A 964,669-nucleotide genomic window follows, 5' to 3' on the forward strand; every position below is an offset into this window, starting at 1 on the left:
TTGTTATCTTTTTTTTTTTGTGTTGGTGTTTTTTTCCCCCCCACCCGGTAGTGGCGTTTTTAGGCTTATTGGCAGCATCCTCTGGTGGGTATGGTTTTTTTTTTTTTTCAAGAATTTTTTTTCTTGCCATTTATTATGGTGTTTACTCCCTTTTTGTGTGTAAATTACCGTATACCCTAGCAAAGTTGCAGCAAGCTGTACTCCATTTTATTTATTTATTTTTTGTGGCTTTTCAAAATAGAGCTTTTATTTATTCAATTATTTATTTTTAACACCCCAATGCATTTGCATATTTTTTTGTAGTGGTCATAGATATATCATCTGCGACTTGTAAGTCGACAACCTATGTGCAACGGTCCACGTTTCTGCACAAAGTCCCACCAAGTGTCTGACCACATGGTAAAAAGTGTTTACACCACACAATATTACCAGTCATTATATCGGATTCTTCTGTGTACTTGGTTAAAGGCCGAGTAACTTTTTGATAGATTTGTCCCAGCCATGTCTAATGCACAGCACGGAAAACCAGAGGAAAAAGAAAGGGGGGGGGGGGAGATTTATCAAAACCTGTCCAGGGGAAAAGCTGCTGAGTTGCCCATAGCAACCAATCAGATCGTTTCTTTCATTTTTGAAAAAGGCCTCTGAAAAATGAAAGAAGCAATCTGATTGGTTGCTATGGGCAACTTTTACTCTGGACAGATTTTGATAAATCTCCCTCATAATGTACATGACACTCACCATGATAAATTCCACGCATAGACTTAAACAACAAAGTTTGCATGTATGTTAGCAGGTTATCTGGCATTTTTCCTCCAAAATCTTTAAAGGGGTATTCCAGCTTTATACATCTTTTCCCCTATCCAAAGGCTGAGATAAGATGTGTGATCGCGGGGCCGCTGTGCCTCTGAGACGTGCCGTCATGCCCCCTCCCATAGACCTGAATAGAGGGGGCATGGTGTGGCATCATGTCCCGGTCTCGGAGGCAGCGCCCTGCACAGAATGCCAGGGGCTGCTCAGAGAGGGGATAAGATGTATAAAGCCGGAATCCCCCTTTCATATAAATCTTTGGCTAATATGATTTAGAAAATTTACATGACTAGTAATGAGAGAAACGCAGGGAATAAAATGTCTATACTTATACACACAATTTATGAAAAAAAAAAAAAACATAAAAATCGTTCATGGAGGAGTTAAATGAGGGGAAATGTTCTTCTTTTTTTTTTTTCTCCCCAAGGGCAAAAAAGAAAACAAAAATGCCAAACAAAAGTTGCCTGTTTGTAGACTAAGATCCTGGGCGAAGAAAACCTTCAATGGTTTAAAATTAAATAAAGTGCCACCTTATGGATCTTACTAATGGAGGGTCCTGAGAGGGGAGAGCCATCTAAGGCTTTGTACACCCATCCGACTGTCCGCACAGAAAACTTCCATGCGGACGTTCAGCAGAGTGCGGGCGGCTGCATAATGTGCACGAGGAAAGCGCCGTCTCATAGACAGCAATGCATACCGTGCGGAATCCGCAGAAAGAACGGACGTGTTCATTCTTTCTGCTGAGGCCAGAATCAGAATTTCCGCCGCTGAAAATTCACAAAATTCAATGGGACTTTGCTGCTACGGAATCTACGTGCAGAATTCCGATTTGTGAACATATCCTCGGGCTATGTTCACTCGGCAGGATTTCCCAATTCAGCAGATATTCCGTTAAACAAAGCTCGCTGAAGGAATTACAGTGAAATTTGTGTTCCCAGAAAACCGAATTCAGTCGAAATTCAAGCCCCATTCATTTCAATGGGATTCCGATGTGGAATTTTGCAAAATCTGAGACTGGTCTAAAGCAGAATTTCCATGGTGGAATGCCCGCCGCGGAAATTCTGCTGTCTGAATGGGACTGCGGAATTCCATTGGAATCAATAAAATTAGTAAATTCTTCTGCCCAATTCCGCAGTGTGAATGTACCCTAATATCGCACATGGAAAAGAGTTGTCTGAAACTATGGTATAGACCAGAGGGGTGGGAACTGCTGCTTCAAGGGGATATTGCTTTAAAGCATCAACTTGAATATAGCATATTGTTAACCCTTGAGTTTATCTTAAATGAAATGCCACATTGGAATCTGTGAAAAAACTCTCTGGGCATGCTGGGGGTTGTAGTTTAGCAACAACTGGAGGCACCCTGGTTGGGAAACACTGCCATAAGACTTACATTGTAAGTTTGTCTGTTATGTTGCACAGAGCCAGAAGATCAAGACTTTTGACCTGTCCCTTCAACGTGTCTTTAAACGTATTTTAAAGTGGCATTGCCCATTTAAAAATTAATGGCCTCCCTTCAGCAACAACAATGCAAGGTAGCGCAGTGTTGGCCTATTCATGTGAGTCAATGTTATGGCGCCCTAATAATAATATCAATATGATATATAATTGAATAAAAAATAAAAGGAACATATACATATATATTAGGTCAATATTAACTTTTTGTTTAACTTAAATAGACACTGTCAGATACAAAAACTTTTGATATGTTGTAAAGCATTTATAACCAATAGGTTTCGCAATTGCTTTCATTAGAAAATGTTCAGTATTTCACACTGAAAAATCCAGTCAAACAACTGCCCCACCTCCCTGCTTGGACACATACTAGTCCTGCTGTGTCCATGCGTCATCACCTCTGTCATGGACACACTTCCTTGATTGACAGCTGTGAGCGCAGGGCTCAGAGCTGGAGGAAAAATCCTCCCACTGTCAGCTTGTGTCCTGCTACTGTCAGTGAGGACAAGCTGGGAGTTGTAGTTTTGCTAATGCTAGGGGAGATGTGAGCAGACAGCATACTGAGGGAGGGGGCGGAGACCTGCACAGTGAGGCCACGCCCCCTCCCTTTGAGAGGAATTCAGACTAGTGAGCTAAATTAAAAGGTGTAATAAAGGTGCTAGACACACAAAAATTAGATGTACATGGTCAGGATTAGGTACTAAGTGATATTAAAAAAAATAATTTTTTTGTTGGATCTGATGGGTACGCTTTAAAATCTAAATTTTCTACAATTTCGGTTGTTCTGAGCTTTGAATTAATTTCAGAAGCTGCAGGGTATAAAATGTCCTTGTCTGTTGTGAAGCAGCTGTAAATTATAAGGCCCAACACTAGATGGCAGACTGAACTCTTTTAGGGGGTCCTCTAACTAGTCAGCACAAATGCACCATAAATGGGCAAATAAGGCAATACAAAATAATTATTTTTATGAATATATATATATATAATTTTTTCTAGTTCAAGCTTTCGGATGGGGCCATATGACATGTTTTGCTGCATGTTTTTTGCCCATACTGTACTTAGGACTTTGCTTCCTTCCCTTGTCAAATTTAAAGTGAGTGACTTGGGATCCTCCACTCCCCCATATAGATCACCCATAATCTATTATTTTGCGAATGAAATCTGTTTCCTTATGTAACAATATATTCACCGAGAAAGGTGCAGGACACTTGAAGATCCGTGTTGCTTTTTTTTTTTTTTTTTTTTAGCATTAGCGTTTCCAACTTTAACACTTGTCTATTCAATAACATAGGGTAGCATTTATCATTGCAGATGTAGGTGAAGCATTTTTGTACACCTTTTTTTGTTTGCTGGTAACGTGTAGGGGCACCAAAGGAGAACATCGGGATGTAACAACTTATCCCCTATCCTAAGGATAGGGATAAGTGTCTGATCGGAGGGGTGCCAGAGATCAGACCCCCCGTGATCTGACACTTATCTTAAGGATAGGGGATACATTTTTACACCCTTGGCGGACCGGCTCTCTGCATGAAAGGAGCACATAACTGCAGCCTACTTGCTCCCTCCATGCAGCTCTATGGCAGAGCTGGAGATTCCCGAGTGCAGCGCTCTGACTCTCCCATAGAGCTGCATGGCGGGGGGGGGGTGTCTGCCGCAGCGTTGTGCAGTGGTCTACGCGCCTCATTCATGCAGAGAGCCGGGGCGTGTGCGGGAGATCACTGATCTGATACTTATCCCCTATCCTTAAGATAGGGGATAAGTTGTGACATCCCGGAATTCTCCTTTAAATGGTCGCAGGGCATTTTGATAAATTTTGTGCTGGTACACATTTTCTGGAATTTCACTCTACACATACACCAAAAAGTTAAAGGGTAGCTCCCACCATCATGATTTTTTTTTTTCTGTCCCTGCCTATTGCCCTTCTATCCCTAACACCCTCCCTGCCTTTATTTATTTTTTTTACTATTTTTAAAATGGCATTTAGTCTGCCTGGTAGTGTGCTCACTACCAGGCAGACTTCCCCAGCAGGCACCACGTCACTGATGCCTGCTGGGGGGGGACTTCCGCCCTTAGTTCTCCCAACAGGGTGCCTCCAGCTGTTTCACCACTACAACTCCCAGCATGCCCTGACATCTATTGGCTGTCAGGGCATGCTGGGAGTTGTAGTGGTAAAACAACTGGAGGCACCCAGGACAGGAGTTTCATGGGGGAAGGAGTGAGCCAGGAGCCGATGCGGGAGGGACGGGTGCGGGGGAGACTCTTCCTGCCGCTCGGTAAGTAAACCCAAACAACCCCCACCCCCCCCCCCCCCCCCGTACCTTGCAGCAGCACCCCCCATCCCGCTCGTACCTTGCAGCAGCGCCCCGCACCTTGCAGCAGCTCCCCCCATCCCCCCCGTACCTTGGAGCAGCACTTCCCGCACCTTGCTGTAGCAGCCAACCCCCCGCGCCGCCCGCACCTTGCAGCAGGGCCGTCGGCGAGTGCGGGAAGCCGATGCGGAGCCCTGGCTGTTACTGCGCCTGCCCAAAATTTCGACTGATGCCCTGCCGGAATCAGTCGGAATTTTGCAGTGACGTCACTCCGCACTGCATTCGGCCACTAGGAGGGCGCCCCCTAGTGGCCGAATTTCAAATTGCTTTTAAAATGTTGTAAAAGCATTTTTTTAAATAAAAGTATATTAGAGATATGTTGTAGTACTTGAGTACTACAACATATCAAAAATTATTTTTCATGACAGTGCCCATTTAAGCTAATTCCAGGCTGGTGTATTTTTAGTGATTTTTGCAGAAAAAAAATTTCTGACTTTTTAAAAAGTTGCAGTTGATAAATTCATTGCCACTGCAAAAGACTAACCTTAAAGGGGTACTCTACTGCTCAGCATTTTGAACAAACTTTTCTGAGCACTGGAGCCGGCGCCGGAAGCTCGTGAAGTCATAGCCCTGCTCCCTCAATGCAAGTCTATGGGAGGGGGCGTGACAGCCTTTTGCTTGGGGATGGTCCAAAGGTTCTCAATATGATTGAGGTCAGGGGAGGATGGAGGACACACCATGACTTTCTCTCCTTTTATCCCCATAGCAGCCATTGATGCAGAGCTTTTCTTTGCAGCATGAGATGGAGCATTGTCTGCATGGAGATTATTTTATTATGGAAAGCATAGTTCTTCCTTCTGTACCAGGTGAAAGTGGTCAGTCAGAAACTCCACATACTTTGCAGAGGTTATCTTCACACCTTTGGGGACCCTAAAGGGGCCGACCAGCTCTCTTCCCATGATTCCAGCACAAAACATGACTCCACCACGCCTTGCTGACGTTGCAGCCTTGTTGGAACAGGGTGACCATCCACTACTCCATTTATCTGGACCATCCAGTGTAACACGGCACTCATCAGTGAACAGGACTGTTTGAAAATTAGTCTTCATGTATTTTTCTGCCCATCGCCGCCGTTTCTGTTTGTGAGCATTAGTTAATGGTCGAATAGAAGGTTTATGCACAGTTTCAAGACTCTGAAGGACTGTACACCTTGATGTCCCTGGTACTCCAGAGGCACCAGCAGCAGTTTGCATGACTGGTGAGTGCTGGGTACCATCTTTTCACACTTTTGGAATAACCTGGTACCTTAGACTCCACTCCCAAGTGTGGCCCAAAGCCAGTCCAGTTTGGAAGCACAGCGGGTCCACGCTACTTGCGTGCTACATCTGCCTTGTTCTTAATTTCTGTTATTCTTTTTATAATATATGAATAAATTGACATCTGGGTATTACTATTCGATTTGTCAGAGGGGTGTGTCCCTATACAGTGTGGCACTTATTGGACTGGTAACACCTAGTTGTATATTTATTACAAAATTTCTAGGAGAAATGGCACAACATAGAGGAAAAGACATTCCAGAATTATCTTATTGGGAAGACAAATAATCACTAAAACAGAGAAATCAATTAACACCATATTAATATTTCTTTAAGAAAATCCTTTTATAACACATTAATCCCTACAGGACCCATGACGTAACGGTAGGTCCCGACACCCTGGGTCTTAAGGACCAGGGACGTACATTTACGTCATGGGCAGTTTTAGTCCCGGCCGGGCGGGGATCGGAGCTGGATGCCTGCTGAAATCATTCAGCAGGCATCCCGTGCAAATGCCCAGGGGGGTCATCAGACCCCCCCATGTCGGCGATCGCGGCAAATCGCAAGTGAATTCACAGGTCTAAGACACCCACAATCCCCCTGAAGCGATAGGAGTGAGGTGGCAGGGTTGACACCCCTCCTATCCCTGCTATTGGTGGTCTAGACGCGACCACCAATAGCAGATCGGGGGCGGGGGGGTTTACTTTCGTTTTCCCCGTCCTGCCCTCCCACAATAGGCGGGGCAGGACGGGGAAACGACGGGGACCGGCGCCAAAGATCCACTTACCGATCCGGGCGGGCGTTGGAGGCTGCAGGCGACGGAGATCGGCGGGCGGCGATGACGTGCGGCTGTATCCGACGGAAGCCGGTGAGTTGCCTAGCAACATCTGGAGGGTACAGTTTGAGACCATTATACAGTGGTCTCTAACTGTAGCCCTCCAGATGTTGCAAAACTACAACTCCCAGCATGCCCAGACAGCTGTTTGGGCATGCTGGAATATGTAGTTTTGCAACAGCTGGAGGGCTACAGTTTGAGACCACTATATAGTGGTCCCTAAACTGTAGCCCTTCAGATCTTGCAAAACTACAACTCCTAGCATGCTCAAACAACTGTTTGCTGTCAGGGCATGCTGGTAATTGTAGTTTTGCAACAGCTGGAGGTCCACAGTTTGGAGATCACTTTGCAGTGTTCTCTAAAACTGTAGCCCTCCAGATGTTGCAAAACTGCAAATCCCAGCATGTCCAAACAGCAATCAGCTGTCTCGGCATGCTGGGAGTTGTAGTTGCGTACCTCCAGCTATTGCATAACTACATCTCCCTTCGGCGATCAGTACATGCTGGGAGTTGTAGTTTTGCAACAGCTGGAGGCACACTGGTTAGAAAATACTGAGTTAGGTAACGGAACCTAACTGAAGGTTTTCCAACCAGTGTGCCTCCAGCTGTTGCAAAAGTACAACTCCCAGCATGCACGGTCTGTCAGTACATGCTGGGAGTTGTAGTTTTGAAACAGCTGGAGGTTTGCCCACCCATGTGAACGTACAGGGTACATTCACACGGGCAGGCTTACAGTAAGTTTCCTGCTTCAAGTTTGGGCTGCGGCAAATTTTTCGCCGCAGCTCAAACTTCTAGCGAGAAACTCACCGTGACCCGCCAGTGCGAATGTACCCTAAAAACACTACACTACACTAACACATAATAAAGGGTAAAACACTACATATACACCCCCTTACACTGTCCCCCCAATAAAAATGAAAAATGTATTGTATGGCAGTGTTTCCAAAACGGAGCCTCCAGCTGTTGCAAAACAACAACTCCCAGCATTTCCGGACAGCCACTGACTGTCCAGGCATGGTGGGAATTTAGCAACAACTGGAGGCACCCTGTTTGGGAATCATTGGCGTAGAATACCCCTATGTCCACCCCTGTGCAATCCCTAATTTAGTCCTCAAATGCGCATGGTGCTCTCTCACTTCGGAGCCCTGTCGTATTTCAAGGAAACAGTTTAGGGCCACATATGGGGTATCTCCGTACTCGGGAGAAATTGCACTACAAATTTTGGGGGGCTTTTTCTCCTTTTACCCCTTATGAAAAGGAAAAGTTGGGGCTACACCAGCTTGTTGCCCTTTACTTTTTATTTTCACAAGCGTTAAAAGGAAAAAAAGACCCCCAAAATTTGTAACGCAATTTCTCCTGAGTACGGAAATACCCCATATGTAGGCGTAAAATGCTCTGCGGGCGCACCATGTACATTTGAGGTCTAAATTGGTGATTTGCACAGGGGTGGCTGATTTTACAGCGGTTCTGACATAAACCCCCCCCAAAAAAATACCCACATGTGACCCCATTTTGGAAACTACACCCCTCACGGAATGTAATAAGGGGTACAGTGAGCATTTACGCCCCACAGGTGTCTGACAGATTTTTGGAACAGTGGTCCGTGAAAATGAAAAATTTTATTTTTCATTTGCACAGCCCACTGTTCCAAAGATCTGTCAAACGCCAGTGAGGTGTAAATACTCACTACACCCCTTATTAAATTCTGTGAGGGGTGTAGTTTCCATAATAGTGTCACATGTGGGGGGTTCCACTGTTCTGGCACCACGGGGGGCTTTGTAAACGCACATGGCCCCTGACTTCCATTCCAAAATTTTTTTTCCCAAAAGCTCAATGGCACTCCTTCTCTTCTGAGCATTGTAGTGCGCCAGCAGAGCACTTGACGTCCACACATGGGGTATTTCCATACTCAGAAGAGATGGGGTTACAAATTTTGGGGGTCTTTTCTGCTATTAACCCTTGCAAAAATGTGAAATTAGTTTTTTTTTTACATATGCAAAAGTCGTGAAACCCCTGTGGGGTATTAAGGCTCGCTTTATTCCTTGTTACGTTCCTCAAGGGGTCTAGTTTCCAAAATGGTATGGCATGTGTTTTTTTTTTTGCTGTTCTGGCACCATAGGGGCTTCCTAAATGCGACATGCCCCCCGAGCAAAATTTGCTCTCAAAAAGCCAAATATGACTCCTTCTCTTCTGAGCATTGTAGTTCACCCGTAGTGCACTTCAGGTCAACTTATGGGGTACCTCCATACTCAGAAGAGATGGGGTTACAAATTTTGGGGGGTCTTTTCTGCTATTAACCCTTGCAAAAATGTGAAATTTGGGGGGAAACACACATTTTAGTGAACATTTTTTTTTTTTTTTTACATATGCAAAAGTCGTGAAACATCTGTGGGGTATTAAGGCTCACTTTATTCCTTGTTACGTTCCTCAAGGGGTCTAGTTTCCAAAATGGTATGGCATGTGTTTTTTTTTTTGCTGTTCTGGCACCGTAGGGGCTTCCTAAATGCAACCTGCCCCCCAAAAATCATTTCAGAAAAACGTACTCTCCAAAATCCCCTTGTCACTCCTTCGCTTCTGAGCCCTCTACTGCGCCCGCCGAACACTTTACATAGACATATGAGGTATGTGTTTACTCGAGAGAAATTGGGCTACAAATATAAGTATACATTTTCTCCTTTTACCCCGTGTAAAAATTAAAAAATTGGGTCTACAAGAACATGCGAGTGTAAAAAATGGAGATTGGGAATTTTCTCCTTCACTTTGCTGCTATTCCTGTGAAACACCTAAAGGGTTAAAACGCTGACTGAATGTCATTTTGAATACTTTGGGGGGGTGCAGTTTTTATAATGGGGTCATTTGTGGGGTATTTCTAATATGAAGACCCTTCAAATCCACTTCAAACCTGAACTGGTCCCTGAAAAATAGTGAGTTTGAAAATTTTGTGAAAAATTGGAAAATTGCTGCTGAACTTTGAAGCCCTCTGGTGTCTTCCAAAAGTAAAAACACGTCAATTTTATGATGCAAACATAAAGTAGACATATTGTATATGTGAACCAAAATTTTTTTTATTTGGAATATCCATTTTCCTTACAAGCAGAGAGCTTCAAAGTTAGAAAAATGCTAATTTTTCAAATTTTTCATCAAATTTGGGGATTTTTCACCAAGAAAGGATGCAAGTTACCATAAAATTTTACCACTATGTTAAAGTAGAATATGTCACTAAAAAACTATCTCGGAATCAGAATGATAACTAAAAGCATTCCAGAGTTATTAATGTTTAAAGTGACAGTGGTCAGATGTGCAAAAAACGCTCTGGTACTGAGGTGTAAAATGGCCTGGTCCTTAAGGGGTTAAGGATCAGCGACTATTTTAAAGGCGAAAACCGTTATGAAGGTGACGAACATCCTCTCGGTGCGAAATATCGCCCTCTTTGTGGATATCACATTTAGGCTGGGGAGGCGAGGATCTCATTCTGTTCAGCTTCCCTGCCATTATAATCCAGCAGCCCGCAGAGAGACACAATGGACAGCAGCGAGCGACGTTTAATTCCGGTGCTGGATGGCGCTAACTCGTGTTTTGAATCACCCTTTGCACAGTCCGCTGTGGGTTAGGGATTGGTTGCTAAGCTATGGCGAAGTCGCCTGCAGCGAGCAGCTTGGAGAAGGTGTAGGTTAAAATCTCCAGCATGGAATAAAAATACCCAGCACAATAGGCAGGAACAGTGGAAGTGCAGAAAGACTGTGTGATTGCGGCGTAATTGGCTTTATTGTCATCCATTGAGAAGGGTGTGCGGATTGTTTAATTGAATTTGATTGCAGGGGAAACTAAGGGGAAAGAAAGAAACAGCTGGAGGCCAGGTTTATACTACCCTGTCCTAAAAGGAAATGTTCACATGCAAAGTAAACATTCTTCTATACACTTGTCGTCCCCCCCCCCCTCTTCCATATTCTGAATTATGAATCATGTTGCATTGTATTTTCTTCTGAATACAAAATCATAACCTCCTTTCTAAGACTTCCATTCACTGCCATCCGAAATGAAGAGATGTCAGAAGCGGCTTAAGGCTTGGAAGAAAGCAGCCTTTGAAATAGGGTTCGGCTTCTTCAGTTCAGTGCAAATCTATACTTCATCCAATTTTGAGATGTGAGGCTGTCAATCATGGTGGGCTGCCGAGCTGAGACTGACAGCTTCGCAGGGCTATAGTACTCAATAGCTTTTGTATCTGTGACTGTATTTAGTTATACAAACCTATAGGCAGCATGTGCGGGTTCTTGACAATCCACAGAATATGGGATACAGTGGGGCAAAAAAGTATTTAGTCAGCCACATATTGTGCAAGTTCTCCCACTTAAAAAGACATAATGAGAAAAAAAAGAATTTATTTGCAAATTATGGTGGAAAATAAGTGTTTGGTCAATAACAAAAGTTCATTGTCATATACCTGTTAGGAACCGACCGGGGGACAGGAGAGTGAGCCCTAAACTGACCCTAAAACCGCTCTCCCTGCCTACTTGCCCACTCACCCTAAACGGTGAGTCGACAACTGGGCACTGGTCCCTCCCTGAACTAAAGTGCTGGGGCCTAATAAATTCACACACTAATAAATAGTCGGTCACCAACCAGAAAACTAACAGGAAAATACAACTCTATAGTATATAAGCTCAGAGCACACAGATCACTGAGCACCACACTGAGGACACAATAGATCAGTGGACACGAACAGAGGACACAATAGATCAGTGAACATGAACACGGGGCTCAGTGGCCGTGAACAGAGGACTCTATAGATCTGTGGTCATGAACAGAGGTCACTATAAATAAGTGGTCATGAACAGAGGACTCTATAGATCTGTGGTCATGAACAGAGGTCACTATAAATAAGTGGTCATGAACAGGGGGCTCAGTGGCCGTGAACAGAGGACTCTATAGATCTGTGGTCATGAACAGAGGTCATGTATCAAGAGATCAGAATACAAGAACTAATAACAAATAGAGTTCAAAACACCAGACAGGAAAACGGAAAGGTCAACAGACTTCAGGAACAGACAGGAATATAGAATAATCCCCAAGAACGTCCAATAGACTCCAAGTCCATGGACCAGAAACAGGAATCTATAGCTAAACAGGAATCTTGCAATCCACGAGATAACCTCCAGCAGAAACAGGAATGTCTTGATACTAGAACGCAATCTCCCAGAGTCCAACTTAGAGCACGAAGATATCTTGTACTAATTCTCAATTCCCCGTATTCCCCATGGACAGGTAACAGGGATATCTAGATACACAGGATATTAATATAGAACACAGTTCACGCTGAACAAGACAGAAATAGGATGAGTCTAAGCAGACTCCACAGAATATAAATATAGGACACTGAACACAAACTGGACACCCCACTCCACTATAGGAATAGCCATTAATAATAAATCCAAATAGACTACTGACCAGCGGTACACACACCGCAGTGTGGTCTGGATGCTGGCCCAGTAGGAAAACAGAAATATAAAACACAGAACTTCACATAAAACGGATACAAGAGAATACACAGTGGGAACGGATACATAACAGAAAGAATATACTAAAACCGACTAAACAAACACAGCTTAAAATCTACTAAGAGCATGCCAAAACATGGCTAAAACCTGAAAGTACAAAATGCATACTAAAACGGATATAGTAGATATAAAAGCTCAAACATAGAGTTTCACCCAGCCTCCATTAGCCGCATGGCAGTAGCAAGTCAGAACATAATGAGTATAATCACTAGCACAGAGGCTATGCTGGGCTGACTATAAATAGACATACCCAAAAGACTATTGGCTAACAGAAGCCTGGGCTGAAAAGGCCAGAAACATTTAACCGTTCCGTGGCCAGGAAACATAAAACTGTTCACACACAAGCAATGTAATAGCTGTGTGTGAACACATACCAATACAGACATGACAATACCCTTTGTTGGCAATGACAGAGGTCAAACGTTTTCTGTAAGTCTTCACAAGGTTTTCACACACTGTTGCTGGTATTTTGGCCCATTCCTCCATGCAGATCTCCTCTAGAGTAGTGATGTTTTGGGGCTGTCGCTGGGCAACACTGACTTTCAACTCCCTCCAAAGGTTTTTATGGGGTTGAGATCTGGAGACTGGCTAGGCCACTCCAGGAACTTGAAATCCTTCTTATGAAGCCACTCCTTTGTTGACCCGGGTGGTGTGTTTGGGATCATTGTCATGCTAAAAGACCCAGCCATGTTTCATCTTCAATGCCCTTGCTGATGGAAGGAGGTTTTCACTCAAAATCTCACGATACATGGCCCCACTCATTCTCATCTTCTATGGCATTTTGCACTCCCATTCTCACTTTTGAATTTCCGCTTGCAGAATTCCACTATCAGATCAATAGTAAGTCTGTTTGTGCTGTCTATAGGCACTCTGCAGCCCGTACAGCTTTAGGTCTGTATGAACACTACTGTATTTTTCCGCTATTTGCTTAAAATTGTGTTTTTAGGCCACGTTTGAAACTATGGATGTTGTTGTTGAGTCTGAGGGATTGAGGGATAGTATTCCAGAGAACCGGTGCAGCACGAGTGAAGTCTTGGAGACGGGAGTGAGAAGTTAGGATTATAGAAGATGTTAGTGTGAGATCATTAGCAGATCATATTGATAGGGCCCGTCAGTTGTCTGGAATTTTTACAGAAGTTGAGCATAGAGAAAAAATATGACTCCCATCCTTTAAACCGGTTAAGCAATGAAGCCCCCTTTAGCGGAGCACTTCGGCACATGTTATCCAGATAAACATTTAGATACCGGGTAAGAAACTCCTTAGCGAAATGACAACCTTAGACTTCAGAAGCTGGTACCGGGATGATGTAGCTGGACTATAACGTACTAAATTCTAAATAATAGGTCAATGATTTATTGAGTTTGGGTTATTTTATATGATCGTGAAAGGGGTTGTCTAGAGCAGTGCTCCCCAACCCTTTTATCGCCGCGGACGGTAAACGTTTGATAATTTTTCCGTGGCCCGCTTATAGACAGCAGCCCCCCCCCTTATATAGACAGCAGCTCCCCCCTTCCTTATATAGACAGCAGCTCCCCCCTTCCTTATATAGACAGCAGCCCCCCCTTCCTTATATAGACAGCAGCCCCCCTTATATAGACAGCAGCCCCCCCACTTATATAGACAGCAGCCCCCCCACTTATATAGACAGCAGCCCCCCCCACTTATATAGACAGCAGCTCCCCCCACACTTATATAGACAGCAGCCCCCCACTTATATAGACAGCAGCCCCCCACTTATATAGACAGCAGCCCCCCCCACTTATATAGACAGCAGCCCCCCCCACTTATATAGACAGCAGCCCCCCCCCACTTATATAGACAGCAGCCCCCCCACTTATATAGACAGCAGCCCCCCCCCCACTTATATAGACAGCAGCCCCCCCCACTTATATAGACAGCAGCCCCCCCCCACTTATATAGACAGCAGCCCCCCCCCCCACTTATATAGACAGCAGCCCCCCCCCCCACTTATATAGACAGCAGCCCCCCCCCCCCACTTATATAGACAGCAGCCCCCCCCACTTATATAGACAGCAGCCCCCCCACTTATATAGACAGCAGCCCCCCCCCACTTATATAGACAGCAGCCCCCCCCACTTATATAGACAGCAGCCCCCCCACTTATATAGACAGCAGCCCCCCCCCCACTTATATAGACAGCAGCCCCCCCCACTTATATAGACAGCAGGCCCCCCTTACAGACAGCACTCACTCTGCTGCTAGATCAGTGGTCTCCAAACTGTGGACATCCAGCTGTTGCAAAACTACAACTCCCAGCATGCTGGGAGTTGTAGTTTTGCAGCATCTGGAGGTCCACAATTTATAGACAGCAGCCCCCCCCCCCCTCAACTCCTCTTGTAGACAGCTCACCACCTGCGGTTGTCCTCGGGTGCTGCCGCTCCACTGCCCCGTTCTCCTGTCCTCATCATGGCGTCCTATGGAGGAGCATGTGACATACACGTCACTCTGCTTCCTCCGCAGCGTTACGCTGGGCGCAGGGGAGGAGGAGTGACGTGTGTGTCACATGCTCCTCCATAGGACGCAATGATGCGATCGGGAGAACAGGACAGCAGCACCCGCCCCCTGATTGGCCAGGAGGAGGATCAGTGTAACAATAGCGGATTTTCATTCGCTATTGTCACACAATGGGTGGGCTTGGGAGGGCGCAATGCTCTGCGCCTCGGCCGCCACAATGAAATTATTTAAAGTTCCTCGGGCAGCCCGGTACCGGTCCGCGGCCCGGGGGTTGGGGAACACTGGTCTAGAGGATAAGTGTCTGATCGTGGGGGTCCCAGCACCCCTGGATCTCCAGAAGAGGGCCCTGGCTCTCAGGACGTCCTGGAGCTGCAGACACCACATCATCCATTCATTTCTATGGCAGCGCCATATAGAGCCACTGTAAGGATGGGGAAGGATGGTTTTACTCATGGCCTCATTCTGAATAACGCCACATAAACGTATTCTTTTGCTGTAATTTTGTTAAGTGATATCATAACATTTCACATATAAAGTTTCATTCAATTCCACCAAATCCTTGTTTGTGCATTGTATTTTCTCTTCGGTGAGTGTAGATTGGCAAATATTAGAGCCCTTGGTTATTCTTTTAACTTTCCTAACATGGATGATCTCTTGGTAATGTAATATATACTGTAACTTTTTTGGAGACGGTATGACACCAGTTGTCTGTTTCCAATACAAATACACGTCTGGCACCAATGCCCTAGATGCCAGGATATGCCTTCTGGGTAGAATTTCGGATATGAGTCTGAACAGCTATGAATCCCTTTCCCAGACCAAAGTAGACATTGCCAGGAAATTGATATCCCCATCTGCCCCGTCTGTCGGTTACTGACTGATGTTGTCCGTAAAAATACTGCAAAATATGTCAAAGACCGAATTCTAGCGAATCTCTCTCCACGCTCTGTATGTGGCTCCACCTGTCCAGGGAATTTAACATGTAGATCAGGGGAATCAGAAAAAAAGGTGTTTTGTTTTTTTCTTTTTTGCATTCTGCTAATATTCATAAAGATCATATTTGGTGATAACTTATAATAATTAAAACTTATTATAATAATAATAATAATAATAATAAAACTTTGCAAATTACTGAGCAATTTTTCTGATAAACAGATGAAAATTGACAAGCTCCGTTAAAAAAAAAATGGGGCCTATCAATCTCTATTGATTATTGGAATTGATGAGTACAATTGTGAACAGAGCCTTATTACTAAGTCATAACTTTTAAAGGGATTATCCAGGAAAAAACTTTTTTTTATATATATATATCAACTGGCTCCAGAAAGTTAAACAGATTTGTAAATTACTTCTATTAAAAAATCTTAATCCTTTCAGTACTTATGAGCTTCTGAAGTTAAGGTTGTTCTTTTCTGTCTAAGTGATCTCTGATGACACGTGTCTCGGGAAACGCCCAGTTTAGAAGCAAATTCCCATAGCAAAACTCTTCTAAACTGGGCGGTTCCCGAGACACGTGTCATCAGAGAGGACTTAGACAGAAAAGAACAACCTTAACTTCAGAAGCTCATAAGTACTGAAAGGATTAAGATTTTTTAATAGAAGTAATTTACAAATCTGTTTAACTTTCTGGAGCCAGTTGATATATAAAAAAAAAGTTTTTTTCTGGAATACCCCCTTAAGTATTTAAAAAATTAACATGTCACACAGACGCACTACAAGTTAAGATCGGTTGGGGTCCCCTCCAATCGTTAGTTATAGCAGTGTGAAGTGCACAGAAGAGTGCTTCACTCCCCAGCTAAGCACTCAATGCAGGAGATTAGTTCTAGAGATGAGCGAACTTATAGTAAATTTGATTTGTCACGAACTTCTCGGCTCGGCAGTTGATGACTTTTCCTGCATAAATTAGTTCAGCTTTCAGGTGCTCCGGTGGGCTGGAGACTCTCCTAGGAATGTATCCACCTTTTCCAGCCCACCGGAGCACCTGAAAGCTAAACTCATTTATGCAGGCTAAAGACATCAACTGCCGAGCCGAGAAGTTTGTGACGAATTGAATTTACTGTAAGTACGCTCATCTCTAATTAGTTCTATAGACTTTAACAGAGTCTGTCTCCTGTAATCAGTCAGATTGTGCACCAAGCTAGGGAGTGAAGCACCCAGCCCTGCACTTTACCCGGCTGTAACTAACACTCATGGGGGGGGGTCTTAGCTCTGAGACCCTGACTGATCTTAACTTTTGACATGTCTGTGTGATCGCTTCATGTCGCAGGTCTCATTACGCCCTCATTGACATTATATTAGATGCAATGTTACAGTTCGTTCTTCATGTCACTCGACCAAAATTATGTAGCCCTTTTCTTCTTTACCATGCACTTGCAGTGAGAATATTTTAATTATTTCTTGTAATATGCATGTTATGTTTTCTTGCGATTCTGCATGGAGGTTACCGTATTTTTCGCCGTATAAGACGCACTTTTTCTTCCCCAAAACTGGAGGGAAAAAGTCGGTGCGTCTTATACGGCGAATACACCCCTATCGCGGCGGTCCCTGCGGCCATCAATGGCCGGGACCCGCGGCTAATACAGGATATTACTGATCGCGGTGATGCCCTGTATTAACCCTTCAGACGCGGCGATCAAAGCTGACCGCCGCGTCTGAAGGGAAAGTGACACTAACCCGGCTGTTCAGTCGGGCTGTTCGGGACCGCCGCGATTTCACCGTGGCGGTCCCGAACAGCCCGACTGAATAGCCGGGTTAGTGCTTACAGGACACCGGGGGGGACCTTACCTGCCTCCTCGGTGTCTTCTCCGTTCAGGGATCCCCTGTATGGCCGGCGCTCTCCTTCCTCGTCATCACGTCGTCGCGTACGTGTGTCGGCGTGCGTAACGACGTGATGGCGGCGACGGAGAGCGAGGATACCCGGCCGGCAGCAGAGACGTTCCGGAGCGACGGGGACACAGCGACAGCGATGGAGCGACATCCAGGGCAGCGGTGACGGGTCCGGAGCGGCGGGGACACGTGAGTATTACCTCCTATGCAGTGGTCTTCAATCTGCGGACCTCCAGATGTTGCAAAACTACAACTCCCAGCATGCCCGGACAGCCAACGGCTGTCTGGGCATGCTGGGAGTTGTAGTTTTGCAACATCTGGAGGTACGCAGGTTGAAGACCACGATTGGGTTCAAAATCTTTATTTTTTTAGATTTTGCCCCTAAAAATTGGGTGCGTCTTTTACGCCGATGCGTCCTATAGGACAAAAAATACGGTACTTCCGCATATGCGCTTGATGGTACATGCACTGCCCATTTGTGACTAAAATATGAAAACATGAATACCTTATGTTGCCAAAAAATATTGTAAGGCATAAAACAATATAAAAGTCAAACAAAGTCACACAAACACAGCCCTGGGCAGAGAAAATGGATTAATTGCTTTTTTATATTCGTTGTCCGTTTTTAGTGTGTGAAGCGCACCGCCATATGCTTTTCCCGGCAATATGTATCGATTGGAGGAGGTCTTAGCACTGAGACCCCGACCATTCTTAATTTTTGACATGTCTGTGCCGTTGCTTCATGTTGCAGGTCAACACGACCATACTGACAATGATTAGATGCGATGTCACCGTGTGATCAAAATCCCCATGTCGCCCTAGCATAACCTCAATGTAAGCTGCAACCTGCTCGCAACTTCAATGCAGAACGGCTATTTTTTTTATACTGCCAAATCGCGACTGTAACAAATTTGTGCAACAGCAAATTGCAGACGAATATTTTGATTGCACGACTCCAACAGCCGCCCGGGCGGAGCAGGTGACAGACTTTTGGCAGTAAAACCAGGTTTTACCGCCAAACAGTCTGTCGCCTGCTCCACCCCGATGGCTGCTGGAGTCTTGTGTGGTGGCGGGGTGTGTGTGGTGCAAGGCAGATGTTGTTATCCTAGGGGCAGATGGCATCAACTTCTTGTATTTGTGACGCCAGGGCGTGGTTTAGCCTATAACCACCCGAAGGTATAACGCTGGATCCTGGGCTAGGCACGGGGGACAATAAAGACTCTGACGTCAAGTTACAGACAACGGGAACTTTACTGAGGGTAGACAGTTGGTAAAGTCTATACAGTTCAGCCAGGGCCCAAGGAGGTGACTAGTGATGCAGAGACCTTTAAGGGCTTGCTGGGACTTGTAGTAGGACTGGATAATTGAATGCAGACCACGCTGACTTGACAGATGAGATGGACTGACTTGACTTGACTCATAAAGCTGTGACTTTATCTTACTTGACTTGATGGTGGCTGCAGGACTGGACTTTGTGGCCTCCAACACTCTGGACAGACACTGATGAGGGCAGATGTTATTACCCTAGGGGCAGATGGCATTAACCCCTTGTGTTCGTGACACCAGGGCGTGGTTTAACCTCTTCACCACCAGAAGGTATACCGCTGGATCCTGGGTTGGGCACGGGGTAAATAATGACCCCGATGCCAAGTTCCGGAACAACAGCAGATTTACTTAGGTAGACAGGTGTTATAGTCTTGACAGCTCAGTTAGTGCCAAGAAGGTGACCAGTGACTTCAGAGACTTCAGGGCTCGCTGGGACTTATAGTGGATTTGGACAATTTGCTGCAGGCCCACGCTGACTGTATACAGACTGATCTTGACCTACTTGACTAGACTGACTTCACCCCGTATGTAGCTCACCAGGTTGTGACGTTCACCTGTGGGGCACTGGATTAGTGGAAGCGTGGCTGTGTGGTAGGCTTTAGGCCTCCTCAGGACATCAGACACTCTCTCACGACTTGACCTCACTGTTCCTCAGCAGCAACTACACAAGAGACTGAATTAGCTCCTCCCAGGGTTTATATGGGGGAGACTCTAGAGGGGTCCCATAGGTCACCCTATTAGTCACATGATCACTGGTACCTTTCTTGGTTACAACACTTAGTTACAGTATTTAAAGGCACATAACAATATAATGACATTATAATAGACAACACAATGTGACAGGACAGCCAGGGTACAGGGGTGCAACTCCTGTACTGGGCCACCACATTTGTTTTCCCATCCATGAGCGTTTTTTTATAAAGTAAGAATAAAGGCCATGTTTTATAGCCCATTTTTTCTACTTTCACTGTCTTTGATTACACAACATCAGTAGATTCTGTTTAACCCCTTAAGGACAATGGACGTACTCCCGGCCCCCGGCCCCTAGCCGGAGGGAAGCCGGTGCCCGATGCCTGCTGAAATCGTTCAGCAGGCATCGCGGCATATCACCCAGGGGGGGGTCACAAATCAGTTCAGCGATCTGCGGCGATTCCGGGTCAATCGGGTCTCCGGTGACCCGGAATTACTGGCTGATCGGGGCCGTCAGAGACAGCCCCGCACAGCCATAGCCAGCAGGGGTGAGGTGGCACTGGTGCCACCTCACGATCGCACTGATTCGTCGGCCGGTTTACCGGCCGACCAATCAGGGCACCTGCTGCGGGTGTCACTCCCGCAACCTGCTCCGTCCTTCTTTCGGAGGACGTGAGCGGGTGCGGGAAGAAGACCCCGGGAGCTGGGGACCCAGATCCCTGGTGTCAATGTTGGGATCGGGGCCCCAGGAGCAGCGGCGGCGGCGAGAGACTGACTTGTGTCCCGGAGCAGCAGCAGGAGGTGAGTGACAGCCTCCTGCTGTTGCTTAGTAACAGCTCCCAGCATGCAAAAAGGACATGCTGGGAGCTGTAGTTATGCAACAGCAGGAGGCAGACCACCACAACTCCCAGCATTCCCTTATGGGCATGCTGGGACTTATAGTTTTGCAACAGCTGGAGGCACATTTTTTCTATGGAAAAGTGTTCCTTCAGCTGTTGTATAGCTACAACTCCCAGCTTGCACAATCAGCTAAAGTGCATGCTGGGAGTTGTAGTAGTGCATCTGCTGGTTGCTTAACTACAACTCCCAGCATGCCCATTGGCTGTCGGTGACTGCTGAGAGTTGTAGTTTTGCAACAGCTGAAGGCACACTGAGTTAAGTAGCAAACCAGTGTGTCTCCAGCTGTTGCATAACTACAATCCCCAGCATCCCCAGCCAAAGTAGTATGCCTCCAGCTGTTGCATAACTACAAGACCCAGCATGCCCTTCCGCTGTCCGTACATGCTGGGGGTTGTAGCTTTTACAACAGCCGAAGGCACACTGGTTGCAAAACCAAACTCGGTGTTTCACAACCAGTGTGCCTCCAGCTGTTGCAAAACTACAACTCCCAGCATGCACTGATAGACCGTACATGCTGGGAGTTGTAGTTTTGCAACAGCTGGATGTTTCCCCCCCCCAATGTGAATGTATAGGGTACACTCACATGGGCGGAGGTTTACAGTAAGTATCCGGCTGCAAGTTTGAGCTGCGGCAAATTTTCTGCCGCAGCTCAAACTGCCAGCGAGAAACTACTGTGAACCCCCGCCCGTGTGACTGTACCCTAAAAATACTACACTAACAAAAAATAAAATAAAAAGTAAAAAACACTACATATACACATACCCCTACACAGCCCCCCTCCCCTACCCAATAAAAATGAAAAACGTCTGGTACGCCACTATTTCCAAAACGGAGCCTCCAGCTGTTGCAAAACTACAACTCCCAGCATGCACTGATAGACCGTACATGCTGGGGGTTGTAGTTTTGCAACAGCTGGATGTTTCTCCCCCCCATTGTGAATGTACAGGGTACACTCACATGGGCGGAGGTTTACAGTAAGTATCCGGCTGCAAGCTTGAGCTGCGGCAAATTTTCTGCCGCAGCTCAAACTGCCAGCGAGAAACTACTGTGAACCCCAGCCCGTGCGACTGTACCCTAAAAACACTACACTAACACAAAATAAAAAACACTACATATACACATACCCCTACACAGCCCCCCTCCCCAATAAAAATGAAAAACGTCTGGTACGCCACTGTTTCCAAAACGGAGCCTCCAGCTGTTGCAAAATAACTACTCCCAGTATTGCCAGACAGCCACTGACTGTCCAGGCATGCTGGGAGTTTTACAACAGCTGGAGGCACCCTGTTTGGGAATCACTGGCGTAGAATACCCCTATGTCCACCCCTATGCAAGTCCCTAATTTAGGCCTCAAATGCGCATGGCGCTCTCACTTTGGAGCCCTGTCGTATTTCAAGGCAACATTTTAGGGTCACATATGGGGTATCACCGTACTTGGGAGAAATTGTGTAAAAAATTTTGGGGGGAATTTTCTGCTATTACCGTTTTTAAAAATGTAAAATTTTTGAGAAACCAAGCATTTTAGGTAAAATTTTTTTTTTTTTTTACATATGCAAAAGTCCTGAAACCCCTGTGGGGTATTAAGGTTCACATTACCCCTTGTTACGTTCCCCGAGGGGTCTAGTTTCCAAAATGGTATGCCATGTGTTTTTATTTTTTGCTGTTCTGGCACCATAGGGGCTTCCTAAATGCGGCATGCCCCCAGAGCAAAATTTGCTTTCAAAAAGCCAAATGTGACTCCTTCTCTTCTGAGACCTGTAGTGCGCCAGCAGAGCAATTTTCACCCCCATATGGGGTGTTTTCTGAATCGGGAGAAATTGGGCTTCAAATTTTGGGGGGTATTTTCTGCTATTACCCTTTTTAAAAATGTAAAATTTTTGGGAAACCAAGCATTTTAGATAAAAAATTTTTTTTTACATATGCAAAAGTCGTGAATCACCTGTGGGGTATTAACGTTCACTTTACCCCTTGTTACGTTCCCTGAGGGGTCTAGTTTCCAAAATGGTATGCCATGTGTTTTTTTTTTGCTGTCCTGGCATCATAGGGGCTTCCTAAAATGCCCCCCAAAAACCATTTGTCGCTCCTTCCCTTCTGAGCCCTCTACTGCGCCCGCCGAACACTTTACATAGACATATGAGGTATGTGCTTACTCGAGAGAAATTGGGTTTCAAATACAAGTAAAAAATTTATCTTTTTTTACCCCTTGCAAAAATGAAAAAATTGGGTCTACAAGAACATGCGAGTGTAAAAAATTAAGATTTTGAATTTTCTCCTTCACTTTGCTGCTATTCCTGTGAAACACCTAAAGGGTTAATACACTTACTGATTGTCATTTTGAATACTTTGGGGGGTGTAGTTTTTATAATTGGGTCTTTTATGGGGTATTTCTAATATGAAGACCCTTCAAATCCACTTCAAACCTGAACTGGTCCCTGAAAAATAGCGAGTTTGAAAATTTTGTGAAAAATTTCAAAATTGCTGCTGAACTTTGAAGCTCTCTGGTGTCTTCCAAAAGTAAAAACTCATAAATTTTATGATGCAAACATAAAGTGGACATATTGTATATGTGAACCCAAAAAAAAATATATTTTGAATATCCATTTTCCTTACAATCAGAGAGCTTCAAAGTTAGAAAAATGCAAAATTTTCATTTTTTTTCATCAAATTTGGGGATTTTTCCACCAAGAAAGGATGCAAGTTACCATAAAATTTTACCACTAAGTTAAAGTAGAATATGTCACAAAAAACAATCTCGGAATCAGAATGATAACTAAAAGCATTCCAGAGTTATTAATGTTTAAAGTGACAGTGGTCAGATGTGCAAAAAACGCTCCGGTCCTTAAGGTGTAAAATGGCCTGGTCCTTAATGGGTTAAAGGGGTACTCCACTGGAAAACATTTTCTTTCAAATGAACTGGTGCCAGAAAGTTAAACAGATTTGTAAATTACTTCTATTAAAATCTTAATCCTTCTAGTACTTATCAGCTGCTGTATAATACAGAGAAAGTTCTTTTCTTTTTTAATTTATTTTCTGTCTGTCAACAGTGCTCTCTGCTGACACCTCTGTCGAGCAGGATAGGTTTGCTATGGGGATTTGCTCCTACTCTGGACAGTTCCTAAAATGGGCAGAGGTTTCAGCAGAGAGAACTTTGGTAAGACAGAAAGGAAATTAAAAAAGAAAAGTACTTCCTGTGGAGAATACAGCAGCTGATAAGTACTGGAAGATTAAGAATTTTAAATAGAAGTAATTCACAAATCTGTTTAACTTTCTTGCACCAGTTGATTTAACACATTTTTTTTGCCCGCAGAGTACCCCTTTAATGGGTTACTCCGCCGAAAAACATCTTATCCTCTATCCAAAGGATAGGAGATAAGATGTCTGATCGCGGGGGTCCCGCCTCTGGTGACCCCCGCGATCTCTAGTGTGGCACCCCAGTCATCTGTGCACGGAACGAACTCCGCTCCATGCCGGAGGACTGGCGACTACAGCCCCACGCCTCCTTCATTCATGTCTATGGGAGGAGGCGTGATGGCTACGTACTAGACATAGACATGAATGGAGGAAGCTCCAAGCTGCCGGCCTGAAGATCGCAGGGGGGTCCCTTATCCTTTGGATAGGGGATAAGATGTTTTTCGGCGGAGTACCCCTTTAAGCAGAATCTGTACCTGAATCTCATCTGAATCCTAAACATGTGAACAGGGCTTTATTCTGTAACAAAAAGTGACGTACATCTGCTGCTCGTAATAATTTAGGATTTAGATTAAGTTATAGGAAATCGTCCTTATATCATGATTGCTATTCTCATTCCCCTCTGTGTTCACCTGCATCATATTCCCCAGAGGAAGCCGCCGCGGACAGGTATATTGCATTTCATAACGTCCCTGGGTTAATCCGAGGGCAGGTGAACAATTGCCCTGTATCTATTGTTGAAGAGTAATTTCATCAAACGGCCTCTGTCTTGCCGCCCGGCCGGCTCAGTGGCTTACCTCTGATCACATTTCAGCTTTGAGGCATCGACCTCTGTTCAGCTCATAGTCCTGTATGTAACAGGTCACCTTACCTAAGACCGCCGGCTCAGCCAGATTACCTGCGGCTCATGAAAAACAACCTAATTGTCTGTGTCAGATAGAATAGCCGGCCGGATACCCTTTTATATTAGAAGCCAACGGTGTGATTTAGATGGTGCAAACATTTATACCTAATTTCATTTTATAACAACAAATATAATAGAAATAAACATGACAGAAAGTTTAATATAATTAACCTCTTATTCAATGCGCCAATTTCTGTTTCTTGTGACCCCCCCCCCCCCCAAAAAAAAAAGTCTGAGATTTACCAATATGGGGGAGATTTATCAAAACCTGTCCAGAGGAAAAGTTGCCAAGTTGCCCATAGCAACCAATCAGATCACTTCTTTCATTTTGCAGAGGTTGTTTTAAATATGAAAGGAACAATCTGATTGGTTGTTATGGGCAACTTTTCCTTTGCACGGGTTTAGTAAATCATCCCCCCCCCCCCCCCCATGTGTCTGTGGGCAGCCACTTCACAGCCTTTTTTGTTTTTTCTATGTTTTTGGCTTAAAAGGGGTATTCCAGGAAAGACCTTCATATATATATATATATATATATATATATATATATATATATATATATGTATATGTATATATATATATATATATATATATATATATATCTCAACTAGCTCCAGCAAGTTAAACAGATTTGTAAATTACTTCTATTAAAAAATCTTAATCCTTCCAATAATTATCAGCTTCTGAAGTTGAGTTTCTTTTCTGTCTGGCAATAGTGCTCTCTGCTGACATCTCTGCTTGTCTCGGGAACTGCACAGAGTAAAAGAGGTTTGCTATGGGGATTTGCTTCTACTCTGGACAGTTCCTGAGACAGGTGTCATCAGAGAGCACTTAGACAGAAAAGAACAACTCAACTTCAGCAGCTCATAAGTACTGAAAGGATTAAGATTTTTTAATAGAAGTAATTTACAAATCTGTTTAACTTTCTGGAGCCAATTGATGTATATAAAAATGTTTTTTCCTGGATAACCCCTTTAACCCCTTAACGACGCAGGACGTATATTTACGTCCTGCGCCGGCTCCTGCGATATGAAGCGGGATCGCGCCGCGATCCCGCATCATATCGCGTCGGTCCCGGTGCTCATCAACGGCCGGGACCCGCGGCTAATACCACACATCGTCGATCGCGGCGATGTGTGGCATTAACCCTTTAGAAGCGGCGGTCAAAGCTGACCGCCGCTTCTAAAGTGAAAGTGAAAGTGACCCGGCTGCTCAGTCAGGCTATTCGGGACCGCCGTGGTGAAATCGCGGTGTCCCGAACAGCTGACCGGACACCGGGAGGGCCCTTACCTGCCTCCTCGGTGTCCGATCGGCGAATGACTGCTCCGTGCCTGAGATCCAGGCAGGAACAGTCAAGCGCCGATAACACTGATCACAGGCGTGTTAATACATGCCAGTGATCAGCATGAGAGATCAGTGTATGCAGTGTTATAGGTCCCTATGGGACCTATAACACTGCAAAAAAAAAGTAAAAAAAAAAGTGTTAATAAAGGTCATTTAACCCCTTCCCTAATAAAAGTTTGAATCCCCCCCCTTTTCCCAGAAAAAAATAAAACAGTGTAAAAAAAAATAAAAATAAACATATGTGGTATCGCCGCGTGCGTAAATGTCCGAACTATAAAAATATATCATTAATTAAACTGCACGGTCAATGGCGTACGCGCAAAAAAATTCCAAAGTCCCAAAAAGCGTATTTTGGTCACTTTTTATACCATTAAAAAATGAATAAAAAGTGATCAAAAAGTCCGATCAAAACAAAAATCATACCGATAAAAACTTCAGATCACGGCGCAAAAAATTAGTCCTCATACCGCCCCGTACGTGGAAAAATAAAAAAGTTATAGGGGTCAGAAGATGACATTTTTAAACGTATACATTTTCCTGCATGTAGTTATGATTTTTTCCAGAAGTGCGACAAAATCAAACCTATATAAGTAGGGTATCATTTTAACCCTATGGACCTACAGAATAATGATAAGGTGTAATTTTTACCAAAATATGCACTGCGTAGAAACGGAAGCCCCCAAAAGTTACAAAATGGCGTTTTTTCTTCGATTTTGTCGCACAATGATTTTTTTGCCATTTCGACATGCATTTTTGGGTAAAATGACTAATGTCACTGCAAAGTAGAATTGGCGACGCAAAAAATAAGCCATAATATGGATTTTTAGGTGGAAAATTGAAAGGGTTATGATTTTTAAAAGGTAAGGAGGAAAAAACGAAAGTGCAAAAACGGAAAAACCCTGAGTCCTTAAGGGGTTAAGAGTGCCAAATTTATCAAAACGGCGCACAGACTTTGATTAATTTTGCACAAATGAAAAATCATGTCAGAACTTGTTGTAGGATGTCACTTTTCCAAGGCAAGACAAAAGTAGTATAAATCAGGATTTCAAAAAAAAACTTTTGCACAGTATTTTTGCGGCTTTTTAAAAAAAATGTTTTTAATTTTTAAAGACGCAGTTAATAAATCTTGTCCACTGCAATGTCAAGAATGAAGTGCTGAATTTTACAGTCACTTTTGCCAAAGTTGTCTATTTTGTAAGGGCGCGTTCAGACGGAGTAATTTAAGAGGAAGTTACTTGAGTAATTCCTCTTGAATTCTCCGCTTCATATTAATGCCCATCTCCTCTGCCCATTGACTTTAATGTTATTTCCGCTGTCCTGTTCACACTGCGGAAATTCTGCTAGAAAAATTCCGACGCTGAATTCCTTTCCACTTGAAGAAAGAACATTTTCATTCTTCAAGCAGAATCCGCAAGCAGAAATCAATTGAAGTCAATGGTAAAAAAAAATTCCGCCCGACATTGTTTTTGCACGCAATTCGTGGGCAATTTGCGCGCAATTTGCGCGGAATTCACGCGCAATTTGCACGGAAATGGCTGAAAAAAACCCTTCACTTCTTTCTCCCCCATGTCTGCGCAAATTTCCCGCCAATTTTGCACAAAAATAAAATCCTTTTCCGCCTGTAAATTTTTCGGCATGAATTACTCTTCATTTACTCCGTGTGAACACACCCTAAGGGGGAGATTTATCAAAACCTGTGCAGAGGAAAAGTTGACCAGTTGCCCATAGTAACCAATCAGATCGCTTCTTTCATTTTTAGGAAGGCCTGTGAAAAATGAAAGAAGAAATCTGATTGGTTGCTATGGGCAACTGGTCAACTTTTCCTCTGGACAGGTTTTGATAAATCTCCCCCAGAATGTTTGACCAAATACTCACTGCACAAAAATAAATGTGTGGTGAGGGTGTGATGCAGGGTAGATGGAATTACCCTAGGGGCAGATGGCATTAACTACTTGTGGTAGGCCGCTGGATCCTGGGCTAGGCACGGGGGCAAATAATGACTCCAACGCCAAGTTACGGAACAACGGCAGCTTTACTGAGTCAGACAGGTGTAACAGTCTATACAGCTTGGCTAGGTCCATGGAGGTGAACAGTGACTTCAGAGACCACAGGGCTTGCTGGGACTTATGGTGGACTTGGGCAATTTGATGCAGGCCACGCTGACTTGGTATAATTGACTTGGACTGACAGACTATGACTGACTTCACCCCTTTCTGTAGATTACCAGGCTTTGACTTGACCTTAGGGGCAATGGACTTGAGAACCTGTGGCTGCGTAGTAGACTTTGGCCTCCTCTGGACTCCAGACACACACCTAGGACTTGACCTCACTGCAACTCAGCATAGCAGGAACTAGAGCAGAGCTCCAAGAGCATAAGAGACTGAACTAGCTCCACCCAGGGCTTATATGGGGGAGACTAGGAGGGGTCCCATAGGTCACCCTGTAGGTCACATGGTCACTGGTACTTTCTCTGGCCACAATCACATGACAACAGTTCTTAAAGGTATAACACATTTTATGTACAATACACTATATAACAGGCATAGAAGTAAATAAACAAGGCACAGGTGCAGGGGGGGGGCAGGGGTCACTGGATGGAGTCTGCCGGACAGGGAAGTTAGGGTACAGGGGTGCCACTTCTGTACTGGGCCACCACAAACTCCCCCTCTTAACAACAGCCGTCCACGGTGCCCAGTCCTGGAGGGCGGATGACAGAAAGTGGCCACTGGTGCCTGGAGAAATAAAACAGTTCCTGGGGCATTTACGAATGTCCTTTCTTAGGGCTGATACACAAATAACTGGGAAAGAGTCCATGTAGCATTGATGATAATGTCCTTACATGCTCCATTTTTTGATAAGGGTATTTGAAAACTGGGATTATGACACATGGAATTTTTTAAGTCTTGCAACTGCATACTTGAACACATATTTAATCCGGATCGGGCTGCCGGAGGCTTTCTACCCGAATGCCTTAGCTGCTGGGGCCCTTCAGCTATAGCTACTTCTCCCCAGAACATTACATAAACAGATAAACATTTTCTGACAATTTTACCTACATACATAGTAGCTCTGTCACTGTACATGTTTATCCAGGCTTCCAGGAGAACTCTCTGGCCAGTAGAACACCCTGTACAGAAAAATGGTTAGACATAAGACATTACTGACTATTATGGACTGGATAATATACATTGGTTAGCTACAGTCCTGACTAGACATGACATTTGAATAGTTTAGATACACACAATGCTATGTACAACACTGACTTATCTATACATGAACTGACATTAGTATTATTTATGCTATACTGACTATTATAAATATCACTCTCTGTACCTGGCTGGTAACTGTCATGGCAGTGAGGTAGTGAATAAGTTTTTCCTGACCTAGTCAGAATACCTCCTATACAAATTGCCATGGTTAGCAAAGACATTATACACTTCAGACATTTTTGTATAAACACGCTATATACACTTTATTACAAGGTGCCTTAACCCCTTAAGGACGCAGGGTTTTTCCATTTTTGCATTTTCATTTTTTCCTCATCACCTTCTAAAAATCATAACGCTTAAAATTTTGCACATAAAATTCCATATGATGGCTTATTTTTTGCGCCACCAATTCTACTTTGCAGTTACATTAGTAATTTCACAAAAAAATCCACGGTGAAACGGCAAAAAAATTCATTGTGCGACAAAATTAAAGAAAAAATTTCATTTTGTAACTTTTGGGGGCTTCCGTTTCTACGTAGTACATTTTTCGGTAAAAATAACACATTATCTTTATTCTGTAGGTCTATACAAATAAAATGTTCCCCTACTTATATAGGTTGGATATTGTCGTACTTCAGAAAAAAATCATAACTACATGCAGGAAAATTAATACGTAAAAAATTCTCATCTTCTGACCCCTATAACTTTTTTATTTTTCTGCGTATGGGCCGGAATGTGGACTAATTTTTTGCACCGTGTTCTGAAGTTTTTATCGGTACCATTTTTGTATTGATTGGACTTTTTGATCGCTTTTTATTCATTTTTTCATGATATAAAAAGTGACCAAAAATACGCTATGTTGAACTTTGAAATTTTTTTGCACGTACGTCATTGACCGTGCGGTTTAATTAACAATGTATTTTTATCGTTCGGACATTTCCGCATGCGGCGATACCACATATGTTTATTTTTATTTACATTGTTTTTTTTTTTTTTTATGGGAAAAGGGGGGTGATTCAAACTTTTATTAGGGAAGGGGTTAAATTACCTTTGTTAACTTTTTTTTCACTTTTTTTTTGCAGTGTTATAGCTCCCATAGGGACCTATAACACTGCACACACTGATCTTTTACCCTGATCCCTGCAAAGCCATAGCTTTGCAAGGATCAGCGAGATAGGGGCTCGATTGCTCAAGCCTGTAGCTCAGGCTTGGAGCAATCAAATGCCGATCGGACGTGACGGAGCAAGGTAAGGAGACCTCCGCCTGCGTCCCAGCTGATCGGGACATCGCAATTTTATCACCATAGTCCCGATCAGCCCGACTGAGCTTCCAGGAAGTGTTTACTTTAATTTTTAGATGCGGCGATCAACTTTGATCGCCGCGTCCAAAGGGTTAATAGCACGCAGCACAAACGATCGGTGCCGCACACTATTAGCCCAGGGTCCCGGCTATCTTTAGCAGCTGGAACCGACCTGGTGTGACCCCGTTTTAAACACCAGGAACAGGCGTAGGGTGCACAGATACGCCCTTCGTCCTGAAGGAGTTAAACAATACAACAATGACAATATTTGCATTCACTTATGCCAAAAGAATAAACAGTATATATTACTCTGAAAATATATATTTCTATAGTACCACAGTTCTCAGTAAAGGATCACGGCTATAAGACTAAAGTTCTTGGTGAGTCCACCAGGCATTTTTCTTCATTGCAAGAACCTGAAAACAACAATAATGCTTCACATAACAAAGTTAATCTCACAACTTAATAGCAAAGTTATCACGCATAGACTCTTTAGCCTGGGAATTTCCCGTCCCAGCCTCGCCTATCAGATTGCTTCCTAGGCTGGGACATATAACGGGGAACACGGGACCGTGCCCCCTCCAAATGACTAACTCATGTGTTCCAATTTGCCCTGGACAGGGTAGACTCAGTGATGGTGGGACTAATGGTAACCACCATTTGAAATGCAGAAGCTTGTGCCACTGGGGGGACAGATGTTGGTACCTGTTGGGCCAGCCAAACCTCCTCCTCAGCAGGAGTAGGCCGAGGCACTTCTGTTGGTGCCCGATGGTTAGGCCAAACCTCCTCAGTGACAGGAATAGGCCTGGGCACATCTGTAGTGAATACTGCTGCTCCTCAACTTGGGGTGTACTTGGGAGCGGTGACAGCCATCTTAGGTAGCTTCGACAGGTACTCAGGTACATCACGGACTACTTGCGGCTCATCGCCAAATAGCCACTGGGGCAGCGGTAGTGACAAGGGGCGTGCTGCAGACTTCTGGACCTGGGGGTTTGCTCTGGGCTGGGGGTAGAAGGAAGGGTAGAGAAAGCAACCTCAGCCGGGGTATTCACTTCTGACTCCTCCGTAGGGATCTCCGCCCAGGATCCCCGGGTCTGTTGATGAGGGGACAGCCTCACCGGCAACGCTCTAGAAGATGCTGGCATACATTCCGCCGGGGTTGCTGGCCAGTTTCCATAGTCCTCGGGCAGTGGGACTTTAAGATGGAAATTCTTTGTAAATGATCCGCCAGTTTTTGAAACATGTGCGCTGTGGCGGTGGAGACTCTCCGGGCCTTCTACTTTAAGATGGAAATTCTTTGTAAATGATCCGCCAGTTTTTGAAACATGTGCGCTGTGGCGGTGGCAACTCTCCGGGCCTTCTGCGCCATCTTGGGACTCTCAGACATCGTGCTTGCCTGCTCCGCCATGTTGCTCACCTCACAGACTTCCAGCAAACTGAAGAGGTCCAGCGGCGCTGTTTCTTTTATACAGGACTTCGGGAAAATGGCCGCAGGCCGGAAGTGCATCAGCGGTGCAGCGCTGACTTCTGCTCCCCCAGCAACAAGGGACGGATCTTTACAGTTCCACTTTGGATTTGATACAGCAACATGGTTTCCATACCCAGAGGTGGGACGCTGACCAGAGTGGGACATTTTCGCGTGCTTCTCTGGTACATCTTTAACCCTTTCAGGTACAGGCAGTGTTCTGTTACGTAGCATAACTTCGGACCTGATTTTGCACATGGTCGGCACAGTTCTTGGACAGTTCACAATGGCAGATGACAGACTTTTCTTCACCTCCCCCTCTATTTCACAAGCACCTCAGAATAAACACTTTTCACTGTCAAAGTCCCGTACACTTTCTGGCGCAATTTCTCTTCGCAGTTTTGGCAATACTTTACACAGTTCAGACTGGGGGGGGTACTTTTTGCATAAGGCGCACACCCGTATCCTGTTCATGACGCCAAAAGTTGTGGTTAGGGTGTGATGCAGGGCAGATGGAATTACCCTGGGGCAGATGCCATTAACTCCTTGTGTTTGTGATGCCAGGGCGTAGTTTAACCGCTTCACCACCCGAAGGTAGGCCGATGGATCCTGGGCTAGGCACGGGGGCAAATAAGGACTCGGAGACCCATATCAAGGGAGATTATCAGTGGTCTTGTATGTGTTACATTTTCTAATAATTGCTCCCACAGTTGATTTCTTCACACTATGCTGCTTTCCTATTGCAGATTCAGTCTTCCCAGCCTGGTGCAGGTCTACAATTTTGTTTCTGGTGTCCTTCGACAGCTCTTTGGTCTTGGCCATAGTGGAGTTTGGAGTGTGACTGTTTGAGGTTGTGGACAGGTGTCTTTTATACTGATAACAAGTTCAAACAGGAGCCATTAATACAGGTAACGAGTGGAGGAAAGAGGAGACTCTTATAGAAGAAGTTACAGGTCTGTGAGAGCCAGAAATCTTGCTTGTTTGTAGGTGACCAAATACTTATTTTCCACCATAATTTGCAAGTGCAAATGATTTTATGGATTTTTCTCATTATGTCTCTCATAGTTGAGGTATACCTATGATGAAAATTACAGGCCTCTCTCTTTAAGTGGTGGGAGAACTTGCACAATTGGTGGCTGACTAAATACTTTTTTGCCCCACTGTATACTGTAGTCCTGCAGTGCCCCATTGCTCAGTTAAATCTTTCCTCTTCAAAGCATTTCAAACAGCAATCCCATTCATAAGATGGTTGAGCAGATTACATACATGTGACACAGCGTCCTCCAGAGGAATACAATGGCCCTGATTTAGTATGAGTGTTGTGTAGTTTTCTTTGTGGGTTATAATTCCCTACAAGTATTTTTCCTCAGTATTTACTAAGGTTTTTCTACTATTTGCACTTGTCCCTACATTATGCTTTTGTTAAAACACTTCTGAGCTGTAGGGTTTTCCAAAGCTCAAATCCACCACTTTTTTCTGTGGAAACCTTAGAAAATATGTTGGAGAGTTGGTCAGTTTTTTTGTTTTGTTTTTTTGGTGCAAATTCTGGCGCAGACAATTTGTGGCGCAATGAGCCAAATACTGGCACACAACCCGGCAAAACCGGTTTGGTTTACAATAGTAAATCAGGGCCACTGTGTAGCGAAAACTATCACAAGCACAGTGGATGACGCCGAGTGCGATGCATGGTCACATGTTCCCCCATGTGCAGCCATCTTATGCAAGAGAATCGCCATCTTAACTGGATTAATGTTGTTGCCCTGGCCTCCACTGTGATTCACTTCCTAGTTTTGGTGCCTGACACACAAACCTGCAGCTCAGCTAATAACTGTCCTGCCTCGATTATGTGGTGTCTCGGTACCGTATTACATACTGTACCTTGGTAGGGGTCCCCAAAGTCAGAGTTCCTAGGAACCATGGGGTCCTCAGGTCTAGTCCTCCCCTAGTCACCCCTTAAATAATTAATATATTACTCAGGTAAATGTAAATAAATGTATATAGAAAGTGTACTTACCTTGCGCTTGCGTCGCAGGACCTGTGGGTCACATGATGAGGGTCTGGTCTCTATGGTAGTTCAAAAGGACCTTTGGAGGTTCATAGGCCATGTGATACCCACAATGCTTTGTGAGGCTGATTGACAGAGTGATTCCGAGTGGGGCCAGCGCCGACTGAATCTGTCGGTGCTAGGACCGCGCGGACACTGCAGTCTCCAATAGACTGCAATGTGTTCCATGAGTATTTCTGCCTGAAGAATGAGCAAGGCCATTCTTCAGGTGGAAATTTTCAAGCAGATTTTCCGTTCACAAATTCCGAAGTGTGAATTTGTGAACGGAAACCCATTCACTACACTATACATTTTAGTTAGCGGAATTTCTGCTTGCAATTTCAAAGGGGAATTGCAGGCGGAAATTCCGTAGTGTGAACCTAGCCTAAGTGTTCAATTTCCCTGCAGCGCCACCACAGTGGAAATGAAGCATTGCACGGGGTTTGTTGAAATCAACAAGTTGTTTCTCTAATACAGGACATGTCCACCTGAGTTAGTGATGCTCTGTTGGTTAAGAAATGAGGATCCTGAAAGGAGGACCTCCCTCAATTAAAGAGAATCTTTCAGCTGCAGTTTCCAGACTGCTAAGGCTGCATTCACACCACGTTTTTGCAATACAGTTCCCATATCAGGGTTTTTGATGAAAAACGGATTCCTCAAAACCTGACTAAACTGAATCAAAATGTGTGTACAAATTTCAACCCGTATACAGTTAAAAACCGTATACGGTTTGAAAAATGATGTCCGGTTGCATCCGTTTTATAAGAAAAAAACATATATGTTTTTAACTTTTCACTCCATTTTGAATAAAGCTTCACTTGTTTCAAAAACGTATGGTGAAAACCGGAGGGAACCGTATGCTCATAGGGTTCTGTACGGTTCCCAATGACTCCCATGTTTAAAAAAAACGTATACAGTTTAATACAGTTTTTCACCCGGACCAAAAACCGTGGTAGGCTGGGTTCACACTACGTTTTTCAACTAAGGTTCCCGCATACGTTTTCTATCAAAAACCGTATGGGGGAAAAAACGGATGGAACAGTATGGGGAAAAAGTAAACCGTATGGGTTTTTAAACAGTATACTGTTTTTAAAAGTGCATACTGTTCCGTCCGTTTTTGTAGAAAAAAAACCCATACGTTTTTGAAAATTTTGTCCATTTTTAATGGGAGGGGTCTTGGGTGGGGACTTTAGGATTCAAATGCGCATGTGCAAAGTAAAAACGTATACGTTTTTCCCGTATGGAACCGTATACATGTGCGTTTCCCATTGACGTCCATGTTAAAAAAAAACGTATGCGGTTGCAGTACGGTTTTTAAACCGGAGACAAAATCGTGGTCAACCACGGTTTTGACTCCGGTTTAAAAACCGTACTGCAACTGCATACGTTTTTTTTAACATGGACGTCAATGGGAAACGCACATGTATACGGTTCCATACGGGAAAAACGTATACGTTTTTACTTTGCACATGCGCATTTGAATCCTAAAGTCCCCACCCAAGACCCCTCCCATTAAAAATGGACAAAATTTTCAAAAACGTATGGGTTTTTTTTTCTACAAAAACGGACGGAACAGTATGCACTTTTAAAAACAGTATACTGTTTAAAAACCCATACGGTTTACTTTTTCCCATACTGTTCCATCCGTTTTTTCCCCCATACGGTTTTTGATAGAAAACGTATGCGGGAACCTTAGTTGAAAAACGTAGTGTGAACCCAGCCGTAGACTACAGTTTTGGGTACAGGGAAAAAACTGACAAAACCATACCGGATGCAAAACGGACACAACCTGATGCATCTTTTGGCATACGGTTTTCAATGGAGAGTCAATGCATATGGTTTTCACATTGAAAACGTATATGGGAACTGTATTGCAAAAACGTGGTTTAAATGCAGCCTTACATTGTTAGATAGCTGTTAGGACAAGGAGACACATGGTGCCTTTCATATATCTGTCTGTGCTTCCATAACGTAGAAACATGCTTTTATTCTCTGATACAAAATGTCAAAGAAATGTCTTCAAGCCCATGAAGTGCTAAGAGCTGAAAAATCTCCTTGATCCTTCTCCAATCCCTGTCTCTGCTTGATTGACAGTCAGCTAGAAGCCGAGCCCTGTTTATGAGTCTCTGGGGACTTGTTTTGTGAGCACATATCAGTAGGGATAAGAGATTTCTGATTGTTGCCCAAAAGAACTTTCAGAGACAATGGGGGAGATTTATCAAAATTTGTCCAATGGAAACATTGCTGAGTTGCCCGTAGCAACCCATCACATTTCCCCCATTAACATTCTCTTGCAGCCCTGTCCACAAGCATCAAAGGGACATTTTGTTCATGCCATTAAAGAAAATATTCCTCCATATAAAGAATAAGCATGTTATTTCTTGGCGCCGCATACACGTTCACCGGCACATGCACTGCACATTTGTGGCTGAAATTGGAAAACATGAACACCTTACCTTGCCAATAAATAATGTAAAGCAAACATTGTTAGCATAAAACAATATAAAAGTCAAACAAACACAGCACTGTAATGGGCAGAGAAAATGGAATAATTGCTTCTTTTTATTCGCTGTCAGTTTTCATTGTGTGAACACAACAGTACAACAATCCTTCAGCTGAAACACAAGATACGATTGTTACAACCTTCACCGATCGCTGCGGGGTCCGCATGTTGTTTTCCAATGCTGGCAATAATGTTAAAATACTTAATCTATATATTTTTTTATGTCATTATTTCTAAAAGGTGAATAACACAGAAAGGAATGAAAAGGTGCATTGAATAGTTTTCTTTTAATTATTGGCCTTGTACATGTTATAGTCACATCCACACTAAGCGTGACATTAACCCCCACCCCCTCCCCCCCCAAACGTGAGATTGTCAGACACTGTATAATTTGGAAAATGGTACAGTAAGTTTGCCACAGGGAACTCAAAATTTGCAAAAATGTATGGGTTAATCTCAGGAGCAGGTCCTTCCAAACAACAAGTCAGATTCCTCCTAATCTGTGCTGGGTTTAATCTTTAATTTATACTTTGTGGCCCAAGGGTCCAAAATCAGTGGGGAACCAAATCTTAGCATCCTGAATCTATAGCCCTGTGCTGGACTGTTTTCTTAATCCCACTCCCACTGAATTTCTGACCATTACCGCCTGCCAGTGGTGTACCAAGGGGGGGGCGCCCCGTGTGCCACTCACAAGGGGGGTGCCATCACAAAGTTACCCCCATCCACTGCTGCACCGCGACTGTGACGCTTTTCCACCTGGCGCCTGCATCTGTGGAGTCAGAGCAGCAGGGGAAGGAGTGTTGCGGCGGCGCGCAACGTGACGTCACGATGTTGCCGCCGCCTTCACGGATCTTTTAAAGGAGCGGAAGGATCACCAGCGGTTGGACGGAGGCATCATCAAAATGTAAGTAAATCATTCTATGTGAAGGTAGGGGTGTAATTAAGGGGGGGAGGGAGGGGGGTGTAATTAAGGGGGGGTGCGGTTGGGGAGGTGCTAAACAAAGGGTACGCCCCGGGTGCCAGATGCTCTAGGTACGCCCCTGCCGCCTGCTCATGCAAGTTGTGTGTTCCCACCCGCTTCCACAGGAAATGTTTCTAATCCCGCCTGTTCCCACAAACATTTTGTCACAGCTTTTAAAGATAGCTCCCCCGCGCCATTTCATTACCCTTGTGCCATTTCTTCAGCCCACCTGTGGCATTACATCACCTTTGTGCCATTTTATTACCCTCTTGTGCCGTTTCATCAGCCCACCATGCCATTTCATCCCCCCCGTGTGTCATTTCATTAGCACCCTGTGGCATTTCAGAGGTTTGCGGGACTGCGCAGGATTTGCTGTATGTTCTGCAACCGTCCGCGCCCACCCACTCAAGACTAAAAACCTCCCACTCCTGCAAGTTTTATATTTTTCCTATGTGTCGATGTCACTGTGTCATCCTCATCTCTTCATCTCTTACCAGACACAGCGCCATACAGGGGTGCAGCCACCATCAAATATACAGCACTGTGCCTGGTAAGCGATGAGGTGGCCAGAGCACTCACCTAAGGGAGCTGATTGGTGGGGGTGCCAAGAGCTGGGTCCCATCTATTCGATACCAATTACCTGTCCTTAGCACATTAAATGGGTGCTGTCATAAAAAAAACAGCTATGGATATGTAGTAAAGCCATATCAAATGTTTTGATCGCTTGGGGTTTAACTGTTCAGACTCCGACCGATGACAAGAATGAGAAGAAGTGTGCGTTTACTGCGTTCTGCCCACTTTGATCAGTCTGGGTCTGAACACTCAGACCTTGACTGATCAAAACTTTTGATATAACATAATAAAAGTTTTATGTTTTTTTTTATAACAGTGCCGCTTAAAACACTGGACAAGTCAGCATGAGAATGTCAAGGCCAAGGCAAAAATAAAGTAAAAAAAGTCATGAAAAAGGTTTAAACTATGTGTAATGTAAAGCAGACTGTGCCGTCATTTACAAACAATGTTGTACGGTCTAGTACCGAGATGTGAAAGCTCTTGATGTGACTTTTTACCAGCTGCATTTCATCGCCTGACAAAAGCGCACAAAAGAGTTTGGTACAAAAAAAAATATTTCATAGACAAAAAAAGCTTGATTGTGCAAAAGGATGAAAAATGTATTATTTCATGGAGCAGAATCACAATGGCTGATAATTTAGGCCTGGGATTATTAGGTTCTCATTATGTAAAGAACGACTTAAAATGCATGAGCTGGTTTGTTCACAAAGGCGGGAAAAAAAAGTCACTTTAGTAGGTAGAATTGTGTCATAGTGGAGCAGATCTGGAATTTATTTATTCATTAGCCATTTATAAGTTCAGGGTCTTGTATGGGGAATGAAGATTTAATCAAACTCTCAATGACTATTTTAGGATTACTTGTATGACCGAAAAATAGTCTGATTCTCGTGATGTGTAAAAATATAGTGGAAGCTGAAGCGGCATAATCAGTCACAAAAAAGTGACGCGCCTGTGACTGAGGGATGTGATTGCTGGGGAGAAAAGTAGGATAGTGCACTCCACATCAAAAAAGATATATGGGAGCTACTCAATGGGAATTTCAAGAAACTTTTCTCTTTATTAGCAGTTAGCAAACATCACAGATACTGGGTTACGACCCAGATGACATTACACACAAAGGTGAGGTTACAGCGTATAGCGCCTGTATTGGTCCAAGGCGCGAAACGGCTGTATCCTAATCTCTGTGTGTAATGGCATCTGGGTCGTAACCCAGTATCTGTGATGTTTGCTAACCGTTAATGTGGTATCCCGGTACAGGACATGGTCCTGTACCATCCCTAAGTCCCCTCAGGAAGAGTCCCTGCAGTCCATAGGGCTCTCCTGCAGGGCTCACCCCTTGCTCACCTTCTGTTAATGCATTGTAAATGTGTTGTGTACATATTGTTCATTATACATAAAGTTGTACAAATGTATAGAGGTTAGTCATGTGAACCACTGTCATGTGACACTACCCAGAGTGCCATGGGCACAGGAACCACAGGCTTTGCAACCAATGGGCTTTAGTCCAGCCTCCCTAGTATATAAGGGGCTGTAGTCTCTAAATTCACTCTCTTCTCTCCTGGCTACAAAGCAAGCACAATCTCTGCACATGCTAAATTCATCTCATCTAGGCCAAAGCCTAAAGAACCTGCAGCCACTTCAAAACGTGAGTTATCAAGCTCTATCTACAATTCTAGTGACTACTACTCAACTCAAGAACAATATTAGTAGCACAGTGGCCTGCATAGATATTCTCAATACTACAAGTCCCAGCAAGCCTGTGAGGTATCCTGCATCCCGGTTGCCTCTAGAGAAATTGCATATTTGTAAAGACTGTTTACTAAGAATTCCTAGTAAAAGTTCCAGTAATTTTCACAATTCCTGCTGGGGACATTCCTTTATTGCCTGCCATTTCTGGGTTGTTTGTGGGCAGGGCTTATACCGAAACAACCATATCCTGGCGTCACAACTAATCAGGGGTTAATAACACCTTACCCCACATGGTTAATACCACCAGACCCTGCTATGCCATTGCAACACCCGGCACCACATTAATAAAAAGAAATGTTTTTGGAATTCCAGGTGAGTGCCTCCCAAATATCTATTTTGATGGACTTTGTATATACTGCTGTACCCTACGGGATTTAAGCACCACATTGATAGAAACCCCTCTCGTACCTGTGTCCATACAGTCTAGTGAGCAATGTGTGGATACTAAAATTTGTTGGTAACTGTGCTGACTGCTGTGTCTACCTTGCGTTTATAGTGCACACTACATTTGTTTGCTTAGACAATGTTGTCAATGCTGACACAAGTGCTGATAAATTACATGAGAGGTGTTGTACCGGCCAAATTTCATGAAAGTCATATTGGTGGGGTTGGATCAACACATCCTTTCACTAGAGAGGGTAACTCTAGGCTGGCTACACCTCCTTCCTCTCAGTAGAGAGGCAGGATCAGAGAAAACTGCTCCAAACATGAACATGTGATTTATCAAAACCTGTCCAGAGGAAAAGTTGCTGAGTTGCCCATAGTAACCAATCAGATCGCTTCTTTCATTTTACACAGACCATTTCATAAATGAAAGAAGCGATCTGATTGGTTGCTATGGGCAACTCAGCAAATTTTGCTCTGGACAGGTTTTGATAAATCTCCTCCATAGAGGTAGGCAATGCATGAGACATGTATAATATTATAAGAACTGAATGTAAGGCCCCCCGCTAGGTGATCAGTATAAAGGTGTTGAGTACGTTGTGGTTCATTTATTTACAGTCACACTTTTCTCTTCTTACATCACCATTCACACTCACTCTTGTTCCCAAAGCTGTTGACACTTTCACAGCCCGAAATCTTGATAATTTATGTAGCTTCACTGTAGCCAAATTATCCACCGGGGATCTTGTATGTTACATTGGGTTTTGCATAAAAAAAACTCTAATATCGCTGCATATGTTATAAATAAAATTTGAGAATTGATTTTATCGAGGTAGAACCACTGCTTTATACATTTTTAAATTTTTACTCCACCCTAGGGGATAAGATGTCTGATCGCGGGGGTCCTGCCGCTGGGAACCCCCACAATCTCTCCTGCAGCACCCCATGTCATCTGCTGCATGGAGCGAACTTCGCTCTGTGCCTGATGATGGGCAATACAGGGGCCGGAGTATTGTAACATCTCGGCCCCGCCTCCTGGCGACATCACACCCCGCCCCCTCAATACATGTATATGGGAGTGGGCGTGATGGCCTCTACCTCCCATAGACTTGCATTGAGCGGCAGGGCCGTGACGCCATGACACTGTATCGCCCATCATTAGGCACGGAGCGAAGTTCGCCCCGTGCAGCAGATGACATGGGTTGCTGCAGGAGAGATTGCGGGGTTCCCAGCAGTGGGACCCCCGCGATCAGACATCTTTTCCCCTATCCTTTGGATAGGGGATAAGAATTCTAGGGACAGAGTACCCCATTAAGCAGAAATTATGATATCCCTACTTGTCAAGTGTCTGTTGACAATAAACCATTCACACAGTATCCCCCTATTGAAACCCCAGTGATCACCTGGAAACTGTGGGGAAACCTGACAGTAACTGTTCAATTTCTCTGCAGTGCCACCACTGGTAAAATTAAGCATTACATACATATGTCCTAAATGACATATCTAAAATGTAAATTATTATAATTTTTTTTATAGAATTTCTCATACACCGGATTATTGAGGGAAGATGGGCTTACAAAACCAATCTTTAAATGACCTATTAGGGAATTACGAGTTAGGCTATGTTCACATCTGCCTTGGTGCTATGATCATGGGGCTTCATCACAGAAATGGTTGAAATAGCGAGACCTGAGTGGACAAAAAATGCTGCAAGCAGTAATTATTGACCAGTCAGCTCCTGCTAACTAAATGGACACCAGTTGGAAACCAGATAGACACTAGAGATGAGCGAACTTACAGTAAATTCGATTCGTCACGAACTTCTCGGCTCGGCAGTTGATGACTTTTCTTGCATAAATTAGTTCAGCTTTCAGGTGCTCCCGTTGGCTGGAAAAGGTGGATACAGTCCTAGGAGACTCTTTCCTAGGACTGTATCCACCTTTTCCAGCCCACCGGAGCACCTGAAGGCTGAACTAATTTACGCAGGATAAGTCATCAACTGCCGAGCCGAGAAGTTTGTGATGAATCGAATTTACTGTAAGTTCGCTCATCTCTAATAGACACCATTAGAGTTAATGGGATTTGCCATGTCTGTTGTGCAATGGATTGTCTGGCTTAGTTTTCTGGCCACAAACTGAATCTGTGACGGAGGTCCTGAACAGAAATGTAAATGAGGTGTTAATAGAGGGGGGTCCCATGTTAAAGGGGTACTCCGGTGAAAAACAATTTTCTTTATTAAAGGGGTACTCCATCCCTAATATATCTTATCCCCTATACTTTGAATAGGGGATAAGATATATGATCGTGGGGGTCCCGCCGCACCCACCTTTGTGAGCTCTTTCCAGCGCTGGAGGCTCCGAGTGTGAAGCGTGATGACCACAGGGCTGGAGTATCATGCTGTCACGACTCCGCCCCCCTGTGACGTCACGCCCCGGCTTCGCACTCAGAGCCCCCAGCGCTGCGGAGAGCTCACAAAGGTGGGTGCGGAGTGACAGATTGCGGGGGTCCCCAGCGGCGGGACCCCCGTGATCATACATCTTATCCCCTATCCTTTGGATAGGGGATAAGATGTATTAGGGCCGAAGTGCCCCTTTAAATCAACTGTTGCCAGAACGTTAAACAGATTTGCAAATTACTTTTATTTAAAAATCTTAATCCTTCCAGTACTTATCAGCTGCTGTATGCTCCAGAGGAAGTTCTTTTCTTTTCAAATTTCTGCCTGACCACAGTGCTCTCTGCTGACACCTCTGTCTGTCCCAGGAACTGTCCAGAGCAGGATAGGTTTGCTATGGAGATTTTCTCCTGCTCTTGACAGTTCCTGACATGGACAGAGGTGTCAGCAGAGAGCACTGTGGTCAGACAGAAAATACATTTAAAAAGAAAAGTACTTCCTGTGAAGCATACAGCAGCTGATAAGTACTGGAAGGATTAAGATTTTTAACTAGAAGTAACTTACAAATCTGCAACAAAGAAAAACAGGCGTCCTGCACTCACCGTCCGGATACTGAAATATCGGCACCCCTCTCGGGCTGCTCAATCCGGCAGGGAAGACATGGATGGCATGGGGCGCTCGGAGGCGACTGCCGGCAGTTTCACGCATACAGGTGCGCTTCTTCCGGTGAGTGCAGGACGCCTGTTTTTCTTTGTTGCATTCTTGTATTTACTGGCTTTCCCATTGTCCTAGCACCTCCGCCAGCTGAGTTGATCTGGGTAGTTGTTACGCCGAGCGCTCCGGGTCCCCGCTCCTCCCCGGAGCGCTCGCAACATCCTCGCATTTGCAGCGCCCAGGTCAGACCTGCTGACCGGGTGCGCTGCAATATCTCTCTCAGCCGGGATGCGATTTGCGATGCGGGAGGCGCCCGCTCGCGATGCGCATCCCGGCTCCCGTACCTGACTCGTTCCCCGTCTGTCTTGTCCCGGTGCGCGCGGCCCCGCTCCTTAGGGCGCGCGCGCGCCGGGTCTCTGCAATTTAAAGGGCCACTGCGCCACTGATTAGCGCAGCAGGCTTAATTAGTGTGTTCACCTGTGCACTCCCTTGCCGGATCTTGTTGCCATTGTGCCAGTGAAAGCATTTCCTTGTGTGTTCCTAGCCTGTGTTCCAGACCTCCTGCCGTTGCCCCTGACTACGATCCTTGCTGCCTGCCCTGACCTTCTGCTACGTCCGACCTTGCTCTTGTCTACTCCCTTGTACCGCGCCTATCTTCAGCAGTCAGAGAGGTTGAGCCGTTGCTGGTGGATACGACCTGGTTGCTACCGCCGCTGCAAGACCATCCCGCTTTGCGGCGGGCTCTGGTGAATACCAGTAGCAACTTAGAACCGGTCCACCAACACGGTCCACGCCAATCCCTCTCTGGCACAGAGGATCCACCTCCAGCCAGCCGAATCGTGACAGTAGTTGCCCGAGTGTCCGTACTGTCCATCTCATGAAACTGTATATACAGGTACCGGTGCCACTATTCTTTTACCTTTTTTTGTGAACTTACAAATCTGTTTAACTTTCTGGCACCAGTTGATTTAAAAAGAGTACCTGTCATCAACAAAAACTTTTAATATGTTGTTCATAATCATTAATGAAGAGATATTGTAATATATCTTCATTAAAAAAATATTAATATTTATACCATTTTTTTCATTTTATACTTTTGGCCACTAGGGGTCTCTCTTCTATGCCTGGTCTGCAGGCAGCTTCCTATGCTTTTCATAGTAAGTGTACAGCTTTTAGGACTAATGCTGAAGGGCTCTGGTCCTTCCACAGGAAGTTCAGTACTCTCAGCTCAGGACTCGCTCCCAGCCTATGAGCTACACGCCTGCACATGCCTCTCATATAACAGCCAGTCAACTCCCCCTGCTCTGTGTTCTCCCTGCCTCTCACCACACATTATCTTATACATTGTATTATCTCACTGCACTCCCTGCTCAGTGCCCCCCTCCCCTGACATTCATCTTAATTACTGCCTCTGTAATTGCTCCCACCGCCCCTGGTTCTCAGCATTGACTTTTTAGTGCAGAGAGACACAGGAGAGAGAGAGAGAAGCTGCCGTCCCTCCCCTGTACTTAGTCTGTATGCACACTGCAGAGCAGTGTTTCCCAACCAGGGTGCCTCCAGCTGTTGCAAAACTACAACTCCCAGCATGCGTGGACAGCTGTTGGCTGTCTGGGCATGCTGGGAGTTGTAGTTTTGCAACAGCTGGAGGTACCCTGGTTGGGAAACACTGCTGCAGAGGGATGCAGCATACAGGAAGACTGGCAGAAGCAGAGTCCCGGCCAGGCTTCATGTGACATCATGCCTGCTGGGACCTGCCTCCTTCCACCCCTCAGAAAGACTGTTCCTGAGCTAATGAAGAGGGATAAAAAAAGGTATTTCCACAGCGTTTTAAACCTCAATAAACACAGGGATAGGCATAGTTAGAGTAAGGGACAGATGGGGAGGGGGATCAGGGAAAGTTTATATGATGACAGGTACTCTTTAGGTTCGTCAAATTAGAGTGAAGGGCAGATGTAAATTGTGTCTTTTTCTCTCTATCTGGAGAACCTGTTCATTGCATGGATAACCCATTAAAGTGAGAGAAAATCCATTTTTTCTTAAGAGTCTCTGAATATTAATAGTTTCATGCTGGTGGGATACCCAGCGATCAGCTGCAATCTGTACAGTAACCTGGCAGCAAGTGTTCTATTTCCCTGCAGTGCCACCACAGGAGAAATGGAGTATTACACAGTTTTCATTAAACGCCCCCTCCCATAGACTTTCATTCTGGGGGACTCCCACGATCCCATATCTTATCCCCTACCCTTTGGATGGGGGATAAGATGTCTAGGGACGGAGTTCCCCTTTAAGATCATGGTTCCTCCCAGAGGTCGGCTACCCATGATTAGATACATCCTCTATCCTGTCGACAGGGAATACATTTTTAAATGCTGGAGTATCCTTTAATTTCAATGACAACTGTATAATACTACATTTTACCTGTAGTGACAGGACATTTCCTATTGGCTACATAGGATTAGTGTTTGTATCTCCATGACACGACTATCCCGGGTATTTATAAAAAGAAAAGAGCACAGGGGGCACGTGCCCTCCTTTGCTGCATGGCGGAAAGCACTTATTGGGCCACGTGTGATAATTTAATTTAATTGAGAAATATAAAGGATGCTGCAGTAAATGAATGAAATTCTGCTTACAGTGCGTTTTATTAATCACATTACAGGTAGCATGTATTGTGTACTGTGTATATATATATATATATATATATATATATATATATATATATATATATATATATATATATATATATTTATACAAGATTAAAACAAATATGACACATCAATGTCTTTTGCGCAACCTTGTGGAATGTCATCTCTAATCACATGTAGTCAGCTCTGCACCGCGTCCTCGTGTGAGAAAATCTGCCCTTGTCTATGAGATCAATAGTCCAGGCACACAGTCAGGTTTTCCATTATTGTTGAATTTTCATTGTTTAACCTCTTTCTTCAACATGACATACAACAAAACCTATTACAGGGCTTATAATAAGAAAATGCTAGGTTCTGCACCCAAAAAGTACCAAAAGAAAAAAAAAACACTTGTGCAGAACATGAACACATAATCAAATTTCATCATTAATAATATAAGTCAATGCACAGTTCCGCCCTGGGCATAATCCCCCTGATGAAGCAGAATTGAAACGTGTGTTGGGGCATGTGGTTTCCTCCCAGGCGCCAGATTTGTGTCTATATGGTTGGTATTAAACATTTTTAATTTTTGATTGTGGTTAGGTAGTGGTTGCATATGTATATTTCATATTTTATGTAGCATAATCTATTGCATACACTGTTTCTTAAGGTAAGGTTGAAAAAACACATGAGCTAGCAAATCTGCTGCACATCAGACCCCAACAGCACCCAAATGGACCTCATTGGCTTTAATCTGTCAGTCATTTGTCTGTCAATCTGTCATTTGACCGGACAAAAAAAAAAAAAAATCATATTTTTGTCCCATAATTCTCATAATGTCTCATAATTTTTATTATTATTTTTTTTTTCATTTATTTATTTTAATTTTTCATTTTTTAATTTTCCAATGTTACAATAAGCCAAAACAAGATACAAGACACACTTCTTTTATCAAATACCATGCAACCCCCCCCCCCCTCTCCTCCACCCTACAACTCCCCCCCCCTCCCCCCACCCCACAGCCTGGCACCACCAAATCTGTATAGTTATATGATTCCATCTTATATATTGAGCAATACAACCCCCTCATATATACAGTACTACTCATCACTCCCAATATGTATTACAGTATTACTCATATTTACTCATATCTCCCAATATTCCCAGCTCTGTCTAACTTTTTCCTCTCTCTCTCTCCTTCCCCCTACATCCAATCTCTTCATACATTTTAACTTTATTCACTAATGCTGTCCACTCTTGTATAGATGGAGGAGCCCTGGCTATCCATTTCCTTACTATGACAATTCTGGCAAGCCCTTATAACTTCAATGTCATTGCTTTCTTATCCACTTTAATCCCAATATTGCACTTCTACTATTGTACTACAGTTTAACTCAACACGATTCCTTAATTTTCACATAGACTTTCTCCCAAAAATCCTGTACTTTTGGCCAACCCCAGTACATGTGCATTAAATCAACTGGTGCCAGAAAGTTAAACAGATTTGTAAATGACTTCTATTAAAAAATCTTAATCCTTCCAGTACTTTTTAGGGGCTGTATACTAAAGAGAAATCCAAAAAGAAATGCATTTCCTGTGATGTACTGACCACAGTGCTCTCTGCTGACCTCTGCTGTCAATTTTAGGAACTGTCCAGAGAAGAAGAAAATCCCCATAGCAAACATATGCTTCTCTGGACAGTTCCTAAAATTGACAGCAGAGGTCAGCAGAGAGCACCGTGGTCAGTACATCACAGGAAATGCATTTCTTTTTGGATTTCTCTTTAGTATACAGCCCCTAAAAAGTACTGGAAGGATTAAGATTTTTTAATAGAAGTCATTTACAAATCTGTTTAACTTTCTGGCACCAGTTTATTTAAAAAAAAAAAAAAAAGTTTTCCATGGGAGAACCCCCTTTAAATCTGCATCATCTCTTTTACATTTTTCACATACTGTGTCCTGTCTATATCCAATTTTTTTCTAAAATTTTGGGGAGTAGTGCAGACGATGTAACACTTTAAAAAAGGAAATACGATGATTTTGATTCACTGACAAGCACTTGATGTTAAAGAAAATTTTCTTCCAGTTTTCTTCACTAATTTTCCCAAGATCTCTCTTCCATTTATTCTTACTTTTAATTATTTGTGATTTCCCCCCTTACTTATAATTATCATTTTATATACTATTCCAAGTAAATTCTTCTTCCCCCAATTCCGGGCCTCCATCACATAATCCAACTCAGGGTGTGACACCACATTCCATCTCTCATTTTCTTTATCCCGTAAATAAGCATCCCTTATTTGCAAATATCCAAATATATTTCTTTCCCCCAACCCAAATTCTTGCTTTATTTGTGACCATTCCTTCAATTTTCCCTCTTCAAAAAGATGGTGCACCAAATTGTCCCATATTTTAGATGGCCCCCCCCCCCCACCGGAGCCTCCAGTGCAGATCCTAGCCTTAGGAAGGACCTAATATCCATTTTAAATTGACTGGTAATAATGCATTAGAATACCATTGTTTATGTATTCATCCATATTTTCAAGATCCATGCTTGCTGTCAGCGAATGGGAACATCCAAAGCTGAAAACCTGTACAGACCTAAAATTCCATTCTGATGTTTTCTGCAATTGCATCCACCCTAGATAATCCTCTACTAGATTATCAACGCCACCAATCTGTATTCTGATCACATAGTATTTCTAAGATTGGATACAAGTGCTGCCGACTCTCAGCGTTCGATCTGTCTCCATTCACTTACAGCAAGAATTTAAACGGAAAAGTAAATTGCAGAATTTTCTTTAATATATAGTGATTAAATACCAAAAAATCTCTCAGTCTGTGTATACACAAGGGGGATGTGATGCAAGCCACATGACACACTAAGACACAGTCAAATACTACTCTTCCTCCCTTCACCGTTTCCAGAGAAAATATAAAAGTGCGGAAACTTTTTGAAGGCAATATGCTACAGCACTGGCAAGGATAGCCAAACATGATATCTGTCAGTCCCATAGCAGTGAATGGAGACAAGGTCATTGCAAAGGGCTCCATTAGGGTCAGGGTCCTTCAGTCAGACCCCAGGGATCTTACAGTTGCCAGTGTTTCCTAACCAGGATGCCTCCAGCTGATGCAAAACTACAACTCCCAACATGCCCGGACAGCCAAGGGCTGTCCGGGCATGCTGGGAGTTGTAGTTTTGCAACAGCTGGAGGCACCCTGGTTGGGAAACACTGACCTATGCTTTGGATTGGTGAAAGATGCTATTAGGACTAGTTCGCACTATGAAAGCTTCTACGCAGATTATGCCTGCAGCAGCCTCCTATTGATTTCATTTGGATTCTGCTGCTTGGTTCAAATGTCGAAAGTATCACAACGGAACTTCTGACAAGGAATTGGATTCCAGCGGAAGACTGAACATGTTTAATTTTCAGTCAGAATCTGACAGTAGCTGCGCTCATGCCCCCTCTCCCCTGGCTTCCCTGCCCACACCTGTCCTGTCTGCACTCCTTCTCTGCTGGCCGGAGCAGCGGAAACATTCGCAGAGCCTGCAGGGGACACCACCCAGGCTGGGGATGGAAGGGCCAGAGGTAGAGACACCAGTGATCTGTGGGAGGTCAGTGCTGCCAGGCTGTTCTATGTACTGCGGGAGCCTATGGTCTCAGCACCCTCTTACGGCTGTTACGGCCACTTGTCAGTTTTCTGAAAAACTTTCACTGCAGTTGTGGTGTCGGGTGAGGGTAATGTGCAATCAACCTTTTTGTGACGCCAGGGCATGGTTAACTATACACCACCCGAGGTTGAGCCCGCTTCTCCTGGGCCAGGCACAGGGCAATAAGTACTCCGACGCAAGGTTACGGGGAAACTGAATTTACTGAGGAAGGAAAGATGGTACAATCCGTTACAGCTCAGATTGGCATAAAAAGAGAGGTGCAGGGTGAACCTTGGAAGTTTATCGGCTTGCTGGGATTTATAGTTGATTGTGCTGTACATGACTGACTTGTTGAATTGCAACCAACACTTAGTGACTTGTATGACTGACTTGACTGACTTGAATCCGCAGGACTTTAGTGCTTACCGCTAGGCTTCACATTCACCTGGGTACTAGGGTTATTCTTTAGTAGATGCGTGGTTTGAGGCCTTCCTCAGAATCACTTCTAACTTCTCCAAACTGTACCTCAGCTAAATCTGCACTAGTCTGCAGAACTGAACTCTGAACTACTACCACACTATATAAGGGGCAGGATTGGAGCATTCTCATTGGGCAGATAAGTCACATGGTTCCCCTCTTGCACACTTGTGGTGACCCAGTACAGAATCCCATGTTCTGTACTCCTGCTCATCCTGTGTGGCAGATGCTGCTTTAATGTCCGTCTTGGGCCCACTCTCCTTAGAACTCTCCTAAATGCACTAAACAATGTAATGTTACATAAGGGTTAATGTATTGTATTTTCTATGCACTTGTGAAGGACCTTATTGTTAAGGGGAGGATGCAGTGGTGAACATGTGACTTATCTGCCCAATGGGAAGGCTCTAAATTGTCCCCTTATATCCTGTAGCCAGAGTTCAGAATTGAGATTGTTCTGAGGTACAGTTTAGTGAGGAGTGAAGTCTGTGAGGTGGATCTGAAAGGAGGCCTGAGGCCTAGTCCAGCCACCACGCACCTACTACCAGCTTACCCTACTTCAGTCAAGTTAGTCAAGTCCAAGTCTCTAAAGTATAGCGTGGACTGCATACCAGTCAAGTCAATTATATACAGCGCAATCAACTATAAGTCCCAGCAAGTCAATAAGCGTCCCTAAGTTCACCCTGCAGCTTCTTCACACTAATCTGAGCTGTAACAGATTGTACCATCTTTACAACCTCAGTAATGCAAGCCAGTTAACCGTAACCTTGTGTTGGAGTGATTATTTGCCCCCCTGCCTGGCACAGGTGAAGCAGGCCTACCTCGGGTGGTGTATAGGTCAACAATGCCCTGGCGTCACGATAAGGTTAATTACCCATTACCCTGTCAGACACCACACACTCCCCTAACAACAAGGTCTGTAAGAACAGGGATTAAAGCAACAGGTGTAAAATACATGTCAATACAATAACCATAGCATAACTGTAGTAGATATAGAGTCCTGAGTAGTGTGGGTCCAAGACAGACACCGAAGGCAACATCTACCACACAGGATGGGCAAGATGCTATATTCTGTACTGGGTCACCACACAGTTTTTGAGCCAAAGCCAGAAGCGTATTCAAAAGGAATGGGAAATATAAGGCAAGGACGTATACTTCTCCTTTCTCATGGATCCACTTCTGGCTTTGACTCCAAGAAAAACTGCTAAGTGGAAACATAGCCTAAGCCCAGACGGTACTGATACTGGAGGCTGTTCTAGTGCAGTACATAGAACAGTCCGGAAATACTGGAGGAACTTATTGTTCTGGAAATAAGCACTGATTCTGCCTAATTTCTGTGCCAATACCATGGAATAGATAGGTAGGGATTCAAGAGGACTTCTTCTCGTTGAATTCCATAATGTGAACATACTCTTAGTGAGCCAAACCCTTTTAAGTTTTGCTGGCTGCAGAATATGTAAGTCAAGAGGTAATGGTTAGCCATCTTAAGGCTACTAGTTTATAGTATTTATTGCCCCATTACTAACCACTAGTATATAATTGTGATGTTACAAACCTGTGGGAACTGAGTTTGTCATTCATCGTGTTGGTAAGAGGGAAAATGCCTGGAGCGTAAATGGAAATACAACTAGATATAGCTGATAAATCCAGACACCCAGCTCATTATTAGGCACCACAAGGGGTGAAAAAGGCAGAAAGAACAGATGGGGGGACATAGCACCTGCTCTTATAGCCTAGAGGGCACACAATAAGCAGTGCAATGGTCTGCAGGTGAAATATTCAGCATAGATTAATACAATGCATATGTCAGGAAGCCTAGGGAGATAAATGTAGAACACCTGCTAGTTCAGATGCTATAGCTGGTAAAGAGAATGAAGCCTACAATAGCCTGAGGTTTGGATTGCACATCGGCAGTGTTTTTGTATCTAAGTGTATTGGCTGGAGAGTTTTTTGTATAGAATAGAAAGTGACAGCATGGGAGACAGTATTGGAAGGAATGGGAAATCTCAGAAAAATGTCCCACTGAGTAGGGTTGTGAGAGCTGTCCACCACTTCTGGGGGGAGAGTATGTTGCCTCATGTAGACACCATATGGGAGCACACAAAGTGCCTATGGGCCCATAATACAGATCCCATAAGAACAAGGTTTTGCTGTACATGGTCTGTGTCATAGGCAAAATCGAGATACAGTGACCCCTCGACCTACGATGGCCCCGACATACGATCATTTCAACATGCGATGTTGAAGGCAGAATCAACATACGATGCTTTTGTATGTCGGGGCCATCGCATAAACGGCTAACCGGCAGCGCAGACTGCTTCAGCTGCCACCGGATAGCCGTTTACGGTGCCCCGTGTGGTCCGGTGATGATCACTTACCTGTCCTCGGGGCTCCGGCACGTCCTCTTCGGGATCCTCTGCATCATCGGTGCTCTCCATCGTAGTCATCACGTCACTGCGCACGCCGTCCCATCATCCAATAGGAGCGGTGTGCGTAACAACGTGATGGCGGTGACGGAGCACGCGGATGACGGGGAAGCAGAGGCCTTATTGGAGCGTCGGGGACACCTCGGGGATGCGGCGACAGCGTTGGACGGTGACATCCAGGGCAGCGGTTGACGAGCGCTGATGGTCCGGAGCGGCGGGGACAGGGGAGTACAACTTCCTCTAACAGTGGTCTTCAACCTGCCGACCTCCAGATGTTGCAAAACTACAACACCCAGCATGCCCGGACAGCCGTTGGCTGTCCGGGCATGCTGGGTGTTGTAATTTTGCAACATCTGGGGGTCCGCAGGTTGTAGACCACTGTCCTATACTTTAAATTGCACGGATCCCTCAACATGCGATGGTTTCAACAAACGATGGACCGTTTGGAACGGATTACCATCGTATGTTGAGGGACCACTGTATTCGGCTTTAACACAAATCATTTTATTGTCTTAGTGGTTTCACGTAGAGCTGATATGTTCCGGCCACAGCCACATTTGTGCTTTCTTCAATTTCAGACTACACTTTTGCAGTAAAGATCTCTATGTCAGACAGCTCTTTGTTCTTCTGGAACTCAGGGAGGGCACAACATGGATTCATGACTGGCCTTAGGGGTGTTTCTTATTTTAAACAGGTGGACTGCACCATAACAGCAAGGTGGGATGCACAGAAAAGCAAGATGGACTCTCATCCAGCAAAAGTCATCAGAAGAAAATCTACAAGAGTCCAGAATCCATTACGCGTCTCTTTTATTGCAACATAACGTACAGAGATAGCTGCAATGTTTTGACCCTTAGGTGATCTTCACACTGCGGATTCTCCGGCCAAAGATATTCCCGGGTCGGAGATTCTGTCTAAGCAGCTGCTGCTGAAATCCTTTGGCGTTAGGACCGTGCAGTTCTGCAACATAATCATTGACGGCAATGCAGTCGGCGAGTAATTCCGCCAAAAGAATTAACATGTTCATTCTTTCGGGGTGTGAAATTCCGCAGTGTGAATGGGTCAGCTGAAGACCCGTTCACACCAATGGTAGAAGTGCAGTGGAAACTCTGATTGGAATTCTGTATGGAGATTCCGTAGTGTGAACATACCTTTACAGAATGTGTGAGTTTTTGTCAAGCTTGACTGTATGGGACGAAGCATTACAGCTAACGCTGTACGCTATATTGGAATGAAAGTCACATGTTGGAATGGATGCTGGGCTCCTATGGATTTTCTTATGGCCTTAGAGGTATGTGACATGTATGTTTGTAAAGGGTACATCCCTCGTCATAGGGTGCATGCACACTACGTTTCTTAAGATACGGGACCGTATACGGCTGGGGAGAGGGGGGCGTAGAGTCGGGGGCGGCGCAACCGCACACTGCCGTATGCGGTCCCGTATCTAATGTATTTCAATGAGCGACCGGAGTGAAACGCTGCCTCCGGTTGGCTCCGTTTTGCCCTGTATACGGTTTCCCGACCGGACCTACGAACGTAGTCAACAGCGTTTTTAGGTCCGGTCGGGAAACCGTATACGGGGCAAAACGGAGCCAACCGGAGGCAGTGTTTCACTCCGGTTGCTCATTGAAATACATTAGATACAGGACCGCACACGGCAGTGTGTGGTTGCCCCTCCCCCGACTCTCCGCCCCCCTCTCCCCAGCCGTATACGGTCCCGTATCTTAAGAAACGTAGTGTGCATGCACCCATAAAGAGGCTTCCGCTTGCCCTTACGGTATTTTTACTTGTAGGTTGCTCTTTATGTCATATATCTAGTGTCTAAACCAATGGAGCCAGCTAGCTTTACTGCTGCTTCTTTAATTCGTTTATTGATTTGGCAGTACCACTACCAGTATGGTAGCTAGCAGAGTAATTTTTACATAAGGGGTGCATGAAGAGAAGTACTGCACAGCGCACCTTCCAATCTGAGTTGTCTAATGCCACATTACTAGTGGTCCGTGTGAAATTATTGATGCGCTACATCCTCCTCAGAAGAGTCAACCTCAGACTCTCCATCTTCATGATCGTCCACCTCCATCTGAGCTGACAGTAACGCGACTTCTTTTTAGGTGCGTTCAAGGAACCCTTAAGATCTTTAATGGATCCGGTGACAAAGTCCTTCACCCAGACATACATATCACTGATATTGGGTTCACCCAATGACGGGAGAGGAGGAGGCGGACGACAGGCTCCACAAGTAGTAAAATCACTGTCATCAGGAAGGGGAACATTACACTTCCTACAGGAGAGATGTCTTGATTTCTCCAAAGATTTGCAAGGATGAGCCCCACTGGACTCTCTAGAAGACATCTGGAGAAAGTTAAGAAAAAAATATAAATTAACCAGAATAAGGAGGAGGAGGGTGGGGGGGGGGGGGGAGAGGGAGGAACACATGGTAAGACCGCAGGAAAAAGATGGAGAGCAAGAGAAACTAAAAAAGGAAAGAAAAACAGCCAGACAGAAAAAAAGAGTGTCTGGCCACCTAGGTCCTGCTCACAGGACAGGAAAAACTTGAGGGTTTTTTGCCAAGAGTGGGGTTTTATGCCCTTGGGGGCGTGTCTTTCTTTTTTTTTTTTCACTAAAGATTCTTGGGTCCTGCAGGTCACAGGGGCAGAGATTCACCCCATCATTGTGCTGCTGACTAGATGATAGGGAACAATAGTCACTCTATGTGACAAAAACATCTTAGAGGGCTCTGCAATAAGCCTTAAAGGGGTACTCTGCCCCTAGACATCTTATCCCTTATCCAAAGGATGGGGATAAGATGTCTGATTGCAGGGGTCCTGCTGCTGGGGACCCTCGCGATCTCCGTGCTTAACCTGGTGTTCATTTAGAGCGTCGGGTTCAGCTGCGGAGGGTCGTGATGCCACGGCCGCACCCCGCTCTTGTTGTCACGGCCACACACCCTCAATGCAGGTCTATGGTTTGGATAGTGGATAAGATGTCTAGGGGCAAAGTACCCCTTTAAAGCAGCACTGTTTCTTGCACTTAGTCTAGATGCATACTGCGCATGAATCCAGAATACAGCTAATACATTGTGTGCACTAAAAAGTGACCATGACCTACTTTGCACTAAACTGGCAATCACATCACTAATGTTAATATCGACCAATTTATAGTTAGTCAGAAAATTGAAAACACCATGTGGCGCCACCCGATTATGAGACAATTCGTGCAAAAACCCCTTTAGTTAATATCTTGGGATATAGGGAAAAACAAAGAACATGTTCCTTTTAGGGTTTCTGAGCTGCTTTGTCGGTCTCTGTGAAAAATCAGGAAAAACCTAAAGAAACACTTGATGAATCTGTCAGGAAAAACACACTAAGGGTAGGGTCACACCTAGCATATGTGCAGCGTATTTCCCTCTGTGCAAAATATGCTGCGCAGCAGGAAATACACTGTACATTCTCCTATTAGCAGACACACAGGACTACCCAGTGGCAGTCCTGTGTGTGCAGTGAGGTTTGAAGGCAGGGTAAGCTCATAACGTAGGCCCACTGGCCCTGCTTCCAAACCTCACTGCACGCACAGGACTGCCACCCAGTGTCCCTGTGTGTCTGCTCATAAGAGAATACGCAATGTTTTTCCCGCTGCACAGTGCGAAATAAGCCGCTTATACTTGACGTTTGATCCTATCCTATTGATGCAAAAAAAAACTACAAAAAAGGTTAATGTTTAGAATAATAAATCTGGGCCATTGTTGGTAACACTGTGTCCATTATGACTGAAATTCAAGGTTACCACACAGAGCGAACTTTGTAAAAATAAATAAATACAAAAATCAATGAAAAATAGCATTAGAATATATATATATTTTTTTTGGTGCTTATCCAGCCTAAAAAAACTGAATAAGGCCCTTTCACACTACCGATATGTTCCTGCATTCTGACACCCATTATTCAGCAAAAACAGTTCATGAAAAAATGGATGAAATAACTGAATACAACAGATGATAACGGATGACCAATTTTGACAGACATTCTGTCAAAATAACGGACATCTGCCATCCGTTATCACCCGTTGTAGTCTGTTATTTTATGTCAGTTTTTTTATTTCCATGTGACTTCCTGGTTGTGATGCTGTACTGACAATAACAGATGTCATTTGTGAACATCCGTCACCCATAGATTTCAATGTTAAACTTTTAACGTCCATTATTCCACCTTTATTTTTGGCGGGACAAAAATAACGGACGTTAGTCATAACTGTAGAAAATACAAGAAAATGGGGGCTCAATCCAAATATCTATTGTGGGTGCTGATCAGTGTATAATACAACGTACAAAGCAAAAAGAAAGAAAAAACCCTGAATAAATATCAGCACGCCAACACGAAAATATTAAATAAATATGACAATTTTATTAATTACATATACACCAAGTATTTAATTGTACAAAAATGGGAAAAACAGAGATAAATCATTTAAAATAATGGGCTGAAGATGTAAGCCCAAGCACTCACCTAGGGAGGGGCCATGAACCCCCTCTCCTAGAAACAGGCACCCGTCCTACTGAGTTAATAAGTTTATCTGTTTTTCCCATTTTTGTACAATTAAATACTTTGTGTATATGTAATTAATAAAATTGTGGTATTTATTTAATATTTGCGTGTTGGTGTGCTGATATTTATTCAGTGTTTTTTCTTTATTTTTGCTTTGTTAGTCATAAGAGGACATAACTGATGCTAAAGGATGGTCAAAAAATCCCACTGACATGAACAGGATTTCTTGACAGCCGTTCAGGAACATAACGGTAGTGTGAAAGGGGCCATATAAAAAATATAAAACATACCCATACAGATCTGGCAACAGAAGAATAAAAGAACATGGTAATGCCAACACAAAAACAATATATACAATAACAACTGTTACGCCGAGCGCTCCGGGTCCCTGCTCCTCCCCGGAGCGCTCGCGGCCTTCACCTCCGTGCAGCGCCCCTGTCAGACCCGCTGACCGGAAGCACTGCACTACTGTCTCCGGCGGGGATGCGACCCACGTAGCGGGACGCGCCCGCTCGCGGCTCGCATCCCAGTCTCCTCACCTGCCCCGTCCTCCGTCCGCTCAGTCCTGGCGCGCGTGGCCCTGCTCCCTAGGGCGCGCCGGCTCTCTGAGATTTAAAGGGCCAGTGCGCCATTGATTGGTGCCTGGCGCAATCAGTACCTGCACCTGTGTCCAGGCTTATTTAAACCCACTTCCCCTTCCTGTCCTGGCCGGATCTTGTTGCCTTGTGCCAGTGAAAGCGTTTTTGTGTATGTTCCTAGCCTGTGTTCCAGACCTTCTGCTGTTGCCCCTGACTACGACCCTTGCTGCCTGCCCTGACCTTCTGCTACGTCCGACCTTGCTCTTGCCTTGCCCTTCTGTACCACGCCAGTCTCAGCAGTCAGAGAGGTTGAGTCGCTACCGGTGGACACGACCTGGTTGCTACCGCCGCAGCAAGACCATCCCGCTTTGCGGCGGGCTCTGGTGAATACCAGTAGCAACTTAGGACCGGTCCACTGGTACGGTCCACGCCAATCCCTCGCTGATACAGAGGATCCACCACCAGTATCCTCACAGTATACCCATCCGGATCCTGACAACAACAATATATATAACCATACAAAGCTTGCTGATAAACGTACTACAAACAATAAAGATCACAAACACAGTATATAAGGGAGACACATACATAGATGGATAGCGTCCCTTGAGAAAGTCGGGTGACGAAACGTACGTTGGGACGGTGGCGACAGGTATCCATTATGGGTAAGTGAGGATCATCATCCACCTTGGGCATGTTATTCATATGCATCAATTTACATGTGATAGAGTAGGTAGCTCTTATACACATATATTGGGGCCTTTAGACCCCTGTTTACTTTTTGTTGCATAACATATAGAGCCATTGATATCATTCCCTTGACCTTACTATATATAGATCCATTGTGATTATAATTGCTATACCTGTTCCACCTACGTTTATTGGTTGTATCTGATCACGTCTAATTTTGTATTGCTTTATGTTTATTGGTTGTATCTGATCACATCTCATTTTCTATTGCTTTGTATACACAGATCTGGTATTCTATCTTTATTGCATTTTGTCACAAGTGGTGACGTTTTTTTTTTACTTTTTGGATATATTAATAAAATTTGTATATTATTTAGTAGCAATTGCTCTCAGTTTCAGTCCTTTTTTGTATAAATACAAACAATAATAGTATAAATAACTTAATTTAATTAGATAATAATTAATGTATCTATACAAGTGCAATAATGGGGTAAATGATAATTAATGTATATACAACAAGTGCAATAATGTGTTAGATAATAATTATTGTATACAGGGGTCCCTCAAGTTACAATATTAATTGGTTCCAGGACGACCATTGTATGTTGAAACCATTGTATGTTGAGACCAGAACTCTATGGAAACCTGGTAATTGGTTCTGAAGCCACCAAATGTCATCCAAAAATAAGAAAAAAAGTGAGAATTAAAGAAAAAATAAGTAGATAACTAATATAGATAAAGCAAGTCCTTACATATAAAAGTAAGAAAGATCTGCTGGGAGCTGTAATCACTGTCTATGTGAGTGTTTTCCAAGCAGAGAGCCTCCAGCTGTTGCAAAACTACAACTCCCAGCATGCCCGGACAGCCTTTGGCTGTCCGGGCATGCTAGGAGTTTTAGTTTTGCAACAGCTGGGGGCACCCTGCTTGGGAAACACTGGTCTATGTGTAGGACAGGAGCTTCTTCAGGGTCCTGTACAGAACACAATGTCCTAAAAAAGTAACATGGAGTCGCCCTCACCTGATGTCCAAAGGAGCAGCTAACCCTGGTACAGGTAAAGTGTACAGAACATGTAATACCTCCCTGTACTGTAGGGGGCGCTACCAGACACCAGTCAGTGCATACGCTTGAGGAATACAGGGTGTTTTACCAGTAAATTGCTCATTCTGACATGTTTCACAGATCCGGACTGTCTGTACATTGTATGTTGAGTTTGGTTTCAACTTACAATGGTCCAGAAAAGACCATTGTATGTTGAAACTATTGTATGTTGAGGCCATTGTAAATTGAGGGATCACTGTATATACAACAAGGGCATATGGTAGGAGCAATGCTATGATTTTCTTTTCAGTAATTTTTGAAAAATTTTTATGATTATATGAATTTACTTTTATGTATAGAACGGCCAATATTGATGTTCCCCCACCATGTGGTTTTCTTTTAATGTGTCCCATTTCTATGCTTTTTTTTATTTTTTTTTGGGGGGGGGGGAATATATATACATGAATTAATTATCTACTGAAATTAAGTTAATTGCACTATTGTTGTTTATCAGCAAGATTTGTAGGTTTATATGCATATTTAATCCAGCTTTATACTGTATTAGAGTCAATTGTAAGACGTTGGGGAATTCTTCACTTATTATGCGTGTAAGGCTGGGTTCACACTACGTTTTCTCCCATACGGGAGCGCATACGGCAGGGGGGAGATAAAAGCTCGCGCTCCCGTATGCCTGTCTATGTGCTCCCATATGTAATTCATTTCAATGAGCCGGCCGGAGTGAAACGTTCGGTCCGGTCGGCTCATTTTTGCGCCGTATGCGCTTTTAGAACCGGACCTAAAACTGTGGTCAACCACGGTTTGAGGTCCGGTCGTAAAAGCGCATATGGCGCAAAAATGAGCCGAGCGGACCGAACGTTTCACTCTTGCCGGCTCATTGAAATGAATGACACACGGGAGCGCATACGAAGGCATACGGGAGCGCGAGGTTTTAGCTCCCCCCCTGCCGTATGCGCTCCCGTATGGGAGAAAACGTAGTGTGAACCCAGCCTAACTTTAATTGTTGATTGCAATATGTTGTATGTTGCATTTTTAGGATAGGCATGAAGATAAAAAAATTTTTTTTTTGCAACAGGATTTTTTTGGGCTGATTTTTCTACTCATGGCATGGAATCAGATTAATGTTTCCATAGATTCTTTTTCAAAGGAACAATGAGGGACATTTATCAATGTTTGCTTATGTATTTTTTTTTTTAGTAATTTTTTCCTTACTTTTTTTTTTTGCTTATGTGTGACTTATTTATCAACTGGTTCCCGCCTGTTGATAATTTTCTTTCACGTAAGCAATTTTTCCTTTTTTACTTTGGTAGTAGCTTTTTCTGCTCCATGTTTGAGCTGGAGTAAATTTAGTAATTTACCCTGTTGCGACTTTTTTTTGCGCAGTTGCGACTGTCGCAGTTAATAAATACCTGACTACCCGTAGTCCATTTTAAAATTATTACTACGTAGTTAATTTTTGGAAAACTTGCTTTTCTCGCTTTCCAGTCAAAATGTCGCACGAAAAATCGCGTAGTCGCAGTTGCGACAATTTTGCGACAATTATAGTAAAGAAAACCCGTTGATAAATGTCCATAAATATGATTGTTGTTTTGTGCTATGCTGGTCAGCATGTTTGCGGTACTACGAGATTGTCAGCTGGTAGGGTTGACCTAAGGTTTAGTCCTTCATTGCTCATTGTAGTAAATTGATTTTGAATACATTGTTCTATTGTTCATGAACAGCTAACTCAGTTTTTCTCATATGACGTCCGTGATCCATGTTTCTTCAATACACCAGTAATAATTGGCAGCCACGGAGGCTCAGTTGAGCCCTCCGGATGCCGGGACAGCGGATCTCCTGGCCGCGATCGACTCATGTTGGCTATAAGCGGTGGTCTCCAGCTACTGGAATCCGCTGGGGGTCACCAGGTATGGTGCAGGCTGTAGTCAAGAACCCGCTCCATACACCCTTAGTGGCTCCATGGGGAATTAGAACCATCATGGGTCACCAAGGGGTTAAAGGGGTACTCCGCCCCTAGACATCTTACAGTGGGGATCAAAAGTTTGGGCACCCCAGGTAAAAATTTGTATTAATGTGCATAAAGAAGCCAAGGAATGATGGAAATATCCAAAATGCATCAAATTACAGATTAGACATTCTTATAATATGTCAACAAAAGTTAGATTTTATTTTCATCATTTATACTTTCAAAATAACAGAAAACAAAAAGATGCCATCTGCAAAATTTTGGGCACTCTGCAGAATTTATAGCATGCACTGCCCCCTTTGCAAAGCTGAGACCTGCCAGTGTCATGGATTGTTCTCAATCATCATCTGGGAAGACCAGTTTATGTCAATCTCAAAGGTTTTAAATGCCCAGACTCATCTGACCTTGCCCCAACAATCAGCACCATGGGTTCTTCTAAGCAGTTGTCTAGAAATCTGAAACTGAAAATAGTTGAAGCTCACAAAGCTGGAGAAGGCTATAAGAAGATAGCAAAACGTTTTCTGATGTCAATATCCTCTGTTCGGAATGTAATTAAGAAATAGCAGTCATCAGGAACAGTGGAAGTTAAAGCAAGATCTGGAAGACCAAGAAAAATATCAGTCAGAACAGCTCGCAGGATTGTGAGAAAAACAATTCAAAACCCAAGTTTGACTGCACAATCCCTCCAGAAAGATCTGGCAGACACTGGATTTGTGGTACACTATTCCACTATAAAGAGATACTTGTACAAATATGTCTTCATGGAAGAGTCATCAGAAGAAAACCTCTTCTACGTCCTCACCACAAAAATCAGCGTTTGAACTTTGCAAATGAACATATAGACAAGCCTGATGCATTTTGGAAACACGATGAGGTTAAAATTTAACTTTTTGGCCGGAATGAGCAAAGGTACGTTTGGAGTAGAAGGGGAACAGAATTTAATGAAAAGAACCTCTGTCCAATCGTTAAGCAATGGATGTGGATCAATCTATCTTTGGGGTTGTATTGCAGCCAGTGGCACAGGGAACATCTCACGAGTAGAAGGAAAAATGGATTCAATAACATTTCTGCAAATTTTGGATGCTAACTTGATGCCATCTGTGAAAAAGCTGAAGTTAAAGAGAGGATGGCTTCTACAAATGGATAATGATCCTAAACACACCTCGAAATCCACGGGGGATTACATCAAGAGGTGTAAACTGAAGGTTTTGCCATGGCCTTCACAATCTCCTGACCTCAGCATAATTGAAAATCTAACGTTTGTTGACATATTATAAGAATGTCTAATCTGTAATTTGATGCCTTTTGGAGATTTTTCCATCTTTCCTTCTTTATGCACATTAATACAAATTTTTACCTGGGGTGCCCAAACTTTTGATCCCCACTGCATCCCCTATCCAAAGGATAAGGGATATGATGTCTGATCAGAGCTAATTTCTTCCAAAAACTGTACCACACCTGCCCTCAGGTTGTGTGTGGTATTGCAGCTTAGTTCAATTGACCTGAATGGAGCCAAGTTGTAATACCTGTAAACCAAAAAAGGAAGAGAGCTAGCCACTATATAAAGATGCACACCACATTTGTACTATAGTAAAAGTAAGTTGTAATACCTCACAAACCCAAAGGACAGGTTTGGAGCTGTTTATGGAAGAAATTAGCTCTGTTATTCTATTCCTGAACAACCCATTTAAAGTCAATGAGGGGCATTTACTAAGGGGTTTAGTAATTTTTTTTCTGACTATTTTTGGCGCAAAATTGTCGCAATTGCGCCTACCCTATTTTCTGTGCGACTTTCTCTAGCAAGAGCTAGAAAGTCAATTTTTTTTCCCCGCTTTATTTACGATAGTTTTCAGTTTTGACTTGCAGTGGTCAGGAATTTATTAACTGAGACAGTCGCAGTTGCGCAATAAACTTTCGCAACAGCCGTAAAAAATGACTAAATTTACTCCAGCTCCAACATGGAGCAGGAAAAGCTACTGCCGCCCGGGCTCCGACATACTTTCTCCCCGCTACCCTCACTGCGCTACAGGGACACTGCAGTGATTTACATCCCCCCTCTCACCTGCCAGCGCCACACAACTCCCATCTGTCTGCTGTTGCAAGACTACAAGTCCCAGCATGCCCTTACAGTGAGGACACGCTGGGAGTTGTAGTCTTGTAGCAGCGGGAGCTGAGCGGCGCGGGCGGGAGACAAGGGGGGGGGGGAGTATCGGGGAGGCCTTATGAGGAGACCGGGCGGGAGACAAGGGGGGGTAGCAGGGAGACTGTATGAGGAGCCCGGGCGGGAGACAAGGGGGGGTAGCGGGGAGACCGTATGAGGAGCCCGGGCGGCTGCACTGGTAATCTCAGCCCGGGCTCCTGCCCTGAGAGCCAAAGGCTTTGGCTGTCAGGGCATGCTGGGTGTTGTAGTTTTGCAACAGCTGGAGGGCCACAGTTTGCAGACCACTGGTGTGTGGTCTGTAAACTGTAGTCCTCCAGCTGTTGCAAAACTAAACAGCTGAAGGGGACCGGCGAAGACGATCACTTACCCTTCCGAGGCTCCAGCGACGATCTCTGACGGAGATCGTCGCGCGGCACTGTCGCGCGGCAGTGTCGTGCAGTGCTGGATCCTACGGAAGCCGGTAAGTTGCCCAAGCTTCCCAACCAGGGTGCCTCCAGATGTTGCAAGACTACAACTCCCAGCATGCCTGGACACCCTTTGGCTGTCCAGGCATGCTGGGAGTTGTAGTTTTGCAACAGCTGGAGGCACCCTTGTTAGGAAACACTGGCCTAAAACAGTGTTTCCGAACCAGGGTGCCTCCAGATGTTGCAAGACTACAACTCCCAGCATGCCTGGACAGCCATTGGCTGTCCAGGCATGCTGGGAGTTATAGTTTTGCAACAGCTGGAGGGCCACAGTTTGCAGACCACTGGTTTGTGGTCTGTAAACTGTAGTCCTCCAGCTGTTGCAAATCTAAACAGCTGAAGGGGACCGGCGAAGACGTTCACTTACCCTTCCGAGGCTCCAGCAACGATCGCTGACGGAGATCGTCGCGCGGCACTGTCGCGCGGCAGTGTCGTGCAGCGCTGGATCCTACGGAAGCCGGTAAGTTGCCCAAGCTTCCCAACCAGGGTGCCTCCAGATGTTGCAAGACTACAACTCCCAGCATGCCTAGACAGCCTTTGGCTGTCCAGGCATGCTGGGAGTTGTAGTTTTGCAACATCTGGAGGCACCTTGGTTGGGAAACACTGTTTTAGGCCAGTGTTTCCCAACCAGGGTGCCTCCAGATGTTGCAAGACTACAACTCCCAGCATGCCTGGACAGCCAAAGGCTGTCTAGGCATGCTGGGAGTTGTAGTTTTGCAACATCTGGAGGCACCCTGGTTGGGAAACACTGTTTTAGGCCAGTGTTTCCCAACCAGGTTGCCTCCAGATGTTGCAAGACTACAACTCCCAGCATGCCTAGACAGCCTTTGACTGTCCAGGCATGCTGGGACTTGTAGTTTTGCAACATCTGGAGGCACCTTGGTTGGGAAACACTGTTTTAGGCCAGTGTTTCCCAACCAGGGTGCCTCCAGATGTTGCAAGACTACAACTCCCAGCATGCCTGGAAAGCCAAAGGCTGTCTAGGCATGCTGGGAGTTGTAGTTTTGCAACATCTGGAGGCACCCTGGTTGGGAAACACTGCTTAAGGCCAGTGTTTCTCAACCAGGGTGCCTCCAGATGTTGCAAAACTACAAGTCCCAGGTTGGGAAACACTGTGCCCGGCCTCCGCCCCACCTTACTGTAAGGGCATGCTGGGAGTTGAAGTCCTGCAGCTGGGGGCAGGGGACAAGCTTGTCACTTGCCCACACATCTCCTGCACCACACAACTACAACTCCCAGCATGTCCTTACTGTAAGGGCATGCTGGCAGTTGTAGTCATGCGGGGCGGGAGATGTGTGAGCAGGTGATAATAAATGTACTAACCCATTTTTTTTGTTTTCTTCTTATTTCAGATCAGTGTATCCTGTGGACTCCTTCGGATTCGGTGGACTACTTCGATGACCAGCGTTTTTCTTTGTTTGATTTTAATAAAATGGTTAACGAGGGCTTGTGGGGGAGTGTTTTTTGTAATAAAATTTTTTTAAAACCTGCTGTGTTTTTTTCTTACTTTACTAGACAGGCTTAGTAGTGGAAGCTGTCTTATAGACAGAGTCCATTACTAACCTGGGCTTAGCGTTAGCCACAAAAACAGCTAGCGCTAACCCCCTATTATTACCCCGGTACCCAACGCCACAGGGGTGTCGGTAAGAGCCGGTACCAACAGGCCTGGAGCGTCAAAAATGGCGCTCCTGGGCCTAGGCGGTAACAGGCTGGCGTTATTTAGGCTGGGGAGGGCCAGTAACAATGGTCCTCGCCCACCCTGGGAACGTCAGGCTGTTACTGTTTGGTTCGTATTTGGCTGAGAATGAAAATAGGGGGGACCCTATGCGTTTTTTTTTAAATAAATAATTAAATATATTTAAAAAACGCATAGGGTCCCCCCTATTTTTATTCTCAGCCAAATACCAACCAAACAGTAACAGCCTGACGTTACCAGGGTGGGCGAGGACCATTGTTACTGGCCCTCCCCAACCTAAATAACGCCAGCCTGTTACCGCCTAGGCCCAGGAGCGCCATTTTTGACGTACCGGCACCCCTGTGGTGTTGGGTACCGTGGTAATAATTGGGGGTTAGCGCTAGCTGTTTTGTGGCTAACGCTAAGCCCGGCTTAGTAATGGACTCCGTCTATAAGACAGCTTCCACTACTAAGCCTGTCTAGTAAAGTAAAATAAAAAAAAACACAACAGGTTTAAAAAAAAATTTATTACAAAAAAACACTCCCCCACAAGCCCTCGTTAACCATTTTATTAACATCAAGCAAAGAAAAACGCTGGTCGTCGAAGGAGTCCACCGAATCCGAAGGAGTCCACAGGATACACAGATCTGTAGAAGAAGTAACCAAAAAAAAAAAAGTTTAAGTATATTTAGGGAGAAAAAAACTGTGTTAAAAAAATGTAATAAACACACACACACACACACACACTAAACGCCGTTTACCACTTCTGAGCCATGACTACAATTTACAGTGATCCCTCAACTTACAATGGCCTCAACATACAATAGTTTCAACATACAATGGTCTTTTCTGGACCATCGTAAGTTGAAACCAGACTCAACATACAATGCTACAGACAGTCCAGATCTGTGAAACGTGTCAATGGCTAGAAGAACCAACCATTGGGGATTTGCTCCTACTCTGGATAGTTCCTGACATGGACAGAGGTGTCAGCAGAGAGCACTGTGGTTAGACAGAAAAAAAATTCAAAAAGAAAAAAACTTCCTCTGGAGCATACAGCAGCTAATAAGTACTGGAAGGATTAAGATTTTTAAATTGAAGTAATTTACAAATCTGTTTAACTTTCTGGCACCAGTTGATAAAAAAAAAAAATGTTTTCCAGTGGAGTACCCCTTTAATGGTTTGTTGGGTTTCTGTCAAGGTGTCCAGCATTTTACAGGTCAAACTATGTTACATTATTGATGATGTGTGTTATTTCCGCTCCTAACAGAACCTTTGACATGGATGTGAAAAGGACCTTAGGATATGTTCACGAAATCTGCAGCATTTCTGCACCAACAACATAAACAAAATAATGGGGCAGATTCAGCAAAACTTAAAACTGTCTGTTACCCATAGCAACCATTTTTCCAGAATAGTGACTGACAACTTTGTTGTGATTGGTTGCCATGGGCAACAAAGATAGTTTTTCAGTTATGATATGAACGCTGAGGGATGGCCGGTTGCTATGGGCAACAAAGACAGCTTTGAAGTTAGACAGGTTTTTATTATTTTCCCCATACATACTTAAAACGCAAAGGCTAGATTTTTTCAGACATTTTTTTGCCCCGAAAAAAAAATGCTACAAAAAAAACAAAAAAAAAAGAAAACGTACCTGTCTTTTCCAAGATGCAGTTTTTGTAGAATTGTTTAAAAAAAAAAAAAAGAGTGGATTTTAGTCTTGGTGTTTTCTTTGGCATTTTATGCTTTTCATCAAAGGTATTCATCGTGGTTTTTTTTAGCTAGTAAAAAAAAACGCTACAAAAAAAAAACTAATAATACATTTTAGTATAGGTGTCTTTTCCTCTGGCGTTTTATGTGTCATGTGATTTTTTTCATCATGTGACTTAAAGGGGTATTCCAGGCCAAAACTTTTTTTTATATATCAACTGGCTCTGGAAAGTTAAACAGATTTGTTAATTACTTCTATTAAAAAAATCTTAACTTCAGAAGCTAATAACTATTGGAAGGATTGAGTTGTTGTTTTCTGTCTAACTGCTCTCTGATGACTCACGTCCCGGGAGCTGTGCAGTTCCTATGGGGATATTCTCCCATCATGCACAGCTCCCGGGACGTGACATCATCATTGAGCAGTTAGACAGAAAACTTCAGAAGCTAATAACTATTGGAAGGATTAAGATTTTTTAATAGAAGTAATTTACAAATCTGTTTAACTTTCCGGAGCCAGTTGATATATATAAAAAAAGCTTTTGCCTGGAATACCCCTTTAAGGATTTCTATTGAAGAACCGGGAGGGAAATGAAAAACATCCCACCAATCAATATACACATGACATCCCCCCCACCCCCCCCCCCCCACACCTATAGAGGTCTAAGGGTGGAAAAATACCACGTTTAAAAAATAAATAAATAAACAAACAAAAAAAAAAACGCTACACCCAGAACATGCTGGGATTTAGGAAAAAGTCTAAAAAAAAGCCAATGAAGAGTGACAATATTGCCAAAGAAAAAACGCTGCGTGGTTCTAGCGTTTCGTACTTCTCTATTTACTCCCAGCTAACATCTATTTGCAGCGTTTTTGGCCCCAAAAAAAGGGTGCCACACAGTGAACATTTTTGGGGTGTTTTTTTTTTTTTTTTTATAAAGCCAAGTGTAAACTAGAGGTACAGTAGGTTATCTGTATACATTTTCATTTACGTTTTTACATGTCTTTGAATGCTGCGTATTATATATATCAGTGTTTCCCAACCAGTGTGCCTCCAGCTGTTGCAAAACTACAACTCCCAGCATACTCATGGTTCTGGTGTTTCGTACTTCCCTATTTACTCCCAGCTAACATCTATTTGCAGCATTTTTAGACCAAAAAAGACGCTATACAGTGAATATTTTTTAGATGTTTTATCTTTTTTAAATTTTTATTTACCCCTTAAGGACCAGGCCATTTTACACCTTAAGGACCAGAGCGTTTTTTGCACATCTGACCACTGTCACTATAAACATTAATAACTCTGGAATGCTTTTAGTTATCAATCTGATTCCGAGATTGTTTTTTCGTGACATATTCTACTTTAACTTAGTGGTAAAATTTTGTGGTAACTTGCATCCTTTCTTGGTGAAAAATCCCCAAATTTGATGAAAAAAATGAAAATTTTGCATTTTTCTAACTTTGAAGCTCTCTGCTTGTAAGGAAAATGGATATTCAAAATAAATTTTTTTTTTGGCTCACATATACAATATGTCTACTTTATGTTTGCATCATAAAATTTACGTGTTTTTACTTTTGGAAGACACCGGAGGGCTTCAAAGTTCACCAGCAATTTTGAAATTTTTCACAAAATTTTCAAGCTCGCTATTTTTCATGGACCAGTTCAGGTTTGAAGTGGATTTGAAGGGTCTTCATATTGGAAATACCCCATAAATGACCCCATTATAAAAACTGCACCCCCCAAAGTATTCAAAATGACATTCAGTAAGTGGATTAACCCTTTAGGTGTTTCACAGGAATAGCAGCAAAGTGAAGGAGAAAATTCAAAATCTTCATTTTTTACACTCGCATGTTCTTGTAGACCCAATTTTTGAATTTTTTGCAAGGGGTAAAAAGGAGAAAATTTTTACTTGTATTTGAAACCCAATTTCTCTCGAGTAAGCACATACCTCATATGTCTATGTTAATTGTTCGGCGGGCGCAGTAGAGGGCTCAGAAGGGAAGGAGCGACAAATGGTTTTTGGGGGGCATGTCACCTTTAGGAAGCCCCTATGGTGCCAGGACAGCAAAAAAAAAAACATATAGCATACCATTTTGGAAACTAGACCCCTCGGGGAACGTAACAAGAGGTAAAGTGAACCCTAATACCCTACAGGTGATTCACGACTTTTGCATATGTAAAAAAAAATGTTTTTTACCTAAAATGCTTGGTTTCCCAAAAATTTTACATTTTTAAAAAGGATAATAGCAGAAAATACCCCCTAAAATTTGAAGCCCAATTTCTCCCGATTCAGAAAACACCCCTTATGTGGGTGAAAAGTGCTCTGCTGGCGCACTACAGGTCTCAGAAGAGAAGGAGTCACATTTGGCTTTTTGAAAGCAAATTTTGCTCTGGGGGCATGCCGCATATAGGAAGCCCCTTTGGTGCCAGAACAGCAAAAAAAAAACAAAACACATGGCATACCATTTTGGAAACTAGACCCCTCGGGGAACATAACAAGGGGTAATGTGAACCTTAATACCCCACAGGTGATTCACGACTTTTGCATGTGTAAAAAAAAAAAATTTTTTTTACCTAAAATGCTTGGTTTCCCAAAAATTTTACATTTTTTAAAAGGGTAATAGAAGAAAATACCCCCCAAAATTTGTAACACAATTTCTCCCGAGTATGACGATACCCCATATGTGACCCTAAACTGTTGCCTCCAAAGTGAGAGCGCCATGCGCATTTGAGGCCTAAATTAGGGACTTGCATAGGGGTGGACATAGAGGTATTCTACGTCAGTGATTCCCAAACAGGGTGCCTCCAGCTGTTGTATAACTCCCAGCATGCCTGGACAGTCAGTGGCTGTCTGGTAATACTGGGAGTAGTTGTTTTGCAACAGCTGGAGGCTCCGTGGCGTACCAGACGTTTTTCATTTTTATTGGGGAGGGGAGCTGTGTAGGGGTATGTGTATATGTAGTGTTTTTTACTTTTTATTTTATTGTGTGTTAGTGTAGTGTAGTGTTTTTAGGGTACAGTCGCATGGGCGGGGGGTTCACAGTAGTTTCTCGCTGGCAGTTTGAGCTGCGGCAGAAAATCTGCCGCAGCTCAAACTTGCAGCCGGATACTTACTGTAAACCTCCGCCCATGTGAGTGTACTCTGTACGTTCACATTGGGGGGGAGAAACATCCAGCTGTTGCAAAACTACAACTCCCAGCATGTACGGTCTATCAGTGCATGCTGGGAGTTGTAGTTTTGCAACAGCTGGAGGCACACTGGTTGTGAAACACCGAGTTTGGTAACAAACTCAGTGTTTTGCAACCAGTGTGCCTTCAGCTGTTGCAAAAGCTACAACCCCCAGCATGTACGGACAGTGGAAGGGCATGCTGGGTCTTGTAGTTATGCAACAGCTGGAGGCATACTACTTTGGCTGGGGATGCTGGGGATGGTAGTTATGCAACAGCTGGAGACACACTGGTTTGCTACTTAACTCAGTGTGCCTTCAGCTGTTGCAAAACTACAACTCTCTGCAGTCACCGACAGCCAACAGGCATGCTGGGAGTTGTAGTTATGCAACCAGCAGATGCACCACTACAACTCCCAGCATGCACTTTAGCTGATTGTACAAGCTGGGAGTTGTAGTTATACAACAGCTGAAGGTACACTTTTCCATAGAAAAATGTGCCTCCAGCTGTTGGAAAACTATAAGTCCCAGCATGCCCATAAGGGAATGCTGGGAGTTGTGGTGGTCTGCCTCCTGCTGTTGCATAACTACAGCTCCCAGCATGCCCTTTTTGCATGCTGGGAGCTGTTGCTAAGCAACAGCAGGAGGCTGTCACTCACCTCCTGCTGCTGCTCCATGCCGGATCAGGTCAGTCCCTCGCCGTCGCTGCTCGGGATCCCCAGCAACCGGGGTGCACGTTCCGCACCCGCTCACGTCCTCCGGAAGAGGGGCAGAGCGGGTTGCGGGAGTGACACCCGCAGCAGGTGCCCTGATTGGTCGGCCGGTAAACCAGTGCCACCTCACCCCTGCTGGCTATGGCTGTTCGGGGCCGGTCAGCAGTCATCGGGCACCGGCTCCCCTCCGGCTAGCGGCGGGGGGCGGGAATGGACAGGACGTACTCCTACGTCCTCGGTCCTTAAGGACTCGGAAACGGGGGCGTAGGAGTACGTCCATTGTCCTTAAGGGGTTAAAGCCAAGTGTTCACCTAGAGGTATTGTGGTGGCCCAGTACGGGAGTGGTTACCCCATACACTTAGCCTCCCTACAGTGTCCCCTGGGCCCCCCTGCATCTGTCCCCTCATGTAAATATGTTTCTAATGTATTATACCATGTAATGTGTTCAGAAAGTATTGACACTTTAAAGGGGTACTCCGGCCCTAAGACATCTTATCCCCTATCCAAAGGATAGGGGATAAGATGTCTGACCGAAGGGGTCCCGCCGCTGGGGACCCCCGCAATCTTGCATTTGGCACCCACCTCTTTGAGCTGCACGCTGCGCTGCCAGCTCACAAACTGCCGAGGGCCGACCACGGGGCCGGAGTATTATAACGTCACGACTCCGCCCCCCGTGTGACGTCACGCCCCGCCCCTGCTATGCAAGTCTATGGGAGGGGGCCGAAACTTCTGAGTTGCACTTTTAACAATAAATTGCCTTTTTGTTTTAAATAAACTCTGGCAAATTTTATTGTAGGGAAGGGGCCGCAACCATGCCCAATTTTTACCCCTTTTTCTTTTGCTTTTACAGTCTCAGTATCGTCAGTCCTGCATCATTTTGACCATATGTACTACAAGTCCCAGCAAGCCCTTAAAGGGTGGAAAACTTTTTTTTTTTATTAATTGGTGGCAGAAAGTTAAACAGATTTGTAAATTACTTCTATTAAAAAATCTTAATCTTTCCAGTACTTATTAGCTGCTGAATACTACAGAGGAAATTCTTTTCTTTTTTGAACACAGAGCTCTCTGCTGACATCATGACCACAGTGCTCTCTGCTGACATCTCTGTCCATTTTAGGAACTGTCCAGAGCAGCATATGTCAGCTATGGGGATTTTCTCCTACTCTACGACAGTTCTTAAAAATGGACAGAGGTGTCAGCAGAGAGCCCTGTGGTTGTGATGTCAGCAGAGAGCTCTGGGTTCCAAAAAGAAAAGCATTTCCTCTGTAGTATTCAGCAGCTAATAAGTACTGGAAGGATTAAGATTTTGTAGTAGAAGTAATTGACAAATCTGTTTAACCACGCACTGGCATCACGAATACAAGGGGTTAATGCCATCTGCCCCTAGGGTAACAACATCTTCCCTCATCACACCCCGTTACCACAGTATAATAGGGTCTCTGTATACATTTAGATTTATGTTTTTACGTCTTCGAATGCTTCTTACTATATATCTTTGTGTGTCTCCAGCTGTTGCAAAACTACAACTCCCAGCATGCCCGGACAGCCAACGGCTGTCCGGGCATGCTGGGAGTTGTAGTTTTGCAACAGCTGGAGGCACACTGTTTGGGAAACATTGAAATATAAATACACACATATCTATCTATCTATATACAGGGCTCAAGTCCTGCAAAAACGCGTGGTAACTGAGTTCCTTCACTTTTTCCACACCAGGAACACTGTTCCCATTAGCAGGAGTCCTGCAGAAACAGCCTTAGGCTAGGTTCAGACTACGGAATCTCCGGGCAGAAAATTTCCCGCCCGGGGATTCCGAGTTCCGCCTGCGCCGACTTGAATTAGTCGGCGCTAGGACCGCGCCGACACTGCAGTCTCCTATAGACTGCTATGTGTTCCGCTCGGATTTCCGCCTGAAGAAAGAGCACCGCCTTTCTTCAGGCGGAAATTTTCTAGCGGATTTTCAAAGCGGATTTTCCGCTTCACAAATTCACGAAGTGTCAATTTGTCAACGGAAAACCATTCACCACACTAGACATTTTAGCAAGCGGAATTTCTGACGGAAATTTTACGTCTGAATTTCTGTCGGAAATTCCGTAGTCTGAACCTAGCCTTAATGTGGAAGAGTTCCCATATTTTTTTTTTCTCCAGGACTGGACCCCGTGTATATATATATATATATATATATATATATATATATATACACATACATTTTATATTACACTATTTATTTCGTCTTTTATAACAGTTTATTATTAAAGTAACTAACATGCGGCTGTAGTCACAGACAGCTGCTGCTGACAGGACTACAACCCCCACGAGAGACAGGAGGACTACACCCCCCAGCAGTGACAGCACAGCAGCCGTCACATCCTCACAGTCCCCGGGCACACAGCAACCAGCGGCGCGTGGTTCATTCCTTGTGCCTCTCCAGCTCACTCCCCCCCCCTATAACGTGAGAAGTTGGTACGCTCCGTGCTGGAAGAATCATGGCGATAGATGGTAAGTAGGCCAATAACCGTCCGCTGATCGGCTCATTACCAAGTGATTAGGGGGGTTCCGAGCCCCTGCGGTCACCACAGCGGGGGGGGGGTAACCCCGTGCCCTATAGGCTGTGTGTTCCCCTGTGTGCCCCGGTCGCCGCTGATGCTGTATACAGTGTGCAGGGTACCTGTGCTCAGTGTGTGTTTACTGGGCATCCCCCTGTGCCCACTGCCTGGGTGATGTGACTGCTGCCAGGGACATGGCTGCCAATGGCTCCTATAGGTAGTATGGGCATTACACATGTCACTTGGACTACTAGGCTGTTGTTTGGGGGCACAATGTGATTTTTTTTTGCATTTTTTTATTATTTATTTCATTATTTTAATTGGTTCCCTTTTTTTAATTGGCGCAAATTTACTCTTGGTCACCGGCGGCCCTTGGCTGCAAAAAGTTGCCGGGTCTTTGTGGTCGCTGGTGTCATTTTAGGGGGGGTTATTGGGACATTTTTTTTTTTTTTTGAGTCGCCTTCATTTTTTGGATGTCATTAGAATTGGGAATTTACCACCTTGAGGGGTCGGCTTGCGAAATATTTGGCAAAAGCAGATATTGTGGTGCCCCCTCCCACACACCATAGATGTAAGGCAATTGTCAACCGATCCCATTAGTTTAGTGCAATCTGCGGCGAATCTAATGGGGTCAACATGGTTGTCTCTGCAAAGGCTAAGGCAGTGTCTCCCAACTGAAGTGCCTCCTGCTGTTGCAAAACTACAACTCCCAGCATGCCTGGACAGCCTTCGGCTGTCCAGGCATGCTGGGAGTTGTAGTTTTGCAACAGCAGGAGGCACTCCAGTTGGGAAATAGTAATATATAACAAATATGTACATATTTTATACAGCATTCACTAAGGCTGCATTCACACCACGTTTTTGCAATACAGTTCCCGTATCAGGTTTCCGATAAAAAACGGATTCCTCAAAACCGGACTAAACTGTATCAAAAAGTGTGTACAAATTCCAACCCGTATACGGTTTGAAAAATGATGTCCGGTTGCATCGGTTTTATAAGAAAAAAAACAGATATATTTTTAACTTTTCACTCCATTTTGAATAAAGTTTCACTTGTTTGACTGAAATTCCAAGAAAAAAAAAAAGTAAAAAAAACGTATGGTGCAAACCGGATGGAATCGTACGCACATACGGTTATGTACGGTGCCCATTGACTCCCATGTTAAAAAAAAAAAAAAAAAAAAAAACGTATACGGTTTAATACGGTTTTTCACCCGGACCAAAAAACGTGGTAGACTACGGTTTTTGGTACGGGTAAAAAAAAAAAACGGACAAAACCGTATTAGGCTGGGTTCACACCATGTTTTTCAAATACGGTAACCGTATACGGTTTTCCACAAAAAAATGTATTCGACCGTATCCGAAACCGTATGCATAGAGAATGCATTGTAAACCGTATTCCAAATGTTGTGTACGGTTGCATCCGTTTTGCCTCGGATACGGTTTTGCCGATTTTTCAACCGTAGGCAAAAACGCTGTCGACCACGTTTTTGGCTCCGGTTGGAAAACCGTATGCGGTTCTTTTAACATTGTTTTCTATGAGAACCGTACACAGAATTTCAGAATACGGTTGCACACGGTTTTTCTAATCCGTTTTTGGAGTTGACACATGCGCAGATTGGAATTTCAATAGAACAATAATAACTTTATTAAATTGCTTGAAAACTAATTCCAACAAAATAGCAAAACCGTTGGCAAAAACCGATGCAAACGGATAGAACCGTACGGGGAAAAAACGTATACGTTTTCATTTGGAGTCATACGGTTGCATACGGTTTTTGCCATACGTTTTTTAGCCGAAAACCGTATTTGAAAAACGTGGTGTGAACCCAGCCTAAGGCTGCATTCACACCAGGTTTTTGCAATAAAGTTCCCGTATCAGGTTTTTGATGAAAAACGGATTCCTCAAAACCTGACTAAACTGTATCAAAACGTGTGTATAAATTTCAACTAGTACACAGTTGAAAACCATATATGGTTTGAAAAATGATGTCCGGTTGCATCCGTTTTTTAAGAAAAAAACGTATAAGTTTTTAACTTTTCACTGCATTTTGAATAAAGTTTCACTTATTGGATTGAAATTCCAAGAAAAAAACTGTGCAAGGTAAAAAAACGTATGGTGAAAACCGGATGGAATCGTACGCACATCCAGTTCTCTACGGTTCCCATTGACTCCCATGTTAAAAAAAAAACGTATACGGTTTAATACCGTTTTTCACCCGGACCAAAAAACGCGGTAGTCTACGGTTTTGGGTACGGGTAAAAAAAAACAGACAAAACCGTATAAGACGCAAAACGGACTAAACCCGATCATGCGTTTGACATATGGTTTACAATGTTGAGTCAATGCAAACGGTTTTCTATACGGTTCCATACGGCTTTGAACCGTATACGGGATATGTATAGCAAAAACGGGGTGTGAATGCACCCTAACGTTGCAGATCCTCTAAGGTTTTGTTCACACGTAGCAGATGTGTTGCAGTTTTTTAATTCCCTTTAGAAGTCATAGGGGTACTCCACTGGAAAACATTATTATTATTTTTTTTAAAGGGGTACTCCACCAAAGGATAGGGGATAAGATGTCTGATCACGGGGTCCCGCTGCTGGGGACCCCCTCAATATAGCATGCGGCACCCACCTGTTTCTGCTCCGGAAGCGCTGGAGGGTCTGGGTCTCGACCACGGGAATGGAAGTTTGTGACATCACGCCCCGTCCCCTCAATGTAAGTCTATGGGAGGGGGCGTGTCTAGGGGTGGAGCACCCCTTTAAATCAACTGGTACCAAAAAGTTAAACAGATTTGTAAATTACTTCTATTAAAAAATCTTAATCCTTCCAGTACTTATCAGCTGCTGTTATGATCCACAGGAAGTTCTTTTCTTTTTGAATTTCCTTTCCAGTCTGACCACAGTGTTCTCTGCTGACACCTCTGTCCATTTTAGGAACTGTCCAGAGTAGGAGCAAATCCCCATAGCAAACCTCTCCTGCTCTGGACAGTTTCTAAAATGGACAGAGGTGTCGGCAGAGAGCACTGTGGTCAGACAGAAAGGAAATTCAAAAAGAAAAGAACTTCCTCTGGAGCATACAGCAGCTGATCAGTACTGGAAGGATTACGATTTTTAAATAGAAGTCATTTACAAATCTGTTTAACTTTCTGACACCAGTTGATAAAAAAAAATATCTTTTCCAGCGGAGTACCCCTTTAATAACTTGCTGATCGGTACGGGTCCAACCATTGGGACCTGCACTGATCCCGAGATGTTCTCTGCATGCAGGTGCGGCCTTCGCTCCATTCATTCTCTATGGGACTTCCTTGCTGATAGGAGAAAACTTTTGATCTTGACATAACCTTTTGCGGTTTTCAAGATTAGAAGCATTTGGTCGCTTTTTTTTTTTCCGTCCCAAAAACAGCGCCACCCTTGTCCTAAGGTTGTCTGTGGTATTGCAGCTCAGCCCCATTCATGTCAATGTAGCTGAGCTGCAATACTGAACACAAGTATGAGAGTATGGCACCCATTTTTTCTTCCTAGCTCTGGAAACCCCTTTTGGCTGGTCCTATGGTATACAGAAAGGTGATGTAAGGATACGGTATATGTAGGTGTCATTGGTATGGAGCGTGCGGGGTGACGGAAACAGGACTTTTCCTATTATCCATCTTAGGGTGCATGTGAAAACCGTATGGAACCGTATTGGAAACCGTATGCCAAAAGATGCATCAGGTTGTGTCCGTTTTGCATCCTCTACGGTTTTGTCAGTTTTTTTTTTCCCGTACCCAAAACCGTAGCCTACCACGGTTTTTGGTCCGGTTGAAAAACTGTATTAAACCGTATATGTTTTTTTTTTTTTTTAACATGGGAGTCAATGGGAACCCTAGAGAACTGTATGTGCGTACGGTTCCATCCGGTTTTCACCATACGTTTTTTTACCTTGCACAGTTTTTTTCTTGGAATTTCAATCAAACAAGTGAAACTTTATTCAAAATGGAGTGAAAAGTTAAAAACGTACACGTTTTTTTCTTAAAAAACGGATGCAACCGGACATCATTTTTCAAACCATATATGGTTTATAACTGTGTACGAGTTGAAATTTGTACACACGTTTTGATACAGTTTAGTCCGGTTTTGAGGAATCAGTTTTTCATCAAAAACCTGATACGGGAACTGTATTGCAAAAACGTGGTGTGAATGCAGCCTTACACTGGAGCCACTATGGCAAGGGTGTCCAACCTGCAACCCTCCAGCTGTTGCAAAACTACAACTCCCAGAATGCCCGGACAGCCGTTGTCTGTCCGGGCATGCTGGGAGTTGTAGTTTTGCAACAGCTGGAGGGCCGCAGGTTGGACACCACAGCACTATGCTCATCACTGTTTGCTGCCGCTGATCCTAGAAGTAAGAAATGTATCATTGCATGTAATATCCGATTTGCAATGTGTAGTTGCATTGTGATTCCTATTGGGGGCGTTGTGTGCAGCATCTGTTCCTCTGACTGGCCTGGGTGACATCCATATGCCCTACAAAATATGAAAACTACAACTCCCACCAGGCTGAAGCATGCTGGGAGCTGTAGTTGCCGATGCTGCAAAGTCCTGCAACGCTGTATGTCAGTGTTTCCCAACCAGGTTGCTTCCAGCTGTTGCAAATCTAAAACTCCTAGCATGCTTGGAAGGCCAAAAGTCTGTCCGGACATTCTGGGAGTTGTAGTTGTGCAACAACTTGGGGCACCCTAGTTGGGAAACACTGCATTATGTGTTATACATATCTGTGGTGCTGAATGGACAGCTCCTAAGCTTCATATACACAGGAATCTACATGAGGCCCAAAGATACATCCACTTCATTATCAGTTATTCTGTATATAATGTTTATTTGTATAATATCAATATATATATATATATATATATATATATATATATATATATATATATATGTTATATCAATGTAAGTATGTCTGAATGGCTGGTGATAACTATAGTAAAGTTAAATCAACCCTAGTCTCATGCAAGTCTATGGAACTTCTGGTACATCTCCTGATCATGTTACTCTCGGACTGCAGAGATTGCCCAAGACTTTTAACCCCTTAAGGGCCCAGCCCATTTTGACCTTAAAGGGGTATTCCAGGAATGTTTTTTTATTTGACTATGCTACAGAGGCTGTAAAGTTAGTGTAGTTCATAACATATTGTCTGTACCTGTGTGTGACAGTTTTCTCACAATTCTTCTGTGATTTTCACCCCAATATTTAGTTTTACCAGCATACAAAATGACTGTTGTCTCAGATTTTTCCCAGGTTGCAATGCGGCCAAGACCGGACTCACTGGTCAGCTGATGACAGGGAGCCTGTCTGCTTCAATGGGTGGAGCGGTCGCTTGGTGGGAGAGAGATCAATCTGCAACTAATGCAACAGCTGTAGGCACCCTGATTGAAAACCACAGGTCTTTTGAATGGATGCAGCTCATTTATGTTTCAATGGGTGGGGTGGCTGATGTGTGGGAGGGAGGAAAATGGAATTATGGGATTTGTAGTCAAAAAAAGAAAAATCAAACAGGAAATACCAGTTCACAAAAAGCTAGCCACAGTGTTATGGTAATCTCACAACATAGCCATTTAGCCCCAAGACAAGGGCAGATCCTTCCTAAGTATGTCCATTACTGTCTGCCAGGTACGTACTAAAATCACCTTATGGTGGAGAACCTCTTTAAAGGGGTACTCCGCCCCTGGCATCTTATCCCCTATCCAAAGGATAGGGGATAAGATGTTAGATCGCCACGGTCCCGCTGCTGGGGACCCCGGGGATCGCTGCTGCGGCACCCCGCCATCATTACTGCACAGAGCGAGTTTGCTCTGTGCGTAATGACGGCGATACAGGGGCCGGAGCAGCGTGACATCATGACTCCACCCCTCATGACATCAAGGCCCGTCCCCTTAATGCAAGTCTATGGCTGGGGGCGTGACGACCGCCACGCCCCCTTCCCATAGACTTTTATTGACGGGGGCGGGCCGAGACGTCATGAGGGGCAGAGCCGTGACGTAACGATGCTCCGGCCCCTGTATTGCCCGTCATTACGTGCAGAGCGATCTCGCTCTGCGCAGTAATGATAGTGGGGTGCTGCAGCAGCGATCCCCGGGGTCCCCAGCAGTGGGACCCCTTTAAGGACCAGGCCAATTTAATTTTTGCATTTTCGTTTTTTCCTTTGCCCCTTCTATAATTCATAACTCTTTTATATTTTCATCCCCAGACCCATATGAGTGCTTGATTTTTGTTTGACCAATTGTACTTTGTAATGAAACCTCTCATTTTACCATAAAATGTACGGTGAACCCAAAAAATATTTTTTTTTGTAAGGAATGTAAGACTCACGGCAGTGGACTGTAGCACTCAGGGTAGAAGTGGATCCGCTGGACCAGTGTGGTAGATAACGTGGGCCATGCCAGGGAGCGGAGTCTAAGGTGCCGCTGGTTTTCACCAGAGCCCGCCGCAAAGCAGGATGGTCTTGCTGCTGCGGGCGACAACCAGGTCGCTGCCCCTGGCATGACTCATCCACACAGGCGGCTAAAGAGTTTCAAGGCAAAGGAGGGATCCAGCTAGTCGTGGTCAGAATAGCGGAAGGTCAGGGCTAGCGGCACAGGTGCGTGGAAAGGAATGTGGCAGGAGATCAAAGGCAGGTGGCACAGGAGCAAGGAGCAACCCTAGGAGGCGGGGGCACACGCGCCAGCGCTGATGGAGTACGGTCAGGACAGCAGAGGGCAGAGGTGAGTGACGAGCTGGGATTCGCATGCGGGCGCGTCCCGCGATGCGAATCCCGGACCTGCCGGCTGGGGAGGAAAATGCTCACGGCCGGCGTGTCTGGCCGGAGTGCAGGAGGTTACAAAGAAATTTTAATCCCAATTTTGTAAAAACCACAATTTTGTACATTTTGGAGGGTTTTATTTTCACACAGTACACATTAATTTAAAAATTACATATTTTCTTTATTCTGTGGGTCAATACGATAAAAATGATATCCATGGTTACATACTTTTCTGTTATTGTGCTGCTTTTAAAAAATATTACACTTTTTGTACAAAATCAGCATGTTTAAAATCGCCCTATTTTGACCAACTATAACTTTTTTCATTTTTTTGCATATGGGGCGGTATGATGGCTCATTGTTTGCGCTGTGATCTGTATTTTTTATTGATACCACATTTGCATATATGAAACTTTTAAATCACTTTTTATAAAAAAAAATTTAAATAAATTGTGACAAAAAGAGAAGCAATTTTGGACATTTTATTTTTATTTTTTACGTTCACGCCATGAATCGTACGGGATCATTAACATTATATTTTGATAGTTCGGATATTTGAGTGAGGGGACTTTTATTTTTTAAAATATTTTTTAACTTTTATTTTTTAACACTTTTTATGTTACCATAGGGGACTATCTATAGCAATCATTTGATTGCTAATACTGTTCAGTGCTATGCATAGAGCATAGTAATGATCAGTGTTATCAGCGATCTTCCGCTCTGGTCTGCTCGATCTCAGACCAGAAGATCTGGGAGACGGAAGGAGGCAGGTGAAGGGAACCGATCATCCATTTAAACATGCACATTGCCGCAGATGCCGTGATCTGTGTTGATCACGGCATCTGAGGGGTTGATGGTGCACATCAGCGCGATCGATGATGTCCGCCATTACTGGTGGGTCCCCGGCTGCTGATAGCAGCTGGGACCTGCAATGCATGATGCGAGCACCGATCTGATGCTTGCGGTCATGTGCAAGACATAAATGTACCACGGACGTAAATGTACGTCCTGGTGCGGAGGTACTTCGCGCACCAGGTCGTACATTTATGTCTGTGGCCGTTAAGGGGTTAAACATCCTGTCGCCAGTAGATATGAGGATGGGATATGAGGTGGAGATATAAGGATGAGATATGAGGTTGGGATATGAGGTTGGGATATAAGGACAGTATATTCGGTCACGATATGAGGACAGGATATGAGGATGGGATATGAGGTTGGGAAATGAGAACAGGGTATGAGGTCCAGATATGAGGATGAGATATGAGGAGGGTATGTGAGGTCGGAATATGAAGACGAGATATGAGGACTGGTTGTAAGTTTGAAATATGAGGTCGGGATATGAGGACAGGATATAAGGTTGAGATATAAGGATGAGATATGAGGATGGGATATAAGGTCAGAATATAAGGTCAAGTTATAAGGATGAGATATAAAGATGAGATATGAGGAGGGGATATGAGGACAGGATAGGAGGTCAGAGTATAACTTCGAGATATAAGGATGAGATATGAGGATGGGATATGAGAATTGAATATTAGGACAGGATATGAGGTTGGGATATAAGGACAGGATATAAGGTCAGAATATAAGGTGGAGATATAAGGATGAGATATGAGGATTGAATATTAGGACAGGATATAAGGTCAGAATATAAGGTGGAGATATAAGGATTGAATATTAGGACAGGATATGAGGTCAGAATATAAGGTGGAGATATGAGGATGAGATATGAGGATGGGATATGAGGATTGAATATTAGGACAGGATATAAGGTCAGAATATAAGGTGGAGATATGAGGATGAGATATGAGGACAAGAGCGTCATTGTTGCTTTTCCTCTCTCACAAGGTTCAAGTAGGAAGACCGGGCTAAACAGGGTTCTCTGCCAGTAGGCAATAAATATCTGACCACACTAACTCATACAATTTCTTAAGGTTTCATCATACATGTTCATCTAGGGCAATGTTCCCCAACCTTTGGCTCTTTAGCTGTTGCAGAACTAGAACAACAGCAACAACATCTTTGGAGGCATAGGTTAGGGAGCAGTGCTCTAAGGCATTCTGCTTGCTATGAGCATTCACATGGCTCTCTATGGATCTGCTCATGCATATCAGACTGGTTTACAGAAAGCAAATAAACACACAATGTCTCTGGGGAACTATGGGAAGGTAAAGTAATGTGATACTGTATGTTCTCATTGTACACGTGGCCTGTAAGTGCTGATCTGAGGTACAGCAGGGGGATGGGTTGTCTGCTTACATCTCCTCTATATGGCCAGGTATATAGGATAATGTGTGTTCAGGTATCACAAGTCACTAAGGACTAAAGATTAAAGGGGTATTCCAGGCAAAAACTTTTTTTTATATATATCAACTGGCTCCAGAAAGTTAAACAGATTTGTAAATTACTTCTATTAAAAAATCTTAATCCTTCCAATAGTTATTAGCTTCTGAAGTTGAGTTGTTGTTTTCTGTCTAACTGCTCTCTGATGACTCACGTCCCGGGAGCTGTCCAGCTCCTATGGGGATATTTTCCCATCAGGCAAGGGATATTCTCCCATCATGCACAGCTCCCGGGACGTGACATCATCATTGAGCAGTTAGACAGAAAACTTCAGAAGCTAATAACTATTGGAAGGATTAAGATTTTTTAATAGAAGTAATTTACAAATCTGTTTAACTTTCCGGAGCCAGTTGATATATAAAAAAAAAGTTTTTGCCTGGAATACCCCTTTAAGGGTTTATTCACATGCACAGTATCCTGTGCACAGTAAATGGGCACTGCCACTTTAGAAAAAGTATTTTTGACATGTCCTATAGAACAGTTTTAATCCCTATGGCAGTGGTTCTCAACCTTTTCCACAACTGTACCCCCAAAGGGTGAAAGTATGTCCGCGGGTACCCCTCATGAACTTGATTTGGTGGGATCTTCAGCAATCCACGGTGGGAAAATCTGGCAGTAAATTTGAAACCAGTCAACTATCGGCAAGAGCAAAGATCCGACCAGAGGACCTTCCCCTATTCTCTAATAGGGTATATGGAATTGGATTTTCTAAAGTGGACAACCCCCTTAAGAGTTTAGATAGGTGGCAGTGTTAACACCACCTAGAATTCTGGTCTCCAAACTGTGGACCTCCAGCTGTTGCAAAACTACAACTCCCAACATTCTGGGAGTTGTAGTTTTGCAACATCTGGAGGTCCACAGGTTGGGGACCACTAACCTAGAACCTGTTCACTGTCCTAACATTTCTACTTTTGTACTATTGTCTTTTTCCTTAAATTAACAATACTAGGGCTTTATTTCTTACCATACATTGTGTCGTTCCTCTGTTATTTCTACTGGAAATAAATTCATAAATTGACAACTGGGTGTGACCATTCGCCCTGTAAATAGGGGTTGCCTGTAGGGAGATTTATCAAAACCTGTCCAGAGGAAAAGTTGCTGAGTTGCCCCTAGCAACCAATTAGATCGCTTCTTTCATTTTGCAGAGGCCTTGTTAAAAGTGAAAGAAGCGATCTGATTGGTTGCTATGGGCAACTCAGCAACTTTTCCTCTGGACAGGTTTTGATAAATCTTCCCATTATGACACTTAAATTGCATAAAGTTTTCATTGCCAGCTCTTTTGTTCCCACATTATGGTTATCTATTCAGCTGTCAGCCTTGTGGCAGCCTGAGTTGGCTGATACCATAGAATAATAGCATGTGCACCGCTCTTAAAGCGTACCTGTCGTTTCATGTGACTATTCAGGATAAGCTGCCCTGTGTGTATACATGAGGAGCAGCCCTATTTCTTGCCAATATATAACTTGGATTTAGTATTTTTCAGCAGATTTCTGCTCTGCAGGCTTAATTTATAATTTGCAGTTCTCCCAGAGCGGAGCTCCCTTCTCCCTCCTCTATAAACTTGTATGGCTTGTCTTGCAGACACAGGACAAAGCTGAGCTGATTTTCAGAGTGGAATACACTCTCACAGAAGAGGAGGCAGAGGGAAGAAGCTTGATAACAGGAGAAGCATTTTTGTCTAATAAGATATATTACAAAGTTTCTTATATTCACTTGTACTATTGATCTATGCAGCGTTTGTTGTAATGACAGTGAATACATTTGTGGAAAGTTGGGAATCTTTGGGGTCTTACATGAATCATTTTTGGGCAAATGCCTGTCGATATAGGAAGATCTGTAAACAGAGGGAGAAAAAAAGGGGGAGAGAGAGGACAGCGCCTCGTGTATTACCCTAGGCACCAAAGTCCAAACAGGACTGATTAAATGTAGTCTCTATAAAGTGGTCGCTCACCAGATAATTAAAGAAACAGGCATATCACCCTCTTGGGGGTACTCAGATGAAGATGGTGGCAAACTGCAAAGTCCAACTGGGAGAGGATAAAAACTTCTCCCATAAATACAGATAGGGACACAGAAAAGAGGATGGAACCTTATGGAGGCGCTGCTTACGACCAATGTATACAACACAATCGTGTCTGGAGAAAAGTGCCAAAAGGGACTATTTTTTTTATTAGCTTCCAATTATACATTGTATACTGTTGTATACTTTGGTCATGAGTAGAGATGAGCGAACTTACAGTAAATTCAATTCGTCACGAACTTCTCGGCTCGGCAGTTGATGACTTATCCTGCGTAAATTAGTTCAGCCTCCAGGTGCTCCGGTGGGCTGGAAAAGGTGGATACATTCCTAGGACTGTATCCACCTTTTCCAGCCCACCGGAGCATCGGAAAGCTGAACTAATTTATGCAGGAAAAGTCATCAACTGCCGAGCCGAGAAGTTCGTGACGAATCGAATTTACTGTAAATTCGCTCATCTCTAGTCATGAGCAGCGCCTCCATAAGGTTCTGTCCTCTTTTCTGTGTTCCTATCGATATAGGAAGATGTTTTGTACCATGTAAGTATTAGGTAATTCAAGCCCCAGAAAGGACGCATACAGGGAAGAAGAATAGCCTGTCTTGATGTTCACAGTCAGGTTCATAGATCTTCCCAGTTCAAGTTACATTTATTTAGTCTGTATAGTACAGGATATCTTTATGCTGACAGAGCAGCTTTATGTTATTGCTGCAGTATTCTGTACACAGCTATAGGAAATCATTGCGCTAATAGGAGAATGATGGAACTTCTCGAAACAACGACTTCAACGCGTCTTCTTGGTTATTGTGGTCCAGTAGGGTCAAGGTTGGGTGCACGTGTGATATGCTTATGTCTCATTATTCAGTATATTGTAAATATGTCCCATCAGTAATACATCAAATCTATTGATGGCTGGAATTGTGGAGAATTAGCTTATATGAAGTGCAGTACTGTTGTTTTATGAATGATTGGGCCATTATTACATTATAGCAGTGATAGATATTAAAAAGTACCTTTCACCAAATAAACTGTTCTAAACTACCTCGGACTATGTTCTCTAACTACTCCTAACGCCCCTCCAGCCCTTTAAAAAATGTTCAGAGCTTTAAAAAGCTGTGTATCTTACCATTCTTCTTGCTCACATGTGCAATTTCCCAGCAGGAGAAAGTGGGCATTTCCCAGCAGGCATGACATCACTGAAGCCTGCTGGGGGACCACTTCCGCCCTCACATGGTTGCAGTGCTGTGATGAATAGAAGACCTCATGCTCTGTGCATGTTTCAGTCTGTGTTGCTATCAGAGAGGCTCTCCTTCAGCTGTCAGTCTGTGCAGCTTTCTGTGAGAATCTGTGGAGCTTTTATTTGGTGACAGGTACTCTTTAATTAGTATGAGCCAGAAATACACAATGACAAGTTGCATGACCTAGGATCGCAGTGTAACACTAATGGAATTCAATATGATCGCATTGCGGTGTGGATTTCTGGTTGTTGTTGTGGTAACTCTTGGATCACTACAAGACCACGTCCACTCTTATTAAGTAGGATGCAGGCAGGCCCCAATACTATCTTTGACCACGCAACACAAATCAAGCCAGAATTAGCATGTAGCACCAGCTGTATATATATATATATATATATATATATATATATATATATATATATATATATATATATATATATATATATATATATATATATAGGGCTTCATTGGGGCCACTTTCATAGCATCTCCCTAGACTATTGGAGGAAATATAACCCTTGAAAAGCAATATCCTGGGTGATGACAAATCGTTCCCCTCCCTTTTTTGTGAGTCTCTTGGCCACAAGACAAAGCTATAAAGACTTGATTCCATGAACACACCACTACAATGAGCATCCACCAAAATACCATTCTGGCTGTCACTATAAAGTGTACCCATTATGGAAATTAAAGGGGTACTCCACTTGCCAGCGTTCGGAACTAAATGGTTCCGAACGCTGTTTTCGTGCTGCGGCGGTCGGCCATGCCCCTCGTGATGTCGTGGCCACGCCCCCTCAATGTAAGTCTATGGGAGTCTCCTATAGACTTTCATTGAGGGAGCGTGGCTGCAACGTCATGAAGGGGTCATGGCCGACCCCCGCAGCCCGAAAACAGTGTTTGTAACCATTTAGTTCCGAACGCTGGCCAGTGGAGTACCCCTTTAAGCATCTAGCTGATTGGTGGGGTGGGTTCATGTGGTAATGTTCCATAATGAGGAGAATCTAGAGAACATAAGGGTCTACCATAACAAGTATTTAACTGCAATATCCGCACACGGCATTTTTATATAACTTGATATACAGCTCTGTTCACACCTGTGTTGTGATTTAACGCTGTGATGGATCTGTTGCACAACAGGAACTGATGACACCATTCAGACGCCAATTGTGGAGTCTGTTGGGTTCCATCTTGGTGAATGTTGTCTTGACAGAAAAAATGTGCTGAATGTATCGCTGGTTTTTCTGTTAAAGGGGTACTCCGGTGGAAAACAAATTTTTTTTAATCAATCGGTACCAGAAAGTTTTGTACCAGTACAGATTTGTGAATTAATTCTATTTAAAAATCTTAATCCTTCCAGAACTTATCAGCTGCTGTGTGCTCCACAGGAAGTTCTTTTCTTTTTGAATTAATTTTCTGTCTGACCACAGTGCTCTCTGCTGATACCTCTGTCCATGTCAGGAACTGTCCAGAGCAGGAGCAAATCCCCATAGCAAACCTATCCTTCTATTGACAGAGAGCACTGTGGTCAGAGTAGAAATTCAAAAAGAAAAGAACTTCCTCTGGAGCATACAGCAGCTTATAAGTACTGGAAGGATTAAGATTTTTAAATAGAAGTAATTTACAAATATGTTTAACTTTCTGGCACCAGTTGGTTTAAAAAAAAAAATACAAAAATACAAAAATTAATATATATATATATATATATATATATATATATATATATATATATATATATATATATAGTTTTCCACCGGAGCACCCCTTTAAATGTAACGGGATTTGGGATGGGGGCTTTTGGCAGAGCCTCTAAGGCAAATGGGAACATAGGCTAAGAGACAAAAGCAAATATTAATACATGGAACAACAACTTAAAGGGGTTGTCTCACCATTAAAACTTGTCATCTATCCATATGATAGGGGATAAGTGTATAAGCTCGAGAACAGGGACCCGAGTCCTTCGGATAGGGGATAAGTCTTAAAGTTTAGCTGTCATATGACATAAAAAAATAATGCTTCTGTATGTTACTCACTTGGTCATTGAGATTCGTAACACTTTTTTTTAAGTATCTAGCTTCTGTATTAGGCTGACAAAGCCCTCTGTTCTGCTGCTCACTCATTCTGACATCCACTACTCAGGAAGGGGCGTGTCCTAGGAAAGCACTAAGCTCACCCTCATTCACCGTGCATTCACTCCCTGAGTCTGCTGTGCTGGGTCTCTTCATCCAGTCACTGCAGGCTGCTCTGTTACCCCCTTCTCTCAGTTTTTATACTGCAGTCTGATAGGACCGGAGTGAGCACAGGAGTGCTAGTCCTGTCTTCACTTCCTGGACAATGTCCCAGCCTGTGCTTCAGCATGGACAAAGTTGATGCTGCAGTCAGACAGGATTATGTTTTGGATAGTACGGGGACCCCTATTGGTCTTTTTTATAAGCCATGATTTCTATAAAAAGGAGATAACATTTGTTATGACATATATTAGAAATTATAAAAAGTTTTTGATTCTGACAGTGCCCATTTAATTGTGGGACAACCCCCTTTAAATAATATGTTAGTATCATTAAATAGCTTAGGGTGGTCTGATCATACAACGTTTTTACGCTTTTACCTTGATACGCTCTCCTGTTCCTGAGATATCTGGGGCTATATTTTTTCTGACAATTTAGGAAATTGCCAGATGGGTGTGAACTTAATTTTACTAACTGGGGTATTGGACAGGATTATACAGTCAGGGGGTGTGTATGTCTAATAGACATCCCTAAATGTTAAAGGGGTACTCCGGTGGGAAACTATTTTTTATTTTTTTTTACAATCAACTGGTGCCAGAAAGTTAAACAGATTTGTAAATTACTTCTATATAAAAATCTTAATCCTTCCAGTACTTATCAGCTGTTGTATGCTCCAGAGGAAGTTGTGTAGTTCTTTCCAGTCTGACCACAGTGCTCTCTGCTGACATCTCTGTCTGTGTCAGGAACTGTCCAGAGCAGGATAGGTTTTCTATGGGGATTTGCTTGCACTCTGGACAGTTCCTGACACAGACAGAGGTGTCAGCGGAGAGCACTGTGGTCAGACTGGAAAGAACTACACAACTTCCTCTGGAGCATACAGCAGCTGATAATTACTGGAAGGATTAAGATTTTTAAATAGAAGTAATTTACAAATCTGTTTAACTTTCTGGCACCAGTTGATTGTAAAAAAAATATATAGTTTTCCACCAGAGTACCCCTTTAAACACTGACACCCCCTGACTGTATAATCCCATCCCCTGAAAGTCACTCCCATTATTAAAATTAAGTTCACGCCCATCTGACTGATTTCCTGAATTCTCATACAAATTATAAACCCTCATATCTCTGGAACAGAAGGGCGAATCGAGAAGCTGTTTAAAGGGGTACTCCGCTGCTCAGCATTTGGAACAAACAGTTTTGAACGCTGGAGTCGGCACCGAGAGCTCGTGATGTCATAGCCCCGCCCCCCTCATGACGTCACAACCCGCCCCCTCAATGCCAGTCTATGGGAGGGGGCGTACGCCCCCTCCCATAGACTTGCATTGAGGGGACGGGGTGTGACATCATGAGGGTGCGGGACTATGACATCACAAGTTCCCGCTGCCCATTCCAATGTTCGGAACAGTTTGTTCCAAACGCTGAGCAGCGGAGTACCCCTTTAACGGTTTTTGATCAGGGCATCCTAAACTATTTAACAATAGTATAATCTCATTTTTTAGTGGGTTTGCCTCTTGTCCTTTTTAAAGGGGTACTCCGGTGGAAAACTTTTTTTTTTTTTTTTTTTTTTATAAATGAACTGGTGCCAGAAAGCTAAACAGATTTGTAAAGTGAATTAAACCTCTGCTGCTCTGCACAGTTCCTGACAAGGACAGAGGTGTCAGCAGAGAGCACTGTGGACAAGACAAAAAAGAAATTCAAAAAGTAAAGAATTTCCTCTTTAGCATACAGCCGCTAAAAAGTACTGGAAGGATTAAGATTTTTTAATAGAAGTCATTTACAAATCTGTTTTAACTTTCTGGCACCAGTTCATTAAAAAAAAAAAAAAAAAATGTTTTCCACCGGAGTACCCCTTTAAGTGATAAGAAGAAAGGTTAGGTTAGGAAGGAAACCCATCCCAGCCGCTATATAACAACATCACTTATACAATAGGTTTATGTTTTCCCCGCACTGTATGTGATGTTGATTCCTCTATAATTACTCCTGCCATGTAAAACAATCATTAGGAAGCATTTGCATAATTGCTAGAGAGGTTTGAAATAAAACTTTTATTTCCCACAATAAAGCGTCTGCGATATGAGCGTTATTATTGGATCCGAAGCGTGTTTCCTAATTCCTTTCTTATGGGTTGAGATTACCCCTAGGAAAGTCACTTTAAAGTGTAATCTCAGTAGGCTAAATGTAATTCCTAATTTAACAACGTTTTAAAAGTTCAAGTCTCCATAAGAAGGTGAGCAGTCACATGAATACTTTACTGTTTTTATACCGATTTTGAGGTATTTCATGCTGTTTTGTCTATTCGTTTTTGGAGCTTACTGGTTGCCCTTGGAAACAGACAACTTGCTCTCTGCTGTCAGTCATGTGATCCAACAGTTTAAAGGGGTACTCCGGTGGAAAACTTTTTTTTTTAAACCAACTGGTGCCAGAAAGTTAAACAGATTTGTAAATTACTTCTATTAAAAAAAAATCTTAATCCTTCCAGTACTTATTAGCTGCTGAATACTACAGAGGAAATTATTTTCTTTTTGGAACACAGAGCTCTCTGCTGACATCACGAGCACAGTGCTCTCTGCTGACTTCTCTGTCCATTTCTGCTGACATCTCTGTTCATTTTAAGAACTGTCCAGAGTAGGAGAAAATCCCCATAGCAAACATATGCTGCTCTGGACAGTTCCTGAAATGGACAGAGACGTCAGCAGAGAGCACTGTGCTCGTGATGTCACCAGAGAGCTCTGTGTTCCAAAAAGAAAAGAATTTCCTCTGTAGTATTCAGCAGCTAATAAGTACTGGAAGGATTAAGAGTTTTTTTAATAGAAGTAATTTACAAATCTGTTTAACTTTCTGGCACCAGTTGATTTAAAACAAAAAGTTTTCCACCGGAGTACCCCTTTAAAACCTGCCACTAAGCCAAAAAATGCCCCAAATATTAAAAAAATAAATAAACTGCCGTGTGTATGGTGGTTGCATTTCCCATCTGACTCCAAGCTAATGTATGGTCCAAAAGAAAAGTGATAAAAAAACAGCATGTGGCGAGTATGGAGCTGTGAAGCCATTTTGTTTATCGTACTTTTTTCAGCATTTTTTTTTTAAGCCTAAAATACTTTGTGAGCCTTACAATGCTCTGTTTTTTGGTAGCAGGAATATAGCAGAATTCTTTTTCATGAATTTAGTAAAATTATGTTGTGGAAAATGTTTTCAACATTAAATACAAGTTAAAAGTAAAAAAAAAAAATGGGCCTGATGTGTTTATTGGTATTCCCCTTCAAGGGCTATATATATATATATATATATATATATATATATATATATATATATATATACATATAGTAGTGAATCCAGCATCTGTGGATATCTTTAATTAAAAACAAACTTCCATTTGTTACATTAAAGCAATACATTAAAACACCATGCTGGAGCTTAAATTGTCACTCTTAGGATCAAAAACTTTTTATATGTTGTTTATCTTGGTATAACATTAACCTTTCTTATATACTTCATAATTTTTTTTTACATAAATCATGGCTTATAAAAAAGACCACTAGGGGTCCTTATACTATCCAGAACATAATCCTGTTTGGCTGTAGTATCATATTTGTCCAAGCTAAAGGACAGGCAGGGACAGAGTCCAGGAAGTGAGGGCGGGACTAGCACTCATCTGTGCTCACTCCTGTCCTATCAGACTGCAGCATGCAAACAGCCTACAGTGATTGGATGAAAAGACCCAGCACAGCAGACTCAGGGAGGAAGTGAATGCATAGTGATTGAGGGCAGGCTCAGTGCTTGCTTTGGACATGTCCCTTCCTGAGCAGGGGATGTCAGAATGAGTGAGCAGCAGAACTGAGGGATTTGCGAGCCAAATACAGAAGCTAGACGCATAAAAAAGAATGGTAAAGCATCTGCATGACCTATAGAGTAACATATAGAAGCATTATTTTGACATGACAGGTACGCCACCTTTTAAAGCGGTTTCAAAGGGTATTAGGGGTCCTTTATAATAGGGAATGCTCACCTACCCAATCATCTTGCTGCTACCGTTCTGGCAGGGGTCTGGCTCCCTGCTGCTCCCGGCCTCTTGGTGACTTCTTGACATGCAAGAAAATATTCACTCAGAGCATTACTTGTGTGGTGACACATCACCATGAAGAGGTGAGTAATAGAACAGCAGCAGCGGGGGGGGATTGGGCATGTGAGTATCCATTATTATATATATATATATATTTTTTTTTTAAAGCGTACAGCACTGTGCACGATAGTCATTTTTTATTTTTTTTTATAATTTTTTTTTTTTATTGGCGCCTGAACAGGGAGCTGTTCTTCTCCCTATATAAAGTGACGCCCCCCCGACCTCTGATGGCCCCGACATACGATCATTTCATCATGCAATGGCCTCTCAGAGGACATCGCATGTTGAAGGCAGCATCAACATACGATGCTTTTATATGTCGGGGCCATCGCATAAACGGCTATCCGGCAGCGCAGACTACTTCAGCTGCCCCCGGATAGCCGTTTACGGTGCCCCGTGTGCTCCGCTGACGATCACTTACCTGTCCTCGGGGCTCCGGCGCGTCCTCTTCTGGATCCCCTGCATCGTCAGCGCTCTCCATCGTCGTCATCACGTTGCCGCGCACACCGTCCCGTCATCCAATAGGAGCGGCGTGCGTAGCGACGTGATGGCGGAGACGGAGAGTGAGGATCTCAGGGAAGCAGAGGCCTTGCTGGAGCGTCGGGGACACCTCGGGGACAGCGATGGAAGGCGACATCCAGGGCAGCGGTGACGGTCCGGAGCGGCGGGGACAGGTGAGTACAACTTCCTCTAACAGTGGTCTTCAACCTGCGGCCCTCCAGATGTTGCAAAACTACAACTCCCAGCATGCCCGGACAGCCAACGGCTGTCCGGGCATGCTGAGAGTTGTAGTTTTGTAACATCTGGAGGTTGGCAGGTTGAAGACCACTGTCCTATACTTTACATTGCACGGATCCCTCAACATGCGATGGTTTCAACAAACGATGGTCCATCTGGAACGGATTACCATCGTATGTTGAGGGACCACTGTATAACTATGTGACAGAAGACAAAGCTTCCCACTCTGTCCCCAGCGGGAGGTCCAATGTAATATGATTCTATAGGGTTGGAGACAGGTGCTGTTAAGACTCAATGGGAAACTTTGTCTCCTATCATATAGTCATATATGGTGCCTTGTTCCAACTTTGTAACCAAATAGTCCAAAGGATCATTGAGGCATTAGATGCTGATTGTGAAATAAATGTCATTTTCAAAGATGATGGTGCACAGTGCTGCACAATAGTCACCATGGATGCTAACCTTTATAAATATATATACACTGCTCAAAAAAATAAAGGGAACACTAAGATAACACATCCTAGATCTGAATGAATGAACGAATTATCAATGGAAATCAAATTTATCAAGCCATGGAGGTCTGGATATGGAGTCACACTCAAAATCTAAGTGGAAAACCCCACTACAGGCTGATCCAACTTTGATGTAATGTCTAGAGATGGGCTGGAAAAGGTGAATACAGTCCTATGAGACTCTCTCCTAGTACTGTAGCCACCTTTTCCAGCACTAATTTATGCAGGCTAAAGTCATCAACCGCTGAGCCGAGAAGTTTATGACGAATAGAATCCCTTTAACTTCGCTCATCTCTAGTAATGTCCTTAAAGCAAGTTAAAATGAGGCTCAGTAGTGTGTGTGGCCTCCACGTGCCCGTATGACCTCCCTACAATGCCTGGGCATGCTCCTGATGAGGTGGCGGATGGTCTCCTGAGGGATGTCCTCCCAGACCTGGACTAAAGCATCCGCCGACTCCTGGACAGTCTGTGGTACAACGTGGCGTTGATGGATGGAGTGAGACATGATGTCCCAGATGGGCTCAATCGGATTCAGGTCTGGGGAACGGCCGGCCAGTCTATAGCATCAATGCCTTCCTCTTGCAGGAACTGCTGACACACTCCAGCCACATGAGGTCTAGCATTGTCTTACATTAGGAGGAACCCAGGGCCAACGGCACCAGCATATGGTCTCACAAGGGGTCTGAGGATCTCATCTTGGTACCTAATGGCAGTCAAGCTACCTCTGGCAATCACATGGAGGACTGTGCAGCCCCCCCCAAAAAAATGCCACCCCACACCATTACTGACCCACGGCCAAACCGGTCATGCTGGAGGATGTTGCAGGCAGCAGAACATTCTCCACGGCGTCTCCAGACTCTGTCACATGTGCTCAGTGTGAACCTGCTTTCATCTGTGAAGACACAGGGCGCCAGTGGCGAATTTACCAATCTTGGTGTTCTCTGGCAAATGCCAAATGTCCTGCAGGGTGTTGGACTGTAGGCCCAACCCCCACCTGTGGACGTCGGGCCCTCATACCACCCTCATGGAGTCTGTTTCTGACCGCTTGAGTGGACACATGCACATTTGTGGCCTGCTGGAGGTCATTTTGTAGGGCTCTGGCAGTGCTCCTCCTTGCACAAAGGCGGAGGTAGCGGTCCTGCTTCTGAGTTGCCCTCCTACGGCCTCCTCCACATCTCCTGATGTACTGGCCTGTCTCCTGGTAGCGCCTCCCTGCTCTGGACACTACACTGATAGACACAGCAAACCTTCTTGCCACAGCTCGCATTGATGTGCCATCCTGGATGAGCTGCACTACCTGAGCCACTTGTGTGGGTTGTAGACTCCATCTCATGATACCACTAGAGTGAAAGCACCACCAGCATTCAAAGTGACCAAAACATCAACCAGGAAGTATAGGAACTGATAAGTGGTCTGTGGTAACCACCTGCAGAACCACTTTTATTGGAGGTGTCTTGCTAATTGCCTATAATTCCACCTGTTGTCTGTTCCATTTGCACAACAGCATGTGAAATTGATTGTCAATCAGTGTTGCTTCCTGAGTGGACAGTGTGATTTCACAGAAGTGTCATTGACTTGGAGTTACATTGTGTTGTTTAAGTGCTTCCTTTATTTTTTCGAGCAGTCTATATATATTATTTTTTCCGCCTGGACAACTCCATTAAATGTAGTCTGTAGTAACCTCCTAAGTTGCCCTTAGAAGTGACCAAAGTCAAAAGCGTTGTCTCATTCACCATGCAGTTCCCGCTAGACTGGGGGGGCCTTTGTTTGGTTTCATAGTAACCCATCAACACGTTGTGCCCACCTTAAATCTATGTCCACTATTGGTCTCTGATCGGTGTCCTGCTGGTGCCCAAGGCTGTTAGCAACAACAAGAGGATGGGACAGTACATAGCACAGCAATGTTCAAGTGGTGCAAATGAATAAGTCCCCTGGATGTCGGGCATAAAAACATGACTTTTTTCTTTTCTGAATAAAGCAGATGATAAAGGAAACATGGCGGAAGGGTTAACTATAAAAAATGGCAAATCATCACAGGAAAACAGGAAAGCAAAAGCATAATAGGAAATGCAGCAGAGATTAAATTATCCAAGAAGCCCTATTATAAGTAGACGGGGGAGGACATCCTCGTATGGGAACATTTGTTTTGTGTGTTGTATCCAGGGAAACTGGCGATTCAGTCAGACTTGTTCTTCGTTTGCGCCGGCTCGCTGTAAAGTCCTCTGCTTCAAAGGGAAGTCTCCTCACACCTGGGTCACGAGCTCCGTCAGAAGCCTCTGTTGCAGATTCCTTTATATCTGACAGGAACAATATAACTTGGCACATTTTCCTACCATATCAGGCTTTGGGCTGCGCTTTTCAGTCTGGAAAAAAGAAAGATAAAGTAGGAAAATATTCCAACCCGAGTCACTAGTTGACTCCATTTGGCTTATTTAATTGAATGTGGTCCGGCAACGCAATGCGTGAACACAGCCTCAGGGGAGCTGTATAACTACTATATATTCTGATCCCATAGAGATAGCAGCAGCAGTATAAAGATATAGCAGGAGGGAGGTGTATAACTAGTATAACTAGCATATATCCTGATCCCATAGAAATAGCAGCAGTATACAGATAGAGCCTCAGGGGAGCTGTATAACTACTATATATTCTGATCCCATAGAGATAGCAGCAGCAGTATAAAGATATAGCTGGAGGGAGGTGTATAACTAGTATAACTAGCATATATCCTGATCCCATAGAGATAGCAGCAGTATACAGATAGAGCTGGAGGGGAGGTATATATCTACTATATATACTAATTCCATAGAGAGAAAGTAGCAGCAGTATACAGATAGAGCCTCAGGGGAGCTGTATAACTGCTATATATTCTGATCCCATAGAGATAGCAGCAGCAGTATACAGATATAACTGGAGGGAGGTGTATAACTAGTATAACTAGCATATATCCTGATCCCATAGAGATAGCAGCAGTATACAGATAGAGCTGGAGGGGAGGTATATATTTATTATATATACTAATTCCATAGAGAAAAAGTAGCAGCAGTATACAGATAGAGCCTCAGGGGAGCTGTATAACTACTATATATTCTGATCCCATAGAGATAGCAGCAGCAGCAGCAGCAGTATAAAGATATAGCTGGAGGGAGGTGTATAACTAGTATAACTAGCATATATCCTGATCCCATAGAGATAGCAGCAGTATACAGATAGAGCCTCAGGGGAGCTGTATAACTACTATATATTCTGATCCCATAGAGATGGCAGCAGCAGCAGTATAAAGATATAGCTGGAGGGAGGTGTATAACTAGTATAACTAACATATATCCTGATCCCATAGAGATAGCAGCAGTATACAGATAGAGCTGGAGGGGAGGTATATATCTACTATATATACTGATTCCATAGAGAGAAAGTAGCAGCAGTATACAGATAGAGCCTCAGGGGAGCTGTATAACTACTATATATTCTGATCCCATAGAGATAGCAGCAGCAGCAGTATAAAGATATAGCTGAAGGGAGGTGTATAACTAGTATAACTAGCATATATCCTGATCCCATAGAGATAGCAGCAGTATACAGATAGAGCTGGAGGGGAGGTATATATCTACTATATATACTGATTCCATAGAGAGAAAGTAGCAGCAGTATACAGATAGAGTTGAAGGGAATGTGTATATCTACTATATATCCTGATCCTGTAGAGATAGAAGAAGCAGTATACATATAGAGCTAGAGGGGAGGTATATATACAGTGCTCCCTCAACTTACAATGGCCTCAACATACAATATCTTTTCTGGACCATTGTAAGTTTGAAACCAGACTCAACATACAATGTACAGATAGTTTAGATCTGTATAACCTGTCAATGGCTGGAAGATCTGACCAATCAGAATGGACATTCACTGGTAAAACCCCTGTATTACTGAAGCGTATGCACTGACTGGTGTCTGGTAGCGCCCCCTACAGTACAAGGAGGTATTACATGTTCTGTACACATTACCTGTGCCAGGGTTAGCTGCTCCTTTGGACACCAGATGAGGGCGGCACCATTACTTTTTTAAGACAGTGTGTGTACTCTACAGGACCCTGAAGAAGCTCCTGTCCTCTACATAGACCAATGTTTCCCAACTAGGGTGCCTCCAGCTGTTGCAAAACTACAACTCCCAGCATGCCCGGACAGCCGAAGGCTGTCCGGGCATGCTGGGAGTTGTAGTTTTGCAACAGCTTGGGGCACCCTAGTCGGGAAACACTGACAGACAGTGATTACAGCTCCCAGCAGATCTTTATTACTTTTACATGTAAGGATTTGCTTTATCTCTATTAGTTATCTACTTATTTTTCTTTAATCCTCACCTTTTCCTATTTTTGGATGACATTTTGGTGCCTTTAGAACCAATTACCAGGATTCCATAGAGTTCTGGTCTCAACATACAATGGATTCAACATACAATGATCGTCCTGGAACCAATTAATATTGTAACTTGAGGGACCACTGTACTGTCTGAGTATATGCTGGGGGTTTTGCAACAGCTGGAGGTTCACAGTTTGGACACGTAGGATATAGGGTATTATCTGCCATGCTAGTGCCCACTGCAATGAAGCAGATTCCAACTTGTTCTTAGCGCAGTTTTGTAGGCTTGGCGGCCATTGAGTTATCTCAAGCCTGATACATGCCAGACCATAGGAATCCCTCCCCCCCCCCCCCCCCCCCATCAAAAAGAATACGGATCAAAGTAAGAAAATGATTTGTCAGTGTAATACTTGCTTTATGATCTTGCAGAGTGTTTTTTTGCCAAGTCATCTGGGTCAATGAGTCATTGTCGCTCGGTGCCTTCTCTGTCCCCATGGCAGCACAGAGACGTTCGATTCGCAATTGAAAAGTCAGTCACAACAGAGTTCAATTTCTTTGTAGTTTAGAACAAAGAACATTTCTTTTCTGTACATCAACTGATATGACAGCCGGGACTCTTCCTAGTGCTGCCGCCCCCCGCAAAGTAAGTAAGTAAGGTCTCTTGGTAAGAGAGGTGACCAAGAACCCAATGGTCACTCTGGCTGAACTTTATCAAAACCGGTCCAGAGGAAAAGTTGACCAGTTGCCCAAAGCAACCAATCAGATGGCTTCTTTCATTTTTGAAAAGGCCTCTGAAAACTGAAAGAAGCGATCTGATTGGTTCCTATGGGCAACTGGTCAACTTTTCCTCTGGATGGGTTTTGATAAATCTCCCCCAAAGATCCTATGTACAATTGGGAGAAACTTCCAGAAGGTTAACCATCACTCCACAGTAAGGCCATGTTCAGAGGTGGAATGTCTATGCGGAGTTCCGTCGGAAATTCCGCAGTTCCACAATTCCGTTTAGCAACCTTTGTGAAATGGAAATTGTGTGGAGTTTTGGAAATTCCGCCATCTGAACATAGCCTTAGGCTAGGTTCACACTACAGAGTCTCTGGGCAGAATTTCTGCCGGAGATTTAGCCGGCGACACTAGGACCGAACAGACTGCATTGCCTTCCCCATAGACGGCAATGCATTTCTGGGTGGATCTTTTGGGAGATTTGCTCAGAAATGCATTGACATCTATGGGGACGGCAATGCAGTCCGCATGGTCCTAGTGCCGCCGGCTTGATCTCCGGCAGAAATTCCACAGTGTGAACTCAGCCTTAGAGTCTATTCACACGGAAGAATTTCCGAATGGAGAATTCCGCCTCAAATTAAAGGCCATAGACTTCTATGGGATTCCGCACTCCCATTCACATTCACTCCCATTCCGCTTGCAGGATTTCAGAAGTGTTAATGGGAGTGCGGAATCCCATAGAAGGTCTATGGCCTTTAATTTGAGGTAGAATTCTGCAAGCAGAAATTTCACTGTGTGAATAGACCCTAAGGGTTCATTTACACAATGTTTTCTGCATTTCTGGCATGGATTACGCAGGAGAAACTCAATGCCAATGTATCCGTGCCGAGCCCCATTCAACCCAATTACAAGTTACTCTGTTCAGGTCATTTTCTGACAGTATCCGACTTTTGGCCCGGACTAAAAATTGTGGTCTGCTGCCATTTTCAGTCCAGGCCAAAAGTTGGATATGGTCTGAAAATGACCCGGATGGAGTAAATAGTTGACTCAATTAGGGTCATTTGATTCAATTGGGCCAGCACGGATATGCAGGCTGGTGGTTTCCAGCTTCTTCTGTTATGTCCATGCCACAAAGGTGCACCCTAAGCCGCTTCCAGATAGCTTTGAGAGCTGCTTATCTCTCCTTAGACAAAGAATTGGACATTAGGAAATCCATTAGCCTTTTCCTTCTTCACATTGGCATGTGCCTTAGTGGATGAACCCATGAAAATTAAATATTGGTGGGTTTGGCCAACATTCATGTAATGTGCATGGGCACCTTTACTATTGATTTTCATAGCTTACCTAGAGTTAGATCAGGGCCCCAGCACTGATGTTGTTATATTTTTTTTATTATTTTATGTTCAGTGAAGGATATGATGTCCCAACAGAGTGCTGGCTACTTCCATTGAATGTTTGAGCTACTTTTGATATTTCCAGGGCTTATGATGTGTCAGGCGGGGTTTGGCGGTACATTCATCTGGGCACCCCGGTGACATTGCACAAGCCTATGTATTCTAGACACAGATGGCACGGTAATGTTTGTCTCTTGTACACTCATCACATGCCGTCCCCAGAGACAGCCTCCTGTTGGATTCATAGACATTTAATAGGGAGACCAAATAAACACCTCATTACAGCTGCTCTGGGTGTAGACATCAAACCCTCCTCACCGAGGCACAGCGTCTTCCATGGGAGGATCGTCGGAGCAGTGTGCCGTATTACACTTGTCAGCTATGAGACATCACAAGTGTCATTGTGACGGGTACAAGAAGCGGCTGGCACATTTTTTCTGGGAAAGCGTGAGAAAGCAAATGCTCGCCTATGGTCATTGCCGTTGTGATGAAAGTGCTGGTATCTGTATATCAGTGGTGTGCAGCCTGAGGCTGTTCTACTACAACTCTCAGCATCCCTTGACATTCTGCTCAGAGGAATGGCTATCCATTCGATAGAAAGACGGCTCAAGTATGCCAGAAAGGGAGCTGCTCATAAAGAGTGCTCACAGTTTTGGCAGGGGACTCCACATTTGTTGGTTGGCATCACAGTAAGTGGTGGCATAATGCTAGCATGTGCCATGAATTACTGAAGGGTGAGAGTATGACCTCGAGGAGCCTTAGAAGGATCCTTAACCCCTTAAGGACACATGACGTTCTCATACGTCTCCATTTCCGAGTCCTTAAGGACACATGACGTATGAGAACGTCATGTGTTTTACCGGCCCCCCGCAACCATCTGGAGCGGAGCCGTTGCCCGATGCCTGCTGAAATCATTCAGCAGGCATCGGGGCATATCGCCCAGGGGGGTCATGATGACCCCCCATGTCGGCGATCGCTGGACAATTCAATCCAGCGATCTGCGACGGATTCCGGGTCAATCGGGTCTCCAGTGACCCGGTGACCCGGAATTATTGGCTGATCGGGGCCGTCAGAGAAGGCCCCGAACAGCCATAGCCAGCAGGGGTGAGGTGGCACTGGTGCCACCTCACGATCGCCCTGATTCGTCGGCCGGATTACCGGCCGACCAATCAGGGCGCCTGCTGCGGGTGTCACTCCCGCAACCCACTCCGCCCCCTCTTCCGGAGGACGTGAGCGGGTGCGGGACGTGCACCCCGGGTGCTGGGGACCCCGATCCCCGACATCCCTGTTGGGATCGGGGCCCCAGGAGCAGCGGCGGCAACGACGAGGGACTGACCTGTGCGGCTGGATCGTTTGAGGTGAGTGACAGCCTCCTGCTGTTGCTTAGCAACAGCTCCCAGCATGCAAAAAAGGGCATGCTGGGAGCTGTAGTTATGCAACAGCAGGAGACAGACCACCACAACTCCCAGCATTCCCTTATGGGCATGCTGGGACTTGTAGTTTTGCAACAGCTGGAGGCACATTCTTTCTATGGAAAAGTGTACCTTCAATTGTTGTATAACTACAACCCCCAGCTTGCACAATCAGCTAAAGTGCATGCTGGGAGTTGTAGTGGTGCATCTGGTGGTTGCATAACTACAACTCCCAGCATGCCCGTTGGCTGTCTGACTGCTGAGAGTTGTAGTTTTGCAACAGCTGAAGGCACACTGAGTTAAGTAGCAAACCAGTGTGTCTCCAGCTGTTGCATAACTACAATCCCCAGCATCCCCAGCCAAAGTAGTATGCCTCCAGCTGTTGCATAACTACAAGACCCAGCATGCCCTTCCGCTGTCCGTACATGCTGGGAGTTGTAGCTTTTGCAACAGCTGAAGGCACACTGCTTGAAAAACACTGAGTTTGTTACCAAACTCGGTGTTTCACAACCAGTGTGCCTCCAGCTGTTGCAAAACTACAACTCCCAGCATGCACTGATAGACCGTACATGCTGGGAGTTGTAGTTTTGCAACAGCTGGATGTTCCCCCCCCCCCCCCCAATGTGAATGTACAGGGTACACTCACATGGGTGGAGGATTACAGTAAGTATCCGGCTGCAAGTTTGAGGTGCGGCAAATTTTCTGCTGCAGCTCAAACTGCCAGCGAGAAACTACTGTGAACCCCCGCCCGTGCGACTGTACCCTAAAAACACTACACTACACTAACACAAAATAAAAAGTAAAAAACACTACATATACACATATCCCTACACAGCCCCCCTCCCCTCCCCAATAAAAATGAAAAACGTCTGGTACGCCACTGTTTCCAAAACGGAGCCTCCAGCTGTTGCAAAACAACTACTCCCAATATTGCCAGATAGCCGTTGACTGTCTAGGCATGCTGGGAGTTTTACAACAGCTGGAGGCACCCTGTTTGGGAATCACTGGCGTAGAATACCCCTATGTCCACCCCTATGCAAGTCCCTAATTCAGGCCTCAAATCCGCATGGCGCTCTCACTTTGGAGCCCTGTCGTATTTCAAGGCAACAGTTTAGGGTCACATATGGGGTATCGCCGTACTCGGGAGAAATTGTGTTACAAATTTTGGGGGGTATTTTGTGCTATTACCCTTTTTAAAAATGTAAATTTTTTGGGAAAACAAGCATTTTAGGTAAAAAAATATATATATTTTTTTTACATATACAAAAGTCGTGAAACACCTGTAGGATATTAAGGTTCAAATTACCCCTTGTTACGTTCCCCGAGGGGTCTAGTTTCCAAAATGGTATGCCATGTGTTTTTTTTTTTTTGCTGTCCTGGCACCATAGGGGCTTCCTAAATGCGGCATGCCCCCAGAGAAAAATTTGCTTTCAAAAAGCCAAATGTGACTCCTTCTCTTCTGAGACCTGTTGTGCGCCAGCAGAGCACTTTTCACCCCCATATGGGGTGTTTTCTGAATCGGGAGAAATTGGGCTTCAAATTTTGGGGGGTATTTTCTGCTATTACCCTTTTTAAAAATGTAAACATTTTGGGAAAACAAGCATTTTAGGTAAAAAAAAAAACTTTTTTTTTACATATGCAAAAGTTGTGAAACACCTGTAGGGTATTAAGGTTCACGTTACCCCTTGTTACGTTCCCTGAGGGGTCTAGTTTCCAAAATGATATGCCATGTTGTTTTTTTTTGCTGTTCTGGCACTATAGGGGCTTCCTAAATGCGGCATGCCCCCAGAGCAAAATTTGCTTTCAAAAAGCCAAATGTGACTCCTTCTCTTCTGAGACCTGTAGTGCGCCAGCAGAGCACTTTTCACCCCCCACATGGGGTGTTTTCTGTATCGGGAGAAATTGGGCTTCAAATTTTGGGGGGTATTTTCTGCTATTACCCTTTTTAAAAATGTTAAATTTTGGGAAACCAAGCATTTTAGGTAAAAAAAATATATATTTTTTTTTACATATGCAAAAGTCGTAAATCACCTGTGGGGTATTAAAGTTCACTTTACCCCTTGTTACATTCCCTGAGGGGTCTAGTTTCCAAAATGGTATGCCATGTGTTTTTTTTTTTTGCTGTCCCGGCAACATAGGGGCTTCCTAAACGTGACATGCCCCCCAAAAACCATTTGTCGCTCCTTCCCTTCTGAGCCCTCTACTGCGCCCGCTGAACAATTAACATAGACATATGACGTATTTCCTTACTCGAGAGAAATTGGGTTTCAAATACAAGTAAAAATGTTCTCCTTTTTACCCCTTGCAAAAATAAAAAAATTGGGTCTACAAAAACATGCGAGTGTAAAAAATTAAGATTGTGAATTTTCTCCTTCACTTTGCTGCTATTCCTGTGAAACACCTAAAGGGTTAAAACGCTGACTGAATGTCATTTTGAATACTTTGGGGGTGCAGTTTTTATAATGGGGTCTTTAAGGGGTATTTCTAATATGAAGACCCTTCAAATCCACTTCAAACCTGAACTGGTCCCTGAAAAATTGTGAGTTTGAAAATTTTGTGAAAAATTTCAAAATTGCTGCTGAACTTTGAAGCCCTCTGGTATCTTCCAAAAGTAAAAACTCATAAATTTTATGATGCAAACATAAAGTAGACATATTGTATATGTGAACCCAAAAAAATATATTTTGAATATCCATTTTCCTTACAAGCAGAGAGCGTCAAAGTTAGAAAAATGCAAAATTTTCATTTTTTTCATCAAATTTTGGGATTTTTCACCAAGAAAGGATGCAAGTTACCATAAAATTTTACCATTAAGTTAAAGTAGAATATGTCACGAAAAAACAATCTCGGAATCAGAATGATAACTAAAAGCATTCCAGAGTTATTAATGTTTAAAGTGACAGTGGTCAGAATTGCAAAAAAACGCTCCGGTCCTTAAGGTGAAAAATGGCCTGGTCCTTAAGGGGTTAAAGGGGTACTCAGCCCCTAGACATCTTATCCCCTATCCAAAGGATAGGGGATAAGATGTCTGATTGCGGGGGACCCGCAACTGGAGACCCTCGCAATCTCAGCTGCGGCACCCCAAACATCCAGATGCCGGATGACTGGCCATGAGGGGCGGAGGCTCGCCCTGCTCATGACGTCCTGCTCATGACGTCACGGCCACGCTCCATCAATGCAAGTCTATGGGAGGCCCCATCATGCCCGTCCCATAGACTTGCTTTGAGGGGGCGTGGCCGTGACGTCAAGAGCCTCCGGCGCTGTACCCATTGCTCTAAAGGAATGCCGGGTGCAGCAGGGAGAATGCGAGGGTCCTCAGCGGACATTTTATGCCCTATCGTTTGGACAGGGGATAAGATGTCTATGGGTGGAGTACCCCTTTATGTGCCATGGCTTCTTTACAGTATTTGCCTGCATTGCAAGGCTATTAGTGACCCAATGTGGAATTAGCCCGGTGAACTTGTATACGGCTGTGTTGTAGTGGGGTGTAGGGGGGCCCCAAAGGTTGAATGCTTTTACTAACAATATGCCATAATCATATAGCGACAGGGCAACCCTGACCCCTGCCACTGACCCCACCTGCTTGAACTATCCACTCTAAACAGGGTCACTCCAAACTGGCGATGGCCCCTACACTGGAAGAAGTGTGCAGAAATATATGGGAAGTCAGATAAACTGGCTCCAAACCAAATGGGCACCTCATAGACAAAGTTGGAGAGCTAAAGGGAAAATCAGAAAACAAGCCAAAGGGTTAAAACCAGGAGGGCAAAGCAGAACAATATCAGAACTAGAGGACAGAACAAATAAGCGCTTATTCACACTACGGAGTTATTCGGATATTCCATTTGTAGCGGGTGCCAGCAGAGCAAGCCAGCGCTTGGACCACTTGGAAATGTGGCGTCTCCATAGACAGCAATGCATTTCATAGTGGATTCTGACAAAAATTAACATTTACATTTTTTCGTCAGAGTCTGGCGTCCGGTAGGGAAAGCTGAGTATATGTGCAAAATGCACGGGCATGGTTGGCAGACATCTGTCTTAATACACACTGAAGGAAGGTATGGGACATTGGGATTGGCATTGATTGGCCTGGCATCCCAGCCTCGTAATTGGCCCGCTGCCCCTGCGTATCACTGGGATGGTTGGAGCCACGCCGCGCGGCACCCGTTCCCCTAGCAACTTGTGAGTGCCATGTGGCAGAAGGTGAGAGGTCCTGGAGACCAAACAGGCATTCTTTGATGCTTTTGATGATTTTTGCCTTTCTGTGTCATGCTCCGCCCCCTCAGACCCTTTACTAGACACATCACAAGCATTATTTTTCCCAGGAGTGTTCCTTTAAATGTAGCAAGTAACATATAAAGCCAAAGCAGATCTATGATGTATCATCCATAGAGAAAAAGGAAAAAGAAACCTAAATAATGGCCAGCTAAGTGTGTGGGTATGGATTTTCTTTGACATTCACAATGACTAATGACCCATAAAGTTTATGAGGTCATCACACGGTATAGATTTAAGAGCGGTCGATAAACACAGACTTTTCTATTTCTTTGGTTATTATAATTACAGTCGCAGAAGACTTCAGTGCGCTTCTTGTAGAGCGGAGTACTCGGGTGGGGGGTGTGAGTCTCATAGAGATATACCATAGCTGTAGTAATCTATATTATATATGACAGCCCTGCAGCACAGAGTCCTTGCACCCTTAATATCCTGTTATCTTGGAGGAGTTCCGCTATACAATTGTTATGAACTAAAATGATGTACACTGTGTGAGTTATTACTAGGGCTGTGCAATTTGGAGAAAACGTGTGATTGTGATTATGGAGGTAAATATTGCGATCTTGGTATGCAATTGCGATATAGTAAACAAATAGTGTGGTGAAATCCCCCAATTTCATGTCAATCTCCCGCATTACATTTCTCCCACCCTCCCATTTTACATTCCCCCCATTTTATTTATGTCCCCCCATTTCATGTCCACACCCCCATTTTACATCCTCCATGTCACATCTCCCCCCATTCAACCACAAAAAGAACCCCTAGGTGGGTTAGGGATCCCACTAATATATCTCACACAAACCCGGGGCCTAAGCCCAGGGCAAAAATCCCTTTAAGGTGAACCCCACAATGAAATAAAATATAACTTTTATTGTATTATCATATAAAATGATGACAAGTGATTAAAACCACAAATTTCACAGTTCCAGATAAGTAATGAATTCTGGGATCAACCCAGTGGTTTCCTGTCTTATGGGTCTGCAGTACCCAAACAAATGGAATCTGTGAAATTGATTAAAAATCTGAAATTTGCCTCCTCTACTAGTTTCGGCGCATCTGCGCCGTCCTCAGGAGAAATATGCGGCAAACACGTGTTTGCCGCATATTCCTCCAGAGGACGGCGCAGATGCGCCGAAACTAGTAGAGGAGGCAAATTTCAGATTTTAATCAATTTCACAGATTCCATTTGTTTGGGTACTGCAGACCCATAAGACAGGAAACCACTGGGTTGATCCCAGAATTCATTACTTATCTGGAACTGTGAAATTTGTGGTTTTAATCACTTGTCATCATTTTATATGATAATACAATAAAAGTTATATTTTATTTCATTGGGGGGTTCACCTTAAAGGGATTTTTGCCCTGGGCTTAGGCCCCGGGTTTGTGTGAGATATCTCCCCCCATTGTCACATCCCCCCATGTCAGATCTCCCATCAATATCTCATCTCCCCCATATCATATCCACACTCCCATGTCACATCTCCCCCATTAATGTTGTGCTGGGGAAACATAAAAAAAAATCTGATGTTTACCTAGTCCTGGTCCCCCATAGGTCTGCCACGGATCCCGTTTTCCTCCATGCAGTCCGGTGTCTTATGGAACTTACAGGACCTTCCTTCTCAGCCAGTCACTGGCCTGACACACGACACCATTGATTGGCTGAGCAGGAAAGGTTGTGGAACCAGCTGCTGGTCAGGGGCACAGAGAAGACACAGGGACTGTACGGAGGAGAACGGGATCTGCGGCAGACCTACAGGGACCGGGCTAGGCGAATATCAGGTTTTTATGTTTCCCCCCACTCCCCTATTATAACTTAGGACAGTGTTTCCCAACCAGAGTGCCCCCAGCTATTGCAAAACTACAACTCCCAGAATTCTGAGCATTGTAGTTTTTTCGGCAGCAGCCCAGCCCCAGACCTTGTGTGCATGCGTGATATGGTGCTGGGCCGCTACAGTTAATCATACATTTTCCTGGGGGCAATACCTCTATATAGCAATTAGCAAAAAACGCAATTCAATTGCGATAATTTGTGCAGCCCTTATTTGTATACAGTATGTATTTTAAATTTTTCTACTTTTCATTGGTTACAGTTAAAATAACAAGGGATTAGGGAAGCCTTGCAAGAATGTTTGTTGGTCTAGCACATTTAAAAAATAAAACAAACGTTAAAAATAGCCTTGATTAAAAACCTTCTAAAATTTTATATCTGCATCACCTATACAGATTGATTTGTCCCCATAGTTACAGGCTACAAACCCAGAGCAGTCTGTTGCCGCAGTTTTATTCCCTTTTATGTGTCCACTATTTTTTGGTAATATACATTTGATAGATAAGCAAGAAGATGGAAAAAAAAAGTGAAACTGCAGAATCAGGATCAGACTACACAGGATTAGTTTGTAGTCTGTTACCATAGAGACACATAGGTGTGCCTAGGGACTTGGAAATTGGCTACAAAAGAGGGCATATAGGGGGTAATATACTAAGACTGGAGTTTCGCAATCCATGACGGATTTATCACGAGGCTGACCCTGTTTCCAGATTACCATTAGTCCGCAATAAAGATGGCTGCCTGTCTCCAGCACTCTTACTGAATTACTAGTTAACTTTTTTTTTTTTTTAAATAGTGTTGGGGTGCTTTAAAAATTAAAAACAGTGCATACTCACCTACCCCGATCCCATGTAGCTGCTGCTCCGACTGCTCCTGTTCCCAACTTCCTCTGACTTGTTGACCTTACAGGAAATGCCTGTCCAGCTGATCACTGGATAAGGCGGGTCACTTCTGCGGCTTATCAGTTAAAGCATGGAGCAGTGGGGACTGGGACCAGTCAGAACAGCAACTACTGGGGATAAGAGCAAGTGAGCACCCTGAATTTATATAATTGTTTTTTGCCACACTGGAAAACCCTTTCAATCAATTTTATTTTCAGATTTATCAGTATGGAAAAGGCCAAAAAGGGGTCAGCTAAGGATATTTTTTGTTTTCTGTAAATTATAATGATACTTTTTTGTCTACATTTTGCAGGTGGGGAGAGAACATGTGGAGTCCATGAACTAATCTGCATTAGAAAAGGTACAGTAAGTGCTTTTGATATATACTTTGGCATACCTTCTTTTTAATGTGGCGCCACTTTAGGTTGTTTTTCCTCAAATTTATGTATGTAATGTGCATGATCAAATGAATGGACTCTCCGTCGCCAAAATCTCTGGATTCTTTGTATTTTGCCTAAAATTAATTTGTGGTCAATCTTCATTCACCTTTCAGAAAACTGATATCTGTTCCTGTATATGACATTATACTTATGAAAGGCGTCCACACTGTAAAGAAGGCTTTAAACAAGAAGGTGGACTTACCTATGCATACACACAGTTGTCAATCCCAAACAGAGTTCCCAGTTGCCCACCCCTTGTTGGGTAAAAATGCAGTTTCTCTGTAGAGGAGACTCCTCTCCCAACCAGTAACAAAGTTTATTGAAAGAACTTGGGTGACCATTCAGTCGTCATTACAAATCATACAATAAATTACAATCATACATAACATGACAGACAATATACAGCACCGGTTCCCTAAGCTATGCACTTTACCACATGCTGCACTAACATTCTGCTCCATCACTCATTATCGAAGAAACAAGGTCAAACAACAATACATTACAATCTGTGATTGTGGAGGGGTGTGGGGTCTATGAGGGTAGGGAGGGGTGGATCACAGGGCCGAACTACTCAGCAAAGACGTGGGGAGGTGGGACAGTAGAGGGGCGTTAGTCCTCTTCTTCATCGACATCCGGACTGAAGATGGAATAGTCTCTAAGCAAGCTGTGAATCAGGCTGTGGCAGTGCCGGACGGACATGTCCTACCTGTTGTAGATGAGGCGGTTCCTGGCCAGTCATATAGCGTCCTTAAAACAGTTCATAAGGCGCCAGGCCTCCTGGATGGCCTCAACACTGTGAACCCCAGGAGAAAGTCTATAAAGCGCCAAATGGTCTCTCAACCAGTAATAAATGGGATTGGACCAGCCAGGCCTGGGGCCTCCCTCTTCAAGTGCCCCATAGCAGTTGCATAGTCTGCCCGTGTGGTAAGTTTACCCATGTTAACTTAGGCCTGGCCAGTATCACTGACCTGAATGTTTTGGACCTCAGTCCAAACATTGGACTGATAAATTGTATGCAGAACCCCCCAAGAAGCAGTGGCTTTTCTTTCTGAATCTGGCGGTACTGGATCTCATTGAGGAGAATCCTGAAAGTCCTAGTGCTCCAAGGGAAAAAAGTATGCAAATTAGCTATCATCCAGAAGGAAGAAAACTGTCTCACTATTGCCACATATAGGTACCTGCCATGTACAATGTATTCATAAAGCTTTAAGACCCTGTCACATTTTGTTATATTGTGGCCTTGTGCTAAAATTTCCCCCATCAATCTGAACTCAATACCCCATGAGAAATTTTGCTCTGGCTCCTCCCATTTCTCTTGATCTTTGAGATGTTTCTACACCTTGGTTGGAGTCACCTGTGGTAAATCCGGCTGATTAGACAGAATTTGAAAAGACACATCGCCTGTCTATATACTGTCTCACAAATCTCCACACATATCAAAGCTAAAACTAAGCCATGAGGGGTAAGGAACTGCTTTTTAGCACTTAGAGACAGGTTTGTGGGGGGGAACAGATCTGGAGAAGGGTTGTACCCGGAAAACATTCTGCGGTTCTGAGCACATTGGCCTCATGTAATTCGTAATTAGAAGTCTGGAACAACCATGACTTTTTCTAAAGCTGCTGCCTCCCCTCCAAACTAAGTAATCTGAGAAGGGCCTTGCCAATGGTCACTTTGGATCAGCTTCAAGATCCTATGTGCAGATCAGAGAATCTACCAGAAGGTCAACCATCACCACCAATCTGGGCCTCTATGACAGAGTGGCCAAAATGAAGCCTATCCCCAGTAAAAGACATGAAAGCTCGCTGTCGTTTGCAAAAAAAAAAAAAAAAAAAAAAAAGAAACAAGATTTTCTGGTCTGATGAAACCAGGATTGAACTTTTTGGCCTCCATTCTAGGTGTCCTGTGTGGAGGAAACCGGGCACTACCAATTCCATCCCTACAGTGAAGCATGGTGGGGACAGCATTATGCTGTGGGGATGTCTTTCAGTGGTTGGGACAGGGAGATTGGTCAAGGTTGAGATAAAGCTGAATGGAGCAAAGTACAGAGATATTCTCAATAAAACCTGATCCTGAGCACTCTGGACCTCAAACTGAGCCAAAGCTTCAAAATCCAACAAGACAATGACAAGGTTCAAGGTTCTGGTATAGATGAGGCATTGACTTAGAAGATACTATGTATGGGAGGCACTAGAGAGAATTTTCTTCCGTTTGGAGGAGAAATAATTTGCATACTTTTTAGGGATCGACCGATTATCGGTATGCCGGTTTTCTTGGGGCGATAATCATGATTTTGGGCATTATCTTGCCGATAAGCCGATAATGCCCCACCCACCGCACCGCCCCCACCGCACTGCGACATACGCCCCCCCCCCCCCCCGACCCGCCGCACCGCGACCGCCCCCCCGACCCACCGCACCGCGTCGCACCCCCCACCGTAGTGCTGGGCGGTATACAGGTATGAACCGGATACCGTTTTTTTTCTCCAACGGTATGGACTTTTGCCCATACCGCTATACCGGTCGGGCCCATCCCCCACCCTCCGAGTCAATAAAAAAAAATTAAACTTACCCGTAATGGGGGTGGTCCGGGCCATCCATCCTTCCTGTAGTGTCCGGCGGCATTCCGGGTGGAGGGTGAATCGGTCCGGGCTGTCCTTCTCCGGGGGTGCTCTTCTCCACTCCAGGCAGGCACCGGCCTAGTACGCTGCATAGATGCCGTGACGTCAGGTGCGTCGCTGCGCACGGGCATCACTGTGCAGCGGCATCTATGCTGCGTTACAAGGCTGGAGCCTGCCCGGAATGGAGAAGAGGACCCTCGGAGAAGAAAGACAGCCCGGACCGGTGCACCCTCCACCCGGAATGCCGCCGGACACTACAGGAAAGATGGATGGCCCGGACCACACTGACAGGTAGGGGGAGAGAAGCGGGTGGTGACGCCGGCGGCGGCCTATGGCACCGCAAAAGCCACTGCAGTGCATTGATTTAAAGCACCCGCTTTAAATCAATGATCTGCAGCGGTGTCGCGGGGGGATAAATAGCCGATAACTTATACCGGAATATCGGTCTAAGTTATCGGCTATCAGCCCTAACCTCCACCGATTATCGGTATCGGCCCTAAAAAAACAATATCGGTCGATCCCTAATACTTTCTCTACCCATGTCAATTTTGATGCCTTCATTTACTTTAATATTAAATAAGTAGTCTGGTTTAGGAAATGCATCTCATATTCAAAGTATAGGGGAAAAGAGTCTGCTAGTCTGCTTGCAGGGGGTCTGACCCCTGGGTCCCCCAACCCGATCTCCTACCCGTCAGCCGGCGATACACGAGAACATCACTTCGGCTCTCTCATAGAGATGCATGTAGGGCACGTGCCAATCCCCGCTCCATGCACAAGGAGAGCTGGAGCGCAAAATCACTACACTACACTAACACATAATAAAGGGTAAAACACTACATATACGCATACCCCTACACATACCCCCCCCCAAATAAAAACAAATGTCTTGTGCGACTCTGTTTCCAAAACTGAGCCTCCAGCTGTTGCAAAACAACTCCCAGCATTGCCAGCAGGCCATTTATTGTCCAGGCATGCTGGGAGTTTTGCAACAGCTGGAGGCACCATGTTTGGGAAACACTGCCGTAGGGTATTTTTGGTATCAGAGGCAAGTCTAATTCTTGCATCCGGGTCCATCCCTATGCAAACCCCTTATTCAGGCCTCAAATGCGCATGGCGTTCTCTCACTTCGGAGCCCTGTCGTATTTCAAGACAACAGTTTAGGGTCTCACATGGGGTATTTCTGTACTCAGGAGAAATTGTGTTACTAATTTTGGGGGGCTTATTCTCCTTTTACTCTTTATGAAAAGGTAAAGTTGGGGTCTACTCCAGCATGTTTTTACACTAACATGCTGGTGTTGCCCCATACTTTTCATTTTCACAAGAGGTAAAAGGAAAAAAAGACCCCCAAAATTTGTAACACAATTTCTTCTGAGTACGGAAATGCTGCATATGTGGGCGTAAAATGCTCTGCGGGCACACAACAAGGCTCAGGTGTGAGAGCGCCATGTACGTTGGAGGTGATTTGACAGGGGTGGCTGATCGTTACAGCGGTTCTGACATAAACGCAAAAAAAAAAACACCCACATGTGACCTCATTTTGGAAACTACACCCCTCACGGAACGTAACAAGGGGTTGAGTGAGCCTTAACACACCACAGGTGTTTGATGAATTTTTGTTAAAGTTGGACGTAAAAAGGAAATTTTTTTATTTTTTCACTAAAATGCTGGTGTTATCCCAAATTTTTTATTTTCACAAGGGGTAATAGGAAAAAAGCCCCCCAAAATTTGTAACACCATTTTTTCTGAGTATATAAATACCCCATATGTGGACATAAAGTGCTCAGCGGGCAAACTACAATGCTCAGAGAAGGAGCGCCATTGGGATTTTGGAGAGAGAGTGTGTCTGGAATTGAAGGCCATGTGCGTTTACAAAGATCCCATTGGTGTCAGAACAGTGGACCCCCCCCCCCACATGTGACCCCATTTTGGAAACTAAACCCCTCAAGGAATGTAAAAAGGGGTGCAGTGAGCATTTACGCCCCACAGGTGTCTGACAGATTTTTTGAACAGTTGTCCGTAAAAACATAATTTTTCATTTGCACAGCCCACTGTTTCAAAGATCTTTCAAAGGACAGTGAGGGGTGAATGCTCACTGCACCCCTTATTACATTTTGTGAGGGGGTGTAGTTTCCAAAATAGGGTCACATGTGGGGGGGTCCATTGTTCTGGTAGCACAGGGGCTTTGGAAACGCACATGGCCCCCGACCTCCATTCCAAACAAATCTCCAAAAGCCCAATGGCACTCCATAGTATGCCATGTGGGGCTTTATTGCTGTTCTGGCACCATAGGGGCTTCCTAAATGTGACATGCCCTCCAAAAACCATTTCTGCAAAATTTGCTTTCCAAAAGCCAAATGTGACTCCTTCTCTTCTGAGCATTGTAGTGCGCCAGCAGAGCACTTGACATCCACACATGGGGTATTTCCATACTCAGAATAGATGGGGTTACAAATTTTGGGGGGCATTTTCTCTTATTACCCCTTGTAAAAATTAAAAAAAATTGGGGGAAAACCAGTATTTTAGTGAAAAAAATAAATTAATTTACACATCCAACTTTAACAAAAAGTCGTCAAACAGCTGTGGGGTGTTAAGGCTCACTGTACCCCTTGTTACATTCCTTGAGGGGTGTAGTTTCCAAAATAGTATGCCACGTGTTTTTTTTTTTTTTTTTTTCCTGTTCTGGCACCATAGGGGCTTCCTAAATGCGACATGCCCCCCAAAAACCATTTCAGAAAAACTCACTCTCCAAAATTCCATTGTTTCTCCTTCCCATCTGAGCCCTCTACTGCGCTCGCCGAACACTTTACATCCCCATATGAGGTATTTCCTTAATTGAGAGAAATTGGGTTACACATTTTGGTGGGATTACTCTCCTTTTACCCCCTTGTAAAATTTCAAAAACTGGGTCTACAAGAACATGCGAGTGTAATAAATGCAGATTTTGAATTTTCTCCTTCACTTTGTTGCTATTCCTGTGAAACACCTAAAGGGTTAATACACTTACTGAATTTCATTATGAATACTTTGAGGGGTGCAGTTTTTATAATGGGGTCATTTATGGGGTATTTCTAATATGAAGGCCCTTCAAATCCACTTCAAAACTGAACTAGTCCCTGAAAAATTCCAGTTTTGAAAATTTTGTGAAAAATTGGAAAATTGCTGCTGAACTTTGAAGCCCTCTGATGTCTTCCAAAAGTAAAAACATGTCAACTTTATGATGCCAACATAAAGTAGACATATTGTATATGTGAATCAATATATAATTTATTTGGTATGTCTATTCTCCTTACAAGCAGAAAGCTTCAAAGTTAGAAAAATGCAAAATTTTCAAATTTTTCATGACATTTTTTTATTTTTCACCAAGAAAGGATGCAAGTATCAGCGAAAATTTACCACTATGTTAAAGTAGAAAATGTCATGAAAAAACTGTCTTGGAATCAAATTCATAAGTAAAAACATCCCAGAGTTATTAATGCTTAACCCCTTAAGGACGCAGGGTTTTTCCTTTTTGATTTTTTCCTCATCACCTTCTAAAAATCATAACGCTTTAAATTTTGCACCTAAAATTCCATATTATGGCTTATTGTTTGCGCCACCAATTCTACTTTGCAGTGACATTAGTCATTTTACAAAAAAATCCACAGCGAAACGGAAAAAAAATTAATTGTGCATAAAAATGCCATTTTGTAAATTTTGGTGGCTTCTGTTTCTACGCAGTACTTTTTTCAGTAAAAATGACACCTTATCATTATTCTGTAGGTCCATATGGTTAAAATGATACTCTACTTATATAGGTTTGATTTTGTATTACTTCTGAAAAAAATCATAACTATATGCAGGAAAATGTATACGTTTAAAATGGTCATATTCTGATCCATATAACTTTTTATTTTTCTTCGTACGGGTCGGTATGAGGGCTAATTTTTTGCACCTTGATTTGAAGGTTTTATTGGTATCATTTTTGTGTTGATCGGACTTTTTGATCACTTTTTATTCTTTTTTTAATGATATAAAAAGTGACCAAAAATACGCAGTTTTAGACTTTTTTTTGCGAGTATGTTATTGACCATGTGGTTTAATAAACGATATATTTTTATCGATCGTACATTTCCGCACGTGGCGATACCACATATGTTTATTTTTATTTACACATTTTTTTTTAAATGGGGAAAGGGGGGTGATTCTTACTTTTATTAGGGAAGGGGTTAAATAGTCTTTATTAACTTTTTTTTCACACTTTTTTTTGCAGTGCTATAGCCCCCTCTAGTGGCTATATCACTGCACATACCGATCTTATACACAGATCAGCCCCATGCATTAAAATGGAGATGATCAGTGTTATCGGAGGTCGATTGCTCAAGCCTGGATCTCACGCTGATCGGACGCGACGGAGGCAGGTAAGGCACCCTCCGCTCGCGTTCTAGCTGATCGGGACATCACGATTTCACCGTGATGCTCCCGATCAGCTCGACTGAGCTGCCGGGAAGCTTTTACTTTGATTTTAGATGTGGCGGTCAACTTTGAATGCCGCGTCTAAAGGGTTAATAGCACGCTGCACAACGTTCGGTGCCGCACGCTATTAGCCCAGGGTCCTGGCTTTCATTAGCCACCGGGACCGACCCGCTATCACGGGAACCGTATTTAATGCAAGTCTATGAGCCGACCGGAGGGAACCGCAGCCTCCGGTCGGCTTCGTTTTCGGCCGTATGCGGTTTCCCGACCGCAGGCAAAAACGTGGTCGACCACGTTTTTGCCTGCGGTCGGGAAACCGCATCCGGCCGAAAACGAAGCAGACCGGAGGCTGCGGTTCACTCCGGTCGGCTCATAGACTTGCATTAAATACGGTTCCCGAATACGGCTGAGTGCGGGCGCCACAATTAAGCCCCGCCCCCCTCCTCCAAACCGTATACGGGAACCGTATTTAAGAAAACGTGGTGTGAACCCAGCCTAAGATATTTCCTTGCCGGCTGCGCATCGAGCAGATTTATTTAGAAGAAATACAAATACAGGTTACAGCTGTTCTTGCCAAAAGTTTCTCCTTTGTCCTTAATTATGTATCGTATGCCTGAAGATCTCCTATTGCTTGTAAAATTTGTGCTGTTGTCCCCCCTGCCGCTCTGCTTTTCTTTGCTTTATGCTTAATGGACTGGACTGTTCTCGCAGTCATTCAGGGAGTGGTTTGCTTTCTTTGATAAAAGCTGACTAGTACATTCTGCTTTGTGTAGCCAACCGTAGGATTATAAAAGGACCATATGATGCGTAACACTCTGCAACTAAACATAAAAGATTACTGTGCTCCTCCAACCTTGACCGGCCAGCCAAGTCACATTCATTTAACATGGAAAATATTAGAGGTGTTTTACTCATTGAATAAAATTAGAAGCAAATATCGGACTCTCTATATTCATTAGACATTTAAAGGGAATCGGTTATTAGCAAGTGCCCTATTCATAAGTGTTTTAATTTGAAGTTTTTTTTATTTTTTATTGTTTTGTTTCCTAAATGCAAAATGAAGCAACTTTCTTAATAATCTCCATTAAAAATTCACTACCATTTAGCTAATCAGATAATATAAATCTCTTTATGCTTTCTCAGTGTTAGATATAGCAGCAGGGAGGACGAGCTGGTTGTACACAGCAGCTAATAGTGGAGAGTTGGAGAGCATACATGAAGGGAATGTTACACATGCTGTAGATAGAGGGAAAGCACACAAAAGGCAAAATCATATATAGTAAGAAAGCAAAGCACCCACAGCAAACTGTTGAATAATTTTCAAGTATATCCATAACCTTTCATTTCCATATTACAGTTTTGCAATATTGACCACTCACATTAAAGGGGACCAATCAGTAGATTTTAGCATATATAATGCTTGGCAATGCGTTATACAGTATATGCTAAAATCATTATCCTCACCATCCCCGGGGGACGTTTGTCTTAGGGAGCAGAGCGATGACGCGAGCCGTCATTAAAGCCGTCATTTAAGCTGCCACGGCGCAGCTAACGGAGCTGGTAAGTGGAAGTCCTCGCCCAGGGGACTACTTGCCGGGCGGCCCGGGGGGACTTTATAACTTAATATCTTCACCATCCCTGGAGGCACAAACGTCCTCTGGGGATGGTGAGGATAATAATTTTAGCATATATAACGTTTTGGCAAGCGTTATATATGCCTAAATCTACTGATTGGTTCCCTTTAAGCTGACACTCCCTGTCTCTTTTTTTCAGCTTGTGCTGTGTACATTAGGATTGATATCAACAGATGTTATAGGCAGGATTACACTGAACGGTAACACCTCTTACACAGAGAGATTGTAGCATGATAGGTGGATGTGGAAAAACTAAGCTCCACCTCTCTCTCCCTGTACAGTGACTTGTGCCTGCACAGGATATAAAGCAAGCCCATTGCTCCATAAAATTCACTAGATCATGTTATAACTAAAGGTGGCCATACACTTTCAATAGGTCGTTATGCTGACAGCTATGTCTCACAACTTCCCCATTCACGACCAAATGTTTATGTGTTGTTCACGGTGAGTGGTTAGACATTCAGCCACACAGCTCTGGCGGTGGCTTATCTCTCCCAGTTGAAATCCAACATGCCTGACCCTTCTCTCCTTTGATAAAGTTGGTCAGGGAAGAGTCCGGAGACCACCATACACTATGGTCAGTTGACCAAACCCATGGAAGTTGGTGGGTATTGGCTTCCTTTGTGTACCTGCTGGAAAATAAATGTATGGAACTGCTGTTAGTATTCATGTAATGAAAACACAATACAATTTTATTTTAATTAAAACTAAAAAAATGAGGACACATTATGTAGCCCATAAATCACTAAAAGTATGTAGTATCCTGAACACCTGCCCCCCCCCCCCCTTGTGTTCAGGATACTCCATACTTTAGTGATATATGGGCTACATAATGTTATTTAAAAAAAACTTTTATCTTGTTCGCAAACATTTGCTACTTTTTACCACCAAAAAGCCAATGTAAAACCAATGATAAAGTATACCTCATATCCACGTGTTTCTATATTCCTTATGTGAGCAGGGGCTGACTGGACATTGACTTTACTGGGTGAATTGCCAATGGGGGGTCAATAGACTGGCTGCAGCCAGGACTCTTCCACCCCAGGCACTGCCTCACTGAGCTGGGTAAGGGTTATGGTCTGTACCCTTCATACATTGTTGGGGCAGTAAGGGCCTTCATCTGACAGGTCATGGGAGTGGTGGTAGACACACAGTGAATGATTATTTGCCTACACTACACATGCATATATGGGCCAACACTAACAGCCAACAGTCACCAACCTGTACATCAGGACACTTCCTGACTTTATGCTGTCGTAATTTATCAGTGCATGGTCCGAAGATCTAAATCTCAGCATCCCAGCTGTTACTTATGGAGAAAGTAAGAAATCCCACATCACTGCAGGGTATATTCATTATTAAATGAATTGTTCCTGCCATGACACATAACCCTCAAAATATGGCTGCTGTTCCCGAGCACCTAGAACCACCCTATGCATGGCCAGTCTTACTACCACGCAGCCACTGTTGGGTTAATAGTAATGGCTTAGCATCCTTCCCTTCCCCTTGGGATACTTCTAAAGCTGTTTCCAGAGGTGCACTTATTATTGGCATGTCTGGATTTGGACCAGCGTGATCAGTGGGTTAGTGCTTTTAGCGCTTTTATTGAAAGTCCAAATAATACTGCATGTGGCGCGAAGCGTATTTTTTCTCACTGACAAAGCTTGCACGTGCCTATTATACAGATCTGCTGCTGCCTTTAAAAGTGGAGGCAAGAATGGCAAGCTGTTAGCTTATATAACCACAGCTGGCAGACCCTTACTTGCAATTACGATTATTTGCGGCACTGAGACTAATACATGTAAATCTCCATGCATCGCTTAGTGGTATAAGTCACTTCTGTGCCTCTTATGCTATCCATGGAGTTGCGACACTTATTAGAATTGGCTTTTTTCCAAAAATACATAACTTTTCTATCTACTTTTTTTTGTTCTTGGATTACCTGAAAAGCCACTGTAGGCTTTTGATTACATGGTTATTAGCTCCACCAAGATCCCATGGATTTTATCATGATAACAAATCTTTTCTGTTCAGACTCACCCCCCTATATCTAACAATCATCCAGTAATTGTAAGCCTTGAAATTCATTAGCTTAGTCTAATACATGTTGATAGAGAGTAGGAAACTGCTTAGAAAGTGGCCCTGGGACCCCATATCTTCTGGTGCCCCATGCTGCAGCACTGGTTGCACATGTGGTATGGTATTCTTAATTACCTTAAAGGGGTACTTTTCTTTCTTTCTTTCTTTTTTTTTTTATTAACTGATGCCAGAAAGTTAAACAGATTTGTAAATTACTTCTATTAAAAAATCTTAATCCTTCCAGTACTTATTAGCGGCTGTATACTACAGAAGAACTTCTTTTGTTTTTGGATTTCTTTTCTGTCATGAACACAGTGCCCTCTGCTGACCCCTCTGTCAATGTCAGGAACTGTCCAGAGCAGGCGAAAATCCCCATAGCAAACATATGCTTTTCTGAACAGTTCCTAAAATGGACAGAGGTGTCAGCAGAGAGCACTGTGGTCATGACAGAAAAGAAATCCCAAATGAAAAGATTTTCCTCTGTAGTGTAAAGCCGCTAATAAATACTCGAAGGATTAAGCATTTTTAATAGAAGTAATTTACAAATCTGTTTAACTTTCTGGCACCAGTTGATTTAAAAAAAAAAAAGTTTTCAATTGGAGTACCCCTTTAAAGCCTCAGGAAGGTGTAAATTTTGCTGCAGGAAGATTTCCAGATCACAGTTTACAGAATAGTCATGGATTGGTGGTGGTAGCTTGACACTGATGACAATGGACTTAACCATTTTGCGATCCGTGGCTCTCTTGCTCCATTTTGGCTGTTTTTGTATATGCTGGCTTAGTGCACTTGGGGGTCCCAAGCCCCAAGTGTACCCCGACTTCTGGCTGGTTTTCTTATATTAAACACCTTCTTTATGAATATCAAACTCTCTTCTCTGAAATCTCTCTGGCAAGAGGAGAGATTTCGGTTACTGCTTCTCTTTAGCGAGTACTGCGCATGCGCCGCATTCGGAGTACTTGCAGCTTGGTGTGGGGAATGCTTAAGACAGATTCTGTTTAAAGCATATGCAACTATGCATTCCTATGCAGTCTTTTATTGGTTTCTACTGCCTAAGTATAAGGGTCCACAAACAAGCCTGTGTGCATGGAAAGGCCATGCATGTTATAGCGGGTAGAGGTGGGTCCTGGCATCCATATGCCATAATAAGGGTAAGACAATGAGATGAGCCCTTTAATACAACACTTTATGCACCAGTGCTACTTTATTGGGTTAGAGGGTTAACCATTTTCTTATCCCAGCTCTGTGGTAACCTTCGATGTTGGTATTCTCAGGCTCCTATACTATATAGAATCTCCTGTTGACTCACAGAAACAGATTTTTAGCATCAAGAACAGCGAGCATTAGTAAACAAGTCATGCTAAAATTACTCGCGATCACAAGTACGGTACAGCAAGCCATCTGTTGTGGAGAAGTCAGTCTAATAAAGCCACTCAGTGAAGATCTGGGCAAAGTCACTCTGCCAACAAAGTTTGAGATAACACACAAGGAAGGAAAATGTGTCTGAAAAGACAACTTTTTTAGAGCAATTACAGGAGTTTAGAACATTCATATTCCATTATGTTTAAATTGAAAATTTTTTGGTTAGGCTTACTTGAGGACCTCAGTGCCCTGGGGCCTTGATGGTTGGATTATTGAGACCATAACACTATGGAAAACTAGTGATTGCTTCTGAAGCTCCCAAAATGTCAACCAAAAATAGAAAAAAAGTGAGGATTAAAAGTGAATCCAGCCTAAATTAGTAAATTTACTTGTCTTGTAGTCACAACCTGGAGCAATTCTAATTTTTAGTCTTGAGCAGGCAGGGCTGGGGTGGGTGGTCACAGAACATACAGCGGGTCCCGCAAACGTATGAAATGCCACAGGGGGGCTGTTGAAATGACACAATGGCACTCTCTCTGAAAAATTTGGCAGAATGTTTGCAGGAGCGGGCAGGATTAGACACACATGTCGCGGTAGCGGATGGAAGTGGAACGCACACCTTGCAGAAGTGGGCGCTAATGGTCAAAAATCCAGCAGGAGAGGGCAGGATTAAGAAAACAGTCCAGCGCAGTGCTCTACCTGGGAGTTCCAACAGGGAATCCTTTGGGATCAACATATTTTCCAAGGAATCTTCTAGCAGGTAGGGATTGTGCTAAGTGGAGAACCCCTTTAACTTGTGTTGTGGCAGGGCTAGTACAGTCCTGAATTCAATTAAATAGGCTAATAATAAAAAAAATATTGGTCCCACCATTTTGTTATTCTGGTAGAAGGAGGCTGCCTCTGTATTCTCTTTTACTGCACTGAATTATTTTTCTTAAACCTGTTAGGAAGCAGAAGTCATTTTTCAGCACTTTATGGCAGTGATAATTGACAGACGATGACTTGCTTAGACCACAATGAATTGAACGCTCCTTTAGGTAATTACATTAGAAAAGTGAAGGATACTTAGTTTCAGATGACCGTAGCTCCCACTGTCAGGTTACATTTATGGATCAAGTGTTGTGAATACCAGGTGTACTCGGTGTCTTGGTGTTACCAGTCCCTGTCCGTGACTATAAAGCCGGCTCTGTCTCAATATTGTTATATATGTAGGTCATTCCTTGTAGTACAGAATGCCTTTGAATGTAAACACTCGATGCCTTCGAATGTAAACTGTATTCACATTGGCATAAAACAAAACCTGCTTGTCCAGTACTATGTTAACACTTTAACTGGCCCTTACCATACAGGTCACAGATGCAGATGACACTGATGACAACGGTACTCACCTTGTCCCGTTGCATGGCGGATCTCATGTATACGGGTTAATAGATCGGCTTCCAATGGACTTCCAGCATTTAGCTGTTCAAGTTTTGGCAGCCAGAGCAATATGCAGAAATAACTTAAAAGTATGTTTAGATAAGGCCTTATAGGAAAGATGGAGGAGGTAGATTAAAGGGTCCAATGGTACAGAGACACACAAAACATCATGAATTAAACGCCTCACCATCTGCAAGTAGTCTATAATTAAGGGACAGGACCAAAAAATATGAAACACTGAGCCCATACCCACTCCACACCACCATCATTGAGAGGGAATAGACGAATTCAACCTATTAAGCAGCTCGGGGGTATGGTACCAACCCATGAGCATCTTAAATTGGGTTTCATTATATGCAGTACAAATGAAAGCCTTGGACGCATGTTCCCAAATAATTCTCCATTGTGGGAGGGTGATAATGGCATTCAAGTCCTCCTCCCAGCAGCTCATATATCTATGGGAAGAAGCAGCTCCATCCAAGGGAGCGTTAATTAGGGAGTAAATGCCAGATAGAAGGGCTTAAGCTTGTGGGCCTTGGCGGCATAGGAGCTCAAAGCCCGAGGGTAGAGAAACAACTAATGAACCCAGTCTAGAGGGCATAAAATGGTGGAGCTGTTGATAATGGAGCTGCTCAGAGGAGGGAAGGCCATTCAGTGATATCAATTGCTCAAAGGATAAAAGAGACAGAGATCTAGGATCAACCACGTCAGCACAGCAAAAGAGGACCCGAAAGCCCAACTCCCTTACCATGCCCCAGGTGAGACCCGCTGGAAAATTAGGACAGTAAAGAAATGATTGCATCGGGGAGGAAGAAGAGAAGAGCCTAAATTTCCTAGAGCAATAACCCTATTGTCAAGTGGTGAGCTGTCTCCAGCACCTGTGCTGATCTGGGCTTCTTTAAGGCCTGGAGTGGCCCAAGAGGCGGTATGAAAGCCCCCCCCCCCCCCCCCATAAAAATCCAGCCCTGGAAATAGAACAAGCTAAGTCTTGCTAGATATTTAACTCTTTCCTGGATCTCCAAAGTCTCATTCAGCTTTCCCTGAATGAGCTATGTGCCTGGTTGCTACATATGACAGGTACCTTTGGGGAATATATTAATCCCCGAACACCTTTCCTGTCACTATCATACACATGCTATGCATTACTGAGCACATTAGAAACTATAAACAATTAGACTAAATTCAATATCTGCACATGCCGATTTTGAATGAATGCTTATTTTCATCTTAAGAATTCAGCATGAAAAGTCTGAGCGGATTGTTGATTTTCATGTGTATACTGTGCAGATTGTTGATTTTCATGTGTATAGTGTGCAGATTGCAGATTTTCATGTGTATCGTGTGCAGATTACTGATTTTCATGTGTATCGTGTGCAGATTGTTGATTTTCATGTGTATCGTGTGCAGATTGTTGATTTCTATGTATTTCGTGTGCAGATTGCTGATTTTTATGTGTATCGTGTGCAGATTGCTGATTTTTATGTGTATCGTGTGCAGATTGCTGATTTTCATGTGTATTGTGTGCAGATTGCTGATTTTCGTGTGTATCGTGTGCAGATTGTTGATTTCTATGTATTTCGTGTGCAGATTGTTGATTTTCATGTATATCGTGTGCAGATTGCTGATTTTTATGTGTATCGTGTGCAGATTGCTGATTTTCATGTGTATTGTGTGCAGATTGCTGATTTTCGTGTGTATCGTGTGCAGATTGCTGATTTTCATGTGTATCGTGTGCAGATTGTTGATTTTTATGTGTATCGTGTGCAGATTGTTGATTTCCATGTGTATCGTGTGCAGATTGCTGATTTTCATGTATTTCGAGAGCAGATTGCTGATTTTCGTGTGTATCGTGTGCAGATTGCTGATTTTCATGTATTTCGTGTGCAGATTGTTGATTTCCATGTGTATCGTGTGCTGGTTGTTGATTTCCATCATGTGCAAATTAGCTGTTAAAATTACACAGATTGTTTTGCATCTTAGAATTCGCCCATTAAAGGGGTTGTCTGACGATAAAACCTATTTTCAACTGTATAATAAATAAACATACGATGCGTTCAAAATGTCTTCCGGTCCTTTCCCTTTTCTTTTCTTTTTTTTACATTTTGTTATGTTGTGCCCATGAGAACGTGAAAACTGAATTTTTAGAAATTTGTGCTAATTTATTAAAAAGTGAAAACGAAAATTTCACATGGACATAAGTATTCAGAAGCTTTGCTATGGCACTTATAATTAATCTCTGGGGCCTCCCATTTCTATTAATCATCTTCTCTTCACCAAGTACAACTGGTCGTGCAAAAAACAAACCCTCATATGGATCTGTATCATCTTCTCTTCACCAAGTACAACTGGTCACGCAAAAAACAAACCTTCATATGGATTAATAGATGGAAAAATAAAAGTTATGCCTTTTAAAATTCCAGAAGGAAAAAACCAAAGCGCAAAAATGAAAATTGACTATCATAAAGGCCAAAAGGGGCTGTGTCCTTAAGGGGTTAATGAAAACCAGATCCAGACTGCTCTGGACTTCAGAATGGTCTAAAGGTTCACCTTACAACAAGACCTTAACCCTAAGCACACTGTAAATGTCCTTGAGTGGCCCAGTTAGAGCCCAGATTGGAACCCAATGAAAAATCTCTAGAGAGACGTGAAAATGGTTTCCAGCGACGGTCCCCATCCAACCTGACAGAGCTTGAGAAGATCTGCAGAGAAAAATGGCAGAAAATCCCCAAATCCAGGTGTGTAAACCTTGTGGCCTCATCCCCAAGAAGACTGGAGGCTGTAATCACTGCCAAAGGGGCTTCAACTATGTCCTGAGGAAAGGGTATGAATACTTACCGTGTTTCTCAGAAAATAAGACCGGGTCTTATATAAATTTTTGTCACAAAAAACACACTAGGGCTTATTTTCAGGGTAGGGCTTATTCATGGGGGGCTGCAGGAGTGTGGAAGATGGGGGCTTTGGGAGTGTGGAGGATGGGGGCTGTAGCAGTGTGGAGGATGGGGGGCTGTGCGAGTGTGGAGGATGGGGGGCTGTGGGAGTGTGGAGGATGGGGCTGTGGGAGGATGGGGGGCTGTAGCAGTGTCGAGGATGCCGCACCACCCATCTTCCACACTGCTATAGCCCCCCATCCTCCACACTGCTATACAGCCCCCCATCCTTCCACAGCCCCCATCCTGCACACTCCCGCAGCCCCCCCATCCTCCACACTCCTGCAGCCCACCATCCTCCACGCTGCTACATTACTGGCGGCCGTGGTCCGGATCTGGACCGCAGTCCACCAGTTGAGTCCCCCTGGCGCTAGGTCTTATTTTCAGCTTATATTGCAGCCCACCCCGATAATCCAGCTAGGGCTTATTTTCAGGGTAGGATGTATTTTTGGGGAAACAGGGTATGTCACTGTAATATATTACATTTATTTTCAAGAAATCTGCAAAGATTTCTAACAAAGTTTTCACTTTGTCTTTATGGGGTACTGAGTGCAGAAGGATGGGGGGACTTGATTTTTTTTTATTTTAGCACAAGGAGCAACATAGAAAAATGTCAACAAAGTGAAAGGTTCTGAAAACATTCCAAGTGCATTGTATGTTCATTTATTAGACAACTGAAAATAGGGTTGTCTGATGATTCCACACCATAAGTCATTTATATCTTTAAAGGGGTTGTCCTATACATTTATATTTCTTATTAAAGGTGCAGTCACACCACATTTTGGGGGATATGACAGCCAGTGGGAGAATTTAAAAACCGTCCACTGCCGTATCCCTGCCGGACTAACGCTGCACCCCATTCATTTGAATGAGCCGGACAGAGTTTATTTTTTAACTGTATCAGTTTTATTGGCCTAACAGTAATGAGATATAGATATAAATTGCTGTTATTGTTTCATCAAAGAGGAATCTACATATATACACAGTGGTACCATGGGGGCTTTCCTGGTGGCTGCAAAGGCACTATGAGCATATTTGCCAAAATTTTAATTTTCTGGCTGAAGCCACCGTCAGTGACTTTTTTGGCAGAATTTACATTAACCCCCCACCTCTTTTGTGGCTAAATTTCTAGGATTTCCCCACCAAAACCGGGGCTGTTGGCGAGTATGTAATAGAGAGTGGACCTTAAGATTAGTCCTCCAGTTCCTCGTTATGGACATTCTGCCACCATTCTGTCCTACAAGGAAGTTTTGCTATTAACATTTCAATAACATGGCCGTCAACCGAAAGGACAGGGTCCTGCATACCTCATTATCAATCTTGCATCTAAATCTATCTTTAAAGGGGTATTCTGTGATTGTTTTCTCGTTTGACTATGCTACAGGGGATGTAAAGTTAGTTTAGTTGACAATATAGTGTCTGTACCGGTGTTTGATGGCTGGTCAAGCAATTCTTGTATGTATTTTTCCCCGGTGTTCATTTTTTTTAGTAGCATACAAAATGACTGTTGTCTCAGCTTTTTCCAGGTTGCAGTGCGGCCCGAGACACTACATCACTAGTCAGGTGTTCAATGGGAGCCTGTCTGCTTCAGTGAGTGGAGCGACCCCTGGGTGGGAGGGACATCATTCTCCACAGGGCTGTAGGGAATTGTAGTTTCAAGCACAGCACAGCATTGAAGAGAGCTAAGCTGTGCTGCAGTTGGTGGGTTGACTGATGTGTGGGAGGGAAAAAAGTGACCTCACACTTGCAAACAAGGGATCCAGGGACTTGTAGTTGGATGGAGGGAACTCCAACAGGAAATAGCCGTTTCGCTAAAAGAAAGCAGCGTTATGGTAATATCACAACATAGCCATTAAAGGGGTACTCTGCCCCTAGACATCTTATCCCCTATCCAAAGGATAGGGGATAAGATGTCAGATCGCCAGGTTCCCGCCGGGTTCCCGCAGCGTGATGTCATGGCTCCGCCCCTCGTGATGTCACGGCCCGCCCCGTCAATACAAGTCTATGGGAGGGGGCGTGGCGGACGTCACGCCCCCTGCCATAGACTTGCGTTAAGGGGATAGGCCGTGATGTCACGAGGGGCGGAGCCATGACATCACGCTGCTCTGTCCCCTGTATCGCCCGTCATTACGCACAAAGCGAACTCGCTCTGCGCAGTAATGCTAGCGGGGTGCTGCAGCAGCGAACCCCGGGGTCCCCAGCATCCTTTAGGGGATAGGGGATAATATGCCAGGTGCGGAGTACCCCTTTAAGCCCCAAGACAAGCACGGATTCTTCCATTACTGTCTGGCAAGTAAGTACTAAAGTCACCTTATGGTGGATAACCCCTTTAAGAAAGGGACAAGAAAGCACATGCCCTTCCATTCTCATATAGAGCTGAATGGCAACTGGATTAAAGAAAAATAATTTGGGGCCCCTATAGGGGCCCCAAATTATTTTTCTTTAATCCATTTGCCATTCAGGTGCAAATCTACACCCCGTGTTAGTTTATCTCACCTATCCCTAGTTCCCCCAGGCACATTTCCATACATAGGAATGACATTAGCACTATGCGATTTGTTTGCACTTTGTTCTATAGGTCTAGCGTCTTCTTAAGAATCCATATAACCCCCCAGTAATTCAACCAATTCCTGGCCAGGACGGGCATCAGATCATATTATTCAAAAACATTTTTCTAATGCAAATGCTAAGATTAGATTTTGCAAGGATGGATCCTCCTATCGACCGGACAATATACTACAGTATACATTTTTTTTACTAGCTTACTTTACACCCCATATTACAGCTGCAAAGTATACAAAGCCGCGAAGGTAAACTGCTAAAAAAAAACAAAAAAAATACGGCATAAGACAATGAGGAGTCGGCTGCATGTAACGTTCCCCCGGCTTCTCACGTGACTCCCTTATTTGTACATCAGTCAGATAGGATTGCAGCAATGAAATCAATAATTAAAGCTTCAGTGACATATAGGCATCTAGCCATATGGTCACAAAGGAGGCGAAGAACGTTGCCCGGTAGCCACCGCGGTCTTAGAATGCTATTTGGGATCGCAGCTATTGCCTTTGGGATACTTTTAGATCATAGTTCTTGGTATACGAGAAGCTGATGGTCCTGCGTTGTATCATCAGGGCTGTGAAACATGCAGGTAAGCGGCAGCTGCACCTCTCGAATGAAACTTTCCGTATTCAGTTGCTTATACAGGTGGCCTGTCATCCTATCATTCAGCAATCTGTGTGTGTGTGCTGGGTGGGAATTTAACCCTATATGCTAGTGCGGAAAGTGTCGTAGTTTATTTTTAGGTGAAATTTGGTCATTACATATCGGTCGAGATAATGGAAAGACGGCTCGTCCCAGTATTGGTTTACTGTCCTTTATTACAACTCTTATTTTGGTTGGTTCACCCCCTCCCTTGCTTATTTCTGCTTTTGCGCTTATAGGAAAGATTTTCATGACTCATGTTTAGCAGAAGGGATAAAATGGGGCAGGGTCTACTACTCCGTCGGCCCATAGCAGCCGCCTCGACTGCCTCTATGTTACATGTTTAATGACAGTAATTGGGTACTAAATAATAAAGCAGTTGTGCTAGTTTTGAGTTGATCCTGCTGTAGTTACACGGCATAATTGTTAGGGTAAGTTTACACATTGCAGATTTGTTTTTGCAAATTCAGTTTATAAGGGCTGTAAACCATGGTGGATCTGCAGAATATTGGGCATGTACTGTAACTCATGCAGATTTTACTATGGAATTGCTCCAGGTTTTCTGTTATGTGTGAACACAACCTTAGTTATGGAATCGGTCTAGGTCAGACTTGATTATTTTGGTATCTTAAGAAAATATCACGGATATGTCATGAATGGAGGGGGCGGGGCGAGACGTCACAAGGGAGCGTGGCATGGCGTCACATCTCCAGTCCTGGACACAAAGTTGTAGTTTTTTTTCAACCTTATGAACTATAGGGGGCATTTATCATTGTCTTTAGAGCTTTGTTTTGTGTAGATTTGTCTCACAGTTGGCACAGCGCTGCACCTCAGGCTATTTTTTGCTTGACTCTTTGGTTTACACTTTTTTTTTTTTTAAGTGTGTACAGGCCAGATGTTTATGTTAGTCTTATGCAGTGATAATAAATGTATCTACTGCGAAATAAGTAGTAAAAACCACCAAAAGTCACAAAACTAAACCAGCCCAGACTTAGCTTAGCTTTAACGGATAACATAACACATACGGTACAAATTGGTTTCATTTGCAAAAGGATATGGATATATATATATATATATATATATATATATACATATATATATATATATATACTGTATATATATATATATATATATATATACACATTTTTTTTTTCTTCCTACAAGCATTACCAAATGAAATATAACATTGTTAACCCTGCCGAAACAGTAGTCCTCTCTTTAGAAGCCGGTTCTACATGTGCTGCCACATAGTAGAATCGCTCTGCAATTATCACAAATGGTTTTTTAGGACACCTTTTATCTGCCAAGCTATCTATTCAAATATATAATTGCATTTAATGGTAGAGTATGTCATAAAACACAGGTGATAAAATGATAGCATTCAAGAAATCTGCCTTAATGTGCCTTCATTTACACCACCGCATTAAATGTTTTTTCTTAGAACGCACTTAAAGTGTACCTCTCATCAAAAGTTTTTTTTTTTCATATTTTATAGTTTAATATATATATAGATTAAGTTTGTAATTGGATTCTATAAAAAAAACATTTTTTCCTTTCATGATTTTTTTTACTTTTGAAATTTTGGCCACTAGAGGTATCCCTAGGAGTCCCTGTTTCAGTGATTCTGTACTCACGCCGGCCTGGCTGCTGAGTTCGAAATCGCATATTAAGCGACAGACTGGAGCGAGCGCCGTGCGCAAATCCCTGCAGGGCATGGCAGCTCAGTCCTCCGACATTCCTCCTCTCTGTATGGCATGTGTATAGCCAAACAGAGAGGAGGAGACTCAGAGGCTGCCGTCCCTGCCCTGTACTCAGCCTGTATGCGCGCTCCCGAGAGGGAGCGCAGCATACAGGAAGAAGGGCGAAGTCGGCCCTGGCAGGCATCAGATGACGTTGCGGCTGCCGGGCCACGCCCACTTCCTGCCCTCGTACACAGCTCCAAACTGAGCTACCGAAGATAGATGTAAATAGAGATAGAGTCAGGGACAGATGGGGAGGGGGATTAGGGAAAGTTTAGTTGATGATAGGTACTCTTTAAAGCTGTAAAATAGTTCCACTCATTCTCAAAGTCAAGCTGAGGACCTGGACTGAAATATAGACTAGGGGGGAGAATTATCAAAACCTATCCAGAGGAAAAGTTGCCCAGTTGCCTACAGCAACCAATCAGATCGCTTCTTTCATTTTTCAGAGGCCTTTTCAAAAATGAAAGAAGCGATCTGATTGGTTGTAATGGGCAACTCAGCAACTTTTCCTCTGGACAGGTTTTGATAAATCTCCAGATTAATTTATAAATTGTTCAATGAGGTTGCAGTGGGGGCTTTGTGCAGCCTTTCTAGTTATTTCACATCAGACCCACCCAACCGTACCTTTATGGACCTTGCTTTGTGCACTGGGGCAGAGCCCTGCGAGGAACGGGAGCCCCTTTAACATTGCACTATACAGTGGTGCTCCCAACAAACTACTGTGCATGGAAACATTTCGAGGTAGCTATGGGTCCCTGGACAGCTGAATCCCCACGATCAAGTGGTTGGTGCCTGAAAATAATGCCTAAAATTCTACAATTATCCTTGCAAAAAAATAAAAATATGTATATATATTGTACAGCTCCATAACAAAAAACTTAAATTAATCATGGGGTAGTGTTGGCCCAAAATGGCTTGATCCTTATGGCCAGCTTCATTGACAGCCTTATTGTTGTATCCTAATTACAAGTCCCAACCTGACTGTAGATCTGATCTGGCAGCTGTCAGTTTGAATCTTTAGAAACGCTGTAAAACGAACTCAAAGAGGCTTCTGTAATACGCCTGTGTAAAACCCGCCTAAGAGGTTAAAGGGGTACTCCGTTGGAAACATCTTATCCCCTATCCTTCGGATAGGGGATAAGATGTTTCCAGCCGAGTACCCCTTTAAAGGGGTACTCCCCTGGAAAACTTTTTTTTTTTTAAATCAACTAATGTCAGAAAGTTTAACAGATTTGTAAATTACTTCTATTAAAAAATCTTAATCCTTCCAGTACTTTTTAGGGGCTGTATACTACAGAAGAAATGCTTTTGTTTTTGGATTTCTCTTCTGTCACGAGCACAGTGCTCTCTGCTGACCCCTTCTGTCCATTTTAGGAACTGTCCAGAGCAGCATATGTTTGCTATGGGGATTTTCTCCTGCTCTGGACAGTTCCTAAAATGGACAGCAGAGGTCAGCAGAGAACACTGTGGTCGTGACAGAAGAGAAATCCAAAAAGAAAAGCATTTCCTCTCTAGTATAAAGCCCCTAAAAAGTATTGGAAGGATTAAGATTTTTTAATAGGCGTAATTTACAAATCTGTTTAACTTTCTGGCACCAGTTGATTTAAAGGACATCTGCAGCGTTACAAACACTTATCCCCTATCCTCAACATAGGGGATAAGTGTTTGATCGCGGGGGGTCCGAACGCTGGGGCCCCCGGCGATCTCCTGTACGGGGCCGCGGCTCTCCCGTGCAGGGGGCGTGCCAGCCGCAGCATGACGTTGCGGCCGGCACACCTCCATACATCTCTATGGGAGAGGCGGGGAGGCAGCATTCGTGCCTCCCCGCATCCCCCATAGAACTGTATGGGGACGGGGAGGAGACAGGGCGTCACAGTCGACCTCTAGGTCGACGCTACGTCACCATGATCGCTTATGGCGGCGCCCCATTAGGGAGATCGGGGGGGGGGGGGGTCCCAGCGGTCGGACCCCCCACGATCAAACACTTATCCCCTATCCTGTGGATAAGTGTAATGCCGCTGCAGTTGTCCTTTAAAAAAAAAAAATAATAATAATAGTAATTTCCACAGGAGTACCCTTTTAAGAACTCCTACCTCCCTACTGATGTTCTGCACCTGATTATTTGCTTCTGTCTCTTCTTTTAGTGTCTCCAGAAGCTTTGGGATTTCTTTCAGCAGTTGGTGTCTCCATCGTTCTCCTCCTCTTACTTTTTTTCTACATCAATAAGAAGATGTGTGTTGGCAAAACTGGAGGGTTCCACCACGGAGGCTCAGAGTTTGGTGGTAAGAATCAAGGTAAATCCCAGTTGTTAAATTCACAAATTTCTAGGAGGAATAAAAGAGAAAGGGCACAATATAATCGTTCCTTGTTTGTTATGCCTTGCTAATGTATGTTAGGAAGGAGTAGAGGAAAATGGAAAGGAGCATGACTGCAGGATGAGAAGCCAGGGATATATCGCCATTTTAATCCTGTTGGGCTGGAGACAGTAGGCAGTAATATATTGAGATATATATATATATATATATATATATATATATATATATTCTGTTGCTTACTTTTTCCGTCTTTTCCGTCATAACAGGTTCTTCCAGCAGAATTGCCAAACATCTTAGGCTCCTCCCATTCCCAAAACCCTCAACACCTCTATACAAACACTCCATCCATAGTGCCCCAAATGGTGCACCCCCCCTAACTTTAGGCAGACAGTCAGACCACCCTCCCATTAGACAGACCTCTCTTCCACATTAGGCAGATGGACAACCCCAATGCACCCCACAAACATTAGGCAGAACCCCCATCTCTACAGACATTAGGCACATCTACCCCCCACCCTCCCTTCCTCTCCTAAAAATGCTGCTTGCATCAAAAGAAAAGACAAATGTGTGATGACGTCATCACACTGGCTGCATTGTAACATTGGTGTATGCTCATGGCCTTTTGCAGGTCGCAGGCTCGGCCCTGCCGCCCTATAGGTTACTAATGCATGAATGTCCTGAAGATGCACATGTAGTTTAATGATCCCTGGCATATGTCCTAAATCCCAGGTGGGGTGATCCCTGTTGGTTGTGACCCCCCCCCCCCCCCTCCCTTTAGGTCCTTCAGGGAACAGATTGCTTCCTGCTCTACAATAGTTTTAAACTTCATATGTGACCTCAAAGTTAAAAGCCATGCTGTTGCCTGTGGGCCCCATAAGCAGTGGGCACGGTGTAGGTGCACCAGTTGCATCTATTATTAAGATAACCCTGCCCTACCTCTAGGACAGAGGATAACTAGCTGATCAATAGGGGCCTGATCATTGGGCAATGGTCAGAAGCTTCATACAGAATAAATAGAGCACTGGCTATACATGCACGCTGCACTTCACAATTTTCCTGCTTTCATGGATTGGTGGGGGTCCTCCATTGATCTCCTAGCTATTTCTTATTCTGTTCATAGGAGATAACTTTGTGAAATGAGAATACCCCATTAGGGTAGGGTCACACATAGCACATACACAGCATATTTCACACTGCAAGATCTCTGCCAGGCAGCGGGAAATACACTGGGCATTTTGCTATGAGCAGATACAAAGGGCTTCTTTGACGCACCCCTGTGTGTGCCACATTGTTCCAATGTGGCTGTGACATGCTCGGCCCGCCTCCAAACCTTACTGCACACACAGGGCTGCGTCGAAAAAGCCCTTTGTATCTGATCATAGCAAAATGCCCAGTGTATTTCCTGCTGCCCGGCGGATTTCTCTCAGCGTGAAATACGCTGCGCATGTGATATGTGTGACCCTACCCTTAAAGAGTACCCCCTCATGATCTTGTTACATTTTATAATTTAAAATTTCACTGCTCCTGTCACGATAAACCACCCCTGCCTTTATTTTTATTATTTGTTACTTTTCTACCTTGATATTGTTCTGTATTTTCTGCTCAGTCTCAGTCAGATTCACAGACTGGGAAGGGGCGTTCCCCAGCAGGCGTGACATCATCTGAAGCCATACAGGGGAGAACTTCCTTCCTCACTCTGCTACACACAGTCCAGAGCAGTACAGTGTGAGATGAGCTGTGATTGGCTAAGGCTGCACACACCCCCTTCAGCACAACAGACTGCATTTCCTGATTTTGGACTTCTGCCAGGCCAGCAGGAGTCCAAAGTCTGTGCAGAAGATGGGGGAAAATGTGCTCTGGACAAGTAGGGAGACACCTAGTGGCAGCTTTTTTAAACACAAATAAAACATAGAAAACTTTGTTTGTTTTTTAGTACAGTAGAAAGATTTTTTATTTACCATAAGTGCAATAGCAAAAATTAGAGTGCCCATATTTTCTGACATATTTTGTTTTTCCCCCATATAGTGCCACACCTTCTATAGGCTTTTCCTGGTATTGCAGCTATATCTGGAAGGGGAAAAAAAAAAAAACAGACCCATTTTTCCCAGTCTGACTTCTTTCATAGGACTTAATAATGTAGGAAAACGCAGGGTGAAACGAAAAAGAATGTTGTCATATTAAAAACAATAGCACCCAGTGGCCTATACATAGCAGCCGGCATTATTAACAATACCTACAAATCGTCTCAGTATCCATTTCAGAACGTGAATAAAAATACTCCGATTTTTCCATCCATACAATAATGCATAGCTGTGATTGGCACCGTCATTAAGAATGTCACTTAGTTATGCTAAGTCGTAGCGCGGCAATGACAAAAGAACAAGCGCATTTTCCTTCTTGGTAAGTCATTCATCAGAGGACAATGTAACATAATTCTAGAGCATGCTTTTTTCGGTAAAAAGTAGAAGAATATTAAGTGCTAAAATTATAACATGCTCATTGAAACAAAGTTGTTCACTGTAAAACACCCTGGGACTGGAGTCGGCTGATTTTATTTGTTGCTTTGAAAAGCTCATGATTCTATTCCTATGGGAATGGAAAGAAAAAAAATCATAGTGATTTTTGACCCTATGGGGCCCCAGAAGTGACTTTTCTCAATTGTCATTAACCTTCCCTAGGTAAGGCAGCATTCACACTGTATATTCTCCTTAAAAAAACACCATATTTAATGTCATTGGGGGTACACAGTGCCGGATTCCCCCCACCGGTTTGCTAAATTGAAGCCAAAATGAAATGCTTAAATATTTATGGGGTAATGCCCACCACTATTCTTGTGCTATCACACCTTTCATTTGGATTGGGAGATTGTTTTGTTAATCAGTTTTCCAAACAGGGTGTCTCCGGCTGTTGCAAAACTACAACTCCCAGCATGGCCGGACAGCCTTCGGCTGTCCGGGCATGCTGGGAGTTGTAGTTTTTCTAACAGCCGTAAGCGCACTGCATGTGAAACACTGATTTACACAACTATCGCCCAACCGGACAGGAAAAAAAAAAATTTCTATATGTTACTCACTAGGTCATGCAGATTTTTTTTTTTATGTGTCAAGCATAAGTATTTGGCGCACTGATCCCTCTGTTCTGCTGCTCACTCATTCTGACATCCACTGCTCAGGAATTGGCATTTCTGAGACAAGCACTGAGCTCGCCCTCACTCACCATGCATTCACTTCCTCACTGAGTCTGCTGTGCTGCCCTTGGTCTCTTCATCCAGTCACTGCAGGCTACTCTGTAATCCCCTCCTCTCTGTTTTCATGCTGCAGTCTGATAGGACAGGAGTGAGCACAGAGGAGTTCTAGTCCCGCCCTCAATTACTGGACTTTGTCCCAGCCTGTGCTTCAGCTGAGACAAAGATGCTCCTGCAGCCAGAGAGGATTATGTTCTGGATGTTATGGGGACCCCTAGTGGTCTTTTTTTTTTTAATAAGCCATGATTTCTATAAAAAGGAGATACTTTTTTTTATGAAGTATATTAGAAAGGTTACTGTTTTGCCAAAATGTACAACATATGAAAAGTTTTTGATTTTGACAGTGCCCATTTAAAGAGGTTTTTCTTTCAGCCATCTCGGCTGTTTTCCATCCATCTACGGTCACTGCAAACAGATCGGGTGGCTGGGAAGCCATCTTTTAGGCACATGGAAAAACCACTGTAATGGGGCTCTCCACTTTTAACAAACTCTACTGGTTGGATGTTTAACTGTTTCTAAACTTTCATTCAACTCCTGACATGTCATAGAGACAGCTTTGATCCATAGGGGTCCGACTGCTGAGACCCCCACTGATCGCTAAACCGAAGGGCCAGAAGCACTCCCTTAGGGGCTGTGTCCCTTTGCTTATTCTGTAAGCCGAGCATGTGGTGTCTGGATGCAGAGATGGTCTATGAGACTTTCACTCAATCTGTACACTCTGTACTTGACTTTCCAATTAAAGCCAAGCAGCAACAATTCTGCTCCTTAATTCTAGCAATCAGTGGGGGTCTTAGCAACCAGACACCTACCGATCAAAAGTTAGGACATGTCAGAAGTTGTATAGAAGCTTAGATACATTTTAATTTCTTTGAAGCACCCCCACATGTGGAATAAAGTATTACACAGTGCCCATTCTCTTCAATGGATTGTCTTCATAACACAGGACAGGGCAGGACCTCCAGAGCAAGAGATTCCCTTAACTCTGACCAAGAGATGAGGATCCCGAACAAAGAACCCCTCTCCTTTTTAGAAATTTCTAATATGGTATATAAAACGGGTTCTTCCCTTGATGGTGCCCGTACTCTTTAGATAACCCCCTGACTGTCATGTTCTCTGTATGAGGAAAAGGGAATGAACCACTGCGACAGCTGATTTTTCCCATGGGAAAAAAGGATCAAGCCTAATGAAATCCAACATGCCTGGTCCTTCTTTTTGACCCCAATACACATTAGATAGCAAGTCCTGCTGAGATCATTGGGTTTAGCAGACATTTACCTAATGTGTATGGGCATCTTTAAACAGGTAATCCTATGATAGACAAGGGTATCCCTTGTATGCCAATGTTATACAGAGCAGTGGATGGAAAATTCTCTATTACTTAGCATTTTTTCTATATTTAAAGTAGTCATGATAGCTGTTGGCCAAATATTTGTTCAGCTGACAGCTATCACTTCCAATATACCTAATACACATAAACACTCCAACTCCTCTCACGGGCTTATCTGCCAGAGAACAAACGGACCAGGGAGTCAAGATTTAACATTCTCGATTCTTCTCTACCCCGATATTAAAGGGGAAATCCAATACACAACATCGTTTTCCCTTATCCAGGGGATAAGTGTCTGATCGTGGGACCACCCCCTGATCTCCTGCCTGGTGACCCAGGTCTCCCCATGCACTGTGCTCCCCATGTATCTCTATGGGAGAGCCAGAGATATATATGAGCTCTGTATCTCCGGCTCTCCCATAGAGATACATGGAGGGGAAGTGTTGACCAAGGCCGCTCAGAACAACACAAGAGCCGGCTTTCTGACAAACACCGGTTGCCGGGCAAGAGAATTCCCAATCGGACACTTATTCCCCTATTCTTTGGATAAGGGATAACATGTTGTGTACCGGAGTTCCTCTTTTAGTTGAGGGAATAGTTGGTCAGCCACCCTGGAATTAGCAGTTGTGGCTGACTTTTTTCTTGTCAATTAAATTTAGTAGTTGCACTGAGAAAAATATTTTGATTAAATATTTAAAAAAAAATGGTATTTACTTAATTTCACATGTTTTCAAAGTCTTTTAGACACATAAACTGCAACGTGTGAAAATGTAGCTCAAATGTAGACAGTCTAACCTAGTATCACTCTTACCACAGATACCATTATTTACCCTCTTCACCACCATATGAATGATCAATAGACAACTGGCTTACAGCAAAACACTGGGAAGGATAATTTTTGTTGCTAAATTGGAAGGACTTTTTTTCATACATTTCTGGACACAATATATAAATATTAGCCACTGGTCATGGCATTCTTCAGGAGCTTCCAGCATAACATTAGTCTTCCATCCATGTCTTCTATTGTGGACACATTGAGTAGTGCCGTGGATGGTATTGCCAGTGCTGTCGAAGAGGTGAGTTATACCGTGGCAGACTCTGTTACAGAGCAGGTTACTAGTATGATCCATGTACTTCGTACAGACGAGGAGGAAAATCAAATGAAGGGAGCAAATAATAAAGAAGAGAGTCAAATACCTCAAGATAACCCAAATTATTGCTATGAAAGTAATACAGATGTTGTACCTGATGATACAAATGGACATGGATCAAATCAGAATACAGTTACAACTCAACATAGATCATCAGAAAGACTTAAGAGGGAAAAGAATCGAAAAGGCGACAATGTTCATGGTAGTAGTTACAGTAGACATCATGGAGAGGCTGAATTTTTGCCTGCCAATAATGACTTCTCAACCTCCAAGAGAGGAGAATATCAACATCGTTCAAAGGAGATGGCAGAAGATGGATCTCATAGAAAAGGGAATGAAAATGGGGATTACAGTGATGGACATGGACATGGTCAAACCAATGAAGGAGCAGAAAGAAGGACAAAATCCAAAAAGACAGCTCATAAATCCAGTGATCATAGGGAAAGTGACCATGATCTCAGAGAACATACAAAGAGAAATGATGTGACAGTTCAGGGTTCAAAAACATTGAGGTCGCGATCACCTAGAAATAATCACGTATCATCTCCTCGGGGGAAGAGAGACAAGTCAATAGAGGAGAAAGCAAAGCATCGCAAACTTCCCGATATTAAACAACTTCATGGCGACCAGTCGAAGAAACAGAGGAACCAGTGTGAAGAACCCGGAGAGCATTATATCCGGGGGGATGAGAGTCCTTCTAGTAGAGTTAGTGAAAGTAGAGACCGAAGGCCCAAGGAGAAGCAACCTCGCAAGGGTAAGGAAAGAGAAGAAAACTTTTCAGAAGACAAGAAAGTGCGACACAAAGGTAAACTGTTCTCCAGCACGTCTTCACGTGCAACAACTCCTAACTGCTGTCCTGCAACTCTTCTTTCCCAGATTCTATCACCTTCTGACACTCTGACCCTGTCTTAATTTTGGCCAACAAGATAAAGTGGGAACAGCCAATGTCTTGGAGGTTTTGCTGTATATTTTCCGGAGAATATGGTTAATATACTTCATATTTCCTATATATCTCGTAAACTGGTATGGAAATTGCTGAAACCTTCAAACTACTTCTTGGATCTCATTCAATAGGGTGCCTAAAAATTTGCTGAAATTGTGAATGATGCAAAAAAAAAATTTGCAAAAATTTTCATGATACAGTATATACTTTTGTAATGTCATCAGTAATATGGTTTTCCTTTACATACTGAGGCATCATGCTGTTTCTGATTTCTAGTTTTTCCATGCTGTAGAAAATGATATCTTCTTTGACAATTCAGTATATGGTCTAAGATTGTGTACATTTTAGTTTACTCATTTTGTACTAATTTTTTTTAATCAACTGGTGCCAGAAAGTTAAACAGATTTGTAAATTACTTCTATTTCAAAATTGTAATCCTTCCAGGACTTATCAGCTGCCGTATGCTCCACAGGAAGTTGTGTAGTTCTGTCCAGTCTGACCACAGTGCTCTCTGCTGACACCTCTGTCCATGTCAGGAACTGTCCAGAGCAGGAGAGGTTTGCTTTGGGGATTTGCTTTTACTCTGGACAGTTCCTGACATGTACAGAGGCGTCAGCAGAGAGCACTGTGGTCAGACAGAAAAGAACTCCAGAAAGAAATGCAACTTCCTCTGGAGCATAGAGCAGCTAATAAGTACTAGAAGGATTAAGATTTTTAAATAGAAGTAATTTACAAATCTGTTTAACTTTCCGGCACCAGTTGATTTAAAAAAAAAATATAGTTTTCCACCGGAGTACCCCTTTAAGCAAATAAAGCACAAGTCCCCTTAATATATATTTTGGTAAATCTATTAACCAGAACTGGTATAGAGACCGCACCAGTAATGGTGCTACTATAAACCCAAATTTCCAACACTGATTTAGGTGCCAAATAAATGATTTAGACGCTTACCCATATTAACTTTCTAGCACTATATTTATCTGTTTGTTTGTTTTTAGGCCGGGACTTCCATGGTTCATCGTCAGAAAGTGAAGATGAAGGCCTGGCTAAATACCATGAGGCCAAAAGCCGTTTACATGGCTCCCGACCCGCCTCAGACAAGCAACAGAACTACATGTGGGAAACCAGGCAGAAGTACAGCCCACTGTCTGCTGAGTACGATGGGTACAGCAGCGAGGTCTCTGCAGATGAAGGTAGGGAGTCTAATGTTATATAAACAGCTGTCGTCAGCCATATTAGCTCTTGTTGGTTTGCTTCATCTGTCACTGGGTCACCCAGTTTATTTTCCTACCATCATATCTTCAGTCTCACAGAAAAGTACTGTGACAATACCTTATTATCCCTCTCACTTTCTGGAGACAGTTGTGGGGCGTTGCGACTACACAGTGTGTGCCGCCATTTTTGGGGTGCACGCAGCAATTGTCTTGCACAGCTTTTTTTTTGTGCCTGCATTGATAGTACACATGGGGAAATAATAAAGTTCTACAATTTGAGAAACAGAATTCTGGTTTAGTCTCTTTGGAGTGTATAGAGAGGCACCTGTAGACTTACAGACACATTGTTCGGTTTTAATATGAAAGATTTATCTTTAGTATTTTTTTATATTTTATTCTTGTACTATGACATCACTTTTATTCAATATCTTTTTAATATGATGCTGTGTGACATCATCGTAGACCTATCCTAGTACTGTGACATCACTGTGTGTATTATCCCTGTACTGTGACATCACTGTGTGTATTATCCCTGTACTGACATCACTGTGTATATTATCCTAGTACTGTGACATCACTGTGTGTATTATCCCTGTACTGTGACATCACTGTGTGTATTATCCTAGTACTGTGACATCACTGTGTGTATTATCCCTGTACTGTGACATCACTGTGTATTATCCCTGTACTGTGACATCACTGTGTGTATTATCCCTGTTCTGTGACATCATCATAGACCTATCCTAGTACTGTGACATCACTGTGTGTATTATCCCTGTACTGTGACATCACTGTGTGTATTATCCCTGTACTGACATCACTGTGTATATTATCCTAGTACTGTGACATCACTGTGTGTATTATCCCTGTACTGTGACATCACTGTGTGTATTATCCTAGTACTGTGACATCACTGTGTGTATTATCCCTGTACTGTGACATCACTGTGTATTATCCCTGTACTGTGACATCACTGTGTGTATTATCCCTGTTCTGTGACATCATCATAGACCTATCCTAGTACTGTGACATCACTGTGTGTATTATCCCTGTACTGTGACATCACTGTGTGTATTATCCCTGTACTGTGACATCCCTGTGTGCATTATCCCTGTACTGTGACATCACTGTGTGTATTATCCCTGTACTGTGACATCACTGTGTGTATTATCCCTGTACTGTGACATCACTGTGTGTATTATCCCTGTACTGTGACATCACTGTGTATATTATCCCTGTACTGTGACATCACTGTGTGTATTATCCCTGTACTGTGACATCACTGTGTGTATTATCCCTGTACTGTGACATCACTGTGTATTATCCCTGTACTGTGACATCACTGTGTGTTATCCCTGTACTGTGACATCACTGTGTGTATCATCCCTGTACTGTGACATCACTGTGTATAGTATCCCTGTACTGTGACATCACTGTGTGTATTATCTCTGTACTGTGACATCACTGTGTGTATTATCCCTGTACTGTGACATCACTGTGTGTATTATCCTAGTACTGTGACGTCACTGTGTATTATCCCTGTACTGTGACATCACTGTGTATATTATCCCTGTACTATGACATCACTGTGTGTATTATCCCTGTACTGTGACATCACTGTGTGTATTATCCCTGTACTGTTACATCACTGTGTGTATTATCCCTGTACTGTGACATCACTGTGTTTATTATCCCTGTACTATGACATCACTGTGTATATTATTCCTGTACTGTGACATCACTGTGTATAGTATCCCTGTACTGTGACATCACTGTGTGTATTATCCCTGTACTGTGACATCACTGTGTGTATTATCCCTGTACTGTGACATCACTGTGTGTATTATCCTAGTACTGTGACATCACTGTGTATTATCCCTGTACTGTGACATCACTGTGTATATTATCCCTGTACTATGACATCACTGTGTGTATTATCCCTGTACTGTGACATCACTGTGTATTATCTCTGTACTGTTACATCACTGTGTGTATTATCCCTGTACTGTGACATCACTGTGTTGATTATCCCTGTACTGTGACATCACTGTGTGTATTATCCCTGTACTATGACATCACTGTGTATATTATTCCTGTACTGTGACATCACTGTGTGTATTATCTCTGTACTGTGACATCACTGTGTATATTATCTCTGTACTGTGACATCACTGTGTGTATTATCCCTGTACTGTGACATCACTGTGTTTATTATCCCTGTACTGTGACATCACTGTTTATTATCTCTGTACTGTGACATCACTGTGTGTATTATCTCTGTACTGTGACATCACTGTGTATTATCCCTGTACTGTGACATTACTGTTTATTATCCCTGTACTGTGACATCACTGTGTGTATTATCTCTGTACTGTGACATCACTGTTTATTATCCCTGTACTGTGACATCACTGTGTATTATCCCTGTACTGTAACATCACTGTGTATTATCCCTGTACTGTTACATCACTGTGTATATTATCCCTGTACTGTGACATCACTGTGTGCATTATCCCTGTACTGTGACATCACTGTGTGTATTATCTCTGTACTGTGACATCACTGTTTATTATCCCTGTACTGTGACATCTCTGTGTATTATCCCTGTACTGTAACATCACTGTGTATTATCCCTGTACTGTGACGTCACTGTGTGTATTATCCCTGTACTGTGACATCACTGTGTATATTATCCCTGTACTGTAACATCACTGTGTATTATCCCTGTACTGTGACATCACTGTGTATTATCCCTGTACTGTGACATCACTGTGTATTATCCCTGTACTGTGACATCACTGTGTATTATCCCTGTACTGTGACATTACTGTTTATTATCCCTGTACTGTGACATCACTGTGTGTATTATCCCTGTACTGTGACATTACTGTTTATTATCCCTGTACTGTGACATCACTGTGTGTATTATCCCTGTACTGTGACATTACTGTGTATTATCCCTGTACTGTGACATCACTGTGTATATTATTCCAGTGCTGTTACTTCACTTTGCTTATGGAGAGGTTTCCCCATGTATATTATGGCTGAGGTATCACATGACTGTTGAATTGTGGGTATTCTGGTAGATGTGGACGTTCCCTAACAGAGAAGGATACGTGGTTGTAAACAGGTCCTTATGTTGATAGTGAAACCTCCAGAGCCTTGACTTGATGTATACAAACATTAATAATTTATATCTGATATCAAAGGTAAACCAGCAGATTCTCCATCAAACCATAATGTATATGAACAGCAGACTCTGTATATATCCATATGTGACATCCTACGAGAGAACAGAGAGATAATGATGTGAGACTGAATGTAAGAGACTGTCACTCACAGAGGCCACAATATTTTCTTTTTCTGTGGGTTCAACATGCAAATGAGGGCTACATGATATTTCACAATTGCATTGCGATTTTAGCGAATAGCGATATATTGATAAAGCCCACCTGGGAAAATTTGCCTTTTGCTGTCCGGGTATGCTGGGAGTTGTAGTTTTGCAACAGCTGGAGGCACACTGGTTGGTAAACACTATCCTAAGTAATAATAAGGGCACAGGGGAAACATAAAAAAAAACTGATGCTCACCTAACCCCGGTCCCCGTAGGTCTGCTGCAGATTCCCTTCTCCTCTGTGTGAGAAGTGACATGGGGGAGATGTGACATGGGGAGATGGGGAATGGGGGAGATGGGACATGGGGGAGATGGGACATGGGGGATGATGTGACATGGGGGGTGATGTGACATGGGGGAGATGTGACATGGGGGAGATGGGACATCACTGTGTATTATCCCTGTACTATGACATCGCTGTGTATATTATCCCTGTACTGTGACATCACTGTGTGTATTATCCCTGTACTGTGACATCACTGTGTGTATTATCCCTGTACTGTGACATCACTGTGTGTATTATCCCTGTACTGTGACATCACTGTGTATTATCCTTGTACTGTGACATCACTGTGTATATTATCCCTGTACTGTGACATCACTGTGTTTATTATCTCTGTATTGTGACATCACTGTGTATATTATCCCTGTACTGTGACATCACTGTGTGTATTATCCCTGTTCTGTGACATCATCATAGACCTATCCTAGTACTGTGACATCACTGTGTGTATTATCCCTGTACTGTGACATCACTGTGTGTATTATCCCTGTACTGACATCACTGTGTATATTATCCTAGTACTGTGACATCACTGTGTGTATTATCCCTGTACTGTGACATCACTGTGTGTATTATCCCTGTACTGTGACATCACTGTGTATTATCCTTGTACTGTGACATCACTGTGTATATTATCCCTGTACTGTGACATCACTGTGTTTATTATCTCTGTATTGTGACATCACTGTGTATATTATCCCTGTACTGTGACATCACTGTGTGTATTATCCCTGTTCTGTGACATCATCATAGACCTATCCTAGTACTGTGACATCACTGTGTGTATTATCCCTGTACTGTGACATCACTGTGTGTATTATCCCTGTACTGACATCACTGTGTATATTATCCTAGTACTGTGACATCACTGTGTATATTATCCCTGTACTGTGACATCACTGTGTATTATCCCTGTACTGTGACATCACTGTGTATTATCCCTGTACTGTGACATCACTGTGTGTATTATCCCTGTACTGTGACATCACTGTGTGTATTATCCCTGTACTGTGACATCACTGTGTATTATCCTTGTACTGTGACATCACTGTGTGTATTATCCCTGTACTGTGACATCACTGTGTATTATCCTTGTACTGTGACATCACTGTGTGTATTATCCCTGTACTGTGACATCACTGTGTATATTATCCCTGTACTGTGACATCACTGTGTGTATTATCCCTGTACTGTGACATCACTGTGTATTATCCCTGTACTGTGACATCACTGTGTGTATTATCCCTGTTCTGTGACATCATCATAGACCTATCCTAGTACTGTGACATCACTGTGTGTATTATCCCTGTACTGTGACATCACTGTGTGTATTATCCCTGTACTGTGACATCCCTGTGTGCATTATCCCTGTACTGTGACATCACTGTGTGTATTATCCCTGTACTGTGACATCACTGTGTGTATTATCCCTGTACTGTGACATCACTGTGTGTATTATCCCTGTACTGTGACATCACTGTGTATATTATCCCTGTACTGTGACATCACTGTGTGTATTATCCCTGTACTGTGACATCACTGTGTGTATTATCCCTGTACTGTGACATCACTGTGTATATTATCCCTGTAATGTGACATCACTGTGTGTATTATCCTAGTACTGTGACATCACTGTGTGTATTATCCATGTACTGTGACATCACTGTGCATATTATCCCTGTACTGTGACATCACTGTGTATTATCCCTGTACTGTGACATCACTGTGTGTTATCCCTGTACTGTGACATCACTGTGTGTATCATCCCTGTACTGTGACATCACTGTGTATAGTATCCCTGTACTGTGACATCACTGTGTGTATTATCTCTGTACTGTGACATCACTGTGTGTATTATCCCTGTACTGTGACATCACTGTGTGTATTATCCTAGTACTGTGACGTCACTGTGTATTATCCCTGTACTGTGACATCACTGTGTATATTATCCCTGTACTATGACATCACTGTGTGTATTATCCCTGTACTGTGACATCACTGTGTGTATTATCCCTGTACTGTTACATCACTGTGTGTATTATCCCTGTACTGTGACATCACTGTGTATATTATTCCTGTACTGTGACATCACTGTGTATAGTATCCCTGTACTGTGACATCACTGTGTGTATTATCCCTGTACTGTGACATCACTGTGTGTATTATCCTAGTACTGTGACATCACTGTGTATTATCCCTGTACTGTGACATCACTGTGTATATTATCCCTGTACTATGACATCACTGTGTGTATTATCCCTGTACTGTGACATCACTGTGTATTATCTCTGTACTGTTACATCACTGTGTGTATTATCCCTGTACTGTGACATCACTGTGTTGATTATCCCTGTACTGTGACATCACTGTGTGTATTATCCCTGTACTATGACATCACTGTGTATATTATTCCTGTACTGTGACATCACTGTGTGTATTATCTCTGTACTGTGACATCACTGTGTATATTATCTCTGTACTGTGACATCACTGTGTGTATTATCCCTGTACTGTGACATCACTGTGTTTATTATCCCTGTACTGTGACATCACTGTTTATTATCTCTGTACTGTGACATCACTGTGTGTATTATCTCTGTACTGTGACATCACTGTGTATTATCCCTGTACTGTGACATTACTGTTTATTATCCCTGTACTGTGACATCACTGTGTGTATTATCTCTGTACTGTGACATCACTGTTTATTATCCCTGTACTGTGACATCACTGTGTATTATCCCTGTACTGTAACATCACTGTGTATTATCCCTGTACTGTTACATCACTGTGTATATTATCCCTGTACTGTGACATCACTGTGTGCATTATCCCTGTACTGTGACATCACTGTGTGTATTATCTCTGTACTGTGACATCACTGTTTATTATCCCTGTACTGTGACATCTCTGTGTATTATCCCTGTACTGTAACATCACTGTGTATTATCCCTGTACTGTGACGTCACTGTGTGTATTATCCCTGTACTGTGACGTCACTGTGTGTATTATCCCTGTACTGTGACATCACTGTGTGTTATCCCTGTACTGTGACATCACTGTGTGTTATCCCTGTACTGTGACATCACTGTGTATTATCCCTGTACTGTGACATCACTGTGTATTATCCCTGTACTGTGACATTACTGTTTATTATCCCTGTACTGTGACATCACTGTGTGTATTATCCCTGTACTGTGACATTACTGTGTATTATCCCTGTACTGTGACATCACTGTGTATATTATTCCAGTGCTTTTACTTCACTTTGCTTATGGAGAGGTTTCCCCTTGTATATTATGGCTGAGGTATCACATGACTGTTGAATTGTGGGTATTCTGGTAGATGTGGACGTTTCCTAACAGAGAAGGATACGTGGTTGTAAACAGGTCCTTATGTTGATAGTGAAACCTCCAGAGCCTTGACTTGATGTATACAAACATTAATAATTTATATCTGATATCAAAGGTAAACCAGCAGATTCTCCATCAAACCATAATGTATATGAACAGCAGACTCTGTATATATCCATATGTGACATCCTACGAGAGAACAGAGAGATAATGATGTGAGACTGAATGTAAGAGACTGTCACTCACAGAGGCCACAATATTTTCTTTTTCTGTGGGTTCAACATGCAAATGAGGGCTACATGATATTTCACAATTGCATTGCGATTTTAGCGAATAGCGATATATTGATAAAGCCCACCTGGGAAAATTTGCCTTTTGCTGTCCGAGTATGCTGGGAGTTGTAGTTTTGCAACAGCTGGAGGCACACTGGTTGGTAAACACTATCCTAAGTAATAATAAGGGCACAGGGGAAACATTAAAAAAAACTGATGCTCACCTAACCCCGGTCCCCGTAGGTCTGCTGCAGATTCCCTTCTCCTCTGTGTGAGAAGTGACATGGGGGAGATGTGACATGGGGAGATGGGGAATGGGGGAGATGGGACATGGGGGAGATGGGGCATGGGGGAGATGGGACATGGGGGGTGATGTGACATGGGGGGTGATGTGACATGGGGGAGATGTGACATGGGGGAGATGGGACATCACTGTGTATTATCCCTGTACTATGACATCGCTGTGTATATTATCCCTGTACTGTGACATCACTGTGTGTATTATCCCTGTACTGTGACATCACTGTGTGTATTATCCCTGTACTGTGACATCACTGTGTGTATTATCCCTGTACTGTGACATCACTGTGTATTATCCTTGTACTGTGACATCACTGTGTGTATTATCCCTGTACTGTGACATCACTGTGTATTATCCTTGTACTGTGACATCACTGTGTGTATTATCCCTGTACTGTGACATCACTGTGTATATTATCCCTGTACTGTGACATCACTGTGTGTATTATCCCTGTACTGTGACATCACTGTGTATTATCCCTGTACTGTGACATCACTGTATTATCCCTGTACTGTGACATCACTGTGTGTATTATCCCTGTACTGTGACATCACTGTGTATTATCCCTGTACTGTGACATCTGTTACGCCGAGCGCTCCGGGTCCCCGCTCCTCCCCGGAGCGCTCGCTACACTCTCGCTATTGCAGCGCTCCGGTCAGATCCACTGACCCGGTGCGCTGCGATCCTGCCTCCAGCCGGGATGCGATTCGCGATGCGGGTGGCGCCCGCTCGCGATGCGCACCCCGGCTCCCTTACCTGACTCGCTCTCCGTCGGTCCTGTCCCGGCGCGCGCGGCCCCGCTCCCTAGGGCGTGCGCGCGCGCCGGGTCTCTGCGATTTAAAGGGCCACTGCGCCGCTGATTGGCGCAGTGGTTCTAATCAGTGTGTTCACCTGTGCACTCCCTATGTATACCTCACTTCCCCTGCACTCCCTCGCCGGATCTTGTTGCCATTGTGCCAGTGAAAGCGTTTCCTTGTGTGTTCCTAGCCTGTGTTCCAGACCTCCTGCCGTTGCCCCTGACTACGATCCTTGCTGCCTGCCCCGACCTTCTGCTACGTCCAACCTTGCTTCTGTCTACTCCCTTGTACCGCGCCTATCTTCAGCAGTCAGAGAGGTTGAGCCGTTGCTAGTGGATACGACCTGGTCACTACCGCCGCAGCAAGACCATCCCGCTTTGCGGCGGGCTCTGGTGAACACCAGTAGTGACTTAGAACCGGTCCACTAGCACGGTCCACGCCAATCCCTCTCTGGCACAGAGGATCCACCTTCTGCCAGCCGGCATCGTGTATTATCCCTGTACTGTGACATCACTGTGTGTATTATCCCTGTACTGTGACATCACTGTGTGTATTATCCCTGTACTTTGACATCACTGTGTGTATTATCCCTGTACTGTGACATCACTGTGTGTATTATCCCTGTACAGTGACATTACTGTGATATCACTGTGTGTCTTATCCCTGTACTGTGACATCACTGTGTGTATTATCCCTGTACTGTGACATCACTGTGTGTATTATCCCTGTACTGTGACATCACTGTGTGTATTATCCCTGTACTGTGACATCACTGTGTATTATCCTTGTACTGTGACATCACTGTGTTTTATCCCTGTACTGTGACATCACTGTGTGTATTATCCCTGTACTGTGACATCACTGTGTGTATTATCCCTGTACTGTGATATCACTGTGTGTATTATCCCTGTACTGTGACATCACTGTGTGTATTATCCCTGTACTGTGATATCACTGTGTGTATTATCCCTGTACTGTGACATCACTGTGTATTATTACTGTACTGTGACATCACTGTGTATATTATCCCTGTACTGTGACATCACTGTGTATATTATCCCTTTACTGTGACATCACTGTGTATTATCCCTGTACTGTGACATCACTGTGTATATTATCCCTGTACTGTGACATCACTGTGTATATTATCCCTGTACTTTGACGTCACTGTGTATATTATCTCTGTACTGTGACATCACTGTGTATATTATCCCTGTACTGTGACATCACTATGTATTATCCCTGTACTGTGACATCACTGTGTATATTATCCCTGTACTGTGACATCACTGTGTATTATCCCTGTACTGTGACATCACTGTGTATTATCCCTGTACTGTGACATTACTGTTTATTATCCCTGTACTGTGACATCACTGTGTATTATCCCTGTACTGTGACATTACTGTTTATTATCCCTGTACTGTGACATCACTGTGTATTATCCCTGTACTGTGACATCACTGTGTATTATCCCTGTACTGTGACATTACTGTTTATTATCCCTGTACTGTGACATCACTGTGTGTATTATCCCTGTACTGTAACATCACTGTGTATTATCCCTGTACTGTGACATCACTGTGTATTATCCCTGTACTGTGACATCACTGTGTATTATCCCTGTACTGTGACATTACTGTTTATTATCCCTGTACTGTGACATCACTGTGTATTATCCCTGTACTGTGACATTACTGTTTATTATCCCTGTACTGTGACATCACTGTGTGTATTGTCCCTGTACTGTAACATCACTGTGTATTATCCCTGTACTGTGACATCACTGTGTATTATCCCTGTACTGTGACATCTCTGTGTATTATCCCTGTACTGTGACATCACTGTGTATTATCCCTGTACTGTGACATTACTGTTTATTATCCCTGTACTGTGACATCACTGTGTGTATTATCCCTGTACTGTGACATTACTGTTTATTATCCCTGTACTGTGACATCACTTTGTATTATCCCTGTACTGTGACATCACTGTGTATTATCCCTGTACTGTGACATTACTGTTTATTATCCCTGTACTGTGACATCACTGTGTATATTATTCCAGTGCTGTTACTTCACTTTGCTTATGGAGAGCTTTCCCCATGTATATTATGGCTGAGGTATCACATGACTGTTGAATTGTGGGTATTCTGGTAGATGTGGACGTTCCCTAACAGAGAAGGATACGTGGTTGTAAACAGGTCCTTATGTTGATAGTGAAACCTCCAGAGCCTTGACTTGATGTATACAAACATTAATAATTTATATCTGATATCAAAGGTAAACCAGCAGATTCTCCATCAAACCATAATGTATATGAACAGCAGACTCTGTATATATCCATATGTGACATCCTACGAGAGAACAGAGAGATAATGATGTGAGACTGAATGTAAGAGACTGTCACTCACAGAGGCCACAATATTTTCTTTTTCTGTGGGTTCAACATGCAAATGAGGGCTACATGATATTTCACAATTGCATTGCGATTTTAGCGAATAGCGATATATTGATAAAGCCCACCTGGGAAAATTTGCCTTTTGCTGTCCGGGTATGCTGGGAGTTGTAGTTTTGCAACAGCTGGAGGCACACTGGTTGGTAAACACTATCCTAAGTAATAATAAGGGCACAGGGGAAAAATAAAAAAAACCTGATGCTCACCTAACCCCGGTCCCCGTAGGTCTGCTGCAGATTCCCTTCTCCTCTGTGTGAGAAGTGACATGGGGGAGATGTGACATGGGGAGATGGGGAATGGGGGAGATGGGACATGGGGGAGATGGGGCATGGGGGAGATGGGGCATGGGGGGTGATGTGACATGGGGGGTGATGTGACATGGGGGAGATGTGACATGGGGAGATGGGGAATGGGGGAGATGGGACATGGGGGAGATGGGGCATGGGGGAGATGGGGCATGGGGGAGATGGGGAATGGGGGAGATGGGGAATGGGGGAGATGGGACATGGGGGAGATGTGACATGGGGGTTATGTGACATGGGGGGTGATGTGACATGGGGGAGATGGGACATGGGGGGAGATGGGACATGGGGGGTGATGTGACATGGGGGAGATGTGACATGGGGGAGATGTGACATGGGGGAGATGTGACATGGGGGAGATGGGACATGGGGATGATGGGACATGGGGGTGATGGGACATGGGGGTGATGGGACATGGGGGAGATGTAACATGGGGGAGATGTGACATGGGGGAGATGGGAAATGGGGGAGATGTGACATGGGGGAGATGTGACATGGGGGAGATGTGACATGGGGGAGATGGGAAATGGGGGAGATGTGACATGGGGGAGATGTGACATGGGGGAGATGTGACATGGAGGAGATGGGACATGGGGGGAGAAGTGACATGGGGGAGATGTGATGTGGGGGGAGATGTGACATGGGGGAGATGTGACATGGGGGAGATGTAACATGGGGGAGATGTGACATGGGTAAATGGGAAATGGGGGGGGGATGTGACATGGAGGAGATGTGACATGGGGGGGGGGGAGAAGTGACATAGGGTGATGTGACATGGGGGGGAGATGTGACATGGGGGGATGTGGATAGAACGTTGATCCAGGGATTCATTCTGATTGCCATATTGGAGTCGGGAAGAATTTTTTCCTCTCATGGGACTTACGAACTATGTTACTATATTATACACCCCCTAGTCTGTGTACACAATATAAGGGGGTGCATGAGGCCAAACACCTTTTTAAATGAGGCAAAGGAGCGCCATAGAAATAGTGAATTTTTTACTGACATTGCTAAATGTGGATATGATTTTTTTATAATCTCGCTGTCTGTTCGTGTGTGTATGTGTATATATATATATATGTGTGTATATATATATATATATATATGGTATTACAAGATACTGCATATATATATATATATATATATATATATATATATATATATATATATATGGTATTACAAGATACTGCAGAGAGAGAGAGAGAGAGATAGATAGATTGATTTCCGGCGTATAAGACGGCTTTTAAACCCGGTAAAATGTTCTCAAAAGTCGGGGGTCGTCTTATATTATTGTCCGTACTCCTGTCGTCCCGGACGAGATTAATTTCCCCGTCACATTCGGGACATCCCTGTATCCCGAAAGATCTTTTCGGGACACAAGGATGTACCAGTTACGTTTCTGCACGGCGTAGTGGAGCAGCATTGAGGAGGACGCGCGGGTATGGTAAGTTACCAGCGGCACGTCATCTTCGGTGCTCCAACCACCGCTCCTCCGGTCCCGAAACCTACTGATATGGCCTATAAGCCAAAGCAGTAGATCGTGACCCCGGACCGGAGGAGCGGTGGTCGGAGCACTGAGGTGAGGCAGTACACAGACATAAAGCCTCCAGCCATACACTGTGTATGGCTGAAGGCTGTATGTCTGTAGGGGGCCACTGCCTACCTAATGTTGGGGAGCTACAACCTAATGTGGGGGGAACTATACTGCCAACCTAATGTGGGGGAACTACCGTATACTGCCAACCTAATGTGGGGGAACTACAAACTAATGTGGGGGAACTATACTACCAACCTAATGTGGGGAAACTACAACCTAATGTGGGGGAACTATACTGCCAACCTAATGTGGGGGAACTATACTGCCAACCTAATGTGGGGGGAACTGTACTGCTAACCTAATGTGGGGGAACACCGTATACTGCCAAGCTAATGTTTGGGAACATACTGCCAACCTAATGTGGGGGAACTACAACCTAATGTGGGGGAACTATACTGCCAACCTAATGTGGGGAAACTACAACCTAATGTGGGGGAACTATACTGCCACCCTAATGTGGGGGAACTATACTGCCACCCTAATGTGGGGGAACTATACTGCCAACCTAACGTGGGGAACTATACTGACAACCTAATGTGAGGGAACTATGCTGACAGCAGAAGAAGTAAATCACACTTGACAACTAGGTGCGCTTTTCTTAATGCTTAGTAATTAAACTTCTTAGTACAAAAAAGGAGAAATCTCCACTTTTTAGAAGATACAAAGATTACTTCACCCACAGTGCTCACTAATAACGCCCGACAGTCCTGGATCAGCAACCGGTATAATTTCACCCTTCCACGGGCATGACGGAGCTGACCTTCCTTCCTCTCACGAAGGGGTAGACAGGTGAGTGTTTGCCGGACACTTCCGATATTTCGGAGGACAAACCCCCGGTGAAGTTATACCGGTTGCTGATCCAGGACTGTCGGGCGTTATTAGTGAGCACTGTGGGTGAAGTAATCTTTGTATCTTCTAAAAAGTGGAGATTTCTCCTTTTTTGTACTAAGAAGTTTAATTACTAAGCATTAAGAAAAGCGCACCTAGTTGTCAAGTGTGATTTACTTCTTCTGCTGGTTACTATTGGAGATTGAGTGGAGCCTCCGTTCACTCACACAGGTACCCCAGTGCTAGAAATAAGGTTTATCTTCTATCTTGTATATGAACTATGCTGACAACCTAATGTGGGGGAACTATACTGCTAACATAATGTGGGGGAACTGCAACCTAATGTGGGGGAACTATACTGCTAACATAATGTGGGGGAAGTACAACCTAATGTGGGGCAACTATACTGCCAACCTAATGTGGGGGGGAACTATACTGCCAACCTAATGTGGGGGGAACTATACTGTTAACCTAATGTGGGTGAACTATGCTGCCAACCTAATGTGGGGGAATTACAACCTAATGTGGGGGAACTATACTGCCAACCTAATGTGGGGGAACTACAACCTAATGTGGGGGAACTATACTGCCAAGCTAATGTGTGGGGCACTATACTGCCAACCTAATGTGTGGGGCACTATACTGCCAACCTAATGTGGGGGAACTATGCTGCCAACCTAATGTAGGGGGAACTATGCTGCCTACCTAGTGTGGGGGAACTATGGTAAGGTACCGTACATCGCAGTAGAGGGGAAGTCTTATACGGCGAGTATATCCCAAACTCTATATTTTAACTGTTGGGGGTCGTCTTATACTCCCAGTTGTCTTATACGCCGAAAAATACGGTATATATATAATGTTATTTATATATAGTTTTGTATTACTGTAGTATTTTTTATTGTTGCTAGAAATATCCCCACTTTTCTGTATCAGTTTGATGTTAAAATGTTCCATGAAAAACAAAGAAAGAATATGAACGTTTTCATCTATTTTACCACCTTTTTCTATGTGAACATGATGACTGCAGCACTTCCTGAGTGATTCCTCTAGATGGCCATGTAAAACTTCCGTTCACATTGGCCATTATCACGGCAATGATTCTTTTATGCCTTGTCGTTTTGGAAGTAGGGAAATGTGCGTGTACTTACAGTATATGCATCGCCGTGTAATAGTAATGGCATGCTGTATACTTCATCCCATATCAGTTTCTTTTACATTCTAATAAATGTAAAGACTTACTCTTATTCCTTCGCTCTACAGCTGGCACCAGTCATTTTTGCAGGCAAATGTTTCATAGTTGGAAAATATAAAATGTTTCACAGTATGAAGTAATGACTAAAGTCCTGAACTTCTCAGGTTTTATGTGAATGTTATCTTAAAGTCATTGCCCGGGATTAGGAAGGCATGGCTGCTTTGCTTCAGAAATAGTACTACACCTGTGTATTGGTTGTGTCAGGTTTTGCAGCCTATCCTATTGAAATGAATGAGGCTAAACTGTAATACCGCACACATCCTGTAGAGAGATGTGGTGCTGTTTTTGGAAGACAGTAGACATGTCTTTATATATCAGGACTTTAATTTATCAGTTTACTTTATGAGAGAAAATGTAGTTTCTGCCGTAAAATTTTACTTATTTTGTCTTAAATTATTTAAGGGTACTCCACTATTTTCCTGTCTAGAGCATGGAGAATAAGTGTCTGATCTCAAAGGGGTTGTGGTGTGGGATGGATGGTGTTTGACTGCTGGGACCCTCAGCAATCTCTATAACGGGGCCCCATCACTCCCTATGCATGGAACGGCATGTTGGCACGCACTCCATTGGGAGTGTCAGAGATACCAGAGTGCATCGATTGTGTCTCTCTGGCGCTGCCACCTCTCCAGAGAGGGAGCCCTGTTATGGAGATAGCAGGGGGTCCCATTGGGGGTTGGATCCCCTGCGATCAGACACTTATGCCCTATCCACAGGATCCACAAGAGTGTTATGACCCAGACTAGTCAAGAGAAGTTAAATACACAGAATAATGCACTATAAATCCCCATTATGATCACTAATTGTGCATATTAAGAGGGTGCTAGGGTCTCAATCACTAAATAAACAGTATAGCTCCAAAAGGACTATATGATACAAAAAGAGGAGCAATAACTACTGAAAATATCTCTTTATTTGTACCATACACATACAGGAAAATAGAAGAATTTAAAATCAAGTTGGTAAGCAGTGTGGCTATATTAATGCTTAATGCTATAATATTCCAACAATATACATGTAGAACACAAATGATACCAGATTAACCCATGAATCATTGCTAGCAAACAGTCCTATAACAAAATAAGGTGCAGTGAGTATTATGGGACCAAAAAGTCTCAAGATTAAGGTGCCTGACTGTATAGCAATAGTAAAGTACTGGACTGGATTCACTCACCCATTAAGAAGTGCCACTGTTGCCTGCCCCAACACACGTTTCGTCTTACACGACGCACGTTTTGTCTTACACGACTTTTTCAAGGGACGCGTCCCTTGACAAAGTCGTGTAAGACGAAACGTGTGTCGTGTAAGACGAAACGTGCAGAAGGGTCCCATAAAAAGTTTTTTGTTTATAACAGCGCTTATGTTTTGAATTGGGAAATGGCCGTAAGCTGCTTGTAGCCTCCTCTAGTGGGGGTTATCTACCCTGAGAACATTTTGAAATCTGACATTCTTGACCCTTCTTTTCCTCTACATTTGTCATCAGAAGAGAGTCAGGAGACTCCATACTTAGTATACTGCTGCATAAATCCGTCAAAATTGGCAGCTTTGGTTAAAGGGACATTTTGTTCCGAACGCTTGGAGCGGGCGGTGGGGGGTTGTGATGTCACTGCCACTCCCCCTTGTGACATCATGCCATGCCCCCTCAATGTAAGTCTATAGCCTTACATTGAAGGGGTGGGGCCTGTGACATTACGAGGGGGCGTGGCCGTGACGCCACAACCCCGCTGCCGGCACCCAACATTCTAAATGAACGCTGGGTGCTGCACAGAGATCGTGGGGGTCCCAGCTGTGGGACCCCCACGATCAGACATCTTATCCCTTATCCTTTGGATAGGGGATAAGATGTCTAGGGGCGGAGAACACCTTTAACATTAGTCTGATGTGTATGGGGATCCATAGATAGTGGCGTATACTGGTCCATTATATAATGGTAGGTGTTATGTCTTAGGATGCCACACTATCTTCTCTAAAAATGTAAGGATCAGCATGTTGAAATCCAACTGCTTGTTCCTTAGTTTCCCCGAAATCTGCACATGGAAGGCCATACACATTATATGGTTGGCAACTTCTGTTTAAACTGTCTATTTTAGCCAACTTTAAAAGGAACCTGTCACCGCTTTCATGTTGATTGGACAATGAGTCATCTGGTGGGGACATCGGTGACTTCTTCCAGCTCTACCGGCCTTGATTGATATACTTCTTGTTTGGGTATTGGGAGATATCTATGAATCAAGGCTGGTAGGGCAAGCAGAAGCCACTGGAAAATGCTCCCATGATTCATGGTTTAGGCAGCCTGAAAGTAATGACAGGTTCCCTTTCCTGTGTATAGCCAACATAGCATTGGATGAGGATTATGGAATTCATTGCCAATCTAGTGGTCCAATTTGCTTCAGGATGGTAGAAGTTTTCCATAAATGCAAACATTTTTCAGAGGTTCCAAAAGGTTGGGAATCACTGCTATACAAACCACAGTGATGGGAACGTAGTTATGCATAATGGAACCTCTCCTCTCTTGTGTCCTCTGAAGTGTAGAGGCCAACGTGACCTCCTCTTCATTCTAGGACACCTTTAATGAAGGCCTCTGTGCCCCGGATTTAAGTATTACTAGGCCATTTGTAAGTGACAGGCTCCCCATGATGGGTTTGAAATCTTTCTTGAACTGTCAAGCATGTCTAACTTTAAGGGAAAGCCACATCTATTATTGCCACTCTATGGAGTAATGAATACTTCTTATAGATTATTATCATCTTTGTGAATGACTGTCAATCATGCAACAGGGAAATATATTAAAGTCTATTTCACTCCAACTCCTTTTGTAGCGTAGAATACTAGCTGCGTCCTTCAACGTAATGTATTATTTTGTATGTATTATTTTTACATTTTAGCACACTTTTAAGACAGAATTGTTTCGTAGCGCGCTGTCAACGAAAATTACCTATTTTTTTTTAAACTTATACAATATGCTGTAGAGAGAGAGAAAATACTTGTGTTTTTTTTTCCCATTTTTTTTTATTTTTTTTACATTTTTTTTTAGAACCTCCATAAGAGGAATTTTATGCTTTCTGCTTCAGGACTTCAAATTTCAAATTTTGGCACTGTTATTATTTGCGCTAAAGCTATTATTACTGACACGATGGTTAGGAAAAACAATAGGATGATTTATGATTTTAAATGAAGGCTGCTCCTGGCTCTGAAGCCTGTCAATTAACAAGACTCCTCAGCCCATGGAGCGCAGCCATCCTCTGCCGTTTGAAGGAATAAATATGAAGAAGTGAAATGAAAAATTCTGCTCTTGGAAAAGACAATAAAATTAAAGGAGTGTTACACTTCAATAGATTGCCCAATTTTCTGGTGGAGGCAAGACACAGTCAGGCATAAGGAGACCCTCGGCAGCTGTGCTTTGAAGGGATAACAAGGAATTATCAGATGTCTCGGAAGAAGTTGATAAAGTTACATTGATCTAAGAGCTCTAGGTGTATTTGTCAGTAATGTGGATGATATAGGTTAATAAACAGTGACTGAGAACAATGCATTCCTGTGAACAATTAACCCCACAACAGATAGTAAACCCTCTGTATTAAAGTTCACAGACACTTGTCCAGCTCACCAAAACCCCTCCAATGTGCACGGATCGGTGTCCAGCCAACACCCAATAGTAGAACAAAGAAGCAGTAGATCCAGCACTCTTCTTAGCAGCTTTATTGTAACACAGCACTTGGATAAAATCAGCCAATACATCAAACGCGTTTCGAGCGCATGCGCTCTTTTTCGGTGATACAAACCCGCTGTATTGTATCATATGAAAGGGTCAACTGGCGTTGGAGTGTCAAGATGCCTTTTTATTGGCTATTTTTTAAACGCAACCTTTGGATAACCGGGGTGATACAGATTTGCACAGCAAGCTGATCTACTAGATTAGTCAGGTAGAAAGGAAGGAAAAATGACCGTCTCTGGGGATGGTCTGCTTCAGTGGTTAGGACTCTGATGTAGTGGTTTAAAAAAGGTTTTATTGTATAAAACACATGCAACGCGTTTCTGGCCCGAAATGGACCCTTCGTCAGGCAAGGTGCTATTTCAAAGCGGGCACCTCCTTGTGTCAAGACTAAGATTAGGAGATGGTAGTGCTGGGGATTGTAGCAGGTAAGTACTGTTTTTTTTTTTTTTTTTTACCTTTTTAGTCCAGCCAGTAGTCCAGCCAGGCCAACATTAAAACTTTTGAAAAATAGGCAGACAGTTCCTTAAAAAATGCCCCTCAATGAGTTAGAAGTTTAGCAAGAGGTATCCCTAGGTCGTAGCCTTTGACAGCAGCTATGGCTAATTTCAGAATGGTATACAGATGCAAGGACCAAAGTCATAGATTGTTTAATCTAAGGTCAGGGATTGTCTGAATTTAACCAGTACGGTTATATGAATATGGGTCAGGCAGGCACTGATCTGCAAATGTAGTCAATGAACTCTGAGTAACTTCTAAACATAGCAAGTGTATTACCATAGCCGGAATTCAGGAACCATGTTCATCAATCAAGGTGAAGGGGGAATATGTGGAGCATGTTATGCCGTTAGATGAGCAGAATATGATTTGTAGAGAGAGTGAAATGTGCTTGCGTCCTTATAGCAGCCATGATGCACCCAGGTTCAGAGCAGGAGGCCAGAGATGACCGGGAACTGGGCATCAAGACACTGTTGGAGGCCATCAAGCTTCAGTAGGAGGTCAAGACGGTCAAAGCGCATCACAGCCACCAAGTGACTTTTATCCTGTTGTTATTATTCCAGCTGGTGTGGCTCTTTAAAATCCTTGTCTCATGTGTAGTGACATTTGTCCAAAGTTTAGTGAGATAACCAAGCAGCTTATGGTTGGTTAAAACCTCATGCTTGTTGGCAGTTTTAGAGCCATGCTATGGAGTGAGAATTTGGGCAAAAAGATTCACTCATGGTCCAGAAGCCGTCTTCGATCTTTCTGTGTTGCACTGTATACTTAGAAGACAAAGAATACAAAAAAAAATAAAAAAAATAGAATTTGTATGTTTAATTGTGTTTTTATGTCATTGGACTGACTTTTGTATGGCATTAAATCAGGTATCTCCTGCCTGTGAAGTTTGACTCATTGTGACTTGTCTCCCGCTCGCTCAGAGCCTTGAGGTGGACTCGCGTGCCAATCATGTCATCCTATTTTAATGATTTAACAGCTGGAGTCTCTGACACGTTTAGCATCAATGCATTTATTGACACTTAACTGACACCAATGAAGCAAGCTGCCGTCTTGGCTCTACTAAATCTTGTTGCAAGTCTTATCGAAAGAAAATGATAAGTTTTCCTGCTTATCAGAGTTAGGTTGTGAAAAAAGGAGCCAAGAGTGAAAATAACAAACTATTTTGAGCCAAAGATACAAAAAAAAACAAAAAAAAAAACTACTCTGTAGTATTTGATTAAAGGGGTTGTCCAGTCATACTCTCCCAACATACTCTCCCCAGTCATACTCTCCCCAGTCATACTCTCCCAACATACTTTCCCCAGTTATAGTCTTACAGCATACTCTCCCTAGTTATTCTCTTCCAACATACTCTCCCCAGTTATACTCTTACAGCATACTCTCCCTTGTTATTCTCTTCCAACATACGCTCCCTAGTTATAACCTTCTGTCACTGGAATGCTCTCTCCAGTCATACTCTCCCAAAATATTCTCCCCAGTCATACTCTCCCAAAATATTCTCCCCAGTCACACTCTCCCAACATATTCTCCCCAGTCATACTCTCCCAACATATTCTCCCCAGTCATACTCTCCCAACATATTCTCCCCAGACATACTTTCCCCAGTTATAGTCTTACAGCATATTCTCCCCAGTCATACTCTCCCAACATACTCTCCCCAGTTATAGTCTTACAGCATACTCTCCCTAGTTATTCTCTTCCAACATACGCTCCCTAGTTATAACCTTCTTTCACTGGAATGCTCTCTCCAGTCATACTCTCCCAAAATATTTTCCCCAGTCATACTCTCCCAAAATATTCTCCCCAGTCACACTCTCCCAACATATTCTCCCCAGTCATACTCTCCCAACATATTCTCCCCAGTCATACTCTCCCAACATATTCTCCCCAGACATACTCTCCCAACATATTCTCCCCAGACATACTGTCCCTAGTCATACTTTCCCGACATACTCTCCCTAGTCATACTCTCCCGACATACTCTCCCCAATGATACTTTTCCTACATACTCTCCCTAGTTATACTCTTCCAGCATACTCTCCTCAGTCATACTCTTCTGACACTGGAATACTCTCCCCAGTCCTACTCTCCCGACATACTCTCCCCAATGATATTCTCCCGACATACTCTCCCCAATGATACTTTTCATACATACTCTCCCTAGTTATACTCTTACAGCATACTCTCCTCAGTCATACTCTTCTGACACTGGAATACTCTCCCGAGTCCTACTCTCCTGACATACTCTCCCCAATGATACTCTCCCGACATACTCTCCCCAATTATACTTTTCCGGCAAACTCTCCCTAGTTATACTCTTCCAGCATACTCTCCTCAGTAATACTCTTCTGACACTGGAATACTCTCCTCAGTCCTACTCTCCCGACATTGGAATACTAGTAGTTCAGTGAATAGTAGACCTCACTCCACTCAGTTATTCTCGTAGACCTGCCATACGTTGTTGGAGCCATTCAGAATTCCTTTCTTTCAGGAGGGCTCTCATAAGGTTTTTTCAGGACATTACATTTTTTTATTTGTTGGAGTCTTTGTACCTTTTCTCCTTTACATTTTTCAGCACGTCCTGACGCATAATTTTTAAATATTTGTTCATGGTTGGCTTTTTAATTCGATACATTGTTTCCTCTAGAACTCCCAACTGTATCCTAGCCAGGGCTCGACAAATCCCAGGCGCCAGGTTACCATAGCAACTGAGAATTTCATCCTGGGGTCTAGGTGTTTGTCAGCCTAAACACTGGTAGTGGCGATGTATAGCAATTAGATACACCTGGCGGAGGATGCATCCCCTTTTAATCTAGTGCTGAGCCACCTGTGCCAAGCAAAAAGCTAAATTTATATCATTATGTTACTTTTGAGTCAAAATCTATCAAAGGTTTTTTGAAGTTATCACAGAACATACACACAGGGTGACATTTATCAATGGATGTACACCGGTTTTCTGGTGTTTATTAGGCACCAAATTTTGCACAGTTGCCATTGTTGTGCTTTTTTTGTGCATTCTTTTTGGTAAAGCATTTTTCTTACCAGGGTAATGTTTGGGACACCGTGGAGCACTTTATGCAGTGGCCATGAATTTATCATATGCGGCAAATACCATATTTTTCGCCCTATAGGACGCACCGGCATATAAGACACACCCAATTTTAAAGGTGCAAAATCTAGAAAAAAAAGATTCTGAACCTACCAGTGATCTTCAACCTGCGGACCTCCAGATGTTGCAAAACTACAACTCCCAGCATGCACAAACAGCCGTTGGCTGTCCGGGCATGCTGTGAGTTGTAGTTTTGCAACATCTGGAGGTCCGCAGGTTGAAGGCCACTGATATAGGAGGTAATACTCACGTGTCCCCGCCGCTCCGGACCGTCACCGTCGCTGTCGCCGCGTCCCCGTGGTGTCCCCGATGCTCCGGACATCTTCTTCAACAGGATCCACGCTCTCCGTCGCCGTCATCACCTCGCTACGCACGCCGCTCCTATTGGATGACGGGATGGCGTGCGCGACGACGCGATGACGTGATGACGTCCAAGGAGAGTGCCGGCCATGCAGGGTATCCCGGCACGGAGCAGACACCAAGGAGGCAGGTAAGGTCCCTCCCGGTGTCCTGTAAGCTGTTCGGGAAGCCGCGATTTCACTGAGCAGCCGGGTTAGTGCCACTTTCGCTTCAGATGCGGCAGTCAGCTTTGATCGCCACGTCTGAAAAGTTAATACAGGGCATCACCACAATCGGCTGCAGGGACCTCCGCAATAGGTGTGTATTCGCCGTATAAGACGCACAAATTCCCCCCCCCCCAGTTTTGGGGAAGAAAAAGTGCGTCTTATACGGCGAAAAATACGGTAGTTTTTTGTGCAAAGCCTACTTTTTTTGTGAAAGCTTACATCACCTGATAGCACACATACAAATGTGTCAGATGCCAGAGCACAAGCTCTGGCACCTGCTCTGCAGCTTACTGGTTTCTATAATTGTGCGCCATTTTGGTAAATTTTGAGCAGCTGCGCAAAAAATACACCACGCAAACATGGGTAAACTCTCTACTACCACACACCAACATTGATAAATGTCCCCCACAGAGTATATCCATCTGAGTTTAATAGTAGATCTCACTTTGTTCGGGCAACTATTCCCTATTATACTATCCATACCCTGGAATAATAGAGGGTAATTTATCATTGTCTTTAGAATTGTTTTTGTGTGTATATTTGCTGGACAGTTGACACAGCGTAGCATCTCAGGCTCTTTTTTAAGACTTTTTAGTTTACACTTTAAAAAAAAGTTTGTACAGACCAGCTGTTAAAGGAGTACTCCGCTGAAAACATCTTATCCCCTTGACAAAGCACCCCCGCGATCTCTCGGCCAGTAGCGGCGGCGTAAGGATTTGTGATGTTACGCCACACCCCCTCCATTCATGTCTATGGGAGGGGACGTGAGAGCTAGTATATAACCGTCACTCCTCCTCCCATAGACATGAATGGAGGGGGCGTAGCAGCTGGCATCGCCAGTCATCGGGCACAGAGAGGAGTTTGCGCCGTGCACCAAATGACAGGGGTGTCGCAGCAGAGATCGTGGGGGTCCCCTTTGGTTAGGGAATAAGTTATTTTCAGTGGAATACCACTTTAAGGTTATTCTTATGTAGTTGTAATGGGTTTATCAACAAAGCCTTTTTTTTTTTTATCGCAAATTTTTGAGCAAAAACCACCAAAAAGTTGCAAAAATACAACTTGGCTTAGCTTTTTTGTGTGTGTGTAGAGTGAAATTTCAGAAAATAAGTACCTGCCCAAAATGTATGAACTGCCCTGCAGCCATTTTATAAATTTGGTGCACCTACACATTACCAGCACACAAAAAAGGTGTACAAAAATGCTATTTGGTGTGTGCAGAGTTTAAGGCTTCTGACCCCTCATGTGTTATTTAGAAGATAAAAGGACATAGTACTTGTAAATTGTTTTCCAAAAGTAAAAAAACTAAAAGAGACGTGCACTCTCGTTTAGTACGTTCCGAAAGAGAAGCTAAGCGCCAGCCAAAAAAATCCTTACCGGATAGTGTTGCATTGAGGGAGCAACACCTGCACAAGCCCGTAGTCAATACACCACGATAAGCAGCCGTCTGGTCCTACATAGATCCTCCTTGGAATCCCGACAAGGAAATGTATAGGAAAGCACTGGACAGTGCGGAAGTAAAAGAACCAATGCAGGTGCCTCCTCGTAATGAAGATGAAGATAATCCTCGAAGGTAGGTAAGAAGACTTTTATTAAGCAATGCGTTTTGAATCCATACAGAATTCTTTGTCAGGCTAAGCAGACTTACAAGTGTGAGTGCTCTCCATAGTATATTGGACCTGTATACTCCACCATGTTTATTTCTTATGGAAATTCGTCCTGGTCCACTGTGTCCTTTCAGTAACTCATAAATCTTTCTGTAAGTATGATACGTACATCAATCTATTCATTAAAATGGTCTGTGACTGTTATATAGGAGTGAATCCCAGAGGATGAAGAATAGATTATTATGGGGGTTATTTGACAAGAGACAGGAAAACTTGCAAAGAGTTGAATGATCAAGAGAGGAGCTGACAGACACCTGAGAGGTCTTATCCTGTACGTGCAGCTGGATTCAGAGATTAATGATTTCTTCTCTAATTATTTCCAGCCCTAGAGGAAACACGTGTGGGATATATGCACCGATATATACTCCTATACGCATTCTATGTGTACAGAATAGTATGGACCCCAATGCACATTAGTCATTATTGTGGTTTTATCCAGTGTTTTCTGATTTCACCAAATAAAGGTTATTTATTTGGTTATGAAAATTAAAAATTAAAATTTCTGCACCATTCTTTTTTGTAGAAAGGGTGCTATAGTGATAAGCTGATCACAATCTGCTGGGCCCCCAAGGATCAGCTGTATTGTGTACAGGAACTCAGCGGTATGTGTTTTGTTCCCTTGCAGCGACACTGAAGGAGTGATGAAGCATTACACCCTGACTAATGACATTAAAGGGGTACTCCCCTTTATACATCTTATCCGGGGGGTCCAGCAGCTGGGACCCCCTCGATCTCCGTGCTGGCACCCTGGCGTTCCAAACGCAGAAGCTTGGGGCTTCCATGTTCGTGATGTCATGCCATGTCCCCTCCATTCATGTCTATGGGAGGGGTTGTCATGGCTAGACATGAATAGCCCGGAAATAGCGGGGGGCCCCAGCGGCCGGACCCCACTCGATCAGACATCTTCTCCCCAATCCATTGGATAAGGGATAAGCTGTATAGGGGCAGAGTACCCCTTTAATTGAGCATCTGTGCAATGCATAGACATTTCGGGTTCTCTATTCCACTTTCATTCTGGTCAATAGAGGAAGAACCTGAATGGAAAAATTAACAGTGTATTAAAAACTTGGCCATCTAAATGAAAAAATGATTTTAGGATCCAGTGTAAGTCAGTGTCTCACTATTGATGTAGTGTTCCTTCATCTACAAGAGAGCTACCACCCAAAATTGAATTGCAAGGTAGTCTTCTAAGGAGGCGGTGTCTTCTCAAAGAAGAGGGCCAGTATACATACATGTATGGTGGAACTGAAAATCTGGTCTGGATAAGGTCTGGCCTTCTCAAGAGGTTTCAATAAATTTGTATATTTTCCTAGGGAACACATCCTGAAGTCTAACTTGCACCCTTTTGTTGAGCATTCCAATCCATCTTGAAATAGAGATTTTTAATGAAGTCTCTTGGGTTTCTGTTTCATGCTTACAGCCACGATGCAGACCTATATAACTCCATAGTAAGAGTCTACCAAAATCCCAGTGTAGTCTTATGCTTCAGGCATATTCCCTTCCATCTGTCCTCTTTTTTTTAATAACATACATTTGGTAGATTCTAAGAAATGGTGAGGGAGTATGCCTTCAGGATCTTACTACACTAGGTTTGTTTGTAGTCTGTTACCAGGGAAACACATAGCTCACCATAGGAGCTGTAGGCATAAAACTGGAAAGTTTTTTAATTTTTCATTTTATATGCACTTGACCAGTAATAAGAGTCGGTTAGGATGCTGCGCCTGCCCTTTAAAGTATTCTTGTCATTTAACAAAATTCATCACATGTCGCAAAGAGTCTTGGTGTCAAGACCCCCACCGATCGCTAGAATGAGCTGCTGCAGGAGACAGATCCTATAGTAAGTCTATGAAGCTTGTCAGGAAGAGAAGCAATCCAGCGAGTGCTTCTCCCAGCATATATTTTATTCTAGTGATCAGTGAGGGCCCGAACATCCAGATTCCGATCAAAACTCTTGATGCGTCTCTACTTATGCTTTTAACTTTACCTGCCATTATAGAAAAACATCTAATATGCCGTAGAGACATATCAGAAGTTTTGGGGGTGTCAGACCCTGACCGATCAGTAGAAAGAGCAGGTAGAAGTGCACATTAAGCGCATTCTTTCCCGACTCAGTGTCACATGACCAGGACTGACTCATAATGTTAGTCTATGGGACCTTCCGGCTCAAGTAGACACAGAGTGGGGAGAAAAGCATGTGGTAGTATGGGTCTCTTCCCCCCTTGTTTTACTGATCGGTCATGATCTAAAAACTCAGATCCCGACCAATAAAATCTTTTGACATGTTTTTAAAGTTTTTATAATGACTGTGCACTTTAAAGAGAAAAAGTATTAGATCGTGACCAATACAGTTAACTCATAGTCTATGTTTGGCCTTTTAGAGTCAACTTGGTGCCACTGGATGATGGCTAGGACCCCATAATAACAGAGTTTTGGTGGGAGTCCGAGATCTTGGACATTAAAGGGGTACTCCGCTGCTCAGCATATGGAACAAATTGTTCCGAACGCTGGAGTCAGTGCCGGGAGCTCATGACGTCATAGCCCAGCCCCCTCATGACGTCACACCCCGTTCCCCTCAATGCAAGTCTGTCCCCTCAATGCAAGTCTATGGGAGGGGGCGTGACAGCCGTCACGCCCCCTCCCATAGACTTGCATTGCGGGGGCGCGGTGTGAGATCATGAGGGGGCGGGGCTATGACGTCATAAGCTCCTGGCTCCGGCTCCAGCGTTCGGAACAGTTAGTCCCAAACGCTAAGCAGAGGAGTACCCCTTTAAAGAACCTCTCAGTATGATGAACTCCCCAATCTTTGTTACTTTTCATTTCACTGAAATAATGACAATCCTATAAATATCAATTTTGTGCCGAAGATTCTTTTATACAAACAGTGCTCTCTTGTCACCGCTACATTCTCTACAACAAGAAGTCACACCTCAGCTAATTTGAAGGCAGATTTAACTCGGCTTTAGAAGCCCGGGGATAGTAATTTGAATTATGCATGAGTGTCTGGTGCGTAGTTCCATTAGCCTGCTAGATAGTAATGTAAACATGCCCTGAATTTTAAGTATTCCATACAAGTGTCAAGGTATAAAAATAGAGTTTCTATCTGTCGTTGTGCTAAACCGCGCTCGAGATTTACACAGTTACATATTTGTGGTTGTTACTGAGGAAAGATCATTAATGTCTTATTTATAGGCTATCTATGTAAATGTCACCAGATTATCCATGTTTTCTAAATGGTTTAGTTCTCCGCCTGGCAATATAAGACACGTTCGGAGTAGTTCATTATGTCAGTAGTGTCATTTAGCGTAAATGATTGGGTCATTACAGGGGTTGTATCGCTTTGACAACCTCTTTGGCGTGGACAGGTTGCCCTGTGATAAGTTTATTGCAAGGGGTCAGACTGCTGGAACTCCTAGTGATTAGATGTTATCGACCGGAGAACGACTCGCTGAAGGCTTCAACATAGGAAAAAGGGAAATATTTTTTTATTTCTTCAATGCATGTAAATTGCATGTAAAAAAAAACTTTGCAAATAGTCTACAGTACATTAGAAATGTCCTACTGTTTTATGAAATCAAAGAAGTAAGACTGCACTCACCAATGGCTATTTATTGCAGCATACCTGGTACACAAACAGGTGGATAGAGGGAGGCAGGGGACGTACACAGGACAGGCTGTTTCACGCCGGAAACGGCGCTCCTTCAAGCTGGTACACCAGCTTGAAGAAGCACCGGAAACAGCATGAAACAGCCTGTCCTGGTTTACGTCACCCGCCTCCCTCTATCCACCTGTTTGTGTACCCGGTATGCTGCAATAAAGCTCCATTACCATTGGTGAGTGCAGTCTTACTTCTTTGATTTCGTATCTATTGGTCTATACACGGACTTTGCACCACCTATATTGGCACTCATACAGGGTTACACATGCACTCCACCACAGCTCCATACTACTGAAATCATAGCCTTAGTCCTGCTCGTGCCGGGTCATTCCATATCTTTGCTGCATATCCTACTGTTTTATGCCTACAGCTCCAATACAAACTCTTTGTATATCGATCCTGCATTCATATTGTCTTCTAGTTGCCTCCTATGTCTTGCCAAAGTGCCAAGTGTAGATAAAAGTAATGGACAAAGGAAGTATGACTGCAGGGTCTGACTACACAGGTCTTGTATGTAGTCAGTTACTGTAGAAACACATAGAACTGCATAAGAGTTTTATACAAAAGAACTGCCTTTAAACCCCTTCCGGACATATGACCTATAGATTTGTTGTATATCAGAAGGGGAGGTAGAGATATAGGGGGAGATTTATCAGAACCTGTCCAGAGTTTCCCATAGCAACCAATCAAATCACTTCTTTCATTTTTCAGAGGCCTTTTCAAAAATTAAAGAAACAATCTGATTGGTTGCTATGGGCAACTCAGCAACTTTTCCTCTGGACAGGTTTTGATAAATCGCCCCCATAGTGACTGTCAACTTTGTTACCAGCATAGTATGCAATTGGAATAGAACTTCAATGTATTGGCATAGTCTGCCACACACTGGTGTTTTGAGCGGTGATGCATACAGTACAGTATGCATCGCTGCTTGCTCAGCTGCTGGCCTGTTGTGCTTCTTAGAACCACAATGCGATACACATTGGGGTTTATTTACTAAGAGTGGAATGTAGTTCTCTTTGTGGGTTTTGATTTCCGACAGGTGTTTTCCCAAGTTATTTACTAAGGTTCCCCACATTTTGCAGTTTTTCCTACGATTTGCTTTTTTTTTTTTACACAAGCTCTGATCTGTAGGGTTTTCCTCAGCTCAAATCCACCACATTTTCTGTGGAAACCTTAGTAAATATGTTGGGATTTTTCAAAACTGTCGGGGACAGGCCCTTTCCTCGGGACCACGCCCACTTTCTCCCATGGCCATGCACCCTTTTCGGGTTTTTCATGTAAAATGGAGGGTTTTGTTTTTTTGGAATTTGGGCGCAAAACCCGACAAAAAAAAAGATAACATAATGTACCGCAACCACAAGTGCATTGGTAGGCACTCCATATGTATGGAGTGGGCTTAGGGGCTATGCTTCCGCCATACCTGGAGGATGCCAGCAGCTATTTACAGCCAATACCTGCTATCTTTAGCTGGCATTGAAGATGACTGCAATGGTGGTCATTTAACTCGATAAATGCCGTGATCACTGGTGAGTAGTAAAAGAAAACAATAACTGTATAAATTAGGTAAATAATAATTGAAAAAAAAATTGGGGGGTTACATTATATGTTAAAATTTATATAATTAAAAAGTACAACTTGTCCTGCAATATGTCTTTATACAACTTTGGAAAAAATTAAGCTTTTACAGATCTTAGGATGTGAGGAGATAAAGAGCAAAACAAAAAATAATAAGCAAAATAAAAATAAAAATGCATTCGCTATGGTGGAGTTAAGCATTACCTGAGGCTTATTGAAAGCATTGGGCATCTTTCAGCCACTAGTAGGGCTCAGTGGTTAGAACTGTTACCAGTGGTTAGTACTGTTACCAGTGGTTAGTACTGTAGTAGTGCTGGGGTATTTAGTTATTTAGTTCCATTGCAACCGGGGGCAACATATACATGTTTCGTATATGTCCATCACAAAGGTCAATTGGCACCGACACTGCTAAACCATGGTGTGTTAATATGTACACAGCAATATTAGCAACTAGTCCTGATAAAAGGATATGGGTGGTTCTCTACATAAAGTGCTAGTAGATATTGCACATAAAATAGAAAAAGAATAGTGACTCTGGGCCGGATGAAGCGCTGATAGCGTTAAATTGTCACGCTCCACCTGTGTTTTCCCCCCGCCTCACGTCTGTGACCCGCTCCCCTGCACCTGTCTCGTGTTTGTTACATGTATTGCAGTATACTGGAGTAAAGACATCAAGAAGGAATTTTTGGATGAGTGCTCCATCGCTATTCTTTTTCTATTTTATGTGCAAAATCTACATAGAGTTTGTTTTTATTTTCCATTCTCCATATTCTCAAAAAATATATACCGACAAATTAGTAAAGGGTCCAATTTGATTGATGACCATCTCTGACTGGAAGTCTTTTTTCCAGTCTTTTACTGAACTCACTGACAATAACTTTGATTTTTCGGCACCCGAGTGCCCTTGTCTCCATAGCACCTGTTTCCAACATAAGATCCAGCACAGTAGAATCAAATTTTTTAAAACCCTGCCCAGAATGCTGGCATTTAAGCAAAGAAACCTGGACTTACCTCCTGCCACTCTCCTGGAGCTTCCGGTTTTGCTGCCTATTCTCCGCTACAACTCTGTTCCACTTCTTCTGGTTGACGTGTCAGACTGCAGCTCAGGGAATATCATGCCTCCAATGATAGACTGACCGGCTATGTGATGTATTGAGCTTGGCTCAGGGGGAATATTGCTTCGGCCGGCGATTAGCTGCGGAGGAGGATGCGGCGGAGATATGGGAGGAATCAAGGGAGTGGCAGAAAGTAAGTTCAGTTTTTTTTTCCTTTTTCTTTTTTTAAATGTCGGCATTCTAAAATGTCGGGGTTTAAAACAAAAAAAAGTTAAATCACAGAGTACCCCTTTAAGCCCACCCCTCAGTTTTTCCTTAAAATGAAAATGTAACAATAAGCTGACGGACCCCGTTGATTTCTACAAGACAGTTTCAGGAGGAACATGCGGAACATCCTGTTTACTTGTATGATTCATTTGTAGATATATTGGGGAAGATTGATCAAAACCTGTGCAAAGGAGAATCAGATTTCTTCTGTGCAAAGCGATCTGATTGGTTGCTATGGGCATCTCAGCAACTTTTCCTTTGCACAGGTTTTGATAAATCTCCCCCAAACGGTCCCTTAAAGGGGTTATCCAGAAATCAAAAAACACAGCTTTATTCTTTCAAAAACAGCTCCCTGTCTGTCTCCAGGTTGGGTGTGGTATTACAACGTGGCTCCATTCACTTAAATGGAACTGAGCTGCATAACCACACCCAGCCTGGAGACAGACAGGGAGCTGTTTTTGAAAGAAAAAGGCTCTGTTTTTCGATGCCTGGATAACCCCTTTAATTGAACTTAATAAAATAAGTGCACAATACAAAAAGCCAAAAAAAAAAAAAACATAGCACTAAATCCCTATGTCAGTTTTTCCCAGCCTTCGGATGTCCGGGCATGATGGGAGTTGTAGTTTTGCAACTGCTGGAGAGCCACAGGTTGAGATACACTGCTCTATGTGATACACAGATCACTGGGAAATGTTTTTCCCCCCAATCGGATTAATATAAAATAGTACAAATAAAAATTGTATTTGTCTTTGAAAACAAACAATAAAATAAAGTTTGTGGTAACGGAGCAAACTCTTCATTGTCGTCTCGTCGCTGTTTTATTCACCCATCTGGCAGCGGTATTAATTGCAAGGTAAAATACCGCCCGCAATAATTAATCTGACATTTCACCTGAATTACACGGAAGGCGTCTGAGAAATGCTCGTACTTTTTTACTGCCGCATCTTAATCATTTAAGGAGACTACTATAACACCTTAATGTACCAGCAAATCAATGTTATTCGCCCCTTTGTTGTTCCCCATTGTTATGAATACGTTCCGCTCTACATTCGCATCAATTTATGGAGGGAACACAACAGGTTTAAATTAGGAAATGTAACACCGAAGACAATTCTATATTTCCTGTATTAATCTAGATTCCATTTACCGGTGTTTCTGTCAAAACAGATTTTGGATGCTTAGGCCATGTTTACATGGCAGAATTTCCATGCGGAATTCTGCGGAAGAATTCCACTGGAAATTCTGCCGAAATGTACTGCCCATTGATTCCTATGGGATTCCGCAGTCCCATTCCGTCAGCGGCGTTTCCGTAGCAGGCATTCCGCCACGAGAAATTCTGCTTTCCGCATTCGGCAAAAATATAAGACCAGTCTTATATTTAGTGGAATTCCGTGGCAGAATCCCATTGAAGTCAATAGGTCTTGAATTTCGGCAGTATTCTGCAAACACAGAAATTCCGGCGCAATTCTGAAATCCCGCAATTTCGTTCAGCACATGGGGGAATTTCCACAAATGTGTAATCATAGCCATAGGATCACTGTTTACTGTGGATGTCAGAGCATGCTGGGTATTGTAGTGCCAAAAAGCAAGTTATGCATACTTGCTAACCTTTAATGCAAAAAAATTGGGCCTTTTAAGCCCCATCCTGTGGAAGGCAGGAAAACATTTCCAAAACACCCACTATAGTCACCCAGCCTATTTTGCTATGACCCATGTGGGGTTTTGTAAAACTCTTGCCCCTTTTGTTGGATGTTATATAAAAAAAAATATATAATTTTTAAATGTTGTCTTTGGGTTTATTTACATTTTTACGTGACTATCCATATAAAAAGACTTTCACACTGACCACATACACACAATCATCATTTTCACTTTGCTTGTCAGCTTTTCTGTGTAGACTGGAACACAACCAATTTTCTCATTATCATTAGAGGACCCGTGATTAAAGGGGTTATCCAGCAGAAGTGTTTTTTTTTTTTTTTTTCTACCACAAAACAACACTATAGGGTATTTCCACATGCTGGGCTGGGTCTCTTTATCCAATCACTTCACACTGCTCTGTTACCGCCTTCTCTCTGTTTTCATGCTCTAGTCTGACAGGAGACAGGAGTGAGCACAGAGGAGTGCTAGTCCTGCCCTCTCTTCCTGGACTTTGTCCCAGTCTGTGCTTCAGCTGGGACAAAGATGATGCTGCAGCCGGACAGGATTATGCTCTGGATGGTATGGGGAACCAAGTGATCTTTTTTTTATAAGCTATGATTTCCATAAAAAAGATATATATATACATACAGTGACCCCCCCGACCTACGATGGCCCCGACATACGATCATTTCAACAGACGATGGCCTCTCAGAGGCCATTGCATGTTGAAGGCAGCATCAACATACGATGCTTTTGTATGTCGGGGCCATCGCATAAACGGCTATCCGGCAGCGCAGACTGCTTCAGCTGCCCCCGGATAGCCGTTTACGGTGCCCCGTGTGGTCCGCCGACGATCACTTACCTGTCCTCGGGGCTCCAGTGCATCCTCTTCGGGATCCCCTGCATCGTCGGCGCTCTCCATCGCCGTCATCAAACGAGGATGCTGGGGAAGCAGAGGCCTTGCTGGAGCGTCGGGGACACCCCGGGGACGCAGCGACAGCAATGGAAGGCGACATCCCGGGCAGCGGTGACGAGCGGTGACAGTCTGGAGCAGCGGGGACAGGTGAGTACAACCTCCAATACCAGTGGTCTTCAACCTGCAGACCTCCAGATGTTGCAAAACTACAACTCGCAGCATGCCCGGACAGCCGTTGGCTGTCCGGGCATGCTGGGTGTTGTAGTTTTCCAACATCTGGAGGTCCGCAGGTTGTAGACCACTGTCCTATACTTTACATTGCACGGATCCCTCAACATACGATGGTTTCAACAAACGATGGTCCATTTGGAACGGATTACCATCGTATGTGGAGGGACCACTGTATACCTGCGTAGAGGAAAAGTTGCCCAGTTGCCCATAGCAACCAATCAGATGGCTTCTTTCAGTTTTTAAAGAGGCCTGTGAAAAGTGAAACAAGCGATCCGATTGGTTGCTATGGGCAACTGGTAAACTTTTCCTCTGCACACATTTTGATAAATCTCCCCCATAGCGTCCGTTTAACCAGCACAAACGAACATGTTTCAAATCTGAACTAGATTCTTTTTCAGGTAAGTTAGTGCATCTTGTCTTCCATACACTTACCTAACAAAGAATCTGGTTCAGATTTAAAACGCGTTATTTTGTGCTGGTCAACAATATGATTCATCCATACACTGGTAGAAGCCCCTTGTAGATATCCAGTTTTTGGCTTTTTAAACCGTACTTCTACGTTGCAACTCTAATATTTGGGACTTTATTCCGCTCAATAGCAGTTGTGGATTTGTATGTATGACCGGACTTATTAGAGGGTAACAGTTTCCCCCAATAGGGAGTCTTTAGTATTTATTAGCTATAAATCATTATGTAAATTCGAGTAATTCTCTTGTTCTTTGATTACTTGGCCTCAGATCTCTCAGGGATCCCGGGCAGAACATTGTTTCGTTTCAGTTTTTTTTTTTTTTTGTTCTGCCGCTTTAATTGGCTGTTAACGATCGTCGTTAGATAATTAACTCTTATTCAGCTGAATAGCCATTACCGCTTGCTCCAGGCAGGTCTTGCTTACATGGGTATTACCTAATTTCTAACGTGCAGCGTTTCTTATCATCCATGAAGTCATTGATGTTGTCTAAGTGGCTGATTAATTGCAATTATGAGGTGCACTGTATACATTAATGTAATTGGAAATACGCCGGTGTATCGAGTGCTAACACTTTCTGCTTCATTAATTTGGAGAATCTAAAAATAAGAAATTTGGTCAAATCTTTGCTGCAAATTTTAAGTCCGGAGAAATATTATCTCGTATTTAGATGAAACCCTTGCCAGGTGCGGCATCAATCAGAACACTTCAGCGCTGAAATTACGATGGAGAGAACCTTGAGGACTTCACAGGTTTCCTCATTAAGTGCGTACGCTGTTACATGTGTGAATACCGCCTTGTTAGCCCATTAAGTGCATCTGTAGAAATCACAAAATTTTACATATTTATCATTGCCCATACACAGGCTTAACCCCTTAAAGGAGTAATATAGCCTTAAAGGGGTATTCCGCCCCAAAAATCTTATTCCCTATCCAAAGGATAGGGGATAAGATGTCTGATCGCGGGGGTCCCGCCACTGGGGACCCCTGCGATCTCGGCTGTGGCACCCCAGACATCTGGTGAACTTCGCTCCATGATAACTGGAGATGCGGGTCGGAGGCTTGCGACATGACGGCCATGCAATGCAAGTCTATGGGAGGGGGTGTGACTTGCATTGAGGAGGCGTGGCTGTGACGTCACGAGCGGGGCACAGCCATGACGTCAGGAGCCTCCGGCGCTGCACCCGACATTCTAAATGAACATTGGGTGCAGCTGGGAGATCACGGGGTTCAGCGACGGGACCCCTGCGATCAGACATTTTATCCCTGCCTCCAGATTTCACCCTATATAACTGGTGATAACACATTACAGTGGGAATTAAAAGTTTGGACACCCCAGGTAAAAATTTGTATTAATGTGCATAAAGAAGCCAAGGAAAGATGGAAAAATCTCCAAAAGGCATCAAAGTACAGATTAGACATTCTTATAATATGTCAACAAAAGTAAGATTTTGTTTCCATCATTTACACTTTCAAAATAACAGAAAACAAAAAAATTACATCTGCAAAAGTTTGGGCACCCTGCAGAGTTAATATCTTGTACTGCCCCCTTTGGCAAGTATCACAGCTTGTAAATGATTTTTGTAGCCAGCCAAGAGTCTTTCAATTCTTGTTTGAGGTATCTTTGCCCATTGTTCCTTACAAAAGTCTTCCAATTCTTTGAGATTTCCTGGCTGTCTGTCACACACTGCTCTTTTAAGGTCTATCCATAGATTTTCAATTATGTTGAGGTCAGGAGATTGTGAAAGCCATGGCAAAACCTTCAGTTTACGCCTCTTGATGTAATCCCTGTGGTTTTGAGGTGTGTTTAGGATCATTATCCATTTGTAGAAGCCATCCTCTCTTTAACTTCAGCTTTTTCACAGATGGCATGAAGTTACCATTCAAAATTTGCTGAAATTTTATTGGTTCCATTTTCCTTCTACTTGTGAGATGTTCCCTGTGCCACTGGCTGCAATACAACCCCAAAGCATGATTGATCCCCCCCCCCCCCCAATGCTTAACAGTTGGACAGAGGTTCTTTTCATTAAATTCTGTTCCCCTTCTTCTCCAAACGTACCTTTGCTCATTCTGGCCAACAAGTTCAATTTTAACCTCATCGGTCCACAGAACTTGTTTCCAAAATGCATCAGGCTTGTCTATATGTTAATTTGCAAAGTTCAGATGCTGATTTTTGTGGTGAGGACGTAGAAGAGGTTTTCTTCTGATGACTCTTCCATGAAGACCATATTTGTACAAGTATCTCTTTATAGTGGAATAGTGTACCGCAACTCCAAAGTCTGCCAGATCTTTCTGGAGGGATTGTGCAGTCAAACGTGGGTTTTGAATTGTTTTTCTCACAATCCTGCGAGCTGTTCTTTCTGATATTTTTCTTGGTCTTCCAGATCTTGCTTTAACTTCCACTGTTCCTGATGACTGCCATTTATTAATTACATTCCGAACAGAAGATATTGACATCTGAAAACGTTTTGCTATCTTCTTACAGCCTTCTCCAGCTTTGTGAGCGTCAACTATTTTCAGTTTCAGATTTCTAGACAACAGCTTAGAAGAACCCATGATGCTGATTGTTGGGACAAGGTCAGATGAGTCTGGGCATTTAAAACCTTTGAGATTGACATCACCTGGCCTTCCCAGATGATGATTGAGAACAATCCATGACACTGGCAGGTCTCAGCTTTGCAAAGGGGGCAGTGCATGCTATAAATTCTGCAGGGTGCCCAAACTTTTGCAGATACCATTTTTTGTTTTCTGTTATTTTGAAAGTGTAAATGATGGAAATAAAATCTAACTTTTGTTGACATATTATAAGAATGTCTAATCTGTAATTTGATATCTTTAGGAGATTTTTCCATCTTTCCTTGGCTTCTTTATGTACATTAATACAAATTTTTACCTGGGGTGCCCAAACTTTTGATCCCCACTGTATATACGGTAAAATAAGGTCTCTCACCAGGTTTGGATGTCTATAATCAAACGCAAAGGTGGACATCATGACCTGGAGGGAAACCTTATTTTACCCTATATAATGTGTTTTCACCAGTTATATAGGTTAAAATCGGGTGACAAGTTTCTTTAAAAAAATTGATGGCCTTTTCCCAGGACAGACCATTAATATTATCCTGACAGGGGTTTGACTACACCTTTACCGATTAACTATTTGAAGGGCCAGTGGCAATTGTGTAAGTGCTACAGCATCTTCAATGTTTGTTTTGTTGTGGGAAGACTTTTTTTTATGGTATAATGTATTGAAAAAATTACATTTACAGTGATCCCTCAACTTACAATGGCCTCAGGTTACAATATTTTCGGTCTTTTCTGGACCTTTATAACTTGAAACCTCAACATACAATACAATGGACAGTCTAGATCTGTGAAACGTGTCAATGACTGGAACATCTGACCAATCACAATGGGCATTTCAATGGTAAAACACCTGTATTACTGAAGTGCATGCACTGATTGGTGTCTGGTAGCGCCTCCCTATAGTACAGGGTGGTACTACATGTTCTCTACTACTCTTTACCTTTATGTTAGTGCTGGAACTGCTGTGTGATTGACACACAGGTCCTCGCATGCACCCTCCATCTGGTCTACATGCATGCGGCAAAGTCTTTTAGGTAAAGCTTGCTCTCGCTCGATCCCGGTGCCACCCGCCTTGCTCAGATAACTTGCCGTGCCACATAGAAGAGGTAGTGGGCGCATGCACTGAGGACCTGTGTCCTCGGTCTTGGGGCATTGCTAACCCCTGGCCACGTCTATCCAAATGTTGCTGATTCCACATTAAGGGTGCGTTCACACATACAGGATCCTGCGCAGATTCGATGCGCAGGATTTGTAACTGCAGATTAAAAGCTGTGCTCAGTCATTTAGTTTACATTAAAATCTGCAGCAGAAAATCCCGTGCATCAAATCCTGCGCATCAAATCTGCGTACGTGTGAAGTACCCTAAAGCAATTTTTAGGATGATCGAAACTGCTATAAAGCAAAGGTATGGTTGCATTACAATTGTAATCACCTTTCACATACTGGTATTAGGTTACGGGGATAAAATCCCATGACATTTGGGCTTTAATTTCTTTTTTTACAGCTTTCACTATGTAGATTTTTTTTTTTTTTTAATTGTTTAGTTCATAAGACACTTTCTTTTAACCCTTGATCGGTGATATAAACGCTGCCATACTTCTACTTTGCAATTTATTATGCCTGTAAGCCTAACAAAGGGACCTTCATAACCGTCTAACCAGTCGCTTATGACTGCAGCACCAAAGGATTAAAAGGGCTGGTACCTGAGCTATCTCTGATCCTGGACGATGCAGTAGACTATCCAATGGCGCAAGTTCACCTATGGAGCCTCTACCATAAACAAGATTGCACATTTTTGGTGGATTAGTGCTCTCACCAAGTGGTTAAAAGGTTTATTCTGATTTGAGCAATTAGATATTATTTGTGATTTGTGTAATGAAAATGTTTACAGTTTTCTATACTATGGAACCTTCATTGTTTACTTGCAGTATAAATGGCATGTTAAGGTTAATTTGTGGGTTAGAATGATTGCGCTTACATGTCCTGGGTCATGTGATCTATATGCGTTGCAGTAGATTTTTATGGGTCATGTGATCTCTATGTGCCCTAAAACTTTTCTCTAACATGGAGCATGCAGCTGGTAACCTTCTAAGACCATAAAAGGATGGCACGTCTTCTTGTGAGGCCAAAGTTTTCCTGGGTACCCATCTGTGGTCTGAGAAGGCAGAAATTTGGCGGTCTGCTTTATGTTGCTTGCAGATTAGAATGACATTACAGGCAATGTTTGTCTATAGGTCGCGCTCCTACCTAAAGGTCAGCACCCTGTCTATAAGACGCAGTTATTGGTGAGGCTTCACAGCAATGTACAGTGAGAGTACGGTGATTTTTTTTGTAATTATCACCTCATTGAAAGTCATGATGTGTCTGAGAAAAATGATAACAGAAGTGAAGGAGCACTTAACATGTTTATGCGCTGCCTTTTGGCAACGTTCACAAGGTGGCATGATCATCGATGTAACATTATGACATGAGGGCACAGCTGTAACTGGCGCTATTTCAAAACACGTAGCGCTCAATATGTTCATTCAGAGGTGTCTATGTAAAAAGCTAATAACCCGCACTATTAATACATCCTACGGGCTAAAGTGTGACATTGCTATGGAGACTGTTCTGTGGTGCCCATAGGGGTTGTCAGGTCCCTTCTTAATACACCAGTGAATAGGAAATGAATACTGTATCTCCTGGCTGGGTGAAAGCTCCACGGCGTCTAGGAGATTCTAAGATGACATAGTAGCAGTAAAACCGCAGGTGACACATTGGCCCTCATTTACTATTTTTCCCCTTTCCCCCCCCCTTTGTTTCTTTTTTTCATAGTGATTGATCCCCCCCCCCCCCCCTCATATGCATGAATGTGTTTTATACATGTAGCAAAACTTTGGGGATCATGCCCACTTTTCGGAAATGGAAAATTTTACAAGTTTGGTGCCAGATGTTAAAAAGTAGAATGAAATGTTTTTTCACCAAAATTTATACGGAACTCCAATAGGAATTCCAAATTACTATGTCAGGGGCATGGCTGGGGAAAGGGCTGGCAAGAGATATGCCCAAGGTACTGAGTGCCAACAACTATCTGCCATGATCAGACTATTAGGATAATCAATTTGGAAAAAAAAAGGAAACGTTGGATTTCTGCAAAATGTAAATATGTAAATGAGAACAGGTGTTAGACACTGGGTCTTGTCGCAAGAATGCATAAAAACTTTTGGTCTGTGTACCCCTGGGTGAGAGATCGTTAACTGCTGTACATGCCTCTACAATGCACTTGAAGACATTTTGCCCAGTTGACAGATGTCAAGAGGGGGCACATCCTTGGACTGAGAGGAGCAGGGGGTAATTTTGATGAATTTCTCCCCATCTAGGCTAATTTGGCCATGCTGATAAAGGAGTAGTGCAGTGAAACATAACTTATCCCCTATCCAAAGGATAGGGGATAATTTATAGATTGCCCGGTGCCCCCCCTTCTTTTTTGTATACTTTGTATTTGCCACAGCAGCGTGCACCTGTGTATTAGGTAGTTGTGCTGGCTATTTTTCTTTTTTTGTGTTATTGATGCCAATGTGCACCATGACTGCTGGGTCTTCCTCAGCCCCTCTTAGTAATCTTTCCACCCGATCCATGATGTACCGAACTCGAGCGCCAGGAAGACAATGCTCTTCTAGACAGATCGCCCTTTCTGACCCCCTAATAATACCACCCCCCCCCTACCAGCACATGTTTGGTCTGCCCTGCTCTTCTACTCTTACTGGAGAAGACACCTCCCTGGTGGTCATAGGCCATGTCTCACTGCAGCTGTGCTAACTCTGAACTAACATCCCCCTCATCTGCCACTATCCTCCCCCATCCCTGTCCCAGAGACTGCTTGCTCATTGAGCAGAAGACTCCTCTTCAAGTTGCCAATGGATCCCAATCTTGACAATTGCTCCTTTAGATCCATGATCTGGGTTTCCGAATGAGTATTTTGCACACATCTCCCACAGCAGTATACACCTTCAAAATGCTGTTACATTTACACTTAAGAAGTTTCATTCGATTCCTTCTTGGTGCATAATTTTTTTTTCAATCAGTGTATTCTAGAGGTGTCTTCTTATGTTTCAGATGGAGCATTGGACAACAGAACCTGGGTAATACTGCGGCCTCAATAGCTATGCTCCTTAGAAAAAGAAAGGTTGGCTGTAATACAGTATTACATACATGGCAAAGATCATTACAGTAGATTTTAGGATTGTCTGAAGAGTTTGGTTTATAATAGAAACCCCTGACCTTTACATCATACACATAAGGGGCCACCTTTGTCCACTTGGCTATCAGTATTGTAGAATGAATTCTGGTTTCTCAGTCAGATTTTTATCCATGTATGGCATCTTGTGGAGATTTTGAAACATTTCATTTTTCTGCAGTTTATGGAACCCAAACATCCTTGGTTATCACTTATAAATTTTCTCTTCCTGTTGTTTATAAGAGATAATGGTGCCCCATTCACCTGTGTGCTACCTACGCGGAGAGTGCTGTTTATGCTCCATGGGAAGGCATAATGGAGCTCATCCCGGTGACTCACAGCCATTGTGTTTACTTAGTGAAACAATAACCGTGTCAATCACACATCTTGTATGTCTTAGGAAATCACTGAACTAGCCACTTCTGATTCCAAGCATCATTTTTAGCTTATCAAGGATATCTTATAGGAAGTCTGTGTGCATCTATCTATCTATCTATCTATCTATCTAATATCTATCTATCTATCTATCTATCTAGCAACATTCTTTGTCTGTATCTATCTATCTATCTCATATCTATCTACCTATCTATCAACTATCTATATATCGATCTCATATTTATCTATCTTCTTCTATATTTCAGCCTATCTTTCTTTCTATCTACCTATATCTCGTATCTATCGATCTATCTATCTATTTCATTCTATATTTCAATCTGTCTAAATAAATATGTTTGAAGGACTTCTTTGAAGTCACGCCACCACTTTATTTAATAATCTTATTGTCCCATTGGTCAGACCCCACTGACTTGATGCCATAGACATATCATGGTGATGTTCCATTAATGTCATCACATTCAGGCCATTCTTGTAACCTCTTACTGCTCTATTATCTGAACTATGCCTTGTACACACCTATACCCATCTCACCATTGTAAAAGGCTATTGTATAACTAAGTAGACTCATTATTTCCTCAGCTCTGAGCCGTAATTAAATCCTATTATTTCTACCCATTTGTCTGATGTCATTGAATCGCTCAATAATATCCTAAACAGCTGCAGCCCCCAGTGCTGTAGGTGTCAATGCTTTCAGCTAAATATGCACCAGAGAGCTGTCAGTCCACGTCTGTCTGGAGTACCTGTCGATGACTTTCTCTTAATTGCTGTAGAAGTGACATTATCCATTGACAGCCTGTCCAAGTCTTCTCCTTCTCGTATGGTCTTCCCAGCAGACTGCCATACTTTGAGTGACAGACTTCCCGCTAGTTGCTATGGTTATTGAGATTTCTCCTTATCTCCTATTAGGGTGGCATTTATGTACATGCGAGCTCTTCAAATACATATGTGTCTCCTCCTAAAATAAAGAACAGTGACTGTAAGTCCTCCAGTCGTGTTCTTCTTTCAAGTTCGTAAAAATCCCATTGAGTAGTGTCTTGGTTATTTCTGTTTTCTGAGTTGGGTGGTATTCAACATGGTAAAGCATCCCTAGATGTTGTCTTCAAACCTTCTGTTACCACTGAAATGTTTCATGGACAGCTAGTAGTGTCCCTCTTTATAGAGTTATTTGGGTGTTTATTGATATGTAACACAAATACTTCTGTACCCTACAGGGAAGGGGAAGTTCACACGTCCCAACAACTTACGACTTGAATCCCAAATGATGAGACATTTAAGCCATGTCCATTTCGTGAGACCACCTGGTTTATAGTTTTAGGATTTTTTAGGTTTATCAAGCCTAAAATTTTTTAAGTATTACAGAACTAATGGATCTGCTTATTTACAGCTAACAGCATCCAAAGAATGAGGAGGACGCCACCGTTGGACGAGCTACAGCCCCCGCCGTACCAAGACGACTCTGGATCTCCTCACCTATCCTGTACTCCCTCGGAAATTGGGGACAGTAAATGTGAACTGTCTCATTGTAGCAATAGTCCCAGATACTCCTATAATAAGTGCCCCAGTGAGGGGAGTATGGGGCACGAAGTAGAGAGCTTTCAGAACAAAGGTTATGAAGAAGATGTTCCCAGCGACAGCACTGCCGTTCTAAGCCCAGAGGTACGTTCTTCATGGAGGGGATAGAAGCAACTTGCTGCATTACTACATACTGTATACTAACACTTTCCTCCCAGGAAGCTTTTTCAAGATAATCTATTTAATTGCATTTTGTTATTTGCTACTCACAGAAGGTGACCATATGGGAGCGGGAGTATCGTCTTGCTGGCAAACTGACTGATTAGGTTTTATTATCACCCGATGAACGTCTCTGTCACCACTTGAAACCAATATGAGTCCAATGTTCACAATAGCCAGCTGCAGTGCAAAGAATAGAGATCCACACCCCTCCCTTCCCCAGTTGTCACTCCGTCCCAAGGAGCTATATAGGAATATTATTACAGATGTGCTAAGTATAAATATATAATATCACCAGCGCTGGATGTTTACACGATGCCCTATCTGCTGCTTTACTATATGTAAGTCTCCCTGTATATGCGTACAGAGTGTTAAAAACTAATAAAAAATATATATAATAGTGAGCACTGAGAGGGACTTGAGTATGAATGTGTTATGTTACCACTTTAGGCGTTTATATTGGCATACCTGTATAAAGTAGAGCGATTATCCTCAGGTATGGCCATAAAAAGATGCAGGTAGGAACTATTACATGAGAGGTAAAAGAGATAAAATCAGGTATGTATTGAATATATATATATATATATATATACATATATATATATAAATATATATATATATATATATATATATATATATATATATATATACACTTCTTACTCTCCTAAAAGGTTGTAACCCACAATATCCACTTAGATATACCTGATAGGTCTCCGTTCGGGAGCAATGTGCTTTGTAGTTTTTATACAATCTCAGTATTATAGATAATGATGCCAGTGTGTAGTAAGATTTTATAAATAATATTGCCGGCGTCTAGTGTCTGGAGATCCCATAGAACAGGCTGTTACTGTTGGAAATAAAATGCACCAGTTAAGATGTATACGTAAAAAAAAATGGTACTGGTGCTCCCTATTGCACTGGTTTGTTTGTCCGGGTGGTGGTCCAGCTTCTTATGGCCTCCAGCTGTTGGTTCAGTAGGTGCCAGTAAGTTGCTCGTTGTTGGTAGCGGGAGTAGTGACGTCACTACGGTAGCTTGTATGATCCACAAAGCTTTCGACGCGTTGAAGTGGACTATATCCAACTTACTAGTTGGACACAGCTTGGTTGAAACGCTGTGATCTCCAGACACTAGATGCCGGCAATATTATTTATAAAATCCTACTACACACTGGCATCATTATCTAGAGTAATTGAGGAGATTGTATAAAAACTACAAAGCACATTTCTCCCGAACGGAGACCTATCAGGTATATCTAAGTGGATATTGTGGGTTACAACCTTTTAGGAGAGTAAGAAGTATATATATATATATTCAATACATACATGATTTTATCTCTTTTAGCTCTCATGTAACAGTTCCTACCTACATCTTTTTATGGCCATACCTGAGGATAATCGCTATACTTTATACAGGTATGCCAATATTAACGCCTAAAGAGGTAACATAACACATTATTACAGATGTACAGATGGGAACCAGAATTACTTGATCTTTGAAAACGTACATAACCAAACATCACAGGTTCAGACATTGAACTATTATGCAGATCATAGTGAGTGGTGCATGGCTAATATTTTTGCCTTTGAAACTTTTCATTAATTAGAAGGTGGCTAGCAAAAGCGTAAATATCATAGAAATAGACCATGTGGCTGCAGATATCATAAAAGTAGACCATGTGGCTTTAGATATCATAGAGGTAGAACTTGTGGTTGTAAATATCATAGAAGTAGACTGCAATGATCTCACCCCTCACCCCAGCGTTGCATCCTACGTCTCATTTGGCAGACAACATTATGTCTGGTGTCTGCATAAGCGTCCTTTCTAGTTCCAGGGCTGTTTGTCACTCTGTGATGCTCCCAACCAATCAGGAGATGCAGCAGCCCTGGCCAATCATAGGAGGCGGGATACTTAAATCCCCAGTGTCCTTTTATCTTTGCTCGTCCCTCGCCAGCGTTATTGACTCTGACTTACTAGTTTTTCTGGTCTCTTTGCTTGCCCTTCTGTTGACCTTAGCCCATCTGATCCTGCCTGTGTCTTTTTCTCTGCAATACCTATTTGTATTTCTGACTTCTGTTTTTTTAACTGTTAACCCTTTGCCTTTAGTTTTGGTTCCTGATGTACCTGCTTATTATCACTTTTTGCTTGTGTTACCTTCCTGATGGCCAGCACTACTCTGGAATAGGGAACGTCGCCCAGTTGACAGTCCATTGTTTAGGGCGAATTATCAAGTAAGCAGGAACAGAGTGTGTGGGCAATATTAAGGCTGCACTCTTCACTGGCTAAAGTGACATAGACCATGTTGCTGTAAATATCACAAAGGAGGACCATGTTGCTGTAGAAATCTGGCTGTAGATATCAGAGGTAGACCATGTGGCTATAGATATCAGAGGTATACCAAGCAGCTGTAGCCGTCATAGAGGTAGGCCATGTGGCTGTTGGTATCATAGAAGTAGATCATGTGGCTGCAATGGGGCCTATAGATATAGAGGGCCACAATAAGGTTGTCAAATCCCCATTATAATAGACTATGAGAAACTCCATACAGAAATTCTCTGCTTAGCTTAAAACATTAGCAAGCAATGATGTAGGGAATTAACCCCAAAATGTTTTTTGTTTTTGTTTTTTTTGTTATACTCCTCGCCCCTCCTTAATATAGATACCTGACCCTAAAATGAATCTAGATCCGTGACCTGCCCCACAAACCTCTTGAGACCATAGCAAAAAAAAATAAAATCAGACACCAGACCAGGCTCCGAATAGAATTTAGACCCCAGACTACACCCATAACAAATGTAATAATCAAATCATGAAGCCTTTATTGACACAAGAAATACAAGTACAAGAAATCCGAAATAACAATTGGAACTGTGCACGGGCCATAACACAATACAGAGTAATGAGGAGGACACCGAACAACAAGATAGCCCGTCATATGGGTGTAAGGCTTAGAGGATTAATTCAAAACAGGCAATAAATGAAGCAGTGACATTACACAACAGTGTGAGGTAGAAATAAGGCTACCCCTCATCACAAGAAGACCAGCATTAACTAGTAAAGAGACATGCAATGTTGTAAGGGAGGGCAGTAGGAAGATGACATCTAAGGGTTCCATAAAACAGTAAAGCGGTCCACAGAGTCATCCCGGATTGCAGATCATTTCTTATTCAGCAGAATCAGGGTAATCCTGTCAATGCTCTCTGCTGACATCTCTGTCCATTTTAGCGACCATGCATAGCAGATGTATAGCAGATGTATGCTAAGGGCTGCATGGTGGCTCAGTGGTTAGCACTGCTGCTTTGCAGTGCTGGGGACTTGGGTTCAAATCCCACTAAGGACAACAATAAATAAAGCATTATTATTATTATACCAACGTCAGCAGAGAGAACTGTGCTCGTGATGTCATCAGAGAGCATTCCAAAAAGAAAAGAATTTCCTCTGTAGTATTCAGCAGCTAATAAGTACAGGAATGATTATGATTTTTTAATAGAAGTAATTTACAAATATGTTTAACTTTCTGCCACCAGTTGATTTAAAAGAAAAAAGGTTTTCACCGGAGTACCCCTTTAAAATCAACCCACACTTTAGATCAACCCCTAAATAAATTCAGATCAGACCCCAAAATTAATTCATACCTAAGACATAAACTTCTAAATGAATCCATACTGCAAACTAACTAAATTCTTAATGGGGTACTCCACTGCTCAGCGTTTGGAACAAACTGTTCCGAACGCTGGAGTCGCCACCGGGAGCTCGTGATGTCATAGCCCCTCCCCCTCATGATGCCATGCCCCGCCCCCTCAATGCAAGTCTATGGGAGGGGGCGTGACGTCCTGCCATCATGCCCCCTCCCATAGTCTTGTATTGGGGCGGGAGGGGCGTAACGTCATGAGGGGGGGGGGCTGTGACATCACAAGCTCCCGGCGCCGGCTCCATTGTTCGGAACAATTTGTTCCAAACACTGAGCAGCGGAGTACCCCTTTAAAGGGGTTATCCAGCAATTACATTTTTTTTTTTTTTATTCTACCTGAGCTGCCACAAGAGAAATAACAAACTTTAACTTACCTCCCATCGCTCCCCCCAGTATGCTGATATCATTCTTATGCCCTTTTTCCGCATTCTTGGGCCCGACACATCACAATGCACTGGGCTTATCAATGGCCGCAGCAATGTCCTGCCTCGGCTGGTGATGCACTGAGCGTCAGTATGATGAAACGGGCCTAATACGTCACACTGCCGCTCATTGCTGCGACTGCGAAAAGCACCATCATTGTGTCCCATGTCAATATTTCTTACAGGGCTCCCTTATATCGGTGTACCCCCCTCATGGCTAATCGATTTCTGATAAAACCTTGGACTTAAAATATTAGAAGGGACAATATTGTCCGGTAGGGAATTTTTCCATCCCACAGACTCAGAGTGATTTGTACTTCTTTACTTTTATGCAGTTTTATACTCCCCTTGTCCTTATTCCTACTTATGTAAGTGTTCTGAAGTTCATAAACTATAGACCATACACAGATAGTAGAACATGGTAGATCACTGTAAAAAAAAACTAAATTAAATTACAAATATTAATAAATTTTATAGGAAGTGAGATTAATGACGGGGAGCAACCTGTAAGTGTGGCGTCACTTTTTGGCCTTTCTGTGAGAACTCTTACAACTCTTGTCCACTGAAAGCACTTTTTTCCCCCACAAAGTACCCCCAACAATAAGCTGTCCTATTGTTGGCAAGCTTAGCAATCAGAAGTAATCTATGGGGAACCTGGCTGCAAGTGCTCAATCCCCCTGCGGTGCCTCCACAGGGGAAATTAAGTATTACATATAACTCTTTAAAATCAATGGACTTTGGTTTAATGCACAGATATGTTGGGTCCTCCAGAGCGGCACCGTTTGTATATGCTTTCTTTTTTGGTTTATTAATATAGGTGCTGAATAGGGGACCTCCTTTATTAATTCACCACCTCCCTTCCCCTATGGGTTTCTTGTACCCAAAAAAAGCACCTTTAATATCTCACACGAGTTGTTGGACATAACCTTCTAAGAGCATCGGCTTGCTCAATAAAGCATTACTCTGGTACCAAACATTACTACTATTAAACAAAAGGCCCCATGAGATTACAAAGCCGATTAATAATAAAAATGTCAAATGTGAACTAAATTCTTATTGCTGTCTCACTTTCTGGGCTCAACCGGTGGGAAGATCTAAATATGTTTTAATCATGGCTTTTATGCATATTTGTTCCCCTGAGCTCCATTGGGTAAATGTCAGAGGGTGTTTTTCATGCTCAAATCGTGCTCTTCAGTCTGTAAATATTGACCAGATTGGAGGCGAAATTAATCTCTGCTGTTATTAAAATAATGATTAAAATGTGAACTTCCTTCGGAAAACTTACAGCAAAGAACGGCAATCTGGAAGTCGCTATAATGGGGGCGTTTTTGCTGTCACTGTTATGGGATCATGGGGGCCTTAACGGCTATAGAGTAACTCTGCCCATGTTTGCTGCAGTTACACAATGGTAGTTACCACTGATGTGGCTATTGTTATGAGTCTCTGTCTTATATAAGGGCAGTGTGGCTATCCCTGTAATGGAGGCTGTGTGGTATATGATAGTATGGGGGCACTGCGGAGGTAAGACTCATCACTCCTAATTCCCAAAGTCTGGGGACATATAGTGGGGGAACACAGTTACATAGTTGGTACAGTTAAAAATGACACATCACAGAGATTTATCAAAACTTGTGCAGAGGAAAAGTTGATCAGTTGCCCATAGTAACCAATCAGATCATTTCTTTCATTTTTGAAAAGGGCCTCTCAAAAATGAAAGAAGCGATCTGATTGATTGCTATGGGCAACCGGTCATCTTTTCCTCTGCACAGGTTTTCATAAATCTCCCCCATAGTCTGTCCGTTTCAGCTAGTTTCATATGCACGTTTTCACAGACTTTACATACATTTAACACTTTATGTTAAGGTGTCCATTGGTAAGTAAAGTCCAACACAAAAAATTAAAGGGGTACTCAACTGGCCAGCGTTCGGAAGTAAATGTTTCGAACACTGTTTTCACGCTGTGGGGGGTCTGCCACGCCCCTTGTGACATCACGGTCACTCCCCCTCAATGCAAGGCTATGAGAGGGGGCGTGACGACCGTCACGCCCCCTCCCATAGACTTGCATTGAGGGGGCGTGGCCGTGATGTCACAGGGGGCATGGCCGACCCCGCAGCACAAAAGCAGCATTTGGAACATTAAAGGGGTACTCCCATGGAAAACTTTTTTTTTTTTTTTTTTTAAATCAACTAGTGCCAGAAAGTTAAACAGATTTGTAAATCACTTCCATTAAAAAATCTTAATCCTTCCAGTACTTTTTAGGGGCTTTACACTAAAGAGAAATCCAAAAAAGAAATGCATTTCCTCTGATGTCATGACCACAATGCTCTCTGCCGACCTCTGCTGTACATTTTAGGAACTGTCCAGAGCAGCATATGTTTGCTATGGGGATTTTCTCCTGCTCTGGACTGTTCCTGAAATGGGCAGCAGAGGTCAGCAGAGAGCACTGTGGTCATGACATCAGAGGAAATGCATTTCTTTTTTGGATTTAAAAAAGTAATGGAAGGATTAAGATTAAGATTTTTTAATAGAACTGATTTACAAATCTGTTTAACTTTCTGGCACCATTTGATTTAAAAAAAAAAAAAAGTTTTCCATGGGAGTACCCCTTTAACTTCCGTTAGTTCCGTTAGTAAAGTCGTTTTGGACTTTACTAACCAATGAACCAGTTATCAACCATGATATCCATATTATTTTGTAGTATACACTACCTACCTCATTATTATGTACATTTAATGCCACATTGAAGGTGTATCATTTGCAGTTCCTCCTGGTTTCCACTATGTAACAATTCTCAGATCCTATGGAAGGTGCAAAACCTTCAATTTGCAGGAACGCCGTGATTGTTACCCTACAACTTGACGTTCTGTAACAGCACCTGGCGCATTCCTTCACACCCAGTAATTTATTTAATAATTTTTGCCATTGACTCCGCGCACCGCGGCTCTGCCAAGCACCAATCTCTGTCTCCTCTGCAAATTCCCAAGTGATGTAAAAGGTCCTGAGGCTATAACACTAATTCGGGCTTTACTTAATAGTCAATTTTGACAAGTTCTTAGCTCAGGGAAGAAGCTATAATATATTCTATGAATTTCTAGAAGGTTTATTTTCAGGTCTTTTTTTATCTGGTCATTGTTATTGTGTAATTTCTGCAGGTTTATATGGTTCTTTTGTACTATGTTATTTTTCCCCTTCGGAAAAAAAAAATTTGACATTTGCAGACATAGAAATTGTATTTTTTTTTTTAAATTATATGAAACCAAATGAAATAAATACATGCATACTCTTATTTTTTTTCCCTAGGATTTGTCAGCAAGAGGATCATCTTCACAGCTTCCTAAGTCTTTTGATCCGGAGCCAGTAGCTAAATACGGCACATTGGATGTAACTTTTGACTATGATTCACAAGAGCAGAAACTTCTTGTCACAGTGACAGCTGTCACCGACCTGCCCACACACAACAGGACTGGGAATAGCAATTCCTGGCAGGTCCATCTTGTTTTGTTACCTATGAAGAAGCAGAGAACCAAAACCGCCATTCAGAAGGGACCTTGCCCGATGTTCACAGAGTCCTTCAAGTTTAATCATATAGAATCAGAAATGATTGCAAATTACGCTGTGCGCTTCAGACTTTACCTCGTTCGCCGGATGAAAAAAGAAAGGATTGTTGGAGAAAAGGTATTTTACCTGACAAAGTTGAATCTCCAAGGAAAGCTATCAGTCCCGGTAGTGTTAGAGCCTGCGTACAGTCTGTCGGTAAGTGATATACAGAAAAAGAATGAAATAAGTAAAAGCTTGGGGTAAGTTTTTACTAAACAAAAAAAAACAAAATTTGTTGGATTGACAATAATTTTAAGTTTTACAGCAAGACACTGTAACATTTAAACTTAAGAGTCTGGCCTGTTATTTTAATAAGACTATGTATACTAAAAGAAATCTATAGCTGTATTTCAATTCACTTTTATTCACAAGGCATCAAACATATAAGATCATCACATAAAATCACCAGCATTTATTTTGGAAAATATACATGGGAGAAACCAAGAGAACACAACGGAGTCATTTAAAAAAAATGAAGTGTGTGTCAAAAAGGCACCAATTTTTATTATTTCCTTAGAAAAAAGACAGTGCATTGATAAAATACACGTATATGGTGTCTTGATATATGTTGTTTCATGATATATTAGATTGGAGTTCATAGATATACGACCCGTACTTGCAATTGGGGTGTCACTTGACAGCTTTGAGTATTGCATGTAGCACCATTGGTGTACAGTGCATATATACCGTATATATTCGAGTATAAGCCAAACCCAGGAAAACCCAGGAAAAGTTATTGACTCGACTATAAGCCCTGTGCGGCGGCGTCAAGGCAATGTCACTACTCCGGGGCCGAAGCGCAGAGAAGAGGCTCCCCCCTGTGAAAATGGACAGCCCGCAACGACTAACCATCCCCACCGGACGGTCCCTGCAGCATAGAAGGCCTGGACCAGCTCACCCCAACGTCCCGCTGGGGGAGGTGAGTACAAAACAAAGGGGGGGGGGGCTGAATGATGACGAAGGCCGCAGCGGTCTTCAACCTGCGGACCTCCAGAGGTTTCAAAACTACAACACCCAGGCTTGCTGGGAGTTGTAGTTTTGCAACATCTGGAGGTCTGCAGGTTGAAGACCACTGATGAAGGGATTGACAGGCGGAGAGTTCACTCGAGTATAAGCCGAGGGGGGCGTTTTCAGCACAAAAAATCGTGCTGAAAAACTCGGCTTATACTCGAGTATATACGGTATTCCCTCTTTTTTTCCCCAATATTGTGTCTTTTGGTTTGAAAATATACATGAGGTATGGCCAATAAACTGTGGTCCCAAAGGTGATCAGATAAGCAACTACATGAGATAAGGGGTTGCCCGGAACAGACAAATGGGCACAGGAGAAGAAAAAAAAAATGCTGCAAATAGTAAATCCCCAGGAAGAAACACCATAAAGTGCATATTAGATCATGAAACCAGAGGGAAAACACGCTGAAAGAAATCCCATGTATAAGGTCAGACCCATGTATATCTGCCCCAGTGTATGTTTCACTTTAGAGTGCAAACATATAAAATAGCCTTTTTATTTTTTTCAGCCAAGCGTCAAAGGGGCGGAGCTGATTGGCTCTGGCACACCGCCTCGGTCACCCTCGCCTCCTAGCCCCTAATTCACTGATATACAGGGCCCTTTGTATCTGTCAAGAAGGGTCTGGAGGAGTGAGGGTAATTGAGGAGGTGTGCCAGGTTGTGGCACTTGAGCAGCTCTGCTCTGCCTCCTCGACACTTGGTGGTTGCCAAACTTATAAAGTAGAGCTGACTGATTATTTCTAAAGGTGTTCTAAATTTAAAAAAAAAAAAATACCTGTGTATGTAATGTGTATATAAACCACATCATGCAAGATTATTCAGTGTTATGTTTTGGTTTCTGCAATATTCAGAGACAGCACCAATCCAGATAGCACAGATAACCTATAGCATCACCTTTCCTATGACTACGGTTTGGGTTGAGTTTACTTAGCTGGTCTCAGGACTTTAAGGTCCTAAACTGCGGAGTATAGGTGGAATTTTTGGTATGGGCAACGACTGATGAAGGCTTAGGCCAAAACGGACTGAATGAAACACGCCAAAAGTCGTGTTAACTAGGATAAAGCAGAGTCAAACTAGCCAAGGATGGTAATAATGGTCAGATTTTTGACATAAAATAGAATAAAACATATTAAAAAACTATGCATTTTGGTAGTTTAAAGGAGAACTCCAGAATATAAAAATTGTCCCCCATACTGCCGGCAGTAAAAAAATAAAGATGTACATACCTTACTCCGCTCCCCCGGGGCCTCCGGTAACCGTCTCCGGTCTCCGCCACGATCCTCTTCCTGGTTGCCGGTGGTTGGCGAGTCATACTGCACTCAGCCAATCACCGGCCGCAGTGAAGTCCCGACTCGGCCGGCGATAGGCTGAGCGGCAGTGTGAGAACGCTTCAGGACACAAAATTCTTCACTACACCGCACCAGCTGCCGGGGCCAAAAACGTCACACTGCCGCTCAGCCTATAGCCGGCCGAGTCGGGACTTCACTGCGGCCGGTGATTGGCTGAGTGTAGTATGACTCGCCGACCACCGGCAACCAGGAAGAGGATCGCGGCGGAGGCTGGAGCCAGTTACCGGAGACCCCGGGGGAGCGGAGGAAGGTATGTACATCTTTATTTTTTTTTACTGCCGGCAGTATGGGCGACAATTTTTATATTCTGGAGTTCTCCTTTAATCTCCCTTCTGCAATCTAATGAAGGGACATTAGACTCCCAAAATGTGTCATTGCTTTTGTGTTTTTTTATTTTATTTTATATCAGTAAATAAGGGGTTGTCTGGGGGAATTTAATATGTTCCTATTGGGGGGGATTTATCAAAACCTGTCCAGAGGAAAAGTTGCCCAGTTGCCCATAGCAACCAATCAGATTGCTTCTTTCATTTTTAACAAGGCCCCTGCAAAATGAAAGAAGCGATCTGATTGGTTGCTATAGGCAACTGGGCAACTTTTTCTCTGGACAGGTTTTGATAAATCTCCCCCATTGTCCCCAGCCTGCCTAATAAAAATAACATACACTTTTACTCACCTTCTTCTGCTTCCTCGTAGCTCTGGAATTATATTTTTGAAGAATTTTTTTCATTTGTTTTTTCTAATTTTCCATTTTACTATCAAAATAATAAATAAAAATCTTGCAATTTCCATTCTGGCCACTAGGCCTAAAACTAAACGGAGACTTCCTGTTCTGTACTGATCACTTCCCATCAGTTTCCTCCTTACCATCACAGACAGGATTATAAAAGGTGTCACCAGTATGTAGATAACCAAGGTTCACAAAAAAGCTGTTGCTCACAGATCTGTCTCCCCCTCCCTCTATAATGACCTCTGCAAAGGTCACAGATCATACCCAGACAACTTTCCTGTAGGACAACTTGTCTATTGTGTCTATGTCCATGGAGCTTGCTGTAAAGCAAATCATTAATGCTGTTAATAAAACAGCTCAGGCAAGATGGCAGCCCCCATTATAATGTACAAAAAATTGAACAAATTATGGGGGGCGTGGTTTGCCATGCAGGAGTGAGGACGTGCTTCCTAGGAGCTCCGGTCCTGCACCCCTTTTCTGCCTAAGACCTCCGTCTACTCCTATGGGGAACCAAAAAAAGAAGAAGCAGAGACTGGCCCGGTCCCGACCGTCCTCTCCACCAAGGGATTTACGGGGCTATTTCACCCGTTCACAGCCCCAGAGGAGTATGTCCCTACCTCCTCCAGAGCAGCTCTGCAAGATGGCGGCTCCTCCCTCCTCCGCATCAGCTATGGGGCGAAGTCCTGCAGGACCAAGAGTGCTTACCTTAGCGCTGGACCCGGCACCTGTTCCTCCGGTCCCCCTGGATCCTGCTGCTGCCTGGATTCCTCCGCCCTCGGCCTCCTGTGCGCCGAGCACCGCTGCGGCCCTGCTACTACAGGCCGGGGCCTCTCCTTCTATTAGGCCGCAACTGAAGGACCCCGGCGCTGCCTGCACCACGCCTGTCACGTGCGCAGCGCAGGCCCCGGCAACATGCGCTTCCTCAGTGGACGTCTGCAGCGGCGGAGAGACTGCATCACCACCCCCTGGAACCGGACAGGTGAGCCGGGGTTCTCCCCCATCTACAGTTATCAGTGGCTCCCTGTCCGGGAGCCCCACAGCGCCTACTCCTCAGAGTGAGAGCTGCCTTCCCCATCCGGCAGCCTCACCTCTTCATCTGCTGGCTCCCCTCTCCCCGGGGTCACCGTCTGGGCCACAGCAGGCCTCTGGCCCCATCGTAGTGCTGCCACCTGCATCCCCGGTCGGGGGGCTGGTGCTGGGGCCTCCTCATATGCCCACGGACTGGCCTCCACTACCAGGCCCTTGCTCTTCCCCCCTGGTGGCCTTTTATGCAGTGCCCCAGCCGGGCTCTGCCTCTCAGCTGATGGCTGCCCCACCATCTCCCCAGTGGTCATCAGGCTCCTCCTGGGGGCCCCCAGCCCAACGCTCTCCCGCTGCCCTGTTTGGGGACGTCCACCTGCCTCCAAGTGAGGGCCCCCCCCCTAACGAAGACACGTTTATGACCTCTCTTGCCCCTGCGGACCCACCCCTGAGTCTCCGGGGCACGCCACCCATACTTAGAGCCCCTTCACCTACTTCCTTTCCACCCTCTTCCCCTGCTGACGGGACTGACCGACCATTAACCCTGGCAGACCTACGCTCTTTGATTGCCTCTTTACCAACCAGAGAATATTTCTCATCCATGGCTAAACAAATGGTGGCTGAATGTAAGCAAGAATTTGTCCAACTCCGCTCTGAAGTTTCCACTTTATTATCCAAAGTAGAAACTATTGCTTCTGCTCAAGATTCCTCCTCTGCAGAAATTCAATCTCTTCAGGAAACGGTGCAGAAACACAGCGATCAACTTTTTCACTTGCAGCAACACCTGGACGATGTTGAAAACCGCAACAGGTGGAATAACGTTCGCATACGCGGTCTGTCTAAAGCGGTTGGCCTTGATGAATTTCATTCTGCTTTGCTCACGTTCTTTAATGACCTGTTGGACCGTCCTGCTTACACCCATATTGAACTGGACCGAGCCCACCGGGCCCTGAGGCCCCCATCACCAGATGACCGTCGCCCAAGGGGTGTTATCTATCAGGTGCATTTTTATACCATCAAGGAGGACATATTGCGATTGTCCCGTTTCCGTCGTTGGATTTACTATAAGGACGTGGAAATACAACTTTTCCCAGATTTATCCCGCCACACCCTGGCGCAACGTGCTGCTCTTCGTCCCTTGCTGGAGGTTCTTAGAGAGCGGGGCCTGTTGTACCGTTGGGGCTTCCACTTCGCCCTCACGGTCCGGAAAGATGGCAGCGCTTACACTCTGCGCTCCCCAGATGACCTTCCTGACTTTCTTAAAGATCTGGACATTCCATCTCCCTCCTTACCTGACTGGCCCACACTGGCCTCGCAAGCCCCCAAACGCCCTATCCAGAGATCTCCTCAGAAAACCTCCAAGCAGGCCCGACCTGGACTCCCACCACGGGACACCAGACGTCAACGCTTGGTCACTAGATGGGAGACTGTCCCTTCCTCGTCCCGGGCGGGCCCACTCCCCACCACCTGAGAGCCCGATTGTAGTGTATTGATTGTTTGCTCATTGCTCTGAGATGCCCTTGGCCCCCACTCTTATAATGCATATGGGGTTTATTTTATTGATTTTTTCTTTAACTGTTTCATGCTATGATGTTAAACCATTTGTTTTCAATTTTGACAGGGTTGAGCCGTTTCCTGTTCTTTTCCCCATTTTGTCTTCTCTAGTGTCTGCTACCTCTTCTGTTCTACCATATACTAATACAATTTCCCCGTTCTCCATCTGCATCTGATCAACGTCTCTACTCCCTGACGGAGGTCTCTCTTCTCTAATGTCTCTCTCATGTGCATCCTTGGGGGTGCCGGCTCCGGCCTCCTCGCATGCCTGTTTGCTTTCCACGTTTCCCACATAGGCTGAAACTGTCGCGGGCTCTCTCCCCCGGCGTAAGTTACTCTGGTCTTGGACCCTCTCCTTTGTAGATTGTGCTGCAGCTGATCATAATCTGCTGCTACTTTTGTTTTGCCTTTTCTTGATCGCCTCCTGTTTGTCTTCTCCCTCTCCTCTTTCCCCTTCCTCTCTTGTCCTTTCTTCCTCTTTGGTTCTTTGTGAAGACGGAGCTAGTGGTCGTGCGCACCCCTCGTCTGTGAACCCCCATGGCGGATCTCAATTTTGCTTCTTTTGACGCGAAGGGTCTCAACACGCCGGTGAAGCAAACACAGATTCTGCACCACCTTCATAAACGCAAGGTACATATCGCTTGCTTTCAAGAAACTCACTTTAAAACTGGCCATGCCCCTACCGTTAATAATAGACATTTCCCGCTTTGGTTCTGCGCTAACAATCCAGAGACACTCTCTAAGGGGGTTGCTATTGCTCTCCATAGGTCCCTCACACACCAAGTCCTTAATGTGGTTCTAGACCCACTGGCTAGATATATCATTCTGTCCCTTTCTGTGGGGGGAACTCTGCTCACAGTGGTTAATGTGTATGCCCCTAACCAGGGCCAGGCAAACTTTTTAGTGGAATTAATAGATATGCTTCTGCCTGTGGTCTCGGGGACTGTGGTGCTGTGCGGGGACTTGAACTTGACTCTGGATCCCACTCTGGATAATTCCCTGGGACGTTCTAATCTGTCTTATGCGGCCATCAAGCATGTAAAACGCGCTTTTGGTCTCCTGCAATTGCACGATGTCTGGCGTTTACAACATCCCGCTGACAGAGACTACAGCTTTTTCTCTTCCCCGCACAGGACCTACAGTCGAATTGACCATATCCTAGTGCCACATACAGCCTTACCCTGGGCGAGCTCTTCCTCAATAGGAAACATCTTGTGGTCGGATCATGCTGCAGTGTTTTGCTCTCTCTCCGCTAACCCTCTCTGACTCGGTCTACCTGGTCATGGAAATTGAATGAATCTCTACTTTTAGATCCCCTTTGCATGTCTGATCTGACCACAACTGTTTCATCATTCCTGAGCGACCATAGTAATGATACCACGGCTCCCTTTTATCAATGGGAGGCGTTAAAATGCGTTTTGCGCGGGGTCCTCATCAAACATGGTTCTCGGCTGAAGCAGGGTAGAGCCCACGCCCTCCGTAAAGCCCTCCTCCTGGTCTCCTCGCTTGAACTATCTCATAAGCACTTGCTCTCACAAGCAGTTCTGAGGGAATTGCAACTCGCTAGATTAGAGGTCAAGTGCCTCTTGGGGGCGCTGGCTACAGGTAGGCCGCAGCAAGTTCTACGAATTTGGCAACAAAAGTGGCCGCATGCTAGCTAGAGCACTACGTTCCAAAATAGCCCAGGCCCACGTACCAAGCATACGTTCCCCCAACGGTACCATTGTACACTCCACCCCTGACATAGCTTCCTCTTTCCTTGACTTCTTTTCAAACCTCTATAACCTCCCCCAGCCACTCAGCCCTCCTCCTTCTCCGCCCTCACCCTTTCCGTCCTTGCCGCCGGAGGAGTTGGAGTCCCTCGAGGCTCCCTTTACCCCAGAGGAGCTTGCCATGGTAGTCCGGGACCTTCCGGGTGGGAAAAGTCCAGGCCCTGATGGCTTCACGGCTAGGTTTTTTAAATCCCTCCTTGATGCCCCTTCCCCACTCATGCTCCGGGCGTTTAATTCTGTCTCCTCTTCCCATCCTACCCCTCCTTCCTCCCTGCTGGCCCACGTGGTAGTCATCCCCAAGCCCGGGAAAGACCCCCAGTCTTGTGGAAACTATCGTCCCATTTCACTATTAAATGGGGATCTGAACATTTATGCTAAATTGCTGGCGACCCTCCTTAACTCTATTCTCCCTTCCCTGGTCCACCCTGACCAGGTTGGCTTTGTGCCGGGGAGGGAAGCCAGGGACAATATGATCAAAACATTTGATTTGATTCATTACGCTCAGTCCTCCAAATTGCCCTTGATGGTACTCTCCCTTGACGCCGAAAAGGCTTTTGATCGCGTCTCATGGTCCTCCCTGGCACAAACCCTAAGTCATATTGGCCTTGGTCCCGTCTTTATCTCCAAAATCATGGCCCTGTATAGCTCCCCTGCGGCCCGCCTGAAGATCAATGGCTCATTATCTGACTCCTTCCCCATACGCAATGGTACGCGCCAGGGTTGCCCCCTCTCCCTCCTGCTGTATGTTCTGGTGATGGAACATCTCCTTGCTGACATCAGGACTGACCCCAACATACAGGGGATATTGGTCAGAGACCAGGTGTATAAATGCTCGGCTTTTGCCAATGATCTTATAGTCTACCTCTCGAACCCTGTAGTATCATTAGCTAACCTCATGACCCGTATCCGAGAGTTCGGTGCCTGGTCTAATTTCAAGATTAATCTTTCCAAATCCGAGGCCCTCAATGTATCCTTGCCTGGACATACAGTAGACTCTCTCCGCTCTGCCTTTCCCTTTGCCTGGCCCTCCCGAGGTTTCACGTATTTAGGTACTAAGCTATCCTCTGACTCATCCCTCTTGTTTTCTCTTAATTTCTCCCCTCTTCTTGCACAGTTTAGATTGGATCTGACCGCCTGGGACAAACGGGAATTCTACTGGTTTGGAAGAATTAGCATCTTAAAAATGAATCTTTTGCCCAGGCTGTTATATTTTCTACAAACTGTACCTATTCATCTCCCATCCTCCTTCTGGCGTGATATCCAACGCTGCTTCGGACTGTTCATCTGGTCATCGATACGGCCCCGCTTGAATCGCCTCCTTCTTTCCAGGCCTAAATTGTCTGGTGGAGCAGGCCTCCCGGATTGCCGCTTATACTTCTTAGACTGTGTGCATGCTCGGGTCCTTGACTGGTCGCACAACTCCGAATCCAAGGTTTGGGTCTGCCTGGCCCAAGACCTCTGCCCTAAGGCTCTGGCCACCCTTCCCTGGACTTGGTCCCCAGCCCATTTTTCAATCTTTTCTACCTCCTACTCCACACGCCACACCTTAGCGTCTTTACACTCTGTTGGTGGTAACATTAGCCTAATTGACCGTCAGGGCCCTCTCCTACCTATAACTGACCATCCAGATTTTCCACCTGGGGACTCCACTGACGGCTCCTTTCTTGGCGCCACTCGGTCCGCCCCCCTGCGCTTTCAACATGTCCTGCTTGCGCGCCAGCTGAAACCCCTGGAAGTCCTACTGGCGGATCGTCCTTCTTCAGCCAGGGCCCCTTTTGCCTATATGCAATTGCGCCATTTTTATTCCTCCATCCCCGCTCATTTTGCCCTGGCCCGTGACCTACTACCCTTTGAACGCCTATGTCTTGCCTTGTCGTACCCTCGCCACTCCATCTCCATTCTTTACAATCTTTTATTATCCCTCCGAATGCCTTCCCTGCTTAGTTATTGCAACGCTTGGGAGACGGAATTAGGTGTGCAATTCACCCCTGAGGCCTGGGGCAAATGTTTCTTCCTGACTCATAAGGCAGTGGTAGCCACCAAAGTACAAGAAAAGTGTTACAAAATTCTCTCCCGCTGGTACCGTGTGTCGGCGGTACTTCACCACTGGTACCCCTCGGTCCCGAGTGTGTGCTGGCATCGTGGCGCTGCGGAGGGTACGATGACGCACGTCTGGTGGAGTTGCCCCATACATGCTCTATTCTGGCGTTCAGTCCTCCGGGTTGTTCGGGAGGTTACTGGGGTCGTGGTTCCCAGTACCCCTGCTGCTGCCCTGTTCTTTATGTTCCCCATGGCGCAAGCGAAATACAAGAAGTCTTTGGCGAGACACCTCCTTCAGGCAGCGAAGGCAGTCATTCCCCGGAGGTGGCGGTCTACGGACCCCCCTACTTTAGATGATTGGTTGGCGGAGGTTGCTAACTCCCGTCAAATAGAGGAGCTAATGGCGGTACTCCCTGAGGACGCTGTGCGTGTTGAGACCACTTAGCTCCCATGGGTGCAATTCTGCTCTTCTTAGAGGTGTAGGTCCCTCTGATATCCCTCTGATGTAACAGCAGTTTCCTGAAGTGTGCTGACCCTGTGCGCTGTTGTGGACCACACTGGCTCCGGACTCCTCTTTTTCTTGTTGCTGGTTCTCCCCTTCCCATTTCACTTCTACTGTTTCTGCCCCCTTTCCCGGTCTCTCCCCCTTACTCTTCCTTCCTCTTTTGGTGTTTTCCGTCTTGTTTTGTCTGTACCTAGATACCCATGTACGCTGACGTCAATCCATGTGTTCCTACTGGAGCACTTGTTCTTGTTAAATGTTTCTTTGTTAATGTTCTCAATTGCTTTATCTGGAGCTCCCTGGTCTTAGGGACTGGTAGACTGTCTAGTGCTCTCATATGTTTGAATGATACACAGTTCCATAGGACACTTTATCTCTGTTGATTTATTTGTTTTCTGTCGACCTACTTGGTTTATGTATGTCTAGAATGTTGTTGTCCATTGGGCCTACCCTGGCCACTGGACTTTATTCTCAGGATTTGCCTATATTGACGAATATTCATTGTTTGTATTGTTATTTCTTTGCATCTTTAACCCCTTAAGGACGCAGGACGTAAATGTACGTCCTGGTGAGGTGGTACTTAACGCACCAGGACGTACATTTACGTCCTGTGCATAACCGCGGGCATCGGAGCGATGCCCGTGTCATGCACGGCTGATCCCGGCTGCTGATCGCTGATCTCGCGGGCGTCCGCCATTAACCCCTCAGGTGCCGGGATCAATACAGATCCCGGCATCTGCGGCAGTGCACGATTTGAATGAATGATCGGATCGCCCGCAGCGCTGATGCGAGGATCCGATCATTCATAACGCCGCACGGAGGTCCCCTCTCCTTCCTCCGTCCGGCTCCCGGCATCTCCTGCTCTGGTCTGTGATCGAGCAGACCAGAGCAGAAGATCACCGAAAACACTGATCTGTTCTATTTCCTATACATAGAACAGATCAGTATTAGCAATCATGGTATTGCTATGAATAGTCCCCTATGGGGACTATTCAAGTGTAAAAAAAAATGTAAAAAAAAAGTGAAAAATCCCCTCCCCCAATAAAAAAGTAAAACGTCCGTTTTCCCCCCAAAAAGCGTAAAAATTTTTTTTTATAGACATATTTGGTATCGCCGCGTGCGTAAATGTCCGAACTATTAAAATAAAATGTTAATGATCCCGTACGGTGAACGGCGTGAACGAAAAAAAAAAAAAAAAGTCCAAAATTCCTACTTTTTTAATACATTTTATTAAAAAAAAAATTATAAAAAATGTATTAAAAGTTTTTTATATGCAAATGTGGTATCAAAAAAAAGTACAGATCATGGCGCAAAAAATGAGCCCCCATACCGCCGCTTATACGGAAAAATTAAAAAGTTAGAGGTCATCAAAATAAAGGGATTATAAACGTACTGTTACGCCGAGCGCTCCGGGTCCCCGCTCCTCCCCGGAGCGCTCGCAGCGTTCTCTCATTCGCAGTGCCCCGGTCAGACCTGCTGACCGGGTGCGCTGCGATATTACTCCCAGCCGGGATGCGATTCGCGATGCGGGACGCGCCCGCTCGCGATGCGCATCTCGGCTCCCGTACCTGACCCGTTCCCCGTCTGTGTTGTCCCGGCGCGCGCGGCCCCGCTCCTTAGGGCGCGCGCGCCGGGTCTCTGCAATTTAAAGGGCCGCTGCGCCACTGATTGGCGCAGCAGGCCTAATCAGTATTCTCACCTGTGCACTCCCTACTTATACCTCACTTCCCCTGCACTCCCTCGCCGGATCTTGTTGCCATTGTGCCAGTGAAAGCGTTTCCTTGTGTGTTCCTAGCCTGTGTTCCAGACCTCCTGCCGTTGCCCCTGACTACGATCCTTGCTGCCTGCCCTGACCTTCTGCTACGTCCGACCTTGCTCTTGTCTACTCCCTTGTACCGCGCCTATCTTCAGCAGTCAGAGAGGTTGAGCCGTTGCTGGTGGATACGACCTGGTTGCTACCGCCGCTGCAAGACCATCCCGCTTTGCGGCGGGCTCTGGTGAATACCAGTAGCAACTTAGACCCGGTCCACCAACACGGTCCACGCCAATCCTTCTCTGGCACAGAGGATCCACCTCCAGCCAGCCGAATCGTGACAGTAGATCCGGCCATGGATCCCGCTGAAGTCCCACTGCCAGTTGTCGCCGACCTCACCACGGTGGTCGCCCAGCAGTCGCAACAGATAGCGCAACAAGGTCACCAGCTGTCTCAACTGACCGTGATGCTACAGCAGCTATTACCACAGCTCCAGCAACAATCTCCTCCGCCAGCTCCTGCACCTCCTCCGCAGCGAGTGGCCGCTTCCGGCTTACGATTATCCTTGCCGGATAAATTTGATGGGGACTCTAAGTTTTGCCGTGGCTTTCTTTCGCAATGTTCCCTGCACTTGGAGATGATGTCGGACCAGTTTCCAACTGAAAGCTCTAAGGTGGCTTTCGTAGTCAGCCTTCTGTCTGGGAAAGCTCTGTCATGGGCCACACCGCTCTGGGACCGCAATGACCCTGTCACTGCCTCTGTACACTCCTTCTTCACGGAGATCCGAAGTGTCTTTGAGGAACCTGCCCGAGCCTCTTCTGCTGAGACTGCCCTGCTGAACCTGGTCCAGGGTAATTCTTCTGTTGGCGAGTACGCCATCCAATTCCGTACTCTTGCCTCCGAATTATCCTGGAATAATGAGGCCCTCTGCGCGACCTTTAAAAAAGGCCTATCCAGCAACATTAAAGATGTGCTGGCCGCACGAGAAATTCCTGCTAACCTGCATGAACTTATTCATCTTGCCACCTGCATCGACATGCGTTTTTCCGAAAGGCGTCAGGAGCTCCGCCAGGATATGGACTTTGTTCGCACGAGGCGTTTTTTCTCCCCGGCTCCTCTCTCCTCTAGTCCTCTGCAATCCGTTCCTGTGCCTCCCGCCGTGGAGGCTATGCAAGTTGACCGGTCTCGCTTGACACCTCAAGAGAGGACACGACGCCGCATGGAGAACCTATGCCTGTACTGTGCCGCTACCGAACACTTCTTGAAAGATTGTCCTATCCGTCCTCCCCGCCTGGAAAGACGTATGCTGACTCCGCACAAAGATGAGACAGTTCTTGATGTCTACTCTGCTTCTCCACGCCTTACTGTGCCTGTGTGGATATCTTCCTCTACCTTCTCCTTCTCTGCTACGGCCTTCTTGGATTCCGGATCTGCAGGAAATTTTATTTTGGCCTCTCTCATCAACAGGTTCAACATCCCGGTGACCAGTCTCGCCAGACCCCTCTACATCAATTCTGTTAACAATGAAAGATTGGACTGTACCGTGCGTTACCGCACGGAACCTCTCCTAATGTGCATCGGACCTCATCACGAAAAAATTGAATTTTTGGTCCTCTCCAACTGCACTTCTGAAATTCTTCTTGGATTACCGTGGCTTCAACGCCATTCCCCAACCCTTGATTGGTCCACAGGAGAAATCAAGAACTGGGGTACTTCTTGTCACAAGGACTGTCTTAAATCGGTTCCCAGTACTCCTTGCCGTGACCCTGTGGTTCCCCCTGTATCCGGTCTTCCTAAGGCTTATATGGACTATTCTGACGTTTTTTGCAAAAAGCAAGCTGAGACTTTACCTCCTCACAGGCCTTATGACTGTCCTATTGACCTCCTCCCGGGTACTACCCCACCCCGGGGCAGAATCTATCCTCTGTCTGCTCCTGAGACTCTTGCCATGTCGGAGTACATCCAGGAGAATTTAAGAAAGGGGTTTATCCGCAAGTCCTCCTCTCCTGCCGGAGCTGTATTTTTTTTTGTGTCCAAAAAAGATGGCTCCCTACGTCCTTGTATTGATTACCGCGGACTTAATAAAATCACGGTAAAAAAAACGCTACCCCTTACCTCTTATCTCGGAACTCTTTGATCGCTTACAAGGTGCCCACATCTTTACCAAACTGGACTTAAGAGGTGCTTATAATCTCATCCGCATCAGGGAGGGGGACGAATGGAAGACCGCATTTAACACCAGAGATGGACACTTTGAGTATCTGGTCATGCCCTTTGGCCTATGCAACGCCCCTGCCGTCTTCCAAGACTTTGTTAATGAAATTTTTCGTGATCTCCTATATTCCTGTGTTGTGGTTTATCTGGACGATATTCTGATTTTTTCTGCCAACTTAGAAGAACACCGCCAGCATGTCCGCATGGTTCTTCAGAGACTTTGTGACAATCAACTTTATGCCAAAATGGAGAAATGTCTCTTTGAAGGTCAATCTCTTCCTTTCCTAGGATACTTGGTCTCTGGCCAGGGACTACAAATGGACCCAGATAAACTCTCTGCCGTCTTAGATTGGCCACGCCCCTCCGGACTCCGTGCTATCCAACGTTTTTTGGGGTTCGCCAATTATTACAGACAGTTTATTCCACACTTTTCCACTATTGTGGCTCCTATCGTGGCTTTAACCAAGAAAAATGCCAATCCCAAGTCCTGGTCCCCCCAAGCGGAAGACGCATTTAAACATCTCAAGTCTGCCTTTTCTTCCGCTCCCGTGCTCTCCAGACCTGACCCATCTAAACCCTTCCTATTGGAGGTAGATGCCTCCTCAGTGGGAGCTGGAGCTGTCCTTCTACAAAAAAAATTCTTCCGGGCATGCTGTGACTTGTGGTTTTTTTTCTAGGACCTTCTCCCCGGCGGAGAGAAACTATTCCATCGGGGATCGAGAACTACTGGCCATTAAATTGGCGCTTGAGGAATGGAGGCACCTGCTGGAGGGATCAAAATTTCCAGTTATCATATACACTGATCACAAGAATCTCTCCTATCTTCAGTCTGCCCAACGACTGAACCCTCGCCAGGCTAGGTGGTCGTTGTTCTTTGCCCGTTTTAACTTTGAAATCCATTTTCGCCCTGCCGACAAGAACATTAGGGCCGATGCCCTCTCTCGTTCCTCGGATGCCTCGGAAGTAGAGGTCTCTCCGCAACACATCATTCCTCCGGACTGTCTGATCTCCACTTCTCCAGCTTCCATCAGGCAAACTCCTCCAGGGAAGACCTTCGTTTCTCCACGCCAGCGTCTCGGGATTCTCAAATGGGGACACTCCTCCCACCTCGCAGGCCATGTGGGCATCAAAAAATCCTTGCAACTCATCTCTCGATTTTATTGGTGGCCGACTCTGGAGACTGATGTTATTGATTTCGTGCGGGCCTGTACTGTCTGTGCCCGGGATAAGACTCCTCGCCAGAAGCCTGCTGGTCTCCTTCATCCTCTGCCTGTTCCTGAACAGCCTTGGTCACAGATTGGTATGGACTTTATTACGGACTTGCCCTCATCCCGTGGCAACACAGTTGTTTGGGTGGTCGTTGATCGATTTTCCAAGATGGCACATTTTATTCCTCTTCCTGGTCTTCCTTCAGCGCCTCAGTTGGCAAAGCAATTTTTTGTACACATTTTTCGCCTTCACGGTTTGCCCACGCATATCGTCTCAGATAGAGACGTCCAATTCGTGTCTAAATTCTGGAGGGCCCTCTGTAAACAGCTCAAGATCAAATTAAACTTCTCTTCTTCTTATCATCCCCAATCCAATGGGCAAGTAGAAAGAGTTAATCAGGTCCTGGGTGACTATTTACGGCATTTTGTTTCCTCCCGCCAGGATGACTGGGCAGATCTTCTACCATGGGCCGAATTCTCATACAACTTCAGAGTCTCCGAATCTTCTGCTAAATCCCCATTTTTCGTGGTGTACGGCCGTCACCCTCTTCCTCCCCTCCCTACTCCCTTGCCCTCTGGTTTGCCCGCTGTGGATGAAGTGACTCGTGATCTTTCCACCATATGGAAAGAGACCCAAAATTCTCTTTTACAGGCTTCATCCCGGATGAAAAGATTTGCTGATAAAAAAAGAACTCCCCCCATTTTTGCTCCCGGAGACAAGGTATGGCTCTCCGCTAAATATGTCCGCTTTCGTGTCCCCAGTTATAAACTGGGACCACGCTATCTTGGTCCTTTCAAAATCAAGTGCCAGATCAACCCTGTCTCTTACAAACTCCTTCTTCCTCCTTCTCTCCGTATTCCCAATGCCTTCCATGTCTCTCTCCTTAAACCACTCATCCTTAACCGCTTCTCTCCCAAAGTTGTTTCTCCCACTCCAGTTTCCGGATCTTCTGACGTCTTTTCTGTGAAGGAGATTCTAGCATCCAAGACGGTCAGAGGTAAAAGATTCTTCTTGGTCGACTGGGAGAATTGCGGCCCTGAGGAGAGATCCTGGGAACCTGAGGACAACATCCTGGACAAAAGTCTTGTCCTCAGGTTCTCAGGCTCCAAAAAGAGGGGGAGACCCAAGGGGGGGGGGTACTGTTACGCCGAGCGCTCCGGGTCCCCGCTCCTCCCCGGAGCGCTCGCAGCGTTCTCTCATTCGCAGCGCCCCGGTCAGACCTGCTGACCGGGTGCGCTGCAATATTACTCCCAGCCGGGATGCGATTCGCGATGCGGGACGCGCCCGCTCGCGATGCGCATCTCGGCTCCCGTACCTGACCCGTTCCCCGTCTGCGTTGTCCCGGCGCGCTTGGCCCCGCTCCTTAGGGCGCGCCCGCGCCGGGTCTCTGCCATTTAAAGGGCCGCTGCGCCACTGATTGGCGCAGCAGGCCTAATCAGTATTCTCACCTGTGCACTCCCTACTTATACCTCACTTCCCCTGCACTCCCTCGCCGGATCTTGTTGCCATTGTGCCAGTGAAAGCGTTTCCTTGTGTGTTCCTAGCCTGTGTTCCAGACCTCCTGCCGTTGCCCCTGACTACGATCCTTGCTGCCTGCCCTGACCTTCTGCTACGTCCGACCTTGCTCTTGTCTACTCCCTTGTACCGCGCCTATCTTCAGCAGTCAGAGAGGTTGAGCCGTTGCTGGTGGATACGACCTGGTTGCTACCGCCGCTGCAAGACCATCCCGCTTTGCGGCGGGCTCTGGTGAATACCAGTAGCAACTTAGAACCGGTCCACCAACACGGTCCACGCCAATCCCTCTCTGGCACAGAGGAGCCACCTCCAGCCAGCCGAATCGTGACACGTACTAATTTGGTTAAAAAGTTTGTGATTTTTTTTAAGCGCAACAATAATATAAAAGTATGTAATAATGGGTATCATTTTAATCGTATTGACCCTCAGAATAAAGAACACATGTCATTTTTACCATAAATTGTACGGCGTGAAAACGAAACCTTCCAAAATTAGCAAAATAGCGTTTTTCGTTTTAATTTCCCCACAAAAATAGTGTTTTTTGGTTGCGCCATACATTTTATGATATAATGAGTGATGTCATTACAAAGGACAACTGGTCGCGCAAAAAACAAGCCCTCATACTAGTCTGTGGATGAAAATATAAAAGAGTTATGATTTTTAGAAGGCGAGGAGGAAAAAATGAAAACGTAAAAATTAAATTGTCTGAGTCCTTAAGGCCAAAATGGGCTGAGTCCTTAAGGGGTTAATAAACTGCTCTTGAATTTGAAAAAATTTTTTTACAAATATAAATTACAATCCTAAAATAGGGAAGATGCAATAGCAATGAAGAAGTGATCCTTAGACGGCGCTCACCCGTGCGGCAGAGTAGAAATTCAAAGGCCGATGGTAAGTAGGAACATACTTTATTCAGAACATGTGCAGGGACTACGCGTTACGAAGGGATACGCTCCCTTCGTAACGCGTAGTCCCTGCACATGTTCTGAATAAAGTATGTTCCTACTTACCATTGGCCTCTGAATTTCTACTCTGCCACATGGGTGAGCGCCGTCTAAGGATCGCTTCTTCATTGCTATTGCATCTTCCACGTTTGACCGTCCTGCGAGACGGGAGGATCCAGGCAGCACACCGTGGCTACTGACTCAAACCAGTTGGGCTCCCAAAGCAACCATAGATGTTATGCTCTCAGCATAACACTACCAGGTGAGCACACTTCATTGTGATACCTTATTTCTCTGTTGGTGAGGATAACGGCACAGATACGGGCGCATTGTCCTTTTTTGTTTTTCTTACTCTACTACAATCCTAAAATAGAAACAGATTACAAAAAAATGACCTTGTATTCCTTTGTCTCTGAAGTTGAAGAAATTCAACCTGGAAACATTTAATCGGTGTCCTAATATTATATTATAGCTATTTTCTGTTTTCAACTCCTTTTAAAAATATTTGCCTTTATAGCTTTGCTTTTCTTCTTGTGCATGAGCAAGTATGACAGATCTTTTAGATCAGTGGTCTCAAACTGTGGCCCTCCAGATGTTGCAAAACTTCAACTCCCAGCATGCCCCGACAGCCGTCGGCTGTCCGGGCGTGCAGGGAGTTAAAGTTTTGCAACATCTGGAGGGCCATAGTTTGAGACCACTGTTTTAGATGATCATGTTTGATTCCTGAAGTAAGGAGACACTACAGGGAGAGGTACATACAGAGGCAATCTAAGGCTATGTTCACACTTTGGAATTTCCACATAAAGATTCGGAATTCCGGCCAAATGATGCGGACTCGGAATTCTGTATCTTTCTGCATATGGACGCGTTCACACAACAGAAATTCCATTGCAGTATTCTGCATGAATTTTCTGTGCGGAATTCCACCTTAATTTATTGCCCATTAACTTTAATGGGATTCCACACTGTTATTCACACAGCAGAATTTCCGAATTCTGTTTTCCGCGGTCCAGAAAAATATGGGGCTGGCTTTCTGACAAATTTATGCGAAATTCACACTGAATGCATGCAGATTCTGCACAGAATCCGCACAAACTATCACTGTTCAATAAAAAAAAATTAAAAATCTGAGACGCTGAATCATGTGGAATCCATGTAGAAGTTTCTGCACGAATTCCGCACCGATTCCGCATGTATTTAAAAACTGCAGAATTCTGCATCGAACCAATGCGGATGCAGTATTCATGTGTGTGTATATATATATATATGAATGCGGCCTATATGAGGAATTTCTGCAGCATTCATGTGGATTTTTTTTATTTCAGTTAGAATTTTTATATCTTTTTACTGAGGTGCGAAATCATGCAGAATCCATGCGAAAGTTTCTGCACGAATTCCGCACCGATTCTGCATGTATTTAAAAACTGCAGAATTCTGCACCGAAACAATGCGAATGTAGAATTCATGCATATATATATATATATATATATATATATATATGAATGCGGCCTATATGAGGAATTTCTTCAGAATTTAAGTGGAATTCATGCAGAAATTCCACATGAATTCTCCGTGCATGGAAAAAGGTGCTTTCGTTGCTTCAGTTAAATTTTGTGCGGAATCCGCACGAATTCCGCATTTTGCGGAGAAAAATAAAAGTCCCGTTCACTTCAATGGGCTTCCGCATCCGAATTCCGTAGAGATGAGCGAAGTTACAGTGATTCGATTTGTCTCCTAGGACTGTATCCACCTTTTCCAGCCCACTGGAGCACCTGAAAGCTGAACTAATTTATGCAGGCTGAAGTCAGCAACCGCCGAGCCAAGAAGTTTGTGATGAATCGAATCACTGTAACTTCGCTCATCTCTAGAATTCTGCATACATTTAGGACGGAGTCTTTCTGTGGTGAGGGTGTTGATGAAAGGGCAGATGTTATTACCCAAGGGGAAGATAGCATTAAGCCCTTGTGTTTTTGACGCCAGGGCGTGGTTATCCTCTACACCACCTGATGTATGGCCGCTGGTTCCTGGGCCAGGCGCGGGGCAAATAATCACTCTGATGCAAATTTACGGAACAACGGCAGCATTACTGAGGCAGACAGATGGAATAATCTTTACAGCTCAGTTAGGCCCAAGGAGATGACCAGTGACTTAAAGAAAAACTGTCACTAAACTCCCCCCGCACTAACCAGAGGTACTGGCTGGTAGTACGGGAGAGCTGATCAATATGCTGCCTACCATACTCGAATCCGTCCAGCTGTTTATCCGTTATCTTCATTATTCCTGATATGCAAATGATCTTCTAACTGGTACGGGCAGAGTAATATGCCTCCATCTGGCACTGCGATGTCAGCGCCGCTCAGCCACAGTACTGCCCGGCGTATCAATATTCATCCCCTCCCTCCGCCTCTCATTCTCCTCCCCACTCTGTACAGGACTCCACTGCACATGTGCCTGCTTCCTGTGTACACCCGGAAGCTGCCTCAGCGCAGTGGAGTCCTGTACAGAGCGGGGAGGAGAGGGGGCGGAGGGAGGGGTTGAGTCCATGTGGCATTTTGAACAACATCCATACATGCTCAAACTTTTGGGTGTTGTAACTGGGATTAAATGAACAACATACTGTATGAGTTTCCTTGACCTTATAGCTGCTTTGTGGTAAGTGGTTTCGGATCGGGCTGCCTGAGGCTCTCTACCTGATGCCTGTGTTAATGGGGCCCATCGGCTTAAGCTACTTCTCCCCATAACAATTGATTAGCAGTTATTTACCTCCTGACAACACATGACAATATTAGATATGTACACAATAGCTCTGCCACTTTTATATGTGCTACTTACGACCTTCATGTGATCTCTTTGGCTACAAGAGAACCCTGTGCACAGTGGACAGGAAATAATAGACATTAGACATTTGATGACTGATGTGGACTGAATATACACAGACTTTATAGCTACAGTCCTAACTGAATATGACATATCACTCTTTTAGGTACACAAAATATACTATGTACATAACTGACTAATGTATATTTAGACTGACTTTCTGTACATGAAATTACTCAAGAATTAGATACTTTCTAGTGACTAGACAATTATAGTATATTTTTGACTTCTGACTTCTATATACATAAGTACTTTGTTCACGGTATCTAGCGGGCAGTTGACCTTGAGTAGACCTGTGAGACCAGTGCAGCACCACATCCTGTGCAGAATCAGGAACTGATGGGACCTTTGGAAGCTCCGCAGGTACTTTTTCGACAATCACTGGAGCTTGAACTTGATCAGGGATTGGCTGAACAGGGACTGCCGGTGCATGCACTGGAGAGGTTGGAACTACTTCTGGAACCCTGGGAGCTGGAACATACACTGGAGCCAGGGAGATAGAACAGGAGCCGGTGCACTGACTAAAGCTGGAGGGGCCAACCCTGGTCCTGGAGGTAGACAGATAAACGCTGGCTTACTCTGTGAGAACATAGGGAAGTCCATGGATGGATGTATCCCTTCGCCAGGGACATACTCTCTTGCTGGTCTGACACATGGAGGAGGCGGTGACGGGGTCGCTGGAAGATATTCTTTTAGACAGACTTTAATACGGTTTCTGTGGATGACCCATGGCTCATACCCAGGCTTCTGGACTTCATAAACAACTTGCCTGTCCTCGGGAATTTTCTCAACCAGACTTTGTCACCCACCTGTTGTGGCTTGGCTGTGGCATGGCAGTTATAGCCATCCTGCTGCCTTTGCCAGGCTTTGCCCATCTTCTTACTGACGATCTCTTTGGCCTCTTGAATCCACCATTGGTGTTCAGAAACCCACTCATGGGATGCTTGAGGAGCATTGTTAATCGGCGCTTGCAACCCGAAAGTCCGATCTTTAGGTAGCTGCCCATGGAGTCCCATCATCAAGTAGAAAAGGGTATATCCAGTGAAACAGAGCACGGTATTGTTGTAAATCTCCAGCAGTTCAGGTAGTAACCGAGGCCATTCTTCTTGTTGTGACACAGAGGCTGCTCGCAGCATATGGATGAAAACTTGATTGATCCGCTCACAGAGCCCGTTCCCTTGAGGGCGGTAGTTCTGAGTTTCTTGCAGTCGTGGAATTGACAGAGTTCTTGAAAGAGTTGGGCCTCAAAGGCCTTTCCACGGTCAGTTAAGACAGGACATCCAAGGGTTTGCACCTATTTAGAGTAGAACATCTGGGCCATCGTCGTGGCTGTGAGATCCTTGATGGGGGCAACAACAACCCACTTGGAGAAGTGATCCACGATGGTGAGAGCATAAGTATACCTGGACCGGGTAGGAGACAGTTTCACATGGTCTATTGAGACCAATTGGTTGGGTCTGTCACTCTGGATGGAGTGCAGGGGTGATCGTGCGCATCCTTGCACACATTCTTGGTGACGTTACAGACAGAGCATTCACTGCACCATTTCTCAATGTCTCTCCGCATTCCAATCCTTGAGTCTTGTGGACTCAAAAGTGTCCCGACTGGTCATGATATGCATTGAGGACCATCGCCGCCTCTCTTTGGGGAACTAGAATCTGATGAAGTCGATCAACAGAGACCAGATACAAATAATTTCGGTACAACAGTCCTTTGTGCATAAACAGTCGCTTCCTCTGTCGCCACAGACGCTTCAACTCATAATCACAATGGGCCCGGCGTAGTCGGGTTGGTACCTTTTTCGCCAGAAGGTAGTCCAACAGATCCCCCATGACTCGACTTTTATCTTTGAGAGTCTTCCTGGTGTACAGGTCTTCTTTAACCTTTTTGGACCTGAATTCAGGGCAGTAACAACATTCTGGTTCACAAACAGTTGGTAAAATGGGGGCATCTCCACGTCTTCCCACTTGTCTTGGGCAGGTGGCTCTTCGCCGGGGGTCATCCGAGACAGTACATCGGCATTAACATTCAACTTGCCGCTTCTGTACTTGATAGTGAAGCTGTAGTTAGCTAATCTGGAAGCCCGTCGCTGTTCAAGGGCACCCAATTTGGCAGTGTTCAGGTGGGCCAAAGGATTATTATCTGTGTAGGCAGTAAATGGTGTGGCAGCCAAATAATCTTTGAAATTTTCTATCACGGCCCATATCAGGGCGAGAAGATCCAGATTAAATTAACTGTAATTGACATCATTCTTCTCTGTCCCTTGCAGATTTCGACTAGCGTAGGCAATCACTCTCACTTGTTCATCTTGATCTTGGGACAGGACAGCTCCTAGACCTTCAAAACTGTCATCAGTATATAGCTGGAATGGCTGACTGTAGTCTGGATACGCCAAGATGGGTGGCTGTGTAAGCAGACACTTGAGAGCTTGAAATGCTGTCTTTTGCTCTTCGGCCCAATCAATAGGTAGTCCTCCATTGTAATTCTCCTTTGCCGTTCCCCGTAGGAGAGCTGTAAGGGGTTCTGCAATTTGGGCAAAGTGTGGGATAAAGCGGCAGAAGTAGCCAGCACATCCCAGGAAGCTCCTGACATCCTTCACCATGCGTGTTGTAGGCCAGTTCTTGACAGCATCCATCTTTTCAGGATTTGGCAGAACTCCCTCTGCGCTGCCAACGTGGCCGAGGTAGTGGACTTGAGGTTTGAGCAAGTGACACTTTGATGTTTTGATCTTCAGCCCATGTTTGATCAGGACTTGAAAGATGTCTGAGAGATGACTGAGGTGTTCCTGGTAAGACTTGGAGTACATGATGACATTGTCCAGGTGCAATAAGACACTTTGGAAATTCAGGTGCCCCAGGCACCTTTCCATCAGATGCTGGAACGTAGCAGGGGCATTGTACAGTCCAAACGGCATACTTTTGAACTCAAACAACCCCATGGGTGTCACTAAGGCAGTCTTCTCCCGATCCTCGAGGCCATGGGCAATTGCCAGTACCCACTGGTTAAGTCCAGGGTGGAGAAGTAAGCTCAGACCCGAGTAAGTGACTCCTCAATTCTTTGCAGGGGATAAGCGTCCTAGTGTGTGACATTGTATAGTTTCCTGTAGTCGAAACAGATAGTTCCATCTTTCTTCTTGACTAGGACAAGTGGCGCTGCCCAGGGACTCTGACTTTCTTGAATCACGTCCGCCTCCTTCATGTCAGCTAGCATCTTCTTGACAGTCTGATACATGCCAGGCGCGACCAGACTGTGCCTCTCTTTGATAGGCGGGCTGTCGCCTGTGAGGATATGGTGCTGGATCATTGAAGTTTTTCCGAAGTCTGTGGGATGTTTACTGAAAGCTTCAGGATACCTCTTGGCGACATTGAAGACTCCATTGACCTGGTCCCGTGGGGTAGTGGCATCCCCAACCTGGAGCTGTATTGGAGTTATACTGGAGTTATACCATCTAACTTCTAGAAAGTCTCTAGGGCATTCTGTAGGGCTACAGCATATGTTCTTAAGGTCTCACCTAGCTTCTGTCACCTTTCATATAGCCGGAGATGTACCTCTGATGGAAAATGTGACTCAAATACCTGGTACAGTTCTTCCAAAATCTGCTCCACTGTCGCCTTCTCAGATACTGGCCACATGTGGACTCCCTCTAGTGCCAGTCCCTGGAGTTGTCCCGTGAGCAGTTGCACCTGTGGGTTAGGAGGGAAAGAGTCAAAGACAAACAAGCTCTAGATCCTCTCTTTGAAATCCCTCAGGGTGAAGGGATCTCCGTTGTAGGTAGGAAGGACAGGATTCCCCATGAATACCGGGGCTGTCACTGGAACACCAGGGTTGTTGATGTTTGCAGGAGTCAGGACACTAGCTCCTGGACCAGGTGACGGGTGCGCTGCTGGAGATGGAGGGGCACTGATGCCCGGTTAATCTATGGTGCTTGGTTCAGACATATTGTGGCTTTTTGAGTGCTCTGTCGTTTAAGGAAAGATGAGGTGTGTTCCCCTTTAAGAAAGCTGATGAGGTGCTGCAGCGGCTCCGGTTTGGATGTGGGAGTAAAAGCAGACACCCCCCCCCCCCCCTCTCTGTTTTGCAGGTACCCAGTGACAGGAGACTAAACAACCAGACTTGCGGGCAATACCGGGATACTGATAACAGACTCGGGTATCAGAGACTCTATATTGATGATCGGTGATGCTTGCAGAGATTGCAGTGCAGCGCTGACTTTGTGAGCAACAGCCGGAGATGAGCGCAACAGCCGGAACTTCCAAGATGGCTGCGCCCAAGGAACTTCCTGCTTGGGTCCGGTCAGGAAAATCTTCCCCTGTGCAACACAGGGTGGTCCTTTTTGTTCCTCCTCACTGAAGAGGCGTCACTGCTGGAGACTGACATGGGCGGATTTTGCATGGAATTCTGAATGAAAATTCTGCATGAATTTATAACCAATTCACTTAAATGTGATTCTGCTGTCCCACTCACACAGCAGAATTTCTGCTGCAGTGAATTGGCTGTGAATTCATACAGAGTTTAGTGCAGAAATTCTGCTCTGTGAAACCGGCCTAAGACCGCATTAACACGGCGGAATGTCCGCATAAAAAGTCTCCGTGCGGACATTCTATGCAGTAGGACCGCATGGAGTGCAGACACGGAAAAAGGAATTTTCGTACTGGAAACATCTGGTACAGAAATTCCACCGTGTGCACAGAGCAGTAGAGTCCTGTTGAATTCAACGGGACACTGCTGCAGTGGAAATTCCGTGCGGACTTTTTAAGCGGAATTCCACACTGAATTTCTGCCATGTGAATGCGGCCTAAAGAGTTTTTTGTGTTACCAACAAGGTGTCCAGAAACGTCTTCCCCGATGATCGATTCTTAATCTCACATATTTCCAATTAAGAGAATTTTTTGAATCATTTACATATGTTTGTGGAGTTGGTTGCATGGCTTGTTACACTACTTTATGCCATTAACCTTATGGGAAGCAATAAATTAATGGCTGCCTTCATGCCCTGCCACACTTTATTTCACTTCCCTGTCTTATTTAGCACAGCCTCGATCTAAGCAGGTCACAGAAGTAATTTGGAAGCTCAAGACTTCCAACCAAGAAGATGTAATAATGTGTCACTCTTCATCCGTGACATGCCCAGACACTACAGCAGCCAAGTGAGTAGATAACTAAAAGACCACAGTCAGTTCCTGCGTCGATAGACGTTCTTGCAGAAATGCATTATAAGTTATCATGTCAGTCCCATTGCACTTGTCAACACTTCAGGATGTAGTACATAGGCTTCCAAAGAGTAGTGTTAGATGTAGAATTCCCAATCTATACTCTAAATTGAGACTTAGGAATTGATCACAGTTTAATCTCTGCTCCCTTTGTGGTGGAAACTAAAAGAGTAGTGTAAATATTAGATAGCCTCCTTCCTCCAGCCCCATGACAAGTAAGTAACCCCTCTCAATTAACCGGACAGTTAATTCTTCCGCCTGTCTTTCAAAATTAGTTTCATCATTGTTTAGCCGTCTAAGATGAATAAATTGTCCATATAGTACAGCCTTCTTGATGTGAGGGGGGTGATAGCTCTTGTGGTGGAGCAATGCATTGGTTGCTGTCTTCTTTCTAAAAGCAGTGGTAACTAGTCTACCATCCACTATTTCCACCCTCACGTCAAGAAACTCAAGAGACTGATCGCCAAATACTGATGCAAACCTCATATTCATTTTAAGGTCTTTATTTAGGTATTCCTCAAACTGCATGAACTGCAATGGGAACCCTGATCAAATTATGAATATAACATCGATATAACTGAGAAAAGTGACAATCTGGGCAGCGAATGGATTTGCTGCTGAAAAAATATACCTCTTTTCAAATGTTGCAAAAATAAGTTTGCAAACGAACATGCTACCGGGGTCCCCATTGCAGTTCCAGAGTCCTGGCGATACCATTTGTCCTGGAACTTGAATGCATTGTGAGATAAAATGAATTTTATGGCCTCCCCTACAAAGTCAACAACCTCCTTAGACTTACCAATGTCATGGAGAAAGTCTCTCAGCACCCGGACCCCTCATCATGGGGGGATCCGGGTGTAGAGACCCTCCACATCCACGGAAGAGAGGTGATAACCCTCTTGCCAAGAGATGTTATACAGGGCTCTCAGAAACTCGCTTGTGTCCCTAAGGTACATTGGGAGATGTTTTAATAATGGACGGATGAGCCAGTCTACATACTTAGAAAGGCTTTCAGTCACTGAGCCAATCCCCGAGACAATAGGTCTGCCCGGGGGATGGCTCAGTGACTTATGCACCTTGGGAAGATGGTACCAATACAGTTTACGTGGGAACTTAGGTTAGAGCTTGTCTGCTGTTTTTATTGAGATAACTCCCTATTCCACATATTTACATAGAAATTACTGTAAATGCCCTAAACACCAGGGGGTATTACACTTTAACATTGTGGAGCTGACGGTGGGCCTCCTCAATGTATTGCTCCCGTGTCATGCTAAAATGAAGCAGAAATTGTGCAGGATTGGCACTTGTTTATCGTGAAATGTGGTGGGGAAATGCAAAACCCCATGAAGTTCCATTGACTTCATGGGGTTTTACTTGCGGATTCTGCCGGAAGAATTAAATCCAAAATTTCCTCAAAAATTTTTAAGGGAAACTCTGTTACTTAACAACCTATCCCCTATCCACAGGATAGGGTATAAGTGTCTGATCGCGGAGTGTCCGACCGCTGTGGGTCCCCATGCACAGAGCGACCATCGTGCAGTGGTCCTTATGCCTCCTCCATGCATCTCTATGGGAGAGCTGAAGCGATGTACCGGTGTATCTCTGGCTCTCCCATAGAGATGCATGGAGGGGGCGTATAGACCACTACTTTGTGCATTGGTTGTCACAGCTTTTTTCATGGAGCGGTGCCCGTTGCCTGCAGGGGAAGAGTCGGGGTGTTGGGCAGGATATTCTGTGGGTCTATCCTATGGATAGGGGATAAGTTGTCAAGTAACAGAGTTCACCTTTTATCTGAGAACACGGTAAGGGAAATCCCATTAAAATCAATGGGAGTCTCATTTAAGGCAGACTCTATGCGCAATTCTTATGGAATTCCTTGTAGATTATCCTCAGTGCTAATGTTTCTATACTCTGATGACTGATGCTGTTGAACGACAACTATCTTTGACTTTACTTACCAACAGTCCTGATTTGGCCAGGACAATCCTGAGAACCAGGTTACAAAAAAGATTGAGTCTTGGACATTTTAGGGTCATTCCTGGTGATCTCATGGGTGGGAGTTAAATGACCAGATGTATTCTTTTTGGTTGCTGGCAAATTTGTTAGACTGATGTAAAATACAATTCAATGTAATAAATAATCAGTCATGTTACGTATACACTACAATAGTTCTCCAGCAATGGAATCCCTAGCATTAATCAATGATCTTTTAGTTTAGTTAATACATAATAAATAAACCATCCACATAGTCTAAAAGCATTTGTAGAGGGATCAGTGAAAACTCTTAAGTAAAAAAAAATCTCATTACAGCCCTTCAGTAAATAAATCCTGTGTTTCAGAAGCCACTAAGCTTATTCTTTGTCAATAAAAGAAATCACATTTGCATTTCAAAATGATTTCTGGAGTAAAACCTGTGTGTGACTGATTAGCCGAAAGTAAATAACATCGGCGCTCATCATCCTCGAAGGCACTACAGTAGTACATTACAGGCTGCCATTGTGCATGCCGCGCTGTAGAACAGTACTAATGCAATTAAACTACAGCCCGCTATGTAGAAAGGAGATAAGATGCGCTCAAGAAAGCCCAATAATAGCAGCGGGTTAGAAGTCTTCTTAAAAGGTTACTTCTATCTGATGGCTACACTCTGGGATATGCCATCACATATGGTCAGTAAGGATCTGACCCCCACTGATCCTGAAAATGAAAGGACTGCAAATGGGTGTAGTGCTGCATGGCCTTGTAAGTCTCCCTGCATGGGAACGGCATCACTGGGGCAGCCCATAATACTAAGGTTTGGTGGAGGTTCCAGAGTTTAGACCCCTCCGGATCATAAAGTAAAATGCCATCACTTTTTCATATGGTAACACCCGTCTAACTAGATTTGAGGACAAATCAGAGAGTGCATCAAGAAAATCCCCAATCCGGATTGCATACACTGCAAAAATGAAGTACTATGATAGAAGGAGTAAAGTTTCTCCTTGAGAAAAGAAAAAGAAGGTGTATGAAATACGATAAGCAATCCAATGCTCTACTGGTAAACAATATGCAAAGTAGCCCTCCTCCAGAAGGAAGAGAGCTTGCTCTCCGGTGCCATCTAGGTAGCCTCCCTGTGACAGAGGTGCTTTGTGACAGAGGTGCCAGAGGCTAGACCCCTACGGATCATAAAGTGATACGCCATCCCTTTTTCATATGATATTACCCCTCTATCTAGATTCAAAGAAGACAAAGCAGTTAGAGTGCATCAAGAAAATCCCAGATCTGGAGCAACTTTTGGGTGGTTTATATCCGTAAAAAAGTTTTTTTTTGTAAGGTGTCTAGAATAGTCTAGAGAGGCGGGCCCACTATGCTTACAGGGCTCCAACATCTCCACTTTTGTCACACCCACTTTCGCCGTCTACACAGGGCTGCCACAGGCACAGGAGCCCTGTGTGTCAATGCAGAGGAGTTGCATGCGTGACATAAGCAGAGAGAGGCATTGGGGCCCCCAGACCAGACCTAGGCCCTACCTTTATGAATGTCCTGGATGTCTGGATGCTACAAAACACTTTTTTAAAGATATAAATCACCTAAAAGTTATGCCATAGGTATGCCTGGATTACACTTGCACGCTGTGTATACAATATGTGTGACCCTACCCTTACGGTGTACTCACACATACAGTATCCTGCACATATTTGATGCACAAATCCTGTGCATCAAATATGTACAGGATACTGTATGTGTGAGTAAATCGTAAGGGTAGGGTCACACATATTGTATACACAGCGTATTTCACACTGCGCAAAATCCTCTGCACAGTGGGAATAAGCTGTGTATTCTCCTATGGGCAGACACGTAGGGCTACCTGCGGCAGCTGTATGTGTGCAGTGAGGTTTGAAGGCAGGGCAAGCGTGTCACAGTCATTTCTGTGTGCTGGCCAAACCTCACTGTGCACACAGGACTGCCTCCGGGTAGCCCTATGTGTCTGTTCATAGGAGAATACACAGCCTATTTCCTGCTGCACATCAGATTTTGTGCAGCGTTAAATACGCTGTGTGTATGCTACCTATGACCCTACCCTAAAGGGGTTGCAATAATAAAAATACTTGTCAACAACCAGGATAGGTGGTGAGTGTTCGGTGGTGTTGGTGGGTGTCCATGTCCCACTGGATGAATGGAGCAGCAGTCACACATGTGTGCAGAGTGCATGTCCGAACACCACTCCATTCAACTAAAGGACAAAGGAACCACATTCTCATGATCAGTGGGAGTTGCAGTGGTCAGAACCCACCATTGAGACAATCATTACCTATCCTGCAGATTTCAAGCGTGATGGGGAAACCAAGACAAATATTGTAAGAGTCATATCTACATTACTTGTGCTTAGCAATGCCTATATAAAAAAAAGTTATCTTGAAAACTATAGGCCCACAAGGTTAATCTCTACCATAGTTATATTGTTTGAGGATTGTCTAAGAGATGCTATGCTGGAGGATCTCAATGAAAATAAATGTCTGACTCCATATTAACATGGGTTTATGCGGGATCGGTCCTGTCAGACTAATCTGATTGGCTTCTACGAGGAGGTCAGTTATAGATTGGGCCGGGGTGAAGCTGTGGGTGTTGTATATCTGGCATTGGATACATTAAATATTGTAAATATTTAAAAAATGTGGGAGCTCAACGTAAAAAGAGAAAACCTATACCGAGGATACTGCGTTGCACATACCCATGTGCCAAGAAAGAGTACTAATAGTGTAAAAAGGGGAGGCAGTCCTGCTAGGCTAGGTCAGAGTAAAAGATATCAGGTCAAAAATTAGAAGAAAGAGAGAGAGAGAAAAAAGAAAACGTGTCTAAAATAGCATAAAATGATAACATTTATTTGGAAAAATGATGTGTACAGTCTTCCTGAACCTCCACCATTGAAAAAGAGGACGCAGTTCCCCGAAACGCATCTGGTGTTAAGACAACCCTGCTCATCATCTGAGACAATCTTTACCGCATTGCCGGTCCTCACCTACTCTCTCACCTGCTCCCCGTGCCGTCGGGGTAGAGAGGATACCTCCAGCGTTACCATACGCTGCTACGACCGCTAGGCTTCACAGCGCTGCCACACGCTGCTTCCCTGCCATCATCTCCAACCCCCAGCACCGGATCATATCCCTCCTACATTTCTCCCGTGCCGCCGGGACAGAGAGACGTGCATCCGGATCGCAAGCACAGCTGCACTCACCTGACTGTGCACACTGTAGCCGGTAAGAGGCACTAAGTGCCTGAATTGTATAGCGATTACCCTCTTGCATTCAGTCCCCGTGCCGTCAGGGTAGAGAGGGCATCGCCTGTATCTCTGCACCTAAAAACGTTTATAGTGGGCCCCAATCTGGGAGGCTCCAGAGCTACCAAAAATTTGCCTTATTGGATTATCAACTTCTTTGCTATGTACTTTCATGTGGATTAATCCTGGCTCTTATAATATGACTTTACAGTATAACTAAACAGATACTGTTTGCACTGTCCCATTGCCCCACTTTCATTGTCTCATTGTCCAATTAGTGAAGTGCAATACCACTGTGTATATTTTATATTTTTAGCATTTTATACCATTGTAACCATTTTATCTAGTGACCAGTCTGCGACAAGGGCCCTGCCGCAGACCTCACATCATTTTTCCAAATAAATGTTATCATTTTATGCTATTTTAGACATGTTTTCTTTTCTCTCTCTCTCTTTTTCTTCTAATTTTTGACCTTATATCTTTTACTCTGACCTAGCCTAGCAGGACTGCCTCCCCTTTTTACACTATTAGTACATTAAATATTGTGCTGAACAGAAGGTTAACACATAATATGAAGATGCTGGGACTAGAGGAGAATATATGTAAATGGGATAATAAGTGGCTCAGTGATAGGAAGCAGAGGGTGGGGATCAATAAACTTACTCTGGTTGGGTGACAATTACAAGAGGGGACCACAGAGGGCAGTACTGGGTCCACAGCTTTTTAGTATGTTTATTAATGACCTTGTAGAGGGATTACAGAGTAGAACTTCAGTATATGCAGATAACAATAAGTTCTGTAAGGTTTTTACCACAAAGGAGGATAATATAGAGAAAGATATGATGAAGCTGGCCACTGGAGTAGAGAAATATAAATTAAGCTTGATGTGGACAAATATAAGGTTATATAACCAATAAAAATGTTGGGAAAGTCACAAGTATTAGTCTCAATTTAGCAAGGAATGGCATGACATGACATCCAATTCATCTTTCTGTATGGTTTTGGAGCTTGTGGGGAGATTTGAACCCTGGGTCCCTAGTACAAGGCAACAGAGCTTAAACAGACAGGTCCCTTTAAATCAACTTTTTATTAAAGGAAATCTGCAGCGTGATTAACACTTATCCCCTATCCACAGGATAGGGGATAAGTTTGATCGCGGGGGGTCCGACCGCTGGGACCCCCTGTGATCTCCTGTACGGGGCTGCGGCTGTCCCGTGCAGGGGGCGTGCCGGCCGCAGCATGACGTTGCAGCCGGCATGCCTCCTCCATACATCTCTATGGGAGAGGAGGGGAGGCAGCGTTCGTGCCTTCCCGCCTCCCCCATAGAACTGTATGGGGACGGGGAAGAGACGGGGCATCACCGTCGACCTCTAGGTCGACGCTACGTGCCTTAGCACTCACCATGAGCGCTAGTGGCGGTGCCCCGTTATGGAGATCGCGGGGGTCCCAGCGGTCGGACCCCCCGCAATCAAACACTTATCCCCTATCCTGTGGATAGGGGATAAGTGTCATACCGCTGCAGTTGTCCTTTAAGCCCTTTTGTTTTTGAAGATGGATCAAGGAAGACATTAGATATTCTTTTGTCTGTTTGGTGGGTTACAGACCTTATATCTTCTACAACAATGCATTTAACCCTGTTTATTTCTCATATTCTTCATCTCTTATGAATTTTGTATGAACCTTTCACCAGTCCTGCCATCGAGTGTTTATATGCGTATATATTTTATTTATCTGATTATATTTTGTGTTGTATTTAAGTATTCAGGATTCGCAGAACATTTTTTTGCATTGTCGGATTGCCGTCCTACATTCGAATCCATTTTTTTCTATAATTGATTTATGTATGAATAATGCAGTGTCAGATTATGGTGCATACAAAACACCGGCTTTAGCAATCTGATTTGTATTTTAAGCAGCTGTTTGAAACACATAAGAGTCGCCTCTGACTGCAGAATTGGTTGTAATGGTGGCATAATATCTTCTCTCCTAGAGCTGGATGTTTTTCAAGAACAAAAAATCTAGTTATTTCATAAAGATGGGATCGACATAGTGATGATTGTGTCTGCTTTTAATATAAAATCAAATTGTGATGCAAAATATGACACACATTGGCACTTGAAGGACCTAAAAACTGTCATAATTATGATTATGTCCTATGCTGTGGGATTATATGTGTCTCTTTATTTTATGTAAGTAAATAAGCTGCCCCCCGAAGGAGGAAAACTCTTTCTAGTGCCACCTATAGGTATCTACTCTGTTAGAGCCTTGAATCAGAACAAAGAATTATCAGCTAAACCAAAAAGAGACACCCATCTGTAGACTATTTCAGGCTTCATTCCCCTCATCCATACAGAGTAGGGTGCTGGTTGTCTAGAAAGTTGTGTTAGATGCAGTTCAGGGGGGTATTGATTCTCATCCAAGAGGCCCAGATGTTGTATGTAGAATTATAGGCAGTGCTTTATGGGGAAAAGACATGCAAATTAGGCTATATTTACACTGCCTTTGTGCTCTGACCCGTTGGAACACAACTAACACCGCCAGTTCCCGACAGATCCCATTGACATGAATGAGGTCCGTTTGGTGTCAGGTATTTTAGGGAAGTTGACCGGAGAAAAAAGATCAAACATGCCTGTCCTTCCAATAGACTGAGTGATAAAAGGAAACTCTCTAGTGTCACCTATAAGTAGCCACCCTGTAAGTCAATGTCAAACCCATAAATGAGCCATGAAACATGACTAAGGATACAGCTATTTCAGGGGTATCTTTAACATAGTTACACAGTATGGTTGGGAAAAAAAGACACACCTCCATCAAGTTTAACCGAGGAGGGATAGTAATGGATTGAAGATATATTAACTGAAGTGGTATCAATGTTTAAAGGGGAGGTGATGTGGGCAACCAATTAAACCCCACTACCCATCCAGAGCCATGTCAAAGGGCTGTTTGCAAAGTTATAAAATCATGTTTTGGTTCTAAGCTCAAGAGTTGTAGAGGCTGGGCTGCAGCATGCATGCCTCCTTCCTCCCCAACCCTTCGCTGCCTGACTTTCAGCACTGAGCCCTGTGCTTTAATTATGAAGAACAGGAAGGGGTGAGGGAGAGAGGATACATAAATGCTGCTGTTCAGCCTGGCCGCTATATGCTTAGAAGGAAAATTTGATTTTATAACTTTGTAAACAGTCATCAACTAAGAGACAGGTATCATTTGTTTAATTTCTCTATAAAAAGGCTAAGCCTGTGAGGTTTAACCTTATTTTGGACAAAGTTAATAGCCTGATATTCATTCAAAGAATTAAACAAAACAGCTAGTTATCACATTGGATCCCTTTTTCCACAACTCTGATCTGAGTCTTAGTATTCTGTTGGCCTCAAGACTTATGTGCATGGTGGTTATCTGGCAATTGATTATTTTATTAGTGTTGGTGGGACAGAGGCAGAAACAACAAACTGATGCAAGGGGTTGCTGGAGGTCTTGATGTCATCTAGCCAGTTTAGCATTAATGGATCCAGGTCTGTGCCACAGAATACAGCAATAACAAAGTCAGATTCTTGACTTAAAACAGAGAAGTACTGTAGGAAAGTTGCAATAGAAGAGGGCAAAACTAATGAGGTCAAGTCAGCAATCCAGGTGGAGTACAGCGGGTGGTTTACGAATAGGTAGAATTGTCAAATGTGAAGAAGAATAGACAGATCCATTATTAGAAAGACCATAAATGAAAAAGAAAGCCAAGCTCAGATGAGCCAAACAAGATGGTGCAAACAAAAAAAAACGAAAAATTATTTTATAAGTAGTCCACCTACATATACAGAATATGATTAAAGGGGTATTCCCAACATCAAAAGTTATCCCTTCCACACAGGATAGGGGATAACAACCTGATTGTGGTCTGACTGCTGAGACCCCCACCTTTCCTGAGAACAGAAGAAAATTGTCTCCCTGGATGAATGGAGTGGAGAAAGGGTGTGCAACTAGCTATTTGTTCTATTATTTATTCTTTTTGTGGCTTCCAAACATTGCTATCACCTTATCATTCATACTATTATATAAATGTTTGTAGGGGTGCTCAACATAGGAGATATGTAAAATACTTTTTGTCAATAACCTATTAAAGAACAGTATACATCGTAACAAAAGGAAACAATGCATTGCATTCAGAGACATAAAGTACCCCTTAAAATGTTGCGTTGGGCAATCCCTTTTTGTTAGGAGGATCTTCCTATGATATGATAATAATGGAGTTTCCCGCCGTTGTGATCTCCAGGGACTAATAGATTGAAGACCGCAAATGTTAGTGCCACCACAGGTAAAATTAAGCATGGCACCACTGCCATTTAAAGGGGTACTCCTCCCCTAGACATCTTATCCCCTATCCAAAGGATAGGGGATAAGATGTCTGATCGAGGGGGGTCCTGCCGCTGGATAGGGGATAAGATGTGTAGGGGGGTAGTACCCCTTTAAATAGGTATATAAACCTATTAGAGTCGCAGCATACCAGATATATATATATATATTAGTTTGGAGTAGCCGTATTAGTCCAGTGATGCGGATGCAAAATCATAGGATGTTGCAGAATCTTGTGATCAGGGAGGACACCCGTAGACTTGTCTTTACAAAATACTTCTAGTCCAATAAAAAAGGTATTACAAGATTCTGCAACACTCTAACAGAGCTTTCCAATTCCTTCGGATTTTTTCGAATGTTTCACTGGCATTATGCAAAACAACATCATATACCGTATATTCCTCAGTAAAATCTGGAGGCTTGGTGGTGGGAAGCTTTGTGACAGTCACGCTGCTCTCTAATCTGAGTGTAGGCTGTGGGATTTTAGTAGCCACTTCAAATAAAAGCCACGCTCTGAATAATTTATGGAAAATGTTAAGGCAAGATAAGCCATGCACCCTGTGGACAGGTTTTTCTTGTAAGCTCTGCATGTCACCGAGCTTACAATATGATGCTTTGTTCTGGACTGAGAAACACCAACCAGATATCAGTAACAAGATACAGAATGATCAAGTCATGGAGGTAGGTAGGTACAGTAAGTGGGAATTAGCAAAGCAGCTCAACTGCATGGAAGAACATTGGGGGACATTTATCATCGAAGTTCTGTAGGCATTTTATTCTTGCTTTGGTTTTGCTTATGTATGGCACATTTATCATACTATCACAGGGGGTTGATAAATTTGGCTTACATAAGCAAAAACCAATAAATCACTTTGGAATACCATTTTCTTAGCACACATAAGCAAAAAAATGTTTCTGTGTTTATTACATTTTTTAACCACTTTTTTCCCCTAAATGTACTATCCCATTTTTTATTTATTTTTTGTATTTTCATTTCACATCCATCTATCCTGTGGGCTACTTTAGATTTGGTGGACTATGATGACCAGCGTTCTTTTTGTTTAATATTAACAACATTTTTAACGAGGGATTATGGGGGAGTGTTTTTTGGAATAAAAGTTTTTTTAATGTGCTTTTTAAAAAAAAATTATTTACTTTACAGGCTTAGTGGAAGCCGTTCATTACTATGCCAGGGCTTAGCGTTAGCCCCAAAAAGAGCTAGCGCTAACCCCCGATTATTACCCCCGTACCCACCACCACAGGGGTGTCGGGAAGAGCCGGTACCAACAGGACCGGAGTGTCAAAAATGTCGCTCCTGGGCCTAGGCGATAACAGGCTGGTGTTATTTAGGCTGGGAAGGGCCAGTAACAATGGTCCTCGCCCACCCTGGTAACATCAGGCTGTTGCTGTTTGCTTGGTATCTGGCTGAGAATAAAAATACAGGGAATCCTATGCTTTTTTCTTTTATTATTTAATTATTTGAGAAAAAATGCATAGGGTTCCCCATATTTTCATTCTCAGCCCTCCCCAGCCTAAATAATGCCAACCTGTTACCGCCTAGGCTGTTGGTACAGGCTCTTCCCGGCACCCCTGTGGCAGTGGGTACTGGGGGTAATAATCGTGGGTTAGCGCTAGCGGTTTTTGGGGCTAACGCTAAGTCCCGACTTAGTAATGGATTCTGTCTATAAGACAGCTTCCACTACTAAGCCTGTAGAGTAAATAAAAATTTAACACCAACAACAACAAAAGCGTCAGCAACAAGGATGTATGAAACATTACAAAAATGTATTTATTGAAAATCATATAAAAAAAATGCATCATAGCAATTAAAAAGCACAGTGTACACAGCTGGAAGAAAAGGCAGAAACATACAGGCTCAAGGTGAGGGGTATTTAAATAAAGAGAACACTGACAAATGTTGTATAAACAAGGGACTCATATGAAGAGATGCAAACTTATGCAATGAAGTTAAATGGATTGAGTACAAATACAACAGCAGTCAGAAACAATGACAGATGTATATTACCACAACCGAGCCATGTAGTTACCTGCACCTACCCCAACGCACGTTTCACGCCAATGCGCTTCGTCAGGGGACGTAATGGATTCTGTCTATAAGACAGCTTCCACTACTAAGCCTGTAGAGTAAATAAAAATTTAAAAAACTTTTATTCCAAAAAAACACTCCCCTACAATAACCATTTTATTAATATTACACAAAAAAAAAAAAAACACTGGATCCACAAGATACATGGATCTGAAATGAGAAAGGAAAAAAAACAAGGAAAATAGGTTAGTACATTTAAATTAACCCACCCGCACATTTCCCGCCCACACCGTACCGCATCACTACAACTTCCAGCATGCCCTTACAGTAAGGACATAATGGGAGCTGTAGTCATGCAGAAAGGCTGGGGGGAGATGTGCAAGCGGGTGACAAGCTTGTCACCTGCCCCCACTGCATGACTACAACTCCCAGCTTGTCATCCGCCCACCCATCTAACACACTCCCCCCGTGCCGCACAACTACAATTCCTAGCATGTCCTTACATGCTTGGGTTGCTTGGGTGGGAAATGTGCAGGCAGGTGACAAGCTTGTCCCCCTCCTGTACTTCTCCTATCCGCTCGTCCCACCGTGCCTGGGAAAATGAAAGTAAAAAAAAGGTTGCACAAAAAGTCTTACGTGCGACTTTTTGTGCGACTTTTCTAAGCAAAGATATTAATCGCTGCCCTATATGAGCCATGAACATGACCTGAACAAGTTCTACCTCCGTACGGAAACAGTTGACAGTAAGAAAATATCCATCTCCGATGTGCTAATGATTGTTGCCAAGGAACACAACGTCAGGAATTGTGATCTCGGCCGTCCAGGGAAAGCGCATGTATGGAGTCATTATACAACGGCTCTGACTGACACCTCCTCTGTTCTACCTGTCTAACATAATGTCAGGTGATCGACAAACACCACTTGTTTGGAATTTCTATTTTGCTACTACTTCTACTTACGAGTAGAAATTATCCATACTGTATTATTATAGAATGTATTCCAGAAAGTGAAGGTTTATGTTTAGACAAAATATATTGTGATTTATAGGCAGATTTAAAAGGATACTCCAGAGGAATGAAAAAGGTTTTCAAATCAACTGGTGCCAGAAAGTTATACAGATTTGTAAATTATTGCTATGTAAAAATCTTAATCCTTCCAGTACTTATCAGCTGCTGTCTGCTCCAAAGAAGTTGTGTAGTTATTTCCAGTGTGACCACAGTGCTCTCTGCTGACACCTCTGGCCGTGTCAGGAACTGTCCAGGACAGAAGCGAATCTCTATAGCAAACCTCCACTACTTTGGACAGTTCCTGACATGGACAGAGGGGTCAGTAGAGAGCCCTGTGGTCAGACAGAAAAGAACTACACAACTTCCTCTGGAGCTGACAAGTACTGGGAGTATTAGGATTTTTAAGTAAAAGTAATTTACAAATCTGTATAACTTTCTGGCACTTTTATTCCACTGGAGTACCCCTTTATGATAACCCTATATGTAATATCATTTGTGAGTTCCCGGAACTGTCTTGGTGCACAACAAATCTGGGGTTTTCTGAGGCCTACCTAGTGGATCGTCTCTGGCGCTAATCTTAGACTACAGATCGTTGGATATTTCAATGTATTTGCCGTTGGCTGAAGAATATATATCAGAGGGTGGTTGTTAATGGTGTATTCTGAGCAGAGACTGGTTACAAGTGGTGACCACAAGGGTCTGTTCTGGGTCCTATTCTTTTTTTTAAGTGACATTGGAGAAGGTTTGGTTGATAAGGTTTGCCTGTTTGCTGATGACACATACATTTGCAATAGGGTTGATGTTCATACAGTTGTGTCTGTGATATGGAAAATGATTTAGCTTTACTAGATAAATGGTCAGAACAATGAAAACTGCAGATTGATGTTTCCATGTGTAAAAAAAAATGCACTGGGGGAGAAAGAGTCCTCTGCCTGACTATCTGTGTTAGTAAAGACTTCAGAAGAAGAAGATACAGTGTCCACCCGACCTACGATGGCCCCGACATATGATGAAATCGACATACGATGGCCTCTCAGAGGCCATCGCATGTCGATGTCAGCATCGACATACAATGCTTTTTTATGTCGGGGCCATCGCATTAAGTGCTATCCGGCAGCGCCAAATGCTTAAGCTGCTGCCGGATAGCAGCTTAATGTTTCCCGTGTGGTGCGGTAAGTATTACTTACCCCTCCACGATGCTCCGGGGTGCCCTCCAGGTCCAGCGCTGGTCTTCCGGTGTCTTCTCGCCCCTCTCCGATGACGTCAATACGCTGTTGCGTACGCCATCCAATAGGAATGGCGTACGCAGCGGCGTAATGACGTCGCTACGCAGGCCCAGTGAGGCCTTGCAGAAGACAGAAGAGGAACGGAGAAGACAGAAGAGGGCCGGAGAAGACAGCAGAGAACCGGAGAAGACCAGGATAGCCCAGCGGAGGCCCGGGATCACCATCGGGAGCGGCGGGGACACCATCTCGAGCGGCGGGGCCGGTGAGTACAGCTTCCTATACTTTACATTGCACGAATCCCTCAACATACGATGGATTCGACAAACGATGGCTCGTTTGGAACGAATTACCATCGTATGTTGAGGGACCACTGTATAGGGGCAGTGATTCTGTGGGCAGCCAGTTGAATGTTTGGCTGTATAGTTTAGGTATAGTCAGTGGGAAGTGACAAGATTGTGATCCCACTTTAGAGACCACTTATGGAATACTGGGATCAGTTCTCGAGGCCCCAAAAAGATAGGGATAAATTAGAACAGGTCCAAAGACTGGCTAAAAAAACTGGCGGCAGGTTTAAAGGGGTACTCTGCTGCTCATCGTTTGGAACAAACTGTTCTGAATGCTGGAGTCGGGAGCTCATGACTGCATAGCCCCACCCCCGCAGGATGTCACGCCCCGCCCCCTCAATGCAAGTCTATGGGAGGGGGCGTGACGGCCGTCACGCCCCCTCCCATAGACTTGCATTGAGGGGGCGGATGTGACATCATGAAGGGGCGGGGCTATGACTTCACAAGCTCTCGGCATCGGCTCTAAGCGTTCGGAATATTTTGTTCCAAAGCTGAGCAGCGGAGTACCCCTTTAAGGAACAAGCCTTATTAATAAAGACTTGAAGACCATAACTTCTATAACCTGGAGGGAAAAAGGGAGCACCTGGCCATGATGGATACCTTTACATATCATAACAATATGAGGGGAAAGGAAGAATATGCTGAAAACCTTTAAATCTACTATAGGGGCGGGGGAAGCGAGGGGGGGGGCATAATGTAAGTGTTTTAACAAGAAACAAAATGCAAGAACACAATCTGAGGTTAATTGGGGGAGAATAAATTATTTTACTGAACGTAAACATTTTTTGTAAATTAGTAGTGGAAAATTGTCTTTAGTGGGAATCCTTGTCATAGTTCACATTTTGGACTATGGCGCACATTTTTGAATTTGAAATCCACTTTGCCAAAATAAAGAAATGTTATGTCACTCCTTTGATGTAGAATCCATATGGATACCAACGAGTGGGGATAACTAGAGTCCAAAACTTTAGTTTATTCCACAGAAAAATGCTGTAAAAGTGAATATAAACCTTCTTGGGACCAACATATAGCTATCCTAAGATAAAAATAAGGACAGAAGAGGTGGACCAGATAGTCTTTTTCTGGCACAGGAGGGCATAGATCCAGTAAAAAAAAATATCTCTGCTATATTGCTGTAGTCTATGTTTAAGCAAGTGAAGCCCTACAATTATGCAATAATATCTCATGATATAGACAGATTTGATAAAAATCTGTTCATTATGCAATTCATAGATTTGCGCTCCTTACTCGGACTGGTATGATGCACGTGTCTTCTTTTCTGACCAATCTTCTCTTGGACTGCAGAGGTTGGCACAGAAGGACATGCAGTAGCTATGTTCAAGTGGTTGGGTACCGTTAGTTTTGTAGAATATAGGAATACAACAATGTAGGGGAGAGTGCTCCTAATCTCAGCTTGTTACCTGTTTAAAAGACACCTGGGAGCCAGAAATCTTTCTGATTGATCAACTACTTATATCACTGAGAAAATGCAAATCATTTCTTATTTGAATTCGTTTTTCTGGATTTTTTGTTGTTATTGTGCCTCTAGCTGTTCAACTAAACCGACCATTAAAATTATAGATTGATAATTTCTTTGTTGGTGGGTGAATGTATGAAATCAGTCAAATAATTTTTTCCTTCACTGTATAGCTGAGCTGACACTGTTGTTCCGTCTCGGCTACTTCATGGGCACAACATAGAATAGATTGAAGGTGACATCACTGGGTTGGGATATTCTTTTTCTGGGCACCGTTGTTGGGGAATATCTGTGATACTAAGGCCTAATATGTAGGAGACATCATCTCACTAAGGCCTCCATTTTGTCATAATAATAATATAATAATGATATCAGAACTCAATTATGAATTATTAATTATGGTCAACAATAATTATAAAAATATTATGACCGTTATGAATTGCCAAATATATACACACAATGCAGTTGACCTTATCTGGGCCTGACTATTTACCCAGATATGAGTTTTAGGAAGTAGTGGTAGAAGTAACTTTTGGAATATAATAAAATAATAACAAAGTTATTATAAAAATTATATGCAGGTTTATTGGTTATAATTGATTAACCTTAACAAGTATATAAACACACCATGATTTACAAATATATTTAAAGAATATGACACAATGTCAGATATAAATCGATGTTAAATCAATACGTTTAGTTAGTAACATCAAACTTAGTCACAGAAGTTGATTAGTTCAGATATCATATTGGTATTAGGGTACATTCACACGTACAGGGTCTGCTGCATATTTTTGCTGAATATTTGGTGCAGCTGAGTTTGCTAACCATTAACTTCAATAGGTAGCAACATCATCTGCAGAAAATATACAGCGAAAATATGCAGGAGATCCTGTATGTGTGAATGTACCTTTACTCTGAGAAGAAAACCTCCATCAAATCATATGGAATGGGCATCTAAACTCTAAATATACTAAAAGGAAGTTATGATTAATTACTTCGGAAATTATAATATGTGGTGGAGAAGAGAAAGATCCATAGACTACTTGAATGCATAAATATGGATAGGACACGCCCCCTTCATCTGCAGTAGAAGGAGGAGTGACCCGTATCCTAAATTTACAATCTCTACATGGAGATGAAAGAAAGCCAGTTCTACTCATCTACTTTATATAATTCCATCCACAATATAAATGAGGTAACTTAAAGGAGAACTCCAGACCATAAAAATTGTCCCCCATAGTGCCGGCAGTAAAAAAAATAAAGATGTACATACCTTCCTCCGCTCCCCCGGGGCCTCCGGTAACCGGCTCGGTCTCCGCCGCAATCCACTTCTTGGTTGCCGGTGGTCGGATGAATCAGCCAATCACCAGCCGCAGCGCAGTCCGACTCGGCCGGCGATAGGCTGAGCGGTAGTGTGAAAACGCTTCAGGACACAAAATTCTTCACTACATCGGCATCTGCGGCCGGGGCCGAAAACGTCACACTGCCGCTCAGCCTATCGCCGGCCGAGTCGGACTGTGCTGCGGCTGGTGATTGGCTGATTTATCCGACCACCGGCAACCAGGAAGTGGATTGCGGCGGAGACCAGAGACGGTTACCAGAGGCCCCGGGGGAGCGGAGGAAGGTATGTACATCTTTATTTTTTTACTGCCGACACTATGGGGGACAATTTTTATGGTCAGGGGTTCTCCTTTAATCAAATAAGAAACCTGTGTATCTGTAACCTTAATCAAATAAGAAACCTGTGAGAGGATGCATAGTTGCACTTTTGGATAAAGGAAAGATAGCTGCCTGGGGTCCATGCAAACACCTATAGTCATAACTGGTCATCAGAGAAGAAAGGACTTTGGGAAAATATTTTCCTGCTGGCTTTTCATGGCTCTGCCCCTTCAGGTAGCTTCTTTCTAGCTGTGTGTCCTTCTGTGATGCCTCCCCTGTGTCTCCCTACACATGCTTTTAGCTTGTTTCTTATCTTAAAGGAGATCTCCGGCGAAAAATAACTTATCCCCTATCCACAGGATTCATTCATTCCTATGGGAGCGCCGAAAAGACCCGAATACAGATCTTGGGCATCATCAGCTCTCCTATATAAATGAATGCAGCCGACGACACACACTCCTCACTGAGAGGATATGGATAGGGGATAAGTTGAGTTTCGCTGGATCTTTCCTTTAAGCACCCACCCAAACAAATATAATGTCATCCAATGATGAATGGGTGGATGGAGATCAGGGTCTAGTCACATGACATGACAGCTGATCATTAATTCACTATAATTGGTATATAAATATAAAAGTTATGAGGGGAATTCATCAATTGTTGCCTAGTATGTGTATTCTTTTAGAGCAGAAAAGTCCTTGATGTTACCTTCCTGCGCCAAATTCATCAAAAGTTGCACGCCACTTGATGAATTTACCGGCACCTATGCCCATGGTACCCGTTTTGACTGCTTTACAGGGCTGAAGTAAATGAGTGTGGGTTTGTGTCTAAAAGACGGCCGCTGCGACTTTTTTGCGACTGTTTGAGAAAAGTCGCACATAATGAATCAGTGCCCACTGCATAAAACTAGTCTAAAGCACTGCAAATGGTGGTTCACTTTCAAATATGATCAAAAGCAAAAGTCTCACAAAAGTCGCATGGGAGACTTTTTGTGTGACAATTTTTTACCAAAAAAAAAGGTTCTAAATGGCTTGATGAATTCCCCTCCATGTGACTATAATAGGGCTACTAGAATCACCTGTACAATCATTAAGCGTCCTTGTCTTTAATCCAGTATAATAATTATGAATTACCTTTTCAGCCATCTTAACCCCTTAACGACGCAGGACGTATATTTACATCCTGCGCCGGCTCCCGCCATATGAAGCAGGATCACGCCGCGATCCCGCATCATATCGCGTCGGTCCTGGCGCTCATCAACGGCCGGGACCCGCGGCTAATACCACACATCGCCGATCGCGACGATGTGCGGTATTAACCCTTTAGAAGCGGCGGTCAAAGCTGACCGCCGCTTCTAAAGTGAAAGTGACCCGGCTGATCAGTCGGGCTGTTCGGGACCGCCGCGGTGAAATCGCGGCGTCCCGAACAGCTTACAGCACACCGGGAGGGCCCTTACCTGCCTCCTCGGTGTCCGATCGGCGAATGACTGCTCCGTGCCTAAGATCCAGGCAGGAGCAGTCAAGCGCCGATAACACTGATCACAGGCGTGTTAATATACGCCTGTGATCAGGATGAGAGATCAGTGTGTGCAGTGTTATAGGTCCCTATGGGACCTATAACACTGCAAAAAAAAGTTAAAAAAAAGTGTTAATAAAGGTCATTTAACCCCTTCCCTAATAAAAATCATTTGAATTTTAATCACCCCCCTTTTCCCATAAAAAAAATAAAACAGTGTTAAAAAAAAAAAAAAATAAACATATGTGGTATTGCCGCGTGCATAAATGTCCGAACTATAAAAATATATCATTAATTAAACCTCACGGTCAATGGCGTACGCGGAAAAAAATTCCAAAGTAAAAAAAAGCGCATTTTTGGTCACTTTTTATACCATTAAAAAATGAATAAAAAGTGATCAAAAAGTCCGATCAAAACAAAAATCATATCGATAAAAACTTCAGATCACGGCGCAAAAAATGAGTCCTCATACCGCTCTGTACGTGGAAAAATAAAAAAGTTATAGGGGTCAGAAGATGACATTTTTAAACGTATAAATTTTCCTGCATGTAGTTATGATTTTTTCCAGAAGTACGACAAAATCAAACCTATATAAGTAGGGTATCATTTTAACCCTATGGACCTACAGAATAATGATAAGGTGTAATTTTTACCGAAATATGCACTGCGTAGAAACGGAAGCCCCCAAAATTACAAAATGGCGTTTTTTCTTCGATTTTGTCACACAATTATTTTATTTTCCGTTTCACCGTGCATTTTTGGGTAAAATGACTAATGTCACTGCAAAGTAGAATTGGCGATGCAAAAAATAAGCCATAATATGGATTTTTAGGTGGAACATTGAAAGGGTTATGATTTTTAAAAGGTAAGGAGGAAAAAACGAAAGTGCAAAAACTGAAAAATCCTGAGTCCTTAAGGGGTTAAAGGGGTACTCTGCTGCTCAGCGTTTAGAACAAACTGTTCCGAACGCTGTAGCCGGGAGCTTGTGACATCATAGCCCCGCCCCCTCATGACATCACGGCCCGCCCCCCCTCAATGCAAGTCTATGAGAGGGGGCGTGACAGCCGTCACGCCCTCTCCCATAGACTTGCACTGAGGGGGCAAGTCTATGGGACGACCCTCATTGCTAAGACAAAGGGGTTTCCCAATCAAACGTTTCCACAATATAATTCTGACATTTGAGACTTGTCCAACATGGTTCTCTTATTTTAAAGGAAAACTGTCAGCTTTCTCCCCCCGCACTGTTCAGTTTAACCCTTACCGTGCCCGGATCCGCCGCGCCATTCGGCCATAATCTTCTATTTTCAGTATATGCAAATGAGGGGCTAACTGGCACTCTGATGTCAGTGCCGCCTGCCGCAGCGCCACCCAGCTCATCAATATTCCTCACCTCCCTCTTCATTACAGAGCATGGAAAAGAGGGAAAGGCAGAGGGAGGGGAGGAATATTGATCAGCTGAGCAGCGCTGCGACAGGCGGCACTGACGTCCGAGTGCCAATTAGACCTCATTTGCATATTCCGAAAATAGAAGATTACGGCCGAACAGCGCGGCGGATCCGGGCACGTCCCTGGCATTACCAGCCAGTACCGCTGGTTAGTGCGGGGGGAGAAAGCTCACAGTTTTCCTTTAATACCCAAATTATCACAGTCCAGATAGAGCATGTATTGTCTTATATTTGTCTTCTAATCACCTTGGGGGAGATTTATCAAAACCTGTCCAGAGGAAAAGTTTCCCATAGCAACCAATCAGATCGCTTCTTTCATTTTTAAAAAGGCCTTTGAAAAATGAAAGAAGTGATCTGATTGGTTGCTATGGGCAACTCAGCAGCTTTTCCTCTGGACGGGTTTTGATGAATCTCCCTCCTTTTGTTTACGGCAGACATTCCACCCTGTATGGCATTTGTTTTTCTCAGACACACTTTCTATGACATAGTGGAATTACATGAAATAATTTAGATTCAAGATGGAAGCTTTTCACAATATTTAACCTCTCATATCATAACTCTTAATTTTATCGGTACAAATAGCACGGCACCGTTCTATGGAACAATAAGGGACATCATCTGTACCTCTAGGATGAGAACACAGCAGTGGTGTGTGGCCTGGGGCTTATATCTGAAAAATTAGCTTTCACATATGTTTCTAATCTTCCACGATCCATAATGGCTGCCGGCTGTCAATGTGGCTGCCAAAAGGCCTCTCATGGGACACACGGGAAGAAGCCACATCCAGGGGTAGATATTGATATTGGTGTGCCATATATACGTTGTGCCAGTATTACTACCCCCCACTGTCTTGAATATCGGTATCATGTTTTTGATAGTCCTGGCACAGAGTCCTCTCCGTTATCCTTCTCCGTCCCAGTGTGTGTCACGCAGCATTATGTTTGTTCGGCACAAAGACCTACAATATGATTTATTTGTCTTTCCAGGGCTGTGATTCCCAGATGAGTATGTCAGAAGTGTCATGCACAGAGAGCACATCCTCCTGTCAATCTCTGGTCCACGGAGCGGCTCCTGAAATCCTCATCGGCCTGCTTTATAATGCCACCACTGGCAGACTCTCCGCAGAAGTGATAAAAGGAAGCCACTTCAAAAACCTGTCAGCCAACAGACCTCCCAGTGAGTGAAATGCCGCTCTGTGTTCTCCTTCTTAATGAGTTTTACTGCTATGGGGATAACATTCAGCCACTGTACCCTTCATATCTTCATCAAATAAAAGTCACAAGCTTCTCTTCAAAAATATTTCAGTCCTTATTGTATTTTAGGTGCATAGAACGTTTAATTTTTTGATATTATTAAAAAAAAATTATATTAAAATTTCTCAGAGAATGTTTAATTTTCTGACATTATTATATTAATTAATGATTTTTTTTCTATATTTAAAGAGGTATTCCGGCTTTATACATCTTATCCCCTATCCGCAGGATAGGGGATAAGATGTATAAAGCCGAAATACCCCTTTTCCTCCCTTTTTTTTCCTTACATTTTATACCTATTATTATTATTTTTCATGATGAAGATATATAAAATGCCTTGGTCCTATTTCATTTTTATTTTCTTTGGTCTAGTCCTATTAACCCTATGTTGTGACTTCTGTTTCATCTTATCTACATACTTTATCTGTGATCCTGATCTCCTTCGTTGTCTCATAAGTTATTGAGAAATATGTGAAATCTTGTTCCTTGTTTGCATGCTCGTGCCACTAGATTTAAATGCTTTTTTTCCAATAATAAAGTAACTTTTTAACCAAATTACTAAAAAAAAAAGAAAAAAAAATGATGTTCAGCCAATTCGGGAAATTTAGATTGCAAACTTACTAGGATATGTAATGATACTAGTAGTATTAAAGGGGTACTCTGCCCCTAGACTTCTTATTCCCTATCCAAAGGATAGGGGATAAGATGTCTGACCGCGGAGGTCCCACCGCTGGGGACCCCCGCGATCTTGGCTGCGGCACCCCAAACGTCCGATGCATAGAGCAAACTTTTTTCCTTGCCGGATGAGTGGTGATTTGGGCCGGAGGCTCGTGAGGTCACGGCCACGCTCCCCTCAATGCGAGTCTATAGGGGGGGGGGCGTGGCCGTGACGTCACGAGCCACCGGCGCGGCACCCGACGCTCTAAACAAACACCGGATACATCAGGGAGATCGTGAAGGGGTCCCCAGCTGCAGGACCCCCGTGATCAGACATCTTAGTCCCTATACTTTGGATAGAGGATAAGATATCTAGGGACGGAGTACCCCTTTAAGGTCAGTATTTTTAGCCAAACAGAAGAAAACTATATTGGAATGATTTTCACCTTTTAATGTTTAGACCCTATCCTGGTTTTGGCTAAAAATACTGTCCAAAATACTACTTGCAAACCCAGCCTTGGTATGTTCACACATCGGAAAATTTCGCCTGGAAAATAAAATGCACCAGGAAATGTTCTAATGTGTAAACACACCCTTAGGGTAAGTTGACACATTATAAAATGGGTTATATGTGCGTAATTTCATCTGGCGTATTTTATGTTAGCAATTAAAAAAAAATAAATGCATAAAATAAAATACTTCAGTACATTTTATGATGTGGGACTTGGCAGATTGTTAGCCCGGATAATTTCCGGGCGGACATTCTGCAGGCGCTGGCACAATGGAATTTCTGATCGTGATTTTTCCTCCGGATTCTGCTTGGAAATTCTGCCGTGTGAACGAGGCCTTATAGTCACAGCCAAGGCCTTTGGTATGCCCAAATAGATGCCAGACTAGCAAACTATGCACAGACATGTCAAATAATTAAATAAATAATAATTTTATATATATATATATATATATATATATATGCAAAACAAGTACAGAATAAAAAATTACTAAACATCACAAATATTTATATTTTACTTATATTTGCCAGCCACATTGTGGTACCACAAAATAAAGACATATAAAAATGCAAGATTAAGTTACATCTCAATGTTTATAGCACAAAAAAATTTAAGTGGCTAAACCTTACGTTCTCGATCTGTTGCACATGTAACCCAGGGAGTATCTGCACTTGCACTCTCTCTCTGTCTTCATGCTGGGCTTTTAATGTGCCGCACAGTGTATGATCATAGGGTCGGGGGGATTTCGATGTCATTTATAGATTTTCTCAACATATATATTCCTCAAATGACATCAAAGATCTCTCAAGCTGTGATCATACACTGTGCCGCACCTTTAAGATGTACAGCATTAGCACTGTGCAAGTACCCCCCAGAGACATCTTGTGTACCCCATAGGGAACAGGTAACACAGGTTGACAACCTATGGCTTAGACTATACTTTAGGTTGATCAGTAGTAAATTATTTTGAGTATTGAACTTTGGTAGAAATAACTACATAAATGCGTAGATATGTAAATAAATAGAGTTTAACAAAATAAAATAATTTGATGAATAGTAAATCCTTTTCACTATTGAGCTTTTTAAAAAATATATAAACACATACATAAATAAATAAAATCTAAAACTGACATTAACAAAATAAAATAAAAAACTGGTATTGCGCCAGAGTGATCCCAGCCCGTACATAAAACTTTCTCTGTGGGTCCATAAGTCGGTCATTATATAGTTGTAAATACTTAATGTTTAGGTCCTGATAGACATTAGATTAAAGTTGGTCAAACTTGAAAACTGTAGCCCCACAATGAATCATTCTTGATGGCGAAATCTGGCCATAAGTATGTTATAGTAGGTGGGCCATTTATATGGATACACCTTAATAAAATGGGAATGGTTGGTTATATCATCTTCCTGTTTGTGGCTCATTAGTATATGTGAGGGGGGAAACTTTTCAAGATGGGTGGTGACCATGGCGGCCATTTTGAAGTCTATTGTTTTTTCAATAGGAAGAGGGTCATGTTGCACATGCAACCCTCTTCTCCCACTCTTCACACACTGATAGCAACACCGCAGGAGAAATGCTAGCACAGGCTTCCAGTATCCGTAGTTTCAGGCGCTGCACATCTCGTATCTTCACAGCATAGACAATTGCCTTCAGATGACCCCAAAGATAAAAGTCTAAGGGGGTCAGATCGGGAGACCTTGGGGGCCATTCAACTGGCCCACGGCGACCAATCCACTTTCCAGGAAACTGTTCGTCTAGGAATGCTCGGACCTGACACCCATAATGTGGTGGTGCACCATATTGCTGGAAAAACTCAGGGAACGTGCCAGCTTCAGTGCATAAAGAGGGAAACACATCATCATGTAGCAATTTCGCATATCCAGTGGCCTTGAGGTTTTCATTGATGAAGAATGGCCCCACTATCTTTGTACCCCATATACCACACCACACCATCAATTTTTGTTTTCCAACAGTCTTGGAGGGATCTATCCAATGTGGGTTAGTGTCAGACCAATAGCCGTGGTTTTGTTTGTTAACTTCACCATTCACATAAAAGTTTACCTCATGACTGAACAAAATCTTCTGCGTAAACTGAGGGTCCTGTTCCAATTTTTGTTTTTCCCATTCTGCAGCACCTAAAACTACGGATACTGGAAGCCTGTGCTAGCATTATTCCTGCGGTGTATATAGTAGTATATAGCAGTGTATACGGATACTGGAAGCTTGTGCTAGCATTTCTCCTGCGGTGTATATAGTAGTATATAGCAGTGTATAGAGATACTGGAAGCCTGTGCTAGCATTTCTCCTGTGGTGTATATAGTAGTATATAGCAGTGTATACGGATACTGGAAGCCTGTGCTAGCATTTCTCCTGCGGTGTATATAGTAGTATATAGCAGTGTATAGAGATACTGGAAGCCTGTGCTAGCATTTCTCCTGTGGTGTATATAGTAGTATATAGCAGTATATACGGATACTGGAAGCCTGTGCTAGCATTTCTCCTGCAGTGTATATAGTAGTATATAGCAGTATATACGGATACTGGAAGCCTGTGCTAGCATTTCTCCTGCGGTGTTGCTATCAGTGTGTGAAGAATGGGAGAAGAGGGTTGCATTGACAATCCAAAACAATGGGCAGCACATTGAACACATTTTATAAGTGGTCAGAAACTTGTAAATAACTTATGAAAGAATAAAGTTACGTTAAAACCAAACACATCATAGTTTTTCTTGTAAAATTCCCAATAAGTTTGATGTGTCACATGATCCTCTTCCTATTGAGAAAAAAAAGTTGGATTCAAAATGGCCGACTTCAAAATGGCCACCATGGTCACCACCCATCTTGAAAAGTTTCCCCCCTCACATATATTAATGTCCCACAAACAGGAAGTTAATATCACCAACTGTTCCCATTTTATTAAGGTGTATCCAGCATATAAATGGCCCACCCTGTAGTTAGCTGAACATGACAATGTGGTGAGACTAGCTGGCCATCTAATGCATATGATGACCTCCCAACTTTCTGCCAATGCCATATGTTTGGGGAGAGAAGGATTGGGCATGTTGAGTTTCAACTTTCCGATCCTTTTGTTCTCGGTAAGTTAACAGGAGTTTGTTTTGAAAATTTCACTTTTATTGAGCAAAAATGGCCAATAAAGTTTTAAAGCTGGTAACCATCTTTTATTTGTTCTCCTAGCAATGTACTTACTTAGGCATTCATCAACTTTCCTCTAATGTCTATGGACCTCTCTCTGTCTTTATTTGTGTACACCCAAAAAGTTCTTGTAATAATAGTATTGGAAACCTTGTGCTTGTAATGGAAGATGAGATAAACACTTGGTGCCAGTGATAATTCCATTGCTAATGCTAATTCACTATTGTTGGTTGTGTCCCTAAAATGTTCTTCTACTTCTATTCTGTTCCACTTCAAATTACAAAAATGTGTTCCTGTATACTCTTTCAAGGCCGAGGAAGTCATGTCATGGAAATGCATGACCTCTGGTACTGAAATGGTTGCACTTTAACCTTTTACCCTCTCTCACCCAACTATTGTCATTATTTCTTTTTCTGCTCTCCACCCTCTGTTGTCAGATGGACTGTTCTGTTGTCTAAAACACTTGATAGGTGGACAGGTTTATATAATTCGAGGTGAGTCCCGTAGAGGCTAGCTTGGATGTTGTCTTTCTCGTGCGGAGGAGAACTTGCAGTAAAGCTGTCCACCATATTGTTTTGTTTTTACCTTTTCATCTGTGGTTCACCGGATGGGACTGTAAATGAAACTGATCTCTGCGGGTGGATGACTGTTTGCAGAATGGACAGAGCAGAGTCATCTAAAGTGTAACACTGCATTGTACTGCTGGCCAGACACCACTGGTACCTGGGGCTACATACATTTTTGGAACATTGCTTACCTGGCCAGACCTGGCATGATCTGGCCAACAAGTTCCACAGAACAATCAAAAGAATTGTCAACCTTGTAGCCCCCAATAACAAACATTTTTCATATAGTCCCCCTTTACTTTGATAAAACTTAGTCAAGAAAGCACAGTCGGCACTGCTGCCCCATCCACACTATAACAACCTTGCTTTAAAGTGTACCTGTCGTCAACAAAAACTTTTTATATAATGTAGATAATACCATTATATGTATATTTGTAATATACATTGGTTAACAATTGTGTATATTTTTGGGTGAAAAAGTGCTGTCCCTGCAGCTATTGTCTGTGTGTCTCTATGAGGAGTCCAAAAACAGGAAGTGAGGGTAGGACAAGCAGGGATCTGTGCAGGTTTCTGGTAGTCAATCATCCTGATGTATGAGCCAGGAGCATGTTATAGAGCCTCAGTGCACACTGTCCTGCTTTTTCTTATTGCACAGAGCCCTGCTTGTCCACCCCCACTTCCTGTATTTGGACTCCTCATAGAGACACACATACAATAGCTGCAGGGACAAAAATATACACATTTTTTAACCAATTTATATTACAAATATACATGTAATGGTATTATCTACATTATATAAAAAGTTTTTGTTGATGACAGGTACACTTTAACTCTGCTCACTAATGCATCAATCCACAGTTTATCGCATAGAACAGTCCGGTGCTCTGTGACATAGTATAGAGACAGAATCGTACCAACTTGTGTGTAGCTTGAAGAGACTCACGGCACTCGTAGTTCATGCTTAATCCACTTTATTCCCGAAAGAGGTGAAAGTACATGTTGGGAGGGAGAGAAGAGACGGGACGATGTCCGTTTCGCAGGCATCACTGAAAGGGTCTTTGATCCAAGGACTTATTCTGATTTCGATTTTTGGAGTCAAAAAGGGATTTCTTTCCCTAAATTGAGGAATATTGACTTCTGGATTAACCTTGCAGGACAATAGGCTTAACTGGATTGACATACAATGCATTCAGAAAATCTTTAGACCCTTTCACTTTTTCACATTTTGTTATGTTGTGGCCATGCATTCAAATTATAAAAAAAAAAAAAACTCATGGATAAACGTGTCTGTTAAAGAAACACAGCAGAGCTTCTCATGGGAGATATGGATGTACCCATAAAGGGGTATTTCAGGAAAAGATTTATTTTTACATATCAACTGGCTCCAGAAAGTTAAACAGATTTGTAAATTACTTCTATTAAAAAATCTTAATCCTTCCAATAATTATCAGCTGCTGAAGTTGAGCTGTTATTTTCTGTTTGGCTACAGTGCTCTCTGCTGACATCTCTGCTTTTCTCGGGAATCGCACAGAGTAGAAGAGGTTTGCTATAGGGATTTGCTTCTACTCTGGACAGTTCCTGAGATAGGTGTCATCAGAGAGCACTTAGACAGAAAAGAACAACTCAACTTCAGCAGCTCATAAGTACTAAAAGGATTAACATTTTTTAATAGAAGTAATTTACAAATCTGTTTAACTTTCTGAAGTCAGTTGATATTTAAAAAAAAGTTTTTTTCCTGGATAACCCCTTTAACTACTGGTTGGAGGATAGGGGCAATCTCGCTCACCTTTTGTGGTGGTGTGCCAGACACAACCACCCATGACAGCGTGTAGTGTCGGTGCAGCCACCCGGGTCTCAGCAGTCAGGAAACCTCCGCCGAATGAAGAAGCGTCAAATGGATAGGTAAAAAAGAAAATCCACGGGGTCTCGACGCAATCCGTCAGATGAAGTCACAATACGTGATATGTAGAAAAGTAGTCCATTTATTGAAGTGCCAAGCAAACAAACGCGTTTCGAGGCCTCACTAGCCTCTTTATCAATGTTACAATGGCATGTACATGCAGTAAAAACAGTGTGCTTATAAAGCTAAGAGGGCGCTAAGGATCGAATGACTGACATTAGCTCTCCTGCCGGAAACACAGGAGAGTGACGTACTGTGCAAACATTGTTCAAAGCATTGCCACCGGTCATTAGCAAATTTAATATGTAAAACAGCATGCAAAGTAGTATTATATCATGTCTCCATATCCCTTACCTGATCGGCACCTAGCGCCGTGCAAGCGGGAAGCGTTTAGCGGGAAGGTAATTCATTCTGTGACCAGCACAGAGCCAGCCGTCGGCGGGCCTTAATAGCGGAGGTTCAGTGGAGATAGCGCGCACGTGTATAAGAAGGGAGGCAGCAAGTGAAGTGTAACTCAGGGTCCAATTCTTACCATAGGGAGCAGTGTAACTAAGGACGCTATGACTCACGCATGCGCGCGGTAAGAGTAAATGGATTTTCGTAGACATGCACTTGGCTGAAAGTGTGTTCCATATGTTAGTGCATATGATGGAATGGTAACATCACGGCCATGCCCCCTCAATGCAAGTCTATGGGAGGGGGCGTGACGGCCGTCACGCCCCCTCCCATAGACTTGCATTGAGGGGACGTGGCTGTGACGTCACGAGCGGGGCACAGCCGTGACGTCACGAGCCTCCGGTGCTGCACCCAACGCTCTAAAGGAATGCTGGGTGCAGCAGGGAGATCGTGGGATTTCCCAGCAGCAGGACCCCCGCGATCGGAAATCTTATCCCCTATCCTTTCATATCTAGGGGCAGAGTACCCCTTTAAGAGTCTAAGTGTTTCCCTGGTTTTCACCCTGTATCTCGCTTCAGGATCCAGAAACTGGACTTCAGCTGCAGGGGAGACACCAGGTCGCTGCCACAAGAGTGGTCCTGGTGAAGTGGCAGGTGGCCAGGCAGGCCAAAACGCCCCAGTACCAAGCACAAGGAGCAACATAACAAAAAGGGTCTAAAAGCTTTCCGAATGCATTGTATGTCTTTTTTCGGCCTTAAAAATAACAGTATATTGCTATGAAAGCAAGCTATGGAAGGACCCCCTAAAGCTCATTTTTCCACCACCATCTTCAAAGTCACTGATGAGTTGGGCTTTAGTCATAAAGCGAATTCTCTCATATATTATGCCCATTTGTATAAGTATAAGTGTTTTTACCTTGAAATCCCATTCAGTAAATAAAGGATGTTTGAACTACTGTAAAGGTGGTCATACACATGCAATAGCTGTTGGCCAAATGTTTGCTGACAGCTACCTCTCCTGATCCCTCCATAGACTAAGTGTAGGTTCACACAATGTACTCTCCAAGTGGAATTGTTCACATGATACAATTTCCGTGTGGAATTCCGCAAAAGGATTCAGTATGGACATTCCACAGCAGCCTTTTACAATAGGATCAATTTCAGTGGGATTCTGCTGCCCTATGCACACGGCGGAATTTCCGCGGCCGATGTTTCTGCCACAGAAATCCTGATTCGGGAGTCCGCAGAAAGAATAGAATTGTCTACGAGACGGCGCATTTCCAATCAGTCCTAGTGCCAGCATGTTCTGCCGGGGCTCCGCTATCGGTGGAATGTCTCCATGCGGTCATTCCACTATGTTAACATAGCCTTTCTGTTTTGGTTTTTCCAATGGTAAATTTTTTTAGCTTTTTGCGCAGAATAATGGCGGACTTTCCGAGAAGGAAAATTCCCAGCCTGCACAACCATGCGGAATCCCCTTTGAAACCAATACAAAATGCAATGCCCCTAAAATTTTTGCGTAATGTCAATTGTGTAAACGTACCCTTGTGTGATTGATGCTCTATATCTTAATGGAGAGGAAGGATTAGCCACTACCAGACTCCTCTGTGATGGTTTATCTTTCAGATCAAAAAAGGATCCGGCAGATGACATACAACTTGCCCGATCCTTCTCTTAGCCAATATCATCAGTCAGGGGACAGTCAGGGGACAGTCGGGTGACCCCCCCCCCCCCCCATACACATTGAGATGACTTATTTTCTTGTGTTTATGGCAGCCTTTAGTCAAGCTCCAGCCAACAAGCTGCAACACTTTTTTTAATCAGTTATATGCCTGTATCAACTAGGGCAATAAGCCCATGGCCAGTTGATGCCTTCAGTGACTATCTGACAGTAGTATGGTTTTGTTCTGTATTATTCTTGCTTAGAAAACGTTTAAATTACAATATTCTAGATTGATGGAACTCACATTTAGCATCATTATTGTACATTCATGAACAATGGTCCCATCCAGGCATTGGCAATAACCCAGCTTTTATATCCCCCCGATCAGTAACTGTTTTGGATGCGATGCCCATTTTAACTCTATATCATGTTCCCAACACATAATAGCGTACGTCATTTTGTGCAAACAGCTAATAACCCTGAAACCCATATTGTATAGTGACATTTTGCATAATGCGGCTTTGAAGAGGAGCCAGCACAATGGAGTTACTGCCCCCACCCATTTATCTTTAATGGTTTTGTACTGTTTGCCACCAAAATGACTGGTTTTGTCGAATGCTGCATATGAAACCATTATGCTGAAATTTTCCCCGTCTGTCGAATGAATTTTTGTACATTATCCGCACTCGGATCGGAGACAAATGTAACAAAATTGCAGTCTGGATGCATTCAAGTGATGCTTGGCTCCCGATCTTATGCTTTTAACTCAATCAGGACCGAAAAAGGGCCAGCAATGCAGTGCAGTGTACGAGGCAGAAGACTCGTATCATGAAAGGGTTAAAGCCCAGATCTGCGGTGCTAAACCGCATCCATGCAGAGTGTTCCTAGTCAGTTCCCATATTTGGCATCTCATTCTCAGCTCTTCTGATGTCACCATTGCACTTCTGCTCCTTAACCCCCCCCCCCCCCCTCCGCTTCTCCATCAATCGTTCTCATTCCCTCTGTTGATGTCTTTTTATTCTCCAAAAACTCAGTGGTATGCTTCAAGTGTTGTGGCTAGACGAAGCTTGCTTAGTGTTAGCAATGTTATATTATTTGGCTTAGTGCAACGATTAATTTAAGAACGCAAGAGGATTATGCGGTATACCGTATATGCAAATGCAATAGTCTGAATCATTCCGAGCCAAGACTAATATTTGATTTTTTATTTTTTTGTCATTAAATATTTAACGCTTGGATTTTCCCATTGACATTTTTTTTCTTAAATCCTTTTGTAGAACTGAATAAATTGCATTTGATTCAGGTGACTGGTATACTCCATATCCTTCTCCTACACTAATGCATTGACTGATGATGTTGCCCTGGTACCAGCGTGCCCACTGAAATTCTTAACCATCTCGTTCATTTTTGTAGATACCTATGTAAAGTTAACTCTGCTGAACTCCATGGGTCAGGAAATGTCGAAATGTAAGACGTCCATCCGACGAGGTCAGCCGAACCCCTTGTACAAGGAAACCTTCATTTTCCAAGTGGCTCTCTTTCAGCTCTCGGATGTGACTCTCATATTGTCCGTTTATAACAAGCGCAGCATGAAGCGCAAGGAGATGATAGGTTGGATATCCTTAGGTCTGAACAGCTCGGGCGATGAAGAGCTTAATCATTGGACTGAAATGAAAGAGTCAAAAGGACAGCAAGTATGTAGATGGCATACGCTGCTGGAATCGTAATTGCCATTGGTAGGTCTCTCGTGACTCGAGAGAGCTCATCTGCTCTTTGAAAGGACAGGATGTAATTTAGCCACCTGCATAAGATTGCTCCTTGCAGGTAATGGCTTTGACATGCTGTGGAAAGCTCAGTACACACCAGAGATGAGGCTTCATGCCGCAGTGTGTATCCCTGTGCATCTGAGCGGAGATGGGCAAAAGGACGTGAACAACATGAAGCTGGATTTATAGATAATATTCCGATCACTTCTTAGGTGCTTTTTTTTATTTTTTCTTGATTAAACACTTTTGTACAATGTTCTCACAAAATAACCTGGAATTTTTTGGCACCATAATAGAGGAGAGTAGGGTAAGACCCTTTTTTCAGTCAATTTAGGTCTTATTTCTGCAATCAAAACCGGCCCACCAGTTGTTATCGAACTATATCTTTCATGGTGCCCAGGTTCTTCTTGGCTATATACAGTACCATGAGAAATGTAGTCTAGTAGGAACTAACCCTGGTGGTTCAACTTTTGCTGTCCAGCAGGTTTGGGCAGCCATGATGACAAGTTCTCCTTTGAGTTTACATAAGACTGCTCCTGTCCCTCTAGATGGTTGATTGGACTCCATCTATGTTAGCCATGGGTTATGTAAAGTTGTCATTGATAGGGTATTTTAGTTCCACCAACTCAAAAAATTGTCTCCTATGTAAAGTTTAGTGGTTGGGCAGAATCCATTGGGAGACATACATAAAGTCAACTGCTGGGACCAAAGGTCTTTTGATTTCAAAATAGGAAATTGGCCTTAGGAGTACTCCGGGATGTTAAAATTGTGTCCCATACTGCCGCCAGTAAAAAAAATAAATAAAGGGATACATACCTGCCACCGCTCCCCCGGTGCCTTCGGTAACCCGTTTCAGCCCTGCTGCGATCCTCTTCCTGGTTGCCTGTTGGGACACATTTTTAACATCCAGGAGTACTCCTTTAAGTTACCACCAAATTGAACGGTATAATTTGAATAAAAGGTCATTGATGCCTTTGGTGGGACAGCTTACATGTGGAGTATGTCAATAAGTCTGTTGTTGTTCTGCATAAAGCTCACTGCGGTTTGGACTTCTCAGTAGATCTCTAAAGATCTATTTTACTATCTATATTGGCATTGGTGCCATCTTAAGCAGATAGTTAAGGATTTTAACACATATGTCCAGCCATCATGAACCATTACAGATAGGAACACTAGATTAAACTATCTGGATCTGTTGCATCCAGTGTTCCATTTGGTACCTAATAGGCTGAAATGGGGCACAGTAATAGACCTTTGGTCCATCCAGCATAGAGAGTCCCTTTGGCATGATTGGATCAGACCAAAAAACTCTGCCTGCAGAATTTTTTGATTCTGCCAAACCATGCTGGATGGCATCTATGCTAGATCACATAAAATTGTCCTAAAGGCTTATTGATATCCTACATATTGAATGTCTACGATAGATCCCTTAATGGTGGCAAGTTGAGTGAACAAAACAGAATAAATTATGTCTAGAAATACAGTACCAAGTTTTGCCCTTATTCTCATCAGATATGAAATCTTATATTGAATTTTAAAGCACAAATGTTAATATATATATATATATATATATATATATATATATATATATATAGATCCATAGAACCATTTTATGACATTTATTGAAAATACAACTAAAAACCTGAAAGATATTCTTGAGGCAGCTAATGTATATATAATGGGCTTGTCTTGTTTGGACAACCCGTTCTGTTATTGGGCAGGTCAAGGAAATATTCATGGGTGGTTCTTTCTTTTGGGAACTCCCCTGCCCATCTGTTGTCAGCTGAAGGAACTGTACGGAAAATAACCATGACATGATAACTGTAGATAAAATCCATGGATATCTATATAAGGTGGTTTACAATAGAGTATCCATTGCTGAGGGTGGCACCAGATGTGGCTCTTCATTCTAGTAAGCAAAGGAGGATTCTGAGCAGGAGACCACCTGACCATGCCATAGTATGGTTTTGAAAAAGGGTGGTCCGAAGACAACAAAGACAGGTCACCCCACTAAAGGAATATTACAGGCTTTAAAAAAAAACAAAAAAAAAAACATTATACTGCTGGGGTTTATTTTTTATTGAATAGAAAAAATAACATACTTACCTAGCCATGGTCCAACACAGCTCCCGTTTCTCTTCGTCTGGTCTCCTGATCTTATCTCTTCCTGCTTCCAAGACAAGCCCTCGGTGCAGGACCTGTCAGCTCAGCCAATTACTGGCAGCAGTGTTGTCCCTTCACGGCCAGAGATTGGCTAACCAGGCAGGTCCTGCATCGAACACAGTAAAAAGAAATATGACCTGGGGACCAGACAGAGGTTTTTTTTTTTTTCTATTGCCCACCCCACCCCAGAAGCATTTAATGTAATGTCCCATATATAACACTCAGATGGTACATCCAAGTTAAAATGGATACTCTCACTAGGTACATGGAACAATAACTAAATGCCACTGAGAAATTTACCAGCACTGATGGGTTTAATGTGTTCATGTTCAAGATGGAACTTGGAATACAACTCCCCTTGCATGTTTTGTGACTCAGTCTACTATATGTTGTCTATAATGATTTAAAGATTGTAAGTTTGATAAAACAGGTAAAAAAATTTAAGTTAAGGCTTGGTTGGATTTTACTGCAAATTGTTTCGAGCTGGCAGCCATTTTGTATTCCATCACTCTCAAAATGGTAGCCTCCATGATTGAAATGTGTTTGTTACAGTTTTATTGTCATTTTCTTACCATACCCAGATGTAAAGACTTGCACATGATTTTTGTTATTTAAATGTCCGGTGTATTCTAGTGTGGAGATCTAGGAAAGTTCTGTCAAGTTGTTGTTATGTAAAAAAAAAAAAAAGAATGTTTTAAGAATGTGACGAAGCGAAAGTGAATAAAATAGAAACAAGGAAGTTATATATAAAGATGACAGCAAATATATGTTATCGATTTTAGATCCTTGTGTGTTCTGAAACGCGAAGATACATTAAATGGTTAAATGTTTTATCTGGGTAAGATGGTCTCCAGGTACAACAACATATTTTCCCTAAACTTAGGGATAGTTCTAAAGATAATTTGTGTCACCAGAAAATAACCTATTGTTTAACTCTAGTTTTTATGTTAACTAAATTTTTAAAACGATTCATGGTTGATTTTTTTTTTTAATAGTATTTACCTTGTTAAATAATCCTGAAATCTTGCAGTTTCCATTCTGTCCACTAGGAATAAAACTAAGCTGAGACTTCCTGTTCTGTACACATCATTTCCCAGCAGTCTCCTCCTTGTCATCACAGACAGGATTACAGTGAAAGGTGACACCAGTGTATAGATAAGAGAGGTACACACAATAGCTGTTTTTTACAGACCAGCCTTCTCCTCCCTGTAGAAAGACATCTGCAAAGGTCACAAAGCATGCCGAAACACCTTTCCCATTCATGTTAACAGGACAGCTTCAGTCTGTTGTTTCCTATGACCATGGGGCTTGCGGTAAAGCATTTATCTTAAAGGGGTACTCCGCCCCTAGACATCTTATCCTGGAGATAAGACCCCCGCGATCTTTCTTCTGCACCTGGCGTTCATTTAGAACGTCGGAGGCTCGTGACATCATGGCCACGCCCCACTCGTAGCGTCACAGTCACGCCCCCTCAATGCAAGTCTATGGAAGGGAGCTTGACAGCCATCATGCCCCTCCCATAGAATTGCATAGAGGGGGCATGGCCATGAGGTCGTGAGCGGGGAGTGACTGTGACGTCACGAGCCTCCGCCCCCACATCGCCACCGAAGTTCGCTCCGTGCACCAAATGTCTGGGGTGCCACAGCGGAGATCGCGGGGGTCCCCAGCAGCAGGACCCCTGCGATCAGACATCTTATCCCCTATGCTTTGGATAGGGGATAAGATGTCTAGGTACAGAGTATCCCTTTAAAGCTGTTAAGACAGCCCAAGCAAGATGTACAAAATTTTTTAAGAATATTGCTGTATTCATGTAAATTGAAGGCCTTTCCAGCAGTTGTGATTGATCACTACATACTGTATGATTTTTTGCAAATCGAATGTATCCATTTTCACCCTGTGGTTCCCAGCAATGTTAAACCAAACAGCACAATTGCCTTGTTTCTCTTTGGATGTAAGTTGTTCTTGTTCCAAATTTGGAACATTTGTGTCAGGGTTCACATACTTCATGCTTTACAAATTTTTTATTTTGCAGCTTTAGTTTTAATTAAGAACGATGTGTAAAAAAAAAGTAAATTTTTTTCTTGTTTTGGAATTTTTTTGTACACTAGGTTGCACGTGTTTCCCAACCTTTTCTGGATTTGCTGCCTAATTGTTGGATGGACTGAATTTTCTCTTTTAATAAGTTTAGCCAATAAGATGTGTCATGTAAAAAAAACATATTGAACTAATGAAATCTTAATGAGTATAACCATTAAGAAAATGTACCTGCCCTTAGATTCATGATAGAGATAATGATAGCTACAAAACGAGAACATCTACTCATCTAGTTAAAGGGGTACTCTGGCGCTATGACATCTTATCCCCTATCCAAAGGATAGGGGATAAGATGCCTGATCGAGGGGGTCCCTGGCGATCACAGGGACGGAGCATTGTGACGTCATGGCTCCGCCCCCGTGATCGCCAGTAATCAGACTCGGAGCGAACACGCTCCGGGGACTGATTCTAATGGGGTGCCGCGTGCAAGATCACGGGGGTCCCCAGCAGCGGGACCCCCTCGATCAGGCATCTTATCCCCTATGCTTTGGATAGGGAATAAGATGTCTTAGTGCTGGAGTACCCCTTTAAGACTAATTCGATCCTTGAAGTGCCCGCACAAATGAGTGAAGTCAAACAAACCTGATTTCGAACGTATTAATTTTGACTATTCAGGATTGTGGGGGGTTTGCTGACTCTCAGGGACAAAGAAGTCTAGGACATGTTAAATTTCCATGTGCAATCCTTTTGTTCCTAAATGACTTCTCCCCCCCCCCCCCCCCCCCCACCTCCATACACATTAGACTTGTGTCTGTCAAACCCGCCTGATTGTTGCAGGACCTACTGTGGCCTACTGACTCTTCTCTGTCAGATGATATCAGAGTAGAAAAAGATCTTGAATACTGAATGTCAAATGTCCATCCGTTTTGTTCTCAGGACATCCTTCCCCTCTCCATTCAGAACACATGAATACTCAGCCAAACCGAGCGTTTGTCCATATGAATGAATCAGGAGATATAGCTGTCGGCTAAACAAGGATATTGTATGTCTATAGCTAGTTGCAGGATAGTAAAGATCCTATATTCATGTAAATCTTCTTATTCTGAGTTAGTAGTCAAGGGGGCAGTACTACTCAGTCAGTCACTGAATAGGACCACCCACTTGACTACTTAACAAAGAATGATCAGAGATTTTTATGAAAAAATGACAAGTTATCCTGCAACTTTTCCCATTAAAGGAAAACTCCGGGATACAAATCTTATCCTCTATCCTAAGGCTCCGACCGCTGGAACTTCCCGCGATCTCCTGTATGGGGCCCGCCTCTACTCCTGAATGAGGTGTGTCTACCACTGCATGTAGCAGCGGCCTACACTCCCCCTCAGTGCAGCTCTATGGGTGAGCCGGAGATTGACAAGTACAGGGCTCCAGCTTTCCCATAGATGTGCATTGTGGGCAAGTGTCGGTCGCGGCTACAAGCGGTGGTTGACACGCCCCATTCTGGAGGAGAGCCAGGCCTTGTACAGTAGATCACGGGGGGTCCCAGTGGTCGGACCCCCCACTATCTGACACTTATCCCCTATCCTTAGGATAGGGGATAAGTTTTGTATCCCAAAGTTCTCCTTTAATCTATTCTGCTCTATAACATGAAGCCTGCAGATTGGATATCTTTCTAAAGCCAGAGACTTGCCTGGGACTGCAACGATCAGGATATGGATTTGCCGGAAGCCCCATAGACTTGTATGCTGATCTCTGTAGTCTCAGGCTATGAAGTTGCCAGAAGATTTAAACAGCTAACCTGCCACCAGAGTGTGATCGGAGTTATGCTTTAAATTTAGAATGGAGATAACTAGTCGATTGGTGGGGATCTGAGTGCTTGGACCTCTACTGATCCCAAGAATGGAGAAGAAAGTATGAATGAAGGGCACATACCTGGCCAGTCCTTCATGCATTCCCTATAGGGCTTCTGAACATGTTGGGAATCCCCATAGAGAATTAATGTCACACCGGACGTGCATGCACACTGTTCTTTCAGGGGCACGATTTTCCTGCATAATCTGGATCAGCGGGGGTTTCAGCAGTCGCACCCTCCACCCCCATTGATCCACAAGTTATCTCCTATCCTGTAAAATCAGACTTTTCTCATTTTTGTGTGGCATTTAATTTACAAGACGTGTTATATGGCATCGATATTATACAGAACGGCTGAAGCCATTGTGACTGTTACATCTCCTCTTTCTGTGTTCTTGCTGTTTATTGTGCAGCTTATAAAGAATTGCATTACAACAACACGAATCCTTCATGTCAAAACATTACAACTCGAGATAATTAGAAACATTAAAATCATGTAAAACCAGGGAATGTAATATCCAAATTGTATTATGGTTTACAAAGGTGTCACCGCGATGGAGTTGATACCTTATGTAAAAAATAGGCAATAAACCTACAAGATAATAGGAAGACAACGAGAGGACGGATGTGCCTCAGCACAAACATGGATTCCATGGCAGGAAGACATGTTTACAAAGCAGAATTGTGAAATGGAGGGATGCACCCCCATTTGAGGAGTCTGACCTATGGTCAGGGGGTGGGGGGACCACCCAAGATAAGATTCTTATCCTCTATCCTGTGGATAGGGGATGTGTTAAGCTCCCTGGAATACCCCTTTAATATGGCCCACCCTGTCAGTTCATGTCCTAAGACCTGTGGTCAAGCTGTAATTAGGAAAAATTGGAAAGAATTGCAAAAGCATTAAAGGGGTTATCAAGCATTAGAAAAGCAGAGCTGATCTACTACGCCCCACCTGTCTTCAGGTTGTGTGTAGTATTGCAGCTCAGTTCAATTAAAGTGAATGGAGCCAAGTTGTAATACCACACACAACCTAAGGACAGGCGTGGTGCTGTTTTTGTAATAAATTAGCTGTTTTTCCATTGCTTGATAACCCCCTTAAAGCCCACCTGTTGTTTTAAGTGGTTTTCCAGATAAGCTGTCGTATGTGTACATGAGGAGTAACACTTTAACATTTTGGCCATTAAATAACTTTTATATGGCATTGTTCACCAGTTTTTCCCACTGTAGGCTCAATCTCTATCTTTCAGTCCATCCTAAACTACTGGGCAGAGATTTGCCTCTATGATGTCTACCATACATTGCACGCACTCAGAAGAAGAGAGCTTGGTTCTCTACATCTCTCATTCAGTCAGTCACTGAATAGGACCACCCACTTGACTACTTAACAAAGAATGATCAGAGATTTTTATGAAAAAACTACTGGGCAGAGATTTGCCTCTATGATGTCTACCATACATTGCACGCACTCAGAAGAAGAGAGCTTGGTTCTCTACATCTCTACATTCAGTCAGTCACTGAATAGGACCACCCACTTCTCTGTAGCACACCCTCAGGAGCAGCATGGAAGACATTATAAAGCAGTACTGAGCAGTATTTATGTAGTTTTTTGGCAATCTCTGTTTGCTTTTGGCTCTATCCAGTCTCCCTCCTCACCCTCTGTTCTCCATAGACTTGGGCAGCAAGTAAACTGATTCATCAGTGAGCTGTTAGCCTGTCTTGTCTAGACACAACAGAATTCAGCTGTTTTTCAGTATGAATGGAAGTTTAGATGGATGGGGAGAAGAAAGAAGGATTTGTCTCTGATAAGATACATTACAAAGTTTCTTACATTCCCTTGTACAATTGAATTATGCAAAGGTGAGCATTCGCGAATTATTACATTGACTAGGTGGATACATTGACTACTGAGGATAGTGTGGGTCCCCCAACAATAAGGGTTATGCACCCACAAAAACCCTTTAAACTCAATGGGCACTGTATGCATGCAGTGTTGCTTCCAAGTGGTGGCTTTAGACAGACAATATTTAGCCTTAGGGCTCTAGGCCAGTGGTCTCCGAGCTGTGGCCCTCAAGATATTGAGAAAACTACAACTACCAGCTTGCCGGGACAGTCGTTGGTTGTCCTGGCACGCTGGGAGTTGTAGTTTTGCAACGTCTGCAGAGCCGCAGTTTGGAGATAACTCTTCTAGACCAGTGGGGAAAGTGCAAAAGAACATACTCTAACCCTAAGAACCTGCAGGACACTGAACATCAGGGACTTGATGCGGCAACTCGAGGGTTAAAAACTATAAGTGTCTTACATTCATATGTTTACAATTTTTTACAAACTTACAAACCACACTACAATTTTTTTACAATCCCCCGCTGCTTCAGATTGTCTGGCAATTTGTGTCTTTTTTTAGCAATTTCGAGAGCAGCACTTAAGGAAAAGAACTGTTCAGAAGTTATAGGCTGGGAATAATGGTTTTAAGAACAAGGATGCGACACTTAGGCTCCTCACATATGTAACATCTCAGGCTTTCAGAGAGACATCCGCTCGTATAGTAGAATAGTTTCACCTCTTAAACATTATTTTTAGTTTTCGGCTAATATAACCGACATAGAACTTGTGCGATGTTCTAAGATACTCCGCTTTACTTTATGGTTCTTGAGTTCCATTGTTCCATCTTGTTTTGGATCTTCTGCTCCTCATGTAGAACTCCCCCCCCCCCCCCCCAAGAGTATGTCAACATGCATTGATTGGAGTTTTCTAAAAACGTAGGGATGTCCCCGGAGTGATGTCCGGCATTAACCTTTTAGTTGCTGCGATCATAGTTGATCACGCCGTCTAAAAGTTCTGAAATTAACTGCTGGTTAGCTCAGGGATGCTGATGGGGATCACCGTGGTGTCCTAATCAGCTAAGAGGACGGCTACAGGTCCCTTATTGTGCTCTGTGCCGTCTGATCGTCACTTCTATACTGCAGGCAGCCATGGCAGGCAGTAGTAAAGGAGCGCCAATAACACTGATCAATGCTATGCTATGGCATAGCATTGATCAGTGTGCTTAAAAAAAAGTGAAAAATGTGCAAAAACTAAAATAATAATCATTATTTTGAATTAACCCCTTCCCTAATAAGTTTGAATAACCCCCCCTATTTAGAAAAGTTTAAATAAAGTAATATATATATATATATATATATATATATATATATATATACACACAAAGTGCATAGTGAAAGTATTCGCCCCCCTTGAACTTTTTGACCTTTTGCCACATTTCAGGCTTCAAACATAAATATATAAAACTGTAATTTTTTGTGAAGAATCAACAACAAGTGGGACACAATCATGAAGTGGAACGAAATTTTTTGGATATTTCACATTTTTTAACAAATAAAAAACTGAAAAATTGGGCGTGCAAAATTATTCAGCCCCTTTACTTTCAGTGCAGCAAACTCTCTCCAGAAGTTTAGTGAGGAACTCTGAATGATCCAGTGTTGACCTAAATGACTAATGATGATAAATAGAATCCACCTGTGTGTAATCAAGTCTCCGTATAAATGCACCTGCACTGTGATAGTCTCAGAGGTCCGTTTAAAGCGCAGAGAGCATCGTGAAAAACAAGGAACACACCAGGCAGGGCCGAGATATTGTTGTGGAGAAGTTTAAAGCTGGATTTGGATAAAAAAAAGATTTCCCAAGCATTAAACATCCCAAGGAGCACTGTGCAAGCGATAATATTGAAATGGAAGGAGTATCAGACCTCTGCAAATCTACGAAGACCCGACCATCCCTCTAAACTTTCAGCTCATACAAGGAGAAGACTGATCAGAGATGCAGCCAAGAGGCCCATGATCACTCTGGATGAAATGCAGAGATCTACAGCTGAGGTGGGAGACTCTATCCATAGGACAACAATCAGTCATTTACTGCACAAATCTGGCCTTTATGGAAGAGTGGCAAGAAGAAAGCCATTTCTTAAAGATATCCATAAAAAGTGTCATTTAAAGTTTGCCACAAGCCACCAGGGAGACACACCAAACATGTGGAAGAAGGTGCTCTGGTCAGATGAAACCAAAATCAAACTTTTTGGCAACAATTCAAAACTTTATGTTTGGCGTAAAAGCAACACAGCTCATCACCCTGAACACACCATCCCCACTGTCAAACATGGTGGTGGCAGCATCATGGTTTGGGCCTGCTTTTCTTCGGCAGGGACAGGAAAGATGGTTAAAATTGATGGGAAGATGGATGGAGCCAAATACAGGACCATTCTGGAAGAAAACCTGATGGAGTCTGCAAAAGACCTGAGACTGGGACAAGATTTGTCTTCCAACAAGACAATGATCCAAAACATAAAGCAAAATCTACAATGGGATGGTTCACAAATAAACATATCCAGGTGTTAGAATGGTCAAGTCAAAGTCCAGACCTGAATCCTATCGAGAATCTGTGAAAAGAACTGAAAACTTCTGTTCACAAACGCTCTCCATCCAACCTCACTGAGCTCCAGCTGTTTTGCAAGGAGGAATGGGCAAAAATTTCAGTCCCTCGATGTGCAAAACTGATAGAGACCTACCCCAAGCGACTTACAGCTGTAATCACAGCAAAAGGTGGCGCTACAAAGTATCAACTTAAGGGGGCTGAATAATTTTGCACGCCAAATTTTTCTTTTTTTTTTTTTTTTGTTTAAAAAGTTTGAAATATCCAATAAATTTTGTTCCACTTCATGATTGTGTCCCACTTGTTGATTCTTCACAAAAAAATTACAGTTTTATATCTTTATGTTTGAAGCCTGAAATGTGGCAAAAGGTCGAAAAGTTCAAGGGGGCCGAATACTTTCACTATGCACTGTATATATATGTATATAAGAAAACATAACACCTCTTTTTCCCATTTAAAAAAATAAATAAAAATATGGTATTCTGAGTAAAATTAGTGTCATTCTGAGTAAAATTAAAGGGGTAGTGTAGGGAATTAAATTTATCAGACACTTATTCCCTCTCCGCAGGATCGTGGTTGGTCCCAGCGAACTTTTGTATGTGGCACCAGCTACTTACAGGTCCTCAACGCACTCCGGCCCCATTAAAAAAACAATGGGACTCTGCTGTAACAGAATTTCCAATTAGAATTTTTCCTCCGGATTCCTCTCCATGTGAACATAGCCTAAAAGCTCAGTTTTCGCCCATAATTATGGTGTTTTATATCCTGACAAAGCAGTGGCATAAATAGAAGAAAGGTGGCCCCCATAACAAATCTAAAAAATGGGCCTCCTATTATGGTGTCTGACTTTTCCCCATAGAAAAGAAAGATCTGGTGTTTCCATTGGTCAGTCCCTCTCCATTAATTTGCTGACAATGCAGTTCCCTGGAGATAGGCATTCTGCACAGTTTCTTACAAATAGTAAAAGGATTAGGACCAACCAGCAAGGGTCCTCTTCTCTCTAAGGGTCCCATAGAAACCGCATGGTCTGGCACTATGGTATACCCTGGCCACAAGGTAACCTGAGCTATCAATATAAGAAATCTTTCCTCTGGTTAGAATGTGAGGGAGTACGAAACCTATAATTTGACCAATATATGCATTTTGGTCACCACATGGGTAATTTTTTTCAAAAAGTTGTGATACATGAGACTATATAGAGCAACTTTTTGGTTCTCTTCTAGAAGGGTGGCACTTATCTACTCTAAAAGATACAGACTTTCCTCCAAGTCCCAAACTCATGCTAAAGTTTTGAAATAACTATTTTTTTCAGAAATACTATGAAAAATATGTTGTACAAACTATATTATTGATATATAAACCCCCCTGCCATGTTTTAGGGGCACCTATTTCTATAAATGAACCTTCTATACATGAACCTGACTCATTACAGTTCTCTATAATACATTCCAAAGACAAAACCTTGTACACTGCCAACGCTTCCGAAAGAGGAGCGATGGATGTCATTGGGTGGGCGGCGGAGGGGAAGAGTCTTCATTAACATCGGTGGGGTTCACTTTTTATCAAATGAGCGAGATACCGAGTCTAAATATTTAACAAGTGAGAGTATGAGAACTGGTAATAAGTGAGAAGAATTTGTGCAAATATTGTCTACACTGTGTAGGAGTGAATGTACGTTTCATAGTTTTCTACCGCCAGAGTTTTCTCTCTTCTTTTTCTGTGTAAAGCGAGAAAAAGTTTTCTATTGTATCCTTTCTATAGAACCTTGTTCAATTTCCATCCGCAACGTATGCTGCAACCATGCATCCCCTTCAGTTCACCTCGATACTGCACATTGGAATAATGCTATACTTTGGCTTTCTGAATATCGTTACTTGAGCTGTAATATTTGATACAAAGATATTTGGACATGACTGCTTTAATAAACTCGATTTTTAGTTATTAAATCAGACAATGTTGGGTCATTTTTCTGTTCTCGATGTTAAATAGGCACTGTCAGATTCAAAAACGTTTTATATGTTATTACTGAAGAAAATGAAAGACCTTTTGTAATATGGTTGTTTAAATTTTTTTTGAATATCAAATAAAAAAAACAGCTCCTGAAAATTACACCACTAAGGGTCCCCATACCTACTAGGACACTAACCAGTCCTGCAGCAGCATCAGGCTTGTCCATGAGACATGGACAAGAGATGACTCATGGACAAGGCTGCATGAGCAGATGCACCAATCACCTCCCACCACCACAAGGAGGGACATGCCCCCTCCCACCACACACCAATCACCTCCCTCCACCACAATCAGGGAAACGCCCCCTCCAACCAATCACCTTCCACCACCTCAAGGAGTGACACACCCCCTCCGACCACTCACTAATCATCTCCCACCACCACAAGGAGGGACTCACCCCCTTCCCCTAAGAGGAGTTTTAACACTGAGCTAATGAAAAGAGGAATTTTTTTAATAATAAATATAGGTGATGGAGGCATTAAAATTAGATGTACAAGGTCAGAATTAGGTACTGAGTAACCTTTTTTGTGAGATCTCACAGGTACGCTTTAACCTTTCTAATATACTTCATAAAAACCTTGGCTTATAATTAAGCCCCATACCATCCAGAACATAATCCTGTCCAGCTGCAGCATCATCTTTGTCTCAGCTGAAGCACAGGCTGGGACAATTTTTTTAACCAGCCTGCCTCAGATTTGTTTTCCTGTGTTTTTATTTCACTTTAGTGAAAATTTTTTGGCAGTTTTTTTTCTACAGCTTTTAGGGTACCATTGCATGCAGCGTGGTTCCCATAGTCTCTGGGAGAAAAAAAACTATCTAAACAAGGAAAAAAACTGAACACAAGAAAAAATGCAGGAGGACATAAATGAATGAAATAAGTAGAGGTGTGAATGGGTACCCAAAAACAAAACTGAACACAGTCAGTAGATGTTAATAGTGGAGGATAAGATCGGTTTTAAGATTTAGCCCTTGCGGGAAGGATGTATGCAATAGGTAAATCCAATATACCTCTCTTGAACGAAGGATTTTTCCCCGATCCCAAGCCGCACTTGAAAAAACCGCACATAGACAACCACCTATCATGTGAATTGGGACCTTTACGTAAAGGCAGAACACTAGGGGATAACAAGTTCCCCAAACTCGCTGGGTAGAAAAATTACAACCATACTGAAGAAATTTGCCAAGAGATGGATCTTGTTGTAAAACAGGTAGATGTTTAGATATGATTTGTTTAATCTTTGGATATTCTACACTGTAAGTGGTAACAAAAGAGATTTTAGGTGGAAAATCACGGTCAGACTTCCTCACTACCACTTTGTGGTTAAGCAAGTCCGAACGTGACTTAGATTCGACTCTTTTTTTTTTTTTTAGCTCTGTCTAGTGCCCAGGTAGGATAGCCACGATTACTTAATCTGATGCAAATGTTATTACTATCGGCTAGGAACGCTTGTGTGGTAGAACTATTTCGTTTAGCTCTGGTGAATTCACCAACCGGTACTGCTAGAACTGTGTGTTTGGGATGACAAGATTCTGCCCGTAGTATTGTGTTACCAGCAGTTGGTTTTCTATAAGTAGAAGTGTAGATGCTATTGTTATTGATAGTAAGTTGAATATAAAAAAAAGGGGTGTCTTTATGATGCCAAGAATACCTGAAAAGAGATTGTGACAGTTATTATTCAAATAATCCACAAATTGTTTAGAAGGAAGGATTGTCCGGCACCAGGTATGCTCTAAAAGATTGCTTTTATTCATGCCATAGCAAGGAAACGGACATCACAGGACTGTGGTAATCTGACGCGTTTCGCTCTCTCTTGAGCTTAAACGTAGACTAAATTCAACAGACCAACATGCAAATTTAAAATAGAGACTCGATGGTCACATGATAAAATACCTGACATAGGTAGTAATTATAAAAACCCGGCATGGATATCATCTGTTAGTATTACAGAATGGGTTGGATCCTACCATTAGTGCGTTGTTCGCTGTGTGTATATCCTATGAGTGTGAATATACTCCAAACATTAATTGCAAAAATCGACAAGTATGCACAAAATAGGTTGCGGTATGTTGGTATCGTGCATGTGTAGGTCAATAGTAGAATGGGATAATTTATCTCATTGACTAAATGACTCAAAAAACTACATACATGGATATATATGTTAAAATTACATGCATTAGATGGATTACGGCATGTTAATATCACACATGCACGGGTTAATAATGCAAAAGGATAAGCAACCTCTTTATATGTGTAATTCTGTAACCTACGTGCATGTATACATATACTAAAAGATGATATTTATGCCATGAATTACTAGATGTACATAAATAAATTGAAACACTGCACCATTTGCTCTGTTTTGGTTTACATATATATCCATTACGTATTAATACCATAATTTTCAGTAACCGCACTTTAATAGGTATCAAAACACACTAGGCGGAATCACCCTCCCAACACTCGCACCAAGAGAAATTATTGGTCTACCAAAAATATATAAATTGATAAAACATAATAAGGGGCTGCGGCGCTCGGGGCATCTGGGGAGGCATATAACGCTAGACTATATTCTTATGTACAGGTCATGATTAAATCTAAGCGTTTGTTCATTCCCCGCGGGTATCTGGTATCCAAAAGAAATATCCAATATGTCTCTCTATTGAAGAGGCGTTTTCTCGCATCCCCTCCTCTAATACCTATCTTAACCCTTTCTATACCAGACACCCGCAGGGAATCCAACTCCCCCGCGTGCACATCTCGAAAATGGCGTGATAACATAGAAATGCCTACTCCTTCACTCCTGTCGGAGATATGCCTCCTGATTCTTGTTTTAAGGGTATTGGTAGTGCACCCTACATATTGCATGTTACACTTGGTGCATGTGGCCACATAAACTAACATCGTAGTATTGCAGTTAATGTATTCACGTAGTTGGTATGTTTTTTTAGTTACACAAGACATTATTTCTTTAGAGTGGTGCATATATTTGCATGTAATACATCGGTTGTGACCACAACCCCAATTCCCTACAATATCCAACCAATTACCCTGTTTAATTTTGTCCTTTGTCTTGTATTCTCCTTTTTTAGAGTTAAATAGACTTGGTGATAGGGAGGAGCCCAATGAGGGTGCTTTTCTGGAGACCGCCATGATGTCCTCTTTAACCACCTCCCTCAATATTGGGTCTCCCTCTAGAACTGGTGTATACTTATGGATTATATTTTTTATTTGGGCAAATTGCGCACTGTATGTGGTAACAAAAACTGCTCTTTTTTGTTTATTTTTGGTATTTTGTGAACTATTTGCCCTTTTTCTTTTTCCAGTATATTTGATCAATTGCTCTCTATTAATGCCTTCTACTCTTTCCTGAGCCTTATTAAGACAGTCCTCTGTATAGCCCCTTCTGACAAATCTGCTTTTTAGCTCTCCTATCTCTTTTTCTTATATTAATAATAATCATTTAAATCTTAAATTTACAGCTCAGTTTAGCAGCACCTCAGTCAATTTTTTGGACATCTCCCTATCCAGCAGAGAGTCTAAGATTGTTGTCGTCCCCTACAGAAAGGAGACGGCGACAAACTCAGTCCTTATGGCATCCTCCTGCCACCCAAAGCATGTGGTTCAGAATATCCCCTTTGGGGAGATGTGCAGAACCAAGAGGAACTGCTCTGATCCTGTACAATGGGAAAAAGAGATAGGAGAGCTAAAAAGCAGATTTGTCAGAAGGGGCTATACAGAGGACTGTCTTAATAAGGCTCAGGAAAGAGTAGAAGGCATTAATAGAGAGCAATTGATCAAATATACTGGAAAAAGAAAAAGGGCAAATAGTTCACAAAATACCAAAAATAAACAAAAAAGAGCAGTTTTTGTTACCACATACAGTGCGCAATTTGCCCAAATTAAAAATATAATCCATAAGTATACACCAGTTCTAGAGGGAGACCCAATATTGAGGGAGGTGGTTAAAGAGGGCATCATGGCGGTCTCCAGAAAAGCACCCTCATTGGGCTCCTCCCTATCACCAAGTCTATTTAACTCTAAAAAAGGAGAATACAAGACAAAGGACAAAATTAAACAGGGTAATTGGTTGGATATTGTAGGGAATTGGGGTTGTGGTCACAACCGATGTATTACATGCAAATATATGCACCACTCTAAAGAAATAATGTCTTGTGTAACTAAAAAAACATACCAACTACGTGAATACATTAACTGCAATACTACGATGTTAGTTTATGTGGCCACATGCACCAAGTGTAACATGCAATATGTAGGGTGCACTACCAATACCCTTAAAACAAGAATCAGGAGGCATATCTCCGACAGGAGTGAAGGAGTAGGCATTTCTATGTTATCACGCCATTTTCGAGATGTGCACGCGGGGGAGTTGGATTCCCTGCGGGTGTCTGGTATAGAAAGGGTTAAGATAGGTATTAGAGGAGGGGATGCGAGAAAACGCCTCTTCAATAGAGAGACATATTGGATATTTCTTTTGGATACCAGATACCCGCGGGGAATGAACAAACGCTTAGATTTAATCATGACCTGTACATAAGAATATAGTCTAGCGTTATATGCCTCCCCAGATGCCCCGAGCGCCGCAGCCCCTTATTATGTTTTATCAATTTATATATTTTTGGTAGACCAATAATTTCTCTTGGTGCGAGTGTTGGGAGGGTGATTCCGCCTAGTGTGTTTTGATACCTATTAGAGTGCGGTTACTGAAAATTATGGTATTAATACGTAATGGATATATATGTAAACCAAAACAGAGCAAATGGTGCAGTGTTTCAATTTATTTATGTACATCTAGTAATTCATGGCATAAATATCATCTTTTAGTATATGTATACATGCACGTAGGTTACAGAATTACACATATAAAGAGGTTGCTTATCCTTTTGCATTATTTACCCGTGCATGTGTGATATTAACATGCCGTAATCCATCTAATGCATGTAATTTTAACATATATATCCATGTATGTAGTTTTTTGAGTCATTTAGTCAATGAGATAAATTATCCCATTCTACTATTGACCTACACATGCACGATACCAACATACCGCAACCTATTTTGTGCATACTTGTCGATTTTTGCACTTAATGTTTGGAGTATATTCACACTCATAGGATATACACACAGCGAATAACGCACTAATGGTAGGATCCAACCCATTCTGTAATACTAACAGATGATATCCATGCCGGGTTTTTATAATTACTACCTATGTCAGGTATTTTATCATGTGACCGAGTCTCTATTTTAAATTTGCATGTTGGTCTGTTGAATTTAGTCTACGTTTAAGCTCAAGAGAGAGCGAAACGCGTCAGATTACCACAGTCCTGTGATGTCTGTTTCCTTGCTATGGCATGAATAAAAGCAATCTTTTAGAGCATACCTGGTGCCGGACAATCCTTCCTTCTATACGCTGTTGAAGCCGGGGCGGGACCGGCGGGTCCGTGACAGCACAGGTGTGTCGGAGATTCGGCTCCGGAGGTGAGCGGACACCACTGCATTTGGACAAATTGTTTAGCTTCTGATTCAGAAGAATGCCAGATGACAATGACGTCATCTACATAGCGTCCAAACCAGACTATGCTATCAAAAAATGGATTATTGTCACCAAAAACGTATTGCAATTCAAACCAAAATACAAATAAATTTGCAACAGATTGAGATGATTTTGCGCCCATTGAAGCTCCTGTTTTTTGTATGAAAAACTAATTTTGAAAAGAAAAATAATTATGAGATAAAAGGTGTCCAAAATAAATGTATGTAAGTCTGAGCTGTATGTAGAGAATTGTTGTATGATGTCTGAAATGGCCTGCAAGGAGAAAGAGTGGGGTATGGATGAGTATAGGGATTCAATGTCCAGAGTTAACCATGAATAAGAACCATCCCACTTGATTCCATCTAAGATGGAAAGCAAGTGTTTGGTATCTTTAATGTGACTAGGACAGAGAGATACCAGTGGCTGCAACAAAGAATCCAGCCGCTGGCAAATCCATTCATTTAAAGAACCGATTCTCGCCACGATGGAACGCATAGGTGGCGGGAATCGGTTCTTGTGGATTTTGGGAGGTGAATGAAAAGCTGGAATAATGGGATTTTTTTTTTACTAGCAAGTAATCAAATTCTCGTTGAGAAATGACATGAAGAGCCAACCCATCTCTTAGCAAAACCTCCAGATCTCTACAAAAATGAACAGTAGGATCACATGCAATTTTACGGTACGTTTGTGTGTCGCACAGTATATCTCTGTTAAGAGCACAGTATAAATCAGTGTCGATACACACTACTGCACCGCCTTTATCGGTGGCACGTACTGTAAGGCTGACATTATCCCTTAATTCCTTAAGTGCTCTCCTCTCCGATGGCAATAGATTGTCGCGACCTTCATAACAGCTATGCCTTTTTAAATGAACCAATTCCTGCATAACCATATCCTGAAATTTGTCCATAACCGGACTTCTAGAATGAATGGGGTAAAAATCAGGATTGGCAGTTTTGAAGCCTGAGGAAGAGGAAACCTCAGCTGATCGTCCCAAAGCCTCAAACTCCAAACACCTTAGTTGACACAATGTCACCTGTTCTTTAAATGAGCTAGAAAAATTATGAGCTATATGGGTGATATCATCATTGTCAAAATTTTGTGTAACTTCACAATCCCAATGAATATGAACATATCTGCAGTATCCAAACATTTTAAAGGTATCCATTCTGGTGACGTGAGCAATTTCCGTTTTCAGGGCATAGAAACTGTCAATGTACCTGATAGAGGAGGGATCGGGAAAAAATCCTTCGTTCAAGAGAGGTATATTGGATTTACCTATTGCATACATCCTTCCCGCAAGGGCTAAATCTTAAAACCGATCTTATCCTCCACTATCTACTGACTGTGTTCAGTTTTGTTTTTGGGTACCTATTCACACCTCTACTTATTTCATTCATTTATGTCCTCCTGCATTTTTTCTTGTGTTCAGTTTTTTTCTTTGTTTAGATTCATTATATTTTGCAACTTAATCTATTGTAAGTGGATCATGGGATATGGGTCCCTTCAGGAGATTTCTTGGGGGTTAACTGGTGTATATTTTGGTTGGAGGTTTGGAAGTTTTACTCCTCCTCCACCATCAGCAGTCCCTATTACCTACACCTGTCTGGATCCCATATATTTCATCCCACACCACCAGTTCATTGCATTTGATAAAGGTTGCAAGACCAGAAACGTCGTCATGCATGTTTCAGCGTTCCTGTTTTTATGGACTGCCATTTGAGTGCTTTTACTGATGTCTGATCGGGAAATAAAGTGAAGTTCTTTTACCGCTGGCTACTTGCTGTTTTCTTCATTCAATATTGCCTGTTTGCCTTACCTGTGTATCCAGACCTTCCCGCTATGTTATTTGACTCCGCACCTTTGCTGCTTGCCTTGAGCTTCTGCTACATTTGACTATGCCTCTGCCCTATCCATTGGTACCTTGCCTAGCTCAGCTACCTGTGTGGGCGAGCCGTGTCGGGGGTAGCGACCTGGGTGTCGCATGCCGCAGCAAGCCCATCCTGCCTTGCAGCGGGCTCTGGTGAAGACCAGCTGCACCTTAGAGTCCGCTCCCCAAAACGGTCCGAGTTATCAGCCACACAGGTTAGAGGATCCACATACTGCTCCGTAACAACTTCCCCTGGTGCATACAGCAGCTGATAAGTACTGGAAGGATTAAGATTTTTATATATAAGTAATTTACAAATCTGTTTAACTTCTGGCACCAGTAGATTTGACAAAAAGAATGTAAAGAGTACCCCTTTAAAAGGCTCTGAACACTTATGTCTAATGCATTACCAAAGATTTGTAAAATTCTATTTTCCCTTTGTCATTAGGGGGTATTGAAGGCAGAATGATGGGGGCAATTAATTTTTTCTTTTAATAATTGATTTATTTATTTATTTTTCGAAAAGGAGCAACATAACAAAATGTGAAAAAAGTAAAAGGGTCTGAAGACTTTCCAAATACATTGTATATTCTAAAGATAACTAGAACACTAATTTTTTAGAGCATTCCACATTTGGTGAGATAAAGTTCCCTGTACCTTCACAACACGGTATAGAGAAAAGAATGCTACCCTCTGAATCAAAGAAATACATGAAATAGTTAAACCTGCTGTGGTCTGCTGTGCCCATGTACCCAACTCTTCAGATAATTTAGGACCCAGTGGGATATCACAGAGCGACAACTGAGACTGCCCAAGAGGTTTATATTGGTCTCCGACTATAAAATCATCATACATAATACACTAATAGAAATGATGCTCCATTGGTGATCTTACCATCACTACAATAGAAATCTAGAAGAAAGAACCCATTTTTGGGTTGAAACCAAAAGGGAGGAGTGGAGCCAGCACTGGGGTAAAAAAATCTATTTTATTGAAACATAGTTAAAAATCCATACAGGAGGCAGGAAACATGAGCACCAAGACAAAGATTGGTCAATGCAGCGAGGAGACACCTCATAAAGCCGACGCGTTTCAGGTCAATGGACCTTTAGCAATGGCAAACATGTTACATCTTAGAGAACCTATTTATACTAGAAAACAGGATCAGCCCTCCCAAAAGGGGGTGGAGCCTGATAATTGCAAGACAAAAAAATTATTTTTTATTTTTTTCCATTCCGTTTCCTTTATTTTACAACAATAATTATACATTCTTTATAAAAACACATTTCCATTTTCTTTACCTACTATCAATATTACAGAAGGACTCCCCCCCCTACATTTCTCCAATCCATCATCCACATACTCTTTTTACTCATTCCAATAATACCTCTCCTCCTCTCCCCTACCCACCTCCCATCCCTAATTAAACCTCCATATAACCAGAATAAAACAGGAATAAGACAATAGTATTAGCTCCTCCCCCCCCCCCCCAAACTCCAACTTTCAATCCGGACCCTTCCACATCACTCATTTTCCTTCCTTCACTCTCTCCCTCCTATTCTTTACTATGTTATCCTTCATATTTCCATCTTTTCTTTTTTTTTTTTTTTTTTTTACCTTTCTCTTAATATATATTATTATTTGATATTTATACATTTCCTCCCCTTGATCTGTGATCCACTGTTGATACGTTTAAAACGCACCCTGCAGGATCAACTGTTCCGGGGAGAACATTTAACAAGCAATTATACCCCCTCTTTTTTTTTTTCCCTTTCCTCTCTTTCCTTTTTTTTATTTATTTATTTATTTATTTTTATTTTTTTTGTATTTAAGGAAAAATACTCATCTTTTATTCGTTCACTTAAACCGATGGGAGGGCCCTCAATCACTCAATTTTAATTCCATCATGGAGGGACGAGGAACGGGAGAGGAAAGTAAAGAGAGAAGACCACAAAAAAAAAACACTTTATTATCTCCAGTGCATAAAACAAACAAAGCAAAAAGGTGAATAAACAAGAAAAAGAGACACAAAAGAAAGGAATGTATTTACATATGAGACAATTACTGGAAAAGCAAAGGAAAGATATTAATAATGCAGAATTAGGTCTGTTCTATTATTTAAGCCAAAGGATGTACCGTATATGGTTAAATAAATATATCCACATGGTTTCTCTGTTACGTAAGTGTCGAACATTATCACCTCCACTTCTATTAAGGACAATTCTTCCTATCCTTAATGGGATTTGAACCCAAGTCCCCAGTACTGCAAGGCAGCAGTGCTAACCACTGAGCCACAATGCTGCCCTTAGCATACATCTGCTATGCATGGTTGCTAAAATGGACAGAGATGTCAGCAGAGAGCACTGTGTTCGTGATGTCATCAGTGTTCCAAAAATAAAGGAATTTCCTCTGTAGCATTCAGCAGCTAATAAGTACTGGAAGGATTAAGATTTTTTAATAGAAGTAATTTACAAATATGTTTAACTTTCTGCCACCAGTTGATTTAAAAGAAAAAAGGTTTTCACCGGAGTACCCCTTAAAACAGATTTGTAAATTAAAATAGTGGTAAGACGGGAAAGGAGAGGGCACACAAAAAGGTTACTTCACCTTAATGATACAGCACGGTATCGGTGACCTAAGTAATCGTCTCCTGCGGGGTGCATATACTAAGGATGAAGTATCAAATCTAATACACAGAAAAGGGTGCACATGCACTCAGCGCTCAGCGGAGACAGTTCGGTGTAGGAGTCCGGTGTACGGGTAGCTGGATCACAGCATCAGCGCAGGTGTGATGGCGCTCAGAGGCTGCGACGGCAGTTTCACACGTGAATGCGTGCTTCTTCCGGCCTAAGGAGGCCGGAAGAAGCACGCATTCACGTGTGAAACTGTCGGCGTAGCCTCTGAGCGCCATCACACCTGCGCTGATGCTATGATCCAGCTACCCGTACACCGGACTCCTACACCGAACTGTCTCCGCTGAGCGCTGAGTGCATGTGCACCCTTTTTGTGTATTAGTTTTGTAAATTACTTCTATTAAAAAATCTTAATCCTTTCAATAATTATCAGCTGCTAAAGTTGAGTTGTTGTTTTCTGTCTGGCAACAGTGCTCTCTGCTGACATCTCTGCTTGTCTCGGGAACTGCACAGAGTAGAATAGGTTTGCTATGGGGATTTGCTTCTAAACTGGACGGTTCCCGAGACACGTGTCATCAGAGAGCACTTAGACAGAAAAGAACAACTCAACTTCAGCAGCTCATAAGTACTGAAAGGATTAAGATTTTTTAATAGAAGTAATTTACAAATCTGTTTAACTTTCTGGAGCCAGTTGATATATAAAAAAGTTTTTTTCCTGGATAACCCCTTTAAGCTTAGTAACATCACCATTATGTACTGAGAAAAAATATTTAGACACATTAGACATGCTATTATAAATTTTTCCCATTTTTGGGTTCTAAAACCCTAATTTAATAAAAAAAATAAAAAATAAAATAACATAAAACCCACACAAAAACCAGTGTCCCTTATAGCCATAAAAAACGATTTTGTAACCTTCCGGGAGTTTTCCGAACAGTCGGACCAGGGTCAGCTATACTGCAGCACCTCTTTCTGGCTATGTCACACCAGCTCCTTCTCTCAATGAACACCATGAAGAGCCGGCGTGACAGCCAGCGAGAGGCGTTCCATTCACAAAGCTTAGCAGATCCCGGGCAACGCCTCTCTGACTGTTCAGCCAACTCCTGGACAGGTTACAAAATCATATATTTATTTTTATTTTTATAACAAGTCTTTAAATTAATTTTTTCAACGTATTAATTGCAAAATACAACAATAGTGGGCATAAGTGCGACAATGTCCTGTATCTAAAGTATACAAGTATACAAGTGAGGTATAGCAGTTTCTCGATCAGCTCATTAATAGAGAAGACAATAAACAAAAGGGAACATACATAATATATAAAACATTACATTAGCAAAAAATAAATAAAAAAATGAACATAGCACTTACTGTATATACTCGAGTATAAGCCGAGTTTTTCAGCACGATTTTCCTTGCTGAAAACGCCCCCCTCGGCTTATACTCGAGTGAACTCTCTGCCTGTTAATCCCTTCTCAGTGGTCTTCAACCTGCGGACCTCCAGATGTTGCAAAACTACAACACCCAGCATGCCCGGACAGCCGATGGCTGTCCGGGCATGCTGGGTGTTGTAGTTTTGAAACCTCTGGAGGTCCACAGGTTGCAGACCATTGCGGCCTTCTTCACCATTCAGACCCCCCTTTTGTTTTGTACTCCCCTCCCCTCAGGGGGAAGTTAGGGTGAGCTGGTCCGGGCCATCTATGCTGCAAGGACCGTCCGGTGGGGAGGATTAGTCGTTGCGGACTGTCCATTTTAACCGGGGGGGGAGCTCTTCTCCGCGCTTCGGGCCCGGCCCCGGACTAGTGACGTTGCCTTGACGATGACGCACAGGGACGTTGCGCATGAACGTCCATGTGCGTCGTCATCCAGGCAACGTCACTAGTCCGGGGCCGGGCCCGAAGCATGGAGAAGAGGCCCCCCCGGTGAAAATGGACAGCCCGGAACAACTAACCATCCCCACCGGACGGTCCCTCCAGCATAGATGGCCCGGACCAGCTCACCCCACATGTACCCCAAAACACCAGCAGGGATAATCCCTAAGAATATACTGGTCAATAGTACACAATGTTCACCAATCCTTCTACAAGAATAATGCAATGCTGTATAACCAAGATCGCCACATATATTTACCTAATTGAGACATTGGGTATTCCAGGGTGTACCCTGCCGCACCCCTACACGTGTTTGAGATAGTCTCTTCCTCAAGGGTTATCCCTGCTGGTGTTTTGCTGTACATGTTTTTTAAAGGTGGGGTCCTTGTCTCTTTTTGTATTGTTGTACCATTGAGTTATCCAATAAAGTTTAGCATTTTGGATTGTCAGTTTTGTAGGTTGTTGTCGTAAAAAGATATCCTGCCGCCGGACCATCATTGGACCACAGTTCAAGACACCATTTGCTTTACTTGGTGACTCTAGATTGACTGACTACATACCATCCCGTGGCACTAACCTCCACTGATGAAATGGGACGGGCAAAAATTTTTTTTTTGTTTATGCTTTTAATTTGTGTTTTGTCTAATATTTATTGCAGAAGAGCAGAAGAAAATTGAGGGGGGGGGGGGGGAATGATTCCTATCCAGGTAAAGTGAAGATGAAATTTTATACAGATAATGTAAAGTGTAAATGGGCCGTAAGGCCCATTTACACTTTACATTATCTGCATAAAATTTCGTCTGCACTTTACCTGGATAGGAATCATTTTTTACTTATGTAAGGGCAGGGGCGTGCACACATAGACTCAAAAGGGGCTTGAGCACCTGCCCTTTTAATGCACCTGTTCTCTAATGCCCTTACTAATTGGGACCTCCATGTGGGTCCCCATTCAGCTGACATGACTGCCGGAGGTCCCTTACCTCAGGAAATGTGTTGTGTTAAAATAAGTAAGGTTTATACAAACATTTTTTAATTAGAAGAAGTGCCCTCCTATTTCTACCTGCGCCCCTGCCCCAAAATGTCTGTGCATGTCCCTGTGTAAGGGGCACCTTCCCAAGCCTCCCATCCCACCGGTGCCGGCGTATCCCTTTCATTATCCCTACAAGTGAAATGGATTATCAGCTGTGGTTGGTGTTTTCGGCTGTCTCTGTGTGTGTTTATTTGTTCATCCATGACAGACTGCCATATCGTCATTATGCTCCAATGGGCACTGCCCCAAATGGGATGCTTGTCAGCAGCCAGGCTTGTGACAGGAGAAAACGCATTTTGTAGAGCTGGAGTCCAAGACAAGGGTAGGAAAAAAAAATAGTAAGCTATCGTGTGTAGTGAAATGTGCCCAAGCTGCCACTCACTGTATAATAGATTTTATTTTCCTTCTGTTATTGTCTCCATCAGTTGGATCCATTTTCTCCGCCTGGCTATCTGCACCGGGAGCTATGAGGATACAATGCCATCAATCAGACATACAGCGTACACACATGGCGGCAGATGGAGACTTTCCTCATCACTTCTACAAACTCATCTTGTTCATTTGTGACCAATTTCTTCTACTTGGGAATTAAATACACGACCAGTCCCCAGAACAAAAACAAGATGAAAATATGTCGAAATTATTTCCTTGGCAAAATGATCCACAGGAGACTTTGGGATGCCAAAAATCGCAGATATATTTTTAAACTCTGATAACATTCTACGATTCCTTATCGCATTTTCTTAATGTATGTATACTGTCTGACGGCTCATATCATTATTATCCTCCTATGTGCCATTTATGGAGGCAGAGAGTAAAAAATACTCTAGAGCACAAATAGTACTGTGCCGAGATGAGAATAGTACTGTGCAGACAATGCTAAGTAACCTATGTCCAGATAAATAGTGCAGACAGCGCATAAATAGCATCTAACTGTGCCCAGATGAAACAGTACAATCTACAGAAATTCTACAGTGCCCGGATAGTAGATAGTACCATATAGAGCAGTGGTCTCCAAACTGTGGATTTGGATGTTGCACTGCGGTGAGGGTGCTGGAAGGACAGATGCTGTTAACCCTTAGGGCAGATGGTATTAACCCTATGTGTTCGTGATGCCAGGGCGTGGTTATCCTCTACACCAGGGGTCCTCAAACTAAGGCCCACGGGCCACATGCGGCCCGCGGAGCGCATTTACCTGGCCCGCCGGGTGTTTTTACCTCGGGACATCCCTGTGTTCCAAAAGATGCTTTCGGAACACAGGGACGCCTCTGTTAAGGCCCTGCGTTTACTTTAAAAACGTGGGGGCCGCCGGGAGCCAGCGCACGCAGGGACATCACTGACATCCCATGCGTGTGCCTATGGCAACGGAGCGCGGAGGAGTCAGGAAGAAGTAAGGACGCACGCTGGCAGTTGGTAAGTGTTTACCAGCGGCGCATCAGTTTCGGTGTTCTGACCACCGATCCTCCAGTCCTGCTATGGCCGGAGCGGTGGTCGGAACACTGAAGTGGGGCAGTACACAGGCATACAGCCTCCAGCCATACTGTATCGCTGGAGGCTGTATGCCTGTGGGGGAACTATACTGCACCTAATGTGGGGGGACTATACTGCACCTAATGTGGGGGAACATACTGCCAACGTAATGTGGGGGACTATACTGCCAGCCTAATGTGGAGGAACATACTGCCAGCCTAATGTGGGGACTATATTGCACCTAATGTGGGGGAACATACAGCCAACGTAATGTGGGGTACTATATTGCACCTAATGTGGGGGAACATACTGCCAGCCTAATGTGGGGGAACTATACTGCAAACTAAATGTGGGGGGAACTATACTGCCAACCTAATGTGGGGGAACTATACTGCCAACCTAATGTGGGGGAACTACAACCTAATGTGGGGGAACTACAACCTAATGTGGGGGAACTATACTGCCAGCCTAATGTGGGGGGAACTATACTGCCAACCTAATGTGGGGGGAACTATTCTGCCAACCTAATGTGGGGGGAACTATACTGCCAACCTAATGTGGGGGGAACTATACTGCCAACCTAATGTGGGAGAACTACAACCTAATGTGGGGGAACTACAACCTAATGTGGGGGGAACTATACTGCCAACCTAATGTAGGGGGAACTATACTGCCAACCTAATGTGGGGGAACTTATACTGCCAACCTAATGTGGGGGGGGGGGGGGGACTTATACTGCCAGCCTAATGTGGGGGAACTATACTGCAAACCTAATGTGGGGGAACTATACTGCCAACCTAATATGGGGGGACTTATACTGCCAACCTAATGTGGGGGGGGGGGGGGGACTTATACTGCCAGCCTAATGTGGGGGAACTATACTGCCAACCTAATGTGGGGGAACTATACTGCCAACCCTAATGTGGGGGAACTACAAACTAATGTGGGGGATCTATACTGTCAACCTAATGTGGGGGGAACTATGCTGCCAACCTAATGTGGGGGAACTGTGCTGCCTACCTAATGTGGGGGGAGCTGTGCTGCTTACTTAAAGGGGTAAACCACTAATAAGATATATGTGTGCATTGGAATTTGTTCATATTTTTTTTTTAAACTATAGTCCGGCCCTCCAACGGTCTGAGGGCCCGTGAACTGGCCCCCTGTTTAAAAAGTTTGAGGACCCCTGCTCTACACCACCCGAGGTATGGCTGCTGGTTCCTGGGCCAGGCGTGGGGAAAATAATCACTCCGATGCAAGGTAACAGAACAATGGCATTTTACTGAGGCAGACAAGGTGTTAAAGTCTTTACAGCTCAGTTTAGGCCCAAGGAGATGCTCAGTGAACTTTAGGAAGCTTGTTGGCTTGCTGGGACTTGTAGTGGACCTGGACTGACTTGTGCAACCCACGCTGACTTTAGTAATTTGACGGACTTGACTATCTTGACTATACTTGTCCCCTGTATTTAAAACAACAGCAAAAATAGCTATGTATAAAGTCTTTATATCAGCATGTGCATAGTAGCATGAAACCTATTGTGTACTCCTACACAGTATAATTTATCCAAAAGACAGGAATGGAGACACTTAATTATAATATAAAAAATATAATTTTATTGATATACATAAAAAAATCCAATAAAACATAATATTATATCAAGGGAAGCAAAAAAGGTTCCACTGAGTGGAGAATAAATAGGCATCGATCCAGAACCAGACCCACATCAATATGACCAAAACATAATAGGTAAGTATCCACATATATATGTGTGCTATATATATAGCCAAATGGGACCATGCAATCATCCCATAGACAAGTGTAAACAGGCTCACATAGGGGATACATACATACATACCCAAGTACAATGCACAATAGTTATGGAGGTCTGTTGGAGCGACGCCACCCCAACGTACGTTTCGGGATGTCCTTCGTCATGTATTTGTGCTTACCGCCAGGCTTGGATGTGGACCCAGGGGAACACTGAAATGGAAGCCGCCACACAAGACGGGCAGGTATACAGGATGACAACTCCTGTACTGGGCCACCACAGCACCACTAATATAGAGCCATACAGTACGTATTCAGTACCCAGATAAATAGTGCAAACAGTGTACACCATACTGTGCCCATATGAAACAGTTCAATCTACAGAAATTCCTGATAGTAGATAGTACCCTATAGAGCAGTGGTCTTCAAACTCTCGACCTCCAGATGCTGCAAAACTGCAACTCTCAGCATGCTGGGAGTTGTAGTTTTGCAACATTTGGAGACCACTGATATAGTGCCATGTAGTACTATGCGGTGCCCAGATAAATATTGCAGACAATGCTAAGTAATTCTTTGCCCAGATAAATAGAGCAGACAGTGCACAAATATAACCACCTTATAAGTAATGGAAGGATTAAGATTTTTAAATAGAAGTAATTTACAAATCTGCTTAACTTTCTGGCACCAGTTGATTTAAAGAAAAATGTTTTCCAGTGGAGTACCCCTTTAAATCTGTGAGCAGCAATGGCTGCCGGGTCTGACATCGAGCCGAGGAGCAGAGTGAGAGTATAATGGCACATGGGGAATCAGAGGGGGGATGATGTGGCACGGGGGGAGGGGGGGCTGGGGGAATGATGTGGCACAGGGAGGAGCAGAGTGGGGAATGATGTGGCACAGGGGGGGCAGAGTGGGGAATGATGTGGCACAGGGAGGAGCAGAGTGGGGAATGATGTGGCACAGGGGGGGCAGAGTGGGGAATGATGTGGCACAGGGAGGATCAGAGTGGGGAATGATGTGGCACAGGGGGGATCAGAGGGGAGAATGATGTGGCACAGGGGGGGCAGAGTGGAGAATGATGTGGCACAGGGAGGGCAGAGTGGGGAATGATGTGGCACAGGGGGGCAGAGTGGGGAATGATGTGGCACAGGGGGGCAGAGTGGAGAATAATGTGGCACAGGAGGTTGACAAGAGGGGCAATGAAATGACACAGGGGTGATAAAAGGGGGAATAAAATGGGATAGGGGATCAAGGGAGGGATGATGTGGTATAGGGGGTAATGAAGGGGGTGATGAAATGGCACAGACATATAGCGGTCAAATTTGTAATACTGATACTGGATACTGATATCACGTCGTATGTTGTGGGTTGCCAATGGGATATCTGCAATTGACAGCATGACGAGGGATGTGTCACCAAACTTTGCACATCTAAACAGGGTGTCACCAACATGAGAATTTCATAAAAACCTTCAATATCAAATGCAGCCAGAGATAAACCAGGAATTTGAATGTCTGACAACAATAAAAGGTTTACAGTGTGTCCCATTGATGGAAACCAAGGGAACATGGCCTTAGCTGTTTTATTTCTCTGCAGTGCCACCACAGGACAACTGAAGTATTACACCGATGATCTGTGTAATGCACGAAACATTCTGCGGGGCATTTATCATTGTAGGTGTCAGTGAAGCATTTATCATTGTAGGTGTAAGTGAAGCATTTATCATTGTAGGTGTAAGTGAAGCATTTCTCATTGTAGGTGTAAGTGAAGCATTTATCGTTGTAGGTGTAAGTGAAGCATTTTTCTACACCTTTTTTGTGTGCTGGTGATGTGTACGAGCAACAAATTTATGAAATGGTCGCAGGGCATTTGATACATTTTGTGCAGGTCACATTTTCTGAAATTTCACTCTTCACATACATCAAAAAGGTAAGCTGGGCTGGTGTAGTTTAGAGACTTTTCGGTGGTTTTGCGCATTTTTGGCGCAGTTTATAAAACCCATTCATATGATGCGTATTGCGAAAATCTGTGGATTACAACTCAAAATCGGCAGAAATATGTAAACCAAAAGGCGCAAAAAAGGACGGAGAAAAAAGGGTAAACACAATGATAAATGCCGGCCACTGAGTCCTCCAGAGGAGGATCTATTCACAGGTACAGTATCCCGCGCATATTTAATACTGCACATTTGATTTACATTGAAATCTGCTGAATAAAATCTGCAGCTTCAAATATGTGCAGGATACTGTACGTGTGAATACACCCTTAATACTAAACCTAGCGGGAGGGTAATCATCCCGGGTGAGGCGTCATTCAATGAAGACAAATGAACATTTCTTAATTTTAGTCGTCTTTCGGATTTAATTCATAGAATACCTGAATACAGTGTCTATAGACGGCGTGGCAGCAGAATGAAACAATGTCAAATTTAGAAGTTGTTTTGTTTCGTTTTCTATCTTTTTTTTTTCAATCCGAGCCAATTTAAAAAAATAAAATAAGATAAATGCATTCTTACCATCCATCCTTCTCAGATAAAACAGAATATTAAATGAAACCAGTGCGAGTTGTCAGATATCAAAGCATTACATTAATTTCAAGTCAATTATAGCCTTTCAATCTCCTTGCTATGAATTAATCAGATGTCTCCCAACTGAAATATGTTTTTATTTCAAAATTATTTTGCATATAATTAAAACATTTATTTTGCAATTAAAATAAAGAAAAGAAGTCATTACCTTTAAGAAAAGCTGAATTTACTGCCTGACAGGTGAGACGGTACCCGTAGATACTAAGAAAGTGTTTCCCAACCAAGGTGCCTCCAGCTGTTGCAAAACTACAACTCTCAGCATGCTGGGAGTTGCAGTTTTGCAACAGCTGGAGGCACCCTGGTTGGGAAACACTGGTATAAGAGAATTTGAATGATACTAATGGTATGAAAAACACTGGTTTAAGAGTATGGGAAACACTGGTCTAAAGTATGGGAAACACTGGTCTAAAGTATGGGAAACACTGGCCTAAGAGTATGAGAAACACTGATATAAGAGTATGGGAAACACTGGTCTAAAGTATGGGAAACACTGGTCTAAAGTATGGGAAACACTGGTCTAAGAGTATGGGAAACACTGGTCTAAAGTATGGGAAACACTGGTCTAAGAGTATGGGAAACTCTGGTTTAAGAGTATAGGAAACACTGGCCTTAGAATATAAGATACATTGGTCTAAGAGTATGAGAAACATTGTTCTAAGAGTATGGGAAACACTGGTCTAAGAGTATGGGAAACTCCGGTCTAAGAGTATAGGAAACACTGGTCTAAGAGTATGGGAAACACTGGTCTAAGAGTATAGGAAACACTGGTCTTAGAATATAAGATACATTGGTCTAAGATTATAAGAAACATTGGTCTAAGAGTATGGGAAACACTGGTCTAAAGTATGGGAAACACTGGCCTAAGAGTATGAGAAACACTGGTCTAAGAGTATGGGAAACACTGGTCTAAAGTATGGGAAACACTGGTCTAAAGTATGGGAAACACTGGTCTAAGAGTATGGGAAACACTGGTCTAAAGTATGGGAAACACTGGTCTAAGAGTATGGGAAACTCTGGTTTAAGAGTATAGGAAACACTGGCCTTAGAATATAAGATACATTGGTCTAAGAGTATGAGAAACATTGTTCTAAGAGTATGGGAAACTCTGGTCTAAGAGAATAGGAAACACTGGCCTTAGAATATAAGATACATTGGTCTAAGAGTATAAGAAACATTGGTCTAAGAGTATGGGAAACACTGGTCTAAGAGTATGGGAAGCACTGGTCTAAGATTATAAGAAACATTGGTCTAAGAGTATGTGAAACTCTAGTCTAAGAGTATGGGAAACACTGGTCTAAGAGTATAAGAAACATTGGTCTAAGAGTATGTGAAACTCTAGTCTAAGAGTATGGGAAACACTGGTCTAAGAGTATAAGAAACATTGGTCTAAGAGTATGTGAAACTCTAGTCTAAGAGTATGGGAAACACTGGTCTAAGAGTATAAGAAACATTGGTCTAAGAGTATGTGAAACTCTAGTCTAAGAGTATGGGAAACACTGGTCTAAGAGTATAAGAAACATTGGTCTAAGAGTATGTGAAACTCTGGTCTAAGAGTATGGGAAACACTGGTTAAAGAGTATGGGAAACACTGGTCTAAAGTATGGGAAACACTGGTCTAAGAGTATTGGAAAGATTGGTCTAAGTATGGGAAACACTGGTTAAGGAGTGTGGGAAACACTGGTCTAAATATGGGTGGGTTCACACCACGTTTTTGAAATACAGTTCCCGTATACGGTTTGAGCGTCAAAACCGTATGGAACCGTATTGCAAACCGTACTCATTGACTTTGTATTGCAAACCGTATGTTAACCGTATCATGCGGTTGCATACGTTTTGTATCCGTTACGGTTAAAAGCGTTTAATTTCCCGTACTTCAAACCATAGTCTACTACGGTTTGAAGTCCGTTTGAAAAACCGTATTTAAACCGTATCCGTTTTTTATATAATGGTGGCCTATGAGAACCGTATTCAACCGGATACACTTCTGGTTACTTCCGGTTTTCACAATACGGTTTACGAATCTGCACATGCACAGTTGGCTCCGAAAGTTCCACCAGCTTCTAGAATCTTCTATCTGGGAGTGTTATTAGTGTAAAACCGTATGCAACTGTATACAACCGTATATCCGTTTTTTATTATAATACGGTTTTTAACCGGAATCCGGCATATATGGTTGCATACGGTTTAGTACAGTTTTTAGCGATACGTTTCCTTCAAAAAAACGTGACACGGGAACTGGATTGCAAAAACATGGTGTGAACCCACCCTATGGGAAACACTGGTCTAAGAGTACGGGAAACACTGCTGTAAGAGTATGGGAAACCCTGGTCTACGAGTATGAGAAACACTGGTCTAAGAGTACGGGAAACACTGCTGTAAGAGTATGGGAAACCCTGGTCTACGAGTATGAGAAACACTGGTCTAAGAGTACGGGAAACACTGCTGTAAGAGTATGGGAAACCCTGGTCTACGAGTATGAGAAACACTAAGAGACTGTTGTTTCATGCACCACATTTCAAAAGGCGGCAGTCAGGCTTTCGAAAACATAGTGCATTATGGATGACCATTTACATCACTTCTAAGGGGGTATCATTTGGCCCAATTTATGCACCACCTTTTTCTAAAAAGCATCACAAATGGATTACGAAGTTGGTATAAATTACACCAGAACTTAAGCCACTCCCATGTATGTGACTTTGGGGAGAGAAGTGTAAAATCTGCATTTTTTTGGGTCTGGTGTAAAGTTCATGTTCCGCTTTTTGAAAGAAAACCAGACAAAAAAAATATGGTGTCAACAGTTTTAATTTATGTCGCCCAATGACTGTATTACAAAAAAAATATATATATATTGACTAATCTTCAATGTTCCAGCCTCTAACAAACCCATAGGATTCAGTACTCTTATCCTGGCACTTGGTTCTGTCACTTAGCTTTCATCCACACGAGTCCCAGTGGCTTCTACGCACCATATGAGGCATGGCACTGCACCTATGGACAATCCGGCATAGTTGTCCTCTGGCCTGGTTTCACCAGATCAAATATACTCTGTACGCAACACTTTTTGATCTGGCTTCTGCATGCCAGATGGCGACCATGCCGAAATGCCTGTGTGTACCCAGCCTAATATATATATATATATATATATATATATATAGTTAATATTTAAGATTGTAATGTAAATTACAGTCTTGTTAAAAAGTAAGTACACTCCATGTACAGTTTTGGCTTTTAACATATATGTCACTCAGTATCCCTGAGTGGGAAAGGGGGCACATTCTTTAATGGTGGGGCACACTCTATAAGGGGGCCAAACTTTATACTTTATAAGAGGGGGGGCAAACGCTATAAAGGGGGGCACACTCTATAAGGGGGGCAAACTTTATACTTTATAAGAGGGGGACAAACTCTATAAAGGTGAAGGGCACAATTGATAAGGGTGGCATATACTCTTTTAGCACCGCTTAATGGGAAGTTACACATTTCACAATGCCCCCTCCTTCTCCTTCCTCATCTAGGCCTCCAGCAGCACAAAGGGGCTTTTATTAAACCTTCTGCCCTCTGCTTTCTTTGTCCCAGTCTACACAGTAAAGCATGTGAGTGACCTGCAGAAAAACAGAAGAAAAAAAATAACATACCTAGTCTGTTCAAATTCCAATAATTTTAAAACATCCATGTCAGTGTTTCCCAACCAGTGGCCCTTCAGCTGTCGCAAAACTACAATTCCCAGCATGCTCGGACAGCCGAAGGCTGTCCGAGCATGCTGGGAGTTGTAGTTTTGCAACAGCTGGAGGCAACCTGGCTGGAAAACATTGCTCTATAACATAAATATAGCCCTATAGTACCGCAAACTACTTCAATCTTGTCATTTACAGTACATTGTTCGGGTTTTTATTGCGTTATTTATTTATTTTTGTATTATTTTTTTTTATAAATCAAGAACTGAACAATTATTCCACATTTTTTTCTCTGACATTTCCTGCTGTCATTCTGCATATCCAATGTCATATCTTTTTAATTTTAATTTTTTTTTTTAATTTTTTTTTTTCACAGTGCTTTCAATTCCCCCCAAAAATACATTAAGGGTGAAATGCTTTAACAGTCTCTTGTGAATGAAGATGCAGCCAAGCTTTTCTTCAGCAGCTGTCATACAGTTCTTATTTTCCTCCTCTTTTCTAGACATATTGCAATTAACATCCCACTCACTTTTTTTGTCTGAAAAAATCTCTACAGTACTACCGTCATGCAGCCTGCTAAAGAAATAATAGAGGGAATTAATGCGGGGCTTTTAACTCCCGGGAAGTGGATGAGAAGCCTATAGGACTGGCTTTCACCGAGCTGTGTGAAAATTGGCTACGGCAAAGTGCATCGGTGGAGCCCCTCGCTGCGAGGTTGTGAACAGGACATGTTCCCGGCAGGTCCTCAGAGCCGGGGCTACTTATGAAACAGCACTTCAGTCACTCGAGATGTATGAAGTCCCAAGCGGCGCCGTCTGTAAAGCCGTCACCCGCTGATTCCCCTCAATAAGCAGCTGTAAGTTGTGTTTGGCGTTAACCCCTTAAGGACCGGGCGTTTTTCCGTTTTTGCACATTCGTTTTTTTCCTCCTTACCTTTTAAAAATCATAACCCTTTGAATTTTGCACCTTAAAATCCATAGGAGGGCTTATTTTTTTGCGCCACCAATTCTACTTTGTAATGACTTCAGTCTTTTTACACAAAAATCTACGGGGAAACGAAGAAAAAAAAAAACCACTGTGCGACAAAATTGAGAAAAAAATAAAATTTGTAAATTTTGTGTGCTTCCGTTTCTACACAGTACATTTTTTGGTAAAAATGACACCTTATCTTTATTCTGTAGGTCCATACGATTAAAATGATACCCTACTTATATAGGTTTGATTTTGTCGTACTTCTGGAAAAAATCATAACTACATGCACGAAAATTTATACGTTTGAAATTGTCAAACGCTTTTATTTTTCCGTGTACTGGGCGGTATCAGGGCTCATTTTTTGCGCCGTGATCTTAAGTTTTTAGCAGTACCATTTTTGTATTGATCGGACTTTTTGATCACTTTTTATTCGCAAAATACGCTATTTTGGACTTTGGAATTTTTTTTTGCGCATACGCCATTGAACGTGAGGTTTAATTAACCATATATTTTTATAGTTCGGACATTTACGCATGCAGCAATACCACATATGTTTATTTTTATTATGGTTACATATTTTTTTATATGGAATTTGGGAAAAGGGGGGTGATTTAAACTTTTAATAAGGAAGGGGTTAATGTGTGTGTTTTTAAATCTTTTTATTCAACTTTTTTTTTACACTTTTAGTCCCCTTAGGGAACTTTTAGGAGGAATCATTTGATTCCTCATACAGATCAATGTGGTTTCATAGAACCACATTGATCTGTGTGCTCTGCGCTCGATTGATAAAGGCTTTATCATTCACAGAGCAGCAGCCAGCACAGGACATGAGGTAAGCCCTCCGGCTACCTCAGCAGTGGATTGCCCTCATGATTGCGCTTCAGGGGGGGGGGGGGGGCGATCCACCCCACTGGACCACCAGGAATGGTTTAAATGTCCCTTTAGACGCCTCTGTCAACTTTGCCGCATGTTGGCTATTAACGCCGGCCCCCAGCTACAGGAATCAGCTGGGGGCCGGCCAGCATGACGCAGGCTCGAGTCGGGAGCCCACGCCATACAACGGTTGCCATCTCAGGACGAGCCGGCTCGTCCTGAGACGGCAACCAGTTAATGGAGGAGATTTATCAAAAACTGTCCAGAAGAAAAGTTGCTGAGTTGCCCATAGCAACCAATCAGGTCACTTCTTCCATGTTTGAAAAGGCCTCTGAAAAATGAAAGAAGTGATCTGATTGGTCAATTTGGACTACTCAGCAACTTTTCCTCTGGACAGGTTCTGATAAATCTCCCCCAATGCGATTTCTGATATGCAGACGGGGCTGTTTATCGCTGGCGCCATGATGAAGGGAGAAAACATTGTCATCAGTCACTTGTTTACTTGTTTTGTTTCTTTTTTACATTCTGTAGCGCCGCACACAAGGCTGGGGGTGATAAAAAAGCAAACAAATGTATTTAAAGGGGTACTCCAGAGGGGAAAAAAAGCTATAAAATCAGCTGGTGGCAGAAAGGTATACAGATTTGTAAATTTGTCAATTACTTCTATCTATCTATTTACTGCTTCCAGCTGCTGTATGCTCCAGAGGAAGTTGTGTAGTTTTTTCCAGTCTGACCACAGTGCTCTCTGCTGACACCTCTGTCCATGTCAGGAACTGTCCAGAGCAGGAGAGTTTTGCAATGGGGATTTGCGCCTCCTCTGGACAGTTCCTGACATGGACAGAGGTGTCAGCAGAGGCACTGTGGTCAGACTGGAAAGTACTACACAACTTCCCCTGGAGCATACATCAGCTGATAAGTACTGGAAGGATTACGATTTTTATATAGAAGTATTTTACAAATCTGTATAACTTCATGGGACCAGTTGATTTAATAAATTTTTTTTTTTACCTCTAGAGTACCCCTTTAAAGTTCCTGTACCTGTTGCTTTAAAAGAAACTTTTGACATGTTCTGATCTTTCCAGGACTGAGTGTTCGGACCGTGACCCATTGTTAGAACGAGCAGGGAGTAAAATGTGGCTGAGCGAGAAAATTCCACAGATTTACATTGTGAGTTTGTCTTGCTTAGCACTCGCTTCTCCCAGCTGTTTCGAGCTATTAATCGTAGTCTTAAAGGGGTACTCCACTGACCAGCGTTTGGAAGTAAATGTTCCGAACGCTATTTTCGCACTTCAGGGGTAGACCACGCCCACTCGTGACATTACGGCCACTTCCCCCTCAATGCAAGTCTAACTCTAGTATTTGTCTCCCGCCTGTCCGGGAAGGATTGACAACTGTACCACCCAGTTGCAACTCTCCGTATCGATCTTTGTAGAATGGGCAGGAGACCAATTCTGCACTATAACTAGCTAAGGGCCTATTCTCACTACAAATGTATATGTACTTACCTGGCCACATTACAGTGCCAATCTCCTCCACAGGACAACCTCCCCTGTAGTCATGGTGACCAGCTCTGCTAATGGCGGAGCTGGTTAGCCTATGAGGAGGCCTGGACAGTGGGCTGCTCAGACTTGGCGCTGTCATCCTATGTTTCCAGTATGGTGGAACATATAAAGACGCCTTCTGCTGAGCACAGACGCCTATGATTGGCTTTTCTACTAAGCCCCAGATGCCTTTATTGATCCAAAAATATACAGTATACAAAGCCGATAGAACTTCAATCTAAAAACAAAGACCTTGTGTTTCTGCATGAATGCCAAAATAAAAAAGTTTTGGAATGATGACATTTTTTTTCTTGTGGTCCTGAGGGGGTTAGTTAAAGGTGTAGGTCTAGGATTTCATTATATTGATGTTACCGAATAATTAGCATACATTGCCCCTGGCACCTACGGGTAGTTTTCAGTTGTACTCAAGGAGGTACTCTAGGGATTCTCTCACTCACTGAGAAAGTTCTTTTGTTCTTAGAGTTTTCTCTTTATGTCTGTAGGGCTCTTTTAACATTGTGCTATCAAAAAGACAGAACATTAGAAGGACGGAATGTCACCGAGGTCATCATCTGACTCCAGGGCAAATCCACCGGCTTCACAGCTCATTTTAACATATAAAAGTATTACTTTTATGGAGGAGCCAATGAATAAAAGGCTAAAAAGGATCAATCTATCTATCTATCTATCTATCTCATATCTATCACACCAAAAACAAGGCTGTAGTGCCACTAATAGTGATAGGAGTGACTGAAAGTAGGGTGTAAGGTAAAGTTTGTTATGCCAGGGCACTGTTAACATCTACGGTCCGAGGATGTGATAGCTTCTCCTGGTCCAGGCACGTGGGTAATGAATACACCGATGCAAGGTTATGGATAACTATTTTTACTGAAATGACTGAATCCTTGACAATATAGGCTTTGGTGCAGAGGGTAACCTGGGGAGCCTGTCGCCTTGCTGGGAGTTGTAGTTGCCGTAAGTTTCAGATTATTAGCAGCCCACACTGACTTGAAAGACGTAAATTGACTGACTGATGTAAGAAATGATTTTCCCACAGAGCTTTGCTTACCGACAGGCTTTGACATTCAAATATGCATTGGGGTCTTCTTGAGATTGGTGTGGCTGTAGAATTATGAGACTTTCTTTTCTATAGGCTTCTCACGGTACCTGCACCTTTACTCATGAACTCCTAACTCTCATGGAACAGGTCCAGACTCAGACTCAGACTGAACTCACATTCAGACTCACTAGTCACAACTTATACTCAGCTTAGACTGAAAAGCTCCTCCCCCCCTACACTACATAAAGGCCAATGCTGGGGGTCTCCCATTGGGGGGGGGGGGGGGGGGGGGGGGGGTCAAGGTCACCTTATCACTCTGCCACAATCCATTAAAGGGGTATTCCATGAATTTTTTTATTTGACTATGCTACAGGGGCTGTAAAGTTAGTGTAGTTCATAATATAGTGTCTGTACCTGTGTGTGATGGTTTTCTCACAATTCTTCTGTGATTTTAACCCCAATATTTATTTATACCAGCATACACAATGACTGTTGTCTCAGATTTTTCCCAGCTTGCAATGCGGCCGAGACCTGACTCACTAGTCAGCTGATGACAGGGAGCCTGTCTGCTTCAATGGGTGGAGCGATCGCTTGGTGGGAGAGAGATCAATCTGCAACTAATGCAACAGCTGTAAGCACCCTGATTGAAAACCACAGGTCTTTTGAATGGATGCAGCTCATTTATGTTTCAATGGGTGAGGTGGCTGATGTATTGGAGGGAGGAAGATGGAATTGTGGGATTTGTAGCTAAAGAAGGAAATTCAAACAGGAAATACCAGTTCACAGAAAGCTAGCCACAGTGTTATGGTAATCTCACAACATAGCCATTTAGCCCCAAGACAAGTGCAGATCCTTCCTAAGCATGTCCATTACTGTCTGCCAGGTACATACTAAAATCCCCTTATGGTGGAGAACCCCTTTAAAGGTTCAGTGCATCATTAAGGCATAGCATAACAATACATCACATTACAACAGGTCAGGTCAAGAAGCAGTGGGCCCCACACAGAGACAGCAGGGAAGCCCGAGGCAATCTTCAGCCCACAGGAGAGCCTTTGGTGCTGGGACACCACATATCTATCTATTATCTATCTGTCTAGCTGTCTATCTATCTAGAAAGGCAAATACAGATGCAGCACACCACAGACTTGAAATCAAAGTGGATGGTTATTCCATGATGTATCTAAGGGTACATTAACACGAGCTGATCCCCAGTGCATATTATGCTGCGGATCCGCCGCTGAAGGACCCCTGTGTGCTGCCTTTACAGATGCCTGCTCGGAGCAGCAATACGCCGCTATGAGCAGACATACTGCTATGTGTGAGTTGCCGTGCGCATGCGCAGTATACTCGCACATCACGGTAGCTCTTGACCTAGCTCATAGAGCAGGGGGAGCGGCCGCGATGTGTGTGAGTACACTGTGCATGGGACTCGCATATCGCTTCAGTGTGTCTGCTTGTAGCGGCGTATTGGCAGCATGTAGCCGTCCTTAAGCGGCGGATCCGCAGCGTACGTGAATGTACCCAAAGACAACGTTTCACCAGTCTCTCAGCTTTAAGAAATGTTAACATGTGATCACCAGTTGTCATGTGAGTTGTTATGTGAGAGTAACCCAGTGAAGTACTGGTGACCATGTGACCTAAGGGTGACCTATGGGACCCCTCAGAGTCTCCACCATATAAACCCTAGGAGGAGTCTCTTCTTTCTCTTTCTGCTGAGGTGCAGTGCAGTCAAGTCCTAGAGTCTGTCTGGAATTTATAGGAGGCCTTAAGTCAGTCCAGCAGCCACAATTCTACAAGTAAGCTACAACAATAGAATTGTCATCTCAAGTCAAGTCAGTCACTGTCATCTATTGTCAAGTCAGAGTGACCTGCACTAAAATTGTCCAAATCTACTGCAAGTCCCAGCAAGCCCTTAAGGTCTCTGGAGTCACTGGTCACCTCCGTGGGCCTGGCTGAACTGTATAGACTTTACCATCTGTCACTCAGTAAAGCTACCATTGTCCGTAACTTGGCGTCGGAGTCATTATTGTCCCCGTGCCTAGCCCAGGATCCAGCGGTATACCTTCGGGTGGTATTGAGGATAAACCACGCCCTGGCGTCACGAATACAAGGGGTTAATGGCATCTGCCCCTAGGGCAATTCCATCTGCCCTGCATCACACCCTCTACCGTAACTTGTATTCACTTGAGAAAGTCAGTGTGAGACTGGTGAAACGTTGTCTTTGATACATCATGGAATAAACCATCCACTTTGATTTCAAGTCTGTGGCGTGCTGCATCTATTTTCCTTTCTCAATTGTGGAACCGGAGGACCGAGGTTCCGGATATGCAGGCACCCCAACATCACTTTATCTTACTACTGGATGTGCTGTTTCTATTTGGACTGTATCTACCTATCCATCTATCTGTGGTGGCCCAGTACAGGAGTTAAACCCCTGTACCTTTGCTGCCCTGTCAGGCAGCCTTCATACAGTGACCCCTCGGCCCCCTTACACCTGTCCCCTTGTATATTTATCTCTATGCGGGTGTTATACAGTATAATGTACATAAAATGCTTTAAGACCTGTTGTCATGTGATTAACCTGTTGTCAAGTGATTGTAACCCAGTGAGGTATCAGTGACCATGTGACCTATGGGACCCCTTCTATTCTCCCCCATATAAGCCCTGGGTGGAGCCTCTGCTCTCTTGGAGTTTTGCTCTCTTAGTCTTTGCTGAGGAACAGTGAGGTCAAGTCCTAGGTGTGTGTCTGGAGTCCAGAGGAGGCCTAAAGTCAGTCAAGCAGCCACGGATTCTCAAGTCCATTGCCCCACAGGTCAAGTCAAAGCCTTATAAGCTACAGAAGGGGTGTAGTCAGTCATAGTCTGTCATAGTCAAGTCAGTCCAAGTCATCCTGTCTCAAGTCAGCGTGGCCTGCCTCCAAATTGTCCAAGTCCACTATAAGTCCCAGCAAGCCCTAAGGTCTTTGAGGTCACTTGGCCTTGCCAAGCTGTGTAGACTGTTACACCTGTCTGACTCAGTAAGGCTGCCGTTGTTCCGTAACTTGGCGTCGTAGTCATTATTTGCCCCCATGCCTAGCCCAGGATCCAGCGATATTCCTTCGGGTGGTGTAGAGGATAAACCACACCCTGGTGTCACAAACACAAGGGGTTAATGCCATCTGCCCCTAGGGTAATTGTTAGAGGATGAGGTGTTCGTTTTCAATCTGATAGGAGCTATAATATTCCCTAATGTCCCAGCTCTCCTGTAGGTGATGCCCGGTTTAGCGGGAAGTGAGTCTCGCAGAAAATGGTCACTGTTCTGCGAGACTCACTCCCCGCTAAACCGGGCATCACCTACAGGAGAGCTAGGACATTACGGAATATTATAGCTCCCAGCAGATTGAAAACAAACACCTCATACAATGGAGTCCCCAGATGTGGTCATGCGCGGTGTAAATGCTGTTCCAGCAATAATCACCGTGCTAAATCATTCAGCTCTAGAAGCACGGGTGAAATTTCCCACATCAGAACCCTTCTGACTTGTTCTACACAATAGCCCTCACTTACTAATGTCAACCCGACTCTTTTTGTCGGGTTGTGCGACCAAATTTGTGTCGCATAGCCCATGCGACACAAATTTGGTCGCACAACCCAACAAAATATATCATCACTCCGACTGTTTTTTAAACCCGTCAAAATGAGCGTGGTTATCACAAAAAGGGGGCGTGTTCCCGACAAAAAAGAAAAAACACTTGGAGTATGATGAAAAACTCACAGGAAAACCTGTGAATTTTTCTTCACCAAAACCCGACAGCTCTGAGCTGTTGGGAAATGACTCAAAACTGAATAAATCCTGCCCCCATCATGGAACAGGGTCTGTTCCATCTTGGGGGTAGTAGTACAGGGGCAAAAGGGTTGATCGCATTGGGTCTCACTTCTGAGACCCGATCCGATCAAAAGTTATTAAGCAGGGGAGCGGGCGGCATGGTCCGCTCCCCAGCGATGTACGATGTATTTTACTCTCATTTTCAAATTCCCCACCAGGATCCCTGAATGGCCGGTACTGAAGAGCCATTCAGGGATCCCGGCAGGGTTCTCAAATAGAAGAGCTGCGGTGGGGAAAGATATATAGAATCGCTGGGGGTTTTGTATATGTCTGGCTCCCCACAGCTTCTATATATCTTGTACTCCGCCGTGCTCTCATATACCCACCGCAGCGCATGTATATATATATACGTATGCCCCCCGCACAGCGCAATCATATGCCCCCCGCACAGCGCATTTTATATATGCCCCCTCACAGAGCAATCATATGCCCCCAGCAGCGCATCTTATATATGTCCCCCGCACAGCACATATTATATATGCCCCCCGCACAGCGCATATTATATATGTCCCCCGCACAGCGCATGTTATATATGCCCCCCGCACAGCGCATGTTATATATGTCCCCCGCACAGCGCATGTTATATATGCACCCGCACAGCGCATGTTATATATGCACCCCGCACAGTGCATGTTATATATGCCCCCTGCACAGCGCATGTTATACATGCACCCCGCACAGTGCATGTTATATATGTCCCCCGCACAGTGCATGTTATATATGTCCCCCGCACAGCGCATGTTATATATGCACCCCGCACAGTGCATGTTATATATGTCCCCCGCACAGTGCATGTTATATATGGCCCCCGCACAGCACATGTTATATATGTCCCCCGCACAGTGCATGTTATATATGTCCCCCGCACAGTGCATGTTATATATGTCCCCCGCACAGCACATGTTATATATGGCCCCCGCACAGCACATGTTATATATGTCCCCCGCACAGCGCATGTTATATATGTCCCCCGCACAGCGCATGTTATATATGCACCCTGCACAGCGCATGTTATATATGTCCCCCCGCACAGTGCATGTTATATATGTCCCCCGCACAGCGCATGTTATATATGTCCCCCGCACAGCACATGTTATATATGTCCCCCGCACAGCACATGTTATATATGTCCCCCGCATAGCGCATGTTATATATGTCCCCCGCACAGCACATGTTATATATGTCCCCCGCACAGCGCATGTTATATATGTCCCTCGCACAGCACATGTTATATATGTCCCCCGCACAGCACATGTTATATATGTCCCCCGCACAGCACATGTTATATATGTCCCCCGCACAGCGCATGTTATATATGTCCCCCGCACAGCACATGTTATATATGTCCCCCGCACAGCACATGTTATATATGTCCCCCGCACAGCACATGTTATATATGTCCCCCGCACAGCACATGTTATATATGTCCCCCGCACAGCACATGTTATATATGTCCCCCGCACAGCACATGTTATATATGTCCCCCGCACAGCACATGTTATATATGTCCCCCGCACAGCACATGTTATATATGTCCCCCGCACAGCACATGTTATATATGTCCCCCGCACAGCACATGTTATATATGTCCCCCGCACAGTGCATGTTATATATGCCCCCGCACAGCGCATGTTATATATGTCCCCAGCACAGCGCATGTTATATATGTCCCCCGCACAGTGCATGTTATATATGTCCCCCGCACAGCACATGTTATATATGCACCCCGCACAGCGCATGTTATATATGCCCCCGCACAGCACATGTTATATATGCCCCCGCACAGCACATGTTATATATGCTCCCGCACAGCACATGTTATATATGCTCCCGCACAGCACATGTTATATATGCCCCCCGCACAGCGCATGTTATATATGTCCCCCACACAGCGCATGTTATATATGTCCCCCGCACAGCGCATGTTATATATGCACCCTGCACAGCGCATGTTATATATGTCCCCAGCACAGCGCATGTTATATATGTCCCCAGCACAGCGCATGTTATATATGCCCCCGCACAGCGCATGTTATATATGTCCCCCACACAGCGCATGTTATATATGTCCCCCACACAGCGCATGTTATATATGTCCCCCGCACAGCGCTATCATATGTCCCCCGCACAGCGCATGTTATATATGTCCCACACAGCGCATGTTATATATGTCCCCCACACAGCGCATGTTATATATGTCCCCCGCACAGCGCATGTTATATATGTCCCCCGCACAGCACATGTTATATATGTCCCCCACACAGCGCATGTTATATATGTCCCCCGCACAGCGCATGTTATATATGCTCCCGCACAGCACATGTTATATATGCCCCCCGCACAGCGCATGTTATATATGCTCCCGCACAGCACATGTTATATATGTCCCCCACACAGCGCATGTTATATATGTCCCCCGCACAGCGCATGTTATATATGCCCCACACACAGCGCATGTTATATATGTCCCCCACACAGCGCATGTTATATATGTCCCCCGCACAGCGCATGTTATATATGCCCCACACACAGCGCATGTTATATATGTCCCCCACACAGCGCATGCTATATATGTCCCCCGCACAGCGCTATCATATGTCCCCCGCACAGCGCTATCATATGCCCCCAGCCGCGAATGTTATATATGCCCCCTGCACAGCGCAATCATAAGCTCCCAGTAGCGCTATCATTGACAAGCAGTTTACTAGCAGAGCATCTCTCTGGGAAGCCGCTGACCGATGCTCTGCTAATGCTCCACTTGTCAGTGATAGCGCTTCAGAGGCATATGTGTATAGAAGTGAAGTGGGGACCACATATATAGCGTTATCTGGTCCCCACTTTGCTTCTATTCACAATCCTCCTGAGTGTATACACCACAGCTGCCCCATCGCCTCCCCCATCCCCGGTGTTATAATTACCTGTTCCCGGGGTCCGCGATCCTTCTGGCTCCGGCGCTGTTGCTGTGCGCTGTCACTGTGTGCACTGACGGTAACGTCGCGTTGGGGACGTCACTCGTCATTGCGCATCGCAGCGCACAGCAACAGCGCCGAAGCCAGAAGGATCGCGGACCCCGGGAACAGGTAATTATAACACCGGGGATGGGGGAGGCGATGGGGCAGCTGTGGTGTATGCACTCAGGAGGATTGTGAATAGAAGCAAAGTGGGGACCAGATAACGCTATATATGTGGTCCCCACTTCACTTCTATACACATATGCCTCTGAAGCGCTATCACTGACAAGCGGAGCATTAGCAGAGAATCGGTCAGCGGCTTCCCAGAGAGATGCTCTGCTAGTAAACTGCTTGTCAATGATAGCGCTACTGGGAGCTTATGATTGCTCTGTGCGGGGGACATATATAACATGTGCTGTGTGGGGACATATATAACATGCGCTGTGTGGGGACATATATAACATGCGCTGCTGGGGGCATATGATTGCGCTGTGCAGGGGGCATATATAACATGCGCTGTGTGGGGACATATATAACATGCGCTGTGTGGGGACATATATAACATGCGCTGTGCAGGGGACATATATAACATGCGCTGCTGGGGGCATATGATTGCGCTGTGCAGGGGGCATATATAACATGCGCTGTGCGGGGGACATATATAACATGCGCTGCTGGGGGCATATGATTGCGCTGTGTGGGGGGCAAATATACAATTTACTGTGCGACACGACACAATTTTTTCCCCCATGCAACACATTAGTAAATCAGGGAGAAAAATACACAGAGTAAATGAAGAAACACTCAGAGATAAACCCGACACTCTAAGTAAATGAGGGCCAATATGTAATATATCTCCTGGAATGATCCTGTGGTATCCAATATGTAGGCAGAACGGTCAGATGCCTTCGCGAAAGGGTCACAAAACATAGGAACAAGACAGAAAATGGTTTCACACTGCACAGTGCGTCCAGACACCTCACCCAACACCATCAGCAGGATTTGAAATGCATCACTGTCACTCCAATTGAAAGTATACCCAAAGATAACCCTCAGCGGTTTAACACGCTCCGCCGGCGCGAGAACTATTGGATATATAAACTAAGGACTCTGGTTCCGTCCGGCCTAAATGAACTCATTGAGTGCTCATTGTGATCCCTATTTATTTATATATTATTTATGCTTTATTTATACATGTTTTATTAATAATTTTTATGTCAATTGTGCCACCACGGGAGCTCTATGTACTATTGCTCACTTTTTTATAATTCTTATATATTTTTGGATGATTTTATCATTATGAGTGTATTTTTACAGTGATGTCCCTGCCTTTTCTTTTAGTCCACTTTTATGTATGGTATTTACTGTAGATGTGTGATGTAATGCACCCATATAATAGTCCGAGGAGTTTTCATTTTTCCTTTACCTATTTTACTACTTACCATATCTGGTGATTATACACACTTATACCTTGCCTCTTGGTCCATATATCTATTTATATGTTTTGGAACCACGTCCCCGCTTCCGCCCACTAAATACATATGCGTTGGGCCTCATTTTCCATGTCCATAAAGTAGTCCTGGTCCATATAGTGATATGGGTCCTGTATGACCACTCATCCGGAAGCTGCCTCCTGCTCGTTTTTTGACAGGCTTGTGCTTCCGGTCCTGCGTCCCACGTGTACAGAATCGGATGGTTCTTCTATGTGACAAGAGATGTGTTAACATGAATTTCTTTATGATTGTGTGATTAGATGCAGTACTTGTGAATTGGAAATTGATGCATTCTAATACTATGCTGTAATTGTCATTGTACAAGAATTTTACCTATGTGATGTCATCAAGCCAAGCCCAGTTATCTGCACCTTGGCGTTTTTTTTTTTTAATGTATTTATTTGTTTGTATCCCAAACATTGAGTATCCTGATCTGAAGAAGGGAGGGTACCTCCCGAAACGCGTCATCTCATGTTTTTTATTTTTATTGCTAATAAAAGTGGTTGCCCACTGGCCCCTGTTTTGCTTATCACGCACAGGTAGGATTAGCGTAGGTCCCGCGCCATTTTGAGAAACCTTGGCGTTGGTGTGCGGGCTCTGGTGTGTCCTTCATATAAGGATACACTGGCTGTCATTGTATACATCTACCACAGTAGTGCACCCATATTCCTGTATAATAAAAGTGGTTCCACTGTGAACCTTAAAAGTATCTCTCTGTTCATCCTCATTGTTACGCCGAGCGCTCCGGGTCCCTGCTCCTCCCCGGAGCGCTCGCGGCGTCTCTCTCTCTGCAGCGCCCCGGTCAGACCCGCTGACCGGGAGCGCTGCACTGACATTGCCGGCGGGGATGCGAACCGCATCCCAAGCCACTTACCCGTCTTGGTCCCCGGCTGTCATGTTCTGACGCGCGCGGCTCCGCTGTCTCTAGGGCGCGGGCGCGCAATCTCTCTAAGATTTAAAGGGCCAGTGCACCAATGATTGGTGCCTGGCCCAATCAGCCTAATTAGCTTCCCCCTGCTCCCTGTCTATATTACCTCACTTCCCCTGCACTTCCTTGCCGGATCTTGTTGCCTTGTGCCAGTGAAAGCGTTTAGTGTTGTCCAAAGCCTGTGTTCCAGATCTCCTGCTATCCTCATTGACTACGAACCTTGCCGCCTGCCCCGACCTTCTGCTACGTCTGACCTTGCCTCTGCCTAGTCCTTCTGTCCCACGCCTTCTCAGCAGTCAGCGAGGTTGAGCCGTTGCCGGTGGATACGACTTGGTTGCTACCGCCGCAGCAAGACCCTCCCGCTTTGCGGCGGGATCTGGTGAAAACCAGTAGCAACCCTAGAACCGGTCCACCGACACGGTCCACGCCAATCCCTCGCTGACACAGAGGATCCACATCCAGCCTGCCGAATCGTAACACTCATCATTTGGAGGGAGTCGCAGCGCCATCGCTAAAGGGTTTTCTTTACAAGTTTCTCCTACTCTGTATCCGGGCCAGCAGTGCAGCTGGATCCTGCAACCCGAAGAGGCAAGCAGCGGCTACTTTGACTCTCAGGACCCCATTATCACTGGGGTGATACCGGCGCTTTTTTTTTTTTTATCATACTCAAGGTGAGCGGTCATCTATATGGTCCTTGGGCCAATCCTCTGACTTCACTGCTCCTGTTACCTAGGGTAATGCACTAGGTGCCGGTGTCGATCTCATTTTCTTTTACAGATCCTAATATTTATTGAGGCTCGTTAGACCCTTTCTATAGCAGATTTAATAACCTGCCTGTCAGTGTAAAACAGTAAGGAACCGAGTATTGCAATGTATTATCTAACCAATAAAGCACATCACATCATCAAGTCCCAAGGTGGGACTTAAAAATGTACAAAGAAGTCAAATAAAATGTACTGAAAAAAACGTAAGTAAAAAATTTAAAAAAATGCTTTAAAAAATAAAAATACACATAATTGTTATCGCCGTTTCCATAAGAAGCTGTACTAGAAAATGTAATTGTTATCTATCCTACAGGGTAAACGCGACATATAAATGATGTGAGGAATAAAGATATAAAGTGCTCCGGGTGTTTGGGTATAAAATTGGGATTTTATTGTCAGCACTCCAGTACTTTACTTTTCTGCAGCAATGCCAGGTTATATATAATAGATGACTCCATATTACTCTTTTCGCCTCTGCTTAGCTATCAGTGCATTTAGTGGGTGATTTTCCAGGATGTGTTTCCTGCTCATAAAATCACAGTAGGCATCAATACAGGGCACCTACCTGGCAGAAGTAGTCAATCCGCTGATTATTTCAGATTTGGCATGGAGTAAACTGAGAAGCAAAATCTAAGGGGGCCCTGGATTTCACGCTTTAAACCCTGTACAGGGATTTGGACTACCCTGTCACGGACCCCCAGGTTGCTATCCATAGACTAGTCTTCCAATAGCAGTGTCTGATAGATCTGTGCACAGTACCATAGGAGCAGACAGAAAATAAAATTAAGCAGACTTAAAGGGGCACTCCGCTGCCCCGGCGTTCGGAACTTTTTGTTCCAAAAGCTTGGAGTGGGCAGCAGGGGTCGTGACATCATGGCCACGCCTCTTGTGACGTCTCGCCATACCCTCTCAATGCAAGTCTATGGGAGGGGGCGTGGCAGGTGCTGCACACAGACTGCGGGACCCCCGCGATCAGGCATCTTGTCACCTATCCTTTGGATAGGGATAAGATGTCTAGGGGCGGTGTACCCCTTTGAGGTCAGGGTAGGTCGATTCCAGTTGTCACAGGTAACATTCGGAAGGTCTGGGCAGGTGGAGTTTGGTTAGCATGCGTAATAGGTAGGTCTTGGCAGGTGGAGTCTGGTCATCACATCCTATAAGGTCAGGGCAGGTGGAATTCAATCATTATGGGTAACAGGCAGAAGGTTAGGAAAGGCAGCAAGTATAAAGAATGGTTCACGAGGAGACTAACTGGTTCAGAACTTCAAAAACCCATCCAGAAGTACATCTTAGCAGCTCACAAGGCAAGAACCACTTGCCTTCAAATAGGTTATTCACTAGCACATGGGAGGAGGGAGAACATCAACAGTGTGTACTGGCCCTTAAAATAAACTTGAACAGTTCCCTGGACAACTAGAATGACAGCGAAGAGGACAACAGAAATCAGCAGCGATCACTACATGGAACAGCTATGTGGAACCTGGTGGCCGAGGAGGGAGCATGACAGGTGTATTTCTTCTGGAAATAACATTTGGAGTAAATTTGAAGTATTCTAGAGAATAAATTTTACATTTTAAAGTGCCCAGCAGTATAAAAGAACAAACACATACTCACCTATCGCCAATTCACTACCGATGCCACATTGTGGCTTCTTATCCTGATCCTCTGAGCTTCCTGTTCTCTGTCCCGAAAATCAGTGGCTGCAGAGGCCATTTTATACATGTTGGAATAAAGAACCGAAGCCCTGAGCAGTGGAGGAACTGGTGGAATTGGAACAGCATTGGTGGGGGATCGGAGGTAGGTGAGTAAGTCTTCTTTTTTTTGTTATACTTCCGCGCAGGACACTAAAATATATCCCAAAATGATACCTAAAAAATCTCCAAGCGAAAACACTTGAGGTCAGGGGTGTCGTTTTAAGGGGTGCAGAGATAAAGGTCATACCAGGCCCCGTTGTCTGAACATTCCCACTAAAAAGGACACAAGGTTGGTCGTGGGCCCTCTTACTGATTTTGTTGTGGCCTCGGATTTTCAAGTTAAGCCTCTTCTAAAGAAGCATGGTTTATGGAAAGTATTGACCCCCTCCCCCCCGTTGGTTTGGTAATATGTGGAGAAGGGATTTTTAGTGCTCAAATATGGTTTACGGGGATATATCTCCAGCAAAACAATGAGACATAATGATAATGCTAAGCTGCAGTAGACTATACATTGGATGTAAAATCTGTCCTAGGACATTAAGGCTAATGTTTTCAGGCAGCGAATGTAACAGATGCTTAATAGCGAGTTAACACGGCTGTTTGTGACTTTTAATACATAATGCACATCAGCCGCAGAGACTGTAAGCAATCCCCCCCCCCCCTACATAATGAACCCTCCTCTTATCACAGACCATCAAGTGTATGGAAAATGTGACAGTTCCAACATGTATAATTTCCAAGAGTGGGGGATATTACGAGTAGGATGATATTCACTTAGTCGGCTGAACACCTTTGATGATGTCCTCCAAGTTTTCTAGTGCTGTGTTGTAACCACTAGAGATGCACGAAACTCCATTCTTCTCCTTGCATTATAATAAGCGTTTTGCGCAGAATGTTCCATTACCTTGTCAGTCTCCGTGGAGTGCCTCTGCTCACTGACTGTCATTATAATTGAGCCGAAAGGTCTCTGACTTTTTCATAAAGTCTGAATAACACAGTGGGGGGGGGGGGGGGGGGGGGGGTGATGTCAACGTGAAGAGGACATTATAGGACTATGAAATAATGTACGTGGAGATGAAAAGAAGGACATTGGATCTGGGGATTTAGCTGCAGGTCAAGGTAAACTTCACAGAAGGAAATCCAATTGAGTTGATAATGGAAATTAAAATGGAGTGTCCACTTGAGACAGCCTCTCGTCTTCCGTCGGTGAGATGGTTACAGGAACACTAGTGATTAGCTGTCATCTGACGCAGGATGTTATTGCAAGTGTTCAATTGCCCTGCAGCACCTCTGCAGGAAAAATAAAAGTATTACAAGGTGCCAATTAAAATCAATAAGCTGTCTGTGTAATATGAATGTTTGGCTTCAAGGGAACCCGGCTCACGGCACTGATCGACCAGACAGGTAGGTAAACTTAAAAGAGGATTTATTTACCAGAATGCAACGCGTTTCGCTGCGCATGCCTGTCTGGTCGACTAGCGCCATGAGCCGGGTTCCCTTGAAGCCAAACATCCACTACCGTTTATGTTCCGGAGGGCAGCAGACGATCTATCCTATACCTATTCCCATTGTTGTGTATGTGCCTACACAACCACCCAGGGTGAGCAGTTCATTTATACAATTATTCAGCTCTCTGGGTCAAACAATATTGTTCTATGGAACGCTTACTTCCTTGTCTCTGTGTAATATGAAGACAAGTGAGGTCCTCCAGGGAGGGAGGCGCTATTTGTAGCTCCTGAATGGGGGCCTATTGGTGCTTTAATTCATCCAGGAGATGTGAATGGCCAATATTGAACGAGACAATAACATGGACCACAGTACAAGGTATGCCAACATAGTTCCCTTCTCTGGATTCAATTGTTTAATCATTATTTCGATGTGGATACAAATTAAGATATTAGCGGCATTGCAGGGTGCAAGGGAGCCCTGACTGATAGGCACCTTCTCTGTTACACAGGCACCATGGGGATTTCATCATGAACACTGTTGCTGTGTAGGAGCCTGGCCATAAATAGCCAAATATTTCCTGAAATGGCAGCAGCTGGGTGGTGACATGGGAGTGTTGGAGGGTGAGTATTCTTTATTGGGGTCTGCAGAAAGCACAATGTATCGGCCTACATTAAAGAGGTATTCTGGGATTTTTTTTTATTTGACTATGCTACAGGGGCTGTAAAGTTAATGTAGTTTATAAAATAGTGTCTTTACCTGTGTTTGATGGCTGGTCAAATGTCCATTTTTAGCAGAATGCAAAATGAGCATTGTTTCGGGCCTTTCTCAGGTTGCAGTGCGGTCTTAAACAATGCAGTGGAGAATGATGGGGGCCTAGGGGATCCTATCTCACCTATCGAGCTCCTAGGATGTAGCCCTAATCCTAGACGGCATGGACGTCCTTATAAGGGTGGTACCATATTGTCAGGAACCTCCTAGTTCGCCCTATAGGTCCCTGCAATAGTAGTGGCTCTAGAGCTATAGGTCCACTAGGATCTCCCCTAACTGTCTAAACGCCACCTACTGGGATCCTAGGTAACTATGTGATAGCTTGGGGGTGTAGGGTGTAGGTGGTGTAGCTGTGCAGTGATGAAAGGGTGTTGGATTAACCCTTAACTGTCGTGATGCCAGAGTTTGAGTTCTTCCTCTATAGATATATATCCTACCACCACCCGTCCCAGGAACAATTGGGAGGAATAAAGGATTGTCCACAACCGGAGGTTTAGTAAACTGTAGATAACTTTACTGCAGCTTTTATGCAGGTTGATAACGGCAAACAGTCTATACAGAAGAGTAGTCTGTAAGTTTCTCACAGTTGGTTGGGACCTTGTAGTATATAAGCTCTGAGTCTGGAATTACGCTGTTCCGCTGGATTTAGGGGAATTATTTAGGTCCAGCAGTTATGCAGGATTAACGGGATTTAGATTTGGTAGACTCACGTTTAGAAAGCTGCTGAATTGGTAGGCTTCAGGCCTAGTTTTGTCTTGTAGGTTTGCACGGATCTCCTCTCTCTCTGCTAGTCCGGAACCCAAGAGATGCTGCTTGCTTTGCAGCCCAGGAGCAAGAGAGCGAGGATTGGTTAATAGCTCCTTTATAAGGAAAGGGGCAGGCTTAGAGCTTATTGGTTCCCACCAGCTGTCAGTCCTTTCACAAAGCATTATGGTACATCATGTGACCACATCACGTGCCCTGGAAGGTCCTTAAGCTTAACTTAACCTTAGACTTAGTAGTCATGTGACCTGAGGTCCTGGAAGTACTATACATATAATAAAATATATACAATTTATGCACATCAAACATATTAAAATTAAAGAAGGAAGAGGTGACAAGAGGTTATCCCACCAGGAGGATCCTACCGTTACATAGGAACTCTGACTTTGGGGACTTAGCACACAAGGTACGGTACAAGGTACTTTAGTTATCACGGTATTTTTGGTGTGTATTTTTTAGTAGCTAGGGTTAAAAGTTAGGTTTTAAAAGGCACTTCTGTCTATTGGACACTATTTATATTTCTAGTACTGATGCCGAGAGGTTTGTGTATGGCCTTATCGAGATACATACATAACTGGTGTAAATTCTTTCCTTCACATTATAACACTCGCCTGCGCCGAGCTTCCCAATCTGTGATCATTTCTCATCGGGCCTCAGAGACCAAGCAAAAAAAATAATTTGCCAGAAGTGAAGAAGTTATGAAACAAGTAAGAATAGAAAAACAGCCTCGGTAAGCTTATCTGTACAGGGATAATGAATGCCCAGCCATCTCCTCTGACCTTGCGGAAGCCATTCATCATAACGTTCCCACCATGATACTCATAAATGTTTTATTGGGGGGGGAGAATTCATAAACCTAAGATTAATTATTTAGCGATGACCTAATAAGAGAACACTACTGCAACAATAAAAAAAAAAAGTTCTGATTAAAGGGATTTTCCCAATAGCCCAAAATGCTAAAATTATAAACTTGTGTTGTTGTTTCGTCAGTTGTGGGTGTTGAAGTCCCCACCTATCTAGTTACACTCTTGGATGATGAGGTGTCATGTGACCGGGCCCGCCAATCACAACCTACTGCAGTGACACATCAAGCACGATAACGTCACTAATTGCAAAATCTTTAAATTGGTACTCAGAGGAACCAAAACTTATTCTCTATCCACAGGATAGGGGATAAACATCTCATCGTGGGGGGCTCGACCCAGTATCCTGTACAGGGCCCCACTACTTACCCATCCTCGGAGAGCTCCGACCCCAACCTTAGGAGATGAGCGCTAGTGACGGCCCGCTCAGCCAATCAGCTGCTGAGACAGGATCCCACAAAGATCGCCTTTACGGGGCCCCGCTCCCCTAACCGAGACGAGTGCCAATCACCAGTTGAGATGGTTGACTTGTCTCGTCTGGTGATTGGTTGAGCGGGCTGTCCCCTGCGCTCGTCTCAGAGGGTGGGGATCTGGAGCGTGCAGAGGACGGGTAAGTAGTGGGGCCCTGTACAAGAGACCCCAAATTGGACCCCCAGTGGCAGAGGCTTATCCACAGGATAGGGGATACATTTCAGTTCTCCAGTTCCCCTTTAAAGCACAACTCCAGTATTGGCTCGGATAGTTGCGTACATTTTATTGCATACCGTACCTTGGTTAGGGGTCCCCAAAGTCAGAGTTCCTAGTAACTGTGGGGTTCCGCTTCTTTAGTAATCCCCTAGTCACCCCTCATATAGTTAATATATTGCTAAAATAAATGTAAATACTGTGTAGAAAGTGTATACTTACCTTGCATAGCGTCGCAGGGCCTGCAGGTCATGTGACTGTGGTTTAGTCTCTATGGTAGGTAAAAGGACCTTTGGAGGTTCTGGGTCATGTGATACCTACAATACCTTGTAAAGCTGATTGACAGATGGTGTTGACCAATCCTAAAACGGACAGCCCCTGCCCATATAAGGGAGCTGCAGCCAATAGACGCTCTCTTGGGTTGCTGACACTTCATGAGGAAAGACCTCCGCAACTTACAACGACCGCTACTGGGCCAAAGCCTGCCGGCCTTGACCTGAAACGAAACAGTGAGTTCTTACAAACTTCCCCGCTACTTCTAGCAAGGACCCTGGACCTAAACATAACCCTAAATCCAGCGGATCTGCGCATACTAAATCCTACTAATCTAAAGAACTTACAAAAGTCCCAACTATACATCAATCTCAGCTAAGCTGTATATAGACTTTGTTATAAAGTTCCTACTGTTCCTATACTGTTCCTGTATTCGCATGTTGCAGAAAATCTTCAGTAACGTTTACGAAAGTTTTCAGCAAAGCTCTGGTTGTGGACAATACTTTATTCTGCATCTACCTATCGCTCTTGGGAAGGGTGGCGATAGGCCAAGCCATACAGCATTTAACCCTCACCCTGGCGTCACGACTGACAAGAGTTAATTATAACCGTGATATACCTCACAGCAATACCCCAACTGCCATACACCCCCCCCAAGGCACCACACTTGTGTGAGACTATGGCATTCAATCTATGGATTTTGTGCCCATGCAAGTCTAGGTCTTATGCCGCTGACTCCGGCTAGGGTGGTGACGTGAAAATGTAAATATATATCCTGCTACCCAAGCCATAGCTGGAGTTGCGCTTTAACGTTGCACCCACCTATCACCTGTCATTAATAATACTGTACCACCTCTACGACTATGTTTCCCAAGCACTGTGCCTCCAGCTGTCGTTGGCTGTTGGAGCATGCTCGGAGTAGTAGTTTAGCAACAGCTGGGGACACATTGGTTGGGAAACACTGCTCTTGGAGCTGGGTATGACTTTTACTTCTTCACCCCTCTAGGATCACCAGACAGTGGGATGTTATCAGCAGGTAACCCCAATATACAAAGCAGCGTAAACACTGTGTGAACATACCCTAACTTTCTACCCTCCAAAAACCATACTATTAAATTGGATTTTAGATTGTGAGTGAAGACAAGCTCAGTGCAGCTCTAAGGAATATGTTGGTGCTATATAGATGATTAAAAAAACTAAAAAAAAAAAAAATCAATCAATAAATAAATAAAAATTCAACCAGTAGGTGTCAGTGCAGAGCTCTATCTCCATGAATCTCATAGGCTTATAGTTTATTTTTGGCCATAATGTCAGATAAATGCATTCTGTAATTTCAGGTCTATAAGAAAAACATGTAAATGTTAATATTCTTAAGAGAATAAAACATCTAGAAAGAGCATGTGTCACGATGCCGGCTGGCAGGAGGTGGATCCTCTGTGCCAGAGAGGGATAGCGAGGACCGTGCTAGTGGACCGGTTCTAAGACACTACAGGTTTTCACCAGAGCCCGCCGCAAAGCGGGATGGTCTTGCTGCGGCGGTAGTGACCAGGTCGTATCCACTAGCAACGGCTCACCTCTCTGGCTGCTGAAGATACAGAAGATAGGCGAGGTACAAGGGAGTAGGCAGTAGCAAGGTCGGACGTAGCAGAAGGTCGGGGGCAGGCGGCAAGGTTCGTAGTCAAGGGAGATAGCAAAGGTACTGGTACACAGGGTATAAACACACAAAGAACGCTTTCACTGGCACTAAGGCAACAAGATCCGGCAAGGGAGTGCAAGGGAGGAGACTAGATATAAGCAGGGAACAGGTGGGAACCAATTAAGCTAATTGGGCCAGGCACCAATCATTGGTGCACTGGCCCTTTAAGTCTCAGGGAGCTGGCGCGCGCGCGCCCTAGAGAGCGGAGCCGCGCGCGCCAGCACATGACCGCAGGAGACGGGAACGGGTAAGTGACCTGGGATGCGATTCGCGAGCGGGCGCGTCCCGCTGTGCGAATCGCATCCCCAACGGCCATGAGAGAGCAGCGCTCCCGGTCAGCGGGACTGACCGGGGAGCTGCAGGGAAAGAGACGCCGTGAGCGCTCCGGGGAGGAGCGGGGACCCGGAGCGCTAGGCGTAACAGTACCCCCCCCCCTTAGGTCTCCCCTTCTCTTTATCGGGTAACTGCCTCCCCTGGGATGAGGACACCGGGAAAGGATGGAGGGATTCCTCAACGGCAGGCAGAACCGCAGGAGTAGGAATGGGGAGAGAGGGCAGAGGGCGGGACCTGGCACGGGGCAGTGTGACACCAGGACGAGGGCCATGAGGGGACACAGAAGCTTGCCTGATGGAACTGGGAGGGGGGGAGGGGCATTTCCTGTGGCAGGCAGAGTCCTTAATGACCTTAGGAGGACCAGATACAGGAGGAACCACAGAGTTACGGCAAGGGTTACTGGGAACCGGTTTTAGACAGTTCTTGGAACAAGAGGACCCCCAACTCTTGATCTCCCCAGTGGACCAATCCAGGGTTGGGGAATGAAGTTGAAGCCAGGGAAGTCCAAGGAGAATTTCCGAGGTGCAATTGGGGAGGACCAAAAGTTCAATCCTCTCGTGGTGAGATCCGATGCTCATAAGAAGGGGCTCCGTGCGGAAACGTATGGTACAGTCCAACCTGGCTCCGTTGACCGCGGAAATGTGGAGTGGCTTGACAAGACGGGTCACCGGAATACGGAATTTATTCACAAAGGAGTCCCGAATAAAATTCCCAGAAGCTCCAGAGTCCAGGCAGGCCACGGCTGAGAGGGGAGAGCTGGCTGAAGTGGAAATCCGAACAGGTACCGTGAGACGTGGAGAAGCCGACTTGGCATCAAGAGACGCCACACCCACGAGAGCTGAGTGCGAGCGTGCGTTTCCCAGACGTGGAGGACGGATTGGGCAATCCACCAGAAAATGTTCAGTACTGGCACAGTACAAACAAAGATTCTCTTCCTTACGGCGATTCCTCTCTTCCAGGGTCAGGCGAGACCGATCCACTTGCATGGCCTCCTCGGCGGGAGGCCTAGGCGCAGATTGCAGTGGAGACTGTGGGAGAGGTGGCCAGAGATCTAAGTCTTTTTCCTGGCGGAGCTCTTGATGCCTCTCAGAAAAACGCATGTCAATGCGAGTGGCTAGATGAATGAGTTCATGCAGGCTAGCAGGAGTCTCTCGTGCGGCCAGAACATCTTTAATGTTGCTGGATAGGCCTTTTTTAAAGGTCGCGCAGAGAGCCTCATTATTCCAGGAAAGTTCAGAAGCAAGAGTACGGAATTGTATGGCGTACTCGCCAACGGAGGAATTACCCTGGACCAGGTTCAGCAGGGCAGTCTCAGCAGAAGAGGCTCGGGCAGGTTCCTCAAAGACACTTCGAATTTCCGAGAAGAAGGAGTGAACAGAGGCAGTGACGGGGTCATTGCGGTCCCAGAGCGGTGTGGCCCATGACAGGGCTTTTCCAGACAGAAGGCTGACTACGAAAGCCACCTTAGACCTTTCAGTAGGGAACTGGTCCGACATCATCTCCAAGTGCAGAGAACATTGCGAAAGGAAGCCACGGCAAAACTTAGAGTCCCCATTAAATTTGTCCGGCAAAGACAGGCGGAGGCTAGGAGTGGCCACTCGCTGCGGAAGGGGTGCAGGAGCTGGCGGAGGAGATGGTTGCTGGTGAAGTTGCGACCGAAGTTGGTGCACAATGGTGGACATTTCTGACATCTGGTGGGTTAGATGGGCGATCTGTCGGGCTTGCTGGGCAACCACCGTGGTGATATCAGAGGCAACTGGCAGGGGAACCTCAGCGGGATCCATGGCCGGATCTACTGTCACGATGCCGGCTGGCAGGAGGTGGATCCTCTGTGCCAGAGAGGGATAGCGAGGACCGTGCTAGTGGACCGGTTCTAAGACACTACAGGTTTTCACCAGAGCCCGCCGCAAAGCGGGATGGTCTTGCTGCGGCGGTAGTGACCAGGTCGTATCCACTAGCAACGGCTCACCTCTCTGGCTGCTGAAGATACAGAAGATAGGCGAGGTACAAGGGAGTAGGCAGTAGCAAGGTCGGACGTAGCAGAAGGTCGGGGGCAGGCGGCAAGGTTCGTAGTCAAGGGAGATAGCAAAGGTACTGGTACACAGGGTATAAACACACAAAGAACGCTTTCACTGGCACTAAGGCAACAAGATCCGGCAAGGGAGTGCAAGGGAGGAGACTAGATATAAGCAGGGAACAGGTGGGAACCAATTAAGCTAATTGGGCCAGGCACCAATCATTGGTGCACTGGCCCTTTAAGTCTCAGGGAGCTGGCGCGCGCGCGCCCTAGAGAGCGGAGCCGCGCGCGCCAGCACATGACCGCAGGAGACGGGAACGGGTAAGTGACCTGGGATGCGATTCGCGAGCGGGCGCGTCCCGCTGTGCGAATCGCATCCCCAACGGCCATGAGAGAGCAGCGCTCCCGGTCAGCGGGACTGACCGGGGAGCTGCAGGGAAAGAGACGCCGTGAGCGCTCCGGGGAGGAGCGGGGACCCGGAGCGCTAGGCGTAACAGCATGTCTCTCCAAAATACAAAAAAACGCTACTGAAGGGGTTATCCCAAGATCAAAAGTTATCACCTATCCACAAGACAGGACTAGCTGATCGGTGGGAGGTGGTGGGTCTGACTGCTGGGACCTCCACTGATCTCGTGTACAGAGGAGGCAATTGTCCTCTTGGTGAATTGAGCAGCAGTGCATACATTATGTTTGACAACTGTTTTATTCATTCTCTATATGGCTAGCAATGAAGTCTTCTATGGTTCCATATGGAACAGGGCTCAAGTCCTGCAGGAACATGTGGGAACGGAGTTCCTGCACTTTTTCCACAGCAGGAACACTCTTCCCATCAGCGGGAGTCCTGCAGGACCATCCGTTTTGGGTGAGTTCCCACACTTTTTTTTCCTCCAAGACTTGACATCTGTTACGGAATAAATGGAGAAATGGATGCACGTGTGCTCCCATTTCATTTATTCGGACCTCTGTTCTCAGGATCAGTGGGGGGTCCCAGCACCCTTATCTTCTGCTCTGCTCTCTTATTTTCTGCTCTGCTTGGAGATACAAAACTGATGTCATAGAGCAGTAGGAGCTGAGCAGATTGATATAAAGTAAGAGTACAGATGAGTTCCGGGATAACTTTTGTCATGGAAATCTCCGCTCATTCTGAGCTAAGTAGTCATGTGGGCGGTCCTACTCAGTGATTGACAGCTATCTGTGCACGTAGAGAGGGGAGAACAAGTATTTGATACACTGCTGATTTTGCAGGTTTTCCTACTTACAAAGCATGTAGAGGTCTGTAATAGTGTTGAGCGGCATAGGCCATATTCGAATTCGCGAATATTCACGAATATATGGACGAATATTCGTCCTATATTCGCGAATATTCGTGTATGCAAATATTCGCATATGCGAAAATTAGCATATGCAAATATTCGCATATGCGAACATTCGCACACCAGTCTCACACAGTAGTATTAGAGCCTTTTTTACACTATACAAGCTGGAAGCAGAGAGGGATGATCACTGTTATGTGTACTGTGAAAAAAAAATATAATAAAAAAAAAAATTAACGAATATTCGTAATTACGAATATATAGTGCTATATTCGCGAATATTCGCGAATTCGCGAATAAAATTTGTATTGCGAATATTCGCGAGCAACACTAGTCTGTAATATGTATGATAGGTATTTTTCCACTGTGAGAGCCTGAATCTAAAACAAAAATCCAGAAATCACATTGTATGATTTTTTAAAAATGTATTTGCATTTTATTGCATGACAAGTATTTGATCCCCTATCAACCAGATGATCCACTCATTACCTGTATTACTGCACCTGTTTGCCCTCATTACCTGTATAAAAGACACCTGTCCACACAGTCAATCAAACAGACTCCAACCTCTCCACAATGGCCAAGACCAGAGAGCTTTGTAAGGACATCAGGGATAACATCGTAGACCTGCACAAGGCTGAGATGGGCTACAGGACAATAGGCAAGCAGCTTGGTGAGAAGGCAACAACTGTTGGTGCAATTATTAGAAAATTGAAGATGTTTAAGATGACGGTCAGTATCCCTCAGTCTGATGCTCCATGCAAGTGCTCACCTCATGGGGCATCAATGATCATGAGGAAGGTGAGAGATCAGCCCAGAACTACACGGCAGGACCTGGTCAATGACCTGAAGAGAGCTGGGACCACAGTCTCCAAGAAAACCATTAGTAACACACTACCCAACCATGGATAAATGTGTGGAGAAAGAAGGATGAGTACAAACCTAAGAACACCATCCCAACCATGAAGCATAGAGGTGGAAACATCGGGGGGTATTTATCATTTTTACCTGTTGTCAGTTTCTTTAGTAACTTTGACACATTCCATATTCTTCCCTTGGTGTGTGTGTTTTCCATGTCAGAAAATTTTGGTGGTGATTTGCAACAAACATGCGTCAAAAACAGGCAAATTAGTGCCAAAATACAATTGGCATAAACGATAAATTACTGACCACTGCAAAAATCATACACAGGACCTTCAAAAACCTTGCAAGTTTACAAAATGACAGAGGAGAGAATGCGCTAAACTTTGGCGCAAAAAGACACTGCGTCAAAAAAATGCACCAAACATAAGCAAATAAAGACACATAAATCCGTTGATAAATACCCCCCATTATTCTTTAGGGCTGCTTTTCTGCAAAGGGGACAGGACGACTGCACCGTATTGAGGGGAGGATGGATGGGACCATGTATCGTGAGATCTTGGCCAACAACCTCCTTCCCTCAGTAAGATCCTTGAAGATGGTAATGGCTGGGTCTTCCAGCATGACGACCCGAAACACACAGCCACGGCAACTAATGAGTGGTTCCTTAAGAAGCATCTCAAGGTCCTAGAGTGGCCTAGCCATTCTCCAGACCTGAGCCCAATAGAAAAATCTTTCCAAGGGGGCTGAAAGTCTCTATTGCCTAGCAACAGCCCCTAAACCTGAAGCATCTGGAGAAGGTTTGTATGGAGGAATGGGCCAAAATCCCTGCTGCAGTGTATGAAAAACATGGTCAAGAACTACAGGAAACGTTTCATCTCTGTAATTGCAAACAAAGGTTTCTGTACCAAATATTAAGTTATGCTTTTCTGATGTATCAAATACTTACGTCATGTAATAAAATGCAAATTATTATTTTTTTTTTAAATCATACAATGTGATTTTCAGGACTCTTGTTTTAGATTTCGTCTCTCACAGTTGAAGAGTACCTATGATAAAAAAATACAGACCTCTAAATGCTTTGTAAGTAGGAAAACCTGCAAAACCCGCATACTTGTTCTCCCCACTGTATAGGGAGCTGTCAATCACTGAGTAGGACCGCCCACATGACTACTTAGCCCAGAATGAGCAGAGACTTAGATGAATAAATAACATGTTATCCTGGAATGTTCCCCACAAAACTATATATCAATCTGCTCAGCTCCTCCTGATCTATAACATGATGCCTGAAGAGTTCACTGCATTTTTATGTGACAGTTTCCCTTTACAGCAGTGGTCTTAAACTGTGGCGTTGGCTGTCTGGGCATGCTGGGAGTTGAAGTTTTGCAACATCCAGAGGGCCACAGTTTGAGACCACTGCTTTACGGCATGTACACATTTATTACCATTGAAAGCGTGTAAAAGAAACATATAATACATAGTCTTGACTAGAAATTTACTATCTTGTGTATACAGCTCCTATACAGATCTATGTGGCTCCATAGATACAGGGAAGGGATTTATCAAAACCTGTTCAGAGGAAAAGTTGACCAGTTGCCCATAGCAACCAATCAGATTGCTTATTTTTCCAGAGGCCTTTTCAGAAATGAAAGAAGCGATCTGATTGGTTGCTATTTACAACCCTGTGCCGTCTTTTACCACCAACCGAAGAGTCCTCATTCCAGTGTCTGGAAAAAAAAATTGTAACAATTATGGAGGACCGACCATATGATGCTTGGTCATTTCTATGATATTCTCCTTTGTCATACTATATAGTACCTAAATAAAGGCACAAATATATATTGCAATAATAATATACAGTGGTCCCTCAACACACGATGGTAATTCTTTCCAAACGACCCATCGTTTGTCGAATCCATCGTATGTTGAGGGATCCGTGCAATGTAAAGTATAGGAAGCTGTACTCACCTGTCCCCGTCGCTCCGGACCAGGTCCTCACCGCTCCCGATGCTGTCCCAGGGGCTCCCGATGCTGTCCCGATGCTCCGGTGTCTTCTTCGCGATCCTCCGGCTTCTTCCACATCTTCTGCAGGGTCTGGGCCTCGCTTTCTGGTGACGTTATTACGCTGGTGACATTATAACGATGCCGGAAAGCGAGGCCCGGACCCTGGAGAAGATGCGCAAGACACCGGAGGATCGCGAAGTGGACCCGCAGCAGCGGGAATAGGTAAGCGAACCTGCCAGGGATGCTTAAACTGCTATCCGACAGCAGCTTAAGCATTTTGCGCTGTCGGATAGCAGTTAATGCGATGGCCCCGACATATAAAAGCATCGTATGCCGATTTTATCATATGTACTAAGTACTATGTACATAATACTGTACTAAGAATGCACAAGTGACAGCGCTGCACAATATCCACCATTACTAACCTAGAGTGACCAAATATCACCTCCTATAAGAGCTCCGTGCGAAAGTCATCCAATAACAGAGCTATACACTGTAGAAATAATACTGATATATAAGATTGTGGTTTGTGGTGATCACAAGCCTTGGTGTCAGAATATCTAAGGTGTCCGCTGTCACAGAGGTGATTGAAGCCCCTAGGGCACAGCCACCAGATATATATATTAGTATATACAGGGGCGGACTGACCGGCTGGTCCATTTGGCTGTGGTCTGAAGGCCCGGCCGGGTAAAGGGCCCGCTGCAGCTGCTGGGGATCCAGGACACTTGTCCCGGATCTCCAGTCAGACAAGCGATACTTTCCCCGATGTTATTTTCTATGTAAATACCCCTGCACTGCTCCTGCTCTGTGAATCATTAGCAGCAGACAGCAGGGATGAAGAGGACCTGATTGATGGCTCCGCCCCCAGCACAGGAAGAGGACGGGCCGAGAGCTGACAGGCCTCCCAGGAACACAGAGCGGCCGCTTCATGTGAGGGTGAGTGATGTCCCTGTGTGCTGCCTCTTTCCCCTCTGACAGCAGTATAACCTGGGGCTGGGTGATGTGTATAGTAGCAGCCCAGTGGGGTCACTTTCCCTCCTGTCGTGTCCACAGGTCACCAACAGGTCAAATTACCAGAACAATGTTCTGAGCCATTTTTGCCACGGTTTTTCAAAAAATACGCTGCGGATCCGTCCGTGTAAATGAGCCCTAAGGACACAAGGCCTACACTCCCTCAGCTAATGCCAGACATCACCAATCAGGCTGATATCCGAATAGGGGTGGGGCAGAGGTGTGGCCAGGGGCCCATTGGGGGCCCTTGCTTTATTTGGTCCGGGGGCCCTGAGTGTTGTCAGTCCGCCCCTGAGTATATATGTTGTATATTATTATACTGAGTATGCAGAAAAAGTTCCATCTCGTACACAGACTGCACAGTATTTGACTTTACACAGCGCCATGTATTCACATAAATCTGAGCATTGTTTTTAACTAAACTTAAGGCGGCTTCATACAAACCAGGGTAAGTGTTAAAAGAAAGAACTCGCTGTGCCAAAAACAACATCTGCACATCATGAAATCAGAGTAATAGCTGCCTTCATGTAGATTATGACACAACCCACTGCTCAATGTTCTATCTGTCTATCTACTGTATATAATATCTATCTAATATTTATCTATCTATCTATATCATTTTTATTTATCTATATTTGACTTTAAACATAAAACCCGCCCCTGGCAAATGTGGGTGAGTAAGGGTTAAATCACCTATCCTATGTTTGTTGTAGACATATAAGTAACATGTGTGCCAAGTTTCATGTTAATATCTTTAGCCGTTTGGACGTGATGCTGGAACATACACATATACACACATTGAGTTATATATATATATATATATATATATATATATATATATATATATACTAGCTGAGTACCCGGCGTTGCCCGGTTTTTCCTTCCTAATCCTTGTTGTGGAGGAAAATCAACAAAGGAGGAAGCTTTTGACTTAATGTCCCGTCCCCATATATTGTTGTCATATCCCAACCCCATATCCCGTCCTCATACCACGACCTCCTATCCCGACCTCCTATCCCAACCTCCTATCCCGTCCTCCTATCCCATCCTCCTATCCCGACCTCCTGTCCTGTCCTCCTATCTCGACCTCCTATCACGACATCCTATCTCGACCTTCTATCCCGCCCTCCTATCCCGCCCTCCAATCCCGTCCTCTTATCTCGACCTCCTATCCCGACCTCCTATCTTGACCTCCTATCCCGTCCTCCTATCCCATCCTCCTATCCCGTCCTCCTATCCCGACCTCCTATCCCAACCTCCTATCCCAACCTCCTATCTTGACCTCCTATCTTGACCTCCTATCCTGACCTCCTATCCCGTCCTCCTATCCCGTCCTCCTATCCCGTCCTCCTATCCCAACCTCCTATCCCAACCTCCTATCCCAACCTCCTATCCCGACCAGTAATATGTGTACCAGGTATTGAAATATCTCCAGCCGTACAGAAGTAATGTGGGAACATAGATTTCCCATTGATTTGCATGGGACTTTAAACAAAAACCCTGACACTCACAAATGGGGGTAGTTAAGGGTTAAATTAACTATCCTATATTTTAAGTGGACATATAAGTAACATCACTAGAATATGAGTGGGCTCAGCACCATCTATTTAAACAAGGGGTGCTGCTAAACGCATCAAATGTAACACAATATCCAGAAGAAAAAGAAACAAGTAAAACAGCGCACACCCATATTAGATATAAATCAAGAATCCTTTATTTGTACATATATCAAAAAAGACAGACAATGTCATTAAAACCACTTAAAAAAAGGCCAATAATAGCCAACCGCACAAAACGGGGGAAGCCCCCTCAATGAGGGAACCTCACCCAGGGCACCTGCCTAATGCAATACATAAACAGCGTCCCTATGCTATACATGTAAACTGCCACATTGTAATATATTTATCTCAACAACCCATATACAACCTGTATTCTCATGTAGCAAGGTATGATAAGAAAGCATAGGACGATCTATGGAGGAGTGACCAGGCAGGTGCCCCCCTAAAGACCCCCACGCGTTCCGTTGCCCGTCGGCAACTTCCTCAGGGGTTGCCATCGGGCAGTGGAACGTGTGGGGTCTTTAGGGGGGCACCTGCCTGGTCACTCCTCCATAGATCGTCCTATGCTTTCTTATCATACCTTGCTACATGAAAATACAGGTTGTATATGGGTTGTTGAGATAAATGTACTAATAAAGGATTCTCGATTTATATCTAATATGGATGTGCGCTGTTTTACGTGTTTCTTTTTCTTCTGGATATTATGTAACATGTGACCAAGTATTATCCAAATATCTCCAGCCGTTTGGAAGTTATGCAGTAACATATATTTCCCATTTTACTTGTATGGGACTTAAAAAAAAAACCCTGCCCCTGGCAAATGGGGGTGAGTAAGGGTTAAATCACCTATCCTATGTTTGTTGTTGACATATAAGTAACATGTGTGCCAAGTTTCATGTTAATATCTTTAGCCATTTGGACGTGATGCTGGAACATACACACATACACACATACACACACACACATATATACACACATACACACGTTGAGTTTTATATACCGTATTTTTCGTCCTATAGGACGCACCGGCGTATAAGACGCACCCAATTTATAGGTGCAAAATAAGGCACGCAAATTCTCCGTCAAAATCCGTGCGGTACTGCCCAACCGACTCTCATGTGCAGGTCACCCACCGGACTGACCACATCTTTGCTTTCTCTAAGCGCAATGGAGGAGACCATGTACACCTACACTGGGCTCCTATCCCAACCCAACAGGAATTTTTTTTCATATAAGCGTGTTCTATGCTGACTGGCAGGCTGGACAGAACTAGTCCAGGTTAACATCTGACCAATGCACACCACCATGCCTCATCAAACCCTTAAAGTCCTCCACCAACTGGCAAAGCCTCACCACCACACCAGAACTGAACCACCAGGCGCACCCACACCATAGCACACACAACCCAATCCTCCGAACACATGGAATGAACTATGAACGAGAAGAGAGGTGGAGCATGGAAACAGAATGAAAGAGACCATCACACAACCTTCATGAGGACCTAATCCAGCAGGGCCCCCAATGCTCCGTCAGAAGACCCTGACTCCCTCAAAACCTATATCATGTCCACCAGGAGGAATCTCCACCTACTGACCAAACCAGAGATATACGAGTGGCACAGCAACCAAACCACAGGCCTGGACCTCCACAGAGGAAACACAGGACACAGCCACCTTCTCCAGACTTTAGAGCAAACTAGAGCCAACAATGCACACACCTACAACTTGGAAATAAAACTCAGGCAACCAACGAGCTCAGGCCTAACAGATTATGCGTGGCAATAATGCCCAGACCCCCTGCCCTCCGCCTCAGGTGGCCCGCACTAGCAGCCTCTGCGGCAGCCCCCTCAGAGAGAAAGTAATCCTACAATCACAAGGCTCAAGATCCAATTCAACCAAGCAATGCCAAAAAAATACTGAAAATGAAAATGTGTAAGCAGAAACAGATGGCAGAAAATGCAGCAGCCAACTGGACTGGCAAGCCTCTCTGGGACAGCATAACAAAAAACCCAGGAACCCCGACAAACCTGTTCCGTCATAGACCCACGGACACACAAGCAAACAAACCATCACAAAAAAATTATCATCCATGCATAGAACACCTGTCTCAAACTCTGAGGGTGGCAACATCACCCTGCCTGCGAAGCCCCAAAAAAGCCAAAACAAAAATCACGAGAAAAAAATGGTTCCGCTACGGTTAGGGCAAACCCGCAGCGTGGCTGCCACCAGGCGGCACAAAAGAGAAAAAAAAGCCACAGTCCACACCTGCAGAACTGACCCATGCCCAACCTTTGTGGGCTCGATAAACCACCAAAAACTCCGTCCCAACCACCCCACCCCAAAGCGCAGAAATAAAAGAGGATGCCTGCCCTGCATCACACATCCAGAAAAATAAATAAATAATCAATGATGCCCCAGGGACAACAGATAGTCCAGTGTGACCTCTTGCTTATCGGCAACCACCCCATCAAACCGGCCAAGCACCCACCAACTCCAACCACGCAGGCCACACTGTACCTAAAAACAACCGCGTGGCCAGAGCCACCAAAGACTGGACCAAAGACATCAACCGCCCCCACCATGTTGCAGAGGAAGCGCTAGCACAAGCACGCCACCAGATCTGCCCAAAGAAAAATCCCACTGGAAACCTGCCAAAGGAATCAAGACTAAGTGTCAGCCAGCCGGAGTACCCCTTTAAGCAAACCCACATGCGCCTGTGAATGTGCGCGTACACATACACACACACACGCATAGGGGGGAGATCTATCAAAACCCGTGCAGAGAAAAAGTCGCCGAGCCGCCCCCAGCAACCCACCAGCTCGCCTCCCTCATCCCTGAAACGGCCGGTGAAAAATAAAAGAAGCGATCTTATTGGCTGCCATGGGCAACCGGACAACCTCTCACCTGTACAGGCCCCGACAAACCTCCCACATACTGTATATATGTATACACACACTTTAAAAAACATTTTTTAAAACAATTATACTTTTAAAGGCAAGAAACGCAACCTAACGAGCAGTGAGAAAACCATGCAGCATGGCCGCAAACTTATCCACATTGTCAAGGGGAAGATGGAAAAGCACGCCGTACCCGTGTCAACCAACAAAGACAACGTTGTACATGGCTCCCCAGCCTAAATTACAGACAAGAGGGTAACTAATTGCCCCATGGAGAAGTGAAAGTTGGTCTACAGAACAGCAATTGGAGGAAGCAAACTCGATCGTTGCCAATAATGGAATCTCCTGAATCACCATATAAACACAAGTTCTAGCATTTTCAGATACACGTGTCATCCTTATATTAAAGGAAGCAACTGAGCTCACAAGAAAAAGGGCCACCCTACTACGACTCATCCCAATCACGTTCACAATAAAATAAAGATCCAGTAAAAGTATAGGAAAACAAACAACATGGCTATAAATTGCCCTTAAAATCCAAAATCGTACATGTATTTATTTATTATATGTACACAACGAATATTTCCATTTCTGTGAATGCCAAAGAATGTGACACTCCACATAGCAGCACCAATAGACCATTCACTACGTATATCAGAAACACCCCAGACACCACCGCTATAGAAATACTGACATCTTCAAAAAGTGACCCATGTAGATACTGATAGCGGCACGTGATTTATCAGCAATATATATATTTTAATTTAAATTACACATGACCATAATTCCCATGGTCCGATAACACAGTTCTACAAATGACATGTCCCTCTTACCACTTTTTTATTTTTTTTTACACTATCAGCGAATGAGACAATTTATCATTAATAATTATGTTCTCTTATTTTTTAATTTTCTTTAACATCTCCAGTAAATTTACAGTATATAGTCCGTTTGTACAACGCATTACATTCTACATAAAGATACGATAAATAGATGTGGTATGGGGTGAGATGAGGGCAGAAGGAATTACCCTGGGGCAGATGGAATTAACGCCTTGTAATCATGATGCCAGGGCGTGGTTTATCCTCAAAACCCCCCGAAGGTATACCGCTGGATCCTGGGCTAGGCACGGGGGCAATAATGACTCCGACGCCAAGTTATGGACAACGGTAGCTTTATTGAGGGTAGACAGGTGGAAAAGTCTATACAGTTCAGCCAGGGCCCACGGAGGTGACCAGTGACTCAGAGACCTTAAAGGGTAGCTCCCACGATCCTTTTTTTTTTTCTGTCCCTGCTATTGCCCATCTATCCCTAACCTCCTCCCTGCCTTTCATTTTTTTTTTTACTACACTAAAAATGCCTTTTTGTCTGCCTGGTAGTGTGCTCACTTACCAGGCAGACTTCCCCAGCAGGCACCACGTCACTGATGCCTGCTGGAGCCGACACTTCTGCCCTTAGTTTATCTAAACAGGGTGCCTCCAGCTGTTTCACCACTACAACTCCCAGCTTGCCCTGACATCTTTTGGCTGTCAGGGCATGCTGGGAGTTGTAGTGGTGAAACAACTATAGGCCCCCTGTGTTGAAAACGATATATCTTTGTTACGACCGCAACCCGCTACCCCGAACCCCACCGCGCAACCCGCTCTATCAGGGTGCTCCCTGCTCACACTAGGTGCAGCAGGAGGGACAGGAGCCACCTGCGTTGGGTGCAGCAGCGAGTCTGCAGTCAGAACAGCAGGTGTTACAGGGGTCAGAAAGGCAGCAGGCCCAGGGCTAGTCACCACCACAGGGGAGTCAGAGAACAGGAGAGGAGACTCTCCAGGGGCTGGGCAGGCAGTAGCCAGGAGCTGTGAGAGGAAAGCAGGGGCTGCAGGATAGGGGCAAGAGGCTGCAAAGCAGGGACAGAGGGCTGGTAGGGCAGAGGAGAGGGAAGGGTGCTGGGCTCCCCCAATGGGAGGAATCACCCCATACCTGGGACCTAATGGCTGCAGGAACATCGGAGACTACACAGGAGGACAGGAAGCAGCAGGAGCTGCAATCACACGGCTGGGGGCGGAGTAATTCCTCTTGAATTCTCTGCTCCATATTAATGCACATCTCCTCTGCCCATTGACTTTAATGTTATTTCTGCTGTCCTGTTCACACTGCGGAAATTCTGCTAGCAAAATTCCGATGCTGAATTCCTTTCTGCTTGAAGAAAGAACATGCTCATTCTTCAAGCGGAATCCGCAAGCAGAATCCAATAGAAGTCATGGGATAGAGACCCCCTTCACCCCATTATGACCTACTTATTAATATAAATAATACACTGACTCCATAGCTGCATAAAAGGCCACGGCCATTTTATTGAGGAATAAATATGATTAAATTTAATAAATAAATCAATAAATAATAAATATTTAATAAATAAATAACCAATAAATATAAAAGCATAAACCAATATCCACTGAGATAAATATCTCACCATCTCTCCACAAAACATTACCTGTCCACCCAGAACTCAATTGATAAAACATCATAACTAATACCAAATTGTCCACCAACGGTGACTTCCTCAACGACCGTGACATAAAAAGGGGCCCGACATCATTTTCAAGCGGAATTCGAGCAGAATTCAAGCGGAATGAAAAAAAGTAGATTAACCCCTTAAGGACACATGGCGTACCGGTATGTCATGTGTCCGCTCCCGATCTATAACGCGGGGCCGGCCGTTGTTAATAGAGCGCGGCATTGGTCGCGGTGCGGCACGCTATTAACCCTTTAGACGCAGCGTTCAAAGTTGAAAGCTGCGTCTAAAATGAAAGTGAAAGCATGCCGGTTAGCTCAGGGAGCTGTTCGGGATAGCCGCGGCAAAATCGCGGCATCCCGAACAGCTTACAGGATAGCTGGAGGATCCCTACCTGCCTCTTCGCTGTCCGATCGCCGAATGACTGCTCAGTGCCTGAGATCCAGGCATGAGCAGTCAAGCGGCAGAATCATTGATCACTGGTTTCCTATGAGAAACCACTGATCAATGTGAAAGATCAGTGTGTGCAGTGTTATAGGTCCCTATGGGAGCTATAACACTGCAAAAAAAAGTGCAAAAAAAAAGTGAATAAAGATCATTTAACCCCTTCCCTATTAAAAGTATAAAAAAAACCACAGTGTAAATAAAAATAAACATATATGGTATCGCCGCGTGCGGAAATGTCCGAGTTATAAAAATATATCATTAATTAAACCGCACGGTCAATGGCGTATGCGCAAAAAAATTCCAAAGTCCAAAATAGTGCATTTTTGGTCACTTTTATATCATGAAAAAATTAATAAACAGCGATCAATAAGTCCTATCAATACAAAAATTGTACCACTGAAAACTTCAGATCACGGCGCAAAAAATGAGCCCTCATACCGCCCCATACACGGTAAAATAAAAAAGTTATAGGGGTCAGAAGATGACAATTTTAAACGTATTAATTTTCCTGCATGTAGTTATGATTTTTTCCAAGTACGACAAAATCAAACCTATATAAGGTTTGATCAAAAAGTGTGCTGAGAGCCTCCATTTTTTGACCAAGAGTGCTGTTGCAACTTTCTTCTTTGTACATTTTATATAAATATGGTATCATTTTAATCTTATGGACCTACAGAATAAACAACAGGTGTAATTTTTACCGAAAAATGCACTACGTAGAAACGGAAGCCCCAAAAAGTTACAAAACGGCGTTTTTTTTTTTTCAATTTTGTCTCACAATGATTTTTTTTTCCATTTCGCCGTAGATTTTTGGGCAAAATGACTGATGTCATTACAAAGTAGAATTGGTGGCGCAAAAAATAAGCCCTCATATGGATTTTTAGGTGCAAAATTGAAAGAGTTATGATTTTTTTAAAGGTAAGGAGGAAAAAACGAAAATGCAAAAACGGAAAAACCCTAGGTCCTTAAGGGGTTAAATATCCTCCTCCTTCATTCTTCTTCATTTCCGCATGGAAATTCTGCTTGAATTCCGCTTGATGGAGAAGGCAACAATTTCCTGACCAAAATTATTCCTCTTGAATTCCTCAGTGTGAACGCACCCTAAGCTATAAGGAAGAGGAGGGGACAGCTGGGGACTATGGAGCCAGCATCCCAGCTCTTGACACCCGGGATCACAGCTCTTCAGTGAAATCCAAGATCTCCCCACAGGACAGCTGCTGAGATAACACCTGATCACCTGTATGGGCCCCTGGCAGCCCACGGGAAGGGGGCGTGTTAACCACCGCATGAAGCGGCAGCTGAAACGCCCCCTCAATACAACTCTATGGCGGAGCAGTGCATTCGGCAATCTCTGGCTCTGCCATATTGCTGTATTGAGTAGTGTTGAGCGGCATAGGCCATATTCGAATTCGCGAATATTCGCGAATATATGGACGAATATTCGTCATATATTCGCGAATATTCGCATATTCGTTATAATCTAGTTTTATTTTCGCATATGCGAAAATTAACACAAGTGAATATTGGCATATACAAAATTAACACGCACGAAATTCGCATATGCGGAAATTGGTATATGCTAATTTTCGCATATGCGAATTTGCGCACGCCAGTCTCACACAGTAGTATTACAGCCTTCTTTACACCACACAAGCTGGAAGCAGAGAGGGGTGATCACTGTGATGTGTACTGTGAAGAAAAAAACAAAAAAAAACAAAAAAAAAAAACGAATATTCGTAATTACGAATATATAGCGCTATATTCGCGAAATTCGCGAATTCGCGAATATGCGATATTCGTGAATAATATTCGAATTACGAATATTCGCGAGCAACACTAGTATTGAGGGAGTGTGTCAGCCGCCGCTTCGTGCGGCGGTTAACACGCCCCCTTCCCGCGGGCTGCCAGGGCCCCGTATAGGAGATCCCAGGGGGCCCCAGCGGTTGGACTCCCTGCGATCTGAAACGTATCCCCTATCCTTAGGATAGGGGATAAGTTTTTCAGGACTGGACTACTCCTTTAAGGGGAACCCTCACTCCTGGCTTATCAGTCAGGGGGCAGGTTAGTTAAGCACAGCCTGCCCCTTTAATCTCATATCTGGCTATCTATCTGTCTGTCTGTCTATCTATCTGTCTATCTCATATCTATCTATCTATCTACAACAAGCAGGTGGAGCAGCACTTGGAGTAAGTAGAAAATGGGTGCACGCTGCGGTCAGGCTTTGGTCAAAGGCCCCTCTACATATGGCATATGGATACATGGCAGCACTCCAGATTAGTGTTCAAAAAGTAGTGGCTTTGATTGAATCACCAAAAAATGTTACAGGCGACATTTCGGCCAACTCACTTGGCCATCAAGTGAGTTGGCCGAAACGTCGCCTGTAAAATTTTTTGGTGATTCAATAAAAGCCACTACTTTTTGAACACTAATCTGGAGTGCTGGCATGTATCCATATGCCGTATTTGTCTATATATCTCATATCTATCTATCTATCTAATATCTATCTATCTCATATCTATCTATCTAGCAACAGAAGAATGCAGCAGCACACTGCCAGCACAAAGATATAGGTGCAACATGAATATGCAGATAAAACATGGAGAGCTATACAGCTATGGTGTAATAGATGCAAATGTGAAACTATGAAATAGTGAGGCACTTAGCTCGCAAATTTTTCTCCGCCGGTGGTCAAATAGCTTGTCTGTATCTATCTATCTGTATCTATCTATCTATCTCATATCTATCTATCTCATATCTATCTATCTATCTAGAAAGGAAAAATGACTGCAGCACACACGGATGAAGTGGATGAATGTAGCGAGTGTTGGAATAAAGCTACATTTATTCACTTCATCCGTGTGTGCTGCAGTCATTCTTCCTCTGTGTATTTGGATATCTATCTATATCTATCTATCTCATATCTATCTATCTATCTATCTCATATCTATCTTTCTATCTATCTCATATCTATATATCTATCTCATATCTATCTTTCTATCTATCTCATATCTATCTAGCCAATGGAAACGCAGCAGCACTCCCGGAGTAGTGATTAATAGCGGCTTATTAAATCACCAAAAGTGTTACAGCGACGTTTCAGCCACCTCTCGTGGCCTTCATCAAGCTGGCTGAAACGTCGCTGTAACACTTTTGGTGATTTAATAAAGCCGCTATTTATCACTACCCCGGGAGTGCTGCTGCGTTTCCATTTGCCTTATGAAGAGGGGCTTGTGACCAGAGCCTAACCACAGCTTGCACCCACTTACTCTATGTCTGAGTGCTGCTCCACTTGCCAGATATCTATCTATCTATCTATCTATCTATCTATCATCTATCTCATGTATATATTTATCCATCTCATATCTATCTATCTCATATCTATCTGTCTGTCTGTCTATCTATCTCATATCTATCTGTGGTGTCCCAATACAGGACCTTGTCCTGTCCCTTGTGTTAAGTCCCCTCAGCTAGAGTTCCTCCATCTCCACAGGGCTCTCCTGCAGGGCTTGCCCCTTGGTTGCCTCATATAATTGTGTTTATATGTATATTATTTAATGTATAGGTAAAATAAATGTATAGGACCTTCCCAGGTCATGTGATGTACAGTTGTGAATGTACAGAGGTTTAAGGACCTTCCTGGGTCATGTGATGTACCCAGAGTTCACTGGGTTTAGGACCTACAGGTTTGCTGGCCAATGAGCTTAGTCCAGCCCCTTTAATATATAAAGGGCTTATCTCTTAGTTCCTGCTCTTAGTTCCGGACTATCAAGCAAGCACAATCAGCATATCTTCAATCTCAATTCAACTAGGCCAAAGCCTAAGAACCAGCAGCCACTAAAACCGTGAGTTATAAAGCTGAACCTATCAATCCTGTGTGACTACTATTCTACTCAAACCTTATAATTAGTAGCACGGTGGCCTTCACAAAGCTCATTACTACAAATCCCAGCAAAGCCTGTGAGGAACCTGCATCCCGGTTACCTCGAGAGAAACTGTTTAATTGTAAAGACTGTTGCATAAAAGTTCAAGTAAAAGTTTCCAGTTATCTCATAAAATCTGCTGTGGACATTCCGTTACTATCCCTGCCGTTTGTGGGCTGGTTGGCGGCAGGACCTTCAATGTTAAAGGGGTATTCCAGGCCAAAACTTTTTTTGTGGCCTAACCGACAGGCACCGACAGAAGTGCCGCGGCCTACTCCACCCAAGGAGGTGAGGCAGGACCAACCGGCACCAACTGTAGTACCAGTGGCCTCAGCCTCTGCTATTAATGTTGTGGTGAGCGTGAACCCATCTGTGGCACAGTCCTGGCTCACAAATGTCTCTTGGGACACTGCCGTAAATCCCATGAGAGAATCCCAACCTCGTGCTCCTCGCTACATGTCGCAGAGTAGGAAGCACGCTGATAGGCGTGGTTGGGAATCAAGAAAATTCCCTTTCTAAGTCATTTTTTTTTTCCTGGCCATTAACTGTGTGGTAGACCAGTACCCTCTTGTGTTACAGATTTCTTCAGTTTGGTAACCAGTTTAAGATGAAGTGCCTGGCAGGACTATGCCAAGAAGTTCACCTGTTCAGCAATGTAACCACCTTCCTAAGTTTGTGCCCTGCCCCAGGCTGAGAGACTCATTGCCTGAGGAGATCCTAGTAAGTTTGTACCCGCCTCCGTCAAAAGCCGTGTTTTATTGAGGACTCTATAATGTAGGTGGACTGTAGAGCCTTATATGACAGTTTATGTAAATGATCTCATAGTAATATATTTTTGGTGCCCGAAATGTTGCACCCATACAGCAGGTAAATGTTGCCTGAATACATCAAGTGTTGTGCTGCTATGATGTAGCCCTTGTGTTCCCATCAATAAAATGTCTGTTGACATAAAATGTCAAACAAATGTAAGTGGTGTTATTGTGCAGAAGTATCAAATTCCTGTACACAAGTACCTGTTTCTTCCAGGGGTTATAGTGGTTACTTAAAGGTGCTCTCCTAGCTCCTCTGGGAGTAACAATAAATGCCACCCTTCACTAGCGCTTAGCAAGGAAACATACCAATCAGGTATCAAGACTGACTACATTCAAAAAACTCTATGTACACATTGTACAGTCCATAAACTTCATTAGTGTACATTCATAAAGTCCAGTACACATAACTCAGAAAATATATCTCACAAACAAACAAAGAAAATGAGTCTTAGGGACTGTAACATGTTCTAAATCAGTCCGTACCACTGTTATGCACTAATGTCATGCACTAATATGTTCTTTTGTCTTTACGTGTTCAGGATGCTCTTCCTGGCCAGAAGGTATTCCTGTAGCTAACTAAACAATACACGTATTCAGAAAGGTAACAGTACGCTTAATTGTTATCTAGATCCAGAGTTCTAGGGGTAAATGTGTAGTACCGATAGACCCTAGTAGCTAAGGCATTGGGCAGAAAGCCTCAGGCAACCCAATCCGCAACCAATGTTTAACGTGAGAAAATAATATGTGGTATGATATTTAATGTATGTCAAAAAGAAAAAAAATTAAAGTGAGATTAATTGCAGTATGTAGAAGCATCACCGTCATTATACATACTTCACAGTCAGAGATTGTATAGTCAAAAGTCTGTCAGTCAAATGTCAAAGGTATACAGATAAACTTCTCATATTCGGTTCTTCCTGTTTAAAAAGACAGGACTAGAGTGATCCCTAAATCAACTCCCAACAATCTTGTTCATGTATCAGTTTCAGAGCATGTATGGACATTACCTAAATGCGCAGAGACTCTATATCTGTTCTTCATACCAGCCTGAATATGGACATTTGTATTAATGCTCAGGACTGCATCCGGCCCTATGGCCATTCCGTTCATCTACCTTAGGGGACCTACGTCGAGTACGACTTATCTTAAGTAAGGGGGTTTGTGGTGTCCCGGTACAGGACCTTGTCCTTTCCCTCGTGTTAAGTCCCCTCAGCTAGAGTTCCTCCATCTCCACAGGGCTCTCCTGCAGGGCTTGCCCCTTGGTCACCTCGTATAATGGCTGTTTATGTGTATATTATTTAATGTATAGGTAAAATAAATGTATCGGACCTTCCCAGGTCATGTGATGTACAGTTGTGAATGTCCAGAGGTTTAAGGACCTTCCTGGGTCATGTGATGTACCCAGAGTTCACTTGGTTCAGGACCTACAGGTTTGCTGGCCAATGAGCTTAGTCCAGCCCCCTTAATATAGTCTGTAAATTCTTCTTTTTTTTTCTTTTTTTAGTTCCTGCGGTCTTATCTCTTAGTTCCTGCTCTTAGTTCCGGACTATAGAGCAAGCACAATCAGCATATCTTCAATCTCAATTCATCTAGGCCAAAGCCTAAGAACCAGCAGCCACTAAAACCGTGAGTTATAAAGCTCAACCTATCAATCCTGTGTGACTACTATTCTACTCAAATCTTATAATTAGTAGCATGGGGGCCTGCATAAAGCCCATTACTACAAATCCCAGCAAAGCCTGTGAGGAACCTGCATCCCGGTTACCTCGAGAGAAACTGTTTAATTGTAAAGACTGTTGCACAAAAATTCAAGTAAAAGTTTCCAGTTATCTCATAAAATCTGCTGTGGACATTCCTTTATTATCCCTGCCGTTTGTGGGCCGGTTGGCAGGCCCTTCAATATCAAGCAAACCACACCCTGGCGTCATGACAAGTAAGGGTTAATACCACCAGACCCTGTTACACCATTGCCTCACTCAGCTCACCACATATCTATCTATCTATCTATCTATCTATCTATCTATCTAATATCTATTTATCTGTATCCTTCATTTCAATGAGATGCAATACCATACACAACCCACAGACAAGGGTGGCACTGTTTTTTTAAAGCAGCAGCAGCTGCAAACAGCATGAAAAACATTTCTGGGCAATGCAAGAGAAAGTAAATCTGTCATACTCCAGTAAGATAGCGAAAATGTGGTGGAATAACTTGGACTAAATGATCTATGTGATGAATACATTTGGTGTGAGGGCTACAACTGTACAGCTGGAGGCGCAAAATGACAACAGACGGCACATAACATGTAGGGGCTTCAGTCATAACTCTATACATTATTCTGCAGCACTAAACACAGGGAACTAAATATATGGCGCCAGCAATGCTCTGCACAGAACACGCAGAATATCACTGCTGGGTCATCACTGCCAAACATGATGGACATCAGCAACTACAGATGCCCTCTTGGCTGTAGGACAGACTAACAGATGGATGGTCACTGGCAGCCAGCTCCCATATTAAATATATTACACAGGGGGGGGGGGGGGGGTGGTGGATTGCAGGTCTTTACATTTGTCCTTCTATAGTAATTTGTTGTATACTGTATATATAAATTCTCTGCCCCTAGACATCTTATCCCCTATCCAAAGGAAAGGGGATAAGATGACTGATCATGGGGGTTCCGCCACTGGGAACCCCTGCGATCTCCCTTCTGCACCCAGCGTTCGTTTAGAGTATCGGGTGCAGCGCTGGAGGCTCGTGACGTCACTGCCGATGCGGGGCGGAGGCTCATGATGTCACGGCCATGTCCCACTCGTGTGGTCATGGCCATGTCCTCTCAATGCAAGTCTATGGGAGGGGGCGTGATAGCCCCTCCCATACACTTGCATTGAGGGGGCATGGCCATGACCTCACAAGCGGGACATGGCCATGACATCATTAGCCTCCGCCCCGCATCGCCAGTCATCTGGCAAGGAGCGAAGTTCACTCCATACACCGGATGTCTGGAATGCCGCAGCCGAGATCGCGGGGTTCCCCGCGATCAGACATCTTATCCCCTATCCAAAGGATACAATGTCTACGGGCGGAGTACCCCTTTAAGGAAGAGATGAATCTACCGACGAGTGAGATAAAGGCTTGTAGCGTATGCCGATTCTGTACAAGCTGCACTCTATACTTCATGGACTGAGTACAAGGCTTGTGCTTATACACGACAGCTAATGTGAACAGATGCAGCACGTGTGGTAAGCGGAGGATTGAGTATAATGTCTGTTGATATGTAAGGCAGGGGCGGACATATCACTTGTTCAGCCGGTTCTGCTGCACAGGGGCCCAGCGTGTTAGGGGGCCCACCTAGTAGCCCAGGTCACAGCCTGGGCCTCACAGACTGGGCCCCTGCAGGGCCCCCTGCCAGTACTTCATACTCTATGCTGCAGCAACAGGTCCCGGACCTGCCGCTGACAGCAGTAATTTACCTCGGCCGGAAGAGATGGGAACAGATGTGCCACGCGCAGGCACGCACGTCTGTTCCAAGGCCCTGATGTCACGTGTCATGGCCTCTGACCCCGGCAGAAGCGACAGGAGCAGCCAACCCTCCCGCCTCACACGGCCGCATCGCTGAGCAGATAAGGTGAGGAGAGCGACGGTCGGGTGCAGGGCGGTGGGGGGACGGGATTGTAATGATGATGAAGAGGACAGGAGGGGTGTTGAAGAGGTTGGTGGTGTAATGATAAGGAGTATTGGGGGTCTGGGAGAGCGTAGTGTTGATAAGGAGGACCAGAGGGGGGGGGGGGTCAGGGTTGTAGTGATTAGGGGGTTTAATGTTGATGAGAAGGACTGGGGGGTGTCAGCTGTGTAATATTGATGAGGTGCTTAAGGTATATGAGGTGATGAGGAGACTGAGGATGGAGTGCATGGGGTGTATGGGGTGAAGAGGATGGAGTGCATGGGGTGTATGGGGTGATGAGGAGACTGAGGATGGAGTGCATGGGGTGATGAGGAGACTGAGGATGGAGTGCATGGGGTGATGAGGAGACTGAGGATGGAGTGCATGGGGTGTATGTGGTGATTAGGGGACTGAGGATGGAGTGCGTGGGGTGTATGGGGTGATTAGGAGACTGAGGATGGGGTGCATGGGGTGATGAGGAGACTGAGGATGGAGTGCGTGGGGTGTATGGGGTGATGAGGAGACTGAGGATGGGGTGATGGGGTGATGAGGAGACTGAGGATGGAGTGCGTGGGGTGATGAGGAGACTGAGGATGGAGTGCGTGGGGTGTATGGGGTGATGAGGAGACTGAGGATGGAGTGCATGGGGTGATGAGGAGACTGAGGATGGAGTGCGTGGGGTGATGAGGAGACTGAGGATGGAGTGCGTGGGGTGTATGGGGTGATGAGGAGACTGAGGATGGAGTGCATGGGGTGATGAGGAGACTGAGGATGGAGTGCGTGGGGTGATGAGGAGACTGAGGATGGAGTGCGTGGGGTGTATGGGGTGATGAGGAGACTGAGGATGGAGTGCGTGGGGTGTATGGGGTGATGAGGAGACTGAGGATGGAGTGCGTGGGGTGTATGGGGTGATTCAGTGGTGTATAGTGGTTGGCAGTATTATATTAATAGAGTACAGTGGTTGGCAGTATTATATTCAGGGGTACAGTATTTGGCAGTATTATATTCGGGGGTACAGTGGTCGGCAGTATTATATTCAGGGGTACAGTGGTTGGCAGTATTATATTCAGGGGTACAGTGGTTGGCAGTATTATATTCAGGGGTACAGTGGTTGGCAGTATTATATTCAGGGTACAGTGGTTGGCAGTATTATATTAATAGAGTACAGTGGTTGGCAGTATTATATTCAGGGTAACAGTATTTGGCAGTACTATATTCGGGGGTACAGTGGTTGGCAGTATTATATTCAGGGGTACAGAGGTTGGCAGTATTCAGGGGGTACAGTGGTTGGCAGTATTATATTCAGGGGGTACAGTATTTGGCAAGGTTATAATGATTATTGTCATCATACAGAGGATGAGGATCTACTGACAAATTAAGGAACCAATGATGTCCGGGTGTCAGACTCTGCAGAGAAGATGGAAGAAGTCCTGGTGTCTGGACCAGATGAAGAAGAAAAGTAAAGACAACAGAGAAGACGTCACTCAGGTCAGTGATATCATTGTGTATTTTCCTAACTGTCCCATCAGAGCTGTAGTCACTTCAGACATGATGGGAGTTGCAGCTTTCCAACATCTGGGGAGCCACTTGAACCAAGGTGATTGGTGGGGTCCCATGAGTCAGACCCCCACCATAAAAATGGGCTGTTTATTTTAAAATGCCTGGGCCTATTTTTGGTCCCAGTCTGGCCCTGCCTGTAAGTCACTTCTATCACTAAGGATAAGAAGGCAAGGAACATGGGGTTGCCAAGGGGTGTCGTACTAAGTCCAGGGGTGTGAATGTAAAGGGGAGCACTGCCCTCTGCCTCCCAGCTAGATACGGGTCAGGCTGACCCATGGGAGTACTCACTGGGCCACACACTGAGAGGGACAGGGGCCACCCGGAGCCCACCTCAGGAGCCGTTCCATCCACCTGTGGTGGAATTGGCAAGTGGCGACACTACACGCGCGGGGTAAGTGGAGGCCCTCCGGTGGGGTCTAGGTACATGAGGGGGCACAGTGCTGGGAGGGGGGCCCAGGCACACTCTTTGCACAGAGGCCCTCTGCTGTCTGTGTCCGCCCCTGATGTAAGGGATACCCGGCCGGCTGGTCGTCAGTTCATGTATAGGTGGTGAAGAAGGTGCTTGTAGTTCTGCTAAAGATTCCACCTACCATGACTCCATATGAAGCTGTCATCTTTGTCAGAGTCCTGGGAAATAATCCTCAAAAGCCAGGATTTTGGATAACCACTGTAAACTTTGTAATGTCCCAGTGCAGGTACATGGTCCTATACCACTTGTAGGCCCTGTCAGGTTGAGTCCCTCGGTGACCTGGGGGCTCCCCTGTAGGGTCTCCTCCGGTTGTCTCCCTGTTGGTTTAATAAATGTGTGTATGTTCCTTTAATGCATAGGCTGGATCCCTATGTCTAGATAGTCTCAAGGACCTGTGAGTAAGCCTGTCACATGTTATGTTATGTTATGCAGTTACATAAATTGTTGTCACATGTACTCCCAGAGAGCACCAGCTTAACCTATGACCCACAGCTTGACCAATGGGCTTTAGTCCAGCCCCCCACTATATAAGGGGGCGGCCATTACAATTCAGTCTCTTTGAGATAAACTCCCTTAGCTATCATCAAGTCTTTGCTGAGACAGCAAGCACCAGGGGCCTTAGAGACAAGTGATCAGCATCTGGAGTACCACAAAAGCTACAAGTCTCTCCAGTAAGTCTACAAGTCTATGTCTGTTGTCACCCAATCTAGTCAAGTCCTGCACATAGTCAAGTCAAGTCTAATTACAAGTCAAAGTCAAGTTAATTACAAGTATTGGTCCAGCAAGCAGCGGGGTCCTCTGGGTACTGGCCACCTCTCTGGGAATTCTGGCCTTAGCTGTGAAGATAATTACATCTGTCTTCTACTCAGTAAAGCCTCTGTTTACCCCTAACTGGTTGTGGACTCTTTATTCACAACTAGCCCCTGGGATAGCGGAGAATCCGGGCGTATGGTGTTCCGAAACCCAAAAACCACACTGGCGTCACACACACATAGGCGTTAAGCAGTGTTTCCCAACCAGGGTGCCTCCAGGTGTTGCAAAACTACAACTCCCAGCATGCCCGGACAGCCAAAGGCTGTCTCGGCATGCTGGGAGTTATAGTTGCGTACCTCCAGCTGTTGCATAACTACTTCTCCCAGCATGCCCTTCGGCGATCAGTACATGCTGGGAGTTGTAGTTTTTCAACAGTTGGAGGCACACTGGTTGATAAAATACTGAGTTAGGTAACAGAACCTAACTGAAGGTTTTCCAACCAGTGTGCCTCCAGCTGTTGCAAAAGTACAAGTATGGTCTGTCAGTACATGCTGGGAGTTGTAGTTTTGAAACAGCTGGAGGTTTGACTCCCCCCCCCCATGTGAATGTACAGGGTACATTCACACTGGCGGGTTTACAGTAAGTTTTGTGCTTCAAGTATGAGCTGCGGCAAATTTTTCACCGCAGCGCAAACTCCTAGCAGGAGACTCACTGTAAGCCTCCGCCCGTGTGAATGTAGCCTAGAAACACTACACTACACTAACACATAATAAAGGGTAAAGCACTACATATACACCCTCTTACACTGTCCCCCCCCCCCAATAAAATTGAAAAACATATTGTACGGCAGTGTTTCCAAAACGGAGCCTCCAGCTGTTGCAAAACAACAACTCCCAGCATTTCCGGACAGCCACTGACTGTCCAGGCATGCTGGGAGTTTAGCAACAGCTGGAGGCACCCTGTTTGGGAATCACTGGCATAGAATACCTATGTCCACCCCTATGCAATCCCTAATTTAGTCCTCAAATGCGTATGGCGCTCTATCACTTCGGAGCCCTGTCGTATTTCAAGGAAACAGTTTAGGGCCACATATGGGGTATTTCCGTTTTCGGGAGAAATTGCGTTACAAATTTTGGGGGGCTTTTTCTCCTTTTACCCCTTGTGAAAAGGAAAAGTTGGGAGCTACACCAGCCTGTTAGTGTAAAAAAAAAATAATAATAATTACACTAACATAATGGTGTTGCCCCATACTTTTTATTTTCACAAGAGGTAAAAGGAAAAAAGAACTCAAGGAAGGAAAAGGAAACTCAATTTCTCCTGAGTACGGAAATACCCCATATGTGGGCGTAAAATGCTCTGCGGGCGCACAACAAAGCTCAGGAGTGAGAGCGCACTATGTACATTTGAGGCCTAAATTGGTGATTTGCACAGGGGTGGCTGATTTTACAGCGGTTCTGACATAAACACAAAAAAATAAATACCCACATGTGACCCCATTTTGGAAACTACACCCCTCATGGAATTTAACAAGGGGTATAGTTAGCCTTAACACCCCACAGGTGTTTGACGAATTTTCATTAAAGTTGGATGGGAAAATGAAAAAAAAAATTTCACTAAAATGCGGGCGTTACCCTAAATTTTAAATTTTCACAAGGGAAAATAGGAAAAAAGACCCCCATAATTTTTAACCCCATTTCTTCTGAGTAAGAACATACCCCATATGTGGATGTAAAATGCTCTAAGAGAAGGAGTGCCATTGGGCTTTTAAAGAAAAAATCTGTCCAGAATTGAAGGCCACGTGTGTTTACAAAGCCCCCATAGTGCCAGAACAGTGGACCCCCCCCACATGTGACCCCATTTTGGAAACTACACCCCTCATGTAATGTATTAAGGGGTGCAGTGAGCATTTACGCCCCACAGGTGTCTGACAGATTTTTGGAACAGTGGTCCGTGAAAATGAAAAATGTAACGCCTGTGGGGTGTAAGTGCATGCGCTTGAAACGCGTCCATGTTGCTGTGTATCACTGACTAAGTGGTGTGCTGTGAGTGCTATCTGCAAAAGATATTTATACTGTATAACTACGAATAAAATCAATGTTTTATTGGAATTGCTGGATCCACTTCGAATTCTTTCGTAGGGAGGTGAGCTGAAGATATTCCTTTAGTTTCATTGCATAAATGCTCACTGCACCCCTTGTTAAATTCTGTGAGGGGTGTAGTTTCCAAAATGGGGCCACATGTGGGGGGGGGGGGGTCCACTGTTCTGGCACCACGGAGGGGGGGCTTTGTAAACGCACATGGCCCCTGACTTTCATTCCAAACAAGTTCTCTTTCTAAAAGCTCAATGACGCTCCTTCTCTTCTGAGCATTGTAGTCCGCCAGCAGAGCACTTGATGTGAACACATGGGGTATTTTCATACTCAGAAGAATTGGGGTTACAAATTTGGGGGGGGGGGGGGGTAATTTTCTCCTATCAACCCTTGTAAAAATGTAAAATTTGGGGGAAAAACTGCATTTAAGGGAAATGTTTTTTTTAAATTTACGCATCCAAATTTAACAAAAAGTCATGAAATACCTGTGAGGTGTTAAGGCTCACTGTACCCCTTGTTACATTCCTTAAGGGGTGTAGTTTCCAAAATAGTATGCCATGTGTTTTTTTTCTGTTCTGGCACCATAGGGGCTTCCTAAATGAGACATGTCCCCCAAAAACCATTTCAGCAAAAATTGCTTTCCAAAAGCCAAATGTGACTCCTTCTCTTCTGAGCATTGTAGTTCGCCCGCAGAGCATTTTATGTCCTGACATGGGGTATTTCCATACTCAGAATAGATGGGGTTACAAATTTTGGAGGGCATTTTCTCCCATTACCCTTTAACAAAATAGTAAATTTGGGGGGAAAAACTGCACTTTAGTGAAAAATTTTTTTTTTTCATTTACACATCCAACTTTAACGAAAAGTCGTCAAACATGTTACGCCTAGCGCTCCGGGTCCCCGCTCCTCCCCGGAGCGCTCACAGCGTCTCTCTCCCCGCAGCGCCCCGGTCAGTCCCGCTGACCGGGAGCGCTGCACTGTCATGGCCGTCGGGGATGCGATTCGCACAGCGGGACGCGCCCGCTCGCGAATCGCATCCCAGGTCACTTACCCGTCCCGGTCCCCTGCTGTCATGTGCTGGCGCGCGCGGCTCCGCTCTCTAGGGCGCGCGCGCGCCAGCTCTCTGCGACTTAAAGGGCCAGCGCACCAATGATTGGTGCCTGGCCCAATTAGCTTAATTGGCTCCCATCTGCTCCCTGCCTTTATCTGACCTCCTCCCATGCACTCCCTTGCCGGATCTTGTTGCCTTGTGCCAGTGAAAGCGTTTAGTGTGTCCAAAGCCTGTGTACCTGAACTTCTGCTACCCATCCTGACTACGAACCTTGCCGCCTGCCCCCGACCTTCTGCTACGTCTGACCTTGCCTCTGCCTAGTCCTTCTGTCCCACGCCTTCTCAGCAGTCAGCGAGGTAGAGCCGTTGCTAGTGGATACGACCTGGTTGCTACTGCCGCAGCAAGACCATCCCGCTTTGCGGCGGGCTCTGGTGAAAACCAGTAGCCTCTTAGAACCGGTCCACTAGCACGGTCCACGCCAATCCCTCGCTGACACAGAGGATCCACTACCTGGAAGCCGAATCGTGACAGTAGATCCGGCCATGGATCCCGCTGAGGTGCCGCTGCCAAGTCTCGCTGATCTTCCCACGGTGGTCGCTCAGCAATCGCAGCAGATTGCCCAACAAGGACAGCAGCTGTCGCAGTTGACCGCCATGTTACAGCAACTTCTGCCTCTGCTACAGCAGCAACCATCTCCTCCGCCAGCTCCTGCACCTCCTCCGCAGCGAGTGGCCGCTCCTAACCTACGCTTGTCCCTGCCGGACAAATTTGATGGGGACTCTAAACTCTGCCGTGGATTTTTGTCTCAGTGTTCCCTGCATATGGAGATGTTGTCGGACTTGTTTCCTACAGAACGGTCTAAGGTGGCGTTCGTAGTAAGCCTTCTTTCAGGAAAGGCCTTGTCTTGGGCCACACCGCTCTGGGACCGCAATGATCCTGCCACAGCCACAGTCCAGTCCTTCTTCGCTGAAGTCCGAAGTGTCTTTGAGGAACCTGCCCGAGCCTCTTCTGCTGAGACTGCCCTGCTGAACCTGGTCCAGGGTAATTCTTCCGTTGGCGAGTACGCCATACAATTCCGTACTCTTGCTTCTGAACTATCCTGGAATAACGAGGCTCTCTGCGCGACCTTTAAAAAAGGCCTATCCAGTCGCATCAAGGATGTGCTGGCCGCACGAGAGATTCCTGCCAACCTCCAAGAACTCATCCATTTGGCTACCCGCATTGACATGCGTTTTTCTGAGCGACACCAAGAGCTCCGCCAGGAAAAAGACTTAGATCTCTGGGCACCTCTCCCACAGCATCCTTTGCAGTCTATGCCTGGGCCTCCCGCCGAGGAGGCCATGCAAGTGGATCGGTCTCGCCTGACCCAGGAAGAGAGGAATCGCCGTAGAGAAGAAAATCTCTGTCTGTACTGTGCCAGTACCGAGCATTTCTTGGTGGATTGCCCTATCCGTCCTCCACGCCTGGGAAACGCACGCACGCACCCAGCTCACGTGGGTGTGACATCTCTTGGTTCTAAGTCTTCTTCTCCACGTCTCACGGTGCCCGTGCGGATTTCTCCTACAGCCAACTCCTCCCTCTCAGCCGTGGCCTGCTTGGACTCTGGTGCCTCCGGGAATTTTATTTTGGAGTCCTTTGTTAATAAATTCAGCATCCCGGTGACCCGTCTCGTCAAACCGCTCTACATTTCCGCGGTCAACGGAGCCAGATTGGACTGCACCGTGCGTTACCGCACAGAACCCCTCCTGATGTCTATCGGACCCCACCACGAAAGGATTGAGTTCTTCATTCTCCCCAACTGTACCTCTGAGGTCCTCCTCGGTCTGCCATGGCTCCGGCTTCATTCCCCCACCCTTGATTGGACCACCGGGGAGATAAAGAACTGGGACTCTGCCTGCCATAGGAAGTGCCTCTCCCCCCCTCCCAGTCCCGTCAGGCAAACCTCTGTGCCTCCTCATGGCCCCCGTCCTGGTGTCACACTGCCCCGTGCCAGGCTTCGCCCTCTGCCCTCCCTCCCCATTCCCACTCCTGCTGTACTGCCTGCCGTTGAGGAAACCCTCCATTCTTTCCCGGTGTCCTCATCCCAGGGGAGGCAGTTACCGGTCAAAGAAAAGGGGAGACCTAAGGGGGGGGGGTACTGTTACGCCTAGCGCTCCGGGTCCCCGCTCCTCCCCGGAGCGCTCACAGCGTTTCTCTCCCCGCAGCGCCCCGGTCAGTCCCGCTGACCGGGAGCGCTGCACTGTCATGGCCGTCGGGGATGCGATTCGCACAGCGGGACGCGCCCGCTCGCGAATCGCATCCCAGGTCACTTACCCGTCCCGGTCCCCTGCTGTCATGTGCTGGCGCGCGCGGCTCCGCTCTCTAGGGCGCGCGCGCGCCAGCTCTCTGCGACTTAAAGGGCCAGCGCACCAATGATTGGTGCCTGGCCCAATTAGCTTAATTGGCTCCCATCTGCTCCCTGCCTTTATCTGACCTCCTCCCATGCACTCCCTTGCCGGATCTTGTTGCCTTGTGCCAGTGAAAGCGTTTAGTGTGTCCAAAGCCTGTGTACCTGAACTTCTGCTACCCATCCTGACTACGAACCTTGCCGCCTGCCCCCGACCTTCTGCTACGTCTGACCTTGCCTCTGCCTAGTCCTTCTGTCCCACGCCTTCTCAGCAGTCAGCGAGGTAGAGCCGTTGCTAGTGGATACGACCTGGTTGCTACTGCCGCAGCAAGACCATCCCGCTTTGCGGCGGGCTCTGGTGAAAACCAGTAGCCTCTTAGAACCGGTCCACTAGCACGGTCCACGCCAATCCCTCGCTGACACAGAGGATCCACTACCTGGAAGCCGAATCGTGACAAAACACCTGTGGGGTGTTAAGGCTCACTGGACCCCTTGTTAGGTGCCTTGAGGGGTGTAGTTTCGAAAATGGTATGCCATGTGGTTTTTTTCTGCTGTTCTGGCACCATAGGGGCTTCCTAAATGTGACATGCCCCCCAAAAACCATTTCAGAAAAACTCACTCTCCAAGATCTCATTGTAGCTCCTTCCCTTCTGAGCCCTCTACTGCGCCCACCGAACACTTGACATACACATATGAGGTATTTCCTTACTCGAGAGAAATTGGGTTACAAATTTTAAGAGGATTTTTCTCCTTTCACCCCTTGTAAAAATTCAGAAACTGGGTCTACAAGAACATGCGAGTGTAAAAAAATTAAGATTTTGAATTTTTTCCTTCACTTTGCTGCTATTCCTGTGAAACACCTAAAGGGTTAACACACTTACTGAATGTAATCTTGGGGTGCATTTTTTTTTCAGTCATTTGTGGGGTATTTCTAATAAAAAAAAATCCCTTTAAATCCACTTCAAAAGTGAACTGGTCCATGAAAAATTCCGATTTTGAAAATGTTGTGAAAAAATGGAAAATTGCTGCTGAACTTTAAAGCCCTCTGATGCTTCCAAAAGTAAAAACATGTCAACTTTATGAAGCAAACATCAAGTAGACATATTGTATTTGTGAAGTAAAACATAATTTATTTAGAATGTCTATTTTGCTTACAAGCACAGAGCTTCAAAGTTAGAAAAATGCAAAATTAAAAAAAATTTTCATCAAATTTTGGATTTTTTCACCAAGAAATGATGCAAGTATCGACAAAATTTTACCACTAACATAAAGTAGAATATGTCACGAAAAAACTGTCTTGAAATCAGAATGAAAGGTAAAAGCACCAGAGTTATTAATGCTTAAAGTGACAGTGGTCAGAAGTGCAAAAAAAGCTCTGGTCCTACAGTGAAAATTGGCCTGGTCCTTAACCTCTTCAGGACCCATGACGTATGCATACGTCATCACACCCTGGGTCTTAAGGACCCATGACGTATGCATACGTCATGTCTTTTCCTGGTCTCCGCCGCTCACCCGGCGGAGATCGGAAGCGGATCCCTGCTGAAATCCTTCAGCAGGGATCCAGGGCAAACGCCGAGGGGGGCCATGTATGCCCCCCATGTCGGCGATCGCCGCAAATCGCAAGGGAAATCGCCCTTGCGATCTGCGGCGATACCGGGCTGATCGGGTCTCTGGGACCCGACCGCCCGGTAATTTCACATGATCCCGGCTGTCACAGACAGCCAGGACCATGCTGAAGACTAGGAGCGAGGTGGCAAACCTGCCACCTCCTCCTATTCCCTGCGATCTGTCAGTTAGTTAACCGACCAATCGCAGGGGGGGGGGGGGCAGTTACTTCCTCCCATCCTGCCCGGCCCCTTGAAGTCCGGAGAGGACGGGAGGAAGACCAGAGGACGCGGCGGGGGACGGGGGAGTGCTGGGGACCGGCCCCGGTACTTACCTCGTCCCTGAAGACCCGGATCCCGGCGAGGAAGATGGCGGCGGCGGCGACAGGTGAGTAGATCTTCAGCCGCGGTCGGGCCCTTTACAGCAATGCACGTCGCCGTAAAGCGACATGCATTGCTGTATTGGGACCCTATATACTACAACTCCCAGCATGCCCAGACAGCCCTTGGCGTCTGGGCATGCTGGGAGTTGCAGTTTTGCAACATCTGGAGGTCCACAGTTTGGAGACCACTGTGCCCTTCCAGATGTTGCAAAACTACACATTCTCAGCATGCCCTTACTGTCCAGGCATGTTGGGAGTTGTAGTTCTGTAACATCTGGCCCTTCAGATGTTGCAGAACTACAACTCCCAGCATGCCTGGACAGTTTTGGCATACTGGGAGTTGTAATTTTGCAACATCTGGAAGGGCACAGATTGGGAACCACTGTATTAGTGGTCTGCAAACTGTAGTCCTCCAGATGTTGCAAACTACAACTCCAAGCATGCTGGGAGTTGTAGTTCGGCAACATCTGGCTCTAAAGATGTTGCCGAACTACTACTCCCAGCATGCCTGAGAATGTTTGGGAGTTGTGGTTTTGCAACAACAGGAGGCACACTGGTTGGGAAACATTGTCTGTTTCCTAACTCAGTGTTTCCCAACCTGTGTGCCTCCAGCTGCTGCAAAACTATAACTACCAGCATGCACTGATAGACTGTGCATGCTGGGAGTTGTAGTTTTGCAACAGCTGGAGGTCCCCCCCCTTGTGAATGTACAGGGTACATTCACATGGGCAGGGGGCTTACAGTGAGTATCAGGCTGCAAGTTTGCGATGCAGCAAATTTTGCGCGGCAGCTCAAACTCGCTGCGGGAAAATCGCTGTAACCCCCCGCCCATGTGACTGTACCCTAAAAACACTACACTACACTAACACAAAATCAAATAAAAAGTAAAAAACACTACATGTACACATACCCCTACACAGCCCCCCTCCCCTCCCCAATAAAAATGAAAAACATCTGGTACGCCACTGTTTTCAAAATGGAGCCTCCAGCTGTTGCAAAACAACAACTCCCAGTATTGCCGGACAGCCTGTCCATGACTGTCCAGGCATGCTGGGAGTTTTGCAACAGCTGGAGGCACCCTGTTTGGGAATCACTGGCGTAGAATACACCTATGTCCACCCCAATGCAAATCCCTAATTCAGGCCTCAAATGCGCATGGCGCTCTCACTTTGGAGCCCTGTCGTATTTCAAGGCAACAGAATAGGGCCACATATGGGGTATCGCCGTACTCGGGAGAAATTGCCTTACAAATTTTGGGGGGCTTTTTCTCCTTTCACCCCTTATGAAAAGGTGAAATTGGGGTCTACACCAGCATGTTAGTGTAAAAAAATAAATTTTTTACACTAACATGCTGGTGTTGCCCTATACTTTTCATTTTGACAAGAGGTAAAAGGGAAAAAAAGCCCCCCAAAATTTGTAATGCAACTTCTCCCGACTACGGAGATACCCCATATGTGGGCGCAAAGTGCTCTGGGGGCGCACAACAAGGCTCAGAAGGGAGAGTGCACCATGTACATTTGAGGTGATTTGCACAGGGGTGGCTGATTGTTACAGCGGTTTTGACAAACGCAAAAAAAAAAAAAAAACACATGTGACCCCATTTCAGAAACTACACCCCTCACGGAATGTAATGAGGGGTGCAGTGAGAATTTACACCCCACAGGTGTCTGACAGATCTTTGGAACAGTGGGCTGCGCAAATTAAAAATTTTGTACAGCCCACTGTTCCAAAGATCTAACAGACACCAGTGGGGGGTAAATGCTCACTGTACCCCTTGTTTTGTTCCTCAAGGGGTCTAGTTTCCAAAATGGTAAGCCATGTGGGGGTTATTTTGCTGTTCTGGCACCATTGGGGCTTCCTAAATGCCACAAGCCCCCCAAGCAAAATTTGCTCTCAAAAAGCCAAATATGACTCCTTCTCTTCTGAGCATTGTAGTTCGCCCGTAGTGCGCTTCAGGTCAACTTATGGGGTACCTCCATACTCGGAAGAGATGGGGTTACAAATTTTGGGGGGTATTTTCTGCTATTAACCCTTGCAAAAATGTGAAATTTGGGGGGGAAACACACATTTTAGTGACATTTTTTTTTTTTACGTATGCAAAAGTCGTGAAACCCCTGTGGGGTATTAAGGCTCACTTTATTCCTTGTTATGTTTTTTGCTGTCCTGGCACCATAGGGGCTTCCTAAATGTGACATGCCCCCGAGCAAAATTTGCTCTCAAAAAGCCAAATATGACTCCTTCTCTTCTGAGCATTGTAGTTCGCCCATAGTGCACTTCATTGGGGGCTATTTTCTGCTATTAACCCTTGAAAAAATGTGAAATTTGGGGGGAAGCACACATTTTATTGAAATTTTGTAAACATTTTTTTACATATGCAAAAGTCGTGAAACACCTGTGGGGTATTAAGGCTCACTTTATTCCTTGTTACGTTCCTCAAGGGGTCTAGTTTCCAAAATGGTATGCCATGTGTTTTTTTTTCCTGTTCTGGCACCATAGGGGCTTCCTAAATGCAACATGCCCCCCAAAAACCATTTCAGAAAAACGTACGCTCCAAAATCCCCTTGTCGCTCCTTCCCTTCTGAGCCCTCTACTGCGCCCGCCGAACACTTTACATAGACATATGAGGTATGTGCTTAGTCGAGAGAAATTGGGCTACAAATAGAAGTATACATTTTCTCCTTTTTCCCCTTGTAAAAATTCAAAAATTGGGTCTACAAGAACATGCGAGTGTAAAAAATGGAAATTGTGAATTTTCTCCTTCACTTTGCTGCTATTCCTGTGAAACACCTAAAGGGTTAAAATGCTGACTGAATGTCATTTTGAATATTTTGGGGGGTGCAGTTTTTATAATGGGGTCATTTGTGGGGTATTTCTAAGATGAAGACCCTTCAAATCCACTTCAAACCTGAACTGGTCCCTGAAAAATTGTGATTTTGGAAATTTTGTGAAAAATTGGAAAATTGCTGCTGAACTTTGAAGCCCTCTGATGTCTTCCAAAAGTAAAAACTCGTCAATTTTATGATGCAAATATAAAGTAGACATATTGTATATGTGAATAAAATAAAATAATATTTGGAATATCCATTTTCATTACAAGCAGAGAGCTTCAAAGTTAGAAAAATGCAAAATTTTCAAATTTTTCATCAAATTTTGGGATTTTTCACCAAGAAAGGATGCAATTTACCCAAAATTTTTACCACTAAGTTAAAGTAGAATATGTCACGAAAAAACAATCTCGGAATCAGAATGATAACTAAAAGCATTCCAGAGTTATTAATGTTTAAAGTGACAGTGGTCAGATGTGCAAGAAATTATTTTCTTTTTGAATTTCTTCTTCGTCTTATGATGACATTAAAGGCTCATCCATTTCCCATTGACTTAATAAGATAAAATTTATTATATCCGCTTCTCTTCCGTTTTTTTTTTTTTGAAGGGGAAAAAAAATAATGCATGCACCGTCTTTTTTTCTTGTCAAAAAATGTTATAGAAAGCAAACGGGTGCAAGCGGATAACAAAGGATTGTAAAATAATCCCATTAATCCCATGGGATCCATTTACAACCATTTGCAAACCGTCTGCAAAAGGCTTAAACGGATTTCAGAACGGGCATGAAATTACAGAGACAGACGGCCATGTAATGAGCCCGAATTAGCTTGAACTTATTCCAAGTGTAATTACGCTTGCAGCAGCCTCCACTGGAAACGATGCTTAATGGACGTCCCACTTACTGCCATGTAGTTCCAGGCAGAATTCTGCTAAAAGAATTAACATGTTCAATCTTTCAGCATAAGGGTATGTTCACACTATGGAATTTGTAGATTCCATATGTGCAGTGTCCGTCGAAATCCTTCAATGCCAGGACCACGTGGACCGTCCTCCACCATCAGCATTGACAGCAATGCAGTCCGTGCGTAATTCACCTGAAAGAATGAACTTTCAGCGGAAGAACCATTCACAATATTGTTAAGGTTCATACATTCCTGAGTCCAATTCCATGTGAAGAAATTCAGTAGTGTAAACATACTTTAATATGGATCTGCCTGCATAGTTCTGCTACAAAATTCCATGGTGTGCACAGTGCAGCAGAATCCCATTAAGATCAATGGGACTGTGCTGCAAGCAGATTTCCACTCGGAATACTGTGGTGTCCCAGAACCAAAGGTTTTCCTGTGGGCTGCGGATCTCCTTGGACATGCCTGCTGCTCCTGTGATGGGCACACTGTTCTATTGTTTATTGTATTTATGCACTTTGCTGTATTTACTGTATTATCTTATTATCTGTGGACTGTACCCTTAAGAAGAGAGATGCAGAGTAATCAGGTGACTCCGTTACCTAATGGCAACCCCCAAAAGGCCCTGTATATAGTGTAGGGGGGGAGGAGTTGCCCCATTTGAGTGAGTGAGTCTAGTCACTGCTGTGTGCATAGCTCCATGTGAGCTGCAGTGTGGAAAGGAGGTGGAAGAAGTGGGAGGTGATGCCAAGGGAAGCCTAAAGAAAATCTCTCATCAAATCATCCCCACCATTCTGCAGGTGTTCGCCTGTACAGGACTTGGTCAGTTCATACCTTAGTGGTGTCAGAAATTGGACCTTAGCAGAACCCTAGTCAGCGTGGGATATCTCTTAATCTCCAAGACTCAAGGCTATCTAATTCAAGTGGGTGAAAAGCACCATAAGTCCCAGCAAGGCAGCAGGGCTCCCAAGGGTTACACTGCATCCCTTCTACTCTGCTCCATACTGCAAGTGTTGTACCATCTGCTCCTGCCTCAGTAAAAGACAGCTATCCGTGCTTGGCCAAGGAGAAGCAGTCCCAACCTCAGACCGTGTATAGGCTAACGGTGCCCTGGTGTCACGACCTGACATGCATAACTTGCACCCCCGTGTTACCACCACAACTTGTCAGAGTAGAAGTTCCATAGTGTGCATGGGCACTAACTGTTTACATTCAGAGAGACTGGAAACAGTTTGTTACAATGTATCAGTGCAGGTAAAAGCAATGAGCCCGGAGGATAGGACAGTAGGGAAATCTGTATTGCAAATTGTCTAGCAAATTCAGCTCTGCTACATCTCAGGGTCCAATTTTAGCAGGTAACCTTATACCGAATAATTTAAACAACACGAGCAGCGTCTGGGGTGATGAAAAGTGATGGGAATGATAGTGCCACCTCCTCCAGTGCCACTTTTTCCAGTGTATCTTGCAGAAGGCAGCATGGGTCTGGGTAGTGCCTTGTAATGCCACCAGGTGCCAGCAGTCACACCTCCTTTGGTCTGGAGGAGGGAGTATACGAAGCTTAGTGCATGGTTAAGACACGAGGTTGTCATATTTCCTTTCTAACCCTGGGGGCACACTGTGAGATCTAGAGGGAAATGTTAAACAGGATTTACTGGTTTCACACGCTCGCTGCTAGACTATAAGCCATCATTTCATTACCATAACGTCTGCTGCAAGTCACAGTGAACACAGCAGCAGCCAGGGGCTCACAGATGCCAGCAAAGGACTGGGGATTTACACTCTGGTATCCAGTCATCCATCGCTCAGGACGCAGCCAGGGCGCAGCTCCGGTAAGGCAACGGGCACAAGTGGGTGGCAGAAGGTGGGCATTATTGTTCGCAGCAGACTGAGGTGCAACAAAGCACCCTGTGCATCCCAGAAAACTTTACAACAGTCCTGGCGATTGAAATACTATTCTTTACGCCAGGGACAAAGGTACGACAACTCGTCGTGCCACGCTGGCATGGATCGATACGATTGTACGAATCAGGGCATTGTTTCGTATTCCCGGCTTCACAACGTATTGTGAGTGGCTACAAATCTCGCCTGTTCTTCACAATTTTTTGCCCAAAAATTTGGCAACATTGCCTCGTTTAATGTAACGTCCCAAAAAATTGGTGTCTATTTCCTAAATACGGCACCGATTTATTTTTTTCCGGCATTCTTCCATCGTATTATAGAGTGCGACACATGGATACATACGCGTTACTGGAGATTTTACGGGAGATAATTAGCCCCCGAGTCTCTAAACACAGCCGGCTATGGTGACAAAGAGGGAGGGGGGGATGTGTCGGAGGTCTACCGTGCAGGGGGTTAACATGATAATAGTGGTAATTGCTGTTTGGAATACTAATTGTCTGTTATGGAAGGGAGAGCATATGATTGTGTATCCAGGGATCGTGTCTGTGCTTGTGCGGATGATCAGGTCAGAACATAGCCCCGGGCTGGAGGAAGGAGCAGTCTGTTCCCAGCAGTCTGCAGAGCTGCCAGAAAGGTCACTTTAGGTTGGGCAGATGAATATTTTAGTGTTTATGACATACCTGAGGGTTAACTGCTACACGTCTACCTCTCCCAGCTCCAAAGATGGATGGGACTGATGGGGAGGATGCAAGTCAGACCATATGCATCTCCTCTATATGACACTTGGGATATTCAGATGGTTGCACTGGATTCATTTCCTTCGGTGACGGGGTGTTTGCGAAATTAAAACTGGGGTAGGGGCAAAAATACTACTTTTTTTTTAACTTGCTACGGTAAATCCACCAACTAGTACGTTTCCTCCTGTGCGATGGCTTTTGATAAGAGAAATATTCGTGAGGTGGTCGGGGACATACATTGTTCAAAGATAAATAAATCAATTAAATATATAAAGAAATACAAAAAGAAATACATATAAATAACATTAAATACATACATAAATACATAATTATATAAAATACATAAAGAAATACATACAGAAATACATAGAGAAATAAAAATAATTTAAAATAACGACATCAATAAATAAAATACATAAAGAAATACATGACGAAATGCATAAATAAATATAAAATGAATGCATAAATAAATCAAATACATAAAGAAATACACGACGAAATACATAAATATAAATAAATAAATAAATAATCAATGAATTGGCTACAATGTCAAGACACTCTTTTAATTATTTGTAGTTACTTTTAAGTTCTTGAATAATGATTTATTTATTTGTCTATTTATTTTACAATTAGAATTTCATTAGACTTATAATTTTAGATTTAGAATTTCATGTCTTTTTTATTGATTTATTTATTTATTTAGTTATTTTTTACTTTTTTTGTATTTGATAATGCATTTTTACCCATGTACGTTGGAGTGGACACGTCAATTTTCGGAACTGCGGTGATCAGGGGCGTATATTGAGGGTTGATCTCTGAAGAAGGGGGGCTGCACCCGGGTAATGACATTCAATATAACTTATAATGAATTATTCTTTTTGTAGTTCAGGTGATGTTGTTACTGGTGATAGTAACTGAGAATCAGTATAGGCTTACATGGTGGTATCTGAACAGTAGGATGAAACTGTGGACTGTCTGTCACCGTGTTTAACAACCAGTTTGCCTCCAGCTGTTGTAAAACTACAACTCCCAGCAAGCCCGGACAGCCGTTGGCTGTCCTGGCTTGCTGGTAGTTGCAGTTTTGCAACAGCTGGAGGCACACTGTTTGGGAAACATTGGTCTATGTGGTAAGGAAATATGTATGTAACATCAACATCAAGAAGCTACATAGACTGTGAGATCATTATACTGCCCTGTGACATCATCATCCAATCACTGATCTACCACATAGACTGTGTGACATCACTACATTCATCATCACCATCCAATCACTGACAGTGACCTGTGTGACCTCACTATATTCTCTGTGACATGATCACCCATGTGCACACGCTGATTTACTACAGATTGTGTGACATCATTGTCCAGTCACACACACACAATGTGATGTCACTTTTGACAACATAATACAATTACACATTCTAACCTGCTTCATATAGTAAGCTGTCTGATATTGCTAAACTAACATCCAGTCAAACAAACATGCCAGCCGCTCAGACTGTATGGCATCACTGTCCTCTATGACATCATAGTTCAAACCTATTCACTAAACTGCAAGATATACTGTGTGACATCACTGCACTTCTCCGGGATCAAATGAGACCTCTCTGTCATCCAATCACACTCTGTGTGACATCACTGTACACCTGAGTGATGTTATCATCTAATCACTCACAACTGCATACCTCATAGAGGATGTGACATCACTGTACTCCTCTGTGACATCATCATCTATTCTTACACTGTGTGACATCACTGTACTCCTCTGTGACATCATCATCTAATCTTACACTGTATGACATCACTGTACTCCTCTGTGTCATCATCTAATCTTACACTGTGTGACATCACTGTACTCCTCTGTGACATCATCATCTAATCTTACACTGTCTGACATCACTGTATTCCTCTGTGACATCATCATCTAATCTTACACTGTATGACATCACTGTACTCCTCTGTGACATCATCATCTATTCTTACACTGTATGACATCACTGTACTCCTCTGTGACATCATCATCTAATCTTACACTGTATGACATCACTGTACTCCTCTGTGACATCATCATCTATTCTTACACTGTGTGACATCACTGTACTCCTCTGTGACATCATCATCTAATCTTACACTGTATGACATCACTGTACTCCTCTGTGTCATCATCTAATCTTACACTGTGTGACATCACTGTACTCCTCTGTGACTTCATCATCTAATCTTACACTGTATGACATCACTGTACTCCTCTGTGACATCATCATCTAATCTTACACTGTATGACATCACTGTACTCCTCTGTGACATCATCATCTATTCTTACACTGTGTGACATCACTGTACTCCTCTGTGACATCATCAATCTTACACTGTATGGCATCACTGTACTCCTCTGTGTCATCATCTAATCTTACACTGTGTGACATCACTGTACTCCTCTGTGACTTCATCATCTAATCTTACACTGTATGACATCACTGTACTCCTCTGTGACATCATCTAATCTTACACTGTGTGACATCACTGTACTCCTCGGTGACTTCATCTCCAATCTCAAACTGATCATCTGCCTTATAGTCTGTGTAACATAAAAATACTGATCTATGATATCATAATCCACTAACATACATTACTGCTACATAGAACGTGTGACATCACTGTCCTTCCCGGTGACATCATCATCCAATCACACACACACACTACCAGTGTCACATCACTGTCACATCACTGGACACATTCTGTGACATCATCATCCAATCACACATCAAACACACCAAACCAGCATGACATCACTGTACTGCTCGGTGACATAATCAAATCACACACACTATATTGCTACATAGACTGTGACATTGCTGAACTGCTTGGTGACATCATCATTCAATGACACATACTATACTGCTACATAGGCTGTGTGACATCACTGTACAGCTTGGTGACCTCCTCATCCAATCACACTGTAACAGACTTCCTGACATCACTGTGTTACTTGGTGACATCACTGTACTACTCAGAGTCATCATCGTCCAGTGACACACACTATACTGCTAAATAGACTGTGTGACATCACTGTACTGCTTGGTGACCTCATCATCCAATCAGACTGCTACATAGACTTCCTGACATCACTGAACGACTTGATGACATCACTGTACTACTTGAAGGCATCATCATTCAATGACACACACTATACTGCTACATAGATGTTGTGACATCACTGTACTACTTGGTGACCTCATCATCCAATCACACTGCTACATAGACTTCCTGACATCACTGAAAGACTTGATGACATCACTGTACTACTTGGAGGCACCATTATCCAATGACACACACTATACTGCAACATAGATGTTGAAACATCACTGTACTGCTTGGTGACCTCATCATCCAATCACACTGACTGTACTACTTGGTGACATCACTGTACTACATGGTGACATCACTGTACTACTTGGTGACCTCATCATCCAATCACACTAACTGTACTACTTGGTGACATCACTGTACTACTTGGTGACCTCATCATCCAATCACACTGCTACATAGACTTCTTGACATTACTGAACGACTTGATGACATCACTGTACTACTTGGAGGCACCATTATCCAATGACACACACTATACTGCTACATAGACGTTGTGACATCACTGTACTGCTTGGTCACCTCATCATCCAATCAGACTGCTACATAGACTTCCTGACATCAATGAAAGACTTGATGACATCACTGTACTACTTGGAGGCATCATCATCCAATGACACACACTATACTGCTACATAGACGTTGTGACATCACTGTACTGCTTGGTCACCTCATCATCCAATCACACGGTAACATACACTTCCTGACATCACTGTACTACTTGGTGACATCACTGTACTACTTGGTGACCTCATCATCCAATCACACTCCCTATACTGTAACATCATAGTACTTCTCAACACTTGTATGGTCTCACCTGTCTCTTCCAATCTCCCCATACACGTACAGGTTTACGATTCCACCAAGAATCCATGTGTCGTCAGCAGGGATGGGGAACAAAGCCGCTGCCAGACACCTCTGGTGGTGGCTGATCTTCCCAGGAACCAAAAGACTAGGTAGATCCTTTCTCCTCTCTCCCTGGACATCTGCCATTGGTGGAAAGTTGGGAAGACTACCGAATACATTAGATATTGGTCAGTCCAGCCAAAATGTGTATGAATTGCTTTATTCTATGCACCAACCGTTCAAAAAATTACACTTTTTTCTTTAAACTGTTTAAATCCATTTTTTCCCCCATGGTGGCTTTCCAGCTATTGCAAAACTACAACTCCCATCATGCCCAGACAGCCGAAGGCTGTCTGGGCATGATGGGAGTTGTAGTTTTGCAACAGCTGAGGAGCTGCCATTGCAGTTTTTGTTCACACAGAGTTTTTCATGCGTATTCTGTGCCTGTGTAATATCCCTATACTTTTATTTTCCTATAATACATATACAATGACGCAGTGTGAATGCGCCTTTATAGAAAAAAATGGAAAAGCAAATTTCAGGAAAAATATATGTAAGTTACAAAAAAAAAAAAAAGTGTGAAAAATCTGAAAAAAAGTCTGAAAAATACATGTGGATTTTGAAATACTGTAGATTTTAGTAGAAATATAAATTTTTTTATTTTATTTTTCACAGATTCCTTCCTAGATTGTGTGAACACACTCTTAACATTTATTTAATAATAAACAATAATAATAATAATAATCATAAAGCGATGAAAGACTATTTGTGCGGTGTTGTCCCTTATACTGTTTATTTGCTTAGCAGTAGATAACCACAACCCCCAATATGTCCTTACTGTATCTCGGGGACATAATACACGTTAGACCATAAGATAACCTTCACACTTGCAATGAATGGCGGCATTAAGCAGCAGGTTGCATAACCGCGCGCCCATAAAACCAGCTATACCACAAGCGAACGCATTTATGAGCCAAATGTTGTCTATCTGTTTATATGCAAAATAGATCAATTCAATCTCCGGGCTCCTTCTGTGCGCCCTCACAGCGCTGTCCTTGTTCTCTATATGTAACGTGGGAGCCTATAGTACCTTTCGGTGACTAACCAATGAGGCACCACTGGCTTTAGGTGATGGCAGGCTCCCCCGCTCATTGCCTGTAGCTCTTTCCTATGGCTTTAGCTGTCACAGACGTAGAACCATATGTTATACAGAGCTACAGCTACAGGAAAGAACAAGCAGAGGGGATGCACATGTTTTATTTAGGATCCCTGGAGGTGCCGGCGTTTCAGCTGCACGTATCCGTGTACTTATATATATGTATACAATCACTCCACACTCCATCATCCCGTCCAGATGTTCACCCTAATGTGACTTTTTACACGGCAATAGGGGTGGGGGGGTCAATGAATGTATAATACAGATGTGCTGACCTATTGTGATGTATTCATAAGGGGGCATGGGACCTGGGTGCCATGGGGGGGGGGGGGGGGGGTGAATGCTGGGCACCATACAGTGGGGACATGGGCACTGGGTGCAAGGGGGTGGCCAACAATGTGATGACCTATTGTGATGTAATTAAAAGTGGACATGGACCCTGATGGGGGTAGGGGGCATGGGCTCTTGGTGCAATGGGGGTGGGGGGCATGGGCATTGGGTGCCATAGAGTGGGGACATGGGCCCTGGGTGCCATGGGGTAGCCAACAATGTGCTGACCTATTGTGATATATTCAAAAGGGGGCATGGGTCCTGGGTGCCATGGATGTTGGGGGCATGGGCCCTGGGTGTTGGGGGGGATGGGCCATTGAGGGAAATTGGGCCCTGGTTGTCGTAGGGGGGCATTGTCCCTGGGTCCTAGGAGGGGAGGCATGGGCCCTTGGTGCCATTGGAGAGTTGCATGGGCCATGGGTACCAGGGGGTAGCCAACAAACCTTAGCCAACAAGCTTCCATGTTTATAGCTACACCACTGCATTTGTAGGTATCAGTCCCTACAAACAGCTGAGTTTGTAGAAACGGTGGCCCACCAGGGGCGTAACTATAATTCACTGAACCCCGTAGCAAAATGACCACCTGACACCTAATGACAGGAAACTGAAAGAGAGCAGCATAAGTGGCAGTATTTAAAAGTATGAATAAGGCGCCATATACCAGAGAAGCATATACCAGTGTTTCCCAACCAGTTTGCTTCCTGAGCATACTTTTAGACAGATTTTATTTATTTCACTCAATGTTCTTGCATCACAGTGGGCCCCTCCATGCATGGTACGACCTCCACTCCGTGCAGATTACTTTTGACCATGGCACAAAGCGGTGGCCGACACACACCTCCATGTATCTCTATGGAAGAGTACAAGATTTAGCTAGTTCCACCAAAATAGGTGGGTTTGGTTTATTTTTCTTAATGTGTATGGAGGCCTATTCCAGGTAAAAACAATAGATGGCCTATCCATAGGCCATCAATAGCTGATTGGCAGGGTATTGACACCTGGCTATTCGGCACGGCTGCAACACCCGGATCTAAACAGTGTACAGAACAGCTGAACAATGTGGATGCTTTATATTGGCACCCCATCAATTCTGTGGACAGGCCATCTATTGTTTTCCCTGGAAGAGACCAGTATTATAATTGGCACATGGGGCCCTGTTGTTGATCTTGCATCGGGGCCCAGAAGCTACAAGCTACGCCTCTGGCTGGGTTCACGTACATCGGGTGGTGGTCGCTATCTGGCATGCAGAATCCAGATCAAAAATTGCTAAAGGAAATCTGTCATCAGTGTCACCTGTACTAACTTGTCGGTATAGCCAGGCAGTGCAGGTGACATTGATGACGACGATACTTACCTGGTCCCCTTCTGTGCTGTGGTTCCCCGGCAATCCTCTTCGATATCTTCTGCTCCAGGCCCGACTTGGAGCATAGGCGGAGCTTAGTGACGTCACCATTGCTGTTCTCTGCTGGGTCCCGCTGCTAGCAAACAGCAGCCGTGACATCACTAAGCTCTTCCCATGCTCCAAGTTGGGCCCGGAGCAGGAGATACCAAAGAGGATAGCCGGAGAACCACAGCACAGAATGGGACCAGGTAAGTATTGTTGTCCTCAGTGTCACCTGTAGTACCTGCTTGTACCGACAGGTTAGTGCAGGCGACACTGATGACAGATTTCCTTTAGATTATATTTGATCTGGTGAAACCAAACCAGAGGACAACTATGTTGGATGGTCCATAGGTCCAGTGCCATGCCAATGGGGCAACAGATCTAGCTTGTAGCATCCAGTGTTTCCATCTGTTTATGGCATATTGCATGGTGTAGTATAGCATAATAATGCTATATACTGTATACTCCAATGCCCAATGTTCCTCAATGTCTCGGCTTCTTTCTGAATTGCTTGCCATTTGTATGCAGAAGGTCTCCTCTACCCTCATTGTGACCACTTTACCTCCCATCATGGAGGGTCTGTAGTATTACGAGACTCTGTAGTGGTGAAAGGGTTGATTTTTTTTTTTTTACCGGACATACAGTGTTGCTTGGCTTTCATCCCGCTCTATGTGTGTTCATTTCTTACACACATACAGTCCTCAGACTAAACCCCCCACCCTCACCCCCAGCTAATCCCTCTGAGAAGACCGTCTGGCAATAAGGAGACCCATTCTTCTGAGGGCTCCTGCAAAGCTGGCCTCAATTTCTGGATGCTGCTGCCAATACATCTGACTCACTCCCATGGAATCCTACCTTAGGTTTTTAATTCCCCTAGAAGGAGAACTTGTATAAGAAACATAAAACACAAATAAAGCATCCATTCGGATACAGAGCAGTGGCGGAGGCGGCCCACTCAACGTGTATCTTCCATTCCGGTAGTGCTTTATCTGGATGTAACAATGATTGCAACTACTTCTTTGTATAAAAAAAAAAAAAAAAAAAAGCATGGCTGCTTTGTTTCAGAAATAGCGCCACCCTTGCCTATAGGCTGTGCGTGGTATTGCAGCTTAGCTCTGGTTTTTGTGGTACACTATATACTATAAAGCCTTTAGGATTCACTGTTTGCTCTTTATTTATAGGGTAGGGAAATATATGTCCTGATATTTTGCACCAAACAATTGGAAATTATTCAAGTCGTACAGCAGTGTTACCCAACCAGGATGCCACCAGCTGTTGCGAAACTACAACTCCCAGCATGCCCGGACAGCCAAAGGCTGTCCAGGCATGCTGGGAGTTGTAGTTTCCCAACAGCTGGAGGCACCCTGGTTGGAAAACACTGTCGTAGATGGTATTGGTACTCTGTGATCTCAGACCACCACTGATCTACAGAATGAAAGGGCTTTATAAAGAGCTTAAAGAAGTTGTCTCACCATGGAAACCCCTTTTCAGTTTTGAAGCCGGGCCTGGTAATAACGTTGTTTGTTGCGAGGACGGCTTTAGAAGCCCCCCCTGAGATCGGCCTTTATCACTGAGGGGAACTGCAGCCAAACGTACAGCGGCCGCCTCTGAGGAAATGTAGAATTAGATACTGACCCTTTAAATGAATAGCCGACCATTGTACTGCACGGTAATGCCGGATGTGTAAGAGCACTTGGCTGTCCTGTCTCCAATCTGGCCCATAGTGGGGGGTTCCAAGCAGGAAACCCCCCATCTATGGCCTAAGGATTCACGTAGTCTACAAAATTCATTCATATAATCCATATGGATTGTAACGTGCATTCTTCATGAATGGCAGCCATGTAAGATCTGCCGCCCATGAATTTCAATGGGAAATCCACAACACTGTTCACACAACAAGAACAGAACAATGCCAATATGTATGCAAAAACAAAAGAAACAAAAGAAATCTGAGGATCAGCCATGGATTTCTGCTGTGGATTCACTCGCAGATCCACACATTTTTCCAGGTGCCTTTTGGCCTAGAGGAGAAGGTTGGTGATAGACTGCATGCTTGTACATTTTGTGCACCTGGGTGACTGCACTGTCTTATAATCTCTAGTCATGTTTCAAGGCTTTTAAATGATTTAGATGATGTTGTACAGGGTAGCTACAGAAGCAGTTGTCTTCCTTCTGTAGGGGAGCAAATCTGCATATGAAACGTCATAGATACACACAAATTTATGTCTGCAACCTTGGAAGTCATCCCTGATATAGTGCTCAGATCACAAGATCTTGTTGCTGTACTCTCTCAGCCAGTGTTTGGCTCAGAGAGTACAGCAACAAGATCTTTAAACGCATCATAGGACCATTATACAGAGTTCACACAGTCAGAAAATAAAGACATGCCGTATGGGATAGCCTCCTAACTTGTAATCCTACTTCCATGGCCATAAATAAACAAGAAAGCTTTTTCAGCAATATCTCTTCTGAGTCTTTCTAGCGTTTGCATATGAAGGGGAATCAGTTTTCACCTGATACCATGTTAAAAATCCATCATATAACTATCTTTTTCCAGGATAGGCCATCAATGTATGATTTACGGAGGCACTCCGCTGGGACCCTCTATTTGCCACCAGAACAAAGGGGCAGCAAAAGTCTGTACTTGGCACTGAAGCCGGACCATGCCCAGCCCCAAAGACTGGGCAGAGCCACAGTACCAGGCACACACGTTACTTTTGGAAGGGTACTACAATGAAGGGGTCATGGTGTTCCCGGTAGCACTGTCACTCATTGTTCTGGTGATCGATTAGTGATGGTCCCTGAAGTACAATGCTTAAAGAGGTACTGCAGTGTAGGAAAATGTTTCTCCTATCCAAAGGATAGGGGATAAGTGTCTGATCGCGGGGGGTCCGGCACAGAGCGGGAGGCGGCATGCGCCCTCCATTCATCTCTATGGGAGAGCCAGAGATACATGTGTACAGCGCCGTACTGGAGATTGCGGGGGATTCCAGAGGTCGGACACCTCATAATCAGACACTTATCCCCTATATGTGTTGGCCAAGCACAATGAATTTTGCGGGACCAGACAACCATCTAATATATGTGGAGGCCTCCTAACAGCAGATGTTGGTAGAGAAAAGGATTGGACATGTTTGATTTCAACTGCCCAATACTTTTGCTCTTGGGGAGAATAACCACAGTCAGAGATGTATGGCAGCTTTTCACCACTCCCACTCACCACTTTATGGGGGAAGTGGGGGGGGGGGGGGGGGGGATTGGGAAAGATAGGCCAAACAGGCATGCGTGTACCACTATCTTTTGTGTATGGCCAACCTTACTTCATACATTGATGACATATACTAAAGACAAATCCCCAAAGTAATATATTGGAAAGTCCTCTTACCATATTCCCATATGACATCATGTCCTGAGTATATGAACAGAGGTTGTCTCTGCCAGACAAATCCCTTAATAAAACAAACTTAGGCATAATGCCAATGCATGTACAGTAAATATCTCATTGGGCCAAATGAAACCTCAGTTTACAGGTTGGGCTTCCTGCCAATTTCTCAGTATCATAAATAATAATAATATCCCTGCACTCACCAGGTTGAATGCAATAATAATGGAGTTTATTCACATCTGGTCATAGAAATGTTAAAGACAGGACGCGTTTCGGCACAGCAGGCCTTCCTCAGCTGTCTACTAGAAAACTGAGGAAGTCATGCTGTGTCGAAACACGTCCTACTGTACCGTTACCAGATGTGAATAAACTCCACTATCATTGCATCCAACTTGGTGAGTTCTGAGATCTTCTTATTACTTATGCTACTGGTTTTGATGCCGCCACAGGCACCACCACCATCGCAGTCGTGCTGACACTTATTCAATGTCTTGCCTATTTCTCGCCATCGATTATTTCTCATTGACAACGTTCACATTATCACTAGGCAGTTTGCAGAGCAGATCCATAGATGATTCCCTATAAATATCACCCTGGGAGATTACTATCCCACTGCTCTGCTGGTCCATAAATCACCCCACTGTCCCCTAACCCCTGAATGACAGTCTTATATAGGTGAAATGGATCATGGAGCCACACTGAAGCATAGATTCTCTATGCAATAGCTAGCATTTACGGTCGGGCTTATTAAATAACAGTCATGTAATACTATCCCTCTCTGGATTAATCCGGGCTCCTAGTAAGAGTCTTCAGACTGCAGCTTCTGTAGCAGTGATTACACAATGAAGAAAGCCAGAGGACAACAGAGGAAACACATTATTAAAAAAAAAAATAACATATGCTGAGCTGGCGGTGGAAAATGCTACCTGGCATTTAAATATAAGAGCTCCAGAGGTTTCTATCAGAGACTGGAACATTTTTAAAGTGTTAATGTTATGGCTGGCTCTTAATGTATACAGGCCTTTAGGCAACAGGAGTCATCTTGTGCCTTTGGTCTACCTCACCCTCCAATTGGCAGACATCGAACATACCACAGTCTGAACAAGCTCTCTTGGCATTGTCCTTGTACACACCACGGACTGAACAAGCTCACTCGGCCTTGTCCAGATAATATTTCTAATCTATAAAATGTGTGCCCCTTCTTTTATGGAGATTCCTTCTCCACCTCAGACATGGTCCATGCTTACCCAAATTTCCATGTGGACCTTGGAATTCAGCTTGGTTTGCCTGGTGCTACCACCAGCCCTGGGTCCTGCCCAGACCGGTAGAGCTCTTTACTGTGGTGGTTTCTACTGGACAGTCTTTTTCCACAAGATGTTTTAGGGCCTATGGTGTCATAGATGGATGTCCCCCTCCCTAATAAGGCTTCCACTTTGACTGACTTTGCGTGGCCTTGTTTTACATGGTTGACTATGCATTATAAAAAGTGGCCAAATACAGCTTCCTTAGAATTCTATAGGATTCTCCAATGACTTAGAGGGATTATCCACCATAAGGTAACTGAAGTACTTACCTGCCAGACAGGAAAGGACATTCTTAGGAGGGATACATGCTTTTCTTGGGGCTAAATGGCTGTGTTTTGAGTCCCCCATAACGCTGCTGCTTTCTTTTTGTGAAAAGACTATTACCTGTAGGAGTTTCTCCCTCTAACTACAAGTCCCAGGAACCCTTGTTTATAAGTGTGAGGTCACTTTTCTTCCTCCCACACATGTCACCCCACCCGTTGCAGCACAGCTGAACTCCTTTTCATGCTGTGCTGTGCTTGAAACTACAATTTCCTGCAGCCCTGTGGAGAATGATCCTGTAACCCGGTACCCTTGCTGCCCAGTCAGGCAGCCTCCTGCAGTGTCCCCTAGCCCCCCCCCCCCCGCATCTGTTTATTGTTATTGTATATAATCCCTATATTATATATGTAAGAGTGTTATATCTTTAAGACTGTTTACCATATGATTTGTTATGTGATTGTTACCCAGGAGGTGACCTAGGGGTGACCAATGGGACCCCACCAAAGCTTCCCCCATAAAAGCCCTGGGTGGAGCCTCTGCACGCGCTCTTAGTGTTTGCTGAGGTCCAGTCAAGTCATGCCTAAGTGTATGTCCAGAGTCATAGGAGGTCTAAAGTTCAGTCTGCAGCCACAAGCTACAAACCTGCAAGTAAGCCACAGTCACAGTCTTGTCAGCCACAAGTCAGTCAAGTCAAAGTCATCTGTCAAGTCACTGTGGCCTGCACTAAATTATCAACCTCTACTACAAGTCCCAGCAAGCCCTTAAGGTCTCTGAAGTCACTAGTCACCTCTGTGGGCCTGGCTGAACTGTATAGACTTTTCCACCTGTCTAACCTTAGTAAAGCTACCATTGTCCGTAACTTGGTGTCAGAGTCATTATTGCCCCTGTGCCTAGCCCAGGATCCAGTGGTATACCTTTGGGAGGTATTGAGGATAAACCATGCCCTGGCGTCACGAATACAAGGGGTTAATGCCATCTGCCCCTAGGGTAATTCCATCTGCCCTTTGCATCACACCCTCTACCACAACTTTTGGCGTCACGAACAAGAAACGGGTGTGCGCCATATGAGAAAAGTCCTCCCCCAGTCTGAACTGTGTCCAGGTCTCCAATCCCTGAACGACCTAAGTCAGGACTCTCACTTTATGTTGCCTCCTGACCCTATGTAGAAATTGTTGTAGAAGGAGAACTGTTCGAGGCGTTGATAGATACAGGGTCACAAGTGTCTACTATACCTAAAAGTGTTTTCTATTAGCATCTAGCATGCTAGTTTATTGTGTGAACCTGATGATGTTACCTTCTGAGTAGTTGCAAGTAATGGGCAACCAGTCCCCAGACATGGATACTGGGAGCAAACTATTCAGTTGGGAAAGCATGTACTTACCGGGCAGGGAGTGATTGTAACTATTGTGACAGATAAGGGTCTTCCGATTTTATATTGGGGATGACCATTATGAAAAATTGTTTTGCTGAAATATTAGATACCTTCCATGCCCCTCTTCCCCATCTGTCCCCTTCAGGCCAGTGGGCTGCGCAGCACCACTTGAAAGTTCTACAGGCGGAGCAGAAGTTTGCCAACAAGCAAGGTGTATTCTGCAGAGTACGAGTTCAAGACATCAGGTCAGTGACCTTACAACCCAACACGGAGACCATCACCTGGTGTCGCGCAAGTCCCAGAGTCAAGAATAGGGACTATCAAGCCCTGCTGGAACCGTTCAAGCTGTGAGAAGCTTTGTCACTGTCACCAATGGGAGAGTCCCTATGCGGTTAGTAAGCCTGTCTGATTCTGCTAGTCTTGCCCAAATACACTCCTGTAGCCCAGCTGTACCTCCTAGAGTTGAAAGACATTGTGACAGAACGTCTGGTGGCTCGACAGCGTGCAGCTCAAGTGGCCGAAGGATCCGGTGTGAGCCCTCCAGAGCCCTGGTGGGCGCAACTCCAGGTTGTAGAAGACACTACCCCAAAGGACCAAGTCAATGGAATCATCAATGTCGCAAAGTGGTACCATGAGACTTTCAGCAAGACCGCCACAGACTTTGGGCATATGTCAATGATCCAGGCAGACATTATTCAAGAAAGTCAGAGCCCCTGGACGGCGCCACTTGTCCTGGTCAAAAAGAACCATACGCTACTGTGTTGATTACAGGAAACTGAACAATGTCACACATAAAGACACTTATCCTCTGTCAAGGATCAAGGAGTCACTCACAGCTCTCGGCAGCTTACTACTCCACCCTGGACTTTACCAGCGGATATTGGCAATGTCCATGGCCCATGGCCATGGAGGATCGAAAGAAGACACCTTCGTGACACCCATGGGACTATTCGAGTTTAAAAGTATGTTCCAGCATCTAATGTAAAGGTGCCTGGGCCATCTGAATTTTAGAAGTGTCCTATTGTACCTGGATGATGTCATTTTGTATTCCAAGTCCTACCAGGAACACCTCAGTCATCTGTCAGACGTCTTCCAAGTCTTATTCAAGCATGGATTAAAGATTAAACCGTCAAAGTGTCACCTGCTCAAGCCTCAGGTCCATTACTTGGGTCATGTTGTCAGTGCAGAAAGGGTCCAGCCCAATCGTGAAAAGGTGGAAACTGTGAAAAACTGGCCTACCCCATGCACAGTGAAAGATGTCAGGAGCTTCCTGGGATTTACTGGCTACTACCACCGCTTCATTCCCCACTTTGCCCAGATTGCAGAACCCCTCACAGCTCTCTTACGGGGTACAGCGAAGGAGAACTACAATGGAAGACTACTTATTGAATGGACAGAAGAGCAAGAGACAACATTCAGAGTTCTTAAACGTCTGCTGAAATCACCCCCCCCCCCCCCATCTTGGTGTATCCAGACTACAGTCAGCCATTACGGCTGTATACTGATGCCAGTTTCGAAGGTCTGAGAGCTGGCCTGTCCCAAGTCCAAGAGGGGTAAGAGGGAGAAATTGCCTATGCCAGTTGTAACCTGCGAGGAGCAGAGAAGAACGATGCAAATTACAGTTCATTCAAGCTGGAACTTCTCGCCCGGGTATGGGCCGTGACCGAAAAGTTGAAAGACTATTTGGCTGCCACGCCATTCACTTTCTACACAGACAATAACCCATTGGCCCACCTCTACACTGCCAAGTTGGGTGCCATGGAACAGCGTTGGGCTTTAAGACTAGCCAATTCCAGTTTCACCATCAAGTTCAGAAGCGGCAATTCAAATGTCAGTGCCGGTGTACTGTCTTGGATGACCCCTGGCGAAGAACCCCCAGTCGAAGACATGTGGGAAGATGTGGAGATGCCCCCATTCTATCAACGGTTCGTGAACCAGAATGTTGTGACCGCCCTCATGGATGGTGAACCCTGGTCCGAAAAGGTTAAAGAAGATCTATACACCTGGAAGACTCTTCAAGACGAAAGTCAAGTCATGGGGGATCTGTTGGACTACCTTCTGGCGAAAAGGTACCAACCCGTCTGTGCTGCGCCCAGTGTGACTATGAGTTGAAATGTCAATGCGACAGAGGAAGCGACTGTTTGTGCTCAAAGGACTGTTGTACCAAAATTCTTTCGATCCGTTCTCTGGTGATCGACTTCATCAGATTCTGGTTCCCCGTAGAGACACGGAGATTGTCCTCAACGCATACCATGATCAGTCGGGACACTTTGGAGTCCACAAGCTACTGTCAGGCGAAGATTCTATTGAATTGGAATGCGGAGCGACATTGAGAAATGGTGCAGTGAATGTGCAGTCTGTAACGTCACCAAGAATGTGCGCAAGGAAGCAAGAGTACCCCTCCTTTCCATTCAGAGTGAAAGATCTAACCAGGTCACGCTAGACCATTTCAAAATGTCTCCTACCCGGTCCGGGTACACTTATGCTCTCACCATGGTGGATCACTACTCAAAATGGGTTGTCGTTGTATCCGTTAGACCTCACAGACAAGACAGGGGCCCAGATGTTCTACTCCAATTGGGTGCAAGCCCTTGGGTGTCTGAAGGCTGTCCTAATGGACCGTGGAACGGCCTTCGAGACCCAACTCTTCCAAGAGCTGTGTCAATTCCATGCCTGCAAGAAGCTCCGGACTACTGTTTACCACCCCCAGGGGAACGGGCTCTGTAAACGCATCAATCAAGTCTTTATCCACATGTTGAGAGCAGCCTCTGTGTCAAGACAAGAGGAGTGGCCCCGACTGTTGCCCGAACTATTGGAGATCTATAATAACACAGTCCATTGTTCTACGGGGTACACCCCTTTTTTACTTGATGATGGGGCATCATGGGCAGCTGCCTAAAGATTGGACATTTGGGCTTCAGGCCCTGTTCAACAACTCTCCGCAAGCCTCCCTGGAGTTGGTCTCTGGCCACCAGAAAAGAATCCAAGACACCAAAGAAATTGTCAGCAAGAAGATGGGCGAGGCTCAACAGAGACAACAAGAAGCCTATAACCGTCATACCTCTGCCAAACCACTTTAATTAGGCGATAAAGTCTGGCTGCAGAAGTTTCTAAGGACCCACAAGTTAGACTCTATCTGGGAGAAAGAACCGTGCACGGTGACGGCCATACCCTATCCGGAATCTGATGTATATGAAGTGCAAAAGCCTGGGTATGAGCCACACGTTGTTCACCGAAATCGAATCAAGTTATGTCTGAGAGAAGATCTACCAGTGCTCCCAGCACTGCCTCCTCCAGCTGTCAGACCTGTGAGAGAATATGAGGCAAAGGCAAAGGAATCCACCCATCTATGGATTTCCCCATGTTTTCTCCAAATCCGCCTGCGATCTTCTGTGTCTCACCAACCCTGGGGGTGGTTCAACCCACATTAGTCTTCACACCAGTTCCAGTCTTGTCACCGTTGGCTCCAGCCTATATACCAGTCTCCCGAGTGCCAACCCTGTCACCAGTGAATTCTGAGACCAGCCAGTCCTGAACTAACCGACGCAAGAGTTCCAGACTTTCCAGAGGTGGTGTTGTGCAGGTCCCAAAGGTCGACACAAGGACAAATACCAGCTAGGTACAAAGAGTAAGTCACAGTATATTGTATAAAGCCGTACCACATAGTCAGTCTAAGTATAACTAATTTAGTCTAGCCATACGTAATGTCTAGATTAGGACTGTAGCAAAACGTATACTCCCAGTCCACCATCAAATGTATTTATGTCATACCATTTCTTCCTGTCCACGTGTGCAGGGTACTATACTGGCCAGAGGGTTCCCCTGAGGTATAAGTCAGACACGAATAGTGATGGAATACAGCATGGAAAGGTAACTTCATTGTATAGTATAAAATTACCTATCGAGTTCTGGGGAGAAGTGGTGAGTGCCGAGGGGCAGCTAAGGCATTGGGTAAAGAGCCTCAGGCAGCCCAATTCACACAAATATGTTCAAGAGTCGTAACTGTGTTGAAGTTGCAGTTACAAGGGTAATTAATCCCACATGTTTACCATAAAGAGCATGTATTGGCCTTTTTTCGTCAAGTGTCACATGGACTTGTTTTTGTTTTGTTTCCCACAATCAGACCTGTGAAGGACATTACACCAATATGCCCCAGGAACTTTTCTCATGTGGCCACTGTTAGTCGTCCGCCCTCCAGGACTGGGCGCAGAGGACGGCTGTGTTTAAGAGGGGGAGTTTGGGGTGGCTCAGTATGGGAGGTGTTACCCTGTACCCTTCCTGCCCTCTCAGGCAACCTCCTGCAGTGTCCCCTGGGCCCCAACCCCCCTGCATCTGTTTATTGTAATTGTATATAATCCCTATGTTATATATGTAAGAGTGTTATATCTTTAAGACTGCTTACCATGGGATTTGTCATGTGATTGTTACCCAGGAGGTATCAGTGACCAGGTGACCTAGAGGTGACCAATGGGACCCCACCAGAGCATCCCCCATAAAAGCCCTGGGTGGAGCCTCTGCACGCTCTCTTAGTGTTTGCTGAGGTCCAGTCAAGTCATGCCTAAGTGTGTGTCCAGAGTCATAGGAGGCCTCAAGTCCAGTCTGCGGCCACAAGCTACAAACCTGAAAGTAAGCCAGTCACAGTCTTGTTAGTCACAAGTCAGTCAAGTCAAAGTCATCTGTCTAGTCAGCGTGGCCTGCACTAAATTGTCCCGTTCTACTGCAAGTCCCAGCAAGTCCTTAACCCCTTAAGGACCGGAGGTTTTTCCGTTTTTGCATTTTCGTTTTTTGCTCCTTGCCTTTAAAAAATCATAACTCTTTCAAATTTACACCTAAAAATCCATATGATGGCTTATTTTTTGCGCCACCAATTCTACTTTGTAATGACGTCAGTCATTTTGCCCAAAAATCTATGGTGAAGCGGGAAAAAAAATCATTGTGCGACAAAATTGAAAAAAAAAACGCTGTTTTGTAACTTTTGGGGGCTTCCGTTTCTACGTAGTACATTTTTCGGTAAAAATGACACCTGATATGTATTCTGTAGGTCCATACGATTAAAATGATACCCTACTTATATAGGTTTGATTTTGTCGGACTTCTGGAAAAAATCATAACTACATGCAGGAAAATTAATACGTTTAAAATTGTCATCTTCTGACCCCTATAACTTTTTTATTTTTCCGTGTATGGGGCGGTATGAGGGCTCATTTTTTGCGCCGTGATCTGAAGTTTTTAACGGTACCATTTTTGCATTGATAGGACTTATTGATCACTTTTTATTCATTTTTAAATGATATAAAAAGTGACCAAAAATGCACTATTTTGGACTTTGGAATTTTTTTGCGCGCACGCCATTGACCGAGCGGTTTAATTAATGATATATTTTTATAATTCGGACATTTCCGCACGCGGTGATACCACATATGTTTATTTTTATTTTTATTTACACTGTGTTTTTTTTTTTATTGGAAAAGGGGGGTGATTCAAACTTTTAATAGGGGAGGAGTTAAATGATCTTTATTCACTTTTTTTTTGCACTTTTTTTTTGCAGTGTTATAGGTCCCATAGGGACCTATAACACTGCACACACTGATCTTCTATGTTGATCACTGGTTTCTCATAAGAAACCAGTGATCAACGATTCTGCCGGATGACTGCTCATGCCTGGATCTCAGGCACTGAGCAGTCATTCGGCGATCGGACAGCGAGGAGGCAGGTAGGGGCCCTCCCGCTGTCCTGTCAGCTGTTCGGGATGCCGCGATTTCACCGCGGCTATCCCGAACAGCCCACTGAGCTAGCCGGGATGCTTTCGGTTTCACTTTAGACGCGGCGTTCAACTTTGAACGCCGCGTCTAAAGGGTTAATAGCGCGCGGCACAGCGATCAATGCCGCGCGCTATTAGCCACGGGTCCCGGCCGTTGTTAGAGGCCGGGCCCGACCCGCTATGACGCGGGGCCACGCCGTGGCCCCGCGTTATAGATCGGGAGTGGACACATGACGTTCCAGTACGTCATGTGTCCTTAAGGGGTTAAGGTCTCTGAAGTCACTGGTCACCTCCGTGGGCCTGGCTAAACTGCATAGGCTTTTCCACCTGTCTAACATTAATAAAGCTAACGTTGTCCGTAACTTGACGTCAGAGTCATTATTGCCCCCGTGCCTAGCCCAGGATCCAGCGGTATACCTTCGTGTAATATTTGTTCCAGGTTCAAGAACTTCTTGTTACTGACTCAGTGGTCCATTACAATTAGGTAAAGCACAATAAGTAATGCAGGGATGGAAATGATGGTAGGTAGACAAGGTAAAGACTCAGATATACCTATCCAGAGCCCAGGATTTTCAAGCTACATCTCTACTATATATAAGATCTATAAGCAATGTCATCATATAGATATTGAATTTGCTCCATGGCCCAGAAGCCCTAAGCTACACCTCTACTGATAGATCCTATATAGCGTCATCATATGCAATGGTACAGTATATGGTAAATTTAGATATAGTTTTTACTGCAAGACGTAGAAACTTTAAAGGGGCACTCAGCCCCTAGATATCTCCCCCCCCCCCTCCCCGATCTCGTCTGCAGCACCCCAGACATCTGGTGAACTTCGCTCCGTGCTGGATGACTGACGATGCGGGCGGAGGCTTGTGGCGTCACAGCCACGCCACGATCGTGACGCCCCCTCCCATAGACTTGCATTGAGGGGGCATGGCCGTGACATCACGAGCCTCTGGTGCTGCACCCGACGCTCTAAATGAATGCCGGGTGCAGCAGGGAGATCGTGGGGGTCCTCAGCAGCAGGAACCCCGTTATCAGACATCTTATTTCCTATTCTTTAGATAGGGGATAAGATGTCTAGGGGCGGAGTACCCCTTTGAGCTAAACTTCTTCCCATATTGTCATAGATCATTGGTCTCCAAACCGTCGACCTCCGGCTTATGCAAAACTACAACTTCCAGCATGAAAAGAGCCATGTCGACCACCGCAAGAAGCTGTTTTGTGCGGTGGTCAACATGCCCCATTCAGGAGGAGAGCTGGGGCGATGGGAGACTGCAGGAGGTCCCAGTGGTTGAACTCCTCGGGATCTGACACTTATCCCCTATCCTTAGGATAGGGGTTACATTTTTATGTACTGGAGTACTACTTTAAAGTCAATGGTAGGAAAATCTGCTGCAAACTTTCTGCAACAAATTCGCTGCGGAAATTCCGTATGAAATCTGCCTGTGTGAACGGAACCTAAGGGTATAATCACATAGCGGAATCAAAAATATCTAGGCGGACATGCCGCAGACATCGGACACAGGCAGAACATTCTGGTGCTAGGACTGCTTGGAAATGCGCCGTCTTCACAGACTGCATTTCCAAGCAGATCTTGCAAAAAGAATTGACATGAAATTGGAATTTCCGTGGCAGATGCTTCCACCGTGTGCACGGTGCGGCAGAATCCCAATGAAGCGGAATTTACAGGAATCTCCAGGAAATATGCCCGTGTGAACGGACCCTTAGGGGTGGGTTTACTATGAGTTTTCCACCACGAGTTTCCACAGAGGAAAATCTACAGATTACGTTGAAGTCAGTGTAATCCGCGCACGGAAAACCTGCTGCAGCTCAAACCCACAGCGGGGAACTCGCTGCAGATCCTGCACATGTCAAAATACTCTATAGGGGGAGATTAATCAAAACCTGTGTAGAGGAAAAGTTGGCCAGTTGCCCATAGCAACCAATCAGATCGCTTCTTTCATTTCTGAAAAGGCCTCTGAAAAATTAAAGAAGCGATCTGTTCCTGTCAACTTTTCCTCAGCACAGGTCTTGATGAATCTCCACCTTTGGGTAGGGTCACATGGGCAAATCCACAGCGTATTTTGGACCCTACAGTGTGCCCCCAGCTGTGCCAGCTCGTAGCGGCAATCCACCGCTACAAGCAGACACACTGCGATGTGCGAGTCATCGCTCACATGCACGGTGTACTCGCACAAATGGCGGCCACTCCACCTGCTCCCTGAGCTAGGCTGAGAGCAGCCGCGATGTGTGTGAGAATACTGCGCCTGGCACTGCTGGGAGGCACACTGTAGGGTCCATCGTTGGCGGATCCCCAGCGTAAAATACGCTGCGGATCGGTCCGCGTGACCCCACCCTGTAGGTATATTTACACGTGGCAGATTTGATCCAGATTTCCTGCAGTTTGTTGCAGATTTATCAGTGCAAGAGAATCTTGTGTGGCTACTGCAGTATATATATGTAGAGACCACTAAGGACAAGTGCATAGGTGAAGACTTGTGGCGCTGAAGATATGAAGGTGGTGCTCTGGCTTAAAAGTGTGCGGATCCAAATACAAATTCCATAGGAAATAAAAGTCGGTGACTCACCAATCTTCTTCTTCTTCAATCTTTATTAATACTCACATAAGACGTTACAGGAGAGGGATGACGTGAGGGGGGTACAGCAGGCAATGGTAGCCGTTTCGCACAGGTTAGTGCTTCATCTGGCCATAGGCCAGATGAAGCACTAACCTGTGTGAAACGGCTACCGTTGCCTGCTGTCCCCCCTCACATCATCCCTCTCCTGCAACGTCTTATGTGAGTATTAAAGGGGTATTCCAGGAAAAGTTAGACAGATTTGTAAATTACTTCTATAAAAAAATCTTAATCCTTTCAGTACTTATGAGCTTCTGAAGTTAAAGGGGTACTCCGCCCCTAGACATATCCCCTATCCAAAGGATAGGGGATAAGATGTCAGATCGCCGGGGTCCCGCTGCTGGGGACCCCGGGGATCGCTGCTGCAGCACCCCGCTATCATTACTGCGCAGAGTGAGATCGCTCTGCACGTAATGACGGGCAATACAGGGGTCGGAGCATCGTTACGTCATGGCTCCACCCCTCGTGATGTCACGGCCCGCCCCCATCAATACAAGTCTATGGGAAGGGGGCGTGGTGGTCGTCACGCCCCCTGCCATAGACTTGCATTAAGGGGACGGCCGTGATGTCATGAGGGGAGGAGCCGTGACGTAACGATGCTCCGGCCCCTGTATTGCCCGTCATTACGTGCAGAGCGAACTCTCTCTGTGCAGTAATGATGGCGGGGTGCCGCAGCGGCGATCCCCGGGGTCCCCAGCAGCGGGACCGCGCCGATCTAACATCTTATCCCCTATCCTTAGGATAGGGGATAAGATGCCAGGGGCGGAGTACCCCTTTAAGGTTGTTCTTTTCTGTCTAAGTGCTCTCTGATGACACGTGTCTCGGGAAACGCCCAGTTTAGAAGAGGTTTGCTATGGGGATTTGCTTCTAAACTGGGCGGTTCCCGAGACACGTGTCATCAGAGAGGACTTAGACAGAAAAGAACAACCTTAACTTCAGAAGCTCATAAGTACTGAAAGGATTAAGATTTTTTTTATAGAAGTAATTTACAAATCTGTTTAACTTTCTCGAGCCAGTTGATATATATATATATATATATATATATATATATATATATATATATATAAAAAGTTTTTTCCTGGATTACCCCTTTAATAAAGATTGAAGAAGAAGAAGATTGGTGAGTCGCCGACTTTTATTTCCTATGGAATTTGTTGCAGATTTATACTTCTCTCTTGAAGTGAATTGGGGAAAATCAGCAATTTGCAACGTATCCGCCAGGTGTGAACATTCCCTTAAATGCCGCATCGGGGACTGATCGTATTTAAATTCGACAAAAGTTCTACAAATACAGTACAAGAAAGTTCCAAATGTGAGCGAACACCCAGCACAAATCCTCCTCGGCTCTTTAAGACTTTTTCAGTTTTGTGTTACAAATAATTTGTTGTGGAAATGCGCGGCGAGCCAGCGAGATGTAATGAGGCTTGGTGTAAAGGAAGGTGCGGATGAGAGGGGCAGAGCGAAGCGAGGGGGGGGGGGGGGGGCAGCACAATAGGCGAATGTAATGAGAGAGGAAGATACGGAGAGAAGGAGGCTGTGAATCGGATGACTGCCTCCCAAACCCTGCTCCTGTTTAATATTCCGCCCGCTCTCTTCATATTGTGCTTGGCTCCTGTGGGATTGGAACTCACGTCTCGAAACCGAAGCCAATTTTCTGTCTTAATCTCACAATGTTTTGACTGGAGGCAGATCCCAGTTTTTTTAGTCCGAGTGGAAACTACCAAAAAAGCCTCACTTCTGCACTTCGTAACGAGACGGATGGAGAGAACGGATCAGCGGCTGCTGGCGACATGACATACAAGTCACCAAATGGAAAGAGCGAGGACGCCTAACTAAATCCAGTCAGATCTCCGCACCGGGAAGAGAAGAAGGGATTTCTGGGATTTTTCTGTGCGGGAATTTTTTATTATTATTATTATTTTATTTTATCTTTTTTTTTTTTTTGCGCAATTGTATTTGGGAAAGATCCCTATTTATTATTTCAACTGGATTTTGCGAGAGGTTAGTGGTGGGCAATGGGAGCAGAGGGGGATTCCGAATGCATGCTGCTTCGTTCGACTACTACTCTCACCGTTTACTTGCCTCTATTGGATTTTTTTAATTATTATTTAGATAGTGGGGCACTCCCTATAGTGTGGCGATGTACCCAGCGGTGCAAAACCTGGGTGAAAACTTTACAAGTGAGGCAGTCTGTAACCACGTACAGTGTAAGATTGTATAGCGGTGGTCTTCAACTTGTGGTGGTCTCCAGTTGTTGCAAAATAGATATACAACTCCCTGTATAATGAGAGTTGTAGTTTTGCAAAAGCTGGGAGGTTTACGGGTTAAAGCAGTGTTTGGGTGACTCCAGCTGTTGCAAAACTACAATTCTCAGCATGCTCGGACAGCCGAAGGTCTGCCATTTTCTCTCTAGGCATGCTGGGAGTTGAGAGCCACAGGTTCCAAAAAAGTGTTTTTACAACCAGGGTGCCTCCAGCTGTTGCAAAACTACAACTCCCAGCGTGCCCGGACAGCCAACGGCTGTCCGGGCATGCTGGGAGTTGTAGTTTTGCAACAGCTGGAGGCACCCTGGTTAAGAAACACTGGGTTAAAGACCACTGTTGTATAAAATCAGTCAAAAGTATATGATGTTTATCAGTGGTCTTCAATGGCTTTCTGCCATTGGCTGTCTGGGCATGCTGGGAGTTGTAGTTTTACAACAGCTGGAGGCACCCTGGTTAAGAAACACTGGCTAAAAGACCACTGTTGTATATAATCAGTTAAAAGTATATGATGCTTAGCAGTGGTCTTCAATGGCTTTTCTGCCTTTGACTTTCTGGGCATGCTGGGAGTTGTAGTTTTGCAACAGCTGGAGGCACCCTGTTGGGATACATTGGGTTAAAGACCACTGTTGTATAAGATCAGTCATTGTTACGTGATCTGTAACAGTGGTCTTCAATGGCTTTCCTGACGTTGGCTGTCTGGGCATGCTGGGAGTTGTAGTTTTGCAACAGCTGGAGGCACCCTGTTGGGATACATTGGGTTAAAGACCACTGTTGTATAAGATCAGTCATTGTTACGTGATCTGTAACAGTGGTCTTCAATGGCTTTCCTGACGTTGGCTGTCTGGGCATGCTGGGAGTTGTAGTTTTGCAATAGCTGGAGAGCCACAGGTTTAGGCAGTGTTTCCCAACTCAGATGTCTCCAACTGTTGCAAGACTACAACTCCCAGCATGTAGTTTTGCAACAGCTGTAGGTACCCTGGTTGGGATACACTGGGTTAGAGACCACTGTTGTATAAGATCAGTCAAAAGTATATGATGTATAATAGTGGTTTTCAATGACTTTCTACCGTTGGGTGTCAGGGTATGCTGGGAGTTGTAGTTTTGCAACAGCAGGAGTTGCGAGAACCCTGGTTGCGAAACACTGCTTCAACCTGTGGCTCTCCAGCTGTTGGATAACAACAATCCCAGCATGCCTGGGCAGCCCACCACTATAGTATGTGTATAGCTTGTAAACAAAAATGTGTCACAATGCACAAGCAATGCTGGGAGTTGTAGTTTTGACACAGCAAATTTGTGACAGCTGAGAGAACTGTAATTCACAATATATATATATATATATATATATATATATATATATATATATATGGAAGTTATTGTAGTTAAACAGCTATTAATCCTATTTTTGGGTAAGGCCGATGGTCAAGACATACACATATCACAATGCATGAGCAATGCTGGGAGTTGTAGTGTTACAACCAGTGGAGAATCCCACAGTGATCCACCATATATGTATTTACAAGGTACGGATGTATAGAAGCTAGTCATCCTCTTTGGTAAAGTCAGATGTAGCAAGGCTGAAGTATTACAATGCACAAGCCATGCTGGCGGTTGTAGTGTTGCAGTCTATGAAGGTCTTATAAAGTACTGTATAAAAGGTCTTGTAGAGTCCATAGACCAGTGTTTCCCAACCAGTGTGCTTCCAGCTGTTGCAAAACTATAACCCCCAGCATGCCAAAGTTCTGCAATAGTTGGAAGCACGCTAGTTGGTAAATACTGTATTCTCGGTCCATCATCCACTATTTTCTCCCCAGCCATGAGTGCAGATGGGCCGCGATAGCTATTTTGGCAGCTGCCATGCTGCCGCCTTGGTACTGCACACCCACAACTACAGATGTAGCAAGGACGAAGTATCACAATGCACAAGCCATGCTGGGGGTTGTAGTGTTGCAGTCTATGAAGATCTTATAAAGTACTGTATAAAAGGTCTTGTAGAGTCTATAGACCAGTGTTTCCCAACCAGTGTGCTTCCAGCTGTTGCAAAACTACAACTCCCAGCATGCCCGGACAGCCAAAGGCTGTCCGGGCATGCTGGGAGTTGTAGTTCTGCAACAGTTGGAAGCACACTAGTTGGGAAATACTGTATTCTCGGTCCATCATCCGCTATTTTCTCCCCAGCCATGGGTGCAGATGGGCCGCGATAGCTGCCGCCTTGGTACTACACACCCACAACTACAGATGTAGCAATGCTGAGGGTTGTACTTTTACAACAGCTGGAAAATGTGGTGCCACTAATTTACAATATATGTAATTGGAAGGTTCTGTGATATAACAGCTACTCCTCCTCTTTGGTTAGAGTCAAAGGACAAGTGCAGGGAAGAATCATCCCAATGCACAAGCAATGCTGTAGTTTTGGGGTAGCCTGAGACATAGTTTGGATTACTGTTATATAAAAGCTATCCCTCCTTCAGTAGAATTAATCGACAACTACTACAGGTGTTGCAACTTGCAAGGCTATATTACCATAATGCACTAGCCATGCTGGGAGTTGTAGTTTTACGATGGCTGAATAGTAATACATTACAGACCTCAGATCAGCAGTATTTGTAATGCAAAGGCCCTGTTATATGAAAGCTGGCAGAATCAATCCACAAGCACTACAGGTTCTGCAAGGCTATATTATTGCAATGCTGAGAGTTGTAGTTTTCAACCGCTGATAAAATGTTACGAGCTGGAGACCTGTGATCTGCAGTATCTGTAATGCAAAGGTACCGTTGTATTGAAAAGCTATTAAAGGGGTACTCTTCTAAATCAACTGGTGCCAGAAAGTTAAACAGATTTGTAAATTACTTCTATTAAAAAAAATCTTAATCCTTCCATTACTTTTTAGCAGCTGTATGCTACAGAGGTAATTCTTTTCTTTTTAAATTTCTTTTTTTGTCTTGTCCACACTGCTCTCTGCTGACACCTCTGACCGTAACTGTCCAGAGCAGGAGAAAATCCCCATAGCAAATCTATGCTGCTCTGGACAGTTTCTGACACGGACAGAGGTGTCAGCAGAGAGCCAAAAAAAGAAATTCAAAAAGAAAATAATTTTCTCTGTAGCATACAGCTGCTAAAAAGTACTGGACGGATTAAGATTTTTTTTATAGAAGTAATTTACAAATCTGTTTAACTTTCTGGCACCAGTTGACTAAAAAAAAATGTTTTCCACCGGAGTACCCCTTTAAAGGATAGGTACTACAGAAGTAAAAAGGCTAAATCATCCTGAAGTGCATGCAATGAAGCTAGTAAGAGTTAAACAGCAGCTTCGGCTCAGCTACATCTACCGTTTTTGAACATTCAGACCATAGAGGGCACTGGTAATGTTCTTCTCCCTAGGTGGTAGAATTCTTTCTCTTTGGTAGAATCAAAGGAAAGGTACAGATGTAGCAGGACTAAGTTATTATCATGCGCAAGCCATGCTGGGAGTTGTAGTATTGCAATAGCTGAAAAGTGACAGTGTATGAAATTAAAGGGGTCCTCCACTGGAAAACTTTTTTTTTTTTTTTTAATCAACTGGTGCCAGAAAATTTAACAGATTTGTAAATTACTTCTATTAAAAAATCTTAATCCTTCCTGTTGTTACGCTGAGCGCTCCGGGTCCCTGCTCCTCCCCGAAGCGCTCGCGGCGTTTCTCTCCCTGCAGCGCCCCGGTCAGACCCGCTGACCGGGAGCGCTACACTGACATTGCCGGCGGGGATGCGATTCGCATAGCGGGACGCGCCCGCTCGCGAATCGCATCCCAGGTCACTTACCTGTCCCGGTCCCCGGCTGTCATGCTCTGGCGCGCGCGGCTCCGCTCTCTAGGGCGCGCGCGCGCCAGCGCTCTGAGATTTAAAGGGCCAGTGCACCAATGATGGTGCCTGGCCCAATCACCCTAATTAGTTTCCACCTGCTCCCTGGTTATATGAACTCACTTCCCCTGCACTTCCTTGCCGGATCTTGTTGCCTTGTGCCTTGAGAAAGCTACTCTGAGTTACCTCTACTGTGTTCTTGACCATCTGCTATCACCATTGACTACGAACCTAGCCGCCTGCCCCGACCTTCTGCTACGTCTGACCTTGCTCTTGTCTACTCCCTTGTACCGCGCTTATCTCAGCAGTCAGAGAGGTTGAGCCGTTGCCAGTGGATACGACCTGGTTGCTACTGCCGCTGCAAGACCATCCCGCTTTGCGGCGGGCTCTGGTGAATACCAGTAGCAACTTAGAACCGGTCCACTGACACGGTCCACTCCTATCCCTCTCTTGCACAGAGGATCCACCTCCAGCCTGCCGAATCGTGACACCTGTACTTATCAGCAGCTGTAAACTACAGAGGAAGTTCTTTTCATTTTGAATTTCCTTTCTGCCTGACCACAGTGCTCTCTGCTGACACCTCTGTCCATTTTAGGAACTGTCCAGAGTAGGAGCGAATCCCTATAGCAAACCTCTCCTCCTTTGGACAGTTCCTAAAATGGACAGAGGTGTCAGCAGAGAGCACTGTGGTCAGACAGAAAGGAAATTCAAAAAGAAAAGAACTTCCTGTGGATCATAACAGCAGCTGAAAAGTACTGAAAGGATTAAGATTTTTTTAATAGAAGTAATTTACAAATCTGTTTAACTTTTTGGCACCAGTTGATTTAAAAAAAATAATAATAATGTTTTCCAGTGGAGTACCCCTTTAAGGTTATATTATCACAATGCATGCTCTTTGGTAATATTAAGGGAGGGGTACTACAGATGTAGCCAAGCTAAGTTATCATGATGTGCAGGCAATGCAGCTATTAAGAGTTAAATGACACCTTCAGCTCTGCTACATCTACTGTTCTTCACCTTCAGACCATAGAGGGCTCTGGTAATGTTCTTCTCCCCAGCTGGCATGATACCTACATGTTGCTTTCTCTCCACAGATTGCCGGCTATAAGAGATGACTGTGGTTCTGTCCATGAACAGATTCTGCAACCCCATTACCTCAGAAGGTACAGCAGAGATTGCAGAGTATAGAGCCGTCTGGGAGACCGAGCACCAGGGCAAGGCCAGCAGCTCGTCCAAGTCTCTCCATGCCCAGCACCAGGAGCACAGATTATGTGACTCTTCTGCAGGTAGGTGTCCTCTTCAGTAATGGTCCATAGGTTTTCTGCTGGTGATTGGTCTATGACTCCTATAACCTGCTGGGAGTGATGGTTTGAGTGCAGCCACAATGCGACCATGTGCCTCTGTTGTTATCAGCATAGAGATGTCCTTTTACCATATTACTATCTGATCAGTACGAAATCAAAGAAGTAAGACTGCACTCACCAATGGCAACAGAGCTTTATTGCAGCATACCGGGTACATAAACAGGTGAGTGGAGGGAGGCGGGGGACGTATACCAGGACAGGCTGTTTCACGCCGTTTCCGGCGTGAAACAGCCTGTCCTGGTATACATCCCCCACCTCCCTCCACTCACCTGTTTATGTACCCGGTATGCTGCAATAAAGCTCCGTTGCCGTTGGTGAGTGCAGTCTTACTTCCTTGATTTCGTATCCATTGGTCTATACACGGACTTTGCACCACCTATATTGGCACTCATACGGGGTTACACACACTCCACTGCAACTCTATACTACTGAAACTACAGCCTTAGTCCTGCTTGTGCCAGGTCATTCCATATCTTTGCTGCATACTATCTGATCAGTCATTTTCACCAGTAAAAGCAAACGTTTCTTTGACTGGATAGAAAAAATCCCTAAAGGAAAAATTCTGTTAAGAATTATACAGAGGCTTCACCCATGAGACAAGGTGGAGCTCATCGGTCCAGTTGTACAGATGACCAGATTTGATACATCAGCCATAGCATTGAAACCATTTACCAAATATTGTGTCGGTCCCCCGGCTATTACGTGCCGAGGCCTGGACCCCAAAAGACCTCTGAAGGTGTCCGGTGATATTTGTCTCCATGACTTTAGCAGCAGGTCCTGTGATATGTGAGGTGCGGACTCCATGTATCAGGCCTGTTTCTCCAGCACATTCCACAGATGATCGATAGGACTGAGATCTGAGGAATCTGGATCCCGACCTTGATCTTTAGTCATGTTCACCACCTTGATCTTTAGTCATGTTCACCACCCTGAGCTTTAGCCATGTTCACCACCTTGAGCTTTAGTCATGTTCCTCACTCCTGAACAATACTTGCTGTGTGGCCGGGACATTATTCTGCTGAAAGAGGTTACTGCCATTAGGGGATCCCACTTCCATGATAAGGGGGACTTGGTCTTACAATTTTTAGGTAGGTTATGCCTAATATTCCCTTCATCCATCTACACACCTCTTTGGTTGAACTTGATGGTTATGTATCTTTTTTCAATCGTACTATGTTACTATGATACATGTCACAGTTACATCCACATGATGCCAAGACCCAAGGTTTCCAACAGAACATTGTCTAGAGCATTGCACTGCCTCCACCATCTTGCCTTCATCCTACAGCCATCCACAAGATATAAAACATGATTCATCAGACCGGCATCCTACTTCTATTGATCCATGGTCCAATGCTCAATGTAGACACTTTAGGTATTGGTAAGGGGTCAGCATGTGCGCTCTGACTGGTCGGTGGTTACACAGCCTCATACCCATCAAGCAGCAATCCCCTGTGTGATCGTTCTCCATTCTATAATAGCTAGCAGGAACTTTTTCAGCAGTTTGCACCTCTGTGGAATCGGACCAGATGGGCTAGTCTTCACCCACCACACACACATCAATGAGCGTTGTGTCCCTGGTCACTGGTTGTCCTATGGCCCACTTTGGTCAGTACTAACCACTACATACCGGGAACACCCAACAAGACCGGCCATTTTTAAGATGCTCTGACCTAGTCATCTAGACATCACATTCTGTGTCCTGTCTCTGGTCCCCCTTCGTCCTTCTATGGACAACTTTGGTCCGTACAAACCAGTTTATATCAGAAACACCCAACAAGACCTGACATCCTGGAAATCCTCTGACCCAGTCGTCTAGACATCAAAATTCGGCCCTGTCCCCGGTCAATGCTTGTCCTTCTATGGCCCACTTTGGTCAGTACGAACCACTACGTACCGGGAACACCCAACAAGACCTGCCATTTTGAAGATGCTCTGACCGAGTCATCTAGACATCACAATTCGGCCCATGTCTTCGGTCACTGCTTGTCCTTCTATGGACCACTTTGGTCAATACTAACCAGTGCATACCGGGAACACCCAACAAGACCTGACATTCTGAAGATGTTCTGACCCAGTCGTCAAGACATCACAATTCGGCCCTCATCACAGTCGCTCAGGTCCTGCTTCCAAAACATAATTTTCAAGAACCGACTGTTTACTTGCCATCTAACATTTTCCACCCCATGACAGGCGCCATTGTCACCAGATAATCCTTGTCCTTCACTTCACCTGTCAGTGGTTTCAATGCTACGGCTGATCAGCGTATACCCCATTAGCCGCCTGCCATCAATCCTTGGCTAAAGGTCCATCCTATAGAAAAAAAAAACTAGTACAATAAGACATAGATAAACCGCTGTGTTCATCCCATCTCCATAGTTACCCGTCATCCGATAAGTCTAGATCCCAATAGATATAATAATGATGTCTTTCACTCCCTCCCCAGACAGAAATCCCAGAACAAACAATAATACCATGTAGATGACATGAATGGATGTGGAGTATTATGGAACGCTCATATACTGTCATTATCACATTTTCCGTTTTTTTTTTTATTATTTTTTTTTTTACAATAGTACTGCACGTCTGACAATATTATATTATAGACATTTCTAACAATAATAATAGAGAATACTGACATGCTTCGAAACATTTAGATTAGCTGTACAGTAATATATTCATTTCCGTACAAAAGGAAGCCTTTAATTGTATACTAGGCTTGTAGAACATATTTATCCTTATCATCGGTAAAACCGATGATACCGATCCTTTTCATCGGTAATCGGTAATATCAACGCTCCATTGCCATATTAGTTTCATATAAGTGGCTACGGGCCATTCGTTGTGACGCTTATCACAGCAACAAACAAAAGCGTCAGGCAGGTGTAGGTGAGACCTGTCTTATTGGCCTGACAACAACCATATAGACATAGATATTGTGTATGGCAGTGTTTCCTAACCAGTGTGCCTCCAGCTGTTGCAAAACTACAACTCCCAGCATGCCCGGACAACCAAAGGAGTTGTAGTTTTACAACAGCTGGAGGCACTTTAGTTGGGAAACACTGCAATTGACAAGTAGGAGTTGTAGTTTTGCAACAGCTGGAGGCACCCTGGATGGGAAACACTGCTCTATACAGACTTATGTGTCTCCATGGTAACAGACTACAAACACTCCTTGTGTACGCTGATCCTCATGCTCCCTTCTATTTAATCCTTACTTCTAATTAACATACCAAATGTATGTGGAATGGATAATGATTGCAGGATCTGACTACAGGGTTTGTTTGTAGTCTGTTACCATGGAGATACATAAGGATGCAGAAGAGCTGGAGACACATAATGGGGGAGGTTTTAAAAAAGGGAAAATTAAAACCTGTCACCTGTCCTCAGTATGGGTGATAGGTATATGATCAGTGGGGGTACAACTCCTACGACGTCCACATATCAAGAGAAGGGGGTCCCGTGTCACCCAAGTGAATGAGCAGTAGTGTGCATGCTCGGCCTTCGCTCCTTTTTACTCCCTATTGCATTGCCAAAGATAGTTAAATACAGCAATATGTCTCCATGGTAACAGACTACAAACAAACTTCGTATATAATGATCCGGCAGTCAGTCTTACACTCATCTAAATAGTCCTTATTTCTAATTTACATACCAAATGTATGGACAATGGGGGAGATTTATCAAAACTTGTCCAGAGGAAAAGTTGCTGAGTTGCCCATAGCAACCAATCAGATCGCTACTTTCATTTTTAACAAGGCCTCTGCAAAATGAAAGAAGCGATCTGATTGGTTGCTATGGGCAACTCAGCAAATTTTCCCTCAGGACAGGTTTTGATAAATCTCCCCAAATGTCCACAGGGTCAGACTACAGGTTTGTAGTCTGTTACCATGGAGACACATAAGTATTCATAAGAGCATGCATAAAAGAGAAGATTAAAAAGTGTCACTTATCCATAGGAAGGGTGATAAGTTTCTGATCAGTGGGGGTCCAACTGCTGAGACACCCACCAATCACAAGAAAGGAGGATCCATTGGACCTCAAGTGAATGAGCAGCAGTGTGCATCATCAGCCTGTATAGGTGAATACAACAAATGGCCTTCTTCAGAGGTCCTATAGTGAGCGAATGGAGAAGAGGGTAAGGCTACTTTCACACTGCCGTTATGACACGGCAGTGTGACGGCCGTCGGTGAACCCGGGGAGCATAGCGGGAGAAAAAATACTGCAAGCGCCGTCTTTTTCTCCCGCTACAAAATAACGGAGCCCGACGGACCCCATTGACTATAATGGGATCTATCCGGACCGGTTGTTGCCCATTGTGCCCCGTCCAGAAAAAAAAAAGAACTTCACAGCCGTTCTCGATGGGGTGCAGTGGTAGTGTGAAAGTAGCCTAAACATGCATGGTGCCACTCTATTCACACGAGTAGGACCCCCCATTCTTTGGTGAGATGTTATAAATCTTGCAATAGCCCCTTAAAGATATTAAAGGAGTAGTCTGGTGAAATATAACTTATCCCCTATCCAAAGGATAGGGGATAAGTTATAGATCAAGGGGGGGTCCGAGCGCTGCACCCCCCGCGATCTCCTGCACGGACCTCTGGCAGTTTGATGGAAGCGGCTGTCCGACCCCTGCAGAAAGCCGCAGCCGGCACCCCCCCCCCTCCATGTATCTCTAATGGGTACATGGAGGGGGTTTGTCGGTAAGCGCTCCGTGCGGGGTTGGCACGCCCCCGTTCCAGCATTCTCCCGCGGCCCCATTCAGGAGATTGCGGGGGGGTGTTAGCGCTCAGACCGCCCGCGATCTATAACTTATCCTCTATCCTTTGGATAGGGGATAAGTTATATTTTACCAGACTACTCCTTTAAGGTAAAAAGAAGAAATAACAGCTCACAACTCCATGTGAACCTCCCGGGGGCACAGAAGATTAGCAGCCATCTTGCAGTATGGACCAGAGACGAAAAGCAGAGATTTCAGCTCTCCAGGACGGTATATACCTTGAGAAAGGATTTCCCAAAACGTGTTGGTTTACTGTAGTACCCCTGGATCTGTTTCTTGGAGTTCTCCTTTTGGTCCCATTAAGAAATTGTTAGCAAAGTAAAAAAAAAATGTATGCATCAAAGCAAATACAACAATGGTTGCAAAGGTTGGCATAATCTAGTATAGGTGCCAGAATAGACTTTCTATAACAGTAGCCATATTGGAGAATCTACATTTGATGAAACCTGTCATATGATCTCATGACTAGGGGATAGGCTATACCGCTGTGACCCCAGTAAACCCCTTCTCAAAAATACTCATACACCAAGTTGGTAGAAAAAGGCCACAGCAGCCCACTTTATTAAATAACATTTTTAACCATATAAATAACCGTGATAACATTTATAATAATTAGGTAAACATTACCCATAACTTTTTAACAGTGCAAGAAAAACAGTGCAATGAAAACAATCCTACAACCACTATCCCAGCAGGAGAGGGACTTGAAGGCAGACTAATCTTCAGTCTCCTACTTTACCCTTGGCAGCATCTCAACTGACCCCAGGGCACCTCTTTCGGAGACCATTTCCCTTGGGGACCACCCCGCAGGGATTTCCCACCACCGGCTGGGTATCGCCCCAGCTTCACCATACAAATCTCTCCAACTCTTCTCCAGATGTCTCCCAATGCCTCCAAGTCCCCCTCCAGCCCCTGCCGCTGCGACAAAGGTACAAACCCCTCCCCCTCCAAATTAAAAGGGCGGGCAACTTCCTAGCCCTGCTCTGCACTGACTAACTGCTTCCTGCCTACGTGACTTCCTTCCCCTAAGCCACCCCCCTTTAACCCCTAGCTAACCCTTCCTTGCTCTAGCCTCCCCCTGTCATTGGCCCCTCCTCTGCCATGCTGTCCGATCCAGGGCTTCTTCCATACAATTCCCTGTTTGGGATCATTGATCTCAGTGAGAGACCCTCCCTTTTGTAACTATCTTTATTCCTGCCATATATACTGTATATTAAGTTTAAGACTTCAGGGTGCAAATTTTAAGAGAATAAATTAAAAACTTTCTGAAAATTTGCAAAATAAAGATGAAAATGAATGATCAGAGAGTGACATGCACATCCCCGTGGGGTTTGTCCCCCATCCAGACTGAAGATGAGGCTGACGTATTTAGGTGGGGAATGAATAGAGGCATGGACAGTGAATGCCTCACCAGGTGGAACAGGGGTAAGGGGACACCTTTTTTCTAGATAGGTGGCTGTTCTGTCACCTATTAGTCAATGATGGGATAAGTTGTGGAAAATATCTTCTGTCTCCTAGAATCAGGCTATGTTCACATTGAGTTTCTTTTATATTTTGGAGTTATACATCGGGAGTATTCCCCCATCTAAACTTCTACCATGTATCCATTGTATAGCCAACTGGACTTTTCATCTGTTCTATCTAGAGGGTTTCATAGATCATAAGGGGCTTCAGAAAATGTTGATAAAAATTAAGCCCGTTTCCTTGGCTGGTTCATGCAGCCCATCACTATTAGCTTTGTTCATGTACCGCCATCATTTTCACTTTCCCAGTAGAGACAGGGAGCATGACCCTTGTTCACAAGCATTGACTTAATTATCGAAATTGAGATCTATACCATAAATCGAAAATAGGCTTAAAGGGATTATCTAGTAATAGAAAAACAGAGCTAATTTCTTTCAAAAACAGCTCCACGTCTGTCCCCAGGTTGGGTGTGGTATTACAACTTGGCTCCATTCACTTCAATGAAACTGAGCTGCCGAACCATGCCCAACCTGGAGACAGAAGGGGAGCTTTTTTGAAAGAAACTAGCTCTGTTTTTCTATTCCTGGATAAGTCCTTTAACCCTACTCTTCATAGACCATAACAACCCCATGACCAGCCTTTACGGTATTCACTCCATTGATGCTATCTACTTTCTTTTTAACCTTTTCTAGCCCATACATAAAGGGTTTTTCCAGGATAAGAAAAACTTGCCTGCTACCCCCACATCTGTCCACAGGCTATATGTGGTATTACAGCTCAGGTCAATTACTTAGAAGGAGCTGCAGTACCATGGACAGATATGATGGTGTTTCTAGAAGATAGCAGATATGTTTTGTAATCCTGGACAACCCCTTAAAGCGCTGTTTCCCAAGCAGTGTGCCTCCAGCCATTGGAAAGTTATAACTCCCAGTATGCCCGGACAGCCAAAGGCTGTCCGGGCATATTGGGAGTTGTAGTTTTGCTACATCTGGAGACACACTGGATGGGAGACCCTGTCTTTAAGTTTAGTCCTAGGAACTTTTCATAAAGACAAGTCAACTTTGGTTTTCTTGGGACTATTTCTTGGCTTCACTTGGTAGAGATGAAGATGGGTTGTTAGGTCACGAGCTCCCGGCACTGGCTCCAGCGTTTGGAACAGTTTGTTCCAAACGCTGAGCAGCGGAGTACCCCTTTAACAGTGATCTCCCCATGCACATGAATGTTCGGCATGGTTGAATATTTATGTGTTCTAAATGGAGAGAGGAGGGGTAAACTGCTGCCAGACACCTCTGTGGTGGATTTTCTCTCTAAGAACAAAAGAGATCACCTCTTGAAATCCAAAATTCTGCCTGACCCTCAGAAATCCTTAATACACATTAGGCAGGGTTCACAATTGCGTCAGAGCTGCATTCAGGGGCTCCATAACTTTTTGTCTGGTCAAATCCATGAACAGAAGCCTGATGGACTCCATTGAAGTCAACGGGATCTCTTTGGATTCAACTGGTTCCATCTCTGTCCATTTTGTAATGGACCATCCGGCTTTGTTTTCTTGTCCAATGTATAGGTCCCAAATGAAGCCCTGAAGCAAATGTGAACCTAGCCTTAACTCACAAATAGAGAAAAAGAAAATCTGTAACCTTAGATGGTCAGCTTGTCCCATTGAAGTCATCAGGTTTGACTGACTTTTCAACTGTACAGGGACCTCAAGCTTTATTGTCATGTAAATTAACTTTTCCTATGCCGTACAGACATGTCAAAAGTTAAGATTGGTTCGGGTCTCAGAGCTGAGACCCCTTCTGATCGTTAGGTAGAGATTGGTGAAATACATGGCAGTTTGCTCACTCCCTGGCTCGGTGCTTATTGCAGGAGAGGGGCTGTATAGACTATAAATAAGCCTTTCTCCTGAAATCAGTCAGACATCATGTAGCGCTCAGGAGTGAAGTGTGCTTCACCCTGCTATAACTAAGGATAGGAAGGGGCTCTGCGCTGAGACCGTAACCAATCTTAAAAAGTACCTGTCATTTCAAGTGACTTCAGGATAAGCTGCCCTGTGTGTATATGAGGAGCAGCACTATTTCTGGTCATTATATAACCTGCATATGGTACTTTTCAGTAGATTTCTGCACTGCAGGCTTCGTTTATAATTTGCAGTTCTCCCAGAGCTGGTGGATGGGTCTTCCCTCCTCCCTCCATAGACTTGAATTAGTTTGTCTTGCAGACACAGTACAAAGCTGAGCTGATTTTCCGAGAGAAAGTTTTGAGCAGGTAGGGGAGGGAAGAAGCTTGATAACTGGAGAAGAAGCATTTTTGTCTAATAAGATATATTTCAAAGTTTCTTATATTCAGTAGACCTTTTGATTTTTGCAAAGTTGCCTATATAACTTTTGACATGACCGTTCCACATGTAAAAAGTTATTTTAAATTACAGTAACACTTTCTGGAGGCCCCTCGCCCATCATCACCTCTACAAGTGAAGTTAAAAGAAATGTATCTCAATTTATTTTTATTTTTTATTTTAGGTACAATTATGTTATCAATATTTAGTCATTTTATGTGAATGTAGGTAGAAGCGGCACTCCAAAGTAGATGAAAAAAGTGGGTGTTTATTCACACATCTGTGACACAAGCGATGTTTCGGCTCGTCAATAGAGCCTTTTACAAGTACTTCAAAAAGGCTCTATTTACGAGCCGAAACGTCGCTTGTATCACAAATGTGTGAATAAACACCTACTTTTTTCATCTACTTTGGAGTGCCGCTTCTACCTACATCTGGATATTGTTGCATGGGACCTTGGTCTGGTCCTGGAGCTGAGCACCCACACGGATCTGCAATCCTTATGCACACGGTGCTCCTCCATTCCTCTACATATACTAGTTATTTCATGTGTATTTTTTAAAATTTTTGTTTCATTTACACTATATTAATTTCTATTATGCACATAGGAGGAATGCCATTGTAGTGCGTCACTTCACGACACCTACACACATGCTACATAAAGATGGCTCCTATTGTGCGTTCACTAAGACCAATATTTTCTTACAAACCATAGATACCCTTGAAGCATCATGAGGGTAGTACTTGTTAAATAAGCCTCAATGTAGAACCCCTTTAAATGTTATGAATAAAAGAAAGTGTCATGACATGTGTAGAGTATTACAACGGAATGTCAAGGTATGAAGGGTATACAATGAGCAGAACATATGTAAATGTGTGATGATAACATTCCCATTATAACCTGTGCAGCATTAGGAGCGCGGTGATACGGTTTGATTGACACTTCCATTGCGCATTCTCCCCGCACTGTATTACACTTCAAGATGTGAAATATAAGATCAATGTGTTCCATGATATATTCTGTTGTGTGAGGAAACAAAGTTATTGTGTTTGGAGAACCTCAGGCGAACTGCATATCATCTGTCATATCTGATTTATTACCACAGAATCACATTACAGGGGAATCTCAAATCCAAAAACAGCTTCCAAGAGCACTTACTTTAAAAGGAAATATGTAGAAGAGGATTATCATCTGCCGCTCAACAGCTGTAGTCATAAAGTACGTTTTGTTTAGTCTGTTTTACTTATTCTCTTACATCACAGTGATTGCTTCTTTTATGCTTGCTTTACGTTTCCTTCCGCTATTCTTATGAGGCTAATAAATTATGTCATAGTTGTGTATATTGCATTCTATCGTATGAGTGATGACAGATGGATGGCTAGATAAATAGATAAGATAGATGGATAGATATGAGATAGATAGATATGAGATAGATAGATAGATATGAGATAGATAGATAGATATGAAATAGATAGATAGATATGAGATAGATAGATATGAGATAGATAGATAGATATGAAATAGACAGATAGATATGAGATAGATAGATAGATATGAAATAGATAGATATGAGACAGATAGATAGATATGAGATAGATAGATAGATATGAGACAGATAGATAGATATGAGATAGATAGATAGATAGATATGAGATAGATATGATAGATATGATAGATAGATAGATAGATAGATATGAGGTAGATAGATAGTTAGATAGATATGAGATAGATAGATATGAGACAGATAGATAGATATGAGATAGATATGAGATAGATAGATATGAGATAGATAGATATGAGACAGATAGATAGATGAGATAGATAGATAGATATTAGATAGATAGATATGAGATAGATAGATAGATAAATATGATAGATCTGATAGATAGATATGAGATAGATAGATAGATAGATATGAGATAGATAGATAGATAGATGGATATGATATAGATAGATAGATATGAGATAGATAGATATGAGATAGATAGATAGATATGAAATAGATAGATAGATATGAGATAGATAGATAGATATGAAATAGATAGATAGATATGAGACAGATAGATAGATATGAGATAGATAGATATATATGAGACAGATAGATAGATATGAGATAGATAGATAGATATGAGATAGATATGATAGATATGATAGATATGATAGATAGATAGATAGATATGAGGTAGATAGATAGTTAGATAGATATGAGATAGATAGATATGAGACAGATAGATAGATATGAGATAGATATGAGATAGATAGATATGAGATAGATAGATATGAGACAGATAGATAGATGAGATAGATAGATAGATAGATATTAGATAGATAGATATGAGATAGATAGATAAATATGATAGATCTGATAGATAGATATGAGATAGATAGATAGATAGATAGATAGATAGATAGATATGAGATAGATAGATAGATAGATAGATAGATGGATATGATATAGATAGATAGATATGAGATAGATAGATGGATAGATAGATAGATATGAGATAGATAGATGGATAGATAGATAGATATGAGATAGATAGATGGATAGATAGATATGAGAAAGATAGATAGATGGATAGATAGATAGATATGAGATAGATAGATGAATAGATAGATATGAGATAGATAGATGGATAGATAGATATGAGATAGATAGATGGATAGATAGATAGATAGATATGAGATAGATATATAGATAGATAGATATGAGGTAGATAGATTAATAGATATGAGATAGATCTTTCACGTGGCCCTTAAATTCATCATTGTTGGCCGCACATCCCTTGATTACAAAGGACAATGGGGGAGATTTATCAAAACCTGTGCAGAGGAAAAGTTGCCCAGTTGCCCATAGCAACCTGTCAGATTTTTTCTTTCATTTTTAACAAGGCCTCTGCAAAATGAAAGACACAATCTGATTGGTTAGCAAAAACAAAATGAAACAAAAATGTAGCTAGCACCTAGCCCAATACACGGATGCACACTGCTGTAGCAAGTACAAGACATGTAAAAAAAACAAAATGGAGGCTCTTAGCGCACTTTTTGATCAAAACCTGTCCCCCATCCACCACGTGGAGGTGGCCTAATATAGGATGGGACCCTAACATTCACTCACCTCAGGCTGGGCGACAATCTGATTGGTTGCTATGGGCAACTGCGCAACTTTTCCTCTGCACAGGTATTGATAAATCTCCCCAAGTGTGTGGCTGATATTGGTGATTTTATTTAGTGTCGGCCATAGGATAGATGACACACTTGCTTTTCTTACCTCCATACCACAAATGAACAAATAGCACTATACACAGAAATCTACTACTATTTATACCACTAAATAATGCCTAAATCAAACAAAGACCATGACCACTAATGATACCACTTCAGACCATACAAACCCTACAGAAGATTACAGTGCACTTACATCCAGTGACTCACAGGTGACATCTTTTCTGAGGCTGCATTCACACCACGTTTTGGCTATATGGCAGCCAGATCCGGCAGGAGAATATAAAAACCGCCCCTGCCGTATCTCAGCCAGACCCCGCGTCACACCCAATTCACTTTAATGCTAGCTAGCTCATTTTTTGGACCGTATCCGGTTTTGTTGCTGGACTGAAAATTGTGGTCTGCCATGGTTTTTAGTCCGGCAACAAAACTGATTTGTTATTGTGGAGGACCAGCAACCCCGGCCCTATACATGTGAGCACCCTGCTTTATGTATCCCGGACATGCTGCTTCTATTGGAATTTTAGATAGATAGATATGAATAGATAAAAGTGCAATGGCTCCTGAGTTACCGGCGACCACGGGGCCGGCGGTGTGTGATGTCACGCTCCGCCCCTCAATGCAAGCTTATGGGAGGGGGCGTGACAGCTGTCACGCCCCCTCCCATAGGCTTGCATTGAGGGGCGGAGCGTGACGTCACACGGGGGTGGGGCCGTGACGTCACACGCCGCCGGCCCCGTGGTCGCCGGTAATCAGACCCGGAGCGAACATGCTCCGGGGACTGATTTTAACTGGGGTGCTGCGTGCAAGATCAGGGGGGTCCCCAGCGGCGGGACCCCCGCGATCAGGCATCTTATCCTCTATCCTTTGGATAGGGGATAAGATGTCTAAGCGCTGGAGTACCCCTTTAAGCCTTACATGGACAGCTATTCATTAAAATGGCCGTCATGTAATGTTGCATATTCCCTGCAAGAGCCAGAAATGTTTTGCCAACAGGGTTTCCTCTGCCAGTAACAGCTGATTCTTGCTTTTATTTCTAAAGGGGTCGTCTTTATGAGATATGCCCTTCAATAAGAAATTATTATTTTCAGTACTTCCAGTTGAAAATTTATGGAACCCACACTTAGCAGAATGTTCTACTCCGGTGTTTTGCCCCTGACTGCCACTTTTACCTTTTCATCCTTCCATTTTAAAACCCAACAGACACGTCTTTTCAACAAAATACTAAATTATAAAAAACAGTGAAGCAGATTTACTTTATTAAATTATAACAATTACATATCAATAAAAAAGACTCATTATGAATAAGATTTAAGTGGCTCAGGTGGCAATTAGAGATGAGCGAACTTACAGTAAATTCAATTCGTCACGAACTTCTCGGCTCGGCAGTTGATGACTTTTCCTACATAAATTAGTTCAGCTTTCAGGTGCTCCGGTGGGCTGGAAAAGGTGGATACATTCCTAGGAAAGAGTCTCCTAGGACTGTATCCACCTTTTCCAGCCCACCGGAGCACCTGAAAGCTGAACTAATTTATGCAGGAAAAGACATCAACTGCCGAGCCGAGAAGTTCGTGACGAATCGAATTTACTGTAAGTTCGCTCATCTCTAGTGGCGATCACCCATATGTAGAGAGTTAGGGATGGGATACTGATGATGAATATTTGTACTCATTGCATCATGTGATCACTCTTGCATGGCGTATCTTTGGCTATGTTCTTACTATCTTGTCTTCAGTTATGTGTGTTGCTTTTTATTTTTTTTTTACATTTCATTTACTATATACCGTACATTGTTAATGTTTTTGCTCAATCTGTGCATTTAGTATCATATGGATTCCAACATAAAGATGTAAGGATGACACCAGAGGGCAAGAAGACCCTAGTGTATACTTTATACACCTTTTGGACAATTTTAAAAAGATTTGCTGTTCAGTCAATAATTTCTTCCTGTTCTTTGATGTCATTTGTACTAGTTTTTGCTGTAGTCTGACTCTAGATGAGATTAGTGGGGTTATTGGTTAATGATAATGGGGCCTAAGATTGTGTTGGTTAGTTACCGTATATACTCGAGTATAAGCCGACCCGAATATAAGCCGAGGCCCCTAATTTTACCCCAAAAACCTAGGAAAAGTTGTTGACTCGACTATAAGCCTAGGGTGGGAAATACATCATCCCCCTTGTAATCATCTAGACCCCCGTCACATTTCCCCCCCCCCTTCATCATCACCGCCTGTCAATCCCTTCATCAGTGGTCTTCAACCTGCGGACCTCCAGATGTTGCAAAGCTGCAACCCCCAGCATACCCAGACAGCCATCGGCTGTCCAGGCATGCTGGGAGTTGTAGTTTTGAAACCTCTGGCGGTCCGCAGGTTGAAGACCACTGCGGCCTTCGTCATCTCCCCCCCCCCCCCCCCCTTCATCATCACCACCTGTCAATCCCTTCATCAGTGGTCTTCAACCTGTGGACCTCCAGATGTTGCAAAACTACAACTCTCAGCATGCCCGGACAGCCATTGGCTGTCTGGGCATGCTGGGTGTTGTAGTTTGGAAACCTCTGGAGGTCGGCAGGTTGAAGACCACTGATGAAGGGATTGACAGGCGGAGAGTTCACTCGAGTATAAGCCGAGGGGGACGTTTTCAGCATGAAAAATCGTGCTGAAAAACTCGGCTTATACTCGAGTATATACGGTATATTGGGGAAGATTTATCAAAATCTGTATAGAGGAAAAGTTGACCAGTTGTCCATGGCAACCAATCAGATCGGTACTTTCATTTTTAAAGGAAGCAACCAGGAAGCGATTTGATTGGTTGCTATGGGCGACTGAACCACTCTTCTCTATGCTGGTTTTGATAAATCTCCCCCATTGTGTTTCTTAAAGGGGTACTCCCGTGGAAAACTTTTTTTTTTTTTTTTTTAAATCAACTGGTGCCAGAAAGTTAAACAGATTTGTAAATTACTTCTATTAAAAAATCTTAATCTTTCCAGTACTTTTTAGGGTCTGTATACTACAGAGGAAATGGTTTTCTTTTTGGAACACAGAGCTCTCTGCTGACATCTCTGTTCATTTTAGGAACTGTCCAGAGCAGCATATGTTTTCTATGGGGATTTTCTCCTACTCTGGCCAGTTCTTAAAATGGACAGAGATGTCAGCAGAGAGCACTGTGGTCATGATGTCAGCAGAGAGCTCTGTGTTCCAAAAAAAAACAAAAAAACATTTCCTCTGTAGTATACAGACCCTATAAAGTACTGGAAAGATTAAGATTGTTTAATAGAAGTAATTTACAAATCTGTTTAACTTTCTGGCACCAGTTGATTAAAAAAAAAAATAAAAAAAAGTTTTCCATGGGAGTACCCCTTTAAGAAACACAATGGGGGAGATTTATCAAAACCAGCATAGAGAAGAGTGGTTCAGTCGCCTATAGCAACCAATCAAATCACTCGTGTGAACGTACCCTAAAACCAATCCTAAAATCTGCTGAGTTATCTGCTGTCGATTCAGCATGGACCAACACTCTTATTCTTCAATGGGAACAACTAAAATGGCCATTTCTTGATGCACATTCAAAAATCCAAGTCTGAAAAATTTGCATCAAAAAAGTGCACATGGTTGCAGAATTCCCCTTGAAATCAATAAAACACCTATTTCACAGAGATTATGATGCAGAATCTCAGTCATAGACTTGCATTGAGGGGGCGTGGCATGACGTCCCGAGGGGCATAGCCATGATGTCACGAGCCCCGGCGCCCGCACTCAGGCAGTGGAGTACACCTTTAATGGCCTTCCGCCTCTCTGTTCAGACAGAGGAAGTTCGATGCCGAATCGTATTCCACTAGAAGATTGAAAGCGTTCATTCTTCTGGGGGAATTCGCAGGTAAGAGCTCATTAAAGTTAAAGGGGTACTCCGGTGAAAACTTTTTTTCTTTTAAATCAACTGGTGGCAGAAAGTTAAACATATTTGTAAATTACTTCTATTAAAAAATCTTAATCCTTCCAGTACTTATTAGCTGCTGAATGCTACAGAGGAAATTCCTTTCTTTTTGGAACACTGATGACATCACGAGCACAGTGCTCTCTGCTGACATCTCTGTCCATTTCAGAAACCATGCATAGCAGATGTATGCTAAGGGCAGCATGGTGGCTCAGTGGACAGCATTGTTGCAGTGCAGGGGACTTGGGTTCAAATCCCACTAAGGACAACAATAAATAAAGCGTTATTATTATTATAATAACGTCAGCAGAGAGAACTGTGCTCGTGATGTCATCAGAGAGCATTCCAAAAAGAAAAGAATTTCCTCTGTAGTATTCAGCAGCTAATAAGTACAGGAAGGATTAAGATTTTTTTATAGAAGTCATTTACAAACATGTTTAACTTTCTGCCACCAGTTGATTTAAAAGAAAAAAGGTTTTCACCGGAGTACCCCTTTAATATGACTTATCCTGACGAAAACAGAATTGATGCCAAATTGAGGCTGAACCCCTGCACAGCATTTCCTGATCTTCCTCCGGATTTCCTCTTCAAATTCTGCATCAAAATCCACGCCATTTCCACGCCAAGCAGAGGACGGCAAATTTGCTGAATTTCCTTGTCAATTCCCCAGTTTGAACATACTCTTAGAGTACGTTCACACTGGCTAAATGACCTTGCCGAATTCCTTTGTGGATCGACGCCCTATGCGCATGCGCTTCATGGTTAATTGAGCATGTATCGGCGCCAATTTTTGCTAAATTTGGAATCAATGGGGGAGATTTATCAAAACCTGTGCAAAGGAAAAGTTGCCCAGTTGCCCATAGCAACCAATCAGATCGCTTCTTTCATTTTGCAGAGGCCTTGTTAAAAATGAAAGCACTGAGCTGACTGGTTGCTATGGGCAACTGGGCAACTTTTCATCTGAACAGGTTTTAATAAATCTCCCCCAAAATCCCTTTCGCTTATGGGCTTTTACTACCTGATTCAAATCCTTGTCAGAAGTTCTGCCGGGACACTGCAGAGGAAAACCGATTGAAGTCAATAGGAGCGCGATCCGCCTCAAATTTCTGTAGTGTGAACGAGCCCTTATGCTGTGGCTACAAAATCCGCATTCCTGTGGTTCTGTTGAACCAGGCTTAGATCAGCAAACCCTACGGCAGTAGTCTCCAAACTATGGACCTCCAGCTGTTGCAAAACTACAACTCCCAGCATGCCCGGACAGCCAATGGCTGTCCGGGCATGCTGGGAGTTGTGGTTTTGCAACAGCTGGAGCTCCACACTTTGTAGACCACTGCCCTGTGGCAATCTAATATGGTCCAGAAGAATACAATCCACGTTGCTTTGTGAGATATGACTTTGCGATGGTAGGAAGGTCGCCATTTCTCCTGTAGATACTATAAAGCAATGCACCATGGGAAATGAATGCAAATAAATCCTTTATCCCAAAACTCCAAAGCTGTTTTTAAGAATCTAAGAAGCCACCACTGGTGGATACCTGGTGCCAGTCATTGCCCGAGTCCTGGCTCTTCTTTACCCCAGGTGGGTCATCGACTTTGCGTTTGACATCTGCGGCTGGCATGCGCTCAAATAATTGCATCGTTCTTTCTCGTCGCATCTGTCAGACAATAACGTATAGACGGTATTCTATTCACCGAGGGGGCAAAACACTGGCAGGTATGATTGCCAGCATTTGGTTTCTTCACCATGCCCCTCAGGGACTACAATCAGATCTTTTCGTAAATTAGTAAATTAAAAAGAGTGGCATGGAATCAAGAAGTGTAATTGGACCCAGTAGTGTCTATTAGCGCTGATGTCTCTGCGGAATATCATTGTAGTTACACTTTTCACTATCTGTTATCTTCCTTATTTCATACCAGATTGATGAATGGAATACGTGAGGTAAAATGTAGAAAAAAAAAAATAAATTATATATATATATATATATATACACACATATATATATATATATATATATATATATATATATATATATATATAAACTATTTTACATAAAGAACCATATGGTATTAAAAACAGACTTATTTAAAAATAGTTATTTTCTTCTCTCAACCCTTTTCTCTATAATAGTATATGAACAGCAATGTCATCTGTTTGGGAGATCTGTTTTTATCCAGATCAAAGAACTATTGCAGGGAAAATACACTTACTGGCCACTTTATTAGGTACATTTATTTATGTTAGTACTGGCTTGGACCCCCTTTTGCCTTCATTCTTTGTGCCATACTTTCTAAATGGGGCTGGAAACATTTATCAGAGATTTCACTCCATATGGACAAGATGACATCACACAATTGCTCTATATGGTCATGATAACATTATACAGTTCCTCCATATGGACATGATGACCTCACACAGTTCCACCATATGGACATGATGGCATCACACAGTTCCTCTATAGGATATGATGACATCCCACAGTTCCTCCATAGGACATAATGACATCATACAGTTCCTCTATATGGACATGATGACATCACACAGTTCCTCCATATGGACATGATGACATCACACAGTTCCTCCATATGGACATGATGACATCACACAGTTCCTCCATATGGACATGATGACATTACACAGTTCCTCCATATGGACATGATGACATTACACAGTTCCTACATATGGACATGATGACATCACACAGTTCCCCCATACAGACATGATGACATCACACAGTTCCTCTATAGGACATGATGACATCACACAGTTCCTCCATATAGACATGATGACATCACACAGTTCCTCTATATGGACAGGATGACATCACACAGTTCCTCCACATAGACATGATGACATCACACAGTTCCTCCATATGGACATGATGACATCACACAGTTCCTCCATATGGACATGATGACATCACACAGTTCCTCCACAGGACATAATGACATCACACAGTTCCTCCACAGGACATAATGACATCACACAGTTCCTCCATATGTACAGGATGACATCACACAGTTCCTCCATATGGACATGATGACATCACACAGTTGCTGTAGATTTGTCGGATCCATTATGAGAATCTCCGATTCCACCACATCCAAGCGGTGATCTATTGGATGAGATCTGGTGACTGTGGAGGCCATTGGGGCATGTGACATGGGGCATTATCTTGATGGAAGTATCATCAGATGATGGGTCCACTGTGGTCATAAAGGGATGGACGTGGTCAGTAACAATACTCAGGTAGGCTGTGGTGTTTATACCAGGCTCAGCAGGTACTAAGGGGCCTAAAGTGTGCCAAGAAAATGTCCCCGTGCACCTTTACACCAGCGTCAGCCTGAACCTGATACAAGGCAGGATGGATCCATACTTTCATGTTGTTTACACCAAATTCTGACCCTGTCATCTGAACGTCACAGCTGGAATCAAGACACATCAAACCAGAGAACGTTCTTTCATCTTCCATTGTCCAATTTTGGTCACAGTGTGAATTGTAGCCTCAGTGTCCTGTTCTTAGCTGACAAGAGTGGTCCCCAGTGTGGTCTTCTGTTGCTGTAGCCCATCTGCTTCAAGGTTGGACGTGTTGATGTATTCAGAGATGGTATTCTGCAGACCTTGGTTGCAACCAGTGGATATTTGAGTTACTGTTGCCTTTCTGTCATCTTAAACCAGTCTGCCCATTCTCCAGGAGGCATTTTTGTCCACACAACCGCAGCTCACTGGATATTTTCTCTTTTTCGGGCCATTCTCTGTAAACCCTAGAGATGGTTATGAGTGAAATTTCCAGTAGATCAGCAGCATCTAAAATACACAGCCCTTCTAGCACCAACAACTGTGCCACGTCAAAGTCACTTAAATCCTTTATTTTCCATTTTGAAAAGAACGGTTCAATCTTCAGAAAGTTGTCTTGACCACGTCTACATGCCTAAATCCATTGATTGACTGATTAGCTATTTGGGTTAACAATCAACTGAACGAGTGTACCTGATAAAGTGGCCAGTGAGTGTATATAGTATTGGTCTTGATGAGTAAATCCATTTACACCTTCCATATTTTACATATTAAGGATTGGGGGGAAACCTATGGCACATCTAATCCTACTATTTTCAGATGCCGTATTTTTTTACTACAAAAATATCCAGCATTATGTCCAATGTCTTAAAGAAAATCCTGCTGGATAGAAACAATAGACCACAGGTGGTGTCATTGTTCCTATCTGGCAGGACATTGAAAACAATGGCTGCTGTAATATAATACACAACATTTCTGCCGCATTGCATGATTGTATAGAATGGCCACTGGTTGTAATGGAAACAATGGACACTATCTGTTGGTCCTTTGCACCCATCCAATATTTTTCTCCAAAAGCGAAGTAAACTTCCCTCTTCCTCAATGCAAACTTCCTAATGACATTCTAAAAAACATTGTGAAGTCTATAATATTTTTGTATGTCCCAACTACAAAAAAATTCCATAAAGCAGCACCCAGACCCCGTACCCAGACCCCATGTGCGTTGTGCCTGGGAGTAATTGTCAAATCTGAGCAAATCTTTACATGACATCATGGAAGCTGACAGGATAGGGGATAAGTGTTTGATTGTGAGGGATCCGAATGCTGGGACCCCCGCAATCTCCTGCACGGGGTCCCGGCTCTGCCATGGCTCTCCCGTGCAGGAGGCGTGACGGCCGCAGCGTGACATCGCGGCCAACATGCCTCCTCCACGCAGTTCTATGGGAGAGGCAGCGTTTGTGCCTCCCCCGCCTCTCACATAGAACTGTACGGGAAGGGGGTGTACCGTCTACCTGAGAGAGGTCGATGCTACATGCATTAGCCGCTCACATAGAGGGGTAACGCGGGGCCCCGTTTGGGAGATCGCAGGGGGGGGGGGTCAAACACTTATCCCCTATTCTGTGGATAGGGGATGAGTTGTTTTTTGCTGCAGATGTCCTTTAAAAGCAAAATGGCACCATACAGCAAATACTGATTTCCATAGAACACAATGGTAGAATTGTTTTCCCTAATATTTTCTAAATTTCAGTAAAAGTAAATCTGAAGTACAACAATTTGAGTTGCCAATTCTTTATATTCGGCTAACCCCATACCCCCCATGGAGAAATCCAACAGAATATAATTAAAGGGGTTATCCACCATAAGGTGATTTTAGTACATACCTGGCAGACAGTAATGGACATGCTTAGGACCGATCTGCGCTTGTCTTGGGGCTAAATGGCTATGTTGTGAGATTACCAAAACACTGTGGCTAGCTTTTTGTGAACTTGTATTTCCTGTTTGACTTTTCTTTTTTTGACTACAAGTCCCACAATTCCATTTTCCTCTATCCGACACATCAGCCACCCCACCCATTGAAACAAAAGACCTGTGGTTTTCAATCAGGGTGCCTACAGCTGTTGCATTAGTTGCCGCATTGCAAGCTGGGAAAAATCCGAGACAACAGTCACTTTGTAGGCTGTTAAAAATAAATAGTGGGGTGAAAATCACAGAAGAATTGTGAGAAAACCGTCACACACAGGTACAGACACTATATTTTGAACTACAGTAACTTTACAGCCGCTGTAGCATAGTCAAATAAAATAAATTCCTGGAATACCCCTTTAAGTACACTTCCTTTGGGCTTATTTACCATATTTAAAGGGGTTGTCTTGGGACTATATTTAAGTATTTACTAAGATCCCCATATCAGGAGAGAAGACAGGTGTTCTTTAAAGTGAACATGTAGAAATCGGAAACCGGGTCACCTCCAGTTGTGGTATACATGGATCCACACTCGGCCCAGTGTACACCAATAATCTTGCAAAAGAGAAAAAAATCGATCCAACACTTCTAAGATACAGCTTCATTTCATCCAAGTAAAAACGAAGAACAGAATTTCGTCTAGACTACAACATACGCATTTCGAGCTCAACATGCAGCTTTATTTTCTTCAAGTTAAAATGAAGAACAACATTCCAACTAGAAAACAACATTTTGACGCATTTTGAGTGCAATATGCAGCTTCATGTCATTTGAGTAAAAATTAAGAACAGTATTCCGGCTAGACAGTAAACATCTTGAGGCATTTCGAACATATCCACTTGAAACATGTCAAGATGGTGTAGTCTAGTTGGAATGTTGTCCTTCCAGATATGTCATGCCGCTGGCGATCTCGGCTGCGGCACCCCAGACATCCAGAGCGGTTCAGCGAACTGAAACTCATTGGGGGAGATATATCAAACTCTGTCCAGAGGAAAAGTTGACCAGTTGCCCAAGTTGCCCAGTTTTCAAGAATGAAAGAAGCGATCTGATTGGTTGCTATGGGCAACTAGGCAACGTTTCCTCTGGACAGGTTTTGATAAATCTCCCTCATCATGTTGTAATCTATTTCAATGGGAGGGGTTAAATGATATTCATTCACTTTTTTTTTCACTTTTTTTTTGAAGTGTTATAGGTCCCATAGGGAGCTATAACACTGCACACACTGATCTTCATCATTGATCACTGGGATCTCGGCTGCAGCACCCCAGACATCTGGAGCGGTTAAGCGAACTGAAACTCATTGGGGGAGATATATCAAACTCTGTCCAGAGGAAAAGTTGACCAGTTGCCCAAGTTGCCCAAGTTGCCCAAGTTGCCCAGTTTTCAAGAATGAAAGAAGCGATCTGGTTGGTTGCTATGGGCAACTAGGCAATGTTTCCTCTGGACAGGTTTTGATAAATCTCCCTCATCATGTTGTAATCTATTTGAATGCTGTTCTTCATGTTTACTTGGATAAAATAAAGCTGCATATTGGAAGTGCTGAATTGATTGTATATTTTGCAAGCTCTTATAAGTGACCATCTTCTTGCAGGTTATCATGAAGTCCATCAGCTAATGGGAGAGTAATACGGCTGCACTTACACACACACACACACACACACACACACATATATATATATATATATATATATATATATATATATATATATATATATTATACATATATGTATACATACGGCGCCAGCCCTGTCTCCTCTCGTTTCCCTGATACACTACAGACTTCTGTTTTGAGTTTGTCGAAAGGATAACAAATGAAGTGAAGACTCAGATTTCCGAGGCCATCTCTTCTATTACCTCAGCGCTGGTGTGGCCGGAAATGTTTCATTTCTCCGCCGCGGTCCTGCAAGTACTTACTTACGTGGTAAAGAATTTTCCATCTCGTTCTATGGCACCTTATGTGTCATCTTTGGCGCAGTGCCATCTTTCATAAAGTCGTCTGAGTCCAAGTTATTCTTGATATTTGCCAGAAGTCTTTGTGCTTCTTTTCTTTTTTTTTTTTCTTTTTTGGAAATACAATGACTTTTTATAGTCTTTTCTCAAGACTTTGACTGAAGTTTTAATCCTTTGTCTTAGTTAGAGTTCAAGCATTCAGCAAAGTTACAAGTGAAGGAATACGTGCATGCCTGCAATTTCTAAAACATAATGGCGCATATTTTCGCATTTGTTCCATATGTCTAGAAATGTTCAAGGCCACAAAGTGCGGGAATAGGATACGGTGGGGGGGGTTGTCTTTTTTTACACGCAGATGTTTACCGCAAAAAAGGTTTGGTACAATTATTGCATTCAGATTTCTTCCAACTTCATTGTGACTATTCTGCAGGACTACACATTTCCAGAAGGAATAACAGAGGGCCGGCAAAATGCACAGTTCTAGGACAATAACCCCCAGATTCCTTCAGTTTTCTCAATCGAGTCTTTACTGGTCCAAAACTGGACCCAGTTATATACTGTGAAACCTCTTCGATCACCCAAATTCACACAGAAAAATGGTCTTTTATGGGGGTCATCCTCTCAAAGAAAAACACATACAGAATGAAGGTTAAAGTGTTTAAAGAGCCAGAAAACATATACAGCACAGAGACACAAATACACAAATAATGATAAAACAGTCCAAAATCCGGACTGCTACTGTCGCAAATTAGCATAGCCTTCTTCTCGTTCTTCCTACCCATGACTCCCCTATCATTCCTGGTCACCATCATGGCTCAACTTTTATTCCTGGTCACCAGCATGGCTTCTCTCTTATACCTGGTCACAATCATGGCTCATCTCTCATTCCTGGTCACCAGCATGGCTCCCCTCTTATTCCTGGTCACCAGCATGGCTCCCCTCTTATTCCTGGTCACCAGCATGGCTCCCCTCTTATTCCTGGTCACCAGCATGCTCCCCTCTCATTCTTGGTCACCAGCATGGCTCCCTTCTTACTCCTAGTCACCATCATGGCTCCCCTCTTATTTCTGGTCACCAGCATGCTCCCCTCTCATTCTTGGTCACCAGCATGGCTCCCCTCTTACTCCTGGTCACCAGCATGCTCCCCTCTCATTCTTGGTCACCAGCATGGCTCCCCTCTTATTTCTGGTCACCAGCATGCTCCCCTCTCATTCTTGGTCACCAGCATGGCTCCCCTCTTACTCCTGGTCACCAGCATGCTCCCCTCTCATTCTTGGTCACCAGCATGGCTCCCCTCTTATTTCTGGTCACCAGCATGCTCCCCTCTCATTCTTGGTCACCAGCATGCTCCCCTCTCATTCTTGGTCACCAGCATGGCTCCCTTCTCGTTCTTGGTCACCAGCATGGCTCCCCTCTCATTCGCAGTCAACAGCATGACATCATTTCTATTTCTGCCCCAGCATGACTCCTTTCTCATTCCTGTCCATCAGCATGGCTCCTGTGTTTATTCCTAGATCCATTACGGTTTCCCATCTCATTCCTAGTTCTCACCAAGACGTCCTTCTTATTCTTGCATGATTCCATTCTCATGGCTCCTTTCTTCTTTTTGCTCTGCAGTAGCACTCCCCTTTTAATTTTTAATCCTTTGCATGACTCCCCTCTCAGTCTTTGTCTTCAGCATGGCCCACCTCCCTTCTCATTCATAGTCCTCTCCTGTGATTTTTAGTCCCCTGCATCACTTTCCTTTTTATTCATAGACATCAGCATGGCTCCATTCTCATTCCTTGTTTCAGATTTCCTAATTTTCTCATTTCTAGTCCCCAGTCTGACTCACCTCTCCAATTTACAACCTAATTGCTAACCTTGACAACTTCATCACCCTGACAATGTACCAAAATCTGACATGGTTAAAGAGAACCTGTCACCAAACTAAACTTTTAATATATTGTTCCTTATGTAATTATAAGACACTTTGCTATTTACTTGCTGTTAAAATTCTCAACCTTTATATGTTTTTTAATATGATTGAAAAAATTGCCACTAGGTGGCTCTGTTCTGTTCCCTGCCACACGTAAAACAGTTAGTTTGGTCTCCTCCCGGCCTGGCAGGAGACCAAACTCAGGAATTGTGTGCAGGGCATGGCGAGGCACAGCTCTCTCAGGCTTCAGTGACATCACTCCTGCTAGGGAACACCCACTTTCTCCTGCCGGGAGCTCACACAATGTGAGCAAGGGGAAAGGTTTGATACACAGTTTTTGAAAGCTCGGGTGTTTGGAGAAGTTAGGGAATATAATCTGAGTTAGTTTAGAAAATACAGTTTGATGACAGGTACTCTTTAACTCTGATTGGATCGAGGGCCAGTGAGTGTTGTGACATTTCCCTTTAACCCAGTTGTTAAGATATCCAAATATTTCCAGAAAGGGTAACAGAGGAACAGCTCAATGTAGCGTTCTATGGAAAATACGTGAATTTAGTAATAGAGACATATTCGGAGGTCCTCTTAAAAAAAGCATGCCCTAATAGTGCATATGGTCAGGAGTTGTCTTCATTACCTACCCCATTGTAGGGTGACCAGATTTAAAGTACGTGACCAAGTTTCGAGTCTCAGTACAATAATGAAACAAGAGAGGATGTGAGTGCACAGAACCTCCCTTACTACTGTTCCTTATGACACAAAATTGATAAAACTATATAACTGACGGTAAAACCTTTTCCAAGCTTTAAGCTGCTGCGAAGCTAATGGAGATGACAATTAATTCCTCAGATTCAGCTATTTCTCTGACAGATAAATGTGTCTTATAGAATATGAGAGTTTTTATAGTCATTTAACTATTTAATGGTACAGGTACAGTTTTCCTAATTTAAAGGGCTTTCCCATTTCTAGACACCTAAAGGAGTACTGCAGTCATAGAAACATCATCGACCTCACTGACCTCGACAGCTCTAATTGCCAACTACCTCAAAGGAATTGTTTTGCCTTTTTCTGGATAAACACTACATGAGGTTGAACTTGTTGTCTTGTATTTAACATTGAATGATCATCTAGATCCCAACTTGGGGTACAAATACCTACAGTTCTCCTGGAGGTATGCAAAAAAAATCTGTAATGGCGGCCACTGCCACTACCAAGTGGCTGCGACCCATGCTGCCTGATCTTGGCAGAGGGAATCTTTAACATAAATGAGCAGTGGATGCTGGTACTAGCTGAAGGGCAGGAGGGCCGCTAGGAAAAGCATGGGAACTGCGTCAGGTTCCGTGGTTCATTGCTCCTCCATTCCTCCTCAGTGCTCCACCACTCCTTTGGACCTGGGATCTACTGCTCTGGGACATGTGAAAGTGGGGCACTGAAGCACAGAAGTATGGGGGACTACAACTATATAGGGGCAATGTTGAGGTCTACAACTATAGGGGAAACTGTAGGGCTTACAACTATATGGGGGCAGTGTATGGTGCCTTTAACTATATGGGGGTGGTAAGGGGGCTACAACTATATGGGGGTACAACTTTTGAAAATGGGCTGCTAAGCGGTACTCGGGCATAAAAAGGTTGGGAACCGCTGACCTAGATGTTTTATATAAAAGTAACTAAATGTTTTATTATGATGATCGATAATCTGTGTTCCTCTTCTGAAATCTCATCTTTGGTTTCTTCTTTTTTTCCGTGATTTTAGAATGTATCCATCTTCGAAGAGAGGGCCCATGTACTTTACATGTCCTTGGAGAAGTTGAAGTTCATTGATGACCCTGAAGTGTTCCTCAGAAGGTCGGTCCTGATCAACAATCTGATGAAGAGAATTCATGGCGAGATTCTACTGCAGAACAACTGGTGCTTCTCGGCGTGCGCCCTGAGCGGAGCGTCCGCCCAGGAATGGTTTGTGCCCCAGGATTGTCCTTATCGGAAACGCCTTCGTATTGCCAAGGACGACAGTAGCCTTCAGACTTGTTGTTTCTACCAGGAATGTGGCAGCCATTATCTAAACATCCCCTTCGCCGTTAACGCCAACGGAGGGCACCTCGCAGCTTCCTGTTCATCTAGTAGCTCTTTGCCTTTGCCAGGATGCTCTCGTAATATGGATTACAGCACGGCGGATGCTCCTTTATACAGGAACAGCATGCAGGGGCCTTCCTGCGGGGGGATTGTAACCAATACAAGGTCTCAACAAAAGCAAAATTTGCACGAGGAATCAGCCGAAGAGAAGAGGGGTCCACACAGCTTTAGCTGCGAGGCTTCAAATGGGGGTGGCACCCTGGAACGCAAAGGCCGACTTTATGATATTTTGGCAACTGGTTGCAATGACAAGAGTAGCACAAGCGAACCATGGAAAAAATCTCTCAGGAAAAAAGAGGTTTTTCCAGGTAATAAACTTTGCTGCAACAAAGGGAACAAGATGTGAGCTGCACCGCGTTAACGTTCTGATTATTTTCATTCTTTTTTGTTGTTGCCTAAAAGTGGGGTTCTGTTCTGCAGTGGAAATGGGTTTTTTTTTGTAGCTTTTTATGGTGATAATGAAACATTCCCTATGCAAAAAAAGGGATTTCTGGTATGAAACAAACGTCAGTGTTTTCCTTTGTGTAATATAGTTTAAGAAATGTATTAGATCACATTTACAGTTATCATTTTTTTTGGTACTGTCCGTGATTTGGGCTTACGCTATGAAGACGGATTCATAGTGCTATACTGTGCCTCATGTACGTCAGACAAGAATTTTAGACACACTTGCCTAGAATTCAGAACTGGATGCCGTCATATGCACATACCAGATATGTGTGGGGGTACCCGGTTTGACTGTTGGTCTTCTTATTGGAGACCTCCTTTTTGCCATTGGAGGTAAGGCCAAGGGCATGAAACAAGCCTTATCTAGGTGCATCTGAGATCCAACCCTTCTAGAACATTTTTTTCTAAGAGCATTGGAAATGTATTTTTCTCCTCATCTGCATTTATGCTGTAGTGACTTTCATTTCACTCGTAATATTTGTATTACAATAAATATTGAGATTACAACCTAGTCATTTATTTCGTGCCAACATGGGATGGATATGAGAAGACCTACAGGAGCTACACCCTGCTGACCGAAACAGTAGTGATATGGACTCTCACCAAGTATCAGGGTTTCAACTCAAAAGTGTAGGGACCTGACCATTTACAGCAGCCAACAGCTGTCCTGGCATGCTGGTAGTTGAAGGTTTGCAACATCTGCAGGGCCACACTTTGAGACCACTGGTTTACATGGACATCATGATGGCTTAACCCCTTAAGGACTCAGCCCATTTTGGCCTTAAGGACTCAGACAATTTAATTTTTACGTTTTCATTTTTTCCTCCTCGCCTTCTAAAAATCATAACTCTTTTATATTTTCATCCACAGACTAGTATGAGGGCTTGTTTTTTGCGCGACCAGTTTTCCTTTGTAATGACATCACTCATTATATCATAAAATGTATGGCGCAACCAAAAAACACTATTTTTGTGGGGAAATTAAAACGAAAAACGCAATTTTGCTAATTTTGGAAGGTTTTGTTTTCACGCCGTACAATTTATGGTAAAAATGACGTGTATTCTTTATTCTGAGGGTCAATACGATTAAAATGATACCCATTATTATATACTTTTATATTATTGTTGCGCTTAAAAAAAATCACAAACTTTTTAACCAAATTAGTACGTTTATAATCCCTTTATTTTGATGACCTCTAACTTTTTTATTTTTCCGTATAAGTGGCGGTATGGGGGCTCATTTTTTGCGCCATGATCTGTACTTTTTTTTGATACCACATTTGCATATAAAAAACTTTTAATACACTTTTTATAATTTTTTTTTAATAAAATGTATTAAAAAAGTAGGAATTTTGGACTTTTTTTAATTTTTTTTCGTTCACGCCGTTCACCGTACGGGATCATTAACATTTTATTTTAATAGTTCGGACATTTACGCACGCGGCGATACCAAATATGTCTATAAAAAATGTTTTTTACGCTTTTTGGGGGTAAAATAGGAAAAAACGGACGTTTTACTTTTTTATTGGGGGAGGGGATTTTTCACTTTTTTTTTACTTTTACTTTTACATTTTTTTAAATTTTTTTTTACACTTGAATAGTCCCCATAGGGGACTATTCATAGCAATACCATGATTGCTAATACTGATCTGTTCTATGTATAGGACATAGAACAGATCAGTATTATCGGTCATCTTCTGCTCTGGTCTGCTCGATCACAGACCAGAGCAGGAGACGCCGGGAGCCGCACGGAGGAAGGTGAGGGGACCTCCGTGCGGCGTTATGAATGATCGGATCCCCGCAGCAGCGCTGCGGGCGATCCGATCGTTCATTTAAATCGCGAACTCCCGCAGATGCCGGGATCTGTATTGATCCCGGCACCTGAGGGGTTAATGGCGGACGCCCGCGAGATCGCGGGCGTCGGCCATTGCCGGCTGGTCCCTGGCTGCGATCAGCAGCCGGGATCAGCCGCACATGACACGGGCATCGCTCCGATGCCCGCGGTTATGCTTAGGACGTAAATGTACGTCCTGTTGCGTTAAGTACCACCTCACCAGGACGTACATTTACGTCCTGCGTCCTTAAGGGGTTAAAGGGGTTATCCACCATAAGGTGATTTTACCGCGTACCTGGCAGATAGTAATGGACATGCTTAGGAAGGATCTGTGCTTGTCTTTGGGCTAAATGGCTGTGTTGTGAGATTACCATAACACTGAGACTATCTTTCTGTGAACTGGGAATTTCTTGTTGGAGTTTCCTTCTTCAACTACAAATCCCATAGTTCCTTGTTTGTAAGATTGAGGTCACTTTCCTCCCTCCCACACATCAGCCACCCCACCCATTGAAACACAAATAAGCTGTATTCCATTCAAAAGACCAGTGTTTTCTACCCATGGTGCCTCCAGCTGTTGCAAAAATACAAATTAGTTGCAGAATCATCTCCCTCCAACCCAGGGGTCGCTCCACCCATTGAAGCAGACAGGCTCCCTCTGAACACCTGGCTACTGGCAGTCCACAAGGCTAACAAAGAGAATTCTTCAACCAATGGCTCCCTAGCTCTCAACAAAACTATATTGCCCAAAGTTTCATGACAACCACTGGCCACATGGGAGAGCAAACGTTTGGAGATCAATGCTTTATCTTTAAAGGAAAACTGTCAGCTTTCTTCCCCTGTAATAACCAGTGGTACTGGCTGGTAGTGCGGGGGACGCTGATCAGTTTGATGATTACCATGCCCGGATCCGCCACGCCGTTCGGCTGTAATCTTCTATTTTCGGTATATGCTAATGAGGGGCTAACTGGCACCGGCCAGACTAAGTGCCACTCTGACATCAGTGCCGCCTGCTGCAGCACAGCCCAGCTCATCAATATTCCTCCCCTCCCTTTGCCTCTCCCTCTTCTCCCTGCTCTGTAATGAAGAGAAAGGAGAGGAATATTGATGAGCGGGGCGGCGCTGCCGCAGGCGGCAATGACGTCAGCATGCCAGTTAGCTCGGCCGGTACCAGTTAGCACCTCATTAGCATATACCGAAAATAGAAGATTAGGGCCGAACAGCGCGCCGAATCCGGGCAGCATCAAACTGATCAGCGTCCCTCTCAGTGCCAGCCAGTACCGCTGGTTAGTGTGTGTGTGTGTGTGGGGGGGGGGGGGGGGGGGGTTGGTTATTAGAAAGCTGACAGTTTTTCTTTAAAGTTTGCAATCAGTTACCTTTGGGCAGGATTTTCACCGTGTTTCATGGATACTTCAGAGATATGTCAGTAATATGTTAAAAATATATGCTGTTTACTGTGGGGTACTCATGGTGGGCCCATCCGGAATAATAGGCCAAATGTAGTCAACTAGGTTCGTTCTATTTCCTAAACAAATAGTGTTGCTGAAGGACACAAAAGTGTGGTCTGCTGTGCAAAATAAGTTCGGGAAGTGGATCGAATATACTTATAGTCCAATATGTTCGGTTCATTGAACTGAATGACCCCACTTTAGTATACATCTGTATTACTTTTTGATGAGTTGCTAATGTATACTGGTCTTGAAACTCAGCATTAACCCTGCCCTATCCAATTGTTGGTTTATTAAATCTGTCTCAATCTTCATCAGGCTTCAAACATTACGAAATCTGAACTACAGACATACCAAAGAAAAAGACCAAGCCGCTGCGACCTGGTTGGTCCCATACCCTTGTTAAATAGAAACTAACAGCTTGTTCACCTGCACTAAACCGAATATACTGAGTTAAAGTGCGGGTGAAAAGTTTTAAAACCAGTGGTCACTTACTTTAATTGGTGAACTAGATGCAGAGTTATGCCCGATTGCTCATTGATTGCGGTGCTGTGCCCAATGGAAACAGAGAGCCATTTTGCCGAGATCCCCTGCCTCCTCAATATTCACCGCCTTGCCTCATGAAGAATATTCATATGTCTTCACACTTGCGTCACTAGGACGTGAGAGCCTGCAGTGTGGGGGAGTGCTTTGCTCTCTGCGCTGGAATATTCATCATGTGAGTGGGTCGTGCAGTGAACATTGAGGAGGCAGGGGAGCTCAGCGAACTGGCTCCCCGCCTCCATCGCACACAGCACCACAATAACAATAAATGAGAAAACGGGCATAACTCTGCAACTACTCCCCCAATTACGTGACCACTGTTTTTAATACTTTTCACCTGCACTTTAACTCAGTATATTTGGTTTAGTGCAGGTGAACAAGCTGTCAGTTTCTATTTAATAGGAGGTAAGAACCTGTGCAGAACATCTTTACCCAAAGTAACTTGAGTGCTAACAAATACAAGGGCTGGAATATAGCCCAAGGGTCATGGAAAGTGTATGAAGGGAAAACAAACCCTGGGCCGTTCTGTTGTCGGTGCCAAAACCACCCCAAAAAATAGCACTATAATGGGGATCATTTTCATCCATGTCATAGGCACCTTCTCTTCTCTGTACACTGCTGACTAACAATGTTTTTTTTTATTTTGACCAACATAAGTGGTCACTTTATTGCAATATCCGTAATAAAGATGGAATATACTGGCTATATATTCAGTAGATAGTGAGCAAAGTTTTTGAAGACTCAAGGAATTGTTCTGCTACACATTTAGGAATTTTCGTTGCTTGTATAGTGTGAATTGGTGATTTAATTGGTTCAGCAATTGTAGCTGGCCCATGGGGTCCACCCCCCCCCCCCCCCAAATACCTCTTGGTGAAGGTGAATATTTTCATAATGGTCCTTATAGCTTTTAAGATGAAACAGAGTTGCTTGGTAGAACATACAGACTGGTTAGAGATAAAAATCATATTGGCAGACACAATGTTTGTCCTAGTTAAAGCTTCACATTCTTCCACAAATGGCTTTGTATCATGGTTTGTGAAGAAGCGTGGCATGTTTGGAAAGCTTGCACTCACTGCCTATTTAGATAACCAAGATAAGACATCGCTATAACTACTGTAGTAAATGAAGAGCTCCAAGCTGGAAACACACTGATATATGAAGCCTTACTGGCTCACACTGAATATGTCCTTCTGTGTGTTTATTCAGAAATTGAACCTTAAAGGGTTCGAATTTAGTGTACCTGTTGTTAAAAAAAACTTTTGCTGTAATGTAGATAATGTGGATAGGGGATAAGATGTCTAGAGACGGAGTACCCCTTTAATAAACTTAAAGGTCTGAAGCCTGATATAGGAGGAGGACTGTAGATCTCTGTCTCAGGGCAAACCCAAGGTATTCTGTTAAGTTCTATATGATTGATTTTGGTCATATGGCTGGTGACAACAACCAACTGCAGCATTACCGTCAAAGACCCATGGACTGAACCATAACTGAACATAATGGATGACCAATGTCTGTCATTTTAACGGGCATTCTGTCAAAATAACGGACATGTTCCGTCCGTTATCACCCGTTATTTCATCAGTTATAGTCCGTTATTTTTATTTTTTTCTAAGTAAAAATGTATTGAATTTTAATACAATACAAAACAGAAACAAATTCCAAAAGCAAAATAAGGATACAGACTCCGCCAGGTTCCATCAGAAATAAAAAGGTAACATAATAGTCTACAATAACAGGTCTAAGGACCGGTCAAAAGTATATAACAGTCAACGAGGAGGACAGGCGCACTGCTAGGAAAACCCGTGGGCATTAGAAACAGGGGATGGGAGGCAGTGATGCCAGTGAGTAGCAAACTTAGAACCTTGACCCAGGTATGTCACCCATGACAGGCAGAGTACACGCCAAGGGGGGTCTGATAGGAAGGCAGAGGAGAAGAAAAGAGAGGACAGCGGGAGGGGGAGAAAAGGAAGGGAAGGAAGGAGAGGCGACAGAGAAACAAAGAGAGCAAGAAGAACTCACCTGGCAGGGGAGCTGCAACCGGAAAACCGGCCACCCAGCAAGGAGTTATTACATGAAATGGTGAGGACATTGGACGGTATAGACCTATCAGGGCGAGTGTGGGGAAGAGTAACGAGTGTTAAGTAGCTAGACCAAGCGATTTGTTTTCCGGAGAGGCAAGGAATGAGGACCAGGGATCGAGAAATATCTGGTCAATTGGGAGGGAGACTCAGCCATGAGTTCCTCCATTCTATTGAGATGTGTCACTTCCCAGAGCCAGGACGAGATGGTAGGGGGGGGGGGGGGGGGGAGATTTCCAGTGGTGGGGTATCACTATTCTGGCTGCCATGAAGAGGCAGGAGATCAGTTTAGTCGTGGCCCGAGGCAAACGCTTAGGTAGTATGGAAAGGAGCAGGGTCTCAGGAGTTTGTGGCAAGTGGATAGAAGTGATATGGGATATCTACTCACAGGTCTGCCTCCAGAAGGGAAGAGACGTGGGCATGAAAACCACACATGAAGGATCAAGACGTGTGGGTTGAGTGGCTACTGAGTAGAAGTGACGCAGCTGGTAGTATTGAAAAAGATGAAGGGGTGTCGGGGGGTCCTCTGTAAGAGCTCTGATAACGGTCTCAGGGTCGACTGGGTCGTGAGATCGTGAAAGGTCGTACCAGAGGTCCTAGAGAAGTTTAAGAACGAGTCGGAGTCGTAGGCTGGTAAAAAGGCTGGATTGCCAAACAGTGGCATTAGTGGGCCATCAGGGGGGAATGGGGTAAAGCGAGACATATAGGTCAATCTGGCCCTCACTATGGATGTCATGACCGGAGGAAAGTCAGAAGGGATAATGGATACGGAGGAAGAGTAGCGGGGGAGCCACATCAACGATCGTGGGTCAACACCAGACACAGTCATTTCAAGGTGAGACCATTGTTTGTCCCTGCGATGATGGAAGCTGTCTAGGACCCTGACTAGGATAGCAGCCAGGTAGTATGCGAGAAAGATAGTCCGTTATTTTATTTCCATGTTCTGAGAATGCGCAGTACAAATAACTGATCATAACGGACGTTAAAATAACGGGTGCTAACGGATGTTCACAATTGATAGACTTCAATGTAAAAATTCAAACTGCCGTTATTCCACCGTTATTTTTGACGGGACAAAAATGAGTGCTGCAGGATGGTCAAAAAATCCCATTGACATGAATAGGAATTTTTGACGTCCGTATTAGGGACTTTCAGATGGGAGTTCATGACGGGAGATTTCGCAGGGTGACAAGTGTAGTGTGAAAGGGGCCTTAGTTGTACCTTTTCTCAGACCCTTCATGGCATTTTCTCAGTTCTTTCCTTTGTAAGCTAAAAGCTGTCCGTTACCCCATAAATAATACACAGACGGCCCACCACAATCTATCGAATATTATTACAGTAAAGGTTGAACTTGGCAGAAAGAACTGTACTATTTCCCATATACAACTGCGCCAAGGCACGAATTTCGCAGGATGTAAGTCGGCCTAGTGTTGATTTGTGGTTTTTGCTAATACACACAAAAGCCATTGTTTGTGCCTGCCTGGAAACTGCTCTCAAGAAAACCACATATTTGTTTTATATTTTCAACATTTTTTTACAGACCACATGTCCTTAAGTCTTCGCAATGCAACTTCTGAGGCCGACTTTGTAGGCATTCCAGCTTCTTAATGATGGGAGACGTTATCCGTCTCCTGCTTTATCTCCTTACTGCGATGAGAGGATTTAAATAGCGTTTTATGGAACACTATAATGTTATATAATTATATAGTTACTAATGCAACATGTTATAAAATATTACACCTTCTGTTTGTAGAGGAAAATACCTAAAAATACTCAATTCTTCCAGGAAGGGACATTGGGGAGATTTATCAAACGTTAGTTGGAGTTATCAGCCAATAAAATTCCATCTCACAGTTTGTAAAGGAGTACTCCGGGGAAAAACATTTTTTTTTTTTTTCAAATCAACTTGTTCCAGAAAGTTATACAGATTTGTAAATTCCTTCTATTAAAAAAAATATTAATCCTTCCAGTACTTATCAGCTGCTGCATGCTCAACAGCAAGTTGAGTTGTTCTTTTCTGTCTGACCACAGTGCTCTCTGCTTACGCCTCTGTCCATTTCAGGAACTGTCCAGAGTAGGAGCAAATCCCCATAGCAAACCTCTCCTTCTCTGGACAGTTCCTGACACGGACAGAGGTGTCAGCAGAGAGCACTGGGGTCAGACTGGAAAGAACTACACAACTTCCTCTATAGCATAGAGCAGCTGATAAGTACTGGAAGGATCAAGATTTTTTAATAGAAGTAATTTACAAATCTGTTTAACTTTCTGGATCCAGTTGATTTAGAAATTTTTTTTCTACCGGAGTACCCCTTTAAAGACATTTTTTCAAATGGAAAAGGCTATCCGATTGGTTAATCAACTCCTCCACTGTCCTTTCGCTATCAGTTTTGCTATTGCCCATAGATGGAATAAAGTGGCCTACATTTACTTAGGCTGGAATATTTATGCTAGGCAAAGTGCAGGTGGCACCTGAAGGGATTGTGCCAAATGTATTAAGTAGTGCACTCACCCTTATATTTTTGCATTTTTAATTGTCTAAGAAAATGTACCCTTGCTATGAGCGGGTGTAGAGTAGGACCAATTGATCACCAGAACACAGAACTCCAGCCCCCCAGGCTATGGCATTGACAAAACCAGCTGAGCACAGCACTTAGTCACTGCATGCGGCAATAGTCAGGCAGTCAAAAGTGATGGAAACAAAGTTAACACTAATGTGACCAAATGCTTAACTAGACCACAGATTCCATGGCAGCTCCCAATATATAGGGGTTAATGCAACCGTGCACTGCTATCTATCCATCCCATATCTATCTATCTATCTATCTATCTATCTCTATCTCATATCTATCTATGTCATATCTATCCATCTCATATCTATCTATCTATATCTATCTCATATCTATCTATATCTATCTCATATCTATCTATATCTATCTCATATCTATCTATCTCATATCTATCTATATCTATCTCATATCTATCTATCTCATATCTATCTCATATCTATCTATCTCATATCTATCTATCTATCTCATATCTATCTATCTCAATCTCATATCTATCTATGTCATATCTATTTATCTATCTATCTCATATCTATCTATGTCATATCTATCTATCTATCTATATCTATCTCATATCTATCTATCTATCTATCTATATCTATCTAATATCTATATCATATCTATCTATCTATCTTATCTATCTATCTCATATCTATATCATATTTATCTATCTATCTCATATCTATCTATCTATCTCATATCTATCTATCTATCTCATATCTATCTTATTTACCTCAAACCTATTATCATCTACTTCCCTATCGTTCCTGGGAAGGGCGGCATTAGGAAAAGCTTTATAGAGGAGCCCACACCCTGGCGTCACAAATAGCAAGGGTTAACAAGCACCCTTTGATACCCGCACAGCTAAACTCCCCATACCCTACACCCATTAGGCTATCACATAACTTTTTGGCGTCTGACGAACAGGATACGGGTGTGTGCCTCCAGCTGTTGCCACCAAGTAAAGTGTACTCCCCCTGTATAATAGACTGTCCCCATGTGTTACGGAGCACCATATAATTGTGCGGAAGATTGCATATGGTGCCGCATGCAGAGAGCACACACGAAAAGTAAGGGGGGGAGACGAAAATTTTATTGCTGCAGAAATGTGTAAGTGAGATGCAAATGTATGCTGCGATCCTCAGGTCCGGTCAGCATTGCAAGAGTTAACTCGCTGCCGGAAAAGTGCGCGAAGAAGGTCCGTGCTACGCCACGACCCACCCTTGGGCGTGGCTATCAAGTGAGTTGGGGCTGCACCGATGACGTTCTTCCAGCCGGCAGCCATTTTGGTGAAGCTCAGTATAAAGGGAACTCTGCACAGCGACAACTTCAGTCTGCACAAAGGAGAGCCGGAAGGTACAGACATGGCAGAGAGCAGCGTTCCACGTGGCATGCGCACAAATATGGCACCGGTACAACGGAAAGTTGCGGTGGCCGCAGCCCAACTGTTCCACAATCTTGCCGACCGTTTGCAGCGGTTGTCATTGGGTGAAGAGGGGGCCTGCAATCTTCACTGCCCGATGACGACGACGACGACTGGTAGGATACCCCTCCGGGGGACACTGCAGGGACACCTGGAACTCCATCACCGGTGAGATTGACCGCTCACCACAGCACCTGGGGTTCGTGGGCTGAGATCCCGATGGAGGAATCCTCAGTAAGTACACCATCTGAAGCTGCCTTCTCTTCCTCCACCATCCCTGAGCCAGAGATACCCTTATCTGCCCTGCAAAATGCACGACCGTGCTCACCAAAATTGCCCCAATAGGTCTTTGGGGATGAACCTGATTTTATCCAATATATGCATGATGTGCTTCAACCTCTGCCTGGGAAATCTCTACCACCGATTCCTAAGGCACAACAAGAAAGGGCCCGCCTGGAGGCTGAAATAGCCGACCTGATGGAACAATTAAAGGCCCGACACAGAGAACTTTATGCCCCTAAGCATGTACATCTGTCTCTGGAGGAGAGGATCCGCTATCAGGAGAACACCAAGGAGATGGAGGCACTCTTTATCCGCAGATGGGATCATCCCCAAGAAGGGGAGGAGCCCTTGGAATGTCACAGAGCAACAGTGGCCAAGTTCAACAAGGTCAGAGGTTATGGTACCCTCATTGATTGCCACACCGGCTATACCATCCTCGTAAACCGGCGAGCTGTACAGAGGTCATATCTACACAGGAAGTTCCATTCCCTGGAGGTAGGTGAGATAGTGGAATACACCCCCGTCCGGGGCCTGCGAGGAGAGTGGGCAGCTGCAGTCACCAGGCCAGCAGCTCCAACCCAGTTGCCCTTCAAGTATTTTCCTTTGAATGATTGGGAAGCAGACCCCTTCCAGCTGAGGCCGAAGTGGCCTGCTCCTGATGCCTCCACCAATGTACTCAAGGAGGAGGAGCCTCTGCAACAGCAACCAAGTCCTACTGTCTACAGCAAAGCACCCTGGCCTACTCCTGTCCAGGAGGTGTGGCCTCGACCGCGGGTGCCAACAGAAGTACCTGGGCCTACTCCCGACAAGGGGCTTTGGTCTGCCCCCCAGGTACCAACAAATGTGCTGCGGCCCACGCCTGATGAGGAAGTGGGGCAGACTCAACCGGCACCAACTGTTAACCTCAATCCTTCAGTGTCACATTCTACCCTGACCAATGTGGTGTGGGAGAGCCACATTAACTCTTTACCTGCTCGTGATCCTGAGAGGGTAAGAGGCTCTAGGCGAGGAGCAGAACGACATCGCCGCAGCTGCATCTGAACTGTGACACTCATATTTCTTTAAAGTTTCCTTTGTTTTTGTTTTCACAGACTGTTTGCAACAAGTTCAAGAAACGTGCCTAGCAGGACTATGCTAAGACTGTTCAAGTTATATCATAACCATCAAGCTTTTGTGCCTGGTCTTTAGACCAAGAGACTCCTAGAGGTAGGAGATTTGTAAGTGTGTGCCCGGCTAAACTGTGCTAGTTGTGAAAGTTTAGACTCTTAGTGCAGGTGGACTGCTGATCCTTGCACGCACGTTTACTTGTAAATTCCTCAATCATAATGTGACATTCTTCGTGAAAGTTGCACTTATCAGGTGAATGCACCTGAACCCTGTTGGAGTGTTTAATAAATATTCATGCTAGAATAACTAAATGTAAATGATTATTGTACTCATGTACATAAAAATGTATATAATAGGTGTTGTAGTAGTAGCAGCTAGTAGGTGGCTTCCTAGGCTCCTCTGAGGAATAATAATTTTGTCACTCATCACTAACACCTTCTCAAAGGTTCACTAAAGGGAAACTGCCCTTAAGATATCAAGACTGACCTTACATAGTACTAAACTCATAGTACTTCACAAAATAATCACTTAAGTGTATTTACCTCACTTAAATTTAGTACACCAAACAAACAAAAACTTTTCTCACACTAAAGTAAATGCCTTGGGAATTGTAGCTGATGTCATTCTTCCAGTTCCTGCCACAGTCATGTACACTAATTCTCTGTTGTTATACGTGTGCAAGATGTTCTGCCTGGCCAGTAGATACTCTTGTGAGCTTAAAAATAATGCACATAATTAAAGGTAACCTAGATAAGGTTTATCTGTTGTGTTCTAGGGATAGGAGCGTGTAGCCAATAGACCCTAGTAGCTAGCTTTATTGGTAGGAAGCCTCGGGCAAGCCAACATACTTCCAGTGTACTAAGCAGGTAGCCAATATGGCACAAATGTATAATGAGATTTCAATTGTCTAGTGAACCTAAATAAAAATGTATAGGGAGATTTCAATTGTCTAGTGAGCTAGAGAAAGAAAAAAAAATGCTAAGTAGGATGTATCTCATGTGACTAATATCATCCTGTTACCAAATTCATGAACTAACCAACCCTGTTCGTGAGTTTACCCAAACCAATGTATGTACACCAAAAGTAAATGTTAAGTTGGTTTATAGGTTGTACCTGACTTTCACTTCGTCCCTCTGTCTTAGGGGACTGACGTCGAGGCTGACTTATCTTGAGTAAGGGGGTATGTGGTGTCCCAGTACCGTATTGCATCCAGTACCTAGTGCAGAGGTCCCCAAAGTAAGAGTAACTATGTTCAGGTAGGGTTCCTCAGGTGGGACAGCCCCTAGTCGCCTCTCCTTAAGTCTAACTTTAATGTTAATAAATGTTTATATTAATAATTATAGCTATATTTTATAGGAATATCTAGTACTTACCTTGTTCAGCGTCGCAGGACCTTCGGTCATGTGACCATGTGACACAAATCTCTGAAATGGTGATTGACATCCCTTTGGACCAATTAGCGTTAGTCCAGCCCCTGCCCATATAAGGGAGCTGCGTCCAATTATCGCTCTCTTGGGTTGCTTCTCTCATGGATGCTGGACTAACAGGACGGTGAGCTACGCAACTTTCAAAGACATGCTAGGCCTCAAAACCTACAGCCTCAGCAGAACCAAAAATCGTGAGTTTTACTCTAATTCCTGTTAATGCTAGTGTGACTACTGGACCGCAACTAATTCCCCTAAATCCAGTGGAGCAGCGCAATAGACTAAAAGACTTCTAAAGCTAAAGTCCCAACCATTGTCAATCTCCAAAGGAAGCTGTTGTTATGATAAGAGACTGTTATGTTAACGCAGTTTACAGAAGCTTTCCGGTTGTGGACAATCCATTATTATTATCTACCGCAAACCTATTATCATCTACCTCCCTATCGTTCCTGGAGAGGGCGGTGGTAGAAAAAGCTTTATAGAGGAGCTCCCACCCTGGTGTCACGAATAGCAAGGGTTAACAAGCACCCTTTGATACCCGCACAGCTACACTCCCCATACCCTACATCCCTTAGGCTATCACATAGCTATCTATCTATCTATCTCATATCTATCTATTTATCTATCTATCTCATATCTATATCATATTTATATTTATCTATCAATCTCATATCTATCTATCTCATATCTGTCTCATATTTATATCTATCTATCTTTCTATAATCTAGACCAGTGGTCTCCAAACTATTGCCCTTCAGATGTTGCAAAACTGGAGGGCTATAGTTTGAAGACCACCACTGTAGAACAAGAGGGCCTGTTTTGCCTTAGATCTCAATTTGTTCTTCTAGGCCTCAGTGACCTATAAGAACTTCTCTATAAACTTCTGTTCACTTTTTTATCAAGATAGCTTCCCCAAAAAAGATCTCTCAAAAAAAGGAAAAGAAACAAAGAAACATAATTACTATAAATTGCTCCAAGCAAATGCATAAAAAATAAAAAGTGTTTCTATCAACCCAGCTATCACAGGCGGTACCTTGAAATACCGCCTCAAAGTGACAGCGGAGGATTATACATCCATTAGGTAAACAGGGCCATTTTTTCCCCCCCTGAGCCGTCACTTGTTTTATCTCCATTTCCTATATATTGTATAATGCACACACTTATTCTGGCACTTTTTTTTTTTTTTTTTTTTTGAGTCCTAGAAAAAAAAAAACAATAAAAGGGATTGAAGGAAAAAAACATAATGATGTCTAACAAACATGCTCTCCCGAGGTCTCTATGGCAACTGGCTGCTGCCAGAGATATTTTATATAATGAGGATCTCAAGACAAGGGGCGCACTTTATGTCAATTTTCTTTTAACTCCTTAGGTTCAAAAAGACAAATATTTTAGTGATTTTTTTTAAATATATTTTTTGCTGCTATCTGAACAACATCAAAGACGTGGTCTCAAATGGCTGGAGGTGCTCAACCCAAAATGCGGTTGTGCATTTATACTGGGGGAGCAGATCCTGCCCTTGTAGTCCGTTGCTAGGGGTGATCACAAGCATAAAATGCATACAATGGGGGATGCCTACAGCGGACTACAAGTGCCACAATAGAATCCTACACCAGATAGACGGTGTGGATGTGTAACAATTAGAATAATACAATACAGGAATATAGGTGCACTACTGTGGTTGATGTATACAATGACATTGGCTATCCCTCAACACTGATGTAAAAATTGAGACATTAGCCAGTATATCCTTATATGAAGGACACACCAGAGCCCGCACACCAACGCCAAGGTTTGCAAGTGATACAGGATCTAACACTAACCTACCTGTACATGTATTGTATTATTCTAATTGTTACACATCCACACTGTTTATCTGGTGTAGAATGCCATTGTGGTACTTGTAGTCTGCTGCAGGCACCCCCCCCCCCCCATTGTATGCATTATTATGCTCGGGATTTCCCCTAGCAACAGACTACAAGGGCAGGATCTGCTCCCCCAGTATTTATGCACAACTGCATTTGGGGTTGAGCACCTCCAGCCATTTGAGACCACATCATTGTTGTTGTTTAAATCTTATATTTGGAGGTGTATAAACTCCACATTTAATGCGCCTTGATCACTATTATAAGCAGCATTAAGGTTCACCTGTGAGGCCGGCAACATATCAGCCAACTTAGGTGGGGCTTATAGTCTGCTTCCCTCCCCCCATTGTATGTGTGCCCAGCCACACTGGAGGTAACTGGGAGCAGACTGTGAGTCGGACCTAATGCTGCTGTAATTGCCCACTGGCCCTTGGTTTTGCTTATCATGCACAGGTAGGTTAGTGTTAGGTCCCGTGCCACTTGAGAAACCTTGGCGTTGGTGTGCGGGCTCAGGTATGTTCTTCATATAAGGATATACTGGCGAATGTCTCAGTTTTAACATCAGTGTTGAGGGATTAGCCAATGTCATTGTTTACATCTACCACATTGGTGCACCTAAATTCCTTTATTGTATTTTACTCGTATCTGTCAATAATTCATATATCTACAGTGGCCGTAAATGTTGGCACTGCTGAAACTTTTCAAGAAAATGAAGTATTTCTCACAGAAAAGGATTGCAGTAACACATGTTTTGCTATACACATGTTTATTCCCTTTGCGTGTATGGGAACTAAACCAAAAAAGGGAGGAAAAAAAGCAAATTGGACATAATGTCTCACCAAACTCCAAAAATGGTCTGGACAAAATTATTGGCACCCTTAACTTAATATTTGGTTGCACACCCTTTGGAAAAATTAACTGAAATCAGTTGCTTCCTATAACCATCAATAAGCTTCTTACACCTCTCAGCCGGAATGTTGGACCACTCTTCCTTTGCCAACTGCTGCAGGTCTCTCTTATTGGAAGGCGCCTTTTCCCAACAGCAATTTTAAGATCTCTCCACAGGTGTTCAATGGGATTTAGATCTGGACTCACTGCTGGCCACTTCAGAACTCTCCAGTGCTTTGTTGCCATCCATTTCTGGGGGCTTTTTGATATATGTTTGGGGTCATTGTCCTGCTGGAAGATCCAAGATCTCGGACGCAAACCCAGCTTTCTGACACTGGGCTGTACAGTGCGACCCAAAATCTGTTGGTAATTAGTGTTGAGCGGCATAGGCCATATTCGAATTCGCGAATATTCGCGAATATATTCACGAATATTCGTCATATATTCGCGTATATTCGCATATTCGCAATATCCTCGTTTTATTTTCGCATATGAAATTTGCGTATGCGAACATTTGCGAATGCGAAAATTAGCATATACAAAAATTACCATAAGCAAAAATTTGCATATGCGAAAATTAGCATATGTTAATTTTCGTATATGCGTAAATTAGCATATGCTAATTTCGTATATGCGAAAATTCGCACACCAGTCTCACGCAGTAGTATTAGAGCCTTCTTTACACCTCACCACACAAGCTGGAAGCAGAGAGGGATGATCACTGTGATGTGTACTGTGAAAAAAAAAACAAAAAAAAACGAATATTCGTAATTACGAATATATAGCGCTATATTCGCGAATATTCACGAATTCGCGAATATGCGATATTCGCGAATAAAATTCGTATTGCGAATATTCGCGAGCAACACTATTGGTAATCCTCAGATTTCATGATGCTGTTAGGATTCGGCTAGCTGGATGTGGATCCTCTGTGTCAGCGAGGGATTGGCGTGGACCGTGTCGGTGGACCGGTTCTAGGTTGCTACTGGTTTTCACCAGAGCCCGCCGCAAAGCGGGATGGTCTTGCTGCGGCGGTAGCAACCAGGTCGTATCCACCGGCAAGGGCTCAACCTCGCTGACTGCTGAGAAGGCGTGGGACAGAAGGACTAGGCAGAGGCAAGGTCAGACGTAGCAGAAGGTCGGGGCAGGCTGCAAGGTTCGTAGTCAATAGCAATAGCAGAAGGTCTGGAAACACAGTCTTTGGACAACACTAAACGCTTTCTCTGGCACAAGGCAACAAGATCCGTCAAGGAAGTGCAGGGGAAGTGAGGTTATATGGACAGGGAGCAGGTGGAAGCTAATCAGACTGATTGGGCCAGGCACCAATCACTGGTGCACTGACCCTTTAAATCTTAGAGAGCTGGAGCGCGCGCGCCCTAGAGAGCGGAGCCGCGCGCGCCAGAACATGACAGCCGGGGACCGGGACGGGTAAGTGGCTTGGGATGCGATTCGCGAGTGGGCGCGTCCCGCTATGCGAATCGCATCCCCATCGTGAATGTCAGTGCAGCGCTCCCGGTCAGCGGGTCCGACCGGGGCGCTGCAGGGAGGAGAACGCCGCGAGTGCTCCGGGGAGGAGCAGGGACCTGGAGCGCTCGGCGTAACAGTACCCCCCCCTTAAGTCTCCCCCTCTTTTTGTCTCCTTGTCCCTTCAAATGAAAAGAGAACAAAGGGGGCGCCTCTTGAGTTTCCTTCCGGAACGAAAAGTCCTGGGTAGCTAAATCAGCGGCAGGTAGTTCAGAAGGAATGGAAATGGGGAGGGGGGCAGAGGGTGAAGCATGTCACAGGGCAGAGTGTCACCAGGACGGGGGCTATGAGGAGGCACAGCACAGTCCTGATAGGCCTTGGGGAGACCAGGCACAGGAGGAGACACTGAGGCCCAACAGACGGGACTGGGAGCAGACGTGAGGCATTTCTTGCGGCAAGCAGGACCCCAATTCTTGATCTCCCAGGTGGTCCAGTCAAGGGTGAGAGAATGATGCTGGAGCCATGGCAGACCGAGGAGGACTTCAGAGGTGCAGTTGGGCAGGACGAAAAATTAAATTTTCTCGTGATGCAGTCCAATGCTCATAAGCAAGGGCTCTGTGCGGTAACGCACAGTGCAGTCCAACTTCACTCCGTTGACCGAAGAAATGTAGAGCGGCTTGACGAGACGGGTCACCGGAATGCAGAACCTATTCACCAAAGAGGCCAGAATGAAATTTCCAGAAGAACCAGAGTCCAAGAAGGCCACGGCTGAGAGGGAGGAGTTGGCAGAAGGAGAAATTCGCACGGGCACAGTGAGACGTGGAGAAGCAGACTTCGTACCAAGAGACGCCACACCCACGTGAGCTGGGTGCGTGCGTGTGTTTCCCAGACGTGGAGGACGAATAGGGCAATCCACCAAGAAATGTTTGGTACTAGCGCAGTACAGACATAAATTTTTATCCCTACGGCGAGTCCTCTCTTCATGGGTCAGGCAAGACCGATCCACTTGCATAGCCTCCTCGGCGGGAGGCACAGGGGTAGATTGCAAAGGATACTGTGAGAGAGGTGCCCAGAGATCAAGGTCTTTTTCCTGGCAGAGCTCCTGGTGTCTTTCAGAAAAACGCATGTCAATGCGGGTGGCCAAATGGATAAGTTCTTGCAGGTTGGCAGGAATCTCTCGTGCGGCCAGCACATCCTTAATGTTACTGGATAGGCCTTTTTTAAAGGTCGCGCAGAGGGCCTCATTATTCCAAGATAATTCGGAGGCGAGAGTACGAAATTGGATGGCGTACTCGCCTACTGAAGAATTACCCTGGACCAGGTTCAGCAGGGCAGTCTCAGCAGAAGAAGCTCGGGCTGGTTCCTCGAAGACACTACGGACTTCAGCGAAGAAGGACTGGACTGTGGCAGTGGCAGGATCATTGCGGTCCCAGAGCGGTGTGGCCCAAGACAAGGCCTTTCCAGACAGAAGACTCACTACGAACGCCACCTTAGACCGTTCTGTAGGAAATTGGTGACAACATCTCCATATGTAGGGAACATTGAGACAGGAAGCCACAGCAGAGTCTAGAGTCCCCATCAAATTTGTCCGGCAGGGACAAGCGGAGGCTAGGAGCGGCCACTCGCTGCGGAGGAGGTGCAGGAGCTGGCGGAGGAGATGGTTGCTGCTGTAGCAGTGGCAGAAGTTGCTGTAACATGGCGGTCAACTGCGACAGCTGCTGTCCTTGTTGGGCAATTTGCTGCGATTGCTGGGCGACCACCGTGGGTAGGTCAGCGAGACTTGGCAGCGGCACCTCTGCGGGATCCATGGCCGGATCTACTGTTAGGATTCGGCTAGCTGGATGTGGATCCTCTGTGTCAGCGAGGGATTGGCGTGGACCGTGTCGGTGGACCGGTTCTAAGATGCTACTGGTATTCATCAGAGCCCGCCGCAAAGCGGGATGGTCTTGCTGCGGCGGTAGCAACCAGGTCGTATCCACCGGCAACGGCTCAACATCGCTGACTGCTGAGAAGGCGTGGGACAGAAGGACTAGGCAGAGGCAAGGTCAGACGTAGCAGAAGGTCGGGGCAGGCGGCAAAGTTCGTAGTCAATGTGGATAGCAGAAGATCTGGAACACAGGCTTTGGACAACACTAAACGCTTTCACTGGCACAAGGCAACAAGATCCGGCAGGGAAGTGCAGTGGAAGTGAGGTAATATAGCCAGGGAGCAGGTGGAAGCTAATCAGACTGATTGGGCCAGGCACCAATCATTGGTGCACTGGCCCTTTAAATCTTAGAGAGCTGGTGCGCGTGCGCCCTAGAGAGCGGAGCCGCGCACGCCAGAACATGACAGCCGGGGACCGGGACGGGTAAGTGGCTTGGGATGCGATTCGCGAGCGATCCCCATCGTGAATGTCAGTGCAGCGCTCCCGGTCAGCGGTTCCGACCGGGGCGCTGCAGAGTGAAGAACGCCGCGAGCGCTCCGGGGAAGAGCAGGGACCCGGAGCGTTTGGCGTAACAGATGCCTTGCATACATTCAAGGTACCCAGTGCCAGAGGCAGCAAAACTACCCCAAAACATCATTCAACCTTCACCATATTTCACTGTAGGTACTGTGTTCTTTTCTTTGTAGGCCTTATTGCGTTTTCGGTAAACAATAGAATGATGTGCTTTACCAAAAAGCTCTATCTTGGTCTCATCTGTCCACAAGATGTTTTCCCAGAAGGATTTTTGGCTTACTCAAGTTAATTTTGGCAAAATGTAGTTGTCACGATTCGGCTCACAGGTAGTGGATCCTCTGTGTCAACGAGGGATTGGCGTGGACCGTGCTAGTGGACCGGTTCTAAGAGGCTACTGGTGTTCACCAGAGCCCGCCGCAAAGCGGGATGGTCTTGCTGCGGCAGTAGCAACCAGGTCGTATCCACTAGCAACGGCTCAACCTCGCTGACTGCTGAGAAGGCGTGGAACAGAAGGACTAGGCAGAGGCAAGGTCAGACGTAGCAGAAGGTCGGGGCAGGCGGCAAGGTTCGTAGTCAAGATGGATAGCAGAAGTTCAGGTAACACAGGCTTTGGACACACTAAACGCTTTCACTGGCACAAGGCAACAAGATCCGGCAAGGGAGTGCAGGGGCAGTGAGCAGATATAGTCTGGGAGCAGGTGGGAGCCAATTAAGCTAATTGGGCCAGGCACCAATCATTGGTGCACTGGCCCTTTAAGTCTCAGAGAGCTGGCGCGCGCGCGCCCTAGAGAGCGGAGCCGCGCGCGCCAGCGCATGACAGCAGGGGACCGGGACGGGTAAGTGACCTGGGATGCGATTCGCGAGCGGGCGCGTCCCGCTGTGCGAATCGCATCCCCGACGGCCATGACAGTGCAGCGCTCGCGGACAGCGGGACTGACGGGGCGCTGCAGGGAGAGAGACGCCGTGAGCGCTCCGGGGAGGAGCGGGGACCCGGAGCGCTAGGCGTAACAGTACCCCCCCCTTAGGTCTCCCCTTTTCTTTGTCCGGTAACTGCCTCCCCTGGGATGAGGACACCGGGAAAGACTGGAGGGTTTCCTCAACGGCAGGCAGTACAGCAGGAGTGGGAATGGGGAGGGAGGGCAGAGGGCAAAGCCTGGCACGGGACAGTGTGTCACCAGGACGGGGGCCATGAGGAGGCACTGAGGCTTGCCTGACGGGACTGGGAGGGGGGGAGAGGCACTTCCTATGGCAGGCAGAGTCCCAGTTCTTGATCTCCCCGGTGGTCCAATCAAGGGTGGGAGAATGAAGCCGGAGCCATGGCAGACCGAGGAGGACCTCAGAGGTACAGTTGGGAAGGACGAATAACTCAATCCTTTTGTGGTGGGATCCAATACACATCAGGAGGGGTTCTGTGCGGTAACGCACGGTGCAATCCAGTCTGACTCCATTGACCGCGGAAATGTAGAGCGGCTTGACGAGACGGGTCACCGGGATGCTGAATTTATTCACAAACGACTCCAAAATAAAATTCCCAGAGGCACCAGAGTCCAAGCAGGCCACGGCTGAGAGGGAGGAGTTGGCTGAAGGAGAAATCCGCACGGGCACCGTGAGACGTGGAGAAGCAGACTTAGAACCAAGAGACGCCACACCCACATGAGCTGGGTGCGTGCGTGCGTTTCCCAGACATGGAGGACGGATAGGGCAATCCACCAAGAAATGCTCGGTACTGGCACAGTACAGACAGAGATTTTCTTCCCTACGGCGATTCCTCTCTTCCTGGGTCAGGCGAGACCGATCCACTTGCATGGCCTCCTCGGCGGGAGGCCCAGGCGTAGATTGCAACGGATACTGTGGGAGAGGTGCCCAGAGATCTAAGTCTTTTTCCTGGCGGAGCTCTTGGTGTCGCTCAGAAAAACGCATGTCAATGCGGGTAGCCAAATGGATGAGTTCTTGCAGGTTGGCAGGAATCTCTCGTGCGGCCAGCACATCCTTTATGCGACTGGATAGGCCTTTTTTAAAGGTCGCGCAGAGAGCCTCGTTATTCCATGATAACTCGGAAGCGAGAGTACGAAATTGGATGGCGTACTCGCCCACTGAAGAATTACCCTGGACCAGGTTCAACAGGGCAGTCTCGGCAGAAGAAGCTCGGGCTGGCTCCTCGAAGACACTCCGGACTTCAGCGAAGAAGGACTGGACTGTGGCTGTGGCAGGATCATTGCGGTCCCAGAGCGGTGTGGCCCAAGACAAGGCCTTTCCTGAAAGAAGGCTTACTACGAACGCCACCTTAGACCGTTCTGTAGGAAACAAGTCCGACAACATCTCCATATGCAGGGAACACTGAGACAAAAATCCACGGCAGAGTTTAGAGTCCCCATCAAATTTGTCCGGCAGGGACAAGCGGAGGCTAGGAGCGGCCACTCGCTGCGGAGGAGGTGCAGGAGCTGGCGGAGGAGATGGTTGCTGCTGTAGCAGAGGCAGAAGTTGCTGTAACATGGCGGTCAACTGCGACAGCTGCTGTCCTTGTTGGGCAATCTGCTGCGATTGCTGAGCGACCACCGTGGGAAGGTCAGCGAGACTTGGCAGCGGCACCTCAGCGGGATCCATGGCCGGATCTACTGTCACGATTCGGCTCACAGGTAGTGGATCCTCTGTGTCAACGAGGGATTGGCGTGGACCGTGCTAGTGGACCGGTTCTAAGAGGCTACTGGTGTTCACCAGAGCCCGCCGCAAAGCGGGATGGTCTTGCTGCGGCAGTAGCAACCAGGTCGTATCCACTAGCAACGGCTCAACCTCGCTGACTGCTGAGAAGGCGTGGGACAGAAGGACTAGGCAGAGGCAAGGTCAGACGTAGCAGAAGGTCGGGGCAGGCGGCAAGGTTCGTAGTCAAGATGGATAGCAGAAGTTCAGGTAACACGGCCATGACAGTGCAGCGCTCCCGGACAGCGGGACTGACCGGGGCGCTGCAGGGAGAGAGACGCCGTGAGCGCTCCGGGGAGGAGCGGGGACCCGGAGCGCTAGGCGTAACAGTAGTCTTGCTTTTTTATGTATCTGTGTCAGCAGTGGGATCCTCCTGGGTCTCCTGCCAAAGCTTTTCATTTCATTTAAATGTCGATGGATAGTTTGCGCTGACACTGATTCTCCCTGAGCCTGCAGGACAGCTTGAATATCTTTGGAACTTGTTTGGGGCTGCTTATCCACCATCCGGATTATCCTGCGTTGACACCTTTCATCAATTTTTCTCTTCCATCCATGCCCAGGGAGATTAGCTACAGTGCCATGGGTTGCAAACTTCTTGATAATATTGCGCACTGTGGACAAAGACAAATCTAGATCTCTGGAGTTTGACTTGTAACCTTGAGATTGTTGATATTTTTCCACAATTTTGGTTCTTAAGTCCTCAGACAGTTCTCTTCTCCTCTTTCTGTTGTCCATGCTTAGTGTAGCACACACAGACACACAAAGCAAAGACTAAGTGAACTTCTCTCCTTTATATCTGCTTTCAGGTGTGATTTTTATATTGCCCACGCCTGTTACTTGCCCCAGGTGAGTATAAAGGAGCATCACATGCTTGAAACAATCTTATTTTTCCACAATTTTGAAAGGGTGCCAATAATTTTGTCCAGACCATCTTTGGAGTTTGGTGTGACTATATCCAATTTGCTTCTTTTCCTCCTTTTTTTGGTTTAGTTCCAATACACACAAAGGGAATAAACATGTGTATAGCAAAACATGTATTACTTACTCTTTTTCTGTGAGAAATACTTCATTTTCTTAAAAATGTTTAGGGGTGCCAACATTTACAGCCATGACTATATTATAGATATTTTCTAAAATATTACCTGTACCACGAGCCACACCAGAGAGGCAGCAGGAGATTAGGGAGGAAAACAAGTGGCTCAGAAGCTGGTGTAGAAAGGAGGGGTTTGGGTTCATGGAGAACTGGGCCGACTTCGCTATCGGTTACCAGCTCTACCGTAGGCACCTCAATGGGGAGGGTACAGCTTTGCTTGGAGAGAAGATGGCCAGAAGGGTGGAGGAGTGTTTAAACTAGGGACTGGGGGGGAGAGAACCTACAACATAGATGGGGAAGATAGTGTAGATAGAGAGGGGAGACTTATTAATGTACCTGGGGGTGGAGCGGAGGGAGGGGTTGGAATCGTTAATAGGGATAGGCTTCATAGGAAGAAATAACATACACCATTGAATTGCATGTTGACTAATGCCAGAAGTCTGACCAATAAAACAGAGGAACTGGAGTGGTTGATGTCGGAGGAAAATAATGACATAGTGGGTATAACAGGCACTTGGTTGGATGATAGCTGTGACTGGGCGGTCAACATAGAGGGTTATAGTCTATTCAGGAAGGATCGGACAAAACGGAAAGGGGGAGGAGTCTGTCTCTACATAAATTCAAGTCTGAAGGCCGCACTGCAGGAGGATATATGCAGGAGGGAAACGATAATGTGGAGTCATTATGGGTAGAAATATATGGAGATAAAAATAAAATAAATTCTGATAGGGGTTTGTTATAAGCCACCAAACATAATGGAAGAGGCAGAAGATCAATTGCTGAGGCAAATAAACAAGGCAGCAAATCAGAATGAGGTGATAATAATGGGGACTTTAACTATCCTGATATAAACTGGGAGACTGAGACCTGTGAATCTCATAAAGGAAACAGGTTTCTGACTATAGCTGAAGACAATTATCTGTCCCAAATGGTTAAGGGCCCGACCAGAGGGGGCGCCCTACTAGACTTAATATTAACCAACAGACCAGACAGTAACTAATGTGCAGATAGAAGGACACCTAGGAAATAGTGATCATAATATAAGGGAATCTCTCGAGGGGCCACAAAAACAATGAACTTTAGGAAGGCAAAGTTTGATCAACACAGAGAAGCCCTTAACAATATAAAATGGAATAATGTCCTCAAAAACAAGAATACTGGCATGGGAATAAAAGGGTAAGGAATAAAAGAAAAACAATACGGATGAATAAAAATGTTAAGGGGGCAATAAATGACAAAAATAAAGCATTTAAACTACTAAAAGAGAACGGCAGGGAAGAAGCATTAACAAGCTATAGAGAAAAATGTAAAATATGTAATAAACAGAGAAAAGCCGCAAAAATAGAGACAGAAAGACTCCTTGCCAAAGAGAGTAAAACTAACCCCAAAATGTTCTTTAACTATGTAAACAGCAAAAATTTCAAAAATGAAAGTGTTGGCCCTTTAAAAAATCATGAGGAAGAAATTATAGACGGGTATCACAAAGCAAATATATTACACAAATTCTTCTCCACTGTATTCACTGAGGAAAATGAAATGCCAGGTGAAATACAACGAGATAAGGTAAACTCCCCAGTACAGGTCACCTGTCTAACCCAGGAAGAAGTACAGTGCCGCCTACAAAAAAATCAAAATAGATAAATCACCAGGTCCAGATGGCATTCACCCCCATGTTCTAAAGGAGTTAAGTAATGTTATAGACAGACCCCTATTTTTAATATTCAGGGACTCTATAGTAACAGGGACTGTTCAACAGGACTGGCGCACAGCAAATGTGGTGCTAATATTTAAAAAGGGGTCAAAATGTGACTCCGGGAATTATAGGCCTGTTTGGTTAACCTCCGTTGTATGTAAATTGCTTGAGGGTTTCCTAAGGGATGCTATTTTGGAGTATCTTAAAAAAAATAAATGTATGACTCCATATCAGCATGGCTTTATGAGGGATCGGTCCTGTCAAACTAACCTGATCAGCTTTTATGAGGAGGAGAGCTCCAGACTGGACCAGGGGCAATCGCTGAATGTCGTATATCTGGATTTTTCCAAAGCATTTGATACGGTGCCACTAAAAAGATTGGTGCATAAAATGAGAAGGATTGGGCTGGGGGAGAATGTGTGTAAGTAGGTAAGTAACTGGCTCAGTGATAGGAAACAGAGGGTGGTTATTAATGGTATTCATTCTGATTGGGTGACTGTTACTAGTGGGTACCACAGGGGTCTGTCTTGGGTCCTGTTCTATTTAATATATTTATTAATGACCTTGTAGAGGAGTTGAATAGTAAAGCAGCAATCTTTGCAGATGATACTAAACTCTGTAAAGCGGTAAACACTATAGAGGACAGTGCACTGTTACAAAAGGATCTGGATAGGTAGGAGGTTTGGGCTGGGAAGTGGCAGGTGAGGTTCAAAACTGATAAATGTAAGGTAATGCACATGGGGAGGAAAAATCCAGGCTGGGATTATGTATTAAATGGGAGCACACTTGGGATGATTGATGTGGAAAAGGACTTAGGAGTCTTAGTTAACAGTAAATTTAGTTGTAGTGACCAGTGTTGGGCAGCTCCTGCCAAGGCAAATAAAATCATTGGGTTCATCAATAGGGGCATAGATGCCCACGACAAGGAAATAATTCTACCACTGTACAAATCACTAGTCAGACCACACATAGAATACTGTGTACAGTACTGGTCACCAGTGTACAAGAAAGATATAGTGGAGCTGGAGAGGGTTCAAAGACGGGCAACCAGAGTAATACGGGGAATGGAAGGACTACAGTACCCAGAAACATTATCAGAATTAGGGTTATTTAGTTTAGAAAAAAGAAGGCTTAGGGGAGACCTAATAACTATGTATAAATATATCAGGGGGCAGTACAGAGATCTCTCCCATGATCTATTCATACCCAGGACTGTATCAATAACAAAGGGGCATTCTCTATGTCTCGAGGAGAGGAAAGAAGGTTTCTACACCAGCACAGATGGGGGGTTCTTTATTGTAAGAGCAGTGAGGCTATGGAACTCTTTATCAGAGGAGGTGGTCATGGTGAACTCTGTAAAAGAGTTCAAAAGAGGTCTGGATGCATTTTTGGAGAATATTTACATCACTGGTTATGTATATTAGATTTATAGGGACAGAACGTTGATCCAGGGATTTATTCTGACTTCCATATTTGGAGTCGGGAAGGAATTTTTACCTCTAGTATGAGGGTTTTTTGCCTTCCTCTGGATCAACTCAGTAGGGACTCATTAGGGTTATATGTTGAACTTGATGGACTCTGGTCTTTTTTCAACCTGTTACTAGAACTATTGAATATAAGACACTTTGTAATACATCTTATCATAGAAAAATACCTCTTTCTCTATCAGTCTCTTTTCCTAGCCCCCTAATCCATCCTAAACTTATCATTTACTCTGAAAATCAGTTCAAGACTCACTGAGGTATCAGATTACAGATGCCCATAGAAAAACATGGAGAGGGAACAGTGAGTGGTGGAGTACCTGGAAAGAGCCAGAAGCAGACAGAGACTGGAGAGAGACTACAGGTGCTTATAGAGAATATAAGATATCATTCCACTACTGATTTACAGCTTACACTGCTCAGTACTGCTTTGTAATGTCCACAATGCTGCTTCTTCTACTGAGGGTATGCTATAGAGATACAGGAAAGCAAAATCCCCTTTTCTGTAAATGCAGTGTATGGCAGATTTAATAGACATTAGTTTTCACTCACTAGCTTGGGGACAGCTGAAAATGGACCCTGCAGAGGGACACACTGGTTAAATATGCCATATACAAGTCCACCTCTTCATGTACCCATGACAGCTTATCCTGAGAAATTACCTGAAACAACAGATACGCTTTAATTTTAATGACTGCCATTCTACTATTGCCTGCAAAGAAAATGTATAATTATGTCCTAGAAATATTTTTAAATGTGCAGCTACTACAGATTTGTTAATTCATAGCTTTAAGCGTAAGCAGTTTAAGGTAGGTAGGTAAGTAAGCAACCACTGGGCGACAAGGTAATGAAAAAACTACTTCTTATTATAGGGACTAGGAATGGACACAGATACACAAGAGATCAACACAGTGTCACTGGGTCAGTAAGGACTAGAAAATCCATCACATTGTAATGAAAGAATTGTCACTATTCTATTGGTGTCCAGAAATTGCTAAATATGTCTGTCAACAGATAATGAACACAGTGACATTGAGCCACAGGATTGGATAAAGTATAAACTATTAAGTCAGGCTACTAGGATTCAGACTTCCTTGTCTTCTTCCTTGCTAGACTAAAATCCTGTCTCTGTGCCCTTTATATAACAAAGGACCGGAGTCATCCTGCAGCCACCACATGACTGGGGATCAGCATCATCCTGTGGCCTCTATACTATAACCACCCGGAAGTACAAGGACATAACTCACACACTCTAGTTAAATTCCTGGATTTTAAAATTATGCTCTGAGTGATTGAAGAGTCAGAGAGGATGAGCTTCATAAGAGACTCTTTGCATTCCTGGTACCTTCACAGGCTTTGGGCTGGGACTAGGGCTTCATGTATAACATCTCTCTGTACAGACCTGCATCCTACAAAGGAAACTGCAGCTCAACTTCTGTCAGTACTACATTCCTACAAAATTCACATACTGGAAGATAACCAGTGAAGACCACTTTAGTAGAGCGATTCAGGACTGTTTCCCTCCTGCATCAGCACAAAGGCTAACATCCCCCCCCCATATTTTCTTGCACTAAAGCTAGAGATTGGTAGACTGTTTACACTACTAAGTATACAGCAGTAAATAACTGCTCAGTTATTTTGTCAACCCTGTGTCAGGATGCGTCCTCACAGCACCCCATGTACCATCAACTAGACACATTACACAGGGTGTGCCCCTGGGAAAGAGATTATTACTACCAGTGGACCTGTTTTTTTTAATGCTGTGTCAATCAAGGAAAGTGAACACGGTCCAGAGGTCTCACTCCTGTGATTGTAATAATGTACAGGGTGAAGCATTATAACTACCAGCATACTGCCAACACCACTGGACCCAAGGTCACCACACCAGCACCTCTGCCTATAAGTTGTACTGCAGAAGTGATGGCTCTTGGGCAAGCACAGCAGCCTCCTCAATGTTTACATGTGCTCTGTACCTGCAAGTGCCATACTGTAGAGGTGTAAGGTACAATCAAGTGGACTGGAAAATGCTGTAATGCCTTGCTCCACTTTTACACATAGTACAGCATTTGCAAGTACAAAGCTTAAAGGTGTACTCTGTCCCTAGACATCTCCAAAGGATAGGGGATAAGATGTCTGATTGCAGGGATCCCGCCGCTGGGGACCCCTGCGATCTCCCTGCTGCACCCAGCATTCGTTTAGAGCTGCTGAGGCTGACTGGTGATGTGGGGCTGAGGCTCGTGAAATCACGGCCACGCCCTGCTGGTGACAGTATGGCCACACCCCCACAATACAAGTCTATGGGAGGGGCGGGGCCATGACATCATGAGCCTCCGCCGCGCATCACCAGTCATCCGGCATGGAGCTAAGTATGCTCCGTGCACCGGATGTCTGGGGTACCGCAGCCGAGAACATTGGGGTCGCCAGCGGCGGGCCCCCTCGCTATCAGACAGCTTATCCCCCATCCTTTGGATAGGGGATAAAACGTCTGGGGCGGAGTACCCCGTTTAGTATACATTAAATGGCTTCAGCAGTCACACAAGCACCACAGCCTCTTCAGACATTGCAAAAATTCTTCTTCTGCATTGTTCACTCCTAAGCACAATAATTCACATACAAACTTTTATATACCTATTACTATGAAATTCTCTGTGCTTTTGTGTCATTCATTAAAGGGGCTGTCTGCCAATGAAAAAATTTTCAACTATCTAATAAATTCACATGTATTGGTAAATAAGGTTATATTACTACCTTTCTGTGGTCTTTTTCCTTCTGTTTTTGATGCAGACTGTCTGCTCTGTTGTCTTCAGCCTAATGTCTTGCTTGGTGTACCTCCTGTAAGGTAGAGCCCCGCCTCAGGATTGTGATCCTGTAATCGGGACCCAATAAAAAACTTGGCGATGAGGTTGTTGTAGGCAGGAGCGGGCAGTCACAGAACATACAGCGAGTCCCGCAAAATCCTGCATACCTCTGAGATGCCACAGGGGGCTGATGAAATGGCACAAGGGGGAGATAAAATGGCACTAGAGGGGGATAAAATGTCATGCAGGGTACTATTTCTAAAAAGCTGTGACAAAATGTTTGCGGGAGTAGGCATGAGTGGAAAACACACCTTGCAGAAGCGGGCAGGAATGGTCAGAAATCCAGCTGGAGTTCCCTCCCTTCAACTACAAGTCCCATAATTCCTTGTTTGTAAGTGTGAGGTCACTTTTCTCCCTCCTCTCATTGAAGCACAGACAGGCTCCCTTTCATCACCTGACTAGCGATGTAATGTCTTAGGCCGCATTGCAACCTGGCAAGACGAATTTTGTATTCTGGTAAAAAAAAAAACATCGGGGCAAGGATCACATAAAAATTGCGAGATCAGCCATCACACACTACAGACACTAAATTATGAACTATACTAACTTTACAGCCCCTGTAGCATAGTCAACTAAAAAAAAAAATCACAGAATGCCCCTTTAATATCAAGAAAGTGTAGTGGTAGGGAGAGACAGTTGGCTGAATTCCTGGCTAGAGTGTCCTATACACCGGAACAGAAAGTGTCCACCAGACACAACGTTGGGCTGGAGAAATTAGAACTGACCACAGAAAGGTAGTTAACTTTATTTACCAATGTATGTTCACATTTATTAGACAATTGAAAATACATTTCATTGTTGGACAACCCCTTTAATTATTATCTACTATACTATAATTTTCTGTAATATTTTCCTTTATTTGACTTCTAGTGATCTCTTTATATTTAGTGCAATAGTTTCCTAATTAGAAAAAAATACCTTAATTTTTGGACCGTCAAAAAATTAAACCAGCTGTTTTACTGGAAACAAAGTGTCGATTAGTTCCACTGCAGAGATGATCTAAATGGTGTAATGGTATAATTACAATAATTAATGAACAAATTATAAACGAAAACAGTCTTTTCACTTTTCACTCCGCTCCATAAATACAATCACAATGAGTTTTAATATGTTGACAATTTGCACCCGTTTGTTTACTACCTAGCTTATTGGAGGGCACGGTAATTGAGATGTATTCGGAACTGTACCCGGCCGCTTCCACACCTCGCACTGTTAAACAATAATTATCTGTAATTGCTTTTGTTGATCCTGCGGGTTATGACTCCCACACCCTGCGTATAGGAATTCTTCGGTCTCCACATACCCGTCCACAAAGAAAACAGAAAGTTTTCTATTACAGAAACCAAATCTACTTTTGGGATCTAAAAAAAAACCCACAAACATTACAAAGCGTTGAATGTAAACTCACACTGATCTAGAGAAAAGTAAAACTTATTTGTGAGTTTACATTCAACACTTTGTAATGTTTGTGGTCTTTATTATTATTATTATTATTTAACTATTATTATTGTTTTCATTTTTTATTATTATTATGAATTCCTTTATTATCATTATTATTTTTCCATAATTATTATTATTATTTTCATTTATTATTATTATTATTATTATTATTGATTCCTTTATTATCATTTTTATTTTTATTTTTCTTGCAATGTATTCTTATTTTGGGGGTAGAAAAAAACCACAACAAATTTACAAAAAACGATGTATTCAATTTGTATTCTGCAGCTTTCATGTTCTCTCATACATTGCATGCTGCTCTGTCCTGTTCTAAAGAAAATTCTATAGATGACCTCCCTGATGGCTCAGTCTGCAACCCCTCTCTCTTCTTTCCTGAATGATCTTCTAAGCTAACTTTACCCAAATTAAATTGACCTATGTTTATATAAATGTCATTGACTGCAGATTCTGGCAATCAGATTTTTCCTGCTGCGGCCACTGTAGGATAAGTGTGGCATTACATGGTACCCAGGTGACACAGGGTTTAGTCCTTCAGAGTGGTTACTGTTCTTTGCAGCCCCCTCCCCTCTGACTAACTGAAGATGGGATGGCCCTGTTCATGGTATTCCTCTGTATGATAGCAGGACCACCTTCAATAATTTTTTTGGGGCCCCCATACTGCTGAACCAACTGGACCCCCAGACTTTCAGGGGAAGGGGGCAGAGCTAGCAACAAGAAGCCTCTTTTATGTTTAATTTGGCCTGGGTTCCAGGCGGCAGTACCACTGGTCCTGTAAAATCAAAATCATAAATGTGAAAAAGTAACTTCAATTTAAAAACAAACTAAACAAAAAAAAAAAACTCCAACAGAACTGGGAATAATTTGTTAAATGGTGGAAAAGAGGATGTTCTGGTAGAGGGTAAATTTTGGTAGGAAAAGAAGATATCCAGACTTTTTCATATGTCAAACTGGAAAGTTGCATCTTGCTTAGGAGAAACCTCCATGACATTCTGGGCAGAGTTGGGAAGACACAATCATAGCATTTCTTTGAGACTTCATATGAGACCATATTAGACCAGTGAAATATTTCAGTGATAACAGTCCATAAATAGTCAGCTGTAATATCCTCTGTTCCTTTATTAAGCAGCAGAACCAGGGGAGCAGGTAGGGGGTTGTTGGCAGGACATGTGGCCCAGATGCTTGGTGCCAGAGTGGCAGCAAAATGCTACTCTCAGTACCCTACATATTATTTGGTTGAATAGATAGGGGAGAGAGCTAAACTAGTTAAAGAAGATCTGTCATCAGTTTCACAGTAACCTGATCCCATTCCATGCTTTGGTTATCCGGCTATCTTCTTTCGTATCCTCCGTTCCGAGCCAGACTTGGAGCATGGGCAGAGCTTCGTAATGTCACTTCTGCTGTTTGCTAGCTGCAGGACCAGCAGCGGTGACGTCAGAAAGCTCAGCCCATGATCCAAATTCAGGGCTGGAGTTAGGGCAGAGAAAACCAGGCAATTGCCTAGGGCCCCCATCCCCAGGGGGCCCCCTGCCGGCTGCTCAGGGGGGGATCCAGGGCCGCCACTGAGCAGCCCGCAGGGGGCCCCCGTCACATTCTGGACATCCCTGTGTCCCGAAAGATCTTTTCGGGACACAAGGATGTCTCTGTTACCTTTCTGTGGTGGACCCCGCATTAACTTTAAAAACGCAGGGGCCGCTGGGAGGTAGCGCACGCAGGGACATCACTGACGTCCCGTGTGTGCCCATAGCAACGGTGATGGCGGTGACGGAGAGCGAGGATGACAGGGAAGCAGAGGCCTTGCCGGAGCGTCGGGGACACCCCGGGGACGCGGTGACAGCGATGGAAGGCGACATCCAAGGCAGTGGTGACGATCCGGAGTGGGGGGACACGTGAGTACAACTTCCTCTACCAGTGGTCTTCAACCTGCAGACCTCCAGATGTTGCAAAACTACAACTCCCAGCATGCCCGGACAGCCAACGGATCCCTCAACATGCGATGGTTTCAACAAACGATGGTCCATTTGGAACGGATTACCATCGTATGTTGAGGGACCACTGTACACTAGTCAGCTAAGGGCAGAAGCATAAAACCATTATTTAGATATCCCTTCGACTAGTCAAGCTCTCATACGGTTAATAATTGTCTTATGACATATTCTGAAGTCGTGTGACATTAGGCATGAAACTCATTTCCTGGCCCAAATTATAATATAATTGGTGACAATAAAAAAGCAGAACAGATAATTGGAGCCCGGAGCACAAAATGATATTCCTGATACAAAAGGTTGGTAAAGAAAAATAGAAATTGTCTTGTTTTTCTCCTTCTTATTTTGAGACAATGATCCCTATTAAGTACGGAAAACCCTATTATTGCGTTTGTATTCATTTTCAGGTTAGGGGAGGGGAGGAGGGGAGGGGAGGGGGGGAGACTCCGTGTATACTAGATGTGAAGACAAAATAATACTCCTAAAGTCAGAATCCTCGGAGATAGAAGTTCAGGGTTTCGGATTTAGGTCACATGACAATAATACAGCTGCAGAGTTTGTATTGTGGCTGCAACACATAAAACCACCAAGGTTCTACTTAACCAAACTTAGATGACCATACGGTTCTGTGGTGATCTAGAGTTGGTATGCAGAACCACTGGGAGGCCTGAAGCCAAGTTTTGATGTGGCCATATTTTGTCTGCCTTAAACTGAAGTACTGTATCTATTTAATACCTAGGACCAGGGGTTAAGACCTAGGCCAGGGGTAATCTACTGGCGGACCGCGGTCCAGGTCCGGACCGTGGCCGCCAGTAATGCTCGCAGACCCGAACCCCCACCCCCGGCTACCCCCCCCCGCCCTCCTTTGGCTGGTCCCATATCTAATTATCTATCTTACACCTTCATACCGTACGGAAGCTGCAGCGGGACCTCCTTCTGTTGCTTAGCAGCCGGGGCAGGGACGCTGTCATTTTAAAACGTCGGCGCGTATGCACGGCCGACGTCACGGACGTGTCCCTGCCCCCTGCTGCTAAGCAACAGAAGGAGGTCCCGCCGCCGCCGAGAGCTGCAGCTTCCATACGGTATGAAGGTGTAAGGTATGGTAGTTTATTATGGCAGAGGGGTGGGGGGCACTGTATGAGTGTGGAGGACGACGGGGGGAAGGGGAGGATGGGGGGCTGTAGCAGTGTGGAGGATGGGGGGGCTGTAGCAGTGTGGAGGATGGGGGGGCTGTAGCAGTGTGAAGGATGGGGGGCTGTGGGAGGATGGGGGGCTGTAGCAGTGTGGAGGATGGGGGGGCTGTAGCAGTGTGGAGGATGGGGGGCTGTGGGAGGATGGGGGGCTGTAGCAGTGTGGAAGATGGGGGGGGGGTGCGGCATCCACTACACTGCTACAGCCCCCCATCCTCCACACTGCTACAGCCCCCATCCTTCCACAGCCCCCCATCCTCCACACTCCTGCAGCCCCCCATAAATAAATAAGCCCTACCCTGAAAATAAGCCCCAGTGTGTTTTTTGGGACTAAAATTAATATAAGACCCGGGCTTATTTTTGGAGAAACACGGTATTTAAACAAGAACTCCAGAATTTGGTTTTGCTTATATAGTGGACTCATAGGGGATCAACCTACCACACTTGTGTGTGTCAGACCTCGGCAACAGAACAAGCCCGTAACTTGACTCCTCACGTGTCACTTTCTTAAAGGGGTCAGTACCTAGCCTGGATGAGCTTCTGGTTGCAGATGGCTCATGAGTGGGTGGTGGATGTCCCCTAACTTGCCAAGAATATGAAGCTCCAGGGCACTTCTCATGCTCTCCATAAAGTCCAAGCCTGGCTGTATGGAGCACCATAAGGGGGTACATGGAGTGACTTCAATATGGCTCTGTAGTGTGACAAAATATGTTGCTACATACACTCTCTGTACTCCGGGGAACTAAACCCATAGTCCATCCTTTCCCTCTCATCAACCTATTTAATTGTCTAAATATCATACATTATCTATATAGAGCAGTTTCCCCTCTTTGGTTGTCATTTACATGCGTGAAGTGAGGGAATTACATCATCCAGCTATCCACTCTGTCTTTGTTCAAATCCCTCTCTGAAAGCAGCCCCCAACCTTGTAGGAGATGCAGACCATGTGGTTTCTGCCCTGCACTGATGAGTCATGCTCTCTTTAGTGCTGAAAAAGGTGTTTTTTTTTTTTTTTTTCTTAAAGCCGAGGAACGTGCTCTCGATTCACCCAAAGTGCAAGAAAAAGTGCAAACGTGTTACACTAAAAAAACGTGCACAAAGGATGCGGTCTATCGCAAGCCTTCTCCGATAGGAGAGAGGCCCCCCCAACAAACCTTACCCTTCGCCTCAGGGCCAAAAGGTACCTGCGAGGTTCCAGGTTCGATGTCCCTTTTCGCCGAAGCTACTAGGGGACCACAAATGCTCCCGGCATGCCCCTTGGCGTTAGCCAAGGTATCTGCCCGCAGAGCCGATAACGGTAGGTACCCTGCCAAAGCAGGATTATCCGGGGTGTTTGCAGGGAGGTGCGGAACCTAATGGCCACACACACCTCCCCTAGACCGCCAGGAGGGACACCCAGAAGGGCTACCGCATACTGACAAATCCTGTGAACACACAACACGAAAAAAGTGACACAGTGAGACAAAAATAAATAAATAAGTGAATGTGTGCAGATATACTGCCCGGACATCCGGCCGGATCTATAAAAATTTCTCTGATCCTAGCCAGAAGGCCGGGAATCAAGAGGTGAGTGCCACAAGGTGAAGAGATTATGGTGCCCGTGCTTCAACTCAGGGAGCCAATACTCCCAGTGAGTTTCGGCACCTCGGGGTCACCACTCCCCGAGGCACAAAAGTACCTCGGCTCTAGACCCTCTCAGCCTCATGGCGAGACCCTGAGGGAACAGGTCACATCGGGGCAGCCGTCGAGCTGATTCCTCAGAACCAGCCCCGGAAAGCCCTGGTACACCTGCATCCTCCATGCAGCACCCATCCCCACCAGCCCCATACCGGCGTAGTTTGCCACCGGCATGAAAACTGATAAGAACAGATACTACACTTGATCTTAGCCAAAAGGCCGAGAAGCGATGGGAGGTGTGTGCAGCCTGATCAGACCCTGAACCTCTCAGGGAGAGGAGGGCTGCTCTGAGAGTGAGCTGGCTGGCAGAGGAGAGCTGCACTGATTGCTGGGAGATGTAGGCAATAAGAATTTTAGGCAGCCAGAGAAGACAACTGAGGCCACAGGAGCCATGTATATCAGGTGGATGGTTTACAGGGAACATATCCAGGTAGAGTGATGGCTTTGGCTATGAAAGTCACAGAGTTTGCTGTGGTTTAGGGAGCAGATTAGACCCATCCCTGTCAAAGTTTGTAGTAGTAAACAAATAACTTTTGCTACTGCAGTTATATTAGGCAATAGACAAATATGATGATATAAACACACATACATATACCATATTTTTCGTCATATAAGACGCTCCGGCATATAAGACGCACCCAATTTTAAAGCATAAAAATTTAGAAAAAAAAGATTCTGAACCAAATACAATGAAAAGTATAGGACGGTGATCTTCAACCTGCGGACCTTCAGATGTTGCAAAACTAAAACTCCCAGCATGCCCGGACAGCCGTTGGCTGTCCGGGCATGCTGGGAGTTGTAGTTTTACAACATCTGGAGGTCCGCAGGTTGAAGACCACTGGTATAGGAGGTAGTACTCACGTGTCCCCGCCGCTCTGGACTCGTCACCGCTCGTCACCGCTGCCCTGGATGTCGCCCTCCATCGCTGGTGTCGCTCCAGAACGTCTATGCTGCCCGGTATCCTCGCTCTACGTCGCCGCCATCACGTCGCTACGCACGCCGCTAGGCATGCCGCTCCAATTGGATGACGGGACGGCGTGCGCAACGACGTGATGACGACGAAGGAGAGCGCCGGCCATGCAAGGGATTCTGACGCGGAGCAGACACCGAGGAGGCAGGTAAGGTCCCTCCCGGTGTCCTGTAAGCTGTTCGGGACGGTGCGATTTCCCCCCGGCGGTCCCGAACAGCCCGACTGAGCAGCCGGGTTAGTGTCACTTTCGCTTCAGACGCAGCGGTCAGCTTTGATCGCCGCGTCTGAACGGTTAAAACAGGGCATCACCGCGATCGGTGATGTCCTGTATTAGCCGCAGGTCCCGGCCGTTGATGGCCGCAGGGACCGCCGGTTTTAATGTGTATTTGCCATATAAGACGCAACAACTTTTCCTCCCCAGGTTTTGGGGAAGAAAAAGTGCGTCTTATACGGCAAAAAATACGGTACTTTCTATTCCATGCATTGTGTGAGGATCCTGCAGTTAAAGGGTGGCCATTACCTATAACACCAGGACTGTAATGTCTATTGTATAAAATCCAAACATCTCTAGCAGATGTGGAGGTAAATAAAACCGAGATTATATCTAGGTGTCCAGATGATCCTTTAATGCAGAGCATATAGAAGAATGCACCATGTGGCCGGCGCTGACTGCCGAGTGGAAACACATCATTACTAGATAAATGTTCTACGTGTCTCAGGGGCCCGATCGCTTCTAGGAAGAAATAAAAAGTGGTTTCAGTGAAGATGATTTTATTGACCAAATGGATCTACTCCAGTCACCTCCTAATTCATCCATTAAAGCACAACGGGGCCTGAAAATAACATCATAATTGCTATTAATAATTAATATGGTGCCAACATATTCTATAGCTCTGAATGTTATCCTGCCTATACTGTATAACAGTTACCGTAGGAATGTTTACTGCCATACTGTACTGCAGTGAATGCATAAATACAGCATAATGACTGCATAGCATTGTGTAATCTGACTATAGGGGTTATATGAAATTACAGGGACTGAGCTGCAATATCAGAGGCAGGGATTGGGCAGATTGGATTTCAATGTATCTGGTCCTATAGATAAATCAGATCCTATAGATACCGTATATACTCGAGTATAAGCCGAGTTTTTCAGCTGAAAACGCCCCCCTCGGCTTATACTCGAGTGAACTCTCCGCCTGTCAATCCCTTCTCAGTGGTCTTCAACCTGCGGACCTCCAGACGTTGCAAAACTACAACTCCCAGCATGCCCTGAAACCTGCGAAACCTCTGGAGGTCCGCAGGCTGAAGACCACTGCGGCCTTAGTCATCATCCAGCCCCCCCCCCTTTGTTTTGTACTCACCTCCCCTCGGCGGGAAGTTAGGGTGAGCTGGTCTGGGCCATCTATGCTGCAGGGACCGTCCAGTGGGGATGGTTAGTCGTTGCGGGCTGTACATTTTCACCGGGAGGCCCTCTTCTCCGCTCCGGGCCCGGCCCTGGACTAGTGTTGTTGCCTTGACGACGACACACAGGGACGTTGCGCATGAACGTCCCTTTGCATCGTCGTCAAGGCAACGTCACGAAGCGCGGAGAAGAGGGCCCAAAGCGCGGAGAAGAGGCCCACCCGCAATGACTAACCATCCCCACCGGACGGTCCCTGCAGCATAGATTGCCCGGACCAGCTCACCCTTCCTTCCCACCGAGGGGAGTACAAAACAGAAGGGGGGCTGGATGATGACTAAGGCCGCAGTGGTCTTCAACCTGCGGACCTCCAGAGGTTTCAAAACTACAACTCCCAGCATGCCCGGACAGCCGATGGTTGTCCGGACATGCTGTGAGTTGTAGTTTTGCAACATCTGGAGGTCCGCAGGTTGAAGACCACTGATGAAGGGATTGACAGGCGGTGATGATGAAGTGGGGGGGGGGTCTGGATGATGACGGGGGTCTGGATGATGACATGGGGGGATGATGTATTTCCCACCCTAGGCTTATAGTCGAGTCAATAACTTTTCCTGTTTTTTTGGGGTGAAATTAGGGGCCTCGGCTTATATTCGGGTCGGCTTATACTCAAGTATATACAGTAAATCAGATAGGTCAGGCAAATCCTTATCTCTTTATAGAAGAAACTACATTTTTATGAAGGAGCCAGGGTCTCTATTATGCGGATTTGTGTTGCAGTCATAATATGGTGCCCATAAACTCTGTGAACCTATGCTGCACCTATGGATGCTACAGTTTTTGGATTCCAAGAGAATCCCCCTAAAAAAATACGCATGCACCCTAAAAAGGACCAGAGGACCCCCTGTGATCTCGAGAATGGGGACCCAAGTCTCCTGTCAGAACAGTGGGGTGGAACACGCATGTGCATCGCTGCTGCATACATTCTTTATGAGAGCCAACCTAGATAGTGGACCAGCACCCATAGAGAATGAATGGAGTGGCTTCATTCTTTTTTTTTTTTTTTTTTTTTTAAACTGTTTATTTGTAGTTTTTACAATTTTACAAAATGGTAACAAAGGAAAATAGAGCTAAGGTATAAAGACAAAAATGGAAATTAAAACATATCAGTGTCATGTATATATATAGCAAAGTTATGACATCACAATAACAATGAGTAGCATTGTCACAATGCTTCAATATACAATACATGCTATTTAATTATAATTTTTTTTTTTTATACCTAATTAAGTAAGTCGATAGAAAATAGATTAAGCTTACCATTCTACACATGGCAAGTTAGCTTATCTACATGACCAGTATAATGGCTTCATTCTGACGGGAGACTTAGGTCTATATTCTTATAATTGTGGGGTGTCCCAGCCACCCACTTCTTGCAGTTGTCATGAGCTGAAAAGTGGAATCTGCTCAATTGGGCCATTTTTTCATGGATTTGAAGTTGTGGTATTTGTGGTATTGGCCCCATAAAGGGGCGTAAGTATGGGGGTGTAGAGATAGCGGTCGCACCAGGGCCCTGGTACTTAAGGGGGCCCAAGACACTTCTGCCACATGATAACACACTATGAGGGACAGGGGCCCTGTTCTAGTTGTTGCATTGGGGCCCAGAAGCTACAAGTTATGTCCCTGACCCCATATATCCATAAGCTACTGTGTATATAAAGGGGATTCTAAAGAAGGTGATGCTACTAGTACATATTGGGGTCCGTGATAGAAGATGGACAAAGAAGGCAAAGGGCTCTGACCATTGTCTGTTCATAGCCCACTTACTAACAGTGATATAGCCTAAAAGGGGAGTGGGGCATATGCCCGAGAAGGTTGGAGTAAAGTGGTGGGCCATGAAGACACTTTGTCTTGTCAAGGTATTTAGAAAAAATGCTAGGGCAGACAACTGATACATTTTTTGGTTAAAGGAAAGCCTAGATGGCAGACCTGCTTCAACTATGATTTAGACAGCGTGTCACGGATGAAATGCATTGATTTCCCTATGGAAACACTGCTAAGTGTTTTGTCTAAATGAGGTACCCTAAACTATTCCCTCACAAGTTGTATTATAGGTAGACTGTAGCTGTGTTGTCTAAATGAGGAACTCGGTTTTTATCCTACGACCTCGCTGGACTGGACTGGTTCTTCTGTAGACCTGCGTTATCACTGGTATTTCTATTATAAAGCAAACTGGAAACCACAACATGCAGAAATGTATAGATATCCAGCATCCAACCAGTCGAATGTTCAGTATAGGGTTAACCTAAGCAACAGTTTGAGAAAAACCACATTGAGCTGAAGCGCAGATCTTTGTCAACTTCACATCTGCAATAGCAATCTATGTCAGGGATTATCTAACCGAAATTCCCATTTCCCCAGTTATTCTGATTACCTCATTTTGCTCCAAACCCACAATGTCAGCCCCGGGGTCTCCAGAGAATTCCCCATCTCAATGGTCTGTCACCAGGGAAGAATATTCACAGCTAGGAGTGTGTCAAATCTACCGTCTGGAGGATGAGCCGCGTCTTGTCCAGCTCACCACACCTAGTTATTGAAGAAGAAATGACTTGTATGTAATGCAGGAATGTACAGGGTGCGACCTTTTATTTACAGACAGTGGGAATTTCTAAAGGTTCTGCCCCGTTTGTGGCAATGTGAAGGCCATTGTTTCTGGCTTCAGAGAGGGCCAAGTCATGTCCCTACATAATCACTCTTGTGGTAGCGGGGTGTGATGAGGCCAGATGTTACCCTAGGGGCAGATGGCATTAACCCCTTGTATTTGTGATGCCAGGGCGTGGTTTAGCCTAAATCCACCCAAAGGTATACTGCTGAATTCTGGGCTAGGCACAGGGGGCAATAAAGACTCTGACGCCAAGTTACGGACAACAGTAGCTTTACTGAGGGTAGACAGTTGGTAAAGTCTATACAGTTCAGCAAGGGCCCAAGGAGGTGACCAGTGATGCAGAGACCTTAAGGGCTTGCTGGGTCTTGTAGTAGGACTGGACAATTGAATGCAGACCACGCTGACTTGACAGATGACAGGGACTGACTTGACTTGACTCATAAAGCTGTGACTTTAGCTTACTTGAATTGATGGTGGCTGCAGGACTGGACTTTGAGGCCTCCAACACTCTGGACCAGTGGTTCCACCCTTTTTTCGGCTCGGGGTACCCCTCGCAAAAAATCACCTATCACATCACCTATATATCTGTTTGCTATGTAGATTACAGTGCTGCTATATCAGGACTCACAGGTGATGTCTTCTCTGATCTGAGTCATTTACCTTTCTTTTCCATCTGGCCCAGACCGTCATGATGATTTCTACCTTTTACAACTCTTCACCACAGAACCTTTAAGGGTCTATTCACACGTTCAGTATTCTGCGCAGATTTGATCTGGGCAGAATACTGTATGTGTGAATAGACCCTAAAAAATAAAATAAAAAATAAAAAAAATACATATTAGGCTCCTATTTTCCAGCATCATCATCTTTTTTCCACAAATACCTTCAGTCTCACACACACAGTGCCCCCCCCTGCTTTCATTCAACCCCCCCTGCTTTCATTCAACCCCCCCCCCGCTTTCATTCACCCCCCCCCCCCCCCGCTGTCATTCACCCCCCCCCCCCGCTGTCATTCAACCCCCCCCCGCTGTCATTCAACCCCCCCCCCGCTGTCATTCAAACCCCCCTGCTTTCATTCAAACCCTCCCACTTTCATTCAACCCCCCCCACTTTCATTCAGACCCCCCCCTGCTTCTACCCCTGCTTTCATTCAAACCCCCTCCCTGCTTCTGTCCTTGCCCCTGCTTACAATTCAATCCTCTTCCTTTGTGCCCTTTTCATCATAAATCCTCGGTCCTCAACCCCTCACCTGTGCACTGGACTGTGCGCTGTTAGGTACGCTGGATGCCGGGGAAGCGATGTCGCTGCAGTGATGTGGACGCTTACCTGACAGCGTTCCGACGCAGGATCCTTTCTGGCAAAAGCGTTCAGCGCATGACTGATGCTTCCACCTGGTGGGAAATTCAAATAAAAAAATTAAATTAAAAATGTTTCCCCTCAGGAGCCCACAACACCCCGGGCACTGACGAACGGCACCCCGGATGGGAATCACTCCTCTGGACACACACACCAGGCACAACTGCACTGGACCTCAGCAAGAAACAGGAGTTCTAAGCTCCAAGAGGGAGAAGCTAGCTCCACCCAGGGCTTATATGGGGAGACTAGCAGGGAGCCCATAGGTCACCTTTGGGATCACCTGGTCACTGGTACCTCCTGGGTAACAATCACATGACATAACTCTTAAAGATACAACACATTTTATAATGCAATACATTGCAGAACATATGTACAGGGGGGGGACAGGTGAAAGGGGCCCTGGGGACACTGTAGGAGGCTGCCTGACAGGGCAGCAAAGGTACGGGGTAACATCTCCCGTACTGGGCCACCACACTCTACAATAACACATTTGACAAGCGTTGGAAAAACTTTACAATGTTAAGCTCACTTATTTTCACTTAATGGGGCTGACCAATTATAGCAAAACATTTGTTTTTCTTTACTTAATTTCCTTTGTCGCCCCAGGCTCCCTGCTCCTGTCCCCATCTCCCCAGGCTCCCTGCTCCTGTCCCCATCTCCCCAGGTCCCCTGCTCCTGTCCCCATCTCCCCAGGCCCCCTGATCCTTTCCCCGTCTCCCTGGGACCCCTTGTCCTTTCCCCATCGCCCCAGGCCCCCTGCTCCTGTCCCCGTCTTCCCAGGCCCCCTGATCCTTTCCCCATCTCCCTGGGACCCCTTGTCCTTTCCCCATCGCCCCAGGCCCCCTGCTCCTGTCCCCGTCTTCCCAGGCCCCCTGATCCTTTCCCCGTCTCCCCAGGCCCCCTTGTCCTGTCCCCATCGCCCCAGGCCCCCTGTCTCCCTAGTGATGTATTTTCTGATTGGAGCAGTTTACTTTTACTTTTCCTCATTATAATCAGGCCTAGGCACCCATTAAGATTTCTCTCAGCAAAGACTTATCTCCACAAAACCTGCCAGACAAACATTTTAGGTTCCTTTCTCCATCACAATGCCCACCCTTTTACTGTAGTAGTTAAGATCCCTCTGTGCCCCCATATAGTTGCAGGCGCCCTCTGTGCCCCCACATAGTTGTAGGGCCTCACACTACCCCCATATAGTTGTTGATCCCACACTACCCCTATATAGTTGTAGACCCCTCTGTGCCTCAATTTAGTTGTAGGTCCCCTCTGCTCCCCTATATAGTTGTAGGCTCTCACACTGCCTCGATATGTGTTGTCCCCTATACTACCCCCATATAGTTGTAAGCCTTCACAATGCCCCCCTCCCCCATGTAGTTGTAGGCACCCACACTGCCCTCATATGTTTGTAGGCCCATTCTGTGCCCCTATATAGTTGTAGGCTCCCACACTGCCCCCATATATTTGTAGGCTGCCACACTGCCTCCATATAGTTGTAAGCTCCCATACTGCCCCGCTTCGGTGCTCCACCGCTCCTCCAGTCCAAGCACGACTGCTATGGCCCATAGTTACTGTTTACAGCACCCTGGTGCCATCGATTCTCCTATGCTGTCCTCGTGCTCTGCTCCTCGGGGCAGTGATGTTAGCTAGTACCAGCAGGCACAATTCCCTTCTCTTAAAGTGCCCGTGACCAATGCTGCCTGATCTAAAAGTGGCAAAGGGCACTATGGCCACTTTAAGAGCAGTTACCAATGCCAGTACAGATTTTTTTTCGTGTACCCCCAGGAGAACTGCTTAATACACCTGGGAGTATGCGTACCCTGGGTTGGGAACCAGGGCCGGACTGGGTGTGAAAACCAGCCCTGGAAAAAGTTACATACCGGCCCCATAGTGTTGCGTCATTATACCAGCACGTCGTCATTTTCTTGTTCATAAAAGGTAAAATCATGCGTTTTAAAGCATATTAGTTTCCCCACATTAGGTGCAGTATAGTCCCCCCCCCCCCCACATTAGGTGCAGTATAGTTCCCCCACATTAGGTGCAGTATATAGTTCCCCCACATTAGTTGCAGTATAGTTCCCCCCACTTTAGGTGCAGTATAGTTCCCCCACATTACTGCACCTAATGTGGGGAACTATACTGGCCAGGCTGTTCTAAAGCCAAAGCTATGCACATCTTGGTTGGCCTGCAGCTCAGTTCTTTTCACTTGTATGTGGCCAAGCTGCAAGCTACAACTCATGGCACTGTTTCTGAAAGCATCCTTGTTTTTCAAATCCTAGGCAGTCCCTTTAGGTAAAAATGTATCCGCCATTCTGGCCAGGTGGATTAGATGCCTACAACCAGTCATGCATGTTAGACTCAATATGAGGCTTAAATCTCCATGATGCTATAAAAGTTTCCTCATTGCCACATCAATCCCGCATCTTCCAAACTATGCAACTAGTCACTCTGTGTTCTGTCCACTTTATACAAAGTTAGTAGCCAAGAGAAAAAAAAATTGGATCATTTCCGAGCGCTGCCCGGAAAGATGGAATCATTGTATGTCTGGATTTGCTTTTTTTCTGGACAAGAGAATGGTAAGAATGGATCTGATTAGTGAGGGAAAAAAACTACATGCGGCAGATCAAAAGAGCATGCGAGCCGTGTTTCCATGAGCCAAGACGTACTTATGGAGCAGAAAATGTGTTTGTACTGAAATTCTAAGAAAGACATAAACGATGCCAGTTATTAGAAATGGATAAAAGGGATGCATGTCCTTAGCATCAGGTTACAGGTAAGTCACAATATAGGAAAAAAAGAACACAGAGATGTTGGATTGGTCCAAGTGGGTTACATATATAGACTTGAAATTTTGGCGGTCAGGTTGCGGTAAGAATGACACAAGCCAAGGAATGGGATGAGATGTCGACACTCATGTTACAGCCCAGTCTGTGGTGATGAGCCAAGGTATTTGGGATCCTACACTAAGTTATAAAGTATTTAGATATTAATAGGAGCAGAAGAATGGGTATTTACAATAGGTGGGTACCTAACATGGCAGCAACCCTTAGAATGATTGGGCGGGGTCAGCATCTACAGTAGGGAAGATGTCAGTCCCCCTGGGGTTGGGATGCCAATAGTGAGATGGATAAATATGTTCTATGCTTGTCAAGCAGAGGTTGCAATAGACAATCTGTTGCCCCAAAACCTTGATACAATAGTGGACATCAGAAAAAAGGGTTCGAAAGCCACCTGGCATGCCTGACCAATGGCATAGATCAGGTTCAGCACTCCATTGCCGATGGTGCAAAAGAAGGAAGGTACATGTAGAAAAGTCAAGGTCCTAGCTGGTTAGATGGCTGAGGGAGGCAAAGTGTTTGCCAAAACGCATACTGTAAACCCTTATATGTGAAACTTCAGTGAACAACGTTACGAGCAAAACTTGATGAACGCTGGGACCTTGACTTTTATACATGACCCATGATGACAATTTATGACATTGCAAATCAATACCAGAAAGTGGGGCTTATGTTGACTTTTGCTAAAGAAGCTCCATTGTTCTAGGTAGGAAAATAAATTAGAGAATACTTCCCGCTTGTCATCTTACTTACTTACTCCTACTTATTAACCCATTCAAGACTGGACCAATTAAAATTTTTTCACTTTTGATTTTTCCCCCTTGGGTTCCAAGAGCCATAAATCTTTACTTTATTAAGGTAAAAATAGAGCTACATGGAAACTTTGGGCACTACACAGATCATATAAGCAAATATAACAATGTTGTGTGACTGCATTGCAGCTAATGAAAGTGAATGTGGTTGTTCTGCGACTCAAAAGTTGGTCTTGAAAACGTGTGGGTTACAAGCAACACTGTTCGCGTTCAGTAGCTGCAATGCGGTGCGATTCAGGTGCATCACAGAAATAGAAAGCCAGCTGTCATGTCAGGCAGGGAATAGTGTGGTAGTAACAGGTGGTGTAATAGTGGTGTAGTAACAGGTATCAGGAAGATATAATGGCAAGTAGGTAAAGTATTGACTTAAAGCCTCAGGAACAAAAATAATATGTTAGGTATGAGAGTAATGACAAACAGATTACCAGCAAGATGTGTAGCAGCAGGGTTACCAGGAATAAAGGTGAGTGAACAGGTAACTAAAGTCAGGACACTATAAAGATCAGGATACACTGGTACAGGAACTGATACAAGACTAAACACAGAAACACACCAGGTCAGGGGCAAAGCAAAAGAAGCAATGGATCAGGACCTATACTGTGGCAGAGTAAAATACACAAACAGGTCTGAATAGGAATACAGAAATTGGGGCTTAGAGTTGTGAATATTAGGATAACGTATGTTTATTTCAGTATATAATGTATAAAGATAGTATACTTGTGAAGTGTGAATCACAGGGCCCTTGTGAATCAACAGAAACAAAAAATGGTTGTTCAATGTTCAATACAACAAAATTTAAATCATGGCAAATAAAAAGGGTTATTACAATAAAATATGGCTTTTAAAACACATAAAATAATCCTTTAAATAAGTGTCCACACATCTATAGGAATGAAAGCAATGGTTTAGCGATTTGTAAAAATGCAGTGATTTCTCTGATAGGCTTGGTTTGCTATTTCCACAATGATAACATATGTTTAGCTGCGGAAGAAAGGTCCTAAGGAGGACCTGAAACGCGTCCAGCTTCAACCACCAACCACAAGCAATCCAAGTGGCACATCAACCTTTTCCACAAGAATACAACGGAGAACCGCTGCAGTATCCAACGACTGAGCCCACTGCTGCTGCTGCACATCTGAGACGGCCGAGTCTCTAGCAGCGCACCCTCTGCCCAGGGACTGGGACTCGTCCGGCGATCAGCGCAATCTACAGAAGGTACCCATTCTGACTACACTTTTAAAGCGCTGTTCTTATTGAACTTAACACTGCCGCTGCACTATTGGGAGACGGCTGTGTCTCCAACAGCGAGCCCTCTGCATAGAGGATCCAGATTTGTTACATTCTAAAGGCAATTGATACAATTGCCACTAACTAACTTTGCACAAATCGCTGCATTCTTTATTCAAGACATTTACTATTTATTCTAACTGGATGCAAAATAATTGTGGAAATAGCGAACCAAGGCTATCAGAGAAATCACTGCATTTTTACAAATCGCTAAACCATTGCTTTCATTCCTATAGATGTGTGGACATTTATTTAAAGGATTATTTTATGTGTTTTAAAAGCCATATTTTATTGTAATAACCCTTTTTATTTGCCATGATTTTAATTTTATTGTATTAACCATTGAACAACCATTTTGTGTTTCTGTTGATTTACAAGGGCCCTGTGATTCACACTTCACAAGTATACTAACTTTATACATTATATACTGAAATAAACATATGTTATCCTAATATTCACCACTCTGAGCCCCAATTTCTGTATTCTATTTCCCATTTTTTGGCATCGTGGGTATAGGTGTTATTTGGGCAGCTCGAGTCTCAAGTTGCCAGATCACTCTTTTTTCAGGTCTGAATATGAGTCAAGAAACAGGTTCAGGTACAAATACAAGCTAGACAGGATAAAACCTACCATAAATATAGACAGATCACATGACAAACAGCACTAGGCCAAAAATCGAAACAAACTGGTCAGAACTACAAAGCCATGGCTATCTCAAAGTAACAAGCGAGAACTGAAACAAACAAGACTAAAATCAGAAGAAAACCTAAAATTCAAGCAAATCAAGAGTGCATCCAGAAGGCTAAGGAGGTATCAAATACCCAGCCTCAGCTGCTGATTGGCCCAGGCCTGTAGCTCCTAACTGACCAGAGTTCACCATGCAGGGCCTGGGAAGGTGTAATCGGTACACCAGCACTATTCACCTACTTCCAGTGTCCCGTCTTCAATAGGGCTTCATATACATGGGGACAGGAAAAGCCTCTGAACCAATGAGGCAATACAACAGAGACACAGGGAAAGAGAATCCAGCTCCCAGAAAAAATAAAAATGTCAGTGCTTTATTGATTCATTTAGAAAAACATTAAGTATATCAGTGACGCATTTTGGATGCATGGAAGCACCCAAAACACTTCATTCACACATTGGCTTTATTTGTCCGAAAGCTGGATCTTCTTTTTCTATGTATCTAAAGGTAATTCTAGGCTTTAGCTTTTCGACTCGACCATGTTATTTACATATTTGTAAAAGCAACTAATATAATATTGATTCTACCAGTTATCAATTCTGCATAACCATATATGTAACTTCTTTTTATGTATATTGTATACAGACCGCATTTCTCTACATCAATAACTATTTTGACTTGGATGGGGAATAAAATGTAGCTTCCGGTCATGGTTTAAGCTGTGGTCGGATCCCAATGGAACAGTGGAAAAAAACAAATCCTAGCCAGACCAATGTCCCGGGCACCTATGAACATCTGTGGGAATTTAATCTTCCGTCCATGAAACATTTTTATAGCTTGTGGAGACTAATAAAATCAAGACTGGTGTAGGTGTGGCAGAAAACCTTACTGGAGAAGAAAAGTATGATGGACGTCAACCAGGATATACTGAAGGTGGAGGCCTCCGCCTCAGATCACGAGCCACATTGGAGATGTGTGCTACACTCCATATGATCCTATGAGTGTACATGGTGTGCAAGCCCAGAATAGGATGACTTTTCATACACTATAAGGGCTCATTGACAAGATGGTTCTGTTTTGCATGGAGCCATAACAGCAGCTGCAGAGATGGAGGAGGCCCCTACTGTTTCTATATATACGTCTTTGATATCCTTGCTATACAGCTGAAAAAAATTGTGCCCCTCCCTCCTTCAACACACACTCCAAAAATCCAAGAATCTATACATAGGGATCCTGTCTAAGCATAAAATGATACACATACCTTTATAAAACCAACAGGGGGAGTCCCTTCAGGGGAGCCCCCAGGTCACTGAGGGACTCAACCTGACAGGGCCTAGAGGTAGTACCGGACCATGTCCTGTACTGGGACATCACACTCAGTGTACAGAGCCCTGCTTGTCCTTAGTGTACAGAGCCCTGTTTGTCCTCAGTGTACAGAGCCATGCTTGTCCTCAGTGCACAGAGCCCTGCTTGTCCTCAGTGTACAGAGCCCTGCTTGTCCTCAGTGTACAGAGCCCTGTTTTTCCTCAGTGTACAGAGCCCTGCTTGTCCTCAGTGCACAGAGCCCTGTTTGTCCTCAGTGTACAGAGCCCTGCTTGTCCTCAGTGTACAGAGCCCTGCTTGTCCTCAGTGTACAGAGCCCTGCTTGTCCTCAGTGTACAGAGCCCTGCTTGTCCTCAGTGTACAGAGCCCCGCTTGTCCTCAGTATACAGAGCCCCGCTTGTCCTCAGTGTACAGAGCCCCGCTTGTCCTCAGTGTACAGAGCCCCGCTTGTCCTCAGTGTACAGAGCCCCGCTTGTCCTCAGTGTACAGAGTCCCGCTTGTCCTCAGTGGATAGAGCCCTGCTTGTCCTCAGTGTACAGAGCCCTGCTTGTCCTCAGTGTACAGAGCCCTGCTTGTCCTCAGTGCACAGAGCCCTGCTTGTCCTCAGTGTACAGAGCCCTGCTTGTCCTCAGTGTACAGAGCCCTGCTTGTCCTCAGTGTTTACAGAGCCCTGCCTGTCCTCAGTGTACAGAGCCCTGCCTGTCCTCAATGTACAGAGCCCTGCTTGTCCTCAGTGTACAGAGCCCTGCTTGTCCTCAGTGTACAGAGCCCTGCTTGTCCTCAGTGTACAGAGCCCTGCTTGTCCTCAGTGTACAGAGCCCCGCTTGTCCCAACCACACTTCACTTCCTGTATTTTGTCTCGGCACAGAGACACACAGGCCATAACTGCAGGGACAAGACAGTGTTCTGGATAGCGGTTTTCCTAAGACAGTGTTTACCAATCAATGTGTCTCCAGCTGTGGCAAAGCTACAACTCCCAGCATGCTTGGACAGCCGAAGGCTGTCCAGGCAAGTTGGGAGTTGTAGTTTTGCCACAGCCGGAGACGCACTGTTTGGAAAACACTGTCCTAAACATATGTCCTTTGTCATGGCACCTGGTTATTTGCTCTGCAGCATTCGGCAGGATCAGGTTTCACTCTGGCCCTCCAGTTTGTGATCCGGGCCTAGCTTTTCCTGCTCGATGAGAGCGCGCGGCTTTTCTTATACTGACAGGAAGCGGCGAAGGTGGCAGACGCTCAGAATGTACCTTATCAAATGTATTTGATTTCTAAAGATTAATTGCAATCATTAATCCTCTTTTGTAATTTTTCACTCCATTTAACTGATCTACAGTACATTAAATAAGCATTAACAAAGCAATTAGGCATTCTGCAAGCTGGAAAAAAAAACCTTACCCGCTAGAATTATTTTCTTCTGTATTTTTTTTCTTCCTTCTTTTTTTTTTCACTCAGCAGGTGCTTAATTTAAAAGGGTTTCTTTTTCAATTATTCATCCGCAAGTGATTCAGATATAATTTAAATAGAAAGTAGTACGGTATATAGAGAGAGAGCTTTGTGGAGTTTGGAACAAAGCTAGAACAAATTGATTAGAAATGTCGTGGAGGGTCGGGGAGCTAACAAGGTAGGTAAACAACAAAAAAAAAAGACTCACAAATAGTGATGTCGCGAACATAACATTTTCGGTTCGCGAACCCAAGGCCCCAGTGCTGCAAGGCAGCAGTGCTAACCTCTGAGCCACCATGCTACCCTTAGCATACATGTAATATCCACGGTTGCTAAAATGGACAGAGATGTCAGCAGAGTGTACCAGAAAAACTAGGCATGTACACATGGATGAAAAATTGGGTATTGTCGCAGCTGTAGCAGCGGCCAGAAAAATTGCAGCACCAGAAAAAGTGCAGCAGCAGAGGACAGAAAAATTAGGCATGTACACCTGGCTGGAAAATTTGTGACAGTTGTGCAAATTTTTACAATTTGCACAACTGTCACACCAAATATGATTTGCACTAGTGTGACAATGAGCAAAAAAATCTTGGCAGCGGAGTTCCCCTTTTAAGCAGTGGTCCCCAACCAGGGTGCCTCCAGCTGTTGCAAGACACACGGGCTGATATTTGAGCCCTAAAAAGGGCTTTTTTGAGTGCTGTCCTTAACCCCTTAAGGACCCGGGCTTTTTCCTCCTTAACTTTAAAAAATCATAACTCTTAAAAATTTTCACCTAAAATTATATATAATGGCTTAATTTTTGCGTCACTAATTCTACTTTGCAATGACATTAGTCATTTTACCCAAAAATCTACGGTGAAACGGGAAAAAAAATCAATGTGCGACAAAATTGATGAAAAAACACTATTTTGTAAGTTTTGGGGGCTTCTATTTTTACGCAGTACATTTTTTATCAAAAATGATACCTTATCTTTATTCTGTAGGTCCATACGGTTAAAATGATACCCTACTTGTATAGGTTTGAATTTGTATCACTTCCGAAAAAAATCATGAATACATGCAGGAAAATTTATACGTTTAAAATGGTCATCTTTTGACCCCTATAACTTTTTTATTTTTCTGTGTTCAGGGCGGTTTGAGAACTCATTTTTTGCGCCGTCATCTGAAGTTTTTAGCGGTACCATTTTTGTTTTGATCAGACTTTTTGATCACTTTTTATTCACTTTTTTGTGGTATAAAAAGTGATCAAAAATGCGCTATTTTGGACTTTGGAATTTTTTTGCGCGTACGCCATTGAACGAGCGGTTTAAAAAGCGGTATATTTTTATAAATCGGACATTTCCACACGCGGCGATACCACATATGTTTATTTTTATTATTATTTACATAATGTTTTTTTTTATTTTTGGAAATGCCGGGTGATTCAAACTTTTATTAGGGGAAGGGATAATTGAAAGGGTTAATGATTTTTTTACACTTTTCTTATGCAGTATTATAGCTCCTATAGGGGGGGCTATAACATTGCATGTACTGATCTTTTACACTGATTGATCCATCTCCATAGGAATGGATCAATCAGTGTTTTCGGCGATTGAATGCTCAAGCCTGGATCTCAGGCTTGAAGCATTCATTCGGCGATCGGACAGCGCAGGAGAAGGAAAGAAGACCTCCTCCTGTGCTACAGCTGTTCGGGATGCCGCGATTATACCGTGGCGATCCCGAACAGCTCCCTGAGCTAGCCGGGCACTTTTACTTTCGTTTTTAGCCACGCGGCTCAGCTTTGAGTGCGCGGCTAAAGGGTTAATAGCGCGCAGCACAGCGATCAGTGCCGCGCGCTATTAGAGGCGGGTCCCAGCTTCACTATGACGCCGGGCCCGCCGCGATATGATGCGGGGTCACCGTGTGACCCCGCGTTATATCGCAGGACCGGGACTCATGACGTATGCATACATCATGGGTCCTTAAGAGGTTAAAGCAGATGTTACACTAGTGCTTTAGGAGTAAACTGGACCCTGAATACACCACCTAGCAGCAACCTAGCTATCGCTTTCCCTATACAGCAAGAGCAGCTTCTCTGTCCCTCCACTTCCTAAGCCTGCAGCATGCTGAATGAGGGTAAAATGGCGTCCGTGCAAGAGGTAGGAGGGTCTGGAAGGGAGGGACTGCTGCTGATTGGCTGTAATGTGTCTGCTGACTCTGACTCACAGGGTCAAAGTTTACCGCAATGTTAAAGTATAGGGGGCGAATCGAACTTCACATATGTTCGCCCGGCGATGCGAACGCGAGCATGCTAAATTCGCCGGGAACTGTTCGCCGGCGAACAATTTGCGACATCTCTACTCACAAACAACCTAAAGCGACGTACAGACACCCAAACACTGTAAAAGAGTCTTTCCTAACCTGGGGCACTCAAGCTGTTGCAAAACTACAACTCCCAGCAAGCCTGGACTGCCATGACATTGCTCTATGGCAGTGGTCTCCAAACTGTGGACATCCAGATGTTGTAAAACTACAACTCCCAGCATGCCCGGACAGCAGAATATTAGTGATCAGCAGTGGTCTCCAAACTGTGGACCTCCGCTGTTGAAAGACTACAACACTCAGCATGCCCAGAGAGCCATAATATGGCTCAATGGCAGTGGTCCCTAAACTGTAGACCTTCAAATGTTGCAAAACTAGAACTCCCAGCATGCCCAGACAGCAGAATATTGCTCATCAGCAGTGGTCTCCAAACTGTGGACCTCCACTGTTGCAAAACTACAACTCCCAGCATGCCTGGATAGCCATGGTATTGCATTATGGCAGTGGTCTCCAAACTGTGGACATCCAGATATTGCAAAACTACAAATCCCAGCATGCCCTAACAGTTATAATATTTCTCAGCAGCAGTGGTCTCCAAACTGTGGACATCCAGATGTTGCGAAACTACAATTCCCAGCATGCCCTGACAGTTATAATATTTCTCAGTGGCTGTGGTCTCCAAACTGTGGACCTCCAAGAAAGTTCTGATGTGACAACCCCAAAAGTAAAAAAAGTAAAAAGTAAATTTGAATTTGGTATGGATGTAAAGGCATCTGAACACCGTAACCTTTCCCAAACATACAGTAAAAGTTTGGATTAAAAGTTAAGGGCTTCTTTAGTAGGTTGGGCTCACACAGCCAAAAATAAGCAAAATGTCCGCTGGGAAAACGTGGCCGGGCACTCCTCACATTTGAATGATCCAGTGGGCGCTAAGAAAAGGCACCATCTCATAGACAGTAATCCGCAGGAAAAAGTAGGCATATCTATTGTTTCTGCGGACGGAATCAGGATTTCTGCCATGTGCACCGTGCAGCAGAATCCCATTGAAATCAATAGGACTCTGCTGCAGTGGAATGTCCGTGTGGAATATTCCTGCGGAGTTCCGCATGGACATTCCGTTGTCATAGATTTAGACTTAGGGTATGTTCACATGGAGGAATTTCAGCAGAACTGCCACATTCACTTTACAGAATTTTCCCATAGAATTTGCATGGAATCCGTGCGGAATCTGTGCAGAATTTTCTGCAAAGTTTCCTTCAGAATGCTGCAGGATTCCTCAGTATGCTTATAAAGGGGGGTAAATAGGGAGAGATTTATCAGAACTTGTGCATCCAGGTAGAAAAAACAGACATGGCACATCCACAATTTTGCATTTTGATCTAATTGCTTCTCAGCATAATTTCAAAAACTAACAGGTTGTTAGTAAACATTTCGATCAAAAGGTACAAGCCCACTCGCCACGTCAAAAGGTACAAGCCACTCGCATCACGCCCTCTCCCATAGACTTGCATAGCCAGGGCGGGGCGTGACGTCACACGGGGGGGGGGCAGAGTCGTGACATCACGATACTCCGGCCCCGTGGTCAGCACCCGGCAGTTTGTGAGTTGGGTGGATGCCGAATGCAAGATTGCTGGGGTCCCCAGCGGTGGGACCCCGGCGCTCAGACACCTTATCCCCTATCCTTTGGATAGGGGATAAAATGTCTTAGGGCCGGAGTACCCCTTTAAGCCCCACTGACTTACAGAATTTTGTAAAATTATAAGACAAGACTCAGAATGCAGAAGAGGTCCAATGTTTTTGCGGACGCCAGAATTCCGCACAGAAATTCTGCCATGTGAACAGACCCATAGACTATGAGGGAGATTTATCAGAACCTGTCCGGAAGAAAAGTTGATGAGTTGTCCATAGCAACCAATCAGATCGCTTCTTTTGTTTTTCACAGGCCTTTTCAAAACTGAAAAAAGCAATGTGATCTCGATGACCTCCATATTATCTGTCGTCCTTAGATCTCCAGCATTGTCGCTGTGTACAAGAACCTTGCAGAAGAGTATTTTTGCAGTTTTTTATGTGTTCCCTCACATAACATACAACGTCCTCGATCTTTACAATCCTCTTTGATTCTCCGAGTCCTCAGTACTTAGAAATTAAATTATCAATAATAATAAGAAATAACATAGACCGGGGTGCGATGTGCTGACCCACATTTCATCTGCTGCAGAGTCAGATGAGGTCCCATATTTATTTTCTCTCTCTTTTTAAGGTGGCCAAGCAACGAAGTTGCACTTGGTTTTTGTGCCAATTTTGCACAATATTCAAAAATCTTCTTCTCTGGAACCGCTACAGATCTATAAATGGCTGTATGTGGTAGTACTGTTGTGTGTAGTCCGATTTGTTAATTATAAGACTTTTGATCACATGGTGTGGCCGCCATATTGAATCGCACAATATTCTACAAACATCTTCTTCTCTGAAACTGTTTGTTAGCATCACGTATAATTTGGCACACATGTTCATCGTGACCTCCTGTACCAAGGTTGTTAAAGGGGTACTCCTGTGCTTAGACATCTTATCCCCTATCTAAAGGATAGGGCATAAGATGCCTTATCGCGGGAGTTCCACTGCTCGGGACCCCCGTGATCTTGCATGCGGCACCCCATTTGTAATCAGTCCCTGGAGCGTGTTCGCTCCGGGTCTGATTACCGGCGACCACAGGGCCAACGGCATGTGACGTCCCGCCTCCATCCCCGTGTGACGTCACGCTCCACCCCTCAATACAAGCTTACGAGAGGGGGAGTGATAGCTGTCCCGCCCCCTCCCATAGACTTGCATTGAGGGGCGGAGTGTGAGGTCACATGGGGCGGAGGCGTGACGTCACACGCTGTCGGCCCTGTGGTCGCCGGTAACCAGACCCTGAGCGAACACGCTCCGGGGACTGATTACAAACGGGGTGCCGCGTGCAAGATCCCAGGGTTCCCAAGCGGTGGGACTCCTGTGTTCAGGCATCTTATCCCCTATCCCCTATCTTAACCCCTTTAAAGCTGGTTCATTTGCAAAATCAATATGGCCACCGCTCGCCAATAACCTTTACAGTGGTCCCTCAACATACAATGGTAATTCGTTCCAAATGAACCATCATTTGTTGAAACCATCGTATGTTGAGGGATCTGTGCAATGTTAAATATAGGAAGGTATACTAACCGGTCCTCGCTGCTCCGGACTGTCACCGCTGCCCTGGATGTCGCTGTCACCGCGTCCCCATGGTGTCCCCGCCGCTCCAGAGTGTCTCTGCTGCCTGGGATCGTCGTTCCTTATCGCCATCATCATGTTGCTACGCACGCCGCTCCTTTTGGATGACGGGACGGCATGCCCGGTGACATGATGACGACCATGGAGAGACATGTAAGTGATCGTCGCCAGACCACACGGGGCACCTTAAACGCTGAAGCAGTCTGCGCTGCCGGATAGCTGTTTATGCGATGGCCCCGACATACAAAAGCATCATATGTTGATGCTGCCTTCAACATGCGATGGCCTCTGAGAGGCCATTGTATGTTGAAATGATCGTATGTCGAAGCCATCGTAGGTTGAGGGGTCACTGTATATAGCATTAATATTAATGCACAATTTTTTTTAAATGTGTGTAATATGTACACTGTTAATTAAAAAACGTATGTTTCTTTGCACAATGGTAGAGCACTCTACTGTGCTTAAGATATTTTTTTTAACATAAAGGTCATGGGTCACATGAGCAGGCAGCCATTTTGTTTTAGGTGACAATATTCAGTGCTATATGCAAAGTCATGTCTTTCTGAAACAATAAAAGGGGTATTCTAGGCCAAAACTTTTTTTTATATATATCAACTGGCTCCGGAAAGTTAAACAGATTTGTAAATGACTTCTATTAAAAAATCTTAATCCTATAAAAAAAGGTTTTGCCTGGAATACCCCTTTAAATATAAAGATGTACAAATAGCCGTGTATGGTTATACTGTGATCTAAAAATTGTAGAGACTTTAAAACATCCCTTTTATTAGTATTCTCCTTAAAATATTATCAATAGTGTAAACCAAATATTATATTCCATATTCGGCTGCCATCAGATTGTTCCACAGATATTATAAACGGATATACAGGATATAGATAGATGGTACTCGTACTCACATCTACTATCTCGCTCTTTGTTATTCCGGTCTCTCAGGATATATTGCACTAATACTCTTCTGTATTGCACATGTTCCTCTATCAGCCGCTATTCATAGTATTGCACATAGTCCATTATTACAGCAGCAGTGTCTACTTGATGAATTGCGCACAGTCCCGATATTGCACATGTAGATACAATTCACACAGTCTCATGTCCAACACTGCTTCCCTCTCCCTTAGACTATTGCACATATGCCACTGTTTCACTTTATGCCAGAATATTGCACAAATATCAAGAATTGCACGTCCCTTCCAGTATCCTTACACAGTTACATAGTTACATAGTTAGTACAGTCGAAAAAAGACATATGTCCATCAAGTTCAATCAGGGAATTGAAGGGTAGGGGTGTGGCACTATATTGGGGAAGGGATGGGATTTTATATTTCTTCATAAGCATTAATGTTATTTTGTTCCAGGAATGTATCTAACCCTGTTTTAAAGCTGTTAATTTTTCCTGCTGTGACCAGTTCCTGAGGTAGACTGTTCCATAAGTTCACAGTTCTTATGGTAAAGAAGGCGTGTCGCCCCTTTAGACTAAACCTTTTCTTCTCCAGACGGAGGGAGTGCCCCCTCGTCCTTTGGGGGGGGTTTAACCTGGAACAGTTTTTCTCCATATTTTTTGTATGGACCATTAATATACATATATATACGTTTATCATATCCCCCCTTAAACGTCTCTTCTCAAGACTAAACAATTGTAACTCCTTTAATCGCTCCTCATAGCTAAAATGTTCCATGCCCCATATTAGTTTAGTCGCGCGTCTCTGCACCCTTTCCAACTCCGCAGTGTCCCTTTTATGGACAGGTGCCCAAAACTGAACAGCATATTCCAGGTGAGGCCGTACCAATGCTTTATAAAGGGGGAGTATTATGTCCCTGTCCCTTGAGTCCATGCCTCTTTTTATACATGACAATATCCTGCTGGCTTTGGAAGCAGCAGCCTGACATTGCATGCTATTCTGTAGTCTGTGATCTACAAGTACACCCAGATCCTTCTCTACCAGTGACTCTGCCAGTTTAATCCCCCTTCTCTACCAGTGACTCTGGCAAGGGTTTATCCAATATAATCATTTAACCCCTTAGGTTTCACACAATCTATTTTGAATGTCCATTCAGCTTCTTTTTGTAGGAGTGTGCAGTCCCAATTCCCTCCCCGGGCTGGGGCGCTCACCACTTCTACCACTTGGACTTTCAGATCCTGGTTATTGCCCTCATGACATTCCTTGAAGTGTACTGCAATTGGGGTGTTTCTTTTATGCAGGATATCCCCTAAGTGCTCCTGTATGCGTTTTTTCAAGGGACGGAATGTTTTTCCCACATAGTTTTTCATACAGAGGCACGCTAGGAGATACACAACCCCCTCCGTATTGCAGTTTGCAAAACTTCTCATTTCAAATTCCTGACCCGTTACTTGACTTTTTAACTTTTTCCTGTTATTATATGCCTACACACGGAACATCATCCGCATGTATGCATACCTATGGCTCTATTTGATAGCCATGTTGATTTGGGGGCTAATGGAGGAAGGTAACTTTGAGTGAGTCGGTCTTTCAAGTTTCTACCCTGGCGGTATGTGATTGATGGCACTTCTGGGACAAATTCGGATATCGTAGCATCCGATCGCAGAATGTTCCAGTGTGTCATCAACACCTGTCTTTTTTCTTCTGCCTTTTCATCAAAGGTACCTATTACTCTCAATTCTCCCCCTAATGTCTCCTATCTTTCTGGGTCAGTGGATCTTTCCTCGTGCCTGGGGTTTAATAGGGATTCTTGGTTACTGTTCAATGCCCTTGTATATGCCCTTTTAAGGATTTTGTTGGGGTAGCCCCTCTCCCTCAATCTCCGGTGCAACTCCCCTGCTTTTTGTTTAAATTCTTCAATTGTCGTGGATTGTGCCGGACCCTCAAATATTGACCAGTTGGTATACCTCTCTTCAGTGGGGGAGGATGACAACTCCCCCACTGAAGGAGTGTGTTTGTGGAAGTCTCTTTAATATGTAAAGTCGTCATCACAGAGTTATCAGTAGTCAACTAGATCTTAAGGTCCAAAAACACTATATCAGTTTTGCTGATAGTATGTGTGAACCTCAATCTCAACTCGTTTGTGTTCAATACTGATGAAAATTTGTGGAATGATTCTTCTGTGGACGTCCAGATGAGAAAAATGTCGTCAATGAACCGGATCCACATGTTAATGTGTTAATGTGTCCGGTCCATGACGACATCTCATCTGTGAAAACGTACTGGTCCTCCCACCAGCCGAGGTACAGGTTAGCATAACTGGGGGCGCAGGGGCTCCCCATCGCTGTATCTCTCTGCTGGTGGAAGGACACGCCCTCAAACAAAAAATAGTTCTTTGTCAGAACAAATTTTAGCAACTGCATCACAAACTCATTGTGGGCTTGGTATTGAACTCCTCTAGTTCTAAGGAAGAATTCTGTCGCCCTACATCCCTCCCTGTGAAGGATGGATGAGTAGAGGGCTTCTACATCTGGGGAGGCCAAATATGTACCCTCCCCTAGATGTAGGCCCTCCAATCTCCTCAATACATCCGTAGTATCCCTCAGATGGGAGGGTAATGCATACACAAAGGGGTGCAATATCTGGTCAATATATTCACTGGGTCTCTGTGTAAGATTGCCTATCCCAGAGACAATTGGGCGCCCTTTCAGAGGTGGGTACCCTTTATGTATCTTCGGGATACTATAAAAACATGCCACTTTTGGTGTTGTGGGTTTAAGATAATCAAATTCAGTTTGGTCTATTAGCTTATCTTGTGCTGCCTGTTCTAATATTATCAATAATTCTTTACTGAATTCTTTTGTGGGATCCTTTGTCAATTTTGTATAACATTCCCTATTATTCAAGATATCAAGGCACATTGTACGGTAGTCCTCCCTGGTCATCAATACAATATTTCCACCCTTGTCTGAGGGTTTGATGCCCAGGAAGGTATCCATTTCCAATGATACCAATGCCCTTCTCTCTAGCCATGACAGATTCTGATGTTCCACTTTTTTATTTTCTAGCCTTTTTAATGCTTCTGTCACCACACTAACGAAAATATCAATGTGTGCATAGTCCCCCAATGGTGGGGGTCTAGTGCTCTTTTTCTTCAGTGTGGTGAACGGACCCATACCTTCTTGGACTTGGCCTTCGCGTACCAGATCCGTCATGTCTCTGAGCAGGGGTACCTCTGACTGTTCCAAACCATGTGCATCCGCCATGCGTTGGTCTGCAAGTGAAAAATATTTTCGCCATTTTAACTTGCGGGCGTAAAGGTTAATATCCTTTACCCAATGGAATGCACTAAATTTAGTTGTTGGCACAAAAGATAAACCCTTACACAACACATTCATTTCTTCCTCCTTCAATTCACGGTGGGACAGATTGATAACTTTTAATTTGTCCTCGTTAGTCCCTACTTTCTGTTCCTCAAAGGGTACTGGACTGGAGGAGCTTCGCCTAAAAAACCGGAGCCTCTCTTCTTGTATGGTCCCCTTTCCCTGCCTCCCCCTCTTCCTCTCCCTCTATATTGAGCTGAGGATGGCTGTTTTATGCCTCTATCCGATTCTCCCTCCTCACACTCGGACAATAAAATGCCCGTTTCCTGTTGTATTATAGGTGCCCTTCTTATAGTCTCGTATTCTTTCTTTTCTTTAAAGTCCGCTAAGCCCCTTTTGAATTGCTGGTGCTTACGCTCTTTCAAATACGCTATAAATCTTGATATATTTTCCTCTAGGGCTTTCTCCTTCTTTTCAAATGTGGGGTCTCCTTTAAAGCTATTGGTTTGCTCAATTGCTGTATTAAATTTTCCTGTAATGTTTTCCAGCTGAATTTTTTCCTCCTCTAGGAGGACTCTCATTAGTCTTAATGAGCTTTCCGTTGCTTCTCTCTCCCACCTCTCCTTTATATTGGGGGTCTGAAGTCTTGGGGCTGGCATTAGAGGGATCCACAGGCCTCTGGGTACTATGTTATTGCTCAGATAGTTTTCCAGGCTGTATACTTCCCACCATGTTCTGGCATGGTCTTTGTACAATTTTGTAACTATTTTAAATGCAGTTTTCAGGGATGCTGCTTGTGAACTAAATACCACTTCTTTCTCTGAGAAGACTTCTTTTACATCTTCTAGCCATTTGGACGTATCCACTTTCCCAGACAGAAATTTAGCCATTCCCTTTCTTAAAAAGGGTCATTTGAATGCATACAGGAGCACTTAGGGGATATCCTGCATAAAAGATACACCCCAATTGCAGTACACTTCAAGGAATGTCATGAGGGCAATAACCAGGATCTGAAAGTCCAAGTGGTAGAAGTGGTGAGCGCCCCAGCCCGGGGAGGGAATTGGGACTGCACACTCCTACAAAAAGAAGCTGAATGGACATTCAAAATAGATTGTGTGAAACCTAAGGGGTTAAATGATTATATTGGTTACTCTTGTTTCATAGGATAAACCCTTGCAAGAGTGTAAGATTGATAGATTAATACCATCATAACTATATACGTAACGCTATATATGGATTAATACCACCATAACTCTATATATATATATATGCAAACTTGGGAAGCCTAATTAATGTGTAACATATAATATCATTGCCGTTAGACTAAACAAGAATATAGGTAGTGATGTTGATAAATGTTAAAAATCTAACAACTAATACCACATCATATAATCTCTGAAGAATTTAAATGAATAAGAGTAGAAGGGCAGAGCCTCAATAAGGATTGTACTCAATAATATTGATGGAATACAAGAATAACAATGGTTAAACATGGTAGTATGATCAAAAGGAGGCTTGAGGAGCTTGACGCATGCGCATAGCAGATAAAGAGGACGCAAGCGCAGTAAGGACATTGTAGCCTGGAAGTAAAGCTATCGAGGTTCCCATGACAGAGAATGAGAGCGAGGCGTGGATTGCATCGCGCACGCGCAGTATGGAGCTCCCCCGTCTATACCTGGCAGTGTGATACTCCGAAAGCTAATTGAACACCTGAACACAAGGTGAGCGGTAGGAAGTAAAACTGATAGGAGGATAGGTGTAGAGGGGAGGGAAGCAAGGAGCGGATATAAACCGATAGGTAGCTAGACCTCAGTGTACGGCCGTCATCAGAGCTGTGCGCATGCACATGAGGAGAGATCCACAGGGTGCAACATGGACAAAAATGAATGCTGTCCATTGATTCCTAACGAATTGACAGCAGGAAACGCGTCGAATCTTTAAAAATTAACCATCACTCCCTGTTTACACAGGAGTACAGTACCCAGTGCCGGAATGCAAGGATTCAGAAACCGGATCACTGGAGGAAGCAAGTACCGGAATACAGGTTATTGTATATAAGTTATCTCTGCACTGCCTTCTCATTACAATCAGGGGAATACACTTGTGCAATAACAGTGGAAGGTGCAATACAGTATAGTCTACATAATGATGCATGGTGCTGACGGAATATCTATGTGGACTGTGCAATAGGAATATTATGTGGATGGTGCAATAAGTATTGAACTGTGTAGAGACACCTTACTATGGCTATACCCCCTGAACTGTGTAAGGATATTGGAAGGGACGTGCAATCCTTGATATTTGTGCAATATTCTGCCATAAAGTGAAACAGTGGCACATGTGCAATAGTCTAAGGGAGAGGGAAGCAGTGTTGGACATGAGACTGTGTGAATTGTATCTACATGTGCAATATCGGGACTGTGCGCAATTCATCAAGTAGACACTGCTGCTGTAATAATGGACTATGTGCAATACTATGAATAGCGGCTGATAGAGGAACATGTGCAATACAGAAGAGTATTAGTGCAATATATCCTGAGAGACCGGAATAACAAAGAGCGAGATAGTAGATGTGAGTACGAGTACCATCTATCTATATCCTGTATATCCGTTTATAGTATCTGTGGAACAATCTGATGGCAGCCGAATATGGAATATAATATTTGGTTTACACTATTGGTAATATTTTAAGAAGAATACTAATAAAAGGGATGTTTTAAAGTCTCTATAATTTTCTGTCATATCTACAGTCTCGGAGACCAATAATTGAAGTGTGTGGAATCACAATATCATATACAGTTACTCTGTGATCTAGACATCATTCAACCATATGGTTCGGTGGCCATATTGACTAATGTAAATAATATCATCAATTATTCCTATTATTTCTATGGAGCTTTTTGTAATTGCCCCAATGTTCATTTAAAACTCATGAAATGTTACCCAAAGGTATAGAGCCCTGTACTATGCATAATCTGTTGTAGTATAAAGGTCATAGGTCACGTGGTCAGGCAGCCATATTGGTTTGTGTGGCACGATTTTGCATAATATTAAAACCTCTGCATTTACACAATCACTAAAGATACAGATTTTAAAATTGTTATATTTGGTTACACTGTGATCACAATTATGATTTGTTAATTACACGTCTGTTGATCACAGGATTTGGCCAGAATGTTGAATGGCGCAATATTCTACAAACATCTTCTTCTCTAAAACTGTTAGTAAGAATAACGTAGAATTTGGTACACATGTTCATGGTTACCTCCTGTACCAAGGTTGTTAAAGCTGGTTAATTTGCATAATCAATATGGCCACTGCTCGCCAATAACATTTAAATAGCACTAACAATGATATGCAATTTTGTTAAGTGCATGTAATATGTACACTTAATCTATATTTCTGTGCACAATATTAGATTATTCACTTTCTGTACCACAGTCGATCACCACATTTGGCCGCCATATTGGATTGCGCAATATTCTGAAAACAAAGTTTTCTCTAAAATTACTGGTCAGAACCATGCGAAAATTAGCACACATGTTCGTCATGACTTTCTGTAGCACATTTGATCACATGGTTTTGCCGCCATATTGGATTGCACAATATTCTGCAAAGATAGTTTTCTCCCAAATAACTGGAAACAACAGTGCGAAAATTAGCACACATGTTCGTGATCACTTTTTGTACCACAATTGATCACCAGATTTGACAGCCATATTGGATTGCGCAATATTTTGCATACATTCATTTCTCTTAAAATGCTGGTAAGAACAATGTGAAAATTAGCACACATATCCGTGATAACATTCTGTGCCACAAATGATGACCTAGTATTCTCCATATATTGTTTCTTCGGAAAATGTTGGTCTGAACAATGTTAAAATTACCACACATATTCGAAAGGATTCATTGTTTTTGTGGCCCCTCGAGAGATTCCCATATTGAAGAACAAGTTATAATGTATTATATTATGATCACTATTTCCTAGGTGTCCTTCTACCTGCACATTAGTTACTCTGTCAGGTCTGTTGGCTAATATTAAGTCTAGTAGGGCGTCCCCTCTGGTCGGGCTCTGCACCATTTGGGACAGATAATTGTCTTTAACTATAGTCAGAAACCTGTTTCCTTTATGAGATTCACAGGTCTCAGTCTCCCAGTTTATATCAGGATAGTTAAAGTCCCCCATTTTTATCACCTCGTTCTGATTTGCTGCCTTGTTTATTTGCCTCAGTAATTTATCTTCTGCCTCTTCCATTATGTTTGGTGGCTTATAACAAACCCCTATCAGAATTTTTTTATTTTTATCTCCATATATTTCTACCCATAATGACTCCACATTATAATTTCCCTCCCGTATATCCTCCCGCAGTGCGGCCTTCAGACTGGACTTTACATAAAGACAAACTCCTCCCCCTTTCCGTTTTGTCCGCTCCTTCCTGAATAGACTATAACCCTGTATGTTGATCGCCCAGTCACAGCCATCGTCCAACCAAGTCTCTTATACCCACTATGTCATTACTTTCCTCCGACATCAACCACTCCAGTTCCTCTGTTTTATTGGTCAGACTTCTGGCATTAGTCAACATGCAATTCAGTGGTATGTTTTTTCTTCCTCTGAAGCCTATCCCTATTAACTATTCTAACCCCTCCCTCTGCCCCACCCCCAGTCCACCCTCTCTATCTACACTGTCTTCCCCCTCTATGTTGTAGGTACCCTCCCCCCTAGTCCGTAGTTTAAACACTTCTCCACCTTTCTAGACATCTTCTCCCCAAGCACAGCTGTACCCTCCCCATTGAGGTGCAGCCCGTCCCTACGGTAGAGCCGGTATCCGACAGCGAAGTCAGCCCAGTTCTCCATGAACCCAAACCCCTTCTTCCTACACCAGCTTCTGAGCCACTTGTTTACCTCGCTGATCTCCCGCTGCCTCTCTGGTGTGGCTCGTGGTACACATAATATTTCAGAAAATATTACCTTGGAGGTCCTTGCCTTAAGCTTGCAGCCTAAGTCCCTGAAATCATTTTTAAGGACACTCCACCTACCACTTACTTCGTCATTGGTGCCAATATGTACCATGACTGCTGGGTCCTCTCCAGCCCCACCCAGCAACCTGTCAAACCAATCCGCGATGTGCCGAGCTCGAGCCCCAGGAAGACAACACACTGTTCGGCGATTCCGGTCTTTGTGAAAGATCGCCCTGTCTGTCCCCCTAATAATAGAGTCCCCCCACTACCAGTACCTGTCTGGTCTGTCCTGCACTCCTCCCTCCCTCCTTACTGGAGCAGAAACCCCCCTGGTGGTCAGAAGCAGTATCTTGCTGCAGTACTGGTAGCTCTGAAATTGCATCCTCCTCATCTGCCAACCGGGAAAACTTGTTGAGGTGTGCCAGTTCAGGACTAGCCTCCCTGACACTTTTCCCTCTACCCCGTTTTATATCTGTAACCCTGCTAACTGCCTCACTGTCCTGCACCTCCGTCCCACTATCCTCCCCCACCTCTACCCCAGAGAGTACATTCTCAGTGAGCAGGAGACTCCTCTCCAAGTTGTCAATGCGTCTCAGTGTTGCCAGTTGCTCTTCTAGATCCAGGATCTGGGCTTCCAAATGAGCAACTCGCACACATCTCACACAACAATATGCACCCTCAAACTGCTGTTCAAAGATTGCATACATTGCGCAAGATGTACACTGGACTGCATTTTCCAACATGGAGGCCATACTAGATTTGGGGATTGCAAGTGTTAAAGGGGTACTCCACCCCTAGACATCTTATCCCTTATCCAAAAGATAGGGGACAAGATGTCTGATCGCAGGGGTCCCGCCGCTGGGGACCCCCACAATATAGCATGCGGCACCCACTTGTTTTTGCTCCGGAAGTGCTGGAGGGTCTGGGTCCCGACCACGGGAACGGAAGATCGTGACGTCACGACTCCGGCCCCGTGTGACATCACGCCCGCCCCCTCAATGCAAGTCTATGGGAGGGGGCGTGACAGCCATCACGCCCCATCCCATAGACTTGCATTGAGGGGGCAGTAAAAAAAAAAACTAATATTTCAATTAAACTCCCTGAATTTAAAGTCCCTCTCACTTTTATACTTACTCACTTGTATACGTCACACTCTTGTATACAGACACACAATCACTAGCTCAGACAATCGCTAGATATACTTGATTTTATAGTTACCAAACACCACCTCTCTCTTCACAGCCTGGAAGTGAATGCAAGGGCTAGCAGGCTAAAAACAGCAGCAATTTATCAGCAGCTAATTAGTTAACTTCTCCACCCACTCTCCACCTGCAGTCCCCAAACAGCACCTCTGTCTCTTCACAGCCTGGAAGTGAATACTATTTCGCTCTACTCTAAGTCCTAGGAGGACCTAAGTATTTGGAGCTATGGTTAGGACCAGTAGCGTACATAGAAAAAGGGGGCCCCATAGGCTATTGTGATGACCCAGTACAGAATATAGCATAATGCCCATCCTGTGTGGCAGATGTTCTCTTCAGTGCCCGTCTTGGGCCCACACTACTCAGGACTCAATATGCCTTATTGTTATGCTATGGTTAATTGCCTGTTAAACCTTAGAAACCCTGTTGTTAGGGGAGTATGCATTAGGTGAACCATCTGACTTATCTGCCCAATGGGGCGCATAGACGTAACTTGTATAGACGTTACTTGTCTGGGGTAAGAGGAAATATGTTAATGTAACATCACAAAAATCAAGACACAATTATCTGCCCAATGGCAATGCTCTAAATCTGCCCCTTATATAGTGTGGTAAGAGTTCAGAGTTCAGGTTCTGCAGTTCTGGAGAGGAGTGACTTATTGCTGAGGTACAGTTTGGAGAAGCCTGAAGTGAGTCTGTGAGGTGATTCTGAGGAGGCCTCGAGTCTAATCCTGCAACCATACATCTGCTAAGTCATAACCCCTGCACCCAGGTTAAAGGAGTAGTCCAGTGGTGAACCCAGTGGTGAACAACTTATCCCCTATCCTAAGGATAGGGGATTAGTTTGAGATCGCGGGAAGGGGTGTGTCGACCTCCGCACGAAGCGGCGGCCGACACGCCCCCTCAATACAACTCTATGGCAGAGCCGAAGCGCTGCCTTCGGCAATCTCCGGCTCTGCCATAGAGATGTATTGAGGGGGCTTGTCAGCCTCCGCTTCGTGCGGAGGTCGACATCCGCTATCTGGCCGGAGAGCCTGGCCCCCGTACAGAGAGATCGCAGGGGGCCCCAGCGGTTGGATCCTTAGGATAGGGGATAAGTTTTTCACCACTGGACTATCCCTTTAATGTCAAGCCTAGCGGTAAGCACTAAAGTCCCGGGGATTCAATTCAAGTCAGTATAGTCAGTCATTCAAGTCACTAAAGTCAAGCGTGGGTTGCGATACAGCAAGTCAGTCATACACAGCACCATCAACTACAAGTCCCAGCAAGTCGATAAGCTTCCAAGGTTCACCCCACACCTCTCTTTATACCAATCTAAGCTGTAACAGATTTTATCATCTATCCTGGCTCAGTAAAGTCAGTTTTTCCGTAACCTTGCATCGGAGTACTTATTGCCCCGTGCCGGGCCCAGGAGAAGCTGGCTCAACCTCGGTCGGTGTGTAGGCTAACAACGCCCTGGCGTCACGAAAAGGTCAATTTGCACATTACCCTCACCAGACACCACGCTATATTGAAATGGTCCTCCTATTATGACTTCTAAGAAAGTTGTGTTTTATACTTAGGAATGTTTCGTAAATCTTGAAGGTTTGACCAGATAAGACAACCAGAACTCAGAGGATCCTCCTCACATTACATCCATTATTGACATATTTGTGGAATGATGAAAGTCAAAGAGTCCTGAAAGCAGTAAACAAGTGATGTAGTGCCAAAATCTGGCCTGGTTCTTTACCTTATAGAGATTCTATTTCCAACAGTAAGTTTGGCACAAGTTTCATCCATATATACAACCACCAATTATATATATGAAATAGGATCACCACAATTAACCATGGTCCTGCAGATTACATGAGCGCTCAGACAATGACTGAATCCTCCCAGCTCTGACATCATATGAGCTTTAATGTTATTTATTTATTTATTTTGCTTTTTTTTTGTCTGGAAGTAAAATTGGCTGATGGCGCCATTCTCCTTGAAAACAATACCATCTGTTCCCCGGTGATAATAGATTTTCTAAAACTGGTAGGAATCCAAGGTGACATATGTCATGCGTTAAATACATAGCTGCATCCAGTCCGCATTTCCACACATTAAAGAAGGATTGCCCCATTAGAATCACGGTGCATATGCTAACAAATACTGTATATGTGGTGGCCCAGTACAGTAGTTGCACCCCTATACCCTAGCTGCCCTGTCCGGCAGCCTTCATACAGTGACCCCTGGGCCCCCTTACACCTGTCCCCTTGTATATTTATCTCTATGCCGATGTTATGCTGTGTGTTGAATTTAAAATGTGTTATGCCTTTAAGAACAGTTAAAATGAATTATATATAAATATGACACTGGAGACATCTAATATAAAATGCATACAATGAGTGTCAAAAACTATAGGATAATTGGTAGGCATGAGTAAACCTAAAGCTAACATCACTCAATCTGCCCCTAAATAGCCTATCCGTATATATAATACCAATGGATAGAGATATCTCCCAAAAAAGAACAACAATAACAATAAATAATAACCATCTGTTCCAGACAGTGCATTAACTAATTACAGTCAACCTCAGCGTTACCACCCCCTCCCTTATATATCACTGACTTCTTTGATAATAAGTATCCCATCATAATAGTGGCATATGTATATACATACTTATGTGCCCCCTTTCACAAGACTGAATATAAATTTTATCTAGCTAAAGGATACTTACCTAGGATGGAGCCAGTCTAACAGTTGACTTGGAGGACACAAGTTGCCAGTACATCCACTGACATGTGCAGTCAGTAATATACGGTAAGGGATATTCTCTAAGTGCAATGACATGCGCGGGAATCGGCGCCTGCGCATAAGATGCAAAAGACCACAAGATATATATAAGTTCACAGACATGCGCGAGATTGGCGCATGCGCTACGGACCTCATCTTAGGGTCATAACTATACCCAATCATATGAGGGCACCCTTTAGTGACGTCTAGCATGTTTACTCACATGACCAGCAACTAAGATCGTGATTGGATGAATGACTATCATAATGAAACGCACAACTCTCCGAAGCCGGCTTGTGATTGGATGACATGCCGTGGCCGGCACATTCAACGTCAGCCGCGATGATATAAAAGGCAGCATGAGACGCCCGCTGGCCATTAGCCACCAGACTTTCCTGACGAAGCTGTGGTGCCAGTGAAACGTTGGAAGGGCTGGCTAATAACTGGTGATTTTAATAAGCAGTAGCCACCGGCTCCCAATAGGTAGAAGATTGAGCTATCAATCAATGCTCACTCTGTAGTATTCAAGAGCTTTTAAAAGACAAGCACAGGAGTCAAGGAGCCCGGTGGCAACTGTGTTTTTAAAGTTAGTGGTGGTGTCATTACACCAACTTGTAGAATCACACAATTATGTATATCACAGTTTACATTTTAAATGGATTAATAAAAGGTACATTTTAAATTGGGGGGTTCTTGGTTTAAGGGTTCCCCTAGGGGGGTTCCCCTAAAATTGTTGTTAGTAGATTGACCCTAGTACCTCCTTTTGGGGTTTTGTTGTTTAGTCATGTGATTGTAACCCAGTGAGGTATCAGTGACCATGTGACCTAAGGGTGACCTATGGGACCCCTCAGAGTCTCCCCCATATAAGCCCTGGGTGGAGCCTCTGCTCTCTTGGAGTTTTGCTCTCTTAGTCTTTGCTGAGGAACAGTAAGGTCAAGTCCTAGGTGTGTGTCTGGAGTCCAGAGGAGGCCTAAAGTCAGTCAAGCAGCCACGGATTCTCAAGTCCATTGCCCCACAGGTCAAGTCAAAGCCTTATAAGCTACAGAAGGGTGAAGTCCGTCATAGTCAGTTAAGTCCAAGTCATCCTGTCTCAAGTCAGCGTGGCCTGCATTCAAATTGTCCAAGTCCACTATAAGTCCCAGCAAGCCCTAAGGTCTCTGAAGTCACTGGTCACCTCCGTGGGCCTAGCCAAGCTGTGAAGACTGCTACACCTGTCTGACTCAGTAAAGCTGCCATTGTTCCATAACTTGGCATCGGAGTCATTATTTGCCCACGTGCCTAGCCCAGCATCCAGTGGTATTCCTTTGGGTGGTGTGAAGGATAAATCACGTCCTGGCGTCACAAACACAAAGGTTAATGCCATCTGCCCCTAGGGTAATTCCATCTGCCCTCATCACACCCTCACCACATATATAATGGACCATGTATGCTACCGCAAAGCCTGTTATGTAGACATATTATCCTACAGTATAAACACTGGAGTAAAGAAGGAAATACTGTTGAATTGTGAATTATAATTTTTTTCAGGAGGTACCGAAAATCATCTGGGCTAAAACATTCCCTTAAAGGGGTACTCCTCCCCCTAGACATCTCATCCCCTATCCAAAAGATAGGGGATCAGATGTCTAGGGGCGGAGTACCCCTTGAACAACTTAACGGCCACGGACGTGTATACTCATCCATGTGCCATACCGACCGGTCCACAGCTGATTCCTGTAGCTGGCGTTAATAGCCAACATGAGGCGATCACCACGACCGGCTATTAACCCTTTAGATTGCCGCTGTCAAAGCTGACAGCGGTGTCTAAAGGTGCCTTTATCCCATCCCTGGTGGTCCAGGCCTGAGAGCTTACCTCTCCTCCTGTGCCAGCTTCGGCGCTCAGAATGATAAAGCCTGGCAGGACCAGACTTTATCAATTTAGCGCAGAGCACCCAGATCAATTTGGTTCTATGGAACCACATTGATCTGTATGAGGAATCAAATGATTCCTCCTAAAAGTTAAAAGTTTATTAAAAGTTTAAATCACCCCCTTTTCCCAAATTCCATATGAAAAATATATAAACACAATAAAGATAAACATATGTGGTATCCCTCAGGTAGAGTCCTTCAAGTCCACAGGGCTCTCCTGCAGGATCCCCCTAGGTCATTATTCTGATTTCTATTGTACATTATTTATGTATGTTTATTATCGGTATTGTACAGTGAATATAAGATATGTGCAAAGGTTATTAGGATGTTTAAACTGTATAGGACCTTCCTAGGTTCATGTGATATGGTCATGTGATATGTGATCACCAGATACCCAGAATTCCAGAGGCACAGGTAACCAGCTACCAATGGGCTTTAGTCCAGCCCCTGATATATAAAGGACGGTGGTCTCCACACTACTTCTTTTTAGTTCCTGCCCTCTTGGTTGCTGCTCTTAGTTCCTGGACAGTAAAGCACAAGTCCTATATAAGTTCAGTCCAGTATATCTAGGCCAAAGCCTTCAAGTCTGCAGCCACATCTAATCTATAAGTCTCATCTATGTCTACAAGTCAAGTCTCTACTGTCCCTACCAAAGTCATAACAGTAGCACAGTGGCCTGCATCATCATTATTACCACTACAAGTCCAAGCAAGCCAGAGAGGTCCCCTATGTCCCGGTCACCTCTGTGGAAGTTGGCTATCTGTAAGAAACATTATACTGGCTTCTTCAGTAAAGTTCCAATTGCATCAAAACCTACTTTGGACTCTCATTTAATATATGCCGTTTCTGGGTTGGTTGTCAGCATTGCCCTACACCAAACAACCACATCCTAGCGTCACGAACACTACAAGGGATTATACTACCATCTGTCCCTGGGCTATTACTACCTGCCCCTACTACCTGCACTACACCACCAGGGTACCACATAGGTATTGTGCACAACCTGTAATATGAATTCCTAGACTTCTTTGGAGTAGATTTGCTGCTGCAGAGTAGTTGCAGGTTTTCCCAGTTATTGTCAATAGAGAAGTCAAGATCTGCAACAAGACAGCAGCATTTCAGTCCCGTGTGAACATATCCTTAACCTTCTCCACGAAAAGGCTTTATAGGATAACTCCTACAAGATGTCTGAAATGATCAATATGGAAACTTTGAGTGCCCTGATGCATACTATGGCTTTCCTGTCCCTCTGGCCTGAAGTGGTCAGGAAGCCAAAAGCAGCTAAAACAAGTGAGTTACGCAATTTGCAAAGCGCCCATTAATGTTAATAGGAGTTCCCTAACCGGTGTAGCCCCATATGCTATTCTGTTTGCGTAACTCAGGGAGTTATGTGAACAGCGTAGAGCGTGGAATGAGATGGAAATACATTATGTAAAGCAGTTACAAAGAGGGTCTCTTGCTCCGGAGGAGACAGCATTTCTGTGTATTACTCATGTAGCTCAGTGAATTTAGTTGGTTCTGAGTACCGTATTTGCTCAATTATACAAGGACCCTGATTATAAGACAACCCCCCCCCCCCAAACTTTGGATCTTATTGAAAGGAAAAAAAAGGCCTGAATGTAAGATTACTTTGTGTCCTTTCTCCCATTACATGTGTCTCATTCCATGTTCATGTCCCCTCGTTACATGTCCATTTCCCTCATTCCAGGTCCCCTCATTCCATGTCCATGTCCACCTCAAACCATGCACCTTCATATCATGTCCATGTCCCCAATTCCATGTCCATGTCCCCTCATTCCATGTCCTCTCATACCAACTTCCCTTATACCATGTCCCCTCATTTCACGTCCTCTCATACCATGTCCCCTTATTCTACATCCCCTCATACCATGTCCCTTCATTTCACATCCTCTCATACCATGTCCCCTCACTCCACATCCCCTCATACCATGTCCCCTCACTCCATGTCCCCTCATACCATGTCCACTCATACCATGCCCCCTCACTCCACGTCCCCTCATACCATGTCCTCTCATACCATGTCCCCTCACTCCACGTCCTCTCATACCATGTCCCCTCACTCCATGTCCCCTCATACCATGTCCCCTCACTCCACGTCCTCTCATACCATGCCCCCTCACTCCACGTCCCCTCATACCATGTCCTCTCATACCATGTCCCCTCACTCCACGTCCCCTAATACCATGTCCTCTCATGCCATGTCCCCTCACTCCACGTCCTCTCCTACCATGTCCCCTCACTCCACGTCCCCTCATACCATGTCCTCTCATACCATGTCCCCTCACTCCACGTCCCCTCATTTCACGTCCTCTCATACCATGTCCCCTCATTCCATGCCCCCTCATGTCATATCCCGTCATTCCCTATCCCCTCATACATGTCCCTCCTGCTATGTCCGAGCATGGGAGCTTCTTTTCATTTTTCTCTTTCCTCCCATACGTGTCTGCAGCATATATTGGCGCCATAGAGCACTTGGAGGAAATTACTTCATCAAGTGAAAGATCACTTCCTCCCAGCGCTAGGCACTGAAAGCCACACAGGAGCCAGGCCGCGAGAAGGGAAGGTACTAATTCTAAAATGACCTTGATTATAAGACAAAGTAATTTTTTTAGGAGTTTTCGAGCAAATATCGTAATACTTTGTTTCTCCTGTGGAGGAGACTGGAGACTGATTTAAAGGGGTATTCCAACATTTTTTTTTATTTGACTATGCTACAGGAGCTGTAAAGTTAGTGGTCTCACAATTCTTATGTGATTTTTGGTCCGATGTTTATTTTTTGCAGCATACAAAATGAGTGTTGTCTCAGGTTTTCCCAGGTTGCAGTGCGGTTTGAGATATTACATCACTAGTCAGGTGTTCAGAGGGAGCCTGTCTGCTTAACTGGGTGGGGCGAGCACTCGGTGGGAAGGAGATCATTCTGCAGTGAATTGTAGTTTTGCGACAGCTGGAGGCACCCTGGTTAGAAAACACTGGTCTATAGTTCACAGCACACATGGAAGGCAGCTCAGCTGTGCAGCAATGGGTGGAGTGGCTGATGTGTGGGAAGGAGAAAAGTGAACTCACACTTACAAACAAGGAATCCTGGGACTTGTAGTTGGAGGGAGAGAACGCCAACAGGAAATAGCTATTTCACAAATAGAAATCAGCAGCCTCCTAGTGGAACCACAACACAGCCATTTAGATCCAAGACAAGCACAGATCCTTCCTAAGCATGTCCATTACTGTCTGGCAGGTAAGTACTAAAATCACCTTATTGTGGATAACCCTGAGAGGGGAGCTATACTTACCTAGTCCTGACTGCTGTGCCCTCTTCGCACAAAGTTGATGCTTATAAGCAGTGTTTTTCCAGCCAGGGTGCCTCCAGCTATTGCAAGACTACAACTTCCAGCATGCCCGGACAGCCGAAGGCTGTCCGAGCATGCTGGGAGTTGTAGTTTTGCAACAGCTGGAGGCACCCTGGTTGGGAAACACTGTAATAAAGGATCATTTTGGTCCCAAGGGGTCCACATATTGGACTCTATCCACCCTTGACTATTGTATATGAAATGCAATGTAGAAGATGTCATATGTTCTTTACGTTGACTTGAAGACAGTGATGGCTAATGCATTTAATAATTTTCTTACCTAAAAAGTAAAAAAAAAATAAAAAATAAAAAAATAAAAAGTCCCCAGTTTTTGAATTGTCTTCATGCAATGGAATTAAATTTAGATGGTTGATTATTAGAATTCCTCTCCTACATAGAGTACCATAGCATTCACTGTATACAGTACCCCTAATGTCAATTAAAAACCTATTAGAATCGCAGACTATACAGAGGCATACGGCCAATAATTACATCTTTGCCCAATTGCTGATTTATTTTACATAGAGGAGTCCTCAGATTAACCATCTTAGCTTCAAATTCCGCTCGTGTGATTTTACAATCAACTCCAAAACCACTTGACCACTTCCTCTTGTGAAAGGTCCATACCATTACCTCAACCATAAACATGCCCGCACCGAGCGGGACACAGTCTGGCTTTGTAACGGGGTGTCTTTGAGACATGTTATGCCTCATTGACAGTTTTAAAAGTGCTTTCATGGGCTGTTTGTTGAATCTGGCTTACGCAACGGAAGACTTACCCTGATGATAGAAGCGTGCAACATAAAAGAGACTGTTTCACTGGTGAGGCTGAATTCATTGAGTCTGCATAATAAGAGCCAATGTGTTCACTGGAGAAGAAAGCCTGCCACCTCAGACGGGGGGGATTGGCTAAGCTACATATAGTTTTATTGATGCCCTTCGGAGTAATTGAGTCCATATTATTTTCTACTGGTAACAAAAAATGGTTTTGATGTTGGTATGTGACATTCCTTCAAGGGGTTTTCCATGGTTCTCATTTGGATGGCTCATTGTCACAAACTGACTTGAGTACAGAGAGTAAACCCATTGGGTCGATATGGTTAAACGGGTACTCCGCTGCTAGACATGTTATCCCATATCCAAAGGCCATCATGCCCCCTCCTGTAGACATGAATGGAGGGGGCATGGCTTGACATCACGATCACGAAAGCCCCAGGCTGCCATGACCATAACGTTGCAGCGCCGGCCGGAGATCTCAGGTGGTCCCCACGGCCGGACCCCCCTTGATCAGACATGTTATCCCTTATCCTTTGGGGATAGGGGATAACATGTATAGGGGCGGAGTACCCCTTTAAAGGTTAAACATAAAGTTCAGAGTCTGAAGGGGTCAATGCACAACACAAAACAATAGAAGTGTCAAACATTCTGTACCCTCCGATTTGTATGGGGGTGTGCCAATTCTCCCACGAAAGTGCAAAGAAGTGTCGCATATGTTTATTTTAAACACCTTTTAAACAGCTGATGTCGCCATTACATAGTTAGTACAGTCGAAAAAAGACATATGTCCATCAAGTTCAACCAGGGAATTAAGGGGTAGGGGTGTGGCGCGATATTGGGGAAGGGATGGGATTTTATATTTCTTCATAAGCATTAATGTTATTTTGTTCCAGGAATGTATCTAATCCTGTTTTAAAGCTGTTAATTTTTCCTGTTGTGACCAGTTCCTGAGGTAGACTGTTCCATAAGTTCACAGTTCTCATGGTAAAGAAGGCGTGTCGCCCCTTGAGACTAAACTTTTTCTTCTCCAGACGGAGGGAGTGCCCCCTCGTCCTTTGGGGGGGTTTAACCTGGAACAGTTTTTCTCCATATTTTTTGTATGGGCCATTTATATACTTATATACGTTTATCATATCCCCCCTTAAACGTCTCTTCTCAAGGCTAAACAATTGTAACTCCTTTAATCGCTCCTCATAGCTAAAATGTTCCATGCCCCATATTAGTTTAGTCGCGCGTCTCTGCACCCTTTCCAGCTCCACAGTGTCCCTTTTATGGACAGGTGCCCAAAACTGAACAGCATATTCCAGGTGAGGCCGTACCAATGCTTTATAAAGGGGGAGTATTATGTCCCTGTCCCTTGAGTCCATGCCTCTTTTGATACATGACAATATCCTGCCGGCTTTGGAAGCAGCAGCCTGACATTGCATGCTATTCTGTAGTCTGTGATCTACAAGTACACCCAGATCCTTCTCTACCAGTGACTCTGCCAGTTTAATCCCCCCTAAGACATACGATGCATGCAGGTTATTTGTACCCAGATGCATAACTTTACATTTATCCACATTGAACCTCATTTGCCAAGTGGATGCCCAGACACTTAGTCTATCCAAGTCAACTTGTAACCTATACACATCCTCTATAGACTGTACCGTGCTACAAAGCTTGGTGTCATCTGCAAAGATAGAAACAGAGCTGTTAATAGTGTTGAGCGGCATAGGCCATATTCGAATTTGCGAATATTCGCAAATATATGGACGAATATTCGTCATATTCGCGAATATTCGCATATTCGTAATATTCTCGTTTTATTTTCGCATATGCGAATATATGCGTATGCGGAAATTTACGTATACGAAAATTTGCATATACAAAAAATCAGCATAAGCGAAAATTTGCATATGCGAAAATTAGCATATGCAAATTTTCGCATATGCGAAAATTCGCACACCAGTCTCACACAGTAGTATTAGAGCTTTCTTACACCACACAAGCTGGAAGCAGAGAGGGATGATCACTGTGATGTGTACTGTGAAAAGAAAAAAAAAAAAAAAAAACGAATATTCGTAATTACGAATATATAGTGCTATATTCGCGAATATTCGCGAATTCGCGAATATGCGATATTCGCGAATAAAATTTGAATTGCGAATATTCGTGAGCAACACTAGCTGTTAATACCATCCTCTATATCATTGATAAATAAATTAAACAACAGCGGGCCCAGTACTGAACCTTGGGGTACACCACTAATTACTGGGGACCAATCAGAGTACGAATCATTGACCACCACTCTCTGGGTACGATCCATGAGCCAGTGTTCAATCCAGTTACAAACTAAAATTTCCAAACCCAAAGACCTTAACTTACCTGTCATTGAGGACGCATGCAGGCTCAGCCCAATTCGGATAATGGGAGGAACAGTGGTTGGCCCAATGAGCATCCATCCAACAGCTATTGAAGGTGTATGACCTTCAGGGATTTAAATTTTTTACCTTGAATTGTAATATCTGTATTCCATGTTTTTTTGTGTTGGTATGTATTCACACCTGCTTTTCATGCCTGACCAGTTTTTGCATGTTGTGTGCTGTGGTCAGGATAGTGTTAATGTTTCCAGCCAATAGGCTCCCAGTTGGGTTTCTATAGTTCCCAGCTTTGCTGGTATATTGTACCTGTCTGCTAATTGCACTATGTTTCATAGCACCTTAGACTGTGTCTGTCACATGTATCCTGAGTTCAGACATGGCTTCTTATCTTTTATATATTTGTGTATCTAGATTTTAGTCTTGTTATGTTTGTACTTTGTTTTGGGTTTTTGTGTTCTGCTTTGTATATATTTTGTGTACCTTGTTTAGACCGGTGTTCCAATTGTATTCTGTTATCTGTCTTGTTTGGTTCAGTATTTAGTATTCCTGTTTATAATTTTGACCCGTATCGTTCCATGTTATGGAGTTTGGCTTTTGGAGGTTTTCTTGTATCTGTTTAGTGTGAATTTTTTTTCTAGTAATCCAGACCTGTCTGGTGTCTGGCCATCAGTTATCCCGTTCATTCCCTGCATATCCTGACCCTGTTTAGCCATGTTATTATCCTGTTATCCAGTTTATATTATCACATCTGTTGTCTTGTCTTTGGTTCCTGAACTGATTGACAGTATGCTATATCTTGCCTTGATATTTCTGTTTGTTGCTATTCAGCATTCCTGCTGTGTATTAGATCCTTAGTCCTGTTTAATGGTTATTGTGTTGTTGACATGTATCCTGACCTCGTACATGTTTGTTTATTATTTTGACTCTGATGCCCCAGCACATTATGCAGTATATGGTATGGATGTCTTTGTGGTTGTAGATCTGTCGTAAAGGGTGGATTTCCAATAGGAAGGGAAAGCGGCTTTAGGGAAGGTTAGGGCGCACTTCTTCCCTGCCCTACGTGACGTGTTACTGACAAAAATACTCCTCTCAGGAGTATGGACTTTCACATGGAATCTCCAGGTCCTGTCTGCTGAGTATATTCCATGAATATCCTTATGTGGTCCATGTGGTATCTCATGATTGTGCAATTCTTAAAGTTAACCTCTTATTCAAAAATAAAGAAAACTTTTGTCCCAGTTTTGATCAGTCAGAGTCTGAGAGTTCAGACCCTGACTGATCTCTAATATCAATAGGAAAGAAGCATGTGGCTGAGCACCAGAGGCATAGCGTGTAGCTTCGGGGCCCCGATGCAAAATCTGCAACAGGGCCCCATATGCCAATTATTGTACTGCTCTCCCTTAGGCACCAAGGCCCCAGTGCGACTGCTACCTCTGCTAACTCTATAGCTACACCCCTGCTGAGTGCTACAAGTCCTGCTCTCTCACTAGAGATGGTCCCATTGACTTGCATTATGTGACCGTCTTAACGCACACTTCTAGTGGTTTTGCAACATCTGGTCCACACTTTGGAAATCACTGACCAGGAATATAATAGAAATTCTATGGTGTTCTTTATAATGTATTTGTCACTATTTATACTGTCCGTATAATTACAATATATTTGTCAATAATTTGATTTAGCTACAAGAATATTTTATTTAATTGTAGACAATATTATCAGCCGATCATAGAATATTGTTGCTTCTCTAAATTAATCACCAGGAGACTAAAATATAAAGTAAAATGTTCTGTATATTGTGAATTGGTTGGAGAAAATCCAGTATTCTAAATAGTCAGTAAATACCAAATGACTGGAAAATGTGTTGTTAATGTAAAGTACTAGATACATATCTGCCCCATTGTGTTATACCTAGTGCAGGGTATGATGACCCAGGGATTCTCTCTTTGATGTGTTTGTGTCAGGCATCAACTAGGCATAATACAATAATAGTCTCTCTGTCTTCTTCATCAGAGTTTTAAGGAGTTTTACAGAACTAGAAAACTAACAGCCGATTGTTGTCACCAACAAAAGCCATGTCTATTGTTAACCAAGCTTAAAGGGATGTGCCAGGATTTTTTTTTAATTTGAATTCAAGTAGAGAAAACAGACATGGTCGCACATCTACATTTTGTATTTTGATCTAATTGCTTCTCAGCATAAATTCAAAAACTAGCAGGTTGTTAGTATACATTTTGATCAAAAGGTACAAGCCCACTCGCCACGTCAAGGCCACCTATTTAGAGTGGGTCCCTAACATCCCTAGCACAAAATGGCGTAGGGGGAACAACCCACTGGCAGCGCAGCCCCAATGCCACTCAAACCAGTCAATGGGCCGCACCTCCCCATAGACACGGTGCCACAGCAGCAATGGATGCCGCACAGCAACACACCAGTGTGAACAAGGTGTAAAAGCACACTAAGCATGTGCTCCCAGTCAGACTGGGAGGCTGCCAGAAATAAAATGGCTCTGTGTAGCTACCTGCTACTTTATACAGGGTTAGGCTGAGGGGGTGGGGCAGAGTGCAGACCAAGTGAAAGCAACAAAAAAAGGAGGGGATAGAAAACACAATGTGAATTCAAGTAGACAAAACAGACATGGTTGCACATCTACATTTTGCGTTTTGATCTAATTGCTTCTCAGCATAAATTCAAAAACTAACAGGTTGTTAGAATACATTTTGATCAAAAGATACAAGTCCACTCACCACATCAAGGCCACCTATTTAGAGTTGGTCCCTAACATCCTTAGCATAAAATGGCGTAGCACTGAGCGGCGACCACCACCGCCGCAACACCAGTGCCCACAGGGGGGAACGACCCGCTGGCAGAGCGGCCCCAATGCCACTCAAACCAGTCCCAGGGCAGAACCTCCCCCCAGGTGGCCTTGACATGGCGAGTGGGCTTGTACTTTTTGATCAAAATGTACTGTATACCAACAACCTGTTAGTTTTTTAATTATGCTGAGAAGCAAGTAGATCAAAATACAAATGGTGGATGTACGGCTATGTTTCTCTTTGTGTTGTACATTTGTAGTCTCTCCCTTCTTCCATGGCCAGCACTCCACTCCACCCATTCGGCCCAGACATTTTTAATTAGCAGGAGACTGCATAAGGGTTTCCTCCCTCCATTCTCCCAGCCCTCTGGTAGGGAGTACATGGTAAGTGTTCCCACTGGTGTGATTCTCTTTGGCGGCCATTGTTTCTGTGATGATTTAGTTAACTTTGCATCCACGCTTCAGATTCCCAAATTATATATTAACAGTTGTCACTATGTGTCTGTCAGATCATTGTGTTACTATGGAAACTTTTCTCTCTATTACACACAAGACCCACATGACATTAGACAATACGAATAGAGAATTTTACTTTAATGTGGATCTTTGATGTCATTTATTTATCCACTGTGGTAGAGGGTGTGATGCAGGGCAGATGGAATTACCCTAGGTACAGATGGCATAAACCCCTTGTATTTGTGACGCCAGGGCGTGGTTTATCCTCAATACCACCCAAAGGTATACCGCTGGATCCTGGGCTAGGCACAGGGGGCAATAATGACTCCAATGCCAACTTACAGACAACGGTAGCTTTACTGAATGACAGATGGTACAGTCTATACAGTGTAGCCAGGCCCACGGAGGTGACCAGTGACTTCAGAGACCTTAAGGGCTTGCAGTAGATTTGGACAATTTTAGTGCAGGCCACTCTGACTTGACAATAGATAACAGAGACTGACTTGACTTGAGACTGACTAAGCTGTGACTGTAGCTTACTTGTAGACTTGAAGGCTTGTGGCTGCAGGATGGACTTGAGGCCTCCTATGACTCCAGACACACTCTAGGACTTCACAGCACTGGACCTCAGCAAAGACTAAGAGCAGAGCTCAAAAAGAGTGAAGAGATTCCTCCCAGGGCTTTTATAGGGGAGGCTCTGATGGGGTCCCATAGGTCACCCTTAGGTCACATGGTCACTGATCCCTCCTGGGTTACACTCACATGACAACTGGTGATCAAATGTTAACATTCTTAAAGCTATAACATCCTTATATACATTATATAATATAATACAGGCAGGACGACATATTCACTAGGGGACACTGCAAGGAGGCTGCCTGACAGGGCAGCAAGGGTACGGGGGTACAACTCCCGTACTGGGTCATCACACCACAGACCCTCATTCGTATTGAACAGTGATGATATACTACTGAGGGGAACGTACTATGCCTAAGATGAGAAGCAGTAAGGAACAATGTTATGCAGTGAAGAAAAAAACACATGAAGACAATCCCTTTTTGTTACATGGGTTCCCTGACTATAAGCTGATCACTAGGGGTTTTTCTGATGGCACTGTCAGCGATCAGTTTTAACCCCTTAAGGACTCAGGGTTTTTCCGTTTTTGCACTTTCGTTTTTTCCTCCTTACCTTTTAAAAATCATAACCCTTTCAATTTTCCACCTAAAAATCCATATTATGGTTTATTTTTTGCGTCGCCAATTCTACTTTGCAGTGACATTAGTCATTTTACCCAAAAATGCACGGCGAAACGGAAAAAAAAATCATTGTGCGACAAAATCGAAAAAAAACGCCATTTTGTAACTTTTGGGGGCTTCCGTTTCTACGCAGTGCATATTTCGGTAAAAATTACACCTTATCATTATTCTGTAGGTCCATACGGTTAAAATGATACCCTACTTATATAGGTTTGATTTTGTCGCACTTCTGGAAAAAATCATAACTACATGCAGGAAAATTTTTACGTTTAAAAATGTCATCTTCTGACCCCTATAACTTTTTTATTTTTCCACGTACGGGGCGGTATGAGGACTCATTTTTTGCGCCGTGATCTGAAGTTTTTATTGGTATAATAATTTGTTTTGATATGACTTTTTGATCACTTTTTATTCATTTTTTAATGTTATAAAAAGTTACCAAAATACGCTTTTTTTGACTTTGGAATTTTTTTGCGCGTACGCCATTGACCGTACGGCTTAATTAATGATATATTTTTATAGTTCGGACATTTACGCACGCGGCGATACCACATATGTTTATTTATTTATTTTTTACACGGTTTTATTTTTTTTATGGGAAAAGGGGGGTGATTCAAACTTTTATTAGGGAAGGGGTTAAATGACCCTTATTAACACTTTTTTTTTACTTTTTTTTTGCAGTGTTATAGGTCCCATAGGGACCTATAACACTGCACACACTGATCTCTCATCCTGATCACAGGCGTGTATTAACACGCCTGTGATCAGCATTATCGGCGCTTGACTGCTCCTGCCTGGATCTCAGGCACGGAGCAGTCATTCGTCGATCGGACACCGAGGAGGCAGGTAAGAGCCCTCCCGGTGTCCGATCAGCTGTTCGGGACGCCGCGATTTCACCGCGGCGGTCCCGAACAGCCCGACTGAGCAGCCGGGTCACTTTCAGTTTCACTTTAGAAGCGGCGGTCAGCTTTGACCGCCGCTTCTAAAGGGTTAATACCGCACATCGCCGCGATCGGCGATGTGTGGTATTAGCCGCGGGTCCCGGCCGTTGATTAGCGCCGGGACCCACGCGATATGATGCGGGATCGCGGTGCTTCATATCGCGGGAGCCGGCGCAGGACGTAAATATACGTCCTGCGTCGTTAAGGGGTTAATCTGTGGGTGCGCCTGGCAAAAAACTTCCCTGTAGCGCCACCAAAGGAGGAATAAACCAGTACATACTATGAAAGGTTGAAAAGGTCCATCAAGTTCAACCTAAAACCCTACTGTGTTGATCCAGAGGAAGGCAATATCCCTACCCATGTGGCTTATGCCAATTGCCCAATGGCAGAGGGAAAATGCCTTCCTGACTCCAATATGGCATCAGAATAAATCCCTGGATCAATGTTCTAAATCTAGTATATATAACCTGTAATATTATATTTTTCTAAAAAAAACAACAACAAAAAACATCCAGGCTTTCCCCTTGAACTTGTTTATTTAGTCAAACATCACAACATCATGTTGCAGAGAGTTCCATAGTCTCACTGCTCTTACAGTAAAGAATCTCTGTCTGTGATGATGATAAATCCTTCTTTCCTTTGACATAGAGGATGCCCCCTTGTCATGGTTACCGGCCTAGCTATAAAAAGATCAATAGAAAGATCTCTGTACTGTCCATTTATATATTTGTACATTGTAATCAAATCGCCCCTAAGACGTCTTTTCTCCAGACTAAATAACCTCAAGCTTGATAACCCGTCTTGGTCCTGGATTCCTCCCATACCAAAAATTATCTTTGTCGCCCTCCTCTGCACCCTCTCCAGTTCAGCCATGTCCTTCTTATATACAGGAGCCCATAATTGGACACAATACTCCATGTGTGGACTGACTAATGATTTATACAAAGGCAAATGGTTGTCCTTATAACGGATGGACATACCAGATCCTTCAGCGCTAGAAACATTCTTAGTAATTGTTCCGCTAGAACATGACAGTCCTGAAGAAAGGGGCTTCACTTTATACACTCAAAATTTCTAGCTTTAGACAACCCCTTTAAAGGGAACCTGTTATTACTATTATGGTCCCAAGTGGCTTCTGTCCCACAGACTTTAATTGACAGGTCTCTCCCTATAGAGATCTATCAATGATGGTGGGGTGGGGAGAAGACGCTAGGGACCACCACAATGACTCATGGTCCAAGCAGCATGAACATGATAGCAGGTTCCCTTTAACTCCAATTTTAATCTAAGATTGGAGCAAATAAATAGCAAAGTTTCTTATAACTACATAAGGAACAATATATTAAAAGTTTGGTGACAAGTAATCTTTAACCCCTTAACGACACAGGATGTAAATGTACGTCCTGGTGCGGTGGTACTCAACGCAGCAGGATGTACATTTACGTCCTACACTTGACCGTGAGCATCGGAGCAATGCTCGGATCATGCGTGGCAGGTCCCGGCTGCTGATAGCAGCCAGGGACCCGCCGGTAATGGCCGACATCCGCGATCGCGCGGATGTCCGCCGTTAACCCCTCAGATGCCGTGATCAATACAGGTCATGGCATCTGCGGCAGTGCGGTCACTAAAATGGACGATCGAATTGCCCGCAGCGCTGCCGCGGTGATCCGATCATCCAGAACGGCAGACGGAGGTCCCCTCACCTGCCTCCACTGCCTTCCACGGGTCTTCTGCTCTGGTCTGAGATCAAGCAGACCAGAACAGAAGATGACCGATAATACTGATCAGTGCTATGTCCTATGCATAGCACTGAACAGTATTAGCAATCAAATGATTGCTATAAATAGTCCCCTATGGGGACTATTAAAGTGTAAAAATAAAAGTAAAAAAGTAAAAAATAAAATGTGAAAATCCCCTCCCCCAATAAAAATTTAAATTGTCAGTTTTTCCCTATTTTACCCCCAAAAAGTGTAAAAAAAAATTTTTTATAAACATATTTGGTATCGCCGCATGTGTAAATATCTGAACTATTAAAATATAATTTTAATTATCCAATACGGGGAATGGCGTGAACGTAAAATAAAATAAAAAAGTCCAAAATTGCTGCTTTTTTATAACATTTTATTCCAAATAAAATTGATACAAAATGTATTAAAAGTTTTACACATGCAAATATATGGTATAAAAAAAAATTACAGATCACGGCACACAAAATTAGCCCTCATATCACCGCTTATACGGAAAAATGAAAAAGTTATAGGTTAGCAAAATAGAGGGATTCTAAATGCACTAATTTGGTTAAAAAGTTTTCAATTTTTTTAAAGCGGTATAATAATAGAAAAGCATGTAATCATGGGTATCATTTTAATCGTATTGACCCACAGAATAAAGAAAACATGTCTATTTTACTGTAAAGTGTACAGTATGAAAACCTTCCAAAATTAGCAAAATTGCGGTTTTCTTATCAATTTCCCCACACAAATAGTATTTTTTTGGTTGCGCCATACATTTTATGGTAAAATGAGGGATGTCATTTCAAAGGCCAACTGGTCGCGCAAAAAACAAGCCCCATACTATTCTGTGGATGAAAATATAAAAGAGTTATGATTTTTGGAAGGCAAGTAGGAAAAAACTAAAGCATAAAAATAAAATTGTCTGAGTCCTTAAGGCCCAAATAGGCTGAGTCCTTAAAGGGGTACTCCGCCCCTAGACATTTTATCCCCTATCCAAAGGATAGGGGATAAGATGTCAGATCACCGCGGTCCCGCTGCTGGGGAGCCCTGGGATCCCCGCTGCTGCACCCCGCTATCAGTACAGCACAGAGCGAGTTCACTCTGTGCATAATGATGGGCGATACGGGGGACAGAGCAGCGTGACATCATGGCTCCGCCCCTCGTGACATCACGGCCCGTCCCCTTAACCCCTTAAGGACTCAGGGTTTTTCCGTTTTTGCACTTTCGTTTTTTCCTCCTTACCTTTTAAAAATCATAACCCTTTCAATTTTCCACCTAAAAATCCATATTATGGCTTATTTTTTGCGTCGCCAATTCTACTTTGCAGTGACATTAGTCATTTTACCCAAAAATGCACGGCGAAACGGAAAAAAAAATCATTGTGCGACAAAATCGAAAAAAAAACGCCATTTTGTCACTTTTGGGAGCTTCCGTTTCTACGCAGTGCATATTTCGGTAAAAATGACACCTTATCATTATTCTGTAGGTCCATACGGTTAAAATGATACCCTACTTATATAGGTTTGATTTTGTCACACTTCTGGAAAAAATCATAACTACATGCAGGAAAATTTATACGTTTAAAAATGTCATCTTCTGACTCCTATAACTTTTTTATTTTTCCACTTATGGGGTGGTATGAGGACTCATTTTTTGCGCCGTGATCTGAAGTTTTTATCGGTACGATTTTTGTTTTGATCGGACTTTTTGATCACGTTTTATTCATTTTTTAATGATATAAAAAGTGACCAAAATACGCTTTTTTGGACTTTGGAATTTTTTTGCGCGTACGCCATTGACCGTACGGCTTAATTAATGATATATTTTTATAGTTCGGACATTTACGCACGCGGCGATACCACATATGTTTATTATTTATTTTTTTTACACTGTTTTATTTTTTTTATGGGAAAAGGGGGGTGATTCAAACTTTTATTAGGGAAGGGGTTAAATGACCTTTATTAACACTTTTTTTTAACATTTTTTTTGCAGTGTTATAGGTCCCATAGGGACCTATAACACTGCACACACTGATCTCTAATGCTGATCACTGGCATGCATTAACACGCCTGTGATCAGCATTATCGGAGCTTGACTGCTCCTGCCTGGATCTCAGGCACGGAGCAGTCATTCGTCGATCGGACACCGGGGAGGCAGGTAAGAGCCCTCCCGGTGTCCGATCAGCTGTCCCGAACAGCCCGACTGAGCAGCCGGGTCACTTTCACTTTCACTTTAGAAGCGGCGGTCAGCTTTGACCGCCGCTTCTAAAGGGTTAATACCGCACATCGCCGCGATCGGCGATGTGTGGTATTAGCCGCGGGTCCCGGCCGTTGATTAGCGCTGGGACCGACGCGATATGATGCGGGATCGCGGCGCGATCCCGCTTCATATCGCGGGAGCCGGCGCAGGACGTAAATATACGTCCTGCGTCGTTAAGGGGTTAATGCAAGTCTATGGGAGGGGGCGTGATGACCGCCACGCCCCCTCCCTTAGACTTGTATTGAAAGGGGTGGGCCGTGACATCACGAGGGGCGGAGCCATGACGTAACGATGCTCCGGCCCCTGTACTGCCCGTCATTACGTGCAGAGTGAACTCGCTCTGTGTTGTAATGATAGCGGGGCGCGGCAGCGGGGATCCCAGGGCTCCCCAGCAGAGGGACCGCGGCGATCTGACATCTTATCCCCTATCCTTTGGATAGGGGATAAGATGTCTGGGGGCGGAGTACCCCTTTAAGGGGTTAAAGTGTACCTGTCATTTTATGTGACTTTTCAGGATAAGCTGCCCTGTGTGTGAACATGCGGAGCACCACTTTTTCTGGCCATTGTATAACTTCTATATGATATTTTCAGCAGATTTCTGCTCTGCAGGCTTTATCTATAAATTTGAAATTCTCCTAGAGATGGTGGGCAGAGCTCCCCCACCCCCTCTATAGACTTGTATTGCTTGTCATACAGACACAGGACAAAGCTGAGCTGATTTTCAGAAGGGAATACACTCTCACAGAGAGGAGGTAGAGGGAAGAAGCATCATAACAGGAGAAAGAAGCATTTTTGTCTAATAAGATATAGTACATAGTTTCTTAGATTCTATTAATCTGTGCAAACTTTGTTATACCGACAGTGCCTATTCGATAGAATCCTTCATTGAGTCTTCAGGAGTCTGACTATTTACTAAATCTCCTTCATTCATGGTGGACCTCCAAGTCATGTCACCCTCAAGTCATAAAAAGCTTAAATTTTTTTTTTTTTTTTTAAGTTTTCTCTTTGACTATCTGAGGCTCTGCTAAACAGTTTCATGTTGATGGGACGGCCAGGACATGTGTGGAAACTACAAAAAATAATAAGTTACGTTGTAGAAGTGGATTTTAAGTGAATCGTTCCAGAAAAATCCCTCAAGCATTCCGGTTAATAGATCCTACGCCTGTATACGTGGGAATGTCAAAGCCAGCCTATACCTACGAAAAGAACAGGCATACGGTATAATAAAAAAAAAAAGAAAAAAAAGAGTCCCAGCAGGAGGGCGGCCTGCACCAATGTAGAGCATAATTGTGTAAACACAATTCCTAATTTGCTTTCATTATGGTGCACATCTCCTATAGCCTCTCTAGAGTAAAAGAAAAAGAGTCCTGGGGCCATGCAGAGAGTTGAAAATAAGTTCTATCCGAGCTCGTAAAACATAATTGTAGGCCGCTCCGGCTTACACCATTGACCTACATAATTGCAAACAACTTCTATAAATGGAAAAGCTGTTAGTTAAAGTATCTAGACAGGAATCTTTTTTTTTTTTTTCGTTTTTTCTTTTCTTTTTTTTTTCTTTCTTCACAACATCTGCCTCCAGAGGGAAAGAAAAGCTATGTTTGGACTGGCCTTTTTCCATTTAGGAAAAAAAAAAAAAATCTGTCTAAGGCGAAGCAAGTTACATAAACATTTTTTTTTTCTCTTTTCATAAATTGGCTGCAGTCTCCGAACAATAAGGTTACTGTGGAGGGAAAAACCGCAGACACGTCCCACATCTGCTGGACAAGCAGCAAATCTCAACTGTGGAATCATTCTTTGAAAACGCCAGAAAGGAAGTCCAGGGTCTTAAGGCGAGACCTTTCTATGTTATAGTTGGAGGAGTTCCCCGGCTTTGCTTTCTGTGTAGCTGGTTATAATATTAGCAGCCTTTATGGATGAGAATATCCCCGGGATGCTGATGCCAGTGAAGAGAAAGCTCTCTCATTGCTTTCCTGTCTGGAAATGTTTGTATGTAAAAAAAAAAGTCTAGGGGTTTCGTTTTAATTTATTTCGTTATTATTTTTCTTTTTGAATATATTGCAGTGGTCTCCAAATTCTGGACCTCCAGCTGTTGCAACTCCCATTTCTATCCCTGAGATTCTGATGCCAGTGAAGAAAAAGCTCTCTCATTGCTTTCCTGTCTGGAAATGTTTGTATGTAAAAAATTCTAGGGATTTCATTTTAAATTATTATTATTATTCTTTTTGAATACACTGCAGTGTCCTCCATATTGAGGACCTCCAGCTGTTGCAACTCCCATTTCTATCCCCGGAGTGCTGATGCCAATGAAGAGAAATCTCTCTCATTGCTTTCCTGTCTGGAAATGTTTGTATGTAAAAAAAAAAAAAAGTCTAGGGATTTTAATTTATTTTGTTATTATTTTTCTTTTTGAATATATTGCAGTGGTCTCCAAATTCTGGACCTCCAATTCTGGACCTCCAGCTGTTGCAACTCCCATTTCTATCCCTGAGATTCTGATGCCAATAAAGAGAAAGCTTTCTCATTGCTTTCCTGTCTGGAAATGTTTGTATCTAAAAAAAAAAGTCTAGGGTTTTCGTTTTAATTAATTTTTTTTATTATTTTTCAGTTTGAACATACTGCGTTGGTCTCCAAATTAGTATTATTTTCTTTTTGAATACACTGTGGTGTTCTCCAAATTGAGGACCTCCAGCTGTTGCAACTCCCATTTATATCCCTGAGATTCTGATGCCAGTGAAGAGAAAGCTTTCTCATTGCTTTCCTATCTGGAAATGTTTGTATGCAAAAAAATTCTAGGGATTTCATTTTAAATTATTTAAATTATTATTATTATTTTTTAATACATTGCGGTGTTCTCCAAATTGAGGACCTCCAGCTGTTGCAAAATTACAACTTGCCCAGCATGCCCAGACAGCCAACGGCTGTGGTTGTAGTTTTGCAAATGTTGGTGGTCCACAGTTTGGAGACCACTGGTGTCGATTATGATATTCCGATCATGAGATACTGGCAGGACAGGAACTACCTATAGGCAAAAGAGGCAGTGGTCTAGAGCGCACCCTTGATAGGGGCCCAGCTCTGCCAGCCGCAAGAAAGTTACTGCACTACTACACACTTTCTCTGTCACTTTGCTTTCCTGTCTGGAAATGTTTGTGGGTAAAAAATTCTAAGGATTTCCTTTTAAATTATTTTAATTATTATTATGTTCCTTTTTTAATATATTGCTGTGGCCTCCAAATAGTGGACCTACAGCTGTTGCAAAACTACAATTTCCAGCTTCCCCAGACAGCCATTGGCTGTCTGAACATGCTGGAAGTTGTAGTTTTGCAACAGCTGTAGGTCCACTATTTGGAGACCACTGGTGTCGATTATGATATTCCGATCATGAGAGTCTTCTGCATTCTTGACTTTCAATATCATTCTGAAATACTGGCAGGGCCGGTACTACCTATAGGCAAAAGAGGCAGCAGTCTAGAGCGCACGCTTGATAGGGGCGCAGCTCTGCCAGCCGCAAGAAATTTACTGCACTACACACTTTCTCTATCACTTTGCTTTCCTGTCTGGAAGTGTTTGTAGGTTAAAAATTAAGGATTTCATTTTTTTTATTATTTAAATTATTATTATTATGTTTCTTTTTGAATACGGTACATTGTGGTGGTCTCCAAATAGTGGACCTCCAGCTGTGGCAAAACTACTACTTCCAGCATGCCCAGACAGCCAACGGCTGTCTGGGCATGCTGGAAGTTGTAGTTTTGCAAATGCTGGAGGTCCACAGTTTGAAACCACTGGTGTTGATTGTCATATTCCGATCATGAGATTCTTTTGCATTCCTGACTCTTAATAGAATCCTGAGATACTGGCAGGGCTGCCACTACCTATAGGCAAAAGAGGCAGCAGTCTAGAGCGCACACTTGATAGGGGCGCAGCTCTGCCAGCAGCAAGAAAGTTACTGCACTACACATATTCTCTGTCAGCCCGATCGCGCTTTGCTTTCTGTCTCAAAATGTTTGTATGTTAAAAATTCTAGGGGTTTAATTTTAAATTTATTTCATTATTATTATTTTTCTTTTTGAGTATATTGCGGTGGTCTCCAGTGTGGACTAGGTCAACTATTCCTATTGAAAACATAGATTTTATACAGTAGATGCCTATCACAGAATGTGACTACGGTTTCATAAGGCTGTGGCCACACATTACTTGCGACAGCAATTCACATTATTACAGTTGCGTTTTGGCTATAAAAAAAAAAAATAATATAAAATAATAAAATGGCCAAATGTTCGCAGTCACATGCGACTTGCATTGGTGTCCGTGGTGATTGGTGTCCCATAGGTTTTCAGGCCTAGCGTGTCTTTGCAAGTTGCGCAGATCCGTCCTGCTAGTCCGGCATCCACGAGAGCAGCAATCCAAGAGAGCGATCATTAGCTACAGCTCCCTTATATGGGCAGGGGCTGGACTAGTGCTAATTGGTCCAATACTTGTGTCAATCACCATTACAAAGGATTATGGGTAACATGTGACCCAAGGACCTCCAAAGGTCCCCCAACATACCATAGAGGATATTAACATGGTTACATGACCGAAGGTCCTTCGACGCTAAACAAGGTAAGTACTAGAGATGAGCGAACTTACAGTAAATTCGATTCGTCACGAACTTCTCGGCTCGGCAGTTGATGACTTATCCTGCATAAATTAGTTCAGCTTTCCGGTGCTCCGTTGGGCTGGAAAAGGTGGATACAGTCCTAGGAAAGAGTCTCCTAGGACTGTATCCACCTTTTCCAGCCCACGGGTGCACCTGAAAGCTGAACTCATTTATGCAGGATAAAGCATCAACTGCCGAGCCGAGAAGTTCGTGACGAATCGAATTTACTGTAATTTCGCTCATCTCTAGTAAGTACTATACATTATATTAAATTTATGGTATTATTAAATATATACATGCATTAACATTATAGAATTAGAGTAGAGAAGAGGCGACTAGGGGCTGTCCCACCTGGGGGACCCTACCTGAGCGTAGTTACTCTGACTTTGGGGACCACCACACTAGGTACAGTATGCAATACGGTACCGGGACACCACAGAGTCTCATCCCTGCAATTCACCAAATAAGACCAATCTTATCACCTGGCTAGACTCCAGCAACCGGAAGCCAAAACTGCCGCAGTTTTGATGCGTTTTCTTATTTAAAGTACATTTTTTTGAGAAAAAAAATTGCAACGAGGAGTAAGTGATATGACGTATAGTCACTTCAGGTGTTTTTTTTATGCAGATTTGATGTCTTCAGGCTGTGTTTACATGTTACACCTTTACATTTACTATATATGTGATATACTGTATTTGCCATATGTTGTAGGGAGATAACAGTGCGGAGAGTTACTATATAATGATGCAGTTAGCCCTCCGCGCCATCACATATGCCTACGTACTGTATGTGCCGAAATGGCCCATGAGCCCCAGGGTCCGATTGTGCCTGCTATCTCTAGCTGTACCGCCGCGCTTCAGGCATTTCATGGCTTCCTTTGTTTCCACTTGCTCTTCAAGGTGAGAATTTGCAGAACAACAGTCATTGTGTCAGTAATATAGGGACGGCGATGGAGTTAGACATGTCTTGACTTACAATGGTTTGCAAAGCAAGAACACGTCCAAGTAAAGGTATGTAATGCAGGGTTTCTTAACCAGGGTGCCTCCAGCTGTTGCAAAACTACAACTCCCAGCATGCCCGGACAGCCTTTGGCTGTCCGGGCATGCTGGGAGTTGTAGTTTTGCAACAGCTGGAGGCACCCCGGGTAGTAAATACTGATGCAATTTGTTACTGTTACCTGGGATGTCAGGCCTACTGCCATTTCCAATGCACATTGACATAATAGTGCATATTCTGAAACATCGGCATTGGTTGGTGTGGGCCTTCATCCCACCTTCATCCTACCTTGCCCCAACCTGTTCCCCCTATTGCAGCCACATATGGAAGAGGTCATTATACATGAGCATTTCCCTCTCCCAGAGACTTAACTTGTCGCTTCTGGGCCCCAATGCAAAATCTGCAACAGGGCCCCATGTGCCAACTATAATACTGGGAGCAAACGGAGCTGGGGGAACCCCTGGCGTAGCGGCACCTTGACAGGGGTTTTAGTGGCCCTTTCAGGGTGGAGCAGGTGGGAATTTTGGGGCTTGAGGGGGCAAGGGAAGTTAATGTGGGTATAAGGGGTTAATTTGCTGCTGCCCCTTTAACACCTTAACCCCTTAAGGACGCAGCCCTTTTTCACCTTAAGGACTGAGCCCTTTTTCGCCATTATGACCACCGTCACTTTACGAATTAATAACGCGAAAACGCTTTTATCGAATATTCTGATTCTGAGACTGTTTTTTCGTGACATATTCTACTTTATTTTGGTGGTAAATTTTCGGCGTTAATTGCATCCTTTTTTGGTGAAAAATCCCAAAATTTCATGAAAATTTTGAAAATTTCGCATTTTTCTTACTTTGAAGCACTCTAATTGTAAGGAAAATGGATATTCCCAAAAAATTTTATTTTTCTTCACAAACACAATATGTTCACTTTATGTTGGCATCATAAAATGGACATATTTTAGCTTTTTGAAAAAATTAGAGGGCTTCAAAGTAGAGCAGCAATTTTCAAAAATGTCATGAAAATTGCTAAATCTGAAGGGACAGATGTTACAGAACTACAACTCCCAGCATGCCTGGGCAGTCAAGGCATGCTGAGAGTTGTAGTTTGGCAACATCTGGAGGGCTACTGTTTGGGCACCACTGTAACAGTGGTCTCCAAACTGTGACCCTCCAGATGTTGCAAAACTACAACTCCCAGCATGCCCTTTGGCTGTCTGGGCATGCTGGGAGTTGCAGTTTGTCCCCCCTAGTGGTTGCCACAGTAAAGATCGATTTACTTTCACTTTCAATTCCCCCCCCCCCCCCCCCCACTGTCGATTCCCTACCTGATCAGGATCCTGCAGGCTCCAGCGAAGATCCCAGGTCCCCAGGCATCTTCTCCTGCAGCCTCCATCTTCTTCCCAGAGCCCCTCGACATCCAGGGGCGGGCAGAATGGGGGGTTGCCATGGCAACCCCCTGTCCTGCGCTGCCATTGGTCAGAACTAACCAGGGGATGCCAGGGGATAGGAGTAGGTCGCAGCTTTGTGACCTCACTCCTATCCTTTAGGCTGATCGGGGCTGTTGCTGACAACTCCGATCAGCCCTATTTTCCGCGTGATCGGGTCACCAGAGACCCGATCAGCCCGGAATTGGAGAAAACCGTATGTCTGAATTGACATGCGATTTTCTCCGATCGCCGACATGGGGGGGTCACAGGACCCCCCTGGGCGATGTGCCAGGGTGCCTGCTGAATGATTTCAGCAGGCATCCGGCTCCGGTCCCCAACCGGCTAGCGGTGGGGACCGGATTTCCCACGGGCGTATGGATACGCCCTCGGTCCTTAAGGACTCGGAATGCAGGGCGTATCCATACGCCCTGTGTCCTGAAGAGGTTAAGGATTCAGCGTTTTTCCGTTTTTGCATTTCATTTTTTACTCATCACCTTCTAAAAATCATAACGCTTTCAATTTTGCAAGTAAAATCCATATTATGGCTTATTTTTTGCACCACCAATTCTACTTTGCAGATAAAAGCCGCAAAAATAGAGATAGAAAGACTCATTGCCAAAGAGAGTAAAACTAACCCCAAAATGTTCTTTAACTATATAAATAGCAAAAAGGTCAAAAATAAAAGTGTAGGCCCTTTAAAAAATGATGAGGAAGAAATTATAAATGGGGATCAGGAAAAAGCAAATATAATAAACAAATTCTTCTCCACTGTATTCACCGAGGAAAATGAAATGCCAGGTGAAATACAGTGAGATAAGGTAAATGCCCCAGTACAGGTCACCTGTCTAACCCAGGAAGAAGTACAGTGCCGCCTACAAAAAACCAAAATAGACAAATCACCAGGTCCAGATAGAATTCACCCCCGTGTTACATAGTTACATAGTTAGTACGGTCGAAAAGAGACATATGTCCATCAAGAGGATGGACTAAATGAATTAAGTAATGTAATAGACAGACCCCTATTTTTTATATTCAGGGACTCTATAGTAACAGGGACTGTTCCCCAGGACTGGCGCACAGCAAATGTGGTGCCAATATTTAAGAAGGGGTCAAAAGGTGACCCCGGGAATTATAGGCCTGTTAGTTTAACCTCGGTTGTATGTAAATTGTTTGAGGGTTTCCCAAGAGATGCTATTTTGGAGTATCTTGATAAAAAAAAATGTATGACCCCATATCAGCATGGCTTTATGAGGGATCGGTCCCGTCAAACTAACCTGATCAGCTTTTATGAGGAGGTGAGCTCCAGACTGGACCAGGGGCAATCGCTGGATGTCGTATATCTGGATTTTTCCAAAGCATTTGATACAGTTCCACATAAAAGGTTGGTGCATAAAATGAGAAGGATTGGGCTGGGGGAGAATGTGTGCAAGTGGGTAAGTAACTGGCTCAATGATAGAAAACAGAGGGTGGTTATTAATGGTACTTATTCTCATTGGGTGACTGTTACTAGTGGGGTACCACAGGGGTCCATCTTGGGTCCTGTCCTATTTAATATATTAATTAATGACCTTGCAGAGGGGTTGAATAGTAAAGTAGCAATCTTTGCAGATGACACTAAACTCTGTAAAGCGGTAAACACAATAGAGGACAGTGCACTGTTACAAATGGATCTGGATAGGTTGGAGGTTTGGGCTGGGAAGTGGCAGATGAGGTTCAACACTGATAAATGTAAGGTAATACACATGGGGAAGAAAAATCCAGGCTGGGATTATGTATTAAATGGGAGAACACTTGGGATGACTGACATGGAAAAGGACTTAGGAGTCTTAGTTAATAGTAAATTTAGCTGTAGTGACCAGTGTCGGGCAGCTGCTGCCAAGGCAAATAAAATCATGGGGTGCATCAATAGGGGCATAGATGCCCACGACAAGGAAATAATTCTACCGCTGTACAAATCACTAGTCAGACCACACATAGAATACTGTGTACAGTACTGGGCACCAGTGTACAAGAAAGATATAGTGGAGCTGGAGAGGGTTCAAAGACGGCAACCAGAGTAATACGGGGAATGGGAGGACTACAGTACCCAGAAAGATTATCAGAATTAGGGTTATTTATTTTAGAGAAAAGAAGGCTTACCTAATAACTATGTATAAATATATCAGGGGACAGTACAGAGATCTCTCCCATGATTTATTTATACCCAGGACTGTATCTATAACAAGGGGGCATCCTCTACGTCTAGAGGAAAGAAGGTTTCTACACCAGCACAGACAGGGGTTCTTTACTGTAAGAGCAGTGAGACTGTGGAATTCTCTCCCAGAGGTGGTGGTTATGGTGAACTCTGTAATAGAGTTCAAAAAGGGGTCTGGATGCATTTTTGGAGAGTAATAACATCACTGGTTATGGATTCTAGATTTATAGGGACAGAACATTGATCCAGGGATTTATTCTGATGCCATATTTGGAGTCGGGAAGGAATTTTTACCTCTAGTATGAGGGTTTTTTGCCTTCCTCTGGATCAACTGAACTCAATAGGGACTTAGGGTTATAGGTTGAACTTGATGGACTCTGGTCTTTTTTCAACCTTATGAACTATGTTACATGCAGGAAAATTTAAAATTCTCATCTTCTGACCCCTATAACTTTTTTATTTTTCTGCTTACGGGCCGGTATGAGGACTCATTTTTTGCACCGTGTTCTGAAGTTTTTATCGGTACCATTTGTGGTAGGCCTCAGGGGTAGGGGTAGTACAGTCAGGGATTTGCTTTGGTATATCAGGGGTTAATGTTAACCCTATAGTTTGTGATGCCAGGCTTAGGGCTAGTATGCAGAGATGATTCTCTGGCCTATCTCCGCCCTTCCCAGTAACGATAGGTGCATAAGAATAAAGACTGAAGGTCCACAAGATAGTTGAATTTGACCTTGCATAAACTTTACTTAACGGCTTGCGGTACATCCACAGAATAGTAACAGTCTCAATCAAACAGTCTCTCTATACTTCAATGACTGACAGATGTTGCGGACCTTGACTTTAGATAATAGTCTCTGAATTCAGGGTATATTGCGAAGATCCGTCCGGATTTAGGGGATAGATAAGGTCCGGTGGTCTTGCAGAGTGTTTAGGGATTGATACACTCACAATTTGGAATAGATCAGCCGTTGCCGCAAGGCTAAGGCCTAGACTCACTGATGACAGCAGCGCAGATCCTTTCTTGTCAACAGCCAGGAACCAAGAGAGAGATTAATGGCCGCCGTGCCCTTATATGGGCAGGAGCGGGCCGTTTCTATTGGTCCAGCCATCTGTCACTCACCGTCACAAAGGAAATGAGTGCATTACGTCACAGGGACCTCCAAAGGTCCTCAAGCAGAAATACCATAGAGTTCACGTGATCATGTGACCCGCAGGTCCTGCTACGCCTCTCACAGGTAATTAACTATTTATATACATTTTACACAGTTAAACTTCCACAAATAAGGAGCATATGACTAGAGCAATGACTATAGGGGTGATAGGTGACTAGGGGTGGACTATACAAAAGGACCCCGACGTCCTAGGGACTCTGGCTATGGGGACCTTTAAACAGGTACCGTATAGGATGCGTACCGGGACACCACACATTTTTGTATTGATCAGACTTTTTGATCGCTTTTTATTCATTTTTTCATGATATAAAAAGTGACCAAAAATACGCTATTTTGGACTTTGGAATTTTTTTGCGTGTACACCATTGACCGTGCAGTTTAATTAATGATATATTTTTATAGTTCGGACATTTACGCACGCAGCGATACCACATATTTTTATTTACACAGGTTTTTTTTATGGGAAAAGGGGGTGATTAAAACTTTTATTAGGGAAGGGGTTTATTAACTTTTTTTTTTTCCACTTTTTTTTTGCAGTGCTATAGCTCCCATAGGGGGCTATAACACTGCACACACTGATATTTTACCCTGATCCCTTTGCATGGATCAGCGTTCTAGGGGCTCGATTGCTCAAGCCTGTAGCTGAAGCTTGGAGCAATCGGACACAACGGAGCAAGGCAAGGGGACCTCCGCTCGCGTCCTAGCTGATGGGGACATCGCGATTTTATCGGGATAGTCCCGATCAGCCCGACTGAGCTTCCAGGAAGCTTTTACTTTCGTTTTGGACGTGGCGATCGTAGGTTGGGTTGTTCTAGGTTGGGAGGCGTGTGAAAGGGTCCTGGTGGAGGTAATAGTTTGAGAGTTAGATGTTTGAGATTGTTCAATTGGGCCTCTTGGTGGTGGTTCTGGGCCTCAGGAGTTCGTGGGAATGTGCAGAAGGTTATCTGGGTGCCCCTGGGCCAGGGGTAAGAGCATGGTGCTCAGGTCTGGTTGTGGGAGGTAAGTGCCCTCTAGGGCCCCTTTAGGGCAGTGGGTTAAGTTCAGTGAACTCAGGTTATGTTGATATGTTACTAGCTGAATACCCGGCGTTGCCCGGTTTTTCCTTCCAAATCCTTTTTGGGGAGGAAAATAAACAAAGGAGGAAGCTTTTGACTTCATATGCAGTCCTCATATATTGTTGTCATATCCCAACCCCACATCCCGACCTCCTATCCCGTCCTCCTATCTCGACCTCCTGTCCCGACCTCCTATACCGTCCTCCTATCCCGACCTCCTATCCCGACCTCCTATCCTGACCTCCTATCCCGACCTCCTATCCTGACCTCCTATCCAGACCTCCTATCCAGACCTCCTATCCCGACCTCCTATCCCGTCCTCCCATCCCGACCTCCTATCCCGACCTCCTTTCCCGTCCTCATATCTCGACCTCCTATCCCATCCTCCTATCCCGACCTCCTATCCAGACCTCCTATCCCGTCCTCCTATCCCGACCTCCTTTCCCATCCTCATATCTCGACCTCCTATCTTGACCTCCTATCTTGACCTCCTATTCCGTCCTCCTATCTCGACCTCCTATCCCAACCTCCTATCCATACCTCCTATCCCGTCCTCATATCCCGTCCTGCTATCCCGTCCTCCTATGCCGACCTCCCATCCCGACCTCCTATCCCGTCCTCCTATCTCGTCCTCATATCCCGTCCTCCTATCCTTTCCTCCTATCTCGACCTCCTATCCCGACCTCCCATCCCGTCCTCATATCCCGACTCCTAATATGTGTACCAGGTATTGAAATAGCTCCAGCCGTACAGAAATTATATGGGAACATATATTTCCCATTGATTTGCATGGGACTTTAAACAAAAACCCTGACCCTCACAAATGGGGGTAGTTAAGGGTTAAATTAACTATCCTATATTTTAAGTGGACATATAAGTAGCATGTGACCAAGTATTATCGAAATATCTCCAGCCATTTGGAAGTTATACGGTAATTTGTGCTCAGGGCTTACATTCGGGCTTGTAAAGGCAAGGACTGAAACACAACTATGCAAACCATAACGTTGACTTACCAAGCGGCTTGCGTTGTTCCGTACTTGTGATTGCACCTTGCATACAAACCTATGTACTTATATCAATAAATGACTGGCAAAGCGGTTGAATTGTGCCCGAAACCGCGTATGAGGGCACGCCTATAGAGGGCAAAAAATCAAGAAGTAGAGTTGATAACATCCCTAACCATAATAACCAACACCAAAATTCGTCATGTCTATCTTCCCCCAAACTGTACATGCTAGACTCAAAGAACCAAGAGAGTTGTGCCTGCCGGCTGGCGACCACCTGAGGCAGTGTCTGACACGGAGAGAATATGTTGGAGACGCCTACTGCGTCACGGCCCAGCCCTGGAACGGGGCCTGACTGCGTGCTAGCTGATTCGTTCATATTGGCATGCTCACTGTGTAATTGCCGAAAAGGGGAACCGATAGAGCTTGCCGGGCAACACGTCCTCCTGTCCCTGCTAAAGAGTGGCAAAAATTCATTGTGTAGAGATATGAAGAGTTGGCTGGACTGTACTATGAGCCATATCCTGCCCTGCCAACATACCGTCCCGAACATAGTCTCTGAGGTAATGACCAGTAGCGAACGACAGGCCTCCCAGCCCTGATCACGCTTGCATTCTCGACAGATACCAGTAACAAATTAAGCCTAAGGACCGCCATGCCTGCAGACAGGCATCAACAGAACCACTGTGTACGCAGACAAGACCGGCCTCTACACGACTATCAAGCCTGTAGATTCTGACAGGTCCTGCATGCTCTCATGCCTGTGGAAGGCCTATGTGTGACTGTCGTACCTGTAACCTGACAGGTCTCGCATACCCTTGTGCCTGTGGATGTGACAGGTCTCTGCAATACTGCTGTGCCTGGAAAGGCAGTCTGACTCGAACCTCGTGCCTGTGGCGTGACAGGTCTAAGAGTGCCCTCGTGTCTGTGGAAGAGATAGCTGTTAATGTGATGCTGACATGCGCGGACAAGACAGATTGATGCGTGAAATAAACCGCCTATGAGTCATGACATAGTAACTCTACGACCTGTGTTTGGGGAAATACTGACGAAGCCTATTAATCTCCCTGCAGACGTGGCAGGTGGAGATGGTATGCAACCCCTGGGTTCATATTAATTTTTATTTGAATTATTATTATTATTTTTTTTTTATTTTTTTTTATTTTATTTTTTTCGTACTGCGGGAGTGAATGGCAGCTTCGTGCCTGGCATGATGTATGCGTGGTGACGCGAGATGAGACTAAGCTGTGAAACTATGCTGTGGCGCTGAAGAAGAGTCAGAACAGCCTACGCAGGGGTCCCCACTGAAACCGTGTCAGCCAGCCGGTTGACCCACATACCTAAGTGTATCGAGTCATGTTGCACTGAAGCAGAGTCAGGAACAACAGACTTCACCAGGACCCTGACTGAAGAAAGTCCAACCTGAGGAACTTGGTGGGTGAGAGGACGCGCGAGGCTCTGACAACGTGTCAGTAGCAGCGTCAGTGTGTGATGCGAGTAACTCTAGTAAGCAACAAAGAGGTGAAAGTAAAACATGGATCATCGGGTACGTGTTGCGACGTACATATATAAGAGTGTGCATGCCTCCTTTTTTTTTTTTTTTTTTTTTTTTTTTAGCGGGAGTGAAAGACCGCTGAGTGCCTGACATGATGTATGCATGGTGTCGTGAAAATGAGACTGAGTGTATGCTGTTGCGCTGAAGAAGAGTCAGAACAGCATACGCAGGGGCCCCCACTGACGACGTGTCAGCCAACGGTTGACCCACTGCCTATGTGTGACGAGTCATTTTGCACTGAAGCAGAGTCAGGAACAACGGACTTTACCAGGACCCCAACTGGAGCGAGTCCGACCTGGGAACTTGGTGGGTGAGAGGACGTGCGAGGCTCTGAAGACGTGTCAGTAGCAGCGTCGGTGTGTGGAACGAGTAACTGTGGTAAGCAAACAAGAGTGATGAAAGTGACATGGAAACAGTGTGTACGTGTCGAGAAGTACATGCGTGAGTGTACATGTTTCCCATTATTTTATATTATTATTATTTATTTATTTTTTAAAGTGTGTGTGATCTGACGGTGTCTATAACCATGGCTGCTCGGCGCAACCCCCTGGGGGCATGAGGGCTACGCCCACCATCCGTGTTTCGTGGTGTCGTAGCTCTGAAGGAGTGTCAGATGCAGCCACCGTGAAGTGCTGTCCCCTGCAGGTGTGGCAGGTGTGATGAGGAAACAACCACCTATGTGTCGTGATGTTGTATTCAGAAGACATGACAGTAACAAGGAATGGGAAGCGGCTCTTCCTGCAGGACGTGACAGGTGGAGTGGATGTACACCACTTGTGTCGTGGCATGAAATGTGCAGAATGACGTGTCCGCAACAACAATAAACCGTTAGGACAAGCTAGGTGACTGGCGAGCATGGCAAGATGCGGATGCTTGGCTGAGACTGAGCAGTTACTATGGTAACGTGAATGTGGCATGTCAACTACAGGGACCAACCGCCGGTACCGCCATGTGCAGGGTAACTATATGTGACTGTACAGTGCCACCTGAGTATATCTGAACCGTGAGAAGTTTACGAGCGCGAGTGTGGTGTGCCGAGTGAGGTTGTACGTATGAAACAGTAGTAGCTATGAGCAAAGTGCGGCAACACAGTGAGGAGCTAGACACGACGATGGTTGTGAGTGTGCGTTCCGTGCAAGCCGCGAGCGCCTGAAATTGACGCAGCGACACGTGAGTGCGAAATGACCATGATGGGCACGGTGTGGTGCTGCAATTGTGAACGTCTGGCACTACGACTGTATTCACAGTATGTGGCGTGATGTACGTATGTGCTGCGTGTAAAACGGAACTGTACCCACTGCATGGAACTATCATATGAACTGTGACCATACTACCGCTGCACTCGCAGCATAACCATTGTGTTATATGCGTGTGTGTTATATGCGACAATGTGACTGTACTCCCTGCATGTAACAGAGTGAGCGTGTGTACTGTGTGTGATACTACTGTACCCACTGTGTGCGACTGGGCGTGTGAATTGAATGCAACAACAACTGTACTCACTGTAAATGACACCAAGAGCGTACATACCGTACACGGTACCCCGACTGTACCTACTGTATGTGAGACTGTGAGCGTGTATTAGTACAATGACGTGACTGTGCTTGCGGCAAGTGACCCTGAACTTGAGTAACCTGTGAATGACTTGCTGTACCCACTGCATGAAGCACTATGACGTGTGTGCTCTATACAACACTATAACTGTATGCCCTGCGTGTGCCGCTAAGAGCGCCTGTTGAGCAGGATGAAATTTCTGAATGTTTATACGTGGTGTGAAATGCATGCGCGTAGGTTCAGTAAGAACGGTGGGCGGTGTAGTACTGACATTACGTAAGAGTGGTGAATGTTGTGACTGTATGAACCGTATACGTGTTGTGTGCGGTGTGAAACCATGAGTACATGTATCGTGAGAAGCTACGTGTGGAGTGACTGCATGGTATGAGTGCTGAGAGTAGGTGCATGGTGGAAACGCTAAGGAGATGGCACAGAATGAAATGGTAAGGGTGACTGCAAGGTATGAGCGCCTAGTGACAGTGCAATATCAATGATATGAGTGACTGTGCAGTAAGACGCTATGAGTGAGCGGACTGCAAGAAGCTGTGGGCGACTGCCTGGTATGACGCTTATGAGCGGCTGCATGGTGAACCTATGAGTGAGTGCACGGTGTGAATGCTACGAGTGACTGCACGGCAGAACGCTGTGCGTGAACTGTGACGGAATAACGCTAAGAGTGCCTATACGGTATGAAGCTAGGAGTGGCTGCACAGTGAGGGACGTAGTGAGTGACTGTACGGCATGGAAGCTGAGAGTGACTGCATGGTGTGAAAGCTGTGAGTGACTGCGCCGTACGTAAAAGCTATGAGTGACTGCACGGTGTGAAAGCTATGAAAAGACTGTACGGTGTGGATGCTATGAGTGACAGCATGGTGTGGATGCTATGAGTGACTGCATGGTGTAAAGCTGTGAGTGACTGCGCAGTATGTAAAAAGCTATGAGTGACTGCACGGTGTGAAAGCTATGAAAAGACTGTACGGTGTGGATGCTATGAGTGACTGCATGGTGTGGATGCTATGAGTGACTGGACGACGTAAGAGCCGGGTGACTGTCAGGTAAGAAAGCTGAGTGACTGTACAGAAAGAAATCTAAGGGCGACTGTGCGGAAAGAATGTTATGAGTGACTGAACGGCACAACGCTTGTGCGCGGCTGCGAGGCATGGTCGCTACGTAAAGAGTCGACCCCCACCAACCTGGGCCGAGGTGGCCCTGGTACCGAAAGGAAAGCCTGGGTGTAAAAGTGGAGGAGGGGAAATGCAGAGGAGACTCCCCCTATGGCATCCAGCTGCCTGGTGGCCGCGGGGAGCCGAGCCCTTGAATGGTGCAGGGGTGCCGCCAGTCCCCCTACTGTTGGGAAGCCAGAGTGATCCACCCGGCCAACTTGTTATTTATACATTTACTTGTTTGTTTTGACATATTTATTACTATTATTATAATTATATATTTTTTTTTTTGTTTCGTTTTGGCTCCGCCCCCTCGCACCCCACGGACCGGCGGCGCCGCCCCCGGCAGCCGGGGAGAACGCCGCATCCTGCGGACCGGGACCACGGGGAGCGAGGAGGCGGAAGAGAGCCCGGCGTGCGGACCGGACCGGACACCGTGCTGGACGTGGGCTCCGCCCCCTCCCGCGGCCGAGGAGGAGACCCGGGTCGAAACCAGGTGAGGGCCCGGCGAGCACCTAAACGGCAGTGGGCCCCGCCCCCCCCCCCCCCCCCCCCCCCGTGGCCCGGCGGATACGCTCCGGAGCGTGGGGACGCTGGTCTCGCCGCTCGGGCCCCCGGGAGTGGGGGGGGGGGGGGGGGTACTGTTGGGGAAGCAATCTGGGCCGCCTGGCAGAGGCTCTGACTATGTCCGCCGCCTGCGGCCGCCCGCTCTTCCGTGTCTCGCCCGGCCCAGTAGAGTGACACGGCAAAAGGGGGTGGCAGGGGGCCTCGCAGAGGGCGGCGAGGGGACCTGAGTGGGGCAGCCGGGGACGGAGCTCCGGTCCTCTCCGGGAACCTGGAGCGTGTGGTGGTACTTGACTGAGACATAAGGCCGGAGACCGGGTTTCTCGTGGTGGGACCTCTGCACGCTGGACGACCGCCGAAGTGCCTGAAAACCACGTATGCCCTGCACGCTGGACGACCGCCGAAGTGCCTGAAAACCACGTACGCCCCGCCTGTGTGTTGCGGGGGCGTTTAATAGTGGTGCCTCCAGCAAGACCCCGCCTCTAGGTGCAGGGGGGCGTGGGAATTCACACCCCCTCGCACAAATTCAGCCAAATAGGCTTCCTACATATATTTCCCATTGACTTGCATGGGACTTTAAACATAAGCCCCGCCCCTGGCAAATGGGGGTGAGTAAGGGTTAAATTACCTATCCTATGTTTGTTGTTGACATATAAGTAACATGTGTGTCAAGTTTCATGTTAATATCTTTAGCCGTTTGAAAGTAAATATATAGATAAGATATTTAATTGTTATTTATCGGTTGTAAATGTGCCTTGGGGCCAGATGAAGGCCAAGCCAGTAACTTAGACTAGGTCCATGTGCGACAGACTAGTTCTGGATTTACAATGCAGATTGTGGCAATTGTCCCTTTTGTTGGTGCATGCACCAAAACCAAGTTAGGTATCACTTTACAACTTTACAGGTCAACTCAGGCTGGGATTACATATGTCTGGTGTCCGGCATACGTGAACTCAGCCCAAATCTCGACCCAACTGATGCCACAACTGATGACAATATGCATCAGTTGTCTTCAGTTGCATGGTATCCGGCGTCCATTGTTTCTGAACGCTGGATGGGGGAGTGCAGCAAGATGAGTTCCCTGTTCGGTGCCGGTCTGGCGTGTCCAGCCATCTGGCGTTCAAATTGAGACGCCAGATGAAAGTGAACTGTCCCATTCAAGTGAATGGGATCTGTTCTAGCATCACTTTTCCTCTCCCACATTTTACACAGTGCCAGAGGAAAAGATGTCGGATGCCGGACATATGTAAAGGAGGATTCACAAAATACAAGCCCCCAAGGGTCATCACTCCTGGGACCTTTAACATCTTAAGCTTCTAGGCTACTGAGTGTCTAGTTCAGTTTGATGGCTGCTTACAACCTCCCACTGTATCTTTATTCTTTTCATACTATGGCCTTTCAACCACTGATAAGAACAGATACTAGATTTAATTTTAAAGGGGTATTCCTGAATTTAAAAACTTATCCCCTATCCACAAGATGGGGAATAAGTGTCTGAGCTATAGGACCCCCAGAACGAGGCTTAGAATCTCCCCACTGCATGGAGTGCAGAGTCAGCACGCGCTCCATGCATTCATTATAGGAGCGAGATGGATACCAGAGTACAGCGCTCATGTTTCTCCTGTAGAGAATGCATGTACGTGCCAACCCCAGAGAGATTTGGGGCCCCTTTCTGGAGATTGCGAGGGTCCCAATGCTTGGAACCCCCACATTCAGACACTTAGCTCACACAGATTCCGCAGCACTGTACACTCAAATTGGTTCCTGTCTCCATTGGGGCTCACAATACAAATTCACCAATCATTATGTTTTAACAAACAAATATGCGGACGATTAGTCATAAAGCAGAAGATGCCACGAGCTTAAAGGGGTGCTTCCATGCCCCAGCCTTCTGACCATCCGGTTCAGAAGGCTTGGAGCAGCGGCCGCGGTCAGGACGTCACGCTATGCCCCCCTCCATTGATGGGAGGGGGTGTGACGGTAGTCACGCTCCCTCCCATAGACATCAATGGAGGGGGCGTGGTGTGACATCACAAGGAGGCGTGGATGTGACGACGTGACCGCGGCTCCAAGCCTTCAGAAGGCAGGGGCATGGGAGTACCCCTTTAATCTTGTCGGGGAAGAGTGTCACTTATATGAAACCTTTGTACATATACTGAAACAATAGATCTCCCAAGGTACTGATTGATCCAGTCGGGAGTCTTTGAAGCAATGCCCCATTGAAAAAGGTATGCAAAATAGCTCTCTCCCAGAAGGAAGAAAAATCTTTATGTGACTACCCCGTCAAAGGGGTATACCCTGAATATATTTCATTTGACTATGCTTCTGGGGCTGTAAAGTTAGTATTGTTCATAATATAGTGTCTGTACCTGTGTTTTAAGGGGTACTCCGCCCCTAGACATCTTATCCCCTATCCAAGGATAGAGGATAAGATGTCTGATCGCAGGGGTCCTGCCACTGGGGACCCCCACGATCTCTCCTGCAGCACCCCGAGTCACCAGCTCTCTGGAGCTAAGTTTGCTCCGTGGCTGATGACAGGGGCTGGCGGTTCGTGACATCATGGTGCCGCCCCCTCATGACATCATACCCGCCTCCTTAATGCAAGTCTATGGAAGGGGGCGTGACTGTTGCCTATAGACTTGCACTTAGGGGGTTGGGGCGTGACGTCATGAGGGGGCGGAGCCATGACATCACAAACCTCCGTTCCCCGTATCATGAGTCATCAGCCACGGAGCAAACGTAGTCCTGGAGAGCTGATGACTCGGGGGGCTGCAGGAGAGATTGTGGGGGTCCCCAGCAGCGGGAACCCCTGCGATCAGTCATCTGATCCCCTATCCTTGCATAGGAGATAAGATGTCCAGGGGCGGAGTACCCCTTTAATGGCTGGTCTTATAATTCTTATGTTATCTTTTCCCGCGATGTCCATCTTTAACAGCATACAAAATGAGCGTAGCATGTTTTCCCAGGTTGCAGTGCGGCCTGAGACATTACGGGGGGAGAATCATCAAGACCTATGCTGAGGAAAAGTCGACCAGTTGCCCATAGCAACCAATCAGATCGCTTCTTTTATTTTTCAGAGGCCTTTTCAAAAATGAAAGAAGTGATCTGGTTGGTTGCTATGGATAACTGGCTGACTTTTCTTCCACACAGGTTTTGATGAATTTCCCTTTACATCATCCGTTAGGCGTTCAAAGAGAGCCTGTTGGAGCGACCGCTGGATGGGAGGGAGAACATTCTGCAGGGAATTGCAATTTTGCAACAGCTGGAGGCACCCTGGTTAGAAAACACTGATCTCTTGTTAACAGCACAGCATGGAAAGCAGCTCAGGTGTGCTTCAATGGGTGAGGCACCTGATGTGTGAGAGGGAGAAAAGTGACCTCAGACTTACAACAAAGAATCCTGGGACTTGTAGTTGGAGAGAAGGAAGTCCAACAGGAAATAGCCATTTAACAAAAAGAAAGCCACAGCGTTATAGTGGACTCAAGCCATTTTGCTCCAAGGCAAGAACCGATCCTTCCTAAACATGTCCATTACTGCCTGCTAGGTACGTACTGAAATTACCTTCTAGTGGATAACCCCTTTAATGTCTGCCCCTTTACACAATGTGGAAACATGATTTGGGTTACCAGCTGAACCAAAGACACCCATCTGTGGAACACTCAGTTTCGGGGCTTCTGCTCATCATAAGTACAATGTAGGGTTCACGTTGGCCGTGTGAGATCCCTGCAAGTGCGAGTTGCAGCAATGTTAGTGTTTAGTGTTCCCAGGGACCCCTTCAAAAGATTCTGATGTCATATCCTATTTTCTTAATATGTTGTTGAAACATAATAAATCACGAGGTTGGGCTCCTATAAAAATTTTTAAAAAAAGAACACTTTGTTCAGACCATTGGGTTAAACCCAATCGAAAAAAAAAAAGCTAACCGTTCCTTTAAGTATCTGCAAAGGTTAAATTAGGTTTCAATAATTTTTGCTGCCAAATCTCATGCCTGCCCACTCTTTAGTCCAACTTTCCGACCTCTGAGTCACTGTCTGAAATCAAAACAGGCAGCTGGACCTCATAGAAGTTAGCGCTGTGAGAAAGTATGGCTCAAAATGGCTCCCATTGTTCGGGCGTAATTTTATACGGCGTGCTTAATATCCTCGACAATTCACCGAATTCTCAGAATTGTGCTGCTCTGTCAACCCTGGGAAACACAAAACCCAATGTACATTGTAAGAGAGAGTGTTACGAAGGAATACTTGAATAGGCCATTGTATACATGTATACACTAAATTGGGCGTATAACCCATATATTATACTTCTACAACAGTGGCCTCAAACCGGGGCCCTCCAGATGTTGCAAAACGTCAACTCCCAGCATGCCCGGACAGCCGTTGGCATGCTGGGAGTTGAAGTTTTGCAGCATCTGGAGGGCCACAGTTTGAGACCACTGATATATAATGATTTAAAGGGTTACTCCAGTGGAAAACTATTTATTTATTTATTTTCAAATGAACTGGTGCCAAAAATTTTAACAGAATTGTAAATTACTTCTATTTAAAAATCTTAACCCTTCCAGTACTTATCAGCTGCTGTTTGCTCCAGAGGAAGTTGTATTTCTTTCTGGAGTTCTTTCCAGCCTGACCACAGTGCTCTCTACTGACACCTCTGTCCGTGTCGGGAACTGTCCAGAGTACAAGCAAATCCCTATGGTAAACCTCTACTGCTCTGGACAGTTCCTGATACGGACAGAGGTGCCAGCAGAGAGCACTGTGGTCAGACTTTAAAAAAAGAAGTCCAGAAAGAAATACAACTTCCTCTGGAGCTTACAGCAGCTCATAAAGTACTGGAAGGATTAAGATTTTTAAATAGAAGTAATTTGCAAATCTGTTTAACTTTCTGGCAGCAGTTTATTTAAAAAAAAAAAAAATAATAATAATAATAATTGTTTTCCACTGGAGTAACCCTAATCGACTTCCATGCTCATACACCTTCTATATACCATCTAACTCCCCTACCTGGGATCAAACATTAGTTATGCCCAGGCCTGGTGCAAGAATTTTTGCCACCTTGGCGAAAGCTATTTTTGCCGCCGCCCCTTCACCCCGCCCATTTGCTCCCCCCGATGTATGGAGGCGTGTGCGATGTCAGGATGTTGGACGGACCTGACCTTAGTGATCGTCCCTGTCTGCATTGGAGGTGGCGTTGCACTCCTCCGGCTGGCTGAAAAATGCAGATTATTATAGTACGGGTGGGGGAAGCATGGCAGGGTTTTGCTTAATGGGCAGGTGCTTTGGATGGGCGGATGCTGGCTAACTTTATTGCAGTAGGCAGAGCGGTGTCCGCATTAAGAGGGCGCTCTAAGCGGCTGCTTATTTTGCCTATAAGAAGAGCCGGCTCTGGTTATACCTTTCCTGGGATTTCTTTTCCTGTGTGGCTGAACGGTGGCACAGGGGTGGGAAGAATACAAGTAGGCAACCACCTAGGGCAGCCATAAGGCGTGGGGCACAATTTATGGATTGTAAAAAAATTTATAAAATTCTCTTACTCTACTGGCCACTAGTAGATAAGATTGTTTGATCCACCAACAAGTACGAGCAGCTCCCACAGTTTCCTCGCCCACCATCCAGACACAGTTGGCACCTTTATTATACGTGACTCTTCCCGATCCATTTCCAGGCACTTAGCAGAAGAAAATTTGGTGTCCTGGCATCCATGACCTGTCCTGCCTTTGACAGCCAATCACCGTTGTCTTTGTTTGCAGTGGTGACGTAAACTAGAAAACCTGGACTGTTACGAGCTGGAACCATATCGTCTTTACTGACAAATCCAGGTTCTGTTTGGGATCTGATGGATGGATTTGAGTATTGAGGCCTCATGATTGGCGCTTCAATGCTGCCTGTAGAATTACACACTGCCCCAACTGCTGGCGTGGTGATCTGGGGATCTGGTGTGATAAGGGAATGTCTCAGCCAGATAACTTCCTTTACCTGCCGATTGCCAGATTTGTCCCCAATGGAGCACCTATGGCGAGCTAACTGGGACGCCAGCTTTGGCAACCTACGAGCGTGCAGGATCTACAGCTGCAACATCTGTCGACAAAGGTGCCACAGGATGCCATAGGGTACCTGTATGTTTCCATGCCCAACTATATCTCATCTTGTATCCAGGCTAGAGGCGTCCAACAGGGTACTAGAGCCTCCTTTCAATTGTACAGTTTTCCCCAATAAATGTGTGGTACCATGGGTGGTGTAGGGAAATACCTTATCACTTCATGATGCCAGGGCACCGTTAGCCTATATACGGTCTGAGGTTGGAGACAGCTTCTCCTGGGCCAGACACAGAGAGTAAAGTAACACACCGATGTCAGGTTACGATATATCTTTACTGAGCAGGGTGCAGATGGTATTACACAGACAGTATGGTGCAGAGTGGAGAGGATGCAGTGTAACCCCATGGGAGCCATGTTGCCTTGCTGGGACTTGTGGTGCTTTCACCCAATAAATGGATACTGACTTGAGAGAGGACTGAAGATTGATCCAGGTAGCTAGGGTTCTGTCAAAGTTCGGTAGCTTTCTCCGCCAGGCTTGAATTTCCTATGTGCGGGGGATCCTTGCAGAATGACCGGATAAGACAGATTTCTGGGCCTTCCATTAGTGCTTCTCCGCACACTTCACACCTTGACACACTTGTGCTCATACTTAGCACTAGAGCTAGACTGTGGTAACTCCTCCCCCACCACACTATATGGACAAGAATTTAGGGGTTCCAATTGGCAGGCAGGGTCACATGGGTTTGCATAGCTCCTCTCTTAAAGGTACAAAACATATATAAATAACATGTATAGAAATAAAATACGACACCTATGAAAATATATAAAACTTTTATTAAAGTGCTGGAACACAATAGAAACAATAATCAGTCCCTCAGTGGACACAACACCTGTGCTGCAGTCCGCCTGAGGAAGTCCGAAGCCACAGGACAGCTTTTGGTGCTGGGACACCACAAATGTGTCCTTTGGCTCTAATATTGTAATCACTTCCATATATTTTGATTAAATTCACATATAGAAAGTTTGATTCCAACAACTATGTAACTCCTTCGTGGTGTGTTAATTAAATTTTTGTCAATAAGTGTAATTGTACATTGTCCTAACTGCCTATACTTAGTAGAATATTGATGGACTAGTGGGCTACAGTGCCTAATGTGACTAGTAAGACTGAGCATGGGTGGGGGTGTAAGTACTATGCAAAGGAGGCAAACGATGGACCCAGAAAAAAAACAATCATTTTGGTATTAATAAGTAGTATTATTTTTTTTTTTAAGTTGACAAGCGCGTGAATCCAACTACAGGTATATTATAGGGTAAACAACCAGCATGCATCAATAAGTGCAAATACATTAAAGGGGTATTCCAGGAAAAAAAACATTTTTATATATGTCAACTGGCTCCAGAAAGTTGAACAGATTTGTAAATTACTAAATTAAATAAATCTTAATCCTTCCAACAATTATCAGCTGCTGAAGTTGAGTTGTTCATTTCTGTCTGACAACAGTGCTCTCTGCTGACACCTCTGTCTGTCTTGGGAACTGCACAGAGTAGGAGAGGTTTGCTGTGGGGATTTGCTTCTACTCAGACAGAAAAGAACAACTCAACTTCAGCAGCTAATAAATACTAAAAGGATTAAGATTTTTTTAATAGAAGTAATTTACAAATCTGTTTAACTTTCTGGAGCCAGTTGATATACAGTATATATATATATAAAATAATTCTGGATAACCCCTTTAATGGTTATGGCTTATGTGCCAACATTTTAAAAAGGGAAACATTTAAGCCCTAGTCTTGGGACCACCTGGGAACACCCCCAAAATGGCAATTTTTACGTGCAGTTTGCCTAAACCATGCTCCATTTATGGCCCAATTTCGGGGATCAGCACAGTGTCACATGTCATACCGGTGGTGGGAATGGGGTGTGTGTAAAAAACTAAGGATACTAGGGATTGGTTGGAAAAGAAGGCCACCTTGCCCTAGCACTAGAAGTAGTTGGCTACCCATGGAAAGACCACAGTACCATCTTTTGGACTAATAGGGGAGTTGTTATAGGGGGTGCAGAGGTAGCAGTCGCACTTGGGCCCTTGTGCCTAAGGGGGCCCCAAAGCACATCTGCCCCATAAGAGACGAAGTATTATAACTGGCACAAGGGACACTGTTGCAGATTTAGCATTGGGGTCCATCATAGATCAATTTATCTCTAAAATGTTTTTTATGGCTCACAACCAAACTAGGCCTGGGACAAGAGGAGAAACCATCTGGCACTATTTAAAGGGGTACTCAGGAGAAAAACTGTTTTTTTTTTCTTCTTTTAAATCAACTGGTGCCAGAAAGCTAAACAGATTTGTAAATGACTTCTATTTAAAAATCTTAAAGGGGTTATCCACCATAAGGTGATTTTAGTACGTACCCGACAGGCAGTAATGGACATCTTTAGGAAGGATCTGTGCTTGTCTTGGGGATAAATGGCTATGTTGTGAGATAACCATAACACTGTGGAAGCTTTTTGTGAACTAATATTTCCTGTTTGAGTTTTCTTTTTTGCCTACAAATCCCATAATTCCATTTTCCTCCCTCCCACACATCAGCCACCCCACCCATTGAAACTTAAATGAGCTGCATCCATTTTAAAGACCTGTGGTTTTCAATCAGGGTGCCTCCAGCTGTTGCATTAGTTGCAGATTGATCTCTCTCCCACCAAGTGATCGGACAGGCTCCCTGTCATCAGCTGACTAGTGAGTCAGGTCTCTACCGCATTGCAACCTGGGAAAAATCTGAGACAACAGTCATTTTGTATGCTGTTAAAAATAAATATTGGGCTGAAAAATCACAGAAGAATTGTGAGAAAACCGTCACACACAGGTACAGACACTATATTATGAACTACACTAACTTTACAGCCACTGTAGCACAGTCAAATAAAAAATTTAAAATAAACTGGAATACCCCTTTAATCCTTCCAGTACTTATCAGCTGCTGTATGCTCCACAGGAAGTTGTGTAGTTCTTTCCAGTCTAACCACAGTGCTCTCTGCTGACACCTCTGTCCATGTCAGGAACTGTCCAGAGCAGGATAGGTTTGCTATGGGGATTTGTTCCTGCTCTGGACAGTTCCTGACATGGGCAGAGGTGTCAGCAGAGAGCACTGTGGTCAGACAGAAAAGAAATTAAAAAAGAAAAGAACTTCCTGTGAAGCGTACAGCAGCTGATAAGTACTGGAAGGATTACGATTTTTTTTATAGAAGTAATTTACAAATCTGTTTAACTTTCTGGCACCAGTTGATTTAAAAAAAATCCACCGAAGTACCCTTTTAAGTCATTTTGATTCTGTAATAAATATATGCATACATATATATATATATATATATATATATATATATATATCAAACAAAACAACACATAATAATAATTATCATAACCCTTGAATGGTTTTATGTAAGGCCATAGTGCTGAAAAGGTTAAATTCCCTAAATGAAACCAAATCCTTACGCTGGACTTGATGCTCTGAGACCCAAGAGGAGCTTGTTCCATCTGGCCCAACACAGCAGGGTGTGGTGGAACATTCCTGCGGTCTATGAGCAAATGATTCTGTCCTCCTGGATTGTGCAAACTTTATTCTTAGAATTAGCCATAGAGTTTTATGACATTAAATCAACATGATTTCAATGGTGATTGTGAGATATTGCCCAGAAATACAACTACCATGAGGAGGGAGTAGGCAGGTGCCCGGTCCCAGCCGTCAAAATCACGAGACAGATGGAGTAGGTGGTCTCCGCTCTTGTTTTTGGATGAAGGAACAGATAAAATCCATGGAAAAGAAAAACATATAGGGGGAGATTTATCAAAACCTGTGGAGAGGCAAAGTTGCCCAGTTGCCCATAGCAACCAATCAGATCGCTTCTTTCATTTTTCACAGGCCTTGTTAAGAATGAAAGAAGCGATCTGATTGGTTGCTATGGGCAACTGGTCAACTTTGCCTCTCCACAGGTTTTGATAAATCTCCCCCATATAGTGTAGATCAGTGGTCTCCAAACTGTGGACCTCCAGCTGTTGCAAAACTACAACTTCCAGCATGCTGAGAGTTGTAGTTTTGCAACAGCTGGAGGCCCCTAGTTTAGAGACCAATGATATTCTGATCATGAGAGTATTTTGCATTCCTGACTCTGGATAGAATCCTGAGATACATAATAAACCTAAAGGGGTTGTCCATGTAATCTATTAGTTACCTGCGCGGGGGGGCTGTCCTGTCCTGCATTACACAGACAGCCCCTTGATTTAAATGGACAATATTTAATGCTTTATTTCCTCTTCCTGGGCGCTGTAGGGAAACTGAACTGAACTGAAATCAAATTACAGCTGATCACAGAGGGTCTGAGCAGATGGAGCCTTCTATCCTTGTTTTACCATTGAGAAACAGTGTGGATCAGCCGAAGCAGGCAGACAGGCTCAGCTCGCAGGCACCAGGCCCAAACTCTTTCTCCCTCTCTCTCTCTCACTCTCTCTCCTGCCCAGAGCACATGCTAAGCCCCACCAACACGTTCTGTAATATGTCCAGCTCGGTCTGTTACTAGAGACAGTTTTACCCTGGCAACAGGCAGTGGACAGCAGATTGCAGAGAAGTGAGACACCTAGTGGCCAAGACTTTAGAGCTGATATTTTCTGAGGTAATAAGGAATTATTTTTGGAAAATACGTTATATGGTAGGAATCACATTTAGTCCTTTTAAAGCTAACACCTGGCCACAACATTTTAAATGATTTATTTTTAAAACAAAGCACTAAAAAATAAAAACACAACAAAAATGCTATTACCATATGGTTGTGTGGTGTCCCGGTACCGTACATTGTACCGTACCTTGTGTGCTAAGTCCCCAAAGTCAGAGTTCCTGCATACCGGTAGGATCCTCCTAGTGGGATAACCCCTTGTCACCTCTTCTTTCTTTAATTTTATGTGTTTGATGTATATAATTTGTATAAAATATAGATATGTATAGTACTTCCAGGACCTTAGGTCACATGACTACTAAGCCTACTGTTAGGTTAAGCTTAAGGACCTTTCAGGTCACGTGAGTGGGTCACATGATAGACCACAATACTTTGTGAAAGGACTGACAGTTGGTGGAACCAATAAGCTATGAGCCTGCCCCCTTGCCATATAAGGGCGCTGTTACCCAATCATTGCTCTCTTTTCCCCGGGATATGATAGCGAGCAGAGCTTTGCGCAAGTCTAAAGACAAATCTAGGCCTGAAGCCTGTTTCTTCAGCATCTTACTAACCGTGAGTCTACTAAACTCAATTCAGCTAAATCTTCATGACTACTGAACCTAAAACCAAACCCTAAATTCAGTGGAACAGCGTAAAGCCAGCCTCAGTGCTTATTCCCTACAAGGTCCCAACCAACTGTGAGGACCCTAAAGTCCGGTCCTCTGTAAAGACTGTTACTCCTGTTAACCTGCATAAAAGCTGCAGTAAAGTTATTTCCAGTTTACTAAACCTCCAGTTGTGGACAATCCTTTATTCCTCCCTATCGTTCCTGGGACGGGTGGCGGTAGGATATATATATACAGAGGAAGAACCCGCACCCTGGCGCCACGACAGTTAAGGGTTCATCCAACACCCTTTCATCACTGCACAGCTACACCCTTCCTACCCTACATCCCCACAAGCTCCCCACAGTTGGTTTTACAGTTTTTTTTATTATTTATTTACTTATTTATTTTTAAAAGGTCAGTGCAGATTTTGATGCAGCCAGAAGTGGATCCAGTAAGAAAGAGAATGGGAAAACCTCTTTAATACATCTAACCTTTTTCTGGCGATGAACTCTTGGGTGCTTTCCTATGCCGAAAAGGTCAATCCACCCCTACCCACTGCTAATTCACCTTCCCTTCCTCCATCCGTCACAAGTAGGTCAAGACGGTGGCCTTACCCTTTGACCAGTTACATTGTTGAAAACTATGCAGTGTCCATGAAAATGGATAGTGCTGGATGGGCATGGACACTTAGAGAGGCTGTCCAATGTTTGTATGGTCCCTTGAACAGCCTTTAGGTTATACGCTCACGGGCCACAAAAAGCTAGTCAGACAATCACACGGCAGCACCTCATTGCATTTAGGCATGTAGACGTGGTCAAGACAGCTTGCTGAAGGTCAAACCAAGCATTAGAATGGAGGAAGAAAATGGATTTAAGTGACTTTGAGCATGGCCTGGTTGTTAGTGCCAGACGGGCCAGGCTGAGTATTTCAGAAAATGCTGATCTACTGGGATTTTCACGCACAACCATCTCTAGGGTTTACAGAGAAATGTCAGAAAAAGAGAAACTATCCAGAGAGCAGCAGTTGTGTGGATGAAAATACCTTGTTGATGTCAGAGAAGAATGGGCAGACTGGTTCGAGATGACAGAAGGGCAACAGTAACTCAAATAACCACTGGCTACAACCAAAGTCCGTAGAATACCATCTCTGAATTCACCAGCCTAAAAAGAGGGCTACAGCAGCAGAAGAAGACTGGATGCCACTCCTGTCAGCTAAGGAAAGGAAACTGAGGCTACAATTCACACAGACACCAAAACTGGACAATGGAAGACTGAAAGAACATTCTCTGGTCTGATGTGTCTTGATTCCAGCTGTGACGTTCAGATGTCAGGGTCAGAATTTGGTGTAAACAACATGAAAGTATGGATCCATCCTGCCTTGTATCAGGTTCAGGCTGGTGCTGGTGTAATGGTGCGGGGGGACATTTTCTGGGCACACTTTGGGCCCCTTAGTACCTGCTGAGCCTGGTATAAACACCACAGCCTACCTGAGTATTGTTACTGACCACGTCCATCCCTATATGACCACAGTGGACCCATCATCTGATGATACTTCCAGCAGGATAATGCCCCATGTCACATGACATCATCTCATACAGGACAATGAAGTCACATGACATCATCTCATACAGGACAATGAGGTCACATGACATCATCTCATACAGGACAATGAGGTCACATGACTCCAATGGCCTCCACAGTCACCAGATCTCATCCTATAGATCACCGCTGGGATGTGGTGGAACAGGAGATTCTTATCATGGATCCAACAAATCTACAGCAACTGTGTGATGTCATCATGTCCATATGGAGGAACTGTGTGATGTCATCATGTCCATATGGAGGAACTGTGTGATGTCATCATGTCCATATGGAGGAACTGTGTGATGTCATCATGTCCATATGGAGGAACTGTGTGATGTCATCATGTCCATATGGAGGAACTGTGTGATGTCATCATGTCCATATGGAGGAACTGTGTGATGTCATCATGTCCATATGGAGGAACTGTGTGATGTCATCATGTCCATATGGAGGAACTGTGTGATGTCATCATGTCCGTATGGAGGAACTGTGTGATGTCATCATGTCCATATAGAGGAACTGTGTGATGTCATCATGTCCGTATGGAGGAACTGTGTGATGTCATCATGTCTATATGGAGGAACTGTGTGATGTCATCATGTCCTATAGAGGAACTGTGTGATGTCATCATGTCCATATGGAGGAACTGTGTGATGTCATCATGTCCGTATGGAGGAACTGTGTGATGTCATCATGTCCATATAGAGGAACTGTGTGATGTCATCATGTCTATATGGAGGAACTGTGTGATGTCATCATGTCTATATGGAGGAACTGTCTGATGTCATCAGTTCCATATAGAGGAAATTCTCGGAGGAATGTTTCCAGCACCTTGTAGATAGTATGCCACCAAGAATGGAGGCAAAAGGGGGTCTGACCTGGGGCTAGGAAGGTGTACCTAATAAAGTGGCCAGTGAGTGTATATTTGATGAAGATTTCACCTTGAAGCAGAGGCCTGGGATAATGTCTTACAATCGCACTTGCCCTGCAGACTCCTGGTTTCAGACATGTGTTAATGGATCCTACTGTGTCAGACACCATGAACAATTATCTATGCATTTTCTATGCAGCTACCGGGGTCCCATGAACTCCCGAAATAAGACCTGCTGCCAGCGAGAAATAGATTCAATGGATTCGGTAAAAGACCTGATGTTTCCTAATGTTCGGTCTGTGGGATCAGACTAACAACTGTTTTGCATTCAGCAAAGACAATGGAATAACTGAAAACCATTTATAAAGCTGATTATTCTTTTTTTTTTTCTTACGTTCCCTCCGGTTCCTGCAGCTGCTGGACGGTCACGCTCTGGGATTGACATATTTCACATGTTCATTTCCAGTTTGTTCTTCTGGCTGAAAAAGACATTTGGACATACTGTACTGCAAACAATGACATATATTTATAGCAAATAATATGTTTGGGAGGGGGGATAGAAAAAAAAGTCATACTTACCTTACCTGGTTCTTCCTAAGCTCCTGTTGGCCCCATCTTCTCTCTCAGCCAAACACTGGGCTCAGTAGTGCTCTGCCTCATCTATATTTTTTACTTTATTATTAAAGGGGTACTCCGGTGGAAAACCTTTTTTTTTTTTTTTTTTTTTTTTTTAAATCAACTGGTGCCAAAAAGTTAAACAGATTTGTAAATTACTTCTATTAAAAAAAATCTTGATCCTTCCAGTACTTATTAGCTGCTGAATGCTACAGAGGGAATTCTTTTCTTTTTGGAACACAGTGCTCTCTGCTGACATCACGAGCACAGTGCTCTCTGCTGACATCTCTGTCCATTTTAGGAACTGTCCAGAGCAGCATATGTTTGCTGTGGGGATTTTCTCCTGCTCTGGACAGTTCTTAAAATGGACAGAGATGTCAGCAGAGAGCACTGTGCTTGTGATGTCAGCAGAGAGCTCTGTGCTCGTGATTTCAGCAGAGAGCTCTGTGTTCCAAAAAGAAAATAATTTTTTTTTTTTAATACAAATCAACTGGCTCCAGAAAGTTAAACAGATTTGTAAATGACTTCTATTCAAAAATCTTAATCCTTTTAGTATTTATTAGCTGCTGAAGTTGAGTTGTTCTTTTCTGTCTAAGAGTAGAAGCAAATCCCCACAGCAAACCTCTCCTACTCTGTGCAGTTCCTGAGACAGACAAGAGGCGTCAGCAGAGAGCACTGTTGTCAGACGGAAAGGAACAACTCAACTTCAGCAGCTGATTATTATTGGAAGGATTACGATTTTTTTAATAGAAGTCATTTACAAATCTGTTTAACTTTCTGGCACCAGTTGATTAAAAAAATAAAAAAAGTTTTCCACCGGAGTACCCCTTAAATATTATTGTTCGTATTAACCATAAATTCATACCAGAACGTCCTTTCTCTAACTCCAGTTAGTAAAATAAGAATCGCTTTACCTATGTGAGTGTAACAAGCTACCCTGGAAAGTGGTAATAGAATTAGCTTTTATCCTTTTCCAAGGGCATACATGCCACATTTCCTGTCACCACTCTACATAACCTAATACATAACACATGTTCCCATGAAGACAGGCTCAAGTGGTTCCCAAAACCTTGCATCTGGACTAAATTTTGTAATCTGAGGACATAAATGAGAAAAAGATGCAGCGCGACGCCTCGAAAACCCTTTCAGTACCAAATCCAGTCTGAGCTCCAGTGAGTGCTTAGAATGGTCTTTAACCTGTGGCTCTCCGGGTCCAAGCCATTGCCAAACTACGACCTCCACCGTGCCCTGACTGGGGTTGCCACCTGGCCGGTATTTTACCAACACAGCCGGTATTTTGGCCGCCCTGACGGTATTTTTATATTAAAAATACCAACAGTGCAATGGCCGATATTTATCCAACCAAACCTCCAACTCCCGGAATGTTGCACCATATACTATACCAGTGTTTTCCAACCAGAGCACCTCCAGCTGTTGCTAAACTACAACTCCCAGCATGCCCGGACAGCCGTTGGCTGTCCGGGCATGCTGAGAGTTGTAGTTTTGCAACAGCTGGAGGCACCCCTGGTTGGAAAACACTGACCTATACTATATACTACTATACAGTCCAACATGCTGGGAGTTGTAGTTTTGCAACAGCTGGAGGCACCCCTGGTTGGGAAACACTGACCTATACTATTTACCACTATACAGTCCAACATGCTGGGAGTTGTAGTTTTGTAACAGCTGGAGGCACCCCTGGTTGGGAAACACTGACCTATACTATATACTACTATACAGTCCAACATGCTGGGAGTTGTAGTTTTGCAACAGCTGGAGGCACCCCTGGTTGGGAAACACTGACCTATACTATATTCTATATAGTCCAACATGCTGGGAGTTGTAGTTTTGCAACAGCTGGAGGCACCCCTGGTTGGGAAACACTGACCTATACTATTTACTACTATACAGTCCACCATGCTCGGAGTTGTAGTTTTGCAACAGCTGGAGGCACACCTGGTTGGGAAACACTGACCTATACTATATACTACTATATAGTCCAACATGTTGGGAGTTGTAGTTTTGCAACAGCTGGAGGCACACCTGGTTGGGAAACATTGACCTCTACTATATACTACTATACAGTCCAACATGCTGGGAGTTGTAGTTTTCATTTGGGGCAGCTGCTGAGACACAGGTTATATCAAGGCATGATGGGAGTTGTAGTTAATAACTAACTTTAACTCCCGAATTTAAAGGGGTACTCCGGTGGAAAACTTTTTTTTTTTTAAATCAACTGGTGCCAGAAAGTTAAACAGATTTGTAAATCACTTCTAATAAAAAAAATCTTAATCCTTCCAGTACTTATTAGCTGCTGAATACTATAGAGGAAATGCTTTTCTTTTTGGAACACAGAGCTCTCTGCTGACATCATGACCCCAGTGCTCTCTGCTGACATCTCTGTCCATTTTAGGAACTGTCCAGAGTAGCATATGTTTTCTATGGGGATTTTTCTCCTACTCTGGACAGTTCTTAAAATGGGCAGAGGTGTCAGCAGAGAGCACTGTGTTCCAAAAAGAAAAGAATTTCCTCTGTAGTATTCAGCAGCTAATAAGTACTGGAAGATTAAGATTTTTTAATAGAAGTAATTTACAAATCTGTTTAAGTTTCTGGCACCAGTTGATTAAAAAAATAAAGTTTTCCACCGGAGTACCCCTTTAGTTTAAAAAAAAAGCGATCAAAAAGTCCCATCAAAACAAAAATGGTAATGTTAAAAAGTACAGATTGAGGTGCAAAAAATGACCCTGTATAAGGAGAAATAAAAAGTTATAGGGGGTCAGAACAGGACAAAGTTTTCACCGCAAATGGGTATCCTGTGATGTCACGCATGTATAATTAATTATGCAAATTAGCATGGCCGGTATTTTTTGCAAGAAAGGTGGCAACCCTAGCCCTGACGGCCTTCGGCATGTTGGGAGATGTAGTTTGGATCTGGCTGAAGAGTCACAGGTTGGAGACCACAGGTTTAGGCCTTCGCCAAGTTCCTAGAGAGTGAACTGGAGCCATAACATCTGGGAAGGTCTGGTAGGACTTGTTTGGCTTGGAAGAAGATCTATCATTGAAAAGGTTATGGAGCAAGGACCTGCCTATAAGTTTATTGCTCTCTGTATAATTCACCCCCTACCAGATGCATCGTGTTGCAGAACAGGTCTTTTATATTTTTCTAATAAAGTTGAGCTTTATGATATTAGCCAGAAATGACAGAACCCAGAACAAGTAGTTATGTAGTCTCAGCCGGTCCCTTATGAAGTGTCTACTGAGGAGCAGCACAATGGCTCTGCTATGTTTTTGGATTTCTCTTAGCTTTGATATGGGAGTCATAGTTTGGCTATGGTTGGAAACCCACCGGTTGGAGACCACAGGTTTAGATACTTGTAGATGGCCTTTGCCCAGTTCCTGGAGAGTGAACTGGAGCCATAACATCTGGTTGGATTTGAGACGTCTGCTTCTATGCAGTTTAATCTGTGTATAATTGAATGTACTAGTTGTCCATCTTACATAGCGCTCGGTGTCTGTGTTCCAGCTACTATCACTAAGACCTTTTGCAAACTACATAAATCAGTATGGGGTACTGTGAGTTTACCTGAAAAACTGTTTTTGTGAATTGCACTGCATTAATAGCATACACTGTAGTAAAATAGGGTTAAAAATATGCATTATTGTACTTTCTACTGTTGTAGGAAATTAATGATGCCTTGGTCACGTGATGCTCCCTATGGCTATGGGAAGACTACCTAGCCCTGCATTATCAATGTACCCGATCTCTACTGGACTTCACTTCCTTGGTTTAGTGTGGGTGAACAGGCTGACAGTTTTCCTTTAAAGGGGTATTCCGGGTTTATACATCTTATCCCCAATCCAAAGTATAGGGGATAAGATGTATGATCGCAGGGGTCCCAGAGCTGAGGACCCCCACGATCTCGGTGCAGCCCCGGGCATTCTGTGCTGGGCGATGCTTCCGAGACAGGGACGTGACATCACTGTCACACCCCCCCCCCCTCCATTCATCTCTATGGAAGGGGGCGTGACGGCTGTCTATGGGAGGGGTCAGGACATCACTAGGGGGCGTGGCTGTGACATCACGTCCCTGTCTTGGAAGCAGCGCCCAGCACAGATCACGAGGCTCCCCGGCAGCGGGATCCCTGCAATCATTTATCTTATCCCCTATACTTTGGATAGGGGATAAGATGTATAAACCCGGAATACCCCTTTAATTACTAAAGTCCCCTTATGTTGGATAACCCCTTTAAGGAGCAAGGACCTGCCTATAACTTTATTGTTCTCTGTATAACACGCGTCTTGTATGATTCACCGCCTACCAGATGCATCGTGTTGCAGAACAGGTCTATTGTATTCTTCTAATAAAGTTGAGCTTTATGATATTAGCCAGAAATGACAGAACCCAGAACAAGTAGTTATGTAGTCTCAGCCGGTCACTTATGAAGTGTCAATCCAATAGAAGTAGTAGGGAGTCGGCACTCGTATAGGTGGTGGTGCGCGTGGACCAGAGGTGCAAATAGTAGGTAGAAGAAATCCCGGCACTCACTGGATATGCTAAATCACAAATGTTTATTTATCCATATGCAAAGCAATGCAAAGTAGCGACTCGCAGGACGCGTTTCGGCCAAGTGGCCTTTGTCAACTGATCTCAGGCCACTTGGCCGAAACGCGTCCTGCGAGTTGCTACTTTGCTTTGCCTTGCATATGGATAAATAAACATTTGTGATTGAGCATATCCAGTGAGTGCCGGGATCTCTTCTACCTACTTATGAAGTGTCTACTGAGGAGCAGCACAATGGCTTTGCTTTGCTTGTGAATTGATCTTTGCCTTGATTTGCCCAAGTGACTTGATGTCTTCCATTCTAAGCAGTTAAATTCATCCTATGAGAACAGGTAGGTTAATATTTGTAAGTAGAATGATTTTTAAAAAGTTTTTAAAATGTTTAATAAAATTTTACTTATTAACCCAGTGAAAACGTAAACATTTTATTTTTTTATTTTTTACTTTTATTTGTTTTGCTAGACCAGTGGTTCGTTTTTACGGCGCTTTTCATTTTACCATATAATGTTATGTGAATAAATGAATTTTTTTGTAGATTGGAAAAAAGAAGCTGCCATCACTTTAAAACGTTTTATGTTTCCATCTATGATGAGTTTTGGCTTGTTTTTGTGGGGGGGTGCTGTAAAGTTTTTCATATTTTGGACATTCTGCAATGAGGCCATGATCACACTTTGGTGGCCTAAGGCCTAAAGAGAGGAAAGTCTGTTTAAGGAGATGGTCACACAGCATATTCTTTAAAGGGGTACTCCGGTGGAAAACTTTTTTTTTTTAAATCAACTGGTGCCAGAAAGTTAAACAGATTTGTATATTACTTCTATTTAAAAATCTTAATATTTTTCAGTACTTTTTAGCAGCTGTATATTACAGAGGAAATTCTTTTCTTTTTGAATTACTTTTTGGTTTTGTCCACAGTGCTCTCTGGTGACACCTGATGCCCATATCAGGAACTGTCCAAAGCAGCAAAGGTTTGCTATGGGGATTTTCTCCTGCTCTGGACAGTTCCTGATATGGGCATCAGGTGTCACCAGAGAGCTCTGTGGACAAAACAAAAAAGAAATTCAAAAAGAAAAAAATGTCAGCAGTTGATAAAAAATTTTTTTTTTCCACCAGAGCACCCCTTTAAACTCCCTAAATACCCTGGTATTTACATACAAAATGTGTCTCACATTTTCATGGGTACATTGATTGCTTTTTTTGGCTGTTCTCATGCTTTTGTATTAAGGGGAATGTGTCATGAGAAAATGACCTTTTGTTTGAATCATGTTTTTATGATAAACATGTTTTTTAAATAATTTTTTTTTCTAATTTTCCCATTTACTATATATATTTTAAAATAATTCTGAAATCTTGCAATTTTCATTCTGGCCACTAGGCCTAAAACTAATCTGACACTTTCTGTTCTGTACAGAATCACTTCTCCTCCTTATCATTACAGGCAGGAGTACAGTAAAAGGTGACACTAGTGTATAGATAACAGAGGTATACATGATAGCTGTTACTCACAGATCAACCTCCCCCTCCCTGTGGAATTGTAATAGATGTATCTATGTTTTTCTTCCATGTAAAAATGTTCATTTAGGAGCCCCCCTCCCCCATCTGCTCTCCCCCATCTGCTCTCTCTCTCTCATCTTGCCCCCACCATCGTGTAAAGGAAACAGCGAGGACAAACCTACACCCACATCTGCTTCTTCCGGTATCCCCCCTCCCATCGTGTGAAGACTTTGAACAAAGGAAGCCCGCGAAAGATTCAGGAATGGCATGTCTTTCCCCCTAGCAGGGGGTGGGAACTTATGCTAATTACAGAAGTGATATAGCCAAGTGAAAGACTGAATAAAGGAGGAGAAGCATTTGAAACCAACATGGCTCTGTTTGATTTACTTTGCTATACTTCAGTATATACATTCTGTATACGGATTTGGCCGGGAGTAAGATAGCTACAAGAACACTGATAAAATCTAGATCAGAATGACCTCTGAAAAGGTCACAGAGCCACCTTTCCCATTCATGTGACTATACAAAAAAAGGAAATAAAATTTAAATTCTGATTAAAAAATAGAAACAGATTATAAAAAAAAATAATTAAAAATAACATATATAGATAAAATATAACATTTAAGGAACATTTTTGGGGTCTTTTTATTGTTTTTCAGCAGTGTTTTTTTCCCCATATTTAATGGGTTTCATGGAAATGCGATCTTTGCTTGCCATTTTTAACAATTTTCAAAAAGCACACTGCTAAAGCATTAAATAATGAACGTATGAATAAATAAATACATGTCACTTATTATGACTCTGATATTTAACATGAACTGTGCATCATTTTTCCATTCAATTCAATATAATTCAAGGGAAAAAAATGATGACTGTAATATAGGTGTATTTTGAGGTGTACGAGGCTATTGTTGGGAAACAGTTTGGAGGTTATTATTTAAAGGGGTACTCCACTGGCCAGCATTCCGAACGCTGTGTGCGCGCTGCGGGGGTTGTCCACACCCCTTGTTATGTCACACCATGCCCCCTCAATGCAAGTCTATGAGAGGGGGCCTGATGACCAGCGTGTGCCGACCCCCGCAGCGCGCACACAGCGTTCAGAACTAGTACCCCTTTAATAGTACATAGTTGTCAGGTTTAGGACATGCGTATGTCATTTGTATGGCCAGCTTTATACGTGTTATCCTTTACCCCAAGGCCTTATCTAGTTATAGTTCCTATGATCTTCGTTCAGAATTAAATGGATGCACATTTCTTGGACAAACCCTTTACAATGGTATTTAGTATATAAGACAAACATCAAGTTCCCAGACCCTATAAGACGTACCCATTATAAAAAAAGAAAACTGAGCCCAATCCGTCATGGCTTACCCAGGAATGTATTAAATTGGGTTCAATAAAATACATTATAAAATAAATTGCGCTACGCCTTTCTTCCTGCAGACTGTGCCCAGTCCCCACACTTCCTGAGTCACAGTGTAGAGTTACCTGGCAGCTGGGCGCAGTCTATCTCATTATATTACTATATTACATCAGCAGCAATAGGGCCATAGCCGCCTGTCACTTCAGTACAACTGTATACAGACACATCAGTACAACTGTATATAATACTAGTAGTGCACGGATGCTGTACTATGGCCATTACAGATTGGGTTGCAGCCCTCATCCCTGCCGTTGGACCAGGACTTAGGGGATCTGCTGACCAAATCATGGTAAATATATGCATTGTAAACGTTTTTACAGTCATGAGGGATACTGGATCTGAGAGGGTTGAATTTCATGTCCCATAGTTTATACGAAATAAAATATAGTTTATTGAAAAATCCATTTCTGTTTTGCCGTGACAAGTGAATGATGGATGAGGAGAGACTGTGATTATTTTTTTTCCTTATGTGCAATGAAATATGATGGACAACACATGGATTTCTAGGCAAACAAGATATATGATATAGTGTAGGATCGGTTTCCAAAGGGGTTCGTCTGTGTAGACATAAAATGATGGACAGAACAGAACACCAGAAACTAGTACATGGTACGTCTACTTCTATACGGGATAATCTGTGTATAATTGAATGTACTAGTTGTCCATTTTACATAGCGCTCGATATCTGTGTTCCAGTTACTATCACTGAGAACCCTTTGCAAACTACATACTGTATATACTCGAGTATAAGCCGACCCGAATATAAGCCGAGGGCCCTAATTTCACCCCAAAAACCCAGGAAAAGTTATTGACTCGACTATAACCCTAGAGTGGGAAATACATCATCCCCCCATGTCATCATCCAGACCCCCGTCATCATCCCCCCCCTTCATCATCACCGCCTGTCAATCCCTTCATCAGTCGCCTTCAACCTGCGGACCTCCAGATGTTGCAAAACTACAACCCAGCATGCCCGGACAGCCATCGGCTGTCTGGGCATGCTGGGAGTTGTAGTTTTGAAACCTCTGGAGGTCCGCAGGTTGAAGACCACTGCGGCCTTTGTCATCATCCAGCCCCCCCCCCCCCTTTTGTACTCACCTCCCCTCGGTGGGAAGGAAGGGTGAGCTGGTCCGGGCCATCTATACTGCAGGGAACGTCCGGTGGGGATGGTTAGTCGTTGCGGGCTGTCCATTTTCACCAGGGGGGGAGGCCTTTTCTCCACGCTCCGGGCCTGCCCCGGACTAGTGATGTTGCCTTGACAACGACGCACAGGGACGTTGCGCATGAAAGTCCCTGTGCGTCGTTGTCAAGACAACGTCACTAGTCCGGGCCCGAAGCACGGAGAAGAGGCCCCCCCGGTGAAAATGGACAGCCCGCAATGACTAACCATCCCCACCGGACGGTCCCTGCAGTATAGATGGCCCAGACCAGCTCACCCTTCCTTCCCGCCGAGGGGAGGTGAGTACAAAACAAAAAGGGGGGGATGGTGACGAAGGCCGCAGTGGTCATGCTGGGAGTTGTAGTTTTGCAACATCTGTAGGTCCGCAGGTTGAAGACCACTGAGAAGGGGATTGACAGGCAGAGAGTTCACTCGAGTATAAGCCGAGGGGGCTTATACTCGAGTATATACGGTAAATCAGTATGGGGTACTGCGAGTTTACCTGCAAAACTGATTATGTGTATTGCCCTGCATAAATAGCATACACCGTAGTAAAATAAGAGTGAAAGGGTAAAAAATGTGCATTACTGTGCTAATTACTATGGCTATGGGAAGAGTCCCAATCCCTGCATTATCATGACCTGGTACAGCATGTAACATTGCCGCTTCATTCATTCACTGGCCGCAGTAATGTACCGCCTTAGTCAGTGACTGACTGAGCGACAATGGCCCTTATTTACTATTGTAAACCCGACATGTGATGTCGGGCTGTGGACCAGATTCTGGCACACTTCGACAGAAATTCTGCTACAGAATTTGCGCCAGAATTGAAAAAAAAACTCAACCAACTCTCCATTTTACTGAGAAAACCCGTAAAAGGAGCATGGCCATTGGGGGAAAGGGGGCTTGTCATCAACATTTTCAAAAAATCCCAACATATTTACTAAGGTTTCTACATAGAATGTGGTGGATTTGAGCTGAGGAAAACCCAACAGATCAGAGCATGTGTAAAAAAAAACAAAATGTAGGGAAAGTGGAAAATGTCGGGAAACCTTAGTAAATACCGTGAAATAGTACTTGTAGAGAATTAGACCCCACAAAGAAACCTACACTCCACTCTTAGTAAATCAGGGCCACTGTAGTAAAATAAGAGTGTAGGGGTTAAAAATTTGCATTACTGTGCTAATTACTGTTGAATCAAATGAATGATGCCTTGGTCACATGATGTTCCCTATGCATATGGCTATGGGAAGAGTCCCTAGCCCTGTAATATCATGGCACCCAATCTCTACTGGACTTCACTTCCTGGTATGACCTGGTACATGTGACATTGCCACTTCATTCATTCGCTGGCCGCAGTGGTGTACTGCCTTAGTCAGTGACTGACTGAGCGACAATGTGTTGTGCTGTCTGCAGCACCAGGAATCAAGTCCAGCTGAGACCGAGTGCTGTGATAATGGAGGCTGCAGGGGGAGCGAAGGAGGTAAGTACAGGCCCTTTTTTTTATATTATCAGACAGCCTGGGCACATATGATGAAAATAGTGTTTTGCAGGATAACCCCTTTGATATATACATCTGTTGGATATGTAATATGAATTCTATATAATATCTTTCTATTGTACCAACCAATAGAGATCATATTTATCTGTCTATGCTATATCCATGCATCTATTTATCCAAAGGTTCTTTTTCATTTTTATTGTGACTAGTATTTCCTTCTAAATGTAAATCCACTTTCCAGACTCTCTTCCTCTTTCTCCGTTAAGTGATATTTTTTTTTATATATCTATATCTAAAACCATTACCAGGGTGATTTCTAGCCAAGACATTACAGCCCCGGAATGATTTTCCAGATGCCTAATGGTAATTCACCACTTTATGTGTTTTACTGGAAAAAAAAAAAACTACCAATCTGCAGTTTACAAACAGCGATATAAACACCATGTGAGGAAAGGATCTGCGAGGAGAAAGTAAGAGACAGTCAATAATGGAAACCTATTACAGGGTGAAGGGGATTAATGTTCATAGTCATCTGAATGGAGTTTTCTTACACAATAGTCATGAACTGTTCTACCATACGGAGATGCAGCTACGATAAATGGAGGAATCCTTCCAGAAAAAAAAAGGATAAAACTTTAAAGGGGTACTCTGTTGCTACACATCTTGTCCCCTATCCAAAGAATAGGGAATAAGATATCTGATCGCAGGGGTCCGGCCACCGGGACCCCCAGGGATCTCCATGCAGACACCCGGCTTTATGGACATTATGTTCAGAACGCTGGGTTGGGGGGAGCCGTGGTCGTGACATACGCCACGCCCCCTCATGACGGGGCTTGGTGTGATGTCATGAGGGGGTGTGGTATGGCTTCCCGACCACGACCTCCCGAATCCATCGTTCTGAACATAATGTCCATAAAGCCGGGTGTCTGCATGGAGATCCCTGGGGGTCCTGGTGGCCGGACCCCCACAATCAGACATCTTATCCCCAATCCTTTGGATGGGAAAAACTGTAAATGAGTCTTTGTTTGCTTCACAAAAACTTTAGGACTAAACTCCACAACATTTTTGTTGGGACCTGCCAAAGTCTCCGATACCCCATGGCTCATTCTGAACATGACAGCACTTTACATAGGTGCTTCAGCTCCGCCACTGAATTTCCGTAGTGCGTACTGTACAGCGGATTCCTATTGACAGCAATGGTACTCTGCTGCACCAAAATTTCGGAGTGGAATTTCTAAGTGGAATTATGCTCGGAAATAATGTAGTGTGAACTAGGGATGTCCCGATACCATTTTTTTTTAAAGACCGAGTATGAGTACCGATACTTTAATTCTAGTACTCGCCGATACCAAGTACGAGTACTTTTATTTTAAAGGGAATCTGACACCAGGGTGACCCGGTTTCTGGCGCTGGTTACCGTATATGTGGTTTCCTTGTTGTGTACAATGGAGGCGGCTGCTGTAGTATGAGGAAAGATTTCTCTCTTCTCCATTGGACAGAACAGGGAATTTGCATTGACGGCGAGACCGATGACCACATGGTGAGCAGCGGTAGAAACCGGGTCACCTGCACTATCTACCTATAAATTCAAGTTAGTGCAGGTGACTCTGCTGTAAGATTGTCTTTAATAGTAGGTAGTATCCCCTTGCATACATTAGCAGCAGCCCCCTGGCAGTCATTACGGTAGTAGAAGCCCCCCCCCCCCCCTGTAGACAGCAGCCCCCCTGTAGACAGCAGCCCCCCTGTAGACATAATTAGCAGCCCCCCTGTAGACCACAGCCCCCATTTAGACAGTGGGCCCCCATTTAAACAGCAGCAGCCCCCCCCTTTAGACAGCAGCAGGGCCCCCCTTTAAACAGCAGGCCCCCCTTTAGACAGCAGGGCCCCCCTTTAGACAGCAGCAGGGCCCTCCCCCGTTTAGACAGCAGCAGGGCCCCCCTTTAGACAGCAGCAGGGCCCCACCTTTAGACAGCAGCAGGGCCCCCCATTTAGACAGCAGCAGGGCCCCACCTTTAGCCAGCAGCAGGGCCCCCCTTTAGACCGCAGCAGGGCCCCCCCTTTAGACAGCAGGGGCCCCCCCTTTAGACAGCAGGGCCCCCCCCTTTAGACAGCAGGGCCCCACCTTTAGACAGCAGGGCCCCCCCTTTAGACAGCAGCAGCCCCCCCCCCCCCGCTTAGACAGCAGCAGGCCCCCCGCTTAGACATTAGTAGCAGCCCCCTCCTTGCAGGCAGCTCACCTCCTCTGTCGGGTGCTGGTGCTGCCGCTCTGCTGCCCCGTTCTCCCGTCCTCCGGTCCGCATCGTGTCGTCCTATGGAGGAGCATGTGGCATACACGTCACTCTGCTTCCTGCGTAGTGTTACGCTGGGCGCAGGGGAGGAGGCGGAGTGACATGTGTGTCACATGCTCCTCCATGGAACACTATGATGCAGACCGGAGGATGGAAGAACGGGGCAGCAGAGTGGCACCAGGTATCGGGCATGGTATCAGGGACATTAAACAAGTCCCCGATACCATGCAAATGGCTAGTATCGGCCCCGATACCAGTATCGGTATCAGGACATCCCTAGTGTGAACTCAGCCTTACATGGTGCCCGTAGACTGGACAGCAGTTTTCACGGGTGTAGCAGTGTGAGTGGTGGGATCAGATAGTATTAACCCCAGGGGCAAGATGTTGTTAAACCCTAGTTTTCGTGTCGCCAGTGTGGTTTTAGGGTTCCAGAACACCACACGCCCGGTTCCTCCGCTATCCCAGTTGCTAGTAGTGAAATGAGAGTCCACAACCAGTTAGGGGTAAACGGAGGCTTTACTGAGAAGAAGACAGGTGTAATGATCTTCACAGCTAAGGCCAGATTTCCCAGAGAGGTAGTCAAGACCCAGAAAGACCTTTCAGCTTGCTGGACCAATATACTTGTAATTAACTTGACTCGAGATTGGACTTGACTTGACTCTATGCAGGACTTGACTAGTTTCAGTGACAGCAGACATAGACTTGAGACTTACTGGAATGACTGTAGCTTTTGGGGTCTTCCAGATGCTGATCACTTGCACTGAGATCTCTGGTGTTTGCTGTGCTCAGTAGCAGATGGAATCTTAAAGAGAAGAGAGTGAATTGTACTGGCCGCCCCTTTATATAGTGGCGGGCTGGACTAAAGCCCATTGGTCAAGCTGCATGTCATAGGCTAAGCTGGTGCTCTCTGGGAGATGAAAAAGACAGTGAGCAGCTGTAATATGCTATTTTTTTTAGTGAAATATAAGTGATAGAGACATAAAAATATGTACATTATCAGGATGAGGTACTGAGTAACATATAACAGTTTACATTTTTTGTGGGATCTGACAAGTAGGCTTGAAATGCCTTTCCTAATGGCATTTATTTTGGTGTATTTTTCCCCTTTAGTGGCATTTTAAGGCTCGTTTGCTGTTTTTCAAAATCGCAGCACACTCTAGGTAAAGGGTTTTTCCACTATTATTTACTAGAAGTGCTTAGGTAACATGATTACATAGGCACTGTCATTTAAACAAACTTTGCATAGATCAATAGTATAAGTGAATATAGGAAACCTTGTATAAATGTATCTTAGTCAAAAATGCTTCTTTCTCCTGTTACCAAGCTTCTTCCCTGCTCCTGCTGCTCAAACCTTCTCTGAAAATCCGCTCAGCTTTGTCTTTTGTCTGCAAGACAAGCAATGCAAGTCTGTAGACCAGCTCTAGGAGAACTGCAAATTATAAATGAAGCCTGCAGAGCAGAAATCTGCTGAAAGATACCATTTACAAGTGATATTATGGCCAGAAATAGTGCTGCTCCTCATGAACACACACAGGGCAGCTTATTCTGAAAAGTCACTGGAAATGACAGGTACACTTTAAAGTTGTGCGCCAATGCTTCAGCTGTCTGAACGTTTTGGTCAGAACACTCGGAGCCGGAGGTCGATATCGTCATGTCACCGCCACGCCCCCTCCCATAGACATGAATAGAGGGGGTGTGGCATGACGGCACAAGGGGGCGTGGCCGTGGCATCACGATAACTGCCACAGGAACCCGGCATTTGTTTAAAAGGGGATAAGATAGGGATACAATGCAGAATAAAATAAAAAATAAGGAAAGAAAAAAAGTTTATACTAATACACAATATTTTTTAAAGGAAGGAAAAACCAAAAATGCGGAAACTCATCATTGCCTCTCTAGGGGGCTCCTGAACATTGCCAAGCGGTATTGTTCATTATCCCCATACAGCAGTATTTCCCAACCAGGGTGCCTCCAGCTGTTGCAAAACTACAACTTCAAGCATGCCCGGACAGCCTTTGGCTGTCCGGGCATGCCGGGAGTTGTAGTTTTGCAACAGCTGGAGGCACCCAGGTTTGAAAAGACCACGATATAGAAAGAATAAAGCGCTGGTTCTGTATGCGCAGAGGTTTTCGGCTATGGGATTTTTGTCGGCCACCTGGTAGCAATTTGCAACCTATAATGACCTAATAACAAGAAAAGAAAGACGGTATAATATAAACATGCAAATCAACAGATACCCGTATGTAAACACATATATATCACAAAAGTAAGTGCCCCCCCCTCCCAAGGAACATTACTGTACATCTCAAGCATCCAGCAGCCACCCAGGGAGCCCGCGGCCTCCAGCTTGGGGGGGGGGGGGGGGGGGGCATATCACAGAAATCGGATCCTGGACGGCATTCTGGTCTCCTGCCAGGGCCGCGCTACTTCCCTGGTCCCCACAGAGCGAGAATAAAAGCCAGACCACAGGGATATAATGGGAAAAGGAGTTAGATTCTACTTTAAAAATGCACTTACATAACCTCCACATCTTGAGAATCTGAAACCGCACCAGGATTTTCCACTGCTCTCATATGTTTACTTCCATTGCTGAATTTTTTTTTCTCTTTCCCCTGGACAATTTAGTTTTTTGCCCATTAACCATTTCACTTCCCAAAAAAAAAAAAAAAGGGCATGATAAAACATATTTTTCATTAAAGGGGTACTCCGGTGAAAAACTTTTTTTTTTTTTTTTTAAATCAACTGGTGCCAGAAAGTTAAACAGATTTGTAAATTACTTCTATTAAAAATTTTTAATCCTTCCTGTACTTATTAGCTGCTGAATACTACAGTGGAAATTATTTTCCGTTTGAAACTCAGAGCTGTCTGCTGAATCACGAGCACAGTGCTCTCTGCTGACATCTCTGTCCATTTTTAGGAACTGTCCAGGGTAAAAGGAAATCCCCATAGCAAACATATGCTGTTCTGGACAGTTCCTAAAATGGACAGAGATGTCAGCAGAGAGCACTGTGCTCGTGATGTCAGCAGAGAGCACTGTGCTCGTGATGTCAGCAGAGAGCACTGTGCTCGTGATGTCAGCAGAGAGCACTGTGCTCGTGATGTCAGCAGAGAGCACTGTGCTCGTGATGTCAGCAGAGAGCACTGTGCTCGTGATGTCAGCAGACAGTTCTGTGTTTCAAAAAGAAAAGAATTTCCACTGTAGTATTCAGCAGCTAATAAGTACAGGAAGGATTAAGATTTTTTAATAGAAGTAATTTACAAATCTGTTTAACTTTCTGGCACCAGATGATTTAAAACAAAAAAAAAAAAAAGTTTTTCACCTGAGTACCCCTTTAACCTCTTCAGGACATAGGGCGTATGGATACGCCCTGCATCCCGAGTCCTTAAGGACCGAGGGCGTATCCATACGCCCGTGGGAATTCCGGCCCCCACCGCTAGCCGGTTGGGGACCGGAGCCGGATGCCTGCTGAAATCGTTCAGCAGGCATCACAGCATATCGCCCAGGGGGGTCATTATGCCCCCCCATGTCGGCGATCGCCGCAGATCGCTGGACAATTCAGTCCAGCGATCTGCGGCGATTCCGGGTCAATCGGGTCTCCAGTGACCCGGTGACCCGGAATTACTGGCTGTTCGGGGCCGTCAGAGCAGCCAGAGCCTGCAGGGGTGAGGTGGCACTGGTGCCACCTCACGATCGCCCTGATTCGTCGGCCGGATTACCGGCCGACCAATCAGGGCGCCTGCTGCGGGTGTCACTCCCGCACCCGCTCCGCCCCTCTTCCGGAGGACGTGAGCGGGTGCGGGACGTGCACCCCGGGTGCTGGGGACCCCGATCCCCGGCGTCAATGTTGGGATCGGGGCCCCACGAGCAGCGGCGGCGACGAGGGACTGACTCTCCGGCGTGGATCGTTGGAGATGAGTGACAGCCTCCTGCTGTTGCTTAGCAACAGCTCCCAGCATGCAAAAAGGGCATGCTGGGAGCTGTAGTTATGCAACAGCAGGAGGCAGACCACCACAACTCCCAGCATTCCCTTATGGGCATGCTGGGACTTATGGTTTTGCAACAGCTGGAGGCACATTTTTTCTATGGAAAAGTGTACCTTCAGCTGTTGTATAACTACAACTCCCAGCTTGCACAAACAGCTAAAGTGCATGCTGGGAGTTTTAGTGGTGCATCTGCTGGTTGCATAACTACAACTCCCATCATGCCCGTTGGCTGTCGGTGACTGCTGAGAGTTGTAGTTTTGCAACAGCTGAAGGCACACTGGTTGTGAAACTCAGAGTTTTTTTTTAACTAACTCAGTGTTTCACGACCGGTGTGCCTCCAGCTGTTGCAAACTACAACTCTCAGCAGTCACCGTACACCATGCACCGTACATGCTGGGAGTTGTAGGTTTGCAACAGCTGGAGGCACACTGGTTGTGAAACACTGAGTTAGGTCACAAACTCAGTGATACATAACCAGTGTGCCTACAGTTGTTGCAAAACTACAACTCTCAGCAGTCACCGACAGCCAACGGGCATGCTGGGAGTTATGCAACAGCTGGATGTCCCCCCCCCCCCCCAATTTGAACGTACAGGGTACACTCACATGGGCGGAGGATTACAGTAAGTTTCTGGCTGCAAGTTTGAGCTGCCGCAAACTTTCTGCTGCAGCTCAAACTGCCAGCGAGAAACTACTGTGAACCCCCGCCCGTGCGACTGTACCCTAAAAACACTACACTACACTACCACAAAAAATAAAATAAAAAGTAAAAAACACTACATATACACATACCCCTACACAGCCCCCCTCCCCTCCCCAATAAAAATGAAAAACGTCTGGTACGCCACTGTTTCCAGAACGGAGCCTCCAGCTGTTGCAAAACAACTCCCAGTATTGTCGGATAGCCGTTGACTGTCCAGGCATGCTGGGAGTTTTGCAACAGCTGGAGGCACCCTGTTTGGGAATCACTGGCGTAGAATACCCCTATGTCCACCCCTATGCAAGTCCCTAATTCAGGCCTCAAATGCGCATGGCGCTCTCACTTTGGAGCCCTGTCGTATTTCAAGGCAACAGTTTAGGGTCACATATGGGGTATCGCCGTACTCGGGAGAAATTGTGTTACAAATTTTGGGGGGTATTTTCTGCTTTTACCCTTTTTAAAAATGTAAAATTTTTGGGAAAACAAGCATTTTAGATAAAAAAAAAATTTTTTTTTTTACATATGCAAAAGTCGTGGAACACCTGTGGGGTATAAAGGTTCACTTAACCCCTTGTTACGTTCCCCGAGGGGTCTAGTTTCCAAAATGGTATGCCATGTGGTTTTTTTTTGCTGTCCTGGCACCATAGGGGCTTCCTATATGCGGCATGCCCCCAGAGCAAAATTTGCTTTCAAAAAGCCAAATGTGACTCCTTCTCTTCCGAGACCTGTAGTGCGCCAGCAGAGCACTTTTCACCCCCATATGGGGTGTTTTCTGAATCGGGAGAAATTGGGCTTCAAATTTTTAGGGGTATTTTCTGCTATTACCCTTTTTAAAAATTTAACATTTTTGGGAAAACAAGCATTTTAGGTAAAAATGTTTTTTTTTTTTTACATTTGCAAAAGTCGTGAAACACCTGTGGGGTATTAAGGTTCACTTTATCCCATGTTACATTCCCCGAGGGGTCTAGTTTCCAAAATGGTATGCCATGTGGGGGTTTTTTGCTGTTCTGGCACCATAAGGGCTTCCTAAAGGTGACATGCCCCCCAAAAACCATTTCAGAAAAACGTACTCTCCAAAATTCCCTCGTCGCTCCTTCGCTTCTGAGCCCTCTACTGCGCCCGCCGAACACTTTACATAGACATATGAGGTATGTGCTTACTCGAGAGAAATTGGGCTACAAATACAAGTAAAAATTTTGTCCTTTTACCCCTTGTAAAAATTCAAAAATTGGGTCTACAAGAACATGTAAGTGTAAAAAATTAAGATTGTGAATTTTCTCCTTCACTTTGCTGCTATTCGTGTGAAACACCTAAAGGGTTAAAACACTTACTGAATGTCATTTTGAATACTTTGGGGGGTGTAGTTTTTATAATGGGGTCATTTATGGGGTATTTCTAATATGAAGACCCTTCAAATCCACTTCAAACCTGAACTGGTCCCTGAAAAATACTGAGTTTGAAAATTTTGTGAAAAATCGGAAAATTGCTGCTGAACTTTGAAGCCCTCTGATGTCTTCCAAAAGTAAAAACTCATCAATTTTATGATGCAAACATAAAGTAGACATATTGTATATGTGAACCAAAAAAAATGTATTCGTAATATCCATTTTCCTTACAAGCAGAGAGCTTCAAAGTTAGAAAAATGCTAAATTTTCAAATTTTTCATCAAATTTACGGATTTTTCACCAAGAAAGGATGCAAGTATCGACAAACATTTACCACTATGTTAAAGTAGAATATGTCATGAAAAAACAATCTCGGAATCAGAATGATAACTAAAAGCATTCCAGAGTTATTAATGTTTAAAGTGACAGTGGTCAGATGTGCAAAAAACGCTCCGGTCCTTAAGGCCAAAATGGGCTCCGTCCTGAAGGGGTTAATGCTTCTTGGGCTGGGTTCCCACTGTGTTTTTGTCTCCGTTACTGTTTCCGCTACAGTTAGTTTAATTTTACCCTATGCAAAAATGTGGTTCAACCATGCAAAAGAATAAAAAAAATAAAACATATACGTGCAATCCATATTTGTTTTTAATAATGCAAGTTAATGAGAGAAGGATTCTGCTGTATAGCATTCATTTTAAGCATCCCTTAAAGCATACATTTTATGCCTTTTCAAGTGTATTAATAAGTATATATACATTAAAGAGGTACTCCGGTGGAAAGAAAAAATGTTTAAATCAACTGGTGCCAGAAAGTTGAACAGATTTGTAAATTACTTCTATTTAAAAATCATAATCCTTCCAGTACTTATCAGCTGCTGTATGCGCCAGAGGAAGTTTTTTCCTTTTTGAATTTCCTTTCTGTTTGACCACAGTGCTCTCTGCTGACACCTCTGTCCATGTCAGGAACTGTTCAGAGCAGAAGCAAATCCCCATAGCAAACCTATCCTGCTCTGGACAGTTCCTGACATGGACAGAGGTGTCAGCAGAGAGCACTGTGGTCAGACAGAAAATAAATTTTAAATGAAAAGAACTTCCTCTGTAGCATGCAGCAGCTGATAAGTACTGGAAGGATTAATATTTTTAAATAGAAGTAATTTACAAATCTGTACAACTTTCTGGAACCAGTTGGTTTAAAAAATATGTTTGCCACCGCAGTACCCCTTTAAACCGAAACAAAAATTCACTCTGAACCCAGCCTAAGGCTATGTTCAAACGGCAGAATTTTGGCAGAATGTCTGGCTGGACATTGGGTACCAGCAGAGCATGCCGGTGCTAGGACCACTCAGAAATGCGCTGTCTCCATAGAAGGCAATGCCTTTTGCGCAGATTCCGCACAATGAATTGTCAATTCTTTCTGCGGAGGCCGGAATTTAAATTTCAAACATATGGCACGGAAATTGTGCCGCGTGCACAGTGCAGCAGAATCCCATGGAAAACACGGAACTCTCCTGCAACGGAATTGTCTAAGGCCAGGTCCATACTAAGATAGTGCTTCCGTCACCCGTATCCTTCAGTATCCTGCTGACAGGGTGATGCCAACGTATACTGTAACGGAGGGCGATGAATGCCTTTCATTTCAATGGCCCGAATGGAATCACCTAGTGACTCTGTTGGGCCGGAGGCGCTATTTTCTGTGTGTAATGTCCCAGTACAGAACATAGTCCTGTACTACACTTAGGCCCTGTCAGGTTGAGTCCCTCAGGGTCTCCCCTGCTGTCTCCCCAATGTTATTTATTGTAATAGGTATATAGTCAGTATAATAATGTATAGACAGTATAAAGGACCTTTGGAGGACTAATGTAATTGTCTAAAGGACCTTTGAGATGTCACATGTTATGTTTATGTTACCCAGGGAGTCACCAGCTTAACACATGACCCGCAGCTTGACCTATGGGCTTCTAGTTCAGCCCCCCTTTATAAGGAAGGGAGGTGCTGTAATCGCTCTCTTTTGTCTCTCTTTCTACTGGGGTACAGTCAAGACCAGATGTCTCAGTGCTAGTGTCCAGCTACCTGGAAGGCCTCAAATCTACCGTCACTTCCAGTAAGTCAAGTCTATGTCTGCTGTCGCTACCTACAGTCCAGTCAAGCCTAAAGTCAATGATCTAAAGTCCATTACAAGTATAATTGGTCCCAGCAAGCTACAAGGTCCTTCTGTGTTCCTGGCCACCTCTCTGGGATTCTGGCCGAGCTGTAGAGACTATAACAACTGTCTGACCTCATTAAAGCCTCCGTTAAACCATAGCCTGGTCGTGGACTCACATTTCACTGCCTACCCATTAGGATAACGGAGATAACATGTCACCCCACCACCAGTATCTTATTCAGTAAACAGTAAAGTAGTGTACTACACATAATGTACACATAAAGTACACATAATGTACATGTACAAGTCATGTACACATCAAGTCACATACAGTAGGACCGTATCACTCAAAATTACACAGTCCACTCCAATGTAATATGTCAATGATGTCTAGTATCATATGTTCTTGTGTTCGTCCACAGGATACTTTCCTGGCCAGAAGGTACTCCTGATACTCAATAATGCATGTAGTCAAGTATAAGGTAACAGAAATGTCAAATGTTATCTACAGAATGTCTAGCATAAGAATTGCCTAGCATAGATATAATAAGTGTTCTGGGGAGAAGTGTTTAAATACCAAGGGACCCCAGTAGCCAAGGCATTGGGCAGAAAGCCTTGGGCAACCCAATCCGAAAATATCTCATATCAAGTATCAAGTCTAGTCATATATAGAATATTACCTGAATAGTCAAAATGTCGTTTTACGGTATGTATAGTCAATTATTATGCATAGTCAAGTACCATCAAATGCATAGTTAAAGATCCTTAAGTAAAGTTATCAGCACTAGTCATAGTCCTTATTAATCCTGTTCTCAGTTGAGCAACAAAAAGCAGAGCATGTATGGACAATAATACAGAGACTCTTATGTTGTCAATTTTCCAAATCAAATACCAGCCTGGAAATGGACGTTTAATTGCAAAAATGCCCCAGGACTGCATGCGGCCCCAAGGCCGCTTCGATCCTCAATCCTGACAGAACCTGCCGTCGAAGGTGATTTATGTTAAGTAGGGGGGTTTGTAATGTCCCAGTACAGAACAAAGTCCTGTACTACAATTAGGCCCTGTCATGTAGAGTCCCTCAGTGACATGGGGGCTCTCCTGCAGTGTCTCCCCTGCTGTAAGTACAATGTTATTTATTGTAATAGGTATATAGTCAGTATAATAATGTATAGACAGTATAAAGGACCTTTTGAGGAATAATGTAATTGTCTAAAGGACCTTTGAGATGTCACATGTTATGTTTATGTTACCCAGAGAGTCACCAGCTTAACACATGACCCGCAGCTTGATATATGGGCTTCTAGTTCAGCCCCCCTTTATAAGGAAGGGAGGTGCTGTAATCGCTCTCTTTTGTCTCTCTTCCTACTGGGGTACAGTCAAGACCAGATGTCTCAGTGCTAGTGTCCAGCTACCTGGAAGGCCTCAAATCTACCGTCACTTCCAGTAAGTCAAGTCTATGTCTGCTGTCGCTACCTACAGTCCAGTCAAGCCTAAAGTCAATGATCGAAAGTCCATTACAAGAATAATTGGTCCCAGCAAGCTACAAGGTCCTTCTGTGTTCCTGGCCACCTCTCTGGGATTCTGGCCGAGCTGTAGAGACTATAACAACTGTCTGCCCCATTCACCTACAACGCTACACCCCATGGTCCCGCCATTCACCGTGGTTCACCACAAGTGGATTACAAAGCACGGTCTACTGCATTGAACAGTCGGGTTAAAATGACTTTATTTACTGTTACAGTATGGTTTCTACAATGTTGCAGCTGGTAGTTTTTACCTCCTTGACACAGCAAAGATAAAGCAACATGTATTATCTCCTGGAAATGTATGAACACTTTATTTGCATTCACACATTGCTGTTATGATATTGGCTTCTATGTTGAAGCACCAAGCAGCAGTTGTCTCTGTGACACCGATGAGATAAAGTGATATATTTTACTACTATTATTCCTCCTGGACATCTATCAAAATAACTGACAAATATTTCCTTGTAATTGTGTATTTGCTTTTATTTATTTATTTTTTTACATTGTAGTAAGGGAGTGGCTGACTGTGTCATAGGCAAAGGAAAGGTTAAAGGGGTTATCCAGGAAAAAAAAACATTTTTTATATATCATCTGACTCCAGAAAGTTAAACAGATTTGTAAATTACTTCTACTAAAAAATATTAATCCTTTCAGTATTTATGAGCTGCTGAAGTTGAAGTTTTTGTCTAAGTGCTTTCTGATGACACCTGTCTCGGGAAATGTCCAGAGTAGAAGCAAATTCTCATAGAAAACCTCTTCTACTCTGTGCAGTTCCTGAGACAAGCAGAGATGTCAGCAGAGAGCACTGCTGCCAGACAGAAAAGAACAACTCAACTTCAGCAACTGATAATTATTGGAAGGATTAAGATTTTTTAATAGACGCAATTTACAAATCTGTTTAACTTTTTGGAGCCAGTTGATATATAAAAAAATGTTTTTTCCTGGATAACCCCTTTAACCTTTCCTCTGCCTATGACGCAGTCAGCCACTCCCTTACTACAATGTAAAAAAATAAAAATAAAAGCAAATACACAATTACAAGGAAATATTTGTCAGTTATTTTGATACATGTCCAAAATAAATGTACGTCCTGGTGATGTGGTACTTAACGCACCAGGACATACATTTACGTCCTAAGCATAACTGCGAGCATCGGAGCGATGCCCGGATCATGCGCGGCAGGTCCCGGCTGCTGGTCGCAGCCAGGGACCCGCCGGTAATGGCGTACATCCGCGATCCCGCTAATGTCTGCCATTAACCCCTCAGATGCCGTGATCAATACAGATCACGGCATCTGCAGCATCTCGGTCACTAAAATGGGTGATCGGATCGCCCGCAGCGCTGCCGCGGCGATCCGATCATCCAGCAGGGCAGACGGAGGTCCCCTCACCTGCCTCCGCTGCCTTCCACGGGTCTTCTGCTCTGATCTGCCTTCCCGCAGACCAGAGCAGAAGATGACCGATAATACTGATCAGTGATATGTCCTATACATAGCACTGAACAATATTAGCAATCGAATGATTGCTATAAATAGTCCCCTATGGGGTCTATTAAAGTAAAAAAAATGGGAAAAACCCCCTTCCCCAATAAAATGTAAATTGTCCCATATTCCCTATTTCAACCCAAAAAAGTGTTAAAAAAAATATTTTATATACATATTTGGTATCACCGCGTGTGTAAATATCTGAACTATTAAACTAAAATGTTAATGATACCGTACGGTGAATGGCGTGAACGTAAAAAAAAATCCAAAATAGCTTTTTTTTATAGCATTTTATTTAAAAAAAATTAATAAAAAATGGATTAAAAGTTTTATATAAGCAAATATGGAGTCAATAAAAAGTACAGGTCACGATGCTAAAAATGAGCCCTCATACCACTGCTTATAGGGAAAAATGAAAAAGTTATAGGTCTTCAAAATAGGGGGATTTTAAACGTACTAATTTGGTTAAAAAGTTAGCGATTTTTTTTAAGCGCAACAGTAATAGAAAAGTATGTTATCATGGGTATCATTTTAATCGTATTGACCCGAAGAATAAAGAACACATGTCATGTTTACCGTAAATTGTACGACGTAAAAACAAAACTTCCAGAATTAGCAAAATTGCGGTTTTCTTTTTAATTTCCCCACACAAATAGTATTTTTTTGGTTGCGCCATACATTTTATGGTAAAGGGAGTGATGGCATTACAATGGACAACTGGTCATGCAAAAGCTCTCATACTATTCTGTGGATGAAAATATAAAAGAGTTATGATTTTTTGTAGGTGAGGAGGAAAAAACGAAAAGGTAAAAATATAATTGTCTGAGTCCTTAAGGCCCAAATGGGCTGAGTCCTTAAGGGGTTAAGGAGAAGAAGCATAGAGTATTGGTGTGAGGCTTTGGCGGTCAGCAGATCATTGGTTAGGGAGGTTTCGGTCGAATGGTGGGGACTGAAACCAGATTAAAGGTTATCAAAAAGTGAGTGAGTTGTATGAGAGGTGAGAGGACAGTTCAAGGTTGACATGTTGTTCAAGAAATTTTGATGCAAAGGGGGGAAGCATGATTGGGTGGAAGCTGGATAAAAAAAGAAAGGTCGAAGGATGACTTTTTGAGGATGGGTGCGATGGGCGCATGATTAAATGATGAAGGAAAAGTGCTGGTGTTTAGTGATAGACTGAAGTGATGGGTTAAGGCTGTAATAAATACTGTAGTCAGGTTGGGGATTAGGTGGCAAGGGATTGCGCCAAGTGCACATGCCGTAAGGTGGCTACCTGAATACTAGTGAGACATACCTGCCTACTGGGGGGGGGGGCTTACCTCAATATTAATGAGATATACTGTACCTGCCTACTTGGAAAACCACCTGAATACTAGTTAGACATATCTGCCAACTGAGGGGCCTACTTGAATACTAGTGAGACATACCTGCATACTGTTGTACCTACCTAAATACTAGTCAGACATTCCTACCTACTAGGGGGCCTACCTGAATACTCGTGAGATATACCTGCCTACTGGGGAAACTACCCAATTGTTGTGGGGGACATACTTTGGGGGGGACTATAGAATGGGAGATTGTATAGAGGTTGAATGTGAATTGTAAAAGGATGAAGCCTAAGATGTTTTTCTAGCACATTTTGCACAAAAGAGTCAGATTGGAAGAAGTCATCATGGTGGTTTAGAAAAGAAAAAGGATATAGAAGACATCACCTGTGAGTCAATGCTGGCATCTACTGGAAATTTTAGTCTGGGGGATGGGGGTCCAGGTCCAAAATTTGCCCTGGGGCCCATGTGATTCCAGTTATTCCCCTGTATATCCTGATTCCTGTATTTGTTGTTTGGTTTTTACATTGTGGCATCTAGTGGCTATTGTCTCTATATAACTCTATATGACATATACTTGACTAGGGGATATTATAGCTGCTATGATCTGCACCAACTACCCCGACTTTTCTCTTACACAACCTCCAATTTCCATTTCCCCAATAAAGACTGAGACAAAGTGTTGGTGAAAAATGGCCACAGCAGCCCAATTTATTAACAAACCAATTAAAACATTGTCACAGTAATAATAATTTGTATGAACATTATACATAAAACAAGAAAAACAACTATCCCTGAGTAACATTAGAGCAGGAGAAGGATCTGAAGGCACCGTTTTAAGAACCTAAAGGGCCTGCTACTTACTCCTGGCTGTGGATCACCTGACCCAGGAGCACCAATTATGCAGCCCAAAACCCTCCCTGGGGACCCATGCCCATAGAGACTTCACCACCAGGCTGGGAACCGCTCCCAGCCCACTTCCACACTCCAATCCGAAACCTCCATGTTGTCCACTGATCCCACTCCTGACCCCGCCACAATGACACGGCCCTCTCAACAGCCTCCCGCAATTCCAAAATCCACAAGTCCATCCCCAGCTCGTTCAAGTGCACCCCGTCTGAGGCCAAAAACTCAAGTGCCCTCTCCTCTAACTCCCTATGGCGCACTACAAGCCCCCCATTACGCCACAAATTTTCGGACTACTTTGTTGACTTTAATGCGTTCCTTATTCAAAGCCACCACAGATCAGGCCTGCCGCCATTTCCTCCAAGCCACGATCTCCAAACACACAAAATCTCCCCAGGAAAGGAGGACCACAGGTGCAACAGGTCAAGTTTAATATCTCTCATAAGGTCACAGGACTGCCGAAACCCCAGATCATTCCCCCCAGGTGAATCACCAGAACATCCGGGTGCCTATCTATCCTAAGAAAAAACTGAACCCAACCCAACAACTCGAACATCACATCCCACCTTGTCCCAGCCAATGCACTTGTGCCTCAGAGCGAGGAAAACGCAATTGACACCCAGCCTCTGCTCTCACCCCACCCCACAGTGACATAAGAATGGCCGACGATCCACACCAATCCTGGGCCAGAATCTGTAAAGAGAAGAAGAAGAAACAAACAATACAGGCAAAAACCAACAGCAAACAGGAACACCACACACAAAAAATGCGGACAAACATAAATCCTAAAACGCTCCGACTCCCACCTCCCAATGCGCTTGATCGCCTCCGGCCCCAACCCCCACCGAGCTGCTTCAGTGGCCGCCCCAAGCTCAAAGAGTGGGAGCTATACCCCTCGGCCACACACCCCGCCTCGCGTAGGCATTTTCTAAACACCCCCACAAACTGAAAATGTGACAAAAAACCTTTTGCCTTAAACCAGAAAGCCATGGCCGCCATCGGACGCCCAATCCCCAACAGAGAAACCCCCTCGCAAAAAGCCCTCCCAACATAAAACAAAAGAGCCGCCTCCCAATCCGCAGGAGCACCCGTAAGAGCCAATTGATCGACCAACCTTTCCCAATCCGCCCACCAGCGGCTATAGGACCTCCAGGTAGCCCACACACTGAGCGACAAACCAAACCCGTGGCCATGGTTAAACCAGACTCCACAGCCAGTCCAGACAGAGGACTCCTCCTCCTCCAATGCCAACTCTCAAAACTGGTCCCACTGTAACCAAGAGAGAGCGTCAGTGACTGAATAAGAAACCCCAGGTACATGTAAAGCAACCAGATGTGAATAAAGCTCCAAACCCCGAAGCACTAAATGGCGAAGTAAACTAACCACCGGCAGGGAGCTCGCCATCTGACTGTTAATGGCCTGAACCACCCCCAATTGAAACAAATCTTCCGATTGTGGAACAGATCCCCCCCACACCTCCACAGCCACCACAATCGGGAAAAGCTCCAGCAGAGCCAAATTCCGAGTAAGTCCCTGCTATCGACACACTGTCGGCCACTGTCCCACACACCACTGACCCTGCAAATACAATCCGAACCCACAGCCACCAGCAGCATCAGTGAACAGCTCCAGGTAGCTACTTGAGACCGGCCGCTCCATCACCACCGACAGTCCGTTGTACCGGCCCAAAAAATTCCATCCAGATACCCAAGTCAGCACGCAACCCTGCCGACAACCGAACGTAATGAGTCGGCCTGGCAACACCCGCAGTAGCTGCAGCCAGGTGACGGAAAAAAAACCCTTACCATGGGCATGACCCGACAAGCAAAATTGAGACGGCCCAGCAGAGACTAAACCTCCTGTAGTTGCAACTTGCGCGCCAGGCATGCCCGCGCCACAGCCTCCCGCAGCTCATCCAGCTTGTCATTTGGTAGCCAGCACTCCATGGCCAGGGTATCTATCACGATCCCCAAAAACTTAAAGGGGTTATCCACCATAAGGAGATTTTAGTACATACCTACCAGAAAGTAATGGACATGCTTAGGAAGGATCTGCGCTTGTCTTGGGGCTAAATGGCTATGTTGTGAGATTACCATAACACTGTGGCTAGCTTTTTGAGGAACTGGTATTTCCTGTTTGTGTTTTCTTTTGTTGCCTACAAATCCCATAATTCAATTTTCCTCCCTCCCACACATCAGCCAACCCACCCATTGAAACATAAATGAGCTGTATCCATTCAAAAGACCTGTGGTTTTCAAGCAGGGTGCCTACAGCTGTTGCATTAGTTGCAGATTGATCTCTCTCCCACCAAGCGATCCCCCCACCCATTGAAGCAGGCAGGCTCCCTGTCATCAGCTGACTAGTGAGTCAGGTCTCAGCCGCATTACAACCTAGGAAAAATCTGAGACAACAGTAATTTTGTATGCTGGTAAAAATAAATATTGGGGTGAAAATCACAGAAGAATTGTCAAACACAGGTACAGACACTATATTATGAACTACACTAACTTTACGGCCACTGTAGAACAGTCAAATAAAAAACAATCCTGGAATACCCCTTTAACCGTCGTGGCCGGCCCCTCCTTTTTTTCCGGCGCCAACGGGACTCCGAACCAATGCGTCACCTGCTCCGTCACTTGCGGCAACATAGCACAGACCTGGGACCCCGCCGGGCCGAAAAAAGGAAGTCATCAAGGTAGTGCAACACAGAGTGCACTTTAGACTCCCCCCGCACAACCCACTCCAAAAAGGTACTAAACTGTTCAAAAAACACGCACGAAGGGGAGCCCCCCATTGGCAGACAGAGGTAAAAGAAAAACATCCCCCAAACAACAACCCAACAGCAAAAAACTGTCCAGATGAACCGGCATCAAACGTAAAGCCGCCTCAATTTCCGTCTTCGCCAAAAGAGTCCCCCGCCCGTAACGCCACACCCACACCAATGTAGCATCAAAAGAGATATATGACACCGCACAGAGGGCCGGATCAATGTCATCATTCACTGACCCCCTCCCGAAACGCCGGATGCAGGAGACGGTGAATAAGGCGAAACTTATTGGGCTCCTTCTTGGGCACCAACCCCAAAGGAGAGATCTGCAACCCCGGCAATGGTGGAAATTCAAATGGCCCCGCCATCCTGCCCAAAGAGACCTCTTTAAGCAACTCCTCTTCCACTACCGCCGTCCGAGCCAACACTGACACACAGGGGCGCCACCCCCCGAACCCCCTGAAGGCGCCACCCCCAAACATGGAATAAAAAACTCTTCCGAAAAACCAAGCCGCAACACTTTCGCCTCTGCCCTATTTGGGTACAGGGCGAGGAAAGGCACCATCCTTTTCACCCGAACCGGCATCGCTCTTCTTCTGGTCAACCTCTCCAGCCCTATCATTTCCCTTCCCGAAACAGCGGGACAACACATGCCCCCCTCGCCAGCAGACTACACGCCCTGCCAGCCGCCCTCCTCCAACCCCGGAACCGCTGACGCCATCACGAAAGGACTGCAGGCCCCCTCCTGCCATGAGCCGCATTCATAGCCCTATGTCCTTGTGATCCCATCGCAAGGAGGGACGCACATCCGCTGCCGAAATTGTTTGTAGTACCGCATTCACGTCGTCCCCCCATAAACTAGGTATGCCTCACCCACAGCATCCATGTAGCAGAACAGACCGGAGCAGTCCAGTGACTTCTCCCCCACCACACTGGCCAGGATTGTGAACACCTGCAACCAATTCGAGAATGTCCGTGGTATCAACTGATACGGCCGACGTTCCTCCTCCTCCACCTTCTCCATCCCCTTACCCTCATCCGGCCGGACCTTGTCCAAATTAAATTTCTCAAGCAGGGAAAAAATATCCAAGTACTCCCTCTTCCAGACCTTTTCCCGGACCTCCACCTTGAGGTACGCCCCCAAAGGGCCCTCAAAGCAGACCTCACGCGGCGTCCACCAAACACACACCACCACCCGTGCCTGAGGCTACGACAACATGGGGAGATCCCACCCACTCCCCTTCTGCCCTTTCCACAGATGCCCCCGCAGCAAGCGCCCGATCTGCAACCCCCGTGACCCCCGCACCAGAACCGGGTACCCACTAGCCCCCGACCTGCCACCCCGCAACAAGGCCTGAATCCAGCTAAGAAAAATCTGCAAACCCACCAAACCACTCGGTCCCCCCCCCCCCCAAACCTGGAAAACAGGATACAGTGGTACACTTACCCGACCTCACCGGCACCGAACCAGCTGCCGTATCTCCTGCACCAGAGCGACTCCGGACATCCCTGACTCGGCTCATATCCACAGAAGAAGGGGCTGGGGAAATCCCGCCTGCAGTCAGAGCAACAGCAGCAGGGGACCCCGCCGCTGAAGGACGGGCAGCAACAGGTAGCAGGGTCCGGCCACCGTCCACACCCGCATCAACCCCTAGGGGGAGCAGGGGACCAGGCGGCGTGTCCAGAGGCAGCATCTTATCATCAGCCAGCAGCAGGTCATCTTCACTGATGTCACTAGGAGCAGGGCTGCACTCCCTCTCTCCACTAAGCACAGGCAGAGACTGCTACTGCCGACTCCCAGCCGCAGCAGTAATGGAGGCTCCGACCACAGGCCTCCCAGCGCAGCCAAGAACTGGGGGGCGGGCCAGAAGAGTCACGTGTCGCACCATGCTGCCGGCCTCAGGCTCCAGGAGAGACTGCAGCGCCAGAACTCCCAGCGGCCCACGTGTCCTCCAGGCCGGCAGGGGGGCGGGTACAGTCAAGGCGCGCCACGCCAAACTCTGCCGGGCCTGCTCCCATTCCCCGCCATCCAAAAAGGAGCAGGCCACAGATGTACCAGGCTCCTCCCGCTGCCCGAGGGCCGCACCAGCTCCACGCCGGCCCCTCGGCAAAACCGCAGCCACAGGATCAGAGGACGGCCCCCCCAGACCTCCCCACCCATTACACATCGGATTGGCCAGCAGAAGGGGCTGGGAAAGCCTCAAAGGGACTCACCCGCTGATGTCGGGAGCATGGGGAAGACTCAGACGACAAGCACTCCGGCGGGCGAAAGCACCGGCCGCTGGACCAGGGCCCGTGCTCCCCCACCGGGAGAACAGCTGCTCCTCTAACCACCGGGGACCGCGCAGGAGGGCCTCCTCCCTCACCCTCTGCATCAGGTCTTCAAGGGACGCCATGAGGAAGGAGCTCTTCACCAATTTCTTCACTGGCCATGTGCCGACTGTGCTACTTAACCCCCCCCTTAACCCCTCTCTGACACGTGACTGACTCCATTACCTTAACCCTTACCACACCTGCATAATCCCCCTGTCATGCGCCCCTCCGGTCCTATACTATCCCCTCCAGGGCTTCCTTTACAATTTTAGTTCCTCTGTTCTTCCTGGAATGCATGAAGACATTGACAAAACTAGTTGGCACCAATTCTCTTGTGAATAAGCTATTGATAACCAAGATAGTGTAATACTGTCAACACTGAATGGCCATGGTCAGACTGGACAGGGATCCCCCCCCCCCCATTGACAAGGGGATCATGTTATGGTATTTGTGCTCAGCACCGTGTGTAGATGTCTGGTTGATAGAAGTTTATGGAACAAATTGAAGATTTCATCTGTGTCGTATACATTGCTGACAATTATTAGTATAAAACAACTTGTAGTTATACCCGTGTGCGAGCAGAGCTCTGCTTTATGACAATGCCAGATGATTACATAATACAGTACCTCCCCGACAAGGATTTCTACTACAAGAACACTGATGGCAGACACAAATACCGACAATTATGTGCGATTGCTGCTCTATAGACGGACTGATGGGAGCGAAAGAAACCTGATTGGATCTGTGGTAGCCCAGTACAGAAGTTGTTGCCCCGTACCCTTGCTTCCCTGTCAGGCAGCCTTCTTCAGTGTCCCCCCGAGCCCCTTGGACCTGTTTCCCCCCTGTACATATGTTCTGCAGTGTATTGTATTATAAAATGCGTTGCATGGCCATACTTTTGGAAATTCCGTAATCTGAACCGAGCCTAACTAGCCGATCACAAGCCATCGATATCCTGGGGATTTTATTTCTTACATATGCAGTGGATTTGAAGCTCCGCATCAGAATAAATAACCTGCAGGGTTATTGTTAGAATCCCTGTAAATGCATGCAGAGCATGGCTACATCTCATAGAAATAGAAGAAAAATTATGCAAGTCACAGTTGTCAAGGCCGACAGCATTTAGCGACACATTACATCTAGTAACAACACATATCATCAGCAGACTATATAATGTATCTGAATCTTACATACATAATAGGTAAAAGGTAAATGTGTTTGGATAAATATACCTTTGGTATGGGGTGTGTTGCAAAGGGCAGATGGAATTACCCTAGGGGCAGATGGCATTAACCCCTTGTATTCATGACGCCAGGGCGTGGTTTATCCAAAATACCCCCCGAAGGTATACCGCTGGATCCTACGCTAGGCACGGGGGCAATAATGACTCCGACGCAAAGTTACGGATAACGGTAGCTTTACTGAGGTTAGACCAGCAATAGATACATAATTCACTCACTTACTAGGGTTCTTGGGTTTGACTTGAGTCCATTATAATTCCGGATGCGGTCCAGTAAATCTATACAATTATGCAGCGCGCTCTCAATCAGCAGTGGTGGGGGATCGCAGACACGCTCTGACCTTTGGTAAATATTCCATATCATCTTGAATTTATATAGAAAAAAATTTGATAATATGTGTGTGTTATTCCAGGCTGGAAAGCTCATGCAAAATGAACAGAATGAGTGATGCACTAACGCATAGTTTAAAGACTGATCAGTCCAAAATAATTATGGTGGTGAACACCGAAAGGCGCTAATTGCGATAAAGATTAAAAAATAAAATATTTGTGTTTTGCTAGAAAGGACAAAAAAATCCCCCCCCCCCACCCCACCCCACGCCAAAAAAAAACTTTAAGGGTCTGTTCAAAAAGGTGGATTACCTGCAGATTTTGCTACTATTGACTTTAAGTTTAGGTTCACACTAAGTAATTTCCGCCTGCATTTCCGCTTTGAAATTGCAGGCAGAAATTCCAGGTTGTTGTCTCTAGGCCCGGCTATCAGTCTTCATCCATAGGACAGTATCAAAGCTTTTTCTGGCTGCCTAAAGCATTCCCAGGGCAGGCATCCAGTGTCATCGCCACATTGATTGCAAAGCGTTAATTATTTCCATTGTGATTGTGTCTCATCATATCTACAAGACTGACATACAGAGACTGAAGTGACACGGCCTACTGAGCGCGAGTACACGAACTCCGGATCTACTGTATCCGCCAGCATGACGCCAATGATAATAATCACCGGTTCATTTCCAAGAAGAATCTTATAAAGAGGAAAAAAGGAAGGAAAGATTCACCAGGTGTTACTATCACCTGTTGTCAAGTGTCTGGAGAAAATATGTGCTGAAATGAGTTATCCGGCTAAATCTTTTTGTTCACGCATTACGTCCGGGTTGCTGCTGCAATTAAAATAATAAAGTTTGACTTACCTCCTGCCGCTTCCCTGGTGGCACTGGTATTGCTGACCCGTCCTTCAGTGCGGTCTTCTTTCTGCTTTTTGGGACAGATACGTAATTGCCGGCTGCATGGATGTCCCGCCTCGGCACGCCATAGGCTTAGCAGTAGTGTGAAGTTTTGAGCCCCAGCCCAGCCTTCATCCTTGTGCCCGGCCTGATGCATCCCACTGCCAATCAGCAACCAAGGCAGGACACTGCTGCGGCCGGTGATGAGGTGAGTGTAAAGCAGAAAGAAGACGTTAATGTGATACCTGCTGCATCGGGGGAGCGGAGGGAGGCAAGTTAAAGTTTATTACTTTAATTGTAGAAGCCCGGGTGTAATGAATAAAAGGGGCCGTATGTCATTTTATTTTTTAACAAAAACAGTGCCACTCTTGTCTATAGTGTCTGGTTCTGCATTCAGCATTAAAGGATGAGCAAACCTCCAGAAATTCATTAAATTGGGCCCTCAAATTAATTTCGAATTTGACTCTTATTTGGTCCTATAGTAACTGGGTCAGGGGCTCCTATCTGCTCTATCTGCCATGATTGATAGATTTCTTCCTGTACTCAAACAGGGGTAGATCTATCAATCATGACTGGGAGGCAGGGAGAGGCTGCCAGGGCATGCTGAGAATTGTAGTTTCGCAAAAGCTGGAGTCACCCTAGATGGGAAACACTGGTTTAGCTCCTTGTAAAAAAACAGTAAGAGATGTTTGGTGGCTAATGGTGAGTTGTGCTGTTGGGTGCCAGATGTGTAACTTGCCACAAAACAAGGTGAAGCAGTTCTCCTGGGCCAGGCGCTGGGCAGTAAAGACACCAGATGCAAGTTAATGGAAAACCACTGAGAAGTTTACTGAAGAAAGTTGCTGGCATATGTTATAACCACAGCAATTCAGTCTTTAAACAGCAGGGCAGAACAGAGAGTTGTAGAGGTAGTCAATAGTGAAATGGCTAGGCACTCTGTAACCTGTAGTATTCTCCATTTTCTTACAACTTGACTTGACTGGTTACTTGACTGGAGACTTTAGAGACCACTGACACTGACTTGCGACCCTGTACAGCGCATCCCAGGAATTAGCTTACCCCCAGGCTTGGAATGTAGACTTTTGGACTGGAGCTGCCTGAGGCTTTCTATTCTTATTCCTGACTTGTGCTACAGGGCCCCTGTTGGCACTTTTGCTACTTCTTCCCACAACTTAGGACGTGGACTTGGCCTGGGCGGCGGAGCACCTGTAGGTAGTGTTGTTGCTCCCTTGCAGAACTTGGACTTTCACCTCTCTAGACTTGAACTCCTGTCCCCATTAAAGGTATGGTGTAGGGTACAGCAGAGATGCTTCTCTCTGCTCTGACAGGATTAGACATAAACCCCGGAACTTACTACAAAAACTCCTCCCTGTCTTGCCAGAACAGGGGGATGACCCTAATTGGCCACAGCTGTTCACATGACTCCTCTGCAAGTCTCTCTTAAAGGTACAACAGCCCTTTTAATAACACTTAATTGGTACAAAGGCATAAATAACATAAATCAATATGCAATCAATACAGTAGCACAAAACACCTTCCCTGGAGACATGGGCCAGAATGGACACCTGAAGCAATATCTGCCAGACAGGAGGGGCAGCATAATGTGTTCTGTACCGGAACACCAAAGATGCATAGGGCATTGCCTATTACTGTAGAACAGCAGGGACTTCTTTCAGAATGACAAGGGTCCCTGGTCCCTTACTTGCAGTAGTAGTAGTGTAAAAATACCAAGCATCAGCTTCAGATTGGGCGGGAGAGAAGCTCTGAAAACTAACAAATCTCATGTCATCCACATTTTGCTAACATTATTTTTCACACACAGAAATAAAAGAAATTACTCGGACAAGTCAAAGAAAGGAAAAAATGTGAAGTTTATTACACTGTTCAAAAAACATAAAGGGAACACTAAGAAAACACATCCTAGATCTGAATGAATGAACTAATCGTATGAAATACTTTCATCTTTACATAGTTGAATGTAACTAAAAATCCATAGAGAGAAAAGAAGTCGGCACTCACCGGGTTCTTCTGATTTTCTTTATTACATATACTCAAGTATATTACAGGACGGTGGACATAACATTGTGCGGGGGGGGGGGGTACCACAAGCGACAGCTCGTGGTACCCGCAAAATGTTATGTCCTCCATCCTGCAATATACGTGAGTATATGTAATAATGAAAATCAGAAGAACCCGGTGAGTGCCGACTTCTTTTCTCTCTATGGATTTTTAGTTAATTTGTGACTGCACAGTCAGAGCACCGATACGGACTTCTAATACAGCTGTCATACCCAGGCTACTTATCCCACTCAGCTTTTCCACTAAGATATAGCAGTGCCGGGCTTATTTCCTATTGTACATAGTTGAATGTGCTGACAACAAAATCACACAAACATTATCAATAGAAATCAAATTTGTCAAGCCATGGAGGTCTGGATATGGAGTCACACTCAAAATCAAAGAGAAAACCACACTACAGGCTGATCCAACTTTATGTAATGTCCTTAAAACAAATCAAAATGAGGCTCTGTGGTGTGTGTGACCTTCACGTGCCCGTATGACCTCCCTACAATGCATGGGCATGCTCCTGATGAGGTGGACTCCTGGACAGTCTGTGCTGCAACGTGGCATTGGTGGATGGAGCGAGACATGATGTCCCATATGTGCTCAATCGGATTCAGGTCTGGGGAACAGGCGGGCCAGTCCACAGCATCAATGCCTTCCTCTTGCAGGAACTGCTGACACACTCCAGCCACATGAAGCCTAGCATTGTCTTGCATTAGGAGGAATCCAGGGCCAACCGCACCAGCATATGGTCTCACAAGGGATCTGAGGATCGCATCTTGGTACCTAATGGCAGTCGGGCTACCTCTGGCAATCACATGGAGGGCTGTGCGACCCCCAAAGAAATGCACACCATTACTGATCCACCGCCAAACCGTTCATGCTGGAGGATGTTGCAGGCAGCAGAACGTTCTCCATGGCGTCTCCAGACTCCGTCCGTCCAGACTCTCCTGTCACGTCTGTCACATGTGCTCAGTGTGAACCTGCTTTCATCTGTGAAGACACAGGGCACCAGTGGCAAATTTGCCAGTCTTGGTGTTCTCTGGCAAATGCTAAATGTCCTGCATGGTGTTGGGCTATAAGCACCACCTCCACCTGTGGACATTGAGTCCTCATACCACCCCCATGGAGTCTGTTTCTGACCATTTGAGTGGATACATGCACATTTGTGACTGCTGGAGGTCATTTTGCAGGGCTTTGGCAGTGCTCCTCCTTGCACAAAGGCGGAGGCAGCTGTCCTGCCGCTGGGTTGTTGCCCTTCTTTGGCCTCCTCCATGACTCCTGATGTACTGGCCTGTCTCCTGGTAGTGCCTCCATGCTCTGGACACTACGCTGACAGACACATCAAACCTTCTTGCCACAGCTCGCATTGATGTGCCTTCCTGGATGAGCTGCACTACCTGAGCCACTTGTGTGGGTTGTAGACTCCGTCTCATGCTACCACTAGAGTAAAAGCACCGCCAGCATTCAAAAGTGACCAAAGCATCAGCCAGGAAGAATAGGAACTGAGAAGTGGTCTGTGGTCATCACCTGCAGAACCACTCCTTTATTGGGGGTGTCTTGCTAATTGCCTATATATTCCACCTGTTGTTTGTTCCATTTGCACGACAGCATGTGAAATTGATTGTCAATCAGTGTTGGTTCCTGAGTGGACAGTGTGATTTCACAGAAGTGTCATTGACTTGGAGTTACATTGTGTTGTTTAAGTGTTCTCTTTATCTTTTTGAGGTGTGTGTGTGTGTGTGTGTGTGTGTGTGTGTGTGTGTAATAACCTCCCTTCGCTCACAAAGAGCATACAGTAACACTCAGGACAGGAAAAAACCCCAGTGGAGGAAACCTGTAGGGAAACCATAGCTGCTGTATTGCAAATACTCTGCGGAAATTCCGCAGGTAATCCTTCCATGTGAATATACTCTTATACTCCAGAGCTGCACTCACTGTTCTGCTGGTGAAATCACTGTCTACATACATTACTGATTCTGAGTTACATCCTAAAGTAAACTCCAGAGCGGCATTAGCTAGTCTGCTAGTGGGGTCAACCGATACCCATCTCACTGCAGCAGTTTCATACATGTATGGCTTGGTTCACACTACGGTTTGTAACTACGGTTCCCGTATACGGCTGGGAGGATGGGTGGGCGGGGCTTAATTGCGGCGCCATATTCGGGAACCTTAGTTAATGTATGTCTATGAGCCGACCGGAGTGAACCGCAGCCTCCGATTGGCTGCGTTTTCGGCCGTATGCGGTTTCCCAACCGCAAGCAAAAACGTGGTCGACCACGTTTTTGCTTGCGGTCGGGAAACCGCATGCGGCCGAAAAAGCAGCCGACCGGAGGCTGCGGTTCACTCCGGTCGGCTCATAGACATACATTAACTAAGGTTCCCGAATACGGCCGAGTGCGGGCGCCGCGATAAAGCCCCGCCCACCACTCTTCCCAGCCGTATATGGGAACTGTAGTTACAAATAGTGTTGAGCGGCATAGGCCATATTCGAATTCGCGAATATTCGCGAATATATGGACGAATATTCGTCATATATTCGCGAATATTCGCATATTCGTAACATCCTCGTTTTATTTTCGTACATGTCAAAATTCGCATATGCGAAAATTAACATAAACAGAAATTCGCATATGCGCAAATTAGCGTATGTTAATTTTCGTATATGCGAAAATTCGCACACCAATCTCACACAGTAGTATTAGAGCCTTCTTTACACCACACAAGCTGGAAGCAGAGAGGGATGATTACTGTGATGTGTACTGTGAAAAAAAAACACGAATATTCGTAATTACGAATATATAGCGCTATATTCGCGAATATGCGATATTCGCGATTAAAATTCGTATTGCGAATATTCGCGAGCAACACTAGTTACAAACCGTAGTGTGAACCCAGCCTATCTCAGAATATGCACCATTATGTCAAGGTGTCTTGGTGATGGCAGTAGGCCAGACATCCCAGGTAACAGTAACACATCAGTGTTTCCCAACTGGATTGCCTCCAGCTGTTGCAAAACTACAACTCCCAGCATGCCCGGACAGCCTTTTGTGGCCTAAAGCCATAGCAGTCGGGGGTCCACACCCATTACAGCGTATAAATTTGCCCTTATTACACTTGTGTAGCAAATATAAATGGACAAAAGTTTAATGTTCTTTGGGAAATTTTGTGTCATGGCAGCAAGAAGTGGGCGTAGGGTTGGGTGAGGCGCCTTCTCCTCTACAAAACAGTCGATCAGTCTATGGATGACGAGAGTTATGAGGCAATGAGTCATAGAAGAAGTAATAAAGTGGATAGGAGTATACCTGACCATGACCACATCAGTATACAGTATATATAAATACTATTTTAAAAAAAATGACATTTTGACATCAGAGTAAACGGAGCGTGTAATACTATCCTTGGCTTGTATTATGGAGGGATGACCACACCTAATGGGTTTTGTTTGTCATTGCAATGTGTGTGGCTTGTAAAAACTCCAAGGATTTTTTTTTTTAAATAAATATATAAATTATATATATATATATATATATATATATATATATATGGGGTCAGTACTTTCCTCAGGGAGAGGACACCTCTTCAGGTGTAACAGAGATTCAAGTTAGGCCATTTAGTAGTCCACGGGCTTCTGGGTAAAAAAATATTTCAATTAGCTCACCACACCACCTTCAAAGGTGTTGTAGTTTTGCAACAGCTGGAGGCACCCTGGTTGGAAAACATTGATCCAGACTAATCCACCAACTGTGAGAGAACTTCCCCAACTGGGGATCGGGCATGTTTAATTTAAATGGGCACTGTCATTAAAACAAACTTTTGCTATTGCACTCCTCATGGTAAATTAAAGATCTTTCTAATGTGCTTTGTTTAAAAAAAATGAATTTCTCTATGTTTTATTTGTGTATAAAAAAGCTGCCACTAGATGTCTCCCTACTTGTCCAGAGCACATCTCCCCCCCCATCTCTTGCACAGACTTTGGACTCCTGCTGGCCTGACAAAAGTCCAAAATCAGTAAATGCATTCTGGAGTGCTGAGGGAGGGGTGGGGGGTAGGGAAAGGCTGCAGCCTTAGCCAATCATAGCTCATCTCACACTGAATTGCTCTGGTCCGTGTGTATCAGAGTGAGGCTAAGTTTCCACTTGTTTTTTTTTTTTCTGGCAGTTTTTGGAGATCTGCCACTACAGTTTTTGAGCCAAAGCCAGAAGTGTATTCAAAAGGAACAGGACATATAAAGGAAGGACTTACACTTCTCCTCCCTTCCTTATGGATCCACTTCTGACTTTGGCTTAAAAACTGCAGAAAAAGAAAAAAAAAGTGGAAACTTAGCCTGAGGGAGGAAGTTCTCCCCTGTATGGCTTCAGATGATGTCACGCCTGCTGGGGAACGCCCCCTTCCCAGTCTGTGAATCTGACTGAGACTGAGCAGAAAATACAGAACAATATCAAGGTAGAAAACTAAAAAATAATAAAAAATAAAGGCAGGGGGTGGTTTATCATGATAGAGGCAATGAACTGGGAGGATTATAGAATTTAACAAGATCATGAGAGGTGCTCTTTAAATGCGTTATCCTTTGTCCTCAAGGGGGATAAGCCAACGACAGATGAATAGAAGTGGCTCATCTATTTTTTCCAGTGAGAACGCATACATGCTTAGTGTGTATGTGTATTGGGGGGGGGGGGGGTCCATTGACAGGTATGGCAGGTGTACGCCCAGCGAGGATAAACATGGGAACGTTACTACTTCAGATACATGTGAAGCTCCTCGGCGTACGGCTGGCTTCTGCTATCACACCATATTATCACCTTCTAGCTGCTAAATTCCCAGTGTGATCGCTGGGTATTGAGGTTTTGTTTTCCAATTCAAATTACCTTACAAGGTTATGGTGATACAAAGTATCCATACAGAATACCACTTTTTATTACTGATCATGAATCATAATCTCCAAGAAAAGAAAAATGAAGAAAAGCTATTTTTTTACTTGCACTATAATACAGCGGACCCCCAACATACGTTCCAAACGGACCATCGTTTGTTGAAACCATCGTATGTTGAGGGATCTGTGCAATGTAAAGTATAGGACAGTGGTCTACAACCTGCGGACCTCCAGATGTTGCAAAACTACAACACCCAGCATGCCCGGACAGCCGTTGGCTGTCCGGGCATGCTGGGTGTTGTAGTTTTGCAACATCTGGAGGTCCGCAGGTTGTAGACCACTGGTATAGGAAGTTATACTCACCTGTCCCCGCCGCTCCGGACCGTCACCGCTCGTCACCGCTGCTGGGATGTCGCCGTCCATCGCCGCGTCCCCGAGGTGTCCCCGACGCTCCGGCAAGGCCTCTGCTTCCCAGTCATCCTCGCTCTCCATCGCCGCCATCACGTCGCTACGCACGTCGCTCCTATTGGATGACGGGACGGCGTGCGCAGCGACGTGATGACGACGATGGAGAGCGCCGACGATGCAGGGAATCCCGAATCCCCGGAGCCCCGAGGACAGGTAAGTGATCGTCAGCGGACCACACGGGGCACCGTAAACGGCTATCCGGGGGCAGCTGAAGCAGTCTGCGCTGCAGGATAGCCGTTTATGCGATGGCCCCGACATACAAAAGCATCGTATGTTGATGCTGCCTTCAACATGCGATGGCCTCTGAGAGGCCATCGTATGTTGAAATGATGTCGGGGCCATCGTAGGTCGGGGGGTCACTGTACATGTTTTCAGGTGACCTCATTTAAGATATCTAGCAGTCCTATAATAACATTACCTTACAGTCAAGGCTCAAGTCCTGCAGGAACACATGGGAATGGAGTTTCTGCACTTTTTCAACAGCAGGACAATCGTTCCCATTAGCAGGAGTCCTCCAGGAACAGCACTTGAGTGGAAATCTTGGGGGAGTTTCCCCCACTTTTTCTCCAGGACTTGACCACTGCTTGGGCCATGTTCACATGTCAGAATTTCCGTGCCGGATTCCGCATTGAGATTCCGCTGAAGCAGAGTCCTGTTGAATTTAACGGGGCTCAGCCGCACTGTGCACACGGCAAAATTCTGTTTTCCGTGTCCGCAGAAAGAATGAACGTGTTCATTCTTTCCGCGGACACCGCACCAAATGCATAGCAGTCTATGAGATGGCGCATTCCTCTGTGGTCATCCTAGCGCGGGTATATTATGCCGCTGTCTGCGCGGAGATTTTCCGTGTGAATATTCCGGACGTGTCAATATAGCCTTACATAGGGCTGGGCGGTATGACAAAATATGTGTATCACGGTATTTTTTTAACTTACGGCGGTTCCACAGTATATAACTGTATCTTCCCACCGCCCCCCCAATCATGTGACCCGCCAGCCGGCCTCTTACATGACAGTGGACTCAGCCTATCACTGGCTGGGCGGGGCATCGCTCCGGCCGGTGATAGGCTGACGGCTGTCCACGTTCCAGTCCCCTGCGTGCGGCCGAGGTGGGTGAGTTAAAAGTTTATTTTCTTTATCTTTTGCAGCCCGGGCATAGGCATACAGCGTACAGCAGTGGTCTCAAACCTGCGGACCTCCAGCTGTTGCAAAACTACAACTCCCAGCATGCCCGGACAGCCGTTGGCTGTCCGGGCATGCTGGGAGTTGTAATTTTGCAACATCTGGAGGTCTGCAGGTTGGAGACCACTGGCGTACATTATAGAGTTCCAGCGCCTGGCGGCCCCCAACAAAGAGGAGGAGGGCAGTGCTTGACATCTGTGAGTAGTACCCCGCTGGGCTGATAATTAATTGGGGGGGGGGGGGGGGGAGCAGAACAGTGCTGGCGGGTAAACATAGGATTCGTTCCCCGATGTGGGGACAGTGATGCGCTGATAATACATTCCCGAGGGGGAGTAAAAACAAAACCCTCCATTTTACATGAAAAACCCAAAAAGCGGGTGTGGTCACAGAAGAAAGTAGGCGTGGTCCAGACAAAAAGGACGTTTCCACCACAGTTTTGAAAAATCCCAACATATTTACTAAGTTTTCCACAGAAAATGTGGTGGATTTGAGCTGAGGAAAAACCCTACAGATCAGAGCATGTGTAAAAAAAGCAAAATGTAGGGAAAAGTGCAAAATATAGGGAAACCTTAGTAAATACCTTGGGAAAATATCTGTCGGGAATCAAAACCCGCAAGGAAAACTACACTCCACTATTAGTAAATAAACCCCAATATGTCATAAGTCACATGGTCTCCAGGGGGGGCATGGCTATGCTGTAGTGGGTGGGGAAAAGTGGAGTAATTGCCCATAGCAACCAACTAGACTGTTTCTATTATTTTCCAGAGGTATTTTTAAAAACTAAAGAATCAATCTGATTGGTTACTGTGGTCAACTGTACCACTCTTCTGTTACACAGAATTTGATAAATCCCCCCCCCCATTGTCTCAAAGTTCCAAGTACCCAAGAGAGAGAATTTCAGAGGAGAAGAGAGAAGTTGAACAAGGGCCTCTGTGTTACAATGATCTTTTGTTGGTGTTAGGATTCGGCAGGCTGGATGTGCATCCTCTGTGTCAGCGAGGGATTGGCGTGGACCGTGTAGGTGGACCGGTTCTAGGTTGCTACTGGTATTGACCAGAGCCCGCCGCAAAGCGGGATGGTCTTGCTGCGGCGGTAGCAACCAGGTCGTATCCACCGGCAACGGCTCAACCTCGCTGACTGCTGACAAGGTGTGGGACAGAAGGACTAGACAGAGGCAAGGTCAGACGTAGCAGAAATTCGGGGCAGGCGGCAAGGTTCATAGTCAATGGCGATAGCAAGAGGTCAGGAACACTGGTAAGGCAAACACTATAAACGCTTTCTCTGGCACAAGGCAACAAGATCCGGCAAGGCAGTGAAGGGGAAGTGAGGTTATATGAGCAGGGAGCAGGTGGAGGCTTATTTGACTGATTGAGCCAGGCATCAATCATTGGTGCACTGGCCCTTTAAATCTTAGAGAGCTGGCGCGCGCGCACCCTAAGAAGCGGAGCCGCGCGTGCCAGGACGTGACAGCCGGGGACCGGGACAGGTGAGTGACTTGGGATGCGATTCACGAGCGGGCGTGTGCCGCTATGCAAATCGCATCCCCGCCGGCAGTGTCAGTGCAGCGCTCCCGGTCAGCGGGTCTGACCGGGGCGCTGCAGAGAAAGGAACGCCACGAGCGCTCCGGGGAGAAGCAGGGACCCGGAGCGCTCGGCGTAACAGTACTCCCCCCTTAGGTCTCCCCCTCTTTTTGTCCGGTTGTCGCTCCACATGGGACGAGGACATTGGGAGCGATTGTAGAGTCTCCTTCTGGAGGACAGAGAAGTCCTGGGTATACTCATCAACGGCAGGCAGTTCAGAAGGAGTGGGAATGGGGAGGGGGGGCAGAGGGTGAAGCTTGGCACGGGGCAGAGTGTTACCAGGACAGGGGCTATGAGGAGGAGACACTGAGGTTTGACTGACGGGACTGGGAGCAGACGTGAGGCATTTTTTGAGGCAAGAAGCACCCCAGCTCTTGATCTCCCCGGTGGTCCAGTCAAGGGTAGGAGAGTGGCGTTGGAGCCATGGCAGACCGAGGAGGACTTCAGATGTGCAGTTGGGCAAAACGAAAAATTCAATTTTGTGATGCCGTCCAATGCTCATGAGCAGGGGTTCTGTGTGGTAACGCACAGTGCAGTCCAACTTTACTCCGTTGACCGAGGAAATGTAGAGCGGCTTGACGAGACGGGTCACAGGGATGTTGAACTTATTAACAAAAGAGGCCAAAATGAAATTTCCCGCAGAACCAGAGTCCAAGAAGGCCACAGCTGAGAAGGAAGAGTTGGCAGAAGGAGAAATCCGCACGGGCACAGTGAGACGTGGAGAAGCAGACTTCATACCAAGAGACGCCACACCCACGTGAGCTGGGTGCGTGCGTGCGTTTCCCAGACGTGGAGGACGAATAGGGCAATCCACCAAGAAATGTTCGGTACTAGCTCAGTACAGACATAAATTTTTATCTCTACAGCGAGTCCTCTCTTCATGGGTCAGGCGAGACCAATCCACTTGCATAGCCTCCTCGGCGGGAGGCAAAGGGGTAGATTGCAAAGGATACTGCGAGAGAGGTGCCCAGAGATCAAGGTCTTTTTCCTGGCGGAGCTCCTGGTGTCTTTCAGAAAAAAGCATGTCAATGCGGGTGGCCAAATGGATAAGTTCATGCAGGTTGGCAGGAATTTCTTGTGCGGCCAGCACATCCTTGATGTTACTGGATAGGCCTTTTTTAAAGGTTGCGCAGAGGGCCTCATTGTTCCAAGATAATTCAGAGGCGAGGGTACGAAATTGGATGGCGTATTCTCCTACAGAAGAATTTCCCTGGACCAGGTTCAGCAGGGCAGTTTCGGCAGAAGAAGCTCGGGCTGGTTCCTCAAAGACACTACGAACCTCAGCGAAGAAGGACTGTACAGTGGCAGTGACAGGATCATTGCGGTCCCAGAGCGGTGTGGCCCATGACAGGGCCTTCCCAGACAGGAGACTAACCACGAAAGCCACCTTCGACCGTTCTGTAGGAAATTGGTCCGACAACATCTCCAAATGTAGGGAACATTGTGACAGGAAACCACGACAAAGTCTAGAGTCCCCATCAAATTTGTACGGCAGGGACAAGCGGAGGCCAGGAGCGGGCCATTGCTGTAGCATGGCGGTCAACTGCGACAGCTGCTGTCCTTGTTGGGCGAACTGTTGTCCAAGTTGCTCTATCTGTTGAGACTGCTGGGCGACCACCGTGGTAAGGTCAGCGACAATTGGCAGCGGGACCTCAGCGGGATCCATGTCCGGATCTACTGTTAGGATTCGGCAGGCTGGATGTGGATCCTCTGTGTCAGCGAGGGATTGGCGTGGACCGTGTCGGTGGACCGGTTCTAGGTTGCTACTGGTATTCACCAGAGCCCGCCGCAAAGCGGGATGGTCTTGCTGCGGCGGTAGCAACCAGGTCGTATCCACCGGCAACGGCTCAACCTCGCTGACTGCTGAGAAGGCGTGGGACAGAAGGACTAGACAGAGGCAAGGTCAGACGTAGCAGAAGGTCGGAGCAGGCGGCAAGGTTTGTAGTCAATGGCGATAGCAAGAGGTCAGGAACACTGGTAAGGCAAACACTGTAACGCTTTCTCTGGCACAAGGCAACAAGATCCGGCAAGGCAGTGAAGGGGAAGTGAGGTTATATGAGCAGGGAGCAGGTGGAGGCTAATTAGACTGATTGGGCCAGGCACCAATCATTGGTGCACTGGCCCTTTAAATCTCAGAGAGCTAGCGCGCGCCCTAAGGAGCAGAGCTGCGCGCGCCAGGACGTGACAGCCGGGGACCGGGACAGGTGAGTGACTTGGGATGCCATTCGCGAGCGGGCGTGTCCCACTATGCGAATCGCATCCCCGCCGGCAGTGCCAGTGCAGCGCTCCCGGTCAGCGGGTCTGACCGGGGCGCTGCAGAGAGAGGAACGCCGCGAGCGCTCCGGTGAGGAGCAGGGACCCGAAGCGCTTGGCGTAACAGTTAGCCTATGGTCAGGTCAGTGATGCCTGTCTACCACATCAGGAAGACTTTCCTGGATACACTTGTTCAACTGCTGAAACCGCCCTCGATCTCCACTCTGAGAACGGAACGGTGGTTACACTTTCACATCATTCATTTTCTATGAGAACTGCCAAAAATATCTAGTACAGTGGTGGCTTTGGAGGCTCCCACAGGCGAGTGCCCAAAATCACCGCTGCATTCTCAGGGGAGATTGCTCCATTCTCAGAGGAGAGACTGTTCTGGAGATCGTGGGCAGTCTGACTGACAGTCAGATAGTTATAATTTGTATTCATGGGCAAATCCCCTTCAGTGCTACAATTAATCAAGACCAGGGCACTGCACAAGGGAGGGAGCCCCCTTTTACCAGCAATTGGGGATCTCTACATAGCTGCTGGGGCTAGAATCACCATGGAAATAGCAGAAGACTTAACAAAGGTCCCTGGAGCGGTCTTATATTCCCGTTAAAGGGGTATTTCCAGGGGCATATCTATAGGGGTGCAGAGGTAGCAGTCACATTTGGGCCTTGGTGCCTAAGGGTGCCCCAAAGCACATCTGCCCCATAAGAGACCCCTATTATAAATGACACATAGGGCTCTGGTGCAGATCAGGGCCAGAAGCTACAAGTTACACCTCTGGGTATTTCCCTCTCGAGGTGTTCTGAACTTAAAGTTGGGGGTCAGACTGCTGGGACCCCTGTGCACATGTTTGGAATGGATAGTGCCTCGTGCACGTGCAGGGCCAGCAACCCATTCATTCTCTATGGGGCAGCTAAACATTTTCACGTTCATTGCAGTCCCATAGAGAATGAATAGAGCGTTGGCCGCACACCCGTAGTGTGCACTGTATGATCTAGGGATAATTTGGTCCCCATTCTCTTGGTCCCTGGAGGTCCCAGCGGTCGGACACTCAGCGCTCAGCTTGTTTTCACCTATCCTGTGGCTAAGAGAGAACAACTTAAATGGTAATAGCCTTCTAAACAGATGCTAAAAGTTAAACGTCCCTATGTGGGACAAAAACACAAAAAAAAAAGTCTTACTTTTTCTTCATAAATATACTTTGTTTCATGAACTCCATATGGTATGGTATACCCTATACCAGTGGTCTCCAACCTGCGGACCTCCAGATGTTGCAAAACTACAATTCCCAGCATGCCCGGACAGCCGTTGGCTGTCCGGGCATGCTGGGAGTTGTAGTTTTGCAACATCTGGAGGTCCGCAGGTTGAAGACCACTGCCCTATACTCTAAAGAGGTTAAAGGGGTTATCCAGGAAATAACTTTTTATATATATATATATATATATATATATATATATATATATATATATATATATCAACTGGCTCCAGAAAGTTAAACAGATTTGTAAATTATTTCTATTAAAAAATCTTACTCCTTTCAGTACTTATGAGCTTCTGAAGTTTAGGTTGTTCTTTTCTGTCTAAGTGCTCTCTGATGACACATGTCTCGGAAACCGCTCCGGTTTAGAAGAGGTTTGCTATGGGGATTTGCTTCTAAACTGGGCGGTTCCCGAGACAGGTGTCATCAGAGAGGACTTAGACAGAAAAGAACAACCTTAACTTCAGAAGCTCATAAGTACTGAAAAGATTAAGATTGTTTTAATAGAAGTAATTTACAAATCTGTTTAACTTTCTGGAACCAGTTGATATATAAAAACAAAAAATGTTTTTTTCCTGGAATACCCCTTTAAATAAAAATGGATCTTCATGGAACAAACTATACAACAGCCTCTGCTGACATCTAGTGGTAGTTTTGGAGAATGCAGCTAATAATGAATGGAAAAACTACATTCCAGGGAGCTGTGGCAGCTGGCAAGGTGGCCATCCAGGGCTGTGTTTTCCAAACAGGGTGCCTCCTGCTGTTTGAAAACTACAACTCCCTGCATGCCTTGTAGTTTTGCAACAGCTGGAGGCACCCTGTTTGGGCAATACTGAACCTTGGCTATAATTATATAGGTTATTCCAAACTGTGAGTAGAATGCTGGAGGGGGGAACTCATCTAATACAAAACAGGGGCTACAGACTGTGCCCTAGGCAGCAGTATGTCACATGCATTGTACAAACCCCAACACACCACAAAGACTACCAAAGATGGTTGGCATATAATGCCCTTCTACATGAGCCCATTAATGCTTAAATAAAAGGGCCAACAATCATCTGACAAATGAGCAAAAATGCTTGTTGATCGAATCTTTTGTTTCGCCATATAAATTATCGCTATCAGCCACACATCATGCAGTGTAAACAGGGGGATGTGGGGCTGACTGTGATGCATTTAAAGGGGTACTCTGGTGAAAACTTTTTTTTTTTTTTTTTTTTTTAATCAACTGGTGCCAGAAAGTTAAACAGATTTGTAAATTACTTCTATTAAAAAAAAATCTTAATCCTTCTTGTACTTATTAGCTGCTGAATACTACAGAGGAAATTCTTTTCTATTTGAAACACAGAGCTCTCTGCTGACATCATGACCACAGTGCTCTCTGCTGACATCTCTGCCCATTTTAGCAACTGTCCAGAGTAAAAGGAAATTCCCATAGCAAACATATGCTGCTCTGGACAGTTCCTAATAGGGACAGAGATGTCAGCAGAGAGCACTGTGGTCATGATGTCAGCAGAGAGCACTGTGTTCCAAAAAGAAAATAATTTCTTCTGTAGTATTCAGCAGCTAATAAGTACAGGAAGGATTAAGATTTTTTAATAGAAGTAATTTACAAATCTGTTTAACTTTCTGGCTCCAGTTGATTTAAAAAAAACAAAACGTTTTTCACCGGAGTACCCCTTTAATGTCCACATGAATGACTGAGCCTTGTGGATGATCAGCAAACAAACGCTGATCTGTAAGATCAAGGCTTGATATCTGCCTGCAGTTACCCTGGGTAAAAAGGCCCTTACATCTACAGGGAGCAGTAAGCAGCCCCATGCATATAGCTATAAATATTTGGAGTTGTCATCCGATGACATCCTGCTAGATATTTTATTGTACAGAAATGGAATTTCCTACTAAAGGGGTACTTCGGTGAAAAACATTTTTTTTAAATCAATTGGTGCCAGAAAGTTAAACAGATTTGTAAATTACTTCTATTAAAAAAAATCTTAATCCTTCCAGTACTTATCAGCTGCTGTATACTCCACAGGAAGTTGTGAAGATCTCTCCAGTCTGACCACAGTGCTCTCTGCTGACACCTTTGTCCATGTCAGGAACTGTCCAAAGCAGGATTGGTTTGTTATGGGGATTTGCTCCTACTCTGGACAGTTCCTGACAAGTACAGAGGTGTCAGTAGAGAGCACTGTGGTCAGATAGAAAATAAATTCACAGAGAAAAGAACTTCCTCTATAGTACTGGAAGGATTAAGATTTTTAAATAGAAGTAATTTACAAATCTGTTTAACTTTCTGGCATCGGTTGATTTAAAGAGTACCCCTTTAACCCCGCAAGGACCGAGCATTTTTCCATTTTTGCACTTTTGGTTTTTCATAACCCTTTCTATTTTGCACCTACAAATAAATATAATGGCTTATTTTTTGCACCACCAATTTTACTTTAATGACATCAGTCATTTTACCAAAAAGTCTACGGCAAAACCCCCCAAAAAATCATTCTGCGACAAAATTGAAGAAAAAACACCATTTTGTAACTTTGGGGGCTCCCGTTTCTACACAGTACATTTGCCGGTAAAAATGACACCTTATCATTATTCTGTAGGTCCATACGATTAAAATGATCCCCTACTTATATAGGTTGGATATTGTCGTACTTCTGGAAAAAATCATAACTACATGCAGGAAAATGTATACGTTTAAAATTGTCATTTCTGACCCCTATAACTTTTTTACTTTTACGTGTATGGGGCGGTATGAGGGCTCCTACCATTTTTGTATTGATCGGACTTTTTGATTGCTTTTTATCCATTTTTTCATGATATAAAAAGTGACCAAAAATACACAATTTCGGACTTTGGAATTTGACCGCCATTGACCGTGCGGTTTAATTAATTATATATTTTTATAGTTCGAACATTTATGCACGTGCCGATACCACATATGTTTATTTTTATTATGGTTACATATTTTTTATATGGAATTTGGGAAAGGGGGGGGGGGTGATTTAAACTTTTAATAAGGAAGTGGTTAAAAGGTTTTTTATTTTTTTTTGTCCCCTTAAGGGACTTTTAGGAGGAATCATTAGATTCCTCATACAGATCAATGTGGTTTCATAGAACCCCATTGATCTCTGTGCTCGATTGATAAAGCCTGGTCCTGCAGCAGCCAGCATAGGAAGAGAGGTAAGTCCTCTGGCTACTTCAGCAGTGGATCGCCTCCCCGCGATCGCGCTTCGGGGGTGGGGGCTGGACCACCAGGGATGGTTTAAATGTCCCTTTAGACGCCGCTGTCAACTTTGACAGCGGCAATCTAATGGGTTAATAGCTGGCCGCGGCAATTGCCGGCTTGTCCTTAGACAGCAACCGGTTAAGGGTGTATTCAAACGTACAGTATCCTGTGCATATTTGATGCACAGGATTTGAAGCTGCAGATTTTATGCTGCAGATTTCAGTATACTAAATGACTGAACAAAGCATCAAATCTGCAGCTTTAAATCCTGCACATTAAATATGCACAGGATAATGTATGTGTGAATACACCCTAAGGTTAGGGTCACACTGGAGCGCATCTGGAGCAAATTTCATGCTGTGGATGCGCTGCCAGCAGTCACAGAGCTCTGTGGGGGAGATTTATCAAAACCTGCAGAGAGTAAAAGTTGCTGAGTTGCCCATAGCAACCAATCAGATCACTTCTTTCATTATTGAAATGGCCTCTTAAAAATGAAAGAAGCGATCTGATTGGTTGCTATGGGCAACTTTTCCTCTGGACAGGTTTTGATAAATCTCCCCGTGTGTCTGCTCTAGACTGCTGGTGGGAAAACAGCAGCTGCGAGCGGACACACAGTGCTGCAGCAGGGAGCTCACTCTGCCGTTGCTCTGTGCCTGCCGGCAGCACATCCGCAGCGTAAAATACTCTGCGGATGCTCTTCTCTGTTATTCTACCCTAAGGGTACTTCAGACAAGCGGATTCATTAAAGGACTGCTACATGGTGCCTTTAGATGTGCCTGCTCGGAGCGGCAATACGCCTCTACAAGCAGGCACACTGCGATATGCCACGCCACGCGCATGCGCAGTATACTTGCAAATCGTGACTGCTCTCGGCCTAGCTCAGGGAGCAGGGAGAGCGGCCGCGATGTGTTTGAGTACACTGCTCATTCGCTGCGATTTGCAATCGCAGCAGTGTGTCTGCTCCTAACGGCGTATTGCTGCTCCGAGCAGGCACATCTAAAGGCACCCTGTAGCGGTCCTTCAGTGGCGGATCCGCAGTGTAAAATACAGGGTGGGCCATTTATATGGATACACCTTAATAAAATGGGAACGGCTGGTGATATTAACTTCCTGTTTGTGGCACATCAGTATATGTGAGGGAGGAAACTTTTCAAGATGGGTGGTGACCATGGCGGCCATTTTAAAGTCGGCCATTTTGAATCCAACTTTTTTCAATAGGAAGAGGGTCATGTGACGCATCAAACCTATTGGGAATTTCACAAGAAAAACAATGATGTGCTTGGTTTTAACGTAACTTTATTCTTTCATGAGTTATTTAAAAGTTTATGACCACTTATAAAATGTGTTCAATGTGCTGCCCATTGTGTTGGATTGTCAGTGCAACCCTCTTCTCCCACTCTTCACACACTGATAGCAACACCGCAGGAGAAATGCTAGCACAGGCTTCCAGTATCCGTATACACTGCTATATACTACTATATTCACCGCAGGAGAAATGCTAGCACAGGCTTCCAGTATCCATAGTTTCAGGTGCTGCACATCTCGTATCTTCACAGCATAGACAATTGCCTTCAGATGACCCCAAAGATAAAAGTGTAAGGGGGTCAGATCGGGAGACCTTGGGGGCCATTCAACTGGCCCACGACGACCAATCCACTTTCCAGGAAACTGTTCCTCTAGGAATGCTCGGACCTGACACCCATAATGTGGTGGTCACCATCTTGCTGGAAAAACTCAGGGAACGTGCCAGCTTCAGTGCATAAAGAGGGAAACACATCATCATGTAGCAATTTCGCATATACAGTGGCCTTGAGGTTTCCATTGATGAAGAATGGCCCCACTATCTTTGTACCCCATATACCACACCATACCATCAATTTTTGTATTCCAACAGTGTTGGAGGGATCTATCCAATGTGGGTGAGTGTCAGACCAATAGCCGTGGTTTTGTTTGTTAACTTCACCATTCACATAAAAGTTTCCTCATCACTGAACAAAATCTTCTGCGTAAACTGAGGGTCCTGTTCCAATTTTTGCTTTGCCCATTCTGCAGCACCTGAAACTACGGATACTGGAAGCCTGTGCTAGCATTTCTCCTGCAGTGTATATAGTAGTATATAGCAGTGTATACGGATACTGGAAGCTTGTGCTAGCATTTCTCCTGCGGTGTATATAGTAGTATATAGCAGTGTATACGAATACTGGAAGCCTGTGCTAGCATTTCTCCTGCGGTGTATATAGTAGTATATAGCAGTGTATATGGATACTGGAAGCCTGTGCTAGCATTTCTCCTGCGGTGTATATAGTAGTATATAGCAGTGTATATGGATACTGTAAGCCTGTGCTAGTATTTCTCCTGCTGTGTATATAGTAGTATATAGCAGTGTATACGGATACTGGAAGCCTGTGCTAGCATTTCTCCTGCGGTGTATATAGTAGTATATAGCAGTGTATACGGATACTGGAAGCCTGTGCTAGCATTTTTCCTGCGGTGTTTATAGTAGTATATAGCAGTGTATACGGATACTGGAAGCCTGTGCTAGCATTTCTCCTGCGGTGTATATAGTAGTATATAGCAGTGTATACGGATACTGGAAGCCTGTGCTAGCATTTCTCCTGCGGTGTATATAGTAGTATATAGCAGTGTATACGGATACTGGAAGCCTGTGCTAGCATTTCTCCTGCGGAGTATATAGTAGTATATAGCAGTGTATACAGATACTGGAAGCCTGTGCTAGCATTTCTCCTGCGGTGTATATAGTAGTATATAGCAGTGTATACGGATACTGGAAGCCTGTGCTAGCATTTCTCCTGCGGTGTATATAGTAGTATATAGCAGTGTATACGGATACTGGAAACCTGTGCTAGCATTTCTCCTGTTGTGTATATAGTAGTATATAGCAGTGTATACGGATACTGGAAGCCTGTGCTAGCTTTTCTCCTGCGGTGTATATAGTAGTATATAGCAGTGTATACGGATAAAGAAAGCCTATGCTAGCATTTCTCCTGCGGTGTATATAGTAGTATATAGCAGTGTATACGGATACTGGAAGCCTGTGCTAGCTTTTCTCCTGCGGTGTATATAGTAGTATATAGCAGTGTATACGGATACTGGAAGCCTGTGCTAGCATTTCTCCTGCGGTGTATATAGTAGTATATAGCAGTGTATACGGATACTGGAAGCCTGTGCTAGCATTTCTCCTGCGGTGTATATAGTAGTATATAGCAGTGTATACGGATACTGGAAGCCTGTGCTAGCATTTCTCCTGCCGTGTATATAGTAGTATATAGCAGTGTATACGGATACTGGAAGCCTGTGCTAGCATTTCTCCTGCGGTGTATATAGTAGTATATAGCAGTGTATACGGATACTGGAAGCCTGTGCTAGCATTTCTCCTGCGGTGTATATAGTAGTATATAGCAGTGTATACGGATAAAGAAAGCCTATGCTAGCATTTCTCCTGCGGTGTATATAGTAGTATATAGCAGTGTATACGGATACTGGAAGCCTGTGCTAGCTTTTCTCCTGCTGTGTATATAGTAGTATATAGCAGTGTATACGGATACTGGAAGCCTGTGCTAGCATTTCTCCTGCGGTGTATATAGTAGTATATAGCAGTGTATACGGATACTGGAAGCCTGTGCTAGCATTTCTCCTGCGGTGTATATAGTAGTATATAGCAGTGTATACGGATACTGGAAGCCTGTGCTAGCATTTCTCCTGTGGTGTATATAGTAGTATATAGCAGTGTATACGGATACTGGAAGCCTGTGCTAGCATTTCTCCTGCGGTGTATATAGTAGTATATAGCAGTGTATACGGATACTGGAAGCCTGTGCTAGCATTTCTCCTGCGGTGTATATAGTAGTATATAGCAGTGTATACGGATACTTGAAGCCTGTGCTAGCATTTCTCCTGCGGTGTATATAGTAGTATATAGCAGTGTATACGGATACTGGAAGCCTGTGCTAGCATTTCTCCTGTGGTGTATATAGTAGTAAATAGCAGTGTATACAGATACTGGAAGCCTGTGCTAGCATTTCTCCTGCGGTGTATATAGTAGTATATAGCAGTGTATACGGATACTGGAAGCCTGTGCTAGCATTTCTCCTGCGGTGTATATAGTAGTATATAGCAGTGTATACGGATACTGGAAGCCTGTGCTAGCATTTCTCCTGCGGAGTATATAGTAGTATATAGCAGTGTATACAGATACTGGAAGCCTGTGCTAGCATTTCTCCTGCGGTGTATATAGTAGTATATAGCAGTGTATACGGATACTGGAAGCCTGTGATAGCATTTCTCCTGCGGTGTATATAGTAGTATATAGCAGTGTATACGGATACTGGAAACCTGTGCTAGCATTTCTCCTGTTGTGTATATAGTAGTATATAGCAGTGTATACGGATACTGGAAGCCTGTGCTAGCATTTCTCCTGCGGTGTATATAGTAGTATATAGCAGTGTATACGGAAAAAGAAAGCCTATGCTAGCATTTCTCCTGCGGTGTATATAGTAGTATATAGCAGTGTATACGGATACTGGAAGCCTGTGCTAGCATTTCTCCTGTGGTGTATATAGTAGTATATAGCAGTGTATATGGATACTGGAAGCCTGTGCTAGCATTTCTCCTGCGGTGTATATAGTAGTATATAGCAGTGTATACGGATACTGGAAGCCTGTGCTAGCATTTCTCCTGTGGTGTATATAGTAGTATATAGCAGTGTATACGGATACTGGAAGCCTGTGCTAGCATTTCTCCTGCGGTGTATATAGTAGTATATAGCAGTGTATACGGATACTGGAAGCCTGTGCTAGCATTTCTCCTGCAGTGTATATAGTAGTATATAGCAGTGTATACGGATACTGGAAGCCTGTGCTAGCATTTCTCCTGCGGTGTATATAGTAGTATATAGCAGTGTATACGGATACTGGAAGCCTGTGCTAGCATTTCTCCTGTGGTGTATATAGTAGTAAATAGCAGTGTATACAGATACTGGAAGCCTGTGCTAGCATTTCTCCTGCGGTGTATATAGTAGTATATAGCAGTGTTTACGGATACTGGAAGCCTGTGCTAGCATTTCTCCTGCGGTGTATATAGTAGTATATAGCAGTGTATACGGATACTGGAAGCCTGTGCTAGCTTTTCTCCTGCGGTGTATATAGTAGTATATAGCAGTGTATACGGATACTGGAAGCCTGTGCTAGCATTTCTCCTGCGGTGTATATAGTAGTATATAGCAGTGTATATGGATACTGGAAGCCTGTGCTAGCATTTCTCCTGCGGTGTATATAGTAGTATATAGCAGTGTATACGGATACTGGAAGCCTGTGCTAGCATTTCTCCTGTGGTGTATATAGTAGTATATAGCAGTGTATACGGATACTGGAAGCCTGTGCTAGCATTTCTCCTGCGGTGTATATAGTAGTATATAGCAGTGTATACGGATACTGGAAGCCTGTGCTAGCATTTCTCCTGCAGTGTATATAGTAGTATATAGCAGTGTATACGGATACTGGAAGCCTGTGCTAGCATTTCTCCTGCGGTGTATATAGTAGTATATAGCAGTGTATACGGATACTGGAAGCCTGTGCTAGCATTTCTCCTGTGGTGTATATAGTAGTAAATAGCAGTGTATACGGATACTGGAAGCCTGTGCTAGCATTTCTCCTGCGGTGTATATAGTAGTAAATAGCAGTGTATACAGATACTGGAAGCCTGTGCTAGCATTTCTCCTGTGGTGTATATAGTAGTAAATAGCAGTGTATACGGATACTGGAAGCCTGTGCTAGCATTTCTCCTGCGGTGTATATAGTAGTAAATAGCAGTGTATACAGATACTGGAAGCCTGTGCTAGCATTTCTCCTGCGGTGTATATAGTAGTATATAGCAGTGTTTACGGATACTGGAAGCCTGTGCTAGCATTTCTCCTGCGGTGTATATAGTAGTATATAGCAGTGTATACGGATACTGGAAGCCTGTGCTAGCATTTCTCCTGCGGTGTATATAGTAGTATATAGCAGTGTATACGGATACTGTAAGCCTGTTCCAGCATTTCTCCTGCGGTGTTGCTATCAGTGCGTGAAGAGTGGGAGAAGAGGGTTGCATTGACAATCCAACACAATGGGCAGCACATTGAACACATTTTATAAGTGGTCAGAAACCTGTAAATAACTCATAAAAGAATAAAGTTACGTTAAAACCAAACACATCATTGTTTTTCTTGTGAAATTCCCAATAAGTTTGATGTGTCACATGACCCTCTTACTATTGAAAAAACAAAAGTTGGATTCAAAATGGCCGACTTCAAAATGGCCACCATGGTCACCACCCATCTTGAAGTTTCCCCCCTCACATATACTGATGTGCCACAAACAGGAAGTTAATCTCACCAACCATTAAGGTATATCCATATAAAGGTACGTTCACACGTGCATATTTTCTGCTTCAGTGGATTAAGATATTCATTGAAGTCAATGGGCAGCAAAAATACGCATGTGTGAACGCACTGAGGGTATGGTTACACGTGCCATATGATTTGCCGCTGCGTATTTTCCTCAAGGGGCAGTAAAATCAACTGCAGAAAATATGTAGCAAAATTTGGCACATATAACCCTGCTATTAAAGGACATTTTGTTGGCACATGCTTCTAGTGCAGGGGATGCTGATTACGAGGGTCTTTTTATTTTCTGTACTCTTATTCCAGAGATATGGAGGAAAATGTATATATGTAAATTAGTTTGGTGCACTGGGGGCATTCCCAAGCCCCAAGGTGCACTGTCTTGCCGGCCCGCTTCTTACTTGGTACAGCCTTCTTTTCAAATATTCATGTATCCTTCCCCTAAGCCAGTGCTTTCCAACCAGGGTGCCTCCAGCTGTTGCAAAACTACAACTCCCAGCAGCTGTCACCGCCATCTTCCCCCACTCTGCCCGGACTTCTAGGGGCAGGCAGAGCGGGGGAAATGAACTTTCACCCCCTACACCTGCCCTGCGATTCGCCGGTCAGTCCTGACCGGCCGATCGCAGGGGATAGGAGGAGGTGGCACCCCTGCCAAATCGCTCCTATCCTTAAGTATGATCGGGGGATGTCTCTGACAGCTCCGATCATCCCTATTTTTCGGACGATCAGGTCACCAGAGACCCGATCAGCTCGGAATTGCTGCAAATCGCTCATCTGAATTGATTGCGATTTGCGGCGATCGCCGGCATGGGGGGGTGTTATGGGGTCTCAGGACCCCCCCAGGGGTTTGCACAGGGTTCCTGCTGAACGATTTCAGAAGGCATCCCAGTCCAGTCCCTGTACACCCTGGGTCCTTAAGGGGTTAAAAAGGCTTCTGAAAAATTTAAGAATCGATCTGATTGGTTGCTATGGGCAACTGCACCACTCTTCCTCTACACATGTTTTGGTAAATCTCCCCCATGGTTCCTTTCATGTATCTCTCTGCTTCCATAACATAGAACACTTTTATTCTCTGGTGCTAGGAGGGGGTCGTAAGGTGCAAAAAGAACATCACCTGGGGGCAAATCGGGAGACCTTTCAGCCGGATCCCAGGACCCTACCAGAAGGAGCTAATACTGCAGAACAATGGGGGCAGAGGACTTGTGTCACAGTCGGTGTGTGCTCAGGGGGTCTGAGGTGACCGCGACCATTATCATAGAAGATGAATAACAGACCAGCAGGTTTTGGAGTGTGGGACAAATAATACGCAGCACATGATTAATAAGAAGTAACGGGGGTCTCCATCTCCTACATTGTACCCGTATACATGTACAGCTCTACTGCCTGCACCTACAGATCTCTGCTACCTGCACAGACAGCCCTGCTACTTGTATGTTCCCCACCCACACAGCTCTGCTACCTGGATGCCTCCCCCCACAGCTATGCTACCTGCATCCCCCCCAGCTATGCTACCTAGATGCCCCCCCACAGCTATGCTACCTGCACCCCCCCAGCTATGCTACCTGCACCCCCCCAGCTATGCTACCTGCACCCCCCAGTTATACTACCTGCACCCCCCCCCAGCTATACTACCTGCATTCCCCCCATATGACTAGGCTACCTGCACCCCCCCAGCTATACTACCTGCACTCCCCCAGCTATGCTACCTGCACCCCCCCAGCTATACTACCTGCACCTCCCCAGCTATACTACCTGCACCCCCCCAGCTATACTACCTGCATTCCCCCCATATGACTATGCTACCTGCACCCCCCCCAGCTATGCTACCTGCACCCCCCCAGCTATGCTACCTGCACCCCCCAGCTATGCTACCTGCACCCCCAGCTATACTACCTGCACCCCCCAACTATGCTACCTGCACCCCCCCAGCTATGCTACCTGCACCCCCCCAGCTATGCTACCTGCACCCCCCCAGCTATACTACCTGCACCCCCCCCCAGCTATGCTACATGCACCCCCCAGCTATGCTACCTGCACCCCCCAGCTATGCTACCTGCATCCCCCCAGCTATGCTACCTGCACCCCCCCCAGCTATGCTACCCGCATCCCCAACAGCTATACTACCTGCACCCCCCAGCTATGCTACCTGAACCCCCCAGCTATGCTACCTGCACCCCCCAGCTATGCTTCCTGCACCCCCCCAGCTATGCTACCTGCCCCCCCCCAGCTATGCTACCTGCACCCCCCCAGCTATGCTACCTGCACCCCCCCAGCTATGCTACCTGCACCTCCCCAGCTATGCTACCTGCACCCCCCAGCTATGCTACCTGCACCCCCCCCAACTATGCTACCTGCACCCCCCCCAACTATGCTACCTGCACCTCCCCCCAACTATGCTACCTGCACCTCCCCCCAACTATACTACCTGCACCCCCCAAGCTATACTACCTGCATTCCCCCTCATGACTATACTACCTGCACCCCCCCAGCTATACTACCTGCACCCCCCCCAGCTATACTACCTGCATTCCCCCCATATGACTATGCTACCTGCACCCCTCCAGCTATACTACCTGCACCCCCCAGCTATACTACCTGCACCCCCAGCTATACTACCTGCATCCCCCCCCCATGACTATACTACCTGCACCCCTCCCCCCCCATGACTATACTACCTGCACCCCCCCAGCTATGCTACCTGCAACCCCCCAGCTATGCTACCTGCACCCCCCCAGCTATGCTACCTGCACCCCCCCCAGCTATGCTACCTGCACCCCCCCCAGCTATGCTACCTGCACCCCCCCAGCTATACTACCTGCACCCCCCCAGCTATGCTACATGCACCCCCCCCCAACTATACTACCTGCACCTCCCCCCAACTATACTACCTGCACCCCCCAGCTATGCTACCTGCATCCCCAACAGCTATACTACCTGCACCCCCCAGCTATGCTACCTGAACCCCCCAGCTATGCTACCTGCACCCCCCCAGCTATGCTACCTGCACCCCCCCAGCTATGCTACCTGCACCCCCCCAGCTATGCTACCTGCACCCCCCCAGCTATGCTACCTGCACCCCCCCAGCTATGCTACCTGCACCTCCCCAGCTATGCTACCTGCACCCCCCCAGCTATGCTACCTGCACCCCCCCAGCTATGCTACCTGCACCCCCCCAGCTATGCTACCTGCACCTCCCCAGCTATGCTACCTGCACCCCCCAGCTATGCTACCTGCACCCCCCCCCAACTATACTACCTGCACCTCCCCTCAACTATACTACCTGCACCCCCCAAGCTATACTACCTGCATTCCCCCCCCATGACTATACTACCTGCACCCCCCCAGCTATACTACCTGCACCCCCCAAGCTATACTACCTGCATTCCCCCCATATGACTATGCTACCTGCACCCCTCCAGCTATACTACCTGCACCCCCAGCTATACTACCTGCATCCCCCCCCATGACTATACTACCTGCACCCCTCCCCCCCCATGACTATACTACCTGCACCCCCCCAGCTATACTACCTGCACCCCCCCAGCTATGCTACCTGCACCCCCCCAGCTATGCTACCTGCACCCCCCCAGCTATGCTACCTGCACCCAACCCAGATATGCTACCTGCACCCCCCCAGCTATGCTACCTGCACCCCCCCAGCTATGCTACCTGCACCCCCCCAGCTATGCTACATGCACCCCCCCCAACTATACTACCTGCACCTCCCCCCAACTATACTACCTGCACCCCCCAGCTATGCTACCTGCACCCCCCAGCTATGCTACCTGCACCCCCCCCAGCTATGCTACCTGCACCCCCCCCCAACTATACTATCTGCACCTCCCCCCAACTATACTACCTGCACCCCCCAAGCTATACTACCTGCACCCCCCAGCTATACTATCTGCATCACCCCCCAGCTATACTACCTGCACCCCCCCCCCCCAGCTATGCTACCTGCACCCCCCCAGCTATGCTACCTGCACCCCCCCAACTATACTACCTGCACCTCCCCCCAACTATACTACCTGCACCCCCCAAGCTATACTACCTGCACCCCCCAGCTATACTACCTGCCTCCCCCAGCTATACTACCTGCATTCCCCCCATATGACTATGCTACCTGCACCCCCCAGCTATATTACCTGCACCCCCCAGCTATACTACCTGCACCCCCCAGCTATACTACCTGCATTCCCCCCCCGTGACTATACTACCTGCACCCCCCCCAGCTATACTACCTGCATTCCCCCCATATGACTATGCTACCTGCACCCCCCCAGCTATACTACCTGCACCCCCCCAGCTATACTACCTGCACCCCTCCAGCTATACTACCTGCACCCCCAGCTATACTACCTGCATCCCCCCCCATGACTATACTACCTGCACCCCTCCCCCCCCATGACTATACTACCTGCACCCCCCCAGCTATACTACCTGCACCCCCCCAGCTATGCTACCTGCACCCCCCCAGCTATGCTACCTGCACCCAACCCAGATATGCTACCTGCACCCCCCCAGCTATGCTACCTGCACCCCCCCAGCTATGCTACCTGCACCCCCCCAGCTATGCTACATGCACCCCCCCAACTATACTACCTGCACCTCCCCCCAACTATACTACCTGCACCCCCCAGCTATGCTACCTGCACCCCCCAGCTATGCTACCTGCACCCCCCCAGCTATGCTACCTGCACCCCCCCCCCAACTATACTATCTGCACCTCCCCCCAACTATACTACCTGCACCCCCCAAGCTATACTACCTGCACCCCCCAGCTATACTATCTGCATCACCCCCCCAGCTATACTACCTGCACCCCCCCCCCCAGCTATGCTACCTGCACCCCCCCAGCTATGCTACCTGCACCCCCCCAACTATACTACCTGCACCTCCCCCCAACTATACTACCTGCACCCCCCAAGCTATACTACCTGCACCCCCCAGCTATACTACCTGCCTCCCCCAGCTATACTACCTGCATTCCCCCCATATGACTATGCTACCTGCACCCCCCAGCTATATTACCTGCACCCCCCAGCTATACTACCTGCACCCCCCAGCTATACTACCTGCATTCCCCCCCCGTGACTATACTACCTGCACCCCCCCAGCTATACTACCTGCACCCCCCCAGCTATACTACCTGCATTCCCCCCATATGACTATGCTACCTGCACCCCCCCAGCTATACTACCTGCACCCCCCAGCTATACTACCTGCACCCCCCAGCTATACTACCTGCATCCCCCCCATGACTATACTACCTGCACCCCTCCCCCCATGACTATACTACCTGCACCCCCCCCAGCTATACTACCTGCACCCCCCCAGCTATGCTACCTGCACTCCCCCAGCTATACTACCTGCACCCCCCCAGCTATGCTACCTGCACCCCCCCAGCTATGCTACCTGCACCCCCCAGCTATGCTACCTGCACCCCCCCAGCTATGCTACCTGCACCCCCAGCTATGCTACCTGCACCCCCCCCCAACTATACTACCTGAACCTCCCCTCAACTATACTACCTGCACCCCCCAAGCTATACTACCTGCACCCCCCCAGCTATGCTACCTGCACCCCCCCAGCTATGCTACCTGCACCCCCCCAGCTATGCTACCTGCACCCCCCCAGCTATGCTACCTGCACCCCCCCAGCTATGCTACCTGCACCCCCCAGCTATGCTACCTGCACCCCCCCCCCACTATACTACCTGCACCTCCCCCCAACTATACTACCTGCACCCCCCAAGCTATACTACCTGCACCCCCCCAGCTATACTACCTGCACCCCCCAGCTATTCTACCTGCACCCCCCCCAGCTATGCTACCTGCACCCCCCCAGCTATGCAACCTGCACCCCCCAGCTATGCTACCTGCACCCCCCCCCAACTATACTACCTGCACCTCCCCCCAACTATACTACCTGCACCTACCCCCAACTATAATACCTGCACCCCCCCCAGCTATACTACCTGCACCCCCCAGCTATACTACCTGCACCCCCCCCCCAGCTTTACTACCTGTACCCCCCCCAGCTATACTACCTGCACCCCCCCAGCTATTCTACCTGCACCCCCCAGCTATGCTACCTGCACTTCCCCCAACTATACTACCTGCACCCCCCAAGCTATACTACCTGCACCCCCCAGCTATACTACCTGCACCCCCCCAGCTATACTACCTGCATTCCCCCCATATGACTATGCTACCTGCACCCCCCAGCTATACTACCTGCACCCCCCAGCTATACTACCTGCACCCCCCAGCTATACTACCTGCATTCCCCCCCATGACTATACTACCTGCACCTCCCCAGCTATACTACCTGCATTCCCCCCCATGACTATACTACCTGCACCCCCCCCAGCTATACTATCTGCACCCCCCCAGCTATACTACCTGCATTCCCCCCATATGACTATGCTACCTGCACCCCCCCAGCTATACTACCTGCACCCCCCAGCTATACTACCTGCATCCCCCCCATGACTATACTACCTGCACCCCTCCCCCCCATGACTATAGTACCTGCACCCCCCCAGCTATGCTACCTGCACCCCCCCAGCTATGCTACCTGCACCCCCCAGCTATGCTACCTGCACCCCCACAGCTATGCTACCTGCACCCCCCCCAACTATACTACCTGTACCCCCCCAGCTATGCTACCTGCACCCCCCAGCTATGCTACCTGCACCCCCCCCAACTATACTACCTGCACCCCCCAAGCTATGCTACCTGCACCCCCCAGCTATGCTACCTGCACCCCCCCAGCTACGCTACCTGCACCCCCCCCCCCAACTATACTACCTGCACCCCCCAAGCTATGCTACCTGCACCCCCCCAGCTATACTACCTGCACCCCCCCCAGCTATGCTACCTGCACCCCCCCAGCTATGCTACCTGCACCCCCCCCCCCCCCAACTATACTACCTGCACCCCCCCAGCTATACTACCTGCATTCCCCCCCATGACTATGCTACCTGCACCCCCCAGCTATGCTACCTGCACCCCCCCCAACTATACTACCTGCACCCCCCAAGCTATGCTACCTGCACCCCCCAAGCTATGCTACCTGCACCCCCCAGCTATGCTACCTGCACCCCCCCAGCTACGCTACCTGCACCCCCCCCCCAACTATACTACCTGCACCCCCCAAGCTATGCTACCTGCACCCCCCCCAGCTATGCTACCTGCACCCCCCCCCCCCCAGCTATACTACCTGCATTCCCCCCCATGACTATGCTACCTGCATTCACCCTCGATAAAACCCCTCCCACACACACAGCTCTGCTCTACACACACAGTCCCCTTGTACAGCAAGCTCCACCCACCCGTGTGACCGATCACATGACGTGACGTCACACAGCTCCCCCGGTTGATTGGGCAGAGTAGGGTGTGTAGTGTTTATCAATGTATGCAGGGTCGGGTGTCAGGTATGTGATCGGAGGGGGGCGCCACCTCTACAGGAGAGCCCGGGGGAATACACCGCATCCCGGCATGCATTGCTCCCTGAGGCATTCTGGGATTGTGTGGGGCGGGGGTGCACGTGTGCGGTATATAGGACATTGTTCAGACAGCAGCTCCTGTGTCCTGTATGATCGGGGCTGGGACAATGGTGCGCTCTGTTATTGCAAAACTACAACTCGGCTGTCCGGGCATGATGGGACTTGTAGTTTTGCCACAGCTGGAGATCTACAGGTTGGGCAATGCTGTAATAGATGTGTGGGGTGATCAGGCTCATACATGTATTGCAATCTCCTTTCTTTTTTAAAATTTTTGCAAAATAATTGCAAGAATAACAAACAAAAACCTTTGTTGTCTGGGTCCGCAACTTGAATTTAAATTCGCCAGCGAAAAGACGATAGACAGCAATGTCTGCAGGGCGAATTCCGGCAGAATTTATTTTTTTCAGCTCAACTTTATGATGGAATTTTCGACCAGAAAATTCCTTACCGTGAATGGGTTAATGGAAAACCTGTTCACCTGCATTTTAGCATCACGCAGCGGAATTCTGTAGTGTGAACCCGGCCTAAGATTCTGCTGCGTCAGAATTTCTCTCGCTTGGAAATTCCTTAGTGGGAAAACTCAGCCAAAGGGAGAAAAAACCCCAAAAACCTTTGTTTACGGCTGGGTTCACACTACGATTTGACCGTACGGTATCTAATTCATTTGAATGAGCTCATTGTTTCCCCGTATCCAGTTTTGTGACCAGACCTGTGGTATGCCGCAGTTTCAGGTCTTGTCGCAAAACTGGATACAGGGCAAAAATGATCTCATTCAAATGAATTAGATACCGTATGGTCAAATCGTAATGTGAACCCAGTTTTACATGAAAAAATCCCCAAAAAACAAACTACCATTAAGGCTAAGTTTCTACTTGTTTTTTTTGTGGCCCAAAAAAACGCCACAGCATTTTCCTGTATTTGGAGTTTTTTTCTGCCGTTTTTTGCTTTGAGTGGAAATAGCATTTTTGGCCCCTTTGAGCTTTTTTTTTTTTTTTGGTACCCAAAATTTGTTGGGTTCCAAAAAGAAAAAAGGATGCAGTAGTGATGGAAACAAAATGTAGCGAAATTTATATTCTTTATAACGAAATTTTTAATAATTTTTAATAAAGTGTGTGTTTCACTTTTTTTCCCCCTCTATTTTATTTATTTTTTAAAATTTTTTAGGTAGTACTACTACTCCCAGCATGGAACAGACTGTTCCATGATGGGAGTAGTAGTACTACCTAAAAAATTTTAAAAAATAAATAAAATAGAGGGGGAAAAAAAGTGAAACACACACTTTATTAAAAATTATTAAAAATTTCGTTATAAAGAATATAAATTTCGCTACATTTTGTTTCCATCACTACTGCATCCTTTTTTCTTTTTGGAACCCAACGCCCAGAGTGGTGATTGGCCGGATGGTTGCAGCCAATCACAGCTCCCAGAGCACACTCTGCTCCATGCTGGGAGCTGTAGTACCTGCATTAATAGACAGATCGCAGCAAGTGTAACTTCTGACACCCGCTGCGATCTGTCTATTAATGCAGGTACTACAGCTCCCAGCATGGAGCAGAGTGTACTCCATGTTGTGAGTAGTAGAACCTGCAGTTAAGGACAGATCACAGTGGATGTCACTCCTGACTCCCGCTGTGATGCTCCTGTATAATGTATGGATGCGGCAGCCGCTTTTCTATGGTCCCCTGCACTGCCGTGTATATACAGTGCTCCCTCAACTTACAATGGCCTCAACATACAATAGTTTCAACATACAATGGTCTTTTCTGGACCATTGTAAGTTGAAACCAGACTCAACATACAATGCTACAGACAGTCCAGATCTGTGAAACGTGTCAATGAACCGACCAATCAGAATGGGCATTCACTGGTAAAACTCCTGTATTACTGAAGTGTATGCACTGAATGGTGTCTGGTAGCGCCCCCTACAGTACAGGGAGGTATTACATGTTCTGTACTAATCTTTGGGCCAGGATTAGCTGCTCCTTTGGACACCAGATGAGGGCGACTCCATGTTACTTTTTTAGGACATTGTGTGTACTGTACAGGACCCTGAAGAAGCTCCTGTCCTCTACATAGACCAGTGTTTCCCAAGCAGGGTGCCCCCAGCTGTTGCAAAACTACAACTCCCAGCATGCCCGGACAGCCTTTGGCTGTCCGGGCATGCTGGGAGTTGTAGTTTTGCAACAGCTGGAGGCTCCCTGCTTGGGAAACACTGACGTAGACAGTGATTTGCAGCTCCCAGCAGCTCTTTCTTACTTTTATATGTAAGGATTTGCTTTATCTATATTAGTTATCTACTTATTATTCTTTAATCCTCACTTTTTCCTATTTTTGGATGACATTTTGGTGGCTTCAGAACCAATTACCAGGTTTCCATAGAGTTCTGGTCTCAACATACAATGGTTTCAACATACAATGGTCGTCCTGGAACCAATTAATATTGTAACTTGAGGGACCACTGTACACCTATTCATATTTTCCGCAGAGAGCTGTGATTGGCTGGAACCATCTGACCAATCACAGCTCTGCGGGAAATATGAATGCAGGGGACCATAGAAGAGCAGTCGCCGCATCTATACATTATACAGTAGGATCGCAACAGACCCGGGGCAATCTGTCAAGCAATACAGGTACTACTATTCCCATCATGGAACAGTGTGTTCCATGCTGGGAGTAGTAGTACTACCTAAAAAAAAATGTAAAAAATAAAAAAGTGAAAAACACACACACTACATTTTTATTATTGTCGGCTACATTTTTAGGTCCCCACCCGCCCACATAAATTGATCCCTGTTTTAAAAATTAATAACAACAATTTTGTTATAAAAAAAAAAAAAGATAAATTTCGTTAGATACAATTTTTTCCATCACTACAGTATCTTTTTATTTTATTTTTTTAATGGTACCCTACGAAATTTTATTTAAAAAAAAGGTATCACCATCACTTTTTTGGATCGCTAAAGTGCAAAAAAGAATAAAAACCGCCTGCAAAAACGCCACTTGTCGTTTTTAGTGGCATTTTTTCCATCCCATAGACTTCTATGGGAGAAAAACGCTATAGGCTCAACATGCTGCAAAACCGCCAAGGAGCTAAAAAAGAGCGAAAAAACGCCAAAAGGATAAAAAAAAAAAAAACGCCAAACTGAAAAAAGCTAAGTGGAAAAAGAATTTTGTGATTTCTCATTGATTTACAGCTAACATCTGGCCACAGTGTTTTTTGGCCCAAAAAACGCCATGCGGCAGAATTGGCGTTTTTCTTGGCGTTTTTCCCCCAAAAAAACAAGTAGAAACTTAGCCTTAGGCTGCATTCATACCACGTTTTTGCAATACAGTTCCCGTATACGTTTTCAATGAGAAAACCGTATAGAACCGTATTGAAAACCGTATGCACTGACTCTCCATTGAAAACCGTATGACAAACAATGCATCCGGTTGCATCTATTTTGCGTCTTGTACGGTTTTGTCTGTTTTATTCCAGTACCCAAATCCGTAGCCTATCGCGGTTTTTGGTCCGGGTGAAAAACTGTATTAAACCGTATATGTTTTTTTTTAAACATTGGAGTCAATGGGAACCGTACAGAGTAGGGATCGATTGATATTGATTTTTTAGGGCCGATACGATACCGATAATCGGTGGAGGTTAGGGCCGATAGCCGATAACTTATACCGTTATTCCGGTATAAGTTATCGGCTATTTATCCCCCCGCGACACCGCTGCAGATCATTGATTTAAAGCGGGCGCTTTAAATCAATGCACTGCAGTGGCTTTTGCGGTGCCATAGGCCGCCGCCGCCGCCCACTTCTCTCCCCCTGCCTGTCCGGGGGTCCTGTGACCTATCACCGCCAACGCTCCCCCCGCCACGCCGCACCGCGCCTAGGGGTGCCTCCAGCTGTTGCAAAACTACTACTCCCAGCATGCCCGGACAGCCGTTGGCTGTCGGGGCATGCTGGGAGTTGTAGTTTTGCAACAGCTGGAGGGCATACTGTAGGTATAGTATATTATACAGACCCCTGTCCATCCCAGAACCCCTACTCACCTTCCCAGTTGCTGCAGGGACCGTCCGGGGAGGGTGGTCCGGGCCATCCATCCTTCCTGTAGTGTCCGGCGGCATTCCGGGTGGAGGGTGAACCGGTCCGGGCTGTTCTTCTTCTCCGGGGGTCCTCTTCTCCACTCCGGGCAGGCTCCGGCCTAGTAACGCTGCATAGACGCCGCTGCGCAGCGACGCACCTGACGTCACGGCGTAGCGGCGTCTATGCAGCGTACTAGGCCGGAGCCTGCCCGTAGTGGAGAAGAGGACCCCCGGAGAAGAAGGACAGCCCGGACCGGTTCACCCTCCACCCGGAATGCCGCCGGACACTACAGGAAGGATGGATGGCCCGGACCACCCCCATTACGGGTAAGTTTAATTTTTTTTTAATTGACTCGGAGGGTGGGGGAGGGGCCCGAGCGGTATGGGCAAAAATCCATACGGTGGGAGAAAAAAAAAATGGTATCCGGTTCATACCGGTATACTGCCCAGCACTACGATGGGGGGTGCGACGCGGGGGGGCGGGCGTGGCACGGTGGGTCGGGGGGGGTCGCGGTGCGGGGGACGGGGCATTATCGGCTTATCGGCAAGGTAATTGCCGATACCGATAATGCCCAAAATCGTGATTATCGGCCGATAATATCGGCCATACCGATAATCGGTCGATCCCTAGTACAGAGCCGTATGTGCGTACGGTTCCCTTCAGTTTTCACCATACGGTTTTTGACTTTGCACAGTTTTTTTTTTCTTGGAATTTCAATCAAACAAGTGAAACTTTATTCATAAAGTAGTGAAAAGTTAGAAACGTATACTTTTTTTTCCTTAAAAAACGGATGGAACCAGGACATCATTTTTAAAACCGTATACAGGTTGAAATTTGTACACAGGTTTTGATACAGTTTAGTCAGGTTTGAGGAATCCGTTTTTCATCAAAAACCTGATACGGGAACTGTATTGCAAAAACCTGGTGTGAATGCAGCCTTAGACCATGTTCACATGATAGTATTTCCAAGAGGAAACCAGCTGAAAAATTCTGCTCAGAAATTCCATTGCAGCAGAGTCCCATTCTTTCCAGTAGGATTCTGCTGCACCGTGCACAGTGGGATTTCCGCGTAGTGTGAATGCGACCGTAGGGTTTAATGCACACAAGCATTTTGGTTGGAGATTTTCTGGGATATTACAGGACTAGGAAAGTAGGTGGGATTATTTTGGCGGACTGAATTTGATCCGCGTTACGTTATGGATTTTATAATCTGCAGTGAGTTGGTTTAGGTTGTGGATTTGTCGCAGATTGAAATCAATAGGGAAAGGTAAAAATCTGAATCACGATCTGTAAGACTTAAAGGGGTATTCAAGGCCAAAACTTTTTTTTATATATATCAACTGGCTCCGGAAAGTTAAACAGATTTGTAAATTACTTCGATTAAAAAATCTTAATCCTTCCAATAGTTATTAGCTTCTGAAGTTGAGTCGTTTTTTTCTGTCTAACTGCTCTCTGATGACTCACGTCCTATGGGGATGTTCTCCCAGCATGCACAGCTCCCGGGATGTGACATCATCATTGAGCAGTTAGACAGAAAACTTCAGAAGCTAATAACTATTGAAAGGATTAAGATTTTTTAATAGAAGTAATTTAAAAATCAGTTAAATCTGTTTCATCTTTCCTGTGCCAGTTGATATATAAAAAAAAGTTTTTGCCTGGAATACCCCTTTAAAGTGTCAGAGATACATGAGAGGGTTTGATGGGTCTTGGTCACGAGACCCCCACCAATCACTGGAACAAGCAACAGATGTCCTCGCTGCACAAAATGGGCTCCATAGACCAGTGTTTCCCAATCCCAGCATGCCCAGACAGCCGAAGGCACAACACAAGTGTCATCTCATCTCTCCCTGTGTCACAGTCATTAGTGTCCCCTCATCTCTCCATGTCACAGTTATTAGTTTCCCCTCATCTCTCCATGTCACAGTTATTAGTGTCCCCTCATCTCTCCATGTCACAGTTATTAGTGTCCCCTCATCTCTCCATGTCACAGTCATTAGTGTCCCCTCATCTCTCCATGTCACAGTCATTAGTGTCCCCTCATCTCCCCCTGTGTCACAGTCATTAGTGTCCCCTCATCTCTCCATGTCACAGTTATTAGTGTCCCCTCATCTCTCCATGTCCCAGTCATTAGTGTCCCCTCCTCTCCCTGTGTCACAGTTATTAGTTTCCCCTCACCTCTCCCTGTGTCACAGTCATTAGCGTCCCCTCATCTCTCTTTGTGTCACAGTTATTGGTGTCCCCTCATCTTTCCGTGTCACAGTCATTAGTGTCCCCTCATCTCTCCCTGTGTAACAGTCATTAGTGTCCCCTCATCTCTCCCTGTGTAACAGTCATTAGTGTCCCCTCCTCTCTCCGTGTCACAGTCATTAGTGTCTGCTCATCTCTCCCTGTGTCACAGTCATTAGTGTCCTCTCATCTCTCCGTGTGTCACAGTCATTAGTGTCCCCTCCTCTCTCCGTGTCACAGTCATTAGTGTCTGCTCATCTCTCCCTGTGTCACAGTCATTAGTGTCCTCTCATCTCTCCCTGTGTCACAGTTATTAGTGTCCCCCTCATCTCCCTCTGTGTCACAGTCATTAGTGTCCCCTCATCTCTCCCTGTGTCACAGTTATTAGTGTCCCCCTCATCTCCCTCTGTGTCACAGTCATTAGTGTCCCCTCATCTCTCCCTGTGTCACAGTTATTAGTGTCCCCCTCATCTCCCTCTGTGTCACAGTCATTAGTGTCCCCTCATCTCTCCCTGTGTCACAGTTATTAGTGTCCCCTCATCTCTCCCTGTGTCACAGTCATTAGTGTCTCCTCATCTCTCCTTGTCACAGTGATTAGTCTCCCCTCCTCTCTCCCTGTGTCGCAGTCATTATTGTCCCCATATGTGTAATGTTCATTAGTGTCCCCTCATCTCTCCCCATGTCTTCACCATCGTTAGTCATCATGGGGGAAGTTGATCAAAACCTGTCCAGAGGAAAAGTCGACCAGTTGCCATAGCAACCAATCAGATCGCTTCTTTCATATTTGAAAACGCATCTGAAAAATGAAAGCAATCTGATTGGTTTCTATGGACAACTGGTCAACTTTTCCTCAGCACAGGTCTTGATAGACATCCCCCCATGTAACTCAAAGATTTCTATTGAACAATTGGGGGGAAAAAATTGGGGGTGTCGTGCGGTAGTAACTCAATTATGAATTATGATCATAAAAATATTGAGTATGAAAAATAATTTTTTTTGTAAAAATACCAAAGATACCTGAGATGGGCAGGAAAAAAAACAATTGCGGGTAGCATTTTTTAGGATATATGTTGGCACCAAAAGACATAAAAAAGGCTGAAAAAATAACTCCAAAAATGTGAACCCTCAAACGTTGCACAGAAATAAAATAAAAAAATCAGCAGGGGATCAAATTTTTTTTTTCCTGTGCTATAGAAGGAACCGTGAACAAAGAATGCTAAATTCCAGCCCTGGAATGTAAGCAGCATTCTGCAAAATGACCATTAGGTGGTGCTAGAGAGACATGGCTGGAAAAAGGAGATAGATACAGTGTAAAGTATTACTGCAGCGTTTTCCAAACATTGTGTCTCCAGCTGTTGCAAAACCACAACTCCCAGCATGTCTACGGCTGTCCGGGCATGCTGGGAGTTGTTGTTTTGCGACAGCTGCTGCTCTCCAACATCTTACAGGTGTAAACATACCCAGTGTGAACATACCCTAAAAGACCACTCCGAATAAAACTGATACACTGTGTTATGTCTACTGCAGGACCTGCATAACATAGCAAAGAGAGCAGCACATGTTTGCTATGGAGATTTTCTCCTGCTCTGGACAGTTCCTGACATGGACAGAGGTGTCAGCAGAGAGCACTGTGGTCGTGACGGAAAATAAATTCAAAAAGAAAAGAATTTCCTCTGTAGTATACAGCTGCTAATAGGTACTGGAAGGATTAAGATTTTTTTAATAGAAGTAATTTACAAATCTGTTAAACTTTTTGGCATCAGTTGATTTTGAAAAAAAAAAAAAAAAAAAAGCTTTCCATTGGAGTACCCCTTTAACCCTTCAGAGTGGGGACAATGTGATTTTTGGGCTCTTACTGCTGCTGTTGAGCCCCTGTGATGGTGCACCGCTATTTATCATCCTTCTCATGTCAGAGGGCAGGACCCGAGCTGGGCTGTTTGCCAGTAGTACACACGGAGGGACTTCCTTTCTCTTACTTCTCTGGCCAATCACAGCGCACCACATACCTCACTGCTATGGCATGATATAGTGCTGGTGGAAGTGCACTGACCTGAACAGTGTGCTGGGGGGTGACTTACACAGTACAGTAAATGGCGTGTGTGTGTGTGTGTGTGTATGTGTGTGTGTGTGTGTGGGGGGGGGGGGTTACTGATACACTGGGTTTGAAAGGTGCCGTGTGAGCAGAAATGCATGAAACAGCAGCAGCAGTGAATGGGTTACACTAGCTGCTGCTACTGAGAAGCTACAGTAGAGGAGAAGAGGATATTACACTGTGGACATACAGCAGTAGATAAACTGGTATTTATCCAGCTGCCCTAATCTTTATATGGGTGGTCAGAAATGAGAGGGAAGCCTTGAATTACCTTTGTGGATCACCTTCGGCAGGCTCAGATTGGAGGTACACAGCCCAGAGGTACACAGCCCCTTCTCTTACACATAGCACATACTTAACCCCACCCCATGCAAAATGGAGATACTTAGTGGCCAAGATTTTAGGGCTGTTTTTCTGTTTAAAGGGATACTTTTTGGCAAATATCTTAGAAACGGCCTAGACTATGACATGGAGGGATGACAGTGACCGTTTAAGTAACAGTGTCACACAGTGTAACAATGCCTCTAGTTAAAGCAATTAGAGATGAGCGAACTTACAGTAAATTCGATTCGTCACGAACTTCTCGGCTCGGCAGTTGATGACTTATCCTGCGTAAATTAGTTCAGCTTTCAGGTGCTCCGGTGGGCTGGAAAAGGTGGATACAGTCCTAGGAGACTCTTTCCTAGGAATGTATCCACCTTTTCCAGCCCACCGGAGCACCTGAAAGCTGAACTAATTTATGCAGGAAAAGCCATCAACTGCCAAGCCGAGAAGTTCATGAGGAATCGAATTTACTGTTAGTTCGCTCATCTCTAGTTGCAATGCAGGGTGCCTCCAGCTGTTGTAAAACTAAGATGTAAGATGCTAGAGAACAGCAGCTTTTGCAAAACTACAACTCCCAGCATGCCCGGACAGCCGAAGGCTGTCCGGGCATGCTGGGAGTTGTAGTTTTGCATAAAAAGGAGGCACCCTGTTTGGGAAACACTGACATAGGTAGTCAGCGTGCCATCTAGGAAAGCTGGGCGTCAAACTGTTCGGGTGCTGTAATAGTACCCAGCTTTCCTACAAACCGAGAACCCCCCCCTCTTTTATAGTATAAATAGCATCTGAATGCTATCCTGTATGTATTGAGACTGACCCGGCGGGGGCTTTGTGAGAGATTGTGTCACTTTACAGAGCTCTCCGGTCTCCCTTATGGTCAATAGTGCTCTTTATTTTCTGTGTCACCTGCTGCATTGTGTTTCCTGCCCGTCAGTCTCCCGCAGCTCCGTCCCACTCACTGTTCCATTCTCTCTCACACCTACACACTTTTCCATTTACCCCCCTCTCAGCTCCTTCCACCTATTTTCCATCACACTGGCGCCAATCTAGCAATACTCCCGTCTCGTACCGGATTTAGCACCTCGCCGTCACGCTTGTCGCTTGACGTAGATATCGTATAAATGAAGACTCACGACCAGTGAAAACGTACAGGTATATAACCCCTTCCCCCCACCAACAGTGGTTTGTTTAAAGGGGTACTCCAGTGTAAAACTTTTTTTTTTTTTTTTTTTTAAATGAACTGGTGCCAGAAAGTTAAACAGATTTGTAAATTACTTCTATTAAAAAATCTTAATCCTTCCAGTACTTATTAGCTGCTGAATGCTACAAAGGAAATTATTTTCTTTTTGGAACACAGAGCTGTCTGCTGACATCACGAGCACAGTGCTCTCTGCTGACACCTCTGTCCATTTTAGGAACTGTCCAGAGCAGGATATGTTTGCTATGGGGATTTTCTCCTACTCTGGACAGTTCTTAAAAGGGACAGAGATGTCAGCAGAGAGCACTGTGGTCATGATGTCAGCAGAGAGCTCTGTGTTCCAACAAGAAAAGAATTTCCTCTGTAGTATTCAGCAGCTAATAAGTACTGGAAGGATTAATATTTTTTAATAGAAGTAATTTACAAATCTGTTTAACTTTCTGGCACCAGTTGATAAAAAGAAAAAAAAATAGTTTTTTCCACCGGAGTACCCCTTTAATTGCCCTCCATGTGAACAGCAGGTACATTAAAAGACAGTTTAGGCGACGAGGAAAGATTACGGCGTGTTTACATGCCTGTATTTACATTAACATTTTTTGGGGTTTCTGCGATTTTTGCAATATTACGTCAAAATACTGTTCCAAGGCTCCTTTTTTAGTATGTAGGTAATAAAGCTTAAAGGGGTACTCCTCCCCTAGACATCTTATACCCTATCCATCCGCTGCACGGAGCGAACTTCGCTGCGTGCCAGATGACTGGCGATGCAGGGCGGAGGCTCGTGACGTCACAGCCACGCCCCCTCAATGCAAGTCACGCCCCCTCCCGTAAACTTGCATTGAGGGGGTTCATTGAACTGGACAGTTCCTGACATGGACAGAGGCGTCAGCAGAGAGCACTGTGGTCAGACAGAAAGGAAATAAAGAAAAGAAAAAGGCACTTCCTGTGGAGCATACAGCAGCTGATATGTACTGGAAGGATTTTTGAATAGAAGTAATTTACAAATCTGTTTCTGACACTTGATTTTAATAGGTCTCCACCGGAGTACTCCTTTAAATCTCCTGGAAACTTTGTAGGTCGAGACTAGAGCAATACAAATACAAAAGTCCCATGAAAGTCTATGTGACTTCAGAATGGGATTCTGATCGCTGTAGTCTTGGGCTACAAAGTTTCCGGGAGATTTTAACAGATATCCTGCCACCGGAGTGTTATCGGAGTTACCCTTTAAAGAGAACCTGTCACCTGTATTATGCTGCCCGAGCCGCAGGCAGCAGGAACAGGTGCATGGAGCAGGGTCCCGGATCACTATGATGTTATCTAAAATGCTTAGGTGTTTCAGAGAAGTAATAGCTTAAGAAGAGCTGTTGGGACGCGGGTAACTAGTCAAATGGGCGGTTCCTGGCACGCAGGCTGGCGGGGTGGAGAGCAGCCGCAAGGACCACCTCCCGTGACTACTTATCCAGGACCTGGTGGCTTTTTGAAATTACGATTTCCCTAAAAAAGCCCAAGTGTTTTGGAGTGAATCATAGTGTCCCGGTAACACCGTCCCTACACCTGTTTCATGTTGTCCACAGTTTGGGCAGCATAAAACGGGTAACAGGTTCCCTTTAAAGGCGCTGTCCCACCATTAAAGAAGTACAGTATTTTTCGCCGTATAAGACGCACTTTTTCTTCCCCAAAACTGGGGGGGGGGGGGGAGTTGGTGCGTCTTATACGGCAAATACACACACCTATCGCCGCGGTCCATGCGGCCATCAACGGCCGGGACCCGCGGCTAATACAGGACATCACCGATCGCGGTGATGCCCTGTATTAACCCTTCAGACGTGGCGATCAAAGCTGACCGCCGCGTCTGAGGCGAAAGGGACCCTAACCCGGCTGCATCGGGAGGGACCTTACCTGTCTCCTCGGTGACTGCTCCGTGCCGGGATCCCCTGCATGGCCGGCGCTCTCCTTCATCGTCATCACGTCGTTGCGCACGCCGTCCCGTCATCCAATAGGGGCAGCGTGCGTAGCGACGTGATGGCGGCGAGGGAGAGCGAGGATACCGGGCAGCAGAGACGTTCCGGAGCAACAGGGACACCCCGGGGACGCGGCGACAGTGATGGAAGGCGACATCCAGGGCAGCGGTGACGGGTCCGGAGTGGCGGGGACACGTGAGTATAACCTCCTATATCAGTGGTCTTCAACCTGCGGACCTCCAGATGTTGCAAAACTACAACTCCCAGCATGCCCGGACAGCCAACGGCTGTCCGGGCATCCTGGGAGTTGTAGTTTTGCAACATCTGAAGGTCCGCAGGTTGAAGATCACTGTCCTATACTTTACATTGTATTCTAGATTTTCCTCATTTAAAATTGGGTGCGTCTTATATGCCGGAGCGTCCTATAGGGCGGAAAATACGGTACTCCAAGATTTAATTTGAATTTGTTTGCTTTATAGTGCAGCATAGACTATTTTTAGAGAATAATGTAGAGGTTCTTGTGTTGCCTAATGCTTACTTGTTTTAGCTGATGTGGCAGGCATGGGTTAGGCTCCATGTTAGATTTACTCAGAGGAGGGAATTTATTACGAGTATCCTACTGTCCGCTCTGTTGTAGTTCAAAAAAGTTGTGGCGAGTTTGGCGTGCGTGTGTGGCGGACAGCACTTGAGGAATTTGTCGCACGGCAAGTCATGCTGCCAGTTTAGATGACTTTATAGAGCTGGTAGGAGTAAGCCGGAGATATCGTTTAAAAAATGGGCTCTGCGACAAACTTTCAACGTTCGCACAAAAGTCGCACATGGTAAATCACTGACCACTGACCAAGTTCACTAAAGGAGGACACATTTTAGTCAGGGTTTGGAAGAGCCTTAAAGGGGTATTCCAGGCAAACACTTTTTTTTTTATATATATCAACTGGCTCCGGAAAGTTAAAGGGGTAGTCCAGTGGTGAAAAACTTATCCCCTATCCTAAGGATAGGGGATAAGTTTGAGATCGTGGGGGGTCCGACCGCTGGGGCCCCCGCGATCTCTCTGTACGGGGCCCCGGCTCTCCGCCGAGATAGCGGGTGTCGACCCCCGCACGAAGCGGCGGCCGACACGCCCCCTCAATACATCTCAATGGCAGAGCCGGAGATTGCCGAAGGCAGCGCTTTGGCTCTGCCATAGAGTTGTATTGAGGGGGCGTGTCGGCCGCCGCTTCGTGCGGAGGTCGACACGCCCCCTTCCCTCGGGCTGTCGGGGCTCCGTACAGGAGATCGCAGGGGGCCCCAGGGGTCGGACCCCCCGCGATCTGCAACTTATCCCCTATCCTTAGGATAGGGGATAAGTTGTTAACCACTGAGTCACCACTGGACTACTCCTTTAAACAGATTTGTAAATTACTTCTATTAAAAAATCTTAATCCTTGCAATAGTTATTAGCTTCTGAAGTTTTCTGTCTAACTGCTCAATGATGATGTCACGTCCCGGGAGCTGTGCATGATGGGAGAATATCCCCATAGGAACTGCACAGCTCCCGGGACGTGAGTCACCAGAGAGCAGTTAGACAGAAAACAGCAACTCAACTTCAGAAGCTAATAACTATTGGAAGGATTAAGATTTTTTAATAGAAGTAATTTACAAATCTGTTTAACTTTCCGGTTGATATATAAAAAAAAGTTTTTGCCTGGAATACCCCTTTAAACAAAAAGTCCCAAAAAAGTTTCAGGATCAGCCTGCTGTGACATTTCATGTGACAAATTTGGATCTAAAAAAAAGTCTAAACAGTTTGATAAATTTCCCCCATTATGTGCAGTTTTGATGCGTGTAACTACTTTATATACTGATCCCATAGAGACAGCAGCAGTACACAGATAGAGCTGAAGGAGAACTGTATAACTACTATATACACTAATCCCATGGCTGACTTATTCTTTGTCTGTATTGCACATACGGGGGAGTGGCTACCTCCATGTTGGCCTTGCACCCCACCCACCTCTATCAGGTGTGTATATAAGGTGTCTTGGATGTTCCAGATCCTGCCATGCTTACTGAACTGTTCACACAGAGGCATATACACAGTGTAGGGTCCGTCCCAATGAGGCCACCTTATCGCGGTGGGACGGTCAAAGCTATTTGACCGCCGGCGGAGACAAATATGGGAGCTAAGTGCCTCACTATTTCATAGTTTCACATTTGCATCTATTACACCAAAGCTGTATAGCTCTCCATGTTTTATCTGCATGTTCATGTTTCACCTATATCCTTGTGCTGGCAGTGTGCTGCTGTATTCTTCTGTTGCTGTACACTAATCCCATAGAGATAGCACTGTTAAATGGATATTCCAGGAAAAAAAATCTTTTTATTATCAACTGGCTCCAGAAAGTTAAACAGATTTGTAAATTACTTCTATTAAAAAATCTTAATCCTTCCAATAATTATCAGTTGCAGAAGTTGAGTTGTTATTTTCTGTCTGACAACATTGCTCTCTGTCTGTTTGCTATGGGGATTTTCTTCTACTCTGGACAGTTTTCAAGACAGGTGTCATCAGACAGCACTTAGACAGAAAAGAACAACTCAACTTCAGCAGCTCATAAGTACTGAAAGAATTAAGATTTTTTTTTATAGAAGTCATTTACAAATATGTTTAACTTTCTAGAGCCAATTGATATATATATAAAAAAAGATTTTTCCTGGAATACCCCTTTAACCCCTTAAGGACTTAGCCCTTTTTCACCTTAAGGACTCGGCCGTTTTTTGCACATCTGACCACTGTCACTTTAAACATTAATAACTCTGGAATGCTTTTAGTTATCATTCTGAATCCGAGATTGTTTCTTCGTGACATATTCTACTTTAACATTGTGGTAAAATTTTATGGTAACTTGCATCCTTTCTTGGTGAAAAATCCCAAAATTTTATGAAAAAAATGAAAATTTTGCATTTTTTGAACTTTGAAGCTCTCTGCTTGTAAGGAAAATGGATATTCAAGAAAAAAAAAATTTTTGTTCATATATACAATATGTCTACTTTATGTTTGCATCATAATATTGATGAGTTTTTACTTTTGGAAGACACCAGAGGCTTCAAAGTTCAGCAGCAATTTTTCACAAAATTTTCAAACTCGATATTTTTCAGGGACCAGTTCAGGTTTGAAGTGGATTTGAAGGATCTTCCCATTAGAAATACCCCACAAATGACCCCATTATAAAAACTGCACCCCCCAAAGTATTCAAAATGACATTCAGAAAGTGTGTTAACCCTTTAGGTGTTTCACAGGAATAGCAGCAAAGTGAAGGAGAAAATTCAAAATCTTCATTTTTTACACTTGCATGTTCTTGTAGACCCAATTTTTTTTATTTTTGCAAGGGGTAAAAGGAGAAAACTTTTACTTGTATTTGTATCCCAATTTCTCTCAAGTAAGGAAATACCTCTTATGTCTATGTAAAGTGTTCGGCGGGCGCAGTAGAGGGCTCAGAAGGGAAGGAGCGACAAGGGGATGTTACATTTGAGCAGGGACGCCAGGGATCGGGGTCCCCAGCTGCCGGGGTCCACGTCCCGCACCCGATCACGTCCTCCGAAAGAGGGGCGGAGCGGGTTGCGGGAGTGACACCCGCAGCAGGAGCCCTGATTGGTCGGCCGGTAAATCGGCCGACGAATCAGGGCGATCGTGAGGTGGCACCAGTGCCACCTCACCCCTGCTGGCCATGGCTGTTCGGACGGCCCCGATCAGTCAGTAATTCCGGGTCACCGGGTCACTGGAGAACCGATTGACCCGGAATCCGCCGCAGATCGCTGGGTTGAATTGTCATTCATAATGACCCCCCTGGGCGATATGCCGTGATGCCTGCTGAACGATTTCAGCAGGCATCCGGCTCCGGTCCCCAACCGGCTAGAGGTGGGGACCGTAATTCCCACGGGCATATGGATACGCACTGCGTCCTTAAGGACTCGGAATGCAGGGCGTGTCCATACGCCCTGCGTCCTGAAGAGGTTAAGGACCTGGGGTTTTTCAGTTTTTGCATTTTCGTTTTTTACTCCTTACCTTTAAAAAATCATAACTCTTTCAATCTTTCACCTAAAAATCCATATGATGGCTTATTTTTTGCATCGCCAATTCTACTTTGTAATGACGTCAGTCATTTTATCCAAAAATCTACGGTGAAACGGAAAAAAAAATCAATGTGAGACAAAATTGGAAAAAAAAACGCCATTTTGTAACTTTTGGGGGCTTCCGTTTCTGCACAGTACATTTTTCGGTAAAAATGACACCTTCTTTTTATTCTGTAGGTCCATACGGTTAAAATGATACCCTACTTATATAGGTTTGATTTTGTCGTACTTCTGGAAAAAATCATAACTACATGCAGAAAAATGTATACGTTTAAAATTGTCTTCTTCTGACCCCTATCACTTTTTATTCATTTTTTCATGATATAAAAAGTGACCAAAAATGCACTATTTTGGACTTTGGAATTTTTTTGCGCGCACGTCATTGACCGTGCGGTTTAATTCATTATATATTTTTATAATTCGGACATTTCCGCACGCGGCGATACCACATATGTTTATTTTTATTTACACAGTTTTTTTTTTAATGGGAAAAGGGAGGGGATTCAAACTTTTAATAGGGAAGGGGTTAAATGATCTCTATTCACTTTTTTTTTCTCACTTTTTTTTTGCAGTGTTATAGCTCCCATAGGGACCTATAACACTGCACACACTGATCTTTATCATTGATCACTGGTTTCTCATAGGAAACCAGTGATCGATGATTCTGCCGCTTGACTGCTCATGCCTGGATCTCAGGCACTGAGCAGTCATTCGGCGATCGGACAGCAAGGAGGCAGGTAGGGACCCTCCAGCTGTCCTGTAAGCTGTTCGGGATGCTGCGATTTCACCGCGGCTATCCCGAACTGCTCCCTGAGCTAACCAGCATGGTTTCACTTTCATTTTAGACGCAGCGTTCAACTTTGAACACCGCGTCTAATGGGTTAATAGCGCGCGGCAGCGCGATCAATGCCGCGCGCTATTAGCCACGGGTCCCGCCTGTTGTTGGAGGCCGGGCCCGACCCGCTGTGGCCCCGCATTATAGATCGGGAGCGGACTCAGGGCGTGCAGGTACGCCCTGAGTCCTTAACAGGTTAAGGATTGTCCGAGGGGAGGCTTTCAAATGTGATTGCCTGTGCTGCCATATATTGCTAAGCGTCGACATAAGAAAATACACACCACACAGGATGTTGGTATACATACATAAAAAGAGTTCTGTTTAAACCAGGAAGTACATTTAGTTTTTACATTGGACAAAGAAGGAGGTTTAGTTATGACATCAAAATTAGCATGTTACATTTTGATTGGTTGTTTGATTATTGTGTCCGTATATATTAGCATATCTAGTGTCCATTAATTTCTTGGCAGAAGTTTCTCTGCTGGGAAATTCCAGAGTTCTCTGTTTGTCAGATATTTTGTCTTTCTACTCCTTATCTCAGTTGTATCGGCGTCATGGCAAGGCCTCAATCGTAGTCACAAGCATATTGCAAGCTGATATATATGGGTTAAGGGGTAGGTAACAAATAATTTTTCCAGCAGCAATGGCATATTAGTATTAGTATATTGATCAGTCATTAGAAACATAATGGTCATCCCTATCAGCAGAAGTATACAGATAGAGCTGGAGGGGTTTAACTACTATATATACTGATCCCATAGCAGCAGCAGTATACAGAACATGCTGGTGGGAAGGTGTATAACTACTGTATATTCTGATCCCATAGAGATCATAGCAGATGGAAGGGGGGAGATCTGGTAGGTGAGGATGTTATCCTGTAGGCCACAGTAAGTCAGAAAACTGGTCTGACATGCTGTCACACACATTAAGCATGGTAACTTTTTTGATAGACACCATTGATCACAAGACCAAGTTAGAGTAATGAAACAAAAATGAATGCAGCTGTGCTGGAATAAAACAAATGATTTTGTGTGACTAGTGATGGTGAGTGTGCATGATATGGGCAAAAACAAAACCTGGAGTGCTTTTCAATACTTTTGGATAAATGTATGATTACAGGGGGACTGACCACTCAGACCTGTGAATTGGGTTCCAAATCTTCAGAATGAAATGGTCGATAGGCATGTGCACTGCCACTCCAGTCATTGTCAAAGGGTCTACTTAAAGGGGAAAAAACGTATCCCCTATCTGATTGCCGGGGGTCTGACCTATGGGATCCCCTGCGATCTCTTGTACGAGGCCCAGCTCTCTCCGCTCAACTCACTAGTCCCCTGAGCTAGCACTCCGCCCCCCCCCCCCACACTTTCAGAGGCGCGCTAGAGTGATGTCTCACTCAGCCAATGATTTGGCACAGAGGGGAATAAACTGGCACGGGGGGGGGGGGGGGGGGCGGTGTACATAGGGAGAATGAAATGGAACTGGGGTGGGGAGGGGGGGTGAAACAATACAGGGGAAAAAGAAATAGCACAGGGCAGGAAAATGATGTGGAACATGATGAAAACCTTATCCCTGTAGCAGAATGTGACCCTCCGCACACCCTTGGCTACAGGGACGCAGGACACAGTTTTCACCATCCCCGCTACCCTCCCTCATGGGGACAGGGACACAGTATCTCTGCACAGCCAGAACAGCGCTCCACAGCCTTTCTCCCACCCACCCGCTCCGCACATCTACCACTTGCCCGTGCTGCACATCTACCATCCGCCCGCACCGCACATCTACCAGCAGCCCGTGCCGCACATCTACCACCCGCCCGCACCGCACATCTACCACCCGCCCGCACCGCACATCTACCATAGTTACATAGTTACATAGTTAGTATGGTTGAAAAAAGACATACGTCCATCAAGTCCAACCAGGGCATGAAGGGAAGGGTGTAAGGGGATAAGGGAAAGGGATGTAGTTTTATAATTCTGCATAAGCATTAATGTTATTTTGTTTCAGGAATGTATCTAACCCTGTTTTAAAGCTGTTAATTGTTCCTGCTGTGACCAGTTCCTGAGGTAGACCGTTCCATAAATTCACAGTCCTCACGGTAAAGAAGGTGTGTCGCCCCTTTAGACTAAACCTTTTCTTCTCCAGACGGAGGGAGTGCCCCCCGCACATCTACCACCCGCCCGTGCCGCACATCTACCACCCGCCTGTGCTGCACATCTACCACCCATGCCGCACATCTACCACCCACCCGCGCCGCACATCTACCACCCACCCGAGCCGCGCATCTACCACTTGCCCGTGTCGCACATCTACCATGTTCCCGTGCCACATATCTACCACTCGCCTGTGCTGCACATCTACCATCCGCCTGCGCCACATATCTACCACTCACCGATGCCGCACATCTACCAACCGCCCGTGCCGCACATCTACCACCCGCCCGTGCTGCACATCCCCCATGTTCCAGTGCCGCACATCTACCACCCGCCCGTGCTGCACATCTACCATGTTCCAGTGCCGCACATCTACCATCCGCCTGCGCCGCACATCTACCACCTGCCCGTGCCGCACATCTACCACCCGCCCGTGCCGCACATCTACCATGCTCCCATGCCGCACATCTACCACCCACCTGTGCCGCACATCTACCATACACCCGCGCCCCACATCTAACACCTGCCGCTAACTGTTGCAAGACTTCAACTGCTAGCATGCCCTTACAGTGAGGACACGCTGGGGGTTGAAGTCTTGCAACAGCTAGTGGGGTCGGATGATGCACGTGCAGCGCGGGCAGGTGTTAGTTGTGTGGTGCAAGCAGGTGGTAGATGTGCGGCAGGGGCAGGGTGTAGTTGTGCTGCCCAAACGGGTGATAGATGTGTGGCATGGCCGGGTGGTAGATTGGCTGGGAAATGTGAGAAGAAACTATGTCTCTGTCCCTGTGAGAAAGGGTAGCAGAGATGGTGTGAGAGGCAGTGGGGGATGCTGATGACTCCGTCAAAAACGCCAATTTTTCCTCACTGAAAAAACGATGCATCCAGATGTTAGCTGCAAGTCAATAGTAAACTGCAAAATTCCAGATCCACTTGGCATTTTTCAGTTTGGCAGGTTTTTTTATTTATCCTTTTGGCGTTTTTCAGCATTTTTGGGCTCAGAGACTGGATTTTCAAAACGCCCTCCAAATCCTAGTTTGGCATTTTTTCTGGCGTTTTTTAATTCTTTTTTGGACTTTATCGATCCACTTTAAGTGATGGTGATACCTTTTTTATAAAAATTTTGTAGGTTTCCATTAAAAAAAAATTATAAAAAAGATACAGTAGTGATGGAAAAAACTGTATTTAATGAAATGTATCTTTTTTATTACGAAATTTTTATTAATTTTTAAACAGGGATCAATTTATGTGGGCGGGTAAAGCACTAAAAATGTAGCCAAAAATAATAAAAATGTAGTGTGTGTGTGTGTTTTTCACTTTTTTTTCCAACATGTTTTAGGTAGTACTACTACTCCCAGCATGGAACACACTGTTCCATGATGGGAGTAGTAGTACCTGTGCTAATAGGCAGATCTCCCATTGCAATCCTCCTGTATAATATATGGATGCTGCCAGCCACTCTTCTATGGTCCCCTGCACTGCCGTATATATATACACCTATTCATATTTCCCACAGAGAGCTGTGATTGGCCAGATGGTTCCAGCCAATCACAAATCTCTATGGGAAATAGGAATAAGTGTAAATATACGTCAGTGCAGGGGACCAGAGAAGAGCGGCTGCCGCATCTATACATTATACAGGAGGATCACAGCAGGTGTCAGGAGTGATACTCGCTGTGATCTGTTCTTAACTGCAGGTACTACTACTCCCAACATGGAGCACACACTGCTCCATTCTGGGAGCTGTAGTACCTGCATTAATAGACAGATTGCATCAGGTGTCATAAATTACACTCGCTGCGATATATCTATTAATGCAGGTACTACAGCTTCCAGCATGGAGCAGAGTGTGCTCCATGTTGGGAGTAGTAGTACCTGCAGTTAAGAACAGATCACAGCGGGTATCACTACTGACATCCGCTGCGATCATCCTATCTACTTCAGAGGTGTAGCGGCTCTATACAGCGCACGCATGTCTGCTCTGTACTCCGGCCGGCCACTCACTCATTCATATTTTCCCCAGAGAGCGATGATTGGCTGCAACCATCCGGCCAAATACCACTCTGGGCGGAAAATATGAATGAATGATGTTCTATTCACATCACTGGCCTGGAGTATAGTGCAGAGATGTGAGTATAGAGCCGCATCTCTGCTATATTATGGACAATCGCATCGGGTGTCAGACTGACACCCGGGGCAATATATCTATTAGTACATGTACTACTACTCCCATCATGGAACAGTGTGTTCCATGCTGGGAGTAGTAGTACTACATAAAAAATGTAAAAAAAAAAATAAAATAAAATAAAAGAGAAAAAAGTTAAACTCACACACACACTTTATAAAAAACGTATTCAAACTTTGTTATTAAAAAAAACATTTAGTGAAATACAGTTAAATAAATGTTTTTACATCCCTACTGCATCCTTTTTTTTTTTTTTTTGGTACCCAACTAATTTTGTACAAAAAACGCCAAAGGGGCCATAAAAGGCAAATTGCACACAAAGGTAAAAATGCAAGAAAAAACGACAAAACGCAGGGAAAAACAGTGGCAGTTTTTCTGACGTTTTTTCTGGCGTTTTTAAGCCAATAAAAAAACGCAGGGCAAAAACCTGGAATTCTAGCCTTAAAATAAAATAAACTACAGAACCACATCTGTCCTCAGGTTGGGTGTGGTTCTGCAGCTCAATTTAATTAGAGTGATTGGAGACAAGTTGTAATACCACACAATACCTGAGGGCAGGTGTGGTACTGTTTTTGGAAAAAATTAGCTCAGTCATCCTATAATTTTTATAGTCAGTGACTATGTCTGCTAGGAGGCCAACAGGGACCAGCCAACAGTGTAACACATTTTTCCTCATAGGTTTTTATTAAAGGGGTATTCCGGTGGGAAAAAAAAATCATATCAACTGGCTCCAGAAAGTTAAACAGATTTGTACTTCTATTTAAAAAAAATCTTCATCCTTCCACTACTTAATAGCTGCTGTATACTACAGAGAAAGTTGAGTTGTTCTTTTCAGTCTGACCACAGTTCTCTCTGCTGCCACCTCTGTCCATGTCAGGAACTGTCCAGAGCAGGAACAAATCCCCATAGCAAACCTCTCCTGCTCTGGACAGCTCCTGACACAGACAGAGGTGGCAGCAGAGAGCACTGTGGTCAGACTGGAAAGACTACACAACTTCCTCTGTAGTATACAGCAGCTGATAAGTACTGGAAGGATTAAGATTTTTAAATAGAAGTAATTGACAAATCTGTTTAACGTTCTGGCACCAGTTGATTTGAAAAAAATAGTTTTCCACTGGAGTACCCCTGTATGTTCTCGCATATAGTACAGGCTTTTCTGTCTCCTTGAGAGTGAAAGCTGTCAGAGAAGCTGCCTGACGGCTAAGTCCTCAGTACATATCTCTCCTCTCCTGAACAAACTTCTAAGCTGATTTATAACCAGCTCAAAGATCTGGTCATAAATAAGTTTAAAAGATTGTTCAGGAGAAAAGAAACTAGAGCTGAAGACTGAGCCATCAGGCAGCTTCTATTTCCTTCAAATTAAGCTCTGACAGAGCAGCTCTCCCTTCCTCTTATGGTGGCTGTGTGTGCATTAAAAAACCTGTCCCCAGCTGTCCTGACTCATTCCCTATTTAAGGCTGCCCACCCACTCTGTGGTTCCTTAGCCATAGTATGGTTTTCTATAGCAAAGTTCTGCTTAGGTGTTTACTGATTATTCTGTGTTAATATTCTGTATCTGACCCATGACTGATCTCCTGACTCTGCTTGACCTGTGTGAACTGTATTGACCCTCCGCGTGTACTGTATTAACCCTCCATGTGTACTGTATTGACCCTCCATGTGAACTGTATTGACCCTCCATGTGAACTGTATTGACCCTCCATGTGTACTGTATTGACCCTCCGTGTGTACTGTATTTACCCTCCTTGTCTACTGTATTGACCCTCCATGGGAACTGTATTGACCCTCCATGTGAACTGTATTGACCCTCCATGTGAACTGTATTGACCCTCCATGTAAACTGTATTGACCGTCCATGTGAACTGTATTGACCCTCCATGTAAACTGTATTGACCCTCCATGTGAACTGTATTGACCCTCCATGTAAACTGTATTGACCCTCCATGTGAACTGTATTGGCCCTCCATGTGTACTGTATTTACCCTGCGTGTGCTGTATTTACCCTGCGTGTGCTGTATTTACCCTGCGTGTGCTGTATTGACCCTCCGTGTGTACTGTATTGACCCTCCGTGTGTACTGTATTGACCCTCCGTGTGTACTGTATTGACCCTCTGTGTCTACTGTATTTACCCTCCATGTGTACTGTATTTACCCTCCGTGTCTACTGTATTGACCCTTCATGGGAACTGTATTGACCGTCCATGTGAACTGTATTGACCCTCCATGTGAACTGTATTGACCCTCCATGTGAACTATATTGACCCTCCATGTGAACTGTATTGGCCCTCCATGTGTACTGTATTTACCCTGCGTGTGCTGTATTTACCCTCCGTGTGTACTGTATTGACCCTCCGTGGGTACTGTATTGACCCTCTGTGTCTACTGTATCTACCCTCCATGTGAACTGTATTGACCCTCCATGTTTCTGTATTGACCCTCCATGTTTCTGTATTGACCCTCTGTGTGTACTGTATTGACCCTCCGCGTGTACTGTATTGACCCTCCGCGTGTACTGTATTGACCCTCCGCGTGTACTGTATTGACCCTCCGCGTGTACTGTATTGACCCTCCGCGTGAACTGTATTGACCCTCCCCGTGTACTGTATTGACCCTCCGCGTGTACTGTATTGACCCTCCCCGTGTACTGTATTGACCCTCCGCGTGAACTGTATTGACCCTCCCCGTGTACTGTATTGACCCTCCGCGTGAACTGTATTGACCCTCCACGTGAACTGTATTGACCCTCCGCGTGTACTGTATTGATCCTCCGCGTGAACTGTATTGACCCTCCCCGTGTACTGTATTGACCCTCCGCGTGAACTGTATTGACCCTCCGCGTGAACTGTATTGACCCTCCGCGTGAACTGTATTGACCCTCCCCGTGTACTGTATTGACCCTCCCCGTGTACTGTATTGACCCTCCGCGTGTACTGTATTGACCCTCCGCGTGTACTGTATTGACCCTCCGCGTGTACTGTATTGACTGTGTAAGATTATGAACCTGTGCCATCTGCCAACAATCCTCCTTCAGCTAGGTTTCCACACAGGTTTTTTCTGGCGTTTTTTGGAAAACTGCCACTGCAGTTTTTGAACCAAAGTCAGAAGTGGATCCAGCAGGAAGAAGTGGTGTAAGTCTTTCCATTATACTTTCCACTCCTTTTGAATACTCTTCTGGCTTTGGCCCAAAAACTGCAGTGGCAGTTTTCTGAAAAATGCCACAAAAAACCTGTGTGGAAACTTAGCCTTCCTGTGACTTCACTACTCTGTTGCCAAAACCCACGGCTAGGCCAAGGTTTACCTTTGCCTGATTTCATAGTGCCGTTTTCCAGTGTCTTTTGGTTCTATGGGCCAGCCACTGCCCACTTTTTGACTATCATGGCTTTTGGAACAGTCAGGAGTTAGGACAATACTGTAAACTGTTTGAGTTTAGCTCCCTATTGGTAATATATTGTGTTTCTATTTGTTAAGACCCCTGTGCGGCTCATGTTTGTCTTGTCACCTGCTGGGGTCTTTGCATTGAATTCTAGTCAGGTCCCATCCCCCTCAGAGATTGTGTAGAAAGCCTAATGAAGGGTCAGAAAATGTGATTAGACCAGACCCCATCCCCAATATGACATCAGAGGAATGGGGGATGGATACCAATGGACACCGAAAGACTAAAGGTTGAAAAGGGATGAAAAACATTTTGTGTTGGTCATTTCTTTGGGACAGTTGAATAGAAGATGTGTCCTGGTTTCTGCCTCCCCAGAAGCGCTGACCCCAAATATGTGAGTATTAGGTTTCTGGAAAATGTTTTTGAATTATATAACTGTACTTTTTTAACTTTTTTTTGTGTTACTTAAGGATTGTGACTTAAAGGGGTACTCCGGTGGAAAACTTTTTATTTTTTTTAAATCAACTGGTGCCAGAAAGTTAAACAGATTTGTAAATTACTTCTATAAAAAAAAATCCTTATCCTTCCAGTACTTATTAGCTGCTGAATCTACAGAGGAAATTCTTTTCTTTTTCGAACACAGTGCTCTCTGCTGACATCATGACCACAGTGCTCTCTGCTGACATCTGTCCATTTTTGGAACTGTCCAGAGCAGCATATGTTTGTTATGGGGATTTTCTCCTACTCTGGACAGTTCTTAAAATGGACAGATGTCAGCAGAGAGCACTGTGCTCGTGATGTCAGCAGAGAGCACTGTGCTCGTGATGTCAGCAGAGAGCTCTGTGTTCCAAAAAGAAAATAATTTCCTCTGTAGTATTCAGCAGCTAAGTAACAGAAGGATTAAGATTTTTTAAGACTTTGTCTTAAAGGGTTTATCCACTATTTTATTTTATTTTAATTTAATTTAATTATTTTTTTTTTTATTAATACATCTGCTCACCTAGCGCTGGTCCCCCGCAGATCAGGTTCCCCTCCTTCCGGTCAACTGGCCTTTTCTATTCTTCCTTCATCCGAGACAAGTGATTGGCTGAGCCAGAAGGATTTGGACGAAGTGCTTGTAGCCATTTTGACTGAAAGGGAACCTGCCACTGTGAAAATTCTATCTAATCTCCGGATAACTTGTTACTTATTGACTTAAATCCCAGCTCTTTCAAGTCTAAGGAGTCCAGTGGGCGGTGTCACTCACTAACAGGACCACCCACTAGACTCCTGATCATGGAAAGAACAACGTTACCAATTAACAAGTTATACTGAATTCTTTCCCACAGAGAGATATATCAATCTGCTCAGCGATTCCTGCTCTATAACATAAAGCCCATAGATTAGATAGCATTTTCATGGTCAATATCGGAACATGTCCAAGTTTAAGCTTTGTCAGATAAATGATACATCACTGAGCCCTAAATTATTTGTAACCCTCAATGTCATGTGTCATTAGATTATCATCTAGCACATGTTTAAAGGGGTACTCCGCTGCCCCAGCGTTCGGAACATTTTGTTCCGAACGCTTGGAGCGTGCAGCGGGGGGTCGTGACGTGACACCCATGCCTCTCGTGACTTCACACCACACCCGCTCAATGCAAGTCTATGTGAGGGGGCGTGGCGGCCGATCTGCACAGAGATCATGGGGGTCCCAGCGGTGGGGCCCCCGTTATCAGACAACTTATCCCCTACCCTTTATGTAGGGGAAAAGATGTGTAGGGGTGGAGTACCCCTTTAATGCTGACACATCTAATAGGTAAATATTGCCTTGATATTGCCTGTGAAAATACAGGACTGTTCTCTAATATTATTAGTATTGTAGGCCAATATATTTAGTATTCATATATAAATAGATTTACATCTAACACATATATATTGATCCAGCATTGGAGGATATTCAGTCAGGTTTCCATCGTAGCCACAATTCACTGGGTCTTGTGTAATCTCCTGTGTTGACTTTAACGAAACAATTAAAAGAGTCCCTTATAACACTTCCTAAATCCTATTGGACATGTAGGTGAGGAAGGATTAGATCTTCCTAAACAAATGCGAGAAGTCAGACATAGGTTGAATCTTGCTGGTGGAAATAATTGAACATTCCTAAAGAAGCCCCCCGGAACAATCCACCACGGCTTCATTCACTTGAACCACAATTGACCTCCATCCTCATGATCGGTAGGAGTCCCAGGAGTCAGACCCCGCACCGATAGGCTATCTTGTAGATATGGGATAGTCTTGGGCTAAGCCCCTAAATGCCTAAGAAATAGACATGTCTAAGGCTGGGTTCACATCACGTTTTTGCCATACTGTTTTCAATGCGCTTTTCTAAAGAAAACCGTGGCAGGGGTCATGGGTGGGGACTTTAGGATGCAAATGCGCATGTGCAAAGTAAAAACCGTATACAGTTTCCTGTATGGAACTGTATACATGTGCGTTTCCCATTGACGTCAATGTTAAAAAAACGTATTGTCAACCCATGGTTTTGAGTACGGGAGAAAACCGTATTGCAAGCAAACCGTAGGCAACCGGATGCATTTGGTTTTCAATAATTTGTCTATGTATACGGTTTTCAATACGGTTTTCAATACGGTCAATCATGAAAACGTATACGGGAAATGTACTTGAAAAACGTGGTGTGAACCCAACCTTAGTTATCATCTTTATCACTCATTTGTTTTTTAAATTTAAAATTTTAAAAAAATATAGCTTTTTTGTCCGAATTTTCTTTTCTTTTTTTTTTTTTAAAGAGACATATCCTTGCTGACTGCTGAAGTTTTTCTTTCAGACTCCTTTATGCAACACCATGAAAAATGAGCCGCTGCCAAAATCAGAATACTACACCTACCTGCTGCTGTCCCTGGGAATCCACTTCTATTCGTTTTACAGAGTCTATTTGTCTTCCAGAGGTAATGCCACATTTCAAAAGTTGCTGGAGTTTTCCCAGAGGTTCAGTTATTACAGGGAAAATTACCTATTGCTTAAATCAATCTTTTATGTTAACCATGTTTTATTTTTTTATTTTTTAAGAATTTTTGTTCTTTTTTTTTCTTCTTTTTTTTTTCTAATATTCCTTTTTCTATCCTGAAAGAATTATAAAGCAATCCTGAAATCTTGCAGTTTTTATTGTGGCCACTAGGCCTAGAACCAAGCATGGACTTCCTGTTCTGTATCTGATGATAAGGAGGAGGCTTTTTTAAAGTGATCACTATGGCATTACAGTAAGAAGTGACACCAGTAGAGAAGACAATAGATGAAGCTCACAGCTCAGTCTACCCTTCCCTGTGGAAAGACCTCTTCAAAGGTCACAGAGTATGCCGAGTAGTCATTTATGTGAATGGAACAGCTCCAGGGGCTTGCTGTAAAGCCTATCTCTAAATACTGTTCAAAACAGCTCAGAAAACATAATAAGGCACAAAATATAAAGAAAAATATAGAAAATAGTATCAGATTGGAAAAAAAATGGTTTCAGTTTCTGCCTCTAATCGGTAAAATTACCTACAGGAAATGTTATAAAATAACAAACCAAAACAAACAAACAGGTTACTCACCTGTTCAATATCCTGATGTTCCAGTGCTGATGCCCGGTGGTCCTTGCATGTAGTTGTTTATGTTTCCTGCAGTGATTAATTCCAAAATACAGGAAGTGAGTTCAGGACAAGCAGGACTCTGTGCAGGCTCCTGGCTTTTCAATCAGCCTGCTGTGTGAGCTGGGAGCGTGTCATAGAGCCTCACTGCACAGCCTTGCTTGTCCTCAGTGTACAGAGCCCTGCTTGTCCTCAGTGTACAGAGCCCCGCTTGTCCTCAGTGTACAGAGCCCCGCTTGTCCTCGGTGTGCAGAGCCCCGCTTGTCCTCAGTGTACAGAGCCCCGCTTGTCCTCAGTGTACAGAGCCCTGCTTGTCCTCAGTGTACAGAGCCCCGCTTGTCCTCAGTGCACAGAGCCCCGCTTGTCCTCAGTGTACAGAGCCCCGCTTGTCCTCAGTGTACAGAGCCCCACTTGTCCTCAGTGTACAGAGCCCCGCTTGTCCTCAGTGTACAGAGCCCCGCTTGTCCTCAGTGTACAGAGCCCCGCTTGTCCTCAGTGTACAGAGCCCCGCTTGTCCTCAGTGTACAGAGCCCCGCTTGTCCTCAGTGTACAGAGCCCCGCTTGTCCTCAGTGTACAGAGCCCCGCTTGTCCTCAGTGTACAGAGCCCCGCTTGTCCTCAGTATACAGAGCCCCGCTTGTCCTCAGTGTACAGAGCCCCGCTTGTCCTCAGTGTACAGAGCCCCGCTTGTCCTCAGTGTACAGAGCCCCGCTTGTCCTCAGTGTACAGAGCCCCGCTTGTCCTCAGTGTACAGAGCCCCGCTTGTCCTCAGTGTACAGAGCCCCGCTTGTCCTCAGTGTACAGAGCCCCGCTTGTCCTCAGTGTACAGAGCCCCGCTTGTCCTCAGTGTACAGAGCCCCGCTTGTCCTCAGTGTACAGAGCCCCGCTTGTCCTCAGTGTACAGAGCCCCGCTTGTCCTCAGTGTACAGAGCCCCGCTTGTCCTCAGTGTACAGAGCCCCGCTTGTCCTCAGTGTACAAAACCCCCCTTGTCCTCAGTGTACAGAGCCCCGCTTGTCCTCAGTGTACAGAGCCCCGCTTGTCCTCAGTGTACAGAGCCCTGCTTGTCCTCAGTGTACAGATCTCTGTCAGCCGGGGAGTGAAGCTACCACACGCTTCTCCTCGCTCATTCTTCTGATCGGTGGGATCTCAAATTTTTTTAAATGTCTCTGTGATATGTCAACAGTTTTTCTAAATGACAGACACACTTTGAGACAATGGAGCTTATCTGGAGCTAATGGGATCCATCATATGACAGATTGAACAAAATTTTGCGGCGACTACTATAAAGGATTGAATGTCAAGAGAAAATATTTCAACATTTCTTCAGTATCAATCAGTATCTACAATTTGAAATTAATTATTTAATAATACAAATAATTACATATAAATGTATAAATAATCATTATTCATATTAATATTATAATATATATTACAATATATATATTATAATATTAATATCATATTAATCATACATATAAATGTATAAAAATTTCATTATTGCGAAATTTAAATATTCCTATAAATAATTACAAATACATTTCTGATCCTGTTGTTGATACTTAGTGATTTCTCTGTTCCGTAGATCATGAAGAGATTATAGAGGAAGAAGTCGGTCTAGAGGGAGACACTTCTTTTTGGGGTTTGAAAAAGGTAACTTGTAGGACTATGAGGAGGCGCTCTGCGGCTTTTATCTTCCAGATGTCTGACTTGTAGAAATGCTGTGTCATACTAGAGCAGTGTTTCCCAACCAAAGTGCCTCCAGCTGTTGCCAAACTACAACTCTCAGCATGCTCGGACAGCCTTTGGCTGTCCGGGCATGCTGAGAACTGTAGTTTGGCAACAGCTGGGGGCTTCCTGATTGGGAAACACTGACATGGGTAGATGTGTGGCAAACGGCTGATGATAAACCCCCTAGCTACGCCTCTGGCTCTGCTAATTAGAGATGAGCGAACTTACAGTAAATTTGATTCGTCACGAACTTCACGGCTCGGCAGTTGATGACTTTTCCTGCATAAATTAGTTCAGCTTTTAGGTGCTCCGGTCCGCTGGAAAAGGTGGATACAGTCCTAGGAAAGAATCTCCTAGGACTGTATCCACCTTTTCCACCCCACTGGGGCACCTGAAAGGTGAACTAATTTATGCAGGAAAAGTCATCAACTGCCGAGCCGAGAAGTTCGTGACGAATCGAATTTACTGTAAGTTCGCTCATCTCTGCTGCTAATATATATATATATATATATATATATATATATATATATATATATATGCTTATTGGCAGACAACCCGACACCCCCCATTTCTTTGCTCACTATGAGGGAGATTTATCAAAACCTGTCCAGAGGAAAAGTTGCCCAGTTCCCATAGCAACCAATCAGATCGCTTCTTTCATTTTGCGGAGGCCTTGTTAAAAATGAAAGAAGCGATCTGATTGGTTGCTATGGGCAACTGGGCAACTTTTCCTCTGGACAGGTTTTGATAAATCTCCCCCTATGTTATGCAGGGTCCTGTCGGTGCCTTGAGGGTTGCGGGACACTAACTTTCATTGGTTCTGTTAATGAAATGACACCGGCGGAACAGTCCACGGAAGATCATTAAGCAGGTGAAAAGCCGGCTTCGCTTTTCTCTGGGATAAACTTCAGGCTGAAAACAGGAAAATACGCTCAGTTCTTAAAGGGGTACTCCGGTGGAAAACAATTGTTTTCAAATCAACCGGTACCAGAACGTTAAAGGGGTACTCCACTGAAATTATACTTTATTTTTTTATTTTTTTTTAAATCAATTGGTGCCAGAAAGTTAAACAGATTTGTAAATTGCTTCTATTAAAAAAATCTTAATCCTTACAGTACTTATCAGCTGCTGTTATGATCCACGGGAAGTTCTTTTCTTTTTGAATTTCCTTTCTGCCTGACCACAGTGCTCTCTGCTGACACCTCTGTTCATTTTTGGAACAGTCCAAAGTAAGAGCAAATCCCCATAGAAAACCTATCCTGCTTTGGACAGTTCCTAAAATGGACAGAGGGGTCAGCAGGCAGAAAGGAAAAAAAAAAAAAAAAAAAAAAGAACGTCCTGTGGATCATAACAGCAGCTGCTAAATGCTGGAAAGATTAAGATTTTTTTAATAGAAGTCATTTACAAATCTGTTTAACTTTCTGGCACCAGTTGATTTAAAAAATACTTTTTCCAGTGGAGTACCCCTTTAAACAGATGTGTAAATGACTTCTATGTAAAAATCCTAACTCTTTCAGTACTTATCTGCTGCTGTATGCTCCAGAGGAAGTTATGTTGAGAAAATCCCCATATCAAACCTATCCTGCTCTGGACACTTCCTGACATGGACAGAGGTGTCAGCATGGAGCAGATTGGAAAGAATTACAAAACTTTCTATAGAACATACAGCAGCTGATAAGTACTGAAAGGATTAAGATTTTTTAATAAAAGTAATTTACAAATCTGTTTAACTTTCTGGAGCCAGTTGATGTGAAAAAAATTGTCTTTATTATGTGGTAGAGGAGAATGAACAACAGGGCAGGATTTTTTCTGCGTATCTCAGATCTCTGATGAAGGTGCTGGACTAGCCCGGAAATGTGTCACACCCCCTCCCATAGACTTGCATTGAGGGGACGGGGCGTGACATCACACGGGGGCGGAGTCATGACGTCACAGACTTCTATTCCCGTGGTCGCGACCCAGACCCTCCAGCACTTCCGGGCAAGAAACAGGAAGGTGCCGCATGCTATACTGCGGGGGTCCCCAGCGTCGGGACCCCCGCGATCAGACATCTTATCCCCTATCCTTTGGATATGGAATAAGATGTCTAGGGGTGGAGTATCTCATTAACTGAGTGCAAGCAAATTGTGAGGAATCGAAATACAAAAATATCAGGACATTGCAGAACTTTTAATTTCATAGTCATTAAGTTTTCTTTAAATAAAATCAGGAAGCCATTTTTATTACAGATGTTGTCCATGATTAGAGAAATATGGCTGATTACAGCACCACCAATGAGTGCAGGTTGTATGTGGTACTGCAGCTTAGTCTTATTCTCTGCAATTCTGCAATCGAGTTGAGCTGCAATACCATATACCTATAGACCACCTGCTTCAGGTAGCCCAAAAGAGCCATACACTATGAAATACCCATAAGATTTGTTGATGTACTACAAACACGTAATAAACACTTGTGCTATAGTCCCCTTATGATAGAAAGTGAAGGTAGATTAACCGCATCGACCAGATGGTCATATCCCAATAGCACTAAAACTAACTGACTGTGCAGTACACCTACAGTCTACTAGGGGCTATGTCCCAACATGTTTCGCCACAGATCAGTGGCTTCAGAGGTAGTAGGAACTCAAGCTCCTGAGTGATGGCACTAGACCTTCCATGTGTAATATACAGGAGTGATGAAGCCATTGAGACATGTCAGTAAACCATTGCCTCTGCTTTTCTATAAAGGACATATCAGACTTTGAGTGGAGTTTCTGGACGGAATGGGCTCGTTTGCGGCTTTTTTGGCTCATGCTGGGACATGCGCTACTGTCACAATTTGCCAAAATTTTCTTCAAAAAGGTATGTGCTTTTGTGTTTTTCTACATTTATTTCTATTTGAATGGGGCCATATATTAAAGGGGTCCTCCGGTGAAAACCTCTTTTTTTTTATTTTATTTTTTTTAAATCAACTGGTGCCAGAAAGTTAAACAGATTTATAAATGACTTCTATTAAAAAATCTTAATCCTTCCTGTACTTATTAGCTGCTGAATACTACAATGGAAATTCTTTTCCGTTTGAAACACAGAGCTGTCTGCTGACATCACGAGCACAGTGCTCTCTGCTGACATCTCTGTCCATTTTATGAACCGTCCAGAGTAAAAGGAAATCCCCATAGCAAATATATGCTGTTCTGGACAGTTCCTAAAATGGACAGAGATGTCAGCAGAGAGCACTGTGGTCATGATGTCAGCAGACAGCTCTGTGTTTCAAAAAGAAAATAATTTCTGCTGTAGTATTCAGCAGCTAATAAGTACAGGAAGGATTAAGATGTTTTAATATAAGTAATTTACAAATCTGTTTAACTTTCTGGCACCAGTTGATTTAAAAAAAAAAGTTTTTCACCGGAGTACCCCTTTAAGGAGCTGTTCGCTTTAATGTCACCGGGCCCATTGCGTTTAGTGGACTGCGCGTAGGCGACTAAAGATCACATCAATTCCATTTCCTGCATGTACACAATTTGTTTGCGAGTTTTAAAAAGCTGTGTATCATACCTCTCCCCTTGCTCACGTTGTGTGAGCTCCCGGCAGGAGGAAGAGGGCTTTCCCCAGCAGGCGTGACATAACTGAAGCCTGCAAGAGCTTTGCCTCACCATGCCCCGCACGCACTTCCTGAGTTTGGTCTCCTGCCAGGCCGGGAGGAGACCAAACTAACTGTTTGATTTGCAGCAAGGAACAGAATAGAGCCACCTAGTGGCCGTTTTTTTCAATCACATTAAAACAATATAAAGGTTGAGAATTATAGGAATGAATGGAGCACGTGACGTCTACCGGTAGACAACACGCGCTCCTCACTGAGAGCGCCGGGGTCCCGTCCTTTAGATCACGGGTGGCCCCAGCAGTTGGACCTCCCACGATCAGCAACTTATCCCCTATCCTGTGGAAAGGGGATAAGAAAGTTTTTGCCAGAATACTCCTTTAATCCCCTAGAGGACCAATAATGTAAATGTACGTAATGGTGCCCTGGGACTTAGCGCACAATGATGTACAATTATGCCATAAACAGGAAGCAAAGGCTGTCCGGGCATGCTGGGAATTGTAGTTTTGAACCCGCTGGAGGCCCCCTGGTTGGGAAACACTGTCTTAGGACTTAAACCAGGAATATAGAAATGAAAGGATGCACTCACCCGGGAGTCTTAATAGCAGAAGACTTTATTCAATCATCGGTACAATACATAAGCGGGTAGACGCAGGGAAGCAACCTCGCAGCGACAGGCTGTTTCCTGCGCACAAGGCGCACTTCTTCGGGCTGCCTATCGGCAGCCCGAAGAAGTGCTCCTTGTGCGCAGGAAACAGCCTGTCGCTGCAAGGTCGCTCCCCTGCTTCTACCCGCCTATGTATTGCACCGATGATCTACTACCCCCTGGCACCACATGAATTGTGTGTACTGTTACGGACTATTCCGTTGAGATTGGTCTGCGCTGGATAGCAGTGCCGGACTACACCTCTTGTATTATCTAACTGTCTTAGGACTTGTTCACACCTAGGCCCAGCAGGAATTTTCTTGACTAGAATTGAACTGAGTTTTGTCTTCAAATAATTTTTAAACCTTTTCATTAGAAGTCCTATGCAAAACACACACACGATATGGCACGCTTTATCAAATTACCTACTCAGCTCTGCTACATTTATACTTTCCAGCCTATGGAATTCTATGGGCAGGCTGGGAGTTGTAGTTTTGCATTAGCGCGAGACACACTGTTTGGAAAACACTGTTTTAATAATATTCTGGGATACGCTGCACATGACTGCTTACATCCCTGGGTCATCTGCTCTGCAGGAATATCACACTTGTGCATTAAGCAGATTGAGGTGTAGCATGTAAAATTTGGCTTTTCAATAAAACAGCGTATAGTAAAAGTATTTTATGGTGTGCGAGAGCTTTACTGCGGGAGAAAAGCACTTACGTCATTGCCAATGACTTTCCGGTAGTATTTTATATTATGCTGTAAGCAGACACTGATCTGGTATTCACAGTCTGTGGTGGAGAAAACTATCCCGGAATGACCGAGTGACAATATAATATGAAATATTTTGACAATTCTTAATTTTAATCTCAATTTTCTTCTTTTTGCATAACTAAAAAACAGAAAACAATATTATATAAGGGAATTGCATGCCCTGCTGTACTGTTTATCATAATGGTCCCTAAGCCTTTTTTCATCAAATGTCCGCTTAAAGGGGTACTCCGCCCCTGGCATCTTATCCCCTATCCAAAGGATATGGGATAAGATGTCAGATCGCCGCGGTCCCGTTGCTGGGGACCCCGGGGATCACCGCTGCGGCACCCCGCCATCATTACTGCGCAGAGCGAGTTCGCTCTGTGCGTAATGACGGGCGATACAGGGGCCGGAGCAGCATGACGTCATGGCTCCGCCCCTCATGACATCACGGCCAGTCCCCTTAATGCAAGTTTATGGCAGGGGGCGTGACGACCGCCACGCCCCATCCCATAGACTTGTATTGACGGGGGCGGGCCGTGACATCACGAGGGGCGGAGCCGTGATGTAACGATGCTCCGGCCCCTGTATTGCCCTTTGGATAGGGGATAAGATGTCTAGGGGCGGAGTACCCCTTTAAAGGGGTACTCCACTGCCCCAGCATTTGGAACATTTTGTATGGGAGGGTGCATGACAACCACCACGTCCCCTCCCATAGACCTGCATTGAGGGGACGTGTTGTGACGTCATGAGGGGGCCTGACCAGGACGTTGCGAGTCCCCGCATCCACACTCAACGTTCGGAACAAAATGTTCCAAATGCTGGGGCAGTGGAGTACCCCTTTAACATATGCTCTAGAAGAAGCTCCTGGCATACGCATCAAGTATATACATAAGGGCCCATTAAAACTACGGAACGTATACACTGACAGAATGGCTTGGCATGTGCGCCAAACATATACGTAGGGGCCTATTCAGATTACGTAACATTCGGATTTGAAATTCCGATACAGCAGCCTACCTTCTGCTGCACTGTTCATACTGCAGAATTTCCATGGTGGAATTTTCTGATTCCAGGTTCCTCTGAAAAAATGAACATGTTAATTCTGCTAATATGATTTATAAGATACTTCTCATATTATTTATTAGATAAGGCAGCAGAAGTTTCTCAGTCACAGTAGTTTCCATCATAACAGGCTTACTGCTGCCTTATCTAATGAATCATAAATCTAATGAGCAGTAATACAAGATTCCCCCCCCCTGTACATCACTGGTCTCGTCATGTGCAAAAGAAGAGCCAAAAGAATGAACAGAACCTGGAAGCTTGGAACCTGACAGCATCTGATATGGAAAGGTCTCTGCACTATGACTAATAACGTTATATTAATATGTTTCTTTAGGGTAGAGTCACATATATACGCAGTGTATTTCACGATACATAAAATCCACTGCATAGAGGGAAATACATTGTGTAGGGCCCTGTGTGTCTGCTCATAGGAGAATACTCTGAATATACACTATGTGTGACCCTACCTTTATTATACTTTTTAACAACATATACAGGCTGTTTCTTATGTGGCACACTCCTAGCACTCTCTGTAGGCTTCTACTTTTCTCTTTTTTGGTACCTCCTCTTATTTTCACAGCACTTTAAACACCTAGTTAATATGAAAGTATGTATCATTTACGTAGAAGTATTTACATTATTCTTATGTACAGTTTGCCATCAGTAGGCAACTTTTTCTTAGTCTGCCTCTAAGACAGTGTTTTCCAACTGGTGTGCCTCCAGCTGTTGCAAAACTATAACTTCCAGCATGCCCGGACAGCCGTTGCCGAATGTGACCTGAACTTCTGATCGCTGTAAGGGGTTATGGTTAGGATTAGGGTTAGGCGTTAGGATTAGAGGTTAGGATTAGGGATTAGAATTAAATGGGCACTCTCATTAAAAAAAATTTTGCTATTGCACTCCTTATGGTAAATAAAAAATATTTTGAATATACTTTTTTTTTTTTTTTTTTTTTTTTTTAAATGAAGTTTTCTATGTTTTACTTGTGCTTAAAAAAGATCAAGAGAACATTTCCCCCCATCTCATACACAGACTTAGGACTGAAGCTCAAACACAGGAAGTGCAGCCTGGAGTGCTGAGGGGGTGTGTCCAACCAACAGCATATGGCAGTTAAGTGTGAGAGGAGCTATGATTGAATGAGGCTGGACACACCCCCTCAGCACTCCAGGCTGCACTTTCTGTGTTTGGACTTCGGTCCTAAGTCTGTGTATGAGTTGGGGGAAAATGTGCTCTTGAGCTTTTTTAAGCACAAATAAAGCATAGAAAACTTCATTTTTTTTAAGCAAAGTATATTAGAAATAGTTTTTATTTACCATAAGGAGTGCAATAGCAAAAATTTGTTTTAATGAGAGTTACCCTTTAAGGTATGGATTAGGAGTTTAGGTTAGGGTTAGGATTAGGGTTTAAGGTTAGGATAAGGAGTTAGGGTTAGGATAAGGGGTTAAAGTTAGGCTAAGGGTTAGGGATTAGGGTTAGGTTTAGGATTAGGGGTTAGGATTAGAGATAGGGGATAGGATTCGAGGTTAGGGTTAGGGGTTAGGGAGTGAGAGGGAGCCGGCTGTAAAGCAGAAAAGTGTGTCCCTGTGCGGAGGGTCACATTCCGCCTCAGGGACACAGTTTTCTTCATTACACTGGGCATGTTGAGAGTTGTAGTTTTTCAACAGTTGGAGGCACCCCAATTGGGAAACACGGTTCTGGGCACAGGCTGTGATTGTGGCACTATTTCAGCACTGTATGCCGTATTATTTTAGCACCTTATCAAACCGAAGACAGTAGTCCTGACACAGCAGGACACCATATAAACTATGTATTACAATATCCCTAATACATACACTCACCATATCTCAGTGTAATTAAAGTCTGATAGCTGTGGCCCCTACTGATCACTACAATGAGATGGTGTATCATGTTCTTCTTAACGGGGTACTCCACTACCCCAGCGCCCGTTTGGTTCAGAACTCTGGGTGCGGGGGTCGCGACGTCACAGCCATGCCCCTTGTGACGTCACCCCCCCCCCCCCTCAATGCAAGTCTATGGGAGGGGGCATGATGTCAGTCACGCCCCCTCTCATAGACTTGCATTGAGGGGGCGTGGTCGGACGTCACGACCCCCGCAGCCTGTACCCAGCATTCGGAACTAAATGTTCCGGACACTGGGGCAGTGGAGTACCCCTTTAAGCTTCACAGACCTTCATCTACGAGTTGACAGATCATTGGATCCACACACTTGACATTGTCCCCAAAGACCCCATCGGCGGTATCTCCGGCCTAGATTTTTGTCGGGGGGCCTGTCAATCTATACCTGAATCCGGGGGTGTCTTCAAAGCACGAAAAAAACCTCTTTTGACTAAAAAGTTTATATCTAATTTCTCAAACAAGAAGGTAAAGCCACCGCGGCATCCCTGATGAGATGCACAATACGATAAGCGTTCCAATGATTACCTCGCGCACAAAGGAAGACGAGAGATTACGAATCAAGCCTTCATTTCCATTCTGCTGATTTGCCGCCGCATTGACCCAACGTCTCTCATCTCAAACGTATACGATCCTGGCGGAGAATTAGCAGGTGATTTCGGTATCGTTTATGCAGCCGCGTGTCGTACCCGTCGGCTGAAATCACATGAACGGCGGTAAAAAAAAAATAAAAAAAATAAACAAGCACGGAACGTAAAGTAAAGGTTAATTGAAAACAAGAAACCAATTTCGAAAGCCGAACAAGTGGAAGACAAGGTAATTATTACGAAGAACGTTATTAGGAGGGGAAAAAAAAGAAAACATGTTTGCGCGCCCGGAGTCATCTCGGCGTACATAATTTCCGAACTAATCATCTATGGAACAATGGCGCTTTAGTGCCTGTGGATGAGGATTGGCATTACTACTTGGCGGATAATGGTTCATGAGCTGTGTTATTAAAGGGGTTATCCAGGAAAAAACTTTTTTTTTATATATATCAACTGGCTTCAGAAAGTTAAACAGATTTGTAAATTACTTCTATTAAATTTTTTTAATCCTTTCAGTACTTATGAGCTTCTGAAGTTAAGGTTGTTCTTTTCTGTCTCAGTGCTCTCTGCTGACATGTGTCTCAGGAAACGCCCAGTTTTGAAGCAAACCCCCATAGCAAACATCTTCTAAACTGGGCGTTTCCCGAGACACGTGTCAGCAGAGAGCACTGAGACAGAAAAGAACAACCTTAACTTCAGAAGCTCATAAGTACTGAAAGGATTAAGATTTTTTAATAGAAGTCATTTACAAATCTGTTTAACTTTCTGGAGCCAGTTAATATATATAAAAAAACTTTTTTCCTGGAATACCCCTTTAAGCCTTTCGCTTTCATCCGCCATTAGACCAAGACTAGTGCTGGCGAGTGCCTATATGCCCTTTGGACAGTGGTCTCAAACTGTGGTCCTCCAGATGTTGCAAAACTTCAACTCCCAGCATGCCCAGACAGCCGTTGGCTGTCTGGGCATGCTGGGAGTTCAAGTTTTGCAACATCCGGAGGGCCACGGTTTAAAGGGGTATTCCAGGAAAAAAGTTTTTTTTATATATCACCTGGCTCCAGAAAATTAAACAGATTTGTAAATTACTTCTATTAAAAAATCTAAATCCTTTCAGTACTTATGAGCTTCTGAAGTTAAGGTTGTTCTTTTCTGTCTAAGTGCTCTCTGATGACACCTGTCTCGGGAAACGCCCAGTTTAGAAGATGTTTGCTATGGGGATTTGCTTCTAAACTGGGCGTTTCTTGAGACACGTGTCATCAGAGAGCACTTAGACAGAAAAGAACAACCTTAACTTCAGAAGCTCATAAGTACTGAAAGGATTAAGATTTTTTAATAGAAGTAATTTACAAATCTGTTTAACTTTCTGGAGCCAGTTGATATATATAAAAAAGTTTTTTCCTGGATAACCCCTTTAAGAAACTGCCTTAGGATATCCTTTATACTGTATTTCCCCTGCAGAGGAGTGGGACAAGGGACAACCCTGTTTCCATCTTACGGCACAGAGATTTATCAAAATCTGTGAAGAGGAAAAGTTGCTGAGTTGCCCATAGCAACCAATCAGATCGCTTCTTTCATTTTCAACAAGGCCTTTGAAAAATGAAAGAAGCAATCTGATTGGTTGCTATGGGCAACTGGACAACTTTTCCTCCCCACAGGTTTTGATAAATCTCCTCGTAGGTTTTTATACGGTTCCGGTAATGAAGTGCGTTTATCGGTTTACCTCAGAGCTTGTAAAACGTCCTGACTGCCGAAGGGGATGGCGGCAAACTCATATCTCGGCTACGTGTCACAAAGCTTCCAGTCAGCAGATCTTTCCTCATATAAAATTCATTACCATAGGTTCATGTTAGCCTCCAAAGAGGGAAACTCGAGTCTATAATCTCGGGGATGAGAAGAAATGCGTCTTCTGTTCCTCATCACAAAAAGTGTCAACATCCTACTTTTTCAACAGTAACTTCTTATTTTGAATTCAAATTTTGTGATAGTTTAGAAAAAAATTTGTGATTTTTTATTTTCTTTGTTTGAGTGTCCTTTAGATTTCATCAGAAACTTTCTTGTTGACTGAGGCGGCTCAAACACCTTCAGTCGGTGGCATACCTAAGGCGTGGCAGGTATGGCACATGCCCATGGCACCACTAGAGGGGCGCACGGTAGAGCCTTGCGCAGGGCTGTTTTTTTTTCACAATCCTACTCCTACTGGATTTCTGATAACTGCCATTTTATCACCCCTTGTCCCATTTTATTACCCCCTTATGCCACTTTATCAGCCCACTGTAGCATTTCTTCACACCTTGTGCCATTTCATCAACCCTTGTGCCATTTTATTATCCCCTTGTGCCACTTTATCAGCCTCCTGTGGCATTTCTTCTCCCCTTCTGCTATTTTATCACCCCCTTGTCCCATTTTATTACCCCCTTGTGCCACTTTATCAGCCCCCTGTGGCATTTCTTTACCCCTTGTGCCATTTTTTCACCCACTTGTGCCAGTTCATCACCCCTTGTGCCATTTTATTACCCCCTTATGCCACTTTATCAGCCCCCTGTAGCATTTCTTCACACCTTGTGCCATTTCATCGACCCTTGTGCCATTTTATTACCCCCTTGTGCCACTTTATCAGCCCCCTGTGGCATTTCATCACCCCTTCAGCCATCCTATCACCCGTTGTGCCATTTTATTGCCCCCTTGTGCCACTTTATCAGCCCCCTGTGGCATTTCTTCACCCCTTGTGCCATTTCATCACCCCTTGTCCCATTTTATTACCCCCTTATGCCACTTTATCAGCCCCCTGTGGCATTTCTTCACCCCTTGTGCCATTTTTTTACCCACTTGTGCCAGTTCATCACCCCTTGTGCCATTTTATTACCCCCTTATGCCACTTTATCAGCCCCCTGTAGCATTTCTTCACACCTTGTGCCATTTCATCGACCCTTGTGCCATTTTATTACCCCCTTGTGCCACTTTATCAGCCCCCTGTGGCATTTCATCACCCCTTCAGCCATCCTATCACCCCTTGTGCCACTTTATCAGCCCCCTGTGGCATTTCTTTACCCCTTGTGCCATTTCATCACCCCTTGTGCCATTTTATTACCCCCTTGTGCCACTTTATCAGCCCCCTGTGGCATTTCATCACCCCTTGAGCCATTTCATCATCCCCTTGTGCCAGTTCATCAGCCTACTGTGGTATTTCAGAGGTTTGTGGGACTGCACAGGATTTTGCAGGACCCGCTGTGTGTTCTGTGACTGCCCGCTCCCACCCTCATTACCACCCCCCGCATGTTTTTTATTGGGCCCCACAGAGCCTGCTGACCAACTGTCATGGGGGCACAAGAGCGGGCCTGCTTGCCGCCTCAGAGCTCCCCATGAAGCCACTGGTATTGCTGTGCTGAGGTAAATAGCCAAAGACTGTCTGGGCATGCTGGGGGTTGTAATTTTGCAACAGCTGGAGGCACCCTGTTGGGAAACACTGCCCTATGCTGCAGATGCTGGCCTATGCTGGAAATATCTATCTATTTCATATCTATGACATATCTATCTATATATCTTATATCTCTATATATCTCTCATATGTATCTATTTATTTTATGTGCAAAATGCAACTTGCGCAAAAATGTGCAACTTTTATATAACACAGAACTGATGTACCATCCTAATAAATTCCCCTCTTAGTCTTCAGTTTAGTAGAATGGTCATTCTGCAGATGTTGCTGATGCCTGGCATCTCGGGGTCCATATACTGCACAGGACAAGACTGGATATCCTGGTTTTTAAGACTGTCCAGATTAAAACTGCTATAAAAAATAAGAATAAAATAAACCAAATTAGAAAAAGCACATCTGCTCACATCCCATCACTTTTTACTACAGGAATCCCCTTGGTGATCGACTCTTCTGGAAGTGATCCCTAATGTATTCTAATAAAGAAACAGCGCTGAACGCCCCATAAACCTTCACTGCTGTGTATTACAGGGGTTGGTGAGACATAGATGAGGACACCGCCATTACTTCTCCCTCTTTTTCCCACCACACAGATGGATTTGCTTTCAAAGCCGCCTATAGCCGGAAGGCATGATTATAGAGCCGCGGTTCACACTGGTCATGAACGCTGCCATTTGCATCTCAGTCTTTGTACTGTGGATGAGGATAAATGGAAGCTCTATAGGGACGGCCTGTGAGCGCTGTGTGTATCAGCCAGAAGGTGAACCCTGGAGCCGAGCATTTTGTGAATAAGTTGTATGTATTGACCCCGGAATGGAATTAGAGGGCAATGTTACATCAATATACCTGCACAATATGCCTCATATTAAAGGGGTACCCTGGTGGGGAATTTTTTTTTCTATAAATCAATTGGTGTTAAAAAGTGAAACAGATTTGTAAATGACTTCTATTTAAAAATCTTAATCCTTCCAGTACTTATCAGATGCTGTATGATCCACAGCAAGTTCTTTACTTTTTGAATTTATTTTCTGTCTGACCACAGTGCTCTCTGCTGACACCTCTGTCAATTTCTGGAACTGACCAGAGAAGCATATGTTTGCTATGGGGATTTTCTCCTGCTCTGGACAGTTCCTAAAACAGACAGAGGTGTCAGCAGAGAGCACTGTGGTTAGACAGAAAAGACATTCAAAAATAAAAGAATTTCCTTTGTAGTATTCAGCATCTGACAAGTACTGGAGGGATTAAAGGACATCTGCAGAGATAACAACTTATCCCCTATGGGGATAAGTGTCTGATTGCGGGGGTCCGACCGGTGGGACCCCCCACGATCTCCTGAACGGGGCCCCCGCATTGCCGCGCTGTATGCTGGCTAATGCGCGTCTCGTGGAGCTCACTGAGCTTGATGGACACGCCCCCCCCATACAGCATCCCCTCCCCCCCCCCCCCCACAATCTCCCATAGAACTACATGGAGGAGGCGTGTCAGGGCCCTGTGCAGGAGATAGCGGGGGGGTCCCAGTGTTCGAACCCCCCCCCCCGTGGTCAGACACTTATCCCCTATCCATAGTTGTTTTTGCTGCAGATTCCCTTTAATATTTTTAAATAGAAGTAATTTACAGACCTGTTTAACTTTCTGGCACCAGTTGATTTAAAAAAAAATAGTTTTCCCCTGGAGTACCCCTTTAAGTCATGTTCTCGCTTTGCCTTGCATTGTGTCATACACCTTATACTAGTTTTAAGACATTTAACATTTTGTATTTTTCACCTATGTTCATCCTGAGCTCCTTGGTTCGTGAATAGTGTTGGGTGCGAATACTCGCATTTCGAATTTTTATCGTGAATATCGCAAATTCGCGTATTCGCAAATATTGCGAATATATTCACAATATGTTTGAAATTGCAAATATTTGCTTTTTTTCTGCATATGTGAATATTTGCATATTCCTTCTTTTCACTTGTGGGCCAATTAGAATGATGCAAATACACTTGTCAGAGGTTATCAACAACATCCCTAGCAACCTATAGTAAAGTTGCCCACCCCCTCGCTGTTTTCTTCCTCGAATACGCGAATATGTGAATATAGGACGAATATTCGTCTATATATTTGCAAAATATCGCGAATTTGAATATGAGCAATGCCGCTCATCACTATTCGTGAATAGAAATAACAGTAAGAGACGTGTTCACACCAGCAGTGAGGAGGAGCTTAGCTACAGACGCTGATTACAGGGCCGGAGGGAGTGTCACACCAGACCCCTACAGGCCCCACTGACTTTGAATGGGGTCCATCGGGTTTTCATTTGATGTTTGTTATTTTGCAGAATTTTTGTTCTCTGCTAAAGTCCCTAACACTAATGTATATGAGGCTTTATATTGATACATCACCACTAAAGGGGAATCTAACATTACATCTGACCATTTAAATGAATAGCCTTCCACTACTATCTGTTCTGGCTCACAGGGGGTAGAGGGTTCTGTCTAGTTGGCTATCTATCTCATATCTATCTCATATCTATCTCATATCTATCTCATATCTATCTCATATCTATCTCATATCTATCTCATATCTATCTCATATCTATCTCATATCTATCTATCTATCTCATATCTATCTCATATCTATCTATCTATCTCATATCTATCTCATATCTATCTCATATCTATCTCATATCTATCTCATATCTATCTCATATCTATCTATCTCATATCTATCTCATATCTATCTATCTATCTATCTATCTCATATCTATCTCATATCTATCTCATATCTATCTCATATCTATCTCATATCTATCTCATATCTATCTATCTATCTCATATCTATCTCATATCTATCTATCTCATATCTATCTCATATCTATCTCATATCTATCTCATATCTATCTATCTATCTCATATCTATCTATCTATCTATCTATCTCATATCTATCTATCTATCTCATATCTATCTATCTCATATCTATCTCATATCTATCTCATATCTATCTATCTCATATCTATCTATCTATCTCATATCTATCTATCTCATATCTATCTCATATCTATCTCATATCTATCTCATATCCATCTCATATCTATCTATCTATCTCATATCTATCTCATATCTATCTATCTATCTCATATCTATCTCATATCTATGTCATATCTATCTCATATCTATCTCATATCTATCTCATATCTATCTCATATCTATCTCATATCTATCTCATATCTATCTATCTCATATCTATCTCATATCTATCTATCTCATATCTATCTCATATCTATCTATCTCATATCTATCTATCTCATATCTATCTATCTATCTCATATCTATCTCATATCTATCTATCTATCTCATATCTATCTCATATCTATCTATCTCATATCTATCTATCTATCTATCTATCTCATATCTATCTATCTATCTCATATCTATCTCATATCTATCTATCTCATATCTATCTCATATCTATCTATCTATCTCATATCTATCTGATATCTATCTATCTATCTATCTCATATCTATCTCATATCTATCTCATATCTATCTATCTATCTCATATCTATCTATCTCATATCTATCTCATATCTATCTATCTCATATCTATCTATCTATCTCATATCTATCTCATATCTATCTATCTCATATCTATCTCATATCTATCTCATATCTATCTATCTATCTATCTATCTATCTCATATCTATCTATCTCATATCTATCTCATATCTATCTATCTATCTCATATCTATCTCATATCTATCTATCTCATATCTATCTATCTCATATCTATCTATCTCATGTCTATCTATCTCATATCTATCTATCTATCTCATATCTATCTATCTCATGTCTATCTATCTCATATCTATCTATCTATCTCATATCTATCTCATATCTATCTATCTATCTATCTCATATCTATCTATCTATCTCATATCTATCTCATATCTATCTATCTATCTATCTCATATCTATCTATCTCAAATCTATCTATCTCATATCTAACTATCTATCTATCTAATATCTATCTATCTATTGATCTATCTCATATCTATCTATCTATCTATTTATCTATCTCATATCTATCTATTTATCTATCTCATATCTATCTATCTATATAATATCTATCGCATATCTATCTATCTATCTCATATCTATCTGTCTATCTATATCATATCTATCTCATATCTATCTATCTATCATCTATCTCATATCTATCTCATATCAATCTATCTATCTCATATCTATCTATCTATCTCATATCTATAATCTATTTAATATCTATCTATCTATCATCTATATCATATCTATCATCTATCTCATATCTATCTATCTCATATCTATCTATCTATCTATCTATCTATCATCTATCTCATATCTATCTATCTCATATCTATCTATCTATCTCATATCTATCTATCTATCTCATATCTATCATCTATTTAATATCTATCTATCTATCATCTATCTCATATCTATCATCTATCTCATATGTATCATCTATCTCATATCTATCATCTATTTAATATCTATCTATCTATCTATCAATCATCTATCTCATATCTATCATCTATCTCATATCTATCTATCTCATATCTATCTATCTCATATCTATCTGTCTATCTATCTCATATCTATCTCATATCTTTCTATCATCTATCTCATATCTATCTATCTCATATCTATCTATCATCTATCTAGCTCATATCTATCATCTATCTATCTCATATCTATCTATCCATTTATCTCATATCTATCTATCCATCTATCTATCTCATATCTATCTGTCTATCTATCTCATATCTATCTCATATCTATTTATCTATCATCTATCTCATATCTATCTCGTATCTATCTATCTATCTCATATCTATCTATCTATCTATCTATCTCATATCTATCATCTATCTCATATCTATCTATCTATCTCATATCTATCTGTCTATCTATCTCATATCTATCTCATATCTTTCTATCATCTATCTCATATCTATCTATCTCATATCTATCTATCATCTATCTAGCTCATATCTATCATCTATCTATCTCATATCTATCTATCCATTTATCTCATATCTATCTATCCATCTATCTATCTCATATCTATCTGTCTATCTATCTCATATCTATCTCATATCTATCTATCTATCTATCATCTATCTCATATCTATCTCGTATCTATCTATCTATCTCATATCTATCTATCTATCTATCTCATATCTATCATCTATCTCATATCTATCTATCTATCTCATATCTATCTGTCTATCTATCTCATATCTATCTCATATCTTTCTATCATCTATCTCATATCTATCTATCTCATATCTATCTATCATCTATCTAGCTCATATCTATCATCTATCTATCTCATATCTATCTATCCATTTATCTCATATCTATCTATCCATCTATCTATCTCATATCTATCTGTCTATCTATCTCATATCTATCTCATATCTATCTATCTATCATCTATCTCATATCTATCTCGTATCTATCTATCTATCTCATATCTATCTATCTATCTATCTCATATCTATCATCTATCTCATATCTATCTATCTATCTATCATCTATTTAATATCTATCTATCTCATATCTATCTATCTCATATCTATCTATCTATCTAAATACCAACAAATTGTTCCATCAGCACTCCAAATAGTTTAAACTGTGTTGTATTGACCAATGGTCAGCAGATGCATCCACTGCTGACCATGGTTTTTTTCTTTAAACAATTTGGAGTGCTGCTGGAGCAATTTGTTTGGTATTCGGATGTCTATACCTGATCTGCGACTGGGACCAGGTTATTATCCACAGGCACCCACCATCTCTACTTACTGAAACAGTTGTGCTGCTTCCACCACTGGTTCTTATCTATCTATCTATCTCTCTTTCTCTCATTTCTATCTATCTAATATCTTTGTGTATCTTTACTTCTGGGGGAGTGCTTGATATTAATATACAGCCTTCTTATTCCAGTCTCACCCTTGGCTCCTGATGGTATACGGCATGGTGGCGTGCTGGCTGGTACTGGGGACTAAAGGCTTGGTCACCATCCTCCTGAATACCGCCATATTCTATGCCACTGCACTGATGAAGATTCCCATGGTCACATGGCTGAGCTGCCTGTTTATGCTTTTATTATTCCACAATGAGTCAGTGGAGGATATCCAGGTAAGAGGCTATATACAGTAGCTGTAGAGTTTAGTATGTTACAGGATTATGTTCTAGAGGTAGGTTACAATGCTGTGGTCTGTAACTACTCACACATAAAATGCTCATATACCTTAGACCAATGTTTTCCAACCAGGGTGCCTCCAGCTGTTTCAAAACTACAGGTCCCTCCCAGCATGTACAGCCAAAGGCTGTCTGGGCATGCTGGGAGTTGCAGTTTTGCATGAGCCAGAGGCAAATTGGTTGGGAAACACTGCTTTAAATCATAGCCTAAAGCTAAATCCAATGGCGATCAGTATATGTTAGGATCACACAGGGCATCTTGTCCTCACACAGACGTTACAGTCTCCCCAGACATAGATAATGTTATCAGCTTTTTTTCAAATATTTTTTTCACTTTATCCTCTGACAACATGTAATCTTCACATTCGTGTCACAGAGAAGCTGGCAGGATATAAATAACTAGTGGGTAAAAGCAATTTCTATTGCTCAAACAACACTTGTGATTTTAGCATTACCAGCGCATCTTCTATACAGCGGGGGTTTCATCAGGGGATCGTGCTGTGGATCATAACTGGCAAGGTACTTTGTCTAAAGCAGTATTTCCCAACCAGGGCACCTCTAGCCGTTGCAAAACTACCACTCCCAGCATGCCCGGACAGCCCAAGGCTGTCCGGGCATGCTGGGAGTTGTAGTTTTGCAACAGCTGGAGGCGCTCTGTTTTGAAAACACTGGCCTAAAGTGATCTGGTCACCAGGATAGGCGTCCTATAAAACAACATCACCCTTAGAGAGCCCTCCACAGGGCAATATTTGAGCAAATATGAGAGTAACCTCTTTAAGGAGCACACCCTGTATGAAAAGGCATAGCTATATACACTGCTCAAATAAATAAAGGGAACACTAAGATAACACATCCTAGATCTGAATGAATTAACTGATCGTATAAACTACTTTCGTCTTTACATTGTTGAATGTGATGACAACAAAATCACACAAAAAATTATCAATGGAGATCAAATTTATCAACCCATGGAGGTCTGGATATGGAGTCACACTCAAAATCAAAGGGGAAAACCGCACTACAGGCTGATCCAACTTTATGTAATGTCCTTAAAACAAGTCAAAATGAGGCTCAGTAGGGTGTGTGTCCTCCACGTGCCCCTATGACCTCCCTACAATGCCTGGGCATGCTCCTGATGAGGTGGCGGATGGTCTCCTGAGGGATGTCCTCCCAGACCTGGACTAAAGTATTCGCCAACTCCTGGACAGTCTGTGGTGTAACGTGGCGTTGGTGGATGGAGCGAGACATGATGTCCCAGATGTGCTCAATCGGATTCAGGTCTGGGGAACGGGCGGGCCAGTCCAGAGCATCAATGCCTTCCTCTTGCAGGAACTGCTGACACACTCCAGCCACATGAGGTCTAGCATTGTCTTGCATTAGGAGGAACCCAGGGCCAACCGCACCAGCATATGGTCTCACAAGGGGTCTGAGGATCTTATCTCGGTACCTAATGGCAGTCAGGCTACCTCTGGCAATCACATGGAGGGCTGTGCGGCCCCCCAAAGAAATGCAACTTCACACCATTACTGACTCACCGCCAAACCGGTCATGCTGGAGGATGTTGCAGGCAGCAGAACGTTCTCCACGGCGTATCCAGGCTGTCACGTCTGTTACATGTGCTCAGGGTGAACCTGCTTTCATCTGTAAAGAACACAGGCCGCCAGTGGCGAATCTGCCAATCTTGGTGTTCTCTGGCAAATGCTAAAAGTCCTGCACGGTGTTGGGCTTTAAGCACAACCCCCACCTGTGGATGTCGGGCCCTCATACCACCCTCACAGAGTCTGTTTCTGACCGTTTGAGTGGATACATGTACATTTGTGGCCTGCTGGAGGTCATTTTGCAGGGCTCTAGCAGGGCTCCTCCTGCTCCTCCTTGCCCAAAGGCAGAGGTAGTGGTCCTACTCCTGGTTTGTTGCCCTCCTACGGCCTCCTCCACGTCTCCTGATGTACTGGCCTGTCTCCTGGTAGCGCCTCCATGCTCTGGACACTACGCTGACAGACACAGCAAACCTTCTTGCCGCATCTCGCATTGATGTACCATCCTGGATGAGCTGCACTACCTGAACCACTTGTGTGGGTTGTAGACTCCGTTTCATGCTACCACTAGAGTGAAAGCACCGCCAGCATTCAAAAGTGACCAAAACATCAGCCAGGAAGCATAGGAACTGAGAAGTGGTCTGTGATCACCACCTGCAGAACCCCTCCTTTATTGGGGCTGTCTTGCTAATTGTCTATAATTTCCACCTGTTGTCTGTTCCATTTGCACAACAGCATGTGAAATTGATTGTCAATCAGTGTTCTTCCTGAGTGGTCAGTGGGATTTCACAGAAGTGTCATTGACTTGGAGTTACATTGTGTTGTTTAAGTGTTCCCTTTATTTTTTGAGCAGTGTATATTCACATACCCTATATTAATATCAGTTCAATGACCAGACCCCATTAATAATTACAGACCCCCTATATTAATTGCAGACCCTTAAATTACTTTTATACCCAAACCAGACTTCCTTTATATATTTAGCCTCAATTTATTAATATCAGTCCCCAGACTAGACCCTCAAAATATATCCTATATAGTAATAATAATAATAAAAATAATAATAATATATTATTAGTAGTAGTAGTAGTAGTATTATTGCTATTAGTAGCAGTATTATTATTATTATTATTAGTAGTAGTAGTAGTATTACTATTATTATTATTATTACTATTAGTAGCAGTAGTATTATTATTATGATTATTATTAGTATTAGCAGTAGTATTATTTTTATTATTATTATTACTATTAGTAGCAGTATTATTATTATTATTATGATTATTATTAGTATTAGCAGTAGTATTATTTTTATTATTATTATTACTATTAGTAGCAGTATTATTATTATTATTATTATGATTATTATTAGTATTAGCAGTAGTATTATTAGTAGTAGTAGTAGTAGTATTAACAATTCAGACTCCAGATCGGACTAAAAATATATTTAGACCCCAGACCAGACTATGCAGTTTGACTACCTTTCTTTTTGGAAAAGCAGAGAACAGAGGGACAGCCTGTCACTATATAGTAGCTGCACCCTATATCTCAAGGGGGTGGCACTGTTAAGGAACATTGCTAAATTTACTTTCTGTGTGACCACAGTGCTCTCTGCTGACACCTCTGTCCATGTCAGAAACTGTCTAGTGCAGGAGAGGTTTGCTCCAGGGATTTGCTCCTACTCTGGACAGTTCCTGACATGGACAGAGGTGTCAGCAGAAAGCACTGTGGTCAGACAGTCAAACTTCCTCTGGAACATACAATAGAAGTAATTTACAAATCTGTTTAACTTTCTGTCAGTTGATTTAAAAAACCCCTTTAAAGCTGGCCAGTCTTCCCCCATTGTGTAGTTTATGGTTGGCCAGTCTTGCCCCATTGTGTAGTTTATGGTGGGCTGGTCTTGCCCCATTGTGTAGTTTATGGTTGGCCGGTCTTGCCCCATTGTGTAGTTTTTAGCTGTCCTATCTTCCCCATTGTGTAGTTTAGGGTTCGCCGATCTTGCCCCTTTGTGTAGTTTATCGTTGGCCGGTCTTGCCCCATTGTGTAGTTTAAAGCTGGCCAGTCTTCCCCCATTGTATAGTTTATGGTTGGCCGATCTTGCCCCATTGTGTAGCTTATGGTTGGCCAGTCTTGCCCCTTTGTGAAGTTTATGGTTTGCCGGTCTTGCCCCTTTGTGAAGTTTATGGTTGGGCGGTCTTGCCCCTTTGTGAAGTTTATGGTTGGCCGGTCTTGCCCCTTTGTGTAGATTATGGTTGGCCGGTCTTGCCCAATTGTTTAGTTTATGGTTGGCCGGTCTTGCCCAATTGTTTAGTTTATGGTTGGCCGGTCTTGCCCCATTGTGTAGTTTATGGTTGGCCGGTCTTGCCCCTTTGTGTAGATTATGGTTGGCCGGTCTTGCCCCATTGTGTAGTTTATGGTTGTCCGGTCTTGCCCCATTGTGTAGTTTATGGTTGGCTGGTCTTGCCCCATTGTGTAGTTTATGGTTGGCCGGTCTTGCCCCATTGTGTAGTTTATGGTTGTCCGGTCTTGCCCCATTGTGTAGTTTAAAGCTGGCCAGTCTTCCCCCATTGTATAGTTTATGGTTGGCCGATCTTGCCCCATTGTGTAGCTTATGGTTGGCCAGTCTTGCCCCTTTGTGAAGTTTATGGTTTGCCAGTCTTGCCCCTTTGTGAAGTTTATGGTTGGCCGGTCTTGCCCCTTTGTGAAGTTTATGGTTGGCCGGTCTTGCCCCTTTGTGTAGATTATGGTTGGCCGGTCTTGCCCAATTGTTTAGTTTATGGTTGGCCGGTCTTGCCCAATTGTTTAATTTATGGTTGGCCGGTCTTGCCCCATTGTGTAGTTTATGGTTGGCCGGTCTTGCCCCTTTGTGTAGATTATGGTTGGCCGGTCTTGCCCCATTGTGTAGTTTATGGTTGTCCGGTCTTGCCCCATTGTGTAGTTTATGGTTGGCTGGTCTTGCCCCATTGTGTAGTTTATGGTTGGCCGGTCTTGCCCCATTGTGTAGTTTATGGTTGTATGGCAAGAGAAGCCGGACCTGCAGATCCTGATGGGTTTGTCCAGGTGTAGCCTATTGAGTAAATGTGAAAATAAAATAAGGCAGATCATTTTTTTACCCTGCTATTTGCAATAGTTTTTATTCTTGACCGTGTATATTAAGCTTTAAATACCTACTCCCGGAAGACCCCTTTAACAACATTTTTAGCTAGCATGACTTCACACTGTGCTTATTATGTATGTCGTTTTAGCCGCATATAATGTAGTTATTAAAGCACAAGCAATTTTCCTTTGTACTGTAAAGTGTGTCCCTGACTGGCTCCCCGATGGGCCATATAATACATCCCCTTAGAAACACTGGCTCCTGTAATAGTGCGTTGTGGGAGCCGGGCACAGGGCAATGTAATGCATATAAGATCTTTGTAGGGAACTGTTGTTATATAAGTTGAGGCTGTGTTCTTCTCTATCTCATCCCGTGCAGCAGAAAATAAAATCTTCCTGATAATCAGAGGGTGAGATCAGCCGCACAGCCGTAGTCTACAGGCTATAATGCACTTACCTCTCATCGCCAGCTTCTCCAGAACCTCCCAATGTTTTCAGCAAAAATTTGGGCTAAGAAGATTTTCTGAGGTTTTACTTGAAGCTCCTGAGCCCCCAATGCAAAACCTGTAAGAGCCCCATGGCCCCACAACCCCATACCTACCGTAATATGGATGTCTTCCTTCTTATGTGTTAGAAGAGAAATTGGGTGTGACTGCTATCCCCTATATCTATGCCTTGGAAACACTGACCCCCTAAATACCCAACACCCAGTATCCTCTCTCCCTTGTCTTTCTTCCTTCCTTTTTACCCTTTTTCCCTCTATTTCCTTCCATCTCTCTTTCCTTTTGTCCTTACTGCCTTCTTCCTATCTCATCCCTCTCTCTCTTTTTTTTCTTCCCCTCTCTCTTCACTTTCTAACTACCTCTCTCCCTTTCTTCATCTTTCCTTCCTCCCCTCCTCTTTTCCTTGCATTTTTTATTTCCATTTTACCCATCCTTCCTCCATTTCCCTCCATCTTTCCGTCCCTTCTTTCTTCCTTTCTTCCTACCTCCTTCCTCTCTCTTTGCTTTCTTCCTCCCTTCCCCTCTCTCTTTTCTTTCTAGCTACCTCTCTCCTATTCTTCATCTTTCCTTTCCTTTCTCTCCTCCTCTTTTCCTTGCCTTTCTTTCTTCCCTTTTACCCTTCCTTCCTCCATTTTCCTAAATCTTTCATTCCCTTCTTTATTCCTTTCTTCCTACTTCCTTTTTTCCTACCTCTCTCCTCTCTCTCTCTCTTTCCTTTCTTCCTCCCTCCCTCTCTTTTCTTTATAGCTACCTCTCTTCCTTGCTGCCTCTTCCCCTTTACTTCCTCCCTTCATCTCTCCTTTTTTTTCTATTTACCTTAACTTTCTCCCCCATTCTTTCGATTTCCCTTTACTTCCTCTCTCCTGTTCGTTCTCTTTCCCTTTACTTCCTCCCTTCCTTTTTCCCTTTCTTCCTCTTGCCCTTTACCTCCTCCCTTCCTTTTTCCCTTTCTTCCTCTTGCCCATTAATTCCTTCCTTTTTCCCTTTCTTCCTCTTGCCCTTTCCCTCCTCCCTTCCTTTTTTCCCTTTCTTCCTCTTGCTCTTTACTTCCTTCCTTCCTTTTTCCCTTTCTTCCTCTTGCCCTTTACCTCCTCCCTTCCTTTTTCCCTTTCTTCCTCTTGCTCTTTACTTCCTTCCTTCCTTTTTCCCTTTCTTCCTCTTGCCCTTTACCTCCTCCCTTCCTTTTTCCCTTTCTTCCTCTTGCTCTTTACTTCCTCTCTTCCTTTTTCCCTTTCTTCCTCTTGTCCTTTACTTCCTTCCTTCCTTTTTCCCTTTCTTCCTCTTGCCCTTTACTTCCTCTCTTCCTTTCTTCCTCTTGCCCATTACTTCCTTCCTTTTTCCCTTTCTTCCTCTTGCCCATTACTTCCTTCCTTTTTCCCTTTCTTCCTCTTGCCCTTTACTTCCTTCCTCTCTCCCCTTCTTGCTCCCTTCCTCTGTCCTTCCATCCTTCCTTTATCCCCTTTCCCTTTATTTTTCTTTCCTCAATTCTTCCCTTCCTTTCTCTTTCCTGTTTCCTTGCTCTCTTCCTTTACTTCCTCTCTTCTTTTCCTCCCTTTCCCAGACTGACTTATGCTTATCCAACCTCTAATATTAGTTTTCCTTTGTGCACTACCCTGGGTCACAGTCCTTTTTGTATTGACTTTATAACGACCACTGAAAGGTTCTTCAAAAATAATACCACATCAAGGGTTTCCTCTAAGTGAAAGCCTTCATTTTATGATGTTTAATCTCTTTTCAAATCCAGAGCTGCTTTATAATTGTTGCCATTGGAAACAAACAGTGGTTTATTCCAGCTTCACATTTGAATGGAATTTGAATATAAATATCGTGCAGGGAAATTTATCAAAACCTGTGCAGAGTAAAAGTAGTGCAGTTGCCCATAGCAACCAATCAGATTGCTTCCGAAGGAAGCAATCTGATTGGTTGCTATGGGCAACTGCACCACTTTTTCTCTGCACAGGTTTTGATAAATCTTCCCCCATGTAACTTTAGTATCAAATACGTGAAGCAAACCATGTATGTATGTGTTCTGATCTTCCCGTCTTGTTTCTAGCGGTCGTGGTACGACAGTGAGAATGAGTTCTACCTCCTGAAGTTCACGCTCACCGTGCGCTTCCTATTTTACACAAGTTACTGTTTAGAGTACAGTGGTCTACAAACAAGTGACAAGACCCCCTTCTCCTTCCCTTCATTGATGTCATATGTTTTTTATTACCCTCTCTTCCACAACGGTCCCATCATCAACTACAATGACTTTGCTAAACAGGTAAGAGCCAAAATTGTCTTATGATCCACTCTTCAGTAAACGAATGAAAAACTACAACACCCAGTATGCTCAGACATTCATTGGCCATCCGGGCATGCTGTGAGTTGTAGTTTTGCAATAGCCGGAGGTACCTTGGTTGGGAAACACTGCTATAAAGATTTCTAGTGAGTCCTGGGCAGCTCTCCCGACATGTCTGCTTTAGTAAGTAATTGTATTTTGCAAGAAAAAACTATTCTAAAGCATCTTGTCTTAGATCATTATGTTGTGCTGTTCCTTTAGTTGCTTCTCCTAGTTGCTTTAACCTGTTCAGGACGCAGGGCGTATTGGTACGCCCTGCATCCCAAGTCCTTAAGGATGTAGGGCGTACCTGTATGCCCTGGTCCCGTTTACCGGGTTTAAACCTTTCTCACCAGCAGAGAACGGGTTAAACCCGGTGGGTCCAGGTTGCTAAGGGCAGCCAGGACCCATTGTTAATGCCTGGCACCGGCGATCAGGCCGATGCCTGGCATTAAAGGGGTTATCCAGGAAAAACTTTTTTTATATATATATCAACTGGCTCCAGAAAGTTAAACAGATTTGTAAATTACTTCTATTAAAAAATATTAATCCTTTCAGTACTTATGAGCTGCTGAAGTTGAGTTGTTCTTTTCCATCTAAGTGCTCTCTGATGACACGTGTCTCGGGAACAGCCCAGTTTAGAAGCAAATACCCATATCAAACCTCTTCTACTCTGTGCAGTTCCCGAGACAAGCAGAGATGTCAACAGAGAGCACCGTTTCCAGACAGAAAACAACAACTCAACTTCAGCAGCTGATAATTATTGAAAGGATTAAGATTTTTTAATAGAAGTAATTTACAAATCTGTTTAACTTTGTGGAGCCAGTTGATATAAGAAAAAAAGTTTGTTCCTGGAATACCCCTTTAACCCTTAAAGGAAACTAAAAGTGTCCCGGCAGTTCAGTCGGGCTGATTGGGACAATTGCGACATAATCACGATGTACCGATCAGCTGAGAGGACGACGGGAGGATCCCTACCTGCCTCTCCGTCGTCCTATCGGCGATCTGCTGCTCCATGACTTTCCAGCAGGCAGAGCCCCGAGAACACTGATCAGCGCTATGCTATGACATAGCGCTGATCAGTGGCAGAGATCAATGTACTGCATGTTATAGCCCCCTATGGGGGCTATAACATAACGTAAAAAGTGTAAAAATAAAGTTAATAAAAATGATTTAACCCCTTCCCTAATAAATGTTTCAGTATAAGATAGGCATATCTCTTCTATACAGTATGAAGCTATTGCACATTGACACTTGGGGGATCACGATAGTTCACACAGGTTTCAAGCTACATAATATATCATCTATCCTTACTATGTGTCGCTTATGGCCGGGCTCTGATCTTCCGCCCTCTCTTACATGTCTGAACCCTTCACATGGCCGCTGATCCTGTAACACTTTCCGTTCTTTCTGTTCTTGATCTGTTGCTATGACAAATAATTTCATATACATTTCTAATGTGACAGGAGTAAGTGTGGGTGTTTAGTAATGTATCCAGCCTAAGAGAGAACTTTCTGTGATATCATTTCAGATTATGCAGAAGGATATACAACTGGGTCCACATTCTGTGCAATGTGATCGCTCAGCCTTGTGGGATAATTACACAGCGTGCGGTTATTAAAGGGGAATATGAAGGCACGCTAAGTGTTAAATCACGATTGATAGTTCAGCTTATCTACTGCAAAGTGTTCACGTTCAGGTGCCGGCTAATTGATAGCATTGCTCTGAAATTTGTCATTGGTTTGTCATTGGGGCAATGTTTACACTGCATTCAGTTTGGCTTCAGGCACATATGATCCAGAGAGGCTCAAAGATACCCTTCCTACCACCATTGGGGAGTATTCTTCCCTGCACTCCTCACTGCAGTAGCGCTGCCATGTCCTCTCCCTACCCCCGCACTGATGTCTTCTCTTTCCTCTCTTCTCACTCTTCTCTAAGCCCACAAAAAATCTTCTCTCCCCCTCAGCCCCGTCCCCTCTTCCTGCACCCAAGTATTCTCTGCACCTGCCTACCGGACAGTTAAATCATAGTCTACCATGAGGTTGGTTCCGTGGCAGGATGTTTTTAAACTCCTGGGCAATCTCCACTGCCGAGAGTAATGCAATCAGAAGATGTACCAGAAGTACTATAGACCTGCATGGGACTTCCGATACATCTCCTGATCACATTACTCTCGGGCTACGGAGATTGTCCAGGTGTTTTAAACATCCTGCTGCTGGACCAACGCCATGGTAAAGTATAGTTTAACTGTCCTGACTCTGCTGTTTACTCTTGGGCTGTGGAGATTCAGTATCTGGACATCTTTAAACTCTAGTTGTCTAGAAGTGATGCAGAAACATACATATATACAAATATGCACACATATTTATTTATAGTTCCAAAGTCATGGTAATGCTGCATCTTTTTCCTGCAAAGGAGGGCATTACATTTACAGAATATATGATTTCAGGTTGTAAAGTACCTCCAATGCTGGTGCCTAAAAAAACAAAACAAAAAAAACCGAACAAAATATTAATAGTACCGTGCCTGACTATGGGCTGTGTCTGGTATTGTCTGGTGAGGTGATGTTTTTGGAACCAAACAGCAATGTTTTATTAATCCTCTCCAACCCCAGTAACTTTGGAAGCAGATGTGATATATGACAATGACGTGGTCACATATTCCAGGCACACAGGTTGTAGCTCTGTAGCGATACATATGCATTAGCGGTGCGGTAGTTTTACATAATAATTGCCGTGTATAGTTTGATCCCGGTACAAGTGTTTACATGAAAAGAATGGAGATGTGCTGGGCTTTGTTGGTGAAGGTTAGAACCTCCGGTGAGCTCCCGGTCTGCACAGCTTCAGCCTATATGTCAATGTTACATATGGTAATTCTCTTGTCTCTGAGAATCAGATTGATGTTTTCCCAAATGCGGCAAATCACTTACATGTGAGCGTACGGTAAATTTATTACAAGGTGGCCGCTGAACCCTAACCTGGGAGGAGAAAAGAGACAGCAAATATTACATTTATAAAATTACATCTGAATATGCAAATATAGAAGGTCAATGTATGGGGGAGAAAGGGAATCACCCTGTGATTTACTGTACATGTATAATAATATCCAGGAGGGGCCAGCAGCCACAAATCTATGTCCTATCTATCTCATATCTATCTATCCCATATCTATCTATCTATCTCATATCTATCTATCTCATATCTATCTATTTATCTCATATCTATCTATCTATCTCATATCTATCTATCTATCTATCTCATATCTATCTATCTCATATCTATCTATCTATCTATCTCATATCTATCTATTTATCTCATATCTATCTATCTATCTCATATCTATCTATCTAATATCTATCTATCTCATATCTATCTATCTATCTCATATCTATCTATCTCATATCTATCTATCTATCTCATATCTATCTATTTATCTCATATCTATCTATCTATCTCATATCTATCTATCTATCTATCTCATATCTATCTATCTCATATCTATCTATCTATCTATCTATCTCATATCTATCTATTTATCTCATATCTATCTATCTATCTCATATCTATCTATCTAATATCTATCTATCTCATATCTATCTATCTATCTCATATCTATCTATCTCATATCTATCTATCCCATATCTATCTATCTCAAATCTATCTATCCCATATCTATCTATTTATCTCATATCTACCTATCTATCTCATATCTATCTATCTCATATCTATCTATCTATCTATCTATCTATCTCATATCTATCTATCTATCTATCTATCTATCTATCTAATATCTATCTATCCCATATCTATCTATTTATCTCATATCTACCTATCTATCTCATATCTATCTATCTATCTCATATCTACCTATCTATCTCATATCTATCTATCTATCTCATATCTATCTATCTCATATCTATCTATATATCTATCTCCTATCTATCTATCTCATATCTATCTACCTATCTATCTCATATCTATCTATCTATCTATCTCATATCTATCTATCTCATATCTATCTATCTCATATCTATCTATCTCATATCTTTCTATCTCATATCTATCTATCTATGTATCTCATATCTATCTATCTCATATCTATCTATCTATCTATCTCATATCTATCTATCTCATATCTATCTCATATCTTTCTATCTCATATCTATCTATCTCATATCTCATATCTATCTATCTATCTCATATCTATCTATCTCATATCTATCTATCTATCTATCTATCTATCTCATATCTGTCTAATATCTATCTATCTAGCAAAAGAAAAAATACGGGCAGCACTGCATAAAAACAATAGTTCAAGTTGTTGCTCGCTGTAGATGGACTTGGTCCCAAAAGTCCCAGATCAAATAAATAGCAGAAAAACAGCAGCACACAGGTGGCTATGGTGAAAAAGATGTGGCTTTTATTCACCAAACAATGGCGACGTTTCTGTTGCCTCTCGCAGCCATTGTCGAGCGAGAGGCAGCCGAAACGTTGCCATTGTTTGGTGAATAAAAGCCACATCTTTTTCACCATAGCCACCTGTGTGCCACTGTTTTTCTGCTATTTATCTATCTATCTACACAAGAAGAAGAATTTGCAGCACTCCAACAAAATAGTTAAGGGGAAAAAAATAAAAATGTATTCCATCCAAAGTGCGACGTTACGGTCGCCCATTGCGACCATTTTCAAGCATCTATCTCCTATCTATCTATCTATCTATCTATCTATCTATCTATCTATCGATCTCATATCTATCTCCTATTACACATCTTCTGTTATCCATCATGTGAATATGCCATAAATATGTAGCTTGTAAATACCCCTGAGGGTATGTTCACATGTACAGGATCTGCTGTATATTTTCTGCTCCTGATTTTGCTACCCATTGACTTGACTAACGGGTAGCAAAATCAGCTGCAGAAAATATGCAGCAAATCCTCTGCGTGTGAACTTACTCTAAAGGCATGGTCACATGGGCCCCATGCGCAGCATACATGAAGGGGACGGATCAGCTGTCCTGGGGAGAGCCGGGGGAATTGTGCATGAGATCGCGGGTGGTCCTAGTGGTTGGACCCCGGCGATCAGACACTGATAAGTTATACTGCACAACAGTACTCCTTTAAAGGAAATCTGTCACCAGTGTCACCTGCACTAACCTGTCAGTACCAACAGGTAGTGCAGGTGACACTGATGACAGCGGTACTTACCTTGTCCCATTCCATGGCGCTGATCTCCGGTAATCTTCTCCGTTAGGGTATGTTCACACTGAGTAAATCGAGAGTAATTCTCGACGAAAAATTTACCGGCGGAAATTTTTTTTTCATTTTCACGCAAAATTTGCGCGAAATGAGGGAGAAAGAAGTGAAGGGTTTTTCAGCCATTCCCGCGCGAAAACGATGTCGGGCGGAATTTTTTTTTACCATTGACTTCGATTGATTTCTGCTAACAGATTCCGCTTGAAGAATAAACATGTTATTTCTTCAAGCGGAGCGGAATTCAGCGTCGGAATTCCGCTAGCAGAATTTCCGCAGTGTGAACAGGAAAGCAGAAATAACATTAAAGCCAATGGGCAGAGGAGATGAGCCTTAATTTGGAGCAGAGAATTCAAGAGGAATTACTCAAGTAAATTCCTCTTGAATTACTCCGTGTGAACGGGGCCTTAAGCTTCAGCTCTGGCTCGGCTTGGGGGATCCTGCTGTGGGATCCTGCAGAGAGCAGCGGCTTGGGGCATGGGCGGAGCTTACTGATGTCACCGCTGCTGTGGGATCCTGCAGAGAGCAGCAGCGGCTTAGGGCATGGGCGGAGCTTAGTGATGTCACCTCTGCTGCTCCCTGCTGGGTCCCACTGCTAGAGAACAGCAGCGGTAATGTCACTAAGCTCCGCCCATGCCCCAAGCCGGGCCAGAGCTGAAGCATAACGGAGAAGATTACCGGAGATCCCCGCCACGGAACGGGACAAGGTAAGTACCGTTGTCATCAGTGTCACCTGCACTGTTGGTACCGACAGGTTAGTGCAGGTGACACTGGTGACAGATTTCCTTTAAACATGCGCAGGATACTGTACATGTGAATAGATTCTAAAGAAGTTGTCCACCAATTTACATTTTTTAAAGAGTTAAAATGTGGACAAATAAAAAAAACAATTTTACTATGCGAATCCTGAAGATAAGCCAATGTCCACGTTTTGTGGCACTCTGTCCATTAAAACAAACCTACGGCCTGGCTGATACCAGTATTTATGTTGATGGGGATGACCAAAGAGCTCGCCCTCTATAAGAGTTATACTGTGTATAGGAGGAGTACGACACTTGGCAGGAGATTGACAATGTTGGTGTTTTCTTTTTATTACCAGATGTTTGTGCAGGACACAAAATGGACGGATTTAGCTTTTTCTGGATTGTTGTCAGATGTATGTCGCCTTGTTTTGTGGTGGTTTCTGGCGGAGCTGATGATCTACACCATGTATATGCACGCAATGTACAGCAGCCCGGCCCTCCTGGAAGAGGCCTCGTACTGGACCCTCGGTGAGTGCTGAGGGTGGGGTTGCCAACTTTCTTTCAAAAAAGATACCGGACATGCTCATTTGCATAATTATGCGTGACATCACAGGATACACATGCAGGGGAAATGTTGTCCTATTCTGACCCCTATAACCTTTTTTATTTCTCCTTATACTGGCCTGTATGAGGGCTCATTTTTTGCACCCCGATACGTGGTTTTTAACAGTACCATTTCTGTTCCGATGTGACTTTTTGATTGCTTTTTTTTTATTTATTTTTTTTATTTAATTCAAGAGTTGCAGTTAGTTACTAACTGCAACTCCCAGCATGCCCTGATACAGCCTGTGGCTTAACAGCTGCCCCAAACAAAAACTACAACTCCCAGCATGTTGGACTATATAGTAGTATAGTGTCTAGGCCAGTGTTTCCCAACCAGGGGTGCCTCCAGCTGTTGCAAAACTACAACTCCCAGCATGTTGGACTATACAGTAGTATATAGTATAGGTCAGTGTTTCCCAACCAGGGGTGCCTCCAGCTGTTGCAATCCGTGCAATGTAAAGTATAGGACAGTGGTCTACAACCTGCAGACCTCCAGATGTTGCAAAACTACAACACCCAGCATGCCCGGACAGCCGTTGGCTGTCCGGGCATGCTGGGAGTTGTAGTTTTGCAACATCTGGAGGTCCGCAGGTTGAAGACCACTGGTATTGGAGGTAGTACTCACGTGTCCCCGCCGCTCCGGACCATCACCGCTGCCCTGGATGTCGCCCTCCATCGCTGTCGCTGCGTCCCCGACGCTCCGGCAAGGCCTCTGCTTCCCCGGCATCCTTGCTCTCCGTCACCGCCATCACGTTACGCATGCCGCTCCTATTGGATGATGGGACGGCATGTGCGGCAACATGATGACGACGATGGAGAGCGCCGATGATGCAGGGGATCCCGAAGAGGACGCGCCGGAGCCCCGAGGACAGGTAAGTGATCGTCAACAGACCACACGGAGCACCGTAAACGGCTATCCGGTGGCAGCTGAAGCAGTCTGCACTGTCAGATAGCCGTTTATGCGATAACCCCGACATACAAAAGCATCGTAGAGGCCATTGTATGTTGAAATGATCGTATGGCGGGGCCATCGTAGGTCGGGGGGTCACTGTACTATGGGGGAGTGTTACGCCGAGCGCTCCGGGTCCCTGCTCCTCCCTGGAGCGCTCGCGGCGTTTCTCTCTCTGCAGCGCCCCGGTCAGACCCGCTGACCGGGAGCGCTGCACTGACACTGCCGGCGGGGATGCGATTCGCATAGCGGGACGCGCCCGCTCGCAAATCGCATCCCAAGTCACTCACCTGTCCCAGCCCCCGGCTGTCATGTCCTGGCGCGCGCGGCTCCGCTCCTTAGGGCACGCGCGCCAGCTCTCTAAGATTTAAAGGGCCAGTGCACCAATGATTGGTGCCTGGCCCAATCAGTCTAATTAGCTTCCACCTGCTCCGTGGCTATATCACCTCACTTCCCCTGCACTCCCTTGCCGGATCTTGTTGCCTTGTGCCAGTGAAAGCGTTTAGTGTTGTCCAAAGCCTGTGTTCCAGACCTTATGCTATTCCATTTGACTACGAACCTTGCCACCTGCCCCGACCTTCTGCTACGTCTGACCTTGCCTCTGCCTAGTCCTTCTGTCCCACGCCTTCTCAGCAGTCAGCGAGGTTGAGCCATTGCCGGTGGATACGACCTGGTTGCTACCGCCGCAGCAAGACCATCCCGCTTTGCGGTGGGCTCTAGTGAATACCAGTAGCATCTTAGAACCGGTCCACCGACACGGTCCACGCCAATCCCTCGCTGACACAGAGGATCCACATCCAGCTAGCCGAATCGTGACCGTAGATCCGGCCATGGATCCCGCTGAGGTGCCGCTGCCGAGTCTCGCTGACCTATCCACGGTGGTCGCTCAGCAATCGCAGCAAATTGCCCAACAAGGACAGCAGCTGTCGCAGTTGACCGCCACGTTACAGCAACTTCTGCCACTGCTACAGCAGCAACCATCTCCTCCGCCAGCTCCTGCACCTCCTCCGCAGCGAGTGGCCGCTCCTAGCCTCCGCTTGTCCCTGCCGGACAAATTTGATGGGGACTCTAGACTCTGACGTGGCTTTCTGTCTCAATGTTCCCTACATATGGAGATGTTGTCGGACCATTTTCCCACAGAACGGTCTAAAGGTGGCGTTCGTAGTAAGTCTTCTTTCTGGAAAGGCCTTGTCTTGGGCCACACTGCTCTGGGACCGCAATGATCCTGCCACAGCCACAGTCCAGTCCTTCTTCGCTGAAGTCCATAGTGTTTTCGAGGAACCAGCCCGAGCTTCTTCTGCCGAGACTGCCCTGCTGAACCTGGTCCAGGGTAATTCTTCAGTAGGCGAGTACGCCATCCAATTTCGTACTCTCGCTTCCGAATTATCTTGGAATAACGAGGCTCTCTGCGCGACCTTTAAAAAAGGCCTATCCAGTAACATCAAGGATGTGCTGGCCGCACGAGAGATTCCTGCCAACCTGCAAGAACTTATCCATTTGGCCACCCGCATTGACATGCGTTTTTCTGAGAGACACCAGGAGCTCCGCCAGGAAAAAGACCTTGATCTCTGGGCACCTCTCCCACAGTATCCTTTGCAATCTACGCCTGGGCCTCCCGCCGAGGAGGCTATGCAAGTGGATCGGTCTCGCCTGACCCAGGAAGAGAGGACTCGCCGTAGGGAAAAACATCTTTGTCTGTACTGCGCCAGTACCAAACATTTCCTGGTGGATTGCCCTATTCGTCCTCCACTTCTGGGAAACGCACGCACCCAGCTCATGTGGGTGTGGCGTCTCATGGTACGAAGTCTGCTTCTCCACGTCTCACGGTGCCTGTGTGGAGTTCTCCTTCTGCCAACTCCTCCCTCTCAGCCGTGGCCTTCTTGGACTCTGGTGCCTCTGGAAATTTTATTCTGGACTCTTTGGTGAATAAGTTCTGCATCCCGGTGACCCGTCTCGTCAAGCCGCTCTACATTTCCTCGGTCAACGGAGTTAAATTGGACTGCACCGTGCGTTACCGCACAGAACCCCTCTTAATGTGCATTGGACCCCATCACGAAAAGATTGAATTGTTCGTCCTTCCCAACTGTACCTCTGAAGTCCTCCTCGGTCTGCCATGGCTCCAGCATCATTCTCCCACCCTTGACTGGACCACCGGGGAGATCAAGAATTGGGGCCCTGCTTGCCGCAAGAAATGCCTCACGTCTCCTCCCAGTCCCGTCAGGCAAGCCTCGGTGCCTCCTCCTACACCTGGTCTCCCCAAAGCCTATCAGGACTATACTTTGCCTCCCCATATCCCCCGTCCTGGTAACACTCTGCCCCGTGCCAAGCTTCACCCTCTGCCCTCCCTCCCCATTCCCACTCCTGCTGAACTGCCTGCATTTGATGAGGAAACCCTACAATCGCTCCCAGTGTCCTCGTCCCACGTGAAGCAATTGCCGGACAAAAAAAGGGGGAGACCTAAGGGGGGGGGGGGTACTGTTACGCCGAGCGCTCCCCGGAGCGCTCGCGGCATTTCTCTCTCTGCAGCGCCCCGGTCAGACCCGCTGACCGGGAGCGCTGCACTGACACTGCCGGCGGGGATGCGATTCGCATAGCGGGACGTGCCCGCTCGCGAATCGCATCCCAAGTCACTCACCTGTCCCAGCCCCCGGCTGTCATGTCCTGGCGCGCGTGGCTCCGCTCCTTAGGGCGCGCGCGCACCAGCTCTCTAAGATTTAAAGGGCCAGTGCACCAATGATTGGTGCCTGGCCCAATCAGCTTAATTAGCTTCCACCTGCTCCCTGGCTATATCACCTCACTTCCCCTGCACTCCCTTGCCGGATCTTGTTGCCTTGTGCCAGTGAAAGCGTTTAGTGTTGTCCAAAGCCTGTGTTCCAGATCTTCTGCTATCCACATTGACTAATAACCTTGCCGCCTGCCCCGACCTTCTGCTACGTCTGACCTTGCCTCTGCCTAGTCCTTCTGTCCCACGCCTTCTCAGCAGTCAGCGAGGTTGAGCCGTTGCCGGTGAATACGACCTGGTTGCTACCGCCGCAGCAAGACCATCCCGCTTATCATGATGGGGGCAGTGAACTGGGAGGATTATAAATTAACAAGATCATGAGAGCTACTCTTTAAGCATTACTGTCATTTAAAACAACTTTTGACATGTTGGCCAGACACATCAAAAGTTGAGATTGCATTAGGTCTTACAGAGTTGAGTTATAAACTGGGGAATGGCACGACATTGCTTTTTACTCCCCGGCCAGCCAGCAGATCTGACCTTTTTTCTCTGCATAGATTTCTATAGCAAAAAAAGGTCAAGTTTAATTAATTAATTTTTTTTCTTTTAAATCAACTGGTGCCAGAAAGTTAAACAGATGTAAATTACTTCTATAAAAAAAAATCTTAATCCTTCCGGTACTTATTAGCTGCTGAATACCACAGAGGAAATGGTTTTCTTTTTGGAACACATAGCTCTCTGCTGACATCATGACCACAGTGCTCTCTGCTGACATCTCTGTCCATTTGAGGAACTGTCCAGAGCAGCATAGGATTTTCTCCTACTCTGGACAGTTCCTAAAATGGACAGTTCTTTTTCCTTTTTTTTTTAACGTATTGTTATTGGGGTATGTTTTTGCCGCTTGATACCGCATAGTCAGGGATTGATGTCCATATAGGCGGCGACTGTTTACCCTTGCCTCACTTTTCTATTGCCAATGCTGTTTATTGGTGACACTTGTGTTTCTGATTTTGTGTTTCCTATGCAATAAACATTGATTTACCACTAAAATGGACAGAGATGTCAGCAGAGAGCACTGTACTCGTCAGCAGAGAGCTCGGTGTTCCTCTGTAATATTCAGCAGCTAATAAGTACTGGCAGGATTAAGATTTTTTTAATAGAAGTAATTTACAAATCTGTTTAACTTTCTGGCACCAGTTGGTTTCAAATAAAAAAAAGTTTTCCACGGGAGTACCCCTTTAAGAGCTGGGGAGAAAGCCACACTCTGCCGCAAACTTTCCCTGCTTATTTCTCACAGTGGCAGTGGGTCTTAGGGGTGAGACACTGTCTCACCCCCAAGACCCACTGCCACTGTGAGAAATAAGCAGGGAAAGTTTGCGGCAGAGTGTGGCTTTCTCCCCAGCTCTTAAAGGGGTACTCCCGTGGAAAACTTTTTTTATTTGAAACCAACTGGTGCCAGAAAGTTAAACAGATTTGTAAATTACTTCTATTAAAAAATCTTAATCCTGCCAGTACTTATTAGCTGCTGAATACTACAGAGGAACACAGAGCTCTCTGCTGAGATCACGAGCACAGTGCTCTCTGCTGACATCTCTGTCCATTTTAGTGGTGCGATCAACAGCTTACGACACTTTAAAGGTCCAAATATGGACTTTATGATCACCGTTTTCCCCTGCACCTTACCGATTCCAGCCACTGAATTCAGGGGGGCGCAATGCTGAATTAGCACCAAATATTAAACCTTAGCACAGTGTTTCCCAACTAGGGTGCCTCCAGCTGTTGCAAAACTACAACTCCCAGCATGCCCGGACAGCCGAAGGCTGTCCGGGCATGCTGGGAGTTGAAGTTTTGCAACAGCTGGAGGCTCCCTGGTTGGGAAACACTGACCTACCATTATGCCATCACCCATAAAAAAAAAAAAAAAAAGAATGTGGGCCTCTGCTATGTGCAGATTAGAGAATTGCACAATTTGTGACCATAATGGAGACAATTGTTTTGCGCAGCAGAACTGTTCATTTCCCACATCGGGCAAACTCACTCCAAAATTAATAACCTCAAAAGGCGCTGATTATTGTGTCTGGGGAAAGTAATGTGTGTGTACCGATCAGTTACATGGGTACTCCATCAGGAGTCATTGGCGGTAGAGGAAGAAGGACCGGGCTGACATTTGAGGCAGAAATATACACAATGATTAATGTAATGAATTACACAACTAAAAACGTCGGCTCGGAGATAAATTGTTGGCATTTGTGTGGCAGTAATTAAAGGGTTTATCATGGAAAAAACTTTTTTATATATATCAACTGGCTCCAGAAAGTTAAACTGATTTGTAAATGACTTCTATTAAAAAATCTTAATCCTTTCAGTACTTATGAGCTTCTGAAGTTGAGTTGTTCTTTTCTGTCTAAGTGCTCTCTGATGACACGTGTCTCGGGAACCGCCCAGTTTAGAAGAGGTTTACTATGGGGATTTTCTTCTAAACTGGGCGGTTCCCGAGACACATGTCATCAGAGAGCACTTAGACAGAAAAGAACAACTCAACTTCAGAAGCTCATAAGTACTGAAAAGATTAAGATTTTTTAATAGAAGTAATTTACAAATCTGTTTAACTTTCTGGAGCCAGTTGATATATATAAAAAAAGTTTTTTCCTGGATAACCCTTTAAGGTTTTATCCTCTCTTGGCCAAGTAGCATCACATTAAGGAATCCCTTAGGGGTTGTCTCCTTAAAGGGGTACTCCGCCCCTTGACATCTTATCCCCTATCCAAAGGATAGGAGATAAGATGTCAGATCGCCGGGGTCCCGCTGCTGCAGCACCCTGCCATCATTACTGCACAGAGCGAGTTCGCTCTGCACGTAATGACGGGCAATACAGGGGCCGGAGCATCGTTACGTCATGGCTCCGCCCCTCATGACATCACGGCCCGTCCCCTTAATGCAAGTCTATGGCAGGGGGCGTGACGGCCACCACTCCCCCTCCCATAGACTTGTATTGAAGGGGGCGGGCCGTGACGTCATGAGGGGCGGAGCCGTGACGTAACGATGCTCCGGCCCCTGTATTGCCCGTCATTACGTGCAGAGCGAACTCGCTCTGCGCAGTAATGATAGCGGGGTGCTGCAGCAGCGGGACCCCGGCGATCTGACATCTTTTCCCCTATCTTTTGGATAGGGGATAAGATGTCTAGGGGCGGAGTACCCTTTTAAAGTTGTCCCCTTTGAAGATACTTTATTGTTCTTCACACGGGAGCAACTTGAGTGGAATGTCTGCACGGAATATTCTACATGAACAATCCGCTGCAGCAGAGTCCTATTGATTTCAATGCTGCGCTGTTCACACGGCAGAATTTCCGCGCCAGATGTTTCTGTCGCAGAAATTCTGATACCGGCGTCTACAGAAAGAATAGACAAGTCCATTCTTTCTGCGGAGTCTGCAAGAAAATGCATTGCTGTCTGTGAGACGCATTTCCGAGCTGCCGTCAGACATTCTGCACATTTTACGTCCATCTGAACATAGCCTTAGTGGTGTGAACCCAGCCTCAGAGAGAGTAAGGGCCTATTTACACTAAGTATTTTCTGCTCCAGAATTCTGCTTGGAAAAAACTGTACAGCGACCTCCCATTATTCTCTATGGCATTCTTCTGCACCATTCACACTATGGAATTTCCCCGATGTTCCTCTGCGGAAATTCCGGACCCTAGTATACAGCGAAAGAATGAACATGTTCCTTTTTTCAGCAGAATCCGCTCTGAAATGCATTTCCGTCTGGTCCTGGTGCCAGGCGAATCTCTATCTGGAATGTCTCCGGGTGCAGACTCCATAGTATGAATGAGCCTTTATAGAGACATATGCATACTAAAGCCCCTCAACAATGGGACTTTCTGACATAAATAACATATCATAAGATGATAATGTAATGGCAGGATGCTGATCAGCCGTCAATAGCAGAGGCCTGAGGCTTGAGTGACCACTGGTCAGTGCCATCCATGACTTATTTGCTGATACAGCCTATCTATGGCAGGCAATACCAGCAGAGCGCCGATCATATAAATCAATGCATATGCACTGCATTAATCTATATAAGCAATGGCTTATAAAAGTCCCATAGGGGGACTAAAAAAGTGTAAAAAAAATAAATAAAAAAAATAATTATTTATTGTAAAAAATATTTTTTAAAAAAACCTTCCCCCTATTAAAATCTCAAATCGACCCCCCCCCCCCTTCCAATTTAAAGGGGTACTCTGGTGGAAAACTTTTTTTTTTTTTTAATCAACTTTTTTAAAATCACTTTTTATTTCATTTAATTTTTTTTCTGAAATTTGATGAGAGAAAAATATTTTTTGCATTTCCACTGTTGACCGTGTGGAATTAGGGATGTGATCTTTTAATAGCATAAATGCAAAACACATTTGTATTTTTTTTTTTTTTTTAAAGGGGTGCTCTGGTGGAAAACTTTTATTTTTTATTTTTTTTTAAATCAACTGGTGCCAGAAAGTTAAACAAGTACTGGAAGGATTAAGATTTTTTAATAGAAGTAATTTACAAATCTATTAGCTGCTGAATACTACAGAGGAAATTCTTTTCTTTTTGCAACACAGAGCTCTCTGCTGACATCATGACCACAGTGTTCTCTGCTGACATCATGACCACAGTTCTCTCTGCTGACATCTCTGTCCATCTTAGGAACTGTCCAGAGCAGCATATGTTTTCTATGGGGATTTTCTCCTACTCTGGACAGTTCCTAAAATGGACAGAGATGTCAGCAGAGAGCACTGTGCTTGTGATGTCAGCAGAGAGCTCTGTGTTCCAAAAAGAAAAGACTTTCCTTTGTAGTATTCAGCAGCTAATAAATACTGTAAGGATTAAGATTTTTTAATAGAAGTAATTTACAAATCTCTTTAACTTTCTGGCACCAGTTGATTAAAAAAAAAAAAAAAAGTGTTCCACCAGAGTACCCCTTTAAAAAAATACTAATTTGTTTTGCATTCCACACGGTCAACAGTGTAAATGCAAAAAAGATTTTAGTCTCATCACATTTCAGAAAAAAAATGAAATAAAAAGTGATTTAAAAAGTCACATCAACGGGAATATAGTAATGATTTACACTACAGCTCATAGCTAGAGATGAGCGAACTTACAGTAAATTCGATTCGTCACGAACTTCTCGGCTCGATAGTTGATGACTTATCCTGCATAAATTAGTTCAGCTTTCTGGTGCATCGGTGGGCTGGAAAAGGTGGATACATTCCTAGGAAAGAGTCTCCTAGGACTGTATCCACCTTTTCCAGCCCACGGGAGCACCTGAAAGCTGAACTAATTTATGCAGGATAAGTCATCAACTGCCGAGCCGAGAAGTTTGTAACGAATCAAATTTACTGTAAGTTCGCTCATCTCTACTCATAGCGCAAAGGAGCCAACACACAGCTCCATAAAACTAAGAAAAAATATACAGATCAGAACATGGCAAATCACAGATCTTTATATGTATATGTATATATATATATATATATATATATATGTATATGTATATATGTGTATATATATATATACGGTGTGTGTGTGTGTGTATATATATATATATATATATATTTAGTTTGTTTTTTTTTTCAATTAGAAAAAGAAAATGTTTTAAAAATCATTTTTTGCTGAAAATTTGGAACCGTTAAAATCATACTTGTAGAATAAATTTAGCGTGTCCATTTTACCATATAGTGAACAAAATTGCACAGTTGTTTTTTCTTTGTTTTGCTATTTAAAAATCTTAATTCTTCCAGTACTTATCAGCTGCTGTATGCTCTAGAGGAAGTTGTGTAGTTCTTTCCAGTCCGACCACAGTGCTCCCTGCTGCCACCTTTGCTCATTATTTCCCCAATTAGGTGCAGATTCTCCAGATTTGGTGCAGATTCTCTGCAAAAATGCTATGGCAGTGTTACTCAACCAGGGTGTCTCCAGCTGTTGCAAAACTACATCTCCCAGCATGCCCAGACAGCCGAAGGCTGTCTGGGCATGCTGGGAGTTGTAGTTTTAAAACAAATAGAAGCACCCTGATTGGAAAATGGCATGCTGGGAGTTTTCGTTTTGCAACAGCTGGAGGCACCCTGGTCGGAAAACACTGTGCTATGGATTTGTCCTCTGTGGACAATCTGCAGCATCTTTGTCCCATATGGAAGAACCATAGAGGGGACTGACCCCCTTGTCAGTAATTTATTTTTTGATTGACAGCTGGTTGGGCCGGATTGGCGCGTTCATTATTGATTAAATCACATTTACACTGTCATCCATGCAGGTTGTATATTGCACGTGTCAGTGGATTTTATATAAGGTTATAATGCTTACACATCCACTCTGCTAAATAATTGATCACAAAATATTGATTATGTTTTTTTTTAATCAGCAGAAATCCTCCGGGGGACATTGGTACCCATATCTCAATTCTAGATTGTCTATTGAAAATTGCTAGGACTTGTCAATTGTGGGTCTCGATCTAGTTTACTATTTTCCCTTTAACTCTACTGTGAAAGTGAACTGTCAGGTTAAACCAGTGTTTTCCAATCAGGGGGTCTCTATTTGTTTTAAAACTACAACTCCCAGCATGCCCAGACAGCCGAAGGCTGTCTGGGCATGCTGGGACTTGTAGTTTTGCAACAGCTGGAGGCACACTGGTTGGAAAACACTGGACTAGCGTGATGACCCTTTTCCTTTAAAGGAGTACTCCCGTGTGAAACTTTTTTTTTTTTTTAAATCAACTGGTGCCAGAAAGTTAAACAGATTTGTAAATTATTTCTATTAAACAAAAATCTTAATCCTTCCAGTACATTTTTATGGGCTGTATACTACAGAGGAAATGCTTTTCTTTTTGTATTTCTCTGATGTCACGACCACAGTGCTCTCTGCTGTCCATTTTAGGAACTGTTCAGAGCAGCATATGTTGGCTATGGGGATTTTCTCCTGCTCTGGACAGTTCCAAAAATGGACAGCAGAGGTCAGCAGAGAGCACTGTGGTCGTGACATCAGAGAAATACAAAAAGAAAAGCATTTCCTCTGTAGTATACAGCCCATAAAATGTACTGGAAGGATTAAGATTTTTTTTAATAGAAGTAATTTACAAATCTGTTTAACTTTCTGGCACCAGTTGATTTAAAAAAAAAAAAAAAAGTTTTCCACCGGAGTACCCCTTTAAAGGACATCTGTATTGCAATCCCTACACCCCCCCCCCCCCCCCGGGATCTCCTGGATGGGGCTGCGGTAGTATGCTGGAAAGGGGGCGTTCCATCCCCACATGCCGCGGCGGCCGACACGCCCCCTCCATGTTGGGGACCGAAACTGCACTTCCTGCAGACTGCCATGGCCCCATCCAGGAGATCCGGGGGGGCCCCAGCGCTCGTACCCCCCGCAATCTATAACTTATCCCCTATTCTTTGGAAAGGGGATAAGTTATATTGCGCTTGAGTACTCCTTTAAAGGGGTACTCCCATGGCAAAAAAAAAATTTATTTTCAAATCAACTGGCTCCAGAAAGTTAAACAGATTTGTAAATTACTTCTATTTAAAAATCTTAATCCTTTCAGTACTTATCAGTTGCTGTATGTTCCACAGGAAGTTGCATTTCTTTCTTGAGTTCTTTCCAGTCTGACCACAGTGCTCTCTACTGACACCTCCTTCCATGTCAGGAACTGTCCAGACCAGGAGAGGTTTACTATGGGGATTTGCTTGTACTCTGCACAGTTCCTGACACGGACAGAGGTGTCAGCAGAGAGCACTGTGGTCAGACTGGAAAGAACTACACAACTTGCTTTGGAGCATACAGGAGCTAATAAGTACTGAAAGGATTTAAATTATTGAATAGTAATTTCAAATCCTTATAATCTGGCACCGTTTGATTAAAAAATATATCTTTTTTCATTCTTCCGGAGTACCCCTTTAAATTTGGGGTTAAGTTAGAGGTTTCCTTTGGACGTGGTCTATAGGATCCCTCAGCCACATATAATGAAACCAATACTATGAGTGAGGTGAAAGGTGGGTCGGCTATGGTCGGCTTATTTCAGATCTTCAAGTTATGCTTCTGGGTAATATAATTTTCGAGCATTTAGGGGATGGCACCTACCCTGTTTCCCCGAAAATACACCCTACCCCAAAAATAAGCCCTAGCTGGATTATCGGAGTGGGCTGCAATATAAGCTCTACCCCGAAAATAGAACCTAGACAATGCTCGGCCTGCAAATATTAAAAAACAAACTTTAACTTACCTTTGTCCTCCGTTCCCCTGTTGCTAAGGAACCGGCCTCACTGTTCTCCGCTGTTCTTGCTGCTTCCTGGTGTTGGGAGGTCTCAGAGCCTTCAGCCCATCACCGGCCGCAGCGATGTCCCGCCTCTGCCGATGATAGGCTGAGCGCATTGTCATGTAAGGTGCAGGCCGACTTCTTACATGACGGTGGGCTCAGCCTATCATCGGCAGAGGCGGGACATCGCTGCGGCCGGTGATAGGCTGAAGGCTCTGAGACATCCCAACACCAGGAAGCAGCAAGAACAGCCATGAGGCCGGTTCCTTAGCAACGGGGAACGGAGGACGAAGGTAAGTTAAAGTTTGTTTTTTAATATTTGCAGCTCGGGCACAGGAATACAAAGTACAGCGCAGTGGCTGATAATTATTTGGCGGGGGGGAGAGATGTGGGGTGCAGCGCTGGGCTGATAAAACGGCGGGGGGGGGGGGGGGGGGGACACATTGGGGGGCAATGTATTTTGTTCAATGTACATACCAATAAAAAATAAGCCCTACCCCGAAAATAAGCCCTAGTGTGTTTTTTGTGACTGAAATTAATATAAGACCCGGTCTTATTTTCGGAGAAACACGCTATTTATTTATTTAATTTATTTATTTATTTATTTTTTATTCTAAATCTTCTACGGTCTCCGGAGCTACCACTTATGAGTAACTTTGAATATTTTTGCTCTTATTTACCGATCGATAAGATAAAGATCTAGTTTTTCATTTGGTGATTCAGCTTAATTTTGCATCCCTGGGTCCTCCACTAGGTGGCAGCAGCTAGTTATGTATATGGTACCGTACAGTTCTGCTTCGGTGGATATATTGTATCGGTCATAAAGAATTAACCAGCGTTGCAGCCAGAATATTTCATCCAAGTCTCTGTAATAATCCATATTTTTTGTAGGGTTTGCGTGCACTGCTTTGCTCTCTGTGACTATTATCTTCCTATGGTCAGAATGGATTCAGCTTATTAACAGTAATAGAGGGAAGTGAGGAATTGTTATAGTTAATTTCATTAATTGGAGGTGGTCTTTAAAGGGGTCGTTGCATTGGTCTTCTAGGGGGGGGTCATTTTAAGGCATGAATATTAAAAAGTCACTTAGGGATTATACATATGATAATGCTTGATACATCGTTGCTGATGTTATAAATAATAGAAATTTGTGCTGCGACGCTCTGCAGCTTTATTATGGCGCGGCCTCCTCCTACGTGTGTGGAGGTTGTGATAATGTTTTCCGTTTCCATCTTTATCTCCGCTGCCAGGCAGACCATTAAGCCCCGTAAAATCTAACTTCATACAATGGAAATAGGCAATATTAAAATGTAAAATAATAATTCTTCCTGCAGGATGACCCGTGGCCGCAGCGCTAGGAATTCGTTTTGGCCTAAAATTCTATTAAATTCACACATTCCTTTAAACTTCCAGCTCCGTATATTTCATCAGCCGCCTCAGAGCAGAACGTCCATGAAATATTTGTACATCACAGGAGATGAATGAGTGACTGGATGTGCAGCAGACCTGGTGTGTCCAGTGCGGGAGTACTTTGTCCCTGAGCATGCAAGACGGGGCCGATGTAGGATTAAGTGTTGTCCAAAGTTTTAATGTGCGGCAATCAAACTGCAGCATGAAAACAGATGGGAGGGTGGTACAGAGCAGCCTGCAGTGATTGGATGCAGAGACCCAGCACAGCACAGCAGACTCAGGGAGGAAGTGAATGCATGGTGAGTGAGGGCGGGTTCAGTTCTTGCCTCGGGCATGCCCCTTCCTGAGCAGGGGATGTCATAATGAGTGAGCAGCAGAACAGAGGGGTTTGTGAGCCAAATACAGAAGCTAGACACATAGACACGTAAAGCCTCTGTATGACCTAGTGAGTAACATATAGAAGCATTATTTTTTCTGTGCTATGACAGGTTCACTGTAAAGCCTTAAAGGGAATATGTCACTTTCCTGAGCTTACTGCACAGCATTTAGAGATATGCTTTACAGCAGTCCCATGACATATGAAACAATATGCTGGACGGAAGGGGGGGGGGGGGGGGGGGGGAGTCCGACCTTGAAGATAGGGTATACATTTTAAAGTAGGGAAATACCTCTTTAAATGGGCACTCTCATTAAAACTTATTTTTGCTATTGCACTCCTTATGGTAAATAAAAAATCTTTCTAATGTACTTTGTTTAAAAAAAAATGAAGTTTTCTATGTTTTATTTGTGTTTAAAAAAGCTGCCACTAGGTGTCTCCCTACTTGTCCAGAGCACATTTTCCCCCATCTTTTGCACAGACTTAGACTCCTGCTGTCCCAGAAAAAGTCCAAAATGAGGAAATGCTGAGAGGAGGGGGGGGGGGGGGGTGCAGCCTTATACAATCATAGCTCATTACCACACACTGAACTGCTCTGGGCAGCAGGGGTGGACTGAGGGCCTGGCGTCCAAAGGGCCTGGCGGGGAAAAGGGCCCGCTGTCTGCCACCTGTCAAATTAAATCAAATTATTTTATTTTTTTAAATTGCCCGCGACACCCGGGTCCGGAGAACGCTGCTGCTGGCTGCTGTTTTGCATCTCCCACAAAGCCATGGCAGCCCTGTAAGAGAACCGCAGTGGCTGCCTGGGAGAGGCGATTTGAACTCCGGTGTGACCCTGCTGCGCTTACACGTGAGGTCACGTCACCGTGGGGGTGACGCGACCTCACGTCTAAGCGCAGCAGCGCCACGTCTGAGTTCACTGTGCCAATGATCAGTGTGCCCGCCGCCCTGCTCTCTCTTGTACAGAGGCCTGCTTGTCCTCAGGCTTAGTCCTCAGTGTACGGAGCCCTGCTTGTCCTCAGGTACAGAACCCTGCTTGTCCTCAGTGTACAGAGCCCTGCTTGTCCTCAGTGTACAGAGCCCTGCTTGTCCTCAGTGTACAGGGCCCTGCTTGTCCTCAGTGTACAGGGCCCTGCTTGTCCTCAGTGTACAGGGCCCTGCTTGTCCTCAGTGTACAGGGTCCTGCTTGTCCTCAGGTGAAGAACCCTGCTTGTCCTCAGTGTACAGAGCCCTGCTTGTCCTTAGTGTACAGAGCCCTGCTTGTCCTCAGTGTACAGGGCCCTGCTTGTCCTCAGTGTACAGGGCCCTGCTTGTCCTCAATGTACAGGGCCCTGCTTGTCCTCAGTGTACAGGGCCCTGCTTGTCCTCAGTGTACAGGGCCCTGCTTGTCCTCAGTGTACAGGGCCCTGCTTGTCCTCAGTGTACAGGGCCCTGCTTGTCCTCAGTGTACAGAGGTACAGAGCTCTGCTTGTCCCTAGTGTATGGAGCCCTGCTTGTCCTCAATGCACAGAACCCTGCTTGTCCTCAGTGTACAGAGTCCTGCTTGTCCTCAGTGTACAGAGCCCTGCTTGTCCTCAGTGTACAGAACCCTGCTTGTCCTCAGTGTACAGAGCCCCGCTTGTCCCCAGTGTACAGAGCCCCGCTTGTCCCCAGTGTACAGAGCCCCGCTTGTCCCCAGTGTACAGAGCCCCGCTTGTCCCCAGTGTACAGAGCCCTGCTTGTCCCCAGTATACAGAGCCCCGCTTGTCCTCAGTGTACAGAGCCCCACTTGTCCTCAGTGTACAGAGCCCCGCTTGTCCCCAGTGTACAGAGCCCCGCTTGTCCTCGGTGTACAGAGCCCCGCTTGTCCCCGGTGTACAGAGCCCTGCTTGTCCTCAGTGTACAGAGCCCTGCTTGTCCTCAGGGTACAGAGCCCTGCTTGTCCTCAGCGTACAGGGCCCTGCTTGTCCTCGGTGTACAGAGCCCCGCTTGTCCCCGGTGTACAGAGCCCTGCTTGTCCTCAGTGTACAGAGCCCTCCCGAAGAAGTGCCCTGATCTCTCTGCCGGCCTTCTCAGTCAACAGCTGCATGGACCCAAAACAGGCTAGCCTGGCCAGGTGGGTGGCTTATGAATTGTATAGTTGTATGTATCTTCTATCTTCCATTCACTGCTCCCTACATGATGGCACAGTCTGACTTATAAGTTATATGTGAAATATAACTTATATCTCTGACTGTACCATCATGTAGGGGGCGGTGAAAGGCAGGTAGAAGATGGAGTAGGCTTCCCAGCAGCACAGAGTATTTCTGGCAGGGACTGTAGTGAAGCAGACAGTCTACCTCACTACAGTTCCCTCCAGAAATACTCTGTGCTGCTGTGCTATTTCTTTAATAAATCTAAGAGGCCTCAGCCTCACCCAAGCAGGGGGCAAAAAAGGTAAAACGTGTGGCTTATAAATGGACCAGTTGCTATTTTTTTACCATTCACTATATGATGGCACAGTCAGAGATGAGTTATATACCTGACTGTGCCATCATGTCAGATGTGAAAAACTTGTTTTTTTTCTTTTTTTTTTTTTTTATCAACTCATGCTAGAAAGTTAAACAGATTTGTAAATTACTTCTATTAAAAAATCTTAATCCTTCCAGTACCTATTAGCGGCTGTATACTATAGAGGAAATTCTTTTCTTTTTGGATTTCTCTTCTGTTACGACCATGGTGCTCTCTAATGACACCTCTGTCTATGTCAGGAACTGTCCAATGCAGGAGAAATTCCCCATAGCAAACATATCCTGCTCTGGACAGTTCCTAAAATGGACAGAGGTGTCAGCAGAGAGCACTGTGGTCATGACAGAAAATAAATCCAAAAAGAAAAGAATTTCCTCTGTAGTATGCAGCTGCTAATAAGTACTGGAAGGATTAAGATTATTTATTCAAAGTCATTTTCAAATCTGTTTAACTTTTTGGCACCAGTTGATAAAAAAAAAAAAATGTTTTCCAGAAGAGTACCCCTTTAAGGTGAGTGAAGGCTGGAGCCAAGTTGGACTGGGTATAACAGAAAGAGATCCCAAGTTGGCATAAAAAGGAGGAGGATAGTTCAATGTTTTTAAGCGCTTGGTGTAGTTAAGGTGATTGGCATTGCCATCCCTCATAGTACACCATAGCCTCAAGCACACTGCACCCCCTATTCCTTTCTATGGCAAATATTCATATACATTCTGGGCGGGGATAGGGTTGGGGCAGAGGTGGGGCTAGGGGTGGAGTCTTGCTGGGGGCCCTTGCTTTATTTGGTCTGGCGGGCCCTGAGTGGTGTCAGTCCGCCCCTGTGTAGCAGAGTGAGGGAGGAAGTTCTCCCCTGTATGGCTTCAGATGATGTCACACCTGCTGGGGAACGCCCCCTTCCCAGTCTGTGAATCTGACTGAGACTGAGCAGAAAATACAGAGCAATATCAAGGTAGAAAACTAAAAAATAATAAAAATAAAGGCAGGGGGTGGTTTATCATGATGGGGGCAGTGACCTGGTAGAATTATAAAATTTAACAAGATCATGAGAGGTACTCTTTAAATATATACGGTACTATATATTATTTAAAGAATTTATAGTGATGTGTTTTCTAATTTTCCATAGTCGACTCTGAGGCCTGGCGTTACTGATTCCTGATTTCAGAGTTCTGACTGCTTGTCTCCCCGCAATCTCCAGAATGGCACCGCAGCTCTTGCAGCGGCATGGAGCAGAGTGCTGGCACGTGCTCCATGCATTGTCTGTGAGAGTGCTGGAGATGCCTGCTCTGTACTTGGGTATCTCCAGTGCTTCTGTAGACAATGTATGTACGAGTGTTGCCCGCGAATATTCGCAAAGCAAATTTTATTCGCGAATATCGCATATTCGCGAATTCGCGAATATTCGGGAATATAGCACTATATATTCGCAATTACGAATATTAGTTTTTTTTTTTCACAGTACACATCACAGTGATCACCCCTCTCTGCTTCCAGCTTGTGTGGTGTAAAGAAGGCTCTAATTAGAGATGAGCAAACTTACAGTAAATTTGATTCGTCACGAACTTCTCGGCTCGGCGGTTGCTGCCTTTTCCTGCATAAATTAGTTCAGCTTTCAGGTGCTCCCGTGGGCTGGAATAGGTGGATACAGTCCTAGGAGACTCTTTCCTAGGACTGTATCCACCTTTTCCAGCCCACCGGAGAACCGGAAAGCTGAACTAATTTATGCAGGAAAAGTTATCAACTGCCGAGCTGAGAAGTTCGTGAAGAATCGAATTTACTGTAAGTTCGCTCATCTCTAGCTCTAATACTACTGTGTGAGACTGGCGTGTGAATTTTCGCATATGCACATTTTTGTCTATGCAAATTTTCGCATATGCAAATTTTCGCATATGCGAAAATAAAACGTGAATATTACGAATATGCTAATGTAGCAAATATATGACGAATATTCGGCCATATATTCGCAAAATATCGCAAATTCGAATATGGCCTATGCCGCTCAACACTAGTATGTACTGCGTATGATCGAACACTTATGCCCTATCCTGTATATAGCGGATATGTTTTTAAGTGTTGTATTTTTATTATATTCACCCAATCCTATCATGACCGTGATTGATACTCATCCATTTCCATAGATAGACACAAAGGAACTGCTTTTATTGACCGTATAGTGTGATAAATCATCAGATGAAAGTTACAATATAGTCATTTAGAGGCGACAACTGACTTTGCTGTGTTCATTTTGCTGATCCTGGTATTTTGTAGTCCAATGTCTCCCAACCAGGGTGCCTCCAGCTGTTGCAAAACTACAATTCCCAGCATGCCCGGACAGCCAAAGGCTGTCCGGACATGCTGGGAGTTGTAGTTTTATTAGGGCTTATTTTTTTTTTTCTCATGGGACAAGTTGCACTTTTCACTGTCACATTTTATTTGATCATATAATGTATTGTGAAGCCAGAAATTTTTTTTTTGTAGGGCAACATTTTGTAGTAATTGCAATAATCACCAGAGTTCATCTATGGGCCACTACAATTTCCATTATACCAAACTTGGATAACTTTTTTTTATCTTATGATATATATATATATATATATATATATATATGTGTGGTAGTCCTTGGGGGGTGTATGGTAGTGGTGGTATGGTATCGGTATAGGAGGGGATAATGTTAACCCTATAGTTCGTGACGCCAGGCTGAGGGCTGGTATGCTGAGTCAATGCTCCGGCCTATCGCCGCCCTTCCCAGTAATGATCGGTGCATGAAATGACTGAAGGTCCACAAGGAGATTGAACTTGAACAACTTTACTTAAGTGCTTGCAGTATCCAAGGCACAGTAACAGTCTCATATAAACAGTCCTTATCTTGCTTAGTGACTGGCAGTTGTTGCGGACCTTGAGCTAGTCATACAGTCTCTGAATTTAGGGTAGATATTTGCAGATCTGTCCGGATTTAGGGGTTATATTAGGTCCGGTGATGCTGCAGAGTGTCTGGGGATTGATACACTCTAGACTTAGAATAGTTCAGCCGTTGCCGCAAGGCTCGGGCCTAACTTGCTGCGTTAGTTGCTGCGCAGATCCTTCTCTCATGACAGCCCACAAGGTAAGAGAGAGAAGCATGGCTGCCGCTCCCTTATATGGGCAGGGGGCGGGGCAAATCCGATTGGTCCGAACATCTGTCATTCACCATTACAGAGAGTAATGGGATTGCTTACGTCACAGGGCCTTCAAAGGTCCTTAAGCTTAATACCATAGAGTTCACCTAGTCACATGACCCGCAGGTCCTGCAACGCTATGGCACAGGTAATTAACTGTTTATTTACAGATAGATCATTATATTTACATTAACCTTATATAGACCACTGGTCTATCAGTAGAAATAGAGGCGACAAGGGGTTAATTAAATGAAAGGGATCCCTACGTCCTAGGGACTCTGGCTATGGGGACCCACACATACATAGGTACCGTATAGGATGCGGTACCGGGACACTATATATATATATATATATATATATATATATATATATATATATATATACAAAACTTTAAAAACAATTTTAAAAAAATCTGTTCATTGCCATGTTCTGACCACTATAACCTTTTTCATTTTTCCATCTCTGGATCTTCATAAGGGCTCATATTCTGCTCCATGAGTTGTAGTTTTACTGGTACCACTTTTGTGTAGTTCTGATTTTATCACTTTTTATTCTATTTATTCTGGGATGTGATGTAACCAAAATCAACAATTTTGACATATGACATTTTTTATGTTTACACTGTTGACCATTCGTGATCAGGAATGCAAAAATTTATTTATTCCTGCAGGAAGGACAATTCCGCATGGGGCGTTACCAAATAAGTTTATTTTATTTATTAAAATGGAAAAAGGGGGTGCTTAAAATTTTTATTATATTATACAGTATTATTTATTTTGAAATACAATAATTTTTTAACACTTTTTTGCTTAATTGCATGCTATTGCATTGCACTGATCGCAACTCTGTTGCATAAAGGTGTACGCCTGTGGAAAAAAAAATTTCACAGACATGCCACAAAGTTAAACAGTTTTGTAAATGACTTCTATTTAAAAATCTTAATCCTTCCAGTTCTCATCAGCTGCTGTATACTACAGAGGAAGTTGTGTGGTTCTTTTCAGTCTGACCACAGTGCTCTCTGCTGACAACTCTGTCTGTACAGGAACTGTCCACAGCAGTAGAGGTTTGCTATGGGGATTTGCTTGTACTCTGGACAGTTCCTGACATGGACAGAGGTGTCAGCAGAGAGCACTGTGGTCAGACTGAAAAGAATTTCGGAAAGAAATTCAACTGCATACAGAAGCTGGTAAGTACTGGAAGGATTCATATTTTTTAATAGAAGTAATTTACAAATCTGCTTAACTTTCTGTAACCAGTTGTTTTAAAAGAAAATGTTTTTCCACCACAGTACCCTTTTTAAGACTGGAAAATACTTTTTTTTGCTCCCAAAGACTTCAATGGAAAAGAAATGACAAGATTGGGCCTCATTTACTAAGCTGAAACCTACCAGTTTTTGTCTGGTTATTTCGTCGCAGAGTGTCTGAGACATGTCTGTGCCAGTGTGCACCTGAAAAATGCTACAAACCCGACATTGCACTGTGAAAAGCAAAAAAAGGGGTGTGGTCTGTCGCAAAGGGGCTTGACCGTCCCAAAAAGGGGCGTGGTTTCACAACCCGACCGATTTGCTATTGAATTCACAGAAAATCCTGTGGATAAATGGCTGGAAATATCCACCTAGAAAAACTGGTCAGAAAATGTTCCCGACTTTTCCCAATAGTAAATAGAGATGAATCCTACAAGTCTGAAACAACTTTTCCCACTAGTAAAAACCCGACAATCTTAGTAAATGAGGCCCGATGTGTTCTAAAAAAAACTCCATAGTCTCAACATGCCGTGATTTTGGAAAAACTGATACATTGCAGAAAAAAAACTGCCGAACTGCAGGAAAAAACGCCAAGTGGGTTTGCCCTATTGACTTTCAGCTAACATCTGACTGCTGCCATTTTTCACAAAAAAAACGAAACAAAAAAAAACGCTGTGCGCAATTTGTGTTTTTTTTCTTATGCAAAAAAAAAAAAAAAAAATGCCACTGTCGGACCCAGACCACATGTCTGTCATTTGGATGATCCGACCAGAGTCAGATAGTGATTCCGGTCGGCTTGTTTTTGCCCCATATCCGGTTTTAGGACCGGATCGAAAACCGTGGTATACTACGGTTTTAGGTCCGTTCACAAAACCGGATACGGGGCAAAAATAAGCCGGAATCACTATCTGACTCTGGTCGGATCATCCAAATGACAGAGATGCGGTCCGGGTCCGGCTGGGATATTGGAGCGCCCGATTCTCAGCCGGATCCGGTGACCGTATGAACAAAACATGGTGTGAATGCGCCATTACAAATATTGAGCCAAATACTGCTATGTGTTACTGGCCTAATATAAAGTACAAACTTCCATATATGAAATCCCTGCTCATCCGGTATTATTTGTTTCCAATGACCAGACTGCAGATCATGACTTTCTGGATAAATGACTGTAACATTACGGTCATAATACTTCTAGCTGTAAACTTGTGTAATGGACGTCCTCATGGTAGATGAAGGGATAAAGGAGACGACTTACTGTATGAAGCCCCCATTACTGTATGAAGCCCCCATTACTGTATGAAGCCCCCATTGTGCTGGATGGATTTGTATCCTGAATATCGATCTAAATGATAATGAAATCCAAGCACAGTCATCTGTTTGTGTTTTTTTCCCTTTCTTTCCTGCTTCATTATGATGAGAAACTAATAAAATGTTCGGCCTCTGATACGTCGCGAGAAGCACAAATCAGCCAACCTAATGGCATTTTACGGAGAGCGCGTCGCGGATGGCGGCTGCTGAAGACAAATATTAGCTGGGAAGGCAGATGATTGCTTCCATAATGCTGTGTTACCTGCGCGCTCGACAGTCACAGTCTCGCAGTTTATTATCGGCATACGTAAAGTAAGGGCTGTTTAGAATGTTATTTTCCATCCCGCCAAATGAGCCTAGACCTATAGCAACTTTTTTGCCTGTGAAACTATAACGCTATGTTTACACGGTGGAATATTTGCGGAATATCCTTGCCGAAAACGCGGACAGACATTCAGGAAATAGCTGGTGTCGGCAGAGCATGGCAGCATAAGGCCCTTGCAGGAGATTGCGCCGTCTCCATAGCAATGCATTTGCGAGCGGATTCTGGTGGAGGCTGGATTCAGGATTAAAGCAGAAGATGTTTCCACCGTGGAAAATCTCGCTGAGTCCACGGTTCAGCAGAATCCCATTGAAAGCATCGGGACTCTGCCGCAACGGTTCCGCTCAGAAATTCCATTGTGTGAATATATGTTTATAGTTTTGTATTCTTCTGCCACAGAGCTTCAGATCTGCCGAATAGGCAGAGTTCAATTATAAAATTATTGTTACCAGCAGCCACCACTAAGGGGGGCAATATTCCACGCATTTTATTTTAATTAACTCCTTCAGGACGAAGGCGTACCTGGTACGCCCCTCACCCCGTCCTGGTGTTTAAAACGGGGTCAACGATAGCCGGGACCCTGGGCTAATAGCGCGCGGCACCAATCGTTGTGCCGCACGCTATTAACCCTTCAGACGCGGCGATCAAAGTTGATCGCCACGTCTAAAAATGAAGTAAACGCTTCCCGGCAGCTCAGTCGGACTGATCGGGACTATCGTGATAAAATCGCGATGTCCCGATCAGCTAGGACGCGAGCAGAGATCCCCATACCTTGCTCCATTGCATCCAATCGGCGTTTGATTGCACCAACCCCTATCTCGCTGATCCATGCAAAGCTATGGCTTTGCAGAGATCAGGGTAAGAGATCAATCAGTGTGTGCAGTGTTATAGGTCCCTATGGGATAACAATGATCAGTGTGTGCAGTGTTATAGGTCCCTATGGGATAACAATGATCAGTGTGTGCAGTGTTATAGGTCCCTATGGGAGCTATAACACTGCAAAAAAAAAAGTGGAAAAAAAAAGTTAACAAAGGTCATTTAACCCCTTCCCTAATAAAAGTTTGAATCACCCCCCTTTTCCCATAAAAAAAAAAAAAAAAAAAAACTGTGTAAGTAAAAATATACATATGTGGTATCTCTGCGTGTGGAAATGTCGGAACTATAAAAATATATTGTTAATTTAACCGCTCGGTCAATGGCGTGCAAAGTCCAAAATAGCTTATTTTTGGTCACTTTTTATATCATGAAAAAATGAATAAAAAGCGATCAAAAAGTCTGATCAATACAAAAATATAACTGATAAAAACTTCAGAACATGGTGCAAAAAAATTAGTCCTCATACCGGCCCGTACGCGGAAAAATAAAAAAGTTATAGGGGTTAGAAGATGACAATTTGTAACGTATACATTTTCCTGCATGTAGTTATGATTTTTTTCCGAAGTACGACAATATCCAACCTATATAAGAAGGGGATCATTTTAATCATATGGACCTACAGAATAAAGATAAGGTGTCATTTTTACCGAAATCCACTGCGTAGAAACGGAAGCCCCAAAAAGTTACAAAATGGCATTTTTTCTTCAATTTTGACGCACAATTAATTTTTTTTCCGTTTCGCCGTGGATTTTTTGGTGAAATGATTAATGTCACTGCATAGAAGAATTGGTGGCACAAAAAATAAGCCATAATATGGAATTTTATGTGCAAAATTGAAAGCTTTATGATTTTTAGAAGGTGATGAGGAAAAAATGAAAATTCAAAAACGGAAAAACCCTGTGTCCTTAAGGGGTTAAAGGAGTAGTGCAGTGGAAAATAACTTATCCCCTATCCAAAGGTGAACAGGATCTGTGGTATAGTGTTTACCCCACAGTAGGTGAGATACTTGTTTAACTCTTCCCAGCAAAATAAATATCAAAATTATTTACATAATTGGTACAATTGGCATCAGATTATATCTGAGTATTTTATCAGGTCACAGAACTGGTGTATTTTAGTCAAGAAACTAGTAAAAGTTAAGTTTTAGAGCACTTCCTATGGGCTATTCCCCTTTTTTGGTATTACCCCTATCCAAAGGATAGTACCAAAAGATAGTACCTCCCGCGATCTATAACTTATTCCCTATACTTTGGATAGGGGATAAGTTATCTTTCACTACAGAACTCCTTTAAATTCAGTGTGGTCTCCAAACTAAGGACTTCCAGATGTTGCAAAACTACAAGTCCCAGCATGCCCGGACAGCCGTTGTCTTAAAAAAAAATCTGTACTAACCTGCTAGGATCCCCTGCCGGTGCCATTCCAGCTGCATGCAGTCCTTGCTGCTCCCCACTTCCTGTTCTCCTTTCAACATGAGGAAGTGGCTGTTCAGCCAATCACTGTCTGAGGTGGGTCATCTCTGTGCCCAGTGATTGGCTGAACCGGCACCTCCTTGTGTTAAAAGGTGACCAGGAAGTGTTGAGCAGTGGGGACCGGGCTCTGTTGGAATGTGGCAGGTAAGTATAGATATAATACAAATAGATATGGTGAGGCACTACTAGGGGGAGCCTATTGCATATATATATATATATATATATATATTTTTTTTTTTTATTGAGCTCAGTGTTTAGCAGTGGTTTCAAAACTATGGACCTCCAGATGTTGCAAAAATACAACTCTCAGCATGCCCGGACAGCCAACGGCTGTCCGGGCATGCTGGGAGTGGTAGTTTTGCAACATCTGGAGGTTCACAATTTGGAGACCTATGTTTTTCTATATGGCTCCCTACCCTACTATTTTATATTGTATTTGCTGTTTGTTATGTCTTTCAGGTGGCCTTGCCTTGGCACAGGTCCTGTTCTTTTACGTAAAGTATTTGGTCCTATATGGCTTCCCGGCACTTATAGTACAATTAGATGGCGTGAATCCTCCGGCGTTACCGCGCTGTGTCAGCACAATGTACAGCTTCACCGGTATTTGGAGGTCAGTGTCTGTTGATAATATCCCTTTATTTTTACAGTCTAATAGAATATTGTATAACGTTTATACAGGATGTAAAATAATACCCGTCTGCTGAGCTTACACTCTCGTTGTCAAAACCGGAACACATTAGGGCACTCGGCGCCGGCACAGCACTTCCTTTGTCAGCATCTTAAGGCATTGTTAAAAATTGTCACAAAGTTCTTTTAGTTTTGATATAATTTTTCTGTAATTTTACAAAAAATGTAAAAATTTAGTAATTCAGAAATTTGATTAATGATGATTTCTCCATAAATACATGGATACAATAGATATGTCATAATAACTTAAAAAAAGGATATTGTTATTGTAGCTAATGGAGTGTATATAGAGCAAGGTATTTTTAGCAGTGGGAACCTCAGGGATCTGTACTGGGACCCATTTTGTTTAATATCTTTATCAGTGATATTACAGAAGGTCTCAATGGTAAGGTATTGATCTTTTTGCTGATGACACAAAGATTTGTAACAGGGTTGATGTTCCTGGAGGGATACGCCAAATAGAAAAGGATTTACCGTAGGTAAACTAGCAAAATGTAATGTGAATAGGTGCAAGACCATGTACCTGGAGCATGAAAATCCATCGGCAGAGTATAGAACATGCGATACAGTCCTAACCTCAGTATCTGAGAAAAGGGATTTAGGGGTCATTATTTCAAGAGACATAAAGGTAGGCAGACGATGTCATGAATGCTTGGGTGTATAGGGAGAGGTATTAGCAGAAGAGAGGGAAGTGCTCATGGGTGTATAGAGAGAGGTATTAGCAGTAGAGAGGGAAGTGCTCATGTGTGTATAGGGAGGGGTATTAGCAGTATAGAGGGAAGTGCTCATGGGTGTATAGAGAGAGGTATTAGCAGTAGAGAGGGAAGTGCTCATGTGTGTATAGGGAGAGATATTAACAGTAGAGAGGGAAGTGTTCATGGGTGTATAGGGAGAGGTATTAGCAGAAGAGAGGGAAGTGCTTATGGGTGTATAGGGAGATGTATTAGCAGAAGAGAGGGATGTGCTCATGGGTGTATAGGGAGAGGTATTAGCAGAAGAGAGGGATGTGCTCATGGGTGTATAGGGAGAGGTATTAGCAGAAGAGAGGGAAGAGCTCATGGGTGTATAGGGAGAGGTATTGGTAGACAGACAGAGGGATACGATAGAGACTTTTATATACATAAAGGGAATCAACACAGTAAAGGAGAAGAGATTTATATAGAAGAAAAACTACCACAAGAGGACATAGGGTTAAATTAGAGGGAAAGGTTTCTGCAGTAATATGAAGAAGTATTACTTTACTGAGCGAGTAGTTGATGGAATGGCAGAAGTGGTAGTTTCCAAAGCAGTAAAGGTGTTTAGGCATGCATGGGTTAGGCATAGGCTATCCTTCATATAAGATAGGGATAGGCATAAGGCTATCCTTCATATAAGATAGGGATAGGCATAAGGCTATCCTTCATATAAGATAGGGATAGGCATAAGGCTATCCTTCATATAAGATAGTGATAGGTACAAGGCTATCCTTCATATAAGATAGGTATAGGCATAAGACTATCCTTCCTATAAGATAGGGATAGGCCTAAGGCTATCCTTCATATAAGATAGGGCCAGGGACTATTCATACACAAAAAAAAAAAAAGAAAAGGGAACACTAAGATAACACATCCTAGATCTGAATGAATGAACTAATCGTCTAAAATACTTTCGTCTTTACATAGTTGAATGTGCCGACAACAAAATCACACAAAAATTATCAATGGAAATCAAATTTATCAACCCATGGAGGTCTGGATATGGAGTCACACTCAAAATCAAAGTGGAAAACCACACTACAGGCTGATCCAACTTTATGTAATGTCCTTAAAACAAGTCACAATGAGGCTCAGTAGTGTGTGTGGCCTCCACGTGCCCGTATGACCTCCCTGTAATGCCTGGGCATGCTCCTGATGAGGTGGGGGATGGTCTCCTGAGGGATGTCCTCCCAGACCTGGACTAAAGCATCCGCCAACTCCTGGACAGCCTGTGGCGTTGGTGAATGGAGCGAGACATGATGTCCCAGATGTGCTCAATCGGATTCAGGTCTGGGGAACAGGCGGGCCAGTCCATAGCATCAATGCCTTCCTCTTGCAAGAACTGCTGACACACTCCAGCCACATGAGGTCTAGAATTGTCTTACATTAGGAGGAACCCAGGGCCAACCGCACCAGCATATGGTCTCACAAGGGGTCTGAGGATCTCATCTCGGTACCTAATGGCAGTCAGGCTACCTCTGGCAAGCACATGGAGGGCTGTGCGGCCCCCCAAAGAAATGCCACCCCACACCATTACTGACCCACCGCCAAATCAGTCATGCTGGAGGATGTTGCAGGCAGCAGAACGTTCTCCACACCGTCTCCAGACTCTCTCACATGTGCTCAGTGTGAACCTGCTTTCATCTGTAAAGAGCACAGTGCGCCAGTGACGAATTTGCCAATCTTGGTGTTCTCTGGCAAATGTCAAACGCCCTGCACGGTGTTGGGCTGTAAGCACAACCCCCACCTGTGGACGTCGGGCCCTCATACCACCCTCATGGAGTCTGTTTCTGACTGTTTGAGTCGACACATGCACATTTGTGGCCTGCTGGAGGTCATTTTGCAGGGCTCTGGCAGTGCTTCTCCTGCTCCTCCTTGCACAAAGGTGGGGGTAGCGGTCCTGCATGCCTCCTCCATGTCTCCTGATGTACTGGCCAGTGTCCTGGTAGCGCCTTCATGCTCTGGACACTACGTTGACAGACACAGCAAACCTTCTTGCCACAGCTCGCATTGATGTGCCATCCTGGATGAGCTGCATTACCTGAGCCACTTGTGTGGGTTGTAGACTCCATCTCATGCTACCACTGGAGTGAAAGCACCACCAGCATTCAAAAGTGACCAAAACATCAGCCAGGAAGCATAGGAACTGAGAAGTGGTCTGTGGTCACCACCTGCAGAATCATGCATTTTCCTGCAGCCGCTATAATGTTCTGATATATGAAAGGTATGACAATGAATGACCACCCAAGTAATACAAGGATGGGCCAGATCAGGCAGACTGGAAGCCACTGATGGTTAGTGGATAGGTAATGTGTCTGATAGAGAGGGGTCCTGAGGGGGGACCCAACTCCACGACATCCATATACCCTAATGGGAATAAGGAAAGGTATGCCACAGTGCAGGGGTTTTCACACATTGCTGCGTTATCCTCCCGTGTGTATACCAGTTTTGGAGCAATAAAGGAGGCGTTTTACAGGCAAAGTCTACTCTGTTGTACCGTGTGCAGTGATCCCTCAACTTACAATGGCCTCAACATACAATAGTTTCAACATAGAATGTTTTTTTCTGGACCATTGTAACTTGAAACCAGACTCAACATACAATGATGGGGACAGTCCAGATCTGTGAAACATGTCATAACTGGAGGAACTGACCAATCAGAATGGGCATTTTACTGGTAAATCACCTCTATTACTGAAGTGTATGCAGTGACTGGTGTCTGGTAGTGCCCCCTACAGTACAGGGAGGAACTACAAGTTCTGTACTACTCCTTACCTGTGCCAGGGTTAGCTGCTCCTTTGGACACCAAGTAAGGGCGGCTCCATTTGGGACACTGTGTGTACTGTATAGGACCCTAAAGAAGCTCCTGTCCTCTACATAAACCATTGTTTCCCAACCAGGGTGCCTCCAGCTGTTGCAAAACTACAACTCCCAGCATGCCCGGACAGCCAGCGGCTGTCCGGGCATGCTGGGAGTTGTAGTTTTGCAACAGCTGGAGACACCCTGGTTGGGAAACACTGACATAGACAGTGATTTACAGCTCCCAGCAGATCTTTATTACTTTTACATGTAAGGATTTGCTTTATCTATATTAGTTATCTACTTATTTTTCTTTAATCCTCACTTTTTCCTATTTTTGGATGACATTTTGGTGGCTTCAGAACCAATTACCAGGTTTCCACAGAGTAATGGTCTCAACATACGATGGTTTCAACATACAATGGTCGTCCTGGAACCAATTAATATTGTAACTTGAGGGACCGCTGTACTTATTTTTCTTTAATGAGAGATCGGATCTGGCACCAGAGCAACAGAGCCGGAACGGGGAATCAAAATCCATAACTCTGTACAGTCTGGCTCTAGGAGTCCAGTGGGCAGTCCTTACCAAGGATCGACAGTTATTTTGGGATGTATGCTCATACAGGGAAGTCTGTCAGTCACAGAGTGGACACCACCCACTGGACTATCAGTCTGCTCAGCTCCTCCTGCCGGTAGATTACACAGCCTTTTCCCGATGTTGGGGTTCCGTCATTGTAAGATTCCATCATGCTTACATTGACCTCTGCTGACTGTCCTATACTAATTTGGATTAATAATTTCAGCTAAAACATTATTTTGTAAACTTCACCCTCGTTCACATTTTAGTGGGTTCTGTTTTTTTTTTTTTTTAACCTCGTCAATGAAAACCAAGGTCCGCAAAGGGTTTCTACGAGAGGTAGCAGATATATGTGCCCGAACCTGACCTTTGCTATCTCACCCAGGATTCCTACACGTAGATTCCTATATTCGAATTCAATGTCACTTTGATGATGAGATCTCATTAGTCTACAATGTCTCCAGCTGCTTTGTTCTAATAAATGGAGAAGGTTGTTGCTGTCCGACCTTCATTGATATTGGAGCTTCACATCACAGGCTTCCAGTTATGTACATGGTGCAACATGGCATGCTTCCTATAGGGAGGCCAGAGGTGATGGTTGGGTGCGAGGGTCGTGCCTTCATGGTGGTAAAGACATGGGCAGATAGCATATTGTGCATGTTAGTCGTCCCTGGTGTCTTTCATGGGATGTCATGGTGATGCATAGTAATCCTGCCGGCTGCACTATCTGCATACATAATAGTGTCGTCATATAGGTGTGATACGGATTACAGAGGATGCGAGGCAAGCAGGCAGCAGGGGGAGATTTGTATTTGTTTCATGTTTCATTGTTTCATGTGTTAATTCAGTGACTTTGAAATGGCAGCTGAGTTCATGGCTGCATTTACGCCATAGACAACTATCTACATAGGTCTGAAAATCCAATGAATATGTAGCAGACACATCTACGTTACTTTCTGACACAGGGCTCCAAGTCCTCTGCATTGGCATAGAATTAAATGTGCTATCAATGATTAGAAAACAGCACCACCTCTGTCCTCAGGTTGTATGTGGCATTACAGGTCAGTTCCATTGAAGTAGATGGAGCCAAGTTGTCATACCACACAAAACTGGAAGACAGGTATGGTGTTGTTTTTGGAAAAAAAAACATATGAGGGAAAGATTTATCAAAACCTGTCTAGAGAAAAAGTTGCTGAGTTGCCCCGCCCCTAGCAACCAATCAGATTGCTGCTTTCATTTTTGAAAATGCCTTTGAGAAATAAAAGAAGCGATCTGATTGGTTGCTATGGGCAACTCAGCAACTTTTCCTCTGGACAGGTTTTGATAAATCTCCCTCTCATATGTTCATCCTGGAACCAGATATTATTGTAACTTAAAGGGGTATTCCAGGCCAAAACTTTTTTTTATATATCAACTGGCTCCGGAAAGTTAAACAGATTTGTAAATTACTTCTATTAAAAAATCTTAATCCTTTCAATAGTTTTCTCAGAAAAGATATCCTTTGCCTCAGATAACCAATCCTCTACATTGAGACTACCGGTAATGTAACTGGCCATATCAGACAAGAATAATACCAGAAATAGCGTGTAGAGAAATACATGGGTAACACGAATACCCTAAATCAGAATATAGTCACCTAAAAATTAGAAATTAAAATATAGAGTTTCCCAATGGAAGAAGGTGCTTAAAACTTTTACTAGAAATATATCATAAAATTTACACCCACATCAACTTAACGTGGAGACCAACTAGTGATTTATTCACTATATACCTGTATCAGTGTCCACCTTGGACAGGAGAAAACCACTACTCCGCAGTTCAGCGGTCCACTTATGGTTTGCACTTTTAGAATATAAGATAAAGCTACTGATTATTCAATCATAACTCAACTTATTCTCACCATTGAGATTCATAAACCATAACACATAATATGATGAGCGCATGACCCACAGTCATATTCATGAGTCTGTGTCATGCAGATAATTCCCTTAGCCCGACGCGTTTCTGCGGGTGTCACTGTGCACAAAATACGGCACCCGCTTCCTCAGGGGAATTTTGCTAGGGAAGACAAGCTGTAGCAACAGTTATTTATTCTTTCTGATACCATTGCTCATGTGTTTTATAGAACAAACAATAGATGCAAGGACTTTCCATACATATCAGTCTTTAAGGGTACCTCTCATCAAATAAACTTTTGATATATTTTAGATTAATGAATGTTGAATAACTTTCCAATAGCATGTTAATGAAAAATATGCTTCTTTCTATTGTATTTTTCCCGATCAGTCCTGTCAGCAAGCATTTCTGACTCATGCTGGAGTCCTAAACACTCAGAGCTGCCAGCCTGCTTTGTTCACAGCCAAACAGGCTGTGGACAAAGCAGGCTGGCAGCTCTGAGTGTTCTCCTTTGTGAACAAATCAGACTGGCAGCTCGTAGTGTTTAGGACTCCAACATGAGTCTGAAATGCTTGCTGCCAGGACTGGTAGGGAGACCCCTAGTGGTCATTTCTTCAAAGTGGAAAATTAAATAGAAAGAAGCATATTTTTTAATAACATTCAATTGTAAAGTTATTCTGCAAACATTAATCTATAATATATCAAAAGTTTTTTTGATGAGAGGTACCCTTTAAATGGACCCCTCATAAAAACATCAAGAACCCTCACAGATCAGCATCATTAGTATCCTTTTCCCTGCAGGTTACAGTCCCATTATGGTAATCATTTCAGACCTAGGACATAGTTGCCGGGGGTACTAAAATTCCGATGCTGTCTGTTTAGAGAAGGTTTCTGAGACGCTGCAATGGCAGTGCTCCTATCTCGTTCTCGGAGCTGCAAATATTATTGTAACTTAAAAGGGTATTCCAGGCCAAAACTTTTTTTTTATATATCAACTGGCTCCGGAAAGTTAAACAGATTTGTAAATTACTTCTATTAAAAAATCTTAATCCTTTCAATAGATATTAGCTTCTGAAGTTGAGTTGTTGTTTACTGTCTAACTGCTCTCTGAGGACTCGCGTCCCAGGAGCTGTGCAGTTCCTATGGGGATATTCTCCCATCATGCACAGCTCCCGGGACGTGACATCATCATTGAGCAGTTAGACAGAAAACTTCAGAAGCTAATAACTATTGGAAGGATTAAGATTTTTTAATAGAAATAATTTACAAATCTGTTTAACTTTCCGGATCCAGTTGATATATATATAAAAAAGGTTTTGCCTGGAATACCCCTTTAAGGGACCACTGTATACGGATTTGACTATGCCTTACTGCAGCACAGTCCCATTTTCTTGAACAATACTGGTACTACACTACCAGACACAGCCGTACAGTCTGTGCCGATCAACAGGGATGCTAGGAGTCAAATATTAAAGAGGTATTCCAGGATTTTTTTTATTTCATTTGACTATGCTACAGGGGCTCTAAAGTTAGTGTAGTTCATAATATAGTGTCTGTACCTGTGTTTGATGGCTGGTCTCGCAATTCTTATGTGATCTTTGCCCCGATGTTTATTTATAACTGCATACAAAATAAGTGTTGTCCCAGCTCTTCCCAGGTTGCAGTGCGGCCCGAGACATTACATCACTAGTCAGGTGTTGAAAGGGAGCCTGTCTGTGCTTCAACGGGTGGAGCGACCGTTGGGTGGGAGACCATTCTCCACAGGGCAGCAGGGAATTGTAGTTTCTTGAACAGCACAGCATGGAAGGGAGCCTAGCTGTGCTGCAATGGTTGAAGTGGCTGATGTGTGGGAGGGAGATAAGTGACCTCACACTTACAAACAAGGGATCCTGGGACTTGTAGTTGGAGGGAGGGAACTCCAACAGGAAATAGCCATTTCACAAAAAGAAAGCAGCAGTGTTATGGGGGACTCATCATACAGCCATTTAGCCCTAACACAAGCACGAATCCTTCCTAAGCATGTCCATTACTGTCTGGCAGTTAAGTGCTAAAGTCACCTTATGATGGATAACTCCTTTAATAGCCTATGGCGGTGTTTTCCAATAAGTGTGCCTTTGGCTGTCCGGGCATGCTAGGAGTTGTAGTTTTGCAACAGCTGGAGGCACACTGTATGGAAAACACTGGCCCTGGAATACCTCTTTAACAACTTAAGGACTCGTGGGCCCAGCATCATAGCGGGTCGAGCCCCGCCTCTAACAACAGCCGGGACCCGTGGCTAATAGCACACGTCACTGATCGCAGTGCCGCGCACTATTAACCCTTTGGACGCGGCGTTCAAAGTTGATCGCTGCATCTAAAGTGAAAGTAAACTTCTCCCGGCTGGTTCAGTGGGCTGTTCGAAATCGTCGAAATCGCGGTGTCCCGAACAGCAGGAGCACACAAGGAGGGCTCCCACCTTCCTCCTCGCTGTCCGATCTCCGAATGACTGCTCAGTGCCTGAGATCCAGGCATGAGCAGTCAAGCAGCAGAATCATTGATCAATGTTATCCTATGGTATAACAATGATCAATGTAAAAGATCAGTTAGTGCAGTGTAGTATAGTTATTCACAAACTCCCATCTAAGCCTAGGCATAGATGGGACTGATTTCCAATACTAGGGACCCCGCCCTAAATGAAATGGGTACGCCAGTGAGATTTTAATAACATAGGGACGGACCATAAAAAGGGAGAACTTGTTGTAAATGCGTAAGGGGCAGACATATTAAGGTGCCAGAGTCAGCACCATCAAATAACACGCAATAACACACCATTACAACAACCCCTAATCAGAAGGGGATAAATAAATACCACATAGGGCACTGTTTTCCTATGTCATTTTGATACTATATCTGCATATATGATTATTATAGATTACGTTTTTTAATATAGCGAAATATTAGTATTGGGAATCAGTCCCATCTATGCCTAGGCTTAGATGGGAATTTGTGAATAATTATCTAAACACCTGGGGAACCCTTGGGGAATTTTGTGGGATTTAAAGGGGTTATCCAGGAAAAAAAACTTTTTTTTATATATCAACTGGCTCCAGAAAGTTAAACAGATTTGTAAATTACTTCTATCAAAAAATCTTAATCCTTTCAGTACTTATGAGCTTCTGAAGTTAAGGTTGTTCTTTTCTGTCTAAGTAATCTCTGATGACACGTGTCTCGGGAACCGCCCAGTTTAGAAGAGGTTTGCTATGGGAATTTGCTTCTAAACTGGGCATTTCCCGAGACAGGTGTCATCAGAGAGCACTTACACAGAAAAGAACAACCTTAACTTCAGAAGCTCATAAGTACTGAAAGGATTAAGATTTTTTTATAGAAGTAATTTACAAATCTGTTTAACTTTCTGGAACCAGTTGATATATATAAAAAAAGTTTTTTCCTGGATAACCCCTTTAAACAGTGTAGTATATGGCTAAAACATTGCAGAAAAAAAAAAAGTTAATAAAGATCATTTAACCCCTTCCCTAATAAAAGTTAGAATCACCCCCCTTTTCTCATTTAAAAAACAAACAAACCTGTAAATAAAAAAAACCATATGTGGTATTGCTGCATGCGGAAATGTCCGAATTATAAAAATATATCGTTAATTAAACCGCACGGTCAATAACATATGTGCGAAAAAATTCCAAAGTCCAAAATAGCGTATTTTTGGTCACTTTTTATATCACGAAAAATGTATAAAAAGCGATCAAAAAGTCCAATCAATACAAAAATGGTACCGCTAAAAACTTCAGATCACTGTGCAAAAAATTAGCGGAAGATGTCAGAAGATGACAATTTTAGACGTATAAATCTTCCTGCATGTAGTTATGATTTTTTCCAGAAGTGCGACAAAATCAAACCTATATAAGTAGGGTATCATTTTAATCGTATGGACCTACAAAATAAAGATAAGGTAACATTTGTACCACAAAACTGCGTAGAACCGGAAGCCTCCAAAAGTTACAAAATGGCGTTTTTCTTCAATTTAGTCGCACAATGATTTTTTTTCTGTTTTGCTGTAAATTTTTGGGTAAAATGACTGATGTCAATTGGTGGTGCAAGAAATAAGCCTTCATATGGATTTTTAGGTGCAAAATTGAAAGAATTATGATTTTTTTAAAGGTAAGGAGGAAAAAACGAAAGTGCCAAAACGGAAAAACCCCGGGTCCTTACCGGGTTAATAGTTGTCAACTATCAGTTTCCTGCCCCCTGTCACCGAATACCATGTTTCGGTGTCCCCCCATAGTCTTAGACAATAAAATAGAACGTTTTTCCTTGGCTTCTGTCTTCATCCTAGGTGAAAGCCAGGATGTGCCATTCAGCTTGCTCTGATCCTCTGCCCACACTGCTACGTTCTGAATAGGCTTTATGAATGCTTCAGCAAGCACGAGGTGAACGCGGCATTTGTTCAGAAGGAACGCACTTGCAAAAAATAAAAAAAATTTAATAAAGCTTCTAAAAAGCCAAGTGGCTTCTCTCCAGCTGCGCTAGATAGGAATCTAAAATTTTCTCGATACCGACTCAACCGAGCGTCAACACCCACACAGCCTGCGAAGGAGCCGAGAACGAAAGCCTGGTAATGAATGCGTAAGCCAGCGTGTTATACATTGTAATCCCCGGAGGACTTCAGAACACATAGACATACGTAATATAACTAATTGTTCCACGCTAATGTGTCAATTGAAAATCATTTCTACAGATCCAATTGTTGTATGGGACATAATGGTCGTGCGTCAATCTCTCAGCAATGTACTCTCAGCATCACAGCTTTTAGTTTGCATGACTGGGATCACTTGTTAGGCTAGGTTCACAGTACTGAAGCTTCCAGACAGAGTCTCTGAGTGCGGCACTAGGACCATGCGGACACTGCTGTCCCCATAGATGGCAATGTCTGCGGTGTGGATTCTCCCCTGAAGAATGGAAAAGGCCATTCATTTGGCAGCAGAATTAAAATTCTGTAGTGTGCACTGTACAGTGGAATTCCATTAAGAGCAATGGGATTCTGCTACACCAGAATATCCATCCGAAATTCCTAAGCGGAGTTCTGGTCAGAAATTCGGTAGTGTGAACCTAGCCATAGGGTATGTTCACACTACGGAATCTCCTAAGAATTCCATCTGGCAGCTGCCGACTAAGTTCTTTTGGCTGTAAGAACGTGCGGACCCGGGCCTCGTCATTGACGGCAATGCAGTCTGCATGTAATTCCGACAAAAGAATGAACATGTGCATTCTTTTGGCGGATCATTCCGTAGTGTGAATTGGTCCGCAGAAGGCCATTCACACCAATGTTAATTAAAGGGGTTCTCCACTGGAAAACATTTTTTTTTTTTATCAACTGGTGCCAGAAAGTTAAACTGATTTGTAAATGACTTCTATTTAAAAATCTTAATCCTTCCAGCAGAGGAAGTTCTTTTCTTTTTGAATGTTCTTTATGTCTGACCACAGTGCTCTCTGCACCTGACACCTCTGTCCATGTCAGGAACTGTCCAGAGCAGGATAGGTTTGCTATGAGGATTTGCTCCTACTCTGGACAGTTCCTGACATGGACAAAGGTGTCAGCAGAGAGCACTGTGGTCAGACAGAAAGGAAATTCAAAAAGAAAATAACTTTCTGTGGAGCATACAGCAGCTGATAAGTACTGCAAGGATTAAGATTTTTAAATAGAAGTCATTTACAAATTTGTTTAACTTTCAGTTGGTTTAAAAAAAATGTTTTCCCATGGAGTACCCCTTTAAAGTTCACATGTGAAATTCCCGAGCACAATTCCACAACCCTTATAGTCATTTACTGATGGAGCATCAAGACGAACCATGGAAGTCAGTGAAGGGAGACCAAAGTGCTAGGAAATTAGAACATTTTATTGATTACGCTATGGCATATTTTATCTTGGTTATCTCTCAGTCATCTACTGGAAAATAGTCAAAAAATGTCAATGTCTAAGATAGTGTTTCCCAACGTTGGGGCCTCCGGGCATGCTGGAAGTTGTAGTTTTGCAACAGCTAGAGGCGCCTTGGTTGGGAAACTGGTGTAAAAGCTTGGCTGGAAAGTATCAAGAATCCATATGTAAGAGTTGGATTGATGATCATAAAAAACAGTAGGGATTGACCGATATCGGTTTTTTAGGGCCGATACCGATAATCGTTGGAGGTTAGGGCCGATAGCCGATAACCTATACCGATATTCCGGTATAAGTTATGGGCTATTTATCCCCCCCGCGACACCGCTGCAGATCATTGATTTAAAGCGGGGCGCTTTAAATCAATGCACCGCAGTGGCTTTTGCGGTGCCATAGGCCGCCACCACCGCCACCACCCGCTTGTCTCCCCCTACCTGTCAGGGTGGTCGGGGCCATCCATCCTTCCTGTAGTGTCCGGGGGCGTTCCGGGTGGAGGGTGAACCGGTCCGGGCTGTCCTTCTTCTCCGGCAGTCATCTTCTCCACTCCGGGCAGGCTCCGGCCTAGTACGCTGCATAGACGCCGCTGCGCAGTGACGCCTGTGCGCAGCGACGCACCTGACGTCACGGACGTAGCGGCGTCTATGCAACTACTAGTCCGGAGCCTGCTCGGAGTGGAGAAGATGACCGCCGGAGAAGAAGGACAGCCCGGACCGGTTCACCCTTCACCCGGAACGCCCCCGGACACTACAGGAATGATGGATGGCCACCCCCATTACGGGTAAGTTAAATTTTTTTTATTGACTCGGAGGGTGGGGGAGGGGCCCGACTGGTATAGCGGTATGGGCAAAAATCCATACCGTATACCGCCCAGCACTACGGAGTGGGGTGCGGTGGGTTGGGGGGGGGGGCGGTCGCGGTGCGGTGCGGCAGGTCGGGGGGGCTCACGCGGTGGGGGCGGTGCGGGGGGCGGGGCATTATCGGCTTATCGGCAAGGTAATTGCCGATACCGATAATGCCCAAAATCGTGATTGTCGGACGATAATATCGGCCATACCAATAATTGGTCGATCCCTAAAAAACAGCCATTAGATGTAGCTGCCAACCTGATGCATTTAGACTGTGACAGACAAGATGGAGCAGAGCTGGACTTATCAGGGAGGTGCGTCAAGAGGAAACATGGACGTCAGTGAAATTACAACAAAGGCCCTCATTTACTAAGAAAATCGGGTTGTAAGTCTATCTTGCTTTCTTACCCGACTGCTTTTTTCCCCTGGTATTTATTATTATGTCGCATCCTGTTTGTCGCACGTGGGTTTTGTAGGTTTTGGTTTCCAACTCCTCTGAGCTGTCGGGAAAAAATCCACAACAATACAACAAATTCGGGTTGGAAACCTTTATAAATACGTGGGAAAGCTCAGAAATGTCGGGTTACGCCCCTTTTTCGGGTTTGGGAGAATCCACATCGGGTCTGTCGGGAAAAAATGTCGCATGGTGTCGCAGACTGGCGCACGATGTCTGCGACATGGCGCAGACAAAGATGCGACAAAAAAAACCGACAAAAGAGGTCGGGTTTAGAATAGTAAATGAGGGTCAAAGAGTTAGGAAATTAGAACATTATGTTGGTTAAAAAAATGGCATGGAAACATAGAATGTGTCGGCTGATAAGAACCAAGAAGGATAGCCTTATGCCTATCCCATATATGCTTAAACTCCTTCACTGCATTTCCACCTACCACTTCTGCAGAAAAGGGCTATTCCCTTGGTTTACTCATTGCCATCTGCTTTAATGTAGCCATCAAGTATCAATGTCTATTCACACGGCAGAATTTCCCGCTTGTGGAATTCTGCCTCAAATTAAAGCCCATAGACTTCTATGGGATTCCACACTCCCATTCACACTTCTGAATGTCTATCTTGTGAATGGGAGTGCGGAATCCCATAGAAGTCTATGGGCTTTAATTTGAGGCAGAATTCCACAAGCGGAAATTCTGTCATGTGAATAGACCCTAAGGCTAGGTTCAGACTACGGAATCTCCAGGCAGAAAATTTCCACCCGGAGATTCCGAGTGCGGCCAGCGCTGACTGAATCAGTCGGCGCTAGGACCGCGCGGACACTGCAGTGTCCAATAGACTGCAATGTGTTCCGCGTGGATTTCCGCCTGAAGAAAGAGCACCGTCTTTCTTCAGGCGGAAATTTCTAAGCAGATTTTCAAAGCGGATTTTCCGCTTCACAAATTCCGAAGTGTGAATTTGTCAACGGAAAATCATTCACTATACTATACATTTTAGAAAGCGGAAATTCCGTAGTCTGAACCTAGCCTAAGAGCTGAGTTGAAGATGATCAGAAAACAGGCATTAGATGTAACTACAAACCTGATAAAATTTGACTGTGAGACGAGATGTGACCCCCCGACCTACGATGGCCCCGACATACGATAATTTCAACATGCGATGGCCTCTAAGAGGCAGAATCAACATACGATGCTTTTTTATGTCGGGGCCATCGCATAAACGGCTATCCGGCAGCGCTGACTGTGCGTTTACTGTGCCCCGTGAGCTCCGGTGATGGTCACTTACCTGTCCTCGGGGCTCCGGCGCATCCTCTTCGGGATCCCCTGCATCGTCGGCGCTCTCCATCGTCGTCATCACGTCGCTGCGCACGCCGTCCCGTCATCCAATAGGAGCGGCGTGCATAGCGACGTGATGGCGGCGACAGAGAGCGCGGTTGCCGGGGAAGCAGAGGACTTGCCGGAGCATCGGGGACACCTCGGGGACGCGGCGACATTGATGGATGGCGACATCCTGGGCAGCGGTGACGGTCCGGAGCGGCGGTGACAGGTGAGTACAACTTTCTCTAACAGTGGTCTACAACCTGCGGACCTCCAGATGTTGCAAAACTACAACACCCAGCATGCCCGGACAGCCAACGGCTGTCCGGGCATGCTGGGTGTTGTAGTTTTGCAACATCTGGAGGTCCGCAGGTTGTAGACCACTGTCCTATACTTTACATTGCACGGATCCCTCAAGCTTGATAAAGACCTGATTGTAAGGTCGAAACTTTGCATCCTTGTATAATGGTGTATAAAGTATAAACTTCACGTTTCTATGGACGCTATCTTTCGGAGTGCCGTCTTCCATTTTGCATTTTGTCCTATCAAGGAGGTGTATTAGGAGGAAACAAAGAGTTACAACAAAAAGTAAAGAAATTAGAACATAAGCAAATAATAAACTACGATAACCAGCTCACCGCTCCGTAGACAGGAGGATTCTTCGAGCATGCACTGGTGAAAAAATGGAAGCACAGGATAGTTGCTGAACCGTTTTTTGCGGGGATAATGCAAACAAGAATTCAAAACAGATGACATCCAGCTCCCAAAAAAATAGAAAAAATGTAAAAACTCCAAACTTTATTAGTCGATCTTGAAAATCCCCAAAACACCCATAGTGAATGTAAAATCACAGAATTGCTGCTACGTTTTGAACCGTCCGGTTCTTAGTCATGGCATCGAGTGCATGGACTTATAGTAACTTATATGCCTATTGGACTCATGCAAACAAAACACCGGAAAAAGCTTACCCTCCCATCCGGCTGACAGTCACAATCTCATTTCCTGGTAGGACACCTTAGCAATTGTGAGCATTAACCCATCGTGAACATTCCCATATAATCATTTTGTTTGGATTTCCTATAACGTACAAACTCAAAAAGATGTAACTAATATATATATGTATATATTGTGACAATCCATCTTGGGGATTAGCTCCGGGATCGTCCTGGACACTGCCACGGGACACGCTTCGACTCAATAAAGCTGCAGACAACGGTTATTCATGCAAGCCTGGCACCTTGCCAGCTTTATTTAGACAGGTTGCAGGTAAAACAAAACATAATTCAGGAACAAACCAAAGTCCTAGACCGTCTGGTCACTGACTACACATATCAGCATGCCCTGACTACTATCTGGTGAGCTACCCTCAGCCAGCATAAAACATGTGCCCCTGCAACCTGTTACTCACAGTTCACACCACTTCTTGGACCGCTCACAGTTCGCTGTGTGTTTCCTCAACAGGGTCCGTGTGTCTCCCCCTACAGCGATGTGCTGTTACCCAGGGAGAGCCCACATTAGACTGAGTCTCCATCTCATATACACCTCCCTTCCCTCCTGCCTCATTACTTAAGAAGCAGGTGAGAGCTTCTGCAGGGTGACCCAAGGAAATACACCCTTTCCTTGCCACACTGCCACATATCCCCCCCCTTTGCTCAGACCACCGGGAAGGAGCACATGTATTTGAAAGGCAGAAACCATCTGCCTTTCCTTTCTCTTGGACAACTTTTGTCCCACAGTCTCGGAAGTAATTGACTTTTTTCTTCCCGACTTTTACCAGCCACCAATTGCAAGTCTCTCGGTCACACCTCTCCAGTACCAGGTTCTTCACCCTGGTGTGCGCAGGGTTCTTGAAATTACGGAGTGAGAGGACCGATGCTTCTAACCTTTGTCTTCTTCTGGCTCGCCGAACCTCTGCCTCTGTTTCAGAGAATCTTTCGGCCTCAGTGGCTTCACCAACCACTGTCTTGTTCTCTGTACCGTCAGAGGACCTCTGACACGGGTCCATCTCAGTTTCAACTTTAGAGGACTTCCCACCTGGTTTCACCTCAGTCTTGACTTCAGTGGATTTCTCACATGGTTTCACCTCATGCCTTCCAGCTTTCTCTTCAGGGGCACCAGCTTCCTCAGGTTTGGCTTCAGAGTCTTTGGCTCCCTCAGATTCTTGTGTAGAATCAGCTTCTACTACTGCAGCTTCTTCAGGCTTACTCTTCTCTTCACCTGTAGCTTCAGTTGTGCCATTCTCTTTACTCACAGCTTTTGAGGTTGACTCTGGTGTAGCTTCTGCTTCAGAGGATTTATCTGCCTCAGCATTACCTTCAGAATTTTTGGTCTGCTCAGGTTCAGAGGATTTCCCACCTCTCTTCTCCTTAGTCTCCACTTCAGAGGATTTCCCACCAGGTTTCAGCTCATTCCTAGCTTCAGGGGACTTCTTACAGGACTTCACCTCAATCACCTCAATCTTAAGGTTTAGAGGACTTTTTGGCATTCCGAGAAAGCATAACTGTATCCTGTAACTTCGGCCCCAGAAGCCTTTCTTGAGCCAATTCCGCCATATCTTGGTCTCTGCTCACTTTTAGGACTTCCTGGTCCTCTTCCTTTTTCTCACATTTTCGCAGCTTACATTGGAGCTTAGCGGACTTCATCCTCTCACTGTCAAGTAACTCTGTCAAGTCCCTGACAGTATCTTGTGAAGACAGCAATTGTTTCGTCAATTGTTCATTGTCCGCCAGCACAGCCACCTGCTCGTAGAGTTGCGCTCCCAGCAAAACCAAGGCAGCTACGTGGGACCTTCTGCACGTTTCGTTCTGCGCTTCCAGGCTCTCTTTTAAGATCTTCATGTCATCTTCCAGCTTTATATATTTCAGCTGCTCACTCTTGAGCTTTGTGGAGATCATCTTCTCACGGTTCAGCAACTGTTTCTTGGACTTCACTAACTCATTGATAGATTTTCCACTCTCACCAATCTGTTCAGATAGATCTGAGATCTCCTGTTGCAAGTTCTTGTTTTCATGTTTCAGAGTCTCAACTTGTTCCAGGGCCTCCTCATACTGCTCACGGAGCAAGTCATTGTCATGACGAGCAGATTGAAGAGCATGTGCAAGGGCATTCTTCACCTTGACTTCCTCCTCAAGTTGTCTCTTAGCTTTAGAGACACTCTCCAGATTGCTGGCAAGAGCTTCAGCTTCCATCTTCATTTCATTCTTCTCATTTTCTATTTTTTTCATGGCACCATGTAGAAGACTCACTTCTTCTTCCTGGAATGACATTCGCTTGGCCAGACTCTGCACTTCACTCTCCTTGCTGGTCACAAGACCCTGGGAGCGGGACAGTTCATCCTGCAGAGCCACGAACTCACTTCTGTGGTGCTCCATGACTTTTTCCAGCTGAAGTCTCGCTTCTTGCTCTTTCTTAAAGTCAGCAAGCGATTTGTCCTTCTCCTCTGTCAAACGATGTACCTCTTTTTCTTTCTCCATCAACTTCACAGAAACCATCTGCAGGGTTTCTTCCAGATTCTGAATCTGCTCCAGTTTTTTCCCCAAGGCCAGCTCGTCTTTTCCGAGACCTTCTACTGACAGCGATCTCCTCACTTTCGCTGTTAGACCTTGAGACATCCTCTGGTCCTCTGTCAGACACTCGACCCAGCTCTTCTCCATCTCTAGATGAAGTCTCCCCCTTTTTCGGGGTTGCGGCCACTTGTGCCTCATTATTATCATCAACAGGTGCCACCGACACCTGGCATTCTTCGTTTCCCACCACGTTGGCAACTCTGGAGACTCTTGCTAAACACTCCTGTCGGACTGGCAATCCCTTGGCGGTAAGTTTGTTGCCCCTAGCAACAACTTCATTGGCTCTTGGCACCAGCGAGTCAGGGAGATTCCTGATCAGTTCCTCTGAACTGTCTCTCGGCTTCTTGGCAGACTTTTCTTTTGTCTTGTCACAGTCTCCTTCACTTAGAATTCTGTCTGTGACCGTAAGCGCAGCCCCCAGCTCCACCGGTACTCTTTTCCGGAGTTTTGGTTTTTCCAGCCATCTCTGGAGCTTCTTTTCCAGTCACCTCTTTAACTTGACTCGCGGACTGTTCTTCAGCTCCCCTAGTGGTCTGGCACACTCCCACCTGACATATACCTAGGGTCTGCTAACACTCCCCGTCCTCAGCCTCTGCTGAGTTACTGTCCCCTGCTATGTGTTGAAAACCAAGTGTTGTGAGCCTATCAGGTGTTCCTGCTCTAGTCACCTGACTATCTTCCCACAACTGCTGAAAAAACGGAAAATCCTTCCCCAGCACTACTTCATACTCTAAGGTAGGCTCTATTGCAACCTTGTGACTTATGGTACCATAGGGAGTAGAAATACACACATTAACTGTTTTATAACCCCAAATACCGGCCTGTATAGACACTATAGCGGGGTCTGGCTTTCTGCAGCTGGTCTTTACCAGACTTATTACACATTTTGGATCTAACAAAATTATCATCTTTTTACCTTCTATTTCCAGCTCACACAGGTTTTCTTTTGTCCTGCGAGAGGTGCGAATAGAACTCTTTACATCAGAACACATTAACATAAGTGTTTCAAGAAAAACATTATCAGCCTGCATGGGTTCACAATATACAGCCCCATTCACACAGTCCGGTAGAGACCCCCCAGTCCTCACTCCTTCCGGAACCTTTGTGTGCGAACTCTCAGGTGCACTCTCAGCATCCCACAGCTGCCAGAAATACGGAAAGTCTCTGCCCAGTACAATTTCCACTGTAAGTTCCGCACATACCTCCATCATATGGCTTACTGTCCCAAAACATGTATCAAAGGTAATTTGAACAGTCTTACCGGGCTCCGGGCGGGACTTCACAAATGGAATTATTTCTGGCATAATCCGAGATACAGTCTGGCAACAATCCAAGTCCACACACAGTGGGATTCCGCCCACCGACAACTCACGGGACCTCGGCTTCATCTTGGTGACCACAGCTTGTGGCCCACGTCGGTTGATCCCAGCAACGGCCTTTCGAGGTTGTCCCATTTTCTTGAAAAAAATTCTCGATCGATTGCCCCTAGCAACGCTCCTCCACAGACACCAAACTGGGCTTGAACTCCTCTGCTGGGCTCCTCCAACTTGCAATCTTGCAGGGGGTTGCTCCTAGCAACAGCTCCTCTCCAACTCGCCCGTTGGTTGCCCTTAGCAACGGTGTGCCCGCATCCTCCACCAAAATGTGACAATCCGTCTTGGGGATTAGCTCCGGGATCGTCCTGGACACTGCCACGGGACACGCTTCGACTCAATAAAGCTGCAGACAACGGTTATTCATGCACGCCTGGCACCTTGCCAGCTTTATTTAGACAGGTTGCAGGTAAAACAAAACATAATTCAGGAACAAACCAAAGTCCTAGACCGTCTGGTCACTGACTACACATATCAGCATGCCCTGACTACTATCTGGTGAGCTACCCTCAGCCAGCATAAAACATGTGCCCCTGCAACCTGTTACTCACAGTTCACACCACTTCTTGGACCGCTCACAGTTCGCTGTGTGTTTCCTCAACAGGGTCCGTGTGTCTCCCCCTACAGCGATGTGCTGTTACCCAGGGAGAGCCCACATTAGACTGAGTCTCCATCTCATATACACCTCCCTTCCCTCCTGCCTCATTACTTAAGAAGCAGGTGAGAGCTTCTGCAGGGTGAGCCAAGGAAATACACCCTTTCCTTGCCACACTGCCACAATAAATAAATATATATATATATATATATATATATATATATACATTATAGGACCATCATTAAAGGGAAAGTTAAACAGATTTGTAAATTATTTCTATTAAAAATATTAATCCTTCCAGTACTTATTAGCTGCTGAATACTATAGAGGAAATTATTTTCTTTTTGGAACACAGAGCTCTCTGCTGACATCACGAGCACAGTGCTCTCTGCTGACACCTCTGTCCATTTTAAGAACTGTCCAGAGTAGGAGAAAATCCCCATAGCAAACATATACTGCTCTGGACATTTCCTAAAATGAACAAAAAGAAATATAATAAGAGATAATTATATAACCAAGAAGTAGTGAAAATAAGTAGTGAAAAAAGGGAAAGAATAAAAAAGGGAAAAATTAGTGGTTTTGAATAAAAAATGTACAGTGATATGTGAAATAAAAATAAAAATAAAAATAAAGACAACAGTAAAAAAAAAAAGCCTTGTCTTACATCCATTTGCCATCTCAAATTTGGCTTTACACCTGTATCAGCCGATACTACCTAGACAGCGCTGTAGGACCCGGACTAGTGGACCACTGTGAATTAATGCGCCATTCACACGCCACGAGGACGCCGGGCAGCGGCTGCCGTTTTCTCCATAGACCGGCCACTAAGCTGTGCGAAGCACAATACTCCTACTTGGCTACGATCTATTACCCAGCGGCTTACATTATCGTAATCGGGATCATCACATCGTCCCAACCACGGCACGATAAGTACCTCCTTACCCATACCAGGGCAGTGATCGATCCGGTCCGTGCGGGCACTGGGCTCCCACAGTCCCCGGAGACTGCAACTTTGGAGATATACAGCCGCCGATCATCACGGTGAACATAAGCATAAGGTACTGTGCCTGATCTCACATAAGCAACTGTATCTTGCTATCAATATTGCTATTTCTACAAACATCTGTTGTGGGACACAAGTAGATAACAGCGAGCAATCACAATGAAACATTGAAACATTTATCACAGCTCAAGGTGACTGTATTTTATATAGGAGTATCATTGGAGCACACAGTCTCTCCGATCGCCGGATTTTTCATTTAATATTGTTGCTATTCACATCATCTTTTCGGCTACAAAGGACTATTTTTGTAATTTGAGATAGTTGGCATTTTTATTATTTTATTGGAATATTTTTATCGCATGCCTGAGCAAGGGCCCTGCCCAGGCATCAATCAGTTTTATTTTTAATAAATGCATATGATTGTTTAAGTATTATCATTTTCTGCAGGCTTATTCATTATTTTTTGTTTTTCAACTAATTATTAATATTCAAATTTTTTCCTATTTATCACTTTATTTCATCCTTTTTTCTTCGATACTGTGCACTTTTATTTATTTTTTATTTTTTCTCATTTATTTATCATTTTCTTCTCCCCTTTCTCTTTTTTCTTTTTCATTTTTTTTTTTACTGTTGTCTTTATTTTTATTTTTATTTCACATATCACTGTACATTTTTTATTCGAAACCACTAATTTTTCCCTTTTTTATTCTTTCCCTTTTTTCACTACTTATTTTCACTACTTCTTGAGGACTGGTTATATAATTATCTCTTATTATATTTCTTTTTGTTGATTACTGGGTCTTTTGGGGTTTTTAGACCTACCAGTTAACCTCGGAGTAGATGGTAGATTGAGCTGCACTGCCTCTTTGTCTTCCATTTCCTAAAATGGACAGAGATGTCAGCAGAGAGCACTGTGCTCATGATGTCAGCAGAGAGCTCTGTGTTCCAAAAAGAAAAGAATTTCCTCTGTAGTAGTCAACAGCTAATAAGTACTGGAAGGATTAAGATTTTTTAATAGAAGTGATTTACAAATCTGTTTAACTTTCTGGCACCAGTTGATTAAAAAAAGAAAAAAAAAAAAAGTTTTCCACCGGAGTACCCCTTTAATGGCACTGATATAGCTTCTCACTCCCATATAGCTATTGCATATCGTAATGTGAATAAGATCCAATACAATAAAACTGTATGACAAATACACAGTTCTCCAGTGAAAACAATAAGCAAACTTACTCAATAAAAATGTTATAGGTCGTTATGATATGATATGACGGTTCAAAGCGCATCAGCGTTTCTGTGATTTTACATTCACTATGGGTGTTGTTTTTTTGGAAATTTAAGATGGACTAATAAAGTTTGGAGTTTTAAAACAAATAAGAGCATTACATTGGTTACATTGTGGCATGTTTCTTGGTTATCTCCTGGTCATCTACTGGAAAGTAGCTGTCAGAACCCGTGGGGTTAAACATTTCTGACAGTTCTCTCTGAGAGCACCTGGTCTGGCTCTTATTTAAGCTGGCAGTTTGCTCTCATGCCTCGCCTGCGAAAGAGCTCCTAATACTAGCTACCGTTTGTATTGTAACTTGAATTTCTGGCATATTTGACCTATTGGCTCCGCTCTCTGACTCTTCTCCTGTTTCTGCGATTTGGCATTTCTGTAATCTCTTGGTATTGACTTGGCTTGTGGACTGTGACTTATTGTTTGTGTATGTTTAGTTATTATTTCTGTTAGTGCGTGTTATTCCATACAGTGTCCCGACCTCCGTCTGTACCATAGTTTATTTTGTTGACGTTTGACTCCCTGCACATATGCAGCCAGGGACTGTCACCGTGGTTGTGGACCCGTCGCCAAGGGCGGGTACGCAAGTAGGCAGGGCAAGTGGGAGTGGGTGAGTTTAGGGCTTCGCTCTTCCCTGCCCATAGGTAACAGTAGCCAACAAGTATCAGTGTCTGATAACTGTGCTGAAAAATCATCAAAAAACAGCCATGAGATGTTTCTGCCAACCGGATGCACTTTGACTGTGACTTACTTATCTTTTTAACTATTTTGAATCACTCTTCGTCATCTCCACAGAAATAGGACTAAATACTGATAGACAGATATGTGGTTTTAGCTGAAGGCATGTTATATTTGCATTATTTTTTATTGTTTACTTGTTTTCTGTATCAAAAATTCAGCAAACTTCTGAAATGTCTTCATTAAAAATCCCCTATTATTTACCTGTAGATAAGATAAATCTGTCAGATGAACATTCTGCTTTCTCAGTGTTAGAGATAACAGCAGTGAGGGAGTCACACACCAGATAGTGTACAGGGGTAGATAATCTTTGAAGGGTAGCTGGTGAGGAGAGAAAAGGCTGTCTGCAGGGAGAATCACACGGACTGCATACAGTATATATAGTAAAGAGAGAAAGCACAGCACCCACAGCAATTTATAGAGACTGTATTATTTTTTTTTAATAAAGACCTTAAAAAGAAAATGTTGTTTGCACCATACGAAGTACAAAAAAAGAATAAAAAATATTTTTTTTAAATGGTTTCCATAGATTTTAACGTATATTATTTCTTCTAATTGTTGATCTTCCCATGTTTGCATTTGTTGACTTTTACCATCAATTAAATGGATTTTATAGATGTGGCATCTCTTCTGTTGTAAAGATTAATGCCAGTCACCTTTCACCTAATCTACTGAATCAATGAATGGATCAATTAGGTCAGTTTGACCAAGAATCACTAATTTCTCACTGTCCTTGTCCATGCTTTCATTAACTCTTGCTAGACATTGCTAGTAGTAGCTGCAGGAAGGTTGCATTGTATATTTATGGCCATGCAGGAGATTTGAAGTTTTGGACGGGAAAAATTAGGCTTGGACCTCTATAAAGTTATAAGAAATTGCTCTAAATTTTTACATGTCATATTATTAAAGAGAACCCGTTAGCCCATTTATGCTTCCTTCTTTGAGGGCATCATAAAGGGGTGACAGACACCCATATTTCAGTCGCCTGTGAATTATATATGACTTTGTTTTAACCATGAAGAACTTAGGCGCGTACCTGTCATATCACAGAAAAAAAATAATGCTTCTTTATGTTACTCCATAGGTCATGCAGATTCTTTATGTCTTTTTTTGTGTCTATCTTCTGAATTTGGCTCACAAATCCCTCTGTTCTGCTGCTCACTCATTCTGACATCCATGCTCAGAAATGGGAATGTTTGAGTTACGCACTGAGCCCACCATCACTCCATACATCCCCCCCCTCCCTGAGTCTGCTGTGCTGTGCTGGGTCTCTTCATCCAATCACTGCAGGCTGCTCTGTAACCCCCTTATCTCTGTTTTCATGCTGCAGTCTGATAGACAGGACAGGAGTGAGCACAGAGGAGTGCATGTCCTGCCATCGCTTCCTGGACTTTGTCCCTGCCTGTGCTTCAACTGGGACAAAGATGATACTGCAGTTGGACAGGATTATGTTCTGGATGGTATGGGGACCCCTAGTGGTCTTTTTTTTTTACAAGCCATAATTTTATTAAATAAGAAGAAAAAAAGGGATATTTTTAAATGAAGTATATTAGAAAGATGAATGTTTTGCCAAATATAAAAAGTTTTTGATTCGGACGGTGTGATGCCAGTGCGTATTCTGGCAGAAGATAGCACATGTTCAGTCTTTGGACTGAATTTAAATCCTTGTCCGAAGTTCCGCTGAGTAAACACAGCAGAGGCCTAAAAACTCTAGATACCAGCCTGGAGGTCTCCTAAAAGGGGTACTCCTGTGGAAAACTTTTTTTTTTTTTAAATCAACTTGTGCCAGAAAGTTAAACAGATTTGTAAATCACTTCTATTAAAAAATCTTAATCCTTCCAGTACTTTTTAGGGGCTATATACGACAGAAGAAATGCTTTTCTTTTTGTTTTTCTAGGATGTCACGACCTCAGTGCTCTCTGCTGACCTCTGCTGTCCATTTTTGGAACTGTCCAGAGCAGGAGAAAATCCCCATAGCAAACATATGCTGCTCTGGGCAGTTCCTAATATGGACAGCAGAGGTCAGCAGAGAGCACTGTGGTCGTGACATCAGAGAAATCCAAAAAGAAAAGCATTTCTTCTGTCGTATATAGCCCCTAAAAAGTACTGGAAGGATTAAGATTTTTTAATAGAAGTGATTTACAAATCTGTTTAACTTTCTGGCACCAGTTGATTTAAAAAAAAAATATAAGTTTTCCACGGGAGTACCCCTTTAAGGAGAAGTCAAAGATGGCAGCATAAACAAATTAACAGGTTCTAAAGGTTGAAAAGGTGGAGATTCTCTTTAAAATAACCGACTTTGACAACGTAAACTGTACGCTAACTTTACACACACTCTCGAATTTCTGTTTGATAAACCTCCAGCACAAAATCCACTTTTGGACTTAAATATCTTTCTCTCCGCTTTTAGGAGAATACATTTGATATGTGGGTTTAATATAAAATTGATGCAGCGCCGAGCTTTGACAAGCGTTTTAATAATATACACATGCCCGATAAATGTTCAAAGCTTTGCAAATGTTAAATATTTTACAAGGCAGCTTGTGTATTCAGAGAGAAGATCTTTCCATCTCAGAACTCCATCGCCGGCTGCTTCCTCTCCTCCGCACTTGGTATACATTGTGCATTCTTCAGGAACGCAGACAATTGTGAATCAAAAGGATTTCGTTTATACCTGTACAAGACTGAATACTAGAATTGTAATGGCTGTTCTGCATTGTATCTGATTTGATTGAGAAGTCCTTAAAGGGGTACTCCGGCACTAAGACATCTTATCCCCTATCCAAAGGATAGGGGATAAGATGCCTGATCGCGGGTGTCCCGCCGCTGGCGCTGTCACGCCCCCTCCCATAATCTTTCATTGAGGTAGCGGAGCGTGACGTCACACAGTGGCGAGGCCGTGACGTCACAATGCTCCGGCCCTGTTATCGCCAGTAATCAGACCCGGAGCGAACATGCTCTGGGGACTGTTTTTAACAGGGTGCTGCGTGCAAGATCACAGGGTTCCCAGCGGCAGGACCCCCGCGATCAGGCATCTGATGTCTAAGATGTCTAAGCACCGGAGTACCCCTTTAAATTAACTGGTGCCAGAAAGTTAAACAGATTTGTAAATTACTTCTATTTAAAAGTCTTAATCCTTCCAATACTTATCAGCTGCTGTATGCTCCCCAGGAAGTTCTTTTATTTTTGAATTTCCTTTCTGCCTGACCACAGGGTTCTCTGCTGACACCTTTGTCCATTTTAGGAACTGTCCAGAGCAGGATAGGTTTGCTATGGGGATTTGCTCCTACTCTGGATAGTTCCTAAAATGGACAGAGGTGTCAGTAGAGAGCACTCTGGTCAAACAGAAACTAAATTAAAAAAGAAAATAACTTCCTGTGGAGCATACAGCAGCTGATAAGTACTGGAAAGACTAAGATTTTTAAATAGAAGTAATTTACAAATCTGTTTAACTTTCTAGCTCCAGTGGATTAAAAAAATGTTTTCTAGTGGAGAAGCCCTTAAATATTGAAGAGGCATTGCCCGAGGGAAGTGCAACGGCTGATGGGGAAGCTTGAAGGATGATTGTGGGTGATGAGGGATGTTACAGTCTAGATCAGTGTGTCCCAACCAGGGTGCCTCCAGCTGTTGCAAAACTACAACTGGTGGTAGTAGTTCTTGAGGTCGGCAACTCAAGTCTTTAACAAAGGTTCAGGCTTGGCTTATGCTAAACCAGAAATTCCAGTGAATTGTATGCACTCTGTAGCAGTATCCTATGAAGAGAAGAATAAGCTTGCACTCACAATCATTGTAGTCTTCATTTCAAGTCATTCGGTACAGCAGGGAGGTCAAGTGGACATTGCAGGAGCGCTCAGAGACAAACGACCATTTTCGTGCACAGCCGTACACTTCTTTCGGCCTCTTTGAGGTCTCTTTGTATGTTTGAGTGCAAAGGGTGGGAGAAGTAAAGAGAGGTTTAGCCAGCGAGAAGAAGTTGTACAAGGGCTTCACAGCTCCAAACTTGATAGGCCAAAAGCAGTCATGGCTAGCAAATTACGGATAATACATACTGTTTCCGTGCACAGCCGTACACTTCTTCCGGCCTCGAAGAGGCCGGAAGAAGTGCACGGCTGTGCACGAAAACGGTCCTTTGCCTATGAGCGCCCCTGCAATGTCCATGTGACATCCCTGCTGTACCGATTGACTTGAAACGAAGACTACAATGATGGTGCGTGCAAACTTATTCTTCTCTTTATATGATTATGTGTGTATTGTCTATATATATTGAGCTTAGCACCCCCTTTAGTAGAGAAAGTATTGTAGCACCAGCAGCTGTGTTTGTTGAAGTTGTCACCTAGATTGCTGAGAGTGCGCTCAGCTTCATTCTACGTTAATTGTATACTCAATAGCAGTGTCTCTGTGCGACTTTAGCCTCTTTGTTAATCAGGTTTCCCTTTGATATAGGTTTGTAACTGCTTGGCTTACTGTGTTTTCTTTTGCTTTGTCTTTAATCTTTTGGTACTGCAATTCCCAGCTGTGGAGTGCAGACATGTATTATCCGTGATTAGTTAGCCATGACTGCTTTTGGCCTGTCCGAAAGCCTCTGCGGGTCCAAATTTGGAGCTGTGAAGCCCTTGTACAAATCCTTCTCACAGGCTAAACCTCGCTTTACCTTTCCTACCCCCTACACTCAAACATTAAACTGCTCTGCAATTTGGCTGAACTCAAGCGGCTTCCTCTCTATAGAAAGTCTGTACTCCTGAGCTCCGCCCTGAGCTCCACCCTTCTTACAAAAGGTTCCCACAGTGGTGAGTGTGTGTGTGTGTAAACCCTTGCATAGCCTTGCCTGTTAACAATTACATAAATCACATTATGTCGCAGTATAAACACACAAATGTACTACCTAATCACAGGCTTTGTAGTGGACACTGTGGGACACTATAGTATTAGCCATAGTATTTAGCGAAAAAGCACTATGGTGTTCGATTTATAGACAGATGTCCCAGTACAAATATTTTTATGGTAAGTTGAAACACAGGGACGCTGCCAAACCCCTTTAGCCCTGTGATCAAAACACCATAAATTTACAGTAGGCAATAATTATTAGCTTGCAATGCCATACATATAGGGCAGGGTTTACAAAGGGGTTAATGCTACACGGCAAGATCACTTTCTTCTTCTGCTAGTAGATCATTCGCAGTTGTGATTTTAGCTGGTCATGAGGACTCAATGGAGGACTCCAAGGAGTGTAAGCTTTTTTCAAGCCATGGGCCGCTGCTCAGTTGAGAATACATAATAAAATACATAATAATAATAAAATAACAAAATAAAATAAATAAAAAAATGTATATTAAATTCTTCAGTTCAAAGTATAGGATAAAATGATATGTGAATACATTTTATATTTAATAAAATGCTGTAACATTGTGTCGTGGTCTGCGATAAAATGTTCCCTAACAGATTGGGGGGGAGGCCATGTAATTTATAGAGGTTGATTGACCTTTGGTGGCAAATATCCTTTCTAGAAGGATCGATGGAGTCATTTGGCTTTTTTCTAGTGGGGCGACATATTTCATTATCTTCCAAAGGAGCTGACGGTGAGATAATGTGCAGTGTCAGTAGAATTTTTTTTGTGTTGAAGCTTCTGGATGAGGTACATCAGACTACAACCTGCCCGGATATATGCTTGACAAAGCTGGGCAAGTGTTAAAATGTTGTTCATACAGACTTGGGACTCATCTACATATTTAATTTCCAATACCAGGATACTTGTGTATTCAGTGTCTAAGCATTAAAATGCTCGTTACTGACAGGTCTACTCTACAATAGGAATCAATCCACCGCCCATTTATAAGAGTATGCGGGAGGTGGGACTGAACTACTGAGCATGTGTGACCATCAGCACTGGACACAATAGGTGGACATTGTGAGTGGTAATTAAAAGAACATCAGGGGACAACATAACAAAGATGTGTTGTGATAATATTTAGTCATGTTCCATGGAGCCAGTTCAAGGATTTTTGTCTACACAGGCAAAGGTGCATTTTTGTGCAACCCCCCCCCCCCCCCCCCACCCTGCTACTTCCCTCTAACCCCACCACAGTCATCTGCTGTCCCAATTTTGCCTGCTCTGTCTCCTTCTGGACATGTCCTTTTGTTTTGTCCCTATCTACCCAGCTCTGCTCATGCCCCTTGCTCTAACCTAACCTCTCCTGCTTTGTCCTCACCCCACCATGTCCCAGTTAAGCCCCCTTTTACCCAGCTCTTTACCCATCTGCCCATGTCTCTTGCTCTGTCACCATCCCTCATGCTTTGTCCTCATCTCACATGTCCCAGTTATGCCCCCTTTTACCCAGCTCTTTACCCATCTGCCCATGTCTCTTGCTCTGTCACCATCCCTCATGCTTTGTCCTCATCTCACATGTCCCAGTTTTTTCCCATCTACCCAGCTCTGTACCCATCTACCCATGTCCTGTCCACATCTCTCCTGCTCTGTCCATCTCCTTTACTATGTCCCCATCTTACCTCCGGATTGTTCGCTTCTCTCCTGCTTTGTCCAAGTCTCACCATGTCCCCTGTATTGATGCCATTTCTCCTTCTCTGACTCTCCGACTACCCCCATGTCTCCTGCTCTGTCCACTTGCCAGCACCTCAAATCCCCAGCTAACAAGGGACCTAAAGACACTCCATATTCATATATAGGGGATATGCTTTCTCTTTGAGGAAAACTACCTGGAAAGGTGGTGTGATTGAGCAGCTCAGCAAATTCCCTCTTCATACATAGTAAACATTCTAGTACTCCCCCCCCCCCCATACATTGCAAAGTTCCATTTCATCCAATGGAAGGATGCCTTTAGGCGTACAAACATTAAAGTGACCTCACACAAAGAAACTACTATAGCCTGCACCTAAAGGACATCTGGCCTCTTAACTATTTGTAGAGAAAACAAAGAAATGTTTTCTCTACAACTTTAACTGGTCAATAACCTTTCAACTAACTTTTCACAGTAAAATGGTAAAGTTGGGTGAGATGTAGAAATTAGCATAACTTTTAGCAGTATTGTTGCGTGTTTCTCCTCATCTTCTGTTTATCTCCTGCCACTTCTTATGCTTTTCTCTCAATAGACTCCTATTGGGAGCTGTAACCTGACCCTTAAGTGAGATAATTTGTCTCAAGGTGAATTTATGCAGTTTGTGCAGAGTGAGGGATGAGTTTAGAAAAAGTGGAGCAGGAAGAGAGCCTGACAGATGAAGATAGAAGCATCCTGGTAAAATATATTGTAAAGTTTTTAATATTCACTTAATATTACCTTACTTTGATTTATGTAACATTTGTTGAAAGTTTAGAGACCATTTACATTCAGCTATGTACAGTAATATCTTGGATAACTAAATCTTGTAGCTAAAAAAAATAAATAAAAAGTGTGTCTGTCAATAAAAGGGACATGTTAAAAGGTTTATCAGTCCTAATTTGAGTGTTCAGACCCCTGACCAATCACGAGAACGAGCAGGGAGAGAAGTGCTCTAGTGCCCCCTTCTCTTCCCGATCTGTGTCTATGAGACCAGGATGACCCCCATAGAATTACATTATGAGTCTGTCCAGGTCATGTGACCCAGAGTCGTAAGAAAACAGGATAAGTGCCCACTTCTTCTGGCTCGTTTTTGTGATCGGTCATGGTCTGAACACCCAGACCCCGACCAATAAAAACTTTTGATATGTCTCTACGTCAGTGCCCATTTAAGCAGAATGTGTTAAATTTTTCATGTCCACCTACAAAAGTCTAACATATAATAAGAACACTGGCAAATCAGTAAGGTCCCCCTCCCCTGAGAACACATAAACATTTCTACAAACCCAGGCCTCCATTGTTATGTATGATTATTATGTTCCTGCTAGGCCCGTGACAGAACAAAAAAATCTTCATTCTTATGTGACAGCTTTATTATGTATGTGTTTACCGCTCCCCTTCTATGCATATTAAGACCTGTTCCAGCCTTCACTTCACGACCCCTGGAGACTTACACTTATTAATTTCTATGCAGGTGGGAATAATGGTTCTCTTTGTGGAATTATATCATGTTTATCTGATTTGACTTCTTGCTTGAAGATCCATTGAAGTACTAGGAATCCCCCATGGCAAGTAGAGAATGATAGGTCAATTTCAATTATCTTGAAATACTTGCACATCTTCAGCCCCCCGCGCCTCCTGAATTATGATGGCCTTCTGTTCCCAACTTCAACTCATGAATCACCTCTACCTCAGGGGGCTTTGGACTCTTATTTGAGCTTTGTCATATGTTGGAAAAACAATTCAGTAAGAAAAAAGATGGAAGCTTATCTTTAAAGAAAGGTCTCAAAGTTTGAGGAGAAACACGCAGGCAATTTTTATTAAATTGATGCTATAATGTGAATATCCACCCTTTAGCACCATTTGGTATTTTTCTAACTAAATCAGTTCAAAGTTCTTTGCTGATTAATTTCTTAATATATCTTCCGTTAGCTCTTTGTTTTTCTGATACAGAGCTCTAAATGCCCTGACAAAGGATAAATACCTTGCTTCATGCAGCCAGGGGCATGGTTAGGTCTCTGAAAGATCTGGGGCTAAAGCCCATAGCCCTAGCTGTCCCTAAACATGCTAAAATCACACCTTATCCATAGCTTTAACCAAACCGTCAGTTACAGTGGCAGGCATCTTCTAGCAGACATGCCTGTGCACGGCACGTCTGCTGTCAGCAGCCACAGCTGTCTTAATGTGTTGACGGCCCCAGTGGATATATCCTGGATCTTTTTTAGGTCAAAAACTTGTAGAGACTGTTAAAAGGAGGGTGGAAACTTAAACCATTACATATAGGTTAAGAAAAAAAAATTCCCAATGCCCATTTGCCTCTTGACAACGCTACTTCGGTAGCGAAACATTGAGGGGGGCCATTTAGATTTTACTCAGACGCCATTGTCCTGTCATCAAAGACGTATGGGTGTTTCTGCAGGCACCCTATATTGTCTCATATTCATTCATATATAGAACATTGAACATTGATCCTCACAATCAGGACAATATGGCGAATGTGAACTTTTTAAACAAGTTTAATGTGCAAAAATAAAACAATAACGATTGCACTTTTAAAAATAAGTTAGGTAATTGGGAAATTAGTTTTTTTTTGGCTTACCCAAGGGTAACCTATAAGTAAGTGGATTTTTTTTTAGGTGGCGCACCGGGGGGAGGTATGCTGGATTTGTTAGGCGGCATGGTGGCCATTCAGACCTGGGGCTATCGGTGTCAGATCTGCGACTTCAGCCCCTTACTGTTAATACATTAAAAGCGCCACCTGTTGTAGGTAGCATGTCAACTTTTAAATCTACTTCATTGCAGGGGATGTGGAGCCCTGTATTAGAAAGATATAATAAGAAATTAGTCATGATAGAATTTTGATAATTTTGATGATAGAATTTTGATAATTTTTACCCCCCAACTATCCTGGTTACCAATTCCTGGTTACCTGTTCTCAATTTACAGAATGCTTACTTTTTAAAAGGTGTTCCTATCTCAGATATCTATGACATATCCTTTAAATGGAATCTGTCATAATGGAAATGTAATTTAATCTATGTATGTCCTGTCATAGATCAGGAGAAGCTGAGCAGATGGATGTATAATTTTGTGGGAAAAGATTCAGTACAGTGGTCCCTCAACATACAATGGTAATCCGTTCCAAATGGACCATCGTTTGTTGAAACCATCGCATGTTGAGGGATCCGTGCAATGTAAAGTATAGGACAGTGGTCTACAACCTGCGGACCTCCAGATGTTGCAAAACTACAACACCCAGCATGCCCGGACAGCCGTTGGCTGTCCGGGCATGCTGGGTGTTGTAGTTTTGCAACATCTGGAGGTCCGCAGGTTGTAAACCACTGTTAGAGAAAGTTGTACTCACGTGTCCCCGCCGCTCCGGACCGTCACCGCTCGTCACCGCTGCCCGGGATGTCGCCGTCCATCGCTGTCCCCGACGCTCCAGCAAGGCCTCTGCTTGCCCGGCAACCGTGTTCTCCGTCGCCGCCATCACGTCTCTACACACGCCGCTCCTATTGGTTGACTGGACGGCGTGCGTAGCGACGTGATGACGACGATGGAGAGCGCCGACGATGCAGAGGATCACGAAGAGGACGTGCTGGAGCCCCGAGGACAGGTGAGTGACCATCACCGGAGCTCACGGGGCACCGTAAACGGCTATCCGGCGGCAGCTGAAGCAGTCAGCGCTGCCGGATAGCCGTTTATGCGATGGCCCCGACATAAAAAAGCATTGTATGTTGATGCTGCCTTCAACATGCGATGGCCTCTGAGAGGCCATCACATGTTGAAATTATCGTATGTCGGGGCCATCGTAGGTCGAGGGGTCACTGTATAACTTTAAACGTTGAAATCTCTGCTTGTTCTGGGCTTAGGAGTCCAGTGGGCGGTGGTTCAGTGAAATGGACTCCTATGCTCAGAATAAGCACAAATTTGAATGTATAAAATATAAGTTATACTGAATCTTTTCCCACAATATCAATCTGCTCAGCCACTCCTGTTCTATAAGATTATCTGACTGGTTGTTCAATATGACAGGTTCCCTTTAAACTGTCATGAGTGTATATGACTAGTACTGTTTCTGACCATTATAGAATTTGTATATAGAGAAACAGCAATGCTTCAGCTCACCCCAGGTGCGCACGGACAGAGCGCGGACCTCGCCCAATTGAACAGCAGAAGAAAGAGGAGTCCAGCGTCCAGAAACTTGGAGGATAATATTTATTCACCAGATGGTCATAACAGGAACACAGGGTACAGTGACGCGTTTCGGCTTTACAACAAAGCCTTAGTCATACACAACTTGTACTACAAAAAGACCGGGTTTTATACATGTGGGTGGGCGGACATGACGTAACGGCACACCTGTACTGACAGGTGGACGTGACGTCAAGGCCACACCTAACAAGATGGTATAACCACCCACATGTAGAAACCAATGGCAACCGCCACTGCAAGACATGCAAAACATGAACCAAAAAAAAAAATTGTATAAAATTTATCAAATATGGACGCTTTTACATGAAAACAGTATTAAAATATATTATAATATATTAACATGCATAGATATAACAATTTCTTTATTACAAAAATATCTTAAATATAAAAGAGAAGAAAGATATCAACATCATTTCTAAGTTACAGAAATCTATCTCTCATAGTAATAAAAGAAAAGAAAACCGCATATCCATGAAGCATTCACACTCATGGTTTATATATATGAGTGTATCGCGGAATTATGCTATCGCACTACAAAATGGAACAGCTAGAACCATGATAATTGTTGAAGAATAAACAGATAAGAAAAAGGGGGGGAAAGGGGGTGGAAAAAGGGGGGGGGAGGGAAAAAAGAAGGGAAGGAGAGAGGGGGGGGGGGGGGAGAAAAGGGAAAGGAAACAGGGGGGGAAAAAGGGGAAGGGAAAAGGAGGGAAAGGTTAATGTGGAAAGGGGCAGTGACCCAGAGAAGAGGAAAGAAGAAAAGGGAAAAAGAGAACTCAAAAATACTCAAAAAATACTCAAAAAAGTAATAAACTCAAAAAATACAGAAAATTAAAAAAAAAATTTTATATCAGTAATGTAGAATCGTGTCCATTCTTTTGTTCAAACCTTGAGGATATCTAGTCCCCAGCTTCAGGATCCAAAAGATCTCACGGTCTAGGATCTTGTGTTTTAGATTACCTCCTCTAGTTGGAACCGTGACCCTTTCAATCCCCTGAAGCCGGAGGCCAGAGGTATCCCCAGCATGCGCATCCGCGCAGTGCTTGGATACCATTGAGACGTTCCTAGATAGGAAATGTGGTACATCGGAAATATGTTTCCGAATCCTCATTTTCAGAGAACTTGTGGTGCAGCCTACGTATTGAACCTGACAGCTCATACATGTAAACAGGTATACGACACCAGTGGTGTTACAGTTTACATACTGCTTAATTGCAAAACTAGTATGATTAACTGTAGACACAAATGTAGTAGAATTAGAAATATAGCTGCAACAAATGCACCTTTTAGCCCCACACTTGAATGATCCAATGTATGTCAGCCAAGTGGGTTTAGTCGAGGCCTTATCCTGGAACAGGCTAGGAGAGAGACGTTGGCCAATAGTGGGTGCTTTCTTAGACACACATCTATGGCCCCCTATCAAAGCCTGTTTAAAGTCTGGATCACTACTTAAGATCGGCATATACTTATTGATGACCTTCTTAATTTTGTGAAACTCTATGCTATACTGGGTAGAAAACACTACTGGTGAATTATTTCTGTTATCAAACTTAATGTTTCTGTTATGACTATAGCTATGAATGACATTTCTATCATCACCATTATGTGTTTCACCGTGCATATCAGAAGTAATACCCATCAAAGACTTGCGATCTTTACCATTGGCAACCGCAAGGGCTTTATCAATGGTCCACTGTGGATAATTCCTTGCTCTAAGGCGGTTGCCTATGGAAACTGCCTCCCCACTAAAATCAACCTCTCGGGTACAATTACGCCGAGCTCTAATGAGCTCACCAGTTGGGAGGTTCTCTATAACGTGTCTGGGGTGACAGGAATCGGCATGCAGGATAGAATTCACTGCAGTATGTTTCCTATAGGTAGATGTTATAACCTGGCCGACTTCTCTGTCACCCCACAGACGCAAATCCAGAAAATTGATCACCTCTGTCTCCACAGTTACAGTGAATTTTAAATTCAACTCATTCTGATTGAGGTATTCCGAAAATTCCTGTATGGCCGCTACATCGGACCTCCAAATAAAGAGGAGATCGTCAATGTAGCGGCCATACCACACCAAAGCGTGACTGTGGGGATTATTGGGGGCGAAGAGAATCCCCCTCTCCCACCAACACATATAGATGTTGGCGAGAGAGGGGGAGAACTTCGCCCCCATCGAAGCACCGGTGGTCTGCAGGAAAAACACGCCATTGAACATAAAGAAATTATGCTTTAACAAATAATCTACTACCAATAGCATGTATTCCCGGAGACCACCGAGGTATCGAGAATAGGTTTCCAGAAACCAGGAAAAGGCTAGTAAGGCAAGATGATGCGGTATGACAGAGTACAGTGAGGTGACATCAGCTGTCACCCACTGATACCCCTCATGCCATTGTATCGAGTCCAACATTTCTAACACATGTTTTGTGTCTCTTATGTAACCTGGGATAGTAGGAATGAGTGGCTGTAGAAGTGAGTCAATCCACTCGCACAACCGTTCATTGAGAGATGAAATCCCCGCCACGATAGGCCTAAGCGGAGGGGGAAATACCCCCTTGTGCACCTTGGGCAGCGAATGGAATATAGGTATAACAGGGCTATCAATAATTAAATATTTAGCAATACTTTCTGTGATATATCCATTCACTGCACCAAGATGCACGAGGGACTCTAGGATCTTCTTGAATTTCGGAGTCGGGTCACTTGGAAGGGGTCTGTATGTATCTAGATCATTTAACATTTCCATATTTAACTTGCTATAGAGTCCCCTATCCAATATGACCACCGCTCCTCCTTTGTCTGCTTGTCTTATGACTATGCTGTCCATGTTTTCCAATTCTTTGAGAGCATTTCTTTGTTTGAATGATAAATTATATTTAACAGAGTGGTTTTGCATGGACAGCATAGTCAAGTCTGACTCCACAGCATCTTGAAAATTATCTAGTGCTGGGGTGCGGGACATGATGGGATAAAAGTCCCTATTGGAAGTGACAAAGTCAGGGATGTCAGTTGAAAAACTGGTATCACATTGATCCTGTAAATTGGACGCCAGGGCAAGTTCGGAAAAGTTAAAACTGGCCGTGGAGCTCAATGGGGATGTATGTGAAAACCCAGAGACATAAGGTGAATGCAAAGAGATATTTATATTGGACACATCCGATACAACAGCATCACTAGAATAAGTATTAGTAACATCAGATACGGTATTCTTCTCAATATTGACAAAATGTTTACGTAAAGTGATATTACGAACAAAACGGTTTAAATCAAGTAAAGTCCGGAATAAATCAAATCTACATGTGGGGGCAAAAGAAAGTCCACGGGACAAAACTTCCAGTTGAGTATAAGAAAGAATGGTGGCAGATAAATTAAATATGGGAATAGAAGTCTTTACCTCTTCTGATTGTGCTTCATTAGCCTGGTTTGAACGATGTTTTCTGCCGGCACGGCGTTTTTTGACGCCTTATTCTGAATCTTCATCCTATGCGGTGTCGGCAGAGGCGAAGAAGAAGCATTTGGGGTCACAGTCCCAGTATGGGATCCCAGATCACTGGTGTCATCCATTCCACTTGATTCAACAGAGGAAAAGCTGACTCTCAAGTCCTTTTTATTTTGTGATTTATTTTGTTTCTTATATGATTTTTTCTTCCCTTGTTTCTTCAGGATGGACCTGGGAGTGATGTTATTCCCAGTGTTGGGCCAGATGAAAACAGAGTTGGTTTTATAGTCCTCCAAATCTCGCAGGAATTTTCTTTGTTTTACATCTGCAATTGAAGATTCCACTTTCTTTATCTGTTCTGTAATTTTAGTGTTGTATTCCACATAAATAGGGTTCTGTTCATGCTGTTCCAAGGAGGATTTAATGGTGGAGATTTTATCATTCACCTCTGCAAGTGCTTTTTCTTCGTACTGTATTATCAGTTTAATAAACTTTAAAGACGAATCAGCTAGCAGAAGTTCCCACTCTTGCTTAAACTGCTGGCAAAAGACGGTAGTGGGGAACTTTTTAATTCTTAGTCCCCTGGGAATCATTGTTTGATCCACATAATTTTTTAACGTGGTCATATCCCACCAAATTTTGGTTTCAGACAGCATAGCTTCCTCCAATTCTCGGAGTGCGATATTAAGATCAAGTGTTTCCTGAGTGTCCATACTGGTGGCATTGAAAATGCAGTGCATGCGTTCCTCACGAGTTAAATTCCCGTTTTGAAGAGCTTCACCTCCACCCGTGGCCATATTGAACAATGCAAGTCCAGTGCCGTGTATCACCGGGGGATAGGTAAATCAAGCTTCGGGAGCTGGGGGAGCGCGAGGCTGGTCCACACAGGTAAGATAGAGAAACAGCAATGCTTCAGCTCACCCCAGGTGCGCACGGACAGAGCGCGGACCTCGCCCAATTGAACAGCAGAAGAAAGAGGAGTCCAGCGTCCAGAAACTCGGAGGATAATATTTATTCACCAGATGGTCATAACAGGAACACAGGGTACAGTGACGCGTTTCGGCTTTACAACAAAGCCTTAGTCATACACAACTTGTACTACAAAAAGACCGGGTTTTATACATGTGGGTGGGCGGACATGACGTAACGGCACACCTGTACTGACAGGTGGACGTGACGTCAAGGCCACACCTAACAAGATGGTATAACCACCCACATGTAGAAACCAATGGCAACCGCCACTGCAAGACATGCAAAACATGAACCAAAAAAAAATTCTCATTCCTACTATCCCAGGTTACATAAGAGACACAAAACATGTGTTAGAAATGTTGGACTCGATACAATGGCATGAGGGGTATCAGTGGGTGACAGCTGATGTCACCTCACTGTACTCTGTCATACCACATCATCTTGCCTTATTAGCCTTATCCTGGTTTCTGGAAACCTATTCTCGATATCCCGGTGGTCTCCGGGAATACATGCTATTGGTAGTAGATTATTTGTTAAAGCATAATTTCTTTATGTTCAATGGCGTGTTTTTCCTGCAGACCACCGGTGCTTCGATGGGGGCGAAGTTCTCCCCCTCTCTCGCCAACATCTATATGTGTTGGTGGGAGAGGGGGATTCTCTTCGCCCCCAATAATCCCCACAGTCACGCTTTGGTGTGGTATGGCCGCTACATTGACGATCTCCTCTTTATTTGGAGGTCCGATGTAGCGGCCATACAGGAATTTTTGGAATACCTCAATCAGAATGAGTTGAATTTAAAATTCACTGTAACTGTGGAGACAGAGGTGATCAATTTTCTGGATTTGCGTCTGTGGGGTGACAGAGAAGTCGGCCAGGTTATAACATCTACCTATAGGAAACATACTGCAGTGAATTCTATCCTGCATGCCGATTCCTGTCACCCCAGACACGTTATAGAGAACCTCCCAACTGGTGAGCTCATTAGAGCTCGGCGTAATTGTACCCGAGAGGTTGATTTTAGTGGGGAGGCAGTTTCCATAGGCAACCGCCTTAGAGCAAGGAATTATCCACAGTGGACCATTGATAAAGCCCTTGCGGTTGCCAATGGTAAAGATCGCAAGTCTTTGATGGGTATTACTTCTGATATGCACGGTGAAACACATAATGGTGATGATAGAAATGTCATTCATTGCTATAGTCATAACAGAAACATTAAGTTTGATAACAGAAATAATTCACCAGTAGTGTTTTCTACCCAGTATAGCATAGAGTTTCACAAAATTAAGAAGGTCATCAATAAGTATATGCCGATCTTAAGTAGTGATCCAGACTTTAAACAGGCTTTGATAGGGGGCCATAGATGTGTGTCTAAGAAAGCACCCACTATTGGCCAACGTCTCTCTCCTAGCCTGTTCCAGGATAAGGCCTCGACTAAACCCACTTGGCTGACATACATTGGATCATTCAAGTGTGGGGCTAAAAGGTGCATTTGTTGCAGCTATATTTCTAATTCTACTACATTTGTGTCTACAGTTAATCATACTAGTTTTGCAATTAAGCAGTATGTAAACTGTAACACCACTGGTGTCGTATACCTGTTTACATGTATTAGCTGTCAGGTTCAATACGTAGGCTGCACCACAAGTTCTCTGAAAATGAGGATTCGGAAACATATTTCCGATGTACCACATTTCCTATCTAGGAACGTCTCAATGGTATCCAAGCACTGCGCGGATGCGCATGCTGGGGATACCTCTGGCCTCCGGCTTCAGGGGATTGAAAGGGTCACGGTTCCAACTAGAGGAGGTAATCTAAAACACAAGATCCTAGACCGTGAGATCTTTTGGATCCTGAAGCTGGGGACTAGATATCCTCAAGGTTTGAACAAAAGAATGGACACGATTCTACATTACTGATATAAAATTTTTTTTTTAATTTTCTGTATTTTTTGAGTTTATTACTTTTTTGAGTATTTTTTGAGTATTTTTGAGTTCTCTTTTTCCCTTTTCTTCTTTCCTCTTCTCTGGGTCACTGCCCCTTTCCACATTAACCTTTCCCTCCTTTTCCCTTCCCCTTTTTCCCCCCCTGTTTCCTTTCCCTTTTCTCCCCCCCCCCCCCTCTCTCCTTCCCTTCTTTTTTCCCTCCCCCCCCCCCTTTTTCCACCCCCTTTCCCCCCCTTTTTCTTATCTGTTTATTCTTCAACAATTATCATGGTTCTAGCTGTTCCATTTTGTAGTGCGATAGCATAATTCCGCGATACACTCATATATATAAACCATGAGTGTGAATGCTTCATGGATATGCGGTTTTCTTTTCTTTTATTACTATGAGAGATAGATTTCTGTAACTTAGAAATGATGTTGATATCTTTCTTCTCTTTTATATTTAAGATATTTTTGTAATAAAGAAATTGTTATATCTATGCATGTTAATATATTATAATATATTTTAATACTGTTTTCATGTAAAAGCGTCCATATTTGATAAATTTTATACAATTTTTTTTTGGTTCATGTTTTGCATGTCTTGCAGTGGCGGTTGCCATTGGTTTCTACATGTGGGTGGTTATACCATCTTGTTAGGTGTGGCCTTGACGTCACGTCCACCTGTCAGTACAGGTGTGCCGTTACGTCATGTCCGCCCACCCACATGTATAAAACCCGGTCTTTTTGTAGTACAAGTTGTGTATGACTAAGGCTTTGTTGTAAAGCCGAAACGCGTCACTGTACCCTGTGTTCCTGTTATGACCATCTGGTGAATAAATATTATCCTCCGAGTTTCTGGACGCTGGACTCCTCTTTCTTCTGCAGAATTTGTATATGGCATGTTTCACCAGTTTTCCCTCTGCACACGCCATCTTTAATTTTCAGTTGTCTCTAATTGAGAGGGTGTAGACTAGCTGCTATGATGTCTTTCATATACTGCACATACACAAAAGAGGGACCTTGCTTCCTTATATCTCTATGGATCGCCCTCAGAAGCACACCCTCTTTAAAGGGGTTCTCCCTTGTTTATACTGTTTTTTGTTATTATGTTTGTGTGTTATGTGTGTATAAGTATGTGTTTTTTTATGTGTGTTGTGATTATGTATATATGTATTTTCTTACCTTTTGTGAAGATCCGGAAGCTGGCCCCTTTTTCTTCCAGTAGCTTGCTGTGTACCTCGGCCTCCGCCATGTTATGTTCGGTAAGTGGGATGTCGGGGGGTGTGTTCTTGCTTCTGTCCTTCCTATCTTCTGACGTCCGAGGCAAATCTTTTCTTCCTGTTTCTTCCGTGGCTCAGCGACGAATCTGCGGCCTCTTCCGGCACATGCGCAGGTAGTTTTTTTTTTTTTTAGCAATAAAGTTATTTTTGTCTAATTGACAAACTGTCTGCGCATGCGCGAGTATGCAAGTGCTACGCTAACAGCGTAGCATACGTTAGGGTCTACGCTAATAGCGTAGCTTAGCGCAAGCGCAGACAGTTTGTCAATGAGACAAAAAAAACTTTATTGGTTAAAAAAAAATAAAAAGTACCTGTGCATGCGCCAGAAGAGGCCGCAGATTCGTCGCTGAGCCACGGGAGAAACAGGAAGAAAAGATTTGCCTCAGACGTCAGATGATAGGAAGGACAGAAGCAAGAACACACCCCCCGACATCCCACTTACCGAACACAACATGGCGGAGGCCAAGGTACACAGCAAGCCACTGGAAGAAAAAGGGGCCAGCTTCCGGATCTTCACAAAAGGTAAGAAAATACATATATACATAATCACAACACACATAAAAAAACACATACTTATACACACATAACACACAAACATAATAACAAAAAACAGTATAAACAAGGGAGAACCCCTTTAATTCATACAAGAGACAGGAGATATCTGTGTGATCCACAGCTCTTTCCTAGTGCAGGATCTCTGAAGTAGTCTAAAAGAAACCTGTTCCCTATACCTCCCTTTCCTTTTAGACTAGGTAAGAAGTTGTGTTTGTGCCGTTCTGTGTAGACAAGCTTTAATCACTTATAAATAATCCACCAGATATTTTTAGCACATTATATTATAACAAAAAAGGTATATATATATAAAAAACTTGAGATTAATATTTCTGCCTTGAAATTTTTGGCTGGACATCTGTAAACAAAACCTGTCTCTCCTTGTTCCCTACTTGTGAAGTTCGGACAAGTTGTCACTTTTGCAGCTTTTGTTTTGATGCTACAACGTCTGACAAAACTGTCAAGGGACAATTGACGGCTCAGCTGGACCAAGGCATCATTGTCACTAAACATGCAATGCAAAGTAGTGTATCCCGGGGGACTCTATTTCACTGTCAGTCCTCACATTTCTCAAGGGACCATCCAAACTCAGTGCTATCTATTCGACTACCCTGTGTACCAGTCATATGTCACATGGGATGTGCAGCCTGTGCCGCTGTAGGAAGAAGAGAAGGGAAAAAGTTTTCACCTAGCATAGATGTTTTGAATTATTTTAATATATTTTTTTGTCTTAAAAAACACATCACCTGGTTTACCATTTTTCAATTTAAAAATCATTATCCCACCCCCACAAAAAAAAAGTTAAATAGGTTTTCTAAGTTATTCCAACATTTTACATCTGATCAGATATCTACATACAGCATAGTGGACTTGTGCCATCTGCCACTAATGCCAGTGTGATTGGCTTCAGCAGTTACATGTCTATATGGGCATTGCCATGGCTTAAAGGGTTATTACCATGTCAAGAAGTTATTCCTTACCCACGGGACATAAGAAGCTGATTAGTGGGGATCAGCTGCTGGAAATGAATGTTGCTTACTGAGTGTGTGTAGCCAGCACTCCATTCCTTCTCTATGGGACCTCCAGGCATTGCTGAGGGCTGAGCTCAGCAATGTTTGGTAGCCCCATAGAGTATTAATGGAGTGCTGGCCGCACATGCTCCATTTATCCCAGGACAATTTTGTATCCGTTCTTGGGATCGCAGGGGTCAAGCCACAGGGACCTCCACCATTCAACTTGTTATCTACTATCATCTGGGTGGGAAATAACTTCTCAGGTTTGGAATATGGGCAGTGGGGTGGGGTGGCTAATGATGTTTTATTTAAATCAGGAAGATTTATGGTTTCCATTCACAACAGGTAGCTGTCAGGTGAATGAGCAGCTGAATGTCCAGGTAATTGAATGAAGAGAGGGAGGTCAGTTTCACCCTGAGAAAAAAGGATCAGACAGTTGAAATCCCACATGCCCGATCCTTCTCTCCTGACTTTAGCTGTTAGGTGAGAGTCGGGAATCCCCCATACATATTGAAAGGTCAAGGCTCAGCTGTCACATGTCCAATGAGTGTGGAGATCTTAATCCTGGTGATCGGTGATAGATTATGTGAAATCACTTCATAAGAGTATATAACCTACACGCGCTACCTGAAGAAAGTAACAGCAATTTTTTGTTTAAAAGATTGATTTATTTATTTATTACATATATCAAAAAGCACTAGCAACAACCATAGATATGATCCCTTTACCCATAAAAAAACATATACCTCAGAAAAATGCAACAAGGATAAGCCATATGATCCTGATGACTATTAAAGGGGTACTCCGCTGCTCAGTTTGGAACAAACTGTTCCGAACGCTGGAGGCGGGAGCTCGTAACATCATAGCCCCGCCCCCTCATGAAATCATAGCCCCGCCCCTGAATGCAAGTCCATGGAAGGGGGCGTGACATCAGTCACGCCCCCTTCCATGGACTTGCATTCAGGGGCCGGGCTATGATGTAATGATGGGGCGGGGCTATGACGTCAACGGATGTCATGCCCCCTCCCATAGACTTGCATTGAGGAGGTGGGACGTAACATCATGAGGGAGCGGTGCTATGACGTCACGAGCTCCCGGTGCCGGCTCCAGCGTTCGGAACAGTTTGTTCCAAACTCTGAGCAGTGGAGTACCCCTTTAAGGACCACACTCCAATTCCAGTAAGATATCAATTAGACCTCACACCAAGCAATAGTACACCAGTGAAAAAGAAATGTTATAGTTCAAATCGATTACCTGGATTGGACATGGTGGTGTATCGTATGGGGATCCTCAACACCGTTTTGTAGTATCCACTACTTCATCAGGAGGTCAATTCCTGACACTTTGTAAGAGACCAATGGGTTTGTTTTCATACAGTCATCTCTAAATGGGTTTCTCTTCTATTGACCCATTTGGGCCTTTAATTTTCCAGGGGGCCATTATGAAGTCAGTATAGTCCCCCCTATATGTTTCTCTAACACCGTAGTTTTATGGGCATCTTTTTTTCCTTCTATACTTGTTGGGCCACTCATTTTTGAACAAGGTTTTTTGGTTCGGGCAGTCCATTTTCAGACTGCAGACCATGTAAAGTAGAGTTCAACAGGGCGAATGCTCGATCAAAGCAAACAATTGATTGAGTTCAATTGACTTTAACTGTGGAACTATCTGTATCAGCTCAATATTTCCAGATAGGACCCCGGAGGTTTTCCAATACTGCCCCCCGAGGCCACAAAGTATGACAGATGTCATTATTGTGGACAAAAACACTTAGAACCCTACTCAATATATAGACTGTATGCTCATTGACATGATTGGTTTCCATTAAGAGGGTAGATGAAATTGATTCCCTTTCCACTGGAGATACTTAATTGATGTCATTAGTTCAGAGAATATACCTGGTTTTTGGGGGAGTGAATGGTTTGTATTGAGGGGACTGGATTCTTATCAATTTCATGGATTCCTTTTTATTTAGAGAAGACACTTTCTCATTGATGTCTTTGACTTTGTGTTTTCATTTCTTTGTTATCTTATGATTGAATTTGTTGTATATGGATGTCATATTTTATTTTATCCAATTTACTGCTGAATTTGTACCTTTATTCACTGACAAAGAAATAATCAGCCTATAATTTTAATTGTTGGTTTATCAGTGAGAGACAGAATAACAACAACAAAAAAATTAATACAGAAAAACTCATTTCAAATAAGTTCTTAATTTATGTTATAAGTATTTGACCCCCTATCAATCAGTAACACTTCTAGCACCCAGGTGCCCGGGGATGTCAGGGAAGATTGTAGACCTACACAAGACTGGAATGAGCTACAAGACACTCGCCAAGCAGCTTGGGGAGAAGTTTACAACCGTTGGTGCGATTGTTCACAAATGGAAGAAGCACAAAATATCTGTTAATCTCCCTCTGTTGGAGGCATCATGTAAGATCTCATCTGGTGAAGTTTTAATGATCATGAGAACGATGAGGAATCAGCCCAGAACTACACGGGTGGATCTTGTCAATCATCTCAATGCAGCTGGGACCATAGTCACCAAGAAAACCATTGGTAACACACTATGCTGTGAAAGACCGAAATCCTGCAGTGCCTGCAAGGTCCTCCTGCTCAAGAAAGCTCATGTACAGGTCTGTCGGAAGTTTGCCAATGAACATTGGAATGATTGAGAGTATTGTAGCCCATTCCAGTGTTGTGTAGGTTTTGGTCTCTGCCATGGTGGAGAGTTTCAAAAGAATAGGACCTCCAACGTGTCGACGGGATTCAAAGCTCAGGGCAAACAAGTAAAGGGATCTGAGGTTTATTCACCCATGATGCAACGCGTTTCACAGATAGACTGCTTCATCAGGCATGATGAAGCAGTCTATCTGTGAAACGCGTTGCATCATGGGTGAATAAACCTCAGATCCCTTTACTTGTGTGTCCTGCGCTTTGAATCCCATCAACACGTTGGAGGTCCTATTCTTTTGTTACATGGATTTGGACGAGGAGCAGCTGCAGATGCCTAGCTATTGTTACGCCGAGCGCTCCGGGTCCCCGCTCCTCCCCGGAGCGCTCGCTTCTCTCTCGCTACCGCAGCGCTCCGGGCAGCTCCACTGACCCGGTGCGCTGCGATACCGTCTCCAGCCAGGATGCGATTCGCGATGCGGGTAGCGCCCGCTCGCGATGCGCATCCCGGCTCCCGTACCTGACTCGCTCTCCGTCTGTCCTGTCCCGGCGCGCGCGGCCCCGCTCCCTAGGGCGCGCGCGCGCCGGGTCTCTGCGATTTAAAGGGCCACTGCGCCGCTGATTGGCGCAGTGGTTCCAATTAGTGTGTTCACCTGTGCACTTCCCTACTTATACCTCACTTCCCCTGCACTCCCTCGCCGGATCTTATTGCCATTGTGCCAGTGAAAGCGTTTCCTTGTGTGTTCCTAGCCTGTGTTCCAGACCTCCTGCCGTTGCCCCCGACTACGATCCTTGCTGCCTGCCCCGACCTTCTGCTACGTCCGACCTTGCTTCTGTCTACTCCCTTGTACCGCGCCTATCTTCAGCAGTCAGAGAGGTTGAGCCGTTGCTAGTGGATACGACCTGGTCACTACCGCCGCAGCAAGACCATCCCGCTTTGCGGCGGGCTCTGGTGAAAACCAGTAGTGACTTAGAACCGATCCACTAGCACGGTCCACGCCAATCCCTCTCTGGCACAGAGGATCCACTACCTGCCAGCCGGCATCGTGACAGTAGATCCGGCCATGGATCCCGCTGAAGTTCCTCTGCCAGTTGTCGCCGACCTCACCACGGTGGTCACCCAGCAGTCACAACAGATAGCGCAACAAGGCCAACAGCTGTCTCAACTGACCGTGATGCTACAGCAGCTACTACCACAGCTTCAGCAATCATCTCCTCCGCCAGCTCCTGCACCTCCTCCGCAGCGAGTGGCCGCTTCTGGTCTACGACTATCCTTGCCGGATAAATTTGATGGGGACTCTAAATTCTGCCGTGGCTTTCTTTCCCAATGTTCCCTGCACTTGGAGATGATGTCGGACCAGTTCCCTACTGAAAGGTCTAAGGTGGCTTTCGTAGTCAGCCTTCTGTCTGGAAAAGCTCTGTCATGGGCCACACCGCTCTGGGACCGCAATGACCCCGTCACTGCCTCTATACACTCCTTCTTCTCAGAAATTCGAAGTGTCTTTGAGGAACCTGCCCGAGCCTCTTCTGCTGAGACTGCCCTGTTGAACCTGGTCCAGGGTAATTCTTCCGTTGGCGAGTACGCCGTACAATTCCGTACTCTTGCTTCAGAATTATCCTGGAATAATGAGGCCCTCTGCGCGACCTTTAAAAAAGGCCTATCCAGCAACATTAAAGATGTTCTGGCCGCACGAGAAATCCCTGCTAACCTACATGAACTCATCCATCTTGCCACTCGCATTGACATGCGTTTTTCCGAAAGGCGTCAGGAGCTCCGCCAGGATATGGACTTTGTTCGCACAAGACGTTTTTTCTCCCCGGCTCCTCTCTCCTCTGGTCCCCTGCAATCCGTTTCTGTGCCTCCCGCCGTGGAGGCTATGCAGGTCGACCGGTCTCGCCTGACACCTCAAGAGAGGACACGACGCCGCATGGAGAATCTCTGTCTGTACTGTGCCAGTGCCGAACACTTCCTGAAGGATTGTCCTATCCGTCCTCCCCGCCTGGAAAGACGTACGCTGACTCCGCACAAAGGTGAGACAGTCCTTGATGTCTACTCTGCTTCTCCACGTCTTACTGTGCCTGTGCGGATATCTGCCTCTGCCTTCTCCTTCTCTACTATGGCCTTCTTGGATTCCGGATCTGCAGGAAATTTTATTTTGGCCTCTCTCGTCAACAGGTTCAACATCCCAGTGACCAGTCTCGCCAGACCCCTCTACATCAATTGTGTAAACAATGAAAGATTGGATTGTACCATACGTTTCCGCACGGAGCCCCTTCTAATGTGCATCGGACCTCATCACGAGAAGATTGAATTTTTGGTCCTCCCCAATTGCACTTCCGAAATCCTCCTTGGACTACCCTGGCTTCAACTCCATTCCCCAACCCTGGATTGGTCCACTGGGGAGATCAAGAGTTGGGGTCCCTCTTGTTTCAAGGACTGCCTAAAACCGGTTCCCAGTACCCCTTGCCGTGACTCTGTGGTTCCCCCTGTAACCGGTCTCCCTAAGGCCTATATGGACTTTGCGGATGTTTTTTGCAAAAAACAAGCTGAGACTCTACCTCCTCACAGGCCTTATGATTGTCCTATTGACCTCCTCCCGGGCACTACTCCACCCCGGGGCAGAATCTATCCTCTGTCCGCCCCAGAGACTCTTGCTATGTCGGAGTACATCCAGGAAAATTTTAAAAAAGGCTTTATCCGTAAATCCTCCTCTCCTGCCGGAGCCGGATTTTTCTTTGTGTCCAAAAAAGATGGCTCTCTACGCCCTTGCATTGACTACCGCGGTCTTAATAAAATCACGATAAAGAACCGCTACCCTCTACCCCTCATCTCTGAACTCTTTGATCGCCTCCAAGGTGCCCACATCTTTACCAAACTGGACTTAAGAGGTGCTTATAATCTCATCCGCATCAGAGAGGGGGATGAATGGAAAACGGCATTTAACACTAGAGATGGACACTTTGAGTATCTGGTCATGCCCTTTGGCCTGTGCAACGCCCCTGCCGTCTTCCAAGACTTTGTTAATGAAATTTTTCGTGATCTCTTATACTCCTGTGTTGTTGTATATCTGGACGATATCCTGATTTTTTCTGCCAATCTAGAAGAACACCGCCAGCATGTCCGTATGGTTCTTCAGAGACTTCGTGACAATCAACTTTATGCCAAGATAGAGAAATGTCTGTTTGAATGCCAATCTCTTCCTTTCCTAGGATACTTGGTCTCTGGCCAGGGACTACAAATGGATCCAGACAAACTCTCTGCCGTCTTAGATTGGCCACGCCCCTCGGGACTCCGTGCTATCCAACGTATTTTGGGGTTCGCCAATTATTACAGGCAATTTATTCCACTTTTTCTACCGTTGTGGCCCCTATCGTGGCTTTAACCAAAAAAAATGCCAATCCCAAGTCTTGGCCTCCTCAAGCGGAAGACGCCTTTAAACGGCTCAAGTCTGCCTTTTCTTCGGCTCCCGTGCTCTCCAGACCTGACCCATCTAAACCCTTCCTATTGGAGGTTGATGCCTCCTCTGTAGGAGCTGGAGCGGTCCTTCTACAAAAAAATTCTTCCGGGCATGCTGTTACTTGTGGTTTTTTTTCTAGGACCTTCTCTCCGGCGGAGAGGAACTACTCCATCGGGGATCGAGAGCTTCTAGCCATTAAATTAGCACTTGAGGAATGGAGGCATCTGCTGGAGGGATCAAGATTTCCTGTTATTATTTACACCGATCACAAGAACCTCTCCTATCTCCAGTCTGCCCAACGGCTGAATCCTCGCCAGGCCAGGTGGTCTCTGTTCTTTGCCCGATTTAATTTTGAAATTCACTTTCGTCCTGCCGATAAGAACATTAGGGCCGATGCTCTCTCTCGTTCCTCGGATGCCTCGGAAGTTGAACTCTCTCCGCAACACATCATTCCTCCTGACTGCCTGATCTCCACTTCTCCAGCCTCCATCAGGCAAACTCCTCCAGGAAAGACCTTCGTCTCTCCACGCCAACGCCTCGGAATCCTCAAATGGGGTCACTCCTCCCATCTCGCAGGTCATACAGGCATCAAGAAATCTGTGCAACTCATCTCTCGCTTCTATTGGTGGCCGACTCTGGAGACGGATGTCGTGGACTTTGTGCGAGCCTGCACTGTCTGTGCTCGGGATAAGACTCCTCGCCAGAAGCCCGCTGGTTTTCTTCATCCTCTGCCTGTCCCCGAACAGCCTTGGTCTCTGATTGGTATGGATTTTATTACAGACCTACCCCCATCCCGTGGCAACACTGTTGTTTGGGTGGTCGTTGATCGATTCTCCAAGATGGCACATTTCATCCCTCTTCCTGGTCTTCCTTCAGCGCCTCAGTTGGCTAAACAATTTTTTGTACACATTTTTCGTCTTCACGGGTTGCCCACACAAATAGTCTCGGATAGAGGCGTCCAATTCGTGTCAAAATTCTGGAGGGCTCTCTGTAAACAACTCAAGATTAAATTAAACTTTTCTTCTGCATATCATCCTCAATCCAATGGACAAGTAGAAAGAATTAACCAGGTCTTGGGTGATTATTTACGACATTTTGTTTCCTCCCGCCAGGATGATTGGGCAGATCTTCTACCATGGGCCGAATTCTCGTATAACTTTAGAGTCTCTGAATCTTCCTCCAAATCCCCATTTTTCGTGGTGTACGGCCGTCACCCTCTTCCCCCCCTCCCTACTCCCTTGCCCTCTGGTTTGCCCGCGGTAGATGAAGTGACTCGTGATCTTTCCACCATATGGAAAGAGACCCAAGTTTCTCTTTTACAGGCTTCATCTCGCATGAAAAAGTTTGCCGATAAGAAAAGAAGAGCTCCCCCCATTTTTGCTCCCGGAGACAAGGTATGGCTCTCCGCTAAATATGTCCGCTTTCGTGTCCCCAGTTACAAACTGGGTCCACGCTATCTTGGTCCCTTCAAAGTCTTGTGCCAAATTAATCCTGTCTCTTACAAACTTCTTCTTCCTCCTTCTCTCCGTATTCCTAATGCCTTTCATGTCTCTCTTCTTAAACCACTCATCATCAACCGTTTCTCTCCCAAATTAGTTTCTCCCACTCCTGTCTCCGGTTCTTCTGACGTCTTCTCAGTGAAAGAGATACTGGCCTCCAAGATGGTCAGAGGAAAAAAGTTCTTTTTGGTGGATTGGGAGGGCTGTGGACCTGAAGAGAGATCCTGGGAACCTGAGGACAACATCCTAGACAAAAGTCTGCTCCTCAGGTTCTCAGGCTCTAAGAAGAGGGGGAGACCCAAGGGGGGGGGTACTGTTACGCCGAGCGCTCCGGGTCCCCGCTCCTCCCCGGAGCGCTCGCTTCTCTCTCGATACCGCAGCGCTCCGGGCAGCTCCACTGACCCGGTGCGCTGCGATACCGTCTCCAGCCGGGATGCGATTCGCGATGCGGGTAGCGCCCGCTCGCGATGCGCATCCCGGCTCCCGTACCTGACTCGCTCTCCGTCTGTCCTGTCCCGGCGCGCGCGGCCCCGCTCCCTAGGGCGCGCGCGCGCCGGGTCTCTGCGATTTAAAGGGCCACTGCGCCGCTGATTGGCGCAGTGGTTCCAATTAGTGTGTTCACCTGTGCACTTCCCTACTTATACCTCACTTCCCCTGCACTCCCTCGCCGGATCTTATTGCCATTGTGCCAGTGAAAGCGTTTCCTTGTGTGTTCCTAGCCTGTGTTCCAGACCTCCTGCCGTTGCCCCCGACTACGATCCTTGCTGCCTGCCCCGACCTTCTGCTACGTCCGACCTTGCTTCTGTCTACTCCCTTGTACCGCGCCTATCTTCAGCAGTCAGAGAGGTTGAGCCGTTGCTAGTGGATACGACCTGGTCACTACCGCCGCAGCAAGACCATCCCGCTTTGCGGCGGGCTCTGGTGAAAACCAGTAGTGACTTAGAACCGATCCACTAGCACGGTCCACGCCAATCCCTCTCTGGCACAGAGGATCCACTACCTGCCAGCCGGCATCGTGACAGCTATCATTGCCTTTTCCCATTGTTGCACTTGGCTCAGTGTAACCTGTTGTGGTAAGCACTTTCTCTGCTCAAGCTAACTGTGTGCAACAACGGTATCACACTACGGAGCGCTGTCTGTCCTTTGTTTCATGGTGGAGAGTTTGGAATCTGATTGATTGCGTCTGTGGACAGGTGTCTTTTATGCAGGTAACAGGCTGAGATTAGGAGCACTCCCTTTAAAGTTAATCAAATGTTAAAAGTCTGTTTAAGTTTATCTGAATTCTAGTTTGTTACAGTAGCAAAATGGGCATAAAGTTCAAGGAGCATGAATACTTATGCAAGGCACCGTAAATCTCTACAATCTTGTGTAATTGACATAATTTGGGTATTGCACCAAATGTTCCTATTATTCTCCCTCCATCATAAGCAGCAGCAGACGTCAAGGAGTGCATGAGGCAGTATAATACTTTCTGATTACTGAAGTACAAGGTAACAGCCCATACAATGTGTCAGGCGCGTACCTATCAATCATGGTAGGATTAGCACTGCTGGCCATAGGCTACACAGGGTTTAGTATGATGTCAATCATGTAGTTCGGGGAATGCAATAATATTTTTAGAAATTCTTTCTCCCTATGTGCCACAGTTAGGAGCCTAATTTTTTCTTTACTTTGGGGCTGTTAACCCCTTAAGGCATGCAGCTAATTTTGGTACTTTCAGTGGCAAAAAAAAAACTCCAGTATCACACATACATGTCCGTTGTTACCACTTGTCCAATTGTTTCCTTTATGAAGGTCATCAATCTCATCAATCTATCACGTACTGTAAACTCCAAGGTGTAATAGAATTGCGAGGATATGAGGATGCGAGAACTCTGGAGGGGATGAGGATAGGGCTCTATGTAATCTTTTTATCTGTAATTATTTTCCAACTAACCAACTAATAGATATAATTTATTCTCCTCCAAAATGTATTTTTACAAAAATGATTGATATGGCAGTAAGCCAAGGTCCCCCCTAATATCCTATAGAAGCGGAAAATGATAAGACTAAGTTCTAGTGACAGTAATATTCTTAGGGTCTATGCACAAGGACACAATTTCCGCCAGCGGAATTCCACCTGAAATGAAAGCCCAATACACTTCTTTGGGATTCGGCACTCCCGTTGATACTTCGGAAATCCCGCTATTCCGCAAGCGAGTGTGCCAAATCTTATAGAAGTGTATTGGGCTACAATCCCGCCTGTATGAATAGACCCTAAGACTCAGTGGGAGCACATGTTTTGTTTGTGACGACAGAGAGAAATAATAGCATTACTTTAAAGGGATACTCTTCCCACAGACATATAGGATAAGGATAGGGGATAAGATGTCTGATCGCGGGGGGCCCGCTGCTGGGACCCCCTGCCATCTCCAGGCAGCACTCGGCATTCTAAACAGCATGTTTAGAATGCTGTGTTTTAGCGGCTAGAGACGTCACGTCACGCCCCCTCGTGACGTCATGCCACACCCCTCCATTCATGTCTCCGGCCGCTGAATGGTGGGGGTGTGGCACGACGTCACGACCCCCACCGCAGAAACCCAGCATTCTTAACATGAATTCTGCTTAGAATGCTGGATGCTACACAGAGAACGCGGGGGGTCCCAGTGGCAGGACCCCCCTGATCAGACATCTTATCCCCTATCCTATGGAGGCGGTGATGTCTGTAGTCTTTCCACCAAGCAAAACAGCAAACAGGCAGGTTCACAGTTCAATATTTCTGGGTTTATTGTAGCAGTTCACATTCAGCAATACGTTCCTTTTGCAGCATGCAGTAAAACAGAAAACATAATGTCCTTCATATCAGGTTCTTACATAAACAAAAACGTCTACATTTCTCACCCAACTTGGCAGGTTCAGTCCCAGAAACCATACTTTTTGGTGCAGTGTATTAACATCCAAGATTCCAAAAACACACACTTTTCGTGCTCTGTGGCAGTGATCACAAACCTGCGTGTCCAGCTCAGGCCTCTAAGGCTATGTTCACAGTCTGGAATGTCCGCACAGGAATTCTCAGTGCAGACTGTGGGCGCCGACATAATAAGCCGGTGCTAGGACCTCAGGGGAATGCGCCGTCTCATAGACAGCTATGCATTCAATGCGGCGTCCACCGAAAGAATTAATAGGTTCGTTCTTTCTGCAGACACAAAATTCAGAATTTCTGTGTTGGAGACATCTAGCACGGAAATTGTGCCGTGTGTACAGCGCAGCAGAATCCCATTGAATTCAACAGGACTCTGCTGCAGCGGAATTTCCGAGGTGTGAACATGGTCTAACACACTAGAACTGGAGTATAGGAATTACTTTACCCTGAGAGGCTTCAGTCACTCCCAAAACCCAGAACCGAACTCCAGTTCTAAGTCACTGAGGCAAGAAACGTCAGCGATACATACCTCCCATCCACCAGTTTACCAGCTACTTTAGGATTCAAATGCGCATGTGCAAAGTAAAAACGTATACGTTTTTCCCGTATGGAACCGTATACATGTGCGTTTCCCATTGACGTCCATGTTAAAAAAAAAACGTATGCGGTTGCAGTACGGTTTTTAAACCGGAGTCAAAACCGTGGTTGACCACGATTTTGTCTCCGGTTTAAAAACCGTACTGCAACCGCATACGTTTTTTTAACATGGACGTCAATGGGAAATGCACATGTATACGGTTCCATACGGGAAAAACGTATAAGTTTTTACTTTGCACATGCGCATTTGAATCCTAAAGTCCCCACCCAAGACCCCTCCCATTAAAAATGGACAAAATTTTCAAAAACGTATGGTTTTTTTTTTCTATAAAAACGGACGGAACAGTATGCACTTTTAAAAACAGTATACGGTTTAAAAACGCATACGGTTTACTTTTTCCCATACTGTTCCATCTGTTTTTTTCCCCATACGTTTTTTGATAGAAAATGTATGCGGGAACCGTAGTTGAAAAACGTAGTGTGAACCCAGCCTAATAGGGAGGCTGTAAAGAGAGGCAATGTCTGTGTAGGGAGAGAGATCTGTAGTCCTTTATATTGGCATTCCCACCCACAGCACACTCTGGAGGCATGAAAACATCTGTGCTGCGGAAGGGTTGACAATAAATCGAGATTTTCCTAGCTAACGTGACGGAAAATATAAGTTATATGAAGACAGGAGGCGAGTATCTTGCATTAAACCTTTCTTTTTAATGCCCATAGCAGAAAATTACAGAGAATTTACTTCATAACATTAGAAAAAATTTATAAAAACTACAACTCCCAGCAGCCCTTGGAATCCCCTCCCTTGGGGTGGAGACCCTATATAAGGGGCTGGCTGGATCTCCTCTTCCTCTTTCTTTCGTGCGAACTTCGGAACAGCGCACGACATCTTGATACCCCGGATAAACTCCGACGGCAAACGAATTCCATCTCCGGAACTAGACGACAGGGCCAACTGGGCCCCCAGCAACTGTGTTTCAACTGGAACCTGGTCGTCAGGGCCAACTGGGCCTCCGTGAACTGTGTTCGAATTGGAACAGAAAAGCATAACCACTGTAACTCAGGGTCTCCTCAGATTCTTCTGTGTAGAAGAAAATCCCGTTCTTCAATATCCTGAAACGAGAAAGGAACACCATGACAGGGTGGGGTCGGGAGGGAAGATACTCGCCTCCTGTCTTCATATAACTTATATTTTCCGTCACGTTAGCTAGGAAAATCTCGATTTATATATCAGACAGGAGGCTCATATCTTGCAATTTTAAAGCTAAAGACAGAAGAACAGACATGTCAAAGTACAGATACAGAAACGTGTTCTTGTGGCCTAAAATAAAACTGCCGAAAAGTCGTCTCGGACGACCAATCGGCGGCCAACAAAAGGTCCGAAAGCGAACCTCCTGAAGTAATCACTTTGGTGGCCATAGCTCCTCTAGAAGAGTGGGCACCAAAGAGAGAAATGTCAATCCCAGCCATTTCCATGACTGATCTGACCCACCTGGCCAAGGTAGCCGAGGATACCGGAAGATGAGGCTTGACATACGATAACAATAATTGATTGTGAGACTCGGATCGCAGAGGCGTGGTCCGCACCTCATATGTTTGTAGACAGCGTACTACGCACAGGCGCGGGTGATCCGGAAAAAAGGGATAGAAGACGGAGTGAAGTCCTGTCTTGGTTCTGCGAACCACAGAAAAGCGTACTCCTTAGGGCAAAAACTGTCGCCTGGAGATATCCAACGCTTTAACATCCGACACCCGTTTAATAGACACTAAACATAAAAGGGTAGTAATTTTTAGGGATAAAAATTTTAAGGAGAGAGCATCATTATCCGCCCAGGAGGAAAAGAGTTCTAACACCCGGGAGACATCCCAAGTAGACTGGTATCTAGGACGGGGAGGACGCTTATATTTTACTCCCCTTAAGAGCCTACATACCAAAGGATGTTTGCCAACTGGCAATGCGTCCACCGGGCAATGGTATGCCGATATGGCGGATCTGTACACGTTGAGTGAACTATACGATTTCCCAGACTCAAAAGAGTCCGCAAGGTAGTTCACTATCACTGAAACAGGTGCTTGAACGGCATCAACTTGCCGTTGATCACACCAACGAACCCACAAAGCCCAGGCCGATCGATATGCCGATCTAGTCCCTGGGGCCCAGGCCAAGGCAAGGAGGTCTCTAGCCGACTGTGAAAGGTCACCACCGTTGTCCGGGATCCCGAAACCAACCACGCAAGGAGTGGAAGGTTGCCCTCCAAAATCAACGGATGAGGACCCATGATAGGGTTCATGAGAAGGTGAGGTGACTGGGGAATCAGTCGAGGAAAGTCGATTGTCATCCCTAGGAGAAGGGGAAACCACGGTTGTGTCGGCCACCAAGGGGTGATCAACACCACCGTCGCCTTCTGATTCAGTACTTGGAGAAGGAATCTGGAAATCGTATTGAATGGGGGGAACGCATAGTGTGTACCCCGTGACCAGATCTGGCGGAATGCGTCCACTGCGGATGCTTCCGGGTCCGGCCTCCAGCTGTAAAAGCGAGGCAGTTGTCGATTGAGGCGAGATGCGAAGAGGTCCGTGTGTAAGGGACCCCAAAGATTCCACAAAGCCCGAAAAATAGAACGGTCTAATGTCCAATCGCTGGAATCCCTCAAATAACGAGAATTCCAGTCTGCCACTGTGTTGGACACACCAGGAAGATATTCCGCAATAGGAATGATGTACCGGGACAAGCAGAAGTGCCAGAATTCGGATGCGATGTCTGCCAGTACCCTGGACCTCGCCCCCCCAAGGCGGTTGACATATTGAACCGCAGCCACATTGTCCATGCGTAAAAGAACGCAACAATTGGTATTGTGAGGGAGAAAACTCTTGATAGCAAAGAACGCTGCCAAAAGTTCCAGGGCATTGATGTGGAGGAGAGACTCCTCTACGGACCATCTCCCTCCTGTGGTATTGTGCCCGCAACGAGCCCCCCAGCCTTGGCGGCTCGCATCGGACTCTATTATGATGTCCGGGCAGGAATTGAATATAGTCTTGCCGTTCCATTCGACGGCATGGCGCAGCCACCAGTGTAATTCCTCCACTGCCTCCGGGCAAAGGGCAACTTCGTCTGCATAGCAGAGACCCTGGCGTATGTGAAGGTTCTTGAGTCGTTGAAGGGCCCGATAATGAAGTGGGGCCGGGAAGATGGCTTGAATCGAGGCTGATAATAGGCCGACTATGCGTGCAATCATCCTCAGGGACACTCGACCCCTGCGCAAAGTCGTTCTGATTTCCTTCCGAATCAGAGCTAATTTGGAGGTTGGTAGCATCAGAACGGCACTTTTGGTATCCACTAGGAAACCTAGGAATTCTAGTTCTTGTGAGGGAGTCAGCACAGATTTCTTGTGGTTGATGAGGAATCCTAAGTCCTCCATCAGAGAAACCGCCCATTGTTTGTGTAACAGGGCCTGCGTTCTGGAACGTGCCATGATCAGCAGATCGTCCAGGTAGATGATAAGCCGTACCCCCCTGCTCCGGAGCGCGGCTACCACCGGTTTCAGTAACTTGGTGAAACACCAAGGGGCTGATGATAATCCGAATGGCAGGCAGGTGAACTGCCACATTCGGTCCCTCCATAGAAACCGAAGAAACGGTTGGGACGAGTGGTGAATAGGAACGGTAAGATATGTGTCCTTTAAGTCGATCTTCACCAACCAGTCTCCTGGCCAGAGAAGGTCGCGTAATAGATGGATACCCTCCATCTTGAAGTGCCGATATATCACGTGTTGGTTTAAATCTCTTAGATTTATCACCGGGCGATAACCGCCATCCTTCTTCTTTACCAAGAAGAGGTTGCTTACAAAACCGGGGGACAAGGGGTTTACCTCTATCACCGCCTGTTTGGACAGGAGCTCTCGTAGCTCGTTGTCTATGAGTACTATGTTTTGAGCGGAAAACTGAATGGGTGGAGGTATAGAATTCAGTACGGGGAGAGATTGGAACTCTATCTGGTATCTTGCTACCGTATTGAGGATCCACACGTCTGCCGTAATCATGGACCAGACGTGGGTAAAATACATCAGTCTGCCCCCCACCGTTGTGTGTGGAATGGAAATTGTGTGTGTACTCACCGGTCGGTGGACGAGACCTAGGATATCCGCGGCCTCCACGTCCTCTCCAGGGGCGTCCTCGAGGGGGAAAGAAAGGGGCCGCAGGCATGGTGTACTGTTGTTGAGCGGGAGCAAACTGTTGGTGCGCAGCTCTAACATAGGGCCTATAGGGGGTTGAGCGGCTGGCAGATTGGCCTCTGCCTCTACCGGCCTTGCCAAAAACCTTGGTAGTTTGGCCCGTTTTCTTTAGTGAGGTCTGCGCCTTATCTAGACTGGAAAATAGGCTGACCACCTTATTAATGTTCTTAATGAGATCTTCTCCGAAGAGGAGACCTTCCGCGGAGGGTCCGGGCTCATTCTCCGCTAAATGACTGAGCTGGAGCCAGCTTCATTAAAATCTAACGGCGACGTTCGGTAGAGCACGCCGTGTTTGCGCTGCCTAGCATGCATATCGCACGCTGGGCCCAACCTCTAAGTTGTGACAAGTCTACCGGTTGGTCAGCTGAGGCTGCTTGTTCAGATAAATTAAGAATCTTTGTGAGCGGTCCAAGCAGATCTAGTATGCGATCCTGTATTAATTTGAAGGACCGTTCAATGCCCTTCTTGGAATATTTGCCAGCCCGGGTCAGGTACTTAAGGAGGACCGGGTCTATCTCTGGGGTGACCGCCACCTTCTTGGCCACATAGGGCCTAGGGCATTCCGCCCTGAGTTTGTTCCTATTTGTGCGGTCTAGTGACCGTCTAGTCCAATGCTCTATGTACTGAGCTACGTGTGGTAGTGGCGCCCAGTCACCTGAGCGAGGATGTATGATCTCATCAGGGTTGAAGAGTGGTTGTCCCTGAGCGTCTAAAATCGCCTCACTGGACACTTCAGGTTCGGCATCATGACAGTCAGCCTGAAACCCCGCATCTTCATTATCATAGTCAGAGTCCGTGGCTTGAGCCGTGTCCGACTCGCCGGATGACTCGTCGTTAGACGTGTTGTATGAGTCCGGTTTTATACGCCTGGCGGACTTCAGCCCTTTTTTAATATTCTCCTTGGGGCCCAAGGGTCGAGGGAGGTCACTGAGATGCGGGGTGCGGCAGGCCGGTTCGGGTCCTGCCTGGGGCACATTATAAACTTCCCCTGCCAGGGAGTCGTAGTGTACGTTCACATGTTTACGTTTTTGTGTCACTTTACCCATAACTGGCTCAGTAGAGGTAGAGGGTAAAGAGGGGTCAGAACGTACATTAGCAGCCAGAGCTGCCTGAATGGACTTAGTAATCAAGTCCTGAATCTGGGAAGCGGACATTATTTGAGAGGCTTCAATATCAATAGCCTCATTAACATGGGTAGAAAAAGGAGTAGAATTATCTCCAGCCATCTTATAGATATCAGTGTAAATAAGGGGAAGCTACAAGTAGCCTAACTGACAGTAATAATCTAGCAATAAACTATCTTAGATAACTCACTGGGATCTATACCTAAATGCTGGCGCTCCTCTCACTGCTCGCACAACACTGGCGACGGTGAGAGGAGGAGGATCCCAGCAAGCAGAGCTCACAGCCGTAGTCTCGCGAGACTACGGCTAGAACTTCTGTGATAGGACGCGCGGACTCAGCGGAGGCGCGTCGCAAGGGACGCGTCACTCGGACACGCCCCCCGAACGTTGCAGAGCCCGCGAAAAGGACGAGAGCGGCGAAAATAAGCCGAAGAAGACGGCGCGAAAGTAGGGTAAAATGGCGCCTGACAGGAGAGAGGACCCGGAGTAACAGAACCGGGAACAGTGAAAACACAAAGGGGGGAATGTAGAGACCAAAAAGGAAGATAATAATAATAACACTGAAATACAATTAAAAGAAAATATAGGACAGTATATATAAATATGTAAAGTATATAGAAATATATATAGAATGAGTTGGAAAAAACAAAACCAGGACAACTGGAGAAATAGGGACACTTGAAAGGGTCCCCACACAACAGTAACCTGGTACAATGAAGGAACAATAAAGGAAATCTCTATATGAAAAACAATGAAGATAAAAATGTTATACTTAACTAGCTGCCATGAGCAGAAAGAAAGAGGAAGAGGAGATCCAGCCAGCCCCTTATATAGGGTCTCCACCCCAAGGGAGGGGATTCCAAGGGCTGCTGGGAGTTGTAGTTTTAATAAATTTTTTCTAATGTTATGAAGTAAATTCTCTGTAATTTTCTGCTATGGGCATTAAAAAGAAAGGTTTAATGCAAGATATGAGCCTCCTGTCTGATATATAACTACTATTTAGTTATGGTGTCCTTATTTTAAGGCTTCTTTCACTTTTCCGTTAGGACAAGGCATTGTGACTTCCGTCGGGGGAGTCGGGGAAAATAGCGGGAGAAAAAATACTGCTTGCGTCGTCTTTTTCTCCCACTATTCCCGTCAAAAACAACGGCGCCCGACGGTCCCCATAATAGTAAATGGGAGCCGTCGGGACCTGTTTTTGCCTGTTGTGCTGTTAAAGACACAAAAAAAGAGACTTTAACGTCCGTTCTTGACGGGGCGCATTGGCATTGTGAAAGGGACCTAGAACTGTCTAAACACAATTAAATTATTTTCTGTATTTTTTTATAAGCTTTGAAAACCCTTGTAACTTATTTATGCCTTTCCAGGAGGAACAAGAGAAAAATGGCTGTCACGATGCCGGCTGGCAGGAGGTGGATCCTCTGTGCCAGAGAGGGATTGGCGTGGACCGTGCTAGTGGACCGGTTCTAAGTCACTACTGGTATTCACCAGAGCCCGCCGCAAAGCGGGATGGTCTTGCTGCGGCGGTAGTGACCAGGTCGTATCCACTAGCAACGGCTCAACCTCTCTGACTGCTGAAGATAGGCGCGGTACAAGGGAGTAGACAGAAGCAAGGTCAGACGTAGCAGAAGGTCGGGGCAGGCAGCAAGGATCGTAGTCAGGGGCAACGGCAGGAGGTCTGGAACACAGGCTAGGAACACACAAGGGAACGCTTTCACTAGGCACAAGGGCAACAAGATCCAGCGAGGGAGTGCAGGGGAAGTGAGGTATATATATGGAGTGCACAGGTGAACACACTAATTAGAACCACTGCGCCAATCAGCGGCGCAGTGGCCCTTTAAATCGCAGAGACCCGGCGCGCGCGCGCCCTAGGGAGCGGGGCCGCGCGCGCCGGGACAGGACCGACGGAGAGCGAGTCAGGTACGGGAGCCGGGGTGCGCATCGCGAGCGGGCGCCACCCGCATCGCGAATCGCATCCCGGCTGGAGGCGGAATCGCAGCGCACCCGGTCAGTGGATCTGACCGGGGCGCTGCAGTAGCGAGAGTGTAGCGAGCGCTCCGGGGAGGAGCGGGGACCCGGAGCGCTCGGCGTAACAGTACCCCCCCCCTTGGGTCTCCCCCTCTTCTTTGAGCCTGAGAACCTGAGGACCAGACTTTTATCTAGGATATTGTCCTCAGGTTCCCAGGATCTCTCTTCAGGACCACAGCCCTCCCAGTCAACCAGAAAAAAGGTTTTCCCTCTGACCTTTTTGGAGGCCAGTATCTCCTTTACAGGAAAGATGTCCGAAGAACCGGAGACAGGAGTGGGAGAAATAAGTTTAGGAGAGAAACGGTTGAGGATGAGTGGTTTAAGAAGAGAGACATGAAAGGCATTAGGAATACGAAGAGAAGGAGGAAGAAGAAGTTTGTAAGAGACAGGATTAATCTGGCACAAAACTTTCAAAGGACCAAGATAGCGTGGTCCCAATTTGTAGCTGGGAACACGGAAGCGGACATATTTAGCGGAGAGCCATACCTTGTCTCCGGGAGAAAAAATGGGGGGAGCTCTTCTTTTCTTATCAGCAAACTTCTTCATGCGTGATGAAGCCTGTAAGAGAGAATTTTGGGTCTCTTTCCATATGGTGGAAAGATCACGAGTTATTTCATCCACAGCGGGCAAACCAGAGGGCAAGGGAGTAGGGAGGGGGGGAAGAGGGTGACGGCCGTACACCACAAAAAATGGGGATTTGGAAGAAGATTCAGAGACTCTGAAGTTATACGAGAATTCAGCCCATGGTAGAAGATCTGCCCAGTCATCCTGGCGGGAGGAAACAAAATGCCGTAAATAATCACCCAGGACCTGGTTAATTCTTTCTACTTGCCCATTGGATTGAGGATGATAAGCAGAAGAAAAGTTTAATTTAATCTTGAGTTGTTTACAGAGAGCCCTCCAGAATTTTGACACGAATTGGACGCCTCTATCCGAGACGATCTGCGTGGGCAACCCGTGAAGACGAAAAATGTGTACAAAAAATTGTTTTGCCAACTGAGGCGCTGAAGGAAGACCAGGAAGAGGAATAAAATGTGCCATCTTGGAAAATCGATCAACGACCACCCAAACAACAGTGTTGCCACGGGATGGGGGTAAGTCTGTAATAAAGTCCATACCAATCAGAGACCAAGGCTGTTCGGGGACAGGCAGAGGGTGAAGGAGACCAGCAGGCTTCTGGCGAGGAGTCTTGTCCCGAGCACAGACAGTGCAGGCCCGCACAAAATCAACAACATCCGTCTCCAGAGTCGGCCACCAATAGAAACGAGAGATGAGTTGCACGGATTTCTTGATGCCCGCATGGCCTGCGAGATGGGAGGAGTGACCCCATTTGAGGATTCCGAGGCGTTGGCGTGGAGAGACGAAGGTCTTCCCTGGAGGAGTTTGCCTGATGGAGGCTGGAGAAGTGGAGATCAGGCAGTCAGGAGGAATGATGTGTTGCGGAGAGAGCTCTACTTCCGAGGCATCCGAGGAACGAGAGAGAGCATCGGCCCTGATGTTCTTATCGGCAGGGCGAAAGTGAATTTCAAAATTAAACCGGGCAAAGAACAGAGACCACCTGGCCTGGCGAGGATTCAGCCGTTGGGCAGACTGGAGATAGGAGAGATTCTTGTGATCGGTGTAAATAATAACTGGAAATTTAGATCCCTCCAGCAGATGCCTCCATTCCTCAAGTGCTAATTTAATGGCCAGTAGCTCTCGATCCCCGATGGAGTAGTTCCTCTCCGCCGGAGAGAAGGTCCTAGAAAAAAACCCACAGGTAACAGCATGCCCGGAAGAATTTTTTTGTAGAAGAACCGCTCCAGCTCCTACTGAGGAGGCATCAACCTCCAATAGGAAGGGTTTAGATGGGTCAGGTCTGGAGAGCACGGGAGCAGAAGAAAAGGCCGACTTGAGCCGTTTAAAGGCGTCTTCCGCTTGAGGAGGCCAGGACTTAGGATTGGCATTCTTCTTGGTTAAAGCCACGATAGGAGCCACAATGGTGGAAAAATGTGGAATAAATTGTCTGTAATAATTGGCGAACCCCAAAAAACGTTGGATAGCACGGAGTCCGGAGGGGCGTGGCCAATCTAAGACGGCAGAGAGTTTGTCTGGATCCATTTGTAGTCCCTGGCCAGAGACCAAGTATCCTAGGAAAGGAAGAGATTGACATTCAAACAGACATTTCTCCATTTTGGCATAAAGTTGATTGTCACGAAGTCTCTGAAGAACCATGCGGACATGCTGGCGGTGTTCTTCTAGGTTGGCAGAAAAAATCAGAATATCGTCCAGATACACAACAACACAGGAATATAAGAGATCACGAAAAATTTCATTAACAAAGTCTTGGAAGACGGCAGGGGCGTTGCACAGGCCAAAGGGCATGACCAGATACTCAAAGTGTCCATCTCTAGTGTTAAATGCCGTTTTCCATTCATCCCCCTCCCTGATGCGGATGAGATTATAAGCACCTCTTAAGTCCAGTTTGGTAAAGATGTGGGCACCTTGGAGGCGATCAAAGAGTTCAGAGATAAGAGGTAGAGGGTAGCGGTTCTTTACCGTGATTTTATTAAGACCGCGGTAGTCAATGCAAGGACGTAGGGAGCCATCTTTTTTGGACACAAAGAAAAATCCAGCTCCGGCAGGAGAGGAGGATTTGCGGATAAACCCCTTTTTTAAATTTTCCTGGATGTACTCAGACATAGCAAGAGTCTCTGGGGCGGACAGAGGATAAATTCTGCCCCGGGGTGGAGTAGTGCCTGGGAGGAGGTCAATAGGACAGTCATAAGGCCTGTGAGGAGGTAGAGTCTCAGCTTGTTTTTTGCAAAACACATCAGCAAAGTCCATATAGGCCTTAGGGAGACCGGTTACAGGGGGAACCACAGGGTCACGGCAGGGAGTACTGGGAACCGGTTTAAGGCAGTCCTTGAAACAAGAGATACCCCAGCTCTTGATCTCCCCTGTGGACCAATCCAGGGTTGGGGAATGGCGTTGGAGCCACGGTAGTCCAAGGAGAATTTCGGAAGTGCAATTGGGGAGGACCAAGAACTCAATTTTTTCTTGATGAGGTCCGATGCACATTAGAAGGGGCTCCGTGCGGTAACGTATGGTACAGTCCAATCTTTCATTGTTAACACAATTGATGTAGAGGGGCCTGGCGAGACTGGTTACCGGGATGTTGAACCTGTTGATGAGAGAGGCCAAAATAAAGTTTCCTGCAGATCCGGAATCCAAGAAGGCCATAGTAGAGAAGGAGAAGGTAGATGCAGATATCCGCACAGGCACAGTAAGACGTGGAGAAGCAGAGTTGACATCAAGGACTGTCTCACTTTTGTGCGGAGTCTGCGTGCGTCTTTCCAGGCGGGGAGGACGGATAGGACAATCCTTCAGGAAGTGTTCGGTACCGGCACAGTACAGGCAGAGATTCTCCATGCGGCGTCGTGTCCTCTCTTGAGGTGTCAGGCGAGACCGGTCAACTTGCATAGCCTCCACGGCGGGAGGCACAGGAACGGATTGCAGAGGACCAGAGGAGAGAGGAGCCGGGGAGAAAAAACGCCTCGTGCGAACAAAGTCCATATCCTGGCGGAGCTCCTGACGCCTTTCGGAAAAACGCATGTCAATGCGAGTGGCAAGATGTATGAGTTCATGTAGATTAGCAGGAATTTCTCGTGCGGCCAGAACATCTTTAATGTTGCTGGATAGGCCTTTTTTAAAGGTCGCGCAGAGGGCCTCATTATTCCAGGATAGTTCAGAAGCAAGAGTACGGAATTGTATGGCGTACTCGCCAACGGAAGAATTACCCTGGACCAGGTTCAGCAGGGCAGTCTCAGCAGAGGAGGCTCGGGCAGGTTCCTCAAAGACACTACGAATTTCCGAGAAGAAGGAGTGTACAGAGGCAGTGACGGGGTCATTGCGGTCCCAGAGCGGTGTGGCCCATGACAGAGCTTTTCCAGACAGAAGGCTGACTACGAAAGCCACCTTAGACCTTTCAGTAGGAAACTGGTCCGACATCATCTCCAAGTGCAGGGAACATTGTGAAAGAAAGCCACGGCAAAACTTAGAGTCCCCATCAAATTTATCCGGCAAGGATAGTTGTAGGCCTGAAGCGGCCACTCGCTGCGGAGGAGGTGCAGGAGCTGGCGGAGGAGATGATTGCTGAAGCTGTGGTAATAGCTGCTGTAGCATCACGGTCAGTTGAGACAGCTGGTGGCCTTGTTGCGCTATCTGTTGTGACTGCTGGGCGACCACCGTGGTGAGGTCAGCGACAACTGGCAGAGGTACTTCAGCGGGATCCATGGCCGGATCTACTGTCACGATGCCGGCTGGCAGGAGGTGGATCCTCTGTGCCAGAGAGGGATTGGCGTGGACCGTGCTAGTGGACCGGTTCTAAGTCACTACTGGTATTCACCAGAGCCCGCCGCAAAGCGGGATGGTCTTGCTGCGGCGGTAGTGACCAGGTCGTATCCACTAGCAACGGCTCAACCTCTCTGACTGCTGAAGATAGGCGCGGTACAAGGGAGTAGACAGAAGCAAGGTCAGACGTAGCAGAAGGTCGGGGCAGGCAGCAAGGATCGTAGTCAGGGGCAACGGCAGGAGGTCTGGAACACAGGCTAGGAACACACAAGGGAACGCTTTCACTAGGCACAAGGGCAACAAGATCCGGCGAGGGAGTGCAGGGGAAGTGAGGTATATATATGGAGTGCACAGGTGAACACACTAATTAGAACCACTGCGCCAATCAGCGGCGCAGTGGCCCTTTAAATCGCAGAGACCCGGCGCGCGCGCGCCCTAGGGAGCGGGGCCGCGCGCGCCGGGACAGGACTGACGGAGAGCGAGTCAGGTACGGGAGCCGGGGGGCGCATCGCGAGCGGGCGCCACCCGCATCGCGAATCGCATCCCGGCTGGAGGCGGAATCGCAGCGCACCTGGTCAGTGGATCTGACCGGGGCGCTGCAGTAGCGAGAGTGTAGCGAGCGCTCCGGGGAGGAGGGGGGACCCGGAGCGCTCGGCGTAACAATGGCACAATACAGGGTTAAAGTGGTACTCCGGTGGAAATCTTTTTTTATTTTTATTTTTTTATTTTAGTCACTTGGTGCCAGAAAGTTAAACAGATTTGTAAATGACTTCTATTAAAAAATCTTAATCCTTCCAGTATTTATTAGCTGCAGAATACTACAGAGGAAATTATTTTTTTTTTTGCAACACAGGGCTCTCTGCTGACATCATGGCCACAGTGCTCTCTGCTGACACCTCTGTCCATTTTAGGAACTGTCCAGAGCAGCATATGTTTGCTATGGGGATTTTCTCCTACTCTGGACAGTTCTTAAAATGGACAGAGATGTCAGCAGAGAGCACTGTGGTCTTGATGTCAGCAGAGAGCTATGTGCTGCAAAAAGAAAAGTATTTCCTCTGTAGTATTCAGCAGCTAATAAATACTGGAAGGATTAAGTTTTTTTTTAATAGAAGTAATTTACTAATCTGTTTAACTTTCTGGCACCAGTTGATAAAAAAAAAAAGAGTTTTCCACTGGAGTACCCCTTTAAGAAAAGATGCTGCAGCAATGTTGATTCAGAGGGTAAAAATGTTTACTAGATATGTCAGTGCAGCGTCGTCTTTAATATTTTACTATTTAGAAATGTCCTGTTGTTTATAGATATACTGCATATCTCTTTTACTGATTGGGCTGTTTGCACTTTTACAAGACAAGCGGTGCTATTCCTAAATTGTTAAGGTGTGGGTTTTGAAGCCATTTCATGTACTTGCACAGAAGTATAGAATAGCTGCTGAGCCTGGTAAATCTTATCCCATCACAAAACCTTTTACTGAAAGAGTAAACAGCAGAGACTGAAAGGTGATGAATTATACATTCGGTGTCCAGTGCGGCCTAAAATGGTAAGTACCAACTGGTCTCCGAATAAATACCAACTGGACTCCGAATTGTGATAGACTTGTATAATATGTGTCCACCATACCCAGGAACCAGATATATACAGCATCTATGCTACCATGATTCTTCATATAATGGTCAGCAAACACACAAAAAGTAAACTAATATAGAAGATTATCGGGAGGCACTCACCATGATAGAAATGTAGCAAAAAACTTTATTCTTCTATTCGTGCATTAAAAATACAGCACGGCCAAATTCAGATGCGGCAGACCGGACTTCGGCCTACGAAAACCATTATATGATATGCTGGCGCTAGGACCGCACAGGAATGCGCCGTCTCATAGACGGCTATGTATTCTGTGCGGACTCGGGACACAAAGAATGAACGTGTTCATTCTTTGTGCAGACATGGAAATTCCGACTTGTGAACATCAAAACAGGATGACCGTGAGTTCAGGAGTTAGTCCGGCGTAGAGAGGAACCGTCAGGGAGCCAGATAAAATCAATGGATTTATTAAATGCAACGCGTTTCGCTGCGCATGCGCAGCTTCATCAGGCGTCTGTGTGAACATGGCCTTGGTCCTTAAGGGGTTAACAGGCTCTGGTAAAATCAAAGCTGAGCTATGATTGGTCGCTATGGGCAGGACCTACAGATAAAAACTAAAGATAACAGTGTAAAAAAAAAAATCCCCCACCCACACAAATTGTCAAATAACTTATTAATTATTTTTATTACATTATGTGGTCAAATGAAAATGTAATCTTAACGTAAAGTTAGGCGATGAATACTTGGTTTAAAAAAATTAGGCAAGTCTTGCGCTGCACCATATGTATTCTACAGCGTGAGCCATGGTGAAAAATGTAATGCATCCCTTGACTATCTCATTTTAAAGGGGTATTCCGCTGCTCAGCGTTTGGAACAAACTGTTCTGAACGCTGGAGGTGGCGCCGGGAGCTCGTGATCTCATAGCCCCACCCCCCTATGACATCACGCGCCCTCAATGCAAGTCTATGGGGGGGGCATGACGACTGTCATGCCCCCTCCCATAGACTTGCATTGAGGGGGCAGGGCATTACATCATGAGGGGCGGGGCTATGACATCACGAGCTCCCGGCGCCAGCTCCAGCGTTCGGAACAGTTTGTTCCAAACGCTGAGCAGCGGAGTACCCCTTGAAACCGTTCTGGGTCTTTTAGGTACAAAAAGGTGAATAAATGTTTTTGTCCAGATGGCATTTCCTTGTTTATTACAGTTTTTTGCTCTTTTTCGCTCGTGCCAGCGATTCCTTGAAAACACTTTGTGCGTCTTCCAATATGATTTATTTCTGCATTGACAAACTGTGTCACATTATAAATGGAGATACAAGCCCAAGTATCAGCCCGGTGCATTAATAACAGACGGCGTCACGTGCCAAGGACTGACTGTGTCAGAGCGTCCATCGGCCGGAGGGAAGGGATTGACTCAATGATGCTCCTAAATTGAAGGCAATTGTATAGGCGAGGTAGATTTGCGGGTTTTATGGGCGCCATGGAGACAGACAATACCTGCTGATTTTAATTGGAAGAAAGGAATAAGCTGCATCGAAAGCAGTTCTCTGTGATAATGACAATTTGTCAGCTCTTTATCTCTTTTCCTAAAAAATAAAAAGTTACAAAGCCTTGAACTTCTTTACGAATCTTAATGTGATCCTTAATATGGAGTAATATAAGTCCTACTCAAGGAGCAGGGTCAGGAATAAGACTAAAGGGGTTGTCCCATAAGGGCTAGCTCCATTCATATGTCCTATTACCGCGGGTCATGTGACCTCTGTGTTGACTGAGCCCTCACGTGACCCCGCGGCAATGAATATTCAAATTCAGCTGGCGGGCCCGCCTCCAGCACTCAATTCACTGACAATGGAAGAAGATCTTCGGAGGGACAGTATTTAACCCATTAACCCCTCATCGGTCTCCTGTTCACCCTCACTATAACCCAGCGTATTGGGTTTAGTGTGGGTGAACAGATGACCGTTTTCCTTTAATGGGGTACTCCAATGGAAAAAAATAAATTTTAATCAACTGGTGCCAGAAAGTTACAGATTTCTAAATTTCTTCTATTTAAAAATCTTAATCCTTCCAGTACTTATCAGCTGCTGTATGCTCCAGAGGAAGTTGTGTAGTTCTTTCCAGTCTTACCACAGTGCTCTCTGCTTCCACCTCTGTCCGTGTCAGTAACTGTCCAGTGCAGGAGAGGTTTGCTATGGGGATTTGCTCCTGCTTCGGATAGTTCCTGAAACAGACAGAGGTGTCAGCAGAGAGCACTGTGGTCAGACTGGAAAGAAGTACACAACTTCCTCTGTAGTATACAGCAGCTCATAAGTACTGGAAGGATTAAGATTTTTAAATAGAAGTAATTTATAAATCTTTCTGGAACCAGTTGATTCAGCAGCATTTTTTTTTCCTCTTTGGTGTACCCCTTTAACACCATCTGCTAAAATCTTCAACATCCCACATTAGTCGCAGTGACAGCCCATTAACGTTACATAGAGTCTCGTCCCATTTAGTCCAAGAGTAACAGTGTTAAAGTCCCAGCTACAAAAATACTTGTGAATAAATGATATTGCTTAATAATTTAAAATTAAAATATATTTGCCCTGATACACTTTAATCCTAAATTATTAACAGCTATATTTTATTAATGTTCTGTGTATAGCGCTCCGGCGCGGACCATACGATATCTCATTTTTTTTTTTTTAATACTTAAGTCTTCCCTAAACTATTTTCCCTAATGAAACTGAACTGTAAAGAGTTACTTAAGCCATAATGCTGTATTTAATTTTACTCAAATGTTTTTAGTTCAAAGTAGTTATCCAGTCTACCCAGTTGTAGAGTTCTGTGTTAATTGAGGGGGTCTTATGTATAGTCCTATATCAGCCAAAATGGGGAATACATACCGAGAGTGTCTTTCACTCTGGAGGACTTGTCCTATCCTGAATTACACCAACAGCCCATTAAGTTTAATAGGCAATGTGTAATGCTTAGAGTGTACCTGTCATATCACAGAAAAAAATGATGCTTCAATATGTTACTCACTAGTTCATGCCGATTCTTTACATGTCTTTTTCATGTATCTAGTTTCTGTTTTTTGGCTCACAAATCCCTCTGTTCTGCTGCTCACTCATTCTGACATCCACTGCTCAGAAAGGGTCATGTCCAAGGCAAACACTGAGCCCGTCCTCACTCACCATGTATTCACTTCCTCCCTGTGTGCTGTGCTGGGTCTCCTCATCCAATCACTGCAGGCTGCTCTGTAACCCCCTTCCTCTCTGTTTTCAGGCTGCAGTCTGATAGGACAGGAGTGAGCACAGAGGAGTGCTAGTCCCGCCCTCACTTTCTGGACTTTGTCCCAGCTGGTGCTTCGATGCTGCAGCCGAACAGGATTATGTTCTCGATGTTATGGGGACCCCTAGTGGTCTTTTTTATAAGCCATGATTTTTATAAAAGAAGATAACATTTTTTTATGTAGTTTATTAGAAAGGTTATAAAAAGTTTAGACTGGTGTCCCCAAAGATCCCAACTGATCTCTTGAATCCAAGCCAGCTTGTTGCATATTGCCTGGACTGGTCTTATGGTTGACTCTGTACTTGGGGATCTTATTGATATAAAATTTTTGGGAGGTCCTGCCAGGTTCTTAATGTTATTTGGGCATACTCTAGATTACCACCCTAGAGTTTTAGTATATTTACCAGTCATACTCTTGAGTTGAATGTCATTCCTATTGTAACACTCACGTTTCTGAAGACAGGAACTCTGGTGTATGTGGATCCGCTGTACCTGTGTGGCAGATGATTCGGACCGTACCAGGGAGCGGAGTCTAAGGTGCCGCTGGTCTTCACCAAAGCCCGCCACAAAGTAGGATGGGCTTGCAGCTGAAGGTGACACCCAGGTCGCTACCCCTGGCACGGCTCAACCACACAGGGGGCTGAGGAGATGCGAAGCACAGAAGGGATGAGGCAACTCATAGTCTTGATATCAGTAGGTCAGGGCAGGCGGCACAGTAGTGTAGTCGGGACGTAGCAGGAATTCAATAGGCAGGCGGCAGAGGAGCAAGGTCAAGTCACAAGAGCAGGAGATCTGGTACACGGCAAGGCAATACAATGGAATGCTTTCTATAGGGCACAAGGCAACAAAGATCCGGCAGAGAACTGAGCGTACTGGCCCTTTAAATCTTAAAGCTCCGGTGCGCGCACGCCCTGAGGGACGTGGACACGCACGCCAGAGAAGAGAAGTGGAGGCAGAGGCAGGAGAAACACCCGGAGAGTGACGGACTGGGGCTCGCATGCGGGCGCGTCCCGCAATGCGAGTCCCAGCCTCGTCGGCAGCAGAAGGTAAGGGGACCATGCACTCACGGCCAGCGTGTGAGGCCGGAGCGCATAGTGTAACACCTATTGTCTTATATCGGACAGTATAATTGAATTATACTTTGGTTCCATTGGCGGCACCAGGGTTATCATTCTCCCGGACCATCTGTTCTTGCCGAGATCCATTGCCAAACATACACTGTGGCACAGATGCCTGGCTCCAGACGTTCATTCATGTTCTTCTGTTGAATCCGTAACGCATCAGTCTTACTCTTTTCTCCTGAAAGCTGAAATATTACTGATCGGTCGCCTAGACGGGCGCCGCTTAATTAGAAAATAAATACAATGAAATTTGGATGTGCATAAGTAAAGCACGAGATGAAGGCGACTGTATAATGGAAGGGCGTCCCTCCGCACGTTTTCCCGCTAAACATATGTTACATCACATTGCCACCAACAGATTTAAGATCCAAAGCCTTTTAATTGATCATTATTAACCTAATGAGATCTGGAGCTGGAAGGTTTATATAGTGATGGATTGCTGGGCTTGTATGACTGATTATCATAATGAGCCTTCATCATGCCAAATAATGAGCTACGAGCGCTCTCCTATTTATTTATGACGTGCAATAAGAAGCTACAATCTGCTCGCTTTGTCGTGCTTGTGGTCTTTTGCAAAAGTTTGAGCACCCTATGGCGAATTACATGTTTTGCTAATAAGAAGATATGGCAGCCTCTGCAGGGAGCAAACGTTGACCCATATCCATACCTGCTGTTTCTATCATGCAACTTGCACAACCAAGAAAAATGTGGTTTAATGTCCTGGCCACCACTGCAAGTGTCTAGGAGGCACTCTAGTTAGGTGCACAGGGCTTCATGTGTTGGGTTTCCCCAATCTCTTCTCTTGGCTAAGACAGACAGCTCTAGAGTATCCAATCAGGAGGTTGCTAGAACTGTCAGCCAATGAATACAGTGCCCTGTCAATAAAAACAGTGGTCCCTCAACATATGATGGTAATCCGTTCCAAACGGACCATCGTTTGTTGAAACCATCGTATGTTGAGGGATCCGTGCAATGTAAAGTATAGGACAGTGGTCTACAACCTACGGACCTCCAGATGTTGCAAAACTACAACACCTAGCATGCCCGGACAGCCAACGGCTGTCCGGGCATGCTGGGAGTTGTAGTTTTGCAACATCCGGAGGTCCGCAGGTTGAAGACCACTGTTAGAGGAAGTTGTACTCACCTCTCCCCGCCGCTCCGGACCGTCACCGCTGCCCTGGATGTCTCCTTCCATCGTTGTCGCCGCGTCCCCGGGGTGTCCCCGACGCTCCGACAAGGCCTCTGCTTCGGCGGCATCCTCGATCTCCGTCGCCGCCATCACGTCGCTACGCACGCCGCTCCTATTGGATGATGGGACGGCGTGCGCAGCGACGTGATGACGACGATGGAGAGCGCCGACGATGCAGGGGATCCCGAAGAGGACGCGTCGGAGCCCCGAGGACAGGTAAGTGATCATCAGCGGACCACACGGGGCACCGTAAACGGATATCCGGTGGCAGCTGAAACAGTCTGCGCTGCTGGATAGCCGTTTATGCGATGGCCCCGACATACAAAAGCATCGTATGTTGATGCTGCCTTCAACATGCGATGGCCTCTGAGAGGCCATCGTATGTTGAAAAGATCGTATGTTGGGGCCATCGTAGGTCGGGGGGGTCACTGTACAAAGATTAAGGCACCTTATAAGAAGAGTACGGATAGGGAGGAATAATATCTAGAACTTGCACCTGGGCTCTTGTGCCCAGGGGGTGGCACAAAGACCCCTCTGCCAGATATCAGTATCCTAAATGAAAGAATAGCATTTATTCCAATAAAGAAAAACAGGATGGACAGTATAGTTAGCATGGTTAAAAAACACACAACAAGTTCAACCAAGGAGATGAAAGGAAGGGGTACGGGTGGATGAAGGGGACAGAATGTGATTCTATATTTCTGTATATGAATTAATGTTTTTTTGTTCCAAGAATCTAACTTACCCTGTTTTGAAGCCTTTGACCCCTCCTGTTGTGACCAGTTCCTGATGTAGACTGTTCCATAAATTCACAGTTCTTATGGTAAAGAAGGATTGTGGCCCCTGGAGACTGAAACTATTTTTTTTCAAGCGTAGGGAGTGCCCCCTTTGTGTTTTTGTCTTCTCCAGACTAATCAAATGTAATTATTTAAATCTTTCCTCATAGCTAAGATGTTCCATGCCTCTTATTTGTTTAGTTGTGCGTCTCTGTCCTCTTTCCATCTCCATAACGTCCCTTTTTCAACCTGGTGCCCAAAACTGAACAGCATATTCCATAAAGCAGTGTTATGTCCCTGTCCCGCATGTCCATGCCTCTTTTGGCGCATCCCTCTTGGTTCACCATTGCTCTGTGTATGGGCAGAACTATATGAATGGTGCAGCTCAGGAACAAGGTGAGACCTGGGTGGAATCTGTCACTGATATGGTGCCCACCATCTGAGGGAGCTCTGTGCTGGGCTTGGACTCGGGGATGACATCCTAGATCTCATATTTCCATCACCAACGAAAGACATGCATCATGTTTTGTTAAATGAAAATAGAGACATAAGTCGGGATGAGGATGCGGCAACCAGATCTCCTTCATGAGTCCTTGTGAGGAAGGTCTCTCCAAAGAACATTTCATGTTATTGATGGACATTGACCTGGAGATGTGTTTCACAGGCTCCCGTCATTCTTTGGGTGACTTATGTTCATTGTGTTTTGTGCTTTAATTAGTTTTCCTATTGCACTTGCTGTTGCATTAAGCAATAATTTACATTGAATAACTGTAGGTCATCTCTTATGACGTTCCTCATAGTGATCCATTCATTACATTTTTTTTTGTGTTTGTTAGTTCACTAGTTAAAGGGGTATTCCAGGATTTTTTTTTATTTGACTGTGCTGCAGGGGCTGTAAATTGAGTGCAGTTCATAATATAGTGTCTGTACCTGTGTGTGACGGTGGTCTAACAATTCTTCTGTGATTTTCACCCCCAATATTTATTTTTAACAGCATACAAAATGACTCAGGTCTCAGGTTTTCCCAGGTTGCAGTGCAGCCAAGACATTACATCCCTAGTCAGGTGTTCAGAGAGAGCCTGTCCTGCTTCAATGGGTGGAGCGACCGCTAGGTGAGGGGAGATCATTCTGCAACAATTTTTGCAACAGCTGGAGGCACCCTGGTTATAAAACACTGGTCTATTGAATGGAATGCAGCTCATTTGTGTTTCAATGGGTGGGGTGGCTGATGTGTGGGAGGGAGGAAAGTGACCTCAGAGTTACAAACTATGGGATTTGTAGTTTGAGAGAACAAACTCCAACAGGAAATACCCAGTTCACAAAAAGATAGTCACAGTGTTATGGTAATCTCAAAACATAGCCATTTAACCCCAAGACAAGTATGGATCTTTCCTAAGAATGTCCACTACTGTCTGCCAGGTACGTACTAAAATCACCTTACTATTGAAAGAAAGATGACAGCAGCAGGAGCAGAGTGTATTGATCCTGTGGGAGGCAGTGACCTGTAGTTTCTTGTGATTCTATAGTGATAACAGGACTGTATGTGATAGGGCCAATGTCAGAATTGGGTGGGAATAGAGCGCCCTCTAGCCAGTAAGATTATATGAATGATCACTGCAGCAGGAGTGGAGTGTGCTGATATTGTGGTAGGCAGTGACCTATCCTCTCATGGGATGATATTTGTAAGGATGAGGCTGTATGTAACAGGGAAAGGGTTATGGCTGGAAAAAAGTACATAGGAACAGTGACAGCAGCAGGGGTTAAGTGTGCTGATCTTGTAGTAGCCAGAAATCTCACCACTCAAAAGATTCAAATAATAAAATGCAGATTGCTCAGGGGGGAGGGAATTTTAACAAGGCTCTTGTGTCATTTTACAAAAGGAAAAAATTAGGGAAAAGGTCTAACATTTAGAAAGAAATATGTTGTGGCACTCACCAGTGGGTAAAAACATTTCCTTTAATAAGCAGTCCGACATTAGATGCAAGAGCTAGGCGATGGCTATTTCCACGCAATCCGGCCATCGCCTGGTCTTGCATCTAAGGCCGGACTGCTTAATAAAGAAGTTTTTACCCATTGGTGAGTGCCACAACAGGAGATGGGCGAATTTTAGAAAAATTCAATTCGGCTGATTCGCTGAATTTTTGCCCCAAAATTTGGTTCGATCCTAATTTATTCGCAGCAAATCGCTATTAAAAACAACTATTTCCAGGCTACAGAGAGCCTCAATATGGGTGTAGAACAGTTTGCCTTGCCGTAACACGCATAGGGAGTGTGCTGGGTTAGTGAAATAATACTGTTATTCAGTATGACATGCAGATTACAGGCGTCACTATTAGAATCACTGCCGCATAGCTGCACAATGACAGTCTGGATGTGGCAGCAGGGTCGGGAGACCATATGGCATCACAATTGAAGAGATTAAAGAGATTTTTGAGATGCCAATTGAAGAGTTTAAAGAGCATGAGATTATATGGGGGCACAGTGACACAGTCTGGAGGTCGCTGCAGCATGACGAGACCATAGGGCGACACAATGACAGAGCCTGCAGGTGGCAGCAGCATGAGGAGACCATATGGCGGCACAATGACAGAGCCTGGAGGTGGCAGCAGCATCTGGATTCCTGAAAGTTACCCGGTGACAATACCAGTACCCGCTGACGAAGGTGGGTGAAAGAAGGAGCACTTGGCATCAGATGTGTGGCATCAGGTGGGTTTCAGAATCAGAATAGTAGCTGAGGCAGGTACGCAGAAGAAACCAGTCTCTTTTGTCAAAATGTTGGTGTGGCAGCATGGATAATCTAGTCTGATGCATCAGGCATTGGTGAGTGGAAATCCTGGCTGATTCAAGCCTAATTCATCCTGACAATGGTAAGTCTCCAAATTTTTTGTGGACAGGCAAGTTCTCTTGGGGTTACTATGGCCCACGCTGCACTAAACACCCGCTCTGATGCCACACTACTGGCCAGGCAGGACAGCTTTTCCAGGGCAAACTCTGCTAGTTGCAGCCACAAATCCAGTTTGGATGCCCAGAAGTCCAGAGGATCTTCAATGTGGGTTGGCAGGGTCATATCCATGTATGCCACCAACTGCAACATGCGACATGAAACCCAAAAAATACGTGAATGCACCCTCTGTCGGAGCGGGTTGATTCACTGCAGTGCCAGGTTACGGGAGTTCTGAGTCACATGGATGATATGGATAACCGTTTGAGGCGCAATAACATTCGCCTTGTGGGCCTCCCTGAGAAGGTGGAAGGGAATGATCCTGTGTTGTTCCTGGAAATGTGGCTGAAGGAGATTCTTTCAGTGGACACATTCTCTCCTTATTTCTCAGTTAAGTAGGCCCACCGAGTTCCAGTTCGGCCTCCTCCTCCTGGCCAAACTATAGCTAAAGTGTGGTCCGTGGTGTCGAGTAAATTTCCGCAGCCTCTGGTATCTCTTCGGGCACCCTTGGGGGAAATGTACATTTACCTCACCTACATGGGTTACATTTACCTCACCTACATGGGGTTCTCATGGAGTCAAATTTGTGATCCACTTTCTTGGGGAGGATCAGATTTTCTTATCTTTCTCTGACATGAAGAAACGTTATGGCATCCCTGGAAATGCCTTTTATAGGTATCTTCAGCTTCGGCATGGGGTTCTGGTGCAATATGGCTCCTTGATGTTTACTCCCTTTCTTACTCACCCCTGTGGTATGCCTTCTGCGAGTCATTAATGAGGTGGTCTCTGGTTTGCAAATACTCTTACTAATTCACTTTCTGCTATTCTGTGCCTGTAAAGTGGTAGTGATGACCTGGAAGGACACCTCCCCTCCCCCGCTGTCTCATTGGCTAACTTTGGTTAATAAATATGTCCCGTTATACCAGGCTCTATATGTGAGTCATAAGTGCCCTGAAAGATTCGACAAGGTATGGACTCCCCAACTAGACTATCCCAGTAGGTCTTCTGTAGTGTGCTGTGGTTGTTTACGGGAAGGGGCTGGGTTGGGGGAGGGTTGGGGTTACCGGGATGAGTGCTTGTGTGTGTGAGTGTGTCTGTCTGTGTTGCGCTTCCTACGGTTGGGTTTCAGATGTGCCCTTCTGTTTTACTGGAGCCCAATTTTGCATACTCTGAATCTCTGTCATTGTGCTACAACTGGTCTCTGTGACCTACGTAGTCCGTTGTATATGTCCTACCTTGTTCCACCTTGTTGGTGGTGTTTGTTAGTTAAAAAGCAAAATTTAAATAAATACTTTAAAAAAAAAAGAAAAAAAGAGACATGATTGCTAGCTGACATCGGGAGCTCAGACCTCTTGCTGCGACTCCAGCTGCCACGCGCCCCTACTCTGCTGCGACCTCTGCCTGCGCCTGATAAATTTAGGCCTCTGCCACTCTGTGCACTGCCTGGCATTTCTCTGCCTGACATACTTGTAGAACAGTGGTGTGCATATATATTTTACTTTTTATAGAGCAATACACCCCTATACGGCTGCTACAGAAATTTGCGGAACACTCAATGGCCGACATTTATCATTGTAGGTGTAAGTGAAGCATTTATCATTGTAGGTGTATGTGAAGCATTTTTCTACATCTTTTTTGTGTGCTTGTAATGTGTAGGAGCACCAAATTTATTAAATGGTCACAGAGCATTTGATAAATTTTGGGCAGGTCACATTTTCTGAAATTTCTCTCTTCACATACACCAAAAAGCTAAGTCTGGGCTGATGTAGTTTTAGAGACTTTTCAGTGACTTTGCGCCTTTTTTGCGCCTTTTCACAAAGAGGCGCAGTTCATAAAACCCTTTCATATCATGTGTATTACCAAAATCAGTCGATTGCAACTCAGAATCAGCAGAAATGTGTAAAACAACAGGCGCAAAAAAGGCACAAATAAACACTGCTTCGGCCTTTTTTGCACCTTTTGTAGACACAAAAAACAGTCTAAAGACAATGATAAATGTCGGCCAATGTGTGTATATAGATCTCTGCTTTTACACTAACAGGTGACTATGAATCAGAAAACACGTACAACAGCGGAGTGTGTATATATTTCACTTTTTTTTTTTATAATACACCCCAGTACGGTTGCACCAGAAATAAGCGTAACAATCTAGTGCTTAAGTCTTTTAGTGCTTTTATACTTACTGCCCCCTATTAGCTTTAACCAGAAAAAAACGTAGAACTGAGGAATGCGTATATTTTTCACTTTTTTTTTCTACAGTAACACATCCCAGTACGGTTGCAACAGAAAAAAGCCTACTTTTTCTCTCTGAGCTGTCCCTGCCTGCAGTATGGTTGCTTGCAGTCTTTGAATGGTGATTGCTCCCAGTTCTGAACTCAATTGGCAGACTCTGAAACAACTTCTGAACTGTCCCTGTCTGCACTATGGTTGCTTGCAGTCTTTGAATGGGGAGTTCTTCCTGTGATGATCTCAATTGGCAAACTATGTAACAACTTCTAAACTCTCCCTTCCTGCCTGCCTGCCTGCAAAGATGCTGGCTTGAGGTCAATGGGTTTTCCCTGTGCTGATCTGTACTGTCAGTAACACTGATTAGTGACCACACAGTGTCTGCTCTCTCTAGCCAGAACAAATGCGGGCTTGAGGTGAACGGATTTGCCGCTGAAAAGATCTGTATTGTCAGTAACGGTGATTAGTGCGCACACACACACAGTCTTTGCTCTCTCAGCAAAACATCTTCGAAATGCCCGTCTTTGGCAATGGCTGCCAAATATATAGGGCTGTGACATCACAGGGCTGGTTGCTGATAGGCTGCATGACAACCTTTGATTCAGGGTGATCCCGCATTCCCGCCTTCCCAGACTTCCTTGCCCCTCACACGTGTAGCTACCATTTTAGCCCCCCCAGCCCGCACAAAATGTAGTGAATGAAGCGATTTGTTACCACGAAGCACGAGGAAATTCGGATTCGTTCAGAATCAAATTTATCATGAAATTCGGAACAAATTCAACTTTGTCAGCTTCGATTCGCCTATCTCTAGCCACAACAATATTTTCTTCAATATATGGATTGCAAGCTTTAGATTTAATTCTGCTGACTACTACAGAGCCCCACCTATGAGGTAACTAATGGATTATGCACCCCATCCCACCCATGAGGTTAACTGGTGGATTATTCAATGACGCTAACTTCTTCAGTTGCGGTTTAAGGGGTGTTGCGTGGGCAGTGTATGGAGTACTATGTGTGTTGTGTCTATGGAGCTGCTATACAATGCCAGTCAGCAATAGGGGTCATTATCTCCCAATTTAGAAATTAAACATGAGGACGCAGGACATAACACATAGCGCTTGAGGTGGAAACATTTTCTGGCATCGGCTGGAGACGTTATGAAAACAATAAAACAAATCTCTACAAACAACTGTCTTCTATTCTTACAGTGGGAATTTGGAGATGTTATTGAATCGATGAAAAGCAATTGGATTTTCAATAAAGTTTTGAAGTCTCTGATAGACTGATATGTGTCAGGGTTAAGAAGCCACCGATAACAAGATTACTGATTTCCCTGGATGAAATATTTATTCAGCGAGTCTTTACAAATGAAAGGAAAATCTCTCAATGATGTGCATCGTGCGGAAAATCAATTGACTTGGATTCTAGTGGCAAATAATATTTACTGAGATGACTTTCATTTTTTTCCCCGTGAAGTGGGGCGGGGGACGGGGGGGTATACCACATTGTTTAAGTAGAGCGTTCAGACTATTCTGCATTGATGTGTTACATAGAAGAACAGATTTTTGGTCTTAAAGGGATACTCCGGCGAAAAACATCTTGTCCCCTATCCAAAGGATAGGTGATAAGATGTCAGGTCACGTCACGACCCCTCCATTCAAGTCTATGGGAGGGGGCGTGGTGGCTGTAGTTGTACATCCAGCACGGAGCGGAGTTAGATCTGCGCATGGATGACCGGGGTGCCGCGAGATAATATGTTTTTCACCAGCGAACCCCTTTAAGGGGGCACCCAGATGGCCTGCCACCTGATACTTGTAAACACCAAGAATTATATCAGTATACAGTAACCCCCCGACCTACGATGGCCCCGACATATGATAAAATCGACATACGATGGCCTCTCAGAGGCCATCGCATGTCGATGTCAGCATCGACATACGATGCTTTTATATGTCGGGGCCATCGCATTAACTGCTATCCAACAGCGCAAAATGCTTAAGCTGCTGTCGGATAGCAGTGTAATGTGCCCCAGCAGGTTCACTTACCTATTCCCGCGGCTCCGGGTCCACTTCGCGATCCTCCGGTGTCTTGCGCATCTTCTCCAGGGTCCGGGCCTTGCTTTCCGGCGTCGTTATTACGTCACTACGCACGCCGCGCCGGCGCAGCAGCGTAATAACGTCACCGGAAAGCAAGGCCCGGACCCTGCAGAAGATGCGCAAGACACCGGAGGATCGCGAAGAAGACACCGGAGCAGCGGGACAGCATCGGGAGCCCCTGGAACAGCAGCGGGAGCGGTGAGGACCTGGTGCGGAGCGGCGGGGACAGGTGAGTACAGATGCCTATACTTTACATTGCACGGATCCCTCAACATACGATAGATTCGACAAACGATGGGTCGTTTGGAACGAATTACCATCGTATGTTGAGGGACCACTGTACTTAGACAAGCTGTGTGGGTGGCTGCATTTTATCTTATTGTTATTTATATAGAAACAGAAAGTGCTATTAGATCATATGGCACTATTACAGTGGGGATCAAAAGTTTGGACACCCCAGGTAAAAATTTGTATTAATGTGCATAAAGAAGCCAAGGAAAGATGGAAAAATCTCCAAAAGGCAACAAATTACAGATTAGACATTCTTATAATATGTCAACAAAAGTTAGATTATATTTCCATCATTTACACTTTCAAGATAACAGAAAACAAAAAAATGGCATCTGGAAAAGTTTGGGCACCCTGCAGAGTTAATATCTTGTACTGTCCCCTTTGGCAAGTATCACAGCTTGTAAACGCTAAGAGTCTTTCAATTCTCGCTTGAGGTATCTTTGCCCATTCTTCCTTACAAAAGTCTTCCAGTTCTTTGAAATTTCTGGGCTGTCTGTCACGCACTGCTCTTTTAAGGTCTATCCATAGATTTTCAATTATGTTGAGGTCAGGAGATTGTGAAGACCATGGCAAAACATTTAGTTTATGCCTCTTGATGTAATCCCCCGTGGATTTCGAGGTGTGTTTAGGATCATTATCAATTTGTAGAAGCCATCCTCTCTTTAACTTCAGCTTTTTCACAGATGGCATCAAGTTAGCATCCAAAATTTGCTAAAATTTTATTGAATCAATTTTTCCTTCTACTCGTGAGATGTTCCCTGTGCCACTGGCTGCAATACAACCCCAAAGCATGATTGATCCACTCCCATGCTTAACAGTTGGACAGAGGTTCTTTTCATTAAATTCTGTTCCCCTTCTTCTCCAAACGTACCTTTGCTCATTCCGGCCAAAAATTTCAATTTTAACCTCATCGGTCCACAGAACTTGTTTCCAAAATGCATCAGGCCTATCTATATGTTCATTTGCAAAGTTCAAATGCAGATTTTTGTGGTGAGGACATAGAAGAGGTTTTCTTCTGATGACTCTTCCATGAAGACCATATTTGTACAAGTATCTCTTCATAGTGGAATAGTGTTCCACAACTCCAGTGTCTGCCAGATCTTCTGGAGGGATTGTGCAGTCAAACGTGGGTTTTGAATTGTTTTTCTCACACTCCTGCGAGCTGTTCTGTCTGATATTTTTCTTGGTCTTCCAGATCTTGCTTTAACTTCCACTGGTCCTGATGATTGCCATTTCTTAATTACATTCCGAACAGAGGATATTGACATCTGAAAACTTTTTGCTATCTTCTTATAGCCTTCTCCAGCTTTGTGAGTGTCAACTATTTTCAGTTTCAGATTTCTAGACAACTGCTTAGAAGAACCCATGGTGCTGATTGTTGGGGCAAGGTCAGATGAGTCTGGGCATTTAAAACCTTTGAGATTGACATCACCTGGTCTTCCCAGATGATGATTGAGAACAATCCATGACACTGGCAGGTCTCAGCTTTGCAAAGGGGGCAGTGCATTCTATAAATTCTGCAGGGTGTCCAAACTTTTGCAGACACCATTTTTTTGTTTTCTGTTATTTTGAAAGTGTAAATGATGGAAATAAAGCATAATATTCACTGGGATGTTTATTGGGGTGGTAAGATTGTTTCTGGGGATAACTGTTTGGCTACTGCAGCTATCTATTTATTTATTTTTTGGCAGGAAGTAGTGCAGTAGGCCACCCATCTTCCAGGCTTGTTTGTATCTCTCATATTGAAGGATACATACAGCGCCTCAGTATACTTTCAGCCCAACATGTTTTGCACAGATGCATTGTCAGGGGTCCCTGATGATGTATCTGTATGAAACGCATAGGGTTGGTTTGATATTTCCCTGCTATTACCACCAACAGAAAGAAGGGATACATCCATTGTAAACCAAATGATAAGGTCCTGAGGTGCTTAAAACCACTGAATTAAATAACCCATCAACCTTAAAGACCACTCAAAAACAGACCATATATAAAAAAAAGGTGAACAATCTTTATTATGAAAATGATACAAAAAATAGGTTAAAAGCAAGAGGCATGGGCACAGAATAAGGTGGGGACTAGGGAAAGGAGGGGTACAGAATCAAATATGATAATGACTATGTAGCACTAATAAGAAGTCATGGCCAGTTATACAAAACAAAAACAATAATACAGTAGTCCCACACAGATGTATATGGCAGGACTAGGTAGAAATAAAGATAAGTGCAATCATGCAAAAAAATGCAAGAGAAGTGCGCTGTGACAAATAAATACAGTGATCCCTCAACTTACAATGGCCTCAACATACATTAGTTTCAACATACAATGTTCTTTTCTGGACCATTGTAACTTGAAACCAGACTCAACATACAATGCTACGGACAATCAAGATCTGTGAAACATGTCAATCGCTGGAAGAAACGACCAATCAGAATGGGCATTTTACTGGTAAAACCCCTCTATTACTGAAGCATATGCACTGAATTCCTGTCTGGTAGCGCCCCCTACAGTACAGGGAGGTATTACATGTTCTATACTATTTATCTGTGCCACAGTTAGCTGCTCCTTTGGACACAGGTGAGGGCGGCTCCATGTTACTTTTTTAGGACATTGTGTTCTGTACAGGACCCTGAAGAAGCTCCTGTCCTCTACATAGACAGTGATTACAGCTCCCAGCAGATCTTTATTACTTTTATATGTAAGTATTTGCTTTATCTATATTAGTTATCTACTTATTTTTCTTTAATCCTCATATTTTCCTATTTTTGGATGACATTTTGGTGGCTTCAGAACCAATTACCAGGTTTCCATAGAGTTATGGTCTCAACATACAATGGTCTCAACATACAATGGTCGTCCTGGATCCAATTAATATTGTAACTTGAGGGACCCCTGTACATATGAGTGCATAGAAATGGTCTCTTAAACCAGTGCCAAGCACAATGAGAGACAGCAAATAGCTGGGAGCCAGAAAAAGCGGTCAAAGACCGGCTAGTAAACAGATATACAGAGACGGAATTAAATAGAAACAGATAGCAATCCTGCACTCACCGCAAAGGTACGAGTCACACGGCTCCTCTCACGGGACCTCCAGCGAACAGACAGACATACTCAGCAAGGGGCGCTTAGAGGTGACTGCCAGCGGTTTCATGCACAAGGTAATGCGCTTCTTCCACCATTCCGGAGGCCGGAAGAAGCGCATTACCTTGTGCATGAAACCGCCGGCAGTCGCCTCTGAGCGCCCCTTGCTGAGTATGTCTGTCTGTTCCCCGGACGTCCCGTGAGAGGAGCCGTGTGACTCGTACCTTTGCGGTGAGTGCAGGATTGCTATCTGTTTCTATTTAATTCCATTCTGACGCCTGTTATATTTAATGTCCTAGCACCGCCGATGGACGAGTATTACCTGAATACTCACTGTTACGCCTAGCGCTCCGGGTCCCCGCTCCTCCCCGGAGCGCTCACGGCGTCTCTTTCCCTGCAGCTCCCCGGTCAGTCCCGCTGACCGGGAGCGCTGCTCTGTCATGGCCGTTGGGGATGCGGTTCGCACAGCGGGACGCGCCCGCTCGCGAATCGCATCCCAGGTCACTTACCCGTTCCCGTCTCCTGCGGTCATGTGCTGGCGCGCGCGGCTCCGCTCTCTAGGGCGCGCGCGCGCCAGCTCCCTGAGACTTAAAGGGCCAGTGCACCAATGATTGGTGCCTGGCCCAATTAGCTTAATTGGTTCCCACCTGTTCCCTGCTTATATCTAGTCTCCTCCCTTGCTCTCCCTTGCCGGATCTTGTTGCCTTAGTGCCAGTGAAAGCGTTCTTTGTGTGTTTATACCCTGTGTACCAGTACCTTTGCTATCTCCCTTGACTACGAACCTTGCCGCCTGCCCCCGACCTTCTGCTACGTCCGACCTTGCTACTGCCTACTCCCTTGTACCTCGCCTATATTCAGCATCTTCAGCAGCCAGAGAGGTAAGCCGTTGCTAGTGGATACGACCTGGTCACTACCGCCGCAGCAAGACCATCCCGCTTTGCGGCGGGCTCTGGTGAAAACCTGTAGTGGCTTAGAACCGGTCCACTAGCGCGGTCCTCTCCATCCCTCTCTGGCACAGAGGATCCACTACCTGCCAGCCGGCATCGTGACAGTAGATCCGTCCTCCACGTCTGGGAAACGCACGCTCGCACTCAGCTCACGTGGGTGTGGCGTCTCTTGATGTCAAGTCGGCTTCTCCACGTCTCACGGTACCTGTTCGGATTTCCACTTCAGCCAGCTCTCCCCTCTCAGCCGTGGCCTGCCTGGACTCTGGAGCTTCTGGGAATTTTATTCGGGACTCCTTTGTGAATAAATTCCGTATTCCGGTGACCCGTCTTGTCAAGCCACTCCACATTTCCGCGGTCAACGGAGCCAGGTTGGACTGTACCATACGTTTCCGCACGGAGCCCCTTCTTCTGAGCATCGGATCTCACCACGAGAGGATTGAACTTTTGGTCCTCCCCAATTGCACCTCGGAAATTCTCCTTGGACTTCCCTGGCTTCAACTTCATTCCCCAACCCTGGATTGGTCCACTGGGGAGATCAAGAGTTGGGGGTCCTCTTGTTCCAAGAACTGTCTAAAACCGGTTCCCAGTAACCCTTGCCGTAACTCTGTGGTTCCTCCTGTATCTGGTCCCCCTAAGGTCATTAAGGACTCTGCCTGCCACAGGAAATGCCCCTCCCCCCCTCCCAGTTCCATCAGGCCAGCTTCTGTGTCCCCTCATGGCCCTCGTCCTGGTGTCACACTGCCCCGTGCCAGGTCCCGCCCTCTGCCCTCTCTCCCCATTCCTACTCCTGCGGTTCTGCCTGCCGTTGAGGAATCCCTCCATCCTTTCCCGGTGTCCTCATCCCAGGGGAGGCAGTTACCCGATAAAGAGAAGGGGAGACCTAAGGGGGGGGGTACTGTTACGCCTAGCGCTCCGGGTCCCCGCTCCTCCCCGGAGCGCTCACGGCGTCTCTTTCCCTGCAGCTCCCCGGTCAGTCCCGCTGACCGGGAGCGCTGCTCTGTCATGGCCGTTGGGGATGCGGTTCGCACAGCGGGACGCGCCCGCTCGCGAATCGCATCCCAGGTCACTTACCCGTTCCCGTCTCCTGCGGTCATGTGCTGGCGCGCGCGGCTCCGCTCTCTAGGGCGCGCGCGCGCCAGCTCCCTGAGACTTAAAGGGCCAGTGCACCAATGATTGGTGCCTGGCCCAATTAGCTTAATTGGTTCCCACCTGTTCCCTGCTTATATCTAGTCTCCTCCCTTGCTCTCCCTTGCCGGATCTTGTTGCCTTAGTGCCAGTGAAAGCGTTCTTTGTGTGTTTATACCCTGTGTACCAGTACCTTTGCTATCTCCCTTGACTACGAACCTTGCCGCCTGCCCCCGACCTTCTGCTACGTCCGACCTTGCTACTGCCTACTCCCTTGTACCTCGCCTATATTCAGCATCTTCAGCAGCCAGAGAGGTAAGCCGTTGCTAGTGGATACGACCTGGTCACTACCGCCGCAGCAAGACCATCCCGCTTTGCGGCGGGCTCTGGTGAAAACCTGTAGTGGCTTAGAACCGGTCCACTAGCGCGGTCCTCTCCATCCCTCTCTGGCACAGAGGATCCACTACCTGCCAGCCGGCATCGTGACACTCACATTGTGTATCCTTTGCTCCACCTGGTTTGGTTATCAGCTGTATAGTAATCAGCAGTGCCGCTCTGAAATTCTTTGTTGGACGTGGTAGATATACAGAGACAAAGACCAAAAATGCGCTTTTTTTGACTTTGGAATTTTTTGGTGCGTACGCCATTGACCGTGCGGTTTCATTAATGATATATTTTTATAGTTCGGACATTTACGCACGCGGCGATACCACATATGTTTATTTTTTTTTTTTACACTGTTTTATTTTTTTTATGGGAAAAGGGGGGTGATTCAAACTTTTATTAGGGAAGGGGTTAAATGACCTTTATTAACACTTTTTTTTTGCAGTGTTATAGGTCCCATAGGGACCTATAACACTGCACACACTGATCATTGTTATCCCATAGGGACCTATAACACTGCACACACTGATCATTGTTATCCCATAGGGACCTATAACACTGCACACACTGATCATTGTTATCCCATAGGGACCTATAACACTGCACACACTGATCATTGTTATCCCATAGGGACCTATAACACTGCACACACTGATCTCCTATTCTGATCACTGGCGTGTATTAACACGCCTGTGATTAGTGTTATCGGCGCTTGACTGCTCCTGCCTGGATCTCAGGCACGGAGCAGTCATTCGCCGATCGGACACCGAGGAGGCAGGTAAGGGCCCTCCCGGTGTCCTGCAAGCTCTTCGGGACGCCGCGATTTCACCGCGGCGGTCCCGAACAGCCCAACTGAGCAGCCAGGTCACTTTCACTTTAGAAGCGGCGGTCAGCTTTGACCGCCGCTTCTAAAGGGTTAATACAGCACATCGCCGCGATCGGCGATGTGTGGTATTAGCCGCGGGTCCCGGCCGTTGATGAGCGCCGGGACCGACGCGATATGATGCGGGATCGCGGCGAGATCCCGCTTCATATCGCGGGAGCCTGCGCAGGACGTAAATATACGTCCTGCGTCGTTAAGGGGTTAAAGTCCCATACAAGTCTATGGGAAATAACTTCCAAATGGCTGGATATATTTCGATAATAATTGGTCACATGTTATTTATATGTCCACTAAAAATATAGGATAATCAATTTAACCCTTAACTACCGCCATTTGTGAGGGTCAAGGTTTTAGTTTAAAGTCCCATGCAAAAATACGGGAACTGTATGTTCCTGCATAACTTCAATACGGCTGGAGATATTTCAATTATTCCTGGTACACATATTACTTGTCAAATAAAAATATATGATTAAATTAAGGGTTAAATTAACCCTTACCTACACTCTTATATAAAAGATGGGTGTATTTGTTTCAAGTCCCATGCAAGTATATGGAACTTCCAGTACCTTACTCCACAAGCTCCACTCTGCATCTCCTGGTGAATGTTTCAGTCCAGCTTGCAAGTCACACCCCATCTCACAAAGACACGCCCACTGTTTAAGCCCCACCCCTTTTATTCTATACCCTTTTTGTGACTTGCAAAGCTTGCCCAGTCCCACAAAGTCACGTCCCCTTCTATTTTCAGCTTACAATATCTTCATCGCAAATCAGTCCCACCTGAGGACAGGATATGAGGTCGGGATATGAGGATGGGATATGAGGATGGGATATGAGGATGGGATATGAGGATGGGATATGAGGAGGGGATATGAGGACGGGATATGAGGACGGGATATGAGGTCAGGATATGAGGACGGGATATGAGGAGGGTATATGAGGATGGGATATGAGGACGGGATATGAAGATGGGGACGGAATATGGGGTTGGGATATGACAACAATATATGAGGACAGGATATAAAGTCAAAAGCTTCCTCCTTTTGTTGATTTTCCTCCCCAACAAGGATTAGAAAGGAAAAAAACGGGCAACGCCGGGTAGTCAGCTAGTGTTCTATAAATCTTCTTATATAGTTTTCCAAGCAGTTCACCCCAAAGACTTGGGGGGAGATTTATCAAAACTACTACAAAACTACTATACTACATGTATTAAAAATAAAAACAACCCAAAACAACAAATCGGTATACGATTCAACTTCCTATGCCAAAGGCTATGCCATGATATTTGTATACGTCTATTTTATCTTCTGGTCCTTGGCTGAGAAGCCGCTTGATGGATGCAGCAAGTCCCTCCTCAGGTATTTTGCCTGCACTGGATGATCAGACAAGACTCAGTCCTTAAGCTATTCCTCTCCCTCCATATACACTGCTCAAAAAAATAAGGGAACACCTACTATTTAAATAAAACTTTTGACATTGTACAGAGATATAGAAACATAGAATGTGTCGTCAGATAAGAATCATTCAGCCCATCTAGTCTGCCCAATATTCTGAATAGTATAAATAGTATTTGGCCCTATCTTATATGAAGGATAGCCTTATGCCTACTCCTATCTTATATGAAGGATAGCCTTATACCTATCCCTATCTTATATGAAGGATAGCCTTATGCCTATCCCTATCTTATATGAAGGATAGCCTTATACCTATCCCTATCTTATATGAAGGATAGCCTTATGCCTATCCCAATCTTATATGAAGGATAGTCTTATACCTATCCCTATCTTATATGAAGGATAGCCTTATGCCTACTCCTATCTTATATGAAGGATAGCCTTATACCTATCCCTATCTTATATGAAGGATAGCCTTATGCCTATCCCTATCTTATATGAAGGATAGCCTTATACCTATCCCTATCTTATATAAAGGATAGTCTTATACCTATCCCAATCTTATATGAAGGATAGCCTTATACCTATCCCTATCTTATATGAAGGATAGCCTTATACCTATCCCTATCTTATATGAAGGATAGCCTTATACCTATCCCTATCTTATATAAAGGATAGTCTTATACCTATCCCTATCTTATATGAAGGATAGCCTTATACCTATCACAATCTTATATAAAGGATAGCCTTATGCCTACTCTTATCTTATATGAAGGATAGCCTTATACCTATCCCTATCTTATATGAAGGATAGCCTTATACCTATCCCTATCTTATATGAAGGATAGCCTTATTCCTATTCCTATCTTATATGAAGGATAGCCTTATGCCTATCCCTATCTTTATATGAAGGATAGCCTTATACCTATCCCTATCTTATATGAAGGATAGCCTTATGCCTATCCCTATCTTATATGAAGGATAGCCTTATTCCTATTCCTATCTTATATGAAGGATAGCCTTATGCCTATCCCTATCTTATATGAAGAATAGCCTTATTCCTATTCCTATCTTATATGAAGGATAGCCTTATACCTATCCCTATCTTATATGAAGGATAGCCTTATGCCTATCCCTATCTTATATGAAGGATAGCCTTATTCCTATTCCTATCTTATATGAAGGATAGCCTTATGCCTATCCCATGAATGCTTAAACTCCTTTACTGTATCAGCAGCAACCACTTCTGCAGGAAGGCTATTCCATGCATCCACTACTCTCTCAGTAAAGTAATACTTCCTGATATTATTGTAGAAACTTTTCCCCTCTAATATAACACTATGTCCTCTCTATATATAACACTATGTCCTCTCCATATAACACTATGTCCTCTATATATATAACACTATGTCCTCTATATATAACACTATGTCCTCTATATATAACACTATGTCCTCTCTATATATAACACTATGTACTCTAAATATAACACTATGTCCTCTCTATATATAACACTATGTCCTCTATATACACTGCTCAAAAAAATAAAGGGAACACTTAAACAACACAATGTAACTCCAAGTCAATGACACTTCTGTGAAATCCCACTGTCCACTCAGGAAGAACACTGATTGACAATGAATTTCACATGCTGTTGTGCAAATGGAACAGAAAACATGTGGAAATTATAGGCAATTGGCAAGACACCCCAATAAAGGAGTGGTTCTGCAGGTGGTGACCACAGACCACTTCTCCGTTCCTATGCTTGCTGGCTGATGTTTTGGTCACTTTTGAATGCTGGCGGTGCTTTCACTCTAGTGGTAGCATGAGACGGAGTCTACAACCCACACAAGTGGCTCAGGTAGTGCAGCTCATCCAGGATGGTACATCAATGCGAGCTGTGGAAGGAAGGTGAAAACCCCTTTTCAGCTGGAAGTGACTAGATTGAAACAGACTCCTTCTTCATCCCCAAGTTTTCTGCAAGACTGAGTCTTAGAAACTATACTTACATTTCCTTATTTCATTTTTAATTTAAAAAAACCAAAATGGGGGGGGGGGGGGGGGGAATCAGGGTTAGCCACATTCATGTTAGCCAAAGCCTTCCATGTTTTGGAGTCGCCAAAGGGTTTGGGTCATTTAGCCGAATCTCCTTAACTCTTGCATGACTTACCACATGAACCGCCTCAGATTTCAGAGGATAATAAAGTACATTAAGTGACTCTCCAGACTCCTCGTTACTACTCTCTTGCCTCGACCTGTTTGTTACAATTACTTGATAATCTTCCTATCCTCAGGGGGGTTTAGTAAAATGTTTCTGCTCTTGCTATAATTAAGATGTTTCCACAATGACTTCCTTCCTAAGCTTGTCATAGACTTGTGTGTATATACAGAGGAGGTGAAACTGCTGATGGAGGGACAGAGCGTCAGCCTGAACCAATCAGAAGTAAGGGGGTGTGTCTTAGGCCTTGCGCACACCCAGTGGAAAATGACAAGGAAATTTTACTTTAAAGGGGTCCTCCACTGGCCATCATAGGCAGTGTCGCCACTTAGATGTACGGAAGTGGCGACACTGCAGAGGGAGGGACAGAGCATCAGCCTAATGCAAGTCTATGGGAGGGGGTGTGGAGGCATCACGTCCCCTCCCATAGACTTGTATTGAGGGTGCATGGCGTGACGTCCCGAGGGGGCGTGGTTGACCCCTACAGCGTGCACACAGCGTTCGGAACTAAATGTTCCGAACACTGGCCAGTGGTGTCCGCCTTTAAAGGTTCACAGTACAGAATTTCCAAGCAGAATTATTTTTTGAAATTCCACTCAAAAATTCGTGTCCCATTGACACTACAGAAGTTTGGCAGCAGAGCTTTCTGCAGCTGAAATGACTTAGCTGAAAGAACTTAAAGGGGTACTCTGGTGAAAAACAATTGTTTTTAAATCAATTGGTGCCAGAAAGTTAAACAGATTTGGAATTTACTTCTATTTAAAAATCTTAATCAATCCTTCCAGTACTTATCAGCTGCTGTATGCTCCAGAGGAAGTTCTTTTCTTTTTACATTTCTTTCTGTCTGACCACAGTGCTCTCTGCTGACACCTCTGTCCATGTCAGGAACTATCCAGAGCAGGATAGGGTTGCTATGGGGATTTTCTCCTGCTCTTGACAGTTCCTGAGTTAGACAGAGGTGTCAGCAGAGAGCACTGCGGTCAGACAGAAAAGAAATGTAAAAATAAAATAACTTCCTTTGTAGTATACACCAGCTGATAAGTACTGGAAGGGTTACGATTTTTAAATAGAAGTAATTTACAAATCTGTTGATTAAAAAAAAAAATGTTTTTGCACCGAAGTACCCCATTAACTCTTTTGGCAGCAAACCACACAAAATACACTGACTGACTTAGTCGGCATTGACCTTAGGAGGAATCTCTACCCGGAATATTTCAGGCAGAGATTTCATAGTGTGAACCAGGCCTAATGGGATTTTATTAGCAGCTCCTTGAATTTGCATGGCAATTACTATGTGTGAACAAGCTTGTGAAAATCCCATTGAATTCAATTGGAGTGTGATACCAGGGAAAATCCAGTCTGAATGTGAATCAGAATATGCTACAAATTCAGTGTGAGCTTTGCCTAAAATTAGTGTGCGCAAACTTTAACTAAACTGTAGTCACCATTCACAGCTCTGTCTTATTGTTTAAGAGCTATAGAACAGCCAGGGGGCCATGTATTTTCAGCCACTCTCCCCTACTTGTCCATAGACTTCTATGGGCAGCTGTAACCTAATACTGTCAGCTGATCTATCTGGAGACAGATTAGAATGGTTTTTTTGCCAAATAAATAATGTGTTAGGTAAAGGGGAGGGAGGAAGGAACCAGATAAGTTAAAGGGGTTCTCCGGTGCTTAGACATCTTATCCCCTATCCCAAGCATAGGGGATAAGATGCCTGATCGTGAGAGTCCCGCAGCTGGGGACGCCCGCGATCATGCACGCGGCACCCCGTTTGTAATCAGTCCCCGGAGCTTGTTCGTGATAGTTATAAGCCCTCCCGTCGGCTTGCATTGAGGGGCGGAGCGTGACGTCACACGGGGGCGGAGGCGTGACGTCACACGGGGGCGGAGGCGTGACGTCACACGCCGCCGGCCCTGTAGTCGCCTATAATCAGATCCGGAGCGAACATGCTTCGGGGACTGATTACAAACGGGGTGCCACGTGCATGATCGCGGGCGTCCCCAGCTGCGGGACTCCCGCGATCAGGCATCTTATCCCCTATCCTTTGGATAGGGGATAAGATGTCTAAGCACCGGAGAACCCCTTTAAGAAAGAGGCATTATCCTCTAATAGGATGTATAACAGAGTTTCTTATATTTGCCTGTACTATTGAATTATAGTATTGTGCCTATTTTAGAGTTATATAGGATAGTACTCTGATTACTATAGTTAGGGGTTTAATGAATCTTCTGGTCAGATTTACACTAGACCTCTGACTGTTTATGACATGCAATAGGTGTTGTAAGATTTTTATGAAATTCGGGTCTCCCAATAATACCCCTCTCATTTATATTAGTGGTGACTGCACTTTCAGTAACTATCATAATATGGGGGTTCGGTTGCTGTTGCGTACAATATGAGCAGTAAAAAAAAACTTTACATTAGTGCAACGCCTTAGGGCTTGTGTGTCAAGCAATCACCACAGTGCCACAGACCACAGTGCTCTCTGCTGACACCTCTGTCCATTTTAGGAACTGTCAAGAGTACAAGCAAATCTCCATAGCAAACCTGTCCTGCTCTGAACAGTTCCCAAAATGGACAGAGGTGTCAGCAAAGAGCACTGTGGTCAGACAGAAAGGAAATTCAAAAAGAAAAAAACTTCCTCTGGAGCATGCAACAGCTGATAAGTACAGGAAGGATTTAGATTTTTTAATAGAAGTAATTTACAAATCTGGCACCAGTTGATTTAAAAAAAAAAAAAATGTTTTCCAGGGGAGTACCCCTTTAATTATAATTTTTTTTTTTTTTTTTTTTTTTGTAAATCTTCAAAATATTCATGAAGAACAAAGTAGGACTTCTAGAAAACTAAGCTTTATGGTGCAAACTAGAGATGAGCGATTCGTCACGAACTTCTCGGCTCGGCAGTTGATGACTTATCCTGCATAAATTAGTTCAGCTTTCAGGTGCTCCGGTGGGCTGGAAAAGGTGGATACATTCCTAAGAAAGAGTCCCCTAGGACTGTATCCACCTTTTCCAGCCCACCGGAGCACCTGAAAGCTGAACCAATTTATGCAGAATAAGTGTCATCAACTGCCGAGCCGAGAAGTTCGTGACGAATCGAATTTACTGTAAATTCGCTCATCTCTAGTGCAAACATATTTTTTAAATTGCTAGAAGTGCCCCCCTTTTTCACACAAAAAAAAAAGGGGAATAAACTCAGCACTTATAAAGGGCTTTCTGCAAGCCAATGTCTGGCCCATGAATAAAAAGCCCTTTCGGGTACGTTCCCACCTGGCGTATTTGCTGCTGCGTATTTTATTTTCCCATTGAAGTCAATGGGTAGGAAAATACGCAGCAGCAAATACGCAGCAAAATACGCCAGGTGGGAATGCACCCTTCCAGTCATTTACACTGTATACTGTATGCCAACCCATCAAACCAAAGGCTTCTGTTACATTACACCAGTGTTTCCCAACCAGTGTGCCTCCAGCTGTTGCAAAACTACAACTCCCAGCATGCCCGGACAGCCGTTGGCTGTCCGGGCATGCTGGGAGTTGTAGTTTTGCAACAGCTGGAGGCACACTGGTTGGAAAACACTGCATTACCTACTATAGTGTGTCGTACAGAACAAATAGCGGTGTCTTCCTAACATACAGTATAGAACATTTTCGCTAATGGATTTTCGATTTCTGCGCGCCATTAAAAATGTAAATGGCAATATAGAAGACACGACCAATTTCTCATTCCTGCTCATCGTTTGTCATTGCTCATTACATGTTGTCATGTTATACTCCGGCTCATATACCTCTTATTATACTCATTTATCACATATTATACTTTCCGGTCTTATCTACCAGACAAGTACAGAGATTAGAGGAGCGGAAAGGGTCCACCAGACAGGGAATACCATACGGGAGGACAAGAATGCGCTCATTCTTACTGTGTAGCCTTTTTTTTTTTTTTTTTATTAGTTTGAGTATTGTTTCCGAACCAGTAAGTCTCCGGCTGTTGAAAAACTAGCATGCTGGGAGTTGTAGTTTTGCAACAGCTGGAGGCACACTGGTTAGGAAACACTGAACTAGAGTCTATGGGGAAGATTTATCTAAACCTGTCCAGAGGAAAAGTTGCTGAGTTGCCCATAGCAACCAATCAGATCACTGCTTTCATTTTTCACAGGCCTTTTCAAAAATGAAAGTAGTATGCTGATTGGTTGCTATGGGTAACTCAGCAACTTTTCCTCTGGACAGGTTTTGATAGATCTCCCCCAATGATCCTAAAAAGGGGAGACTACTTACCCCTTAAAGGTCATGGGAATAACATGTCTGATCGTTGGGGGGGGGAGTTGTTCGGTGCTGCCGGGACCCCCCGCAATCTCCGGGGTCGGCACTGCAGCATTCATAAACACGGAAGCCTGGGGCTTCTGTGTTCGTGACGTCACGCAACGCCCCCTCTACTCATGTCTATGGGAGGGGGGGCCTGACGGCTAGTACACAGCCATCATGCCATCTCCCATAGACATAAATAGAGGGGGCCTAGCGGATGTGGTCGCCAGTCATCTGGCACCGAGCAGAGTTTGCTTCATGCACCGGATGACTGGTTTGCCGGGCTGGAGATAGCGGGGGTCCCCAGCGATCAGACCTGTTATCCCGTATCCTTTGAATAGGGAATAACATGTCTAGGGGCAGAGTACCCCCTTTAAAAACCCATGCTATTACAGTCCAGTTCACATGGGACCACCACTATATTTTTCTGATCAGTCACATGGGCCCCTTTGAGTCCAGCAATTAGTACGAATTTGAGCAAACAAGACGGGGTCCCTCTTTATTTTATTTCTTTGTACTTTATTTTATATAACACACACATGTTTCACAGCGCTGTACCCTCACATTGGGCCCTGTTTTAGAGTGTGAGAGGTAACACACACACGGAGAACATACAAACTCCATATAGATGTTGTCCTCAGAGGGATTTGAACACCTTGCACTGCAGCAAAACAGCGCTAACAATTAAACCACCATGCTGTATTTTCACATTGTTCCCTGAGCTCATTGGGGCTCAAACTCTAAATTCTCCATCTCAATATGTTTTGGAGTCTGGAAACGGGAGTACCCAGAAGAAACAAACGCAAACACAGGGAGAACATACAAACTCTTTGCAGATTTTGTTTTTGGTGGGATTTGAACTGCAAGTCAACAGTGCTAACCAGTAAGCCACTGTCTTGTTTTTGTAGGTGCTTTATGTCGAGGACTTGTCTATCTGATTCTGATGCTCATTTTTTGCCTCTATTTATTTACAGGTGTTTCGATGTCGGCCTTCACCGCTTTCTAGTGAGGTAAGTCTAAAATAAAAACTACAAACACTCAAGAGAGGTAAACTGTTGACTTATTTGGGCTGCATGCTATGAATTATATGTTCCTGGCAGACGGACCTCGTGTCTCCGCCAGGTGAATGGAATTATATTTTCTGAATGTTGAACCATTTATCAACTTTGTACTGTCTTATGTATAGAAGATAACCCACGGCTTACTGTGTTGCAGTCCCCCGAAAAATAATCTAAAATAACAGGTAACACAAATAAAACCTTTCACCCCGCCAGTGAGGATAATGTAACCTGCCTGGTGGTCAGTAAGGTCTATATCAGAAAACAATAGTGAGCTCAGGTGGGCAGCTTCTATATTCTAACCAGGGGTCTAACAATAGGGGTGCAGAGCAGAGGTAATGGAAACTGTAGATAGGGTTAGTGGCTGCACTTTGGGGGATCTCTTAAAGGAGTACTCCACAGGATAGGGAATAAGTAGCTTATCAGGGGGGATCCAACTGCTGTGGCCCCCTGCGATCTCAGTGAGGAGCGCGTGTCGTCTACTGGTAGGCGGCACGCGCTCCATTCATTTCTATAGGAGCGCCGATGATGCCCAAGAGCTGTACTCTCGTGCTTTCGGCGCTCCCATAGAAATAAATAGAGTGCGTGACGGCTGCAGCACGCACTCCTCAATGAGCACCAGGTCCTGTCCCGTGATTGTGCGCCGGGGGGGGGGTATGGGAGTTCCCAGTGGTTGGACCAGGGCCATCTTTAATTTTGATTGGTCCCAGGGCAAGCACATTTTTTGCCCCCCCCCCCCCATAGTTCCCCCACATTAGGTAGGCAGCATAGTTTCCCCAAAATAGGTAGACAGCACATAGTCCCCCCACATTAGGAAGACAGCATATTCCCCCCACATTAGGTAGACAGCATAGTCCCCCCACATTAGGAAGACAGCATATTCCCCCCACATTAAGAAGACAGCATATTCCCCCCACATTAGGTAGACAGCATAGTCCCCCCACATTAGGTATGTAGCAGTGTTCCCCTACATTAGGTAGAGAGCAGTCTTCCCTCGCATTAGGTAGACAGCATAGTTTCCCCACAAATGGTTAGACAGGACACCACAACCCCCCCCCCCCCCTTAGAACAAATCCAACACATGATGGGAGTTGTAGTTTTACAACAGCTGAAGAGCCACAGGTTGGGGGAACACTTTACTTGAAGATACTCTATTACAAATCCAATGAATGATGGGAATTGCATCTTTGACCCCCCCGGCCTGACCGACTGACACACACTAACAGACATACACTTACAGACACACACTACAGACAGATACACTTACAGACACTCACCTGGCTGTCCGTGGTTTCCTCTTTCCTGCGGCGGCCGGGACTGACGTGTGATGTCGCTGATGTCCTCCTGTGCGGGTCTGTGGAGGACCATCACTTGCGCGACATCCCCGTCAGGCCCGGCCGCAGGCTCACTGTTTTAAAGGCCATGGCGCCGCTTTAGAACAGTGAGCCGCAGCACAGCGGCAGGGCCGGTCCTGCCTGGACCAGCGGTGGCGACTAGCTGCTTTAGCGTGGGGCTAAAGGGCTAGCTGCTTTGGGCCTCCAGGAATGACAGGGCCCAGGGCAGCTGTACTTGTACCCCAGGTTGAAAACTACTGCTGTAGATCATAACATGGAAGCTTGGGATAACACCTTTGAATGGGCACTGTCAGATATAAAAACTTTTTATATGTTGTACATCTTGGCAAAACAATAGTTTTTCTAATATACTCCCTTAAAACATTTTCACATTTTATTAAAGAAAACAGCCTTTGGAAATCCCACCACTAGGGGGTCTCCATACCTCCTGGGATAATGATGAGTCCCACAGCAGCATGAGGGTGTCCAAAGGTCATGGACATGAGATGGCTGATTGACAAGACTGCAGGAGGAACACAGCCTGCAGCACCACTGCTGTAACACAAAGTTTTACCAAACATGTGTCTCCAGATGTTGCAAAACTACAACTCCAAGCATGCCTGGACAGTCAAAGGATGTCTGGGCATGCTGGAAGTTATAGTTTTGCAAAGGCTGTAGTCACACAGCTGAAGGCAACACAGCTACAAACACTGTACCTCCAACTATTCCAAAACTACAAGTCCCAGCATTACCGGACTGGCAAAAGATGATACACATGAATGATAGGAAGATGTAAGTTATACACTCACCATATTGTCTTTGGTGGGAGAGTACAGGCAATCTCCAATAATCATTGTGTGTGTGTACAGCATAAATCCAGAGAGGAAAGGGTTACAGAGCAGGACTGCCAGGCTCCCTCCCAGCAGTGAGTCAGCAGAGTGAGGGAGGGGGAGGAGTCATCACAGTGCATGCAAGAGAGTGGCACGCCCCCTCCCTTTGACATGATAGAAATGACATTGAGCAGCTGTAATTAGCTTTTTTTTTTATGAAACATCAGTGACAGAGGCATAAAAATCACATGTACATGATCAGGATGAGGTACTAAGTAACATATAACAGTTTTTTGTGTGGAATCTGACAGGTACACTTTAAGCTTATATTTATTGAAATTTTTACGAAAATCCACATACTGTTTACTCTAAACAACCATTAAAAAACAGCAGCTCTTACCCTGGCAGATTCAAACCCTCTGTGTAACATGGTTGCCCGTTCTTTTATACCATCTTGAAACTTGTTGCAGAGGAAATGTCCAAGTGCTGAAGGTGTGAGAAACCCGCCTTGCACCAAGAAGCTGATTGCTGCGGAGCCTTAAAGAGTAATTCCAGGATTTTTTTTTTCTTCAGTCTTGTGAGCCCATGATGCCAAGCTTAATGAGTTAAGTTTTTCTGCAATTAAAGGGGAACTCCGGCACATACACTCATATTGCCTATTTACAGGATGGTGGGCAGGGGCGGACATATCGCCTGTGCAGCCGGTTCAGCTGCACAGGGGCCCAGCGTGGGAGGGGGCCCGGCCCGCCCTCACACGCTGGGCCGGTCCTACCATCGGACCCAGTGCACAGGGCCGCCATCAGGGGGTAAACCCATACACTTGTATGGGGCCCGGAGCTTCAGGGAGGCCCAGACGTCCCTGTACTTTATTTTTTCCGGCTAGTCAGTGAGTGACTGCGACTGTCACTCACTGACTCCTGGCTGGGTACCCGTCAGAACTATGACCGGGCCTCATAGTCTGGGGGGCCCGCAGGACTATGAGGACCGCTCTTTCTAGGGCGCGGGCCCCTTAAGAAGTACGGCAGGGCCGGACAGGCCAGGGGCTGATGGGAGTCGACGTGCCCCGCGCAGGCACGCAAGTCTACTCCAGTCACCTGACCTGTCCCGGCACGATCTCCAGTCCAGCAGCCTCCCGACGGATCCTCCCCGTGCAGTGACACTCTGACAGGAGCAGCAGCTGCACCGAACCCCGGCAGGGTGAGTGAACGGGACGGGGGGGGCTGGTTGGATGGGGGCTATGTTGTTTGCAGACTACAATGGTGATGAGAGGTGCAGGGGAACTGGTGCTTGTGGTGTTATAGGGGTAATGAGAGGGGGGGGGGTTATGGGGGTAATGAGAGGTGCAGGGGGTGTTATGGGGGGATGAGAGGTGCAGGAGGGTGTTATGGGGGGATGAAAGGTGCATGGGGAGGTTATGGGGGTGATGAGAGGTGCAGGGGTGTTATGGGGGGATGAGAGGTGCAGGAGGGTGTTATGGGGGGATGAAAGGTGCATGGGGAGGTTATGGGGGTGATGAGAGGTGCAGGGGGTGTTATGGGGGTAATGAGAGGTGCAGGGGGGTGTTATGGGGTGATGAGAGGTGCAGGGGGTGTTATGGGGGGATGAAAGGTGCATGGGGAGGTTATGGGGGTGATGAGAGGTGCAGGGGGGTTATGGGGGTGATGAGAGATGCAGGGGGGGTTATGGGGGTGATGAGAGATGCAGGGGGTGTTATGGGAGTGATGAGAGATGCAGGGGGTGTTATGGGGGTGATGAGGGGGGGGGGTGTTATGGGGTGATGAGAGGTGCAGGGGGGGTTATGGGGGTGATAAGAGGTGCAGGAGGGTGTTATGGGGGTGAAGAGAGGTGCAGGGGGGTGTTATGGGGGTGATGAGAGATGCAGGGGGCATTATAATAGTGATGAGGAGAGGTGCGGGGGTTATAGTAGTGATGAGGAGAGGTGCGGGGGTTATAGTAGTGATGAGGAGAGGTGCGGGGGTTATAGTAGTGATGAGGAGAGGTGCGGGGGTTATAGTAGTGATGAGGAGAGGTGCGGGGGTTATAGTAGTGATGAGGAGAGGTGCGGGGGTTATAGTAGTGATGAGGAGAGGTGCGGGGGTTATAGTAGTGATGAGGAGAGGTGTGTGGGGGGGGTTATAGTAGTGATGAGGAGAGGTGTGTGGGGGGGGTTATAGTAGTGATGAGGAGAGGTGTGTGGGGGGGTTATAGTAGTGATGAGGAGAGGTGCGGGGGGGTTATAGCAGTGATGAGGAGAGGTGCAGGGGTTATAGTAGTGATGAGGAGAGGTGTGGGGGGGTTAGAGTAGTGATGAGGAGAGGTGTGGGGGGGTTATAGTAGTGATGAGGAGAGGTTTGGCAGGGGTTATGGGGGTGATGAGGAATGATGAGGACACAGAGGATAAGAGGTATTATATTTAGTGGGTACAGTGTATAGCAGTATTATATTCAGGGTACAGTGTGTGGCAGGATTATATTTAGTGGGTACAGTGTATAGCAGTATTATACTCAGGTTACAGTGTATAGCATTATTATATTCAGGGTACGGTGTGTGGCAGGATTATATTTAGTGGGCACAGTGTGTAGCAGTATTATATTCAGGATACAGTGTATAGTATTATTATATTCAGGGTACAGTGTATAGCAGTATTATATTCAGGGTACAGTGTGTGGCAGTATTATATTTAGTGGGTACAATGTGTGGCAGTATTATATTCGGAGTACAGTGTGTGGCAGTATTATATTCAGGTTACAGTGTGTAGCAGGATTATATTTAGTGGATACAGTGTATAGCAGTATTATATTTAGTGGGTACAGTGTACAGCAGTATTGTATTCAGGTTACAGTGTCTGGCAATATTATATTTAGGGTACAGTGTGGGGCAGTATTTTATTTAGGGTACAGTGTGTGACAGTATTTTATTTAGGGTACTGTGTGGGGCAGTATTATATTTAGTGGGTACAGTGAATAGCAGTATTATATTTAGTGGGTACAGTGTATGGCAGTATGCTATTCATGGTACAGTGTGTGGCAGTATTATATTCAGGGTACAGTGTGTGGCAGGATTATATTCAGGGTACAGTGTGTGGCAGTATTATATTTAGTGGGTACAGTGTATAGCAGTATTATATTCAGGGTACAGTGTGGGGCAGCATTTTATTTAGGTTACACTTTCTGGCAAGGTTATAATGATTACTGTCTTCATGCAGAGGATGAGGATCTGCTGACAAAGTGAGGAGCCAATGATGTCTGGATGTCAGACTCTGCAGAGAAGATGGAGCTGGGGGAAGACCTGGTCTCTGGACCAGATGAAGAAGAAAAGAAGACGTCACTCAGGTCACTGACATCATTGTGTGTTCTTATGACTGTCCCATCAGAGCTGTAGTCACTTGTAAGTTCTGCAGTGATGATGGGTAAAACTGTGTCCAATCTGTGTCTCTTCAGCTGTTACAAAACTACAACTCCCATTGCCTGAGGCTCTCCAGACATGATGGGAGTTTTAGCTTTCCAACAGCTGGAGAACCACTTCAACCGAGGTGATCGGTGGGGGTCTCAGGCCTTGAGTTGTGTAAGGGGCCCCGAAATTTCTGATGGCAGCCCTGCCAGTGCACATATGACAGGGAAACCAGTCTTGCCCAGTCACTAAACTGCTACTTACATCTGCCCATGGGGACTTCCTGGCTGAGGTGCGTGCAGTGAGTGACGTCATCGCAAGCACCTGGACGCTGACGTCCAGCGCAGAGCGTGCGATGATGTCACTTATAGCGCGCACCTCTGCCAGGAAGTCCCCATGGGCAAATGTAAGTAGTGCAGGCCAGGTAAGAGTGTGTGGGTGAGTGAGTGAGAGTGTGTGTGTGTTTGTTTGTTGGGGTTATGCTACGCTACCTTATGTGGGGAATCTATGCTACCTAATGTGGGGAATATATGCTATGCTACCTAATGTGGGGAATCTATGCTACCTAATGTGGGGAATATATGCTATGCTACCTAATGTGGGGAATCTATGCTACCTAATGTGGGGAATATATGCTATGCTACCTAATGTGGGGAATCTATGCTACCTAATGTGGGGAATATATGCTATGCTACCTAATGTGGGGAATCTTTGCTACACTACCTAATGTGGGGAATATATGCTACGCTACCTAATGTGGGGAATCTATGCCATGCTACCTAATGTGGGGAATATATGCTATGCTACGCTACCTAATGTGGGGCTACGCTACCTAATGTAGGGAATCTATGCTACGCTACCTAATGTGGGAAATATATGCTGCGCTACCTAATGTGGGGAATATATGCTACGCTACCTAATGTGGGGAAATTATGCTACGTTACCTAATGTGGGGAAACTATGCAATGCTACTTAATGTGGGGAATATATGCTACCTAATGTGGGGAATCTATGCTACCTAATGTGGGGGAACTGCTGCCTATCTAATGCAGATTAATGTGAGTTGCAGTGCAATTTTATGGCATATAACTTTTTTTTTGGGGGGGGGGGGCCCAGGCACATTCTTTGCACAGGGGCCCTCTGTTGTCTGTGTCCGCCCCTGATGGTGGGTAAGTGTTTGAACGCGGGGGGTCTGACAGCTGGGAACCCCTGTGATCTCCTGCCCCGGCTCTCATCATGCACGGAGTGAGCTCTACTCCATGCATGGATTACTGTTTACCACGGCACATAACGTTAGCCAAAACGACCCCTCCGTGTATCTCTATGGGAGAGCCAGAGATACACGAGCGCTCTCCCATAGAGATACATAGATGGGGCGTGCCGGCCACTGCTTTGTGCCATGGTCAATACACGGAGCGGACCCTCCACACAGGGACACACTTTTCTGCTTTACAGCCGGCTCCCTTTCACTCCCTAACCTTAATCCCAACCCCTAACCTCTAATCGTAACCTGTATCCCTAATCCTAACCCTTACCCCTAATCCTAACCTTTACCCCTAATCCTAACCTTTACCCCTAATCCTAACCCTTACAACCAATCCTAACCCCTAATCCTAATCATAACCTCCAACCCTAATCCTTAACCCTAATCTTAACCTCCAACCCTAATCTTAATCTCCAACCCTAATCCTAAACCCTAATCCTAACCCCTAACCCTTACCCCTAATTCTTACCCTTACCCCTAACCCTTACAAACAAATCCTAACCCTAACCCTAAACCCTAATCCTAAAGCCTAATCCTAAACCCTCAACCCTAATCCTAAACCCTAACCTCCAACCCTAACTGCCAACCCTAATCCTAACCCTAATCCTAAACCTTAATCCTAATTCCGACCTAATCCTAAACCCTAATCCTAACCTCCAACTCTGATCCTAAACCCCAATCCTAACCTCCAACCCTAATCTTAATCCCCAACCCTAATCCTAAACCCTAATCCTAACCCCTAACCCTTACCCCTAATTCTTACCCCTAATCCTAACCCTTACAACCAAACCTAATCCTAACCCTAATCCTAAAGCCTAATCCTAAACCTCCAACCCTAATCCTAAACCCTAACCTCCAACCCTAACTGCCAACACTAATCCGAAACCCTAATCCTAACCTCCAACCTAATCCTAACCTCCAACCCTAATCCTAAAGCCTAAACCTAAACCCTAATCCTAATCCTAAACCATGTAAGGGTTAAAACATGTGTACCGGAGTTCTCCTTTAATAGAGTAATTTCTCAACTCTGTACTGTATTCTTATGTATATTCAAACCAGAGGTCTAGTAATAGGGGTGCAGAGGTAGCAGTGACAACTGGGCCCTGATGCCTGAGGGGTAGACGGTGGATGTCCGGGCTGTCATGGCGCTGATTCAGGTGGCGCCTGCTTTGCACGGAATTCCGACCAAATAATCTGTAGTATGAAAAGATCTGTAAAGGGACAAGGGCCCTTTAAATCAGCCTCACCTGAGAAACTCGCTGCTATATTAATGCTCGCGCCTCGCGTTTATTTATGGATACAATGAGGAATAATCTCTTTAATGTATCATTTTCCAAGCAGCAGTCACAGCTTGCTGCCAGGCTCCTGTGTAAAATTGTATCACAAACCGATCACTGTCTAATTGTCATCACACACCTCGACAACAAAGCCGCTGCGCCGGGACAACACATGAATATGGAACGCTTCTCTTTTGTCTAGTCAGGAATTAGCGCACGCCACGATTCACACCACTAAACTGATCCATTTTTATGAAGCCACTTCATAGATTCCCTCAGTAGATGCTTTACATATCTGCGGCCAGCAGCTGTCGGATCTGGATCTAGAGAGCAGTGTTTTCCAACTGGGGGTGCCTCCAGCTGTTGCAAAACTACAACTCCCAGCATGCCCGGACAGCCAACGGCTGTCCGGGCATGCCGGGAGTTGTAGTTTTGCAACAGCTGAAGGCACACTGGTTGGGAAATACTGATCTAGTCGATGGTTGTAGTGATCCTATGACGTATTACAATACATTGTATTCTCGGGCCTTCTGAATGTCTATGGTGAAAATCTGGACTGGCCAGGAAGGGGATTAAAGGCCCCACGACCAAACAGCATTAAAGGGGTACTCCGGTGGAAAACTTTTTTTTTTTTGTAAATTACTTCTATTAAAAAAATCTTAATCCTTCTAGTACTTATTAGCTGCTGAATACTACAGAGGAATTTTTTTTTTTTTTTTGGAAGACAGAGCTCTCTGCTGACATCATGACCACAGTGCTCTCTGCTGACACCTCTGTCCATTTTAGGAACTGTCCAGAGCAGCATATGTTTTTATGGGGATTTTATCCTACTCTGGACAGTTCTTAAAATGGACAGAAATGTCAGCAGAGAGCACTGTGGTCATGATGTCAGCAGAAAGCACTGTGTTCCAAAAAGAAAATAATTTCCTCTGTAGTATTCAGCAGCTAATAAGTACTGGAATGATTAAGATTTTTTTAATAGAAGTAATTTACAAATCTGTATAACTTTCTGGCACCAGTTGATAAAAAAAAATTAAAAAAAGCTTTCCACTGGAGTACCCCTTTAAAGGCCCCACGACCAACCTGCATTAAAGTTGTTATCCACCATAGGCTGACTTTAGTACTTACCTGCCAGAAACTGATGGACATGCTTAGGAAGGATTCGTGCTTTTTTTTTTTGTACTAAATGGCTATGTTGTGAGATTACCATAACGCTGTAGCTATCTTTTTGTGAACTGGCTATTTCCTGTTGGAGTTCATTGTCTTAAACTACAAGTCCCATGACTTCTTGTTTGTAAGTGTGAGATGTGTTTTTTCCCTATCACACATCAGTCACCCCACCCATTGAAACACACCTGTGCTGCCTTCAATGCAATTGACCAGTGTTTTCTGACCAGAGTGCCTCCAGCTGTTGCAAATTCTTGCAGAATGATGTCCCACCTAGCGGTCGCTCCACCCATTGAAGTAAAGACAAGCGCCCTCTGATCACCTGACTAGTGATATAATGTCTCGGGCCGCACTGCAACCTGGGAAAAACTGAGACAACAGTAATTTTGTACCCGGTAAAAATATGGGGCAAAAATCACATAAGAATTGCGAGACCACCATGAAACACAGGTACAGACACTATATTATGAACTACACTAACTTTACAGCCTTGTAGCATAGTCAAATAATTAAAAAAAATCCCGGAATACCCCTTTAAACTCCTTAAAAATCCAGGCTGGTAAACAGACTTTACCAAAGTCCTGGATTTCCCATATCTCACTCAGCTTTCCCTGGATGAAATATGTGCTTCCTGAAACCTGGTGGATACTTACGACAAGTACCATGGGGTAATAAAGCGATCCCCAACCCCATTCCTGTCACTGTCGCACAATATGGACTATTTTACTGGTTTTGTACAATTCCGTCTAGTCCAAGTAATCTATTAATAACAGAACAATAGAAACAGAAAAGAATCAAAGATTAAAGGCACAATTTAGGCTGTCGGATGGATGTGAACCGAGGAATTAGTACAGTACCGTTTCATCAGGCGCTCTGAGGTTTATGGCGTTCCCCCGCCCCCGGTTGTCTTCGTATTTGTCGCACCAGCACAATACTTTGAAGGATGAGGCAGCTATTTTAATGTCCACATCAGCTGGATGTCTGGGAGATGTCTTTCCTGTGCAGATAGCAGCAGGTCGGCAATTTCCTGTAATGGAATCGTGAAATTGGCGCTAATTACTATATTTCATACGGAGTTTGAGGCATTTGAAGTGCGGCAGAAAGTCGGGAATATTATTCTTAATCTCACTTTGGCAATTAAGTTCTGCCACGCTGATTGTGTCCACAACACAGAGGCGTGCATTCTCTCTACACATCTCCCAATAAACAATGTGTTATTTATGCTTAAAGGGGAATTCCTATCTATGTGTATTTAGGTGTATCAAGGTGAGTATAGTATCATCTCCATTGACCAAACCACTTGTGCTCTTAGCTCAGCCAATGGCCTACTACTCTCACCCTCCTTGCTCACAGCCATAGACTTGCTCCTAACATTTTTTAAATTCATTAAAAACTTTTTTTTTTTTTCAAGGAAGTCTTTGACACATAACCCTACTTCATGGCCAATATACAACCAGGGGGCCCAACTTGGGTTGCATTGTCTGCAGGTGTGGCATCCTGGAACAAATTATGTGCATACCAATGTGTCGGAGAGAGGTTTGGCTAGAGGTGAGAGGGCAGCAAGTATATCAGGAACCCTGGGTCAAGTCCCCACTCTCTGCTGCCTTCCTTGGCTCCCATTATACTGAGCCCGACCTGACTGAGCTAGGAGCTGAGAAGCATGTGCTTTGAGCCTCTGACCCTGCTCCCACCCACTGCTGCTGTGCATGTATCCGTGTCCAGATGAGAGAAGAAAAACTGACTATGTGGCACAATCGACCAGTCAGACAGTGATAGATAATATGACAAGAGTCTTTTTATTGTAGAACCAAACACGTTTCCGGGCACAGAAGCCCCTCCATCGGGTGTACTGGTGTGCATGACGAGTTACAGAAATAGAATAGAATGTTACACTTCTGTAACTTGTCATGCACCCCAGTACACCTGATGGAGGGGCTTCTGTGCCCAGAAACGTGTTGTGTTTGTTTCTACAATAAAAAGACTCTTGTGATAGTACCCATCACTGCCTGACTGGTAAAATTATTTTTATTCTCTTAACTGGACAACTAGATCATTCAGCGGACATGTTCTCAGTGCCGATACCCGGAAGGCTGCGCCCTCTTTACTCTGCCTGCATAGTGGTTGTGTCTGTTACACAACCAGAAAAGGGGAGCATACTCCTAACAGGGTCTTCCTATTCCTATATTTCCCTATGAGGATCTCTGCTTCTTTTTGTCTTAGATATATATTGATGTGCATTTATGGTATGCCCTCCAAGCTGCCTGCAACCTCACTGCCTGTAAACATCACAATTTATCAAGGGCCTCCTCCTCCCACAGGTGCGCGCTTTATGCCCCTGCTGCCAGCCCTGTATGGTTTAGCCTGACTTGTGCAATTCAGTGTGGATTACAGTGTGAGTTTAAAATGTTTGTTTTAATGCTCCGTATGCGTCTAGTTCCATGCTCTAGTCCAGTCTTTTCATAGTTACTCCAGTGGCGTCTTGGTTTTTCTTTGTGTTTATATTTTGAAGTTGCTGTTCTGAATTTTAGTTGCCTGTTTGTTCAGTTTTTGTGATTTGGTTTCTAGTGTTTCTTGCTTTTGTCCCTAGGTTCTAGCGCCTTATTGTTGTTTCTGCTAGGGAATATTAGTCTAGAGTTTTTGTAGGGATATTTGCAGGGACAGTGATGCTTTGTGAAGTCGAGTGTTAGATTAGAATTGAAGATCTAAGGAAAGATAAGGGATAGCCGACTTTGTATTTGTATCCTGTTCATCATCTTGTTGTCAGGGACCGACCAGGGGACAGGGAGAGTGAGCCCTAAACTCACCCTATAACCGCTCTCTTTGCCTACTTGCCCATCCACCCTAAACGGTGGATGGAAAACTGGGTGACGGTGCCTCCCTAAACTAAAGTGCAGGGGCCTAATAAAAGCACATACTAATAAATAGTCGGTCACAAACCAGAAACATAACAGGAATTTAGAACTCTATAACAGATTAAGTTCAGAGGACACAGATCAGTGAGCAGCACAGGGGACACTATGGATCAGCGGTCATGAACAGAGGACACTATAAATCAGCGGACATGAATAGAGGACTCAGTGGTCGTGAACAGAGGACACTATAGATCAGTGGTCGTGAACAGAGGACACTATAGATCAGTAGTCATGTATAGAACTCCAAAGATCTGAAATCAAGAACTAATAAACATATAGAGTTCAAAACACCGGACCGGAAAATGGATTTGTCTAAACAGACTCCAGGAACAGACAGGAATATAGCATAATCCCCCAGAACCTCCAGTAGACACAAAGTCCCCATGGACCGGTAACAGGGATCTATAGCTAAACTGGAATATTCCCACTGAACACAAGAATGGAATAGCAATCCCTCCGAACCCCTCCAGTAGACAAGGAGTCCCCATGGAGCGGTAACAGGGATGCAACATAGGACACTGTTCACACTGGACACACAAACTGGACACTCCACTCCACTAATGAAGTAGCCATTAATAATAAATCCAAATAGACTACTGGCCAGCGGCCCACTCCACAGAGTGGTCAGGATGCTGGCCCAGTAGGAAAACAGAAATAAAAAACAGAACTTCATAAGAACGGATACAAGAGAAAACACAGTGTGAACCGACACATAGCAGAAAAGATATACAAATCCTAAAACCGACTAAACAAACACAGGTTAAAATCTACTATAAGCATGCAACCTAACCATGGCTAAAACCAGAAAATACAAAGTGCATGTTAAAACAGAGATAGTAGATTAAAAGCTCAAATAAAGAGTGTTTCATCAAGAGCTCCATGCAGCATGTCCAGCATCTTAGCAAGTCAGGATAAAATGAAGTCAATCACCAGCCCAGAGGCTAGACTGGGCTGACTTTAAATAGACACACCCTAGGAGCTATTGGCTAGCAAAATCCAGAGGCATTAACTATTCCCTGGCCGGGGAACATAAAACTGTTCACACACAACGGTATAACACTATGTGAGAAAAAAATTAGTGGTAGGGGAGGTGCTAAATAAAACTTAACATTTATTATTGTCCTGATAAAATTTAAAATCACGTAATAGTGATGAGTAGTTTGATCAGCTGGGTACAGTGCCACCAATGCGACACTGTTTGGTAGAAAGACACTGTTAATATCGTAGGTTATCTCCTAGATTTACCCAGGAGAGTAGAACCCCTATTGAACCCACACTATTCCCAACGCGTTTCTGGCGCCCCTATTGGTGTAGCGCCTTCCTCAGGGGAATTTTTAAAGGGGGTATCACATGCCCATACACCTTCTATTTTGCAGCCAAACAGAGTCTTTAGTTATATCTAGTTTGCTGCATGTGTGTTGGGCTCCAAATATTTCACAAGATCCAGCCAGCGCCTTCAGAATTACTGCTGTGTACTCAGCCCTGAAGTGCTGTAGGATTAGGCTGATCTTCTCCTGGTTACATTACGGGAGCGCAGCGTCCTGCAGTAGCAGAAATGCCGGCTTGTTTCAGCTCGGCGCGCGCTCTGAGCTGAAACGCGCGCCGAGCTGAAACAAGCCGGCATTTCTGCTACTGCAGGACGCTGCGCTCCCGTACACAGCAGTAATTCTGAAGGCGCTGGCTTGATCTTGTGAAATATTTGGAGCCCAACACACATGCAGCAAACTAGATATAACTAAAGACTCTGTTTGGCTGCAAAATAGAAGGTGTATGGGCATGTGATACCCCCTTTAAAAATTTCCCTGAGGAAGGCGCTACACCAATAGGGGCGCCAGAAACGCGTTGGGAATAGTGTGGGTTCAATAGGGGTTCTACTCTCCTGGGTAAATCTAGGAGATAACCTATGATATTAACAGTGTCTTTCTACCAAACAGTGTCGCATTGGTGGCACTGTACCCAGCTGATCAAACTACTCATCACTATTACGTGATTTTAAATTTTATCAGGACATTAATAAATGTTAAGTTTTATTTAGCACCTCCCCTACCACTAATTTTTTTCTCACATAGTGTTATACCTTTGTTTATATTGCGGGGAGTACCACCTAGTGGGCCAGTACCAGGCAATATTACCAATTGGTACACAGTATATTTCTTTGTTCACACACAACCAAACCAATAGCTGTACGTGAACACAGGCCAATACAGACATGACACTTTGTGACATCATCCATTCCATCATCATTCCTGTGTGCTTATCGTACTGTTTGTCTCTTCTGTAAGGGTGTCTAAGTAATGGCAGGCACAATAAGGACCCAGAAGAGGTGAATGCTATAGGTGCAGGGGCATAGTAGTAGGGCGTGCAGAGTTAGCAGTCTTGTCGGGGCCCTGTGACTGAGGGGGCCCCATAAGAAGACATCGGTAATATGAATGGCACATAGTAGACATGGGCCAAGTTAGAGATTTTGCATTGGAGCCCAGAAGCTACATGTTACACCTCTATATATGTGATGTCCAGTTCTGCCATCTAGTAACCAGCCGGCATTGTTACACCTTTACACACTATTTATATGACCTTTTCTTCAATATTCCACTTTTTGTGGTGGCTCCATCTCCTATACTACTAGATTGTGGGGACCTGAGCAAGTCTCACCTCTTAAAGGGGTACTCCACTGCCCCAGCTTCCGGAACATTTAGTTCAGAATGCTGGGTGCTGGCTGCGGGGTTCGTGATGTCACGGCCACGCCCCTCGTGACGCCACGCCACGCCCCCTCAATGCAAGTCTATGGGAGGGGGCGTGACGCCCCCTCCCATAGCCTTGCATTGAGGGGCATGGCATGGCTTCACGAGGAGCGTGGCTGTGACATCACGAACCCCGCAGCCAGCACCCTGCATTCGGAACTAAATGTTCCGGACGCTCGGGCAGTGGAGTACCCCTCTAAATTGAACTTTTCTCAATGCATTGAGTATAAAAAAAAAAGAATACACTTGGAAATATATTTTTATCTTCCTTGTGAACTATTGGCCTGAACAACTTCATAAGAAGCACTGCAAAGCTCTTTTATATCATTTTAACAGTTCCGACTTCTTCAGAAACCACAGTACAGGCGATGGACGACCTGGAGGAGCTGGTAGAAATGTTTATTTTTCTACAAATAAGTCTCAGCTTGCGTGAGGAAGCGGGAGCATTATTTAACCTCTAAAAATAGAACTCTTATAAACCCAGTGGAAACTAATTCAATTTCCTATAGAGAGTATTGTAATTAGAGCGGTGATGGTGGAAAACCATGGAAGTGCAAAGGGGGAGATAATATTACCATGCCATCCGAAATTAATTTGTTTTATAGTGAACTACAAGATGTAAAGATATCTATATTCGTTTTGTGCATGAAGTTATCTCATAAGAATATTATATTTCCTTATGTTTTATAATTACTTAAGTGATTTAGGAGAAACCAGGATGCGGAGAATGCAGAAGAGCAGGTGGTTGTTGGGTCACGATCATGCAGGTGGGACCAGTGCCAAAGGATATATCATATACAGTGGTCACAAATAGCCAGGGGTAAAAGCTAAACTACGGTAATAAATGTGTGTTATTAAAGGGGTACTCCGGAGGAAAAAAAATAAAAAATTCAAATTAGAAAGTTAAACCGATTTGTAAATTTCTTCTATTTAAATATCTTTATCCTTCCAGAACTTATCAGCTGCTGTATGCTCCAGAGGAAGTTGTGTAGTTCATTCCAGTCTGACCACAGTGCTCCCTGCTGACAACTCTGTTTGGGTCAGGAACTGCCCATAGCAGGAGAAAATCCCTATAGCAAACCCCTCCTGCTCTGGACAGTTCCTGACATGGACAGAGGTGGAAGCAGAGAGCACTGGGGTCAGACTGGAAAGAACTACATATCTTCCTCTGGAGCATACAGCAGCTGATAAGTACTGGAAGGCTTAAGATTTTTATAATAGAAAAAAATTACAAATCTGTATAACTTTGTGGCACCAGTTGATTTTAAAAAAAAAAAGTGATCAGTGATCATACCGGCATACCGGTTTATGACCCTTGAGTCTTCCAGTTGTCTTCCTCCCAACCAGCCTCATTCCCCCACATCCTTTTTTTATATGTCTTCTGTCTTTTTTTCTTTTTCTTCTTTCTTTTCATTCTCGTCTGCTGTTGAATGTCCTGGGCCAGGTGGTCTCTTTACCCCTTTTTGTTGTTGGCTGCCTCTCTCTTTTTGGAATAAAGCACTATAGATATGTTTTAATGGGTGGGCTCAGTGTAAGGCTGGGTTTACATCGGTATTTTTCATTTCTGTTCCTCATTTCCGTTTTAGAATTTGAGAAGCGGAAATGAAAATTAAGGTAACACTTACATCCAAAAGATGACTCGGCACTGCTGGTGATGTACAACGTCCCTAGGAGTGGTTGCACTGATGGTCCCGACAGCTCACCTGCCAGGTGGTGCTTGCCGCGCTTGCAATAGTGTTATAATAGATTTTAACCATATTAAAAAGAAATGCAGAGCACTTATCGTTGGCGTGCAAATAGTCTACTATATTTAAACGAAAGGTATATACAGGACAGGAAAGGGCGGACAAAGGTGCAAGGGTGCCAGTCGAAGCACTTGATGCGCAAAACGGCACCGTTGCTTGCGAGTTCATCCCCGCCCCTTTGTCCACCCGTTCCTGTCCTGTATGCGCCTTGTCCATTCATTTGTCTACTATTTGTATGCCAAACGGTGAGTGCTCTGCTTTTCTTTTTAATACCGAAAATCAAGGTAATGGATTCCATTCATTTGTGACTACTGGACCACCTCCTCCAGCGATCTCGAGCATGGAGTCCCTAGTCTCGTCGGAAAGGAAAAATGGTTGTGTGTTTGTATTATACTGCCACTCTATTCACTATCTCTAGAAGCTGCTAGAGATAGCCAAATATTGTACTCCCATAGACATTGAATGGGGCACTTGTGACCACTGCTCCATTTTGACAGGAGACTAAAGACCCGATTTTTCAGATCTCTGGGAAAGGGGGATGGTCCTAGCATTTGGACCTCCTGTTCATACACTTAAAGGGAATATTTTGTGATGCTGGGACAACCCCTTTTAAAGGGGTACTCCGCCCCTAGACATCTTATCCCCTATCGAAAGGATAGGGGATAAGATGTCTAATCGCGGGGGTCCCGCCGTTGGAGAACCCCATGATCTCGGCTGCAGCACCCTAGACATGCGGTGCACGGAGTAAACTTCGCTTCGTGCCGGATGACTGGCGATGCAGGCGGAGGTCATGTCCACACTCCAATGTGACGTCATGACCACACTCCACTCGTGATGTCACGGCCACGCCTTTTCAATGCAAGTCTATGGGACATCTCCCGTAGACTTGCATTGAGGGGGCGTGGCCGTGACATCACGAGCAGGGCGTGGCTGTGACGTTATGAGCCTCCGGCACTGCACCCGATGCTCTAAACCAGTGGTTCTTAACCTGGGTACTGGTAAAAAAAATCAGTAATGGCAGCCACAGTCACTGGTCTGGACCACTTTGAAAAAAAGGGTAGGCTGACGTCACTGCACCGAGGAGCAGAGCAGTAGGACAGTAAAGGGGAAGCGCGGGCACTGGGCTGCTGTGGGCAGTAACTACCATCAGCTTTGTTGCTCCATTGCCCCGGCAGACTGGGGACATACTGCTATGAGCCATAACAATAGGTCCCCAGACAAGAGGAGTACCAAAGCGGGACAGTATGGTGGCCTACAACTATATATGGGGGCAGTTTGGGGGCCTACAGCTATATTTGGGGGCACAGAGGGGGCCTAACAACTTTATGGGGATGCAAAGCGAGTGCTATTACTGTGTGTGACAATACACAAGGGGAGTTTGTAAATAGGTGGATATTGTACTGCAGAAAGGAGCCTAAAATGTTTGTTTGGTTGGTTCTGTGGAGAAGTTTTGTATAGGAGAAATCTTAATGGTGGTCTAGGCCAGATAGTGAAAAAAAGAAAAGTAAACAACTCTGGTTAGAGAAGACGTCACGTGTAAATCGGGGGACTGGGGAGATAGGGAGAGGAACAGGGGGCCTGTTATAGAGGAAAGTAAAGCATATGAATTATACTATAATCATTACAAAATGTCTCTAATATGGGGGCACATTTTTTTGTGAATGGGCTGTCAAGGGGCACTCAGCCAAAAAAGGTTGAGAACCACTGCTCTAAACGAATGCCGGGTACAGCAGGGAGATCACGGAGGTCCCCAGCTGTGGGACCCCAGCGATCAGACATCTTATCCCCTATCCTTTGGATAGGGGATAACATGTCTAGGGCGGAGTACCCCTTTAAGCAAAGGCCAACAATGCAATATCGCATAAAGCCCCTTTTCTTGGTGCAGCTGAGCCCGTCCATTAGAAGTTAGAGATCTAGTTTGCAGACAGCTGTTGTGATCTCATTATATTGGATATTCACACATATTTGCATGTATCTCTATCACAAAGGACCAGTCTGACACCGTGACTAGCGCATTTCAAATCCCCAGATTCCCTCTTCTCAAATTGAGGTTTTTAGTATATAGTCTCAGCTTCAAATGATTCCCTGTTCAGAACAGAAGAATCGTCGCTCGGCGTTGCGCTCTGTGACGCCGATAAACAAGATAAAACACCGGATCTAATTAGTGCGACTGGTGTCTGTGCGGACTGACGGCTCTGATCACATAGCGCACATGACATCTCCGTCTCCTACCCGGCTCTGTTCACGTAGATGACACAATACCCCCCACTTTTCTCTTCTTTGTAGAGTTTAAAGCAAGAATATCTTCAGGAAATATTATAATTTTTTTTTTTATATATATAAACAAAGTTTAGTTGAAATGTATTTTAGGATCAGTGCGGTGATTTTATTTTCTTTGCTGCTTTTCAAAAGTATTTTTTTCTAAATCTGCTATTTCTGATTATGTGCTATGTATATCTGGATACTATTAACCCCTCACTGACCCCCTGAATTTTTATTTTTTCCTTATGTTTTTTTTTACTCCTTACCTTCTAAGGCCATGTTCACATGGCCAATTCTCTACTAAATGTCCGCCCAGAAATATGGGTGAACATTCCGCACATATGATAGTTCCCACAGGCACTACACTACATAAACAGCAATGCATTTCCTAGCGAAATCCCCAGAAAGAATAGGCATGACTATTCTTTCTGCGGACCCAGGAATCCGGATTTCCGCAGCAGTAACATCTGCCGCAGAAAATTCTGCCGTGTGTAAAGTTCAGCAGAATTCTGTTGAAATCAATGAGACTCTGCTGCAGCGAATTTTCCAAACGGAATATTGCAGCAGAACTCCGCTCGGAAATTCCACCATGTAAACGTAGCCTAAGACCCATAAGAGTTTTATTATGGTTTATTTTCTTCAGGACAAGTTGTACTTTGTACTGACATTCTTTATTTTACCATATAATGTATTACTAAGCCATTCTACAGTGGTCAGTACAAGGGACCTGTTGACTCAATCTCGCTTTATGCTCAGATTGTATTACATTCCTGTTAAATTGAAGCGGATAGGTGTCTCTCCCTCGGATGTTTTTTTCAGGTTTCTGTTGGGACCTTTCTGCTTGTGGTCTGGAGCTGTCTTTGCGTTGTTCCCTTTTGGAGGGAGGTGATGATATTCCTGGAGGACCATCTTGAGTTTCCGTATCTTCTAGTCCCTGAGGTTTGTCTCCTTGGTCTTATTAATGAGGTGAAGTCGGGTTCCCACAGGCGACTCCTTATACTTTTTCTTTAGTTTTGTGCTCGGAAAGTAGTGGTTATGTCCTGGAAAGATGCTACTGCCCCACCCTTGTTCCGGTGGATCTCCCTTGTGAACAAGTATGTGACGTTGTACCGGACCTTGTATATCAGTAGGAAATGCCCCAAAAAGTTTGATGAAGTGTGGGTGCCTTGGCTACTCCTGGAGACCTCAGTGGACGTTCCTGTATGTCCCTCTCAGTCTGTCTGAGTTGGGATTGTTCATTGGGGGGGGGCTCTGGGGGAGGGGTGTGGTGTGACTGTGTGTTCCTAGATGTCGTTGGGCTGGTTCTCTACTGGGAGCCAAGTAATATGGTGTCTGCTTGTACCATTGCCTATGTTACCATTTTCCTACGTGTATGTCCTGATATGGCTGCTGATTTGGTTATTGGTTTACCCTTTTGTCTGATACTCTTCTCGAGGTGTCAGTTGTTCTGGCTACCCTGGGATTTGTTGGATTTTCTGTTTGTTATTGTGTTTTGAAAATGCAAAATAAATACTTTAAAAAAATATATAACATATTACGAAGCTAGAAAAAAAAAGATTTGCGTGATTCCAACTATACCAAATTTAGAAAATTCCAAATAGTTTCATTTAACAATATATGTAGATAAATAAATAGATAGACAGACAGTCAGATAGATAGATAGATAGATAGATAGATAGATAGATTTTAAAAAAAGTAGATATAACTGCAATATATATCTCCAAACCCCAGGGCCGTAGACCGGGGTGCAAAACACCTCTATTTATTCCCCCCAAAAGAAATGAATAAAATATAACTTTTATTGTGTATATTTAAAATCCAGCAATGTGATATTAAAAATAAGGTGCCAAGTGGAATAGTATAAGTATATTCTGAGCAACTTGCTCTAGTATCTAGGGTTCTGCAGGCACCCAATATCCCATACAAGGCACGATATTGAAACACTAAATTGCTGCCTCTACATGTTTCGCCATCTCCACGGCGTTCTCAGGAGGCTAAATGTGGCAACATGTGCCTGTTGCCACATTTTGCCTCTTGAGAACGCCATCGAGACGGCAAAACATGTAGAGGCGGCAATTTAGTGTTTTAATATCGTGCCTTGTATGGGATATTGGGTGCCTGCAGAACCCTAGATACTAGAGCAAGTTGCTCAGAATATACTTATACTATTCCACTTGGCACCTTATTTTTAATATCACATTGCTGGATTTTAAATATACACAATAAAAGTGATTATATAGTATATAGATATATAGTGATTATTGGCCTCTCTAGTCCCTTTGGGTCACCTATGGAGTTTCAATAGATATGACTGCAGCACACAAAGTAGATTAGATATGAAGAAAAAAAAGTGTCTTTATTCCATCTTGGGCAAGACAGATAAGGTGCAACGTTTCAGCAAGATGCTTGAGGATGGTGATGTAAGATCACTGAAACGTTGCACCTTATCTGTCTTGCCCAAGATGGAATAAAGACACTTTTTTTTTCTTCATATCTAATCTACTTTGTGTGCTGCGGTCATATCTTGTACCTGGGAGTCCCTGACCAAGACCCCTAAGATGGCGAGCACCAGTCTATTTATTTAATCTGTGGTTGTGGATGTGCTGCTTTTTCTGATTTTTTTTTAGATAGATAGATATGGAATATATGAGTAGATATGAGATAGATATATATGAGATAGATAGATAGATAGATAGATAGATAGATAGATATGAGATAGATAGATAGATAATCACAAACAGAGCAGCACGGCTACAAATTTGAAAAAATGAAAAAATATGAAGAGGTGCTCGCAGAGGTCAGAGTCTAGGTAAAGGACAGGAGTTTTTCCAAAAAAGAGAAGGTGGTTTATTCCATTCCCAGTGTTACAAAAATAGTGCTACGTTTCAGCAGCCTTTCGCCGCCATTTTCAAGCATGCTTGAAAACGGCGGCGAGAGGCTGCTGAAACGTAGCACTATTTTTGAAACACTGGGAATGGAATAAACCACCTTCTCTTTTTTGGAAAAACTCCTGTGTGCTGTGGAATCATTGGATGTTAGATAGAAAGATAGATAGATAGATAGATATGAGATAGATAGATAGATAGATAGATATGAGATGCATAGATAGATAGGAGATAGATAGATAGATATGAGATAGATAGATATGAGATAGATAGATAGATATGAGAGATAGATAGATAGATAGATAGATAGATAGATATGAGAGATAGATAGATAGATATGAGATAGATAGATATATAATAGATATGAGATAGATAGATATTAGATAGATATGAGATAGATAGATAGATAGATAGATAGATAGGAGATAGATAGATAGATAGATAGATAGCAACAGGAGAATACAGCAGCACACTGCTAGCACAAAGATATAAATGAAACATGAGTATATAGATAAAACATGAGTATATAGATAAAACATGAGTATATAGATAGAACATGAAAAGCTATACAGCTGTAATGCAATAAATGAAGATATGAAACTATGAAATTATGAGGAACTTAGCTTGCAAATTTGGCGCCAAATAGCGTGGACCGTCCCACCACTTATTCTTTGGTTGTATTACACATACGGGGGAGTGGCTACCTTCATGTTGGCTCCTGCACCCCACCCACCTCTATTAGGTGTATATAAGGTGCCTTGGATGTTTCAGACCTTGCAATGCCTGTTGTACTGTTCACACAGAGGCATATTCACAGTGTAGGGTCCGTCCCAGAATGAGGTCACCTTACCGTGGTGGGACGGTCCACGCTATTTGGCACCAAATTTGCAAGCTAAGTACCTCATAATTTCATAGTTTCATATCTTCATTTATTGCATTACAGCTGTATAGCTTTTCATGTTCTATCTATATACTCATGTATTCTCCTGTTGCTGTATATTTAGCCCAGCAGTGTGTACCTGCAAGCCAGGTATTTACAATAGTTTGGAATTAATAGTGCTGGCCAACTTATTCTTTGGTTAGATAGATAGATATGAGATAGATAGATAGATAGATAGATAGATATGAGATAGATAGATAGATAGATAGATAGGAGATAGATAGATATGAGATAGATAGATAGATATGAGATAGATAGATAGATAAATATGAGATAGATAGATAGATAGATATAAAATAGACATTAGATAGATAGCTGACCGAAAACATCTGGTAATCCATGCAGTCATCACCTATTACAGTTTCCTGGTATAATTCACAAGGGTCTGAACATTTTATTATTATAAGCTTAGATGGAGTTCATCTGTCACCAGCCTCCCCATTACTGGTTCCTACTCCTTTATTTTTGGCCTTAAAATTGTGTTATATATTTTTTTGCTTCAATTATTTGTTTATTGTTTCACCATATGTACCGTACCTTACCATTGTTCATTTGGTAGCCTACAGCACATAAAATATTACCTATATCCCCAGTGCCTTACGTCCAGAAGAAAAGTCATGATTCTGCATGCAGAGCTGTGTCCTCTGTTTTTGGTGATGTACGGCCCTCTCTGGGAACCATACATAATTGTTATGGAAGGCACTGTGTGAGCATATATACTATCTGGAATGTGTGTGCCACTATTTATCTGTCCTAAAGAATACATAAATTACATCCCTAGTGTCTTAAAGGGGTATTTCAGAGGTAAAAAAAAAAAATTCAAATCAACTGGTGGCAGAAAGTCAAACAGATTTGTAAATTACTTTTATTTAAAAATATTAATCCTTCCAGTACTTATGAGCTGCTGAATGCTCCAGAGGAAGTTGTGTAGTTCTTTCCAGTCTGACCACAGTGCTCTCTGCTGCCACTTCTGTCTGTGTCTGGAACTGTCCAAAACAGGAGAAAATCCCCAATGCAAACATCTCTTGCTCCAGACAGTTCCTGACATGGACAAAGATGGCAGCAGAGAGCACTGTGGTCAGACTGGAAAGAACTACACTACTTCCTGTGGAGCATACAGCAGCTGATAAGTACAGGAAGGATTAAGATTTTTAAATAAAAGTAATTTACAAATTTATATACTTTTCTGGCACCAGTTCATTTCAAAATATATATTTTTTGTCTTCCAGAGTATCCCTTTAAGTTCTGATTCAACGTGCAGAGCAGGGGAATTCAGTCTTGACATAGGAAACTGTGGTCACCTTTCTTATGTGAATACAGCGTAGTTGTGGGAGCACTAGGAATTATAAAATGTGAAGGCTTTCTATATGTATTATTTATTTGTGTAATATATGTTTATATGGTCATGTATGTGCTGTTCTTTGTTATAGTACTTCATGCGAAACATATGACAGGCAACATATCTGGACACTAGATGCTCTATCTATGGCGCTCTCTGGGAAGTGTACATAATTTTTATGTATGGCACTATACTATGAGTGTAGGCAATCACTGGTCACTTTATCAGGTACACCTTACTAGTACCAGGTTGCACCCCTTTTTGTCTTCATTCTTGGTGGCATACTTTATACAAGATGCTGGAAACATTCCTTTTGCTCCATATGGACATGATGACATCACACAGCTCCTCCATATGGACATGATGACATCACACAGTTCCTCTATATGGACAGGATGACATCACACAGCTCCTCCATATGGACATGATGACATCACACAGCTCCTTCATATGGACATGATGACATCACACAGTTCCTCCATATGGACATGATGACATCACACAGCTCCTCCATATGGACATAATGACATCACACAGTTCCTCCATATGGACATGATGACATCACACAGCTCTTTCATATGGACATGATGACATCACACAGTTCCTCCATATGGACATGATGACATCACACAGTTGCTGTAGATTTGTCGGATCCATTATGAGAATCTCCGGTTCCACCACATCCAAGCGGTGATCTATTGGATGAGATCTGGTGACTGTGGAGGCCATTGGGGCATGTGACATGGGGCATTATCTTGATGGAAGTATCATCAGATGATGGGTCCACTGTCGTCATAAAGGGATGGACATGGTGAGTAACAATACTCAGGTAGGTTGTGGTGTTTATACCAGGCTCAGCAGGTACTAAGGGGCCCAAAGTGTACCAAGAAAATGTCCTCCCGCACCATTACACCAGCACCAGCCTGAACCTAATACAAGGCAGGAGGGATCCATACTTTCATGTTGTTTATGGCAAGTTCTGACCCTGTCATCTGAATGTCACAGCTGGAATTGAGACTCATCAGACCAGAGAACCTGCTTCCATCTTCCATTGTACAATTGTGGTGCCTGTTCGAATTGTAGCCTCAGTTTCCTGTTCTTAGCTGACAGGAGTTGCACCTGGTGAGGTCTTGGCTGCTGTAGCCCATCTGCTTCAAGGTTTGACATAATATACATTCAGAGATAGCATTCTGCAGACCTTGGTTGTACCCAGTGATTATTTGAGTTGCTATTGCCTTTCTGTCATCCTGAACCAGGCTGCCTATTCTCTTCTAACATCAACAAGGTATTTACATCTACACCACTTTTTGGACCATTCTCCGTAAAACCTCACAGACGGTTGTTCACAAAAATCCCAGTAGAGCAGCAGTTTCTGAAATGCTTAGGCCAGCTTTTCTGGCACCTTCAACCATTCCATGTAGAAAGTCACTTAAATCCCTTTTCTTTCCCATTCTGGTGCTCAGTTTTAACCTCAGTAAGTTGACTCAGCAAGTCTTGACCACATCTACATGCCTAAATGCATTGAGTTTCCGCCATGTGGTTGGCTGATTAGCTGTTTGTGTTAACAAGCAATTGAACAGGTGTACCAGTGAGTGAACACTATCTGGCATCTATGTGGCACTGTTTATCTGTTTATTACTGTTCTTCCCTAGAACATGGAAACATGTATGACCATAATATCACCTCATATATTTTACATTACTTCCTGGGATTATACCTTGATGAAAGGTCTTAGCTATAGGGGGGGGGGGAGGCTGTGGTCTCAGTTAAAGGGGTAGTCCGCTGCCCCAGTGAACGGAACATTTTGTTCTGAACGCTGGGTGCAGACGGCAGGGGTCGTGATGTCATGACCACACCCCTCATGACATCATGTCACACACCCTCAATGCAAGTACTCCGCCCCTAGACCAATGCTAGTACTCCGCCTCAGACCATGCCCCTCCTAACCCCCCCTCCCATAGAATTGCATTGAGGGGCTTGGCGTGACATCACAAGGGGCATGGTCATGACATCATGACCCCCACCGCCCGCACCCAGCATTCTAAACAAACACCGGTGCTGCACAGAGATCATGGGGGTCCCCAGCAGCGGGACCCCCGCAATCAGCTATCTTATCCCTTATCCTTTGGATAGGGGATAACATGTCTAGGGGTGGAATGCCCCTTTTAAGCCCTGAACCCTAAAGGGACCTGAAAGCTTCCTGTGCCCTATATGTGGAGTATTATAAGTAACACATCATAGTAACAGTTTTCGCATTAAAGGGGTTGTCACGATGCCGGCTGGCAGGTAGTGGATCCTCTGTGCCAGAGAGGGATTGGCGTGGACCGTGCTAGTGGACCGGTTCTAAGCCACTACTGGTTTTCACCAGAGCCCGCCGCAAAGCGGGATGGTCTTGCTGCGGCGGTAGTGACCAGGTCGTATCCACTAGCAACGGCTCACCTCTCTGGCTGCTGAAGATAGGCGCGGTACAAGGGAGTAGGCAGGAGCAAGGTCGGACGTAGCAGAAGGTCGGGGCAGGCAGCAAGGATCGTAGTCAGGGGCAACGGCAGAAGGTCTGGAACACAGGCTAGGAACACACAAGGAACGCTTTCACTGGCACTAAGGCAACAAGATCCGGCAAGGGAGTGCAAGGGAAGTGAGGTAATATAGGGAAGTGCACAGGTGATTACCCTAATTGGAACCACTGCGCCAATCAGCGGCGCAGTGGCCCTTTAAATCGCAGAGACCCGGTGCGCGCGCGCCCTAGGGAGCGGGGCCGCGCGCGCCGGGACAGAACAGACGGGGAGCGAGTCAGGTAGGGGAGCCGGGGTGCGCATCGCGAGCGGGCGCTACCCGCATCGCGAATCGCATCCCGGCTGGCAGCGGGATCGCAGCGCCCCGGGTCAGAGGACGTGACCGGAGCGCTGCAGCGGAGAGAGAGAAGCGAGCGCTCCGGGGAGGAGCGGGGACCCGGAGCGCTCGGCGTAACAGTACCCCCCCCCTTGGGTCTCCCCCTCTTCTTAGAGCCTGAGAACCTGAGGAGCAGACTTTTGTCTAGGATGTTGTCCTCAGGTTCCCAGGATCTCTCTTCAGGACCACAACCCTCCCAGTCCACTAAAAAAAAATTTTTTCCTCTGACCTTTTTGGCAGCTAAGATTTCCTTAACCGAGAAGATGTCCGAGGAGCCGGAAACAGGAGTGGGAGGAACAGATTTGGGAGAAAAACGGTTGAGGATGAGTGGTTTGAGAAGAGAGATGTGAAAGGCATTAGGGATACGAAGAGAAGGAGGAAGAAGAAGTTTATAAGAGACAGGATTAATTTGACGCAAAATTTTGAAAGGACCAAGATAGCGTGGTCCCAACTTGTAGCTAGGGACACGGAAGCGGACATATTTAGCGGAGAGCCATACCTTGTCTCCAGGGGAAAAAACGGGAGGAGCTCTTCTTTTCTTATCCGCGAATCTCTTCATGCGTGAAGAAGCCTGTAAGAGAGAATTTTGGGTCTCTCTCCATATGATGGAAAGGTCACGAGAAATTTCATCCACAGCGGGCAGACCAGAGGGCAAGGGAGTAGGGAGGGGGGGAAGAGGGTGACGGCCGTACACCACGAAAAATGGGGATTTGGAGGAAGATTCAGAGACCCTGAAGTTATACGAGAATTCGGCCCATGGGAGAAGATCTGCCCAGTCATCCTGGCGGGAGGAAACAAAATGTCGCAAATAATCACCCAAGATCTGGTTAATTCTTTCTACTTGTCCATTGGACTGGGGATGATATGCAGAAGAAAAATTTAATTTAATCTTGAGTTGTTTACAGAGAGCCCTCCAGAATTTAGACACGAATTGGACGCCTCTATCCGAGACAATCTGCGTAGGCAACCCGTGAAGACGAAAAATGTGTACAAAAAATTGTTTAGCCAACTGAGGCGCAGAAGGAAGACCAGGAAGAGAGATGAAATGTGCCATTTTGGAGAATCGATCAACGACCACCCAAATAACAGTGTTGCCACGGGAAGGGGGTAAATCAGTAATAAAGTCCATACCAATCAGAGACCAAGGCTGTTCGGGGACAGGCAGAGGATGAAGAAAACCAGCGGGCTTCTGGCGAGGAGTCTTATCCCGGGCACAGATAGTGCAGGCTCGCACAAAGTCCACAACATCTGTCTCCAGAGTCGGCCACCAATAGAAGCGGGAGATGAGTTGCACAGATTTCTTGATACCCGGATGACCTGCGAGATGGGAGGAGTGACCCCATTTGAGGATTCCGAGGCGTTGGCGAGGAGAAACAAAGGTCTTTCCTGGAGGGGTCTGCCTGATGGAGGCAGGAGAAGTGGAGATCAGGCAGTCAGGTGAAATGATGTGTTGCGGAGAGAGTTCAACTTCTGAGGCATCCGAGGAACGAGAGAGAGCATCGGCCCTAATGTTCTTATCGGCAGGACGAAAGTGAATCTCAAAATTAAATCGGGCAAAGAACAGAGACCACCGGGCCTGGCGAGGATTCAGCCGTTGGGCAGACTGGAGGTAGGAGAGGTTCTTGTGGTCGGTGTAGATAATAACAGGAGAACTTGATCCCTCCAGCAGATGCCTCCATTCCTCAAGTGCTAATTTAATGGCTAGAAGCTCTCGATCCCCGATGGAGTAGTTCCTCTCCGCTGGAGAGAAGGTCCTAGAGAAAAAACCACAAGTGACAGCATGCCCGGAAGAATTTTTTTGTAGGAGAACAGCTCCAGCTCCCACTGAGGAGGCATCAACCTCCAATAGGAAGGGTTTGGAAGGGTCAGGTCTGGAGAGGACGGGAGCCGAAGAAAAGGCAGACTTGAGTCGTTTAAAGGCGTCTTCTGCTTGAGGAGGCCAGGACTTGGGATCAGCATTTTTTTTGGTTAAAGCCACGATAGGAGCCACAATGGTAGAAAAATGTGGAATAAATTGCCTGTAATAATTGGCGAACCCCAAAAAGCGTTGGATAGCACGGAGTCCGGAGGGGCGTGGCCAATCTAAGACGGCAGAGAGTTTGTCTGGATCCATCTGTAGTCCCCGGCCAGAGACCAAATATCCTAGAAAAGGAAGAGATTGGCATTCAAACAGACATTTCTCGATTTTGGCATAGAGTTGGTTGTCACGAAGTCTCTGAAGAACCATACGGACATGCTGGCGGTGTTCTTCTAGATTGGCAGAAAAAATTAGGATATCGTCCAGATATACAACAACACAGGAGTATAACAGATCACGAAAAATTTCATTGACAAAGTCTTGGAAGACGGCAGGGGCGTTGCACAGGCCAAAGGGCATGACCAGATACTCAAAGTGTCCATCTCTGGTGTTAAATGCCGTTTTCCACTCGTCCCCCTCTCTGATGCGGATGAGGTTATAGGCGCCTCTTAAGTCCAATTTAGTAAAGATGTGGGCACCTTGGAGGCGATCAAAGAGTTCAGAGATGAGGGGTAAGGGGTAGCGGTTCTTAACCGTGATTTTATTAAGACCGCGGTAGTCAATGCAAGGACGTAGGGAGCCATCTTTTTTGGACACAAAGAAAAATCCGGCTCCGGCAGGGGAGGAGGATTTACGGATAAAGCCCTTTTTTAGATTCTCCTGGACGTATTCGGACATGGCAAGAGTCTCTGGGGCAGAGAGAGGATAAATTCTGCCCCGGGGTGGGGTAGTACCCGGGAGGAGGTCGATAGGGCAATCATAAGGCCTGTGAGGAGGTAGAGTCTCAGCTTGTTTTTTGCAGAAAACATCCGCGAAGTCCATATAGGCCTTAGGGAGACCGGTTACTGGAGGAACCACAGAGTTACGGCAAGGGTTACTGGGAACCGGTTTTAGACAGTTCTTGGAACAAGAGGACCCCCAACTCTTGATCTCCCCAGTGGACCAATCCAGGGTTGGGGAATGAAGTTGAAGCCAGGGAAGTCCAAGGAGAATCTCCGAGGTGCAATTGGGGAGGACCAAAAGTTCAATCCTCTCATGATGAGATCCGATGCTCATAAGAAGGGGCTCCGTGCGGAAACGTATGGTACAGTCCAATCTTTCATTATTTACACAATTGATGTAGAGGGGTCTGGCGAGACTGGTCACCGGGATGTTGAACCTGTTGACGAGAGAGGCCAAAATAAAATTTCCTGCAGATCCAGAGTCCAAGAAGGCCACTGTAGAGAAGGAGAAGGCAGAGGCAGACATCCGCACAGGCACAGTAAGACGTGGAGAAGCAGAGTAGACATCAAGGACTGTCTCACCTTTGTGCGGAGTCAGCGTACGTCTTTCCAGGCGGGGAGGACGGATAGGACAATCCCTCAGGAAGTGTTCGGTACTAGCACAGTACAGGCAGAGGTTCTCCATACGGCGTCGTGTCCTCTCTTGAGGTGTCAGGCGAGACCGGTCGACCTGCATAGCCTCCACGGCGGGAGGCACAGGAACAGATTGCAGGGGACCAGAGGAGAGAGGAGCCGAGGAGACGAAACGCCTCGTGCGAACAGAGTCCATATCTTGGCGGAGTTCCTGACGCCTTTCAGAAAAACGCATGTCAATGCGAGTGGCTAGGTGAATAAGTTCATGTAGATTAGCAGGAATTTCTCGTGCGGCCAGAACATCTTTAATGTTGCTGGATAGGCCTTTTTTGAAGGTCGCGCAGAGGGCCTCATTATTCCAGGACAATTCTGAAGCAAGTGTACGGAATTGTACGGCATACTCGCCAACGGAAGAATTACCCTGGACCAGGTTCAACAGGGCAGTCTCAGCAGAAGAGGCTCGGGCAGGTTCCTCAAAGACACTTCGGATTTCCGAGAAGAAGGAGTGTACAGAGGCAGTGACGGGGTCATTGCGGTCCCAGAGCGGTGTGGCCCATGACAGGGCTTTTCCGGACAGAAGACTGACTACGAAAGCCACCTTAGACCTTTCAGTGGGAAACAGGTCCGACATCATCTCCAGATGCAGGGAACATTGGGAAAGAAAGCCACGGCAAAACTTAGAGTCCCCATCAAATTTATCCGGCAAGGATAAGCGTATCCCAGGAGCGGCCACTCGCTGCGGAGGAGGTGCAGGAGCTGGCGGAGGAGATGACTGCTGAAGCTGTGGTAGTAACTGTTGTAGCATAACGGTCAGTTGAGACAGCTGTTGGCCTTGTTGCGCTATCTGTTGTGACTGCTGGGCGACCACCGTGGTGAGGTCAGCGACAACTGGCAGAGGAACTTCAGCGGGATCCATGGCCGGATCTACTGTCACGATGCCGGCTGGCAGGTAGTGGATCCTCTGTGCCAGAGAGGGATTGGCGTGGACCGTGCTAGTGGACCGGTTCTAAGCCACTACTGGTTTTCACCAGAGCCCGCCGCAAAGCGGGATGGTCTTGCTGCGGCGGTAGTGACCAGGTCGTATCCACTAGCAACGGCTCACCTCTCTGGCTGCTGAAGATAGGCGCGGTACAAGGGAGTAGGCAGGAGCAAGGTCGGACGTAGCAGAAGGTCGGGGCAGGCAGCAAGGATCGTAGTCAGGGGCAACGGCAGAAGGTCTGGAACACAGGCTAGGAACACACAAGGAACGCTTTCACTGGCACTAAGGCAACAAGATCCGGCAAGGGAGTGCAAGGGAAGTGAGGTAATATAGGGAAGTGCACAGGTGATTACCCTAATTGGAACCACTGCGCCAATCAGCGGCGCAGTGGCCCTTTAAATCGCAGAGACCCGGCGCGCGCGCGCCCTAGGGAGCGGGGCCGCGCGCACCGGGACAGAACAGACGGGGAGCGAGTCAGGTAGGGGAGCCGGGGTGCGCATCGCGAGCGGGCGCTACCCGCATCGCGAATCGCATCCCGGCTGGCAGCGGGATCGCAGCGCCCCGGGTCAGAGGACGTGACCGGAGCGCTGCAGCGGAGAGAGAGAAGCGAGCGCTCCGGGGAGGAGCGGGGACCCGGAGCGCTCGGCGTAACAGGGGTATTCCAGGAAAAAACTTTTTTTTATATATCAACTAGCTCCAGAAAGTTAAACAGATTTGTAAATTACTTCTATTAAAAAATCTTAATCCTTTCAGTACTTATGAGCTGCTGAAGTTGAATTGTTCTTTTCTGTCTAAGTGCTCTCTGATGACACGTGACTCGGGAGCTGTCCAGAGTAGAAGCAAATTCCCATAGGAACTGCACAGAGCAGAATACGTTTGCTCTGGGAATTTGCTTCTACGCTGGACAGCTCCCGAGACACGTGTCATCAGAAAGCACTTAGACAGAAAAGAACAACTCAACTTCAGCAGCTGATAATTATTGGAAGGATTAATATTTTTTTAATAGAAGTAATTTACAAATCTGGATTTACAAATTTACAAAAATGGCCGGACGAAGCACACCAAGTGTGCGAAACTAGAGCTCGGTCGCCACCACTTGTCCCCCCACTCCCCTCTCTTCTGTACCCCGCATGTGAGTATGTCTCAATAAAGAAGACCCTGCAGCCACACTGGTGAGTGACGATATTTTCACTTCTCTTCACGGATATAATTTACAAATCTGTTTAACTTTCTGGAGCCAGTTGATCTAAAAAAAAAGGTTTTACCTGGAATACCCCTTTAAGGCCCAGCACTATTCCAAGAGGATGTGCTGATAACGAAAACTGTGAACAGTCATAAAATAAGCACCAGGGATTGTATAGATCCTCTAATGCTGGGAGTGATCTCATTTAGTTTTATATATTACCGTACAGGGAGATCAGAGTCCTGAAATGTTCCTCGCTGTCAATGCAAATTAAACTCGCAGGAGCTCCAGGCGGAGATGTTTTTGGGTGAATTACGGTATATGATAAGTAAACAACCATAAAGCATCACATCTCAGTCATGACCAAAATGGCAATGATTTACATAGATATATAGGACAAAACTGCCGGAAAATTCTGGTAATTATAGTAGATCCATGGATTCTAGTAGATCCATGAAATATAGTATATCCATGAATTATAGTAGATCCATAAATTATAGTAGATCCACAAATTATGGTAGATGCATGAAGTATAGTAGATCCATAAATTATAGTAGATCCATAAATTATAGTAGATGCATGAAGTATAGTAGATCCATAAATTATAGTAGATCCATAAATTATAGTAGATGCATGAAGTATAGTAGATCCATAAATTATAGTAGATGCATGAAGTATAGTAGATCCATAGATTATAGTAGATCCATAAATTATAGTAGATCCATGAAGTATAGTAGATCCATAAAGTATAGTAGATCCATAAATTATAGTAGATCCATGAATTATAGTAGATTCATAAATTATAGTACATCCATAATTTATAGTATATCCATGAAGTATAGTAGATCCATGAATTATAGTAGATCTATGAATTATAGTAGATCCATAAATTTTAGTAGATCCATGAATTATAGTAGATCCATGACTTATATTACATCTATGAATTATAGTAGATCCATAAATTATAGTAGATTCATAAATTATAATAGATCCATGAATTATAGTAGATCTATGAATTATAGTATATCCATAAATTATAGTAGATCCATGAAGTGTAGTAGATCTATGAATTATAGTAGGTCCATGAATTATAGTGGATTCATAAATTACAGTAAATCCATGGATCTACTATAATTCAAGGATCTATTATAATTCATGGATTTACTGTAATTTATGAATCCACTATAATTCATGGACCTACTATAATTCATAGATCTACTACACTTCATGGATCTACTATAATTCAAGGATCTATTATAATTCATGAAGTATAGTAGATCTATGAATTATAGTAGGTCCATGAATAATAGAAGATTCATAAATTATAGTAAATTCATGAATTGTAATAGATCCATGGATTATAGTAGATCCACGAATTATAGTAGATCCATGATTTACATAGATGTATAGGATAAAACTGCCGGAAACTGCTGGTAATTATAGTAGATCAATGAAATATAGTATATCCATAAATTATAGTAGATCCATAAATTATAGTAGATCCATAAATTATTGTAGATCCATAAATTATAGTAGATCCATGAATTATAGTAGATCCATGAAGTATAGTAGATCCATGAATTATAGTAGATCCATGAATTTTAGTAGATCAATGAAGTATAGTAGATCCATAAATTATAGTAGATCCATGAATTATAGTAGATCCATAATTTATAGTATATCCATGAAGTATAGTAGATCCATCAATTATAGTAGATCCATCAATTATAGTAGATCCATAAATTATAGTAGATCCATGAAGTATAGTAGATCTATGAATTATAGTAGATTCATGAATTATAGTAGATCCATAAATCATAATTGATCCATGAATTATAGTAAATCCATAAATTATAGTAGATCCATGAAGTATAGTAGATCTATGAATTATAGTAGATTCATGAATTATAGTAGATCCATGAATTATAGTAGATCCATGAGTTATAGTAGATCCGTGAATTATAGCAGATCCATGATTTATAGTAGATCCATGAATTATAGTAGAGCCATAAATTATAGTAGATCCATAAATTATAGTAGATCCATGATGTATAGTAGATTCATGAATTTTAGTAGATCCATGAATGATAGTAGATCCATAAATTATAGTATATCCATGAAGTATAGTAGAGCCATAAATTATAGTAGATGCCTAAATTATAGTAGATCCATGAATTATAGTAGATCCATAAATTATAGTAGATCCATTATTTATAGTAGTTCCATGAATTATAGTAGATCCATGAATTATAGTAGATCCATAAATTATAGTAGATCCATTATTTATAGTAGATCCATGAATTATAGTAGTTCCATGAATTATAGTAGATCCATGAATTATAGTAGATCCATGACTTATATTAGTTATATGAATTATAGTAGGTCCATTAATTATAGTAGATCCATAAATTATAATTGATCCATGAATTATAGTAGATCCATAAATTATAGTAGATCCATGAAGTATAGTAGATCTATAGTAGATCCATGAAGTATAGTAGATCTATGAAGTATAGTAGATCTATGAATTATAGTAGGTCCACGAATTATAGTAGATCCATGAGTTATAGTAGATCCATGAATTATAGTAGATCCATAAATTATAGTAGATCCATAAATTATAGTAGATCCATGAATTATAGTAGATCCATGAATTACAGTAGATCCATCATTTTAGTAGATCAATGAAGTATAGTAGATTCATGAATTTTCATAGATCAAGGAATTATAGTAAATCCATGAATTATAGTAGATCCATAAATTATAGTATATCCATGAATTATAGTAGATCCAACAATTATAGTAGATCCATAAATTATAGTAGATCCATGAATTATAGTATATCCATAATTTATATTATATCCATGAAGCATAGTAGATCCATGAGTTATAGTAGATCCATGGATTATAGTAGATCCACGAATTATAGTAGATCCATGAGTTATAGTAGATCCATGAATTATAGTAGATCCATGAGTTATATAGTAGATCCATGAATTATAGAAGATCCATGATGTGTGCCGCACTATGGTGTCTGGCATTTTTTCGTACTGATTAGAACCAAATACTGAAACATGTGGGGGGTTTTCTAATCTTTTTTTAATTAAAATTTTTCTTTATTTAATTTTTATCTCTTGTTCATTATTGGGATTTCTGGTCAAGGTTGGGGCCACTTTTGGGTACTCACTTCCATCAGCTGTGTTGCAGCATGATTAACCCCTTAAGGACCCAGCCCATTTTCACCTTAAGGACCCGGCCATTTTTTTGTACATCTGTCCACTGTCACTGTAATCATTAGTAACTCTGAGATGCTTTTACTTTTCATTCTGATTCGTGACATATTCTACTTCATGTTAATGGTAAATTGTTGTCGATACTTGCATCATTTCTGTTATGATTCGGCTAGCTGGATGTGGATCCTCTGTGTCAGCGAGGGATTGGCGTGGACCGCGTCGGTGGACCGGTTCTAGGGTTGCTACTGGTATTCACCAGAGCCCGACGCAAAGCGGGATGGTCTTACTGCGGTGGTAGCAACCAGGTCGTATCCACCGGCAACGGCTCAACCTCGCTGACTGCTGAGAAGGCGTGGGACAGAAGGACTAGACAGAGGCAAGGTCAGACGTAGCAGAAGGTCGGGGCAGGCGGCAAGGTTCGTAGTCAATGGCGATAGCAGAAGATCTGGAACACAGGCTTTGGACAACACTAAATGCTTTCTCTGGCACAAGGCAACAAGATCCGGCAAGGAAGTGCAGGGTAAGTGAGGTAATATAGACAGGACAGAACGTCACAGCCGGGGACCGGGACGGGTAAGTGGCTTTGGATGCGATTCGCGAGCAGGCGCGTCCCGCTATGCGAATTGCATCCCCATCGTGAATGTCAGTGCAGCACTCCCGGTCAGCGGGTCTGACCGGGGCGCTGCAGAGAGGAGAACGCCGGAGCGCTCGGCGTAACAATTTCTTGGTGAAAAATTCCAAAATTTTATGAAAAAATTTAAAATTTAGCATTTTTCTAACTTTAAAGCTCTCTGCTTGTAAGGAAAATAGACATTCCAAATAAATTATATATTGATTCATAAATACAATATGTCTGCTTTATATTTTCATCATAAAGTTGACATGTTTTTACTTTTGGAAAACATCAGAGGACTTCAAAGTTCAGCAGCAATTTTCCAATTTTTCACAGAATTTTCAAAATCGGACTTTTTCAGGGACCAGTTCAGTTTTGAAGTGGCTTTGAAGGGCCTTAATATTAGAAATACCCCACAAATGACCCCATTATTAAAACTGCAGACAAAGAAGTGTATAGTCCAGCTCACTCCCTCAGCCCGTCGCGCCAGGACCGGCGTGGGCAACACCGACTGAAACTGACAAGTAAAAGCAGAATGTCCAGCGCGAATGTGAAGGAACTGGATGTTTATTCCAATAGCCAGAAAGACACGTAGAACATGACAAGGTACCTTGTCATGTTCTACGTGTCTTTCTGGCTATTGGAATAAACATCCAGTTCCTTCACATTCGCGCTGGACATTCTGCTTTTACATTATTAAAACTGCACCCCTCAAAGTATCCAAAATTACATTCAGTAAGTGTTTTAACCCTTTAGGTGTTTCACAGGAATAGCATCAAAGTGAAGGAGAAAATTCAAAATCTTAATCTTTTACACTCGCATGTTCTTGTAGACCCAGTTTTTGAATTTTTACAAGGGGTAATAGGAGAAAAAGCCCCCCAAAATTTGTAAAAAAAATTTCTCTCGAGTAAGGAAATACCTCATATGTGTATGTCAAGTGTTCGGCGGGTGCACTAGAGGGCTCAGAAGGGAGGGAGCAACAATGGGATTTTGGAGAGTGAATTTTGCTGAAATGGTTTTTGGGGGGCATGTCGCATTTAGGAAGCCCCTATGGTGCTAGAACAGCAGAAAACCTCCACATGGCATACCATTTTGGAAACTACACCCCTTAAGGCACGTAACAAGGGGTCCAGTGAGCCTTTACACCCCACAGGTGTTTGACGACTTTCCGTTAAAGTCGGATGTGTAAATGAAAACAAAATTTGTTACCCCATTTCTTCTGAGTATGGAAATACCCCATGTGTGGACGTCAAGTGCTCTGCGGGCGAACTACAATGCTCAGGAGAGAAGAAGCGCCATTGAGCTTTTGGAAAGATACTTTGTTTGGAACGGAAGTCAGGGGCCATGTGCGTTTACAAAGCCCACCGTGGTGCCAGAACAGTGGACCCCCCAAATGTGACCCCATTTTGGAAACTACACCCCTCACAGAATTTAATAAGGGGTGCAGTGAGTATTTACACCCCACTGGTGTTTGTCAGATCTTTGGAACAGTGGGCCGTGCAAATGAAAAATTATGGACCACTGTTTCAAAAATCTGTCAAAAATCTGATCGATATCAGCAGTCACCCCAGTCCGGTCCACGCCCGGCGTGTGGTGGGGACCGAAATTCCCACAGGCATATGGATTTGTCCTGGTTCCTTAAGTACCAGGGAGCGAGGGCGTATCCATACGCCCTAGGTCCTTAAGGAGTTAAAGGGGTGGTCTGGTGAAAAGCAACTTATCTCCTATCCCCTATCTGATCCCAGCGGAAACCCGCGATCTCAAGAACGGCCCAGGCTATCCACAAGGAGCACATGCTACAGACAGCATGCACTCCATTCTTTTCTATGGGAGTGCCAGAGATGGCCCAGTTCAGCACTATAGTCTCTTTGGTACTTCTATAGAGAATTAATGGAGTGCGTGCTGTCTGTAGCATGCACTCCTCTCAAAAAGCCTGGGCCTGCGATCAGACCCCCATGATCAGACACATATCCCATTTCCTGTGGATAGGGGATAAGTTGCTTTTCACTGGACCACCCCTTTAAGGAGGCACAACACGGGGATCCTTGTCCAGACAACAAGTGTCGCAGCCAAAGCCACATGTAGCCCTAGCCTAAATCAAAAGCATACAAAAGTACAATAGGGTCCCATAGGCATGCATTGATGCCATATTGCACCATGTTTAGTGCTTTTTGCTGTTTGCTCAGGACTACACTCTGAATTGTGCATTATGTGAAGGCCACAGTGGCGACTGTTCTTTTTGGCGAATAGACAATAGAAATTGAGTTTATAAACCGTAACATCAATAACCTGTAGAGATCTTGTATTCTATTCACTGCCCAATACAAACGCCAAGCCCAGTGAATGTATTGTATTGATGCAGACATTGCCAGAAGGTGCCAGGCGGGTTTGAGAGCCACTTTACAGTGGCACCATGATGTTGTGCTGCTGTGTTGGTGTCGGATAAATCTATATAACAAACTGATCACAACATGGTGATCATTTACTTTTATATTCAGGTTCCACATAACGTTATTGTAGGCTACATATCCCCTGTATATGAGGGAATGTGCGGCAGACAAATAATCATTTTTATGCCTGCATGAAAGATGTGACCATTTTACTGTTTCTTGTTTATTTGCTGCCCATGTTTTTACCTTGGACAATGATCGGGAACAAGCATTCATATGTGTAAATGAGCCCTATGTTGACAGGGTGATGTACATTTTCTCACAGGTAAAACTTTGCATGTGTCCCTAAGAGCTGACGGCTGGTGAAGCCTAGATATCATCATGGTTTTACTGGTGAGACCTGGAAAAAAAAGTTAAAGGGGTACTCCGCTGCTCAGCGTTTGGAACAAAATGTTCCGAACGCTTAGAGCCAGCGCCAGGAGCTCGTGACATCATAGCCCCGCCCATCATGATGTTACACCCCGCCCCCTCAATGCAAGTCTATGGGAGGGGCGTGGCAGCCGTCACGCCCCTCCCATAGACTTGCATTGAGGGGGCAGGGTCTGACATAATGAGGGGCAGGGCTATGACGTCCCGAGCTCCCAGCGTCGGCTCTAAGCAGTGGAGTACCCCTTTAAGGCGCTTTAATATGGATTTAACAAGTTGGCTGATCACATCTTTTGTGTCCCCAATTAAATCATTGTTATCGTCGCACATCTCCCTATGTAAACAGGAGATGTGCGGCTGATGTTGATGAAGTTAATGGCTGCATGATCAAGTGATCATTCATGCGGCCTGGATGGATTAATGGAGCAATCTAAACCAGTGTTTTTTTTTATTTATTTGTTTTATTGGAAAGTAAAAAAAAAACATCTGCATTACAAAAGGGAAAGGCAGGCAATAGTACATACATATCAAAAGTTACACAATACAAAGTGCGTGGTGCATTGCCAACCAACAGCTGCATATACTAGTACAGAAAAGTCTGCCGATCAAAACCAGAAACAAGAGAACAAGCACCCGTAGATGCCAAAGGAACATAAAAGTAGTTCCACCATCACTTTATAGCTCAATTAAAAAATACACCCATATAAATTAAAGGAGTAGTCCAGTGGTGAACCCAGTGGTGAACAACGTATCCAATATCCTAAGGATAGGGGATAAGTTTGAGATTGCGGGGGGTCCGACCGCTGGGGCCCCCTGCGATCTCTCTGTACGGGGGCCAGGCTCTCCGGCAATCTCCAGCTCTGCCATAGAGATGTATTGAGGCGGCATGTCGTCCGCCGCTTCGTGCGGAGGTCGACACCCGCTATCTGGCCGGAGAGCCTGGCCCCCGTACAGAGAGATCGCAGGGGGCCCCAGCGGTTGGACCCCCCGCAATCTCAAACTTATCCCCTATCCTTAGGATAGGGGATAAGTTTTTCACCACTGGATTACTCCTTTAAGGCTGAATAAAGAACTATATAAATAACAAAGAAACCATAGTGCTGCTGCTGCTGAAAAATACATTAGATATCAGTGTAGGCACAAGAAACATAGATAAACCAGTGTTTCTCAAGCGCGGTCCTCAAGTCCCCCCAAAAGGTCATGTTTTCAGGATTCCCTTAGTCTTTCACAGTTGATATAATTATGGTCAGTGAATCAGGAATCACCACAATTATATCACCTGTGAAAGACTAAGGAAATCCTGAAAACATGACCTGTTGGGGGGACTTGAGAAACACTGATTTTAAGGGCTTGGTAAACAGGTGGTGATCATAGGGATCAGCGCTCATTATTGGGAGCCTGTGTAGGAGGGCCCTTAGAATAGATGGTATGTATGCCACATGCTATGGACTGCAGGTGTCATTTATACATATAACAAACTGAGATTAGGAGCACGCTAGCACTCTCTTAAAGGGAGTGCTTCTAATCTCAGCTTGTTACTTGTAACTGTAAGGGATCGAAATCCTGCAGTGCCCATAAGGTCCCTCTGACCAAGAAAGCAAATATACTGGACCGTCTGAAGTTTGTCAATGAACATCTAAATGATTGAGAGAAGAACTGGGTGAAAGTGTTGTTGTCAGATGAGACCAAAATTGAGATCTTTGGCATTAACTTAACTCGCTGTGTCTGATGAGGAGAAATGCTGCCGATAACCTCAAGAACACCATCCCCACTGCCAAACATGGAGGTGGAAACATTCTGCTAGCCAGGGCATTGATAAGGAGTTGTGGATGGGTATTCAAGCTTGTTAATGACCCAAAACACACACAGCCAAGGCAACAAAGCAGTGGCTCAAGAGGAAGCACACTAAAGGAGTACTCCACCTCTAGACATCTTATCACCTATCGAAAGGATAGGGGATGAGATTGATTGCGGGGTCCCACCACTGGGGACCCCTGTGTTCTCCCTGCTTCATCCGTTCATTTAGAACGTCGGATGTAGCACCAGAGGTTCGTGACGTCACGCCCGCACTCCGCTTGTGACGTCACGGTCACACCCTCTCCCATAGACTTGCATTGAGGGGGCATGACATCACGAGCGGGGTGTGACCGTGATGTCATGAGACTCCGCCCCGCATCGCTAGTCATCCGGCGCTGAGTGACATGCGCTCTGTGCACTGGATGTCTGGGGTGCTGCAGCTGAGATCACGGGGGTCCCCAGCATCGGGACCCCCGGGATCAGACATCTTGTCCCCTACTCTTTGGATATGGGATAAGATGTCTAAGGGCGGAGTACCCCTTTAAGGTCTTGGAGTGGCCTAGCCAGTCTCCAGATCTAATCTCATAGAAAATCTCCAAACTATAACGACTTGGAGAAGATCTGCTAAGAGGAGTCGGCCAAAATCACTCCTGAGATGTGTGCAAACCTGGTGGCCAACTACAACTAGAAATGTCTAACTTCTGTGATTGTCAAGGGTTTTGCCACCAAGCAATAAGTAATGTCTTTTGCAAAAGGGGTGAAACACCTATTTCACATAGTAAAATACAAATCAATTCATTTGAAATGCGTTTTTCAGATTTTTTTTCTCTCTCTCTGTTCAAATAAACCGACAATTATAGACTGATCATTTCTTTGTCAATGGGAAAAGTACAAAACCAGCAAGGGATCAAACCATTTTTTCCTTCATCGTAGTCCATAGCATGTGGCATGCATACCATCTATTCTATGAGCCCTTTTACACGTGCTGATCCCCTTGATCATTGCATGCTTTTTGAGCCTCTAGATGGCTCAATAAATCATGGAAAATTTACTTTGCATTGACGAAAATCTACAATTTGGGCCCAGAAAAGCTCAACATTGTACCTATTTCCTGATAGAATGGCAAAAAAATCGCTTTCATTGCTCAAAGCAGAGAACGACTCCAGATTATATAATAACATTAGTACAAAATCATCTGTTACTGGATGACTATTTATAAAATAGTGCAAAACCTGGCAGTACAATAGACGGCGGCGCGTGGCGTTGTGCGCACTGGTCTCTCATTCTGCTGCAGTTCTCCAGACTCTTTAATATGCCTCGCACTCTTCACTTTTTCATATTTGGACGCAGATTAATGTAGCATAATTATCTAAGAAATAGAAATTGTGGCAATGCGAATTCTGTTTGGAGCCGTGACAAAACTAATTACTTGTGTTGTCTGCTTCATTAGGCCTCGCGTCTCAGTGCGCCTGCGCCGATGTGCGGCTGCCGTACAATAGTCTGAAACGTATTATGGAGGCAGAGTGAAGGAACGCGTAGCAGCTGAGTCTGATTAGTATTGATTGGAATTTTTCCTTCTTAATAATTTTTCATTATGACTCTCAAAGCTCCTGCAAGCATTTTGATAGGATTATCCTTTTTACATCATAGCTAGTGATGAGAGGATTTCCATACTAGAAAAACCACCACCAGGGATAAGAGCCAACAAATACTAAGCTATTAGTTTAGCTGGAGTGCGAGTATTGTTTGTGGGTGCCGCTGAATACAGATTCTCGGATAGGCTGCTTTGGATTAAAGGGGTATTTCAGGATTTTTTTTTTATTTGACTATGCTACAGTGGCTGTAAAGTTAGTGTGGTTCATAATATAGTGTCTGTACCTGTGTGTGACAGTTTTCTCACAATTCTTCTGTGATTTTTACCCCAATATTTATTTTTAACAGCATACAAAATGACAGTTGTCTCAGATTTTTCCCAGGTTGCAATGCGGCCGAGACTTGACTCACTAGTCAGCTGATGACAGGGAGCCTGTCTGCTTCAATGGGTGGAGCGATCGCTTGGTGGGAGAGAGATCAATGTGCAACTAATGCAACAGCTGTAGGCACCCTGATTGAAAACCACATGTCTTTTGAATGGATGTAGCTCATTTATGTTTCAATGAGTGGGGTGGCTGATGTGTGGGAGGGAGGAAAATTGAATTATGGGATTTGTAGGCAACAAAAGAAAACACAAACAGGAAATACCAGTTCCTCAAAAAGCTAGCCACAGTGTTATGGTAATCTCACAACACAGCCATTTAGCCCCAAGACAAGCGCAGATCCTTCCTAAGCATGTCCATTACTGTCTGCCAGGTACGTACTAAAATCACCTTATGGTGGATAACCCCTTTAAAAGGACTTGTCACATAGAACAAACAGCCTGTTCTGATACCAGCATGTTATAGAGCAGGAGGAGCTGAGCAGATGATATATACAATACAGTACAATCTGCAGGTATCATGTTATAGAACAGGAGGAGCTGAGCAGATGATATGTACAATACAGTACAATCTGCAGGTATCATGTTATAAAGCAGGAGGAGCTGAGCAGGTGATATATAAAATACAGTACAATCTGCAGGTATCATGTTATAGAGCAGGAGGAGCTGAGCAGATGATATATACAATACAGTACAATCTGCATACATCATGTTATAGAGCAGGAGGAGCTGAGCATATTGTATATACAATACAGTACAATCTGCAGGTATCATGTTATAGAGCAGTAGGAGCTGAGAAGATGATATATACAATACAGTACAATCTGCAGGTATCATGCTATAGAGCAGGAGGAGCTGAGCAGATGATATATAAAATACAGAACAATCTGCAGACATCAAGTTGTAGAGCAGGAGGAGCTGAGCAGATGATATATACAATACAGTACAATCTGCAGGTATCATGTTATAGAGCAGGAGGAGCTGAGCAGATGATATATACAATACAGTACAATCTGCATACATCATGTTATAGAGCAGGAGGAGCTGAGCATATGATATATACAATGCAGTACAATCTGCAGGTATCATGTTATAGAGCAGGAGGAGCTGAGCAGATTATATGTACAATTCAGTACAATCTGCAGGTATCATGTTATAGAGCAGGAGGAGCTGAGCAGATTATATATACAATACAGTACAATCTGCAGGTCTCATGTTATAGAGCAGGAGGCGCTGAGCAGATGATATATACAATACAGTACAATCTGCAGGCATCATGTTATAGAGCAGGAGGAGCTGATCAGGTGATATATACAATACAGTACAATCTGCAGGTATCATGTTATAGAGCAGGAGGCGCTGAGCAGATGATATATACAATACAGTACAATCTGCAAGCATCATGTTATAGAGCAGGAGGAGCTGATCAGGTGATATATACAATACAGTACAATCTGCAGGTATCATGTTATAGAACAGGAGGAGCTGAGCAGGTGATATGTACAATACAGTACAATCTGCAGGTATCATGTTATAAAGCAGGAGGAGCTGAGCAGGTGATATATAAAATACAGTACAATCTGCAGGTATCATGTTATAGAGCAGGAGGAGCTGAGCAGTTGATATATACAATACAGTACAATCTGCAAACATCATGTTATAGCGCAGGAGGAGCTGAGCAGATGATATATACAATGCAGTACAATCTGTAGGTATCATGTTATAGAGCAGGAGGAGCTGAGCAGATGATATGTACAATACAGTACAATCTGCAGGTATCATGTTATAGAGCAGGAGGAGCTGAGCAGATGATATATACAATACAGTACAATCTGCAGGTATCATGTTATAGAGCAGGAGGAGCCGAGCAGATGATATATATATATATACAATACAGTACAATCTGCAGGTATCATGTTATAGAGCAGGAGGACCTGAGCAGATTATATATACAATACAGTACAATTTGCAGGTATCATGCTATAGAGCAGGAGGAGCTAAGCAGATGATATATACAATACAGTACAATCTGCAGACATCATGTTATAGAGCAGGAGGAGCTGAGCAGATTGTATATACAATACAGTACAATCTGCAGGTATGTTATAGAGCAGGAGGAGCTGAGCAGATGATATATACAATACAGTACAATCTGCAGGGATCATGTTATAGAGCAGGAGGAGCTGAGCAGATAATATATACAATACAGTACAATCTGCAGACATCATGTTATAGAGCAGGAGGAGCTGAGCAGATTGTATATACAATACAGTACAATCTGCAGGTATCATGCTATAGAGCAGGAGGAGCTGAGCAGATGATATATACAATACAGAACAATCTGCAGACATCATGTTGTAGAGCAGGAGGAGCTGAGCAGATGATATATACAATACAGTACAATCTGCAGGTATCATGTTATAGAGCAGGAGGAGCTGAGCAGGTGATATATACAATACAGAACAATCTGCAGACATCATGTTATAGAGCAGATGATATATACAGTACAATCTGCAGGTATCATATTATAGAGCAGGAGGAGCTGAGCATATGATATATACAATGCAGTACAATCTGCAGGTATCATGTTATAGAGCAGGAGGAGCTGAGCAGATGATATATAGAATACAGTACAATCTGCAGGTATCGTGTTATAGAGCAGGAGGAGCTGAGCAGATTATATATACAATACAGTACAATCTGCAGGTATCATGTTATAGAGCAGGAAGAGCTGAGCAGGTGATATATACAATACAGAACAATCTGCAGACATCATGTTAAAGAGCAGGAGGAGCTGAGCAGATGATATATAATATACAGTACAATCTGCAGGTATCATGTTATAGAGCAGGAGGAGCTGAGCAGATGATATATACAATACAGTACAATCTGCAGGTATCATGTTAAAGAACAGGAGGAGCTGAGCAGATGATATATACAATACAGTACAATCTGCAGGTATCATGTTGTAGAGCAGGAAGAGCTGAGCAGATTATATATACAATACAGTACAATCTGCAGGTATCGTGTTATAGGGCAGGAGGAGCTGAGCAGATGATATATACAATACAGTACAATCTGCAGGTAACATGTTATAGAGCAGGAGGAGCTGAGCAGATGATATATATGTACAATACAGTACAATCTGCAGGTATCATGTTATAGAGCAGGAAGAGCTGAGCAGATTATATATACAATACAGTACAATCTGCAGGTATCATGTTATAGAGCAGGAGGAGCTGAGCAGATGATATATACAATACAGTACAATCTGCAGGTATCATGTTATAGAGCAGGAGGAGCTGAGCAGATTATATGTTCAATACAGTACAATCTGCAGGTATCATGGTAGAGCAGGAAGAGCTGAGCAGATTATATATACAATACAATACAATCTGCAGGTATCATGTTATAGAGCAGGAGGAGCTGAGCGCTCGGACTGGACCAGGACTAGTCCACTTAGCACATAGAAAGAAGAGAATGTCCAGCGCCAGACTCGTGCAAGGAACTTCTTTATTAGGTTGCCATGGGAAACAACAGGAACTCAAGTAATGTGACGCAATTCCGGCCACAGGGCCTTAGTCATGACTAAGGCCCTGTTGGGCCGAAACTTGTCACATTACTTGATTCCTGTAATTTCCCATGGCAACCTAATAAAGAAGTTCCTTGCACGAGTCTGGCGCTGGACATTCTCTTCTTTCTTTATGGGCAAGTCAGCAATTTTTTTCTCTGGCAGGTTTTAAATTTCCCCACTAGATACTATGTTTGGGTCATTTTGTGAGCGTAAATGACTTTTGGCTCAGACTAAAAATCATGGTTTGCCAGGTTCAAAAGTTGGATATGCTTTGAAAATTACCTAAATGTAGTGACTACATTTGGGTCATTTGACTGAATGCCCATGCCGATCCAAGCACTTATACGTCAGAATGCGATTTTAAGCTGCTGTCGATGGAGGAACAAATTGTGATGTCAATGCAGTCTAACAGAGTTGATGCTGTAATCTGCAAAGAACATAGCTACTGCCTAAAACAGATTAAAAAATATCTGTTACCAAATAAACTTTTCTAAACTACCTCAGGCTATGTTCCCTAACTACTCCTAACACTCCTCCCACCCTTAAAAAAAAAATCAGAGCTTTAAAAAGCTGTGTATCGTTCCGTTCTTCTTGCTCACATCTTTCAGCAGGAGAAAGTGAGCGTTCCCCAGCAGGCATTACATCACTGAAGCCTGCTGGGGCACCACTTCCGCCCTCACGTTGTTGCAGCGCTGTGATGAATAGAAGACTTCAGGCTCTGTGCAGCTTTCAATGAGGTTCTATGCATGTTTCATTGAGGCTCTTTGTAGCTTTCATGGAGGCTCCGTGCATGTTTCAGTGAGATTCTGTGCAGCTTTCAGTGAGGCTCTGTGCAGCTGTCGATCAAGCTCAGTGCAGAGAAGCACATCCTGAGTTTTGACTCCTGCCAGGCCAGGAGGAGACCAAACTCACTGTATTAATTGTGGCAGGGAACAGAACAGAGCCACCTAGTGGCCGAGTTTTCTATTACATTTTAAACACATTTTGATAATTTTAAAAGAAAGTGAATGCTAATAACACAAGGAACACGATATTAAAAGTTTTATTTGGTGACAGGTACTGTTTAACAGACAGGAGGAGACAGAATAGCAGGAAGATCCAGGCACTATCAATCTTTTGTGTCATGTGCTATTTGTAGAAGGGTTGAGTAACTGTTGTTTGTTAATTTGTTGTTTGTTAATTAATTTTATTTGCAAATATTTATTATTTTAAAGGTTGGGTACAATGGGGATTGGTCGAGGTTATGGCAATGCCCCTTTAAGCAATAAAATGTTTTCGGAACATACCGATTTACTTTGAAGCGAGATAGAGATGTTCGGCAGAAGATCAGTTCATCTTTAACAAGAATTAGGTTTGGTGCATTTAATTAGAACTTAGTCGGCACTCAGGGGATTCCAGATTTTAGCTGTGTGGGAAACACAGATGCTCTTCATGATGATTCCAAAAAACTGAAGAGTATTAAATACAGATGAGAAGAGCAAATAATATACAGTAGCTGAATCCTTAATTTCCCTGAACGTTTCGGTGTGTGCGCGCGGCGTTGTACGGTGTTATTAAAATCTAATCGCTCTCATGTCCTCCATCTCTCATTACTGGTCAAGTTTCCTGGGAAAGTTAATCAAGCAATTTATAAGCAACGCAACTCCATTTTCCATATATTTCAACTTTTTAATTTTAATTTTGTCTATTGTGTTTTGTCATAGCAGGGTGTTCATGCAGATCCAACATGACATTTTACATAAGGGACATGACATACAATTAATTAATAAAGGGCTGCTACTATCGGTAGTCAAATACACAAATCATGAGCGGTGACAGCCAGAGAGGTGTCAGGCAGTGTTAATCCCTTAAAGCGTACCCGTCATATATTAAAGAAAACTGTTTTATTGGATCTATCACTCAGTACCTGATCCTGACCATGTCTAGCACCTTTATTTTTTTATTACACTTTTAATTTAGCTCACTAGTCTGAATTCCTCTCAAAGGGAGGGGGCGTGGTCTCACTGTGCAGGTCTCCACCCCCTCCCTCAGTATGCTGTCTGCTCACATCTCCCCTAGCATTAGCAAAACTACAACTCCCAGCTTGTCCTCACTGACGGTAGCGGGACACAAACTGACAGTAGGAGGATTTTTCCTCCAGCTCTGAGCCCTGCGCTCACAGCTGTCAATCAAGGAAGTTTGTCCATGACATAGGTGATGATGCATGGACACAGCAGGACTAGTATGTGTCCAAGCAGGCAGGGGGGCAGTTGTTTGACTGGATTTTTCAGTATGAAATACTGAAAATGTTCTAATGAAAGCTATTGGAAAACCCATTGGTTATAAATGCTTTACAACATATCAAAAGTTTTTGTATCTGACCGTGCTCATTTAAGGACATAGGCGTACATGTAGGCCCCGGAGCCTGCTCCTGCCACTTTTAACAGCCAGGACCCACAGCTAATACCGGACATCGCCGATCGGACCGATATCAAACATTTACCCATTAGACACTTTAAACACATTTAATTGTGGCATCTAAATGCGGGAAATACAGGTGCTGGCTTGCTTAGGGAGCTGATCGGGACCACTGCCATGAAAATAGAGGGTCCCGATCAGCTGACAGGACGGGCAGAGGTCTCTTACCTGGCTCTGGCCCGTCTGATCGGTTTTCAATAGTGCAGGAGTGCCAACAACAATTGTGTAAAACAATTAATAAATGTATATAAGCCCTTTCCCTAATAAATGTTTGTCTCACACCCCTTTTCCCATTTTTTAAATAAAATAATGTAAACAAAAACAAGTATATGCGGTTTCACTGTGTGAGGAAATGTCCAAACTATTAAAATATAAAGTTATAAAATGACTTGGTCAATTGCGTAAACGAGAAAAAACACCAAAATCCAGAATTGCTAACTTTTGGTGACTTTATATACCATAAGAAAATGTATGAAAAAGCGATCAAAAAGTCCCATCAAAGCAAAAATAGTACTAATAAAAACTACAGATCACGGCGCAAAAAATTAGCCTTCACACATTACCATATATGGAAAAATAAAAGGATTATAGGGGTAAGAAGAGGACAATTTTAAGCATACTGATTATCATTCAAAAAATGATCAAGAACTGTGCAGAGCAGGAGAGGTTTTCTATAGGAATTAGCTCTTGCTGTTCCTGTCATGGACAGAGGTGGCAGCAGGGAGCACTGTGGTCAAACTGGAAAGAACTGTGTTTCCCACACAACTAAAATCTGACAACTAAGCTGCCGACTAAGCTCTAATTAAATGCACAAAAAATTATTCTTGTTAAAGGGGTACTCCAGTCATGCCCCCTCCCATAGGCTTGAATTGAGGCGTAATGTCATGAGGGGGCGGAGCCATGACGTCAGGATACTCTGTCCCCTGCACCGCCCGTCAGTTCTCGCTCTGTGCAGCTGAAAAAGGGCCAGAGTACCCCTTTAACACCTTAAGGACTCATTTTGGCCTTAAAGGACATCTGCAGCGGTACAAACACTTATGCCCTATCCTCAAGATAGGGGAAAAGTGTTTGATCTCGGGGGGTCCGAACGCTGGGACCCCCGGTGATCTCCTGTATGGGGCCGCGGCTCTCCCGTGCAGGGGGCGTGCCAGCCGCAGCATGACGTTGCGGCCGGCATGCCTCCTCCATACATCTCTATGGAACTGTATGGGGACGGGGAGGAGATGGGGCGTCACTGTCGACCAGTCCTTCCCTGTCTCGTTCCCGCAAGGTGCCGGAGGGCTCCTGGTCCTGGAGATGGTATCGGGCCCGGTTCAGCATCTCCGGGTACTTGCGATGATGAGCGGAGAAGTGACACACAGCGGTGGGTTACTGTTACACGGAGGGTCAGGAGCCCCGCCTCTAATGGGTGTTCCCAGGTATGGCGGCCGCTCCCCAGGACAGGTATGCTTGTTCCTGTGGAGCGGCGGCGTCCCGGGGTTGCCTGGGTGACGGCGGAGCCTCACACCTGTATGGCCAAGTGCTGTCTTAGACGCAGGGGATGACAACATCATCCCTCTGCGCCTGAACTTCAGCACACGTCATAGCTCTTCACCTGTGGACTATGTTTGTAGATCCGGAAGAAGCACATTTCTGTGTGAAACGTATGTCGCTCTCTTTTTGTAAGTTTGCACCTGCCTGCACACCCGCAATTTAATAAAGAAGCCAAGTTTGAAGTCGGTGAGCTGCCGCAGTTTTTCTTTCTCCGCTTGCTGGGATTTGTTGTGTATACCTATACTGCTGAGCACCATCTCAGGCTTATATTGGTGACTCTGCTACCCGAAGGAGTGAGGGATTGCCGCGTCCCTTTGGACACACAGTAGTGCCAGTTATCATTTTCTCTTCTGTTTGCAATACGATTAAAATGATACCCATGATGACATACTTTTCTATTACTGTTGGGCTTAAAAAAAATCGCGAACTTTTTAACCAAATTAGTACGTTTGAAGACCTATAACTTTTAAATTTTTTCATATAAGTGGCGATATGAGGGCTCGTTTTTTGTGCCGTGATCTGTACTTTTTATTGATACCATATTTGTATATATAAAACTTTTTTTTTTAAATTATCAATTTTTTTTTATAAAGTTTTATAAAAAAAAGAGTAATTTTGGACTTTTTACATTTTTTTTACGTTCACGCCTTTCACCATCATTAACATTATATTTTCATAGTTCGGATATTTACGCACGCGGCAATACCAAATATGTCTATAAAATTTTATTTTTTACACTTTTTGGGTGTGAAATGGGGACAATGGGCCAATTTACATTTTTATTGGGGGAGGGGATTCTTAAAATTTTTAGTACTTTAAAAAAAACTTTTTTTACTTTTAATTTTACACTTTAATAGTCCCCATAGGGCACTAATAATAGCAACCATTTTATTGCTAATACTGTCCAGTGCTATGCATAGGGCATAGCACTGATCAGTGTTATCAGTCATCTTCTGCTCTGGTCTGATCGACCAGAGCAGAAGACCCGTGGAAGGCAGTGGAGACAGGTGAGGGGACCTCCGTCTGCCGTTCTCCATGATCGGATCTCCGCCTGCTGCGGGCGATCCGATCATTCATTTTAGTAACCGCAGCACTGCAGATGCCGTGATCTGTGTTGATCACGGCATCTGAGGGGTTAATGGCGGACATCCACGCAATCGTGGATGTCGGCCATTACCGGCGGGTCCCTGGCTGCTATCAGCAGCCGGGACCTGCCACGCATGACCCGAGCATCGCTCCGTATAGGAGCCCGAGCATCGCTCATGTATAGGATGTAAATGTACATCCTGGTGCGTTAAGTACCACCGCACCAGGATGTACATTTACATCCTGCGTCGTTAAGGGGTTAAAGATTAACTTTCTGCTGAAAATTTCTATATCTCTTCAAAGTAACATTTTATTGCTTAAAGGGGCACAGCCATAATCTTGATCATCCCCACTGTATCCAACCTTTGAAATAAAATCAATTAACAAACAACAAATTAACAATCAACGGTGCCTTAGTCAACCCTGCTACAAATAGACACCAGATTGATGATGTCTGGTTGTATTGCAAATAGCAGAAATCTTCCTACTTTTCTGTCTTCTCCTGTCTGGAGCATGCAGCAGCTGATAAGTACTGTAAGGATTAAAGGGGATAGCTATCATGCCCCCTCCCGTCGACTTGCATTGAGGGGCGGAGCGTGACATCACACGGGGGCGGAGACGTGACGTCACACGCCACTGGCTCTGCGGTCGCCCGTAATCAGACCTGGAGGGAACACGCTCCGTGGACTGATTATAAACGGGGTGCTGCGTGCATGATCACGGGCGTCCCCAGTTGTGGGACTTCCACGATCAGGCATCTTATCCCCTATCCTTTGGATAGGGGATAAGATGTGTAAGCACCGGAGAACCCCTTTAAGATTTTTAAATAGAACCAATTTACAAATCTGCATAACTTTCTGGCACCAGTTGATTTGAATTTGTTTTTTCCCCCCTCTGGAGTACCCCTTTAACTTTGCTTTACTAGACGTAATGTTCCCTGATATTATTTACTGATGGGTCAGGTTTCTTTCGGCAGGTATGTTTACATCCCAATGGGAGGCTCCCACTCAGGATTTGGAGGAATGCTGCTATCTACTGCCTCGACCTTTATAGTTGTAAGTTGCTGGCATGGAGGCCATGAGTATCTGTGGTACTGGGCAGCTCTCAACTGGATCGGAATCATTGTGGAATATGGATTGAAAAGACTCCTTACTTTACCATCTCTTCAAGACAAAATTGTAAGTTTTAAAGAATATTATGGTAAATAGATCTTAGTTCTTAGATGTTTCTATAAGACATTTTGGGAGGCATGAGTTGCAACCATTTGGTGAAGCCAAACATACTTGGAAAAAATGATTTGACGGCATTGAATGGGCACTGTCATTTGCAAAAACTTTTCATATAACATAGATAATAACATTCTAACCCTGATTTACTATTGTTTTGTGCATCAAATTGTGGCACAGTTTGGCCCATTGTGACTAAAACTGTGTCTGTGCCAGATTTTTTGGCACATTGCACTGGTCCCAGAGGGCAATGTCTTCCACTATTAGATCTGCCTGAAGAATGAGCACCAATCATTCTTCAGGCAGAAATTTGAAGGCAAATTTTCCGCTCACAAATTCTGCTTCAAAAATGATGTAGTGTGAACCTAGCCTTAGGGCCCCATTCTAGAGATCCTCTGAATCCTCCATTCACCGTGTAAGGGAGTGCAGGAGATACCTAGTGATGTCTTTGATGTGGTATCTCCTGTGCTCCCATAGACAATGAATAAAGCTTGTGTCATTTACCGATCCGTTCAAGAGATTGTGGATAGGGGATATGTTTATGTATTTATTTTTTTGGGTTAGAATAACTTTTTAGAGTAAGCCATAATCTCCATACTCACATGTCCAATCCTTCATTGCCCTGTCATTGCATGTGCTTCCTGGTATTTATCTCTGCACAGAAAATGCCAACTTAGCCAATCACTGTCTGCAGTGATGGACAACTTTACCCAGTGATTGGCTGAGCCAGCGTTTCCTGTATGTTTAGATAGGTACCAGGAAGCACCGATCAGCATTGATGTATTGGTGGAGCAACAGTGGCAGAGGTTGGGCAGGTGGATATGGCTTTTTTCATTGTTAAGGTAGTCTGAGCCCTTAACATTTTTTTTCCTGGCCCGCACAACAAAATTACCATCATAGTCTAAATGCCGTATGCTGCAAGTCAAACTTGTGGAAGCTAAGGGTGATGTGTAGTGTAGACTACTAGGATATATGACTGTTAGAGAATGTTCGTGACGCCAGGAGTGTTAACCTACCACACTCCAAGGGAAGCGGTTTCCAATCGACAAATGCCGGGAAAATTGTTCCTCAAATGCAAGGTTTTAAGTAACCACATCACTTGAGATTATTGCAGGATAACAATGTAGACAGTACAAGTCAAAGATTAAAGACATTTACATGTGTAGCTGTGGATACAGGAAACCACAGCTGCTCTTTTGGGCTTGCTGAGACTTGAAGTTAGGGTTCCCTATGACTTGACCAACTTGACTGAAACTTGACTTAACTTTAGAGGAGCTGATTAACACTGACATTAGCTTCTTCACAACCGGAATTCCAATTTAGTGCTTACCACCAGGGTGGACTACAATGGACAGATGTGGCCTGAGGATCTTAACACCTTTTTCCTTTACTTTGCTATGGGGTCAATCAGACAATATCTATTGCCCCCAAAGCATAGACTGACACTTCTGAAATGACTGGACTGGAGACCTGGTTTGCGGGATCCATGTGAAGAATGAGTAGTCGTCCTGGAACTGATAATTAGCAACTGGACTTTAGGCCTGAGGTATCGGACAGTTAACAGAGGAGAGGTCTCCCTCTGTACAGACTGGCTGAAACTTCTCCCTGTCTTGTCAGACCAGGGTGGAGGAAGGGCTGGAGGGCCCTTATTGTCTGGACTGCTCCTGTGGTTTCCTTGCTCATCCCTACAAAGACATGCAGTTAGCCCTTCACATATCATTAAAGGTACAATAGCACCAGAAGATGAGAGACATTATCAAAGCATTTTTAGCATAAAACACATTAAATCATGGAGTTGGAGTGGCAGAAGCCAGCACCAGAAAGAACATCCACCTGACAGAGCAGGTAGACCAGGGTGTTCCGCTCCGGAACACCCCAATAGCAATCATATTAAATGTCTGTAAATTTCTTTTAAATATAATTTTTGTTTCAGTCCTGTCTTTGGGGGTCTGTGGGGGGTGGCTTATACTTTACAGATAGAACGTGCACAAAAAATGTACATATGGCATTTAAATAGTCTACTTGTTATACTTCATTACTCAGCGCATGTATAAAATGGTTCTAATGTACATTAGCTGAAAAGTCTAAATATCCTATAAACTATAATAGTAATTATAGTAATAATAACATGAGCTGTTGTGTGGAATAAATCTTACATAAACCATTCGTCAGTTTTCTGTGCGGAGCTGGTTCTACAGAGAGCTGTTAAGATGAAAATGATCCGGTTAATGGATAACGTCTAGTAGACGGAGAGCAAAAAAATGTAAGAATTATCTGGAAATAAATGTAAATGAAACAGAGATGACAGATTTTAGATTTATTATTACGCTCATTGACAAAAAAAAATTTAAGCTCCAAAGAGGATTTGTTGGAATCATGAAACTTTATATGTGTGAATGCATTATAGATGTGGTTACGATATTAGAGCAAAAAATATACATTTATTAGCAAAGACTGTACAATTGAGGAGGATCTAGTACCCTGTCGGGTGTATCTAGCCTGGATACAAGATAAGATACGGTTGGATATGGAGACACAGGTTCTGTATGGCATCCAGTGGTACATTTTCCCACAGATGGGCCTGTAGATCCTCCACACTCACAGGTTGCTGAAGCTGGCACCATAAATGCTCAACTAGAGATAAATCTGGTGACCAGGTAGGCCAAGAAAGGGTTGTGATTTGGTGGAGACATCCTGGGAATCACTTGCTGTGTGGAGGTGAGCATTATCCTGCTTAAAATTTTGTAGCCATGAGAGGCAACACGTGTCCGCAGGATTTGCTGCCCATATTGCTGAGCTGTTAATGTCCCTCTTATCACTACTAGGGGTGACCGATTGTCCTATGTGATAGCTCCCAGATCATAACACCAGCAGGGGGCTGTTTGTCACTCCCCAGCAAAGACAGGATTAAAGGGGCACTCCACTGGCCAGCGCTCGGAAGTAAATGTTCCGAACACTGTTTTCGCGCTGCCGGGGTCGGCCACGTCCCTCGTGATGTTACGGCCAAGCCCCCAATGAAAGTCTATGGAAGGGGGCGTGACAGCCATCATGCCCCCTCCCATAGACTTTGCCAATATGAAATTTCTGTTGTTTGAACTGTGTAGCGATGAAATACAACACCAGTTCCTCCCTGAATATACATACAACAACAAGATGAAGAGACGGCACTGCCCTGGCTTCTTAGTAGTATTCACAGATAGGAGTCTCAAGGCTAGGTGTACAGTCTTCCTATCCAGAAAATGAGTAGGTCGGGATGCTGGGATATAATGAAATAGCAGCAAATCAATAAACTAATCAATAAAGACTGAAAATAGCATATCTGCACTCACCACAGGGTAACCGACTCAATGCTCCTTGGTGTGTGCGGATATGCTTTTTTCAGTCTTCATTGCTTAGTTCCTTCCTGAATATATACACACAAGAGAACATCATCCCTAGAGGCCTACATTTGCACCCTGAACTATCATTCTTCAATGATGATGTTTTCTGTACCAGATGGAATACAGCCTTAAATATATGTTCCACCACCCTCCTGAATCTTTTAATAGAAAAAAGACATAGTCTGTTCGACAATACTGCCGATCAGATTGATGTATGTCTCAATAAACTACAACAATACCAACAACTTTCAGGGTATTCCCTTTGGGATAAGAATCTCACATCAAAAATTCAAAAAATCGAAAAAGATGTACTGTCCAAAAAATTAGGCAAACTTTCCAGAGACTGTAATGATTATGCAACTAACAATGTGAAATACTGGTTAAAAAACAAAAACACCACCACCAATAAACCTGTTCTGAAAACACAAATTCAAAATCGTCCGCACAACAGCAAACCATTTAATACCACTACACGGTCCAACAATACCAACTCCAAACCCCAGCCCTTTTCATACCCATTAAAACCACAACCCACTAGAACCTTTATAGCCTCCATGCGGTCCAAACCAACTTCTGCACACATCACATCTCCAAACCCAGTCCCCTCCAATACTATAGATAGGAATATCCAGATGGTACCTCAGCCACAAACATATCCAGCACCTCTTCCGAAACCACGTACCATAGTTCCTTCAGTCTAAATACATCCCATTCCCCAGACCATTCCAGAAGAACTACTAGCACTTCTGGAACAGACCCAAAACACTACTTCCACTTCCGTACTTCCATCCGGACGTTTCGATTCTATTACCGAACTTTCCTCTGAAGATTCACTTCTTACCATCCATGGTACTATTAATTCTCTATCACATATCAGTGGACGATCACCCGACCATACATTTTACACTCCATCTGCTCCTGCTAACCATACCCTCCAAGATACCTCATTCAACAATGGGGATGCCACGTTTTTTTAGGACTACCATCTACCATTCAGTCCCCCTTCCCTCCGCCAATCACTGCCATCACCACTACAGAACAAATACACCTAGCCCCCCCCCCCATTAAGGACAAAAAGAAAAAACTCAGAAAGAGAGGTTGAAAAATAAAAAAAAGATCTTTTAAAAATATTCTTATTTAAAAAATCTCAATAAAAAGAATCCTACATTTCTCTTTGAGACGGGCTGCTTCAAATGCAATCACCCGCGGTACAAATGCTGTCCTTCTCTTACACATGCTAAAACTGCATTTACATCTAACAGCACAGGAGACACCTTCCAAATTAAAAGCCACATGAGCTGTGACTCCCAATACGTTATTTATTTATTGGCGTGTACCTGTGGCCTGCAGTATGTAGCCCGCACCATCCAGTGTCTCAGAAACCATATTACTAAACATTGCAGTAATACAAATGTGAACTACCAACTGCATAGTGTTTCGAGACACACATCAACACACCACTAGAGTACATTTTCTGATTTCACAGTGACCTCTATTGAATCCATTGACAAGGATATTCCTCAAAAGTTCAATATGCAGCGACAGCGGGAACATTTTGGGATCTTTAAAGGGGTTATCCAGGGAAATACTTTTTTTTATATATATGAACTGGCTCCAGAAAGTTAAACTGATTTGTAAATTACTTCTATTAAAAAATCTTAATCCTTTCAGTACTTATGAGCTGCTGAATACTACAGAGGAAATTATTTTCTTTTTGGAACACAGAGCTCTCTGCTGACATCATGACCACAGTGCCCTCTGCTGACACCTCTGTCCATTTTAAGAACTGTCCAGAGTAGGAGAAAATCCCCATAGAAAGTTAAGGTTGTTCTTTTCTGTCTAAGTGCTCTCTGATGACATGTGTCTCGTGAAACGCCCAGTTTAGAAGCAAATCCCCATAGCAAACCTCTTTGGGCAATTACGGCAGCATTAGGTTGACTCACAGAGTTCTCCCAGGTACCCTCCAGCGTGGCTAAACACACATACAATGGGAGGAGGGAGGCAAACTGCAAGCCCCACCTAAGTTGGCTAATATAGGTGCATGGCCTCACAGGTGCTACCTCAATGCTGTCTGGAAAAATGTTCAAGGCGCATTACATATGGAGTTTACACACCTCCAAGTATAAAATTTAAACAACAACAAATAACGCTGTCTCAAATGGCTGGAGGTGCTCTACCCCAAATGCGGTTGTGCATTTATACTGGGGGAGCAGATCCTGCCCTTGTAGTCCGTTGCTAGGGGCGATCCCCAGCATAAAAATGCATACAATGGAGGATGCCTGCAGAGGACTACAAGTGCCACAATGACATCCTACACCAGATAGACGGTGTGGATGTATAACAATTAGAACAATACAATACAGGAATATAGGTGCACTACTGTGGTTGATGTATACTGTGACATTGGCTATCCCTCAACACTGATGTAAAAATTCCCATGCTATCTCAGACATAATGCTGCGAATCCTGTTTTATACATTATTTTCCTTGGCCATATTGAATTCTCTATGTTTTTTTTTTCTGCTGCTTATATGCCTTATGTCTGGTTCCCCCTCCAGTACCTTGGTTGGTTATAATATACATATTTGAATAATTTTACATCATTGTGTATGATCATGACCTTTTCCCTTTGCACTGTCCTCCATTTTGTTTGTTAATTACTATTAAACCCCTCATGTTTTATGCTGTGTATGTACTCTGTCAATCTGAAGAAGGGGTAGATTATCCCCAAAACACGTCATTGCTCTACATCAATAACGTTGCTGAATACTTTATTTCCATGACTTGAGTGTGATACTTCAATTAGATTACTGAGCGCCTGCTGTCAAGGTCTTTTTCGTACCTCTACTTGACACCGGCTGGTTGCTCCTGGGACCTTTGGGCTGCACAGATCCACACCATCTCTCTAACCCCCTATACGGGGTGATATGCTTATTTCCTATACGATCAAGGTGAGCAACCACTCTATAGTGGCTGCACCCCCCTCCTTCAAGGGACACCACCTCTTCTTTGTCTAGGGTAACGCTCGAGGCGCCGCCCTCTGGTCTTCCTTTTTCTACTTATATACAGGACATGTAATGGGCACCATGACACCAAATTTACTTCTGCTAAGTGCCTGGAAATGATCCGGTCAGACACAGGGGTGTGTAATGAAAAGGCCACCTGTGTCTGGATGGTGGACAAGGAAACTGGGAGCTCCTGGTGCTTGTTGACAGATCAAATAATCTTCTCTACTGGAGGACTATCTAGGCCAGCCGGAGCCTGTAACATGTGTGCCCTCAAAACCACTGCTCCAAATACCTCCTAAGAGCTTGTTCAGAATGTCCTAGATGGTGGTCAGTATGTTGAAAGGACCATCCTTCTTCTTTCAGTCCAATAATGCACCCCCTTTCAAAGTCTGTGAACTGGACAAAATGCATTGAAGTGCATCATAGAGACGTATCTAGCAGTCGGTGATCTCTCATCAAGAGGTACACTACCCAAAAGTAACCTCTGAGAGCCTATTTTATAAAGCAAGGGGGTAAGCACTTTTGCTCTTTACTAGGCTCTAACGTGCTTAACACAGGCGCAGCAGCTTACTACCATTGCACATAAGAAGAAATTGCTGTATTAGCAACAAGATGAATATCTCCTGATTGGCTGCCCCAATTTTCACCTGGTAAGAAGAGAAACTGACATATGTATATTGAGGTGAGTGCAGGTGACTCTCCTGTCAGTTTCTCTTTAAGGGTATGTTCACACGTACAGGATCTGCTGCATATTTTCTGCAGCTGATTATGCTATCCATTGAAGTTAATGGGTTGCCAAATCCGCAGCACAAAATATGGCGACTGCCATTGTGTACCGTCTACTTCTGCCTATCTTGGCCGAACAACTCGCACAGCTCTCCCTCCTCGTTACAGTCTTCGAAATGTGGCTCCCGCACGGACTCATTCAGCAATTGTCTCTGGTGCACCTAGTAGGGGCCGCACGAACCCTGTCTCTTTAAGGTTTCGTGCCCGGCTCTGAGTCTACTCCCTCTCCAATCCCTGTTCAGCAGAACCTATTTAAGGACACTCCGCCCTGCCTTCCGTGCCTGAGCAATATTGTGGTTTTCCATAGCAAAGGTTCTGCTGCTTATCTGCTGACTCCATGTTCCAGACTTCTGCCTGTTTTGTGACTCCGTCTCTCGCCTGACCCCTGGTACTTTTCTGTCTCTCCTGGTACAGACCACGGACAGTTCCGCACTTTGGCTGCAGAATTGTCTTGCATTGTCGATGAGGCACAGTAAGTCATATTCTGGGAAGGTCTCGTGACCGAATGAAAGATTAATTAGCTGGAAGGGATATTCCTGTCTCCCTGGATGCCTTAGTCACGTTGGGGACACGTATTGATGTGCGTTTTCTGGAGTGGTTTTCTCTAGCCGCCAAAGTGAAGAGAACTCCAAGACTTGCTCCAATGTTTCAGAAACCTGTTCCTGCAATACCACTTGAAGAGCGTCAAAGAAGTCGAGCAGAAAACCTCTGTCTGTACTGTGGTGGAAAAGGTCACATAGGCCCAGATTTATCAAACTGTGTGAGAGAAAAAATAGAGGGCTACTCTGGACAGTTCCTGAGACAAGCAGAGGTGTCAGCAGAGAGCACTGTTGTCAGACAGAAAATAACAACTCAACTTCAGCAGCTGATAACGACTGGAAGGATTAAGATTTTTAAATAGAAGTCATTTACAAATCTGTTTAACTTTCTGGAGCCAGTTGATACCAGTTTTTTCCTGGAATACCCCTTTAAATCAACTGGTGCCAGAAAGTTAAACAGATTTGTAAATGACTTCTATTTAAAAATCTTAATCCTTCCAATACCTATGAGCTATATAATACAGAGTAAATTCTTTTCTTTTTGGATTTCTTTTCTGTCTGACCACAGTGCTCTCTGCTGACACCTCTGTCCATGTCGGGAAATGTCCAGAGCAGGAACAAATCCCCATAGCAAACCTATCCTGCGCTGGACAGTTACAGGTGTCAGCAGAGAGCACTGTGGTCAGACAGAAAAGAAATCCAAAAAGAAAAGAATTTACTCTGTAGTATACAGCAGATGATAAGTACTGTAAGGATTAAGATTTTTAAATAGAAGTAATTTACAAACCTGTATAACTTTCTGGCACCAGTTGATTAAAAAGAAATGTTTTCCCCTGGAGTACCCCTTTAACCTGCCTATAAGTCCCCCCCCCCTCCCCCCCTGGCAATAGTTTTTTTCCCCCTAGAAAATATATATACATTGTTAATATAAATTGTAAAGAGAAACTTAGAAAATCGATATAACAAATATCGGTTAAATATTTGGTTAAACCCCCCCCCCTCCCAAAGGACGAGGGGGCACTCCCTCCGTCTAGAGAAGAAAAGATTTAGTCTAAAGGGGCGACACGCCTTCTTTACCATAAGGACTGTGAATTTATGGAACAGTCTACCTCAGGAACTGGTCACAGCAGGACCAATTAACAGCTTTAAAACAGGGTTAGATACATTCCTGGAACAAAATAACATTAATGCTTATGCAGAATTATAAAATCCCATCCCTTCCCCTTATCCCCTTACACCCTTCCCTTCAATACCCTGGTTGGACTTGATGGACGTATGTCTGTTTTCAACCATACTAACTATGTAACTATGTAAATAGACCACATGAACCATCTGGAGCACAAAACCTATTGGACATAAGTTCTTTACTGCAGTGGTCTCAAACTGTGGCCCTCCAGATGTTGCAAAACTTCAACTCCCAGCATGCCCGGACAGCCGTTGGCTGTCCGGGCATGCTGGGAGTTGAAGTTTTGCAACATCTGGAGGGCCACAGTTTGAGACCACTGCTTTACTGTATAAGAGAATAATACATTGTGTTTCTATATCCCATCATGCTGTACCCAAACTGAGTAGTCATCCTATATACTGGAGCTACATAATGCTAATTTGCTCTTCGTACAAGAAATCCCTGATGTCTTCTTATTTGTCTTGGTTCTTGATAGTTGGGCAGAAGGTGGGAGAAGACATAACGAACGTACAACCAATATACTGGAGCTGTAAATCGTCTGCAGGAAAACCATAAATGAAGGATATTGTAATTGTTTTCTGCAGCAGAGTGACATAAAGGCAGCAGGCAAGCGCCTCTATAAATGGACTTTCTAAGGTGAAAATTGGAGATCAAATATTTGATATTGATTTTGAGCCTTGAGAAACGTTCTTTACCATATGTCGTAGGCCAGTATCATCAGAGCTGGATCACTAACTAAACAGTCACACGGGCAAATGTACTGTAGATTTCTTTGGAAAAGTGGAAACAGTACTATTATAGCTCAACCCTAATAACAGTTCTGGTGCCATGCTGGGCCTTGTTACCAGATGGAAACACGTTTTTTAGCCACATAAAACTTCCGAAATTGGGGTCAGTACAGTAGGATTTTGCGATGCTCTCCACTTGTAAACTGGGTGACACCGAATCCTTCATTTGTGAGACCTTGGTTTATGACTCCAGAAGGTCACTACATGCCCAGGCCGAGATATCAGCACTTTTTAACATTGCGTGTACCAGTGGATGGTTCCGCAGAAGTAAATCTCTAGACGGACGGATGATCAGATTAGAAGAATAGCATGAAGTCATCCATTCTGTACTGCAGTTGAAACTTAAAGGGGTATTCCATCCCTAGACATCTTATCCCCTACCCAAAGGGTAGGGGATAAGTTGTCTGATCGCTGGTGTCCCGCCGCTGGGGACCCCCGCGATATCAAGTGCGGCTTGACAGATATCCGGTGCATGGAGCGAACTTCACTCCGTGCTGGATGACTGGCGATGCCAGGCAGAGGCTCGAAACGTCACGGTCATGTCCTGCTCGTGATGTCACGGCCATGCCCCCTCAGTGCAAGTCTATGGGAGGGGGTTTGACTGCCATCATGTCCCTTCCCATAGACTTGCATTGAGGGGGCGTGACCGTGACATCACGAGCGGGGTGTGACTGTGACATCTTGAGCCACCGGTGCTGCACCAGATGCTCTAAACGAACGCCAAGTGCAGCAAGGAGATCAGCAGTGGGACCTCCGTGATCAGACATCTTAACCCCTATCCTTTGGATACGGGATAAGATGTCTAGGGGCAAAGTACCCCTTTAACATTACATATCAATCCTAAGGCCTCGAACAGTGTCTACACAAATCATTAGAAGGCGATCACAGACGAGCCAGACGTCCAGCTGCTGGTGTTCCATTGACCTCACCCCACCGCTGTCATGGTGCAGAGCATGACGACAATGGAAGCTGGACTGGAGGTCTATCCGCTTCAACAGTGAGTCCTGCTTTTGAAGACCACATGGGTAACATCATGAGGAGGCCTTCATTAGGGAACATCGTAGTGGTCCTACTCGTGGTCTTACATGCGGATTGACATAATGTACGGTAGCCAGACCCTCTAGTCTTCAGTCAAGGTACACTAAAAGCTCACCGTTATATTAATTTGGATGTGGAACAAGTGGTACAGCCATTTCTCTAAAGTGTCCAAGGATCAATTTTTCTAACACAACAACACCAGGCTACATGTTGCTTATGCTACTATGAGGACCCTGCTTGGCCTAAACATGCTACCATGGTTTGCAGAATCTCGGACTTGTCTGCCATCGAGCACATCCTGGACATCATTGATCGGCAATTGGAAAGGGACTTCCAGTAGTGGATCTTGATGATTCAAGTGCCCAAGTGCATTCGGAAGGGCAGAACATTCCATAGACAACCATTAATAGCCTCATTGATAGCATGCCAAGGTGTGTAAGTGTGTGTATTTATATACATGGCACTCATACTCTATCCTGAATCAATTGAGATGTTTTAAATATTTTCAGAAGAAGCTGAAATTTCTGCTTCTTATGTATTTATTCTTAGGGGTACAAAGGAACCAGCACCACTTTGTCCGTGGGTTTTGTCTGGTATTGCAGTTCAGAGTTATTCAAATGGGGCACTTTTGACAAGGGGTGGGGCTCGTCATGAAAGGGATGCTGACAAAGGGTGCATGGTTTACACACAACTCCATTCACCAAAATTTGTCTCAAAATTTTGGCATCAAGAAAGCCAACTGATAAGTGTCTGGTTTACTTAGACTAGACAGACCACTTTAAATTCATCAAACACCATGAGACACTTTGATAAATATGGTTCTTTTTTTAGACTGCCTAGCCTAAGTTTGCAATGTTTGTCAGCAGTGTAGCTATAGGGGGAGCAGAGGTAGCAGTAACACCCAGGTCTTACTATCACATAAGATGATACCAGTATGAAAAATGCCATATAGAAGTTGGGGCTCTGTTACCGATTTTATATTAAAGCTCCAGAGCTTCAAGTTACACATCTAATCATTGCCTCGAGTGAATAAAAGCCTTGCTACACATCTGCTGGCACTGAACCAGCATTAAAAGGGTACTTTGCCCCTAGACATCTTATCCCCTATCCAAAGGATAGGAGATAAGATGTCTGATCGCGGGGGTCCCGCCGCTGGGGACCCCCATGATCTCAACTGCGCCACCCCAGACATGCGGTGCACGGAGCGAACTTCGCTCTGTGCCAGATGACTGGCGATGCAGGGAGAAGGCTCGTGATGTCACGGCCACACCCCACTCATGACGTCATGGCCACGCCCCTTCAATGCAAGTCTATGGGAGGGGGCATGATGTCCGTCACGCCCCCTTCCATAGACTTGCATTGAGGGGGCATGGCCCTGATGTCATGAGCAGGACATGGCCGTGATGTCAAGAGCAGGGGGTGGCCATGACGTCATGAGCCTCTGGCGCTGCAACCGATGCTCTAAACGAATGCAGGGTGCAGCAGGGAGATCACGGGGGTCCCCACCTGTGGAACCCCAACGATCAGACATCTTATCCCCTATCCTTTGGACCCCCTATCCTGGGGACCCCCGCAATTTCCCTGCTGCACCCGGCGTTCGTTTAGTGTCGGGTGCAGGGCTGAAGCTTGTGGCGTCACGGGAAAGCCTCGCTTGTGACGTCACAGCCACGCCCCTCAATGCAAGTGTATGGGAGGGGGCCTGACGGACGCCACGCCCCCTGCCATAGACTTGCATTGAGGGGGCGTGGTTGTGACTTCACGAGCGGGGCGTAGCTGTGACGTCACGAGTGGAAGCACGGGCACCATAATCTCTTCACCTTGTGGCACTCACCTCTTGATTTCCGGCCTTCTGGCTAGGATCAGAGAAATTTTTTATAGATCCGGCCGGATGTCCGGGCAGTATATCTGCGCACATTCACTTATTTATTTATTTTTGTTTCACTGTGTCACTTTTTGCGTGTTATGTGTCCACAGGATTTGTCAGGATGCGGTAGCCCTTCTGGGTGTCCCTCCTGGCGGTCTAGGGGAGGTGTGTGTGGCCATTAGGTTCCGCACCTCCCAGCAAACACCTCGGGTACTTCTGCTCTGGCAGGGTACCTACCGTTATCGGCTCTGCGGGCAGATACCTTGCCTAACGCCTAGGGAGATGCCGGGAGAATTTGTGGTCCCTTAGCAGCTTCGGCGAAAAGGGACATCAAGCCGGGAACCTCGCAGGTACCTTTTGGTCCGGAGGCGAAGGGTAAGGTTTGTTGGGGGGCCTCTCTCCTATCGGAGAAGGGCTTGCGATAGACCGCATCCTCTGTGCACGTTTTTTTAGTGTAACACGTTTGCACTTTTTCTTGCACTTTGGGTGATTCGAGAGCACGTTCCTCGGCTCTTAGATAAAAAAAAAAAAAAAAGCTGTCTGCAGATGGGTCCTCTTCCCTTCTGGGGAGATTTCTTGGCATTAAACCCAATCAGCTTCTGAGACTTTGTAACCAAAGCCAGGGCTGATCAGAGGGCACGCTACCTTATATGATGGTGTGATGAGAAACTTTTTTGCATAAATTCTTACCCAGAAAGCCTGCGGAGTGCTAATGGCCTTTTTTGAATCTCCGTTTTACACCAGAAGTGGTGCCTCTCCCTGAGGAAAATACTCGTCCCTTTTAGCTAATTACCATAGAGAAAGACATGAGGGCCTAACCCGAGTAATACAGAGACACATTGTAAATTCTAAAGCCAAAGGGGCAAAGATAATATTGATATATACGAGTTTTATGTAACATAAATCTTGGCAGCGCCTGGCTTCTATGTTACAGTATAGAAGACGGGATGAAACGTGCTCATTATGTGGTTGCTGCTTCCACAACTCTTCAGAGAGCGTCAGAATAAGAATCAAGGAACCAATTTAGATTTTCTGCCAGAAAAATCGCCCCAGGGCCTAAATATGAAGAACCAACAATGAAGATAGAATAACATTAGCTATAATGTCAAGTAAACAAACGTACGATTTAGTTGCAGCAGAAGCATCCCAATCTATTCTTGAAGCATACTTGCATTTTCAAGTGACTTTTCGGGATAAGCTCCCATGTGCGCATGATAAGCAGCACTATTTATGGCCATTATATAACTTGCATGTGGCACTTCTCTCCAGTTTTCCCCTCTGTAGGCTCCATCTCTAATTTTTAGTTGTCCCTGGAGACTAGCTGCTAATGCCAAGATGCTTAAAGGGGTACTCCACTGGAAAACATTTTCTTTTAAATCAACTGGTGCCAGAAAGTTAAACAGATTTGCCAATTACTTCTATTTAAAAATCTCAATCCTTCCAGTACTTATCAGCTGCTGTATACTACAGAGAAAGTTCCTTTCTTTTTGAATTTCCTTTTTGTCTGACTACAGTGCTCTCTACTGACACCTCTGTCCATGTCAGGAACTGTCCATAGTAGGATAGGTTTGCTATGGGGTTTGCTTCTGATCTGGAAAGTTCGTAAAATGGACATAGGTGTCAGCAGAAAGCACTGTGGACAGACAGAAAGGAAATTCAAATAGAAAAGAACTTCCTGTGTAGTATAAAGCAGCTGATAAGTACTGTAAGGAGTAAGATTTTTTTAATAGAAGTAATTTACAAATCTGTTTAACTTTCTGGCACCAGTTGATTAAAAAAAAAAAGTTTTCCAGCGGAGTACCCCTTTAATACACTATAGGTCCTTAAATGGGTAATCCTTTAATGACCTAGGTAATCAAAACATTTAATAAAACTACTACCCTAAGATATATATTACTTACTAATATAGTCTTTACACAAATTGTACTGGCTTCATCATGCTTTTGTGTGATTCACACATGACATGAAAATTGTGTAGTCCTTTAATTGTCAGAGTAGAGTTGTCCTCAGCTCCCCGGCCTCTTCCTCTATCCTGACAGGAAGTTGTGTAGTCCTTTCATTATCAGTGTGGTGTTATCTCAGCAGCTACCCGACTCCTCCCTCTCTCCTGGGAGGACACATCATCTTCTGCAGTTTCTGGAGTCATGGCTTATCTAAGAGCTCTAGCCTCACCTCTGACCAGCCCCCCAGCTGCATTACCATCTCCCCATAGATTTATTAAAACCTGTGATCAGATCGCTTCTTTCAGTTTTCAGAGGCCTCTTCAAAAATGAAAGAAGCAATCTCATTGGTTGCTATGGAAAACTGCATCACTCAGGTTTTAATAAATCTCCCCCATACTCCCCCCTCATGTACCCTGTTTCCCTGAAAATACACCCTACACCGAAAATAAGCCCTATCTGGATTAACGGGGTGGGCTGCAATATAAGCCCTACCCCGAAAATAAGACCTAGGCAATGCCCAGACTGCAAATATTAAAAAACAAACTTTGACTTACCTTCGTCCTCCGTTTCCCTGTTGCTAAGGAACCGGCCTCATGTTCTTGCTGCTTCCTGGTGTTGGGACGTCTCAGAGCCTTCAGCCTATCACCGTCCGCAGAGATGTCCCGCCCCGGCCGATGATAGGCTGAGCGCATTGTCATGTGAGGAGCCAGCCGGCTTCTTACATGACAGTAGGCTCAGCCTATCATCGGCAGAGGCGGGACATCGCTACGGCCGGTGATAGGCTGAAGGCTGTGACGTTCCCATCCCCTGGAAGCAGAAAGAACATGAGGCCGGTTCCTTAGCAACGGGGAAACGGAGGACGAAGGTAAGTCAAAGTTTGTTTTTTAATATTTGCAGCCCGGGCACAGGAATACAAAGTACAGCACAGTGGCTGATAATTATTTGGCAGGGGGGGGGGGGGGGGAGAGAAGCAGCGCTCACGGGTGATATACGGTATGATTAGCCCCCCCCCCCAGATGTGGGGTGCAGCGCTGGGCTGATAAACCGGCGGGGCGGGGGGGGGGGACGTTGGGGGACAATGTATGTTGTTACGGTACATACCGTAAATAAATAAGCCCTTCCCTGAAAATAAGCCCTAGTGTGTTTTTTGTGACTAAAATTAATATAAAATCCGGTCTTATTTTCGGAGAAACACGGTATCTCCCCCATACAACTTTTACTGATGAAATAATGTGCAATAATCTGCTGTGAAATCAGATGTTCTGCAACAGCTCTGTGCAGAATTGTTGTGAGAAGGGAGTAAACATGGTGGGAGGGCTGTGATGAAAAGCTTAGAAAAAGCAATGCATTCTGGGAATTGTAACACTGAGCAACAGCTTTACCAAAAAGTACTGGACTAAGATCACTAAAACAAATCGATCTTTGGTGATTTTAGAACTTGGGCAGTCCGGTAAGCTATGCCATATGCTACTGCAGCATTTTATATTTTTATACCTGATGTCAGAGTACGATAATAACCACTGCATTGCCCCAGACTTTACAGCAGAAGTTGCATTAAGATGTTTCTTCCCTGGCATCAATTACTGCTCTGCAGTTGTTGGCTAAAGCTACTTCACACACCTTGAGCCCTGCTGCCCCCTGCAGGTACACATACATGGAGCAGAGAACTCTCAGTATTCACCAGTCTTATGTGCAGAGTCCATGTAGGGAATGGGCAGAGCAGTGGAAAACTCCAGTGGAGTACTCAACTGGAAGACTTTTTATTTTAAATGAACTGGAGCCAGAAAGTTTAACAGATTTATAAATTACTTCTATTAAAAAATCTTTATCCTTCTATTACTTTTTAGCAGCTGTATGCTACAGAGAAAATTGTTTTCTGAATTTCTTTTTTGTCTTGTCCAAAGTGCTCTCTGCTGACACCTCTGTCCATATCAGTAACTGTCCAGAGCAGCATAGGTTTGCTATGGGGATTTTCTCCTGCTCTGGACAGTTCCTGAGATGGGCATTAGGTGTCAGCAGAGAGCACTGTGGACAAGACAAAATTGAAATGCAAAAAGAAAAGAATTTCCTCTGTAGCATACAGCTGCTAAAAAGTACTGGAAGGATAAAGATTTTTTAATAGAAGTAATTTACAAATCTGTTTAACTTTCTGGCACCAGTTCATTTAGAAAGAAATATTTTCCACCGGAGTACTCCTTTAAGCTTTAGCCAGTAGTTGTCAGAAAATGTCAGAGAAGGGGTACTCTTATGGTCCCTTCCTATGGTCCCCCTATGTGACGTTTTGGAAAACTCTGTAGTGGAAGCAATTACACTTATAGTATTGTGAAGTAGGGCTGGGCGGTAAACCGGTTCATACCGGATACCGTTTTTTTTTCTCCGATGGTATGAATTTTGCCCCATACCGCTATACCGGTGGGGCCCCTCCCCCCACCCGTGAATGAATTACAGAGCCCACGGCTCCGCTCTGTCAGGGGAGAGCAGAATGAGACTCCTCATCCCCGCTCCCCCTGCAGTTTCAGGCCCGCTCTTCTCTGCAATCAGAGCCAGGGGAAAGCACAGAAACTGCATCCCCTGGTTCTGATGTTTCCCGGAGCCCCGAGCCGGCTCCCTGCTCCAGTCCACCTCTCTTCGCCAGTGTTCATAACAAGCGCCCGCTGATAGCATTAAATATTGGTCATTTAACCCATTAGATGCTGTAATCAACAGTATCTGCAGCATCTAAGCAGTTTATCAGAGGGTGGCACTGTTACCCCATGTGATTGCAGGGTGCTAATACATTTTCATAGCATTGCAGGGCCTAGCAAAGGCCCCCATAGCTGCATTCTGCATTTGACTATTAGACCTTATCAGGGCCTTGTCAGGATCCGGACTGGTATGCGGGGAGGACACGGGTAGTGGATCCTCTGTGCCAGAGAGGCGATGGCGTGGGCCGTACCAGGGGAACGGAATCTAAGGGATTACTGGTTTTCACCAGAGCCCGCCGCAAAGCGGGATGGACTTGCTGCGGCAGGTAACCCCCAGGTCGTTCCACCCGATAGCGACTCAACCCCTCTGGCGGCTGAGTCTGGCGTGGGACACAAGGACAAGGCAAAGGCCAAGGTCAGACGTAGCAGAAGGTCAGGGCAGGTAGCAACGGTTCATAGTCAGGGGCAACAGGCCTATAGTATTGCCTATTAGTAAATCATTGACAAGTAATAATATACACACACTATTGCAATATTGTTAAAAAATATATACATATATATATATATATATATATATATTATTTTTATAACTTTTTGTTGGTAAAATTATATTTTGATATCTATGTTCTCTGTATATATATATATATATATATATATATATATATATATATATGATAGATATGTCTAACTTTAGATGGTGTTGGCCGGTTTTATCTAGTTTCAATTAACTTCTGTCCTAAGTCCTGGCCAGCACCCAGAAGGTGGAAAACTATACAAATGACCTTGGTAAATAATGAGGCTTTTGTTGGATAACAAGCTTTTTCTATTTAAGTGTACAGGAACCTTGTGATTGGTAATAAAGCTTAACACTATGAGCCACCGGGGTTTCCTTAGCCAATAAACTTACACTTAGAGTGTTGCCATATAAAAGAGCTGTAATCTATTTTGGGGTATGATTTTCTTTTGCGGAGCTGTTTATCTGCTTGTAAGAGATCATCCACCCGTATCGATACATGTGCATTAAATCTATCTACTAATCAACATGGCTGGAGTTGATTGATCACAGGGAGAAATAGATCCTAACACTTTTAAAGGGGCAATGTGACGGAATACATCTCATCATGGGAGTCCAGAGCTTCTGATTTTGTAACATCATGCCACGCCCCTCCATTCATGTCTTTGGGAGAGGGCGTGATGGCTAGTACGTAGCCCATAGAAATGAATGGAGGGGTGTGGCGGCTGTAGTCGTCAGTCATCCGGTACAGAGCGAAGTTTGCCCCGTACACCGGATGACTGGGGTCCCGCAGCGGAGATCGCAGGGGATTAGACATCCTATCCCCTATCTTTTGGATAGGGGATAAGATGTTTTCGGCCAGAGTAGCCCTTTAAGGTAAAGAAAAAATTATAAATATTAATAAATACTATGTGGTGAGCACCATAAAAAAATTCACCCAAAAATTGTAGCAGTGAGTTGCTAATACAGCAAAGCACCATGAGTTATGCTGTTTACTTAACATGTCACTTGATTTTCAATGCTTTTTTAATGCTGTTATTAAGCATTCCCTATTGAAGTCAATGGGGCCTGGAAACGTGACATTTTAGGGCCTTTTTTTTTTTGCCTGTGTGAACATACCCTAAAGCTGCTCTTGAGAGGTGAGACCTACATCTATTGGACATTAACAGCACAGTCTGCCAGATTGGAAGACCCTTTAGCCATTCCCCACCATATTTCACGGACTCTCTCACCTCTATATACTTCTCTACACATAAATGTTATATTTACAGTTTTATAACCTTTTATTGCTTTTTATGTGTTAACAGGATCAGAATTTGTCACCGAAGATCTATCGCCGACTTCACGCTGCCTTGGCATCTGTTTCTACCGCTCTGTTGATTCTCACCAACCTTGTGTTCCTTGGAGGGGAGCAGGTTGGTAAGATATACTGGAAAAGGCTGTTTGTACAAGGTGAGCGGCTCATTAATGTAATTTTTTAATGAAGTATTTCAATATTCAGATGGTTCTCTCTGTGCAGCGATTCCTCGTGCAGGAAATGAAAAATGCAAAAAGAACTGGAAAATAGCGGAAAAATCGCTGGCTAAGCAGTTTTATTAATGGCTCCACGTACCATTTTTTTTTTAGGTGCCTCAGCAATGTCTTTTATAATGATGTTAAAATGTCAAGACTAACCTGACTCACAGCAGAGGAGATTTCCAATATATCAGCCGGGTATCGGGCAGTGATGAAAGCGCTTCTTACATTTTCCTACCTGTAAAAAATGCATTAGAGATTTTTATATAGTTTTATAGATATTATGTAGCTGTTACTTTTCATGGGCTTCTCTTAGACATATGTTGGGATATATTGGTACAACCATAGCCTTTAATAGACCAAAAGTAGTCTCTTACTCTTTAGAGTCTTGCAACAAAATGTATAAGTTGAAGAAACAGACCAAATGTAGTCACTGCTGGACCATGTGGGGTCTATAAAAGTCTATGGCTGCATCAGGGCTAGTATGTGGTATAGGTCGAAATTCCTTTTTGAAGGTATTCCAACATATACCAGTGACAAAGTTCCAAATGTCATGTGAAGGGGGCCTAAGCTGATATTCCTGAGATTTGTTATGAACACTGCTCAAAAAAATAAAGGGAACACTTAAACAACACAATGTAACTCCAAGTCAATGACACTTCTGTGAAATCACACTGTCCACTCAGGAAGAAACACTGATTGACAATCAATTTCACATGCTGTTGTGCAAATGGAACAGACAACAGGTGGAAATTATAGACAATTAATTAATTAATTAATAAAGGAGTGGTTCTGCAGGTGATGACCACAGACCACTTCTCAGTTCCTATGCTTCCTGGCTGATGTTTTGGTCACTTTTGAATGCTGGCGGTGCTTTCACTCTAGTGGTAGCATGAGACGGAGTCTACAACCCACATAAGTTGGTCAGGTAGTGCAGCCCATCCAGGATGGTACATCAATGCGCGCTGTGGAAAGAATGTTTGCTGTGTCTGTCAGTGTAGTGTCCAGAGTATGGAGGCGCTACCAGGAGACAGGCCAGTACATCAGGAGATGTGGAGGAGGCCGTAGGAGGGCAACAACCCACCAGCAGGACTGCTACCTCTGCCTTTGTGCAAGGAGGAGCAGGAGGAGCACTGCCAGAGCCCTGCAAAATGACCTCCAGCAGGCAATTGAGCATGTGTCCACTAAAACATTCAGAAACAGACCCCATGAGGGTGATATGAGGGCTCGATGTCCACAGGTGGGAGTTGTGCTTACAGCCAAGCATCATGCAGGACGTTTGACATTTGCCAGAGAACATCAAGATTGGCAAATTTGCCACTGGTGCCCTGTGCAGAGGACGTCCCCGCCATTCTGGTAGCTCCAGATTGGCCCCGAAGGTCGTGGTACGCCGACGTAGTGAGGCTCCTGGATGACGCTCCACTGTGCCTTTCACTCCGCCCGGACCTACTCTCTCAGGGTCCTCTTAGCCACCCCAATTTACAGTCGCTGCATTCACACTGAGCACATGTGACAGAATCTGGAGATGCCGTGGAAAATGTTCTGCTGCCTGCAACATCCTCCATCATGACCGGTTGGCGGTGGGTCAGTAATGGTGTGGGGGGCACTTTTTTTGGGGGCCGCACAGCCCTCCATGTGCTTGCCAGAGGTAGCCTGACTGCCCTTAGATACCGAGATAAGATCCTCATACCCCTTGTGAGACCATATGCTGGTGCGGTTGGCCCTGGATTCCTCCTAATGCAAGACAATGTTAGACCTCATGTGGCTGGAGTGTGTCAGCAGTTCCTGCAAGAGGAAGGCATTGCTGCTATGGACTGGCCCGCCCATTTCCCAGACCTGAATCCGATTGAGCACATCTGGGACATCATGTCTCGCTCCATCCACCAACGGCACATTGCACCACAGACTGTCCAGGAGTTGGTGGATGCTTTAGTCCAAGTCTTGGAGGACATTCTTTAGGAGACCATCCGCCACCTCATCAAGAGAATGCCCAGGTGTTGTAGGGAGGTCATACGGGCACGTGGAGACCACACACACTACTGAGCCTCATTTTGACTTGTTTTCAGGACATTACATAAAGTTGGATCAGCCTGTAGTGTGGTTTTCCATATCCAGACCTCCATGGGTTGATAAATTTGATTTCCATTGATATTTTTTTTGTGATTTTGTTGTCAGCACATTCAACTATGTAAAGACGAAAGTATATCATATGATAAGATCATTCATTCAGATCTAGGGTGTGTTATCTTAGTGTTCCCTTAATTTTTTTGAGCAGTGTACTAGGTATTCTAAAGAAAGCCTTAGTTTGTTGCCACAGCTAGTTGTATGTTGAAAGGAATACACATTTTAAATGGCTCCAATATATTTTTAATGAAAAAAAAATTGGGGTTGACCACTTGTCTCCATGGTAACAGACTGCAAGGAAAGCATGTGTAGTCTGATCTGGAATTATACTCCTATCCATCTGTAATTACTTCCCTTATTGCTTTATATAGCAAAAACATTCTGCGTGTGTGCACAGTGTATAGTGCAGGATCTCCTCCTCTGTGTACAGTGTATAGAGACATAGAAGTGCAGGATCTCCTCCTCTGTGTGGACAGTGTATAGAGACATAGAAGTGCAGAATCTCCTCCTCTGTGTACAGAGACATAGAAGTACAGGATCTCCTCCTCTGTGTACAGTGTATAGAGACATAGAAGTGCAGGATCTCCTCCTCTGTGTGTACAGTGTATAGAGACATAGAAGTGCAGGATCTCCTCCTCTGTGTACAGTGTATAGAGACATAGCAGTGCATGATCTCCTCCTCTGTGTACAGCGTATAGAGACATAGAAGTGCAGGATCTCCTCCTCTGTGTGTACAGTGTATAGAGATATAGAAGTGCAGGATCTCCTCCTCTGTGTATACAGTGTATAGAGACATAGAATGCATGGTCTCCTCCTCCTTGTGTACAATGTATATAAACCTAGAAGTGCAGGATCTCCTCCTCTGTGTGTACAGTGTATAGAGACATAGAATTACATGATCTCCTCCTCTGTGTGTACAGTGTATAGAGACATAGAAGTGCTGGATCTCCTCCTCTGTGTGTACAGTGTATAGAGATATAGAAGTGCAGGATCTCCTCACCTGTGTATATAGTGTATATAGACATAGAAGTGCAGGATCTCTTCCTCTGCATAAGTGCAGTGTATAGAGACATAGAAGTGCAGGATCTCCTCCTCTGTGTGTACAGTGTATACAGATATAGAAGTGCAGGATCTCCTCACCTGTGTATATAGTGTATATAGACATAGAAGTGCAGGATCTTCTCCTCTGTGTATATAGACACAGTGAAGTGCAGGATCTCCTCCTCTGTGTACAGTGTATAGAGCCATAGAAGTGCAGGATCTCCTCCTCTGTGTGTATAGACACAGAGAAGTGCAGGATCTCCTCCTCTGTGTGAACAGTGTATAGAGATATAGAAGTGCAGGATCTCCTCCTCTGTGTGTACAGTGTATAGAGACATAGAAGTGCAGGATCTCCTCCTCTGTGTGTACAGTGTATAGAGATATAGAAGTGCAGGATCTCCTCCTCTGTGTGTACAGTGTATAGAGACATAGAAGTGCAGGATCTCCTCCTCTGTGTGTACAGTGTATAGAGATATAGAAGTGCAGGATCTCCTCCTCTGTGTATACAGTGTATAGAGACATAGAAGTGCAGGATCTCCTCCTCTGTGTGTACAGTGTATAGAGACATAGAAGATCAGGATCTCCTCCTCTGTGTATACAGTGTATAGAGACATAGAAGTGCAGGATCTCCTCCTCTGTGTGTACAGTGTATAGAGATATAGAAGTGCAGGATCTCCTCCTCTGTGTATACAGTGTATAGAGACATAGAAGTGCAGGATCTCCTCCTCTGTGTACAGTGTACAGTGTATAGAGACATAGAAGTGCAGGATCTCCTCCTCTGTGTACAGTGTATAGAGACATAGGAGTGCAGGATCTCCTCCTCTGTGTGTACAGTGTATAGAGATATAGAAGTGCAGGATCTCCTCCTCTGTGTGTATAGTGTATAGAGACATAGAAGTGCAGGATCTCCTCCTCTGTGTACAGTGTATAGAGACATAGGAGTGCAGGATCTCCTCCTCTGTGTGTACAGTGTATAGAGATATAGAAGTGCAGGATCTCCTCCTCTGTGTGTATAGTGTATAGAGACATAGAAGTGCAGGATCTCCTCCTCTGTGTACAGTGTATAGAGACATAGGAGTGCAGGATCTCCTCCTCTGCATAAGTGCAGTGTATGGCAGACACCATAGACATTACTTTCCACCCATTAGCTTTAGCTTTGGGTGAACTAAAATCTATAGATGATGCCCACAGAGCTGAAATTTTCTAAAAACAAAACACGATATACAAGTTATGTAAAGGGCAGAGCAGCTTCTCCTGAAAAGTCACCTGAAATAACAGGTACACTCTAAGTGACTGTGGCGTCTATATGTCATATTGATGATTAGGTTTTCTTATTTACAATGTGGACTTGTATACATTTGGGAAAGGCATTTTCTATTGAGTACATTAGGCTCTATTCACATCTGCATTGTAGCTACTCATAACCATGTTCAGGATCGGTCTCACAGCAGGCCCCAGCGGAGATAGTGGACCCCAAATTAAAATATTGGCTATGGTACATTCAGCACTATTATTCTTGTCAAACAGAATCAGCAATGGAAGTTCCTGACTAGGCCTCCATCGCAGATGTGACCAGAGCCATATATATACACATGGCCATACTTAAGCACTATATTGCTTGGTAGCACTTTGTTTTGCTGACATAATCATTAAAATCTATTCTGATTTGCATATGAGTCAGCACGCGGTGCGGATAAACTGGCTGAATGGGCAGCAAGCTGGCAGATGGATGGCATTTAATGTTGATAAATATAAAGTTATATATTCTTGCCCAAAAGATGAAAACTCTGTGCCCTACTGTCTATATTATAATTTCTCAGGTTGCCTCTGTCTTATAATGCATTTTATCTATAAATTTTAAATTATAGGAGTTGTAAAAAAATGTGAAAAAAATGTAATAAAAAAATTATTATTATTTTTTTTTTACAATAGCTGGTTGCTATGCCAGATGCAGCTCATCGGGGGGTTTGGCACTATTTCTGGAATGGAACAGACCCTTATGGTGACCATCAACCTTCAGTAACTCTTGGCCAAATAAGTTATTTCTTCTGTCCTCACCATGGGGGAGATTTATCAAAACCTGTGCAGAGGAAAAGTTGCCTAGTTGCCCATAGCAACCAATCAGATCACTTCTTTCATTTTCCACAGGCCCTTTTGAAAATGAAAGAAGCGATCTGATTGGTTGCTATGGGCAACTGGGCAACTTTTACTCTGCACAGGTTTTGATAAATCTCCCCCCATATGCTTTGTTCAGCCAAGTGTACATGTGTTCTCTATGGCGAAAGAGGAGTAAGCTGCTGCCAGAGGTATCTCCCATAAGAACAAAAGGAATTGGCATTGAAGCTCAACATGCTTGGTACCTGATATCGGTTTGCAGTGAAGTCCAGGCATGCTGGGAGTTGTAGTTTTGCAACAGCTGGAGACACACTGTTTGGAAATCACCGATTTATGGATTTACTTAATATTTCACATAAATCAGTGTTTTCCAAACAGTGTGTCTCCAGCTGTTGCAAATCTACAACTCCCAGCATGCCCGGACAGCCAAACCATGCTGGGAGTTGTAGTTTTGCAACAGCTGGAGGCACACTGTTTAGAAAACACTGACTTATGGGTTCACTTGGTATATCCGAACGAATTTTCAGGTATCTTGGAGTGCAATTGTCAAATGACCAAATACCATGAGGAGATGTCTGCAACCAAAAACTTTCCCCAGTTATGACAATACATATTGGGGAGAGTTATTCGGAAATGTTGTGTAGGGGAAGGATTTCTACACCCATAATTTGTGTGATAGTAATGTGTACGTGCGCCAAATTAATTAAGTGGTTGCTTGGCATGTGATAAATACGGCACTAGTACACATTATTTTTGAATTTGCATTTGCCCTGGCTAAAAATATTATAGATTACAACCTGCATCCAGGAATCAGGATAGCCAGGGTATAGGCAGACAGGAACGGCAGATGGAGGAACATCCAGTACCAATGTGGTCCACAGCCAGTTTTTGCGCTAGAGCTAAAAAAAATTAAAAAAAAGCAACAGCAATACATCAACACCACAAAAACAGGGTAAAACCAATGGGAAATCCCAAACCCCCCCCCCCCCCCCCCCAACTGTTCTTCTCTGATATAAGTTACAAGTTTGGGGGAGATTTATCAAAATCTGAGAAAAAGAAAAAGTTGACCAGTTGCCCATAGCAACCAATCAAATTGCTTCTTTCATTTTTCAGAGGCCTTTATTAAAAAAAGAAAAAAAAAATGAAAGAAGCGATCTGTTTGGTTGCTATGGGCAACTGGTAAAGATTTAACTCAGCTCAGGTTTTTAAAATCTCCCCCATTGTTGATATAAATCGGTGGACAGGTATTATGGCAACAGAACAAATGACAGAAAGTAAGATATTTCCGAACCCCGACATACATTCTCCATAAAATATTTCGGAAGGAATCGAACGTTCTTGTGAACCATTCGAATACTAGAACTTTGGGGGAGATTTATCAAAACTTGTTTAGAGTAAGAGTGGTGCAGTTGCCCATAGCAACCAATCATTTGCTTCTTTCATTTTCATAAAGGCCTCTGAAACATAAAAAAGTGATCTGAATGGTTGCTATGGGCAACTGCACCACTCTTCCTCTACACAAGTTTTGATAAATCTCCCCTTTTATCCTTCAGGTGGATATTTTTAACCCATTAAGCCTGACGTAATATGACTTTTTTTCACCTATTTTGCTTCACCTTTAGCTCTAATAACATGCACTATTCCCCAAATGTCACTTTTAAAGCACAAAATTGGCTGTAATAGTGCAGTAAAGTGTGACATATGTACAAGGGGTTATGTTAAAAGGCTTTTTTACGCTATGCTCGGCGAGTAAAGTACATGGCGCCAATTAAAATATAAAATATTCACAATGTCTTAGCTACTTATTCACGTTTCGTTTTTTATCCTTAAGCTATGCTCAACAACTTGTTAAAGGTTACAGCAATTTTATTTCACAGAACCTTATAAAGAACACAGAGAAAATATAAATTACCTTGGTATTAATTCTTCATAGTCCATTGATTTTTTCGAGCGATTAAATCAGAAAATATTCTGAGTCATATTGATGTTTAATATCCATAAAAGCTTAAAACTTACCAAGATGAGTAGACGTAGACCTTATACTGTATGTATAAGACGGTCAGTACAGTGGTCCCTTAACTCATGAAGGACTCAGGTCTTGTCCGGACCATTGTAACTGGAAACCAGACTCAACATTCAATGCTACAGAAAGTCCAGAACTGTGCAATGTGTCAATGGCCGGAAGAACTGACCAATCAGAATGCGCATTCACTGGTAAAACCCCTGTATTACTGAAGTGCAGGCACTGACTGGCTGTCTGGCAGTGCCTCCTACAGTACAGGGAGGTATTACATGTCCTGTACTCCTCTTTACCTGTGCCAGGGTTAGCTGCTCCTTTGGACAACAGGTCCAGGACACCGTGTGTACTGTACAGGACCCTGAAGAAGCTCCTGTCCTCTACATAGACAGTGATTTACAGCTCCCAGTAGATTTTTCTCACTTTTACAGTCATGGCCGTAAATGTTGGCACCCCTGAAATTTTTCAAGAAAATGAAGTATTTCTCACAGAAAAAGGATTGCAGTAACACATGTTTTGCTATACACATGTTTATTCCCTTTGTGTGTATTGGAACTAAACAAAAAAAAAAGGGAGGAAAAAAAGCAAATCGGATGTAATGTCACGCCAAACTCCAAAAATGGGCTGGACAAAATTATTGGCACCCTTTCAAAATTATGGAAAAATAAGATTGTTTCAAGCATGTGATGCTCCTTTAAACTCACCTGGGGCAAGTAACAGGTGTGCACAATATAAAAATCACACCTGAAAGCAGATAAAAAGGAGAGAAGTTCACTTAGTCTTTGCATTGTGTGTCTGTGTGTGCCACACTAAGCATGGACAACAGAAAGAGGAGAAGAGAACTGTCTGAGGATTTCAGAACCAACATTTCGGAACAATATCAACAATCTTAAGGTTACAAGTCCATCTCCAGAGACCTAGATTTGCCTTTGTCCACAGTGCGCAACATTATCAGGAAGTTTGCAACCCATGGCACTGTAGCTAATCTCCCTGGGCGTGGACGGAAGAGAAAAATTGATGAAAGGTGTCAACGCATAGTACGGATGGTGGATAAGCAGCCCCAAACAAGTTCCAAAGATATTCAAGTTGTCCTGCAGGCTCAGGGAGCATCAGTGTCAGCGCAAACTATCCATCGACATTTAAATGAAATGAAACGCTATGGCAGGAGACCAAGGAGGACCCCACTGCTGACACAGAGACATAAAAAGCAAGACTACATTTTGCCAAAATGTCTTGTAGACAGATGAGACCAAGATCAAGCTTCTTGGTAAAGCACATCATTCTACTGTTTACCGTAAATGGAATGAGGCCTATAAAGAAAGAACACAGTGCATACAGTGAAATATGGTGGAGGTTCAATGATGTTTTGGGGTTGTTTTGCTGCCTCTGGCACTGGCCTTGAATGTGTGCAAGGCATCATGAAATCTGAGGATTACCAATGGATTTTGGTTCACACTGTACAGCCCAGTGTCAGAAAGCTGGGTTTGCATCCAAGATCTTGGGTCTTCCTATAGGACAATGACCCCAAACATACGTCAAGAAATGGACGGCAACAAAGCGATGGAGAGTTCTGAAGTGGCAGCAATGAGTCCAGATCCAAATCCCAATGAGAGGTGTAAGAAGCTTATAGATGGTTATAGGAAGCGACTGATTTCAGTAATTTTTTCCAAAGGGTGTGCAACCAAATATTACATTAAGGGTACCAATACTTTTGTCCAGACCATTTTTGGAGTTTGGTGTGACATTATGTCCAATTTGCTTTTTTTTTTACTCCCTTTTTTGGTTTAGTTCCAATACACACAAAGGGAATAAACGTGTATAGCAAAACATGTGTTACTGCAATCCTTTTGTGTGAAAAATACTTCATTTTCCTGAAAACTTTCAGGGGTGCCAACATTTACGACCATGACTGTATATGAAAGGACTTGCTTTATCTGTATTAGTTATCTACTTACATTTTTTTAAAGGGGTACTCCGCCTTTAGACATCTTACCCCCTATCCAAAGGATAGGAGATAAGATGTCTGATCGCGTGGGTCCCGCCGCTGGGGACCCCTGCGATCTTGGCTACCGCACTCCAGACATCCGGTGCATGGAGCAAACTTTGCTTCGTGCCAGAAGACTGACGTCACGGTCACGCCCCGCTTGTAATATCATGGCCATGCCCCCTCAGTGCAAGTCTATGGCCCCATCACGCTCCCTCCCATAGACTTGCATTGAGGGGACGTGGCCGTGACATCAGGAGCAGGGCGCGCCTGTGACGTCACGAGCCTCCGGCGCTGCAGCCGACGATCTAAAGAATACTGGGTGCAGCAGGGAGAGTGCAGGGGTCCCCAGCGGCGGGACCCACTCGATCAGACATCTTATCCCCTATCCAAAGGTAAGATGTCTAGGGGCAGAGTACCCAATTTAAGCCTCACTTTTTCCTATTTTTAGTTGACATTTCGTTGGCTTTAGAACCAATAGTATGAGGGTATCCTGATTGTTCCCCAACAGATGATGTTAGAGGAAGGCAGAATCATAAAGGTGTGCTTCCGATATACAATGGTTTCAGCACTGTGGCTGCTGCCGGGTGTACCCAAGGAAGAAGCACATGCAAAGAAGCCGCCAGACTGAGCTTTGAACAAACAGCGCTGGCGTCACTGTGCCCGTGGCTCAGATCGTAACCCTGCCTGTGCTCCTGGGTGCTCATTTGCATATTCATAGAAATATGGATATTGCTGGAATGCAGCAACAGATTCGGGCATGTTAGGTATCATTTTAATCAGTGTCACTCGCTCTACCAGCCAGTATCATTGGTTAGTGTGGGTGACACTGCTGACAATAACCCTTTAAAGAAATTAGTTGTATTGTCCTATTCCTGCAAAACTCCTTTAATGACATAAGTAAACTTGGGGCCTGTAAGACAAGCTGATTCTTTAAAGGGGTAGTCCTGGCAAAAACATGGGGATAAGATGTCTGATCGCGGGGGGCCCGCTGCTGGGACCCCACGCGATCTCCCTGTAGCACCTGCATTCTATGCGGGGCTGCGTCTCCAATTTCGGAAACCTCTCGGTTTCCGGGACTGGGGATGTGACGTCACGCGATGCTCCCTCCATTCATGTCTATGGGAGGGGGCGTGGCGGCCATCACGCCCCCTCCCATAGACATGAATGGAGGGGGCGTGGCGTGACGTCACGTCCCCAGTCCCGGAAACCCGGAGGTTTTGAAAAATGCATGCGGGTGCTGCAGGGAGAACCCTTTGGATAGGGAATAAGATGTTTTTGCCTGGAATAACCCTTTAAGGTGTCCATACACATGAAACACAAGTAGGTTAACGGTTGAACAACTGTTAAATAAACAATCACCTTACAAACAATCGTTTTACAGGTGCAGCCAGAGACATTTTAGGCCATATTGGCCATTAAAGTTGTTCAAGCTGGCCATTCATGATACATTTTCGGAAATATTCTAACGCTTTGAGAATATTCTTTCACACACAAAAGATCTTTCCTCAACGAATAGTCCAACTTTCACCCAAAAATGTCCACAATAACAGACAATAACAATCTTTCATTGACTAGCTAAAAACCATTGTTCGTTTTAGTTGAGATTGGTCTGTTGTATGGGCACCTATAGCTTTTTCCTACATACTATTACAAGAGGCTTGTGATTGTATAGGATAAGTGGATGGTAGGCCCAGGCCAACCACGCATTTCATTTTACTGGAAAAAAATAAAAGGTATTGTCACCATTTATCAATGTTTTCTGATGAAGTGTGATGCAGATGTATAGGTAATCTAGAGATCAACTAAACACACACAAAAACTTTATTGGATGTAATTTATTTGAGTGGGTTTGCTATCGGTATACTTAGTGCTGTATTAATGACGCATTGTGTAATGCTAATGTGTTATCTCCAGACTACAGTCAGATTGCTACATCAGAATCCTGCCAGATGAGTCCCAAATCCCGGCATTCTCATATAAACAAACATGTACCAAGCCAAATCCTGGAGACATCTGCCAATGTTTTTGTAACAAGTATCATCAGTCAGAATTATTTCATTACATACTCATAATTATTTTTTATCCGTCACTTAGGAGCCACACGCAGGTTATTCGTTACTAGTTAATCTGCGGATTTATTTGTTATTAGTTACATATAGACATATCAGGGCTGATTTCCACACGTGTGGTTATATTTCTTTTATGCAGCATTTGTATTATCACAGGTGCCAGTGTTTTACCTGAATAGGTTATAAAAGCTTCAGGTTGTTAATAACCTAAAGGGGTTGTCTGCAGGTATTTTTATTTTTTTATTTTTTTAGGTGTCAAAAAAACCTTTCTAACTTCCTTACTGCTGACACCTATGCTGTTCCAATGCTGCCCCACTGATCTCCACTTCCCGGTACCGAGTCTTAACACACAGGAAATACCAGCTCAACCTATCGCTGTCTGCAACGGTGACATTCCTTAGTCAGTGATTCCTAGTCATTTCCTTTCTTTGTTTTATTTATTTTTCCAACTAGACTATTTAAAAAAAAATTTAAAATAGCTGGACAACCACTTTAAACGGGCAACCATTAACAGAGATGGACTAGGAGTGCCTTGGGAAGTGATGGTGAAAATGTCACCGTTATTTCACACCAGAATTAGTATTTAGGGATTGGCACAATTTCACCATCTCTTCCAAATGCATTGACAGAATTTGCATATGATAAAGTTTTCATTGGATGAGGTCTGTGAGTTCAGTTCCAAACCAATGACGAGAACGTGCAGGAAGAGAATGCTAAAAAATCTGTGTCTCAAGTAGTGCAAAGGAGAACCATTACTAATCTAAAAAAGCTAAGAATGTATCCTTATCTATTGAGTCCAATATAAATGTGTTTTCGAAGGATACAACCTAGTCCTGTTATCTGGGGAAGGATGTTGTATCCTACAAAAACGCATTCATATTGGACTCAATCAATTCTTAGCTTTATTTGGTGCATATTTAGACCCCTCTGCTGGTCAAAAAGGGGTGCTCAAGTGACTTGTTGCTGCATAAAACCTATTATCCACACTACTACTATTCTTCTCCCCGAAGAGGGATTGATGGGCCATGTATGGAGTTGTGACTACACTACAACCCACCCAGATGAGCGGCTCTACTGGCACTTTTAAATAAGTTTAAGACTATATGACCCCATGTGGCGCTCCGCTTGTTTTCTTTTTCTGTTTATGAGAACAAGCGGGGAGAGAGAAGCACTACTGTATGCTTCTCTCTCTGCTTTGTGTCTGAGACCATAGAATTACTTTTTTAGTCATGTGACACAGAGCCAAGAGAGAACACACTAAATGCGCACTCCTCCCGACTTGTTCTTTTTATGTCTCTAACTCTCTACGACATATCAGAACTTTTATGTTTTCATAACAATGCCAATTTTAGGTTTTGTGCCTCCTATACAACCATCCAAGCTGAGCATGAATCTGTCCATGTACTGTATTTTAGTTATTAGTGGTAATGGCACATGAAGCACCTCTGCTTCTATACATCTGTATTTTTCTCTTTGTGGCCCAACATTGACCACAACATTTGTTAACTAAAAAGTGAAGACAATTTGGGTAACAGAGTATCTATAATGGCGAATTCTGCTTATTAGTTTTTAGGGCCGACCAAACAGGGGATAGAAGGAACCATAAATTACATTTGGCAGATGTTTAGTACATAAGCAAAATGTGCTGCCTGCAGCCAACAGAATCCAATGGGGCTTTGGTTTGCCAAAAGTTTCCTTTATTTACAAGAAACAAAATGTATACTTGGTAAAGCAGTTCATCTAGTGTTAAGTAAGAGAAGTAGTCATCATGATTGATGGACAAAAACCTCTGACCACTCAAAATCCTCAAACCCGCTTAGTTTAATTATCATCATACATGGAATGGTGTCTAGGTACCCAATGGCCTGACCTGAACACCACCAATATGGCAATCTGAATAAATTCCTGGATCAATGTTCTATCAACATTCAGCCAGCTCTGGGATCCTCCATTGGATCGTCTGCCCATACAAATGGGCCCTATTTGCATTCCCTATGGTCATCTCTCAGTCTCTTAATATATCTATAAGTCTATTAACATAAAATGGTCAGCATTGGTCAGGTCGCTTTGATCTCCATTATAGTGGGTGCTGTCTGTGAATTCAAACTTTTACCCTTTTTCTGACCAAACAATCAGCTGGATGAGTATGAATGTCACAATGCAACAACTATGCGCCACTCAGGGCTGGCACCTCTTCCTTTGCCAAGGGGTTAGAAACAGTGGAGGGAACTTCTCAGTTTATGTCTATTTTGTCACCATCTTTCTATAAGACCATCTGTCCTTGTTTTAGACATATTCATTATTTTGGTGCAAGGCTCATAATAAATCTGTCCTATTCTCTGATTAGAACAGATAGAAATGACATGCAGCAGAAATACTTAAGGACAAAAAGTAAAGACAAAATCGAGCTTACTCTGGATAATTAATGTAGACGTTATGCTGATATTCCTTCTTTTCAGAAAGAGTGCTGCAAGAAGGTACCTATCCTTTTAGTATTTGGAAGGGATATTCAGTATTAGTTAAAAAAAAAGTGCAAGTGATCAAAGTCAGACTGACCAACCAGAGCACTAGAGGATCCTCCAGGTGACCCACAATAAGTTCCCCAAAGGTCCAGCAGAAGGCATTTCCATTTTGAGGTGATTTTGTACATCTTGGCAAAACATTAACCTTCCTAATATACTTCATAAGAAAGTTGTATCTCCTTTTTATAGAAATCATGGCTTATTAAAAAAAAAGACCACTAGGGGTCCCCATACCATCCAGAACATAATCCTATCTGGCTGCAGCATCATCTTTGTCCCAGCTGAAGTACAGGCAGGGACAAAGGCAAGTAAGTGATGGTGGCACTAGCATTCCTCAGTTCTCACTCCTGTCCTATCAGACTACAGCATGAAAACAGAGAGGAGGGGGTTACAGAGCAGCCTGCAGTGATTGGATGAAGAGACCCAGCACTCAGGGAGGAAGATAAGTCATGCAGAGTGAGGACACACCCCCTCCAAAGCATAGAATGACAAAAAGTGAACAACTGATAGAAGGTATTTGTGAGAGACATATAGGTGCTAGACACTCAAATTATATTAACATAATCAGGATTAGGTACTGATTAGGTACTCTTTAAGAAGTTCTTTTTGCATTGTGAATGCTGTTTTTCATTGTGCATTGTGAATGGTGTTTTTTCACTTCTTACAAACAAATATAAGCTTTAGGAAGCAAGGAATGATGTCCAGCGCAACTCCCATAAAACAAAGCTTTTATTGTGTGATATTCTACAGGTACATAGACATAGTACACAAAGTGACACGTTAGTCAACCTTAGTCATACAAAGAACAGAATATAGAATGAATGGGATTTCACTCCTACCAGGGAGGCATAATGATCTTGCATTCTTCCCAGGTCTCAACTCACAGGTGTGATCGCAAACCGATCATCAATTAACCCTGCATTGTGGAGACCAAAAGGATTCTTCACATCCTCAAACAAATACTTCTAAAATACATTTAAAAGAGAAGAGAAAAAAATATATACGTTTTAGTACCATAATTATTATTATTTTTTTCCAAACAATATTTATACCAATCCGCTTAGTGGCTTAAAATCACAATGCTGCTTGAAATCAAAGTAGGTCATGGGCAGTCAATTTACCATAGGAGTAGCCCAAGTAAACAATATGATTATATTACATTATCCAGGTTAAACTGTTCCTTATCACATTGCATGCTTCACCTTCTTTGCTTTGTTGTTGCTGGATTCCAGCGGGGCAGAGGCAGCCGTCAGCTCCTGGCAGGTGCAGTCTTGGCAAAGCCTCGGAGCCACTTAGCAAAATCAGGGCTCAGCAAGTGCTAGCTGTTGTTCCAGCGGATTGTGCCAGCTCAACTCTTCATATTTATTTGGACCCTCTTTGTGGTCTTTTTCCCCGGTGGACGACTGCCAGTGTTACTTAAGCTATAATTTAGCAATCGTTATGACTTTTGTCACCATAATGTGAGCGCAACATCATAATTACCACTTTCAAAAGCAAAGTTTCTTTGGCGTGACACTTCGTGTTCACTTATACAGTTTATATTGTTATTTGTGTTTTCTGATCATGTTTAGAGAGTAGGTTGGGGCGAGAGAAGTGAGAAGCATCGAAACAGATGTATGAACATTTTGTATTGTCATAGAGTTGGTAAATTGAAGCAGGCATAATGCAGTTATTCATCCAGCCTACCCATTTTTTTAGTTAGGAACAATCTCTATGACATTTGTATACCCTTATAGAATTTGGGAAATTTAAATGGACACTGTCAGATATAAAATCTTTTTATATGTTGGCAAACATATACATCTTGGAAAATAAATAGTTTTTCTAATATACTTCTTTAACCCATTAAGGATGGACCCATTTTTACCTTAATGGCCAGGCTAATCATGTCATTTTTTTTATATGACATGTGTGTCTTTAAATGGTAATAACTCTAGAATGCTTATTCTGAGCGGTGGGATTCTGTGATTGTTCTTTCGTGACATATTGTACTTTATATAACTGGTGCATTTTTGTTGACACATGCAGCATTTTTTGTTGAAAACTCCAAAATATTGTGAAAAACTAGAAAGTTTCTGGTGTTTTTTAAATTATTTTATTATGTGTACACTGTGCAGTAAAAGTGATGTTATATTTATTCTGTGGGTCAGTACGATGGTGATACCCATTTTATATAGCTTTTTCCTTTTCTGGGCAAAATTATTTTCCTGCCATTCATTTTCCAACAGCTATAACTTTTTTATTTTTCATCAGAAGCCATTGAGTTAGGGCTTATTTTTTTGTGGGATAAGCTTTACTTTTTATTGGTATCATTTTTGTGATACATGCTACCTTTTGATCTTTTTTATTCCGCTACTTGTACCAAAATTGGTGAATTTTGCTCTTTTTTTGATCTTTGTTGTTCACCGTGCTGGATAATTTACATGATAGTTTTATAGTACACGTCATTATGGACGTGGCAATACCTATTATGTATATGATTTGTGTTTTTGATCTTTTTTGATGACAATACAATATTTATTGGGAAAGGGGCAATGGGAAGGGGCGTGACGCTTTCCCATAGACTTTCATTGAGGGGGCAGTACGTGACATCAGGAGGGGGCGGGATTGTGACATCACAAGCTCCCGGCACCGTCTCCAGCGTTCAGAACAGTTTGTTACAAACGCTGAGCAGCGGAGTACCCCTTTAATGGCAGACATCAGTGGGATCGCTGATGTCCACCATTTGCTGATAGGAGCCAGGATCCGAGGTCTATAAACTGCTAATTTTGATACGACCCACAAATGATCATATAACTATCCAACTGCTATGGGCATCTAAAGGTTGCCATGTAATATCATTAAATAGTATCATCACGTAAAACTATTCTGCGATTTTACTAAAACAGCCGCATTAACCTGCCCCTCCCCTAATGGCACCAGACAAGTTAACGCCGATAAATACAAAAAGATAAATGAATGTCGTAGTTGAAATGTTTTGTCAGAGAGAACATAAGTCAGTGTTAAGAGAGACAGGGACTTATCACCGGAACACAGACCTCGCCGCTCGCCATCACTTGTTTTATGTAATTCTCAGAAGACGGGGACAGCTGGATTGTTTGAGGATCTTAGATGTGTTTGTGTTGGGAAGAAGAAAAGAAAACACGTTTCCTGCCACGCTGCTGATTTTCTATAATGGCAGATCAGTATTGGAAACAAACAGCAAAATAAATGAAATGGCCTCAGAGCTGGTTCAGCGTCAGGAACTTGGGCAGGGATTACTTTTTGTCTCGAAAATAAGCGATAGATACCCATTTTAAGACGTTGGTCAGTAACAAAATGTCCATTTTTTTCATGCTCACAAAAAAATTTGCATGAAAAATTTTATTCAATATATTTTGGTATATTTGTTTTGGGCAAAAATTTCCAAAAATGATTCTTACCTTTTTTTCTCTTTGTTTGTCTATGCATACAAGTTCAGCATCACAGAGACCCTTTAACTGCGTAGTATAGCTAGAACCACTAGAATGGTCTCCAAACTGTGAACCTCTAGTTGTTGCAAAACTACAACTCCCTGCATGCTGGGACTGATCTTCCCAAACTTACTACCATGTGGGAATCCCCCCAAAAAAGATAAATTCTTATTCCCATTTCTACCTTAGAAAAACTTTGTATAGGGGCGGGTAGAGCATTAGATGAAATTTGTTGACTGCTTTGCTTGTGTCATGAGTCGCAGGCGCAAAGTGTGTGGGGTCCAGTGTTCTTCTTCTATGATCTGCAACGCTGTGATCCGGCATTGGGCCATCATAACCATGACCTGGGTGGTGAGGGTCCTGGGTTTCATAAGGGGCCTATGCAAAAAGGCCATTGATACTAGTGCTCTGTTATAGCACCTCCTGTTGTCTGCTGCCTGCACAAATCTTTGCCTGCCCACTGTTGCTGACTGTATAATGCCTGCCACGACCCTTGGTCCAACAGACTATACTTTGCTTGTTGACCTTGTACCATGACTTGGTGACATCAGCTCAGCTACACTTGCTTGCGTGGTCTACTCCAGGGGTACCTAAGAATTATGAATTCACAATCCTTTCAATCCATTAATGACAACAAAGACAATGATAAAGTCATACTTGCCAACAGTTCAGATTTTGCCAGGGCAGTTTCATGAACCGAGTCACATTTTGGGCTTCAAAACAGGCTTAGACAAATTCTTAGAACAAAATAGAATGTGTATTTAGTAATGTGTATGTAGTAATATAGCATCACATACCCTGCCCTTCATCCACCCCCGTACCCCTTTCCTCCTTCCATCTCCTTCCTTACTTGGTTGAACATGATGGACATGTGTCTTTTCACTGTACTATGTCACAGTCAATAATAAACAAAAGTCCAGCGCAGGTACTTGTGCAATAAGATTCTTTTCTTTATTTCCACCATAACAGGATAAAAGTGACTCGTTTCAGCCAGTCTTACCATCCTTACTCATTCTAATGTGCTATCACTACAGCCATACCTTTATGGGAAGGAGACCCATCAGCCAGCACGAGGAGCACCTGGCGCCAGGTGATAGGTCCACTCCCACAAAGGGAAATACACCGATCCGAGTGCAGCTTTTGGCTTTATAGGTGAGCTGAAGTATCCCTATTCCCATTCATATGTATCTATGTAACAGTAGGGCGGGGTAATGTAAACCCTTGCCAAAGTGGCTGTTTGGGAGAGTTCCCAGTTGGTCTCGATGCTGGGCTTAAATGTCCCCATTTGACGTTTTAAATGTTTTTCTCTATGCTCAGTAAATCCACACTATTAGTAGGGCTTGTTAGGCTATGTTTACATGGTGGAGTGTCCGCAGGGTAAATTTCTGTGTGGACATTCAACTGACAGCGGAACATGCCAGCACTAGGACTGCTCAGAAATGCATTTCCCATAGTCATTCTTTCTGCGCATTATGGAATTGGGATTGCCATGGCAGAGACATCTCCTGTGCAGATTGCATCCGGTGCACAGCACAGCAGAATCCCATCGAAATCAAGGGGACTCTTTTGCATCGGAATATCCATGTGGAATTCTGCACAGAAATTCCATTGTGTGAACATCGCCTTAGACCTTGGCCAAGCATTTTTGAGGCTGAAATTATTTTGCCAACAAAAATTAGAGCACTTGTTGCTTTGGACTTTTGATAACCTTCTTATTGGGTTCAAAGAAACCCCAGGAATCCAACTTGAGAAAATCAGAAATCAAGCAAGACACCTGGCACTGCCTCGGGATGCAAAGCACAGTGTCTACTGCTGTCAGGGGGCTGAGCGCTTATTCAGAACAGCTGTTAAATCGGAGGTGCTCACTCTGGTGCAGGTATTGCAAAATGAATCATCCAAGAAAGATAAAGAAAGAAGCGGATCACTCACCGGTCCGATGCTGTGTACTTTTATTGAAAAGTGGATACAGTGGCTACATACGGGTCGATGTTAATTGCAGGGCAGGAGGTGTTACAGAGTCCCGTCCGAAACGACGGCGCCAATTGTCAATTCTGGGCCTGAAGAAATGCCCTGTGGGTGTGAAACGGCGCCGTCGCTTCAGATGGTGCTCTGTAACACCTCCTGCCCTGCCATTAACATCAACCCATATGTAGCCACTGTATCCTCTTTTCAATAAAAGTTCACAGCATCGGACCGGTGAGTGGTCTGCTTCTTTCTTTATCTTTCTTGGATGATTCAACTTGAGAAAATGTTTGCAAACATAGTCTAAGAGAAGCACAACCTTACACTTACAATGAGCTCTGTTTTCCTCTGTTTCATGCCACTCATACCGCAGCATTATAAGACGAGCCTCCTGCTTGGTCTCTTAGGTAGTTGAGACTCGGTGTTACGCAATTTTACTGCTCTAGGTCTTGCACTAGGTACGGTAACCTTGGAGACCAAGCAGGAGGCTCGGCCTCATAATGCTACGTTACAAATGGCATAGAGCGGGGAAAACTCTTTAATCATTTGTGTAATTTAGAAAAATTACTGTAGTGCACAGTGCTGCACCATAGTCATTTTTCACAAAACTTTTTAGTTATGCTTAACTATTTGTTTATTTATTTTGAAAAATGGCAGCTGTAATAGTTCCGACTAGGCACTGTATAGTTATTGGTACACTGTTAAACAACACATCTTAAGGGGGTACCAACAGGTATCACACAGTACCTTACCCAAAATAAGACCGACACTGCCTGAACCGCCAGGACCAACACACTCCAAATTTTAGAAAATGCATTTATTTTCACACAAAGATATTTCCCAAAAGCAAAGTTTGATTTTTGAAGTAAAAACATCAAAGCACAGTTTTTTAATAGCTGAGAGGAGATTTCTTGGGTCCTACAGGGTTGACAAGCTTACAGTAAATGCCCAGCAGGCTATCCATAGTCAGTTTTTAGAATCCCTTATTATTTATTCAGTACATTTTTTACATAAAAAATTCACCACTTTTGTAGAGGCCGGCCAGGTGTCCCGGGGCTTTCAACTATAATGGGAAATTACATAAGGCTATGACATCCTAAAGGAACTCCATACTTTTTACAAAATAAAGTTACATAGTCATGAAAAACATGTTGAGAGAGTTATGATAAGGGAAAAGTTTGCTGACTTTAGGGTAATAACATACATAAAACTATTATTTATAGTACTGGCCGGTATGATAATCACTTGAATATTTTTGAAAAATTATGAAAATGCACAATAAATATTAGGGAATTTTTGTAGTAAATCTCAATTTTTCTTTTGTGTTTTTAGTGTTCTTAATATTGACCTATGGTTTGTTTAGTGTTGTTTTATCTCTAAAATGACCTAAAATGCATTGACCCGAGTCATTGATCAGAGCCAGTTTTAGCAGTAATGTCTAATATCTGGCTGCCTTTAGAGGAATCCTAAATATTGGAAATACTTTAGAGTGACATCCAATCTCCCTCCCGTAAGCTTGTGGTGCACTTGACTTAATTTAAAGCATTGGCATAGTGCATTTTATGACACTTTAAGAAAGCTACAGCAGAGCGGGCGGCTCAAATGTTTATTTTATGATAGTTTTGTGGCTTTAGGGATGGCATCGTTGACTTGAAGTGGATGCTTTATGGCTTGCCTAAGACCTGGCGGTTTAATGCTTTGTTCCATTAGGTTAAAGAATACAGGCATGAAACAATCCTTACCTGGAAAATATTGTTGCTAAGAGAATGTTCACCTTCAAAAACAAAATAGGTTGTGCTTCTACGTGTAGAAATATATCTCTATACATATAGATCATCCAGTTTAGGCTTCATTCACAATAGCGCGATGGCTTTCATCTGTTATAGACGGTACGTAAGAGCTTGACCCGCTTTTCAATAAATCCACATGAATGCAAATGCACACCATTGACCTTTAATAGGATCTCTACATTTTGGGGTTCTGGTATTGTATATGGCATAAAAAGTATAAACAGAACCTAATTTTGTTGCTCACGATTTGTGTACAATAAGATGGACTATGTAACTACAAAGGGTTAGTGGCATAGTATAAAGACTTTAAAGTATGAGGCAAATATTTGACAAAGCAGTGCCCTCTCTATGGCACTGCCTATATTTTAGCTTTGAATGGTCACAAAAACCTTTCCAAAAACTTTGCAAAATCTGCAACAAACAAGAAATCAGACCCTGAGGCTAGATAGAGAAATGTGTATATTAACCCCTTAAGGACCAAGCGTTTTTCTGTTTTTGCACTTTCGTTTTTTTCCTCCTTACTTAAAAAAAAAATCATAACTCTTTAAATTTTGAACCTAAAAATCCATATCATGGCTTATTTTTTGCGCCACCAATTCTACTTTGTAGTAACATCAGTCATTTTACCCAAAACTCTACGGCGAAACGGAAAAAAAAATAATTGTGAGACAAAATGGAAGAAATACACCATTTTGTGAATTTTGGGGGCTTCTGTTTCTACGCAGTACATTTTTCATTCAAAATAACACTTTATCTTTATTCTGTAGGTCCATAAAATTAAAATGATCCCCTACTTATATAGGTTTGATTTTTTATTACTTTGGAAAAAAATCATAACTACATGCAGGAAAATGTATGCGTTTAAAATTGTCATCTTTTGACCCCTATAACTTTTTTATTGTTCCATGTACGGGACAGAATGATGGCTCATTTTTTATGCCGTGATCTGAAGTTTTTATCTGTACCATTCCTGTTTTGATCAGACTTTTTGATAGCTTTTTATTCATATTTTTATGTTATAAAAAGTGAACAAAAATACTTTTTTTGTACTTTGGAATTTTTTTGCGCGTACGCCATTGACCATGCAGTTTATTTAACAATATATTTTTATAGTTTGGACGTTTACACACGCAGTGATACCACATATGTTTATTTTTATTTACACAGTTTTTTTTTATGGGAAAAGGGGGGTGATTAAAACTTTCATTAGGCAAGGGGTTACATGATCTTTATTCACTTATTTTTTTCACTTTTTTTTGCAGTGTTAAAGCTCCCATAGGGACCTATAACACTGCACACACTGATCTTTTCCACAGATCACTGCAAAGGCATAACTTTGCATTGATCAGTGTTATCGGTGGTTGATTGCTCAAGCCTAGATTTCAGGCTTGCAGCAGTCAATCGCCGTTCGGACACACAGGAGGAAGGTACTGCACCCTCCTGCTGCGTCCCAGCTGAACGGGACATCGCGATTTTATCGTGATGTCCCGATTAGCCTGACTGAGCTGCCGGGATGGTATTGCTTTCACTTTTAGATGCAGCGATCAACTTTGATCGCCGCGCTAAAGAGTTAATGCCGGACATCTGCCGTAACGGCGATGTTCAGCATTAGCCACAGGTCCTGGCTGCTGATAGCAGCCGGGACCGTGCGGGTATGATGCGAGCTCAGCTCCTGAGCTCGCTTCATAACCCTCCTGTGCCGCAGCGCCGTAAAAACCCAGCGTTTTGCGGCAAGGGGTAAATAATAATAAAAATAATTAATAATAAAATAAGTGAACTAAAAATGCAGAAATAGGGAAAATGGATACCAATATCAATACACCATAGTGCTTCCTATATGCAACCTAAATTCCCATAATCACAATAGAACAAGTACTATATTTTAAAGGGGTATTCCAGGCAAAAACTTTTTTATATATATATCAACTGGCTCCAGAAAGTTAAACAGATTTGATATTTGTAAATTACTTCTATTAAAAAATCTTAATCCTTCAGGAATTATGAGCTTCTGAAGTTAAGGTTGTTCTTTTCTGTCTAAGTAATCTCTGATGACACATATCTCGGGAAACGCCCAGTTTAGAAGAGGTTTGCTATGGGGATTTGCTTCTAAACTGGGCGTTTCCCGAGACATGTGTCATCAGAGAGCACTTAGACAGAAAAGAACAACCTTAACTTCAGAAGCTCATAAGTACTGAAAGGATTAAGATTTTTTAATAGAAGTAATTTACAAATCTGTTTAACTTTCTGGAGCCAGTTGATATAAAAAGTTGATATAAAAAGTTTTTGCCTGGAATACCCCTTTAACCCCTTAAGGACAATGGACGTACTCCTACGCCCCCGTTTCCGAGTCCTTAAGGACCGAGGACGTAGGAGTACGTCCTGTCCTTTCCCGCCCCCCCCCCCCGCCGCTAGCCAGAGGGGAGCCGGTGCCCAATGGCTGCTGAAATCGTTCAGCAGGCATCGCGGCATATCGCCCAGGGGGGTCATTATGCCCCCCATGTCGGCGATGGCCGCAGATCGCTGGACAATTCAGTCCAGCGATCTGCGGCGATTCCGGGTCAATCGGGTCTCCAGTGACCCGGTGACCCGGAATTACTGGCTGATCGGGGCCGTCAGAGACGGCCCCGAACAGCCAGAGCCTGCAGGGGTGAGGTGGCACTGGTGCCACCTCACGATCGCCCTGATTCGTCGGCCGGATTACCGGCCGACCAATCAGGGCGCCTGCTGCGGGTGTCACTCCCTCACCCACTCCGCCCCTCTTCCGGAGGACGTGAGCGGGTGCGGGACGTGCACCCCTGGTGCTGGGGACCCTGATCCCCGGCGTTAATGTTGGGATCGGGGCCCCAGGAGCGACGGCGGCGGCGGGACTGACCTGTGCGGCGATCAGGCAGCAGCAGGAGGTGAGTGACAGCCTCCTGCTGTTGCTTAGCAACAGCTCCCAGCATGCAAAAAGGGCATGCTGGGAGCTGTAGTTATGCAACAGGAGGAGGCAGACCACCACAACTCCCAGCATGCACTTATGGGCATGCTGGGACTTATGGTTTTGCAACAGCTGGAGGCACATTCTTTCTATGGAAAAGTGTACCTTCAGCTGTTGTGTAACTACAACTCCCAGCTTGCACAAACAGCTTAAGTGCATGCTGGGAGTTGTAGTGGTGCATCTGCTGGTTGCATAACTACAACTCCCAGCATGCCCGTTGGCTGTCGGTGACTGCTGAGAGTTGTAGTTTTGCAACAGCTGAAGGCACACTGAGTTAAGTAGCAAACCAGTGTGTCTCCAGCTGGTGCATAACTACAATCCCCAGCATCCCCAGCCAAAGTAGTATGCCTCCCGCTGTTGCATAACTACAACACCCAGCATGCCCTTCCGCTGTCCGTACATGCTGGGGGTTGTAGCTTTTGCAACAGCTGAAGGCACACTGGTTGCAAAACACTGAGTTTGTTGCCAAACTCGGTGTTTCACAACCTGTGTGTCTCCAACTGTTGCAAAACTACAACTCCCAGCATGCACTGATAGACCGTACATGCTGGGAGTTGTAGTTTTGCAACAGCTGGATGTTCCCCCCCCCAATGTGAATGTACAGGGTACACTCACATGGGCGGAGGATTACAGTAAGTATCCGGCTGCAAGTTTGAGCTGAGGCAAATTTTCTGCCGCTGCTCAAACTGCCAGCGAGAAACTACTGTGAACCCCCGCCCGTGCGACTGTACCCTAAAAACACTACACTACACTAACACAAAATAAAATAATAAGTAAAAAACACTACATATACACATACCCCTACACAGCCCCCCTCCCCTCCCCAATAAAAATGAAAAACGTCTGGTATGCCACTGTTTCCAAAACGGAGCCTCCAGCTGTTGCAAAACAACTGCTCCCAGTATTACCAGATAGCCACTGACTGTCCAGGCATGCTGGGACTTTTACAACAGCTGGAGGCACCCTATTTGGGAATCACTGGCGTAGAATACCCCTATGTCCACCCCTATGCAAGTCCCTAATTCAGGCCTCAAATGCGCATGGCGCTCTCACTTTGGAGCCCTGTCGTATTTCAAGGCAACAGTTTAGGGTCACATATGGGGTATCACCGTACTCGGGAGAAATTGGGCTTCAAATTATGGGGGGTATTTTCTGCTATTACCCTTTTTAAAAATCAAAAATTTTTGGGAAACCAACATTTTAGGTAAAATTTTTTTTTTTTTTTTACATATGCAAAAGTTGTGAATCACCTGTGGGGTATTAAGGTTCACATTACCCCTTGTTACGTTCCCCGAGGGGTCTAGTTTCCAAAATGGTATGCCATGTGTTTTTTTTTTTTGCTGTCCTGGCACCATAGGGCTTCCTAAATGCGGCATGCCCCCAGAGCAAAATTTGCTTTCAAAAAGCCAAATGTGACTCCTTCTCTTCTGAGACCTGTAGTGCGCCAGCAGAGCACTTCTCACCCCCATATGGGGTGTTTTCTGAATCGGGAGAAATTGAGCTTCAAATTTTGGGGGGTATTTTCTGCTATTACCCTTTTAAAAAATGTAAAAATTTTGGGAAACCAAGCATTTTAGGTAAAAAAAAATGTTTTTTTTTACATATGCAAAAGTCGTGAAACACCTGTGGGGTATTAAGGTTCACATTACCCCTTGTTACGTTCCACGAGGGGTCTAGTTTCCAAAATGGTATGCCATGTGTTTTTTTTTTCTGTTCTGGCACCATAGGGGCTTCCTAAATGCGGCATGCCCCCAGAGCAAAATTTGCTTTCAAAAAGCCAAATGTGACTCCTTCTCTTCTGAGACCTGTAGTGCGCCAGCAGAGCACTTCTCAACCCCATATGGGGTGTTTTCTGAATCGGGAGAAATTGGTCTTCAAATTTTGGGGGGTATTTTCTGCTATTACCCTTTTTAAAAATGTAAAAATTTTGGGAAACCAAGCATTTTAGGTAAAAATTTTTTTTTTTTTAACATATGCAAAAGTCGTGAAACACCTGTAGGGTATTAAGGTTCACTTTACCCCTTTTTACGTTCCCCGAGGGGTCTGGTTTCCAAAATGGTATGCCATGTGTTTTTTTTTTGCGGTTCTGGCACCATAGGGGCTTCCTAAATGCGGCATGCCCCCAGAGCAAAATTTGCTTTCAAAAAGCCAAATGTGACTCCTTCTCTTCTGAGACCTGTAGTGCGCCAGCAGAGCACTTTTCACCACCATATGGGGTGTTTTCTGAATCGGGAGAAATTGGGCTTCAAATTTTGGGGGGTATTTTCTGCTATTATCCTTTTTAAAAATGTAACATTTTTGGGAAACCAAGCATTTTAGGTAAAACATTTTTTTTTTTTTTTACATATGCAAAAGTCGTGAATCACCTGTGGGGTATTAAGGTTCACTTTACCCCTTGTTACGTTCCCTGAGGGGTCTAGTTTCCAAAATGGTATGCCATGTGGGGTTTTTCTGCTGTCCTGGCACCATAGGGGCTTCCTAAAGGTGACATGCCCCCCAAAAACCATTTGACGCTCCTTCCCTTCTGAGCCCTCTACTGCGCCCGCCGAACAATTAACATAGACATATGAGGTATGTGCTTACTCGAGAGAAATTGGGTTTCAAATACAAGTAAAAATTTTCTCCTTTTTACCCCTTGCAAAAATTCTAAAATTGGGTCTACAAGAACATGCGAGTGTAAGAAATGAAGATTGTGAATTTTCTCCTTCACTTTTCTGCTATTCCTGTGAAACACCTAAAGGGTTAATACACTTATTGAATGTCATTTTGAATACTTTGGGGGGTGTAGTTTTTATAATGGGGTCATTTATGGGGTATTTCTAATATGAAGACCCTTCAAATCCACTTCAAACCTGAACTGGTCCATGAAAAATAGCGAGTTTGAAAATTTTGTGAAAAATTTCCAAATTGCTGCTGAACTTTGAAGCCCTCTGATGTCTTCCAAAAGTAAAAACTCATAAATTTTATGATGCAAATATAAAGTAGACATATTGTATATGTGAACCCAAAAATGTTTTATTTTGAATATCCATTTTCCTTACAAGCAGAGAGCTTCAAAGTTAGAAAAATGCAAAATTTTCATTTTTTTCATCAAATTTTGGGATTTTTCACCAAGAAAGGATGCAAGTTACCATAAAATTTTACCACTAAGTTAAAGTAGAATATGTCACGAAAAAACAATCTCTCGGAATCAGAATGATAACTAAAAGCATTCCAGAGTTATTAATGTTTAAAGTGACAGTGGTCAGAATTGCAAAAAACGCTCTGGTCCTTAAGGTGTAAAATAGCCTGGTCCTTAAGGGGTTAAACCTAACATAGACTTATGAATTAAAATACAGAAATTAAATTAAAAAATATTTTTAAAAAAACAGCAGCCATAAAATACAATTATATTTTACATAAAATTGCCACTTTGTGTAAGTGCAAAATGCAAGCGCTTTCTAATAGTCTGAGGAGGAGACAAGAACAACACAATGAAGGAACTTTTAGAACAATCTTGCATTGTGCACTTACACAAAGTGCCAATTTTTTGTTAATTATAATTGTATCTTGTTGTTGCGGCAGCTTTGTTTTTTTTATTTTTTTATACTATATATATTTTTATTTATAATTCTGAGTTATAACATTTAGGTTTAAATGATCTTTCATGCTCAATTGTGATTACAGGAATTTAAGTTGCATATAGGAAACATCCGTAGGGGCCCTACGGTGTATTAATATTGCTATACTCTTTCTCTATCTGTGCACCTTGATGGAATAAACTACCTTCACAGTTTTTTCACCTATACCCTGGAGTGCTGCAGTATTCTTTGTGTTTCTATACCGTTTGGAGCCCTATGACCGTGGGTCCCCTGCTGATCTGCACCCAACTCTTCATGTCACCCGGTGTGCTGCTACCTTCTGCGTTTTCTGCATTTTAAAGGAGATATCTTTTAAAAAAAAAAAAACACATATCCCCTAAGTATTAGATCCCACCTGTATGGAGCCCCGGCTCTCCCCTGGAGCGGCGCGTCACAACCCCCTCTCTCATAGAGATATATGGGGGGGCGTCCCCCGCTTCTTGAGGGGGTCGTGATGCACCGCTCCAGGGGAGAGATGGGGCTCCTTAGGATAGGGGACACGTTTTTTTCCATGAGACTACTCCTTTAATTTTACTTATATTATTAAACAGAATATACAGACATATTTTATATATATTTTATATATATATATATATATATATATATATATATATATATCCTTACTACACAGTGAGCTGCCCACACGCCATTTTGTACTATTTGCAAACAACAATATAACAAATGAATAAACCAAACTCTGTAATTTATGCCTCTTTTACGACTTATCTGACACCCTTCCTTTATTTTCCCTGCCTCCTAAACTCATAATTCACTCTGAAAAAACTGCTGAAAGTCTTGCTTGAGAGATAAAACAGAATATAAATTCAACTATGTTACATGCTTTCCATAGAAAGCTATGAAAATGGGAGAGAGAAGTGTAAGACAAAAGGTAGAGTCCCACTGAAACACTCCTTGAAGCACAAGTGTTATATCTCACCTCATTTCTTGAGTCACAGCTTACACTACTTAGTACTGATTCTTAATGTCCTCCATGCTGCTGCTTTTGATGGTGTGCTATGGAAATATAGCAAAGCAGGATCTCTTCTTCTGTGCGTGCAGTGTATGAGAGACATTATAGCAGAAAATCTAGAATGACTAGCTCAGGCACAAATAAAACCCAGATGAAGCCTGCAGCAGCGAAAATGGTGAAAAGGCCATATACAAGTTATATAATGGACAGAAAAAGTGATACCCTCATGTACACCCACATGACAGCCTATCCAGATAAGTTTGTTCATAGTTTAGTCACGATTAATAAGGTAAGGCATAGAAAAGTAAAGCAAATAAGTAGCAGCCTTTGGCTGTCCGGACATGCAAGGGGTTGAAGTTTTGCAACAGACATCCTCTTAAAGGGGTACTCCACTTCCCTAGCAGTCAGAACATTTAGTTCATATAGCTGGCTGCGGGGTTGTGACATCACAGCCACGCCCACTTGTGATGTCACGCCACACCACGCCCCCTCAATGCAAGTCTATGGGAGGGGGCGTACGCCCCCTCCCATAGACTTGCATTGAGGGGGCGTGTCCGTGACATCACGAACCTGCAGCCCACACCCAGCGTTCGAAACTAAATGTTCCGAACGCTGGGGCAGTGGACTACCCTTTTAAATAAAGATTTTAAGGTCCAGCCACAAAAAAGGAAATACAAAACAAACCTTCATATCAGGTGGTTTGTACTGTGGTGATCCACGGGGGTGTGATGAGGTGTATGGGGCAGATGTCGTAGCCCAGGGACAGATGGTGTTAACCCCTAAATGTTCATGATGCCAGGGCATGGTTTTACCGAGAACCACCCGAACGGTAGCACACTAGTCCTAGATAGGCAGGGCAAATAAGAGTCCAAGGCCAGGTAAGGGTTAACAGTAGCTTTACTGAGGTAGACAGATGGTACAGTCTTTACAGCTAGGCCAGAGTGGTGACCAGTAACACAGGGGGCCTCGCAGCTTGCTGGGACTTGCAGTGACTTTGATAGACTTTAGGACAGCCACGCTGACGAAAATAGACTTGACTTGACTGACGATAGTGACAGCAGACAGAGATGACTTGATTTACTGACTTGTGGCTGTAATATAGGTTGAGGCCTTCAGATGTGCTGGACACTGGCTCTGAGACGTCTGGACTGAACTTGACCTCAGGGTCTAAGAGAGAGATTGTAGTACCTCCCCCTCTTATAAAGGGGGGCTGAGCAAGGAGCCCATAGATAGGCTAGATCTGGGTCATCTGGTGCTCTCTGGGTAACAAAACATGTGACCTTAACTTGTGACAACCATTATCATGTGACCAATAACCATGTGACCATATCAAAGGTCCTTCACACATAATATACAACTATACACTTTATGGGGGGGACACTGCAGGTGAGCCCTGGGGACGTGCAGGGACTCAAGCTGATAGGACTGTGAGATGCATATCCCGTACTGAGGCATCACAGTACAACTTGTTACACATATCTGCATTTACAGTATTAGGCGGTTTTCTAAATTCCCTGGAACATCAGGATTTGCGGTATAAATATTTCAAGGCACACAAGTAGAAATATTTCAGGGGCTATCTCTGATTCTGAGGAGTCTTGGCGTAAAAGGGAAATTACTGACATGATTATTTTTGTTTTACCCCGGGCGATACAGATTGCCCTACTTTTTTCGCGCTTATTCCATGATACAGAGCCAATGGGCACTATGGTATTGGGCTATTCCAAGTATTTAATTAAAAACTGTGACATGTTGGTAGTTTAGAAATATGAGTTAATTATAATAATAACTTGGGTCTTCCCGGCGGTATCGCTAGTTACATCCTTGTAGAGCTTATTTATTTTTACATTTATGTTTATTTGCAAGCAAGTCTTCATTACAGTGGATATCATAGGTCTTCTATCTGAGCAGGGGATGGAGGGGGAACGATGAGCTTGAGGATATATACTTTTCTATGAATTGATTCAGTACATTAGTATTCAGAAAGCTGAATATAGATAACCTGTGAGTACTGCTTACCTACCCCCACATAGAAAAAGCCTGTGAGACCTCCATCCCCCACCAACTCATACATAAAGTTTGTGAGTCCTGATTTCCCCTCCCGCTCATAGAGAGAGCCTGTGAATCCTGCTTCCCCCACCCACTCATTAAAGAGAGTCCTGCTTCCCCACCTCTACATTGAGAAGCCTGTGAGTCGTGCTTCCCCCACCCACTCAATAAAGATAGTCCTGCTTCCCCACCTCTACATTGAGAAGCCTGTGAGTCCTGCTTCCCCCACCCACTCATTAAAGAGAGTCCTGCTTCCCCACCTCTACATTGAGAAGCCAGTGAGTCCTGCTTCCCCCACCCACTCATTAAAGAGAGTCCTGCTTCCCCACCTCTACATTGAGAAGCCTGTGAGTCCTGCTTCCCTGCCTCTACATAGAGAAAGCCTGTGAGTCCTCACTCCTCCACCAATTCATGGAGAAAGCATTTGAGTCTGCTTCCTTGCCCTACATAGATATAGCCTGCAAGTCCTGATTCTCTGCCATACTTAGAGAAAGCTTGTGAGTCCCCCCACTCATAGAAAAAGCCTGCTTCCCTGTCCTAACATTGTGAGCTCTGCCCCTCATAGAGAAAGCCTGTGAGCAAGTCCTACTTCCCCCCACCCACTCATAGATCAAGCCTGTATGTCGTACTTCCCCCAACCACCCATAATGAAACCTTGTGAGGTCTGCTTTCCCTGCCCTTTCATAGAGATAGCCAAAAATGTCTTCTTTCTGCCACTGATTAATAGATAAACCCTGTGAGTCCCACTTCCCTTCCCTCACATAGAGAATGCCTGTGAGTCCTGCTTCCCTTGCCCACTCATTGAGAAAGCTTGTGAGTCCTGTGAGTCAAGGAGAAGATCACTGTTTGGGGGGCACGAAAGTAAAACTCATGAGTTTTCTTAATAAATATATGGTGGAAGCCTGTGAGTCCTGCTCTTACTGCCCACTCAAAGAGAAAGCCTATGAGTCATGCATGTTTTTACCCATACTGAATAATTGACAAGTGTCCCTGTATACACACATATATAAGAAGAGCTGTCCATCTTTGAGTGCAGATACAGGACTCACAGGCTTTGTCTATGAATAGGTGGGGAAGCAGGACTCACATGTTCTCATTATGAATAGGTGGGGAAGCAGGACTCACAGGCTTTGTCTATGAATAGGTGGGGAAGCAGGACTCACAGGCTTTGTCTATGAATAGGTGGGGAAGCAGGACTCACAGGCTTTGTCTATGAATATTTGGGGAAGCAGGACTCACATGTTCTCATTATGAATAGGTGGGGAAGCAAGACTCACAGGCTTTATCTATGAATAGATGAGGAAGCAGAACTCACAGGCTTTGTCTATGATTACATGGGGAAGCAGGACTCACAGGCTTTGTCTATGAATAGGTGGGGAAGCAGGACTCACATGTTCTCATTATGAATAGGTGGGGAAGCAAGACTCACAGGCTTCTTCTATGATTGGATGGGGAAGCAGGACTCACATGTTCTCATTATGAATAGGTGGGGAAGCAAGACTTACAGGCTTTTTCTATGAATAGTTGGGGAAGCAGGACTCACATGTTCTCATTATGAATTGGTGAGGAAGCAAGACTCACAGGCTTTATCTATGATTACATGGGGAAGCAGGACTCACAGGCTTTGTCTATGAATAGGTGGGGAAGCAGGACTCACAGGCTTTGACTATGCGTAGACAGGGAAAACAGGAACCATATGCGTTTTCTCTGACTCCTGGAACCCTTTAAACAGCTTTATACACAAAAGTACTAAATGAAGTCACTGTGAACTACATATCCTTAGTTAACATTCTTTACCTTTGTCCTATATTGTTTTTTTTTTGTTGTTGTTGTTTTTTTTTTTTTACATTTATTTTTTTTTTTTTGCTTTATCCACGTGTTAACTGCATATTATAAAGGCTTTATAGAGGAGATTTATTAAAACCTGTGCAAGGGAAAAGTTGACCAGCTTCTTTTATTTCTCAGAGGCCTTTTTAAAAATTAAAAAAAGTGATCTGATTGGTTGCTATGGGCAACTGGTCAACTTCTCCTCTGCACAGGTTTTAATAAATCTCTCCAAATGTTCTTTGAATTGTTTCATAATTTGAGTCCTTTGTTGATTTTCTCCTTGACATCTGTCTTCCTGCCACATAGTTGTCGGACAGCTAAGAAAACGATTAAAGACGATTAGGCAAAGGCTCATAAATTGTAATGGTGCTTAATTTAAAAGAAAAACATTTGAGTTTTTTATATATTAACTTTTTTTTGCAAAGTTCAAGCCCTATCATAGTGGTACCCTTTGCAAACTGGTGTCTTTCTTTAGAGGTATTGTCTACCCTGTTTCTTGAAGGTTCTTTCATCGATGAGTTAATCATCTATCAGGAAGTTTTCTCTTTCCCTGCAGCACTCCCACAGGAGAATTGAGGCATTACACAGCTCCAATTGAAATCAAAGGGCTATCTTTGTAAAGTATGGACAAGGTGGGTTCTCCAGAGTTAGATATGCTCTTTTAACTTCTGTCCACTCTGGATAGTAAATAAAGGTCCAGAACTGGAGACAAGCCAGGAACCCCTTAGTTTCTACTATAAAAAAATATACAGAATATGAATCCTTTTTTTTTTTTTTCAATTTATAATTTCTTGAAGTTCTTCTCAGAGAAAACTAATTAAACCCATTAAAGTTGTTTTACTCGATACACATTGAAATCCCCCTCACAACCCGCATCAGACATATTAATAAGACAAAAGGAATTATAAAGCTGTTTTCCCGATACGGTATCAGTTCGCTTTTATTTACAGCTAAGCATATTGCATGAGATTGGCAAACATATGACACCAGTTTTTTTCTTGTTTCATCTTAGAATTTAGGCTTTTATGAGAATCTTAGGAAGCGCATCTTCTCCCTCCGTGTTTTTCTAATGTTTATTTTCAGACAGAAAGCCGTTTATGTAATAGCTGGAAGGGATTAAACGCTTGGTTTCCTGCACACATTGTACGGCTTATTTGCATTTGGTTGGAAGTTTTAAAATCACAATTTTTTTGGGCATTCTGAGCCGCAGTTTTGAAAGTTACAGGCATGCAAGCGTCTTGCCATCTCACACACGTCTTTGAGCTTGGCACAAGATTAGGTGATAATACTGGTGAACGTGAAACATAAGGAGAATTCTAAAGTTAAAGAAGAATTTTAAACAAAAACATGGTATATAAACCAAACAAAAATTAGAAATGTAATTTTATTAAAATAGTGTTATGTTATTTAAAGGGGTTGTCCACTGCCCTGCCTTTCGGAGCTCCGCTCGTGGCATCCGGAAGTTCATTACTCCGAACGCTATGTGCGGGCTTCCGTGTTCGAGGCCGCCCCGTCGTGACATCACGCCCGCCCCCTCAACGAAAGTCTATGGGAAGTCCAGGCAGAAGCAATGTCAAATATTTTTTATATATATAGTGACGCACCGTCTCAGGGATTAGCTCTCGGATCGTCCTGGTCACTTGCCACGGGACACGTTCCTCACAATAACACAGCAGACCATAGTTCCTCATACAAGTTTGGCTCCTTGACATCTTTATTTCCACAGGTTGTAGGTAAAAACAAAGCATAAACAGGAACAAAATAAAGCCCTAGACCGTCTGATCACTGACTATAACTCTCAGCATGCCCTGTCTATCAACTGGTGAGCTTCCCTCATCCAGTTAAAACCCGTTCCACCTGCAACCTGATTTAGCCACAGTGCCCACTGTCACTTGGGCCCTCACAGCTCCTGCTGTGTGTCTCCAACAAGGCCCGATGTCTCTCCCTACAGCAGAGAGCACAGATTAGACTGAGTCTCCATCTTATATACACCTCCATTCCCTGCTGCCTCATTACTTAAGAAGCAGGGGAGAGAATCTTCAGGGTGAGCAAAGGAAATACACCCTTTCCTTGCCACCTTATCACAATATATATATATATATATATATGTGGAGTATGTCAGAGTCAGTGACACGGATTAAATGCACGGCTTCTTCTGCAGCTTATTGTGCAAAAACAAAATGCAGCCGTATCCGCATTGGCATAGAGCAAAATAAAAAATCTGCTTGTCCTGAATAGACATAACACTTTGACTGGCCTCTACTATACAAGTGGCTTACTACTGGCCACTCGATAAAACAAAGTGTAAAGGAGTTACCTCTGGCACTTGTCACAAACTCCACTTTTAAGCCTGAGGCCTCCAGAATATTACCGTATTTTTCGCCGTATAAGACGCATTTTTTCTTCCCCAAAACTGGGGGGGAAAAGTCGGTGCGTCTTATACGGCGAATACACCCCTATCGCGGCGGTCCCTGCGGCCATCAATGGCCGGGACCCGCGGCTAATACAGGACATCACCGATCGCGGTGATGCCCTGTATTAACCCTTCAGACGCGGCGATCAAAGCTGACCGCCGCGTCTGAAGGGAAAGTGACACTAACCCGGCTGTTCAGTCGGGCTGTTCGGGACCGCCGCGATTTCACGGCGGCGGTCCCGAACAGCCCGACTGAATAGCTGGGTTAGTGCTTACAGAACACCGGGAGGGACCTTACCTGCCTCCTCGGTGTCTTCTCCGTTCAGGGATCCCCTGTATGGCAGGCGCTCTCCTTCCTCGTCATCACGTCGTCGCGTACGTGCGTCGGCGTGCGGAACGACGTGATGACGGAGAGCGAGGATACCCGGCCGGCAGCAGAGACGTTCCGGAGCGACGGGGACACGGCGACAGCGATGGAGCGACATCCAGGGCAGCGGTGACGGGTCCGGAGCGGCTGGGACACGTGAGTATTACCTCCTATACCAGTGGTCTTCAACCTGTGGACCTCCAGATGTTGCAAAACTACAACTCCCAGCATGCCCGGACAGCCAACGGCTGTCCGGGCATGCTGGGAGTTGTAGTTTTGCAACATCTGGAGGTCCGCAGGTTGAAGACCACTATTGGGTTCAAAATCTTAAATTTTTTAGATTTTGCACCTAAAAATAGGGTGCGTCTTATACGCCGGTGCGTCCTATAGGGCGAAAAATACGGTACTCCCTTCTGAGGGTCAGGGTCCTCTCAGCCTCACCAGCAGACTAACTTCCAGCTAGTTTTTACACCCAGTAACCAGCTGTCTCGGCACCTGGAATTGCTGAGGGAGAGAAATAAAAGGTCCCACTGCCAATCCTGCCTTTCACTTCATAATAATACAGTCCCGAAAATAAGACTTACCAAATGTCTTAAGAAAAGGTACCTTTGGAATATATAGCAATCTCCAACCACCATTCCTGTCTCGGTTTCACAACATGTACAGTGGGGCAAAAAAGTATATAGCCAGCCACCAATTGTGCAAGTTCTCCCATTTAAAAAGGAGTGGCCTACATTTCGTGGAAGATTCCCTTAATCATGGCGCATGATTAAGGGAATCTTCCCCAAAACGTAGCATCAGGATCGGCTGTGGACGTGGGTGCAATGGCTCCATACTCTGAATGAATTAAACTTGCTGTAACGCTTATGAAAAATATGCCATTTGAAAATAAATGAAGAAGTTACGACTGAAATGGTCTGTCAAATCCTCTTTTCAAAGTTTGATCCTCTCTTATAGGTATATTAAGTGTATGACCCAGAGCAAGGTGGAGCTCTGAAGACAGAGTGACTGCTATAAAAAGCATTTGTGACAATATAATAGCCGTTTACTATCATTTTGATCTTAATAAACCAGGCATAGACAATTTACTCTTATATTTTTGGGGATTATTTATAAGGCTCTTCTCATCTCCATTCTTAAAGGGGTACTCCACTGCTCAGTGTTTGTGACAAACTGTTCCGGAGCCGGCGCCGGGAGCTTGTGACGCCATAGCCTTGCTCCCTCATGACGTCACGCCCCACCCCCTCAATGCAAGTCTATGGGAGGGGGCGTGACAGTCGTCACGCCCCCTCCCATAGACTTGCATTGAGGGGGTGGGGCGTGATGTCATGAGGAGGTGGGGCTATGACTTCACGAGCTGCCGGCTCCACCGTTCGGTACAGTTTGTTCCAAACGCTGAGCAGCGGACTACCCCTTTAAAGTCTAGTTGTCCTGCCGAAAAATTAGCTCTGCACATGATTTTCTTATATCGTCTTCATTATTCCATCCCCTAATTAAAGGCTCCTCCCATCTTAATCCAGGATTCTTTTTCTTACATCTGGTTTGGAGAGATTCATGAGGCAACCATACAACACTCAAGGAGTCTCATGCATCGGTCCTATTCCAGCCTATTAGATGCTAACCAGGGCTACTGTCTATAAAATTGATGGGAGCATTTTGCCATATTCACCAACCAACATCCTTGGACGATACCTGTAAAAATCATGAATTTACCCCTGTCCTTGTCTTCAATGTGAGGAACCACCATGCTTCATTCTTCATCAGAAGAATTAAATGGGCGCTGTCAGAATGAAAAAAGTTTTTATATCTTGTTCAAAACATTAATCTTTTTAATATAAAACATAACATTTTTTATTTCCTTTAAATAGAAATCATGGCTTATAAAAAAAGACCACTAGGGGTCCCTATACCATCCAGAACATAATCCTTCAGCATCATCTTTGTCTCAACTGAAGCACAGGTTGGGAAAAAGTCCAGGCTCACTCCTGTCCTATCAGAATCCTGTCTAAAAACAGAGAGGAGGGGCTTATAGAGCAGCCTGCAGTGATTAGATGAAGATACCCAGCACAGCAGACTCAGGGAGGAAGCGAATGCATGGTGAGTTAGGGCAGGCTCAGTGCTTGCCTCGGACACACCCCCTTCCTGAGCAGTGGATGTCAAAATAAGTGAGCAGCAGAACAGAGGGATCTGTGAGCCAAATACAGAAGCTAGACACATAAAATAGACATATAAAGCATCTGAATGACAGTGAGTGTCATGGCCCCAGTGGGACACTGTTTGATCAAACACCGATGCAAACCCTCTCTCTATGCCAGTGTTTCCAAACTAGGGTGCCTCCAGCTGTTGCAGAACTACAACTCCCAGCATGCCCAGACAGCCAACGGCTGTTCAGGCATGCTGGGAGTTGTAGTTTTGCAACAGCTGGAGGCATCCTGGTTGGGAAACACTGGCTTAGGGATATGTTTAATTCAAGATAATATTAAAATAAAAAATTAAAAGAAATTGCATAATTCGGTAATGAAAATTTACCATTTTTGTGTTTTAATATATTTCTAATTGTCGGAGCAATTATCTTTTTGCCTCCAGTTGCCCGTACTGTAAAGCGAATGAGATTTTTTTTTTTTTTGGGAACAGAAATAGAACATAATGTGCTACGGTGCAGAGGAGAAAGGAAAAAAATTTTAGCTCCTTCTCTCCTACATTTTAGTGATTACTATTGATAAAGGACGCTTAATTCCACGCATAATGAAAACCTATTTTTAAAAGCAGGTCACTTCAAAGAAAGACATATTTGATGGAGTTTCTGGAGAATAAAATGCTCTTTTTTGTCTCGGAGATTTGCCTCTTAAATTGTTCTTTTTTTTAACAAAAAAGTACAAAAAGAGAAAAAAAAAAAAAAAAAGCTGTAAGAACTAACAAAATAATAGGTCACTGCAATCCCAAAAGGCAGCGATTGTGCCGGAGGCGGCGGTGAAATATTCTGAACTTTCGTAGACAATGTGCCATCAAAACAAAGCTATTTTATCATGTAAATTCTCATACGTATAATTGTTTAAATTCCGACTTTTAAATATCGCAGGTTTGTTGGGTGACACAGGCTCAATCGTTAAAAGGGTATTCCGGGATTTTTTTTATTTGACTATGCTACAGGGGCTGTAAAGTGAGTGTAATTCATAATATAGTGTCTGTACCTGTGTTTCATGATGGTCTCTCATGGAAGGGGGAAAAAATGGGAAAATACGGGGCGCTCTCTGGTGTAGTAAGCAGATTTCTTGGTGAAGAAATAAGAAAGAGGAGGAGAGATGCCAACCACCTAACGTATGTGGTGGTACTGACCTTTGGGAGCTGTGTACCTATCGGAGCTGTGTATGAGATACAACACAGCTCTGAAGGTGTTGCCGGTAGGAGGTGGGATGTTTCAGCTTGCTGCTCGGTGCCCCCTTGTCCGTTGCCCCAGTCGGGGTACGGAAATGACGATAATGAAAAGGAGGTGCTGAAAATGCGGGGGATCTGACCTCCGAGTGCTACTGGGAACGTAGGATTACGTGAATGATGCGAAGATGCCAAAGGTACATAGGAATTTTTTTTATTGGTAATTAACCCCTTCAGGACGGAGCCCATTTTGGCCTTAAGGACCGGAGCGTTTTTTGCACATCTGACCACTGTCACTTTCAACATTAATAACTCTGGGATGCTTTTAGTTATCATTCTGATTCCGAGATTGTTTTTTCGTGACATATTCTACTTTAACATAGTGGTAAATTTTTGTCGATACTTGCTTCCTTTCTTGGTGAAAAATCCGTAAATTTGATGAAAAATTTGAAAATGTTGCATTTTTCTAACTTTGAAGCTCTCTGCTTGTAAGGAAAATGGATATTCCGAATACATTTTTTTTTGGTTCACATATAAAATATGTCTACTTCATGTTTGCATCATAAAATTTATGAGTTTTTACTTTTGGAAGACACCAGAGGGCTTCAAAGTTCAGCAGCAATTTTCCGATTTTTCACAAAATTTTCAAACTCAGTATTTTTCAGGGACCAGTTCAGGTTTGAAGTGGATTTGAAGGGTCTTCATATTAGAAATACCCCATAAATGACCCCATTATAAAAACTACTCCCCCCAAAGTATTCAAAATGACATTCAGTAAGTGTTTTAACCCTTTAGGTGTTTCACACGAATAGCAGCAAAGTGAAGGAGAAAATTCACAATCTTCATTTTTTACACTTACATGTTCTTGTAGACCCAATTTTTTAATTTTTACAAGGGGTAAAAGGACAAAATTTTTACTTGTTTTTGTAGCCCAATTTCTCTCGAGTAAGCACATACCTCATATGTCTATGTAAAGTGTTCGGCAGGCGCAGTAGAGGGCTCAGAAGGGAAGGAGCGACAAGGGGATTTTGGAGAGTACGTTTTTCTGAAATGGTTTTTGGGGGGCATGTCACCTTTAGGAAGCCCTTATGGTGCCAGAACAGCAAAAAAAAACCACATGGCATACCATTTTGGAAACTAGACCCCTCGGGGAATGTAATATGGGATAAAGTGAACCTTAATACCCCACAGGTGTTTCACGCCTTTAGCAAATGTAAAAAAAAAAAAAAAATTTTACCTAAAATGCTTGTTTTCCCCAAAATTTTTAATTTTTAAAAAGGGTAATAGCAGAAAATACCCCTAAAAATTTGAAGCCCAATTTCTCCTGATTCAGAAAACACCCCATATGGGGGTGAAAAGTGCTCTGCTGGCGCACTACAGGTCTCGGAAGAGAAGGAGTCACATTTGGCTTTTTGAAAGCAAATTTTGCTCTGGGGGCATGCCGCATTTAGGAAGCCCCTATGGTGCCAGGACAGCAAAAAAAAACCCACATGGCATATCATTTTGGAAACTAGACCCCTCGGGGAACATAACAAGGGGTGAAGTGAACCTTAATACCCCACAGGTGTTTCACGACTTTTGCATATGTAAAAAAAAAAATGTTTTTTTACCTAAAATGCTTATTTTCCCAAAAATTTTACATTTTTAAAAAGGGTAAAAGCAGAAAATACCCCCCAAAATTTGTAACACAATTTCTCCCGAGTACGGCGATACCCCATATGTGGCCCTAAACTGTTGCCTTGAAATACGACAGGGCTCCAAAGTGAGAGCGCCATGCGGATTTGAGGCCTAAATTAGGGACTTGCATAGGGGTGGACATAGGGGAATTCTACGCCAGTGATTCCCAAACAGGGTGCCTCCAGCTGTTGCAAAAAACTCCCAGCATGTCTGGACAGTCAACGGCTGTCTGACAATACTGGGAGTTGTTTTGCAACAGCTGGAGGCTCCGTTCTGGAAACAGTGGCGTACCAGACGTTTTTCATTTTTATTGGGGAGGGGAGGGGGGTTGTATAGGGGTATGTGTATACGTAGTGTTTTTTACTTTTTATTTTATTTTTTGTGTTAGTGTAGTGTTTTTAGGGTACAGTCGCACGAGCGGGGGGTTCATAGTAGTTTCTCGCTGGCAGTTTGAGCTGCAGCAGAAAGTTTGCGGCAGCTCAAACTTGCAGCCAGATACTTACTGTAATCCTCCGCCCATGTGAGTGTACCCTGTACATTCACATTGGGGGGGACATCCATCTGTTGCATAACTACAACTCCCAGCATGCCTGTTGGCTGTCGGTGACTGCTGAGAGTTGTAGTTTTGCAACAACTGTAGGCACACTGGTTATGTATCACTGAGTTTGTGACCTAACACAGTGTTTCACAACCAGTGTGCCTCCAGCTGTTGCAAAACTACAACTCCCAGCATGTACGGTGCATGGTGTACGGTGACTGCTGAGAGTTGTAGTTTGCAACAGCTGGAGGCACACCGGTCGTGAAACACTGAGTTAGGTAAAAAAAAACTCTGATTTTCACAACCAGTGTGCCTTCAGCTGTTGCAAAACTACAACTCTCAGCAGTCACCGACAGCCAACGGGCATGCTGGGAGTTGTAGTTTTGCAACCAGCAGATGCACCACTACAACTCCCAGCATGCACTTTAGCTGTTTGTGCAAGCTGGGAGTTGTAGTTATACAACAGCTGAAGGTACACTTTTCCATAGAAAAAATGTGCCTCCAGCTGTTGCAAAACCATAAGTCCCAGCATGCCCATAAGGGAATGCTGGGAGTTGTGATGGTCTGCCTCCTGCTGTTGCATAACTACAGCTCCCAGCATGCCCTTTTTGCATGCTGGGAGCTGTTGCTAAGCAACAGCAGGAGGCTGTCACTCACCTCCAACGATCCAGCCGCACAGGTCAGTCCCTCGTCGTCACCGCCGCCGCCGCTGCTCCTGGGGCCCCGATCCCAACATTGACGCCGGGGATCGGGGTCCCCAGCACCCGGGGTGCACGTCCCGCACCCGCTCACGTCCTCCGGAAGAGGGGCGGAGCGGGTGCGGGAGTGACACCCGCAGCAGGCGCCCTGATTGGTCGGCCGGTAATCCAGCCGACGAATCAGGGCGATCGTGTAATCCAGTAATCCAGCGGCCGGTAATCCAGCGACGAATCAGTGCCACCTCACCCCTGCAGGCTCTGGCTGTTCGGGGCCCTGACGGCCCCGAACAGCCAGTAAATTCCGGGTCACCGGGTCACTGGAGACCCGATTGACCCGGAATCGCCGCAGATCGCTGGACTGAATTGTCCAGCGATCTGCGTCCATCGCCGACATGGGGGGGCATAATGACCCCCCTGGGCGATATGCCGGGATGCCTGCTGAACGATTTCAGCAGGCATCCGGCTCTGGTCCCCAACCGGCTAGCGGTGGGGGCCGGAATTCCCACGGGCGTATGGATACGCCCTCGGTCCTTAAGGACTCGGGATGCAGGGCGTATCCATACGCCCTATGTCCTGAAGAGGTTAAAAGTAACAACTTTAATTACCAATATAAAAAAGTTCCTGTGTACCTTTGGCATCTTCGCATCATTCACGTAATTCTGTGAACTCAGTAGTGCTCGGAGGCCAGATCATCCGCATTTTCAGCACCTCCTTTTCATTATCATGGTGGTTTCGCAATTCTTCTGTAATTTTTGCCCCCAATGTTTATTTTTATCAGCATACAAAGTGACTGTCACCTCAGGTTTTACCAGGCTGCAGTGTGGCCCGAGACATTACATCACTAGTCAGGTGATCAGAGGGAGCCTGTCTTTGCTTCAATGGGTGGAGCGACCGCTGGGTGGGAGGGAGACCATTCTGCCAGAATTTTAGTTTTGCAACAGCTGGAGGCACCGTGCTCAGAAAACACTGGTATATTGCATGGAAGGGATACCAGGTATGTTTTAATTGGGTGGGCTGGATGATGTCTGCAAGGGAGAAAAGTGACCTCACACTTACAAACATGGAATCGTGGGACTTGTAGTTGGAGGGAGGTTACTCCAATAGGAAATAGCCAGTTCACAAAAAGATAGCCTCAGTGTTATGGTAATCTCACAACATAGCCATTTAGCCATAAGCACAGATCTTTCCTAAGCATGTCCATTACTGTCTGGCAGGTAAGTACTAAAATCACCTTATGGTGGATAACCTTTTCTGGCAACTAGCCAAAAATCTATAGCTGTAGGTAGAGCTGGGCGGTATGACCAAATATGTGTATCACGGTATTTTTGTAACTTATGGCGGTTCCACAGTATATAGCGGTATTTCTTTCACCCCCCCAAATCATGTTACCTGCCAGCGCTGTTCTGCTCCCCCCCCCCCCCAATTAATTATCAGCCCAGCGGGGTACTACTCACATATGTCAAGCACTGCCCACCTCCTCTTTGTTGGGGGCCGCTGGCGCTAGAACTCTATACTGTACGCCAGTGGTCTCCAACCTGCGGACCTCCAGATGTTGCAAAACTACAACTCCCAGCATGCCCGGACAGCCAACGGCTGTCCGGGTATGCTGGTAGTTGTAGTTTTGCAACAGCTGGAGTGCCGCGGGTTTGACGTTATTATAATAATAATAACGCTTTATTTATTGTTGTCCTTAGTGGGATTTGACCCCAAGTCCCAAGCACTGCAAGGCAGCAGTGCTAACCACTGAGCCACCATGCTGCCCTTAGCATACATCTGCTATGCATGGTTGCTAAAATGGACAGAGATGTCAGCAGAGAGCACTGTGCTCGTGATGTCATCAGTGTTCAAAAAAGAAAGGAATTTCCTCTATAGCATTTAGCAGCTAATAAGTACTGGAAGGATTACGATTTTTTAATAGAAGTAATTTACAAATATGTTTAACTTTCTGCCACCAGTTGATTTAAAAGAAAAAAGGTTTTCACCGGAGTACCCCTTTAAGCTATAAGTCATCAGGATGGTCCTCAGTGGTTTCTCCCCACCCTTGGTTTCTCAAGTGGTTTCTCCCCACCGCAAGCGGAAATTCAGAAGTGTGAATGGGAGTGCGGAATCCCATAGACATGTATTGGGCTTTCATTTGAGGCTGAATTCCGCTTGCGGAAATTCTGCCATGTGAATAGACCCTTAGGGTATCCTAATCATAAAACTCCAAACAATGCATAAGAAGATGAAAAAGAGAAACACACAACACTTGTATGCTGTGTGTAGGGCCAGACCCATGAATACAAGTATTGTTTGTTTCCCTTTTAGGCTTTATTTTATCTTCTTCTGCATTGTTTGTTGTTTCTGTGATTCGGGTTCCCTTATGCACTACAGTTTCCTACAGTATTTGTCTCATTCCATTCGCACTTACAGTGTTGTGCCCTATTGCCTCCCACTTTATATATTTCGAGCCTAAAGGTCCATTGTTTAGGGCCCAGCCCGTATATACTTTCCTCTATGTGTGCTGGTACCATTTATCTGAATGTCTGTTGTGATTTTTTTTATGCTATTTATGTTCATAAAGATCATTCTATTTTATCCTATTTTGTTGTTAGTGCTTAGTGTTTGGTGTTTAAAGGGGTACTTCGGTGGAAAACTTTTATTTATTTAATTTTTTTAGCAACTGGTGCCAGAAAGATAAAACAGATTTGTAAGTTACTTCTATTAAAAAAATCTTAATCCTCTGTATATTGCAGAGGAAATTATTTTCTTTTTGGATTTCTTTTCTGTCACGACCACAGTGCTCTCTGCTGACACCTCTGTCCATGTCAGGAACTCTCTGGACAGTTCCTAAAATGGACAGAGGTGTCAGCAGAGAGCACTGTGGTTGTGACAGAAAAGAAACCCCAAATGAAAAGCATTTCCTCTGTAGTATACAGCCGCTAATCAGTACTGGAAGGATTAAGAATTTTTAATAGAAGTCATTTACAAATCTATTTAACTTTCTGGTACCAGTTGATTTTAAAAAATTAAAAAGTTTTCCACCGCAGTACCCCTTTAATATTTCACTGTACAATATCTCTCCACTAAACGGTTAGGTAGTTGAGTATTTGTTTGGTGATTTATTGCCTCAGTATAGTGCACCCCCTATAAAATGAGAAATACAATCTCGCCCTTCCATCTATTTACCGTATTCTTTTTCTGCTCCCATCTATTTCCCCACTGCGCTGATGTTTTCCTTCCACCTGCCATGTCTCCTGTTTCCAGCGTCACTTTCTTTGATGTGGCTCTGCAGGAGGGGACCCGCGTGGCGTGGCTCAGACCTGTCTTGTACTCTTGCAGTCCTACATTACCACACCAGCAGGGAATTATCAGAGAAATGTTGATGTGACGCCATTCCTAGGAGGGTTTTCTTATCCTTGCACTTAAACAAAATAATGGCGCTGGGCTCCTCTCATACTTATCTGCGGTGATATATGATTGTAAAACCTCCCATGTGTGCACTTTATATCTCCGCTTTTAGCACTAAATACATTAAAATGCATTAAAATAACCTGGCCTGGGAATAGTATTTCTGTATCTCGTCTTCAGCCCAGTCTTGTGATCGCTGATTCTTCATTTAGTGAAGAAGTCTAGATTTCTACATTTCTAAGGCAATTATTAACGACTAAGTTTTTATGTTACACATATTTTTTTTAATATTTCTAATTTTCCTTTTTACTATCTATATTTGAAATTAATCCTGAAAAGCTTGCAGTTTCCATTTTGGCCTCTAGGCCTAAAACTAAGCTAAGACTCCCGGTTTTGTAGATATCACTTCCCAGCAGTCTTATCATCAAAGACAGGATTACAGTAAAAGGTTACACACCTGTATAGATAACAGAGGAACATAAAATAGCTGGAGCCCACAAATCAGCCGCCCCCTCCCTACAGAACAGTGTTTTCCAACCAATGTAGCTCCAGCTGTTGCAAAAGTACAACTACCAGCATGCTCGGACAGCCGTTAAATTAGAGAATTGAAATTCCACATGCTCGATCCTTCTCTTGGGTCAGGAGGTTCCATTCATATCAGACAGTTTGCAGATCCTGTCAAATTCGACAGGTTATGCCAACTTTTAATGAATGTGTACAAAGGGCTTGTAAGGCCCTGGGGAAACAATCTCCTCTGCACTACCGATAAGCTACATGCCTGTGTATGATCAATAAGGTCGAATAGGTATCGACCCATGCAAAATAGACCCTAATGGTAAGTGAGTGGCTCTAAAGTCACCTTTAAATGGGGTTGTCTTCTGGTGAACACTTAAGTGTCAGAACCTGCGCCCACCAGAGGGACTGGCCAGTTTCACCAAGGGCTCCTCTTTATAGGTATACCGATCAGTATCTGTTTATAAACCCGGATGCATACTGATGCTATAGAGGGGGTCTTCCACTTGGGATGCCCTTCTATGACCCATAGAGGGGAGCAGCTGCAAATACCACCTCCCGCTCTGTTAGACATGAGGTTGGTGGGATCATGTAACACTTTTTTATACCAGGCATCTCACTAAGACAAGTAGTCGTAACGCTCCATCATCCCCGGCACAAAGTAAAACAACATGATTTGGAACTGAGAGACTCCATATGTTCTACTCAGGTTAGAAAACAAAGTAAAGCAATTAAACATATGAAGCTGATGTAACGTCAGGACACAATAATTATTTTCCAGCTGATGTGCCAGACGCCGCATTGACGACATCCTTTATATATACTATAAATTTTATAGGTTCCATAAACATCAAATTCCATTGTGTTTCCTTCAGTAGGTTGTGTGCCGCGCCATCACCCACTTACCAGAAGTAGGAAATGGAGGGAAAGATTAGGATAAACACCATGTGGTGAATGCATCTGGTTACGTAGACTCATCTTAGTGGTAAAATAATCGAAAATTCTAAAAAAATAATTATATATTAATACTTTATGTCTAGATGTTTTTTCATAGCCCCGTCGATCAAACCTGATCCTGAATTACAGCTTGTTATGTTGATATTGATGGAGGCTTTAGAGCTGAAGTCTCCCAGCAGGCCCTGCTGGTTCTATGTCTGATGACTTTTGACCTAGGAACTCCAGAATTTACATCAGAGCCTATTTTTTAGAGAAGTTTTCTCCACCATTGCATTGTAGGAGCCCAGATAAGCTATTATAGAGGTGTCTGACTGCACAGCTTTTGACTGTTCACCATGGCAAGAAGCAGAATTGTGAATTCAGCTCTGGACTATAAAACAAATTGTAAAGTAGATTAAACCACAGTACTCTCTAAAATGCAAATTAAGTGTCACTTTTATTAATGTATATTCATCTCTGTGAAGGATATGTGTACATTACAGTCATAAGGAGATATAATGCACAGGGCAGTCAGATTCGGCAGAGACCATCTGTAAACAGCAATTTTCATGTCTTGCCATAGATACTCAATTGGATTCAGGTCTGGGCTTTGACTGGACCATTTTAGGACATTAACATGCTTCAATCTAAACCATTCCATTGTATCTCTAGCTGTATGTTCAGGGTCATTCAGGGAGATTCATCAAGACCAATGCAGAGATAAAGTTGACCAGTTGCCCATAGCAACCAACCAGATTGCTGCTTTCATTTTTCAAAGGCCTTTTTCAAAGAAGCAATCTGATTGGTTGCTATGGGCAACTGATAGACTTTTCCTCCGCACAAGTTTTGATACATCTTAGATTGCCCTGTATTTGTCTCCATCCATCTTTCCAGTTTCCCTGCACCTGCTGAAGAGAAGAGATGGTGAGCTCAGGGTGATGGGCAGTTTGGGATTTCCACCACACTTAGCATTTTGCACTGAAGCCAAAAAGTTCAGTTTTGGTCTACTCCTTCTTCCACATGTGTGCTGTATCTCCCACATGTCATGTTGCTAACTCCGAACAGGATTTCTTGTGGCTGACTTTCGATGTCTTTCTTCTTGCCCCTCCTCCGTACAGGCCAGATTTGTGGAGCTGTTGATCTTTGCATCACTTCCCCAGAGTTACCATGGACCTCTTGGTTGCCTCTCATTTTCATTCATTTTCTCCTTGTCTGGCTTGTCAGTTTGGGTGTACAGCCTTATCTTGGTAGGTTTGCCATATTCTGTTGATGAATTTTCTAATGCTCCATGAGATGTTCATAGCTTGGGAAATTTTTTATAACCTAACCCTGCTTTGTATTTCTCCACAACATTATTCCTGACCTGTTTGGTGACCTCCTTGTTCAGTAATGTTCTCTAACAAACACTGAGACCATCACAGAACAGGTGTATGTGTACTGAGATGAAATAGCAGACAGATGGACCCTATTTATGTATAATGTGACTTAACACGTTTCAGATTTTTCACTTGTAAATCATTTTGAAATCTTAGTGATAAAATGTATTTCCAAATGTTGGACTATTTTCTGTTAATCCTTTACAAGAAGTTGCTGTGAAATAAATGAATAAATTATTCTGTGCCACACAAAAAAAAAATGGGTTGAAATTTTACATCAATGGGTTTTGATAAGTGTCCCACCAATTATTGTCTGACGTTGAATGTAGATGGACACCAGTCAACATTGGGCTATAGAGTTGCCACGTACTGTGCATTGGGCAAGTTTGGGCGTCATATCGTAAATGGAGGGACCATTCAAAAACATTTTGTTCAGAACGCTCGGAGACGGAGGCTGTGATTGTGTAGTCATGACCATGCCCCTCGTGATGTCACGTCATGCCCCCTCCATTCATGTCTATGGGAGGGGCGTGTCGGAAGACACGCCCCTCCCATAGACATAAATGAAGGGGACGTGGCATGATGTAGTGCAGAGGGCATGGCCATGACATCACAACCACTACTGCAGGAACCTGGCGTTTGTTTAGAACTCCGGGTGCTGTGGAAGATCACAGGGGGCCCCAGCAGTGGGACCTCTGCGATCAGACATCTTATCCACTATCCCTAGGGGAGAAGATGTCTAGCAGCGGAGTACCCCTTTAAGTAATTTTTCTTTTTTTTACTAAATATATCCATCTCTTATTACTTAATTACGGCAATGGCACCATAGTAGCAGGACAACTCAGTCTTGTGACAGCTGCAACTTGACATTATCTGCTCCAAACATTGTGAGATGTAAAGCGGCCTTTTACTTGTTGGTTGTCTTCCCACATCAAATTCATATCCTAACTCTCGGGGGGGGGGGGGGGGGGTATAGGGACCACCAGCTGGTATAGGGACCCCTAGGAACAGGTATGCAAACCTTATCTACAAATCAATTTTTCTCATTTTTTCCCCCCTTTTTACCACATGCGGTGAAATCCATCAGGTTTGTACATAGCAGAGATAATGTGGAGTCTTTATCTGTCATCTTATTAGATGACAGATAAATCCGTCTGTGACAGAAGCCGTCCATTCTATTCTGAGAGATCAAACCAAATCTACATTAATATCACTTTTCATCTCGCAATCGGCTTCATTTCTAATTAGTTTTATCGGAGTTGACAGGACACTTACATTGTACAATGACTATTTTCTCAATCTGCTCTGAAATCTGAAAATGTTCTAACTAAACAATACAAAATGTAAGCGGAACTGTTGCTTGTGACCAGATCAGCTAATATTGTCTCAATGTGATTGGATACCGGACGTTCTATCCCCGCCTACTTGATTACAGAATCTTATGATTGGGGGATTAAAGGGGTACTCCGGTGGAAAACATTATTTTTTTTTTTAAATCAACTGGTGCCACAAAGTTAAACAGATTTGTAAATTACTTCTATTAAAAAATCTTTACCCTTCCAGTACTTTTTAGCAGCTGTATGCTACAGAGGAAATTATTTTCATTTTGAATTTCTTTTTCGTCTTGTCCACAGTGCTCTCTGCTGACACCTGATGCCCGTATCAGGAACTGTCCAGAGCAGGAGAAAATCCCCATTGCAAACCTAGGCTGCTCTGGACAGTTCCTGACACGGACAGAGGTGTCAGCAGAGAGCACTGTGGACAAGACGAAAAAGAAATTAAAAAAGAAAATAATTTCCTCTGTAGCATACAGCCGCTAAAAAGTAATGGAAGGGTAAAGATTTTTTAATAGAAGTAATTTAGAAATCTGTTTAACTTTCTGGCACCAGTTAATAAAAAATAAAAAAAGATTCCACAAAAATACCCCTTAAAATCTTCCGGGCCACAAGAGGCCTTACCTCTCACTGAATCCTGCCCACTTTCTTAAAAGTGGCACAGATGGTGTAAAAAAGATGAAAAGGGGAATTTATTATTAGGTTTATCCTGTTTTTGTGTTGTTGATTTGTCGCACGATTTGAAGCAGTTGCTGTTTAGAGACTTTTCTTTTGCTTTAGAAGATTAATGTTCTAAAATTGCATCGCTATGTCATAGTCTGGTTAACTTTTTGCAGCCCGGATCTGGCTTGCTAAACTGGCTGTGGGCAGAATTTGCAAAAAGTTGCACATTTTGGCGCAACTGGTTAAAAAGTAGCAGAAAAAGTTGGAGGAGCCATACAAAGTGTACTAAAGTGTAATTAAAAAAAAATGTGTACTAGCACCTTATTTATCACATTAATTTATCACATTGATAATATGGCACACATTGCCACCCCACAAATTAAAGGTGTAAAAAATCGTTAACCTTAACCCTCATGTATTCATAAGAACAGGACTATGGCCTAACAGGTGTCAAAAAATTAAGTACCCTCTAAAAGTCAAAAATTGTTGTACAAATCATTATTTGCACAAAATATTTTAACCAGAAAACTGGCATACAAGTGTGATAAATTCCCTTAAATCGTATGAAAATTACGGTATGCATTTGAAATCATAATAAATACAGGGAAATTTCAAAGTAAATCTATTGTGACCCAGGGGGTTGTTAACTGGGACCTGTAGTTCCATCACTAGGTGTGCACAGCTTCGTCAATGAAGGGGCTGCACATGGTAAGGCAAGGGGTTTTCTAGTGTGTGCAAAGGAGAAGGAAAAGCACGGAGCACTGACCGGTATACTGCAGCAAGTTTCTTTATTCACTGCCGAGGGCCTGAGGAGGCGCAAACGCGTGATACGGTCCATTGCCCGAAGTGAATAAAGAAACCTGCTGCAGTATACCGGTCAGTGCTCCGTGCTTTTCTTTCTATTGAAGATGCTACTCTAAGTATTATAAATGGCACATGATAGTTGGGTTCTCTGTTACAGATTTGTCACAGAGACCCAGGAATTTCAAATTACACATATGGACTACATATTTACATGTGCTAAATAGAGTTGCACATGGGCATGAAAAAATGGCGTACGTGCCAAACATATTTACCCCCAAAAACTGGCCCCTTGCATGTTTCTCTAACGTCTTAAGAAAAGTCAACATTTCATTTGTTTACAAGCAAAACTATCCTTTCAATAGCTTTCCTTCTTCTGGAATTAAGTTTCAAGAGTCTTCAAAGGCTTCGATTCACAGACATTAGGTTGATTTTTTTTCCATTATATCTCCTACGGTTTGGGAACAACACTCTTCACATTTTAGTTGTGCCTGTTCTCACATTTCGAGGGCTTTAAATCATACGCCCGGCAGATTGGTGTTTTTCCTTCTCTTTGACTTACTCCTTGTCATAAAATGCTTGGTTAGTTTGGAACATTTTTTGAGCAGAACTTATTTCGGAAAACAGATTGAAATATGCTTCACACTGAGGAGTACCTAAATGTGAAAGTAAAAAAACTGCGTAGGTGATGCTTCCACATACAGAATCACAATCCTCCTATCAGGCATTGTGCCCCTAACATTATCCTATTTCGTCAATAGCCATTTTGTCCTTGGAAGAAATGAAGGTCAAGACGGTCACGGTGGAAAGATCGTAGCCAAATTGAAAACACCCTAATCATCCTATCTGTGTAATGGCTCCCTCCCCCACAGTCTGAGATCAGCTTGTAACATTTTGGAGGCAGAGAATTGAGTACAAGACAGGAGGTGAATTGAAAATTACAAAATGTACCCACACATCACCCACATACCTTACACGTGAAAGTATTTTGACATTAATGGTATATATATAGCTTTAGAAATATTCGGACAACCCTTTTAGAAATACCCTATTTGTCTACAGACCAATGCGAACATCTCACATCTTCAGTGCCCTTTCAACATTCAGAAAAGCATTATTGTGGAGATACACTCAAAATCATCTACTGATGTACACAATGTAGCAATGCCGAATGGTCACAAGATGGCAAAACTAGACTTCACCAATAGCATTCACTTTTCTAGAGTGGTAACAATGTCTCTCAGTACACGATTACTCCCAGGACTTTATTGCTGAACTATGTAACAAACAGACAAAATCAATTATCAATGTAGCAGGGAACAAATGATAGTACAAAGTCCACATGACATATATGCATACCTTAAAAGTGGGCTACACCTCAAACGATATCAAAGATTCATCTCCAGCCTTAATAGTTCCAAAAAGAAAGAGTATCCCTCAGGCAAAAGCATTTTAGCATTGATCCCAATCAAGCTCAAATAAGCAGAAAAAAGTTCATCATAAAATGTTTCCAAAGTACATCAATCGATCTTTCACATCTTTTATCCCAACCCTGGGTTTTGCCCAGCTTCTTCAGATGTGTGCCCAATCCAAAATAAAACCCTTCTCTGCAGAACTGACCCTGACTAGCTATCCCTGAATCTTTCCCTAGATCAATAACACTGACCCTAACACCAGACACCACTGACTATCACTGTCCCTGCATATACCCCTAATGAAAACCCTTATCTGCAAAACTGATCCTAACACATAAACAAAAGGACTCCAAAACCCAGAGTTGAGCGGCACTGACCTAAGAAACAAGTGCAACAAGATCAAACTAGGAGAAAGCAACAGCAATCACGTGTACCAAGAACAAACTGGACTGACTTTTATCAGAGGGAAGTCTTGTGATGTTATTAGGGCTCATAGCTTATATGGGCAGACAGCCAAGGGTCCATTACAGGCTTTCTGACCATAGTACCTGCTTAAAGTATTACTGTCATTAGTTAAATGGGTACTCTCATTAAAACAAATTTTTGCTATTGCACTCCTTAGGGTAAAGAAAAAATCTTTCTAATGTACTTTGTTAAAAAAAAATTAAGTTTTCAATGTTTTATTTGTGTTTAAAAAAGCGGCCACTAGGCATCTCCCTACTTGTCCATAGCACATCCCCCCCATCTTATGCACAGACTCTGGACAGTCTGCAGTGCTGAGGGGGAAGGGGGGTGTAGCCTTGTCCAATCATAGCTCATCTCACACTGAACTGCTCTGGGCTGTGTGTAGCAGAGTGAGGGAGGAAGTTCTCCCCTGTATGGCTTCAGATTATGTCACACCTGCTGGGGAACGCCCCCTTCCCAGTCTGTGAATCTGACTGAGGCTGAGCAGAAAATACAGAGCAATATCAAGGTAGAAAACTAAAAAATAATAAAAATAAAGACAGGGTGGTTTATCATGATGGGGCAGTGAACTGGAAGGATTTTAAAATGTAACAAGATCATGAGAGGTACTCTTTAAACTTTTAACATGTTGCACAGTCATGTCAAAAGTTTAGATCAGTCAGGGTCTCAGCTTAGTGCTGAGACCCCCACTATTCATTAGAAATAATTGAATAAAGCTTGAAGAAGTGCGCTTCACTCCCCTGCTCAGACTGCAATCTGACTGATTTCAAGAGACAGCCTCCATTATAATCTATGAAGCCCGTCTCCTGCATTGCCCGGCTTTTTCTAACAATGGATGCTGATCTCAGCACTGAGACCCTGACAGGTCTAAACTTTTGTCATGTCTGTACAAAAGTTTGAAGAATAACTCCGATGATGCTCTGGCGACAGGATATCTGTATCCTGATTTCTGAATAAACTCATCAATTCTTTCTGCGGAATCTGCTTGGAAATGCTTTGCTATCTACAGAATGCGGTAAGCTGGCAGGCTTTCTATAATGCAGGGTTTCCCAACCGGGGTGCCTCCAGCTGTTGCAAAACTACTACTCCCAGCATGCCCGGACAGCCAACGGCTGTCCGTGCATGCTGGGAGTTGTAGTTTTCCAATCAGGGTGCTTCCAGCTGTTGCAAAACACCTCATTATAGAAAGCCCGCCAGCTTACCGCATTCTGCCATAGCATTGCATTCAATACTTAGCAATATACTTTAAGCCCCTATGCTCGCTCTAATAGAGTGCAGAGAATTTGGAGCTTTTTTTTATCATAAAAAATACAAGCCCTTAACTTGCTATAAATATGAAAGAAATCGGCACTTAATTTGATCTGACGTGGTCATTGACGTGAAGCCTGTGAGTTTTCTGCAAACAATCGCGTAAAAAAGAAAAAGGAAAAAAAAAAAAGGAAAAATCAACCTTTACGAGAATTTTGTGCAGATGACAAATGCAGTTGGTAGAAAAGTTTAATGGACTGTTCCCATGGCAACCGCTGCCACATAAGATCTTTCTGAACTAATACTTTAAGTACCGACCGCCAAAGGCCAGGGACCCGTGTGTTTCTGGAATATATATATATATAGAGTTATAATTGTCTCCCCTTTACTTCCAGCAGTATTTGGTAAATGTAGCGAACGCCGTTTCAGCAATCGTCTCATTAGACTTTAATTTTTTCTTTATTTATTTTTTTCTTTATGTTTGCTCCCCTATTAAAATTTAGCCGCACATAAATCACGGCCATATGTGATTTGGTTAGAAGGCACTCGGGGGACGTGAAGCTTAACATTTGCTTACTTCAGAGAAAAAATCTCTGTCTCCCTTTGTCTTCAGTGACTTGGCAATAATTTATTTAATTATTCAGTTTGTTTCTCCTCTTTAAAGGTCTTCGAGTGAAACCGTTTCATCCGCGCTTCTGCTTTCACGGTCATCCTCGACCGGAGCGGCCAGGGCAGCCGGTTCCATTTTATTTGGCCATATTTAAAACATAAAACTTTTATGTCACTTAACAAGGTGATACAGATGAGCGGTTCTTCAAAAGTGTCAGCTGGCCGCTGCTTCTGCATTATGAATGGCTCCCGAGCAATTAGAATACAAATTTGACCATATTCAAACTAAAAGAAGAACTTACTTGAACTGCTGTCATCTACCGTCCACATCCAACCCATCGTCTGAATGGAGGGGCCCTGACAATCCGCCTTTGTTAGTTACCAGGCACAGCTCAGGACATTTTGCAATGGCGGTGTATCTCGGGTTCATGCAAGATAATGAGATTGAGCTGCGATACCAGGCGCAGCCACTACTAGTTGTATGGCGCTGTCTGGTAAACAATTGAAAGGGATGCTACTTGCTGCAGGGAGCACATAAGCTATCTGTTCCTTGTATGTTCTTCTATACCAGTTGTCACATCGAGCAGGGAATAATGTGCCTAGAGCTTACCCAGAACCCCATTCCTTGTCTACTTTCATAACTACCCTAAGCAGAGGTTCTACAACTGGACACAAGTACCTCCTCTGGACTAAAGTGCAAGGGAGTCATGAGTCAATACATTAAACATAACTGTACCGAGGTCGGAATTAGATCAGGATACAAAGGGTTAACAAGTTAAAACAAACAGACAGGGAACCAGAATAATATATAAGGGCAGGAATGCAAAGTAGTAACTAACAGACTTCAGGAAGATATAGCGACAAATTAATAGCATAATAATACAGGAATTCACGTCAAGATACTATTCAGATCAGGATATATGGATGCTCTATTACACAAGGTAAACACAGAAACATGTGTGAATACAAGCCAAGATACAGGTTCACATAACACAAACTATACAGTACTAAACTGACCATAGTAAATACAGATCACTAATAAACAGGACTAGGCTAAAAGGTAAGCAAAGGGTCAGAACTACAAAGCCATGGCTGAAACAAAATAACTAATCTAACAGGACTTAAAACCAGAGCTTAGCTGAAACTGAACTGAAATCTAGAGCCCAGCTTGGAGGCTGACGAGGAATGAAATACCCCTCCTCAGCTGCGGATTGGCCCGGGCCAGGTGCGATCATTACACCAGTGGTCTCAAATTGTGGTCCTCCAGATGTTGCAAAACTACAACTCCCAGCATGCTGTAAACGGTAGTTTTGCAATAGCTGGAGGTCTACAGTTTGAAGACCACCGTTTTATACACATCATTTGAGTGCAGTGATATGATAACTGTTCATTTGGAGGTCTTTATTATATCATGGTATGCGACCCATAATGTATGCTCTTTACCATATGGACCCCAGTAACATCACCAATGACACTGCTCTGCTTTCTATGGCAAGTGCATGGCAATACATGAGAATATCAAAGGAAATATCAAAACAAATGGAAAAAACAAAACAAAATGGACTAAATAAGAAATGGTGGAAGAGTGGCAACATAACCCTCCTGAAGTAGTTTGTAGTGTTGGTGAGACCAAACTTAGCCAGTAATGTGTGGCCTTCTTTCTCCAGTGGATTGACCACTTTTTACTGGTCCCTGTTGTCACAGAATGCCCCACATATAGCGCTGTGCCCTAAAAAACTTCCTTATAAACCAAGTTCTTAGTGTTCTTGCAGAAGCTGTGACTGGTAGGTGGGTAGAATTTTGTGTATGTATATAGATACAAAGATCAGCAATAGCAATAAAAACCAACTACCTTATATTGTGTTGTGTAGCCTTTCCTTGTGCCGCCAAAACAGCTCTGACCTGTTGAAGCCTCGACTCCACAAGACCAGTAAGGGTGTTCTGTGGTATTTATCACCAAGATATTAGCAGCAGAACCTTGGCCGGGGAGCAGAAAAGGTCCTACCTCTCCTGTCCCTGTCCCTGGTCTGGCGCTCGTCTATCCATTGGACACAATGTCCAATAACTGCATGATGTTAGTGATGTTGCAGCAACATCATGCAGCTATTGGACGTCACGTGTGGGTTTCGCCGTCATACAATGATCAGGAGAAGTCTCCTTTCTTCTCATCTCTGAATAGTATATTTCCAAGACAACCCGGGAGAGAAAGCGGAGCAGAACAGATTGGGCCTTTTCTGCTCCCTGGACAACCATTTTAAGTCCTGTAAGTTGTACAGTGTGGCCTTCATGGATTAGATTCATTTTTCCACCACTTTCCACAGATGCTCAATCAGATTCCTTGGAAATCTGAGGAATCTGGGTGCCAGGTTACCACCCTAATCACTGAACAATGCGGCCACAGCCATAAAGGGATGCCTCTGCCATGAAGGATGGACTTGTCAGTACAATGTCTGGGTAGGTGGTATTTGTCACCATAACATCAACTTGATGCCAGTACATTACCCATCACACTGTCTCTGCTGGCTTATCTTCTTATCATAGTACACCCTAGTGCCATCTCTTCCACAAGTAAGCAACACACATGCACCCGGCTGTCCACCTGATGTAGAGTACAGACCAAAAGTTTGGACACACCTTCTCATTCAAAGAGTTTTCTTTATTTTCATGACTTTGAAAATTGTAGATTCACACTGAAGGCTTCAAAACTATGAATTAACACATGTGGAATTATAGACATAACAAAAAAGTGTGAAACTACTGAAAATATGTCATATTCTAGGTGGAAAGTGTCCCCAAGTGCAGTCACAAAAACCATCAAGAGCTACAAAGAAACTGGCTCACATGCGGACTGCCCCAGGAAAGCTATTGGACATCACGTGTGGGTTTCGCCCACACACAATGATCAGGAGAAGTCTCCTTTCTTCTCATCTCGGAATAGTATACTTCCAAGACAACCCAGGAGAGAAAGTAGAGCAGAACAGATTGGGCCTTTTCTGCTCCCTGGACAACCATTTTAAGTCCTATAAGTTGCACAGTGTGGCCTTCATGGATTAGATAAATTTTTCCACCACTTTCCACAGGTGCTCAATCAGATTCCTTGGAAATCGGAGGAATCTGGATGCCAGGTTACCACCCTAATCACTGAACTGAAAATGTCATATTCTAGGTGGAAAGTGTCCCCAAGTGCAGTCACAAAAACCATCAAGAGCTACAAAGAAACTGGCTCACATGCGGACTGCCCCAGGAAAGGAAAACCAAGAGTCACCTCTGCTGCGGAGGATAAGTTCATCCGAGTCACCAGCCTCAGAAATCGCAGGTTAACAGCAGCTCAGATTAGAGACCAGGTCAATGCCACACAGAGTTCTAGCAGCAGACACATCTCTAGAACAACAGAGGAGACTGTGTGAGGCCTTCATGTTAGAATATCTGCTAGGAAACCACTGCTGAGGACAGACAACAAGCAGAAGAGACTTGTTTGGGCTAAAGAACACAAGGAATGGACATTAGACCAGTGGAAATCTGTGCTCTGGTCTGATGAGTCGAAATTTGAGATCTTTGGTTCCAACCACCGTGTCTTTGTGCGACGCAGAAAAGGTGAACGGATGGACTCTACATGCCTGGTTCCCACCGTGAAGCATGGAGGAGGAGGTGTGATGGTGTGGGGGGGGGGGGGGGGGGGGGGGGGCTTTGCTGGTGACACTGTTGGGGATTTATTCAAAATTGAAGGCGCTACACCGACTCCTCCTTCCTGTGCCAGTCACTACACTGGTTACCAATTCAGGCCAGAATACAGTACAAAATCCTCAGTCTCATACACAAAATGCTCCACAATGCTGCACCTCCCTACATCTCCTCTCTCATCTCGGTCTACCATCCTAGACGTTCTCTACGATCTGCTAATGATCTCACACTAACATCTTCTATAATCCGAACTTCTCACTCCCGTCTCCAAGACTTCACTCGTGCTGCACCGTTTCTCTGAAATGCTATCCCTCAATCCCTCAGACTCAACAACAACATCCATAGTTTCAAACGTGGCCTAAAAACACATCTCTTCAGACAGGCCTATAACATTCTCTAATTGGCCTCAACATCCTCAACATATCCTCAACATATCCCCAACATATCCTCAACATATCCCCAACATATCCCCAACATATCCTCAACATATCCCCAACATATCCTCAACATATCCTCAACATATCCCCAACATATCCTCAACATATCCTCAACATATCCTCAACATATCCTCAAAATATCCCCAACATATCCCCAACATATCCTCAACATATCCTCAACATATCCCCAACATATCCCCAACATATCCTCAACATATCCCCAACATATCCCCAACATATCCCCAACATATCCCCAACATATCCTCAACATATCCCCAACATATCATCAACATATCCTCAACATATCCCCAACATATCCCCAACATATCCTCAACATATCCCCAACATATCCCCAACATATCCTCAACATATCCCCAACATATCCCCAACATATCCTCAACATATCCCCAACATATCCTTAACATATCCTCAATATATCCCCAACATATCCCCAACATATCCTCAACATATCCCCAACATATCCTCAATAGTGTTGAGCGGCATAGGCCATATTCGAATTCGCGAATATTCGCGAATATATGGACGAATATTCGTCATATATTCGCGAATATTCGCATATTCGTTATATTCCCGTTTTATTTTCGCATATGCGGAAATTCGCGTATGCGAAAACTATCATATGTGCACATTAGCATATACAAAATTAACATGCGCGAAAGTTCGTATATGCGAAAATTCGCATGTGCTAATTTTCGCATATGCTAATTTTCGCATATGCGAATTTTCGCACGCCAGTCTCACACAGTAGTATTAGAGCCTTCTTTACACCACACAAGCTGGAAGCAGAGAGGGATGATCACTGTGATGTGTACTGTGAAAAAAAAAAAAAACAAACAAAAAAAAAAACGAATATTCGTAATTACGAATATATAGCGCTATATTCGCGAAATTCGCGAATTCGCGAATATGCGATATTCGCGAATAATATTCGAATTGCGAATATTCGTGAGCAACACTAATCCTCAACATATCCTCAATATATCCCCAACATATCCCCAACATATCCCCAACATATCCCCAACATATCCTCAATATATCCCCACACCTCTTGTTTGAATAGTTATTGTGTAATATTATGTCTGATACTTGTCTTTGTTTGTACCCCATAATTGTAAGCGCTGCGGAATCTGTAGGCGCTATACAAATAAAATTATTATTATTCATAGTTTTGATGCCTTCAGTGTGAATCTACAATTTTCATAATCATGAAAATAAAGAAAACTCTTTGAATGAGGTGTGTCCAAACGTTTGGTCTGAACTGTACAAGAAAAAGTGACTCATCACACCATGTTGTCTTCTTCCATTGCTCTGTGGTCCAGTTCTGATAGTTCCAATAGTATCTGCCTATTGTAAATGCTTTCTGTGGTAGACGGCCATTCTGTATTATCCATCACTGCCTGATTGGTTGATTGCACCGCATAGCCGATTTTTCTTCCCTCAACTCGACAACTGTACTATTCGGCGGATATGTTCTCCATGCCGATACCTGCAAGGTTGCACCACCTATATTCTTTCTGCATATTGGTTGTTCTCCTATTTTTCTCTACATATCAGACATATATCCCTATGAGGAGCTCTGCTTCTTTTTGTCTTGGATATGAATTTACTTTTCTATCATAGCCAACAGGAACTTTTTCATCAGTTTTTGGCACAGTATTTGGCAAGAGAAACATTTTGACATCAGTTTTTAACGAGAGAAACATTATATTTTATGCATGTACCTCCATATATAATCGCCTTCACCAAGGCTTAAGTAGAATAGGTAGAAAGATCCATAGGTAAAATTATAAAACCTCAATATTATAAAGCATTGATATTGTCATATACAGTGCTAGGATCTTCTACAACTATTCTAGTATATAACCTAGACATTATTTTACAGATTTTTTAATTGTATCCATTTCTGCCAGTGTCACAGTAGCTCTTATGTGGATCAGAACAGATAGGGGTCACCTTTTCTCCCCAAGTATATAAATAATCCTTTAGGGCCCAGGGCCCTGTCAGCAGTTGTTCTTCCTTGGGCTACTTCCAGTAGGTACGGACACCCGAAAACCACACAACAATGGCTGCTTTGGTGATTTTCCAACCCAGGCATCTAGACATCACAATTTTGGCCCATGTCATAGTCACTTAAATTCTTAAACTTTGTCCATTTTTTGCTGCTTTCAACACATCAACTTTAAGAACTGACTGATCAATTGCTGCCAAATATCCATGTCACCTGTTGGTACAAGTGTGTAGTGCGTTTGATCCTCATGATAACCATACTTACCGTATTTTTCGCCGTATAAGACGCACTTTTTCTTCCCCAAAACTGGGGGGGAAAAGTTGGTGCATCTTATACGGCTAATATACACCTATCGCGGCGGTCCCTGCGGCCATCAACGGCCGGGACCCACGGCTAATACAGGACATCACCGATCGCGGTGATGCCCTGTATTAACCCTTCAGACGCGGCGATCAAAGCTGACCACCGCGTCTGAAGCGAAAGTGACACTAACCCGGCTACTCAGTCGGGCTGTTCGGGACCGCCGCAGTGAAATCGTTTACCTGCCTCCTTGGTGTCTGCTCCGTGCCGGGATCCCCTGCATGGCCGGCGCTCTCCTTCGACGTCATCACGTCGTCGCGCACGCCGTCCCGTCATCCAATAGGAGCGGTGTGCGTAGCGACGTGATAACGGCGACGTGATGGCAGCGACAGAGAGCGTGAATCCCGGGGAAGAAGACGTCTGGAGCGTCGGGGACACCCCGGGGACGCGGCGACAGCGATGGAGCGACATCCAGGGCAGCAGTGACGAGCGGTGACGGGTCCGGAGCGGTGGGGACACATGAGTATAACCTCCAATACCAGTGGTCTTCAACCTGCAGACCTCCAGATGTTGCAAAGCTATAACTCCCAGCATGCCCGGACAGCCAACGGCTGGGAGTTGTAGTTTTGCAACATCTGGAGGACCTCAGGTTGAAGATCACTGTTGGGTTCAGAATCTTTTTTTTCTAGATTTTGCACCTTTAAAATTGGGTGCGTCTTATATGCCGGTGCGTCCTATAGGGCGAAAAATATGGTACCTGCCCATTATTCATGGTCCTATTCTCCCGCTATCTTCCTCTGTTCCCTTAGTTCGGGTGGCAGGCTTGGGGCATGGGCTGAGCTTCCGGATGTCACCGCTGCTGCTAGGCCCCACTATGAGCAGGCCTGGGGAAACAGCAGTGGTAACATAAGGTTGCTCTGCCCATGTCCCAAACCTGCTCTTTGAATGGACTGGGGGATAGGTAAGTATGATAATCATCAATATCACCCGCACTACACACCTGTACCAACAGGTTAGTGAGGTGACACTGATGACAGTTTTCCTTTAACGGGAGCCATTGTCACCAGATTATATATATATATATATATATTTATATTAAGTTGTGCAATCTATAAATTACACTGTGTTTATCACCTACAGACGCCGAGGAGTCTTAATGCCACACACACAAATAAGAACATTCTCGTAAACTCTTCAGCTCTTATCATTTGTGTTATCTTAATTAAAATTAGCGACGAGGCAAAGTGGATTAATGTAATCCGGTATTTAAGTACAAGTAAGTACGTCTGGGTAAATAAAGATGCTTTATATAAAGTGGCTCATAGGTGTCATTCCTCAGAGCAGTAATCAGGCTTAAATAAAGCTGTATATTCATCCCTCATATACAGCAGACAGTGTTGGAGATAACATGTTATACGTTTTGATTGAACCGAAGGGAACCTGTTAGCATGGCAGACACTTGCAGGTTCACTGGGGACCCTGGCGATCTCGGCTGCAGCACCCCAGACATCCGGTGCACAGAGCGAACTTTGCTCCGTGCCGGATGACTGCCGATGCGGGGTGGAGACTCGTGACGTCACGGTCACGCCCAGCTCGTGACGTCATGGCCATGCCCCCTCAATGGAAGTCTATGGGAGGGGGCGTGATGGCTGTCATGCCCCCTCCCATTGACTTGCATTGAGGGGGTGTGGCCGTGACATCACGAGCGGGGAGCAACCGTGACGTCACGAGCCTCTGGCACTGAACCCAACGCTCTAAACAAATGCCGGGTGCAGCAGGGAGATTGCGGTGAGCCTCCCCCGATCAGACATCTTATCCCCTATCCTTTGGATAGGGGATAAGATGTCTAGGGGCGGAGTACTTTGTTATACATCCTAAGAATAGAATGTGACATCCTCCCTTTCCATCACCCTGTAGTTCCCTTCCGCTGCTGCAGACTTTCTGTAAATGTTGAGAAACGTTCTCACTCAAAAACATATTGGGGGAGACATTCAAAAACTACTGTCATTTCTGTTCCACCAATATTAATCGCACCTTTTTTTTCTCCTTACATTTTCTTGTGCTGCTTTGAAAATATGAAAGTATGTGAGAGTTCATTTTTGTGCCACTTTTGTTTAGTTTTTTCACAACAAAATTGCCAAATTTTGAATCTGGCAGAAGCATCTCACATAATATTCCATTATAACTGTATAAATAAAACATGTCCAGGGGTTAAAGGAGATGTCCGGTGCTCACTTTTCTTATTTTATCCGTTCCGGGCTGAAAAATAAAAGAAAACAAATTTTCTCTTAGCTGCCTAGGCTCCCCCGATGCTTCAGTACAGGTGTTCGGTCCCCGGGCTGTATTCCTCTTACTTCCTGTTAGCCCGGCATGTCACACGGAGCTTCAGCCTATCACTGGCCGCAGCGATGTCCCGCCTCGGCCAGTGATAGGCTGAAGCTCCGTGTGACGTGCCGGGCTAACATGTAAGAAGAATACAGCCCGGGGACCGAACGCCTGTACCGGAGCACCGGGGGAGCGTAGGCAGGCAAGAGAAAGCTTATTTTCTTTTTTTTTTTCAGCCCGGAACGGATACAATAAGAAAAGTGAGCGCTGGACATGTCCTTTAAATGTGAGTGCAGGTGCAGTGACCATGAAAAAAAATTAATAAATAAATATATATAGTTTTTTGTTATTTACATTTTCCAATAATAATTTTTTATTTTTCAATAATTGATTCAATAACACCTCCCCCCCCCCCCCCCCCCCCCAAAAAAAAAAAAAAAAAAAATACAACCATTTCTGTGATTTCTGCGCTTGCAAAGAGCTGGTGTGAAATTTTTGGTGTAAAATGGACTATTACTCCTTTGAAAATTTCTTGTAAAACATGAAATTTACATAACCACGCCAACTTTTTCAAAACCTGATGTGACTAGTGTAAACCTTGGATCATTCTCATGTAAAACACTTAGAATCTCTGATGGAAACGCAAAATTTTTGACATGATGAGTTTCAAATAGGACCCCCATTGCCTATTGTAAAATACTGAATAGAAGAGGAGAGGAGGGAGATGCCGCTGCAGTAATTCCCTCTGTGTATATGCTAGACTGCATGCTGTGAGAGGGGGAGGAGGTGTAAGAGGAGATAAACTTTAGTTCAGTAATAATGTAAGCATCCATTATATGATTGTGACCAAGTTGATGGTGGCCATACTGGTGGATCATGCTACTGAATGCACTGCTCGTGGGGTTTATTGTACCGGATGTTTGCTGGTTTTATATCCCATGAGATAGATCATATAGCAGAGGATGAAGCTAATGGCCAGGTCAAGAAGGAAAGTCAGCAGAATCGGCACCAACTAGTAACTGTGGTAGCCTATAGCAGTGGTGTCAAACTGTAGCCCTCCAGATGTTGCAAAACTTCTACTCCCAGCATGCCCGGACAGACAACGGCTGGGAGTTGAAGTTTTGCAGCATCTGGAACCCTATAGTGTTTATACATGCATGTCTTAAAGCGTACCTGTCAGAGCCCCCCCCCCCCCCCCAAAAAAAAATAAAAATAAACTGTTATATGTTGCTTAGTGCCTCATCCTGATAATGTACATTTTTATGTGTCTACGACCTATATTTCTCTCAGAATTACCTTTATTTACTTTATTAAGTATAGTTCTCCCACATTAGGTGCAGTATAGTTCCCCCACATTAGGGGCAGTATAGTTCCCCTACATTATGTGCAGTATAGTCCCCCACATTAGGTGCAGTATAGTCCCCCACATTAGGTGCAGTATAATTCCCCACATTAGGTGCAGTATATTTCCCCACATTAGGTGCAGTATAGTTTCCCACATTAGGTGCAGTATGTTCCCCCACATTAGGTTGGCAGTTATAGTTCGCCCACAGACATACAGCCTCCAGCCATACAGTGTATGGCTGGAGGCTGTATGCCTTTGTACTGCCCCACTTCAGTGCTCTGACCACCACTCCTCCGGTCCGGCCATAGCAGTAGGTCCCAGGACCGGAGGAGCAGTGGTCGGAGCACCGAAGCTGACGTGCCGCTGGTAACACTTACCAAGCTGGCCAGCTCACCTACCATATTCTACCATATCTAGGCCTACAGAGATACAACAGTGTTGTCAAGAAATCAACAGTGTTGTCAAGAAATCCCCTAACTCTTAATGAAAATGAAATGACTCTGCACTTTGTGTCTCAGTTCATGCAGCAAAGCCAGTAAGTGAGTTACAGAAAACAGGAAATATCAGCATATTTTACCTGCTCTAGTGGTCAGTGTGAGAACTTAAAGGAGAACGCCAGCCAAATTTAAATTACCTTTATATAGCTGCACATGATAAAGTTATATAACTTTGTAATGTGATCTTTGCTGAGCACATACTCTGTTTCTCTCCAGGCAGGAAGTGCAGGAGATATTATCACACTGATGACTAGCGTCTACCATAGGCAACACTTTACACTCCCTTATCCTTACCTCAGAGAGCTGACAGCTTCAGTGTGCAGTGTTTGAGTGTCCCTGATTGGCTGGAGGGCAACACCCCCCCTCCCTGCTCACTCTCACAGCAGCCCCCACCTACATCTCACATAGGAAACAAGACCAGTGTGTGTTGTTTGTTGCTGATGCAGCAGGATTTTCAAAGGCTTTTAGTGGGGGCTATGGTGGTCAGCTGGGATGCCTTGTGGAGTCATGGTGAGCTTATATATATATAACTTATTTAAGTTGTTTTTCTACCACTTTTGGCTCTATATCTCCTTTAAATATTTAATATGTGGATAGTCACATTTTTGTTATTATTATTTTTTAACCTTTTTTAAAATCTTATTTAACCTGTTAAGAACGCAGGGCGTACCTGTACGCCCTGCGCCCGCTCCTGTGATATAATGTGGGGTCAAGCACTGACACCGCGTCATATCGGGTCGGTCCCGGCACTTAGCAACGGCTTGGACCTGTAGCTAAGACTGGACATCGCCGATTGCGGTTCTGTCCGATATTAACCCCAAAGTTGATTGCCGGGTCTAAAATGTAAAAAATGTTTCCTGGCAGCTTAGTCAGGCTGATCGGAATCACCGCGGTAAAAACACGGTGTCTCGATCAGCTGAAGACACATGAGGAGGGTCCCTACCTTCCTCCTCGGCGTCCGATCTGCACTTGATTGCTCCATACCTGAGATCCAGGCTGGAGCAATGGAGCGCCGATAACACTAATCAATGCTATACTATGTCATAGCATTGATCAGTGTCTGCAATCAAGGTCTTGCATGTTATAGTCCCCTATGGGGTTATATAAGTGTAAAAAAGTGTAAAAAAAAAAAGTGTAAAAAAAACAAGTTCTTAAGTGTGATTTAACCCTTTCCCTAATAAAAGTTTGAATCACCCCCCTTTTCCCATTTAAAAAAAAAATTATGTAAATAAAAATAAATATGAACATATGTGGTTTCGCCACGTGCGTAAATGTCCGAACTCTAAAAGTATATAGTTGATTAAACTGTGCGGTCAATGACGTACAGGTAAAAAATTCCAAAGTCCAAAATAGCTTATTTTTTGTCACTTTTTATACCATAAAAACATGAATAAAAGGCAATCAATAAGTCTGATGAAAACAAAAATGGTACCGATAAAATCTTCAGAACACAGCGCAAAAAATGAGCCCTCAAACTGCCCTTTATACTGAAAAATAAAAAAGTTATAGGGGTCAGAAGAGGAAATTTTTAAACGTATAAATATTCATGCATGTAGTTATGATTTTTACAAGAAATAAAACAAAATCAAACCTATATAGGTAGGGGATCATTTTAATCGTATGGACCTACAGAATAAAGATAAGGTGTCATTTTTACCGAACAATGCACTGCGTAGAAATGGAAGCCCCCAAAATTTACTAAATGGTGTTGTTTTTTTAATTTTTTTTTATTTTGTCCCGCAAATATTAAAATTTTTTGTTTCGCTGTAGATTTTTTTGTAAAATGACTGATGTCATTACAAAGTACAATTGGTGGCGCAAAAAACAAGCCATCATATGGGTCTGTAGGTGCAATATTGAAAGGGTTATGAGGTGGAAAAACTGAAAAATGCTGAGTCCTTAAAAGAGTACTCCGGCGCTTAGACATCTTATCCCCTATCCAAAGGATAGGGGATAAGATGCCTGATGGCGGGGGTCCCACCGCTGGGGACCCCCGTGATCTTGGACACTGCACCCCGTTAAAATCAGTCCCTGGAGCGTGTTCGCTCCGGGTCTGATTACTGTCGATCATGGGGCAGGAGCGTTGTGACGTCAAGGCTCCCTCAATGCAAGCCTATGGGAGGGGGCCTTGCGTTGAGGGGGCAGAGCGTGACGTCACACGGGGCGGAGCCTTGACGTCACAACGCTCCGGCCCCGTGATCGACAGTAATCAGACCCGGAGTGAACACGCTCCGTTGGACTGATTCTAACTGGGTGCGGCGTGCATGATCCCGGGGATAGGGGATAAGATGTCTAAGTGCCGGAGTACCCCTTTAAGGGGTTAAAATGTGATTTAAATAACTAATTTTTTGCTACATATTATTTAATTATCTCTTTTTCATGGACCTCTCAAATAAACGTCCATGACCGTCAGTGTGCGAGGACGACTCCATTCATCATTCCTGGGTTTTGTTTTTCGCTTACTCCACCGAGTTTTCCCATTTTTCTCCTTGCGCATAGACTGTGTATCACAATCATAGAAATGGCTTCTTATTACAGTATTCCGGCGAATCGATGATGACAGGCATGAAAACCTCCGTACATATGGATCCGTGTATAGCTGTGTGTTCATTTAGGAAGAATTCATGTGTAGGAGAAGCGATGAGAATGTGATTGTTTCTATTCCATAGAAGCTCGGTGTGGAACGCCGATCGCTGCTTCTTTTAAGACCTTCTGAAAACATTCCGTAGCTTTATCTAAGAATAAGACATCGCCCGCAGCGTGGCAGGCTAAATTTACTCTCCGAACAGAACCCTGCTCCTGCAACATTGATCAGCAAATGAATGCAAATCATCTCCCGCGGCGCCCCGCGCCTACAACATCAGAGGCAGCTCCTTCACAATGATCTATTTCCGTATGTTTACACCTATTTAGCCAAACCGTAGTAAGAACAAGTGTCGGAAAATACTACATTACAAGAGACTCTTGCCTTATGTTACGTGCTGGATGGTTAGACCTACAAATACATAGAAAAACGCAGAACAATCGATGGACCCCTGTGGACACAGTAGGCGCTAAAAGACTCTTCCTGGCATCCGCTGTTGCGGTTACTTCTTGTCCTTTTATTGTTTATGATTTTGTATCATGCTGAGATTTTCTATACTATTGGGCGGCGCAAAATAGGTGTACTAGCTGGAATTTTTTCTTTTTTTTTTTTTTACTACATGATAGATTATGGAGGACTATGCCAGTGTATAGTATGCAGTGGCATACATCATAACTTTACTTTAAAGGGGCACTCCGCCCCTAGACATCTAATCCCCTATCCAAAGCATAGGTAATAAGATGTCTGATTGCAGGGGTCCCGCTGCTGGGGACCCTGCGATCTTGCCTGCTGCACCTGGCGTTCATTTAGAGTGTCGGGTGCAGCATCAGAGGCTTGTGATGTCACAGCCACGCCCCCTCAATGCAAGTCTATGGGAGGGGGGGTGACGACCGTCACGCCCCCTCCCATAGACTTGCATTGAGGGGGTGTGGCTGTGACGTCACGAGCCTCCACCCCGCATTGCCAGTCATCCGGCATGGAGCAAAGTTCGCTCCATGCACCAGATGTCTGGGGTGCCGCAACCGAGATCGCGGGGGTCCCCAGCGGCAGGACCGCTGCAATCAGACATCTTATTACCTATCCTTTGGATAGGGGATAAGATGTCTAGGGACACATGTCCTGAAGCTGTGTATAGTATTACAACATGGCTCCAATAGAACTGAGCTGCAATACCACACTTAACCTGAGGACAGGGGTGGTGTTGTTTTTGGAAGGAATGAGCTCTGTTTAATCTGAAACTCTGCAGCATTTCAGAGGAAGAAACTGATGTTCAGATGGGCGACCAGGTGACAAAGACAATAAGCATCCTGCCGACTGTCCGATAGGAAGGTGCAGAGAATATTTCGGGGGTTGGGATAAGAGGACGGGATATGAAGTTAGAATATGAGGACTTGATATAAGGACTAGATATATGGTTGGAATATGAGGTCGGAATGTGAGGACTGGATATGAGGACGAGATATGAGGATGGGATATGAGAACAGGATATTAGGTCAGGATTTGAGGTCGGGATATGAGGTCAGGATATGAGGACAGGATATGAGGACGGGATATGAGGACAGTATATAAGGATGGGATAGAAGGATGGGAATTGAGGACAGGATATGAGGACAAGATATCAGGACAGGATATGAGGACAGAATATGAGGATGGGATATGAGAACAGGATATGAGGTCAGAATATGAGAACAGGATATTAGATCAGAACTTGAGGACGAGATATGAGGAGGGGATATGAGGACAAGATATGAGGAGGGGATATGAGGACGGGATATGAGGATGGGATATGAGGACGGGATATGAGGAGGGGATATGAGGACGGGATATGAGGATGGGATATGAGGACGGGATATGAGGAGGGGATATGAGGAGGGGATATGAGGACAGGATATGAGGAGGGGATATGAGAAGGGGATATGAGGATGGGATATGAGGACAGGATATGAGGACGGGATATGAGGACGAGATATGAGGATGGGATATGAAAATGGGATATGAGGACGGGATATGAGGATGGGATATGAGGACGAGATATGAGGACGGGATATGAGGATGGGATATGAGGACGAGATATGAGGACGAGATATGAGGACGGGATATGAGAATGGGATATGAGGAGGGGATATGAGGACGAGATATGAGGAGGGGATATGAGGTTGGGGTATGAGGATGACAGCATGTTAGTTACTCTGCTAGTATAATATAATATATTCAGTAGTCATTATCCTTTCTTTCCCCATCTACAACACCTATCACACAACCCCTATAAACTCCCTCTTTCTGGGTTTCCAGTCGGGCAGAACAGCGCTATAAAAATATAGTAACACAATACAATTTATACGTAATAAAAGTAGCATTTTTATTGCTCATTGTTGTTGTAGGTGGATATTTTGACAGGTTTATCGTGATCTATTACCTCTACAAATCCTTTCACGTAATCCCTGATTATGGCTCATAACATCCAATGTCATGTGGATAAATCGCTGAGAGCAATCCGGGCCTCTCTGAAGGACAAGATTCCCTGGTCACGGCTGTCACTGATGACCGGCTGGGACTATTCAGGATCTGTATTACTTCCAGCAAACTGTACAACATATAATTACATCTGTATTTAAGCTATTACAAGAACATATCATTTACATTTTCTAGACTAAGGGGGGGGGGTGACAGACGAGGACTGGCTGACCCTGGCGTGCAGCGCATGCTAAGAAGATGTCTCTTTATTAAGAGCGGTGCCATTGGTTCTTAGAATGTTTCATTTCAGATATTATCGCTATAAAGAAAAGCTTTTGCAGGGTCAGACGACACCCAGTTTGTAACCATGACACCTAACAGTAGGAAAAGTGTAGATCAGTGGTCTTCAAACTGTGGCACTCCAGATGGTGCAAAACTATAACTCCCAACATGGGAATTGCTGGGAGTTGTAGTTTTGCAACAGCTGGAGGTCCAGAGTTTGGAGACCACTGCATTAGATCAGGCCAACGGTTGTCCGGGCATGCTGGGAGTTATAGTTTTGCAACAGCTGGAGGTCCACTGTTTGGAGACCACCAGTCTTGATGCATCGGAGTAATGAAGCATTTGGCTGCTGGACATTTGGCATTTGGCTGGTGGACATAGCCTTTAAAGGGCTACTCCGGTGGAAAACTATTTTTATAAAAATTTTTGTAAAAATTTGTAAATTACTTCTATTAAAAAATCGGAATACTTCCAGTACTTATCAGCTGCTGTATACGACAACAGTGCTCTCTGCTGACACCTCAGGAACTGTCCAGAGTAGGAGCGAATCCCCAAAGCAAACCTCTCCTGCTCTGGACAGTTCCTGACATGGACAGAGGTGTCAGCAGAGAGCACTGTGGTCAGACAGAAAAGAAATTCAAAAAGAAAAGAATTTCCTCCGTAGTATACAGCAGCTGATAAGTACTGGAAGGATTACGATTTTTATATAGTATAATGTTATTTACACATCTATATAACTTTCTGGCACCAGTTGATTTGAAAACATTTGTTTTCCCCCGGAGTACCCTTTAACCCCTAAAGGACACAGCTAATTTTGATCTTCAGCATTCAGTATATTTCTCCATTGTTTCCTCACTGCATTCTGCAAGTTATAATATATATATATATATATATATATATATATATATATATATATATATTTTGTTTGTTTTGTTCTTTTTGTTTTTAAATTTATAATTTTATAATTTTTTTAGAGGAATGTTCACCACACTATTTTCATCCTTATTTTGGTCAGCGTTGTTTTTTTGCCAATACCAGGAGTGGAAATAACAAGAGAAAAAGATGCAAATCTTTCCATTATACTGCGCCAATCCATCTCCTGGTTTTGGTAAAGAAAAAAAAAAAGACCAAAATAGGGTAAAAATATTGAGGGAGATTTATCAAAACCTGTGCAGAGGAAGAGTGGTGCAGTTGCCAATAGCAACCAATCAGATTGCTTCTTTCATTTTCCACAGGCCTCTTTAGAGGCCTGTGGAAAATGAAAGAAGCAATCTGATTGGTTGCTATGGGCAACTGCACCACTCTTCCTCTGCACGGGTTTTGATAAATCTCCCCCATTGTGTGTGAACATAGCCTAAAGATGTTTGTTTTATATGACATTTTTTTTAGTATACATATAAAATAGATCAAAATTAATTTTTTTTTTTTGGGGGGGGGGTGAGCATTTTTGTACATTTTTTTTTTACTGGCTAATTTTCTTAGGGAAGTGTGAATACATTTTACGTGTATTTTATTTTGTTTTATAACATTATTTCATATTTATTTAATAAAACAATTTTATACTGATATTATCCATCTTTATGAAAAAAATAAAGACAGTATTTATTTAGTTAATTAACCTATATATTAGATTAGGTTAAAAAAAAAAAGTGCTAAATAAACTTGCTGGATGTGAAAGTTAAAGGGGTACTCCGGTAAAAACCTTTTTTCTTTTAAATCAACTGGTGCCAGAACGTTAAACATATTTGTAAATTACTTCTATTAAAAAATCTTAATGCTTCCGGTACTTATTAGCTGCTGAATGCTACAGAGGAAATTCCTTTCTTTTTGGAACACTGATGACAGCACGAGCACAGTGCTCTCTGCTGACATCTCTGTCCATATTAGCAACCGTGCATAGCAGATGTATGCTAAGGGCAGCATGGTGGCTCAGTGGTTAGCACTGCTGCCTTGCAGTAGTGCTGGGGACTTGGGTTCAAATCCCACTAAGGACAACAATAAATATAGAGTTATTATTATTATAATGACGCAAAGAGCACTGTGCTCGTGAGGTCATCAGAGAGAATTCCAAAAAGAAAATAATTTCCTCTGTAGTATTCAACAGCTAATAAGTACAGGAAGGATTAAGATTTTTTAATAGAAGTAATTTACAAATCTGTTTATCTTTCTGTCACCAGTTGATTTAAAAGAAAAAAGGTTTTCACCGGAGTACCCCTTTAAGCGCCATGTCATGCGGTTTACCTCACATTGTGTATTGATTATTTTTTCATCAACAAGGGCCATCTATGTCTGCTCTGCTAAATGGAGGTTATTTGTCCATTTTCTAAGTTCTGGTCCAGATGAACATTCAATCCCTATTTAGCCCGGAGCAAAAAATAAATAAATAAGTAAATGAATAAGTAAACATAAAAATTCCCAGCTGTACAAAACAAATACATAGTTTCAAGCCAACAGAAGGTTCCTTAGGGGTGGAGCATGACAAAGGGAGTTTCTAATTGATGTTGTTTTTATCTATATGGCATGTTCCACCCCTGAGGACCTGCACTGGGCATCACACTATGGCCCTTATTTACTAAGAGTGTTGTGTAGGCTTCTTTGTGGGTTTTAATTCCCTACAATTTATTTTCCACAATATTTACTAAGGTTTCCCTACATTTTCCACTTTCCCTACATTTTGCTTTTTTTTTTTAACACATTCACTGATCTGTAGGGTTTTCCTCAGCTCAAATCCACCACATTTTATGTGGAAACCGTAGTAAATATGTTGGCTTTTTGTGAAAATGTCGGGGACACACCCCTTTTTGGAGACCATGCCCCCTTTTCCTGGCGGTCACGCCCCTTTTTTTCTGGTTTTCTTTGCAAAATGGAGAGTTAGTCAGGGTTTTTTTCAATTCTGGTGCAAATTCTGGCGCAAAATCTGGCGTAGACAGAATTTCTGGTGCAATGCGAAAGAATCTGGCGCACAACCCGACAAAACATGTCGGGCCCATGTGTTTTCCTTTAACCCCTTAACGACGAGCGCCGTAAATGTACATCCTGGTGAGGTGGTTCTTAACGCACCAGGACGTACATTTATGTCCTAAGCATAACCGCGAGCATTGGAGCGATGCCGGGGTCATGCGCGGCAGGTCCCGGCTGCTGATCGCAGCCAGGGACCTGCCCGTAATGGTGGACACCCGCGATCCCGCCATTAACACCTCAGATGCCGTGATCAATACAGATAACGGCATCTGCAGCATCGCGGTCACTTAAATGGATGATTGGATCACCCGCAGCGCTGGCACGGCGATCCAATCATCCAGCACGGCAGACGGAGGTCCCCTCACCTGCCTCTGCTGCCTTCCCAGCATCGTCTGCTCTGATCTGATCTGCCTTCCTGCAGACCAGAGCAGAAGATGACCGATAACCCTGATCAGTGCTATGTCCTATAGTGATAGTGATTGCTATAAATAGTCCCCTATGGGGACTATTAAAGTGTAAAAATAAAAGTAAAAAATATATAGTTTAAATAAAAAAAAAAAACTCCCCCAATAAAAACATAAATTGTCCCATTTTCCCTACTTCACCCCCAAAAAGTGTTAAAAAATATTTTATATACATATTTGGTATCGCCGCGTACGTAAATATCTGAACTATTAAAATAAAATGTTAATGATACCGTACGGTGAACGGCGTGAACGTAAAAAAAAAGTGCTTTTTTATAATATTTTATTCCCCAAAAAATTTATAAAAAATGAATTAAAAGTTCTATATAAGCAAATATGGTATCAATAAAAAGTACAGATCACGGTGCAAAAAATGAGCCCTCATACCGCCGCTTATACGGAAAAATGAAAAAGTTATAGGTCTTCAAAATAGGGGGATTTTAAACGTACTAATTTGGTTAAAAAGTTTGCGATTTTTTTTAAGCACAACAATAATAGAAAAGTATATTATCAGGGGTATCATTTTAATCGTATTGACCCAAAGAATAAAGAACACATGTCATTTTTACCGTAAATTGTACGGCGTGAAAACAAAACCTTCCAAAATTAGCAAAATTGCGGTTTTCTTTTTCATTTCACCACACAAATAATATTTTTTTGGTTGCGCCATACATTTAATGGTAAAGTGAGTGATGGCATTACAACGGACAACTGGTCGCGCAAAAAACAAGTCCTCATACTAGTCTGTGGATGAAAATGTAAAAGAGTTATGATTTTTTGAAGGCGAGGAGGAAAAAACGAAAACGTAAAAATGTAATTGTCTGCGTCCTTAAGGCCCAAATGGGCTGCGTCCTTAAGGGGTTAATGTGTCAATCTTTTGGTCAACAATCTTGTGATCAACTCTATTTTTTTGTCATTAGCAAAAAAAAAAATAAAATAAAATATATATATATATATATATATATATATATATATATATATATTATAAAGAGATACAATATACCCGTCCTTACCTCCTGCATCTATAGTCTATTCAGCAGTGTTTCCAGACCTCGATGCCTCCAGCTGTTACAAAACTACAACTCCCAGGTATGCTGCGAGTTGTGGTTTTGCAACATCTGGAGGCACCCTGGTTAGGAAACACTGGTGTACAGACATTAACTGCTCCTATTTTGCTAACAATCTATAATACTTCCCCTGGAGCCATTTGGATTAGTAATATCTTTGTCAACCTGTTTTTTATTTATTTTATTTTTTCTTAACAATTAATCGCTGCAGGAATAAAGCTTAATAACACTGAGAAACTCTGTGCATGTTAAGTATTGGTTTGTGATCCAGATAACAATCAAATTCCCATATGATATCTATCCGACAATTTCATCTCTTGTCTCCCGACAAAGGCAACGGATAACCTTCAGTGCAGACGACGACTTGTCATTCTCTCCGCATCTCTGATAAGCGGCTTCTGTCTGCATCATAGAAAGAATTAGCTAATTATGTTCTTTATCCACATTGTGGAAATCAGCGTGACGAAGGGAATGTAATTGTACCGCGCCTCCTCACGCTGCCCGTAGAAAGATCTATCATAGAACGTGGGAGACCATTCTCCTTGGAATCAGCCTGAGTTTAATTGTATCTGTTTGGGCCACATAGTTGCAGTTCTTACGGGTAAACACGTCTGCCTAATTGTTACCCTCTTGCCCTGGTGTAAAATTGTTATTCTGCTCCCACCAGCATGTCTCTGCTGCCCGTTACCAGTCTGCCATGACATAGGACCTGAGGACGTTTCCGGATGGGATCTATCTGACCTGGACCTTAAAGGGGTACTACGCTGGAAAACATTTGCTAGATTTTTTTTATTTATTTTTTTAAAATCATTTGGTGCCAGAAAGTTAAACAGATTTGTAAATTACTTCTATTTAAAAATCTTAAAAGAGTATTCCAGGAAAAAAAACTTTTTTTTTAATATCAACTGGCTCCAGAAAGTTAAACAGATTTGTAAATGACTTCTATTAAAAAATCTTAATCCTTCCAATAATTATCAGCTGCTGAAGTTGAGTTGTTCTTTTCTCTCTGGCAACAGTGCCCTCTGCTGACATCTCTGCTTGTCTCGGGAACTGCACAGAGTAGAAGAGGTTTTCTATGGGGGTTTGCTTCTACTCTGGACAGTTCCCGAGACAGGTGTCATCAGAGAGCACTTAGACAGAAAAGAACAACTCAACTTCAGAAGCTCCTAAGTACTGAAAGGATTAAGATTTTTTTAATAGAAGTCATTTACAAATCTGTTTAACTTTTTGGAGCCAGTTGATATGTATATAAAAAAGTTTTTTTTTCCTGGATAACCCCTTTAATCCTTCCAGTACTTATCAGCTGCTGCATACTACAGAGGAAGTTCTTTTCTTTTTGAATTTCCTTTCAGTCTGACCACAGTGCTCTCTGCTGACACCTCTGTCCATATCAGGAAAAAATCCCCATAGCAAACCTTTCCTTCTCTGGACAGTTCCTGACATGGACAGAGGTATCAGCAGAGAGCACTGTGGTCAGACTGAAAGGAAATTCAAAAAGAAAAGAACTTCCTGTACCGCATACAGCAGCTGATAAGTACTGGAAGGATTAAGATTTTTAAATAGAAGTAGTTTACAAATCTGTTTAACTTTCTGGAAACAGTTGATTAAAAAAAATCAGGGTGCATTCACACCACATTTTTACAATACGGTATCCCCTCCGGACCCGCGCCGCACCCCATTCATTTGAATGAACCAGCCGGAGTCATATAGTGACTCCAGTCGGCTCATTTTTGAACTGTATCAGTTTTATTGCCGGAATAAATACCGTGGCAGAACACAGTTTTCAGTCTGGCAACAACACCGTATATGGTCCAGAAATGAGCCGACTGCAGTCACTTTCTGACTACGGACGGCTTATTGAAATGAATTGGGTTCGGCACAGTTCCGGCAGGGATACGGCAGCTGCTGTTTTTTTCATTCTCCAGCCAGATCCGGCTACCATATTGCAAAAATGTGGTGTGAATGCAGCCCTAAATGGATACTCCAGTACTTCAAAACTTATCCCCTATCCATAGGATAAGCATCTGATTGTGGGGGGTTCAACAGATGGGACACCCCCTGCCCTGCGATCTCCAGAATAAGTAACAGCTCTCCCTGTGCATAGACCAGCAGGCTGTTGCTGCATTTACAGTACATGTGATTATACCCTATGTCAAAGCTTCCAAATTCTATAATGTTTTCCTGGATCTTACTCATCCTAACTGTCCCTACCGCCTTACTAACTGGAATTTACACCTAGTGGCTTCCATGTTGAACTTGGACATCTCTGTCTTTTGGCTCCATCTATAATCTTCTTTAGTTCTTTTGCCCAATTCCTAGTCTTTACCCCTGAGCCTACTGACCAGCTGGTGACAGTGAACATTGAGAGGCCGACATCTTGTAATGCAGCTTGGTCGAATGGAGTGAGGGCCATCTATAAAAAAGTGTGTGTTTTGGTGCTGTGCTGTGAGATAGCGGGATATGAGGATGGGAAATGAGGTTGGGATATGAGGTTGGGGTATGAGGATTGGATATGAGGATTGGATATGAGGATGGGATATGAGGACAGGATATGAGGTTGGGATATGAGGACAGGATATGAGGTTGGGATATGAGGTTGGCATATGAGGACAGGATATGAGGTTGGGATATGAGGTTGGGATATGAGGACAGGATATGAGGTTGGGATATGAGGACAGGATATGAGGTTGGGATATGAGGTTGGGATATGAGGATGGGGTATGAGGTTGGGATATGAGGTTGGGATATGAGGACAGGATATGAGGTTGGGGTATGAGGTTGGGATATGAGGATGGGGTATGAGGTTGGGATATGAGGATGGGGTATGAGGTTGGGGTATGAGGATGGGGTATGAGGATGGGGTATGAGGATGGGATATGAGGATGGGATATGAGGTTGGGATATGAGGTTGGGATATGAGGATGGAATATGAGGTTGGGGTATGAGGATGGGATATGAGGATGGGGTATGAGGATGGGGTATGAGGTTGGGATATGAGGATGGGGTATGAGGTTGGGGTATGAGGATGGGGTATGAGGATGGGATATGAGGATGGGATATGAGGTTGGGATATGAGGTTGGGATATGAGGATGGAATATGAGGTTGGGGTATGAGGATGGGATATGAGGATGGGGTATGAGGATGGGGTATGAGGATGGGATATGAGGATGGGATATGAGGTTGGGATATGAGGTTGGGGTATGAGGTTGGGGTATGAGGATGGGGTATGAGGTTGGGGTATGAGGTTGAGGTATGAGGATGGGATATGAGGTTGGGATATGAGGTTGGGATATGAGGTTGGGGTATGAGGTTGGGATATGAGGTTTGGGTATGAGGATGGGATATGAGGTTGGGGTATGAGGATGGGATATGAGGATGGGGTATGAGGATGGGATATGAGGATGGGATATGAGGATGGGATATGAGGTTGGGATATGAGGATGGGATATGAGGTTGGGATATGAGGTTGGGATATGAGGTTGGGGTATGAGGTTGGGATATGAGGTTGGGGTATGAGGATGGGATATGAGGTTGGGATATGAGGATGGGATATGAGGTTGGGATATGATGTTGGGATATGATGTTGGGATATGAGGTTGGGGTATGAGGTTGGGATATGAGGTTGGGGTATGAGGTTGGGGTATGAGGTTGGGGGTGATGATATCATTCTGTTGTTCACAAGAACTCACCTGACCCAGAACTGGCCTCTTCCTCAGATACATTATGCACTGTGAGTTTTTGTGGGTCAGACTGGTGATCACATGACCCAGTTACAGTAATGAAGCACACGAAGGGTGCTGTGCCAAAATTAATCAAGATAGAGATGTAGGACTAGAGGAGGTGAGTTTGCTTGATCTAGACAAAAAAAACAAAAAAACTTTTTTAATGCCAAACCATAATATCAAAGTATACGAAACGATTTCATCATACAGTGCCCAAATAAAGCACTATAGCTTAAATATGCAGTATGGTATCAATGCCAAATAATATGAAATACAGTGCCCAAATGATATATCATGCTGCACCAAGACAGTATCTAAATAGCATGGGAAACAGTGCCTAAATAATTCACCAGCTGTTTTTTTACCCATTGGTATTTGCCAAGGACACGTTCCTCAATGCAAGTCAATGGGAGGGGACGTGACGGCTGTCACGCCCCCTCCAATTGACTTGCATTGAGGGGCGTGGCTGTGATGTCAGGAGGGGCATGGCCGACCCCCTCAGCGATAAAACAGTGTTCGGAACATTTCACTATAATGTCCATTGACTTGTTAAGGTGGATGATTAATTAATCGTTCCATCTTAATCAATCTCTTCTGTTCTGGTCTCATTCACTTAGTGATCGGCCACCCGGTCAGGCTGATATAGGCCGACGTTAATTGACTTATTAATCACGTCATCCTACGGTATATGCCAGTCTGGGTTCCCCATTAGAAAACCTATAAACAGCTCTAGCCGTCAGACATAGAAATCTATAGAGGAGAGATGCCTTATGGGTATTCCAGCTGCGCTCCCTTCATTGGTTCCAATTGATGCTGCAGGTCAAGGTTTGTTAACTCATTTTATGGCTTCACTTGTCCGGTATTCCATTTCTCAGGAGCAGATTAACAGCTGAATAGTCATGAAAAGGCTTATTGGGCCCCGGGGAGGGGGGGGGGGGGGAGCCACCCCAAGGACCCATTGCTCTTCGCCATGAGTTGTCAACCATCTTGGATGCAACCTGACCTCCTGGTTAATTGGTTTTGTGTAAGAGACCTTGAATATAAGGCATAGTAGAGTTGGCTTTCTGCAACTGTTCCGTTCAAGAGTATCTACCCACCAAGTGTGAGATAGAAGTGACTGTAACCATAAAGCTTCTATGCCTGTAGGTCATTAGAACAATAAAGGCTTGTTGACTCAATGGTGTCCACGACATTCCAGTGGGGTGACCCATCCCTGCACAAGTCCTAAAGGGACCGTGACACAAAACCGGATGCGTTATTCTTGTATGGTCTTTTTATTTGGTTTCATGAGGTCATATATATTTATATATATATATATATATATATATATATATATATATATCAATGTACATAGAAAATAAGCTCAAAAGCAAAATACCCGCACTCACCATTAGATTAGCGACAGCCGGCTCCTAGGAATATATGATGGTTAGACCAACGGAACGGGGACCATGCTGTAACGGGCGCTCAGGAGTGACTCAGCTGTGACTCCTGAGCGCCCATTACAGCATGGTCCCCTTTCCGTTGGTCTAACCATCATATATTCCTAGGAGCCGGCTGTCACTAATCTAATGGTGAGTGCGGGTATTTTGCTTTTGAGCTTATTTTCTATGCACATTGATTTTTCCTATGTTTCGGATCTTCCCAGCACCACCATAGCTGACGGCTTTTTCAGACCCGCCTCCGTGTGAGCTGTTCAACTGGATCTTAACCCTGTCATTTCTGAATTAATCGCAAGTAGTGCTATTCCTTCCTTTCTTACTCACCCACACACACATATATATATATATATATATAAATATATATTATGTCTTGTACTGATGATGACGACAGCAGAATATTTCATGGCTATGAAGTCCCAGCTTAATTTTTTTCCCGTTTTACGGGTCAGGCTTTATTAACTTATTTTACAGCTTTACTTGTTAGTTCTTCCATCTCTTGTATGAAGGTGCAGTCACCTCCCTGTCTCGGCTGTTGGCTTTATTGAATAGCTGTAATTTGTTCCTTTTTAAGGTCTCGACCTGTAATATATTGTATAATTAACGCATAACTGCGACGATAAGTGGTGCCGCGGCGCTCCAGGCTGACGAATCAGTGAAGCCATCAGCGTAAAAACCTTGAAAAAAAAAAGCTTTGATGAAAGAGCAGATAAAAAAGTTAAAAAAAATAAAATAAAATAAATAATAAAATAAAATATTGAGGTAGAGTACACGTAAAACTCTTCTTAGGTTCCATGGCTTCCTGCGCAAAACTGTGTTTTTGGTGTTTTAGAGCCCCTAGATAAATGAATAATACAGTGATGCTGTCTGACATAGGAGTGTATGGCATTGTTTCCCAATCATTGTGCCCCCAGCTGTTGCAAAACTACAACTTCCAGCATGCCCGGACAGCCGTTGGCTGTCCGGGCATGCTGGGAGTTGTTGTTTTGCAACAGCTAGGGGCACAATGATTGGGAACCACTGGTCTAGAAATTCTCATTGTACTTCTCTATGTCTCATATTCCAGTCGAAATTTTAAGAATTCATGGCATGCTGTTGTAGGGAGGGAGATTTATTTTATTAATGTACCACTCCGGGAACTTTTTTTTTTCTTTTGGTTATATAGTGCAGCATAGGATATTATTAGGAAAAAAAAAATTAGAGGTTCTTGTGTGCTTACCTGTTTTAGCTGATGTGGCAGGCAGGAGTTTGCAGCCATACTAGATGCAATTAGAGAACTGAAATCATTTCCTAATGCCGCCTACATTTTCTATAAATCCCCTGGCTTTGCATAGAGAAGGTGTAGAGTCTCATCGCTGCACCTGCTCATCTAATTACACTGCTGGTGCTGGAGATCATCCAGGTGAACTACTATGTATCCTGATCCCATAGAGATAGCAGCAGCAGTATACAGATAGAGCTTGAGGGGAAGGGGTCTTGGAGCTAGCAAGAGTAATCTTATAGGTGATGATATTATCCTGTTGTTCACAGGAACCCACCTGACCCAGAACTGGCCTCTTCCTCAGACACATTATGCACTGTGAGTTTTTGTGGGTCAGACTGGTGATCACATGACCCAGTTACAGTAATGAAGCACACGAAGGATGATCTAGACAAAAAAAAAAATATGAAATACAGTGCCCAAATGATATATCATGCTGCACCAAGACAGTATCTAAATAGCATGGGAAACAGTGCCTAAATAATTCACCAGCTGTTTTTTTTACCCATTGGTCTTTGCCAAGGACACGTTCCTCAATGCAAGTCAATGGGAGGGGGCGTGACGGCTGTCACGCCCCCTCCCATTGTCTTGCATTGAGGGGCGTGGCTGTGATGTCAAGAGGGGCATGGCCGACCCCCTCAGCGCTAAAACAGTGTTCGGAACATTTAGTTCCGAACGCTGGCCAGTGAAGTACCCTCATTAGTTCAGGAAAATCAACGGGTGAGATAAAATGGCTTTACATGGCGGCTCTCTGCCCCTCCCCCCTCACTATAATGTCCATTGACTTGTTAAGGTGGATGATTAATTAATCGTTCCATCTCAATCAATCTCTTCTGTTCTGGTCTCATTCACTTAGTGATCGGCCACCCGGTCAGGCTGATATAGGCCGACGTTAATTGACTTATTAATCACGTCATCCTACGGTATATGCCAGTCTGGGTTCCCCATTAGAAAACCTATAAACAGCTCTAGCCGTCAGACATAGAAATCTATAGAGGAGAGATGCCTTATGGGTATTCCAGCTGCGCTCCCTTCATTGGTTCCAATTGATGCTGCAGGTCAAGGTTTGTTAACTCATTTTATGGCTTCACTTGTCCGGTATTCCATTTCTCAGGAGCAGATTAACAGCTGAATAGTCATGGAAAGGCTTATTGGGCCGATTATACCGCATTTTCTGGATTTTGCAGAAAGACCCTTGACACAGCCATGATAGGGGCCTATAGAAGGCTCGAAATGAGTTATCGATGTCTGCGTCTTGTTCATACACTATGGGGGTATTTATCATTGGATATACACGTCTTTTCTTGTGTACTTTTGTCGCATTTCCTCTGAGACATTGGGATTTGCGCCTTTGTCATTACGTCGTTTTCATGTTCCGACTGGATTTCAACTGTTGACAACATTTTTTTTGCAGCGGTTGGGAATTTACTAATTGCGCCTTTTATACTTTGTCGCAAAAACGGTTACTAATACCGCAGTTTTGTCGCAAATCAAAGCCATTTTTAAACTGACATAAAAAAAGTGCCATACCATCAGTTTTGGCTAGTAAACCCCAATAAACGCCAAAGTTATGATATAGCGTGCGACAAATGATAAATTTGGCGCAAGTCTGTTGCGAAAACAACACAAAAAAATAGGGTAAGAAACCACATAGAACAACCAGTTTTGATAAATACCCCCCTATTTGTATTAGACTGAGATCACTAGTGAAGAAGTGATATATGTTATTTTCATATTAATAGCAATGACCATGGCCCCACATTTACTTTTGCAAAGCCGACATATTTTGTTGGGTTGTGCGCCAGATTCTGGCGCATTGAACAAAAAAAATTCTGTCTGTGACAGAATTTGGGCCAGAGTTTAACCCCTTAAGGACCGGGGTTTTTTCCGTTTTTGCATTTTCGTTTTTTGCTCCTTGCCTTTAAAAAATCATAACTCTTTCAATTTTGCACCTAAAAATCCATATGATGGCTTATTTTTTGCGCCACCAATTCTACTTTGTAATGACGTCAGTCATTTTGCCCAAAAATCTACGGTGAAACGGAAAAAAAAATCATTGTGCGACAAAATTGAAAAAAAAAAAAAACGCTTCCGTTTCTACGTAGTACATTTTTCGGTAAAATTGACACCTTATCTTTATTCTGTAGATCCATAAGATTAAAATGATACCCTACTTATATAGGTTTGATTTTGTCGCACTTCTGGAAAAAATCATAACTACATGCAGGAAAATTAATACATTTAAAATTGTCATCTTCTGACCCCTATAACTTTCTTATTTTTCCGTGTATGGGGCGGTATGAGGGCTCATTTTTTGCGCCGTGATCTGAAGTTTTTAACGGTACCATTTTTGCATTGATAGGACTTATTTTTTTGCGCGCACGCCATTGACCGAGCGGTTTAATTAATGATATATTTTTATAATTCGGAAATTTCCTCACGCGGTGATACCACATATGTTTATTTTTATTTTTATTTACACTGTGTTTTTTTTTTATGGGAAAAGGGGGGTGATTCAAACTTTTAATAGGGGAGGAGTTAAATGATCTTTATTCTCTTTTTTTTTTTTCACTTTTTTTTTTGCAGTGTTATAGGTCCCATAGGGACCTATAACACTGCACACACTGATCATTGTTATCCCATAGGGACCTATAACACTGCACACACTGATCTCTTATACTGATCATTGTTATCCCATAGGGACCTATAACACTGCACACACTGATCTTCATCATTGATCACTGGTTTCTCATAAGAAACCAGTGATCAACGATTCTGCCGCATGACTCAGGCACTGAGCAGTCATTCGGCGATCGGACAGCGAGGAGGCAGGTAGGGGCCCTCCCGCTGTCCTGTAAGCTGTTCGGGATGCCGCGATTAGCCGCGGCTATCCCGAACAGCCCAAGTGAGCTAGCCAGCCACTTTCGGTTTCACTTTTAGCCGCGCGGCTTAGCTCTGAGTGCGCGGCTAAAGGGTTAATAGCGCGCAGCGCCGCGATCAGCGCTGCGCGCTATTAGAGGCGGGTCCCGGCTTCACAATGACGCCGGGCCCGCCGTGATATGACGCGGGGTTACTTTGTAACCCCGCGTTATATCAGGAGAGCAGGACCAAGGGCGTACCTGTACATCCTTGGTCCTTAAGGGGTTAAAAAAAAAAAACCTGACTAACTCTAAAACCGGAAAAAGGGGCGTGGTCGTTGGGGAAAAGAGGAGTGGTCACTGAAAAGGGGCGTGTTCTCGACATTTTCACAAAAAAATCAACATATTAACTAAGTTTTCCACATCAAATGTGGTGGATTTGAGCTGAGGAAAACATTACAGATCAGAACATGTGTAAAAAAGAAAAAAAGAAAAATGTAGGGAAAAGTGGAAAATATAAGGAAACCTTAGTAAATACCGTGGAAAAAAAATTGTAGGGAATTAAAACCCACAAAGAAACCTCCACAACACTCTTAGTAAATCAGGGCCAATATGTTTTCTATCTTTAAAGCGTACCTGTCATATCACAGAAAAAAATAATGCTTATATATGTTATTTACTAGATCATGCAAATGTTTAACATGTGATTATATGTCCCAAATCCCTCCGTTCGGCTGCTCACTCATTCTGCCATCCACTGCTCAGGAACAGGCGTGTTCGAGACAAGCACTGAGCCCGCCCCCTCACTTACCATGCATTCACTTCCTCCCTGAATCTGCTGCACTGTGATTCTTCATCCAATCACTGCAGGCTGCTCTGTAACCCCCTTTTTATGCTGCAGTCTGATAGGACAGGAGTGAGCACAGAGGAGTGCTAGCCCCGCCCTCACTTACTGGACTTTGTCCATGCCTGCACTTCAGTTGGGACAAAGATGATGCTGCAGCCGGACAGAATTATGTTCTAGATGGTATGGGAACCCCTAGTGGTCTTTTTTAACACATGACTTCTATAAAAAGGAGATAAACATTTTTTTTTACATGTATAAGGCTGCATGCACACCACGTTTTTGCTATACATATCCCGTATATGGTTTAGAGTTAAAAACCGTACGGAACTGTATAGAAAACCGTATGTATTGACTTAACATTGTAAACAGTTTGTCAAACGCATCATCCGGTTTAGTCCATTTTGCATCTTATACGGTTTTGTCCATTTTTTTACCCGTACCCAAAACCATAGACTACCACGTTTTTTGGTCCGGGTGAAAAACTGGGTGTCAATGGGAACCGTACAGAATCGTATGTGTGTACGGTTCCATCCGGTTTTCACCATCCGGTTTTTGACTTTGTACAGTTTTTTTTCTTTGAATTTCAATCAAACAAGTGAAACTTTATTCAAAATGGAGTGAAAAGTTAAAAATGTATAAGTTTTTTCTTAAGAAACGGATGCAACTGGACACCATTTTTCAAACCGTATACGGTTTATTTAACCATGTATGGGTTAAAAGTTGTACACACGTTTTGATACAGTTTAGTCAGGTTTTGAGGAATCCGTTTTTCATCAAAAACCTGATACGGGAACTGAATTATAAAAACATGGTGTGAATGCAGCCTTAGAAAGGTTAATGTTTTGCCAAGATGTACAACATATGAAAAGTTTTTGACTCTGACAGTGCTCATTTAAAGGGGTACTCCACCCCTAGACAGCTTATCCCCTATCCAAAGGATAGGGGATAAGATGTCTGATCGTGGGGGTACCGCCGCTGGGGACCCCCCCCCCCCCAATATAGCATGCAGCACCCACCTGTATCTGCTTCCGGCAGCGCTGGAGGTTCTGGCTCCCGACCACGGGAACGGAAGAGCGTGACGTCACGACTCCGCCCCTGTGTGACGTCACGCCCCGCCCCCTCAATGCAAGTGGGTGGGTGCTGCATGCTATATTGCTGGGTGACCCAGCGGCGGGACCCCCGCAATCAGACATCTTATCCCCTATCCTTTTGGATAGGGAATAAGATGTCTAGGGGTGGAGTACCCCTTTAAGGGGTTGTACGGGTTATTAAGAGAGGTCTGTTTTCTATACACAGCACCATTCTTGGGCTATGCCGTGTGGCTCTGAAATAAAATAAGAGACCCTTTTTCCTAATTCGGGTCATCCTTATATTAGAGACAACCCCTTTAAAAATGCACCTATATTAGGTGGTTCGTTCTTGGCCCCCGACAGCTGGTTTTGTTGAGGAAAGTTGCGGCCTAGACATTTTTCCTGCAGCGCCCACTATAGGGGAAATGAGGTATTACATGGCGGAATCCTTCTTCTTATGTCCTAATACTTCTGGAACCTAGGACTATTACAGCAGTACAGATAGTTCATAGAATCACAGATGGGACCTTTTGATCTATAAAGACACTTTTACACCATTTTGAAGTCTATTTTACAAGCGTCCCTGTTTGATTCCTCCATGTTTCATGACTTTTTCTTCATCTACCTCCACTTTGCAGTTTCTATAACAACATTCTGCCTTTCCATATTTCCTACACCGAGACGGGATAAATTCATTAAACCCACCGATCGCTCGCATGCAAATCAACAACTTGATAAACAGAATATGTTTAGCAAATATTCTTATCTTCTGCGAAACATCTGCTACTCCTCTGAATGTTTAATACATGTCATTTCACTTTCCCACATTTAAATTTTTGCTTTTTTTATGTTGTACAACTAAATTTTTTTCCATATTTTACCTCCTAAATCAGTAATAAATATGTTGGCTTGCTCCAGGTTACAGTGCCTGAAGCTTTAGGGCAGTGGTCTCCAACCTGCGGACCTCCAGATGTTGCAAAACTACAACTCCCAGCATGCCCGGACAGCCAACGGCTGTCCGGGCATGCTGGGAGTTGTAGTTTTGCTACATCTGGAGGTCCGCAGGTTGAAGACCACTGCTTTAGGCTATCAGTAGATGTTTCTATTTTCAATGCTGTTCCATAGACCTATAGGAAAAAAGGATAAACCCGTTTTTTATGGATGCTGCCGATTTTTTGAGTAATTTGTAGTTGCCCATTGTAATTAGAGATGAGCGAACTTACAGTAAATTCGATTCGTCACAAACTTCTCGGCTCGGCAGTTGATGACTTTTCCTGCATAAATTAGTTCAGCTTTCCGGTGCTCCGGTGGGCTGGAAAAGGTGGATACAGTCCTAGGAGACTCTTTCCTAGGAATGTATCCACCTTTTCCAGCCAACCAGAGCACCTGAAGGCTGAACTAATTTACGCAGGATAAGGCATCAACTGCCGAGCCGAGAAGTTCGTGACGAATCGAATTTACTGTAAGTTCGCTCATCTCTAATTGTAATGTTGTTTTGCTGATGTATAAAGATGAATAGAGAAAATTGTCTTCAGCTCAAATCTCTGGTCGCGTGCCAGACTGACGGGAAGAAGGAAGCTTGATCCGGCACTGTAAGGGTGCGTTCACACATAGTAAATCAAGAGTAATTCAGACCGAAAAATTTACGGGCGGAAAAAAGAATTTTATTTTCGCGCGCAATTTGCACGGAATTGCGCACGGAAATGGGGGAGAAAGAAGTGAAGGGTTTTTCCGCCGTTTCCGCGCTAATTCCGCACGAAAACGATGTCGGGTGGAATTTTTTTTTACCATTGACTTCTATTGATTTCTGCTCGCGGATTCTGCTTGAAGAATGAACATGCTCATTCTTCAAGCGGAACGGAATTCAGCGTCGTGATTCCGCTAGCAGAATTTCCGCAGTGTGAACAGGACAGCGGAAAAAACATTAAAGTCAATGGGCAGAGGAGATGTGAATTAATTTGGAGCGGAGAATTCAAGAGGAATTACTCGAGTAAATTCCTCTTGAATTACTCCGTGTGAACGAACCCTAAATGGGAACCATTAAAACAAGTTCAAATGGTAAACATAACACCACCGTGCCGTATGACTGTCAACAAGTCGGACGCGTTTTGAAACGTGTCTGACGGTCGTATAGCACGGGGGTGTGATGTTTACCATGTGAACTTTTTTTTAATTGATCCCCATAAAGACTAGCCTTTTAGCAGTGTCCTGCTGCTATGGTCCCCAGTGCGCTCCTTTTCCGTGTTCCCTGTGATCAACACGTCATGCTGCCGGCTCAGCAATCGCTGGTCACAGCAATGTCCCACCACAGCCAATGATTTCTGAATGGGTATTGGACTATCGGGGCCTTAACTCTCCGATGTGTCCTCCCACTACTTGTATAAATTCACCACCCATATGTCTCTTGTTATGCCTGATGAAGCTGTTGTAGCAGTGAAACGCGTTGCATGTTGGGAGAATAAACTACCTCCACTTTTAACTCACCTGTCGGTATCCTGTGTCCTTTCTGAAGCCCGCACCTACGCCGAAGTCTTCTCCACTACAATGATTTCTGAATGGCAATCTGATGTATAAAGCCCGACCCGGTCTTCTTCCTGGTGCCGGGGCCGAATACCGAACCAATCACTGGCTGAGGTGGGACATCGCTGTGGCTAGCGATTGCTAACGTGTTGACCACATGAAACCCGGAAGAGGAATGGGAGGGTCTTAAAGGAGTGGAAAACAATTATTATTATTTTTTTTAAATCAACTGGTGCCATAAAGTTAAACAGATTTGTAAATTACTTCTATTTAAAAATCTTAATCCTTCCAGTACTTATCAGTTGCTGTATGTTCTACAGGAAGTACTTTTCTTTTTGAAATGTCTTTCCAGTCTGACCACAGTCTCTGCTGACACCTCTGTCCATGTCAGTAACTGTCCAGAGTAGGAGCAAATCCCCATAGCAAACCTCTCCTGTTCTGGACAGTTCTTGACATGGACAGAGGTGTCAGCAGAGAGCACTGTGGTCAGACAGAAAAGAAATTCAAAAAGAAAAGAACTTCCTCTGTAGTATACAGCAAGACCACTCCAATTTCAGCAAGACCGGTTGACTATCTAGTGTGCATGGAGGCCATCTCTAGCACAACAGATAATGTCAGAAAGAGAAGTATGGAAAATGTAGACTTTCAATTGCCTACATTTAAAGCAGCCATAGAGTTTGATCCCTGAGCGTGCAGCGGCGTTGGGATCTGGCCCTGGTGCTATCAGTGCTATGGCACCATGGCATCTTATTTTGTTTGCTTTTTAAACATTCTCTAAGTTCAATGCTGTCCAGATCCTAATATGTCTCCATGTTATTGGCGAGAGTATGGTGAGAGACGATGGGAACCACTGGTTTAATATCCTGCAATACAGTTGGAAGTGGGTCTTAAACTATGCGCCTAAACATTGCTCTCTATACAAAGTATTCGCCTCCCTCTTTAATCACAATAGATTTGATTTGGCTTTTTGACCCTGGTAACAGATTAATCTACATTCATTCCAATGATTAAAGAGAAACTAATTGAATGTATAACTATCTACCTCCAGGCTATTACTAAAGCTGTTTACACCACCGTTGCGCTTGGCTCTTTGCCAAAAATCTATTTTCTATATAATTCCCAAAATTGTGCAAAAAAAGACTAGAAATTCTACATAAATAGCATTAGCATTAATACAATAAAATCTTCTGCAAAGAGGTTAATTTCACGCCTATAACAAATGATGGAAGAACCTACTTTCCAGTGTGCCTGAAGGCTGTAATAATAGAGGAGAAAGCATATGGGGCCATGGTGCTAGCTGCAGAACAGTTAAAGGGGTTCTCCGGTGCTTAGACATCTTATCCCCTATCATTTGGATAGGGGATAAGATGCCTGATCGCGGGAGTCCCGCAGCTGCGGGACTCCCGCGATCAGACATCTTATCCCCTATCCAAAGGATAGGGGATAAGATGTCTAAGCACCGAAGAACCCCTTTAAGGCATTTTAGGGCAAGGGTTATATGTTAAGGCCTTGCCCACACAACGGAAATTCTTGTGTTGGGTGCTTTGTGTCCAGCACATGTGTGATGGCGCACTAGTGCTTCTGTTTGTGGGGCAAAGTGTATAGATGTGTAACGCTCCTTTAGTGGTGGTGGCTCACAGTTGGAAATTACCCTATGTGGGACTCGGGTGGTTAGATTTATCACTTTGTGACGCCAGGGCACCGTTACCCTACACGGTCCAAGGATACGACAGCTTCTCCTGGGTCAGGCTCGGGATAATAAATACACCAATGGCAGGTTACCAATAACTGTCTCTTTACTGTGCTGGAGGTAGCAGAACTTGAACTATACAGATTTTAGTTGCAGAGGTATGGGCAGAGTGGAACCCGAGGAGCCTAACACCTTGCTGGGAGTTTTAGTGGTTGTTGAATGCAGCCTGAAGATCAGTGACTGAAAGCTTTAACTTGACTGACTGAAGTAGAAGTTTTCCCCACAGAGTTTTTGCTTACTGCCAGGCTGTGATTTTGGGTGGCTGTGGAATTTAGTAGACTTCTCCCTTAGGCTTCTCCTCAGCTGCTTGATTGCTGGAACACACTCTCCTCTCACTCTGATTTCCCTCACTAGACACTAACTCTCCTTCCCCCCTACCTTAAGGGCTAGGTTTGGGGGTCTCCCATTAGGTGTCAAGGTCACCTGGTCACTCTGCCTCAACCTCTTAAAGGGTTATCCACCATAAGGTGACTTTAGTACGTACCTGCCAGAACTGGGTATTTCCTGTTGGATTTCACTCTCTAAACTACACATCCCACAGTTCCATGCTTGAAAGTTTGAGATCACTTTCCTTCTTCCCACAGATCAGCCACCCCACCCATTGAAACACAGTGTTTTCTAACCATGGTGCCTACAGCTGTTGCAAAATTGAAGCAGGACTGGCTCCCTCTGATCACCTGACTAGTGATGTCAGGTCTCAATGCGCTACAACCTGGGAAATCCTGAGACATGAGTAATTTTGTATGCTGTTAAAAATAAATATTGGGGAGATAATCACAGAAGAATTGTGAGACCACCATGAAACACAGGTACAGACACTATATTATAAACTACACTAACTGTACAGCCCCTGTAGCATAGTCAAATAAAATAAAAATTCCTGGAATACCCCTTTATGGGCACAGTGCTCAAGAAATTACATAACATAATATAGCAATATCACACAATATAATAAAGTGAAATAATAGAACAATGGGCCCAGTAAACAGTCAAACAGGGTTTCTGAGGCAATCTCTAGCCCACAGGACAGCCTTTGGTGCTGGGATACCACACATGTATTGGAGGTAAGTAGTGATGCTATGCAACACTACTCACCTCCACCAGCAGCACAGTATACAGCAATGCAGAGCACACCGCTGTATACTGTACAGCGGGACTCCCATCATTATACTGTACATGACTGGATGGGATTTTAGATACATCCCTTCCTCTCTAACCCACTCTTAACCACGTAACAACCCCTTCTCCCAATAGAAAAGACACTGACACCTGCTGTGGGAAAATTGGGCCGTGTGGCCCATTTATTTAACAAACCAATAAATAACATTTGAATATTTACATATAAACATAACCAAACTGGAGGGCACTCCCCTCCCCCAACCGGATTTGTGCAACACGCTTCTTACCCCTGGCCGCGAGCCCCTGGCCCCGGGGCACCCCGGTAACCTTCCGCACAATCCCTCGAACTCCTGAGGCCCAGAACCACCACCAGGAGGCCCAATTGAACCATCTCAAACATTTATCTTTCAAACTATTAACTCCCCCGGGACCCTTTCACATGCCACAGATGAAAGACAGTGACACCTCACTGACCTTCATCCCGCCACACACGCAACGCCAGCTCAATACCCCCTTGCAAGGCCAACACCCACAAATCCATTCCAATGTCATTTAAATGAATACCATCAGGATCCAAGAATTACCAAGGCTCCCCCTCCAGATCAGTGTGCCTCACCACTATCCCCCCATTCCTACGAACAAAACGACCCACCTCTTTGTTGAGCTTGACCCGAGCCTTATTCAAGCGATCCACCGACCTGGCGTGCCGCCACACCCGCCGAGCCACCATGTCAGACCAAACGAACAACAAACCTGGAAAGGTAGATTTTAGCCTCAGAATGTCAAGCTTAATGTCTCTAATTAACTCCCGTGATGATCGAAGGCCCAAATCATTGCCCCCAGCATGCACCACCAAGATGTCCGGGTGGCGGTCCAAAGAAGCGTTGAACTGTACCTCAGGGAGCACCCCGCACCACAGCATGCCACCAATTCCAATCCACCGCAACACCGCCAGGTCCCTCGAAAAACCCAGCTGCCTCCCGTTCCGTCTCACCGCAGCCCGGATCGCCCCCCTCCGAACATAGGAGTGACCAAAAATCCACACCAAGCACGGATCACGACCTGAAAAACACAAACAAGAAAACATAGCAAGCAGAATAACCCACGTAACATAATCATAACAGATGGGGACGAACATACAGACGAAAACGAGCAGACTCCCATCGCCCAATCCGCCGAATCACTTCCTCACCCATCCCCCACCGGGCCGCCTCAGTGGCGGCCCATATCCTAAATGAATGAGAACTGTAATCCCCAGGCTCTAGCCCCCGTGCCTTCAAACATCTACGGAAAACAGACACAAATTGAAAGCGCGAGAGAGATGACCCATCCCTATGCACTAAAAAAGATCCCATACCATCCGGCCTCACTGACAGAAACGCCCGCACGCATCGCACCGGGCACACCAAGGACCCTGGCAACTCACCTAGAACCACCCAACAACCCCGACCTTTCAGATCAGTTTTGGACCTGCGTAAAAAACAACTCACCCCCTCCGCCTGCAAAATCACATCCCCATACAACAAACCCCCAACCACCGATCTACTCTGAGCAACCAGTTCCGAAATTCGAAAGGCCCCAAAAAAGGCCAACACAAACGCCACCCGAAACAACAGCACCTCGTAAGCATCCGTGCATTCACACTCCACCCGTTCCACCAGGAAACCCAACAAATCAAAAGAAACCGGGCGACGCCTATCCGGCTGCTTACCCCCCCTACGGTATCCCATAAGGGCGCGACGCACTAAAAAAATGCTTAGTGGCATCCCCCAGGCCCCGCACCAAAAACCAAAACGCCAGAGCTGACATACGGCGTGACACACCCGAAACAGACACCCCCGACTCAAACTGCATCCCCACAAAATACAGCACCACAGTCACCCAGTCCTCAGTACCAGCACACACACCCACCCTCTCCAGTAACACCTCCCATTCACCCCAAACCTTCGAATACGCAGACCAAGTGCGAGCACTCAGTGACCTCTGAATCAACTGCGCCGCCGCTCCCAAACCACGCTCCACAGCCAATCGGGGCAAGGGATCCCGCACCGCTCCGCCTCCGGTGCCAGCACGCGAAACCTGTCCCACTGTGAACGAGAAAGAGAATCAGCGACAGAGTTGACAACACCTGGAACATGTACAGCAACAAACTGCGCATTCAACAACAATCCCCGCAGAACCAAATGACGAAGCAAGCGCAAAACCGGCGGAGAACTAGAAGTCTGATTATTAATCGCATGGACCACCCCCATATTGTCACAACGAAAACGGACCCTCCTATCCCTCAGCCGATCCCCCCAAATTTCCGTTGCCACCACAATAGGAAACAGCTCCAACACAACTAGATTAGCCACCAAACCCGCCGCACGCCAAGAATCCGGCCACCCCGCCGCACTCCACTCCCCCTGAAAAAATGCCCCATAACCTACCGAACCCGATGCATCGGTAAACAATTCCAACTCAGCATCATCAACCACCTCCGCCATCCACATGGACCTGCCGTTGTAAACCGACAAAAAGGAATCCCACACTTCCAAGTCTGCACGCACCTCCCCAGACAACCTAACATAGTGATGCGGAACCGTCACCCCCGCCGTGGCCAAGGACAAACGTCTACAAAAAACCCTACCCATAGGTAAAATCCTACAGGCAAAATTCAATTTCCCCAACAACGACTGGACCTCCTTCAAAGGTGCCCTCTTACAACGCCGACACTGCTGCACACACTGCCTCAAATCCGCCAACTTATCCTCCGGCAAGCGACACTCCATACGATCCGAATCAATCACTTTACCCAAAAACTTCACTACCGTGGACGGTCCCTCCGTCTTATCAGGAGCTAACGGGACCCCAAAACGCTGCGCTACCGCCTCCATAGTATGCAACAACACCGAACAAATCCGAGAGCCCCTGGGCCCCAAAAAAAGAAAGTCGTCAAGGTAATGCAGCACAGAGGACCAGCCGGCCTCCTGCCGCACCACCCATTCCAAAAAACAACTAAAAGCCTCAAAATACGCACATGAAATCGAACAGCCCATTGGTAAACAACAATCAACAAAATACTGACCCTCCCAACGAATTCCTAATAAATGAAAACTACCCGGATGGACCGGAAACAAACGGAACGCCGATTCCACATCCGTCTTGGCCAATAATGCCCCTTGTCCAAACTTCCGAACCCACCGCACCGCTGCATCAAAAGAGGTATATGTCACCGCACACACACCCTCCTCAATCCCATCATTAACCGAAGCCCCAGCCGGGTAAGACAAATGATGTATCAATCTGAACTTGCCCGGCTCCTTTTTAGGAACCAGGCCTAGCGGTGAAACCACCAAATCCGCCAATGGCGGGTCCGGAAAAGGACCCGCCATCCTGCCCAACGCCACCTCACTTTGCAGCTTAGCCGTGACCACCTGAGGATGACCATAAGCCGAAACCAAATTGCGCCCCCCAACCCCCTGCGCAACTGCCGAACTGGGAATCACAAAACCCAAACTAAAACCCTCCTCCAACAAAACCGCCGCCGACCTATTTGGGTACTGTCTTAAAAACGGCCGCATCACGTCCACCCTCACTGGAGTCGCCCCGGGACGCTGAAGCCTCAGCTCCCTTTCCTTTCCCACGCTTAAAACATCGGGAGAAACTGTGAGCCCCCCCACACCCCGAACATTCATGCTTAAATTTACAATCTGAGAGGAAGCGGCAATGCCCTTCATTATACTGCCAACAGCAGCCCCGACGCGAACCGGCCGACTGTCCGGCCGCTGAGAAACCGCCGGCCGCCCCCTGAAAGGGCTGAGACCCCCCACGAGGAGCGGCCATAAGTCGCATCCATAAACTTATGTCCTTATGATCCCACCTCAAGGAAGCCCGGACCGCCTTGCGCTGACGAAAATGCTCGTCATAACGCAGCCACGCCACTCCCCCATACACCCGGTACGCCTCACCAATAGAATCAAAATAACAAAAAAGCGCCGAACAATGTTCTGGTGCCTTCTCCCCAATAACACTCGCCAGGATAGAAAAGGCCTGCATCCAATTAGTAAACGTGTGAGGTATCAGCCGATACCGCCGTTTCTCCTCCTCCTCCTTCTTACTCTCCTCCGGCTTCTTCCTATCTAAATTAAATTTTTCCAACGGAAGCAAGGAGAAGATCTCGACATATTCGTCCTTCCAGATCTTCTCCTTCACTTCCGGTTTCAAGTGAGCCCCCAGGGGCCCCTCAAAACAGACATACACTTCCCCTTTCGCGGAGTCCGCCATACGGACATCCTCCGCCGCTGCCTTAGCGACCGCTGCAGCTCCCACAGCACCTCCACCCACGGCCAATGCCACCACCGACCCGCCCCCCGCCGGCGCCTCAACCTGTACTCCCGCCGCCGGAGCAACCCACACAGGAACCGGGGACGCCCCCACAGCCGTACCCCCAGGACGCCCAGACAAAACACTCATTAACTGTGAAAGCAAAACCCGCAACCCCCCATCCCCCGTCACATTCAAAGGAACAGGCCCCAACCCCAAATCCCCAGAGGACTCACCAGGCTGACCCGAAGCCGATGCCCCAGCAGCCGCAGGCCTGGGCGTCCGCTCCCTGGAACCGCCGGCCGCACTCCTGTCATCCAGCGCTGTTGAAGGTCCCGCCAAATCCGCTCCAGGCTCCCGCCGAAGAATGACCGCCTCACCGGCCGCCCTCCTTTCCGGATTCGCCAGCTCCTCTTCAGCATCTGCAGCACAATCAGAAAGGGAAGAATCAGAAGGAGAATATTCCCCAACTGCAGTTCCAGACCTGCCATGCCGACTCCTACCACCAGGTGGCGCCCTCTCACTGTAGCACTCTGGATCCTGCCGACCTCCAGCCAGCCCATCTTCCCTCACAGGCAGAGAGACGCTGACAGAAGATCTCCGAGCTCTGGCCTCCCCTGCACTCCCGGAGCTCTGCTGCTGTGCTGTACGCTGCTGGGCTGCACTCAGAGAAGGTGAGCCAGCCGTGTCCCTGCTGCCTCCGGGCCTCCTCTCCTCTGCAGACCTGGCCCCAGAACGCTGCCTAGAGCCCGACCCTGCACTGGACAGGGCCGGCCCTGCCTCCCCTCCTCCACTCTGCCGGGCCTCACGTCGGGCAGATGAAGAGACCGCAGCCGCCATCACAGGGGGACCGGCAGCTCCGGCCATCCCCCGTTCACTCCTGGTGCCCTTCCTCGACGATCTCCGACCTGACACCCCCACCTCAGGGACGGCCGCACCACCACCCGGGCCGCACAGTGGGGAAGGAGCGGAGGGACCAGCAGCTGCCCCCCCTCCTGCATCCTCTGCCCTACGCCCTGACACTGTCCCCCGGGAAGCCGCACTGGAAGTGCCCCCGCACACTGTACCTGCCATCTCCCGGGAAGATCGCACAGGGCTCAGGCACCGCCGCCTGCTACGGGGAGTGGGCTCAGGACTCAGACGCTCCGGAGCCCTGGATCTACGGGACCCGCGCCGCAAGCCAGGGAGGGGGTCAGCCTGCACCCCACTCCTGATCCCCAGGACCCCCCGCACCTGTTCCTGCACCCAAGCATCCCCATGAGACGCTGCAGCAGCCCGGAGGTGGGTGAAAAGATCATCCAGGGACGACATGGCACCTTCTTCTCGCTTCTACACGCCGACTGGTGAGTACCCTCCCCCCCTGGGGCACCCCCCTATATACACTCCTCCCCCTCCCCTCCAGATGACCTCTCTTTCACACCACTATCGAGCCACCTGCTACTGTCCCTTAAAGGAGCAGCAGCCATTTAACCCTTTAACCCCCATTCTCTTGAAATATACCTCTAACCCCATTAACCCTTACTAACATCTGGGAGGGCCACTAAAACCCCCGTCAAGACGCCACTACGCCAGGGGTTCCCCCGCTCCGTTTGCTCCCAGGAGCGGGACTCCCGTCATTATACTGTACAGGAGCGGGACTCCCGTCATTATACTGTACAGGAGCGGGACTCCCATCATTATACTGTACAGGAGCGGGACTCCCGTCATTATACTGTACAGGAGCGGGACTCCCGTCATTATACTGTACTGGAGCGGGACTCCCGTCATTATACTGTACAGGAGCGGGACTCCCATCATTATACTGTACAGGAACGGGACTCCTGTCATTATACTGTACAGGAGCGGGACTCCCGTCATTATACTGTAAAGGAGCGGGACTCCTGTCATTATACTGTACAGGAGCGGGACTCCCGTCATTATACTGTACAGGAGCAGGACTTCTGTCATTATACTGATGGGAGTCCCAGCTCTGTATGAGCTGTGCCCGTGGCACGGTCTACCACCTGCCCAGCCAGAAAAGGGATTAAGGACGGATGCTCATTATGACATTTACTTACATAGCACCATCTGGTTTTGACTCTTCCTGCAGTCACGTCTCTGCATAGTGATCCCCTGTTCACTGCATAAACCAATTAGAAATAGCTTGCTTGCTTATTAATTGTTTGTCAAGAAGCAGAGTCTGTGCAGTCACATGGCAGTATAACACAGTAGACTTCTTCTACAGGGACATGATATAGAAAGTACAGTGTCAGGTGCCAGAGGAAGAGGGAGACTGATCCTGACCAGAGCCAGATCCCAGCAGTGCAGAACCACAATCATGGAAACATAGAAACTGATGCTACAAATGATGCAAATTACTTGCGATATGAAAATGCTTTGTGAGACTAACTTTTTAACTAAGATGAAAAATATGAATTTGAATATTTTAGCATTAAATATTAATCTAGACTTTCCAGTATACCATCCAGAATTATTCTGTAAGCCAATAATCAATATTTGTGCCAATATAACCTCCTAGTGAAGAATCTACTAAGCTTTCAATTGGATTGTTCCTAGAATTAAATAAATAAATTTGAATATTTGAACATCGGATATCAGTTTTCTGCGTCTGCTAAATATTTAGGCCTATCCAAGTTATAGGGGGGTATTTCGCTCCCTGGCATGCGGATGATGAGTTTGGCAAACATCTTTATTTCAATTAATTCTAACGAGTTGCTTAGGCTTATACTTAATTAAGACAAGAAGTGCTTAATTGTCTTGATTAACACTATTAGAATTGATGAGAGAGCATACTGACAGGTTGGAAATACGATGGTACCGCTGAGAGTGACTGATGCTCTGTACCGCCATTGTTGGCTTTATTATGACAGTGACAATGACGAGCGCCTCAGTATTATGCATGTCTTTCTTAGAAGAAGATGGGAATTGTTCTTATTTATTAGTTTCTATGACTTTTCTTTCTAAGAATATTAGAGTCTTTATGTCTTGAAAAGCCAGAGGTTGTCTCATGGCTGGTGTCCAAGATCATTTCTGGGCATTGGCTTCAACAACATAATTCAGGGGTGAATTAATAATGTATTTCTAATTATTGTGAGGCTAAAGTCTTATATATAACTTATCTTTATTACACAGACATGTTTTGAGAAAAAAAAAGTTATTTGTAAAAGATGATGGTAAAGTCAACCTTACATATTCTCTCCTGTACTCCAGCTTCTACAGTGGACCTCCATTTATAGAGATAGGACAAATTGTTAGCATGTATATGAGATTGGGCGCCCCAGCTTAAAAGAAATGTATCAACTTTTTTTCTACTGGTTAGAGCCAGAGGCTAAAACATGTTTGTTTTTTTTCGCAAATCTCTATTTTCTGTTAGTATTCTTTTTTTTTTTTTTTTGTACATTATTATGGGGGCAGCTATATTGCCTGAGCTCTCTGCACATCATTTAGAGATATGCTTTACAGCAGCCCAATGAACATAGAAAACAATAGACTGGAGCATACAACCTTTTATGGGAGATTTTCCTAGGCATGCTCTGTGACCTGTGCAGAGGTCATTGTGCAGGGAGGGGAAGAGGGTGGACTGGGACCGTTACCTGTTGTGAATGGCCTCCCCTCATCTTATCTGTATGTCACCTGTCACTGTAATTCTTCATCAAATGATAAATAGACTGCTGGGAAGTGATCTGTACAGAGCAGGAAGTATAACATTTGAAAAAAAAATAAAAAAAACACCAGCAAAAATTCTTAAATCAAACATTTTGAACATAAAAACTTAATTTTGACAGCAGGTCATTTTCTTTGGGAATGCAAGGATTACACCTTCTAGCCTGACCTTAAAAAATTAAGGCCCTAAGGGCCCTGATACACATTAGAGACTAGTTGTCTAAACTCACTGTTTGTGGCAGGATTGGCCCAATATATTTTGTGTACGGCGGTGTCCCTTGTCTTCTTCTACCAATGTTATTGGTGGGATGAAGGATGAGGCATGTTAAATTTCAATGCCACCATAATATAACATATAAGGGTTTATCTTTAAATTTTATAGCCCTAAATAGCTGCAGCTAAGTATACATTCAGGAAATTACCTCTAGTTACTAGTAGACTATATTAGTGCTGGCCAGTATACCGGTTCATACCGAATACCGAAATTTTTATCCTGCACGATATGAATTTTTCCCATACTGCAATACCGGTTAGGCCCCTCCCCCTCGGGAATGAATTAATTATCAACCCAGCGCTGCGCTGTCCCCATCCTCCTCATCCTCCTGTGTCTTGCGGTCCGCCTGCTCTGGAACTCTGTACTGTACGCTGTATCCCTATGCCCGGGCTGCAAAAGATAAACAAAATAAACTTTAACTCACTTTCCCCCATTGGAGAGCCATCAGCCTATCACCGGCCGCAGCGATGTTCCTTTTTGGCCGGTGATAGGTTGAGCCCACTGTCATGTAAGAAGCCTGCTTCTTACATGACAGTGCGCTCAACCTATCACCGGCCGAAAAGGAACATCGCTGCGGCCGGTGATAGGCTGACGGCTGATATTTAGTTTATCTTTTGCAGCCTGGGCATAGGGATACAGCGTACAGTACAGAGTTCCAGTCCCGGCGGCCTGCAACAAACAGGAGGACGAGGAAGGCAGCGCTTGCGGGTGACATGTGATTAGTTCCTCAATGGGGACAGCGCAGCACTGGGCTGATAATTAATGGGGGGAGGGGAGAAGCAGAACAGCACTCATGGGTCACATGATTTAGGGGGGAGAGAAATACCGTTATATACCGTGGAACCACCATAAGTTACAAAAATACTGTGATACACATTTTTGGTCATACCGCCCAGCTCTAGACTACATTAGGTTCTTCAAATTCAATGGATCTGCCAAGATTACTCCATAGTATGTGTAAGAATATGTTTTAACAATATCCAAAGAAAGCATATACCTCTAAAGTATCTGCAAAATGCAGCCTAAGAAATATAAATGTGATGATTCATGTATATGGAACATTACTGAGAACCTTTGAGAAGTGGCTCTTCCACATGGTTCTTGTTGACCATATTGAATGTGTAGAAATAATTCAATAATTCCTATAAAGATGAGAGAGAGAGAACCAATAGTCTTCTGTACCGGCTGAACCTTTCTGTATAGTTGGTTTGGTCTTCATATGCTGTGATTTGGTCCATTAGCCCTGCTTACTTAATGACAGTACATAGCACTGTAGACCTGTAAACACAATATAGGTCACAGCTTATAGCATGTTTAATGGCCGGGACCGGGTCATTGTATAAGGAGATAACACAACAGGATAGGAGTAATGACACGGAACAACAACCAAACACTGTATTTTTCGACCTCATTGAGTGATCATTGAGCTCCAGTTGTCTAGCGGAGATCAAACATGTATGTATATATATATATATATATATATATATATATACATATTTTGTATGGAATAAAAGCCACCTGATTTTTTCACATTTTTGGAGTGCTGCGACTATCTACTTTATCTACTATATATATAATCTATAAAAAGATGGAATTGATGGCCACAGGGTCAGCTGTTCTATAGAGCCGCAGACCAGCCATATACACAATGAATGGCTGAAAGCAGTTTTCTCCGCTCATTTTTAGTGGTGGAACTGGGTTACTGCAGCACATTTTATATTAATAAACACAAAGGAAGAAAGAAGGGGGCACTCATATAAGTCTTCTCTCATCAAGATTTTATTCAGTGCTCAACATGAGTAGGGACATCAGACAGATATCACAAGACGCCGGACCAGAAACAGGTAGGAGTCATGATGGGGATAGCTATTTCACGCCGCTCCTGATGCTTCTCCAGGCCACGCCTCTTCCGTGACGCTGGCCAGGTAAAATACCTGCTGGCCAGGTGTATCACTGGGAAAGGTGTTCATCATATACTTAGGGCGTTTACCCAAGTGAATTAAACAAAACACAGTGCATTAAAATCTGTGATTGCAAACAATTTTACATACACAACAAGAGCTTTCAATGTGAGGTTCAGAGAACATGTCAATTCGATAAAAATGGGAAAAGGTTGCCCTAGACTAATTGCCCACATCAAAGAAGAGCATAACGGAAATATAAAAGCCATGTCGTTCTTGGAATTATAAAAAATAGAGTTAAAAAAAGGAAGAGAGAGAAAAAAGCATTATTACAACGGGAAGGTAAATAGATTATTAAAACAAGAGCACAAGGTAGTTTCGGTCTGAACAACCGACTAGACATAAGTGCGTTTATTTAAACCATCGCTTGCTTATGAAAAGATAGATAGTTATCATTTATGCTGCTAAGTTAGGATTTGTACATTATGTTTGATTATAGCATACACTACATAATTGCTTCTGCAACACATATTGTTCCACACCTATAATTCCCTGGGCTCAAACATTTACCTAGCCATATTTAAGCACCAACAAAGAAAGAAAGGGGCTACGAAATCGGCAACTGGATATTAGACTGTTTCTATTTAATGGGTGGCTGATAATGGGACGTGCTGTCAACAAACCGGGAATAAGGGAGGTGCTCGCGTATGACAAGGAAACTCCAATTACAAGCAACACAAAGAGAATGAAGAACGGAGCACTCACCCGGCGTGTAACCCAAATAGGCAGGTCGTTACCGACGTGTATCATTCTTCGGCAGGGAGGCGGTAGATGGCAAAACCGGCGTCTGAGCTCCCCCCGTGCTATCTACCGCCTCCCTGCCGAAGGGTCACTACACGTCAGTAACGACCTGCCTATTTGGGATACACACCAGGTGAGTGCTCCGTTCTTCATTCTCTTTGTGTTGCTTGTAATTTACCTAGCCATGTTTCTTTTATAGTACCCTCTCTGAGTTTGCTTTGCACCAGTATATCTTTAATGTTTTTACATTTTTTTTAAAGTTGCCAGCGGATTGCTGTCAGCATACTCTTTTAGGACTATGTCGTTTTGTATCAAAAACCAATTCTTTTTTATGGACTGTTTGATACAATTGGCTACTGGACTGTATTTAAATGAAAAACAGAAACGGGAACCATCCTCTTGCTTGTTTACTGAATTGGGGTCCCTGTCCTGATGTCTATTGATATTCTTCTTCTTCTTCTCTTTCCTGCCTTGTAACCGTTCTCTATGGCTAATTTTCTCTGCTTTCTTCATTGCTTCTTTCAATACATATGTGGGATAACCTCTCACTTAAGTTCTTCTGCCTGCAAGTGGTAATCACTCTCTCTACTGTTTATCCATTTTAGTCAAAATTAAGATTAATATTAATAGTGAAGTATCAAATCCTGACATTTATTTAAACCCAATGGAACCAGGGTAGAAAGCTTCAGAATCCAAAAAGAAATTTTTGGGATTCTGAAGCTTTCTACCCGGGTTCCATTCGGTTTAAATAAACGTCAGGATGTGATACCTCACTATTAATATTAATTTTGTGCCTGATTGTTAGTAGCCCTCTGTAGGTATCAATGTTCAATGGATAATCATATTTCTCTGTTAACATTAACATAGTGATCTATAGTGTTTCCTGTATATTTTTTCTACTTACATATGTTTTTCATCTATATGATTTGTACTAATATATTTTGCAAAATTTGCATTATAGATACTAAAATATTTTCTTAATATAGCACATCTCCAGACATTGCTTTTATGCATTTCTTTACATTTATACTTTTGTATGGTTTTTATTATACATTCCTAAATGTGCTATTTTTGTAACAAAGACCATGAGATATTTCTCCTCACAATCTTGTAAAGTGTGGAAGGAGTTAATGGCACCTGACCACATTACCTGTGATCGACTGCCATTGCTCCGCCTATATATACCCATGTTTCCCTTGTGTATGGTGTATGATTAAGAGCGCTTTGGCGCTTGAAACACGTAACCCCTTGTGCTTCTGCACTTGTCTGCTCAATAAACTGGATTTTACTTGCAAGATCAAATAATGGTATATAGATATTGCAAAAGTACAAAAAGTGCACAGTATATAAGTACAAATAGTGCAGAGTGGGCAGAGAGTACATATGTATGAGTACAAAGACAAGGAATGGTACCCTGAATGAATAGAAAACAAAGGGAACCAAGAGAAACAGTCAAAGATATATAGGTATATAGAGTAACCCCCCCACCCCCGTTGACTCCTGGACAAAGACCCCTGGGCGAAATGAATCAGAGGTTTGGTGGGTTACTGGGGAACAGGGGGTCTCATATACTTGTTATCTTTTGGTCTTGGTCTGTCTTTGACTGTTTCTCTTGGTTCCCAGCTACCTTTACTGCTTTTCTATTCATACAGGGGACCATCCCCTTGTCTTATACCTATGTATTCTTTCCCCACTGTGCACTTTTTGTACTTTTGCAATATCTATATACCATTATTTGATCTTGGTACACATTACTATATTGCAGTGGTTCTCAATCTTTTTCACGACTGTACCCCTAATGGGTGAAAATATATCCACGGTTACCCCTCGCGTGGAACTTACGCACGAGGGGTACCCGCGGACAAAATAAGTAATAAAAGTAATTAATTTCATAATGGCATTTGCTTACCTTTCTAATGTGATACTAATGTGATAGTTAATCCCCTTTCCCATTATTCCCCCCTCCCTCTGATCCCCTTTTGCCATTACCCCCCCCTCCTCCGTCCTAATCCCCTTTTGCCATTATCCCCCCCCCACCCCCGCTCCATCCTAATCCCCTTTTGCCATTATCCCCCCACTCTCCATCTTAATCCCCTTGTGCCATTATTCCCCCCTCCGAACTTGGCAATCTCTTGCTCTCCCATAGAGCTGCACTGAGAGGGCATGTCGGCTGCTGCTTCATGGTCGAACTCACCCCATTTAGGAGGAAAGCCGGAGTAGTGAAGAAACAGAGGTCGGGCCCCCTGCGATCTGACACTTATCCCCTATCCTTAGGCTAGGGGATACATTTTATATCCCGGAGTTCTGCTTTAAGAACACGCTTCTCCCAGCTCATTCTTTATAAGTTATTTTTTAATGACAGCCTCTATAAACCCTTTTTCTCAACCAAGTTCTTATCACAGACAATTGTGCTGTTTGTTTTTTGCTATGTGGTAGCTTGGGGGAGTAGGGTATATGGGGTGTAGCTGTGCAGTTACTAAGGGTGCTTTCTTAACCCTTTCTATTCGTGACGCCAAGGTGAGGGCTATTCTCTGTATGCTTGTCCTACCTCCACCCTTCCCAAAAGCGATAGGGAGATAAGAAATTATTGATTGTCCACAACCGGAGATTTGCAGAAACTTGTCGAAACTTTTACTGAAGATTTTATGCATTAAGGAACAGGAACAGTCCATATAAAAAAAAGTCTATTAGAGCTTGACAAGTGGTTCGGACCTCGTGAGTCTATTGAGCTTAGGAAGGTAATTGTTGCGCTGATCCACTGGATTTAGGGGTTTAGACTCAGTCCAGTAATCACGTTAGCTTTAGCGGGGATTGAGATTTTAACTCACGGTTTAGTTTCAGGCTGAGGCTGGCAGGCTTCTGGCCTAGCTTGTCTTTGTAAGTTGCGCAGATCCGTCCTAATAGTCCAGCATCCACGAGAGCAGCAACCCAAGAGAGCGATCATTGGCTACAGCTCCCTTATATGGGCAGGGGCTGGACTAAAGCTCACTGGTCCATACAACTGTCAATCTTCTGTACATAGTTATGGGTAAACATGTGACCCAAGGACCTCCAAAGGTCCTCCAACATACCATAGAGGAATCAACATAGTCCCATGACCGAAGGTCCTGCGACGCCACCAAGGTAAGCATACTAATATACATTATATTAAATATATACATTTAAACATTACAAAAGAGGCGACTAGGGGCTGGCCCACCTGGGGGACCCTACCTGAACGTAGAAACTCTGACTTTGGGGACCACCATACAAGGTACGGTATGCAATACGGTACTGGGACACATCAGCTATTTGCAGTCTTCATTTTCTGTTTTATTAGCACTCAACTAACATGCAACATCCAGATCTCCTCTGGACCCCCATAGGATCTGAATGGGGCCCAGAAATTAGCTTCTCATGGCCACAAAGGGATGACCAGAGTGGTTGTCAGTTTTTTGCCCAATGCCTAATGTTCTTATCTGCAACAATTTTCAGCAGAATTCCTATTTATATGAAAAAGAGCACGTACATGCACTCACCGCTCGGAAGAGGTCAATGTGTATTGGGGTCCGGTTCACAGGACGCTGGGTCTCAGCATCGGCGCAGATGGATGGCACTCGGAGGCAACGCCGGCAGTTTCACACGTGAGTGCGTGCTTCTTCCGGCCTCTTAGAGGCCGGAAGAAGCACGCACTCACGTGCGAAACTGCAGGAGGCATTGGACTAGGTCGCCAGGATCACGCTGCATATCCCACACAGGTGAAGATACCTTTTTGTGTGCCCTCTCCTTTTCTGTCTTGTTATTTATCAGAATTCCTATTTACATGACTATATAAGAGCCTTCTGTCTCTTATCGATGTCTCGTCGGGACTTCTGTCAGTTCTCTCACTAAAGCAAATCAGCTTAAATCCTCCTCGACACGACATCTCATGTATAAATCCCCGATGCTTGTACATTTCTTTCATCGGGATCTTATTCTCCATCGTCAATAGAGCGAGATCTTCAGAAGGTGCGGACTTGTCCATCAGAGCTCCCTCAGGTTACCACATGGCTGTACTTCAGTGTCAGGATAAATCATCTTTCTTCTATCTCTACAGACTTAGTGATCTAATCCCTTTCAGCAATAACTACATTCATCCCCATATAAATGTCACTCTGCGTACACAAACAGGTTGATCCTACTGACTGACGCCAAATCTGGTTTTCTAGAATCTGTCTGGGCTCAGAACATGGCGGCCACCAGTGAGTTAAGCCAAAATAATAGTATTACAGCAAATCAGATTGACTCCGCTAAAGAGATGGTGCTGTACAATGAGCAGGAATGCCCACGCTATAGCAGGGTTCTTTATTTCCAGATACAGGTCATGTATCGAGGATTTCTTTAGGATTGCATGTTTGTCAGTCATTACCACATAATCCTTAAAAAATGGTTGCCTCCTTTTTAGTATCCCTTTTTGTTAAGAAGGGTTCCTAAAAATAATCTGATTGGTTTGTACCTCTGCTGATCATCTTTAATCTGTGGAGAAACTTGGCAGCAGGTGTTCACTTCTCCTGCAGCGCCACCACAGGAGAAAAGAAGCATTGCAGAATGTCCATTATTAGAAGTACAGTAACCCCCCCGACATGCGATGGCCCCGACATATGATAAAATCGACATACGATGCTTTTATATGTCGGGGCCATCGCATTAAGTGCTATCCGACAGCGCAAAATGCTTAAGCTGCTGTCGAATAGCAGTTTAAGCATCCCGGGCAGGTTCGCTTACCTATCCCCGCTCCTCCGGGTCAACTTCGCGATCCTCCGGCGTCTTCCGCATCTTCTCCAGGGTCCGGGCCTTGCTTTCCGGCGTCGTTATTACGTCACTACGCACGCCGCGCTGGCGCAGCAGCGTAATAACGTCACCAGAAAGCGAGGCCCGGACCCTGCAGAAGATGCGCAAGACACCGGAGGATCGCCAAGAAGACACCGGAGCAGCGGGACAGCATCGGGAGCCCCTGGGACAGCAGCGGGAGCGGTGAGGACCTGGTCCGGAGTGGCGGGGACAGGTGAGTACAGCTTCCTATACTTTACATTGCACGGATCACTCAACATACAATGGATTCGACAAACGATGGGTCGTTTGGAACGAATTACCATCGTATGTTGAGGGACCACTCTACATGTAAAACTGTGACATTCTGGGTCCTCCAAAGAGAGAAGGACACTCTTTGTAATGTTCTCTTTTCCAACTTCTTGATGGAACTCCCAAATATAAGACACCCCCTCCCCTCTCTTAAACCAAAATTCCTTATTGGTGTACGTGTACATGAGTTAAAGCGGTACTATTTTTTAATACATTTTTTAATCATCTGATGCCAGACAGTTAAACAGATATGTAACTTACATCTATATTAAAAGAAAAATCTTAATCCTTCCAGTACTTATGAGCTGATGTATGCTCCAGAGGAAGTTCTTTTCTTTTTGAATTTCTTTTCCAGTCTGACCACAGTGCTCTCTGCTGACACCTTTGCCCATGTCAGGAACTGTCCAGAGCAGAATAGATTTGCTATGGGGATTTGTTTCTACTCTGGTTCCTAAAATGGACAGAGGTGTCAGCAGAGAGCACTGTGGTCAGACAGAAAAGAAATTCACAAAGAAAAGAACTTCCTCTGTATTATACAGCAGCTGATAAGTACTGGAAGGATTAAGATTTTTAAATAGAAGTAATTTACAAATCTGTTTAACTTTCTGGCACCAGTTGATTTAAAAAAAATGTTTTCCAGCAGAGTACCCCTTTAGCTAAGCCACTTTAATGTAAGGAAAGTTGCCCCTTTAAGGTTAGGTTTCCACACAGGTTTTTTTCTGGCGTTTTTCGGAAAAGTGCCACTGCAGCTTTTGTGCCAAAGCAAGAATTGAATCCAGCAGGAAGGAGAAGTAAAATTATTTTCTTTATATGTCACATTCCTTTTGAATACACTTCTGGCTTTGGCTCAAAATCTGCAGTGGCAGTTTTCCCAAAAAATGGCGGGAAAAAACCTATGTGGAAACATAGCCTAAAGGTCTATTCACATGGCGGAATTGACGCTTGCTGAATTCCACCTCAAATTAAAGCCCATAGACTTCTATGGGATTCCGCACGTACGCCATTCACACTTCTGAAATTCCGCTAGCGGAATAGTGAGTACAGCTCTGGAGTATAATACAGGATATAACTCAGGATCAGTACAGGAGAAGTAATGTAATGTATGTACACAGTGACCTCACCAGCAGAATAGTGAGTACAGCTCTGGAGTATAATACAGTATATAACTCAGGATCAGTACAGGATAAGTAATGTAATGTATGTACACAGTGACCTCACCAGCAGAATAGTGAGCCCAGCTCTGGAGTATAATACAGGATATAACTCAGGATCAGTACAGGATAAGTAATGTAATGTATGTACACAGTGACCCCACCAGCAGAATAGTGAGTACAGCTCTGGAGTATAATACAGGATATAACTCAGGATCAGTACAGGATAAGTAATGTAATGTATGTACACAGTGACCCCACCAGCAGAATAGTGAGTACAGCTCTGGAGTATAATACAGGATATAACTCAGGATCAGTACAGAATAAGTAATGTAATGTATGTACACAGTGACCCCACCAGCAGAATAGTGAGTACAACTCTGGAGTATAATACAGGATATAACTCAGGATCAGTACAGAATAAGTAATGTAATATATGTACACAGTTACCTCACCAGCAGAATAGTGAGTACAGCTCTGGAGTATAATACAGGATATAACTCAGGATCAGTACAGGATAAGTAATATAATGTATGTACACAGTGACCTCACCAGCAGAATAGTGAGTACAGCTCTGGAGTATAATACAGGATATAACTCAGGATCAGTACAGGATAAGTAATGTAATGTATGTACACAGTTACCTCACCAGCAGAATAGTGAGTACAGCTCTGGAGTATAATACAGGATATAACTCAGGATCAGTACAGGATAAGTAATGTAATGTATGTACACAGTGACCCCACCAGCAGAATAGTGAGTACAGCTCTGGAGTATAATACAGGATATAACTCAGGATCAGTACAGAATAAGTAATGTAATATATGTACACAGTGACCTCACCAGCAGAATAGTGAGTACAGCTCTGGAGTATAATACAGGATATAACTCAGGATCAGTACAGGATAAGTAATGTAATGTATGTACACAGTGACCTCACCAGCAGAATAGTGAGTACAGCTCTAGAGTATAATACAGGATATATCTCAGGATCAGTACAGGATAAGTAATGTAATGTATGTACACAGTGACCCCACCAGCAGAATAGTGAGTACAGCTCTGGAGTATAATACAGGATATAACTCAGGATCAGTGCAGGATAAGTAATGTAATATATGTACACAGTGACCTCACCAGCAGAATAGTGAGTACAGCTCTGGAGTATAATACAGGATATAACTCAGGATCAGTACAGGATAAGTAATGTAATGTATGTACACAGTGACCCCACCAGAAGAATAGTGAGTACAGCTCTAGAGTATAATACAGGATATATCTCAGGATCAGTACAGGATAAGTAATGTAATATATGTACACAGTGACCCCACCAGCAGAATAGTGAGTGCAGCTCTGGGGTATAATACAGGATATAATTATAGGAAAATGTCTTGTAAATATTGTATATATTTGTTTGTAGGAATGAGTGTGGGGTGGACCGGTGTTGTATTTTTTGCTATGGTGTTGGTTCTATGATTCATTATATTGATATGTTCTGTCAGATATGGTATGTTTATGTTTGTAATTATTTATTGTCATGTTTAAAATTTTAATAAAAGATTTACAGGATATAACTCAGGATCAGTGATAATTCTAGATGTGAAATTGCAGTTGTAGAATTCTATTTAAATATTACTGGCAGACAAGATGATGTATAGATCCGGAGAAACTTTCTATTATTAACTCTATGACATCAATTCAGATCTCGTAGGAGAAAATTCATAGCGAACACATTCCATGATATTAGTCTGAGGAGTCACCTTGGGACAACAGAGGATCCCAATCTCCTAACTTTCCTCTGCTTCGGAGGATGAAGTAATGAGCTTAACCAGTCTGCTAAATAATGCAACTTGTGCTTAGCGCCCAGATGACCGATTGAGAAGAATGGTTAATAAAGTTCTTTAAAGAAAACCTGCATTTCAATTTAAGGATTAAGACTTAATGTGGGGCAAGTGAATTAAGTAAATGAGGTCATGTTCAGTCGTGAGCTGGGGGAAGGCGTACATTTGTATGCAAGACATTGTGCAAGCTCAGGGAATATATATATATACTAAATTAACTTTAATTATGGTTCTGTACGTGAGTGCGGCTGAACTTACCTGAGACGCTCCATCAAATATTCATTATAGAGTCGTATGGATATTTATCTAAGGACTCCGGCGACTGGGGATGAAAGATGAGGACTACTTTTATGTTTAAATGTTTGGATGAAATTTTAGGCTATGTTCACACACACATTTTTTGTCAGTATTTTTCATTACTTATAGTGAACACTATAAATAAGATATTAACCCATTTTCTTTCATCTGTTCATCTGAATTATTTCACCATTTTTCCTGTTTTTTTTTTATTTTTTTTTTTGTTCCCCAAAATATCTCTGTGTTATGGCTAAAATAAAAAAACATAAAATAAAAATAGCTAAATACTGTGTGTGAACCCAGTCTTGAAATAATGACTGCTTTTATCCAGAAATAGGGCCACTCTTGTCCACAGGCTGTGTGCGGGGCCGCTATCAGGGCAGTACTGACGATACTGCCTGCAAGGACCCAGGCCAAATTAAACATAAAAAGGGGTCCTTTACTCTGCACTATCTAGGGGCCCTGTATGGAAACAGTATGGACCCTGACATTTCTGATAGTGGTCCTGTTTATATGAATAAAAAAAATTATATTTGAAAAAAAAAGTGTGCCACTGTATCCTGAAAAAGGTAGAAATCTTTTTTTTTTTTTATTCTTTTTTTTTTTATACTAACCTCAAATAACTCCTACCTAGGCAATTCTTTAACTTTATGGCACAGTCAGAAGAGATTTCCCACACCATGTTATAAATGTACAGCTAAAGTCCAGCTACAATGGCCGGGATCATATATAACTCTAAGTGGCTGCCAATGGGTAGCCATGACAACCGGGGGCCAAACAAAGGCCTCAGTGCTGCCATGGCTATGTAGATCAGGCCTTAAGCTGCCCATGCACATTAGATATATGGTGGCCAAAGCCGCACATTTCCGCTGAACTGGCCAACCTAATGTGTATGGGGCCTTCTGACTCCCTCAAGATTGTAGATGTTGGGGGAGAGAGGGATCGGACATGTTGGATTTCGACTGCCCAGTGCTTTTGTGCTGAGGGAGATAAGCCACTGCCCGAGGAGTCTAGCATTGCTTACTCCCATTTTCCTATTGAGAACTAATTTATGAAGGAGATTGGGACACATGTTTTTGGGCAGAATTGGAAAAGTGCCTTAAAAAAACATTTGGCCAATAGCTATCTAATGTGTACGATCAGCTTAATTCAGTGCCTAATAGACTATCTGTCATTGACTGATCATTCTGTGGTTTTGCAGGTTGGCCATGGGTCCCTCCCGTGATGTTCTTCTGCCTTTACTGCTTCAGCCAGGTGGGAATCGAATGGAGTCAGTTTTTGTACTCTAAGTATAAAGGCAAGTTTCCTTCGTGTGGAAGAACCACGTCAGTCAAGTGAAGATGTCATGACACAACTTATACATAAGTCACTGGATCTTCAAGAAGATGGGAGGTGAATCAAACATCTGTATTGTACTGATTTACAGCATTTATTTTGTTTTGTTTTTATTTTGATAATAAAATTATTTACTTTTTTATTATTCTTTATTGTTCCGATTAGATTGTGTCTTGCTTGATTTTGTACATTTCATTTTTTTTACCTCAACCTCCTTGGCCATGTAGTATGCAACAAGAAGCTTCAGTGATAAACATTGTACATTTCTATACTAATAATATCTATTAAAGAATCACTGAGAAGACCTACCTTTTATCTAGACCAGATGTCCAGTTCTATGATAATACAATATATACTCTTCATCCTGTAGAACAGTGCTCCCCAACCCAATCCTCAAGACCATAATCTTCTATCTTCACCATCTTCTACTACATTGGAAAGCCGTCTGCATGGACGTTGGCACAAGAAGACCCAACATATGTGTAAGTGTAGTTGCCATCATTCCAGGGATACAGCTACAAAGGAGGGGCGGCCTATCTAAGAAGGGGGTGGGCTTTGGATGTTCCTAGGTGGTCCCAGGTTATAGCTTAAATGTCCTGGGATAATATAGGCAACTATGTGCAAGTAGATATTGTAGCTCTAGTAGTTCCACGCGTTTTCTTCGGTTACATAATTACATAGTTACATAGTTAGTACGGTCGAAAAAAGACATATGTCCATCAAGTTCAACCAGGGAATTAAGGGGTAGGGGTGTGGCGCGATATTGGGGAAGGGATGGGATTTTATATTTCTTCATAAGCATTAATGTTATTTTGTTCCAGGAATGTATCTAATCCTGTTTTAAAGCTATTAATTGTTCCTGCTGTGACCAGTTCCTGAGGTAGACCGTTCCATAAATTCACAGTCCTCACGGTAAAGAAGGCGCGTTGCCCCTTGAGACTAAACTTTTTCTTCTCCAGATGGAGGGAGTGCCCCCTCGTCCTTTGGGGGGTTTAACCTGGAACAGTTTTTCTCCATATTTTTTGTATGGGCCATTAATATACTTATATACGTTTATCATATCCCCCCTTAAACGTCTCTTCTCAAGACTAAACAATTGTAACTCCTTTAATCGCTCCTCATAGCTAAGATGTTCCATGCCCCATATTAGTTTAGTCGCGCGTCTCTGCACCCTTTCCAACTCCGCAGTGTCCCTTTTATGGACAGGTGCCCAAAACTGAACAGCATATTCCAGGTGAGGCCATACCAATGCTTTATAAAGGGGGAGTATTATGTCCCTGTCCCTTGAGTCCATGCCTCTTTTGATACATGACAATATCCTGCCGGCTTTGGAAGCAGCAGCCTGACATCGCATGCTATTCTGTAGTCTGTGATCTACAAGTACACCCAGATCCTTCTCTACCAGTGACTCTAACAGTTTAATCCCCCCTAAGACATACGATGCATGTAGGTTATTAGTACCCAGATGCATAACTTTACATTTATCCACATTGAACCTCATTTGCCAAGTGGATGCCCAGACACTTAGTCTATCCAAGTCATCTTGTAACTTATGCACATCCTCTATAGACTGTACCGTGCTACAAAGCTTGGTGTCATCTGCAAAGATAGAAACAGAGCTGTTAATACCATCCTCTATATCATTGATAAATAAATTAAACAACAGCGGGCCCAGTACTGAACCTTGGGGTACACCACTAATAACCGGGGACCAATCAGAGTACGAATCATTGACCACCACTCTCTGGGTACGATCCATGAGCCAGTGTTCAATCCAGTTACAAACTAAAATTTCCAAACCCAAAGACCTTAACTTACCTGTCAGACCTTAACTTACCTGTCCTTAATTGGAATAGAACAGGAAAAATTCAAATCCTGGACTGTTAGTGGGACTTAAAGGGGTACTCCACCCCTAGACATCTCACCACCTATTCAAAGGATAGGTGATAAGATGTCTGATCTCCCTGCTGCACCAGGCGTTTGTTTTGTGCGCCGGAGGCTCATGACGTCACAGCCACACCCCGCTCCTCGACGTCATGGCCACACCCCCTCAATTCAAGTCAATGGGAGGGGGCGTGATGGACGTCACGCCCCCTCCCATAGACTTGCATTGAGGGGGCTTGGTCCTGACATCACGAGCCTCTGCCCCGCATCGCCAGTCATCCGGCACGGAGCAAAGTTCGCTCCGTGCACCGGATGTCTGGGGTGCCACAGCCGAGATTGCGAGGGTCCCCAGTGGCGGGACCCCCGTGATCAAACATCTTATCCCCTATCCTTTTGATAGGGAATAAGATGTCTAGGAACGAAGTACCCCTTTAAAGGGGTATTCCAGGCCAAAACTTTTTTTCATATATCAACTGGCTCTGGAAAGTTAAACAGATTTGTAAATTACTTTGATTAAAAAATCTTAATCCTTGTAATAGTTATTAGCTTCTGAAGTTGAGTTGTTTTTTTCTGTCTAACTGCTTTCTGATGACTCACGTCCCGGGAGCCCGCCAGTTCCTATGGGGATATTCTCCCATCATGCACAGCTCCCGGGACGTGACATAATCATTGAGCAGTTAGACAGAAAACTTCAGAAGCTAATAATTATTGGAAGGATTAAGATTTTTTAATAGAAGTAATTTACAAATCTGTTTAACTTTCCGGAGCCAGTTGATATATATAAAAAAGTTTTTGCCTGGAATACCCCTTTAAGGACTGGTTTGGGACCTCTGCTCTTAACCCCTTAAGGACGCAGGACGTAAATGTACGTCCTGGTGAGGTGGTACTTAACGCACCAGGACGTACATTTACGTCCTAAGCATAACCGCGGGCATCGGAGCGATGCCCGTGTCATGCGCGGCTGATCCCGGCTGCTGATCGCAGCCAGGGACCCGCCGGCAATGGCCGACGCCCGCGATCTCGCGGGCGTCCGCCATTAACCCCTCAGGTGCCGGGATCAATACAGATCCCGGCATCTGCGGGAGTTCGAGATTTAAATGAACTATCGGATCGCCCGCAGCGCTGCTGCGGGGATCCGATCATTCATAACGCCGCACGGAGGTCCCCTCTCCTTCCTCCGTGCGGCTCCCGGCGTCTCCTGCTCTGGTCTGTGATCGAGCAGACCAGAGCAGAAGATGACCGATAATACTGATCTGTTCTATGTCCTATACATAGAACAGATCAGTATTAGCAATCATGGTATTGCTATGAATAGTCCCCTATGGGGACTATTCAAGTGTAAAAAAAAAACGTAAAAAAATGTAAAAGTAAAAGTAAAAAAAAAGTGAAAAATCCCCTCCCCCAATAAAAAAGTAAAACGTCCGTTTTTTCTTATTTTACCCCCAAAAAGCGTAAAAAACATTTTTTATAGACATATTTGGTATCGCCGCGTGCGTAAATGTCCGAACTATTAAAATAAAATGTTAATGATCCCGTACGGTGAACGGCGTGAACGAAAAAAAATTAAAAAAGTCCAAAATTCCTACTTTTTTAATACATTTTATTAAAAAAAAAATTATAAAAAATATATTAAAAGTTTTTTATATGCAAATGTGGTATCAAAAAAAAGTACAGATCATGGCGCAAAAAATGAGCCCCCATACCGCCGCTTATACGGAAAAATAAAAAAGTTAGAGGTCATCAAAATAAGGGATTATAAACGTACTAATTTGGTTAAAAAGTTTGTGATTTTTTTTAAGCGCAACAAGAATATAAAAGTATGTAATAATGGGTATCATTTTAATCGTATTGACCCTCAGAATAAAGAACACATGTCATTTTTACCATAAATTGTACGGCGTGAAAACAAAACCTTCCAAAATTATCAAAATTGCGTTTTTCGTTTTAATTTCCCCACAAAAATAGTGTTTTTTGGTTGCGCCATACATTTTATGATATAATGAGTGATGTCATTACAAAGGACAACTGGTCGCGCAAAAATCAAGCCCTCATACTAGTCTGTGGATGAAAATATAAAAGAGTTATGATTTTTAGAAGGCGAGGAGGAAAAAATTAAAACGTAAAAATTAAATTGTCTGAGTCCTTAAGGCCAAAATGGGCTGAGTCCTTAAGGGGTTAAAAACCTTCTACAATGCCATTTTGGTTGGTCATCGTAAAGAGTTTTCACTGTACTGTAGATCTTCCAGTATATTATATAGGCAAATTATTTCTTGATCCCTTCAAACTATGGCTCTGCCTCCTCCTAGATTTGGAAACATTATGTCCGTCCAAAGCGGTTGACTTTTCTTCATGTCTTAACCCATTACGTAGTAGAGTGACCATATCGTGATGTCCTTCAAAAACCACTAACACGCCAGTGTTCTCCAGGATTTACCACTTTAATATTGTGGTTGCATGTTCCTGATGTCTCTGAGAAGATAATATTCTATTACCTTAGTAAAATATTCAGTTACAGAATGTTCTTTTATCAAGTTTACCAACCAAACAATGCAACAACTATTACCAACGTCATCAAAATGCCTCTTCGATTAAATATCATCGGGAAAAGAGGTTTATCCATTATTAAAATTCTTTCGAAGCCAACAAAGAGCGCAGGAAACATTCACTTTGGTGATAAAAAGGCAATAATATAATGGTGCATCCCTGACATTTACATGTGTTTACTCTATAAAAACAATATATATCTATTCATAGCAGCGACCAGCAAACCCTTGTAATAACAGATAATGTTCTCCAGGTATAAAGAGAACCCAACTGATAATGTATGAAGACTTTAAGCTCTATTCTTATGTATGGAGAGGGAGAGGAGGGATTCTTTTCACCCCATATGTGAATGGACCATCTCTCTATTCGGTATACCAGCCGGTTGCTTACATTGTTTTTTCAGGATGAGTTACGGGCCCTTGGCTCACAAAAGGGTTTGTATAGAATTAGGAAAACATGGCTGCTTTCTTCCAAAAATGGCGCCACACCTCTCGATGGGTTGTCTTGTTTTGCAGTTCAGCGTTATTGAAGTACAGTATGATGTTGTGATCTCTGACTCAATAAACAAGTTCAACGGGGGACGGGAGGGGGTGGATGTTTTTCTAGAAAAATATAATATTACAGGTTATGGCTACTAGATTTTTGGGGATATAATGTTGATCCAAGGATTTATTCTGATGCCATATTGGAGTCAGGAAGGAATTTTTCCTCCATTGGGGCAATTGGAATCAGCCTCATGGGGGGGGGGGGGGGAGTGGTTGCCTTCCTCTGGATCAACGCAGTAGGGTTTTAGGTTAACCTTGATGGACACTTGTCTTTTTTCAACCTTGCAAACTATGTAACTATTAGGTTAAAGGGGTACTCCGGTGGAAAACTTTTTATTTTTTTAATCAACTGGTGACAGAAAGTTAAACAGATTTGTAAATAACTTCTATAAAAAAAATCTTAATCCTTCCAGTACTTATTAGCCTCTGAAAACTACAGAGGAAATTCTATTCTTTTTGGAACACAGTGCTCTCTGCTGACATCACAAGCAAAGTGCTCTCTGCTGACATCTCTGTCCGTTTTAGGAACTGTCCAGAGCAGCATATGTTTGCTATGGGGATTTTCTCCTACTCTTAAAATGGACAGAGATGTCAGCAGAGAGCACTGTGCTCGTGATTCAACAGAGAGCTCTGTGTTCCAAAAAGAAAATAATTTCCTCTGTAGTATTCAGTAGCTAATAAGTACTGGAATAATTAAGATTTTTTAATAAAAGTTATTTACAAATCTGTTTAACTTTCTGGCACCACTTGATTTAAAAAAGAAAAAAAAGTTTTCCACCGGAGTACCCCTTTAATGGACTTCAACTGCAATACCAAATACAAACTTTGCTCATTGGTGGTTCTGTTTTTGGAAGCAAGCAACTATGTTTATCTAAATTTGTAAAACCCTATACAGGGCCTATCTAAGAGGGGGAGGGATTTGGATGTTCCTGGGCGGTCCCAGGGTATAGCTTAAAATGTCCTGGGATAATGTTGGCAACTATGTGCAAGTAGATCTTATAGTTCCAGTACTTACAGCAGTGTTTTCCAATCAGAGTGCCTCTGGTGTCGGTTGCTTGAATTGTTTTTGGTTCATCTTGGTTCACTAAGTTACGGGTCCTTGGCTTACGAATAGTTTGTATAGAATTGGGAAAACATGGCTGCTTTCTACCATACAATGTTACTATACCTCTGTTGTGTCTAGTTCAACTGCATTGCCACATACAATCTTTGCTCAGGGGTGGCGCTGTTTTTGGAAACAAGCAACTATGTTTATCTAATCCTGTACAACCCACTTTATCTGCAGAGCAGTGTCATGCAGTTCTGTACATGAAATGCGCAGTTAGAAGAACAAAACCCTTCATTGGGACAACCATCATGTTTTGTTGACCATAATCTTCTATCTTAATCGTCTACTACATTTTAAAGCTGTGTGTATGGACTCTGTTACATCGGCACAAGTAGAACCTACAAATAATAATGTGCAAGTGTAGGTGCAACCAGTCTGGGAAAACAGCCACAAAGGAGGTGTGGCCTATCTAAAAGGGGGAGGGCTTTGGATGCTCCTGGGCAGTCCCAGGTTATAGCTTAAATGTCCTGAGATGATGTTGGCAACTATGTGCAAGTAGATCGTGTAGCTCTAGTAGTTACACCAGTGTTTCCCAACCAGTGTGCCGCCAGCTGTTACAAAACTACAACTCCCAGAATGCTCGGTCAGCCGTTGGATGTCCAAGCATGCTGGGAGTTGTAGTTTTCCAACAGCTTCTTCTACTACATTGAAAAGCCGTGTGCATGGACTCAAAAAGACCCTACATATAATATTGTGCAAGTGTAGCTGCCATCAGTCCAGGGAAAGAGCTACAAAAGGAGGTGTGGCCTATCTATGAGGGGGAGGGTTTTTGAGGTTCCTGGGCGGTCCCAGGGTATAGCTTAAAGGGGTACTCCGGTGGGGGAAAAAATGTTTTTTTAAAGCAACTGGTGCCAGAAAGTAAAACAGATTTGTAAATTACTTCTATTAAAAAAAATCTTACTCCTTTCAGTTGCTGTGTGCTCCACAGGAAGTTCTTTTCTTTTTGAATTTATGTTCTGTCTGACCAAAGTGCTCTCTGTTGACACCTCTGTCCATGTCAGGAACTGTCCGGAGCAGGAGCAAATCCCCATAGCAAACATATCCTGCTCTGGACAGTTCCTGACCTGGACAGAGTTGTTAGCAGAGAGCACTGTGGTCAGACCGAAAAGAACTATACAACTTCCTGTGGCGCACACAGCAGCTGATAAGTACTGGAAGGGTTAAGATTTTTAAATATAATTAATTTACAAATCTGTATAACTTTCTGGCACCAGTTGATCAGAATTTATTTTTTTCCACCAGAGCACCCCTTTAACTATGTGCAGGTACCTGTTTATGCTGTGCTTCTTGTAAATCTAGTAGTTACACCAGTGTTTCCAAACCAGGGTGCCTCTAGCTGTTGCACAACTACAACTCCCAGCATGCCCGGACAGCCGTTGGCTGTCCGGGCATGCTGGGATTTGTAGTTTTGCAACAGCTAGAGGCACCTTGGTTGAAGGGGTACTCCGGTTGAAAACTTTATACTTTATTTTATTTATTTTTTTAATCAACTGGTGCCAGAAAGTTAAACAGATTAGTAAATCACTTCTATTAAAAAATCTTAATCCTTCATCCTTCCAGTACTTATTAACTGCTGAATACTACAGAGGAAATTATTTTCTTTTTGGAACACCGTGCTCTCTGCTGATATCTCGAGCACAGTGCTCTCTGCTGACATCTCTGTCCATTTTAAGAACTGAGAAGAGTAGGAGAAAATCCCCATAGCAAACCTATGCTGCTCCAGACAGTTCCTAAAATGGACAGAGATGTCAGCAGAGAGCACTGTGTTCCAAAAAGAAAAGAATTTCATCTGTAGTATTTAGCAGCTAATAAGTACTGGAAGGATTAAGATTTATTTAATAGAATTAATTTACAAATCTGTTTAACTTTCTGACACCAGTTGATTTAAAAAAAAAAAAAAAAAAAGGTTTTCCACCAGAGTACCCCTTTAAGAAACACTGAGTTACACAATGTATATTGTATATCGGCGCCAGGTATGTTTTCTAATTTATTCCGAAATAATAATTTCTTAGGGAAATATCTAATCTCATAATAGACATTCCAGCTGTGAAGACTGTGTTAGCGTTCAGTGAATTATTTATCTATTTGATTTCTTTAGGGACGTATGAACCACCAGGGGGATTTACTATACACGGTTTCTCCATACGTGTTCTTATATGATAGTTACTGGGTATGACCATGATCACTGAGCAGGGTAATGAGAATGTGAGGTGGGTATTTCTATGGGAATCTAATATTAGATTAGTAGGTTATGAAAAGAACTCCGGAGAAATGCTGGATAATATGTGTGTCCCCCGTGCAACAGAGCTGGCCTTAGGGGATGCATTATTAGCCATCCCTTATGCGCGGACCTTGTATCCAAATCTAAGGCTGGGTTCACACCACGTTTTTGCCTGCGGTCGGGAAACCGCATACGGCCGAAAACGCAGCCGACCGGAGGCTGCGGTTCACTCCGGTCGGCTCATAGACATGCATTAAATACGGTTCCCGAATACGGCTGAGTGCGGGCGCCGCGATTAAGCCCCCCCCTCCTCCCAGCCGTATTCGGGAACCGTAAGTACAAAACGTGGTGTGAAAGCACCCTAGGACTGGGTTCACATCACGATTTTCCAATCCGGTTCCCGTTTACGGTTTCTTAGTAAAAACCGTATGGGACCGTATTGAAAAACGTATACATTGACAAATCATTGAAAACCGTATGCATCAGAATGCATACGGGTGCATACGGTTTGCTGCCAACACGTTTTTTTCCCGTTCTGAAAACCGTGTCCGACCACGGTTTTTGGTCCTGTCCGAAAACCGTATTGCATTGAGGTCAATGAGAACCGTACAACCGTCAATATGGTTAACCGTAGGCATTTTTTGCATTGCGCATGCGCTTTGGACTCCAAAGTCCAATTAAACAATTAAATCTTTATTTAAAAATGTACAAAATTGCTTGACAAAATCGGATTTTCACAGCCAAAAACGTATGGAGAAGTACGGAAACTGATAAATTTTTTCAAACCGTATATGGTTAAAAAACACATACAATTAGCTTTTTCTCATACTGTTCAATCCGGTTCAGTCCGTTCTTAGACCCATATGGTTGTGGAAAAAAACCTGATGGAAAAACAGTATTGCAAAATCGTGATGTGAACCCAGCCTAAACTGTATCAAAACGTGTACAAATTTTAATCCTTATACGGTTTGAAAAATGCTGTCCGGTTGCATCCGTTTTTTAAGAAAAAAAACATTTTGACACATTAACTAGTGCCTAAAAGTTATACAGATTTGTAAATTACTTCTATTTAAAAATCTCAAACCTTCCAGTACTTATCAGCTGCTGTATTCTCCAGAGGAAGTTGTGTAGTTCTTTCCCGTCTGACCACAGTGCTCTCTGCTGACACCTCTGCCCATATCGGGAACTGTTCAGAGCAGGAGAAGTTTGCTATGGGGATTTGCTCCTACTCTGGACAGTTCTGACATGGACAGAGGTGTCTGCAGAAAGCACTGTGGTCAGACTGGAAACAACTACACAACTTCCTGTGGAGCATACAGCAGCTGATAAGTACTGGAAGGATTAAGATTTTTAAATAGAATTCATTTACAAATCTGTTTAACTTTCTGGCACCAGTTGATTTGAAAACATTTGTTTTGTACATGAGTACCCCTTTAAAGGGGTAGTCCAGTGCTGAAAAACTTATCCCCTATCCTAAGGATAGGGGACAAGTTTCAGATCGCGGGGGGTCCGACTGCTGGGGCCCCCCCGCGATCTCCTGTACGGGGCCCCGGCTCGCTGGCCAGATAGCGGGTGTCAACCACCGTACGAGTGCTTCTTTAAAGAACAAAGCCAAACATGTAAATTACTAGGGGTCTTTTTGGCAGCTACCACGCTGGGTAGAGACAAAGGTGGTTGGGGACCATGCAGAAACTTTTGCCTTGAGCACGATGAGGAAGATTCATCAAAACTTGCGCAGAGGAAAAGTTGACCAGTTGCTTATAGCAACCAATCAGATTGCTTCTTTCATGCTTAAAGGGGTACTCCAGTGGAAAACATAATTATTTTTTTTAATCAACTGGTGCCAGAAAGTTAAACAGGTTTGTAAATTACAAATTTACCCTTCCAGTAATTTTTAACAGCTGTATGCTACAGAGGAAATTCTTTTCTTTTTGAATTTCTTTCTTTTGTCTTGTCCACAGTGCTCTCTGTTGACACCTGATGCCCGTATCAGGAACTGTCCAGAGCAGGAGAAAATCCCCATAGCAAACCTATGCTGCTCTGGACAGTTCCTGACACAGACAGAGGTGTCAGCAGAGAGCACTGT

At 44.2% G+C, this 964,669-nt stretch overlaps 3 protein-coding genes, 1 long non-coding RNA gene and 1 other non-coding gene across 14 annotated transcripts; 3 read left to right on the forward strand and 2 right to left on the reverse strand.

Moving 5' to 3' along the window:
* The first annotated feature begins 73,439 nt into the window (after nt 1–73,439).
* On the forward strand, nt 73,440–253,696 carry SYT14 (synaptotagmin 14). Of its 3 annotated transcripts, XM_056568204.1 has the most exons (9): nt 73,440–73,549; nt 108,749–108,796; nt 132,447–132,596; nt 140,281–140,475; nt 183,263–183,534; nt 191,021–191,473; nt 238,316–238,505; nt 243,342–243,398; nt 248,842–253,696. In XM_056568204.1, exons 1-9 carry the CDS (start codon nt 73,537–73,539, stop codon nt 249,153–249,155), a joined length of 1,692 nt encoding a protein of 563 aa, XP_056424179.1. In that variant the 5' UTR covers nt 73,440–73,536; the 3' UTR covers nt 249,156–253,696. The 3 variants fall into 3 exon arrangements, with proteins under 3 accessions (XP_056424179.1, XP_056424177.1, XP_056424178.1); XM_056568202.1 differs by lacking the exons at nt 73,440–73,549; nt 108,749–108,796 and adding an exon at nt 138,005–139,144 and having other exon boundaries at nt 132,459–132,596; XM_056568203.1 differs by lacking the exons at nt 73,440–73,549; nt 108,749–108,796; nt 243,342–243,398 and adding an exon at nt 138,005–139,144 and having other exon boundaries at nt 132,459–132,596.
* Nucleotides 253,697–332,782: 79,086 nt separating this feature from the next.
* On the forward strand, nt 332,783–403,755 carry SERTAD4 (SERTA domain containing 4). Of its 3 annotated transcripts, none has more exons than XM_056568208.1 (4): nt 332,783–332,801; nt 375,547–375,738; nt 385,499–385,611; nt 402,425–403,755. In XM_056568208.1, the coding sequence occupies exons 2-4, from the start codon at nt 375,564–375,566 to the stop codon at nt 403,145–403,147; spliced, it is 1,011 nt and encodes a 336-aa protein (XP_056424183.1). In that variant the 5' UTR covers nt 332,783–332,801; nt 375,547–375,563; the 3' UTR covers nt 403,148–403,755. The 3 variants fall into 3 exon arrangements, with proteins under 3 accessions (XP_056424183.1, XP_056424180.1, XP_056424182.1); XM_056568205.1 differs by lacking the exon at nt 332,783–332,801 and adding an exon at nt 345,706–345,957; XM_056568207.1 differs by lacking the exon at nt 332,783–332,801 and adding an exon at nt 369,923–370,356.
* A 35,022-nt stretch (nt 403,756–438,777) lies between these two features.
* On the reverse strand, nt 438,778–438,964 carry LOC130363241 (U2 spliceosomal RNA). The gene has a single exon (XR_008891767.1). It is a non-coding gene; the product is annotated as a U2 spliceosomal RNA (small nuclear RNA).
* A 25,950-nt stretch (nt 438,965–464,914) lies between these two features.
* HHAT (hedgehog acyltransferase) lies at nt 464,915–954,521 on the forward strand. Of its 6 annotated transcripts, XR_008891670.1 has the most exons (14): nt 464,915–465,012; nt 465,262–465,335; nt 613,380–613,500; nt 615,761–615,828; nt 618,633–618,746; nt 633,848–634,042; nt 641,290–641,502; nt 647,910–648,081; nt 673,205–673,355; nt 770,116–770,151; nt 822,769–822,970; nt 842,056–842,200; nt 860,560–860,742; nt 954,148–954,280. XR_008891670.1 is itself a non-coding variant. In XM_056568209.1 (13 exons), the coding sequence occupies exons 3-13, from the start codon at nt 613,398–613,400 to the stop codon at nt 954,282–954,284; spliced, it is 1,536 nt and encodes a 511-aa protein (XP_056424184.1). In that variant the 5' UTR covers nt 464,915–465,012; nt 465,262–465,335; nt 613,380–613,397; the 3' UTR covers nt 954,285–954,521. The 6 variants fall into 6 exon arrangements, 5 of the variants coding, with proteins under 5 accessions (XP_056424184.1, XP_056424186.1, XP_056424185.1 ...); XM_056568209.1 differs by lacking the exon at nt 860,560–860,742 and having other exon boundaries at nt 954,148–954,521; XM_056568211.1 differs by lacking the exons at nt 860,560–860,742; nt 954,148–954,280 and adding an exon at nt 888,632–888,719.
* On the reverse strand, nt 922,632–930,928 carry LOC130362990 (uncharacterized). The gene is made up of 3 exons (XR_008891671.1): nt 930,712–930,928; nt 923,730–923,839; nt 922,632–922,868 (listed from the first exon to the last, which is right to left on the reverse strand). It is a non-coding gene; the product is annotated as an uncharacterized LOC130362990 (long non-coding RNA).
* Nucleotides 954,522–964,669: the final 10,148 nt, after the last annotated feature.

This window comes from Hyla sarda, chromosome 3 (genome assembly GCF_029499605.1).
Source record: "Hyla sarda isolate aHylSar1 chromosome 3, aHylSar1.hap1, whole genome shotgun sequence".
In the NCBI taxonomy this organism is placed as follows: Eukaryota; Metazoa; Chordata; class Amphibia; order Anura; family Hylidae; genus Hyla; species Hyla sarda.

Bases quoted from the DNA above. Each gene is read 5' to 3' on its own strand.
- SYT14 (XM_056568202.1), top strand. From the start codon at position 138,157: ATGGCATTCTTCAGGAGCTTCCAGCATAACATTAGTCTTCCATCCATG. The intron at 183,535-191,020 runs GTACGTTCTTCA...TTTTTTCCCTAG, and splicing joins CTGCCGTTCTAAGCCCAGAG to GATTTGTCAGCAAGAGGATC. The intron at 243,399-248,841 runs GTGAGTCCCGTA...TCATTTTTGTAG, and splicing joins ACAGGTTTATATAATTCGAG to ATACCTATGTAAAGTTAACT.
- HHAT (XM_056568209.1), top strand. From the start codon at position 613,398: ATGAAAAATGAGCCGCTGCCAAAATCAGAATACTACACCTACCTGCTG. The intron at 634,043-641,289 runs GTAAGAGGCTAT...TCTTGTTTCTAG, and splicing joins AGTCAGTGGAGGATATCCAG to CGGTCGTGGTACGACAGTGA. The intron at 673,356-770,115 runs GTCAGTGTCTGT...ATTTATTTACAG, and splicing joins AGCTTCACCGGTATTTGGAG to GTGTTTCGATGTCGGCCTTC.
- SERTAD4 (XM_056568208.1), top strand. From the start codon at position 375,564: ATGACTGTGGTTCTGTCCATGAACAGATTCTGCAACCCCATTACCTCA. The intron at 375,739-385,498 runs GTAGGTGTCCTC...TTATTACCACAG, and splicing joins ATTATGTGACTCTTCTGCAG to AATCACATTACAGGGGAATC. The intron at 385,612-402,424 runs GTACGTTTTGTT...CCGTGATTTTAG, and splicing joins TCAACAGCTGTAGTCATAAA to AATGTATCCATCTTCGAAGA.